At 43.3% G+C, this 1,122,265-nt stretch overlaps 20 protein-coding genes and 1 long non-coding RNA gene across 77 annotated transcripts; 14 read left to right on the top strand and 7 right to left on the bottom strand.

Annotated features, from left to right (window-relative positions):
- Positions 1–2,325: 2,325 nt before the first annotated feature.
- LOC308471385 (uncharacterized protein) lies at positions 2,326–16,527 on the bottom strand. Of its 3 annotated transcripts, none has more exons than XM_080995340.1 (6): positions 16,457–16,527; positions 15,656–15,806; positions 9,904–9,987; positions 7,940–7,987; positions 5,715–5,802; positions 2,326–2,953 (listed from the first exon to the last, which is right to left on the bottom strand). In XM_080995340.1, the coding sequence occupies exons 2-6, from the start codon at positions 15,746–15,748 to the stop codon at positions 2,853–2,855; spliced, it is 414 nt and encodes a 137-aa protein (XP_080851466.1). In that variant the 5' UTR covers positions 15,749–15,806; positions 16,457–16,527; the 3' UTR covers positions 2,326–2,852. The 3 variants fall into 3 exon arrangements, with proteins under 3 accessions (XP_080851466.1, XP_080851467.1, XP_080851468.1); XM_080995341.1 differs by having other exon boundaries at positions 15,656–15,865; positions 16,457–16,506; XM_080995342.1 differs by lacking the exon at positions 16,457–16,527 and adding an exon at positions 16,110–16,335.
- A 230,502-nt stretch (positions 16,528–247,029) lies between these two features.
- Positions 247,030–776,560, top strand: CACNA2D2 (calcium voltage-gated channel auxiliary subunit alpha2delta 2). Of its 4 annotated transcripts, XM_080996406.1 has the most exons (40): positions 247,030–247,676; positions 270,834–270,887; positions 297,465–297,546; positions 378,036–378,152; positions 536,791–536,850; positions 590,245–590,289; positions 623,309–623,447; positions 653,871–654,002; positions 655,083–655,140; positions 669,800–669,850; positions 670,122–670,221; positions 680,724–680,882; positions 682,677–682,784; positions 691,061–691,139; positions 703,111–703,160; positions 718,008–718,097; positions 718,579–718,650; positions 721,365–721,439; positions 721,843–721,917; positions 725,504–725,578; positions 726,901–726,972; positions 728,896–728,957; positions 731,266–731,342; positions 734,725–734,742; positions 742,316–742,376; positions 750,322–750,419; positions 752,466–752,556; positions 753,433–753,495; positions 755,348–755,451; positions 756,111–756,209; positions 756,771–756,865; positions 758,250–758,297; positions 758,816–758,887; positions 760,009–760,161; positions 761,358–761,410; positions 763,026–763,081; positions 763,751–763,874; positions 765,079–765,188; positions 767,647–767,735; positions 768,956–776,560. In XM_080996406.1, exons 1-40 carry the CDS (start codon positions 247,552–247,554, stop codon positions 769,082–769,084), a joined length of 3,420 nt encoding a protein of 1,139 aa, XP_080852532.1. In that variant the 5' UTR covers positions 247,030–247,551; the 3' UTR covers positions 769,085–776,560. The 4 variants fall into 4 exon arrangements, with proteins under 4 accessions (XP_080852532.1, XP_080852534.1, XP_080852533.1 ...); XM_080996408.1 differs by lacking the exon at positions 270,834–270,887; XM_080996407.1 differs by lacking the exon at positions 734,725–734,742.
- On the bottom strand, positions 699,664–986,147 carry LOC308472026 (uncharacterized protein; the record flags this gene model as incomplete). Of its 22 annotated transcripts, XR_013983244.1 has the most annotated exons (7): positions 699,664–700,928; positions 701,766–701,854; positions 715,850–715,919; positions 729,263–729,385; positions 739,018–739,059; positions 776,624–776,678; positions 788,696–788,981. XR_013983244.1 is itself a non-coding variant. In XM_080996498.1 (5 exons), 5 exons carry the CDS (start codon positions 788,794–788,796, stop codon positions 728,558–728,560), a joined length of 465 nt encoding a protein of 154 aa, XP_080852624.1. In that variant the 3' UTR covers positions 728,125–728,557. The 22 variants fall into 22 exon arrangements, 8 of the variants coding, with proteins under 8 accessions (XP_080852624.1, XP_080852618.1, XP_080852619.1 ...); XR_013983247.1 differs by lacking the exons at positions 715,850–715,919; positions 729,263–729,385; positions 739,018–739,059 and adding an exon at positions 788,243–788,376 and having other exon boundaries at positions 788,407–788,938; XR_013983243.1 differs by lacking the exons at positions 699,664–700,928; positions 701,766–701,854; positions 715,850–715,919 and adding an exon at positions 726,987–728,108 and having other exon boundaries at positions 788,696–789,508.
- On the top strand, positions 789,370–796,617 carry TMEM115 (transmembrane protein 115). Its single transcript, XM_080996475.1, has 2 exons — positions 789,370–790,563; positions 795,014–796,617. Exons 1-2 carry the CDS (start codon positions 789,710–789,712, stop codon positions 795,219–795,221), a joined length of 1,062 nt encoding a protein of 353 aa, XP_080852601.1. The 5' UTR covers positions 789,370–789,709; the 3' UTR covers positions 795,222–796,617.
- On the bottom strand, positions 800,197–809,507 carry CYB561D2 (cytochrome b561 family member D2). Of its 5 annotated transcripts, none has more exons than XM_080994261.1 (5): positions 809,171–809,507; positions 808,475–808,636; positions 806,511–806,805; positions 804,447–804,484; positions 800,197–803,836 (listed from the first exon to the last, which is right to left on the bottom strand). In XM_080994261.1, the coding sequence occupies exons 3-5, from the start codon at positions 806,635–806,637 to the stop codon at positions 803,333–803,335; spliced, it is 669 nt and encodes a 222-aa protein (XP_080850387.1). In that variant the 5' UTR covers positions 806,638–806,805; positions 808,475–808,636; positions 809,171–809,507; the 3' UTR covers positions 800,197–803,332. The 5 variants fall into 5 exon arrangements, with proteins under 5 accessions (XP_080850387.1, XP_080850390.1, XP_080850386.1 ...); XM_080994264.1 differs by having other exon boundaries at positions 806,511–806,723; XM_080994260.1 differs by lacking the exon at positions 808,475–808,636.
- On the top strand, positions 809,532–818,681 carry NPRL2 (NPR2 like, GATOR1 complex subunit). Of its 2 annotated transcripts, none has more exons than XM_080994255.1 (12): positions 809,532–809,671; positions 810,271–810,356; positions 810,632–810,723; positions 810,852–811,020; positions 811,893–812,001; positions 812,965–813,101; positions 814,611–814,708; positions 815,512–815,548; positions 816,041–816,134; positions 816,296–816,413; positions 817,155–817,297; positions 818,109–818,681. In XM_080994255.1, exons 2-12 carry the CDS (start codon positions 810,279–810,281, stop codon positions 818,174–818,176), a joined length of 1,143 nt encoding a protein of 380 aa, XP_080850381.1. In that variant the 5' UTR covers positions 809,532–809,671; positions 810,271–810,278; the 3' UTR covers positions 818,177–818,681. The 2 variants fall into 2 exon arrangements, with proteins under 2 accessions (XP_080850381.1, XP_080850382.1); XM_080994256.1 differs by lacking the exon at positions 809,532–809,671 and adding an exon at positions 809,753–809,776.
- Positions 819,711–839,522, top strand: ZMYND10 (zinc finger MYND-type containing 10). The gene is made up of 12 exons (XM_080994254.1): positions 819,711–820,095; positions 821,376–821,484; positions 823,042–823,158; positions 825,526–825,579; positions 827,283–827,435; positions 829,029–829,117; positions 829,788–829,888; positions 831,063–831,235; positions 832,771–832,896; positions 835,348–835,469; positions 836,929–837,054; positions 838,881–839,522. The coding sequence occupies exons 1-12, from the start codon at positions 819,998–820,000 to the stop codon at positions 838,990–838,992; spliced, it is 1,380 nt and encodes a 459-aa protein (XP_080850380.1). The 5' UTR covers positions 819,711–819,997; the 3' UTR covers positions 838,993–839,522.
- On the top strand, positions 847,967–877,980 carry RASSF1 (Ras association domain family member 1). 3 transcript variants are annotated; one of them, XM_080994257.1, is made up of 6 exons: positions 847,967–848,778; positions 856,095–856,219; positions 872,753–872,857; positions 873,729–874,026; positions 874,799–874,914; positions 876,318–877,980. In XM_080994257.1, exons 1-6 carry the CDS (start codon positions 848,448–848,450, stop codon positions 876,462–876,464), a joined length of 1,122 nt encoding a protein of 373 aa, XP_080850383.1. In that variant the 5' UTR covers positions 847,967–848,447; the 3' UTR covers positions 876,465–877,980. The 3 variants fall into 3 exon arrangements, with proteins under 3 accessions (XP_080850383.1, XP_080850385.1, XP_080850384.1); XM_080994259.1 differs by lacking the exon at positions 847,967–848,778 and adding an exon at positions 848,888–848,980; XM_080994258.1 differs by lacking the exons at positions 847,967–848,778; positions 856,095–856,219 and adding an exon at positions 860,352–860,929.
- LOC308470807 lies at positions 878,649–880,872 on the bottom strand. Its single transcript, XR_013982661.1, has 3 exons — positions 880,667–880,872; positions 880,020–880,222; positions 878,649–879,364 (listed from the first exon to the last, which is right to left on the bottom strand). It is a non-coding gene; the product is annotated as an uncharacterized lncRNA (long non-coding RNA).
- Positions 880,976–891,687, top strand: TUSC2 (tumor suppressor 2, mitochondrial calcium regulator). Its single transcript, XM_080994265.1, has 3 exons — positions 880,976–881,260; positions 883,573–883,693; positions 888,320–891,687. Exons 1-3 carry the CDS (start codon positions 881,115–881,117, stop codon positions 888,383–888,385), a joined length of 333 nt encoding a protein of 110 aa, XP_080850391.1. The 5' UTR covers positions 880,976–881,114; the 3' UTR covers positions 888,386–891,687.
- Positions 925,028–955,912, top strand: LOC308472286 (uncharacterized protein). Its single transcript, XM_080996978.1, has 8 exons — positions 925,028–925,182; positions 927,236–928,217; positions 932,463–932,552; positions 934,475–934,877; positions 947,714–947,802; positions 949,489–950,457; positions 953,196–953,285; positions 954,335–955,912. The coding sequence occupies exons 2-8, from the start codon at positions 927,291–927,293 to the stop codon at positions 954,647–954,649; spliced, it is 2,883 nt and encodes a 960-aa protein (XP_080853104.1). The 5' UTR covers positions 925,028–925,182; positions 927,236–927,290; the 3' UTR covers positions 954,650–955,912.
- Positions 958,258–984,256, top strand: LOC308472013 (hyaluronidase-3-like). Of its 5 annotated transcripts, XM_080996461.1 has the most exons (5): positions 963,220–963,880; positions 978,638–979,621; positions 981,014–981,103; positions 981,912–982,264; positions 983,483–984,256. In XM_080996461.1, exons 2-5 carry the CDS (start codon positions 978,701–978,703, stop codon positions 983,514–983,516), a joined length of 1,398 nt encoding a protein of 465 aa, XP_080852587.1. In that variant the 5' UTR covers positions 963,220–963,880; positions 978,638–978,700; the 3' UTR covers positions 983,517–984,256. The 5 variants fall into 5 exon arrangements, with proteins under 5 accessions (XP_080852585.1, XP_080852587.1, XP_080852584.1 ...); XM_080996459.1 differs by lacking the exons at positions 963,220–963,880; positions 983,483–984,256 and adding an exon at positions 958,258–958,379 and having other exon boundaries at positions 981,912–982,877; XM_080996458.1 differs by lacking the exon at positions 983,483–984,256 and having other exon boundaries at positions 963,225–963,880; positions 981,912–982,877.
- A 120-nt stretch (positions 986,148–986,267) lies between the features above and the next one.
- Positions 986,268–993,856, top strand: LSMEM2 (leucine rich single-pass membrane protein 2). Its single transcript, XM_080996508.1, has 4 exons — positions 986,268–986,398; positions 991,035–991,175; positions 991,769–992,008; positions 993,325–993,856. Exons 1-4 carry the CDS (start codon positions 986,377–986,379, stop codon positions 993,456–993,458), a joined length of 537 nt encoding a protein of 178 aa, XP_080852634.1. The 5' UTR covers positions 986,268–986,376; the 3' UTR covers positions 993,459–993,856.
- Positions 993,857–994,212: 356 nt separating this feature from the next.
- Positions 994,213–1,015,656, bottom strand: IFRD2 (interferon related developmental regulator 2). Its single transcript, XM_080996465.1, has 13 exons — positions 1,015,452–1,015,656; positions 1,004,613–1,004,729; positions 1,003,537–1,003,621; positions 1,002,553–1,002,677; positions 1,001,347–1,001,504; positions 1,001,140–1,001,190; positions 999,770–999,951; positions 999,512–999,617; positions 998,261–998,398; positions 997,507–997,635; positions 997,284–997,379; positions 995,085–996,796; positions 994,213–995,030 (listed from the first exon to the last, which is right to left on the bottom strand). Exons 1-12 carry the CDS (start codon positions 1,015,495–1,015,497, stop codon positions 996,716–996,718), a joined length of 1,314 nt encoding a protein of 437 aa, XP_080852591.1. The 5' UTR covers positions 1,015,498–1,015,656; the 3' UTR covers positions 994,213–995,030; positions 995,085–996,715.
- A 148-nt stretch (positions 1,015,657–1,015,804) lies between these two features.
- On the top strand, positions 1,015,805–1,019,135 carry LOC308472036 (uncharacterized protein). The gene is made up of 4 exons (XM_080996512.1): positions 1,015,805–1,016,400; positions 1,016,568–1,016,669; positions 1,017,485–1,017,537; positions 1,018,519–1,019,135. The coding sequence occupies exons 1-4, from the start codon at positions 1,016,191–1,016,193 to the stop codon at positions 1,018,580–1,018,582; spliced, it is 429 nt and encodes a 142-aa protein (XP_080852638.1). The 5' UTR covers positions 1,015,805–1,016,190; the 3' UTR covers positions 1,018,583–1,019,135.
- Positions 1,019,136–1,019,526: 391 nt separating this feature from the next.
- MST1 (macrophage stimulating 1) lies at positions 1,019,527–1,037,988 on the top strand. 4 transcript variants are annotated; one of them, XM_080996445.1, is made up of 18 exons: positions 1,019,527–1,019,657; positions 1,021,022–1,021,154; positions 1,021,758–1,021,870; positions 1,022,351–1,022,465; positions 1,023,267–1,023,403; positions 1,025,186–1,025,306; positions 1,026,007–1,026,125; positions 1,027,391–1,027,550; positions 1,027,698–1,027,828; positions 1,028,695–1,028,797; positions 1,029,660–1,029,796; positions 1,030,645–1,030,680; positions 1,030,863–1,030,974; positions 1,031,295–1,031,372; positions 1,032,581–1,032,727; positions 1,034,855–1,034,961; positions 1,036,445–1,036,584; positions 1,036,974–1,037,988. In XM_080996445.1, exons 1-18 carry the CDS (start codon positions 1,019,606–1,019,608, stop codon positions 1,037,133–1,037,135), a joined length of 2,103 nt encoding a protein of 700 aa, XP_080852571.1. In that variant the 5' UTR covers positions 1,019,527–1,019,605; the 3' UTR covers positions 1,037,136–1,037,988. The 4 variants fall into 4 exon arrangements, with proteins under 4 accessions (XP_080852571.1, XP_080852569.1, XP_080852570.1 ...); XM_080996443.1 differs by having other exon boundaries at positions 1,034,855–1,034,997; XM_080996444.1 differs by having other exon boundaries at positions 1,027,388–1,027,550.
- A 2,708-nt stretch (positions 1,037,989–1,040,696) lies between these two features.
- LOC308472002 (acylamino-acid-releasing enzyme-like) lies at positions 1,040,697–1,099,864 on the bottom strand. 17 transcript variants are annotated; one of them, XM_080996427.1, is made up of 26 exons: positions 1,099,735–1,099,864; positions 1,099,501–1,099,633; positions 1,096,418–1,096,544; positions 1,095,543–1,095,630; positions 1,094,624–1,094,702; positions 1,093,592–1,093,728; positions 1,091,872–1,092,009; positions 1,090,836–1,090,927; positions 1,090,170–1,090,210; positions 1,088,992–1,089,113; positions 1,088,552–1,088,612; positions 1,088,161–1,088,255; positions 1,086,376–1,086,427; positions 1,084,846–1,084,934; positions 1,083,181–1,083,316; positions 1,082,328–1,082,414; positions 1,081,925–1,082,005; positions 1,080,877–1,080,965; positions 1,079,897–1,080,087; positions 1,079,536–1,079,638; positions 1,078,896–1,079,002; positions 1,053,424–1,053,454; positions 1,046,960–1,047,054; positions 1,042,251–1,042,286; positions 1,041,677–1,041,725; positions 1,040,697–1,040,827 (listed from the first exon to the last, which is right to left on the bottom strand). In XM_080996427.1, the coding sequence occupies exons 1-25, from the start codon at positions 1,099,765–1,099,767 to the stop codon at positions 1,041,698–1,041,700; spliced, it is 2,271 nt and encodes a 756-aa protein (XP_080852553.1). In that variant the 5' UTR covers positions 1,099,768–1,099,864; the 3' UTR covers positions 1,040,697–1,040,827; positions 1,041,677–1,041,697. The 17 variants fall into 17 exon arrangements, 11 of the variants coding, with proteins under 11 accessions (XP_080852553.1, XP_080852545.1, XP_080852555.1 ...); XR_013983233.1 differs by lacking the exons at positions 1,040,697–1,040,827; positions 1,041,677–1,041,725; positions 1,042,251–1,042,286 and adding exons at positions 1,051,098–1,051,169; positions 1,051,628–1,051,737; positions 1,062,148–1,062,227 and having other exon boundaries at positions 1,046,981–1,047,054; XR_013983234.1 differs by lacking the exons at positions 1,040,697–1,040,827; positions 1,041,677–1,041,725; positions 1,042,251–1,042,286 and adding exons at positions 1,051,098–1,051,169; positions 1,051,628–1,051,737 and having other exon boundaries at positions 1,046,983–1,047,054; positions 1,078,909–1,079,002.
- Positions 1,044,731–1,046,810, top strand: LOC308472029 (taste receptor type 2 member 143-like). The gene has a single exon (XM_080996501.1). It carries the CDS (start codon positions 1,045,491–1,045,493, stop codon positions 1,046,385–1,046,387), a length of 897 nt encoding a protein of 298 aa, XP_080852627.1. The 5' UTR covers positions 1,044,731–1,045,490; the 3' UTR covers positions 1,046,388–1,046,810.
- LOC308472028 (taste receptor type 2 member 39-like) lies at positions 1,054,399–1,057,033 on the top strand. The gene has a single exon (XM_080996500.1). It carries the CDS (start codon positions 1,055,571–1,055,573, stop codon positions 1,056,468–1,056,470), a length of 900 nt encoding a protein of 299 aa, XP_080852626.1. The 5' UTR covers positions 1,054,399–1,055,570; the 3' UTR covers positions 1,056,471–1,057,033.
- Positions 1,065,976–1,072,250, top strand: LOC308472027 (taste receptor type 2 member 8-like). Its single transcript, XM_080996499.1, has 2 exons — positions 1,065,976–1,070,750; positions 1,071,954–1,072,250. Exon 1 carries the CDS (start codon positions 1,069,205–1,069,207, stop codon positions 1,070,114–1,070,116), a length of 912 nt encoding a protein of 303 aa, XP_080852625.1. The 5' UTR covers positions 1,065,976–1,069,204; the 3' UTR covers positions 1,070,117–1,070,750; positions 1,071,954–1,072,250.
- A 2,467-nt stretch (positions 1,099,865–1,102,331) lies between the features above and the next one.
- On the bottom strand, positions 1,102,332–1,117,603 carry APEH (acylaminoacyl-peptide hydrolase). Its single transcript, XM_080996441.1, has 22 exons — positions 1,117,454–1,117,603; positions 1,114,735–1,114,864; positions 1,113,671–1,113,797; positions 1,112,740–1,112,830; positions 1,112,303–1,112,378; positions 1,111,878–1,112,038; positions 1,111,333–1,111,470; positions 1,110,742–1,110,833; positions 1,110,124–1,110,164; positions 1,109,899–1,110,020; positions 1,108,781–1,108,841; positions 1,107,651–1,107,748; positions 1,107,201–1,107,252; positions 1,106,180–1,106,268; positions 1,105,381–1,105,519; positions 1,104,926–1,105,009; positions 1,104,746–1,104,826; positions 1,104,164–1,104,252; positions 1,103,843–1,104,033; positions 1,103,237–1,103,339; positions 1,103,004–1,103,110; positions 1,102,332–1,102,794 (listed from the first exon to the last, which is right to left on the bottom strand). Exons 1-22 carry the CDS (start codon positions 1,117,463–1,117,465, stop codon positions 1,102,692–1,102,694), a joined length of 2,187 nt encoding a protein of 728 aa, XP_080852567.1. The 5' UTR covers positions 1,117,466–1,117,603; the 3' UTR covers positions 1,102,332–1,102,691.
- Positions 1,117,604–1,122,265: the final 4,662 nt, after the last annotated feature.

The following is a 1,122,265-nucleotide window of genomic DNA, read 5'->3' as shown; positions in this document are numbered from 1 at the left end:
TTTATTTGAATTCCCAGACTTACAGAAAATATGTTTTTATTTTGGCCTGAGTGTTCCTTTATTGCTTTGGGAGAGAGTCTGTAGAAATGTTTATTCTGAGTTCTTAAGAATGCAAGCTTGAAGAAAAAGCAGTCTATATACATAATTTAAAACAAACAAATAACACTCAACGGGAAGCCTCAGCCAATCTCAGATCCCTGCCATGTGTCCCTCTTTGATATTGTTTGCTACAGTCATGTTTTTACATTTTAAGGTGTACATCTAAAATTGTAAGGCTGCAAGTCACCTCTACATGTTTCACAGGAACCATTGACTCTGTGCTGCCATAGTCATTCCTGCCTTTTGCATCCCATCTTCATCATACGCTGCCAATTCAAATAGTCAAAGCTCAGCTACTTTATGATGTGCAAATGTCCCACACTCCCACTGTGCTTATCACATCTTGTACGAAAGCACAAAGTCCAAGAGAATTAGGAACCAAAAGGTGGTGTTGGAGATACAGGCTTATTAACGGAGAAATCAAAGACCCCCGCCCCACTTCCCACCTCTAAAGGCATAATCCTCCCCCTCTTTTTTGCTCTATCAGTAGATCAGTATCAGCTGTCAAAAGCTCCCCCAAAATTTTTAGACCTCAGATGAAACAGATCCTAACTTTTCTTCTGCATCATCTCAAGCCGTGATCTTCTGAATAAACATAAACCCAATTTTCTCAGCTGTTTCTGGCCTGCTGCATTTCAAAGACCTTATCTTCATAAGAAAGTCCAGGAATCTTTGAGGTCTATGCCCATCTGAAAATGCGGCACATAAATGAGGATAAGGCATTCAGGATTTTATAAACAGCAGTGTGTTAGGGCCATGCTGGCTGGGGATGATGTGAGTCCACAACATCTGAAGAGCAACAGCTTCCCCAACCCTGCTATAAAACTGTACAATAAACAAAAACCTATGTATTTGAATTTCTGTTTCTTTAAGCAAAGGGTGGGGAAATCTGTTGCCCTCTGCATATTGCTGGACTACATTTCCACCACCCCTGATAATTGCCCTTGCTGACTGGGGCTGATGGGAGTTGAAGTCCAACATCTGGAGGGCTATAAGTTAGTGACCCAGATCACCTAGCTGGTTCAGTTGGGCTGAAGAATTGCAGTGCCCCTCTCTAGATGGCGCTGCAGCACAGAAAACAACACACTAGCTCTCTCCTGAGAGCTGCGCTGGTGCTGTAGGACCTAGGCAACCCAAGTCACTTTTTCGAAACCCCTTACAGTGTGATAAATATGTAAAAAGGACCTGTTCTTACAGATCAAGGACTAATCCCTTTCTTGAGGAAGAGTCTTCTTACAGCATGATGCACTATCCCAAAGCTACATTTGCTCACAGAAAGGTTGCAACTGTTTCCAGTAAACAAAGATTTCCTTGAGAAGCAGCAGGTACACTAGACTTGCATGGCAATCTTTGCAGTCCAAGCCATTTATGCTGAAAAGGTGAACAACAGCCCTTTATTGGACCAAGGAGATGAGAAGAACCCAAAGCCAAGGGCAACTTCTGGGTTACTTTTTTCCAGATCTTCTTTGAAAAAGGGCATGTTTACCTCTTGCTTCCCTCCACATGCAGCCATAAACTATGTAAGGCTGTGCATTGACAATCATTTCTCTGGAATAACAGAAACAACTTTTTCCTTGTGGCTGCTGTGATATTAACCTTGCTCCAACACCGGTAGCTTGGAAGTAAATGGAGATGGGTGAAATCTGTCTGAACTAGACTCAGAGAAGATTGGATTAAAATCCTGGCTTCCCTCCCACTCCCCTGCCAATCATCCCAGCCTCCAAATCATCCTTCCCATCACTCACCAGTTCTCCATAACACTTACCTCCTCCTTTATTTACGGTAGCTGGCCAGTGCAAGTGGTGGGAGGAGCAATGGTGGTATCTAAGAAGGACAGAGGCCTGTCTCCACTGCCCCTTGCTGTATTACTATGTTGAGTACCAGTAGGAAAGCTGTGGTGGTCCTTGGGATTTGTAGTTTTCCCAAGGCTACTTCCAGGTGGTGGCAGGTGGCCTGCCTCTTCTTCTTTCTCTGAACATCTCTATTAGCTAGGCAAGAAGAGGAAAGCTGAGGCTGATGGAGCAGGTGTTTAGTAGATGGGGAAAGGTGGCGAGTCAGCATTTCCCATGGGCAAAACCCAAAATTCTATAATAAAGCATGAAGCCTCTAAGAAGTGATTCTCTGCTCAACTCAGGCCTACAGATTTAAGTTTATGTTCCTAGGACACAAACCCCAATGGACTTTTGAGTGATTGTACATAAGTACCTGCTGTTATCTGCCATTCAATTTTTTCTCATTTATTAAACTTATTAAATTTATTAAACACTTTGGGAGTGTGAGCATTCATCCTGACACAGCACAAAAAGATTTTTAAAGAGCACAACATTACTTTCATTCCAGGCAAACCCTGATGAGCTCTAATCAACCTCCTTCAGCCCAAATGTACAATTTTAAAAGTGAATGTCTGAATCTTGTGAGAGATGGCCATTGGATTGGGCAAAAATTGATATCAACAACATGGGGGAAGAACAAGCATTGGGATTCACTTGACACAGTTGGGGCAGAGAAGGAATTTAATACATTAGAACAAAGAGTTGGAAGGTCCCATGGTGGCCAACCAGGGGACACTTCTTGATGGCAAGAGCAGTTTGGCAATATAAACCAATTCCCTGGAGGGGTGATGGGCTCTCCATCACTGGAGGTCTTCAAACAGAGGCCATCTGTTGGGGATGGTCTAGCTCTGGATTTCCCGCATCAAACAATGAGTCCCCTTCCAACTCTATGATGGTAATATATTTTACTTTAGAGACACATCAGCAAGCCGTCTGCTGCTGAACCACAGCTGGAGACGTGTCCAACGATCTACTGGGTTCTGTACTTCTGTTGATCCTGTGGCATCCTTTTCCAGATGTGCCTAAAGAAAGCATGAGACAAAGAGTACATTAAAACAATAGCTTTCCTCCTTCAGGCAACCCTTTCAACATTGAAATGTCTGCTAAGGAGGAACTCCTGTGAATGACAGAAGATTCTGGAGCAGCGGTGCATGTTATTGGGAGCACAGCCAGTTCTGATGGAATATTGCCAATAGGGCTGTGGGGCATTGCCACACTTGAACCAAATGTGTACCCCAGCACAATGTAGTAGGGGGAAATTGGCAAAGGGACTAAAGGTCACCTTCCAGGGAAACTTTTCCACTCTTTCTGACCTCACTGCATTGGCTGCAACACCTGCACAGTTTGGCTGGCTAAGCTCCATTTATTTCAGTGGGGAAGTGAGCACAGGATTACAGCTACAGCCCAAGGCAACACTCAGAGCATTGTCAGGCAACTGCTTTGGTCCAAATGCCCTGAAGCTACTTGGCTGGTACTTGGCCCTCTGACCCATCCATGTTCAATGACAGGAAGGTGTTGGTTGCCAGCCATGAAGCTGCAGTGCCTTCAATGGGGCGGAGGGATGTGAGTGTTGGAAGGGCCTCATTGGGTGGTACCCCTCGAGTTGGCCTTGACCACCTGGTTGAAAACAGATCTGTGCTGGATCGGTTGGGTTATATATCTCACTTACAGACTATCAGCCTTTTGGCATACATCTCTCACCCATCTGGGTAGATGCTGGTGATACGTCCATTATAAAGTGCAGCTTCCTAACCCTAACCCTTCCTAACTTGTAATTTTTTGACAGAATTACAAGCCTGGTAGATGAAGGGAACGCAGTGGATGTAGCCTACCTTGATTTCAGCAAGGCATTTGACAAGGTGCCCCATGATATTCTTGTAAAGAAGCTGGTAAAATGCGGTCTTGACTATGCTACCACTCAGTGGATTTGTAATTGGCTGACTGACCGAACCCAAAGGGTGCTCATCAAAGGTTCCTCTTCATCCTGGAGAAGAGTGACTAGTGGGGTGCCACAGGGTTCTGTCTTGGGCCCGGTCTTATTCAACATCTTTATCAACGACTTGGATGATGGACTCAAGGGCATCCTGATCAAATTTGCAGATGACACCAAACTGGGAGGGGTGGCCAACACCCCAGAGGACAGGATCACACTTCAAAACGACCTTGACAGATTAGAGAACTGGGCCAAAACAAACAAGATGAATTTTAACGGGGAGAAATGTAAAGTATTGCACTTGGGCAAAAAAAATGAGAGGCACAAATACAAGATGGGGGACACCTGGCTTGAGAGCAGTACATGTGAAAAGGATCTAGGAGTCTTGGTTGACCATGAGCCAACAGTGTGACGCGGCAGCTAAAAAAGCCAAGGCAATTCTGGGCTGCATCAATAGGAGTATAGCATCTAGATCAAGGGAAGTAATAGTGCCACTGTATTCTGCTCTGGTCAGACCTCACCTGGAGTACTGTGTCCAGTTCTGGGCACCACAGTTCAAGAAGGACACTGACAAACTGGAAAGTGTCCAGAGGAGGGCAACCCAAATGGTCAAAGGCCTGGAAACGATGCCTTATGAGGAACGGCTAAGGGAGCTGGGCATGTTTAGCCTGGAGAAGAGGAGGTTAAGGGGTGATATGATAGCCATGTTCAAATATATAAAAGGATGTCACATAGAGGAGGGAGAAAGGTTGTTTTCTGCTGCTCCAGAGAAGCGGACACGGAGCAATGGATCCAAACTACAAGAAAGAAGATTCCACCTAAACATTAGGAAGAACTTCCTGACAGTAAGAGCTGTTCGACAGTGGAATTTGCTGCCAAGGAGTGTGGTGGAGTCTCCTTCTTTGGAGGTCTTTAAGCAGAGGCTTGACAACCATATGTCAGGAGTGCTCTGATGGTGTTTCCTGCTTGGCAGGGGGTTGGACTCGATGGCCCTTGTGGTCTCTTCCAACTCTATGATTCTATGATTCTAACCCCCCAAGAATGCAGGTGCATTGCGAGCAAGCAACAGCACTGAGGTGCTCTTGCACAATAAACCTGTTTTCAACCTTCTATCCCCACCCCACCCACAGTATTGGTCTGTGGTAAGAAAAGTACTAATAGGAAAAGCACTGGCAGCTGCCACTTGATGGTGACACTGTATAAACCCTGTGCAAAACCATCAGGGCAAATGCTCAGTAAATGGGCCCGTCTGGCACGGATCATCTTTTCCCAATACTCACTCTGTTGCTTCACCCTTTTGCATCTATGTTTTATCAAATGGCACAGGACAGGAGGTGCCACAAGAATGCGGCTATCCTAAGCAGAAGAGGAAAGCGCAACCCGCTGCAGCCGTGGTTTGAAGTGGCACGAAGGAGCTGCCTACCATGCAAACCTGATGCAGAACTGGGCAGGAAGTGAGGCCATCACAAAGGAGTCTGTGGCTGTAGCTGACATCACCGTGCGCCTTAGAGGCGGGAAATGATACGACAGCAGAAGTCGGAGAGGAAATGCACTCAAACAAGTGAGGTTAAACACCCTGGCATTTATCAGCTGGCATCTACATCAACTTTCTTAGAAATCAAGGCAGTGCTTGTCAGTCACCAGCTTATTTCATACGCCACATGATTAAACAAACCTAACAGGCAGCAGGGTGACACCTCTTCTGTCTCTCCCTTTTAATTTCAAGCCTTAACAACAACAACAAAAATTGATGAGCGGCTTCCTGCAATGCACTATGGTGCCTCCACCCCGGTTTATGCGAGGGCTGATTCTCATGTTATCTGCAGAAGCCCCACTTGAATGCCACAAACCTTCTGCGGCAGGGCACGATGTATAAGAACTTGGGTTGCTCTTCCCTTGAATGGTAGCTTTCTGAAATTCTTCCTCCTGGACAACAAGCTGCAAGAGAAATGTAAGCATCCGACATGAATGATAAGGCTATTGACAGTTACTAGCCATGATGGCTCTTTCTGCCCCCATTATGCCGCTTAGTAACAGTTGCTGAGAATGACACACGGAGAGAAGGCTGTTGCACCCAGGTTCTGCTTCTGGCTTCCCATAGCAGCCCCAAGAGGCTGGACAAGGTGGGCCTTTGATCTGATCCACTAGGGGCTCTCTGATGGCCCTGTGACACTGATAGGGGCTGTGACCCTCTTGCTTTGCTTGCCAACCATCTCTACACATTGCCAAACCCTCATTCCTCCCCACTAAGCTCTTTGCTCACCAAACCCACCTACCCCCTTCGCCAAAACACCACTTTCCGCACCATAGGTGCCAACTCCCTGAGGCCCTAGGTAAAGGGTAAAGGGACTCCTGACCATTAGGTCCAGTCATGGCCGACTCTGGGGTTGCGGCACTAATCTCGCTTTATTGACCGAGGGAGCCGGGCTACAGCTTCTGGGTCATGTGGCCAGCATGACTAAGCCGCTTCTGGCGAACCAGAGCAGCGCACGGAAACGCCATTTACCTTCCCACCAGAGCTGTACCTATTTATCTACTTGCACTTTGACCTGCTTTCAAACTGCTAGGTTGGCAGGAGCAGGGATTGAGCAACGGGAGCTCACCCTGTCGTGGGGATTCGAACCACCGACCTTCTGATTGGCAAGTCCTAGGCTCTGTGGTTTAACCCACAGCACCACTGAGGCCCTGAGCACCCACAAAATTCCCCATGAATGGGCTGGGCACCCACAAATTTTGGTGCCAGGGTCATGCATGCTGCATGGCACCCATGGCCCTGGGCACCCACGGTTACGGGGTCAGGTTGGCACTCCTGTTCTGCACCCCTTTGCTTACCTGTCCTGCCAACCCCTCCTATGCTGTGCTTTAAATGCACGGTGTGGACCTAGGCTTAGGTATTACGGTAACAAACCTCTCCTTCTGCTTCAGATTCCACATTGTCTCCAGCAGTGTATCAGATATACAGTTGCAAAGCTATGTTGTGTGAGTCATGACGGAGCCTTTCCCCCTCTCTGTGTTGCTGGCAGTTTAACCACAGGCCAGCCTATGTCAGCAGGTGTCTTACTGCTAGTCACTGTGACGGTTCTGAATACTTAGAGTACAGCCTCCTCCTGTTTGTATTTTTAGTATGGGGTATTGTTTACGATTTTTAAAACTGCAAGTTGCCTTGACCATTCCGGAATAAGAGATCTCTATGCACAGGTGATAGGAGCTAACCAATTTACTGAATACTAGAAATACTAGAAATGTGTGTGTGGGGGGGGAGGTGATACAATTTTAAACAGATTATTAGGTTCTGTTGTTGAGAAACATCTTCTGTCTCCATAGATCAATTGTCACAAAGCCCAAAGTAAAAGGACTAACGCAATTAGGGCACTAACTGATGAAGAATCTTAGGGCAAGCCTGTTCATATTTACTTGGAAGCAAGTCCTACTATGTTCAGTGGAGCCTACTCCCAAATAAGTGTGTTTCGGACTGCAGCTGTCCTCTTGGTTGCTAAGGGGTGATGGTAAAAAATGGAATTTAAACCACATGTAGATCAACACTGGAGAACCTGTGCCTTTCCAGATGTACTGGACTCTCCTTCCTTGGAGGTTTTTAAGCAGAGGTTGGATGGCCATCTGTCATGGATGCTTTAGTTGAGATTCTTGCCTTGCAGGGGATTGGACTAGATGACCCCTGGGGTCCCTTCCAACTCTACAATTCTATGATTCTATGAACATCTGGAGGACAACATTTTCCATTAGGCTATTGGAATAGACTGGCTGCTGGTCCATCCATCAGTAGCACAGTGGCTTGCCTCAGGATTTCAGGCTCATTCTTTTCGCTGGTTGATACTAAAGTTTGTTCTCAATCTCTTGCATGCAAGCTGATCTTGCACATTTCATGGCATTATTGATGAGGAGCAATTTCAAATGTCCCAAATATGCTGTGTGAATGGATGTGCAAGTTCGTCCTCTCCCCAGAGTTTGGTCACTCCCCAGATGTACCGTAACTGGATCCCAGGCTTATGTGATCAGTCTTTAGGAACTTTTTTTTTTTTTTAAAAAAAGGCATTTTTGATTCCATTTAACTTACCCATTTGCGTGGTCGACCCCTGGGCCTTTTTTCAACCGAGGTGTGTACCTGCAATAATGGAGAAACAAAAAGAACCTTCTGTTTAGTCAACAGGTGGTCACTGAAGCAAAGGAATGAGAAACTCTACATTTTCCCCTCAAAGTGCAGTGCCTAAACGACTCCCTCTCTCCCTCCCTCCCTCCCTCTCTCTCTGTGTGTGTATGTGAGAGAGAGAAATTTCTTTGGAAAGAGGCCACAGTGAAAGATAAACAGTGATACGTGACAGCATGAGCATTAAGAAGATGACTGGGAAACCACTGACAGAACAAACAAATTGAGGAAGCTGCCATATATAGTGTCAGGCCAATGGTCTATCTAGTTCAGTATTATTGTCTACGCTGACTGGCAACAACTCTCAAGATTTTCCAATCAGAGGCTCCCTAGGCTCCCTTACATCCTTGGCAAGGAGCTGTATCACCGCCCGCTGCCCTTTGTGGCCTTGGCAAGCAATGTTGACTGCCCGAAGCAGCAGAGGAGCAGCTCAGGGAGCGCACAGGCAGGCATTCCAGCTCCTAGTCACTCCAAGCCAGAGTGGAGAGGTATGGTTTTTGTGTTCCTCTGTGCTTGCGCCCTTGGTGGGGCCAACCTGGCTAGCTCCTAGGTACACACCTGTTTCAGCCTTCCCTGGAAATTGAATCTATAACCCTCTAAGCAGATGCTCTACCCACGAGCTATGGGTCCTTCTCTAAGGAAGCTATTGGCAACAGAGAGGAAGATGCTGAAGATGCTTAGGTCGATGCAGGTGGTGCAGTGCATTTTGCCTCAAGCACCAAAATGAGACACGTCTCCCCTAGCAGAGGCTAGCCTATGTCGGGTCTTTGCTGAGCATTCATTCTGAATCCATCTTGGTTTGCTTGCACAGTGATTATGTGGCTTCCCCTTCATCATTCATCTATCCCACACTTTTCTGTGCATTTCCCTGTCACTTTTCTAACTGCAAACCCACCACCTCTTTTAAAAAGTGGATTTGCTACACAATGGCAACTGAGCTCTTTAATGCAATTTAATCCACTAGGGGGCAGCTCATAAGAACCTGGCAGTGATTTATATTACAGTAGTGGAGAATTATGAAAAACAACTGGACAACAGCAGCTGCCCAAGGGAGACGATGGTGAGTTTGGAGCTGGTGAAATATATTTATGCAGAGGTGGTAGATAATTAAAGGAGGCTTCTAGGTTGCATGGAATTTGCATGTGAATTTAATCATTTCTAAAGCTATAGGAACGAGAGGATGCCAAATGCTTAAAGATGGGCACATATTACATCACAATTAATGCAGCATTGCTGGTGAGGTTATTCTTCAATCTTTGGCAGGAATGCCCTTGGGTTTCATTATTCTGGTCCCAAGCATACCAAGAAATAACTAAAATAATTAAATCACCTGTTCAGGCTTCCTAGTAACTGTTATTATTGAATATGTAGATGGACAACATGAGAGCTTGTTGCTCAAAAGAGCTTCTGACTTGGATGTTAGCTGCAGCTGGAATTTCAATAGCTTAGCAACGGAAAACCTTGAAAAATCTGCATTTGGCTTTGTGGTATAAGAACCTATAGAATTTGGCTATCTGAAGGGGGAAATCACACACAAATTGTGAGTTTCCAGGAGGTTGGAGGATCCAGAACATTTCTATGCCATCTGGTGGGATTTTATTTCTTATGCTTGATATTCGCCATCCACATCCGCTTGGGAAGTATCGATTTCTTGATTTATATTGGTGTATTACCATTTCCTTTTCTTACAATTTATTGCTTATCAGCTTTTTATATGGTATGATGCAATGCCCAGCTAATAATGAGGTGCTAATAATGTCAATAAAATTTTGAAAATAATAATAATAAGGATGGACACTTTCCTTCTCTCCTTCTCGGGGGATATGGGTTGAGTGCCAATCAGCATGAAAGCTCTTTCTGTCACTGGTTCTTACCATCTGTCCACTCCCAGCACTCAGCTTTTTGCTTCCTTTTGGCCTTCCACGAGGTTTCTTTGGTGGCAATGGCCCAACAGGCTCCTGTTCGGATAGGGAAGGGGCATTTACTTGTACAGTACAGAACAAAGATCGTGTATTTCACACACATTAAAAGGGCAGCAGCACCAGCACAAAACAAAAGCAACCAGAAATCGAACAGGAATTTTATTAACCCAGGTGCTTTTGAGCAACAAGCTCTTTATCAGGACAAACAGTAAGGAGCAGCTCATATCCACTGCAATTTCTTAGATGGGTAGCTGCAAAAGGAGGGACAGTCCTAACCTACAGTAAGTCTCACTGACTTCAGTGGGGCTTACTCCCCAGTTAAGTGGGGTTATGGTTGCAGCCTAAGTCACACTCAGGGTAGAAATCATTTAAGTTAGCTGAGTTAATTGATTGCAATAGGTCTACCCCAAGTACAAGGGTGCCAACTTGAGTAAAATATGGGGGAGTAGGTAAGCTCTGCCCCACACAATTGATCAAATATTTTATTGGGCCCCCGGAAGGGACATTGGCCCCTAGGAATTGGCTTCTATGCTCAAGTATGACTTGCATGCAGCCCTTGCATTGCATTTGTCAGAATTCAAATTGGGCCATGCCTTAATCCAAGACAAAATGTTTTTTGGTTTTTTAATAAGATATTTATTGAAATTTTCAAAATGTTACAAAAAGGAAAAACAAACAAAGTAGAAGCAGAAGAAAGTACAAAAAGTAAGAATAATTGACAAAGTAGAAAAAAAACAAAAAAACAAACCCCTTCCCACCATATAAGAAAAAATTCAAAATAAGAAAAAAAATGACAGAAAAAAGAAAAATACAAAAATCACAAACCTTTAAAAACATTTAAAAACAAATTCATTATTTTCAGATCCTTAACTGTCATTGCCTTCTTTCTTAGACCTCCTCCTCCTCCCTTTCTTTGTATCCTAGTTATTAATTATCCCAGCAAATCCTTTCCATGTTTCATAATATTCTATCATTGCATTACCCTAAACTATTTTGATCTTATCTTTCTATAATAAAATAAACCTTAAAACTTAAAGCTTGAATCTTATCCTTACCAGCTTCTTATAATCATAATATTCTTTCATAATTCTTTAAGCATCTTTGCTAAAGCCAAGTAATTTCATTCCAACATTTTTCTATCATTCATCAATTTTATAAAACAGTTCTAATAGTAGGGGAAAAAAAAAAAGGTATGAACAAGTCCAGTCTTTATGCAGCGTCCCTTCCTCCTGGTTCCGGGTTTTGTCAGTCCTTATTCCCGTCAATCTAGCCCATTAATCTGGCAACCTTATGTCCGAGGCCCTCAAGTCTCTTCCATGGCCCTTCCGCGGCTCTTTTTCATATTTGTAACTGTAATTTCCCTTGTCTCCTGCTTGTGGTATCTCCAGCTTGACAATGTTTTTAACCCTTCTCGACAGATCAGCCCCTTTTCCATGTTCAACACTGAATTCCATGTAGTATTTAAAAACATGTTTCAAGGGCCCTCCAAAATTGAGAGCCCCCACAGTCCCAAACATCTCGGAGCCCATTGCCATATTTGAAAAGTCCAAACATCCCAACATAGGGGGGGTCAATCCAGCCCCCCATTTCCAAACCAAACCAAATTTTCCTTTCCAGATCTGGCTTTTTCCAAGTTCATTTGTCAAATCCGAAAAATCATATTCCTGTTGGGTCTGTTCTGTCAAAACAACTCCTGATTTAATGTCAAAAACTCCTGTTCTGTCAAGACACACTCCTGATTTAAATCCTGAGTGGGCTCCACATATTTTCCCACTGTCTGTTCAAAGTATCCCACTGCCTGTTCAAAATTTCTAGTCGAAGTCACCATCCAGTTCACCTTCTCGTGTAATTGTTCCAGTAGAGCATTTGTTTTATAGAGAGCACACAACAAGGCTTCTGAATACATTGTCCTGCAAGGTCAAATACTTGTTCCCACGGTTGTAATCTGTAACAGCTGTCGGTTCCCTGGAGTTAGTTACAGTTTCACAGTTACAGTTTCACAGACTCCCCCTAGGGGGAAGACTTCTATTTATTCTTGCAACAAAGTTTCCTTTTTTGAGATACTTTGTCCATATATATTCCTTTAAAATGTGAAAGGGAACAGTGGAATCACTAGGTTTCTCTTCTTTTAGCTATCTGTCAAAAACACTTGTCTTTGGTCAATGAACTTCACACGTCAGTCCTGACACCCCGCTCCAGGATCAGGACGGAGGAAAGTTACTTCACTTTAAAGTCACTTCAAACAGTCCAAAAAGATCCCCCCCTTCTCCTACTGTCGAAGGGGGGTTTCACAATTTTAAATGGTGAAATCCAATCTTTTAAAGACGATTTTCTGAGCTCTAGTTTAAATTGCCTTTGCTTTATTCTGTTTACAAAAGAACGGAAGGCTGACTTCCTGTTTAGACCTTCCCGTTCCGTACCAAATTCAAGTAAATTTTTAAAGTCCGGTTCTTTCCTACTCGCAAGTCTTTATTTGATATCCAATTGTTCAAAGTCTAAGTACTCACGGGTGCTTATTTTAGAGTCCAAATTATCCCAGGAAAAAGGCAGCGCTCTCCGGCAATGGCTATGCGGCTTCACTCCACGGAAATAGCAATTGACTCACAGCACTGCGCCACTTCCCCCTCTTCACTTCGGAGCCCGTTAGTGGGTTTCTTAGCGGGTTGGGGGGGCGCTAAAGGTGCCCGCCGAGTCCCATGGTCACAGGCTTCATCCACCTGTGATTTTGAGAGGGTCCCCGCTTCGCCGTAGCGGAGAAGACCCGTTTTCCGTGGAGCTAGTCCCTCCAGTTCAGAGGGAGTCCACCATTGCCGGTGGCGCCACCCCGGAAGTCCAATCCAAGAGAAAATGTTAAGAATTTTTATCATATAAGCTTAAATAAAATAAAATAAAATAGGTATGCAGTTATGCAAGTGTTTTCCTTCTGTGGGAGAATGATGAATGACCTCCAATGAGAAGAGAGACCTTAACATTATTTTTTTTTTAAAAAAAGGAAGTAGTGGATAAATAAAACTAGTACAAACATCATTAAAGGAGAGGGAGAAAGAATAGCAGTAAATGAACATGGAGTAAAGGTGAAACAAATATTTACAAAGATTAGAAATTTGGCAATTGTTCCACTTAAATCATGTATAATTTTGAATAAAGATATTTCAAAGTAAAATATTTTGCATATGCCTTTGAATATGTGACATCATGCAAAACCCAAATGATTAAGAGTGTTTCAGTTTTGGCAATCCAAAATCTCATAAGCAACCAACTGTCAGCTATTCATTACCATTTCATGTTATCCATACAATTCTATGAGATAAAAAGAGACATGCACAGCAACTATAAAACATGGCTCATTCTTTGCCAACCATCAAATACTGTCAACCAAAGCAGTGACTTGCAAGCCAAGTTCTTGCAATGGTGAGGTGCTTTGGAAGCCTATTAAGAATTTGCCGGTGTGGACTGAGGGCAAATGATGTAGCCATGATACTGATGCTAAGCATCTTTGGATCTGGTTAGTGCCTGAATGGGAGATTTCAAGGGAAACTCCTGTATGCTGCCTTAAGTTTCATGGATATAAAGCATGGTATAAATGTTCTAGATAAAGATTTCCCAATGAGAAAAACAACACCTCGTCCATCACCAGTGCTGGATTAATGTATAAGCTAAACAAGCTATACCTTAGGGCCCCACTCTCTTGCCCCCCCCCCAATTAAAGTAAAAAACAACACCTGGATGTACATTTCCAAAATATAAGATAAAAAACAAATAAAATAAAACCTACATACAGCAAATGGCTTTAGATACTTATTAGGTCCATAAATTGCCATATAGCATATATTCAACACAAAAAACAGTGACAATTTGTTGTTAACAAAGGACAGCTGGACATAGCTTAGGGCCTCATCAAACCTAAATTCGGCCCTGTATTGATATTCTACTGTGCTGTTACAGCAATAGGGGGACACTGTGTATATCGGGGTCAGCAAGGTTTATCTTGCCTGGGCTGGATTGGTCTTGCGGAGATCCCTCCGTGGGCCGGATCACGCGCACGCCTGCGATTTTTGGCATCTACGTACGCCTTTTTTTGACGCCCCAGAAGCGAGCCCCTGCACCACGCTGTGGTGGCTTAGTGCAGCGCACGAGCAGGCGGCTCAGTTCAGGGGTGGCTCGTGGGCTGGTCAAACGACCTCCGCGGGCCACTTCTGGCCCATGGGCCTTAGGTTGCTGACCCCTGGTGTATATTCTAGGATGTTCTAACAGTGCATGAGAGTTAGATGAATTCTGCTCCATTTGGAGTATGAACTCTAGAGCATGCTCCAGAATCCTTTGCAACATGGAGCAGTTCCTTGGCAGGTATAGAAAGTGTTCCCTGAAAAAAAAAATGAAAACCACTACTATATACTAAGTGTAGCATTGCAGCAATGCTGTCAGATATTCAAAGACTACTATCCAAATGCTGCAGTGTATCAGTTCACAAATATCGAGAGAACATTTGAGTGACCAGGAAACTTCAAGAGAGTATTTGACATCGATATTTGCAAAAGAGAATTCTGAGGAGGATGTTGTGAGAACAACATTTTCTTTCCAAGATGGGGCTAGAGCAGTGCAAATGTTATTGAGCATCACAGGTAAATTTCAGTTCCCTTTAAAAACAGGTGTATGGTGAGAAAAGAGATTTCCCAGGGCATACAGGTCAGCAGATAAACAAATATATGTCACCCTCCACCTAGAATTGAGTCATTCCATGTTGCACATCAAAATGTTTAGAGTCATTTTGGCAGTCCAGTATTATTCAGAAGTCAATCCCTAATTTTGTCTCACAGTGTTAACCCTCACAGTCTCCTCCCTCCTCAAAGTGCACCAGCACTGGTAAGTCTGAAGAAACCCAGGGATACCAGAGAGCTGGGATATAGTCCCACTCTTGCTGGTGGCATTGGCAGGGTCTTGCAGACCTGGAGTTCCTGACTGGGAGTTGCTCTGACTGCTCAGGCCAGTGATAAACAGCACCAAACGTTGGTGGCACTACAGCTGCTATTCATATGTTAAACTGTACAAGTTTGCTCACAAAGCAATTGCCCTGCCAACTGAGATGCATTTATGTGCATTTCAATCTGACTGCAAGCCAGGTGAAGATGCCACCCAGACTTCCCCAACCTGGTGCCCTCTAGATGCTTTCAACTACAACTTGCACCAACCCCAGTCAGCACAAAGTCCAATTCCTGGTTTCAAGAAGGAATGGGGGTTGGAGACATCTCCAGACCTTTTGCCCTTCCCTTTCTAATCTTCAGCCAATCTCTCAAGGTAAGGAGACCTCCCTGGCTACATAAGGTGTGCCCCTTCACATACCTATGAAGGTGGCCCCAGCTGTCTCAACCATACTCAGTATTAGCAGCTAATAGTGAAGAAATGAATCATGCTCCTGTTTGAAGCTGTAAGATATGCTGCTAGAAATGCCTTTCCCAGTTTAGCGAAGGTTGAACAATCAACACTTAACAGTAGACAGGTTAATTTCTTGCCTAGTAGAAAGTCTTGCCTAGTAGAAAAAAGAGCCCTTGAACCCAAACATTAGAGCTTTCTGGACATGCCGAACTGTTTTGAGTTTAGTCATTCTAATAATACCACTTTCTTTATGTCTAAAAAACTGTCATCAGCTTCCTTCTTATAAATCTTAACATGGTGAGAAGGCAAAGCGCCGAGGCTGAACACTTACCTGCGGCTGCTTCCTCGGCCGTCCCCTCTTTCGTTTGGGCAGCTCAGTCGGAACAGTGGACCCTGGTCCCGCCTGCTTCCCAATGTTGCTCATAGCGGCACTTCACCAGACTCTGGAGATGATCAGCCAATGGTTTTCCCCACGCTGCAGCCTTTTAAAGGAACAGGCGTGAACAATCCCACTTCTACCCTGCTTCTTCTCAGCTGTACGCTGCAGAAGGAGGAATGCAGGCACATCTGATGGAGCACTCCCCTCGAGGCTTTTAATACCCCACCGGAAGAATCTTAGGACAAAGTATCATCATGTTCTCCCACCTTTTCCTTCCATCCTCAGCGAGTCCCAAAGTCTTTATGGAGGCCCTCAACAGCACCTATCTGTGGGTTGTGATAGCTCCAAAGGGCTCAGGGATGTTTTCCTGCACGGCTCCCACAGAAGGCTCCACACAACAACTTACCATAAATGATGGAGGAACCAACTGGAGGTAGCCAATTCAGTGGGGGTTATGCAGAAGAACTTTTCAGCTCTGTGCAACTCAGGCTAGTGGCCAAATATTCAACAAAAATAAGCTTCCTCCCCAAGGAGGACAGAGAAAAGCATCTGAAAGAGGAGGGTATACTAGGCAGGATCACCTGCAACATTTTAACACTATTTCTTGTCCCTCCCTCTGTACCAAAGATTCATTAAGAGAATCATCTGAGCAGCATCAGGGCAAAGGTGATTTCCCAGTTTCTTTTAACAGGCAATCCACATGTGCATTTTAGATACAGACCCAGAAAGGTGATGAAGAAAGAGGAAGCTTACCTGTCAAGAACTTAGATAGCACAACTTGCTCTGGCCCCAGTACACTCAGACACCTAAGGAAGGGAGCGGGGAGCAGAGAAAGAGTGGTTCAGTGAGTCACCCTTTTCCTGCGCGGGGTGGGGAGGGGTGGGGAGGTGGATCACTAGTTTTGAAAGCTACGTATGTTCATTTCAGGAGCCTCACTCTTCACAATGCCTGTCTGCAGTTCACTCCTGGTTAGTGATATGGAAAGCAGGTTGAGTGCTGCTGCCTATGTTCTAGTGATGGCAGTCTTGAGCTGTGGCAGCAAGTGAAACTTGAAAACGTTCACTTTTTAACTCAGCTAGACTCAGACAGGGAGGGAAACCCCACCAACCCTACCAGAAAGCACTGGTTCTCTCAGCTTCCCCATTTACTACAAATAAAACCAATTTCCTAAAGAGCGAGCAAGAGGGATCTGAACAGAGAGGACATAACGTTTTTACGCACCAGCAGCGAAAGGAGAGTGATTCCATGCATTGTGACCTTGTTTCTCTAAAATTTCTTTCTCATATGAAGAAATGAAACGTACACTGGGTTTGAGATGAGGCAGAGTGGTTCTAGGTCTGCATGCAAAACTCTTTGGGGCTTTTGTCATACGTCAGCCTTCACAGTGACACACAGGACTGGAAACTTACCCAGATTAGAATTAAGCAGGCACAGCTAGGGATTTAAACTAAGGTCAGGCCTGCAACACAGATACCTGAGTTTCTAGTCTGATGTGAGCAAGTGGAAGCACAAGAAAGAGAGCACTCGCTTCTCCCCAAAGAGCATGTGAAGCTGTCTTATACTGAGTAAGACTAGTTAAACCTGCAGTCCTGTTTTCCTATCTGTCTAGGGACTCAACCAGAGGTCATTTGCTACTGGAGGCTTTCCACTGTAGAAGCCAGGAATTGAACCTGGGAACATCTAATACAAAGCTTGTGCTCTTCCACTGAGCAATGGAAGCTCATTCCCTAACAGAAAAGTCCTGCCTTTTAGTTTTTTGGATGGACCAGCCTTACAAAGTGCAAGGACTACCTCTGTTATCCTAGGTAAATGTAAATGTAAAGGTAAAGGGACCCCTGACCATTAGGCCCAGTTGCAGATGACTCTGGGGTTGTGGCGCTCATCTCACTTAACTGGCCGAGGGAGCCGGCGTACAGCTTCCGGGTCATGTGGCCAGCATGACTAAGCCACTTCTGGCGAACCAGAGCAGCGCACGGAAACACTGTTTACCTTCCCGCCGGAGTGGTACTTAATTATCTACTTGCTCTTTGACTTGCTTTCAAACTGCTAGGTTGGCAGGAGCAGGGACTGAGCAACAGGAGCTCAGCCAGTCGTGGGGATTCGAACTGCCAACCTTCTGATCGGCAAGCCCAAGGCTCAGTGGTTTAACCCACAACACCACCCACGTTATCCTAGCATGTACCAAATAGCTACACATCACTAATATTTCACCCCTAAGTCTATTGATGCTGTTTTACTCTGTTAAAGAGTAAGGCCCTAAGTAGACTTGCTTCCCCCTAAGAGAGGAAATAGATGCCCTGTTTAGGATTCGCTGGATCCAGATGCAGACAAAAAGAAAGAGTCAGTAAGTGTGTGTGAAACATATGAATTCTTCACCCCAAAGCAGAAAGATCTGCCTTATAGATCTGGGGTCCTGGGCAACAGCTGGGGAGTGAGTCTGGTGTAAGCGTTAACAGCATATAAAAACCTACAGTGTTGAAAAAATAGTCTCACCCAGCAGGAGCTGAGGAGGGTGGGAAAGCCACTCAAAGTCACACAGGCGGGAAGTCATCTATCTTTGTGAAATACAACAGTTAAGACACTTAGATGGGTCCTTCCAAACTCAGTGTAGTCTTTATTTCATTCCACATCCTCAACAAAAACCAACAACCCTGTGGCCTGTGGTAGTAGGATTTCCACTCTTTGCAGACTGTACTGGAAACAATGACGGCTTCCTGATTTCACTCACACCAAGTGATTTATGGCTGCACACCACATTTTGCAGAAGAGAATGTTTTCAAGTTATTACTCTCTGAACCTGTGCAGATAAGGAATGCAAAGAGGACCTCTCCAGAACACAGAAAGCCAGGTGCACAGGCTAGATTAGCTAGGCCAGATGAATATATGTATCTGGAGATGTTGGTAGACAGGGTGAACATGGAGCCAGAGGCAGCGCTACTCATGCACTCAGTTACCTCAGGTTCTCATGGGGTTAATATTCTCTCTCTCTCAGAAACTAAAAAACAAAGTGCGAGATTGGCTTCATTATTATCAGATAATGGAGGCATATAATTCGGACAAGAAAATTGGCTTCCAGGTGGAAAAATCAAAATTAGAAACAGAACTGTTAGAACCCAAAACTAAGATTTTATCAAAGATGTATAACTTGCTGTTGAAATGGAATACTCAGGATGAAACGGTGAAATCTGTTATGATTAAATGGGCACAAGACGTTGGACATAACATAATGATGGCTGACTGGGAACAGTTATGGACCACAGGTATGAAGTTTACGGCATGTAATGCCTTAAGAGAGAATATTATGAAAATGATATACAGGTGGTACATGACACCAGTCAAGCTTGCAAAAATCTATCATTTGCCCGATAATAAATGTTGGAAATGTAAAGAAACTGAAGGTACATTCTTTCACCTTTGGTGGACGTGCCCAATGATTAAGGCTTTCTGGGAGATGATCTATAATGAATTGAAAAAGGTATTTAAATATACCTTCTTGAAGAAACCAGAGGCCTTTCTCCTGGGCATAGTTGGCCAATTGGTGTTAAAGAAGGATAGAACTTTCTTTATGTATGCCACAACAGCAGCAAGAATACTTATTGCAAAGTATTGGAAGACACAAGATCTACCCACTCTGAAAGAATGGCAGATGAAGGTGATGGACTACATGGAACTGGCGGAAATGACTGGCAGGATCCGAGACCAGGGAGAAGAGTCGGTGGAAGAAGATTAGAAGAAATTTAAAGACTATTTACAGAAATATTGTAAAATTAATGAATGTTAGATGATGCTAGAATGAAATTAAGTGGTTCTAGTAGCAATGTCATAAAGGTGTATGTAAAAATGGGGTTAATAGGTGAGAATCTAAAGTTATAAAATATTAAGTTAAAGGACTAAGATATAAACAAAGAGGGAAAGGAATTGCTGAATTAACCAATTGAACTGGAATACAAAAAAGGGAGGTGAGAGGAGGTCAGAGAAGCAAGGAAATGAAATGAAAGATATAGAAGGATTAATTTGTTTTTAAGTGTTTCTTTTTTATTTATTTTTCTCCGTACTTTGTATTTTATATGTTTTTTCTCTCTTTTTTATATATATTTTTCCTTGTTTCTTTTCTCTTTAACTATGTAATTTTTTGTTTTTGAAATTTTAACAAATATCATTTAAAAAAAATATTCTCTCTCTCTCTCTCTCTCTCTCTCTCTCTCTCTCTCTCTCTCTCTCTTTCTCTCTCTCTCCTCTCATATCGAGACTTATTTGGTCACTTAGATGAAATTAATCTTGTGATGTGAATCAGAATCCCCATATCAGCACTCATCATATCACAAACATCTTCTTTTCAAAATACACTAACATTATTCTGGGAGATCCCAGATCAAGGACGGGGAACACACACACTCTAATATGAATCCTTGCCTTGCTGAGGTCCCACGGCAAAGCTCACAAAACTCTTTGCAAAGGATGTATCATTGAGGGGCTCCAAGGGTATGTGAGCCCCCTTCTTTATTAAAGGGACCTTCTGTTACATCCACATGGCCAAATTAAACATCCTCTCCCTCAACATTAACAAACCAAGTAAGAAATCTAAATTAGAAGAAATCATTTGAATCACTTTCTGCAGATGGTTTCTGGGGACTGATTACAACTTGCAACTGCTCTGTTTCATGGAACACAGATTTCTTTTGAGCTTTAGACATTTTCTAGATTGCACGTTTGCCAGATTCAACTAACTGGTCCTGCTGGTGGAAGCCAACTGGCACAATGGGGATTCTGCCCCTCTTCCCTAATTGCTCCCTCACCAATTGGCTCAGGGGGTCAGGAGAATCCCCAGAGTAGTATGCAAGGAGAGGAGAAGGGAGATTGTTCCATCGGGCTGTTCTCGAATGGCTGAATAGGTACAATACAGGATAGGGTTCCTGTCTCTGTTGACAGCTGTGTAGATAGAAGAAGGTTAGATATGTCATGAGTGCTGAATTTCCCCTTTCTACATAACTTTTAAAGGGGCAGCAATCCTGACCTCCTTTGCATCCTATTCTTTCTTCTTCTGGGATGTGATGGGACATACCCCACAACTACCTTGTCTTAAATGAGCTGGCAAAGGCACCATTTCCCTCTTGGGAAGCACCTGGTTGGGCATGCTGCCCTTTATGTCCCCCCAAATCCCTGCCTTTCATATGCTATACAGTGGTACCTCAGGTTAAGTACTTAATTCGTTCTGGAGGTTCGTTCTTAACCTGAAGCACCACTTTAGCTAAAGGGGCCTCCTGCTGCTGCCGCGCTGCCGGAGCACAATTTCTGTTCTCATCCTGAAGCAAAGTTTTTAACTTGAGGTACTATTTCTGGGTTAGCGGAGTCTGTAACCTGAAGCATATGTAACCTGAAGCGTATGTAACCCGAGGTACCACTGTAATGTTTTTGCTTATCTGTTCAGAATGTTTTGGGACAAACTGATCAGAGCAAAAGGTTGACAAGAGATTTTTTTGCTATCTGCATTTGCAGCTATGAGAATGGGCACATCAAAAATTAAATGGTTACATTCTAAGGTGCAGGAGTGGGGAAACTCTGGTGTTGGGACTCCAGTTCCCATCAGCCCTAGCCAGCACTGCCAATGATCAAGTATGATGGGAGCCAGAGTCCAGCAACAGATGGAGGGTTAAAGGTCTCCCATCCTTCCTCTATGGGTTTAAACAAGGGGTGTCAAACTCAAATTCATCGGGGGCCGCATCAGCAGTTTGGTCACCCTCAAAGGGCCGGTTGTATCTGTAGGACTATGTGTGTCCACTCTTTATTATCATAAATTATTGTCACTGCATTCAATTATTACTGTTTTTTGTAATAATGTAAGTAATAACTAGCTCAGAAAGCAGAAACATAGAATAATGGCAAGTAGATATTCAAATGTACAATTATTGTACATTTATTGTGCAAAAATATTCCGTTGAGAATGCAGGCTACCTTTTAATTCTTGGACCTTTTGTTGCTTTTCCTGGTGGCTAAGGTTAGCAAATTTGGCTCCATGTTTGGTCTCAAAGTGCCGGCGTAAATTGTATTCCTTCATCACTGCCACTGCCTCATAGCAAATAAGACATACCGGCTTGTCTCCATTAATCACAAACATGTATTCACTTTCCCATCTCTCCTGAAATTGCCTTCCCTCTGCATCAACTTTTCTTTTCTTGGACATTTTTGGGTTATTTGATTGTAGTTTATGGTCCCTATACCACTGTAAAGTGACACGGAAGTGGTCAGTATATCCAAAGTTTACTGCTCAGACTTTTAAGCAGAATAATAAGCAGACCCCCCCCTAATAAGCAGACCCCCCTCCCCCCCACATACATCATATGTACTTACAGTACAGGAGAGAAGGGTTCAGGCAGCCGTTGGATCTGTCACATCACAGGATGGCATGCGCTCAATATAAAAACAAGTGGAGGTTTCCTGAATGCATGTAAAGTGGAGGTTTCCTGTGTAGAACGGCCGGCGCCGCTAGAGGGCAGACGTTCTCTGGCTTGTAGGCTGCCGCGCATGCGCTGAAGAGGCAGCTTTCTTGTGTCAAAAAAAAAAAAAAAAAGCGAGAATAAAAGGTTAAGGCTGGCGGCCGGCGGCGGCTACATGGGCCACATGACGAGGTCTGGCGGGCCGGATTCGGCCCGCGGGTCTTGTGTTTGACACCCGTGGTTTAAACTGTTTTGTGGTATCTGACTGAGAGCCCAGACGAAGGTGAATTTTCCAAACTCAATTAAGTATTGAATGAGGTTTGCAGGAAAAGTTAATCCTATTGTAGAAAATGGAAATAAGGAATAAATTCCTGATAGCTGAAGAGATTCCAGATAGCTTGTGGCAGCAATTATGGTAGGCATATATGAAATCATCCTTGTGTATCAATTTGTTGGGGAATTACTATACATTGTTAACATGCTGGCTTGTAACACAAAGGAGATGAAAGTAGAGCTGTCTTGGTCCTGGCTCTTCTTGTGGGTGACATAATCAAGAAAGTGGGAATCAGGTTTTCTAGATGAGAATCATTGCAAAACATTCCAAGACAGCAAGGATCTTTGCTCCATTACACCCTCAAAATATAATTTTTGGATGTTTTAATGAGTTAGGTATGAAACAGGAAACAGTTTCACTTAGAAACAGCAGCAATATGTTTAATTGCTCATTACTGGGGAAGAAAGAGGTGCCATCTATTCATGTGTGTGGAAATAAGTGGTGGCGCCTGATTAGTTGTTTCAAGTTAACTCATTATGTTTGGTATAGAGAAAAATAAAGAAGATTAGAAATTGGCATTTGCTTAACAAGTTTTTTTCCGTATTGGAGTAAAAATAGTGGTAATGTGGATAATGAAGATGAACTGAATGTACTGAACTGAATTATATTGAGGAAATAAGAGTTGAATATTTGCTAAACTAATATATTTATTACTGATACTGTATATTCATTATTTTGCATGCAATATACCATTTTTTCCAATACATTTATTAAAGAAAAATGAAGCTTTGTGGATGGAAGAGCTGATCCCTATCTTTAGGGTAAGATGGAATAGTTCACCTCAAAATGATGTGATTTTCAAATGGGAATTCGTTCTGTTGAGGTATGAGGAAAGGGAAAATTGGGGTATTGTTGTTTATTTTAAGCATTTTTCAACCCTTGTTTTCAGTCAACCAACTTTACAGATGAAATCCACCAAATTAGAATAAATAATGAAATTCCAAGGAACTAAAATAACATGATGCTGGATTCTGTGGACAGGACTAAGTCAGCACAGATGTCGCTGGCACACATAGGAGCCAGCTCCGAGGGACCAAGGCCCCTTCGGCCCTCACAATAAAATATTTGAAAGGGCACCCGCTCCCCAGGTAATAGGCATTGCCATTCAAATGGTGTGTGTGTGCCACATCTTGTGTGGAAGAACACATCCTTGAGTGAGACTCTATTCTGCTGTTTAATACCCAAATTCTTCCCAATGCAGTGCATTGAGGTGTTACTGCTGATGGTTGTTAAGTTGCCCACAACTCACTTCCACAAAGCAGGGTGCTCAATACTCAAGCCTGGTAGACTTTTATCATGAAATGTAGTGTAAAATTGGCTTACAAAAATCTTAAAAGCAAGAGTGACTCATGGAAGAAGAAAACAAAAGGAAAAGGCAGACAAAATACTGATTTCTGATTTTTTTTAAATTTGGGGTGAGGGTGTGGGTGGAATAGCCAACAAACATTATAGCAGTGGATGAAATACTCCAATTGTCCATGGGGTGGTGCCCTTCCATCACATATATTAGAGGGGCTTTCTGTCTCTGCACTTTCCACTCAACAGTGACAAATATAAACACAACCACGTCATCTTTACATTCCCCTCGTGAAAGCGGCTGCATTTTGCAATGGGGTTAATTTATTCCTAGGGTTCCCGTCTGGTTGAGTTTTAAAATGGCATAGTTTTTATTATTATTCTAATTTGTACAATCCACATCAGGGTGATGGTGGTTATTTGGTATATATTTAGTGAACGAGCACATACAAATGGGTAATAGTCTTCTTTTTTCTATGATGACCCTAGCTGAAATATTCACAGAATATCCCGAGCACAGATAACTGGGCTGCTGGGAGATGGTTCGTATTCACAGGCATTTCTCATATCTTGACCACAGCATCAAGGGGTACCTTGCATGGTGCATTGACAAGATACATAGAACATGTGCTCTCTATAATATTGGAAGTGCACCCTGAATGTTCCCCTACTCCAGGAGGGGGGAAGGCAGCAGGAGCAGAAGAAAGTTGATTCACAAAACTGCTCCCACACTTGTGTTCACCTGACTGTGTGTGAAGTGCAGGGGTGGTGGCGCGGAATCACACTGCAATTCAAAGGAAGGGTACATGCCTTTTTGTATGGGAATGTATGAGGCAGATCCAAATACCTCCTATGGTAACTCCTATGATTACTGTCAGATCTAGTCCCTAGCCTTCAGAAACTGTCCAAATACTCAGTACCTTCAGACTGTTACCCATCGTGCTTGGGCACTGCCAATGGTTGGAAGGAAGCATGGCTGCATGCTCCCTGGCACATGCAGCATGTTCCTCAGCCTTTTGATACCAATGGGATTTCATTTCTAGCATCTTCCCTGGCTCTTCATCCTCTTGGGCAAATTGTTTACACAGTAAAGGTTTGGCCTGAAGACGCAGTCTGACCCCACCTTCCTTGCTGGTCTACACCCAGTACTACCTTGATGGCCATGTGTGGGTCAAATGAACCCATTTGAGGGATGAGATCGGAGGTGACTTTTGTGCATACCAGCCAAACAGCGACAGCAGTGCTTATTGAAGGTAGAAAATCCCTCTCCTAAGACTCAGCTACAGGGCCGGATTTAGGTTTGATGAGGCCCTAAGCTACTGAAGGTAATGGGGCCCTTTATATGTCCAGCTGTCCTTCGTCAACAACAATTTGTCACTGTTTTTTGTGTTGAATATATGCTATATGGTAGTTTATGGACCTAATAGGTATCTAAAACCATTTGCACATAACAAAATATGTATTTTATCAAAGTAATTGTTGAACTGAAATACAGTTAGGAAGAATTATATTTTTGGGGGGCCTCCAAGAGAGTGGCGCCCTAAGCTATAGCACTGCTCAGCTCTCAGTGCAGTGACAGCCCACCTGCCCACCTGACCTCTTTCATGTCCTCTGTTCTGTCACGTAGCATGAGTTTGCTAATGGGTTCTATTTAGCCTTGCCATAAAATAAATTACAAGTGGCAGGTTCAGTGCAGGTAGGGGGAAAATACAAAAGCATCAGAGTGGTGCATCAGAGTGGTGAAAGGATATTTACACACAGTTTACTGGCTTGTGGGGATTTGGGGGCAGGGAGCTAGTCCTCAAAGCTTATTGGCATGGGACTGATGACTGGGATGCAGGTGGCGCTGTGGTCTAAACCACAGAGCCTAGGGCTTGCTGATCAGAAGGTTGGTGGTTCGAATCCCTGAGACAGGGTGAGCTCCCGTTGCTCAGTCCCAGCTCCTGCCAACCTAGCAGTTTGAAAGCATGTCAAAGTGCACATAGATAAATAGGTACCACCCGGGTGGGAAGGTAAACAGTGTTTCCGTGCATTGCTCTGGTTCGCCAGAAGCAGCTTAGTCATGCTGGCCACGTGACCTGGAAGCTGTACACCTGCTCTCTTGGCCAGTAAAGCCAGATGAGCATCTCAACCCCAGAGTCGTCCGCGACTGGACCTAACGGTCAGGGGTCCCTTTACCTTTACTGGCTTGGGGGGGGGATTTGGGGGCAGGGAGCTGGTCCTCAAAGCTTATTGGCATGGGACTGATGACAGTGATGGACTTCGGGCTTCAGCAGTGCCCTGTGCAACACCAAAATTCTGTCACTCAACTTCTGTTGTTCATCATTTTTGTGGCATCCCCTGTAATATCCTCTTGGTGCCCAGTGCAGGTGAACCAGTCATGCTCCCCTAAATCTGCATCTGCTGCTGATGCTGGTGGGACACCCGCCCACACCTTTAGGTGCTGTGATCCAGTGCTTAAAGCCAGGGTGGATTCAAGAAACAAGGAGAGATGGCCTAGCTCTCACCCACGTGATAAGTTGTTTGCTTTATCTAGTAGTTAAGCTGCAAATCAGACAAGCAATACAGTGAAGTTGTGATTCTAATTCCACCTTCATTCCAAGGACAAGCCTTGCCTCACCTTTTGACTAGTCCACTGGTGTACAACCTGCTCCCTGTCTTCTGGATTAAGCCTTGGTCACACCTTCAGCCTCTTAGAGTTGACACCTTGCACTGGAAAAGAAAATATATATACTCATTTACACAGGCTTGCGATGCCCCTGAGATGAGGAGACCTACTTGGTATGCTAGTATGGGATTTGCTGCAGCTGCAGGTGTTGATCTGGCTTTGCCCCAAGGTGCTTGGCACCAGCATCCTGTTCACGCAGGGTTTGTGGAGGAGGTTTTGCAGCCAATGGTGTGTTCTTAATCCCCAATGAAGGCTTCCAGCTGGGGCCCAGTGGAATGATGGTGCTAAGCAGTGCTGGGATATAATCCTTCTCCATGTCACTCCTTCTGCATACTAGTTTGCACAGAGTCCAGCAACAGAATGAAGATTTTATGTTTGCTCCATAAAAGCTGTGCGAACAAGTCTAGCACCTGCACAGATGGTGGACCTTGTAAATATAGCTTATTTGAAAACAGCTGCATTGGCCATCCACGTACAATTCAAGATGCTGGCTTGCAGAGACTGGGGCCTGAATTCTATTTTTAAAATGTTGATCATGGTTTTGTTTTTTTTTGTGGGGATGGGCAACTTTCAATAACTCCTGAACCACCATAACAAACACTTTATTTTGAGCTGTACGTTTTAAAGAATAAAATAAAACTAGAGAAATCAGAGCCACAAACTGTCTTTGTGTATTCATAATACAATGGTACCTTGGTTCTCAAGCGCCTTGGTACTCAAATGCCTTGGTTCCCAAACGCTGAAAACCCAGAAGTTAGTCTTCCGGTTTTCGAATGTTTTTCAGAAGCCGAACATCCGATGCGGTTGTCAGCTATTTCCAGGGTGCCTGCACCAATCAGAAGTTGCACCTTGGTTTTTGAACATTTCAGAAGTCAAACAGACTACTGGAACAGATTAAGTTTGGCGCTTTTGTTTTTGCTATTTCTTTTGTGTTTGTGTTTTTGAGGCTTAATTTGTTTTTGTGACTGTGTGGAACCCAATTCAGCTACTGATTGATTGATTGATTGTGTGGCTGCGGAAATGCATAAAAGCCCCTTATCCAAACAATGACTATCATCAGTGCAGGTAAGAAAAAAATAATAATTTAATTTTTATCATCTACAATACTGTCTTATTTATTTTATAGTACAGTACATTGATTAATGCTTTCATTTTATGGATCAATGGTCTCGTTAGATAGTAAAATTCATGTTAAATTGCTGTTTTAGGGATTGTTTTTAAAAGTCTGGAACGGATTAATCCATTTTGCATTACTTTCTATGGGGAAACACACCTTGGTTTAGAATGCTTTGGTTTTGGAACAGACTTCCGGAACGGATTAAGTTTGAGAACCAAAATACCACTGTACCTTGGCAAGTAGGATACTTTAGGCTGAAGCTTCCTTCAGGTGGGGGTGAGGTTGACCGAGAAAAGGAGAGGAATATTTATCCTTTTTTTTCAAGTTTACATGCAGACATTTACAAGGTGAAACTGCTCCTGGCATGGCAAATCAGCGATGGATATAAGCTTTGCCTAGTAGATGTCCATCAAGTCACTGTTTAAGAAACAGGAACGGGGCCATTAAAAATGTAAGGCGACCTTCTTCTACACACCTTGGGATGCCAGAGATGCTGTAGAGCTGTTCTGAAGAGTATTTTGCCCCAACATGTTCCAAGAGGACCCCTGGAGACAGAGCAGATCCCTCTGGAGATTGGCAGAACAACCCCATATTTGCTTTGCATGTGACTGGGAGTGGGGTGGAGAAATGCCACCTAGGACCAGATTAAGACATTTAGAGGCCCTCAGCTCTGGAAATATGATGGTACCAGCCATACGTAATGCAAAATAAAGATGACACTAAACCATAAAATAAAAAATAAATATTTTTTTGAACTGACACCAAGCTTACATGTATGCTGAAAATACAAAAGCTTCTTTTGAAATTTTCTGATTGCAAAATTCTGGATAAGTTCATCAAACCGACTTGGTGAAGCATTTCCGCTTCCATGAACAGGAGGGAAAGTGAATCAAGTCTGTCCTGACACATTGTTGTTCTCCGAGGATTATTATTTTTTCTCCTACTTCTATTTCTACTTCTACTTCTACTACTTCTACTTTTTCTTCTTTTTTTCAGCTCAGAAAAAAGAGTAAGCATCAATGCTAGGAAAGTATGTACGGTGGTACCTCGCAAGACGAAAAACTCGCAAGACGAAAGAGTTTTGCGTTTTTTGAGTTGCTTCACAAGACGAATTTTCCTATGGGCTTGCTTTGCAAGACGAAAAAGTTGCAAGTTTGTTTCCTTTTTCTTAAAACCGTTAATACCCAGGGTGCATTGCTTGAAGAGGTGCAGTTGCAACTTGACTTCGAGGAGCAACTCATAGCACGTGGTGTGGTAGCCTTTTTTGAGGTTTTTGAAGACTTTGGTGATTTTTGAAGCCGTGCTTTGCAAGACGAAAAATTCGCAAGACGAAAAAACTCGCAGAACGAATTAATTTCATCTTGCGAGGCACCACTGTAGTGTGATCTCTGCATATGGACATACACATTGTATTCTGTCTTTCACAATTGTGTCATATAGCTCAATGTGACTGCATTTTCCTCTATTTTATTAGATTTTGGGCACATGTAACAGCAGAACTGCTATACTGCTCTACAGAGATTCAAGACAAGAGCGTATGAGTCAACTAGCTTTTGAGGACCTTGTGCATATTGTTCATCAGATAAGTCTATATAAGTCTATATTGTTTAGAAAAGAATCTACTTGATACTTCTTCGTATGTTTCACCATATTATCCATACTTTAGCTTCAGGTGTATCAAATATAGTGTAGTCAGTATACACAAAATTTGTCTCTGAGATTCAATGCTGTTTCTGGTGCTCTGCCTTCATTTGCATTTTTTTTTTCCCTGATTCACTTGTAGGACTGGGCTTCTTTGGAGTCAGTATCAGGAAGATTGCCTTTTGATAGGTCTTCAAATCTTTTGAGATCGTTCCTCTAAGTGTGCAAGTGCTCTGCTAATGACTGGCAGAGGTCTGCACATGTTTGCAAGTCCAATTCTTCTTCTCGGAGAGCTTGTCTTGTGCAATAAAAGCACTGCAGAATTTCAGTTCATGGGGTCAACATGAACACAAACTAGCTCTTGCATCTTGTTTGCAGTGCTTTCCGCCTCTCATACAGTTTCTCCCTCTTATAATTGATCTTCAGCTATACTATCTGATGCACCCACAATCTTTGAGTAGGACGGCACCTCCCAGAGAGAGATTTCAACCCTGAAGTAGAGTGTAAGGAAATTCTCTTTATTTTCCCTGTGGTGGCATCTTCAGTGCTTTTCAAATGAAATTCTTTCATATCTGTCAGGGGTTCAGGAGCAGAGGCAAGGGCAAGGGAGGAAACAGAGAGCGAGGGAGAGGAGGCAGAAGAAAAGATGAGTGATGACGACGACCCGAGATCTCCGAGTCTTTCCAGTGAATCAGAAGATTCACAGAAAGGAGCACCAGTGGCCAGGGCAAGGGGGGAGCCTAGGGGGACACCCCAGGAAGATAGAGCCAGAGGGGACTCAGAGGGGAGCAGTTGGAAATCAGGACCAGCGTCACCGCCAGAGAGCAGGGAAGAGGAAGGGCGCCAGGGATCAAGCGCTGGCAGCTCACAACAGGGGGGAGGGCACGAGTCAGGAGTGGCCACACCTCCATCGGGGAGCGAAGAGACGGTCAGACGGAAGGTGGAAGGTTTGGCGCGCGCGCCAAGTTCAAATGCACAGGAAGGTGGCGCAGTAGGCAGCCCGGAAAGGGAGCCAGGTCCTAAAGCCCGCCGAAAGGAGGGAGAAGAGTCAGGGGGGTCAGCGTCAGCGTCAGAGGAATCCCGGAAGGAAGAGACCCCGGGGGGCAGAGGGACCCAGAGAAGAACAGTCAGGCGGAAAAGGTGGAGCAAGGCTAGGATATTAAGTTGGTGTACAAGGGGCGGAGACTCAGATGGAGCTTCGCCGATCTAACCATTAGACGTAGGGTTGCACGCAGCAGCTTGAGAATGGAAACTGTAACTCAATAAAGACCTTTATTTAATGATCGCTGGCTAGCGTGATCCTCTGTGAGCTAGGATCTGGAAGCAACTCTGACAATATCTATCACATCACATCTCTTTCTTCCATTGACGTCAATAGGGAGGGTTTTTGGGTGTGATGGGTCTGGGGACAGCTGTGCTATTCACACCTCCTGTGTTGCCCATGCCCTGTGCATGATTCTGCCCCATTCCAGCCATTCTGTCATGTTGCTTGGCCAGTGGAGCATCTACACTGGCACCAGCATGTTCTGACAGCATAGCTGTTGTGGTGGCAGAGTACCTGGTGTTGCACTCGTGTAGCAGCGGTTTCACTGAATACTATAGCACCCCAGCTAGTGTATCTAGAATATAGGACTGTGCCCTATGCCTTCTAGTTGCTGAAGGACAAAATATACTAGGGACTTACACTCTATAATGCATCAGATTATGCTAATACCTTGGAGGCCAAAGTCCGTGAATTGATGTTGTTGTTAATGCCTGCTAATAGTTTAGGGAGCTGCTGCATCTCTGCCAAAGAGAAGGGATCTGTGCCTCCTCTTGGTTCTTGTTTGCTAGTGAAGCCAGTGGATGCATCTGGAATTCTGAATTGCCACAGTTAGCACATTGACCTTGCCTGACAAGGTTCTACCATAATCTCCTGTTTGATGGGCATCAGCTGTATTGGATTGAATGGCTTTAGAGAAGGGGTCCTAAAACTTTTTAAACAGGGGGCCAGTTCATTGTCCCTCAGACACTGTTGGGGGCCAGACTATAGTTTGAAAAAATATATGAAAAAATTCCTATGCACACTGCACATATTTTATTTGTGGTGCACAAAAAACAGGAAAAACAATACAATATTTAAAATGAAGAACGATTTTGCCCCAAGCAAGCTTGCTTGCAAGGGGTGGGTATGTGTGGCTCTCTGTCCTCTTCTTTATAATGTAATAAATGATTTAGTTGCCCCTTTCCAGTATATATTGAGGAATCGGCTCTCAGGGAAATCACTTCCTATATCCCAGGTATGCCCTCAGATGGGATTTCTCCAACAACCCCACATAATCCCAAGGATCCCTCTGCATTTCTGGACTAGTGAGCTCTCCTTAAAAATAGAACATCGGCCAGGAGCATCGTGGAAAAGGAACAAATTTCACCAGAATGAGATCTGAGGGTCTCTTTTCACAAGCATTCCCTGCAGGGAGCCGGCACTCCTCGAGTGACAGCGCGCACCACAGCCGGCCCATTTACCGAAGTGGCTGGGGGGGGGCAGGCGCGACATCTGGCTTGCGCTTTAAGGAGAAAGGGATGAGGATGCACGATCACTTCGGGCCGACCACTCAATCAACCCCTCGCACTTACCTGCTCCTGTGAGATCAATGAGGCCTGCAAGAGGGGTGGGGAACTGTCTCTGCCCAGTTTCCCACCTTGGGATCATAGCATGGAAGGGGCGCCATGGAAGGATGAGCCTCTGGTCCTTCGCCTCCCCTATTGGCAACGTAGTGGGGGGGTAGGATGTCTTCTCCCACCACCCTCCCACCACGCCAGGCAAGGAGGAGCTCTCCTCTCCCTTCACCCCAACGGCTTGTCTGCCCAGGAGATGGAGAGCAGCATGGGAGGCACCAGGCAGGTTTGCTTCAGCGACGAATGGCTAGGTCACTGTTGGGATCCCTCCGCTTGGAGCTGCTCATTGGCGCAGTTAATGGGTCTTAGCATAGCTCGGTTGTAGTAGGCATGATGTCTGCGGCGCTGTTGCTCCCTCTTTTCCCTATGGGTGAAGCCATAAACGCTGTACTTCCTTTTGCCATAGACCTGTTAGACAGTGGCGGGTTTTGCAACTGCCGGGCGGGCCGGGTTCAGGACCCTGGTGGGCCGAATGTGGACTGCGGTCCATAGTTTGAGGACCCCTGCTTTAGAGTAATGGACGAGAGATGCACTAGGGAGATCCCCACCCCCTTTTCCTTGCAGTGGGCTGAGGAGGGGGAGGGAAAAAAAGGAAAATATTATGTTATGGAAGGATGAGCAGGAATCATGTTTCTAAGGTCTGTGTCCTACAATGGGCTGGAAGGAGAATAACAGCACGCCGGTAAAAGAATGCATGGGTGAACTTTAGCAGTGCTGTGAAGGCTTTGTTTGCTCTGGGCTGACAATGGCTGCCGCCGATGCTATCATAATAAGCAAGCCAAGGTTACTGTCTTAAAATAAATTGCCAAAGTTATTACTGCAACAACCGCAGTTAAATATAGAAGAGCCATAAAAAGTTGCAATTAAATAAAATTACCTTTAAACAGCTATTTCAGAGCTAGTCACATGAAGGCAGGATGAGAGACAGGCGTGCTGTTGTCTTCAACATAGATCTTCTCAGTGGGGAATTTCCACCAGATCCGTTGACAGCACTAGGCAACAAACATATTATTGTCTTTAAAATGCCATCCAGCTCTTGAGAACAAACACTCTCAGGGTGGCTAACAATAATACAAAAAACAAAAAACAAACCTGGTTCAAATGATAAGACGACCAAGGTTAAATTAAAACAGCAGAAGTTGTAAAACACAACTATGTTATCACCAAATTCAGTGAATGTTTAAAAATGCCTTGCGGGTGGGAACTATTCGCCAAGCACTAGAAAGACGTAAGTAGAAGCATTAGACCCTCCCTGGAGAAAGCATCCAAAAAAGAGGGCACCTCTCATCAGTCACTAAATTTAAGAAGAGATGAAGCTCCTTGGCAGATTACTTGCTCTGCAGGTAGAAGGTCCTATTTTCAGCTCCTAGTATCTCCAGGTATGGTAAGGAAGACTTCCATCTGAAACCCTAGAGAGCTGCCACAATGTACAGGCAATGTATAGGCAACAATGAGCTAGATAGATCAATATAAAACAGACCCCAATGATCCTAAGGAATAAAGTTTTCCATCTTCTGAAATCCACCATAGTTCTAAGCTGCCCATGGAGCCTCTGCAAGGACAGCAGTCTCCCCGCTGTAGCCGTTCTTCCTCCAGTGCACCTAGAGAGGTGGGGTTGGGCACAGAGATGCAACAGAGAGGGTAGAGCCAGCCAGTGTGACCCCTCTCTTACCCCGCACAATTCTGATGAGTGCCCAAACCAAACATTGCCAGCATACCCATAAGAAGACTTGTGGCAACATGTGCTGAATATAAGGTTCTATTTATTAAATGCAACAGTCTGAAAGGTCTGCAACCATTCAAACCGATTAATCAAATCACAGCAGCCCAGGGAGGAGAGTGTCTCCCCTCTGCTGGGCATCAGTCTGTGGCCATTCACCAAATGGTTGGAAGTAAATTCTCACTCCTTGCTATGTGAACCTTGGGTATGCAAACCTGACATGCACACTGTGGCCTTGTTGTCTGAGGTCCACCAAGGTGCTCATGCAAAGCCTAAAGGGCACACCCAAGCCAAAGGCTGTGGGAGGGGTTGGAGAAGGGTTTTAAACTCAACATTGTCTTCTCGGTAGTGGTGCCCACCCTGTGGAACGCCCTCCCATCAGATGTCAAGGAAATAAACAACTATCTGACTTTTAGAAGACATCTGAAGGCAGCCCTGTTTAGGGAAGTTTTTAACGTTTGATCTTTTACCGTGTTTTTAATATTCTGTTGGGAGCTGTACAGAGAGGCTGGGGAAACTCAGCCAGATGGGCGGGGTATGTATGTATGTATGTATGTATGTATAAATAAATAAATATAACAGGGCCTCAGGTTTAACCAACTGGTTTGTCCAAATTACCTCACTTGCCTAGACTAAACCAATTCAACACCAGGTATGCTATTCCAAAGCCAGTTAGACAATGTGAAGTAGGAGAGAAAGAGGAGTCCTTTAAAAACCCTGTAAAAGACAACTAGCAAAGCCCACATTAAATAGGGAAGGAGGGCGCTTCAAATGAAGAAAGAGGTAGAAGTTGAGACGGAACCAACTTACGAAGCCAATCTACTGCCCAGTCGCCATTGGGAGCATGAGCCCCTGCACCTCCCAGTAACTCCTTCCCTGGGCAAAACCACACAAGGTTTCCCAATGGGTGCTGGGTGAGTGTGCTTGTGGCAAATTTTAAAGGCAATCAAGCACTGTGAGGTAGGCTTCCCACTCGTTTTTAGGACAAGAATGCAGTCTTGTGAATGTGCCTCCCTGTGTTGCTAAAACACACAAAACAGTATGAAGGTACTTTTCACAAGACCTCTTTATCCTGCAAACACATAAGGGGGAAATTCACCTCTAGGTGGCTTTCTGACTAGGAACATGGTTGTGTGAATCAGTACATACTGACCTTTTTTTTTTTAAAGAAAAGAAAGCTCAGACATTTCTTCCCTCCTTGTGAGGGAGGCTCAGAGAGGAAAAATGTATAAAACTGCCCATTTTAGCACATTTCATAGCAGTGCTAATTACACAGTTTGAAAGCCTTTGCTCTGGCGCATTCCAAAGCCTAATTACAGCATGTGTGGAAAAGCACTTTTCATCAGAGTTGATTTTTGCCACCTTTAAATCTGGGACAAAACTCAACCTCTTGCCCACAGATTCCCGCGACTTCAGACAGTCCCCCCTCGTATGCCCTTCATTCCATAATGACAGCTGTGTTAAACTTGCTGATATCGCCATTGTTAATGCTCCGTATATATGGATCTGACATCTCCTGCAGGGCCCAAGTCCTGTTGTCGGTTACCCCTCATTATAAAGCTGAATTCCCCTTTACCCTGTGCAGCTTGTTTTGTTATGAGACATTCCGTGCCTGGGAAAGGGAGCTCAATCTTGAGGGGGTTTCATTTTTTACCCCCCCCATTGTCTCTTTATTAGACTGACCCCTTGTGAACTCAGCTGCTCTTGCTCTCCCATGGTGCCAAGTGTAAAATTAATATTGACTTGAAAATCTGGGCACCACTTTCTGGATTTAGAGATGCTGTTTGGAGTTAATAGGAATGCAACAGTGTTTCACACCCTCCGCCAGCTATTCAGTGACTTTAAATGCTTGCAGATCATTTATAACTGCAGTGATTAACTCTTAATAGGCTCCAGGGTTTTAGGATGCACAGGCACTTCCCCCAGAGAGCTCTTTTCAGAGACTCTCAGGTTCAAGGTCAGGATCCTGTTGACATTTCTTAAAGAGGTTTTGGCAGTTACTCTTGCCATCATTCCTTGGCAAGGCTCTGTGGAGATGCCTTTTGTGAAGCCTGCCAGGGGGAAAAAGAAAGGTATCAGGCAATCTTTGGGGAGACTAGGGTCTGAGAAGCCCTAGTCGCATTGAGCTACCATTTGGCTTTGCCACCTCCTTTGGGCCAGATTCTAAGAGGCCTTGCACTACCCAGAAAAGCTCTGCTGGATGGCATAGCAAGGATGCAATGGAGGCAGCAAAGTATGCCTTCTTTGGTGCCTTCACTGCCACTAGGTAGGATCAACGATGAGCCCTCACCAGTGTTCAATTGCATTTGTCTGAAGTTTTCCTCCACTCATGTTTGAGCCATCTATTTCCTCACCCTTAATTCTGGAGTACACCAGGGAGCTAAGCAGGCCCACGAAGCAGGCAAGGATGCTCAGGGAAGATCGTGTCAGCGGCCCAAGCCATTCAGATGTTCCAGAGATCAGCCAGGGTTTTGACAGGGCACCAGTCATATCAGCCAGAAAACGCCCCAGAGCCTTCTGGAAATGCATTGGATAAACCAGCCTGTGAGGGTCCAACAAAAAGCCTGAATTCAAAAAACACACAAGTTAAAAACAATTTAAACCATTTTAATCAATTGGGGCAATAACAACAAAACCCGCTAACCAATACCCCAACCCAAGAGTCTGTTCCACAGCTTCCGCTTTTGTAGCTGAGGTCAGTCAGGGCCCCACCCTCCCAGGCCAGGTGGAAAAGGCCTGCAAGGCAGGGAGCAGGTCCCCCAGACTCACAGCCAAGATGGACTTACGCCATAAGTTCTCATGGACTACGGTCCACCTTACCAGATGCATGAAGCGTTATCTTGACTTGCAGGTATGGAGATACATAGCTGGGTGAGGGGGACTGCACAATTTGAGGCCAGAGGGTTATCCTGACAGTTATTCTGATGCTGGTTCTTCGTAAATATTCATCAGCATTACAGGCTGCACTCTTCAGCCTTTCAATGTGACATTCAAAGAATACAAGGCAAGGGGACTGTTTTGTGAATAGTCAGCTTTAATCCTAACATGTGACCTGTCCCACACCATAGGTCTTATTCTCGTTTAGTAACCAACTTTTGCTTAAGTGACTATGTATCCTATATACTCAACATTACCCATCTTAAGTTCAGAACCATTAAATATATTTTAAATCCTTGTGAGATGTTGCTGCTGGGATGACACGTGAGATTGGGTCAAGGGGTGTTGACTACACATTAAGTGGTCATATCTTTTCTGGTTGGTATCTGATGAATACAATCAGCCTTAATTCATATTTCATGTAGATTTTTTTCTTCTGTTAATTTAGATACAGCACGTCTGTATTTGCTGATAGTTTTCTAATTGTGGGGCTTAGAATCTTAATGAAGAATGGTCACTGATTGCTTCCATTTATCATGTTTTCCATCTAATCAGAAGTGTAAGGAGAGCATATTATTCAGGAGACTCTCTGTGGCAGAAACCAAGGTGGAACCCAATGTGAGATATTTAAAAGAATTTTATTGTATGTGAGAAGATGGGATTGATTCCTTAAAAGACTACTGAGGTGATTGGGGCTATTTCTTTCTCTTCATGATGCCTCTCCAGGTAAAATGCCTGAATATCACTTAAGCAGAACCTTAGCTTTGAAATTATTCTTCAGTTCCTAATGTGATCATTGAGAGACATTTCACAACTCTTCTTTTGTCATTGAAACCATCATTTATAAAGTGCCTACAGTCTCCTAAGTGTTGTGCTAAGGAATAACAACATAGGCTTTGCTAACAGGCTTATGGTGCAAAAGGAATAGAGGAAGAGGAAAAACAAGCAAATACTGGTACTCATTGTTAAAATTGCATAAAGTCACAATTGTTGTTGCAAGCGGGACCCACAGCAACATGTTGCAGGGTGGTGCTATCCTGTTCAGGATGCCAGCCAGCCAACCATGCCTTCTTTCAGGCTACTCCATTCCATTCCACAGTCAAGTTAGCATCCCCTGGCCATTAAGCACACAGTCTTCACTGGGTGTTTTGTGGTTATTTTCCCTAAAGCTTTTTTTTTTTTTTTGCACTCCTTGTTTCTTGGTAGCCCCATTTTGGCTGCATAGCCACCAGCCATTCTATGCTACCAGCTCTCTATTGATGCATTGCCTGTGCTCTCCATTTCACTCTGGAGCACCACGTTTGTGTTTACTGCTTGCTAATGGTGTGCAGCGTTCTAAACAATTCAGTTTGTTTAATGGTAGCAGATTCACCAACACAATTGTAAGTGCAAGGTATCCAAAAAGCCTTAGCTATTTCAAATGAGCAAACAGCTGTGCCACATGAGGGGAATGGCTTCAAAGAGACAAAGGTACTATTTCCTGCCCCATTAGTCAATTTAACATTAATGATGTTGCAGAAATGACCATTTTAGTAAAGAGCATTGTCCAAGGGAAAGGTGGGAGTCTTGGTCTAACCTGTGAGCTTTCCTCGTTTTTGGACCTATGGAAGAATTCAGGCCTTTTTCGCAGCACTTTCACAAATGCAACAGGAAAATGGAGACAGCTGCATCAATAGGAGACTTCCAGGAACCAAACCTCAAACCACAAAAGCATATTAAATAAATGAAAGTGGGATCAGGTAACCTGCTTTGTCAGAAGTCTTGATTTGAATTTGATGGGGTTGGCAGAGCTATTGGTGAAATTAGAACAAAGAGCCATGAGGTGGTTGAACATTTTCTATTTCCTTCCCTAGCTTTTCCTTCCTTGTGCATGTTATGTTGGCAATCTATTAACAGTCCAATGGTCACAATTATATTCTGTGCATGTTGCTCCCATGATGAGCAGAAAGCCAGCAGATCCTTTATGTCTCAAAGGCACATAAATCGGAAATCATTTCACTAGGGTTTAAATCTTCTGATTTATTTATTGCTTTCCCTCCTTGTCAATGAGTGATCACAAATTTAAATGTTGGAAATGAATTAATGGGTGCAAGTGTGCCATAAATATCTCACCTCCCTCAACCAGAGATGTGGCAACTTTATCTGTGGAACTGTCATACCAAGAGAGCCTAGATATATGAGTGTTTTATCTCCCAATAAAGGCCGTGCAAATGGTAGCCTCCTGTTATCTCTAAGCAGCCTGTTGACTCACTATTATTTATTTATAAAACATTTCCGATTACCTTGCTACCCAATAGGAAATCAAGGTCACAATTCTTAATAAGAACACAATTAAAAAATGAATGAATAAATAGATTAAAAAAAAATAATACAAAGCCAGTGGATTTTAGCAATAGCTACTGTTGTTAACATATGAATCCTGGATGTGATTTTAAAAAAAATTCAGTCCTTTAAAAACATTAGGATATCTATCTCCCTAGTCTCTCTAGACTCCATCTCTGGTTCCCCCCACCTTTAGTCTTCATGTTTGTTCTGTTACTCAGATAACCCCTTATCTCAGGTGAGGGGAACCTTTTGCACTCCAGATGTTGCTTAAATTCCTACGATCCCGGGTCATCGGCCATGCTTGCTAGGACTGATGGGAGTTCTAGTTCAGCAACATCTAGACAACCAAAAGTTCCCTGACCCCTGCCTTATCTCTACTGAATTCTGTGACAAATGCGCATACGGTTTTTACTCTCCAATGAATTCACACCAGAGGTGGACCAGTTGTCAGTAGACCACATAGCATGGCTAGCTGGCTTCAGGAGGGGGGGGGAATGTGTGGCAACTCCACCATGTGCCTCTGAATCCATGGAGAAGATCAGCAATGCGGGAGGACTGGTGCAGACAAGCTCCAGTTCTGACTTTTATCTTTCATCAGCTTGGGTGGACTTTATGATGTTCAACAATATGGGAAAAGGTCATGCAAACAATGTAGTTCTTGCAAGGGGACACCAGCTGACAAGATGGAAGCATGACCTTCAGGCCTAATGTTGTCCAGGGAACTCATTTACACATGCAGCAAATACTAACAGTTGGTGGTTAACGTAGCCAGGTTCCCTTATAGCCAGGGGTTGATGCAAACACATTTCAAGCCCTAGTTTCTAAACTTGATTGCGACAGCAATCTTGGATATGTTAACCATGCTTGCAGCACTGTGTATGTCAGGGGTTGGGGACCTTTTTCAGGTCAAGGACCACCTTCCCTTGTGGGTCATCTTCTGGAGGTTGCATGTCAGTGTTGGGTTGGTGCCAGAGGCCAAAGTGGGTGGAGCAGCAAAGGCAACTATTGCTTTGTACAGTAGACAGCTACACAAAAGTCAGCTTCAATATACTCCTCCCACTCACAGCACTTCATCGTCCATCTGCATAAGCAAGAGGCATTATAACAGTGCAAGGACACATTTAAGCCAGGCAACAGCACTCAAGGAGAGATCAGAGCAGGGCTAGGGAAGGATGTAGAGTTGGGGGAGGAGCTGGGGTCTGGGAAGAGTCTCAAGGGCTGGATAGGGAAGCTTTCGGGGGACACATTTTGCCTGCAGGTCTGAGGTTCCCTGTATCTGGCATACATAATGCTTAATCCCAGCTAAGATGAACAAGGGAATTTATACTGTGATGTGAGGGAGCATGCATTCCAGGGCTATTGCTCCTATGGTAAAAGAATATCAAACAGTACTGTTGGGTAACGGAGGATTAATATTTGGAGAAGGAGCCATCTGCATCCTAGTTCACCTGCTAGTTTGCAAACCATGGTTTGCAAGGAACAACAGCAATGCCTGCACTGGACTTTTAGTTTCTTTTCCATAAACATGCTTGGTAGCAAGTCTGAACCTCAACAGCAATGTGGGGCTCCCGCTGTTTCACTTTAGTTCTTCCCCATATTCATATTCTGCTTTCCATCGATAGTTAATGAATGTTTTTCTTTATTCCAGTGTATGCCAATTTAAAACTACCTATTTGTGAAGCTAAGCTATACACACAAACAAATGCAATCTGACTGGGAGGCAGGAAGCCTGGGTTTCAAACTACCCAAGCAGCACCCTAGATGACACCGACTTTCAAGTAATTTGAGCTAAATTCTGAGCCTGTAGCTTTAAGACACTGTTGCACAATACTAATTTTCAATTTGTGGTAAATAAATTGAGCAACAATTTCCTCTCCAGCTCCCAGGCTGCATCGTGCTGTAACCAGGATTTGACAGGTTTCACAGAGTCACGTAGCCCTCGGAATTTGCATCTTATTCCCTGAAAGATTCAAGCCTAACAAAAATAAATGCTAATGCAGGAGCCCGTGTTTGGATTGGTGAAGCAGATAATCTAAGATTAATTTCATCTGACAATTAGAAAAAGCAACCGTACAATTCCAGTGTCAAACTCTGGTGCAGGGCTAGTAGCTCTGAGCTAAACCAGAGATGCAACTTAATGTCTGTGCCTCTATGAACACACGTGTTCCTTGGCACCTCCAAGCATCTGCCCAGGGGAGCACCAGTTCCAGACAGAGGAGCAGGACCATGGACAGCTCAGGGTTATGAGCAGGAATTCCATGCTACAGTGCAGAGCAGTATGGGAAACAGCCCTACTAGAAAAATTAACTAATAAACTGAAACTGACACGGGGACAAACAGAAGAAGACGCCTTCATCTTTATCCCTTTATCACATACACAGCCCAACAAGACAATGACAATAATCCACCAACAGCATACAAATCAATATGGCTAACCTGATCCAAAACACCCACCCACCTCACTCACACACGAAAACAAAGATCACCACAGCCAATCATGCCCTAGGCCAACCCCAACCTCTCTCACCACCAAAGGAACACAAGTAACGCTGACACCAAACTCTACATACATTAAGCATAATAGAAACATCACCACCCGACCCCACCCCCACCCATCTTCCCTCCCCCCACTCCCCCTTTCTTTTTCCTTTCTTTTTTTCCCTCTTTCTTCTCCCCCTAATGCCTCAACAGATGAAATGGATTTGTAAAAATGTTACATGGGAAAAAAAAATACGAGGCATTACACTTACTTCTGTAAAACAAGAAAATCCTTAATAAAATATTAGGGGGGGGGGGGGAGAAGGGACCTCCAGAACGAATTACGTTATTAACCCAAAGTAGCACTGTATTGGAAATGGGAAAACAACTGTTTTCATGGGAGAAGAATGAGAAAATGAATTTAAGTGGGGAAAGCAATAGGGGGAGGTATGAAATGACAGAATGCGATTCAGTGTAACTAGATAAAAAAAACCCAGTGTTGTTGGGAAACTATGTATGCTGAACCCCTAAGCTAAACAGGTTAAAACCTTACCAACCCTGTTTGATCAGAGATGACAGTGGGACAAATAAAATATGGATGCAGAAGAAGAAGAAAAAAGTAAAATAAATAAAAGCCTGCCTAGGTACTTGGAAGAGATGGTTACACTTTGAATATATTCTATGAGCATTTGTAACACAACTTTCGTTTCATTTTCATTTTTATCTTTACAAATGTAGTATTGTTTCTTTTGTTTCTCATTATATACGCAGTACTATTTCTTGTGGATACATTTGTGACATATTAAAGTGATAAAAGATTGGATAAAAAAAAAAAGATAGGAAATTGCTCTGGATTTAACTGCAGTCTTAACTCAGCCTTCCCTGACCTGGTGTCCTCCAAATTAAAGCCAGATTTGGCCAATTGCAGCAATGGTGGAGGTGGTGGGAGGAATCTGGGCTTCAACCAGGTCAGGTTGGGCCTCCTGGAGCCATCTCTTAGGGTGTGTGAATGCCTCAAGTCTCATGCTATGCACCTGCCACCAACACATATGGCCAGCAGTCCCTCTGCTTGGCTGGCCCTGCCACCTCCTGCTAACCAGTGAGGCTGTCCATCTCTATCCTCCAGTAAGGAAAACAGGGAGAGAGAAGGCAGAGGACCAGAAGCAAAAGCAAAATGAAAGCGGGGAGGAGAGAGGTCACATCTGCTAAAGCACAGCAAAATGACATGAGGGGAGGAGCTGCCATCATAATCCTGTAGAACAGGGAGAACGGCAGAGGCAAGGAGGATTTTAGCTGCATACACACAACATGTGTGCATTTAAAGCACACCTCCCTCCCAAAGAATCATGGGAACTGTAGTTCACCCCTCACAGAGCTTTGATTCTGAGCAACCTGAACAAAATACAGTTCCCAGAATTCTTTTGGGCAGGGGAAGTGTGCTTTAAATATGTGGTATGTATGGAATCACAAAGGTAATGGGATGGTGGGGGGCACACAGAGTGGTTTGCCCCAGGCCCCTTACTACTCTAGGGAAGCCCTGATTGTGGATCAGGCACAGTTGAAGATCATGGCTTGGAACTCTTGGAGGAAAGGATCTACATTTGTTCCTTCTCCCCCCTGCAAAAAACAAACGACCCCCCATAAAACCTGCCTTTAGAAGTGACCTACAAATGAAAAATTGATGTTGGAGCCTGATAGAGATACTTGTCCTTCCCATGTTTAACTTCAGTGTCACATTAGCTCAGCTCGCTGTCAAAACAAGTTCCGTTTTGCTGCTGTCAGCACAGTGGGTTTAACGTAGCTTAAGAAAAACATCTCACAGTATTCTTTATACTTCATACATCATCTCCAACAAGCCTGATAGCAGAAAACAAGCTGCTACTGTGCAGATCATTACTGGTGATCATGTACACAGGCAGGCCTGATGATGGAAGAATAATGCCTGATTTCTTAAGGTCCATTTTTACCTGCACAAATAAGCAATGAAAAACTGTTATTGGGTTGGGTGTAAGCAGCATATGTGAAATGTACAGAACTCACGTCGGGGGGGCTGGGGAAATGAGCCCAGAATTTCAGTGTTGAGAAGAAAATTGCACCAGAAAAGCAGCTTTTGAACGTTGCCACTTCTCTGCTCAGCAGAATGGATTTCAGGCCATACAAGTCAGCTTCCTATTGGACAGATTAGCCATGCACACAGTATCTTTCTCTGTAAGATTTTTATTTTGTAAACAACAACAACAACAACAACAACACCACACACTCGGTTTACATCAGTTCTGGAACTGAGATGTCACAAACAGTATGCTGAGAACTCCTGTAGAAGCAATCCCATTTTATGCTCAGATCCGGAGACTTAAGGGAGAGAGAGAGAGAGAGAGAGAGAGAGAGAGAGAGAGAGAATGAACATAGGTTCTGAATTATTTTTACAATGCAGGGACATCTCTATTGAAATAACAAAGAAAAATAAAACTTACTTTCATCAAAGAATAATAATTGCATAACATACTGGCAGGACACGGGTGGCGCTGTGGTTTAAACCACTGTGCTGCTTGGGCTTGCCGATCAGAAGGTTGGCGGTTCGAGGCACCGCAATGTGGTGAGCTCCTGTTGTTCAGTCCCAGCTCCTGCCAATCTAGCAGTGCCTTCCCTGTAGTCCTAGGCTTTATTCCACCTGGTTCAAAGAACCAGTTTGGCACCCTCCCCATGTGCATTTACACACACACACACAGGCTGGGAGCCTCAATGGCACCCCTCTGGAGGCTTCACCTAGGACATATAAAACCCCAGCTAGCCACCCTCCGCACCCCCGTAGCTGCAGCTCTGCTTTGACGCACCTAAAGTAAGCTTGAGTGCAAAATCCAAGGACAGAATTCCATTTTGACGCTCAAGCGATGGGCGTCTATGAAAAAATCCGGCCCCTCTCCCTTTTAATACACAGCCATAGATCCTTCTGTTAGGCATGAGGGTATAAACTATAGTTCTGACATTACACTTTCATGAGCCAACGATGCTAAATGAATACTAAGTATTAGCTGTATGTGCAGTTCTAGAGTGTGTAAGCCATAGATTTTGAAAGTAATATAAGGAGCAGTCCCTGGATGGAACAAAAAGAGAAAGCCGTAGACTTAACACTGCACAGGTTATTATAAAGTAGAGGATTGCTAATAAATATGAATGATTTATCATATCAGCTCATCTCAATCAATTTGTATTTCCCTCTGAAACTTGGTGGTTAAATAGAGGCAATAAATCATTCCATTTGACTCTATTCTTCTGCTCTGATCAAGCCCAATTTCTATAAACTTTATTTCTTTCTGCAATCATTTGTGCCAGTGGAGTGCTTTGAGGAACTAGCAGTTAAGTTCATTTCAAAGGAATGGCCTTGTCCTAAATGATTGCTTGGATGAAAGGCCCTTGATTGCCCATTCCCCCGAACACCTTTGTTGGCTTCAGCTTTGACCATTAGATATAACGGCTGCAGACAATAGAATCTCAACTCAGGAGAATTGTCCAAGACCATGGTTCCACAATGCAGGAGAACGGTCCGGGACCATAAGGAACTGCCCAAGACTGTAGGCAGGACAGCTATTTCCAGTAACCCATGCCTCCATCTTCTTATATCCATTTTCCAATCTTAATGGCACAGTGCAAAACAATTAGAAGATCTGGGTGGGAGAAATAGCAAAACAACTCCTGGCAAGCTATCTAGGAAAGACATTTCAGCTGGGCCTTCTCAGAATTCTACCTTTTTGTTCTCCCCTGCCATTGGTTATTTCCAAACCTATCTCATAACTTCACCCACATGGAAAACTATATCTAGCCATTTGTTAGTGTTGAACAATTGATTGTACGGTTCTTGTCACTCTCAACCCCTCCTTATGCGTTATCTCCCGGAAAAAAGCTGCCACTGAAACTTAGGTGGCATTTTACACATTGTCAACCTGACAAGGGTGCGCACTAATCTATACAACCAGCCTCTAAAGAAATGCTAATTTATCCAGCGGAACAGACAAGGGCAACTCCATTCAGTTCTCACCTCTTAGCAGCACATACAACTATTTCTTAATGGATTTCCTGTACTCACCTCTTGCCAAACATGCTCCTGTTCCGTCTAAGCAGCGGCTGCGGTGTTTTCCTCAGATACTCATCAGCAGGCATTTTCCCACCTTTATTTTAAACTGTTAAATCTATGCCTTGGTCTGTTTTGATCACTTCAGGAAGCATTTAAAGAGTTAGAAGGATGCTGAAGATGCTGCAGAGTGCAATTTACACCCACATACGTGGCCGCTCTCTGCAACACTCAGGTTTCATGGAGGGGTTTTAATGAAGGACTAATTAAACAAACACACACACACACACACACCTAGAACTAAAACATGTTCTGTAGCCCCCAACTCTCTGTCTCTTCATGCACCCTCCTTAGTATGATATGCAGTTATCCATGTTCCTTCCCACTCCATTAGTAAGTCCTGCAGCCATCCCACTCCATTAGATCTTCACAAAGCATATAGTTAATCTGCAGAATCCACAGCTGATGTGATGGTGGCCTCTAGCTTAGATGTGTTTACAATTCATGGAGGATGGGTGTGTCTATGGCTACCATTCATGATGGCTTCACTATACGCAATCTCCAGGTTCCATTCCTCTCAGTACCAGTTGCTGGGGAGGGGCACCAAACTGGGGAGAGCTGTTGCTTTCACAGCCTGGGTGGTGGAACGCCTCCCCTCTCAGCAACTTGGCAGCAGGGCAGGCATTCTGCAGAGCTTTGCCGCAGTGGAGCAGGGCAGTGGAACAGGGGTGCCACCCCTTGCAGGGTGCCAGCTGAGGCAGTCAACTCACCCCACCTCATGGTGCCCTCTAGATATTGTGGACTATAACTTCCATCATCCCTGACCATTGGTCTTGCTGCTTGAGGCTGATAGGAATTGTAGTCCGGCAATATCTGGCAAGGGTCACATTGCTCTAGGGATATCTTGCAGTATAGAGTTGGTTCAAATCCCCATGACGGGGTGAGTTCCCGTTGCTCAGTCACAGCTCCTGCCAACCTAGCAGTTCGAAAGCACATCGAAGTGCAAGTAGATAAATAGGTACCACTCCAGTGGGAAGGTAAATGACGAGACGAGTGCCGCAACCCCATGAAGAAGGATGAACTTCTATCAAGCTTAGGTTGCCAGCCCACGAGTGGAAGTGGAGTCTCCATTTTTCAATGCAAGAAGGCACTGTATGTGGCTGTATGCCTCTGAACCCATTCTGAACCTTAGTGGCCACAGTAAGTGAGGGAGGAAGACTGTGAAATGACACAGAGGTCCAGGACACGAGGTACAGCAGCAGCAGCCTTACTTGTTTTCTTGGTTTAAAGAATAGTATGATGAACTTCATTTCTGGGCAAAGACCTGACAACCCTACTTAAAGATGAAAAGGGTAGACTGAATATAATTTTTCCTGAAGCCAGCTTTTCTGCAGCTCATTTCCCAAGCACCTCAGATCAGATTTGTTTCACTGTTTGGATTTCTGAGGTTGTGTGTGTGTGTGAGAGAGAGACAATCTCTGGAGGCATCAGAGATGGCAAATGTTCTGTATTACTAAAACTAACAGTGTGATTAGATGTATTAACACAAGTTAAAAACCACCATACTTACCCAACCGTTTGGATGTTTCTCTAAATTTTGCTAAGAATCTCCCCTTTGCCGATACTGTAAAAGCTTGCCGTCTCCTCCCCCAAGCCTTTCTGCTATCCATTGTAAATTGCTCCCATGCCTTCTTTGAATGAATGTCCTGATCAACACTGGCTGTGCTTCAGAATCTGTTGATCTTCTCAGAAAACAAAAGTTCTGGAGCACCATGGCTTTCCTCCACTAACAAACTTCTCAGTACAGTGGTACCTCAGGTTAAGAACTGAATTTGTTCCGGAGGTCCGTTCTTAACCTGAAACTGTTCTTAACCTGAGGTACCACTTTAGCTAATGGGGCCTCCTGTGCCGCCGCTGCACAATTTCTGTTCTCATCCTGAAGCAAAGTTCTTAACCCGAGGTACTATTTCTGGGTTACCGGAGTCTGTAACCTGAAGCGTCTGTAACCCTAGGTACCACTGTATTAGGATCAGGATTAGTTTCATCAGCATATCAGTATGGTAGAGATTGCTTAAGTAGTTTGGTAATGATGACCCTCAGCTCAGTCTACATGAGGTAAAATCAGAAATGTGTCTTGGATTTTCTAAGAAAGAAAGAAAGAAAGAAAGAAAGAAAGAAAGAAAGAAAAGAAAACAGCAAGCTGATCTCATCCATTTGGTACTTCAATATGAGAAATAATGTTTTACAGCACAATTCTAGCGATGCATACTCAGAAGTAAGTTCTACTTACTTCAGTGGGGCTTGCTCCCAGGTAAGTAGGTTTGGGATTGCAGCCTTGCTGTGTGAGCATACAATGGCTATCGCTGTACATAAAGTCCCCTGACAAAGAAGGGAGATTTGTACATGGAAGTCAGCATGGGGTCAGTTTACTGGCTATGCACTAATTTACCCACTTCTCTATTTTTCAGCTACTTGAGACAGAACCTCTTAAAAAAATAGCCCAATTACATAGCCATGTTCTGGATGCATAGGAACAAAATGTGAAAGTAGGGAGGACATGCCTCTTTTGTTTAATAATGTCCAGCTAAGGTGTGGAGAAGTGGGGAAGGGGTGGCCTTTAAAAAATACCCAAGAACCCTTCACCCTGGCCTCGGTCTACTTCCTTATCTCCTCCTCTTGCTCAGGAACATGGACTCTGAGCAGGCAACCTGGCAGGAGCCGCAGAAGGAAAGGGAGGTCCCTTGCCTCCACTATCAGTCTCTCTCTGTGACCCTGGAGGAACCGATTGCTGCAGTGGAGAGGCTGGAGGCAGCCGATAAGCCTCGGCAGGGCGATAGGCATCGGCTGCCTGGTTATCAAGGGAGAACAAATACCAAATAGATTTTGATTTGCTCGTTACAGCTTTTTCATTTATCCAAGGAAAAAGAAAAGATGGAAAGGGAGGTGGTGCGGGAGAGTTTTATCCCACACACACACACACATGCACACACAGAGGTTTGTGACGTCAGATCTCTTTGGTGATAGACTCTTAGGGCGGGTGGTTATCCCACATGAAGGCTTTCAAGGAGGCTGCAGCTGCCGCCACTGCCACCACTAAAGGTGTTTGTGGCAGGCAGCAGCTGCCCAGAGCTTTCATTCTAAAGCCAAAGCTGCTTGTGAGGAGGCTGTCAGTCCGAGGAGTGTGGCAGTGGGAAGACAAGAGGCACATTGGCCACCCAACGCACACTGTATGCTGCATCCAAGTTACATAGCAGGGTCAGCAAATGAGTGCCCCTCCCCCCAATTTGCTGAACTCCAATTTCCCTGAAAGTTGGCTATGCTGACTGGAGATGAAGGGAGCTAGAGTACAACTGGAAGGCACTAGGTCTCCCACTCCTGTTAGACATGGTGGAGTAGCGGGCAACTTGATGGACTTCAGCTATGCCAGAAAACCAGATTCAAAGGCAGCTGAGCCATGAAGCTCATTGAGTAACTGTGAGTTAATCTCCATCTCATAGCCTGGCCTACCTCCCAAGGTTGTTGCGAATATACTGTTGTTGTTGTTGTTGTTGTTGTTGTTGTTGTTGTTTGGGATCTATCTGCCTTGCTCTAAGCTCATTACGGGCCCTGAGCTCATTGCAGGAATGGTGGGGTAAAATGGAATTATGCATTAATGTAAGCAAATCAGAGCAAATAGATAGGATTCTAAGAATTGATTTGCTTTAGCTGAGATTTCTACATTGCAGGGGGTTGGACTAGATGACCCTTCCAACTCCAAGATTCTATGATTATAACAGGAGGAACTTTGCCAACTTCCATAGAAAATACTGAAGCAGGCAGACAGTGACTTCAAACTGCTATGGAAATCAGAACAATTCAGGGGGAGAAATACTATTAAGACAAAGCTATCTGTCACTGATTGCCTTTGGATACTAAATTCCGGAGGCCGTCGTCCCAGAAGACTGTGCTGTCCTTATCTGACACTTTTCTTAAAAGACTTGAACTCACTTATTAATTTAGTGAAAGCGCTTTCATTTTGATGCATTGTCTGAGTTAATTGATTTGCTATCAATAACTTGCATTGATTAGGCCTCCAGATCTGGCAGCTGCTAAAGACCAAATGATGCGCATGCACACTCATGCTTGCTTTCAGAGCAGGAGTTCAAAAGACCAAAATAATTTAAAAACCAGAGGGCAACTTCAAAATGACTGCAAAAAGATAGATGTCAATCTGTTCCCAGGTGAGGAGGATAAAAGAGCTATGCATAATTATCTCCGAATACAAATAGGTTGACCCAGCATTGTTAGATAAAGTGAAAATTTATTTCGTTATGCCAACGTCACTTCACTTCTTTTACAAAACGAATCCTTCTGTTCCTAGGGTTACACACCAGAAATTTACATTCACACAATTTTTGGATTAAAGCACTCTGGTCACCCTAGCTCAACAAATCCACTTTAAAAAATGACTCTTTGTAGTTAGGAAAATGATAGGTCGATGCATTGGGAAGCGTGGGGTAAATGGGTGATTAATAGGAAGATACACATCCCATAAACAAATCAGAATGAATAGTCAGTGCCATGTAACCGCCCTATAATCAAATCAGAACAAATACTTGATAAAGTCCAGACATTAGGCTGCATACACAACTTACATTTAAAGCACATGACTTCCTCCAAATGACAATGGGAACTGTACAGTGGTGCCCCGCAAGACGAATGCCTCACAAGACGGAAAACCCGCTAGACGAAAGGGTTTTCCGTTTTCAATGCGCTTCGCAGGATGAATTTCCCTATGGGCTTGCTTCGCAAGACGAAAATGTCTTGCGAGTCTTGAGATTTTTTCCCCGCTTCCCCCCCCCTTTTTCTAAGCCGCTAAGCCTTTAATAGCCTTTTAGCAGCTAAGCCGCTAAGCCGCTAAGCCTTTAATAGCCGCTAAACCGCTAATAGCGCTAATCTGCTAAGCCGCTAATAGGGTTGCTTCGCAAGACGAAAAAACCGCTAGACGAAGATACTCGCGGAACGGATTAATTTCGTCTTGCGAGGCACACTGTAGTTTACCCCTCATAGAGCTGCAGTTCCCAGCAGCCTTAACAAACTACAGTTCCCAGGATTCTTTGGAGGGGCACCATGTGCTTTCAATGCCCTGTGTCACTGTGTAAGCAACATGTGTGCTTTGCAGAAGCAAATCAGGACAAACGCTGAATAAATTGGTCATCTGGAAGAGCCCTGCGTCTTTAATAGCAGTCTGACAAGCAGAGATTTAGTGGGTACAGCTCAGTAAAAACAAAAAGTGGTGGCAAAAGCTTTGCCGGCTAAAATCCTACATCAGATTGCTGTTAAATGCACTGGAACAGAGCCACCATGGTAAGTGACACACACAGCTTTATCAAGCACTGCTGATGTGAAGTGTTAACTGCGGTCGGTGGAAGGGCAGAGCTCAGGCGTAGAGCACATGCTTTGCAGGTAAGAAGACCCAGGTTTAATCCCCAGCCCCAAACCCCCGAAAGCTTGTCCCACCGCTTTCCCTCAGGCAAACCCGCTCTTTACCACCAAATTGGAGCAAACGTCAATTTGGTTTCCTGCAGCGGGGTCAAACAGAAAACCACTCAGACCCATGCCTAGAAAGCAGAAAACCTTTCAGACCCATGCCTTCTAGGCAAAGTATGGACAAGTCCCAAGTCAACGTAAGCAATGCTTAGCTAGATGAACCAATGGCCTAAGGCAGTCTTTTATGTTTAAAAGGAGAGGGCTAAGGGCAGTTTCAAACATGGCTAGTGAAAAACCCTGCTGTGCAGTTGCGCTTCACTTACCATTGTGCATCCATGTCAACCTCAAGAATCAAGATTGCCAGGTTTTCAACCAGAGATAGCACATGTCCCTTTAAACTGGGGGGGGGGGGGGGGGAGAACCCTGTAGCTCTCCATGTATTTCTGAAGTACAACATCAGCCGTTCTTCACCATTGGCCATGCTGGCTGTAACTGATGGAAGCTGCAGTCCCACAATATCTTGAAGGCCACAGGTTTAAAACTCTGTGGTCACAAGGAAGCAGCAGAATAGAGGTACCTCAACTTCACTTATTCTTTTGCATCTTTTTTACCTGTTGTTAGTCGCTCTGAGCCCGGCTTTGGCCAGGGAGGGCGGGATACAAATAAAATATTATTATTATTGTTATTATTATTATTATTATTATCCGTTGGTTGGATAATAACAAGGAATAATCCTGTCCCCCTGTCCTCTGCTGGGCTGCAACCTTCTCAGAGCAGTTTATAGCAACAAAAGATGTGTACAATAAAATGTAGGGAGGTTACCTTTCCTGACAGGGCTCCTGACAGCTCCATGACAAGAAGTAACTAACTGAGGGGATGGAGAGCAGGGCTCCACTAGCTCAGCTGAGAGACCAGTGCTATTTGGTTTCTCCTTTCCTTGAACTATTTCCATTCAGACAGGTCATTGTAAGAATTTTGCAACATTAGAATCTTCCCTCCTCATCCATTTTTCCTTTTCCCAGAAACTCCAGCGGGTGCAGAATGCCGCGGCGAGACTCCTTATGGGGTCTTCGCTGCGAGATCACATTCATCCGGTACTATACCAGCTGCACTGGCTCCCGGTGGAGTACAGGATCAGGTTTAAGGTGCTGGTTTTAACCTTTAAAGCCCTATACGGCCTAGGACCCTCGTACCTACGGGACCGCCTCTCCTGGTATGCCGCACAGAGAAACCTACGGTCTGCAAATAATAACATCCTCAAGGTCCCAGGCCTCAGAGAGGTTAGGCTGGCCTCAACTAGAGCCAGGGCCTTCTCGGCTGCGGCTCCAATCTGGTGGAATGCTCTGTCACAAGAGACTAGGGCCCTGCGGGACTTGACATCTTTCCGCAGGGCCTGCAAGACAGAGTTGTTCCGCCAGGCCTTTGATCAGGGCGCAGCCTGACTCCCTCCTCTGGCAACCTGCACAGAACTTTGCTTAATTGGTTGCCATCAATTTGATTTAATTAATTTTTATAATGAAATATTTTTAGATTGTGTGATTATTTGATTTTTTGATTATTTGATTGTTGTTAGCCGCCCTGAGCCCGGCTTCGGCTGGGGAGGGCGGGATATAAATAAAATTTATTATTATTATTATTATTATTATTATTATTTCCTTATTTCATTTCTTTAAGATCATAAGCTTGTGGGTGGGGACTGTCTAGCTTGTTACTGATGTTATGCAAGACCCCTTTGGGCTGAAATGTGGAGTAATAATGCATAACATAAATAATGAACTCAAATAGGTGCAAAATTGAAATGCTGACTTCACCCCCCCCTACAGTGTTACCTCGGGTTAAGAACTTAATTCATTCTGGAGGTCTGTTCTTAACCTGAAACTGTTCTTAACCTGAGGTACCACTTTAGCTAATGGGGCCTCCAGCTGCTGCTGTGCCTCCGGAGCACGATTTCTGTTCTCATCCTGAAGCAAAGTTCTTAACCTGAGGTACCATTTCTGGCTTAGCGGAGTCTATAACCTGAAGCGTCTGTAACCTGAAGCGTCTGTAACCTGAGGTACCACTGTATTAGACACCTGGGGAAAAGGAAGGATATGCAATAGACAGGACTTATCTTAGATCTTGAAAATTGTGGATATGAAATGGTATTTTCTGTGTTCCACACCTTGCATAAGCCCTGCTGGCACAGACATTTAGCTGACCTTTGCAGGAGCATGTTCCTAGAGAGAGGACAAGCTAAGTGCGTGTTAAGTTCTTATTTAATATAAGACAAGCTGACTCACTTTGTATGCCCAGAACAACAGGCTGTTTATTGATGAACAGGCCAAACACACAACTATATAGGAAAATGAAAGTAGTCAGACTGCAGCCATCACGGGCACTGTTTTATTCTTTATAAATAGTTCTCTCTTGTGAGGATGAAAGGATTCCCATACAGATACTGGTGAAACTCCTTTAGGCTGAATAGTTAGGCTTTCCCTTTCCAGCTGACAATAGGCTCATTCTGCTTTATTTACAGCTCATCCATACTTACCTTTCCTCCACTCTTTTCAGGCACAGTCTGCTCCATTTAAAGCTCCATGTCTAAAGTGCCCCTGTTTTGCTCCAGAGCTTTCTCCATGAAAACCTGCTCTTTAAAGCTCAATCGGAGCTAAGATCAATCTATGGAAAACCTGAATTAATGTTTGCTCCAATTCAGCTTTGAAAAGCAGGTTTTTGAGGGGAAAGCTTGGGCCACCCCCACAAAAGACTAAAACCCTGCTCAGACATGGAGCGTTTAAGCACAGACCTCTGTGGGGCAAAAGGTAAGTGTGGATAACCTCTTAGTGTCCTGGAGGCAGAATCAATAGACTCTTCTTTGGCTGGATATATTTTACAGGACAGAACAGGCCCCAGTCCACAGGATGAAGTGTCACAAAGGTCGAAGTGGACCAACAATTCTGTGGATCTGAGTTGCTTCTTAGATTCTTGAAAAGTCTCTCCAGGATTTCTTATAAGATGTTTTCTGTGTCCCTTTGGAATCTGCCTGGTGCCAACAAATCTCCATGGGACAACCTGTTACACTGGCACAACCCTTTGTGTGTATCAGTTGCAGTGAATTTCTTGTAGTCCTCCTCAAGTTTCATCTTTTAGTAAGCCTGGGACATGTCCAGCTTGCAAAAATGTCTGCCTCCTCCAAGCACTGCTTAGTTTGTGGAATGGGCTAGTTGTCTTGTTCAGAAACTTGCTTGCTTGTGACTTTGTAGTCCTCACAGATGCAGACACTCCCATCAGGCTTAGCCACAGGCACTAGGGGTGTTGCACTGCCCATTCTGAAAACAGCACAGAGGAAATGATGCCTTCTCATTCCACTCTATCCACTTTGATTCATTTCTCTCTCAGAACATAGGGCACCATTCTGGCTTTCCAGTATTTTGGCTGGCTGCCCTCCTAGATATAAATCCTGACCCTTATTCCTTTTGCTGTACCTAACCCTTCTTGAAATATTTTAGGTCCTTGTAGGTCTGACATTTTACGTACCTCTACTTTCCAGATTTGGTCCCAGTCTAGTTTTTAGTTCCTTCGGCCATTTTTAGCCAAACAACTTTCTCCCTTTATGACTAACACCTACAAGATTTTATGCTGTCCTTTTTGTGTGACTGAAATAATCATTGATCCTTGGACTGGGGTACTTTCCTCAGTTTAAAACCTTAATTTCATTCTTGTCTTAGCCAATGGATTCAAGCCTCCTTTATATTGTTGGTAAGTCTCTTCATTGTCTACTTTAACAACAGCTCTTGTATCTATTAGCAGGCCTACTGGATGATTGGACTGTAGTTATTTTAGAAGGCTCCACTTTCCCCCTTGTTAAACAGAGCTTACTGATCTACCTTCTTCCCACTCTCCTCCAGTAAATGACAAGCATTTTGTTTTCTTGACTATCCCTTGGCCCGTCTCAGTTGTGCAGCCCTTTGCAATTTATTGCTAAGTGTCCAGTTTTCCTGCATATATAGCACTGAGGACATTCTGAGTCTTTAAGCAGACAGTGACTGCATTCTTCCACAAATGACAGCACCTCTCCAGACCTCTAAGTCTCTGTTGTGGGCTGTGCACTTGGTTTATAGACTCATTTTGAATGTCTTTATTATCAAGATGCAAATCCTGCAGATTTCTCACTGCTTCGTCCCACGGCTGTTGCAGCCTTTGCAGATTTGTTGCAGGTCAGCTCCCCATCAGCCAGTAATTGCTTTGGGATTTTAATATCACCAGCTCCACACACAAATCTAACTCTTCACATCTTCTCCAGAACATTTCCAAAAGAAAAGGGTCCAGTCAGCTTTTTGAGATCAGCTCTACTCTGTGCTATAGATTAGCCTTCTTTCCTTTTCCTACTATGGAATTCAAAATGTTCCACAATTACGCTTCGCCTGGGAATACAGTGGTCAGACAAGATCTTCTGCAATTCTGCCAAACATTTGTCCCTTGGCTGTTGTGGTTGCACCAAACTCCTTTAAAGGAAGTAAGTTCTACTGCCACAAGCACTGAGAAACATTGCCTTTTGCCACCCTCTGTGATTTCATTGGCAGGGAAATAGTGGTCTAGTCTTTCCGCTTATCGCTGCCATTTTTTAACAAGTTGTTCTCTCCTGTAAGTACTCTGAGAATACTCTCCTGCCAGTATTTTTAGTTGCAGCACGGCAGGCAGAAATCCAATTAGTGTGGCCTCTCCCAGCAATGAAGTACAATCCAGGGGAAAGCTACTGTTGTTGAATTCTTCCTGTCATGCATCTGTTAAAAATGCAGGTCCATCAATCAGAAGAAGAAAAATCCTGCTAATCACCAAGTAGGGTTCCCGCTTTCTGAATTGCTCCTCTTCCTGTGCATTCTAACCGTAATGCTATAGGCAGAAATTGAGTTTGCAAACCTTGTTTTGGCAATGGAGAAAAGTCATTGAAAAACCTTTGCCTGCCAAATTTCTTCATGCCCACCTGCTGTTAGAAGACCAGGTTCAGAGCCAGTAGAGAAGGTGTCAAATCTAAGGTTTGTATTGGGCTACTAATACACAGCAGGCAACAATTGATCAGTTGGCCTCTAGGCTGCCGTCTTGCTGCTACAGATTGAATGGCTGCTGTCATGAAACTGTCCCACACCAGGAAAAAGCTGAAAATGAGCAAACGGTACTTTTTGAAATAGATCAAAGGAGACTGGAATACACTTTGACAATTGCATTTAGTATTGGCCACTATCAGAGGAAATGATCCAGATGGTTGTGTCACATATTGGAGGGCTCCTAAGAACTTCCCCTTTCATCAGTGAATCCATCCATGAACTAAGGGGAGGTGTGTGTGTGTGTGTGTGTGTGTGTGTGTTTTTAGCAAATTGTAAACTTGGGGCGGATTCAACAAATGGGTCCTGCTAGCAGATGCCAGGGCAAGGACTTCTGCCACCTGCAGCAGGGCTTCCCCTCTCTCTTCCCGCCATGTACCCCAAATTTGCTCAGGGTGTGTGTGAAGCAGGGGAACTCCTAGGACAGTATGGGGGGGAGGGAGGAGCTTGCACTGGCAGAACGATATCCTTAGCACTATGTTGAATTCCTCCCACAGTGTAGGAGTAGCTGGAAGAAAGCTGCATGGGAAAATGTCCGGGGTGTTCACCTCTCAACACAGTTACGGCCAGGAACAGGAGACCTGGCCAAAAAGGACTACTGATCTGACTCAGGAAGGTTGCTCCAATGTTAAAAGTCAAGCTGTCCCAGCTATTGTACATAATAACAAAAAGATACAAGTAAGATCCTGTATCTATTCAGGGGATTTACTTCCAGCTGCAATAAGAAATTCAATAATGCTTCAAGGTCTCCAATGTCATAATGCGAAGGGAACATGAAACAACTGAAGACAGTGACATATCATAAGCACTGCACAGATGCTTCATTTCCAAGCAATTATATACAGACATATATATTATTCTGCAGAATATATTCATTAACTCTAAGTTCGATTAGCTCAGATGTTCTTCCCATTAACAAAACTGCTAACAGTGAAAGACCTGTGAGTTAATACTAGCATAAGCCAACAACCTTTGTAGATTTAGCATCCTGCCAACATTCTAGATGCTAACTCCAATGCTTCCATTTCATTTCCACCATAGTCTTTCACATGACAGTTTTATAAAATTATGTTCAAACCCCAAACCATGCTGTCTGGCAAGAGTTAAGATATAACATGACACTGGCCGTACGTGGGCACAGCCATCCATATGCATGCCCAATTCTTGCTGCCATATTGCACACCTTATCCTTTAAGGTAGATCGAATCATAAGGATTTAGTGTACCTTCATATGCCCTGAATCTCAAATTATATGATATATCTAGGTGGCAGGCATGTGCACACTTACCTGGAAGTAGGCTTCATCAGATGCATTGAGACTTACCTCTGAGTAAACAGGCACAGGGTTGTGCTGCCAGTGGGATTCTGCATGCCCGCCCACCACCTAATCAGGCACTGACTGAGAGCAATTTTCTGCTGCAGGAGGTTTGTAGAATATAGATGTAATAAATAAATAGAATCAGACATATATAGCCTTGTCACTGTGACTCATGCATTGGCAACTTCAGGACTGAACTATTGTAATGTGTTCTGTGTGAGGCTGCCCTCAAGGCTGCCCTAGAATCCAGTGCAGAATGCTATGTTGCTGAGTGGGCACATGTTACACCATTCTTAGAAGTGGTTCAGCAGCTACCTGTATGCTACTGGGCCAGGCTTATGGCTTTAGTTCTGACTTACCTGAACATCTTGGGGCGAGGATTCCTGAGAGAGCACCTTTTCCCGTCTCAACCTGCCTGGTCATGTAAGATTGTCAGTGGTACCTCAGGTTAAGAACTTAATTCATTCTGGAGGTCTGTTCTTAACCTGAAACTGTTCTTAACCTGAAGCACCACTTTAGCTAATGGGGCCTCCTGCTGCTGCTGTGCTGCCAGAGCATGATTTCTGTTCATATCCTGAAGCAAAGTTCTATTTCTGGGTTAGCGGAGTCTGTAACCTGAAGCATATGTAACCTGAAGCATATGTAACCTGAGGTACCACTGTGTATACAGAGAGAGAGAGAGAGAGAGAGAGAGAGAGATATTATTTGATGAATTACCTCTGGCCACTCTGCAACCTGTAGAAATTAATCTTGCGGCAACCAAGGGAAGAACCTTTTCAGCTGTGGCACCCTTTTTAACACTTGTTGAAAACTCATTTGTTTTTCTCAGGCCTTTCTAGGCCACGAGTACCTGTCAGTTGTGTTGATTCATTTTATGTCTGCTCTGGCCTGTTAGGTGCTGCTTTATTTTATTTTGCATTGTATTTTTTTTAAAAAAACGGTACACTGCCTTGTAATTCCAAATGAAAAGTGGTAGAGAAACATTTTAAATAAATCAATAAAAACATTTGCAGTTTTATACACTTTTCCGTTGCCAGCCTTAAGCCGTTGTTATCACCCTATGCTTCCTTGGCTACAGGCATAAAAACAAAAATGAAAAACAATAGTGACATTTCCTTCTCTGAAAAGCAATTTGCTACAAAGAAGACCTGTAAAAAGGCCGGTGTTTCTGACAATGCAACATCTTGAGATTCTAGAATGTGTAAGGCTCTATCAACCTTATTAATAGGAGAGACATGTTTTCCTAAGACATGTTTCCCTCCCACACCAAAGGTCCAGGCAAATCATGAAGCATTGGGTTTTCTAACCCTAAAATGATGACGATGATGTTCCTGCTCTGTTCTGTATTTTCACTTTCCATACTTCCTGCTGCAGAGACATTGTTAAGAGCCTCCTGTGGCTCTGTGTGCACCGAAGCGCTTCAATGCGCTCGGCAGGGTGCTGTTGCATTGCTGTTGCAGCTGCGGTCCAAGAGGCTCAGAGAGCATAGGCAGACAGAGAGTGCCTTGGTGCAAATCAGTGATCAAACTCCATTTGGAGAAAAGGGAAATAAAGTGCACATTGCATGCTACCTTACATTTCAATTACTGCTTTATCTCCTGATCGTTGTGCAATTAACTTGTGTCACCAAGCACTGCGGGTGTCAGGCATGCCCGGAATGAGAATTGGAGGTTATCTTTGCATGAGTGTCGCAGGAGGTCACCTCTCTTGTGCCGTGCTCTTCATATTTAATAAATATGACTCTGCTGGGATAATTCTTTCCTGCGTTCCCTTTTATTGACTGCGAGGGAGAAGTGTCTCTTTCTCTTGAAAAAGAAGACCACCTGTCCTTGTTTTCACACTTTCCCCACACAGTGGCATGGCACATGGAAAGGTTTGTCCGCATGAGGCATTTGCAGTGTAAGCCAATGTGTGCTTACTCAGAAGTAAGCCCAAGTAACTGTGCATCAGATTTCACTGCAAAGTATGTAAGGACTGTAACATACATACAGTTGGCTGACTATGTGTCATATTTGGGACTTGACCTGATTGCCAGAAAGGGTAGACACAATTGATATATGTATTTTTAAATATTCATATTCAGTATGAAACGTCTTTCTTCCTCTTCAAGGGAAGGACTGTAACTTGCATATAGACAGTCCCAGCTTCAATATCTGGCAACTCCACATAGGGCTGTGAGAGAATTCTGTCTGATACCCTGGAGAGCCAATGTCAGTCATTGTGGACATCACCCAGCTAGATGGACCAATGGTCTGATGTAGTATAATGCACTTCCAACATTGAAAGGTACTCAGCTGGGAATTAATAGTGATGCTTGCTTCTCTTTGGTGACTCCCAGCCAACCATCTACTTCTTCGCAAAACTGTCTTGTGACTTATAGTGGAAAGTGGCCTATCAATATCTTAATAAATTAATCCGTAAATGCCAACGAGTTGAAGCCATGTTACTTCATGGCAGGTCTGTGGCACTGTATCATTTGCCCCCATGCTAGTGGAATCATGATCCAGAGCCCTGCTGGATCAGGCTGACGGTCCAGCATTCTCTTCTGACAATGACCAACCAAATGGCACCAGAAGATTGCTAAAGAAATGTCGGGGCTGGTTCAGTTGCAGGTTAGCATGGAGACTCAGAGATGAGCAGTGAAGTTAATTCTTTATTCAAGGAAATAGAATGCAAACAGAGAAACCTATGGGCAAGACTTGCTCCCAGTTAAGCAGTTGTCAGAACTGACGATCTGTGCCCTCCATTTCCCTCTACGTCTCTACGTCTCCTCCTTGGCCAGATGTTTTCCAAGCAGTCTTAAACTCCATCACTGCTGCAGCCTCTGCCCCATCCTCCTCCTCAGCTGCCTGTCCTGCATCTTCAGTGCTTTCTGCCTTTGGTTCCTCTTTCTCACTCAAGCTTGTTGCTTGTTCAGCTTCCAACCATTCTGCCGCCCCTTATCCTCTGACCTGTCTTCCGGGCCCCACCACCACTCCCTGGCTCAGATCCTTCTTCCTTTTATGCTTCCCATACGGGTTCTCCAGCTGGAGCCTCCCACCAACCCTCATCATCCACCCAGTCCCTGACAAGGAACCCTTGAAAGAATGTTGAACCCGGAGCAGTTGCAGCAAATTCCACCCACCCTTCTGTGGTGTCACACTCTAGGACTCGCTTTCTATGTATTATCTAAATATTGGCAGTGCTGAAAGGAGGATTAGAGTCAAATACCATTGCCTGATATGTTGAAAAGGGAACTGACAATGCGATAAACCTAAAGTGACAGGCTGAGAACGTTCGTTCTTTTCTCTCCACAAGGGATACTAATTTTCTTCACAAATGGAAAGTGTCTGACTTTTGAAGGCTCCTGTAGTGTTGGAAATGCATTTGTTCTAAATTTTGTGCAGTTTAGTTTGCTTTGCTGAGCTATCTGTGCATTAGCGCACAAGGCCAACAAACTGACCCTTTACCTCATAATTGCATCGGCTCCAGATGCCGCCCAGGATAAATGCACAAACATCTCTTGGGAACTCTGGCTTCACATGGCCCAGTCATGTGAAGAAGATGTCTAAAGCACAGTCCCCATCTTAAGGGAGCTACCGCTTGCATGTGTTAAAAGCTACCACAGGGAAAGTAAACATTCTGACAGCAGGCTTCAAAAGAAGTGCTATTACAGGATGTGCATATACAGACAGACAGACACACACACACACACACGCGCGCGCACACACACACACACACACACACGTGTGAAGCTGCCTGTAGAGAAAAGCAGGCACTGTCTTTAAAACATCAATTTCAGTGACCTCCAAATGGTGGGACTCAATAATTTTCAGGTATTGCTGGGCTGCAGATGGGGAACACTGGGAGACAAGAGACTAAGAGGGGGCTGGAGTGTGTGCAACTCAAATGGAGTTCTAAACTAAGACTATGTTATCCAGTGATAACAGGATAGAGCTTGTGTTGCTTTCGTAGCTGTATAGATGCGAACTTTTTGGTAGGTGGGACTTGTTGATTCTTTTAGTACTATGGCATCATCAGCTTCACTTGCTGAAATTTTTAGCTTCTGTACCACTTGTATAAAGCTACAGGAGCATTTCCCTCTCTTAACTCTGCGTGGCCATGAGTAAAACCTTTAATAGTTGTGTAGAAGAGAAGATTTTGCCATGCATACCTTGTCAGAAGCCCTGTCCCCTTTCACATCTGGTCACCCTATTTTGACTACACATGTATGAATCCCCTGGGCTGCTAGTAGGTTTAGAATAGCAGTTTAACATCCATCACCTCTGTCAACAGGAATCTGGGTGTCCAGATGTGGATTTGGGTTTGGATACATAAATGATCCTTTGGCACCCGAAATACTAACTACCTTGGTTGTTATGAGGCAGAAGCTCGTATAGTCAGATGAAAGCAGAACTTTCCCTCTTCTTACGGGCAGAAATTGGGAGCCTACAGCAGCCAGAAATCAGCCAGTGAAGTTTTCCCCATCATCCAGGTGCACCTTGGTACCTGGAAAAATCTTCACCTGCTGACTTCTTCCTGCTGTGTAGCTCCTAAGGGCACAGGGCATCTTCTCACAAAAAGAGGACAACCTTAGATAAAGGCTCTTGCTGATGGCAGGAGAGGGGACTGTTTGTTAGTTTGTTTATTATTTTTCCTGGCCCCAAATGTTCTGGAATCGAGTGCTTTGGTTGGATACCACATGCACCCACCTCACATTTAGTAAGCCAAAGTATATAATAAGAGCCGTGGAAAAGAATGTTTTGCTCCGTGTTTCTGAAACAAATACGGCACCACACTCCCCCTTGAAAGAGAAATCAGCAGATCAATGAAGTTTTCATTTGGCTGTCATGTGCAGCGGGTATGAAAGGGATTGGTCCTTACCATAACAGAGACAGGATGCTGAGATTGTGCTATCAGCAGGAGAATGGAGCATCTGACTGGCGTACTGTTTTATCCCTTCCAGAGAGATGACTGCAACAAATGAAGTGCTTTTGTTATATTTTTGTTCACAGGCAAGAAAACTGATGAGCCACCTGAAGCCAGACAGGAGGGGTTAGAATAGTTGGCAGGCAGCACATAGAGAGCAAAAGAGAGAGATTACCTACCCAACCCCTTGCTAGCATAAATGAACGGGAAACCCAGCATGAGATTCTTCCGGCATCTTATCTGGAATGGGTATTTAGTGACTTGTAACCAAAGTGTGTGTGCGCGCATGCGTATGTGTGGAGGAACGTGTACACTTTTTTTCCAGGTGCTGTGGCTGCTACTAGAGAAAGAAACAAAACCCTCAGTCTCAGACAATATTCTTCCAAGGCTTCTCAGTCAGGGGATTCAGAACTTGTCCCCCTGACTGATATGGCCATTTGCTCATCTTCAGAAATCACACACATCAGATTTCATTATCAGGGAAACTGACTGGAGGTTTTAAAGAGACGGGGCTGGACTTTTTCCAAGCGGGGAAAAAATCCACATCTTTTGTGGAGGAATTTACCTAGAATATACCTGAATCCTTTCCACCAGAGGGCTGGGAGGGATTGGGTACAGTCAACCAAACATTTATGATGCTGTCTTCCTGTGTACAGTCATACTTCGGGTTACAGATGCTTCAGGTTGCGCTTTTTCGGGTTGTGGACACTTCCGGGTTTCGGTGCTCGCACATGTGCAGAAGCACTAAATCATGCTTTGAACATGCTCAGAAGAGCTGAATCGCAATCCGCGTGTGCGCAGACATGGCGCTGCAGGTTGCGGACGCTGCAGGTTGCGAACGTGCCTCCCGCATGGATCACATTCGCAACCTGAGCATCCACTGTACTTAATAAGCTGAGACAGGTGTAAACCTGACTGTCATTATTGCTCCATGAAGAGAAGACTCATTCCATCAATGATGATGATGAAAGCAGCCTTACCTCTGTGTCCTAGTATATGTGTGTTTGACCAATTACATTATTAACCCAAGCAGTTGTACACATTTAATATACGATATGGCTTAAACTTAATTTTGAAAGCAGCATGCATGGATCTGATGCATTTGCATATAAGTTCAACCAGTTATGAACACTGAAATTTCAGACTGAAATAATGATTGCATTTCTTTCTAAAAGGCTCCTAGTCCAGCATTTGGGACTAAGAATTCGGGAGTTACAGTCAGATTTTATAGGTTATAATCTAAAAGTAATGTCTATGCCGCGGTTCATACATGAATAATAAGAGCTGAATGTGTGTCTCCAAAAAGGAAAGACCAGTTTCCTTTGTTAGCTTTGCAGGCCTCAAGGAGTCTGATTGAATGTCATTTCAGGACAGTAGTGCCTATTTCCCTGCCTGTACTTCAAGGAGAACCATCTGACATTTTCTTCTTCTATTACTGACTTACGGCATGATGCACGCTTCCTTAGCTGCTCAGGTAGCATGGGGATTTAGTGTGTGGTGCTGTTTCTCCTTTCTAATTACATTTTTCTAAGAGCTGTGACTGTGGTGAAGAACTTAGGAAATACACTCAACTTTCCATAATTGGAAGAATCATTACCAAGACACACACCGAGAACCTCCTGGTTCGTGAAAATTTGGGGAAACAGAGTGTTGTTCTTTGAGGGAAAGCGAAAAAGAAATAGCTTTGTTGTCCTGAAATAACCTGTAATAATTCTCCTCTGAGACAAAAGAAAAATAAAATAAATTACACAAGTAGACTTGAAGGAATTAGGGGTGCTCATGAAATTCTCCCCAACCAAATTTCTCCCTGGATTTTGGAGCTATAAATTGCCTGATCTTAGCAACATGCCATTTTTTATTTTCAGACTTCATTCAGATGGATGAACAGAGCAGCAGTGTGGAGCTCACATATTCCACCCCTCCTTACTATACAGGTAACCAACACGCACAAACCTACTGTACATTGATTAAAACACTGCAAAAAAGGAAGCTTTATACATTGGACAATAGCATCAAAAGTCTTTGTTCCATTGTGATTTAATAAATTCAGAGATGTGTACGTGTGCATCAGGAGCCTGTAAGGGGGCCGGAAGAGATAAGACTTGAAAAGTGTGGCAAGATGAGTATTGTTCCAATGCTGAAGTTAATTTTAGAAAATCTCCAAATTAAATCAGAGAACAGGTAGAGCAGAACATGGAGAGGAATCCAACCACAGAACAATAACAAAACTGAACAGTAAGCATCCGCTCATCCCTAGAAGGAATCTGTAAACAGAAGAGGCCAAGTAAAAACTGCACTGTGGAGCCCGCCTTCACCAAAATCTTTCCCATCCCCTCCTCCAGAGCAGCCAGCCAGCATTCTGCAGCCACTGGCCATACTCAATCCATAGTGGGCTGTCCTGCTACCACACACACTTGGGATGAATTCCTCTTAATTATTTTGTCCAAACCTCAAGAGTTCCCCCCAAACCTACTGATACCTCCCACTTGGTAATAATTGGTGAGGTATGGTTACATAAGCAACAGAGTTATGCTTGGACTTGGAAATAGAAGAAATGGTGGCTAGAAACCTCTGTACACAAAAGTATTGCATACACAAGCAGAAGCACAAAAAGGAGCTTGTATTCATTGAATGAATGCATGGAATCTGCTTTTGGTGATTCCGTCACAAACTGCTCAAGAGTTTGTTAGTGAATATCACAACTAGGTACATGGGGCTGATTGTGCGACTCTTTCTCATATGACCCATTTCCCCCTTGGGATCACACTATTCCTTAAAAAAAAATTCCTATGATTAGCAAACGAGTACAGTACTGCACCCCCCCAACTGTAAAATAAATTAAAGGATCTCCCCTACTAGAAGGCAAATCACCCACAAGGATTTTTGACACAGAAAATGAGCACAGAGAGGGATGGGAGAAAGAAGATTGTGTGATCAAGTTGCTTGTTTTTCCCACAGGAAGAGGGCTCCATCTAAAAATGCCCCTTAAATTGTTCAGTAATTAGTTGGCCATTGTTTTCAATGAACTGATATCTCCAGATTACCCAGACTTCCATCAATTTCAGCAAAGAAAACTTAGACGAGCATTTTGCAAAGGGAAAAAAATATATAAATAGCTATGCCTTCTCTATTAGCAGAAAAACGTAAGTACAGTCTTGGATTTGCATTTTTAATATTATTTATGGTTTATACATAATATAACATATAGCCTATATTGTGTGTTAGGGGAGGGTAGTATCTTAGGTAGTTTGTCCACTTTTGGTCCCCACCCTGCACTCAGCTCTGACCTGTGGCTCCTAGACGCTATCAGCATGCAACAGTGGCCACACCCTGGGAAAGAGTTGGACTGGCCAGCTAAACCAGGTGAGGGTAGCCAATGGGTCTCACACCCTCAGTGAGTTAGGGACTTCCCCAGCATGCAAAGACAGGCTCCAGTGGATTGAGTGGACAAGACCAATAGTGGACCCAATGGTCAAGAAGGTGGTTACTTCACGTGCTGTAGAGGGAAATGAGGGGCAGATGGGGCTTCTCAAGTTGGGAAGTTGGCCATCTAGGAGAAGGAAAACTCTAAACCTTCACTGCCTTGCAGCTATTCTTGTTCATGAGAAAGACTTGGGGAGTAAACCCTGTGGAAAATCTTTACCTGCTGCCTTGTGGGAGAAGAAAAGGCTAAGGAGTTAACCCTACATAAATCTGGACTGGAGTCCCTAAGACAGTTGGAGGGTGTCTTGTACGTCGCCTCCCAGCAACTCCTGTAGCCAAGCTGATGTCAAATGCATTGCTCTGCTTTCCTTTGGACAACACCAGCAAGGCTGAGATGAGGGTCTTGTTATCTTACACCTCAGAGAGGAGGCACACTCTATTGTCTCTCAAGACAGATGGATAGCAACAATTGCACTATTCCTATGCAATCACTAATGATGTGAAGCTAAGGTTCAATTGCTCCACACCAGGCTTCCTCAACCTCAGCCCTCCAGATGTTTTTGGTCTACAACTCCCATGATTCCTAGCTAGCAGGAGCAGTGGTCAGGGAGGATGGGAACTGTAGTCTCAAAACATCTGGAGGGCCAAGGTTGAGGAAGCCTGCTCCACACTGTTCTATGTGCATGAAGGGACTCTGGATCTGTGCTAAATTGGTGCAACTGCCCCAGGTATTAGTCAACTGTGTCAGTTCAGACTTATTATAGGGGAGGAAAGATGGACTGCGCAAGTTAATTGTGATATTTCCATGTACAAATCATGTCAATGCTCGCTGGTGCAGATATACACAAAGAGCATTATTCACATATGCAGCAAGGAACCAGGCATGTTTTGAAAGGCACATAATTTCATTCTTCATCTTTGCCCATGGCTCGTAGTCTAGTTGGAGAATGTTATGGAGGTGTGTTAAGGCAGGTGAGCAAGTTAATCACTTCAACCCTGGAGAAATATAACTACCTAAATCAGTCTAATGGACAAGCTGCTCCCTGCAATCAATTTCCTAGGCTTCTCTTTGTACTGAATTAGGCAGACTAAGAAACCTTCTCTTTGATACATCTGTAATTTGACTTAATCAGAAGTTGACCATCGTGGAAGAACATGCCTCTGTAAAAAATATATCTCCGTTGTAGGCAAGACAAATCCATCAGCGAAGGATTCATTTAAGGTTAAATATAATCAGGAAAAGCCACCTGTTTTTGAAGTCTTAACCAGAGTTTTACTTCTCCCCCTAAGGTCTGAGAGATCACACACAGACACAGACGTGAACACACACATCAGCAAAAGCAGCAATGCTGCAGGCAGTTCATTCTAAAAGTCATAGTATGGGCTCATCTCTACACTAACAAATCCCAGGCAGCAAGTCTGATATAATGACAGGATAGGATGACAACTTAAGAGGAACATGTGCGTGGGCAGGAATTAAACTTATTCCCAGACATACAGACTTGGCACTTAAGTCATATGAGAAGAAGTTGGTGAAACAGTATAAAATTATCTAATTGTATTAGGAAAAGAGAACAAGTTATCTAATTCTTGTGTTGTGCTGCCAGAGATCCAGATCAGAGCTTACGGTGTCAGAATTTGTCAGATGCTGAACAAGGTGGAAGAGAAACACAATTAGCTTGTGCCAAAAATAACAGAGTGAGGCAGGTTTCTTCTTCTTCCTTTAATTCTTCTAATAAACAAGATTTCAACTTTTTCCAATCTGGGCATACATTGGTAGAAATATTCTAAAGAGAAATGGAAGCAGTCAGGGTCATTCAACACCTGCAAAAAGAAGAAAATGCAACTGAAGTGGCCCTACCTTTTCCATTTATAGGAGCAATGATGGCTGTTACAGTCTACCTTGGATCCCAGGCTTTGCCATTGACCACATACTTTCCCTTTGACAAGTTCAGTGACTGCTGGTTCATTAAGGGAACTTACCAGGTTCTGTATTGAAGATATGGGAGGTTATGCCTCAGAGGATATAATAGATGACTCCACTTATTAGCCTGCAGCCACAAACCAGCCACCTACCTCTTTACTGCTGCTTTATTCCCTCTTCTGCACAATCCTAGTACCAAAGGATATGCACTCATGTACATCTATTGTCTAATTGCCTTGCCCTCGTCAGTGCCTTTGCAAGAAAGGCAGGCAGGGAGGCACTATGGCAGCTTGGATCAGTCCCTCTTTTCCACCCAGAACCCGAAGACACACTCTTTGGCATTCTAAAAGAAAGCTTTTTCCAAGGAGTGAGGAGAACTACTGTGACCAATGATTGTACATTTTCCTTGTAGGATATACACTCAACACTTAATTTCTAAAATGAGGGATGCAGGGACACACAGTGACACCTTCTGCCTTGGAAACCCTTCCTCCTAGTCCCAGGTGTGTGGGGCCATTAGTAAAGATCATACTCTAGCATCTTTCTATATGGAGATTGCTCTGGGCCATTCTTCTGCCAGGGTGGATATTGATCATATGTTCTCCAACAGCACTTGGCGAGTTGGGTGAGAAAACTTTTCATCATCAAACATGTTACTTTTGAACGTTGCTAATGTAATATAGCCAACAAAAGGAAACCATTTCTAAATAATCCTGGCCTGTGTGTCTCCTTCATCCAACACATAAATGTGGGGAATTTGCATACCAACTATAGTCGGCAATCCTATACCTATTTATTTCTTTGAAGTATTTTTATCCCACCCTTCCATTGTGCTCCCAGGATTCAGTGGGACTTACTTCTATGAAAACATGTACGTATTGCACTGTGCTGTTAGTGTCCTTTGTGAAAGCTAAGCATCTCGCCTTGGATCCCACAACTGCTGAATATGGGCAGCATATTGTGCTGCAGCAACACCTGGGAAGGCAACTAGTAACTGGTTTCTGTACACTACAAAGATGAAAGCTATTTACTTCTAAGGAAATGCATAATTAGCAAATGCTTTGCTTTACAGACCATTCTCACTTAAACAAAATAAAATTCCTTTCCAGAATTGTTTCTGGCAGGGGAAAATCTTCAAGGTGAGAGGACTGCATTATTATGTGTTAAACCTTTCATGAGAGTTTCATACCATTCAATGCTCTATGCAATGTAATAATCTATGCCAAGATGTATTGGCTCTGGTATAAGTTATTTATGTTATCTCTATATGAAGTTGAGTGTGTATACATTTTTATGTTATCTTTTTCTTTGAACATGATTGATTGTTTCCCCCTCTCTTCTCCCCTCTGTTTTTAGAATTAATGTAATTTAGTTTATGTTTATATATTGATAAAATTTGTTGCAAAGAGAGCACATTCCCTTGCTATTTTGAGCGGTTTCCCTCCCAGAACCTAGACTAAAAAAAAAATCATTATTCTTTTCCTGGAAAATTGATCTTGTACCAGTCTGCCCAGGAAAGCCAAGTTGGGTAGCAAATATCCAAACTACTGACATGGAAAAAGGAGCCCTCTTCCCAGTTCAGATAGCATGGTACTTTTTGAGCTCATAAACACTCAGGTTTCTTCCATGCATAACATGATCATGCCTCCCTGTATTTCTGTTGAATTGTCCAGACAGAGCCAGAAAGGGTAGGCACTGTACGCAAAGTACTGTACTTGACATAAGAAAGCAAGTCAATTTCAACCCCCTACTGTCTTCTATGTCTAGGAAGTAGGGTGCTGCAGGGTTCTATCCTGGGCCCATTGTTGTTCAACATCTTTATAGACATTGATAAAGGTATTGAGGGGATGCTCATCAAATTTGCAGATTAGACCAAACTGGGAGGGGTAGCTAACGCTGCAGAAGACAGAATCGGGATTCAAGATGACCTTAATAGATTGGAGAACTGGGCCAAATTGGGACAAATGTAAGGTTCTGCACTTAGACAGGATGGGTGACATCTGGCTGGCCAATAGTTCATGTGAAAAGAATATAAGGGTTTTAGAAGACCACAAGCTTAACATGAATCAACAGTGTGATGAAGCAGCAAAGAAAAAAAGAAAAAGTGAATGCTCTTCCAGGCTGCATCAACAGAAGTATAGTGTCTTAATCAAAGGAAGTAATAGTATTACTCTATTCTACCTTGATCAGACCACACCTGGAATACTGTGTCCAATTCTGGGCACCACAGTTTAAGAAGGATGTTGACAAGCTGGAACATGGGCAGAGGAGGGCAACCAAGATGATTAAGGGTCTGGAAACCAAGCCTTATGAGGAGCAGTGCAGGAGTTGGGTATGTTTAGTCTGGATAAGAGGAAATGGAGAGGAGATATGATAGCCCCCTTCAAATATCTAAAGGGTTGCCACATGGGTAGGACTCGAACCAATGGCTTCAAGTTACAAGAAAGGAGATTCCAACTAAACATCAGGAAGACCTTTCTGATGGTAAGAGCTGTTTGACCATGGAACGGACTCCCTCCTTCCTTGGAGGTTTTTAAGCAGAGGTTGGATGGCCACCTGACATGGATACTTTAGTTGAGATTCTTGCATTGCAAGGGGTTGGACTAGATGACCCTCAGGGTTCCTTCCAACTCTATAATTCTCTGATTCTATTATTTTTAAACTGTTGCCTCCAATGTCCCTTAGCACACAGACTGTTATTTTTATTTATTAAATTGATTAGTTGCTTTTTCTTGCCAAAGGCAACTCAAAGCGATTTACAAACAACCAAACAGCCTCAAAAAGAACTCCACATAGATACATTAAAATCAGTGCCTTGAGGCCTTTTTCTGTGTTACAAGAGACTAACATGCTCAAATGGTGATGACGATTTAAAGCAATATGTCCTAAGCAAGCATGGTAGCAAATTATACAAAAAAAGGAAATGCTCTATTATTTGGGAAGTAATCACAGATAGTAATCACAGATATTTGGCACAAGTTGCCAAAGTGAAATCACTTTTAGGTCTCCCTGGTTTAAGTGAGAAAATAAACTCTCCTGCCTACATCAGTTGGAACATACAATTGTTCTGTTTTAGAAGAACCCTGCCCACTCTTAGTTCTGGTCCATCCAGGTTCTGATGGTAGTAAGTCTAATAAGAAAGCAATGCACACAGCCAATAAAAGAACACTAACCCTGCTTGCCAAGGGACACGTCTATACCCAGATTAATTTACCCGGTGTGAATCCAAATGATAGAAAAATGCTACTGGGAAATAAATGCAGTTTTATCATTGCTCCTGGGCCAACAAGCTCTTTTTGTGTGTAATTGCTTTATGCTGGCACTTGCAATCTAAAAAAAAAAAAAAAAAAGCAACCCTAGAAGGCAATGGTCATTAGTGGAATACTACTGAACGTCCAGACCAATAGGTCATGGGTAAATTGACAGTCATTCAAATTAGGAACCAAATAGCTCCACAAATGCTAGTATGTAAGGAAGGAAACACAAACCAAGAAGTAGAAAGAAGCCTAGAGAAGCAGCCTTTTAATATATTGTTGCAAGAAGCACACAGGGCTAAGTAAAACCCCATGCTACATACTCCAGTTTCCCCTTTGCATCATTTTCTGGTTTGCACCAGTAAATATTATTATCTTCTCTTCTGAAAGTCACGTAAAGAACTTTTGCCTCATTCCATGTTGATGGCCCTTGGAAAGTTTGTCTTACTAGGCTAGGCTAGCAGTAGCCTCGTGGTGATTTTAGCCTCACTCTTCTGTCTGCTAACATAAAGCACACCATTCTGCACCATTCTGCACCAAACATGAACCTTATTCTTTTCAATGTACAGCAGGCAAACACAGCAAAGAGAGTCTCGCTGTCTCTGGAGACCTGAACTGGTAATGGAAGGTGAGAAGCTGACAATAGCACACTTGTTTCAGTGGTTCTCCAGGGAACCTACAGAGAAAGCAGCTGCCAGAGGGCACCATCGCTATATGTTGGCAACAGAGGGAATGTCACCAACTTACTGAAAGGTCCCCTAACTTACAAGGATTCGGGTTAGCAGCAGATCAGCTGTCCTGTTGAAGGGAGCTGTGACTGCAGAGGAGTTATGCAAGTTCCCACTTTGGATGTCACAGAAACCCAAGTCACTTGCCATTTCTGTCTCCCCTTGTTCGCTTCTGTGGCTCCCTTGGGATGTGAACTTCCCTTGAACTGAGAACCACAAGCTTGTTTGTTTGTTGTTGTTTGTTGCAGCAGGCAAACAGGACTACCTCCCTGGAAACATGAGTTCCACAAGTGTCCACATTGGGGCAAAATCTCTGAGCTTCATATATACACCAATTGTCAGGCTTAAGGAATCCTCTCCCTTTCCCTGATGGCACCAAGAGGCAAGGAGGAAACAAGAAAGTTCTTACGTATGATTTGTTCAGCCATCATGGTATGAGACAAAGAATTCTGGTCATTCCTCCATAATGGAGTTGCTCGCACTGAACTCCTCCCCCTTCCCCCTCTAGCAGCAACACTTGCTTCTACGGCGTCTGTCCGTGGACCATTGTCTCTGTGCTCTTTCTTCTTGCACCCTTAATGAACGCCGCGTTTTGGGAGAAGGGTGTGCGTGTGTTGGTTATGTTGTCCAGTGACGTGTCAGCTAGCTGCTCTGCCTCCCCTCCTCCTTCTCCTAACACTGCATAACTCTGCTGTTCTCCTGTCTCAGAGTTGCTATCTTCCTCAAAGCCCTGCTGTAATTCGATACTAACTTTCTCCTCTCTGGAAGCTACAGGAGAAGGGGGGGGGAGAGACCTCCACCATTCCTCCTCCTCCTCTTCAGTCCAATCCTTGACACCATTGAGGACTGAGATGCTGGTGAGAGAGCTTGGGGGTCAGTGGTGATTTGGTGCAGATATGGAACAAAGCCTTATCTCAGGTGCTTGACTGGAGAGAAGTGTGTGTGCAATTGTCCTCATATCCTTGAGGTTTCAGTGGCCAACCAGTGTGGATTTCAGATAGGTGTTTCTTTTCTTCAAAATCAGGAGGCTGATATTGTTCTACAAGAATTGGACCTTCACTCAAACAACTCAGCAGCAATTGTTGTTCCCACATGTCTCTGTAAGATGGCATACCTACCAAGTGCACCGTTTGAAGCAGGACAGCCCTGCTTTCTTTCAAGGTGCCCTGGACTCTGCCTTCATCCTAGAGTGCCCGGATTTTGTGGGGTGGGCAAGGGCAAGAGCAAGAAGTGGTGGGACGGGGGGTTGGTTGAGGGTGTGAGGGAAGCAGCAGGGCAGGTGGGTGGGCAACGAGGATGACAGGATGGTGGGGAGTTGGTGGTCTCCTGCTTTGCCTTCCTGAAATGTTGGTGGATATGAGATGGATATTTGAGAATAATCTGTGTGGGTTTTACACGGTGACTTGCTTCTTGATGCCTAAGGGCCTAGGGCAGTTTTCAACCATTAAAACACAATATTAAGAAGCTTTAAACAACCTATAATCATAAAAATAAGGTGGCACCCTAAAAAAATATACATCTCAGCACTGCATATAGGTATGTCTATTCAAGCTGTCTGAACACTGATATGCCTTCATCAACCCTGAACATGATCTCTAACACATCCAGTTCAAAAGGTGGATAGCCAGTTCACCTCTGGGCTCAACCTAATCCTGAGCTACTGGAGAAATGGTGATGTCTGGTTCAATTACAAGTAGGCCCTTTGCTGGGGTGGAGAGCAAATAGCTCTGCTATTTGCCTATGAAGCACCCATTATAGTTGGTGCCAAAAGCTGACTAAAGTCAGTGTACAGAAGGCTCTCTCGATGGAACAAGATGAGAACTTATTAAACTCCCTGTTTGCGGCTGTCAAATGTATTGTAATTAGGTGCAGGGAATCAGATAAATACATCATCCTAGACAAGCAGTTAAGATAGCACAATGAGGCAGAATGCTTTAATCTGCAACAGGAAAGGGTTACAGAGTGTTCCCTCAATAGGCTACAAGGTGTGAAATATGTGAGAGAAGAGGATTTCTGACAAATGCAGCATGATGGCCTAACCTGGTTCAGGAAGGCTTGTTTAAACCTGTGATACAAATGATACAATTTGTTTAAACAAACCCAATATACATTTCATGAGATGATAGTGCTTAACATGTATTAGATTCCTTCTACAAAACTGTCTCAAGGTGACAGTGCTAAAACATGCAAAGAATTAAAAACACAACCAATAGACAATAGTTCCAGAAACCTAGCAGTGTTAAAACCACACCATCATCCCCCATTATCTGGCCCTCAAAACGTTTCCCAGGCCACACTCTTCCCTGCGGTCCCACCCACCACTGCCATGTGACTTTCTAAACTTTGCCCATAAGTGAATGTGACCCTCAGTCTGAAAAAGATTCTTCCATCCCTGCATTCAAGTGTTGGACTAGGACTATGGAAACTGGTGTCAAAATCCCCACCCAGCTAAGAGGTTCACCGGGAGACACTGGACCAGCCACTCTCAACCTAAATCTACTTCAAAGGGTTGTTGTTTGATAAAATAGGTAGGGGGAAAATTAATGAATGTTAGAATGATGTCAGAATGAAGTTAAGTGGTTTTAGCAGCAATGTTATAAAGGTGTATGTAAAAATGGATTGTTAACAGGTGAAAATCCAAAGTTATAATATATTAAGTTAAAGGATTAAGACAAAAACAAAGAGGGAAAGGAATTGCTGAATTAACCAATAGAACTGGAATACAAAAAAGGGAGGTGTGAGGAGGTCAGGGAAGCAAGGAAATGAAATGTAAGGCATGGAAAGATTGATGTGTTTTTTTTTAAGTGTTTTTTATCTTTTTTCTGTATTTTGTATTTTTTTCTTTTTTATTTATTTCTTTTTTTCTTCTCTTTTTATTTATGTAATTTTTTCTTTGAAACTTTAATAAATATCATTTTTTTTAAAAAAAAGATAAAATAGGTAGGGGAAAACCATATATGCCAGCTTGCTCTCCTTGGAAGAATGGTGTGGTATAAATGTAAATAACAAATAAATACATTGCCCAGTGGTTCAAATCATATTCACATACCCCTTAACTGCCTCAATTAAATCAGGACATCCTTGTTTTGGGGCTCCGTACTCTCTTATGGGTCATGTAAGTGTGGTCCAAAAGACACGCATCCCAGTTTAGTAGTTCGAAAGCACGTCAAAGTGCAAGTAGATAAATAGGTATCACTCTGGCGGGAAGGTAAACAGTGTTTCCGTGCGCTGCTCTGGTTCGCCAGAAGCGGCTTAGTCATGCTGGCCACATGACCCTGAAGCTGTCTGTGGACAAACGCCAGCTCCCTTGGCCTACAGAGCGAGATGAGTAAGCAACCCCAAAGTCGTCTGTGACTGGACCTAATGGTCAGGGTATCTTTACCTTTACCTTCTTATGGGTCAAGTGACTCACCTGGAAGTGTGGTCCAAAAGTCACGCATCCCGGTTTTTGGCCTGGACATGTTGAAGAGTTTGTATTAATGGCTTGGTCCTCAATGTTCAAGGCTAAGTTGGAAGCTTCATGTCAGCAGCTATATACATTTTACATAAATGAACCCTGATTGTTTTTAAATCATGTCTCTAAGAGGAATATGCATCTTTCATAAAAGCTAGCCTTAAATACCCAGATGATAACGACAGGGTGGTAGAAGAATGCAGGGTATTTGCATGGCAAGGTGTTGGACTAGATGACACTTTGGATCCCTCCCAACTGTACAATGCTTTGATTCTAAGAAGAGTCAAGGCGTCCAAATATATAATAAGGAAAGAAGCAAAGGAATTAGAGACAACATGAGAAGAGGAGGAGGAGGAGAGCGAGAGACATAGCTTACTGGGTGAGTTATTTCTCCCTTCATCAGAGAAATATCTGAAAAATTAAGAAGTATTTTTAGTGTGCTGTAAAATTACTCTAGCTTTGCTGGAAATAATGGAAACAAAATCCAGTGAAAAGATTTGTGTATCTGAATAAGCAGATCAATTTTATTTTATTTTTTAAAAAACAATGTTGATACACGCTAGAATTAGCCACAAACCAAACCCGCAGAGCTCCTTTTCATGATCTATGGCATATACTCAAAAGCCAATGGAGCAAGAAATCCAGCAATGGGAAAAAGGCACTTTCTCTCCCCCTCTGCCCACCCTCTCTCTCACTCTCACACATGCATCAGGAATGCCTAAATCCATATTCATTTAGCATGGTAGCAAATCCCATCAGCAGGACACTGCAGTGGAGAAATGAGATGGTTGCATAGAAGCAATCAGGGCACAACTGAGTAGTTCCCATGTGGCCCAAAGCAGGCAGGAAAACCTTCCCTGTGCTTGCCTTGAGGTCCCAGGAATCAGCATGGCTGTGACTGTACAAGGGAATGAGGTGGCATCTATAATGTGGCTACTTGAGCAATATCTTGAAGAAACCGGATGTTCCTTGTTCTTCTTTGCTCCTTTTAAATCTAGGTCGCACAGTTGCAAATGTAAACCAATCCTCAGGGAAGAAACGGCTATTGGTTGGCTGCAAGCCAGGATGGACTGTGTACGACCCACAATATTGTAAGTGGCATGCCTTTGAATATCATTTGCTGTGGAATATGAGTTTTGTATCTAAAAAGAGGGGAGTAGCAGAAACAACTGCTGAACTGGTCAAGCCAGTTTCTTCGCTGAGCTAATGGCGTAGCTGGGGTTGTAAGCATGCTCATCTGCATGACAGTGAAGAACAGAGGCTTTGCCATAGAGACAACTGGGTGATGATGCTTTCCAGGAGTGGGTAGGCTTCCACCAATACCCCACCTGGCTGGAGGCAACATCATCTTGTAGGTAGGAGAACCATAGGCCACATTTGTGTGTGTGTGTGTGTGTGTGTGTGTGTGTGTGGCTGGCTGTGGAAGCTGGGTACAGAAAAACTTGACTGTGCTGGAACCAAAGCTATGGTTTGCCCCCTCCCTCCAGAAACCTAATGGGGAGGCAAGATTGGGTGGAGTGTTTCTGCTGTGAGACCTTCCATCTTGCGCTCAGGTTGCATATATATGTGTACTGGGGACTGCTGCTCCTGCTCACGTTGCTTGCTAATCCTCCCCTTACAGCTCACCCAATCTGTGCAGCTACTTTACTCCCCCTCCCCCATCCATCTCAGAAACCCCATTCCTTCACAGCTCCGTTAACCACCATTTCCCTCTCAGTTCCTTTACTCAAGCTTCTGCTGTTGTTTTAAACCACCACTTTTGCCCTCTCACTTTTCCCCACCCTGACTTCATGCAAATCCAGAATTGTGATGAAGAACTACAGATCTATCAATGGCCTGTGCAAGTGGTTTGGTGCAGGAGATCCAAAGAAGGATGTCCAAAATGCCAGAATGATCAATTTTAGTGCTTTAGTATAAGAAGGTGGAAACTTACAAGACAATACTAGAGACCTTGCAATTGCAGCTCAGGGCTGGATCTAGACAAATCAAAGAAGATGTTTCAGTAAACTTTATATGAGAAATCAGGTTGGCAAAAACATATACAGTACTTTTTCTTTCCCAATGTAGCTGAGTCCCAGGATGGACAACTGAAACAGCAAGCATTTGTCATGAATGTCAACACCCGGGAAGGATTTTATATGTTACTTATACAGAAAACATCATACATCTGCTGGCCAATTAAGCCCACCTGACTATGAATACATAGGTGGCAGGCCTCCAAAGTACACTGATAACTCCTCTCCCATGGCCAATAGCCAAGTGTCCCAAGCCAACAGATAAGCATAATATCAAAGCAAACCAATAAGCATATATCAAAGCAAGTGAATAAACATAAGTGAGCTCATTCTTGCGGCAAATAACAATATCTTGACTACCAAGATGGTGTTTTCAAGCCTTCTGGGGCATTTTCAATTTGGTTTTACACAATGAAATATATGTCTGTCTGTCTGTCTATATCATCTATCTATCTATCATCTATCTATATCTATCTATCTATCTATCTATCTATCTATCTATCTATCTATCTATCTATATCTATCTATCTATCTATCTATCTATCTATCTATCTATCTATCATCTATCTATCTATCTATCTATCTCTATCATCTATCTATCTATCTCTATCATCTATCTATCTATCTATCTATCTATCTATCATCATCTATCTATCTATCATCTATCTATCTATCTATCTATCTCTATCATCTATCTATCTATCTCTATCATCTATCTATCTATCTATCTATCTATCTATCTATCTATCTATCATCTATCTATCTATCATCTATCTATCTATCATCTATCTATCTATCAATCATCTATCTATCTATCTATCATCTATCTATCTATCTATCATCTATCTATCTATCTATCATCTATCTATCTATCTATCTATCTATCTATCTATCTATCTATCATCTATCTATCTATATCATCTATCTATCTATCTATCTATCTATCTATCTATCTATCTATCTATCATCTATCATCTATCTATCATCTATCTATCATCTATCATCTATCTATATCTACTATCTATATCTATCTATCATCACCATATATCTTAAAGTCAGTCTCTATTGACCATTGCAAGGAAACTGAACCCTGGGTAAGTACTGGCACCTGAGAGTCTCCTGTTGCTTGGAGACTCGGTAGTGGTGGTGAGGGTGCACACAACAATATTTTTTTAAGTGGAATGGGAAGTGGGTTTTGCCGTGTCTGGTGTCCTCAGGTGCCATGTTGAAGACCCCTGGCCTAGACTCAGCTCTCTCTCTCTCTCTCTCTCTCTCTCTCTCTCCCTCTCTGGCAGTACTTTTTTCTTCTTCTTAAAAAATGTTTAGGAGTACTCTCATTTTCCTACTCATATTGAAATACTGCCCCTCAATGAGGTCAAACTTATATTCACAATATGTTTAGGGGTATGTGGACCCCTGCATCCCCCCCCCCCCAAAGCACTGGGCGTCTCTCTTCAGATACATATTCTTAGATCACAACATCCTTAACTGGAGCTGGGTGGGGGTGGGAGGTTTGTCTTTTGCCCCTTTCAGGTATTTCCTAGTCATTCAGAAAACTAAAGGAAACTCTTTAACAATTAGTTCCCATGGAAACACATCACCCAGTTATTAACACTCATTTGTCAGGTCAGAGGTTCTGACCAGATATTGCCTCAGAGCAACACCAAATGGAGTCCTACTCACACAAGCCTGACAGGAAACCCGTATCAAGGCTTGGGAGATGGCTGCACAACTACAGGGCTGTGTAAGGTTAGCCACCAGGCTCTCCATACCTACAGAGCAGTTACCATTTCTAAAAAAATCAGTCGTTTGAGGGCCAACATGCTTAGCACAGTATGAGGTAATTATTCCACAGGAAAATATTAAACTCCTCAGTAAATGTATAAATATTAAAAGGGGACACTATTTTGTGTGCGTGAATGATGGTGTCATGCTTACAGATCTGGTTGTTCAAATAGCCAAAGAGCAGGTGGGCGGCAGATTAGCTTTAGGGAATTGCCATGAGGGGAGGGTTAATGTCGCTGTCCGCATCCACTGTGTCTCTGCCCCAGTATAAATTGGGAGCCCTTTTACAGCTGCTTTTTGAGAGGAAAAAGGGAGCGTGTACAAAATGTCTAGTTTGCTCTTCCCCACACCATAGTTCTAAATCCCTCGCTGTAAATAATTTACTACAAGATCATTGCTATGTGAAAGGGCTCTCTTGGGATATTAAAGCCTTTCGACAAAGGAATCTAAAGCAAGGTAAAGCAAGATAGACCGGCCACCCCCCTTATTTTGTCACCATTTCCTGATGAGACCCATAATGTGGACTTCTGAGGCAGAAGCAATTTGGAATGAACTGGAAGGGGGCCATGTGTCTTGTTAGAGCCTTCATGCGTTCCAGCCAGCCAGTTTGTTTTGCTGCCATGGAAAATAGACACATCCATTTCCCCCCGAATGCTGGGAGCTGACCAAGGGAGACAGCGCACATTGCCGAGCACAGGTGTTGCTGGCAGGTGTCCTGCTTCTGCGGAAGCTGCAGTCTGGCTACGCTGCTGCTGCTGCTGCTACCTCCTTGCTGCACCTCCCATTCTCTCCTGCCCAGAAAGAAATACAAGCAGGGCTATTTACAAACAGCAAGCAGAGCAATGAACACATCAGGTAATTAAATGGCAGATCAACTCGACTCGACTCCTCCTGGGAAAGCAGCCCTTGGGAGAAGGAAGAATGAAGTAACAGGAGACAAAAACTAATGCAGCAGGAGCACAGCAGTGACAAAAACCCGCAAAGCGAAGAAGAATAAGCTTTCGGCAAAAGCAGTGCCAACAGTTGCAGCCCACAGGAGGTTTGCCGTGTGCTCTGAGCTGCCAGTGCTGCAGGGCTGGCATAAGGAGGTTATGGAGGGAGGCCGCTGTATACTCCATGTAAGTGCAAGCACACACATTGCTGAATGTGAAGAGGGAACGGCAGGTGTTTGCATCACCGAAGATCAGCGGCACATGCTGGAACTCGCTGTTTATCTATCTATTTTTATTTATTAAATTTCCCTACTGCCCTTCATCCAAGAACCACAGAGCAGTTTACAATATAAAAACACAAAGATACATAATGTAGTAACAAACGAAAACAATACCTCACCCCAATACTTCCCCAATAAATAAATAAAGCAAGTGTTAGCGCTTTCTTGGTCAATAGTGGTGACCTGTGACACTAAACCCACATACATACATTGCAACTGGATGTCTGCATGAGCAAAATGAAAATAGGCAAAGGGAAGGTGTCAGAGCCCTCTACCTTGAGGCCTAGTCAAGGCACCTCAAAAGTCCTTGCATGGAAGAAGCTAGCAAGACCTGCTCCTTCTAGCATCTGCACCCTACCTTCCAATAAATCAAAGGTAAAAACTTGGACGCCATCTTTTGGGATGCCATTTCCCCATTTCCCCCCATGAGAGAGCAGTGGCCTTTTAGGGTGCTGTGGTCTTGTGTGATTTCATGCTGTGACTCCCCCCTGGAAAAAGCACTCTTTTTCAGGCATGGGACCCTAAACATGTGTTTCAGGGCACCAAGCAAAAGTGTGGCCCCTAAAAAGTGCTTTGTTCAGAGGAAAATCATGGTGCAAAATTGCGTGAGATCATGGCACCCAAAATGGCCACCGTCCTCTCATCAGAAAAAAATGAGATGTCCCAGTTTTTCCAGGACACTTGCATACCCTCCAACATTTCTCCAATGAAAATAGGGACATCCCATTCCATAATGAAAATTTTACTATTTATACCCCACATATCTTACTGGGTTGCCCCAGCCACTCTGAGCAGTTTCCAACAGATATAAAAACATAGTAAAACATTAAACATTAAAATAACTTCCCCATACAGGAATGGCTTGGGGGTTAGATAACTTGATTTGTTGTTGTTGTTTAGTCGTTTAGTCGTGTCCGACTCTTCGTGATCCCATGGACCAGAGCACGCCAGGCACTCCTGTCTTTCACTGCCTCCCGCAGTTTGGTCAGACTCATGTTTGTAGCTTCGAGAACGCTGTCTAACCATCTTGTCCTCTGTCGTCCCCTTCTTCTTGTGCCCTCCATCTTTCCCAACATCAGGGTCTTTTCCAGGGAGTCTTCTCTTCTCATGCGGTGGCCAAAGTATTGGAGCCTCAGCTTCACGATCTGTCCTTCCAGTGAGCACTCAGGGCTGATTTCCTTAAGAATGGATAGGTTTGATCTTCTTTCAGTCCATGGGACTCTCAAGAGTTTCCTCCAGCACCACAGTTCAAAAGCATCAATTCTTCGGCGATCAGCCTTCTTTATGGTCCAGCTCTCACTTCCATACATCACTACTGGGAAAACCATGGCTTTTACTATACGGACCTTTGTTGGCAAGGTGATGTCTCTGCTTTTTAAGATGTTGTCTAGGTTTGCCATCGCCTTTCTCCCAAGGAGCAGGCGTCTTTTAATTTCGTGACTGCTGTCACCATCTGCAGTGATCATGGAGCCCAAGAAAGTAAAATCTCTCACTGCCTCCATTTCTTCCCCTTCTATTTGCCAGGAGGTGATGGGCCCAGTGGCCATGATCTTCGTTTTTTTGATGTTGAGCTTCAAACCATATTTTGCGCTCTCCTCTTTCACCCTCATTAAAAGCTTCTTTAATCCCTCCTCACTTTCTGCCATCAAGGTTGTGTCATCTGCATATCTGAGGTTGTTGATATTTCTTCCAGCAATCTTAATTCTGGCTTGGGATTCATCCAGCCCAGCCTTTCGCATGATGAATTCTGCATATAAGTTAAATAAGCAGGGGGACAATATACAGCCTTGCCATACTCCTTTCCCAATTTTGAACAGGACCAGTGGTCGGGGATGATGGGACTTGTAGTCCCAAAACAGCTGAAGGGCCGGGTTCGGGGATGCCTGACATAGCTCTGAAGCACATTCAAAACACATTCTTTCCCCTCAAAGGATTATGGGCACTGTTCACTCCCCCTAGAGTTAGAATTTCCAGCAACCCTTAACAAATTATAGTGCCCAGACTTCTTTGAGGGGGGAAAATGTGCTTTAAAGATATGGCATGCATGTGGTGTTTGACTCCTGTTGAAATCAAAGTCCTGGACTTGAACTTTGGAACTCCTGCGCTGCAGCTGCTTGCTTCTGCCCTCCCGAATGTGCTTTATGACTGATGCCTTGTAGTGGTACAGGCCATTGTCATTCTTCAGGCAGCTACTTGCAGCTGGCATCCTGAGCTCAAGAAATAACTTCTTGAAGGGAAAAGCATGAGCGACGCAGCTAAAGATAAAAATAGCGATCATTTCCCGAGATGAAACTTCATGTTAAACACTTAAAAAGCAATCAGAAGTCAGATTTCCCCCTTTCAATTATTGTGTTTATTCCATTCTAAAAAGTTCCAGCCTTGTGAAATGCACTGCAACAGCTCCCATCAATAATGGCTCACCTCCCTTCCCCGTTCTCATACCCCCACCTTATTTCTGCTGGCTCATCCTCTGGGCTGGCCAGGGTGTAACTATTCTTCTGGGGGCAGGCAAGGAAAGATGTTGTGATATGTCCCTAGAAGGGAACCCAAGAAGAGTTAATGAGGGAGCCCTGTGCTACCTGACTTGGCACAGAAGCACCTTTTCAGAGGAAGAAAGATAAAAGACAAACAAAGGCAGGAATTAATATTCTAGTACAAAATATGGCAGGTTCACAAGAGCAGCATTTAACACTTAATCAAAATGGCCCGACAATGCAAAAATTAGGTTTTCGAATGTCATTAGTGTTTTATAATAGGTTCAATTAATATCATTCCCATCCCTGTTTCATTCTTTGCTAATTGTTTTCATTCGGTTCCTTTCATTTTTTATGCTGTTGTCTTGTTGGTTTTAATATTTAATTATAATAGCCAAGGTCTCCCCCTCCCAACACATTGTAATTGGTCTAGGTTTTCAAAACTAGTCCTGTCATTCTTTTTCTCTTTCTTTCCATTGCAGAAAGTTACGGAGCAAAGCTTGGCTCCCATTCTGAGTGAAATCCAAGTCACGTCCAGGCTTTTAGGGTGTTCCCCCCCCAGTTATTTTTATTTGCTTACTTATTATTTATTGAATTTATATACCGCCCTATGCCCGGAGGTCTCAGGGTGGTTCACAGAACAAAATCAAAATATAAAATATATACTCAAAATAAAAACAACAACCCAATAACCCTACTCAGAGTAGACATATTGGAATTAATGGGCCTTAGTCTTGCCACCCTTTGTATTTTTGTGGAAGGGGTTTAAGTTCATTCTGGAAATTTAGGGTGGTATTCAACTAACTGTTAACTCAGAGAAGACCCATTGAAATTCAGGGACCTGACTTAGTTGTGTTCATTAATTTCAGTGGGTCTAAGTAGAATTTAATTGAACAGCACCCAATGTGTGTGCAATTAAAGAGAACTCATGGATTAAAGCACTCTCTTGCCTTAGTACAACAAACCCTTAAAAAAAAAATCCAGATATTTTGTGGTTAGAAAAGAGATGAAGGAAATGCACTAGAAAGTGTGAAATGAATAATGGGAAGATGGATAACCACTGCTCAAGTGAATCAGGATAAATGTAGCACAAATACTCACTGTCATATAACCTTTCTGCAAACAGATCAGGATGAACACAGTAAAAACTGGACATAGTTTAACTTTCGTGTGAGCTTTGTGCAAGCAAATGGTCAATAAATAGGCCATTTGGAGCAACCCTCAGTGCATGGGAGCCACACTGTCCATGTCCTTCCAGAAGCCAGCACTGTTGCCACATGGTGAAAGAGTTATGTTCATGACACAGTCACCTGTACAACAGTGTGAAATGACAAGCTCTCCAACATCTCTTCTTGTGATAGAAAAAGGCCACTTTGTGCCAACCTGAGCTTGTGTATTTGCATGCAACAAAGCCCATTCAACCCCCAGCAGAGCAATTCAGCACGGCTTGATTCAAAGCTACAGTGGCTGTGGTGCTGTTCAGGGCTGGGAGCATGGAGCATCTCACTTTTGCTTCAGCAAGATGAACAGTTCAATTTCTGGGTTAACATGGAAAAGATTTGTGCAGGCAGAATGCATAGGGGAGATCTCCCCTCGCTTGTGGATATTTTTATTCCTCCACTCTGGGTTCTTGCTCTGTTGAAATGCCACATAATCCCTGAGCTGAAACACAGAAGGTAGACTTCAGACACATATTCTAAATTAGAAATATCCAGGACAAATCAGTTAACAGAGAGATCGTCAGAGAATTAAGCACTAGAAGCTACTTTGGAGAGCTGTTGTGCTGCAGTTGCTCTGTATACACACTTAAAAAAAAAAAGTGTTCCAGGTATAGGTCTGTGACTAACCCTCCTGTGGAAAATTTATTGCTCAAATCAAATTTTGGCCTGTCGTAGATGGACTTCCATTATCTGCTTCCTCCATGGGTTCACTCTAATCAAAGTTTCTAGGAACTTTTTCTGTATGGATGTTTTGCCTACAGTTTCAATGCGTTATGGGCTTGCATTATCCAAACAGCCATTTCCACATATGTATACAGTGGTACCTCGGGTTAAGAATTTAATTCGTTCTGGAGGTCCATTCTTAACCTGAAACTGTTCTTAACCTGAGGTACCACTTTAGGTAATGGGGCCTCCCACTGCCGCCGTGCCATTTCTGTTCTCATCCTGAAACAAAGTTCTTAACCTGAGGTACTATTTTTGGGTTAGCGGAGTCTGTAATCTGAAGCGTCTGTAACCCGAGGTACCACTGTATTTCAATTGAAGTTGTTACAGACTATAACTCTTATAGTCTTAAATGAATTCAAAACACTAATGGAATAAAAACATACACAAGGTTAAATGGGCTTAGTCAAACATGCAGCATCATGAGACAAGACAGAACCATAGGAGGTGTTTTGGCATCCTTCTTAAAATATCACAAAGAACTGCGCAACTCTTAAAAGTTATTTCATTTTGCTCCATGAAAATGCAGATACAAGTTACGAACCTTGGTAAACTTGCAGTCCCTGTTGCTCTCCTTTATCAGACTACTTGCTACTGATGTGGTGTTATCAAGGCATCCCTTCACCAGGTGAGAAGAGGGGAGTGAAGACCTACATCAAGAACAAGGGGAGGAATAAATAGCAACATGGGGAATAGTGGGTGGAAGAAGATCAGCAGTGCCTCCTATTCACCAAGAGGCTGCAGCAGAGGCGGCATGGAGGCAAGGTGGGCAGGGGCTACAGAGAGGTGGCAGATCCAGCCTTCAAGGAGCATACTGCATTGCATTCCTTGGAGGCCAGATCTGCTGTCCCTGTGGATCCTGCCACCTGAGGTAGTTGCCTCACCTGGGTGTTACAGCTGTGGTGACAGATCACCATCTCTTTCTTCATTTCAGACCACGGCGATGCTTTTACTCACATCTTCTTTATAGCAGAACGTTGTGACATATTTATTTGCACACACTGCCCATGGTTCATCACCATTTATAGATCTAAACTAGCGTGCCCAAGCAAAGGAACAGTCATAATTGTGATTCTAACAGCTTTGGGGTTTATTGGTATTCATCAGCATGTGGGTGCAATTGGTAGAAGAGGCGGATTTAGGGGAGCGCACTGGGTGTGGGGTCTTGGGGGCGCTGCAACTATGATGTAGAAGGGAAGATGAGAGGCAGGGGGTGCTGAATTTTGGCATCACACAAAATAGCCGTAACAAGAACACCCTAGCCCTAATAATTAGTCTGTCTGGTTAGTTTCTGAACCAACTACCAAGCATAGATGCTTCCAAACAACTCCACTAGCAAATTGCTGCTGGTGAAATCTGTATGGTGCTTCTCTATAGAGAAGCTTTGGGTGTGTGCCCACCCCCTTTCCTACCCTGGAGTCTCCCTGCCTTTACCCTCTCTCTCCCACCTACATCTCTCCTTATAGGCATTATTCACAAAGACCCAAGATAGCTCAGTAAATAACAAAGAACAGCTCCCAAATCACACCTTCTGAGGCTAGGAACATGTTGATGTGCAGAACTCTACCTTGACAAATTGCCAGAGAGTGTGCTGCTTTGGCCCTGGGAGACTTCTCGTTCGGGTTAATCTATTGCTGGCTCTGCTCTAGGAAAAACTTGCTTGGCTTTGTCAAAAGTTCATTAGAGCCTTAAATCAGGAGCAAAATGCTACTTTTTAATGATGGGTTGGCAAGACTCTGCTATACTGCTAGCAGGAAGGCCTTTGCCTGATGTTTTGTTATATTGACTGGAATGGATAGAATTGTTTATGGAATTTAGCGAATGCCTTCTTACTGTGGTCCTTATTCCTATCACTGCCACCAACGGACAGGGAAGATTTTGTAGTAGAATGATCAGAATGGAGATTGTGCTGTAGAAATGTTCTATAAAGTCAACAGCCATTATGGGCAAAAGCACATTGCTCCTTGCTCCATAAGCCACACAAATATAAACATAAGCTAAAACATCCCAGGAATCACAAGCTCTCCTCCTGGAGGCCTTCAAACAAAAAGCAAAATATTGTTGCAATGTTGGCCTTTGATTCCCCACCCACCCACCGAAAGCACAAGATCAGAGGATGCTTCCCATCTATACAAAGCACACCACCCATCTTAATTAGAGCCAATTTGAAAATCAGGACTCAAAGATGGAGACAGGGAAAATAAGGTTGCCTTTGGAATTCGCTGCCCACAGCCGACTGTTTACGTCACTTCGTGCTAAGACTGGCTCTGAGTTTTATTAAGGGATATCAGCTCACATGCCCATTTGAAAAAAAAATTGGCAAGTCAGTCATCCCCATGAATAGCTACAATGCACTGGAGGAGCTGCTGTGTCCCGATAAATAGTGATTGAAAGCTAAGGCAGGAAGCCACAGCCAGACCACCCAGGGTTGTGAACTTGTCAGATCCTATAAGTTAATTAGCATCAGATCCATGCTTTACATAGATGGGAAATTACAGTAGAAGGCAGGTGCTGCAGGAAATAGGCACTTTCCCATTTTCAAGTGAATAGTGACTGGATTCTTTCAAAGGGCGTTTAAGCGAGATCCAATTCCAGGCACTGTTTTATGCTAATGGGGCAGTGGCAGGGCTGGCCCACCCATGAGGCAAGGTGAGGTGACTGACTTGGGCAGCAAGATATGCAGGGACATGAGACCCAGCATCCAAGGAATGCATTGCCTGCTGTTGCTGTGATGGCAGCGACAGTTGCGGCATGCCCCTTGAAGGCCGGGTCTGTCACCTCCTGAGCAGCTCCCCCCTGCCACCTCCACAGTCAATGTGGCCTCTTGGCAAATAGAAGGCACTGCTGGTCTCTCCCCACCCCTAGGGAAAAAATGGCGGGGGCTGCCCTCTGGGGTCTCTTGGGCTCTGTACCCACCCAGCATGATTCAGAGAAGGGGAAAACTCCATTTTGTGGTTCACTTGATGAGTAGTATTCGGATTCTCATGCGTGGGGACTGGGAGAAGTGGGGTTGGAGATAGTCTTGGAAGAAAGGTACAGTGATCTGGGGAAAACTGTGTGTTATGTACTGAGCTTGGATCCTAGAACATTAGGCAGGTAGGATCCTAGAAGGCAGCAACCTGATTGGTCTGCAGGAGCCGCCCAATCCGGCTCCAGGAGGAAGTGAATCAGCAACCTGATTGGCCTGCAGGAACAGTCCAATCAGGCTCCAGAAGGGGGAGATGAACCAGCTAATCACATGACACCTATTGTGCTAATAGTGTATATATAGCCAGAGGTTTTTGGGGAAATTGCTCACTAACTGTTTACCATGAGCTGAAATAAGGAGCATGAAATCAACACTCAGCTCTGAGTATATTTCACTGTAACAGCCAGGAGATGAGCAACAGGTGGTGGAGGAGGAATAGATAGGTCAGGCTGGTGTACAGTCAAGGGCTTCCACACCACACCACACCTCCTCCTCCTGCTGCCCCCACTTCTGCTGCTCCATTGTCTCCCCGGACCAGAAGAGGACTCAAGAGGGAGGAGCAGAAGCAGGTTACACACAGGCGGAGTCTGCATTTGTTTGTGCACAGCTCAGGCGGGGGAGATACATAAGTCAAGGTTGAGGGCAGGTCCTCTCTGTTGCTGCAACTGCCTCATCAGGTGCGCAGCTAGGAGTAGCTGCCTTTCTCTAACTTGTAACTTGACAATAAAGAACTACTTCCTCACCTTGGACATTCCTTGCCTGACAGTGTCTTAAAATGCATGTTGTGCTTCCAGGCCATCATGGAGTGCTGTTTACTGGCTGCTATTGCGAAATGCATCTTAAAAAGCAGAGACATCACCTTGCCAACAAAGGTCTGTATAGTTAAAGCCATGGTTTTCCCAGTAGTGATGTATGGAAGTGAGAGCTGGACCATAAAGAAGGCTGATCGCCGAAGAATTGATGCTTTTGAATTATGGTGCTGGAGGAGACTCTTGAGAGTCCCATGGACTGCAAGAAGATCAAACGTATCCATTCTTAAGGAAATCAGCCCTGAGTGCTCACTGGAAGGACAGATCGTGAAGCTGAGGCTCCAATACTTTGGCAACCTCATGAGAAGAGAAGACTCCCTGGAAAAGACCCTGATGTTGGGAAAGATGGAGGGCACAAGGAGAAGGGGACGACAGAGGACGAGATGGTTGGACAGTGTTCTTGAAGCTACAAACATGAGTCTGACCAAACTGCGGGAGGCAGTGGAAGACAGGAGTGCCTGGCGTGCTCTGGTCCATGGGATCACGAAGAGTCGGACACTAAACAACACTAAACAACAACAATTGCGAAATGGAGGTCAAGTTTTGGGGCAGGGTTTCATTCACAAAGTTTAAGTAGCGGAGTGCTGAACATGTGAAGAGCTAGTATCATTAGTGCATGCTACCAGAGGACTCTACACGGGTAAGAGATGCCTATTATATGCAGACTATGCTGTTCCAACCTCCTTGACCATAGCGCAGCAGTGGTAGCCTGGAAGATCACCATACACCCTTACATGGGCTATTGTTGGCTCTAGGCTGCATTCTAATTTAGCCATTGTGCAGAGCCTTCCTTCAAATTTCCACCCTGCTGTGTCAATTGGACACAATGTCTTGCCTTGACTACCTGCCTTAACCTATTAATGGCATCACCAGGAGTTTTTAAAGCCTGCCTAGTTCAATTTAACCCTGAGGTTTTGTGATCCTATTCTAGCCTGAAAGAATTCCTTCTCTCTTTGGAGTGAAATGACCAAACATAATGTAAGAAACGAACACATTTTCCTCTAGCTATCTTGCGCTAGGGTGATGTAGGCTTGATGCAATTCAAGCTACCTAGTCAAACTAAGGCTAGGGAAGATAATAGTATAAAAGCAGAGACAGATAAGGTAAATACAAATCACAGGCAAACAGAAGTGTCTTCTAAAATAATAATGCATTGCACTCTGGATAGGATTCTCAGAAGCACACAGTGATGTACTGATTGTATCCATTGAAGTCAATGGAAGACTTATTGATTAAATTTCAGTCAGAGGCTAGGTTGCCAGAGTGCTTCTGAAAAATCTTCATTTGTATACAAATAGCATGGACAACTTAAAGGTTCAGTGTAGCTTTACCAGTTTAATTCAATCTTTCTTCACAACCGTTCAAAATTTACCTTCTCCCTCCCTCCTCCCCTCCTTCTTCCTGCCTTTCCCTCAACATGGCTGGCTTAAAGAACCAGGGACCGGCCAGGGAGAAGACTTCGTCTCTCTGGTCCACTCCAAAGCTACTTGCACAAGAGCACTTCCCAGCTTCCAGTGTGGTTTCTCCCACCTCACTGCAGCTGGAAGGTGGAAGAGTCCCATCCATCCATGGCCACGCTAAGCCACAATCTCTGCTTTCCATGATTCTGGAGGTAACAGCCATTACTATCTCTGTTATTAGAATTTATTAGTTGTTTGGCACATAAGAAGTCTCCAACAAGTGACTTACAAATTTTTAAAAGCATAGAGCAGGGGTGCCCAAACTTTCAAAGAGGGCCAGATTTGATAAAGTGAACATGCATGAGGGCCGACCAAAGTCCTTTTTTTAGGATTGATGTTGCTGAGCTTTTTTTACATTTTTACCCCAACGTTGGTGAGCTTTTTTGGGATTTTACCCCAGGAAATAAACTGCTACAGGAGCCAGAATAGGCCTCCGAAACGGACTTTGGACATGCCTGGCATAGAGCGTAACTGAGGAGCTGCTCAGAGTGGCTGGGGCAATGTAGCCAGATGGGCGGGGTATAAATAAAATAATAACAACAACAAATCAGAAGAAAGAACATTAACAGTGGGGGAAGTCATGGGCAGCTTTACAATCTCCCAGTTGATGTTTGGATGTTGCTGGTACAACATCTCCTTCTAACCTTCTAACCAATCTTTCACACAATTAATGTTGCCTCTTGCACGCGTCCTCCCATGCAATAAATGGCACAGAATTTTACATTAAATTGTCGAGATTCCTCTGACTGTGGCAGAAAGAAAGCACAGCTGTTACAATTTGCTGAGAATCGCAGCAAGTGTGTATAGCACGAGAAGCATGCACTTCTGATTCACACAATATTTCCAATCCCGTCTCTATCCACAGCGAGCAGATCTGTGGCCTGGCCTTTAGCATCTGTCAAACACTTTCCCCTTTACATGAATGCAGTCATATAGGAGCCTGAGGACATGCGCACGCCAGAAATTCAGCATAGTTGTCACAAATGATTGTGAACTAACCGTTTCAAATGCAATGAAGAGATACCTGCAGTAGCGTGGAATTAAAATAGGCCATAACTTTTATTTAAAAAGCCATAGCTATATAAGGCTTATGACTTTACAAACACTTGCAAATGCTGCAGTAATTAAATTTGGCCAGTGATGGAGCATGGCCCAAATTCTCCCTGTGCCTCTGGGGCAAGGCTGGCACTTCCAATGAAGCAATTTCCCTCAGGAAGCAGAACCAACTGTCTCCCTGTTCCTATTGCCCCACTGCCAGCCCCCGTGTAGCTGTACTGCTGCCACAGCACTCTTGCTCTCACCACTAACCCTACACCTTTGCTTCTGCATCGTTGTAGCAACGTGAGTGCAGCTGCGGGTGGGGGTGCAGTTGTGGTGCTGAGGCTGGCAGCAGTGCTGACATGACAGCACAGGCAGCAAGGGGGTCCAGATCTGTGGGGGTGGTTGGGAGGCAGCGGTGAGGTGCGTGTGGCGACAGGGCTTACAATGGCAAAACATCCAGGGCCACCTCTCCTCTGAGGCCTGGGCTTTCTGTTCCTCCAGCAACAATTCTCTTAGATGTCCCTGACTTTTTTGCTTGAGGCAGGAGAACCAGCCGCCCTACCATCTTTGCTCCCCACCTCGCAACCTCTGTAATCCATGGTTGTTCATCTAGAAGTGCTAAACATTCCTAACTGCTCTCACAAGCTCTGGCTAGGAATGAATCGATCACTCTTATTTCTGGGCTGAGTCAATTTTACATGTATGTATTCAGGTCCATGTCAGTTTTATATGTGCTCATTTATAGGTCCACCCCATTTCCACATTATTCTGAGGACTTAATTTTTTTTATATAAAAGCCCATACTCAAACCCATATTCTGTCACAATATACTATATAAATATATATTTTATCCTTTACAATGCACACTTCTTTTTTAAAAAAACCATTTTGATATGTGAACTATATTGCAAAATTTGGAAAATTCCAACAAATAACGTGGACCGAACAAAATTCTCCTTCATCCCTCTTTTTGAATGGCTTTTCTTTCACTCAGTGGAACTACCAAGTTGGGACAAGGGGGAAAAAAATATCAAGTGGGAATTCAAACAACTTGCCAGACCCCTGCCCTGGAGAAGGACAAAAGCAGGTCTCACCCAGGGAAACAGCAAAACATGGAAAAAGTTATTCCTGGTTTTTCTGATGACTCAAGATGTTGGGGGCAAGAGATGCAAACCCAGTAGGAATGGTGTATGTGTGCAACACGGGACCCCAGCTGCAGATCCACTAGAACAGATTCAAGAATAAATGCCAATGCATTTCCCCCCCAATAGGGAGCAGCCATGTCTGATCTAACTGTGAGTGCTGCCTCCTCACACATCACAAATAATACCCACCCTGTCAGCTATGCAGCTCAGGTGAAAGGCCCTGTGTTTGGTCCTTTTTGACGGCAGAATATTCTCAGTGAACTGTATACTAAATAAAGGATATGTTGACCTAGTGAAGCATGGGACCTCGGGGAAAGAAGATTGAAAAATCAAACTAACAGAGATCCTTAATGAAGAGGGTTTTGTGACCTTGAAGGGATATTATCTTTTAATAGAGTAGAGCAGAAAGATATTTTTAGAGCTTTTTCAGCTTGAAAGAGAGGTCTCAAGTACGTGCGTCAGGTAATGAAACCACTACCTGCTCAACTTTTTGCCATTGCCACCACCTGTTTAATGGTCCTGTCTTGCAGTTGTGACTATGCTTCCAACTTCCAATAGGCAAATCATTGGGAGAAGAAGGTGTTACCCTTACTCAGGTTTAGCTTCAGGCACATCATGTGACATAAGCATGAAGTCAAATTAGAGTGAAGATAATGGGTGAAAAATAGAGGAGATAATTACAGTGCTTCCCCCCCTAAAAAAATGTCTAAGGGTACTCTCATTTTGACTCAAGTAAACCACCATTTTATAGTTCAAATCGGGGAAAATAAATACAGTAAATGGACAAAATTACTTCCACATTGGCATGAGGTTGTGTGCACTAACATCTTCCTGATTCCACACATCCACATTCCACACTGCTTCACACATTAAATGCTCATTTCCGTCTGAGACTCAGGAAACACCGGGAAAGGAAATGAGGCCACCATCGGGGGGTAGTAACAGAACTGACGATTCATCATGCTGACGATTCTTCCGTTAAATTTACAAAATGTTTAGGGGTATGCGTACCCCTGTGTCCCCCCAGAAAAAAACCACACACTGGATAAATATATACCTTGAAGCAGTCAGGATCACAATTAACCACCACTAGTAAATTTACACTTTACTGCTCACTGGAAGGACAGATCCTGAAGCTGAGGCTCCAATACCATTGCATGAGAAGAGAAGACTCCCTGGAAAAGACCCTGATGTTGGGAAAGACTGAGGGCACAAGGTGAAGCGGACGACAGAGGACGAGATGATTGGACAGTGTTCTCGAAGCTACCAACATGAGTTTGACCAAGCTGGGGGAGGCAGTGGAAGACAGGAGTGCCTGGCGTGCTCTGGTCCATGGGATCACGATGAGTCAGACACAACTAAATGACTCAACAACAACAACAAGTGCATCTGTTCATGCCCCAACCCAATTATTAAAATACTCCTGAACTTTGCCACCTGTGAACAGTGTGTGTGTGAAGTTAAGCTGTGGGGATTTCAGATCAGACCTATGTTGTATAACCTGTTAAACTGTGCCCATCTTTAACAGTCATCTAGTGGTTAACCTTTATCTACTTATCAGCCAGAGCTGCCATCATCAGCACCCACCACAGCCCTGGACTCAATGTGTAGCCACACAGGCAAACCATCATCTCTCAGCCTGCATCCTCCACCTGCAAAATGTAGATAATAATGGCCTACAACAAAAAGTTGCAAGATAAAATACTGCTACACATTTTATGCATTGTGGTGGTATAGAAATTTTAAAAAGCCGTCGTACGATTTACTGCCCATTATTCCCACATGGGCACTTAGAATCATGTGTTCCCCAGCAATTGTCAGACTATGTTATTATGATTTCCACCCCTCTCAGGCAAGCAGGGTGCTTTTTCTTTTTCTTTTAAACAAACCCTAAAAACACAGGCAGCTGCAGAAGAGAAAGGGTTAAGTTAGTCATTTTTGCTGCAGTCCCTGCCGGGCGGAGAAAAATGAATCACATTTCATTCTGCTCTCAGTCAGCCAAGATTGCTCTATAATTTTGTTTTTAGTCATTCGTGACTGAGACCTTCTCTGGGAAATTTAGTCACCCAGCATTTTTGCAGTTTGGCCCCAGTTGGTTTAAGTCTTGGGAGAAATGGCTTCATATTGCAGCAGCTGAGAGAGGAGCAGAAGGGAGAGCTGATGGATGTTGATGGCTCAATCTGCTGACATTTGCTATTGTTTCTCTATCCCACCTGGCCACCCAGGGTCATCCAATGCACTCCTTTATGACCTTCTGCAAAAGATTCCAGTCTTTAATGTCATAATAGCTTATGGCCTCAGACAGTCAAGTAGTTTAGGACCTCAGTTTGACCTGTTTTAGAAGCTATTATAAACTAATGTGAATAAAAACAACGCGTTTCCCCCAGTGCCCTCTTAATGCTTTGTAAAAATATTTATGAACACCCAGCAAAGAAAATAAAATCCAGACCACTTTTCTTGTCTATCATCACCACATCCAATGATCTGAAATCCTTTAATGTATGTATGTGCATGTGCATCAGCCCTGGGGTGCGGGGACGGTCTCACATATCATATATTATTGTGCCCAATTAATTAGGCAAGAATTGGTCATTGCTGCCCAGATAGGCTATATTATTTACATGCGTAAATGGTCTACAACTTTTTAAACAATTTAGTTTTTTGGAAGTGAAGTGTGTATGTGTGAATGCAAAGACAAGTGTTTGAGGATGTGCTACTGGCCCTGATCCTGTGCCTTACAGTGAACACCTTGTGGAGACAGGGAGGCTTCTCTTGCCACTTGTCTCAATGACAGGCTGCTGGTTAAAGGCACAGAAACAAAGTCAGGGAAAAGCTGGCAATCAAGACCTGGAACCACGGCTGGATTTAGGTGTGATGAGGCCCTAAACTACTGAAGGTAATGGGGGTGCTGTCCTTTGTATGTCTAGCTGTCCTTTGTCAACAACAAATTGTCATTGCTTTTCGTGTTGGATATATGCCAAATGGTAATTTATGGACCTAATAGGTATCTAAAGCCATTTGCACATGCAGAATGTAGGCACCCTATATATAGAAATGAGCAAACCAGTGATATTGTAGGGAGCAGGCTAGCAGGCAGGGCACATTACTTACATCACAGGAGCCTACACAACACAAAACACTGTTGCTGTATGTAGGTTTTATTTTATTTGTTTTTAATCTTATATTTTGGAAATGTACATCCAGTTCCCCCCCTTTAATTTTTTTTGGGCCCCCCAAGAGAGTGGGGCCCTAAGCTATGGCTTCTTTAGGTTATACGTAAATCTGGCACTGCTTGGAACCACTGGGCAAGGGAACAAATGCAAGAGGACAGAGAGTAGCCATTTCCTTATTGGCTCAATTCTTGTCCCTGGCATGGAGAAATGAAGCAGGTAACATTCCCCACCCCAACTTAACTCTAAGCTTAAACCCCTGCTTAATTTCTGGATGTCAGGCTTCCCAAAATGCCATTGATGGAAGCAAGGACACTTCCTTCATTTTAAAATACATTTTATTTAAAAAATACATTCATATCTTACAGACAACTGCGGCAAAAAAAGAATCATATAACCACAGACCAGCAGAGAGAGAAAAAAAAGTCTGTTTACATGTCAGCAGAGATGATTCAGATGTCATATCAGCCAGGGGCCCCCAGGAAGGCAAAATAAAAAATTGCAAGGTAAGTAAGTACATCCACCTGTCCAAAATAATTTGTGGGCAATTCTTGTGTACCATTCCTAGTCTCCCAGCAGCACCCCCTCCCTCTCCCTCCACTATTATGTCCAGCTAATAGGTCTCTTCCATCTGCTGTACACTGAACCAGGTAGGGGTCAGCTGTTGGGGAGGTACCCCTCCTCAAGCAAACAGCAGATAGGTGGGATTTATTCTCTTTAAAAGACTATGTGCACAATGCTGTAGGATCAGAACCATTTTCACTCCAGCTGCCAACCGCCTCCTAAAGCAGGTGTCTTAGTAACCTAATCATAAGTTTCGTTTTATACAAACAACCATGAAGCATCATATTTACTAAAGAATAGCTGGAACTCAAACATATCCAGCAACATTTAGTATCTTGAAAGGCAATTATGCGGGGGATAGCAGAGATACGGCACACTGTCATTTTGTGTTTAGACAAGCAAGCAAGAATTAACGTAGTCACCGTCTGGGTCTGCCCACATGATTTAAAAGCAAAAAAGTGTACAGTACTATATAGCAGGAGGGGCAGGTGGGATAAATCGCAGCGCAGCATATTGCCATGTCTAATAGTTTAAACAAAAGGCAAACCAGACAAGATGCTAAACACATCATTGGCAACCACATTAATTGGAAAGGGTAAGTCCATGGGCCCCTGATTTTGGGTGGGGCCACAGAGCAAGGAGGAGAGCTGTCCCCTTTCCTCCCCTGCTGCAGGCCTGACCAACACCATCCCCACATCTCCTACTAGGCCCATGCGGGTGGCGCTGTGGTCTAAACTACTGAGCCTCTTGGGCTTGTCGATCAGAAGGTTGGCGGTTCGAATCCCCGCAATGGGGTGAGCTCCCGTTGCTCGGTCCCAGCTCTGGCCAACCTAGCAGTTCGAAAGCATGCCAAAAAGTGCAAGTAGATAAATAGGTACCACTGCGGCAGGAAGGTAAATGGCATTTCTGTGTGCTCTGGTTTCTGTCACTGTGTTCCATTGTGCCAGAAGAGGTTTGGTCATGCTGACCACATGACCCGGAAAGCTGTCTGTGGACAAACGCTGGCTCCTTTGGCCTGAAAACGAGATGAATGCCGCAACCCCATAGTCGCCTTTGACTGGCCTTAACCATATGGGGGTCCTTTACCAGGCCCACAAGGGAATCCTACATTAACCTCCCCTACATTAGCTTTCCCACACACCACAGTCCCAACAGAAATCTCCCCTGCCACCACACACCGGCTGTGTCCAACTAATGCATGTGGGTGTGGTTTTTAAAAGGCACCCCCAGTCCCGCCTCGGAAAGCAAAAAGAGCAGCAGTGACTCCTGCAGGCTTCCTCTAGAATACACAGCCCTCATATGGAGGGATGCCATAGGATATGAAGATGAAAGGGACCATGAGGCTGCTGGGGGCAGCATACAGTCAAAAATGGGGAGTCTGCTCTAGGCGTAGAGGTTCCCAGCATGATTTAGAACAAAAACGGTGCAGGGGGTTTCCATGCTGTGGGATAGCTCAGCCGGTAGAGCACAAGACTCTTAACCTCAGGGTTGTGGGTTCGAGCTCCATGTTGGTCAAAAAGATCCCTGCATCACTGGGGGTTGGACTAGATGATCCCATGTGTTCCCTTCCAACTCTACAGTTCTGTGACTCTATGTGGAGAGCAGCAGATGGGGCAGCCCCTTGCACAGCATGTGAAGGCAGAAGGTCACCTTAGGTTCTCCAACATTTTCACGATGCTCTTCATTCCCTGGCATTTCCTGCCTGAGGCAGCCTCCTCACTTTGCCCAATGGTAGGGCCCGGTCACTATGCTTGCCCCTTCCACATACCGTAACTAAACACTGAAGAGGGCCATGGCCAATGAGAATGCTGATGATGGCAACGTTGACCGTAACTGCCTTTGACAACCTTTCTTTACTGGCCCTGCTCCTGTGCATTTCAAAGCCACACGAGTTGCTTTTTCTGGGCATGAAGTTCAGGGATGGGAGAACGTAAGACATTTCAGACACGGGTGTCTCCCAGTCCTGCCTGCAGATGCTGGGAACCAAACCTGAGACCTTCTGCATGCCCAGCCAGATGCTCTGTCACTGGACTGCAGTCCTTTTAAAGCTCCAGCTGTTTCTTTTCTGTGCCTCTGGCTGGTGATCAAGGCAGTGGGGCCAGGCCAGTAAAAAAGTGGGGCTGTCTTAGCTCGTCATTGGAATTCTCGGATGTGTTTGTACGGACCCCCTCCGCCCCCACCCCTGCTTCCCAGTGGTTGCTCATGTAATGATGCTCTCGGTGAGAGCAGCAAGCTCCAGTGATTTCGGTGGAGACGGCATGCTTCCTAGATTGGGCTGTTAAGTCAGCATTTCCAGGCAGTTAGTGACTGACTGACAGAGGCAAGAACCTGAGGCCATGATTGCCATTATAAACCTCAGAAATATATAAAAATTCAGAGGGTGGGGGGGGGGGAGGATAAAGGAAATTGCCTTTTTATGTGCTAGAGAATTTAAAGTTGAACGGCATGTTGCCATGGCTACAGTATTTGGTTTGCTGTGTTATTGCTTAAGACTGGGGGGCGGGGGGGGGGGCGGATCCTGCTCCCTGCAAAACTTTCTAAGTTTCGTGGAGCCTGTTTCAAGCTCTGTGAAGTTTGTAATGGGTGGTTCTTAGCATCCAGCTCAGTTTGTTGTATAGACCAAGGAATCGCCCACACGGTGTAGGGCACCACACTGAACCTGCCTCAAATCACTTTTTAAGATTGGGCCATTGTCCTGTTTGGCACCATGAGGCCATTGGGTGGGGAGACTGCCAAATTGTTCCATGCATTTCAGAGAGGGTGCCTTTTTCCTTAACCCCCTGCCTGATTCTTTTACATTTTCCTTCCTTACCCCCTGCAAAAAAAGGACTGATGTGTCTCATTGAGGAATCTGCTTCATCCCTGCTATGGTCTCTGGCCTTTCTTTCACAGCCAGGGGTGGGAGGAGAGCTTGCCAAATCAGTGCCGGCCAGAGAACTTCTGCTACCTTGAAGTGAGACTAGATAAGCAGGCCCCCATATGGAGACCGAGCTGGGAGGGTGTTTTATCAGGGAGGAACACAAGCTCAACGGAGGCCTTGCAGTTTTACTTCAAAGGGGGTCAGGACAATAGACACCCCTGCGCTCCTGGAGACCGGGTGGGCAGGCAGGTTATTAACATCCCAAATAAAGAACAAGGAGCCTTTCTAACATATGTCACTTGGCTAGTTGTGGAAACTGCATGACAGAGTGGAGAGGACAAGGGAGGATTTCTGTGAAAACAACAACTAACTTGTCTCCCGCAACCACTCTGGGATTCCAGAAACACAGCACACCTCCAACATTTTCTTTCAGTAGGGAAATATCACCAGTGTGGATCTTCTAACTGTTTGCATCTGAATGGGAAAGGCCCTTAGGTACGTAGATATGTGAGCCTGCAGAGGACTCCATGGTGCCCACAGAGTCGTCGTCCCCCCCGAAACCAGTCTTGAAAGAAGCATTCATAACTTATTGAATATGTTCCACAGTGTGTGCTTGGTTGCCACGCAAGTGAGGTGCCCACAACAGTGTCTCCAGCTTGCAAATGTACCCACAGGCCCCAAAAGAGGTTAGTAGCCCCTGATCAAACTTAAGCATGGGGAACTGTTTTCAGCCCTTGGGTCACAATCCCTTGTGGAGGGGAGGGGATATGCAAGTGGCAGGCGGGGGCACAGCCAAAAGTAGGTGGCGACATGGCAAAAGTGGACAGGGCTGTGACAAGCGCGCACACACACAGAGAGAGAGAGAGAGAGAGAGAGAGAAAGAGAGAGAGAGAAAGAGAAAGTGAGTGAGTGAGAGACCCACAAATAAACTCTTTTTCTCTCTCACACACCATTCCTACCACATAGAACAATTGGGAGAGGGGTGGGCAGGACACTAGCCAACTTCCTTAGGAAATGTATGTAACAAAGTTACAACGTATGCTGTATTTTGAAAATCCGAAGGCAATAGTTATTTTATTTATTTTTATACTATCCTTCAGTCATATTCCCATGGCAGTTTATCAATCAAACAAACAATTAAAATCCAATTCAAACAAACGAGACGAAAAGGCCCCAAAATCAGACGGACAGCATAAAACAACCAGCAAGATTAAAACTGATTTTAAAAAGCTTGGAGAAACCACATTGTCATTCCCCCCCCCCCCCGATGAGAGGCGAGAATTCTGCTTGTCTTGAGGAGACTCGGAACAGGTAAGAAGGGCAGAGAGATTGGTGGATGAGGCCTTCAGGAACATTATAGCTGTGCCCTGCTCCAACGATGACAGCTCCCTGGCTGTCTGGGAGGATGAGTGTCTCAGGAAGGGAAGCATCACTTTGAGGCAGAGGGAAACATTCCCTTAGGAAGAGTCCTTCCTTTGTGGGGCAAACCGCTTTCCTCTCATGCCAAGGAAAACTTCTTCGAGGGGTGGAATGATCATGGCAGTGGGCGAGTCAGTCATTAAGAACATAGATTGTTGGGTGTATGGGTGTATAGATAGAGAGTTGCCCGTTGCCTAGATACTTTAGCCTGGTAGATGGTTTGGAAAGGAATCATGGCACATGTTGGCACTGATGACATGGGGAAATGTCAATTTGTCAGTTTTTATTTTGTCCATTAGGCCTAGAACTTAATCTTTTGCTACTATGGCTTGCCTTAGCTCCTCTGTATTTTTTATTGTGGTATTCTTCTCATGCTTTTGTCGTTTTAATGATGTCTTATCGTTGTTTTACTCATTCTTTTTTGTTAGCAGTTCTGTGCTCCAGACTCCAGGAAGTACCCAATAAATAAATAAATGCACAAAATAAATGTCTCCCCCTAGCATTGTGTATGTATTCTTATCATTACATCACAGAGAGGGTCGCTGCTGCTTGTAATACGATGAAACCTCACTTTACTGGAATGAATGTATGTGGGGATCATCAATGTGCCCCTGTGACCCAGAGTAAGAGCTCAGAGAGATTTTTCTTATCTATCCATCATCCTCTTTTATTCTTCAAGGAATATTTCCAGGTTCCCAGCCCTTATGCTAACATTTCTTTGAACAAAAATAAGGGATCTGCTTTAACAAATAAGAGATGCTTGGGAGTCTAGAAAGAATGATTTTCCCCATTCATCAAATCAAAACAGCCTGTATCGGGAAATATTGAATTTTTACTTAAGATGGATAGTGCAATTGAATTTCTTTTTATAAATGAGTTATATTTTGCTTACTCCTTCTGCATTTGTGTGAGAACATTGGAGCTTATGAACTGACGCAGGGCTGTTCAAAGTCTTTAAATCTATCTGGGTTCAGCACTGAGACCACAAAGGATAGGTTCCACAACTTAATTTGCTAGAGGTACTCTAAAGTAATACACAGGGCTTATTTTCAGTTTAGATTCACCAAGACTCACTCCTGGAACCCATTTAAATACCCTGATCCCTATCATACATGAGCTGGGACTTTTTGTGTTTTGCAAAGTGGACCTGAGCATGTACAGAATGCCTTACCCTCATCACTGGGTATCTACAGCCAGGGGTGGAGCAAGGTGGGGGCGGACTGACCCGGGTGTCATTGCAAGGAGGGTGGTGACGTTTGGCGTGTTGCCTGCATGTGACTCCGGGCTACCCCGATCCATCTGGGGAACGGCGGGAGCTGCCCTGTTCCCCCCTTCTGCCTTTGTTTTTACAGCCCTGTGCTCGTGATCTGGTGGAGGAGGCATGCAGGGAGAGGACGTGAAGGAGGCAGGCGAACGGAGGGTGGAGGGAACTCTGGACCCAAACCGTGGAAACTCTGGACTCCCAAAAAAAGCTCAACAAAAAGATTTCAAAGTGTGTGTGGGGGGGGGGGGGTGACAAGAAATTTTCTGCACCGGGTACCACCTGACCTTGCTATGCCTCTGTCTACAGCTAATCTTTGGCATCTGGAATTAGTGTGTCAACATTAGTGTGTCACTTGGCTATCCAGACTCTGCTTAAATGCCTCGAGTGAAGGCATTTATTTCCAAGGGCTTCAAATTCCAGTCATGATGGTAACTAGGACTGGATCTACAATGACCTGCTTAATGTTATTAGACTAATATTAGATATATCATTCTAAAATGTCACAGGGCATACTTGTAAAATACAGTGGTACCTTGGTTTTAAGAACAGCTTAGTTTATGAATAACTTGGATTAAGAATGCTGCAAACCCGGAAGTAGGTGTTTTGGTTTGTGAACTTTGCCTTGGAATAAGAACATGTTCCACTTCCTGTTGAGTGTGTTCCATTTGTAAACTGAGTCCCCCGCTGCTATGGGAAAGCACGCCTTGATTTAAGAACAGACTTCCGGAACAGATTAAGTTCGTAAACCAAGGTAACACTGTAAAATGTTTCTTACCTTTTTTCTTTCTGTCAAAACAGCTATCTCCCTACTGCTGGTCGCCGGTTGCTCTGCGGCACCCTCTGGTGTCACATTTTTATAACACATTATGAACGTTAAAAGTAGAACATCATGTGTCTATAAGGTCTTCAAAACCATCCCTTATCCCTTACTTAACGTTTAAAACCATGACTGTAGATTTGCCCTAGGTCAGTTTGAGGTTCCCTATAGTCCTTTTATTTTAGCTTTAGCCCTGCCCACCCCTCAGAGGTACACGGCTCCTCTGTCTCCTTCACACATTCATGGTGAATGTCTGCAACAGGGAGTGCAGTGTGGAAGCTCCCCGAAAATGGGAGGTACCATCTTCAGTTTGCATGGGGAACCTCCATGAATACACAAAGCTCCCTCCCTGCTGCCAAAATTCTCTGTGAGGGCAAAGGGGCTTGTGGACTTCTTCTCTTCCCAGGGATGAACACAGCCCTGCTCTACCTGGGTTCCTCCTTCAGGTGATAATGCCTGAAGAGGTCTTGCATAGGACTGGGTTTTCAAGACATCTCACTTCCAGTGGTTCCATGTGATCATGGTGCAGTTTAACAAAACATGCAAATTCTATGTCAGCATTAGGTACAATTGGATTTCTGTTTTACGTGAAACACCCACCAGTTCCTGTTTTGTCACCCCTCCCTTCAAAGAGCTGAGAATGCTGAGTAAACAAGAGCTGAGCCTTTTCTTCTGAAAATGTGAGCTTTGGCTTAGTGCTAACATCTTTCCCCAAATGATCACCCTTAAATGAATCCTTTGACAGCGAGCTCCAATGCTTTGCAGAGACACATGCATATACATTTAGATGATTAGGCAGAAGCTCCTGAAAGTCAAATGAGCAGCCTTGCAAACAGCATGTTGGTAAGTGCCTGGACTCAACCATGAAACCAAGTGAGTTTCAGCTCAAAAAAGCATTTCCTGTTTGCTAGGAGACTAAGCTAGAACCTATTTGCTCTGTCCAAGCAGCAGGTACACCCTGCCTTTGGCCGCTAATCAAAAGCAAGCGCATTACTAGCTTCTAATCTACTGTAATCTATCCTACACAAGCCACGAATAATAGAATCACAGTGATGGGATGGGCCAATCTGTCAAGTTGGGTTTCTCTGAGTTTCTCATTATTACAGTCTTAAGTTCAGTCTCTACATTTACACAATTGGCAATTAAAAAAGAAGAAATCCTCATGAAAATTCTTCAGAACTATAGTGCAAATTTGTCCTTTTAGTTTGCAATTTTGCCTACTATGCACATTTTTGCAAAGCAGGCTTCCCCTAATATAATGCTGTTTTGAATGTTTTTTCACTAATATATGCCTTTTATGCACACGGTACCCTAGAATGTGCATTTTTGTACTCATTGCTTGGCTGAAGAATTGCATTTCAGAATGCAAAGAAATGTAAATGTTAAGGAATGACTGTTTTGGTTTGAGTATTCTTTCAGATTGTGTGGATTAGGTAGGTTCACCTTCAAATATGAACTGAATCAAATTCCTCCCCCATCACTAAAAGGGAATCTGTTCCAACCTCTATCAATTTGGGAAATCTGCTCTTTCAATAACCCTTATAGCTGAGCTTTCCAAACTGTGTGTTGCAACACGTTAGTGTGTCGGCTGCAGTGTGTAGGTGTGTCACACAAACTCTTCCCACATTCCTCCCGGGGCCAGAAAGGTTTCATTTAACCTCTGATTTGCTAGTAAAACTGAATTACTGTGTTGCGAAATGATGCATGTCCAAAAAGTGTGTCACCAACTTGAAAAGTTTGGAAAGCTCTGCCTTATAATATCTGAAGTAAATTCAAAAAAAGACTGGACAAGGAAAATCTAAATTATTCTTCCATGTTAGCAGAGTGTTACAATAATGGATGGACTGGAGAAGAAACAAACACACCAGTGCCCTAGTTATACTTTCTTAGGCAACCTCACCCATGGTCACTCACTGTTTGATTGGCCCCCATGCAGCACATCCTCTCCAAAGAGCAAAAGTGGAACACAGCCCACTGCAAGGGCCCTTTTATACCAGCATGAATTTCCATCTTAATTAATTTTAATTTGCAGCTCACCTACAAAGTAAACATTTCTACTAGGGCTCCTACCTGGAGACCCAGGGAAGCTCCTCCCCCCAACTGTGTATAATGGGAGCAATTAATCACAGTGCAAGAATGGCCATGCATTCCCCAACAACGGCTGTGAGAGGAGATATGCAGCACCCACTCAAAACAGTCAAGATGCAGAGTCCAGAGAGGGACTAACACTCTGGAACGTGTACACTTCTGTTTTCTCACTTGGCAAAAATGTTTCCATCTAAAAATGCATTATCTATAGAGAAGGCAACCACTTGCCACTGACTGCTACTCATTCAAACACATAATAATAATAATAATAATAATAATAATAATGTATTATTTATTATTTATACTCTGCCCACCTGACTGGGTTTCCCCAACCACTCTTGGCAGCTCCCAACAGAAAATGAAAAACACAATAAAACATTAAACATTAAAAAAACTTCCCTAAACAGGCCCTCTGCCTGGTTCCCTGTAACCTCACTTCTCACAGTGAGGGAACCGCCAGAAGGCCCTCGGAGCTGGAGCTCACAAACACACACATACTTCAGTAAACAAATAGCCTTAAATTAAGTTATGACTTCATTATCTTTCAGCTAATATAGTCTTCAAAATAACTTTATGCAGTTATTGTGAGCTAATATCATATATCAGGAATAGGGGAAGCTATGGTCCTCCAGTTGTTGTTGGACTCAAATTCCCATCAGCTCCAGCCAGAATGGCAATGGCCATGGATGATGGGAGTTGTACTCTAGAAGACCACAGCTTAGCCACCCTCATGTTGAGCCCTGAAAAATGTTAAAGTACAGCAGGTGTCTAGATGAGAAGGAAAGCATATTAATCAATTAGTGTACTCCAGAATCACACAGGTGCTGGGTGAGCTAAGGTCATATCTATCTAAAACAAGTCTCCATAACTAAACATGGGCAGGATGTTAGCTTTCAACTGGATGAGCTTCCAAGTAGGGTGAGCCAATCCGGGTCTGGGTCACTCAGTTGCTACTCCTTCCCCAGGGGCAAACATCTTTCATGGAGTTGCGGAAGGCCTGAGCCAGTCCTTCTCTCCAGGGAGGTGACCCAAGTTGGTTGCTAAGGGCATCCATACCCTTTATCTCCATAGCCTAAGGGGCACCCCCCTTCACCTCAGACACGCTTCTTAATGCTCATCAAATTCTGACATTTATTATTATTATATATTCTGCTCCTAGCAAAATAGTAAAAACACGATAAAACTTTGAACATTAAAAAAACTTCTCTAAACAGGGCTGCCTTCAGGTGTATTCCTAAAGTCAGATACTTGTTTATTTCCTTGAAATCTAAAGGGCGGGTGTTCCACAGGGAGGGAGCCACTACTGAGAAGGCCCTCTGCTTGGTTTTGATGTTTTCCCCAACATAACCTTGCCAGTTGTGACCAACCTAAATCTGTTTAAGGTGGCCACCTGGGCACTAATGGCCAGAGAGGGTGAATGAGGTTGGTTCGCCTTTAAATGCAAACTGAACTGAATTTCTACCTCAGCCCTCCCTTCAACTCAATATCTTGAGTTGAAAGGGAGGGTTGGAAATTTTCCCAGTCATAACAGCATTAGTCCCTCTGATATTTCAAAGAGTGGGGATGGGGTGTGGGGCTGTTCTGGGGTGGTGGTTGTTGTTTTGAAAGCAGGAAGCAAAACAACTGTGGGTAAGAGCACAATTTATCCGAGTGGAAGTCTTAGCAGCAAGCCTTCTCTTCTCCCACTCTGTCTTTTACTCACAGGACTTTCCTGTAGCATTTCCACTTTCCCCACTATTGCTCAGAAAGGTCAAAGTAAATTAGCAGAAGTGGGAGGTTAGGGATAGCAGAAGGAGGTCTCAGCTGGGTGCCAATTAGCAAGAAGTGCAATTGACTGCGTTCGGAATGTAGGAAAGAGTTTTGGCTTCATTTCCTAATCCTTAGGGTGAGAGAAAGCAGCAAGCGATTGGGTTCCTACCATTGTTCCGATTGAGGACCCATGCCTATCAGTAGCATGGCAGGCAGAAGAGCAGGGAGCACAGCTCTCTCCCTAACGGGAAATTTTCGTGCGTCATACAGTTTGTGTATCATATGGGCCACCTACAAAGAAGGAAATACAGATAATGGTGATAATTTATATCCCTCCTTTCCTCCTAAAGGAGCCCAGAGTTGCATCTACAACATTTTTTTAAAAAAAGCCTTCTAGAAAGTTACAATTTAGAACAGCTACAGTTAAAACATTCTAAAAACAGTCGAACATGTTCTCTCATCCATCTCAAAGATACGTGGAGGACATTTCTCCTCCGCACACCTGGCTGCTCAGTTGTTGGATCTGATGCTGCTGCTGTTTAACTCCAGATGGATTCATAATAAGATCCCACTCATACTTGACTTAAGCAGAAGTTGGCTGGCCATCCATCATGGATGCTTTAGCTGAGATTCCTGCATCACTGGGAGTTGGGCTAGATGACCCTTGGGATCCCTTCCAACTCTACAGTTCTATGATTGTAGGTACGCTGTACAGATCTAACCTAAGCTAGAGGGCTGGGAAATCAGCCTTGGCTGCTCTGCTTTGATAGACGAAATTGTAATGGTTATCTGGAGAGGGACTATCAGCCGCTGAGAGAGTAGAAAGCACATTTGGAAAGAAGTGTGTGTTTGCTGTTTTCTTACCTGTAGTGTTTTGGTATCAATTCTAGTGCTTCTAAACCTGTACTCGCTGGAGCCCTCACCTCATTCAGTTCACGGACAATGCAAGACAATTTAGTTCTTGCAGCTCTGACAAAGCGATGCAGCCGATAAGAGAACTTCAAGGTTAAATCCACAATTTTCTAGATGAAGGGGAGCTGGAAGGCTTCTCCAGACAGCAGGGTGGGCAGAGTTCAGGTAAGGCATAGATGCAGGACTAAGCAGGTAAGGGGACTAAAGAGGGCTTGTATATCCTCCTCACGTGGTGTTTTATTTATGGTCATTTTGGCACATTTTTCTTCTTCCAGGCCTGTTAAGATACCTGTGTTTTTAGTATTCTGAATCATTATTTACCTGCTTTTATTCTTCAGTATGCAGGAAGTCTCCCCCCACCCCTTTTGCTGGAAGTTTTCCTTTCAAGTGTATTTTACTCTGTGAACTGCCCAAAGAAAAATGCCATTGGTCACCCGCACATAAGTATAACAAGTAAGTATAACAACAACAATAACAACAGCAACAACAAATTGCACAGGAAGTTTGGTAACAGAGGCTTTATAAAATTCCTGCAGCGTTATGACATGATTGGTAGCACCTAATGAAATTCCTTCTTTAACCCAACTATTAAATACATGCTTGCCCTGCCCTCTATGGCAGTGAGTCACTCTCTACAGACAGCTTTATCTTTCTCAGTGGGCCAAAGAGTGTTTTAAAATACGAAAGTGCTATGAATGTCCAAATGCCAGTCATGAGATTCAACTTTGAAAATATATGGGCAACTTCCTTTGTTCCTGAGCAATTAGCAACCCTGAGGTGCAGGCTAGCCTGCCTTTTCTAGAATCGAAATACATTTGGTAATGCATATGAAGAAGTAGCCTTGAAACAGGCACTTTGGGGGAGGCGGGGTTTCCAGGCTGAAGGCACATGCTGAGATGAATTAGCTTTTGTTGCTTTATTTGGTGATTGTGTCAAGATAAAATAAAACAGAATTCTGAGCAATCAGCTTGGGATATGCCTGCTTGCCTGACTCCAGGGTAAGTGTGTGTCAGGGGTTCAGGGACAGAGGCACAGGGTAGGCAGGAGATGGAGAGCGATGGGGATGAATCCCAGGACAGCGAGGAAGAGGATGACAATGACTCAAGAGATTCCATGAGTCTTTCCAGCGAATCAGAGGATTCCCAGAAGGGGGCGCCGGTGGTCAAGGCCAGGGGAGCCCCAGGGGGGACGTGTCAGGAGCAGGGGGCCAGCGGGGGATCCCAAAGTGGCAGCTGGGCGTCAGGACCAGCCTCCCCGCCAGAGTGCAGCGAAGGGGGTGGAGGTTTCAGTGTATCAGGGGAAGCGGCTCCGGCAGCAGAGAAAGGAGGGAGGTCGGAGCAAGCCACCCTCCCGGAAGGGGAGGGGAGTAGTGAAGGGAGTAGTGTAGCTGTTAAAAGGAAGGTTAGAGGTTGGGCGCGCGCGCCAAGTTCAAATGTAGAGGCGCGCGGAAGTACAGGGAGCCCGGAGGAGGGGCCAGGTCCCAAAGCCCGCAGGAGGGGGCAAGAGCAGTCTGATTCCGCGTCAGAGGAATCCAGGAGGGGCGAAACCCCAGCGGGCAGAAAGACCCTGCGGAAAAGGAAAGAGAGAAAGAGGTGGAGCAGCGCAAGCCTCTTAAACTGGTGCAGGGGAGGGACGGATTCAGAGGGGACTTCAGCGGTCTAAGCCTAGCAGACGTAGGGCTGCGCGCCTCGGATGTGAAGCAAACAATGAACTGCAATAAACACTTTTGTATATAAGAAGAGATAGGCATTGGTCTTTTGTGAGCTGAGACTTGAGGCAGCCTTGACAGTGTGTATGGCACTTAGATCATAGATCATAGAGTTGGAAGGTACCCCAAAGGTTATCTAGTCCTACCCCCTGCAATGCAGGAATATGCAGCTGTCCCATACAGGGATTGGACCTGTAACCTTGGCATTATCAGCACCATGCTCTAATCGATTGAGCTTCAAAATTACTTTATCATCCAAATGCCACTGTGACCAAGAGTGTTTTCAGCTAGATAGCCTGGGCCAGTGACATGTAAATACATACACAAATTAATGTGGGTGCACCCAGGATACACAATAGCTCCCCAGAGATGACAAGAACAGATGCCTTTCAGTAAATTATAATTTACATCCAGGCTTTTTTGGACATCATAAAGGAAGTCATAAACTTACCTTGTTCTTTCTTCCTTCACCCCCTTCTACTTTCTGGGCCAGGGCTGCTGCTTGGCAGCCCAGGAGAGCTGTAATGCTGTCACCCCTCAGTGACTGCGGCATGAGTAATTGTGTTCTCTGTTTGCCTAGTATTCTTCCACTGAGGAAGAGGCATGCAAACTCAAACAGAAGAAGAGAGACTGAGAGAAAGCGAAACAGATCCATCTCCGGGGCTGTCTTCAAAATCTTTCTGACCTGGGTCATTTGGAAAGGGTTCCAGCTCAGCCCCACAGACCCTCCAAGTGTCCCTGTTTTCCAGGGACAGTCCCTGATTTAGAGAGGCTGTCCCAGATTCTGATTTGTAGCTTTAAGATGAATAGAATCTAAAGAGCAAGTCCATCAGTTAGCTTGTTCAGATAAGGAAGGTTCAGTTCAATTGATGGGTGCTGTACATATATGGATGTTAGCTTGTCAATAACATATTTTTAATCTTTTGTTGGAAGCTGCCCAGAGTGGCTGGAGAAGCCCAGCCAAATGGGTGGGGTATAAATAATAAACTATTATTATTAAAATTATTATCTGCTCAAAATGACTACGTTGAACCCGGAACTTCAGGTTGAGGACAACACATGGTACCAGGTGTAAAACATATTTGTGGGAAAGTACTATGGGATGTTAAAGGTGTTAATTAAAGTGGAAATGGGTGGAAAGGTTGATGGAAGAAGTATTTGGGACTTTCTCTTAATGGCGTGGTGTTGTGGTTAGAGTGTTGGACTAGGACCTGGGAGACCAGGGTTCAAACCCCCACTCGGGCTTTGCCCTGCCAGATTTGAAATTGTACTATGAGGCGTCATGCCTATGCTGGGTCAAAACATGGATAAAACTGGAAGATAAGGAAGTGCTAGACCTAGAGGGATTTAACAACAGATTTGGGTGGCACGCCTATCTATGGCATGGGAGGAGAAAAGTACACAGGGGCTTCGAAAATCATATTTTCAGAGGTCCACTGATTGAGGTATGGGAGAGGAACAGAGATATGTTAGAACCTAAAACACCCCATTGGCTATCGCCACTAGAAGTCATGAGCGTTAAAAAGATTAACATGAGGGACAATTGGGCTACCTATGAACAACTGTTAATGAAAGAAGAAGGAAAGTGGAAAATGAAGCCGTACGAACAGGTCAAAGAGAAAGTCTATGATTGGCTGCACTATTTCCAGATAAACGGAATGTTCAGGAAAGATATTAAAGACAAAGGATATGCTGATAAAGATTCTAGATTCCAGATTGAGATATTGAATAACAACTATAAAATTTTGTCTAAAATGTATAATCAGTTATTGGAATGGAATTTAATAGACGAGGAAGTAAAGTCGGTAATGATATATTGGGCTAGAGATATCGGTCATAATATATATTTTGAAGAATGGGAGAAACTTTGGAAAAAACATCTCAAGTTTACAGCTTGCGTGACACTAAAGGAGAATTTAATGAAAATGTTTTACCGATGGTATATGACTCCTGCAAAATTAGCCAAAATGTATGGAACTTGTAATAAATGCTGGAAGTGCAAGGAAAGGGAGGGGACCTTCTACCATATGTGGTGGGAATGCCAAAAGGTTAAAGGGTTCTGGGAGAGTGTATATAACGAAATGAAGAAAATTCTAAGATATACTTTTGTTAAAAAACCCGAGGCTTTTCTGTTGGGATTGGTAGGAAGGGAGATAAAAAAGAAAGATCATAAGCTGTTCCAGTATGCAACAACGGCAGCAAGAGTCTTATTAGCTCAAAATTGGAAATCAGAGGGCCTACCGACAATTGAGGAATGGAGAGCAAAACTATTAGATTATGCGGAAATGGATAAGATGACAGGGAAAATTAGATATTCAAAAGACCAGAGGTTCATTAAGGATTGGGAAAGTTTTACGAAATATCTGGAAAATTTAAGTGATGGACAGATAACACTAGTGGGCTTTAAAGGAGCTCTGTAAAAAGAAAAGAGTATTGTCTAAAGAGAAATGGAAGAACTAGAATGATTAATGGCATTACAAATTAAGAAATGCGAACTTTTATAAAAGATTATTACGGATGATTTGTGGAAAGGTTGAAGGAAGTCATACTTAAAAACCTGTGAAAATGAGAATCGAACTTTTATATTTTGTTTTTGTATTTTGCATTATGCAAATTAATAAAAATTATGCATGAAAAAAAAAAAGGGTTCAAACCCCCACTCAGTTGGACAGTCACTCACTTTCAGACTAATCTGCCACACAGGGTTGTCTTGCTGGGATTAAATCAAGCCCCCCCCCCATAAACAGCACCTTGAGCTCCTTAGAGAAAAGGTGGGATATAAATGCAATAGAATAAATAAACAAATGTTTCTATGATTCACAAATGACACAAAAAGGCAGCTCTTGTATGCCACAGATGCTTGCCTGCTGTTTCCATGTCAGCCACTGCTGCCATCCCCATAGAGCAAATATCAGTAGGACATGGTAGCAAAGGGAAGATCCCACTTTCTTGCCCATTCCCACTACCCCATTGCTTGTTTTTGTGTTGATATACATGTCCATACAATAGAATCTCTTGCTTTCTTGGAAGGAAGATACTGTCACTTGTGCATGATTGGAATGCAAACAACTGTATCAAAGGTCTGAGACACATAGGTTGCCCTGCCCACTTTTTCCTCTGGTCATGCCCACCTCTGGTATATGGTCCCTAGGGGGTTGCCCAAAAGGGAATGTATCCCATGAGCTGAATAAGGTTCCTCACCCCTCCTCCACACAAATGCTTGCTAAGGTTGAGCTTGGTGGTCAGAGGAGAGTATGTTGGTTGTCACCTTGTTTTTGAGAAAATCACCTGTCATTTCCTTCTCCCTAACACATTGCTCATTTTAATGGAATCCCTTTGCTTACCTCCAGTGTGCCTGGTAATGTTGGCATAAGTCACTTTGAGCAGGCTGATTGTGCAAATAGAACACATGCCTATCAGTGCTTGAGCATGCAATAACACCCATGCTCTCACTGCAGTCAAACCATAATTTTTCGGCCTTCTGCTGTTTCAGGTCTCCCTGCTGCCCCACTTCTTAATGTTGACAGATCTCAGCTACCTACTCAGTGATGATTCCGAGCACAGCAGGGGCAGTCCTGGTTCTGTGAAAGGACGAGGTCTCAAGTGGAATTCAAATTGCACCTTCACAAAACTATAATTCCCAGAATTAGGGCTTCAATCTTAACTATGTCTATTCAGAAGTAAGATCCATTTTATTCAAATCCGTAAGTGGGATTAGGATTGCAGCTTTCATTAGATGAAGTAATTTTCAATTTGTAGGTTAGGCAGATGCATTGTGTAAGCATTTCCTTCATTAGCAATAGGTTTTCGATTTTTAAAAAAGTTTCATTAGAAGACCAGTCCTGTAGGCAAACCCCATAAATTAAATTATTATGCAGTGAAAAATTACTCACAAGGTATACTTTTGTTGGGATGCAAGTTGGGGTTAAACTATGCCTTCCTTAGCTGTTGTGGCCCCCAGTGAAACTGCTCTCCCCCAGCCTAGTCAAAAATGAAAATACCCACTGGCATAGTTAATATAAGAACGTCAGGGTAGCCCTGCTAGATCAGAGCAAAGGCCCACCCAGTCCAGTCTCCAGTTCCCCACAGCGGTCCACCATATGCCTTTGAGAAGCAAACAAGCAAGGCATGAGCTTGATAACTGGCACGCCAAGGAATTCTGGCCTCTGACACTGGAGACAGTAGACAATGATTCTGACTGCCAGTCATTGAGAGCCTTGTCCTCCGTGTATTTGGCTAATTCCCTTTTCAATAAGTCAGGGGCTGTTGCTACATCTAGTGGTGCTTCCTTTAGTCTGTCCAGTTATTTAAAATAAGTGCACAATTAGTCTTTTGAAACACTAGCTTGGAGGAAGGTAGAGTTTGTGTGTATTTGTTTGTACCCAACTGCCCACACTGATCTTTGCACATTTGTGGAGGACAGTATTAGTTGTTCCATGGAAGCTTTGAGAGTTTTAGCACTTTTCAATCGTTCATACTTTTCACCCCTTCTTCAAGTTGCCGACAGCTAAGGGGAACAGATTAACTTTAAGGACCTGTGAAAAGATACATAAATCACATAGGGAAACCTCTGGGCCCTATGACTAACTAGACATCAAAAATAAATCTTAGGAAAAGCTTCATGATGTTTTGTTGGTTTTATTTTTAATAGAAGCGAGAGAGGGGAAAATCCATTATCCATCAAACTTGGTGGCAAGAATCGTGGCATGCAATCCTGCACACTGTTTGACTGGCGAAATCCCACTGCAGTCAATGTCAGTTAAGCAGTCTCACTGTTCATAGGACCTCAGACATGTGCCAGTCAAACCCAAAGCATGCTTTGGGCATTGAAAACCCCTCACACTGTATTAATGACATAAACCCATGACTGCTTGTTATCGACCTTTATGATATGCATAGTGCATTTTCTAGAGATTAAAAAGTACAGCTTGCTAGTGTTGCCCTTATGTGCAGAAAGTGAATGGCCTGTTGTTTAAAACAGGACTGGGCCAGCTTCAGATTTGACAGATCCATTTTGCTTTTTTACTAGAACCCCAAGATATACTAACCAGAGCCTGCTGCAAAATCTATATTGTTGTTGCCACTGCTGTTGCTGTTATTATAATAATATTCATATTTATACCCCACCTTTTCCCCTGATGGGACTCAAGGCAGAAAACAGAATAAAAGAACAGGGGGTCTCTGGTCGCATTCAGACCATGTACACACTTCCATTTACTCTGCTTCCATTACTCTTACTGCTGGTTTGAGAAACAGTGTGCACATGTAGTTAGCCACAATCCAGATCTACTCTGTACCTATCCTGTTGGTTCTTATGGAATACTCCATTTTGATGCATCCCCCCGTCAACCCCCCCCCCCCAGCTTTGATCTGAACTGAGAAAAAGAATGACTTGTGTTTTAAGCTGGGGGTGTGTACACAGCCCAAGCCTCAGAACCAGAACTGAATGGCTCTCGCAGCCCTTTCGCCCTAAGTCCACTAAGCTTTCTTCATTTTGGCAGCCTGATTTAGGTGGAAAGAATCATTTTGTTGCTGTTGTTAATCAACTGGGAGCCAGAAGCCCTTGGCGATCTACTACATATCACCCAGAGATCTGCCAGCAGACCCTGATCTACTTTCTGACCACCTCTGAGTTAAAATATATTTCTGATGCATTGTGAATAGGGCATCAGTATCCTTTTGCTATCAATAGAACACTTGAGCTGAAGTTTGACAGAGGCAATAAACCTGGGTCTAGGCTATACCACATCCACATTGCAGGGGGCAGCTCACATGATTGCATGTTAACTGTTATATGCTCACCTCCCTCCCAAAGTAGTATAACCCAATGACAACTAGACTATGGAAACCATCATGAGTTCTTTTGCCCCAGAACCCTGAAGATGCACTGGGGAATTTTTATTCGCACAGGGAGCATCTGCCAGTGGGAGATATTCCAGAGGGTTTTGTGCCGAAAATGTCAGCACAGTTAACAGCGCCAGAGATGAGGGGTGCTGGATGAACCAGATGATCCCTACAGGGACCAAAGGTAAGAGTTGCCCTCCTGCAGCTAATGAGCTTTCCAAGGCTTTGTGCTTCCACTTCACTGCCCACTCGACATAGATAAAGAAGGGAGGTTAACGAAATTTACCTGCTGCCTTTGCCAAAGGAACAGGCAAACAAGGAGCCTAGCCCTGGAGTGAGAATGGAGAGAGGGAATTGGATGTCTGTGTCTAATTAATAAATTCCCCTCTGGTAGTTTTTAGATCACCTGAAGCTGATCAATACCTACTGGGGAGACTTCCAGCAAGACCCACTTTTAATTTATCACCCAATTTCATCTAACCAGCAGATCTAATTACATTGTTGGTTTATTGGTTTTGCCTTTTGTGTTTTCTCCCTGTCTTTCAGGTATGGGAATGGTATTGCAGTATCTAGTGGAGAAGCAAAGTTATCACAATGCCAAAAGGAAGTGCTTAGCCCAGGTGCTTTGGACGACTCATGCAGAATAACACACTGTTAGCCACAGTGCCTCTGAATCCTATAATTACTTGGTCCAGAATAATGCACAGTTGATTTACTAATCAGGCACCATTTCCTCCCAAAGCCCTCCAGCAGCCTGGAATGGTTGGGGGGCTGCTGCGTGCCCACAGTCTATCAGTGTTCACCAAATCACTGGTGCCCCCAAGCCAGCTGCTCTGGTCAGCATATGCTGGTTGCCCTGGAGCTCCCAGGAGCTGATGAAATGGGCATTGATGCTGCAGTCCTACACACACCTGTGAAAAAGCCCTACTGAGCTCAGTGATGCCGACTTCTGAGCAGAACTGCAAAGGATTGCATTGTTCGTCGGAAAAGCCATGTAAACGCTACCTATCTTGCCTGATTGAATGGCATCACCCTTGCATGTTTAAAAAAATCTCATGTTCAAAATAATGTTCTGGCAGTTCTCTCTCATGGAATTGCAGTGCTCTGACTGGAACAGTATATAGTTGGCCAAGAAACGTCCACTCTTTCTGAACATGCTTGTTGTAAATTTTTACAATCCCACTCTTTGCCTTATGGCTGTCATAAGGACGATTTCCCTTAGAAACAGTGGCAAAAACACTGCCTCATTTAAAGGAGGCAAGCAGAATGAATAGCAGTGCGGCATCTATAGTATTCACTGTGTGACTATTAATTGTTACTGCCTGGTTGCTGCATTGATTGGGACTTTAGGAACACAGATAGAGAGATATTTGTAACAGAAGCTTTTAAGTGGCTAAGTGATGGACACTGCAATTTACAGCACAGCTCAATGTTGCCTTTTTTGTGCCGTAAAACAGCATCCCTTATCAGAAGGCCAGTATTGCCCCAAATGGTTATTACTTGAATGTTATGTGCTGTGCTTCCTTTCCTGAGGAAGTGCCAGTCAGTAAAATAAATAAGAAGTCACTGATATATAGGGAAGACCTCCAAATAATCTAATGGACACTAAGTCCCTGACCCATCTCAGAACGGTGAGGAATATCTGAGATGCAGCTGAATGGATTCTGTCAGTGAAAGGAGTGTTTACTGAAGAAATCCACCAGGGTTTTGGGCTCTTGAAAACTTATTGCAGACCCACATCCACATGATTTGGAACTAGCTGAAAATGTCAGACTTTAGATGCCGACATCTACCTCAGCTTTCCTTCCTTCTCCCCACCCAAAAAACCCCACTGAAGACTGTTCTATTTCTTGGAACTCTCAGACAAGGCTTCTAGTACAGACTCCCCATTTCTCTGTGGATTCCAAGTATAAGAACTCTATGTAGGGGCTTCCTTGTAAGAGATAAATTCACCAGAAGCACCCACTTTTGCTGCTCAGCTTGAAATATCCTAGAAACATTGGGTAGTAGGAGACCTCTCCAAAGTGACCGTGCACATCCACTCAGCCAGGACCTTCCAGATAAGAAGTGTATTCAATTGGTAAAAAGTATGGAGTGTGTTTCGTGTTTCTGAAATTCTAGTAGAAGCTGTAAGAACATAAGGATTGCCCTGCTGAGTGAGACAAAAGGCCCCTCTAGTCCAGCATTCTGTTCTCCTGGTCATTAACTTGGTGCCTCTGGGAAGCTCATCAGCAGAATATGAGCACAAGTGCACCCTCCTGCTTGTATTTCCCAGCAACTGATATTCAAAACTATGCTGCCTCAGATACTGGAGGTAGTATGTATTGCCATTAAGGCTAGTAGGTATTGCTACCAATAGCTCCACCAGAAAACTCCATGCATTAATGCACCTTGGCATAGGATGTTGGTTATTTGTTTCCCACCCAGTGAATGACCCAGTAAATGTTGACCAACATACACAACGAACAGCTGAGTTAGGTCTGTAGGATTTAGCCAAGCATTTGAATGAGCCCTCTATTTCCAGTTTTTCTGTTCTTTCTCCTTCCTGGTGATATGAAAACTTCCCTAATTCAAGTACTTACTCTATTTCTGCATGGACTATTTCTTCAGCCTTTGCCCCTACATTGGGCACCCTGTAAACAGCAGATGTGAGTCCATTCAGGCTAACAGGGCACTGCCCTACCAATTTCACTTGGCCCCAGCCAGTCCCCACCTCTTGCCTTCCTAGTTACCAGTCAAAGAGGTGGCAGTGCCCGTTGGCTTCCTCCTCCCTGGTTTCAGTTTTGCCCTGGGAGAACTTAGCTGGGAGGAGAATGGTGGCAAAACCAGAATTAGCGGGCTCTGGCTCCCCTTGCTGTGGGCCTCCCTGCCTTCCACCCTCCCAACCCCAATGGCCACCAGCCACCACAGCATGCAAATACATGTGTCTTCTTAAAACAACAGTCAAGAAAATACCTGAGGATTCCCAGTTTCCTGGACTGTGAAATATTCTCTCAACAGGCTCCAGCCATTTTTGACCTACATCTTTAGCCACCCTCCTCTGTTCATGTCCTGATTACAGAGCCTCCCCCCCACTCCCCACCCCATAGTGTTGCTGTCGAGGTAAACGTTTGGAGGTACCAAAGGGCAGATCACAATACACCCAGGGAAAGAGAAGCATTGCAGAGGGGAAAAAAATAAGTGACCGTGAAAGAGGGACATGGTGCCAAATCACCAAGTGGGCTTGTGCACATCATCAACTGAAGAAGAAGCTTCTGTCATTAAATGTTCAAGCTGTGAATACAACCCAAAGGTGTTTAATAAAGCCATGTGGCTTACTGCCTGTATAATGACAGTGCTTGGCAATAATGCATGAAGGAAGGGGACAGAGTGCTGCTGCCCACTCGGAGGGAGAGAACAGGGACTTGACCTACATTGAATCCAGAAGGCTCCGTGTATTGAATTCCAGGTTCTGTTCAACCTGAATATTCAGTTAAATATGAGAAGTCTAAATAGTGGGTGTGGGGGCGTTATGAACGGTATCCCCCCACCAACTGCTTTCAAAACTGATTTCTGCCAGTTGCATGCTGTAATTTTATAGCATCTTCCTGCTGAAAATTCCCCAGTACAATTCAGGTGCATTTGATTAACTTCCCCCATTTCTCTCCATGTTTGGCACACATCCCGCTGTGCCTGTTTCGCAGATGGAAACTGGCACAACACAACGCAGGGGGTTGCAACTTGGGGGAGTGGGGAGAGAAATAATATTTTCATTCCACCTCACCAAAATGAATGAACTCTTAGGCAGTGGGACACATCTGGATATTCTACTTAGTTGCACAATGAAGCCAAACAAAAGAGTTGTGTTCAATGTGCATACTGGTTACACATACAGATGATGATGATGATGATGATGATGATGATAGACTCAAGTCAAAAATACCTTATTTTTGATTTTGTATGCATGTATATTGCAGCCAGATTTAATTTTAATGGGGGGGGGGGGGAATCAGCCAGGGGAATTGAGATTTACGAATATTAAAGAGCTTCTTAAAGGTCATGTGGAAATCTAAGACAAAGGACACACACACACAATGTTTATGTAAATATTTTACTTTGATCCATGATTCAAAGTTTGGAGAGGGGGATCACTGATGTGTAAATGGGGTTCTATGAGATAAGAGTTATCTTCATTTTCCTCAGTGGATGCCACCCCATTCTGCACACAAAGCAGTTCTCACTGATGAGAATAGGGAAGTTTCCACTCAAGCTGTGCTGGCGAGATTGTCAGGAGTGATAAAGGAAGAGTCAGAAAAAAATACATGGCAGTATTATAATGCATCTCTGTAAACCGAGTATGTACATCTCAAATATTGGCTAGTGTTTTGATCAATGGATGCAAAAAATTGTATAGATGAATGGAAAAAAGTTCAAAGAGGAATATCAAGCGAATCGGAGATTGACTGAAAATATGAAGAAGAAGAAGACAGAGAGATCAGTATGGGGCTGGAGAAAATAAAATGCAGAAGGAAAACACTGTTTACCTTGCTTTATACCGTCTAGTAAGGGGCACCCAATGAGACCAGCAAACATCAGTCTCAGAAGAAAAATGCATTTTAATATAAGGCAGCCAGTATGGTTTCTCTCACTAGAAGAGAAAGTGGTTAGTTTCATGAAAGTTTCTTTTCTTTTCTATCTTTAAAAAAGGATGGTAACATTAATAGAAGATAAGAATATTTGTAATTAGGGACACCTGAAATTTAGAACAGGGGTTGCTAACCCCTGCTCTAAATTTCAGCTCCATTTGCAAGCAGGAGAAACTGTTGTGGGAACCATGCTTGTGCCACAAACTGCACACATGTGCCTTGCCAGCCACACATGCACATTCACCCCCACCCCAACATTTAGGCTTGAAAAGGGTGGGGACAGAACTCTCTAGGCACCAGGGAAGCCCTCTGTGGATGCAGGTGTGCCGGGAAGCTAAAAAGAGCAGGATTATGGAACTCTCTCAGAACCCTGTGCTACATCACCATGGGTTGGAGGCTCCTAAGTCACTGTGTGCAGGGAATGGCTTCCATAAAGACAACAAAACTTCCCCTCCCTCTCCTCTGCATCACACGTCTCCTAGATATGCTCTTGGGAGTTCCCCAGCCCTCCAGAGCAGATTCGAGGGTGGTGCAGGGGAGGGAAATTTTTGTCATACTTCTGATTATTTCATGCATGCGATAATTTAGTTGGATATAACTCTGTTTTGAAAACACCTTGCTCTAACCCAGGGGTCAGCAACCTTTTTCAGCCATGGGCCGGTCCACCATCCCTCAGACCATGTGGGGGGCCAGACTATATTTTTTTTGGGGGGGGAAATGAACAAATTTCTATGCCCCACAAATAACCCAGAGATGCATTTTAAATAAAAGCACACATTCTACTCATGTAAAAACACCAGGCATGTCCCACAAATAACCCAGAGATGCATTTTAAATAAATAGACACATTCTATTCAAGTAAAAATATGCTGATTCCCGGACCGTCCACGGGCCGGATTGAGAAGGCGATTGGGATGCATCTGGCCCCTGGGTCTTAGGTTGCCTAGCCCTGATCTAACCATTGTCTGAGATCAGGGTACTAACGGACCGCTTTGACCAGATCTTGTTGGACAATTTTTTTCATACTCATGCAACCTGGTCCTTTACTCAGATACAAGCCCCTTGGTGTGGATAGGATTGAAGCCTTATTATTCATGGACAGCCCGACCCCACCTCATTGAAGTGTTTCCTGAACAGTGATGGCACCTGTGGCATAAATTCCCCCAAGCGTGGGAAATCTCTCTGATATGATTCCATACCATTCAGTTAGGAAAGAAAAAGAAAAACCAAGCAACAGTAGAATGAATATAGGGAGTGAGATGAACAGGGAAGGAAATGGACTTAGATTCAGACCATATCCTTCAATGGGTCCCAAAGGCTGGGTATGCAAGTGTTTGTGCTTTTTTTCCAAGAGAGAATGAATAAGAGAGAACTCTCAAGCGGAAATGCAGTCAGTCAGCAATGAGCAATTTTCAATTTGTCATGAAGGTATTCTGCTATGGATAGGCTGAGAAATCAGAATACTGCTACACACCACCCCAAGCTCTAAGCGGTGCAAGATTCCAGGGGGTCCAGTTTCCTTGGGATTGGGGACAGCAGAAACTGTGGTGTCTTTATGATTTATGGTTTATTTACACATGTATACTACCTGAGCAACAACTTTGGTTATACTTACAACGGCACTGAGATGGTACTTAGGTGGCAACTAAAGCCGTCATCTCACAAGCTTGCCTGACTATTACAGCAATGGAGCCCTCCATTAGATTTTAACCCTTTCTGGATCCAGGACCCCAGGAATTAGAAGGAGCTTGGGCATCATGCAGACTAACACACCCACCCCAATTTGTTGGCTGCTTTCATGAGATGCAGCTGTCCTACACCTAGGTGGGTAGGTGAGGAGGTGGGTCCCTATCCATCTCTTCCTGTCCCTTGAAGTCCCAGAGGCTCCCTTCAACACATTTCTCCATTTCTGCTCTCTAATATGCTTATGGTGTAGATTTTTTTTTTCTAGCAGGAAGAGCAGCAGAAGGAGTGTCACCTGTGCCAATATGTTAACTATAGGCACAAATATTGTAAATGCCGTATGCTCCCTGCCCCCCACATGTGCTCCTCATTTTTGTCCTGTATAATTGCATGCTCTTCATGGAATGTTGGGGCGCATTCGATATGAGCTCAGCTTCTCACATACACATCCCAGATGAAGTGTGACGGAAACAGCAAAAGGAAAGAGTATAACATTTGGTTGCTCTCATCTAATTGTCAGGTCTATTGATCCATTTGCTCTGCACTCAGGTAGCAGCTGCTCTATGTGGGCTTGAAATGACTCCTAAAACAGCTTGAGTCCTTCTACAGCTTGTGCTAAGAAGTAGCAGAGTATCAGGCTCATATACATCTCCTTTGGGTCCAGCATTGGATAAGGCAGCTTATAAAAGAAAAAGGAATTTGAGGTTACAGTAGTGTGTTGGCCTGCAGAGACAACATGAGAAGTACTGATCCATACCTTCTGCTACCTAGCTCCGAACCCTTCCTGCTTTCACCATTGCTGTGCCAGATGCCTCTCTTCACTCCTTTTGCCTGTGGCAGAAGTAGTTCTGAGGAGTACTGGCTGCCCTCCAGGGAAAGAGCAGTACAGCACTATGGTAGCTGTCCACCATCAGAGAACCATTAAAGGACAGCAGACCCCAGTTTTGAAGGACTTGTAATCACTGCCTCCATTCATCATGCTTTAACCTTGTTTTGTTTTAGGTTGGGAATTCCTGAATGAAGACAGCATTTGGCCGAAGACTATGAGTGGGTGCTGTAGTCACTGTGGCTCTCCCTCCGCTTCTGGAAAGGTGGGTATTCGGGATAATCTAATAAACTCCCTTCTAGATAAATAGCTGTTTGGCTTGTATTAATGGTTAGTGTCTGCAAAATCACCAGTTGTGCACAGTGCCAGTGGGAGTAAGGTGGGGCGATGAATCCAAGAACCTAGTCATCAGAACTCTGATGATGGAGTCACCAAATATAGTCCCCCCAGTTAGAGATATGCTATTAGAAAGTGGAGCTGTCACCTTGAGGGCAGAGCTGTATGTTACATAGACACACAAATATATATTTTTTCTGGGGGAAAAGAACCTTTTGGAGGGGGTTTTCTACTGAGGTGGGTGGGAAGCAAGTGTTTAACTCATTCACAGAGAAGCAAAGGGAAGGCAGAATCTCAAAGCGGGTACTAAGCAATATTTATTCAGGGGGCAGTTCTGGGGAATGCATTTGATAAAGTTGATAACCAATTTAGGGTTCTGCCTTTCTCTTTCTTTCTTTTTCTTCCCCCCTTTTTCTTCACTTCTATTAGTTTACCATGCCACCCCTCACATTTACCTCCAAGCCATTATTGGCTCACTACTTATTCACTCTAGTTTTCCCTGCACCAAATGCTGGTTTTCTATAGGAAAAGCATCCATTGGGCTTTGTGATGCACAAGCTAATGTGGCATTAAAAGGTAAAGGGACCCCTGACCGTTAGGTCCAGTTGTGGCTGACTCTGGGGTTGCGGTGCTCATCTCGCTTTATTGGCCGAGGGAGCCGGCGTACAGCTTCTGGGTCATTTGGCCAGCATGACTAAGCCACTTCTGGCGAACCAGAGCAGCGCACAGAAACGCCGTTTACCTTCCTGCCGGAGTGGTACCTATTTATCTACTTGCACTTCGTGCTTTTGAACTGCTAGGTTGGTAGGAGCAGGGACCAAGCAATGGGAGCTCACCCCGTCGCAGGGATTCGAACCGCCGACCTTCTGATTGGCAAGCCCTAGGCTCTGTGGTTTAACCTACAGCGCCACCCGCATCCCTAATCCCGCATTAGTTAGGTCCTAAGAGCTGGAAGTTGCCATCTTGACTGGTAGAGAGGAAACAGGCTGTTGCAGGTGAGGGCCAGTCAGTCAAATTTAGCTGCATGTTACATCATCTTGTGCTTGTATCTGAAAATAGCTAATGGTGTCTGAGTGCTTATTCATGAGAGATGGCATAGTAACTTACAGACTGAAGCCAGTATTCTACAATACTCAGATGTATTATCCCCCGGTTGGGAAAACTATAATCAGCAATTGAAAAACTTCAAAAGAAAAGCATAATTCAGAGCAAAATTTTATTTCTTTAAAATAATAATAATAATAATAATAATAATATTGTAGGTATTTCCTTTATATAAAATATCAGGATATTGTCCTTGAGGCCATATGATATTCACACTTAAAGCTGAAAAGTTACTAATAATTCCAAATAGTAGCACATTTCACAGGAAGCTTGAACACTGTTATTCTTGACTATTGGCCAGGGGCGGGGGGGGGGGGGGGCGGAGCAGCTTGCTTTTATTCTTGTAATAGAAAAATGTATGATAAAAAGGGAGTAAGTGGGGACTGGATAGGACATAAATATTGTTAAGCACCTGAGTCCAATATGCCATATTCAAGGAGCAAGGGGCAATTTTTCCAAGCCTGTCAATCAAGGCATTATCCTCTTCCTTGCATAGCCAACTAGTCAATTGGAGCACATTTTCTTCTATCTTTGTCCTTCTAAAAATAAGAACATTAGAAATTTCTGTTTCCCAATACGGATAATGCATAATTCTGCATAATTCACCACATGGACATATCAGAGTATGTACCCCATAACCACCTTTAGCTTAGCTCAGTTGGTTACAGCGTGGTGCAAGGTTGCAGGTTCAATCCCCGTAACAATCTGCATTTTCCTGCATTGCAGGGGGTTGGACGAGATAACCCTCATGATCCTTTCCAACTCTTCCATTTTTTGATTCTATGAACCACATATTACTTTACAAGCACTACTACACAGTTTGCCCCCCACCCCCTTGCCACCTTCCCAGTAAACCTTAGAGGCATGCTTCGCAGCTCATATTGCGCAAAGGCCAGATGGAGTCCATTAAAGTCATTACATGAAAAGTGAAATAATGGCCAGCTTTTGCTACATTCATTCATGTTGATTAAACATTATATTCTGTGAATTGTACTCCCACAAAAGTCACTGGGATTTTTCACGGAGGAAGCTAATTCCCATCACCAGTAAACTTCGCACAATGAACATATTGCATATTATGGACATGGGATGATTATCTTATCATTCATACTGGGTAAAATAGTTGCTCGGTGGAATCATATTAATGTTAAACCAGAGTAATCAGTAAGTCAGACTTTTAAGAATGGGCTTGCATAATATTTTTTCTTTCCGTCACTACGGACTATTTCTCCAATTTCTTGGTTGTAGTAGACCTAGTGAGAAACAGTGATTCAGAAGAGAAAAAAAGCGGGGAGAACACTGTGAAATTGACATGACATTTTGAGAACAAACAGTTTAATGAAATTGACCCACTTTGTTTTGCCAAATCGTATTACCAATTTGTCAATTTGGGGATAAATCCCTGTGAGCTCAATGGAGCTTCATTCTGAGTAGACATGCCTTGGTAATTGATCCTCGCCCTCCTACCATTTTTTTAAATAAAAAAAATACAGCATGGGACACTTTGAAAACCTTTGGGTCTGTTTTCAAATAAGGTATACAGTGGTACAGCGGGTTGCGATTCGCCACTTCCGCGCATGTGCGTGATGTCATTTTGAGCGTCTGCGCATGCGCGAGCGGCAAAACCCAGAAGTAACGTACTCCGTCACTTCCGGGTCGCCACAGAGCGCAACCCGAAAATATTCATCCCAAAGCTACTTCAACCCGAGGTATGACTGTATTTGGGTTTTTGTAAGACAATATTTATAAAAGTAAGACATCCCAAAGTAAAAACAAAGTTTTCCTTAGTATTTCAGGTTTAAAGGTATGGTTGCATGGAATGACACACTGTGACTTCATATTTTTAACAAGCCTCCTTCAATCACTGCCCTTTCTTTGGTGGGGAATTTAACACAGCACCTCTCATAGAAGATGAAATTCTGGGGGAAGAATCAACTGACTGAATAAAAGTGTGTGCTTTTTTTGTATATAGCCAACTGCTGTCTGCTATAATGGCAAGCCCAGTGGGTGACAAATGAGTCAACATTATTTTTTTAGTGGTGGCAGAAATTTTTAATTCCTCCAAATTCAAAAAGCACCTCAGAATAGAGCTCTCTCAGAAAAAACAACAACAAAATAGTGGCTGCTCCAATTCTCTTCCCTGCAATTTTTTCCCACTTCCTCCCCCTCCGTATTCAAAGAGCCAAATTTGAGGTGGATGAAACAACAGAAAAATATTATTCATTTCATTTCTATAACACTTTATATTTTTAAGAAATAAAAACTCAAAATGGTTTGCAACACATTAAAAAAACAAATACAGTGGTACCTTGGGTTAAGAACTTAATTCATTCTGGAGGTTCATTCTTAAACTGAAACTGTTCTTAACCTGAAGCACCACTTTAGCTAATGGGGCCTCCTGCTGCCATCATGCTGCCACCACAGGTACTATTTCTGGGTCTGTAACCTGAAGCGTCTGTAACCTGAAGCATATGTAACCCGAGGTACCACTGTATTAAAATTTAAGCAGGCAGCAATGCCTACAACCCACCCACCCACCCTTTGATCTGAAGAATGAAAGTTTCCCAAAGTATTTTTTTAAAGCCCACAGAAATGTGGGCATGACAATTTTGCCATAAACCCACACTAGAGGTGGGGGTGCAGAAAGTAAACCTGTCCTTAAAGTGAAACAGAAGTATGCGGAGTCCTGGGGAGTGCTAGCTAAGTTCTGACCAGTTAGCGCTAGAAAAGCTACTGACTACAGGAAAATCCTTTGTTTTACAGTGGTACCTTGGGTTACATACGCTTCAGGTTACAAACGCTTCAGGTTACAGACGCCGCTAACCCAGAAATAGTAACTGAGAGGAGGCTTGTACCAAGGTCAAGATGGAGAATCTCATGTCGTGTTTAAGCTGTGTCAATCTTACACTTTTGCCACGATTTACAGAGACAAAGCCATGGTTTCCCAGTACTGATGTATGGAAGTGAGAGCTGGACCATAAAGAAGGCTGATCGCCGAAGAATTGATCCTTTTGAATTTTGGTGCTGGAGGAGACTCTTGAGAGTTCCATGGACTGCAAGAAGATCAAACCTATCCATTCTTAAGGAAATCAGCCCTGAGTGCTCACTGGAAGGACAGATCGTGAAGCTGAGGCTCCAATACTTTGGCCATCTCATGAGAAGAGAAGACTCCCTGGAAAAGACCCTGATGTTGGGAAAGATGGAGGGCACAAGAAGAAGGGGACGACAGAGGACGAGATGGTTGGATAGTGTTCTCGAAGCTACAAACATGAGTCTGACCAAACTGCGGGAGGCAGTGGAAGACAGGAGTGCCTGGCGTGCTCTGGTCCATGGGGTCACGAAGAGTCGGACACGACTAAACGACTAAACAACACAGAGACAAACCATATCATAAGTTCAGATTCACACACTTGTTCACAAAGTGTTTGGGAATCCCACTCCCAATAGCAGAACAGCATGAATCTGTTGAGCTGCAGGGATAGATGAGTGACTCTCTGCTCACCCCGCTATGCACATCATCTAATTCTGCAATACAATTGCTGTATAGCACTGATGGCCAAGGTTTGGGGCTATATGTAAGCTGCCCTGCTTCGCTGCCTTACTGATAGGCACTGGATCAGCAAGTTGGCTATTAGTATAGAGATGATGATGATGATATATAATGTAATGTTCATTGCCAAAATTCTAACAGTGTCATGCTAGATCTAATGCTCAGCTTCTTGGCTAGAGTTTGACTGGTGTTATGATGAAGGATGATCTGACCCCTCTTGTACATGCACTGCTAACTTTGCATTTGGATTACTGCAATGCACTTTAGAAAGGGTTGTCCATAAAGACCATCTGGAAGCTGCGGCTAAAGTGTGACATCCCAGTTGGCTGCGGGGAACTCATTACACCATAATGGATCATCGTCATTTGGGCATTTTTTCAAGGTGAGCTTCCAGGCTGGTTCTTGTCCCCCCCAGTCCTGCTAAATTACCCACTACAAAGAGACACCAGGATCTCTCCTTTTGCATATGAACCCTTTCCTCCCACCATCAACACACCAGTCTGTTAAGATCAATTTATGAGACCCTCTTCCTTGTCCATCCTATGGAAGATAGGCTGTTGGCTAAAAGGAGTGGAGGTTTCTGAGTACTGGCACCCATCTTCGGCTGCTCCCTCCCTAAGAAGGCATGTGGGGCCTATTTTGCTGCTACTTTTTGACGTATGGTGAAGACCCAGGCATTTTTTTCAGCTGGAGCACACCGGAGTTCAGCTCCTGCACTTCTCAAGTGGGTGCTAAGAGAACAAGGGAGGAGTTCATGGTGAGCTCTGGCATCTCTTTTTCTAGAAAAACGGCACTGACTAGAGGTGCTGCTATTGCACCACTGCCATAGATGTGTAGATGGCTTTTGTGACCGTCAAAGGCACCAATATTAAACAGTGCTCATGATGTGTGTAACACTCTCTTCTCCTATTTTCTTGCTCAGAACAATTCTGGAACTTCTTATGGGCACGTTTTGTAAATGTTTCCCAATCTCATGCTGTATTTTGATATTTATTTCACGATCATTTTGAGCATGGCCTTCTTTGAAAAAGTAGTGTATGTGTAAGCTATAGGGGTTCTCCTTTTTTAAAAAAAGTGAAACCATGGCCTCCTGTCCACATGCCTGCAGGAATTCATGGTTTTATCACCATTTCCTACAAGGTTGTGACATTCAAGGGCGGGATTTATTATTGTTGTTCCTTATGACTGAAATTGACTAGCACAGAAGCTGCTTACTCTCCCATCTACTTAGTTTAATGACTCCCTTGGTTTATATAGATTCTAGGGAAAGTAGCTGCAATAAGGAATTAGGAAAGCAGAGCAGATAGGATTTCCTCTAGCAATGCCTGGCTCCCCTCACTATTAAGCTACTAGCCTACATAAAAGAGTATATGAAATGGAAATGCACTTCCCACTTTATGGTTTGTATGTAGCCTGAGTAAAGGTCACTGGAGCAGAGTCAGTGGCACAGCCTGTTCCTGCATACACACAATGGATAGTTCAGTTGGTAGAGCATGAGACTCTTAATCTCACGGTCATGAGTTTGAACCCCATGTTGGGCGGAAGATTCCTGCATTGCAGGGAGTTGGACTAGATGATCCTTGTTGTCCCTTCCAGCTCTACAATTCTATGATATGCATGGCAACCATAACAGAGCTTAGGGTGCCACTTTAGCCGTGGTGGCACAAACCACTGTTTGGTGCCACCACACCAGCAGATAAAGAGGGTGTTTAGGGCTAGGCTGTAAGCTGCATATGTAAGCTGCATATGTAATGGGCAGAGTGGAGAACAACAACCCAAACTTTTCTGGGTGCTTCTGAATACCCTCAAACCAGTTTAACAGAATGTAATATTGCATATCAGTGACTGGTTGCTTCTATTGCAGGATACCTCTAGGAGCACTATGAAAATCAACAAAACCAGAGAACATGGCTGGGTAGGAACCTTGAAAAATTCAATGCCATCCCTTTGAAAAGCTATTGCTAACGTCATTATACATAGCTATAGACTGCTGCTGCCTAAGGGGGGCATTGAATAACCATTGTGGACTGCTGCTGAGCTGAAGCTATGGTTGAGTCTCTGCAGTCTTGGAAGTAAAGTTTAAGACAATCTTAGCCAAAACTGAAATTGTGCAGGAGTTTTCCCTGCTTCATTTGCATTTCCTGCATTTTGATTTTCTCTCTCACTTCCTCTCTCTCTTCCTGCATCCAAAAGCAAAGTGGAGGGAAGCCTTGAACCTGGAACTTGTAGATTAAAAAGCAAAAAGAAAAGAAAGGGGGGGGGCGCCAAACTGAAGACAAACCACCAATTCCACATTTACTGCTGATGGTGAGTCAATCAAATCCTGCTTTCCCACTGTTTCCTGGCTTTCCCTTCTGTGTGAATTCATGACCCGGTTTTTGATATGTTCCACGCTGTTACATTTCCCCCTCAGAGTTTAATTGTTTCTGTTTCACATTTGGGTGCTGAAAATTTGACAGAAGCTGCACAATTCCCTCCAGCTACAGCTCCTATTTATATTGCTGTAAACTATGTTTGCAGTGATATGATTAGTAATAAAGGGGAGAAAATTAAACAGGAATTAGCAGCTCTTTATATAGAATCTGGTTGCCTCCCAAGTTTTTCTTCCAGTATCATCGGAGAGAAAAATGTTGGAGAAACCCCATTACACTATCCATCTCTTTCTCTTGTGAGGGCACAATCTAGCTGGCTAACAGAGGAGATATTAGGTTTTCATCCAGTAGCATGACTGACATTGGCCAAAGGACTTTACTAAGTCTTGACTCAAGCCAAAAACGTCAGGATGGAGCATTCTTCCTGTGCCACCGCCATCCTAGTAAAAGTTGGGAAAACAGAAGGACATACTGTTTGCCCCTTTGTGATCATTTTCATCTACTCCATGAAATGTCCCTGCCTGTATGCATAAAATGAATCCACCTAGCCTTGTAAAGTCTCTCCCCTCCCCCCAGCTGCAGCTGTTCTCAAGGACACATTGAGGACCTTTGCAGAAAGATGCCCAGGGTCCCTTTCAGTGCATCTAGTAGTAAAAGGGAGCACAGAAACTGCTTGCCATGTTGAATTTGCCTTGCTCAATGTAATTCATGTGCTTTAAGTGGGATACTACCAAATATATCTAACATCTAGGGCTATGTCCAGTGTTCCTTGCTGTATTGGGTTCATACATGCATGGTTAATGCTTTGACAATATCCAACACATCCTTGGGAAACAAGGGGGAGATAGATCCAGGCCCCTCATTCTCCCCTCCACACCTCCAAGAAATCATTTATAGGTGCTTTCATACTCAATATTATGGGGGGAGGCGGAACATGTGGCCCTTTGGGTCTCTATTTGGCCCTCAGGAGTCTTCCCAGGCCACTTGGACTGTGATATTACCTCTTGCTTGTCTGAAGGAGGATGGGGAGTTGTGTGGCATGCCTGTGTAGCATCACAGAATTGTAGAGTTGGAAGGGATCCCGAGAGCCATCTAGTTCAACCCCCTGCAATGCAGGAATCTCAACTAGATCATCCATGACAGATGGTCATCCACCCTCTGCTTAAAAACCTCCAAGGAAGGAGAGTCCACAACTTCCTGAGGGAGACCGTTCCACTGTCAGTTCTTACTGTCAGAAAGGTTTTCTTGATGTTTCGTTGGAGTCCCCTTTCTTGGAACTTGAAACCAGAGCAGGAGAAAACAAGCTTGCTTCATCCTTCATGTGGCAGTCCTTGAGATATTGAAAGATGGCTATTATACAAACCTCTGACTTTTGCATGGCTACAGTCTTCTGTAGAAAAGTAAGAGTCGCATCCATTGCTCCGCCCACTTTTACAGAATGGCCTCCAGAAGCAGCCCTCAGGCTGAAAAAGGGTTCCCTATTCTTGCCACAGAACCTCTGTTTAATAGTTGTGCATTAAATTCACTGTACTGCATGGCAACACTGTAGAAACCATGACAGATATCCAGATGTGGTTGAGAAGGGTTCATCAATATGAGCTAGACTGAGCTAAATAGCACAAGGGACTTGGCTCACACAGTCCCAAATGGGAATCCCATGAAGGCACACTGTTTCCCCACCTCATATGGTATGGGGTGAAACGTGCATTTGTCTTCAGTGGTGCTTAATTCCTGTGATTCTTCCACTCCTTTTTTTAAAGACAGAAGGATAAAACATCTGATACAAATTCAAGAACTGATATAACCGAATCAAGTGTCTAGTAGGGATGTTTGTGTTTTAGCTTGTTTGTGTTTCTGGTTCTCATCTTGCTGGCTCTGTTCATGCCAATACTTAGCCCACGTTTGCAGTATAGGTTCAGCCCCGTGAACTCAGCTCTGCTGTTGAGTTGAAAATGTTGAGTTCAGGCTCTCTAAAAGGTGACTGATGTTGACTCCCATGCAAATAGTTTGCCCCCAGGACACACAAGTAAGCCACAGAAAAGAACGGCATGTGTTTTAACTTTATATATTGGATATTCTATAATATGTCCCCATCACAAAATAAATAGTCTTGCTTTGCCATTCCTCCCAGCCTTGATGTTATGCATTATTGTTTACATTCCCCCCTCCAGTTCCTTTTGCCTCAACCAGCCACCTCACCATTAGATCCTTAGGACATTAGATCCTTAAGACATTGAGGTTGCAACAAAAAGATTCTGGTTGGTGTGTTCCTGCTGGGACATATCTCCTGTCTCAACCCTCACTCCCACCTTTAAACATGTCTCTTCAATGGCAAGAAATGTTTCTGTTTGTTTTCCTGGGTGAGCTGTGGAGAGGGCACCTCATTCAAGCATCTCTCATTTCAGATGGTGGGATTGATGAGCACACTCTAAAAGCAAGAGGTGAAAATAAGTTATTAGCAATATTATCCTGCTCCTTCTCCCCACTGGTGGAAGTTGCAAGAAGATGTTGTGTCCAGACCCAGATGAGGGGTTCAATATCACGTCTTATAAAAGTCCACTATCACAAAAGAAACTGAACCTACAGCTCCTGCCAGGGATTAATGTTCACCCGGGATCAATTAGCATGCAATGCCCTGTTGTTCTTTATCCCCAGCCAATGAGATATGCCAAATTGTTTTCCCATCTATGGATTGGAAAGTATTCAGCTGCCATTCTGCTTCTAATGCTGGGGTGGGAGTTTTTATCACTCTAATCAATTTATTAAACATCATTGTCCACAATCCCTCTGCTAATAATTTGCACTGCAATGCTAATATGCTGCCAAGAGTTTTTCAGACTGGCTTCTGTTCCCAGAGGGAACAAAGTAAAGAAAACGAGTCCTCTCATTCACTGCTCATCCCAGCAGGAAATCAACATTTTGTTATCACTCAGCCACTATCTTTCGTTCAATGCTTTTTGTGGGGGGTACATTTTGCAGTCCCTGTGTGCATGCACATGTATCCATGCTTGCATAGCTACCCATCACATGTGAACTGTGTTCAGCCCAACACTTTAGTTACTTAAAATCATTTACCAGAACGAATATTTCTATATCTCCTCTAACACAGGCCATGTGGGTCACACACAGGGCCATCTTTACCTGGGGGTGCAAGGGGTGCGGGGCACCCGGGCGTCGAATTCTGGGGGATGCCAGGCGCCTGCCACTGAAACCACCTAAGCACTTAACTATCTACCTGTTATGAAATAATAAATAATTTTGTTCAAGCTAGAAAAAACAAAATTCATATATACCTAGGTATTACTGAAATGTATACCTACTGTTTCACTAAAGGACTTTCAACTTTGTGCACTCATTTACAAAAGACACTCCATGTCTGCAGAGGCACTTGTCATTCACAACAGCGGCGCTTGTCATTCTCAATGGCGCCGTGCACACGAAATTAACTCTTACAAAATATTATGTTATGTATTGTATTGAGCTGCTATGTGGCAGCGGGGTCAGCGGCACCTTTGACATGACTGATGTTTGTCCTAAGTAGGTTCCTAAACAATACTTATAAGTTTAAGTGTGGTGGTGTTGTATATTTAAGTATAAGTGCATTGTAAATAAATGAGCAAATAAAAAAGTTTGTTTTTTCCTCCCTTCTTTTGTAAACAAAAGATAAGGCATAAGCGTGGTGTCTGAAATAAGCATAATAAAAGTTAGTTTGGGGGCTAAGCTAAATTTGGGGGTGCTGGGCGGATCTTTGCACCCCAGCGGCGCATATGCTAAAGACAGCCCTGGTCACACATATTTCATTTTTCCTTGTAGTGCTTTCAATTGAGCTCTGTCTCAGTGTTTCTCATCCACATTAGTGGGTGGTGCTTAATGAGAGGCATTTGCACTGTGTGTTGTTGTCCTCCTGTCCCTGCTAGTATTTGCCCCCACCTTCCTGAACTCCAGAAGCCTGAGGTCATTTGTGGACTTGTGCACTAGCACAAAACAAAGAGGTGAGCATTGTGCCTGGTTCTACCAGCATCTCACTGCCTCACCAACAGAAGCAGGGGGCATGGTGATAAATAGTACCCAGCAAAGCATCACCACACGTGTTTTAAAAAACCACCCACCCACACAAGGTGCTTCAGTATTTTCACAGTTGGGTATTATGCAATTTTATGTTGGATTTCCCTCCATTATCCCATTATCCATGAATTGAGAAAATCTGGATTAAATTAGTGGAATTGTGGGCTGCCACTTGAATGAGGGCCACATTTTGTGGGTGAAGTGAAAAACATGCACACCTGAGATGCATCAAGTTCACTGTGAACTGCCGTGTGTGTGCACGAGCATCATAGCTTTTTTAAAAAAATGATTTAAGAGCATTTAAATGCCATTTAATATTTCAAAAATCTGTAAGTGGTGTGCAGTCTAAAAAACCCAACATATTATTACACGATTAAAGCAGCAATAGACACATAACCTAAAGCCAGTAAAACAGCATCATAAAAACACATAAAAGTGCAATTCAGATGATTTTGTGCTTTTATACTGTATCTTTTTGTTGTGAACCATCCTGAGATCTGTGGATTAAGGGTGGTATACAAATTTAATAAATTAACAATTAAAATTAAAATATGTAAAATTACACATTCTTTGCTGTATCAGTACATTTGGCAGCCATTTATTTATTTATTATTAAGTGACTTAACACAAACTACCTCTAAGCAGCATAGAAATACATGATAATGTATATCAAATACAACAGGATTACACAACCAGATGGGCAGGGTATAAATTATTGTTGTTGTTGTTGTTGTTGTTGTTGTTGTTGTTGTTGTTGTTGTTAAAACATATTTTAAAAAGCAAACAATCCACTGTGACCACAGCAAAAACCTTAGTAAGCTCAAAAACAACAACAATAAAATCCTCTAACCCAGTGACGTGCTTCATTATATTGTATTGAGCTACTAAACTAAACAATTATTTAAGAAACAGCAAAAGAAATTTCACCAGTAAAATGCCTGGGAGTAAAAACAAAACCCCAACGACAACACCTTTTTGTCTGGTGACAGAAAGGTGTCAGTGTTGGCATTAAGTGAGCCTTCCTGGGGAGAGCACCCCACAAATGCAAGGTGTGGGGCATCACTGATAAGGCCATTTCTCTTGTTGTCATCTTCAGGACTACTGCCAGAGAGGGCACTCAGAAGAGTTTCACCAGTGGTGACTGGTGTATGGTCTACATAGGCTCATATGGGAAAATGTATTCCTCAAGGTATTTAGGTTCTAAGTTGTGTAAAGTTTATAGGTTTAGATCAGTATTGTAAATTGAACCACGATATATATTCAAAGCCAGTGCAGCCAGGATGGAATTGGTGTAATATATTCGAGTCATGTGGTCCCAGTTAACTCTTGGCCCACTAAGTTCTACACCAGTTGCAATTTCCAGACCATCTTCGAATGCCCGTCATAGCATGATTTCTTGTGATCTTGTATCTCTATCCTGTCTAAACATAGATTTTGGAGTGTTGTTATAGTCATATTGCTTAGCAGATAATGGAATATTTTATATTTGACCATATAGAAATGCACATGCCATAAAAGTGATACCGTTGCCAAGTGGCTTTGGAAGGTGTCGAGAGACAACAAAGTCCATATTTTTGAATAAACTTGGTCAAATAAAAACATCACCTCACAGCTTACATAACATCTTTTGTCAATTTGCTGTGTCAATCCTTCTTAACGTGCTGTTTCAGATTGATGCACATAATAACTTCAGTGAATAAAATGTCATATTTGATGATTTTAACTAATTTGATGGATATCTGCTTTAAATAACACTTTTTACTGGAAGGATTATCTGATTCCCCCTGCCCTCCCTTGGGCAACAGCCCAAGAGTGGACTTAGCTGTCGTGTCTTTTATGAATGGTTGGTGAAAATCCATTCCCAGTTTGCTCCTGTGATGTTTTAACTGGTTGATATTATCCTTTAAAAAATAAAAAAGGGGGGAACCTCATACTTAACAAATCTATGGGTAATAGACATTGGGAGGGATTGGAAAATGTCTTAAGGGGATATGCTAAAAGTTCTAAGTGATGTAAAGGTCTTTTTCTTTAGTAAACAAAACAAAGACAAACGTTAAAACCTAATGTTCAAGTATGAAGTAGGACTGTTTAACTATACATCCAACAGTGGGTAATGTGTAGCAGCACTTAACAACTGATGTGACATTATCACATCTGACATTTTCTCACCCTCATGGGCAGCAGCCAGAAATATAGAGCAGGGCATGGAAATGCATGATGTGGTGATATTAGCAAATGCTAACCCACTAAATAAGGGATTGGGAAAGAGCACAACAATTGAAGCAGTAATCTCATGTCTATAGCAGTACCACCCTCACTATTCCAGCCCAGCCAAAGAACCTGCTAGGTGTATTACGTTCAACACAAGCTGAGGAGGCTGGTGATGAGCTATCCATGGTACTGAAACTGAGATCTCTGTAAAATCAAGAGAGTCTTGTGGCACTTTAAAGACTTTTGATATTATTATTATTATGGCACAAAAATGGCTGCTGATTTTATTATTATACCACTTGAAGCCAAATTAGACTTCTAGTCAATGGACTGGAATCCACAACAGCCGATGCCTCTAGTCCAGGTCATACTAAAACCACCTTCTGTTGGTTGTGCTGCAATTCTGCAATATGGGTGAGGCGTTAAACACTCCCATATTTTTTCCTGCCAAAAGCTGTTTTAGATCTTGTTTTTAAACAGCTACTGTGGTAATGGATAGAGCGTCTAATCTGGTGTTGACAATTGTCAGTTTGGGGTTTCTAAAGTGAAGATTGGTAGCAGTTACCTTATGAGATCAATGTGCTTTTATTAAAGAGGGTGCATCCTCATTGAAACACTGTTACGCCCGGGGTGTCTTTAACATGGAAAGGGGGAAGACCCCTCTGGAGCAGTTGCTGGAACTATGACAGGTTCCTACAACAGGAAAGCAGCTGCTGGTGGAGCACTTTTTGACCTCAGAATGGATGCGGCCATATGTCTTGACTGCCAGATTTCTAAAACAGGTGCTCTAAAAAGTGAGGCATCACTGTAATCAATCCTTGGTTGCAGCTCTATGATTGACAGTTTCACACCATCATTGTAATTGCACCACTGAGCCCATAACAAGGAGTTTATAACTTAATTCCCATCAATACATTCTAATCTGCCTGTATAGACCTTTGTAAAATGGAAGGAGGGATATTTTTAAACACCATCTTATCTGAGAAATCAATATTAGAGGTTTCTGTGGCTGATGAAAGGCCTTGACACCTACTCTGTGCTTGACCTTGGGTAACATACTAATCTGCTTGGTGTTCTAGTGCCCTGTGTAACACCACAGAATGACACGAGCCTTAATTAATATTTATTTTTAAAGTGATCAAGCTCCTTACATGAAAGGCACCCCAAGAGTGTGAGTAATTATTAAAACAAATCAACCAGTCTGTTGCCAAGAAATTATTAAACTCTGAAGGCTGACGCATGAACAGGCTATGTCACCGACCCCTATTTCTGCGTTTATGTGCCAAACACCTGAGCACATCAGCTGCAGAAGTAAACATAATCAAAGGTTATTAGCGAGTAAGGACTAATCTCCTAAAAACACGCTCTCTGAAACATGTTCTCAGAAATGTCGGCTTCCTCATTATTATGCATAATGTCTGCAGCTCTTTGCAATGTGCAAAGTGCTTTACTGCTATTCTTTATTTTGTGAGTCATTACAGCCCAACTCAGTGCATATTTACTCAGATATAAGTTCCACTGAGTTCAACGGGGCTCCTCCTAAGTAAACATATGTGCAATATAGCCTAGAATAAATAAACATTGCCGCTGTTATGAATGTCTTGCAAATCTTGGAGCACCACATGAAATACACCAAATACATGGATGAATATGATCGCACCATTGATGGAGATAATTATGATGGTTTTTTAAAGGGGTGGTGGCCCTAACCATGTCTACTTGAAAGTAATTCCCATTGTTTTGAATGGACTCATTTCCAAGTTAAGACTTTGAGGTCTGCAGCCCAAATCAATATTCCTTGCTCTCAAAAGCAGAGAACTGCATACAGCTCTTACATGGCTTCATGTCACAAAATCAACAGCTTTAATACCTGTCTAATGCATTTACCATTCCTCCCCAGAACAGAAAAGTGTGGGGAAGCTGTGTGCACAATTCCAATTCTCCCCTTCTGGCCCAACAAGCTAGAAATAAATCTAATAGACTGTCTGGTTAACTGCCTTGCCTTGTTAACTGACATTATCTATTACATGAAAGTGTCTACCTGGAAAAAAACCCATAAACTGGATTGGGAGTTGAGCTGTCCATGGTCACATCATACCCTTGAGATGCTAACAGTAGGCTAGGTCCCCCAAGGTCACTTAGCCAGGGATGCCAAATCAGACAGGACAGAAGATGCACCAAGATCCAACCATGAGAAACGAGTCAAGACAGGGATTAGGAAAGCAAAGCTAAGTGAGGCCATGATAATGTGAGGCAAAGCAGAGGCGGGACAAGCCGTGTTCTCTTCCTTTAATGAAACATACAGCATCGTAGATATCTACTGTAGCTTCTATTCCCCTGGATTCGCTTCTGTGTTTCCCAGGCATGCTGCCGTGATCTATATCCTGGAGATAAAAATCCCCTCTCTTCTGGAAAAGCATTTAGACCTGTGTATGAGAAGTATTATTAACTTATTTATCATCAGGTTTAAACTGCCGCTCCTCACCTTCCAGCTCTACATAAACTCTCAGCTTCTTTAGGAAGGGCAATTTCATTTTTATTATAGCTTTCACATAAAAATGGCTTTAAAATGATATTTCCTGGGAAATTCTTCTGTACAACTCTGGTTGCTAGGTAAGCTGTGGGAATGAAGGTGCCTGGCTTTATTTCAAGCTTACTGGTTCATTGTTCGCTGCTCCTAATTGCTCAGTAGAGAAACAAGAGCTGCCCCCCTTTTTTCTGCATGATCCGGGGGCTTCTGTTTGTGTGAGTATTAACAAACATTTGTTTAGGTTATGTGATTTTGGATCGCCTGCTCATTGAAACCCTCTAGGCAGCTAGCTAACTTTAGAACCTGGATAATGGCTTTATGGGAGGGTGAGGGGGTGCTTGAAATGCCCACCTGCATTACTTAGTTGGGAAACATATATTGGCATTTCTCATTTCTCCCTTCCCACCCTGCCCACACTATTCCATGCTCTGCAACAGCTTCTACATTCCTGATCTCTCACAGATGGGGTGAAGAGGCTTTCTCAGCCCAAGCCTCACATTCCCTCATGGAGAGGTTCTCATCCAGAGGCCACACCCTTCAGTAAAGGGTGGAGCCAGAGGGGGAAGTGGAGGAGCAATGGATGTAAATATTACCTTTGTACAGCAGGCTACTTTATACGCATTCTGTCACATCCCTCTGTATCCACAACCACCCAAAAGCTTGAGGGTACACCCACACCTTTTTTCCCCATTCTCCATCTAGGCATGCAAGAGGCATTGTCACAGGGGAAGGGCACATTGCAGTCAGCTGAAAGGGTGTGGATTAGGGTTGGTGAGAGTACTGAGGGCTGGATAGAGGGACCTGGAGGGGTGCATTTGACCCTTGGGCCTAAGGTTCCCCATCGCTCTCTCAGAGCACCAAGCAAACAGTTTGCCAGACCTTATAAAACAAAAGAGAGAGAAATGGTCTCAGCACATGCAGGTTCATGTTTTAAGCTCACTTAAATCATACAGCTATCGGGATACAGGAGGGTTTGTTTCTGCCACCCTGGTGCTCAGGACCAGGGGGCACCAGCCTTTTAGAATTTTGAGAATGTGCCATGGCCACTAGTCACAAAAATGGGTATGTAGCAAAGCACAAGGTGACATCTGAAAGAACAGAAAAAGAGACAGGATATCAAAATGGTATGGTCACGACCCTCCCCACAAGACCCCCTTCAACAAGAAAGGGGACGTTGTCAGCAACCACTGCATTCACTCACAGAGAGAGGCTCCAAGCACCTCTCCTCTGTTCAGAACAGATGGGAAGATGGGTGTCCTATCCTGGCATCCAATGAAATTTGGGCATGTTTAAGGGCATGGGGGCTGTGAGAGGATGTTTACTGAGCCATTTTGTGGGCACTATAGGAGGTAGTGGCAGGCACACTGGTGCCTGTGGGCGCTATGTTGGTGACCCCGGCAAAATACATTTACTTGGGAAAATGCACCATTTTCTTGTGGAAGAGGGATATTTTTAAAGTAAAAAAACAATAATAAATCAACCATCTGTAACCATGTGCTGGCCCAGGTGGCTGCTCCTGACTATAACAAGAAGAGGAAGAGGAAGAGGAAGAGGAAGAGGAAGAGGAAGAAGAAGAAGAAGAAGAAGAAGAAGAAGAAGAAGAAGAGGAAGAGGAAGCAGCAGCAGCAGCAGCAGCTGATCTGGGGCATGTTTATTTGGACTTTCATAATCTGCTGCTCCCTGAGTAGTCATTTTCAGGAGACATGTGGGAGGGGAATTTGCAAAACTCCCCTCGCTGCCCCCTTTCTTGCTGCTCGAGTGCAACTCTGGAGCCAGCCCTCTTCATGCCTGCAGCAGAAGACTCTCAGAGCTGTGCTTTGGGTTTCTGATCACAGCTCTGTCTTCTTGCACTGGGTAAATAGAAGATGATTAGTCATGTAGCGCCTATTGATTTAGTAGTCTTCATTTTAAAAATTATGTTTCCCAGTATTGTTCTTTTTTTTATACTATTACTCAAGCAAATTGTATCACAGTCAGCTAGAAATTGGTTAACTCCTTCTTGCCGTTGCTGCGCCGTGTATGCCGTGCTTATAGCTCAGTCTCGCCCTGATGGAATAGCAGCCATAAAGTGAAAACTGTTTTCTTTTTAATGTATGAAATAAAAAAGAGCTGGAGGTAAAATTCTTATAGGACATATATTAGTTTAAGAAACCTGTGGCTCAGAGGCTTCAAAGCCTATACGTGCCGCTGGAACCCAAGGGAAGGCAGCAGGCCATAGTGCTCAGCCTTAGTGAGCTCCCATGGAGTCAAAGAAAGCCCTTCTGTGGGAGAGTCTCCAGGAGTCACCTGGGTCTCCGAACAATGAACTGTTGCCAACAGAGCTAAAGAAAATATCACCCTTACATTTAAAATAATAATAATCCTATGAAAAATATGTCAGGGTTTTGTTTTGTTTTTAATGTAGGGTTGGAGCCAGACCATAGAAGCCAACTACTGGGACCGAGGCCCCTTTGCCCCCACCCCTGCCATAAAATATTTGAGGAAGCCAACCCCCTCCCCCAAAAAAGTTATTGAACATTGCCATTCAAATGGTGTGTGGGTGTGTGGTTGATTATTTGGGGCGGGGCTTACCTGCCCCCCCCCCATTCTCTTCAAGTTGGCACCCCTGAGCCAGACTTAGTCCTACATGGAACTTCAGTCTCATTTATTTCAATGGTTTTATTCTGAATAAAACCAATATGTGAGCTCTCTTTCAGCAACTATGCTGCTCCTAGAAAACGTAAGGAGATGCACAAAACAGCAAAGGGTTTTTATCCAGACTTACCTTTTGCCCCACTCTTTCCAGGCACAGGTTCACATATTAAAGCTCTGTGTCCAAGCATGTTTCCCCCTTAAAAAACCTACTTCTTAAAGCTGAATCAGAGCAAATGTCAGTTCTAGTTTTCTGCTCCGATTCAGCTTTAAAGAGTGGATTTTTTGTGGGGAAAGGTCTTGCTGCCGGGGGGGGGGGGGAGGAGGTGCTCAGATGTAGAGCTTTAAAGCAGGTCCAGCCTACTCACAGGGGTGTTTGTTTGCTTGCTCAGTCCTGAAGCACGGGATGACAACCAGGCAACTGACTGTGCCTACCTTGCTCTTCAGGAGGGGAGATCAGGAGCTGTATCCTGATGTATCTTTGAGCCTTGTAGTGAATTTTGGAATAAAGCCTTCAGCAACAATCACACTTTGAGCCTGATAGCTGCATCTTCAAGTGGGAGCCAGGACACTGTCAAGTTGTGAGTTAGCGAGAAAGGCAGGAAGCAACTTGATGGGAAGTAACTCTGCCAAGGGTGGGCTATTTCCCTTTTCCCATCCACAAACCACACTACCTCCTGAGCAACCTTCTAGCGGGGAGCACAGTTGAGGTTCCCCACCCATGCAATCAGCCCCACACGCATGGTGCTGAGACTTTAAGCATTGCTACAGTGGCTAATGACCCAACCGTTGGATGAAGCCAGCAAGAAATGGATCTTGCATCACTTTCCTAATGTCAGGAGGGATCCCCAGGAGAGGTGAAATCTATATACATGCTCTGCCAATAATTATTGGCACCAGTACAGGACTGAGTAGATAAAAATCTGTGACTGATGCCTTAGAACATCTGACTCAGTGATCATAACAGTACTTCCTGATCTTTCAGTCTATAAAATATAAATCCACTAAATCAAGCAGATCCCCCCTTTCTCCCCAGAACTCAAGACAGGAAGCCAATCTCTAGTTCATTTGGCACAATTATTTGCTTGTTAGAAAAATTCTCCTCAAAATACAAAGAACAATCAGGACACTGAAATAACAAAATAAAAACATAGCAAATAAAATAATCAGCAGTTAAAAAAGAAAATAGATCCTTTTGTTTCCCAGCAGCAGCACAGTAGCATCAGTTGTGCGCAGACACAAAAGCAGTCCTGTGTGAAGAGTGAATTTGAAGGCATATGCTGATGGTGCTACACCACTTGTACTAGGGAAGACATTCCAAAGTGCTGGTGCCAACACTGAAAAGGTCCTGCTCCTTGTCTCCACATGACACATTTCATTTAATAGGGGAACCCAAAGCAGGAGCTCAGCCATTGAAGGAAAGGATGGGAGAAAGAGGTACTTAAGACATTCAGGCTCCAAACAGTGTAGGTTTTTAAAGGTAAAAAGAACTGGCACATTGAAATTGGAAGTGAATAGGCATGTGGTGGGAAACTTTTGCCCCAGTGGCAAAACTTTGACACCTGATCACACCTATGACACAAGGTGCAAGGCAGGTGGGTGTGGCTTCCCTGAAATCACCTTGCAGGCCAAATACGGAAGCCTGCTAGGCTTTATTTGGCCTGCAGGCCAGAGGTTCCCCACCCCTAGAATAGGTAACCAATGAAGATAAAATAGGACCACAGTCATATGTTCCATCTGGCCAGCCCTAGACAACAATCTGGCAGCAGTTTTAGGAGACATGCCTTGCTGCTGAGCCTGGGAGCCTGGGTGCTACATTAGTTCCATCCTGTCTAAGATTCTGTAGCCCCCAATCATTTATTATTGCCTCTTTAGCCTTCAAATGCATTTGATGGCCTGCGTCATTCCTGCATTTGGGGGAAATGGTAGTTTACAAGCTGAGATCAAAGCCTGGTTAAAGGATATGTTCTCCCTTGTGGGAGAACTTGGGAGATTTAATCATTCTGGACAATGCACACTGAGGACTCAATTCTTGAGGTCAAACCGACACCACAAAAACGACCCCATTCTGGTAGATCAGATCTCATAGTTGCATCCTTGAGTTGTTGCTTGTTTCTTCCTGTAAATACAGATGGTGCTTTATGGCCAAATCCTCTGAGCTTCTGTGCTGACAAATAAGAAGGCAGTCTTGGGCACCAGGACTGCTGTGCTGACAAAGTGCCACAGCTCCCAGCATTGCACTGCCATTGCAGGCCATCTCAGTGTGCCTTGCTGGCACAAAAGTTGAAGCTTGTGTTACCCCTCTGGCAGCAGCAAACCTTGCCAGGTGTGGCACAGTGACTACCTGTAGTGCTGATACCTGGCACAGATGTGCTGGGGGGCCATGGCAAAGTGAGCTGGAGATGAACCATTTATGCTGAATCTTAAAACACCTCTCAGCAGTCACAGAGCTTGTATTACTGTATCCCTTGCACAGAAGTGATGCAATTGAGTTAATTTGATCTAATGGGATTGCAACTTAAAAGGCAGCAGAGTAGACTGAACTTGGGCTCAGTCTTGGCTGAAGCTGCTATCCAAACACATGCAAGTCTCTCTCCTTTTGCCACATCACAGCTATGGGCCTATGCAGGTTTTGGGTTGATGCCTGCCAATGGATCATCTTTGAGGGTCATGGCCAACACCATTTGCACAGCCCACCTCCTCGACATTATTTCCATTATTTGCTCAAGAAAAAGAGGATAGAAATCTTTTTCCTTGCCCCTCCCTCTTACCTTTACCAAAAGGGTTGCTCTGTTTGTTTTTTTAAAGCTTCTAACTTAACCAAGCGATTGTTTCCTCTATCTTCAGCATCAATTTTTTTCTCTTTCTTTTGACATTTTATTTTATTTTACATGCAGCCTCCAAAAGGGTATAATTTCACACAGTTAATACTATGCAATCAGAGACAATGGCAGGATTCCTGTGAGTTGAGCAATCCCTTCTCTTAATCATGATTCTCCTGTGCTGTGAAAGAATCAGTCCAAAGCTAAAACAGGAGAAGTCTACAAGGAAAAAGCATCTCCTGTGTGGCAACTAAAGTGCCATTTGTAAAAGCCTGTGGCAAATGGAGTCCTCTGTCTCATGAAAAGCATTGCATCCCCCACTCATTCTAGAAAGCTCACCTTGCATGCAAAGCACACAAAGTGTTTTCAGGTAGAAAAGATGGCTTTGAAATGTATGAGCTGAGGAGATACTTGCCACCATAGTGGCAGAGGGAAATGTCTGTGGTCAAATTGCTCAAAGTCCAAGTCAAGCTCAGATCCCTCATTCACACAGTCACTTGTCACATAGCTCATTGCTTCACAAATCCTCATTCTGTGAGCAGTTACATTGGGGAGATTTCTGGGAATCATTTTAGAAAAATATGAATCACTGCCTCTTTTAAGAGGATGCACTCCAAAGTCAAATTACTCCAACCTCTTTCCACAGTATTCAAAGGGCAGACAGGGGAATGTTTGTAGCAGAGATCATAGTCATCATGCGACATCTTCTGTGGAATCTCACCAAGTGATTTCAAGAAAAAACCTCGGAGGTATTTGTGATGGGACGATGAGCTGCTTGTGTGTAAAATCCTAGTCCCTCAGAGTTTGGTCAAGTTTGCAAACCTCTGTCTGTAACGAAGCCCCTTAAACATGGCTCCGTCAGTCGCTGGCAGATTCCGACAGTGGTTGCTTTCGGAATCGCTTCCAACATAAAAGCTCCTTAACGGAAACACGTCTTCTGGACTCTCTGCGTGACAGTTTCCGGCGAGGAGTGGGTGTCCCTACAGGAGGTCCTGAAACCTCCCCACTGTTTTCGCTGGAAGTGTCTCTGAGCCATCCCTCCAGCTCCCTTTCCCTCAGCTCAGCTCCTCTCCCCCTACTGGTTCCCTCTTCAGCTGCTGAGTCTCTCCCAACCTGTGTGAGCCCTTTCACTTCCCTTCCTTCCGATGGCAGTTCCCTGACATCCACCTCCCCTCCAGGGCCCCCTTCATCCCCTCTCGCCCCCTCCTCTACGGGCGGTGAGGAGGCAAAACCCCGGAATGAACTTCCTTCATCTTCCGATGTCCCGAACACTTCTCTCCACCTGTTGCGGTTCCTGGTCTCGAAGTACTCCTCCTCCTCAGAGTCCATCTCCCCTTCCCCTTCCGATTCCGAGAATCCTTCCAACTCCTCCTCCTCATCGGTGGTCCCAAAGTATTCCCTCCGGAACCTCTCCACAGGCTGAGGTTTCCTTGGGAACCTTTGATGGAACGTTTCTATCAATACCTCGTCATTGATATCTTCTGCCATTACCCAAGTGTTTTCTGACTCCGGTTCTCCTTCCCACGCTACCAAATACTCCACCTGATCCCCCTTCCATCTGGCGTCGAGGATTTCTGCCACATGGCTGCTGCATTCCCTTTCTTCTATGACCGGTCCCCGAGTGGCCATCCCTTCTCGTCCCCCCTCATACGGTGACAGTAACGACCTGTGAAATACTGGGTGCAGTTTCATGTGGTTGGGTAACCGGAGCCTGAAAGCCACTGGGTTGACCTGTTGAATGACCTCAAAGGGACCCAATCTCCTGGGTCTTAATTTCTTACAACCTCCTTTGAACGGCAACCCTTGGGTTGACAGCCACACCCTATCTCCCACCCTTATGGTTTCACCTTCCCTTCGGTTCTTGTCTGCCTGCCTCTTGTATTCTTCCTTCGCCCTTTCTAAGTTGAGTTGGAGCTGACGATGGATTGCTTCCATTTCTTCTACAAAATGCTCGGCTGCCGGGACGCTCCATCTCTCCCCTTCTCCCCCTGGGAAAGCCCTGGGATGACACCCATAATTAGCCAAGAAGGGGCTCATCCCTGTGGACACATTCTCGGCATTGTTGTAGGCAAATTCCGCCAGCGCCAACTTTTCTACCCAGTCATTCTCTCTGTCATTGACATAACACCTCAGGTATTGCTGGAGGACCCCGTTTGCTCTTTCCGCCTGCCCGTTGGTTTCAGGGTGCCGGGCAGTCGAAAAGTTGACCTCCACCTGCAGTAAGCTCATGAGCTTCCTCCAGAACCTGGAAGTAAATTGTTTTCCTCGGTCTGAGACCACCCTCAATGGCACCCCGTGCAACCTAAAAATGTGTTCTACAAATAACTTCGCTGTCTCTTCCGCCGTGACTGCATGCGAGCAGGCTACAAAGTGGCACATCTTTGTTAGTAGGTCTACCACCACCATGATGGCTGTTTTCCCCTTGGACTTCGGCAGATCAGTCATAAAATCTATCGACACTGCCTCCCAAGGTCGTTCTGGGGTTGGTAAGGGTTCTAATAGCCCCGCCGGTGCCCGCCTCTCCCCTTTGGCTCGCTGGCATTGCTCACACCCTCTTACATACTCCCGTACATCTTCCCTCACCTTAGGCCACCAAAATTCCCTGGTGACCAACCACATGGTTTTGTGTTGTCCAAAATGCCCCGCCGTGGGGCTGTCGTGCAACTGCTTGAGTACCCTCCCCCTTAAGTCTCCTTCAGGGATATACAGTGCCCCTTTGTAATACAAAGCTCCATTTCTTTCCTCGAAACCCCCTGGTTCCTCTCCCTCACCCCTAAGACCTCTGAGCTTATTCTGGGCGTATTCATCATTCTCTGTTTCCTCTACCAGTTCTCTTTGTCCCACCAATGCCGCCCCACACACCCAGCGGTCCTCTGGAATGACATGTCTCTCTTCGGGTGCTCCCTCCCCCTCCAAATATTCAGGTTTGCGTGAGAGAGCGTCCGCCCTAATGTTCTCTGGGCCTGGCACGTAACAAATCTCAAAGTTAAATTTGGAGAACTCCTGGGCCCATCTCACTTGCCGTTGGTTGAGCACTCGTGCCGTCCTCCAATACTCTAGGTTCTTGTGGTCAGTGCACACTTGCACCTTATGTTGTGCGCCAATTAGCAGGTGCCTCCATCTCCGGAACGCCTCATGAATGGCTAGTAGTTCTCGGTCATACACCGTGTAGTTCCTCTCGGATTTGTTCAGCTTTCGCGAAAAAAAGGCACACGGTCTCCACTCTGACTCCTCCTTCCCTGGCTGCAGAAGCACCGCCCCAATAGCTCTGTCTGATGCGTCAGTTTCCACTCTCATCGGTTTTTGTAAATCCACATGCAGGAGTTGTTGTTCCGAGGCGAAGGCCCTTTTTAGTTCCTCAAATGCTCGCTCCGCCTCCTCAGTCCAAACGAACTTCTTCTTACTGCTGAGACAGTCCGTAATGGGCGCCGTCAGGTGGGCAAAGTTTCGGATGAACTTACGATAGAAGTTCCCAAATCCTAGGAACCTCTGCACATCCTTCCTTGTTTTGGGTGTTTTCCATTCCAGCACCGCCTGGACCTTGCCGGGATCCATGGCCAATCCCTTGTCTGACAGGCGATACCCCAGGAATTCCACCTCCTTGGTATGAAACTGACACTTCTCCAGTTTCACCCACAGCTGGTTGGCTTGCAGCCTGCTCAACACTTCTCTGACGTCTCTCACATGCTGCTCCTCATTCTCAGAATACACCAACACGTCGTCTAAGAAGGCCACACAATTCTTGTAAAGCAAAGGCCCCAGGACGTGGTTCATAAACGATTGAAAGCACGCGGAGCCTCCTTGTAGGCCGAAGGGCATAACTAAATATTCAAATGCCCCCAAAGGGGTGAACATGGTGGTTTTCCATTCATCCCCCTTCCTTATTCGTATCAGGTTGTACGCCCCCCTTAGGTCCAGTTTAGTAAAAATCTTTCCCTTCCTGACCCTTGTCAAAATGTCGTCAATCCTGGGCATAGGGAAAGCCACTGGTTCTGACACTGCATTTAAGGCCCTGAAGTCACACACAAGCCTCGGCTTGTTCGTGTTTTTTTTATCCACAAAAAACACTGGGCTGCCCCCCACCGCCCTGGACTCTCTGATGAACCCTCTCTTCAGGTTCTTGTCAATGAACTCTCTTAGCTCCTGCATCTCTCTGTCTGACATGGCGTACAGCTTGCCTACAGGGAGCTGTGCCCCAGGGAGTAAATTGATTTGACAGTCAAAGGGTCTATGCGGGGGTAGTTGGTCAGCTTCCCTTTCGCTGAAGACGTCGCGGAGATCTGCGTATTGTCGTGGTACCTTCACGTTCTCCGTTACTTCAGTCCCTGCTAGGGTGGCTTGGGCCCCTGCCAAACCCTTTCCCTCTTTGCAGTGTTCTAAGCAATGTGCTGAACCAAAAGAAACCACTCTCTGATGCCAGCCCACCAGCGGATCATGTAACGCTAGCCAGCTCATCCCCAATATAATGGGAGCTCCTCCCAAGGTGGCCACATTAAACGCTATCAGTTCGGTGTGCCTTGCCACCTTCATTATCATTGGGACGGTCTGCAAGCTGACTTCTCCTCCCAACAGCTCCCTGCCATCGATCGTGGTCACCTGCAGGGGGTTGCTTAAAGGGATCGTCTGTATCTGGTGTTCAGCTGCAAACTCTTTGCTCATGAAATTGCAGGAGCTGCCTGAGTCCAACAGCGCCTTTATCTTTAGAGGGTGTCCGTTTGGCAGCTCTAGCGCCACTTCTATCACTAGGGCGGGTTTAGGAGGTTCTGGCGTGGGCACTTTCACTGCTCTTTGGCCTGGCTGCTGTGCCCCGACGGTGGCAGCCAGGCGTTGGCTTTTACTTGCTTCGGTATTTCTTCCTCTCTTCCCTCCACAGCTCCTACCATCCCTTGCCATTCCTTCCTCTGGGGGCAGACTCTGGCAAAGTGACCTGGCTGTTGGCAGAGATAGCATTTCCGGGCGCCTTTTCCCTCCTTCTTTCCCCCCTCACTGGGCTTTGAAACTGCGCGCGCGCGCGCTGTTCCGATTTCCATCGGCTCTGCCGGCGGGAAAGTTGGCTCTGGAATGTCTGGAATGCGGAACTCCTTCCAACGTTCCCCCTTCCCTTCCCGCCTCTCCAATGCTCTCGCCTCCTGGCGCGCTCCTATGGTCAGCGCTGATTTGGTCAGCTGGTCCATAGACTCCGCCCTGGGCGCCCGGGAAAGTTCGTCTTTCACAGCCGAAGAAAGCCCTTCTTCAAAGAGCATTTGAATGGGTTCCGCCGATAGATCCCACCCCAATTTATGGATCAACATGGTGAACTCAGTCCAGTACTCACGGACAGATCGGCTCCCCTGTTTGCAAGCCATTAACTGTCTGCGGACCACTCCCTGTTCAATATCGCTGGAAAACATCAGATCCATGGCGCGAAAGAACTTCATCGTGTCCTTTAGGACGTCACTACTCGCTGCCATCAGGGGTCTAACCCAGTCTCTCGCCCCCTTTTCAAGATGCCCAATCACGAAAGCCACTCGTGATTCCTCGTCAGGGAATTCATCAAACTGCAGATTGAGGGCATATTGCATCTCTGTCCGAAAGCCATGATAGTCTTTGGGCTCCCCCCCAAACTTCTGCACCAATCCTGGTACCTTTCTGACGAGCTGGGTGTCTTTCCCCTTTTTGTCTGCATCCTGAGCCCTCCTCTCCTCAAGCCTCGCCGTCTGCAGCGCTAGCTGGACCTCCAACACCCGGTACCTTTCTTCCAGGCTTGGACCCGCTCCAGCTCCTGCTTCTCCGCTTCCGGCTGGGTTGCTCATGATGCCTTCTCCTGCACAAGCTGCTCACGAAGACTGTCGGAATGCTGTGATGGGACGATGAGCTGCTTGTGTGTAAAATCCTAGTCCCTCAGAGTTTGGTCAAGTTTGCAAACCTCTGTCTGTAACGAAGCCCCTTAAACATGGCTCCGTCAGTCGCTGGCAGATTCCGACAGTGGTTGCTTTCGGAATCGCTTCCAACATAAAAGCTCCTTAACGGAAACACGTCTTCTGGACTCTCTGCGTGACAGTTTCCGGCGAGGAGTGGGTGTCCCTACAGGAGGTCCTGAAACCTCCCCACTGTTTTCGCTGGAAGTGTCTCTGAGCCATCCCTCCAGCTCCCTTTCCCTCAGCTCAGCTCCTCTCCCCCTACTGGTTCCCTCTTCAGCTGCTGAGTCTCTCCCAACCTGTGTGAGCCCTTTCACTTCCCTTCCTTCCGATGGCAGTTCCCTGACAGTATTGTTTTGTTCATAGCAGAAAGTGAGCAGGAGACACTGTATGGACACACACCTTCACATGTGACATTCAACAGGCCACATTTTAAACAATATGGATCACATTATTTACCCTTACAAAAAAAAGGCAGGGATTAGCTCAGTGTAGGAAAAATATAATGTATAAAGCACTCTGAAGATATAAGAACGCTCAGGAACGCTCCCTTGTCATAAAAGCAGAATGTGGGAAGTGTTCAGAGTCAGAACCCATACAGAACGCTGCTAGAAAATATTACACAAAGCCCTTTTCTATAGTGTTTAGATGTGTGAGTTTATATTATTCACCAACAGGTAACAATCAACAGGACTGGGAGATTCATTTATTCTGTTCTGTCTAGATTGTTTCTAGCGATGGGTTGGGCTTTCTTTAAAATAAAATAAAAACTTCAATATATAGCATTGTTATTCTGTGGCAGTGATTTAAATGTGACGGTCGTGCCAGTGACAGCTTAAATGGCTCCAGCCCCCAGCCTCCCCTTCCCATTCTCTCAGCCTGCAGTTAATCTCTGTAACGGATGGGAAGCTGACAAATTCTATTCGGAAACAATGGGAAGTCACAGAGTAGCTGGGGAGCCTTGTAATTTGGAGGAGTGGGAGGCTGGTAGATGTAGCTGGTTTAAGAAACAGAACCATTTCTCTTGCGCTGGGGCCAGGGTCAGCTTTCAGGAGAGGCAAAAGGGCAAAACATCAGAATTTCCTGCACTGTTCAGAAGCTGTCCGTTTCCGATGCCTTGAAGAAATAAGGAACTTGATCTGAATTCCCAAGGAGGTTGATTGCATGGCTGGTTGCCCAGTTGCACCTGTTTTTCAGATTAGAGGGAGACCTGAAGGCTGCTTTTCATCTCTTCCTTCTTGCTCTGCAGCAACAACCTTCAGAGAGCAGAGAGACATCCATTGCTGTCTGATCTCTTGCTCCCCATTCCCTAGCTTCCTACGGCAAAACATCTCCTATTGGTAAAACTGTACTTCAGATTTTAGCTCAGGACCCCCTCCTTTATTTCATTTTTTACTGAAGGTTAGTCAGATATGTAGCTCTGTCTGTAGACCTGCAACAAGCCTTTCAGGACAGGGGCTTCTGGAGCAGAGAGGTAGCAAATGACGGGTGGCTAGTGGCACAAAGGACCAGGTTAAACACTGCAGAGCAATTCCACGCTGGATTGATGAAAAAATTACTATCAATCCTGCTATGAGACAGGCTGAGTAAAAACTGTCAGTCAAACATCAGAGAAGCAGAATAAAGGCAAGGTGGGTTGGGAGGGAAAATCAGGTGCATTATTGAAAAGATACAGGAGTGTACTGAAAGCTGGAAAAATGCAGGGCCCATCAGAAAATAAAGCTGCAAAGCATAGACTTCTTCCCCACCCTGCAGTGGAAAGGTCTAAATCACAAAGGAAGACAGAAAGAGCTGAAATATAATTCTGATTTATGGTCTACAGAGATACCTTCCAATGCATGCCACTCACTTCAGAAAAACAGGACCATGCCTAATTGTGAGTGTGTGTGAGAGGAAGAGAAACAGAAAATATTATATCATCCTGCAGCTGGTTAATTGTATTGATCACAGAATTTTAGAGATGGAAGAGACCCAAACGGTCATTTTGTCCAACCCCATGCAATGCAGGAATCACTGCTAAAGTGATTCCTTACAGTGATTCCTTTACAGCTAAATGATGCCTTGATTGCTTCTGTCAGGAATAGATGAAGTAGTGGAAGTGACATAAGGCAATGTGGGCGGGTGTGGCACAATGGCAAAACACTGACTGACTGAGTTCAGGAATTGCATACTGGTTACCTAACCCAGAGAGCCATAGCATGTTGATGTATCCAATTCCCTTTGAGTTTTTCCTAAGCCCCTGAGATGCAGCCTGGGTCTATGACCAGCCACAGCAAGGGCTATAAGGTAATTTCATGGGCTATGACCGGCATAGGTTCAACAGCACATTGGGACACCTGTAGTATCCTCCTGCTCACACATGAAAGATTGCTGTCAGGCATAGGTCAGCAATAAAAAAAACCACAGCGTCAATGATGTTAGCTCTTTATTCAAAGAAACCAAAACAGTGCAGGCCTAGTAATCTCAGCAACTCTTCGCTGTCAGTCTTGCCCCAATGTGGCAGTTGCAAGGACTGAAGGTCCTCATCTTCCCACTGCTCTCTAAGGCTCCTCCTCTCCAGGGTCTTTCCCAAGCAGTCACAAACTGCGTCTGCACACAACCAATCTCTGCTCTGGCCTTTTCATTTGTCTGTGTGTTCTGAGAGACTGGGGGAAGAGAGCTGGGTCGTGGCTGGTGGGGGAGACTACCTAGATTCTTCAGCAGCCTGTCTCAATTCTGCCTCTTGGCCAGCCTCTTCTCCAGCTTCTGCTTCAGCCTTGGAGTCTGAACTGCTCTCTGCCACAGCTTCTTCCTGCTCACTAAACCCTCTTCTGCTTTTGACACTTCTTCCTCCCAGTCTGCTCCTTCTTCTCCCTCTGACAACTCATTGTCGTCACACCACCAATTCCCTGGCTCTGAACCTTCTTCCCCTGGGGGTTCCCTAATTGGTGCCTCCCACTGTTCCTCTGCATACAGCCAATCCAGGACGGTTGGGTTGTGTCCCTCATTTGTTACTTATCTAAGACCATAACATATGAAAATGTTCTAAGAGGAATATATTCAACTCTTATGGAAAAGGTAATGTCCTAGGTTAGCATAATCAGTGGTTGTTCAGTGGTTGAATAATGCCTTGGACAATGGTCAACAGTTGGTGCTTATTGTGGTAGGTGCCATCATAGGACCTTATCATCTTAGGACCTGAGTTTAGATCCTGACCATATTAGGTGGCCTTTCGTGAATTATCAATGATTGGCTTTTCCAGCAACAAACAAGGAAGTGTGAGCATCATTTCTTACTGTTGTAATCTTTAATTTTATTACATATTATGCAGCTACTGGAAGAAATACATTTTGTACTCAAACAGAGGTCTTACTATTAATTTAAAAAATACTAAATAAACATGGGCCTGATCTTTTTCCCATCTCCACTTCTATGTTAATTGTATGTGTATGTGCTTTTACAATTGCTGCTGTGGGTTTATTCTGCCCTTTAAACCTGGTTTCTTTAAGAGTGTGCATGCATGCACACACACACACACACACACAACATGAATCAGCTTTAGGAAGTTGACCAGTGTTCCAAGTCATTGGTTTGGCAGTTGGAAGGCAACATGTGACCATTGCTGCTTCCAGGTTGCAGAAAGAACTCTGCAAAGGGAATTCTGCCAAAGCACTTTCAGGGAGAGGCAAAACGAGTGAGTGATACTCCTGGCTGCTTATGTTTCAGATCACAATATGCTTTATTAGGGAAGAGGAAGAAGTGTGATGTAAGCCGTGTGCTGGCTTTTGTGCACGCCACTGTGCGTATGATCTCAACACCAGCTGCCAGCTCTCCGGATAAGAGAAAATAATGCAGTCCTGGAGAATCCAATGTGCACGAGAGCAGGCAGAGCACTTAATGCAGGGAAAGCAGCTGGCAAAGAGCCTTCGCTGTCAGCATGCAAGCACCATGGGAAGGCACCCAAAAAACTTCATCAGTGCACTCAAAATGTTACTCTGCCCCCGCTCTCTCTCTGTGTGTATGTGTCTGTGTGTGTATAAAATTTGGATGCACTAGACACAGGCGTATCTAATTACAGTCACTTCAATAGTTTTCAACCATTTGTCCCATTTCCCCCCAGGGAAAACTGTAAAGAAAACGAGGACTGTTTTTGTCCTGATTGTTTGGCTATGTTAGAAACTGCCAAGTCCTTCAAAACAGGAGAAGCATTTCAAAGGACTGATGAAAGCTCAGGAAAATCCAAATCATCACATAGGAACACAGGAAGCTGCCTTCTACTGAGCTTGATCCATTGGCCTATCTAGACCAGCACTGTTCACAGTGTCTGGCAGTGGATCTCTGGGGATCCAGGCAGAGGAAATTCTCAGTCCTACTTGGAGATGCCGGGGATTGAACCTGGGATATTCTGCATGCAATGCAGATACTCAGCAATTGAGCTACAGCCCTTTCCTTCACTTAGCTCCCTCTCTAACAAAAACCACTTAGCTCTAATTGCAGCAGCAACAGCAGCAGCAGCATCTCACGCTATTATGAGGCACAGAATACTTCCAAAAGAATCCAATGGATGGGGCACTAGTCTGTAACTTGGAAAATCTGGGCTCTTTCTCCCCTCCTGCCACTGATTTGCAGTGCCACCCAAGGTCATCTCAGTTTGCCTGACATGACAGGGATTAATCCTCTTGTTCCATTTGCTACTGGAAGGTGAGAAAGACCCTCCGGATAAGAGTGAAGATTATGGAAACTGATCCTACACAATATCAGGCATATCCTTACATCTGTGAAACTATTTGCTTCTTGATCCATCTTCTCATTTGGAGGCTAAGTTGGCTCAGCTACCAGCAAAATCGGGACTTGTTCTGACAAGCAAATCTCCTCACCAGAGCGTAGGAGTAGGCAAGATTTATTTATTAATTTTGCTGTTTCATGACTCCATTCATTTTCATTTTAAAGACTTCTTTGAGTTACTTCTTGATTTGTTAAAATCACATTTGTTTTACTCTTGATTTGGTATAATCCCATTCATTTTGTTACATACATTTTGTTGGCACCCTCCCACTTTGTCTATTTATGGTAAAACTGTCTGCGGACAAACGTCGGCTCCCTCGGCCAGTAAAGCGAGATGAGCACCACAACCCCAGAGTCATCTGCTACTGGACTTAACTGTCAGGGGTCCTTTACCTTTACCTTTTTATGCCAGTGGCAGCAGAGTTGATCTGAGCAGCAGCCATGCTTGATGGCCACCATGTTCTTTTCTCACAATGCCTGGTAGACTGCACTACTCTGGGCGATTTGTGAGGGAACAGAGGCTTCCCACTGACACATCCACCATTTTTCTCTGAAATGACCCAATGACTAGACCATTCTAGAAAAATAAGATGCCAGAAAAATAAGAGCCACCAGCAGCCTGCTGTGAAATCAGCTTTGCTGCTGCCTTTGCTACTCAAACAAGACAATGCATGATAAATGGATTGCCAAAACCAGTAACTACTCATAACCATTTGTTACCTATTGCATTTATTTTTAAAAAATGAAAAGTTGATCAAGTCAGATTGCTAGGAAGAACAAAAGAATACAGGAAACTGCTGTCAGACCATTGATCCATCTAGCTCAATACAGTCTACACAGATGGCAACAGCTCTCCAGGGTTTCAGATGGGGAGTTTCTTCCAGCCTTACCTGGAGATGCTGCAGATGGACCTGGGACCTTTTGCATGCAAGACAGATGCTGTGCTGCTGAGCTATGGCCGTTCCCCATTGAACATTGGTTCAATTTTCATTAGTCTCTAAACAAATGAACACCCCTACTAGGGAGGCTCAGGTAGTCCTATCATTTTTCTTATTTTGGAAATATTATTTTTCAGAGTTTCTTTTTCACGATTTTTATTACGAGGATTAAAGTTTAAAATGATTTGGCGTTTCTTTCTGTCCCCCAAACTTGTGTTTTAGAATATTTTTATTTTTTGCCTTATGCATTTGTATTATACTGTAAACTGCTTTGGGCATCCATCAGGAGGAAATGACACCATCTAGATTTTTAAGCGGCAAACTTAACTGAAAGCCTATACATGCTTACCTGTGAGTAAGCCCTGATTTACACAGTGGGACTAACTTCTGAGTAAATATGCATAGGATTATGTTGCACTTAATATACCAAGCAAGCCAGAAAATAAATAATAAACAAATAAAATATTTTAAAAGTAAGGTGTAAGGGGGGAAAAAAGTTTTCCTTTTATTGAAATGAATGACACCAAAAGTACAAGCATAGCTTCAGAAAATGTCAGTGAAAGCTCAGGGATAATTAAACAACTGATATGATTTCAGAAAGGGAACTATGGGCATGCAGAAGGTTATCTATGTCATTTAATTAACCGGTGTACTGAAGAGGGATTCTTTGCCCTTATCTGTTGATCCCAGTTATATGATGTCTGTGTGTTGTCTTTTAAAGCTAGGTCTCCCGTCCCTCCCTCCGCCGAAACTGGATAAAGCTAAAAGAATGTTGACAAATCTGATCAGACTTTAAAAAGAAAACCATCCTTTAGGAATGGAAAAAAGTGGTGTAAGTCACTTTCCCGATCATTCCCCACGTCAGAGACAATGGAAGAAAAAGGCAGGCAGAAACGCAAGGAGTTCTTTAATGCACCTGCTGGGGCACCAATCAAACTCGACTTTTCTGCAAGCTTGTTTCCTTCCTCCCAGTTGTGTTATACACAACAGTGCCCATTTCAAAGTCTTACATTTTTTCTGTGCAGTTTGACTCAGCCATTTGCACACTTGTACAGTCAGATGCTGATGCAGAAGAGGGGAGAACACCATATAAGGGCCGCTGAACAGATCCAGATAGTGATCTGGGAAACATGGCATTAGCGAAACCACATAGCCCTGATGAACTTGCAAGCCTGGTCCAGAGAAAAGCAGACGAAGGAGGATATTTTCTTTACCCACACAGGAAATGTAACTCCTTGGATCGCCCTTTAAAAAGTTGCATCCTCCAGGTTAGAGCTTTAGGTATCTTCTGAATCTAAAATGGACTACCAGAGCATGTTCTCAGGAAGATTACCAGGGAAATATACGTATGAAGTTGCCTTGTAATTGATCACTGGTTCATCTGGTCCAGTACTACATATCCTTCAAAATCATAGTGACAGGGTAACAGGATTTGTAATAATACAGTCAAGAATGTATCCCTGTTTAATGGATCTGTGCCAGTATAATAAATGGTTGATTGTTTGATCCATGCAAGTGATATCAAACAAAAGGTGTTATGCTCCCAATTCTGACCAAACTAGTTCTGCAGATTGACAAAATTCCAACAGGGCTAGTGCTTGACTTCAGGGGGCACATTGTTGCCAATAGGCTTTCCTCTCCCAGCATACACACATCATTCCTCTATTGTGGCCAAGATTTCATAGATCTATTGACTGGGGGGTTGAGGGTAATTAAGGTGGTGGGTTGCCACTGTGGGTGGAAGCTGAGGTTGGCCCCCATTCCAAAATAGCACCACCCACCTGCCCACACAGCTATCTGAGAACTCAATGGGGAAGGTGATGAATAGTGACACAACCAGGTTGGGCCAGTGAAAGACCATTCTGATCCCCTGGGATTGTCAGCAGTGCCTGACCCAGCCAACCCCTGGTGATAGACCAGAATTCAGAGGTTGTACCTTTCTCCTGGGTCTAATTTTTCCAGTTATAAATGAAATAAGGCAGGAATCTACGGTGATGAAGATCAGGTGCCAGTCTCACCCACTATTTCATCCATCCAGGTATTTTAAAAATCACTCCAAGCCGCGCATATCCTGATTTTTATTTAAATAGAGGCTGCAAAATGACAATATAAATCATGAGAGCAATGAGTCTATATATAGCAGGCAAGGAAGTGCTAGGATAGAGAGGAAGAAAAGGAAGGAGATCGACAGATAGATGCAGAGGCACGGAAATGGTTCTTAGAACCATTTGACAGTGCTCCTCTGTCTTTGTCAAGAAAAATGGGAGAATGTCTGAATGCTTTGGCATAAAAAGGCGACCGCTTTAGCAAAAAGTGCTATCTATGTGTTCTCTCTTTAGTGCTCAGAATGCAACTTGGATCATTTAGCGCATTCATGTACTGAATACACTCCCACAGGAAGATTGCAGAAATCTGCACTGGCACTGAGAGCACAAGTTGGCTCTAGTTAAATTGAAGTAAGCCAGGAGAATGCAGGGAGAAGTTTGAAGGTGACAGGTTAATTGGATGCAAACGTAGGGAGCTGGGTTGGATTCCTTCCCTTAACAGAAACAAAGAAGGAAAGGTTATTCAGCCAAAGGAAGTTCGTTAGTACAAGCTTTCTTCTCCAGTGCATCCTTAAAGGTGTTACAATCTAATGAGTATTAAAGAGATGGCCAAAGGGGGGCATGATGCCAATTTCATTTCCATATATTACCTTAAGGAAGTTGCCCAGCATCAGATCTGATGATCTATAGGGAATTTCTTGTAGGTTACTGTGGCAGTTGCAGCATGGAGGTAAACATAGAATGTTGAGCTATGTCTGAAAATGAGAGTTCAGGGCCAGAACAGTTCAGCATAATTCAGGGCTAGAACATGGGGTAACTGGCCTATCTGTTAAATTTAGGGTGGTCTCAGGCATAGGACTTTGTGGATTGTTAGTGCTCTGAACCAGCGGAGAGACTGAGCACAGTTCGTACAATTTATAGCAAGGATTCCCGAAATGATCTATGATAGTTCACATGGGGTAGCAGTTCTGTACAGGGCAGCACAGCTACTGCTACCCCCAAGCAACAATGGCAACTCCCAAATTCCAAGTGCAGCAGGAAGTACTTCTTGTTGAATAGGAATTGCTCCTAAATCTTAGAATTCAGTCCCACAGTTACATCCAGCCAACATGGTGCTCTTCAGATATCACTCCAGGCATTCCTGACCATTGGCCAAGGATAACAGGGCAGTTTATGGTATAAAATACACAGTATTTGTTCATTGCAAAGTATATGGAACACTCAGGATGAAACGGTAAAATCTGCTATGATTAAATGGGCACAAGACATTGGACACAACATTATGTTCGCTGACTGGGAACAGTTATGGACCACAGGTATGAAATTTACGGCATGTAATGCCCTAAGAGAGAATATTATGAAAATGATATACAGGTGGTACATAACCCCAGTCAAGCTTGCAAAAATCTACCATTTGCCCGATAATAAATGTTGGAAATGTAAAGAAACTGAAGGTACATTTTTTCACCTTTGGTGGACGTGCCCAAAGATTAAGGTTTTCTGGGAAATGATATATAATGAATTAAAAAAGGTATTTAAATATACCTTCTTGAAGAAACCAGAGGCCTTTCTCCTGGGCATAGTCGGCCAATCAGTGTTAAAAAAGGATAGAACTTTCTTTATGTACGCAACAACAGCAGCAAGAATACTCATCGCAAAGTATTGGAAGACACAAGAGCTACCCACACTGGAGGAATGGCAGATGAAACTGATGGACTATATGGAACTGGCAGAAATGACTGGTAGAATCCATGACCAGGGAGAAGAGTGGGTGGAAGAAGATTGGAAGAAATTTAAAGATTACCTACAGAAACATTGCAAAATTAAAGAATGTTAGAGTGATGATGGATTGAAATTAAGTGGTTTCTAGCTGCACAGGCTTTAAAGTTATATACAGATTAAGATTAAGGATTAGGAATAAAAAGGTTAAAAGAATGGAAAATTGGCTATTAACAGATAAAAATTTAATGTTATACTATATTAAGATTAAGGATTGGGATTAAAAAAGGGGGAAAGGAATTGCTGGACAAACAAACTGAATTGGAATACAAAAGAGGGAGGTATGAGGAGGTCCAGAAAATAAGTAAAATCAAAAGTAGTGATGAAAAGATGGAATGGTTTTTAACTGTTTTTTCTTTTTTTTTCCTTTTTGTATTTTGTATTTTTGTATTGTGTATTTTTCTTTTTACTTTTAAATCCTTTTTTATTGATGTGTCTCTTTTTATCTGAAACTTTAATAAATATCATTTTAAAAAAATAAATAAATAAATACACAGTATAATAATAAACATTGGCTACCACTGAGACAGACAACGGACGGAGGAACGAGAACACAAACGTACCTACACAGGCACACATTTATTTTGGACTTCTCACAGAACATCCTATGAGCCAGGCCTCAATCCTCCTATGGGAAGGAGAAGACCCAAGCTAGTATTCCTCCTCCTCCTCCTCCTCCTCCTCCAGAGGCATATATCTGCAGTTTGACTGCTTGGTGTTGTCTACAATCTGACTGCTGGCAGAAACTGCTGGCAGAAATCATGCTAAAATTATGACAAGGAAGAGAAGTGGAAATGCAAATGGCTGTGCATCTGTATTCTGCAGTTTCTATGTGATGCTTCTCTTCTCTTCTCTTCTCTTCTCTTCTCTTCTCTTCTCTTTCTCTTTCTCTTTTTTTACATAGTTAACTGGTCCTCTGCAATGACTGTGCTAAGTCTGTTGTGATGGAAAGACCCCAAAAAGCAATAAGTGTTATGTAGTACCACCGTGAATGAAGACATCAAAAAGTGCTCCTTATAAAGTGCTCATAAATGTGTCAAGAGACACTAAACACGGATAAAGGCTGTAAGAAGAATGGGGAAATTGGTGACAAATCATAGCAGCTTTAGCAAAGATGTTTTCTCTCTTGCCTATGATACATGAAGCATGCCTGTTTTCAGCCAATGGGGGACATTTTCCATCCCTCTGCAGGACTATAGTTTTCAGGTGCAATGGGGCAGGAGGTGGGGCAAGCTTCAGGACCAGAGGCTGCTGTGAAATCTTGTGGAATACTTTGTACATGTCTGGCTGTGCATGAGTTATGTTCCAGGCTCACCGTGGCTGTCCATCTCTCCCATCACAACGTGTCCATGAAATATGGGTTGAAATGAATGGCAAGCAAAACATCTCTCAAACAGAGCATCAGGAGAAAGCAGACGCAGGAAGAGTGTGTGACAGGTTAATAAAAGTTAATTTGCTGCAGGAAGATATTTTCAGAAATAGAATGACTACAAGGCCCTGGCTCTGGTTGTATCCCCCACAATGCTTTGCCCCTGACAGAAGTGACAAAGTGTCAGCTTCCATATTTTACATCAAAGTGACACCTTCCATGCAAAACACAGATGAGAATTAAAATGGAACTGACAATAGATCTGCATTTTGCTGTCATTAATCTTGGGGTGCCAAGTCTCATGTTGATGGGGTCTTTAGGAAACAGGCAAGCAAATGAGCTAGCTTTTGACCCTCTTTTCAAAAAAGAAAAATAATATAAAAATAACTGTGTTTCTATGCAGCAAAAATGTGTTAAATTCTATGTAACTGTGGCAAAATGTATACCTCCATGCTATCAGGTGGTATGAATTAAAAACATTAATTTCTATATAAATAAATGTGTCTTTACCAAAAGTGTCCTCTTGTTTGGGTTTTAGTCCTGTTCTAAACATATTTCTAACTGAAACCGTGTTTCTAACTGTTTTTAATGTGTGAATTACCCTGAGAAAGTGTTTTAGAAGAAGAAGATGAAATAATAATAATAATAATAATAATAATAATAATAATATAATTCATTGTATATGCAGGGTAGGGGAAATGAAACAGATGGGAAAAGGTAGCCTGAGTGGCAGAGTAACTAAAGGATAGGACATAGGGATGGATGGAAATGCCTGTTCTGTCATTTGTTCATTGCAAAGCAAGCTGGTATCATTTCTGTGCCATTTCATTTCTGTCTAATAGTTTGGTAGCCGTCCCGCTGTTTGTTATGGTGGAACAATACATATTTATTGCCATCATTGTGTTGTGATCAATGTGTATTTTTAACAGGCAGTGGAATTATACATATTTATTTGCATGGTTTATTTCATTGAAGTCCCCCCCACTCCCTATGTCTATCACATTAGCTTCTCCATATTTTTCTTTGTGTGTTCTCTTTCAAAGTAATGAAGCAGCTAATGACCCACCAAGCAGCCATCTCCCTGCGGTGCATTAGTGGTTTTCCATGTATAAAAACCTTTAAAACTATCATGGTTTTGTAATGCCTCCTTCCATCCCTGGCATGTGATCTTCACACAACAGTCCTGCAAGTTAGATCACGGGCATATGCCAAGTCCAGGAGAAGGGGCAAATCTTCTCAACCTTTGCAAGGCAATCCTGGGCAAACTTGTTGTTGTTTAGTCGTTTAGTCGTGTCCGACTCTTCGTGACCCCATGGACCAGAGCACGCCAGGCACTCCTGTCCTCCACTGCCTCCCGCAGCCCGGTCAGACTCATGTTTGTAGCTTCAAGAACACTGTCCAACCATCTTGTCCTCTGTCTTCCCCTTCTCCTTGTGCCCTCCATCTTTCCCAGCATCAGGGTCTTTTCCAGGGAGTCTTCTCTTCTCATGAGGTGGCCAAAGTATTGGAGCCTCAGCTTCACGATCTGTCCTTCCAGTGAGCTGATTTCCTTAAGAATGGATACGTTTGATCTTCTTGCAGTCCATGGGACTCTCAAGAGTCTCCTCCAGCACCATAATTCAAAAGCATCAATTCTTCGGTGATCAGCCTTCTTATGGTCCAGCTCTCACTTCCATACATCACTACTGGGAAAACCATGGCTTTAACTATACGGACCTTTGTTGGTAAGGTGATGTCTCTGCTTTTTAAGATACTGTCTAGGTTTGCCATCGCCTTTCTCCCAAGGAGCAGGCGTCTTTTAATTTCATGACTGCTGTCACCATCTGCAGTGATCATGGAGCCCAAGAAAGTAAAATCTCTCACTGCCTCCATTTCTTCCCCATCTATTTGCCAGGAGGTGATGGGACCAGTGGCCATGATCTTCATTTTTTTGATGTTGAGCTTCAGACCATATTTTGCGCTCTCCTCTTTCACCCTCACTAAAAGGTTCTTTAATTCCTCCTCACTTTCTGCCATCAAGGTTGTGTCATCTGCATATCTGCGGTTGTTGATATTTCTTCCAGCGATCTTAATTCCGGCTTGGGATTCATCCAGCCCAGCCTTTCGCATGATGAATTCTGCATATAAGTTAAATAAGCAGGGGGACAATATACAGCCTTGCCGTACTCCTTTCCCAATTTTGAACCAATCAGTTGTTCCATATCCAGTTCTAACTGTAGCTTCTTGTCCCACATAGAGATTTCTCAGGAGACAGATGAGGTGATCAGGCACTCCCATTTCTTTAAGAACTTGCCATAGTTTGCTGTGGCAAACTTACTAGGAAGTAAGTCCAACTGAATTCAATGATGCCTACTCCCAAGAAAGTGTGCATATATGATCACACTGTTAGTTCAGCGATCATCTGCATATGCTGAAAACAAAGAGCCTATTTTTCAAATGAGAAACTGGAATGACATTTGCCAGGGTCTGACTCAGATAATGGGAACTGTGAAAGGTAAACTCCCAGAAACCATTTGAAAGCCAAACCGAAGCCTAGATAAAATGTATCCCTCCAGCACAAATATGGTTAATACACCATGAAGAGGAGAATTTATTCCACCAGAAATAAGCTAAACCCACTCTCAAGGTAAGAGAGGAGAATTTATTTTTATGTGAAAGGCTAAATCCCGCATCCCAGTCTTAAAGAGTGCTGCAGGGAAGCACAAACCAGTTTGCAAGTGCTGGGCAGAAAGATGACTGAGAGGCTCAGAAAAGTATTACAAAGGCTGACCAGCTACTAACTCCCTAACAACTAACTAGGTCCCACAACAAGCAGGAAGATTTGGAATCTGGTTAGTCTTCTTTCTTCCTGCTAATAACGTCCAGGTTCAGTGGAACTTAAGCACATTTCTAACTTCGTTTGTACCATTTCACTACTGAGATATTCTTTGAGAGATGTTTTGCTTTCAAGATTTTGCAGGGCCCTTGTTATTACTCATTTCATACAGACCACAGAGACAAGCATTCGAACTCAGATCTGTCCATGGTATGTAAAGTAAAAAGGTAAATGACCCCTGGATGGTTAAGTCCAGTCAGAGGCGACTATGGGGTGCAGTGCTCATCTTGCTTCAGACCTAGGAGCCCAGAGCCGGCATTTGTCCACAGACAGCTTTCCAGGTCATGTGGCCAGCATGACTAAACTGGCCAGCATGACTAAACAGAAGTCAGAGTGCACGGAAATGTCATTTACCTTCCCACCACAGCAGTACCTATTTATCTACTTGCACTGGTGTGCTTTCAAACTGCTAGGTTGGCAGAAGCTGAGACAAAGCAGTGGGCGCTTACCACCACCACACTCCCTGTAATAAGCATCCTCCATACCACTTAGTGGGATCGTGCAAATGATCAGATCACCCCAGGATCATTTGCTTTGTGGCAATCTGGTAATGTTTATAAGTTCATAACATCCACCACATGATGAAAAATGTCCATATAGGATGTTAGAGCTTAGAGTGATTCTGGAAGGAGACTTAACAACAACTAGCAGAGCTGGAGAACATTACCTCCAAGCCCCAGGAGCTATCTTCTCTTGGAGGTAAGTGGTTAGAGGTAAGTGGTCAGAGGGGTCATACTGCTGGTGGTTCACAACCCATAACCACACATACATACATACGGGGAATGGGGTGAGGAAAGGGAGTGGGAGTGAACTTAATGTAGCAGCATGGCCTAGAAAGCATGGTGGGAGGTGAAAAGAGAGTCCTGGTGGGACAGGCCAGAGGTAGGAAAGAAAGCAGATTGGTGAAATAAATAAATAAATAAATAAATAAAACCCCACCCATCTGGTTGGGTTTCCCCAGCCACTCTGGGCAGCTCCCAACAGAATATTAAAAGCATCACAAGCTGCTACCAAGAAGGCCCTCTGCCTGGTTCCTGGGGGTGGAGACCCTCCTTCAGGTATACTGAGCTGAGGCCATTTAGGGCTTTAAAGGTCAGCACCAACACTTTGAATTGTGCTCGGAAATGTACTGAGAGCCAATGTAGGTCTTTCAGGACTGGTGTTATACAGTCTCGGCAGCCACTCCCAGTCACCAGTCTATTTGCCGTGTATGTGATTTTGACTGGGAAAGTAGCCCACGGCTACTTTCAGTTAAAACCTTACATCTAACCTTAGCTGTTCACCTGTGAAGCAGCCCCGCCTATGGATCTTCTCACAGAGAACTTTCCCACATTAGCAGCATATACATGGCAGGCAAATGTTAGTCTCTCTGCAAGTGTCTTGGCACATCAAGACTTTGGGAGAAGTAAGGAAGGAGAATGCTTCTGCTGCCTGTACCGCTGGAGATAACATTTAGGTAGTGCTATATAGAAGAGGCCCATTAAGCTTTTATGACCTTGAGCAGGAACTGCAGCTTGGGTCCATCTCCTAAAGACTTTAATAAAGTGAAAAATTGTTTCAATACAAAATGTGATATTGGGACATTGTTCGTGAATATATTGAGCTTAAGTCAAATACTCTGCGTCCTCAAATCCAACTGATTAATAATTAGGAGCAGAAATTCTGTCTTTACTCTAATGTGTTTAGGAAAACTGATGGATTTAATTTTTTTATCAGCCTAAAGTAAGAAAATGTAATCTTTCTTAAAGTATCTAATACAACAATGCAGAATAATTAGTTTCTCTGGAAACAGGCATAATGGTACAGAATAATAAATCATGTTCCATTTTGTGTTGGTTCATCTGATGGAGAGGGCACAGGGCCTAATGCTGGTGAGAACAAGGGGCTGGAAATAAATTAAATTGGTGAAGGCTGTGCCCAGCTATACATTTTAAAGGGATTGTTCATTTTGATAGACGTGCATACCCTCCAACATTTCTCCAATGAAAATAGGGAAGTCCCATTCCATAATGATAATTTTAATATTTATACCCCACACATCTTACTGGGTTGCCCCAGCCACTCTGGGCAGCTTTCGAAATATATAAAACCACAATAAAACATTAAACATTTTTTTAAAAACTCCCCTATACAGGATTACCTTCAGAAGGCTCAAGGGTCGGATAACTCCATACCCTCCAACATTTCTCCAATGAAAATAGGGACAGCCTACCATACCCTCCAACATTTCTGAAATGAAAATAGGGACGTTCTAAGGAAAAGCAGAACATTCTGGGATCAAATCAGAAACCAGGATGGCTTCTCTAAATTAGGGATGTCCCTGGAAAACAGGGACACTTGGAGGGTCTGGACACATGTGTTTCTGATCACCAAATATTCCCACTGGATGTGCTGGTCCCGTGGGTTACCCAAGACGTGAGGTCCAAGTCCAGTCCATGGTCAAGGTGCAATGGGGAGGCAGTCCATAGTAGCAGAAGCTGGGTGCAGGGCAGGGAGCCGGGTGAAGTCAGGAACAGGCTTGCAAGCAGGGAGCCAGGGCGGGTCAGGAGCTCAGGCAGGACAGGGTTCAGGCAGGAACTAGCAACCAACAATGTTGCTCCCACAACTTGGGACTGGGGAGGCATAGGGTGGCCCCGATCCTCTGGTGACTCACCTCTCCTGGCCTGGAGGCGAGCACTTCTCCTGCGGGAACTTAGTTCCCTCCGCCTCTCTGCCCTGAGCCTCTGCAGCTCAGGAGAGGCTGGAGGGTTACCGGACCCAGAAGCAACCTCAGCTTTCTCTGACGGGGCTGAGAGTGGAGCACCTGCAGGCAATGGGTCCTCCATCACCTCAGGAGCCAGAGCAGACTCAGCTGGTGCCTGCACCTGAGGAGCCAGCACAGGTGAGGACTCTTCAGGCTCATGCCCCAGCCCTGGCTCAGCTGGTTCTGGAGGCGGGGAATCCTGTGCAGGCTGGCAACCCTCAGGTTCAGCATCCGAGTCCGAATCCCAGGCCATCACAGTGGAGAATATACATGTGTGCATTCTTAACACAAGAATCCTGCTGGGTCAGATCAAAGGCCCGTCTAGTCCCGCAATTGGTTTCTCACAACAGAGAAACCAATGCCTCTGGGAAGCCCATGAGCACGAGTATAAAAGCACTCTTTTGCTCATGTAGCCCAGCAGCCGGTGTGCAGCGGGTTCTTAAAAACCGGTTTACGATTGGTATTGCAGATAGGTCCTGAGAGTGTGATTTTGCCCCGCTCCTATCAGTTCTTTAATTTCATCCTGTCACTTATTTCAGTACAAATCTGTAATCCCGTCGGGGAGGGAAGCAGCTGTGGGAGCAGACTTTGAGCAGCAAAATGGCTGGAAGGGAAAGGATTAAGTGACGCCTGCCTGCCTCTGCTCTTCCTCTGAAGATCACAGCCTCCTGTGGCTGCTTTTCATTACCAAAAAAACCCCGCCTTCTGAATCTGGAATTTCATTATACAGATTTGCATGTAATGTGCAATATGGCATATACTCTTCAGTTGTTCATATACATTCAATACATGAAAATACCCCATCCCACCCCCCCCACAAAAAACCCTGGACTGAAAGCCTAACTGCTGGGGGCGGGGGTAGAAGGGTATAATATGCATGGAGAATGCAGCTGGGGTAGAAGGGTGAATTTTCCCCTAGAAGCTGTAACCTCCAGGAATATCACCCACCTCACAATTAGGCTCCCAAAAAGCTAACCTTCAGTTTCCAACCCTCATGACTCAGTGGGTGGATGTGGAAGTGTGGAATTGGGTGTGAACTCTGTGTGTGTGTGTGTGTGTGTGTGTGTGTGTGTGTGTATGTATGCATATGCTTGGAGCTCATATGCTCACGTGTATTTATGTATGTATCCCATGGACTGCAAGAAGTTCAAACCTATCCATTCTGAAGGAAATCAGCCCTGAGTGCTCACTGGAAGGACAGATCCTGAAGCTGAGGCTCCAATTCTTTGGCCACCTCATGAGAAGAGAAGACTCCCTGGAAAAGACCTTGATGTTGGGAAAGATGGAGGGCACAAGGAGAAGGGGACGACAGAGGACGAGATGGTTGGATAGTGTTCTTGAAGCTACCAGCATGAGTCTGACCAAACTGCAGGAGGCAGTGGAAGACAGGAGTGCCTGGCATGCTCTGGTCCATGGGGTCACGAAGAGTCGGACACGACTTAACGACTAAACAACAAAACAACAAAACAATGCATGTAAGCACATGTGTAGCCATATGCCCACTGCTGGCACGTGGCCTTCAGACGACTGGCCAAGAGGGGATGAAAAAAATCCCCCAACCCAGATCTATACAGTGGCCTGCCCTACATCTATGAATGCACCCAGATGCTACAGTGAAGATACAGTATTGGGTGGTTGTTGTAGTGGCAGTAAGGCATTGAATTTCAGTGATGTGAAAGCACCTCGGGAGGAATTGAGGGTTTCAGTGAAAGTTACCACTTCATTTAAAAAGGTCTATCTAGAATACAGTGGTACCTTGGGTTACAGATGCTTCAGGTTACAGATGCTTCAGGTTACAGGCTCCGCTAACCCAGAAATAGTACCTCAGGTTAAGAACTTTGCTTCAGGATGAGAACAGAAATCATGCTCTGGCAGCGCGGCAGCAGCGGGAGGCCCCATTAGCTAAAGTGGTACCTCAGGTTAAGAACAGTTTCAGGTTAAGAACGGACCTCCAGGACAAATTAAGTTCTTAACCTGAGGTGCCACTGTATATCCCATGTTTATATGTTTTCTTACTTTCCATTCTGTCCATTCCAAACACACTGAGGCAGACTCTTCAAAAGGGGGAAAGGAGAGGACAAAAGTTCAAATGATCTTTCAGTGTCTGCAAATAGGAGAGTGAAGGGAACATCTATTACAATGGGGCAAAGCAGTTACCCAGTGCTCACCCGGTGCTATTTACTGCATAAAGTGCCCTGCAGTGGTGGAGCAAACAAGAGGGAAGTGCGGTAGCTTGGTTTTGAAGGGCATGGTTTGTGTTCAAAAGTTCCCAGGTTCAGTTCCTGGAAATACTATCTGCAGCATGGGGACTGGAAACTTACAGTTCTTGTGATTTAGGCAGAGTTGCAGAAATATTTTTTAAAACTTCCTACACAATAGGAGTGTTAGAAGTCTGATTTATTTTTTATTTAAAAAAAGGTTGAGGTTGTCGCACACATTCATAACATCCCATAGTGTTATGCTTTAAGAAACCATCCGGCACCACGAAAGCTGCGTTAAAACTGCAAGAGTCAGCAGCTCTGTGGAATATTTAGTTTTTACATATTTCTGGTGGAACAGCAGGCGGGCTCTGGGTGGGGGTTTGCTCAGTGTTATCAGGTAACAGCACAGCTCCTTAGAGGGTAGTTACCATCTGCTCACACTTTGGTCTTTGACATCAAGACAATGATAGAGTTGGATCAGCAGGCCAGAGCTTAGAGAGGAGGGGAAAATGCCTTTCCTATGGTCCTTGTCAGAGGCGTATTACACAGCGCTGGTGACCTAAAATAAGGTCACATGGTGGCAGCTGAGCTGCTAGACTCAAACTCCCCCCCCCACCCCAGTTGATTTGACTCAATTCATATGGAAAGTCCTCGGGTCCACATAATTCTTGCTGACTTCTCTGGAGAATGAGTCAAGGTAGGTTTATTTTTTGCAGGGTGATCGTAAATGGTAAGCATTTCTGTCTCTCTTTTCCCTCTCCCTCACCCCTCTCTCTTTCTACGCCAGGACAGCTTTAAGCGCTCTCTTTCTCCCCAAATCATCAGGCCACTTCTGTGGAGCAACATTTTTATCTTAAAAAAAAAATAACCAACCTAGGTTGTGCACGTTGAAAAACATCAGGACAGAGAAGTTTTACGGAGTACTCTACTCTTGCAATCATGCATGCATGCACCCCAGGACTGTAACATTTGCAGCAAGAATTATGTGCAAGGATAACAACTAATCTGGCCTGCCATCACAGTAGTAGTGGGGAAATATATTGGACATATGATGCAAAGGGAGCGGGAAACCTGATTTTAAGAAATTGTATTAAATTAAAGTAATTTGGTTCGATTTGTAATAATTTGGAAAACAATATAAAAAACTTTTTAATCCTGCTGCGTGGCAACAGCATTGAAATGTGCATCCAAATGTAGGTGGTGGTGTGTTCTGCTGCAACTTCTCTCCTGCCTCCCCAATTCATTTTCTGAACAGTAGCATCTTAGGAGAACTATACCATGCCTGCAATCTGAAATCATATCAGCTCAAACTCAGCTCCACTAAAGCTGAAGTATTAAAAGTATGAAAGTGCCCTCAGGTTAAACTAATCAGTGTGACATATAATGACATGAGTCTAGTTCCTTACTATGTTGTCCCATCAGGGTGCAGTCCCAAGATAATTCTAGCACTGGGCTTGTTTTCCATTTTAGTGGCTACCATATCTTTGTGCATGCTCTTAGTTTGTCGAAATCAGTGTCACTGGAAAATAATCTCAAGGCATATGTGAAAAGTCGCGCCTACGCAACGTTAAAGGCAAAATTATGCAGCAATGTGTCAAGCAGATCAAATCCATCTCTCTCACCCAATAGGTGTAGTTCATTAAAAAAAGAGAGAGAAAACTTGACATCTCTGTAGCAGCCAAGCAAAAATATAAATTACACTGGAAATTGTCAGGTTGATTTTACCAGCTATGCCAGGGCACTTCAATAAGACTAACAGAAGAAAAGATATGAGTAAAAGCCTTAGTAAGAAGGCTAGAAGGAAGCTTTAACCAGATTAGTGAAAAATGACCATTGCTTTAATATTTGTTTTTTTTTAAAAAAAATATTTATTCCAATTTTAAAATTACAAAAAAGAAAAAAGTAGAAAAAAAAAACAAATCACATACATCTTACAAAAAACAGACAGTAAAAAGAGAAATACAAAAGACAAAAAATCACAATAGAAAATAACAAAAATCAAATTAAACCATTACAACCGTCTTCCCATTTACTTGTTTCCATGACTTCCTCTCACCTCCCTGCTTTGTATTCTAATTTAAATCGTATCTCCAGCAAATCCTTCTAACCTTCTTTTCTTTTACTTATTTTAACATTCGAAAGTATTTAATTCTCCTCTATCTTTATTTTACACTTCATATTTACTTATTCCATTATACCCTGTCTGCCAATATGGTCTAATATTCTTCTCCAACCTTTTCTAACATTCTTTTATATTACAGTGTTTCTGAAGATATATTTTAAATTTTTTCCAGTCTTCTTCCATCAACCCTTCTTCCTGATCTCGAATTCTGCCGGTCATCTCAGCCAGTTCCATATAGTCCATCACTTTCCTCTGCCATTCTTCTCGGGTAGGCAATTCTTGTGTCTTCCAGTATTTCCCAATAAGTATTCTTGCCGCTGCTGTCGCATACATAAAAAAATTCCTGTCTTCCCTTCGCACCAATTGGCCGACCATGCCCAAGAGGAAGGCCTCTGGTTTCTTCAAGAAAGTGTATTTCAATACCTTTTTTAATTCATTATATATCATTTCCCAGAAGGCCTTGATCTTTGGGCACGTCCACCAAAGGTGAAAAAAAGTACCTTCATTTTCTTTACATTTCCAACATTTATTATCAGGCAAATGATAGATTTTTGCTAGCTTGACTGGGGTTAAGTACCACCTATAAATCATTTTCATTATATTTTCTCTTAAGGCGTTACAAGCCGTAAATTTCATACCTGTGGTCCATAACCGTTCCCAGTCAGCAAACATGATATTATGCCCAACATCTTGTGCCCATTTAATCATAGCAGATTTAACCATTTCATCCTGTGTATTCCATTTCAACAGCAGATTATACATTCTTGACAGATTTTTAGTTTTAGGTTCTAACAATTCCGTTTCCAGTTTAGATTTTTCCTCCTGGAAACCAATCTTTTTATCTAGGTTAAAAACCTCCCTTATTTGATAGTAGTGAAGCCAATCTCGAACTTTAGTTTTTAATTTATCAAAGCTCTGCAATTTTAATTTATCTCCAACTTGTTCTAAAATTTCACAATATTTTGGCCAGTTTGTCTCCATATTTGTTTTTTTCAATGCCTTTGCCTCCATTGGTGACAGCCACCTTGGTGTTTTACTTTCCAACAAATCCTTATATCTCACCCAAACATTAAACAATGCTTTCCTGACAATATGATTCTTAAAGGCCTTATGTGCTTTAACTTTGTCATACCATAAATATGCATGCCATCCAAACACATTATCAAAACCTTCTAAATCTAAAATGTCCACATTTTCAAGAAGTAGCCAATCTTTCAGCCAACAAAAAGCGGCTGATTCATAGTAAAGTTTAAGATCTGGCAGGGCAAATCCCCCTCTTTCCTTCGCGTCTGTTAATATATTAAATTTTATTCTAGGCTTTTTGCCCTGCCAGATAAATTTGGAAATATCTCTTTGCCACCTCTTGAAACAATCCATTTTGTCCACAATTTGTAATGTTTGAAACAAAAACAACATTCTAGGCAATACATTCATCTTTATCGCTGCAATTCGGCCCAACAATGATAACTTCAATTTTGACCATATTTCTAAATCCTTCTTCACTTCTGTCAGGGAACTGCCATCGGAAGGAAGGGAGGTGAAAGGGCTCACACAGGTTGGGAGAGACTCAGCAGCTGAAGAGGGAACCAGTAGGGGGAGAGGAGCTGAGCTGAGGGAAAGTGAGCTGGAGGGATGGCTCAGAGACACTTCCAGCGAAAACAGTGGGGAGGTTTCAGGACCTCCTGTAGGGACACCCACTCCTCGCCGGAAACTGTCACGCAGAGAGTCCAGAAGACGTGTTTCCGTTAAGGAGCTTTTATGTTGGAAGCGATTCCGAAAGCAACCACTGTCGGAATCTGCCAGCGACTGACGGAGCCATGTTTAAGGGGCTCCGTTACAGACAGAGGTTTGCAAACTTGACCAAACTCTGAGGGACTTGGATTTTACACACAAGCAGCTCATCGTCCCATCACAGCATTCCGACAGTCTCCGTGAGCAGCTTGTGCAGGAGAAGGCATCATGAGCAACCCAGCCGGAACCGGAGAAGCAGGAGCTGGAGCGGGTCCAAGCCTGGAAGAAAGGTACCGGGCGTTGGAGGTCCAGCTAGCGCTGCAGACGGCGAGGCTCGAGGAGAGGAGGGCTCAAGATGCAGAGAAGGGGAAAACCACCCCGCTCGCCAGAAAGTTGCCAGGATTGGTACAGAAGTTTGGGGGGGAGCCCAAGGACTATCATGCCTTTAGGACAGAGATGCAATATGCCCTTAATCTGCAGTTTGATGACTTTCCCGACAAGGAATCGCGGGTGGCTTTTGTGATTGGGCATCTCGAAAAGGAGGCGAAAGACTGGGTGAGGCCCCTGATGGCAACGAATAATGACATCCTGAAGGACACGAGGAAGTTTTTTCGTGCCATGGATCTGATGTTTTCCAGCGATATTGAGCAGGGAGTGGTACGCAGACAGTTAATGGCGTGCAAACAGGGGAGCCGATCTGTTCGTGAGTACTGGACTGAGTTTACCATGTTGATCCATAAATTGGGGTGGGATCTATCGGCGGAACCCATTCAAATGCTCTTTGAAGAAGGGCTTTCTTCGGCTGTGAAAGACGAACTTTCCCGGGCGCCCAGGGCGGAGTCTATGGACCAGCTGACCAAATCAGCGCTGACCATAGGAGCGCGCCAAGAGGTGAGAGCCTTGGAGAGGCGGGAAGGGAAGGGGGAACGTTGGAGGGAGCTTCGCATTCCAGAGATTCCAGAGCCACCGTTCCCGCCGGGAGAGCCGATGGAAATTGGAACAGCGCGCGCGCGCGCAGTTTCAAAGCCCAGTGAAGAGCGGAAGAAGGAGGGGAAGGGCGCCAAGAAATGTTATCTCTGCCAACAGCCAGGTCATTTTGCCAGAGTCTGCCCCCAAAGAAAGGAATGGCAAGGAATGGCGGGAGCTGTTGGGGAGAGGGAGGAAAAGGTACCGGAGCAAGTAAAAGCCAACGCCTGGCTGCCACCGTCAGGGCACAGCAGCCAGGCCAAAGAGCAGTGAAAGTGCCCACGCCGGAACCTCCTAAACCCGCCCTAGTGATAGAGGTGTTACTAGAGCTGCCTAACGGACACCCACTAAAGATAAAGGCGCTATTGGACTCAGGCAGCTCCTGCAATTTCATGAGTAAGGAGTTTGCTGCTGAGCACCAGATACAGACTATCCCTTTAAGTAACCCTTTGCAGGTGACCACGATCGATGGAAGGGAGCTGCTGGGAGGAGAAGTCAGCCAGCAGACCGTCCCAATGATAATGAGGGTAGCAAGACACACTGAGCTAATAGCGTTTAATGTGGCTACCTTGGGAGGAGCTCCCATTATTTTGGGGATGAGCTGGCTAGCGTTACATGATCCGCTAGTGGGCTGGCATCAGAGAGTGGTCTCCTTTGGGTCAGCACATTGTCTAGAACACTGCAAAGAGCGGGAGGCTCAAGGAGGGGCCAGAGCCACTCTAGCAGGGACGGAAGTAACGGAGAAGGGGAAGGTTCCCCAACAATACGCCGACCTGAGCAACGTCTTCAGCGAGAGGGAGGCAGACAAACTACCCCCACATAGACCCTTTGACTGTCAAATCAATTTACTCCCTGGGGCACAGCTCCCTGTAGGCAAGCTGTACGCCATGTCAGACAGAGAGATGCAGGAGCTAAGGGAGTTCATTGACAAGAACCTGAAGAGAGGGTTCATCAGAGAGTCCAGGGCGGTGGGGGGCAGCCCAGTGTTTTTTGTGGATAAAAAAAACACGGACAAACCTAGACTTGTAGTGGACTTCAGGGCCTTAAATGCAGTGTCAGAACCAGTGACTTTCCCGATGCCCAGAATTGATGACATTTTGACAAGGGTCAGGAAGGGAAAGATTTTTACTAAACTGGACCTGAGGGGGGCGTACAACCTGATACGAATAAGGAAGGGGGATGAATGGAAAACCACCATGTTCACCCCTTTGGGGGCATTTGAATATTTAGTTATGCCCTTCGGCTTACAAGCAGGCTCCGCGTGCTTTCAATCGTTTATGAACCACGTCCTGGGGCCTTTGCTTTACAAGAATTGTGTGGCCTTCTTAGATGACGTGTTAGTATATTCAGAGAATGAGGAGCAGCATGTAAAAGACGTCAGGGAAGTGTTGGGCAGACTGCAAGCCAATCAGCTGTGGGTGAAGCTAGAGAAGTGTCAGTTTCATGCCAAGGAGGTGGAATTCCTGGGGTACCGCTTGTCGGACAAGGGATTGGCCATGGATCCTGGCAAGGTCCAAGCGGTACTGGAATGGAAAACACCGAAAACAAGGAAGGATGTGCAAAGATTCCTTGGATTTGGAAACTTCTATCGGAAGTTCATCAGAAATTTTGCCCACTTGACGGCGCCCATTACGGACTGTCTCAGCAGTAAGAGGAAATTCGTTTGGACGGCGGAGGCGGAGCGAGCTTTTGAGGAGCTGAAAAGGGCGTTCGCTTCGGAAGAACAGCTCCTGCATGTGGATTTACAAAAACCGATGCGAGTGGAAACGGACGCATCAGACCGGGCTGTGGGGGCGGTGCTTCTGCAGCCTGGCAAGGAGGAGTCGGAGTGGAGACCGTGTGCCTTTTTTTCGCGAAAGCTGAACAAATCTGAGAGGAACTACACGGTGTATGACCGAGAACTACTAGCCATTCATGAAGCGTTCAGGAGATGGAGGCATTTATTAATTGGGGCACAACATAAGGTGCAAGTGTGCACGGACCACAAGAACTTAGAGTATTGGAGAACGGCACGAGTGCTCAACCAACGGCAAGTGAGATGGGCCCAGGAGTTCTCCAAATTCCACTTTGAAATTTGTTATGTGCCAGGTCCAGAAAATGTTAGGGCGGACGCTCTCTCACGCAAACCTGAATATTTGGAAGGGGAGGGGGCACCCGAAGAGAGACATGTCATCCCAGAGGACCGCTGGGTGTGTGGGGCGGCATTGGTGGGGCAAAGAGAACTGGTAGAGGAAACAGAGAATGATGAATACGCCCAGAATAAGCTCAGAGGTCTTAGGGGTGAGGGAGAGGAACCAGGGGGTTTCGAGGAAAGAAATGGAGCTTTGTATTACAAAGGGGCACTGTATATCCCTGAAGGAGACTTAAGGGGGAGGGTACTCAAGCAGTTGCACAACAGCCCCACGGCGGGGCATTTTGGACAACACAAAACCATGTGGTTGGTCACCAGGGAATTTTGGTGGCCTAAGGTGAGGGAAGATGTACGGGAGTATGTAAGAGGGTGCGAGCAATGCCAGCGAGCCAAAGGGGAGAGGCGGGCGCCGGCGGGGCTATTAGAACCTGTGATGGCCTGGGATTCCGATTCTGAGAGTGAACCGGAGGAATCCCAGCTGGCACAGGAGTCCCCGCCTCCAGGGCCGGCTGAACTGGAGCAAGGCCTAGATTCTGAGGAGCCTGCACCTGTGCCAGATCCTCAGGAGCAGGCACCAGGTGAAACCATTCTGGCCCCAGAGGTGCTTGAGGACTCAGTGTCTTCAGGTGAGCCTTCCCCGGGGCCCAGTAACCCTTCGGCCTCTCCTGAACTGCAGAGGCTTAGGGCAGAGAGGCGAAGGGAACTGGTTTCTCCCAGGAGGAGTGCTCGCCTTAAGGCCAGGAGAGGCGGGGCTCCTGGGGGCCGGGACCGCCCCTGGCCTTAGAGAAGATAAAGGGCAGTCAGCCCGGTCCCAGGTTGCGGGAGCAACGTCGTCATTGAAGAGCTGTTTGTCCAGCATCCAGTCCTGTTCCTCCAGTGTTCCTGTTCCCTGCCCGGCTACCTGCTTCTGATCTTTGAGTGTTCCTGTCCCCGCCCGGCTCCCTGTTTCGGACCTCACCTCGCACTTTGTGGACTATCTCCAGGCTAGTGACTTAGGACTGAACTTTGACTACGGTAACAGTAACCTTCCCCCCGGGACCAGCACAGAACCCTTACCAACCCCAGAACGACCTTGGGAGGCAGTGTCGATAGATTTTATGACTGATCTGCCGAAGTCCAAGGGGAAAACAGCCATCATGGTGGTGGTAGACCTACTAACAAAGATGTGCCACTTTGTAGCCTGTTCGCATGCAGTCACGGCGGAAGAGACAGCGAAGTTATTTGTAGAACACATTTTTAGGTTGCACGGGGTGCCATTGAGGGTGGTCTCAGACCGAGGAAAACAATTTACTTCCCGGTTCTGGAGGAAGCTCATGAGCTTACTGCAGGTGGAGGTCAACTTTTCGACTGCCCGGCACCCTGAAACCAACGGGCAGGCGGAAAGAGCAAACGGTGTCCTCCAGCAATACCTGAGGTGTTATGTCAATGACAGAGAGAATGACTGGGTAGAAAAGTTGGCGCTGGCGGAATTTGCCTACAACAATGCCGAGAATGTGTCCACAGGGATGAGCCCCTTCTTGGCTAATTATGGGTGTCATCCCAGGGCTTTCCCAGGGGGAGAAGGGGAGAGATGGAGCGTCCCGGCAGCCGAGCATTTTGTAGAAGAAATGGAAGCAATCCATCGTCAGCTCCAACTCAACTTAGAAAGGGCGAAGGAAGAATACAAGAGGCAGGCAGACAAGAACCGAAGGGAAGGTGAAACCATAAGGGTGGGAGATAGGGTGTGGCTGTCAACCCAAGGGTTGCCGTTCAAAGGAGGTTGTAAGAAATTAAGACCCAGGAGATTGGGTCCCTTTGAGGTCATTCAACAGGTCAACCCAGTGGCTTTCAGGCTCCGGTTACCCAACCACATGAAACTGCACCCAGTATTTCACAGGTCGTTACTGTCACCGTATGAGGGGGGACGAGAAGGGATGGCCACTCGGGGACCGGTCATAGAAGAAAGGGAATGCAGCAGCCATGTGGCAGAAATCCTCGACGCCAGGTGGAAGGGGGATCAGGTGGAGTATTTGGTAGCGTGGGAAGGAGAACCGGAGTCAGAAAACACTTGGGTAATGGCAGAAGATATCAATGATGAGGTATTGATAGAAACGTTCCATCAAAGGTTCCCAAGGAAACCTCAGCCTGTGGAGAGGTTCCGGAGGGAATACTTTGGGACCACCGATGAGGAGGAGGAGTTGGAAGGATTCCCGGACTCGGAAGGGAAGGGGATATGGACTCTGAGGAGGAGGAGTACTTCGAGACCAGGAACCGCAACAGGTGGAGAGAAGTGTTCGAGACATCGGAAGATGAAGGAAGTTCATTCCGGGGTTTTGCCTCCTCACCGCCCGTAGAGGAGGGGGCGGGAGGGGGTGAAGGGGGCCCTGGAGGGGAGGTGGATGTCAGGGAACTGCCATCGGAAGGAAGGGAGGTGAAAGGGCTCACACAGGTTGGGAGAGACTCAGCAGCTGAAGAGGGAACCAGTAGGGGGAGAGGAGGTGAGCTGAGGGAAAGTGAGCTGGAGGGATGGCTCAGAGACACTTCCAGCGAAAACAGTGGGGAGGTTTCAGGACCTCCTGTAGGGACACCCACTCCTCGCCGGAAACTGTCACGCAGAGAGTCCAGAAGACGTGTTTCCGTTAAGGAGCTTTTATGTTGGAAGCAATTCCGAAAGCAACCACTGTCGGAATCTGCCAGCGACTGACGGAGCCATGTTTAAGGGGCTCCGTTACAGACAGAGGTTTGCAAACTTGACCAAACTCTGAGGGACTTGGATTTTACACACAAGCAGCTCATCGTCCCATCACAGCTTCTGACCAACATTTTTCATAATTATCTTTAAACAGATTCACATTTTTGGCAGTCATATTCACCCCTAGATATTTCACTTTATTAACAATTGTTAATCCTGTCTCTTTCTGAAACCTCTCCTTCTCAATCTCTGTAAGGTTTTTCTCTAATACCTTAGTTTTCATCTTGTTTAATTTGAAACCTGCTACTTGACCAAATTCTTGGATTAATTGTAATACTCTTTTTGTGCTAGCTTCTGGCTCCTGTAATGTCAAAACTAAGTCATCAGCAAAAGCTTTCAATTTGTACTGTTTAGCTCCGAGTTGTATACCTTTAACCAATTGGTCTTTTCTAATCATATTGAGCAAGACCTCCAGGACCGATATAAAAAGCAATGGGGAGATTGGGCAGCCCTGTCTTGTTCCTTTCTCTATCTTAAATTCTTCTGTAACTACATTGTTCACAATAAGCTTGGCTTTTTGTTCCGAATAAATTGCACCTATACCATTTTCAAAACTTTGGCCTACCCCCATCCCCTGCAAATTTTTCTTCATAAAACTCCAAGAAATATTGTCAAACGCTTTCTCTGCATCTACAAATATTAAAACAACTTTAGTATTGATATTAACTTGCAATTTTTCCAAAATATTAATAATATTCCTAGTATTATCTGACAAATGTCTCCCAGGGAGAAAGCCCGCCTGGTCTTTATGAATCTCTTTTACCAATACATTTTTTAATCTTTTAGCCATAATTTCCGCAAAAATTTTGTAATCCACATTTAGTAGGGATATGGGATGGTAGTTCTTCAACTGTGTCTTCTCCACTTCGGTTTTTGGTATAAGTGTAATGTATGCTTCTTTCCACGACTCGGGTGCTTTTCCTCCCCGTAGTATTTCATTGCAAAGTTCTTTCAACGGTTGAAATAACCATTCTTTCAAAGTTTTGTAGTACTTTGCAGTTAGTCCATCCGGCCCTGGAGATTTGCCCAATTTCATATTCTGAATGGCTCCTTCCACCTCTTGATCAGATATTATAGAGTTTAATATTGATTTACTCTCTTGAGATACTTTTTGTAATCCATTATTTTTCAAAAATCGGTCAATGTCTAATTCTTTCTGAGTCTCCTGCGTATATAACTGTTTAAAATAGTTCTGAAAGCACTTCCGAATCTCTCCAGGGTTCTGTATGTTCTTCCCTTCTACTACCAAGTTCGTAATCGTATTCAGCTTTTGTCTTTTTTTCATTTGCCAGGCCAGTAATTTCCCACATTTATTTGCCGATTCGAAAGTCTTTTGTTTCATCTGTTTGATCTTCCATTCTATCTCCTGGTTCATCAGTTTCATATATTGTACTTGGTATAGCTTTATCTCTTTTAGAATCTCCTGTGAGTTCGGTTTCGCCCTCAGTCTTTTTTCTCCATCCTTAATTTTCTCCAAGATTTTTTCTCTCTTCTCATTTTGATATCTTTTCCTAATTGCGTTTTGTTGTATCAAAAATCCTCTCATCACCGCTTTGCTGGCATCCCAAATCACTCTTTTTTCTGTCGTGGTATTCAAATTTATCTCAAAATAGTCTCTCAAGTTCTTCTGAGCCTTTTTAATAATTTCCTCATTCCTAAATAAGGTGTCATTCATCCTCCATCTAAAAGCTCCAATTGGCGTTGGTATCATTTCAATCTTTACTGGGTTGTGATCAGAGCAGATTTTCGGGCAAATCACCGCTTTTTTAATCTTAGGGGCCAGTCCTCTAGTTATCCAGATTTGGTCTATTCTTGTCCATGTCATATTTGCTTCAGAGAAGAAGGTTCCCTCTCTTTCCAAGGGGTTCTTTATTCGCCAAATATCCACAAGATCCATATTGTCAGTCATTTCAAAAAATGTCTTTGGTAATCTTCCATCTTTTGTCACTGTTTGTCTTTGGGCTTTATCCATATTTGTAGACACTACTCCATTCATATCTCCCATCAAAATAATGTTATAATCCAGATAATCCAGGAGAGTTTCATGCAATTTCTTAAAGAATTCTGATTTTCCCTCATTTGGTGCATATACACCTATTATCAAAAACTTCTGTCCTTGGAACTGAATTTCAATTGCTATATATCTTCCTTGGTCATCTTTAAATATAAATTTTGGTGACAGGCTTTCCTTCGCATAAAGTACTACCCCTCTTTTTTTAACATTGTCCGATGAAATGAATTCTTGTCCCAGTCCCATTGCTTTAATATTTGGACTGCGTCCATATTTGTAAGGTTAGCTGGATCAAAAGGCCATTCGGTTCAACTCCAGCTATTAAGCAGGACTGTGCATTTATTGGGTTCTTCCAGATCAGGCTACACAATTTAGATCACATCATGCAACAAAGCCAGTGCAGGGGTGTATCCCCCCAAACCCCTGAGAGCGTTTCTTTTCTCCAATCAGTAATGTATATGAATACATAACAGCAAAGAGAAATGTTGCTGTGAATACCATCATTGTTGGTTCTCCTTCCTGCATCTAATGCTTTCATTCCCAACAGTGTCGGTGTTCTGAGCACTTCTTGAGTACACTGCCAGTGTGTAACATGGTCTACTTTCAATGTGGCCTTGTGTCTTAAAGATGGAAGCTGTCTAAAAATGGCCAATGTCAAGAGCCTTCATCACGTCACAAAGGTCAGGTGCAAGCAGGGCCGTCTTTACCCAGGGGTGCAAGGGGTGCAGGGCATCTGGGCGCTGAATTCTATGGGGCACCAGGCGCCCACCACTGAAGCTACCTAAGCTCTTAACTACCTGTTATGAAATAATAAATAATTTTGATCAAGCTAGAAAAACAAAATACATATATACCTAGGTATTACCGAAATGTATACCTACTGTTTCACTAAAGGACTTTTGACTTTGTGCGCTCATTTACCAAAGATGTGCCATGCCAGCACGTTGTCATTGACTCAACAACGGCGCTTGTCATTCTCAACGGCGTCGTGCACGCGAAATTAACTCTTGCATCATAATAAAAGTTAATTTGGGGGCTAAACTAATTTTGGGGGCTCTGGGCGGAACTTTGCACCCCAGCGGTGCATATGCTAAAGACTGCACTGGGTGCGAGTCAAAAGTCTGGGACCAGTGGCAGGTGAAGCAGCTCTCTCTGTCATCAGTGCACCTGGCTTTTTCAATGCGATTGAGGTTCTTAACTTTTGTTACTCTTATTCGGTTTCCTACACTACTCATATCCTTTGAAGGCATGTTCAGAGGTTAAAGAACTTTGGGTTTGTTAGATTCTCACCCCACCTACATTTGTGCCAAAATAAACCAAAGATGGGTTTTAATTTGCAGGATCCTGCATCTCTAAGGGCTAGTTCAGAGTGCCTTTTGTGCCACGTTTCTAGGCGTAAGTCTGGGCTTTAAAGCTCCGTATCCAAGTGTCTCTGTGTGGGTTTTTTTGTCCCAGCACTTTCCCCAGCAAACGCCACATTTTACTGCTGAATCAGAGCAAATGGCAATCAGGTTTTCCATTTGTGGAAGCCAGATGCAGCTCTTTGGTACCTAAGCAAGTGCTAGATGGCCTTGTGTCAGAGTTGTTGCAGCTGCAGCTTGCATTGCAGATCCTGCATTGAGCAGCCTCCTGGACTGGTTGACTTCAAGTGTCCTTTCTACACCAGATACAGTACTGCCTTTGTCATGGTATTAGAGGGAAAGTTTGAGTTTACCTCATTCTTTTTGTTGCTTCATTCATCCCAGAAGTCTTTTTCCCTTACTCCAGCGAAACTCCTTGAAGCAATCTCAAAATCTTTTGATTTTGGGATTCCCCCCCCTTCCTTCCTTCCTTCCTTCCTTCCTTCCTTCCTTCCTTCCTTCCTTCCTTCCTTCCTCTCTTAGAATTAAAATGCTTCAGTAACAATGGATCCAGTGGTTGACCTGGTTAGCTAGTAAAGTTGGCATTGCATTCAATTTTTCTTATGATGCTGAAATGAATGAAGATCAGAGGAAATATTATTCCTTGGACTTTTGAAAATTTAAACAGCCACATTGTTTAAGTGCTAAGCAGAGATTCTTTTTGAAGTTGGTGATTCCTTGCAAGATCACAACAATTCAGTTATAAATATGAAACTTGAATGCCCATTGAGCAGGACACTATCAGCTACTTCTCCACCTGGACTTCTCCTTTGGGACGTCTAGAAAGATTTTTTATTTAAAGGCATGCACCTTAGCAATCCTTAGAAAGCTTTTGAGATGTTTTTCCTTGTTAGCACCACTAGTATTGTATTGTTGTCTATGTTATGCTCTCACATCATATCCTCCATCGTGTAAATATTCTGTTTGATTTTTTGAGAAGCAAAGTTTGTGCTCATAAAAACTTACTTTCAGGCTGCTTTTCAACATTTTTGTCAGTACCAAGACCCATTGTATCCACACAGAAAAGACAGTGAGGTGGTACTCCCTTCAAGAGAGATTTCATTTTGGCCTAGTTGGCTTGAGTAACTTAGTTTTCTAGAAATACTGGTGGTAGGAATGTTTTCCCAAAAGGGATGAAACATGATATATTGTTTTGGCCAGAATTATCAGTTAGCTTTCTTGTAACGCTGCTCCTCTTCTGTCATAGTCTTCACCTTGCTTCAATTGCTTCTTATCTTGTCTTTCTGATACACATTTTGTAATATATAACACATCTATAATAATAGAAGACACAGTAATTGTGGTTGTCACAGAGGTGGTAGTCATAGCAGAGTAATAATAGTAGTAGCTCCTTGCAGCAACAGTAAAAACTTTAAGCATCCATTTGCAAATTGCTCTTTGCAAGTTATATGCCAACTTTACAAACATTTATGGCAAAGGTGCTAATAATGTGACATTGTTATCTTTCCTTGGTAGTGGCACTTACTGCATGTAATAAACCAGTAAAACTCTTAGCATTTACAGCGCTCCAGATGTTTATGTGTATAATTTCAAACACTATTTCAAAAATAAGACCCTCATGCCTAAGTGAAAAAGTTCACTGCCATTTTGCCTCTGCCTGGATGACATTAACTTTTTCTGTGCTGGTCTCAAATTGCTGTGCTGGCAGATTTGTGCTGAACCCAGAGGAAAGCAACATTATGCACTTTCCCTACTGCTAATAAGGAAGATGTATTTTGCCATAGCACCCAAGGGACAGGTTTTGTGCACATACGAATAAAGACAATACCCATGGAGGGATGTCATTTATGATTCTGGGAAATGGGATAATGATGATGATGATGATGGACCTAGTTAAGGCAGTTTTCAGGCCTAACTAAGGCAGTGATCATTCAGTGGTATATATAAAAAAGCTACCACCAGGCCCACTGCCTGTTCAGGGTTGTGTGAAGTCACACTTAACAACCTAAGAAGAGACCTGCTAGATATGCACAGAGGTCTATCCCATCCAGCATTCCTTCCCCACAGTGGCCAACCAGATGCTTATGGGAAGCCAACAAGCAGGACATAGCCCTCTTCAGCTGTTGTCTGCCAGCAGTTGGCATTCAGAGGCATTCTGCTGTTATGGTATGTATCCAGAATACCCGAGAGGACTCTGAGAGTGAGTCCTTTGTAAGGCTTGCACTTAATTCAGAGAGAGCAGGGTGGAGCACCCAATCCTGTCGGATGGTTTGCAGCAATGCATCCTATGCTTTGCAGTGGTGCTGAAAGGAAAGCAGGTGTTTTCATCCCAGTGTTTGCACGCGTGCCAAGCATCCTTGATGCCATCATGGCCCTGAGCCTGCTGCTTCAGCTGAAACTACGGGGGATTTTTGCCATCCCCTTAAATAAAAGGAGGGATGAATCAGGGCTGGCAAGAGACAACCTCCTTGGCATCAGCATTTCTCTCTTTCTGAAGCTGATAACAAGGAAACCCCAGGATGAGTCTTTGCGGCTAATGAGAACAGATGCTGGGCTTAACTCTCAATTAGAACTCTCACATCTTCTCCAAAGGCATGATCTCCTGCAGCTGGGAGGGGGAATCCTGACTTTTAGAAACATTTTCCACTGGCCTTTTCCACTTTGCAAACACTCTCCCTTGATCGCCACTTATATCCAGAAGACAGTGGATTGCTCAGATCCATAAGAGCTGGGGCTTATTTCCAGCTCACCTATCAGCCACTGTACTGTATAATAATGGGGAAGCCATGTTCTGCGTTTTACTTTCTGCCTTTGACTCTCTCCTGGATTGTAAATTCTCAGGGGCTTATCAGCATATCCCCAGGGTGTGCTCTACTTCTGTAGGCATAATGCAAGAGGAAGTGGAAGCATCATGCAAATGGAGGTATTGTCATCTAGAAAACTTTATTTCATTATATGTGCACAGCTATTGGAGGTAAGCCAAAGGTGTGTAGTTTCACCTGCCACATTATTCTTTGGTGCCCTTAACATTTATGTGTCTCTTTGGCAGGGGAGAATAAGATGAAGAATTAAGCTTGTGCTTCCTAGGGAATAAATCCCACTGAACTCAGTGGGTTCTATATATTTATTGGCGGGTTTTATGAGCTACCCTCCAGCATAAACTCCTATGCACTGCACAGTGTACAGTTAAAAGTGTACAGTTAAAACAATATGCTTGGTTATATTTCTATACCACATTTCATTCAGATGAATCCCAAAGCAGCTTACAAACAATAAATAATATAATAGAACAAAATAGAACATCACAAATACAGCATAAATCATATAAAATAATTAACAAATCATCAGTGAAATAATTCTATAATTGTTCACTAAACAATAAGCTAAACATCACAATTAAAGGAAAAAATCATATTATATGATATGATATAAACACAGAAATAGCATCCATTCAATAAATCAGGCTTAGCCATAAAATAGCAAACAAAACTAAGATGCTGAAGTGCCGGGCAAATTAGGAAGCCTGTTTGGCATCAAGAGACATCAGAATAGGCACCAAGCAACCCTGAGCACAGCAAGTGCAACATGTAACATCTGAGAAGACTCCTCTCTCCTGTCACCACCTGTACAACCACAGTTGGCAGTGGGACTCAGAGGAGGACCTCTGAGGATGCTTGTAAGGTTCAAGCAGGCTCATGTGATAGAAGGTGGTCCTTCAAGTAACTAAGCCATTAAGGGATTTACACTTTGAAGTATGACCAGAAACCAGAAGTCAGTGCAGTCATTTAAGAAGTAGTGAGATACACTATCTTCCAAATTAGGATACATTTGGAAGATTTAAAAACAACAATTTCCATGGGTGATCTATTCCGGAGGATGCTCTTTCATGGAAATATCCACAAGAATCAGTCCAAAAGCTTATTTTCCCCCTTGTGGTTATCAACATTCCACTAAGTGTGTCCTGTTATTTCTGGGGAAACTGGGGTGATTCTTAATCCAGCTCTTGAGTGCACAAAATGAGGGAGCAGGAATTTGACTCACTGCCATTCAATAAATGGTAGTGTGGGGGTGGGGTGGGGATTTGATTCATTGCCATGACAACAGCAGTTGTATTGGTGGGGTATTATTGCTCCTTCTTGTCATTGAATTACATAAAACTGAATGCTTCAGGGTTTCCTCAGGAAATTGCCTGGAGGAAGCTTTTTGAGGGAGATACCACTCTGTAAGCTCATCAGAGCAAGCCTTCCATTTATTATGCCCGGTATAATAAGGGCTTGATCTCGTTTGGAGTCCCTGAGCCCCCTGCTACAATAATAAATGAGTGACATAACTTTGGCTTGATGTCATTGCACAAGCTTTCCTCCCATCAACCCACCCACCCCCTTACCAATACCAGCATTTTACAAGTCCTAATTCCTTTCTCTTTATGATTGTTATTATTTATATTTCCCTGCTGGAGCTCCAAGCCATTGCAATGGAGCATTGGGTAATGACAGGATAATTGTTTGTTTTATTGATCATCACAAACCCGTCTGCATCTCCGTATGATTTATCATTTTCCCAGCCTCTTACTACTCCTCCTCTTACTTCCTTAGCTATGGGAGCAGCAGAGCAGAGCTAATCCCTACTGGCTACAAACGAGCCAATTAATGACATGGAGGGAGAGAAGTTTCAGAAAGAATGAGTCCTTGTGCTACTTCCTAATGATTCCTCATTGATTCTGCTGAGCCACAGCAACTGAGTACAAGTCACCAGACAGAAATGGGAAGCTGTGAAGGAATTTGTGATTACTTTAAGTGAGCAAAAGCTCAATCTTAAAACACAATAGGATAGAGAAACCAAACACTACAAGTTTCTGGAGAGTGATCAAAGTACTCCTGTAACATAGTGGTTAAGAGAACAACCTGAGAGCCCCCCATAAGCCTTAGAACAATCCTATAATTTAGCCCATTATTATGAGATGCCAGCGAAGTTCTCCTGAGCCAGGCCTGGAAAAGAATTTGGGAGACTTTGCAGAAACTACTGTGCGATACAGCATGCCACATAAAGACATAAGGGAAAGGGAACAACCTTTCTATTTCCTCTCCTTTCCTGGTGCTCCAACATTACTGCTGGCCAGAGAGATGAAAGGAAGTGAGGTGTTTGGGGTGGCAGAGTGGGTTGGTCATAGGAATTTTTCCAGGTGTTGGACTGGCTTGGAAAATGTGGTGACGTCCAAATCTGCTCCCCTGCACTGCCCCAAAGAAGACATTCATGAGTTATAGAGACATACTCCTGCCCCAGACACACATTATGGAAGAAACTTTCATCCCCTGCTCTTATGTCATCCCAGTCTGTAAATGTGGCCTTTCCACCTTCCTTGAAATCAAAGAACGAGTCTCCCACACTGTCTCATAGATACCAGTAGCTGCCAAACCAGACAAGGGCCCTTTAAAAAGTATAGCCAGCTCCTCCAAAGGGGTGGAGTCAGCTGCAAAACAGGCCTTGCCAGTCTTCAGATTACTTCCCTCTCCATTGTCTCAGCAGAGACTACAGCTAGCAGAGCTCTCTGGGGAGCTTTCCATGGTCCTGATTTCCATGGGTTCACCAGGTAGGGAGAAATTTCCCATCTCCCATTATCATAATTCCTGTTACAGTTTGCAGCGGGGAGGAGCCAAGTTTTAGAAGATGGTGCCTTAAGGCACCTTCTAGATTCATTGAGGTGAGATTCAGTGTGGGGCGTCTTGGCCACCATCAGGACCATAAATAAAAGAAGCTGTCCTATACTAAGTCAGACCATTAGTCAATGTAGCTCAGTGTTGTCTACCCTGGCTAGCATTTCAGCTCTATTGGAAGATGCTGAGGATTGAACCTGGGACTTTGGTATGCAAAATGTATACTGTCCTTTTACTACTGTCAGCTGTTAAGTTTCACAAATTGTTTCCATGTATTACAACTGCCTGATATGTTATCAAACTCCGCTGTGGAAGTCATTGCCATCAGTTGGTCCCAATCATGTGAGACACTATGTGTACTCCATGTTGTACACATACAGGTGTGTAATTAACACAGCTGGAATACTGGAGTTCCAAGAAGGACCTCGTGTAGAAATGTGTGAATAAATCTCTGAAAGAGTAAACTTTTAGAAAGGTGATCTATTCTATTCTATTCTATTCTAAATTTCGATATCACTCTTCATCTGAAGATCACAGGGTGCTTTACAATATGAATTGTAATATATGAATTTTGGTATATGAACCTACTTATCTGGGGATTCCACTTAACACAGTGGGGCTTACTTCTAAGGACATCACAGTTGGCCCTCTAGGAATAATTGCAGGGAGCACAATGCTTCAGTCTCCTCCATATGCCTACTAATTCAGCAACTTCAAACTGGGGGACAGTATGATGTATTGAACCCTAAGATCTTCATCCCGCATAATGGGATTTTTCTATAATTTGATCCATAACAATGTTCCAGTTGTCTAACACTATAATAACAGTATTATTGTCTTAACACTTCTGGGATGTTCGCTGTACTAGAAAATATGATTAGCAATTTCCAAAATAAAGAGTGTGTTCCCACCACCTGCATTCTAACCATACCTAGAAGGCATCTTTTTCTATTGAAAATAACTTCCTGTCATCTAGTATATATCTGCACTCTGAATCACAATAAGATTGTAATCACTGAAATAGAAGGTTCTTATTATTAATACTGATGCTGTGTGTTTCTGGATTTGAAAGTAAACTTTGTTATCGACTCCAAGTTTCTTAATCTTATTTTTGTGATGCCATGTTTTGCTGTAGCAAATCCATCTGAGCATTCTTCAGCTTTAATTGACTAACCTTTTTATTTTGACTATGGCTTTCTTTGTCACACTCCCTTGTTTGTCCGCCTGCCTCTTTCCCTTCTTATACATTGAATCTACAGAGTCTCCATCCAAATCACAATCATCCTCCTTATACCTTCTAGTGTCTGTTGATGCTCAAATCTCTGCTCCCCGCCTTTTACCATTTTAACCCATTGCCAACCTGGTGCCCTCCAGATGATTTGGAATATATATATATATATATTGTAACCTACCATAAGATCTTATAGTTAAAGGTGGCTTAGAAATCTATTATATTACTACTGCTAATAATAATAATAATAATAATAATAATAATAATAATAATACAGTTCCTATCAGCCGCAGCCAGTACAACAGTGGAACTGACTGATGGGAACTGTATCCAGAAGGCACCAAGTTGGTAAAGACTGCTTTAAATAATAAAATTTTGCAGAAGATCATATACTGCACAATTGTATAACAGAAATGAAACTATTACAGTAAGTCATTATAGCATCAAGGCATCCTATTGAGAAATGTTTTCGTACACACAAAACAAGTGAAGAGAAAACTAGAATAAAATATATTGTTTGTATTATAGCAGCCTGTTACAAATGAAGTGGAAGTCAGCATGGTATGTTATTTTAGCCCAGTCTTAACTTGTCTTTCTGGGTGACTCATAGCAGTATGTAGGTTCTTTTCAGGTGCTGGCAGAACATTTGAAAAGTAAAGTATGCCGACATAAAGGCTAGACTAGTCGTGCCATGTATCACCATTTATCACTAACCATTTATTATCATTTATCACTCTCAGGTTTTAGCTGCTTGGAATAGGAACCACTTATTATTTGGCCAGTAAACTGACAAAACCACTAGAGCAATCATCTTTACCATTCTGTTTTCCGGGTGACCCTATGGAAGGGAAAGAGGATTTTCCTAGAACAACCTTCCTCATCTTGAAACCCTCCCAAACACTCCAGAGTTTTTGAGTGATGACAACTTCCATCAACTCTGACCATTGGGCTAGCTGAGTCTGATGGGGAAGACCATTTGAAGAGGCAGAGATTATGTGGGTCAGGGTGAAAGCTTATGGAACCAGAGGCCTGGCAAAAACAAGTGTGTTCTGAGTTTGTAAGATTATGGATCTGCACGGTTTCTGAACTAGGACTAGCATGACTTGATCCTCTTATTTCTTTCCAACCTGGGCTTGTCAATGGCCAGATAAAACACAGGTCTCTCCTCCAGGAGAAACTCATTCTTCCAAGACTTCCCTGTACTTCACACTACTAAAGGTTCCCAATAAATGCAAACAAGTATGTTATGAACAAACACTATGTTCATCTCTTGAGGATCATTCTAGAGAATATTGTACCATTGGTGTCACAATCTAGTCAATACAATTGAAACATCCTTTCAGTATGGAACTGAATGGGATATGTTAGATAGCTTAGCATTGGGTAGTTGTTTTAAAATACATGATTTCCCTAGAGGTAAATCCAAAATCCTTTCTATACAGATTTCTGAGATCACAAGATGAATTTTGGATTTTGAATCCTAGATTTGCCTCTTGAAAACTATGCATGCTACTCTTGAGCTCCCAACTTCTTTTCCAGCAATTTTATTCCATTTCCTCTTTAAAATTTGGACAAATTATCATCTTTGGTTTGTTGGCAGTGAGTGCTTTGACAAATTAAATCCAGTGGGAAGATGGAAAAATGCCATGTTTGAATAGGGTTCCAAGAAGCTAGGGCCTCAAGATACAAAACCACAAGAAGTTTAGCAATTACATTTTGCAGCAATTACCTTGATTGTCTCTTGGAATTTTAGCCATAAATGTGCCATGAAAAAGTATAGCTTTTAAAATAATGATATTTTTTTTCTTTCTCTTCATCACTTTCATCATACCAGGGGATAGTATTTAACAGAATTTATATACCGCTTGATTATAAAAAGCTCTAAACAACAACAACAAAAAACTAAGAAAAAATTATCAATTAACAACAATTAAAAACAGATAGAATCATAGAATCATAGAGTTGGAAGAGACCACAAGGGCCATCGAGTCCAACCCCCTGCCAAGCAGGAAACACCATCAGAGCACTCCTGACATATGGTTGTCAAGCCTCTGCTTAAAGACCTCCAAAGAAGGAGACTCCACCACACTCCTTGGCAGCAAATTCCACTGTCAAACAGCTCTTACTGTCAGGAAGCTCTTCCTAATGTTTAGGTGGAATCTTCTTTCTTGTAGTTTGGATCCATTGCTCCGTGTCCGCTTCTCTGGAGCAGCAGAAAACAACCTTTCTCCCTCCTCTATGTGACATCCTTTTATATATTTGAACATGGCTATCATATCACCCCTTAACCTCCTCTTCTCCAGGCTAAACATGCCCAGCTCCCTTAGCCGTTCCTCATAAGGCATCGTTTCCAGGCCTTTGACCATTTGGGTTGCCCTCCTCCGGACACGTTCCAGTTTGTCAGTGTCCTTCTTGAACTGTGGTGCCCAGAACTGGACACAGTACTCCAGGTGAGGTCTGACCAGAGCAGAATACAGTGGCACTATTACTTCCCTTGATCTAGATGCTATACTCCTATTGATGAGGCCCAGAATTGCATTGGCTTTTTTAGCTGCCGCGTCACACTGTTGGCTCATGTCAAGTTTGTGGTCAACCAAGACTCCTAGATCCTTTTCACATGTACTGCTCTCAAGCCAGGTGTCACCCATCTTGTATTTGTGCCTCTCATTTTTTTTGCCCAAGTGCAATACTTTACATTTCTCCCTGTTAAAATTCAGCTTGTTTGTTTTGGCCCAGTTCTCTAATCTGTCAAGGTCGTTTTGAAGTGTGATCCTGTCCTCTGGGGTGTTAGCCACCCCTCCCAGTTTGGTGTCATCTGCAAATTTGATCAGGATACCCTTGAGTCCATCATCCAAGTCGTTGATAAAGATGTTGAATAAGACCGGGCCCAAGACAGAACCCTGTGGCACCCCACTAGTCACTCTTCTCCAGGATGAAGTGGAACCATTGATGAGCACCCTTTGGGTTCGGTCAGTCAGCCAGTTACAAATCCACTGAGTGGTAGCATAGTCAAGACCGCATTTTACCAGCTTCTTTACAAGAATATCATGGGGCACCTTGTCAAATGCCTTGCTGAAATCAAGGTAGGCTACATCCACTGCATTCCCTTCATCTACCAGGCTTGTAATTCTGTCAAAAAACGAGATCAGGTTAGTCTGACATGACTTCTTTTTCAGAAATCCATGCTGACTATTGGTGATCACAGCATTCCTTTCTAGGTGCTCACAGACTGTTTGCTTAATGATCTGCTCCAGAATCTTCCCTGGTATTGATGTCAGACTGACTGGGCGGTAATTATTTGGGTCCCCTCTTTTCCCCTTTTTGAAAATAGGGACAACATTTGCCCTCCTCCAGTCTGCCGGGACTTCGCCTGTTCTCCAGGAATTCTCAAAGATGACTGCCAGTGGTTCTGAGATCACATCTGCCAGTTCTTTTAATACTCTTGGATGCAGTTCATCTGGCCCTGGAGACTTGAATACATCTAAACCAGCCAAGTATTCTTGTACTATCTCCTTAGTTATTCTGGGCTGTGTTTCCTCTGCTTAATCATTTGCTCCAAATTCTTCAGGTCGGGCATTGTTTTCTTTATCGGAGAAGACTGAGGCAAAGAAGGCATTGAGGAGTTCAGCCCTTTCTGTGTCCCCTGTTTGCATTTCACCATCTTCTCCTCTGAGTGACCCCACTGTTTCTTTGTTCTTCCTTTTGCTACGAACATACCCATAAAAACCTTTTTTGTTGCTTTTAACCTCTCTAGCAGGCCTGAGTTCATTCTGTGCTTTAGCTTTTCTGACTTTCTGTCTACACGTGCTGGCTATTTGTTTGAATTCCTCTTTGGTGGTTTCCCCCCTTTTCCATTTTTTGTACACATCCTTTTTTAATCTTAACTCAGTTAAAAGTTCTTTAGATAGCCACCCTGGCTTCTTTAGGCACCTTCCATGTTTCCGTCTCATTGGTATTGCCTGACGTTGTGCTTTTAGTATCTCCCTCTTAACAAACTCCCAGCCATCATGAACTCCCTTTCCTTTTAGTATTACTGTCCATGGGATCTCACCCAGCACTTCCCTAAGTTTTATGAAGTCGGCTTTCTTAAAGTCAAGAAATTGAGTCCTAGTATGCTTGGCTGCTCCTTTCCACTGTATAGTAAACTTCAGAAGAGCATGATCACTCGCGCCTAATGATCCTTCCACTTCTACCCCACTAACCAGGTCATCAACATTGGTTAGGACCAGATCTAAAATGGCTGTTCCTCTTGTTGCTTCTCCCACTTTCTGGACAACGAAGTTGTCTGCAAGGCCAGTGAGGAATCTGTTTGACCTTATGCTCTTGGCTGAGTTTGACATCCAACAAATATCCGGGTAATTGAAGTCCCCCATTACTACTATCTCCCTTCCTTTTGCATGCTTGGCCATCTGTTCCAGGAAGGCATCATCTATGTCCTCCGTTTGGCTTGGGGATCTATAGTAAACTCCCACAATGAGGTCACTGTTATTCTTCTCTCCCTTAATTTTGACCCAAATGCTCTCACTTTGGCTTTGAGGTTCTAACTCTTGGATCTCTTCACAGGTATCCCTGACATATAACGCCACTCCTCCTCCTTTCTTGTCTGGTCTGTTTCTCTGAAATAGATTGTATCCCTCCATTATTACATTCCAATCGTGGGACTTATCCCACCAGGTTTCAGTGATGCCTATTATGTCATATTTAGTTTGCTGTACCAAGGGCTCAAGCTCATCTTGTTTATTTCCCATGCTTTGCGCATTAGTGTACAGACATTGAAGTCCATTAATCATTCCCCCGTGTCTCTTATTTAAGGATTTTTTCCTCCCACCACTAGGTCTGCGTGCTGTTTGCTCCATTTGGTCTATGACATTTGGATGATCATCTTCATCAATTGATAGACTCCTACCTTCAGGAGCACTGTCTCCCTCCCCCACATTAGTCAGTTTAAAGCCCTCCTGATGAGGTTTCTGAGATTTTTGGCAAAAACATTCCTCCCAACCGTTGTGAGGTGCAGCCCATCACTTGCCAGAAGTCCATCTTCAAGAAACTGCAGTCTGTGATCTAAGAATCCAAACCGTTCCTGTTTACACCATTTGCTAAGCCAGCTGTTCACTTCCACTATTTTCCCCTCTCTCCCTGGGCCACGTCGTTCAACTTGGAGGACAGATGAGATGACAATTTGTGCATTTAATTGCTTCAATTTCCTGCCCAGAGCATCGTAGTCTCTTTTGATCTTCTGGAGGCTATTGCTTGCAGTGTCATTGGTTCCCACATGAACCAAGAGGAAGGGGTCTTTGTCAGTGGGTTTTATGATTCCTTGCAGTCGTTCAGTTACATCTTGGATCTTAGCCCCGGGGAGACAGCACACTTCCCGAGACATCTTGTCAGGCCCACAGATCACTGCTTCTGTTCCCCTCAGTAGGGAATCCCCTATCACCACTACACGCCTCCTCTTAGGTTTGGTCGGGGTTCTTCCGTGAGCTGTCCGTTCCAAGGTCACCTGCACATTCCCTGAGGACTAACTTTGCTGTTCGTCTTCATATACCTGATCGACTGTAATGAGGGAGAGATCCTCAAATGGAGTCTGCTCTTCGTCTTCCATGCTAGGGGAGAGGACCTCAAAGCGATTGTGTATTTCTAAACAATCAGAGCGAACTCTGGGCCTCCTACTTCTTTGAGTCACGTTTCTCCATATATCTGGCTCCTGTGTTGGTGAACTAGCCTCCTTCTCAGGGGAGTCCCCTGTCTCCTCCTTGGTGGAGACGGTGTGCTCTGTTGCTTCCAAGAAGAGCTCCAGCTCTCTAATTCTTTGGAGTGATAATTAAAAATATTTAAAAAGATAGTTAAAATCTGCAGTAAGCTAAACAGACATAAAAACACATGCCAACATCTTACATGACTGTATAGGATACCTAAATGAAAATGTTTTTAGGTGCCAAAAAGTGTACAGCAAAGGCACCTGCCTGATAATCGATAGGCAGGAAGTTCCAAAATACTGGTTCTATGCTAAAAAAATCATCTTCTTACAAGCATGGAATGAATATTATGTGCCACCTGTAACAGTGCCCGTGCCACAGATCAAAGGGTTGTGTTGGCATCCGTCTGTCTCAAGAGACAATGGAAGAGTGTGCCTTTTGGGTGAAGTTAATCCATTGGAGAATTACAGCGCCTGCTGTTGCTGTAGAGACCAATGTGGGAGAGACATGTTTTATTGCAGCTGGGGCAGATGAAGGTGTCTGGTTGTGCTGGTGAAGAAACACCATGGTGTTTCTTCTCTCTGCCTCCTCCCAGCAGTAATTTCTCCTCTGGTCACTGCTGTGGATACATGGCCTGACTGTCTGTCTCCAGGCATTGCAGTCATCTGCAAGGGATTCCCTCATGGCATTGATGTTGTCAGTCCTCATTGATGTTGCCAGCCTTCATGTCACATTTGCAGACATCTTTGTAACACAGAGTTGGTCTGCCACCGGACCTGGTGCCTGAAGCCATCTCCCTGTAAAGCACTTCCTTGGGGATCTTTCCATCTTCTATTTTCTAAATTTCTCTGTGTTTAATTTGTGGGTACAAGTTTTCCTATCTGAAAAAAAGTATTCAGCACCGTAAACATCTTAGTTTTTTTTAAAAAGGCAGCATCCATATTTTCTAGTCCTCATGATTATGATAATTTTAAAAAAACAAAACAGAAATGACTTCCCCTGTTCCATAGCCCTTTCTCACCAACATCCTTGTTCCAAAGTCTAATTAAATCACAACAAATTAAGTAATGTTAAATATATACAGCTATAACTAATTTTTATAGGCCTGTTGTCTTTGTCCATGGAATTTTCTTGGCAGGGATACTGGAGTGGCTTGCCGGTTCCTGCTCCAGGTGGATCATGTTTGGTCAAAACTCTCCACTATGACCTATCCATCTTGGGTGGCCCTGCACGGCATAGCTCATAGCTTCTCTGAGTTATTCAAGCCCCTTCTCCACGGCAAGGCAGTAATGCATAAAGACAGGCATGCCTGGCGTGCTCTGGTCCATGAGGCCATGAAGAGTTGGACACGACTAAACAACAGCAACATAACTAATTTAAATAATTTACTCACCACAAATTTTGTAGCAGTTTTGCTTAAGGCTCTCCAAACCATAACACTTTTAAACTGGGTAAACCAAAGCACACTACTGCATCCTAGGGAAGCCCTGCCCTCTGTTCCAATGATCTACATATGATGATTATTTTTTACAAGTGTTGAACACTTTGCAAGTCTCTACCAGGCAAAAGGACAAATTATCTCTTCTGCTAGCCCACTCATTGTTATGGCCTCTCACAGCTCCCATGTGGCAAATATTTCCCATCTAGAATCTGTTTCCTTCTCTGTGGCCAGGAGCAAAAAGAAAGACAGCAAATGCTTTGGACATCTTACAGCACTGACATATTTTGCTAAATCTGTCTGTTGACTCGACACACTGCTTCCCAGCAAATGAGTTGGTGCCATCAACCTGGAAGAGGCATTTGAACAAATGCTCTGGCTTTACAGAAAGCCCTTCCGCTCCATTCAGCCAGGCCACTTAGCACAGTGCTCAGGTCAGGGACAAGGATCTCAGAACTGTGTGAATTAAGCTCTGGTGATTTGTATGTAGCAGAATGGAAATTTCAGTTTTTTGAAGAGTTTTCATAATGCATCAGGGCACATCATATGCAAAGGAAACAGTCTGGCAGAATTGCATTAATTTTCATGAATCTGACAGCTTTGGAAAATCATGAAAACTGCAACATAATGAAAGCCTGGAAGGGAAAAACCTGCCCTCTTTCTCACTGCTGGAGAATCTGCATGTGGATTTCATCAAAGGAGAGCGCTGATGAGATTCAGCACAGGGGGGTGGGAATTAACCCCTTGGAGCACAAGTCCGGGTGTAGAATTGACAGGGCACCAGCAGCTTCCATCCTCCTGTAGGGACAAGGAAATGCCTCAGAGAAGGTCTGGGCACCATCGCTGCAAACTCATTGTGTGACATGGCACAATGCTACCAGCAGAAATTAAGAGATGTATTTCTTTCTTTCTGCTCTCTGCAGTGTTTGCCCAGGGCTATGCTTGGCCCTTAGCTCTCATGCCATGCATGGTGAAAGCAGTACAATGGGGTGGGTTACAGTGGTTCCTGGGAAATCCTATACACCTTTTTGTTTTAGCAAGGTTTTAGTTTGCCTCTCTGTTGCTAACATGTGAAATTGAAAAAACCTCATTCAAATATCTCACCATTCCTGGAATAGGGACATTATTTATATTTGTGTATTTAACTCTCTCTGCACCGGAATATCAAGACAGCAAAGAACAGGATTAAAAGCCAAGTCAAAGCCACTCAGGTTCCTGAAAATATTTGCCTCTGTTAATTTTTTGGAGGTTCATGCCCAGCCTCAGTAACCAAGTTTCTTTCTGGGAGTTGGGGCCAGCTTATAAATAGGGGGTGGCGCCAACAATAGCCAGGCTGTCGGCTCTGGAGATTCACCCTCCCTACCCTCCCTTTGCTTAATGTTTCTTGTTCGCAGGTTAACTTTTTCTTCCTGTTTAGAGGGTGCTGCTATGGTCTTTGACTGGTTGCTGTTGAAGGACCGGGAAGAAATTTTCCTGCATTGGCAGGTTTTGTCTTCCCTGTAGCAATTCGCCATAACTTTGGTGGTTATGGCCTTGGGTGGAATCATTTTGTCTTTTCTTCCCTATATGGTGTGTGTGTGTGTGTGTGTGTGTGAAGTGGTGACTCACCCCCCTGTGGCGGTGATTCCAGGGTCCCCCTCTTAAAGGGGTTATATATATGGGTGTCACTGACCATACACTGAAAGGTCATCCGTGAACTACCCTGCATGCGGGGATATGGGCTTGGCTGCCTGCCTGCTACACTTACATCTCGCAGAGCACCCCCATATCCCATTTACCCTGATGAGCCCCAGTCCCCCCCAGCTGGGGGGCTGGGAGGCATACACGCCCAAGGTCTTCCTACATTCAGAAGTTTAATAAAGTTGTGGCTAATTTTAATTCCATATAACGTTGTCAGAGTCTTTATTCCTTCCTTATGATCCCTGGGGGCTGGGGCTGTCGCTGCCTGGTCATGCAACAGAAACCCTGCATCACCTCTCTTATTTCTTCATTACATGGGGCTTTCTGAAGTATGCACAGCCTCTAGGGGACCCTACATTGAACCAAGGGACAGATACCCTAACATTGACATCAAGAATAGGTGAGGTGATATAAGGTTTCTAAACACTTTACTGCAGTGATGGCCTTCTGTTCACTCATTGTTTCACTCATTGTGATCCGCAGAAGTTGCAGGCACTTCCCAAGGACATCATTTATTTATTTTTTTAAAGGCATGAGACGAATTGGTAAGCCCCAGAATAAACAGACGCTCCTTCCCTTGGTCAACAAATTTCAGATCAGATACAAAAGTCTTATAACATCTAGCTTGCAAAAGCATGCTGGGTGGATCTGCGTATTTTGTGGAGGTGTCATGCTTCCTCTCACCGTACCTCTAGGGTTCATGCAAATGGGGGGGGGGTGTATGTTTCTTCCCCTGCCTAAAAATGTACATTCTCCTGGACAAAATTCAACATTTCTCCAGAGCAGATATACTAATTTTCCCACAGCCTTTTGTGTGAGTCTCAGAAGCGAGGAAGTCTGAGTCACATAGAGGTGCAAAGTCACACAACAGCCACAGGGCAGGGCAGGGCCTCTGTGCACCCAACAATCTCTGCTACCACTTGTTCAGTCTGACCATAGGATCCTATAATAAGGCAGATTTTTTTTTCTTAAAGAAACCCAAACCTGAAACCTTTCTGAGGGTATTTTTATAGGATGTACAAATGAGCATCATTTTGTTACTGCTCTTGCTGACTGTGAAGCAGCCAGCAATTAACAGCCACTCTTCCGGGAGCTTTGCTGACATCATCACTGATGCCGAGAACAAACAAAGCTGGGAGTTGGGGTTTTTTTTCCTGTTTTTTGTTTTGTTTCTTTGCAGGATAAAAGCACCATATACATGGAGTTTGTTGTTGTTAAATAAAAATAACCAAGCTAATTTCAGCTTCATTTAAAAGACATGGGGAATAATGATTGCTTACTGAAAAGAAAAGAACAAAATCAGTAAGTGGGGGAATCATTTTTCAGGCTTCTGGAATACTTTTTGCGAACAATGGCACAATAAACTATATTTAAAAGTGCTACTCAGTTCTCTTTCAACTCATGCTTTCGTCTAATTGAAAAAAGCAACTTTTGGGTCAAAATCCTCTTCTCCCTCTGCCCTTTATTTATGAGGTAGTTGGTTGCTTCATCAGGCTATCTGGTTTTTTTAAGGCTAGTAATAAGAGGTAAGTTCACTTAACTATTAAACATGTTAAGGATGGAGATTTAAGTGCTCTCCCCAGCTCCTTAAGGTGCCTATTTCCTCAGTCAGAGCCACCACTTTCGACAAATTGAGACATTACAGAAGACATGGGTCTACATAGAAAACAGCATTCTCAGGCAGGCCTAGGTCTCCTCTTCCCCCCCTTGATGGGACATCATAATGCTGTCAGTTTCACAGCAAGAAACAGAATCCTGGGCTACTTGGTCTGATCCAACAAGGCTCTTCTCTATTGTTCTCTTGGAAGGGCAGCAGCTGCTCACCAAAAATTTCAAACTGTGTGCATCACACATCCCATCCATAAACGTTTTTTGCTTTTTTCCGTAGGTGACAATCCACCAACATGGTCTCCTGCAGAAGTCCAATGAATTGTAATTTGCCCTGTGATCTTCAAATGAAGGACAGGATAGAAATTAATCATTAATTAATTAATTTCGATATGGCCCTTAATTAATTAATTAATTAATTAATTGAAATGAATGGGAGCTGAACACAAGAACTATGCTACACGATAGTTTCCCAGCAGATTCTGCCCACTGCTCATTGCATTCCTGGCAAAGTCATTAGAGAAGCTATCAAATGACCATCTCAGACAAGGTTGCTGGGGTTCCCGGAAAGAAAGTAGGTGATTTCAAAAAGATGTCCAACTAATATTCTGCTGTAGTTTTCCACAGAGTGACAGATTTTACAAGCATTTGGCCCAGTATGCACGATGCAATTTGGGTATTTTGCCTACCTAGTGAAACCTTCCCAGTTGGTTTACTGAGCGATTAAGCCTATTCCTCTGTGTTACCCAGAACCATTATGCAATGTTAAACAACTGTCACCACCTCGGAAACAGTTGTACGCTCCTAGATAGGACAGAAGAGTCTCATTATGGAAGCAAGATTAATCCTGTGAGCTAGGGGGCGTGTGGGGAACAGACATTCTCTGTCTCTTCTACGGAAGTAAAGAGAACAGGAATGCCACATAGCTGACGACACACTGCATTTGCATTTTGTTCAGTGCAGAGCCACGAAGGTTTTGATGCTAGCACAATCCAAAAATTCAGGTCTCTTTGTAGAAATGCAAGTTGCTACTGTAACTTTGACACAAAGGACAGTACGTGTATACATATGGATGTTGGAAAGACAAATTAGATTGCTTGGTTTTGCATGTAAAATTTCCTGATGGGAAGCAGCAAGGGAGAGCTGGGCTTAGAATTTGAGCCACTCATGATTCTCCTGGCCGTAGGCTTGGGACAAATGGTGACATTTTGGTAGAACAGAGTGGGTAGGGTCATATATAAACAAAATATATTTTGGGCTGTATGTGATCAGGCTTCAAGAGTGATCTCCACATGTAGACCAAGTACAATGATCTCCACATGTAGACCAAGTACAATGCTGTAAATCACTATTAGCCATGATGGCAATATATTGCCTCTTTTATAAGGACCATAGAAAATCAGATATGAGTGGGAGAGTGCTATTGCACTCAAATTCTGCTTATTGTGTTACCAAAGACATGTGATTAGTTGCTGTGAGGAGAGGATTCTGGAGGAGATGGAGTTTTGCTTGATCCAACAGACCTCTTCTTATATCTTTATGCATTTTTGTAGGCTCTCTATGCAACTTAGAACAGTTGTATATGCACACCTTGCAACAATCCCCAGTCCCATGCTTCAAATTATTCCTCCACTGCACCTATATATTTGATCAATTTAGTATTCCTGGAACTGGTATTGAGGCTTCCTGCCTCCAATCGGAATGAATGCTCAATAAATAGCCAACATAATTGAATCTCTCCTGAAAACAAATCAGGGTCAATGCTCAATAAACTGGTCATCTGGAAACGCCCAAGTCTCCAAATGGCCACTTAATCCAGTCCTTCACCCAAGTCTCCCACCCTTTTGTTGTTTATGTATTTCTTGGCTCCAACACAAGGAGGCTATTTCATTTGTTTAACCATCTCACCTCAATGAACTTATCCCTCAAACTGCTACTCTGCTGTATCAAGCTCTCACAGACATGCAGGACCTTGCAGAAAACTCCGCAAATCACACTAATGTTCTCTTAGCAGTATAGCTGCTGCTGCTGCAGCTCCTCTGGATAGACCAGAGAATGTCTAAAACCAGCTACTCTTGGCTTTATCTCACATTTAATGAGAATCTAAGTTGTAACTATTCCAAATTCTGAAGGTTCCCTGCTGATAACGAAGGAGGGGTCTGTGATATCATCTCACCAGGGAAGATTAGCTGAGTGAGACAACCAGAAACTTTAATAGAAACTAAAAAAACCTGCTGACCAGCAACACCTCCTTACCCCCTAAATATGACTGCAAGGCTAGCCTCTCTGGCTTTCCCCAACTTTTGTAAAGGAGGTGAAGTAGAAAGAACTTTCAGAAATCTGAACATACAGCAACACTGCGGCGGCTGTAATGTGTAGTCAAGATCTACTACTCCATCAAACCCTCTGTTACAGTAAAGAAACACTTCATGTTTTAATTTTTGACCTGATTTTACACAAGCATGTCTTATTTTAGATGATTTCACAGAACACAATTAATGTCCTATTTTCAGAAACACGCCTCTTCCTAGGCACATTGCTCAACAGTGTCCTCCATTTTGGAAATGCTGATTTGATGGTATTTTCCGCATAACTCTGACAACTACCACATGGGAACTGGACAGTAAATTTTCAGTTACCACCCACAATCCAGACAATGGGATTTGCAAAGTCCACAGATGACACTATATTTGGAAATAGCACAGGACCCAAAGGTAGCTATTTGTCTAGGCAGCAAATCCCATGTGCAGAAGAAAGCAAATTGAACTGGAAAACCTTATTAAGCATTTTACCTGATTTTGATCTCATTTGCATCAAATAAATCCAGAAGCAACTGATATGAGCAAAGGAAAATCAAGCCCACTGGTGATATAGTACAGCATTAATGTAATTCCAGCAAGATTTACTCTTAAGCTGCCCCCTAATTATTAATAGCTTTAGGACACCTTAAAATTCTCCAAGATATGATTGACATATCCTATACTTGATGTGGCATCTTATATGTTCCTGTGAAATTCACTTGATCACACATTCATTTCTTGATCAGAAATGTCAAATGCTTTGCCTTATATCTTGAGTGTATGCTGTCCTACTCCACTAAACTCCATTGCTGTTGAAATGGTGGTTAACTTTATGCCCCATCTGCTGCTCACCATGGCATAGCCTGGTGAATTTTTTTATGATCTCACTGTACTTCTTAAACAATACAAGACAGAATCCCCAAGGTCTGCCCCTGACCCATATAATACATTGTTTTCTATACATAATTGTTACAGTACTAGGCAAATATTTAGTCTCTTGGAAATCAGTACCAACCAACTCTAATTTAGTCAAGGATAACACTGTAGTTTAACAATGCTACATTTTTGTCTGGTATTAAAGCAACAAATCTTGATACTATTAATTACCATATTCATTTTTCAGGATATTTAAGGAACAGGGATTAAGAAGGCCAATGGGTATGATGAACACAACCCATTATGTTCTGCATTTTCTTCCTGCACTGCCCCAACATTGCAATCAAATGTCCTATCCTGTTTTACAGTACCATAACCTGTACTAACTGCCAATTTCCATAAATCACACACACTAGGAGAAAAGAACCAGCCCCTCTGACAATATGAGGAAAAAAAGTCTAATTTGGCTCACCATGTGATCAACCTATGTCAGTATTGTGTACCTGAGGTTAGAGAGTAGGTGATGAGAAAACTACAATTGGCTGATGGGAAGCAAGGGCATGACTGGTGGATACAGCCTTAAATAAGTCATCTGAATTCCTACCTCAACATCAACTGTGCGTGTACATAGCATGGAGTTTATTTTGACCCAACCATAAAGTCATTATGGGGCTTGAGGGGAAGGGCTGGGACATCTGGCATTAAAATAGTTGTGGCTAGTTCATCTTCCTTTCATCCCTCCCTTCCTCCCTTCCATGGATGAATGTAACAATATTTTATTATGTTTTCCTGCCCAATTTCTGGGAAAACATTATTTCTTTCACTGTGTTTCAGCAGGTGGTAACTTCTTGTTTCTGCTGGTCCCTTCTGGAATATGTTCAAGGAGCTACAGCTGCAGGATTTTCCAGAGTTCTTTTATTGAAACATTTAGAAAACCCTCTGGGAAGTGTGTATCTCTTGTACTTGCAGCAAGGGAAAAAGCAGTCACTGATAGGTTCTGGAACAGAAATACCAGGGGCACCACATCAGATTTCAGTGGTGGGGTAGAAAGAGGGGGTTGGGAATCAATAGGGGAAAACAAGATTCAGAACAATGCTCAGAAGCTTTCCCTTGGATATATTCAATACTAAGTTGCAAAAACAAAACCTCAGTATGTTCTGAGGGCATGCATTCTGCTTTCTTTTGTGTTTCATTATAAGTATAGATTCACATGTTGTTGTGTTGTTTAGTCATTTAGTCGTGTCCGACTCTTCGTGACCCCATGGACCAGAGCACGCCAGGCACTCCTGTCTTCCACTGCCTCCCGCAGTTTGGTCAAACTCATGCTGGTCGCTTCGAGAACACTATCCAACCATCTCGTCCTCTGTCGTCCCCTTCACCTTGTGCCCTCCATCTTTCCCAACATCAGGGTCTTTTCCAGAGAGTCTTCTCTTCTCATGAGGTGGCCAAAGTTTGCTTCAGGATCTGTCCTTCCAGTGAGCACTCAGGGCTGATTTCCTTCAGAATGGATAGGTTTGATCTTCTTGCAGTCCATGGGACTCTCAAGAGTCTCTTCCAGCACCATAATTCAAAAGCATCAATTCTTCGGCGATCAGCCTTCTTTATGGTCCAGCTCTCACTTCCATACATCACTACTGGGAAAACCATAGCTTTAACTATACAGACCTTTGTTGGCAAGGTGATGTCTCTGCTTTTTAAGATGCTGTCTAGATTCACATAAGGGACATAATTTCAGATAACAATGTATGTTCGTTTTTCTTTAAATGTTTTTTACAAAAAGAAAGACAATAAAATAAAAAGAATAACAGCAGATATATACATAGACCCCTTTGTCCTAAAAGTAACTATTTATCTGATTCTTAAATCACGACTGTAATGAGTATGGGTTGCTCATGCGTAAGTTGCCGCCTCTCCTGGCTTTGTTGCCTTGTTAAACCTCTCAGTCTGGACAGCCCTTCACTTCGTGGCTGCCTCAGTCGCTAGCAGAATCCGTCAGTGGGTGTTTCTTAAACCTTTTCCAACATAAAAGTTGTTTGACACCCAGTCTCCTCCTACTCTCTCTGCGCGGAAGTCTTCTGCGCAGGGAGGGCGTGGGTAGCGGAGGACCCGTGCTCTCCCCGCTGGTGTCCAGTGATGAGTCTGGGAGCCCTCTCGCCGATTCCCCCATCTGCCCCCCTTTATTCCTGGTGTTGCGCTGATTTGCTTCCCCATCTGCTGAGCTGCCTCTCTCCCTGCTGGGCCCTTCTCCAGCATCATTTGAGAGCCTTCCCTCTGCCTCTAGCTCCGATGTCAGTTCCCTGACAACGACCAAGTAGACTCTCTTCTGTTTCCCCACTAACCAGACTGCCTCCTTTACCCTCCGTGTATTTTAATTAATAGAAGTTGCTGCCTGGGAGAAAGCTGTGTGGGGAGGGCCAAAGCTCAGTGGTAGAGCATCTACTCTGCGTGCAGAAGGTCCCAGATTCAGTCTCCAGGTAGGCCTGGGAATGGCCCCTGCTTGAAACCCTGGAGATCTGCTGTGTATATGATACTGAGTTAAATGGTATGGCGTGACTTGGTATAGGGCAACTTCCCATGTTCCTTCTGTGTTCCTAAGTTCCCTCTCACCAAATAAATGACAGTTATCAATTACAAGTTGTTAAAAAAACCCATACTTATGACCTGCACTATCAGGTCAGTCTTGAGGGTTATCTCCAGTATTTTGTCTCCAGTCATGGTCGGCAAGACCAACATGATAGAATATGTTCATGTGGAGTTATGAGTAACAGTCAGAACAGATCACCAGAATTCTGCCATGTTCTTTATTCTGGCATTTGCTTCATAAGCATGAAAAAAATTGCTTTTTTTTCCAATGCCCTGCTCTTGTCTGTTAAAGTAGGGACATTATTACTTATTTGCCTACCTACCAGCAAGGGTATGAGTTTTAATTTATCCCTGTTTGTAAAGTGCATACAGATCCTCAGGTGATGAAAATGATTGACATGTATATGACTCACGAATAATATTTATCCCAGCAGAACAGCTGTCAGGAAAAAGGTGAGGCTTGCTTTTTGCACTTTAGGAAAGTCGGTGTAATTACCAAACCTTGATCTATATTTTGAAGCCATGCATATCAAGCACACTCAAGCATTATTATATTTTTAGCTTTTCTTACATCAGTATCTTTTTTTAACTAATCGGCTTTGAATGAGTTAAATACAATAACCTGAAGTGATGGGTGGGGTTGTTGTTGTTGTTGTTGTTGTTGTTGTTGTTGTTGTTGTTAATATTATTATTTAACATATAAGAGAGGGAGAAGGTGCTTGAACCAAGAGACAAGAATTTGCAGTCTGCATTATTCCAAAGAACTGTCAGGATTTTATGAGAAGAGCTATTTTGGAGCCTTGAGACTTTCACATAGATTTCCTTGTATATATTCTGCTAGTGACAACTCCTAGTAACAACTGTGTCCAAGATAGGGCAGATTTCACTGACCGAAGCAGCCTGTATGGGCCAAAATGAAGCAGAAAATGGAATGTCTCTTCATCTGAGGAATATAGTTTCAAAAACATTTCAATATATACTGGTGATTCTGATACTGTTATCCCACAAAGTGGCCAACTATTTTCTTATGTCAAATTGTCATCTACATACGTAACTTGTGGTCAATGTTTTGAATTGGTTTTAAAAAAACTGTGTGTGAGAGAGAGGGGGGGGGGGGCCATCCACATGGTTTCTGCTTAGAATGAATTCTGTAGTCCTAGACTCTTACAGGGGTAAGATTTATTTCTGGGATATTTTGGAGTGAACCAGCGATACAAAAAATGCTTAACAACAACAACAATCATACTTAAATATTTAATAACTGCAACTTAATAATGACAGAATAATTTGCTATAAGAAAAATTATATAACTCTGTAGTCACTCTTTCGTAAATCCCTTATAAGTTCTCAAATGTTCATAACTCCAGCACTTTAGCTGTCATTTCTCTCCCTCCTTAACATACTCTCCCGTTTTCCTGCTAATCAGTCACACTCAGCCACTCACTCACTGTACCCAGTCCAACTGGTCATGCCCTATATAAGGTTCACTACACATGTAGATCCCCTTCATGGATCACTGACTTGTCATGGCAAAGGGGCTTGAGTAACTCAGAGAAGCTATGAGCTATGCCATGCAGTGCCACCCAAGACGGACAGGTCATAGCTGAGAATTTAGACTAAATGTGATCCACCTGGAGAAGGAACTGGCAAACACTCCAGTATTTTGCCAAGAAAACTCCTTGGACATAAAAAAAGGAGAAGATTTGAGAAGAAAGTGAGAGTTTTCAAGGCATGCTCTGGTTCATGGGGTCACAGAGAGTCGAACACAACTAAGATGACTAAACAACAACAACATATGTAGATGTCATATGAAAGGTCAAGTATGAGGCTTTTGGAAAGATGCTGTGCTTCCCCAGGTTGTGAGAGCATTCTAACCTTCAATGAAAAATTGCAATGAAAGACATGGATGGGCATCGATTAGGCTGCAACAGCCTTCAGTTCATTTTCATGCCCATGAAGTTCAATTTACAGTGACACCTTGTTCACTCTTGAGTGATCTGCCATCTATCAGTATATTCTCACAAGTGAACTTGGCAATGCAGATGGGGCAAAACTGAAACTATTTTACAAATATATGCATAAAATAATTGTCTCCAGAGGCAGAAGGGTAACATTGAAAGGAACACACAATGCCTTTTGCCAGGGCCATAGCTGGGGACAAGCAGGTGAATGTAGTTGGTGTGAACCCCTCTCCCCATGAGCTGCAATGGTATTTGAAATGGTAGCTATTTCAACTGAAGCGGCCATAACTTCTATAATATATAGGATGCATGCTACAAGCTGCTGAAATGTGACTGTAAAAAGTCTAAGACTGCAAGCAATCTCAAGAACACCCTTTTTACCATGATGTGTGCAAATTTCAAAAGCAACTGTCAGTTTTGATGTGTGCATATATTCCTCATATGAAAGCACAAAGTTTCAGAAAATTCTATTGGGTACTAAGTATTAAACTAAGTTTTACTTGGCATAGACCAGGCATAGGCAAACTCCGTCCCTCCAGATATTTGGGACTACAATTCCCATCATTCCTGACCCCTGGTCCTGTTAGCTAGGGATGATGGGAATTGTAGTCCCAAACATCTGGAGGGCCGGAGTTTGCCTATGCCTGGCATAGACCTACTGAAATTAATAAACATGACTAAGTTAGGCCATTAATTTCAATAGGTCTACTCTGAGTAAAACACAGTTGGATACCACCCATTGATTTGAAGTTATATCTGCATGTTATATCCTAATGTAGTAAATGACATTTTTACATGTATTCTTCATGCATTTTCATAATCTTCTACAACTAGTTCACTTGTGGGGTTGTGACAAAATTTAAAATTTTTGGTACTTTGTCTATGAGGACTTAAAAAAACAGTTTAGACAAACATTTGTGAAGAAGCCAGAATGCCTTTCTTCTAGGTATTCTAACAATTGATATATCAAATGATAAAAGGAGTGTGTTCCTATATGCTACAGCTGCAGCAAGAATGCTGATCACTAAAAATTGGAAAGGGGATAGGACACCTACAAAGGAAGAATGGCAAATCAAATTGTGTGAATATTTGGAATTCACAAAAATGACAGGATTAATTAGAAATCAACCAAATCAAAGATTTAAAAAGGAGTGGGCTGTTTTAAAGAGTGCCTGAAAAAACATTGTTCTCAAACAAAATCTTTGATGTGTTTTGACTAAAGTTTGCAAAGTAAATAAGAGATAGATAACATATATTATGTAAAAGAAGTGAAATAAGGAAAACAATACAGTTAAAAAGATAAGGAAGAAGTAAGAAGCAGCAATAAGGTGGAGGGAAATCACTTGTGAAGAAGTATTGATTTATTTTGGTTTACATTCATGTATAAGTTAACATATTTTAAGAATGGAAAATGTATATAATTAATCAATGTAAAACTCAATAAAGAATATTTTTAAAAAGCTAGTTCACCTTTAACAAGTGCAAAAGGTTTGAGTTTTCCCATTACTTTTTCTGAGTTGAAACAAATAGTATCTTATTATGATTGTTTGACTGTTTTATTTTAAATGTACATGATTACATTTTTATTTCTGTTATTTAAAATATTTCTGTACCAGCTTTCTAGAAAACATATTCAAGATACCAAAAACAGCATATATGATATAGATTGGTATGCAATCATAAATAAACCCTCTTCTGTTTTTACTTTAAACTTATCTCTGTTCCCCCTGTCATTGCACATCTTTGTTTTATTTTCTATTGGGTTTTATAAACAAGAATAATGTTATACAAACAAGTATACTAAGTTTTCTCATGTCATTTGTATATCACAAAAAATTAAACAACAACAACAACAACAACAACAACAGAGAAACAGCATTGCGGGCTTTCTAGTCTCAGGAATGAACCCATTATGTAGGCAGGTGAGCTGTTGCAGCACCATGGAGAGCTCAAAGTGACCCATTTGCTTCAGCGAGGGATGGAGATGAACCATGCATTTGTGAGTCTCTGCCTTCAGTCCCCCTCTCTTCTACTCGGCCTCCTTGGTTGGACAATTGTTCTGCCTTGGAGATGGGTGACTCCCCTTTACTTCATGGCCTCCCATAGACTCTATGGCCTAGAACAGAATCCGGATAGAATAGAATCCGGATAGATAGAATAGGATAGAATCTGGTGTGCTGCCTGCACCATTGTACTGGCAAGGTAGTGGAACTCTTTGCTACTTAATGATATCAGCAAAATTAAGTGCCTGCTGTCCAGCATGGCTGTGTCTGTTATGATCGACACAGCTAAGTTTTCTCTTAACACTTCCCAGCTCAGGGAGGCATGAGAGATTAACCATGTGACCTGAAATATGGGCATGTATGTTTTATGTATTATGTGTGTTTTATTGTGCTGTTTTTTATTATCATCACTTGGTTGCACACACCAAACAGGCAAATACACCTATGTATTATGAGCCAAACCAGGCTTCTCGGGGCTGTGCTTGTCTCAGGATCCTAGTGAGGAAGGGGCATTAGACAGGGAAAATCAGTGTATAGAAAGGTGTGTTTTGCTATTCTCTCAGCTACCAATTCTGCCCTGCAAATGCCACCCTCCCCATCTGTTTTTAAAAGTCTCAAAGACAAGAAATAGCCAGCCGTGGCAAAAACTGCCAAGAGGGCATTTTCAGGAGAGGACCAGTAGATGTGGGAAGAGTTAAGTGCACGCACACACATCCCGCAGTGTGTGTTCGCTGAGGGGAAGAAATACAAGAGAGAGGACAGTTTTCAGCTGATGCCCCCAGCCTTCATTGTCATCACAAACTGTCACAGCTTTACCACCCTCTCCCTCAAGACCTGACATCCTTGATGAATGACATGTCCAGTATGTGTCAGCCCTTCAGCTACTCTCTCCGCACTCTTTTCAAAGCCATTTAACACCACTTTAACTCATCATGTACATTAGGGACAAGCAAACAAGTGTACTGATACTGGCCCATTTCGTGTAACGATTCTTTTGTCATGTGGATATGTTACTTTGATTTACAAAACAGTGAGGAACACTTGGGGAGAAAGAGCTACAGTGGGAGGACAGATCTGAAAAGGGTTTGTGAAACAGGTGGGGGGGAATGTTTGGAAGGGGGTTCTGATAAATAAAATTATATGCAAATTATTTTTATGCTTTATGGTTAATCCTGTCCTAGTTACTTAGGGATAAAACCTGCACTTAATTCTTGAAGGAAGTCTTATTATGCATTCATTTGTCTCTATTCACTATTAATTCCTCCATTTATTATTAACACACTATGCATAAGTCATTAAAAAAAACTCAATAAGGACTTTAGATTCCTCTTGATTTGCATGCAGCATAATTTGCATGCAGAATAATTTTTGTTAACATTTGAAATCTCACGGGTTTCTCTAAAAAATTATTTTTCTCCTGATTTCAAACATACCTCTCAAAGGAAATCTGAATATAAAAAGATGGGGATTTGTATTCACAAGAGTTCTGACTCCCATGATTTTATCACACACTAAAACCCTGAAAATTATGAGACTCACTGGAATCATGAGAAATGTGCCCAGCAGCACTTCGTGTAATCACTACGACTGTGTAGGATAACAAGGAGAAATATGTTTCTTTACTACTTCTTTATATGGATCAACATGGGATATGATGAGCCACAAATATATTAGAAAAAGGTAATCATAATTTATTTATACAGTTCATAAATTTACTAAGCACAGTAAATATTGAGCATAGGAGCTTAGCCATTTTTTAGAAGGCAATGTCTTCCTTACAAGTTCACATTGGTCAACCATTTTTTCTGATAGAATGTCAGTGGTAAGTGATCTGCACAAATTTAGCAGATGAAACTTTCATCATTCCTTCCATCTCCATGCTAGGGAAAACATTCACCTGCTAACTTTCTCTGTGATACTAATGTCACAGGAATCCTGCTGGGCAAACCTACTGGCAAAGCATCTTGCTCTTGTATCGGTGCAAGTCCAATTTCTAGGAGTGCTGAGGAAGAGACATGACTAAGGCTTGATCTACAGATGCAGCAGAATGAGATGCTAGAAGAGCACTATTTCACATTGCAGTACAATGTGTGCTGTAACATTTCTGAATGCTCCTCCTTGTCAAAACTCCCTGCATTTAGAAAACAAGCATACCAGGCAGAGAGATTATGGTGTTGTGGATTGGTTGGATACAGAAGAATGGTGGGAGGAACCAGCTGTGGAACCACCAATGGAAGAAGGCACAGAGTCATTGTGGGATAGCAATGAGTAGTCACAGGGAGAAGAGGGAGAGGACTGGGAAGAGGAGGTATCAGAAGCTGAAGGGGTAACAGGGCTCAGTGAGTAGGGAGCTTCTGTGGCAGAGAGAAGTCAAGAATCAGAGGCAAAAGCTGAAGCAGGTGAGTGAAGAGGTTAAGAAGCAGAGAGGAGTCAGGCTGGTGAAGACCCACAGGTGTCTCCCCCCCACCTGCTGTGCAAGCACTACCCCCGACTCCTAGAACCAGGAGAGGTATGAATCAGGCTGCACATATGTGTGGTCTCCGACTGCATGCAAGAAACCCTGGAGAGGAAGAGATATAGATGGCTGTAGGGAGGTGGGGACTTTTAAGTCTTGGCAACTGATTTCCTGGAGCCTATTCCAGGAAGAACCTACAGGGCATAAGCTACTGTGCTCATTAGGCCTGACACTCAGCCAAATCTGGGAAGATTTAAATCCGCTAATAAAGAGTTAACTCTGTTTTTCAACTGTGTGATTTACTGACTGGCTTGCTCTGTGGCAGCTGGCCCAGAAAGGTTCTCTGTCAAGCTAGCTTTCTATTTCCGGGGACTATTTCAGGTATTTTGGAAAGTGTGGGACTGTACTTTATGTCACTTTTATGCTGTTTATTTATGTTTTATTATTTGCACACAGCCTTGGGATTTTTAAATGTTAAGATGACTTCAAAAACCAAACACTCTCGCCAGCTGGGATTTGCAGAACAGTGAAACCGCTGCCACATCTGCAGCCTGTCACTCCTGGGGCTCACAGCAGAAGGTGGGCAGAAGGGCAGGGAACAGGACAATTGGGCCCAGTCCCTGAGCCAGCTCCAAGCTGGCACAGTGATTCAATCTGGCCTTGATGCTGTAAAGCAACAGCAGTGAGAGAGCCACTAAGGATCTAGCAATTGGGGGTTTTCTGCTAGACTCTGCCAGTAGAGAACACACCAGCAAGAATAATCCATCAGTACTAATTTAAACATACTGTACATATTAATATAGATAGTCCATATGTACAAATGGATATCCAGATGAGATTGATGATCATAAGATATATGCTCAGATGTGGAAAGGACAGTAAGATCTTCAGACTATTGAGCAATGGATGGTGGGCATTTATCCTTGAGGCATAAGTCTCTTTGCAAACATAAGGGCTTATAGGATCCACTTTCATTGTCCATCTGTTAGTCCCCACATCACAGGAATATAATTTAAAAGCACGAGAACACCCACAAATATAAAATCATGTGAAAAGCCATATAAAACTATGAAAGAAAGAAGGACAACAGCAGGAAGATTTAAAGAAGAAACTATTGGAAACTCAAAGCAGTAGAACCATAAGATGATTGGACCCCACTGAACTTGAAGCATGGGAAGCCCCAACAAAAATTTATAATTTGGCAAAATATTTGGACTTTATGATATGTATTTGTATAATTTGGAATATTTAATGTGATTTGATTGGATTGTTAAAATGGAAAACTGAATAAAAATTATTCAAAAAAAAAGAAAAAAGAAAAGCCATATAAAACTGTACAGTGGAAATATTTTTAATATTTGTAATAAATAAAATAAATGTAGAGGGACATTCAAAAAATGCGACTCCCCGCCTGCAGTGTAGCAGCAGGTGAAACAGACACCTCCTGTTTGTCACCCCATTCACAGGTGACAAGCGGTGCCCTCATTGTTCTGCCACCTCCTTAAGTTAGGTATTTAGATTCCCACCCAAGGCTCAGTCTACACATGCAGAAGAATGAAGTGATAGAAGCACAAAGTGGTGGATTGGACCACTTCAGACTGCAGGAGAGAGATAACATTTGAGTCCATATGTAAAAAGATTCCTGCAAGTAAAAAGAATACATGGCACATTAAAGAGAAATGCTCTAACCTGTTGTGCTAGATTTCTGTTTTCGTGAAGTTTTTCATATAGGGAAGCAATCCAAAAAGTGGCATCCCACCTGCAATCTAAAGTAGTACAAACCATCCTATCGCCTCAGTGTTCTACCACCTCAATCTGCTGCGTGAGGTGTGACAAGGCCCAAATCGGCAAGCTTTTCAGAAAGTGTCTCCTATGGGCAAAATCAGCAGTTGTAAGAGCTGTGGTTCTGTGAACAGAAGCTGTTCAGCATGCAGCCTCAGCTGTAATAGCTGATTAATAGCAAGTCAAGTGATAGGATTTGGGAAGTCGCTGGAGTAATTAATAAGATAAGTGCAGGTTGCTTTGTGCCTCACATTCATTGATAACAAAAGCTTTCTCCCTGCAGGCTCCCTGTGATAAATAAGGGAAATAATAATAATAATAGAGCAGGTTATAATGGCAGGTATGCAATGTTCATTTAATGGAAAGAGAGATCAGAAAGGTTGATTTGAGTGCGCTGTGCTGATGGCATCTGACTTTCTTGCCATATAAAACAAAGTGAAAAAACGGAGTCAAAGGGAGAAAACGGGAGAAGGGAAGGTTAGAAGATGAGGGAAAGGTTTTTATTGCCAGATATGATTTCTTAAGGCTTCTTCCAAGATTTTGTGTTAATGGATTTACGAGAGAAATATGTGGGAAGGTGCTGTTGGAATTGGTTACCCATATAATTTTAAAATAATCAATTGATGAACATGATACAGCAGCAATCTAGGATACTGGCCAGAGAGGTTTCTGAAAATATGTATCCAGCAAAGTAGTTAGAGGGGAAGGGCTATAGCTCAGGGGAGGAGCACTTTGCATGTAGAAGGTTTCAGGTTTGATCCCTGGCATTTCCAGGTAGGAGTGGGAGAGACTCTCCATCTGAAACCTTGGAGAGCCCCTGCCACTCAATGTAGACAATATGGAGCTAGATGGACCAATGGTCCAACTCAATAAAATGCAGCTTCCTATGTTCCTAGTTCTGTTCATTGAAAATATTCTTTTTGGCTGTGCAATGGAACATTCCCCCCCCCCTTTCCTCTCTCTGAGTGCTCCTGTGTTTGCTCCAGAGAGTTGGGGGGGGGGGACCCAGAGAGATTTAGGGGACACACAGGGAGAGAAGGGAGAGGAGCTTCCATTGTGCAGGCAGAAGTCTTTGCACTAACACCCTATAATTCCAAATTAATATTGACTGGATCCAGACATCATAATCTCATAAATCATGTCTTATTGGACTGGGAATGAGCTTTCTAACAAGGTGGCTCACTCTTCTGTGTACACTGCCAGTATTAATGTCAATCTCCTGACTTGTTGCACCACAATTTCCAGGGACTTTTGAACTGGGGAAATGTGGTTTGAATGCTGCTTACAAGCCAGAATATCACAACAGATGTGATGGCCTAGTTTGGAGGAAACTCTTAAACCACAGCTTGCTAAGTTGGGTGTTTCCTGTGACATGGTTTTACCGGAAACTGTGGTTCAACAAGTCAGGATATTAATGCTGAAACTAAACATGTGCAGCATGAAGGGAAAAGAAGAAGCAAGGCTGAGAGAGGAGAACACAGGCATAGGGCTCATTCCAAGTCTGATGAAAGAACTCAAATGGTCACCTCAGACTCAAATTTTGGGTATGCAAAAATAATTTAAAAATTGTGGAGTCTTCCCTTACATTTGAAGTGGGCTTTTAAGTAGTCCAACCCTACAAGGTTTGAAAATGTGTCAATTTGCAGGAACTGAAAGATAACAAATTTGGTGCTATATATATTCCTTTTTTGTTCTGATTACTTAGAAGCCTGTGATTAATTACCTTTGGTTATTCATATTGGCAACTGCATCTATTCCAGCTGCTGGCTCTCTAACAAGCCTTGAGATTTCATAGCTTGATGGTTAGAGAACCCCTGATCACAGAGAGCTTGGCACCATAATTGACAATTGTGACAGCACATCTAAAGCACTTGCAGCATCAATTCAGCAGTTTTGTCTTCTGGGTGGCTGTGTTGACATAAATGCTTTTAGGACACCTTCCTGAGAGGCCAAGCTGTGTGTACAATAGGCGGGAAGCTCTTGAGTCCCCCTGAATGTTTTGTAAAACAGTGAACAAATCTTGTCACTTAACAAAACGTCTTTAAAAGAATGCAAGGCTTCAACCGAAGGACATCTGGAGTGTGGTGACTCTACTGACTGCAACAGGATGCAGTGCAGTCTACATTCTAACACAGTTAATGGCAAATCTGCTCTGGCTGATTCAGATTTTCTAAAAAGGCTTTTTGCATCCTCCTATGCAGAATCCCCACTTGATAATGTACTTCTGGCTGATATTGCCAGAGAGAAAGAGAGAAGCTCTTCCATTTGTTGGTGTTTGGTATATATATTGCAGTGAAGTGCAGTAATAAACAGTCTGGTCAGACTTCTGTTTAAAAGAATAAATACCGGTAAGCCCAAGGTTTATTACTCCTCCTGGTAAACAAAGCTGATCTGAGTATAAGTTTACATGCGGTCATCATGAGATTGAAAATTAGCACTGAGCGACTTGGAGAAGGAGCAGGACAGATGAAAAAACCCAAAAAACAACGAGCTACAGGTAGTTACTGAAGGAGGAGTAACTTTCTGTCTATCACTCCTGACTGGTTCAGATAATCTTAACTACAGTGGTACCTCGGGTTAAGAACTTAATTCGTTCCGGAGGTCCATTCTTAACCTGAAACTGTTCTTAACTTGAGATACCACTTTAGCTAATGGGGACTCCTGCTGCTGCCGCTGCACCACCACTGCGCGATTTCTGTTCTTATCCTGAAGCAAAGTTCTTAACCCGAGGTACTATTTCTGGGTTAGTGGAGTCTGTAGTCTGGTACCACTGTAATCTTTCTTCATCTGTCTACTCAGGAGGGTCTTCCAGATCAGGCAGGAGGGTAACCACCAACCATAACCATTCCATCCCTCTCACCAGGAAATCAGTCCATCTGGGAGTCAGAGGCAAGTGGTGTTGGGCCAGAGAAGCAGAAGAGGGGTCTTGTTGGTGTGCCACCCATGTCATTATCCAACAACTTATCTGAAAGATATAGCAGAGGCAGTCTCAAACATGACTTTGCAGAACCTGAACTTTGCAGTATACCCGCACAGTATACCAGAACTTTGCAGTATACTTGAAGGAACGTCTCCACCCCCATTGTTCAGCCCAGACACTGAAGTCCAGCTCCGAGGGCCTTCTGGCGGTTCCCTCATGGCAAGAAGTGAGGTTACAGGGAACCAGGCAGAGGGCCTTCTTGGTAGTGGTGCCAACCCTGTGGAATGCCCTCCCATCAGATATCAAGGAAATAAACAACTACCTGACTTTTAGAAGACATCTGAAGGCAACCTTGTTTAGGGAGGTTTTTGATGTTTTATTGTATTTTTAATATTCTGTTGGGACCCTGCCAGAGTTGCTGAGGAGGTCCAGCCAGATGGGCGGGGTATAAATAATAAAATTATTATTATTATTAACCCCCAGGTGTTAGTTTTAGGACTGTGGGAGCAGCTGAAAGGCCACAGAACTCTGAAGCTCTTAAGCCTAGAGAAGCTCTATAGAAACAGTCTTAATGTGATTGGAGCTCCTTCTGTGTAGACATGTAATTTTAATTTCTTCAGAAGTGATAAGGCTATCGATGGCTGTTAGCCGTGAGGGTTATGCTCCACTTCCATGGTCAGAGGCAGCAATGCTTCTGAATACCAGTTCCTGGAAGCCACAGGAAGGAAGAGTGCTCTTGTGCTCCCACCTGCTTGCAGAATTCTCACTGGCATCTAGTTGACCTCTGAGGACATGATGCTGGACTAGATGAACCATAGGCTCTTCTTACGTTTTTAAAAATAAGTAAATAAATATTTGAAATATTCATTTCTATTTATTTTTTTACACTTATATCCCACCTTTCTTCTGTCATTGAACCCAATGAGTTATGCATGTGGTTTCTAGGCTCTCCATTCAGGAACTGACTGAGACAAGACCTGCTTAGCTTCAGCAAAGTGTGCCTCTACACCATACAGGGAAGACTTTACTCAACAATTAACCAGACAAATATTTCCCTGTGTGAATGAGGAATGATGATTGAGTTGTGACTCTGGATTTTGGCACACACAGAATAAGTGACCAAGTACAAAATGGAATTTTTAAAAGGGAGAGGGAGTAATATGATACAAATGGTGCTGTTTGACAGCTGCTCATTTACTGAGAATGTTTGATAACATTACAAGTGCTTTTAAAATAATCTCATTTATATGGAATATTTCTTACTAATTGAACCTGTCTCCTTTTTTATTAAATAGAAAGGGTCTCCCCCCCCCCCCGAATTACATTTGACAGTTCAGGAGTTATTCCTCTTAGGAGCTATTTAACTGTTAGGCACAGGGCTTTTCATAAGGCAAATTCCTATTATCGTGCAGAAATATGGTACTGGGAAACTCAAAAAATTATTTGTCATGGTACTAGGCATTGCTTTGGGCTGTTGCTTCTCCTTTTGAAATGGCCCCTCTTCAAAACTCCGAGGTTTGTTTAGCCTGCAGTGTTTTCATTTATTTCCCCAGCTTTCTCTGGAAGCAGAAAGTTGGAAAAATGAAAGTCTTTCAAGAACAATTGTTCTCTAAGCACTTAATGCTACTGTGACAGCACTCTATGTCACTGAAGATTTAACTTTGGAAATCTACATAAGTTAGGGGAATAAACCTTATTTCCAATTAGGAAGGACTGGAGACAGATTAAATGGAGAATTTGGGAGCGAGGCCCGACAATACACTTGTTTCCTTACTTATTTAAAGCATTTATTTACTTGAGGCATAATTAAGGCTCCCCAAACATAACGAGTACTTAGACGGATGTCACTTCTCTGCTTATACGTGCCATCTTATGTAGAAAAATTCACATACATCTGTTTGCCCATATGAACAACCAACATAGATGCACTGCCAAATAGGGATTCCAGTGAGATGTATTCATAGCTTAATAGACATTGTGTGTACTCATAATTTGTGACACTGTATATACGGCACATAAATAATTTTCTGTAAGGAAGTGACACCTGTACAATAAATCATTCATGTGTAAATATCAGTATTAGAGGTGCCTACACTTACTACCATACAAAATAAGTAGATAGAATCAGGTGGCACTTGAATGTGCCAGCATATTTGCAACGTATCTCACTCAGCTCAGCAGTTGAAGACACTGAGAACCCTCCCCCTCTCATCCTCTGCAGACTGACAACTTAAGTATATCAAGAGATGTATCCAAAGATGGCAAAGGTGGTTTCTTCGTGGTTTTTTGAACAGATTTTTTTTATTAAAAAAAAGAAAAGAAAAAAGGTCTGCATGGTAAGACTCCACACATAATTCTTATTTATAATAAGAATGATAATAACGGAATAAAAATCCTTATTTATCAGTTTACCTAACTGCCAGTCAAACAGTATAGATTGCTATTCTCTTAGGATACGTTGATGAGTTGTCCAACATCTGGGTGATCCTGGATCACCTCACCTTTCCTGGCTCAGATTCACATTCGACACATCTCAGGGATGTGTAGAGTGACGCCTGGCCACACCATGGATCCTTGGGTAGATGATCTGGTCACTTTTGTGTCACCCATGTTTCCAGAAAGCTATGAGTTGTCAGGAGAAGACCTCTTCATTTTTTACATGCTTCTTAATCCTTCTATCCCATATCCTACCATGCCTCTGCCTGTTGTACTCTATTCAAGTTGACCACAGACATAAAACCCAACACCCTAGGTATTTTCCTATACATTACACTGCAGGAGGTGGGGGACTCATAGAATCATAGAGTTGGAAGAGACCACAAGGGCCATCGAGTCCAACCCCCTGCCAAGCAGGAAACACCATCAGAGCACTCCTGACATATGGTTGTCAAGCCTCTGCTTAAAGACCTCCAAAGAAGGAGACTCCACCACACTCCTTGGCAGCAAATTCCACTGTCGAACAGCTCTTACTGTCAGGAAGCTCTTCCTAATGTTTAGGTGGAATCTTCTTTCTTGTAGTTTGGATCCATTGCTCCGTGTCCGCTTCTCTGGAGCAGCAGAAAACAACCTTTCTCCCTCCTCTATGTGACATCCTTTTATATATTTGAACATGGCTATCATATCACCCCTTAACCTCCTCTTCTCCAGGCTAAAGATGCCCAGCTCCCTTAGCCATTCCTCATAAGGCATCGTTTCCAGGCCTTTGACCATTTTGGTTGCCCTCCTCTGGACACGTTCCAGTTTGTCAGTGTCCTTCTTGAACTGTGGTGCCCAGAACTGGACACAGTACTCCAGGTGAGGTCTGACCAGGGCAGAATACAGTGGCACTATTACTTCCCTTGATCTAGATGCTATACTCCTATTGATGAGGCCCAGAATTGCATTGGCTTTTTTAGCTGCCGCGTCACACTGTTGGCTCATGTCAAGTTTGTGGTCAACCAAGACGCCTAGATCCTTTTCACATGTACTGCTCTCAAGCCAGGTGTCCCCCATCTTGTATTTGTGCCTCTCATTTTTTTTGCCCAAGTGCAATACTTTACATTTCTCCCTGTTAAAATTCATCTTGTTTGTTTTGGCCCAGTTCTCTAATCTGTCAAGGTCGTTTTGAAGTGTGATCCTGTCCTCTGGGGTGTTAGCCACCCCTCCCAGTTTGGTGTCATCTGCAAATTTGATCAGGATGCCCTTGAGTCCATCATCCACTACTACTTTCTGATCCACTACTACTTTCTGATTCAGGACAATATTTTAAACACATTTGACAAATCTAAATAGGAATGGAAAGGAGATATTTCTGCTCCCTGCCCCCGGTGTGTGTGTGTGTGTGTGTGTGTGTGTGTGTGACTAACTAACCAGTCTTTCCCTGCAATGTCAATGGAGATGGCAAATGGGTGCCCCACTGAGTAGCAAGAGCTTAGAAAGGCCTCAGACTGGCTTGTCCACATAAGGCAAAGGCTGCCATCCATGCCCTGCCCTCAGTTACTTGCATCTCCACTCTCTTCAAAGCTCACCACCATCACTTGCAACATGGTGGAAGGAGAAGGGAACGATAGTCTTTCTCCAAAAATTAGGTCCCATTTTGTTCAGACTGTTTTGAAAGAAATTTTCATATATCAAAAGCAATCTCAAAACAGCAATCTCATTTGGTTTACATGGTGGTTATTTTGTACATTTAGCACTTTCTTATATTACTTTCTCGGATTTTATCTTTTGCATTCTGAGCTCCTGATCCTTTCAACTTTTTGTACGTGGAATTCTTTTATGTATTCTGAAGATTAACTAGAGCATTTAATTTGCTGGAGCAATATCAAATGGGTTTTAAATAGGGGGAAGAGGCAAGTTGATCCCAACTTTGAGGAGGAAATGTTGGGCTCCTAAAATGGGATTCCAAGCAAAAAGGAAGAACAAGAAATGGAATGCTCCTATGGCATTCCATAAAGCAAAACAGTAGTGAGCATAGTTTTTGTAGCCTCTACATTTGTCCCAAATGCAGAGAGCCTTGCCACCATGTATGCAGGAACCTGCATGCACATAGTGGGTGCTATTGAACAGCATACTTATAAATGCATGAATCATAGAATGAGGTTTCGCAATGGGATTTCCCCCTCTCCTTCCCCCATCCTGTCCCCAAATCTGCTCTAGAGGGTAGGGGGAAACCCCGGAACATATTTGGAGAGGGCACAGGGGGAGGAGATGGGGAGAATGTTCTGTTGCACAATTGTAAATCCTTGCACCGATGAAACATTCTCCTTAGTACTAAGTTGAATACATCCCAATGGTATTTTTACTGCTTTCTCTGAAGAGCAGAAGGGAAAGTCCATTTTTAGTAATTTGTTTTAACTGATTTTAATATTACCGTATATTGTTATATTGTAACCCACCAGGGGACCTTATTGTTAATGGTGTGTAAGACAACCAATTAGCAACAATAATAGTAAGTGTAATGCCCTCAACACAGCCCCTACCATTCCAACTCATCCTAGGTGACTGCACCCCAGCACTGCAGAGAGGAAAATAAAGATATTGCTAAAAATTGCAGGATGCAATCCCCAGCAATATTTGCTTAGGGCATTAACATGAAAAGACTGTGGGTAGGAGGAGGAGGCAGGGAAACACCAGTTCCTTAACCCATAATAGATTTCTGATTGAGAAATCATTAAGTACGTTTGAGTAATGGGCTGAAAAATTGGAGGCCCTTTGGGTAAACAAAACTCTGTGGCACTTTTTTATATTGAGTGTTAAATATAAGCAAAAATGCTTTGGCTTCTTCTAATTACAACTAGCAAATTTTTACCCTATGTAGAACTTTCTCCAGTTCAGTTTCTCTGTGCATTTCAGTAAATTTGTAATAATGCTTAGAGCAAAAGAATGCAACTCCAAGCATTCAAAAAAGAATCCCATATAGTCTGGTTTTAAATGGACATAAGTCATAAGATCTTTGCTAAACTACAGATGAGGCAGTTGAAATCCTCACCCTGCAGTGGTTTTAAAGCAGGGGTCTCCAATCTTCTTACGCATGGGGGGGGTGCATATTGGAGTGCTCCAAGCCTAAGGAGGGCTGCACCTTGAATAAAAAGGTGACTTAATGTTAATTTACACTTCCTACCCTGTGCACATGGCCAGATTTTGTTCCTGGGTGGCTACCTATGGTTTGCCTCTTAATTTAGGACCTGATATGTCAGACCCTGCAACTGGAAACAGTGGCATGCTGGGGTTAACTCTTCCATTTCCTGATGCATTCCCAATGAACCACCACCCATTTGAAATTAGCAATCTTCTCCCCCTACCCCCAATATTTAGTAAAATTTGCTCCTCATCTGAGTAGTTATGCTGACTTTTTCTGGCCATGTTTAACGTTTTTGCTGAGGGAGCTGTGCCTGCCATTCTCCACACCCCAAAGCTCTGTGAATGTGATGACTGCAAATCACAAAGGGGTTTCATTCACCACTTCCCAAATTCCCAAGATGTGTGTTGCAGGTCTATAGGATCCCCCTTCACGTTTTTTGTGCCTCCAGGTGCTCATCCATTATGGTTCACTCTCTTCTTCTTCTATCTCCCAACCCCTGCAGTTCCCAGCCTAACCTATCCAACAGGCACCACCCCTACTTTTGTTAACTGCCTTGCCTGCAACTAGAGGCTACAGAGTGGGGGGGGGGGGACAACAACAACCAAACAAACAACAAACACAGATTAATGGGAGAAATTGCAACTTGGCCCAAGGCTAACGTTGCACTGCATCCAGGGTTGGTGGAGAAGTGCAAAATGAAATGTAAACTGTGCCAACAGGGAACAGGTGGGCATGAGGCTTATATAGCTCCATTTATCTCTCTCACATCTGTGTCTGGCTGTTGGCCCTGTGCATGGACCTTAGCCTCTGCACAATGCTGGATGCAATGTCACCACCTCCACCTGCTTCAAAGATGCATGGGAATAACGGAGCAATAATCTGTGAGCACAATGCAAAGTGATGACAATGTACATTGGTATACAATAAACAAATGGTATTTTGTTGAAGACACAGACGTAGTTCCTCAGCTGCGGGCATACATATACTCTTGTTGATCCTTAACTGGCTGTTTGTCTCCAGAGAAGAGGGATTATAGCAGGCATAGGCAAACTCGGCCCTCCAGATGTTTTGGAACTACAACTCCCATCATCCCTAGCTAACAGGACCAGTAGTCAGGGATGAGAGTTGTAGTCCCAAAACATCTGGAGGGCTGAGTTTGCCTATGTCTGGATTATAGTTTTCAGGTGATATCCAGCTAAGATACTCAGAGGAGACCCACTAAAGTCCACTGATTTAATTAGATCTACTCTTAGTTGGGTAACAACTAAGGGCTTCCACTAGCTCAGCAGTGCTTCCCTTCCTCTCCTCCCTTGTGTGTCCCCTGAGCCCCCCCAATCTGCTCTAGAAGATCAGGAGAACCCCCAGAACACCACTTGGGGGGAGAAAAGTAGAGATTGTACTGCCTGGCAAGCAGAAATGCTTGCACTGAAAGAACAATGAGAAGAATGCAGTGTTTAATTCCTCCCAACAATTTTATAGATCCAGCTGGTGGCTACATGGAAGTAACTATCAAGACTTCTTACCAAAACTGATTGCAGATGGCTGAGTTAAGCACAAGATCCCTTGGTTGATACTTTTGCACTTAAACCTCTGGCCCATCCAACAACTAGTTACTTGCTAGAGCAACATTGGTTTTGGGAATTCATTCCTACTTTTCAGTCCAGTATATTAAAAAAATATGCAGTCTTAGTTACCGTACTGAGCGGACTTTGAAACAGCCAGTTCACTGCATTGCTATCATTTCTACACACACTCCTTGTTCATTTATGCAAGGGGTTTATACAGTTTGCTGTTAAAAAAAGAGTTGTTTCTCTTGTATGATGTCTCTGTTTTCTCATTCTCCTAATGGGCTCCTTGTGAAACTGATGTTTCAGCAACATTTCTGTTATTAGTTATGATGCTGGTAAGCGGATGTCTCAGCAGTGGATGAAATTTAAATTGGGTTTGAAGAGTGCTCAGATAATTCAGCATCTTATTTTTTACTCTGCAGTTTGGTTTGTGCAGTCTATGATCCAGTTATTCACTTTTAAACTATTAGGCTGATTTTGTTTATGTTATGTTATGCCTGAATCGTGACTAAGGATTAACATAAGGTCATTTATAGTCACTAGTATGAAATTAGTTGTGCTTTATGAACTCCACTGCAGGGTTATAAAGTCAGTTACACTGGGCCATGCTGAAGCAACACCCATTTTTTAAAAAAGTATTCAGTACCATATAATCCAGCAAAAGCAACCTCCTTTCTATGCATAAATATGTTTTGCTATGCAGGAATTTGAAAAGAGAAGGAATCAGCTTCTCAAAAGATCCCTTAACCAAATGTTGAAGTCTTCAGGCATAACTTTAATTAGTAGGAGGATTTTCAGTCCAGTATTCACTATATACCTAGACAAAGTAACATTTTCACTGGGCCTCAAATTATTAAAACCTTAAATACATGCTGTGCAATCCTATACTCAAAGGTAAGCCCCACTGTGTTGAGTGAGACTTACTCCACTTGTTTATAGGACTGCAGTCTTAGGCCTGGATTAGACTAGACAACTGCACTAGTAGGAGCCCATGCAATGGGTCTTACTAGTACAATAGGGCCTCCCCGCCTCTCTTCAGCTGTGTCCCTCAGTCAGTGCTTTCAGGTGTGTGTGTAGAGAACCCCCAGAACAGCACATAGGGAAGATAGGGGAGGTTGTTCCATCCGACAAGCTAAAATGTTTGCGCTGATGGAACATTCATAACAATGCAATGTTGAATTCCTCCCTTAGTGTGAAAAGTAGTTGATGCACGGTGCTATTCAACTACATTCTACTCAGTGTATATCCACTGAAATTAATGGACCTTAGTCATGTTCATTAATTTCAGTGGGCCTACTCTGAGTAAAATGTAGTTGAATACCACCCATAGTGCTGGACTTAGGGCTTATCCACATTTCCTCTTCTTACGCTGCTCCCACCCCCCAGAAAACTGCTCTTTAGTGCTCAATTAGAGCAAACAGAAGTTTGGGTTTCTCTATATTGAGGTTTGTTCTGATTTAGCATTGAAGAGTGGGTTTTCCCAGAGCAAGGTCAAGTGGGAAACAGCCTGGACCCATGCTTTCTAGGCACAAGACACGCAGCAGTGTGGATGAGCCCTTAGACTGGGAAATATTCAGTTTGAGATTGGGGAGAACAAAGTCTATGCTTGAACCATGAAACTCAAGGTCGGACATTGGGAGCAGTTGCTTTGCTTCAGTCTAATCTACCAACTAGAGATTCTTTTTGGGTCTAGCCGACCAGATCTTTTTAACCTTTATCCCGCAGGCTAATAATGATATCAGGTGGCTGATAAATGGGTAATCTTGCCAGCTGGTTAAAATTAGCTCACAAGGTGTGTGTAGAGGGGTCACCCTCATGTTCCCTGCAGGGATCTGAGGAGGATTTAACCCCCAGTTCATTGACTGATGAGTGGGGGGTTAAATCTTACTGCTTTGGTTGTGCATGCCAATTCCCTTTGGCTGCAACCATTGGAGAATTGATACCTGCTCCCTGTACCCATTATCTGATGAAAACACCCACTCACAGGTGGGTGTGGTTTGGGTGAAAATGTCTTACAGGCCCGGTGGGCCAAGATTTGGCATGCAGACTGGAGGTTCCCCACCCCTGACTTTAGAATTATTGTACAAATAAAATGGGATAGCACACCTGAATGCTGCCCTAAGTTTCTTAGAGAAAAGATGATTAACATTATTGTCAGGGGTTCAGGAGCAGAGGCAAGGGCAAGGGAGGAAACAGAGAGCGAGGGGGAGGAGGCAGAAGAAAAGATGAGTGATGACGACGACCCGAGATCTCCGAGTCTTTCCAGTGAATCAGAAGATTCACAGAAAGGAGCACCAGTGGCCAGGGCAAGGGGGGAGCCTAGGGGGACACCCCAGGAAGATAGAGCCAGAGGGGACTCAGAGGGGAGCAGTTGGAAATCGGGACCAGCGTCACCGCCAGAGAGCAGGGAAGAGGAAGGGCGCCAGGGATCAAGCGCTGGCAGCTCACAACAGGGGGGAGGGCACGAGTCAGGAGTGGCCACACCTCCATCGGGGAGCGAAGAAACGGTCAGACGGAAGGTGGAAGGTTGGGCGCGCGCGACAAGTTCAAATGCACAGGAAGGTGGCGCAGTAGGCAGCCCGGAAAGGGAGCCAGGTCCTAAAGCCCGCCGAAAGGAGGGAGAAGAGTCAGGGGGGTCAGCGTCAGCGTCAGAGGAATCCCGGAAGGAAGAGACCCCGGGGGGCAGAGGGACCCAGAGAAGAACAGTCAGGCGGAAAAGGTGGAGCAAGGCTAGGATATTAAGTTGGTGTACAAGGGGCGGAGACTCAGATGGAGCTTCGCCGATCTAACCATTAGACGTAGGGTTGCACGCAGCAGCTTGAGAATGGAAACTGTAACTCAATAAAGACTTTTATTTAATGATCGCTGGCTAGCGTGATCCTCTGTGAGCTAGGATCTGGAAGCAACTCTGACAGTAAGCTCCATCTCCTAAATTGTGGGCATCTACAGCCTCGCGGAGAGGAGAGAAAGCGGGTGCCTACTAGCGAGCTCACGAACGGCAGACAACATGACGGCCGAACAGCAGATAGTGGAACTCAGAGAAGCAGTGTCGCGCCTGAATGCCGAGGCTCTTGCATCCAGGAAGAGAGAGGAGGACGCAGCTGCCGCCTACAGGGATCTCCAGGTCAGGTTGGAAGTGCTTACGAAGCAAGGGCAACTGACACCCAAACCGGAGGGGATTGGGTTGGGGAGACGAACAGGCGGTTTGGTCTCTCACTTCGATGGGAATTTGCAACAGTACCCCAACTTTAGAGCAGATGTAATGTGTGCACTGCAACTGCTGAACAAAGACTTTAGAGATGAGCAAGAGAAGGTGGGATTCATCATGTCCCATTTGCATGGAGATGCTAAAGCATGGCTGCGCAATTTGTGGAGAGATAAGGATCCGGTGCTCCAAAACGCGGATGCCTTTATTAAAGCGATGGATGGGTGCTTTTTGTCAAGCATTGACGTGGATCTTGCTCGGCAGCAGATACATGGACTGAAGCAAGGGAGGGCCAGCGTAAGGCAGTACCATGCCCGCTTTTTCGCTTTGGTCAGTGCTCTGGAATGGGACAGAGATTCGGCTCCTGTAAGAGACCTGTTTTGGGAGGGATTGCACGGCTCGGTTAAAGATGAAATTGCGAGGGGGGAGAGACCCCGGACCACGCAGGAGATCGTTCAGAGGGCGCTGGCGGTGGGGGTGCGGCTGGAAGGACGTCCGTGGAGCAGTGGCGAAGGGCGTGGAGGGCGCGAACCAGCCAGGGGCTCCTCCTTCCTTCCCAGAGAAGCAGCGCGTGCGCAATCCACGCCTCCGCCAGGAGGAGGAGCGGAACCTATGGAGGTTGGAGGTGCAAGGGCTCAGTCAGCAGCCAGAGCCCTAGCACCGGCAGCAGTGAAAGCGAAGCCTCCTAGAGGGAACAGGAAGTGTTACATCTGCGATGATCCACAGCATATGGCGAAAGAGTGTCCCCAGAGGCTCCACAAGCACACTGCAGCCTCAGCAATGGTAACTGCAGCAACGCAGCAAGGACAACCACAGCAGGGAAACGACGGAGTCTGGTTGGAAGAGGCACTGGGGCCCAGCCAGACGTGTCAGTGAAGCAGTCCCCAGAGATTTTACAGCCCATGGACCCCCTCCCGCCCAAACCGGTAGTGAGGCTCACCGCGTCGCTCCAGCTGCCCAATGGAATCACCATGGACGTGCCAATCACCATTGACTCCGGAAGCAATGCGGACTTTATAGGGCAGGACTTTGTCGACCGGCACGCTATACAGTTGCTGCCTGCCACGCTGCCCCTGCAGGTTGTCACGGTGGATGGCAGGGAGCTGCTAGGGGGGCAAGTGGTGAAGCAGACGCCACCAATGGTGATGCGACTTGGGAATCACAGGGAAATCATCAGCTTCAATGTCACTCAACTATCGGACACGCCCATTGTATTGGGCATGAGTTGGCTGGACAAGCACAGCCCGACGCTGGCTTGGTACCAGAGGCAGCTGACCTTCGGCTCTTCCTTTTGCGCTGAACACTGCATCGTGCCCAGGCAGGAAGGAGAGGAAGAGGAGTCACAGCTGCAGCTAGGCACGCTGCAAGCGGTTCCCCACAAGTACGCAGAATTTTTGGAGGTTTTCTGCGAGAAGGAGGCAGACAGGCTACCCCCCCACAGACCATATGACTGCGAAATTGACCTGCTGCCGGGGGCGGCGCTGCCCAAAGGGAAGCTGTATTCCATGTCTGAGGACGAACTGCAGGAACTCAAAGAGTTCATAGATCATAATTTGGAGCGCGGTTTCATCCGAGAGTCCAAGGCAGCGGGGGGCAGTCCGGTATTCTTTGTTAAGAAGAGGGACACGCCCCAAAAAAGACTTGTAGTGGACTTTCGCATCTTGAACAGTGTGACCAAGCCATCGGACTTCCCCATGCCCCGAATCGACGACCTCCTCGCAAAGGTACGGAAGGGCAGAGTGTTCACCAAGTTGGACCTGCGAGGGGCATACAACCTCATTCGCATGCGGGAGGGAGATGAGTGGAAGACAGCCATGTTCACGCCCCTGGGCACCTACGAATATAGAGTTATGCCTTTTGGATTGCAAAATGGCTCCCACGTTTTTCAAGCTTTCATGCATCACGTGTTGGCGGGGCTCCTCTACAAGACGTGCGTCTGTTTCTTGGATGACATCCTGATCTTTTCGGAATCGCAGCAGGAGCATGACAGACACGTCAAGGAAGTGCTGAGCAGGCTACAGCAACATAGGCTTTACGCCAAGCTGGAGAAGTGCCAATTCGACGTGACCGAGGTGGATTTCCTGGGCTACAAGTTGTCTGATAAAGGGCTCGCCATGGACAGCGCCAAGGTCCGAGCAGTGTTGGATTGGAAAAGCCCACGCAACCGGAAGGAGGTCCAACGGTTTGTCGGCTTCGCGAACTTCTATCGCAAGTTTATCAAAGGCTTTGCGATGCAGACAGCGGCCATCACGGACACGCTCAGCTCCAAGAAAAAGAAGTTCATCTGGACAGAGCAGGCGGAGCAGTCCTTTCAGGCACTCAAGCGTCTCTTCGCGTCGGAAGAGCAGCTGCTTCATGTCAACCCCAGCAGGCCGATGAGGGTGGAGACAGACGCTTCAGACAGAGCCGTGGGAGCAGTCCTGCTGCAGAAAGACCCGCAGGGGGTTTGGAGGCCGGGAGCGTTTTACTCAAGGAAGCTCAGCAAGTCCGAACAGAACTACACCATCTGGGACAGGGAGTTGCTGGCCATTCATGCAGCGTTCAAAGCGTGGAGGCACTTCCTGATCGGCGCCAAGCACACGGTGCAGGTCTGCACGGACCACAAGAATCTAGAGCACTGGCGCACGGCACAGTTCCTGAACCAGAGGCAGATACGTTGGGCTGAGTTCTTTGCGAATTTCGACTTCCGAATAGAATATGTCCCGGGGGACACCAACATCATGGCGGATGCTCTCTCCCGTAAGCCACAGTATCTGGAGGAGGCAACGCCAGCGGCCGCCATGCACATCTTCGCACCGACAGTGTGGGCGTGCGCGGCGGCAACAGTTGACCTGGATGCGGTGCGACGAGCGTTGCAGGATGACTCCTTCGCGCAAGCAAAGATGGCAGAGGTGCACAGGGGCACGGCAGCGACCGACGAGTTCCAGCTGCGAGATGGTTTGCTCATCCGTAAAGGGGCCATCTACGTGCCGGGAGACGAACTTCGCGCCAAGGTACTGCGGCAGCTGCACGACGCGCCCACTGCCGGGCACTTTGGCAAGGAGAAGACGGTGGAATTAGTAGCCAGAGACTTCTGGTGGCCCGGAATGAGAGGGGAAGTCGCGGACTACGTGGCGAGGTGTGACACCTGCCAGAGGGCCAAACCAGTGCACAGACCGCCGGCCGGACTGCTGGAACCGCTGCAAACTCCGTTCGAACCATGGGAGAGAGTGGCCCTGGACTTTGTCACGGATCTGCCCAGCTCGAGGGGCAAGACGGCTGTGCTGGTGGTGGTGGACTTGTTCTCCAAGATGGCACATTTCATTCCGTGTGCGAAGGTGGCCACGGCGGAACAAACCGCCAAACTGTTCATAGACCACGTGTTCAAGGTTCACGGTCTGCCGCGGTCTATTCTGTCCGACCGAGGGCGACAGTTCATCTCGAACTTCTGGCAGAGGCTGATGGGCTTCCTGAACGTCAAGATCAACCTGGCGTCGGCTAGACACCCGCAGACCAACGGGCAAGCGGAGCGGGTCAATGCCATCATGCAGCAGTACCTGAGATGTTATGCGAATCAACAGCCTGCGACGTGGGTGGATTACCTGCCTCTCGCCGAGTTCGCCTACAACAACACGAAGCACGTGTCCACGGGGGTCACGCCGTTCTTCGCCAACAACGGGAGGCACCCCAGAACCTTCCCGGGACTGGAAAGAATGGGGGAGGGGGAGCCGAAGACAGCAGATGCGTTCGCGTCGGAGTTGCAGGAGGTCCACGATCAGCTGCGGCGGCACCTGGAGCTGGCTAAACACGCATACAAGGTACAAGCGGACAAACACAGAAGGGTTGGCGAAGAGATCCATGTGGGAGACTGGGTCTGGTTAGCAGCCCACGCAGTGCCGGCCAGGTCGTTGGCGAAGAAGAAACTAGGGCATAAACAACTGGGGCCCTACCAAGTTGAAGAACAGGTCAACCCGGTGGCTTTCAGGCTGGCTCTTCCGGAGGGTTCCAGAATGCATCCGGTGTTCCACAGATCGGTGCTCACTCCCTACAAGGCACCTCACAGGTTTCAGGAACCAGGAACGGCACCGGGTCCGCTCCGAGAGAGAACCGGGCAAGGGGGAGTGGCACAGGAGGAGCGCATCAACGAAGTCACGGAGATTTTGGACTCCAGATGGGGGGAAGAGGGGGTAGAATACCTTCTCGCCAAGGAGGGCACCCCGGCCAGTGCCAACAGCTGGGTGCCGGGCTACGCTTTGGACGAACCTCTGCTCAAAGAAGAGTTTCATGCCCTCTTCCCACACAGGCCAATGCCAGCAGACTTTTTCGACGACTGGCTTTTCACGCCCACGCTTTCAGCCAGCACGTTCCGGGGGTTCGACTCGGACGAGGAACCGACACGAGACGCCCGTTCCCCGGAGGGGTCACCCTCGGGATCTGCTTCAGAACCCTCGTATTGGTGGGATGATCGACCAGAGGAGCAGTTCCGCAGAAGGTGGCTGGAGGGTCCAGGACGAGCAACGTCTCCAGAAGGCAACGAGGGAGAGACGGACATGGACGTTTTCGGGGACGACCCGGGTTTCGAGCACGGCGGCACAGAGATGGAAGCGGAAGTGACCGTCGTCAACGAGAGCAGGGAGGAAGAACCGGAAGACTTCGGATGGCGGCCCGCCACGGGAAGCGAACTGTATCCGACATTCGTCCCCCTGACACAGCAGCACCCAGATCCCGCACCGGAAGGAGGGGAGGGGGGAAGAGGGGGCTTCGAGGGGGGGATGGATGTCAGGGGTTCAGGAGCAGAGGCAAGGGCAAGGGAGGAAACAGAGAGCGAGGGGGAGGAGGCAGAAGAAAAGATGAGTGATGACGACGACCCGAGATCTCCGAGTCTTTCCAGTGAATCAGAAGATTCACAGAAAGGAGCACCAGTGGCCAGGGCAAGGGGGGAGCCTAGGGGGACACCCCAGGAAGATAGAGCCAGAGGGGACTCAGAGGGGAGCAGTTGGAAATCGGGACCAGCGTCACCGCCAGAGAGCAGGGAAGAGGAAGGGCGCCAGGGATCAAGCGCTGGCAGCTCACAACAGGGGGGAGGGCACGAGTCAGGAGTGGCCACACCTCCATCGGGGAGCGAAGAAACGGTCAGACGGAAGGTGGAAGGTTGGGCGCGCGCGACAAGTTCAAATGCACAGGAAGGTGGCGCAGTAGGCAGCCCGGAAAGGGAGCCAGGTCCTAAAGCCCGCCGAAAGGAGGGAGAAGAGTCAGGGGGGTCAGCGTCAGAGGAATCCCGGAAGGAAGAGACCCCGGGGGGCAGAGGGACCCAGAGAAGAACAGTCAGGCGGAAAAGGTGGAGCAAGGCTAGGATATTAAGTTGGTGTACAAGGGGCGGAGACTCAGATGGAGCTTCGCCGATCTAACCATTAGACGTAGGGTTGCACGCAGCAGCTTGAGAATGGAAACTGTAACTCAATAAAGACTTTTATTTAATGATCGCTGGCTAGCGTGATCCTCTGTGAGCTAGGATCTGGAAGCAACTCTGACAATTATCATAAAATATCATAATGTTATTAATACCTTTCAAGTGTTCCCATTGTGATGGGATATTTATGCTGCAGCCACAGAAAAAGGTAGCAAGGTTTCCTTTGTTCCTCAGCTTTTCATAGAGCCTTTAACTCCAGATCTGAAATGCTAATGTTCTTATCTCACTCGGTCTAACAGGCAGAATGGCTGTCATTCAGATGGCCAAACAAGAGCGTGGCAACAGTTTAAAACAAAATACAGTTGCTGGGTACTTAATATAAATTGTGTCCTACAAGCTGTACATCTATTATTATTATTATTATTATTATTAATTTATTTGTACCCCACCCACATCTGGGCAGCTTCCAACAAAGATTAAAAATACATTAAAATGTCACACATTTAAAACTTCCCTAAATAGGGCTGCCTTCAGATGTCTTCTAAATGTCGGGTAGTTGTTTATCTCTTTGACATCTGATGGGAGGGCATTCCACAGGGTGGGCACCACTACTGAGGGTTATACTGATGCTTTGGCTAATACAAGTTTTGCAGGCATCTTAGACTACCACCTGAGGCAGTGAGCTTCTCTGGAGTGGAAGAGGATGAGCAAAGCATGAACAGAGTGTGCTCCACTCTTAAGTACACTAAAGCCACTAGCCTGGAGGCAGACTTCATCTATTTATGTATATAAGGACACCACATGCATTTTCTAAGTGAATATCTGCTCTGAAACCATCCAGTGAAGGAACTGATAAAACCAAATCTTGTACTGGTGATGAGGAAACGAGAGGTCCGTTTTCTACACTACAGTTTAATCTTAGTGCTCCTGCAAGTTACTTCGGTGAAAAATAAAATAAAATGGTTTATATCGGTGCCTATTCATACCAGACACAGACAGACTAAGGCATTTCCTGATTCTCAGTGTGGCCATGCATGTCTTGTAAGTAGATGGAGATATAAATGACTCCCCACTTGACAGTTTTCATCACGGGAATAACTTGCCAAAGTACAGTCCTGTGGATGAAAATTGCAATATGGTGGCATTCTCCATGGCTTTCTCTGCCCTGCCGAGAACTTGAATGCTGGTGGCAGGAGCCTCTGCTAACCTGTACTCATGGGAAGCAGGAGAAAGTAATGGGAGTTACTAGGGTCAAACCATTGAGAATGAGGCTAAAATTGGGTCCCTGATGGACTTGCATGAGACAAATGATTTAGCCTTCATATTCACAAAAGATATTCCAACCTATTAATAAGATGCATTTCATTTTAACTGGAAATTTAGTCCAATGGCCTAATTATGAGCTAATTTATACTTGAGAGAAAAGGGGGAGTTTTGATTTATACAGTTTTCATATGTGATTAAATCACCGGAGGAGGAAAGGACAATTTTCAGACCTTTCTTTCCTTTGTATTTTTTTGAAGCCAGTATTTTTTTCCTCCTAAGAAATTCTTCCCACCTTCACTCACTGCATTTTTTTCTAGTTAAAATGGACTGCTGTGTTTTTATTTATCTGCTTAAAATGCTGATATTTTTTGCTTGCAGGGTGGTGTCAAAATCCAGTATGAACTTTCTGAAGCACCTAATGATCCATTCTGTTATCCCCCAGGACAAATCTAGTTTCAGTGATTTCATGGGGAACTGATTCAGAAAATACCCTTTTTCTCTCTGGCAGTCTCCTAGGCCTTTGAATCATTTTGCTGCTTAGAGACTTCTTTTCTTCATAACAGTATGGTGGAGTAAATAGCTGGAGAATGTCAGAAAGACCTGAGGTGAGGGGGAAGAAAAAAACATATTCACTGTATGTAACCTATCAAATGGATGCAGTTTTTTTATTGCATTTCAATAAAAACACTCTATTTAGATGCTATCTTATTGTCAGACAGTTTTTAAAATTAGATTTTTTTTTAGTTTACAGGCTTTATATCTTTCTGGCAATTTAATATCATATTTATTAATTTTCCTTGTACAGTGTATATTTACAGGCAAATCATGTAATCGTATGATCCAGCTGCCAATAAAGGTTGGGGCAACCCAGTCAGATGGGCTAGGTACAAGAAATTACCTATTATTATTATTATTATTAAACTATAGAGCCTTAGGAGCCTAGTAGCAAAATCCTAACCACATCTATGCAGAAGTAAGTCCTATCAGATTCAGTAGGATTTAATCCTAGGTAATGAGGGTTAAGAATGCAGTGTTATTCACTGCACTGGAGATGGTACATTGGCGTCAGGGTTTTACTAGTGTGAATAGTGACATGTTCACATCTTGCCTTATCATATGTAATTTCAGGGTGGATGCTTTTATTCTCAGAACCTTTTCAGGTACTCTTCCTCAGGTGTCCAGACTCAGGATATTGAAGAAACACCCACTTCTCTCCAGCAGCTTAAACTGCTTAAACATGGATGGCACTGTGGTCTAAACCGCTGAGCCTCTTGGACTTGCTGATCAGAAGGTTGGCAGTTCAAATTCCCATGACAGTGGTGAGCTCCTGTTGCTCCGTCTCAGCTCCTGCCAACCTAGCAGTTCAAAAGCACACCAGTGCAAGTAGATAGGTACCACTGTGGCGGGAAGGTAAACAGCGTTTCCGTGCGCTCTGGTTTCCATCACGGTGTTCCCTTGTGCCAGAAGCGGTTTAGTCTTGCTGGCCACATGACCCTGAAAGCTGTCTGTGGACAAACACCGGCTCCCTCAGCCTGAAAGCAGATGAGTGTCACAACCCCACAGCCGCCTTTGACTGGACTTAACTGTCCAGGGGTCCTTAATCTTTACCTTTTTACCTAAACTGCATTGACATCTGTATTACTGGCCACACTCTCTTCACCAACAGGTAGATCCCCCGATGTGAACAGCAGGAGTTCCACCAATGCTGGAAGGCAGCTGAGGCAACAGCACCTAGGCATGGACACCACTTTCACTCCCTCGCTTGCTCTGTTGCAACTCCTGACAATGACTTATTACTGTCCCTGTGCATCTTCCATGACTCTTTCCAGGCAGCCCTCCAATAGTTGCAAAAGCAAGATAATTCCTCATACCCAGCAAAATGCAGACCACAAATTAGACCTACAGCAAGGATATCAGCAGTGACTAGCATGCATCTAGCTATTATTGCTCTTGTTTTAGTGGAACCTTTGTAACTTGCTCGGTGGACAGTTATGCATTTATGAAGCCAATATCACAGCAGTGAGAATGCAGCAGTGGGGAACTGCCAATTTGTTATAATGGTAATCCTCTTCATCTGTTCTGCTTTCCGAACCACCTCTATCACCAATGCTGTTCAGTAAAAGCTTTGACATTGGCATCTGAGTCATTGCTTGACAATATGGGGTAGGTAGCAGCTGAGGACCCACCTTCTCTTCCATGCTAACTTCTCAGTTGTCTTCAGGATGGATCTTTGGAGGTGGCCAAGGCTTGATTCACCATTACCACCACAATGACGATAACCCATGGCCTGCTTCTTCCCCACATGCTTCTTTTGTCCACCTGAGATACTGCAAGGGCTAAAAGTCAGTGCCTATCACTGGATAAGCTCTGGACAAGCAGTAGGTATTGACAATCAAACAAATAACCAAGGGGAACTATGGTCACTAATCTTGTGGTAGCAAAATCCATAGGTTAACTATGGAGTATGCATATGAGCATACATCACCAGCTGAGCCTTTCAAGCTGAAGAATACTTGGATAAAGATGAGGAAGCTTCCAAAGTCACATTATGCATTAGCCATTATCATCTGTTTTCTCTTAATTACCTCCTGTTCGTATTTGTCTCACTTTAGTGGTATGTCAGCCACCATTTCCCATACTCTCACTCAGTAGCTGAACTTGCGTAAGAGATTGCGGTAGGTATACTTGCAAGCGCTGGAAGCTATACAAAACCTTATTTTGAGGGCATTTCATCTTATGGCTGCAATTGGGTAGAACTGGGTTTTTTTAGTAGCTGATTTTTTATTTATTTTAAAAAGTACATATTATTATACATGCAAGTATTTTAGCTGCTTGTTTCTAATTGGTATCGCTCACCCTGAGCCTTTGGAAATAGGACAGGTTAAAAATCCAAATAAACACATAATTAAATCTTAGCCACAGGGGCAAATCCTGTTCTAAATCTAGGACACCTCAATAAAGTTACTCTAGTGTTACATATAACAACTTAAAGCTCAGTCCTTGAGAGGCTGTTTTAGAAATAAGTTCTACTGAGTCTGCCAATGGGTGTAGCAGGATAGGCACGCAGGCTCTGCGCATGAGTGGGTGACACACTTGGTACAATGCATGCGGTGTTATCACTTCCATGAACAGATCTGCCACAACTAGGGTTGCAATGTTTAATCAATGAATTGATTAGATGAATTAATAAACATTGTTTAAATTTCCCAAAAAATGTGAGCTGATTAGAAATTCTTATTTTTAAAAATAAAAGTACTAATATAAATATTTATAAATACCTCAAGTGGTGTGCCTCTTCTTCAGAGTGACATTACAAAGGATGGGGTTATTATTATTGCATTACTTATTTATAGCCCACCTTTTTCCCTGACAGGGACTCAAAGCAGCTTACAGCTAAGAAGGGCTACCTTTTCTGAGATGATGCCTACCCTAAAGCATGCATGTATAATTTTAAAATATTACCAAAGGTTTCTTGCTTCAGAACCATACGCATATTTATGCATATTTAATTGCTAGATTAAAAAGGTAAATTTACATTATTTATGAGCTAAGGGGTTGCCAGCCTTGGGCACCTGGACATAGTGGCAATTTGGAGAAAGTTTCATGGGCACCACACACACTCCACGCACTGCAACCTGCTCTATGGGCATCAACTGGATGCTCCTTTCCTGCCTAATTTCAGGATAGGGAGAAGGGGATGGAGCAGACCCTGCCCAGTCCCCAGCTACTAGAGAAGGCCTCCTTGGATTCATGTGTACCTGCAGGTCCCACACCGGGAGACCTCTGGCTCAAGTTTTCTTTTGTTGTGTGACAACCTAATCCCATGCAGGAGTTTCTGCAAGCAACCAAAGGTAAAAAGGAACATTTGAATCGGCCCTTAATTTCTGATACGCTCTTAGCTCAGAAGTGCAACATGTGCTGGAGCCACCCTGCAGACCCTGGTGCCACACTGTCGCTTGCCTGGACAGAGCTGGGGCAGGGTGGAATTGACACTGGGGCTGTATGGTTGCTGCACAGGCTCCTCCACCACCACCACATGGCCATGACCTTGCCACTGCCCCATCCCTGTTCAGGTAAGCAGCAGCGATGCAAGTGTCAGAAGAGTGGCTCTGCAGCTCCACCTCACTGCAGGTGCCACTTCTGCCTTAGTTCTGCTCTTAGATAAGCCCAGATACACATGGATGGAGATACCTTTGTGACAATTACCAGTGCTCTGGTAACCTCTTGGTTAGATTGTTGTAATATAGGTCAACCTTTAAAAATGGTCCAGAAACTGCAATTGGTTCAGGAAACTGCCTAATTTCTCTCTCAAGCAGTTCTGCCTGCCTTTGTTCCCTATCCTTTTCTAGAATGTTATGCCCCCCTTTCACTCATCCTGCACCACCAAGCAGGATTCGCCAAACAGGCATTAACCAACCTCCGTAGAAGTGTTTTCAGTCTTCTACTCCACATACTCAATGGAAACCATGAAAGATGGATCTTCTGGAGAAACGGAAATAAATGCCAGTACTTCCTTAGCCCCGTGTAAGAAGAGCCTCAAGGTGTTTGTGTGTGTGTGTGTGTGTGTGTGTGTGTGTGTCAGTAACATGCCTCTATCCAATATAGTTTTTATGCTGGTAATGGATGTTTGCACTGATTGGCCATAAATTTACAAAGTTTGCATGTATAGCTGTCTGGGTAAAGATGATAGTATATGAAACCCTCTGATGCATTAATTCACATTTGCAGCCTGGGCAATGGATTCTGGCTGCGTGCAATGTCAGGGCTAATCTAGAAACAAGCAGGTGTAAACCAGCATGTTCCCTGTCATATATTCTAACTAATCCCTTCAGTCCTCCCTCCAACATATTTTTGATTACTTTCAAACAGTTCCTTTTCTGCAGATTGTCTGCTCCTAGACTGCCAAGTTCAAAATAAACAAAGTGTAACCCAGTTAGCAACATTGACTACCACAAGTGCAAAAGGCTGGATGATTAACTGGGGGGCGGGGCGGGGCAGGAGAGGAGGGTGACTGACATAAGAAAACACTGAAATAAATATACAAGTGAAGTATGCAGCAAGATTTCTAAGAGAAACCTCCCAAATCAGGTGTAGTCTCAGCAAGCAGCAACAATAAATGTAGAAAGATTCTAATACAGGCAAAAGTGTCTCTTAAACAACTCGTCCCTTGAGTTGGCGAGGCTCGTTTGACAACAAGAAACCAAGCCTTTGATGTCATCAACCCAGTCCTGTGGAACACCCCTCCAACAGAAATTCAGCGGGCACCTTCTGTGCCAACTTTTAAATGCCTGCTGAAAACTTTTCTATTCCGCCAGGTAGAATGCAAGTAATGAAGAGCACATCCCCTACAATGACCTGCTGATGTTTGTTTTTAATTATTTTGCTTTTAACATGTTTTAGATTTTTATGGTTTTACTTTATGGTTTTGATATTGGTAAGCTGCTGTGATACACAGTATCTCTATGATACAGTGGTATATAAACATTTTTATGAACAAACAAGCAAACAAGCAAACAAACAAACAACTAAGCCTCAGAGCTGGCTTCTCTGCTCTGTCTTACCTACACATTACCTCTGTATTACTCTGATGCAGAGCAATTGCTAGTAGTACACCCCATGGGGAAACTTTGTGCTGGTATTCTAATGTTGTTTCGTGGCAAAATGTTCGATATGGTTTCATAAATAGTAATTTGGTTGCAATGTTTCACCAAGGACTGTTCTGCCTTTGCTTCATGTACAGTCGTACCTTGGTTGTCGAACGCCTTGGTACTCGTATGTTTTGGCTCCTGAATACCACAAACCCAGAAGCGATTGTTCTGGTTTGCAAACGTTCTTTGGAAGCTGAGTGTCTGATGGGGCTTCTGTGGCTTCTAATTGGCTGCAGGAGTTTCCTGCAGCCAATTGGAAGCTGCACCTTGGTTTCCGAATGTTTTGGAAGTCGAACGGACTTCCGGAACGGATTTCATTCGACTTCCGAGGTACCACTGTATTTCTGAAAGTTAATTCAAAACGCAAGACATTGGCCTAGTTTTTTTTATTAAATAAATAAATAAATAAATAAAAGTATCTGGTAACAGTGGCATATGGTGAATCTGACCCATGGGAATGCCAGAGCAGACTTTGAACACTTTTGCATTCTGTTATCACTGTATTTTTATTCCCAAGGACAAGAAGCAGAGATTAATTGCCAAATCTTGTCCTTATTTACCTGGTAATATGTCACATTGTATTCAGTGGGTCAAAGTCACAGGTAAGAATGCAAGTTTGGAAGTAAGCCCCATTGAATTCGATGGGATGCACACCAAATAAATACTGTTTCTAACAATAAATAACTATGAAATGGTGCTCAATTTTATTCACACATAGATTAAGATGGTGAGGCCAACTGCTGGAATGGACAAATGTCCTTTATAAAAGAACACTTGTGAGTCCATAGGACAACCTTTCTGCATATCAATGATTATGCTACTTTCCCCTCTGGTCATGGTTCAGTCTAAGTTAAGTGCTTAACTCTCATTTAAATTAATGGGTCTTTTTCAGATTGATCCCATGCATGTTTACTTGGCTGTTAAGTTCCACTGAGTTTAACGGGATTTACTCTCAAGAAAGTGAACACTGGATGCTAGCAAAAACAAAAGAAAAAAAAATTTAAGAGCAAAATTCTATGTGCTGAAGCATGACTTGATCATGACCTTTGTGTTTGGAAGTCCTGTTTAGCATTCTCAGTTCATCCTAATCATGGATAGGTTAGATGTGAAGTAATTAGAAACAGACTGCTGAAGAACAGTAGGAGAAGAGGCAATGAAATAGCAAATGAAATGCAAGGTTGATAAATTAAAGTGATGCATAACCAGAAAATAACACTAGTTGAGCCTATAAAGTGAATTAAAAACATTTCTGCTCAAGAAAATATATATTGGAATCTTTTAAATAGCTCATTGGGGGGAGGGGAACAGCTCAGTATGTTGCAGCCTTCAAATGGATAAATACAATTGTAGGATTTATTAGGCAACAGGTAGAAAATAATGCAGACAATAGCATTTGTCCACTGTATTAGATCTTTGAGCAATTCTGCTCAGGCCATCCCAAATAAGATTACTAAATGTCCAGAGAAGAGCAGTAAAACTGAGCAGAGCTATGGAATGTATTTCATGTACAGAACAAAAAATTTGTAAGGACAGTTTAGCTTAAGAAAAAGTCAGTCAAGAAAGGATATGTCTATAGTATATAAAATCATGTCTGCATGATTATTTATCTGCCTTTCAGACTACAGTGGTACCCTGGGTTACATACATTTCAGGTTACATACGCTTCAGGTTACAGACTCCGCTAACCCAGAAATAGTACCTTGGGTTAAGAACTTTGATTCAGGATGAAAACAGAAATCATGCTCCGGTGGCGTGGTAGCAGCAGGAGGCCCCATTAGCTAAAGTGGTGCTTCAGGTTAAGAACAGTTTCAGGTTAAGAACAGACCTCCAGAATGAATTAAGTTCTTAACCCGAGGTACCACTGTACAGGAACACAGGAAGCTTGTCCTACTCAGAGCACATCCATTGAAATTAATGGACTAAAGTTAGCCATGTTCATTAATTTAATGCATGGGTAGGCAAACTAAGGCCCAGGGGCCGGATCCAGCCCAATCGCCTTCTAAATCCGGCCCGTGGATGGTCTGGGAATCAGCATGTTTTTACATGAGTAAAATGTGTGCTTTTATTTAAAATGCATTTCTGGGTTATTTGTGGGGCCTGCCTGGTGTTTTTACATGAGTAGAATGTGTGCTTTTATTTAAAATACATCTCTGGGTTATTTGTGGGGCATAGGAATTCGTTCATTCCCCCCCCCAAAAAAAAATATAGTCTGGCCCCCCACAAGATCTGAGGGACAGTGGACCGGCCCCCTGCTGGAAAAGTTTGCTGACCCCTGATTTAACGGGTCCACTCCGACTAGGACTTACCGTAGATTGGATTTAGTCCTTTGTCCACCTGGCCCAGTACTGTTCATTCTGACAGAAATTCTTGAGGGTCTTAGAGTTAGGACCTTTTGCATATAAAATATGATGCTTGTCAACATTTATTAAGTAGCCCAGGCTAAGGATAACAGAGCCATTGAAGAGATCAGCAGCCGCCTGAGAGAACTGTTGGGCAGCCCCACTGTCATCTTCCCTGAGGCTACTTTAGACCTGTGTGCCCTGAAGAAAGGCTGAAACCAGGCCAGGGAACAATTACCATCAGCCCCTGAAGCAATTCTTGGTGGGCTGAGGTAACTGTTGAGGCAGCCCTACCCTCCAATTTCCCCAGGGCTGCTTGAGACCTGTATACCTTAGTCAGAAGACAAGGAGCTACCACCAGCTGCTCCTAAAATTGTCCAAATAATACTTTGTATGATTTGTGTTAATATTTCAAGTTGCAAATGGTCTTGGGTTCTTTGGCAGATGGTATATAAAATCAATAAAAAAATAGGTCCACAAGGCATCTAAACAGCTCTTATAAACATTTTTCCTTACATGAAATCCTTCTCCTGAATGAAGCCCACTATGAGGCATAGAGAAGGGACTGAGCAGATCTTAGGCAGCAGGCAGAGTAGTAAGGGAGGAGGTCGTCACTAACACTGATATTTATTCCAGGGTTCATCTATCTCCTGAACAGGGCCACCTCAGTTTTTTTCTGGATTAAGTCTCAATTTATTAGCACACATCCAACCCTTTACAGCCTCCAAAGGCTGTAAGGCAGGCAAGGGCCCACAGCCCAGCTCCCTAGGTGGCCAGGTGGGGTTTGCTAGCTCTTTGAGGAGGTACGTGATTCCTCAGCTGGAGTAGGCTCAGAACAGGTGAGGGTCACATGCCTCATCAAGCTCAGATGCTGCAGTCAGCATGGGCGGTATAAAAGGGAAGCACAGCTGAGATGCTGTGTCTGATTAACTGCCCACATTGATGGACCTTGGTTTGAATGTTCTAGGACCTCTGCAGGCCAGTTCCTTGGGTTTGACTCTGGAGTGTGTTTCCTAACCTTTGGAATTTGGGCTTCAAATACGTGCATTGACCCTGGACCGTGTTTCCTGGCTGTAGAACTTGGGAGTTGACATACTGACTTGCAAGGAAGTAGGCAAGGAGTTCAGGACAATATAATACTCAGGTACTCTAGACTACACAGGTTACAAAGAGAAACGTCCTCCAAATAACTTTAAAGTACTTAAAAATACACATGAACACATATTGATGTTAAAATTATTTGAAGCATTATAATGGCCCCCATATGCAGCACTATATTATGGAATGTGTTTCCAGTTTTAGTATATGAAGTGGTTGTTATCTCAGTGGTCTATGAAAATAAGACTGGCAAAGAAGGTAATGTATTAGTTTAATTTGTTTGATTTCTAGCCTTGCTCCCACCTCAATGGCTTGGGTCAGGTAACAATTTAAAAGCAATGCATATAAAAGTATCTAATCATATAAATAATAAGCAACAAAGCCTGATTTAAAGCCCTAATGTATTCAGGGACACTCTTGAATCATGGCAACTATAGTTTTCATGCGCAGAGTGACTTGGATAAGATGTACATGCGCAGAAGCATTAGGAGCTGCTGTGGAGCTTGCGTAGAGCAGTGGTAGTCAACGTACTGCTCTCCAGGTATTTTGGGCCATAGCTTCCTTCCGCTTCAGCCACCTGGAAAGCACTGTGTTGGCCACCTCCATGTTCAGCATGGCCCGATCTGCGCTTTCCATATGCCTGACATATCTTTGCTGTACTTCAGCACTCAGAAGCCTCTGCAGAAAGATGATATATTTATTATGTATTTCTTCTAAAAAAAGGATTGTCCCATGATATTTAGGCAGATTCTTGTGGTAGCTTACAATAAATGAAAACAGTTACAGTTGCAACAAAAAGTGGTACCTCTGGTTAAGAACTTAAATTGTTCTGGAGGTCCATTCTTAACCTGAAACTGTTCTTAACTTGAGGTACCACTTTAGCTAATGGGGTCTCCCGCTGCCGCTATACAATTTCTGTTCTCATCCTGAAGCAAAGTTCTTAACCTGAGGTACTATTACTGGGTTAGCGGCGTCTGTAACCCGAGGTACCACTGTACTCTGTGTAAAACTACTCTTGAGGTTGGTCTGGAAGCTGCAACTACAGCAAAAGGCTGTGGCTGGACTTGGACAGCCTTCCATGAAGTCATTACCCCTGTTCTGAAGGAGTTGCACTGGCTACTTCTTTACTATTGAAGTACTGGTATACAAGGCCCTATACTGCTCAGGACATAGGAATGTGATGAAACATATTACCTGCCAGACACTGAGATCTGCAGAGGAAGCTATCTTGGCAGTGCCACATTTGCCATGAATTCAGTATAGGGGGGTGCTTTACAGGATCAGGGACGTGGGTGGCGCTCTGGTCTAAACCACCGAGCCTCTTGGGCTTGCCGATCAGACGGTTGGCAGTTCGAATCCCCGTGATGGGGTGAGCTCCTGTTGCTCGGTCCCTGCTCCTGCCAACCTAGCAGTTCGAAAGCACGCCAAAAAGTGCAAGTAGATAAATAGGTGCCGCTCTGGAGGGAAGGTGCTGCTCTGGCTTTGCCAGAAGCGGATTAGTCATGCTGGCCACATGACCCGGAAAAATTGTCTGCGGACAAACGCCAGCTCCCTTGACCTGTAAAGTGAGATGAGCGCCACAACCCCAGAGTCATCTGCAACTGAACTTAACTGTTAGGGGTCCTTTACCTTTACCTTTTTTTAGAAGACCACCCAACAATTGATATTTTAATTTAATTTAATTTATATACCACCCTATACCTGGAGGTCTCAGGGTGGTTCACAGAACAATTCCTTTCCCTTTCTCTTCAGATTGGTGACAACCCTTACCACTTTAAAATATAATGTGTTAAACATTAATTCTTTCACCCAGAACTTTAGCTTCAAATTTTCTCCTCTGCACTTTGCATTTTATGTTTTACTAGGTGCAGTGGGTTATTTCATGTGGACTTTTAAGCGAGTAGCATGATTTTAATGTGTTTGGAATGTTTTAACTGGCTGTTAACCACTTTGGTAGGCATATTGCCTGAAACGTGATCTAAGAATGTTGCTGTTGCCTCTTCCAGATGTTGTCCAACTCTGGTTGGCTAAAACTCATTTTGTCAGAAGGGCAACTTACATTACCCACTCCTTAGATCTTATTCAATGTGGGAAGGGCATGAGTTCCATTTGCAACCAACAAATGCAACCAACCCACAAATGGTGTGGTTCTTTCAGCTTTTAACAATTCTTCAGGCTGAAAGATAAAACAAAATATAATCCAGTTTAAATGCCACTTTCAGACCTATCTATTTGCCAATAATCCCACTTTGTTTTCATAAGGTTTTCAGGGAGGTTAGAAGGCACCAGCTGTTTATAAAGCATTTGTTCTAATTTGTGAGGAGGTTGCATGTTGCATCAAGGAAGCATTATCCCACACTTTGGTGCATTTTCCCATCGCTTTCCTTATTGCAAAATCCTCAAGAGCTCCAAATCAGCTTTAGTTGCACAAATTGAATCTGCTAGCATGTGACTGAATTGCACCTGAAGACAGGAACACTCTGGAAGTGCCCAGAGTAATTAAACAGATGGCAATAATGGTAAAAAAAAAAAAAAAATAGCCTGTAGTGGTCGGAACAGGTGATAGTAGACTCCAGTAATAGAAGAACTCATGATGAGAATTTGGGGGAGCTTACTTTCTTAGATACTTGGAACAAAGTGTTCTCCTGTTGTAAGGGGGGGGGGGAAAGTTTCAAAAAACTTCAACAAATGTTTGACATGATGACATCACATGGAGCCCAAATGATGAGTAGAAACAATACCTTTCACATTGTCTTCATATGAGCTACCTTCCACTGTGGAAGAAGCCTATGGTGTTTATATACTCAGTATACAATGCAGTGTGACAAGTGAAGCTCAGGATACTGCAAGATTTAACTCTTTTTGGTGTGGCAGTGCACTGTTTCCAGAAATACACTCAAGAGTCACTAAAGAGAAGTTATGTTTAAGGCAGCCCAGCACAAAAGTATTTTGAAAATGCCACCCAATGCGATGTTTTTTGTCACTCGTTTTGTTGACTCACACGAGCAGCGTTAATTTGTAGATAGAGCATTGTCATCCTACTCTTTCAGCTGAGCTCCCACAAAAGAAAAAGGAAAAGAAAATTAAGAAATTACACATATATTTCCAGAAGCAACACTTGACTCTGGCAATATGTAGGGCAGACTCTTGAGACTGCACCATCTAAGGGGAATCCCTTAGAGTACTGGATTTGTTTGGTAGGCCACAGTAAAATGACTCTTATATCCTCCAATTATACCTATTAAATAGGTACATTGCTATTTCCCCCTCTCTCTATGGGATTAATTTGCACTGAGTCTTCTAAGTTACTTTTCGTGCTGGAAACACTAATGGTCCTGAAGAGTTTGTAGTTGTCCAGTTTTAAATGTGTGCTAAATGGCTGTATAATCAGCTTGGGTAACCCCTTTTCTTGTTCCCTCCCATCTCTACCACAGAGTCCTAAAATTATGAATCCAGCAGAGAAAATCTCATCAAAGTAGCCAGTCTGTTGAGTTAATAAATGCAGCATTTCAGGACTAAAAAACCAGCAAGATACGTGGGATATATGTGCTTCTTACTGTGAAGCTATGTGTCTTTGCCCATTTACATTGTTTTTTGGTTAAAATAACAAGGCTTTTAGATCAGCATTACAGCCTGATCCTATGTATATCTATTTGGAAGTGAGGGAACTTCCATTTTGGGGTGGGATTCAATCACATACTGGCAAATTGACATCACACAATTATAGCTGGTTGGGTAGTCTTTCACAACAAACTCCCTTTGCCAAAAGACTGAACTTTTTGGGATGATGGGAAAATGCAGTGGAAAGTGGGGGATAATTCTTGCTTTGATGCAATGTCACCTAGTCTCGTAAAGATGAATGCACTATAAGCAGGTCTAGAAGCACCTTCAGTCACACATACTTCAATGTAAACTACTCTCAGGTAAGTATTCATAGGACTGCAGCTTAACAGCACAACTTGAAGCAGTCTTATTTGGAAGTAAATTCCAGTGTGTTCAGTGGAACTTACTCTCCACTCAGTGTGTTTAGGATTGCAGTGGCCTACAGTAGGGAATAAGCCCTATTAGGAGCTATTTCAGTAGAATCATGCATAGAACTGTTGTCCTACATAGGGTACATTGAAAATCATGTACCACTAAATCAGCGGGATTTAAATCAGTGGGATTATGCACCCTTTGTGCATAGTTGCTAGACTGTATGGAATAGAACGTTCACTGTGTCCCTTCTACCTGTTTGCCCACTAAAATCAACTCCTACCTTTCACAACATTCTCCCCATATTCCATTTTAAAATTGGGGGGGGGGGTTCCCATTTGAGAATGGTATTTTTAACAAGGTACAATGGAAAATAGGCAAATTTGCAGTATATTTCAAAATACAGATTTGAGATGGTAGAAGAATACACGTCTCAAAGTTAAGGTGTGCATGCAGCCCTTGGAGCATTATGCCGCCAGTTGCTGTGGAAGCAGGTAACCTGGTATTTTCTCACTAAGGCATTATGAGGGGAGCTGCCAAAAGTACACCCAGGAACATATTTGAGATTGGTCACCATGATGTCTGGAGGATTCTGCCTGTCCATGTGCAGTTAAAACTCAATTCCTAACCAGTTCCAAAAATTAAAACTAGCCAAACCAAACTCTAGGCTTCAGGAATCTCCTCGAATTCAAATTTGGCAAGGGTTTTCCAAACTCAGTTTAATAGATGGCACTCCTAAAATGGGATAGCTCTGACGAATTGCCCAGGTGTACCTTCTCAGGGGTCGGCCTCAAATTATGTACAGTGGTACCCCGGGTTAAGAACTTAATTCGTTCTGGAGGTCCGTTCTTAACCTGAGGTACCACTTTAGCTAATGGGGCCTCCCGCCGCTGCACGATTTCTGTTCTCATCTTGAAGCAAAGTTTTTTTTTTAAAAAAAAAATAATATTTATTGCTTTTATACCTTACAAAAAGAAAAAAGAGAAAAGAAAAAAGAAAAGAAGAGGGGGAAAAAACAAAAGAGAAAACAATACAATATATAAACAATACAGAACACAACATTAACATTAACACATTAAACAAAACAAAAGCAAAAACAATTCAAAAACACACATCGTACCACCTCAATATCCTCTCTTTCATTCCTTTGTTTCATCGACCTCCTCTCACCTCCCTTTTTGTATTCCATTTCTATTAATTGTTTCAGCAAATCCTTTCCATCTTTCTCTATTTTCTGTCATGTAATTATCTTAACATATTTTAACCTTATTTTCCATTAATACTATAATACTTATTTATACTTAATTCCTTAAAATATTTCTACTAAAGCCGTATAATTCCCTTCCAACATTTTTCTAACACTCATTAATTTTACATTATTTCCATATATAGGTTTTAAACTTTTTCCAACATTCTTCCACCGTCTCTTCTCCCTGGTCTCGGGTTCTGCCAGTCATTTCCGTCAATTCCAAATAGCCCATCAACCTGGTGATCTTCTGTCCGAGGCTCTTAACTCTTTTCCAGGTTCTTAACCCGAGGTACTATTTCTGGGTTAGTGGCGTCTGTAACCTGAAGCGTCTGTAACCCAAGGTACCACTGTACAGAATTTCTCCTGCCCCCCCCCCATTTAATTTCCTATAATAGCAGCCTAGAGGAACTCGCAGCTGATGAGTCAGTTTGATTGGCAGGTGTTAACTTTCATGGTCCAAAGCAGTGGATGTACTCCTAGGGTAGCTGCGCTACCTGCGTTGGGGGTGGGGGGGAAGAAAAGCTGGGCGCAGACTCAAGCTGAGTGACCTGCATTAAACTGCTTACACACCGAGAGAGTTTGCCAGGCTGGGGTAACTGGTACGCACCAGTAGGAGAAGGGGAAAGCGCTGCTGGTGGTGGTGCTGCGGCCGCGAAGTGGGGGAGGGGGCAGAAATCCGCTTCGCTAGCACTTGCGGGGTCAAGAGGAGCGCAAGTTTAACAGGACCCGGCCAATGTGGCTGCACCGACTGCCTCGCACGTGCCCTGGCGGCAAAGGCACGCGAGCGCGCCAGCCCCCCTGCTGCCACGAGCAGGCGAGGGCGAGTGCGTGACGCTTGGCGGGGGGCGCGCGCAGCAGCTCGGGCCGCCTGGGCCCAGCGAAAGGTCCAGAGGCTGAGAGGACGCTGGTTCGCCAGGCGCCGGCTGTCTCGGGAGCATGCGCCGTGGTGGCTGCCGAGGATGGAGAGCGTTCCGAAGCGAGGGGAGGGCGGCGGGAAGAGAGGGATGCGGAGAGGAGGGGGAGGAGGAGGAGGGATGCGAGGGGAGGAGGCTGGGCAGGTTGGCCGCCTATTTGAGGGAAAGTAGCAGTTTGTATTCGCTCAGTGTTTGCCACAACGGAGCCGAGCCCGCCGCGTGAGGGCCGGAGCGAGCAGCAGCAGCAGCAGCAGCCACCGCCGCCGCCACCCGCCTGGCTGGCTGTGTAGGGAGCCCCAGCCGCGCTCTCCCGACCCCCTCCTCTCTCGCCTCAGCCTCCCGAGAGCTGCCCCGCTCGTGGCATTTGAGTGTGGGGACGGAGGGCGGGAAGGAGGCTGCGGCCGCCACCACTTGCTTATAGCTGGCTGGCTGGACCCTTGCGCCTCTCTGGAGTAGCCGGAGGAGATTCAGCGGCGCCGGTCCCTCAAAGAAGCCCCTCGCAGGTTCCCAGCCCGAGCGGGGAGGGTGTCTTTGGCAGCCCAGCGCCACCGCCGCCGGGGAGAGGGTGAAGAGTTGGTGCCGCCGCTGAATTTTTAATGGAAAAATGGCGTTCTCCGCTCAGACCTGCGGCGCATCTTGCATCGTCCCGGCTCTGTGCAGCCAAATAATCCTGTGCCTCGTCCTCTCGGCTCCCGCCGCGGATGGCTACAGCTTTCCCCAGCAGTACACGTAAGTGAGAGCCCCTCACCCATGTAGGCTGCCAGGGCAGGCAGGCAGGCAGGCAGGCACCTGGCAGTCGTAGCAGCAGCAGCCTCCGCCGCGGGCGAGTGCAGCCTCTGGCTGGCTGGCTGACGGGCGCTCGCCTCGCAACTTGATTCGGATTGCCTGCCGGGGGGCGACTGCTTTGGCACTTGTCCCACTCCAAGTACCTGCAGCGATACTACTTCAGTTGTTCTTAGGGGTTTTTGTTTGTTTATTTATTTATTTATTAAAGAAATAGTGCAGCCGATCTGCATTGCCCAGGGCTACTCAGATGTCGAGGGGACGTTTGGAGGGGGGGTCCCGTTTTAGTTGGGGCGGATGGGAGAAGTTGGCCAGCGCACAGGTTCTCTCTTCGCCCGACTCCCGCTCGCCCGGACGCTTAGGCACAAATCAAGCGCTGTTCCGGATCCTAGCCAACTACCCCTTCCGAAGTGGTGGGGTGAAGTTGTGTGTGTACCATATATCTATGTCTTCTAAAATGCCTGACCGAGATAACTCCTATCGTCCTTTATCATTTTTTAAACAATACCTAAGAAACCCTTTCCTTAAGTGCTGAAGAAGCACTTAAGCAACTGTAAACAAGCAAAAGACCAACAGGACAATATATTAGCGTTAACACTTCGCTGGAGAACTGTTAATATGTGCAAAGTTTCGAAATATCACACGAAGTAGTGAGGAACATATTTAGTTGTGCTCCATTGTTTACACCTATATCTGCGTTTGAAATAGCTACGACTTCAGTACAAATGTTGGCAGCAGCAAATTTCTATTTTTAAACTCCTCTTTGCTGTGGCTTCATCAGTTTCTGCATTCTCTCCCCCCACTCCCCCAACACTTCTTTATATAAAACTGTTGGCGTGAGGGTCCTAACATAATCTTCTTAGGGGTGGAATGAAGGTTGCTGAAGTTCTTAAGGTTTTTGGTTTCTAAGTGGGATTTAAAAAAAAAAGGAAAAGAAAAATACATATCTAAATTTTAATTTGAGTCATGGAAGAAACAGATGTCTTTTATGACTTACAGGTGCACCCACACAAACTCTCCAGCCCAGGTATATATAGCGGAGTTTTAAATGACTAATGTATTGATAGTTGCATTGCATGCAGCATCTATGGCTCTATTGTTGTTGTTGTTATGCCTGAACTGAGACAAATTGATTCCAGTCTGCTGAGACCAAAGATTGGAAAGCATCCTACTATGAGATTGGGAGGTGAGAGGCAACATATCAAATGTCTTTCAGTGGCAAATGGTTTGCTGCTGAGGAGATTGCCACATTCATTGAGAGCCTCTTCTCCTAGACATTTCTGATCATGGTAGCTGCAGGAAATGCAGCATTTTGAGGCACAAAACATCACTGTTCTTGGGGCTTGGAAGATGTCAGTGTGTCCATTTGTGACCTGCTTCTTTCAGCGAAGAAATGTTTTCATGACACAAATCAATAATGGTCACATTGACCTTAACATCCCATTGGTATTTCGGGTACAATAGTTTAGATTGAATCCTCCAGAGGGCTTCAATTATAATAAATTGGTACAACTATGATAACATATTTTAGCAATATTACTTGGAAATATATTTTTAATGTGTGTGACCTGCTGAAGGACATACTTGGCATTGAATGCTTGCTTAAAGACCCATGTAAAGATGCAATGTGGGTTCTTTCCTTAGTGAAACACTTTTCAGTCCTTATTTTCAAACATTATGGCTTGCTGCAATGGTTTGCAGCCCCTAATGGTGCCTTCCTCCCCTTTTAAGTTTCCTGTATTATTTCTTTGCCCACCACAACTCTCTCTCTCCCCCCCCTCCCTCTCCCTCTCCTCTGGAGGTTCCATGTTACATTCCTTCTTTCCTTTGGAGCTGAGCCTCAACACACTACTGACCCCTGAGACTTAGCGGCAGAGTTCCCTTTCTGTCACTTTCCCTGCCAAACATGCATACAAATTCCACTGGGATATAAAGTTCAGAGAGGTTTCTGCCTGGAGTGAGGGAGACAAAACACTTGTTCATTGCTAAATGTTTAGGGTTTGAACTTGCAGCCTTCCTGTTTGAATGAGTAGTCCTTACTCATGCAAGGAGTCTCTTTAGAAATAATCAGTTTCCCTCTCTGTGTGAACAATCACTAAAACAGCCCAACCTCTCAATCATTCTGTGTCAATGTTTTCCCAGAAAATGAATTCGGAACATAACACGGTTAATTAAAAATGAATTACTTTGTTGTACTTATACAAGTTGTAGTTCAGATTTCTATTCTATTCAGATTTCTTTAACTTAATATAGTTTATAAATAACTTTCTCATACACAAGAAGTTAGAATTATTGCAAGATCTGTTCTCAACCTTTAGCATGAATTAATTATTGGGGAAATGGGCATTGTGGTTCCAGTATGCACGTACTTCACCTGGGAGTAAAACCAATTGAGCTCATCAGGACTCATTTCTGAATAGACATAAATAGAACCGAATGGCACAAGATGTGTTTCCTTATCTGCTCTCCTTTAGCAGTGTCAGTTGTAGAAGTCACTGACTGTCAGGTGTGCTATACAGTAATTCATTTTTGCCAAGTAAGAATACTCAAGTAATTTATAACTATTTTAGACAGGGGGAAGAGGGATTTATCCAGACTGTGCAGTATAACATGAGGCCACATATGTTTTGGGGGAGCTGTGTTAGCTGATATTACAAATCAATACAAATAAGCAGATTTTAATTTGCCCATGTGGTGCTTGGATGTTCCTTAAAAACCTCTCTTCTTGTATCTACAAACCTCATTGTAATGACCCTTGAAATATTATTTTTTTAAAAAAACTGCATTGATAAAACAGGTCAAATTTTGCAGAGATTCTTGGTCTTCTGAGTATAAGGTAATTTTTTGTTATTTTGTACATTGCTCTCTGTGTGTGTATATATATGTTGCAGTTGACAATGAAGATTATGGGGTTAAGCCAAAGGCCTTGCGGAAAAGGTGGGTTTTGAAGAGAGGTTTGAAGGAATATTTGAGGGGATATTGTATCACAGCTGAGAATGATACTGAGCTTTTAAAATTAGAAACACTCTTAACTTTTAGAGATTGTTCCTGCTGAATTACCGGTACTACCTCTCTCTCTTTCTCTCTACACACGGATGTAATACATATATATATAAAATTATCAAGTATAAGGGCTTAGCCTTCATAACTATTTCTAGAGCTGCCTCCCATTACAGCAGGCTGTCTTGCCTGCAGCATGCAGAATGATTAGAGTATTTGCACTTGGATTGCTGCGACTCAGATATGATTTAAACATTCACAGTGGTTTTGCATATCAGTTCCTAGTTCTGTCCCCTAGTAAACCTCTGGTGTTTCATATTATCTCTCTCTTCCTGGGTAGCATGGTTTTAATCATCTTATGCTGAGCTAAGGAAGGCTTGGCTCAGCCTGTTGTCTAACGTAGAATTTCTCATCGAGATTTAAAAAGCAAAATCCGAGATTGGAACAGGCCCATTCACTTGGGCATGTTGGGTGGTATGCACTTGATTGACAAGTTGCTTTTGGTGACTGGGTATGCCTGTGTACACAGATGGGATTAAGGGCTTTGCTCTTTGATGCTGATTCTTCTTTTAAATACTTTTCAGCATTGGCTAACTGGTACTAAATAGAAGCAGGATCTTGTGGAGGCTGATGTGGAGTGAAAGAGGATCCTGCATAACAATTGATCACTTAAGAAGCTATTCTCATGTTTGAGTCCACATTTAACTTATACAAGACATTACTAGGAATTAAACTATGGGGGAGCAGAGCGGAGTAATCCAAATACAAATTCCAAAGCTGCAGTTATGTTGGTCTGTTTCAATCAAAACAACATAGATTCCTGTTGCACCTTAAAGGCTGACAAATATATTCAGACATAAGCTTTCATGGGTTAGAGCCCACTTCACCAGAGACAGAAAATATAAATTGTTATCAGCATTGTAACCTTTAAACAAGTTGGTTATCTTTTGTATTTGAAATAAATTTTCCAAAGGCTGGAGAGCTATTTCTGATTAAGGAAATGAATATGCTTTGTACCTACCGCTTTCCATAAATGTGAGATCTTTATTAGTTTATCCTATTGTCTGGCAGTATGGCTTATTTGTTGCTTTGCTTCAATTCCCACCCCAGATATAGTTATTTATTCCTATGTGATGCATAGTATTCTTTTTTTTTTTAAAAAAAATGGCAGTTAGAAATGTTGTGTGATGTTTTGTCTGATATTAGGCATCACACATTTGAAAACGGGTGATATAATATAAACATGTAAAACAAAGATCACTGTGAGATCAGGATGCTGGACTAGGGCTCTTCTCATGTTCATTGACTACCTTTAAGACCCACTGAGAAATGTCCAGTCTTGATGCTTTCAGCAAACAAGATGGATAAGGGTCAAGCATATACTGTATGTACTTGGTCTAACTTCTCCATGCACTCTGTCTACATCTTCAGGACCAGCAACCTGAAAGGGATCCATGAAAGCTTGGTGAGACAGCACAATAGCACCATCTGTCTCCAATCTTGCTTCAAAAGTAGACTCAAAGTCTGAACTGATGCAAGTGATTTTACCTGTGAAAACTTTCAAAACAGTCACAGTGGTTCATGAGTTGTTCTTTCACTTCCCTGACTTTACCAGGTTGTAGAAAGCCTTTTATCACTGGAGAGGCTCCACTGGATGACACTGAGCAGATGTAAAGGTGTCAGAGAAGTGAGATTTGGTAGCTGTCACCATTGCCAAAGAATAGATGGTGATGATGATGATGATGATTTATTTATATGCTGTCCATCCGACTGGGTTGCCCCAGCCACTTTGGGCAGATCCCAACAAAATATTGAAAACACAATGAAACATCAAACATTAAAAACTTCAGTATACAGCACTGCCTTCAGATGTCTTCTAAAAGTTGTGTAGTCAACTTGACATCTGATGAGCAGGTGTTCCACAGGGCAGGTGCCACTACTGAGAAGACCCTCTGCCTGGTTTCTTGTAACTTCACTTCTCAAAGTGAGGGAACCATAAGAAGGCCCTCAGAGCTGGATCACGGTGTCTGGGAGACACTCCTTCAGGTATCCAGGGCTGAGGCAGTTTAGGGTTTTAAAGGTCAGCACAACACTTTGAATTGTGCTCAGAAATGTACTGGGAGTCAATGTAGATCCTTTAGGATTGGTGTTATATGGTCCCGGCGGCCACTCACAGCCACCGGTCTAACTGCCGCATTCTGGATTAGTTGTAGTTTCCGAATCACCTTCAAAGGTAGCCCCATGTAGAACGCCTTGCAGTAGTCCAAGCAGGAGATAACTACAGCATGTAACACTCTGGCAAGACAGTGCACAGGCAGGTAGGGTCTCAGCCATCATTCCAGGTGGAGCTGGTAGACAGCCATCCTGGACACAGAATTAACCTGTGCCTCCATGGACAGCTGTGCCCCCAAATGACCCCAAGGATGCACACGTGGTCCTTTGGTGGCACAGTTACCCCATTCAGGACCAGGGAGTCCCCCATACCTGCCTGCCCTCTGTCCCCTAGAATAGTTCAGTCTTGTTGGGATTCAACCTCAATCTGTTAACCACAATCCATCCTCCAACCTCCTCCAGACACTCACACAGGACATTCACTAGCCTCACTGGTTCCAAGTTAAACAAAAGATAGAACTGGGTATCATCTGCATATTGATGAACACCCAGCTGAAACCCCCTGATGATTTCTCTCAGTGGCTTCATATAGATATTGAAAAGCATAGGGGATAGGATAGAGCTGTGAGGCATCCCACAAGTGAGCTCCCAGGGGTCCGAACACTCATCCCCCAACACCACTTTCTGGACACCCCCAGGAGGGAAGAGCGGAAGCACTGCATAACAGTGCCTCTAGGTCCCAACCCCCCAAATGGTCCTGAAGGATAAGATGGCAAGTGTTTATACTGCTCCTGGAACCTTGATGAGCACAGCTAGGATGGGTTAAATCCATCCCCTACCTAGGTTGGAATTCTCACCCAGGATTAAATCCTGGACTGTGGTGATGATACCATTCAACCATCTAGCATCGAGGAGCAGCACATTAAGGCTTAACAAATTACTTAGATGTCTTCCAGGAACTCTGTAGATCTGGAGTAAGGATTGGGAGGAAGACTGTTTTATCTTCACCTCAATAGTAGGCCTCTGTCTAAACCACATTCTATGTTTATGCAGATTTTCTGTCACAACAGAGTGTATAGAAAATGCAGCACCATGGTTAGCACCCCCTTTGTGAATGGTCTGCAGAGATCTATCTCGGAATTTGTGGAACACAGTATGTTCCTAGTCTATACTGAACACAGTTTGGGAGGACATTGTATTTAATAAAGGCATGTCCTCCCTGAAGGACTCTGAGACTCCTATGAGTATTATCTGTGAGAATCTTGGCTCTGCCTGAAGGAGCATTTTGTGGAAACCTGAAAGGTTGTAAACTCTTATCAACTGAAGTTGAAGATGGTCCACTAAAAGCTATTATCCTATCTGCTTGCTGAAAGGCTTGGCAGTCAGTTATGCAGCACAAACAGAAAGAAGATAGACAGGAAAAATGGTTGGCAATATTTTACCTTGTCATTAAATCTCCTTTCTTTTAACTTCCATCCAAGCTTGTTTTAGATGTGACTCGTTCGGAAAATTAAATAATACAGAAATAACTGATGAATCAAATTACTGCCAAAATCTTAAATAGTTCTAATGATGCTTTAGTTTCCCCTCATTTTAAATTATCCGCACAGTTCTTTGCTTAATATAAAAATGCTTCCTTCTCTGGCAGGTGAGAAGAGGAATGCAATTTTATTCATGGAGTTCAGAATGTATCAAAATGGCCTGCACCTGGAGCAAATAACCAAGAAAAGTTGGTTGGTTATCTATGGTGTGTTCTGCAGGAACACATTGAACCATGCATCCGCTCACCATCAATTAGCTCCTGCAGCCTGGCATCTTGGAAAATCAGCATAGGTTCTTCAACGAACACTAAAAAATAAATAAATAAATCTTTTGTCTCTTAGTTTAGGCTGTTAGGCTCATAAATATATTTGAAGGTGAACTTTGAAAGCAAAAAAGAAATAATTGAGTCTAATGGTGGTTTATATTTATGTATCTATTAGATTAATTAATAAATTAATTAGATAAATAAATTAATTAGATAAATTAATTAATATTTTTCAATGTTCAATATTTTTGCACACAACTTGCATGAGTTGACAGCTAATGAAGCAATAAGATTTCCTCCCCTCCTGCAGCTCTCTGCAGCCCCCCCCCCAAATTAGCTCCAGATGTCTGGGAGATCCTTCAGTGCAGATTTTGGTAGGATGAGGGGAATGCAAGGCAGGAGGAGAGGAGAAGCACGTCCATTTCACTCACTTGGATAGCATTGGATGCAATTCCCTGTTCAATACCAGCGTGTATTTTTTGAAATCTTTTTTGTAAACTTCTTGAAGGTTTTATGACAAACAAGCAATATAGAAATTGTTGTGAAATAAATAAATAATAAAATTTGATTGAAGAGGTATGCCAGGGTAGGCAGTGTAGGGTTGTGATAATAATTTTGAGAACTGGGATATAGTAGGGGCTAAAAACATGAGTTGTGAGCCAAAAAGCTCCTGGTTTAGGTCCCACCTCAACCACAAATCTCTCACAGCTTCATCTTCAACTACTGTTTGCAGATAGAATAGTGGCCTGTCTTACAGGGCTGCTGGAGAGAACAAAAAAGCTTCATTTGCTGCTCATGCAGCCACGTATTCTGCCTGTAAAGGTAAAGGGACCCCTGACCGTTAGGTCCAGTTGCAGATGACTCTGGGGTTGTGGCAGGGACTGAGCAACGGGAGCTCACCCCATCACGGGGATTCGAACCGCTGACCTTCTGATGAGCAAGCCCTAGGCTCTGTGGTTTAACCCACAGTGCCACCCACGTCCTATTCGGACTGTAGTGAGCCACAATAAAACAGACGGAAACATACAGTTGAAAGTAGTATGTAAATACATCCTCACATATTTAAAGCCAAATCACTCCACTACCTCAGAGGCTTTTCTCCTAAGATATATGCCGAGCTGGAAATGATTAATAGAATATTCATTCTGATTTGATTTTTCCCCTGTTTGTTTTTAAATCTGGGAACTAGTCATGCAGTACATTACAAAGTTTTGCTTACTTGGTGTTCAGTATGTGCCTTCAATTGTTGATCGTACTGCTCCATGTACTGGAAAATGTTCACCACAGTACATTTAATAAAAACTCTTGGTGAACTGAGTCTTTTCATTCCCTTTCTGTGCTACAAGCACTTTGATAAGACATGGCACGTGAAGAAGTATGAACCTTGGTTCACAATGTTTTGTAATGAAGTAAGGTCCAAAGAAACATTATGTTGAACGTCAAACCTTTGTAAAGGTGTGTGTGCACACCCACACCCAAAAGTTGTGATGATTTAAAAGCAGACCTTCACAATTTGTGGCCAGCTGAGCTGGATAACCCAATCTATTTTGGCCTCTCATTTGCTTGATAATCCTTCCCTGCCCCCAGGCACAGCTGAGCTGAGCTTTGGATACCTTGATGGCAAGCAAGCCCTTCAATACAGCTCCTTGAGTGACCTTAAGAGCTTAAATGAAACTCAATGGAATCCCACATCAGGTGAGTAAAGAATCAGTTCTGTTGTGCCAAATGGAAACACAGTATTTCAGTGTCTTGAAGCCTTTGGAACTGTCTGTGGATTCACCCACATGAGTAGAAAGGAAAATGCTAAGTGGTACACATTGTATCTTAAGAAGACTCTTCAGTGAAGAGAATTCAGACTTCAGATAAAGAAAGCAGAATGCTTGCCATCAAATCTTTGGATCTCCCATATATAGTAACCAATAAATACAGTTCACAACCCCCAAAATGTGTTGTCTGATACTTTTTAAGGCATTTCTGGATTTCAGACACAGCCATTATTAGTCTTTACACGCATTTTAGAATTTTTGGCCTTGATACTGCTCTCATGAATGACTCCAGAACTTTTCCCCATTTTCATAGCAATATATATTATATCTCAAGAAAACACAGGTACAACAATCAATACTATAAGAAAGAGAGGAAGTTCAATACTATAAGAAAGAGAGGAAGTTCAGGTATCCTGAGTGCTATTTGTCAGTCAAGAGAGTGTGCCCTACCAGCCCCATAGAAAGGAGAGCAATAGAAAACTTCCTGCTGTTTTGAGAGTATGGGTCCTTTGTTTTCTAGAAGTTGAGTTCTTCTGCTTACCCATCCCCATATATTATGTATGGGGCACTGGCTAGTTATTCTAGGATGCTTGGAAGAGAACCAAAGAAATGGACCTCAGGGCTGGGAACAACCAGGAACACAGATTGCATATCTAGGTTCTCAAGTTGCTTTCCCAATGTGATATACTGTTGCAGATTCACAGGTGTTCATGTTATAAGGAAAATGAAAAATCCAAGTGTCTCCAGTCAGTCTAAATTGGGAGAAAACTATTCCATGACCTCAATATGTCTTTCACTGTGGAACACATTTGTTGAACACTACTGCTTATCAAGAATGTTCTTTAATACCCACTCCTTTCAATTCCAGTACCCCCAATGTGGTGTCTCAGTAGGGAAGTGAGGAAGTTTTGGGTAAAAGATTTATTTCCAGATACATACAGGCTGCTAGTGTGACCATCTGTCACTTGTACTATTTATCCAGTTTTAAAAGTATTTCACTTACTAATTAAGAGATCTGAAGGTGGCTCATGACCAATATCCTCTGGTGTGACTGAGGCATATTTACAGTGGAGTAATGATGTGTGGACACGGGTGGCGCTGTGGGTTAAACCACAGAGCCTAGGACTTGCCGATCAGAAGGTTGGTGGTTCGAATCCTTGCGACGGGGTGAGCTCCCGTTGCTCGGTCCCTACTCCTGCCAACCTAGCAGTTCAAAAGCACGTCAAAGTGCAAGTAGATAAATAGGTACTGCTCTGGCGGGAAGGTAAACGGTGTTTCCATGCGCTGCTCTGGTTCGCCAGAAGCGGCTTAGTCATCCTGGCCACATGACCCGGAAGCTGTACGCCGGCTCCCTCGGCCAATAAAGCGAGATGAGCGCTGCAACCCCAGAGTTGGTCACAACTGGACCTAATGGTCAGGGGTCCCTTTACCTTTACCTTTTTAATGATGTCATAATCAGCCTTTCCCAGCTGAGAACTACAAATTTGTTGTGCAGCAGGACAGGACAGGTTTGACTGATACCAAAATTTCATACACAGAGGCTTCTTTAGATCTGTGGCCTTCTCAAGCAAAGATAAATCCCTTCTCTAAGAAATCAGGAGAGTTTAAGTTTTTGTTTTTTGTTTTTAGTGTGTTCGAATATCACATGAGAAAAGGGTTTTTGCTCAGTGGTAGAGCATCTGCTTTGCATGCAGAAGTTCACAGGTATGGTTTCTGACACAGCCAGGTACAGCTCAGAGAAAACCCTGTCTGAAATACTGGAGAGTTGCTGCTATTCAGTCTAGACATTACTAAGCTAGGTGGACCAATGATCTGACTTAGTATAAGGCAACTTCCTATGCTCCTATAAAATTACTCTTTAACTATGGACTTTAATTTTGCTTGGCCCAAGAACATCTCTAAGAAATGAAGTTAATAGGGCAACAGACTTCTTTTTTTAAATGATATTTATTACTTTTTTAACATTTCCAACATAAACAAAAAAAGAAAAAACAATGCAAATACAATACAAAAACGCTACATGAACTAAAAAAACAAATAAAAACAAGCAAAAACAGTTTAAAATCACCTCAAACATTTTCAATATCTTATATTTCATTCACTTATTTCCAGCAACCTCCTCCCACCTCCCTTTTTGTATTCCACTTCTATTATTTGTTTCAGCAACAGACTTTTTGTTCAGGGGTGGGCTTCTTTCCCTTCAAAATTGATTTTGGATGTGCAGTCTCTACCCCACCCCCTGCAAATCAAAGGAGAGGAAGTTTCTGAAACAAACTAAAGTTTGAAGCATGAAATAACTAAACCTGAATTAAATACAATTTGGATTAAATAAGTTTATTCCAAAAAATGAATGAAAGAAAAAAATCTTCCCCAATGTTCATCATTACTTCTTCTTCTTCTTCTTGTTGTTGTACTATTGCATTGTTGCTCTGGAATGAACTCTGTAGTGTAGATGAATACAGCCCAAATACCATACTGACACATTGGAGCAAAATGTCCCGAGTACATGCAATCAACGCTGCATTGATTATGCTGGAAGTAAAGATAAAATCTTATGTGTTTGAACTGGGGAGGGTGGCTGGTTCCATTCTTTGGAGAAGGGCTTCACCTCACTGCAAAGGTAAACCTAATGCAGCGGCTCACCATGTACAACAGCATAGGAAACCACATTTAATTATTGAAGGCATGGAAGCCAGTGAGTGTTGCAGGATTCTGAACCTGAAGCCAGTTAGATGTGGATTATGGCTTCACTGAGTGCACCACCCCCACCCTCAACTGCAGGGCCAGATAAGACACAGTGCTGTACTCTTTGGAAAATACTTAACCAAATTCTGTTTTTAAGAATTTTGTGAGCTTGATTGCATTTTATAATGACAGTAAAATGTATAGTGATGTTGCAGGTTTAGAGGGTCAGTCAGGTGGTGCCCTGAGTCCCTTCCTGTTCTTGGGCTCCACTACCCAGTAGGGGTTAAAAGCTGAGTGGAGGATTCCATTGCTAACTAGGCCTTAGCTTGCCACTTAAGCACCATCATTAGTACAACCAAAGAAGTTGCTCTCTGCCTAGGGTAAATGGGTGGGGCTTTCTCCTTCCCACCTGGCTGGTAGTTAGAAGAATAATAGTAGTTTTATGTGAGCTAAGCAGAGAGGCAGACAAGAAGTTGGTGAGATAGTTTTGATTTGTGTGGAATCCAAGCTGTGACTAATGGAGAAGCAAGACCTGTTACTACTGTGAGCTCTTCCATCTTAGGCTCAGTGTAAATAAATCACACTCTGTGCTGACCCTCATTCCAAGGAACCTGAACCCTCGGTAAGTGCCTGGAACCCCTGGAATCTCTCACCGCTCAAAGATTGGGGTGGTGTGTAGCAGTATTATCTTTCTTACCAATGAATGTGAATGTGAAGCCCCAGGAGAGTCAACATGAACTCAACAGAAAGAAGTGTGTATCTGCCTACACATGAATGAGTGTGCAGTCTGTGAAGTATTGCTGTAGAAAATAAATTTTCTCCAGTCTCTCATGTTCTTAAATGAAAAAGTTCAGTGTTTGGTAAGTAATCATCAGGATGTTTTAGAAAGCTGATGTTGAATGTGACTCTTGTTTGTCTTGATCAATTTGTACTTAAGATGAGTAAAGCATTGTCTTCTATATAGCCAAAGACCACAGAAATCCCAGGTTCTTTTGCAAGGCACACTTTTAGTCTGTACCTATGACTTAAGGTAAAGTAAAGGTAAAGGTACCCCTGCCCGTACGGGCCAGTCGTGTCCAACTCTAGGGTTGTGCGCCCATCTCACTTAAGAGGCCAGGGGCCAGCGCTGTCCGGAGACACTTCCGGGTCACGTGGCCAGCGTGACAAAGCTGCTCTGGCGAGCCAGCACCAGCGCAGCACACGGAAACGCCGTTTACCTTCCCGCTATAAAGCGGTACCTATTTATCTACTTGCACGTAGGGGTGCTTTCAAACTGCTAGGTGAGCAGGAGCTGGGACCGAAAGACGGGAGCTCACCCCGCCGCAGGGATTCGAACCGCCGACCATACAATCGGCAAGTCCTAGGCACTGAGGTTTTACCCACAGCGCCACCCGCGTCCCTGTACCTATGACTTACAAGCCTCAAAAATCAACCCACAGACACATTATTTAAGCTTCAACAGCTATCACACATCTCCATCTATGAATGCTCTGTGGCTGTCTTAAATTTCACAATGTTCCCAGGAGGATTTTCATGTTGGGCTTCTGTTAATTTCCTTCTATAAGGGGAAATATAATCCACTTTCTGTATGGAGGTCTTAACTTTGGTGTGTATGTGCATGGGATAGTAGATGGGTGAGTGGGTAGCCTTTATCTTGGAGGGATGACATCTCACAGGTATTCAAATATAGTCCTCTGTATACTGAGTACTTCTGGAGTTTCACTACTCCAATGCAGATTTAGGATTTATAGTTGTAAGAAAAGCGGGATTGCTGAATGTGAGCAATGCCAAATCAGGGAGAGGATAGATCAGAATATGCAGAGATTGGGCTTCAGTGCTCTCAATAGTTTTTTTGTGCTTCTTTCATTGAGTAAAAGAACTATAATTATGAAAACATGGTAAATGTAGTCATATTTCGCTTATTTGCATGACATATTCATATGGCTGTGTTTGATGCTTTTTGGAACAGAAGTTGAATTTTCTTTTGTGAGGGTGCATATAACCCACATGGAGTTCATCTGTGGTCCTCCTGCTTGCTTTTCTCATGTTGCATTGTTGAGGTAAAGTAGAACTGTAAATCATTTATAAAAGGGACAGAACAAAGTGTCTAGATTTCACCACTACTCTTTTACTTGGCTAAAAGGATTTATTCTGCTCTTTGCTCTGTGGTATCTTGTGTACAGTGCCATCTTTATGTGTTTCATTTCCTGTGGAAGGTGAGATACTATCTACTTTGAATTAGAATGCACCTGTGGGTAGGGGTATGCTCTAAGGGTGTGTATCAGCTTCGTGTGGGAGCCAATAGCAAGGCCGCCCAGAGTCATTTGGGGGTGTTCTCCCCTGTTGCATTAAATGTCAATGTCAAAAACACCCTCTGAGTCAGTTTAGCCCGAAAGCCACAGATAACTCGGGTCACTGTTGCTCTGTTTTTAATTACAGAATTGCTGTGTTTTCTATTATTCCTATGTTTCTTGAGATACATAGGCTCTGGAAGAAGTGAGACTGTCCAGAACGTTGCCTGCAAAGCAGTGAAGAGCTCTAGATATTAAGCACAGTAGTATATGATATGTAAAAAGTTAAAAGCTTCATTAAAAATATATATCCTATATTGCTCTTCTTTAATAAAGTTATAAAGAAAAGTTAATTCTCTTTACTCCCCCACCAAAAGGTCCTGGACCTATTTATCTGCAATTTAGCATGCTTAATCAACTCCAGAATAGTTCCCATGTCTGTAAATTTCATCCACTTTGGCCCAAAGTGGGAAGTGCGGTAACACTTTTTAGATTTTCCACTCTAGTGATAGAGTGGGTGAGGAGCCACATTACAGATTGAAGCACAGGACAACTTAGAAACATCAGAAGTTTTAAAAACACACAGATGCAAGATGAATTTGGGGGGTGGTGTGGGGCATGCACACCCTAAGTATGTGCATAGCATCCATACGTACATATTTTGGAGCGGAATCTTTAACTTAATACTCTCTACCAGTTTCTGGCAGTGCATGAACCTGATTATTTGCATTGAATTCATCTTTAAAAAATAAAATAAAAAGCCAGTTAACAAATCTGCTCTTTAGCAGCTTTTGGGAAAGTAAGCATATGGCCTTCTCACTGGAAAGTGGGTCTGCCATGTCATATGGGAATCACAGATGAGTGGAGGATGTGCCTGCAGCCAAGATGAGCATGTGAACAATTTAATCTACTTACTTCCATCTATAATTATATCCATCTTTTCACCAGCAGTCCTACCTTATGTTGCAACATTGAATTTTTTTTTGTCTTATCTCCAGGTTTTGAGGAGTTCTTGGGCAGGGATATCTCAGTGGGGCTGTCTCATGGAGTGGGCAATCTCCTTGGCACTGTCAACTCTACTCATCCATTGCCTTCTCCCTGCAGACTTGTACACTTAGAAGGCAGGTGAAAAAGCAGCAAAAGTTAGGACGGGCCAGGGGGTTAAGCAGTGGGGGACCTGTTGAAATGTGGGCTTTGGAAGGTGCTATATGATGCCAACTCCGGACACTGTTCTTTTTTAGATGGAATCTAAACCCTGATCTTGACTGCTTAGTTTTAGAGCTTCTGTCCATGCCTTATTTTTGCTTTATGATATAAAGGATTTTTGTCAGTACTTTGGTTTAGAGGTATATTGTTGCTTGGTGTCATGACCCATGAAAGCTGCCTGCATTGTGTTAGTGATTTTATATAGTTGTCAACTGATTAAATACTTTTTCAGGAAAAATGCCTATGCAGGAATGGAATATTCCCGATTATAGTCAGAACACCAGAGCCAAGATACCCGTCAATATTATGGAAGGTCCAGGCTTAAAACATGCATTGTTGATATTGACTTGAACTGAACTGAACTGAACTTTGGCATCTTTGTGGTGTAAACTCCAATGCATGTTTACTCAGGATGGAATGTCCCACTGAGTTCATCACTCAAAGTGATAGTGATCCTATGCTTCCAAGTAAGGGTGCACAGGATAATGATGGCTTTTGATGATGGAGGAAAAGCCGTGAATTTCATACTGCATGGTAACTACTAAATTTGACTAAGGGGAGTAGGAGAAGATCACCAAAAGTTGATGTTTGGAAATTCAGAAGTCCTGAAGAATTTTTGCTTGTTAGCAAAACAATTGACTGAACAGTTTATATATTTTAGCCTGTACAGCTCTAATTTTTAAGGTGCTTTGTTTGCAGCACTCTGAAGGTTGCAAGAGTTAGTAATCCAAATATAGAAAGTGCACAATTTACATGTTTAGTATTTGGAATAAAGCCAATGTACCTTGCATATAGTTTCTTTATTTGTAGCTCCTTCCACTGCAATTCTTAACTGCTTGAAAAACTGCACTTAAAACAACAAATTTCCACAATGGCAACCATTTCAGCATCTGCTATTACCTTGAACCTGTACATATTCTAAAAGTGAGATTGTATGTAGTGTTTTAATCTGAACATGAAATGCAAAGCTTTAGTTTATGTTGCCATTATTACCATAATTATAATCCAGTGTTAGAAACTGAGATATGAAAGCTAGGATCTAAGTGGCACCTTAAACCTAGGTTATGGGTGCAGCAATGGAATGTCTAGGCACACTTTTTTATAAGAAGGATACAAAGCTGAAAGTGAATAAACTGCAGCTACAATATTATGTTCATTTTTCATATGGTCTAATGCTTCCCCTGCCCACCCCCCTAATATTCTTAAGAGGGTCTCTTCTCTAGTCTTCAGAGAATAGCTGTAAGTGGGGAGACAGAAAAATGTCCTCCTTTCCTTCCACTCTGCAGTTTTAATCTGAAATCCTAGGCGCAGTACTGTGCCCAGAGCTCAGAAACTGCTCACACTAATGAAATTCCTTGTCATAAAATGTACCTAGAACAATGGGAGTTCGAACACTGTCACAATCTAGTTAATGGAATTCTAAACTGAGAAAGTTTAGACATTTTCTGGATTAACTCCATATCTTTCTAATTTGATTTCTTATTTGGGTCGAAACCCAATCTGTTAAATATGAACCTCTGTTTCATCTTCATTGACTATCACTGGGAATCTAAAACCAACCTTTTCTTCTCTTTTCACGTAAGTGGATGAAATTTGCGGACAATTGAACCCCCTCCCCCCAGTGGATTAAGCCTACCAAATTTCAGGCAGATCCATCTGGAGTATTCATGCAGTTTATTTTTTAAAGAAAAAAAATTTCACCTTAAAGAAAATTCTGCCAAAATTAGATGCAACTTGCAGGCATGGCTGCCCCCTTTAAATAGATGAAGGCTGCCAAATTTCAGTGAGCTGATTTTTAACTGTTGGGGGGAAAACAATTGGAGAAGAAAAAGGCCACCCCAGTAGTCTAAGTCAGCCACCAGCACCCTGCTCTCACAGTCAAAATGTGGGGAAGAATTATGACCTATGTGAAGAAGAGTATCTCTCCCCCAAATCGCCATGAGTGGAGTGACTTCAGAAAATGATTCACTGTGATTAAAAACTGGACATAGCCATCAAAATTCCCCCTCCCCTCAACACTCAACCTGTGGGCCTTTTCCCAGTCAGTTTGGTTTTGTTTCTTAGAAAAGAAAGAAGGCAACTTTTTGGAAAAACTGAGACCACAGAGCAATGTGAAAGCTTGGGAGGTTCCTGGTGTGCCTCAAGATGCCTTGTTAGGTGCAATCAACTCTGGAACATAAGATCATGATTCAAATCACCCCAATTCACCGTATTGTTGGGGTACACACAGAGAGTCCCTATTAATCACCAAATTAAAATGGCCCATAGTGTTCAGCACAATCTCTTTCATTATGCAGCTAAGAAGATTGAGGCTACATATTGTGTTATTTAACATTCTGTAATATTAGGATCATGTAAATTAAATGAATTGTGCAACATAAGCTATTTACATTTGGCTGTTTGCACACTGTAAAATATGGCTAGCCCTACACACCCCTCAGGAAGTGTTTTTAAAGAAACACAGTTTATGCCAATGATGGTTCTATTTCCTATCTGGTTATCCTTCTCTTTTTAAGAGGCTAGATGTGTTTATGTTAGCCTTGTAGGGAGCCAGAGTTTTCCTGGGGAAGCTTGAGTCTCACAACAGTTATCCCCCATCAAATACTCACCTGGTTCTTAGCATGGATCCTATGATATTTTCTGAACATATCTGATTTGTGTGAGAATGTGTGACTGAGAGAGGGAGGCAGAAATTCCAGAGGCCATTAAGCTGGGTAATTTACATGCTTCTTGAGCCTGTGCCTAGGGAAATATATTTCACAGGTAATTTCAAATCTCTTGGCGTGTGGAAGAAGTCATTATTCTAAATAGAAAGGGTTGATGATGTCATACGAACCATCATGAAAGGACCATATTAAGAATCTGTTTTGTCTTCTCGAAAACAAAGAGAAACCTCAGAATATTATCTGAACAAGGTGTTTGGGCTCTCTAAAAAGAAAGGTTTGTTTGGTTTTATCAGTTTAAAGAAAGTGTTAGCGCTAAAAATAGAAACAAATTATCCTTGTTTTGTCTGTGTATGTGTGTTTAATCTACTAGGATAGAGGAAGCAAAGAACTATGTTTTAAGAATCTGTCTTCAAAGAAAATCAGTTTGCTCCTAATAGATACCTTGAACCTAGAGTCTTTAATAAATTTGCAGAACATATGGGGGTTCTGAGTTTTTTTTCTCAGATTATCACACAAATTAGCTGATGCCTTTCCCTCACAGTTTTCCAAATTATGTAGCTTTAACTCTGCATTACCTGGCTCACAGTGTGATTGTATCATCAACTAAGACCCACTAGGAAAGGTTATCCCCACTCCCTCAACCAGCAGAGGTCAAAATACACCACCCACCTTCCAGTCCCAAATTCAAAGCTTCCCATAGCACAAATGACACAAGTTACATGAGTGTGGCTAATGGTTATTGTTCATCACATTGCAGCATTGCCACCTCTCTCCTCGGCTGGGCAGTGCCACCCAAGGCTCCTGCTGAGGCAGCATTCTCATGACCACCCCCCGCCCTAGAGTGCATGACCCCAACACAAACCTTTGTGGGTGCCCAGCCCTCTCATGGGGAATGTTGTGGGGGCTGGAGCAGCCATGGCCCCCTGCCTGCGCATGGGCCCCTCTGCAGAATTTCTTGCCTTTTCTCAACTCTCTGTCTGGATTCCACTGCCTGAATCATGGTTCTGGTTTTGGATCATCTCACTTTGCTCCTGATCCTGCAGTCTTTCACATTTAACATCCAGTTACTTTCATAATCATATATACATCCGATAGGTACAACATAGTCACTTTTCCCTTTCTCCTCTCCCGTTTCTGGTCCTTGATTGCAGCCAATTACTCACTCTAGCTGAAGGAAGGAGGAGTCTGAATCACTGGCTTGGAGGGGGAGGAGTCTGAGTCACTGTTGGCTGCAAGGGAGGAGAGCAGAGGGAGCAGAGCACACTCTCTCCTTCCTCCAAAACCCCATTCTCATTTTACTTAAATGGCAGCATTGATCATTCAGCTTCTGGCACAATCAATTCCAGAACAGATACTGCCAATATAAGCTAATGTTTTCAGACTGAAATGGTTTTTATAAAAGTGGGTTCGTGTTAACTTCCCAGTTTTAAGAAGTCATGATATTATTCAGAATCTGGTAAAGCTTTTATTTTATTTTTAGGAAAATGTGATGATCTGAAAGGGAGTGAAGTTCCGTAATTTAAGTCAAATCACGTATGCTTACGGTTCTAAATTCTGTGGCATTAAGAGCTTTCCCCCCATGGGAGTGATTTATGAGTCAAGAAAACAGCAGTTCTGTACACGTAGCACATTGACTAGACTTCTTTTCTTTATAATGTTCTTATGTGACTGTACAAACCAGGCCTTCTTTCTGTCTGCAGCCATTTCCCCATTGACTTCCCTGTGCTTGTACCATTAATAAATGTACTGGGGAAGTGAGGAGGGAAACATGTACAACTAGAAAAGAGCTATAAGAGAGAGAAAGGGACAAGCAAAGCAGTGGTGTGATGAAGAACAACAAAAAGCTCTTGGATCTTTTGGAAAACATTAATGTGGTATGAGGACTACCAGCTTCTCCAGAGGATGGAAGGGGCCCAATGTGACGTTGCATGCACAACTGTGCAAGGAGCCAGGGGGCAGAGCTGAACATCCTCTGAAAATTGAAGGGGCCTGTGCCCCTCCAAAAATACATTGCGGGGGGGGGGGGGACTGCCTCAGCCCCTAGGAGTTATGCCTATGAGGACTACTATGATTAAAAACTAGTAGATGTCAATTTTGAAAGACACTAGCAGTCATGTGGAGACTAGGTAGAAGGGGCAGTTATTCAGTGAAGCAAATTGATGCATTCTGCATAATAGAAGAGAGACTGCAGATCTTCCTTTACTTCCCTTTCCTGACATCTCACTACTTCTTGAGCTGCAGAGTAAGTTGGCAGTGGGGAGGGGGCTAGTACTGCTGAATGACATATCCTCAGTACCTCAAGAGGAATCCATGGGTCTTCTGTTCAGCGTCTCATTCCTTTCCATGGGAACCTAGTGCCCTGTTTGTGGCCATCACTACCTCTTGTGCAAATGAATTCCATATACTTTCCCAGATATCTGTCCCAAAACAGCTGGTAACATCCAAATAAGTATGCATGTATCGCTTACTGAATCAGGAACTGCTTGTGTACATCAGATGTGCATCCACACATGCATGTTGGGGTATTGATATTGTATATCCACATTGCATTGCTTGAATCCACCTTCTGGCACAATAAGTCACTTATAAATAGCTTTTCAAAAAAGTGTGACTAGAGCAGATTGAAACAGTCAGGTTTTTGAAAACAAATAGCTATGGCCATTATCCAAATTCTACTATCTTCACCACTCACAAAGAGGGGGAGGATGCAGCAGACAGGAAGCTAGGAGTAGAAATGTGGCTGGAGTTGGAGCAAAACTCTGGGAAAAGGAAGGATTTTCCTGCACCTGCCAATCCCCTTTTCTGCTTGATTGAGTTCATGCCCGTGGAGCAATTGGTGTGTGTGTGTGTGCGCGTGCGCGCACACACATATGCATATACATATGCATATATGCATGGGGGGAGGCGGGACTGTATGCGGGTGAGTGATAGTGGGGTGGACCAGTGACCAATAAGAGGAAGACATTTCCTGTTCCTTTCCAGTTTTCTCTGCCCAGCTGGTAGGGCTGCTTGGAGACTCCACAGCTTCCTAAGTCCAAGGGATGGTTAGATTGTGGTCAGCATTTGTCACTGTGGCCATTTACTACCTTCATCTTAAGCAACGCTGAGATTGTGTGTGTGTGTGTGTGTGTGTGAGAGAGAGAGAGAGAGAGAGAATTTTGAAATAATTATATCTAACAGTACAGATTTGCAAATCGTACTCTACTTTTTTGGTCATGCTGGCTGGGGCTGATGGGTGTTAACCAACATCTGAAGGGGCACCACTTTTCAATATATTATTCTCCCCCCCTTTATTTGCACAACAGAAGTGCATGTCTTGCTTACACGTAGTGTTGAGTTAACAACTTATATCTAACTTATGCAGAAGGTCTACTTTTTGTCTTCTGAAGTGTCTGTTGGCATTGATTGGATCCAAGGAAGACATGTCATGATTGCAAGGTAGTGATCAGCAGGGTTTTGTTTTTGTTTTTTTATTATGAAGAAGAGCAAGGTCCCCTTTCCTTCCAAGAAGTGGGGATTCTCAAAGATAGAAATATATATGAAAGGGTGCACATTCTCAGATCATTTGGACCTACAAAAACCAAAACCATACAAGCATTGTTGGAGATACAACAGGAAGCAACTTGGTTCATCTATAAGTTTTCCTTAAGCATATTTTGTAACCTCACATCATTTATGCAACTGCCTGTTGGTCTCATTTTTAGAGACTGTTTTAATGTAAACAATTTTGCTAGAAGACCAACAAGAGATGCAGCTGGAATGATCCTTTAGCCTGTTCTTGCCAGCTTCAAATCAATTTACCCATGTTGGCCTGATGTCAAGAATGAATAGTGAGCAGGTGCATCCTGGCAATCCACACAACCTTTGGCTTAAGCTGTTTTTAGAGGTACTGTTTCTCATAGAGTTTGAATCAGTCTTATAGGTGGCTTTTACTACAAAATATGTTTCCCCTCACATCTATGACAACTGTGCAATATTCATGGTTTTGCGCCTGAGAAACTTTATAGTTTCATGTTTAGAGCATTGGCTTCTCTTTTATGCATTCTCATTCTATCTTATTCCCATTTTGATGGCTTTCCTTCATGTTATTCTGTACATATACCGTATTGGCCCGAATATAAGTCACACCCAAATATAAGCCGCACCTTTAAAATTCAAAGGGGGAAAAGAAAAAAAAGACAATGCCCCAATATAAGCCACTCCCTTAAAATTCCACAGGCACTATTTTGAATAAACACTCCCAAACTTTTTATTGATAACAACCAGTTAGACAAATTAAGGATCCATACAACTTTGTAACATGCAGAGAATAGCATTTATGGAGAAACCAGAGATTGGAACTAAGGGAAGTCAGGGGTGGGGTGGGGAGGGTGGGTTGTTTTATGGGAGGGAGGGGGGAAATGGGAAAAAATTAAGAATGATATGTGTTTAAGATAATATGTTTTGTTTAAATTCCTAATAAAAATGTAATAATAATAAAAATAAAATTCCACAGGCACTCACACCCATTCCGTTTTACCATAGGTCTGTTTCAGCAGCGATATCGTAAAAGCCAGTTTTTGTAAGGTTGCGAATTTAAGCCACACTTTAAGTTTTCACGATCAGAATTTGGAAAAAAAGTGAGACCTATATTCAGGTCAATACGGTGCACACCTACCACAAACTCAACCTGATAAATGTATCTGATGCAATACACCTCAGTTCTTTATGCCACTGTAACAGTGCAATCCTAAGCAAAAGTTATTCCCACTGGGTTCAATGGGAATTTCCCCTCAAATTAGCTTAAATCAGATAGTTTCCAAGGTGCCACAGCACTCTTTATTTTAGTGTTCGGTCTTCCCAAAAATGGGAGTGACCATTCTAACGCTGAGATTGCTGAGCACCATGCATAGCAAGCACTTATATTTCCATAGTGAATGGATTCTGGAAAAGAGCCATCTGTATCCACAAGATCCTCATCCTGTTATCTATGTACAACATCAGCATTCCTCTGTGACAAAAGGAGAAGAATCATGTCTCTCCATTGTTGGCTATTGTGGGAAGCAAGAAAATGGTTTAGATGGAACAGTGTGCTATTCTTGTTTGGCATGTTCCATTTGGATATAGGCACCAAATTATGTGGGCCCGCTTTGGCTAAAATCCACCCATATGGAGGACAGGCTGTTCTCTAAGCTGCCTGATCCTTGGAAGCCCTTTAAAAATTAGCATTCTGGGCTTCTGTGTATTTAGTTTTGTCCAGTTATTTGCCAGGTAAGATGGGCTAAGCTTGGTTTCTGTTGTGCTCACAGTCCTACTTGGGGACAGGCCATTTTTGTTTGTTTGTTCGCATTTACTTTGAAGGTGAGAAACTTGCCCAAGTTGAGGGCAAAGTAAACTGAAAATTTTAACAACACCCTTTTACCACGCTGGAGGATAGTGAGGTGATAAACACTAATTTCTCTAAATTTATATTAAATGCTATCTTACATAATGCAGAGATTCCATAGTCCTGACATAAATGGCAATGATCTAATAGCAAAATATTCAGCAAGTTGTTTTTCTCTCCCCCCCCCCCTTCTCTCTCTCCACAGTCACTTTCTGGAAAGTAGCAATCCTACAGTCTTCTCCTTGGAACAAAGTACCCTGTATGTAAAATGACAGGGTTCTGCATGCTTGGCTATCGAGAGAACTGAGTGAACATTGCTAAGTGCTTTATAATAACTATGATTATACCACCCTCTCTTAATGATGCTGTTCTTAGGAGCCAGAAACTTTTTTCAGGGAAGCAGTAGTGGGGAGAGCAGTTGGTAGATTAACAAAGGACACATCAAGCAGGTTGGCACTCAGTATCCCAGGAATATATGATATGTAAGCGGGGAGGGGGGAGAAGCAAACTAGCACAACACAGCCAGTGGATTAATGTAACTGGAAGCTTATACAACCCAGTCACTTAAAATGGCCAGAAGACTGCTGAAATCATATACCGAACCCGTGCAAGAAGCCACTGCTTTGAAATTTGTACTTAAATGTCTTTTTTAGTTCTCTCTTGCTGATAGCCTTTTTGCACACAGAATATCTTTCAACCTTTGGAGGAGATTTGCATTTTGAAGTCTAAGTATCTACTTGAGATACTTCATGCCAAGTTAGCTGAAGTATGTCTACCTCCATGTGTCCTTGCACATGGCCAATTTTGTGCCTAAAAAGCGGAAGTTGGCAAGAGATATCTTTCCCCCTCTGTATAAAAAGTGTTTGAAAGGCTGCCACCATAGAGTGAAGCTAGCCTGAAAGCCACTTGGGTCCTGGCAAGATGAAGGCTCTGTGGGTGAGTCGTTCCCGTGTTGAGTAAACTGCTCAGCTACCAACCCTAGGTGGAATTGTACTCTCCCTGAAGGAGCAGGCTCACAGTTTGGGTGTGCTTCCGGATCCAGCTTTGTCACTGGAGGCTCAGGTAGTCTCACTGGCTGGAAGTGCTACTGAGTTCTTTCTTAAGTGTTTGTGTGTGAAGCTTGTTTCTTATGTAAGCAGACTTTAAAGAGACTTGAAAACTGACAATGACCAATGAGTTGCTATAATCTTGTGACCAGCTGTAGTGATCATGGGTATATTGGGGGTTCTAAGTAAGGAGAGATAGGTATGCTACCAGTTCTCCTATTTCACCACAGATGGGTTATATTCCAATATGGCAGTGTTTGTGCATCATTGCATAGTCACCAAGTTTTGAATTCTGTAGTAGAATTCCCTAGTTCTGCAATCAGCATCAGTTATGCTAATTTTTCAAAAGCTGCATAATGTCATATCAGTGAAATATCCTTCTTACACTTTTGCCCATGTTATTCCAGATCCTTGAAATATTTTTCCTAACTTTACAAAAACTGGATCTGCAGTAATAAAGGCAAAGGAGGAAGAGAAGTTTTTAGAGCACCAATGCCTGGGATTGGCAGGGCTCTGAGAGGTATGTGACAGAGGCAGGGGAGCTGGAGGCTGACACAGGAAAGAGGGCCAGGTACCTATGTGGGTTTGGTGCTACCCAAAAGGCAGGAGCCAAGGTGGAGGGAGCAGGAAAGATCCGAGCAGTCAGAGATGAAGGTGGGGGGCACAGGATGCGCCTGAAGTGGAGGAAGAGGCTGTTTAGGTGAGGGGCAGGTCAAGTCAAATCCCCACTGTACCCTATTTAGCTGTCTCCTAGAACCAGCAGGGGCTTGAAGAGGGAAGCACAGGGTAGGTACAGGAGAAGTCTCAGGTTGCATGCACCTACTCCATCAGACAGGGGAACAAAAGCCCTGGAGGTGGGCATGGTCCTGCTGCTGCATCAACTCTGCCAAGCACAAACCAGAAAAAGTTAAAGCCAGCTATGTAGACGCTGGAAGTGTGTTTGTATCTGGTGTACTTTAGGAGCTGCTGTAAGGGTGTGCTTTTTTCAATAAAGACTTAACTTTCAGTCATTTGCCTTCCTTGTGTGTTCAGAACAGCAAGGGACTGCTGGACAGGGGCTATCAGTATTGCAGAAGTCCCATTCTGTACACCAGAAACGCTTTGTGTACCCAAGATCTATTTTGTATCTTTATCAAACTGACACCTAAACATTTGTATAGCTTTCACTGCACTTTAAAATGTAAGAATTAATTATTTAGTTAAACATTAAACTTGATTCTGTTTGTTTGTTTGTTTGTTTGTTTGTTTTAATGAAAACCATCTCATGCTTTGGTAAGTTCTGTGCTGTGATATTCCATTTCCATCTTGCAACTATCCTTTCCCTCTTTTGCTCCTCAAGAAGAAACACAGACTCTCTTCTTCTTCTTCTTCTTCTTCTTCTTCTTCTTCTTCTTCTTCTTTTTGGTATCACCTCCAGTTTACGTTCTGCATTCTCAGTTTTTCTCTCTGTTGACTGCATCATGCAAGCAGCCAGGTTGTCTTTTATAACAATTGCATCACCATGTAACTTTTTGTTGCCACAGTTACAGACATCATTATAGATGTGCAAAAGAGCTGACCAGCAGAATGATTAAGAAAGTAGTATCATCTGCCAGGCATTGCCATGACTTCTGAGCTTTTGCCAGCTCTTTCAGTGCCAGCTCTGTCTCTTGGCTAGCTCTGCAAGAAGCGGCTTCTGTGTTCCTATCTTGTCTGAGACAATAAATTCCCAGGCCCTATCTTAGTAGTAACTGGGCTGTTCTTCCGGATTACTTAGCTTTCTCATGCTGTTCCTTTCTGTGATGACCCTTCTGTTCCTCTTCCACCTCCCGAGAGAATTACAGATTATACACAGAACAAACAAACAGTCTAGTGCCTTAATAATTCAAACATCTTGCTGAGCTTCCATTAGATGTGCTATCCTAGAGCCCCCAGTCTTTCTTATCCTGAGAGTTCAGAGGAGATGGCATCTTTTCAACCACTCTGTCCTCATAAGAATACAAAATAATGCATAGATGGAAGCTTTGAAATAAACTTCTGCCACTGACTCACATTGAGGCATCCAAAGGTTCTGAGTGAGTTGCCACTGAAATGGATAGAGAATTCTGTTCAGATAGTAAGTACTATACAGTTGTGCCCTCCTCACTTATTAGTTCAGATGGGCAGACTCGCCTGGTCCTACTTATTTGTGGTCTGTGCTTACTGAGTTCATTTCCCAGGAAACTTGGGAAAGCTTCATGGTTCATCATGTTGGTACATACACACTGATGGTGCTTCACCCATGCTCACAATCTCATTGCTTTTGTGGATTTATAGAACTGATGCATTGAATTTATAGTGTGGTATACAATGATAGACTTGCCTCACACTACACCTTGTGACTGGTTCCGTGTCTGTCTTATATGGGACAAAATGAAGCAATTTAAAAAGGCCAAACCAACTTCAGCTTTGACCTTGTTGCCTAAACAGCATGATGATGCTGGGAAGGAACATTGAAGTGGATATCCCATTTGCTGAATTATAATGCAATAGTAGTGAACTGTGTGAATATTGAAAAAAGTTTTCCTTCATAGAAATGGGTTAAATAAAAAGCAAGGCTGCAACACTATGCAAACCTGCTGAGGAATAAGCCCCATTGAATACAGTGGGACTTTCCCTATAGGACTGGCCAACACATATCAGCTTAGTGGATTACTGTCTGCATGCATCTTTGCCCCAATCATACACAGCATGAGTCAGGGAGGAGGCACTGGAAACAGAAATGAATTAGAATGCCTTCTGCATCTTATTCTGCAACACTGAGTAAAATGGAATGTCATGGCAAATCTCCCATGGTGCATGTAGGGATGCTTGAAGAATTCAGTCTTTGAAAAAACTGATATGAACTGACCTTATTCTCACCTCACAGACTAATATGCAGATCAGAATGTAGTTACCTGCCAGCTTATACACTTCTGGAATGTTCTGAAGCAGTTTCTGACAGAAAAGCTGAGATAAAATATGTTTAAAAATGAGTATTTTGAGAAAACACATGCCTATAAATCTTTTTTTTTTCATATTTAAACAAGTATTTTCATGAATTAATGTGGAAATGGGACAGAACAAAGTTATCTTTTTTTAAAAAAAATTATTTATAAAATTTTCAAATATAACAATAAAAGAAAAACATTCCATTTGAATTATACATCCAATTCTAATCTTTCCACTTTCAGACTTCCTTCAGTCTATCTGGGAGTTTTCATATTTTCACAGTTATTCACATTTCTTGCATCTGTATTGTTTTGTTTTGTTTTTAACCAAATTAATCTTAGCAATTATTATAAAACAATATTTCTTTCCATTATTATCACAGAGCTTCTTGAAAACCTCCAAACGTTAATTGACCTTCAGATATATTTTTAATATACTCTGTAAATTTATTCCAGTCCTCGGTAAATTTCTGGTCTCGCCGGTTCCGAATTCTCCCCGTTAGCTTGTCTAATTCTGCGTATTCCATCAACTTCATTCTCCATTCTTCTTTCGTCGGGATTTCTTCCTGTTTCCATTTTTGTGCCACCAAAAGTCTTGCCACTGTTACTGCATATAAAAACAACTTCTCATCCTTCTTTTTTATGTCATTTCTTAGTATTCCTAACAGAAAAGTTTCTGGTTTTTTAACAAAGGTATATTTCAACATTTTTTTCAATTCATTATAAATCATTTCCCAGAAACCTTTCATTTTTTTACATTCCCACCACATATGATAGAATGTTCCTTCTTTCTCCTGACATTTCCAACATTTATTACTCACTTTATACATCTTTCCAAGTTTTACTGGTGTAACATACCATCTATATAACATTTTCATAACATTTTCTTTTATTGTAGTACATGCAGTAAATTTCATTCCTTCTTTCCACAATCTTATCCAATCATCAAACTGAATATTATAACCAAAGTCTTTGGCCCACTGAATCATCGCAACTTTCACCTCTTCATCCTTAGTATGCCACTCAAGTAATAATTTATACATTTTTGATAAAATTTTAACATCATTATTCACAATTTCTTTTTGAAATCTAGATTTTTCATCTTGAAAACCTCTTTCCAGCATCTCTTTTTTAAACATCGCATTCACTTGGAAGTAGTGTAACCAATCAAACACATGTTCTTTAACTTCATCATATGGCTTCAATTTCCATTTATTTCCTTCTTTTATAATTAAATTCTTATATGTAATCCAACTCCCCGTCATATTGATCTTCTTCACACTCATTACCTCCAATGGCGACAGCCAGAATGGAGTTTTAAACTCTAAAAAATTTTTGTACCTATTCCATACTTCAATCAGCGGACCTTGGAAAATGTGATTTTCAAAACCTTTATGCACTCTTTTTTTCTCATACCATAAATATGCGTGCCAACCAAATCTATTGTCATATACTTCTAAATCCCAAAGTTCTGAATTTTCCAACTTTATCCATTCTTTCACCCAGCAAAGACATGCAGCCTCGAAATATAACTTTAGGTCTGGCAGGGCAAAGCCTCCTCTATCTTTTGCATCCGTTAAAATCTTAAATTTTATTCTAGGCTTCTTGCCCTGCCAGACATATCTTGATAATGCTCTTTGCCATTCTTTAAATATCGTAACACCTTTAATTATTGGTATTGATTGAAATAAAAACAACATTTTTGGTAGCACATTCATTTTTACCGTTGCAATTCTTCCCCAAAATGACAACTTCATTCTTCCCCACACTTCCAGGTCCTTCCTAATCTTGTTCCAAACTGGTACATAATTATTTTGAAAAAGATCAATACACTTGGGAGTTAATATAATCCCAAGATATTTAACTTTCTTAACCACTTCCATATCTGTTTGTTGCTGAATTCTTTCTATTATCTCTTGGTCCATATTTTTAACCATTATTTTCGTTTTACTCTTATTTAATTTGAATCCGGCAACTTGTCTGAATTGCTCTATCTCTTCTAACACTTCCTTAACACTTTTAATAGGGTCCTCTATTGTTATAACCAAATCATCAGCAAAGGCTTTACCTTATATTCCTTACAACCAACTGTCACAGCTTTTATCAAATCATTACTTCTTAACGCTCTCAACAAGACTTCCAGGACCGATATGAATAACAATGGTGATAAGGGACACCCTTGTCTTGTACCCTTGGTTATAGCAATATCATCTGTCAATACATTATTAACAATTAATTTTGCTCTTTGTTCAGAGTATATTGCCTTTACACCATTCACAAATGAATGACCCATCTCCATAAATTCCAGATTCTTTAACATAAATTCCCAAGAAATATTATCAAATGCCTTTTCCGCATCAACAAATATCAACATCGCTTGCTTATCTTTCTTATTAGTCAGATATGTTAGGATATTTCCGTTCCACCTTAAAAGGGAGCAGGCTTTGTAAGTTACAGAGTCTGCGCATGTCCTGTTCACAGGATGTTTATGTTTGCTATTCCTTTCGATTTCAGTCGGTCAGAGACGCTGACTCAGAACGGTCATGTTTTTCTTTGTTCTGTTCAACGCTAAATAAAGTCTGTAAATATGCTCTTCTGCTCTTCTGCGGTGCAAGCTTTCTGGCTGTGTTTCTGCTGATAAAGGATGTGCACGAGCCTGGAATGTGGCAGTCTATTTCTAAGGCTTCGTGTCGCTAATTGCTGGATCTGCGTGGCTACAGAGATCGATGGACGTCCGGCAGCCGGCTTGGGGCTCAGATGGACGCTATCTCCCTGGCAGTATCCCAACAACAAGGTTTCGGGCCCAGATTCACAGCACCTACAGGAGAGTAAAGCTGCAACAGACTGCGTATGAGAGGTACGGGGGAAAAGCGAAAGAAAGGGAGGCTTTTCTTTTTCTGTTTACCTCGGAAGGAGCCTTTGGAACTCCGGCAGATTAATGGCTCTGGGAGCCAAGCCAGAGAGTTCGTGATTAATGAGCTGCCAAGATAAGGAGTCTTTGAAGGCATAAGAGACTCCCGGCTCAAAGGAAAAGCTGAAATGGAGTTTTTCCAAGCTTCAGAGGCCACTCACTGCCCTAAGTTACATGGGCAGAATTATGAAACCTGGGCTGTGTGGTGTGAGAGCTTGCTGCGTCAGTTTGGAGTGTGGCATACTGTGTGTGAGGCCCCTCCAGTTCCTCTGACAGATAGATGGGAGGCCGAAAATTTGAGGGCGATAGACGTAATCGTCTTGTCCGTCTCTCTGGAGGAAATAAAAACGCTAGCTGGCAATCTGACTGCACGTGGGATGTGGAATGCTTTGATGAAAGCTCACAAGCCAGTCATCCCAGCCCAGAGTTTGACTGCATCGGAGGTCCTAGCTGTTTCCCAGAATGCGAGTGAATGCAGGGATGCTGAGGGCACCGGTTGCAAGCTGCAGGGGGAGCTGACCCTCACGTCATCCCAGGCAGCATTCCAGCCTCCAGGGGGAGCCAAGGAGTCGGCAGCTGAGAGCTCTGTTTCTCGTGGGAACCAAGGTCATCGCCTTTGCAGAGGCCGGAAGGCCAGAGGTAAACAAAGACAGATGCCTGCAGATGGCCAGAAGCAGAGGGAGGGTGAAGAGCCCGCGCCAGGGAAAAACAAAGCGTTGTTTGCTGGCACAGCTTCACCAAAGGCTAAAGGCACGTCTGCTGACCAGAAGCAGGGGGGCAAGCTGCAAAAGCCCACGCCAGTGGAAAACAAGGCTATGTTTGCTGGCACAGCTTCACCAAAGGCTAAAGGCACGTCTGGTGGCCAGGAGCAGCAGGGGGGCAAGCTGCAAAAGCCCACGCCGGTGGAAAACAAGGGTTTGCTTGCTGTAAAGACTGCTCCAACAGCCAAAGGCAGATTTATTGTCGATTCAGGTGCGAGCCGCCACGTCACGAAGGATCGCCACCTGTTTATCTCCTTCAAGCCTCAGGAAGGTGAGATCCACCTGGCTGACGGAAGGACGTTGCAAATCGCAGGAGAAGGGACTGTGAAACTTGCAAGTCTGCACACAACCATCAGCGGTGTACTTTATGTTCCAGGCGCTGCAAGCAATTTACTCAGTGTCCCACAGCTTACTGGGCGTGGTTTTCAGATATCCTTCAAGAGGAGCGTCTGTGTCATCAGTAAAGGCAACGAGGACTATTTGCATGCAAAGTTTATGGATGGTTTGTTCCATATAACTTATGATGACACTGCTGTTGTATCTAATGCTGATTCTTGTTGTGTTGCACAAACTAACAAAGTTCTTCATGCAGGTTGCATTCACGATGCGCATCGAAGGTTTGGTCACCTCTCTTGGAAGGCACTGGCCAAGATGCCAGAGGTGGTTGAAGGTTTGAACATCAAACCCTGTAAATTTCACATGAAATGTGTATCTTGTGCAGAGAACAAGGTGAAGGTTGCTCCAAAAGGCAAGGAGTCTAGCAGGCAGGCCTCCAAGCCCTACCAGCTAGTGCATGCGGACCTGGTTGGTCCACTTACGCCCTCTTTAGGGGGAGCAAGGTACTTCATGGTTCTAATTGATTCTTTTTCCAGGTACATTCATGTGTTTTTGCTCGAACAGAAATCGCAAGCGTTTCCGAAGTTTAAGGCATTCTGTGCTTGGTTGGAGAATGTGCACGGTAAACGTATTGCCTGTCTGTTTACCGATCGAGGCGGGGAGTTCACTTCTCAGCAGTTTGAAGCTTTCCTGACTGAGAAGGGAATCCAGCATGACATGTCAACGCCCAGATCGCCATGGATGAATGGGCTTGCGGAGCGAGCAAATCAGACATTGCTGCAAGGAATGAAAACCTTGTTGCATGATGCCAATCTCCCTGATAAGTTTTGGGGGGAAGCTTTGGGGAATTTGGTTTACACCTTTAACCGCAGATTGTCATCACCCATTGGCTGTACCCCCTATGAGAAGATGTTTGGCAAGAAGCTCAACATCAAACACATGAAAATCTTCAGTTCTGACATGTGGGTACACTCCCCACAAACCAACAAGCTTGGGAAGCGTGGGGCACATGGTTTGTTCATGGGGTACGAAAAAGGTGCATACAGGGTATGGATGACTAACTCTAAGTCCATTAAGTTCACAAGGAGTGTTGAGTACAATCCTAAGTGGGGGGAAAATGTGGGAATTTTCCAGAGTTACCCAGAGGAGGATGAAGGTGATGTCAAGCAAGCAGCTAAAGCTGAGGATGATGAGGATGATGAGGATGATGATGATGATCAGAGTTCGGATTCCAGTTCAGTGGGCGGCACTGCTGCTGGTGTCAGTGACAGTGATGACACAGCAGACTACAAGAGCCCAAAGGCCTCAGTCAGACCATCTGATGCGTCTGACAATGAACTGGAAGAACCACTGTTCACCATTGGTCAATTTTCTCCTAAGAAAGAGGAGATGAGTCCAGAAGACTTGCGTCTAGTACGTAGGTCTGAAAGGGCGACCAAAGGCAGACCTCCAAAGAGATTTGCTGATGAGTTTGCTAAGACAGCAACTGCTGTTCTTAGTAGCTCAGAGAAGGTATGGGAACCTTCAAGCTTCAAAGAGGTTCAGGAGTTAACCTCTAAAGATGCTGAGCCTTGGCTAAATGCCATGAAGGCTGTAGTTGATTCCTTGAACAGGAACCAAACTTGGGAATTGGTACCGGTAGTCCCAGGAATGAGACTGGTTGGCAGCAAATGGGTCTTCAAGGCCAAGACAGACCAGAATGGCAAGGTTGTCAGACACAAAGCCAGATTGGTTGCCAGAGGTTTTTCACAGGTACCAGGACAGGATTACCACGAGACCTACTCACCCACCGTCAAATATGAGAGCATTCGGCTGATGCTCAAGATTGCTGCGGAGGAGAAACTGCATGTTTCCCACCACGACATTAATACAGCTTTTTTGTACGGGATTTTGAACGAAGAGCTGTTTATGCTTCCACCTGATGGGATGGAGATACAGAAGGGAATGGTCTGTAAACTGCGGAAATCCTTATATGGTCTCAAGCAGAGTGCCAGGTGTTGGAACACAAAACTCACTGAGACGTTGCTTTCTCTAGGTTTTCACCAGGGCAAAGCTGATCCATGTGTGTTTGTCAAGGAGGAGGGGCAAAACAAACTGTATTGTTTATGTTTTGTTGATGATCTTCTGATGTTTTGGAAGAATCAGGCTTTCTACCAAAGCACCCTAGCTCAGCTGAAGGAGCACTTTGACATGAAGGATCTTGGGGAGGTATTCAACTATCTTTCTCTGCAGGTGGAGAAGGACCAAGCAGGTAATTTTCTGGTACACCAAACACAGAAAATTGCTGATGTGTTAACCAGGTTGAATTTGGTTGATGCAAACCCAGCAGACACACCAATGGTGACAGGTTACCAGGTAGACAGTACTGCTGAAGCGTTTTCTGACACAACGCTGTACAGATGCATTCTAGGCAAGCTGAATTTCATTGCCAGATGTTCAAGACCTGACATTGCTGTAAGCTGTAATCTGCTTAGCAGACATGCCAACAATCCTACAGTTCAGGATTGGAAAGCTCTGAAGCGCATAGCCCGCTATTTGAAAGGGACTATGCACTACAGGCTGAGGTTCACCAGTCAGAAGACTGGAGGTCTTGAAATCTTTGCAGATGCAAGTTTTGGAAGTGACACCACGGATGGTACAAGCACTTCTGGAGTATGCTACATGTACAACCACTGCCTGTTTGACTGGCTGTGCAAAAAGCAGACAACAGTGAGCCTAAGTTCCTGTGAAGCAGAACTCAATGCTCTGTCATTTTCACTCATGGATTGTGAATGGTTGATGCAACTGTTTAAGGACATCAGAGTGTCTGTGAAATGTCCTGTACAAGTGTATCAAGACAATAGATCGTGTTTGGCTTTGCTGAACTCCGAGAGTTGCAAGCAAAGAACCAAGTACTTGCAGATTAAGCTACATCGTGCAAGGGAGTGTATTCAGAAAGGACTGATTCAGGTGTCCTACATGCCAGGAAATGAAATTCCTGCTGATCTGTTGTCTAAAGTTGTTAACAAAGAACAACTTAAGGTTTATGTACAAAGGTTGAAATTGGGTTGAACCACAGGTACTACAGGTTACACGGAAAGGGGGAGGATGTTAGGATATTTCCGTTCCACCTTAAAAGGGAGCAGGCTTTGTAAGTTACAGAGTCTGCGCATGTCCTGTTCACAGGATGTTTATGTTTGCTATTCCTTTCGATTTCAGTCGGTCAGAGACGCTGACTCAGAACGGTCATGTTTTTCTTTGTTCTGTTCAACGCTAAATAAAGTCTGTAAATATGCTCTTCTGCTCTTCTGCGGTGCAAGCTTTCTGGCTGTGTTTCTGCTGATAAAGGATGTGCACGAGCCTGGAATGTGGCAGTCTATTTCTAAGGCTTCGTGTCGCTAATTGCTGGATCTGCGTGGCTACAGAGATCGATGGACGTCCGGCAGCCGGCTTGGGGCTCAGATGGACGCTATCTCCCTGGCAGTATCCCAACAAGATATTCTATTATATTAATTATGTTTCTTATATTGTCTTTCATCTGCCTCCCTGGCAGGAATCCTGTTTGGTCCTTATGGATCAATTCCTTTAATATCTTTTTCATTCTATTTGCCAAGATGTTAGCAAATATTTTATAATCATTGTTCAATAGCGAAATTGGCCTATAGTTTTTAACTTGGGTTAAATCTGAGTCCTGCTTGGGAATTAATGTTATATATGCTTCTTTCCATGTCTCTGGTATTTGTCCTTCTTTCAGAATGTTGTTCATAACTTCTACCAACGGTACAAGTAGGGTGTCTTTCATTTCTTTATAATATCTTGCACCAAATCCATCCGGTCCCGGAGTCTTCCCACTTTTTAATTCTTTTATAGCCGTTTTAACTTCTTCTATTCCAATTGGTTCATTCAGTTTATTTTTATTTGTCACTGAAATTTTTTGTACTCCTTTCTTCTTTAAATAGTCTTCTATCATCTTTATCTTAGATTTCTCTTTTCTTTTATATAGATCTCTATAAAAGTCCATAAATCCTTTCCTTATTCCTTTCAGGTTCTCAATGTCTTGGTCTTCTACTTTAATCTTTTTAATTACATTTTGTTCTTTCCTTTTTTTAAGTTGCCACGCCAGCCATTTTCCGGATTTATTTGCAAATGCAAAATTCCTTTGTTTCATTATTTTTATATTCCACTCTACTTCTTTATTGATTATCATAGCGAATTGTGTCTGGAGTAATTTTATACTTTGCTTAACTTTTTCATCCTTAGGTCTGTTAATCAATTTTTTTTCAATCTCCATTATTTGTCTTAAGATTTCTTTTTCCCCTCTTTCTCTCAATCTGTTTTTTATTGCATTTTGCTGAATAAAGAAACCTCTCATGACCGCTTTACTAGCATCCCAGACCATATTAATTTTTCTTTCCTTATTTATATTATTCACAAAATAGTCAGTTAAACATTTCTGTGCTCTTTCCACAATCTTCTGGTCATCGAAGAGATTCTCATTTATTCTCCACCTGAATGATTTTTCTTCATACCCTTTCAGAATACCTTGGATGGCATTGTGGTCAGATAAAACCTTGTGTTGAATCTCAATTTTTGTAAATCTTGAAATTAATTCATTAGATATCCAAATTTGATCAATTCTTGACATTGATTGATTTACTTCCGAATGAAAGGTAAATTGTTTCTCTAGTGGGTGTCTCAGTCTCCAGATGTCTATCAAGTTACAATTCTCAACCATATCAAAAAAAGTTTTTGGTAGTTTCCCTTCTTTTGTTTTACCTTTATTTCTTAGTCTGTCCATTTCCATAGACACCACTCCATTGAAGTCACCCATTATTATAACTTTTTGATCCATATATTCAAATAATTTCTCTTCTAAGTCCTTAAAAAATTCTGCTTTGCTTCCGTTTGGTGCATATATTCCAACTATTATCAATTTTTCACCCTGCCAATTGATTTGAACTGCAATAATTCGACCCTCTTCATCCTTGAACAATTGTTGTGCTTCTAATTTATTTTTAACATATAAGACCACCCCTCTTTTCTTACTTTTGTCTGATGAAATAAACTCGTTTCCTAATTTTTTGTTAACCAAAAATTTCCTGTGTACTTTTTTCACATGAGTCTCTTGTAAACAGATTATGTCCAAATTCTTTTGCTTTAGATATTGTTGTACTTTATTCCTTTTTTTATATCGTTCATTCCATTAACATTCCAAGTCCATAATTTCAATGCCATGATGTCAATCAATTAAATATTCTTTTTATTAACTTTTTATTTCTCCTCTTCCTCTTGCTCTTCTTCTGTTTCTTCTTTTTCTTCTTCCTTTTTTCCTCTCCTTTCCTTTCTTTTATTTTTCCTGCTTCTTTGCTCTTCTTCCTCCTGGTCCGTGGCTTCTCCTTCACCACCTTCTGCTCCTGCAGCTTCTAATTCCGTTCCTTCTCTGGTCAGCCCCTTATATCTTCTAAGAAATTTGTCGACTTCATCCGGTTTCGTCAGTCTGCCTCTTCCCTTTATAAGTAAATGCAACGCCTTCTGGAAACTCCCATCTAAATTCTATATCATTCTTTCTCAAAGCTTGTACCATCTCTTTGTATTGATCTCATTTTTTCAGAAGTCTTTAAAAATGATTATGAAACGTTTTTCTCTATTTTTTTGCAAAATTAAATTTCTGAATTCTCTATCCTTGAAGACAATTAAACAGTCACCTGGGAATTTCTTCACTCTGGTTGTCTTTGTTTTAATCCTAAAGCCATTTTGAATCGTTTTTTCCACATCCTCTATTTTCATATCTAGCCATTGAGCAATCTCTTTTGTCAGCTTTTCTTTGATTTTCTTGCCTTGAACCTCTGACAGAACAAAGTTATCAATGCACACCTTAGAAAGTAGCATGGACACCAATTCACCCCCCTCCTAGTTGCATCCCATTATTGCTTTGCATCTTTGCAACCGGTTTAATTGCACATGTTCACTGTGATTACACTGTGAATTTGTTACTCCTTTGAGGGTGTGAGTGTACACTTTGCATTAGGATGGCAATAGTTGTGATCTAATAAAAAACCGCAAACTCAGATGTGTGATATGATGCGCCTGCATGTGCTCAGCACACACATACACATGAACAGTTAATGTGAAGTACAGTATGCTAGCGTGGAGAAGGTTGTTTAGCTTGGTTTTGGCCATTGAATGAAATAGAATCCTATGTCACAGCCAATGCTATTGGTCATTCAGTGCAGGTGTGATTGTTAGCTTGTTGTCTTTCAAGGTACCTGGGAGCCCTGGCTATTGGGTTTCTCTTTCTTTGCCTGGATATGTCACTATTAACACAAGAAGCTGAGGATGGCAGACTTCTAAATATGTCTGACCCCAATTTCCTTGTTTTCATCCAGCTATAATTCCATAGATGATTCAAGCGATTAATGAGATGCCCTTCTTGACACACACACACACACACACACCACTTCTCTCTCTCCCTGTTCCCACTATTATGATTGGGTGGAACAAGTGCACCTTCTTCAGTTCTCCCCCTTTTTGCTTAGATTCCAGGAACCACAGAAGCTGCTGAGCAAAAAGAGAGAGGCAATAATGAAGAATACCATGTGGAACTTCTTCTTCAAATGCTGAATAAGCTGTTGCTGGCTTGCACATTTTGTAATAAGAGTGTTCCCCGACATTAAGCCTGCATCGGAATACCCTTTCTTTTGGCTGCATTTTACAAAACAGTACATTACGTGCATAATAGAAGAAGTTGAGTTGTATGTGGTGTGGGGAATGGTTAACCCAGATTTTGTGCAGGACTGTTTGTTTAAAATATTGTTATACTGCCTTTAAAGACAAAAGTCCTCTCAATATGGCTTATGAATGACATGTAGAACAATGGTTGGCATCCGTCTGTCTCAGGAGACAATGGAAGACACACGGAACAAAAACAGCATAATATACATTTAACTTAAGGTGGCAGCATAAATATTACAGACACAAATGTCTGGCCTAACCTGAGAAAAGTAGAGTACATCCGTTCTTTATGCCCCCTTCTCTTCAATTTGTTTCTCAGGTTAACTGCAGCATCAAGAAGTTCTCTTCCCTTCTGTAAACTACCTGCCAACTTCTGAGATGTTTGCCACTGCCTCATGGAGTCAGATTGGTGTCATCAGCTGGGTGACCCAACCTTTTATTTGCCTCACTGTGTACCATGAAGCACTCAACCTTCTGAAGTGCCAGCCACAGCTCTCTAGACCAGGAGCAAATTCTGGTTCAATTTTGGACTGTTTTCTGCTTGCTTTCATCTACTAACCATTATTCCCACTCCTTTTGAATTCATGGAGCATCATTTTAATGTTCTCTGAGAGTACTGCACCACCACACAGTCGCCCCTATTTCCCTTGATCTTGGAACTACCCAGGAGGGCCCAGAGCACAGCAGCAAACCGCTATAAAGCATTGCATAAGGTTTTCAGACTATTATGTGCTCTCTCTGCCATTTCACTTTTCTAAAAAAAAATTCCACATTCCTCTGCTTTTACATCTGTGTTTCACAGTTCCAGCAGCATTCTGAGTCTTCAAAATTGGACCTTTCAAACAGTAATTCTTCATCCTTTGCCAGATTGCAAACGGCATTTCTAAATTTTTAATAGAATTTGTAATCGTTGTTGTTCCAGAAATGCTGTCTCTTCTTTCCCTTCAAATTCCGCCAGTCATGTGGACTTTCTGCCAAGAGAGAGAGAGAGAAATTGGTAGTGAAAAAGAGTCATCAAGTGATGACTAGGGATGGGTGAATCTATCAGTTTCATTTTTTCTCGTTTTCTCACTTTCCCCAATCTTAACTTCTGTTCTCCACCTTTTCACATCAGTTTGTGATTTATTTATTTTTTGACACAAAGAAACCTCTAATGAAAAATTCATCAGCATTTTAGTGAGGCCAGCACCAGCAACTGGAACTTCCTGGACGCTGGAGAAGAAGACTCATTCTCACAACACTTTCCTTTTCTTGATGTCTGCCTTCTCTGGGGTAAAGGTGAGGAAGCCAGTTGCAAATCATCTAGCCTGCTGAGAAGACCTCTCTCCCTCCAGTTTTATTCATTTATGGCCTGCAAATTTTCATTTTGTCCAATGCTTGTGTTCTTGTAATGTTGATTTTATTATTAAGCTCATTCTGAAAAGGTGGCATATACATTAACTTGACTAACTAAAAAAATGGAAAATCCAAACTGAAATATGGATATCTATATTCTTCCTCTGGACTGGGAAGCAGTGTGCCTCTACCATTGTGAAGTAACAACTGTGGGAGAGTGCTGTTGCCCTCAGGTCCTGCCTGCGGGCTTTCTAGAGGCATCTGGTTGACCATAGTTGGAAATGGGATGCCGGACTAGACAAGACTTTGGCTTGGTCCAGGGGGCTATTATTGTATTCTTAAGTATCCACTATATGGTACTATGTGGTTTGGCACTGGACATTTTTTGAATATGTACCTATTATATGGTATTTTTGGTCCTTGATTAGCTACATTAGCAAAATCATCAGTATTCCGGCTTGAAATTTGTTTTCCATTAACCCTCTCGCTTGCTTCCCTAAAATTGGCTCTCTATCAGAGTGCATTGCATACTCATGGTAAACAAATGTAAATAAAGTTGTACATGGCTAAAGTTAGCTACAGAATGTGAAAGTGTATTCACCCAGCTTTGGGAGGCTGGACTTAATGTTGTTTTGCCTACTGTCATCTCATTGTTCTTAGAGAGACAACAGATGTTCACAGCCAGTACCAGTGCTATTTTTGCTAGATGCTTTCCCACTGAGAGGTCCAGGTGAGATTGTGATTATGACTGGGGCAGGAAGAAGAATGGGGAGGGTACAAGCATGAGGCTGCATACTGGCATCACTGCTTGGGGACATCCTCTTTAGTCTCCAGTTGTCACCCAACATGCCCTCCTTTTGATATAAGTACAGGATTTGCTGGTTGCCTTTACGCGGACAAGTAGTAACTTTTGCCTTGCACTGAAATTTGCTGGATAGTGCAGGGTGAAGAACAGGGAGGTTATTAGGCAGTCAGTGTTGGTGTTTAAAACAGCTGGTTGGTTATTTGGTCACTTGGCAGGAATCTGTGGCGAGAGGGAATGGGAATAGGAAAGAGGAATAAGTGAGCATCCTGGGGCACTTTTCCAGGTGAATGGTGATTATCAAGACTTGCACACGAGGCTTGGTGACTCATGGACAGGGTACGGACCACTGTTGTGGCTTTTAACACTTGCTCAGTGTTATGGGTCACCAAGGATATAATAATTAAGAAGTTTTCCTCACCTGAAGAGGTGTGGCATGGGAAAGGTGGGACAGCAAGCCTATGATATTGGCTTTGAATTCTATTCCTGCACATGTTCAGTTTAAGCAGAGCATTAGATTATTAAAATTTATCCCAACTAGTGCTCTTTATTTCCCTCCTTCACTTTCAGACTGCATGGTAATTTAGGCTGCAGTCTTCATTCCACTTACCTCTGAGTAAGCCATTTGAGTATTACTTTAGGAAATCAAGGAGTATCAAAATCAAATCAAATGGCATAAGACTTTATTAAAATAGAAATGCCACTGGACAGATGATGATGAAGAAGAAGAAGCCCTAGAAGATACTTGTTCACATTCTTCCTTTCTGTGGGAATGGGAAGGAGTATTAAGAGGAAAATGCATTAATGGAAATCTTCAATAACTGAAAGAAGGTAAAGATTCATGGAGGTAAATGTTCACCCCAGAGATGAATGGAGTCTGATGGATTCCAGAGAGCTTTGATGTTGTTTTGGGGTTGTTGTTTTTTACCAACCGGCATGGCTGGTGCTCCTACCAAAGTCCTGGTCAATTGGTAGAATATGGAGATGGCCCTGGTGGTTGGCATGGTTACTCCTGAGCATTAGCTTCTGTTTAGTAGAGCTTTAGCATTTCCATGGGGTACATCTGAGCTGAGGATGAGGCAAGTTGAAAGATGATAGGGAATGAAGCCGACAAATCCAGCTCAACACAAGTAAGAGTTCATTACTGAGCTGACTCTGTGGTGGTGAAGGCGAAGAAGTACCAAACAGTGGTGGAGGAGGGCCATTGTTTCATACCATCATTGTGTGTTTCCTAGAAGCATTTGATTGATAATTGTGGGAAGCAGGATGCTAGGCTAGATGGACATTTTGGTAATGTACAGGGTTATACATCCTACGTGGGCCTCACATTATATTTGACTTTACAAGCTTGTTCGGTGGGCTTTCAAGACAAATTTGGTGGTATATTTCACCCAAAAGGTTGCAGATCTATTTACATTTGGGGAAATACTTCTATAATCTAGACACAGCTGAAGCTTTCTAACTGGTTTTTATGGTATTTGTCTAAAAGTTGCCAGCAAACCTTGGCACTAAATACACTATCAAAGGTTGTATCCATTGCTGCTGTTCCACGAGCTCAGATGACTTCCACTTGCACAACATAACTATCCCTCCCCCTCCCCCATATACCTTCAGAATCTGCTCCAGAGAGCTGGAGGACCATCTGCATGGTTGGAACTCTGCAAGCACAGCATTGCATGGAATCCCGAGATAATTTTAAAAAAACCTGAAAACCACAAGACCTGGATCTGTGTCAATGGCCTGTTGTGGAAAGTGCCCCATTCTGGATAATTTTCTTCATATATTTGATGCTTTGCAAAAATGGTAAGAAATTTCAAGGAATGGTGGTTTCTTCAGCCCTGTGAAACCACCCGAGGCATACTCCTAAAATGCAGTGATTGCCATGTATTATATTCTCTGTACAGATTTGTCATAGAGTGAAAACCACACATACATAATGACATATCTGCTGCTTCTGTCCTCTTCCTCTTGACTATTCACTTTCCATAAAATGTAAAGTACATTAAATAGGTATAGAGTTAGGTGACAGGTCAGATAAGACTGAACAGAAATAATAACTAAAATAATAGTAATCTTGTCAGTGTGTTGCTACTGCTATGTAAAGTGATAATATCTGAATCCTAGTCATGAGATTCACTGTTCTCTACTTCATATGGAAACATATCATTCAACATTTGCAGAAATGCCTCAGGGTGCAGTAGTAAATAAACTACTCAAATTGATTACAGATTCCCCCCCCCCCCATCCACATATTCAAAACATGTTCCCATTTCAATTTTTCATAAGCCTTTCTTTTCTCACTTGCGTGTTCAGACCCAGAGACCTCCCTCCTAAATAAATTCACACTTGACTCAAATTTTAGTTTGGTCTTTGGCAGAATTTAGGCCACAGCTTTATTGATTACAGAAGGTGAGTGGTTGCATAGGCTCTGGTTCGACTAGCTCCCTGCACCCTTGCAGGCAGCGTTGACCCAGAGCACCAGCATAGGTCAGCCAAGGGTGAACACCTGGGTAAACGAAAAGCCGGGAACAGACTATGTTCACCACCCAGATGCCTCCCTGGACTCAGGCATGGGCACAACCCCCATTTGAATTCCTGGATTCCTTTAACGGAATACCCTTCACATAGGGATGGTGAAAGCATTCCCCCATCCCTATCACCTGAACCAGAGCCTATCTGCCACACGAACACCCACGCTCACCGCCAACCACTCACACCTGCAACCAATCCCTTAACCCCGCTGACACATAGGTCAGCCACAGATCATTCCCAGTCACAGACAGATGAAACCCATCAAGCCTGTAAAGGGACGCATCATGGAAGGTAATGCCTGGGTGACAGATCACCGTCCCGCCCAAGGCCAGAATCTTCTTGGCCACTGCACTCTGGACGCGCCTCCTGGCCCTCTCGGTGGCAGCTGGGCATTGGCTACCACGACACACACATTGCTGCAACAGCTGCGACCCAAAATTTATGAGTCCAGGAAGAGCTGCCTTCAACTCATCAAAGTCCTCCTGCATGCGGGTCTGCAGGTTCAAACCGGGAGCTTCCGGCAAATCGTTCTTGCCCAGCTGCACCACCATTGCCGCAGGCGTGCCTTCCGAGACACCATTGCCTTCACCGGCGGGAGAAGCTCCTCCTAACGCATTCCTCGTCTGGACACCCACGAGATGCTCACGTGGTCAGGGAGCCCGTGCCTGCATCCAAATCCAGACTCTGCCACCCTCCTGCTAGCCCAGTGGACAATGCTGTGACTGACCATCCAGATGTGCAGGGTAGGCGGACCTAGGAAGGAAAAAAACAACATTAATAACTGCACCTCAGTGCTGCATCCAGACATAACCCCTATATGCAACAGATTTCCAGCGGCCCAGATCCTTGATCCTGTCAACAGACAAGCCCCAGTGTGCAGTGGTAGTAGCTGTACCAATGCAGAAAGAATGAGGTGCAAACTCACTGGCCAGCAGGCCACATGCTGCCAGCGCCTTGCACATTACTGCAGCAAATTGATGCCTCTTTAACAGGGACCCATCCTCGTGAATCAGGAAGGGACCACCCCCAGGCGGGCGAAGTGACAAATATCTCTTGGCATCCTTCACTGGACAAGGGCCGGGCTTACCAGTGGCAGGCAGCCTCATCAAGGCACCTCTGCCCAACTGGTCCTTTTTGGAATTTTGAATAGTGAGCACCAGCTCAGCATCAGACCGCTGAATGTCCTGCAAAAGCAAGCCTCTGGGGGCTCTTCCCTGTGCTGACTCCTGCACCACTTCACCCACACGCAGTGCACCAAAAAATGCTATTGAAAAGGCTGCCCAAAAGAGTCTTGCCTCATAAATCGACCAGCAGACAAGTCTTAACTTGCTGCGCACCAAGAACAAAATGTCAAATGTAACCGGCCTCCTACCTGGTGACTTTGGTGGCTGCAACCTGGCCCAACCCTCAAGAGCCTTGCACACTACAAACTTTGCACAAGGATCTCTGTAATAGAGGGATGGCAGAAGACTGAATTCTGATGGTCTTTACAGCATGACCCATATATCGCAGGTGAGCCAAATACTGCAACACCTGATGTGTGGATGGTGACACTGTACTGTCAATCATCAAGTGCTGTGCTCTGAAAGCTAAAAAGTCCACCCAGGCCTTCTTATAAGACCTCAAAGTGGAAGGAGAAACAGAAGCTAGTACTCCCTGAAGGAGTAGTTGCTGCCAAGGTTCAAAAGCAGAACCGGGAAATATTCTGGAAGCTGCTGGGCATCCGGAACCAGGGATCTGAAGCGCTCCATCTGAAAATGGGATAGGGCATCAGCAATATCATTAGTAGCGCCAGGAATAAAATGGGCAGAAAACACAATATTAAACTTGAGGCACTGCAGCACAAATGTGCGCAATAGGGCAGAGACTCTGCTGGAGTGTGACAGCTGGCTTGCCAAAACACACACTATGGCCGGGGTATCAGGCCAGAAACAGACCCGCCAGTCCTTGAACTCCATGGTCCAGATGTGCACTGCTACTACAATGGGGAAAAACTCAAGAAATGTTAAATCACAGGTAATGGCTGTACCCTGCCAGTGCTCGGGCTACCTCTGAGCACACCAACAGCCATGGAAATAAAGCCCAAAACCCAAGGATCCAGCAGCGTCTGAATGGATCTGGAAATCAAATTGCAGATTCAAAGTATCCTGCCACAAGGATATGCCATTGAACTCCTTCAGGAATTCAAGCCACACCTCGAGGTCCAACCTGACCTCACTGGGCAAATGCACCTGGTGATGGGGTGACCGCAAGCCTGCAGAAAGTCTTGTTAAGCATGCACAAAAAGGGCAACCAGGGGCAACCACCCTGCAAGCGAAATTCAAATGGCCCAACAGAGACTGAATCTGCCTCAAGGTAACCTTTTCCCATGGCAAAATTTCCATAATGATGTCACGCTGGGCCACCAATTTTCCTTCAAGCAAAGGGGAAGTTTGTGCCACAGTATCCAACTGGATCCAAGGTAAGACAACCTCGTGACTGGGCCCTCAGTTTTATCGGCCGCCAAGGGAACACCCAACGCCTTGGTTAGGTTGTTAAATGCATGCAGTAATAGCAAGCATTCTTCAGAATTGGCTGCAGAGTGAAGCAAAAAGTCATCGAGGTAATGGGTCACCTCCCTTAAACCTGTCTTGGTACGCAAAGTCCAGTCCAAAAATGTACTAAAGGCTTTAAAAGCTGCACAAGATATAGCAGCCCATTGACATGGCCTTATCCACATAATATGCTCCATCCAACAGGAAGCCAAGCAACTTAAAATCAAGTGGATGGACAGGAAGTAAGCGGAACGCAGATTCCACATCACACTTTGCCAAAAGTGCACCCTTCCCAAAGCTCCTAATCAACTTGACCGCTTGGTCAAAGGTGGCATACTTTCCAGAACAAAACTTAGGAGGGATAGCATCATTTACTGATGAACCCTGTGGGTAAGATAAATTGTGAATTAAGCGAAATTCCCCAGGGGCCTTCTTGGGCACCACACCCAAAGGGGAAAGGTGCAAATCCGGGTAAGGAGGGCACTCAAATGGTCCAGCCATCCTTCCCAACGTTAATTCCTTCCTGATCTTTTTCCTGGCCTAATACTAATACTACTACTACTACTACTACTACTACTACTAATAAATTTTATTTATACCCCGCCCTCCCCAGCCAAGACCGGGCTCAGGGCGGCTAACACCAGGTATAAAAACAATTGATTAAAATACAACTTAAAAAACAAGATTAAAATACAACATTAAAATGCAGCCTCATTTCAGTAGAAACTCAAATAAAAAACTTTTTGGGAATGAAAACGTCAAGTCTTCACCAAGGCAAACTATCCAGACTGGTCCTACATGGACCAGAAAAAAGCCAGGGAAGTCCCCAAATAGGAGTTCCATCACAGAAGGGTAAAGGAAGGAAAGAGGAAAGAGGGGAAGGGGATCAAGTTGATTCCAAGCCAAGGCCAGGTGGAACAACTCTGTCTTACAGACCCTGCGGAAAAAAGTCAGATCCTGCAGGGCATCTGAGGGACCATGGGGCTCATAAACAATGGAAGACATGGAGGGGCCAGGCTGAGGATCAGGCTGCCTCCCAAATTGCTGGGCCAGCGACTCAGGTTCTGAATTGAACCTAGCCATAGCAGCAGGGTCTGAACCAATATTAGCCATAATTGCACTCAAGCGATCCAGCGTAAGCTGAGGGACCGCAGGAGCTGGAGCTGAACGCAGTGACTGAGACGGACCTCTAATCACCCTCTTAGAAAGGAGAGCAGGACTGGGATTCCTTTTAATAGGCATCTCAATCCCTTCCTTATTGGATGGGGGGGTACGAAATCAACGTTCACACAAAACCAATGGGACCCAGGCTGACTAAGATGGTGCTCCCACCAAAACTAGGCAAGGACGAACCTCTCCTTGCAAAAGGAACCCAAAATGGCGGCTAGAATGAAAAGAAGGGGGTTTCCCGCCCTTAGACAATACTCAACCAGCCTTTCCTCAAAAGGGGCATACAGAAATCAATTTTGCAATGGAGAGGGAACTCTCAATACAGCGAAACTACTCAAAGCACTGAACGAAAGTGCCCAGAGAGTGTCAATTGCAAATTGCCCAAGTTGCGTTAGCTAAGAAACCCCAAATCTGCAACCGCAGCCAAATTATAGGGGCACCAGCCGCTGCAAGGGGAGCTGAGTGGGCAGAGATCAACAGGCAGTGGCAAACTCCGTAACCGGGAGTGCTCAGGGGCTGAAGCCCCTGTGGGACAAAGCCCCACTAGAAAAGGGGGAAGGAGAAGGAAGGGGGGAGGACAACTCAAAAGGGAAAAGTTAAGAAAGCATTAACAAAAAGGGGAAGAATAACGGAAAGAAATCACCAAGACGATCCGTCGAAGGTAAGTCTCACGGCTGCACAGAGGACACGCTGTTAGCTTGTTCTGAATGCACAAGCCGAAAGAAGCAGCTCTGGGTATATATAGGTCCCTCGATCGGTTTAGACTGAGCTCCTTTGGCCAGATTGAACCCAACATCGAGGGACCTACCAATCGGGTGTTGTGGCTGACCAATCCAACCCACCCACAACACAGGAGGTCGGTCTCCAGGTCTCACTGCAACACATGCCCTCTTTTAGGGAGGACACAATTTCTCTTTGAAATTTTATTTTGATGGGCATTTGTCTCGTTCCATGAAGCTGTCACAGAACACATCAGGATGGATTTTTAGGGACCCACCTATTGCTTAAGTTATGGGGAAGAAACTGCTAGATTTGCTGCTTACTCATGAATAGCCCAACCAATGGTCAGCCAGGATGGGCTACATGTGAGTAAGGGTGAGGTTTATAACAGGCTGCAAGCCTCAAGACTCCTCTTGAAGGATTATAAGCCTCAACATGAGTAATAGAAAAGAGAGAGAAGACTGTGGCTGCATCTATGTCTTGCGGGAGGAGAAAGCAGGTGAGGAGTGATAATCCTGCCTAATTCCACCCCACCACCATTAGGAATACCTCTCAGGTGTGTTCTGGAAACAGAGAAGTGAGTATAGTTTCCCCGCTAAATAAAGCAAGGACTGGCTGTCCTAAACTCTGTAGGGCCTGGAACTTAAAATTAGCAAGGAGTGGACCTAGTAATATAGGTATCATTAAAAAAACACACCAAAAAAACTGAGTCAGCCTAATCCTCCGAAGAAGCTGCCTCTTTTGTGGTCTTCCATATAATTAGATACAATAAACTATCATGCATTGGGTAGTATAGAAGTGATTTTCAAGGACAAAGGGATACTAGGAAAGGTGAACCAATGACCTGATTGGACATAGCAATCTGTGTTCTTAGAAAGGCAAGAGGTAGACATATGTTAATATGTACATAGATTCTACAGGTAGATAAATCTCAGTGGAAATACCAGATGTTCAATCCTGCTACAGGCAGCCCAAAATCTGTTGCTGTCTACTGCAGTGCAATGGATTGTGAAGCCTTTTCCTGCATCTCAAGGAAACTGTACATGGGTGCATTTTAACTCCCCCAAATCAGCATATTAAAAACAACATGCTTCTACTGTGTATATTTTAATTGTATGTCACACAGAAACAGAAACACCACATCAGCTTTTTAAAATAGCCACCCCTCCCAACATTGTTACAAATGATTAAAGGGGAAAAAAATCACTCTCAAGAAACATGGGTCGTTGTCACCCTTGACAAATCTAAGATAAATTGCAACCTTTTATGGCAAGTCCCAGTGGACTAAACCTAAGTCTGAATTAATTATGTGCAACTATATATGGCATGTTGTGGTATCCACATTCACTAAGAACAGTACTCTTCTTAATGGCTCAGACTTCTCCAGCGGGATGTAGAAGGGATATCAAACACTTCTCCTTGCCCTTCAAGACTTTCTTCCTGTGTGATATAGTTCTAGATCACTGCTAGCCAAACTGGAGCATTTTTATAGCAATAAAGGGAGTGAGCACAGAATACTCAGGTCTGCAGAATGGGAAAGGGGAAGACATTTAATAAAGATTATTTTATAAAAGGTGAAAGGTAAAGGACCCCTGGATGGTTAAGTCCAGTGAAAGGTAACTATGGGGTGTGGCGCTCATCTCACTTCAGTTGTCCACAGACAACTTTCTGGGTCATGTGGCCAGCATGACTAAACCGCTTCTGGCACAACGGAACATTGTGACAGAAGCCAGAGAGCACAGAAACACTGTTTACAGTCCTGCCACAGTGGTACCTATTTATCTACTTGTACTGGTATGCTTTCGAACTGCTAGATTGGGAGAAGCTGGGACAGAGCAATGGGTGCTCACTCTGTTGCGGGGATTTGAACCTCCAACCTTCCCATCAGCAAGCCCAAGAGGCTCAGTGGTTCAGACCACAGCACCACCTGCCTCCCAAAGATTCTTTTATAGGTCAAGGCTAACCAGCAACTTTTCTTTTCCTGTCCTCTGTTTTCTTTCTCCCCTGCCCCACCACTGACACACAAACATTTAGTGATTAGGCTGCTCTCAATCATAGACTTGATAGACTCGCACAGTTGGCCTAACTTTTGGTTTCTTATGTCCAACCTCCCTCCCCCTGCCAATGGCTCAGCTGCCATCATCCCTCTGCAAGCTCACAAGTTCCTGTCAGACAGTTTGAGGGTTTAAAATTTCTTTCTTATAATTCAGAAGCATTTCATACCCTCCAACATTTCTCTGATGAAAATAGGGATGTCCCATTTCATAATGATAATTTTACTATTTATACCCCACACATCTTATTGGGTTGCCCCAGCACTCTGGGTAGCTTCCAACATATATAAAAATATCATTAAACATTAAATATAAAAAAAAACTTCTCTATATAGGATTGCCTTTAGACAGCTCGGGGATTGCGTAACTCCATACCCTACAACATTTCTCTAATGAAAATAGGGACATCCTAATGAAAAGCAGGACATTCCGGGATGAAATCAGAAACAGGGATGGCTTCTCTAAACCAGGGACATCCCTGGAAAATAGGGACACTTGGAGGGTCTGGCATATGTGTTGTTGCACACATGGGCATCTTAAAATTTTTCATGGCTCTGCTTGCTTCCGAACTGTTAGGGCATCATCCAACTTAGTTTGCTATTTGAAGGAAGGATATTGGGAGTGTTGGGCATAGACACCAAGGTGTTATTGTGAGGAGCTGGACCAGCTTGCCCCTTCTAATCTGTGTTAAGTTTTTGTTACCAGAGAAGAAAGGCAGCTTGCAGCTTTTATGTTGTCTTTATTTTTTGTTCTGTGTGTGTACATTTACAATTTTGGAAGCTGGTCATCTGATAAGCTTTATCATTCTAAGCTTATCATCCTTATCTTGGAGGTCAGGCATGCTTGGTATTCTGCCCACAGCTGGAATGTCAGGAGGCGAGTGTACAAGCTAAGCCCTGGGCACTGATTTGTAACCATCTCCCTTTTTGTACCTCTTTAAATGACTCAGTGTGCCCTCTTTCCCCCTGTCTTGTAGAATGCAGTATTGGGCCAGAAGACTGGAGCAAGAGATTGATGGCGTGATGAGGATATTTGGTGGTGTTGATCAGCTGAAACGGGTAAGTTTTGCCTTCTCTTTCTTTTCTTTGTGACAATATTTCTGGATAAAGCTGGTTACATCCAGAGAAATAATGGACATTCATTGGTGTCTGGGTTCTCATGTTCATATAGCACTACAGTCTTGGGGTGATGCTGTGTTGGACTCACTCTTGCAACCAGGGCACACCTCACAGTGCTTGCTTTCAATCTGTAAACTATAAGAGACTTCAATCACATATGCCTGACATCATCATCACTGTTCTAATATATATAGTCACTGACAGCAGCTTCTTGCCCACTCCAACCTCACCCAGTGATTCACTTCAGATATAATGGGGGAACATGGTATCCTGTTACATTATTGAACCTTTGGCTCCTTCTCCTCTCCTCTTTTACACTTGCAAGGAGGAGAGTGAAAATAAAAGCTTATGAATTTGTTATTATTATTTCTAATTTATTTTTATTTATCACCTGAGGATCACAGGAAGGGTTACAATATAAAAATACAAAGTACCTAACATATATAAACACAAAGCGCATAGCATATATAAACACAAAGCACATAACATAGTAATAAACTAAAACAATAATCTCCCCCCCCCCCATTTAAAAGGCCTGGGAGAAGAGGAATGTTTTTGCCTGCCACATAAAGGTATGTAACAAAGGTGTCAGGTGAGCCTCCCTGGAGAGAGCATTCCACAAATGAGGAGCCACTGCAAAAAAGAAGAAGTCTATTCTCCTGTTATCACCCTCTGAACCTCTCATGATCATAGGGTCTGGGTCATTCATAGGCAGAGGCAGTTCTTGGGGTAATTGCAGTATTTTAAACTTATCTGCCATCCCTCATGATGTCTGAACTTGGAGAATTATACTATGGTTTGTGAAAACAAGCCAGAATCTGAAACCATGATTGCCTCAGCTAAATGTTGAACTTGATATACTGACATTCAGCCAAGATGAGGGCTGCGTTTAGCAAATCTGACAGGGTGAGCGGCAGTGTTGTTTTCCTGTTCTTGGCCCTGATGCTCCGCTTAGAGAATTGCTAATACAAATACAAGTTGAGACAAACAGAAATCTGAATACTAATAATAGCTCCTAAGCAAAGCCCTAATAGGAATCTCTTTCCTTGTGCATCTGAATGACGCTTAGCACAATCAGAGCCATGATACCTGCTTGGGTGCTCTGGGGCTCTGTCCTTCCTTAATTTTGTGACTCAGTCTTCTGTGTCTTGGTGATTAAAAATAGAACTAAGCATGTCAGAGGAGATAAAAGTCTCAGACCTACAGATCTGTCACACACCATCATCTGCAAGTTCTAAATTCAGTTTTTGTTTCTCATAGCTTTTGTATGTGAGACACACACACATACACACACACACACACAGAGAGAGAGAGAGAGAGAGAGAGAGAGATGTACAGTTTGAGAGGCAGAGCTGCTTCTTTTCCCTTTTAATTCATGTCTAACTATAAGCAGTGACATGTTAGTAAATAAAAATTATAATATCTCCTTCATTATTATTTTTTAGTTTTTGCTTCTTAATTTCTCCCTCTTTTCTGGGTGAGGATATGGACCTGCACATTGGTTATTGACTGAAATATCATAAATGCTTTGCCACATGAGGCATGAAATTTATTGTCAAGAATATAGTGTCAGAAAATGTAATGGTGCTGGTATTTTCTCTGACAGCTGGCATATTAAAAACATTATTTTTAACACTTTCTTTGTTTCCAGAAACAAGGGGTGTTGCTTACTACAACGGAGCAATTCCTGTTTTCAGGAATCATAAAAAGGCATTTTTTCTGCCAATCTTAGTGACCTTCTATTTATTTTCACTTTCAACAAAGCAAGTGAGATTCTGATTATGTCAAGAAATATGGACCAGATGTAACTGGTTCTGAGAAAGGTATATCCAATTTCATAGGGAACATATCTGTTAAAGGCCTGTGAAGTATCTATACTGTGAAGGCTGCAATTCACTGACAAATGCCAGTGATCCTTGACCAATAGATTTTGAAATATCAAGATAAATGAAGCAAAACTCAACAGATATTGGCAAACTAGAGCATCAGTGTCCACCTCAGTGAAGATGTACATAGGATTCTTACTAATAAGATTATAATAATTCTAACCTTCCTTCTTTGTGTAATAAGGTGAGGTAGTTTGGATATTCATACACTATATTCAGTAACAAAGGATGCTTCAAAGCATGTCTGCTTGGGAGATAGCCAGTGTTAGTTTTACTCAGAGCTGATCCATTAAAATCAATTTCAATAGGTCTACTGTGAATGTGACTTAGATGGGTATCAACCCTCCCCTCCCCCATGTGGTAGCAGCATACACTTCCATGGGGAAGAGTTGCTCTCAAACTTTCAGTTTGACACAATACTGCCAAATTAGCAATGGCAGAACAACTTCATGTGGCTAAACCTCTAAGGGTATTGCTACTGTTTGCCTTGTTAAAATGCCTTAAAGGAAACCACCAGATCCCATGAACTCCAACGTAACAAAGAAGGGACCAAGCTGAATTGCCATGAGGGATTGTTTACTCATCAAATTGTCCATATAACTTAGGGGTGTGCACAGAAAAAGAAATGGCTTTGGAGCCTGTTTCATGTAGGGTCTTTGGATCAATTCAGAGAACACATTGTTTGCTTTGGTTTTGCTTCAGATTTCTGAAGGACTCCCCATTCCCACTGGGGAAATAAATAATGGGTATAACTTTTCTATTTGTTGGCAGAATTAGCTAAAATTTGCAGGCATAAAAGCCTATTGTCAGAGGATGGAACAGTTGAATTCCAGACAAATAAAATACAGGGGAATTTGTGCAAGGAGCCTTTAAAGTTAAAGGCTTTAAAAAAAACACACAAAAAAACCCACCCCATGACAGGTATCCAAAATCTTTCGGGTCCCATGGACAAAATTTGGAATTTGTCAAACGTGTTGTTGGTGCTACCACTGAATAGCAGTTGTAGTAGAATGGCCAATCAGATTGAGTAAATAAATAAATGAATCTGTATGTGGCTCTCTACTCTGTTCCCACTAATGCCATAGTCCAATAGGAAGTCTGCTCCTGCATGCTTCTGACCAACCAGAATGAAAAGGAGGTAGGACATGTGTTGGACATGCACAGAATCAGCTGACCAACTAAAAAAACCAATGAGGAATCAGAGATGTGAGGGAAGATTTTGTTGAAGTAGTGAAGGCACACTGCCTGGAGAGAGAGGAAAGTGAGTTAGGGGTAAACAGAGAGATAAGAAAGGTTTCATGTATTTGTGAGCTCAATTCAGTGTTTTTGTGAACCTGAATTTTTGGAGTGGCCTTAACACTTCAAAGTTATGCATGCTTATTCAGGAACAAGTCTTCCTGAGTTCAATGTGGGAGAGAGCTGCTGCACTCAAGTCTTGTTTGCAGGTTTCTCAAAGGCATCTGGTTAGCTACTGTGAGAATAGGATGCTGGGCTTATCCAGCAGGATTCTTCTTGTGCTCTTAAACCATTCCTGATTACTATAAGCCATTTTCTGGATTGGATGAGCATTTTGGTTTACTACCATTGAAAGATGTTCTGATGTTGTCCTATGGTATCTTTGGTAGTCAGTTCTATTTAGCTAGTTATTGAAACAATTTCAAGAAACAGGTTCCTCATGAAAGTTGTAGAACACCTGGAGGCATTTGAGAAGATTCCAGATTTGTATAATGAGTTAAGAATCTAGAGGCTGACTTAGATGAAGAAACTTTTTGCAAAGTACTTCTGATAATATATCATAAATATTTGTAATATGGCACGACAGTAAGGTTCAATATAGTGTTTTGCTGGTGGGTGGGTGCATGTATATCTAAATTTTATATGCAAATTTTAACAAAAGAAAGGGGGGGATTTATCAAATTAAAAATAGGACTAATACAAATAGCAACAAAAAAGCACCATCAATTCACATTACGGATATATTGCTAGTATTTCCTAAGCTCCTACATCTTGATGCAACTAAATCTTATAATACTGTCTCTTGAACTTGATAACACAAGAGGTACATTATATCGTGTCATGTTAACCCTCTCCAATTGTGGCAACAATAATCAGTAGTTGTTGCAACCGACCATCTGCTGTTGTGGACTTCAGCATGCCTCTGATGCTCAGAAATGTGTTGATGGAAAACTAAACATGTCTTACTTGTTACAAACAAAAATTATATGTTATGTATAAACCATACCCCGTTTGGACCTTTTTTATATATAAAAAAGAAGGAGATTCTGTGTGTCTTTAATTAGTACTGTAGAACAGCTCACAGTCATTAATTCCAATTATGTACAAACAGAGAATTGAGGCATAAAAGGACTGATCAAGTAGGGAGCTGATCAGTGAAGGAACAAGAAATTTAACCCATCCTACTAAACTCAAATTCCTATACGGCAGCCCCAGGGGCCATTCTTTACCTGCCTTTTCAAATCAATTGGAGTGTTTCTTAGCAGCCATTGAAACAGTAATTGAAAATGGAGTAATCAAAATGGGATGGAAAATGGCTCTTTTATTCTTTATTGCATCTTACCTTGCTTTTCACAGTCAGCCAAAGGATATGCTCAAGGGTTTAATATCAGACTAGGGATGGGATTGAATACTTAAAAAGAGGTTTGGGAATACTAGATTTCTGATGTTTGCCTTCCTGCTCCTGGAGACAACTGGGATTGGATCTAGATTCCTCTGAAGTCCTATGATCCAGCTGGATTATTGTCGTATTACACACACACACACACACACACACCAGCCACACCACAAGTATGTCCCTTTAATGCCACCCATTTTACCCTAGTTTCCTCAGCTGGAAGTAGAGAGGGATACCAAACACTGTAGGTCCAATCAACTCTGGACCCAATTAGATAGACAGATTTATTTTTCCAAGTGAGCTCCAGAGATTTGGAAAAATTATCCAGCTTTTCCTAATTATCTCCATAGTGGGCTTGGTTGTGTGTATCCACTGATCACTATGTAAGATCTCTATGTAATAATGACCATTCTATGTAAGTAAGAGTCTGCCAGAAGGTGGTTTACAGGGAGACATTAAGAAAAAAAAGGTGTAGCAACTGCAAAGAGTTTCCTCTTTGTCCATGCCAACAGTTCAGTGTAATGTGTGTATCTGACAGTCCTCTGCTGAATTTAACAGACCTGATCTCTTGTCTTTATTTCCTCCACCCCCCTCCCTGTCATTTTCAATACTAGGGGCATAAACAATGCTGCTATTTGGCCTTATCATCCAATGATGGTATGCTGAGTAATGGACAGTATTGGCACATTCTCATACATTTTGAAGAGGAAAACACCCAGTCCATTAAAAGGTCCAGATGGCCTGAAAGCTTGTGCCATTGGTTGGGAGTGGTGCACAGCTTGTTGGCAGTGCTCAACAGCCGACTAGCCTGCAGCTGAGCAGCATTTGATCCTCCTCAACAGGTGTCACTGCGACTCAAAGAAAATTGCATGGAGAGGGCAGGAAAAAGCAGTCACTAGCCAGGACTGCTCAAGCTCTTCCAAAGAGAGGCTCCCTTCTCTTCTTTTAAAAACAAGGTTTTTATGCTGTAGAGCCATGCACTGCTACCCTTTCCCGGGAGGCTTCTGTGGCAAATGCAAGAGATTGGACAGAGCTGGTTTGGAGTGCCTCTCTAACTGACTTGACATTTCATTTTTCTTAAGTGGCTTTTCACAAGCATTCACTGCATCAGTACTTTTATTCTCTATTGTGGTTTCTGTTCCTTGGCTAATTACCTCATGCTGACAGTCTGGCATGTCTACTTGCCACGTAGTTCTGCTCTTTATTAATTTTGTTGCCTATGAAAGTGAAGAAGGACTAAGAGCATGGGCCAGGGGTTCAGCAATCATGTGTATGCTTCCCCGGCACTGTCTTGACCTACAGCTCCATCTGCTGTTTTAATCTCAGATATCTTGCCAATGTGCTACAGTCTTGCCTACTTTCCCTTTGTTTAAGGGCACATCTGCACAATGCACATTTGGATGGATGAACAGGATGTGGTCAGAAACCACATTGGATTCCTGCAGGGTACATGCATCTGAACTTGGCCAGTGATCAACCACACCGCCTGTTTGGAAGATGGAAGGGAATTACAAGCCGGGCTGGCCAAAGTGATATTGTCTGCACAACCCACTTAGCAATGTCAGCCCTGTGTTCTATGGAGTCATACAGAACCTGAAGTTTAGGGTAATTCTTGGCTTTTCAGTTTGGGGCTACAGTACTGACCTGATTCTGTCAGAATCTGTTCCTGTCAGAAGGGAGTGGGGGAAGGTAACCATAGACAGAAGCTAGCTAGAAGCAGAATCCCCTTGCTGGTTTTATAGGGGTCAGGCAATATCCTCTGATCTGATCTGGCCTATTGCGGTTGAGCAGCTTCTTTCCTGGTGTGATCATCCCAGCAGTTTCCTCCCTTTGCCAGAGCTGCATGCGGTACACATGCTGAATCTCCCTTGCCCACATACTTGGTGTTCCTAAGTACACAGACTACTGTGGGCTCAAGCCCTGGCAAAACATGGTAATCTGCCATTCAAATCCACCTAGTTTGTCTAACCACCACCCCCGACATTCTTTGCATTCTCATCTTTCTGAACATTTCTCAAAGTGTAACTTTAAATTAGGGAGGTGAAACCTGTGGTAAAATGGGTGACGGATTCTGGACAGTTTACATTTTGTCACTGCATGAAGATTAAAACTTGGCTTGGCAGAGCTGAAAGTCAAGTGCATCAGCCCAATGTCACTAGAGCTCCTGTAAGGATATTGATAAAAAAAGAAGGAACATATTTTTTCACATGATAAAGCTGCTTTTGAAGCTGAAGACAGACACCCAGTTTTTCAGGGATGATAATTCAGGGTAATAACTGTGAGATTTGTGTAGCAGGAGACTTTATCTGGAGCCAGGCATTGCTTTACTTGTGACCCTGAATCTTGGAGCAAGAGATTCTAAGGGGTATTAAGAGCTGGTGAAAATTTTGCTCTTGCTATGTATACAGTGGAGCTTTGAATACGCTAGTGGAGGGGGTGCTGGGCGTTTGATTTATGCAGATTGAGTGACTGTCTTTGCCCTTGTCCTTTCTCTTGTGTGTTCTTATACAATCAGTGCTGTACCAAACACTGATCACACTCACTCCCAGCCACCTGACTGACTGAGCCGCCTGCAAAAATAGCTCCCAAGTCTTTATAGATTTGGAAAAAACACTGCAATGGTGTCTTGTGAACTCTTCCTGAGTCACCTCTGTTGACCAATTAATATAGGCAACAGAATTGCAGAGCAACTATTGTCCACAAGTGTACAGCGGGGTTGGGTGGGTTTGCTTGAATTTGACCTCATGGAAAACTGAACATGGAAAACTAACATGTTGGGGGGCACTAGGTCAGACCCACTTCCATAATATATTAGTTTTCTGTGTGCAGATTTGCCCACCCCCAGCAGAAACATTCAGACATACAGCACAAGCTCTTGCCTGTAGCAGAAAGTGGTATAGTATAGGAAAATAGGCTTTTCCATATGTTTTCATTGATTCTTTTATAGTGTTGATCTGAGTCTTCTGTTCAGAATTTTCCTGGTCCATTTAAATGGCACAGTTACAACATGTCACACACCTGCTTTAACTTAAGTGTTACCAGGAGATACAAGAAGAAGATATAGGTTGATGTCAACTCAACATAAAGGTGACATGGTCCCAAAAAGGTGAACAGCAAATCCAGATCACTGTCGTGAAACTCTCCCTTCCCCATCCCAGCCCTGGAGTTGGACCTTAATCTTAGATTTTCTTCTCCTATATCAGGCAAGTCCTCCTAACCAACGGTGGGTAACCTGTTGTTGCTTCTGTAGGCTTGACATAATCTGTTTTGATAGGAGGGTGGTTTTGATGCCAGTATATGTGATCCAGCCCATTTCCCCCCTGAATTTCTGTGTCCAGTCTGTTTCTGAGTGGAAGATCCTAATTGTTCCCTTTTTTCCAATGGCTTGATTAGACACATGGGTGGCTCTTGTTGTACCACTCTACAAAAGAAGCTGTGGAGGATTCTCACCTTTTCCTCTTTGTCCTTTCCTTCCACTTGCCATCCATCCTAGGAAATGTCAGGAGAGCATATGCTCCAGTGTTTAGGTCGTTTGCATAATGAGGCTAATGTGTATGCATAATATATAAAGAATATCTGCATGGAGAGGTTCACTGTGTGGTGTTTGTGTCCCTTATTAAATTCTTTCCAGTCAGGAATGCACATCCTGAGATATTGCATATGATATTTGCCAACAGAAAGGAACAACAGCGGTTCAGCAGCAAACATATCTGGATATGGTATAGTATTGGTTATTGTTAGTAGCATTAGCAGTATTAACAGATACATCTGTATCCAGACATTCTTCCAGTGTGCTCAGTATGACATATGTGGGTTATCACATTTTTTAAAAAAAATCTTTACAACTCTAGGATCTTGGCTAGGCCAGTGTGGTGTGAGAGCCAGTGTGGTGTAGTGGTTAGGAGCGGTAGACTCATAATCTGGGGAACCGGGTTGGTGTCTCCGTTCCTCCACATGCAGCTGCTGGGTGACCTTAGGCTAGTCACACTTCTTTGAAGTCTCTCAGCCCCACTCACCTCACAGAGTGTTTGTTGGGGGGGAGGAAGGGAAAGGAGAATGTTAGCCGCTTTGAGACTCCTTCGGGTAGTGATAAAGCGGGATATCAAATCCAAACTCTTCAAACTCTTCTAGGCTTTTAGAGATCAGTGACTAACTCATTATGACCCACTGAACTTCATGACTGAGTGGGGATTTAACCCAGCTCCCATAGACAACATCCTGCCCCAGGGACTTAGGGGTAAGGGCAGGTGGTAATGGTGGTGACAATAAACAGCAATAATAAAAAGCATTTTTTAAAAAAAGTTCCAGTTCAAGATAGATTTGTGACCTTGCCTCATTCACTTCCAATCCAGCTTTTCAGCAGAAGCAAAGGTTTATCTCACTTGCACTCTCACTTTCTCCTCCCCCACACTTTGCTGTTTACTGAAGCTCATTTTAAACCAGCCAGAAATGAAAAGTGGTACTAGTCCACATCACTTCATGGTAAAGGCAACTCTGCAGGAGATGATGGCTCTTTTTGTGGCAAGATTCATATTGGGAGATGCATTTTTCCTGCATTTTGTTTTTACTCTTAAAAACAAAGCATAACTCCCACTTGTACTCCAGTTCCATGAAAACCCAATGGATGCATACTGTATCATTAGCAAAGCTTGCCTCCTTAAAAACACAGATATATTATTATTTAATGGATATTTAATTGTCTTATTATTCTCTCCATATGGTTCTTTTCCTTTGAGCACAGCATGGGAGCTGATGTAGCTTGGGATGCAAATTCCTATGAGCAATATTGATAACTAAAAATGTAGCTTTATCACTGGCAAGAATCAGAATGAATAAGAATTTTAAAATTCTAGCATGGCTACAGTATCTCTATTTTCCTCCCCAATGCCAGAATTCTAATTGGTAGGAAATTTGTCTTTACTCCCCTTGGTAGGTTTCCTCTTTTCCAGGTGTAAGGAACCTGTTCTCAAAATGGGAGATACTTACTCTTCTGTTCTCTCAGAAAATATAGGCTAGCTGCAGAGATTTTTTTTCCCCAGCAGAAACTCTCCAGAGCTCAGTTCTGACACCTCTCAGGTGGATGCCATTGCCATTATTAGAGAACAAGGGAGGCGTTCATTGTAAGTTCCAGCACCTACTTTTCTACAAAAATAAAACTGGCCAGCTGTTAGTTGACTTGAGCTGAAGTATGTAGCAATTGATTTCTAATGGTATAGAGAGGAAATGCTGCCACTTTGACAGAAAGTGCAAAGGTTTATTAGGGCAACTGGCCATTCTCCACCTGCACTGATCACTAACTGTCTTAAGACTGCAGTCTTGTACTTGCTTAACATTGAGTATGGGCTTACCCACAATTACCTTTTGCTCCTCTCTTTCCAGACAAAGCTCCACGCTTTAAAGCTCCATGTCTGAGCCCTCCCCCCCCCTCGAGCTTTCTCCTTGAAAACCCACTCTTTAAAGCTGAAACACAACAAAGGGCAATTTGGGTTTTCTACAGATTGCCTTTTGTTCCAATTGAGCTTTAAAGAGTGGGCTTTGCGGGCATAGCTCTGGAGCAAAAAAAGAAAAGGACACTTAGACACAGAGTAATATTTATTTATCTGCTTATTTGTTTGTTTATTTATTTAGTATACCGCTCATCATCTGTAGATCTCAGGTCACTTCACAATATAAAAATACAGGACTAAAAGCACAAAATACATAATAAAAACAAGAACAAAAACAAACCAATAACCCCCCATCCCACAAATACATTTAAAGTGCAAACTGTGCCTGGAAAGCGCAGAGGGAAGGTAAGTGTTGGAAAGCTCTAACTCAAATTGGGCTGAATAGAGATTACTTCTGAGCAGCCATGGACAGCGACTTTTTAGACAGTGATTTTTTAAGAGGACCTCCTTTTCATTTGAGAAGTAAATTAGGTGGCCATGGCAGATTAAGAAATAATGGGCCCAGAGAACAAAGTCCTCTGCTCTGCCAGACAGCAGCTACAGTGCTAGGGATAACATGGAGGCACCGGCTGGAGGAGAAAGAGGAGCTTGATCTCTTGTCATCATCCGTTCTTACAAACTTTCTGCTAGGTAGCTCTAGTAAGGTCATTATAGATACTAGGGCAGCCTATGCCAAAGAAAACAGGAACCCTGCACTTTTAATTGTTGTGTAAAAGAGACAGTCTTGCAAATGTGCAAGATCTCATTTACATTTGGCCACTCAAATTTTAGCCAGGTCAGAGTGTGGGTCCATATATAGAGAAAAGACTCTGTGGATGTGTGGCAGAAGGCAAAAGGGTCCTCTAGCTTCCTGATTTTCTTAATGTCATAGTAACGTTTTTTTTGTAAGTGCACTTATCAGAGCTCAAGCTGTGTTTCAATTTCATATCCATTTTGAAATGTGGCTTCAAACAAGGCAGCAAATAACCTTATTACCATTATAAATCATTTGTACAGCGTTTGTAATTTGCAGTGTGCTTCACAGTTTCGTACCTTGTTCTTCTCCCCAAATTCCAGTAAGATAGAACTGTATACTTCTGATTTGGGAGGGAGGGAGAGACATGGGAAGGCAGCTTCCAAGTGGGGATTCCCTTATTGGATCCAAAATCATATGTGCAGAATGGATACAACTGTACACCCAGATAATCATTTTTGTTGTGCTGTACATTCATATACGAGGCATCTAATGTTGGGATAACATGGTGTGGCTGAATGTTCTCCTCTCCATCCATGTGCAATACAAATGAGTGTATACATCCCCAGTCACAGTCTTGGGAGGCACATGTTGCAAAGCACTCAACTATATCTTGATTGGGGACTGTTGTGGTAGAAACATAAGACTTGGAAAGGCATAACAGCCAAGATCATTCAGCTATCTATCGGTTCCCAATACTCATTTGACAATATTAATTTATGCAATCCAGTAGGAGCAGTGCATCCTGTTCCACTGCTTGATGCAAAGTCAGAAGTGCCACCTTGCTCTGCCACGCAACCCACCCTGCCACTACCGCCTCCACTGGCACTGCTGTGTGCTGATTAACCTCATGAGATTTTGACAAGATCGCATGAGATCTTGCCAGAAATTGGCACTGAAGGCAGCAGGGCGCCCACAGGGAAACTACCTCATTGACTGCCTGAGGTAGCTGCTTAACACCACCTCATGAGTGGGCAGGCCTGCAGTGCAATCCAGACTACATAGTGCTACAAGGAGGGAGAGTTGTACCACCAAAGGGCCCATTAGATTTCTAGGTAAGCTGTGAATCTTGTTGAGACTAAGATATGGTAACATGCCCAACGCTGTCGAGTGTGTGTCCACTGCTGTGCTGGCATTTAAGCATAGGCTTCTATGTCCACACCTATGCACATTGTATCATGTTGTTTGTTATCAGTTCCTTGGCAAATCTGGAAGCCATTGAAGTGTTAAATTTGAGTTGCTTGTGCTGTATTTGGTACAGTTGCAAGTTGAAAGAAAGTTATTTCTCCCCTCTTTATAGGTGGAGTGAAGCCTAGACATTAGGCAAGCATGTCTTTTAGGGAGCTACTTAACCACAAGCAAGTTAATGTGAACTTGTGAAAGCATACCTCTTGGTAACTAACAGCCAAAAAGAAATACCATTGCAAAATATGACATTTGAATGTGAAAGAGTTGCATTGTGATTTTTATTTTATTTTTATGATTTCTGCAAGGCCACACAAAGGGAAGAAAATGTGGCTTCTGCTTGCTATGCAACAGCCTAGCACTCTTCTAAAGGCAGTCTTCTAAAAATGTGTATATAACCTACATGGCAATTTGAATCAATGCACGAGGCTATTGATATATTCTCTGCATGTGGAGACATGTAACCTCTACCTCCACCACCACCACCATCATCACCAAAGTTAGTTTAATTTTGTTCCATTCCATTCCACGTTAACAGTTTCATCCTGATTATGTTTACTCAGAAGTTCATTCTATTGATTTCAATAGGATTTACTTCCTAAAGAAGTGTTTGTAGGATTGCAGCCTTAATTATTTTGTGATCTCTTATCAGCTTAATGCAGCCTAACTATTTTTTAAAAAAATCAGAACACAGTTTCAAGGCAAATAGAATATAAACCTATATGTAGGCAATCCTTGATAGCAGGGGTGGGGGTGAGGTGTGTTACTGAATTCTAGAAAAGATGGTTTGCAAACTGTAATTAGGGAGGCTCAGTAGTTTATTCCCAGAAAACTATGAATGTCAAAGTGGAGACACATAATGGACTTTGAGGAAGCAAATTCTCCCCTCCATTCCTTACATGTTGCATGCTTTTCATTTGGAAGAAGATGAATGTTATTGCTAATCTTGATATGGGGAAAATGGTGGGTGAATGTTATTTGTCTTGGTTTTGATGGTATTAGCCATGCAAATTAGTTCTTAACAGCAACATCTGTGAATGTGTGTGTGTGGAGGGAAATACTTTGAAAGATTCTGGCCTTGTTAGGTTATTCAGGTAGAGCAAGGAATGTTAGAGGCACTAAGTGAAGGGGAGCAATAGATGCTGATAGCTCTGTGTCACAGATATTGGGGGGGGGACTACTTAAGTAATTAATTAGAGGCGCTATAAAGTCTTGATCTCTGTGGCAACAGTCACTGCAAATGCACACAGGCACTCCCACGAGCCCAAGTGCAGCAGACTGATGAGCTACCTCAACATTGTTAGATATTAACGCAAACAAAACTGATACAGTATCCTCTCAATTATCCCTGTCATTGGCATCCGTTATGCATGTGTGAAGGCTGATGCATATGTTTCTCAGTGTTTGCTTATTTAAAGAGTGAGTGGCATGCAGCATAACAACATGCCACTTCGTAGGGTTCCCTGTTGGAGGGAATATCTCGAAAATTTGAACACATTTGCCACTGAAGGTGATGAAAAGTGGATGTTTTTGTCCCCACAAGCCTTGCCCATCTTGTAAAACCAACAGTTTGCAAACTATTGATTCCTGGCCAATAGGTGGCTGATGCTGTGACATGTGCCAGAACCCTTTTGACTGGCTGTGATCATTTGTTGGGTTTGCATGTTTCCAGAGTGCTGCATGCAAGTCTGACATTATCATTATGCAGCTTAAATGACAGTAATACCACATGCTCATGCTCAAGAAAAAAGACAGAGTAGCACAGATAAGGAGAAAGCAGGAGTGGGGACAGATCTAGAAAAACAAACACATGTAGAAAAATGAAGCGTAGTGCCTATGGTGGTGTGTGTGTGGCCTGTCTCTTTAAGTGACATGCCTGATCTGTAATTAAAACTCCCCTCCCCTCCTTATGTGTGGTTCCCTTCATAGCTCAGTGGGAACCAGTCTTGTCTTTGGAGCAAGCCCTAGCTTCTATGCTGAGTGTTGATCCATTGGTCACCAGTAAATACAACTTTTGAAGTTATCCTGACTCCTGCTGCTTTCCTGGAATTAGAGCAGACCCACTGCAAGGTCTCCTCGCACAGTAAGCACCTTTCCCACACCATGGGATGCTACATATGGCGAAACTAAGGTAAATGTTGGGTCTGGGTAAGAAAAGGGCAAAGACTTCTCATCTAATGTTCAAAACTTGTTCCTGACACTCTCGAAACCTACTTGAACATTTCGTATTTGGGGTGTATGCAGTGCTCCCCCCCCCCCCGAGAAAAATAGGTGTTGGCACACACCATGAAGTTGTTACAGTAATTACCACACTTTTTGACAACAAAAAAAGAGGCGCTGTTACTGCATACTCTTGAGAACTCCCTGAAAAAAGTACTGAGTATATATGCACATATCCATACTCTTCAATCTACACACACACATGGTGTTCCAGCCAGTATATATCCTCTGCTCCTTATTATTGCTTATAAGGATGACTGCACAAGACCAAATGACACCCCCCCACCCCCCGTTGGAACATGTCCTTTGATGCACTACTGCATCAAACTGGGCAGTCTAGACAACTGTAAGGCAGACATGCCCTCAGTAAAGTGTGTTTGCACATCATTTAAAGGCACAAACAAGAGTCTTAGGTCTCCTTCCAAACTTGACGTAATGGACATTGACAACAGGTATATCCTCTCCCCAAGTCTGAGCAGGATGTTCCATGGAAAGTAGATGTAGCTGATGGTTTCAATGTCAGTGAACTGCTTTGGGTGCAAGATTCCCAACCTCTACACTCATGTTTCTTATAGGTTGTGGCAGTACTTTAATACATTTCTAGAAAATCTGAAAACGATACAAGGCCTGACTGGCTCAAGGCAACCAAGGAACAGATGGCAGGATATTAGGTTGTAGGAGTTTCAAGCTTGGGGTTGGAGTAAGAGGACTTTGAAGGTTCAGTCTAAAATGTAAATGTAAATAAATATGGGGAAAGTTATGCATATCTGGGGCTTTCCCCTTCAGTTTACCAATCTTCTAAATGGGAGAGAAGGGATTTTCATGGCAGCAAGAAATGGTCTATGCTTGCAGAATGCAAGCTGATTATAAGGCTTATGAGCACCTGGAGTTGCATTGCTTTTTAGAGCCCAGTCAGTTAGATGGCCAGTGTGGGCGGAATTATGTCTCGTAATGTAGCAAAGGCATAGCTCTAGGCACTGCAGAAGCATCTCATGTATTTGAAAGAGCTTTCATTCTGCAGCATCACAGTTAGTAAGCTAGTTGAAAGATCAGGTAGTTTGTGCATGGTGTCCTCAGTTTGATGTCATTTAATACAGATGGAATAACGGTGCCAACATTTACATGTAAATATTAGGATGTGTTGTACCGTATTGGCCTGAATATAAGCTTCACTTCCCCCCAAATTCTGACCGTGAAAAGTTAAAGTGCGGCTTATATTTGCCACCTTACGGTATGCAGCCAGGAGCGCAGGGTAAACAGCGCCAGGAGCACGGCAAAGTGGCGCCCTGCACGTAGTCCCCTATCCTCTCCCCCAAGGCCATAGTGAGAGAGTGAGGAAAGGGAAAGGCTGCTGGCAAACACAGTGCCCGCTCCCTCAGTATGCAGCCAGGAGCAGTGAGGAATGGAGCGGCTTATATTCGGGTATTTTTCTCTTTTTTTCTCTCCCCCCCCTCCAATTTTAAAGGTGTGTCTTATATTCAAATGTGGCCTATATTCGGGCCAGTACGGTAATATAGGAGAGGGAGAAAGGATGGAAAGCAGGACTCTGTGTACTCATGCCCAGAGCGAGCATAAAAGGTAAAGGTAAAGGGACCCCTGACCATTAGATCCAGTCGTGGCCGACTCTGGGGTTGCGGCGCTCATCTCGCTTTTTTGGCCGAGGGAGCCGGCGTACAGCTTCAAGTTCATGTGGCCAGCATGACTAAGCTGCTTCTGGCGAACTAGAACAGCGCACGGAAACGCCATTTACCTTCCCGCCAGAGCGGTACCTATTTATCTACTTGCACATTGACGTGCTTTCGAACTGCTAGGTTGGCAGGAGCAGGGACCGAGCAACGGGAGCTCAGCCCGTTGCAGGGATTGGAACCACCGACCTTCTGATTGACAAGTCCTAGGCTCTGTGGTTTAACCCACAGCACCACCCGCGAGCATACCTACCCCCAATAGTTTCTGCTGGAGAAAAGCTATATGAAAGACACTGAAGTTCTGGCCACTAACAGCTATAAATCTTACTCAATCCCCTCTCTTGCTTCTAAGGATCTTCTGAGTGGTTAGAGTATCAGACTAGAACAAGTTACAGATAGGTAGCCGTGTTGGTCTGCCATAGTCAAAATAAAAAAAATCCTTCCAGTAGCACCTTTAAGACCAACTAAGTTAGTTCTTGGTATGAGCTTTCGTGTGCAAGCACACTTCTTCAGATACACTGAAACAGAAGTTGCCAGATCCTTCTATATAGTGAGAAGGTGGGGAGGGGTATTACTCAGAAGGGTGGTGGGAATGGGAGATTGGCAGATAGCTGAGATGAGCCTGCTGACGACTCTTAACGACTGTAATAGGTCTTACAGGAAAAGGCAAGGGGTGAGAAGGTGAGAAATGGCTTAGTCATGTATAATGGGATAAGAATCCAATGTTTAAAACCATGGAGAAACCTGGTTTGAACAAAGACATTGGATTCTTAATTTCAGAGGGACATTGGATTCTTAATTTCACAGTTTCTTACTTCAGAGGGGTGCTGAGAAAATTGTATATGTGGTTGTGTGTGTGTGTTTATGTGCTGCTCTGAACCGTTTGGAGGAAGAATAGGTTGAAAATGTATTAAGAATAAGATCTCACCATGCGTTTCCCACAGTTTTTCAAATCATTTTTTTTCACAGCCACAGACAATATTTTTTTAAAAAATAAAGCTAAGGATGTCAATTTCTGTACTTAGCACACAAATTCTCAACTTTTTTGTGAATTCAGGAAATTTGATGCACTGAATTTGAACCATCAACTGACATCCCTGTGCTAGGCTGTATGCAAGAGAAAGTAAATGTTTATTCCTTATAAATGTCCTGCTCAACTTTCCCTGGACACAGAAGGCATAAAACCCTTTTCTATTTGTTTGTTTTTAATGGATATCATATCTGAGTATGATACTCTGCTTTGGATGATAGCTGTAGCCAAGAACTAATGCATTCTTATTCTCCAGTGATAGTATAGTTATGGCAATTCAGCTAAAAAGCAGGTGGGGGACGTGAAAGATGTACATGTTCGAAACCACTGGTGAGTGGTGATCTCTCTCCTCCAAAGAAATATTCTTAAGTTTCTGTGTCCTGCAGCAAACCACCTTTTTGGCTCAGTGAAAGATATAACAATCTAGCTAAAAGGAGCAACTTGGAAGTATAGATTAGAAGCTGTCTCCTTTCTGTCTCTTGGGCTGCTACTGTGTATTGTAACTCTTGCCACTAGGTCTTGCTAGGAGCAGAGCCCTTCCTATACCCCTATGTGCCAACATTGTTGAGGTTCCTGCTATTTTGCATTAGAGCACCGTGTCAAGAAAACCCAACTCCTGAGTTCAAGTGCTACCTATTTGTTCTTTTTTTATCAGATATTTACTTAGGAGGATTTCATTATGCTGAATCTACAAGCTGTGAATAAATTGCCATGCAGTAAATTTATTCCTTTTGAAAGAGAGACTTCCACCCTGGGTAGAACTATTTAATAAAAAAGGAACGTTTATACAAAAAGCAATTACTTTGTCAGTAATTTTTTATATATATTCTCATACCTGCTACTGTAGATACATTCTGTTTGTATTTCAATATGAGCTTTATCCAACTTGCTGCTGCACTGCTTACAAGCTGCAAGTTTGAATTTGTGATGTCAACCATGCAACTAACTTTTTAAAATGGATTGTGAAGTACATTCAAGTAGATTGACTGACTCTAATCCTTTCGATGTGAACATTTATTGGCTACAGTGGACTGTTCTCCTCTGGTAGATCCCAATGCTACCCTCAACACTCTCTCAGTTTAAAAATGGATTAGATTGGTGGTTTTCCAAGGGTGTGGTGTGCCACACTGGTGTGGCAGGAGAGGATGGCACCTGGGGTGGGAAGATTCAAGGACAAAGTATCAAAATAATTATATATACAACCAGAAACAGTATCCACACTTCCATTCTTCTACAGTTCTCCACAACATATTGTTGTGAACAAGGATTTTCAACCCTGACAAATAAAAAAGCTCAGAGAAGAGAAAGGCTTCTTTGTGTTGATGAGATGAGTGTATCAAATCAGACCTCTAATATAAATGAGATTTTTATACGTACTTGAGGTACATATGTAAGAGGCTCATTTATAATTATATTTTGGGAATGATTCATGTTCTTATGTAGCTGCATTGTTTTATACTTTCTGACTGTCCTGTGATCTTATTGTAAAGTAGTTGTGTTCTATGTTAGAAATCAAGAAGTGCTAGGAGTTGTTTCTTTTTGTTTTCCAATGTATTTCTTATCAATAATATAATAAATTGGCGTGGTGCAAGCAAATTTTTATTGTGAAAGAGTGGCCCAGAGAAAAAAGTTTGAGAACCACTGGATTAGAGGGTTGGCATGTGGCAGTTCAAAAAAGGGAGAGAAGTATGATAAACTGTGATGTGTGCATGCTATGGCTTGCTTGCAGGCTCAACATCTCCAGATAGAGGCACTATCAACTATACTCAGTTGTTAATATGATTCCTTGTATATCATGTAAAAACAAAAAACTGACCTGAATGCTGAAAAGCTCATATTCTTTCTCACATACATACACTCCTACGCATCCCACTTACCTATCTGCAACCCCCCCCCCCCCAATTTGACTGGGAGGACACAGTTGCCTCATGAGGTAAAATAATGGTGACAGTGCATGAGTACTTTGTAAAGGTGAAAAGTGTTGGCACAATGTGAGTTCAAAAATGTGGAAAGAGCAAAAGTAGTTGTTGCAATACTGAGTCAGAAAGACTCTTCTGCCCACCATTTACTATATACTGGAATGTACATGCATACACAGTAGTTAGGGGGATTTGATTTTCACTGCCTGTGTGCTACTTTATTATTGAACAGCTGGCAACACAGAAGCCAATGCAACAACAGAAAGCTATCCATTATGAGAGGTTTTTGGGTTTGTTTTTTTAAAAAAAAAATGTGGATGAGGACACGTTGTGTTTTTATTTATTTATTGATATTCATATCCTATCCTTTCTTCCAAAGGAGCCCAGAGCTGCAAAAACATGAGCTTTAAAACATCTAAAAACAACCCCAATACAGATGCAGACTTAATTACACAACATTGTAGTTATACAACAGTGTAGACTTAATTACATGACATTTCAGAAGAAGTCACAGTTGGATCTGTTTGTCTTATTTTTGTCATCTTGGCAAAGCTCTCCTGGAGTTTTAGGCGACCTCTCTGGGGTCCTGTAACAGATGCCATCCTTTTATTGCTAACTTGCTTACACTTCGCTTCTATTGTGTCTCCTACAGTTACTGCGCCTGCACTCCTTGTTATCAAGTGCATTTCTGTTTATCTCAGAGTAATTTATGGCACAGTATTTCTTCTTCTGTTCATTCTTTCCACTGCAGAACTTCTGTATAATTGGTGTTCTTAAAATCACAGAATTGGAAAGGATCCCAAGGGTAATCTAGCCCAGCCCCCTTCAAGGCAGGCATCACAGCTAAAGAGTCCCTGACAGATGGCCATCCAACTCGTGTTTAAAAACTGCCAGTGAAGAAGATTCCATCACCTTCCAATGTAATCCATTCAAGGGTGTACCTAGGGGTTGGCCAGGTTGGCCCCCTCCAAGGGTGCAGGCCCGGGACGGGGGCACAAAATTGTGCCTCGCCACCCTGGTTCAGAGTGGCTAGGACCCTTGCCTGCCCATGCACTCTCCTTGCCAAGGGCACAAGGGACGGGGAGGTGCTGGTACAGCTTCTTGCCAAGGGCTCAAGGGAGCCTAGATACACCTCTGACTCCATTCCACTGTTAAACAGCACACTGTCAGAAAGTTCTTCTTAATGTTTAGTCACAGTCTTGTTTCTTGTTCCTTCTTCCATGTGATAGACTTTTAGATATTTGAACACAGCTAGCATATCACCTCTCAGTTTTCTCTTCTTAAGGCTAAACATACCCAAGTCCCTCCCCTCAACCATTCCTCAACAGCGTGATGCAGCAGAAGAAAAACCTAATGCTATTCTAGGCTGCATCAGCCTAGTCCTAGAGTGTCCAGATCAAGGGAAGTAATAGTATCACTCTATTCTGCCTTGGTCAGACTACACCTGGAATACTGTGCCCATTTCTGGGCACCACTCAGTCATGTATGAAATGCAAACTCACATGAAAGATTCAGTTCCCCAAGGCAAATTTTCACGAGTCCCCAGGACCCCACCATTTTTTATGGTGGCAGCAAAACCAAAATTAAAATAGACACAGTGTTAGGGGGTTTGAAACCCAGCACCTTCATGGAAATGCAAATTGTCCCCCTCCCCAATCACTGGGCTAGTCGTCTGATGACCAGAGAGGGAGCAAAAATCCCCTTCTCAGTTGATCTACACATATTGACTGAGGAAGGGGCCAGGTGCTGTGTGTGTGTGTGTGTGTGTGTGTGTGTGTGTGTCTGCATGTGAGATTGGGGTAGCCACACCCACTGTTGGAATGTGACCCCTGAAGGCTTGGCCTAGAGTGAACATGGCCCTAGAATCAAACAAAGGCTAGTCACCCCTGATATCAGACATATCGCTACCAGTGTAGAGCTTCCCTCTGGGTTGGCATTGCTGACATCAGAACCCCCCTTCTGCTTTGGGTATCTTATATGTTAGTAGAATAGTGCGATTATAAGGAAGTAGCTGCCATGCAGGGGTTTACAAATGTGCTCATGCTAAGCCTTGGAGAGACTAAAAAAGGAATAGGACATGTCACTGCTTTTCGAACCTCTCTGAGGCATAGTATGACAGGGACAACTGCCCCCTCTACCATACTCTGGCTTCTGTAACGGTGTTCCATTGCACCAGAAGTGATTTAGTCATGCTGGCCACATGACCCAGAAAGCTGCCTGTGGACAAACACTGGCTCCCGGCTCCTCGACCTGAAACGAGATGAGCGCCACACCCCATAGTTGCCTTTGACTGGGCTTAACCATATAGGAGTCTTTTACCTTTACCTTACAGTCACTCAATCAGCATGATACATTAGTTAAGACCCCCCAAACACCCCTGCTCACTGGAATGTAAACATTTTGGCTGGTTACCAAGCCGAATCAAAATTTGTAGACCTCTATAGCCATATATTTGAAGCCACCCATGAACCTTATTAAACGCTGCCAGGTTGTGTGCATGAGTGAGAGAGACTGCCAGCAGATGTGTGTGCTTAGAGTGTGTGACTGTTTTGTTGATTGCTCCTTTTGCTCTCAAGGAGATTAAGCTATTTTTAGACCCAACTATTGGTGTGAAGCCAGCAGAAACGTTACATCTTTTAGATTTATGAAAGTTGCTGGGCAGATCTCTAACACTTTCATGGAGCTGCATTTATTTGTGTTTCCCCAATCTTTCTTTAATTTATTTTTATCTGAGCACCAATTTGCATAGGAACCCCTCAGCACTGATAGAAACCCTGGTAGGGATGGGAGTTTGTCAGTAATCTAATTCATTTGACGTTTGGTGGTAATGCTGTGCTTTTTTTCCCTTAAAAAAGTAATTTATTTTCTAATTATTCCTTGTCTAGTACACCCGTGCATTGCTGAAGTGTCGCTATTTAAAATATTTATCTCTCTGCGCTGTGTGATCTGCTTGAAGGCCATAGCAGAGCAATGAAATAAAAGCACTCATTCCCAATGCAGGCACTTTACTTTGACTTGTCTTGGGCTGTTTTGACGTCTCCCTGTAAATACATTTATTTTTCGTTAGGATGTTTTGGGGTTTGTGGGAAAGCCAGAACCATTATGCTATTTATACATTACACACAGAATGAAGGAAGATAAATAAGTGTAATGAACTTTTGCAGAAGCCATTCCTCTGCTTTTCCTACTTATCAAATGTAAGTGTTTCTCTGTGTGCTCCACCTCTCTCTTCTGTGCAGTTTCATTCTGTTTGGACTGCCATCAGCACATGTGTTATTTGTGATTCCAGTTCAGCTCTCTTCTGCTGGAAGATCTTGATGCCCTTTACAAACATTAATGAAGTTAACCTCGCAGCACTCACCCTCTGTGTTATCCTCAGTTACATAGCCTGGGAGAGTGGCTTGTTAAAGTCAGCATGGTGACCTTGAATTGGAAACTAGTTTTTACTTCTTATCATGCTCTCAACACTTCCCTTGTTTTCCAGATGCAGAAGGGCTGCCCTTTCCATAAAACAAGGTGACGTAGTCATGGGAAGCAGCCTAGAGGGACGGTACTGTTTCCCTCTGTCTGTCCTCCAAGAAATGTCATTCTGAAAAATAAAGAAGAGGGGTGTCATTTTGACTTCAGGTTTCAGAAGATCTAAGGCCAGCTTTGACAAGTCAGGCATTGGGTAGATTGGCATTACCGGAAGAATGTTCTGCAATATGAAGAGGCTGCAGGAAAGCTGCTATATGTTTAGTGGTCTTCCATGTCCTTCTGCATGAATATCTCTTTAAGGACCTTGATGTGCTGAATCAGTATAAAATTATCATGTTTGGCACAAAATTGTTTAGACCAAGGACAACTGGACATGTTCCAATTTGGGAACTTCGCAGATGTTTGGAAGATAACAATTCCACTCTAGAGGAATATGAAAAGGAGCATAAAAATGTTAAATAAGTGTGTTCAGTTTTCTAAACTGGCAGATTCAATGATCTTTCTCTTTCCACCCATACTTTCTCCTTTTATTTGGGCCCTTACAAACTGATGCCTTCTCAATCTTTCTTTTTAAGCTCATTGAGTCTGAGAGTTTTATGCTGCGTTTTAAAATAACTTCTCTTTTCTTCATCTTTGAACTACTAATCTCCTGAGCTGAAGGATGCTGGGACAAAGAGGAGTCCTCAGAGTGGAACGTCATAAAATTAGCTTTTGCTGTATTAGTGTTTGCTCACTTATAGATTGATGACTAGCATTTTACTGGATTGACAGGCAGTACACCTTTCTTCTGGGCAGGAGATGCATGTGGTGGGCACCTCCCCTTCTGCTGCAGCCAGCTTGGCTACACTAGAAGGATGCAGACAGAAATGTTTGTTATCATTTGCAAGTGAAGTGATTTCATCAGTGCATCTGATGTAGTGCAGTTTTATCAGAATTGCCAACATTCTCCATATTGCATTTGGATACCAGCTATTTAAGTGCTTTCACTTGTGTAGAAAATTCATATTTGTGAATCATCTTATGTATTGAGTTCTTTCATGTAAGCCACAATGAGTGTATAAGTGCAAAGGGACTCTGCAGTTTGCAGCAAGTGCTGCAAATTGGGACTCAGATAAATGTTTGTGTTTGGAATTTTTTTAATTTTTTTTTTGCAATTATTAGTATTATTTTATTATATTTATATCCCATCTTTCCTCTATGGAGATCAAGGTGGTTTACATAGTTCTCCTCCTCCTCTTTTATGCTCACAGCAACCCTGTGAGATAGGTTAGGCAAAGAGTGAATGACTGGCCCAAGGTCACTCAAGGAGCTTCATGGGTAAGTGGGGATTTGAACCCTACTCAGATAAATACTGTGACCCTTTTCTGTTACCCTTTCTTAGGTTCACTGATGTATTTGCAGATCAAAAGAGATCTAAGTTGTAAATAAGCACAATCTCAGTCATCAATGAACACAAATATATAATAAAGATTATTTTATTTATTTTGTCCTGTCTATGGCTATCTGCCCTCCCCAGTAGTCAAAGAGTTGTAGACAAGGAGTTTCCTCTTCTTTGTATAAGACAGTGAGTTTAACAAGTCACCTGCCAAAGAATGAAGCATAAGCTCTGCAATTTCTTCCATATTTTGTCTTCTTTTGGAGTTGGTGGTAAGGGGACTTGGATGGCTATAATTATTTATTCATTATATTTGTATACCTCCCTTATAAATAGCTTCTCTGGGTGCTTCACAGAGAAATTAAAAGCTACGAAGATTTGCATAATAGAAACACTAATACCAGCTATAGAAACCACAGAAACAAAATCCATCTAAAATAAGCATTATAAACAGCAGCTGAAAACAATTTGAAACCAGTATAAAAGCTGCAAGGAGATAGCTTGGTGCAAGAATCTAATGCACCAGATTGATGTCTGCATTTCAATTAAAAGACCATAGTGTGGGCATCAATATGCTCTGGGAAGCATATTCCATAAATGGGATGCCACAACTGAAACAGTGCCCACTTCATTAGGTGGGGCACCATGGTAAGGTGGGGAAACATGGTGAGGAACCTCAAGATGATGATCCAAGGCAAAACATAAACATATGTATGGGAGAAAGTGATCCTTCCAGTATATTGGTCACAATAATTTAGAGTTTTAAAAGTTAAAACCAACATTTTGAATTAGGCCAGAAATGGACTGGAAGCCAGCTCAGAGAATGGCATAATATGATCATGTTTACCAGTCCCCAGCCTGGCCAAATGACATTTCTGGACCATTGATAAAGGCAGCCTGACAAAGGTAGCTCAGTTGGTAGAACGTGAGACTCTTAATCTCAGGGTTGTGGATTCGAGCTCCACGGTGGACAACCCCCTGCATTGCAGGGGGTTGGACTATATGACCATCATTGTCATTTCCAACTCTATGATTCTACCATCATAGCAAGCCTGTCTCTGTCCAGGTCGGGTCATGGTTGGTAGAATTTTCCAGTGAGTAGTCCTCACCCTGTACTCCCATTTATCTGAGGCAACCCAGCAGGGAACCATAATTGTGAGCATCAGCCTGGACAAAGGTTTCACCAGGTGGTAGCCTCTCCCAGGCATCTTGCACCCTTTGCATGGGGATGTGAAGTGGGGTGAAGCCTGCCACCACCTCACTGACGCTTTGCTTTGTCCCAGAGTGGAACAGCAGGTATTTAATGAAGCTGGAGAAGAGGATGCTAAGCTGCTTGCACTGCTCAGCCACTTCCTTGAATTCCCTCCCTGACTTCTCCTCATTATACTTGCTGCTGTTTAGACCCTGTTCCTTTCCTCTTTCCTCAAACAAATACCCCCTGCTAACTTTCTCTGTTTCACATCTTTAATCTATTTGTATCATCTGATTTTATTCTTCCCTGCTTTAATTTTGGTCTTGTCTTGCCAATTCTTTAAAAACAAAACAAAAAACCCATTCCCACAGCCCTCTTTTTCTCTTGTTAACCATCATCCCATCTCTTTGGTTCTTTTCCCTCTAAGATTCATTATCAAGCTCTAAAATATGTTCTCTGATAATTTTCTCCTTGATCCCTATCAGTCTGTTTTTTGTATCCCTATCTGGTTTTTTATCTGCTCAAGCAACTGAAACTTCTCTAATCCAGATCTCAAAAGATCTTCCCTGTGCTAAATCTCATTTGTTTCTTTTCTCCTCTCCTATCTGTCTTTTGCTTCAGACACCATAGTGTCATGGATATTAATTGAAAATATAGGTTTAATTCACATTTTCACTCTTGCCTGATACACCTTTCTACTAGTTAACTTTGTCCACATACACCCTTGCTCTCCTAGCAACCTATTGCCCTAGCAACCTGCTTACCTATTTCACATTGTTGACATACAGTGGGATCAAAAAGGAAGGAAAGAGTTTTAGATGAGATGGAATTCAGTAGAGGATGCTAGTTAAGAAGAAACAATTCATTTCAAGATGGAAACAAAATAGTCATAAATCTGTTTTATAAATACCACACATCAAAGTGGAGGGTGCAAATTAGGGGTGTGCATTGGGTTTGGACAAATCCTAAGCTAAGGCAGAGTGTCTTGGAGGGATACTTTGTTTGCTTCAGCTAAAGTGGAATCTGTGTGAAGCATCCCAAGTTAAAGAGGGATCTCTTTGTTGTTCCTCATTGACTCAAATGCAACAAAACAAAACAACACACTGAGGACACGTTTGTGAAAAGCAAAACTAATCTCTCCAAGCTTAGTACCATATAAAGAAAATGCCAGAATGGGAAGAGGGTCTGACTATTTTGACTGGCAGGTGTAATTTGTCATAAGAGGGATTGATTTCACCAGGGCTATCCAATCTCAGTGCTTTGAGGGAGGAATGCTTATGACAATAAAAAGTCTTCCAATAAATGTGTCCCTTGCTGTTTTGCAAGGCTGGCATGTGTTAAGAGTTCTGAACTGGTGGACTTGGAGGCATTCGTCCAATACATCCTTTCTGATTGTGTTACCAACTTCTTTTCATACCATTTTCTGCCCATTTATTTTATTTTGAGTCATTTGTTATCATTAGCAGTCACTGACACTGTTTCAGTCTGAGTTTGTTTTAGCAGTATACCGCATTATCTCCCTTTCTCTAATTCTAAGTCTGGGGCTCCTGTTTGTGAATTCTTGCAAAGTTAGTCAACTTCTGTCAAAAGGAAACAAAGTTAAAGCTGTTTTTTATTCCCCACAATGGATGAAAAACTAAGCCGAATCAGGCAGCCTCTGAAGTGCTTCAGATCAAATAGGGCTACCTTCTGAAGTTCTTTTTAAAGTACCAGTTCAGGTTCTGAACCAAATGTTATAGTCTGTGCACATCCCAAACTCAAACATTACCCCTAAGTTATGACTTGTTTTTTTTTAATCCTGGGAAGTAATGTTGCTGAAAATTCTATGTAGGATTCTCTTTAGTTTTATCATTTTTACTTAAGTTTAATATAAATAATTTGTGAGTCCAGTAAGGGATCGGATGCTTTTAGTACCTCACCTGCAGTTTCTAGTAGCTGTCATAATATTCTGAAATTAAGACTAGCTCCTTAAATGCATCTTTTTCTTTGCTAAACTCCTTGAAATTACTTCCTTGGGTAGTGTGTAATGCTTCTCATATTATGTATTATTCTGTTTGATTTTATGAAAGTGAAATAGTTGTCTCCTGAGTTCTTGATAGAAATTAGATGTCAAATCAAAACTTCTGCAAAAACTACAGGAGTGATGTCTTTTCCTCATTTTCCAGCACCAGGGAAAATAAAAACACTCATCCCTGCCACTTGGACTCTTTACACCCTTCCATTGGTGCATTTTTATGCCTGATAAATACTTGCTGCTTCATACTGTCTTGTTCTTACCTTATACTTCTTACCTTTGCCCTGCATTCTCCTCCTCTTTCTTGTCTTGTTTTATTTCGCTTGTAAGCCTGAGGTCATAACCTGTGCCTTATTTTTCTTTTATGTAAAGTACCTAGCCTTTGTAAACAAGTTAAAATAATTTTAATAGTATTAATACACTTATTAATACATTGTGGAACAAGATTCGTTCCATGAGTGAGTGGATTACCACTGTCAATACATGCAGTGGTATCCTATTTGTGGCAAGAAACACACATCTAACTACTATACTGTGTTCATCGCCATATGTGCTTCTTTTGCTATATGAAGATTATCTTAATAACATAAGAAGAACCATCCTGGATCAGTCCAAAGGTCCATCTAATTCAGCATCCAGATGTCATAATGTCCAACCCAAAATCAGATCCTGAGCAGAACAGCACTCTCCCCATTTGTGATACCCAGCAACTGGTATTGCCTCCGAATGGAAGTAGAGTACTATCCTATAAGAAAAAGTGAATGAAGGTCTCTGCCATCAATACTAGCAATGTTCAGTTCTTTTCTGAATCTTCCACAATTATCTGAGGGAGATTTATCGACAGGAGTCTCAAGATGCTGTGCTTCAGGTTTCTAGGCCGGGTCAGAAAAAGCTTACGCAAGTTTCGATATTTTGTTCTAAATTTGTTATACTGATTACTTATGGGATGGGGACTGAAAATTATTTGATTGGAGATGGCATTGTAATATAGGTGGCATGGAGAGAGCTAGGATGGAACCATCCCAGCACCTGGACCTGGTATTTTCTGTGTCATGTGTTCAATTTTTCATTGTTAATGGTTTGTTTTTCTTTTTCTTTTTTTGCAAATGAGACGTGGTTTCAGTTTGACTTTGCCCTCCGTGGCCTTTACAGCTTCTCTTTGTGTCTGAGCTGCCTTCTACATCTGCTCTTTCAATAGAATTACTCTTTGGCAAAAGAAGCGTGGCCTTCAAGAGGCCCTGTAATACCTGATCCAAATTGAAATGTTGAGTCTCGAAGAAATTTACCATACTCAGACTGCTTTTGTGACAACATGATACCCAAGAGGTGGGTTTAAACTTTGGTCTGCCAGCACTGATTCCTAGTTGCAATAGACTCAACAAAAGATACAGTGGTGCCTCGCAAGACGAAATTAATTCGTTCCGCAAGTCTCTTCGTCTTGCGAGTTTTTCGTCTTGCGATGCACGGTTTCCCATAGGAATGCATTGAAAATCAATCAATGCGTTCCTAGGGAAACCGCCTTCAGACCAGGTCCGGGGACAGTCTGTCCCCGGACCTCTTCTGAAGGCTGGGGGGGGGGGACAAGGGCTTTTCTTCCCACCCCCAGCATTTTAAAAAACCCCAGGACAGCGGAGGACTTCTCCGCTGTCCGGGCGATCTTAAAATGCTGGCGGGCGGCATTTTAAAATTGCCCCGGACAGCGGAGGACTTCTCCGCTGTCCGGGGCGATTTAAAAGCCCCTGGGAAGGCAGGCAGGGGGGACAAAGACTTTCGCCCCCCGCCCGCCTTCAGAAGGTGTTCCCGCCCCCCGCCCCGCTTCGGAACAGTGTTCCGAAGTGGGGCGGCTGGGGCAGGTGTTCCCGCCCCCCCCGCCCCGCTTCGGAACAGCGTTCCGAAGTGGGGCGGCTGGGGCAGGTGTTCCCGGCCCCCCGCCCCGCTTCGGAACAGCGTTCCGAAGTGGGGCGGCTGGGGCAGGTGTTCCCGCCCCCCGCCCCGCTTCGGAACAGCGTTCCGAAGAGGGGCGGCTGGGGCAGGTGTTCCCGCCCCCCCCGCCCCGCTTCGGAACAGCGTTTTAAAATGCTGGGGGTCGGCAGTGAACGCTTCGCTCCCGACCCCCAGCATTTTAAAATCTCCCCGGGACAGCAGAGACTTCTCTGCTGTCCCGGGGAGATTTTAAAATGCTGGGGGTCGGCAGTGAACGCTTCGCTCCCGACCCCCAGCATTTTAAAATCTCCCCGGGACAGGGGGAGATTTTAAAATGCTGGGGGTCGGCAGCGAACGCTTCGCTCCCGCCCGCCAGCATTTTAAGATCGCCCGGGGCAGGCGGGGGGAAGGCAGGCGGGGGGAGCAAAGACTTTTGCCCCCCGCCGGCCTTCAGAAGAGGTCCTCTTCTGAAGGCCGGCTGTGGGCGAAAGTCTTTGCTCCCGACCGCCAGCATTTCCCTATGGGCTTTCGTCTTGCGATGCAAGCCCATAGGGAAATTCGTCTTGCGAAGCGCCTCCAAAACAGAAAACCCTTTCGTCTTGCGGGTTTTCCGTCTTGCGAGGCATTCGTCTTGCGGGGCACCACTGTATGAATATTGATCCTCAGAAATTTCACCTTCTCCTGTTTTGCATCATTGTGGCACATGGACGGTTAGGGAGTTTGGCCATTGACTGCTACCAAGTCTGGCAGAAAGAAGCCAGCATTTGTTCAACCTAGTGGGTACCCAACATAAGTCACTCGGCCTTTTCTGTGCTCTGGTCAGTTCTTTCTGTTGATGGTGCTGCTTTTTTCTTGTCTCCAGTGCTGCCACCTCCAGCTCAGTGCTGTTACTGCCTATGGCAATAAATGTGCTGATTTAAAACTGCTTTTCTCCTTTAACTGGGCTTCTTCTTGTCTGTGTGCTCTGCCATTGCAAGCCACAAACTGGCTTTTTAGTCCCAGATCACGCATGGCTTTGACTTTGACTACCAATGTCTTGTCCATGAATTGTCTTCTGCAAAAGTCTCCAAGCTGTGTTGGAGATGCGTGACATTAAGACAACTAATTCCAGGAGGCACTTCCTACTAGGGATGCAATGTTTATCTAAATAAATTGATTAAAAACCATTTGATTGACTGAAAACTTCTTCCTGATTAATTAGGTGACAGACTTTTGTTTTGTTTTTTAAAGGAAAGTATTTTAGTATGACTGCACAGAGAATGCTATGATGTGGGTGTGCAGGAAATGCAGTTATAATTAATTAATTAATTAATTAGTCTGTTGATTGAAACGTGTGATGAAGTAAGCTTTCTTTTAAACAGGTGACAGCCCTACTTCTTACAAACAGAACAAAAATGAGGTACCAGATAGCAAATACGTTATTCTCAGCTCCAGTTCATTTATGCTGTAGTTAATTGTGAGATGGTCGTAACTGACTAGCAGGTGCTTGGTAACCCATTCAAGATTAGTACCTCTTTCTGCCTAGCTCTTCTTTTTCCATTCCACAGCATGGTGGCAATCATACCAATACCAAAGCAGACTGAAAATGAATTCTTTTCTCCTTCATAGCTGAACTATTGTACAGAGAAGAAGCTTGATGGACAAGGTTTATGCAGAGAGAAACAAGTTACTAAAGATTATTTGGAACACATTATCCATTTTTAGTTAGCTCAGCTGTGCCCCTCAGCAACCTTATTATGGAATTTCCAGGATCTGCAAGCTTGTCCATTTCCCCCCTCAATAAAATAGTTTATCCTCTTATGATTCGTGATAGTTTGGGTTGTAAATCTGAAGAATGTTTAGGTTGAGAGTCTGGTCTGCCCAGACCAATATCTTGAAATGTTTCCTCTTTGTAACCCACATAGCGAAATATTGAGAGACAATGTAAAAGGCTTATTCCTATATAAAGTGTTTTTATTTGGTGTTAAAAACTCCTGTTGTTGTTTTTTAATTCCAGTTTGTTTTATCTTCCCTTTAAATTATTAAGTTTTTAACAACTTTTAACATGGAAACACAAATAAGGTGTCACGTTTTAAAAAGTACTTTGTTGTTTAGCAAATCTTCAGATACTGAGATTTTGACTCATGTGTAATGTGAAAAAATAGGTTACAGTGAAATACTGAACTATCACTTGTTGTTTGTCCTCTTTTAAGTTAATATCCTAATTGAAAAATATATTTGTCCAACACAGTTCCACCAAATGCCCCTGGAATTTCAGATGCGCTAGCTGGGAACTAAACAACATTGAAACTCCAGTTTTGATAGAAATCTGTTTTAGTGCTTTATACATTTGTTGTGTGTCAGTTGATTTTGTAAAGCTGTTTTGAATACTCAGAAGTAAAGTTAATAAAAACAAACAGACTGTAGGAAATACCAGGAAATACTGGATTTGTATGTCATAGCCAAGTTTGCAGAATTGCAGAGCTGCAGGTTGCAGCCTTCTCTGTAAATAACCATCATGCACTAGACTCTTTCCACCCAAGCTGGCCATTGGTTTTCCTTGACAGGAAAGAATGCAAAACAAACTTCCTGTTGCAGTCAAGGGTATGAAGGAGTAAAGAGGGAAGAGTTGCCTTCAACTCATCCAAGTCCTCCTGCATGCAGGTCCGCAGGCTCAAGCTGGGAGCTTCCGGCAAATCATTCTCACCCAGCTGCACCACCATCGCTGCAGGCGTGCCTTCCGCAGACACCTTTGCCTGCACTGTTGGGAAAAGCTCCTCCCAACGCATTCCTCATCTAGATATCCAAGATACGCACATGTGGTTGGGGAGTCTGAGCCTGCATCTGAATCCAGACTCTGCCACCCTCACACTGGCCCAGTGGGCAGCCTCATCAAGGGGCCTCTGCCCAACTGGTCCGTTTTGGAATTTCAGGCAGTGGCAAGCTCCGCAACAGGGAGCACTCTGGGGCAAAAGCCCCGTGGGCGAAGGCCCTTTAAATGAGCAGTGGGGAGCTCCGTAAGCAGGAGCACTCAGGGGCCGAAGGCCCCATGGGGTGAAAGCCCCCTTAAAGGAAAGGGAAGAGAAAGGAAGGGAAAGGACTAAAAATCAACAAAGGAGGGGAAATGAAATTAATTTAAAAAATGGATTTGGGAAAGGAAGGAATAACGGAAAGAAATCACCAGGACGATCCATCGAAGGTAAATCGCTCTCTCTCGGCTGCACAGAGGACACGCTGTTCCTGTTCTGAATGCATGCGCCAAAAGAGGAAGCTCTGGGCCATGTGCATGAGTATATATAGGTCCCTCAATCTGTTTGGACTGAGCCCCATTGGTCAGACTGAACCCAACATCGAGGGACCTACCAATCGGGTGTTGTGGCTGACCAATCTTACCCACCCACAGCACAGGGGATCGGTCTCCAGGTCTCACCGCAACACGTACCCTCTTTTAGGGAGGACACAATTTGTCAACCTTAGCTGAGGCTTTCAGAGCATGGTACCCTCAAAAGGAGATGAAAGGCTGTTGAAGAAGGGACAAGGGGGAGGGTGTAAAGAGAAGTTGGTGGAGGAAACTATGAGCTGAAGGGGTGCCAGAAGTTTGGTAACAACCACTTCATTTGCAATTTTGACAAGGATAGGGGCCCCCAGCTACTATATGAACAATTTGCAGAGGTGAAACTAGTAGACTAAAATAGAAGTACAACTACTTAATGGAAGTGGAAAGGCTCGAAAGCAGTGATTAAGAACTGGGGGAACTGGCTATTGTTGCATTGAGGGATAGTTTATTTGTTTATTTGTTTTATTAAAGCTGCTAGTTGCGAGACATTGCATCTACCATTTTGTTGAAATTGTGTTTTCGACCTGGCTGGAGAGAGGTTTAATCTTCTCTGTTGGCTGTAGGTATAGCAGACTGGCAGAGAGCTCTCCCTGATCCAAATCTCATGCCCAGTACCTCATTAAACCCAAATTGATGATGGCTTTCCTCCCCTCATCCCCCTTTTCTCTTTAAGTATTTATGAACCACCTTGGAGATGAAACCTGCTATTTAATGTGCCAATCTTTTCTAAAAAAGAAAATTGGTATAGAAACACATCATTTGACTACAGTAGCAGTCTTAATATACTGTAATATCAAGCTGTGCCTACCCTGCCCCCTGCGTACACTATTGCCCTTCCGCATTGCTTTTTTCCCATTGTAGTCTGGATGCAAAAGCTAACTGTGAGAAACAAATTTAATGAGAAACACATAAAAGGCCTGTGCAGGCATTTTATAAGATATGTCCCCCCCCCCTCCTTCTTTAAACATAATTCACATCACTAGAATTCTCAGAGACTGAAGACCCCATTGTTCCAGGGAACAATAAATGAAAAGGAAAAAATAATGAAGCATGCAAACAGATAAACCTAGCAGAGGATGGGAGTAGATGCAGAGAAAGAGAAAGACAGGGCCGTGGTCACACAATGGGTCATTAAAGTGACATGGAAATGTCACTTAGCTGTCCTGAGAACTGAGGGCAGTACCCTCCTAACACATCCCGACAGCACAATAATTTCTCCTTGTGCAACAGGACTTCCCTCTCTCCTTCCCCCTGCATGTACCTCATGATCTACCACAATCTGCTCTGGCAGGTTGTGGGAAACCCCAGAACAGTTTTATGGAGTTGCTCTGGGCAAGGAGAGGAGGAGTACTGTTGTGCAAGTGGAAATCCTAGCACTGACAAGAGGCTTAGCACTGCATTGGATGCACCAATACAAAAGTCCCTTGAAACGTTGCAAGAAATACGATGGAGGCAACATGTGGGCTGAGTTTTCTGGAAAATGTTTAGCCTCCCATTAGATGCCAAGGAAGATATAGGGGCTGCTAAACACAGCACTGGTAGTGGAATAGTTATTTCTAAAATCATACACTTTGAGTTAAAAGTACAGTATGAAACTTGGCACACTTACACTGTGAACTACACTAAACTATTTTTGATAAGAATCCCCGTAAACTGCCTCTTGCATGGAGGGGCAGCAGGAGGAGAGTGGCAAATATGTATTTCCATCTTTAACTTTTATACCTGGCATCAGCAGTTATTCTCCTTTCAATTGTTGAGGAGTCATGCTCATTTTATGTGCATTCGAAGGCCTCCATGCTCACAGAAAGCCATATGGGAGCAGCTGCAGTATGTGTGTGAAAGAATAGCTTGACCACATACACAGAACTGACTGCATGGATCTTTCCAATCTAGTCATCATGCATCTTCCCAGTGGTTCATCTAAGCAGCCCTGGCCATGCGCCTGTGATATTATCTCTCTCTGCCTCTCTTTCTCACATACAGCTGCATGAGATAGCTGTTTGCCTGTGAGTGTGTGTGTGTGTGTGTGTGTGTGAGAGAGAGAGAGAGAGAGAGAGAGAGAGAGAGAGAGAGAGAGAGGCTCTTGGTTTAAGTGGTGATTTTTCAGAACAAGTGGGGAAGCATTATTGTATGGGGGCTAAGTTTTAAGCGAGCACTGTTAAGTGGGAATATATAAAGTATTTCTTGCTTACAGAAGATAAGATGGGCATCTAAATGGACAATTTCCATGCTCTGGTCATGAGTGAATTTGTAAGCTCATTAACTCTTCTCTTAAACTGAAGGCTTTCGATTCTAGAATATAGATAGAATATGTCAAACATTACACGCCAGCTCCCGGGGAAACATCACCAATTGTTTCTGCATGCACATAAAGTATAGGGAAGGGATAAATAGATGGAAAATGCTATTTACTGTGCTTGTCTCTCATTTCCCAGTTAAATTTCCATGAAACAGCTTACTTATCCATTCACTTTTATGGAGCTCAGAAAACAATATGCCACAATCAGCAGCAAGGCAGTTGCTTGTATGCTCTATTTTGTTTTAAAATCACGAACTCTAAAGGGGTGTGTGTGTGCTCAGCATACTGCATATCAGACCTCTTACAGCAGGCTTAATTTGAAAAGCTAATTTGAAAATGCAAGGGATGCACATATAAATATAGAAACCAGCAAGGAGAATTTTCTATGCAGTCTCTAGTTTCATACTGCAGCAATAGGGAATATAGTGCCCTGAGTAGAGACATGTTTTAGAGAGTAGGCCTGGCACTTTATGAGCAAAGTTCTCACATGGCGAGGACTAGATGGAAAAGGAACTGGGAGTTGCAAGGTAGCACACATGACTGTGCAGTTTGTTCGATGAAGTTATGTTGGAGCTTGAAGGGATCAAAGGTGTTTTGATGGTTATTCACATGAGTAAAGAGGAGAAAAAAGATAGGGAATACTGCCAAAAGTAATATTTCTCACATCAGCTGTATAAAAGAAAGCAGTCAGAAATCAAGCCCTAGTTACAGGCTCTTGGGACTGTATAGCTTAATGGGTAGTATTTTCATTAAGTATTTTTACAGAGAAACACAGGAGCATCCATAATTTAACCTTGTTTCCAGGCAGCCTTGATATGGTGTTGTAAGAAGAGAGTAAGGCAGTTGGTGGTCTAGTGCATTTTTTAAAAAGAGCATTTCTTTTCTTGCTAGTGGACATGGTTCTATAGAGCAGGGGCCACTAATCAAGTGGGAAACTCAAGGTGTGTGGGGGAAGTAAGCAGGGAACATGAAAAACCTCCTTACCTGATAAGAGCTCTGTAAGCCGTAAAGGCTTGGACTTTTTTTTCCAATGTGGATCAATGAATGGGAAGAGTAAGGATGTAGCTCCCTGTCTGTTGGCAATTGAAGTGTTGTAGGAGACAGGGATGTGTTGAACCTGGGGGAAGTTGTGGTGAGGGCTGGCTGGGTCCTTGGCAGAGGAGTGAAATGGCACAGAGGGGATGCTGAAACTAGGCCAGAGAGGCTTCTAGAATGCAGCTGCCTGTGACCAGTTTTCAGAGCCTGCTTCTTATTTTGGTGACTAAATGGAATCTGTCTCCCCACCCCCCACCCCAGCTGAGATTGTTTTAGGCAATGGCATTCAGCTTTGTGAGCACATTCTAAACCATCTCTGAACAATAAGGTAAGTAGGGCTGGTGCCACTGGGTTAGGAGTGGAAGCAGTTTCAGAAATGCAAAGATGTAAACATCTCTGCCATAATACAATAGCATGAATGTAAGTATGTAAGTTGTGGAGGGATTTTGGTTGCCTTTATCGGTTACTTTTCCAAAGCTTTTGGCTTGTACCTGCCTCTACTGCCAGAATACCTTTAAAAAAAACCAACCCCACTCTTTGTTAACCCCTTCAGCTCCCAAGAACCACTATATGGCTCTATTAAGGCAGCTGCTAATCATTATAATTTTCTAGATGTGAGAGAGTCTCCAGTAATAGGAGGAATGGCAAGATTTGAACTGTAGCATTTGTATTCTCTCTAGTTGCATCAGTACTATAAATGCAGGGGTGAGTAGAAAGTACAATGGAGTCTGCTAATAGATTTCTAGGTGATTGCAGCAGGTTTCAACTCTGAATTGTCTAAGAACAGCAACAACAAAATGACACCATTCATCTAAGCTGCTGAACTGAAGAAAGCCAACTACTAATGGACTTTTGGGTGAAAGGACTGTGACTCCTGGTACTAAAAACAAATTCCTGAAGTCTTATTTCTCTTCTCAGTGGCAGACCTGGGTACTATGGCACCCTGTGCGAAGCCAAAATTTGCAGCCCCCACTGCCAGGTCCTCACAGGCAGGTAAGGAGGTGCTTGTCTTTGTTAAGGAGGAGCAAGGGCTCTGGCAAAGTCCTAGAGCCCTCCCACCTCCTCCCCCAAAGTGGGAAAGTGCTAACCAGTCTTTGAGACGGAGGATTCTAGGACCCTCAGAGCGTCATGCCTCCTTCCCAAAGCCCAGTGCCTTGCTTACTAGATCTGCCTCTGCTCTTCTTTAGAATGCAATATTAGATGCCAGAGGTGCCAACATGATTAAACTATGGGGGGGCAGTTAAGCCCTGCCCCCACATAATCGATCACATGATGTGGTGCATGCACACCACTTGAATGACAGTGCCTATCAACTTGGGAGGAGTTCAAAGACCCCTCAGCCCCTAGGAGTTGGCTCCCATGTTAGATGCTGAGAGCATCAGATTGGGGAAGGCTGGTTTACATATTCAAGTTGATGACCTTCCATTAATTTTTATTTGCCAGCCTTTCTTTCTTTCTTTCTTTCTTTCTTTCTTTCTTTCTTTCTTTCTTTCTTTCTTCTTGCCTCTTCTCCTCCCATTCCTCTACCTTCATCCTGCTTACTGTTACTTTATTTCTGTCCCTTTCTTTGCTATAACTTTTTTTGTTAGCTATTGGGGAAAGTTGGGGGGGGCAGGTTTGGATAGGTAAGATTGATGGTTGTTCTTGTTGTTGTTTTATTAGGCACATTTGGAATAAATTAAAAGTAATCACATTTGCCGATAAAGGACATATTGTTGACTTGGCTTTCCTTCTGCATGTGCCCTTGCCTCCTTTCTGTTCCACGCTTCACTGGCATTTATTCAGCTGTGCCCTCTCTTTTGCTACACTCTGGCACTGTGTTGTTTGCAAGGAACGGAGAAGGGTAGAGAGAATCAAGAGGGGGATGTTCTGTTGGACTTCGTGCTGCAGAGCTGCCAGCTCCAATTTTGTCATCCCTGCTGTTTTCTGCGCCCCTAAGCCAGAGTTCAGCAAAGGGTATATTCAGAGACATTTACTGTAGATGCTGTCATGGAATGCAAAGGTAACAGTGGGCAATGGGAAGCCTGGAAGGAGAGAGAAGGGTAAAATGCTCCTGGCTGAGGAGCACCCAGTGTGTAGGTCAGAGCTGGGGGCTGTGAATACTGTCGTCACTTGTTTGAGTTTGCTTTTTTAAAAAAATATATTAGTGTGTTTCTATATGTATGTAGGTGCTCAACACGAGGGCTATCATAGCGTCCAACATAATTTAAAAACTATTAGAAACAAAACAAAAAATATAACTACCATGCAAAAAATTAAAAACTGATAGATTAAAAACAGTAATAGCACAAGTAGTCATATCCTACAGGAAACCAACTGCTTTGCTGATAATAGAAAGCCTTACAAAATACATGAGAGACCCTGAAGATATACCTCCACAGGAAGGGCGTTCCACAGGTAAGGAGAATTTATTGAGATCTGGCTACTCTTGCGCATACTTAAGAGGACTTTAAGTAGGTACTTTGAAGATGAGCTCAGAGGCCCAGAGGCAACATCAGTAATACAGGTTGGAATCGTTCAGTGCGACCTATGATGCTGGAATTATTCTTATGTGCAGTGCTTTTTTTCTGGGGGTATTCAAGGGTACGCAGTACCAGCACCTTTTTTCCAGAAGGTGCTTAGATTACTGAGCCTTAGAAGACAATACTTGCTATGGAACTATGTTGACTAAGTATTCTGAAACCAATCCCACTTTTGCTAAAGAATGCAGAAGCATCTTTTACGAAGCGCTGAAATATCCAGTTCTACCAGATTCTTTCTTTCTTTCTTTCTTTCACACACAGTCACACACACACACACTGGCAAAATGGAGCACAAATCTTAGAAACATCTAGTTACATTTAATAAAATATTTTGTCTCTTCTGTTTGTAGAATGCTTGGGCATCTAATATTTACTTTTTTTGTGACAATTGAAGGAACATTCCCCGCATTTTGAAAGTGAGTTTGTATACTGGGTTGTTCCTGGTAAGTAAAGTGGTGACCTCTCCATGTATTTCAGAGGCTGTGCCAGAAGTCTTCCTTCTTTGTGGTTTTCAGAATGCTCACAACACACACCTCCCAAAACGTGTAAGCTGAGAACAGCTGATGAATGAAAGGTTTACACACATTATACATGAGGAAATGGGATTGAGAAATTAAGAAGCATGAAATTAATAGCTCCTACACTCTACTGCAAAGTAAATGGTGTTGCAACAACCTGCCTGGTTATTTAATTCAGTTGCATTTCCCTTTGCACATGTTAGTGCAATTATCAGATGAAAATTAACTAGCATGGGTGAGGACAATGGACAGGACTCTCACAACTTGCTGAATCACAATGTTTACTCTGGTCTAAAACTTTAAATTCTAAAATTCAAATACGAAAAGTCTGGAAATCTGGACTACTGTGTTTAAACTAACACACAACACCTGAATTTCAGTTCCAAACTCCAGTAATAAAACCTCTAAGAGTGGTCTTTCATGGCTCCAGCCTTTCCCCCACAATCATTTATTTATCCCCCCCCCTCCTTTGAATTTGGCATCATTGCTATTGTCCAATTCTCCAGAAACACTGATAAAGAGGATTGTGATTCAGCATCCATAGGCGTAACCGGGGTGGGGGGCAGGGAGGGGCAGCTGCACCCCCCTAAATCAAGTAAATCAATACAAAATTCTTAACTAACTCAGATTCTCCCCCCGCCCCAGCATAAAGCCTGTCCCCTAACATAAATCCTGCTATGCCCATGCCAGCATCCAGTCTTCTTTCCCTAGATTCAGCTGCTTAGGTTAAAAAGTAGGGAGACAAAGTGACACAATCAAGGTACATGGAAAATATTCTTAATTTTTATATAGGATGTGGTTTTGGCACCTTTGTTAATGATGGCTGAGCTCTCCTAGGCTCAAAATGAAAAGCACATTTCCCAGAGGCATTTTGTTCCTGGTGTGCAAGGCATCCAATGGGGAAGAGGCTTTATTCACTATCCTTTTGCTTGCCCCCTCTGAGTAAATAGATGGAGGACAGGGTTTGGAGGATTGTTGGTGGCTGAGGAGACAAAAAGTGGAAATGCCTGTTGGGAGCGAATATCAGGAGCAGGGTATCAGCAGTAAATGGTGTCAGTGAATTTAACTCTTTATTCAGGAGGCCAGGCCTGGTGAGCATAGCAATTCGTCCTGATCGATCTTGCCTCTATGAGGCAGTTGTGGGGACTGAAGTTCCCTGCTTTCTCACCATTGTCTGTCTCCTCTTCATCCAGGTCCTTCCCAAGCAATCTGATATCCCATCACTGTGCCTGTCTCTGGTCTTTGGTGTAGTGGTTAAGAGCGGTGGACTCGTAATCTGGTGAACCGGGTTCACTTCCCCACTCCTCCAGATGCAGCTGCTGGGTGACCTTGGGCTAGTCACACTTCTTTGAAGTCTCTCAGCCTCATTCACCTCACAGAGTGTTTGTTGTGGGGGAGGAAGGAAAAGGAGATTGTTAGCCGCTTTGAGACTCCTTAGGGTAGTCATAAAGCGGGATATCAAATCCAAACTCCTCCTCCTCCTCCTCCTCCTCCTCCTCCTCCTCCTCCTCTTCCTCCTCTTCTTCTGGTTCTGGGAGACCAGTGGGGATGGGATCTGGTCTCAGCAGGAGGGGGAGACACCCTGGCTTCTTCACCAGCCTCTTGACCTCCCTCCTCTCCAGCCTTTGACTCTGGACTGCTCTCTGCTGCATACTCTTTGTGCTCAGTAAACCCTGTTACCTCGTCAGCTTCCAATACCTCCTCTTCCTCCTCCTCCCAGTCTTCTCCCTCTACCACCCATCACCATCTCACCACCCCTCTCCTGGCTCTGAGCCTTCTTCCCTTGAAGAAGATTCCCCAGCTGGTGCCTCCAACCACTCCTCTGCAACCAGCCAGTCCATGACAGTGCATCACCAAAAAAAGATGGTACTTACTAGCACAACATTTGCATATGCTAATTTCCATCTATTTATACAAATATAAAAATAATCACCAGAATTTAAATAGACACACAATACACCTCCCCATAGTGGGGAAGAATGTAAATTACCCCTAACAGTGGTACTGTTTCCAGCAACACTTAACCCTACTGTGCCCAGAATTTTGATGGTGTGTGTGTGTGTGTGTGTGCGCGCGCGCACGTGCGCGTGTGTGGTCTGAATTTTCCTTAAAGTTGTAGTGTGAATACAGCCTCTATAATACTAGGGCATTTACTGCATATTTTTTTTAATTAAAAGAGAATCCACAATCACAGCATCAAGATGTTCCCTTAGGCAGCAAAGGCAAAGCACACAGCACTTTAGCTTCTCATCCGTGCTCAGCCTTTCAGTCACACACAAATAACTCCAGCAGTTATAATAAACTTAGGACTCAGCTATACAGCTGCAAATAAACTGCTTTAAATGTGTCTTAAGTGCAGTGTACAGTGTTGGCAATGGCAAGCCTTATGGAAAATTCGATGTATTTTTAAAAACACTTAAAAAAAAAAAAGCATTTTCAGAACTTTTTTTATACGTGTGTAGATTCCATCTTGATTCTTTCAGCTGTAACTCAGGTTACTTTCTGTTTTTTGCAGTTATCGCTGTAGTTCCCCGTTCACTTTTAGAATGATTTGAAACCTCTTGCTTTAATGTTTCCTGGGTTTTCCCAGCTGCCAGGAGAGGAGTAAGCCAAACAGCCACTGCTGGTAATACTTGAGTAACTCAATTGCCAAGTGGTTATTTTTTTCAGTTGGGAGAGGAATGAAAATGTTAATTGAAATCAATTGCCAGCAATAGAGTAAAACAGAACAAAAACAGGATTACGGTAGCTCAAGGCTCAGCTGCCTAAAAAGCACTACAGAGAACGAAAAGTAGCACAAAGCTGGACTCATGGTGTGTTGGGGTTTTTTGCACAAAAAACTGCACCGTGAGTCCAACTTTGTGCTGATTTCTCTGTCTACTTGATATGAATCTCTCTCTCTCTCTCTCTCTCTCTCTCTCACACACACACACACACACACACACACACACACTTCTCTCTTCAGTTGATTAGGAAAAAGAAAGGTGGTAAGGGAAGTCATTTGTTTTAATGTTGAGGTCTTTGCTTGGATAGAACTACATCCAATATTGTGGTGAGTGTGTCTGTGTGCACATGCACACGTTAAGGCTCTTATAAAGTTAGTCTGTTCCATCTCTTGGGGAAGATTATCAAAAAACCACTAGCTTAGTTAATTTGAACTAGAAAAGACTGACAGAGGTGTAGTCATTTTGACTCCTCTTTTGCACTTGGAACCATTAGCCCACTCTCTTAAAATTACAAGAGGGAGAAAGAGAAGCGAATTGCAGTTTTGTATTCTGCAGGTTGGTAATTAATCAGCCATTTAGAAACAAAAGGACCTGCTGGCTTATAAACCAATTAGAGGGGAGCTGGTTTCTGGTGTAACTAATTTAGTGGGGTTGCTAGGAAGTTAAAGATCCGTTACAGAGGGAGCAGCTAGTCGCCGCAGGAATATGTCTATATTACAAGGATTTAAAAGAATGTATTGGACCTACTGGAGCATGAGGAACATCATTAGCAAGAAGTCCTACTTTGTAGATGAATGTTCCATAGTGAGATTTGCACATAATGCTAAGCCAGACCATTGCAAAGGGAGCGTCTGGGTACCTACTCACAAAGAAGAAAACTTGGCTATAGCTTGTGGATTGTTCTGGAGACAAATTATGACCCTATGTTCAGGCATTGTGTAGTAACAGCAGCAGGACCTGAGGAGACTGTGATTTGACACCCCCCCCCCCCCGTCAGTATGCACTCACTAGTTCACCAGAAGTCCACATTTTAGCTGGCTTGCCTTGACATTGTTGGATGTCAGATCTGGAGACATAATCCAGTTCTATGTCAGACTGATGGACACCTCGATCCTAAACACATTGGGAGTTGAAATCAATAGAACCTAATGTGTTTAGGGTCAGGGGGAAATACGAGATAAGGCTTCCACAATGTTTTTCAATTTTTTCTTCCGTAGATGGTGTTTGGGAGCAAGAAGATAATCTGTGTCTGTTCAGGTGCAGCAGATGTCAATGTGCCAGGTGCTTTCTGAAGGAGTTGAATCAAGTTTATCTTGTGATCCTTGAGTCAGTGTATGTGAACATGAGGAGTTGGATACATTGGACTCCAAGTGGTTTTCTCCCACCCACCACCCACCTGAAGCCTTTAAATCTTACCTGATGATAAACATGTTCCACTGAAGTTGGGTGAAACTTTTTTCTGAATAATGTGTTGATAGCTAGCATACTAATAACATTTATAGCAAAACCTAATATGTGTCTACTCAGAAATAAGTATCATCTGGTGGTATTCAACTAAGCTTAACTTGGAGTAGACCCACTGAAATTAATGAACAAAACTAAGATGGGTCCAATAATTTAAATGGGTGTACTCAGAGTTATAATTAGTTGAATGCCACCCACTGATTTCAGTGGGTATAGCATTGCAGGCTTATTGTATAAACATAACATTGTGTGCTATGCAGAGGGCACTTTAAAGTACTTAAGCTGAAATATGAATCTGAGGTGCGTGTGTGTTGATGAAACATGACTCCTAAGAAAAGACCCCTCTCAATCCTAGCAGTTCTCTCATTGTACCTATCCGCCAACCCGTCACATCCATTTACCATAAAAGGCCTGCCCCTTTACCGTTCAGCTAAGACCAAATAATAAAAGGGCCTTTGCTTCCCAGTACAGCTGTACCCCATGTACAGTTCTACCTGGAGCTCAGCTGAAACAAGAATGTACGGGGGAGGGATACCTATCAATTCCTATCAATAGAGAAGCAGTGAATGGGAAACAGTCAAAGCTTTATTGATCAGAATCCAGAATGGGCCCAGATTCCTGTTAGGAATACCATTACCATTATATAGTCCTTTGTCATTAAGGATTCATGTCTAGTCAAGTTGGGAGACAGAGGCAAAGTAATGAGTTCCATGTAGTTAGTTATTTATCTGTTAGATTTCTCACCCCTGCTCTCCTCAAGGAGCTCTCAATTTTATCCTTACAACAACCAGGTGAGGTAGGTTAGACTGAGAGTGAGTGAATGGCCCAGGGTCAGCCAGTGAGCTTCATGGCTGAGTGGGGATTTGAACCTATGTCTCCCAGGTCATAGTTGTAACACTCTAACCACATTGCCAATGGAATAGGAGTGTTGGATTTGCTCTGCTACCATGCCCACACTGTGCTGAGCTCCTTGAACCTCACACTTACCCTTTTAGTAAGTGGCAGTGACACTCAAGTGTTGAGAAACTAGATGTGCAGTGCTGTCCTGCCCTACTGGTCCTGCTGGTGGTCATAGCAAATTTGCCTTTTTCACAGCTGCTTCGCATTGCATTGGCATCTTCGTTGAGTTAGCCCTGCAGAACTTTAATCTCATTTCTAGTCAGTCACCACCAGTTCAGACCCCACTAACATATATACTCTTCAAATTTGCAGATGACACGAAACTGGGAGAGGTAGCTAATGCCATAAAAGACAGAATTGGGATTCAAAATGACCATAACAGATCGTAACTAGGCCCCAACTAACAACATGGATTTCAATAGAGGTTTCAAATCATTCAAAAAGTAAGGTTCTGCACTTAGGCAGGAAGAGCCAGCTGCACAAATATAAGATGGGGGACACCTGGCTTACTAGTAGTACATGTGAAAAGGATCTGGGGCTCTTAGTGGACCACAAGGTTAACATGAGTCAACAGCTTGTTTTCTCCTGCTCCAGAGGATAGGACTTGAATCAATGGCTTCAAGTAACAAGAAAGGAGATTCTGACTAAACATCAAGAACAGGCATAAGCAAACTTGGCCCTCCAGATGTTTTGGGACTACAACTCCCATCACCTCTAGCTAACAGGACCAGTGGTCAGGGATGATGGGAGTTGTAGTCCCAAAACGTCTGGAGGGCCGAGTTTGCCTATGCCTGATCAAGAAGAACCTTTTGAAAGTAAGAGTTGTTACACAGTGTAATGGACTCCCTCAGGAGGTTGTGGATTCTCCTTCACTGGAGGTTTTTAAACAGAGGTTGGATGGTTGTCTGTCTTGCTTTAGCTGAGATTCCTGCATTGCAGGGGGCTGGATGAAATGACTCTTGGGTTCCTTCCAACTCTACAGTTCTATGATTCTGTGTGAAGTCAGGATTTTTTGTCCCAATGTGCACGACTGCACTGAATCACATTTACTATTTCAAAGCTTACTCATCCAATCCAGAGATATCATTTTGGAGCTCCTAGCCCCTCCAGTTGGAGTGGAGTGCTGAGTGTTGGTGCTGGAGGCAGGGATACTTGTTGGTATTCTGGGCACAGAAATGTTAGCAATGTGTGCAAAGTTACATTTTTCATAGTATCCTATCAGCAGATCACCCTTTGGAAGCTTGAGACCAGATAGAAATAGTTCAACTCATCTGAGGGCTTATGCACACTTCTTTTTGTTCCACAGCTTTCCCCCAGGGAAAACCACTCCTTAGTGCTCAGTCAGAGCAAATGGCAATTTGGGTTTTCTCCAGTTTAGCACTAAAGAGCAGGTTTTCCCTGGGAAAGAAGCAGGCCTTGGGTCCTATGTCTAGGCAAGGGGAAAATCTATCAGACCCTTGTTTTCTAGGTACAGTACAAACAGCAGTGTGGACGAGCTCTGAGTTGGGGTGTTTTGTGATTAGGTGCTGAGTTTACTATGTGGATGGCATGTTGGTTGACCTAGGAGTGGCTTTTTAAAAAAAATCATGCGGTAGGCCTGAGGCTGGTGCAAAGATTCACTGTTGAAACCACAGGTATGGCCATGGATGGAAAAGGGTATAGTGTATGACACAAGTGTGCTGCTCTGTGGAATGTGTAGGACTCTACCCTCTTTCAGCTGCTTGGTCAATGGATCTTCACCAGTGAAATGGCTCCAGTGTTGGGCTTTCTGCCAGGAGATCTGAGGAATCCCACTAGCATATCTGTTGTGCTAGTTGCGTATCTCATGTTCTGCCAGAACAGCAGAGCTTCCACCAAACCATAAAGCTACTCAGAAATATGAAGCATGATCCTTTCTCCCTCACATGGAATTGATACAAGAGTGTGTTGTGTTTCACACAGAGTTCAAATATTTCCTGTTTTCCATCTTCACCAATTTTCACTACTGATTTATTTAATAGTCTTCTCATCTAATTTGTAGGTGTTTAATTATAAAAGCATCAGAGTAAATTGCCAAACTAAGTCAAGCACAGGTTGGGGTCACATGATAGTAACCGGATTTTAAGCACATTCAAGCATTTTGCTGAATCCAATAACAGTTACTGTAGCAGGCAAATAGTGTAGGTTTTGTGGTGTGGCTAAAGACAGAGCTTGTTGAACTCTCCTCATTTGTACCTTGTATGCCAGACCTTCAGAGACAAAAGGCCAGTGAATTAACCTGCTGAGTGAAACATTCAAATTGAGTTTGAAGTTGTTAAGTGGAAAAGAAAATTTCCATGACAAGTGATTTCCCTGATCAGATGACAAGCTATAATGAAGCAGGGCAGTTTGGCTAAGAAGGTTTATGATGGCAGCTGTGTGCAAGGCAGTCTCGGTCTCCTTCAAGAGATATGAAAGGGGGAGGAATCAATAGAAATCTTTAGCTACTCAGACTGTATTAGATCTTGTTATACCTTTTAGCCATCATAATATTTTCCACAAGTATTGCTATAGGTTCTTTATAGCCCATTATGGATTTGCAGTCTAATAAAAGCCATTGTCTTATTTCCTAGTAGGTCCCCCCCCCCCCCCATAAAAGCAGTGCTTGTTGCAATTTCTGGTGTAGGATTTTCTCACTAGACTGGGGCTTTGGCACCGATGTGCATATATTAATCAAGGCTGGTTTATCTGAGGTATCATTTGTCCATCAGCCACACATGGTTACTCTGGTGTGCAATATGGCTGTATGTATGATTTGTATGAGGGAGTTTCTGAGCCTTGCTGCTGAATTCTGCTCTGGTTTCAACTTCTGAACCATCTTACAGGGCAGGCCCACATATACAGCAGATTGCAAACAGTCCAATTTAGGAATGTGTGTTTTTTAAATGTATAAAGGAGCCCTACCACTGCTCACCTCTGTCCATCAGTAGATGTGAGTGTAAGATGTGGCTGTCCTTGAAAAGTTAAACAGGGACACAAACCCTTTCCCTAGGAACTTCCCACCCTGAGCACTCATGTTGTGGCCTCCGGCTTTGTCTGTTTATTTGTGCTTTCTGCTCCTCACAGAAAAGAATCTTCGTGCCCCCCCACCCTCAGCATGTAGATCACTGAGTAGCTGCTTTCCACACTCATCTTCATGCCACAACAAGCAAAATACAACACAGATGTAAACACTAATATGTTTAAAAGTGGACAATTATAATTAAAAACACAAAATGAATTTAATCAATTACAGCAAATTAAATTTGTAATTAACTACAAATAAAGCTTAAAATCAGTTTTGAGGTACAGGTTAACTGAAACAAATGTATATAGTAATTGTGGGCCTCTATGGAGAAAGAATTTGAGAGAGCTGAGGTTTCAAAGAAATAGGTAGCGGAAGACTTGATTCCACATATCCCTTCATTAATAGGACAACATGCTAAACCACTGTTAATGGATACCATTGAACTAGAGGAGTTTGCAGCTCTTCTGTCTATTTTTCTACTCTTTTTCTGCTCCATATTTTAGATGTACAAAGAATGCCAGAGTCAACTCTCATTTTTCTTCCCCGTGCACCAAGCTCTGTCAGATTTCTTTTTGTGATGCTTTGAACTACAGACCATGTAACATTGTTCCTAATACACTGTGATCTTATCTTACTACCTGCTTAATGTGATTCCTTCTGCAGAAGGTGACAATGAATCATCTTGTCTGGACACTGTTCTGTCTGGGACAACCAGCAACTGACCTTCAGGGTGGCCAGATTTATCTATTTCCCCAAGCAAGCATAGGGAGGTACTGACTAGCAGCTGCTTCAGCTTACTTCCCCACTTTCCAAATTTAAACAGTATTAGATTTATTCACTGCCCCTTAGTTTCAAAATGTACTTGGCTCTGCTGTGCTACGCATAGGTTTTCTCATAGGGAATAACCCAACCTAAGGAATATATTCCCTGACCAAGTAGTAGATGCCGAAAAATAAGGTCAGGGTGCTAAATGAACATTGTATATTACAACAAAATGTCAATGAAACATATGATTATTAACAAAAACCTTGTTCAGCCTCACAGTAATAAGATGCTAAAACTGTGTGTAATTACACAAAAATATATTCTAAATTACCTGACTATGCTGACTAAATATGTAATTCAAATAAATAACTACACTACAGCAATGAAATATAATGGTAGAGGGAGGAATTCAACATAGTGCTAAGGAGGTCACCCCATCCATACAAGCATATTTGCTTACCTGGTGGAACAATATCCCCTCTCCTTCCCCTGCGTGCTGTTCCAGGAGTTCTTAAAACAACAACCCAGACCCAATTTGGGGGCACAGGGCAAGGAGAGGGGAAGAGCCCTGTTGTTGTAGCAGAAGTCCTTGCACAGGCTTCCACTAGCAGGACTCGTTAGTTGAATGTAGCCAATGGTTGCCCAAAAGAATGTTATCCTACCTGCTATGTTGTCCTCATTGCAGTATCAACCCTTGAATTTCTGCTTCCATTAATGGGATTCAAGGAAGACCAGGGGGCTATATCTTTCTCAAGGTTGGAGTCATCATACTCCAGCAGACTCTCAAGCATCTAGTAGCCTCACTTGCTCCCTCCCCTTCTCTCTGGTTTTTGCTTTTTTATTTTTCATGTTTAAGAAGGCGGCTGGTGTCCATGGGCAAGGGGCCTGTATCTTCAGTTAGAACGCATGCCACACAGACTTTCTTCTTTTTACATAGAGAGGCTGACTAAATCATGTGATGGCAACAATGGCTGATGAGAGCAATGGCACATGGGAGCTGCTGGGTGTATGGGCAGTTTGGCTCTTTCCTTCCCGTCCTTTCTAAATAGTTCACTGATCATTAAGAGAGGGCTTTGGAAGGGTTTAAACACAATTCACCAGAGTAGATGTTAGGAGGAAGAGTCTGTATGGCACACATCCAATAAGGGGATTCTTTCGAGTGATGCTGTTTCATTATTGTGTGTGGATGCAATGGGGCAATATGCATATGTTATTTGAAGAGGAGTTTTTAATTTTTTAAAAAAACATTCCTTTTGCAGGATATTTACAAAATCTATGCTGGTATAATTCTGCTTCTGCACATAAGCAACACTCACTTACACATTTTTCAGTGCAAACTGAAGTTGTTCTAATTAAGGAAAGAGCTGAATGTTACACACTGAAATGGATAAATGACTTAGAGCCCAGTAAATTACAAAGTGAAAATAAATAAATCACCCAGTGTTCTCCTCCCTGCCATTCAACATACAGAAGTGATCTTGCACATTGGGTAGGTCGGGGGGGGGGGGAATACCAATTACTATGTATACATGTATCCAAGGGCAATGCCTCTGCATTTACTAGGCATATTTCCATAGAAAATAGAATGGCTGTGTTGTCAGTCAATGGTAACTTTTTTGAAAGGTGGTTTATTAATTCATTTGGAGTAGTCAATATTGTCTGATGAGAGAAAATAGGGTTCAAGTCACGCTCAGCTATAAAGCTCACTCATTCAATGACTGTGAGCAAATCTCTCTCTCATCTATTTGACCTAATGGTGGTAGTGTGAGGATGAGTTGGGATAACTGCATGTAACCTTCCTGAATTGCTTAGATGTAAATGTAATAAATAAATTTCAGGTGCTAAATGCTCATTCATCTTCAGTTGCTTTGGAACCAGAGATTTGTTTTCATACTGGCAGTTCTAAGAAAAAGCATCTGTCTAACTTAAAACCCCTCTTCTCCTTCTCCAGACATGGAGGCTATTAATACAGCTACTGTGTTGCTGCCTCCTACCACCCCTTCAACACGACAGGAAAGGACAAGGAAGGAAGCAATATGAGGTCACTTTTGCCTCACAAATCAGAGACCATGTGGTGACGCTGTGCAGATTTAATGACAGTGATTAAAGTAGGCTGCAGTTGGGATCCTTTTGAGGCACAATGATGTGCAGCTGACGTTCACTGCTGAGGACAAGTGTTGGGTGTGCATTTGCTAAACTGGCCAGTGGTTTTTTAGCAAAGGCACAAAATTGTGTGAATGTGTATGTCATCTTAATATAAGTCAAATGGTGTAAGGCAGAGAAACATTATCTCTGTTTTTACAGTGGTACCTCGGGTTACAGACTCTTCAGGTTACAGACGCTTCAGGTTACAGACTCCGCTAACCCAGAAATAGTACCTCAGGTTAAGAAATTTTCTTCAGGATGAGAACAGAAATTGCGCAGCGGTTCGGCGGCAGCGGGAGCCCCATTAGCTAAAGTGGTACCTCAGGTTAAGAACAGTTTCAGGTTAAGAACGGACCTCTGGAATGAATTAAGTTCTTAACCCGAGGTACCACTGTATTTCAGTTTTTATAACAGCATTGAATAACAGTGCAAAATACAATACAATACAATTCATACCAATACTAGTAACATATTACGAAGCCCACCTATTCTAACAATCTGGTTTCTGGAAATCTGAGAGACAGCATCATAAGATATCAAGGTTTTTGTGACTCTAGCTTTCATGTTCTTGCCCGGGAGTCAGAACATAACTACATTGGTCTATAGTGTTTTCTTTAAGTATATATATATTTATTTAAGAACTTCAGCTCAAAAAGCCTAACTCAAAATTTTTCAGAGAATTCAATTGCCCTGTAATGTTGTTTTTAGTTTATGCAACGTTATTAGTAAAATTTTCCATAACAATTTAATCAATTAGAATAATACATTTCAATCTTAGGTTAGCCCCCTGTGCGTAGCAGCTTCTTGTCAAAACAGGTAGGATGTTATTGACTGATTTAATAAGTCTTTGAAATAACACCTCATTTCAATGTCCTTAGAAGCGTGGCTTTTTCCAAGTTTTTCACCAATATGATTGCTTCTTGTCATCCATCTTGAAGATTATTTTACCTGCAAACCTTAATACTTTGAAATGGTTCCCTTTAGATGTCTTTGTTGGTGGAGGTTGTAAGGTTTGTTTTCTACTGCTGTTTCTGTTCACTTGATATGTACCACACAATTTAAGTTCATGTGTATAATGCCTGCCAAACCATGAAGGATTAGGAGAACTGATTTGAATAAACTGCAATCTAACATCAAAGCTCTTTGTCTTGTATATGTGAAGTGTACTTTCCATATTATATTAGGTGAGAGGCTGTAGCTCAAGGGAAAAGGGTCCAGTTCAATGATATTATACTCTAGTTCAATGGTATTATACTCAAAATGCACTATACTCAGAAATCCCCAGGTTCAATCTCCAGGTGGGGCCTTAGAATGAGCCCTGCCTGAAAAACTGAAGAGCTACTGTCAGTCAGGTTCTGGCCTGGTTTGGGGGCCTGTGGCTGGGTCTAACACCTATGTGGATTCCATCAGGGATGGATTTTGGGGAGCATGACTGGTTTGGTCACACTGGGCATGGAGCCTTGGGAGCTTCACAACTATAATGTAGAATGGAATGCAAGGGGTGGGGAAGGTGCTGAATTTTGGTGTTGCACAGGGTGCATTAAGCCACCTGTGTGAAGGACTTCTCCATTTCAGCATCTGTTGCCTCCAACTCTACCATTTCACCCTCTTGTTCTCTGACGTCTCTGCTTCCTCTTTAATTCAACTTTCTATTTCATCTGTCTCTGGTCTGCCCTCATTCATCATTTCATCAATATCTGCTCTAATTACTTTTAATTGTTCATTGAAAAATTGCTGAAGGATGGCAACAGTCAATGGAATGTCCAACGATGTATTTTCCATATTGAATGCTCTTGATCTTTTAAACAATTCAGTATCCACCTTAAGATCTTCAATCTCCCGTCTCCACTTTAAGATCTTTACAGTGTTATGTCTTATCAGAACACATTTCTTTCCCACAAAGGCAATATGAAGTAGCAAAATTACTTTCAATTTTCAAGGCAGCATTTTGCTAGGAAAACAAAGAATAAAAAATAAAGGAAATAAAAACACATAGCATTCAGAACTCCCCTAACCATTTAAAACTTTCTGGGTTCAAAAAGTTCACTCTTACCTCCAGAGTGAATATGATAGCCAAGATTTATGTTCCTCCCCTGAAAGTCCGAGTAGATCTTACATTTCTGACCAGGCTCACAGTCAATACCCTAAGAACTGACAGTGAATGCAGAGGTGAAATTAGCCCTACCAGTCACAAACTTTTTTTCTTTTCTTTTTTGTAATATCTAATATTATAGGGTGTATAAAATCCTATGGTTTTATAGAAGGGTTCTGACTCACTGGCAATATCATGGAAATAAGAATCATGATAACTTTGACATCTTATGATGATGTCTCTCAGATTTCCAGAATCCAGATTTATTAGAAAAGGTTGCATTGTTTTTATAAAAGAACGTGGAAACCTGGAAAAAGAAAGTGAGGCCCATTTTTCATATGATCCAGATGTGGGCCTAATTTCACATAAGCCTGCATTACAATGTGTAACTTTATTTCTGTTTATGCTTTTACTGCAAGAAGACTTCAAGGGAATGCAGCCTTAAAAGCAAAAAACAAAAACAAAAAAAGGAGTGTAGTGGACCATTTCCACAAGCATTATAAGCAAAGCCTTCAATGTAGTATGACATTTTGAGTAGGAAACTGGCATGTTTTTCTAATCATATGAATGAGCAAAGTGGATGTAAGTCTACCTCATAAGATTCAGGTCACAAACCAGTGAAGTGCTCAGCTTTTCTCTTCCTCTTAGCTGCTACATGTTTGTTACTAGATAGAGAGTGCTGGCAAAGAGATAAGGTGAAAAAGTTGTTGCTACTGCTAGTTGGGAAATGGGCTTTCTCTGTTCTGTTGAAATGTTTTTCCATGCTGTGTTGGAATACCTTTTTTTACGGAGTCACAATTTGTATGAACACTTTATGAATCTATGCTGTTGCTCACATGAGCTAGTATTTTTAATGTTTATTTACATGGCGTTTTTTCATGATACATGCTGCTAAAGATATTTTGAAAGCAAAGACTCTAGGATGAAAAATACCAATGTGGGGATATATGCCCATGCTTTATGAATCCACATAAATTTGTACAGTAAGCCTGCAGTTTACTTGGGGGTTATGTTTTGGGGGTTGTGCCTAAAGCCAAAATCATGTCTAGTTGTGAAACACATTGGGTGCAATGGCAGGTGAGATTGCCAAAGTCTTTTTTTTCCCTGGATGCCCACCCACTTTCTGCCCCCTTTTTATTTATTTTATTTGCCAAGGACATAAAGCTAAATGTGCACAAGTTGTTGGCTTACTGTATATGTTTCTGGGTCATAGCAGAAATTTGTCCGTTGGTTTAGGAAGTTAATAGCTTGATAGAGTAGGAAGAGTGAACTGAGATACATGTTGGTGAATGTCCCAGCACTGGCAGGCCCAGAAGATCCAGAGTGAAGAATTAACTCTTTATTGTCACAAGCACACTTACAAGTTAATGAAAGGCAGGTCCCATCAGTCCAACATCTCTCAGCTACTCCTAGGTGTGCACCTAGTTGCCACAACAGAGAGGCCCCACCCCCAACCTCAGCTTATGTTATCTCTCCTATCCAAGCTACGTGCAAGCAGGTGAGGACTCTGCCTATGTGTAACCTTCTACTCCTCCTACTTCAATCCTCTTCTGGTCCTGGGAGACAGTTAAGCAGGAAAGGTGTGGAAGGTCTTAACTATATACCAGCCTGACCTATCTCTCTGTCCTCCCGCAGCTTCTCCTTCCCCTGCCTCTTGCCTTCTGGCTGTTACAGTTTCTCCCAGTTCACTGATCCTTTCTTCCAAGTTAGCCTCCGGCTTCCTTTCTCTCAGTGCCCACTCATAAGAATCCAGCCACCACTCTTCAGTGTCCAGCAAAACCCTGACGGTGAATAGTACTGAAGAACATATTCTGTCTATCAGGAATGGGGAAGAAGCTTCCTGGTGTAGCAAACAATTTTTATATAGCAAATTATGTTTTCTCTAAAGCAGAAGCAGGGAATATACAGCTTACACGTACAAGCTTGTGCATTTGAGTGAAGATTTGTTCAGTTGACTGATCAGATATTGTCAAATGGGAAAGTATTTTAAAGCACTGCATTAGAACAACATTTAAAATATTATGGTTATCAACTGGGTTGATAATTACAAAAACAAATTACTTAACTGTTACTGAAAATAAATAAATCAGCTTTAAAAAGATGAAATAAATTTATTATAGATTTTAGCAATGTTAGGTGGTCTGTTCAATGAAAATCTCTTCTCTTAGGCTGAACCTGGTGTTCCTGGATGAAAGCCAAACAGTTAACATTTTTAAAAATTAAGTGTAGCTTTTAAAATTAATTAAAATATAATTACAGAAATAACAAACTATTTTATTTATTTAGAAAAATCTGTAAACCACTTAATATAAAAATTAGGCAGTATACATTAAACAACATAACACAATTTTAAAACACTAGTTTATTCAGCACAATTGTAGGCCAATGCATCACCAGCATAATGACAATATTTGACTGTGGTCAAATAGCAGGAGGTCTAATCTAGCATTGGTTGGTCAATGGGCTATAATACCAAACCTAGATGAGCCACATTTAGAAGGATCTTCCTGTGGCCGGTACAGTCCATGCTACTGCTTTCAGGTGGGGAAATATTATTTCTAAATTGATCCTGTTTACTCAGTGATTGTGAACATAAGTAAAGTGTTTATTTCAAACCAACCTGGCATTTAACAACAGTGCTACCAGGCAGGCCATGGAAACTAATGGAAAGGCAATGAGGTGCTGCCACATGGTGGGAAAAACCAGAGAGGGGAATGGTGAGCAAACACCTGTGTGTACCACATCTCACAGTATGTTTTTCTGCCTGTATCTACTGTGATGGTGATAGCATCGTTGGAACATGTTCCTATCAACTCAAACGTATCATTCGCTCACCTAACAACTTCACTGCTCAACATTACAATTCACCCAACAAATCAACAACTAGGACATACAAGCCTGCTTAGCACCCACTCAGATCTCTGACCCAGCAATATCAAGACTTTCAAGATAAGTAGATATTTTTAAACGGAAATATAATCAGCCAGAATGCACAGGATCTGCCTGCCAATAAAAGTTAAGTGAATATATTTATTGCAAACAAATCTGTTTCAAATCTTGTATGCACAACAAAATCCTCTTAGGTGAATATCTTTCTGATAACAGATTAAAGCTGTTAAATGATTAAAATTGTTCTCTGCCAACTGGCAGAATGTGCAAATTTATGCCATGCTTTCTTACTTTGCTTTCCAGTTTGCCTTTTCAATCTTCTTCCCCAGTCATGAAGCCTTTCTTATGCATGATGGACAGAAATCATGGGTGTATTCTTGGTACAATGAACTCCTGACCCTGAGGGAATGGGTTAGTTCCCTTCAGGCCAAGATGGCTGACCAGGAAAAGTTGAGAGAGGCAGAGAGGTTGGTGGAAGAAGCTGTTGGGGGCAAGATATTTGTATCCCTTTTCCAGGGTGACAGTTTGGAGAATGAGTTATCCAGGAATGAGACTTTGATGTTCTAGTGCGTGGCCTGATGATGATATTGCCCCGGTAGCCGTGAAAAAGGCAAATTCCATGTTAGGGATTGTTAGGAAATGTTAAGTTGTGGGTGAACATATCAAACGACACAGCGATTCTTCAAACAGCTCTTGTTTATTCAGAGGCCAGAACAGAACTGAGCTGAAGGGCCCAGTCAGCCTGCTTATATAGAGCTCCAGTACAACGTTACTGTAGCAACTTTCTAAAACTATCCAATCACTGAACATCACTTTCGATCCTTCATTTGCATAGCTATCTACAGTATCCCCCTGCTGGCCCAGGGTGAGAACTTCAGTACATAACAGGAAAAGTGATTCAAAATAAGCCTGCCAATATCACGATCCTGTTATACATATCTGTGGTGAGACCATATTTGGAATACTATGTTTAGTTCTGGTCCCTATAGGTTTTTGGAAAAACACACACAACCAGAATTATCAAGGTTATGGGGCAACACTCCTTTGAGGAAAGATTACAACATTGGAGGCTTTCAGTTTAGAAAAAAAGCAAGCAAGGAGGGACATTGTAGAAGTGTATAAAAGTATGACACTGTATGGAGAAAGTTTTTCTCCCTTATAATACAAGAACTTAGAGCTATCCAATGAATCTGAATGAAGGACAGACAAAAGGAAGTACCTCACACAATGAATCATTAAACGATGGAATTCGCAGTTTCAGGATGTAGTTCTGTTTACCAACCTGGACATCTTCAAAAGGAGATTAGACACATTCTTGGACAATAAGGCTATATTGATAGTTACTAGTCACAAAGGCTGTATTACCTCCAGTACTGAGGGCAGTATGCTGAGAAAATGAGCGCAGGAGAGTGTGAGTGTGCTAATTTCCATCTTGTGAATTATCTTGTCGGGATTAGATGAGTCAAAAATGGACAAAAAAATAAAATGTTTTGACTTCTGAAAGTAATGTCTGTGTTAAGGTGTGTTTTTCTTTCTTTAATTGCATTCTTCACAGCTGTTAAATAATCAGAAAGCACTCGAAACACTTACAAGTGACGAACTTGGAACTTTAGAAATGAAAACAGTATTTCCCCCTCTCAATGAAATATTTCAACATCTTGAAATCTGCATACTTCACAGTTTTCAAATACTGATTGTTTTTCAGCTGTTGAATGTTTGAAAATAGTTCATAAGTGAGAAAATGTTGTGGGTACAAATATTTCATTCTTTGTTATATTCCTATTGGTATATTTTTCCACATTCAACTGCTCCTCATTTTTGCTTCTTCCATGTTTATTAACCCACACACATCTATGATTGTTTTCTCTCCCCCCCCCTTAACACGACTTTCTTTGTTGCAATGTGGGGAAAGCTACAGTTTTTGTTTGCGTGCTCGTAGTGTAGTGTCATCAATTCCCCTCTTGAAGAAGGGACCCAGGGTCAAATCGGACTTGATAGCTTCTTGTTTAGCATAACCCCGATTAGACAGTCAGAGGTTATAACTGACTCTGAGTCATTAGTAGCTGTCAGCAGTGAAGCATTCAAGTGGAAGGACTACAAGTGGAAGGAGAAAAGGAGATGCAGTAAGAGCTAAAGGCTGCTACAGCAAGAGCAGCTTACTATTTATGAGAGCAGTAAGACTGACTGTGGCCCATAAGATCCTGTCCCTCCACCTCCCGGCCTAGTTGATTAGACGTTATTGTCTCAGGGGTCCAATGGTGCATCATTTATGGCAGCTAGCTTTCTTCAGGATGTTTGAAAGTCCAGGTCAATACCGTCATCGTGCTAATGATAGGAGGCATACATCCTGTGCTGTGGGCGCAGGTAGCATGAATGGAGTGGTCCATTTATATACATTGTTTAATGGCTCCATTCAGATTTTCAACTGCCCCTCCCCAAACTCTCTAAATACATTTCCCTCCATCATTTAAAATACTTGTTCCTGCTAGGTAACATTCTCTCAAACCCAAGCTGTGGTAGATAGAGAATTCAGCATGTAAACAGGGGTTTCTAGTCAATTTCTAGTCAATTACTTCTTGTTTCAGGGATTTTCACGGTATTTCATTTGTTTTGTGCAGAAACTCAGTTCTGGCAGCTCTCAGGTGGGCATCATTGCCATTCTAAGAGAATGAGGGAGGTGTTCATGGTGACTTCCAGCACCTCTTTTTCTATAAAAAATAGCACTGGGTATAAACTGTAACAGCTCCAGGAGGGAGAGTCTAAATGTAAGGATTCTATCACTAGAAATTGTTATGGGTTATATTTAGAATAAGAAATTGCACAAAAACCATCAATCTATCACTGGTGCCCATACAATACTGTTGATTTTAACATGCTCTCAAGGTGCTATGTGGCTATAATGTCAGCTGTTGGACCAGAATTAACTGCCCTGAGTTAATTCTGCTCATTTTGGGCTGCTCAGGGCAAGGGCAAGAAACATGCCTTTGGGTTTTTTTTTAAACTAAGAGTGTTGGAAAGGCAAACTCCAGCAAAATGTGTTGAGAGAGTGTTTCGGAGCTTCAAAACATCTGGGGTTAGAACCAGAGTAAGAAGAGATCTTGAGCTTGAGGGCAAGGGTGGAGAGAGAAGAAGTGGTGAACAGCATTTTGTTCAGTGTTGTCATAAATAACCATCTTCTCTTTGCTTCTGTGCCTTGTTTGCCATGGGGAATTTGTCAATCAACCCTCTTGCCACCTCCATGCAGGCTGCTGGTGGTTTATCTGAGTAGGATAAGCCAGTTGGCCTGATGGCTGCTGGCATATGCAGGCAGAGGGGGCTGTCTACTGGGGTGATATGGCCATGCCAGCAGCACCTCTAGGCACTGCTAATAAAGTTCACTGATTCCATGTTCCACTTGGCATAACATAGCTAATGAACTTAACAAGCTCAAGGGGCAATAAAACCCTCTCTGCTCTTGTTAGCAGGCACCATCTGGGAGCATGACAAAAGGGGAGGTGGGAACTGGCAGAGTCTGGAAGTTCAGTTTATGAAGAGAGAGGGAAGAATGGTGATGATCCCATAATGCTAAGTGAAAGTCTGGACTGCATTGGAAATGGGAGAGTACTCATAGCACTGCAAAGTAGATATGGGCTGCAGACTTGTGGCAAGTGTGTACTGGTGATAGGAGATTCCTCTTGTGCGTTTATAGGGAGAAACTGGAAGTAGATTCAGGGGTGTCCTGGTTGCAATGCAGGCTACAGTTGTGCAGTCAGCAGAGCATGGATGAGGGGGAAGAAGGAAACCGAGGGAGCTGTTGCAATGCTGCAGTGCAGTTCTGAGCCCAGGGAGTGAGGAGCATTCAGAACACAAGACTAAGCCCTGCAGGACAGGTCTGATCTGACACTTGAATTACTGTCCTTCACTTGGAAATTGCATTCTCTTTAACTTCCTATTTCATTCCTTCTCTTCCCCCCTCCCTCTTCCTGGAAACCTTTGAAGCCTCTTTTCTTCACTCATGTGAAGCAGTAAAGCTGTTTCTTTCTAATTCAGGGGGAAGTGCTGGCATTCAGCTCCTGCTGGGAAGAAAATGCTGGAGACCAGCTTCTGCCAGCTCCTGATCTTTCTGTGCCCTGATTAGTGACTTGTGCTGCATCACATGAGGTGAGGACCCTCAGGGAGTAGGGAAAGCAAGCGCTCCTATCACAAAGCCCTCACCTTCAAGACACTACTAGCCTCTTTTACAAAAGCTAGCACAGCATTTGGCCTGCAGCGCCTCTTTGTGTCATCTCTTCGTAGCGACAGCCCCAAGTCTTGCTCGGGACTCGGTTTGCCCTCGTGGCAAATTGGCCAGGTTTAGTGGGTTGCTTCTGACTGCTAATGTCTCCTCTGTGTGTCATTAATTCTAAGGCACAGGTGGTTTAGGTATATATTCTTAAGAGAAGCCTGTGGGTTTGTAGAATATTTAGGAGTGGGTTATGGGCCCGTGCAGGACCTACTTAATTTTGGTGAGTAATAAAATATTGAAGAATCTGTCGAGGCAAGTTTGAAGGCAGGTGTTAACACAGAATTAGTTTCAGAGCCTTTCAAAGGAATGTCTTCCCCATGTACATTGTAATTGTGCAGCTGTGTCCATCTCTAATAAAAACTTATTTCCAACATAGCTCTCCTTCCCTATTGGCTACAGATGGGTCATCATATAGGAGGTGTAGTTCTCATAATGCTCAGCTACTCTGTATGTACCATACATGTGTGAATGCCCAGCAATATCCAAGGAGTTTGCACAGGCACACTCACTGTCCCACTTGAGATGGATGAGACCCTTTCCATGGCTCTCACTTATCCAGTAAGTAGCATAAAGCAGAAAATGCAGGGGAAGTCCTGTTCATGCTGGCAGGCATGATGGCTGTGTCAAGGTCCTGTGGGCCCTACCACACAACGCATTATGCTGCCAGGAGTATGCAGCAGGGCCAGTGAAAATCACCTCTCCTTCTCCCTTTTCACTGGGAAGAATATATCTTGAGCAGAAGTACCCTATAGAGACTTACCCTCTAGAGCCTTGAACCTTCTCCCCTGGTCTGCTTATAGTTGTTAACCGAAAGCATGGATGACATTCTGTTAGATGAGAAGTAGGTGTTTCCTTCTACCTTTATATGGTCTGAGCAGATGACACTACCATCTTTGAGAAATCTCTCCTCGGGGCATAGGAAGGGGGGCGAGGGGGGAGGACTGCCCCGGGTGCCCTCACTAAGGGGGGTGACATTCGGTGCGCTGCCTGCCCGCGACCCCCAAACCTACCCCAAGCCATCAGGGTAAGAGGGGGGTGCTTTGCCTCTTTGCCGACGGCATTCCCCCCTTCCCCCTTTGTTTTGACAGCTTGGGGGAGGCTTGGGAGTCACGGGCGGGTGGTGCACTAAATGTCCACCATGGGCAGCTCGCTCCACCCCTGGCTGCAGGATGCGTGTGCCGCTCCGGCCACCCGAGCGGCTATCCTGTGCCTGGGAGGGCACCCTCCATGCCATACACCCTTCAGGAGCACACCTGCCCTGGGCAGCACAGGCATATGCTCCACCTTTGATCTTTCCCCCTTTAACTTGTGAGGGATGAGGTTGTTTTGGCAGAGATGGGGTTGTTCTAGATTAGGACAGTTCTAGAATCAACCGCAGGATCTTTCTTGCTTCTTGATGACTTAATCTACTCTGGGTGAGGCAGCTGTTGCTGTTGTATGAGGGTAATACTTTAAATGCCAATATTAAGATCCCAAGGGTACTTATACGTCTGCCATACACAACTTCCCTGCTTACTCAGGTTCACCAAATTACAAATTTGAGCCCAATTTTCAAATGTTTCTGCCTTTTCCATGCAACTTTTGATTTTCCTCACCCTGCCCCATGAAGCCAGTATGCTATGGCAGATAGATTATTGGGAGACTGGGATATCAGTGTCAAAACCCAGTTTAGCCATATACCTATTCTTTCACATCGCAGTCTGCACTGCAGGGCTGTTGGTGAGGTTAATCTGGGATGGCCCCATGTATGCTGTCCTGAGTCCTTGGAGGAAAGGCAACAGCATAACGCAGTGTGTGATAAATGAAACTTGCAATCCTTTGAACCCACCAACTTTTTCATTTAAACCTCTTGGCAATATTTCCCTGCTACAGAATCCACCAAAAGAATTGTGCTGATCCTCATAACTTCCTTCTCATCCTCTTGGGATTATGATTTTGCTGCCCTATAAACAGTAGTCTGTATTTGCCATGCTACACACCCATCTTGGGCCAGCAGTGGCAAATTATGCAGATTTCTCTCCTCCCTCCCCTCCCTCACCCTTTCAGTTTCCATTATCTGGTTTGGTAGAGGCTGTAATTTATTACAATTGGCAGCCTTGTAATTTTGGGCTCTCTTTTTTATTATTTAAAGCTTTCAGAGACAGCATCTTTGTGTATTCAGTGCATTTCACCATAGCGTCTCGGGTCTCCCCAACCTAGCTCTGCTCCCTTTTTTTGTGAGTTGCTCATACACTAGCGCAATTATTATTGTGCACTCAATAAAAATGCATTTAAAAAGTGATAACTGAAATGACATTTAACATGGAAAGCACTTAAGCATAATTATACTATATGCATTACATCATTTAGTGTCACAGTTATTAAAAAATATCTTAGCCGTTTTGTTGTTGGAGACTCTGGAGGGAATAGAAGGCATGTGTTTGGCATTTCAACATTTCAAGGAAAGTATTTTGCATTTCTACCTTTTTTGTCATTATAATTCCAACCTGCCTTTTTCCATTTCTAAGAGCTGCTCTGCTAGTAGCACTCCTGACTGTTTTTAGGGTGTGTGTGTTTTGTGGTATGTGTGTGTCTGTTTAATTTTAAAAAGCTTTATGGGAAGAAAGATGGGTTTGGGGTTAAAACTAACTTCTCTTTTTTACCTCCAGTGATCTTGCAGCACCATGTCTTTCTTCTGGGGAACTGTTGCCATGACTCAACCTCTCTCTCTCTTCCTGCCTCACTCAGAGGAAATGCCAACACATGGGCAATAAGAACTTTGCCTTATCAAACCCAAGGCTCATATAGTCCAGTATTTTCTCTATAGCAGTGCTCAGGAAGATGCCTCTAGAAACTTACAGGCAGGCCATAAAGGTAGTCATCCCCAGTGATTTTTCCACAGGTATCTACTTCTTGGATATTTATGGAATTGTAGATTTGGAATCTGGAGGCAATCTAGTCCAACCCCCTGCCCAATGCAGGATCTGCAAAAAAAATGATGCATCAACAGCATCTCTGACAGATGGCTCAGTGGCCCCACTTTATGAACTCCACCAAAGAAGAGCCTGCCCCTTCCTGAGTAGGGCTGCCATACGTCCGGACAGAGCCAGAATACAGCAGTCGGAAACAGTATCTGGGTGGAAATCACAGACATATGGCAACCCATGTCAGAAGTTAACAACTTTTGTGTCCAGATTTTCACTTTTTGAAATATAGCAGCTCTACGCCTGAGGCAATCCAAAACAGCTGCTATTGTTAGGAAAATTCTCCTAAGGTTTAGCCAAACTCTGCTTCCTTACAGTTTGCACTCATTGGCTCTAGTTGTGCCCTCTGGAGCAGGACTTAGTTTGCTCCATCACTGTTTCTGAATCTATTTAGCTATTCTGAGAAAAGGAGATTGCAGCCACACCCTCTTTTCCTTGCAGGTCAATGGGAGGGGACATAAGTTGTTTAAAAGTAGGCAGTGGATTGCATGCAGGTTGAGGCAACAGGCTGCCCAGCTCTGAATGAGAGAAACAAATAATATGTTTGCCTATTTCCCAGATAATGTGCACATTGGCTGGAGAATGTGCAAAATGTCAAGATATGCACATTCCTGCCAGGCAAGGCCTGCTGGAGAGTTTGCATCTTGACTGGGAAATGTGCATAATTTGTGCTTCATTGGCAGATTATGTGCACATTTTCCATTAGGAATGTTCACAGTGGCAGTTGTTACGCACAATAGTTAGCTGCCCAGCTTACATCACCCCTAACATATATACTATTACATTTCTGCTATGAGGCAGGAACTTTTGCTGGGGGGAAATGGAAGAAAAACAAAGATTGTGAAGAGTCAGGTGGATTCCATTCCAATCAAGTCAAACTCCCTGGCTCTTGGAGAGAACTGCTTTCCTCTACTATTCCATTTTAATTTTATTTCTTCAATGCAGCTTGCTCTTTGAGTTAATAAACACTTAATCACTTAAAAGGTTTCTGGGTCATTTAATTCAAAATGTTCAGAGGCATCTCAGGGCCTAGATACAAGCATGGCATGAGTTTGGGCATTTTTCTGTTTCCCTTCTCTTCCAATGCTCACATAACTAGAAACCATGCAGAGGCAATAATAGCAAACATAGCTAGGAAAGGCATCTCCTGCCTGGAGAGATTATTCTGTTTTTAAAGGGGGAGGGGGAGTGGTGAATTCATGTTAGATGGTTTTGTGCATCTTTGCAATAAGGATTCTAAAGAAAAGGGGGAAAGTATGTGTGGTGTGCTGCGGGGAAAGAGATTCTTTTTTTCTGACGCAACTATAAAATTCTCATCAGCTTTATGATCAGTCTCTGCTGGGAATTATCTGGCATTATGTTGGCTTAGTTCATTAGTAAGGCTATAAAGACTGGAGGAGGAAAAAAATGGACATCTCTGTCAATAGCTTTTTTAATTGTGGAAGCTAAAGTCACTTTTATAATAGCAAGCACTGGGAGAAGAAGCCTGTAGACTAATTTTGCTTTGAATCTCTCACTGGAAATCATGTAACTTTTGGTCAGGGTCAAGGACTGAGATGCAATAAAATAATTGTCCAGTTTATGTCAGCAGAGGCCACGCTGAAGGGAAAAACTTGGACGAATGGTAACTGTCCAAAGACCGCAGCCAAATTGTCCTAAAGCTGTAATATATTTGCTAGTATCCAGCAGTAACCCAGTGATGGGGAGGAAAATAGGTAAAAAATAATAATAAATTTAATGCAAAGCATGGTGCTATTTCTTTCTTTGCAGCTACAAACTAGAAGGAAGCAGATTTCATCTCCTCTAGTGCTTCTTAAGCATTTGAATTTCTGACGCTCCTCTCTACATTATTTCTTTTCAAATAATGCTCCCTCTGACGCTCCTCTCTACATTATTTCCTTTCAGCATTAACGATAACAGCAAAAAGCTCACAGTATGTACTCTTGCTTGGAATGCAGCTAATCTATGCATATCATGCTTTCGAGGAGATAGGAGTATAACACAGGAATTTGGCTGCATTATCTCTGCTTTGTTAAACTGCATTTCTGGACAGCACAAAACACTGAAGCACATTTTTAGTCCATCTGTCACCCCACCACCGCCAATTTTATTTTTGTAGGTTTCATCACCATAGCTCCTGGCCACCTTACCTTTCTCTAAAGTAGTCCAGGTTATCTATGTTGCCCTGTGGCATGTAAATGTCCTGTTAAATTTAAAGGATCGGAGCTTGTGGTGTGCAGTGAAACTGAGGGAGGGATTATCTGTTAATTACAGAGCCACAGAACTGTAGAGTTGGAGGGGACCCCAAGGGTAATCTAGTCTACCCCCTGCAATTCAGGATTCTCAACTAAAGCATTCACGATAGATGGCCATTCAGCCTCTGCTTTAAAACCTCCAATGAAGCAGAGTCCACAACCTTTTGAGGGAGTCCGTTCCACAACTGAACAGCTCTTAAGTTTTTTCTGATGTTTAGTCGGAATCTCATTTGAATCACTATTGGTTCAAGTCCTACCCTCCACAATGACAGCCCTTGAGATATTTGAAGATGGCTATCAATTTCCTCTCAGGTTCCTCTTTTCCAAGCTAAACATACTCAGCTCCCTCAACCACTCCTCGTAAGGCTTGGCTCTCATACCCTTGATCCTCTTGGTTGCCCTCCTCTGCACATGTTCCAGCTTGTCAATATCCTTCTTAAATTGTAGCACCCAGAACTGGGCACAGTATTCCAGATGTGGTCCGACTAAGGCGGAATAGAGTGGTACTATTATTTCCCTTGATCTGAATACTATACTACTGTTGATGGAGCCTAGAATAGCATTAGCTATTTTTTGCTACTACATCACATTGTAGACTCATGTTAAGCTTGTGGTCTACTAAGACCCCCAGTTCCTTTTCACATGTACTGCTGGTAAGCCAGGTTTCCTCCATCTTATTTTTGTGCAGCTGTTTCTGCCTATCTAAGTGTAGAACCTAACATTTGTCCCTGAAATTCATTTTATTTGTTTGGGCCCAGTAATCCAATCATCTTGAATCCTGATTCTGTTTTCAGTGGCATTGGCCACTCTGCCCAGTTTGATGTCATCTGCAAATTTGATGAGCATCCCCTTAATACCTTCATACAAGTTTTTTATAAAGACATTGAACCACAACAGGCTCAAGAAGGAACCCTGCAGCACCCCACTTGTCAGTTTTTTCCAGGATGATGAGGAAAAATTAGTGAGCGCCCTTTGGGTTCAGTCAGTAAACCAGCTACAAATCCACCTGATAGTTACCTTGTCCAGCCATTTTATCAGTTTCTCCTCAAGAATATAATGGGGGACTTTTTCAAAAGCCTTACTGAAATCAAGATATACTACGTCCACAGCATTCCCCTGATCCACCAAGCTTGTAACTATATCAAAAAAAGAAATGAGATTAATCAGATATGACTTGTTTTTGAGAAACCCAAGCTGGGTCTTAGTAATCACAGTATCCCTTTCTCAGTGTTTACAGACCAATTGTTGAATTATCTGTTCTAGGACCTTTCCTGGTATCAATGTCAAGCTCACCGGTCAGTAGTTACCTGGGTCTTCTTTTTCCTCTTTTTGAAGATGGAGACAATGTAATTATTCTCTTTCTCAATTGCATTCACCTATAGTCTGATCTTTTAGTGCTTTCATATTTCCTCAGTTTTTAACATTGATTTTAAGGAAATGTGGTTTTTAAAACCCTATTTGCACATTGGTTTTTTAAAAACAAAAACAAAAATTTATCCTCTGTAAAGAACAAAGAACCATAGATTCCTTTAAAATTGCCAGCCTTTACCAATCCATTGCCCTCCATATGTTTTGGACGACAACATATGTATGTCTGTGACTGTATATGTATACATGTATTTGCATCCTTCAGCTATCGTGTGGGGCGAACTGACATAGGGATCTATTGTTCTCTGTACTTTTTCTTTCCTTTTCTTTTTGATAAAGTATTAAGTTAAGAGGGTCCATGTCACACATTTCTCATTCCCTTGGCAAAAAAGATCAAGGCAAGAAAGGATGAAATCGGAGACAGGCAACATGCTGTCAGAAAGGATTAATTCCTGCCACTGATTAACTTCGTTCTAGAACTTTGGGAGAGTAATGCCAGAACATGGGTATGGGTTTTTTCCACATCTGCAACCTTAAGCAACATTACTCTCCATTGCTTTAGATTCTGTTCTATACAGTACTGGAGCAGAAGCGCTAGATACGGTACATGTTTAATTGGATTAGGTCATTAAAGAAATCTGGTGTGTGAGTGTCCTGCTTAGAACACATGAGGGTATTTTATTATGCTTATTGTAACTTAAGTGCTTAGGCTTCATCCTTATAGCTCTAGAGATTTACACCAGAATATTAACAGCACATTTACAAAGAAATTATGGGCATGTTTGCTCAGAGGCAAGTCCTGCAACATACAAGGAAGCTTACTCCCAGGGATGTCTGCATGGGGCTGCATTGTCTTTTGACTTCTTTCTTGTGAGGTGAGGGGGATGGGACTCTAATGATAATGACACTTTAGGAAGGATAATCACTTTATGCTCATTTCCAAAATGAGGAAGTTGACCTATATAGAGGTCATGAGCTGGCAAAGATCAGTGTCAAGCTCAGAAATAATAATCCACAAATCCTGGCTTTCTGATACATGTGACCCTGGGCTGCTAAGACTTGCTTTTGGAGTCTGGCAAAGCATAAGTGAAATAAGTGTAGCAATTTCAGCATCTTGTAGTGGTAATTCACCGGAAGACACAGGTGCAGAACCAAAATAGAATTTGTCATATGTCAGTGTTAAAAAAACCTTTGGCAGAGTTTTGAGGAATAGAAAAGCCCATTATTTACTACAGTAGCAGGAAGAACTGCAGGTCAGGGTTTATGCATATCATCAGAGTTGTGGGAAACACTAAGAAAGATGTCTATGTTGCAATTAAAAACAAAGATAATTAATTTTCTCCCTTTTGAACTGTTTAAAAAGTTGATGGTGTTCATGGTGGATGAATTTAGAGCCTAGGTGAATTTGGTACACATTCCATTACCACACCCATCATTCCATTTTTTCCCTCGGCACGATTCATGCAGATCATCAGAGCATCAACCAATAATATGTGTCCATATTTCTATATGAAAGAACTTATAACATTTTACCTTTTTCTGCAGATCTTGTTCATTATTTTCGGGGGGGGGAGTGGTGGGGAACAACTGTGAGAATTACTGAAATGTCTTCATTAATAATCCATATGCAAGAGAACTTTCTCAGGCTCTTCAAAGTCTCGTTTCTTCATATGTGGTATAGCAATAAAACTGTTTGCTAGAACATTTGCTAAGCTCAACACATTTGCAAAGCTAAGCAGGGTCCAGTATGCTTTCAAAGTAGATGGGGGACCATGTTGAGATTCCTGCATTGCAGCGGGTTGGACTAGATTACCCTTGGGGACCCTTCCAACTCTACAGTACAATTCTATTCTTTTGAGGCCTGGAACCTTCTTGACTCAACATACTGAAACGATCGGGAAGCCCTTGTCCTGGGAATGGGGAATGAGGAAAACCTTCACACTTCTTTCCAGAGCACTTTGTCTGTGTTGAGCTGTGGAGGCTGAGAGAAAAGATGTACGGTAGTTGGGAAGAGGTGTCCTCTGGCTATCCTAAGTTTTGCAAACTGTGGAGATCAAGACACTTGGAATACCAACAGTGTGAGAAAGATATGGCAGTTCTATGGCTTCCAAGCTATCTATGCTCATTCATTCATTCAAAAGCATGTCTAAACCATTTAATATATATATATATTTAAATGTCTTAAGAGGTGTGTAGTATGTACAATATAAAGACAATATCCATTAAAACAAAAATTCAGCCTAAAATAAATAATATGCAAACAAATAAAATAGATTCAGGGGGTTCTCTTATTTTATACCTATTTTTTAATATGTTTATAAATCACTTCCCAAAAACATCCCAAAGTGATCTATCTATCTATCTATCTATCTACCATTTTAAGCTCAGTAAAGACTGGGATAAAAATCTCTGCTAAACAAGTTTGCTGAACTGACTTCAGTAGAAGCTGGAAAAATAATAGTGACAGCACATGTCTTGATACATAATGGGAGGGAGTTTCAGGAGAAGGATTCTGTTTATGCCACATAGGCCCACTTTTATGTTTTTTAAACTAGCTAGGATGATCTCTTTCCAGACCCATCGTAATCCCATGTTCCAGTACTCTGTGAAAAGGAAAACTGACTTTTCCTACATAATAGCCTTTTGTGCAATGAAAGCCTGATTGAGGTATGAACATGCTGATGGGAAATGTGATTTTCATGTATATTCTTTTTTCTTTAGTTTGAAGGGTCTCTCTCTTAGTATGCTGTAGGAGCTGGAATGTGGCACTGCACTGGGAGACTGTGCTTTAAGCAGCACTGGGAGGCTGTGCTTTAAGCAGCATGTACATTTAAATAGCACATCACTGAAACAGCAATATTCTGGGGAGCCTGCTTGCAATTTGCCTCTGATGAAAGTTACATCTTTTGTTGCATTAATAAGTGCTCAGTGCTTGTGGATATGAGAAGTTAGGCACTTTTATATGGGGGCAGTAAGTGCAAAAAGACAAGTTCTAGTTCATATAATCAGAGGTGGGAAACTGTTTGGAATTTCTAAATGTCAGCATCAGGTGTTTTGAAGCCAGCACCAAATTTATATGTATTGAGCCTTCTCAGAATTAAAACATATCACATTCCTGGAGAGGTCATATCTCAGTGGTAGAATACATGCTTTGTATGCATGAGGTCCAAGGTTCATTCCTGGCTCTCTCCCGTTAAAGGATCTTACTAGGCCGGGAGGGAGCATGGGTGCCAATAGCATTTTCTGGGTCCAGTTCAATATATGTGGTTTTGACCCCACTTGCAAAAAGATGACACAGATTTGCATTTTAAAAAACCAGCATAAGCTCTGTGTCATATGCAAATTTGTGTCATATTTTGCAGGTGGAGTGGAGATTCCAATAAATAAATCAGTGGTCACACATGTAATAAAATATCGGACAGACAGAATGTGAAGAGGTAAACTTACCCATAATTTTATTTCCTTACTAGAAAAGACTTAACCAGTTGCATTTCTGCCTGACACACAGCTGTTAAAGGCACAAGAACCCTGCTTTCCCCCAATGCCAACCATAAGCCAAAGCCTTGGTAGCAACTGTGTACTCATTTAGCCTGTGAAACACAAATAGACTTGCTGCTATTGTACTGACTGCCTTAATGACTGCCTTATCCTTAGCTCCTGCACAACAGGATACATACCCAAGCCTTTTTGCATAGTTTTCACAATTTGCATAGCCACCTGCACTTATTGTGAAACTTTGAGGGAGTACCTAATCTCAGACAAAACTACCATGGGAAAGTTACAGTCCCTCCTGTACCTGCCTCTCAGCAGCTCTGAGACCATGGTGAGCTACAGAGTTAGAATGGTCAATGTTGGGCTAAATACACCTGTGGGGTGACTCAGTAAGGCAACTTCATGTTTAGGTACTGCAGCACCTGAGACTTCCCAGCTCATTGTTGCCATGTAGTATGTTGTCATAACCTCTCGACTTGTAGTCAACTAAATCTTTTGGGGGAAAGCACCCTTCCTAGTCCTTACCATTCCAGCTTTGGAATTTCACATCCCTGTTGCATGTGATCTATTCCTTCATTTTAATGCCAAATCTGTCATAAATACCTCTTATAGCCGTGCTGCTGTACACACATTAAGCATAATTTTTGTAATCTAAGTAGACCTGTACTCTTTCTGGCTATTTCATGATCTACAGCACACAGGAAATGAAATTGCATTTGTAAATTCATGTACCTGCTTTCACCCTGTGCCAAGTGCACAAAGTTCATTTCCTTCATAGATTTTTATTTGCTTTCAGGTAATTTTACTTTGCAGCTTGGGTTACATTAGTGCTTTTTGTCACTTTATCAGATAACCCTTTGTAGTCAGCCACCAACCTCCAGAATAAAATGAATGGATTAGGAAAATGGTACTTAACTAATAAATGTATAGTAGTCTCCAAAGCTCATTTATTTTTTCAGTTTCATAACCCTCTTTTATACAATGGTTTTGCAATGCCTTATTTTGGAACACTGTTAAATATGTGGAATTCAGTGGTGGCTTTGGGCTTTTAATTTAAGCTCCAATCAAACTTAGTCATGCACTGGCTAATTTGGGAGTGCTTCCAAACAAGGTCTAGAAAGGAATACACCCACTCAATTTACTACTTGTGGCCTTGATCAAGTAGAACCTAAAGCAATGCTTCCTTGCTGGAGGGAGTGTGTTCTCTCATTTTCCCCAGACTTGTGGAATGCGTATCATAATTTCAGGGGGCGGCTCCTGTCCTTGAGCTGGGGGCAGTTGCTATGGTAACCTCTAGGCTAGATTGCTGCAACATGTTATATGTAGGGCTGCCTCTGAAGATGGTTCAGAAACTTCAGCTAGTGCTGAATTCAGTGGCCAGGTTGATCACCAGGACAAGACAGTTTAAGCCTACAACACTGATCCTGGCTAGACTTCACTGGCTGCCAGTTAGTTTACAGGCCCAATACACAGTGCTGGTTTTGACCTTTAAAGCCTTAAAGGGCTCAGGACTACAATACCACAAGGATTGCCTCTCCACATATGAGCCTACCTGGATCCTGTGATCATCATCAGAGCCCTTCTTTGTGTGCCCCCCTCCATGTAAGATCCGGCAGGTGGCAACACAAGAGTGGGCTTTTTCTGCAGTGGCTCTCCCTGTTTGTGGAGTGCTCTCCCTGGCACCTTCATTGTACACCTTCAGATTTGTTTTCTTATTGTTTTTATTATGTATTTTGTGTTTTGATCTAATGTATTTTTATGCTGTGGAACACCCTGAGATGTTCAGATGACAGGTGGTATACAAATTTAAATAAATAAATGCCTTCACAAAGCTCTCAAAGAGTGTTCATCTACTCATCAATATGACATTTTTTAAAAAAAAAAATGTGTTTGTCATTCTGGTGTTATTTCACATTGAGGAAACTAGTAAATCTCGCAATTTGAACCAAAGAGTATAGACAAAAAAGCAAGGACTGCTTGGAGATAATGAGGAAATGACAAGAGCTGCTCATCAATGACAGTTGTGATGTGCCTGATATACTTTTAGGTGCAATAATAATAATATTACTAAGTGTACCATTTGTAGAATTTAAATCCACACACTTTTTATGAAGCATGATGAATTGCCTTTCAGACTGCTACAATTTACGGCATGTTGAATCTATGGCTGCACAGATTTATATATATACATTATGAATAGTGCGAGCAATGCGGGAATAGATGCACACATTGTGTGTTCAATTTGTCACTGACCAACAGTTGAAAATCCACGCTAAAGGGATGAACAACACTAGCAGTATCATCAGTGACACAATGCAAATATTTATTACTTACTCATTAAAAGGGAAGGCAAATGAAATAAGGTATCATAAAATCAATAAATTAACCCAGGCATAGGCAAACTTGGCCCTCCAGATGTTTTGGGACTACAACTCCCATCATCCCTGACCATTGGTCCTGTTACCTAGGGATGATGGGAGTTGTAGTTCCAAAACATCTGGAGGGCCAAGTTTGCCTATGCCTGAATCAACCCTATTCTGAATCAGCAGCTTTTGATGTCATCAATCATGAGGTCCTTCTGGTTTTGACAATTCTTCTCCAAAAAGACTGATTCTAGATGGTGTTGTGGGAGCAGGGGCAGAGGGCTATAGTTTGGCATCATGGTATTTGGACCCCATGGAATCAAGATCGCATGGGTGGGCACTGCTTTATAACATCTACATGAAATTAATGATCAAGGTTAGGAGCTGGGTGTCACTGATATGTAGATAGCACTGGCACCTCTCTTTTATATGAGAGCCTGAAGAGACTGCGGAATTGCTAACAAACTGAAGCTCAGTTCTGACAAGATGGAAGTGCTGTTGATAGGTGGTTCATATTGTCAAGGTGGTGATGTTCAACCCATTCTGGATGTGGCTGTATTCCACCTAAAGATATCCTTGAAGTTTAGGAGATTGTGGCAGCTGGATAGAGCTTAGTGGTTGCCAGTGAAGGACAATGAACACTGGTGGATACTCATTGTTAATTTATGTCCTCTTGCTGATGCTGAAATGAAGTGATGCATGTGTTTATGAATATCTCAGAGCATCAGAGGAATGCACATGTTGGTTGGAGGCCAAAAACATAGTAAAGTCTCCCATGAGGATGCTTTGTTTACTATATAGATATATGATTTCTCAGCCCAGAAGAATAAAGTCTTCAAAGAAATAGATCTGTTGTTTAGACAACAGATCAACAGAGCCAGACTTATACCCAGAGAGAACTTGCTTATACCCAGACTTATACCCAGAGAGAACTTGCTGCAAGACAGACCCAAAAAAGAAAATAACAGAACACCTCTAGTCATCACATACAGCTCCCAAGTTAAAACAGTACAACGCATCATCAGAGATCTACAACCTCTCCTGGACAATGACAGTTCTCTTTCTCAAGCTCTGGGAGGAAGACCTTTCATTGCCTACAGACAGCCACCCAATCTTAAACAACTCCTAACCCACAATAATACTACAACCAGACTTAACACGGACACTGGCACCAGAGCCTGCAATAAACCCAGATGCCAACTTTGCTGCCACATACACCCGGACAACACCATTACTGGCCCCAACAACATCACACATACCATCTCGGGACTATTCAATTGCTCATCATCTAACATTGTGTATGGCATCAAATGCCAACAGTGTCCTTCAGCTCTCTATATTGGACAAACAGGCCAAACCTTACGCCAAAGAATAAATGGACATAAATCTGACATCAAGAATCACAAAACAGAGAAACCAGTAGGAGAACACTTTAATCTCCCAGGACATTCTATACAAGATCTCAAAGTAGCTGTTTTACTACAAAGGAATTTCAGAAATAGACTGGAAAGAGAAGCTGCTGAATTGCAACTCATTACCAAACTTAAAACCATGGAGAAACCTGGTTTGAACAAAGACATTGGATTCTTATCCCATTATACATGACTAAGCCATTTCTCACCTTCTCACCCCTTGCCTTTTCCTGTAAGACCCATTACAGTCGTTAAGAGTCGTCAGCAGGCTCATCCCAGCTATCTGCCAATCTCCCATTCCCACCACCCTTCTGAGTAATACCCCTCCCCACCTTCTCACTATATAGAAGGATCTGGCAACTTCTGTTTCAGTGTATCTGAAGAAGTGTGCTTGCACACGAAAGCTCATACCAAGAACTAACTTAGTTGGTCTTAAAGGTGCTACTGGAAGGATTTTTTTATTTCAAAGAAATAGATATGAAACAAAATGATCTAATTCTGTGAATGGCCAAGAACCTTAAGCAACTTCTTTTTTATCACTAAAGCCAACATATATACAATGGGATCTGCAGCAAAACCTTCTAGTTTAGAGTTCAGGATTCCAGCCAGCCACTCATGCTGCCTTTTAAGATACTCCATTCCATTCCCCTCCCATGTGGTTTTCCATTTTTCCTCTTCCAACTATCAGTTGGCATTGTGTAGCCACTGAGCACTCTTAGTCCTCCTTTGGCTGGTTTTGAGTCCACGTCCCCCAGAAGAAATGACAAGTCTTATTAACTTGCATCAGGCAGTTTTTTGGGCAAGTGTATGGAGGGGGAGAAAACAGTAAGAAGGTTTTATTATTATTATTTCTGCAAACATTGGAGTTGCGCAAGCATTCCAATAATTTCCGTCTTATGCATGGATGGTACCATTTTGGCTAAGGAGTAGCACTTGAAGAATTAGAATATATTTTGTTCTATATAAAAAAACCACACAGGTGTGTATATTGGTAATGGTATGGTTGGAAGATAGTTCGTGTTTATTTCTACCTTTGTAAGCAACCATCCAGATTCATGAATGCACGAGGCGTGTCAGGTTCGTTATGAATGAATCAGTTACAGGTTCCAAACCTTAACATCTCAACGTTGTGTCCTTAATTCTCACCCTCCAGATTCCTCCTCTTGACATGATAATTGACTCTTTCCCCTCATTTCTTCCACTCCCAGTATCATTGTTTCTTTACATAGAGCTTCAGAAACCAAACTACCTTCTTATTGTTTGATTCTAAACATCATTTTTCACAGAATCTCTCTTCCTCGCCAACAGCATTGTTCTGTGCTGCCAGCTTACAATTAACCCTTCCTCTGCTACTCCCTATTGTCCCCTTCTCAAATCCTGTCCTCTTTTCTCTCTTTTTAAAAAGTTATTTAGATTGCAAGGCCATGTGGCTGGAACATCACTGCCTCTCTTTTGGCTCTGGCACCTAGCCCACTGTTAGGGCTGAACAAAATGTTTAATAATTATTCAGACTAATTAGTTCAGGTATTGGTAGCTGTCGTTTTGATATGCACAGGCAGTGCTTGCTTGTCATAGGATTGTCATCTGGTGACATTTTAAATTGGCCTAGCTGCATCTTTTGTAATCTGGCTGGTGCTTTCAGGTCAGCCCTATGGTAAGAAGTGAGGAAATGCTCATTTGTATATATTCAGATACATATGTAAATGAGCGGTGGTCCTTTCCTCTCATCCCTCAGGATAGAAATGACAACTCTTATTAACTTGCTTCAGGCAGTTCTTTGGGCAGGAATATGGGGAGCTAGTAAAAGGTAAGAACATGGATTTGTATAGGAAAAAGCACAATTGCTTTAGGTAAGCTAAACTCCTAGCATCTTCTCTTTCTGCTGTTACGGCTTTATAAGTGTTGCATGATTTTTTGTTCATTGGGTCCCTGTCCCTGAGGATCAGTTTAACTGTACACTTATTTCTATAACAATCTCCCTGTTTCTCTCTCATTTATTTATTTTGCAAAGAACTGCTAGAACAGTCTTTTTATTGTTCAGTAGGTAGGAGGAAAACTGCTTGCAAGGTGAGTGAGAAGAAAGCATTTTCTTTAATGTCAGCCTCCCCCCATCTTTTCTTTTAATCTCTCATGAGCACTCCAGCTCTCCAGGATCAGGTTTCTTACTTAAAGGATGTACTACTACAGGATGCAGTGGAGGTGGTTCATTCTCCAGGCCTGTTTACGTGGCAGTAGTTTGGTCCCTGAATCATGTGCATCCTGTCTAAAATTGGCTTATACTCCCCTCTGAGAGCGGAGAGCAACCAGCATCTTGGACTGGCATGACTGAGGCTGCGGGAAGACTTGCAATGCTGCTGCAGCTTGGACTGATGTCACATGATGCACAAAGGGGGATGTGCATTTTCCGAGCAACAAAGGCTAGACTGCAGCAGCCTAAATCCGCCACCGTTTTGTCTCTTCTTCAGCGTTTGTTCTCCAGAATGCATGTGTTTGCTTATTTCCCATTCCTGTTGTTGTTGCCCCCTTCCAAATAGCTACTTCTTTCCTAATTCCTCCCCACCTGCATATGTCTCAGTCTCCATCTCAGCTGTGCTGAATTCAAGGTAGTTTTACACCAAGCGCCCCCAGACTTGGCCCTCCAGCTGTTTTGGGACTACAACTCCCATCATCCCTAGCTAACAGGACCAGTGGTCAGGGATGATGGGAATTGTAGTCCCAGAACAGCTGGAGGGCTGAGTTTGGGGATACCTGTTTTACACCTTCAACTTCCTAATCTCTTGGGTACCCCCTTTAGGCAACCTTGTGCATTACTTCTTTTCCACCACCATTCCATGCTTTACAACTAACTGCTTTTGCATCCCTAATATGTCAGAGTAAAAAAAAACCAAACCATACAGTTTGCCAGTTCTGTGTTAAAAAAACAACAACATCTGAGCATGTGATGTTTTGCATTTTAAACTCACTTAATTTATAGCACCCTCATGGCTGCAGGAATCAATGTGGTTTGCTTCTGCTGCCCTGGTGGCGAACATATTTACTTGGGAATAAGCACCATTTGCTGTATTAAAAATATAGTGCATTTTTATATTAAAAATAAAACAGTGAGCATCTGTGATCATTTATATGTCTGGCCAGTTGTCTCCCCACCCCCTGCCAAAAAAATATATAATACATTTAAAAAGAACGATTCTGCAGTGACCACTATCAGCCCCAATAGACACTGGCATATCCTTGCTGACCTTTTTGCCAATGTCCCCTTCATTTGCTGCTATTTGCTCATGGGGGAGATGCTGGCTGTGGCCCAGCCCTAGCTGCACCACTCCCCAATTTGCCACTACAGTGGTAAGTGGCGATTTCCACATAACAGGCTACCAGCAGCAGAAACTGTTCTGGTAAGCTGGCAATGAAGCCTGCTGTCACTCTTGCCACTGCCTGCTTCATTGTCTCTGATGTTACACAGAACCTGACATCCTGTTAGCATAATATACAGTGGTGCCCCGCAAGATGAATGCCTCGCAAGACGGAAAACCCGCTAGACGAAAGGGTTTTCCGTTTTTCAATGCGCTTCGCAGGACGAATTTCCCTATGGGCTTGCTTCGCAAGACGAAAATGTCTTGCGAGTCTTGAGATTTTTTTTCGCTCCCCCCCCCTTTTTCTAAGCTGCTAAGCCTTTAATAGCCTTTTAGCAGCTAAGCCGCTAAGCCTTTAATAGCCACTAAACCGCTAATAGCGCTAATCCGCTAAGCCGCTAATAGGGTTGCTTCGCAAGACGAAAAAACCATTAGACGAAGATACTCGCGGAACGGATTAATTTCGTCTTGTGAGGCACCACTGTAGATGGCACTATGCTTGTGATCACACTATGAGATACAAGCATCAGCCGTTGAAATTTAAGAACACTACGGTTATGGGGCATCCACGAGTTGGGAATCATGTTCTTTCTGACATTGTCTCAAGTACTGAACACTGCTTGCGTCTGGGAATAGTCTGGTGTGTGACCTCATTCACCCACCTGCTAAGTTGATTCCCTGGTTGTGAAATAGTAGGATAGAAGAATCTCCAAACTGGACCACCCAGATCCATCCAGTCCAGCATTCTGTTTCCAGCAGTGACCAGTTTCCAATAGTGATCTATTTTTAATAGTGTGCCTAGCAGCTGATATACCAGGGCAAGGGGTTGATGGCCTTCCCTGATAGTTGGCTCTCAGCATCTGGTAACCAGATACAGTACTTCTGAATATGGAGGATCCATTTAGCTATCCATTTGGCTAATAGCTGTTGATAGACTGATCATTTATTAACTTGTCTGAATATTCTAAAGGCATGTAGGCTAATGGGCATCACTGCCTGTTGTGGCAGAGGTCTCCAGCGTCTGTAAGGAAGATAATTTCTGTCATGCAGAGATTTTTTTTTAGAACAGTTGGAAGCATACAACGTTGAGAGCATAGTTTTGTTATGTTGTAACTGAGGCTACAATGGGCTAAGATTGCATACTGAGGCCATCTTGACAAAGCCCATTGTTTCATGATGTGATATTTAATTTTTAAAAAGATCTCACCCAGGCTTTCAGAAGATATAGTATTTCTATACTACTGTGCATGTTAGCAACCATTATGGTGCAAGCATTGTTACAGTAAAACCTAATGCCAAAATGGCTTCTTTAAAACCATGCTTCCAAGATGACATTGTTGGACTACAACTCCCATCATCCCTGAGCCAGCCTGGATGAGGATAGTAGGAGTTGTAGTTCAACAACATTTGGGGACACGAGGTCAAAGAATACTGCTTTAAGGGATATTGTGTCCACTGCAGGGGTCAAGCTTGAAATTCTCAGGATATGCAAACAAGGGTACATATTTTAATTAGAGTGAGTTGTGCTTTCTGGAGGAAATCCATTGATCACAAGGCATAATTAATAGCCAGGTTAGAGGCTTTACCTGCATTAGATATGTCACTGGTTTGGGAGGTTTAATTAGGCATGCATATACATGATTCATTATGCATATCAGTTACTGTAGGAAAATTCCTAACTACAGCAGGAACTTCTAAATAAATGATACTGGGCTTAAGCAGCACTTATACTTGGCTTTAGCTTCCTCCAATTACTTTCTCTAACACCACACTCCTTGCTTAGTGAAACAAAAATAAACACATGGTCTTGGGGTTTGTGTAGAGTTCCAGTTGAACTGGCCTTCTTGGTACCTCTAATACCCCTCCACTGAGAGAACTGTCCATTTATTCTTACTTTCTGCTTCATGCTCTTTAACCAGTTGTCTGTCCATTACAAGACCTGGCGTCTTATCCCTTGGCTGCTAAGTTTACTCGGGAGCCATTGGTGAGGGACTTTGTCAAAAGCTTATTGGAAGTCCCAAGTATACAATATCTACCAGTTCCACTTTTCAGTAGTTAGAGGGGCATGTAATACTAAGGACAAGGATTAGGGATAAGCTCAGTGATAATAGTCACTGGCAACATAAGCGTCATTTTCTCTGTATGAGCATCCATACTGCTGGCTGTTTAACAAGAGCAATCTGTTCTGCAATAATGAGCACACTCCACTATGTTATTATAATAGTTCAACGTGCCCTCTATAAAAAATGCATACAATATTTGGTTACTGTCACCTTACTGAAATGTTCCAGTAAACCCTACTGAATTAATAGACTTACCTTACTATTTAAGACAGACAGCATTAGGGCACAATGTCATAAAAGCACAACACACCCTCATCATTTTTCATGGGCAAGGCTAGCTACAACCAATGGGAGCAGATTTGCCATTTCATAATAGGAAAATACTGATGTCAGGATGCCCTCTGCATCTGAAGCTTTCTCCTTGAAGATTGCTCCTTTTCTTTTGCTTCCCTAATTGCTGCTGCTCAGCTGGAGCCAGTGTGCCTTCAAAACACATTATTTTGTTATGCTGTTGTTTACCCAAGGAATAATAGGGCATGGGAAGAGAAAGGAAGTAAGAGAGACTATGAGAATCAGTTATGTTCAGTTCTGTTGCTTAACAGCTTCTGCAAAGTATTCCCCCACCTTGCATGCATGCACGCATACACACACACGTCTGGCATGCAGAAGGACTAGGGTTTGTTATTCAGACACATCAATTCACTTCCAGCTGCCTTTACATTATTAGGATGGAGCTTGCTGTTTGCTGAGCAGCCATTTCACACAGCAGGTCAAAGGCAGTTTCAAGAAATGTATGGAAGGGGCAACTAGCGATAAACAACATCTGAAAAAACAAAACATTGCCATGTTGGGTGTTCGTAGCCCTTCATAAGCAGCTTGGATTGCAAACTTCAAAAATCTATTTCTGTAATTGATTCTCAAAGCTTTCCTTTATTCTGATAGCAGTAGCCCTATTCACATGCTGAGCACACTCTGTAAAATAGATGCACAGTTGTGAAATGGGATTGCGCTCACCTGGTTTGTCTCTGCCTGATTGCCCCTAGGCAAGCTGACCTCTACAGATTGAATGTAATGTATCAGTGGCTCATGTGTGTGTAGAGTGCAATGTGCATTGGCTACACATTTTATCCTAAACACACACACACACACACCCACACACACACACACACATTTTGCCAGGTAAAGATTGTAAGTTATCAGGTTTACTTTATTCACACTGAACTCCTGCACACATTTGTTTCACTTGCTATGGCCAAGGCATTGAAGTGAACTGGGTCTAAAAGTGAGGACAATCCTGCTGCCACACCATGTATTGATTTTATTATTTCCCCACCTTTCTGTTGGCCACTATTTACACCATTTGTATAAGTGGTATGTAGTTTGGATGTTGGTGAAGAGAAGCTTTAATTCTGAAGCTTAGTGATAACATTGTGAGAGGAGTCCATTAGGTTAGTTGGTTTCTCTGGTGCAAAATGCTAGTCCATCCCCATTGCTGAATTCGATCCAAACATATTTCAAGTCACCATCAAATATAACCCAAGGGGTATGACGGTTCTTGTGTTATATGTAATCTATCTATCTATCTATCTATCTATCCATACAGATTAATGTTGCACTGTTTTGTATTTATTTACCTGACTATTTCCTTCCCTTCTTACAGGCCTTTTATCATACCAACCTGTTTCTGTCTGTTTTAAGCTCTGCTTACACTTCCTACCACCTTCAGCCATGTACCATCTGCTGCTAGTCTCCATCCCCACTAAATTATATGCACAGTGGGAGGGATGAGGGCAGTATGCTGGTTTTCATAAAGTGGGTTGGGCATACGTGGCATTTCATGAAGTGCTTTTCTGATTGAGGCTTGGGGGCAGTCTGACTATCCCAAGAAAATGAGAAACTCTGTTTCAAAGGCTTCTGACTGTGTGGCATGCTCAGTCTGTGACAGTGAAAGAATATTCAGAAAGGAAGGGGGAAAGTGGGAAATCTCACGGAGGTCAGCAAGCTGAACTGGGCATTCAGGCACAACCTGAGAATTATTACTAGTCTCCTTTGCACCTTCAGTGCTACCCACCCCACCCCCTGCCGGTTGGTTGGTTATTTAAGGCTGCCTTAGCATTGGGATGGCAAATATCATTTCATTTGTCTTCTCTTCCACAGTAATTCATGATGGCTCCCACTGTAGTGGTCTGAGCATCTGACAGCCATTCATTTCTTTACTTTTTTTGCCTTGTTTCTGGGACAGGGATATGGTGGTTTTTTGTCTGTCTGTCTGTCTTTCTCTCTCTCTTAATCCATGGAAAAGCACAACATTTCTAACAGTACTTACAGGTCTTGGGCATATGATTGCTATTTGTATGAACACTTCATAGTCTTTAGTTCCTAAAATACATTTTCTTAAAGCTGGTGTGTATGTGTGTATATAGCTGTTTCTCAAAATATCCATTTCTCTTCTCCCCCTCCCCCCCATCTTAATATCTTTAAACAGATCTACGATGAAAAAAAGAGCCTGTTTGATGTAAGAGAGAATGTCCCAGAGAAAATAGTGGAAAAGGTGGCAGAGGACATTGAGAGTCTGTTGGCCAAGAAAGTCCAGGCGTTGAAGGTAAGGTGGCTTCTTGGAGCATTAGCCTTGATTGGTGTGTCTGGTGGAAGAGGGAGTGAGCAATATGGAGCTGGTATGTATGACAACATTCCAATATTTGCATAGTCTCCAGCTGATGAATCCTTTATTCAGAATGATTCAAACAATGTTTGTGAGCCATAGAGTTGGGGAATTTTATGAAATTCCAAGGATAACTGCTATTCAGCCCAAGTGCCTTTTTTGTTCTTGGTATCTCTGTCATGCAAGGGGTTGCAATTAGAGATCATTTTTAACATGACTAATGAAACACTCTTCCCTGACATGTCTGAATCTCAGTTTCCTGCCTACCCTGAGTTCTTCAGAGAAGTGACCTTTTATTCTCCTTTGGGAGCTGTAATCCATTGTGCTCACATGCAAGCAACTCATGGGGGTGAGGGGCAGAAAGTATTCTGAGTCCTTTGATAAGATGTACAGTTCGTTGTCCTCTTGGGGTTTGGTGTACATTTTCAGTCTAACTTTCCACTGTATCACTTCCTTCCTAAATGAAGGAATAAATGTTATATTACTGCTGAAGCAAGCCAACAAGATTAAGCTATAATGATAGGTGAAGCTGACCCTTTATGTGATGATGGGCAGGTATCTGGCATTTCTACTTAACTTTTTCTGATTAGAAATCATCACATTGAGGACTTTTGGGTTTAGCAAAGGGCTTTTATATTTATGCAGTCCTATGCATTATCCGTTTCATTTCCTATAATGGAAGCTTCTGCATATATAGTTTTCAACTCATAAGTATCATAATGGTGGTTTGTTATCATTATTATTACAACTTCCATGCTGCTTTCCCACAAAAATTCATGGAATTACCCAAAGCAATTCAGAAAATAGAACAGCAAGAATGAAACAGTACATATCAAAATATCAGTTTACTTTTTAAATAAATGTTTCAATGGTGATACGGCCAGTACGGCCAAAACAGATCAGCCAGATCCTCAAAAGCAGCAGCAGTAAGATAAAGTACATACATATTAAGTTGCAATTATGCAAAAGTGTGGTCAGCACCAATAAACTCAGCAATGGAAGTTTTCAAAGCCCAGCAATAGCATGTGCTGATTCCTTCTCACCCATATACTGTGTGTGTATATATATATACACACACACACACATATATATCCTTATCTATATCCATATATATATAGAAAGAGTGTATATATATATATATATAATTTCAGTTGGTGTAATATTTTCACACCATTCCCTCTTTCACACCTAACATTCTTAATCACAGCCTGTATTCTGTGCACAGCAGCTGAGTTGATTAGTATGAGTTAGCAAAGGTAGGCAAAGCTTAACTGACCAGACAGTGTAAGGATTAATGACGGTGACTACTGATATTGATACCAGTAGACTTAGGCCTTGTATTCCTGTCACCTCATCTGTTCTTTATACCTGGTTTTTAGTTCACATGGATGTTTGAAAGGAGACAAATACATCATGTGTTCCTAATAATTACTACAGCTGCTACTAACATTTAGTGTCAACGGTATGCCTGGCACCATGCAAGACACAGTAGTGACACCATTCTCCAAGCCAAAATGGCCCATGTTGCAACAATGACATGTGTCAAATGGACTTTGCCCTGGTAAGTTTCCAGGCAACACTGTTCCACTGCAGAGAAAGAACAATATTAAATTTCCAGTTACCAAGCATGGCGCTAGGAAAGCCTTTGCCAGCAACTAGTGTGAGGAGAAGACCATCTCTCCTCCTTCCACCTTCTGATCCACCCAAAGACTGCTAGGAACTTCTTATGCAATAGCTACCATTCATAGAATCACAGAACTTTAGAATTGGAAGGGACCCCAAGTGCCCTGCAATGCAGGGATCTCAATTACAGCATCCATGACAGATCGCCATTATTTCTACAATGATTCTCTTGCCGCTAGAACTTAGGGGGGTCAGGAGATACTTTGGGGAAGCTGGAATTTACTCTAGCTTCTGATTTCTAGGCCAGGCTTACCACGTGTGAAGAGCAAACAGGCTTGTGCATCTTTAACCGCTATAGAAGCGGAAATTTTGGTGAAGATAGCTTGTCATGCAGCATGTGGCGAAAGCTGTAGCAGCCAAAATTCTCTCTTCTACACAACTATTAACGGTGCAGAAATCCTGTCCTCCTTTAGAATTGGGCACTACAGTGTTACCTCGGGTTAAGTACTTAATTCGTTCCGGACTGTCCGTTCTTAACCTGAAACTGTTCTTAACCTGAAGCACCACTTTAGCTAATAGGGCCTCCCGCTGCCGCCACACCGCCAGAGCACGATTTCTGTTCTCATCCTGAAACAAAGTTCTTAACACGAGGTACTATTTCTGGGTTAGCGGAGTCTGTAACCTGAAGCGTCTGTAACCTGAAGCGTATGTAACCCGAGGTACCACTGTGTATATGTGAGTGAACTATGTAGTTTGCAAAGCTTATCTTCCAAAATGGCCCCAAGGCTTTGAGAACATCCCAGTTCAGTTTGGAATATGTCAAGACGAAAACCTGTTTCACCTTGGGAGAGTCCCAAAACTCTTTGAATGTGCCCAACTTGGCTCAGAATTCATTTGAACTAAATGCACACCCCTAGTTGTTATAGCCATACTTTACTTCCAACACAGCAGCACAGCAAGTTGCTAAGGAATGCAACTGATTGGGTTTTTCTTAGATTTATAAATAGCAAAGATCAGGGTCTTGTTTCTATGGCACTGACTCCCTCCCAAGTGAGAATATATCTTGACCTCAGACTCATTCTGCTTATTATATCCATGACTCATGAAAGTGGTGATTTAAAAAATAAAGTTATATTCATTGAGCCAAATTGGGATGATGAGCAGGAGTGAATGCAGGGCAGGTAGTTTTGGCAAAGTTCTTGGGACATCCGTCTGTTTCACCTCATCCAATGCAAGCATTCTTCACTCTTTTCCATTGTTCTGGTGTAGGAACTGGAGGGCTATATTACTGTGGGGTGTGCTTCTGATAAGCAGTAGCAGCCAAAATAGGAGCTATACTCCAAATTTGTTGAAGATTCAGTGCACTCAATTCCAGAGTGCATCCAGATTTTAATGACTGGTTTTTCTATGTTTTAGCAGTACTTCTGCAAGCCACCTTGAACCTAGTCAAGGAAAAAGGAAGGGTATAAATAAATTAATAGTAGTACGGTAATATTAGTATAGTATAGTATAGTATAGTATAGTATAGTATAGTGTAGTGTAGTATAGTATAGTATAGTATAGATAAGCTGCATCCTTAGAATTTTATTAATATTTACTATCTTTCCCTCTCCAAAGGGTAGATTGCTTCTAGTTATACCTGAAAATGCTGGTGTAACAGTGCAATGTCTACTCACAAGTAAGCCCCTGATTCCTATAGGACTTACTCCAGTGCATTCAATGTGTTGCGTAAAAGTTGTGCAAAAGAATGTGGGATGGGCATTTGAAGTTCTGAATTAAATATGTGCTGATTTGAATATAATTCTCTCCCCCTGCCCCCATATCTTGTTTGACAGCTGATGCTTATTAATTTTTCACGTAATGTGTTGGGCCGCAGACAATTTACTTTGCCTTATGAATTCTGCATATTCCATAGTTTACTGGAGGTTATGCCTTGAAGTGTACAATTTCTGTTCTGTGACCTGAATAAAGACTGCTGTCTAAGTTGATGTTTTTATCACTGGCTTCATCTTGTCCAGTAATATGAGATAGAGGAATTTGGGACTGCAGAGAGGGGGCAATAACAAAAAGGCCCCAAGGTGTTTTGTGCTCTCTTCAAGATTCCCGCTCTGTCCTTAATCCAGTTTGGCAGCTGAGCAGAGTCACTCTGGCTTTATCTCTTTGATAGCAGAACCTCTGGTACAAGTCCCTCTATAGTTGGAACTCAGCTCTGAATTTGGATTCTCTTTCCCTCTTGCACTGTGGTTCAAGAGAAGGTGAAGTCTGACTCTCACATTTTCCCAATAACAAAATATCTAGGAAAATGTGATCTCCCAGAAAGAAATGGTAGAAGAATCTTAAGCAACCAGTTAGTAATCCTTGTGCCTATACTGACCAATCACAGGAAAGTTCTGAAACCATCAGAATTGGTAGTCTGTTTCTGCTTCCTGTATGCTTTAGGTGCAGTTGAAGAATGTTTGGGACATTGTTCAGTCCAGGAGTTCTTATGTGGTCAGCTCAGGATTCTCTTTGTGGCAAAACCAACCAAGTTAAAGTGCATGAATTGTTACCCCATCAAAATGGATGTTGTAACTGGAGCACTCTGAGATGCAATTTCACACTTCAGCAAGAGGTAAATGTGTTGTCTAAAAGCATCCTTGCTTTGTTTTTAAAATGCAGAAAATGTGTGAGGTTATATTTGGAGTGCAGTTTTAGGAGGAAACTTGTTTTTACCTCATATTTACATTGACTGCGACTCTGAATAGCTTACTTAATCATGCTGTGCCTCAGCATTGTGTTGGCAGTAGTTATCTAGATTATGGTATGGAGAAGGATGAGTGCGAACAGCAGAAATAAAAAGCATCTATACCTTTACCTTCTGTTGGGAGGATTGGAGTTTATGAGTATGTGTGTTCGTAAGGTAGAGAAGGGAGGGTGATATGTCTTGAACCTGTGCTTATTTCTGTGTTTCTAGTCTGCCAACACCAAATGCTCAAAGCTTGGCCAGTTTATGCAATCGTTAGAATCAAGTAGTGCAGTTTTTTATTTTTGTTTTTTGACTATACACAGACTGGGTGCAGAGGGCTGCATGTATGGATGCTCTCCCTCAAAGAACCCTTCACATAGAAAAATGAAATGTCAAGAACAAGGCTAGATATCCAACCTTCCTACCTGGTGTAGTTAGGAATGGATCTGTTAGTTTTGTTTTGCGTGACCAAGTGGCGACAGCCCCAGCCCCCAGAGATCATAAGGAAGGAATAAAGACTCTGACAATGTTATATGGAATTAAAATTAGGCCACAACTTTATTAAACTTCTGAATGTAGGAAGACCTTGGCTTAGGCCTTGGGCATGTATCCCTCCCAGCCCCCCAGCTGGGGGGAACTGGGGCTCATCAGGGTAAATGGGATACGGGGGTGCTCTGCGAGATGTAAGTGTAGCAGGCAGCCAAGCCCATATCCCCGCACACAGGGTAGTTCACGGACGACCTTTCAGTGTGTGGCCAGTGACACCCATATATATAAACCTTTTAAGAAGGGGACCCTGGAATCACCGCCACATCCAACCTTCCTACCTGATGTAGTTAGGGATGGATCTGTTAGTTTTGTTTTATTTCAGTTTCTTATTTTTCCCCCAAACCGAATTTCTCCACCAGCAGAAATCTGCTGTCTCTTCAGTCTGTTTTAGTTCAGTTGGAAGTTATCAATCTCAAGCTCAACTGTTGCTTATCTTGAGCATTTAGTGTGGGCAGGTGCATCCTTTTAACAGCACTTATAATTGTATTATTTTCCTTACATGTATTAAGTGACGTCTTTCTCAGTCCTTCAACTTTCTGACAGGAAATTGTTTTTAATGCCATGAAAAAACTGACGTGTCACAGAATAGGATTTGTCTCGCTTTTAAGAGTGCCTTGTGGCCCTATCACAGTTAGCAGCTAAGAATAGTCTGGCTCATTACAGAGATGGTTGTGCTGCTGAATTTGGGGTGAAAGCCTGCTCCAAGCTGGTGTCGGTAGCTTGGTGTTGTAACTTTCAAAAGTAATTTGCTGAGGTTTTGTTTTGCTTATATTCTGGAGAAGTAAGACAGAGAGGCTGTGTAGTAGAGGGGCTCTAAGCTACTTGCCCAAAAGCTCAAAATGAACCCAACCTAGGTTATTTGCACTGCATCTTTGCACCTTTTAAGCTACAGTGGTGCCCCATAAGATGAATGCCTTGCAAGACGAAAAACTCGCTAGACGAAAGGGTTTTGCGTTTTTTGAGTCGTTCCGCAAGACGAATTTCCCTATGGGCTTGCTTCGCTAGACGAAACGTTTTGCGAGTTCTTGCGAGTTTGTTTCCTTTTGCTTAAAGCCGCTAAGCCGCTAAGCCGTTAATAGCCGCTAAGCCGTTAATAGCCGCTAAGCCGCTAAGCCGCTAATAGCCGTGCTTCGCAAGACGAAAAAAACGCAAGACGAAGAGACTCACGGAACGGATTAATTTCGTCTTGCGAGGCACCACTGTACATAGAGAAGCTGTACAAGAAGAAATAATCTACAAGAGCCTGTGCAGTGGTTAGCATGTCCAGCTAGGACTGGGAAGACCCAGGTTCAAATCTTTACTCATCCATGAAGTTGATTAGGTGACTTTGGGCCAGTCATTCTGAGCTCTGCCTCACAGAACTGTTTTGCAAATTAAAAGTGTGAGCCACGTTCACTGACTTGAACTAAAATTCAGGTTATGGATAAAACAAATATGTTTTCTTTTTCAGTTGCTCCACACTTGAGGGCCAACTGGTTTTGCACATCATATAAAAAGTGAGAGGCAGCAAAGTACAGCTAAATAGGTCAAACACAAATACAGTACAGATAACTGGAAGCACTGGAAGTGACTTTTTTCTAAATTACATAGGAGGCCAGTGGCAGGCTTAGGCGAAAACTCTAGCTTTCATAATTACGCCATAGAATTTAGACCATGTATAAGATTCAGATGGAGTAGCAAAAAAAGTTTGTCTTCTCATCACATTTCTCCTGAAACTTAGGAGGCAGAGGTTCTATTGACACAATACACAGATGCAGTCGCTGGAAGCACATAAGCCTACCCAACAATAGAAATGGAAATTAGTCTCTTCTGCTGAGCACTTGTCTTAAAAACCCACACAGCCTAAATTGGAGAAAAACAACATTTAAAGGTATAATCTCCTTGTTTTGTTAATTAATAGTGACAATTCATCCCTTTTCCCACTTCTTCTTTAATTGCTGGTTGGTTGGGGTTTTTTGTTTTAATTATATTTTTAATTTACTCCTAATCAAATCCTGGCTTGTTGTCTCTGTCTGTGTGTTTATTTCGTTAGTGTATGTGTTCAAGTGTGTGTGGCTGCATACTTCCCTCTGTTTTCTCCAAATTGTTTTCCCCCCACCCTTCCCAACCTGGACCGGATCCAGTAATCCAATTTGAATCCAATCTCTGAGGTCTGGAATTCTAATTTACAGATTGCAGAGTGGGAGTTGAACAATGCAAACACCAAGACAGGAGTTTATTGTCTAATCTAATCAGGGGCAATCAGATGTTTGTAACAAGTCTATCAAAACTGCATTGGGCCCTTTCACTGAACAGAGTAACCAGTCCTCTAATAATACTAAAGTGATTTAGGGTTTCATGCACTTTCATACAGATTAGCATGTGTATTTTCCTTTCTTTTTCAGGGCAGGCTTGGCAAAAGCCCAGCCCACTATGCTTTTGGAATGTCGTAAGCGGCTTCATGCTCTGTGAGGGTTTATCAACATGCTTGGGGTTTAGGCATGATTCCTGCAGTGTGTGTGTATATGTGTAACAAAATAAAAAAAAATTCTTCCAGTAGCACCTTAGAGACCAACTAAGTTTGTTATTGGTATGAGCTTTCGTATCTGAAGAAGTATGCATGCACACGAAAGCTCATACCAATAACAAACTTAGTTGGTCTCTAAGGTGCTACAGGAAGGAAAGAATTTATTTTGTTTCGACTATGGCAGACCAACACGGCTACCTACCCATGTGTATATGTGTATTATATTTATTTATTTCGTTAATAATTAGTAATTAAATTATTGTGTGGAATTCAACATAGTGCTACGGAGAGTGTTCTGTCAGAGCAAATTCTTCGGCTTTTCCCATGGAATGATACTCACCCTCCTCCCCTGTATGATATTCAGGGGGTTCTCCCAATCATTCAGAGTGGATTGGGGGAAGGTGTGGGGGTCACACAAGAGGGAGGGAAGGACGAAAGTTTGCTGCACTAGCAGAAGTCCTTGCACTGGCTTCTATCAGCAGAATGAGTTAGTCAAATCCAGCCCATTACGTTTAAATTTATTCCTTCATACACAAAAAGAAGACGGTGTACAACAAAAGAGAAGTAAAATAAAATTACAGTTTAGAATAGAATGGCATCCATTAGGTCAATGGCAAAATAAGCTTAAAAGAAAACATCTTGTTGTTTAGTGCCTAGGAAAGACCTCGGAAAATAGATTACTTTTCAGCAACTGCTTCCCAGCCACACTCCTTCCTTCCTTCCTTGGTGATTCAAAATGCTAGGTGGATGGGAAATTTCATTTCTGCAGCAGTCATAAATATAGGTGCCTTGCGACTGCTGCTCTGGATGTCTGGGCAAAGAGGGAGATAGGAGTTCAGATCCTCCACAACAGTTTCATAGTAATTGCACATTTTTGCACAGTAATCCAGAAAGGTAAACTGCTAAAAAAGTTCTATACTATCCGTCCCTTGGATCTCAGTTCTTCTTCTTACACTGTTAGGGCCCTTTTTTCTGGGTCAGTGTCCCATTTGCCCAAATGGACCAGCCCACACAGTTCCCAGGCTCTCTTCTGTGCCCCACTTCCTATGCAACAGGGAATCTTGCAGAACTATCAGGCTAAGCCAGGCTTCCTCAACCTCGGCCCTCCAGATGTTTTTGGCCTACAACTCCCATGATCCCTAGCTAGCAGGACCAGTGGTCAGGGATGATGGGAATTGTAGTCTCAAAACATCTGGAGGGCCGAGGTTGAGGAAGCCTGGGCTAAGCAGCTGGTTTGGTCCTTCTCCCAGTCTGTGCACACAATGTGTTCCTATTGCTGTCCCTATCTCCATTGGGAAAAGGAGGTTCCAGCAGCAAGCAGTTCAACTAGGCTGGCGCTTCTTTTGGGTGCAGGCAACAACCAGGACTAGACTCCTTGCTGCTACTGTTCCTACTTGAAGGAAACGTCTGGTGCCAAGCAGAAGCATATAAAGTCTAGAGCAGCCTTTCTCAACCTTGGGTCCCCTAATGTTGTTAGACTACAGCTCCCATCATCCCTAGCTAGCGGGAGCAGTGGCCTGGGATGAGGGGAGTTGTAGTCCAACAACATCCTGGGACCCAAGGTTGAGAAAGGCATGTCTGGAATATCTGATTTTTATGTCTGACTCTGCAAGATTCTTAGACTATTAATGGGCCCCAAACATGCATGTAAACATGTATTTAAGAGGTTGACATGCTTGCTGAGCCTGGACTTCTGCAATTCTACCTCTCTGTACAGTCTTAGATTACTGTTTTCTAGGTCACTAAGGATGCATTTCAGTTTCAGCCCTGGAGAGAAGAGTTGAAGCCATTACCTTCCGAAGGAGACACCTGATAAATATTTGAAAGATATATTTTACTATGAGCCCTAAGATACTATGCAGTAAGGAAAGATGTTGCTGGGGAATAAATAAGTAAATATATAGTATCTAGAGTGTGTGTGTTCTGTTTTGCTATGGGCAACATTAAACTCGGTGCACCGTATCTATATATCTTTCAACAGTCTCTTTCTAGACCTAGGAGTCTGTTTAGGAGCTGGACTATCTATTAAGGAAATAGTCTGCTCACTGCTTTTCCTAGTGAGTAGAATCGAGTGTGTGTTCATCAACAAAATCCTGCTTCCCTATATGGATTAAAGGCCTAATTTAGCAAATTAAATGTAGGTGACAGACTGGAGGTGGGCAAATATTATTCCCATCTTCAAAAAGAGGGGAAAGGAGGACCCAGGTAACAACCAACTGATGAACTTGACATCAATACCAGAGAAGGTCGTATAACAGATAATTCAACAGTTGGTCTGTGAGCATTTAGAAAAGGATGCTGTGATTACTAAAGCCCAGCATGAGTTTCTCAGAAACAAGTCTTGCCAGACCAATCTGAGTTCTTCTTTTGATGGAATTACAAACCTGGTGGATCAGGGAAATGCTGTGGACATAGTGTATCTTGATTTAAGTAAGGCTTTTGATAAAGTCCCCCACAATATTCTCAAGAGGAAGCTGGTAAAATGTGAGTTGAACGAGGTAACTGTTAAATAATTTGTAGCTGGCTGACTGACTAAACCCAGAGGGTTCTGTCCTGGGCCCATTGTTGTTCAACGTCTTTATAAACAACTTGAATGAAGGAATTGAAGGGATGTGCATCAAATTTGCAGATGATATGAAACTGGGAGGGGTAGCTGATGTTGCAGAAAACAGAATCAAAATTTGAAATGTCTTAACAGATTGGAGAACTGGGCCCAATCTAACAAAATGAATTTCAATAGGGACAAATGTAAAGTCCTGCACTTAGGCAAGAAGAACCAGATGCACTTGGCTTACCAGCAGTACATGTGAAAAGGATTTAGGGGTCTTGGTTGGCCACCAGGCTTAACATGAGTCAACAGTGTGATGCAGTAGCAAAAAAGAGAATGCTCTTCTAGGCTGCATCAACAGAAGAATAGTGCCCAGATCAAGGGAAGCAATAGTACAGCTCTATTCTGCCTTGGTCAGACCACACCTGGAATACTGTGCCCAGTTTTGGGTGTCACAATTTAAGAAGAATGTTGACAAGCTGGAACGTGTGCAGAGGAGGGCAACCAAGATGATCAAGGGTCTAGAAACCAAGCCTTATGAAGAATGGTTGCGGGAGCTGGGTATGTTTAGCCTGGAAAAGAGGAGACTGAGAGGAGATATGATAGCCATCTTCAAATATCTAAAGGACTGTCACATGGAAGATGGAGCAAGCTTGTTTTCTCCTGCTCAGGAAGGTAGAACTCAAACCAATGGCTGCAAGCTACAAGAAAGGAGATTTCAACTAAACATTTGGAAAAACCTTCTGACAGTAAGAGCTATTTGGCAAAGGAACAGACTCCCTCTGGAGGTGGTGGACTCTTCTTCCTTGGAGGTTTTTAAGCAGAGTTTGGATGGCCATCTGTTAGCCGAGATTCCTGCATTGCAGGGGGTCAGACTAGATGGGTCCCTTCCAACTCTAAGATTCTGTGATTCTGTAATTCTAGGCACATATTGAGTCACTTCACACATAATACTAAACCAGGGATTCCACATTCTTGTGCCAAACCATGACAATGCTAATGTTCATGAGCTGGACTGAGCCCAAGAGATATTCGGCCCTGTTTTCTCCCTTCCCCTCTTCCCCAACAGCTGGGAAAATGACTTTGTCAGTGTTTATGACAGGTTGTCGTGTCATTTGAATCAAGGACAGGTATTTATAACAAGAAGACAGGAGTGCCTGGCGTGCTCTGGTCCATGGGGTCACGAAGAGTCGGACACTACTAAACGACTAAACAACAACAATTTATAGTTTAGTTTAAGAAACCAACTTCAAAATCCATAGCTTAAGGTTTGCTTGTTTTGAAATTGACAATTTGTTAAAACCACAGTCAGTGTGGTGTAGTGGTTAAGAGCAGTGGACTTGTAATCTGGTGAACCGGGTTCCATTCCCTGCTCCTCCACATGCAGCTGCTGGGTGACCTTGGGCTAGTCACACTTCTCTGAAGTCTCTCAGCCCCACTCACCTCACAGAGTGTTTGTTGTGGGGGAGGAAGGGAAAGGAGAATGTTAGCCGCTTTGAGACTCCTTAGGGTAGTGATAAAGCGGGATATCAAATCCAAACTCTTCTCACAGTCCCACATAACAAGCTGACATTCAAGGAAGCTGAAAGCAAATGTCAGTTTTACAGTGGGAAGAGAGGGAAAGGTGGAGTGTGTGCCTCTATCAGACTCATGCATGTAGCGCAAACTAATGTTTAGCATGACACATTACTGTGACCATAGTTGCTCTTCTGTTTTGTCTTGAATTTCCCTAAATGAACAAGCTAGCTATTGCTAATGCCAGCAACTAACAACAGAAAACCTTCTCACTACTCGAGTGGCAGTCACACATGTACAGTGGTACCTCAGGTTAAGAACTTAATTCGTTCTGGAGGTCCATTCTTAATCTGAAACTGTTCTTAACCTGAGGTACCACTTTAGCTAATGGGGCCTCCCACCGCGTCGCCACCACTCAATTTCTGTTCCTATCCTGAAGCAAAGTTCTTAACCCAAGGTACTATTTCTGGGTTAGCAGAGTCTGCAACCTGAAGCGTCTATAACCTGAAGCGTCTGTAACCCGAGGTACCACTGTACTTTCTTATTATGGTTTTTTTTTTAATGCTTTCTCCAGTATAATATGTTGGCTGCCCTGTTAGGAAGAGTTCATGAATGAGGAGACAGTGGTTCTGACCTGCTCTTGCTATTTCCATGTTTCTTTTGTGGTTTCCTCCTCTCAGAGTTCCAGTTTAGTTATTCTGCTCTATTTGTCCATCCATCCCATGCTTCCTTATTTGTTGCAAGGTGACCTCTGTGGTTCAGCACATTCCTGTGCTCCTAACGGATCTTGAATCTTGCTTTTGATACACATTGACAGCCATTGCAAAAGCAGTACATTTGCAATCACCCATCGTTGCTTAATTGCATATAGAAGTTTTGTGTTCCACAGGTCTCAATTAGTTGAAAGGTACATTAGAGCCGTTTTTTGTTTAAACTAGGGAACTTGTTTTCATTTATGGTAAATCTTTTTAATTGCTCTAACTATAAAAGCTCATACACTTTATTGAAATTGCTGTTCTTCCTTGATGCAGTTGCATGAAGAGCCCTTTGTAAGATATGGAGTTGCTAAGTTGTAGCTGTTTAAAAAACAATGATGATCAAGTTATCTCCCTGTTCTCAGCATGTGTCATCACCAACATTCATGAGCTCTCAACTCTGGGAGCTCAAATCAGGTAGAACATCTCTGAGGGAGGAGAAATTGTAAGGATCCTCACACCTAGGCAGGAGCAGATTTGGGGAGGGGGTGGGGCAAGAAGGGGGTGAAGTACCATCAGGCAAGCAGAAGTATCTGCACAAATGGATCACATTAGTAGAATACTGCCCTGTATATTTACCGTAACCTCTGGCACCTCAGCAGATACAACAAAATGAGAAATAGCAAGAAAAGTCCTATTATTCTTGGGGGGAAAGATGACTTATTATTGCCTACTTCCCATCATATCTGCTATCCCCATTATCTGCCACTGGGCCTTATGCTAGGCAGACAAAGAAGACCAATTTGAGTATGCATTTATCTTAATAAAGATACTATTTAATGACCAGTAAGCATACTTTTTCTTGCATATGATGCAATCTAAAATACATGAGCCTGAAACATGATTGCATTTACCCTATTCCCACAGAAGAGCTTTTCTTTCTTCCTTTAGCAGTTGATGTCCATTAAATCTTTTGAGTGACGCTGGAACAATGTATGGAATATCTCAGTTTGGTATCTCTTAAATCTTAATAATAATAAAAAGCCCAGAGCCGACAAGAATGTAAATTGCACATACAATTGTGATAAAAAGCTGCAGATAACATTAAAGAGATTGTATCAGTTTAATGCAAGTTTAGTGCCAAACTCTGTGATCCGTTCTTTAAAGAGCAATCCTTGTTAGCCGGCAGAAAGTATTTAAATTGCCTAAGCTTGCTCTACAAACCATCTGTAAATCCACAGCCCTTAGTTCAAAACACTCTTTGCTTCCTAGGGATTAGTGAAAAACCTGTCTGACTGTCATATATCACAATAATAACCTACTTTTTCTATTTATTTACTGGTTGCCTGTGTCTGTAGACCTTTGAATGCCTAACAAAAAAACATACCATAATTTTCTGTGTATAACACGACCCCATGCATAATTTTGGGAGCCCAAAATTAAGAAATTTAAAAATTAAGAAAGTTGTTGAGCTTGTAAGTTCGCTGAGCTGTTGAGCAGTTTTTCGACGATCCCCCTGCTCTGGCTGACGGAACCGGTGCCGTAACTCACCGCATACTGGCACTCACAGCATACTCTTCCTAAGCCAGGAAGAGCAAGTAAGCAACCTCCTCGCCAACATTCCCTGCTACCACCGCAGCTCCAGCCCTCACTTACTTACTGTATTAACCCATGTATAAGACAACGACCCCCAATTTATCACTAACATTTTTCAGGGGGAAATGTCATCTTATACATGGAAAAATACAGTAATTAAAAACATAATTTTAACAGAGAGGCCGCACAGCCTCGTAAATTCCAAAATGCATGAGCAAAATTACTAAGAGTATATCTGCTAACCTGTATTGAAGATACTGCCTATAAAGTAGATTAAACTGATGTGAGAAAGGCTCTTAGGTGAACATGCATATTATACAGTATTTATGTCACAAAACTTTTAATCCAACAAAATCTAAACAGGGGTGCCAGTGTCTTTGGATCTCAAGCTTTGGGGTTCTGATTCTGGTGAATTACTTTAAATCACTGTAGAACAAGAAGGTCAGACCCTCTGTAGCATCAGCAATAAGATGCCATTTTAAAGCTGAGCAATATGTGCTGCAGGAGATCTGTGGTTGTATGTCGAAACTTGTGTTTTTAATACGAAGTCACTGTGTGAGGTAAATGTAAAATTTACCTCCCCGCCATGTTGTGTGTTTTGCACATATTGGTCCTTTGCAATATAAACATGGGTGTTTCTCAGAAGCCAATTGTCTCTGCAGCAGAGTTCCTCATTCCTACGTTGGACCAGATCAATCAACCGCAGCTTCCCGAACCATGCCCTCTACCTAATCTCCTTTCTGTTCCCAGCTCTCCTCTACCTGTTCCGGGCTCTCATTTCCAGCCCTCCTCCTTCTGCCAATGACTGCACCTTTTCAACCAAATGAAGGTGATGATCACATTGCTCTCTTGTCCTTATCTCATTGTGCTTTCTGCTAGAAATATGAATTCCAAATCTCTTGTTTTTCATGATTTGGGGGGCTACTGAACTACAAATGCCAGTGAATTTCTCCCCAGACCTGCCTCAAAATGAGACTTAAGTTTTACGAGCCCCAACCTTTCACTCCTATTGGGATCAAAATCTGAATCACAGAGGATTTACTCCAGTGATCTTTTCCTTCTTCTCCTTCATTGGCCAGACTGATGGGGCACAGTGGGTTATGATAGGCTCCTTGATTTAGGAGGAACTAAAGCTATAACACTCTCTTCATTATACCACTTTTTCAGAGCGGGTAATGGAGGGAAGATGGGGGGGGGATCCCCTTTTACTCCTGCTTCTTCCACAGCTGCTTTATATTGCCAGTGACAAAGAAAGGGGAAAGGTATATTTTGGGCATGGGGTAAATGAGGAACATAAATCTGGGGATTGGGGGAGAGGATCTCCAAAAATAGTGTGGAGACAGTGGCTTAAGAAAAATTACTCCCTCTGCTGTAACACTAGAATTCAGAATCAGGTTGTAAAACTAAAGAGTGAGATTCAGGATAGACAAAAGAATGTACCGGTACTTCATATAGTGAATAACGAACTTATGGAATTCACTGCTGCATTATGTGCTGATAATCACTAATTTAGGTAGCTTTAAAAGGAGATTAGACAAATGAATGGAAGACAGGTATTTCAATGACTATTAATCATGATGGGTAAATGGAACCTTCAAAGTCAGAGGTTGTGTATCACTTAATCCATGGTGATTACTCCTAACTAAATGTGTGCTCTATCTGTGTTGAAAGGTATTATGCTTGTGTTGGCACTGAATTATACTGGTTTTTTGCCTGTGGGGATTAAACTGTGTAAAAGTTGATTCACATAATGAATGATCCCCATGCATGTGTGAATTGGACCTTTAGAAATTGTCTGGGCAGTGTTTATCCAACTTTTGCCTGGAAAAAACCACAATATAATTCAGTAAAATGTTGATAGAAGGGATGAACTTTATTCTCTCGTTGCATTGTAAACTTACAGGGGAGGGGTCTGGATGTGTATGTGTTTAATTCAAGAACAATGGAACATGTGAAAATTAGTAAGACCACTCAAGGTCATCTGTACCTTGAATTCTCCATTTAATTGTACCCCCACAAACAAACAAACAATACCTTCCCTCTGCCCTGAACATCTAAATTCAACCATAATAAACCCTTTCTAAGTATGCTTTATTCCGTATATATCCAGCAATTGTAAAACCTGAACCATAACACTATTCCTGCTAATTGTATCACTTCAGATTTATTTCTTGGCAACATTATCACTAGCCTCAGGCACCACCACAATCATCAGGAAACACGGAATGAGTATAACTCCTTTGCTGTTTCCATTAAACCTGAGCTAAGCGTCTGGTCCTGTTTTGATGAGAGCCAAGACTGATGAGCCTTTGTGGCTTGCAGAATACTCCCTTCAGGGATTCTTGCTTCGATAAAGCTATGTACAGATGGAAGGATCATTAGCTGAATGTGTCTGGATTTGTGAGTGGAGGGGAAGAGATTCTTCTTGCGTTTCTATCTTTTTAACTTGTTTGGTCAGTTCCTGGCCTCTCCTTTCCGCTCTTTCCTTCTGCAAATCCACTTGTGTGATTCACTCACTTGTGCACATGTCAGATGTTGCAAAGTAAGTAGTCTAGCTGGAAGTCTTGGGAGCTGATAAATGGAACTGCTTTAGCTCAAAGCCAGAGATGATGTTTCTACTGTGACGAGTTTGCCACTTTGCAGGAATATCATTACTATTGACAGGCTGTGGAAGCTGCTAACTTAACTATTGAGCCTGAACTCAATATATATTCAGTGTAAGGATCATTTCAGGTTGAACTGGACTGAAGCAGAATGGCAAGATGTGTGCATGTGTAATGAACAACTTTTTGTTCGTTTGATCCATTCCTGCCTTGGCAGTTGGTGTCCAACAAAGAGAAGCTACAATAGCGATTATCTTTGTTATCTTCATCCCCCTTGAAGAGTGCATTGTACCTGGCAGCTTATAGGCTGCTGGAAGGAAGGAAGGAAGGAAGGAAGGAAGGAAGGAAGGAAGGAAAAAAGGAAGGAAAAAAGGAAGGAAAAAACACCATAGCCCCCCCTCCCCTGGAATTAAGAATAGCAATTCCCCTAATGTCTCTTCTTACTTGTTAGCAATGAGGCACATCTAGACTAAGGTGCCAACTCTAAAGGCCCCAGGTCCCTTCAGCCCCCCCAAAAAAATATTTGGGGGGCATCCCAATGAATAATAATAAATGACTAAAAAAAAATGCAGAACGCACTCAATGGCTCCGCAGCTGTACCACACTTTTTTGGGGGGTGGGGGAGAGTAAAATAAAGAAAATATTCATGTGCGAAATGGGAAGTTTTCTTTGTTCTGCTTTTGGAGCCAGCTACATTCCATGCTACATTCCACTATCTCTCTCTTCAACACATACCCCCCCACACACCACAGGAGGAAAGAGGGAGAAGGCAGAGGGAGAAAGGGGGAGAGCAATTTCAACTACATAAGACACGCTGTAAGATTCAAGAGAGGAAGGAGGGACATTGTCCAGAGCTTCACCATTTATTATCAGGTTTCTTTTCTGCTGCCCCTTCTTCCTCCCCATGCCCCACCCTCCCTCCCGTATCACTGTCTGCCTGCTCCCCCCCAATATTTTCTTCAAGTTGGCACCCCTGCATCTAGATAATGTCAGACACACCCACACACACCCAGCATGCAAAACCCCCAAGTCAATCTGGTTTCAAATTCAGTATAGTACTAAATCATCATGTGTTGTTATCACAAGTGACTATGACCTGGAGGTATATAGGGACTCTTATGCCCTTTGGGGGCCCTTCAGATGCCACATGACTGGTCCTCATTGGTTTCATCCATTTTTTAGTATAGAAGTATCAAGGTGCTGGTGATCAGGTGCTTATTGATTCTGTGGGACCTTCCCAACTGATCTATCTTAGGGTTGGCATTTTCCGGAAAGAGACAGGATTTCGCCATCAGAAGCAGTGTCTGGGTGAAAACCACTGAAATGTCTGGGAAAATCCAGACATATGGCAACCCATGTCAAACTTCCTTAAAAATAGCTCAAAAACTTCTTCCTTTTTGAGATTTTGCAACAACTTTGGGCACAACTAAAACAAAGCTTAACAACTTTGCCCAACGACAAGCTCAACAACTTATTTTGTGTCTGGGTTTTTTCAAATATGGAAATCCTAATCCATCTTGTTCCCTGTTCCTCCTCTGAGCGCAGATACGATTTGCTACCGGCAAACATCATGGTATGGATCACAAAAAATTGATTATAAATGACCATTCGTCCATTAGCAAAGCAAGACATGTAGTTTAATAAACATAATCTACCGGGATGTGTTCATTATATTTATTTATATAAAAAAAATCTGCCCCACCTTTTTAGTGCCCACATGCACTACTCAGGACGGCTTACAAAATTTAAAATCTCAATGCAATAAAAAGATATTAATATACAAAGAATAGAACAACACATAAAACACTCTTCATTTAAAAATTATTTAAAAGCCACAATGGCAGCAATCACAGGTGTTTTTTTTAAAAAACCCACCTGCTATTTGTTTTAGTAGTCAAAACCCTGCTGGAATGAAAATGCTTTTACTAGCCAGTGGGAAAAAAATTCGGAAAAGGCGGGCATCTGCACTTCACAGCACAAGGTATACCACAGTATTGGTGCAGCCACTGAGAAGCCTCAATTGCTTCTAGTCATCACTTGGGACTGACACATTATAAAATATTTAGCTAAGTCTAGTGACAAAAGGGTCTAACATTTTCCCCAAGATATAGAGAGAATTGGGAACTGACCTATCAGTCAATAGTTCCTGCCAGAATCCATAAAAATGGCTGAGTTGCTTTTGATTTTACTATCTATGGCTATTTATTTATTTTTTTAAACCCCTCTCGTATGACTGTGTAAAAAAAAAAAAAACACAGACAGTGGGATGGACATGCCAAGAGGCTCGACTGATTGAAATGGGATCAATAAATTATATGCAGACGAAAATGTACTTATGCTTAGGCAGTGTTGAATCTCCTTGTGATTTCAGCAACATACCAAGAGCAGAAATATGCTGATAATTATTTAAATTAGACTGAGATCCTTGAATTCTCTCCCCCTCCCCCAAGTAGCAGCATTTCAGTACTTGTCCAGATGAGTGGTAATTTTCTCAAATGGAAAGGTTTATTAAACATGCCAGGCAGTGCTTTAGTAATATTTAGAACACCAATTAACTTTATTACAGTTTTCAACAAAAGATGCTTCAACAAGGGTGCTCAAGTCAGATCAGAAGGGCTGATTCACCTTTTCCCCATCCTCTTGGAGGTTTCAGGCTATAGTTACCTCCCTTTATCTCTATTCACTCTCCTCCTGACAATGCCAGCTTGGGCAGTGGTAAAGGCCTCAACATTGCCAGGGAGGGGCAATGATGGTCTCTAACCTGCTACTGCTAAGAAGGAGGGTTAGGCATCACTGCGTGCTCATTTGCCTTCCTTCTTGTCTCTGCATGATTGGGAAAGGGGGTATTTAGTCAAGGAGGTGACACTACCCTGTCCCTCTGAATGGCAGTTCAAACAATTAGAAAGAGGAGTGCTGCCATAGGTAGTGGTAGTGCACAGAAGGGATGGAACACAGAGGGACTCAAAGGAGGATATTTTGCCAGCCTCCCCACCCCTTTCCCTGCTTCCCAAAAAAGAACCAAGTGACTAAGGGGTCATCCTAAGCAGTGCTGAAGACACAATCTCTGTATCTCTGATCAACCAGTTTAATACTGCTTCTGTAGTGTTGCACAACTGCTTCATTTTTTTCCATAAGCTTGCTGTAATGAGTTGGCTAACTCATTTAATATACTTTCCACTACAGTACTATGCTTCTACTTCCATCTACTTCCCTATCACTATAAAAAAGCCCACTTTGCCCCACCAACATCACTGGCACTCATCCCAAATATGTGTGAATAGGTGTATAAACGTAGCATGCCTATACACGTGAATTCATGTGTTTGAGCATGTGTGTGTGAGAGAGGGGTTCTTTTACAAAAAGGGCAAATTCTCCCAACTCCATCTGACTGCCATGTCTCATTTGTGTGTATGTGTTAATTTGCCTGAATTCATGTGAACATTTGTATGCATTAATTTGTACGCGAGAGAGACACAGACAGACAGAATATGCATGAAAGGAAGTGGGTGATGGAGGAAGCAGGAGGGAAATGGAGTTTTGGAGGTATTTCTGCACAGGAGGGGCAAATGTTCGCAGGTGTCAGGGTGCTGTCAGAGGCTCCCTGGAAAGTATAAAGACAAGGAAAAGTTTCTTACCGTCCTTTTTTATTTCAATATTACAGAGAAGCTCTTGGATAATGGTGTTGTCCCAAGTGAATCTCCACACCCATCTCTCCCACTTCCTCATTTGTCACTTCTACAGGTGCTGCTACATGCCCTCTGTCTTTGAGCTCTTTGAGCTCTTTGCTCCTGCTTTCAAGGGTTGCTTGGTTCTGGGAGGGGGAGTCTGGAATGCCTTCTAAAGACACTGTGTCTGTCCGTCCCCTGCCCCGCTGCTGCTTCCTCCTCCTCTCCCATTATTTCCCAACTTTCCCCCTCATCTGCCCCTGATCTGTGACCTCCCTCAAACCCCTGTTGTAAATCTAAATTGTCTTCCTCTTCCTCCTCCCTGAAAGGGTCAGGCTGGGGAGGGGCCTCTACCATTCCTCCTTTGCCCAGTCCCTGACATCAGGAAGGATTAAGGTATGTAGCAGAAAGTTTTGCACAGGAGGGTCAAAGGTTCAGCCCTAGGAATCTGGTGATTGAGGGAGAAATAAAACTTACCCAGGACTCTGCTCTCCCGATTGGATAACTATATAAAATATGCCTAACTATGCGTGTTTACCTGTTCATTTTTATTTGATTTTATGAGTAATTGCTCAAAATACAAAGTTAGGTTCCACCCCTCTATCTTTTTCTCAAAAAAATCTACCTTGCTGCCTTACTAAAACTACAGTGGTACCTCAGGTTAATTCGTTCTGGAGGTCCATTCTTAACCTGAAACTGTTCTTAACCTGAAGCACCACTTTAGCTAATGGGGCCTCCTGCTGCTGCCGCGTCGCCAGAGCACAATTTCTGTTCTCATGAAGCAAAGTTCTTAACCCGAGGTAATATTTCTGGGTTAGCGGAGTCTGTAACCTGAAGCGTCTGTAACCTGAAGCGTCTGTAACCCGAGGTACCACTGTATAAGTAAAAGAGTGTTTGTTTTGAAAACAGTCTGTTACTTTATTTACCCCACACTTAAGTGCTATTTGCTCCACACCATTGCAGTCTACCTAGCATAGGGACTAGGAGGAACTGGTTAAAGTCCAAGAGGTTAAAGGGCTGTTTAGTGGTGGCACTAGCGGGGGGATCTACATTGTGGCAACAGTGGAGTGAACAAGGAGGAGTGGTTGGTTGGTTTGCCTGCCTCCTTTCCTTCTCAAGGTGCAAACTACAGTCCATGCCATCACAGAGTTTTTCCCACATTGTGCAATATTGTTGTATGCCATATGCCTGCTACATATGGATGGCCCTGCATAGTTTGTCATAGTCCTGTCCTGACAGATGATTTCTGTCACTGGGTAGGAGAGGGTGGTGGAGACAAAAGATCACAGCTGCCCTTCCATATTATGCATCATGCACAAACGTTTAGTGATCGTGGTCTTGTAAACCAAAAACAAACCTTTAGTCCAGATGACTCTGTGCAGAAGTGATGCTGTGTTTTTCTGTTTTTTGCATTGTGACAAATGGTTGCAAATATAAACATGGCTGCTGACATTGTTTCAAGGCATGAACATCTCTGATGCTATTGATTTCGCATTGTGCAGTCCCATGGCTATTTATTGTGTCTGTCAGTTATTTGAAAGAAATATGAAATTTTCAGAATACGAAGCACAAAGCAAAAAAAAAAAATCCATTGAGAGAAACACACAGCAGCTTATTGTGGATAAGGCTTGTGCTGCATTGTGGCAGCAGAGACTGTCGTATGCAAGCTATAGTGTGATTACAACTTGAACTTGTGATATACGGGCAGATTCTCATCATTCCATTCAGTCATTATTTCATGTAAAGTGTGCAAATTGGCCCTTTAATGGTCTGGGTTTCTAATATTCCATTTTTTAGGACAGGCATGATGGCATCCGAAGACTTTTATTTTGACCCCACTTCTGCCATGTAACTTCTTGATGGATGCTGAAAATGAGAGGAAAGGCAAAAGGACTGATTGAATGCATTATTGCAGAAGGCTGCTAGCTAATATACTTAATCCTCAGCGCTGAGGAAACTAAAGTGCCTTCTCTCATCATACTGCAGCTGCAATTTATATTGGAAGAGAAAGTGGGTGAGTGCACACGAGAGGAAGAGGCAGACTTGATTTTTGTGCAGCTTGATTCGCCGCACATCCCGCCCCTCCAAAGCTCACCTTCTCTCCCTTTGGGTTTATGCTTTAAAATGTTTTCTTCTTGCTTGTGATTCTGTTCTTCCCACCGCAAATGAGACAGTATGTGCGCTGCAGGTTTATTTGTCACAACAGGAAAACTACAAGGAATAATAATAAAAAATGGCTCCTCCTATTACAAGGTAACATTTTACTTCAAGGGAAAATCTCCATAATGAAAAGCTGCAATATCTGCTCTCCTTCTTTTGGTATTCTTAACAGGATTAGCAGAATTAAAACCTGCACTTTAAAAGGGCCCCAAGATATTTGCAAGAAATGAACTGAAAACAACACTTTTTGTTGTTGTTGAAGAGCTGAAGTTATTCGTTCTTCTTGCAGAGTCTTACTGTGCAGACTGAAGATCTGCAATTTAAATGTTTGATGCATGGAAATATGGCATGCAGTTATTTCCAGCTGGAATATCCTGTGCAGTTCCATATAAGCTAGCTTTCTCTACATTATTCAGTAATAATGCTTACTTTAATAGTAGCACAGTGTTGTGGAATGGGACTGGCCCACTGCCATGGCATCTGTATCACCGAGTCTCCCCATTGGAGGGAGATGTATCAGCCGTCTCCCTCCAGCTAGAAAAGTTTGAATCTGGCCCACCTGCAAGATTGACCAATGGCAGGTGGGCTAAGGGGCGGGCTCACTCTGTAGGACAGACCTGACCAAGTCCCCTTGAGGACTTCAGTTAGGTTCACTCCCTAGGGATAAAAGCAGGCCCACCTTTTACCTGGCACTGCAAATCATTGCTTTGCTTCCTCTACATTTTTCATGAACCCTGTTGCACTCTCCTTTGTCTGCCTGCATGCACCCATTCCTTTATACATGATCCAAGAGTGTTGGTACCCATGATTTGGACAGAAAATTCCCCATGGGAAAAAATCTAGTGCTTTATTTTTCTGTGGAAATGTCTCTGTTCCATAAGTTTATTAATAGCAATCAATAGATACAGATATTAGACAAGCTTGGCAGTTTCAAAGTTTTTAGTGTTGCTTACATGTAAAATAAACATGCTAAATCAGATCATTCTCTAGGACATAAGAAAAGTTTTCTCTATGCAAATTACAGAAATTTACATAGGAAAATTTCCCAATTCAACACCTCCATTAAACCCACATCACTGCTTAGTGCCTGAGAGTGTTCCATAAATTTCAGTCAGCACAAACTGATGGTGAGAACAGAATTATCATTTCTATACTATGAACTGAATTATTTAGGGGAAAGATAGATTGCAGTAGTTAAGTTCAGCACTAAAAGGTTCTTAAATAGGTGTCAACAATACCTACTTTGCACATTCCTTTCCCTTATGCATTAATTGGTGTGGAGTTCATGTTTCTTGCACACAGTCTTTAAATGTGTTATTTTTCTTTTATCTTCTTGGACAGAACACCTAGCAACTTGTGCCAGCTTAATTAAGTTAGTCTGAGGCATCTCTCAGTGCATGAGAATAGGGAGATCTAGTGGAAAGCCTGGTATAGCTATTATTTGCTGGACTGAGCCCTCAGTTGAACAATTTAGGCAGAAGGCAGTGGAACTAAATGGGGCCGCAGGTAATGCCAGACAGTCATCAGCAATGCATTCAGAGAACTCTTACAAACACAGTATTACTGAAAAGGGTGGCAGAATCCATTTTGGGGAGTGCTGATGGGATTGCAACAACCTGTGGAGAATATTGACTGGGGAGCCAGTGACCTTGAAATGTTTCCTTGTAGGACAAAAGGAATTTCAGTGATGCCCTTCTACCACCAGCAAAATGACTGGATATACAGCAATTATTTTCTTTTGTGGCACTGTGAAGACAGTGGTTGTGCTGACCAGGTCAAGGTGAGAAAATGGCTAAATGAATGCAATACATAAGAGCAGGCCTGTGCAGATGTTGTCGGAAGTCCGGGGCAGGAGTCTTATTAGAATTTAGTTATAAACTCAGACAAAAGAAGCAGCTGGTCCCTGCAGCCCCACCCCGACCCCCTGGCCAGCTTAGCCCTTTGAGGTCTGGGGCAAGTGTACCCAGCATCCACCATCCTCTGTATGGGCCTGCTTAAGAGAGGTACATATCATATAAGTACTACATATCTTTTAAGTATTGACAGGTCAGATCCACTAGATAGCAGAGTTGCTAAGGAAGCTGATCTTGACAGCTGCCTTGTTTAAGCTTTCTCAGAAACTGCATTCAATTAAACGATGGAATTTTGTTGCATTCTGCAACAAATGAGTGCCCTCTTTATAGGCTAAAACAGAGGTAGGTTCAGTTGCAGTGGGCACAGAGCCTCAGAGGTGCTGCAGGAGGCGCCACAATTATGATTTAGAATGGAGCATGAGAGGTGGTGGGTGCTGAATTTTGGCGTTGCACAGGTGCCGCTGAAATTTGAGACTGTAAGATTCGGTCTCATGTCAGCATTGGTCAAGAATAGATTCACAAATGCATGACAAATTGTTATCTTGCCAGCCATGGCATCATCATCATCACATTGATATGCTGCTTATTATAATATTTTATATTATACCACAATGTAGTCTCCAGGCAGCCTCCAATCTAGCCACTCACCAGACTTAAACCTGCTCAGCAAGGTGAATGCATGATTTACCTTCAGACCATATCCTAAGTTTGTACCTCTATCTCTCCCCCTCTCCACCCCCTTTTTTACTTGCAGTGTCATGTGGGTTTTCTGAAGAATAGTGCCAAAATGGAATGAATTGAGGGCAATACGTTTTTTTAAAGTTGCTCTAATTGGTTTTTAGGCTTTCCCTCCATGGCTCACTTTTATTTTTCATCTTTTCGCTCTGAAATTGAAGATAGTTTTGTGAGTGTGCATTTTATCCATTTTCTGCATTTAAAGATCTTGACCTAGCCGTTCCCTTTCCCTGGAAGAAAAAGTAATACATTGTGCCAATTAGTATAGGAAATTAGGTGTCTGTGAAGACATTTTCTCTCTGATTGCTTGCATTTAAGTCTGATTATGCTTAAATCAGCCAAACACCACAGAGTACTATGCATAGTTTAGTAATTTCTTGTCTGCAGCAGGCACTGGCAGGAAGGGGCACCTTCCAAGTTTGATAAGAAAACCCGACAGCATTTGTTGTTGTATGTACAGGTTGAGGTATGTTGCACATTCACTTGTGCAATCTAACACCTGAAGGGGGATCTATTAGACGCTTAATTGCTCAGCACTTATTCATCAATGGGAAATAAAAAGTCTGAATCAAGACTTCCAATACACTTAAAAGTTTTTAAAATGAAAGAATACAAGTTAAAAAATTATTCTAAACTGGAAATGTTAGAGTTAAAACAATCTTTAAAATACCATACCAGTGTTTCTCAAACTTGGGTCTCCAGCTGCTGTTGGACTACAACTCCCATCATCCCTGGCCACTGGTCCTGCTAGCTAGGGATGATGGGAGTTGTAGCCCAACAACAGCTGTGGACCCACATTTGAGAAACACTGCACATTATAAAGTCACTTCAGCAAGTAAAATATTGTTATGTACTAGTGTAATAAACTCAGGAAATGCAGAACCTATATATTACTGGGTTATATATAACATTATATAATGGTTAGATTGTCAGACAAAGACCTGGGAGACCAGGGTTCAAATCCCAACTTGGCCATGAAGCTCACTGGGCCAATCACAATCTTTCAATCTAACCTACTTCACAGGGTTGTTCTGGTATTTAAATGAGGAGGGGGAGAACCATGTAAACCACCTTGACTCAATTTGCATTTAAAGGCGAACCCACTTATTTCACGCTTTCCAAAACAACATGCAGACCAGAACACGACCATCCTTTGAAATTCATGCTTCTCTGAATTTTGCACTGCAATTATCCAGCCGAGAAAAGTTTGCAAAGTACTGTAGCAAGGCAAAGTGTACATAAAATGCATATAATGGTAAAAATAATGAAAATGCATCTTATTATGGGGAATTGGTTTGCAAAAATGGGTGCTTTAGGCAAAATTGCATAGAATAATGTGTATATTAGGAGAAACGTGCACTAAAATACAGATGAATTTTCATGAGGACATTTTTAAAAGTTGCAAATCGATGTTTAAATGTGGATAACTGAACTTAAGACTGAAACAATGAGAAACAGAGAGAAACTGAAAGTGACAGATCTGCTCAACTCTAGTTCAGTGTCTTTTAAGGGCATAAATGCCTCTCTCTGCTGGCACTCTAGCAGAGCAGGAAACAAAAATTCTGAAAAGGTCTTAGGCAAGTGAGGACAGTGCACCAATGTAAAGAGAATACATTACTCCTTGCAACTAGTAAGCACTGAATGACGTTCATGGGCCTTCTATGGGCTGTTCTGTACTTCTTTCATGCACATTTAACAGCGTAAAGGTGCTTGGAGCAGCTTTAAACTGTGGCACCTCTGCCATGTAGGGTGAAAATGCTCTTACAAATGGTAAAGGAGTGTTCCTGCGCTACACAAAGAGCCAAAATGGCTGGACGTATGTACAACATGGAGTCCACGTCCCACCCATGAATGGCTGGGTGTAGCTGTCAGGCACCTGAACTCTCTCTCCTTATTCAGATAGAACAAAGAGCTGGAGCCAGATAGACACTATAGTGGCTGTAGCACCATCACTCCTAAATGTCCTCACAACTGAAGAGTTATCACTGCTTCATGGTATTTTCCAGAGCTGAGATGATAAAATGTCTAGAGCACACAGAGCACAGAAGGCAGAAAACTCAGAGGACACACTTGAATACAAGTCTGGAATTCAGGTTCCGTGGTCTTCATCATTTAAACTTGATTACAGGCCTTACCATGAGCCATAACTTCCTTTGACCTGTGAGATTCTCAGATACTATAGTAGGCACAAAGCAGTATTGCTAGACTGCTGCTTTCTTAGCAGATACTCCAGGAGGCAGTTGCTTACTTAACAAATGGCTTCTTCGTTCAGAGGCTGGGTGAAAGATGAGGCTGGGTGAAAGATGAGACAATTAGTGGTGAATGTTTGCATTACTATCATATGTTCCAAGACAGAATTTAGCACATTGTTGTTTTTTTAAAAGGAAGAGGGTATTTTGCAACTATACACACACACACACACACACACACACATATACATACTCATATTTCACCTACCCATTTATATCCAAGAAAGCAAGGAAGTGATTAACTTGTCTATGTTTGCCATCTCCCTCCCATGGTGCTGGGATTATTTCTAGCCAAACATGTACAATTGCACACTGATTTCGAGATCCCAAAGAGTTTCTAAGCCTCAAGGGAAAAGAAGAGGGTGAAGTGGCAACCACAGCTTCGAATTTTCTTCCTCTCTTTGTTGCTGGCGGTGATTTAAAACTGTCAGCTTGGTGCATTCATTCATTAATCTGTCCCCCCAAAATATGATATTTTTAAATGAGGGGGAGGGAAAATATCACACTATGAAATACAGTGATAAGCTGTGAAAATCACCGCCTTATTGTTTTCCTTGTGAAAAGGCCTAACAGCCCTTTGATACCTCCTGTGTGAGTTTGAGTTATAGGCCTTTCAACCCCTTGAAAGAAAGGAGTATTGCCATCATTCTTCAACTAAGCAAGATTCCTAGTGTGTGTTCAAAAAGCAAAATGTCTCCTGGAGTCAACAGCGGGCTACAGTTGTATAAACAACACTTTTACAACTCCCACTGAGCATTGCTTTCCTGTTCCTTTAATGATGGAAGGCAACACAGCACTCAGTGACAAATGCCCTCTGGTGGCCTTCTCCAAGTCCTGGTTTTTGGATTTCATCTCTGTGCTCATTGGCCACACTGCCTAGGGTTGGGAATTGTAGTCCAAAACATCTGGAGGGCGCCATGTTGGGGAAAGAAATTGTACCATCGTAAAAGACCATTCCCTGTGCTGCCAGAAAGTTAGCAAAACACTTGGATGCTATCAAGAACTAACCACCCTTACTGGCAGGTCTTTTCCCCCAGCCGGAACTCAATGGAACTCAGTTCTGTCACCTCTCAGGTGGGCACCATTGCCATTCTAAGAGAACAAGGGAGGCGTTCATGGTGAGTTCCAGCACCTATTTTTCTAGAAAAATAGCACTGCTTACTGGTAACATTCTCTGATTTGAATGACTTCATTTACTGACTCATTTTCCTCCCAAAGGAGCCCAGGGTGGCACACACAAAACGTTAATACAGTTTTAAACAAAGCATACAAAATGTATTTAAAAACAACTAAAAAACAACTAAAAACATTTAGATAATTTTTAAAACATTTAGAAGTGATCGCATCCCCAACAGTGGGAAATGGGTTACCACCACTGAAAAGGCCTTGTCATGGTTCAGTGCTAGTGGTATTTACTAATAAATTGGCAAAAAAATGGAAATGTTTGCTAATGGTAGAAACTCTGTTACTGTTGGTGGTTGACATTTGTTTTTAAATATAGCACAACATATAACATGTTGGAAGAACACACACACAAATGCACACTCACACAATGCACACAATGACAGAGAAGGGTCTAGCTCCTTTCTGCTGCCCATTTCCCCTGTGACATCACTACTGCAGTTTCCAGAATGCCTTTCCCCTTTGTGTTAAAGAAGGCCAATTCATGATGACAACTGGCATGTTGAAAATGTAGATTTAGATAGCAATCTAAACCCAAGATCTTCCTTGATGAGTGACTTATGATCCAGTGGGTCTCTGACGTAGCTAGGTTATGTCAACTCCTTGATCCTGACTGAGCCAGATATATACTGCCATAACTCCCTCAACCTGTCTTAGATGGGATTAAGCCAGCTGAGCTGAGGCTGGCAGAATTTACACCAGCATAAGCCCTAAAAAATAGGTGTTCCAGGGGAGTGGTTGGGGCAGCACCGGGTGGGGGGAGACTTATGCTGGATCCTATGCTCAGCTCAGTCATGTGACCTGCAGTGGATTGGAAATTATGCTGGTGAAAAGGGTGGTGTCCTGGGCCTCAAGGAAATTAGACTGGCTTCGACCAGGGCCAAGGCCTTTTCGGCTGTGGCCCCGGCCTGGTGGAATGCTCTGTCACAAGAGACCAGGGCCCTGCCGGATTTGACATCTTTCTGCAGGACCTGCAAGATGGAGCTAAGCGCCAGACCTTTGGCCAGGGTCCAGTCTGACTCCCCCTCTCTCCAACTTGCATGAAAGTGGCCCCCCAAACTTTCTCACAGACTTATATAAGATCTGTATAAACCAGGCTTCCTCAACCTCGGCCCTCCAGATGTTTTTGGCCTACAACTCCCATGATCCCTAGCTAGCAGGACCAGTGGTCAGGGATGATGGGAATTGTAGTCTCAAAACATCTGGAATGCCAAGGCTGAGGAGGCCTGGTATAAACAGTTAGGCCTGGTGAGCATTTAAGGTCCTCATTCCTACTTTGCGGGTTGCCATCTGATTGGATTTCACTTTGATTCTGACTTGATTTTAAGATGTATTTTAATTGATTGCTTGATTTTATGGTAACGTGTCATATATTTGATGTTAGCCTCTCTAAGCCCGGTTTTGGCCGGGGAGGGCAGGGTATAAATAAAATTATTATTATTATTATTATTATTATTATTATTAATGTTCCATAAGTAGATCATTGCCTTGGCTTGCATATCAACTTGTATTTACTGTGCCATTGATGAACATTCATTAACTGGGTTGCAAGTTGGGCACGCTGCACTGGAACACTTTAATTACCATTTCAAACCATAAAGAAATCTCTGTCAATTCAGCATGCTAATTCGGTTGTGCTGCTACACTATCCTGCTGGCTTTGACCTGGGTGATTTTCACATTCAGCTGGTGTTATATATAGGTTTTATTTCTCCCATGGTTCATGTTAAGATATGCCTTTGTTTTTATACTACTACCGCCTATGTGAATCTATGAGTCAAAACTCTGGATTATAGAATATTTCTAACTGAAAGTGCTAAGAAAACCTAATACCTATAAAACACTAATCCCATCATGTGTGGGTTTGTTTTGATTTAGTTCATTATGGGAACCCACGTTCTGCCACTGTAGCTCTATAGTACAAGGATGGCAGTGTTTTCACCACGATCAATTTATCTTGCAAAGTAAGTGTCCTGAGGTTAAAAGCTTTGTTGAGGAGGTGTGTGCATTGTCATTTGTTTTGGAATAAATGAAATCCATGTGTAATTTTAGCATCAGCTACTGATTGTAAGACACAATCTTTTCCCCCCTTACTCAAAGGATTCTTACAGATAGTCATTTTATAACTTGCCATAAATAGGCAAATTTGTTTGTGTCTTAAAGGTTTGTGGAGATTTCTTAAATTAAAGACTAGGCCCACAATATATAATTGCAGATTGGAAACAGTGGGAATGCTTAATGGCTATAGCTGTCATCTATTCAGTAATCATTTGATTATTCTGATATGAAAATTCAAATTTTTCTACAGCATTTGCCTGTGAAGAAATTTCTCTCTCTTTAGCTTCTACTACCCCCAGTGATCATGCCTTTAGCCTTAAAGATTCAAATTGCCTATCATTTCCCTGGGCACTGAAATATTACTTACACATTTTTGTTATGTCTTTTAAAAGCCTCTGAAGAATCTTATTTACTCTGATTCAGTACATTGGCAGGGACTCTGATTGGCAGGGACTCTGATGCAAACAGGGAGCTTCCCAACCCGCATAAATTTCTGTATTTAATTTCAGTGGCCAGGGAAGCTCTTTATATGCAAAAGGAGCTTCATCCTTTATTGTAGTAAGTGGAAAAACCCGCAGTGCTGTGTACACATAAACCTTTGGACTGGAATAAGATAGAGTATAAGGTAGCCAGCTTGAGTTGCTGTGTCTGTGAGACATAATTGTCCCTGATGTGGAAGGCTGATGCAGATGAAAGCTCCCACACTTTTATTTTGAAACGGGGGCAGGGGAGTTTCAGGAAATATCTGGATGTCATAATATCCACTGGTGACTAATTCATAATACAGACATGTTCCATTAAAAGGGTTACCATGATTGCAAAGATGAGCTCTAGTTTGCTTCTCCCCTAAGTGTAAGCAACAAACTATGAACCTGAGCTTAGGGCTATATGGTCATGAATTGTTTTGCTCCGAACAAACTATAATGTTAAGTCAAAGTTTCCCTAGGGTACTAATGCATTTGTGGTCTGTTGCTTCTGCTCATGTTAGGAGAGGAGCAGAGGAGGAACAGTCTCTACATTCATGGGAAACTGTTAACTATGATTTACCATAATGTGTGAACTGGGCCCCTAAGAGATAACAGACTGACTTGGGAATATAAACATTGTTCAGAGTTGGCATCCCTTAGAAGCACCACCAAATTGTATGTGGTAGATGGGCTGTGAGGCTTTATGACCGTGTAAAAGGCTGTTTGGATTCCCAGATGTAGTCTTTCAAAGTGTTAAGAGTTTTCTCATTGCTGAAAAGGTTATGTACCAAATTAAAGTGAGCATAGTAGAACGAAACCTTGGGGACCTTTTTGTTTACTTGGGTCCATTAATTGAGTATGTCAGGGACCTTGGCCAATAAGCAGCACAGCCCAAAAATGTACAGGAGAATATTGCATAAAGTCTGAAATTACAAGGCATATGTGTGTGCGTGCACATGTCTTGCAATTTCAGTCTCTGGCTTAGGTTTGTGGTTTATTTTAACTGTCAGATTTCTTAACCTGGCCATGCTTTATTAATCCTTGGTCCATCTTCCTTTATTTACACCCAGGTTTTATTATGTGTACTGTAGGGTTCATTTCCTGCTTCTTGTGTGTATAAACTCTAATTATTTTATTTTTGTTAATATCTACACACTATCTACAGAACCCATGAAAAGCAAATAATACAATTCTTTACAAATTAACACGTAACTGTGTAATGTTGATACAGTGGAAGGAAAGACATTTGAAAAATAGCGTCTCAGAAAATGTTCTATAGTATGGGAGTTAGAGCAGCAGTGCACATGTGTGGCACACGGTGATGACTTGCACAATGAAGCAGGCACCCCAGTGTGAAGAATAGCTTCAGAGGATATCTGGTGGAATAACTCTGGATGCATCAAAGGTGGGATGCATTTGTTATACAAGGTGATGGTGGTGCGGGAATGTGTTGCATTTGAGTTGGCTCAAAGCTTTAGCAGAAGAAAAGAGAGCACCTGCACAATTGTTGTTTTTGTTTATCTTAAAGGCAGTCACAGTTACAGTGATTATATCATAGGGGCAGACTCCACATATAAAGAAGGCAGAAACTTTCAGTAGCATCCTGACCCTACTTGCCCCTTTAGCACCCCCTGTAAACATGTGGAAAGTATGAGAGTCCTAGTGAAGGATGGAGATCAGAATGCTACAGGTGACAGGAGGAAACTGTCTGGGTTGCTGCTGACCTTCTAGATCAGCATTTTTCTGGATAATGAGGACCTTGGAGTAAATAATGACTATGCCACCACTTCCATAGGAAGCAACCGAAATCTAACAGGCCAGACCATTTGAAAATTGTCAAAGTGTCTCAAGTATGTTTTCTCCCTTTTCATTTTGCAAACCTCTTTCATGCTTCCTCTTCATAATAGCAATCTTGGGAGTGCTTTATTTCACTGCCCCTCTTTTCTTCCTTAGAATTTTCAAGCATATAAAAGGTTAATAGTTCAATTAGTAAAAGAGGAAAGCATTGTAAGAGGAATATGTTGGAAGAAAATACTGAAAACAGGCGTAGAGGGGGCTTTCTACATTTATGTTTTAAATTTATCTCCAAGAGTTCAGATCCCTCTCCATATAAATGGATTGGCAACAACAGCAATCCCTTGTGGACTCGACAAAATTTCTGGTTGCCCTATTTGATTGTAAGGTTGCAGGAGTTTTGATATGTACACTCTGGCTGCCAGAGCCAAGTCCCAGAATGTGATCGGATGGCATATGATACAGCTGCTTTGCAGAAGCTAAGCAGATCTGGTGCTGGTCAGTGCTTGTGGCAGACTGCCTGGGAGGTCCATGTACTGTATCTTGAGTTCCATGATGGAAGAAAGGTAGGATATAAAATCTATTTAAATTAATAAGACAAATGAATTACTCTTTGCACCATGATGTCAGCTTGTCAGAAGAGGGAGCTGTTGGCCTGCTGTCTGCTGTGCTTAGCCACCATCATTGCAGATGGCCAGGAGGCAAGGCTGCAATTACTATCTCAGAAGGATCAGACTCAGCCTGAGGAACATGTCTTCTGGGATAAAGATCAAGCTATAATCAAACTGCTTTCATTCACTTCTTTGCCTACCTGTTTTCTTGCCTCTCACCTCTCTGATCATCGGCTTTTCGGCTCATCCGATTGACCTTTCTGCCTTGCCTCACCTTCCCCTGAGCAGCCTGATTCACTAGCCCTAGTCACATGATATATCTGTGTTCAGTGAATACATGGAGGGGGAAATGAGATCGTGTTCAGTTGCTCTGCCAGTACAAGCACAGTACAAGCCAGTACAAGCAGATATTGTGCAGCATGAAGTATTGGTTACATAAAAGCTGACTCCTTTTTGAATAAAAATAGTCCAGACCCATAGGTATTATTCAAAGCTTTACTAACCAGAGCTTCTTCAAAACAGGTACAAAAACATCAATGGTACATCCAGAAAGTTGTATAAAGCATATGCATTTGGGCATAGGTTCTTTTTCTTAAATATATAAAATAATAACTCAGTCTCCCCCATAGCTTTCATTACCCTGCATCCATCTTAAGGCTTTGCAGCTCCTAGAGAGGCTCATTTTCACACCCTTCTCCCACTGTGTCCAGGAACAAAAGATAAAGGCAACTCATTTTCAAAATGAAGATTTGCAATTGAATACCCTCACATGATCTAAACACCATGTGAGTGCTAGCAGAGACTATCAACAGTTAATTATCAACTCAGTTAGAAGCTTTGAGAGCTTTTTCTTGCTTAGTATACTGCAGTGGAATTTTTCAATGTTAAAACCTTCAGCAATATACATATAGGCATTCTCTACTTCAGTGTGCAATTAAACAATTATACTTAACACACTCTTTATTCAGACCTTCAGCTGAATGCATGGAGTCCAGGAGCAGGGACAAATGTGTGAACGCTCGTTCTTCATTTAACTTGTGAAAAGGTCTACTTGCAGGGGTGGTGGACATTTGACCCACAGAGCTTGCTAGACTAGCATCCCTTGACTACTGTGGCTGGAACTGATGAGAGGTGGAGTCCAGCAGCATGAAACGGGAGCTGCAGCTAATGTATCTGTCTTGGGACTCAATCTATGACACTCCCTTTTCAGAGACATTTAGTGGGGCCGATCAGTTTGAAGAGAAGTATGCGGAAGGGTGTGTCAAAGTATAGTAGTATATGCATGGAGCTGTGGACTGATATAATGGAAATGCAAATCAGAAATTGTTCTGAAAGCTGTGTGCGCCTTTGTTAAGAACATATGCTTTTTGTTTAAAGCATAGATTTTGAACAGCTTTTGATTTGTCTTTATTGAAAAACATATTAGCTAATTAAAATCTTAATCTCTGTTCTGACATGCAGAATATGCACTCTCTTTGTGGAGCATCTCAGCACATTGTTAATAATTAAACTAGTCTTACAAATCCTCACATGTGTTTAAATTCAAGCATATGACTGACTCCCTTGTTTTGCGGCATCCAGACTTCGGTTCATCTTTCAGAAATGAAACTTCAGAGAAACCCTTCTGAACCATTAAATATGCTATGCTGTTTTTATGAAAAGACATCAAATACACTTGGAGAGATGCTCAGTTATGAACACAAGAATGCCATTGTATCAGCGATTGCTGCAACACTCAAAACATTGTTAATGTTGTTCAAGCTGCTTCTAGTAAGTATTCTTGCATTCTAGGTCAATCTTTATTTGTATTTTTGACTGACCATTTGTTCAGTGGGAAAGGGGTACATATTAAGAGCAAGGAACTGCTGGCACCACAAAGCCTACCCATCCAGCCTGCTGTTGCCCGACCTTTTCCAAAGCCCTGCCCCTCTCCCTCATCCTTAACTGGAAAAATGAAGGAAAGCAGTTCCATCCCTGAGGTGCTTGGATTGCCTTGAAGTGGCAATATCGGGCTGTTGCATCCTTTTTTTGCATCTGTCATGTTTGTAAAACAGAAAGGTCAATAGATTTTTCTGCCCAGGGGTGGGAATTGGACTAGATGGCCTTTGAGATACCTTCTATCACCATAATACTGTTCTCTGTTATATTCTCTGTATCTTGTTATTTTAGTGTGTATGAAAGCCACACACTCACACTTAACGTGCCTGCCTTTATATTCTCCAGTGGGAAAGATGAGGTAAATCCCATATCCCCCTTTTATAGCCAGGGAAAAAAGGGCAGCAAGATTAAGAGAAAGATTTTTCAAAGGTTAAAAGGGCATGTATAGTCCCATAGCTCCAGCAAATTTTCATGAAAATCAGATGCCCAAGGGCCCTTTGTAGTTTCAAAATATCTACCTCTGATTGAATTGAAAGGTCACACGTTAAGACTGTGGCAAAACAGAAATGAATCTAGGCATCCTAGAATGACCTCACACTAGGTTTTAAAAGTACTTTAAAATTGTAGCATTTAACTATTTAAAGCAGTGTTTATATGCTGAATGCTTTTGGAAGCTCTGCATGCGGCTATCTTACCATTCTCATTTAGAACAGTCCTGACAGTTTTGCTCCCTGCCATTAAAATAGGCGTAACAGAAGGAAAGAAGGAAAGAAAAAGAAGAACAACTAAAATAAGCAGGGTGATAGCTAAATCACAGATAGGAAATCTGTGGCTCAGGTGTTGTTCAACTATAGTTCTCATAGTTCCTCCACCTTCTGATGGCGGTTGGGAGTCCAGCAGCATAGAATCATAGAATTGTATAGTTGGGAAGAACCCAAAGTGTCTTCTAGTCCTGCAATGCAGGAATTTCAGCTAAAGCATCCATGCTAAAGCATATGGAGGGCCACTTGATCTAAATCTTTCTCAAGGGGAAAAAGCAAAATGACTGGGGCTTTCAGGATGGGAAAAATACTTGGGCTTCACTCTTCTCTGACTTAAGTTTCCTTTCCCCAGTAAGCTAAGGTGCCCAGCAGTAGCTGATGCTCAGAAAATACAATTTGTTGGGGCAGTATGGTTTGCTTGAAATTCTTGTTTCGTTTTGTTACTGGGTATATAAAATAGAGAGTGGTTATCCCAGGACCAGCTCTTGAGTTAGATGTCATTCCAAATACTTTAATAAAATGATGTTGTTGTTGTTGTTGTTGTTGTTCTTGTTGTATTTCTACTCTACCTTTCCTCCAAGGAGCTCAAGGCACACAGTTCTCTCCCCTCCATTTTGTCTTCCCAAAAAACTTCTGAGGTAGGTTAGGCTGAGAGACAGTGACAGGCCCCAGGTCCATGGGACTTTATACGGATTCAAATAGTGACTTCCCAGTTCAATACTCTTAACCACTGAACTATGCTGTGTGTGTAGAAAACTTGCACATGTGCACGTACACACTTAGACATATCTGATTAGGTCCTTGTCAATGAGGCATCTAGAATTGGAGGTAGGAGTTAATGAAGCTATTTGTTTATATGAATAAATGAAGCAAGTAAGTGGATGTAATCAATGAGATGGGTTCAGTTAGTTAAATTTATTTCCTAAAAATCATTAACCATCACAAAACTACAATCAAGTTAAGAGATGCATTTGATCCCTAGTACACTAAATCTCATTTTGTGTGATGCATTTTAATCTCATCATTTGAGCTGCTAGAGCAAAGGCACTGTATATATTACATAGTTAACCCTATCAGATTCATTTTATTATATTATATTATATTATATTATATTTTTTATTTTATTTATTATTTATTTATATCGTGCTTTTTCCCTTGATGGCACTCAAGGTATCTTCCAGATAAAACCAAGAATCACTAAAAACAAAAGCAAAAAAAAATCATTAAAAACAATTAAACATTGATAGAATTGAAACGATATACATATTATTATTATATACTTGTTTAAAGCCTTTCTCAATACTGCTCAAAAAGGAAAAAAGAAGGATGTACCGTATTTTTCCATGTATAAGACTAGGTTTCTCCCCTTTAAAATAATGTCAAAAATTATGGGGTGTCCTATACACAGATAGTGACTCCCCCCTTTTCTTAAATCTGAGTCGCTCAAAATAGGGGGTGTCTTATACATGGGGGCGTCTTATAGACAGAAAAATATGGTATTTCAAAAACGTATCTCTTGGGGAATTATACAGGGAACATTGTGATGCATATTGAACATATTGGGAGTCTGGATAGCTCAGTCAGTAGAGTTTGAGACTCTTAATCACCTCATTGTGGGTTCGAGCCCCATGCTGGGCAAGAGATTCCTGCATTGCAGGGGGTTGGACTAGATAACTCACATGGTCCCTTCCAACTCAACAGTTATTTGATTCTATGATCTTCCAACAGCTTAAGCCTGTTGCTTAGGCTGGACGTCATAACTCAGTGGTAGAGAACATATTTTGGAGGCATAACATTCCAGATTCAATCCCTGGAATCTCCAGTTAAAAGTTCAGGTAGTAGTAGGTGATAGGAAACACAGCTGCCTGAAACCTTGGAGAGTGACTGGCAGTAGTTGACAATACTGGTCTACTTGGACAAATAGTGTCACCTGGAATGAGGCACCTTCCTCTGTCCCTGATTACTCCCACCAGCTGTCATGGGATGCTTGAATGGTATAGCCCCATCCTGAGATCTTTTTTCATCCTTTTTTGGTCATACTACAGTATAATGGACAATTAAGAGGGTGGGGCAGAATGTTAGGAACTGTCTTTTATAAATATAGATAGATAGATGACTGATATAGAGAAAATGTGCAAGGGAAAAGTTCATATAACATTCAAGTTCCAAACCGTATTCCTTGCCTGAAACTGACAGACTGTAGGCTTATGAAAAATTAAAAGATGAATCACTCCACAAAATGATTATTTTATGACATTTATTGCTACAGAATGCTGTGATGGCAACTAGCATAAATTGCTTTTTTAAACGTTGGCTAAACCACTCTTTTAGCTTCAGCTCTCTTGGTTTCCTTTGGCCCTGGTAGTCAAGAGCTCAGATCTCCAGAAATTATTAAAGATTTAAGAACAGTATATGAATATTACCATTGTGTTTTGCTTTTGATCCCCTCCATCCTGACATAATCTGGATCACCATAGTCAAAGGATGTGAGCTAAATGGACCTTGGCTATGACCCAGCAACAATATTTATTAAAATCTTCAAGGAACCATAATACACTTGTTGGTGTAGTGTAGCATAGTGGTTAAAGTATTAGATTAGGAAAGAGTAGAGCCAAGTTCAAATCCTTATACAGTCATGAAGTTCACTGGGTGACCTTGTCTTACTTCCTCCCTCAGCCTAACTTTTACAGTGTTGTTGTGAGTAGAAAATGGATGGAGGGGAGAACAGTGTATGCTATACAGTATTTCATTCCTTGCATGAAATATGGGATGTAATTGTAACAAGATGTAATAATAAACAGGAGTTCTTTTGTGATTTCTCCTCTAAGTTTATTGAAGCATTGGCACTATAGCCTAATCTTTATTGAAGAAGTAAGCCTTTGTCTCGTCTGTACCACTTTGGACTGCATGTTGTGGGTAGGAACTCACATGACTGGCTGTTCCTTCACAGAAAAAACAATGTCTTCATATAGAAAACTAGCATATCAGGGAAATAGCTAGGCTAGAACTTTTTCTCCCAGTGTTTAATTCTCTGTTTGAAGAAAATATTTTGTATGGAGGAGCATTCGGTTACGTTTGCTATCTAAGTATGAAACTAGCATGGAGTGGGGAAAACCACTTTAAGGCATTTGTGTCACATCAGTCACAAAGCCAACATATTTATTGTGTCATGTGGAAGCTACTGTGTAGGCACAAGTACTATCTTTTTCCATTGCAAGTACTCACCAAATTAATTTTTTTAAAAAACTAAAAGATTTTTGGTTTTTCTAATAGCTTACAGAAGTAATGGGGGAGTACTCACTACTTCATGAGGTTGGAGACTTTTAATAGGTTTATATTGCTGCTGCTGGCTCATGTGTCTACAACAGGAGAGTACTCTGTTTCATCGGTAAACAAATTTGGGTATAAAACCAATGCTTGCTAAAGTGACAGGTTTACCCTTCTGAGGCACTTTCATTTTGCAAGTTTGAGTCCATGTGTCAGGTAACTCCTTGGATTGTAACATGGATGAGTGTTCACAGCGATGTTCTCCTGGTGACATTTTTAATCTTTCATCTTTTCCAGTTAGTGCTTTCCCCCTGATCGCTTTGCCAGGCAGAGGATTGAGTTTTCCTCTTTTCTCTCTCATTTTATATGCGCTGCCACATGGCTTAACAATTTGCAGGGAGGTTGTGAATAATTTGTTCCCTTCACGTCAAACAGACTTTGTGTCACTCCACTGCAGTCAGCTTTGCAGAGGAAAACAGTCAAATGGACAGAATGGTTAGTGACACAGATTATATGCAAGAGCTATCTATCTCTCTGTACACCTCTCTTCCATGTATGTCTGTATGTGTGTTTGTGTATCACACCTACACACAATCACTGTGTGTAAAGGTTCATTCAGTTTTTGTTCTCAAGATAGTATCCCTCAGGTGTCATTTTTGTTGGCAGTGGTCAGTGTACGCTCTGTGTACACCTCCATTGAATCCTCATAATGATACTCTCTAACATTACCTGTGAAATCCTGTTTTGCAAATGTTCGTGTAACTTTGGTGTTCCAGCACCTCAGTTAATGTTGATGGTATGGCTGTCATGCAATTTGCAGTGCTGAAAGTTTTATTTCTTGAAATCTTGAAACTTTATAATTGGTTTAATAAATGGATTGATTAATTGATTGATTAAGTAACTGTGTGCAGGATCCAAATGTGGGCTCAACGCATTAATCATCAACTTTAAGTTTATTTATTGCCTACCCTTCATCCTAAGGTCCCATGGCAGGTTACAACATTAAAAGGTAAAGGGACCCCTGACCATAAGGTCCAGTCATGACCGACTCTGGGGTTGCGGCGCTCATCTCGCTTTATTGGCCGAGGGAGCCAGCGTACAGCTTCCAGGTCATGTGGCCAGCATGATTAAGCCGCTTCTGGTGAACCACAGCAGCACACGGAAACGCCGTTTACCTTCCCGCTGGAGTGGTACCTATTTATCTACTTGCACTTTGACGTGCTTTCGAACAGGAGCAGGGACCGATCAACGGGAGCTCACCCCGTCGTAGGGATTCGAACCGCCGACCTTCTGATCGGCAAGTCCTAGGCTCTGTGGTTTAACCCACAGCGATGAGCCACACATAATAAATAATCACATGAGTGGTTGGCCTTTTCATGTGTTTTCACTATATGTTTTCAGATAGCAAAAGGAATGGTTTGCAATTGTTTAGGAAAACTACAAAATAGCCCCAATTTGCTGGATTTTATTGGCTTTGAATGGCATTGAGCTTCCTGAATTGCAATAGCATCCTTCTCTCTTTTCTTGTTGCAGCTTCTTTGTGGCACAATAGTTAAAGTGCACTGAGTGCGTCTTGGGTATCAAATGTTGTTATTCCAGCCTGCTGAACAGACAATGTCAGTTGTTTGTTTCGCTGGGCTCCACGGGCTCCCTTGTTTGTATCAGCTCAGATTCTTTCATCTCACTCTTCCTTTCTCTTTTTGTGGGCAACCATTGTTTGGGGCTCCTTGTTGTCCTGATGAAGCCAGTCCCTTCTGATCAGCGCACTATTCATCTGGCACCCCCTGTGGAAACTATGAGGGTCCATGTAATTGCTTTCGATTGCCTTTTCTCTCCACCAGGTTGGGGAGTGGGTGTGATTTCCGCCCCCCTCTCCAACACATCCCACCACACTCATCTTCCTGTGTTGACTTGATTTCCAATGAGCAGTGGAGCACCAGTCCATTAGGTTGTTTTCTTGCCTCTTGCCCCTCCTCTCTGCTTCTGCTGTTTATACTGTGGAAAGTTTCTCTACTCTGGGTTTTTGCCTGAGTCCACAACTGCAAGGATAACTAGCATTGACAGGAAGGTCACTACACATAGAGAATGAAAGCAAGGAAACATGTCCATCCCTCCTATGTGCCTCCACCCCCACCTGCTCAGTATCTCTGTCCAATGTGATCTCGTCAGGACACCAGGGACAGCAATGAGCCCCCCCCCTCGAGGCTGCTTCAGGCCTCTCCCAATTACATTTCCCCAAGGGGGGGTTGTCTTGTTTCACATCAAGCACTCTTTAAAGATACTTTAAGGTCCTTTATTTATTTATTTATTTAGTCATTCATTTTGTTTTATTTATATGTGTCTCTTTGAGCATATCATTTCTGGCAGATGTGATGTGTGTGTGTGAAATTTTAGGGACAGACTCTATGCCAATAATTGGGAAGAATTTTATTCTTTTCCCTCATCCTTCCTTCAGAGCCCAGTCCTGTTCCAGCAGCACCTGGCAGACACAAATACGTGTGTGTGTGTGTGTGTGCGTGTGTGTGTGTATTTTAAAAAGTGGGGATCTCTTTTAATATGCTGGACAGAAGGACTCTACAGTTTTATTAACTGGTTTTGATCTATTTGCTCGCTTGTTTTGGGAATTGAAGATGTTCACTGCAGCTAATCCTTATAAACTGACAATCAATTTACAATCCTTACCTCCACTCAGATGTTCTAATCCCCCAAAGCCTAGAAAGAGTTATACTATACTCTCATATAGTGATACTATGAAGCAAACACTTAAATGTTTTGCTGCATTGAGGATTTGGCAGCATCAAGGCGGAGCACTCGAGTTGGGAGGGAGGTGGTTCCATAACAAGTAGTAGCAGTAGTTGTAGTGGTAACCAGTGCTTTCTTTCGGGGGGGGGCAGGGTTACGCATACCCCTAAACATTTTGTGAATCTTTGTACTTTTGTCCATTTACTTGTCCATTTTTTCCCGATTTGAACTATAAAATGGTGATTTTCTTGAGTCAAAATGAGAGCACCCCTAAACATTTTTTAAGAAAGAAAGAAAAAGCATTGGTGGTAACCACAATCAAACCTGCAAACAGAATTTTCTGTATGTGGATAGGGGGATGCTGCTGGCCCACTTGCAAAAGAAAATACAGATTGGCACAAAATTTGCATGTTTTGTGTCATATTTTGCAGGTGGAGTGGAGGGTCCAAAAATGAAACAGTAGCCACAAACATTATAAAATGGTTGATAGGCAGAATGCAAACAAATGAAGCTTTCTCCATAACTGAATGTCCATGCTTGAAAATCTGAATCTTGTTGAATGTCTGCCTTCCACACAGCTGTTAAAGGCACAATAACCCTGCTTTACCCTAGTGCCAATGTTAAACCAAAGCCTAGCCTATAATCCTTTACTCACCTCAGAGTAAGCAGGTCCCATAAAACACAAAGAGACTTACTTACCTATTCAAAAATAAGTCTCTTTGTGTTTTATGGGACCTGCTTACTCTGTGGTAAGTGAGTAAAGGACTCTAGAGATTCCTATCACAGTGTCCAAACAACTCACTCATCAGTCACAACTCGGTAACTTCACTCATTGGCTTGAAACACTGAATGGTGGGAGCAGCCAGGTTTGCTCATTTTGCATAAATTACTTCAAAGGGGACATGGACACTTCCTTTCATAGCTCTTTGTTCCCCTAGGAGGGCTATAGACAAGAAAGAAAGAAAGAAAGAAAGAAAGAAAGAAAGAAAGAAAGAAAGCTGAGAATCTGGGGGTGCTGCTGGTTCTAAGGCCCAGTAAATCAGTGCTTGCTGTACTGGTTGGTGGCCCTGGCCACAATTGAACCCCAACTTTTTTCCAGAGAGCATACAAGGGCTTAATAAATTTCATCCTGTTAGATGAGTTAAAAAGAAATATAGACAGTGGTCCAAGATCATCAAGTTCACTCTGCATAGACTGCTGACGTGTGTACACAATACCCTAAAGAAAAAAGGTGGGTGGGTGGATGGGTGGGTGACACTTAGACATAATTTGATTTAATTTTTGCATTATAACATAATGTGTTCTAGCTATGCTTTACATTACTGTACAAAGAGTGAGCCCACACACACATTTCCTCTATTTTTCCTAGTATAAACTCAAGAAGTGCATTGGGAGCTCCAGGTCAGACTGTTGTCACCCCAGCTTATAGAACCCATCTGACTCCTGACATCCTCTCTCCAGCACTAAGCTTTGGGCCCAGTGCCACATGTTATTGATGAACTTCTTTAGTGTAATGTATGGTCTGTGGATGAGGGCAGTGTGCGTAAAACAGAGCAACATCCTTTTAGAAATGAGAAGTGAAGGGGAAGGGGGGGAAAACCCTGCTGTATCTTCTGATCCATTCTGCTTCCTGATGGGCTGATCTGACTGGAGCTGTTCCTTGCCCTTTTGCAGTCTCGCTGCAAGAATTTATGAGCGTTGCTCTCAACATATATATTCTTGCTCAGAATCTATATCTAATCTGAAAATAAATCACTATATATTTTATTAAACCACCAAGTGCTTTTCTTTTAGCAACAAAACAATTGAATTGGGGGATGGCTTGTTTTATTTTAACCTCCAATTGCTTAGCAACCCCCATTCCTGCCTTTGTAAAGACTCCCAGGAATCATGCAGCCTCAAGGAATGCTTCTGTTGTGAACTTGCCAACATAAGTTTATTAGGGTGGATAAACACAGTTGTTTGAAATATATAGATAGGCGAGATCCGAACGTGTTTGCGTTGCTGTTGTGGGCAGCCATTGTGGCAGCTTTCCAGCCATGAGTTCAGCTGAGCTTCACCGTAAGTGCTAGAAGCTATTTACCCAATTCCTGTGCACTGCTACAGTCGGTTGTGTAACTCTACTATTTGTAGGCAGAAATGTAGCGCAGTCAGGCTGAAATTTGTAGTTTTCAATCCATCACATGTTGCTTGCTGGAGAGGAGAAATTATAGATGTAACAGATTCTTTACCTCTAATTCTCTAAGGCAGAGCTGTAGCCTTTTGTTCCAGTTCCATTGAGGGCAAATATTTTCAGCAGCTATCAGGATTTTGTACTTTGGAATGTGAAGTTCTCAGTAGTGGAAGCAGGTAGATGACAAAGTCCAAAAGCTGAAGCTTTAGAATAATATTTTAATGTCCACTTCAGTACCCCAGAATGTCAGCTGCAAACCTGAAAAGCAGAAAGGAAGTAAATCTTGTCACAGTGAATGTTCAGGATGAAGTTGATTACTGGGGTCCAGGTTTCTATGTCTTATCAGCTATATTAGGAATATGAAGATATTGCCTACTATGTACTATCTTTATATGTTATATATATCTGGCATCACATGGCCGAAGGAGGCAGGGTGGACCTTGATGAAGCTACCGTCTCATATCTATGAGAAATGTATGTCCATATAGTACAGGACCAAAATATTGTTATGCTTAAGCTTGCAGTGCTATGTTTTGTGCATACTGTGGAAATGTAAATATAACAAATACTAGCTATGGGCAGGCATTCTGTTCTGTCTGTATATGACAGCTAGTAATCTTGTTTTGTTTTGGTGGTGGGTGTTACTGATATACCCCTGAACCAACTCTGGCCAACACTTATCAGAGCTGTTCTGAAATAAGTGGAAAGGAGGGATTTGTTTCTCTTCCTCATTTTCCAGCCTCTGGTTATTGTGTAAACTCTCCTCAGGTATTACAGCAGGTCATATGGCTCTCTGCCCTGCATTTCTTGCTTGTTGTGAGAAAACTAATTTGAGGTCACGATGGAACTTGGTGATGCTGCCAAGCAACAAATAGCAGCAGACAGCAGCCCAGAGACCTGTCCATCTCTGCTCTCAAAAGCGCTGAAATACCTACTGAACATCAGGGTTGCCACCTGTCCCTAGCCTCAAAGGACAGGAGAAATGTTAACAGCTCTTTCCCCTTGTCATGCAGTATGAGTCTGCAGAAATATCAATCTTAGGATCACTGCTGACATTATTGTTTACTTGAGTGTGGCTGCTTTTGAAAAGAAAATGAGTACAGGTGAGCCAATCTCATTTTGTCAGAGGGCTTACATTGGGAACTTTGAGATTCAGACCAAGCAAGCCTTGTGATCATCCTGAGACTGTTTGTGTTCAGGCCTCGGAACTGACTATAAGGGCACCTAACATCAGCCCCTGTGACAGGCAGACAATAATTAGGCCTTATGTATATCTTGGGACTCAGCTATACAGCTGCAAATAAAACATTTTAAGTGTGTTTTAAGTGCAATATACAATGTGACACTACATGATGATGGTGAGCCTTATGGAAAATTCAAAGTATTTTTTAAAAATGCTTTTAAAAAAAGCATTTTCAGAACGGTTTTTATATGTGTGTAGATTCCATCTTGGTTAGCAGAACAGGTCTTCCTGTTTGCTATAGTTACAGAGAGGGCTCTTGTCTAATGTCCAGCTCCTCCTCACTTTTTTTTGCACTCACCCTGGCCTGGATATCACTGATTTCAGACCTAGTCATTATTCTACACTTAATTTAAGTCCAATTCTTGCACAATCACTATGATTAAAACATTCAAGCTCTTGTTGCAGCAGCAGAACACTTGCAAGTGTTTCTGTTTTCTTTCTTTATTCAGCCAGTTTTCTCCCATGAGGAAATGAATTGGACTGCTTCAGCTGCTTTAGTACTGTGGGCCGAGCAGTGGTCTTTGTTAAGCAGTATACTGTCCAAAATATGCATGCTAATGAATTATTTCAGAGTAATGGTTAACCCTCCCCAGGTTCCTTCTCTTCTCTGTTCCCCTTGAAACGAAACCTCTAGAGCTTGAATATACACATCATGTAGTCTGCCCTCAATTAAACTGAATATGCCTGTTGGTGCTTCAATGTGTTACACTGGATATAAATGACCAGAAACCAGGCTGTGTTTAAATTAATAACTTCTATATGGCAATGTGCTGTCACTTATCTGCTAGAGGCAGTTACAGCACATTGCCAGGATTTCAGAGTTAACCATTCAGAGCTTCAGTGGAGGGAAATCTATTCTCCTTCTAAGTATGTAAATGTTTACTGAAAAGGAAGCCATTTGTAGTATGACTTGGGTCTGTGTGATTGACATATTTTAACCTTATATGCTCATAACAGAGAATATAATTAAATATTAATGTAAGTGAGGGTTTTTTGGGGGGTGGGGCAGGTGATTCCAGGTGGGGCAGGAGGAACTTCAGGGAATGGAGCAGGAGGGGAAGGTGCATGTTAAACTTCAAATGACAATTATTAATATTGGAACCATATGCCTTTTGTTCGCCATATCCTCTGGTCACCCAGATGATTACTGCATTGCAATCATAAAGAACAAATTATGCAAAACTGAGCAAATATAATTAATATGCCTATTTTTTATTGAAGAAGTTGATGTTTTCTTTCTTTCTTTCTTTCTTTCTTTCTTTCTTTCTTTCTTTCTTGTTGTCCAGGGCTATTGATACCCTTTAGTGCATTTATTTGACAAAGTGATAAGGGCAGGTCGGTTCTATTTGCAGCTCAGTTGCAGGTTTGCTTGATAATCTTGGGCAAGTCACTGCATAGCTGTCTCTTGATGTGTCCTCCCTATTAGACATCTTGCCTGCTTCTGTCTGTGATGTGTTATCATCTGGAAAGTACGGGGTAATCTCTAGTGAGAATGGTGACATTTAATATGTGGAGGCTTTATTTTTTAAATGGGGGTTGCACTGATGGCCTTTCAAGCCATGCTAGCAATTATCATTCAATAAAATGCTTTGAGATCAGTCGCAGAAAAGTTTTAACTAAGAATTCTTTTTAGTTACAACAGTAATTCTAAACACAGAGACAAGTCTTTATATGATACCAGATTTCTCATACGTATATATTTGAGACAGGATTTGCTTTTAAGTCAGGCTTGGTCAAAGCAGGTAACGATGATGCCTTGAAACCAATGAGGTTTGTCCCTGAGGAGTGTAGGATTGATGTTGTGATTGCCCTTCGCTCCACCTACCAATCCTGCAAATGTCAAGGTTGTATAGTACCCTTTCTGACTCTTTTGGGTGGCCTTCCATACATCTCTTGAAAACTATCGAATGTCACTTGTTGTCATTATTTGTTTTCTGCTTCCACAGGTCAGCAAAAAAGAAAAGAAAAAATCTACACCACTCAAACGCAGCGAGTTTGCCCTTCTTCACCCACCCTCCACCCTCCAGACACAAAGCTCTTACGTACTAGGAATTCACTCATACAGACGTTCTACACAGTTTCTTCAGTTAGGGCTACTATTTAGGATGGGCTTAATAGGGTTTGGCGTAACTGAAAATTCCATATCAAGTAATGCCTATATATTGGGAGATTCTGAGACTGTATGGGCTTAAAGTATAGTCCCAGCTCCTATAGCACTCAATGTGGATTTCCTCCAAGATAAGTATGCTAGGAATTTGCTGCCATGTGAAGATGAGTTACGGTACTTAGAACTTGTTTTTGATCCCACATGGGCAAGGAAAATCTGTTTGGTGTGGTTTGAGGGAGTGGGTGGGGAAGAGCTTCCTGTATTAAACTTAGCTTCTTCCTGCTAAACATGCGTCTCAGCTGAGAAGCATGTTGTTGCAAGGGGAAAAGCAATTGGAATAAATGGGAAGTTTACTCCCATCGCTTGTAATAGACACGTCATATCTTCTAGTATCATCTTTTGGGGTGTCAGTTGGCTGAAAGGTGCCTATTGTAATGAAGCAAAGAGGGGTGATAATGGGATTGGGGAATAACTAGTGGTCTGTTTTCTGGGCCTCACAAATACCAGGACTTTGTCCTGAATGACCTTGTTTTTATTCTGCTTTTTGCTTCCTGTGTATCTTCTGGTGGATGACTTCACATTCTCTGTTTGGTTATGAAGTTTTTGATTCTTCTTACCAAAGGACCTTTGAGAAGGCCAGATGAAAAACTTCTAAGAGCTGCATGCAATTAGCAGAAGCAAATTGTAAACAGTTCTTTCATCCTTCGCAGAATATAGGACAAAGATAGGTTTGCCTTTTGCCTAAGGGCACTGCAGCAGTACATTTTTCATTACTTGTTACTACAGTTCATGTCTGGCAGGACACTATGTTATGTTATGTGGGAGACAGGAACCATTGCTATGACTTTTTTAAAAAATAAACATTATCTTTTTAAACCTAAGAGGCATCTTTCACTCCAAACTAGAGTCGCCTTTACTTGGAGAGTGATGATATGTGGATGCTCACTAGTCATACTCATGAAGAAGAAAATCAATCAGTAGCAGACAAGGTGATGCTCTCACTTCTTCTGGAGATAGTTGGATTCCAACCCCTTCACTATTTAATTGTTCTATTAAACAAACTCAGTGGTGTTTAAGTCCCTAACTTGTCCTGAGATCCTGGCTTGAGCTGAACAGACTGACTTATTTAAGTTATTTTCGTGGTGTTCTTACTAAGTTGTAGAACTTGGATAGTTTATGTTAGGTGTTGGAAAGCAGAAGGCTGCTTGGCCTGAAAATGAACTCAGCCAAAGGGAGCCCCAGTCTTCAAGCATTGATTCAGGGTTAAAAAAAAAATGCCGGAAGGATACTGATTCCCCCTGCCAGCTGGCATTGTCCTCGCATTTAAAGAATCTCATTTCAGACTGGCTTGCATGGGGCAGCCTCTGAGCCCAGAATGGAGCAGCTGGCTGACTTTGAAGGTACAGCCTGTACCTTCAAAAGAAAGGTAGCCTATGTCAGGGAGAGGCAAACGGGAAAAGATGAAAGGACAGAAACCAGCAGTTATAGAGAGCCTAAAGAGATTATCAGCAGCTTGTCGTCTGAAAGTGGGTCTGACGTAGAGGGGGAGGAGGATGAGCCCGGCACAAGTCATTCGGTACACAGAGGAAGTAAGGGGAGGAGTTTTCGCAGACTTGCATGTTGGATGCGGAAAAGGAAGAAGAAAGATTAGAGGCAGCAACTGCGCACAAGGGGAAGGACGCAAATTGAAATGCTGGAGATGTACGTTTGAACTTTGTCAAATAAATCAAATTGTTTGGAACTGGCAGAGAGCCCGGAGTCTTATCTATGGCCAGCTGGACAGCATTATGCCTCTGACAGCCTATTCCAGTCTCGCCCATAGAGGACCAGCCTGCAGCCTGGGGTGAACCACCTTTGAATGAGGAATTGTGTGGGCTAGCAGTTCTGCCAGCTCATGTGATCCCCACCTTCAAAGGACTTCAGGGGGTAGGCTGATCACCCTCATTCTGCACACAGAAACTGAGCAGCAATATTTGCTTTACACAGGCAGCTGTGCTTGGTTTCTCACGACACCCCTAAATATACACATAACACTGGGCAACAATTTTTTTACTTTTTGAATGTTGTCTAGATTTCTACAACTGATTTAGGGTATTTTTGCACTGCTGAATCAGGAAATGGCATCCGTTTTTCTCCATCAGGTCAGGTTTACTGTAAACTGAATGGTGGGCATTGATAAAGGTAAGTACACGTAAATTGCATGTTGCTTCACCATTTTTCAAACTTCAGGGCTTGAACTTCCGTTTCTTGGAACTCCTGGAATGCTCAGTGGCAGGGAGTTCTCTCTTCACAGTCCAACAGTAGTCAGCCATCATGACTGCATCCCAGCGACCCTGATACCTGGTCTCCATCTCTTTCATGTCCTGATGGAATCTCTCCCTCTGCTCGTCACTCATTGAACCCAGGTTCTCAGGAAACCGGTCTAGATGTGAAAATAGGTAGTGCATCTTGACACTCATGTTGCAGCCCAGGTTTCTGAAAGCAGTCAGCATGTTGTTGACAAGTTCTGCATAGTTACTGGCCTTATTGTTGCCAAGAAAGTTCTTCACTACCAGAACAAATGCCTTCCACGCTTCCAGTTCCACTTCGTTCATTGAGTTTCCAAACTCTGGATCTCTGATGAGCTGACGGATCTGAGGACCATCAAAGATGCCAGCTTTCAACTTCTCCATGGTCAATCCTGGAAAAGCCTGGCACAAGTAAGTGAAGCAGTCACCATCCTTGTCCAGAGCCTTGGTGAACTGCTTGATTAAGCCGAGCTTGATGTGCAGCGCTGGGAAGAGTATTCTGTCTCTGTCCACCAGAGGGTCGTTGATGACGTTCCTTTCTTTGCACAAGGCACCAATTCCTCCCTCACAGGCCAGTCCTTCTTCGTGTAATGCTGAGCATGGTCCCTACTATCCCACATGCACAGAAAACATGGGTACTTGGTGAAGCCAGACTGTTGTCCCAACAAAAAGTTCACCATCTTCAGGTCAACACAAATAAACCACTTATGCTGATCATAACCAATTTTCTCCAACACATACTTCACCGCTTCATAGTTCTCCTTCAGTGTAGTCGAGTGAGCCAGGGGTATAGAGGCAAACTGGTTGCCGTTGTGTAGCAGAACACATTTCAGTCATCGCTTGCTGCTGTCAATGAACAGTCTCCAATCTTTGGGTTCGTACTGTGGCACTCCAAGCTTGAGCAGAAGCTGCGCAATATCTGCACAGTACACCAAGTCCTTCTCTTCCGAGAAAAAACTGAGGTACTCTTGATGCCTGTTGCGGAATAAGCTGATGTGAGCACTGTCAGAGAGGAGGTTTTTTTCCTTCAATCTGGATGCCAACAGTTCGGCAGAGTCCTTTGACAAGCTGAGGTCGCGAACTAGATCATTCAACTCCTTTTGGGAAAATGGATGTGGAGCATCATCTTCAAGAACCACTTCTTCTTCTTCATGTCCTTCAACACTGGAGGCATCTTCGTCACTAATGTCAGGAAGTTCTCCGAAGATAGGCACTGGAATTTTATCACACTGAGCTACAGGACGACGTGCTGATTGAAGATCAGGATTAACTTAGTTTTGATCCCCCAACTTTATGCTTTGCCACACCAATTTATGGAAGATTTCGAGGTTTTATGACTTCAAACTGATCCCTTTTCGACATAATCACCCAGAACTATCGGACCTGAATATTTCTTGTCATTAAAATAATCATTTCCAATCAAAAAAATTATTCGACATGGCATTTTACCCCCACCAACTTCTTCTAAAATGCTCCACACAAGCGTACATGTGAACAAAAACGTAAAAAAAGACATGTGGCCATAGCTCAAAAACTTGACCTGATTGAGCAAAACCGATGTGATTTTTGGATTCAGCGCATCAGATTCGTCCTAAATCAACTGAAAAAACGCAGACAACAAATTTGTTGTTGACCAGCGTGATAGTACCGTATTTTTCGCCCCATAGGACACACTTTTCCCCCTCCAAAAATGAAGGGGAAATGTGTGTGCGTCCTATGGGGCGAATGCAGGCTTTCGCTGAAGCCTGGAGAGCGAGAGGGGTCGGTGCACACCGACCCCTCTCACTCTCCAGGCTTCACGCAGATCTCCGTAAGCCGGGCTCCCACAGCTTGCGGAGAGTTGCCTGCATGCCGAAGGCTGGGCGCGCTGAGCTCAGCGCGCCCAGACTTCGCGCAGCTCTCCGCAAGGCGCGGGGGCCCTGCGCTGGGCTCCCGTGGCTTGCGGAGAGTTGCTTGTTCTGGGGGCTAGGGTCGGGGGAAGCTCGGGCTTCCCTCGCCCCAGCCCCACACCTGGGGGGAAATAATTTTTTTCCCTTTATTTCCCCCCCAAAAAACTAGGTGCGCCTTATGGGACGGTGCGTCCTATAGGGCAAAAAATATGGTACTTCATAGGAGGAGTTCATAGGAGAATGTTGTCTCATGATGTATAGATGTGGAGTAAGTTCCTTGCCCAAGGGCATCCACGAAATAAAAGCTAAACCAGGAAGGATAATGCACTTTGTAGTTTTTGGCCTAGATCCAAAGTAGAGATATGTGTGCTCAGGCGAGAACCATGTGTGCTTGCTATTTTCTTCACAGAAACCCAGTTCCCAAAAGACAAACTGCTAATCAGTGAAAAGGGGCTTGTCTCTTTATCATAGGTAACGGCTGTTATAAAAAATTGCAAGCAAATTCTGTCTACATGTGTCACTCACTGTGGTAAATATATTTGGATCTAACCTATTCAGCTCTCTCGCTGCTGTCTAGCAATCATCTTCAGTTGATTATCAAGAACCCAACATAAGCGGGTTGGGATTAAATGTAATGAAAAAGCAAAGTAAATTATTATATATTGCTAAATTACACAATTTCCTGGTTATTTCCACATCTCCTGCACCTGCAATATCAGGTACAAGTCCACCCCTTATTTTTATTTTTACTTTTACTTAAAGGATAATTTAACTCTAGCTATGAGTTTACTCCTATCTTACTTTGTCGAGGAGAGTTTGCCAGGCTCGGATTGTATTTGTCAATAAGAGACTCCAGCCAAGATATAGAAGCAAAACAGCAGCCAGTAGGCCTGATCTGTATTGTTGCAACAAGACTTCATTCCACAACTATAAGTTTCCCAGAGTTACCCATAACAACCCTGGAAAAAAACATCATGCACTTGTCATAAACATGTCATAAATTGGGAGTGGTCTTTGGTAGAAAACTGAGCACCAGGCCTGCCCTGTCAATCAAATAACCTCTACATTCCTGACTTTTAGGTGACACAAAGGTAAGTATTTGCATTTTCCTGTTCTCCCAGCCGAGTTAAGCATACCACTTTGTCTTGACTGTGACCCCAATCCACTGAGGTTTGGTATGCATTATTTTTGAAATGGTTTCCAGTCTGGCACTCAGGGTCAGGATGCCAAGAATTATCACCCAGGAAGTGGGGTCTCATACTTCAGGGACAACGTAACAAAATTGGTTTCAATTGCTTGCTCTCACTTTCCCTTATTCCCAGCAGGGTTTCTTTGCAAACTTAACTGAGCAGGGTTTGCAGAAGCTGACTTGGATGGCTGTAGTACCCGTGTTTCTCTTGTTAGGACGCTCTGTTTTGTAACTCTCCAGGCATATCTTTTTCCGATTGGCTGGGGTTGCAGTAGCTGTCAAAATAGAGGGTTCTGATTGGTCACTTGTTTGACTGTTACTTAAATGGTGGCTGTGGATTGGCTGGGTGCCTTGTGAATGGAGAAGTCAGAGTTTGGCATGGAAAGCGGTCTGCCCTTATCTATGGGCACACTTTCAACATAAAAGGAAAGGGAACAGTGGGGCAGTACGATGGCATGAAGGGGTAGAGGCACACCAGCAGGGAGTGTGAATGGGGCTATTGAGGCAGAGTGGTCCTGATTATCATAAGAGTACTCCCCTCCTTCTTTTCTATATTTCCAGTAACACCTTGCTAATTAGAGCACCATGTTCCATAGATAACATAATTCATTTACACTCTAACCTCTTTGGGACAGGCCTACTTTTCTGCTATATGATAATACAGTCAGTTTTGTACTACATACAATTTTAATTCAGTGCTTAGGTAACTATAATAGGAACAGAGTTACAGCTGAAATAATATTTTGGGGAAAATTTATCTGGCGGACTGAGTTCTGAGAGCATCAAAGAGAAACCAGGGTTCCCATTTTTCTGTATCTTGCAGAGAGCCCCAGTACTTTTGAAAGTTGTGAGATAGAAAGGCAACAGACAGCTTTCCTTATCACTGTATCCTCAGGCTGGGACACTCTGGCAGGACACAGGAGCCCAGCAGAAACTACAAAAAGTGACAACCCCACACCAGAAGAGCGACTTCCTTTTTTAAAAAAAATAAATATGATATTTATTAAAAGTTTAAAGATTACAGAAAAAATAAAAAAGACAACAATAAAAAAGAAAAAGAAAACATAAAAAGCAATTCAACAATACAACAAAAAGAAACAACAAAAGAAGAAGAAAAAGAACGCACATCCAATATTCCATATCTTTACCTTTCCTTTACTTGTTTCATCGACCTCCTCACACCTCCCTTTTTTTGTATTCTAGTTCAATTCACTATTTCAGCAAATTCTTTCCATCTTTCTCAATTTTTGTTCTATAATTTATCTTAACGGTCTAACCTTATTTTTTTTCATTTTGGCCCGTTATCAATCAGCTTTTACTTAATTCTTTGTTACATTTCTACTAAAACCATATAGCTTCATTCCAGCATCCTTCTAACACTCATTAATTTTACAATGTTTCTGTAAATATACTTTAAATTTTTTCCAATCTTCTTCCACCGACTCTTCTCCCTGATCTCAAATTCTGCCAGTCATTTCCGCCAGTTCCATGTAGTCCATCAACTTCATCTGCCATTCTTCCCTGGTGGGTAGATCTTGTGTCTTCCAGTGCGTTGCGATAAGTATTCTTGCTGCTGTTGTAGCATACATAAAGAAAGTTCTATCCTTCTTTGGCACCAATTGGCCGACCATGCCCAGGAGAAAGGCCTCTGGTTTCTTCAGGAAGGTATATTTAAATACCTTTTTCATTTCATTATAGATCATCTCCCAGAAAGCCTTAATCTTTGGGCATGTCCACCAAAGGTGAAAGAATGTACCTTCAGTTTCATTACATTTATAATCGGGCAAATGGTAGATTTTTGCAAGCTTGACTGATGTTATGTACCACCTATAAATCATTTTCATTAAATTCTCTTTTAGGGCATTACATGCCGTAAACTTCATACCAGTGGTCCATAACTGTTCCCAGTCAGCCATCATAATATTATGTCCAACATCTTGTGCCCATTTAATCATAACAGATTTCACCGTTTCATCTTGAGTATTCCATTTCAACAGCAAGTTATACATTCTTGACAAATTCTTAACTTTAGGGTCTAACAATTCTGTTTCCAATTTTGATTTTTCCACCTGGAAGCCTAATTTTTTGTCCAAGTTATATGCCTCCATTATTTGATAATAATGGAGCCAATCTCATACTCTGTTTTTTAATTTTTCAAAGCTCTGTAGTTTTAATCTATCACCTTCTTGTTCCAAAATTTCCCAATACTTCGGCCATTTGGCCTCCATATTGAGTTTTTTCTGAGACTTTGCTTCCATTGGTGACAACCATCTTGGGGTTTTATTTTCCAACAAATCCTGCCAGACAAATCTAGAGATATCTCTCTGCCACTTCTTGAAACAGTCCATTTTGTCCAAAATTTGCAATGTTTGAAACAAAAACAGCATTCTTGGCAATACATTCATTTTTATCACAGCAATTCGGCCTAACAACGATAGCTTCAAATTTGACCATATTTCTGCATCTTTTTTCACTTCAGTCCAACATTTTTCATAATTATCCTTAAATAAATTCACATTCTTAGCAGTCATGTTAACCCCTAAATATTTCACTTTCTTAACCAGTGTCAGTCCTGTCTCCTTCTGAAACTTCTTTGTGCCTTGTCCATATTTGTAGACACAACGCCATTCATATCTCCCATCAAAATCATATTGTAATCCATATAGTCCATCAGAGTCTCATGTAACTTCTTAAAGAATTCCGATTTTCCTTCATTTGGTGCGTAAATACCTATTATCAGAAATTTTTCTCCTTGCATTTGAATTTCAATTGCTACAAATCTTCCTTGATCATTTTTAAATATAAATTTTGGTGATAGACTCTCCTTTGCATAGAGGACCACTCCTCTTTTTTTTACTTTATCTGATGAGATAAATTCTTGACCTAATCTTTTATTATTCAATAACTTCCTGTGTAACCTTGTCACATGTGTTTCTTGTAGACAAATCAAGTCCAAATGCTCTTTTTTCAATAAATGAAATACTCTCCGCCTTTTTTCAGGGCTGTTCAGTCCACAGAAGAGCGACTTCCTACTTAGTCATGGAAGGATCTGTCAGTTTAGATTGTTTTACTTTCCATTTTTTCCAGTCTTAAATTCAGTTCTTCACAATTCTTGCAATAGTTGTGTTTCTTTTTTTAAAAAATCATCTTGAAAATTCTTCAGCATTTTCATGTAAATTTCTCTTAACAAACACATTTTTGTGTGTAGTTTTGACTAATTACACATTTTGGTGAGTCCTCTTCTTTGCATATTTCTGTAGGGCACCTTGTTGGAGCAGCGTAAATGGGCTTCCTGGTGCCTGTAGGTGTCTGGAGTCAAAAGGCAGGTATCAGGAAGTTTTTTTGAGAATTATCCATACACACCTTTTCTGTTTGCTTGTTCTCCATGTGCAATGGGTCTTTGGTTTTGGGACACTTTGTACAAGCAAAGTTCTTACTTGTGTTTCTAGAGGAATAACCACATTAGTCTTTCGCAGCAAAGTCAAAAGAGAGCCTTGGGGAACCTTAAAGACCAATATATGCAAAGCACCGTGTTCAAGTAAGAAATATTCATTTTATAAAATCATTGTTACTATATAATAATTATAAATATGTCCCCATTGCTTTTTATTATATATCTTTTCTTGTTCCGAAAATAGTATGAGGCAAGGTGGTTTTCTGCCGCTAACAGATTGTCAGTTATTGCTCCACTTCCTGTCCTTTCCCCTCACACATTAAACCTAATTTAATTATTTAAAGTATTTATAATTTCCCCTAACCTGAAGGTCTCAGGGCAGGTAACTACACAGTCCAAATGAAGAATGAAATAACGACATTTTAACAGTGTCTAAAAATGTAGAATTCAGTTAGAAATAAAATTATTATCAGCAACAAAAATTCACATGCCCAGTACATCTCATCCTTCTCCCAAAAGATGAGCAAAGAAGTATGTCTTCACCTGCCTGTGAAATGACACCAGCGTCATAATGAGACATAGCTCCGTGGTGAGGTTGTTCAAAGGCACGGAGGCCCCCTCAGAAAGGGGCCACCCATAGGCTCTTGCCATTTATCTGGACAAATGATTATTAACATCTCCCTCCTGCTCCACGAGTGGCGCTGTGGGTTAAACCACAGAGCCTAGGACTTGCTGATCAGAAAGTCGGCGGTTCAAATCCCTGCGACGGGGTGAGCTCCCGTTGCTCGGTCCCAGCTCCTGCCAACCTAGCAGTTCAAAAGCACGTCAAAGTGCAAGTAGATAAATAGGAACCGCTCCGGCAGGAAGGTAAATGGCGTTTCCGTGCGCTGCTCTGGTTCGCCAGAAGCAGCTTAGTCATGCTGGCCACATGACCCGGAAGCTGTACGCCGGCTCCTTCGGCCAGTAAAGCGAGATGAGCACCGCAACTCCAGAGTCGGTCATGACTGGACCTAATGGTCAGGGGTCCATTTACCTTTGCCTTTACCTGTTCCGCAATCAATGCTTGCTCTTTTGTTATCTGAGTTCATTGCTTTTGGAACAACAAAATTAAGCCCATACTTCTGAGAGCAGGAAGTGTATATGCATATGAATTACACTAAGTTTTGTTGTAACACATGACAGGGAAAGAGTGGGCAAACAACCAGGTTGCAGCCACAGAAATGAAACAGAGGCGCTCTCATTATCAGCCCATCTTGTCACTGGTGGCAGACTCTGCATTTTTAACTAGAGTTTGCATAAAATGTATATACAAGGCACTCTCCAGATATGACACACGCTTCCCCCCAAAAAATTCGTGTCCCAGCAGAGACTAATAAATTTCACATTGTTATTTTGAATTGGGTCAGCAGAAACTTCAAAATATTCTGCAGATCGTTTGATACAGGTTACTTAACAAGGGAGATAAACTAGCACTTGAACACAATTGTAGGAAGAAATGGATTTGCAAAGCCTGAGGCTGTCTCCAGCACGGTAGAATCCATTCTGATATGTGCTCTTCAAAGCTTTATATATTTTGCCAGCCTTAGCATTTTTAATCATTTCACTGGTTACACTATCAAAGCATTTTTTTAAAAAATGAGCAAAATATTTGGAACATTTTATCACAACTATTTACCCTGTTCGTATTTTGCACTTTAAATTGAAGGTCCAAACTATCAGCATTTGTGTACTTTCAATGGTCTGTTATACAGCTCCCAAGAGGTTAAAATAAAATGCAGTTTTCCGTTGTTTTTCAGTTTTAAGGTTTTGTTTTTTAAAATTAGCCTTGAAACCAAGAACTGAAAATTCCTGGCTCTGACTGCTGAGCATTCTCACAAGGATACATTAAAGAGTAGATAAGTCAAAGTGTTAATGGTGCCCAAAGGGAAACATGGCTAACTAGAAGAGACTTGTAGATAACAACCCTTCAGTCTTTTTCTTTTTTTTTAACCTAGTAGAATCCTTGCTCACAAAGAAACACCCTGTACATCACAAATTCAGCAAAAATGGATCTCTTACTGCATATCTCTGCAGTAATAATAATAATTTATTATTTGTACCCCATCCATCTGGCTGGGTTTCCCAAGCCACTCTGGGCGGCGTCCAACAAAAGATTAAAAATACATTAAAGTGATACTTCCAACCCCTTATAGAACAAACCAGGTTGGATAATTTACCATTTTTAACTTTTTTTATTTTCTATATGACCGGCTACACTTCTCCCATACCTTCCAACATCCTGTTGATCAAAATCAAGCGTCTTTTGGTCCAGCACTAAAAAAAGTGTGGCTTTTGATCCAGCACTCAAAAAATGAGCGTCTTTTCATCTGGTTCTCTGGCACCAGCCTGCTGACTCACGCCAGAGTGCTGGACTAAAAAATGGGACAATCCAGGATTGAATCAGAGACTGGATGGCTTCTGTGATTTTGGAATGTCTCGCTGAAATTGGGCCTGTTGAGAGGCATGTACTCCCATGCTTTCTGCATTTTTGGTTCACAAAAGTGGACCCAAATGTTTTTCCACCAAGAAAATTCAACTTTGCGTTGGGGGATCGGAGTGATAGGATGGTCCATAATTAACATTGCAACTTGACCTGGGGAACCACTGCTTTGTAGATGTGAGGGTGGGAATTTGGTGAGGGAAAGTATCCAGTTAAGTGATTGTCAGCGTGTGCAAGATGGGTTTTTCCCCCCAGATTTGTATACCATTTTCCATGGCTTTTAATAGTACAAAATGTGGTGCTGGCATTCAGCATAGACTGCTTGTTTTAAAGATTCTGTCAACAGCTCTTGGTGTTTAATAATGTCTCACGCAATGTGTGTCACCATTGTGTTTTACTTTAGAACAAGCCTGGGGAACCTTCAACCCTCCAGATGTTGTTGGACTACAACTCCCATAATCTCTTGCCATTCACCATGCTTGTGGTGGTTGATTGGAGTTGGAGTCCCTCAACATCTGGGGGGTCCAGGTTCCCCCAGCCTTGCTTTAGAACTCCCCAAGGATATCCACTTTATTCAATCCTGGGCAAGAAGGACCTTGGCATTATTTGCATTTTAATTGTTTTTGTGTTTTCTTCTAAATTCTAACTGCCCTGGGAAACCTATTGAGGGGAAGTACGCAAATAATGAATCTTGAGGATGGAGGCTCTTGCCAGCATTGGGGTTGAAGCTGTCTGGTTATGACAGGATAGATCAGGGTAGACAGGGATGTGGCCCTCAAGGCCTTTTTAGCAGCCCTCAGCAACATTTGATGCATCCCTGTTGAAACCCTCGCACTGCCTTCCCAAAGCTGTGAGGGTTCTTCCTGCCTCCTCCCCAAAGCCTAAGTTGGCACTTTCCTAACTTTGCGAAGGAGCTTGCAGGCCTCTAGGGCCCTGCCACAGCCTCGTGCCTCCCTCCCAAAGCTGGTTTGAGAAGGCAGGACGAGGGCTGGCAAGGCATCTAATCCCACCCCCGCTCCATGCAACAAGGCAGTGAGCTGCTTGCGGGTTCTGTGTTGAAGTATTCCTGCAGCCTGCTTGCTATGGAAAGTTGGGCTATCCTGGGGTAGATGATAACAGTGCTGAAATGGTTAAGAAAATCATATTGCAGTGGATTACAGGCATCCGCAGAACTGAAGTGCATGCTGCTGCAGAGAAGAAAGCCAGACTGTGGGGTGCTTGAGTTTTATTTTTTTACTCAACTGTAAACTAACTGTTTACGGGCTGAGTAACAAATCACTCTCTCTGCTGAAATGGGTTTGCTATTCCCTGTACTTTTCAGTGCATAGAGGTCTCATTTATTAATATATGTAAAGCACTCTGGGATCCTTGGAGGGAAGCAGGAGAAGAACTGCATCTGAAAAACCTGCTGTGTGCATATGAAATCTGCACTGCGGACCAGAGAGCAGGATCTTGTGCCAAATATGTCTGAACAAATTCATTCCTCTTTGAGTGCACATCATGGTTGCCTGTGAAACATGTGCTGCCCCCTTGAGGTCTCTCATTTCAGTGCACCCTTGGGAGCTTCCAAAAAAAAAATCAAAAGGATAGATGCTTCTTAGACTTCTATTAGTAGGTGGGAAGCAGGGCCACCAAACAACTGCAAATTAGAATCCCCTATCGAATATTCAAATTATGGCTTGTATCCTTTGAACAAGGTTCCCAGAAAGAAATTACATTAATATTTCTTTTTTTCCCTTTTTTTCCTTACAGTCACTTTATTTCTGTTCCACTAAACTTGTTTGAATCCTTGATATGTTAATTGACTTCCCTCTATCTCTTTGCGGCTTCAACACTCCTCATCAGTTATCAATAATCTGTATTCCTTTATTCAAATCAATTTTTCCATTATATCTGTGAAATTAATCTAAGCACAACCAAGTATTATTTTTGGAACCATATTTAGTCAGATAGTTTTTGAAGCAAACGCATTCCTTTTTTACCTTGTCGTCTGAGTGGTTTCTTATTAGTTCTGTCATTTTGGCTAGTTTGAGGTACTCACACAACTTCAATTGCCACTCGTCTTTTGTTGGTATTAGCTCACTTTTCCAGTATTTTGCTATTAATATTCTAGCCGCTGTTGTTGTGTAAAGAAACACTCTTTTATATTCATTTGGGATGCTTATCGTTAAAATGCCTAATAGGAAAGCTTTAGGTTTCTTTAAAAATGTATATTTTTGCATTTTCTTTAGTTATTCATAGATCATGTCCCAATTTTTTTTTATTTGGGGTCATGACCACCACATGTGGAATAAGGTTCCTTCATTTTGTTTACATCTCCAACACTTATTACTGTTATTTTTATTTATTTAGGCTAGTTTGCTTGGGGTCAGGTATAGCACACGGTGAATGTTAAATCTGTTTTCCATAGTTTTTCCCATTTTTCCATCTTGATTGGATAACTAAAATCGTGTGCCCATTTCACCATCACTTCCTTCACCTCCTCGTCCTTAAGGTTCCAATCCAATAGTTATCTATATGTTTTTGATAGTATCTTTTTATTATTTAATAAAAGTTCTTTTTCTAAATTTGATATCTTTGTGTCAAACCCATTTTTTTTGTCTGACTTGAAAATTTCATTTAACTGGTGATCTTGTAGCCAGTTCACACCTACCTGCTTGAGTTCCTCGTATTTTTTAAATTTTCAATTGATTATTTTCTTCTAATATTTCCTTATATGTTGGCCAATTAATGTCCATGTTTTTCTTTTTCACTGCTGTTGCCTCTACCGGTGACAACCAGTAAGGGGTTTTGGGTTCCAGTAATTTTTCATTTCTTTCCCATATTATGAATAAAGATTTCCTAATTGCGCAGTCAGGCGGAGACCCCCCCCCAACCCTGGGCGACACCTGAGTGGAATAATGACTCAAGACAACATGTTATGGGATTAAAATTTGGCCACAACTTTATTAAAGCTTCAGATGTAGGGAGACCTTGGCTTAGGCATTGGGCGTTTATCCTTCCTAGTGCCCAGCCGGGGATCTGGGGGACATCAGGGTTATCCAGAATGTGTGGGGATTGGGCTGGCTCTGGAGAATGTCTGTTCAAGCAGAGAACCAGCCCCCTCATTTTGCCACCATTGCAGGGGAGAGCAATGACAAACTATTGGTGTATGGCCAATGCCTCCCCTCAAAACAAGCCCTTTAAGGGGGAACCCTGGGATCGCCACCGCAGGGGTGGCATGGGTCACCGCTTCACACACACACACACACCCCAATTTAGGGAAGATAGACTAAAGGATTCTGCCCAAGACCTGAAACTGCCAAAGTTGTGATGTTTTGCTACGGGGAAGGCAAAACCTGCCAATGCAGGAAAATTCCTTTCCAGCCCTTCAACAGTGACCATGATGTAGCAGGGCTCGCATACCTGTGGAGAAGAGGTTATCCTGCAAAAGAAGGCTTAACTGAGGGATGGCAGGGTGGGAGAAGCTCTGAAGCCAACTGAGAACTCGCAGGTAAGTTCTGCCCACTGTTGTGTCGGCAGGGCAGTCCCTCCCCTTACCTGGCCAACTCTCTCCTGGCAACGCCTTCCCAGCTGGGATTGGGTAACTGGCAGAGGTAGGCGGCTACCTTCAGGTATCCAGCCTGGGACGGGGGCCGAATCCAGGCTGTACTGCCGGGAGCCTCATGGGATTGGGGGAGCTGTGCATGACCACACAAAAGGCGCCCCCCCCCCCATTTGATGCAGGGAGCGGTCATTATGTGGTTGAGGAATCCCCTATGGACTTTAACTTTATGATATCCCAGATAACTGTGCCAGCCAAATCTGTTGTCCCAGCCTTCAATGTCTAATATGAGAGTCCTCCCCTTTTGGTTTTTCCCTCTGCAGCCTTTAACATGTGCACATATTACAGACTGAGGATGGGTTCATTTTCCCAGACTTTAACTTAGTTTGAGGAAATACTCCAAGTCATTCAAAGGGGAATTTGCAAAGTGGTTCTCCAGCTAGATTCCTTGTCTGTCCCCAAAGTCAATTTACCATTTCATAGGTCCCAAGAGGTCAGCCTACCTTCATATTTTCCAAATCCCTCATCTCCCAAGGAAAAGACCTGGCACACATTGGATGTCTATAGGGCAGGCGCACGAAAGCTTATACCCAGAACAAACTTAGTTGGTCTCTAAGGTACTACTGGACAATTTTTTAATTTTGAGTGACTAAGCTGGTTGTAGTCACTGAATGTCAAAAGGTAACAAGAAGAAATATTCTTTGTAGCTTCTCTCTTCTTCTTCTTCTTCTTCTTCTTCTTCTTCTTCTTCTTCTTCTTCTTGCATTTACATTACAGGTTCATATTTGCATCAGTAGCAAAAAAAAAAAAAAATCCCAATTTGCGGGTCAGACCCTTCTTTGTGTCCTTTGGCAATATTGAGAGTGGAATGGCAAATGTATTTTGAATGCAGTCCTGCATCTGAATTAACGTAGTTGTATTTGTGGGTGGAAAGTTGTGTGTGAGTCAGAGAGAGAGAGAGATACATCTGTACAAAATAATCCTATTATTTGCGTTTGCAATAACAATAGAATTATTGCAAGTATTGAAGGCTGTGTAGGTCATAAGCATTTTGTTTCATAATCTCATGAAGATGGTGATGATGATGACCTTTCCTTTGTCTGGGTTTTCATGTACCTGTGTCCCGTTCTTATTAAATGTCCTTGTGTTGAAATCTCTTACTAATCTAATCTCCACATGCGGCTGCTATATAATTATCTCATTTTGCAAAATATTGCATCTGTCATCCCCTCTTCCCTCCTCCCCCCTGCTTTCCCTAGAAAGGAAGGTAGAGAGAGAAAGAAAAAGGGAAGCAGAGAGACTGCTGGGAGAAGGAGCAATAATTGCACTTAAGGAACAATTCGTACAATATCAATTTATGCTTCAGCACTGCCAATTGGGTCAGGTAGATTGCCAATTTCCTTATGCTGCACCAAGTTTTCAGCAGGGAACGACACAAAAAGGATCTCCTCGGGAACAGCATCTCAGGATCAGTGCTTTTTGTGCCCGTTATCATTGTGCTGAAATGAAAAGGAAGATGTCGGGGGTGGGGAGGGGTGTTCTTAGCTGAAAGTACATTATTCGATGGTTTGGTATAGGTCTCCAAATATTACAGATTATTATTAACAAAATGATGCCATTTTAATCATTTGTAATACTCAATGTGGTTTATTGTTGTTTTTTGCTGTATAGTAGCAGAGAATGTTCTTCCTTATTTGTTGGAACATCAGGAAGGCATGCACAGCTATTCTGAATTATATCTTGATGTTGGTGATATACAGTTATGCTTACTGCACTTCCCAAGAGGTGATAAGGAGCATAGTGCTTACCAAGGCTTAGTTCCCTTTAGAAGGAGGTTGCTGAAGGTTATTGGTATTGCATTATATTGGTGTTTATTTACAAATACCCAGATTGAGCACTGGTAGAGGCCAAGCTGAAAAGAGTCAATTGATAACAAAAGTTCGCTGTTTCCACATCATCTTCAGGAAGAAAGCCAGCACCCTAAGATACTTACAAAGCTCAAATTGAGCTCCCATCTCTTCCTCTGGGTCTTACTTCAACTGCAGTCTATTGTTCTTTTCGCACGCAAGATACCTTCATTACAAACTTCTTAGCTGGGGGCAGGAGAAATGCCAAAACAACTCTTACTTTCTATAGCAGCCTCAAGCTTTTTCCCAGTCATTCTGGAGCATTTACTTGTGACATCTCAAAGCACCCTATTGTACACAATCCCAAATTTCAATATAACAATTTGCAGGTAGATAACACAAAATGCTGTTTTCTTTTCAACTTTTCAATGTGGCAACAGAGATAGAAGACACATTGACGCCTGGAGATAAAATTGAAGTATTAAAAAAAAATCATATATTCCATTTACTACTATGAATTAAGGTTATGTTGGTCAAGGGCATTTTCTCATCATCTGTGGGGCTGCATTAGTGCAGTATGAATAAAGACTAGGGTTTAAAATGTAAGTACCGGTACTACCTGACTATAGTCCACTCCTGATTTTTTACTACTTATTATGGGAGTAGCTTATTTCTACATTATGTAAAAAATAGGAATTTTGAATCACACAGTCAAGCCACAGTTTAAACAACAACTTCTGTGGTGAAGAAGAAGAAGAAGAAGAAGAAGAAGAAGAAGAAGAAGAAGAAGTAGAGTTAATGGTCATGACCTAGAAAAAGTTAGGTATCTTCAAACGCCATTCAAAACAATGAGATTTGAATTTGTGGCAGCCATGTTATCCTACTGATGGGACACATCCAACTAACTTTTTCTGGCCTGATGCCAACATGTGAAAATGCTTTAATTTCTATCAAGAGACTGCTACTGGACTAGAGGATTGGATCTCTTTTGCAAGTATTCACCCTTTTGAGATGTTTACACACACACACACACACAGTCCCCTGCCTTAAATATACAGTTTAAGCATAACCCATCTTCAAAACTGAAAATATTTTAAGCAGATCCTTGGTTTTATTTTTTAAAAAACAAATAAACTGGCTTTTTAAGAACTGTAACTCTTACCAGAGATCTACTTTCCATTACATATGTTCATTGCTCCTGACTAGATTGTGCCTTTTGTCTTTGAACACATTCCGCTTCTGTGTTCTGGCATGATATGAAAATTTCATCTGCAGTGAGAAATGATAATCAGACAAAACATTCTTAGGCTCTGGAAGATGTCAGTTACATGCCAGGATATTTTCCCACTTATCTTTTAATTCTAAAGCATCTTTGTGTGACAGTTTATAAATTAAAAATGTTTCCTACATGACACTTAGCTTCTGTTTCCTATGCATTTCATATAAAGAATTTTCATGTGTGGAATTCAAGATGAATTATGCAAAACCAGAATATCTGGTTTTATGTTCTCCTGAATACTTTTTTATACATTTTGTGTAGCTAAAATTAGGCACTGTATATGTGCATTAAGAATACAGAAATGTGTTCTTCACTACAGATGTCTGTCAACTCCAAAAACACTGGTAGGAAATTATGCCAGCTTTAACACATTCACAAATAAATGTTTGGCTAAATCGGTATAGGCTGAATTTCAGCTCCAGATCTAATGGATGTTTCTTCATGAAGCCAGATAGCTATCCCACCATCACCAGATATCCTGGCTTCAAACCATTTTTGGCTTTATAAATAAGAAACAGCACCTGAATTTCACCCAGGAACAAATGGCAATCAAGTACATTTTGTGCAAGACTGGTGTAATATAGTCAACAAAGGGCACACCAGAAAGCAATTTGGCTGCTGCATTTTGCACTAGCTGCAGCTTCCAAGCACTCTTCAAGGGCAGCCCATCATAGAGTGCATTGCAGTAATCAAAATGGGAGGTGATTAAGGATCGAATCATAGCAAAAACTGGACAAAGATGCTCCTGGCCACTGCAGTTACCTGACCTTTCAGGAACAATGTTGAGGCATGAAACAGCCCAAAGGTGCAAGCCTGATCCTTCAGAGAGACAGAGAAAGAAAGAGAGAGAGAGAGAGAGAGAGAGAGAGAGAGAACAAGCTGAACCCCAAAACCAGGAATAGCTTGTGTAGTGACCAACAGTACGACTGAGCCTCAGGTTGTTAGCCCACACCACTGCTACCAGACAACAGTTCAAGACTTCAACTCTCTCCTTGAGATACAGTGTGTGGAGCGCATATACATGGGTGTGTGTGCCTGGGTAAATATACACGTGTATATGCCATTCAGGCTTGACTAGTTTTCTTCAAGAAACACTAAAACGTATTCAAAAATATTTTTTCCATGCAATGTGTTTTTTTCTAAAGCTGTATGGAAATCTGCAAGTATGTTATCTGTGATGACTGCTAGGAATGATTAATGCAGGTCCATGTTTCCCATTTGAGAAAAATAAGATGGATTATATATATACAGTAAATATAGCTGATTCTTTAGCAGTAATCTCAGTTTCTGTATGGCTAAGGGAATACTCTGTAAAAATTCACATTGGCAATGTGGTACTGTGTTGAGGGTGTACACATTTGATGTCTCATGAATATAGGGAGAACATCTGTTTGACTGATCTCTGTATCCTATTTCTGTGCCCATTCCCTATTGCCTGCAGGGGTTTCTCAATGATACTTAATCTCTTTTTAAAGAACATATGGGCTGAGAAATGGAGCATTTTGGCAGCTTTGCAATCTTTTTGTATAATCTGTTGCTGAGAAACAGAATTCTTCCCATTTTCCTTTTCCTGCAGCTTCTTCCAGTATCACCATTAAAAGGTTCTAAACTAGATGGAGAAGTTCCGTGTTCGCTAATACTCAGGATGAATAGCTTTTATTTGCCTATACAGTGGTACCTCAGGTTACAGACGCTTCAGGTTACGGACACTTCAGGTTACAGACTCCGCTAACCTAGAAATATTACCTCGGGTTAAGAACTTTGCTTCAGGATGAGAACAGAAATTGCACGGTGGCAGCAGGAGGCCCCATTAGCTAAATTGGTGCTTCAGGTTAAGAACAGTTTCAGGTTAAGAACAGACCTCCGGAACAAATTAAGTTCTTGACCCGAGGTACCACTGTAACTGCTAAACAGCATGGCTAGTATGATTCTAGAATAGATAACACACATTATTCTTAGGTGCCAGAACTGCACAGCAAAGGTGTCTTGGAAGGAAGGACATCAGAAATGAATGTTTGGTGGAAATGGAGATGGAAACAGGAGAGGACTGTGGTACTTCCAAAGGACTTTGCAGATCTCTTAACACGAATTGTGCTATGATGGAGCAATGGCCAGGTACAGCTTCTCAGGGTTCAGCCCTTCTCAAACCAGAAGTCTAGTCAGCTGAGGAGGAAGTGGAGCAGGTCCCTTTACCCCCAACTGACCTTCACATTCTCATTAACCCTGATGGGTCATGCACATCCCTGTACCAAAACTAAAGGTAGTACACACCAACTGCCTAGTTTTCTGGGCAGGTCTCAAACTCTGCTTCCTCTCCTCCAGTGCCAGGGGAGCAGAGGAGATAGTAAGCCAGGCAGGAATTTCAGAGTCCCTGCTGAAGTGCCCAAATAACTATATGTCTACACACAGTCCTCTTTTTTTTTTTCTTTAAAAATGTTTAGAGGTACTCTCATTTTGACTCAAGAAAATCACCATTTTATAGTTCAAATCGGAAAAAATAAATACAGTAAATGGACAAAAGTACAAATATTCCCAAAAGGGGTATGTATACCCCTGCGTCCCCCCAGGAAAAAAAAGCACTGGTTACCCATAAAACCATATGTGTGAGGAGGAGAAAATGCATGGACAAAGCCACTCATCTTAGGACCAGACAAATTTATGGATGATAAGGCTATCAGTGGCTACTAGCCATGATGGGTATGCTCTGTCTCCATGGGCAGAGACAGCAGTGCTTCTGAATATGAGGGATCTGGTTGACCACTGTGAAAGCAGCATGCTGGACTCAATGGTCCATTGCCCTGAGCCAGCAGGCTGTTCTTATGTCCCACATTGCTGAAATAGCTGCTGTTTCCCAGCCTCTGTGCTTCTGAGTGCCAATTGCTGGGAATCACAAGTGGGGGAAATGTTGTGCTCAGGTCCGGCTTGCTGGCATCTAGGGTGGCCTGCTAGGCTATATGGGTCACTGGCCTCATCCAACAATCTCTTCTTATATTCTCTAGCCTTCCTGAGCCAAGGAAATGGACATATGCACTCATCTTTCCTATAAGAATTTCAGATAGCTTGTCCAACAAGAAAACCCAAATAAAAAACCCAGACACCTACCTTGTAAAGTAGAATTTTTGCTCGGTTCAAAATGAGCTTGAAATTCTCCAATCTAGAGGGCAGAGAAACTCATGGGGTTGTTTTGTTGAATTCCTCCAGAGGCAGAAAAATGTCTCCAACAATTTCTTGGGAGTGGGGCATACCATTAGGACACAGTCCCCCGCCTCCCAAGTGACAACAGCAACAACTGTGTTGGCTACCTGTTCTCTGTATTGCATTCTCCACAATGCCCTGGAATTGGTGTCATTCCAGGGAATTGTTAGGAAAGAAATGGCAGCCACCCCCACCCCCCAAAAAAGGTGGAGAATGGTTGGAAAAATTCTGCAAAGTCACCTTCTTGTTCTAAGAGGGTGAGAAAAAGAAAAATCTCTTCCTTACAAAAATACCTGCTGAGAAATTTCGGCTCTGCTCTAGGTATAGAAATCTGTGCATTGCTTTTGAGCACAATTGTTTTTCTTTTTCTCTGCTTTATCAGCTTTTTGTGTCTGTCAGCTACAAATATCCTTGCCAAGGGAAAATATTAATGGCCTTTTCAGCTTTGTCCTCTGGTCAGTGGTTCTGGTAGAACCGCCAGGGCTGAGTTTGATTGAATATGGGACTTTGGGTAGTCAGGGATACAAGAACAAGTGCACTAATCTCAACTTCATTAGCAATTTAAACAAATTTGTGTGGCATAAAAGGGGGGAATAGAATAAACAACACACCCATCTGAAATCTCTAGGAGTGTGCAGTGTTTTGTGACTAATGTGAACATAATTACTGTCATGCTTTTAACAAAACTCTTTCATCTCGGAGACAGACACATTCCTTTGGCCATTAATCTCCACAATTGAAGGTAGCAGCTATTCAAAAGATACAGCCTTCACAGTTGAGTATCAATCTGAAGTGTGCATTAGGTGGAATGGTGTGGAAACGGCAATGCAAACTTACTGCATCAATTACCACAAGTTTGATACGCATTCTGCTCTTATTCCCACTTCTTAATGTAGGTTCTGAGAACTACACTTTGTCCTATTGTCTAGCTAAGGAATCCTATAGAGATGCAGGTGGATATAGATAATCTTCCATCAGCCATTTGGCCAGAAGATTAAAACCTGAGAGTTGTAGGCAACTAACCTTTACTCACAGCAGACCCATTGAAATGAATGGATTAATGCATTTCCACTACACTGACATCCCTGCCACCTCATCCCAGGTGCTGTTGGGACGTGTTTGCAGGAGGTAAGGAAGTTAAGAGCTAAGCGGCACTTGATAACTTCCTCCCCATTACCCAGCAACCTATTATCTTGGTTTGTTTTGCCTGTTGCTGGCATTCACCTGTTGAGAAAAAAAATGGGAAGGAAGAGGTGGTGGCAAAGATAGGAGCAGCTGGTTCCCATCAGACCGATTGGCCTATGGCCTTATAAAAGACACAGCACCAAGGTGTTGTGGGTTGCTGATGCTTGGCTTCCCTGGCTAGGGTAACACTGAAGTAGAAGACACCAAAGGGAATTTTCACTCTGAGTCACTCCTTCAGGGAGTAACAAGTTCACGGGCACAACCTTCTGTGATGTCTGAGAGAATAGGTGATTCCTGAGTTCAAGACAGGAGTGACAGTTGGGAACAGCTGCTGCACTTTGTTGACAGCCTGGATAAGCTGTTAGTAGAGGCCAAGTGTGGTGGAATGTGGTTGAGTAAGCATAGGAGAGGTTGGAGGAGTATGAGCATCCTGCTTCAAGTCAGGAAAGTATGATGTGGTCAAGGATACAGATCAGAAAAGAAGAAGAAGAAGGGGACAAAGGCTTCTGGCTGTCTCCTTTAATGATCCTATCTGGCAAGGAGCTGGTGACTGGACTGCTGATACCCCTAACTTGGTGGTGCTGTTGTTCAGTGACAGATTTGCGCATTATAAGACCACCCTTATCTAGGATTTGATTATTATGGATGAGGCAGCTGGCCTGGTTGGTATATCTGAGACCTGGGTGGTTGATTCCACTCAGTTCTGTCCCCCTACTTGGCTACTCAGTACAGCACCATCCAAGCCCAAAAGCAGGATCCGAGTACAACAGACTTTACTCACCTGCCACTCCTAGCAACTAGTATTGAAAGGCATACTGCCTTCAACATTAAAGGTTTGATATTCTTGAAATACATTGTCATAACTGACAGTATTTGTAATGAGGAGACCTGTCGCTATATCTTTCTCTGATCTGCTCTTCTTACATACCAGTCTTTCTCCCCTGTACTAGCTGCTTAACTTGAGAAGATACCTAGAATTGGTATCACACAGTGGCCAAGAGATTGAGTTGTGAGCCAGAAAACCTGCCACATTTTTTCAGTGGGCTGTGAGAGAACCTCAAGCAGCCACTAGGTCAAATAATTGTCTCTAGAATGCTGCTGCTGCTGCTGCTGCTGCTGCTGTGTGATAATTTTGGCTGATTGTCAGAGAAAGGGGAGACCAGGCCGTAGGTGGATGGCTGCAGGAATCTGGCATGCCTGCTCTGCCTCTGCAAGGCAGTGTCATTCATGGTGCCCAGAGCTAACTCTCAGAGCAAAAGGATATCCCTTGCTCTGTTTTACTCTATTTTTGTTAAAATGATTTGATTTGACAAATGAAAAGGAAAGCCATTGTGGAAAGAAATAGTCAAATATGCCTTCCTTTCTCCACTCCTCTCCTTAAGTAATGATAGACATACTGTCAGTTCAAGATGTACTCTTCAGAGGTGTCCTGGGGCTCATTCCATGGACAGATACTGGAAGGCGTTTTCCTTTGCTGATGAAATGCTTCTGCTCACGCAGTCATAACAATTTTGACACTTTGGGCAAGGAGAGAAATTTTGCCCAGCATTGTCCATGGTTGGCAAAAATACAGTTGACAGTATAAAGGAAGAGGAACAACTTTGCTTTGGTTCTAATGCTGGCACATATTTATTGTCTGCAAATGACAAATTTCCAATTCATCACTTGTCTGTCTGTTTTGTTTTCAAGTTTCTCAAGTTTTGAGATTCTCTCTCCCCTCTTGTAGCCTTGAAGCAACTGTAATCATGATACAGATCTGAAGTAGTGCAGCAGACTTGGGCTCCTATAATTTTGTAAATGTCCACATTTACCAGCAATTCTTAAGATTTCAGGAAAGTAGTGTAAATGCCTGGAATATTTCTGTCATCAGACGATTAGTCATTTACCATTACCAGTGAGGAATAGACGATTCCTGGCCCCTTTCCCTTATTGTACACAATTTGTGAAGCTAAAGAAATACAATGATCTACTGTAATGTTTTGGACTTCTAAGATATTCCACTGCCTCCTGTTGGAAATCAGATGGCTGTCTTCTCTCTCTTGTCTTAATATCTTTTCATTTTAATGAATCACTGAACCAGCTCATTAATCAGAGATCAATCAGTGGATTTTTAATTTGATTTACCTGTGGAAAATTGTGCAGTGGTGACTGTAGTATTGGAGACGATGTGTTGTATTCAACATAGCACTAAGCAGATGATTCCATCAGCACAGGGATTTCTTCTTGTGCGGCAGACTGATCTCTCCCAAATCTGATTTGGGGGTTGCTTGTGGCACATGTAGTGGGAGGCAGGGAAATTCCTATTGCACTAGCACTCTTCCTAGTATAGCTGTTTAGTTGAATACCATTTTCATTTTAAAAAGGAAAACCATGCCTTGGAGAGATGTAAACTGCCACGTTCATCTTAACGTTCCTATGATTTCCTTTGACGACATCACCCAGTGATATGTCACAGTGCAGGCTGTGACTATAAAGGTGTATCCTGTATTATAAGATTTCAATGTTGCAAGGTTTTAGGCTGTGTAGGCATGCTCCTGTAACTCATGTTATGTGTTTAAAATGAGAATATAGAAACATAGAATATAGTGTGAACTGAGAGAAAACTGGACTCATTGCTTTGGGGTTTCTTTCTGCCCTTCGGCAACTGAATTGCTTTTCTTTCCAGGCAGCCATTTTAAAAATAAAATAAAATAAAATATTGGCACTCTTAATCTGACAGGTGCAGGATGGTGGAGGGGAGACATTTAAAAGATCTTTCCATGGCTGCCAGATGAGAAGTTCTAATTTAAAACGTGGGAAATCAACTATATTTTCTAAAGGGCATTTTTTTAAAAGCACCCCTCCACCATTTTAAAGCCTCCATCACATCTCTAGAATGTTTAAAGAGATGTGTAGCCAGAGGCATTTCTTTTTCTCCCACTCTCTGCCTTTCTCTGCACCCAAACTCCCTTCTTTAGGAGAAGTTAGGTTGGTGACCACTAAAAGCCTTTTTCGGTCATGATGCTCTCTCTCTCTGGAACTTGCTTCATCCAGGTGTTTGCTCCCTTGTTGATTTTCAGGAAGCATGTCAGGGCATTTTTCTCTCTTCATCTTCCCTAAACCATCTTCTACAGGGGTAGATTAGCACTGGTCACTGCTAATTCCCCACCCCAGCAATTCATGGTTGCTTTGCTGATCTGTTCCACATCTCCTGGTGCTAATTCCTATGGGCAACCTGTGTTGCTTCTGAGGAAGGGCTGCATTTAGGGGTTTTTTTATAAACTTCTCTGGTTTACAGTGCCATATGGGGCCACGTCATCAGTCAATTACAAATTCTTCCCCTATCTAAATTAAATGATTTGTTAATTTGGGTGAGTGATCGCTTCATGGCTGGGGAGCTTTGTCTGTGAACAGCTTGCATCCTTTCAGAGACGTATAGTGATTTGGTGCCACTGGATACTTTCCGGGGTTGTTTTCAATTTAGATGCGAATTGAATGAGGAGAAAAATGTTTCTCTTGGCAATTTGATAGGCACTTGCTTTTCTGACAGATGCTGGAGTTTATTATCCCACTGGGACAATGTTTTGTAGTTCAGAATTGCTAATTATTTCAAGAGCCCAGCTATGAATGAGGAGTGGGATGTGTCTGTTGCCAGATAGTGTTTTTGGTCTCATCTGTTTGTTTGTTTGTTTGTTTGTTTGTTTGTTTGTTTGTTTTCTCCGGTGCTTGCAGCACATGTAGTCTCTGCTTTCTTGTGTACATTGGGGACACACTGGCTAATTTATACTTGAGTGTTCAGCTCACTCTTTCCTTCTGCTTGGTGGGTGATTCCAGATCTGTGGATGGGAACTGTCTTGATGGTGAGTTTTTATTTATTTAATTACAAATTCTCAAGGTTTTTTCTTGCTATTTGTAAGCTGGGTGGTCCACACCTTTGCATTGAAGCTATTTTTTAATTTCAGTTTACCATAACTTCGGTGGCTCTACATCTAAAATGGATAGCTAGGCACAGTGCACAAGCACAAGTTCCCTTCAATTTTCCTCAGTCTAATCCTTAAAGCTTTGCAAGGCCTCTTAAAATTCCTGGAACTTAGGCAGGTGGAGCTTAGGCTTGAGAGTAGTGGTTTGTCTGCTTGATTGTGTGATGTACAGAGGCATCATAGGATCCAAGGCACAGGGTCTAAATGCAAGTACAACTGAATCCCATTGTACCAGTGATGGGACCCCGGCTCAAGCCCAGTATTGGCACAGCAATAGAAACGGGTGCTGCTGCATCAGCATTCTCTTCCAACCTTATTCATGACTCACTTTCCCTCTGAATAAACATTTCCACTCTATAGTGTGATAACAGGCTATGACTGTGTTAGTTTTTTTTTAGTTTTTTGCCAATCACTTATGCCTGGTATATACTGAAAGGGAACTTGGCAGTGCAATCACTGATATTGCTGAAGTCTGCCACTTCCATAGATTTTAAAAACCTGTCTCAGAAGTTTTGCTGATTTAGCGTGTTTGCTTCTATGTGTATTACACATCTTAATCATCATTAATTTACTTGTTGCCTTTTACACAATCATCTCAATATGATATACAATAAAAACAGCAAAAAATTAAAAAGAGGTAAAAAAACCACAACAAGCAAGCAGATACATTTAAAACAGGCATAGGCAAACTTGGCCCTCCAGATGTTTTGGGACTACAACTCCCATCATCCCTAGCTAACAGGACCAGTGATCAGAGATTATGGGAATTGTGGTCCCAAAACATCTGGAGGGCCGAGTTTGCCTATGCCTGATTTAAAACAATGCAAAACGGACACTTGTGGCAAGGACCCATTTTTCCAACTGGGAAGGCCTGTCTGAGCAAAGATGTCTTAAATTGGTTTCAGGAAAGTGCAGATAGTGGGCACCTGCCATATCACAACAGGAATGCTATTCCATGGAACAGAGGCTGCCACACAAAAAGCCTTGCTCCAAGTTACTGCTGGATCCAGGATTAAGTGAAAAAGCTGTGCACAAATTGTCTATCGAAATTATCCACCCTGTTTGTGGACTGAGAAATTGGTGGGACCAGTTAAACCCCCAGAGACAAAAGTAATTCTTCAACTGTTTCTTATAAGTGGGGTTCACCATTAGCTGTAGTAGAAGCCTACAGCCTGTTTGAGGTAGGAGTGGATCTACTCTGAAACTAATGAAGCTTAAGTTTCAGAGCTGCTAATCCTGGAGGAGCCCCAGAAGTGACTTTAGTCTACATTGCTTAAAAATGTTGGGTCTAGTAGGCCCAATTTGAGCCACATGATTGTTGTATATATTTCAACAATCCCGAAGTCTGAGAGTCAGTAGCACAGATGTTGTAAAGTTGTGGTGATCTTGTGAAGGGCACTGTATGACAATTCAAGCTTCAGGACCCCAAGAATGTAGGTCTGCCACTGGTTGGGGGAGTTTTTGGTGGCTTCTACCCAAATAATATTTAGAAGAATATTTAGAGAATATTCTGAAAAGTTGGCTCTTTTCTAGAGGAGTGAGAAAAAGAAAAATAGAAATTTCTTCAAGAAAAATATAACTTGCCTTCTGATAAATTTTGGCTCTATTTCACATGACAGTTTTTTTGACCTTTGAGCTGCTGCATTAGGTTAGGCATCTGGGTTATGATAGGAACCTATATTTAGGAATTGTCATATTTTCCCCTTTGAGCACAGAAAATGCTGTGCCTCTGCATTTCTACATGCTCTACCTTTTCTGTGATCCCCTAAGGCAAGGAGCTACAACAGTGCTCAAATTATGACAGCAGGGCTCCAATGCTGGACTGCATATGCCAACTCCTGGATGTGGTTGATGCTTGAAAGCAAAGTTTGTAACCACTCCTGACACGATGGGAGCCAATGCACTTACTTCTGTGGAATAAAATTAAGCATGCTGTGTGCACAATAAGAGAGTGAGTGCTATGAACATCTTACAACAGAGTAAAAGCTACATAAATTCTCTAGCCTTTTTTTCCTGGAGCAGTGATTGAGCTCACCTGTATACATGTCTTGCTCTCCTTTTGCTTTTGGGTGAATAGCCATGCTAAGTCTGCTGCAGCAAAAAAGAAAAGAAAAAAGAAGGGGGAAAAGCCAAACCAAGCCAACCAACAATTTAAGAGTCCTCCTGCCCCTTAAAATTACAAATGTCATGGCATAAGCTTTTGTGAAGTCTGCTTCTGAGGTGGACTCCAATCCACAACAGAATAAATTAGCTTTTAAGATGCCACGGGACTCATTTTTCTTTCCCTTAGTTCTTAATATATTTCTCTGCACAACAGGATTTGTGTAGGCACACATACACACATTTTGTGCATGCAGCTACCTATACACAAATTCCTGATTTGGTTTTTCAAGCCATAGCATAAAGTATTTGTTCATCAGGCTTCTCATCATCCATTCTGTATTTATTCCACCCACTCTAGCCAGAAGCTGGATTTTTTAAAAAAAATGTTTGTGATGTCCAAAAGCTGACACAGTGCTGAACAACAAATAAATCCCTTTAACATATATTATTCCCTACCAATATACAAACCAAGGCAGGCCTGGACCTCTGGGCAAAGATGGCTCTTTGAATAAGTAGTTGGCAAATATCAAAGTAATGAATTCTGCATTCTTCTCTCTTCCAGGGAATACTGCTTTTAATCACTATTGTAACATGCAGTATTATTTTGTTACCAGTTCTATATGGAAGCTCAGAGAGGTTACTAAGAATTTTGAAAAGGACAGAATGATGTGAATAGATCTGGTGGGGTCTGGACTCCTTACTAGTGATGGGATAACCAATGCAGTTATTATTTGCAAATTGTTCACTGAGTTTTGAATGCAATGTTATAAACTGAGATGAAAGTGCTGTGTTCTTACAAGTTTTTAAAGGTATCTTTGAACTTATACTTAACAGTACTGTTAGGTTGTCCAGAGACATTTTATCCAATTTCCTCAAAATAGCTCCTCAAAATTTACTCCAGTTCAATTTTCTATAACAGGACACCCTATATGTGGTATAAACTTGATTTTATTACATGTGTTGGTATATGCCTGTGCATGTACTTCACACATGACCTTAAAACACACTTATGAGAGGCAGGAACTTTTGCAAGAGAAACAATCAAGCGCTCTTCCAATGTGTGTTTACCCAGTCTTTATTACCCTCAAGAAAATATGCTCACATAAGAGTGCTCAAAAGGAGGTTGTTTATTACAAGAAAGATAGGATACATTTATGAAATGTGCCATAAATATCATGGGCAGCATAAAGCGTACATATAAAAATCAATAGTTCCTAGCACATTCACACTCCTAATCTAAAGAAATGAAAGACTCTAATCTACAAGGAAACAAAGTGGGCGAGTGTAACGTTTGTTATGAACTCTGAAAATAGAGATAGGAGCAAAATTATATCTTTCTCGGCTCTCATTAGAGCGATTCTGCATTTGGAGGAATGAAAGGCGATCAGGACCCAAGGTCTGGATTCAGGATTCTGGTAAGAGTTAATCTCTCATCTTTTAAAACCAACCAGCAACCCTTCCATGGTCTGATGTCAAATGATGCACTAAAGCTATCACAACGTGTAATATTGAGAGAGATGTGAAAGGGAGCGGAATTTGTTGGAGCCATGATGTGCTGCTTAATCCATGGAAAACCTCAATCTTAAAAGGGATTTTGGTTCTCATAGATCAGGGGTCAGCAAACTTTTTCAGCAGGGGGCCAGTCCACTGCCCCTCAGACCTTGTAGAGGGGCCAGCCTATATGTTGCCAGATTATGACCTGCATTTTTGGCAAAAACCCTTATTGGGACCAACCCCAACGTTGCCCAAATGTGATTTTTTTTGGGGGGGGGGGTTCCCTCATACACCCACACTGCTTCCTTTGCGTTTTACGCATTGACAGTTATTATTTCTCTCGTAGGGTGGGGTGGGGGGGCTGAGGTAAGCGCAACATTCCTGTCAGCCCTGGAGAGCGTTTGTGCATGCGTGGGTGAAGGGAAAAGCTGTTGGCCAAGCTAAGTCAGGCCGGCGCCACTCAAGCAAAAACATTCTTTTCCCCACGTGAGGGAAGACGAGGCGGTGGCTATTTACCTTTCCATGGCTCGCACCGTGTAGCTAACAAGCAGCCTCCCCAGCAGAGTGCAGAACTGCTTTGGAGTGCAGCCGCCCAGGCGCTCCCTGCTTCCTCTGGTGGGGAGCACCGCTGCACAGACAGCGGCAGGTGTCGCTTCCAAGGCGCCTCCAAGCCCCTGCCGCCGCAACTGCCCTTCCTGAGGTCAGTCGCTGGCAGCTCCATAGTGGAAATCCGAACTGTGGCTCCTTTTCCCTCATCCCCAACCCGGAAGACAAGATTGCTGCGTGCAACGGATGGAGAAGGGGCTTGTCTTGAGCAGCCGCCCGCCTCACTTTTGACCCCCAAGCCTAGCTGAGTCGCAGAAACCATCGCACGCATGCACTATGCCAGCTGCCTGGATTCCCGGATCGTCCGCAGGCCGAATCTAGAAGGCAATCGGGCCTTAGTTTGCTGAACCATATCATAGATGCACATATAAAATGGTAGTGGGAATCACAGAATCACAGAGTGGTGATGTGAAACAGGAAAATAAAAATATTATTTTGAAGCAGGAGTTGGTGACTTTCCTCAAGATTGTCATGAATGTGAAATACCTGGTGTAAATTCCAGCATTTAAAGGAAACAAGGATTGCCTAATATGTCATAAATTATGTCTGTGACTGGTTGACACTTGTTTCTGTTTGGAGGAAATCTGTTCCCCGAGAGGCTGATAAATTACTGGTTTTGAAGCCTTTCCCAGTCACATTCCTGATTTGTCAGCAATTATCAATGCTTGCCTCATTGCAGTTTCTGGTGTCTATGTCACAAACAGGAGTAAGTGCCACAGAGGCTATTCCCAGGATGCAACGCAAACAGGCTAATATAGTGGCTCACTGATATGAACCAAATTAAGTTAAGTCAGGCATTCTCCCATTATATTGTTATACATACAAACTGTTTTCCATGACAGAAAACTGTGTCTCTAAGGCAGGCTTGCATTGTGGCAGCATTGTGTGCTTTTCTCCCTTAATCTGTGATGTTCTCTCTCATCCATTCTTAATGTCTGCTATATCTCATTTCCACTCACTTTGGCATGTCACTTCACACTGATTTCTCTCCCTGCATTCTCTTGTGCCCCTTTTCTTCCTCTTTCCTTGCTCTCCCACATACATGTACTTCCCTTCGCAGCTCTAATTTTAGAACAGATTTCCCCAAGTTACTATGTGTGGGAGTAGGGAGCTAGAAGGTGTTACTCCAGTATTTTTTAAAGCATGCCTATTATGCTAGTTGTCTTAGCAGATACAATATTTACACAACCACACGTGTCTGACAGATATCACACCAAAGGTTCCAGAGTAAAATTGACAATTGGAAATATCTTCCAGCATTAGGCATGAATGAATAATGAATACAAGACTGCAGTCTTCTAGAATCACCAGTACTGGCAAATGCATATTTTTGTTTTTTACTAATTTTGGTTTGACCAGTTATAGAATGGTCTTATTGCTACCAGAATAGGCAGCATATTCTATATATACTCTGTTTGTTTGTTTGTTTGTTTGTTTGTTTGTTTGTTTGTTTGTCTTTCTCTTTCACAAAATAACATGTTTTGAATATTGTAGTTTCCATTCCTGCACAGCAGGGGTGTTGAACACTCAGAATGGTGGTCTCCTATGTATCCAGGTGTAAACCCTGGAGAGTACATAGTTGCATTTGGGTCCTGGAAGTTCCTGCGCACATTGGTTGATATTTTAATGAAGTGGGATTTGGTGTGGGCAAATTTCCATTCAAATCTGAATAAATAGCAAGAAGGCTTTCCATTCCATTCTAGCGTCTGTAGCTTGTGGGGAGTGGGGAAAGTGGGGCAGAGATTAGCTGTAACAAATATTTTTCTGTACTGCGTGTAGTTTTCAAAAAGACATATTATGCTCTGCATTTGTCTTTTATTCCAGAAGAGTAGGATCTGACTTCTCCATTTTGTTTGCTTGTTTAGCTGAACTTTTGTTTTGTTTTTTTATATATCTTATTTTAAAAGTTTTTTGCCTACAGTATTAATTGCATTCATCCATAGCAATTTCACTAGCTTTATAGGGGTTCTTCCAACCCTCGGACTCCCCCCCCCCTTTCCCCGGTTTCCAATATTTATTTCTTCTCTTTTCTGCAACTAAATAAAGGTAAAGGGACCCCTGACCATTAGGTCCAGTCGCGGACGACTCTGGGGTTGCGGCACTCTATAAATCTCCTTTTTCAATACCTTTTATCAATTTATGTTACAAGTGCTAATCCAACCCTGCTGACATTTTTAAATGTTTGCAATGCTCCTTCATATATTTTATAAAATTAATCTATTCATTTCTATTTTTTGGTCTTCTTGGTGACTAATCTTCCCAGTCAATTTCGCCATTTCTGCATAATCCATCAGCTTCAGTATCTATTCTTCTTTCGATGCCGTTCTTTCTTCCTTCCAACCCTGGGCATGTTTAGCTGACCTTTTGGTGGGCCTACAGAACAAGGACAAGGAGGGGAGAGTAAAGAATGCTAGGATAGTAGGATATCCTAAGTGGCTACAGGAGAGATATGGGGAAATGGGGAAATACATAATACAGAAGTCTTTGACCATATAATCATTTTGTGGTTCTCCTTACATCTCCCTAGGATAAAGCTTTACCGTGACATCCATTCCATTAAATAGGGCATGTTCAAAAGAGAAAATTGCTACTATTTCCCCCTTTTACTTTACTGCCATAAAAAATTGATCCCACATCACATCTTTATTTCAAAGAGTGCTACAAAAAAATTCTCATTTTGCAGTGACAGCTTTATAAAACATTTTTTTTAGAAAAAGAAACATGAAACATGTAAAAGGATCATTTAATAAACAGGTTTTCTTGCAAGATGGCCCCCTTTTGGGCAGAGGAGGAGAAAATCACAACATAAACTGTTTTAAATTGCTTTGTTTCCCTTTTGCACATTGGGCAGACAGAGGAAAGGGATTCGTTGGTTGTGACGGCAGTTGAGGAGCTCAGAGAAGGGTCCCTCTAATAATTAAGTTACTGAGTTCGTAAGGCACTTCTTCATTAGAGGGTGTAGGGGTAACTAGAGTACACAAAAAACAGAATTGCACATTGAACACTGCAAGAAGTGCTGGTTTAGTCAAATATATGACTCTGAGTCTGTATGGATGGTACATTTTAGCTGCAAGCCACCTTGCGTCCCTGTCAGAGAAAAATGTGAGGTATAAGTAGTGGGGATGATGCAACCTGGTGCCTCTTGATATTTTGGGTTATAATTCTCATCAGGCACAGAGGATGCCAGACTGAGGAAGCTTGATCTAGGAAGGGGATCTGGGTAGATCAGCATTCTTCAAGGCCTCCTCTCCACTGAGTAGCACTTGAATTTTTATTCCACACACATTCTGCCCCATTTCTTCACCTATTAGGCCACAATGAATCTGGCTTTCTGTACATATGGAAGACTGAAGATGGAAACCTTAACATGCTGAGCTGCCCAACACATCTCACAAACTTCTGAAGAGCACAAGCTTTGCCTGTCCTTCTACATTCATTACAAAGCTGTCTTTTAACCTAGAAGTTTGATAGTGAAGCAATCAGAAAATATTTTTTAGCATTCTGTGCCCCTTCTCATCACATATAGGCAAGAAATGGAGGCTTGATTGTGTGAGACATGTGGGTGTTTTTTAAAAAAGGAATTATAGAAGGATGTGGAGCACTAGGCTGCAAAGGAGCAATGACAGACCTGTAGGTGCAAGAAAAAATGGGTTTTTAATAGGAATGTGAGGTGGAATGCATCACGGTACAATGTGGGATCTTGGGGGAACACAGAAGCATCTAATGGTGGAAACAGGTAGTGTGGTGTGGAAAGAAATGTGGCTGTGGGCTGCCTGAATGCTATTGTACAAAGCAAAGCCACAGAAATCTTATAATCATAGAATTGCAGAGTTGGAAGGGACCATGAGGGTCATTTATGCCAGCGCACTGCAATGTAGGAATCTTTTGCCCAATGTGGGGGCTCAAACCCACAACCCTGAGATTAAGAGTCTCATGCTCTACCAGCCGAACTATAAGATGCTAAGTAATATGAACAATCCTTTAAATCAATAGAATTCCACACCAAGTGCCTGGCAAAGTGAGAGGAAGGGCTTCTGAGTAAGGCAGAGATCCTGGAAAACAGCAAGCTGAAAGGAGAGAGAGGGTGCAGAAGACAAGGCTGCTCCTTCTTCTCATCCACTTTTTTCTGATTTCTTAGTGCACTACTACTACAAGAATCATGCTGGCAGTGACTCACCAGGAAAGAGAACTTGGAGTCATGGTGGATAGTGCAATGAAAACGTCAGCACAGCATGTGGCAGCGTTGAAAAAGGCAAACTCTATACAAGGGACTATTTGGGAAAGGAACAAAAACAAAACTCCCAGTACTGTAATAAATCTGCAGCTGCATACAGTGCTGGTTGCCTCATCTCAAAAACGGAAAAAGGTGTAGGAAGGGCTGGCTGAAACGATTAAGGGGTTAAGCAATAGCATTTGTTTATCTATCAATTGGATATCTATCCAATTGTTTATCTATCATTTATACACCACTTAATTGTTTGCATTTCTTAGCTGTGTACATAAAAATAATCCACAGAAAATGGGACAATAAAAATTATCATATTTGGAGTCAACCAGCAAAATTGTTTGGCAATAGTTCTAAAACAGACAAATTTCAGAGCAGACCAAAGAAATTACCACTTCATATTCATATATATATATATATATATATATATATATATATATCCCAGCTGTCAGTGTCAAGTGATCTCAGGGAGGGTACAGCTGTAGAAATGCAGCATAAACTCAAGTCAGTAAAAACTGAAACTAGAGATAACCAGTTCACTACATAAAGTGTTTCCCCTGTCCCTCTCACTCCAGTACAGGCCAGTGCCACTAGGTGACTCTCTCTCCAAAAGCCAGGAGGAAGGCGTTCAGCTAGCACTGAAAATCAAGCAGCTGCGCTTGGATGTGAGGGGTGGAAGGAGGATGTTCCATAGCCAGGGTGCCTCTATAGCAAGTCCCAGCACAATGTGCTTTGATTGGTGGCCACCCTTCGTACAATATATATTTAACTTATGGAATTCATTACCAAGATATGTGGTGATGACCGCATGTCTTTTAAAAGTGATTAGATGAATTCATGGAGTATAGGTCAATCAGTGGCTTTTAAGCATGATGGCTAAAGGCTAAAGATTACACTTAACACCAGCGGTAGGGAAGGACTGTTGCCTTTGTGTGCTCCTTGAGGGCTTCACTGAGTCATTTATTTGGCCACCTTAAGGAACAGGATGCTGCAGTGGACAGACTTTCTATTTGATCCTGTAGTGCTCTTCTTTTTTTCACCCTTTTACACAAACATACAGACACACTTATTTTAAATTTAATGACTGCAAAGCAGTCATTGTGTTCTGTAGGTCCTTTTATGCTGGTATGGACACCTTTAATAGATTCCCATTTTTTTCAGAGCAGTTAATCCTCAAGAGATTTCTTGGGGGAAACCCTGCAGCAATGGTAACATTTTCTTAAATAAATAAATATGGGCACATTTTAATGATTGATGCCTGCCTGGAATTCAAGCAAGCTTGAATATGGGAAGAACCATAGCACCAGAAACAGTCCAAAGTGTCATTTCTGATTAATTTTCTCATAAACCCTTTCACCGAGGTATGCAGCTGTCCTTCTTTGCCATGTTTCTGGAAAGAACAACAGTCCGAAGCACACAAATATGCCTTACTAATTTGTGATATATTTATGGTAACTGGAAAGATAGGGAGAGCTTATAGGGGTTATGGGCTCAGAACAACCCTCTAATGACCTTTACTTTATTCTTCTATACACTGCATGCAGGGACGGGTTAGTGGACAAGTAAAGGATGCTTAGGGTGGCATCTACAGGGGGAGGGGTTGCTGGGGGATTTTCGGCTTCCCATTTCCATCTCTATATGTCATGCAGGAAAAAGAAGAAAAGCTTTGGTCCAATGGAGTGATAAAGAGTGGGTGTCAGTTTGGCACTCTGCCAGCTTCATTTGTGGACTTTTGCCTCCATCCATTCTCTGCTTTGATTCTACACTAGCTTTGATTGTCTAGGAGCAAGAACCTACACCTTCTGGGAGCTCAGGAAGATTTGTGGGGAAAGGCTTTCACAGGAAATAACTCTACATTCCATGTATATTGACAAGTTTTCATTTACTGTAATCCTGTTTTGTCCCACTCAGATATGCATTAGAATGCAGCATGCTGTGGCATTGTACATACTGCTGAAAATAGTCTCCTGTCTTATAGGTAGATGCTAAATCATTTGAGAAAAGAACTATGCATTTTTCTCTCTTTGTACAGTGCCTAGCATAATGGGCCCCTGGTGTGTGTTTAGTGCTATGGCATCTGGGATTCACATAATAGTTTGATTTAAAATCCCAAATGTAAACAGCCTATGCTTTAGTTAGTAAGCTGGGGTCATGTTTGTACCTTTTATGTGCTTTAGCTAAATTTGGATTAAAGCTGATTTGCATAATAGCAATTCCACAGTTGTGTACAGCAATACTGCACCCAAACAGAGACTGTGGCTGATAGCAGCCATATAGTCCATTTTCTTTATTATGGATTAATGCATCTGGTAGAAGAAACTGGGGTTAGTGCTGGCATAGCTAAGTGCACAGTTCCAGCTTCTTTCCAGGCTGCTCCATCTCAGGAACTATTTCCAATATGTGAATAATAATGTGTGGATCAGTGCCTGGAACCAGTGATGGGCTGGATGATAGCCAATGAACTGAAGCTGAATCCCAGTAAGAACGAAGCCCTGTGGGTGAGCAGTTCCCAAGTTCAGAAAATTGGAAGATTGCCTGTTCTTGACAAGGTTGTCTTCTCCCTAAAGGTGCAGCTAAGTATCTTGGAACTACTCTTGGATCCATCACTGTCAGTGAAGGCATAGGTGCTTTGGGTGACCAAGAGTGCTTTTTTCAAACTTTGGCTCCTGTGCCAACTACAGTTGCTCCTCTACAGGTATAGCTTAGCCATAGTAGAATAGGCATTGGTGCGCTACGCCAGACTGTTGCAATGCACTCTACATGGGACTCGCCTGGAGAAAGGTTTGGAATTTGCAGCTAGTGCAGAATGTTGCAGCCCAACTTTTGTCCGCAATAGCTCTTTGCAACGATTCATCAAGATAGAAGTGTTTTAATTAATAAATTAAAATTTAAAAATCACTATTCTGTGCACTTGACCACAGGCCAGTTTGTATCCAAATGATAGTCCTTTAACACCAACCTTGCAGTCCCTTCTCTCCTTTTTTTAGGACAGCCCACACAGAAGAAGCACACGGTGAGTCTTCAGAACTGTCCTTGAAGCTGCCTGCTTGTGACAGGCTGATGGGGGTGGGGAGAGAGAGAGAGACTGCATCTCAGATGACTTTCCTGTACTCTTGGAGGACTAATCCTCCATGACAGTTCCTGTGCTAGAGGTTTCATGACCTGGCATAGAAATTCAGTAGACTTGCCTTTTAAAGAGAAATATTAAATCCAGTCTGAGGCGTGCAGCTCTGCACCATATGAGAAGTAAAAGGAATGAGAGAAATTGCATAGAATGTAACTGCAGTATCATGATGCTGGAGGCAGTTGAGTTATACAAAGCTTGTTGGATATAGGTATGGCTTTCAGAAGCTCTAGAATATGCAGGCAGTACTTACTTCCACACCACAGGCCACAATATGGCCCTGTACATTGTCCCTGGCAACATGGAATAAAAGAGCCTGATATGTCTTCATGAGCATGGGGGGTGTATTTTACAACTTACATTAGGGTTGGACATACAGGAAAGAAATCATACCTATCAAAAGCATTTCACTAGGCATCCAGTGTCTGTTCTGTAAGAAGTAACCCATTCCCTATTCTTCTGATTTCTTTCTTTGTGCGTAGAACTGCTTATTTGCAACAGCTCAATGCTTTGGCTTCAGAATAAGATGAATTCATTTACTAGAAGAACTTTGCCCTTATAAACAGGAATAAGAGATACCACAAACTTGGGGTGGTATAAAAAATATTTAGATCTTTATTCTATACCATCCTAAGGAGCAGGCAGTTATTAGGACTACAACTTATTAGGTTAATTGATCAAAGCACCATTTTAATTGACAAGAAATACACCTTCATTTAATTGGGAAACATACGTGGGGTTTTTTTAAAAAAAAGTTAATTAGAGCAAGAACAGGAGTCCTCATTAGCAAGTATTTGCTCATTTGTTGAGCCACAGTAATAGTTTGAAATGAGAATATCTATAGAAAACATGAATATTAAGTCAGGAAATCTGTAAGCATATAAGCCAACTCCTGGGGTCCAAGGCCCCTTTGCCTCCCCCCAATAAAATATTAGAGGGGGCTGCCCCCCAAAGTTGATGGGCATTGCCATTCAAATGGTGTGTGTGCCACGCCAATATTTTATTCAAGTTGTTATCCCTGTCAGGAAAGGCTTTACGGTGGTACCTTGGTTTAAGAACAGTTTAGTTTATGAACAACTTGGATTAAGAACGCTGCAAACCCAGAAGTAGATGTTTTGGTTTGTGAACTTTGCCTTGGAATAAGAACATGTTCCGTTTCCTGTTGAGTGTGTTCCATTTGTAAATTGAGTCCCCCGCTGCTATGGGAAAGCACGCCTTGGTTTAAGAACACTTTGGTTTAAGAACGGACTTCCAGGATGGATTAGGTTCGTAAACCAAGGTACCACTGTATCTACTGTCAGTCTTGGGGGAAACAGTCTTAGAGCCAAGAGTTGGGATTTGACCAGTGATGAAGTAATATTTTTAAAGTCCAGGAGCTCAGCATGACAGCCACCATGCACACATCCCGAAAAGTCCATGGTCAGGCCCTGCAAGGAAAGCCCCAAAATGCATGCAGCTGTGTTGATCCTTATTTATATATTCAATGAAGCAACAGTAGATAGCATAACTGAAATTTTATTAATATCACTTACCAGAGGGAACTGGTAAAAGGTGGTGTAGTGGTTGGTATGTTGGAATTTGCATGGTGAGATCTGGTTCATATCGCTGATCAGCCTTGGAAGTTCGCCAGGTGGTTTTGGGTCAGTCACTGAGCCTAGCCCACCTAATGAAAGGGACCATGTGCCAGGGCAGGCCTTGCCTCCAACACCCCCAAATACTGCTCCAACAGATGGCATAATTGCTTTTACTGTGAAAAAAGTACTGGGCACAGCCAACAGTGAATGTCCTAGGAAGTAGTATGACTGGTGTTGAAGTGCCAAGGCTGTTACTAGTTCAGCTCAGCAAAGGAGCCAGAGGCTGGATGAACAAATGTTTCTACAGGAGTATATGGACTGGGAAGCCTGCCCAAAAAGAAAGGAGCATTCAATGGCAACAAGTATAGCAATGCATAGCAGGGGGATTCTGAGGGAGGTGTAACTCAGCCAGAAGGGAAAATTGTGGTTAAGGGAGAGAAGGGTTGAACCAACCCAAACCCAGACTTTGTAACTGTAGAACTACCTACAGTTGTGTTGGAACTTGGAGTACCTCATCTTGTCCTGCTTTTCTTTGAGGTACTTTGATGCTGACCTGCTCCCAGCAATCCCAGATGTTGTCGTACTACATCTAGAAACATCTTCTTATGTTACTCTTCCTTACATGTATTTTTCAGACATTTGTATGATAACAGAATAAGATATGGAACTTGGGAATATTTCTGCCTCTGAAAAATTTAACAAAAAAGTGCTTGACAGTTGGAAACTACTTTTTGAAAGAAGTATATCATTGTTCCTTAGTTTCAGTGATGCACATCTTAATATTTGGAGTGTCCCTAACAAATGGACCTCTGTGGGACTTCAATGTAGTGCATAATCATTGAAATGACCCCATTGGTGCCATGCTTTGCTCAATCAATGATGAGAGCAAATAATTGATGAAAAAATCATAATCTTACTGAACACATATCTGGAACTGTTGAAGCTTCTTTTCCTTTGTTATCAGCCTTCCAGTTCCATCCCATTTCACATCCTTCTGTAGTTTCAGGATCAGAGATCTCTAGTCATCTGAATTATATTATTTGACAGTGGCAGATGCTGATCAAAATGTAATGGGGGGGTATGTTAAACTCTTGATTTAGAAGTTGTGACCTGTGCTGAAATGTGATGTGTAACTGGGATTTGTAATAAGTAGGCAAGGAGGAGAAATTCAATTTAGTAAGCTTTTAAAGACAAAATAACAAAACTGCACTCTCCAAAGCAACATGTGAACTGAAACACAGCTATCCTTTGAAACTGATACTTTCCCCAAAAATTTAATGCTGTTTTCCAACTAGTGTTGACAAAAAAATGCATATATTAAGGAGAAGTGTGCATAAAAATGAAGAAGGTAGGAGCCAAACTAATGACTTTAAGTTACAAGAAATAAGATTCCAACCAAACATCAGGAAGAACTTTCTAACAGTAAGTTCTGTTCAACCGTGGAACGGTCTCCCTCAGGAGGTTGTGGATTGTCTTCCCTTGGAGGTTTTTAATTAGAGGTTGGATGGCCATCTGTCATGGATGCTTTTGCTGAGATTCCTGCATTGCTGAGTTGGACTAGATGACCCTCGGGGTCCCATCCAACTCTGCGATTCTATGGTTCTTGGTTCTTGTCTTGTGGGTTTGTTTGTTTTCAATGGTAGAAAAACTGGATGGTATTCAACTACGTGTTACTCACAGTAGACTCATTGAAATTAATGATCAGGTTTATTAAATTCAGTGGCTTTAGTCTGAGTTAAAACTTTGTTGATTACCACCCAAAGACCCATTGGTGCAGGCTAGGGCAGCAACTGATATGAAGAGGTGTGGCTGAGTGGTAGAAGGCATGCTTTGCACCACTCTAGGTTCCATCACTGGCATCTGTAGAAATGAGTGTTTGCTGGTACCCTGGAGAGTTAATGCCAGTCTGTATAGACCAGCCTTCCACAACCTGGTGCCCTCCAGATGTTGTTGGACTACAGCTCCTATATTCCTAACTCCCATAATCTAATTATCTACTCCATGGTTCTTGTTAGTTCAGTTAGTTCAGTGTGTTTCAGAGAAATCCAGCAGAAGTGCTATATCTGTGCAGCAAAGTCTACATTCAAGACATCTAAAGGGAGGAAGGGGTGTTTGTTGCATGTTAGAAGAGAAATGGGGGGGGGAGTTGCGTTTCTGCATCTTGCATCTTGTGTTTGGGTGTATATGGCAAACAAGTCAGCAATGATCAAACATCCCATAAAAAAGAAAGTTGTTGAAAACATCTGCCTATAAGAATTCAGCTATAAAACACAACAATGCAAGTACTTTCCTCCTGCAAGTACCCCCACCTATCTTTTCTCCAGTAATGTATTTCTACTGGAGTTTTACAGGTTGCAATGCATTAAACCCGAGGAACATTCTCAAGCACGGCCAAAAATAAATAAATAAAATCCCCAGACCTATCCAAGGCAACAGTTTAATTCTATTTCCTTGGGTTTGACACTATATCAACTGACACCCGAGAATTCATGATATAAAGCCACAGAGCTAAAAAGGGAGAAATTGGGCTGTTTAGTACAACTCTCTGCATTCTTGCCATCTCTATCTTTAGTTATCTCTAGATGGTGATGTTGAATACCTCTCTTTTTTTAAAAAAAGGAAAATAAAGCACAAGTCAGCCTCATGTGCTGCCTGTAAGTGTTCATAAAAATATACACTTACACTGACTTTGAAAGAGAGGAATTTACTCTCAGTGTTGTTTGCCATAGGGGCATGACCTTTAAAAAAAAGCTCTGATGGTGAGCGTCGTGTTGTCCAGCTGCCTAAATCATCTCTTTAAAATCATCTCTTTATTCCCCAAAGTAAGATTCAAGGAGCTTCCCATGCAGGTTCAGACTGTGAAGATTGACAGCAAGAGAATAGAGCTTCCCTTTCCATGACCCACTGCTTGACAGTGAAGAATCCTCCTGTATGTATACAGACAGCAGGCACAGGAACCTTGGTTAGTTCTTTGTTGTCTCATAGGTCATGATCAGTTTTGAAACTTTTATCATAAAGAAGGCTATCCCTAATTATGGATCATGTTAATGTATTTTAATGCAAGCATATTCATTTTTATTCATTGCCTAATTTTTAAACCTCTATTATATCTGTCTTGATAGCAAGAATCCTAACCAGTGTTGTTTAAAATTGTGCCGAATGGTGCAGAGTGAAAATGGTAGCGGATTTCTTTACCCTGATGAAAATTACTGAGAAATGTGCAATAGCATTTGGATTCTACCTTTAAATACCTTGCCTCTAGGAGTAGGGGAAATCCAAACCTTATACAGTGGTACCTCAGGTTAAGTACTTAATTCGTTCCGGAGGTCCGTATTTAACCTGAAACTGTACTTAACCTGAAGCACCACTTTAGCTAATGGGGCCTCCTCCTGCTGCTGCTGCTGCTGCTGCTGCTGCTGCGCCGCTGGAGCCCGATTTCTGTTCTTATCCTGAAGCAAAGTTCTTAACCTGAAGCACTCTTTCTGGTTTAGCAGAGTGTGTAACCTGAAGCATATGTAACCTGAAGCGTATGTAACCCGAGGTACCACTGTATTTCATTGGCACTCCTGAACTTGGAGACCAATGTCCAGAGTATCTTATGGACAAAAATGGTAAAGAGTTTCAGAACACCAGCAAGGGAATTGTGCTGATTTTATTGGTGGCAGTCAGGCAGCTGGTAGGAATGAAGGGGTGTCTGCCACTGGCAAACAGAGTCATTTATGACAGCACTACAGTCTCATAAAGAGAAGAGACACAGTAGGTTCTATTAGCACATATCCAAAATCTCATTTTAGAGACTCAGAAGTCAATACCAGAACAAGCTAATGCCCTGTTTATTCAATTACCCTGAGTTTCCAACAGTGCCCAAAGCCAGATGCCAAAGAAATAAGTTTGAACTCTCACCATGTGTTGTTCTATACTAATTGGCTTTGAAAGGAAATTTCCCTTACCCTTCGAAGGCAACAAAGTAGGAACACGTATATGCCTGTGAATATGTCAGAGTTACCCACTGGATTACACTTTGTCTCCCTTTTCTTCCCATAAAGTTCAGCCAAACTCATATTGTCCAATTAGCATTTTACTTCTGTGCTCAGTGACAAATATATATGGCTCAAAGGAAGCAGGAAGTAGAGTAATTAATGGAGAAATTGTTTTAAACTGTCAGAGATATATGATGTGAAGATATTTTCATTGTAATTCCTCCTTGAAATAGAAAATGGATGACACACAATTAGAACATAAGAAGAACCTAGTGGATCAGGACAATGGCCCTGTAAGTAACCTGTAAGGCAGGGGTAGCTAATGTGGTTCCTTCTGGATGTTGTTGGACTCCCATCATTCCTGACCATTGGCCATGCTGGCTGGGCTGATAAGATTTAGAGTCTAATCTTAACTGGAGGGCACCACGTTAGCTACCCTTACTCTAAGGCCACAAGAGTTAAGTTTTTGGTTGACTATAGTTAACTGCTCATCTGTAAAGATCTGCCAGGTGGACATTAGTTTAGAGCACATACTTTGCATGTTGAAGGTTTCAGGTTCAATAATCCTTGACTTCTCCCTTCCTGATCCCTTAAAAGGGTTGCTATCAGTCAAAGTAGGCTGTACTGGACCAATACGCACACACATGTAGTAAAGAGAATTTCCCACACACATCTGCATCCAATAAGTAGCAAAGTTTTCTTCACTATTTACAGATAACCAGCCTCACTTCTTGTTTTCATTTTGAAACAGTACAGGAGTAGCTTTCTTGCAGAAGATCTACTGGGGAGGTACAAATACAGTGGTACCTCGGGTTACAGACGCTTCAGGTTACAGATGCTTCAGGTTACAGACTTTGCTAACCCAGAAATAGTTCCTCGGGTTAAGAACTTTGCTTCAGGATGGGAACAGAAATCGTGCAGTGGCAGCAGCAGGAGGCCCCATTAGCTAATGTTTAATAGGTTTTGTGTTTTAATATTCTGTTGGAAGCCGCCCAGAGTGGCTGGGGAAACCCAGCCAGATGGGCAGGGTATAAATATATTATATTATTATTATTATTATTATTATTATTATTATTATTATTATTACCTAAGGTTAAGAACAGTTTCAGGTTAAGAACGGACTTCCAGAACCCGAGGTACCACTGTACAGATAAAAAGGGGGTTACATACATACTGTAACATGATAACTATTTACTGTTTGGAAAATGTTCACTGATATTCACCATCTGGGTCCTTTCACTGAAGTTTCTGAGAAGACGACAAGTGCCAAGGAACTGCACTCCAGCAGAAACTCCTGTCTTTCAGGAAAGCTTCTAGGAACAGGTTATTTCAAACTCTCTTAATGTAGTTTGACATGTTCTCTTGAGCTCTTTCCACTTTCTCACCTCACCACCCCTCACCATATTAAAAAGGTTGAATATAAGATTCAGCATTTTCAGATGCTATACAGAATTCTTTAAATACTGTTTCTTTACTGATCCACAGTTACTTTCTGTGTCCAGTCTCTCTGTAACCTTGTTTGAGTTTGTGACATTTCTTGGGAAGAGTACAGGCTCTTCCCACTCCCTCATGTCCCAATGCTGTCTAGATATGGAGGGCCTGCTCTTTATTTTGGCTGCCATATGTATGATATGTCTACTTATGCTCTACCAACACTATTTTCTTGCACTTCCCCTGTTTCTGGTTACTTCTCTTTCAATGTGTAACAACACCTGTTTAGAAGAAGTGAGAATTTGAATCTGGAATATATCCTGGGTTCTTTCAGAGTATCCTTATCTTTCTGATTTAACCTGTACGTCCAGGAGGCTACTATGTAAGCCCATGTAAAAGGGAGTTTGAGTTGCCTGATCTTTATGACTGGGACTAAACCTATACTTAACTATCCCAACAAATTAGTAGCAGATTTGCTTATTGAATCTGACTGGGATACTGAGACACCACTCTGCCAGTTCCCAGTATGTGTCCACCCCACACCCGGAAGGGTCAACCTTTACCTGTTCAGCAGTTTTCCTGAGAAGCCCAAGGTAGTAATGTGGAATGAGACATATTCATTCTGAACAGAGCACATTGGATTATTTAAACCAGAAAATGCATGTTTATTAAGTAAAACACAGGGTTAACATTGTGACCCATTCAATAAACAGAATAATATACCTAAAACTTGTACATTTAGGATTGGAATATACTCTACCTGATATAACAGGCAGGTACTTTCTTACACATTGCAGAAGAGCCAACATATGTGAAATATACTCAGAGTCGCAACTCAGTACATAACAATATGAGTCAAATTTTAAAGTCTCTGTATATCTTCCTGGCAGAAGAACAGCTTAGACTTCAGAAACAGTGACTGACAGGATCCAGGTGGAAACTGGGGACCAGAGGCTAGGTAACCCCTTAGATCTTAAAGTTTAAAAGACTTGGTTCTTTATTTATAGGAACTTGCCTTTTGAAATTGACTCAATACTAAGCCACAGGTCAGATTATTCAGTAGGGTGAAACAAAGGTCAACCCTGTTTGCTACATCTTGCCTCTCAGAGGAAGGTAGGAAGAAAAGGTCTGGATTACAGATCACATTTTGTTTGTATTTTCTGTAATTTAACTTCTCAAATCTCCAAGACAAAGATCAATAGGTTTGAGTTGTATGTACCCATAGCTACCTAAATGCCTGTGTTCCTCACAGTTGTTTCTCCTATAGGCAGAGCAAATAGAGCAGCGACCTCATTACCCACCAACTTCCAGTCCCAAGTTTGAGCCACACACAGAGAGAGATAGATAGAGCTGGGGAGGGCAGTTTCGCCTCCATTGGAGCCACTGACCAAAATCTACTTGCAGGCCACATTAGGTCCACCTGTCAGAGGTTCCATACTGCTGCAATAGATATATCATTTTAAGGTGGTGTAAGGTGCCACATTGATGGCTGTGATATTTAGTGGTTGTCCTAGAAAAGACCACCTACATAGGCATTATATCATTGAACATCACACTTCAGTGCTTGCTACAGTGTGCTTTTGCAGCACATACTGAGGCCATTGTTATTCTGATAACACAGTGGCTTCATTCAGGTGAACTGATGAAGCAAAAGTGTGGGGCCACAGCAGACAGGTTCCCTGGTAGATGAATGCTCCCTCCTCCGCTGCATTCACCTGCCAGCATTATTATTGGTTGCTCTTCCTATTTTTAGGAGGCCAGGACTAGAAGCCTCTACCAGAAATGACAGAGTGCTTCGGGAAAACCTTATTCACAATCATTTGTTCATATGTTCTACTGTCACTATTTATGTCCTTCCCAATGCCTTTCTGAGGCACTTACTGCTGTAATATAATGTCAGCTACAATTTGGCCAAACACTTTGCATGAGCAGTTGATGGAATTTTAAACCTATGCTTTGTGAGCTTGGTTCGACAGAAGGATAAGCAAACAGAACTATTTGAAAATAATGTGACCTGCAAATGGCAAGGATTGAATTCCCCCTCCCTCTCACTCTGCATTGAGGGTAAAAGTACAGTATGTGACACTGGCAGTCAAGATGCCAAGGAACACAATTTGTTTCCCAACTATATAGCACATGTGTCAGCCAGAGTCTGGCACAGACATAGCTGCTGCAGCATCAGCCTCCTCCCTCCCCTAACTTCATCCCTTGTTCCTTGGAGAAATCAATATCATTCACCCAAACAATAGCACAAGGCTCTAAGGAGATATTGATCTATAGCAGAGTTGGAGAGGGGAGTGTTTGTAACATAGAGATGCTCTTTTGTAAGTGAAAGATAATTACCAGATCATAGGAACACTTGCTGAATAGGACAACATTAAATGGACATCAAGGTGAAGGCCACCAGTGCCCGTGAATGAAGCACTGAAATAACACTTTTCTCCTGGGTCACTGCCTGAACAAAAGACCCTCCTCCTCCTCCTTCATCTCTGTCCTTGCCAATTTTTTCCCTGTATGTCTGATAAGCTCTCACCCCCCCCATCTTAATTTTGCATTGTTATATCCCTGTCTTTTTGCCTTCTGCTCTCCTATATTTTATCTCCTGCAGTTTGTAGAGCTGTTATACTCATAGATTTTTGCATCAGTAGAAATAAACTAGTTTAGAAACTGACCTAGCCCACCTAAGGCTCAGCACTTTTTACCAATAAGCATCCAATAAAAGAAAAGTTGTAGCGCACCATATTTTGAGAGGAGGACATCAATAACTCTTTGCATTACAAAGAGTCAGACTAGAGTAATCATTCTTTTAAATTGAGGTAACCTTCCTAGGGAGCCTCAACAAATGTTTATCCATTTCATTTTTCAAGGCAAACACAGGGCTTTTGTAGTGCCAAAGTATTTCCCAAAATATCCTCCTTGTTTTCTTTGTGTGCTGTCTCTGTTCACTGTAATCTCTCCACCTTCCCAATATGCTGCTGTTTCAAACCACCCCCCTTTTTTTTAACAATGCTACTGCTTTTTGGGAATAGTCATCTCAATTTTCTCTATTTACTTAGATTGTCCGAAAAGAAGCATACAACCAAATGACCTTCCAAAGCAGTTTGGGGGGGGGGGATATTCAATACATTTTAAAAACACAGTAAAGGCAACAAAGCAGAGCAATAGAAAAACTAAAAGCAGATGGAACACACAGTAAAACGAAACACATAAAAAGTTATACAGTATTGCATGCTCGGGGCAGTGAGCCCACTGCCTGGTGCCTTGCATAACTGTATAAAGAAACACAGGACAATGCTCTTGGATCAAAACTTTATTGATTACAGATATAAATTAATTTGGCACAGGCACTGAGTGGTTTCTCACTCACTCAGTCTGCCTGCCTGCTGACTGCTGTCCGGGGGGGGGGTGTCAAATCTGGGATAGGATTGCTCTATGACATACATCAATTAGGGGCAGCCCATCAGAATCACCACCTTGGGGAGTGCTATGGCCCTCAGCCCCCAGCTGGGCTTATGGCAAAAACATCTCCCCTAGGATCCCTTTAATAGGGCACCCCACTTTCCTGGAAGTGTAAGGCAAAGCCAGACAAAGCCAGTTACTATGAGGGAGGCAAAAACCTCCAGACCACCCTATTAGTCTGGATGCAAAATTCCTTTCTGGCCCCAAATGTGGCAACTGCTACTTCCATAGCAAAGTCTTAACCATACATAATGCAAGAAAATTAAGGAAGGTGAGTGGGAGATCAAAAAGCTGATTGTGGTGCCAGGCTAGGAGATAGATCCCTTTTTATGCAGGGAGAGCAGGCCCAAATGGAAACCAAGACAAGTTTTCCTGTTGGCTCTACCCTTCCCAGCAGCCTCCTAGTACCTGCCTGTGATTGGCCAATATCACAGGCAGCCAAATTTGAATTCCTGAGGCCAGAAGAAGGGGAGAACATCTCCCAGGCAGTTGTTGGGAAAGCCAAAACAAGCCGGTCAGTTGAACAGAATTTAGAAATCACATGTGCAATATGATGATGCCATGACACAATATAGCTAGTTGCATTTGCCTAAGTGACAGTATTACAAAGCTGCTTGAGAGTGAAGGCAATACTTCCAGGATCAACCTTGCTCTCATTCTAGTGAATCCATTCAACCTGTTATGGGTCAGCATCTGAAAAATTACTGTGATGGCATTAACAACTTTTGCCACTGCCATAATTCTTGCAAAAAGCACCTCCCCTTTGACTGAGTTCTAATCAAGGTAAAGAAAAGTTGCTTGGGAAATTATGCTCTCCTTTGTAATCTCACTGATAAATGACTGGATTAGTAGAGAAGATTGATTTCCAGTCTTTCCCCTCTCCATATTAGTATAATGAAAAGTTTGTGGTCTGCTCTTTGATATGAGTACTGGTAGAGTCACATCTTCATTTGTTGTAAGAGTTTGGCTTTCTCTGAGGTCACTTCTTCATGAATTTCTTTGTTGAAGTCTAATCTGAGAACATAGTATACTGAAATAGCATTCCACAGAAAAACTTGTGATGAAAGAGGAACAAACTAGCAGTTGATTTTTGAATAAATCTTTAGAAAACTGTGTTGTTGGGTGAGAGCCCTGCCACTCCCCAAGTTCAGATCATCTATTCAGCAGATTTTTCACAGCATATTGTCCTTGGCATTATTCAGAAATGGTACCATCTTAAAGCCCTTTATTTAAGGAACATTTAAATCATCACTGGTATCATCTCCATGTAGCACTCCACACTGGATATTGACTGCACTGCAGTCTTGAATCTAGGCAAAGAAGACTCCTGGGGATACCTTTGCAGAGTGATGAGCACCTGGTCTTTGTAAAGAGCTTCAGATTAGCTACATGACTGAGTAACAACACATGCCCCAACAACTATCTGTGTCCCAATAAGAAGAGGTAATTATGGGAGTTCTGGAGTCATTCCCTTGCTTGCTAGTTTGTCCTTTTGATTACAGGTATAAATGAATTCCTTGTCAGTAGCAGTACTTATCACTCAGTCTGCTTTTTTTATTCAAAGATCCACTAACAAGGTTCGGCAAGTGTCATAATGTTAATCTTCAAATGGTTAACATAGCATTTAAGTGCCGCCTCTAGTGCATTTATGTCAGCTCATTATTAATGACCTCTTGAGTTGCTCCTAAGTAGCTTCAGAGCAAGGAGAACATTCTCAGAATGAAATGTCTCCTAGCAAGACAATTCAGTATTTCTGGCCAACCTCCCAGTTGTATCATATCATGAAAGGGCGTTGTGGTGGCTTTGAGAGCTTATATGGGACATACAAAGATATGGTTCACTATCAGTAGGCACAAATACAGAATCCTAAGGTAGTAGCTTTCTCTCCTTCACTACATTTTTCTGGTTATCCAGCTATCAAAGGAGGCTAGAGCTATCACTGTGCTAAGGGAGAAATTGCTAAGAAAATGTTATGCCTATTTATGCAGCTTATGCCCAGTACATTTAGGCTTAGGGATAACTGAATTACTATGCAATAAAACCTCATGGCTCCTAGCTACTAGATCCAGGTTGATCACTGATTTTGCAACATACAGTGGTACCTCTGGTTACGTACTTAATTCGTTCTGAAGGTCTGTTCTTAACCTGAAACTGTTCTTAACCTGAAGCACCACTTTAGCTAATGGAGCTTCCCACTGCCGCCATGCGATTTCTGCTCTCATCCCGAAGCAAAGTTCTTAACCCAAGGTACTATTTCTGGGTTAGTGGAGTCTGTAACCTGAAGCGTATGTAACCTGAAGCGTCTGTAACCTGAGGTACCACTGTATTAAAATTACATCCCTGTTTAAAACCAGAAAATTAGTAAATTAAACATTTTTGTTGTCCAGACTGTTGTTATATTTTTGTAATACATAGACTACCTTCCTCAAAGGCCTGCTTCACATGGTTTGTTCTTGGTTACACAGCTCGTGGTTAGTCTGCAGAGAACTCAGCCACAGACCTGGGTTGATTATGCTAAGCCAAAACATACCTTACCTTAGCTCCAGAAGGACCCATGAAGGAACAATGCTGTTGCGAGCTCCTCCTTGAGAGCCTGCAGGTTCAGGATTGGTTTGTGTACTGTGCAAACTAGGGCCATTGCCTAAGACCATTTATTAAAAGTTTTTCATGCAACTATCATGAAATATATCAAATACAGTATATGTGTCTCATGTTGGTTATAAATAATGTACATTTTGTAATGTCTGCTTTTCTTGACGAAATACATAGAGCAACAATCGAGAAAGAACTGGGCCTCTGCTTATGCACATTTTTCTGAAAACAGCATCAGCTGAAACATGCCAAATCCATTCACAGCTGGCGTGCAGGTGTTTCATAAACATGAATCTGTGCAGAAAGTATCCGAAAAAGCAACCCAAAGGTTAGAAAGCATCCTCCATTAGGAATAGGTATTATCATCTGTTTTTATTTGTTTCCCATCATAAACAGTAGGTATCTTCTATCATGACAATATGCTGCTTGTACTGCTAGATTTTGTTGATTTCAACCAGTACGCTTCCTTGATAACGAGCTTCCTGAGGATTTGGGTCAAGTCTTATTTTAGTCATAAGTTCTGGAGTTGCAGTTCTTTGTAACTCCTGGCACACTTCATAGCAATTTGTGATTTCCTCTAGCCTATGGCCAAATTCTTGAAAGGAAATGTAACTAGGGAGAAAGGAGAGAGCCTAAAGAATAAGTTATAATGTCTGTGTGTCACTGCCAAGTCCTTATATGCATGCAGTTTCCAAAAGGCCTCTTGCACTGGCGTTAAGTGCCTGCCATCTCCAGGCAAGCGCTGGCTTCACAGCCCGATCAGCATGACATGAAAATAACAGCAAAAAAGAGAACAATGTATCTTAAATAGGCCATTACTGTTGTTGAATACAATCTTGACTTTTTTATATTAAAAAAAACTCTTTTAAATATTGTCGCTGTGTTTCCAGCTGTTAAAATCAGCCATATTTAGTTATCATAATAACCAAATGCAGTGGTTGATTTGAGCAGCAGGGAGGTGGCCCCATTACTCAGAAGGGTTTTTAAATGATCACGTTTTCTTCATCACAGTGGTGTTTTGTTGCCTATTAAAAATCTCTTTATAGTCTTGGCACCTCTAGCCTGGATGACTGATGTGGCATCTTCCTATTGGCTCCAGGCCATTGGAGGTGCTTAGCAACGCTCAACTTCTACGCTGCTTGAACAAGATGCTAAAGAAAAATGCTTTACAGGCATCTTGTAAGGAACAAAATGGGGGGGTGAAAAGGGGGGAGAGAGAGAGAGAGAGACCCTGCCACCTCCCCAGAACTTCTGAAAGGAAGTTTAAAAATTATAAAAGAGTGGAAATTTGTTCAATTGCTTTTAATCTGGATTTTGCAACTGGGGGGAACCAGAAGTGAGCAAGTGGGAAAGATGTGGGGTAGACAGAAAATGTGGGCAGAGAAAAAAACAACAACAGGATGGATGCCCAACTCAAATAAAATTGGCCAAGTACGTTAGAAGTAGCTAGGTATGAAACTCCTGGAATAAATGGATTCGCAGTGTAGACTTTGTATGGATGATGCCTCCACAGTTGCCCTAAATTGGATTTGGATCACTCTTGAATGTCTTTTGGCATCTAGTGTTTCAGGAATTGGCAGTTCATTTGGATACTATAATCTCTTGTGTGTGTGTGTGTGTGTGTGTGTGTGTGTGTGTGTTCGTAAGCGTTTATATCCCGTTTCTCCATAAGGTTCAAAACATTAAAATGACATAGTAAAATTCCTAATGATAGTATTCCAACTCTTATTCAGCTATCAATAGGTGACTTTGAAACTACAGCTGGTAGTGTCAGGTATTGGGCTCTTGTGTAGTTGAGCCAAACCGGCTCCTGGAGCTCCAAGAGCATTGCAGTGCCACAACTCATTGACATCTGCCCACTTACACTCCTAGCTACTGGAACAGTCCTCTTCTCTCTGTACTTTTTTTTTTTTTTTTGCTTCTTTGTATTCTTGCCATTGTTTATGGCAACAGGCACGTTCTTTACCCATTCTTAACAGCCCAATACAAATTGTTGGCTGTCTCAAATCAAGCCTTATGTGTTGATAATAACAACTGATTCTATTTCCAATGGCTGCTTCCTTTGTGCAAAAACTAGTCAGTTTTAGATATAACTTTATTCTGAATCTGCGATTCTAATTCTTGCTGGAGAGGAATGGCTTGACCTAATTTTTAAATCCATTTTTATTATCTGCATTATTTACTGCTTTCAATTCAGCTTTCTCTGCCAGTATGGTGCTGGCAATAGTAGCAGCTGAAGAATCCTGGGCAAAATAAAATGTCAGTTGAAAACATTTTGCAGCAGTGTTTTCTTTTTTGTATTTCTTTTAGCATTTGGCATCATGCACAGACCTCACTCAAGCAGCTTTGCTACAGATTTAATCTCAAACTGGGACCTCGTTGCCTCTTACATAGAGATAGGGTACACGGGTACACAGAGGTGCCTGCTTGCACTCCAATTAGTTCTTTGCATTCCAGTAATATCTCCCTCTTAGCCTTAAAGGCTGGTTATTAAGGGGGGCAGATCAGTTTGCAACAGGATAGGAAATTACATAATGGACCACTCCATAATGTATAGCCAGGGATGGGGAGAGGGAGAAAGGGGCATACCCTACTTCCCCCATTCCTGTAGTACTGGGAACAATAGAAATGACTGGGTATAGGACAATTTTATTGATTCTGCCCACTTCCTATTCTAAGATAGAAATTTATTCAAGTGGGCAGTTAATAGCTCATCGATTTTTCATCATGTTTAACTTTTGAGCTTGCATTCATTTCCAGTGGAGCTTTGTCGTGTCATTTGGTATTTGCTGTTCCATTATCTCCAGTGGGCCTTCGGATAAGGTCCCATTGTTTTCAATTAGCATTCTTGCCATTTGTTTTAGTAGTAGTAGTAGTAGTAGTAGTAATAATAATTATTATTATTATTTATTATTTATACCCCGCCCATCTGGCTGAGTTTCCCCAGCCACTCTGGGCAGCTTCCAATCAAGTGTTAGAAACAATACAGCATTAAAGGAGCACAGTCACCCCATTCAGGACCAGGGAGGCCCCCACACCTACCTGCCCCCTGTCCCCCCAAAACAGTACTTCTGTCTTGTCAGGATTCAACCTCAATCTGTTAGCCGCCATCCATCCTCCAACAGCCTTCAGGCACTCACACAGGACCTTCACTGCCTTCACTGGTTCTGATTTAAAAGAGAGGTAGAGCTGGGTGTCATCTGCATACTGATGAACACCCAGCCCAAACCCCCTGATGATCTCTCCCAGTGGCTTCATATAGATATAAAAAAGCATGGGGGAGAGGACGGAACCCTGAGGCACCCCACCCTCTGCTCTTGTGGTGCTCTGAACAATTCCGTTTGGAGGGGCAATTTGAGCTTACTGATATTATAATAATAATAATAATAATAATAATAATAATAATAATAATAATCTTTATTGCAGTCCAACGACCCATAACATGGTTTCAGAATAAAATACAGATTCATACAGACAACCCCCCCCCCCAGGGAAGGGAGACCGAAGCGTTATTTGTTTAGTCATGGGTATGTTGATCTTTGATTTGTATGACTACTGAAAGAAACTTTGCCACAGCCACTGTGATATCATTGGACTTGTCGTCCAGAAGATATCTGGTATAGTAGGCTTCAGATTGACCCAGCCGATTTGCCAATAGTGGTTTAATCAATAGTTCCCTAGCTTGATCATATTGTCTGCAATGCAATAAAATATGCCTCATACAGTCGACGTCCTGAGAGCATACACAGATCCTATTTTGATAAGGGATGCCTCTCAGTCTGCCATTTAGCACTTCTGATGGGAATACATTTAATCTGGCTTTGGTAAAAAGAGCCGATATGTTGGTACAGAAAAATTTCTAAGATATGCAGGTATCTGAAAATCGAACCCATAGTGAATTCCTACTGCTAATGGGCCACAGATAACATGAGATTGAGATCGAATATCACTGTGTGATATGTCCCAGAGCCTTTGCCTCAGAGATTCAAGGGTGGTATCATAGCTCAGATGGTACAGGAGAGAAGGTGGCATACCAATCAAAGTGGCTTTTCTAACCATGATTTTCATCCATGAGCTGGTAAACTTCTCATTGTAACCCCTTCCCTAGGCCAAAGACTGAGATCTTGAGCCAGTATCTCAGGGCAGTCCACCATGCTTTAGTTGATAGAGGACTTTCATCTGTTTCTAAAATTGTATTGCATTTGGAACAGAATTTGGAACTTGTAGGAGGGACCGGAGAAACTTTGCCTGGAAGCCATCGAACCTGGAGAATGAACCATTGAACCAGACGTTTGAAGTGTAGAGGAGTTGAGAGACAGATTTTGCATTAAATACCTTAATGGCTGATGGAACAGAATGGCCTCCCCTTGTATAAAAGAATCGAAGTATAGCCAGTTTGCTTACCTCCGCTTTCTGAGAGCTTACTGAGAAGGTACACAGGATGAGGCAGAGGAGCAAAGGCGACCATGTCTCATGAAGAAAGAAACGGAGTGAACTAAAAGGGGTACTTCAATGGTTGGGAATTCATGAGGACTGGTGGGGAAATTTTCTCACTATTTCATATGGTTTTTAAAAGGTTGCATCTGTCTCGAGATATTTATGAACCAGCTTGAACCCTGCAATCATCATCCAAAGCACTCCTTCATGTGCCTCCTCCATGAGGGGTCAGGAGGGCAGCAACATGAGAACTGGCCTTTTCTGTGGTGGCTCCCCACTTGTGGAATACTGTCCCCAGGGAGGCTCATCTGGCACCTTCATCGCAGATCTTTAGGCTCTAGGCAAAAACATTCCTCTTCTGTCAGGCCTTTGGCTACTTAAACCATCTATGGCCTTTTAAACTGTGGGGGGTGGGGAGTTATTGTTTTGGTTTGTTTTTATGGTATGTATTTTTGTGCTTTTATATTGTAAACTTCCTGTAATATTTGGGTGAAAAGTGGTATAGAAATCTAATTAATTAATAAACAACAACAACCTGTTAAAAAACCCTGCATATCTTGAGACAGACTTAAAAAAAAGAGTTGGGAGATTCTAACAATTCCAGTAACTAGGGCCTTTTAATCTTGTTATAAACCTCATTGGCAGGGCAGGGATACTGGATGTAGGAAATGGCTTGTGCTGTCAGCTGACACTTCTGCTAACATCCCAAAACACATCTGGTTTGTAACCAGTTGCAAATAGAGCTTGAGGTTAAGAGCATGATTTGTGAGTTGTGAAGCTCTGAACAACACTCAGTATGTTGTCTAAGCTACATCATCTCCCCTCATTCTCAGTTCCATATTTACAATGGATAAAGGTAAAGGTACCCCTGACCATTAGGTCCAGTTGTGGACGACTCTGGGGTTGTGGCACTCATTTCGCTCTATAGGCTGAGGGAGCAGGCATTTGTCCGCAGTCAGCTTCCGGGTTCTGTGGCCAGCATGACTAAGCTGCTTCGGGTGAACCAGAGCAGCTCATGGAAACGCCATTTACCTTCCTGCCAGAGCGGTACCTATTTCTCTACTTGCACTTTGACGTGCTTTCGAACTGCTATGTGGGCAGGAGCTAGAACCGAACAATTGGAGCTCACTCCGTCGCGGGGACTCGAACCGCCAACCTTCTGATCAGCAAGCCCTAGGCTCTGTGGTTTAGACCACAGCGCCACCATATTTATAATATGGGGGTGCTAATACAGTCGTACCTTGATATTTGAACACCTTGTGAGTCAAACGTTTTGGCTCCTGAACGCTGCAAACCCAGAAGTGAGTGTTCCAGTTTGCGAACTTTTTTGGAAAGCCAAACATCTGGTGCAGCTTCCGCGGCTTCCGATTGAGTGCAGGAAGCCAATCAGAAGTTGCGTCTTGGTTTTCGAACATTTTCAGAAGTCAAACGGACTTCAGGAACAGATTCTGTTCAAAAACCAAGGTACGACTGTACTAGCATAAATTGGAAGGATTATGAAAATAATGTGTGTCAGCTACTTTCTGTGTGGCTAAGTTAAACACTTCATAAACAGAACAGCTAGATACCGGTAATTGAATGCTCACTCTGAAGTAAGTAACTGGGCTCAGTGAGTCTTTTCCCCAGGTGTCGTGGATTGCTGCCCAATTATGATGCAGCCTGAGTCCGTATTAGCCTAAATCCACAGGTCTGATACATCAGTACATCAGATCTGTGACACTATGCTTCATATCATGCTCCCAACCTAGAAGTAGATAAATCTTTCCTGTGCACTGCCAATAAAATGCATTATGTATACAAATTAGCATGGAATTGTTGCATGCCACGCTTTGGACAGAAATGGCCTATTTTATTCCTTCAGGAAGCTGTATTGGGTCTTATGATGCCAATTATCCCAAGTCAGAGCATCCTAGTTGTGAGGCTAAAGAGAAAAACTAAACCTTGGCTGTAGCCAGCATCACAGGTCATTAGGGCTGGAGCCTCCTTCAGGAAGGTGGTTGTTTTAATGCAAGGATATTGACCTACCATGCAGCAGTAGCTTAAAACCATAAAATAAAGAACTCCACTGCAGGACTAGATGGAAAATGATTGGGAAGGAGCATCACAGGCACTGGCAGCTGTGATATGCACATAGAAACTTGTAGGCCTGTTGTAGAAATCACAGTATAGGCTCCAACATGACGTAGGTCTGATTTTGCATTTGGCATCAGTGGAGCCAAAAAAGTTTGAAAACTCAATGGATAAAAAAAGGGGGGGAAATACATCTACTTCATAGTTGTGCTCTAGAGTTAAGTCTCCAGGCATATCTCAGCCACCTCCATGGACCAAGGAGATCTGAAAATAGGCCTTTTCAAGGGTTTCACTATGTTAAATTCATGTCAGCTCCTGTAACCATATTAGTCCAAGCCCCCACTCTGCTGTAGTGTGCTCCCCAAAAGGTTACATTCAAAGAGTAGAGGATTGTGGGTAATTAGATGCAAATTGAGAAAGACAATATGCCCATATTGCGAGTGCTTGTGATGGGGGCTAGCTTTTAAAAAGTCAGCCTGATTGCCTCTCTGACAATTTGCATAGCATTAACCAGATATATTTTCTTTTTAAACTTGAACTTTTTTTCTTCCAGAGGTCACCTCAAACTAATTACATCCCCAATGCTGCTTCACAAAAGAGGCTCCATGGATGTGATTACAGGGTTTGAAGTGCAACCAGGAGATTTCCCAGTACTGAGGAGGGGAGGGGGTAAAAGGCCACTATCTCTGTGAACTCGGCTAGCTTTTAATGCATAAATTCAGGTACTTTAATTATAGGAGCCTTGCATGTGGTTTTGTTTGTGTAGGCTTTGGAATGTGGCACTTGTGATGAGTGCAACAACAACAACAAAGTTCATGCCTCATTGAAAATAAACAAAAGAGTCCATCCACTAATCATACATTTGACTCATGCCAAATTCCAATTTCCAGCTGGGAGCAATTTTACACTGGAATTAATGTAGCCAGGTTGAAATGAATCGGTCATTATTGGATGTATGAGGATAATCCAACTTCTAACCAGTCTGGTGTTTTCTTCTCATGCTTGACTCCATCCACACACACACACACAATCCCTTCCTCAGTGTTCATCAAGGGAGCTTAAATTTTGCCGAAATGGTAGCTGGTATAATGGAAGCGGATTAATCCAGACCCAAGGCGTTTCTTACTGAATAATACCTGGAAATGCATACATATGAGAAATCTTATTCTAAAATTCAAAATCCATAAGTAGACTAGGATCCCTGCCTTCTCTGCTTCAAATAGAGGTTGCATTCCAATCCTACATTTTTCAAATAATACTGGCTCCCATAGTTATTGGCATACAGCTGGAAAAAAATATTCTTGAGCTATAGAACCTCAACGACCTAACTCCACAACACATTTTTGCCTTGTTCCATGGATAAATTATATTTCAAAATACACTGTTTGGAAGCTGGCATTTAAAAAGGATTTCAGTAAATATTGAAGAGCCATGGCATGGTAGTGCCTTGCTTAGGACCAAGCAAAATGTCGCAGTCATGAGCAAGCTTTGGAGTTCTCCAGAACCATTCCTCAGATTATATGCTAGAAAAAAATAGAGAGAGGGAAGAAAATGCAAGACATGACATCAAAGCCCAGTGTCTGCAGTTTCTAAAAGTCTTGAGACGAAGTGCATAAGGAGTTGTGCAGCCCTGATTACATTAGCCTCTGTAAGTAGCTAGAATGGCTGTTCTCCTATTATTAGTTGTTGTATTAGTATTTTAGTATTAGTATTATAAAGTGTTTAGCCATTATTGCTTCTTTGGCTTGTCACTATGGATAAAGTATGGCCTTGGGTTTGCATGCTTCCCAGCCACTCTTCTCTGATGTGGTCATGAAAAGGCGATAAGAAGTTTTTGCTTCCATTTTTATCCTACCATGAACCTGGATAAACTATGGTTAATAATAATAATAATATTTATACCCCACCCGTCTGGCCACCCCCACCCCCAGCCAGTCTGGATGGCTACGGTTTACTAAAACAAGCTAGTTTCAAGCCATAGTTTATGCAGATGGACCTGTTTTGATAAAACATATAATGATTAAATATAGTGTAATGCTTGACTATGGCTAACTGAAAATGAAATCCAAAGCTTCCACTCTCTTCCTCAAGCCATGCCTGAGTATGAAAGGGATGGGAAGTTCATGAGCCCAAGGCTCATGAACATAAGAACAACAACAAGAGTGTTATTGCTTTGTCCAAACCTTCCCCTAGTCTCAACAGCTGTTGGTGTTTCTAGCCTGCTCCGCATAAGAATCTGTCATCTGGTCCTCAAGGAATGGAAGGAAAAGTTAGAAAATGCCAATGTCTATACATGGACATTTAGACATTCTACTACAGTGTTCCCCAACCTGGTGCCCTCAAGGATGGAAATGGCTGGTCTGCTAGTACAAATTATTCTTGCTCTGTGACCAAGTTAATTTATGTCTAGCAGCAATTTATCCCTGGAACTGGGTGCCTGGTTGGCTAGGGGTGCAGTTTATAATAACCTTAAAGGAGCAGCAATTTATCCAAGTAGGCTAAAGTGATGTTTTAATCATGCTTAACACTCAGTAAAGATAAGCTGTAAAAATGTGAGGGGCACAGCAGGATATATCAGTGCTACTTTTGTAAGAACATAGAGACTTTCAGAAGTTAAAAGCCATATTCAGTTATCTGGCAACATCAGTGGTACTGATATTTTACTCATCTGATACTCTCAGCATATCCACCTGTGGAAGTGTTTGCCAGAGGAGAGTATAAAATCAGCTGCCCTCAGGTTGACTTTTGAAAGCCATCTGCATAATGTGATGACCATTAACAATGCCTGTACTTATGCAGACCGTGTCTAGATATGAATAATCAAATCTCATGCTTCAATGCAAAAGCATCACTTGCTTCAGTTGGAAATGAATCTGCTATGTACGGCTTTGCAGTGTTGGTTAGGTATATTGTCATTATAATGGTTTTATTATTTTCCAATCCTTTCTCTGGAACATCAGCTACCATATTAGCCATTAGAGCCAGAGGAAATTTATAGACAGAGATGAACCAACAGTGTGATCTAAATTGACTGGAAACAAGATATTTGACTAGGTAGATGGTGGAAGTATCTGCTGAGTAGTTATCAAATCCCCATGATAAGGAACTAAGTAGTTATTTTTCAAAGACCCAGAAGAAATTACAGGACCGAGGTACAAAGAAGATGCATAATCTCAAACTAAAGTTTACATATTGGGGAAGAATTTTAATGTTAACACTCCATTTAGCAAACAGTAGGACCATATCACATCTGGGTGATTCAATAGGTTTGTGCAGCAACCACAGGATCTGCCTTGTATCTGTACCATTTGGAAGCAGCCTGATCTGTTTTGGATCCACTACATGGCATTCTGTTTTGATTCATTATGTGGGTCCAAATCTAATCTGTTGAATCTGAAGCTCTGTTTTCCCCTATGTACTATAATGGGGAATCTAAAGAATGGTCACAAGTCCTTTTCACATAAGTGGCTGAAATTTGCAGACAAATGACCTCCCATCATCTAGAGTGGGTTAGCATACCAAATACCAGGCAGATCTATCTAGGTATTTTCTTGGAAGGAATGTTTTAAAAAGCTAAAAAGGAAAATGCTGACTTTTTATTTTATTCCACAATTGGATGCAAACTTCAATGGTGATTTCCGTTGGGGGGGGGTGACACCTGCCAAACTTCAGAAAGATAGACACACCAGTTCTCCTGCAAGGACAAACTTTACTATTTACAGGTTGGGAAATAGAGATTATGTTCTCTCTCCTATGTTCTCTTGATGTTGTTGGGCAGGGTGGAAGTGGGCAGTGATTTTGAAACCTTGAGGCATGAAGGAGGTGCCCCTGGCTATAAAACCTACCAAAATTCATACGAATAGGTCAAGGGGCTATCGTGTTGAATAACATTATCTTGTGAGATCTTCGGATGAAGAGCAGTATATAAATTAAAATTTAAAAACTAAAAGAAACCTGAAAAAATCTCCCATCCTGGAAGTATCCTCCATAAAGACAAAAGTGAGAGGTTTTTAATTGCATCGTGAGAAAAAGACTGACTGAGAAAGAAGCAGGACACTCCCATAGTCTCAACTCCACTGCTTTCACGCTGCTTTCACAATCAAACTTGATGTAAAACAACTTTGTTTACTTTAACATCAGTCCCACATATCACTGGGATTGGAGTGAATTTGGGAAATAATTCACTGTAATGAAAAGCTAGACTGGCCATGAGAATGAAAGATAATCCCACCTCTCCACCCTCTTGCCCACCCTTTACATGCCCTCCCTCTCGAGCTCTGGACTAGTTCCCTATTTCCCATTTGTTTGTTTCTCAGAAAAGGGGAGGGAAAGGTTGCACATTTATCTTTTGGGGAAAACTGAGGCAACAGAGATTATTAAATGGTTGGAGACACCTGGTACACCTTGACACAACTTGTCAGTGGTGCAATTCCACTTAGGAACATGATATCATGACCCTAATCACCCCCTGTTTGTCTCTATATTCGAGGAACACAAAGAGCTGATTCACCCCTGTTATTCAGCCACATTGGTTTAATAGGTGACTGTGACATTTTGTCTTCTTGAGTTTCTGAGGGGATTAAAATTGTAAAAAGGACAAGCTTTCTGGGTGTATGTCTTTCTTTCTTTCTCTGTTCTTACTCACTTTTTTTTTCTCCTTTTCCAAAGATTGAGGATAATCAGAGCTAATCAGAAAATTATGAGCTGCCTGATTGCTGATTAGATTCCTAATGTTAATATAGTCAAGAAGCCTCTCTTAGTGTTGTATTTTAACAGAAGTGTAAAAATAATGTCTTGGAAGGTGAAAGAAAACTATGGTAGTAGGAGGAATACATTTGGCCTTGAAAAACAGGGTCAGAAGGAAGTACCAAATATCTCTGGGGTTGGAAGGAACGATGGTATTTGCACATGACTAGGCTATCAACCCCTGTGGGATAAGTGCTTACTGTTTATTAAGAGGCTGGTCTCTCACCAGAAAAAAATACTATAGAAATGAGTGGCTTCAGTGCCCTGAGAAAATAACTAAATGGAAGTGGTTGAGCAGCTCTTGGGGGACAGCATGCAATTCTTCCTTCCAGTTAAACCAGAAGTGGCTAAAATTGTGCCCCTCCAGATGATGTTAGAATACAACTCCATCATACATGACCATTGGTTATGCAGCTTGCAGCTTGTGGGAGTTGGAGTCTAACAATGTCTGGAGGGCTGCAGATTCTCCAGCCATGAATAACTCAGCCACTCGGGAGAATTGCCCACTAACACCATCTCAGTCTTGTCTGGATTAAGCTTCAGTTCACTGGCCCTCATCCAGTTCATCATCTTGACCAGGCACCAGTTCAGCACATCCACCATCTCACCTGCATGAAAATGATGAAAATGAAAATGAGAAATAATGTCATCAGCATACTGATGGTAACACACCATATGACACCTTCCAGGGTTTAACATAAATATTAAAAAGCATGACAGACAAGACCAGTTCCCAGAGGCCCCCATAGCACAGAACCTACAGGGCCAAGCAATATTCTCCAAGCACCACCTTGTGGAGCTGGGTATCCAAGTTGGAGCAGAACCACTGTTATGTGGTATCCCCAACTCAGCTAGTCAACCAGAAAGATGCCATGTCTATGGTATCAACAGGTGCTGAGGGAGCAATAGGGTCATATTCCCCCATCTCTCTTCTGACACAGGTCATCATACAGGGCAAGTAGGTTGGCATTAGTATGTGAAAATTAGCACTGATTGAGGTCCTGACTGGAAATCTGTAAGATTTTGTGTCAAAGAGAGAATGAACATAACGATTGGGTCCATTTCTCTATTTTTCCTTTGAGAAAACCACAGAAGCTGTGCCTTTTAATTATATTATTTTTGAGTAGTAAGGAACTGTTACCTGGAAGGATAACCAACACTGGAATGGATCACAGGCAGTTTCACTAGATACTGTCTGTCTCTTAACACTGACACAGAGCTCAGCTCAAATGGGTGAGGTATTTTGCAAACTCCTTTTTGCAAAACTCCTTTCTAGTTATTTTTCCACACCCCTTGACAATAGAGTTCAAGTGTTTGCAAGATGGGAGGAAAAATGGAGATATTGCTGTTGCCAAAGCTGCTGAACCTGCACTTCATCTCCTTAAACCTGTAATGCATAGTTTACTCTTTGGGTTTGGGGTGGAGGGCATACATCCAAAGTGTTCAAAGTAATGCAGAGTGAAGGGGTGACATCTGCATCCAGGTGCCTCTTCCCATTTGCATTTTGCCCCAACTAGTCACATGTAACAGTGTGCCACTCCATCAGCCTTCCTGAGAGCTGGAGGAGCCTCCCCTGATGCCTGTCGCCAGGTGCAGGTGGGCAGCAGATTATTGTGGTCACTATCATGACCGATGCTGGTGGCCTGGAAACAAGCCAAAGCTGCAGTTGTTGCCTGGTGAGTCAGGGGATGTGTGGCTGCCTCAGCAAAAGGCCTCTCCAGCGGGTCAGATAAATGTGGACAGAGATGGCCGTGCTTGAAAATGGAGGCAGAGAAGAATGGAGGAAAGAAGAGATGGAGTCCTGCAGACTGGGGATAGGCAGGAAAGAGGTGTGAGGAAGCTGGAGAGCACTGAGTGATCTGGGGACAGATTGAAGACTAATGAGTGGGGAGTCTTGGCAGGCAACAATGGGTTGGATTGAGGAGAGGAAGCTCAGGAAGAAAGACTGGGGAAGAGCTGAAACTAACCAGAGGGGGGAGGGCTGCTCAGAGGCTCTTACAGAGGCCATACTCCAAATATAAGTATCTGTTCTAAGGGCAGAGATGGAAGGAGGAGGCTACAACGTCTTCAGGGCCAGCGGAAGGAATCAGTCCTCCTTTCAGCCTGCAGCATGAGATGGGTCACAGGAGATGCTTCCACGCCACCAGAGGCGCACCTCAGACCTTTTGGCAACTCATATCCAGTGTAGCATGGCACTAGCCTGTCCTGTCAGTTGCCACTGCCTTAAAAATAACAATATAAGATTCTACAGTGCTGTGTGCAAATCTTGACTGGCTAATAGCCAGAGGAGATAGCTCAGTGCTCCCATGCTAACCTCATGTAACTAAGATGCCTGTCCAGTGCCATATTTCAATGATCTTGAAGGGAAGCCCACCACCCCTGCCTCCCAGTTAAAGTTAAAGACAAAAAGGGAAAGACATGTAGTGCAGTGCTGGCAATGAAACAGCCACGTCAGCATGGAAACTCAAAGAGCACCAGTTTGATTGCCTGAAGGATATCGACACCTCTATTCCTGCCCCATCCTTTAAGAGTGAGGACAATGGGAGATTTTCATTTGCCCTCAAAGACACCATTACATGGTTGATTCTAGTTGTCTGTATGGAGCTGCTTGGTTGTTGCATGATCACTATTTGCCTGGGATCACACAGTGAAGAAAACCTTTAAATTGTGTGGGGTGAGGGTTGTAGCGGTAACAAATCTAGAAAACCACAGTTGCCAATGAATGTGAAAAATATGTGGCTGAATGGAAATGGGGATTGTAGGGGGCTTTCTAATGGGCCTTCCCCATTCTTCTTAACAGGCAAACTTCATGTTGAAAATCAAGTAACAATGTTTTTTCCAGCATGGCTCTACACCTTAACCTTCACTGGAAAGCTGAGTTGGCTGGTGCCAATCTATTTGCCTTGTGAGTTGTTCTGCATTGCTTTCCCAGTGTCTGTGATTCTCCTCCTTAGAGAAATAAAACTGAACTCTATTAGTGAAGAAATCCTTTTTATGACTCATTCAGAACCATCACTTAAAATAGTGGCTTAAATCCCAGCTGCCCCGTCCAAAAACTTTTGCTGATACCAGCTATTTCTGCTGATGAGCATGGAGCTCTTCAAAGCTGAGTTGCAGCAACTTGTTTTTAACAGCAGGCTTTAACTAGAAGGAAAAAATAAGAATCAGCGGAAGATTTATCCAATGTTATTCATTCATTCATTCATTCATTCATTCACACATGCATTCATTTATTTCTAGGATTTCTATACAGCTGTTCCAGGGCAGTTTACAATAACTAGTAAAACTCAGTAAAAGACAATAGTAGTCAGTGCAGAAGGCAGAACAACCACAGCAGCAAAAGGAAAATACATCAGTGAGTAAAAGACATTTTGGAAAACTTATTTGGCACCTAAAATACAATGTGTGAGTGCCAGCCCAGTTTCCTTAGGGTTATAGTTCCACAAGTGAGACATCACAACCAAAGAAAGAAAGATTTCTATCCAGTGAGAGAGCTGGTGGAAGCACTGTGAAGAGCATCTCTGTGCAATAGTAGAGGCTGAGGCTGATGTAGAAAAACACCTGTATGCAGGTATCAAGGCATGTAGGGCTTTAAAGGCAAGCAGGGCACTCTGAATTGTGCTCAGAAACCGGAAGGAAGTTATTTTAAGCACTGGTAAGCTATGTTCTCAATGACCAGTCCCAGTTAGCAATGTAGTAGCTGTATTTTGAACTAACTGGCATTTCTGGACAGTCAGAGGCAGTCCCATATACAACACATCACAGTAGTCTAATCATGATGTTTAACAGTAGCTAGGCTATTTCTTTTCAGGAAGGAACTCAGCTGGCACATTGGTCTTACCTGGTGAATGACATTCCATGCCACTGGAGCTCGAGTCTAGAACAAGGGCAGGGACCCTTTTCGCCTCTGGAACCCCATGGACAGACTTGGACATATGGGTGAGACAAGCCACCTGTCAACTGCATGGCATCATTATGATAGGTTGTTTGTCTCACCCATCTGTCCAAGTTGGCCTGTTAAGGGCATGGTGAATTTAGGGCACTTGTGGAGGGGAGAAAGAAGCCTCATTTTATGAGCCTTGGCTACAAGAAGTCCCTCTCACAGCTGATGACCACAGGAAAATGGGGCTGCTTGCTGCAGATGACTGTTCTCAACTCTGTGGTCCTCTTTTTTCTCTTTTCTGTATTCTTTATAGTGCTATGATATCGTGTTGTATAAGCATCAGACGGAATTGTACATAGTATTCCAAAAATGGCTGCATTGTACATTCATAAGCTTTTACTGATTAATCAAGGCAGTTCATCAGTTATAGTTGCAAGGGAACATTTCCCTTTTGATTAATCAATTCAGCCGATGTAAAATAAAAATAAAAAACCCTCACCTCCAGGACCCTGGAGCACCAAGCTGTGTTGCTTTCCTGAACCAAGTTCAGTAAAGTGAAACTTAAGGGAAACAAAGCAAAGCTGTGGACATTAACCTCCCCATCACCTTTTTTGCTACCTCCCTCCTTCCCTGTTGCCCCCATCTCACATTTCATTCTTTTCCCTTTATGTTGGTGTCATTTTCTTGATATAAAACAAAGAAAATCTCAGACCACATTTTCTTCCTTAGGTAGTCAATAATGTGCTTTTTGGAGTGAAGCTATTGTGACTTTTCTTTGTAACAGTAAGGAAAATGGAAGCTAGATAGTGCTCGGCCGAAATAAACATTGATATGCTGAGCAGATGCATTTGAGAAAGTATGCACTAAGAGAACAGCATGCTTTGTGTCTGCTCCTGATATGTGGCGTTCTAATGCACATTGTTCAAGATCTAAGGCATATTTTCCAGATAAATGGTGGCAGCTGAACCAGCAGGGGGAGCTTTCATTCAGAGACATGCTATATCGAGTAGCCTGAGATATGCCAAACCAGAAACTGAAAGAGTTTGCCATTTCACTTTGTTTACAATTCATTTAATTAGCTGTTCCATGCAAACAGAAAAACTCTTGCAATTATTTTGAAAATGTCTCAGAATATTCCCCAACACAGCTTAAACAGATGTAAGATGTCAACAAGCTGACTGGAGCGGCAAAAAGTTTGTTTACTGTGGTTTTTACATCACACAGATCGGAACAAACATTTGCACCTCTTTCCCCATATAATTTGGCTTTAGGAATCAAGGCCCCCATCTGCTGAAACCAAAGAACTGACAGCCAGCCTGTCTTTGGTTCAGAGCAGCTTCCTTTGAAGATGAGTGGAACTGTATTCCTTTAAATCACACAGCGCTTGTAGGGAGGGTTTAGGTGCTGCTTGTTAAGACAAAGGAAGGTTGCTGCACATGACACTTCCTGCTGCTTCTCCTCTTTAGCATTCCAGATTGCTGAGCAAACATTTGCCTCCTTTTACAGTCAGTGTACATATTTAGAGCTAGGGCAAAAGTTTCTCAGTGAACTTGCTTGTGCATCTTTGAAGAGTATTCAGGTGGTCTAAAAGGCAAGGCATCTTCTTGGAGAGAGGGGGTGGAGAAAAAACAACAATAAAATAGAAATATACTCGGAGTCGAGAGTAGATTTCATGCTCTTTATTCAGCTCATAGTGGTGAGGAGGAATGGAAGTTCCCCCAGAATGTCTGCCTTATATACATTGTTTACACAATGGGCCCCACATGATTGGCTAATTCCGGGATTCTCCTGTAGGCCAATCAGGTTGCGGATTCCCTTCCACCTGGAGCTGGATTGGGTGGCTCCTGTGGACCAATCAGACTGCTGCATTCTGGATCCTATTGTTGTAGGGCCAATCAGCCTGCTGCATTCTGAATCCTATTGTTCTAGGGCCAATCAGCCCGCTGCATTCTGAAGTCTATTGTTCTAGGACCATTCAGACTGCTGCCTTTTGGATCCTATTCAACTCAGTACATAACAAAAATATAGGCAGCAGTGACAGGCTTTTCCTTTCCTTTATAAAGACTTGTTTTTTGTGTTTACTGATGCAACAGCAATACTCCTCTAAACAGCCCAGCAGCCACATCTTCCCCACAATGCTTCCTGGAGCAGCACTGATGCAACATAATTCTGGACCCATTGGTGGTGGACGGAAACATGACACCCAAGGACCATTGTTACACAATTTGCCATATGCAGCTGGGGAACTGCGTTTGGCTATGTAGGTTAGAAACTGTGTGCGAAGTGCCAAGCATAAATTGTTCTGAGTGGAGTTTTTCAAAAACTCAGCTGCACACACTGAGGTCTGGGACTTAAACAACCCTTCACAAAGTCAGTTTTCTCCACAAACTGCTCAGAGCACATGCTGAAGGTGCATTTGATACAAATCTAGCCATTGTTTGTTGCGTACACACTGAAGCAATCAAGGAGGCGACAGAGCACTGATGTATTTGCGTGCCTTATTTGTTCTAGAGGTTGAAAAAGCCAAGAGCTAAATGTGAAAATAAACAATTGATATGGGAAGTATGAAATTTACAGTTCATTAAGAGTCATACATCTTTCTTTTTTTTAGAAAAAAGCTATCACAAAGTTAATAGTTAATAGCTGAAAATGAGCAGGGACGTTAAAGTGGAAAGACATGCAAGCATAATTGTGTTCCATTTCTAGTCCACTTCAGCAAAAAGCTCACAATAAAATGTTAATATATCCAGTTGTGGCTTAAATTGCACTTTTTAATTAGAGCATATAATGCTTCCCCCAAAATGGTCAGGCGGAGCAGTGGACTAAATTCAACACATCTACCCCAAAGTTAATGACTTCGAAATCTCATTGCTCTTAGTGAGGAAGATTCAATCTGGTGCTTAACTCTCCCATGGTTGTCAATGGGGCTTAAGCTCTAGAGGGCAGCAACAACAGCATTTGTTTAGGGGGCCCTAAGAGCAACAAATGCCCCACCACCCTAACAGGACTGCTATTTTCGCTTTACAATAAGGCAACAGTGTGAGAGCTCTTACTGTGCATGCTCCACATCTCCCAGGGTAAGGGTGGGATATGTTGCCTGAGGGCTACCAAAATCTGGAGCTTTGGTGTCCTTGAACATATTGCTGCACAGTGTGGATTATGCATGGGACTGCTGAGTTGGCAATATTACAGTGGAGCTTCACTTACTGAAGTCCTGCCAGTAGTTCCTTCAATTAGATCAACAGCCTTGTGGAGCTAGGTATTTATCCTTAACTCATGGAATCACGTAACTCGTGGAACTTGTAGATCCATCCAGACCTCATCTAATGCTTGTGAACATTTATGTTGTGAACTGCCCTGAGAACTACAGATGAAGGGATAGGGAGGGAAACCTGAAAACCTGCACTAAATACAAAGACTGATGAACTAGATGCATTTGCAATATCTTTAAAATTGGTTTCTAAGATTTTCAATGCATTTCCCAGTATCTTACTGAATTATAAATCTATTTTTTTGTTAAAAGATAGCCTGGGTATTCTTGCATTAGTGGGTCATAAGAATAGCCACAGTATGTTGGTACCACTTAGAAGTGAATGCATGTTTCCCAGTGACACTGAACCATGCCCCTTCCCCCTGCCAACTGTATGGAGCATAGAGATGAATACCCAATCCGAATGGCAGGTATTATATTCTGCTACACTAATGTTCTGATTAATGAGATTTTCCCCATCCATTGTGTGCTTTCACTTTGATTCATCCTGATGGCTATACTGTATAATAGAGTACGTACTGTAATTCTCTCCCTCCCCCCCCCCCCCCCGCACACATTGTTATTGCTTAATAGCTTGGCATGATGTTATCGGTAATTTTTGACTAGCATCAATGAATTACATTTTGTTGTAATTCAATAAACAGCATCCAGAAAGTAGGGCTTTTTAAAAAAAAAAAAGTACCAGGTTTTCCTTACTTGCCCATCACATTCTATTATTATTACTACTACTACTACTACTACTACTACTATTTCAAAAAGTACTCTGAGAAGGTAGTCTCTATTCTGTCTGATGGAGTTTAAACTTTTTTTGGGGGGGGGCCACTAAAAAAAATTCCTTTCAAATCTAGAAATAGCTTTTGAGAAACAGTAAACTGTTCACTTAATTTCAATTATCCAAAGAGGAGTGGTGGCGAACTACTTTTAAGGATCAGAGGGCTGTTTTTGTATACTGGGTGGCCATCTTATTTTGTCAGGATTTTCCAGAAAATCACTATGGTGCTCTTAACATCTAAACTATTCCTTTCTGGACAAAGAAGTCATAATAAAGAGATGGAAATGGACAGTGATGGAACTGTTATGTGTGCCCTTAATGTTATTTTGCAACACGGCTGCATCGATACACCCACTGTATACCTCCACAATTTGTTCAGAAATTGATAGGTGTTCTGAGAAAGCCACAAGTCAGTGTTTTCAAACTGGCAGCAGAACAATAGCTTACACGCAAAACTACTACGCAAAAATAACTAAGATTATTTCTTACCTTCTGATACAAAAAGGTTCCTAAATAAATAGACCTGTACAGTGGTACCTCGGGTTACAAACGCTTTGGGTTACAAACGCTTCAGGTTACAGACTCTGCTAACCCAGAAGTAGTACCTTGGGTTAAGAACTTTACTTCAGGATAAGAACAGAAATCTCGCTGCCGCGGCAGCGGGAGGCCCCATTAGCTGAAGTGCTACCTCAGGTTAAAAACAATTTCAGGTTAAGAACGGACCTCTGGAAGGTACCACTGTACTGTGTCACTGCTAAAGCTCTCGTGTCTAAAGTGTATATATGTAGTTGATTATGCAGTGTTTTCTTTTCTGCACCTCAAAACCACACCCAGCTCCACACAAGGTGTTTCTGTGGTGTGTAAGAGGTTTTAAAAAGTAGACATGTGTGGTTTCAAACACTGTTCTGTTGGGGAAATGCAAAGCATGCTTCTATATTCTGTTGCTATTCAGATAATAATATGTGAAGTGGCCCTCTATCCTCCTCCATTGCTCTACTGAAAAATGACCTAATTTACCTAAATGTAAAGATGGCATGCCTAGTGCCCTCGACAAGGCTAAGCCAAATTTTCAATTTAACTTTTTGCATTGAAATTTGCATGTTCGGTGTTAGAAAAGCTTTTCTCAAATAGCTAAGCAAAAACTCTTGACAATCAAAAGTGTTCCTGTGAGCCTCAAACACGGCTCAGTGCAGAAACCCCCCAAATCCTGCTTTGGTGCTGTCCAATTCCTGAATGTGTCTAGTCCAGCTCTTGATAGTTCTCCAACCTGACTGCATTAAAGCTTGAGTAGAATGCCTTTATATAGGCTGTATAATCCCTCCCTCATGGCCATGTGTCTGTAAGAAGGACTAGTGGTATTTTAAATCATAAAGGGACTCTGCTAGAAACTCATGGATTTCAGAGCTTTCTTGCTTCCGAAATCCAAGAGCTTCTCTGAACTGTGTCCACCTTCTTCAGGGATGTAAGTTTCCTTGAATTGTAAAACCAGCCTTTGGAGCTTTGCATTGACATTTCAAAATGCCCAGGCCTTGGGCAAAAACTAGGTAAAAGCACACTGAGAACTGGAAGTCCATTTTAGCAGTAATACTGAAGCAAATGATTGTTTCAGTTTAGCTGTTGTCATTCATATTTTCAAGAATGTTAAAGATTTATTGAAGATCTAATGCAACAGTCAACAGCACTGCTGGACTCGGTCTTTGAAGATTAAAGGTGTACCTCATTAATGATCTTAATTGGAATTTCCAGCTCAAAGCTCTTCATTTCTGTCTCGTTAACTGAGTGTTTGACCAGTGCAGACCCCCTGCTGCTTTTCCACTGTCATTCCTTTCAGCAGGGCATTTACAGGAACAATTGAGGCATCTAGTCTTGGTGGGTTTTGCTCCTCTGATGTAACATTTGGCATAATGGGTGTGGCTTTCAGAATGATTTCTATGGAGGTATATGTGTAAAAATATTTATGTCTAAATCCTCACAGTAATCAAATATGCTGCTCACATATATTTTTCCTCAGAAGTTGAATATCTTTGTATACCTACAGATTCCAAAAGCATTATCATGGAATGAGTGTCATGTGGGAGACAGGACTGTTGAGCCAGGGTACTTTTTGGAAACATTTTGGCTTCCTGCAAAAGGTTTCTCCTTTCCTCTCTCCTATTTGGACAGTGTTTGCACTTCTTTATGAAACTAAAGTTGCAGGGGGACACTTCTCCGAACAAAGAGGTGACATTTCCCTGTTTTGAGTCAACTGGTCTGACACTGCCTCTCACTGAGGTGCACAGCCCAGTCTGAAAGAACATAGGTGGGGAATCTGTGTAGCCTTGGCATTGGAAAGACCTCCCTTATCTTGATCTCAAGCAGTAGCAGATTGGACTATGGCTGTGAACAGGTACCGAAGATGTGCAAAAGAGTAGACTCTAAGATCTTCCCGCCCCTCTTGTAACTTTCGCAATGAAATTTGAGCCATGTGAAGATTCAGTGTGAGCAAAAACCTGGCTTGTTGCATCAGCTTCCAAGCTCATAATGTTGGATAGAATAGGGAAAGGTAGTCAGAAGGATTCTAATTGCAATCTGCAAGGAAATGTCTGACCCTCCTGCTTTCTTGCTTTACACCCCAGTGTTTGGCGCGGCTACTCGAAAGCAGCTACAATATCTTATTGGGGCGTTCCTAACATACACATTTTGCATGCAATTTCCCCATATAGAATAGATTTTTCTGTGTTATTTTTTGCAAATTACATGTGGTTTTGTGCAAATTTTGAAGGATAGCTGCATTTCGGCCCATGCATTGTTCTGGAAAGTGCAAATTAGACAGGCCTGCATTAAATGCAAACCAGACTTGATTTCTACCCCATCCTATACTCAGGACACTGGTGAACATGGTTATTGTGGGGCTTGCCAGTGCCTCCTGAAAGTTACACCCTGTGTGCGACAGCAGACAGACACAACCAGCATGCTGTGGGTAGAAGCCCAATGCATGTAGGGTTCTCAAGAATATTTCTTGCAGCTGCCTGCCACACATCACCTGATAGTGATGTAAGCTGTGCCCTCCCCTCCCCAGCCTCTGAGGGAATGTGATTATGTAATATATGTTTACATGGTCGCCATCCAATAGCCAAAGGGTCCTCTTGAGAAAACGGTTGGCTCTGAGCATGCCCAAGGGCAGTTGTTCTTGGGACATGTTCCAAGATGGAAGGCAGAGTAAGAGCTGTGTAACAGAAACCAAGATATAAAACCAGTTATTGTTCTTCCTGCTGGTGTAGCATACATTTATTCATTATTTGCTGGTTCCCCCTGTGTTCTTCAGCTACATTTCACTAGTTATGGGATGCACCCCAGCATTTATCTGCCACCTCCAAGTGATTAGTAAAGATAAAGGTAACGGTACCCCTGCCCGTACGGGCCAGTCTTGCCAGACTCTAGGGTTGTGCGCTCATCTCACTCTATAGGCCGGGAGCCAGCGCTGTCCGCAGACACTTCCAGGTCACGTGGCCAGCGTGACAAGCTGCATCTGGCGAGCCAGCGCAGCACGCGGAACGCCGTTTACCTTCCCGCTATAAAGTGGTACCTATTTATCTACTTGCACCCGGGGGTGCTTTCGAACTGCTTGGTTGGCAGGCGCTGGGACCGAACAACGGGAGCGCACCCCGCAGCGGGGATTTGAACCGCAGACCATGCGATCGGCAAGTCCTAGGCGCTGAGGCTTTTACCCACAGCGCCACCCGCGTCCCTTAAGTGATTAGTAGTGATTATTTAATCAGTATTTGGCTGGTAGGGGGAGAAAATCCCAGCCTTCTGAGGGGGAGAAAATCCCAGCACTGAGTATGCTGGAAGCAAACAAACAAAAATCGATGACTCAAATCCAGAGATTGCAGAAAGGTTTCCTGGGGAGGAGGGGAGCAGAACTTCTGCTTTCGAGAGGCAGAAGGTAGAAACCTAAATGAGTTTTCCCCTGGAACACATGTCCTGACCTTTTTTAAAAAATGAAATCTATTTTATTAATTTTTTCCTTTTATCAAGTTCACCAGTGAAACATTAAAGATATGACTGTCGAAAAGGTCAGAGAATGTGTAGTTGTAGAAATCTTGTTTCGGTTGATGGCGTTTCCCTGAGGGAAATTCTCTCTCTTTCTCTCATTCTCTCTCTCCCTCTCCCCCCTCCCTTTTAAAATAAAAAGTGTTCCAATTTGTTTGATTTTTTCCCCATGTTAATGCTAACAACTGGATTTTGCTTTTAAGAACCAGGCAGAAAATGGGCGGGGGGGGGGAGAGATACCAGAGAAACTCTGTTTCTGTGGCAGTGGGTTCAGTTGTAAAACTCATTTTTCTTCATGTAAGATGAGGGTACTATATTTACAAATCCAAAATATAGTAGGATTTAGGTTTGTTTGTTTTTTACTCACCTGAGCCCTTGAGTTATATACACTGTGCAGGATAGGATCGTGTTAAGTAAAGCCTGCTTGGAAAATTAATTGTTATATGGCAGAGAGAGAGGTCATAAATTTATGAGATTCCTGCTAGCAGAGCCTGGGGGAAGGGATTATGTTCCCTGTACAAATTTGCCCCAGATTACAGTCATGTTTATCTTGTCCCCTTAAAACTCAGTGTAAAGCAAAACGTTTCAGCCTATCTTGGTCACCCTGACAAACAAAAGAGAACCCAAAAACTAATTGTCTTGTCTGTCTATCTGTCTAAATGGATCAGGCAAGAAACAAAAGCCAGCCTCTACAAATCTCGTGTTTATGCTATTTGGGGGCTTATAAGAAGAAAGCAGGGGAACTAATCAGGAAAAGGAAGTTACTAGAATTTGCCTACCAAGGGATGAAACAAATAAACATGCTACAAAGCAATCTGGGACAGGGCCTATTACTCCAGAAATGTTCTACATATGTAACACAATGCAAATCCTTTAAAGCTGTTTTTCCTCAAGATTCTGATAAGTTTCCTTCTGCTGAATAGGACACCTAAACAGCTGCATTTTTACATATCCTAGATTAAGAAAATAATAAGACAAATTCCTTTCCTCCTTCCATTTTGAGGGTGATAGCACCACGTGACACCCTGCTTATGGACCAAGACAAACCTAGAGTCAATGAATCTTTGTTTAAGGAATCTTTGTTTGCCTTGGAAATAAGTCCATGACGGGATTCCAATATGGAAGCCACACATTGTTGTGGAAAGGATGGAAGTCTATCTCACTTGGCTTCTGAATATGGCACAATCAAATTTGCAAAAGAGAAGGAGGCAGCTCTGAATTTTCATTACAGGCTGCTTTATAATTTTTGAGCACTATGTCTGCAGAGTAGGAAATGTTCCTTAAATGAGAAGCACTGAATTCTCAGAGTAGAAGTATTATCTTTAAAAAGAAGAAGAAGAAGAAGAAGAAGAAGAAGAAGAAGAAGAAGAAGACGACGACAAAAATCAAGTAAAAAATTATCATGCATTCAAACTACCAGGCAACAATTACATGAGGGGAACATTAAGTATCTGTGATAGATGAAGAATTTGTAGTGAAAGCAAAGAGTCCACATTGCATATTCCATCTTTGTGTGAGCCCAGTCTTTTCCTGCTTGGGTCTTTTATGCTGTGAACTGCCCTGAGATCTACAGGTATAGGGTGATATACAAATAAAATAAAATAAAAATTTGATGCACTGAACTAGATATACCACTATTAGGGAGGTTGGAGCAATCTACTGAAATTAGGATATCAAGCCGATTTCCATCAATCGGTCCATGCAACCCCAATTACAGCACAAACTCTTCCTGTGAAAGTTTTTCATCTTAGTCCTCTACAATGAACATTGTTTTTTTAATATGCACACATTACACGCACACACACAAATTATATATTCATTGATGTATACAGGTGTCTTTCCCCTCCCCACCCCTTTTCTTTTGTTCCTGAAGTGTTTTATGTTGCCAAAAGCAGCTGATATACAATAAGACTGGGATCCTGTCAGTTTCACATGTTGAAATCCAGTTGAAAGTGTCTTCACTCCATAGCTAGCTCCAATGGCTCACTCTGTTGTGATAAATACCAGCTATCAAAAATGTGAATGCACATTCCGACACATTGTTTAAGTGTGTGAAACTGATCTGCCAGAAGCACAACACTGCTGACTTTCTAACTTAAAAAGTTCTTAATCCCATCATCATCCATGAAGCTACCAATGGATGTCAGCTATGGCCAAAAATAAAAGTAGATGTAGATACAAGTCCAGGACAGATTTGTATTGTGTGTATTCGTAATAATGGGCTTTCAGAAACAAAACTCATGATTTGCTTTAGAGTATTATTGTCTGGGTATTTTTGTGTACTTTTAACAAAAAAGTACAGCAATTGTCAAAAATCAAATAGGTCAAACTATATGTGCTTGACATATAGGGTGGCACTGTGGGTTAAACCACAGAGCCTAGGGCTTGCCGATCAGAAGGTTGGCGGTTCGAATCACCGCAACGGGGTGAATTCCTGTTGCTTGGTCCCTGCTCCTGCCCACCTAGCAGTTCAAAAGCACACCAAAAAATGCAAGTAGATTAATAGGTACCACTCTGGCGGGAAGGTAAACGGCATTCCTGTGCGCTGCTCTGGCTCGCCAGAAGTGGCTTAGTCATGCTGGCCACATGGCCCGGAAGCTGTCTGCAGACAAACGCTGGCTCCCTCGGTCTATAGAGCGAACTGAGCGTGCAACCCCAGAGTCGTTTGCAACTGGACCTAACGGTCAGGGTACCTTTATATGTGCTCCACACCTTGCAGCTCTTGGGAGGCTGTTCCTAGAAACAGGCTGCTCTGCACTTATTATGTCCAACATACTTTTCAGTGTCCCAAATGATGGGACATCTATGCAACCTTCAGGGGACAGTTTCCCTGATCTCACTGCTGCTTTGTGTTGCTCTAAATTGCATAGATGCTGTATTGGCTCTGATAATGTTCTTTCCCCTGATATCTAATAGCATATTGCACATGGTGCACTATAACATCAGTATGCAGTTTAGGATACCCATGGTAGTGGGTATAAGTTGGCGTATGTGCACATATTTATCTAGTATAGCAAGTACTGAAGGCAAGAGGCTACCCATGATGTAAGCACGTTCCCCATCTTTTTTCTGGACAATTGGGCTCGGTGAACTTATTTATTTCTCACATTCCTCAACTGCTTCCCAACTATGTTTCCAAAGTGGTTCTGCAACTGCAATCTATAGGAGTTTTGTTCCTGTGAACAGCAGATGCAACATTTGGCTCCTTAGTCTTTTCACTTACTTGCCATCCATTGTTTTGTTCCATCATACATTTTTTTAACTCCCACCCAACTCTTCTGGAGGTTACTTCAGGTTGTCTGCTTAAGGAGGTACAGTGATGGGAGATGTATAAAGCATCCCAGCTGGGTCCCCTAAATGGATTCTATAAAGAGCAATTAGACCAGGCCTGCTCTGCGGTGTGTATGTGACACAGAAGCACAGGCAAAATTCTGTACTTACAGCTGCTCTGTGATTTGTAGAACTGAACCCCTACTGTTTCGCATTGAATTGTGGCTGAGTTTTGTTGCTGAATTTAGTGCAAAACCTCTCGAGGAGACAATAGATCCCCCCCCCCACTCCCTTCATGTACTTTTGAAAAAATATATTCACCAACTTGGATGGGAGTATTTCAGCAAAATTCAGTCTGAAGCTTGCTTAGCATTTGACTCTTTAGAGTTCTCTGTTTAGAGACAAACATATGCATTTCATTTCCTCCTCAGTGGGACACTATCCATTGCACAAGTCCCATTGAAATGAAATGATCTACTGTACTTCTGTGCAGCTCCCAGAGTTGTTGTCAGGGACAGCATGGTTGGTCACCCACTGAGGCCCATGCTGTAGTAGTGGCCTGACTCTAACCCCTGGGTCCCCCCTGGCCCTGCTGCCACTACCACTCTTCCTCTCTCTGAAACATTCAGGGACAGAATCAAGGAGAAGGAGCTGCTGCTTCTGCTCACCTCACCCTCCCCTTCTGGCAGTCATGAAGTCATGAGTCCAGGAGAAATGAGCAAGTGATTGGGCAGGGGTGACACATGTGAGGAGGAGTAGACCACTGAGAGCCACTTGAGGGAGGACTTTGTAACATTTGGAACCAACACTAATAGCTCCCACTCACTTTAAATGGGCACGTGCAGGAGAACATCTGAAGGGGATTGTGCCCACAGAGAGGTGCTTATGTGCAATTTCATCTATCTAAGAGAGCAGTCCTAAGTATAGGAAGCCAGTGGAACATAAACTGGCTATTGCAAATTCTGTTCAGCAGTGGGGCTACTTCAGGTGAGCCAACCCAAGCCTGACAAAGGGAAAACTTACACCACCCTTTTTGCTGGCATAAGATCTGCTGAGTGGCGAGGTTAGATGCCTTAGCTGAACAAAGTTAGGATCCAGCATAAGTCTTGCCCTTTCCTGGTACCTCCCCACCACCCTCCCAGAACACCCATTTTTCATGGCTTATGTTGGGATAAGATCCACTGGTCTTAGCTGAGCCACTTGAGCTGAGGTGAAGGAACCATGCCAGCATATCTTCAGGTGAGCAGGGATGTAGGGTTTTGGCAGGGTGAGCACAGCTGAGCTGAGAATGGGCCAGCTGAACTGGAGATCCAGTAGATCCCAACTTGCTCTTTCTAGTGGAACTTGGGTTTGGATTGCTCCCCAGTACGTTTAGAAAACTTTGCCCTTTTTTCTTTTTTTAGAGGAATGGTACACATTTGCTACATTAAAAAGAAAATCTTATAGCTTAATAGAGCATTTTATTCAGGATAAAATTTCCTCTTGAAAATGATTAAGCCCCACCCAATATAGTTATTTCCCCCTTTCAGGTAGAAGTAAAAATGGTATATTGGGTGGGATTATTATTATGAAGTACTAAGAAAATGCCATCTGGGAAGAACTTGATGGATTAGTTCTCCAACAGGTCATTGTATAAGAAAATGGAGAGGCATTTTTAGCATTTTGCAAGAAAGAGAATCCATATATGCTCTATGTGGGCTAGAATAATTTGTATGTTGTTTACTGGAATTAGTTTATTAGGATTATTTTTACAACAATAAAATAAAACACAGGTTTTTAGTGGGATTTTGGATTTGATCAGCCATAACTCTTAACTATTTGTCTTTTTTTAAGATGCATATGCTGTCCTTTAGAGTTACCACTCCAGGTCAGATGACATTGGCCAATTAGAACAGCTGAATCACAATTTTAAAGTCTTGGAAAAATAAAAAAGTATTTGCCCAGCACTTAAGTAATCTCGGAGTGGTCCCCAGGTGAGCATCCTTGCTGAGAGTATTATGAAGGCAGAGTACCACAACAAAGAATGCCCCCTCACAAATAGCCATGTACCTAGATTAATTGATGGGTTTGGGGTGTTTGACATTTGCATATATATAGGCAAAAATATCATTTTGAAGCAAAAGACACATGGTCTTGGTTATTAGATGATGCATATATGTATCATAAGGACGCAGGTGGCACTGTGGAAGGTCGCGGTTTGAATCCCCGTGACGGGGTGAGCTCCTGTTGCTCGGTCCCTGCTCCTGCCAACCTAGCAGTTCAAAAGCACATCAAAGTTCAAGTAGATAAATAGGCACTGCTCTGGCAGGAAGGTAAATGGTGTTTCTGTGCGCTACTCTAGTTTCGCTGGCCACAAAACCCAGAAAAACTGTCTGCAGACAAACGTCGGCTCCCTCAGCCAGTAAAGCGAGATGAGCGCCGCAACCCCAGAGTCGTTCGTGACTAGACTTAACTGTCAGGGGTCCTTTACCTTTACATGTATCATAGAATGCATCAAGAGGCATTAACTCAAAAGGCATTTTTGTGGAAGAAGAGAAAATACTTCTTAAAATTATTTTAAAATCTTCCTGATTCACTGAGGCATCTTGTTAGCAAGTTGAAACCAATTAATTGATTATATATTACAGCCTTAATAATGAGGGCATCAAGACTATTTACTTTTTTGCCTTCTAGGTTAATTGCTAGATTGTGAAAGCCCATTGAGGTTTTGCATTTCATACATGATATTCGTTGCAGGGCCTGCACAAAACATTTTGCTGCCTGAGACAAAGGGAAAAATCGTTTCCATCCTCCCATTCCATGTACAGAAGCCGGCAATTGAATCTTACTTCAGCACTGGCAATGGGACAAGTCTTCCACTAACTGCATCAGAGGGAAGTGGCCTAGTTTAGGAGGTGCAGCAAAGGCACACACAAGCTTTGTCCCTCAACAGAGGGCAATGGCTTATAGACTCTTGCCACAGCTGCCTACTGAGGTGATTGCGTAACTCTGGCTAATGGCAGGGCCAGCTCTGATCCATTGTTTAGTAAACTGATCATTTAGAGCTATCAAGAACCAGCAGTGCTTTTAATATTTAAATACTTAGAGTAGAGGTCTTTTAAAAATATGGCAAAAGCTCACTTTTAGTACTATTCTTGTTTCTATTGTGAAGCAAAAATCACCAATCCTTTGCTAGGCCATAAGAAAAAAACATTTATAAAGAGGGCACAACACATAAGGCTTCCATGCTTCCATAGTGCACAATAAGACGCACTGTACAATCTAAGAAGGAGCTAAACCGTATGGGGCCTTATTTCGTTCCCATAACAATGAAAAACCCCATAGTATCACTTATGAGCAAATAGATACTGATTCATTTGCTGTCTAATTTAGCTGGCTGGCTTTATAGTGCTCTTCACCATGCTGTCTTCTATTGGAAGTAAATAGTCCTGTATCCTAATCTAACCTCAGTACTAATTGCTCAGTGGTACCCATGGTGATATGAGTCCACTCTGCCAATTGCCTAACTGTTATTTGCTAATACTTTCCTCTGCAGCCTCTTGGTAATAACAGGCTGTCATCTCAAATGATCATATTCAAAGTTCACACAAGATAAATGACAGTTGCCAGTGTAACCAAGAATTGCCAGTTTGAGATGCACATGCAAATTGGCAATTCATCCATGGAAATTCCAGCCTGGGAGATCAATGACTAGGTAACCTGGTTTGACCTTCCAGGCACATGACATTAATTTTATTTAAGTTATTTCACTCCGCTTATGAAAACCCTAACTTTTAAAAAAAAAAAAAAAAGAATCAGTTTTTAAAAATATGTATTGTATTACTTTTGAAAAGGAGGGAAATGAATGGTTTCACATGGTACCATATCATAATCTAAAACAATGTATCAGTCTCTTAATAAGATCTTAATAAGATGTATTCCTTGCTCTCTTGCCCAAAAGGCAGGCTCTGTGTATCACTTTTTAAAGAACTCTTCCCCTGAGTGCTAAGTAAAATTGATTTTTAAGTGAAACTATCTCTTATAATTGGAGACAAAATGCCTTGTGGTTATTGTAATGGATTTTGAACTGTGACAAGTCCTGCTTGATGATCACAACTAGAGCGCCACAGATTATTTTAATATGATTTAGTAAGTGTTGTTGGATTGAATGGTTTGAGTTTATCTGTGATTTTTCCCCTTCTGACTAAGGAGATACATCTGGAGAAATGGCCCAAAATGCTGACTAGCTCAGTCTCTATGCCTGCTTTCTCCGCATGCACCTTCTCCAGATGCTGACTGCTCTGCAAAGCCTAGCACCCCAGGTTCTTCCTGCCTTTCATGTGAACTCTATTAACCTTTCTGAGAGGTGAAGTGTGCTTTCTCTTACCCCTTGATTCATGACATTTCAGAAGGCAATCTGATGTCAGGTGTCTTGCCAAGCAGGACAGCCTTCTCAGCAAGAGAAAAAACAGGCTTCGCAAATAACTACTGGTGCATATGGCATCCTGTGAGTAAATTTAGAGTCCAGCTTTTGTGAGGATAGACAGCGAGTTTGGGACTTGATCACAGAGCTTGTTTGTGTACATCCCACCCCCAATCTGGATACATTTATTGACAGCCTATCCTAACTGAAGGCCTAAGGATGAGAAATAGCATTGCACAAATATAAGCACCAAACTCTCTTTTGGAGAGTACCTAGGCAAACATTAAACAATATAGAAAGATTGTGTGTGGCTCAGTATGGGGTTTGCAATCCTGCTACTGATTGTTTTCAATATTTTAAGGCTGTCTGTAAAATACTTGCCTTTTTCCAGGCAGTCCTGTACTTGGGCCCCATACATGTTGTTAGGATTTATTGCAGCTTTTAAAAGTACCCAGTTCTTCAAATAGAGCTCAAATAGAGCCAATAATTATTTATCCATGAGCCACTTTAAAGGGGATAAGAAATGTGGAATTAACACATTTGGGGAACTTGGAGAATTATGGCCCTGGAGCCAGACCAATCCCTGACAGTTCACATTTCCTATGATTAGTAAGCTAGTGGCATGGTTTTGTCAGGGAGCACTAGATCAGGACATAGAAATGTTGGTTTGTGGGTCAGCATCCTTTGTTGAGTTGTAATAGTTTAGAAGCCAGGGTTACAATGGGCCAGTGGAAGTGTCACCCTCACTTAACAAGTTATGTTGCTGAAAATCTTTTAAGATATCAATGGAAGCAGCAGGCAATGCAGTTTATTGATGGCATCTCTCTCTCCTTCACACACTCTCACGGGTGTTTGGAAATCTGTGTCACACAGCAAAGAACTGAGATGAGCCACCAAGCTTCTTGTGAATTCCAATTATTCATTTTTTAAACAGAAGCAACCAAAGCCATTAAATACCTCATATAAGTATCTCTTAAGAAAGACTAGGCTGTGAGGAGTAATTTGAGGTGTTACAGAATACACCATGCATAATAGGTCATCAAAGCTAAAAATGAACATTGGAATGATTATAGCTAGATTACAGTTTGCATTTCTTTCATAAGAATAGGTGACTGTCCTTGATGGAAGTCAGAGGACACATCTGAATCTCTGCTACAACACTCAGTTATAGCTGGAGCAGAAATTAACTAATGGTTTCATGTTGGTGTTGCCCTGATCAAACTATTTTCATGGGGGGCACTTTAAAAAAAAATAATACTGTGCTAAGCACTATGCAGATCTACAGATACTCTTTTTGGCAGATTGGATGAATGTGCTCTTTTGAGGGAAAGCAATGAAAGCAATTGCCTCAGTCCTTAAACATGGAGCAGAACACACCAACACTGGCAGCAGTGTTTCAGTGTTTGATATGATTGGTGCTGGAGGCATCAGCCCAACAAATAGTGGAAACAGATATCGGTACTTACTGGCTGCATTGCATTGCCAACACTACTGCACTGCAAGGGAAGGCCTCCTCCAGGCCAAGAGGCACCCTTGGAAGATGCAAGGAAGAGTTCGCTTTCTCTTGAAACTATCTGAACCTCTGACGTAAGCCTGCCTTACACTTGGAGAAATACTAGTGAAGCATCTGAGAGTGGACCATTTTAGGTCTTGTGGGTGGTTTAACTGTGTTTAATTTTAAACTTGAACTGTAAGATTACATCAGTATTTACACCATAATCCCAAGTGCAATTGACACAGTCCAGCCGCTTGTAATTCCCAGTGAAGTAAGTGACCTGGTTCAAATGTCACACTAAACCAGAACATGGCTTATTGTGAATGAGAAGACATGAGGATCACTAGAGTGAAGATCACAGTCACTTGGCTCTTTGCCTGGTCCTGCAGCTCTTGTGCTGTCCAAGCTCACCTTAGCATTACGTGGAAACCTGGGCTTGTGATTTGTCTTGCTTGAGTCCAGACAAACCATGAGCTGTAACCAAGGTTTGTTCTTGGTTTGCCATTTATGGCCTGCATGGAGTGAAACAAACCATGAGCCCAGGTTTAGGTGTAACAGGAAGCCAAGCCATGGTTTAGCCCTGGGTTGAATGACAGTGACAGGACTGGGGGAGTAATGCAGTGGCTGTGATCTTCACTCAGAAACCCACGTTTACTTGTTTGATTTGGTTTAGCTTCACATGCAAAGTGGGACAGTGATAGAGACTTGAGCACACACTTAATTCTCCTGTTGAAATCAGTGGAACTTAAGTTTGCATAATGTGCATAGGATTGAGTTGTCGTTTTGTAATATTCATGCTTTTCCCTCCAGTAACCCATGCATGAGCATAAGATATCTAGGTGCACTGACTCACATTCTGTGCTGTTGCTGCTAGGGCAATTCCTTAACAGAAATTACTGCTGCTTTAGAGAGGGTGAAAGGTTAAACAGGCTGCGGAGCCTGTGCTTCAACAATAATCAGCTCTTCGTGGCACCATCTGAAATTTTTGCAACAAGGCTTCGTGACAGAAGTGCCCCCTTAAACTTAAAACTCAGCAATGTGGAACACTTTCCATTTGAATGTGATCTTTCTATTTACTGAGGGAGAGCAGAGGTGAGCGCAACACTTTGCCAAAGGTAGAGTACTGACTGTTGCATGTTCCCTTCCAACCGCCTGCCTCCCAGAACAAGTGGGCTTTGAAGAAAAGAGTGTCTGGTGGTGCTTGTTAAGTTGCATAAGTTATAAAATCTCCCTGGCAGCCTATTTCCAAAAAAAGAGCCGTTTGTGGAAAATTACACAGAAATAGCAAGATGGGTAATGAAAACCTTTTTTCAGTGCTTGCCCGCCCATAACAAATGAAATGTGCCAGGAGTAGGTTTGAGCAACAATTGATGAAAGGAGGGAGGGTGGAGGCAGGAGACACACAGGGTGTGGCTGCTAGCATATAAATGGCAGCGCACAGGCAGTGCTAGATCCCCGTTAGCAAAAGTAATAACTGTAATAAACAAAGGAGCAAGTATGGCCAGGAGGAGCAGGAAACTAGATTAGCACTTGCCAACAAGAGAAGCTGCCACTCAGCCGCTGAGCATGAATAAAGGGCTCCTCTGGACATCCCATTCTACTTCTGCTCAGTAGCAGAAGGAGAGCTATGGCCCAAGAGTTAGAAGCAGTGCTCTACGGTGCAAAGAGCATTTAAGTATTTTGTAATGAGAGCTCAAGTACAGCAGCAGCCACCCCTAAGCTTTTAGCTCACAGTCGGCTCCTGCACAAACCTTTGGCTGGACTCTCATTAGAAGGCAGGCTTCCAGCCTTAAAGGCATGGGGAGCAGGATGGGGTGTAAGCTTAATGTTTTATTAACACCATTGTTCTGCATGCTCTTTGCCATGGATAGGGAAACTAAGGCCCGGGGGCCAGATCCGGCCCAATCGCCTTCTCAATCCGGCCCGCGGATGGTCCAGGAATCAGAATGTTTTTACATGAGTAGAATGTGTCCTTTTATTTAAAATGCATCTCAGTTATTTGTGGGGCATAGGAATTCATTCTTTTTTTTTTAATTCCAAAATATAGTCCAGCCCGCCACAAGGTCTGAGGGACAGTGGACCGGCCCCCTGCTGAAAAAGTTTGCTGACCCCTGCTCTTTGCCATTAGAATGTGGGGAGCCACCAAGTGCAAAACAGGGCTGCTTCGGAGAGGGTAGCTCTTGCATTCTCCTGTTGTGTATCTTGATTGGGTGAGATGGCATGTCAGCCTCTCTGCTCTTGTACACATACACACACAAACACACACACACACACACAGAGAGAGAGAGAGAGAGAGAGAGAGAGAGAGAGAGCGCACACGTACATTTATACATACTGCCCTAGACTCTTTGCAAGACTCCCTGTATGCAACAGTGAGTCCTCTGAACATGAGCAAGGTGCCTTTTTCTTCCCCTCTGTTCTTTTCACCACCCCACAAGAGTCTCATTTATTTATTTTTTAACTATTATAACTACTATTGCTTATGTGTACTCCAATATATTTGGCTAACTGGTGTACAACCCAAGCCTGTGCAGGGAATGCAGGCTAGTGAGTGGCCAGCAGTGTTGTGAATTGTAAGATGTTAGCTTCTTGGTCTCATCCCAGTTCTTCTTCAGCTTATCTGCTTTTCAAAAATTCCCATTTGTATTGATTCAGACGGTTGGCTTTGTTGAGAATCTCCCTTCTCTGTTGGGCTGCTGCATTTATATCTAGCCCTGGCAGATTTCATACCTAAACATGGAGACATTATGGTTGACAGAAAATCTATTTCAGAAATGTCTGAAAGGCAGGAAGTTATTATTTATCTTCTCTGGGGTCTTGTGTTTCTGGACACCATGTGTTTCTTCACAGGAAGATACTAAATGTGGTTACATTAATATAGCCTCTTCAGCAACAGATGACCTCCAGTGACAAAGATTCACAACTCATCATAACACACACCCATTTTCAATATTATAGAAATACGGTGGATCCCACTGTTCCCTAAGTAGAGTCCAGGGACAGAGTGCAAAGCTGTCAGCATTTGCAGTTTCAGGGAGAAAACCCAGGCAGGTGTGAATTGAGCATATGAAAATTCATTGGTGTGTGGATAGTCACTTCCTCCTTCATAAAATGGTGCTAGGTAGTAGGACAGCCAATATTGGATTTTGGCACTAAAATAGAGTTGCACTTTTTAAAAAAAAGAATCCAGAGGAAGTCAAGCACCTTTGATTCCCATTTATTTCAACAGAGAGAGAGAAAATGCTTGTATTTGGCCAGTGTAAACCTGTAAGTGGCACTTCCCAAGATTAGCTTTTTCTTTCCACACCTGGAGACAAGACAGGCTTAGCTTCATACATGTTTTATATGGGTATATATTTATATTTTGCTTCCTAAAATACTACCAAGTAGTTATGTCTTTATATATCTCACAGTTTACCCCCACTGCACGCTGCCATGCGTACAGCCTCCTTGCAGAACCAGGTGGCCAGCATTATACACGTTATAAATACCATATAATCAACAGATGAGAATCAACAGAGAAATACGTATGGTGCTGGTGAGGATAAGACAGCTATGAAGAATGCACTGTAGCAATCTGCATGCCTGAGCATTGTGAGAGGGGTGAAATGGGAACAATCTGAAATTGTGATGCTTGGATTTATCATACACAGGGCAGCCTTTGAAAATCCATTTATGCTGAAGCGCTAACCGTACTCAGAAGTTACTACTTCATGCAGCAGGAGAAAGCATGAAAAAATGAATCAGACCTTTGATTCTGTATCACTGATGCAAAGCACAGCACCTGAGACTAGCTCTTTGCCACCTGTACCTGTCTGCTGCTCTGTTCTCAAATACGTTCTCCTGGTTAAACTGGGGATCTGTAGTGCTCTGTGTCTCTGTATTCTCTATACTCTATAGGGGATGAAAGTTAAGATACAGCGGTGAGAAAGGATTTTGTCGTTTCTGTTTCTTCTTTCTTTAGTTCCTTTCTTTATTCCTTGTAGATTAATTTGTTCTTTTAATTGTATTGTGAAAGCTTCAAAAAAAAATCCTAAAGTAATAATGAGATAAAAATTGTATTTTGACCTGCTCCTTGTCCCTCTTAGATTTTCGCCCATTTGCAGGACTGGTCCAAGACTACCTGAGTCAAAGGACAAACCTGCACATGTCTGTCCCCCATTCCACATATGGAAGCCAAGCAGACTAGCCGCTGAACCCTCACTTCAGTGTGATGGGACAATGCTCTTCATCACATCTGAAGGCAGCAGGCTAGTTTAGGGGGTGAAGGTCAGGTCAAATGGCACTCATAGTGCTGTCCTCCAACTCCTTGCTGCTGCCTCCTGCCCTCTGTCATGTGCTGCTTTCCACTTGACCTGGATATTAGGTTGAAGAGACAGCTAGGTGGTTGCATGTTTTCTCTCCAGACACCCACGCACAACACACAGTTGTTACAGGAAGAACACCCAACAGCAGGGATGGGGATAAAATGGTGGTTCCAAATAAGTACTCCAGTGTTAGCACAGATATGTCCTGTACACAAGTAACGCACGAATAGGCAGCTTGTGGTCCCCTGTTGAAAGCTGAGCCCCATCCTGCATCTGCATTTGAATTGTTTTTAAGTGTTTTAATTGTTTTATTATTTGTGTGTCTGTTCTCTGAGGCTCCGTTTGGGAAGGGTGGGGAATAAATTTAATAATAATAGTGATTTCTTAATTTTGCTGCTGATACCTCAAATAAATGCTCCAAGTCTATCCCACATGCAACAGTGCTGGGCCAAAGAAGATAAAATTCTTTTTCCCAATTCTATGAGCAGGTCATCTAATCTTTTCCCATACGTTCTACATTTTCTCTTGCAATTGTCAGTCACACTCTTCTACTCCAGGAGATCAGAACTTGAAGGGAACAACCAATGAAAAGAGAAATATTTCCGTACTTATCTTAGGAAAAATGTGACCTCCAGATAAGCCTCACAAGCATGAAATGCACTGCTAGATCAAGACATCTTGCCTGACATTGGTATTTTCCCCTATGGGATAATATAAGGTCCATTCTGGAAGACAGATATTTTTAGAATATGGGAAATTTCTTAGGCAGATGTCATTCCTTATCCATGTTTAAAGTCAGGTACCCTGCAGATGCACACACATGGCCATCTGTGAGGCAACCATTTCTATTCCAAGGGACAGAGCATTGCCTTCATGGAATGTCACAGCCATCACACACCCACTGCCTGTTCTATCTTATACATAGCAGCAGCATATTTATGGACTCAGATTCCAGGCTCCTTCAGTGCCAGCTATTATCTAATCAGGTAATAAGGGTTTCTTCAGATCTTCCAAACAGCCACACCAAGAGCATAAGCAAGATGGTGTTTTGTTTGCAAGTCAGCTAAACACAAGAAAGCACTTTTTATTTTACTTTTCATTCGAAATATCCAATGCTATTTTTTCTATATATATAAAAAAGAGGTACTGGAACTCACCATGAATACCTCCCTCGTTCTCTTAGAAGGCCATAGTGCTCACCTGAGTTCTGGCTGAAAGAAGCCCTGCAAATATCATATATGTGATCTAACCCCCATTTCACTAGTACTTTACAGAACAATCTCTATACATGTCCACTTGACTCTCAGGAAAGTTCTGTGGGGCTTATTCCCGGGAATGTAGGTAATCTCACATTGTTGTTGTTGTTGTTGTTGTTGTTGTTGTTGCTGTTGTTGTCACTGCTGCTGATAATAGATTTATTATCTGTATTCTGTTTTGCAGCTCGATTACCACAGCAAAGCAACTCCCTTTTTTCATTTCATTTTTTATTCTGATGCTAAAAACAGGATACATTACCACTGTGCTTTCAGGTTGAGGCCCGGAAGATCACAGGCCTTTAATATCATAATATACAGTGCTTTTGGGGTGCCAGTAGTCACAAATATCAGATTGAAGCCCAAGTAGCATGAAAAGACTTTCATGCATAGAACCACTCCACTGCTTGCATAAAGTGGCTCTGTCCAATTTTCAGTTATTCCCTCTTGCCCCACCCTGCCCCACATCCCCTTTCTTGCTGTTCTGGCGCTTTGGAGAGACTTTTAAGGGTCTCAGGGGTGCACAAGCTGCTTTTTGTCTCTCACTCCTTGGGAGCTGAGCCAATATAAATATATGGCAAAGATATACAAATCCGGATCTAAAAGTCTACATCTTCTTCTTAAACTCAGCTCCCACCATGCAAAAGAGAGAGTTATTGACAAACAAGTTAGTGCCTTGAAAGAAAAATGCAGCAGTGTTTTGTGAAGCTGCCTCCTTGATCAATATTTAGCCATGGCTCAACCTGCTGTCTAGTGGATTTCAGATGAGGGCTGCATGCGTAATATGAGCCCTGGGATCAGCTGTCTCAGAGATTAGCACAGGACAAGATTGTTGGTTGCTTTTCAGTGTTTACTGGTGATTTATGTTCCCTATGTGTACAGAAGGGGGTTGTCCCTCTTGTTTCTATTGATATTATTTTTTTTTATTTTGTTGTACTTACTACTGTTCATTTTGGTTTTCTACAAGTATTTTCTTTTGGGTCAGGGGGCTGGAATGCCCATGAGGACCCTGCCAGATGCAGAAATCAAAGGATTGTGATCCATTGAACAGAGAATGCTTCCAGAAGCAACAGGAGGTGGCATGAATTCAGGGGGCTTATCATTTTCTCTCTGTCTAGCGATTTGGGGACAGAAGGGGGGAAATTGAACGGCAAGAAGAGAAGAGCAACCAAAGCAACAGGTCCGCTCCAAAGTTAACTCAATTCTTTCGTCTAAAATTTGTTTCCCAAAAGGCTTCATCTCACCATGTCTAAATGAAGTGATGGAAGCCTTCAGCACCTGCTCCTAAGAGAGATTTCAGGAATCTGTAGCACCATCCTTCTGTTAGAGAACTTTTGAAATGAGTTTTCTATGGCCTCATCTTGATTTAATCATGACAAATTTTGCTATGCTTAGTTCTGCCAGTCTCTTAAGGAGTTTTCCTTCCTCTTTGAGAAATGGGAGTGGAAAACGAAGCTTTTGTTCACTCTGTGTGGTGGAAAACAAACCTTTATTTGCGCACTATCGCTGTCCTTTTCTTATTCTGTGAAAATATCAGGACCAAACTGCCTCCCTTTTGCCCATGGTAAGGTATTGTCAGCAGCTGCTGCATCTGTATGTAGAGCCCCTGTGTACAGTATGTAGAGCCATTGGACTGCAAGTTACAGTTCATCAAGTGACTGACTCCACTCAGTCAGGCTGACTATTGGGTCCTTCTGGGCAGGATGAATATAAGGAACTTCATGTTCTAACAGGGCTTTGGTTGAGTAGCAGGGTCTTCTTGAGCTCTGGTTGCTATGCTTCAGTGCTGCCTCCTGGTTTGGCCTCTGGTCCTGACTTGCTCTTTGACTCTGCCTTTTAGTTAGCCTTTTGCTCCTGGCTAATATCATGTGCCCTAGCTCCTGACTTAACTCATCCTGCTGGTCATGATCAAGCTCTGACAAATATATTGAGGAGATGCCATTATTTCCTTAGCTGGTGGGGCTCCACCTATTTGGAATGCTGTGTGGAACATACTCGGACGAGCATTATCCTAAGAACCTGGTGCCCATGACATCACTGATAAGTGATACCACTCAATTCTGTTATAAGAGCATCTTCTCTCTTACCTTCAGCTCCCTTGTTGTTTTCCACGGTAAGCCAGATATTTCAGGACACAGACATCTAGCCTGAAGCCATATCTGTGCTGCTTTCTCTCAGTGCTTGAGGACATTTAAAATAATAAAAGTTATTGGGACCTTCAGAATGCAATTTGGCAAGGAGTGGTGGTTTTCCGGGAGAAGAGTTCTGGGGGATTACCAGCCACCTTGGCAAGCCATCCCAGCCTCTCCAGAGAGGGTTTTATATATGGATTATGGGCCAGACTAGCAAATAATGCCAAAGGCATATTATTTGTTATAGTCCCTTCATAACACCTGGTAATGCCTTCTCTGGAGGGCCTCCTGCATTATACCAGAAGGGTTCGTAATCCGTCCATAATGATCTCTTGTGAGAGATAGTTGCTGTTGTTTTATACTGGAAATCATCTTGGTTGTTTCATTGAAAGAGGGACTTGCCTCCTTGCCAAGAACACAATGCTTTATCTCATTTAAGCACAAATCAATTATCCAGCCACTTGTTTAATTAATTTTCTTACCAGCTACTTTCCCTGAAAAGGGAAGAGACAGAAGGCACCCCTGTCCCCTTGATCCTAGGAGGGATGAAGGTCACTTCAAAGTAATTGGGGTTAATATTTTATTTGTGGCCTTGCGTTGCTTGCTGTCATAGAACGCGTGATGTCTCAGATGGAAGATAATGGTCAGATCCATAAACATATGTGAATGTTTTAAAGGTCCACTGATTTAAATTGTACTTTGTAACTTTATGGCAGGAGCTCTGTCTCTAGAGGGACTGTCTTGCAGTTTGGTTTTCAGCTAGAAAAGAGAAATCTCTTTATTCATACCCAGTAGAAGGGGTGACACACACAGCCCAAGCTTTTACCATCAAAGATACCTCTATATGAAAGTATTCACTTTTAAAAGTAACTTCTAATACAAAGTGATGAACTGTTCCTCTTTGGCAGCCCAATTCTTTAGAACTACAGGACCCTAAAGAACAGCAGCCCACTGACACTGTAGTCTAATCTCCAATGTCAAACAAGCTTTTCCATCTCTTACAGATATTGCTATGTTCATTCACTTCACTAGTTTGTAATGGCAATACACACAGGTCCTGCTATGCAAACGTAATATGTTCCCGAGATATGGTTTGTAAGGTGAGTGTTTGCATGGTGAACTGACCATTTCAGTTATTTCCTATGGGGAAAATCCCAATGTGTTATCAACCAAGAAGAAATGATTAAAAAATCCATCTGCCTCCCCCCCGCCCCGCTCTGAAAATGTTGTTCCTTAGAGCTGTTGTGTTATTTTCGCTGAGATTGCATTTGACGGTAGCAGCTACTCAAGATCGGGGGGGGGGGGATTTATTAGCTCAGGTTCATTGGGAGTGTGGTGCAGTGGTTAGAGTGTCAGACTTGGGCCTGGGACACCGGGGTTCAAATCCCCCCTCAGCCATGAAGCTCACTGGGTGGCCTTGGGCCAGTCACTGCCTCTCAGCCTAACCTACCTCACAGAGTTTGTTGTGGGGATCAAACGAGGAGGGGGAGAACCATGGATGCCACCTTGAGTTTCTTGGAGAAAAAGGTGGGATAGAAATGCAATGAATAACATTTAAAAATAAAAGATATTTGCTACTCTTCTGTGCAGAGAAGCTGCTCATGAAGGAGCAGATCCTCTCACAGATCTGATTCTTTGCATCTGAAAAGCATAGTGTATGCATGCGGACAATGCTATATAGATAAATAAATAAATGGAGGGCCAGCTTAATACACTCTTATTTTTGATCAATGGAATAAAAATTAGTACACGGCATGTACAAGTGACGAAGGCACACAGCCTATTATAATGTACACAAGTTGGGTTACTGCAGAGGAGAGTGGGAAGGGTTTTTTCTACACCACTTGACAAGCATGAGTCCTATTATGACTAGCCAATTGCTGCCTTTCTTGTAACTCTCACTTTTGTCTAGAAAAATCCTTGTACAGCCCAACGCTATACATAGATATTCAGAAGTAAGCCCCATTGAGTTCAATAGGACTTTTTCCATGCAAGTGTTTCAACTTGTTCCTACTTAACTGAACATATGATTGCAGCCTTATCCTTTTCAGCCACTGCTAAAAGAAAGGAAAGGAGGAGGCAGAGGCAGAACAAACAGGCAACTTGGCTTTCAGTGTTGCAGAACAGCATCCCATTAAGATGTTTATTACTTTCCTTACCAGGTTTTCCCACAAGGGTGAACAAACTGAAATGTGCCTCTCACTTGCTCATAGCCCAGCTGAAATGTTTACCAGTCAATGCTTGAACTCCTCAGTGAAGCAAAGAAATGAGTGTCGTGTAATCACATATGGGCATTAGACTGTAGGGGCAGTTCCTCTTCAGGGGAAGGGTAGTTTGTATTGCAAATTGAAGTAGGGGCATGCAGAGAACTGTAACTGGCTTGATTTGGCATGTGTTTTGATAGACAGTAAAGATACTGTTCCAGATGTATGAACTAGACTAACCAGGTAATCGGCTATGTGTGGCATCTGGTTAGGTGGTGTGGAGACAGGTGCAAAGCCTTTGCTGCTGGGTAGCATTTTGCAATAGGGGGCTTGACACTGTCGGCATCACTTGGCAGCAGTGGAGTCAGGAATGGGTGATGATGTCATCATCCCATGCTGGGCACTTCTGGCCTTTGGGTATGAGTATGCCTGCACAGTGCTGCTTTAGCCTCTCAGCTGCCACTATACAACACATTCCTAAGACCATGAGATCCCCCTCCCTCTTGATTGCCACTTGGTGGTGGTGGCAGCCTCATTCTGCCCTCTGTCCCAGCTCCCCAGCCACTACTTGCATGCTTCAATGGATTAAGGGACATTGAATGAGTTAATGTGTGAACTAAAGATAGCAGGAATACCATAACTCCACCTGATAAATAAATGCAACGTATGGTCCAAGGGGAGATAACTTACCGTATTTTTTGCACCATAACACTCACTTTTTTCCTCCTAGAAAGTAAGGGGAAATGTCTGTGCGTGTTATGAAGGGAATGCCTACGTGTGGCATGCCTACAGATTTTCCTCCTCTAAAAACTACGTGCGTGTTATGGTCGGGTGCGTGTTATAGAGCGAAAAATACAGTACCTTTTGTAATATGTTATTGTTCATGTCCAACTCTGGTTTGTGGCAGGCCCTGTGCAGTGAAGGCCCACCATCTTGTCATGTAGGTGCACACAGACATTTCTCCTTTTATTCACTTCTCCTTTCACTTCTCTGTTGTTTGTCTTAGTTCTAGAAACTCAGCTTCTTCCATTTGTCATAGCCTGAGTTCTGAATCAGTGCTGAGATTCTTTAATCCTGGACTTGGAACTCTGAATAGAAAGCTCAAACTGGATTTGCCCAAGTGATGAATGAAATCAAGAAGGTGTGAGAAGAATATTAAAGCAGACAAATAAAATATAGTAACCAGCTGCATGTCCCCCCACCCCCAGTCAAGCCTGTCTAAGCTGGCTGCTGACTTTGAAGAACTGGCCACCCTCTGGTCTGTGATTGGCCTTTCCTGATCTGCTGGCTCATGTAAATTCGTTGTTCTCAGTCCCTAAATCTCTCCTACTTAGCCTTCAGGGATGCTCTTGGTGAGGAGGGAGGTAGAGTTCTGGAGGGAGGTCATGGAATGTGTTGCACATTAGCATACACTATTTAGTCCTTTCTGACTTGGCAGATATTTCATTCTTTTGCTTTGCCTTCTTTAAAGCCTCTAATAGCCCCTTGGTTTTTCTTTGATCATTGCAATCAATATATTTGCTACATGAAGTCTGGACATGACAATTTGCCTGTATGTTGCCACAGAGATAATTAAAGCACCACACACAAACCATCCAAGATGCAGAAGGAGCAATGTGTGAGTCAGACTTACAAGGGAACAGCTGACTTCTCAAGAGCTGTTGTAAGAATGGAAAGAGCAGTGGCGGCCCATTTCAATCTCCACCTTCCTTTCCTCTAAGTGCTAGTGTGACATGTTCTCCAAGGCCAATTCCATATGTGTTTCTGAGCTTCTCTCATTCTGTGGGTCTGCAGATGTGAAGGGCAGATATGCAGTTTTATAATATATACAGATATATAGATATGCAGGTTTATAAACTAACTGATAGCCATGCTAGAACGTGGATTTACAATTGCATTTCAAGCTTCCTGTATTCTTCTGTGTGACCTGGGAACATAGCTTTAGCCCTCCACCCACTATTTTCTCCTCTATAGAATAGTAAACTTTTAGAAATGGTTGTTTCAGTGTTTTAACTTATCCCCATAAAAATGTGGCTCTTTTGTCATTATTGAGAAGTGAAATGCAGCTCTTTTACTGAATTCCTCTTTCTTTTCCATGGCTGTGGGCATTTTTTATATGGCTGCTGTTTTTTACCACCATAGCCATGGCTTCAGTGAAACTGAAACCTGACCATGTGGGATAGATCAGTTGGGGCTCTTAATCTCAGGGTTGTGGGTTCAAGCCCCACGTTGGGCAAAAGATTCCTGCATTGCAGGAGGTTGGACTAGATGATCCTCATGATCCCTTCCAACACTACAACTCTATGATTCTATAACACTATATGGGGACATTTTAGTCTATCTCACTAATGTCTCATGCCTGGTTCCCCAAACTTGGGTCCCCAACTGTTTTGAACTGCAACTCCCATCATCCCGAGCTAGCAAGACCAGTGGTCAGGGATGATGGGACTCGTAATCCGAAAACAGCCAGAGACCCAAGTTTGGGAAACATTGCATGAGCTTATTTTTTAGTTAAAGTATTAATCCATGCACTAATGCTGTGGGCATATACGTGCCCTTCCATAGAAAAAGGCATGGTTAAATCAGCAGTTTCCTTACTCTAGCCTTCACTAACTGTACCAGGAAACAGAAGCTTGAGGTGGTGGTGGTTTAAAAGAAGGTGAGGTGGATACTGACATGGCTTTCCTACAATTTGTTAATTTCATTAGAGAGCAGTGACAGTGAAGGAAATTATAGTGTGGTCATACAGAAAGGTGGCATTGCTCACTGCCAGGTTGTCACCAATCAGGTCACAAAGTAGCATGCGCTCCTCTGCAGCATGGGCAGTCAAACAGTACCTTCTCCCATGCTAGAAGGGGATATTGTGACAGTTAAAGTGGGGAAAGCATAACATGTGAATTGCGCTTAAGCCCATTAAATGAAGGTTAATGAGAAGGTTTCAACTTGCATTCACGTGTTATTTGGGGGAAATATGTGCTGATTGCTTTTTTATTTTTCCCGAGGAAACAAATGTTTGTTTTAAAAATAGTAAACCTAAGGATGGAGTATATAAAGCACTTATCCCCCTGAATTCAAACTCAAAGTGGCATACCACATTGACTATATATATGCAAATTTGAACCAGATCACCGCTTAATGCAGCATTTATTGCCAAAGTTTGCATTTATTTATTTAATGTATTTAGACCATGTCCTTGAATACATATATTTCAAAGGAGCGTACAAAGAGCATGATAAAATAGTAAAACAGAATTAAAACAATGGCAAAAGGGCAAATGTAAAGTGGCATAAAAGCACTGGCTTCAGATATCAGCTGGCCTGCCTACATTTCCAATAACCAAAGCAATCTTCTTGATGAGAAGAGGATCTTTCTTCCATTGGCCTGTGCAGCCTGTAAATTGTTTAGTGGATTCAATGTGTTTGGGGGTGGTGGGGTTTTTTTTTCACACCAAGCTTAGGAAATGGTGGTATTTATCATGAATATCATGTGCCCGCAAATGTGTTGGCATCTGCATACAAATATTTTGTCAGTGTGTTTGCTTCCTCCTGGCACATGCTGGCTCTGTTTATATTCAGAGCCATATGGTTATTAGGGATGTATTTTTATGATGTGCCCAAAAGTAGGATAATGTTAACTTCCCCAAGAGGAGAAAATCTGGATTCCCCTGCCTTGGGAATGAGATGTTATTGCAACAGGAAAGGAAAAGGCGTGTGTTTAGGGTAAATTCTTCCACTCCTCCAAAGAGGCTGCAGGTGATTTTCCTCTCCTCCTGAAAGTATGACAGTAAAGTATGGGTCTTGGCTGATCCATGCAGTGCATAGCATATCGTTGGTACTAGATAAGAACCTAGGAGGAATAGGTGAAGTAGATTCATGTACCTCTTGCAATACGCTTTGGGTGCTCCCAACTAGGACAGTCAAGTGATTAACTAGATTCCTGTACACTCCCCAAAATTTCTGTATTCCTTTAAAATTGAACTCTGCATATTACCTGTAGTGGAAATGTGGAAGAATTGTAATTGAGAAGGTGTAGGTGGGCTTGTGCAATTAACCCTTCATTTAATACTGACAGTAGAGCTTGCAGGAGCACTACTGTTCTTGGAAATGACTCATGGGAGCCGCAGGCCAGGTGCGGGTAGTAACAATCAAGCCAGGTGGAAATAGCTGGGCCATTTAGCCTCATCCCTGGAGCAGCTAAAAACCATAGAGCTTCAGCCAGGAAGGCCAGGGGAGCTTTGATGCACCTATGTTGCTGTAGGTGCTGCAAAAATTGGCCAGGCTGAGATCCACTTTCCTGCGACCTATGGGGCTCCCTGCAACTGGAAGGAGAGATTTAGGTGGCTGTCTGGTATTGTATGCTTTGTGGGCTTTGTATCTTTATGAAGAGGGGTTGTTGGTTGTTTAGTTATTCTGCATGAAGGTTTGTGTATTATTTGTGCATCCTTGTGCAAAGCAGGAACTGTTATTTGAACCTGGGTGGGGTGTGTGTGTATGTGTTTAAAGTTAGGTAAAGGAAAAGGGACCCCTGACTCTGGGGTTGCGGCGCTCATCTTGCTTTACTGGCCAAGGGAGCCGGCATACAGCTTCCGGGTCATGTGGCCAGCATGACTAAGCTGCTTCTGGCGAACCAGAGCCGCGCACAGAAACGCTGTTTACCTTCCCGCCAGAACGGTACCTAGTTATCTACTTGCACTTTGACCTGCTTTTGAACTGCTAGATTGGCAGGAGCCAGGGACCTAGCAATGGGAGTTCACCCCGTTGCGGGGATTTGAACCGCTGACCTTCTGATCGGCAAGCCCTAGACTCTGTGGTTTAGACCACAGCGCCACCCGCGTCCCTTGTTTAAAGTTAGTTTGCTCAATAAAATTCAGCCTTTCTCCCCCACTAGTGATCTGTCTTTGCTTCAAAGACCCTTTAACAAAGAACACTTTTGCCTTTGGCAAAAATTACTGAAGGTGTTTCTATTTAATTCTGCAGTCTCTTTTGTTCTGGTTTTATGCAGTCAGTTCCCTGCACCACACCTTTCTTTAGGACAGCTGCCCTGGAGCAGCGTTTTTCTTCTTGCAGTCAACCTCCGGTTAAGGAAGCAGGAGGGCTGCTTTTCTTCTCTGCCATGAGGTTGGCTGCCTGGCTCCAGTACATCTTGCAGTCTGTGCACGCGGTGCACCTTGAAATGAACCGATTGATCTGCCACACTTTAAAAAGTAATGGTTTAATCATTGTTAGAGCTTAAAAGTAATCCTTTGGCCCTATTGATCATGATAAGATTATTCATGATGAATTCATTTGGCATTAGAATGGCTGTCCTCAAGCACCACCTGCAGTTCCCCTCTTCTTGTTTACCAACTGCTGCCTCCCAAGTGAAAGGGAGAGGAAAGAGTGGCAGCTAGGGAGCATAGCAGCTCAGATTGCTGGCAAATCTGAACTGGGCCATCTCGTTCTAGTCCTATTGGGATTGGATTATTAAAAGCCCACCACCCATTACAACCACATTGCTAAAGCTTTGCTAAAGAATTATGCTGTTAAGGCTAGACTATGATATTGCAAATGAATGGTATGGCAGAAGAGTAGATGAAATGTACAATGTAACTGAGCATTGGGAAGGATCAGTGGAGGTGAGGGCTGGCAGAGACTCGGAACAGACTTTATAGCTGCTCTGAATTTAACCATGGACTATCTTAATTCCTCAGTAAATGACCTGGGCATGCTCAACCTTGTTATCCCAGCCACTCAAGAAGCCCTCCCTGGACCCAGAGATTTGTAACAACCACTATCCAGTCCCAAACAACCCCTTTCAAAGCTATTGTGGATATTGAGTTTGATGTCTTAATTATGAGAGCTATTCTATTCTTTCGCTTTAATAACATGTTAAGATGTAGCCGGCGCTAAGATCAATGCAATGAAAGAAGGGCAGGATTAAAACTGAATGAATAAATAAACAAAACTCTATTCAAATCACTTCCTTCCTGCAGTCTTCTGTTCAGCCCCTTCCTTATTATTCCATAACAGAAGAGATTGGATCTCAAGCACTTAAACAGTAAAGAACCAGCCGGCTGCTCTTCCCTATTATCCTTACTTAAGACTTATTTCCCCACCCCACTTTAACAGCTTAATGAGAAGTAAAAATGTAATGGCGAAGGGGTTGGAATCTGCATGTCTTGCATCTTTGACCAGAAATTGCATGCTTCTTGAATATGTGCTTGTTACATAGCTGCCCATAGTCTTCACACATTTTTTCCTTCTCCTGCTATTGTAACTTTAACCCAGGCGTACACATAGTCTTGGAATCTTAATGAGGTTGACCAGGAGTGGCGCAATGGTAGGGTGAGCTGCAGATGGAAGGAAGAGGTGGCAGAAATCAGGCCTGCTCCATGTGAATAGAGGATACCTTAGAATCCAAGCCTATGTATTTACATGCAATAAATCCCCCATATTAAAATATTCCATTTCATGATCTTTTTTCTGTTCATGAAAGGAAAGCAATAATGCATATTTACACATCTTCCATGAATGTAAGAAATGTACATGGCAGGACAATATGACAGATAACAAAGAATACAGCAACTCCATGTTAAATCATTGAGAGAGGTTGAAAGCTAGGGAAGGATAAGCGATGGGAGAAAATTCAGGTTGTGGGAGAAATTCTTTCAGTTGGCGTTTTAATGTGAGCCAACCTAATTTGCACTTGCTGAACCAATACACAAAGAACACAGCTATCCTTTGAAATTTGCACTTCTCTGAATTGTGTGATAAAGTTCCTCAACCCAAAAACGTGTGTGAAATGTATTAGGGGAAAGTATCTGAAAAATACATATATTAGTGAAATTAATGTAGAAAAAATGAATTATAGTTGGGGAAATTGCTTGCAAATATTACATACAAAAATGTGTTTTAAAAGGAATGTGCTTGGAGGTGCAAAGTAAATTGCAAGCTGATGTAGAAATGTGGGAAACTGAATTTAAGTTTGAAAAAATGCATAACAGAAAAATTAAAGTTGATAAATTTATCTGCCCCTAGTCCCTGTCCTTAACTGCTACAGATTACCAAAGGATAGCTCAGTTGGTAAAACATGAGACTCCTAATCTTAGTGTCATGATTTGTGGCCAATGTTTGGTGAAAGATTCCTGCATTGCAGGGAATTGAACTGGATGACCCTAGTAGTACCTTCAAACTTTACAAGTCTGTGATCCAGTGACATTCAGTAGAATGTGAATATGCTGAAAATATGCCAAGCCATGAGCAGCTAACTCATGGCCCATGAGTTTCATCCATCCCCCGAAAGGTTTCTTTGTGGTCCCTCTCTCTCGCCTCCAAATTGTCATTTCTAAACGTACGTGTGTGTGTATGTGTGTGTTACAAAAAAACCCTGAAGGTTTTCCTTAAACAATTTTTGAACTGACCACTTCATACTTAATAAGGAGCTCCTGGAGGGTTAATCATGCTACCCTTGGCCTGGAAAAGTTTAGCCACCCTTGTGCTAAGCTGAGAGAACATGGCTCTGTCTTGTGTTATGGCTCCATCCTGTCCTGCTCCATTCTAATGTTCAGTGACCCTGGATATGAAGATGAGAATAGGATAAAAGAGGTAGTTTCTGGGGAGACAGTGTGCATGTGCCTTCTCAGTAGTGATTACTTCTCAGTAGCATCACCTTCCTGCTGAGGATTCTGCGACTGGAAGTTGCAGTCCCACCTCTGCGGGGAAATGTGCTGCACTGGAGTCTGAGGAACACCTACCACTGCCTTCTCATGAACTGCCTCAGTTGAGCTGCTAGTTCAGGCTTCCTCAAACTCTGCCATCCAGCTGTTTTTGGCCTACAACTCCCATGATCCCTAGCTAGCGGACCAGTGGTCAGGTATGATGGGAATTGTATTCTCTAAACATCTGGAGGGCCGAGGTTGAGGAAGCCTGTGATAGATCCTTGGGGACAAGGTGAAGGAGGAACATTCTCTACTATGGGAAAGAGGAGGCAGGTGGTAGCACTTGCAGGAATGAGACAATCAGAGCTCCCTCTCCTCCTTGATCATGCTTGCAAACATTTGAACATGGAAGCTCAAGTCGGTGGGAGGCTCATGTTCAAATACCTGTGACCTCCATTTCAAGTCCCCAGGCTTGCTTCATTCATTGCTTCATTCAGTCTGCTGAGGAAATCCCATGGTTTATGCACCACTATTTTTGAATGCGCTATATTTGAGGGGGTTTTCTATCACACTAGAAAGGTGCCTACCCACTTCAAAGACCAACTGGTCACAAAATGTGGCCAGACAAAACGTAAGCAGCTTGTGAGCCAGATGTTCAGCCCAGCCCCCTGCAAATATAAAGTTCTGAAGTATAAGTTCTTTTAAAGCAGCAGGTACAATTTCATTGCAAATTAATTTGTTTCACACCATGGGAAATGTTAAGTGTCTTCTCAGCTATATCTCAAGGGAATGACTGGGAAAGCGCATCTGTTTATTTTTAGAGTTTACTCTAGTTAATCAAAAGAATGCTTAAATAATTTCTGAAATCATGTAGCTTTAGTTCTTGTCAGGAGTACCTGTAAGATTGAGAACAAGAGGCTGCTAACCAAGGCGAACCAAATTATTATTGTTTATAATAGCTTTTATTAAATTTCACATCTTAAAATAAACATTTTACATACTGTTAGGTATCCAATGACTTACCTCCTCCTCTTTCCATGGTTCAATTTATCTTTCATTCCTGCATATTTTGCCACAACCATTTAGTCAGTTTCCACTTTTACATCCCTCAAACATTAATTACACTGTTGAATTTATATTAATGCTGCCAGCGTTTTGAGCTGTGTACAATCATTTTCCATATGCCCAATAAATATTTTCCACTCTTCTTTGAATATATGTTCTTCTTGCTCTTGTATTATGTTAAACCTGAGTATACTAAGCTTCATGTCCATTGCCTTCTTCGTCTCCTCCATAAGTTGGTGGACAAACTTCTGAAGCATTGAGCCTTGCATACTTGAGGAGGCTCCCTGCATGCCTTAAAATCCTGGTCTACAACCATGTAACAGTGAAGGCCAAATGCTTTGGTCACGGCAGAAGTATACACACAAAAACTAGAAATCCAAAGCAGTTCCCAGTACTACCACCCCAAGAAACAACAACAATCCCGGGGCTGTAGAATGTGAGCATCAGTTGGAAAAGAAAAGAGGCAGGTTGGAGAGGGGAATGACCTGCTTAGAAGTAATGTCTGGCTGAAACCCTGAACAGCAGCCCACTCTTAGGTTGCGATGATACACTGCGACGTTTTTTGTCGCAGGCCCCACTAGTACTCCTGTTTCACCAACAGTAGTTGGTGAGGAACTGTAACAGAAGTCCCGATCTTCTCCCTCTATAATTGCACAACAGAGCACGCGATTCCTCTGCCTCGAAAAATCCATAAGAAAATACAAACACCTGCAGACACTAGAAATACAACAGCTAAAGCCTTTGCACAACTGTAATGCATACACATTTGGCCCACAAATCAATAGTTAGATGCTTTTTTTCCAATTATACCGCTTGCTGTAGACAACATTATTTTCCCAGAAAGCATAAGTACTTATTGCCCCCAAATTTGCTGTCAATTGATAATATATTAACTAATATTTTCCCAGCTTAACAGTAGCTCTGGAAGAAAAAGATACTTTGGATACTAAAATAGCAAAATAAAGTCATTAAACAACAAAAAAAAACCTCTGTAACTCACATTTGAAGATGAAATATGCATTTCTTTTTCCTTGATAAGAATTAAGTGCACTTTATATGTAGGGGATGTGAGAGTTATAGCGTCCTTAGCTTATTTTTGCCCATTGAGCTATCCTGACTGTTCAGCTCACACAAGAGTGCTAGGCTGAAGTATTATTTAATAAATCGGGAGTGTGGCGTGGCAAAAACAGCCTTCCAACAATGGATTAGTCTTAGAAGAATTATCTTTAAATGTGACCAAGGATCCCCCCCCTCCATTCTCTAGCACCTCACCCCACCCCGGGCTTTTTAAAAAACAATAAAAAGCCTTGCTGCCACTTTCGGCAGAATCTTGGCTGCTCCAGCCTCATTGCTTGGACAAAGAATCCTGCGAAAATGCTACTACATCATGGAGTAGCATTGTTCCCAGGGTTACCTTAGGAACCCATCGTTCCCCATCGGCTACCTAGTATTTTAGGTAAGATTGAAATTCTTGAAATGTGACTGCCCCCAGTAGTCATTGAATTATTCCCTTCCCCTCCACCTGGGATGAATGGCCCCACAAACGTGGGAGGGGCATATTTGTCACAGCTTTAATCAGGCTGACAGTGAGAAGTGGGCTTCTCTAGGAGAATAATTGCATGATGTAGGCATGGAAAGGATGGCTTGGGGTGAATTATGCCAGGAAACCAATTATGTGGGAAGAATGATGTTCATGGAGATTGGTGTGGGAGCTAAGGTGGCTGCTTGCCTATGATTAAGCCAGTGTCTAGAGAAAGAGAGAGAAGGTGGTTTTGCCCCACTCCTAAATGTCTTGACTTATGCTCACTTACTTTATGGTACATATAACTCCAGAGGAGCCAGTAAGTATTAAGCCAGATGCTGCCCTGGTTTTTGTCTCTTGGTCATGCCAGAGCATGACAAGATTCTTAATAACTTGAATTGGTGTCAATATAGATCAGTTCCCAAAGAGTCCTGAATTCAGTAGCACTGAACTCAGCTGGCACCCATACCACTATTTATTACCCATTATTTACTTTGTTTAGTAATTGCTTAGAAAAAATAATTCAAAGTGGCTTACAAAAGTAAAATCAGCAAATAAAAATGTAAAAACATAATCAAGAAAATTGAAAAGTAAAGCAGTAAAAAAAAATACCCCAACATATCTAGTATTACTTACAAGCACTCAGTACAGAAAAGTGTTTTTAAAAAACAACAAAACACACTAAAAACCACCATTTTCAGCTGACTGTAAACTATTTTGCTTATTAACACTATCAATTACTAATTCAACAGTAATTTTATAGCTACCCTCATATCTAGTGTTAATTGTTAATTCATGGCAGTTATGATTACTTTTTTTTGTTTGCCTTGCATGGCTCTGTTATTATATCTGAATAAAATTTCCCTCATGGGAGGGAACCATAGGTGGCTTTCCTCTGTGGGGAAAAGTCTAAAAATGAACTTTGCTATGTGCAGACTTTATTCGCAAGCTGCTTAGTCCCAGGAACCTCTGTCCCTTTAAAAGATGGTGGTACATCTCTGGAGAGACAGCCAGTCGTGTTGGTTAATCATTTGACAAATATAGACAGGTTGTCATTTCCCACCCCCATTAAAGGCGCCCTTGAAGGCGCAAGAGGCAGTCACTCTTCTTGACCCTATTTAGGTGTGGGTCTGATTACTGCCTACATGTGAGATCTCCTGCAACCACATTATGTCACCTTGAATTACATGATGGGTGGGGGGGGGGACCAGAATATAAATATAATGAAATAAAATTTATCAGTAAGATTCATCTCCAAAATATTCCTTTTGGGTGGCACCGTGGATAATTTTGCTCATACAGAGGCTCTGACTGATCAGTTGGGAATCAGGAAATGGATTGTCTTATGTTACTATTGTGCAAGAACCTTTCTACAGTACGACGCACCACTTTGCTGGCTGTGGTGTACACTGTGGTCTCGATTGCATGGGTAGAAGGAGGTAGGGTTGATGTGTGGGCAAGCTGTCCTGTCCAGAGAGAGGAATTGCCCAGAGCATATCTGCACAGCTTAATCCACCAAGCCAAAAACAACCCCACCTATGTCAGATACTCGGTAAACCCCTACTTAGCACTGGAAAAACAGTATTTGACAGATCACAATAAGGTTAGTAGGGCACATTTGGTTTTGTTGGTCACAAATTGTGTGGAGTCTGTGTAATAGGTGAGATATTAAAGTAAATAAATGAATACATTTTGTTTATGTTAGAATTGTGTGTGCTTTTTTTGTCATTGCTAGCAGTCAGGGTGCCTACTGTGTTCAAAGCCTGCAATAAATGTTGCCTTGATGGATTTCAGGGAGGTCTGATGCAGTAATGTGTTAAATAGGTTCCTTGAAAAGTGTTTATCTTAGTAGAGTCACAGCTATTTTCCTGCTCATTGTCTGGATTAGCCATAGAGCTCTGGATAAGCACTGTGCGAGATATTTATGCCATAGCATGTGTGTGTCTGTGTGTCTGTGTGTGTGTGTCTGTGTAAGCAAGATATTCCCAGTTTTTGTAAGGTTTGCCGTGAAACGCACTTGTGATTATACTTCGTGCAGATTCCTGCCCTGAGCTAAGGGCAGGGAACAGGATATTCATGAGAAATACAGTCCTTGTTATTCTTTAGTCCTATTTAAGAAAACAATACAGTGGTACCTCTGGTTAAGAACTTGATTTGTTCTGGAGGTCCGTTCTTAACCTGAAACTGTTCTTAACCTGAGGTACTACTTTAGGTAATGGGGCCTCCCGCTGCCACCGCGCCACCACCGTGCGATTTCTGTTCTCATTCTGAAGCGAAGGTACTATTTCTGCGTTAGTGGAGTCTGTAACCTGAAGCGTCTGTAACCTGAGGTACCACTGTAATCAAATTCAGACATGCTCCTATGTGGTATCGGTGAGAAATACGTGCTGATGCTAAAACCAGGCCCTGCAATTAGAAACATGCTATGGAACTTAAATAAGAGACTGTTGGGTGGGTGAGGGGACACCAAAAGCAAAAAGCAGCTACTACTGCATCTCTTAAACCCTTCTTTATGCTGTGAAGAATTCAGCACATTGGAGAAACTGAAATGAATGATGTGTGTGCACGCATGTATAATTTTAATACTGAATTGTAATAAGTGCTGGACAAAATAAAGATCTAACCCTGCAGCCACCCACATTCCCTTCCACCCTTAGGCTGTACAAAATGGGCAGTAAAGTAAACAATGCTTTCATGTTCTTCTTCCCTAATCTACATCCCTGTGACAAATGGTTTTGCCCTCCTGATTGACACCTGAACCCTCCCAGGTCAAGGCTGGCTCCATAAGCACAGTTGCAATTATTCTCCTTACCTGGCAGCATTCCCCTTCCTGAACTGAAGCAAAGACTGACTAGTGCCAGAAGGGGGCTGTCATTTAGTTTGCTTTCTGTTTTTAATTTACTTGCTGGTGCAAAATTGATCCCCCTGGAAGTCTCTGGCCTCTGTATATTCACACCTATTGGCTTAATAAAAATAAGAAAGAAAACAAACCCCAACCACTGCTACTTCTCAGCAATTTCATTATACAAATCAATTCTCTGCACTTTAATTTCTTTATCCCCCACTTCCCAGCTTTTATTTTGTTGAGCTGTTGGGCACGGGATTGTGGGAAACTTTCCTATCTGCCATAGGCTGCCTCTGAAACGCTTCCATATACATTTGCATTCAGCTGAGCAACAGACGACAAAATGGCAGTACTTGGAGAGAATTAAAATAAATTGTCTGTGTTTGGGTGGCAAAGAAAGATTCTGATGCATTTCACACAGCTCTGTAAAGCTTTAGCAAATCCACGGGTTAGGGGGCGCAAATTACTTGCCTTGCCCCGGGTGCTGACAACCCACGCTACGCCACTGCTTCAAGGGTAGCCCCATACAGAGTACACTGGAATAGTTCAAACATTAGGTTATGGTACCATGGGTTACTGAAATCAGACTATCCTGGTCCTGGAAACAAGCAGTTCATACCACTAAGGCCACCTGAGCGCCTCCACTGATGGCATTGGATAAAGGAGTATCTCCAAGCTTTGTACCTCTCTGTTCAGATGCACTTCCACCAATAATATATCGTGTTTCTTCCTTTGCAACACAAACTAGAGAACCAAATGTTTGCAACTGTGGGAGGGGTAGGGAATATCATGGCAACAATTGAGCAGATGAAAGCACTTCTCATGTAACTCTCAAGAGCTTGGCAAAGGGCTGGGGAGAGTGGAAAAGCTGGAAGGGTGCTGTCCTGGAAACAATCCCCATCTTTCTTGGAAGGCATCTCTCACACCCCAGAAACCTTTCAACAAGAGTTTTTAAAGAGTAAGTGCTGATTATTTTTTCCCCCATGAGCGTTCATTGGAATAGCTGCTGTCAGGCACAAAACATCTTGCCCAGGCCTTGGATATTTGAACTTTCTGTTTGAAAGATAAATAAAACAACACACATATTTCCCATGGCATTAGCTGCTTTGAAGCAAACCCAGGTTTTGTTTGTGTTTTCTTATCTGATTGCGATGGAACTGTTTTCATCACTAATTGTCAGCTGACTCCTGTATATTTTGGAAATAGGCATTAAATAAATAAAGCCATAGGAGAAGAGTGCTGCATCCCTGGGAGGAGAACCATTTATTGTCCCTAACCTCCTTGAAGAACTTTTGAGCCTCCTGCCCTTTTAAGCTCCTGATGGCCAAAGGGGCTGGGATGATGAGGCTTGGCGGACAGATGATGCTCTGCTCTTGACAGTGTTGAAATCCTGCCCCATGGCTTCCTGCTAAGTAATGAGGCATGCTTCTGCAATCACTTCAACGGCAAACTCTACAAAATCACTTCGGGTTTTTCTTTCCTTCCCTCCCTCCCTTTTGCCCCCTTTTTAAATCTCATACATTTTAAGCAAAGAAGATGGCTCTTGCATCTGCATTTAACATCCCGCTTGATTAGATCTTGTCAGGCTGTCTTTAAATGCTATCTCAGCCTGGAGGTTCTTGCTGCAGCCTGTAATTAAAGGAAGAGCTTGTTCAGATATCTTACCTGATTCCTCAGCCCCTTCACAGCTTCACAGGAATGGCTGGCGCATTGCGACTGGTTGGATGCTATGCATACGTACACTGGCTTTCCTCGGAGATTGAATTGGCAGTGTAAAAATAATCTGTCAAAGTGAAGGGAAAGTAAATAGGCCTCAGACAAAAATCACCACTCTGGTAAATCCTGTAACCACCAAATTAGAATGAGTGATCCTCTGTAGACAAAGACTTTTATTTTCACCAATAACTCAGCATGTTGGCTTGGTTCTAGCTACATGGGTGTCCTATAACTTCCTGCTAAGCAATGAAATCTGCTCAGCAATTGATAGCACTGTAAATTCTGCAAAAATCACTGTGAGCCTTCAGGCTGGCAAGAATGTTATTCCACCTCTGCAATAGACAGAAGCTCAGTTTGCAAGTAATGCCAAACCATGGTTTAACATGATGTGCACTAGCGGGAATGAACCTGACTTTACTCTCTTGCTCCCAGGCAGCTGGGAGAAGGACTTCACCAGCACTGTCATGTCATACAAACTAGAGATAGTGGTATAAAACAAATTGTGATTAGTTAAACAAGCCAGCTTCATTGCCCATGGTTTGAAGTTGGCTTGTTGCTTTTTAAAATACTGAACCATGACCCGTGGTTCATAGAACACAAGACAAGATAGTGTGAAAGCAGAACTAAATGCTGGTCAAGTAGCCTATGCTAAGATAACCTAAGCTGTGAAATTTCTCTGGATACGTCTCCCCACTCCCCAAAAATACTTTCTTTTTTAAAACCCTACCAGAATAAGAATTCCACTTGGCAAAATTTTCTCCACCTACTGCCATTCCTTGCTCTCTGAAATGCAGCACAGTGTCCTAGAAGAGCATTAGGCTTAAAGCATAGTGGGGAATGCAGAACAGTGGCCAATACAATTACTGCTTCTGCCATTTACAGAAGCAGCCAAAAGAACACAAAACCTTTGGGGGGGCTGCTACTGCCAATACTAATGATGAGCCCACTCCCAAGAAACTTGTTGGAAAATTTCACCTTCCCCATGGTTAAAATTGGTTATATGGTTCACCACCACCACCACCACTCATTTTCTTCGAAAATAGTGTAGAGATTTTCAACAGCCCTATACAGCATACAGCTCTATTGTAGTGTTACATGTGAACACAGCCATGGTATGTGTGGGTATATTCCACCATGCTTCATTATAAACTAAGGAGGTACAGGCCTTCCCTCTGATCATTGCTTGCAACTGGTGAGTGAGCCACATGTCGCTTGTCTTTGCTGCCACCAACCTCAAGTTGGCAGCCTGGCAGATCAGAGAACCTCCTACCCCTACTTAGCCTGGAATACTGTTTGATGCTGCTGCTAAGAAACTGTCACATCAGCAGGTCACTTTGGAGACAAATGTGCACATCAGAATTATACCAACAGGTATCAGCTCAGTTCTTTGGAAACAAAGAACATCTGGTATGCTTTAGCTTCTCCTCCTCTAGATGGTGCACATTTGCAGTACATTCCTGGGAATAATATTAGCCCTATTCTGCATTCCTTTTTCACTCATGAAAACAATGTGTGAGTATGGTTTGATACCTTGCTGGCTAGCCCCATTCATACCTTCACATGCCCACTTTCACCAGCTTATTCAGTTAACCACCAAGTCCAGTATGTACAAAATGTGATTCTGTTTTGTCAGTCCTGTAGTATTCATTTCTAATTCATCTCCTCTTGTATTTTTCTATCTGACCTATTCCTTAGAAGAGTACCATGAAATAGTCTGATAAATGTCTAATGAGGATGTTTCGTCCCAATGGGCTTCATCAGCTGTGCATGGTTCGTTACTGTATATAACAGCTACATGGATCTTATTCATGATAGATTCTCAGTTGGGGCAAAACGGGAATATCCAGGAATCCTTGTCTTTGTCTACCTGTGCTAGCATCTACCAGTGCCAGTTTCTTATGTCTACCAACCTTATCATCCTCATTAGACACTTACAAGACTATTTCATGGTACTCTTCTAAGGAATACATCAGGTAGAAAAATACAAGAGAAGATGAAGAAAATAGAAATGAATGTACTACGGGACTGACAAAATAGGAATTGCATTTTGTACATACTGGATTTGGTGGTTAACTGAATAAGCTACATTTTAATATGTTATGTCATGATGTTGATTTTGAAGTTATGAGAAGCTGTATCTAATTTTGAGAAGTAGTTTCTAGTAAATAACGTTACAATTGCTATTATACAGCCTATTACGTTTATGTGTTTTTTCAAGTTGATTTGCGTAATATAGGCATTCTGGTGGTTTTGATTTCACTTTCACCAGCAGTCAGTGTCTGGCGGCTGAGCAGAGGTGTTTCTGCTTCCCTGATGGAGCAACCTCATGAGAACGTAAAAAGAGCTTGCTTGACCAGACCTCTCTAATCTAGCATCTCATTTTCACCGATGCCTGTGAGAAGCATGCAAGCAGAACCTGGCTCCCATGCACAGTTCTGGGGCTTCCCCTGCCCAACCCCCTGGAAGGGAAATCAGGGGGGAGAGTGAGAGGAAAGCTTTGTAGTGCCAATAGGAGTCATTGTGCTACCTTCCAGTAACAGAATCGGCTACTTGAACCCAGCCCCGTGTGTGTGAATAAATGCCTGGATAGGATTACTATTGCTAATGTATCTGTTGTGAACCACTTGAAGTATAGTATTTGCAGAAACCTGACTTGACTAATACTCTGTTTCTCCCAGGGAACGAAATGGTTTGCATTGACTTCTATAGGCAAGAACACATTTGAGATAGGAGCAAATTAGGGTCATTCCTAAACTACAGGCAGCTTGAATTATTCTATAGATTGTATCCCCCCCCCCCCATTTTATCTTTTGTGAGTCACTCAGACCTTCTTGGTGGTGGGAAGCGATGCATGGATTCAATTAACTAACTAACCAAATTAACTTAAATGTGGGAGAAATGAAATTGCTTCCATTGCAGGCATTACTGAGGTGAAGGCAAATCCTAGATCCCATGAGCAGCTCTAGCATTTGGGACAAAGGATAGATTTTGCCCTAACTTCAACATCATCACAGATTGCAGCCCGTTTTTGCCCACAAATGCCAATGGAAGCCAACCTCCCTTATGAAGGAAAGTAAATTCACCTCATAAAAGACTTTGAAGCACAAGGCTTCTCACAGGTTTGCTCCTTTAATTAAACAAGATCAGATTTGCATACAGAAGATGGTCATGGGAACCCATAAACCTTTAATTAATCTCTTTTCATAACAAGAACTGCTTTAGTAAGGGTGCTGAAAATGTTTTGTTACCTTGTAAGCCCCAGGAACGATGTAGCTGGTTCCATATGTGCTAGAACAGCATTAAAATAACTCCTCTTTCATTATTGCAGTTCACATTACCTCTCTGTGGACTTACCCTCTCTCTCTCTTTTCCATTTTCAGAGACTGGCTGATGCGGCTGAGAAATTTCAGAAAGCCCATCGTTGGCAAGACAACATCAAGGTAAACCTCTTTGTTGTGGCCTCTAATCATATCAAGGACTGAACACACACACACCACACCACACACCCTGCCTGACTCTTTGTCTGTGTCACACACACACACACACACACACACACACACACACACACCAGTGTTACATGTGCTGTCAAACCCCTTCTTGCAAGTGAACTTTTTTGAAACCCAGATGCAATGGGTGTTTGTTTGTGTGTCCAACATAAAATAAGCACGACTGATGTAAGTGCTTCTATAAATGCATATGTCTGGTAAAAGAAAGGCCTTCACATTCCAGCTGCTGCTCTGCAGTTCACAGGTCTTCTCTCACTATGTTTACAGCAGGGTTCGTATTACATTTCAGGCACCTTAGAGGTGGGTATGGCTCTATCAATGTGCCTTTTGAAATTCATTGTAGGTCAATATAAATATTAAGTGACCAAATTAGATGAAGATTGGATTGTTTATTTCTTTTTTTTTATCATTAGGATTGTTCTATAAAATTGATGAATGCTAGAAAAATGTTGAAATGAAATTACTTGGCTCTTGTAAAAATGTCTAAAGAATTTGGTAAGAATGTTATGGCTAGGAGAAGTTGGTAAAAATAAGATTTAAGTTTTAAACTTTAAGGTTTTTTTTTATAAGATAAGATGAAAATAGATTAAGGTAATGTAATGACAGAATACTATGAATTATGGAAAGGATTTGCTGTGATTATTATTAATCAGGATACAAGAAAAGGGAGGAGGAGGAGGTCAAAGAAAGAAGGTATTGAAAGTGGAGAATTTGAGAATGATGGTTTTATTTTTTTTTTCCTGTCTTGTCTTTTTTTTGTGTGTAATTAAAAAAAAATTCAATAAATATCATTAAAAAAAACCACAAATTAAAATAAATTCTTGAATACAATGAGGCCCTTAAAATAAATCTTTTCCCCTCTGCTTCTCATTCTCAGAATACTTCATAAAGCCATTGTGTCTTCATTCTCTCTATTTTCCACTTCCTTTTTCTTCCTCTGCCCCATCACTCCTTCTCCTTTCCAGCTCCTTGGTTTTCCAGAAAGCTCTGTATTTGCAGGTGCCCTCCTATTTGCTTGTTAGTCTCCCTGTGCTGGCCGGCCAAAATGAAAGTGAATTCAGTCATTTTGAGCTCACTTTTAGTATTGCCTCTATCTGCATGTGCAGGTTATAAGACGAGGCAGACAGCAGGAGATGGAGGTAAAAACTAACAGTTAAAAGCTTTGTTTTTGAGTTGCTGTGGAGAACTCTGTTACGAACGTGTCATCTTAATAGCACAAGAGGCATGATGTGCTAAGAGGTGGCCCTACAGGCAAGGGTTTGCTCAGTCCAGTTGTTTGGGGGGGGGGTTGGGTTCTCGCATATGAGAATACAATGGCATTCACATTTTAATAATATTTGATGCAACTCATTCCAGTTGGAGTTTGTTCAGGAGGAGGTGAAGAGCAATCTAAGATGGTGACAAGCAAATGTTGCTGTTTTAATGATTGCATTTGACTTTGTAATTATGGCGGCGCTAAAGCTCAGCAAGAAACCGTGGCATTCTGCTCGGAAATGCATTTAAATTGTTACAGGAAGACAAAAGAGAGGGAAAACTCCCTTCCTTTCAGAGATAGCATTAGGGCAAAGAAGTTTCTTAAAGAGCCTGTGTGGTGTAGTGTAGTGGTTAAGAGCGGTAGTCTCGTAATCTGGTGAACTGGGTTCACTTCCCCGCTCCTCCACCTGCAGCTGCTGGGTGACCTTGGGCTAGTCACACTTCTCTGAAGTCTCTCAGCCCCACTCACCTCACGGAGTGTTTGTTGTGGGGGAGGAAGGGAAAGGAGAATGTTAGCCGCTTCAGGTAGTGATAAAGCGGGATATCAAATCCAAACTCTTCTTCTTCTTCTTCTGTCTGGTTTCATATTCTAGCTGATAGATGCTACAGGAGAGCAGTTCTCTGCTTCGGGGGGCATCAGAGTGTCCCCACTAGATGCTGTCTTCATTCTTCTTCTCTGCTTATAGCACAGTGTTATGCAGAATATGTAGGGTAATCTCGTGGGACAGGCGATGAGAGAGCCTTAAGGAGGTTAGGCTTGATAAAGCTCGGGATCCCTTTCCACCTTTTTCAGCTTCCTCTCCTAATATAAATGAGACCTTTGTCACCAGAATCAACATCCAAACCTGCTGTCAGTGAAAGGATATAATGCTTTTCCTTTTGCTGTCTCTTAATAAAAGGAATCCATATTCTGGTAAACTTATTTAGAAGAATGGGATGGTGGTTGTGGGGAGCAAAAAGCTCCCTGCAGTGAAGTTCACTAAAAACAACAACATTGAAATGCTGAGTCCCACCCCCTTGCCAAAACAATAGTTCTCCCAAAGCAAAGGGCACGTTCCACAGCTTGCCATTCTGCTTGCTCCAGTGAGATGGATTATTTTTTATAGAGGTAACTTGACATTCCTTTTACTTCTTTAAAGGATCAAAGGGCAAGCACTCTGAGCACTGCTAAAGTCTGTGGTTATAACTTTACACCTGAGTGAGTTCGAGACCTGAGAGTCAACCAGAGCATCATTTGTGAAAAGACAAAGGGGTGAAACACACACTGAATGGCAATGTGCAACCCACTGAGACCTCTTGTGGCACAATGGAAATTTCTATTAAGGAAGGAGGAAGGAGGGAAGAAGAAAGAAGAAGGCAAGGACATTAGGGCCTGTGGTGAATGGGAAAATATGGAGTGTACATATGTGGAAAACAGAGAAGTCATGCAGGAATGGAACCTGGAAGGACCCCAAAGAACATGTGAACATACTCATGATTCTGGGTATTGCACTGAGCTTTGAAGCCCCAACAATCAGCAGATAGTCAGGATTCTGAATAGCCTTGCAAAACCCCTCTTTGGCCCATCCATGACTTTACCTTCCCCTCACCTGGTACCATGTGTGATGTCAGGTGGAGGACAGGAAGGCGTGGCTTGACTAAAAATGGCCTGGCAGTCCAAAAGCAGAGGACTGGTGGACCTAATTAGGCCCACAAGCCAGAAATTCCCCATTCCTGCTATAGAGGCTGCCTTAACAAGTAAGCCTTGACTTCTCTATTGAGAAGCTAAAACCTATTTAGGGAAGGGAAGAGGTTCATTTCGTATGAGAAATATAAAGTGGTTGGTCATTCATGCACAGGATCCAAGGGCCTTTCCTGAAAAAAATGTGCTTCTGTCCTGTGTTTTCCCAGCACTCAGAATAGTTCTTCCATTGTCCTTATAAGCACTGAGTGGAAGGTGGTTGCACCAGTGACATGGGCATGGTGACTCTTACACCGCTGCACACTTTATCAACATAATCCTGCAACTTTAACATGTCCAGCAATAACAACAGTTTGTGGTAGGCAAGGTTTGCTAGCCATGTGTTTGACTTCCCTGCATTTTGTTTCATAAGCCTAGATTTATTCAGTGTTTTGCTGGCATGCCAAAGGCACAAATTGCTCTGCTTCACAAGTTATTTTCCCGTGTTGGGTAATTTTACTGTTAGTATGAATTATTGAAATATACAAAATGTCCATAACAAGTGCTGCTAAAGCAAACTGGCTTCCAGATTTTAGGCTTTGAAAAATTAGCTGGCTCTTTATAGGAATTGCATCCCACCAATCACCTCTTCCTCTGCAATCTTTAATGGTATCTGTAGGGAAGCAGCTTTTAAAAATAGATCCATGCCTCACAATGAGGAATACTTAAAATACCTGCTTCTTCTCATTCAATCAGACATGGGATAAGATGCCTGTGAAGAGTAGGTGTGAAATTCACTTTTTTTTCTCTATTCAGGTATCGTTCAGATTTGTTATAACCCTAATGTAAGAGATTCTATGTCACTATTCAAAACTGAGTAGGTTTAATTTATTTAACTCTCGCTAACTTTGGTGGCACTATTTCCAAAAGCTATGTTGAGAATGAGAAACCTCTGGCCCATGCACCTAACCAAGCCCACTCTTTGGTAAAATCTTTTATTTATGCCAGAATATTCTCCCCAGTTTCTAAAATTAGGCATTGTGTGGAGAACATACATGGGAAGAACCCAGGGTCAACTTAGGAAACCTAAGGGTCATTAATTCAGGAAAGACAAAAGAATGTAGTACTTCACACGATGCATGGTTAAACTATGGACTTTGATACTATAATATGCAATAATTGCCACCTACTTGGATGGTAGGTGGTAAGGTTGGATCCTTAAAAGAGGATTCGACAAACCCATGGAGGATAAGGCTGTTGATGGCTGCCAGTCATGATGGGTGCAGCTTTGGGTTCAGAGTCAATAGGCTTCTGAATGCCAGTTGCTGGAGAACATAATCAAGATAATGCTATTGTACTGATATCCTACTGGTGGGCTTCACATGAGCATCTGGTTGGCCACTTTGGAAAAAGAGTGCTAGACTAGGTAATCCTTTGGTATGATCCACCAGGGCTTTTCATATGTTCTTAACTAACCCACCATAGTTTCTCCCTCCCTCTCCCCCTCCGCTGTATGTAGCAGTGTGCATACCATGGCAACTATAGCTGACTTACTAGGATATATTAGGAGCAGAGGTGGCCTTGAGCCTCTTCTGCCTGTAGCAATAATAGAGCACGATTCTTTCCACTTGGGTTATGCTTTCATCACTCCAGCTTCCATTTCCTTAAACCAAAGCCCACAACCAAGTGGGTTTTATTGTTTCAGTTTACAAGAGAAATGCCCTCAGATGCCCGTTTTCTCCTTGGAAGACAGACAATATCTCTGGGCTTCAAGGTCGCCTCACTGACAACTCCAAATTGCTAGCTCTGAGCCCGATTCCCATAGGAGCATCTCTACTCCCATCAAGATATTATTAACATCACTGGAGCACAAGCACAGGGAGCCAGAGGGCAGCCTCTATGCTTTTCTGCATTTCAAAACAGCAAGACTAGCAGGCAATGGCTGACTCATGCAAGCAGACATGAAGTGAGCAGCTAAAGTTATTGTTCCAGGAAAGACAGATGAGCCCCCACAGCACTGAGGTTAGCGTGCTCCACCTTGACCTGTCCCTTGATTTGGGTGCCTCAGAGCCTAGCCCCTCTTGACAACATCAGCATCAAAGAAGGATTTTCAGCTTTACAATTTGGCACTTGTAATGGGCACCTGTCTGGTAAAATCTTTGGAACAGCATAGCAAATAGATTTTAAATGTATCTGTATTCTCTCTTTATCCACTTGCCACCACGCTGAGTGGCTTAGATGCCAGCCTGCCCTTGCCTGGTGTTTTCTTTGATGTAGCGACCCGAAGGATGTTCCATATTAGTCAGCTGCAAACTTCCATTTCTGTGGATTATAATCACTGCTATATAGACTTTGGATCTTCAGGGCAATGCAAACGCGGCACTTATCCAGAAGGAAAAAGCTGCCAGTCAAAATAATAATTATAAAACTGTACAGTACAAGAAACAAAAGCCTGAATGACTCTGAGATTTGTGTAAAGTTTAAATAGAATTTACAATTCCATGTTCTTGGGAGTTCCACAAATATTTCAGCAGCACAAGTTCCTCCTCCTCAATTTCTCCAGGAGCTATTAAGGATTTTGCATGGCTTTTTAAACAGGAAGGGTAGATTCAAGGTATGGGGTTTGCATCTTAATATATTGGTACTAGAAATATGACATAAACTTGTAAACAGTCAAATTGATTAACAATTGCACCAGCCTACCTAGAAAAGAAGATAGATAGATAAATCAGGACTGAACATTTCTATCAAATTGTAATCTAATCATTAGTCATATAATTGATTCAAGAGTCTTAATTAATATCTTGACATACACAAGGCAGGCTAGATTATTATAAGGCTTTCGCATGAATCTTCTGTTCAAAGCAGTCTCACTGCTATGAAGTTAGTTTATGTACCTGGCACAGGAATAATTTGAAAGATTTTGAGACCCCTCTGTCTGTGTGCAGCAGAGTCTAATCAAAGTGTCACAGGCTACTGCTGCGGGGTTGGGGGCACACTTGCTGTGGGAGTGAACAAAAGCCGTCTTTGTGGGGTGACACCATGCTGGCTGTTGTTATCTGCCATTGGCAGGAACATAACCTTCCTCCTGGGCTGGTGACAGCAAGAAGCGCTGACCTTAGTGAACAATGCAAAGGCCTCTGTATGTGACTTCCTTCCCCCCTCCCCCAAAAAGCCATAGATGTTTTCTTGCCTGTTGTTTGTGACCCATGGGGCATTGTGCCATCATGCAAACATTAGCAAATCATATTTCATCTCTGTTATCTCAGGCATTCAGAACCCCCAATATAAAGAAGAGCTTAAAGACTCTACTCCCGCTCTCCTTCATCATCTCTGCTGTGCCTGGTTAATTCATCTCCTGCACCACTTCCAATCTATTTTTCTCTCTTTTTCTCTCTAGCTTTTCCTTCCTTATTCTTCCTCAAAATTATTGGGAGCTTAGGAAATTTACAAGGAAATAGCACCTGACCCCTATAAGATACAGCAAAAAGAAAGTAAGGGAATCCTCTTGTCTTTGAAAACGGGGGCCAAACAAGAGGCCAAGCAGTTGACCAAGGTTTGTTTGGAAGAGTGAGGGTAATTTCAATATCTTTGCAACCCTGATTTCCCACCTTTGCCCTGAGAGCTTGTGCACCCGCTCCTGGTGCATTCTGGAAGGTGATCAAGCTGAAAGCATCTTCCCCAGACTTAACCTCCATTTCCCCCATTTTATTTTATTTTTGTCTAGAAGTGGGGGAAGCTGCAGGTAAGTAGCTGAAGGTAAACAGAGACCGCTCTGCCTTTGAGCCTACTCTCCCCCTTTCTCACATTTCAGGGGCTTTGTGCTCCTTTTGTCCTTCTGTTTCAATAAGCCCTGGTGAGGTTCTTTTGGCATCAATGGATTCATTGAGCCCAAGCCTATCACCGGCAAAGTAAATATGGGGTTAACTGCAATGCATGTACCTATGGGCAAACCAGAAAATAAAAGAGCAAGAGGAAATGAACAGGAAAGAGTGATTCTCGTGGATCTCTTTCTCTTCTCAAGGATCTCTTTCTCTTCTCTAACTGCACCATTGATTCCCTTAATCTTCCTTCTTCCCCAGCCCACTCTAAAGACTCCTCATTCCAACTTAAAAAGGAAAAAAACCTAAATGATTTTAAAATCCTCTTACTGCAGTTGCTGCCGCTGCAGCTGCTCTCTGCTGCTAGCACATCCTGTGGTCCCTTTGCTCCTCTGCGTGTGTCCTGGGAGCTGCCTGCCCTGATTAGCAGGAGATGGTGCTGATTCTGCAGAATTACAGATAAGCAGCAGTGAAAGAAAATTTCCTCTGGTACCGGAAAGCAACATTTGGATGATGGCTACAAAATCCGTCCTCTGACTGTGCTCCCTGAGTCATTGTCGGGCAGGCTCATTTCACCACCAGTCCAGGGAAAAGGGTTTGCTCTTCTCTTCAGGCCATGCAGATCAATAAGCAAGCATTTCATCGTTATCATCACCAGTTGCACCTGGAGAATCAATGGCTTTTGTGGTTGCTGTAAACATTTATATCCAGCTCATTTAAAAATAATAAATCAGGTTGTCTTACAACAAAAATCATAAAGAATTAAACAATAAAATTGTAAAATAAATAAAAAACAAACAAACAGAACATTTAGCAGCATCTGGAAAGAGGGAATGCAAAGCTGCAAATAACAATCTTCAGTCATTAAACATCACTGTGTTCATAGTAAGAAATATTTACAATGTTATGTAAAAACTTGGACTCAGAATGAGCAGTGGGGAATGACTTTATAGTGAGTTTTGTATTGCTGGGGCCACCACTGAGAACCTCCTGCTATAATGATGGAGTCTTAAGCAGTATTACCTTAAATGTAAAGGGAGGGACCTCTGACCATTAGGTCCCATCCCAGATGACTCTGGGGTTGCGGCGCTCATCTCGCTTTATTGGCCGAGGGAGCCAGCGTACAGCTTCTGGGTGAACCAGGGCAGCGCATGGAAATGCCGTTTACCTTCCTGCCGGAGCGGTACCTATTTATCTACTTGCACTTTGACGTGCTTTTGAACTGCTAGGTTGGCAGGAGCTGGGACCGAGCAACGGGAGCTCACCCCATTTCGGGGATTCGAACTACTGACCTTCTGATCGGCAAGTCCTAGGCTCTGTGGTTTAGACCACAGCGCCACGACCACCTAGTAGATCTCAAAAGGCTGCGGAGAAGGAGAGAAGTCTTTCCTCTATATTTCCTTCTCATACAGAACCCAAGCTCTTCTCCCTTTAGCTATCTTTGATCTTCCTTCCATTCCCTCTGTGCTCTGGACCATGCCAACCTCTCTTATCCATGCAGTGTGCCAGGAGAGAAATGCCAGCTATGACTGGTGGAAAATGCCACAATATTCCAGACTGTTACTTGCTGAGACATTGATCCTTTGGCATACTTTTCAACAGCAGCCCCTGTTTTCTGTTACATCTGCCTGCCAAATCTCTGTCACTATTTTGCCTTTTGTACACCATTTAGAGTTGTGTGTTTTAAATATTTTTGAAAAATCACTATATATGCAGCAGACTGTATGCAGTTTCTTTCCATCCTTCTCCGCTCCCCCCCCCAAAAAAAAACCCCTAGCTGCCTATCTAAACAATAAATATTGCTGAATGCATTTGAGTTCCAGTGGGCCTTCTATAGCAAGGACAGCCAGAGATCCATTGTAAGATTAAATATTCCATCAAGTTACTGGAGATTTTTTATTTTTTTTAAGTGAGCTATTGCACTCTGTTTACTATCACAGCTGCTTCAGACGCTAATATGGGACAGGCTGTTAAAGAGTAAATGAGTGCAACATACAGGAGGGAGAAAAGAGCCTTGAGCAATAGTGGATATGTGTGACAGTGGAGTGCAGGCACTCAAGCAGGGAGCCCTTGATGTGAGATGTACACAAGTGTCCCTATTTTCATCTGTGCAATGTTGGGGAGTATAGTGCGAATCCTTTTTATTATCCTGTATTGACTTTTACTGGTTTCCCTCAAATCCTTATCAGTGGCTCCCAATGCAAAGGACTGGGGTGCCCTGAATGCCTTGCATGCTACTAGGTACTTTCAGTGAAGTGCCTTTTTATTGTTTTTATTCTATTTTATTGCTATACGTTTCTGTAAAGATGCAGAGAGCCGCTAATCTCCATTCCCTAGCTGAAGAACAGGGATGCAGGTTATCTTGAAGCATATCTGTATTGGTTCCTTTGCTGAACAGAGGGAGAGAATTAAAACATTCACTCCTTTCTTTGGGGCATGGCTGCAACTGTTTTTGTTCAAAGTCCTGAGAAAAGGGAGATGGCATTAGGGACAGCAGTCTTGTTACAAAAAGGAAACTGTATAAATAGCTAAAACTAAGCGTTATGCTCTCTGAGGGTACATAATAGTGGTTTGTTTTTTAAAAAAACCTGCCTTTGCTACAGTATCAAAACACCTCACCAATTTTATTGTATATAGCTATAAAGAGAAAATGTTAGAATTGAGCTTTCTAAACTTTTCATGTTGGTGACACACTTTTTTACACATGCATCATTTCTCAACACAGTAATTGTTAGTTTTACTAGCAAACCAGAGGTTAAATCAACCCCTTTCCAGCCCCGGGAGGAGCACAGCGAGTATTCACATGACACACTGCAATGTCATGACACACAGTTTGGAAAGCTCTGTGTCAGAAGAATGGCCCTGCACTCAGGAAGGACCCTGTGCTCTATAACCAAGGTACTGACAAACCCACAACACATCCCTATGCTTATATTCATTTCATCCATTTCCAAACTTGCATTCGTAGGACTGGAGCTGCAAGGACTTACTTTTCCCAGAATTGCATACAGAGCAGACAAGAGAGAACTAGTCAGAGTTTTTTGGAACTGGAACTTATAACTCTAAGGCTGGGCATCTTTCTGTATAAGGCATAGCTGCATGCCAGCAGGGCATGTTGTATTAATAGTGAGCAAGTGGCAAGATGCTTCCTAAGGAGCATCCCCCATGGGCCTTATTTTCTCATTTGGACACATGCCTTCTCCCTTGGGCTGGTAACAGCTGTTCTCTTGCTGGTATGAGAAAAGGTTTGATTTTATGCCTCCGTTCTTAAAGCTGTTTCTCAACGAGGAAGAACAGGAATGGCCTCCGCTCAGAATCAATGTAGTTCATAACACTGTCCTGAAAAACACACGTTTCCTGCTGTTTCTCTTGTTGGGTCATTATTCTTCTCCTTTTCCTTGCTAATGCCCCATTGATGTTATCATTTCCATCAACATTTTACCTTGGTACTTCTGGCCTTGGTAGCTTAGGCAGCATTTTAGATTTGTCATTTTGCAGCAGTCTCTCAAAACCAAGCTGCACCGAATCCTGATGATGTAGAAATGCAGAAGCGTTTGAGTCAAGGTGTTAGCACAGGCTTCCTCAACCTCGGCCCTCCAGATGTTTTTGGCCTACAACTCCCATAATCCCTAGCTAGCAGGACCAGTGGTCAGCGATGATGGGAATTGTAGTCTCAAAACATCTGGAGGGCCGAGGTTGAGGAAGCCTGTGTGCCCAGCTCTCCTCAGGAGGAAATAGATGTGTGCAGAAGTCCACAGATGCACTCACACACAGAGAAGGTGTTTGAAATCCTGCACACTTCAGGCACTCCAATGGCCTCAGAAGGTCTGAGGGCAACCTCCAGGCTCCATCCCAGCATCAAGCTTGAGAGGAGGCTTGGGGCTTGCCCACGTCATGCTATGTTTCTGTGGCACTTGGGGTTTCTTTAACTGATAGGCTAGCCTGTGTTCTAGAGCTGTTCAAAGTGCCTAGGCAGAGCATTGTAGATAAAGTGGTACCTCGGGTTAAGAACTTAATTTGTTCCGGAGGTCCGTTCTTAACCTGAAACTGTTCTTAACCTGAAGCACCACTTTAGCTAATGGGGCCTCCCGCTGCTGCCACCGCCACAAGATTTCTGTTCTTATCCTGAGGTAAAGTTCTTAACCCAAGGTACTACTTTCAGGTTAGTGGAGTCTGTAACCTGAAGCGTTTGTAACCCAAGGTATCACTGTATAGCCCTTGTCTGAAGCTTGATGCTGTGAGAAATAGTAATACATATAAATACTGAGATCCTGGTCTTCTGTTCTTGCCTGCTCAGTACATTCTGCTAGTTCTGCTCCTGGCCCCAGCCCCAGAGACAAATGTGACATTGCAGATCTGTATCCGGAATGCTCATTGTTTGAGTGCAGTGGCAGCACAAATCCTCTATTGTACAGGTGAGGCTTCCTGTGCTCCCAAATAAAGGGGGGTTCCTTGACAACATAAGATTCTGTGTCAATCCCCAGAATGGGAAGGTATGTTGGTGCATTCCTTCTCCCCCCTCCCCTTAAGAGGCACCTTAGATGTCAGTGCTGGATTTTCCTCTTGGATCTCCTTTAAGTAGATCAACCAGCGCTCAGCATTTGTTTCAATAGGACTACAGTCCTGTGCATATTGACTTGGGAGAGGCCTCCACTGAACTCACTAGGATTTCTGAGTAAACTCGCTTCATAGATGGACTGTAAGATCCATGGGACTCACATGTGAGCAAGAATTACTATAGGTTAAGCTGAAGAGGTGCAGGTTTTATCAGCGCCACCAAGAAGTGGCTACAGAAGTCCTGATGTACATGTCCCAGAGCCAGTTTTTATCTTTTAAATATGTCTCTAGCCCGCCTTTAAAAACAATGTTATGAAGCAAAATGAACAGATACACTTTTGCAACTTCTGTGAGATGAACCAGCCTGACTACTTCTACCCTCTACCAGCAAATGAGGACATGAATTTGCAAATGGCACAAAGAATATGGAAACTTGATGGTGGTGGTGGTGATTATAATGATACTTTTATTATTTATATGCTGACCATCTGACTGGGTTGCCCCAGCCTCTCTGGGCAGCTCCCAACAAACTATTTTAAAAAAACGATAAAACCTCAAACATTAAAAACTTCCCCGTACGGGGCTGCCTTTAGAGGTCTTCTAAAAGACATGTAGTTTTTTTATCTATTTGGCATCTTATGGGACAATGCCCCACAGGGTAGGCGTGACTACCAAGAAAGCCCTCTGCCTGGTTCCCTGTAACTTCACTTCTCACAGTTAGGGAACTGCCAGAAGGCCCTCGGAGCTGGACCTCAGTGTCCGGGCTGAATAATGGGAATGGAGATGCTCCTTGAGGAATGTAAAGATGTGTCCTCTTTTGTGAGTGGGTTGGAGAGCCTAATCTGCATACTGTGTTCCAGGTCTCATAAAGTCCTGTTGGCATCCCTGGGCTTTATAGCTGATTTCTATTGTATTTCTCCTTTTCTGTGGAACAGGCACAAAGAAAGAGGAATATGTAATATCTTGACCAGCAGGCTAGAAACCGTTCCTTGCTCCATTGGTAGCCATAGCCTCATTCCACACAGACCACTAAGCATCACACAGATGGAAGGGGGTATTTGGTCACTGCCAGCATCAACCGTATCTGATTCAGTGTCTATGAGGGGCATAAAGAGGTTAATTACCTTCTTTAAAATGATTTTTCATGCCTGTGGGCCACTAGCTGCAAACTGTTCAGAAATCCTCTGGAAAATATTTTTAATGGTACCAATCGTACCAGTTAATCAGGATGCAGGTAATTAGGAACAAGCCACCCAAATCGGATATGCTCTGGCACCTCTCTGCAAAATGCAGAGCTGCTTTATCAGGATAGCCCAGAGCTGCTCACTTGCATACCTGGGTCGCTCTTCACAGAACACCCCATCCATTGAACCCAGCCCCGACACTGGTGCAGCAGAATAATTTCTAGCTCAGGAAAGGAAAGACAGGCAGCTTCTTTATTATGAAACTGCAAAATACATAGGAGAGAGGAAAACTATGCGTAACTATATAGATGATCTAAGCATTCATCACAATGTTTGCAATCACATATTCCTATATCACAGTCTACCGGGGGTGGAGGAAAATGTATTATTTAGGTTGAATATATTTTCGGAGAGATTTTAAGCTTCACATAATCTCATCTACCAACTCATGGAGTTTCTATCAATCTCATAATTTTACAGCTGAAGCATGTGCATATTTGCTCAGTCCCACTGTGTTCAATGGAACCTATTCCCTGGTAATTATGTTTAGGATGTCAATCTAAGTCAATTCTTAGCCCTACATAAATAAATCAAGAATCTCTGATAGCAGCATTACCTGCATGCCAAATATCCCCCCCTCCTTTTCGTCAGAACAGTTGTTGAGTAGCAGTTGTTGGGATGGCACTGCTTACCTGGCCTCCTGTCATTGCTTCCATTGCTGTGGCGTGCCAAAAAGGGGGAGGCCAAATTGAGGACTGCCAGCATATTTGTACTGCGCTGGCCTCACCTTCCTCCTCTCCCCCCATGGCACACCACAGCAAATGCAGTGGCAGGAAGTCAGGTAAGCAGTGCCACACCTCCAACCACTGCTGCATTTGTCCCTGTGAAAATAGGGTGGGGGGTATTCAGTGACTTTCAGGGGTGTGCAAATGTAAAAAATTCTTACTGTACCTTTATCTAACAAAATTTGTAGACTGCCTAACTGTAGGGGGGGGGGGAATCCTCTAAGTTGCTTATGAGGGTTTTTCTTTTTTTTTTTTTTTACACACACACACACACACACACACACACACACACAGCTTCCAGCTATGGCAGCCCACCCATGTTCCTAAGACAGAATTTCCCTGCTTAGGATGCTGCAACATCACATAGCATCATTCCAAGAAGGGCATTGTTATGTGAGAAATGACACTGCCTTCCCAGGGACATTCCACACCAGCAACATGACCAGGCTGCTACTAGCAGCTAAGGCATCACTTTCACCATGCCCAGTTCATACCCACTCCCAAATTTACAAAATGCAGATGGGCTGAATAGTTCAGCTGAGCGCTAGTTCAAAGCATTAAAAGCAATAACAGGAAGCCTTGTTGGAAGAGACTCCGAACAACTTGTTTTGTTTGACCCATTTCATCTAAGTTGAGAAGCAGAAGTTTTTCCATTTTGCAGGCAGCTTCTCTTCACATGCCTAATTAAAGCTGAGCATATTTTAAATGTTTGAGATAAATAAATGCAGTTTTTGTATTTGGTTGTGTTTTTCTTTTAATATATTTTCTCTCTCTTTGGACAACATCTAAAAAGCAATACTGAATGTATTAATAAATTTAGTAAACGAGTACATATTTTAGCACTTACATGTTAATAGCTGTGAAACTCATTGCATAACCTTGGGCCAGTCACAGTTTTTCAGCCTAACCTACCTCACAGGGTTGTGTGAAAATAAAATAGGAAGGAGGAAAACCATGCACACCACCTTGAGCAACTTGGAAGATATAGATGAGATATAAAAGCAATAAACAAACAGGCCATTCCCTATTTTATTTTGCCCACAGCAAAACACTCCCACTCCCACTAATAGAGACCAGATTTCCTCATGTGCGTCGTCTTTAACATGTTTGCTGAATATAAGATATTTTTTCTGTTCCTAAGGTATAAAAATCCTATTCAAACCAACCTCATGTCACCTTAATTCTAAGTGCAATTTGCAGGCCCAGTAGTGGCAATTCTGCATGCAAGTTCCTTGATCTTCAGCAATTTTATAAGAGGTGACTATGTCAGAATCCTTCTTATCTGAACCTATTTATGCCACAAGAGTTTATTTCTGAATAATTGTGTCCTCTATTTGTATTCTGAGTTCTGTTCACATTTAACCAACGTGCCCAGCAAATATTAACTCAGCACCTTGGAGAGCAACCATGTCTCTGCTGTTTCTCTGGACGGCTCTGGGTGGATATATCCAACCCTGTTCTTTTCCAGATGTCCCTTTGCATCATGCATCTTCCTTATTTATCGATTGTGTATTTACATTCCTCTCTCTTTCATTCTTCCTTTTGTTTTTTAACCAAGTGACTTGTTAATTTTGGCCATTTCTCTCTTTCCATCTCCCAGTATGTCATTTTATAACCTCAAGCTGGAATTTATGACAGATTGCGCCGAACGTGGTTATTTTTGTGTTTCCATCTGAATGCGCGACAGCAGATGCTGAGTGTTTGGAATGCATTAGTGCTAATGGCAGGACCATTAAACATTAGAGTCACTCACTGCAGATGGGTTGCTATGGAAGTTCAGAGGAAAATGAAACAAGAGCTGGAGTGAAAGCGACTGGTAGGCTGTTTCCAGCAATCATCGGCTGGGCAATCAGTCAGAACTGTGATCCCTACATGGAAAGTTTCTTGCTTTTTCTTTTTCTCACCCCCCTTTTGTTTCTCCCCTGTATTAACCATACACCAGCATATTCTGTTTTCAAGGTTCTGATTACAGCAACACCCTTTCAAGTGACCTTCAGTTGTCTACTTAGGAAAGGAAGACAGGCATTCCCTGCACTCTGGCTGTATTCTGTTCTAAATTCTAACCCACAGGCCTGTGTTTTATTTTTATTTTATTCTTCAAAATTTCTGCAGTTAAGAAGATAAGCTAAAAAATAAATAAAAAGCCAGCACATTTGGGTAGTTAAAAGACCATCTTCTGCAGTGCTGTAAAGGCCAGTTGCCTCTTTGAGGGTATACATTATTGTGGAAAGGTAGGCAAGAGTAACTGACTTTCCCTTCACCTTGAATATGCATGCACTCTAGGCTGGAAGTCCAAAGGTTCCACAAGCAGCCCTGCATCTCCTCTGCCTCTCCTGCATAACATGTAAAAATACACAACATTGGAGGCAATGTCTCTGTGTGGCACAATATCCCCTGCTCCTGCTCCAGTCCTTCATCTGCAGCTTACAGGAGTGAGTAAACAGGCAACAGGATTGCTTCAAACCATGCATTTTGTGTTATTAGATGTTCCCAAGCAAAAGAGGAGAAAATGACCTGGAGCTGTCAGTGGCGGTGGCAGCAGCACACATTCTCTTTAATTCACATTCCAGCTTCAGTGGCCAGAAAACCGGGTCAAGTCTTTCACTACTAAAAAGCAACACATTAAAAAAATATTTCATCTCCTCCCCACAACCCTGTAAATTTCCTTGGATATGTTAAGCACAGAACAATTCCCCACATAGGGGAACTCTAGCTTTCATCAATTTCAGGTACTTATTCTTTTTTTTACTTCCTTTAAAAGGGTTGTTCCTATATAGTTCTGGCACTGTTAGCTAGATTATTTTTACTCATATACACAATTAGCATCACTGCTGCTCATAGATGATGTGTTTTGTTTCTACAAACTAATTCTGTAGCAGCAAAACAGTATGAAATGCTGGGGGGGAGGTTAAGAGAGGCCAGGTCATCAGTAAAACTCTCCTCTCCTCTTGGATATTCCTGGACAGCTGGCAAATTAGATGTTTTTGATCTGGAATGAGTGCTACAGTGTTGTTCTCTAGATTTCAGCCATCCATTTACCACTTCTTTTAGATGAGAAACAGGTGCAAAATGTACCTATAAAAATTACAGAAGGTGGCTTTTTTGTTTGCAATTTTCTTTTATGTGCCCCTTGCAAATGAGGGAACACTGCAGAGCTGAAGAGCCATCTCTCTCTTTTGGTAGTTTCCAGCCAACAGCTGCAGATCAAAAGTATCTGTCCAAAAGGCTATTCTTTGTGCTCCTTAGTACAACTAAACCTACTAAAATCAATGAGTGGGGGACAAATGCCTGTGCTGTATCCCCTCAAATGTATTCTGCACTTTGGGGGCAGAATACAGTTTTCCTTCACATGAGTGCAACTGCATGTAGATTTGTGACTAGGTTCCCAGTCTGCCAGTTCCTGGTTTGCCTATGGGCAGATTCACATGTATGTGAATGAGCTAGTAAATGAGACTCCTTTGGGGTTTGAGCCTGCAGGAAAGAAGGCTGAGCATCATCCTTGGTGGGAGACAGGGTGTCCAACCTAATATGCATTTGCACCAGAAGGCACTAAAACACAGGAACAGATCACAACTGATGCTGTGCATCAGTACTTTTTGAATGTTGTCTCAGCTGCCCAGTGTGGGGCAGCAGAGTTATGAGTGCCTGAGCAAGGAACTGCAGCTGGTCAACCAATTGCTAAGGTTCTTTCCAACCCTTAAATGATGTTGTGGTTCTGGCTATTAGGTTGGACAACACGGAAAGACCATGGAATCAAAAGATCAACATTATCATATTTGCCATTCCCTTCATCTAAGACCTTATCCCTAAGGTCCATATGTTTCTGTCCTACTATGCTGTGGATTATTTTTTTTTTAAAAAAAAGTTTCTGCATTCATCCTTTGCTGAATTCTGTTTGATTGTTAGTGCGTCTTTCCTTATCTTAAAAAAAACAACAACCAAAAACACCCCACAACATTATACCTATTTACAGTCTTCATAGGCAGAAAGCAAATTTGAAACCACAAAATGAATGTATATTCAAGTTCAAGACCTAATGGAAGGCATCGTAGACTCAACAGCCAAACATTAACCTCATACATTCAAAATGCATTTAAAGCGTGAGGATCCTCCAAAGAATCATTGGAACTGTAGCTTGTTCAGAGTGCAGGGAACTCTCTTTATAACACCAGAATGTGCCCAATTTCAGCATAATCTGACATATGCCTTGCTTCTTTTTACATTTGGTCATTTCAGAGTTTCCTTGTTCAAATTCACAGAGATGTTTAAGAAAAACAGATAAAAGCTATAAAGGTTTCTGTGCCTTTCAAAGTACTAAAACATTACTTAAAACCTCAAATTCAGCTCTCTAGCACCTCCGTGCAAAATGGCACATTACAAGTGCCCTGTTTTTATTTCTATTTTTAAAGATTTATTTATTACATTTCTATTGCACCTTTCCTCCAAGGAGCTCAGTGCACGGTCCTCCGCTGCCACCATTACTTTATGAGTTATTGAGAGAAATCTGGCCTTTTTATTAGTTTTATTATTTGCAACTGCTGCTTGCAAATCTTGATAGCAAGGGCCATCCTCCAGGCTCTCCAAGACAGAAGGAAGAAGTGATGTCCTAGGAATCCAAAAGGGAGGCATGAAGATAGCAATTGCGGTTATTAGCTTAACATGTTTTTCTTTTGGCTTTGCTAGCCACTCTCTGTCTCACTCAGCCCAACAAAGAAGGTAGAAAATGGGGATGGAGCACTTAGCTGAGTGCTAGAAATCTTCATATGCCTTCAGTGGATACATTCTTCATTTCTCCAGATGCCACACTTCTCTGCTGAAAGTGGGTTGCCTATCATTATCAGCGTTCTTTTTAGTAGCTTGGTTTGGTCATCCAAAACCCTTTGCTGAAGCTATTTGTCCCATTTAAAGAAATGCTTAGTGGTTGCAGAGAGAGCTATTTCCCAATTTATGTGCACTTGGCAGGATTATATAAATTGCCTTTAAAAGTTGACTTCTTTATAACCCATTTTCTGCTTCATAAAATGTTTATTACTGTTGTTTCTCTCCTGCCTTTTTTCCACTGCCTTCTTCATTTTCAGTCTCCCATCTTTTCGGTCCCGCTGCCCTTTCAGTCTCTCTTGTCCCAGATCATACCCATGAAGAAATATATTGTGTGAGTGTCCTATTTGGAGCGAAACAATGCATTTTTGCAAGTTGCTCACTTCTCTGATATACTGATGAGCAGCATTCACCTCCACATTTGTTCTCCTCATTAAGCAAGGTGCTCATATAGAGGAAGTTTATACATAGTCAGAGCTCCATGGTAACACACACACAGCGGTATTTTGTGATATATGCATTGCCTTCAGAACTAGAATACTCCATTTGCTGAATTGTGTCACGATGCCTACCAGAAACAGACTGATTTCCCCAATAGAAATAGACATAACATCCCACAATACACAAGTTGGTTCCGTTAAGTATCTTCTAGACCAGGAATAGGCAAACTCAGCCCTCCAGATGTTTTGGGACTACAACTCCCATCATCCCTAGCTAACAGGACCAGTGGTCAGGGATGATGGGAATTGTAGTCTCCAAACATCTGGAGGGCCGAGTTTGCCTATGCCTGCTCTAGACCACGACTTAACGTTCCAGTAGGTAATGATTGGACATAATATGTGGGAAGGGATTTCAGAGAATCAGAACAACACCGTTGTTTTAAACTGTTTTTAACATTGCATTTTTATTCTTGTAACCCACCCTGGAACCTTAGAGTGAAGGGCAGGTAAATAATAATAATAATAATAATAATAATAATAATAGAATCCAATCACTTATTCTGCTTATTCAGAAGAAAATCCCATTTCATTCAATGGGATTTACTCCCATGTAAGGGTGTATAGGGATGCGGGTGGCGCTGTGGGTAAAACCTCAGTGCCTAGGACTTGCCGATCGTATGGTCGGTGGTTCGAATCCCCACGGCGGGGTGAGCTTCCGTCTTTCTGTCCCAGCTCCTGCCCACCTAGCAGTTTGAAAGCACCCCTAAGTGCAAGTAGATAAATAGGTACCGCTTTATAGCGGGAAGGTAAACGGCGTTTCCGTGTGCTGCGCTGGTGCTGGCTCGCCAGAGCAGCTTCGTCATGCTGGCCACGTGACCCAGAAGTGTCTCCAGACAGCGCTGGCCCCCGGCCTCTTAAGCGAGATGAGCGCACAACCCTAGAGTCGGACACGACTGGCCCGTACGGGCAGGGGTACCTTTACCTTTACCTTTACCTTAAGGGTGTATAGGATCAGAGCTTCAATTCCACAAGCAATAGCTATGTAGTTTAGAGGAGGCAGAGAATGAGATGGGTATTAAACCTGCAGTCTTGAGGTTTTTCGTAGACTCACAGAATTGTGGCATTTGAAGGGATCACAAGGGTCATCTAGTCCAATTTCCTGCAATGCAGGAATCTCAACTAGATCATACATGACAGATGGTCATCCAATCTGTCCACAAAAACCTCCAAGGAAAGAGTGTTCACCACTTCTCATGGGAGTCTGTTCCACTATCAAGCAGCTTTTAATGTCAGAATGTTATTCCTGATGTTTAATCTCCTTTCTTGTAACTTGAAGCCATTGGTTCAGATCCTAGCCTCTGGAGCAGGAGAAAACAAGCTTGCTCCATCCTCCATGTGACAGGCCTTTCTTTAGATATTTGAAGAGGTCTATTTTCTCCTCTGGATGCAGGTGGCACTGTGGGCTAACCACTGAGCCCAGGGCTTGCTGATCAGAAGGTTGGCGGTTCGAATCCCTGCAACGGGGTGAGCTCCCGTTGCTCGGTCCCTGCTCCTGCCAACCTAGCAATTCAAAAGCATGAAGTGCAAGTAGATAAATAGGTACCGCTCCAGCGGGAAGGTAAATGGCGTTTCCGTGCACTGCTCTGGTTCGCCAGAAGCGGCTTAGTCCTGCCGGCCACATGACCCGGAAGCTGTACGCCGGCTCCCTCGGCCAATAAAGCAAGATGAGCGCTGCAACCCCAGAGTCGGTCATGACTGGAGCTAATGGTCAGGGGTCCCTTTACCTTTATTTTCTCCTCTATAAGATTTCTCCTCTATAATCAGTCTCCTCTTTTCCAGGATAAACATACCCAATTCCCTCACCCATTCCTTGTAATATGGCTTGGCTTCCAGACCCTTGATCATCTTGGTTGCCCTCCTCTGCACACAATCTAGCTTTTCAATGTCCTTCTTGAATTGTGGTGCCCATAACTGGACACAGTACTCCAGGTGTGGCCTGACCAAAGCAAAATAGAGTGGGATTGTTATTTCTCTTGATAGAGACACTATACTTCTTTTGATGCAGCCTAGAATAGCATTAGCCTTTGTTTGCTGCTGCACCACACTGCTGACTCATGTTAGGTTTGTGGCCTACTAAGACCCCCTCAATCCTTTTCACATGTATACTGACAGTCCAGGTAACCTGCATCATATATTTGTGCAGCTGGTTTTTCTCCAATGTGTCAAGGTCATATTGAATCCTGACTCTGTCTTCAGAGGCATTGGCTACTCTTCCCAGTTCGGTGTCATTTGCAAATTTGATGAGCATCCCCTCTATACCTTCCTCCAAGTTATTTATAAAGATGTTGAACAACAAAGGACCCAGGACAGAAGCTTGTGACACCCCTACTTGTCCCTTTTTTTCCAGGATGATGAGGAATCATTAGTGAGCATTCTTTGGGTTGGGTCAGCCAACCAGCTACAAATCCACTTAACAGTTGCCCCGTCCAACCCATATTTTACCAGCTTGTCTGCAAGGATATCATGGAGGAATTTGTCAAAAGCCTTTCTGAAATCAAGATATACTATATCCTCAGCATTCCCCTGATCCACCAAGCTTGTAACTCTATCAAAAAAAGAAATGAGATTTGTCTGGCATGACTTGCTTTTGAGAAACCTTGGCTAGCTCTTAGTTATTATAACATCCTTTTCTAAGTGCTCACAGACCGACTGTTGAATTATCTGTTCTAGGACCTTGCCTGGTATCAATGTCAAGCTGACTAGGGACAGCATTTGCCCACCTCGTGTCCTCAGGGACCTCACCTGTTCAGTTCACCACAGCACAGGAGGATGTGTATTTGAAACATTTAAGTTTGCACATTTACAAATTACATTGCCTATATTTGAGGGATCTATGGGATGAAGCTCTGAAATGATACAGACCGCTTGCTTGGTCCTTGGAACTAAAAAGAAACAGTTGCATGTATGCTGGTGTACAGATTACAAAGATGAAGGGTATAGAAGGTTAAAATGTAAAACATTTTGATCAAATGCCACTTTATTGTCTTGATCGCTAAGTGTGCCTTTGCACCAAAAGAGGGAAGCAATGATATCTTCCCATATATGCCTTGTGAAAATCCAGAGTATTTCTCATTAAGCTATTTTAGATTAATATTGGATGTAAAACCAGGAATAGAGTACAGATTTGTGTATACAGTAGAACAGTACTTTAAATGTCTTATGTAACAAGTCAGTCTAATGGGTCTTTCAAGGACTTCACATTCTTTCTACTCACATTCGCTCTGCAAGGAGGAATCCCTTTCCCCTATAATGGAACACAGCAACTGTTAAACAATACATCACACAACAGTCCAGGAGATGAAGTGACAAATTGCATCTCATCCATCTGATACTGCTGGGAGAAATTAGGTTGGCACTATAATTAGCCAAACTGGAATTTTACCAGGACGGTTATCAACAGAAGTACCTAGGGAATCTTACATAAATGATTGTGCATGATCTTGACTAAAGCTACACCCAGACCTGAACTCCATTCTGAATGTGATTTTGTGAAAAGTGATAAAAAGGTTGAAGCTTTAACAGATCAAAAAGTTTGAAAGTCTCAGAAATGTCAGACTACTTTCTTTCAATAACAGTGGTGATTTAGGAAAAAGATATTTGAGCATCCCTAAAGCAAAGACAGAGGGTTTTTTTTTCCCTTGAGTCTGACATGAAAATTGGCAGATCCCCTTAAGCAGCTTCATTTCCTTGTAAGTGTTGAATGCAGAAGATGTCCTAGCTACCTGCTAACCCCCTGGGACTTTCAGACCTCATCATCCCTGAGGCCTGGTGGAAACTCAAAGCAATCATAGTTTTTCATGAGTGCTTCCCATTTGGAAGTGGCGAATTGTTCCTTCTCTGACAAGAGGAGCTTGATATATTTCTAGCCATCTTTAGTCAGTCCTTATAAAGCTAGAGATCCTTGTTGTCAAGTTACTCTGCATTAAAAGCTGTGGCAGATATGGTGTTCTGTGAGGTATCTATCCCTCTCTTTCCCCATGGAATTTTCACTATATACTTGTAACACAATTTTTCAGAATTTGGGTTTGTGTATGCATTTTGCCACCTGTACCTTGGGTGCCTTGATTTTTAAACATCATTAAAACTAAAAATTTATATCAGAGGGCATAAAAATATAAGGCAGCAGAGGTTGGATGGCCATCCGTCAGGGATTATTCAGCTGTGATTCTTGCATTGGAGGGGTTGCCTTGAGGCCCATTCCAACCTTACCATTCTTTATAGAGTGACATCAGCACACCCTGTAGCATGCACAAGTGACGTCTGCACGCAGCAGGCTGTGCACACATGGTGTGCTGATGTGGTGCTGCCCCGGCCCTGGCCTCCTCAATCATGGGGGCAAGGCAGCACGCTTGCCCTGAGCCATTTTGGGGGAGCATGGGGGCAGGAGGGAGGACTTGATAGGTGGATCCCACCCATTGTAGTGTTACTTTTATTATCTCTCTCGTTTTATTCATTTGGATGAAGTTTGTCAGAGAGTTTTGTAGGAGCAATTGTGCTCCAATTTCCTTTTGTGGTGGTGTTTCTCAAACCATGGGGCAATGTACCACCACCATCTTGGGCTCAGCGAAAGAGACTGGATGGGAGAGGCATGCAAGATTACCAGCTTGACCATCGTTGACTGAACAATTGCAGTTTTCCTTAACTGAGTGACCGACTGGGGGCATCCCACCAGTTTCTTTGGAACCCACTCTGTATTGGTGGCCCCAGAGAATAGAGTACATTTAGATCTGAATTCCACCTTGCAATGAATATTGAAGTTAAACTTTATGAAATTACTAGAAGATAACATTTGTCCTATATGTTCTTCATCCTCAGCAGCATCTATATATCAGGTCAAATCATGGGTTCTACAGAGTGATTATGTTGTTTTTTAACAACAATTAAATGTGTCTCCCAATGTGGTGCCCTCTGGAAATTGCTTGGCTCCAACTCCCGTCAGCCCCTAAAACAGCCAATAATGTTTACTTTAGGGTATCATCATTTTGCACAAGTGCAATAAACAATTCCTGCTTTTACAGGCTGCTCAGCAGTGTATTCCAGCCCTCTGTCCTGTCTCTGGTACCCCAGACCTTCAAGATAACAAAGAATAGAAGTGTAGATATACTCCACACATATGAGAACACTGATGATTAATTCATGCTGTGATCAGTGTGCATCCCTTCCCATCACTATATTAGCCAAAGGCTAATGCTAACAGGTTACCTAATAATTATTATTTTGGTGTTTTCTTTAGGGATATGGGTACAGTTCAGGTTTGGCAGAGATCTTCAAATAATGGTTCCGGGTCTGTTCTAGTTCTGAAGTGGTGTGAGGTTGGGAATAACATTTTTGGTTTAATTTTCAGTGTTGTCTTGGCCCAATATATACAGCAGCTGCAAAAGGTTGTCATTTTCATAAAATGCCTGGAAGATATGCACACCATATATATTGGGCATATGTGGTATATAGAATAATTTATGTATACACATGATGCCTATCATCTCGTTATTTTCAGAGCTGCATTACTGAAGTCTGTCCTTTGTGTTCAAAGCATGTTAAGAAGGGCAAATGCAGCTCAGCACCCCATTCCATTTTTTATTCTCCCTTAATTACGGAGCCCACTTATCGGCATAGAACAGAAAGATCGTCTCTTTAACCTTCTACTTGCCCTTGTGGAAGGTTTACCTAAAAAGCTAGAAAATAAAACCAAATGCTCTAATTTGCAATCATCTTGCCATTTCAAACCCAGTTTTCATTACAGCACAAAAAGTGCATTGAAGCTGTGTTTATAACTCCCTTTTAGATAACAAATCACATTTTCTTTTGGCTGGCGAGTGTGTAGAATTGATATTTTTTCTTCGGTTTAATAGGTTTGTGTGTTCAGGAATGATCTTCATCAACTGAGACTCTTTATTGTGTTTGATATAATGTCAGCTTTCATTATCCTGTGAGAGCGCACTGCAAATTTCTGTGTTAAAGCACCAACCTTGCTGTAGAACCATTCTGAAAGAAAGTAAAACAAGAAAAACCATTCAGCAGGAAAAGCGCGCACACACGTCTTTGGAACCACTTTTAACAGAAAATGAAATACCATCAGGGAAGGGGCTTTTCTTTCTCCTTTTGATACAACAGAAAAATCTACTTTATAATGTTATTGGCATAATAATATGGTCTGGGAGGCTCCACATTTCTGGCCATAAGAACAGTTGTATGCAAAGGGCAAAATGAGATCTGCCTGTCTGTCTGCTATCTATAAAAGACCTGGTTCCTTTTAAAATTACTGTTTTATGATGATTAATCTCTAAATATGATTATTTTCAAAAACTCGTCCACACCTACATATGCATTTCTCTCTCTGTTTCGATGACTCACCACTGCATGTGTGAACTTGATCTTTTGAAAAACATTAGTCTTTTCGTGGAATCTGAAAGTTCTGTCTGTAGTGTTTTATCTGTGATGCTCCAGTCACATGTTCATGTTGTCACTTGATAGTGCTTACAGTCATTCAGGGATGAACCTGCATCTGTGAACAAGATCTACTGTAAGTGGTGTGAGATGAACCCCACAATTCCCCACCCATCCAGCTTTTTCTGCTATCTCTATGCTACATAGGACGTTTGTCACTTGGGAGTATAATGTTGCTTTTCTTTCTTCTGCCTTTAAAAAAAAGTCTTATCTCACTTCTCATAAATTATTTGCATGCACTATTGAATTTTCAGAATGGACGTTAGCAGTAGCAATCTTTGCTGCCTATACAACATAGGGCCTCAGTCTTCTGCAGGGAAGATTGCTGGCTTTCTTCTGTAGCAGTGTGAACCCAGACAAATTGGGCTGACTTTGAATAGAACCCCTTGCTTTATTGGCAGATGGCTAAGACAAGATGTGTTGCATAATATGGAGAAGAGAGCTGCATAAAGGGAATTACCCAGTTTTCATCTTAGCAAGTCTTAAGCTGATGCAGGTAGAGAAAGGCTCTATCAAAAGAAAAAGTAGACAGGAATGCAAGATCAGATAAAATGTCCTCTCCAAGGGAAGAAAAAGCCTGTTGATGGGTCACTTAAATATTTCTCTAGCTCTGTCAGAGAGGCAGAAAGAGAAAATTGCTTTTTGGGGGGTGGGGAGAGAGATGCCAAAGTGGATTATGCCAGCTGTTTCCACCTGTGTGCGGGAATACATTTTGCATTTCATGTTGTTGAATGCAGCAGAAAGGAAATATTAGGCATGAGTTTGTGGGAGAGGCAGGATGATTTTAGACCTCACTCATGCAGTGCTCAAATTTCCATTAGCCAAAGTACTGTGACATGTCAGGCAACAGACCAGCCTAGCTTTGAATGTTATCATATTCTGCTAGAAACAGATTTGTATTACATGGTATTGTGCATCTGCTGCATCTGCATATCTCAGACACTGAAATTTGGTCCTCCAGTGTTCAACCAGATACCCACCTTGATGAGGGGGGCTTCACCCTCACTGGCAATCACAACTCACACCCTGACTGATCCTTTTGCTAAAGGATCTACAAAAAAGGGAGCCTTCACATTACCTACTTGACTATGAAGCAAGCCAAGCTCCTAGCCAAGCTGTCTGTGTTATCAGGACCTGGGCAGGTCCATCAGGATGCTAGGGAGGGGAATGAAATCTGCCTCCTGCCCCACCTTAACTTTCTGCACTTTAAACCCTTTCCCCCAGAGATGTCTCCAGTACCACATGAGCTGAACAAGGAAGACATTTCTTAAGTGCAAAGGGGAAGGGAGAGCAAAACAGGGGAGGGAGGAGTTTTTGCTCATATGTCCCATTGTACTTCTTTTCAGAAAAGGAGTAGGTTCCCCCATCCTCATTCTATATGGGGCTGGCATGTGCATGAGTTACATGTATATACCTCATGACAACTAGGCTGGTCCTTAGTAGCTCTTCAAATTAGGTTTCAGTTCATGTTTCTGGGTAAGTCATCCAGCAACTAGCTTTAGCAGACTCTTAATGCAGCCTCACATCCTGTTTGACCTTCCCACTCTTGTCTTGCTCCACTCCTGCTGATGCTTCTTTTCCTGAATGCCCAACCTCCAAGTCTTACCTTCTCTGTTCTTGCTGCATTGCCATTCAGCCTTTCATTTCCTCCTTACTATGCTCTCTGGTTTATCAGCCTAAAAGAACACCCCTTCATTCTGTCTGTCTCAACTAGTTTGGATGAATTCAGAACCCTGGGCTGAATTGGGGTCAGTGCAAAGAAATTTGAAGCAAAGCAGGTGGTCTCAAAGTTGTTTCAAACCAAATTGGGCAGCTCCCGAAACCTCAGGGATACTTCAGAGATTCAGACTGTCTGTAAGTCATTATATTTCGCTAAGCTCTTCATATAAGTACAAGGAGGAATAGGGGAAGAAAAAAGTGGTGTCGTTTACTGACTGACAGCTCTAGCTGCCAACCAGGGAATAAGAGCATATTGAAAAGGATGTAGAAGTAACTCGACTTATTCAGGTCTTGCAAACTGAGCAAAAGGAAAAACAAAACAGCAAACTATTTTTTATTCACTATACCTCCATAACGCCTGTGCCTAACCATCTGAAATATTAAATGGTATGTACATTTAGGAACCTCTACAGTGCATGATAGTTTAATAAAAAATTTTTGGAACCCAATGTGGTGTAAAAAAATCCCTTTTTACATCTTCAACTTTAAGATTCCCCTTGCACAAATCTCTCTACCTATCTGTTTAAAATCTGTCAGCCTTTACTCCTTCTCAAGAGGGTACTAGGCCACCAAATTCATCCAGTTCCCCAATAAATCAATAGGCACCTCCCTTTTAAAAATATTTTTTTTTAAATTTACCTAACACAAAACCCCTGCACCTATAACTCTGAAATATGGTAAGTGTAATTTGGAAGGGACTGAAAATGTATTCCACTTCTATCAAAAAGTACCTCCATTATAAGTCAATGGGATTGTACTAAGCTTCAGATTTTCTGAGGCAAGGCTTTGGATCTGAACCAAAATGGGTTATGAAACATTAAACATTACTGCATAGTTGGCTGATGGCAAAAGTGAAAACATCAGAGGCAAACAAATGTAATTCCTTAGATGTTCTCTATAAGTTTTCAAAGACTGAGAGCAAATCTATGAAATGTGTCTTGTGAACTGCAGCACATGCAGCAGATTATTAAACAGAATTGGAACTTCTGCAGCAAACAAATACAATTGAGAATAAATTGACTCTCTCAAGACATACATTTGAAGAGAGCATTATGAAGAGTAGTCAGTGGAGCTCAACCACACTCCTGAAGTCTCTGGCAAAACTGACAGAAACAATGACCTAAAGTCTGCATTCCTCAGCTGTGATGTACAAAATTTAGCACAATGTGATAAAATAGGGCAGATAAACAACTAATATTTTAAAATGGAACTTCGAGAACTAAAACTCTAACAACAGAAAAGGGACCTTCAGTTGACTGGAAAAATTGTGCAGGTCCTAATGTTTGTAATCATTACAGAAGAAATTACATTCAGCTTAGAAACACTTTGCTTGCTTGCTGATCAGTAGACCTATGTAATGCAAAGCCACACAAAAAAGTTAAATGTGTTTCTAAAGAAACTAGCACCATGGAGAGCTCACAACTTGCACCCATAAGAGTTGGGAGCAAGCTGGTCATTTTGAATGATAAGTCTATCTAGGTTCCACCTAGAACTACCGTAGTCTCTTAAAAGCTTGACCATCTGGTCTGAAGACAAGTGCTTCTCCTGCCTTCCATGTCCTCCAATCCAGGGCATTCCCTACACCACTGGACTGGCAAGGTGCTGTGGGAGGCATTCTGTTTGCTCAGATCCAGGGGAAGGTGTTGATGAGGGTCCTGCCTCTAGCTCTTTGGGCCCTGGTGTTGTGACACCTGGTTTGTTGTGCCCCTGCCTGCAAGCCTCAGGTTCAGTGGTCCCTAATCATAAGCATCAGTTTCAGAGCCAGGAAGCCAGCCTGGCTCCTTAGCTGGACAGCACTGTAGCCTCTTACTCTGTGTCCAAGTCACTGCAGGACTCCAGGGTCATGACAGACAGTTGCTTCTTAGCATTCAATTTGCATGAAATGTTCTGAACCTATAAACAACCATACCATATATGGAGTTTTAAGTAACTTTTTCTAAATTCTCTTGGGGGGGGGGAGTAATTGAGGTTGCAATTAGAAGCAGAAGAAGAACAAGTCAGAAGGGGATTGTTAACGCTTCCCAGCTGTTTCCCCACTCTCAAAATCACCCCTGTAAAAGACATCAGAACCTGTAATGTTCACTTTGGTTTTGATATACTGAAATTTCAGCTTTCATAAGAGCTGGAAGCTTCAAAATAACAAAGAAGGTCCAGGTGGCCCAGGGACTAAGGTTGAAAGATAGCTCACTTTATAACTTACACATCTTACACATGCCTCATTGTTGATATATCATAGGTAATTTTAAATTACCACTTTCCTCAGTGAAAGAAAAGGAATTGGGGTTCCTTTTCTATCCTCTTTCAACCAATATGAAGTACATGTACACGGCATTTAGGTAATAAAAGCCATGTAGACTGAGAAGCATCCCTTAGGACAGCTGTTGCTCCCTGTGTTGCCACAGCATCATTTGCTGCCTATGTTAAGTTCCTTAGGGACAGGGGTTTTTTTAGGTTCCCTGCTTCAAATTATACATTTTCCTGCTACTTTGAAACCAGTCTTTACATGACTGCCTAATTCTGTTAATATCATAAGGCACTTGACACAAGGATCAGATCCCTTGGTGCCACTTGCCATCATTCTTTTTACTTACTCTGCCTAGAATATATGAGTACTTCACCTCTCTGTGCAGCTGTCCCTCTGGAAATTGTGCACAGCAGATGTCAATTTCTCCCATCAACTGATCAAACTAAGACTGAGCATTTCAAGAGATTATTGTTATGCTCTCTGCACCCTTTCTTATGTCCAGACTTCAGTCCCATGGACCATTTATGGAGTTTTGACCTTTGCATATAATTCAAAGCTATCGAACAATTAAGAGAGAGAGTGTGTGTGTGTCATTTCCTAGCACTTGGGCAAAGACTTTGGAATAACCATTGATTTCCCAGAGGCCATGTGATAACTGCTTTCAGTCACTCCTGCCATGAGTCAGTGACTCTCTCACTGAAATGCTGTGTGTCATGTCACGTTTATCAGCATTTGGGGGCCAGTTGCCACTTTGTTTCACCCTCCCTTTTTTATTTTTAAAGCTTTTAATGCCTGAGGCAACATGAGAGTTGCAGCTGTGCAAATAGCAGCTGCATTGTTTGCCCACGCAGTATATCACTATCAAACACATAATTTTGCAAAGCGTCTTGCATAGCGAATACGCTGCCATACGCTAAATTCTGCCCTGCTCCTTATTCAGTCCCAGGGGGCATAACTATTATCTAGGAGGCAAACACCTCCGTATTTACCTTTTCACAATCAATTCCTGTGAAAGTAAAAAAAGGCCTGGTTGGGAGGAAGCCAGGTTATGCCTTGCAGGCATGCCAGAACCCATCAGATGTCTCTGCTGACTGAGGAATGGGGCAGGCGAAATCCTCAGTGTGCTGGATGTCCATCTTCATTTCAATCCTGACATCCAGACGTGAAAGTTAGCTCCATAGGCTGGTTAAAGTTAAACAGACTGTTTTGCTGAATGCATACAAATTCAGGTCTGTGGGTTTATGTTAATCATGAAGCACATATTTGGATTTGAGAATGCTATATTTAATTTCATTATATCATTACTTCCTCCACGTAAAAAATTTGTCAAATGGGGAATCTCATTGGAAAGGGTGGGACATCAGTCATGACTTTTACATTTCAGTGGAAGTTAGTCACAAATAACTTTAGCTCAGCTGCATGTCTAAAGATATAAAATTTGCACTGACCAAAACACAGACACATACAGCATGCAAAAATAAATACTATATCATTGGAAGCACTAGAAACATTTTGGTGGAAGTGTGACAGATTTCAGATATATTAGATGCATCCTGTATCATCTCAGAAAGAAAAAGCAACATCTCAAAGATGGTTCCGCATAGTCAGCTTGTTCATATGCATTATATACCATGCTTTTTGTAGGAAATCCTTGATAGCCTACTTGGAAAAAACCACATTGGGATTCTGAGGAAAGCAAAACGGGTTAAGACTGGCAGTGTTTCTCAGTGAGTTTTTCCTTACTGTGTTTCACACAAAGTAAAATTCTATACAATTTTTATTTTGTCCACTTAATATTTGCAGCTATAGCCTTCCACCAAACAGCCCCAGGATAGGTTACAAAAATATCACAATAAAAATAAATACAATGTACAATTACAATCAAAACCTAATACCACAAAAAAGAAAATCCTATTTGGAAAAGCGAAGTGCCTTTCAAATAATCTGAAATCTCACATTTCCATGCCTTTAATATCTTTATAACAATTAATATAACAGTTTTACAGAGAGAGAGAAAGTTGGGGGGAATTAAAAAACAAAAACAAATCCAGAGTAAATTAATAGGTATTTTTCAACCAAGTTTTACTCAGAGTAAATCCATTAAAATAATTGGCCTAACTTAGTCATGTTTATTCATTTCAGTGTGTCTGCTCTGAGTAAACCTCCAAACACACTGCCCAGGCTTGTGCCCCAGGGTGCTGCCCCACTTTGGTGCTGCTAACACAGTGGTTTGACTTCACTCCCAGAGGTGCACTCCATTGTCCTGTGGGACAGACATTTGCCAAGAACAACTCTTTAGTAAAACTCAGTTGAACACCACCCACTGTGTCCATAACCCAAACTGCAAGAAAGTGTACATGCATCCCAGAAAGTGATTCTAAAGCAACGGTTTAGGTGACTTAAGCAAGCTAGCCAAGCTACATGCTACCCTCATTATGTTTAGTTGCATGCCATTTTTTCCTTGGTAAACTCAAAGCAGCTTACAATAAACTAATAAGACATAATAAAATATTGCATCAATGTTCTAAAACAATAAACAAACAAGTGAAAACATATCAGCAAAATAGAAGAATAGAAATAACATTTCAATAAAAAATGTTAGACCATCAAATGTTAGACCATCAAAACATCACATATTAATAAAATTAGTATTAAATTACAACTGCCCGATCCACTAATTAGTGCAGAAATAAAAACACAATACAAATTAAGAGCAAAATAATATATATTGACTCATACTACATAATTACAACAATAAAATAGTATGAAGCAAAACATAATATTTTATTTCTAACCATTTCAAAAAGAATATGTGACTCTATAGTTAACATGCCAGACAAGAATATTCTCCCTAAAGTCCACTAACCAGTCTGACATGGTCAAAAGTTCTTTCCAGTTCTGATATTTCCTCCCCCCACTCCCCCCGATCCTGAGTGCAAGCTAAGCCTTCTTGGAAGGAACTTCGAAGGAGGGCAGGTAACTGCATCACCCAGCATTGTTCTTCTGTTTGTAGCCTTGATACCCAAGAGAAGCAGGGCAGGTGGTGGTGGGGGGGGGGGGAATCATGCTATAGGTTTTCAAAGGACTGTGAAACTCTCTGCTGTCTCTTTATGACTTTGATGTCAGTATCCTTTGTAAAGGTGTAGAGAGTGATGGGAATTACCAATTTGAGACGAAGACGGAGCTGAGCTGTAGTAGCCAGTTTTGTTTACTCTGTTCTTTTTATCCAGGACAAGAGAACACAAAATTAAGACTCCCTCTGTAAGCCAATTAAACCTCCAGAGAGACTTTGTACAGACTGGGGCCATGCTGCTTGGGCGAATGAAACTCACAGCTGGGGATTATGAGACAGACCCAAATCAATACAACACAGCAGGAATTGGTGGAACTGTCCAGATCAGTTGCTAAAATGACTGATTAGCAGGATGACCCTTGCAGGACTTGGGGGGGGGGGACTTCCCTGAAGGTATATTGACCCGAAGCAAAGGATTATCTCGTTTGATTGGCCTTTCAGAAGAACAGATAATAGAAAAATATGTGGATTCTAGACCCTGCCAGCAAAGAGAATGGTACAGTGGTACTTAAATGTACACAAGATCAGCACTGCAATAAATTCTGACTAGATATCTGGGACAGCATCTTAATTCTAAACCACCTCTCCAAGGTGTTTAGAATGGTTCTCAGCATCTGAGCATCTTACAGACCTTAATGGATTTATCCCAAAACAAAATTAACTTATGATAGCATTTCATCCCTTCCTCATTTTACATGAACTTGTACAATTAAGAATTGATTAATTCTTGACACACACCTGAGCCTTAGATCAATATGAAATTGGAGTCCAATATGTGGATGTTACTCCCATAGAATTTGCTAGTTTTGCTCTGATATCCAACACACACACACACCCACACACACACATACACACACACACACACACACACAATGCCCCTGTTTGTACACAAAGCTAAGCTAACCCAAACCATGGCTTAGTGTGAACAAGCAAATGCACAAGCTCCCAGACAAGTGATGGCAGATTCTGTGCTCCTCCCTGGCAATTTTGCTGTTGCGTTGCACTGTGCTTTGCCTTAGTGTGTTGTCCAAACCCAAGTTCATAGTTTAGCGCTCCCAGATAAGCCATGAGCTGTAAACCATAGGGAAACCTTTAGTTATAGCTTGTGGTTTTTTTGAAGAGAGCTAAACCCAAGTCCGGGTGACATGCTAAGCCAAACCATGGCTTAGAACAGTACGGTGTAGAAATAGAATAACTGGTGAGGAGAAAAGCAGCCAGGGACCTGCATGTTTGCCCCTTCAGCCATGTTTTGTCTTAGCATTATGTGAAGACCAGCTATAAAAAGAGATTATTCAGATTATAACAATAAACTTGCCCCTACTGAGTGACACTTCACTAATTCCTCTGGATATCATTGCTTGGAGGGTTGTTTTTGTTTTTACCACCGTTTTTCTCTTCCCTTCATTTTGGGCTGCTTCATATCAACAGATACTCTTTCCAGGAACATTTTCCTAGGCAGAGAATATTTGAAAGCTGCTCGCCACATGGGTCAGTCCAATTGCTTGAGAAGTCGCCTTCCCAGCACCAGATCCTGCCAGCTTCAGTCACAGCCTCTCTTCCACACAGTTCAGGCTGAAATAGGAGGATCACCTGAGCAGAAAGGGGGGGTGGGCCATACTCCAGTTTCCAGGGAGATCTCTCATTTATGTTTAATTAATCACTTATTGGCACTTTAGGGTCTGTCGTGAAGGGCAGGGCAGAAATTGAAATGTAGAATCAGAGTTACTGTGGCTTGAGAGGTTGTGTGTGTGTGTGTGTGTGTGTGTGTGTGTGTCAAAGACACAGGAAATAAATAGGGAGGGAAGATGGCCTCGTCATTGCATACCACCCGCAGCAAGTATCATTGGTATAGTCTGTGGCTAATGGCTTTTCCTCAAAAGGCTCTGAAACCATTCAGTGAATTTGCATGAACCAGGTGTAATTCAGAACCCTGTGGTAGGAATAGCAGACTTGGGGGCCCTCCAGATTTGTTGGATTACAAATTCCATCATCCCTGACCATTTGCCATGCTGGCTGGGAATGATAGAAATTCAATTCCAAGGACGTAGCTTCTTAGTTCTACATTGCCCTGGTCCACTGTAATGTGTATCAGACCAAACCAGCTACCTGTTGATACAAAATACAACATGTGGTCTGTGAAAATACTAGTATCATATATTGGTCCAAAAGTGGCTATTACCTTTCTTTCTCTTACAAGCCTTCATCCCCAGATAATAGGTTAAGCTTCTGTGATGACAACGAATGCTCATGAGAACATAATTTATATGACAAAGAAATTAAAAGCTCATGCGCCATTTATTTGACTGCCAGCTTTCAATGAACCCTCTACAGCTGCATAAGACAGTTTTGTGTAATGCTTATAAAGCCACCACACTTTAGTATCTTCTCATTAAGAATTAGTCCCATCTCTCATACTTTTTTTGGCCTTGCCTAGTATGACAGTAAATGTGAATAAGGGAGAAGGCCTTGCCTGAGACTTTCATTTCACTCAGGAGGCCAATTAATCTGTTAGACTGCACTGAGTAATCTATCTCTTCTCATATCTACACCCCCTATAACATAGTAGGTCTCATTCTTAAAAATCTTGCTGGCCCCATTTCCCTCTGTAAAGTGGATGTATCCACTTTCAATTTCTCACTACCGACACCCTGGAACCAGCAAGGGTCACAAAGCCCAACTGCTTCCGTTAGTTCTGCTGATGGTAGCAGCTGCTGCTTCCAGGATATCTTGGATGGCTGGCTGGTTGGCCGGCTGCAGTCAGTGGGCCCTGCGGGGCTGGCTGCAGCTCGTACTATCAAGCATCTCAGGCAGAGTGTGCAAGAGTGATTCCAACTATCAGATGGTTGCTTTACTGCATATTTAACCACAGTCCTCACACCTTTCTTGTCACAGTGGGAGCAATACACACACACCAACAGATGGACATTAATTGGATGGGTTTGCTTACGAACAGCTGAAATGGAAACAAAAAGGGAAAGCCAAGTGGAAGAAGATGATGAGGGGAGAAAAGTAGCAAGAAATTAGTAATGAGGCTGTGGTTATTTTTATTAACAATGTGAGGTTCCTGGTCTTACAGAGGCTTCTAACACAGTTAGAAGCTCCATTTGTGCTCAACACACAAAGGTCACCTATGGAAATCAGGGTGTTTGGGACAGGGCTTGCAAACATTTTATGTGCCCACTTTGAATGCCTGAAGATAACCACATTGACTAGGGATTCTGGAGTCATTTCTCTTTTCCTGTATACTATGGTTTAGATCACTTGCTTGAAATGTCTTCAGCCAAATCTTTGGCAGGTGTACCAGTTTACTTGTGCTCTCTTCAACTGCCTCCAGGGCTCACTTCCCTTTCAGCCCTCAGTCATAAGAGGAGGTGGAGTTAAATCTCTCTGAGCCTCCCCTCATCTTGTGTTCTCAGCTTGGCCCTCTTGTATTTTGTCTGGTGCATCATGGCATTTCTTCTCTCTGCGCTCCTCTGAGCCCTCATTCTTCAGAAGGGCTCAGAAGGCTTTAGCCTGCTGCTGGCAATCGTTCTCCATGTGTGCGTTCCTAGTCAGTCCTGGCATTGTAAATTCTGCAAGGTTAGAATTTGGAGCACTGACTTTGACCCAACTACTGCACTTTCCTTGCCTTGACCCTGTTGCTGCTGTTGATATCATTTTGATTTCCTACCTGCCCTTCACTGTAAGGTCTCAGGGCACAATGCAAAAATTCAAAAATACAATATTATGTAAATTTAGAAATTTACAGAATAGCATGGGGGGTGTCAAAGGCCAAGGTTTTGAGATGTGACCTGCAACCTGTACTAACCTGGCCTCCCCTGGGGCTCTAAGTTGGAAGAAGACAGGAAAATCTTCCTTACTGGCGTGTAGGGGGCATTGTGAGAGGATCCTTGATATACTGTGCCTCGTATATACCGTATGTGTGGAAAATAGACATGGGTTGATGTATGTGTCACCAGGGAGATATTTTAAGACAACAGATTTAACTTTATTCACTTTGACTACCTTCAAACTATAGCTAGAAACTAAGTAAAATACAGAAGGTGCAGGGCCAGGTTCACATGGGAAATGACAGAGCTGCAAGGTTTCATCAACACTTGAATTATATGTGTAATCTTATCTCAGGACCTCATATGTTCATTAAGCCTTCAGTAATTTATACATTTTGATATATATATTTTTTTGAAACCACATGCTTTTAAAACTGAATCAGAAAAGGCCATTTTTTCTTTAACATCGACATTTTCTTTCAAACTCTCAGTCAAAGAGACGTGTTGTGACTCAGAAACTAAAATCAAAATGAAGCATTTCAGTTTGCCGTGTCAAAATGTTTTATTTTTTAAGTTTTAAAAATGAACATTTTAAGCTTTGGCAATTTTTCTTTTTAGTTTAATGTTGTTTCGCTCCTGCTGAATTTTTGATGCTATAACTCCCCCACCCCACCCCCTCTAAGTATTTAACTATGTCTGCGGACTACAGTGCTGATTATCACATGAAATGTAAAATCCATTTTTGAAAGCACTGCGCCCAGACATCTTTATGGTGCATCAGTAGGTAGCACATTCCAAGGATTCTTGGCAACTGAGCATAGCTGGGATTGTGCAGCAAGGGAACCATAGCCATTCCTGGATACCCTGTGCGGTGCTATGTCAGTAGATGGCGATTACTCTTGGAAGGGTGCAGCGGGCAGGAGGCATAGCCCAAGCTACCCTTGCTTTCTTTTAATTCGTTGCTCTTTTAAAAGAAAAAATGGAGGGATTTCTATGGAAACCAAGTACTTAGCCAGAAAGTAGGAGGTAATGGATGTTCCCTGGTGGTTAGCATTATAGCTCTGAAATGGATTGCAGAAGAAAGGAAGGAATACAAACTCCCTCAGCTGCCTTTCCTCCTTCCCTTCGGTCCTGTCTATTAATCTGCGCTCCCATCCCTTGTGCTGATGTTTATATGTATCTAGAGACGGGCTGGAGGGGGGGATAGAAAGAGAAATGTGTCAAAGGGCATCCCACTGCTGCCGGAGAGATAACAGGCGGGGAGTGTCACTGTCTGCCAGGTCCTCTGATAACCAGCTGCAAATGGATGGTAGTGATATTTAGCAGAGGAGAGCTCGGCTTTGCACCGCTGCTTGCTCTTCTCCCACCTCATTACTCTGCTATAGGCACAAGCGTGCAGTCACCTGCTGTCACTGGCACAGACGCCAAGGCACAGGGCTTGGCCACAGCGCTCACCACGCTGGCTGAACATGACATCACTGGAGCAAAGACAAAAGACTCTTGTTTTCTCACCTCTGTGCTGATGCTCTGTGCAAGTCACCTCTGTGAGACCTTCATTAACAGGGCAATGCTCACAATTCTTGCCAAGCAAGTACACACACACACACACACACACACACACACACACACACTTCAACCAGAATAGATACTTATGGGACCAATTTACTATTAAACCTTTCTCCTTTCTTCCTCAGTTGGATACTTTTTTTTCCCCCTTGCTAAAAATAGGATCTTATTCCTGAACTTATTATGGAAATCTCTTTCATTATGTACTTCTAATATTAGAGCAGCCATATTAGAGCTCTACGTAAGTCTTCTGTCATATCTCCTGGGGCTGAACGGTCCTCTACTTCCTAATTTTAAACACTGGGATTGTTCTGGAGAGAGTATGTTCATATCAGACTTCTCTACAGGCTTTCAAGTCGTTTGAGGGCCACTCTTTTTCCATGAAACTCTGCGGCTAGGGATAGAGATGATATTAGTTTGTAGTTAAGGTGCATTTCCTGGCTTTGGGTGAGAGTCTGCCTTGTTTTCCCAGGCTGCACCAGCACTGCGGCAGTTTGCTGATATTTTCAGTGCTTGCAGAACCAGGAACCCAGAGGCGCAACACTAGTGCTGGGGTTTCAAATCAAGACTAAAATATTATTAATCATATCACACTGGAGAAGCCCAAAAATCTTCTTGTCCTGTGGCTACTTCCCCCATCTACAGCATTGGGGGGGGGGGGAGGAAGGAGCGATATTTTGTACTGGTATCTACTGCATCCTGGCTTGTTACTATTTTTAAATTTCTTTCATTATGTATTATTTTCCGTGTCTGTGTTTTACGTAGAGCCTAAACTACATGTGACACTAATCACATCATTTGTCCTAGACTGTAGGATTTTTCTTGCATAAATAGCCAACGGCAGCTTTTGAATCATACAGATTTCAGGTTCAGAGGGCCCAATCTGCCTTGGGCCCAACTTGGGAATTAAAAGTGGGAAGCAAAATTCATTTTTAAAAAGCATATCCCCTACACCAGGGTCCTAATCTGGATTGGAGGGCCCATGCTGGCCGCCCCTAGAACAAAAATCTCACTCTCTCCAAATGATATAATTAATATCATGTGGCCCTAAGAGTGTTTTGGTTTTGCCTCTTCCATTCAGTGTATTTCAGTGTATGGTTGTTTCCAGGAAAACATAACAGAGAAAAGTGGTCAGCGGTTTTATTGGGGGAAAATTGCAGCACACACTGCTTTCCTACCACCAACGCATCCACGGTCAAAGATGGATCCAGAAGCAACCCCCAAATTTGCTGTGTCTTGTGTTTAGCAACCCTCCACTTTTGCAATTTCAGGTAGCAAGAACATGGCAAAGCCCCTGAAGGTTGCATACAATTCAGAGATCAAAAAACATTTCCAGTCAAAAGGACAACAAGTAGCAGAGCTGGGAGCCAACCTCTACCTGAGACTAGGGAGATCAACTTCCAATCCAAGTATATTATAATTAGGCTGTGTAGACCAATGGTCTTGATGGAATAGGGCATGTTCACAGAAATTCAGTTTGCAACCCTGCTTTGTAGAGTCATTCAGTAAACTGAAATCACACTGGAAGCAGCAAGAGAGTGGTATTTTACACAGCCTGCTCTTGGATATTCTCAGGCTGCTTGGCACTGCTCATCTCTTTAATCTTCACTTCATTTTGTGGCTGCACTGCTACCGGCTTTATTCTGTGGCTCTGTAGGAGCTGGGCCCTCACATGTCAAAGCAGAATTTAGGGTTTTTGGAGGGAACGATGGAAGATAAAATGAACAACAAAGCACCTTCTGGATGACTGTTGTTAGTCACACTCACTTCTGATTAAAGATCATTAAACATGAAATTAGCTCGTTTGTGTTACGGGTCCCCTGGGGATTCTTTTAATTATGAAGTGCAGATGGCCGAGAACCTGAGGAAACTCAGCTTTGGAAAAAGGGGGCAGAGCTTTGTGCAGGGCTGGGGGAGGCATGGAAAAGGACTCGGGAATTGGAGAGAATATAAATTAATTTATTTTTACTTTCCTTGTTGTTTTAAACCCCTCAGCATTTCACAACAAATCACAGATAATTAATAAGTACACTTGCCTTAATGACTAGGATTTTTAAGTAGCAGAAATTGGAAGATGCCACATCAGTTTATTTCCACACGCACCCTTCTTCCCTTTAGGTTTTTAAAAAAATGGAGAGAGAAAAATCACCATGCTAATTTGAGTCTCATTGGCTGCCGAACAACCCAGACCCATTGCAAGGCTTCCTTTTCCCAGCCCCCATTTTTGTATTGGCTTGTCTATTGTACTGAAGCAGCAGAGAAAACTCCCAGCCAACTGATTCTTATTCAAATAGGAAATATTCCATTTGAGGAAGCAGGTCTCCACCTGGCTTGGACCTACCAAGCATAATGGAAAAGTGACAGCAGCAGCGCTTTTAAGATATTTCGTGTGAATGGCTGGGCTAATGTGAGGGCTACTTCTTTTGATGGCTGCCAGCACCTGCCAGTTACCATGCAGAGAAATGTGCTGTTGCTACACTACTCCTTCTCCATATGACAGGTCATTCTAGGGCAGGGTTGGGGAACTGGACCCAGGTGGTGAGCCAGATCTTGATTTTCCCAGCTCCTCATGGGCCAAATTTGACTAGTGGGTGAAGCCAACCACTTGTAAATGACCCATCATCACAATTATGTCTGGTGAAGAGGGATTTGAAATTCTAACACTCAGCTGACCACTGGTGCTTCAAAAGCCAGATGCACATAACTGGTGAAGTTCTGACCAGCAGGACTTCAAAAGCATCACACCTGGGCCTCTGAAGCACTGTCAGCTGATTGGTGGCACTCCAGAAGCCCCCTTTTTACCTGCCCACAGTTGACATCATATATGGTGTCAGGTGACTGGCAAGTGGGTGTGGCTTGGCCAAGATGGCCTTGTGAGCAAAATTGACAGGCCTGGTAGAACTGATCAAGTCCCCTAGCTACAGGTTCCCCACCCCTTCTCTAGAACATCCTTCCCCAACCTGGTTCCCTCCAGATGTTGTTGGGCTGCAACTCCCATCATTGATAACCTTGCATCATACTTGCTTGGGCTGATAGGAGTATGCTCTTGGTTACAGCTCAAAGTGAGGAGAGAGCTTAACCACGAGTCCCAGTTTGGATGTCACAGTAACCCAGTTACTGTTTTGTAACACAAGAGCAAAAAAGGACTAGGGAGGGGGGAAGTGGCTCTTAGGGAGCTTACATGTTTGTGCAGACTTGCAAAGCCAATGTGTGGCTTAGCATGTCATGCGAACTAGGCTGACATATTAATTCATGCCAGGATACCAGTGGCAGTTCTGATATAGTAATATGGTTTTGTGAGAAGTAGGATTCCCACCCACCCACCCAACATTTATATCCTGGCTTTTTAGTGTAAACTGCGCCACTCAGTGTGGTCCACAACACATAAAAATAATGTTTTATGATTTTTGTAAATGTTTTGCGCTGTTTAGTATCAACTTCATAAAACCAAAGGCTGAAGAAATAAAAAGGCAAAACCTTGGCGGCAAAAAAAAAAGTGATAAATGTGGCCAACTACACTTCACAGGGCAAGGTCTGGGTAAGTGATGGGATGGCCCTGTCTTGTGCTCCCATCCAACTGTGGCTCCACATTAGGTGGGACACAGAGAAGATGCTGTGTTAAGGAGTAAAAAACCAGATTCAACTAACCAGTCTTGCTAGCAAAAGCCTGCATTAGCCCTCTCATCCTATCATGTACCCCCGAGCCTCCACAAATTGGGTGGTGGGGGTCAGGAGAACTTCCCAGAACAGTATGCAGGGGGAGGACAGGGGCGATCATCCCATTAGGGAAGCAAAGATGCTTATGCCAGTGGGGCAATCTCCCAACGCTACACCAAATTCCTCCCACAGTGCTATGTGCATGGCTCTCTGCCTTTCTGTATGCAGCGTTATGTGAGCAGTGTTGGGGGAGGGGGGTGGATAATTTATTACTGAAGAGACGCGTCTCTTTTTTTTATTACTCACTGATGCTTGCAATGACTCCCCTGTGCCTCACTGGGTTCCTTTGCCTCTCAGTGTGGAGCTCCAGCATTCACATGTGTAATTAGAAGCAGATGCCCCCACTTAGCAGCAAAGTTGCAGTTTGTCATTCTGCTCCATCATGATGACAGGTGAGCCCCCCACGCAGGCGAGTTGGTAATGTGCTGCAGAGAAGCTAAAAGTAGTGCAGAGGCTCCTGAAGATTCCACCTGCTGCAGTTTAAATAGGTACAAAAGATATTCTTTCATTTCCATTTATTAGCTGGGCTTCAGTTACCAGAGCTGTGGCCCCAGAGGCAAAAAAGGACCACGTGACACAGAGTTATGGGAGGTGAAAAGGGGTGATTTGATATGGCAGAAAGTGTGACTTCCCCATTAAGGTGGCATTGTGTCATGACAGCAAGGCTTCATCAAGCCCAGGCCGTCAAAAATTTGCTTAGAGGTTTTAATCAGGAATGGAAGTCTCCATCCTACTATGTCATCAAACAGGAGATTGATTGCAGCACTGCTGGTTTTCTTTCCATGTCAGAACCTTAGTGATGTTTGGGTGTCATGGTCCTCATAGCCCACTCCCCCACCCCCATGAAGAAAGCCTCACCTATATTTCCATCCATGATTTTTTTATATATATAAAAAAATGATGCCATAAATCCCACACCAGATTTTGGGAACCAGCTTGTCTTTATTTTACCATTGCTTGTGCTTAACTGGGATTTACAAAGAGGTGAATTGACAGAATACTGTGCACAGTGCAGTCTAGATCTATTATCAAGGAACTTAATAAGTTCTACATACTGTGTGTGCCAAAAGCTACAAGCATGGGATAGATTAAGGTCTTGCTCTGCATTGTATAATTTAAATGGTGTGATAGCACCAAAGCATAGAACACAATCTACCACAGTTTAATAGAACACTGTCAATTTCAAAAGGGAGTCAGGAAAGACTAGCAGAAGGATGCTATCTGCCAGTAGGTTAAATCCTCACAAACCAGGAAGACAACAATTTTAAAATCTTCCTGGGTAATTTTGCCTTTGCATTTTGCAGCAAATATTCCCATTTCATGTTACTTCCCAGACAATCTAATATGTTGTGTTAATTGCCAACTCAAGTGCAAATGCTGTAGGTAGCAACTTGTAATTTTGCTCTCATTTCCATAAGCTTTTGCCACTATCAGCTGTTACATCCTGACTGGCCCAAGACTGGTGATTTCCAGAAGTTTTCAACCACAATTCCCATCAGCCCCAGCCAACACAACCAATGGTCAGGGGTGATGGGTGTTGTAGCCTGGAGACATCTATAGAGCACCATATTGCCTTCCCCTGGCTTAAAGACACATCCTAGGTGAAATATTAAGATGACCTAAACTAGGCAATGCTTTAAAAAATTGCCTACAGGAAGTGATGCAGTCGGAATTAGGTTTGCTAGAATCATATGTGTCAAATATTCTAGGAAAAGCCAATATGCCAGTAGCAAAAGGTCTTAGTTTCTCCTGCTGCAAATTATTTAACTATTTCTGAGGTTTGGTTTCAGAATGCGCATGTAGGAACATATATATTCTATACTGATACAGATGCTGGGGGAGACTATCAGTTTAGCAATGAGAACCCAGTCAGTTGCAAAGTCTCCAGACATTTCTGCACAATGCAGTTACCTTCCACCCAGGTTCCTTTAGATCTGATCTCACAGCTTGACAACTTTGCACAACTTTCAGTTGTTGAGGGATTAGCACATCACAAAGGCACAGAGGCAGTCAATAAAAGATTAGCATGTACCATACAACCAAGAAATAATAAAGTCAAGCTGAGGATTAGGAGAGAGGAAGTGTTTGCACCATGTGAAAAGGGTCTTTGGCATGCCTTCTCCATGAACCACAGATGGAAAGGTTCACAGATGGAAACAAATTGGAAAACTGCAGGTTTTTAATGTGCTGCGAGGGAAAACATCATGCCCAGAACTGGGTCACAAAATCAAGGCCATTTTGAAATTGTGTGATTTGAATGGGAGAACGTTCTTAATATTTAAATGTCCAACCAAGAAAATAAAACATGTTGACAATGACACCTTTTCTTCACTGCAGCACAAGCAACCTTCCCTCAATTTGAGAGTGCTGTCTCTCCCAGTTTCATATACATTCATTAAAAATTATCTTCTGTTAGCTCTTATTATCGTGCACTTGTTGAGTGAGATTGAACTCACCCATTGATCACCACAGCATAGAAAAATTCCATCTGAAATGCCCCCAGGCATATTTCTGCACATTAAATTAGTGGTTGGCTGACTTAAGTTTTACATTGTTTACTCTCCCCCGTCCCTTCTGGAATACCCCCAAGTCCATCAATGAGTCCTCAAAATCAACAAAGTAAGTGTTCATACTCAGGATCCCTTAACAGTAAAGACATATTAACTGTGTTAAGTGGTGCTTAGTATATACACTTGCTTAAGAACATTAAGGGACAGAGCAAGACACACCTAGGTCAATGTTCTTGGAAGAATCCCATACAACAGTAAACCTTAATAGTCCACTGAACATTGGCCAACGGACTACTAATGTGTGAGGGGTCAGGTCTGTGCAGCGTGGCAGCATCTACTATCCAATGCATTCCCTCCTCTACACACCCACCCACCAGTGGTTTTGTAAATATTTTATATTGCAACCCATCATAAATGAATAAAGGGTAGGCACAGCCAGTGGGGGAAGGGGGGACAACCCCAGAGAAGGTAGCACTAGACCTCTTCCACAGCAGAGGCAAAGACTGGGATAGAGGGTACTGCTTGGTGAGGAACAAGATGGAGGGAAATCCAGAGGGTCTGAACCTGGAGGTAAAATAGTTTATGGAAAACAGCCATGAGGATATGAGGGAGCCCTGACGGCATGGTTTACTGGAGGAGATTCTCATTACTGGAGGTGCTGTGATGAATTGGGTTCCTGAAGTGAATTTTCTCTTTAATCCAGCCCTTCCCCGAGGATTTGAAACCAAGGTTGATCTGCCCACCCATGATTCCATTGGTAGGGATAGATTGACTCTTGCAGTTTAATTTTTTTCTATGCATTTACACCAAACCTTCATTCAGAGATTAGGGATTGAGAGCATGATGCAAAATCATGCAAGTTTGTCCCCTCTGCCTCACCTCATTTAGAGATCTTGAATTCCTCCTCAACACATACCTGTAATTATAAAAACTCATATTAAAATGAAATTAGGTATGCTTCTAAACTTATTTTTAGCATCTATGTTTGGCCAGTGTTATCACTTGAGTCATATCACCCTCACTGACAGCCATGTAAGTTGGGTAATTTTGGATTCCATGTTGTATTCAGTGTAAATCCTTGTGTGAGTAGAGTGGATTCTATTTGCACAAAAGGACTTCCCTTCCTCTCTTCCACTTATGTGCCCCTAAATTTGTTCCAGGGTTTCCCCCACTCTTCCAGAGCAAATTTAGGGACAGTGCAGGGGGAAGGAGAGAGGGAAAGTCTAATTGCACAAGCCAAAGTTGTTCTGCTCGCACAAGGATTTAGTTGAATTTGGCTCTCTGGTTTTATTGGCAGAAGAGTGTTTAGATGCAGTGCTTCAAAATGTATTAAACCAGCACTGCAGTGTTTGGGGTTCCTCCTCATTCTACTGAATGGAGGTCTCTGCCCTATCATGAAGACACCATTCTGCAGTCCCCCATCAAGTCTCTTTCTTTGCTACTCTTGGATTTTGGTGCTGGCGCACTTCCCCCCTCTAGTCTCCATGTTTCCCAAGTCACTGCTTTTCACCTCTCCCCTCTCTCCAAAAAGAATCTAACATCACCCACATAAAGCCCATCCTGCATTGATGAACAAGTCTGTTGTCTCCTATAAGAGAAATAATGCAAAAAGGAGAAATTTGTTCTCAAAAGTGAAGCAGCTTGTATAAAAACCTATCTGGCCCCACAAGGAAGTCCCATATTAGCTGACCACTTTTGAGCATCAGCTTCTGTATTCTGCTTTCTTTAGGGTTTATGTGCTTCCCTCCTCATTTTTTCCGTTCTTTGTATCTCTTATCCACATTGGTTGAAGGGGTCAGTTTGATCTAAATACCAATAATATCCTTTCCAGACTATAACTAGGCCAGGCTAAACTGGTGAATGCATTTATAAGTTGTCATGAGAGGCACATACATCTGAAAACATGGTAATCTCTGCTGAGGAGGGTGAATTTCATGCCAAATGTTAAATATAAGCTTATGCCTAGTCCTTTATATCCAGCTAGCAAACATCTTCCCATTGATGATTTTCTTGCTCTCTGCCTAAGTAATTGGCACAGATCTCCCTAAGCTGAAGCATTTTGTCAGCTTGAGTTTTAGCAGTCTGGAAAAGGAAGAGGAAATCGCTTTAGCTGAGCAGGTTTTGTCTCCATGATAACTCCAAAGAGGAGTTAGTCTCTCTCAGCTCATTGTGTAAGTTCCTCAGCATGACAGAACTGGTAATACTGACAAAATACAGAGTTCTGTGTTGGAGAGTTTGTAGTTTAAGTCTTAAGTGTACAATAAAAGTTAAACTTGTGGTCAATAATGTAAATCAGCTAATATTTTTGTAAAGTTATAAGGGAATCATGCTTCATGCCATTCTAGAATTGTGTGTTTGTGTGTGTGTGTGTGTGTGTGTGTGTGTGTGTGTGTGTGTTAAAGGGAATGTAAATTAAGTGGTTAATGTGCATAACAACCAGCCATTGTGCACATTCACCAGGTCTCATGCAGAATCTACACATAATTTTCCCATGAAGAAGGAATGGTGCACATTTCCCAGTCAATACATGTAATCTCCAGCAGATTTTGAGATACATGTTTATATCAACTGAATTTTGTACAATCTGTAGGTAGTATACACAATCCCCAGCAAACCTTGGGCATATCTCATCTGAATTTTTTATGCTGGTTGAGGTACTTCACATTGTTTCTCACCCAGCCCTTTTTTACCTGCAGGGCAACCCTTCATCAGCTGGTTAGATCTCCCTTCTGCTGCAATTCCCATGAAGATTGACCAAATGCTTCTATTAAACTTCTTCCTGAGCTTCATAGCATTTCCATCAGAATCAGGAGAGTGGAGTGGGGATTTAAAATTTCCCCCTCTCTGCAATTCTCTTTGTGCTATTTAACTGACTGATGAGCAACTGAAAGGAGGTTGAGCTGCAGGCAGGGTGGGGGAGAAATGATCCTGATCTGGAGCCCCCTTCCTTCTTCCTGATGCTTGGCTCATCATTGGGAGAGGATGATGAGGGCCATATAAGATTAGGTAGGGGGCCAGGTGCAACCCAAGGAGCGCAGATAGCACACTTCTGAAAAGGAAATGGGGAGGGGGAGGCAGGTTTATTGGAGGCTATGTATAATCACAGAGAATGTGCATATTGCCCAGACAATGTACAAAATCCAGTCAAGATATATGCATTCCCCAAGTCCTGTTGAGGATTATATGTATCGACCAGGAATTCTTTATTATTGTTTTTATTTATTACATTTCATAGAATCATAGAGTTGGAAGAGACCACAAGGGCCATCGAGTCCAACCCCCTGCCAAGCAGGAAACACCATCAGAGCACTCCTGACATATGGTTGTCAAGCCTCTGCTTAAAGACCTCCAAAGAAGGAGACTCCACGACACTCTTTGGCAGCAAATTCCACTGTCGAACAGCTCTTACTGTCAGGAAGTTCTTCCTAATGTTTAGGTGGAATCTTCTTTCTTGTAGTTTGGATCCATTGCTCCGTCCGCTTCTCTGGAGCAGCAGAAAACAACCCTTCTCCCTCCTCTATGTGACATCCTTTTATATATTTGAACATGGCTATCATATCACCCCTTAACCTCCTCTTCTCTAGGCTAAACATGCCCAGCTCCCTTAGCCGTTCCTCATAAGGCATCGTTTCCAGGCCTTTGACCATTTTGGTTGCCCTCCTCTGGACACGTTCCAGTTTGTCAGTGTCCTTCTTGAACTGTGGTGCCCAGAACTGGACACAGTACTCCAGGTGAGGTCTGACCAGAGCAGAATACAGTGGCACTATTACTTCCCTTGATCTCGATGCTATACTCCTATTGATGCAGCCCAGAATTGCATTGGCTTTTTTAGCTGCCGCGTCACACTGTTGGCTCATGTCAAGTTTGTGGTCAACCAAGACTCCTAGATCCTTTTCACATGTACTGCTCTCAACCCAGGTGTCACCCATCTTGTATTTGTGCCTCTCATTTTTTTTGCCCAAGTGCAATACTTTACATTTCTCCCTGTTAAAATTCATCTTGTTTGTTTTGGCCCAGTTCTGTAATCTGTCAAGGTCGTTTTGAAGTGTGATCCTGTCCTCTGGGGTGTTAGCCACCCCTCCCAGTTTGGTGTCATCTGCAAATTTGATCAGGATGCCCCTGAGTCCATCATCCAAGTCGTTGATAAAGATGTTGAATAAGACCGGGCCCAAGACAGAACCCTGTGGCACCCCACTAGTCACTCTTCTCCAGGATGAAGAGGAACCATTGATGAGCACCCTTTGGGTTCGGTCAGTCAGCCAGTTACAAATCCACTGAGTGGTAGCATAGTCAAGACCGCATTTTACCAGCTTCTTTACAAGAATATCATGGGGCACCTTGTCAAATGCCTTGCTGAAATCAAGGTAGGCTACATCCACTGCGTTCCCTTCATCTACCAGGCTTGTAATTCTGTCAAAAAACGAGATCAGGTTAGTCTGACATGACTTATTTTTCAGAAATCCATGCTGACTATTGGTGATCACAGCATTCCTTTCTAGGTGCTCACAGACTGTTTGCTTAATGATGTGCTCCAGAATCTTCCCTGGTATTGATGTCAGACTGACTGGGCGGTAATTATTTGGGTCCTCTCTTTTCCCCTTTTTGAAAATAGGGACAACATTTGCCCTCCTCCAGTCTGCCGGGACTTCGCCTGTTCTCCAGGAATTCTCAAAGATGACTGCCAGTGGTTCTGAGATCACATCTGCCAGTTCTTTTAATACTCTTGGATGCAGTTCATCTGGCCCTGGAGACTTGAATACATCTAAACTAGCCAAGTATTCTTGTACTGTCTCCTTAGTTATTCTGGGCTGTGTTTCCTCTGCTGAATCATTTGCTCCAAATTCTTCAGGTCGGGCATTGTTTTCTTTATCGGAGAAGACTGAGGCAAAGAAGGCATTGAGGAGTTCAGCCCTTTCTGTGTCCCCTGTTTGCATTTCACCATCTTGTCCTCTGAGTGACCCCACTGTTTCTTTGTTCTTCCTTTTGCTACGAACATACCCATAAAAGCCTTTTTTGTTGCTTTTAACCTCTCTAGCAAGCCTGAGTTCATTCTGTGCTTTAGCTTTTCTGACTTTGTGTCTACACGTGCTGGCTATTTGTTTGAATTCCTCTTTGTTGGTTTTCCCCCTTTTCCATTTTTTGTACATATCCTTTTTTAATCCTAACTCAGTTAAAAGGTCTTTAGATAGCCACCCTGGCTTCTTTAGGCACCTTCCATGTTTCCATCTCATTGGTATTGCCTGAAGTTATGCTTTTACTATCTCCCTCTTAACAAACTCCCAGCCATCATGAACTCCCTTTCCTTTTAGTATTACTGTCCATGGGATCTCACCCAGCACTTCCCTAAGTTTGTTAGTTGCTTTATCTTGCCGAGGACAGCACAAAGCAACTGACAAAGAACAAAAATGTGCATAGTTCATGAAGCTTGGCGAATGTGGACAATGCCAAGCGCTGTGAGGTACAACCTATCTCTGGCTAGAAATCCTTCCTCAAGGCAGTGGAGATCATGGTCCACTTGATTTACATTTCCTTTAACCATCCATTTTTAGTGCAGATGAACAGTCAAAGCAGAAAATTAGTAAACTTTATAGTGTAATTTTAAAAAATAAAACAGCAATTAAAATATTATAACTAACAAACCTTGATGATCTAAGCAGAAAGGCAAAAACCAGAGTCAAATCCCACCATGATTAGTGATGAAAAGCTTCTCTAAAAAGAAATGTCTTTATTGCTGTGAGCAGACGCTGGGGAATCACTCAGCCAAACCACTCCGGCCATGTGGCAAAACACTGCATTAGGAGAGCAGCAAGAGACAGCATCCAGCGACGATGGAAGCGGGACATGCTGCTTTCTTGCTAGCCCACCCAATGGGACTGACAAGCTGCAGCTGCAGTTAGTGCAACAGAAAGAGGCTGTAGAAAAGAAAACCGAGGCAGTCATGAAAGGGTTCTCAGTTGAATGCCAAGGGGAGAAGTGGAGATGGGGTAGGGCAGTGTATGCAGGAGCAGGTTGAAAGGGAGGAACTGAGGCAAGAGGGAGAGGCATGAGAAGAAAGAGAGGAGGCAGGAGTATATCAGGAAAGTCACCCACTGCCTTGAAGAGAAGCTGGCAGAGTAACTGCATTGTGCTTGTGTGAGAGAGTGCTTTATGTGTGGTATCTGTGAATATCTGTGTGTTGTGTAGGCAGGGTGAGTGTGGTATTTGTGTACGCGTGCGGCAGCTTTGGTCACAACCGCTGATGGCATGTGAGTGTCCCAGGGTCAACCCACAGGCCAATAAACACCTGTAAGCAGCAAGCATATTTGCATGCTTCCACCAACCTTTTTATTTCCCTGAGGTGTGACCAGCCATGTGTATTTCAGTTGACTGAACAATTTTTGCATATGTTTGAATTTTATTCTGCTTTATGTAAAACATATGTTTTTCCCCACATAGATTTTTTTTATTAAGCAATATGCATACTTGTTTAATAAACAAATAAATAAACAGGTTAACCACCCCTCCTTTAAAGTATGCTCTCTCTCTTTATAACAGCAATTCACAATGCCATCTTATTTTTTAATTTGCCTTTGACCAGCTTCACTTTGCCAAACTGGCCGCGCTATTTTAAAGATATCTTAGGCTGTTTGTAGATTTGTTTCACCCTCCTCTAGTGTCATTCTTCTAGTTACCATGTCATTTAAAGCAACACCCCTTTGAGAGTTTAACACTTCAGTCAGCTGTGAGAAAGTGTGTGGCTTAGCAGCTTAGTCTAGAGATTGAGTTGTGAACCGTGACATCTCTGATTCATGAACTGAACCAGTCGTCTTGGAGCTGTTCTCTCATAGCCCCTTAGTAGTGACACAGAGCTCAGCCCACCAGACACTATGACTGTTCAGTTTTGATTCATTCAATGGGATTTGTTTAGGGCTCCCTGAGCAAACCTCATTAAATTAATGGGAGCTGCTGAGCATTAGGACTTGGTGGGTTGCATCCAGAAAGGGGTCTTTTACACATTCATTATCGATGCACAGTTATTTAGATCCTTCTGCTGCTATGACTGATAATAATACGGACACATGGGGCCATTCCTTGCAGCACTCCATCTGTTAACAGATACATCCTCTTGGAACAGAACAGCATCCAAGTAAACAAAAAGATGTGCCCAGCTCCTTCTGCCTGCTTCCAGCTGTCTTCACATCTGCATTGATGTGTCCCTCACTATCAACTGATTTGTAGAGCTCTTGATACTGATATCGTGGATATAAGTGCATGGGTAAAGGGCAGAAACTAAATTGAGAAGCACCTTCAAGTAGAGGAAGCATCTGTGCTGCACTTCTGAGAAAAGATGATTTCCCACAGCAGGGATAATAACTGTCGTTCCACGAAAATGTTCATGGTCTTTGCAGAGGTGCACATCTAAATGCACATTCAAACATGAATGGACTTCTTTTTTATGGACTATCCACTTGCATGTACACCTGAGCAGGGTTTCCATCAAAAGCAAAGCATTGCCAATGTTAGTGGTGTCACTCAGGTGTGTACTGAATACATATCAGAGTGCATTTACTGTCTGCACTGCATTGCCTTCAGTGAATGCACATCCAAGTGTGCAGTTCCACTTAAATCAATGCAGTGTGGATAAGCGATTTCTGTGCTTGGATGCCCACTTCAATGGGCATTCCATTTATTATGGCTCTTGTTCTAAACAATACAACCTCCAGAGCCAATTGCACCCCATAGTCTTTTCAACTATGAAGAGATCATCACACCTAGGCTCAAGGGGGCTTCTGCCCTCACCCTTCAAACTAAGAAAAGGCAATTGCCTTTGCAGCTTAAAATGTTATTTTTGGGTGGCGGGAGGAATCTGGGTAACCCACTTCTGCTCCTCTTTTAGTTCGCAGGCAGAAGAGAAGCAAGTGGCACACTGCTTGCTTCCCCTCAGCCTAACCTATATTCATAGCAGCGTGACAACAGCAGATACAGTAAGTGTGCCTCTTAGTCTGCACAGAGTCAGGCAGTTTGGGGCATGTGGTTTGTTTCTTTAAAAAGACATTTTTCCTGCATACCTTGGGGGTCCTCCAAGAATTCAAGAAACCCGTCCTGGTCTGGCCTGACTCCATAGCAAGTTCAATATGCAGGATACACGCAGCAGTGAGAGTAATTTAAGAATACTGTTTGAGAATAGCATTCCAGAATTTCAGGTCCCTAGAAAGACGTTCTTCTGGTGAATGGCAGAACTGGTGGTGTTGAGCTTGCTGCAGGAGGAGAATGTACTGCTATGACTTCTGCATCCCCACTCCCATTTTTTTGCATGCAGAATGGAGAGTCCAACTGCCTTTTAATTATCCCTTTTGATGGAATGTGAACTTCTATTTTGACAGTATTACTGCTCTCTGAATTGCCTGTCCCTTTATGAATTTTATCAGCTGCTGCATGTCCTAGCACAAGAGGGATTGGAAGAGACTTTTCTATGTAAATAGTTTCTAAATACTGCAAATTAATGACATGCAGTTCTTCACTGGAATGATGAAATCACTCTCTAATTTTTCATTGCCTGTTTTGTGGTTCTGAGTAGAAGAGGTTATTAGCATCTCAGATCTCCACCATTAGCACACATTCCCCTCCAGCAAATGATAATGTATTTCTTGTTCCCATAGATTCAGAGACTTCAGAGTTGGGAGAGAGAGTATTATAAACCTCCAATGTGACCTTCCATAGAATAGCACAGATTTGGAAATGTTAACACTTGGATTCCTGTACCCATTCTTAGATTACTTGTAACTGAGCTAGTGTGACCTTCTAGTGAGGTATGTCATAGTTTGTTTCATGATGAAACTTTGGATGAATGCAGATGCCTATTCATCAAGGGTGGAGGTAAAAGGTAAAGGAAAAGGACCCCTGGACAGTTAGGTCCAGTTAAAGGCTACTATGGGGTTGCAGCACTCACCTCACTTTCAGAGGGAGCCGGCATTTGTCCACAGACAGCTTTCCAGGTCATGTGGCCAGCATGACTAAACCACTTCTGGTGCAACAGAACACCGTGATGGAAACCAGAGCACCCAAAAATGCCGTTTACCTTCCTACCAAAGCGGTACCTACTTGCACTGGCGTGCTTTTGAACTGCTAGGTAGGCAGGAGCTGGGGCAGAGCAACAGGAGCTCACCCCATTGTGCAGATTTTAACTGCCAACCTTCTGATCAGCAAGCCCAAGAGGCTCAGTGGTTTCCTACAGGTTTCAGCCCCATAGCTTTGAAGTCTGCCTGCTGCTTCTTTGCAAAGCAAGTTAAAGGCAGACAACATGTCCATGATTCAATCTCTTCATGCACACTTCTTCAGATACCTTCAGATATTCTTCAGATATTCTCTGCAAGCTCTTTTGAGCCAAGGTAAACAGGACACCCAAAGACAGAGAATGTGACCAACATGCAGTGGCTCCTGTGGGGGCTGCTCTCCCATCATGGTTCTTTAACCCTTCAGTGTAATCCAAGCATAGAGTTAGCCCAGTGTGCCTCTCAATACCAACATCATAAGTGCCCCAAAACATTTTGCAATGAACTTTGCCTTTAACATGCTAGAACTCACCAGGAACCCCAGCCCCCAGACAAGTCACAGTCTTGTTAAAATGAAATGCTGGCAAGCCTGCTGATGACATTGAAAAACCTCTTTCCTGTGGCCTGGGACTGTGTACTGTACTAATCACACCTTTTCCCTTTTATTCTGTAGGAGGAGGATATTGAATACTATGACTCCAAGGCTGAGACAGAATATGTAAGTGTCTTCCACTTGTCCTTCACTTATATTTTATGCACTGAATGAGTTTCACATGTTATTTCCTTCAAGTTAGAATTCCACTGTCTACTTTGCCACCTTTGTTTAGAGCTCAGAGTAATTTGACTGGCTCCAAAGCACAGGATCTACACTTATGGCAGTGAACAAAATGGGGTTTTGTTATAGAATTGCAAGTTCTAATATTTCCTCATTGGGTGGTAATAGAAAGAAGCAATAATGGTTAAATTCAGGAGAATTCAGAACTCCTTTTACTTATGACAAATATTTTCCAGCAAGGAGGCACTTAGAGAATAGAAAGTGGGATAAAGTTGTTTTTATTGATCTTGGGAACTGAATTGGGGGAGGGAATCACAGCAGGCATACATTTTGTGTTTGCTTCATTTCATAAAAGATTTGGCAGCGTTATTTGACTATTTTAAACTCCTTTTTTCTCTTTAAATTGTGTTCATCTTAGACACATTCCCATGAAGCCTTGTGAAAAATACAATAACACATGTAAGGGAACATGTTTCAGTCAAATATAGGCATGGGATACCACAGTAAAATCTGCAGGGACACTGTATGATGGGCAATGTAATTCTGCTCTGGGTATTGAAGCAAAATGAAGATTTCAGATCATTCCACCTCTTTTCATAGAATCATAAAACTGTATAGTTTGACCCCAAGAGTGATCTGGTCCAACTCCCTGCAATGCAGGAATCTCAACTAAAGCATCTATGACAGGTGGTCATTCAACCTCTGCTTAAAAACCTCCAAGGAAGGACAGTCCACCACCTTTCAAGGGAGTCTGTTCCACTGCTGAACAGCTCTTACTGTCAGAAAGTTATTCCTGATGTTTCGTTGGAATCTCCTGTCTTGTGACTTGAAGCCGTTGTTTTGAGTCCTGCCCTCCAGAGCAGGAGGAAACAATGTGACAGCCCTTTAGATATATGAAGATGGCTATCACATCTCCTCTCAGTCTCCTCTTATCCAGGCTAAACATACCCAGATCCTTCAATCATTCAGCATAAGGCTTGGTTTCCAGACTCTTAATCATCTTGTTTGCCTTCCTCTGAACACATTCCAGCTTGTCAATATCCTTCTTAAATTGTGGTGCCCAGTACTGGATACAGTATTCCAGGTGTGGTCTGACCAAGGCAGAATAAAGCAGTACTATTACTTCCCTTGACCTGGACACTATACTTCTGTTGATGCAGCCTAGAATAACTTTATCTTTTTTTTTTTTTTTTTTTTTTGCTGCTGCATTACACTGTTAACTCATGTTAAGCTTATAGTCTACTAAGACCTCTAGATCATTTTCACATGTACTACTGGCAAGCCACATGTCCCCCATCTTATATCTGTGTAGCTTATATTTGTGTGTAACATGTCATTTTATTGCAAACATATAATGACAATGGGACCTTGCAGCAAACACTGAAATCACACTGGAGCTCTTAAATTAAGAAACAATACTTTCATCCAAATAGATGAGACTTCTGATGAAAATGTGTGCTTTTCCTTTCAAATCCCTATTTCAGAGTGAATTGTGGAACTTGAGAAAACCCACCCCCTTGCCAACTGAATGCTGGGGGTTTGTTTTTTTTCTCCCTGAATGCTGCTTGAATCTCTAAACTGTAGAGTCTACAAGATTACATTTGATCTCATGAAATGATGACTACATTGCCAATCAAACATAATGAAACATATGACTGATGCATATTCCCTCTCTTGACTGATTATTCTGAAAGGAATATCTTTCTTTCCAGAAGAGATCTTTCTGTTTGTCAGACCCTTTCACATAGCATGGGGCAGGTCATATGTTGGCTCAGAAAAGCAAGGCCAAAGAGATCTACTGCAATCATGTTTGAAAGCATACCTGTCCACCATTGTGATCTTTTGTAGGGAGTAAGTTCCCTGAAGTCAGTGGTGCTTCCCTCTAAGTAGATATACATAGGAATATTTCCTTTACCTGAATGATACTTCCAGAAATCTGACAGGCAGTAGGTCTGCCCCTTGGACCTAGAGAAGGAGTGACAGTGGTTGGCTCCACTCTGTGCTTATTTTGTGACAGCCCATCAGACAAAGCCTGAAGGAGCCAGGTGCACTTTTGCTAGAGAAAGTCACTATGCTTCCTGGGAAAGTTTCTAAAATTAAAGCTGGCATCTGAAATTCAAATGAAGAGCAAACATCTAATTAGAGACAGAATCTAATTCTCTACCCTCCTCCTGGCACAGCCATCCTGTAATTCTGGCAATCAGCATGTTAAGTACAAACCAAAGAGCTTCAATTCCCCAAGGAAATAGGCCTTTGCTAGTGACTGTGTGCAATGTGAAGAGAGCTCTGTTCAAAACAACTCCCGGGCATTGGCCACTGGGCTTAACTCATCCCAGAAATGGCTGCATTTTATAGAGCTTTCTGGAGCGCTTTGGAGTCTTCCTGGGTGGCCTAAATGCTGAAGCAAGATGTGCCCTTGCGTCCTCTCCTCTGGCCAAGAAAAGGAAGAACAGATATTAAGCTGCCTCAGCTTGCTGAGAGGACACAAAGCCTTTGGCGCCTGCTTTTGACAAAGCTGTTCTCCTTAAACTTCATAGCATTCTAAATCAAAGACTGAGGGGTCCGGTGTAGTTGATGTTACATAGCCTTTAAAAAGTAGTAACACAGGACAACCACTGTACTAGATAAGTCAGTACCTGTTGGAATGGAGTAGATACCAGCTCTTGGCAGTAAGTGCCTGAATAGCCATTTCTAATACCCTTTTCAAACCTAATTCTATGAACAATGGCCAGCTAAAACCCAAATGGGCAGCAAACATAATATGAGAGAGAACAATCTGTGTTCTACATCAAAGTAACCCAAAATCTGAGGCTGCGGTTTTTGGGACTTGAGATGTATATTTTTAGGACCCACCTTATTTTTGTAATTTTCAGTTGTTTAAAACTGTATTTAATATTTCATTGTAATTGTTGTAACCTGCCCTGGAACCTTAGGGTGAAGGGCAGGTAATTAATTTATAATCATAAGCCAGAATATGGAGAAAGACCACAGGCCTACCAAGAGCATTTCCCTATCACATTCAGATATGTGTATAATCATAGAATCATAGAATCATAGAATCATAGAGTTGGAAGAGACCACAAGGGCCATTGAGTCCAACCCCCTGCCAAGCAGGAAACACCATCAGAGCACAAGGTGGTAAAACTTTAACTCTGGCATGCCTGTTCCTTTGCTCTTGAGAATTTATGGTGCTGTAAAGAGCAGAAATGTAAGATTTCCTACAGACACATAGTGTACTGGTGATTAGTTTAATAGTAGATGGATTTTTAAGGTCAACCAGGAGCACGGACATCAATTAGCTCAACTTCCTTAGGATGTCCCTAATTTCATTGGAGAAATGTTGGAGGGTATGGAATTATCTGACCCACCCCCCAAGCCATATCAAGGCAGCCCTATATAAGGTAGTTTTTTAATGCTTAATGTTTTATTATGTTTTTATATGTGTTGGAAGCCACCCAGAATGGCTGGGGCAACCCAGACAGATGGGCAGGGTGGGTGGGTAGGTAAGTAAGTAAGTAAGTAAGTAAGTAAATAGGAAGGACATCCTTATTTTCATTAGAGAAATGTTGGAGGGTATGATGCGCCAGCACACTTCATAACTCCTCAGTAGTTAACTAACTATGCTGATAGTAATAACAGTGATCGGCTCACTGCTATCTGCTTTTGAGGCTGCCACAAAATTCCATCCTCACAGCAAGCAGAAGTCCTCACATCCACGTTAGATAGTGCTGAGAATGATGGATCAGTACAATTCTGGTAGGGTTACCGTATTTTTTGCTCTATAGGACGCACCAGACCATAGGACGCACCGGACCATAGGAGGGGGAGAACAGGCAAAAAAAAAAGAAATTCTTGTTCTTCCCTTCTAAAACAAGGTGCGTTCAAGATGCATTCACCCAAAGCCTCCGGAGTTACCGCTGTGCTCTGGAGGCTTCAGGCGGCTACCTTGGAAGCCTGGAGAGCGAGAGGGGTCGGTGCTCACTGATCCCTCTCGCTCTCCAGGCTTCAGTGAATGCAACCCAAAGCCTCTGGAGCATGGCGGGGGTTCCCGCTGGGCTCCGGAGGCTTCAGGTTCCTTTCGACCTGCTCTTTGGGGCTGGCAGGGGGAAGCGCTGCTTTCCCCTACCATCTGCCCCAAACAGCAGGGCGGGGAACAGTGCAAAGGCTGCGGCAGCCTTGCCACTGCCCCCCGAGCTTGTGGGGCTGCTTTCCCCCACCGCTAGCCCCAAAGAGCAGGTCAGGGAACAGTGCAAAGGCTGCGCGCAGCCTTGCCGCTGCCCCCCGAGCCAGTGGGGCTGGCGGTGGGGGGAAGCGCTGCTTTCCCCCACCACCAGCCTCAAAGATCCCTGAAGCCTTTGGAGCGCAGCAGGACCTTGCGCTGCGCTCCAAAGGCTTCGGGTTCCTTTCGCTGACCCAAAGCCTTTGGAGCACAGCACGAGTTCCCGCTGCACTCCAAAGGTTTGACGCTTTGGGGACAGTGTTTGTAGCCTCCGCAGGGCAGCGGGGTGAAGGCACCCCACTGCCCTGTGGAGGCTTTGCGCAGCCAACCCCAAGCTAGAACAGGAAGACGGAGCGCTGCGCAGCGCTCCGTCTCCCTGTTCTGGCTTTGGGCTTAGCTGCGCAGCCTGCATTCGCTCTATAGGACGCACACACATTTCCCCTTAATTTTTGGAGGGGGAAAAGTGCATCCTATAGAGCGAAAAATACGGTATATTGCATGAGGAAGCTGCAACATGAACATTATTTTTATTCAGGAAGCTTTGTGTTGAAGGTATAGAATACAAGCTTAGACTGCGTTCGAAGAAACCTTTGAGCACATAACAAGTTCACATAGATTAGAAGCCCCCAACTAGGGCTGGGTAATATTTCATTGTAATTGTTGTAACCTGCCCTGGGACCTTATAGATCATCCAAATCCAGTTTGAAGTCCATATCATTATATCAGTTTCATAAATTTTAACCCAAATATATATTGCAAATCATGGTGTGTGTGTGTGTGTGTGTGTGTGTGTTATGTAAAAATCACAATGTGGGAAAAACCGTGAAGCCAGCCAATGCTTCTCTTGATTCCTGAAGCCCATGTTAGCTCTGCTGGCTCAGCTCTCCCCTGCCTCCTGTGGGTGGCAGCAAATTACATGAGCAGGCGCCGGCAAAAAACACAATGCAGAAAAAACTGTGAAGCCAGCCATGCCTCTACATAAAGGTAAAGGGACCCCTGACCATTAGGTCCAGTCGTGACCGACTCTGGGGTTGCGGCGCTCATCTCGCTTTAGTGGCCGAGGGAGCCAGCGTACAGCTCCCAGGTCATGTGGCCAGCATGACTAAGCCGCTTCTGGCAAACCAGAGCAGCGCACAGAAACGCCGTTTACCTTCCCGCCAGAGTGGTACCTATTTATCTACTTGCACTTTGACGTGCTTTTGAACTGCTAGGTGGGCAGGAGCTGAGACTGAACAATGGGAGCTCACCCTGTTGCAGGGATTCGAACCACTGACCTTCTGATCAGCAAGTCCTAGGCTCTGTGGTTTAACCCACAGCGCCACCCGCGTCCCCTATGCCTCTACATAGCTCCATCCTTATTGCAAACATTGAGATATATCAATATATTGCAATGTTTAGCTGGTGATGTATTGTCATGTTGAAAACCAGGAATCACCCAGCCCTAGCCCCAACCTCATGAACCTAACTACTCTACTCCAGCAGACAATGCAGAATTAAGACAGGAGGCTTAAGAAAATGAGACTGACTTGGTACTTTCATCAGGGAACCATCACTGGCAGACCTATGGTGTCTATCAACTTCCACGGTCAGGTTTGGTTTTTTTTCCTGCATTGCTCTCATGAATACTAGAGCATGAAATCTCTCAATGTTTAAAAATTAATCAACCTTCAGACAACCTGTGAACTCTGAAACTGTAAGAAGGTGGAAAGGGGATAGGAAATCAGTTTCCAGGACTATTAATATCTCAGAGCAGTATATTTTATGCTTGTTGATGGTGGTGTCTGATATTATTACAGATTCAGATTAGTTTTTGTTGGTTTTTGTAAAATGATGGTCCTTCACCTATTGAAAACACATGTAGCGTTCTCTGCCTAAGCCTATTGCTTCACACTCAGCAATATTCCAGCTAATTTTCTTCCAACAAATAAAGAAAAGATGATGGTGAAAGTGATGATGGTGATGATGAAATTAAAAAGATACCAAATTGTCTGCAGTAGAACTAAATAGAAAGAAACCACAGATCCTCCATTTTTTGTTAACATTCATTTAAAAATTTAAATTGAGCATGATCTCCCTCAAATGAAGTTAGTTCAGACAGACAAAGCCTATTCAGTAAAACTGTGACTTTATTCAAGAAGCTTATGCCAGATATAAATGCAGAAAGAAATAGAAATGAGGTTCCTATTCACTGCACCTTTAGTTCGTCCCAATGTAATTCTGATTGTGGACCTCTAAAAAATAATAATTTAATTTTAAAAGGTAATGGGGATGCCAGATTGTGTGTAAATGGGAGCTCGAGATATACAATATTTGTAAAAAGAAAGAAAAGGGAGAGGAGAGTTTAAAATTCCTCTTTACTCATTCTTCCAGCAGGAGAGGGTTTCAGTGTTTATTCACAAAGAAGTGTTTAAATTAACTAACATTCGATATAGGATGCCACTAGCAAAACGGGAGAAAATTACAGTTATTTTTCCAAGTCTTATTATTATGTTTATGGTTGAAAGACAATGTTTAAATCATAGAGGAGGCCAAAATTCTCCAGCCAGATCCCCAGCTCTATTAAGTTGCCACCATTCTGCTGCTGTCACTAGAACTTTGTGGATTTCTACCGCACCATATGCAATAGCTTTCATTTTCTGTACCTGATTCTGGTGACTGATAAATTGTTAATTTCCTAGTATTTTTTAAAAAAATTAATAAATAACAGGTGGGCTTTTTTTTTCTGGGCTGATCCAGGATGCATGTGTGTGTGTGTGTGTGTGTGTGTGTGTGTGTGTGTGTGTGTGTTAAAACAATCTGCTCTATGGTATAAATGAGGGGAACCTTTGTATCTGCCATTCCAAAGGGTCTGATCCTTTAAATCACAGAATAGCCCGGTTCCATACCTTAGCGAAATATGAGTACGTTTGTATTTGATTCATTTTTCTGTCATTTTTTGTGGCCTCACTGTGCTGGTACAAATGGCCAACTGATGTGAGAAATTGCAGGCAAAAGCCTGAAAGCTTGACCCTTCATGCAGAAGCTGCTGAAGTTGAAAGTAATGGCTAGAGGCCTCTTTAATTCCACTGCATCCAAAGACGCTTCTCTATCTATTTTCCTTGCTGTTTGAGACTATGGAGAAAAATTCCCTCCTAGGGAAGAGGGACCTTGCTGAAGTCAGATTGATCTCTGCAATCAAATTGGATCCGTATAATCTGGATTTCTTTCTCCTTCTTAACTGGCTGGCTGTTCTTTGCTATCATCATCAGCATTATGGCGGGAGGGGGGGGAATCTTACATGTCATGTAATACTTTTTTGATAGGCTTTTGTCTTTTAGACAAATCAGATGCTGAAGCTGAAATCAGAAGTAGAGGACTAGTGTCGAAGAGAAAAGGGGGTGTCTAAACCCTTCTCCCTTGCATTGCTTTTTCTGTGAAAATCATCCCCGTAGGGAGAAAAGCCACCCACCCAACCCAAGCGCAAGAATAACAGCAGCTTGGGATAGGGTGGGAAAACAACATTGAGGAAAGTGTTTTAAGAGCTCACCCCATCACGGGGATTCGAACCACCAACCTTTTGATTGGCAAGCCCAAGGCTCAGTGGTATACACCACAGCGCCACCCGCGTATTTGCCTGGAAGTCAATACCACTAAACATGTTTAGGATTGGGCAGTCCAGTTATGGTACAAACAGTGGCGAAGCTGCATCCTCCACTACCGGGGGCGGAGAGCAGGTGGGGGCGTGGTATGCTGCCCGCAGGGGCGTTGGGGGCATTTTGGGGGCGTGATGTGCCGCCTGTGGGGGCGTGGCACCCGGCGCGCAGGGGGTGAGCAGCACATGTCCGGGGGGGCGCAGCAATGGCACCCTACCAGAATAGTGGTGCTGGGGGAGGTCCGGTCCCTCCGCACTCCCGTTCCTCCGCCAGTGGGTACAAATAGAATAACTTTTCAGATATTACCATTGCAAAGGGCATGGGACAAGAGGAATTGCTGGAAAGTTGAGCAAATGGATGTTACTATATAGCTTCCCCTCACCCCCACCCCACCCCCATTTTCATTTCTTATAAAGGAAGTTGAAATTCAAGTCACAAGGAAAGTGATTGATGCATTGGAGGTGGCCACATCAATGGGTGTTTTAAGCAATGCAAATGTATGGGTTTCCATACAATCAGCAGGAGTTTGTGAACTGCACTGCTGAGGACTCCAGAGAAGGGGAGGCACTGGAGCTGTCAATGCTTGCCTGAAAATGGAGTTCATAAATGTGATCAATTTCATGGCAGCCAGACGGTCTCCTTAGAATCATGAATTGATGCTGTCGGTGTAATTATTATAAATATCAGATATTTATACCAGGCCAGCAGGAAATATATAAAAAAGCACTTTACCAATAAATCATAATATTTCCGCCACTCTGCTTAATGGCATATCAAACACAGATAGAACAACATGCCAGGCAGGATATAAATAATGCTTCATACGTTTGGGAACCCTGTGAGTCACAGCTAGTCTTTTCTCACACTCAGGGGACATAAACAATCCCAGATCTGTTAATGGAGATCAAGGCACTATTTTGGAAAGAAAAATGAAGATCAGTGCAAGGCCAGCTTTGCCATGAAGTGACTTGAAGCAGCCTGCTTCAGTAAGCAAATTCCCACGACTGTCCCTTTCTTGCTTCCAAATTCTATCCTAGTGTATGGGTTGTTGTTGTTGTTTTTTTAAAGTAAAGCCAAATTGAGATGAGGGCTGGGCAGTTGTGGTTATTTCAGACAACACCAGCATGCCTCCACTCTCTTTTTGGTGAATTTCTGATGCGGTAAAAATGACCACAATATCACAAGAAGCTTATTCTCTCAAGCACCATTTCCCACTAAGAGTTATTACCTGAGTTATATTCTTGGGGGGAGGTGGGAAGGCTATCACTTTGCAGATAACTGGCCACGCTGAGAAACAGGACCTAGTTTTGATTTCAATGGCATCAGTTTTGTACTTCAAAAACAACTGCACACAGTGGCCCCTGTTCCATCACCAAAAAAGAGGACAAAAGAGGATACAGGTTTCTGTATGTTAATGCATAGGTATAAATGCAAACCTAGAAATAGCTGCAATGATTTAAATAGACATGCATTGCCTAGAGTGGTTCCCGTGCTTGCTTATGCTGCCCCGCTCTGGGCCGTGATGACAGACCTTGCTCCTCTTGAGACTCTGCAAAACCAATTCCTACGTCGGCTCCTAATGCTCCCCCTGTGCGTAAGCAACGCAGCCATGCGACTAGAATTGAAGATCGCATCCTTAGAAACTTGCCTGTGGAAGCAAGTCTTCAATTATTGGTTATCATTGTGGCATAGATTACCAGACCATTATCTTGTCCAATGCTTATGGCGAGATGAATTCTCCAGCCTTTGGACTAGTAGAATTCATGCCAAACTCCTGAGTTATGGAATCTCTCCCTTAGATTCCCTAAAACTAGATCAAATCACTGCTCAAAGACTGATCCGCCAAAGACTGGATGACATCGATTTACAGCGAAATTATACGCTGGGGGGAGGTGTTTGTTTGCCCCAGAACATTGGTATCACTTTAACTTACTGCGTTCCATCATACCTCTCCTCCCTTTCGACTGTTGCCCATAGGCTGGCCTTCACCAAAGCGAGGTTTAACGTTTTTCCCTCCAATGTCCTGAGACATAGATTCTCAAAGGGCCAAGCCTCCGCCATGTGCGAATGTGATAAGGAGATGCCGGAGTCGCTTCAGCACATTATGTTCACTTGCCCCTTATTCAAGGTGCCACGGGCAAATTTGTTGGGATCAATCATACAGAAACTAGAGGGTACCCCACCAAAATTCCACCTTGCCCAAATCTTGCAGGATAAGGATACCCATACGACCTTGAAAGTGGCTAGGTTCCTGGTCGCTGTCCTTACCCAAAAGCGTTGCCAAGGAGCACCACAAGCTAATTAAGGCGTAGTATGCCATTCCATCTTATACTATTTTATTGTTATAGTAGTGTTTTAGCGGCTGTTCTTTCCCACGTGCACAGGCTGTTATTTATGTCTTGTTTTTATCTGTATGGGCCTACGGCCGTAATAAATTATTATTATTATTATTTATGCATTGCCTCTCGACACAGTGTGGAAGGCTGTGATCAAGTGATCTGCATGCTTTCTCAAGTCTACTATACAGGTGCTCACTCTTGGTGGGAACCTTAAAAGCCTGTGCACTCTCTTCTTATGGTTATTTATCTTTAAACCATACTTACGACCAGATAGCTCAAGGCTGGGGACCCCATGGCCCTCCAGATGTTGTTGGAAACCCAGCTCTCATCACCCCTAGTATGGCAAATAGTAAGGGATAATGTGAGTTTTAGTGCAACATCTGGAGGACCACAGGGACACATTAGAGGACTGCTGATGAAGATATTGGCTGGTGGTGTGGCTCATAAGAGAAAAGGTGATCCTTCAAATGTCCTGGTTCCAGATCCTGAAGGGCTTTACGGTTAACACCAGCACTTTGAATCGTACCTGATTAAAAGTCATTGCACTTTTAATAAGGGAGCCAAATGTTTCTGATAGGCACCATCATTCATGCTGCTTCCCCCTTTTTGCTGCAGCCTCCAGGTTGGTATGGTACACGATGCTCCAGGAGGGTGGTATGTTCAGATATGATGGAACAGAATGATTGGCACGGAGCTGTAGGTAGATTTGCATTAATAGGAGATGGGCCATTCTCAGAAACTTAATAACTGACAACTTAGGGAGAGCATGCTGAAGTGTTCATCTGCATCTCACTGCATTCCAGGCATGGGAGAAGATTGAGAGAAATGGCTGCATGCTCAGTGGTGGATTTGACAGGACTCTAAACAAAAGCAGCCATCACTTGCCAAGCGCTCTCTCCCAGTCTCTGCAAATCCATAAATAATTAGCTAATTATAGGAGAGTTATCCAGAGAAGGCAAGTGTGTTGATAGTAACGCTGTGCTGAAAGTTCCAACTGGATTTTTTATTCTTACTATTATTATTACTATTTTGCACATGGGTGGGTGGTTGTGGAGGACACAAAAGAATGTGGGGAAATCCATAATCTTATGTAGGTAACAAATTCTGAGGGTGAGGGATATGTATTTGTAATACCCGGCAGCAGATTTTATTTTTTTTTTCTTCCTCAACTGTGTTTGCCAATGTGGGAATGTGGTGGCAGCACCCCTGGTGCTGTCCAGGGTCAAATACACAGAGGCACTGGAAATCAAGTGCCCTTGTAGTTTTGAAGCAAAAAAGGACAACAGAAATCTGCTTCCACAAAATTAAGGCTGTTGGGATCTGGCATGGCAGGAGTTAATTCTAAAATAGCATACCATTATTGCATGGAATTTGCAATAGATGTGATAAAGTGTTATTACAGCCTGATACCGCTAGCAATGCTGATTTTGTTGTGAGATTGATCGTGGGTGAGGCTTTTTTCCTTTATTGTTGTTGTTTTTAATCAAGCTACTGCTTGGAATCACAAAATGGTATTAGAATGTCAGTGTTCCTTTGCAAAATTATTTCCTGCCCTTTACGGTAGAAGGGAAAGCTTGACTGACTGACTCCATCACCTGAAACATGAAGGCCAAAACAAAACAAGCCCCACTTGTTGCTTTTCTTCTTAAATTCTTCTTACTGTAAACCAACCTGATTAAAATAAAAATCTGACGAGGTATAGGCTGAAGATGGTTTTCGTAGTGTTGTGTTTAATAATACTGTGGCTCTTCAAGAGATGGAGGAAAACATGCTGAAAGCAAAGAACCGCAGGCCATAAGCCAGCAAACATTCATTAAATGATAATAACAGTGGACCTGCTTAAATTAATGACTTTTTTTTTTAAAAGCAAGGTTTCCCGTCAAAATCTTATCCCACAAAGCTTACAAGTACCTTGCATGCGCAGTCACAGAGCCAGATGCAATCCTCAGGTCAAAACTAAAGCCTACCAAAAAAGACCACTTCTAAGAAGCTTTCTAACATTCAAGTCTGCAGAGCCATCTCTCTTGTGCAGGGTTTGTTTGGGTTTTGTGTGTGTGTGTGTTTAAGATATTAAGGCTGAAAAGCAGGTGCTAGAGGGAGGGAGGGGGGAGCAAAGCTCCCAAAATGTCAACAGCAGATGAAGGGCATTGGAAAATTTAATCTCCCAACTTTCTCAACTAATGTGACATTTGGATTTCATTCTGATAAGCAATCGGTCTGAGATTCCCCCCCCCCTTTTTTTTTCCTCCTCTCCTCTGGCTGGTAATTTAAAAATAAATGGTCTAGAAAGATCTCTAAACAGTACCTTTGGCAAAGTGTGTGTTTTTCCCCTTAAAAAAAGAGAAGCAAACAAGCGAAGGAGATTGATTGTTATTTATAACCAGTGCAACTATAAAAGCAGAGATGCGGCAGTCTAATAGCAGGCTCTTGTTCATTTGTTTCTGCATATTGTTGCAACTACCCGAAATTCCAGTGCAGTACACACTTCTGAAGCTAGGTGCAGCCTTCTCCAACCTGGTGCCCTCCAGATGTTTTGGATTTCAGCGCCAACGATCCCAGCCAGCACAGTTTATAGGAGTTGCCGCCCAAAACATCAGCATGGCGGTAGGTTGAGGAAGGCTGTGTTGGAGGAAATGGAGGTTGCATTCCACAGAGTTTGTTTCTGCCAGCATAACCCTCAACCAGTTGTCTTCAGTGCTGATGCTTAAGGAGGCACCATTATCTCTGATTTAATACCCCATGGAGATGAACTGGAGCACTCTTCAGCCCTTGGGCACAGAACTGGCTTAGCCATGAGGCTAGTTGAGGTGGCGGCCTCAGGCGACAGAAGCCTCCAAGGTGGCAGCTCTGCAGAAGTGGCACTGGGATCAGCCAAAGTCACATGAGATCTTGCAGAACAAGCAAGACTCCCACCAAAGTCGGGCAAGATCTCACCCAAAATTGGTGCCAACGCCAGTGCTGGTGCTCCGCTTGCGGCAGAAGTGGCAGGGTGAGTGGAGGAACTGCAGTGGCAGCAGCGGCAGGGCAAGGTGGCGCTTCCCGTTTCACCTCAAGCGGAGAAATGGGCTGCAACGCCCCTGATTAGGCACTGTGATTTCAGACTCGATGGCTGTAATTAGGACAATATAGGCTACAAACGTTGTTATTAGAATTGCAAACAACATGTAGGCCTGTACAGTGTTAGTGAAGTGTACAACAGCACATAATCAGTTGCCCTGCATACATGGATAGCATAGCAAGTTGATGGGCGAGACACAAGTTGATTTCATGTGCCTAAACCACCATGAGCCTTAGCATTTCATCAGCTTTCTTACTAAAGGTTGATCTGGGCTCACCATATAAGAGTGCCCATGTGTTTATGCACACATTAACTCTCGCCCACCAACACCTGTTTTTCTGTATCAATTTATCATCTTGTATAACTCAAAAACAACAAATGTGACAAATTAGATATTATATAAACAAACAAACACCCCTCCGCCCTGCCTTAAAATTGCTTGCATATGCCAGGGAACACAGAGGCAAGGAGGTATAGTGAGGGAGAGGTGAAGAGACCCAAAAATGAAAACCCAAATCCTTGGCAGACTACAAACTGGTGCACACGTTCCTGGGAGTAAGCGACACTGGGCTCAGTTGGGCTTTCTTCTGTGTAGACATGCATGCAGTCACACTGCCAGGCATTCAGTCCTCCTGGCACCCCATCCTTGCATCATAGGCAGCAACAGCAACAGGGTTTTGCTCTTAGAGCTCTTTAACACTTGCAGCAAAGGAAATCCCTGTTAATTATGCATTGTGCAAATAAGTACTTCCTTTTGTTTGACCTCCTGAATCTACCACCAGTCATTTTTATAGGGTAGTCTTATTTTATTCCATTTCTGATTCCACTAGCAAAATATATTCTCTTGGCTGCATACATAATAAAAGCAACAAAATACAACTTAATAAAACCATGAATCCGTAGAACTAACCCAGAAACAGATTAAATCCAGCTGTAAAATCCAGCAGAGAGTGACGCAAATTAAAAACCCAGCAATGAATCCAATAAAGTTCAGTTAAGCTACAAAAGCTATTTAAAATTAAAAAAAAACGTCGCTATTCTGCAGAGGTGGGAAATTATAATATCAATGATATTAAAGGATATTAAGAGATGTTTTAAAAATGTTTAAAAGCCTGAGGAGGAAAGAAATCTTTTGACTGATAGTGAAAAGACATTAAAGTGGGCACCAGGCAAGCCTCTCTAGGGAGAGCATTCCACATATTGGGGGGGGGGGGCTTCTAAAAAGATATAATGAGAGAATGAGGAAAATGTATCTTTGTCCACTTGCTCCGTGCTGTGTAATGTGTGACTGAGCCCTCTGAGCAATCTTCAATTTACGCATGGCAAATTTCAGCCTTGTTTCGTTTCTCACTTGGAATTCAGTTCCTCGTTACTAGCTTAAATTAATTCTCATAATAACATCAGTGCCTCTCTGCGGGGATTCCCAAGGCAATACAGTTGTGATAGAAGAGACAGGTGATTTCTGTAAAGCCTGTTCTGATGTCAAAATCAAAGGCAGCGTCAAGACAAATTAGAACGCTTTTAGGATCAGGACTAATTCATTAGTGAAGAGGATGCTCATCACTTAGTAGAAATCTATACATGACAAAGACCAGGTAGTTTGCAAAGCATCAGAGAAATACAACTTTTCAGTGATGCTGCTGTCAAACATCTTACAACTGTACTGCCAGCAGCCTAATTAGGCTTGGTAGAATTCTGTGTGTGTGTGTGTGTGTGTGTGTGTGTGTGCTCGCGCGCGCATGTGTGTGTTTAGTAATTCGGATGGGTATTGTGGCTTCATGGTTTTCGAGAAGTATTCTTGGTTGCAAAGACATTAGAACAGCATTTTTTAAAAAAGGATACTGAGATTCAAAAACATAAAATTGCATTGCCAAATATCACCCTTATAAATCTCATATATCAAATATCTCATATATCAAAATATATACATTTCAGGGAGAGGGGCTATCAGACTATCACCATTTCCTCTATTTATTTTTTAAGGGAAAATTATTGTTGGACTCCAACTCCCATTAGCCCCAGCCTGCAAGGCTAATAGTTAGGGATGCTAGGAACTGTAGTCCAGCAACATCTGCAAGGTCACTGATGCCTGTCCGTGCAGTAAAGGCTGCTCTAGAAGGTGAGAAATGATATCGTGCAGGGCTTCCTGAGCTGTACTGTTACGTCGTGTTGGAGAGATAGTCCAAAAAAGTCACTGTGGAGAAGAGCGTAAACTGTCTTAGATCAATTGGGAATTTGAGTGGCTGTTTCCCCTTCCCTTGAAGTACCATGATTCCATTTGGAAACCAAGATTCTTGGTGCGTCAGCTGAGCTCCACCAGTGTTTTCCTTCAGCTTGCATGCGTAACTATATTCACATATGAATGGAGACAGCCAGATTGTACCAAGTCCTAAAGAATACAAATTAACCACTCACAAGTGAATGATGCAACAGAACATAAACGGGGGGGGGGGGGGTGTCTGTAATTACACACACTGGTTCCGGCACTTTGAAGTAGTGAATAAAAACGATAACGTTGGGTGGAAATTAATGAACATTTGCTTCTTAGAGCTGAAGGCAAGAGCAACAGCACATTCCTCCATGAAAGAGCCATGGTGGGAAAAAGAAAAAGAAACAGTAGAAAAGGGGTGTCAATGCACGGGGGCTAGAAGCAACACAGGCAGCTGCGAAGGCGACAGTAGTTGGGTGGCTTATTGGTCTATGGCAAAAATCAGTGCTCCTCAAACTTTTTTTCATGCACCACACAAAAATTACTTGGGGTCTCAGCAGGCTACTTAGTAAACTTTTTATGTTGTTGTTCTACAGGTCATACCTAATTCAAATACTTCATTATATGTCCAGCTTTCCCAAGCTAGTGTCCTTCAGGTATTTTAATAGAGTTTGTAGCAGGAACCCCCCCCCCATCATTCAGTTTGTACAAACTTCACACACACTCACACTCACACACTACATACGCTACGCTTCTGTTATAAATTCATAGAAAATCAACCATACATCGGATTTGCACTGTTCCACTTTTATTTTACTCCATGAAGGAAGGACTACAAAATGGGGAAGGTTTGATACAGGCCAGCCATAATCCCTTGAACATCCCAGCACATCCACAGGAGCCCTGCCCAGTTGCTATGCCAACCCTGATGGTCCCAGACAGAAGACAATCAAGATCACAAAGAACTTGCATATGGGAGTGGATTCTGCATGGACTGGAACAAAGGAAAATGATCAGATCTTCCCTCAGGGGGCAGGAAACTGCGACTACCTTTTGTCTTCAGAAAATGACTCATGGGGAGGGGTAGAGGGGAACCAGCCAGGTGACAGGACACTCAGGTTACCACCACAACTCCTCCCTCAACCCCTTCTTTCTGTAGTGTATGCATGATGTTTCTGGGGGTGGGCTTGATCTACAGGGTGGGAATTTCAAAAGTTTTTATAAGGTCTTGCACACCATTTTCTGTGTCTTTTCCTCTCTCCTGCAAGTGAGGGGAACACCCTGTTGCAACAGTTCAATAAAGGCCAAGCCTACAGGCTGCTGATTTGCTCCAATTTACTCTGGTTGGTGTCTTTACTTTTTGTCCAAGGGAGCCCTCGGATTTTTCCGGTAACAAGTTCAATAGATGTCACAACACATGTCCAATGTGAAAGATCTGCCTGCTTCTGTAGGCTTTATGTTTTTTGTTTCTTTATATTTATTTATTTATTTATCTAGCTAGCTAGCTAGCACCCATCTGGTTCGGTTTCCCCAGCCACTCTGGGTGGCTTCCAACAGAATATTAAAATACAATAGTCTTTTAAACATTAAAAGCTTCCCTAAACAGGGCTGCCTTCAGATGTCTTCTAAAAGTCTGGTACTTGTTTTTCTCTTTGACATCTGAAGGGAGGGTGTTCCACAGGGCAGGTGCCACTACCGAGAAGGCCCTCTGCCTGGTTCCCTGTAACTTGGCTTCTCACAGCAGGGGAACCGCCAGAAGGCCCTCGGCACTGGACCTCAGTGTCCGGGCAGAACAATGGGGGTGGAGACGCTCCTTCAGGTATGTTTCTGTTTCTGTAAGCCCTGTACTATGAAGCTCATAGGCACTAGGTCAGGGCCAGGACCTGAATGGCCTGTTAGATAAATCTGTCCCTGTTCAAAACTTTCTCAGTCTCCATCATCAGAAAAAATCAAGAGTAAGGCCAAATAAAGATACTCTCAACTGTTCCACAACCTGGTTGAAGGCTTTTGTTGTGCACTCACCCTGCTTTACTCGTGTTGTGTGTTTTTTTCAGAGGGTCCTGTTCTTACATTGCTCCTGTTTTTAAAACAAGCTGCCATTCTTTAAATGGGGCTGTTGTTGTCTGTCATGTCATAAATTTTAAATGTATGTTACCATTTAAAAAATCGGGGTGGGTGGGGCGGGGAGCTTAGCTCAAGGGGGACAGTGCATCCCACTCTGGCTACAGGGCTGGCTGGAGCTGATGGGAGTTGGAATCCAACAACATTTGGAGAACACCAGGCTCTTTATCACTGCTTTAAAGCAATAAATAAATAAATAAATGGTATCTCCCTTTGTAAATAAAATTGCTGCCGGTAGCGCATGTAAAAGTGCACCCAACAGAGTTATGCTCAACAAAACTGAACATATAGAAACAAATAAAATTGTGTCTTAAAATCAGACTACATTATACACATGGCTAAAACTGAATCATACCATAAGAAATATTGAATATCAAAGTGAATGAAAAGGTTGCAAGCTTCTAAGACGGCAATAGCATTATAGATGATCCAGTATTTTCAAATACATACTGTATTGTCTTTCCAGGACATTAATAAAATGTTGCAAGAAAAATAGTAAAACATTCTAAAATATGCTATCCTTCCTGACTCTGGTAAAATGTAAGTAGTAGTTTGCTTTTAAGGAGTTGCTCTTTTGTTAACCAATGATTTGCTTTTGAATCTTTAGTTTTTGAGTGTGTACTTTTGTTGAGTACTGCTCAGCTCGTTTCCTTTCTCTCTCTTTGGCTTGTTATCGACTCAAGCTGGAAATGACAGAATACAGTGGTGTAACCTCTGATATGGAGGACGGCAAATTAGATAAACCTAGGGGTTCCTTTGCCCATGAAATCTCAAGTTGTTCTCGTCTCTAAATATGCAATGCAATAATATAGAAAAGATGAGAATCTAGCTCTGTGTTATTACATTGTCAGATTTAGCTTACTGAGTTGCCCCTTAAGGGGAATTGCAGCTGTGTTGTATACTGGTAGAGGCTCCTGAAAACATAATTGGGCTCTGAATCTTTCCATGCCACTAGAGCTGCTCCATTAAGACCCTTGTATATGGTGCGTTTACACTGAGTACATCTGCTGGAATTAAAAAGTAAACATTGCATAGCCAACCTATTATTCTCCCTTACTGTGGAAAAAGCCATTGCTAGGCTTGTAGTGCTGGGAGAGCATTATTTCTACACTTTCTTGTGCATGCTATAATGCAAGAAGAGGGTTTTTCCCTTCTCCTATTCATCCACCCGGAGCAAAAGTGACTAGTTGCTGAGTCCTAGTGGAATCTGAGGGTGATCATCTGAAGTGAAGTAAGAAAGCAGCCTTAAAAAGACAGCCAAGAGACCTAAACATAAACAAGATGAGTTCAAGTCCCCAAGAATGATTCTTTTGTGGCCCCATTGATGTTAAATGGAGCAGTGCTTGATGGATGGTGCCTGATAAATTTTATTGACTGAAGTCAGCCTAGAAGTGTTTAGGCTGTCAATCTGCACAAGGCCCCTTCTCAGACAAAGGTCTTAAGAACAAAAATAAAATAAGATGGGAGGGAGGGAGGGAGGCCTCTTAACGTATCTTGACTTGGCTACAGATATCCAGCATTTTTTCCCCTTTGAAATGGTTTCATTTGAGGTTGAACCAACCAGCTTCCCCTCTTTAACAGTTTTCCAGCACTCCCTGCATATTTTTTAACTTCAGTTTCTATCACACTTTCAGCAACCTTCTCAAACAGCCAGATCTGATCAGCTACATAGTGTTGTGATGACATTTCCCTGTTCACAACCTGGTTCCTGATTAGCTGCAAACAGCCATGTGCCAAATCCAGGAAAAGGAAAGCGGCAGTGAGGTACAAAGTGGTATTAAAAAAGCAGTAGTCAAGGGAAGCCAGGAAGCAATGGACACACATTTCAGACCAGTGTTTTTCAGGAGAAATTTCCATGGTTATTGAAACTACAATAATAATAAAAAACAACAACAGAGAATACCCCAAAGTGCAAAATATCTGGCACTTCTCCCTAAATCTTAAATATGGGGTTGTAGTCAATGCTAGTATTACTCAAAGGAGACCCATTGAAATTAATAGAGATGATTAATTTTGATCCATTAATCTTAATAGGACTAGCATTGGATACAAACCATGGTATAGAAATTGGCTTCATCTTCAGTACAGAATACAAAATTCTGGACAAATAATTCCTGCTCTCCTTTCATATTAATATCAGTGGAAAGACGACTTTCCCTTCTTCCTGAACAACTAGGAACAGATAGGCAAAAATATCCCTACCATATTTGTTCACTGTCTGTCTGCATACATGCAAAGCACACATCCATGTACACACACACACACAGAGAGAGAGAGAGAGAGAGAGAGAGAGAGAGAGAGAGAGAGCGCTTCCTGGGAACTGCAGTTTACCTTTGCAAAGTTGCAGTTTCCAACACAATTAACAAACTACAGTTCGCCCGATTCTTAGGAGATCAGGAAATGTGCTTTCAATGTCTGGTGTGTACACAGTCTCTGTATCACAATCTACTGGGAAGTTTCAGTCTTCTTCATGCTTCAAACTCATTGAAAGAGTACCTGTCAGTTAACAGAAAAGCTTCAAAAGGCCATAGAGCTGAAGCACATATGTGCCTGCCAAGCCAAGAATCCTCCTATAACTTGGCTGCAGGCCACAAAACAGTGACTGAGAATCACTGACCTAGAGAATATTGAGTCCCTGACATCTAGGGTTTGTTAAGTTTGAGAGTCAATGATCTGATAGGACTTCACAAGCCGCCTGCTGCACATCTGCTTTGAGATCCTGCGCTGTTCAGAGCATTGACCCAAAGAGGCCCATCATTTTTCAGAATTACCAAAGAGATCAGTCCCTGTTATAACGGCCCCCCAACGAAAAAATATGTTGCGAGGGAAATTTGGTCTGGGTCTCCCTCATTGCAACAAGGAGTTGTGAGGAAGCATTTGTGCTGGAAAACAGCTTTTTCTGTCTGAGTGCGGGTAGACATTTATTCGTACATTTTATTATGTGCAGTTTAAAGAGAAATTAACGTTGATTGGTCCCCTCTCTCTGCAAATGATGCTAGAAATACACCAGTGTTTGTACAAAGGAGTCTTCTGCCCTTGGCTGAAAACTTCTTGCTTCCCACCCCTAACATTTCGGACTCTGTTAGCTGGAAAGGTCCAGAATAAAAACATCAGTTCCTATAAATGAGTGCACATGTGTTTTGGTAAGAGCAAATCCTAAGTGTTCACAGCTCTAATGTGCCAGTTCCAAACTCAGTCCAAAACAGATTGCAAGTATTTCATGTGTGCTTTCTGTTCATGATTAAAATAACAAAGAGTCTTGTGCTACCTTCAAAGACTTAACAAATTATAGCACAATCTTCTGTGAGCTAGAGTGCACTTCATCATGCACAAAGTGTAACTCTCAGTTCTAGGTATGGAGCTGGGGGTTGTAAAGGTCAGAGGGAAATGTGAGGTCAGAGGGAAATGCAGAAAGCACAAATAGTGACAATTCAACAAAAGCTAGAACATAGGCAAAATAAATACAGTGACCATTTACAACAATAGTGATAGGTGATAAAACTGTCAACTTGGCAATTGTAAGTTAATTGATCTCTGTAGTGGGAAAGGTAGCATGCACAATAATCATTTTGCTTTTCTTGATTTCACCCATTCACAACGTAAAGAACTAAGGGTTATTCAGTGTTATTGGGCCAGGCTCTGGCCCATTTCTACTCTAAGCAAAATAACATGCAACTTCTTTATGAAATGACAATTTCAACAAGAGGCAGTGTGATCATTGCAAGACGTGTTGCTAAGTTGAATCATTTTCAGCAGCACGGCCCTGGCAGTGTATTGGACAGACTCCAGCGGGTCACTCATCTTGTTGACTTACAGGAATGCCCAGTAACAGCTGAGAAGTGGTGCAGAGATAAGGAAGACAACAGCTTCAGAACTCATCTGTGCCTCCCATCTTAGGTCATACGTGCAGACTAAAACTAGCTTTTTTTACTTTGTGGTGTAGTGGTTAAGAGCGGTAGACTTGTAATCTGGGGAACCGGGTTCACTTCCCCACTCCTCCACAAGCAGCTGCTGGGTGACCTTGGGCTAGTCACACTTCTCTGAAGTCTCTCAGCCCCACTCACCTCACAGAGTGTTTGTTGTGGGGGAGGAAGGGAAAGGAGAATGTTAGCCGCTTTGAGACTCCTTAGGGTAGTGATAAAGCGGGATATCAAATCCAAACTCCTCCTTCTCTTCTTCTTTCTGACCAATCTTCCCTGTTGGCAAGCTGGATTTTACAACTGGAGAAGAAGAGTCTGTGGACTCTTTGCAGCTAGAGTCTGTGGACTCTTTTGGAGTGCTGAGAGTAGATGAAGGGTAAAGATCTAGAGGAAAGAATGATATAAAATACTCTCTTTCGTTTCAGGATTTGGGTAGCTGGGTCTTTTTTTTCAGCTTCACAGAACGAGCAAATTTAAGAAGTTCCTTCCCCTCTCTTCAGAATGTTCGGCATTTTAAGCAATCTCTCATTTCACACTAAATTCCCATTCTTTTCTTTGTGGGAGAGAAGCAGAACCCTACATTTACTTGGAAATAATTTGATTTCAGTGGGAACTGCTTCCAAAAGAGTGTTACTGTATAATTGGAAGCTTAGACCAGAGAGGATTAATGGAGCCAGAATCACTGCTAAAACTCCATTAGTAGTTGGTGACAAAATCACCAGGTACATATTTTGTTAGGGAGATTGCTCTTTGCTCTTGATTCAAATGGGGCCAAATATTCCCCCCCACACACCTCAATTTTCTTTTTTCATTCTTTTTCTGTCTGGAATGGGATTTCGGGAGCTGTCGTTTACCAGGTCAGACCATCTGTCGCCCAACAAACCTGGGTGAGAATTTTTGGCAACTTTTCAGGGTGACTCTTGGTGAAGCATTTTTATTTTCCTTTCTTTCCTTTTCTTAGTAATAATAAAAAAGGCTTTCCAACACGGCAAGCAGCAACCTGGTACCTCTAGCATTCCTGTTGCATTTCTGGGACAGAACACCCCTGGGAACGATGCTGTGTCACCATACAATATCATTCCCAGGGGCATTCTTGGCTGGCCCCATGATGCCCAGTGGTGGTAGTCACCTCCCCCTCAACCAATAATGTGCCTGGACATAGTGTTATGTCACAACTTGAAATGCTAGCAGGTCTTGAAGCTCTGCAGAGTCACTCCATCTGTTTGGCAAAATGAGATGATCACTGCAGGGAACTAATGGCCAATTAAACAATTGATGGCCCTTTAAACTGTAGAGGGGCTATTGTTTTTGTTTGTTGCTATGCTACATATTCTGTGTTTTTATATTGTAAGCTGTCCTGTGATCTTCGGATGAAGGGCAGTACAGTGGTACCTCGGGTTACATATGCTTCAGGTTACAGACTCCACCAACCCAGAAATAGTACCTCGGATTAAGAACTTTGCTTCAGGATGAGAACAGAAATCGGGCAGCGGCAGTGGGAGGCCCCATTAGTGGTGCTTCAGGTTAAGAACAGTTTCAGGTTAAGAACGGACCTCCGGACCGAATTAAGTGCATAACCAGAGGTACCACTGTACAGAAATTTAATAAATAAAGAAGCTGATGTTATAAAAAAAAGCAGATGAGCATAACAATATGCTTAACGATTGAAACTTTAGTCTTTTCTTCTAAAGGTAATTTCACATATTATTCAACAGAAAAAAACTGATTTATACTTGGCAGGGAGCCACAGCCAATCAGCTCTCTGAAAAGTTTGCCTCTATGGTGCATGTATTTGCAAAGAGATCTGAAAACCCAAAAGGACGCAGGAGATTTTTGATCTGATATGCAAAAATTCTGAAGTGGATTCCCCACCATCACCACTTCAGAGCAGGGAGTCAGTTTTTTAGGTTTTTGTTTTTTTGGCAGTAACACTGGAGGATGGGTATAATTAACCCTTTAATCCTGTGCCATTTTCCCGATCTAAATCACCCCCTTCTACCAAGCTGCTATTAGCTCTGCTCGGGATTGCTGGGGATATATGACACGATACAGACTCTTGAATTTCCCCCCATCAAAGGTAATAGCTGCATGGGGATGAGATGATTTTGACTGGGAAAATGGCAAGGCTGAGAAGGATTGATCTTCCATCCTAGTGCTGAGGCTCTGATGAAGGTTGAAGTACGTTGTGACTGCTTTTTTTTTTTATTGATCATCAATGAAAAATCTTCCACATTATGTCTATTGTGGCCCTGATTTCCACCTTAAAAATGTAACATGTTAAGAAGTTGAGACGTACATAGTTCCAGCCCAGTGATGCTTTTAAGCAGGGATGCACAAATCTGTCAACTTTGGTTTCTCTCAGTTTCTCATTTTTCCAGACTTAAGTTAAGTTCTCCCCATCAGTCAGTGATTACTCTTAGAAGATGAAGAAAATCCTCATGGAAGTTCATCAACTTTTTGGTGCAGATTTCTCCTAATATATACAATTGGGCCTGCAATTTTGTCCCTTATAATGCAGTTTTCTTCATTCTAATACATTTTATCCATTTACACAAATATATGCATTTTTATGCACACATTATGCATATCTGTGCACATTACTCAGATAGAGTAACCCACATTTTCTGGGTTTCAGTTTGCTTATCGTTTTGGAGAGTGCAGATTGGACAGATTCCCCTTTAAATGTGAACTGTATGAAATTTCTTCCCCATCCATTCTTCAGAAACAGGGCCATGCAAGCTGCAGTCCACTGAACCACCTCTAATGCCTGATCTTGCCTTGCTTGTAGTCACAGCTGGCCTCAGATGTGGCCACTGCCTATTATGGGGTGCAGAGTGGCAGCACTGAGTGTCTGTGCATTTTTCTCTGTAGCCCAGAAACAATGTACAGAAATACTTATCCTCTTTACCTCTCCCCACACTCTCCCTTTTACACACCTGCAGGATTAAATTGCTGCCTCTTATCTTTCTGCTCTCCTCCTCAACATCACTCCAATTATATCGTTAGGCTCTGTCATTTGAGACGAACTGCAGAGTGGGCGGTTTGCTCCCTTGCTTGTGTCTACAGTGGTGCTATGCCATAATTGGCACCTGTCAGGGGCAGGCATGACGTGGTAGGGAGGGCAGGGGCTGATTTTAGAAATGTAACGTTTTCGCTCCTTCTGGTGTAAGTGGGAACCTCTTACCTAAGGAAATGTCATCTGCTATAAATAAGCTGCTTGCAAGCGTGGAGGTGCTTTAGCTGTGGATCCACACAGGTAGCAGGGGAGGGGCAGGTGTGCAGGATCATTTGGCCTGTTCCTGGAGGCTGCGTTGGCCAAGGCTTCTTCTTCGGATGTTATGTGCATGCTAGAGGAGCAGGACAGAAGAAAGGCGCTGTAGGCTTGCATTACTGGATTACCACCTCTTGGCTCCAATCTGTATTCTCACCAGTCCACTTCTGGTTCCCCTCATACATCCCTACCAGTGTTTCCATAGATTCAGGTCACCACTGTGTAGCTTTTTTGCACGTATGGAGCAAGGAGGAAACTGATGTGGAAATGTGGGAGAACTGTACTTGAAACTGGGGTGGGGGGGATGAGAAACTGAGAGAAACCAAAGCTGACCTACTTGTCCATCCCTAGGTTTAGTGTTTTGGGACTATCCCTGATCAGGGATGCAAGAATCATTCACTTTTTCCCCAAATCATTTTGCAAACCACATGCACAAGTAAGGATGAATTCTTTATTATGAGCAACAAGAGGACCTACCTGACACAGAAATACTCTGCAGTCTAGGATAACTAACCAATCGCACAAGCTTGTTCAGGTGGCATTGTTCAGAGGAACATGTATTTAATGAATTCATACAATCCTATTTCAGCTCTTTTCACACACAAAAATAACCTTCTGTACTTTACTATGCAGCTTTTATTCTTAGTGTGTACCAGTTTCAAGGCCGTAAATTATCTTCCATTTCATTGCATTCATTGATTCAAAAGGGAAGCTTTTGGTTTGAAACTGACTTTATACATAGTTTCATAAACTATACCATTGTGTATTTTATGGGAAACCCAGCCAGATGGGTGGGGTATAAATATATTATTATTATTATTATTATTATTTTTTATTATTATTATTATTATTATTATTATTATTATTATTAAATATAACTAGATTTTACTAGATTGGAAACTTTTAAAAACTCCCTACACCTTCCAGCTCATAAGTGTCCTCTTGCTGATTGCTGCTGCACAATACAAATGCACTGCCCTAGAGCATGAGGTCCCTAATGAAGTCTCTGTTGCCAAAGAGTAATAGTGTATTTGATCCCCAAAGCAGTCAGTGCTTGTCCTTTCAGAAATGTTGAGCTGTGCCTTTAACAGCCGTGGACTTGTCTATATGATAGTAGGGTTCTGTAGGGTATTTTGCTCTGTGGAGCAGCGTTGCTACACCTGCTGCTCAGTGGGAGTCCAGAGGATTCTATGTTACATCTCTAATATTGAGAGCAGCAGCCTTGCATTGCTCACCTGATTACCCTTTGGCTATGTCACTGCTGCATGCTAGGATGGAGGGAGAGATGAGGGAGAAAAGGTGGTCAGGTTGGCAAGGTGCAGATGCACTGGGAGAGCCTATCTGCTGTTCCTGCTGGCATGTTTTCTGTCAGGAGCTCATCCTACACTTGAGTAGGACCCTGGTAGAGACACATGCCCGACTGACATGTTCCCTCCCTCCTAGTCGATTGTTTGGGAGCTTCAAAGGCTTTCTTCTGCCTGAACATCACAGCGACTGATGCCAACTGACACCGGCACACTTAGGGATCCGCAAAGTCTTTGCAGCTTGCGTGACAGACCTCAGCAACTCAGCATTTTGGCTAATCTACTTTATTTACATATAAACACACACGGAGCACTGCAACATGGCTCCCTCTCTCTCTAGCATCAGACAGCAAAGAGAAAGAACAAAGGACAACAGTCCCACTTCACGGAACACAGTAACACAAACATCCTGTCTCCGTCACTTCCCACTTTGTGGAGTCAAAACATATACCGTCATGTGATAGACAACAACTCCATGACTGCAACCACGGAGCAGGAATTCTAACATTTTCACCATGCCCACCTCACTGCCCCCTCACCCTTGCCAACCTGTTTTGCAGCTGCGACTCAGGCAGAAGGAGGCCAGGTGAGGGCGCAACCCCAATACACCATCCACAACTGATTTTGCATACTTTTGTCCAAATCTTATCCCCCTTTACCACGGGGATAGTGCTGGTTCCGGCCACTGTAGTACAGGAACATTTTGTTTGCTTCTGTCTGTCATGCTTCTGAGAGGCATCGCCATCAGAATGCAGAACAAGTATTGCTGTATAGCCCTGGAGGTCTCTGAGCTTTCTGCTTCCTGCCCTGTTATGCAGCATCAGTCTGAGATGTCATCTGTCCAGCCGCCACAGAAGACTAGATGGGCTTTATGCCAGATCAAACAAAGCGGTACTTCTCTTGAAGACCTGACCTGAGGCCTGCTTCTGTTGTCTCAAATGCATCTGATTGTTGCAGCTGCAATCAGAAAGAACCATCAGGTGTGAAATACGCTTGGAGAAGATTGAGAGCAGAAGCTATATTATCTGGACTTTTCTTTCTAAAGCCCCTCTTGGCGTTTCTACTTGACTGCAAAGATTCAGTGGTTAGAATCAATGGGGAAACTTTTTTGAAATCAGATGAGCATTTTAGTTCATAGTAATTACTTGTGTGTCTTTTTCTTTCTTTTTTCCTTTTTAGTACCGTTGGCTGGGTCTCTGGCAGTAGTCAAACTGCTGGGAGGCTAACTCTCAAACAGTTAGAATTCGCAGATCATATAGCACACTCCAGTTTTTCAAGAGCTGTTCCAGAACAGAAAAGATTTGGTGTAGATCAGATGCAAGCCAAATTGCCCTGGAAATCTCTCACAGGCCTTGTCCACACTGCATTTTACTGTGTGTTTGCAGCTGTGTGTGCCTCCATTTAATTTGCATAGTTTGCATGACAGTGCGAGCAGTAAAGACCAAAGTTACTTCTCGTATACAAATTCAAATACATGTGTGTATGGACTACTCCAGTCTGATTCAAATGGAAGAAATGTGGATTGGCAGCTAATGAATGCTCAAGTGTGGACAAGCCTGCAGTCTCATACAGCAGATTGCTATAAAGCAGGAGCTATGCACAGGCAAATGGATCATGCAATGAGTGCTTTCTTTTCTCACAGCAAAGGGTCAGAACTAAAGAAAGCTTAGCTCGTCTTACAATTTGACTGTTCTGCTCTGTGCCACAGAGTCCAGAATAACTTAATTTAACCTTTCTCTTTTTAACAAATTCTTTCATTCTGACACAAAGCATGAAAAAATAAGTTTGTTCTAACCTGCTGTTTGTGAGGATGGTATCCAGGAAGGAGGTCTCTGCTGGTAGCTACACAGTTATACTTCAGTGGGCTAAAATTAGCCTTTCCTACAATGCTTTCAATGTCATTTATGATTCCAGTCTGTGTCCAGAGCATCAGTAGAGAGATGATGACAGAATACAACAGAATATTAGCCTGGCTTTCTGCCAGCAAAGAAAGCTTGAACATCTTGTTGCTAAACAGTTATGATACAATATTTGCAAAAGTGTATAACACTTAACTAGGCACTGTGCATAGATAAAACAGGTCCTAGCCCTGACGTCTCAGAATCTAAATTAGGCTTGGACAATTTATGGCTTGCCAAACTGAAAGTGATCCATTGGCCACATATTGAGCTCCAGCAGGTACCAGAGCTTTCTAACAAATAGTAGGGGAAGGGCTATAGCTTGGTGGTGGAACACATGTTTGGCATACAAAAGGTCCTCAGTTCAATCCCCAGAATCTCCAGGAAGAGCTGGTAAATAATCTAGTCATGAGTCCTGGAGAGTCACTGCCAGATAGTGTAGACCAGGGGACAGTCCCGGAGGGACATGTCCCTCAGACCTTGTGGGGGGCCAGACTATATTTTTTTTTGGGGGGGGGGGGAATGAACGAATTCCTATGCCCCACAAATAACCCAGAGATGCATTTTAAATAAAAGGACACATTCTACTCATGTAAAAACACGCTGATTTATAGACCGTCCACGGGCTGCATTTAGAAGGCGATTGGGCTGGATCTGGCCCCCAGGCCTTAGTTTGCCTACCCATGGTGTAGAGTAGACAATACCAAACTGGAATGGTTATGTTTTCCTTTGAAATGTCGAAGATAATTTGTTTTTGTTAACTTTGCTGTGTTAAATGTGCGTTCTGTAGTTGACCTGCTTTGTAATGTTTTGTTCTGGTTTTTTTTAAGTAAATATTTTAGTTTCCTGTTAATGTTGCTATGAATGTATACTTTATATCAGACTTTCCTCCGTAATGTTTTATTTGATGTTTCAATGTGTAATAATAATAAAACACTTCAATATTTTTTCCCTTAAAAATATAAAGTGGTATAGAAATGAAATTAATAATAATAATAAATTCATAATCCACTCTTTCATAGACTATAATAAGGAGGCATTCGGCATATAAAATGCAATAAAATCAATATATAAAAATATATTAAACACAATTAAAAACAGTAGATACTAGTTGGTTTAAAGAAAAATTCATATAATGCAGGCCTGTCTAAGCAGCACAGCTTTCAGAAGATGCCTGAAAGTAGCAGGGATGGTTCCTGCCAAAGCTCTACAGGTAAGGAGCTCCACAGTGTAGGAGTAAAGCCTCTTCCTATATGATTCTTTAGTGCAGGGAAGATTGCTCCTTGTAAGCCCCTGGTTATGAACATAATATAGAATTCCAGTAAAGCTTCTATCCCTGGTGACTGCAGATTCACACACATAACATGTGGTACTGAACTATAAAAGTATTGAAACTGAAGGGGGCAGATAAAATTCATCTGTATTTCATTTCTTGGGTCCTAGATCAAATCTTTTCAAGGCATATTCAGCAAGAGGGCAGATGCAAATGAGTGCTTGCAGATACTGTTAGGAAAGGCATATGCAAAACAGAAATCTTCCCCCAAACAATTAATTGATATGCAATCATTGTCCCATTGTATTTCTCCAACCCAAATCTTGAAGCTATGAATTGGCATGCAGAAGCAGAAAACAAGCTTATATACGGGGACATTTTCCTCCCCATTAGTTATTTCAGTTGCTGTCTTTAAAGTCCTAGAGAAATGCTAGTCTTCTGCAAACAGTGCCTCCATTTTTTACTTGGCACAGAAGTACTCTCTTGCTAAGAAGGTTTTGGCTATTGTTTAGAAAATATATCTAGCTTTCAGTGTCACAGATGAAGCCTTTTGTTATAAATTATCAAAGAGTTCCCACGTAGGTAGGTGTGGCGCATGAGATGAGGCACTGCCACAGCACTTGGCCTCACACACGGCAGCTGCATGGGGAAGAGGGGACTGAAAGGAATGCATAGCAGATGCAAAATGAATAAAAGTCGCATGGGAGCTATACATATGTACCATAACCCTGGATTTAAATAAGCATTCACTTCCAATATTAAGGAAGGCTGCAAACAATCGGAAAGAATCCCAGCAGGAATCAATGGTAGTGAAATGAGGCTGCTGAAGGAAATGCAATGCATAAATAAAAACAGCCAAAAGGACAAATTTTGGCAGTGTGTATCTGTAGTAAGGGAAATCAGCCAAGCACATTTCAAGAGTAGCTGCTAAAAAAAACCTTTATGTGCTCCCTTCCCACCCCAGAAAAAAATATTCCCAAGGCAGATCAAAAAAACTGAACGTCTGCTAGGAAATGGCTAGAGCCATTAGGGTAAAAGCACATTAAAGAAAGTTATGGTCAGTGCAGAGAACCTCTGGTGCAGGAAATCTTTGCATCAATCTTCACTGCAGATGACATCAGGGAGATACCAGCAGCAAAAGAAATTGTCACAAATTGACATGTCAGAAGAGCAAATAAATGAAAGAGTAATATGTCACCAGGACCAGATGGCATTCATCTGAGAGTTCTGAAGGAACTCAAATATGAAATTGCAAAATAGCTAACTGCAATATGTAGCTTTCTTACTAAACTCAGCAACTACATGAGAAGACTATGAGAGGAAGCTATGATAACAACAGGCTTTTGAAAGGGATAGACCTACAGGCCTATACAGTGGTACCTTAGGCTAAGTACATAATTCGTTCTGGAGGTCCGTTCTTAACCTGAATCTGTTCTTAACCTGAAGCACCACTTTAGCTAATGGGGCCTCCCGCTGCCGCCACACCGCTGGAGCATGATTTCTGTTCTCATCCTGGAGATAGCCTGCAGCCAGTGTGACTAGTAGCCAGGTTCATTTTTAACGCAGGGGGTTATTTTATATGCCCACTTATAATACGAGGAGGGAAACATTGGATAGCAAGGTGGCATAATTGCTAGGGACAGAAATTTATTCAGGGTTAAAATTAATTTCACACCTACAGAAATTCCTGTGATATATTTTCTGAGTCAGAAAAGTCACAGTAGAAGGGCTTTCTTGCAAATGCCCACTGTGGGTAGTATGAGAACATCTAGCCCAGTGTCTGATTTGGCTGAGTGGTCAGCTGGGAGTCCAAAAGTGTGCCTTGAATGCAGCAGCCTTCCTCTGTTACCTATCCCCAGCCAGCATCTAGTATTCAGAAGTATACTGAACTTGAAGGTTCCATTTAGGTATCATAGCTAATGGCTTTTGATAGAACTGTCCTTTACAATGCTTGAATTATTGGCATGGGAGGAGGCGGAGCCTCTTAATAGCATCTTAAAGCTCCATCTCTTGTTCCATAGAATCATAGCCAAAACATGGCTTTCCTCTAGCCCACTAAAAACATTGACTAGAATAAAGGTGAGGACCCTGTGACCTTCTTGACCCTGCCACAATGAATTATTAAGTTTTATTCTCTCTTTTTTTAACCCACCTCTGTGTCTAACACACCAAACATGTGTAACAAACAAACCGTTGCTTAGAAGAAAGCATCTTTCAGAGGGGAAGTGTTTGGATAAGAGGGGTTCTTAGCTCTCACTGCCAGTCACTTCCCCACTGCAGCTCCTTCCATGAGCCACTTCCCTCCATACCCTGTCCAAACAAGCTGAACTTGGAAAAGGCTGGATTTGGAAGTGCCATGTCCTACACATCTTCTTCTTGCCTGCACTGGCTGATCAAGATTTCTCAGTTCTAATGCTCCAGGAAGAAAGCATGTTTGCTTCTCCAAACAGGTTAAATCTCCTCATACAAAGAACAAAAGAGCCCTCAGTTTGTTCGATTTGACTGCCAAAGCTGTGGCAATCTGTACAGGGAAGGGAGAGAGAAGTGGAGTGTGAAAGAACCTGCGCATATTCCAGCCTCAGCAGCAGGGAGTTTGCCATCTCTCTCTACCATAATTAAATATTGTTTGCATTGCTTATTGACAAAGCACTAAGCTCCACTCAGTTTTAATTTGTTCTTTGATAGTCGCCTTTTGCTGCTAATTGATTTTCAAGGGGTTTTTGTCTGATTTAATACCTGCCATGCTACTGAAAACAGAGAGGCAAGGTTAAACAGAGCCAAGAAATGAGCCAGGAATCAGTGCATCTTCTCAACCAGTTTGCTTTACAAGCCACCTCAACCTGACGCACAAAGGCTGCATTTAAAAAAGATTTAGCAGCTATTTCACTCCCAGCCCCTTCCAGGCACATCTCCTGCTGCTCCTGCTGTTGCTATGGAGTTTACTTGAAGAGGGCTCAGAAGTATAAATGTCCTGGTTTCCCAGCAACACACACTCCAGGGAATGGGCCAGGACCATTGGCTGCAAGGGAAAAACTGCTAGCAGCGGTGTCCTGTGGTGATCAAGGCCATGAGCTATAAGCTGTGTCCCATTCAGAACTGAACTAAAGAACCAGATTTCTCATGCTCAAGAGAAGACTGCACCAAAAATAATATCTACCTGCTGAACAAGGAGAGTTAGCTGTGGATCTTCCTGCACAGCTGCCATGTTCAAATGGAAGTTACTGAAAATACTAGCATTTTCTTTTTAAACATGGATGACATCTATAACCAACCAGGGGGGCGTCCAGAACTGTGGTGGGACCTATTTCAATACCACAAGCAGCAGCCAGTAAGGTGTTGTGGCAGGTAGCATATATATTGCTACCTCTGCTGAGCTGCTGTCAAGTGAGATGAAGCCCTTGCTCTTATGGGAATTATAAGGTCAGCACTGAGCAAGGAGGTAGCTGCTGAATGGCCAGTTACATCCCATGCAGGCATGAGCCAATGATGTCAGCAGCCTATGTTGGGTGATGATGATGGTCAATCAACAGCTGTGTGCCCACAAAAAAACAGTCCTATCCGTCCTGTTCCTCCTATATTACAAAGCAACTCCATCAGATAAAATGGGGACTCTTCATATTGGTTGCCGCAGATGCCACATACAATCTGCCGCACCAGCTTACTGGCTGCTTCTGTATAAAACTGACCTGAACTTTTGTCTCCTCTTTTTCCTCTCCAGGAAGATCCAGATGGAGAAGAAATTGAAAAAGAAAAGTCCAACTCCCTGAAACTGGAGTTCACAGAAGATGCCAACTTCAAAACGAAGGTTAACTACTCTTACGCAGCTGTGCAGATACCTACAGACATCTACAAAGGCTGTGAGTTGCCCCTTTTCACAGAACTCTTCGTTTTAAGTCTGGAGACAACCCCCATAGATCAGGAGTGAGGAACACTTGGCCTGTGGGCGAAATGCAACTGGACAGTTGGCCTTCTAGAGCCCCTTCCACCCACCAGTTGTTCAGCAGGAAGCAGCTGAGAGGGAAAGGAGGTTCTGATGTTGGGCAAAGTGTGTATGATTGCAGCTCCTCTCTCTGCAAGAAGGGAGAAGTGCCTCAGCAGAGAGGCAGACTTTTTGCATATTTCCAGGAGCGCAAGCATCCATGCAATATGCAGTTGCACGCATGCAATTTTGGGGAAGCAACTGCAGTTTGGAGTTTGAGTCTTTGACTGGCTGTAAGGCAGGGCTTGCAGTTCAGCTGTGCATTCGTATTATTTGCAATCTTCTGTTGGGATTACCGAGTTCTTTTTGCCTTTTCTATAGTCAGCAGAGACAAAGGCTGTTAGCTTTTCCTTTTCAAACTTTTTTCTAAGAGTCTGAGGAATTTGAATCATTTTTTCTCTTAAATTTACTTATTTTTTAAAAAAGGTTTTTGACTGTTTTTACTGATAAATTTAATATTTATTGTAAACAGCTCAGAGGTTTTACTGCAACCAAGTGGTACATACATTTTATGAAATACATGAAATTAAGAGAAAATGAAAGGTGAGACTAGACTGACTGCAAATTAAATACCGTATATGCTTTTGTTTCCATGAAAAGTAACTGTTTGTGTGTCTATGTGAATGTGCATATTAAGGGTATGTGATTTTGTGTGCATCTCACCCCACCCCTTTTGGATCTGAGCCAGCCACTGCTGGAATGTGGCCCATGAAAGCTTTCCCCCAGGGTAATGCCGCCTGTACACCCCCAAAAAGTTCCCCACCTCTACCATAGATTAACTATTAAAGCTTCATAATAGACAATATAGTTGGGTTAATTTATCCTTGCACATAGATGCTAAATAAACTATAGCTGAGCTTAACCAGATCTGCCCTTCCCCAAACAATAGCCTAGCCTCCACTGAAAAATGAGCACACATCCACACACACAAAATCAAAGTATTTTTGCCTCGCTCTACACTAGAGTAATCTGGGATTGTTTCATTGCTGCTGCCTTAGTATGGTAAGGTCAGGGGCGGACTTTGGTAATATGGTGCCATGAGCAAGGACAAAATTTGGGGCGCACACCCCAACTTTGAGTAGCTACTCATCTAAATACAGTGGGACCTTGGTTCTCAAACGTAATCTATTCCAGAAGTCTGTTCGACTTCTGAAACGTTCGAAAACCAGGGCGTGGCTTCCGATTGGCACAGGCACCCCGGAAACAATAGCTGACAGCCGCATCAGACGTTTGGCTTCCAAAAAACGTTCAAAAACCGGAACACTTACTTCTGGGTTTTCGGCGTTTGGGAGACAAAATGTTCGAGTACTAAGGCATTCGAGAATCAAGGTTCCATGGTATAGGTATTATTATTATTGTTGTTATTATTTATTTATTTATTTATTATTATGCACCTCCTTTGCTTGGTGCCCTGTGTGAGGGAACTGCCTAAACCTGGTGCAGGTATGGTGCCAGTTTGCTGTGTAGCTGCACTGCACCAAAACCACCTGTTGCTTTTTATTCTGCTGCTGTTGCCTGCATCGCTTTTGTGATGGGCTACATGCCCTTTGGCAAGCTCTGCAGCTTGATCCTCTCTGAGAGTTGGTATTGATCAGCCTCGCCTTTATAGTCGCACTCTCGTGCTGAGCCTTCCTTCCCGTGGACGTTACAGAGAACAGCTTTCGTCTGGGCAGTTGTTTTCCAAATAATGGTTTCTGGCTTTTGAAAAGTGCAATTGCCATTCTAATTAAGGTGGGGGCACGGCCAGTTTCTCTAGCACCATATTGAAGATGCCTCTTCTGCATGTCACAGCGCTGCACCTGATGGCTTGTCATGGTGCGCATGCCCATCAGGGTTGTTACGCTGCATCTGAGACTGCTTTGCCCTTGTCTCTGTCATTCCCTCTGGCTTTTGCTTCCTTTTTGCAGAAGAGAAGACGTCAAGTTCGTCTTTGCAAATGCTCAGTCACAGAACAGTTTGCTGTGTGCATAATTTGCACTACAGGCTATCAAATTTCTATTTGATACACTATTTATTTGCATTGCTTTTTTGCATTTCTTTCTGATTTTCTGCTGTTATAACACACCCACTCCCTCTCCCCCCCCCCCATGTAACTGTAAAGTAAGTGGCCTATCCCAGAATAGCCACAGCTTTTGAATCAGGGAAGCAGAAAAAAAGAAGGGTGAAGAATGACAACTCCCATCTGTAGGTAGAGATGAGGAAGAAATTAATTAGGCAGGTTACGTGAAATACAAACCTGATTCTCACTTCCAAGACCAGTAAACAAAACAAAATATTTTCCATTCTTCAAAATTTGCACTTCTCCAACCAAAAAGTGGACACAAAAATGCATTGAGAACAATGTGCAAAATTATATTAGGAGTAATTTCTGACAAAGATGTGTGTGTAAGGCAAACTTGTAGACAAACTTGTATACCTCCCTCTCTATGGAGGCGCAGATTACAGCTATAACAAAGGCGGCATTTTTTCATCTCCGCCAAGCTAAGCAGTTGGCCCCTTATCTCTCTCGCCCTGACCTAGCCACTGTGATCCACGCGACGGTCACCTCCAGACTGGATTATTGTAACTCGCTCTACGTGGGGCTGCCCTTGAGACTGACCCAGAAACTCCAGCGGGTGCAGAATGCCGCGGCGAGACTCCTTATGGGGTCTTCGCTGCGAGATCACATTCATCCGGTACTATACCATCTGCACTGGCTCCCGGTGGAGTACAGGATCAGGTTTAAGGTGCTGGTTTTAACCTTTAAAGCCCTATACGGCCTAGGACCCTCGTACCTACGGGACCGCCTCTCCTGGTATGCCCCACAGAGGAACCTACGGTCTGCAAATAAAAACATCCTGAAGGTCCCAGGCCTCAGAGAGGTTAGGCTGGCCTCAACTAGAGCCAGGGCTTTCTCGGCTGCGGCTCCAATCTGGTGGAACGCTCTGTCACAAGAGACTAGGGCCCTGCGGGACCTGACATCTTTCCGCAAGGCCTGCAAGACAGAGTTGTTCCACCAGGCCTTTGGTCAGGGCCCAGCCTGACTCCCTCCTCTGGCAACCTGCACAGAACTTTGCTTAACGGTTGCCATTAATTTGATTTTAATTAATTTTTATAATGAAATGTTTTAGAATGTTGGATTATTTGATTGTTTGATTATTTGTTTGTTGTTAGCCGCCCTGAGCCTGGCTTTGGCTGGGGAGGGCGGGATATAAATAAAATTTATTATTATTATTATTATTATTATTATTATTATTATTATATTTTAAGAAAAATGCAACGAGAATGCATACAGATTTTCACATGAACTTTTAAAGAAAAATTCACTAATTGACGTGGAAATGGGGTGAAAATGGGGTGAGCTGAAAAAATGAGAAACCAAGAGAAGCTGAAATGGACAGATTCATTCATCCCTACCTGCATGTGATTTCTGTAACATCCAACAAATAGGAGTCCAGTCCAAATGCATTTTTTAGAGGGATAAGTTGAAAGGAAGTGTTTTCGTATGGTCCTTTCTAAATTATAGTCTTTCACACAAATTCTCTCACAAACGCCCCATCCATGTGCACGTATGTATGATTATGAAAGAGAGATTTGTTGAGGTCGCTGGGATCATAACATTCCTGCACAAGCACGTGAGACTACAATATGCATCTAGTCTTGCCCATCATAAAGGTTTTTATTCTGGAAAACCTTCACTGTGTAAATGCTTCCAACAGATTTACAATCTGGTGGGAAAAGGCCCTAGGTGTTTTCAAAAGCTCTTAGTGATGCTGCCTGTTTGCAGTCCAATTAGTGCTTTGTCCCTGCATGGCTCATCACTGGGTAGAAAACTCATTCTTTCTCATTAGCTCTGAAGCAGCCACCGCAAAGCCTTGAATCTTCACCAGGAGCTCTGAGTTCTTTGTTACCCCCCTAAGGACTAGTCTCTCTGTTGCCACAGGAAGATGGGAGGGAAGAGCTGTTCTTAAGACTTGGCTTTACTCAGCTGTATTGTAGCTGAGGGCTCACGAAGGCTTTTTCTGCCTCTGCACTTGCTTCTGTTTGAGGGAGCTTTGCTGGCAGACAAAAGGAGGTCTCAGAGCATCCACTGAAATACAGTATAAAAGCCTAGCACTATGCTTAGATTTTTGAAAGCTACTTTAATTTGCATTCTCCGTGAATGAAAGCAGGGTAGGATCCAGGCACTTTGACAAGTGGACACTTGCCTCCACAAGCCCATCTAAGAGGAAGGAAAGCACTGTGCCCAGATATGCACACTCCTATGTATGGCAATGTGGAGTGGTGGTTCAAATGCAGAAGCTTCTTTTTCCGGGTGAAATCTAGAATGGAGAATATGCCATGCATTCATAGTGTTAAAAAATATAATAGAAAGATGCAACCTAATTCCAGGCCTCTTCAAAAAAAGGCCAATGTTTGTTTGAACCCATTCACAACAACGATCAAAGAGGAATGCAAGCAGCCCTCTTCCACAGAAAAGATGTGAATCTGAGCTGGTCTGTGCTGTTGTTTATATACACTGGAAGTCCTACATTGAAGGAAATGCAACCCCTTTCCTCAGCCCTGCGGCTGACCTCTCCAGCAGCCACAGCATAGTTTGCATTGAATATATCTCTATGCTGCTGGTCCTTATATTCAGGCATAGAGCAGGTAAGTGGAACAAGGAACAGCAAGGAGCAGTGTTTGCACAGACTATGAGCAGGGTGGAATTGTGCTCCCCTGCCATTTATGCTCTAAAGACTTTTTGTGCACAAATACTCCCCGAGCCCACATGGCCCCTCCTTATTCCAACCATTTTGTGGCCATATATTGGGGAGAGCTCAGAGGGGCTCCCATGCCTTGTACATATAACACATACTAGAAAGTACAGCTCTCGGTCTCCCTTTAGTGGCCGCTCTGAATATCCACATTGTTAAGTCTCTGGCACCTGCTTGCTTTGAGACTTTAATATGCTTTGAAATTTTCTCCATTAAGTCACTTAGGAATCTAATCAAAAGCGACATAGAAGCTTAACTTTTACTGCCTTTCAGCCAGACTGTGAGCTAGGAAAGGTGTGTTTTCGCTTGAAACTCTTGTTAATATCCTTGTGTAGAGAGACTAATTCCACCTAACTTAACAGCAAAATAGGAAGCATGGAACCTTAGAAAGCTGAGTCAAACTAGCTGCCTATCCTCACAGTATAATGTGTGATAGCTCACTGGAATGTGAAAGTCTGTCTCCTGATGTAACATGCATGTTCTAAATGTTTTGATTGCTGCCACATTAAAGAATGTCGCTAATCCTTATGAATCTACCTCACCCACATTTGTGACTTTCCCCAGAACAGGAAACCACACACAATGTCTCACTGGCTCTTTGGGTCACATTTTTGGGTGGTTTCACATTTTGGGGGGTTTCAACAATGGTTGCCTCTGTGCCACCCAACATCTAGCTTGCATTGTTCCTTTGGCAGTGTATTCCAACATGCACTTATGTTGGCTCGTTAATGTGTGGAGAACGACATCAGTAGAATGATTTCACTGCACCGGCATCAGTGGATTAGAAATGGCAATTAGTTTTATTACCTACCTAGTCCAGGCCGAGCAGCTAATGAACCAAATCATGAGATGGGGGGAGGAGACCTTGGGGTGGGTGAGCAGGATGAAATATTCATGATTTCCAACCTCCTGCTTCTAATGCAGAACAAGCACTGGTGCCCTGCCAAAGCCACATAAATCAACACACAGTGCCATGAAACAAAATCAAATTGGAGATTAACTCACTCTGGGGTGTTATGCCCTGCTTAATAATAATAATATGATGGAGGGAAATAAGGGTGTGGGGTGGATTTTCTATGGGCAAAGCATCTCACTATATGGAAACAATGGTTTCAAAATGCTTTTAAAATAAATATTACTTCCACCACATGAAGTATGGGTAATCTTTGAAATGTGGTCTCCACTCCACTGCCAGACATTTCCTGCTGGTGACTTGAAAATGCTGCCTACTATGGGATGAATTTGCATGGAAAGGCAGCTGATATCTTATGGTCACCACAGGTGGGTTTTTTGGTGAATGTATTTGACTCAATGGGTATCTTGGGTAAAAACGTAGTAATAAGACGACCCCTCATCCCCAAGGGTGGCAAGGTATGTTTCATTTCTTATTGTCGAACCCAGAGACTGTTAATAAGGCTAGCTACCTCTAAGGCACCTGTATTGCTTTCTATTGCTTCTTCAGCATCATTAGTGTTTGCAGTTCCTCCCAAGTTGTTACTATCAGTGAATCACAGTATAAGTTATCTGCTGGTTTGCTAATGCAGTTGTTATCGCATCAGCTAGAATCACCCATGATTCCAACAAGCCTTTGTCACCTACCAAAGGTTTGTGTGCTGCTCTGATATATCACTTTAATTTTTCATTTCATACATAATGCTGATATTATGCCAGGCTGAATTAATTTTGAGAAGATCTCCTGAGAATTATATCAGATGCTTCGTCAAGCTACCTAATTACCTTCATGTCTACCTTAATGTGAACCCATAGTATTCACATCCTGACTTTGCAGCGCCCTCTTGCTCCTCTGCTGGTTTAAACAATAATGTATTGTATAAAATGCTTTGTACAATAACCATTAGCCAGGAACCTAAAAACTGCTAGGTTCTACTTGGCTAATGTTTTGTCCAATACTGAGAGAGAGAGAGAGACGGAGATCGAATAAACAGGGTGATTGTATGCTCCAGCTGGAGAAAAGTACCATCTTGAAGTGAATAAAAGGTAAAAGTGAAGGACCCTTGGACAGTTAAGTCCAGTCGAATTCGACTATGGGGTGCAGTACTCATCTCACTTAAGGCTGAGGGAGCAGGCATTTGTCCACAGACAGCTTTCTGGGTCATGTGGCCAACATGACTAAACCGCTTCTGGTGCACGGAACACCATGACAAATGCCAGAGCACACAGAAACACCGTTTACCTTCTTGCCACAGTGGTACCTGGTATGCTTTCGAATTGCTAGGTTCGAAGCTGGGACAAAGCAACAGCAGCTCTCCACCATCAAGCAGATTCGAACCACTGACCTTACGATCAGCAACCCCAAGAGGTTCGGTGGCTTAGACCACAGCGCCATCCACATTACCTTTTACCTTGAAGTTAATATGCAGGAGTGGGACCTGCAGTTGCCAGTATGCTTCTGTTAGGGATAGGGCAAATATTCCGTTCATTTCACCCCAACCCCTACTTTTGCTTTTATGGATGAAAATGTAATGGCCAGCCTAGCATTGGTATTACTGTTCCGCTGTGTGCATCCTAAGATCAGGATGTACACTTTCAGGCACTCAATATTAGGAGCAGTAAGAAAGCTTTTATGCTTCCTACTGACTGTTTCAGGCAGAATCTTCTGTATCTTGTAGGCCTCACTTTGAGAACTTCCAACCAGAGTTTCCAAACCCTCATTGGTTATATGATTATTCCATACATTAGTTAAGGATGCAAGAAGGAAGTGCCCTAAACAAGTACTATTGTTTCTAGTGCTATGTGTGTCACTCTATTGTAATCCTCTCCTCAGCAGGGAACTGTCAGAGGAATAAGGCTATTACAAGAATCGATTGTTCATGCCCTGCTTTTCCATGTATATTAATTTTTCTGGGCCTCAAGATCCCATGAATACAGTTGTTGTTGTTGTTGTTAATAACATTTTCTTGTGCATATAACTTTACATAGTGTTTGATTAGTGCCCTAAAGCAGGAGTGTGGACCCTGAGAGGCATATAGCCTATTACATTGGGAAATCCCGGAATGAAAAATAAGGAAGTGAGCAAGGAAATTGGTAAGAAAATAGACTTCCGGGGGAGGCGCCTCTGGCAATGGCGGAATTCCTCTGACCGGGAGGAATCTGCTCTGTGGAAATCTGGGTCTGGCCGCCACGGCGAAGGCGGAGACCCGTTAAAATCACAGGCGGGAGAAGCCTGTGAACGTGGGATTCGGCGGGCACCTCTTGCGCCTCCCCCACTCACGGGGAACCCCGGTTTTTGGGGCTCCGGAGCGACGTGGGGTGAGCGGCGCGGTGCATCGAATCGTCTGCTTCTTCCACGGAGCGAAGCCACATAGCTGTTGCCAGAGAGCGCTGACCTTTTCCTGTGGACAATTTGACTTTAAAGTAATTACCCGTGAGTAGAGCTGAAACGGAAGAATCGGATCTCTAAAAGTTTAATTTGGTATCGTAACGGGGAGGTTCAAAACAGGAAGTCCGCCTTCCCTTTGTGTAAATAGACTGAGGCAACGAAGTTGCAAGCTGGAGTCCTGGAAGGTCTTTTGTAAAAGATCAAATTTCCAGCGGTGAAGAACATTAAACCCCCTCTTGGAGGCAGGAGAAGAGAGGGGGAGGTTGTGGATTGAGTGTGCCTGCGGGAGAGAGTGAAGAGGCTTATAACACCGCCCCTCTGACCCTGGAAACGGGCTGCTAGTAAGACTGATTTTTTTTTCGTTGTTTTTTTTGGGGAATGTTTATTGACAGCGTTTAGAACATTCATTGACAGTTAGCTAAATAAGAGAAATACAATGTTTCTACTGTTTCCGGCTGCTTTTAAAAAAGGAGGAAAGTAACTGAAAATTGAAACTAACTTCGGATTATTGAAACTGTGTTTAAAAGAGGACATATTGACTGATACAAATACAACTTGTTTTCCCCTAGTGGAAGTTCTTGAAATCAGTTACTTTACAGGAGCTGGGCTAGGGGAATTTTCCAGCTGCAAGATAAGAAAAGTGTGAGACTTTGGAATTGACCTTGAATTTCTAAAATGTTATGGCAAATGGAAGGGAAAAAACAGTCGGGATGTCGACAGAGGAGGCCTTAGTGGCTGCATTTTTGAAAATAAATGATTCACTGGAACAACTTCGTAAGAAAACAGATGCGAGGAATATGAAATTGGATGCTGCAAATATTGAGACTGATTTAATTGTAGAAAGTTTAAATAAGTTGGGACAAAAGGTGAATACCAATTCAGAAATCATCCAGAAACTGATACAGGAACCTACTCTGATACGGCAAACTGCAGATGAAGTCAGGGAGAAAACCCTTGCTGCTGAACTTAAGGTGGTACAACTGGAGAGGAGAGTCCCATCCATACAAAGACAACTTAATGAACATAAGCTGACATTCGTTATGATTGAACTTAGAGAAGAGCGGATGAATTTGGGGACCAGGGCCCTGTTGGAGAAGGAAAGCCTGACAGAGCTTCAGGAGGCGACAGGACTAACATTGGTTGAGAAAGAGAGGTATTTGGGGGTTAGTATGGCCGCCAAAAATGTGAATCTGCTTAAGGACAACCGTGAAGGATGTTGGATTGAAGAGAAGGGGAATTTGGAAATATGGACAAATCAGAAGTTGTTACTGTTGGGCCGAGTCATTGTGGTGGGGATGGGGGCTGCTGTGTTGCTGGGGATGTTGCTGTTGTTTCAAACATTGCAAGTTCTGGATGGGATGGAGGGTCTCAGGAGGTGGCAGAGGGATGCTCCTAGAGTTGTTTAGCAGGGCAGGAAGCCTCGAGTTAAGCTTAAGATATTGATGGATGCTAAAGAAGGAGGTGGACCTGCCCTGCCAGACCTTTAAACTTCGTTGTGAACCATCTGCCTTTTGCTGGTTGAGAGAATGGTTGCTTCTTGAAAACACCGAAGTGTTGGATAATGGCAGACGAAGTTGATGGACTATAGGGAATTAGCGGAAATGACTGGCAAGATCTGAGACCAGGGTGAAGAGTCGGTGGAAGAAGATTGGAAAAAGTTTAAAGACTATTTATAGAAATATTGTAAAATTAAGGATTGTTAGAAAAATGTTGGAATGAAATTACATGGCTTTAGTAGAAATGTAATAAGGAATTAAGTATAAATAGATTAATAGAAAATTAAAGGAAAAGTATGGCAAGAATGTGTTAAGATAATTATAGAACAGAAAACAGAGTAAGATGGAAAGGAATTGCTGAAACAAATAATAGAAGTAGAATACAAAAAGGGAGGTGTGAGGAAGTCACTGGAAATAAGAGAATGAAATATAAGATATTGAAAATGTCTGAGCTGTTTTTAAATTGTTTTTGTTTGTCTTTGCTTGATTTGTTATTTGTATTGTTTTCTCTTTCTTTTTTCTTTTTCTCTGTAGGGTTGTGTTGGAAATTTTGAAAAAGTAATAAATAATATTATTATTTTTTTAAAAAAAGGAAATTGGTAAGAAAATATAATTGAAGAAGGAAAGGAAGCATTACATTATGTGTTAGGGGGTGTTGTCTATTATTTCTGAATAATAATCCAGAACAATCATAATAATAATACAGTATCACAATTTCAGGAAATGCCCTAGTCCTCTATTAAATGCACTAGCCCTATGCATAAGAGAACTGTAGACATCAGCCAACTCCTTTGCCAATGCACAATCAGCATCAGTCTGAAAGGGGGCCTGTGAGTGCAAAGATGTACACAACGCTCACTCAATGGGGATGGGAACCCTGACTGTCAAGGGTTTGCATCCTCATAGAGCTGGCTTCCTCAACCTCGGCCCTCCAGATGTTTTTGGCCTACAACTCCCATGATCCCTAGCTAGCAGAACCAGTGGTCAGGGAAGATGGGAATTGTAGTCTCAAAAACATCTGGAGGGCTGAGTTTGAGGAAGCCTGTCATATACTCATTGGGACCATTCAGACTGATGCCATTGATGTGAGTGATGTGCATGTCAGTGTCTAAGGCTATCTACTTATTCATGAGAGCTCCTTCAATTCGAAATCCCTGTAGAGCTGATTGCTATGAGCTAACTGGGGTTTTGGCTTTTGCCACCCTGCGTTTTCTTCATTGGCTGGCCCAAAAAAGCAGCTCATCATAGTAACTCATGGAACCTTCACGCAGTAAGTGAAGAAAGGAAGGCGCAAAACCCACTTCATCAGTAAAGGTTAAGATATAAACAACTACCAAGATGGATGGTGAAGGTTCTGCAGTGTGTGTACTGTGTTTATTTTCTCACCTGAAACCATCATAGATCACACCTGCAGCAGGTATAAGCTAGAAGGCAAAGTAAGAGGTCTGAAGGTGTAGCTTTCCATACTTTGTCTCATGGGAGAATATGATGTATTTTTGTACAGTATACAGGGCTTGCTACAACAAGGACTAAAGAAGAAGAGACTCGGAGCTGTGGCAGGGAAGAAACTGCACAAAAGACAGCCATTAAATTTTCCGAGGGTGGGGGGAAGCATATAACTGATTCATTTGTCTATAATATAACCATATCCCATTTAGCACACTGCAAGCCGTAAGCAGTCTCTAAAATAAGAGGTACTGCAACACAAGGCTACTTGGCTCAGAACAGGGTAATAATAATAATAATAATAATAATAATAATAAATTTATTATTTGTACCCCACCCATCTGACTCAGTTGCCCTGGGTAGGCAGAGTGAGGTGGCCACCTTAGGCAGCAGGGCTTTGATATCATGAAAAGGCAGCAAATGGTTAGATATTGTTGTTAACATTACCAGGGGTTGGGGATTTTTTTGTTGCCATGGAGAGAGACAGTTGTGGGATTTTCTACTCCAAGTGCCAAGATATTCTGGCTGGGCTTGGGTACTGTATGGAAAGAAAGAAAGAAAGAAAGAAAGAAAGAAAGAAAGAAAGAAAGAAAGAAAGATTGGTGGGCCAGTTCTGCCTGAAGCGTGTGCCCTCTTCCTTGGAAGCCTGTCTCTCTAAACTCAAAAATGGTGAGGTCTAGTTGTTGTTACTCAGTGGATAAAACAAAAGCATTCTGAACATGCTTCCAAGCACTCTCTTCTTTATAGCTGCTTCCATGTTTCAGAGCTAAGAGTTGGCAAGTTGTAGCTCAAAGGAAGGCATTGGTGGAAGTGGTGGTGAAGAGGAGATTCAAGAGCAATCAATGGAGAACCATCATTTGACTATTAGCTGATTTGGGTGTCCAAAGATGGATTGAGTTTTGGAGGGCAGGTGGCAACTGATGCAAGATGAACTATCATATAAAAAGACTTGGGTGTAGCTTGTTCCCAGCACTAGCTTCCTTTTATTGTAGTTTGGAATTAGATTTGTAAGAAATCACAAGCAAGACTTACAGAAGTGACAAGTTTGTGTGACCTTTTAATTGGATAGATCCTCAGCAACTGCTCTTCAAAGTAGCTCCACTGGTTTCAGTAGAGCTATATCAACTGAAAATAGGCAGCGGCTGTGTTTCTGGCTTTGTTCCCAGGCAAAAGGTACCAAATTCTCAAGGGGCAATGGTAACCTGTCACTTTCGTCACATCTGGCAAATGCATTTAAGAGAGGGGAGGAGTGGGTAAATTGCTGGTATTTTTAAAGTGAAAAATGTGCTGCCTGTAAGAAGCCTAGGCAATAACTATGATCTGCATTCCAGAGCAAGCAAATTAACTGATCAGGTATCTTTCAGAAAAGAATGAGGCACAGCAGAAATGAAGGTTTTGAGGAAGCATTTACAGTACAGTCAGGTGGCTTGATGAGTAGGAGAAAATCCTCATTTCCAAGGAGGCTGCGTGTGTATATGAAATAATGAGGGTGATTCACACATGCATGTTCCTTATTTGATAACTGCTAGTGATGACTTGCATGTATGAAAGAGCTCTCCCAAAACAAACACTATAGAGTGCTTATGTTATCAATTATCACACAACTTTTTTAAACGGAAGCAGTTCACATGCTGAACTATGAAGTATCAAGGAGGGAGAATCACTTAGGCAGTAGTAAGAGACAAAATAGACTTTAGCTGCAGCAACAAAATCAACATGTGGCAACTAAACTGCTTAGTAAACTAAACAACATAGCAAATCAGAAAGAAGGACTGGTTGCAAAAATGCAAAGAGTCAGATACAAATGTGTTCATTGCTAATTTCTCATCGCAGCCAAAAGTCTTTGTTGAATGCTGAATCCTACTTTACCTAGCAAACTGTTGGGCGAACTAGCATGGGGGCTGGGGGGTGCATGTTGTGATTCCATTTTATCCCTCATGATTTTGGACATCTATATGAAGTTGCTTGTGGGTTTCCTCTGGGAATGTGGAGTGACACACCATCAGCAGGCTGTTAGCATTTGGCTCTATTTTTCCTTGTTCTCTCAGTCTGGTGAAGCTGTGAGGAGCTGAACCAGTGCCTGGATGCTGTAATGGGCTGGATGAGGGCTAATAAACTGAATCCCGACAAGACGGGGCACAGTGTGGAGATTATTCCTAGATTATTCCTATTTGATCTGCTTTGGACAGGGCTGCACCACCCCTGAAAGCTGATAGCACAGTCTAGGGCAGCCTTTCTCAACCTGTGGGTCCCCAGATGTTGTTGGACTACAACTCCCATCACCCCTAGCAAGGCCAGAGCTCGGGGATGAAGGAAGCTGAAGTCCAACAACATCTGGAGACCCACAGGTTGAGAACTGCTGATCTAGGGAATCTTAGAAGCCCGGGTGGCAGCTGTGATATGGAATGTCTTTCATCAGTTTTGTCTGGCTCATCAGCTGCAGCCATTTCTGGACAGATGCTGTAGCTGTGATGGACTCCAGCCTCTCAAATTTCAGCAACACCCCATGTAACACTAAAATTTGGTGCCCCCTGCCTCTCACATTCTGTTCTACAGCATTGTTTTGGCACCCTCTGCAGCATGGCCCCCAGTAACCGCACCGGTCGTGTCACCCTAAAACCGCCTCTGGCCGTAGTCTACCACAGTGATCCAAGCTCTGATAACTTGGATGCTTTAGCTGTGAATCCTGCACTGCAGGGAGTTGGACTAAACGACCCTTTGGTCCCTTCCAACTCTAAGATTATATTAACTTCCCAGTTGGTTTGTGTTACACATGGGGCTGCTTCTGAAAACAACTTAGAAGCTTCAACTGGTACAGGATATGGCAACTAAAAATTGACCAGTACAGCCAGGTACTGTATATGGATGTCATGCCAGTTTTTTTAAAAGCACACAATTCAGTGTGACTTTATGTCCTCAATAGCCTAGGTCCCACAAGCCTGAAGAAGAAGTGCTTCTGACAATATCAGTCTTCCTGTGTTCTGAGATCATCTGCCAAGTCTCTTTTCTCTTTGTCAGAGGTGGTTTTCCCAGTAGTGGCTCACCAGTTGTGGAATGCCTTCCTTGAAGAGGCTTGCTTGGCACTTATGCATCAGTCTATTCAACACAAGACGTTGCTCTTCATGTTGGCATTTTAACTTGTAATTTTAGCTCTTTGGGGGCATTTTAGCTGTTTTAAAGTTCTTACCCTGCTGCTTTATTGCAGTATTTGTATGGTTGCATAGCGTCCTGAAATACTAAATAGGATGAAGGGCTCTGTGCAAGTGTGTGTGTATACACAAACACTACACACACACACACACACACACTGCACTGCAGTAAAAAAAGGTAAAGAACTATAAAATGTGGAAAGACCACCTTAACACTTGCAAAATCACTCAAACACACCCAAGATAACATAACAATATTCAAAATCCATAACTTTAAAAGTCACAGTGCAATAAAATGGATTTAATATATTAGAACTAAAGAGCCTCCAATCAAAGCAGTACATATGAACAATAAAGTAGCTAAACCATTTAGGGATGATAGTTTTCAATTTGTCTCTTAAAACATGAGATTTAAAAATACTTGGGGGTTTTATGAAAATGCTAAGCTTGTGCTCTAGAGGACAGCCTGCAAGCATGGAAGATGATGGGCAAAAATCTCAGCTCAGTGGGAATGGTGGTCCAGTGAGGCAAGGGGGCAGTTGGGGACAATGGCTGAGGTGATCTCTACTGCCAAGGCCAGGACCTGTTTACCTATCAGACCAGCCCAAGAGAGATGAAGAAAGAGCTGAATGTCCCCGAGGGTCTTAGAATAACTATGTTGAGGGGGAGAGCATCTTACTCCATCTAACTCCTCCTTTCCACCTCCCCAAACCCCCATATTAAGTGATGGTGTATTGTATGGGCTGCATAAACTTTTTGTGTTGTTCTTCCCCTCACGGTTTGATCTGGCAGAGGGTGGGGTGCACCTCCAGAGCTGTGTTAACTCATAGAGATAATTGAAAATAACTTTCAAAGAGAGCTCCACTTAAGAAGTTAACTACTTGCTCATGATCAATTCAGTATACATCCATAATGGCATTTAAAGCAGAGCATTAGGAGCAGCATAATTTACTTCTAATAGACTCATTATTTGTAAATGTATTTATTTTTAAGATAAAAATACCATTTTAAAAAAGCAAGTTGTGCAAAATGTTAATATCCTTGTGGGGAAGAGAGGAATTAATGAGAACAATGAATCTCTTGCCATTTCATCATTTGATTCATTAGCATTCAATTTCCTACCCCCAGAACCTGGCATTACTGCAGTCATCAGGGTTTCTTTTTGCAGGAGACCAGAGGAGATTGATTCCATTTTCTGCTTCACCCTCTTATGGGAACTGGCAACTGTGACCCGTATAATAGCTGGTTTAGAAACTTGTTGATTTGAGAGCTGCTTCTTTTGTAGCCTCTGACCACACAGTAAGGCCAGAACTGTTCAACCACTTGTCACTTCTCTACATTTCTGAAGGGGGGGGGGTGCTGAATCAGAGGCTACAGATTATACTCTCTTCCATGCAGCCAAAGTCACCACAGCAGTAAATTTTAAGCTGCTACCACATGGTATCCACTCAAAGAATAATGCCATAGAAACTATTCATAGAAAAGATCTGAAGAACATGCTCCGTTGTTTTCAGCAAATGCCCATAATTGACATTTGGGGCAATTTAAAATCCATTTAAGCCACCTGTATATTAAGCTATTGCAATAAAGCTCCTGTGAAGCAGATTGAGAGTTTTCTTTAAGCGTTTTGCAAAAATATGCTTCAAAGAGAGTTGGGACACATTTCTCATTTTTTTAAAAAAAGAAACCCAACACATGCCCCTTAACATTCAAGTGCTGTAAACCATAACTGTTTAGAAAATTGAAAAGTCCTTGGAACTAACCCCCTAGAAAGTTTCATTAAGATTGATCGTGTATTTTTTGAGATATTAAATGTTTTAGCCCCCATTATATTCCTGATGCAACCTTAATTATTCTGGTACTACTGTGCCTGAATAATAATGTGAAATTTATACATTTTGAAGGCAACACATATTGAATGATAGTCTTACGCAGAAGCAACCTACTTTTTCTTCTTCAGCAAGAACAGGAAAATACAGAATGCTGTTATGGTCCTTTATAGATAATTGCACAAGAAAATGTTATATATGAGAATGGTAATTGGAATATATTTAGCACTGTGGTAAATTGTTCCTCTCAGATGTTTTGGAGGCAAAGGAGGGGTTTTCAGAGGGGTACAAAAGTTTCCTCCCTAAACTCCAAAAAGGTAGCTTTTAAGCGGAAGCAACTTGCTTGTCCCCCCCCCCCCCCATTCCCAGTGTTCTTCTTTTCCTCTTTTTTGCCCCAGCATTCTTCTTTCCCAAGTGGTCTGAGCCCATCAGAGAACATGAAGAAAATTCAGTGACCTCACAACAGCATTATGCAGCTAATCAGATTGGGTTGCATAATCACGTTACTGAGGGCAAATGAAGTCAATTATGTTGCCCTCACTCTCCATGGGTGGGGAAGGAACTATGTCCTAGTTGTCAAATACATCTATGCTGGGCTGGGCTGTAGTGTGGTTGTTCCATTGCCCACATTTACAGAGCAGTACAACAGAACAAGGCGCGTTGACATGGAAGTCTTGGCAATGGGGATACCCTTCACAAACGTTTATATGAGCTCTTGAACCCCTACGCCCCAAAAATGATGAAAGGAGCCCCCCTTGTTGGGAGAGCAGAAGTATTTTTCCCATGTTTCCTCAGCTCCATCATTTATGCAAGTTTCAGATGAGGTTTCCTCCATGTTGAGATAGCCAGTTTGCTTCTACTGAACACCTGAAAGCTGCTGGTTTTCTAGCCCTTGGGAATTGGGTCACAGGCCAGACGACATTAAGTTTGTGTGGGCCGTATTCAGCATTTATCCACAAAGACATTCTAAGTAGTGGGGTTAAATGAGCCTGAAAATTGTGAGTATATTAGCCTGTGACAGAGCTCTTCCTCATTAAACTTCATCTTATTTGAAAAGGAAAGTGCTTTTCCGTCTACAGGCTGTAGCTGTCTTTTCAGCACCAAGGACAGCGCCTACCTATTTACTCTTCCTCTACCTTTTTCACCACAATTGCAAAGAAGGAATGCCCCTTCTTTTGTACTGTACTCTAACCTGCCCCAGAAAAGAGTTATGAAAGTTGCAACTAGGCAAGGATTTATTTATTTTTTTGCAAATATGCTAGGTTCTCCATAGTGCTGCACAGAATGTACCATAAAAGAATGTGGCATGAAGTATTAACTACACGCAGCCATATCAGTGATGCTATCTCTCATGCATGTCCAATCCCCCTGATACTGCTGAATTAACACAAAGGAGAGAAGTGATACATGCAAGCTGACCACTTAGTTGGTGCTGGGAGAGGGGCAGGGAATGTGACCCCACAACACAGACAGGAAGACAGGGCTATAAGATCTGGGGTAGCATAGTGGCTAAGAAACTGAGCTGCAAATCAAGAAGCACTCGGGTTTGAAATGGAACTTCAAATCAAGTTTGAATCTTGTCTCTGCCATGCACTCACTGGATGGCCTTTTGCAAGTCGCTCTCTCTCTCTCATCCTCAGTCCTTATCAACCCCACCCCCTCATCTGAAATATGGGGTATGAAAATACTGACATTGTCAAAGCTTGATAAAGATTTCAGCTACATTTTTTAACATGCGAACAGTTGAAAGTTATTACTTTTTGTGAAATAGAAGTGATGATTTGTAAGCAAATGCATTAAATATTTGATTGGCAGATAGCGACTTTGTAAATAAAGTTTTGGAATCTGTAGCAATGAAAAATTCATTTCATATTGGCCATAATAAACAAATATAATATGCTGTGCATATTATATTTTGATTTCACTTCTGTAAAGACAAGCCACCTTACACAGAGAATGGAGTTTTCAAAACTCTCATTGCTGTGTGTAAAGCAAAATTTCCCTAATATCTATCCGTTGATTCGCCGTTCTGGGTGGTAGGAAGCAACAGTGGTTTTTGCAAGAGACACAAGCAGAGGTTGTAATGGGACTGAAATGAACAAACTGTTCCTCTTGACTTGCCAACCCAGAGCTTGTATGCCACATTCCTAGTCCTCCACCCTTGTCTGAGGATTTCAGCACTGAAGCAATCGAGGGGCACTATCGCGAGCTGGCATGCTAATTAAAACATTTAATAATACACCCTCCATAGTCACCCGTCGCTACACACACAAATTGCATTTTATATGTTTTTTATTTACTGCGCCAGTTTTAATTAAATCTGTAATCACTTGCCAGGGAAGGGTGGGGAGAGGGCGTGGCCTGGACTCTTGTTCTCCTTGCCTGGCTGGAGGGGCTGGTTTGAGCCTTCCAGGTTAGGCCCACAATGGGGTCCCTTCCAAGGGAAAGAGCACAAGATGGATGGGGAGGAATCAAGTCCAACTGCAAAAACATTCAGAAAGAGGAAAACCTGGGATGTGTCTGGATGAGAAAGGGGCTGCAAGAAACAAGGTTCTCGAGCGACATCTCAGGCTGGAGAGTTTATTATCTTGCTGTTCAGATGTGTTTTTTTAGTGATACTAGATTAGAAGCAGCCAATGATGATGACTGAGCATGATAGCTCTTAGCCTGAAGGATGACTTTGTTTAAAAGGAGTTTCCCAAGAGACGGATTGTAACATTTAAAGCGGGGAGGTTTCTTGGGGGGAGGGGAAGTGTAAAGAGTCACGTAGCTGTGCTCCCAGTGCAACTGTGCAAGGCTATAGTATCTCCCTACACTGGCATTATTCCCCACCCACCATTGTCTAGCTAACGTGTGTCTGTGTATTGCACTGTTAGCAACTTGCATGAGTTACTGGAGAAATGTACTGATCACACTCACTGGGCAATTAGAGCTAGATTTTTCACATGATTTTACTCTCCTTAGAAGGGACTTTCCTTTGGCTTATTTTTTAAACATGTTTTTTGCACAGGTAGATTTGGGCTCTTCTGAAAGGTTGCCTCTATGCATTACTTAACAGTGCAATCCTGTACATGTCTATTCAGACATGAGCTCCACTGGCTTCAGTTTGCCTTACCCCAGGTTGGTTGTTCTTGTTTTTTACTGTGGCCTAAAAGTATGCTCAGCATCGAGTATGAATGCCAGAGTTGTTTGCTCCGCTATGCTGTCAGAATAGTATTAGTCACATAATGCCGGGTCGATAAGCCAAGAGTAAATGTCAATTCCTTATGTGTTTCTTCAGTTTTGGTGTTATAAATAGTCTGACATACTATAAAGCCATGTTGCTTTGATATCTGTCTGTAAACTGTTAATACATTTAATCTTTTCTCATGAAACCAGCCATTTTGTTTCATGAAAACTTACACAAAATAAGATAAACAGGAAATCATAGGCTGATAACCTAGGGAAGGGTGTGTTTTTCTCTAAGAAACATCTACTGAGATAGTGACTCAATAAACTACTGATCAGAGGTGCATCTGTCAGCAGAAATACAATAGCCTCTTCCCACTGTAATACATTAATAGTTTTTTAAAGAAGAAAAAGATGCAGGAGCAGATCTGAAAGAAATGTGAACTGACTGTTTAAGTAAACTCTGTGTCGGTATGGGTTTCATCTCTGAGTCAATAAAAATATATGATGGTCATTAGGTAAAGAATAAAACAGTAAGTAAAGACATGATCGATCACATTTTTAAAGCTGTAGAAAAAGAGTGTGGTGTTCAATGCACTTCACTTAGGGTTGTCTATATTTTGCCACCCCAAACCAGACAGTGTATGTCTACAAATGTCCATTTGGAACTCCCACCTGTGTAGGCTTCCCCATTCATTGGGCAGAGCTGTCCCCTCCATGGAAATGACTGGGGAAATCTTTTGCAGGAGAGTTGAGCTTCACTGTGTATATCAGAGACCACACAGGAGGAACAAGATATTAATGTATCAGGATTGTTCCATGGGGTTTGCAGCTGAAACCTTTCAGCTTTTGTCACATGGGAAGCCACATGGGAAGCAATTTCTCCATCATCACAGACTTTGGGGGGGGGGTCTTCAATTAAATGGTGAACATTGCCTTTCTGAGCTGCTTTTCACATGAAGATAGTTGCCAAGGAGGTAACCAGTATGGTCCCCTCCAAATGCTACAACTCACGTCAGCCCAACAAGCATAACCAAAGCCAGGGATGATGGAAGTTGTAGTCCAACAACACCTAGAGGGTACTGCATTGACAACCCCTGCTCTACAAGGCTGTTGTTGCATGTTCTTTAGCCCTGATCTCACTGGTTATACCACCTGGACCCTAAAACAGACAAAATCTATTGTTGTAGGCACCCTGTTTGAGATGTTATTTGGCAAACAATGTTTGCTCATGTGCCTTCAATAAGGAATGTGTGCTTAGACTGTATATGCAGCCAAGGTGTTCCCTGCAAAAAGCAGCTGTGTTAAGAAAATATATTGGCTCTGATCTAAAGCCACAGGTACATGGCCTGCATTGCTTACTATGGCAAATAGAAATCCCCAAATGTACAATAATAATAATTTATTATTTATACCCCGCCCATCTGGCTGGGTTTCCCCAGCCACTCTGGGCAGCTTCCAACAGAATATTAAAATACAATAATCTATTAAACATTAAAAGCTTCCCTAAACAGGGCTGCCTTCAGATGTCTTCTAAAAGTCTAGTAGTTGTTTTTCTGTTTGACATCTGGTGGGAGGGTGTTCTGCAGGGCGGGTGCCGTTAGCGAGAAGGCTCTCTGCTTGGTTCCCTGTAACTTGGCTTCTCACAGGGAGGGAACCGCCAGAAGGCCCTCAGCACTGGACCTCAGTGTCCAGGCAAAATGATGGGGGTGGAGACGCTCCTTCAGGTATACTGAACCGAGGCCATTTAGGGCTTTAAAGCTCAGCACCAACACTTTGAATTGTGCTCGGAAACGTACAAACACCAATCATTAATATATCGCTTTTAACAGATTCAATTTAACACAGGCAGCCCTGCATTTCCTTCTTCATTATTATTTTCCTGTTCTGAATCTGGTGCAGAAGGCCCATGTGCCACCTTTTTCTCAACTCTACCTATATGTCAGTTGTGGCCATTCCTAGTGAGAGGTGACCTGGTGGCTACTGCTGTCCATTATGTCCAGCCTTGAAGTGTTGTAATGTGCTCTCTGTGGGGCTACCTTTTAAAATAGGGAAGGCTAACCTATAGTACTCTTGATGCTGTTGTACTGTAACTCCCATCATCCCTGGCCCTCTACCATGCTAGCTGGGGCTAATGGAAGTCAGAGTCCAACAACGTCTGGAAAGGGCTGCAGGTTCCCTGCCCCTGCTTTAAGAACTGCCAAGTCTCTAGTTTTGTGATGACATTCCATGCTATCGAAGCCAATGAATTTGGGGGTCTATGTGTGTGAGTCAATATGCACAGCCACCTTCCAGCACACTGCTGTCATGCATGCATGTGGGTAGGGACCGCCAGCATGATCACACAAGTCCATTAGAAAGCTGAAACAAGGCTGACACTATGTGTTGCTTCGCTGGAGACAAGCCACAGTGGTTACTGCCCATTCTAACTGGATGCAATGAGAGAGAGGCTGTTGGAGATTTTGGAAAGATTAATATTTTGCTTTCCCTTCTCCACTCCATTGTATAAAATGATTGAAGGAAATCAATACATGAAGCATTTTTCTCAGCCTTGGTAATGCAGAATCTTATACCATGTAATGTTTCATTGATTGACTGCAAGGAGGCAGGAAAATCAAAAAAGGGGGAAAGAGAAGGTGTGCTAAGAAGGGAAAGGGTGAAGGAGCCTGGCGGAATGCCACACCTCTGCAGAGGCCTTTGAGCTTACCCAGTCGGGGATCTTAGGAAGTCCTCTTTCTATTAAGCATGCATTTGTTTTGTTTATGGATTGCTTTCCATGAGGCATCCTGAAGCAATTCACAATATAATAAAGCACACATAAAAGCGATTGCATATATAGAAAACAGTTAAAGCATGTCACACTCAAGAGGGGAAGCGCCTGTGTATTTTTCTCTAGGGACTGATTTGTACAAGCCACAAAGTGGACAAGAGCATTTACTGACGCAGAGTTCAAGCATGCCCAAAACTCACTTGGCCCCAAACTAGCTATGATACTAAACTTGTCATTAGCGAATCATGTCTTTGTGGCTTTTAAAGCCTTTTGAGCAGGTATTCAGAGAGGCTGTTTCATTGGAAATGGACCCTTCCCCCCCACTACCATAGCCCCGGTCACTCACATGCCCTGAGAAGCTGCTGTTAGCCCTAGAAGGAAAACTCCCATTGGCATTGTTTCTGTTGTTCACCAGCTCTTTAGCATGTGGCATCCACACACAATAGTGGCCTCCTCCTTGGCATAAATCAGGCACCTGCAAACATTGCAGATGAAGAGGATAACAGTACACAGGGTTAGAAATGCTTTTGAATGAGATGCTGGGGCATATGAAACCTGAATGAATGAGTAGTTTCTCTTGCCCCATACTTGCAGATAAATCAGCATTAGAAAGGAAGGAGAAGTGGGGGGGGGGGAGAAGAAATGCTCTATGTGCATGTGTATTGCATGCCTGAACAAACTTGAATTAAATAGTGATTATTTTAAAATTTTACTATGCCAGTAGCAAGAAATGTGCCTATGGAGTTATTTAAATGGAAGAATTTCCTTTATTTATTTGTAGGGGTTTTGTAAAGTGCTTGACACTGTAAGGGCTGCGAACCTAACATTAACAGGTTTATCATCAAATCCTGCCTATGAGGCAAAACACTATAGTCATTAGGGGAAATGAGGCACAAAAGGCCACTAATATTTGAGGATGCAGCATGAGATATGTTAAGGCTCATTTCAGAAATTCTGAACACCTGCAGATGCTCTTAGATTTCAGCTGCTATTATGGATGCTCTGTAGGCCCGAAGCAAAATTCACCAGGAACAGAACTCTTACAACTCCCAAACATTTAAAAGAGATTTTTACAGAACAAGTTCTCAACAGACTGTGTCTGAAGTGCCTCTTTAAAACAAAACAAAACAAGCCCCCTTAAATTTAACGAACATTTTGCTGCACTAGTTTCCCAACAGAAATCAGGTGTGATTCATTTAGATGGGGAAACGATGTACCTGTCCCTTATGCCCCTAAATCAGAAATTCAGATAACTGGGAGATGTATCCATAGATTTTTCAGATGCACGGGTAGGTGCAAGATCAGTGGATTAATTGATCCTTCCTCTAAAGTTACTGATACGTGGCAACTGAAATTGCCTAACCTTTGATAGGCTGCAAAACCTATATGAATTTCCTATTCATTGGTCATTGGTCAATCCTCAGCATTCTGATCAGAGCTGTTTTGCCTGAATTCTGAGGTTCTCTCTTCTATAGTACCAAGCAACTTGTGGGCACACATACACACCAGTCCTTTGCCCTAGTTCACCTTTGCTCGAGCCCCTACCTCAGGGCCGGATTTAGGTTTGATGAGGCCCTAAGCTACTGAAGGTAATGGTGCCCTTTATATGTCCAGCTGTCCTTTGTCAACAACAAATTGTCACTGTTTTTTGTGTTGAATATATGCTGTATGGTAATTTATGGACCTAATAGGTATCTAAGGCCATTTGCCACTGTTGCTTTATGTAGGTTTTATTTGATTTTTATCTTATATTTTGGAAATGTACCTCCAATTTTTTTTCCTTTAAATTTTGGGGGGGGCCTAAGATATAGCTTGTTAGCTTATACATGAATCCGGCACTGCCCTACCTTATACCTGCTCTCCCAATGCCTGCTTAGCTGTTTGGCTTCAGTAATTGTGTAGCTGAGAGTGATTCTGGACTCTTGCACTTGGCTGTGACAGCCAGGTGTTTGATAGTCATTAAGCTGCATTATGGGAGGGCCTTCTACAACTCATCAAATTTGGAGATTTGTATTCAAAAGTCCAGATAAGAAGGCATCAACCTTATCTTTGTTACTATTCTAAAATGTTTTCGGACAATGTGCAACAAAAACCCAAACCCTAAAGAGAGATCTGCAAATGGTATCACCAGGAACGTAGCCCTGATACTATACTGAACATGAAAGCAAAAATGCCCAGCACACTGGGATTGTCAGAATTGTTGTGGTAATCAGAATAAAGTTATTTGAGTAAAGAAGCAGAATTCAGTAAAAGTATCTGAAGTGTGATTCATCTGTCTGTAATGATCCTTAGGGGTTTGATCAAAGGGTAGCAAGAATAATGAAGTTCAAGGGAGGAGAAGCTGCTGTAGGAAGAATTTCTGGAAGTGCTAAATATAGGCTGTTTCTCCCCCAAAAAAAAAAACCATGATGCAATAGCATGTCCTTTATTTCAGTAGCATTTTGCTAACTAGCTGTCAAAGAAACAATTTCACATGGGTTTTTCAGGGTTTTGAGAGAAGAATGACATGATGATGATGATGGTGATGGTGATGGTGATTGGCTGCCCCCAATCCCAGGTTCTGTGTGTGCTCTGATGGAGGCTTCCGATGTATGTGCAATGAAGATGTGCTTGCAGAGCTCCACCACCACTTTGAAGCAAGGGGAGGATCCGTTGTGCCAAGAGGCTAAGCCCTCCAAGTGTCAGCTTTCAAAGAAGCCAGATAGAATTGATGCTATTCGCTACATGAGATGCTTTCAACCTCATGCACTCAAACTCCTGCAGCAAGCAAGCTGTGTGAAAGAATTGCATTGGGCAATTGTCACCCTCTCCATAAATCCATCCTCTTGACAGCACTGACATTTGAAAGTGACTGGCCCTAAGAGCATTTTCATTATTCACTGTGATACTGGCTGCTTTTGTTTGGAAGCTGCTTTATTGTTGATATGGTTTCACCAACAGCCTATGAGGTCAGTATCTTTTAGAACAACTCTATGACACCATATTCTTCATTAATAGTTACATTAAGAATCTGTAGCTCATATCACCAAAGGAATCATACTTGGACGGATTTGCTCCTATCTCCTCAGGGTCCCCAAAGCCTTCTCTTCCTGTATGGGCTGTGTGTCCCACTCAGTGTCCAAGCTGGAAAAAAATAGAATAATCTTGCTGGTGCTGCCTTGTTCTGAATCCAAATCATACAGGATAGTGTGCTTATTAATCAGCCAGCCAACAAACCACTGAGTCTTTCTGCAGGTTACTTCATGCTGAATCAGCCAAATTGCAGCTTTATCTTCAGTTTGGAAAACTGGGTATTTATTCATAGCAATATTTATATGTTGCTTTTCAGTCCTATACGGCACCCACAAAATGGCTCATTAAAAAAACTAATAATAGTAAAAGGAAAAGGAATTTAAAAGTAATAACTAATTCAGTAAAAAAAACAGCATTATAAACTCTGGGAATCAGACAAAAATCAAAGGTACATCTAAATGGTTGGCATACATATGTCTCAGGAGATAATGGAGCAGTGTACCTTTGGGGGTGAAATCGGACCATGGGAGAGTTACAGTGCTTCTATGATGGCTGTAGAGACCGATAAGGGAGAGACATGTTTTGTTGCAGCTGGGGCAGATGAAGGCGTCTGGTTGTGCTACTGCAGATACACCATGGTGTTTCTTCTCTCTGCATTCCTCCCAGCGGTCATTCCTCCTCTGGTTATTGCTATGGATACCCAACCTGACTGTCTGTCTTCGGGCACTGCAGTCATCTGCAAGGAATTCCCATATGGTGGGATTGATGTTGCCAGCCTTCATGTCACATTTGCCAACATCTTTATAATGGGCCTGGTGGCTGGAGCCAGCTCCCCGTAGAGAATTACTGTTTCAATTATTGTTTTGAAATTTGGGAGGGAAAAGGTTTTCTGGGAGGCATTTAGACACTGGAGGGAAATTTCCACCATAAATGGAAAAGATGTAGCCAATAGATTGTCTCTATGTGTGCCTGATACACAAGCAAAGAACGTCTAATATCACTCCTAGGTTCAGGGCTCAAAACTATGTGCAGTCGTATAGCATCAGTCTAGCATTTGATGTGTCAACCAAGACTGTAGTTGTTGGATTAAAATGGGGGGAAATGCAGTTCTGCAATTGAGCATTTTGCGCAAGATGGGAGCAGTCGCTGCAGTGCTGCAGGCGGCGTCTCGTCAGATCTTCCGCATATCATGTGTTGGACAAGTAAGGGGTTTTTCCGTTGACTGGGGGATGGTACGTGATGTTAAGAGAAGAAAGACAAGTTATATAACTTGCAGCATGTAAGGAGTGGGCGAGGGGTAGACGACTCTTGGTAGAAGACTCTTAACTAGAAGGGGGCAACCTTGTTTAATTTTGTCAAACCTTCCACACTTGTTCCTCTTGCATATTTAAAATGGACATGGAAAAATAAAGCAGTCCCACACTTGGGGGGGGGGTGTATGTTTTTGTAACCCATTCAAGAACTGCTTTTTGCAATGAAGAATGGGCTAAAAATATTTCAGATAACATAAAATTCTCTGAATCCCAAGCGATCAGTTACGACATAGTTTCTAATTGCTGCATTTTCATGTTTCAATTGAGATGTCATTTGTAAGAAACAAATTATGATCTCCCCTAATTTTTCAGTAAAGTTTTCCTGATTATATAGATATAAATTAACTACACATATAAACTACACATTAAAACACAGCCACATGTAGCACTAGCCTGAGGGACGCTTCTCTGCTTTGAAAGCATTCTCATCAAGGAGTGATTTGCAACTACAAAGTCCTGGCCGTGTGCAACATTTATCCTAAGACTCCCCATACCACTTTTCTCTAGCAGGATTCCAGGCTCAAGCTTGGGAGATAAACACAGCCTTGGAACCTTTATGGGCATAAAAGGAAGGAGAGCAGGAGATTGCAAAACAGAACAAACTGAGAGTAGTCTAAAACTATTCTAGCAATAAATGTGAAAATACCAAATGGTCCTCAACCTATCAGAACTCTCCACACATATGTCCCCCCCCCCTTGTTCATAGCACTGCTTCAGAATGGAATTGTAGAATGAAAATTAGCCATACTGCTTTGCACAAGGAAGGAGTCAAAAGGCAGGAGATGATACACATGTTGTTGGCAGCTAGCTGTGGTCTAAACCACTGAACCTCTTGAGCTTGCCAATTGGAAGGCCGGTGGTTCGAATCCGCACGAAGGGGTGAGCTCCCGTTGCTCTGTTCCAGCTTCTGCCAACCTAGCAGTTTGAAAGCATGCCAGTGCAAGTAGATAAATAGGTACCACTGTGGTAGGAAGGTAAATGGCGTTTCCGTGCACTCCAGTTTCCGTTACAGTGTTCCGTTGTGCCAGAAACGGTTTAGTCATGCTGGCCACATGACCCAGAAAGCTGTCTGTTGGACAAACAGCGGCTCCCTCGGCCTGAAGCGAGATGAGTGTCGCAACCCCATAGTTGCCTTTGACCGGACGTAACCGTCCAGGGATCCTTTACCTTTTTTCTTTTTAACCAGTAAAAGATGGGCATGAAGCCAGTAGTTCACCTTTGAAGTAGAAGCTGAGCAGAGTGAGCTGAGCAACAACATTGGCAAATTGTAACTAGCTACGTTTGGTCTTGGCTTTACACTCTGATCCACCATGCTGGCAGTTGCTCTACATTTTGAAGTGTGCTGTCTTCTTTTCCATTGACCTCAGAAATAGCAGCATGTTACTTAAGTAGTGGCTGCATTAGAGAACACCCGAAATAACCATTTAGCCTGCCTTTGCATACAAATAAAAATGCTTAGTTTCCCACTCATCTCATTCCATTTCTCCAGCAGTGTGTTGTTTGTGGTTTTTGCCACTTTTTAGAAGGCAGTTCTTAAGCCGTTGCTTAAAGCCCTCTTCAGAGCTGGACGGTGTGGCATGCTCGCCCATGTTCAGGTGTCACCACACTACAGCTCCGTAGATAAACTCTTTGACACTAGCTAGTGAAAGGAGTATCTCTTACGTTTTATTTTAACATTCTGGCATGGTTGTTAGCTTTATGAAATCCCTTCTGAGTCATCATCCAAGCACTGAAGAGAGAAGGTCAAAGCCATTTCCCCTTCTTTAGGGAGCGTGATCTCAAAGGTGCATGCAGAGGGAATGCCTTTGCAGCCCCAGAAATGCATGTGCATAATAATAGATACAGCGGCTGGATGTACATGAGTGCATCTAGGAAATCAGGCCAGAGCTCACACCCAATAAACTCCAGTATTCCCCCACAGGAACTGCATCAGGAAGCAGGAAATGAGTTGTTTTACCTGTGCTTTGAACCTTTCCAAAAGTCTAGCTGGAAAAAAGAGCTATAAGTGTGAACTGACAAAGTCATAGCATAAGTCTTGCATCTATCACCTTGACCATGACTCTAGCAATTGCTAATTCATGCTGGGGTGCTTTTCTGTGATACTTTGAGCCCTTCTCAGAGCCTGCCTGTATGCCCCGATTTCTTGGCTGTGAGATGCCACAAACTCAGCTGCCCTCAGGTGTGTTTCCTGATTGTTCATAGAAAGCCCTGAAATCCTCTGCTGCAGAAGAATGTGTGATCTTCGAAGAATGAATATGAGAGGATGACTAGAATGATGATGACTAGTGGGGCTCACACCTCTTTTTCATCTTGCCAACCTGTGCTCAAAGAACTACTTCCCCCACCTCAGCTCTGACTGCAGCTCTCTAGGAAATTCTCCACTTGATTTTCTCCCCTTGAGTGCTGTTAATAGAGGCATGTTGGATGGGAGAGAGGTTTTTAAAAAAATGAAAGAAAGAGCAGGCTGGCAGCGACAAGTAACCAAGTGCCTGTTCTTTTGCACATTCCTTAAATCCTGGCCCCAGCTGATTAATCACAGAGTCAGGCTGCTCTGAGCTTATCACTTTCCTTAATAGCTGAATAATTTAAAACCTCTGTTTGCTGGCGTCTTAATTGCTTTTGCATTAGACACGAGGGCCACCATGAATGCAGAATGGGACCAACCCCAGTAGGGTCTTTCTCTCCCCCCCCCCCCCCACTTCATTCAATGTCTCTTTGGAACTGGCTTAGAGGGGAGAAACTGGGCTGTGGTTCCTAAAGGGGATGCAGGCAATTTATTTCCCATCTGCTGTGGGTGGCCAGAGGGACAAATGCACTTCATGGTGCGCTGACTCTTATTCTTCAGAAGGCTTTGATATTCTTCATGCCTGGAATATAATTTCCATCCAGTCAGGGGGTGGGTGGGTGTTTTACTTGTGGATTTGTGGAGTGGCTTCACATGAGCAGGGTATGGCAGTCTGCATATCTGCAAGGTGCTAAGAGACAACCCAAAGCTAATCTTCAGTCTCAATAGTACAATTAAGTTCATATTACTAATAACTGGTGTGAGTGGCATAAGGAGTTCATTGTTCCGTTTGCTTATCTCTGTGTATCACATGCTACAAAAGGCGGCCAAAAAAAAAAACCTCTGCCACTGATCTAAGTGTAAACACTACTGGGACTGGGTTTGTCTCCATTTTTGAGGAAGAAATGACAAAATATTATCAATTTAGTCTTATTCTAGTCCTATTTGGGGATTTTTCTGTGCTATTTATTGAATCTGATGGGACAGATAATGTCATGATTTACACCAGGGGTCAGCAAACTTTTTCAGCAGGGGGCCGGTCCACTGTCCCTCAGACCTTGTGGGGGACCAGACTATATTTTGAAGGGGGGAGAATGAATGAATTCCTATGCCCCACAAATAACCCAGAGATGCATTTTAAATAAAAGGACACATTCTACTCATGTAAAAACACGCTGATTCCTGGACCATCCACGGGCTGGATTTAGAAGGCGATTGGGCTGGATCCAGCCCCCAGGCCTTAGTTTGACTACCCATGATTTACACCACCTGTAACGCATTAAAACCAACACCCAACTATCAGCTAGTTCCCAGTACTACAGATAAATACATTTGATGGTGTTTAGTGGTGTAGACACATTCATAGGTGTTACTCATGAAGTTATTAACATGGCTGGTCTTCCTACTAGTGCAGTTGTAGCACTGGTAGTAATGGCAAGGTGTGGTCATGAATACACTTGATGCAATTCCTGTGCAGCTGCTTCTTGCGAAAGGACTGTTGACAGTTAGCCCAACAATCAGGGATAATGAGCATTGTCAATCATAATTCTTCAACTGGAATTATCAACAACTCAGCAAATTATTAGCATTTCAACAACTCCATCAATTGGGCTGTGTAGAAAGAAGTTCCGCACCTCTGTGGCCATATAGCTTTGTGGAAGCATCTTGTGTGTGTTTTCTTTCTAAATTACAGAGAATCTGCCCTTTGGTGTCCAAATTCTAGGCACACTGATCTTGTTTTCTTTTTGTTTCTTGCAGCCACAGTAATCCTTAACGAACTCAACTGGACTGACGCCTTGGAGGATGTATTCGTTGAAAACCGAAAAGAAGATCCATCTCTGCTATGGCAAGTCTTTGGGAGTGCCACAGGCGTGACTCGCTTCTACCCAGGTTTGTGCCATTCTAAAGTGAAAGAGGGGGAAACCTACTGATATGGGCCAGAGCAATGACACCACAATTATACATGTACTGGTGTAGTTGGAGTAGAGGAAGTGGCGGGGGACAGCTTTTCCCATTGTGTCTTTGTCCTTGAATATTAGTCCTGTTTGGATTTCACTATTGGGTTCAGTACTAACAGGAGCTGCTTAGGATGGAGGATAGTGATAGCTACACATCCCTTCCTTTCCTGTCTTTCCATTCCATCCAGGATTTCACAATATGGGCCAATGGCTAGATGTGTTTAGTGTGATTTGTGGACCACAGTCCTCTGCCCCTAGAACTCCATGTACCCCTCCCCTCAATAGCATCCATATGAATTCATCTTCACTGGCCTGTAGTATTGTTTCCTGTTGCCAGATAACACCAGGGGCAGACTTTGGTAATCTTTCATAATATGCAGGGGCGGAGGAAGGGGAGTGCAGGGTTGCAGGCAGCCCCAGGTGTCACCACTGAGGGGAGTGACAAAATGCCAGGCAGCACTCACCATGGGGCCTGCAGCACGCCTGAGCCACACGTCTCTCCTAGGAGAGACATGGTGGCTTGGGCGCGCACAGGCTCCCCACTGCCCAAATGGTCCGCCCGCTGCCTCCCCCCCCCCAGCTGCAGGGCAGCTGAGTGGGAAGAGGCAGGCAGACTCCGGAGGCCCTGCAGTGCACCCCGCCCCTATGGGAGGCTGGCACTGCACCTGGGCACGCCGCCCCAGGCACCCAAGCAGCTTCCTCCGCCGCTGATAATATGGCACCCTGTACAAGGCCAAATTTTGGCTCCCCTAAATGGATCTTCTTGGTTATGGATCTTCTCAATTTTGTGTCCCCTCAGCTGGGTGCCCTATGCAGAGAAACCACCTGCATCAGCCTAAATTAGCCACTGATAACACTTTTTGCATAATCATCTCTCTTGCCATTGACTTGTAGCAGGTGGGCTTCCACATGTACCCTTTGCTGCCTTCCTTCCCCACTATTTGTATTTCCCTGTATAGGCATCAGCTGTGCTTCTTCTAATATTACTTCTAATTGTCTCTTCTAATTGAAGCCACTCCTTGGAGGATGCCCAATAAGATTGACCTGTACGATGTCCGACGAAGACCTTGGTAAGTAAAGAGTTGCACTGAAGTAGGTGGATCCTGGGTTGCATACCACAGGAACAATAGTCTCAGAGTTGATAACAGGGGGCCTATCATTTAAAATGTAGAGTTAAGCACACCTAAGCACATTCAACTAACTTTTACTCACCATAGTCCCATTAAAATTTATGATCATAACTAATTTAGGTCCATTAATTGTAAAGGGTTTACTCTGAGTAAATCTTAGTTGACTACACCCATGCATGTTTTTCAAATTACAGTTGCACCTGTTCTTTCACCTCTTACTCTGGTGCTAGCTGATCTTTAAAAGTGCTTCACTCTAGCAAACTGTATTCAGTGTTAAGCCTTAACCAAAGTGGAACAGCTGAGCCACCACGACTCATGTCAGCAGAGCAGTGGATGCACACGCACACATGATACCTGCTGAATTGCACGGTCCAGGCTAGAATTCTCTCAGCCTGCTCACTTGGTCCAAGGGACCATCTATGGAAAAAGGTGGCAGTGTGTAGAACCAAATGATGAAAATGTTTTGTAAGGCCTGTAAACGCCATCTTGGTAGTCAAGATAACCCTGAGACTAATTGTTTGTTGCTGCAAGAATGGCCACACATGCTTTGATATATGCTGATTGGCTCGCTTTGATGGTATATTTATCTGTGGGTTTGGGATGCATGGGTAGTTAGGCGAGGGGCGGCTTCTCATACTGGCTGACTGTCAGCTACTCCCTTTTCTGGGAGTTGGAAAGGGCTATTGATGCCAGCTTTCATAGCTTGCTTTATGTATAAGTAATGCTTAAATGCTTTCCCGCGTGTGGGAAATTCATGAGAACTGCTTGCTGCTTCAGCATCCATCCTAAGCCTATAAAGGCAGCAGGGCACTGCAGGTAAGTTTACACATTTCTTTAATAAAGCACTAGAACTGGCACTTTTGACATGTTTCTTTCGTATCCCTGTATCAGACTAGTTGTGCAGGCCTTCCTTTGGGCCTGCAGATCAAGACAGGCAAGCAGCCATTCCTGTGAAAACCAAGAATCGCCACCCCACCCTCAGGTACCAGCTCTGGAGGAATGGCTCAGAAAGCTGACACTGATGCTCCCCAGCAAAGGCAACCTTCTCCCTCTGCCTAATGGTAGGGGTGAATAGCATAGTATTCATCCATAGCTGTGATATTGGATGCACAGCTTCTGGGAGAAGCAATAGACTCACAGTGGAGAGAAGGCTTTGTCATGGAAGGACATCTTCTTCTCACTGGGCAAAAACGTGTAAGCAGAGCTGAGAGGAAATGCTGCAAAGAACTAGAAATGCTGGAAGCGCTTGAAGGTAGGGAAGGCGGAAACACACAGCACCTCGTGGCAGAGATGCAGATGAGGACTCTGATTTGTGAAATGCCAAAACAGCAAAGAACGGAGGGGGGGAAAGCCACACACAAAAAAAGTAATGCGCCCACCCAAAGCTAGTGCTGTTATTGCCTGTGCAATTACTGTGTTAAAGGTGATTGCCTGCGTGTTGCAGACAGCTATTTGAGGCCACGTAATTCCCCCACTCCCCCAACCCACACATTCCATTTCCTGGCAACAACGTTAAGTGCTAGAAAAGTGCAACATCTTCCTCACCATAAAAGTGCTACCTGGAGTGAATGCATCTACATCCCCTTCAACAAGGGAACATCAAGTGTGCATTTATTCATTGTGCAAATAAACGAGCATCTGAACAGGCCTTTGGAGCAGCTGTCTCAGAAAAGGGCCAGACCCTATTGGCTCTGGGTGGCACCTGGGTGGCAGATTATCCCAGGTGGAGACCAGATACGAGCACAGAACGTCAGTCCCATGTGCTGGCCTTTAGAAGTGTGCTTGCAGGAGGTGGCAGAGAGCCTCAGCGTTCTGCTTAGCAAAAGGCATTGCGGGTGGGGAGGGGATAACTCCTGAGTGCCTTCAAGTTTGTCTTCAACCTTTCTGCCCCTGTAAATTGTCTCAGCTACCAGAAACTAACAGAGCGTTCTGAGTAATGAAATGTAAATGAGCACAGTATGTTCAGCACTGCCACTACGAGGGTCTATTAAACTGGAGCGGGATTTACCAAGACCATGGGTGCATGGAGCCATCCAGCAGGCTCTCCCGTTCCCTCCCATCTCCGATATCTTCTCTGTGTCTCTGCTCCCTCCTTCCCTCAACTAGTCTGTATGAAATTCCAGGTCTGTGAGCAGCCAGCTCTGTCCAATTTTCATTTCACACATCGTTGCCATTGGAAAATGGATACAATAACACAGGCAGAGGCATCCAAGCTGTGGCTCTCATCAGCTTCCTCCCCCTCCCTCCCTTTGTATATCTTTGGAGAGGAGAGGCAGAGGGGGTTAGATAGATAGATTATAACCTTAGATACAGATAAATGGGGCAGGGCTCTTCCGCCCTCCCCACTGAAGTTGCAATTGTAAATTTAGCCCTTATTCACAGACAGCTTTAGGTAGGGCTCTCATCTTCTGTAAGGGGGAGGGAGTAGAGAGAGAAATGGAAAAGGAAAAACAAATAACTCTCAAGGAGCAGAGCCAGAAGGACAGGAAGATAAATGTGGCACACGGCGACAGACTACATTTAAGTGAAAGCTGCAAGCGTCAATTTAGCCACACACCAAGTTAAGCATGATTGAATCAGTTACGATTAGCCCAGGTAAAAGGCACTAGCTTGGCAGCACTAATTACGCCTGTGCAAGTGCAGGGTGCTTAGGATTTAATTTTCCTCCATTTATTTTGGAGCTCTTGTATATGAGCAGAACAGGTATGGCTTTGCTTCATACAGAATATTCATGTGTGCGCACGCTCTTAACATACACGGGGGGGTGGAATAGAAATTACGGCGCCTTTGTTTTGTAGCATGCTACTTTTAGATTGTAGGTAAACATTGTTCTTATTTTACATTGATTTTGCCCGTGTCCTAGACGGGTCTTTCTCTCTCTTTTTCCCATGGGGTAAATGACATTCCTTTTGTTGCCGGCATTTTCTCCCACCCAAAAGGCTGCTCAAACAAGTTCAAACAAGTATTTACCAGCCACGCAGAGACAGTGGGGTGGGAATGGGGGATCTTGAGCAGGAAGCCCTGGCTGGGCAACAAAGAGAGAGAAAATATCTGAGTCGGAGGCAGTTTTCTTTTTTCCCTTTAGCCTTCATATACATAAACAGCAGCAGCTCCTTTCAAGTCTGTCCTTTAAACTTCAGGTCCCCGCTTATCGGGAGACAGACAAAGCACAGTCGCCACAGGGCTGCCTGCAGGATGGATAAGGCTCTCTCTGTGTGTGCAATGTGGGTCTGATCTTTTCCATTCTGCACATGCATTAATGCAACTGCATGGTGGTAGACTTGAAAGCAGAGGCACCTGGCAGAGAGGTCTCAAGAAGGGACTTATTTTGGTTCTTCTGCACATCACCTATGAAGAAAATGTTTTCTTTTAGCAGGTGGATCTTTGCACCTGCCACTCAAAAGAGGTGGATCTGAGTTTTTGAAACAGCTTAGCTTCATTCCATTTAAGCTCCAATGAAAGCTATGGAGAGGGCCTTCTTGGTTCTTGGTGCCTGCTCCCAGATTGTGGAACTCCTTCTCACAGGAGGCTAGGCTGCTACCCCCCCCCCCAGCTTTCCTTTTACCAGCAGGCAAATAACTTTCTGTAGACTGACCTTTGGCCTCTAACTGGTTGTTGTGGCAGGATATTTTACTGGTGGGGTTGTTGTTATTATTATTTTCCTCTTGCTATGCTTTTAAATGTTTTGGTGTTTTGATTCAGTGCTGTTTTAGAGATGGTAACTTAACGGTTTGCTTGTTTGTTTAACAAATATAACTAATTGGTGTGGGTTTTTAAAAATTGTATCTGCTTTTCATTCATGTTGCAAGCCTCCATGAGTCCTGCACTGGGATGTAAATAAATGAATAAGCCCCCCAAGTTCTTGGACCTGTGGAAAATCTGTACCAGCACCGCAGGCCTTGACTAGCCATAAATATCTGTGGTCTTGAGCATGAATCTCTCATAACCACTCTCCATAAGGAAATTTGGGCTAGGCCCTATTACAAGGATGGGAAACCCATGGCCTCCCCAGATGTTGCTAGACACCAACTCCCATCCACCCCAGCCAGCCAGCAAAGCCAGGGATGATGTGAGTTGTAGTCCAACAACAGCTGGAGGGCCACAGGTTCTCCATCTGTGCCATATGGGGTAGGCTGTTACCTTCCACCTGTAGTTATATAATTTGTTGGAAGCCACCCAGAATGGCTGGGTCAGCCCAGTCAGATGGGAGGCATATAAATTAGTAGTAGTAGTAGTAGTAGTAGTAGTAGTAGTAGTAGTATCTTGTGCATGTGAACATGTAATTTGTCTGCATTTGTGTTTATATTTGCTTAGAAGACAATTGACCCTAGAAGATCTATAGGTAGCCACATGAATGGGGCACTTGGCATATGCCACACATTGCAAAGCACCAGACTAGATGCTTCCTCTTTTCTAAAAAGTGAAAACCGCTTTTAAAAAAAACATTCCTTCTTTTAAGAGCACACTAAAGAAATTGCCTTTTCTGAGAAACTGCTGCCTAGGAGCCATAAATAAATACCTCCCCGGTTTACCTTTCACTGTGGTCTGTTTCATTTTATGTGCCGTTCTAACAGAAAGACATCTAATGCAGTTATTTGTGGAGCGGCAGCTTCCTGCAGATTTTGTTAAAGAACCTTGACAAAGATGGCATATTGCAGCCTCTGTTCTGAAGGCCTCCACTCTGGCACAGTGCAACACAGATATTTTAAGCCAAGGCTAGCTTTATCAACACCATCCTTGGAGGTGCCGCAAAACAGGTTCTAGGAGACAGCAGATCATTTTCTCTGCCACATCCTGTTGCTCAGCTTCTCTAGGGGAGGGGGTGTACATAGTTATTGGTTGAAGGAAAAAATAAGTACGGGGCTGAGGTGATTATTTGACTTTGAGACCAAGTAGAATATGGCTTGGTTCAGATTTATTGTGCAGCTGCAGGCTACTCTCATGGGATCTCTGGCAACCTCATCCTGTGTGGAAAATCAAGGAAGGGCTCTTAGGACCTCTTTTCTACTGAGCATGTGAATGGGATGTGTGAATCATATTGTTGCATGAATCATGTGTGAATGGACCAAGAGTGTGTGAACAGTGGGGAGGGGGGAGTTGTGTAAATGGAGTTGTCTTGAGCGGACAGCGCATGTGAAATGATACATAAGCTTACAAATAATAGGCACCAGCAAAAACAGAAAACAATTATTCAATTGTTTGTTTTCACTGTATATTCACTTGTCTTACAATCTCAGACATCAGCTGACCAAACGGGCAATTTTACTTTAAGCCATGCTGTGACAAATAGCACTGAGTGCTTGCAGTGATTGGACTTCCTTTGTCAGAAAATTAATGACTCTGCCACTCTGGTTAATTGTTGATGAGTGTTCCACATTAATTATTAACTTTCCTCAAGTTATTAGGGATAGAGCAGAGAGAAGACTGACAGGCCTTGCATTCCATTATGATACTAAGGTCTTCATTGAATCTCGGTGGAGGGGGATTAGCTGGGACATAAGAGCAAAAGGGACAGTGACAAACCAACAGCAGACAGCTGCCGCCCTGCCCTAACCTCATTCTCTGCTCCTGTTTCAAGTGGTCTTAGTTATCATTAATAATCAGGTTTCTCGCCCTGCCTGCTGTCCTAACCTTCTTACCTTATATTCCTGCATTGCATGGGGTTGGATTAGATGATCCTCACGGACCCTTCCAACTCTAAAATTCTACGATTCTGTCATATACCACCAACCCCAGAGGCTGGGCTCACTCTCATTCTCTGCAATCTCTGGCCAACCTTCAACACTCTCTACACATTCTGGTGTTAGCCTACTGTGTGACTTATTTGCAGTCTTAAGTGTTTTAAGCAGAAATATTTCTAGTGCACTGTATGTTTTCACACCAGTGACGCTGGGATAACAGCAAGGAGAACTCACACAACATCAGAATTATGGATTTGATAGAGTGCAAAATGATCTGGATCAGTGTCTAATTGAAATGGGATTGGCTCAGTCACATGAAACTGAATTAAGGTCTGATCTAATGTGGACAACCTTAATTCCTTTGCGCTGTTTTATGGAGGTTCTCTGTGGTAAATATGACAGAAATAACTTCCTCTTCCCCTGAAGCATAATATACACACAGGGGAACATAATCCAGTTTTTCTGTTCCTGTTTAAACTACATTTATTTTTCATCTGGTTTTATCTTCCCCAGATACAACAGAAGAGCCAATTCTGCTAACTCCAGAATCAGCCTAATGTTACAGGGCAGGTCAGAGTTAAATTACAGCAGTACCAGAAACAGAGTTGCTCTCTCTAAGCCAGACTTGCTGTGCTGATATCCTAACTTCCATCTCTAATCTGGACAGGAGGACATTTGGTGTCAGTGCTGTGTCTGTCCGTTGTAATAACTTGGGAACATCCTTTTATACAAAATTATAAACATAGCTTTGAACTCCTGGTTTCAGCTGTTGCCATCGTTCTTTTTCTTGCTTAAATTCAACAGGCAGGACAAATTATTTCTCCAGATCAAACATTTCCTAGAGCATTCGCATGATGAAGGAGTTGCTTGCTGCCACCCCCACCCCCCTTCATCTTCGTTAAGCAGTATGAGCCAGGCCTCCGCACAAACTGCCTGATCATGCAGAAGCCTTGCTAATGGAATTTCTCTCCCTCAGAAAAATGAAGGAAAGAAATCATGCAAAGGTTGTGCCGAGGTTTCCATGCAATCAGGCAGCTGCATGAAGGCCATACATTGTCTCAGGGGTGCTATTCTTCTACCATGAAAGCAGCCCAGGTTACATGCGTCCTTTGGGGCTACTTCAAAAACCTTGGGCAGCGTTTGCTTCTATGATTCCAGATGAATTCCCACATGGTCTGTGGCACTGCAGTCTCGTCCCAGAAGGGCACAAACAGAGGGAAGGCATGGTGGGAAGGTCTGTTTCATATACCACTGTGCATGAAGAGAGTGCAATGTGTTTCTTTGCCGCACATGAAGCATAAAGCCCCACATCACACCGAAAGAAAATATAATCACTCCCAATTAGATAACATTAGTAATTGGGATTAGCAATCAAAGGCTGTCCATTTGCAAGCAATTCCCAGTAATGCTGAGTAATTGACAGTAATTAAGCACTAATTAATTCATGCTGGGACTGATCCTGTTTGAGCCAGCCAGTGCCACCAAATCTCCCTCTAGCTTCTTTGAAGGAGGGATCAGGCTCTGTGTAGACATCGGAGGAAACATCAGCCAGTTATGTCTCAAGCTTTACTTATAATTTAACAGCGTAATGAATTTTTAACACAGCTAAGTGGAGTTTTCCTTACCCTAACCCTCCTCTAATGCACTCATATTAGATAAGAAGTAAATGAGGTAATTTTAATCTCTTTTAAGTATTTTAACTTTTGTATGTTTTAAAGGAGGACTGTAAATGTTTCTTGATTTTATTGTCTTTTTGTAAACCGCTTTGAGGTTTTCTGCAGTCAAGCAGTATAGAAATGTTATGAAATTAATAAATGAACTATTGATCGTCAGTGCTCAGGCAACTGTAGTTCCTAGGAAATAAATAACACATAGTAATAGACAGCAGTAAGCACTGCAAGGGTGGGTACCACCGGTCCCTCAAAACTACTCTTCTCCCTTGCTCCTAGCATTTCTTAATATGCATGACACTGACACACTTCCAAATATTAGGAGGAAGTCCATTTGTCCTCCTCCTCCCTCTTTGCAAAGATGGAAGACATGTGGAAATGTGCCCCTGTGTGTGTCACCAATGCTCAGCATGTGGTCACAAAGATGCACATCTTCATAAGGTGGCACCACTCTAAAGGAAGTCTCTTCAGCTCAGGTGTGGCAACTCACCCACCTGCCCTGTTGGCAGTATGGGATTAGCCAGTCACTCCATTAGAAACTGAGCAGATTTGGGAGGGGGAGGGGGCTTCTAAGAATTGGCTATAAGATAGCCTTGTTTTCACCTAGTCCATATTATATGAATGGTGTAAATAAAGTTTATTTGATTTAATTGACTTTACCTGTGGTCATAACTGTCAGGTGTTGAAAGTAACTAAGTTGGTAAGTTAGGCTACTGTCAGGCTTCGGGAAATTGGCTTCCTCCCCCATGGCAGTAAACAAAGGATCAAACAAAAGTAACATCTTACCAGTTAGAATCATTAATAATCACAGTGAGAGAACAAAGAACACATCTCCTAGAATGGCGGTGCTCCCAATTAAGGGTCACTCCCCCCTCTGTCCCTATTAATCTATGTCACTGACATAGTCAGTTTGTAATCTGAGTTTGTAACCTCTGCGCTTTCTGTTCTGACACTTTCTGAGCTCTCCATGACTTTGGAGAAGGGGGGTGAATACTATACAGAGACTGTGAACCTGTTAACTCTCTCTCTTCTAGTGTTTCTTCTGCTAGCTGTTCCCTTTCCAGAATTTCTCAGCTTCTGCTTTCTGAACTATGCCCTTCTGCAACCCACTGTTCCAAATCTATACTGTCCTCCTGCTCCTGGGAAGATCCAGGATCAGGATCAAGAGGAGGGGGTGGCTCCCACTATTCTTTCTCAGTGCAGCCCTCCTCAGCATGGGCCCTGACAGGTAGCCTGGTGAACACCCTGAGATGTCCAGTGGATTTAGGAGTGATGTTCCAACCTACATCTCATTGCTGCCAAGTTGAAGAGAATGGGCTCAGCCACACTTCCCATGCCTAAAAAAGCACAGCTCCAAGCAGTTTTTCGCTTCACGTGCACTTTCTAGGTATGGGTCTGGGTGGTTTTCCCTTTACCCCACTCCTTTCCCAGGGAAAACCCACTCTTTAGTGCTAAATTGGAGCAAACGTCAGTCTGGATAATGCCTAAATTGCTGGTTGCTCCAACTGACAGCTAAAGAGAGAATATTTAAGTATTGCTAGTATCTAGTGGTACCAACCAAACTATATTTTTTCCCATATGGCAAATAGTAGATTCAGGAATTATTTAGATCAGAAAACTGACACTTGGTCCCCCAGTGCAGCTTCCCTGATCAACTCAGCCTCCTGCCAGTTGCTTTAGACTAAGGAAGAAACACTGGAGATCTTACAGATTGCCCAATCTCTTGTCTAGTCTGACACTCAGTGCAGCTTTGAGTATGTTCCACATATTTTAGGAGGAATTCAACTAGTGAGTCTTATCCCCCTCCCCCAAACTGGCTAAGCATCAAGTCAGTAGAACCCCTGAAAAAGTACTGGGGGCAAGGAGAGTGGGGACCATTCCATCTAGAACGCTGAAATGCTTGTCCTGATGGAATGATCGCCTTAGCGTGACGTCAAAATCCTCCCTTGGACTTTCTGTGCACACATTGCTTTGTGCATGTTGTGTGACATTTCTGGCTGGGTTTTTTCCTCCGTCTCCATGCATTTCTGCACTCTGATGGAGAGTGCTCTAATGGAAGGTAACTCAGCTTGGCAGGCAAGCTGTACTACTGTATGCTTCTCGGTCCATGAGCAACTTTCCAGAGGGTGTCTTCTGTCACGTAAAAACGAGGAAGCTGTAAAAAGAGGGATGAGCTGAGTGTAAGAGCGAAGCAGAGAGTGTGAAAAAGAATACACATTCTTGGACTGTCAGTTACTTTTGAGCATCAAAAGGAAAAATGTGTCCCCTAGAGCCACCGTTCCTGATTGTCACCCCACTCCACTGAATTTGCACACATTCACCCCTTATTACCCTGAGGAAGTGGTTAAGCTGGGGAGCATGTTACAGGATTCAGCTGAAAGAAAATCTACCAGACAGGCTACAACGTGTGTGGAAACTGGAGCAGCCTTTTAAATGGAGCTCAGTAGAATGATGGTCCCACGTTGTTCTTTGGAGCAGAAATCAGGCCACATTGTTAGCATGTGGAAAAGATATATACTAATAACTTGGCTAACAGGTGGCCATGCTGCTGTATTCTCCTCATCCTGCTTCCTATTAATCTTCCCAATCCCATCCACCTTTATTGGTTCCTTAGGGCCTGCTCATGGTGTTCCATTATTATACTAACTCTTCTTACTATCACCCAGTCATGGCTCTAGTTTTGAGGTGGCCCTCAGCAAAGTGCCTTCAGGTGGGTGCCCAGTCTGGTGGCAGCAGTGAGAGACATCCATTTTGGAAAAACTTGAGTGTGAGGTTATGATGGAAAAACACGGTAAAATTGAATATTGTTCACGACATTTCACAACAGAACTGTTCACAATACATTGTCCTCACTACAGAAATACACACACACACCATAAAACCCCAGGTAAGTTCCTATATATAGATAAAGCCCAGAACATGTGTGTGCATGTGTGCACAGGGCTCCCATTCACACAACAGCTTTTTCCACATAGTTTGCCATCATAGATAGCTTAGGCAAGGGGTTCTCAACCTTTTTATGGCCCAGTGGACATGGATAGAAATCTAAGAAACTAGATTGGGGACCACCCATTTCACAGTAGAAAAACTGTTGATGCTCAGAACCACCCCCCAAAAAACAGGGCAAACACCTACAAACACACACACAAAAGAAACCCAACTAAAACACAGCAGGCAACACTTTGTCACCAACACTGAAAGACCATGTTGAGTGCCAAAGGGTTAATGCCATGGTACCCTCTGGGGACTCCAGGGTTAGACTGAGAAACTAATTACTGGTACAAAGTGGGTCAGTGAGACTCTTGGTAGAACGAGGGGTTGAACTCAGGTCTCTCATGTTTGTATGTGTATTCATTTCCATATTTTCACATGACATAACAAAATGGAAAAAAGGTCAAAACAAACAAGGAAAAACCATAACATATAGCCAGATTTAATGTACACTGTTTTAAAAATGGATGTCCTTTTAAAATATCTTATTTGCTGTTTACAAAGGAAGGTGCTCTTTTCTCCTACCAGTCACTAAAAATATCCTAATCAGGTTTGGCCTTTGAAACCATCAGGGGTTGGGGGAATAAAATCATAACGTATATGCCTATGTCAGCACAATCACCGCTACTAAAAAGGGATTGTGATTATGGAAGAGTTTTGCATTTAGAACTCGTTAAGCTGACACAGTGTTGAGTGGCAGTCAGGTCACTATTAGTGTCTTTGGAGAGCTGCGCCAAAAATACCCTCTCACTTTCATAGACCCAGGTGCAGGTCACTAAAGGTGGGGCAAGGAAAGCATTCTCTGTATTTTTCAGAGGGGGCAGGAGGAAATAATGAAATTTTCAGAAAGGTGAAGTGCTTCACTTGAAAAGTGACAACAGAGGTTTCCCCTCTCCTTCCTTCCTTTTTTTATTTTTGCTTTTCTTTTTTGCTGTAGCAGATTTTGCAGCACTGTTTCCCACAATACTTCCTCTGAATGGTGTTATGTTATGACCGAATGCCATTTTGGTGCATTGTTTTGGGGAAGCAGATGTTTCCCCTTCAACACCATACCAGGAATGACACCACATTGCAACACAGGGGTTTATTTATGTAATTACTAATTTGAAACAGCTCTTCATTCATTGCCATAGCAGGTTACAATTTAAAACAAATATGTCATGCAGTACTCAAGGACAGATAGTTTTGACCAGCCAGCTAAAATAAACATGAAGACCAGACCCTCCAAGTGATCCCGTTTTCCAGGGACTGTCCCTGATTTGATATTTTTCTGCCTCCAAAAAGTACGTTCCCACCCCACCAACATCAATTCACCTCTCACAACTCCCCTCAAAGTTCCACGAAGAAAAGCTTTTGAGGAATACTTTGGCTCAATCTCTACTTTCCCTTCTTCTCCTTTGCTTGCTTTATCTGGTTCATATATGTTCTTTTTTTGTATGTCTGTAATTATTAAAACACTGGCTATAAAATTATCCACTTACATTAACCATATTGACTGCTCTGCTCTCCTAGCTCATGCCTCGCCCTGCTCTAGAAGTTTGCGGTCAGAATACATTGCTTTCCGTCTCTCTCTCTCTGCTCAAATTCTTAGGATAAAGCTTGGGGACCATTAATGAAATCCCCAAGGCCCACCTCTGATTCAGCCAAATCTTCTGCCTCAGCTGCCTGTGGCTATATATGCTAGCAGGCTGAAATGTACAGAACTGCTTCTGAAGCCCTCCTTGCTTCAGAACCAGTTGAATGGGCCTTGAATGGGCTTCTCTTCAGCCAGAAGAATGACCTTAGAACAACACTTCTTCTAACTGGTGCCTTGTATCTAGCATGTAAGAAGACCCCTGCTGGATCCAGCCAATGGCCCAGCATCCTGTTCTCACGGTGGTCAACCAGCTGTCTATGGGAAACCCTCAAACAGAACGTGGACACAAGAACACTCTCCCCTCCTGTGGTTCCCAGCAACTGGTAGAACCATGCTGCCTCTCACAGTAAATGCAGACCACAGAAGCCTCTGATAACCTCATTCTCTTCTTTGCCTATTCCTATTTTAAAGGCATCCATGTTGGTGGCTATCATGGTGCATTGTGGAGTGAATTCCATAGTTTAATTATGCACTTCATGGAGGGGTACTTTATGCTAGAACATGCCTGCATACTTTGTTCCCCACCAAGCTGAACACAGCTGACCATCTATGTACGGCAATGCACTGGAGACTCAGTAAACCTTCTGTTTTTGATGCTTGATGGTAGGTACAAAAGAGGGTGGGGGCTGCCATGCACCCAGCAGGCCATAATATATTGTTCATGGGCTGCATTTAGCTTGGCAGGTCACAAGTTGTGCAAGCCTGATTAGAATCAGTGCAGCATACTTCATTCTGATTTCAATTGTCAGGATGAAGTTCTGGAAGTACTAGGATGATGAACCCAGTATCCATTTCTGCATGATTTGCTCACATGCTGTATGCTGGTCTTAATAGGTGTGCCATGTTAAAGATTGGCCTTGCTGAAGCAAAATGCTTCTCCTCCCTTTTCCTTCATTTCTGCGAATTTCCTGAATGCTTTCTGCAGATTGCCAGGGCACTGAATGCAGGAGGTTACCATGGGAGTGGCTTATTGCATAAAAGGAGTGGGGAGAGGCATGGGCATGGGGTAAAGGTGGAAACAGGGCTGCAGAATGGAGCTGCAGAATACAAGAAAGATATCGTTTCAGGTAAGGGGTTGGGAAGGTGAAAAGCAAGCTTAGTAGTTGTATCGGGTAGTTAGGGGAAGTCTGAGGGAGTTAATGTGGGGGGAATTGCAAGGGGGTTGGTAGGCAGAGCAAGCAGGTGTGCAGTCCCTAGTAAACCTATATTTCCTTTCTCTCTACTAACATTAGATGTACTTCAGTAGTGCATTTCTTTTTGTCATCTCTGAAGAATCTGAATGTTTCATGATGGAAAACAAAGCCTGTAGTTTAATAATCTCACAGACGCTTTATTGTACATTATGTATAACTTTGATTTCACAGTAATATTTTATAGATGTAGAGAACATGTCAATCTCTGACCACAAAAAACCCCAGCAAGTACATTTATTGAATTAACTTCACGGGTATTATAGAAAATGTGTGTTTCAGGGTTATAGGTGATAGATTGTTATTAAAAGAAATACATGGATTTATCTGCCAAATGTTAACATAGCAATTAAATGATCAAATCATTTTTACATTATGTGGGGGGGGGGTTCAAATGCCACAGGCTTTACCTGTGACTGAACTATTCGTATGGTTACATAATAAGAAAAATATTCATTTATTAAGTACAGTATTTAAATGTTTACAAAATTGCTTAATAGCTAACACAGCAACAACACTGGGTGGATTTCTGCTTTATATCACTCTGTTCATCCAAAGAGCAAAAGTAGTCTCAGTTTAACCTGCATGTCCAGATTTATTCCATGAAAGGAAACTAGATTTTGTAAGACTCTTCATCTCAAGACCAAGAAAAGCAGTAATGGCTGGTGGGATGGAGCCAAACCTTTCAGCTCCAGAACTGCTGAAGCCTACCTGGATGGGCCTGGGGCAGGGCAGGTTATAAGAAGAGCCTTCTGGATGAGGCCAGTGGCCCATCTGGTCCAGCATTCCTGTTTTCACAGTGGCCAACTCACAAACCGGACCTGAACAAAAGAGCCTTCTCTCTCTCTCTCTCTCTCTCTCTCTCTCTCTCTCTCTCTCTCTCCCTCCCTCCCCCCGCCCCGGTTTCCAGCACCTAGTATTTAGAAACATTACTTCCTCTGGCCATGGAGACAGCGCATAGCTGTCACTGCTTCCACCAATCCACAGGGACCTCACCTGTTAAGATTAGGCAATTTATGGTTTGGGTGGCATCCTGCAAGGTGGCTAATCTAAAACGAAGAAGAATTTCTGATATCCTTGTGGTGCACCAGACAGTGAAGATGGTCGGGGGAAGGCTAAGCCTAAACCAAACAGGGCCAGGGCCTGAAGCCGGTTTGGTGCTGTTTCTTTTCTTAGCAAGTTCTAGGCTAAGGCCATTTGTTCCTTTCGCAGAGTTGTTCGTGAGGCAGAAATCCTAGTGGTAAACGTTGAATAATAAATGAAAGAACACTGGTAGCTAACTTGCCTTTAACCATATGCCAAAACTGGCCCCCTGGATGTGTTGCCTCAGCCTGCCAAATGGCATGCCTGCCATTTTTGTGGGGCTCTGTGGGATCATCAAGGCTGTTGGATGCCTGGTTCTCACTTTATCTGTGTCTTTCCTTAATGCAGGTACATTCAAGGCGCCTCATCCCCAAAGGACATGGTGATCATCGTGGATGTGTGAGTGTCTTTCCTCAAAATCAGCCACTTTCAGTGGCATTTGTATCTGCTCAGTCCAAAGGCCATGATTTATCCTATAATTCTATGTCTTACTGTAAAGTCTGCTACACTTCAAAGACATGTGGGGGTCTGGGGGTTGTCACGGGGCCCAGCTCAGAAACCAGGGAGGGGTTCTTCAAAATGGGAGGGCAGTGGCTTTTAATTTTTTAAAAATGTTTTCCCCTGTTGTCATAAAGTGGCGGCATGAGCTGTTTCTTCCTTTTATTGACAGGAGTGGCAGCGTTAGTGGCCTGACACTGAAACTGATGAAGACGTCAGTCCATGACATGCTCAACACTCTCTCAGATGACGACTATGTCAATGTGGCTTCAGTGAGTGTCTAATTTGTGGTTGGCAGAACAAGAGGCAGGTGGTGGAGGTAGAATGAAAGATGTAGGAAATGAAAGTGGTGAAGGCTTATGTGGCTTCATGACACCTAATATCCCCGATGGATTTCAGTGGTGATACACACACACATCCCTCTAGCATATATACCTCTAGGTTCCCAGTTGTTTCAGTTCCAGTCAGTGGGATAAAGATGAAAAATTAGGAAGAAACAATTACTATTTTTGAAAGGACAATGCATGTAAAGTAAGAGCCTTTGCAGATCTGCATCCTGTGATCCAAGACTGGTTTTCATGATGTAGAATCTATTATATTTAGGAACAAAATTCCAGTCTGTACCCTCACTTGAGGATAGCTTAGAGCTGTAAAAATCAGATTCAGCACCTAATACACTTACCTTGGGGACTTTGTTGTGTGCACAGTCTATTAGTTATGTCTCATAGTATATATTGTTGTTTAGGAAAGAGATAAATCGAGTGGCACTAATTATATTGTAGCCTTTCTTTCTTGCTAACCAGCACACCATAATTGTTATGCAGATAGATCTGCAGTATAGACAGCTAACCTCAGTGCTCCTCTGTGCTATGAGACAGTGGATTGCTGAGCTACTAAATAACTGTAACGGAGATGAGAGCTGTGTGTACAAGTCTATAAGGTATCGTTACATGGTAATTTCTATGTACCATAGTTTAAGTGCCCTCTAATTGCAGTCTTATTTCCTCACTGCAAAAGAACCGAGTGTGGCAGTAAAGATGCATGGGTCCGTTGTCGTTGTGAAGGTGCTACATGATCATCAGTGAGTAAGTTGCTTTGCCATTGCTACAGGACACCATTATGCCAAATAATTGGCATGGGGGTGTCAGGACACATGTAACTGAGTGAGAGAGGCTGGTGTAGGTATCAACTCACTCTCTCTTTCTCTTCTTCTTACTTAGAAAGAGACAGAAGGGTCTACTTCTGTCACATCCTTGGCATGTTGTCCATGTGTCATCTTCCATCTTCTTTAGTGATCAGGACTAGGTTCAAAGTTGTCCAACACTTCTTGATATCCTTATGGCCACAAGGCGATATGCATATCTGTCCTGATGGCTGGAGGGTATTGTCCAGTGACATTCTAATTTGATTGCCAAATCTATTGAAAGATTGACTATGGTTGCCTGGCCTGCAGACTTGCACTTTAGTATAGCCTTAGGGAACTATCAGGTAGACATTCTGTCCCAGATCTTTAGCCCAGTGATTCATAGAACTCAACTACATTGCCATGTAAGGAAGACAGCTTTTGAGTTATTTTGGACTGAGATCCTGTCAAGATAGTTGGTCCAATTAAATGTATAATCCTGTCAAGATAGTTGGTCCAATTAAATGTATAATCCTGTCAAGATAGTTGGTCCAATTAAATGTATCCTGTCAAGATAGTTGGTCCAATTAAATGTATAATCAGAACCTTTTTGTTATATTTTCCTTGCTTCCCTGATCTGATAGAAACCAGGGCATAATATGAACCTAATCCAAGCATTCTTAAACATTTGATAGAACTAAAGCAAAAGTTCTACATAGAAATAATCTAATGCACAGAGTTATTATTATTATTATTATTATTATTATTATTATTATCGTCATCGTCATCATCCTATAAGTGGCTGAGAATCTACTGCTTTTCCTAGACAGAGTGTTTCATTAATTAATTTTCCTTTGTATTAATAATGAACACCGTTTTGAATAATCTGAATATGCATGGTACTTGCTCAAGACTTTTTAAAGCCAGTTTCATCATAGGCAAGTGTGATGGTGCTGGGCAAGGGGCAGGTAAGAGTGGAATGACAGCCACTCAGGAGTGAAGAAAGTGTATCACCAGTAAGTGAACTGCATAATGAGCAAAGCTGTTCTCCAGGGTTTATATGGAGTTTTCAATCCATGTTCTTGCACTTACCAGCCTCCAGGAGTTAAACAACAGGTTCTCTAGGAAATGAGTTCTGAAAGCATCTCAAAACAAAATGCCACATCAGCCCTGTGAAAACAAGTGTGCTCTTTATTCTGCTGTATTTATTGCTTTGTATAATGGGAAAGAAGAGGAAAACGCCCGTCAGAGGCGTTGGCCTCTGCCTCGTGCAGCTCCTGCAGCCCAATTTACCATTTCTGTCACCTTTCCTTTTCCTGCACTCCCGACTGCTCTCTGCCTTTGATCGATTGCAAATGACAAAACACACCTGCAAGAAATAAATTACATCCTTCCACTGCCATTTCCCCCATGCCAGCTTTGATGAACTATTCTGTTTATTGTGGGGGGCAGGTTGATGGTGAGGGGAAGGAAAGCTTTGGCAAAGAGGCATACAGCCACAGAAGACCAGTGAGCTTTGGAGACCATGTTTCTCAGTGGGCCTGAGCTGTAGCAAGCTTAGACTAAACACAGGTAAGATTCTTGGGGGGTTTTAAGCATGCAAGATGATGCATGAAATAGGCATCATTAGCAGAGCTGGGCTCCTTTCAGAGTGATATATTTTTAGGTACAAGTAATGATATTGCAATATAGTCCTTCAGTATATTAGTATATTTAAGCAATCCAGAGTAGTCAGTGAACATGTGGGTTGTTGTGGTTTTTTTTGCTGTACAGCTAATAAAGCATATTCTGTTTAGTGTCTTAAGGAATAGCACCAAAATTCACACTTCCTTCCATGGACTTAAATGGCTCAAGAAATCCACACATGTTTCTATTCGCTCACCTTTGCATTGCTAAGGTCCCTGATGGATACACTTGCCCATCGTATACAGTGGTGCCTCGCAAGACGAAATTAATTCGTTCCACGAGTTTTGTCGTCTTTCGATTTTTTTCATCTTGCGAAGCACGGTGTCGGGAAAGTTTTGGAAAAGCTTCAGAAATCACCAAAGTCTTTAAAAACCTCAAAAAAGGCTACCACACCGCGTTCTATGAGTTGCTCCTCGAAGTCAAGTCGCAACTGTATTAATGGTGTTAAGAAAAAGGAAACAAACTTGCAAGACGTTTCCGTCTTGCAAAGCAAGCCCATAGGGAAAATCGTCTTGCGAAGCAGCTCAAAAAACGCAAAACCCTTTCGTCTAGCGAGTTTTTTGTCTTGCGAGGCATTCGTCTTGCGACGTACCACTGTATACCAAGTTCAATGTTACAAGGAGAATCACTGTTGTGCATAGTGGATAGAGAATTGGTCTAGGCCGGCTGGGCTAAGCCATGAAGTAGAACCCTGAAGGATCAGACCAAAGGCCTATCGAGTCCAGAAGCCTGTTACCACAGTGGGCAACCAAATGCCTATGGCAAGCCTGAGAGCAGGACATAAACACAAAACCACTCTCTCCCCTTGTGATTCCCAAGGAATCTTCTGGTGAATACAGCCCCTTATCTGGCAACCTCACTCTACCCAACCATATTTCCATCCTTCACATAAGATTGAGGCCATATGGGTGAGGCGTTTACACACCCATAAGGCAGTCTGTTTCCATTATCCTTCCCAGGCCAGGAAAATGGAGGCAAAGTTCAGTCTTCCCTATCTGCTCTGCCGAAGTGGCATAGAGAGGTAATACTATAATCAGCTGTCAAATTGCATCACATCAACTGCTCAAATGCTTCCAGAATGAAACCTCAAACCTCAGGGGGACAGATAGAAGGAACACAAGGCCTGCTGCACGCATGAGTGAATAGTCTTGAGGCAGGCTGGGCAGAAGGGTCAGGGACATTAAGCACAGAGAGGCTTGAGCGTTATTCATAATGTGTCTTGGGGAGGATAGAAACATGGCCTTGTGTCCAGGTTAAGGCCATTGGTCCACCCAACTCAGTATTGTCTACATTGACTGTCAGTGGCTCTCTAGGACTTCAGATGGGAGCCTTTCCCAGCTCTACCAGAAGATGCCAGGAACTGAACCTGTGACTTTTTGCATTCAAAGCATGTGCTCTGCCTCTGAAGTTTGCCGTTTCCCTTCTGAAGATGTATACCTGATCTAGAAGTGAGGCATACTCCATCTTTCCGCCAAAAGTCTTCTAGACAGCTTGCATGGAAAACTAAAACAATTCAAGAACAAAATAAAAACCAAGGCAAGCCTAGAATCAACAATAGAAATGGCATCAGCATTAATAATGGGTAAACATACCACAAACATACCACAAAGAGTGTACAGAAGCTTATCTCTTATGTGGCTAAGCACCACAGCGCTGGAACTGGATATAAGTTTCTGTCCTATCTTAGCGCTGTGAAATTTCACAGCGCTAAGATAGGATTGGAGCTAAGCGATTGCATATCTTTGATCTTGGGCATTAGTGCTTACTCAGGAGATAACCAGATCCCTATGGCACCAGGTGACTGACAGGTGGTTGTGGTTTGCTCAGAATGGCCTCAGGACAAATTCAGGGACCTGGTGGGCCTATTTAGACCCATTGGCCACAGAAGCTACTGTTTTAAGAGTTTTAAAGCTGCCAGCTTTCCCAGCAGCTCCATTGATTGCATCACAAGCTGAGCTCTGACTGTCGTCATACTTCCTTCCCAGGTGCCCCCCCCCATCAAATGTACCATGGGGAAGGAAGCACTTTTGCAGCCAGAATGCCACTCTTTTTGTTTCCCCAAAGCCACAGGTAGAGCCAGCAGCTTTAAACCATTAAATCATTCAAATAAAGAACATTTTGAGGATATCATGTTCAGCAGCATGGTTAGCGGCCTGTTCCCCTCTCTGGTATTTTGATTCCCAACCGCCCTTTGAAATAGTAGACCCTGATTCAGGATGGGTTAAAATACCTCTGAAACCAGTTTTTTTTGTGGGGGGGGGGAGAGTCCATAGCCCTAGTAAGAAGAAGAAGAAGAGTTTGGATTTGATACCCCACTTTATCACTACCCGAGGGAGTCTCAAAGCGGCTAACATTCTCCTTTTCCTTCCTCCCCCACAACAAACACTCTGTGAGGTGAGTGGGGCTGAGAGACTTCAGAGAAGTGTGACTAGCCCAAGGTCACCCAGCAGCTGCATGTGGAGGAGCGGAGACGCAAACCCGGTTCCCCAGATTACGAGTCCACCGCTCTTAACCACTACACCACACTGGCTCTCCTGCTACTTCTATCCTTATCCATAATGCTGTGCTAGTGAGAACCTGTGGGGCTGCTGGGAGCCCTTCTCATCAGGAGACAAGGGGCACTCGCCACCAGTGAGGTAGAAAGTGGAATGGTTGATGTCTGCATGTCTCCCTTTCAAATGCTAAAGAAATAGCTGCTGTGTTGTAAAAATGCCTGGAACTTGCTCTCTCTTCCTGCAATGTGTGAAGGCATCCTAGAATTTGATATAACCCACTGCATTCTGCCCAACTAAAACAAATAAAAATTAAGAGTTTTCAGGGACATCTGGAAGTCCTGTAAGGGCAAGAGCCTTTGAAAAAAACAAAAAAAAAATATAATTACACGTATTTGCTGCAAAGATCAGACAAATGCCACCCAAATGGCTTGTGAAGATCCTGCAATCTGGTTACGAATCAGTATTATCATTAATGCATTTGGCCAGTTAGATATCAAGATAGATGCCTGGGGGAAAATATTCTCTTCCTCACTCCACTCATAAGACCATTTTGTTAAACTGTTGGCAGCTGTTGTATCGGGAAAGGTGCGCACATAACTCCTATCTTCTTCACTTCTGCATGCCCGAGAGTGTCTGATATGAGCCATTGCTGGATTGCTGCCATCATTGTTATTGATTGGTTTATCTTGCACCAGGGACGGGGTGTGCTGGGCTTTAAACAGGCAAGTAAAATTGGCAATATTTAGATAAGGGGAAAAGGAGACAGAAGACAAGAGGAACAGACTGTGACATGGTGAGGGGCTTATCATCAATTCCAGGGCTCCTCCCTTTTAAATTGATTGTTAGGACTGTGTGGAGAACATATTCATTTGTTGGAAAAGTATCATAGAATAATAGAATTGTAGAGTTGGGAAGGATCCTGAGGGACCCTCAGGAAGGGGCCCTGACTAGAGTCCAACCCCCTGCAATGCAAGAATCACAGCTAAAGCATTCATGACAGATGGCCATCCAACCTCTGCTTAAAAACTTCAAATGAAGGCGAGTCCACCACCACCTGGAAGTATCCATTCCACTGTCAGAGTCTACTTTCTTGTAACTTGAATCCATTGGAGAAAAGGAGCTTGCTCCATCTTCCACCTGACAGCCCATTAGATATTTGGAGGTGGCTATCATAGTAGGCTCTTACTGTACATTTCATTGCACAGGAGTTATTGGTTGAAAGCTCTCTGTGCTTATCTTTCAGGAAAAAGCTTTTAGTTGTGTAAGGCCTTGTTTTGTTTCTCTTTTGAGGCTAATTAATAAAGGAGTTGGATGGAATTCTGGAAGAAAGTGCAGGAGACCTTTGGGCATGTGCGGGTGGCAGAGTTGGAGGAATAGGTGCCAGAGGCAGTGACATATCCAGATGCACGGACAGAGAAATTTGGGTGGGATGGAGAGTCTGTGAAGGGCTTTTAAAACCACAGCCAAAGAGTTGAGAATGAACAGGTAGCCAGCACAAGAATTGAAAGAGGGCTGTCACAAGAACTGAGAACCGAGAAAGATGGATGACTGTGGCAGCTAAGGTGCAACAACAGAAGGCCGGGGAAAAGAAGGTTGCGGTTAATAGGGTGGGAGGTGATTAGAGCATGAACAGGTGTTTTAGCTGAGGGGATGGAAAGGGAAGGTGTTCTGTGCATTGCAGTACAAGGGAAAGTGATGTAGCTTATCAACAAATTGAATTAACCAGAAATTGTGTTGGACCTTCCTTGCCCACCTTGGCTTTCGAGTAGTAACAGTGTATAGGCTTGAACTGGCCCCATCTGTATTGGCATTCTACTGGCTTTTGCAAATTCACCTGTTTACGCAGGCATTTCCTTGATCTCTTGACCTGAGTTTCCCATTTTGATTGCTGTAATGCTTCAATGGGATTGCTTTATTGCATATTTTAAGTGCAGGTATTTCCATGTTGGTGGTTTATTATTATGTATTTTAATCATGATGTGTTTTTAATTGTTCTGTATCCTAGTAGTGTTGGGTGGTTGATTTTTATGTTTTGTAAAGCATTTTTAAGCTATCATGACATTAAGCCTTGGGTAGGCAACCTAAGGCCCGGGGGCCGGATCCGGCCCAATTGCCTTCTAAATCCAGCCCATGGATGGTCCGGGAATAGCGTGTTTTTGCATGAGTAGAATGTGTATTTTTATTTAAAATGCATCTCTGGGTTATTTGTGGGGTCTGCCTAGTGTTTTTACATGAGTAGAATGTGTTATTTTATTTAAAATGCATCTTTGGGTTAATTGTGGGGCATAGGAATTCATTCATTCCTCCAAAAAGTAAAATAATAATAATTATTATTATTATTATTATTATTATTATTATTTATACCCTGTCCATCTGGCTGGGTTTCCCCAGCCGCTCTGGGCGGTTTCCAACAATACAATTGTCTGTCAATAGTCTGTCAAACATTAAAAGCTTCCCTAAACAGGGCTGCCTTCAAATGTCTTCTAAAAGTCTGGTAGTTGTTTAATAACTGCCCCCCACAAGGTCTGAGGGACAGTGGACTGACCCCCTGCTGAAAAAGTTTGCTGACCCCTGCATTAAGCGGTTAACTAATTAATCAATAGTACAGGCAGCAGCGGCAGCTACAGCAGCAAGCATTTTTGTCTCCTACAATTGTCTATGCCTGGTTCTGCTCTAGAACACAGATGGGCAACGTAGCCCATGGTCGCCTTTAGGTTTGGCCCACCAAGCCCCAGAGAGCCCTGACCACTTTTCCCCACCGAACAGCCGAGCAGCCGTATGCTGAGCAGCTGGAGAAAGGCTACTGTTCCTGCAATGCTACACAGCAAAGGGACACTGGGACACTGGCTGCAGTGGGGGAGATTTTAAGCTCATGCAGTCAAGATCTCTGTCCCCACAATGCTAATAGCAGCATAGGGGACAGCGTTATTTTACTAAGGGAGTGCATAACCTCCCTGCTCTCCCTCACCACCCTGCCCTCCTCATGCAGCTTGTGGGTAGGTGTGTATGTGCATGTTTAACATTTGCTGGGAATGGAAGGAGGGGGTTAAGGTGTCAGAGAGAGAGCAGGCCAAGTGTGGATGGATGGATGAGTGGGTGCATGCATATGTGACTGTGAGTCCTTGATCAGCCTCCACATACAGCCCTTGGCCCAAAAAGGTTGCCCACTTGTGCACTAGATAGTGACCCATAGGCTGAGAATAAACTTTGTGTACCGCCTGCCTCAGATGAGTTTTTCAAGGGCAGAATGTCAAAGAACAGGTCAGGGCAACCCTTGTCTTTGATGCCTCCTCCTATGCTCTGGAGCCGGTATTTGCTTTCTATAATGCTAGAGTTAATGCCTGCTTGGAAACCATCCCCTTTGTCCTGGAAAGGGTTGTGGTTAGTGGTAAGGCAATTTTCGTAAACACAAAGGTATGTCTTCTTTACTGCAGCTTCATGTTTTAGGGCAGGCATCTATATAGCATTGCTGCTAAGCCCTGATCAGTTGTAGCCTTGACCCAAATTAAGTCTACTCACTGAAAAAAGTTCTGCAACTTTATTTCTCTGTGAGCCTAAAGAAAGTCATATCGGGAGGAAAATGAAGAGCTCTTGTCATTCTCTGCATCACGTGCCTGCTGTCTGGCATGGAACATGCCTGTGCTAGGGCTCTGCTAATTAACGAGTCTAGCCTCGTTACTTTTGCTGGCTCACTGCCTCCTAAATGAATGTTCCATATTTCCAGCAAACTAAGCCATAAGCAAAAATGAATGCCTTCTCGCTTCACCCGCCTGGCCAAACTCTGAGTGGAAAGTCAGCCCTCTCCTAACAGGAGCTTAGCACAGGGCATGCTCTTAACTGGGCCTGTGACCTTGTGATAAGCCACCGAAATGTCCTGCAGAAAACACGCCTGGAGGTGTTCAGGTAATCACAGCTTTCTCTCTCAGCAAATTCATTCTGTTCCCAGTTGCGCATTGAGTGGTGGTTAGGGTGTGTGTGTGTAAATCACATCATACCATTAATGCCAATGAATTCCTCCACAATCTAAACCTATAGAAAGGGGGGGCAATGTGGCCCTCATTATAAGAAGACCCTGTCCTTCAGCAGAGGGGCTGAAAGCATGCTTATGCCCATTGTTTGTTTATTTCCCTCACTTCTCCTCACACCTTTTTATCCAAACGCCTTGATTTTCTTTCTCGCCTTGTGCATTTGGGACAACGGACTGTGAATATTGCATTCACAGAGGGGGCAGGGGCATAGGAGGGCTGCCCAAAATATCTTCCATATACCCTTTGTTCTTTTGGAAGCATAAGAAGGTTCGTGGTCATGCCAAGGCAACTTGTTCAAATTTCTACATGACCATAACACTTACTGGATAACTTTGAGTCAGGCACCATCTCTCAGAGTAACAAACTTTACAGGGTTTTTGAGAAGATAAAAGGATGGGGGTCACCCATCTTTGCCACCCTAAATTCTTGGAAGAAGTACAGGATAACTATTAGATAGTTGGAGGCTGTGTACACACCATACATTTAAAGTACCACTCACGTCCAAAAATCATGGAAACTGTAGTTTACCCCTCACATAGCTTTGATTTCCTGCACCTTTAACAAACTACAGTTCCCAGGCTTCTTTGGGAGGAGCCATGTGCTTTGAATGTATGGTGTGTATTCAGGCAGAATCTTGCTTCCCTTTGAGTCTCTCGTTGTGGTCATATCTACGTTACAAACATATCCATTTTATATACTCTCTCATTTGCCTTTCCCCAAAGGGGGAATCCTGTGAACTGCAGCTGACAAGGCAAAGAGAAATTTCTGTTTGATGTGCCCAGCTGTCCTTCCTTCCCACAAAAGAGCTACAACTGCTAAGGTTATCTGCTTTAATTCTGCTTAAATCTGGAGTTTGGATATGTCCAGTGATGCAAAAATATGCAACAGATCTTGGAGGAGCATAACCATTGGCCAGTCCCCAAAACAGGATGGCAGAAAATCAACACCAGTTGAGTTGCAGTTGAGCTACAGTTTCAAGACACCTCCTCTCACAGTTTGATGTGCTAAATGCAGCTTATCATCACTCCCAAATGTTTCTTGGGGGGGGCAGCTTTGAAGGAAGAGCAGACCTCTGCTTGCCACCGCTCAGACCCAAACCCAAAGTTAGCACATCTGCAATTGCCTTGTCACTAGGAAAAGTCCCAATGAACTGAGCTAGAATGTATGTGAAAAGGTAGCAAGTGTCTACTGACAGTAGCATCTCTCTCTCACTTGACCTTGCTTGCCTCCCAACTAACTTCCTCAGCTGTCCACGTAGGTTGCTGAGATTGCTAACAGAATAAAAGATAGCCTTGCATCTGTATTTCTGAAAACATCCATGGTTCCGTTGTTAACTAAACAAGGCGTGGCTTTATGGGGAGGGGTGGATGCGGTTCACAACTTTTGCACTGCCTTCTTGCCGCCTTTAATGCACTGTACCTCTCTTACCTCTTGTCTTCCAGTTCAACCAAAATGCACAGCCTGTATCTTGCTTCAAGCATTTAGTCCAGGCAAATATTCGCAACAAGAAGGTCTTTAAAGAAAAGGTGGATTTAATGGAGGCCCAAGGAACCACGGACTACAAGGCTGGCTTTGAATATGCCTTTGAGCAGTTGCAAAATGTAAGCACGGGGTGTAAACTCAGGGTGGGACAGGGGAAGGACTACAAAGAGAGGAAATCCGTAATTCAAATAAGATGTGTGTGCAGGAGAATATGGGGCTGTGGAGGCGAGGACCAAACTAGGCGAGATGTTGAAGGTACATAAACAGGGTTAAGATCATTAGCGTCATGGGATGAGGAGGGGCTTCAGTTTCTCCAGAGCCCCTATCCAAATTGGGTGGTTGCTTGGGGTGGAGGAAGACGTTGGACATGCATTCACATCACTCCTCTAGTTTGGCCCTGAGGTGCATGAGTAGCAGAGAAGCTTCCTAGGACTTTGTAGAGATGTGTCTCAGACTTGCACATACTATTGCAACATTACCACATCACCCACCTTCCAAATTCTTCTTCACACATCATGAGAAATGGCCTTTATGGCTCATCCACTAATTCATGGCTCCTTTGTTCACACAGTGAGTGGGTGTCTGTCAGGCTAGGACCAGGGAGAGACCCAGATTCAAATCCCCACGCAGCTGCAAAGGTCACAGGGAATCCTTGTGCTAATTACTGACTGTCATCCTAACCTATACCTCTTTGGATAGTTGTGAGCATAAAATGGGAAGAAGAACCATGTATTTCTTAGAGGAAGAGCAGGGCAAAAAAAAATGGGATAAATAACATTCTGAGGCATTGGCATGAGCAAAGAAAAAGAAACAGTTGTTTATGGGTCTAATTTGGAGTAGCGGATGCTGTTGGAATTGGAGGAAATTCCTCTGTAACCAACAATTCATCTCTGGAGATTGCTCTTACGGCATTGCATTCCCAATGACACAGCAGCTGCAAAGTGGTGAGCAGGGCTGGGAGCATCCATGTTATTCTCCCTGACATTGTAGTGGGGGGGGGGGAGGTCTGTGTGCCTTAAGAATAGAGCTATACTGGGACAGAGCATTGGCATTGCCTGCTTCTCCCCAGATAAATGAAAAACATCAGTGGCTGACACTTAAGTTTTAATGGCGGCAGCAGCTGCCTCTTCCATTTCATTAGAAAAGGTAGCATGGCCTATCTGAGAGGGCTCGGCTCAGGCAGGCTACGGTGACGTTGGGCAAAATAAAGACGGATAGCCCTATTAATCGCTGAGCGGTAATAGCCACAACATAATTTCCGTCCAGACAACCCCTCCTTCTCCCTGTTCATCTGCACCACCTTCACCCCTGGAGAAGCAGCTAAAGAAAACAGATCCCTCACTGCCAGTTTCTTGGGCTGAAGACGCAGCTGGGAAAGGGCAGGAAACTGTAGTCCCAGCATTTACTCTGCGTACGCCACTGTGTTTGCAAGCACATCTATGTCTAGCGTCTGCCATTCTCTTTTACAAGTAAAGAACCACGTGCTTGTGCATACACAAGCCTATGTGTATCTGCTGCCACTAATTTACTGCAGATTTGAATCCTACTTTTCCCTTCACTAGCCCTGACATGCCTGTAAACCCAGTAACTGGGGGGATTTATCTACTGTAGAGATCGCTTCCATGTTTAAAGATTGTGAGAGGAGAACTGCATTTTTGCATATACACATACCTCACTCATTCATATTCTCTCTCTCTCACTCACACACTCACCAGCCATCCATCCAACCAGATCGTTTCTCTGAAAAAAATGCAATCACGATGCTGATGCTGCCCCTCTATGCTTTATTTTAAGCAAAGGGTATTAAACATACAAATATACATATTTGGCATTTTCTTCCCACAATCCTTTCTAGGGCATTGCCTTTGGTTCTGAGTTGTGCACTCACTCAAATGTTTGCTTCCCATTTGCAGTCCAACATCACGAGAGCCAATTGCAATAAGATGATCATGATGTTCACTGACGGAGGAGAAGATCGAGTGCAAGATGTGTTTGAGAAGTACAACTGGCCTAACAAGACAGTGAGTGTTTAAACTGGAGGGGACCTAGTCTAATCTCAGTTGGAAGGGGGTTTCACAGAATTGTACTAATTCTGAATGCACAGCTTCTGGTGCATCTAAGACTGGGGGGGGGGGGAGAGAAACAAAGACTACCCCAAAGACCTCATTGATTGGGTAGGGATATAAAAGATTAGGCAGTCCTTAAGGTATCCTGGATTCAAGTTGTTAAAAGCCTTGTAAATTAAAACAAGAATCTTAAAATTGACCCAGTAACATATGAGCAGCCAGTCCAAGCTTTTAATCACCAGTGTTATGAGCAGGCAGTAGTCTGTCCCTATCAACTGTCTAGCCAGAGCATTTTGCATCAGCTGGAGCTTTCAAACCAGGCCTAATTGTAGCCCCACATAGAACACACTACAATAATCAAGTCCTGGGTTACCAGTGAATGAATCTATTGCTGTCCAGAAATAACTGTAGTTGGCATAGCACCCATAGCTGAAAGACACTCCTGAACAAATACTACCTGAACCTCAAGGGACAGAGACTGATCCAGGAGTATTCCCAAACTATGGACTTGCTCTTTCAGAGGGTGTGAACCCCTGCCCAGAACAGGCAAATGGCCCATCTCTCAGACATGGGAAGCCCCCACACACTGTGCCTTCCTATTCCCAGGGCCCAAATTCCCAGGGCCCAAAGTTTATTTGCCCTCTTCCAGTTCGCCACTGTGCCCAACAGTGGTCCAGATCACATTCTGCCTCTTCTGACTCATGTCCATGTTATGGACAGAAAAAGCTGTGTGTCATCAGTGTACTGATGGCACTTTGCCCAAAACTCCTAATAACCACTCCCAAATGCTTCATGTAGATGTTGAACAGCACTGGTAACAGGATCATGCTCTGCAGAGCACCATAGCACAAGGATCATAGGGCTGAGACAATCTCCCAATGCTATTGTCTGGACATGGTCCTGCAGCTGGAGTGGAACCACTGTGAAACAGTGCTCCCAATACCATCCTACAGAGCTGATCCCGGTGGCTACCATTATCAATGGTCTCAAAAGATGTGGAACATAGAATCGTAGAATCTTAGAATTGGAAGGGACCCAAGGGTCACCTGGTCCAACCCCCGGCAATGCAAGAATCTCAGCTAAAGCATCCATGACAGATGGCCATCCAACCTTTGCTTAAAAACCTCCAAGGAAGGAGAGTCCACCACCTTTCAAGGGAACCTGTTCCACTGCTGAACAGCTCTTACTGTAATAGTCACATTCCCCCTGTCCTGCTCTTGATACAGGTCATCCAGCAGGGTGATTGAATCCCAAAACCATGCCTGAGGCCAAACTGAAATGGCTCCAGATAAGCTGCATCCTTCAGGACCTTCTGCAGCTGCTCTGCCACCACTCTCCACCATCTTGCCCAAGAAGGGGGAGATTGTCACTGAATCATAGAATCATAGAATCATAGAGTTGGAAGAGACCACAAGGGCCATCGAGTCTAACCCCCTGCCAAGCAGGAAACACCATCAGAGCACTCCTGACATATGGTTGTCAAGCCTCTGCTTAAAGACCTCCAAAGAAGGAGACTCCACCACACTCCTTGGCAGCAAATTCCACTGTCGAACAGCTCTTACTGTCAGGAAGTTCTTCCTAATGTTTAGGTGGAATCTTCTTTCTTGTAGTTTGGATCCATTGCTCTGTGTCCACTTCTCTGGGTGGTAGCTGTTATAAACCACAGGGTCCAAGATGGATTTATTTAGGAATTGATGCACTACTGCCTGTTTAAGAACAGCAGGCACCACTCCATTGCATATTTACCACACCTTGCCAATCCATTGTCCCCAACTGGCTTTCAGCAGCCAGGATGAACATGGGTAAAGAGAGCAAGAAGCAGGTCACATCATTGCAAAGGTTCTGTCTACATTATTGGGTCTCAAAAACTAAAGCAGATCCCATAAATTCTGTACTGGACAACCCAAACAGTATTCACAAGAACTACTGCATTGAAAGTGCTATGGAGCTGAGCAAATGTATACTTGAAATGCCACGAAAACTAGTCTGACTATGACAACGGGATTATGACCACCACTCCATATCAAGATCCCCCTCTTACCATTACAAGAAAGATTAAGTCAAGTGCAACTGTCAAGGACTGACTGGATGAAGAGGGGCAGTGGGAGGCTCCAGCCAAAGAGCTCCCCAGGGAAGCAGGAGGAGAAAGAATGCTCACAGCCAGAATTGTGGTGGTGGGACTCTGAAGACACGTCAGAAGAGGAGGGAGGCTGGGAGGCAGAAGAAGCAACAGGCTTGAGGGAAAGAAAAGAGCTAGAGGCAGAAAGCCTTTCAAGGGCGGAACACGGTGCAGACAGAGACAGGCTGAGACCTGAAAGAGAGGAAGAAGAGGAAGGGACAAAAGCTGCACTAGCTTCTCAGCAGCTGCCTGGTCCCACTGTAGTAAGCTCCCCTCCCCCTTTGACTCCAAGGTCACACAGGGCTTTGCATGTAGCTGAACAGAAAGCTCAGAAAGCCCATGGGGGTACCCTCCCCACTGGAGTTTACACCAGTTTGAGAGACATCCAGAGGAGGAGGTTTAGGAGGAAACATCAAGGGCCAAGAGCCAATCTTAGCAACATCACCACTGAAGAAAGCTGTGCCTCCATGCTCTCTGCTTGTATACTATTTTCTTGAATAAAAAACTGGGTTTACTTTGAGTCTCTGCGTCTCCGTTCTGACCTGCCAATGAGTCAGCCCTGGGAGTATGCCTCGCCCTGTGCGTTGGGGTGATAACTATCTGAATTAGTCCCATGGATGCCATGCTAACTCAAGCTAGCCCTGAGGCAGCCTCAGCATGATGTTGATGCCACCCAAAACAATAGTGTCTGTGACCCTGGAGACAACCTTGGTCAGGCAGGCCATTGGGCATCAGGGTGGGTGGTACAACATCAATGTCCTGCAGTATGTGCAGTTTGACCTTGAGGCTCCACCATAGCATTTCTTCTGCCTACTCCCGGTTGCCTCAGTTCCAGCTTCTCTGTCAGGAGTTGCTCCTTACAGGGGCAAGTAGCTTGGCAAGGCCAAGGATGCTGTTCACTTCAGAGTTTGCTTGCAATTGTTGTTCCACCCTCACCCCCATGCCTAGCAATATACTGTGATTCACCATTTAAAGATACTATAAATATATCCAGTTATTATCATCAGTTATCAGGCAAGAGCTAATTTTCAGGCTTCTCTCTTGTCCCAAGAGTGTTTTTCTGAGCTATAGGCTGCAGACCTGAGTTTTGACCCACTTAACAGTTGTGCACAGAGAGACCTCATTCTCTATGGATCTACAGTAGTGGTAGCAGTAGCCAACAATGTGCCTTCCAGATAATAATTGGACTACAGCTCCCATCATCCCTGTTGTTTGGTCATGAAGGCTGGGGCCAATGGCAGCTATAGACCCATAACGCCCATAGGGCGTTATTAGCTATCCCTGATCTGCAGCAAAGCTTGGAGGGGGATCACATGCCATTATTTTGTTTTGTCACTAGATGACACTAGGCTTTATTGTACCTGGATGGAGTCAGCGATTTTCTGTTTCTGTGTCTGTTCTCTTCTTGTTGAAGGGAGACAACTAAGGGAGACAGTTAAGTCTTCTAAGCCTTCCATCACAGCGTTGAACCTGTCTGCAGAGCAATGAGACCCTTCCCCACTGGAACCCCTGATTTCTCCCCTCACACACAATATGCACAGGCCTTAATCCAAATGTTTGTGTTTTTGAATATCACAGGACACAAGTTTAAGCAAGCAGGTTCATCTAGGTAAAACCAGAATATAAAGTACTGCATAAGAAAATGAATGCAAAAATAGCATTCTGTCTTAGCTAAAATTCTGACAGGGCTGTTAAATGCATTACAGTTTTCCAGCATGTAATGTCATAATGTGTGAAGCAGCTCTTAGCTAGAGATGGAAAACGCTGTTGATTCCGATTAAGGTAACTTGTTAGTTATGAAGTAAATTACCATGCCATTGTAGATAAGTGTTGCTGGCTCTCAATCAGTCAGAGAGCAAAACAAGCCACTCACTCGCAGCATCTGGCAAGCTAGATTCCCGAATGGTCTCACTCAAGTTGCTGCCTACAAGGGGCGGGGGGGAGGGGGGAGTGGGATCCACTCGCCTTTATGGGAAATAAATTCCCAAATTCAAGTTTCAGGTATAGAAGGGGTCGTCGTTGTTGTGTTGCCAATGCAAAAGCATTGTAAATTTGATTTCTACCTGGGAGCAGGAAAGGGAAAGAGATTTTTCTGCTGTCTGTTTGGGAAGAGCTACTTGTGAGTAGCTTCCCATACATATTCCATAGAAGTCTTTGTGGGGGATTTAATGGTGTGCTATTACAGACGCTCCATCTGCACAAACATAGCAGCTTGCCCTATGGAACAACCCCCCTTCCCCTGTGCAATGTTCTGGGAGTCCCCCCAAGCCTATTTGGGGGGGTGTGCAGAAGGAAAGCCCCATTGTACAAGTGGAAGCCCTTGTGTCAGGCTTCTGCTGGCAGGGTTCGTTAGGTGAATTTGTCTTTCTCTGAAAGTTTAAGCTTTGCCTCTGACAGACCTTTGTTACACAAAATGGCTGTATTGCAGCCAAAACATATACCAGACAGTACAATAGTGTGCACTGTGCCTCCCTTATTCTGTGCTTCTTCATTTGGCACGAATGTACCATATGGAGGCTTGAACTATGCCAGGGAAGGGGGCAGGTGGAGTCATACTGTGCCTCTTCTTCACCTGCTCAAACTGTTATTAGCTTTTCCAGATAGAATCTGTGCATGAGCCAATGAGGGGTGGAAGACAGCACCAACCCGCCCAGATCTTTGCATATGGAACCTTATAAATGAGTCAAGACACAGCACCGAATAGCTGAGGAACCAGCTGTGTGACCTGGATCAGCTCAGTCACGGGAACAAGGGGAAGTGGCTAACTCATGCTTTATTGCAGGATTCCGCCTCATTTGATGTGAGCTATTTAGACAGTTGATCTTCCTGCCTGTCTGCTCCCGCACTGAGCCACTGCCCCTTTAATGGGGCGTCTAACACGCTGGCACTGTTTTTATTACCTGCACCGACCTTGAAGTGCCAAAAAAGGTGGACAGAACTTCCTCTGAAACTTTGCACAGGCTGCTGCTACAGGAAAAGGTGCATCTTTGTCAACACTCCTGAGTTTGGGAGATATTCCATCACATGGGTGTGTGTGTGTGTGTATACACACACACACACACACACACACACACAAGCCTGCTGGGTGGAAGTACTCAAATGGCTTGGGCTTATTTTCTCCCTCCCTCCCTATATACAAGAGGGAAAGGAAATGGGTATGATCTCCAACATCTCTAACATTTGCTGCTTCTAAACCAGATGAGAGATCTCAATAGTGAGAAATGGGATACTGTACTGAAACATCATCTTCCTCGTCCAGCAGTTTGCAGAACAGTAAAGATCAGTGAAATGCTACACCAAAGCAAAATCCAGTTTCTGGCTCATGAATGTCTTCCCTTCTTTCACTTACTAGTGAAATCCTGATGCTTTTCAGCAGCTGCACAGTTCCCTCGAAGCATTTACACCTTCTGATTCATGGCTTGCACACAGAAAATCAGCTTTTCCATGTTTTTATTCTATTTCCAAACTCATTGTACCTGCATGCAGGCAACAAAGGAAAGAAATTGAGGGAGTGGGTACTGCTTACAACAGTAGCAACTCTTACCAATAGTAGTGTGGGAGTCAAATTTATTCCCTCTTGACCCCATTTGATGGAGAGTCCAGTCCTCTAGCACTTGTGTGATAAGACCCTTCCCAGATAATCTGTAAATAATACACGCAAGTTTTCCTGTGGGCCTGTTGATTCAGGAGATAGAGGTCTCTCCACCCACATAATGGGTTTAGGAATGGCAGTCCGTTTAGCTTGCAGCTCATCTCACAATGATAAATGTGTGCTTGGCTTGGACTCAGAAACCTCTGCTGAGCCCAAACTCTGCATAAGACTTAAGACTGGATACAACCATATGTATTTAAAACCTAACAGTTGGACCTAGATCCCAAACACATTTCGTTCAGGAATGTGATTTTGTCAACTTGTTGCTTTTCAATCTGCTTACTTCATTTTGCTTGAAAACTGAGGTTTCTTCATTGTGCCATTGGGAAACGAGTAGCTCCTGGCTTTGACAACCAGACAGAATAGTTCTTTCTGTGACATGCATCTGTGCAAAGGTGTTGCTGAATAGCAGCACAATGATGTCCAGCATAATTTAAGCACTTTATGTTAGTGATGTGAATTGTTAAGTGATAAACCTGAACTGGTAAGTGATGAACAGCCATATTACTTGCACCAGGTACTTGATCTTAGGACCAATCCAGGTGGCCACTGGGTTGGTGGCAGCTGCTTGAAAATTCATGGGCAGTTGCCATGACACACAGGGTTCTGCTTTTGCCATACCACTGCAAGAAAGGGTTTAGAGTGGCACCTGCTTGCTTGTGCTGAAGGGTGGGCGCATCACAGTATCTGGTACACATAGTTGATGGGAGCCAGCATGTGTTAGCATTTTTTCCACAACTGCCGCCCATCCAGTGGTTGTAGGAACAGACCCCCTAGTTAAGTACATCAAGGGCTTAACATTGTTGATGGGTCTTATAGTGTTGTGAGCCACCTTGGTCCTTCTGGAGAATTTGTATTTACAAATAAATAATTTCCATTTTACTATTTAACACGGTGTAAGCGGGACACGGGTGGCCCTGTGGGTTAAACCACTGAGCATAGGGCTTGCTGTTCAGAAGGCTGGCGGTTCGAATACCCACTACGGGGTGAGCTCCTGTTGCTCGGTCCCAGCTCCTGCCAACCTAGCAGTTCGGAAGCACATCAAAGTGCAAGTAGATAAATAGGTACCACTCCGGCGGGAAGGTAAACGGCGTTTCTGTGTGCTTCTCTGGCTCACCAGAAGCGGCTTAGTCATGCTGGCCACATGACCTGGAAGCTGTACACCGGCTCCCTCGGCCAATAAAGTGAGATGAGCGCCGCAACCCCAGAGTCGGCCACGACTGGACCTAATGGTCAGGGGTCCCTTTACCTTTACCTTTAAGCTTTGGCTGTTTTGCTGGTTTTCTAGTTATCACTACAACAGGAGCAGTGATCAAGAACTGTGCTTCCAAGCAGCAGGCTATAAATTACAGAGTACATGAAGCCACCCAGCTGCAGAGCATGTACTGCACCATTCAAGCATTTATCTTAGCACAGGGAAACTGGAAGGCATGGTAGCTGCTTGAACATTCCTTTTTTGTGTTTGCTTCCGCAGCTAGTTGGGTGCAGCCAGCTGCCACCATGTGCAAGATCAAACTTTTTGCCACACCTTAGAAAATGTATTTTTAAAAAAATATATTTGGTGCAGGAGATGCATGGTCAGAGGGAGGGAGGTGCCATGTAGTTACCATGCAGCCAGATAAGTCCCTAGTAAGTACTTACCTGTAGAATCTCTATCTGCTATTTTCCTTTACAGGTGCTTGCATTTCAGATGCAAAATGTGTGCATTTATGGGCTTGGGTGTTGGCAAACCCTCCACGGTTATTGAAGGATGCTACCAATCTTATTTTCTTTATTAAAAAGTGTTACGGTAAAATCTGGGTGCGGGGTTACTCTGCCACCCAGCTCGTCAGACTAAGTCCGCGGGTCCCTGCGGAAGAAAATGAGCTCAGCCGGAGACAGGAGCAAGCTGCAGGAGATCCGAGTTTATTGCGCAACAGGTTCAAGGAGAGATTGAACAGCGAGAAAGGGGTGACATTTCCCTCCATGTCCCAGAATACAGTGCAAAATACATCCCAGTTACATCATGAATACATTAAGAAGAGGTTGGGTTACACAGATTACATCACGAATACATTAGGAAGAGGTTGAGTTACACCGGATTAACATATGGAGGAGGGAGGGGGGAATATGCAGAGCTGGAGATATGCACAGATAAGCACATCCTGAGAAGACAATGGTCCATGTATGCATAGTATGTCACCTGGCATCGCCCGGAGGAAGGGCTTGGCAGAGCGATTTGACAGGATTAGGGTCTTGACACCTTGCTTGAGGGATTATGGAGGGCAGGGGAGGCGTCATGGAGTCCTAGAGAAATTGAGCAAATTGGCAAGTTGATTTTCTATTAATTTTATAGATTTTAGTCCCTTTTGACATTGGCAATTGGAAATAAATGGATATATTGTAGCGAAGAAGGTGAAGAAGAAGACATGCCCCCCCCTTCCGTATCAAAAGAAATCACTCTTTTTTTCCTTTTCACAGGTGCGAGTGTTCACCTTTTCTGTTGGACAGCATAACTATGACGTCACTCCTCTGCAGTGGATGGCGTGTGCTAACAAAGGTAGGGAGAGTGGCTTAAGTACAGAATTACCTCTTGTTAGCCTGTCAAGCAGAATGTGAGAGGGGAGAAACTATCCTCTGCTGTCAGAAGAGTGGAGGGGAAAGTTAGCTTTCTGTTTTCCAGAGTAGACCAGTGTAAGCAACTCGCTCCACTGAGCCAGTGATGCTCAGCTATTATTCATAGTTTAATTGGTTTAGTTTTACATAATCAGCATGATTAGTGTGATATGTGCACGAAGACAGTGAAGGCCAAGCAACATTTCTTATTCAAGAACCGGTAATCTCTGATGTGAACAATCCTGAGTCAGCCCACCCGGCATCCGGAATCAAGAAATGGACTGGCACATGTTCTAAGTATACTTTTTAAAGGAATGTTGCATGTGGAACATGGTACTGATAACTGATGTTTGCATACCCTGTATCTTGCATAAATTGACCCTAATAGCTCCACATTCCAAGGCCCTTGTCTGAACTTACTTGTTCCACTTCACCTACAGTCACCTGTAGTTATGCGTAGCCATTTGCATCAGAAAGTGGATGGAAATCCACTTTCAGATTCAAATCCAGGTGAAGTGTTGATAGACAACATGCAGTGTTGATAGACAACATCTCGGTCCACCGTTCCTGATCCTAAAGTGAGGCCAACATCTCTCTCCAAGGGAGTATCACCTTGTCCGGATTGGGACAACCATTTTTATAGCCCCTATTTGTTTAACTTAATACTTACTTCAGCTGGATCTCCTGGTCTCTAAGCCATCAGATTAATCTAGTGAATAGTCTTCAGCTATTACATTAGACCTTGTTTCAGTCACCTCTCCTAATTGTACAAAAACTATTCAGGTACCCAGTGCCTGAGAACACCTCTTCCCAACATAGGTAGCAGGGGGTGTGAATTAACTAACTTTCATTCATACATTCTTAGATCTATAACCTGCCCTGTCCCATCATTCAGGACAACTTACATGCATTAATGAGACTTCCATCCCCAATGTCTGTTCTCCTTTTTCTCTCCTTCCAGAACACTTAACAGGGTTTTTTCCTGATAACCCAAAAGCTGAATTTTAGAGGAACATTATAATGAAACTCTGGGGTATATTTTTGGTGAAAATGTACTTATGTGCACAATCATCTTGTGTTTTCTAGTTCAAAAGAATCACTTCGTTGTCTAAATACTATTTTGATGGAGTCCTCCCCCCCCCCAATCCACTCTAACATTAGTTTGTGAAAATAGATCATAGGTGCTCTTGTCTTCACTTGCCATCCAGAGACGCCTACAGGGAGCTTCTCTCCACTGGGCTAACTCCTTCCATGGCTACCAAGAGCTCAGCCAAGAGAACCAGCTGCTGTCTGTCTGCTCACCTAAGGAAAACTTGAGGCCAATATCTCAGCAGCAAAGTATATAAACAGTTTGGGCAAAGCACTTTGCTCTTTGGCAAAGAAAGGAAGCCTACTAGAAACAGGGAGGACGTTTCCGTAACAGCAAGCATTCTGTCACAGTATGTACTGCTTGGCTGAATATTCTGCACAGCTGCAGCACAGAGAAAACAAGAGCCTTCCCAGGATGCTGCCACTAATTATAGCTGCAGATAAATATAATATTTTTGTTTGTTTATATATTTTAGCATTTACAGGCCATATTTCTACTGAGAGGTGGCACCCAAAACAGTGTATGAAAGAGAGGTGGGGAAACCTCTGGCCCATGGGCTAGAGGCAGTCTTATGGGGACTTCCCCATCCAACTCCCTGCGTCCCCTTGTTGCCTCATGCACTTGTTTGCATTAGCCCTACCTAAGACTGGGATGTGGCCTCTAGAAGGGTAGCTACGCGGGTGGCGCTGTGGGTTAAACCACAGAGCCTAGGACTTGCAGATCAGAAGGTCAGCGGTTCGAATCCCTGCGACGGCGTGAGCTCCCGTTGCTCGGTCCCTGCTCCTGCCCACCTAGCAGTTCGAAAGCACGTCAAAGTGCAAGTAGATTAATAGGTACCGCTCCGGCGGGAAGGTAAACGGCATTTCCGTGCGCTGCTCTGGTTCGCCAGAAGCGGCTTAGTCATGCTGGCCACATGACCCAGAAGCTGTACACTGGCTCCCTCGGCCAGTAAAGCAAGATGAGCGCCGCAACCCCAGAGTCGGTCATGACTGGACCAAATGGTCAGGGGCCCTTTTACCTTTACCTTTTAAGACTGGGATGTGGCCTCTAGAAGGGTAGCTACAAGGGAATGCCTCCCTCAGGCTACAAAGGATTCCTCCCCTTGTTGTAAAACAGTCAAAATTTTGGACTCTAAGCCGCAAACATAAAGAAATCATTCATCGACATCATCAAGAAACCAGACACACAATAAGAATCATGGAGCATCACTTGATAAAATAATTCATAATCGGGGGGAAACAGCAGCTGTTAAAAACATCCAGGTAATCCTGTGGGGAACATACCAAGTTTTCCCTTGCCAATGAAAGGTAAACAGGGTAAGGGTCAAATAAAGACCAAGTGTTCCATTGTGTAGGTGCCACAGCTCCATAGCTCCATTTCCTCACAGCTCTCATGCCTGAAAAGGAAGGGGGAATAGCAAGATGCGGATCTGGGTTGGAAGGGAAATGGCACATGTCCCAAGGGCTAGAGGCTGGTTCGTCATCATGCATGAAGCATCTAGTGTTCTGCAGTTTACCTCTTGCATTTAAATTTGTACAGGACAATCATTTGCCATTTATACTTTTCCCTCAGGGAGAAAAATGGGATAAAGCACTGTGGGTGTGCGTTCAAAACATTTTTGGGCTACCTTTCTAAACAAATTCAAAAATCCACAGTAGGGCAACGCCTTTATTAGGCAAACCAAAATGTCACAAAGTAGCATGCAAGCTTTTTGAGTTCTGCAGAACTCTTTGTCAAGCTAGATGGTGAACAAAGCAATGGAGGGAGGAGAGGAGCAAAAAAGTGTGCAGGGTTTGAGGCTGGAGCCATGCAGTCTGCATCAGGCCACAATTATAAAGCACAAAACTGAAAAGATATAGTGTTGTTTAAACTTTTTAAAATTACAAAATTCAGAGATAAGCAACATCTTAAAATATAAAACAGCCAGCAAAAACAAATGATCAAAACCCTAACGAAGCAACAGTAAATCAAAAGATCAGCAGCATATTGAATAAAATAAGACCACGCCAGTTAAAGGCCATTTGGGTCAGTAGTAATTTATTATACTGGATCTCTTTCTGCTTCTTTAAAAGTATGCAAGGTCGTATGTTACACAGATGAAAGGTTCTGTGTAACTTAAAAGCTTGCATGTTGTTATGATAACAGATTAGGATATCACTTTCCAGATTTTGTCTCTTATTCTGCAAGACCAGTATGGCAGCATCTGCCTATGCTTTACAAAGGCCTCCCTCTTGTTCCCTGCTGTCCACCCCTCCCATTCCCTGCCGTCTGAAGTTCCCTTTGTTCATCACATTCAGTCCCCTTTAATCTCCTTCACCTTCCTCTGTATCTGAAGCCTCCTGTCTCTGCCTCTCATTTATCCAAGATTGCCTCATCTGCCCTTTTGTTCAGCAGCTCTGGCTTTCCTTTCACACCTCCTGTATCTGTCAGCAGATGGTGGAGGCCTGTGAACCTTTGGGCTTGCAGTAATCCATCTTCCCATTGTCCTGTCCCATGAGAATACCTCTGGTCATTCATGCTCAAATTCCTATTTCTCTTCTTCTCTCCTTCAGTTCCTGGCCTTTTCAGCCTCACCTGAGTTGTGGTGACTTTCTGTCAGCTGTACATGTAGCTAATTCTCATTGGGGTTCGAATTTGAAATATACTCAGAGTCGCAAAGTGATTTCATGCTCTTTATTCAGCTCATAGTGGTAAGGAGGAATGAATGAATGTCCCCTCAAAGTATCTGCTTTATATACATTATTTACACAATGGGCTGCACATGATTGGCTAATTCTGGAATTCTACTGTAAGCCAATCAGGTTGTGGATTCACTTATATCTGGAGCATGATTGGGTGGTTCCTGCCAACCAATCATACTGCTGCATTGTTCTAGGACCAATCAGACTGCTGCATTCTGAATCCTATTGTTCTAGGACCAATCAGACTGCTGCAATTTGGATCCTATTGTTCTAGGACCAATCAGACTGCTGCATTCTGAATCCTATTGTTCTAGGACCAATCAGACTGCTGCATTTTGGATCCTATTCAACTCAGTACATTAACAGCAATAAATCTGGGATATAGTATATGATGATCTTAAAAAAAAAAGTTTAAATATAACTTTGTGAAAAATACAGAAGCTTTCCTATTAGGAATAACAGACACAGGTATAGCAAAAGAGGATTGGAAAATATTCCTGTATGCCACAGGCGCGGCGAGGACCTTAATTGCCAGAAATTGGAAAAATGCAGCAGTCTGATTGGTCCACAGGAGCCACCCAAACCAGCTCCAGGTAGAAGTGAATCCGCGACCTGATTGGCCTGCAGGAGAATCCCGGAATTAGCCAATCACGTGAGGCCCATTGTGTAAATAATGTATATAAAGCAGACATTCTGGGGGAACTTCCATTCCTCCTCACCACTATGAGCTGAATAAAGAGCATGAAATCCACTCTCGACTCCAAATATATTTCAATTACAATGCTTGTTCAGGATGCCTTCGTGTGTATGTATCAGGCCATCTTACTTAGCAGCCTTTATTGCACATCTTTGTATGCATGGAAGTGCTTTGGTTTCCTCTGCATCCCAGTACAGGAGCTTGCCAAGAGAGGCATCCCAGAGCTTTGATGCATGCACTCATATCAGTCAGACATGTGGCTGTTGCCATTTTCTGACCACTTCCTTGCACATTTCCCCCACTCCCACATCATCACATCAAGTGAAATAATGTCAGCAGCAATTGTCATAATCTGTTTTCAGCATTTCGTTGATCAGGCTTGATGAGCTCTTCGCCAGAGGCACAACTGTTTCCTGCCTCAACTGCTTAACTTGATTAATTAATTTGTACTAAGACAGAGCTTGCTAGGGTTTAGCCCCAGAAACTGTTGTCAGTGTCATGGCTCAACTCCAGGGCATTTGAAGAAATAATAAAGAATAAGGGGCCTTTGATGATGAATGCTTGTGCCAAAATAGATTTCTTAGTCTTTAAGGTGCTACAGGACTTTGTCACACAGCAGCACAGAAATTTTCTCCCTTGTGCTTGTGAGGGCCTCCTTATCACCGAGTAAACAAACCCTTTTGCACCCAACTGACGTTAATCGGGAGGCCCTTGTAATCTGTTTTAACTGTTTTTAATATTGCCTAATGATGTAAGCCACACTGGGGCATCGTGATGAAGGCTGGGGAAGGCCAGCAAGAAATCTAGCAAATAATAATCAGAGTGATTTCCTAGAAGACATCATTGCCAACACCTTCATCTTAGAAACTAAGCACTGTGGTTAACCCTGTCAGGGTTAAAGGAGCCCAGAGGTCATCAACCTTTTTGGACCAGTGGCCTCATATTGAATTTTTAGAGAGTGCTGTAGGCACCAGTCACAAAAGGCCTGCCATGCAGGCATGGCAAAATAAAAAAGTAAAGTAACAACCCCCTCAAGCAACCTTATAATTATAGTATGAAGTCAGCTATGTTCTGCTGGCCCTGACTGTGGTGATCACACAGTATTGGCCACATACAAACCCAGTTATGTTGTTGATATCTAATAACAACAGGGAGCATTCCTCAGTACCAGGAAAATATAGTCGGGGGCACCTATGCATATCATAAAACACCAGTAGGTTTTGTGTGGGTTTTTTAAAACAAAAAGCAGCCCCAGGCATCTATTTGGATTGAAGGGGTTGGGGCAGGAGCTGCTTAACACTTAACTCTGCCAGCCACATTTCTGCTCCAAATTGTTCCTCAGCCACATTCCACCCCACATTTCCTTGGAAATGCTACTTGTCTTCTCAAGATTTTGGTCTTCCAAGGCTGATTTCCATTTTTTACAGCCACAAATTCTTCATTGTCTATTATTGCATGTAGCATCTACTTTACCACTGCTAAAGGTAAAGGTAAAGGACCCCCGACAGTTAAGTCCAGTCGCGAACGACTCTGGGGTTGCGGTTCTCATCTCGCTTTACTGGCCAAGGGAGCCAACATTTGTCCACAGACAGTTTTTCCGGGTCTTGTGGCCAGCATGATTAAGCCGCTTATGGTGAAACCAGAACAGCGCACAGAAACACCGTTTACCTTCCCACTAGAGTGGTACCTATTTATCTACTTGCACTTTGACGTGCTTTCGAACTGCTAGGTTGGCAGGAGCAGGGACCGAGCAATGGGAGCTCACCCTGTCGTGGGGATTCGAACCGCCAGCCTTCCTATCAGCAAGCCCTAGGCTCAGTGGTTTAGACCACAGCAGAAGAATAGATTCTGGCAACCATTTATGTTGTCAAGGTCCTATTGTTGGCTTTGGTTTCCTTTCGTTATTTTCCTCCCTGACAACTATATGACTATCCCAACTGTGGCTTTCACTTGCCTCCCTGTATTTTCTCGGTGACCTTTCGGAAACCTATTTAGTGCCCTCCCCTATGGATGAAGGCTCTGTTCTCCCCTTCTCTCTCCCTGTGCCCTTTGTTCTGAGTGGCATGAGGAGGAGGAGCTGAGCCTTTGCTTCTTGAGAGCTTTGTCATCTCCTGCTGCTAGTGCCCCCAGGCCTCTGGTTCTGACATCAAAGGCATTTTGAGAGCAATAGTGACATCACATGCAGGAAGGAGCTCCACTGAAAACAGCAGGCGCTCCTGAACCAGAAAGAAATGAGTTTAGGCAGATAAAGCAAGAGGGATGTCCAACTGTTTGTTACTGGCTACCACTTTGAGTTTACTTACCAACAAGAATAAAAGGGGCATATAATTTAAGAATATTAGGACAAGGGAGTCCACTCTCATTGTATTCCAGCAACTGAATAGGACGCAAGAATGATACAGTTAGTAAGAAGAAGCTCTAGGTCTAGGAGGAAAATTTGTTTTGAGGGGAAATGTTTGCTGTTCGTTAAAGCACCATAATATGAATCTGGCCCTCTTGATTGCCCCTAGTAGTAACTTTTTCAACCATTACAACTATGGCCTAGTTCATATTATGTCATGCTTCAGTTACATTACCGAACAGGAGTAAGTTCCAGGAGCAGCTTTCTATGTGAGCAGTAAATATTGAGACTTTGGGAAGTTTTGCAATATTGTTTAATTTACATTTATACACACTGGGCATGGTAGATTAGCATACCCCCCAAAAAAATTTGGGGAGAAAACTTTGGGGAACCCACCATCCCACTGACCCCGTTGCTCGCCAGCTTGCCCCCTTCCTGCCGCCGACCCCTTGTAGGTTCCATGCCTTTACCCAGGGTTCTGTTTCCTTGGAATGAAGGATGGTGGAGCCTGTTGTGTCTTTACAATATATGCTTTATTTACACAGCATTGACACCCCAGAAAGGTCTTGCTTCTCACATAGCCACAGCTATGGGAATCAAACAGGAATCCGGCATAGCTCTGTCTCTCCCAGATATATGTGCTGCTTATAGCCTGCTGCTTCTCACTTCTAGTTCTCACACATAACTCCCAACTCTGGCCTTTGTCTTTTTAACTACCAGGGCTTTTTTTCAGCCGTAAATCGCTTCCAGCACCTCTAAGGTGGGTGCCATTGCCATTATAAGAGAACAACGGTGAGTTCCAGCACCTCTTTTTCTAGAAAAATAGCACTGCTAACTATCATTTTTCATCTGGCACAAAGCCACTTGCTTTGGTCCTTTAATGCCCCAAACTTAGAGGGCCTGGCTATTCCAGGAATTAAATCCATGCTGGATCCAGAAATTAGAAGGGGGCTCAGGTATACAATCTACCTCCCACAAACTCATAGCAATAATGTATTGCAGTGGTACCTCGAGTTACAAACACCTCGGATTACAAACGCTTTATGTCACAAACTCCGCTAACCTGGAAGAGTTACCTCGAGTTGAGAACTTTGCCCCAGGATGAGAACGGAAATTGTGTGCTGGCGGCGCAGCGGTAGCAAGAGGCCCCATTAGCAAAAGCATGTCTCTAGTTAAGAACAGTTTCAGGTTAAGAACGGACCTCTGGAACAAATTAAGTTCGTAACTAGAGGTACCACTGTAGATCCAAGAGAAGTACTAGCCTTTACTTGCATGAAGTGCAGCTTGAATGTTTGTATTACTATTTCCCCATATAACCACATAACAGCTGGGGTAGACAGTCTTAGAGCAGCATTTTTGTAGATCGAGTAATACATTGGGGGCTGGGATGATAGATAGTCCTGTGCTGCTTATAGCCAAATGCACATCTCAAGGATGTACTAACATATTTAAGCATTATTGTTCTTCCACTCTTCAGCCAAAAAAGTCTTCAGAGTGACTTATGGGTCAGTCTTTTTAAAAACCAAGGCAATCCCAGTCCTCAGGTTTACATTATGAAGGTAGAAAATACTGTATAAAACAACTTTTATTGGAAAAGTTCTGCCTAACAGCAACTATTTCCAAGAACATTAAACTTGAAAAGCAACAGAAAGCAGACAAACTTTAACAAGAAACTAATGGCCTTCTATATGAATAAATAAGACAAAATAAATGCAATTACACATTCAAGTTTTGTGCAATGCCTTTGTGTACAAAGAGGGAAAATCATAGTTCTACAAGCTCATCATGTCAGTAAATATTTTATACAATTAAGTTTCTCAAGGATTATTAAAACATGTGAACAGAAAATGTGTGAGAGAAATTGCCATTGTATCTTATTCATTCTTCCATCATTTGGCACTTGTTTGCTGTCAGTACCTCTGTTTCCCTGTCTACAGAAAATAATGGCACAGTGTCCTTCATTTATTGTGGATGAATTTACCATAAATGAGGGAAGTCGTAGAGAAATAGATAAAGATGTCATATGCAGAGTTCATATGGGAGCTGCTAAATAGATATGGTAACTAAATAGGCAGATGCTTCAGAGTGATGGGCAACACTGTGGACAGCTAGGTTCACAGATGCTATAGATGGGCCAATAGTTGCACTGGGTAGAGTAGTCCACTAATGTGCTTGATGGACACATGCCATAGACCAGTAGATAGAGCAACAGACATTTGCTGTAAAAGCCTCGGATGCTAAATGGACTGTAGTTATTATTATTATTATTGCTGCTCTCAAGTTGGCCTCGTGCTCTTTCCATCATGTGGCATTCCCCTTGGAAAGACGTGGAAGATTTTAGCTACAACCATCCCAGGCAGCAGCTGCAGAGCAAGTAATGCAGGTTCAGCGCCCGCTATTTGATGTGCATTTTGTTTGTGTTTGCAAGAGACATCAGGCTGCTGGCCAGCTCTTCCATGAGATCAGTTAACTCAGGGAGAAACAAGCTGGAGGTGTTTTTCCCCTGCCTTAAAGGAAAATCTCCCTCTGCTGGGTAACTGTCCTTAGACGCTTTTTCAAAGCTACAATGAAATGCAAGCTATATTTCTTTCTGCCGCTGTTGTGAACCTTATACTGGCTTCAGAAATGCTGGAGTGACATTACTGAGGTTGCAACAACCAACCTAAAAGCAGGAATTGGACTTCTTCATCTCAGTGTTTGCTTGACCTGTACGTTCATGGTGGGTGGGTGGCAAGCAGGCATTAGCTACGTGGTTGGGGACTGTAAAACAATTTGAACTATTGCAGGAGTAGCTGAAGCTGCTGTTTTCCAAGGGCTGTTTGCTTGTTGTTCACTCAGTATTTATAGGCTCTTTTGTAACAAAAAGTTATCAGGTCAGGGTATACTCTGGTTTCTCTTCAGATTGTAAAAAGCTATCAGGGCAACTTATGGAATAAAAACAAACATGTTAAAAACAACACGTTAAGGAGTATGATAATAAAATGTACAGAAAGGTCAATCCTCCGGGTACCATGAGTCCAAGCTATGAAGGGCCTTGAAGTGAAAAAGCAGCACTTTGAATTGGGCTCAGAAATGGAATGGGAACCAGTTAAGATGACAATGGCATATTTGTAAGCTCTGACCCTAATTGTTCCCCTACGAAAAATTTCACCTCACATCACTCTTCTGGGGACATTGTTGTGGGGGCCTGGTTGCCTTATCAAGCATATATACATTTTCCCTCAAGGGAAAGGATTCCCTGAAAGGAAGCTACATTGTAAGGTAATGTCCTTACCCAGAGCCATTTCATCTCACAATGCCTTTGGGAATCACTGTAAGTGGCACCAATTACAGTGGTACCTCAGTTTTCGAACGTAATCTGTTCTGGAAGACTGTTCGAGTTCTGAAATGTTCAAAAACCGAAAACTCAATAGCCGACAGCTAGGCCTCAGGATCGTCCACTCAGTGGAGGCCGTGTGGCATGTTTGACTTCCGAGGCATGTTCGAAAACCAAAGCATCTACTTCCAGGTTTACGGCATTTGAAACCCAAAATGTTCGTCAACGTAGACGTTCAAAAACTGAGGTACCACTGTATTTCCTACAACGGGAAAATCTATTTTAAAAAGGGAACAGGGTGAAAGATAAAACTCTGCTACCAAAATCCCATAAGCGTGACTGGAAAGCCCTCTTTAGCCATAGATGTGGTGGAATCTTCTGAAAATCCCGATGTCTAATTTATCTACACAGATTCCGCCCCCCCCCCCTAATTCCTGTATCTCACCTTCATCTTATCAGGCAACTTTTTTTCTTTGGTTCTGCTAAGCCCACGAACAATTCCTCCATATTATATGCATATGTACTCCAGGTTTCCTAAAATAACCAGCACATAAACAGATACATATTACGATGCAAATAACGATATAAAAATCATATGTATCATAATCATACAGTTGGAAGGGACCACGTGGGTCCTCTGATCCAACCACATGCAATGCAAGAATCTTTTTGCCCCGTGTGGGGCTCAAACCCACAACCTTGAGATGAAGAGTCTCATGCTCTTACTGAATGTGCTATCTTGCTGTGGGTAAAATTATGCTGCAGAAATATAGTATAGCATGAAGCCTGACCCTTTTATATATATTATGCATATAATATACACTTCTTGCATATAATTTTGCATAAATGCAGTTGGTTTTTTTTTAAAAAAAAAAAACCCTGACAATGTATGAACAATGGAGACATAGGCAGGATCTCAATACAAGAGGTGTTCTGATGTGAACAAAGCTTGATCAGTTTGGAACCAACGAATTATGGATATAGATTTGTTTAAAATGGGCTCCTCCTCCATCCCTGCCTGTGTGCCAAGTATGTTTCCAGTTCCCTGTGACCTTTGTTCCTCCAACACTGTGACCCCCCCAGACACTTGAGAGACTCCTTTTGTCTTCAGTGTCTTAACCCATTCTCCCTCGCTGCCCCAATGCCTGGAAATCCTGCGCAGAACACCCTCATGGTTCCATCTTATTTTCTTCAAATCCCTCCTTGGATCCCAAAGGGATACTTACCTCAAGCTGAAGTGGAACCCAAGTGTGCATAATTGAATTTGCCCCCCACTCCTCCTTTGCTTATCTCAAATCCCATTTCTCTCTTTTGTTTGTTATCTGAACCTCTCCCCGCACACCGCTGCTGAAAGTTAGATTTTGAGTTCCTCGCAGCAGAAATCTATTTTTCTCGCTTTTGGGTATGAATGGTGCCATGTATATATATATATTCAATTCTTCACTTTCGTGAAGGATAGGTATTCCATCTCCACACCTTTTTCTGGCCCTTTAGTATACACAATACATATCTCTTAGATCCAGTTTAACAGCATGCAATGTGGCTTATACCAGCAAGCTCTGAGATCTGAAACAGGAGCCTGATTTGGCCACAATCTAATCCATACTTTAGACTAATTAAAAGCAATGAGATTATGTACAACTTGCTTGACTGTGGGGCCTGTAGCTGGTGTGATGAAATTGATGTGTGCTGAAACAGAAGAGGGTTTGTTGATGAATTAAGAGGTGCCATGCTAAAATGCACTTCTAAAGTTCTTTGTGTCATGCCTTTCTTGTCTCTTTTTTTTTAAGGATATTATTTTGAAATTCCCTCCATTGGGGCCATCCGAATCAACACACAGGTAAGGAAACGCAACACAATTTGTCCAAACATATAATTTAAAGTACCTTTACTGGCATCTAACCTGACCTTTCGCCTAGCATAGGGCAAAGAATGTGATCAAGATTATTATTTCTGATTAGGTTGGGATGTATGCCCATTTTTCAAGACTGCATTCGCTATAGAGCCTGTAATGGCCAATAATACCAGACTCAACTACCTTCTTGCTAAACATCTGCTCTATCTGTTAGGGAAAACCCAGTCTCTACTCCTTGGGTATTCTGAAGGAATTACAGAACATGAGGGGGATAAGAGCGGATGAGAGAAAATTGCGTGCCTTTTCAAATCTGGCTCTTGAGAAAAAGCGAAAAATGTTGCTTACAGCCTCGTACCTTCTCTGAGGAGACATTTTCATGTCCCTCTCGAAACGGCTCAACATTCCACTTAATGCAGTTCTGAGTTCAGCATCCAACAAAAACTCAAGTGCTGACATTGCACCCTCACATGTCCCTAGGAGCCGCCGCCAAGGGAGAGTGTCAGCCTAGTTATCAGTGTGCATTCTGCCAAATATGTGACTGGCTTTATTCTATCAAACCAGGGGGGGGAAAGGATATACTGCCTTATAAAAATAAAGAGATGTCTTTCAGCCAGTCAGAAATCATTGGTCCATGTAGCAGCAGCCGTGAGGTCTTCGGGAGACGTCTTTCCTAGCTCTGCTACCAGGAATCTTTTAACTGGAGAGGCTGCAGAAGACTGAACCTGGGATTTTGTCCATTCACACCATCTGTGCTCTCCAACTGAGCTGGAGCCTCTTCCAGTGCACTGCCCATGCTTCCTGATTAGCCCAATATCACCAAGTTAATAAAAGGACGAACAGCTGAACATAAATTCAAGTACAGTGGTACCTCAGGTTACATACGCTTCAGGTTACATACGCTTCAGGTTACAGACTACACTAACCCAGATATAGTACCTCGGGTTAAGAACTTTGCTTCAGGATGAGAACAGAAATCGTGCTCCAGCAGCACAGCAGCAGCAGGAGGCCCCACTAGCCAAAGTGGTGCTTCAGGTTAAGAACAGTTTCAGGTTAATAATGGACCTCTCCAGAACGAATTAAGTACTTAATCCGAGGTACCACTGTATTCACTACTAACCCGCAAGCCCCTGTTATTCCAGCACTGGGTCCTCCGGTCTCACAAAGCCATAGTTACTTACCGCACGCTGCTTTGTGTTGGCACAGCCCCCTGTTATTTCGGTCTTAGAAACACAGCCTCCTCACACAAAGCTCTGCTAATATCATAACTTGTAAGGCCCCCTGCTGCCGCAGCACAGCCTCATCCATGGAGAAAACTCTCGCATCCTTGTTATATGGACTTGTATTTATGTGGCTAATTATTAAAACTTCGTGCTTGAATCAGCACGCAGAGGAGCAAGCCAAACTGCCCGATCTATCAAGCTATTAGAGTCGACATGCGGCGTGTGAGAGAGGGAGCTTGGGATGAGTTATTAGTGCCCTGGAAATGGGGTGACGAGGCAAAGCTAATAGCTTTCCATTCAAATGATGCCTAAATCTTCAGGCCAAAAGCCAAGGGGAAAATGGGGAATAGGGTGGGGTGGAGAGAGGCAGAGACAGGAAGCTGGGGAAGATTGAGAAAAGGGAAATGCTATTCCTTTTTTTCTCAGCTTGACACTAGCTAACTGTAGGTAGGCTGGATGCTTGGCTATAGTAGCTCTAGAAGCTTTCAGCACTAAAAATCGTTCGCATATTAGCCCCACTGACAGACACTGTATGCTTCTTTTTCCAGCCATTAGATTCTTGGCAACGGATGCATGCAGCATTCTAATAAAAGTCAGCAAAAGCAGACAAATGACAAAATAAATGTTAAGTTGTGACAGTCTCCTATCTCAGGAAGCAGGAATTTATTTATTTATTTATTTAATTTGTGCCCCACCCTTTCTCCCAAACGAGCCCAGAGCTGTAAACATATCCACATTTTTTTTGTAAATAAAAGGCATTCTAAAACAGTTTAAGAATTCTAAAAATAGTTGCAGTTAAAAACAGAACTGAAAGCAGAACACTTCCTTTCTACCTCCCCCATCATAATGTAAGATATTTTTGCAGGAGGTGAGGGGAATGGCACCCAGGGCATAATTTCTGCATGCTAAACCCAATCCAAACTAGGATTAGGGGTTGTGGAGAAAGCTAACTGAAATGCCACTATCCCTCAAAATTCTCACTTCCCTGCAGTTCTCCAACCTCAAAATATATGCAAAAATTTGTATTTTAAGGGAAGAGTGGCTAAAATACATTTTTAGGGAAAACAACATACAAAAATACATTATATTAGAGGAAATTGCTTGCAAAAATACTTGTATTAGTCAAAATTGGCTACAAATATGTGCATATTAGGATAAATACACAGTAAAATATGGAGGAAATTGTGAGGTTGTTTTTTTTAATGACAAACTGAATTTAGGAATGGAAAAATGAGAAACTACTAGAAAACAAAATGTACTTATTCGTACATCCTGAACTGGTTTAGGACTAGGGTGCTCCTCTTTCATTTTTCCAAAGCAAGACCAAGGCATCACGCTGCTCTGGTTTCAATTCAGTGAAGAGTGGGGGGGGGGGGGGGGAATTACCCTATAAATTAATAAGGAACTCATTCTCCGAGTGTGGGTTCTTATGTAGCCAAAATAGAACCATCCACACATAAGAGGGAGAGATGTGATGAACAGACTTGGGGGAACCTCAGTGTTCACAAAGTACAAATATATTTAAAGAAAGAAAACTAAGGCCAGGCTGGGTGTGGTGGAAGACTCATAGCAGCCCACTGAAGACTGAGCATGTTCAGCAGGCATGGACTGCTGGTTTAGAATTTCAAATCCCTGGTGTTCACTGGGAATTGTACCACTGTGAAGGAGAAACTACAGTTCCCAGGATTCTGTTGGAGGGGAGGGAGAGTCCCCTAGCCTACCAACCAAGGCTGTAGTGAGGATTAAAGGACTGAGCTCACTGGAGAAAAATGTAGATGCAGATTAAACAAATAAATCCAACAGAAAAATTGAGGAGCGCTGGACTCGCCTCAATTTGTTCCCCAGGGGGCAGACCCAAGCAAGAGCCATTGGCTGGTTGAGCCCGCACCCGGGGGAATCCCTGGACCCAGGCTGGCCTGCCATAGGCCCATCTGCAGCCAGGCCTCCAAGCCTCCCCAGCTGACTGCCCAATCACTGACCAGGCCCGTGGCCAGGCCTCAATGCCGCCTGACAATTTAAGGTAAACAGATTTAGATGCAGATTAAACAGATAAATCAGTATCGTAAAGTATTTAAAGATTGTTTTTTAAAATGTGTGGTGATGAGAAAACCTCTGGCAGAGATTGGCTGAGCTGCTGTAATGCTTAGGAAGGAGGAATAGAAGCAGAAGGTATTTGCAAAGGGGGAAATGTCTGTGTCTTGTGAAGCAGCAGGTTAAGGGAAGGCAGGGTTGGAAAATAAAGCAGAGGGGAAGTAATGGCTAAGACATAGCTGTCAACATTTCCCATTTTTTAAGGGAAATTCCCTTATTCCGAATAGGATTCCGCGCAAGAAAAGGGAAAAGTTGACAGCTATGGGCTAAGAAAATCCAAGGAAAGAGGAGGATTCTGAGACAGGAAGGGTGGGCTGGTGGGAAAGATGTGCATGGCCAGGAACTTCAGCAACAAGGAAAGCAGAAATTCACCTAGACTGATTTGAAATACCCAGCCAGATCTTTGGCTGCAGGGCTCCAGAAAATCTAAAGTGTCAGAAAATGTAGATACTGCATATGAAAGACTCCAAAAGGGAATGAGGATGGGTAGTATGTTTTGTGGGCATCGTTCATTGTGTTTACTTTTGCTTCGAGCAAAGTGAAAAGGGAGTGTGTGATTCAGGTTTGAGAAGTGAGAGGCTGGTGGGCAGATAGTGTTGCCCTGTGATGGTGTGATAGTGTTTTGGTGCTTTCAAATTCTATGGCTGTTTTCACACTGAGCATTTACTGTGAAATAGTCTTGCTTTGTTTACTCACTTTTTATGGAGCAACTGCATGACATCATGAACAAAACACACTGCTCTTAATGGTTTTTTTCAGAGCTAAGAAAATCCCAAGTATTTTAACTTCATGGGACAGCTCCATAATTTCCCCAGATGTAGAATAAATCAGGCAGCTGTTCAGTAAATTTTGGGTCTGGTTATGACTTGTATAGATTGCTCTTGCCATTTTCTTCTCTGTGGTTCATCTCTCCTTTCTAGAAATCAACTCTGTCTCTATAAACCTTGCATTCCCTCCCCCCTGCCAAACAATGCTTTTATTTCACACAAACACACAATATGGTCCTTCTAAAAATTATCCCCAACATTTATGACTGGGGAAAGAAGGACTGCCCACTTGGCTGCAGAATGCTTTTTGAATTCCAGAAGTCTGGAAGCGCAGTCTTTGCTATTCCTCTTGAAGCTCAGAGCAAACAGCAATGCTTGGCCGCTGCTAAATCATCCGTGTCTGGAAGCATCATATGATTCCTGATGTGGATAGAGTATAAATGAAGAGGGAGCTGAGGAGCTGAAATCAAGACATGAGCATTGCTATGGAGAACAGAAAAGAAGGAAGTGGGGGGTCGGACATCCTGGTCCAGTATGGGTCCTCCCAATGGACCAGTCTCTTCCTTTTCCTCTGCAATGATGCCTGAAGCTTATCTGAATCATTCAGATCTTCTTTCTCTTGTTGTTCTTTCACACTAATCACAGGCTTGAAAGCCCTATGCAAGCAGGCTTTGTCTATCTCATGCTTTTACCCAAGCCCACACTGGAGTTTGATGCTGAGGAGCCTCTGGCCTGGAAGCATCCTGCAAAGGTGCGCTTCTGCGCAGCTAAGCAGGATCCCGTGCAGCTTTGTAGTATCGTATTTAGCATGTCCCCTCCCCATGCCCCCTTAGGGAACCATAAAGGTTAATAGCTCATTACTGAATATTTATTTCTAGTGACGTGAGTCAGGATTTTGACAGGAGCTTCCCCTCTGGGTTGCTGATTCATTTTTCACTCTGTATTGCGCAGAGAGTACAGAACAGTGTGTCAGTGCCATCTGGTGGGTTTCTCCCAACACTGTAGGAGCCCATTATCTCTCAAAAGTCCCTGATGTCACCTTGAGAATCTTACCTGACTATTTCTTTATATGTGACACGCAATCACATCTATCTTTCCCCCATGGGTTATTTGTGTCAGTGTGCGCATGATTGCTTTCCTTTGTATGGAGGCTGCCGATTTAAGCAAAAGGACAGCAAAGAGAGATGTTTCTTAACCCTTTCCCCTTTAGCTGTTTTTCCCATTCAAAATCTCCCCACTGCCTCCCCCCCCCCCCACTTGCTGAGAGAAGCCAGCTGGAGGGGAAAGGGTTGTCTGCAATCCCTTCCACCCCCATGCCAGTTTCTTAGGTTAAAAACAGAAGGAAAATATACATTCCAGTGATCCCACTCTCTCAGCCTTCAGTTCATGAAACATAGGAGCTCATTTTAAAAATATTTTAGGTCTTCCTCTCCACCCTGTGGGTCCATAGGTGGTTGATGAGAGGGGCAGCTTAAGTGTTGTTGTTGCTGCTGCTGCTGCTGTTAACATGATCCTAAACCTCCGCTGCCTTGTGGGATATCTTCAGGAGAAGAAAAGGCTAAGGAGTAAACCCTACACAAGTGGAGTCCCTACAACAGTAGGAAGGCACCTTGTATGCTTCCTTCTGGCAACTCCTGCACCCAAGCTGGTGACAAACATATTGCTCTGCTTTCCTTTGGACCACATCAGTGAGGCCAAGAAGGGGATCTTGTCCAATGGGCAGCTCAGGACCTCCATGCACATATTGTCGGCTCAGTCTGCTGAAGCCTATATTCACATGCTGGGGAAGTCCCTAACTCACTGAGGGTTTGAGACCCATTGGCTACCCTCACCTGGTTTAGCTGGCCAGTCAAAGCCATTCCGAAGGTGTGGCTACTGCCACATGCTGACAGCTTCCAGGAACCATAGGGGAGAGCTGAGCACAGGGTGGGGACCAAAGGTGGACAAGCTACCCCAGAATGAGCACGATGTGTGCAGTGGTTTCACTTCACCCCCGGAGACACACTCCATTGTCTTTCAAAAACAGACGGATGCCAACAACAGCAACAACAATATCCCTGATTGCAATGGCACATCATTACATGCTGTTGCTCGCAGAGCCATCTCCACTTCCACTCTCAATGCATGTGGCTACAGTAGTGCATTCTGCCTTAAGCAGCTAGTGCCAGTTTAAAAAGAAAGAAGCAAAGGCAGACAAAAATCATGGAATTCAGTGGAAGTGGATTTTGAAGCAGACCATGTCCCTAACTGCATGCTAACCTGGGAGGTGTTGACCAGATGAGTCTACTTTGAGATTCAGGCCCACCAAATTCCACAAGCATCCCTGGCTGCCTCGACTAAAAAGTGATGCTTTAAATCAGTAGTTTCCAATTAGCTAAATAATGTGGACCCCCTGTTTTTCAAAAGCCAAGCCCTGGACCTTTGAAGATTTTAATATCTCTCTGGTATTTTTGTTATGTGAATGGTGCCACAGACTCCCCCCCCCCCAAGGTGGGTTATGTGGACCCCCTCCCCGAGGTCCGCGAACCAATTTGGAACCACTGCTTTAAGTGATGTGTTGTTGCATGAAAACTCTTTCTGAACTGGTGTTTCATCTGTGACAGCTGCTTTACACATGCAAGTCGTTATGTGATGTTGCAGTTGTCCAGTGATGAGGAGGGTATGAAGTTACTCTGTTGCAATAGGTGGGTATCAAGTTTCTCTCTCTATAGCTAGTACTGCTGTTCATAACAGCATTGGGGAATAAATGGTGTCTGTTTTTATCTTGACAGATAGTAGTAGTGCAACAATCAATATGTTTGGAAGGCAGCTGTCAGTCTTGATATGGATTCTCGTACGGGTGGATACAGCGTGTCAGCTGTAAGCACCTGCATGAAGGTTTACGATCCCTTAAATGTCTGGGCAGCCATGCATCTTAGCATGTTATTTACGGTATATGAGTGCTCACCTATCATTAAAATCATAGAGTTGGAAGGGACCCCAGGGATCATCTAGTCCAACCCCCTGCAATGCAGGGATCTTAAGTAAAGCAGCCATGACAGATGGACATCCAACCTCTGCTTAAAAACCTCCAAGGAAGGAGAGTCCACAACCTTCCAAGTGCCTTCAGTATTGGAAGCCCATTTTTTGACAAGTCCAATTGCCAGGGAGGGGGCAGATTCTCATTAGGATTGTGTGCAGTTCTGACAAGAATCCTCCCTGCAGTGGGACAAGGTAGGGAGGGCTTGTGCCGCACCTAGGAGAGGGCCGTGGATGAGGAGAGGCAGATCAGCTGAATGGAAAGATCCTGCAGGACACCCATTCCTCCCTCCCTCACTATCAACATGTATGTAAATATGTTTGCTCCTCTATGAATACCGATATAGCCATGCAGATGAGTGTGCAAATTAAATGATAGTGATAGTGTACATATGCCTGCACACAAAAAACATGGCTCTGTGTGTGTCCATCGCTAACTTCAGGCACTCATTTGTGCAGATGCCCCATCATCATCACTCCTAAATCAGCTAAGTAAATGTCCTTTTCTCTCAGTTAAGCTTCAAATCACCAAGGCCATCGTACAGCTTTGAAACGCCGCCACCCTCACTTCTTTTCCTGGCTGCACACTGCTCTGTTTAAAGATGAAAGCATCTTTGGAAGGAGAAGAAAAAAGTGTGGGGAGCTGCAGGGCATAGCAGATAATTATGTGTACAGTTGGAGCTTGTTCTAATGAAGCCTTCATCCTGCGTAGAACATCTGCTGTCCCCCACAGAGAGCACCACCTAGAGACCTGTGAGAGACTGCGCATCAGGCCAACATGCGCACTCCCCCTTGGCTTGCTTCTAAAGCTCCAGTGGGAATTGCCAGCAAATTGACCAGCTGATTCCTCTTTGTGCTTTGTGGCATGCTGCCCTCTTTCATTCAGCAGCATCCTTAAGTACCTATTCATCTCTTTGTAGGGCCAGGCAGCCCGTTTGAAACCTTCTCCGACAAAATGTGGAGGAACGGAACCTGTGATTCTTCAAAACGAACCACAGTTAGAAATTCAGTGCCAAGCTCACCCCACCCCAAACACACACACACACAGAGAGAGAGAGAGAGAGAGAGAGTTCTTAAAATAAATGTAGATGGCAACTTGCAGCAGGAAAAGTATGGTTTGGGTTTTTTATTTTAAAATCTGGATATTTAAGAAAATGGATGGCTACCAAAATACTTGTTTCCCCCAACCCAAAGGCTTAAACTTCTTGCAAAGATGGTTTCAGCCAGTTGTAGATACATTACATCTCATTTGCACACCAACATGAAAGCCTCTGTAAATCCAACCTTTAAGACATTACAGATTTAAAGAAAGGCAGGAGGAGTTTTAGATAGGAGTAGGGATGGGTGAATATGCCCTTTTTAGCTTCTCTCTGTTTCTCATTTTTTTCAGTTTTAAGTTCTGTTCTCCATATTTCTGCATATCATTTTGCAATAAAAAATAAGTCATGAAAATTCACTTTCAAAATTATTTTCTCCTATTGTACACATTTCATACTCAATTTTGCCTAGGGCGCACATTTTTGCGAAGCAATTTCCCCTAATGTAACATTGTGTATATGTTATTTCCACTAATATATACATTCATGTGCACATTTTGCACAAGTGAATGCATTTTTGTGCACATTGCTTGGCTGATGATCTGCATTGCAAAATTGGGAAATGTTCAAATTTCAAACGGCGCCTGTGTTTTGGTCCACATCTTGTTTCAGAAAGTGCAAGTTAGGTAAGCGAACATTTAAATGCAAACTGAATCGACTTTTCTTCACCATCCCTAGATAAATGTTATTTGCTGTTCAAGAGGGCTGCATTATAAATCCCGAAGTACAGTGGCTAACACTAAAATGAGTTAGTCTATGAAGAGAAACTAACCAGATGAACAAAGGGCCATAGGAAAGCATGGAGGTGCTCCTGCTCTGTTAACAATCTTATGAACATGGAGTCCAGGTGCTTGTATCCTGCTCATTCCATTTCCTACACAGGCAGAGCAATTCTAATCCTGCCCGGGGAACAACAGGGCAGACTTAAGTGGCAGTTTTATTGCTGCAACCAACCGCTGCCACTCATGCCAGGCAAGGCAGAAGGTGAGGACACACACACCCACACACCCTGCTTCAGCTTCTTGCCCTCACCCCTGTGCCAAAATGCCCCATTTAAAAGATTTTCACTGGCTACTGCCCATGGGAGAACTTCTGCAGGTAACACAAACCTTGGGGTCTCAAATTTCAGCAGTGCCCTGTGCAATGCCAAAATTCCCAGCCATCAGGTTGAAGCTCAGGGCCTCCAATTCAGCTGAGCCTCCTCCTTCCGAAATGGTGTTCCCCAGAAGTCAGCAGAGAGTCAACTGCTTGCCAGCCTAACCCCCACCCCCACCCCTGCCTGCCAACAATTTCAGGGATTAGTATTGCGCTGTCACTCTCATTTCATTGGCAACAAAATGCTAAGTTCATATGAGCTTAATTCAGTTTCATACAAAGCTGCCGTAGTCATGTATTGCACAGTTAAGCCAATCTCAATGCGGTTTAAATACTGTGCAGTGCAGTCCTGTGCACATCTGATAAAAGGTAAGCCCCACTGTATGCTCAACACGGCTTGCAACAGGAATGTTGATGCAAGACTGCAGCTTAACATTCAACCTAGGAGCCCTGGAAATGGCAACTGCTTAAAGAACTAGGGATCTCTAATAATACTTTCACAGCACTCTTAGTAAAATAAGTATTTCATAGTTTTCTGAGGTAAATGATGGTGGATACAAATAGTTGGATATCTGTCTACAACAGGCATGTCCAACTCCCAAGAGACTGCGATCTAATCCCACTATTAAAAAAAAAACCTGGCAGTGATCTCCCCATTGGATTGACCAAAGCTGTTGAGCTTTTCTGGGAGAGGAATACCCAAAGTAGATCTCAATCAACCTGTTGGACATGCCTGGTCTACAATTATAATGCAGATATATATCCTTAATCATAGATGTTTTCAATGCTTATTTTATTTAAAAACAAATGAGGTGCCAGTAATTATATCTTGATAAATGTCCTGTGGGTGCCAGCACAAAATGTCTGCCATTGGCAGGAAAATAAAAGAGGTGACAATACTTAGTATCAGTGAGTACTGAGTACTGTCACCAAAAAGCACTGGGTGTAGCCATTAACTGGTATTGCACAGATTATTCACTGATGAAAGAAAAGGCGTCAGTGCTAATTTATATGAGCAGACAATCTGGCAGGAGCGGTAAATAGTTTTACACAGCCTTAGAAAATATCTCTTGGCTACTGTCACCCAGCCAATTGTGACAATTTTATTGTACAATATTAGTTGCTTAATTCTTACCACCTTTAACACCTATTAGAGCGGATTCGCTCAAAGACATACCACAGCAGAAACAAACATTGATGGCATTTAATCATCTTGTCTCTCAGCGGAGGCTTATATTAGCAAGAAGCCATTTGTGTTTCTTTCATTGATGCACAAACGAGACAACAAGTATGCCCATCAAATAATCACACTTAACTGGACTCTCAGCTGCCTTAAGTCTCTAGTCCAATTATGGGAGCCTATGATTAAACTGCCTGTCATCAAAAACGTCAGATTTCATCTGCCTGAGGTCTCCGAGAGAAGCAGATCAGGCAGAGTAATGGAGCCATTTATATCCCAGATCTGAAGCATTTGCTACAACATAGAAATTAGTGTAGTAAAGCCAGGCTGCCATGAAGCAGTGCCAGATGTTAAGTTATTGGCCTCATTTGTGCCTACGATTAAGTATGGTTTTTAAGAGCTGTATGCATCTACTTGTCCGTCTGGAATAACCAAAAATACAATATGTGCCTGGCTACCCACAGCCTCGGATGCACCACACAGGCACTTTATGCTGTTAAGTGTTAAAATAAACACCCCGACTGCACGCAGGGAGAGTTTGGAAAGTTATTTGTGTAAAACCAAAGACGAATTGTTATAACCACAGTGTTTAATTTTTTTAATGCCCCAATAACTGGCTGACTATAAGTGTGGGATTAGTAAACTGGTCACTTATAATTATTTATTTTTACTTATTTATTTAATACATTTATATCACACCTTTTCTCCAGCGAGCTCAAGGTAATGTACATGGTTCCTCATTTAATCCTCATAACAACCCAGTTGTGGTAGGTTAGGCTAACTCTATGTGTGCACCACCTTGAGCTCCGTGGAGGAAGGGGAAGATGTCAAAATGTAAATTAAGTAAATTTTGGAGTCCAGTATTGAACTAAGAAGAAGGCCCATTAAAATTAATGGACCTAAGTTAAGTCAGACCAGGGCTATCATTGGATAGAACCCCAGGTCTTCTGATGGCCTCAGAAACTAGGTTCAGCCCTTTACCTTCATAAATATCTCAGTTTACTAGCAGTTAGTAAGAATTTCCTGTTACGTGGCCAGCCACAGTGGCCACCTATGAAGGACTCTTTGCAGCAGGGGTAGGGAACGTGTAGCCCTCCAAATGTTCGCTAGACTCCAACTTCCATCAGCCCCAACCAGCATGATGGGAGTTGTGGTCCAGCAACATTCCCCACCCCACTTTATTATTTGCCTCTGAAGAACAACAATCACGGGTAACCGTGTTGCTGTGTTTACAGGAGCAAGAAAGGTAGGGTGTTAGTTTTCCAAGAATAGCAATCAACCCACAGGTCAAGTGTGTGATCTTGAAAGTGTGACGTGACTTTCCTTTTACTCCCCCTCTCCCCTCTCTTTTCTGTTTGCATCTCTGCTTTTGTTCCGCTTTCCCCTTCTGCTGCCTATATCTCTCCCTCCTCTCTGTGATGCTGTTTTCCCTTTACATCTCTCTCCCCCTGTATTAAATCATCCGGAAATAATACATTCCCCATGCGCTTCAGGGCTGAAGCTCATGCCTGCCACAGCGCCACACTTCACCATGGCAACCTGCAGGGAGGGTTAATCGATTTGGGGAAAGGGCGTGTTTCTTTCATGCTGACAGCGAGGGCTGATTGGCACATACTGTCCCTTAACATGCTTACAGAAGACAAACAGGTGGCAGATACAGCTCTCAGCACAATGAACTGCTGTCACCATTCGTTCCCCCAGCCCTCCCCACTGCTTACATGGCATTCCTGTAGGGATAAAGGGAGCAGGACCCCGTGCACGTTGGTACAGGGCTCCCCTACATTTCGTTCATTTTCCCTTCTTCCCTCACCTTTGTAGTTTTCAACACTAAATGTGCTCAGTTGCTTAAATCTTCCTCCTAAAGCTGAAGAAGTTATGGAATGAAGCAAAAAAGAACTCTGTCATTACTTAGTTCTGCCCTTGCTGAAATCAGCCTAATATTGGAAATGGCAGAGTATTGAGATTCCTTCAAGTGTGTGTGTGTGTGTGTGTGTGTGTGTGTGTGTGTCTCCTGCATTTCTGTGTAGGAATTTAAACTGAAGCATCCGTGTGTGTGTGTCCCTATGAGTACACTCACTAGAAAGTCACATGCGGCAGCTGCTTCCCAGCATGTTGGGTGAGTGCACCATGAAATTTGTGAATATGCATTTGTCACACATCACAGTCTATGAGCATGGATTGCACACTAATTCCTGTGCACACATACCTTCACCATCAAACACAGATGAATGAAATGCTTTTGCCGGTGGAATTTTCCAATATTTGTCAATTTAGTGCTGCAAATGAAAAGGAGCCAATTACTAGAGTCTCATGCTTCCCCCCTCCGCGCGCACCCCCACAGAGTATTTCAAGGATGGGATAACATTTTTGACAAAGCACCTAGCAAATGTTTGCTGTCCATCTGACATTTGTTGAAGCCCAATCTCACACAACAAGGGCCTCAGTTATTTTGGAAACTTTTGCTCTGTTGAAGTATCTTTTGTGAAACACACAAAAGAAAAGGGGGGGAAACATACATACGTACATACATACATACATACATACATAATTTTATTTGTATGCCATCTTTCCATTCTCAAGGCGGCTTACAACATAAAAAATACTTAATTGCAACATAACAAAAGTAGTCATAAATAATAAATAAAACATCAAAAAATACACAACCAGACTGAACCATTTCCACATAAATAAGATCTAAATAAAGATACGAAACATAATAGAAAAAATAGCAACAGCTCCCCTCCCAACCAAAAAAGACCCCAGCCCAAGAGTCTGTTCAGCAACCTCAGCCTTTGTTGCTGAAGTCAGTCAGGGCCCCCCAAGTAGAAAAAGGCGGGCAAGGCAGGGAGCAGGACTTCCAGGACTCACAGCCAAAACCTTACCTGTTGCTTTTGAAAGGTTACACATGTGTGCTGGTCAAAGCTAGATGTTGAAATTCAGCTTCTGCATGACACCTTACAAGAAATTTATGACTTAAGAGTTATCTTTTATCTCCCTGAATCAGATATTAGTTCTTTTTAATGATGCTGCTTCCTTTTCTGCCTGTATAGTAGCATACTGTGTGCATATTAGTCTATAGCAGGGCATTCAAGTTGTGGTGCAATGTCCCCTCTAGTGGTGGAGATTGTCTACACAGAGATCCGTAATTAGAGAATGGAACTCATGAAGCTGAATACCACCTTCAAAGTGCCAGATGTCCCTGTTAAATACTCAGGAGATACTTGACCCACTCTCAAGTCAGCACTGCAGTGGAGATGACTGGGAATAGATTTGTATCAGGGACGTGTTATATCCACTCAAGGATTTGTTTTGGAGTAATGGTAGAAATAGTATTTTGCAGCTGACCTGCATTTTCTGAACAGAAGCCAGCCTCTACAATTAAAATCTCAGTTTTCATAACACACAGGGAACAGGTTTTCTCAGTCTCCTGGGAATGTATAGAATCCAGCAGCTCTTGACAGAGTTCTAGGTTCAACTGAGAATTCCATTGGGAAGCCTGTGTTTCCATTTGCATCTTGCATTATATCCGCATACAAGATTACTTTCTCCAAGGCTTTTTCTCAGCCTACAGCTCTCATTTTTACTACTTAACCTAATACGTTTTTACAGTCTGACCTTGTCCTGAAAGGGTTCTCTTCTTCTGGGCTTCGGTCTTAGCCTGTCTGAGCAACATCTCAACTATGATTCAATAGCTTTCCAGTCAGGGCTGGATCAAGATATTTGGCTGCCTGAGGCAAAGAACAAGAAGACCCCTCCCTCAATTCCTGGAAGCGGATTCTCAGGTCAACACTGGCAGCATCCTCCACTGCTCCTGATGGAAACACACTAGATGAGGCGGTGCATGGCAGGCCACGTGTCACCCACAGCGTGCCCCTGCTTCCTCATCACCACCACCAACCTGCATCAGCCACCTGAGATGGCAGCCTCACTTTGACAGCCCTGTTTCAGTCCAGTCTCATAACCTCTATCTTAGGAAAGAGATCCATGTTCAGTTTTGGGATGAGGCAAGTCTTTGATAGGAGGAAGCTCAAAATGCAAACTGCAGCTTCATTCAAGTTGGGTCCATCTCTCTTCCAGCATAGCTTGACTCAAGCTGGGGCTCACATCCCACCTCCACAGGGCTCTACTCTGCGCATGTGGCCTCTCCTAGTGGGATAGAATCCCTCCTCTTCCTGTAACCCTTTCCTCAAGTTAAGGGAGTTTTGTTTGTTTGTTTGGGGAGCAGGATGAGCAACTGAACTGAACATGACAAACATCATTTTACTTCAGTCAAGAATAATGTTGCGGTATACATCTGTTACTGTATATCACATACTTCCACAAGTGAATTAATCTGCGTGCTTTTCTCCTTCTGTTCTCTGCAGGAATATCTGGATGTTCTAGGAAGACCCATGGTCTTGGCAGGGAACAAAGCAAAACAGGTTCAATGGACCAATGTCTATCGGGATGCTTTGGTAAGTAACATAACTTTATGAGTTCCCACAACTGGTCTTTTGCTTTTCATTTCTTTTCTCCTGTTTGTAAGGTATACCCATCCACTGCAGTGTAATTTGTCCTACTTAATTTATTTTATGTCACATACCTCTTCAGTGTCCCAAGTCTGACATTCCCAAGTTTGTATCTTCTCCAATTTCCTTCAGGAAACAGGCTCTGAGGATTCCACTGTACAGTGGTGTACACGCAAGACATAGTAATTTACACCTCCCAGCATGGCCCGTGTCCATGTTTCAATGCCATTGGTTTGCACAGTATAATTGACAGTGGGCAATGGAATAAAAATCAAAGCTCCCAGTGACTTGTTTCAAGTTTTTTTGGTTTTTTTTAAAGACAGATTTGATCATAGATCTCCTATGTCACGCCTATTTGACCCTTAGGAGTATGGAGCTATTTAGATAACTGTGTTCATCATATTTTCTTGCTTTTGACATTTGATAGGGTCTGGGCTTGGTCATAACAGGCACTCTGCCAGTGTTCAACCTCACTGAAGATGGCAGCAGTGAAAGGAAGGTATGTTTTCTTCCTGCAATGTCCCCCACTCTGATTTTGACCTACTGCTGATACTCTTCTTGCTCATATCCACAACAGTTAGCCTGCTGTGAAGTATGTGTTTGTGTGACAGAGAGAGACTCTAGCATCCAAACAAAGGTTTGTTTTGTTCTTTGCCTTCCATGTATATGTCACTGATACCTTTAAACAAAAAATGGTGCCGTGGAGTCAATTCAAAATCAGTCAATCTGAATCAGCCGAGTATAGCATCTCCCTGCAAATTTTATGACATTCAAAAGAAGTAAACATAGGGCAAGATTATAAATGAAGGAGGGGCAGTTGGCTGGGATTTTTCCAGAGCAAATGCAAGTCAGTCAGCCCACCAGCTGACCACCTTCTTGTCCTGTGTTTATTGTTTATGTACATCAGCATCATACCTTTATGACCAGGCCTGCATGCCAAACCAATATAGTGTTTATTTATTAAAATTTGTTAACTGGGAAGGTACCTGAAGTTAGGAGTGGCATAAATTCCTCCTTCAAATGACAGGTGAGCAGTAAGCATTTTAAAACATACTAGTGTGCGTATAATCTACACTCCTGCACAAAGCAGAACTTCACCCAGTTATTTCTGTATTCAATACTGTGTCAAAGTCCTGGGGTGGATAGTGCCCTGGTTTGGGTGCAGCTGTATCACTGGGGGAAAAGAAAAGCTGCGTCTTCTATGGGTCAACCAGTAGGAATGCTGTGCTATTGTTTATAGAAGAACACCTTACAGAGAGTGATGGGTCAGAAACAGACATGGACACTAACTACGTATGAGATACAGAAGTGTGAACAGTGTAAGAGCTCCCTATGCTGCAGCATTGCTAAAGCTAGGTAGGGCACCGACCTAGAGGAAAGATCACTGAAATCTCCTTTCTGCATTCCCAGAGAAGAGCAGTTGGTGATGGTGGTAGTAGTAACAGTAACAGTAGGAACAACAACAACAATCAGTAGCAGCTAATGTAGTTGGCAGAGTCACAGAACCACCCTGATGCCAGCATCGCTGTAGCTTCCCTGGGCAGGACTCGGGTGGCAGAAAGGAGAGGACTGCACAGGCATGCTGGGGGAGTCCAGCAGCAACAGCAGTCTTGGAAAGTCAGCTCCAACACACTACACTGTGTGTTGTGTGTGTGTTCCCCTGTTTGGAGAAGTTTTCAATGTTTAATGCTGTATTGTGTTTTTAATATTCGATTGGGAGCTGCCCAGAGTGGCTGGGGAAACACAGCCAGATGAGCGGGGTATAAATAAATTATTATTATTATTATTATTATTATTATTATTATTATTATTGTGCCTATCAGCTTAAGTATTTCTGTTGGATTTTCTCACCCTGCAATGGCACCTGAATTCCAAAACAAACAAGCCCCACTAAACTGAGCACTAATGCCTCCCTTCTCCCCAGTGAGGAGAATCCCAGCATGTGTCAGCAGCCTGTCTCATTTGCCTTATGCTTCCCAATTCATGTTTGTTTAGATTTATTAGCAGTAATAGACCTGCCATGGCATTCTATAGCTGCTTTCTGTTAAACAGCCAACGATCTGTTTCTCAACTAGGTAAGCGACAGGGCCAAAGACCAAGCCATTTATTCTCCAGGGAGCCCAGTTACTGCCTCATAAAGCAGCATGGCAACTCCATTGCAGTCATTATCCCATGGCGTGCAGTCTAGCAGTTGGTATTGTGGCTTTTTGCAGGTGCAGGCACCAATGTCTCTTTAAGAGGAGAATGTACTTGTCTTAAAGAAGCATGTGGTTAGGGTAGAAGAGTCTGATAAGGGACTGACACTGATTTCAGTGCCCTTGTCAGTCACTGGATTCTGTTTACTGTAGGGATTAGTTTGCTTTTAGCTGTTTACAGCTCCCTCATGGGCTGAACCACTGAGCTGCTGGGGGGAGCTTCAGTTCTCAGTGAGCTTCCATCCTCCAGCTGAAACCACCTGGGCGGGCCATTGGATCCTGCTGGACAGGAAAGAATATAAGATGGCTTCCAGCTCCAGTTGAGCTTTGCTCAGTTGAATGTGTCCCACATCCATCCATCCTGTTTACCATTAGAGAAAAACTGTAAGGGTAGGTCCAAATGACACCGTGATTTGTCTACATTGTAGTGCTTGCACAGTACACAAGCTGAGTTAGTCTTGTAAATGCTCAAGTATTTTGTGGATCGCCATGCCATCATTTTACTTCATTTAGGAAGGCTGTGCAATCCAGATGCGTGCATGTGAAAATTAAAAGGAAATCATATTGATTTTCCCATGTAAAAAGGGGGCTGCTGGGTCTTCTTATCATACACTCCATGTGATTGAGTATTTTAAATATTGGTTAAAAAATGAGAATATGTGTTTGTGAAGAGAGAGAGAGAGAGAGAGAGAGAGAGAGAGAGAGAGAGAGAGAGAGAGACATATTATTGAGTCTAGGTGTATAAGTGGGATGTCAGAGAAAGGAGGTTCAAATGTGAAACATTTGGAATAGTGAATTGTCATCCCACCATCCTCTTCAACTGGGGATCTCCCTCATCTTGCACAAGTATTGCACTTTTCCCTGTATGGCTTGGCTATGACAAGTTATCTCCCGCCCTTCTCTTTATATCAAGGACATGGGGGCAAATAAAAAACTACATCACTATTGGATGGCATCTATGTTGTCCACGACTTCAGTCTCTTGAATATAACTGCTTTTGCTGCTTGTGTTTTTTCAGAACCAGCTCATCCTCGGTGTTGTGGGGATTGACGTGACTCTGAATGACATCAAGAAGCTGACGCAGCGATACAATGTGCGTAAGGAATGGATTCCTTCCCTCAGAGTGGCATTCTTCCACCCGCCAGTCCCTGCAAAGTCTCAGCCGTGATAAAGAGCAGGCAGGCGGGGAAGAGAGGCATCTTTGGGAATTAGCATGAGGTTCACATTTGCACAGAATTCTCCTAATTGCTTCCTGCACTCCAGTTCCAAATCAGCCCCACCTATCTGATAGTCATTGCTTCTTCTGCAGTGAGAGAATTGGAAAAAAACAAACCTGTTTAGAAGGTCTTAGGTGTCTGTTCTGTGCTTGGGTTGTTTAATGGAGAAGGGGCAGAGGTCTGTAGAGATTATCTGTAGCAGTGGCATGGGAACTTTGATGCAATTCCTCTCTTTCATCTTGAGCTGTAATTTGTTTCTCTTGTTGTCCTCCCATCCAGTTAGGGGCCAACGGCTATATATTTGCTATTGATCTGAATGGATATCTATTGCTACACCCAAATCTGAGACCTCAGGTAAGTGCAGTTTTCCCCTCCTTTGAATAACCATTGCCACCCACCACCACCAAAAGATAAGGTGACTTTCCATCCCATTTACCCCACAAAATGAAAGTGTGTCTGTTTGGCATCATCTGCTCTCTGTCGCCGCTTTTCACCACACCATTCACTCAAAGAACATTTCCATAGGTCATTGCCATGTTTTCCTTCAAACTTTAATGTAATAAGCAGTGACTTGGTGCAAAATTCTCTTGCTATTATGCAGAGGGTCGATATACCTGCCTACAGCTGGATTGCTGTCTAGCTGCGAACAAATGATTAGGTGGGAATATTAGTGATGACAATTTGACACCAGGTTGAAAGTAGTTCCAAACAGCTATCACAAACAAGTGAACTGTCCATATTCAGCCACAGATTTGCCACCAAAAAGCAAACATGTGCGTTCTCTCTGTTGATGGTTGTTGTTATTATTGACCAACAGTCAACTATTTGCCTAATTGTTTAAAATCAATATGTTGAATTCAGCCTTTTGCACTTATCCAGCTCCTGCCCTTTCTATTTCTATGGCCCTTCTTTTTCCTATACCTTTCGTGAAGTTTCTTCTCTTCCATCCATCTCTTTTGGTACCTGCTCTCATGATTCCTAGCTCTTAACATCCCTAGATCACTACCTTTCCAGCCTCCCTGCAGCATACACCATTTTTTCTATCCTCCCACCTAATGTGGATACTTTTCTGATCTTGAACTATATTCACAGTCATGGCATAGACTCATAAAGCCTTCCCCTAAAGTCTGAACTAAGAGCAGAAACATGCTGTGATGTCACAGAATGTTCACTAATATTTTAACTGCTGAGAGGTTTGACCAGCTATTTCCAATCAAAATGTGAAATTCAGCCATTCTCATCTCCACTTTTCTTAGCAACATAAAAGAATCCTTTTTGCTTTAGACCCTGCTAAAGGGATTTCCACATTATTCTGCCTCCATGTCTCTCTCCTCAACCATCCTGGGTTTCTCTCCAGAGCTCATACCTGTGCACAGCCCTTCCTGTCTCCAGCAACTCTCTGTGGTTTTATGTTTTTATTAACCTTTCACATAGACATTTTGCACTTACTTTCATTTCCATTTTACAGCACTTCCTCATCAGTAGCTTAGTGATACAGGTTGGACTGCAAAAAGCTGAATTGCCCATATGTGGCAAGAGTGGCAAGATGCCAAACAGGATGGGATTCCTGTGCCTTTAAAAGTTCTGTGGAATAGAATGTTTCACTTTTCTCACCCTTGCATGATGACTATTAAAGATTAAAGATAATTTTATTAGGCCCACTCATTTTAAAAGTATGTTTTCTTACAAATATTTTATTTTATGTAAACCACTTAGAGGTGTTTTCTTTTATTAAGCAACATATACCGTATTTTTCTGTGTATAAGACTATATTTTCCCCCAATTTTTTTAAGTTTAGAATTGGGGGTCATCTTATACATGGAATGTTTAAAATATGGAATGTTTATTTCTTAATTTTGGGCTCAAAAAATAGGAGTCATCTTATACATGGGAGCAACTTATACACAGAAAAATATGGTAAATCTTGTTAAATAAAATAAAATAAATAAAGACACAGCAGCACTATTCTCTTTTGCACTTGGTCACTATGTCCTAAAAAATAAGGTTACTAGGAAGTCTGGGTAAGGACTGGGATCTGGGCCTCCCTGCATTATCTGCCGCACCAAGAAAGTCTCCAGTTAGCTGTGTAAGCAGGGAGCCCTTCTGTATCTGATAGTTCATCAGAATTATAGGCTGATACAAGCAAGCCATTAAAGGGCAAATCGAATGTTTTCAAAAAGTGGGAGATTAAGACTGGGAGAAAACCCCACTGAACTCAGTGGGATGTGGGCAAGGAAAATCAGAGAGTGATTAGACATGCAAAGGATTGTCCTGTAAGGGTGTGCCAACAGATGGAGCATTTCCATCTGCCAATTCTCTGAGGCGAAATGTAGACCATCAACAGATTTCTCTGTGGCTGCATGTCTCACTCCTACCAGCTGCCTCCATGCGTGCCAAACACTCCGACCCAAGAGCCGGTGAGTACCTTGGGTGTCAGCCAGTCCGTTAGCAGAGGGGGAGGATCTCATCATCTCCCTCAACAACAAATTGCCCAGACTGATGGAAGGCAGCAGCAATAAGAGATTTCATATCAGCCAGAGGCATGAGTTGGCCCTGCAGCGGCTCTTGTCTTCTCAGGAGAGGAGGATTATGGTCTGTGGTGTTCAGCAAACAGAGAATCAGTATATGATCTGCAGGACTCCCATTGTGCAGTGTGTGTAGATGGGCACAGTCCGCGTCTCGCAACTGTGACTTCTCTGCTTGTTCGTTCTTTGCTTGTATTTGCACAACCTATTTGTTTTAACATGGCGGATGAATGATGACTGGGGAAACTGGGCAGGGCTGGTCCTAGGTGCTTGGGAATTAAATTAATCTAGAGTTCAGCTAATTATTCACCACTCCAACGCTGGGAGCCATTTGCTGTACTTAATGCGGAGCAGGAAATGGTGTTCTTGTCAGCCACAGAGCGCTAATTGCCACCTCTCAGGGATGTGATATATGGACTTCCCTTCTACTCCTGGCAGGTGTAGACAGGAATTAGCTGGCCCCTTTTTATGAAATATTACTTCCTTGGGATATTAAACACGCACACAAGGAGGAGTGAGTGAGGAGCCCCAGGCTAATTTATCTCAGGGGACGCTCTACATCTATCAGGGTGGGGCAAGGAAAACAGGCTTCCAGCTCAGATACCGTTCAGATAAATCTATCATTAAGAGGCCAGCCAGGAATTAGGGCACTGAGAAATGGCAGCGATCAGAGTGAGATATGTTTCATTGGCAGAAACTTCCAACTCAGTTCATCAGTGTTATTAATAGGCAAGTGATGTGGCAGAGACGGACAGAAAGAGCACCAATTTATTCACTTGCCTCAGTCTCACTCTGATCAATAACCATTTAAATTGCTCAGCAGAGTAGCACCACCACCGCCACCCAAGACTCGATGCATTTTCTGTGCTTGGCCTGAACTCAGTCAACTTTTGCACAAGTATCTCTCTTCAGGTAGAACCACCATTTCATCTTGGCACACTCAGCCCTAGATAAATTACCTTTTTGTTGAATTTCTATACTGCCCTTCATCCAAGGATTGCAGGGTTGTTCACAATATAAAAACACAAAACTATATAGCATAGTAACAAACAAAAACAATACCCCCCCACACACAAGCAGTTTAAAAGACCATAGATAATTTAATTCGCCAAAGGCCTGGGAGGAGTGTTTTTTCCTGATGCCTAAATACAGGTAACGAAGGCACCAGGTAAGCCTCCCTGGGGAGAGCATTCCGCAAAAAAAGGTCCACTCTCATATTGCCACCCTCCAGATTTCTCATGAGGGAGGCCCATGAAAAAGGGCCTCAGATTATGATTGCAGAGTCCAGGTTAGTTCATTAACTTTGTATGTCCTTGCTATCAATGGGGGGGGGGGGGGAGAGAGATGCTTGAGGATGAGAGAGACCTTTTTTTGGTAAATTCTGTGCTTCTATTTTCTCAACTGCAAAATGTAAGGAGGGGGGAGAATTCCAGGAACCTGTGACCCTGGACTTCCTTGATGCTGAACTAGAGGACGAGAATAAAGAGGAGGTAAGTGGAATCTCCGAGGTGGGGTCTGTTCTGTTTTAGGAAGTTAAGTGCATACAAGACTATTAAGTCGTGGGCATGTGGCCAAAAGCAAAGCTATAAGCAAATTGTGAATATGCTTATAGCTTTGTAGAAGCATTTCGCTCGCTGCAGAAAAGTAAGATTCCACCATGGGTTCATCTGCAGATGTGTCCCCATATTAAACAGCAATTCATCTTCCTCAATAAAGTGAATGCTACCGTTTCAACAAGATTCCCAGTAATGGCAGCAGTAGGCAATGACTGCTCAGATATATGTACATCATGAGTACCTTACACTTCCATGTAGCAAAATGCACTTACCCAGTAAATATGCCAACATGTAGGACCAGGGATGGGCAGATATGTCAGTTTTGGTTTCTCTCAGTGTCTCATTTTCCCAGTCTTGAGTTCAGTATGTCACATTTCCGTGTCAGATTGCATTTTTTTAAAAAAAGTCCTCATGAAAATTCATCAGCAATTTAGTGCAAATTTCTCTTAATACATACATTTTTGTTTGTAATTTTTGCCTAATATTTTTGAAAAGCAATTTTCCCCAATGTGGTGCAATTGTATATGTTACTTCCATCAATTTTAATGCACACTTTGCCTTATTATATGTATTTTTGTACACGTTATTTAGCTGGAGAACTGCACTGAAAAAAACCAGTGAAGGATGGCTATGCTTTGTGTATTGTTTTGGAAAGCGTGAATTATGTGGGTTCACCTTTAAATGTGAACTGAATCAAAGGTCTACCCCATCCTTATCAAATATATTCATGTCTGTTTTGCCTCATACCATAATAATCAATCATCAAACAAGGGCTTCTTGCCCCGTGTACATGTGATGTGTATATAGGGGGAGTGTGCAAGCTGCTACGTGAAAGTGTTATCTGCACAGGAATTGCCAGACATGAAACAGCCCTTAGAGGCCTGGCCATGTATCCCAGGTTACAATCCTGATGTATTTTCACAGAACTTGCATATGGGATCTGTTCCTTGGCCAATGAAAAATGGTGCCCTGTGTTTATGCCATAACTGAGAGATTGCACAGGGAGAAGGGTAGGGAGCATCTTGGGGTATAAATCCTATCTCCATCCTTGAGACTAGTATTCTGGACTTTCTCAGCATCCAGTTGGAAAACATGAGTAGAGAACTCTCCTTTTAATTACCTATTTTAGAATATTAAAACAGTTATCTATAGAGGGAAGAAAGATGTCCAATTGCTATGTGCAATCTCTGGCACTCAGCCATGTGCAATGCCTCCTTTCACGTCCTTCCCCCCCCCACCCCCGCCCCCCACTCCAGATCCGGAGAAGCATGATAGATGGATTTAAGGATCAGCGATACATCAAGACTCTGGTCAAGTCCCAAGATGAGGTAAAATCTTGTGGTGAACTTTCAGATTGTTTAGCAAACATAAGAGTGAATTGGTCTGTGTAACCAGGAGTTTTAAAAGACTGGATCAGTTTGCTTGGTCCTTAATAGAGAAGGAATGCATGAAGGTTGGGAGTAAACATAAAAACCCTTGAAGTTGACTTATATTGAGTTAACCCATTAGCCCATGTAGACCACTCAACTACTGGGCCACAGCCTGATCCAGTGTAGGTTGCAACAGAACCACTACAACCATTCAGATATATGGGGAAAGTTTAAGAAATGAGTCCCCAATTGCATGTTTGGGTTAAAAGTGGGTCCCAGGTCTGAAAAGGTTGAAGGTGGTTTTCTTCTCTGCCTGGTAATGGCTTTCCAAGTTCTATAGAAGAGGCTTTACCATTCTCGTTAATGGCTAGCTTAAAGGCACAAAATGACAAAAAACAGCTGTCGTTCAGGACTTGATCTTGGGTGAGAAATCCAACCTGACTTGTATTTGCAAAATGTGAATGGAAGAAGCTGGGAGATTATGACCTCCTTGGCTTTGTGCACCGTACTTTTGGTACAGTGCCAACCAAGTTTGGAAAGCTTGGAAAGGTGTTACTGGAGTCTATATACATTCCATCTCCCTCTCCAGGGTGGTGGTTAAGTTGGATCTGGCTCCTGAATGCTTATACCTGGTTTTGGGTAATCAGGACCTGTTAGTGCTCAGCCATTGTGGAAGCATTCTCCTTGCGTGAGACGATTGCAGTGATTTGGGGCATTTTGCCATTGTTCTAGAAGTCTGCAGTATATAGACGAAGTCTGCCTTGTCAGATGCAGTTCAGGATTTCATGGCTGCCATGGCAGCCATGGGGTTGCCCCAACATACCATCATCCCAACACTTGTGGCAAGCCATACTCTGGGCCTGGTGCTCTTGATTCAGCAGGATAGTGATCTGGATTTGGATAAGATTCTGTTGGCTCATTTGTCATGGTTAGACCAGTTCCTTATAAGATTTAGGTTTTCACTGACTATGTATTTCCACAAGGATTGGGAATCTAGTAGGATGGCTCTCTCTCAGAGGTTGATGGATCCAGATGGATTCCTGAGACCACTGGGGCAGTTTCCATTCTGCATTCCTGGAGCTTCTATATAGATTCTAATCACCCAATGGGATACAGAGATGAGAGTAGTAGTAAATTTAGAAGGGCAGGCACACATCATGACAGTCTCCATAGCCATCTCCCATAGCCGGAGTCTGCAGCTCTGCTGCCAAGTTGATTCACTGCAGGACTGCATGATTTGAAACCTCAAATGACACCTTGAAACAATAGTTTCTGCTTCAGCTTCTGGGGACTTTGTACTGGAAAAGAAATGGCTGCCCTTGTGGTGCAATCAGAGTTGTTGGAAACAGTAGTGGAAGCCATCATTTTTCACCATTGTTTGAGGCTTCAGTTTCATGCAATGTGGCAGTGAGCTAGCGGCACAGCTGCTGGCTTGCCAATTTACTAGTAGAGAGAGAGAGAGAGAGAGAGAGAGCGCAAAAGCTGTTCTGGATTATTACATCATCATTCTGGTTTTTGATATCGATCCAGAGTGGCACCATGTTCATGCAGTTTCCACAATTGCTCCTAGGCATGCTCTTACATTGACTTGAACCCAACCGGCTCCTTTGTTTTCTGAGGAGCCTAAGAGCAATGAAGCAATTGGGAAGACTTCTGGAATGCAGGTTTTGGAAGACTCACAGTCAATCTAAATAAAAGAACATAAAAGACTGGTTATAATGAATATTCTTTAATTTTTATTGTGAATTAATATTGGTGTTTTTACTATTTTGCTGTGTGATGCCCCGATAGCTTTATTAAAGTATGGAAGTAATAATAATAATAATAATAATAATAATAATAATTGCTCTCACTCTTATTTCTTCACCTTTGACCTTCCAGAGATACATAGATAAAGTCTATAGGACCTATACCTGGGCTCCTATCAAAAGCACAAACTACAGGTAAGGAGCTAACAAGAAGCAGCATGGAGTAATAGCTTCCCTCGTCTTATTCAGCTGAACCTCCACCATGAATGATGATCCGAAAGAGTGCTTCAGAATCTCAAGAGAGCTATTTAGAAGGCAGTAGGGATCTCTGCCTCCAACAGTGGAGGTAGAATATAGCCATTGTGGCTAGTGGCTGATGTAGATCCAATGGATCTGGCTGGCATCTCTTCATCAGCACCAGGATGCTGCTCAGGATGGTGTCTAGACAGATACAGTTGGTTGGTTGGTTGGTTGGTTGGTTGATTGCATTTATATCCCACCTTTCCTCCAAGGAGCTCAAGGTGGCATCCATCGTTCTCCTCCTTCCCCATTTTATCTTCACAACAAGCCTGAGCCAGTAATAATGGGTTGTTCCTTAGCTGTCCGATCCATGGCTGCAACACCTGTAATACCAAGAATCTTAATTTACATCTTAACTTTCATTATCCACACCTAAAAATAGTAAGATTTGTAAAGAAATTATTTGCAGAGGGGGGTACACTTTCTCAGCCTGTATGACACATACAGCTGTCACATTTTACAGCTTTACTATTCAACTAGGAAAAACAAAGTGAATATAGTCAGCTTTTTTAAAATGTAAGGTCTGCTTTTTCTGTTCTTGCCATTTGATTGTGCTTCTCATAATCCTATGTGATGCTTACATTTGTGACAAAAACCCAGCAGTTGGCAATAATATCCGTTATTAAGCTGGTATAAAGTTTTAGGCAAAGGAGCTTTATTCAAAGTGGAGTCATAGTGGGGCAATGATATAATGACTTTCTGAATAATTTTGAAGAGTTACTCCCACATGTAAAAAGATCCATGAGGCTGGATGGATAGATAAATAGATAACTAGGATTTAGTAGCAAATTGCCTTATAATATTTTCCATACCCCTCATTCATTAATAAACTCTAGTGCTGGCAGAGTAGAATACAACACACGATTATCAGAACCTTTCCAAAACCAATGGGGTGCAAACAATTGGGCAAAAATAACTATTCAGTGACAGTAAGTGAGTAATGGCAGTCCTGAGAAGAAGTACTGCAGAATCCTTATCTTGATGGATCCATTGAAAAGGTTTGAGCATCTTTGTTCTTGAGGAGCTGTGCATTGCACCCATTGTTATAAGATGTGTGGAAATGCAATATGGAGGAGGGTAAAATGCAGCTGTTTCTAATGCACAGTGCCCTTCTCAGTTAATAATAATGCGTTTTAAAAGAAACATGCTTATTTTTGTGCATTTAAATTGTGACAAAAATGAGAGAGCTGCCCTACTTTAATGGTAGCTCGAGGCATTGTTTTGAGTACTGAAGCCTGAAAGTGTTTGGTGAGGCTGCCACCTAGTGCACAGTTGTTTGTTGCAAATACACATATTCCCCAGGGATTTCCTAGTGCAGTTGATGTTGACATTATAAAGCACAATAACTGCTTGGCCTATTTGAGACAGAAGAACCTGTTCAGCCCAGCTACATAATTAAGGGTCCTTCAGGACTTCTTATCCTAGAGTTGCTCAAAGACTCCCACACTCCCTTCAGCCCCAGCCATCATGCCCAATGGGCAGCGATGATGAGTGCTTGTTACAGGTAGGTAGCAACTAAGTTTGTTTTTGGTATGAGCTTTCGTGTGCATCTGAAGAAGAAGTTGGCTCATGCCAATAACATACTTAGTTGGTCTCTAAGGTGCTACTGGAAGAATTTTTTTTATTTTGTTTCAATCATGAGTGTTGTCGTTCAAAAACACATGGAGGGCACCAGATTGGGGAAAGCTGCCCTGAAGAATAGATGTACAGAATTAGAAATGTGCCTTGTTTGTTGTGCATCTCCATATATATTTTTAATAACTGTTGCTAGTCTCAGGGCAGGTTCTGTACCTGCTATGGCCGATGGACCCCATTACGAGGAAGTGCTTGTAAGCCCTGGCTCCTTGGAAACCCTAGACAGAAGTCAATGCCTGTTCTCATCTCCTCTAATCTGTGTTATTATCTCTTTGGCTCCACTGCACCCCCATGCCTCAGTTTGTGCCGCAAATAAAGGTCCAGTTTATCCACCCCCTGGGAAGGTGATAGTTAAAATACACTATGCTCCATTCCTGACAGACCCAATGGTCATCCTGTGTCAATAGCTCACTAAAGTACTATACTGGGTGGTCAATATATTACATCCCTGCTCTTGTTTTTGCCCATGTCTTCAGCCATCAATTGCTAGCAACTGTACAAACCATTTTGTGCCTAATTATCACAGCAATTTCAGAAACACTATTTTTCTCTCTTTCCCCTTTACCAGCCTTGGTTTGGTCTTGCCGCACTACAACACGTATTACATCCAAGCTATTCTCAACGACCAGATTCTCCAGGTGAAGTGTAAGTAGATACTTCCCGTTTGCTGTTGGCCTTTCGCGTGCTCTGTGACCCTGAACCCACCAGCTAGCCTAAGGATGGCTAATAAGAGAAAACAAAGCGCCAGAGTCACTTTTTACAACGTTTATCAAATGAAAAATAAGAGCAACCCTACACATAGAAGAAGAGGAGGTTTCGTTTTATTCCTGGAAGAATAACGCAGGCTTCCTGGGGATGTGAAGATTTCCCGTGACACTTTGCATAAAACAAACTAAAACCTTTAAAAAACATCCAGGGGAGATGAGGTTGAGTTGCTGCTTTAAATGCTTTTTATGTACCAGGTGATAACTCTGTAGCAGCCAGTTAATTTGAAAGCTGGGAAAGTTTGCATGTTTTGTTTTGTTTGTTTCAAGCCATTATTATTTTTATTTAAATTTTGGATTTATTTTTTCCTAACTAATTTACAATTAATCTGTGTACTTGTGTGTTAGCCTACCCTTGTGTGTGATCCTGGGCCCTACTCTCTCATCGCAGGGTGGGATGGACTTCCAAGGGCGTCTCTAACATCCTGCTCTGAGTGATTCTGGCTGTGTCTCTTTTTCTTCCTGTGTTTATCCCTCTGTCTCTGTAATCTCTCTCCTTTCTTATCTTTTTCTTTCTTTTCCTTTACCTTCTGTAAGTCCCATACTACACGCACGCATGCACGCACACACACTGCATTACTTGTAGTTGCTCAAAATTTCATTCCTAAAGGAGTTCCTTAGCACTTGAATAGCAGATTTTATGTCAAATAGTGCCAATATCTTCCAAAGTGCTTCACATGATAGCTCTGGTCTGGTTATCAACATGTTAGCTTTTATTTAAATAAAGTGTAACCCATCTTCAAAAAAGACATTGAGGCTGTGATTCTGGGTGCACTTACCTAAGAATAAGTCCCATTGAACTCAGTGAGGTTTACTTCTGCATAGTATTGCACTGTAAAACATTTTTTTAAATCCATAGGTGGTTTTCAAATAAGTTTTACTCAGAGTAGAACCACTGAAATTGATGAACATGAGTAATCTAGGTCACTGGGTCTAACAGAGTAAAACGTACTCCTATGTTGGCTGTATTTGTCTCTGAAGCAGATTCAACAGAGGGATCATCCTAGATTCTGGACTTTACACTCATGTTAAACTCAAAACATGGACTGAAAGTTAATTCAGCAATTCATGATAGTCTTCCTGAATAATGTTGTATATTCTTTTAATATTTCTTTCTTACTTTCCATCCACATAAAAAAGCTACAGTTTTAGGGGAAAATATCCTAGCAATCCTTTTTCCTCGTATGATAGATATTAAAACATAGAACATTTCTAAGTGATAGGTACTTTCAAATAAATAAATGCTCCCATATATTTTCTTTGGTGGTACAGTACCATGAGAGGACAGTACCAGCATGTATGAATCAAATAAGGTTCCCTGCATGTTCTAATCAGTCATTTTCTTCCTGCCTGCTCATGCCTCCATGAGTATACTATATGATCTCAGCGAGACAGCATCTCCCACAAACACCTAGAACAGAGGATGCCTTTTCTCCCTGGTGGTTCCTTGCAAGATCCTGCTCTGGCCACTGTGTTCTGGGTTTTATGTCCAGAAGTTACATCATCTCCTTCAGAGAAGGGCTGCTGTACACTGTGCAGTAAGAGCTTCAGAACTTGCAATCTAAATGGCACAGTGGTTGTTCAGTCCCTGAAATCCACTGTTGTCTGATTCAAGCTCAGTAATGAAACTGGAGAGAAAGGATCTGTCAATATCACAACCAGACCAGGATGGTGGCTCACAGAATTATTCTGCAGCATTGGTGCCCAGGGCTTAATGTGCAGCTTTATGCACTTTTATGTTTCCTTTCTCAACAGCACTGGTTAAGGCACAATCCCACCTCATCTGCGGCAGCCTAGAGTAGGTACTCTAGGGAGTAGGCTCCCTTAGAAAGGTAGGACTCTGCTTTACACCAAGTTAGACCGTTTGTCCATCTGACTCAGTACTGTTGACACTGACTGGCAGTGGCTCTCTGCGGTCTTGGACAGTGGTGTTTCCCAGCCCTATCTGCAGGTGCCAGGGGTTAAACCTGGAGCCTTTCACTTCCAAGGCATGCACTCTACCACTGAGACACAGCCGCTCCCCTGAATGTTGTGTTGAGTTTAATATACAGATGCGGCGACATTTCCCACAATCGCTATCACCTTTGGTCCTTCCAGAACCACTGCTAGTGGCTACTCCTGCTGCACCACCTCGTCAGAAGGTCACCCACACCTTCTTATCAAGTTTTCCATTTCTTTTTAAAGTGGTCATATAGTTTCCCTCCATGTAGCATAATTTGAGGAGGAAGGGCGAGGCTCAGTCTTTTTGGTTGTGTTTGCAAAAGAAAATTAAGAAATAATAATAATAGGAAAAGGACCCCTGGATGGTTAAGTCCGGTCAAATTCGACTATGGGGTACGGCGCCCATCTCGCTTCAGGCCGAGGGAGCCACCGTTTGTCCACAGACAGCTTTCTGGGTCATGTGGCCAGCATGATTAAACCTCTTCTGGCACAACAGAACACCGTGACAAGTGCCAGAGTGCAAAGAAATGCCATTTACCTTCCTGCTGCAGTGGTACATTTTTATCTACTTGCACTGATGTGCTTTCGAACTGCTAGGTTGGCAGAAGCTGGGACAGAGCAACGGGAGCTCACCCCATTGTGGAGATTCAAACCACCAACCTTACGATCAGCAAGTTCAAGAGGCTCAATGGTTTAGACCACAGCGCTATCAATAGTAATAATAATAATAATAACCAGACCTTCTCTCCACAAGTGGTCTGTTTCCAATGTTCCTCCACCTTTAAGGTTCTCTTCCTGAAGACAGTTGCACCCACACACTTCACAAACAGACCCAGGCTCACCACACCCTCGCCCTCTCTTTTGTCCCTTTGTTTCTTTTCCTTTTCCCTCTCTCTTTCTCTCTCTCTCTCTCTGTATGTATCCTTTGTTAATCTTGAATTTTGCATGGTCTGCTAACTCAGTAAGAACATTTCTATATCAAGACTGTTGCAAACTGTTTGCTACTGAATTTCATTTTTTCTGTTGGTTATATAATATATATCTATTTATCTAGTTATATCTATACATTTTTTATTATTTTATTACTGTGGCCTTTTTATTGGTACTTTTATTATTCTTTTTTTAATTTTTGGTTTCTTTTTCATGTCGTTTTTTGCAAGAGGTTTCCTTTCGGTATGATTATGATACACAATATTTTTATTCAAACAGCCATTGAATAAAATATTGTTTGTACCCCTTCCCCTTTCCACCCAACCCCCCTTTTTTGTTTTCTGTTTTTTGTTTGTTTTTTCTTGCTTTCTCTCTCTGATGGATTCACACAGTACCAAGCAAATTGAAGGGCAAGTATTTTCAGTCTTAGACCACTCCCCTTCCACCACCCCCTTCTCCTCACCCGTGTCCAGTACCCCCACCCGTCACTCCAAACCTTCACCGTTCCCCCTCACCACTTACCCGGCCTGCTTGCCCATTACCTTGCCCGTTTGCCACGCCTAACCTTGCAAACCACCACCAAACTGTTCCTCCCTGTCTCCTGCTCCTCCACTTCCTCCCCTCAAACTCGTTCACCCTTTTTTTGAAAGCAACATGTCTTGTTATGTTCATAATAGCTTCACCACTACTGATCTCCCCACTCCTTCCCTGTGCATTGCTCAGAGACTCAATCCGTTTAAGACGAGCCAACTTCATATGGAATTGTTATGTTTGAATTCAATAAGGTTTTTTGTAGCTAGTTTTAATATCCTGCTCTTCTTTCTCCCTGCAAAAATGCCTCCCTCACGCCCTTCCTTCCTTTCTCCTCTCCTGTCTCACGCCTACCCTACAAATCTTCTTCCCCTATCCTTGTCCCTGTGCTTTCCTTCCTCTTGAAGACAACTCAACCTGAATGGGACAGGGCTGTGCAGAGACCTTCAGACTGAGAAGTGTTTGGAAATGGAGTCCAATATCACTTCCGCAAGAAAATATTTAGGCTTCTTGAGTACTGAAACAGCAGGGAAAATAGAAATCTCAGACAGGTCCACAGCGTGTGTAGGGATGGAGGAGGACTTATTTTGGTCTGCATTTCCAAGCAAACAGACCTAATTCACACCTCCTGGATGAACACACAGATCAGGACATCAGAGTCCTTAGAATTTTGCAGGACAGGTCTCAGCTATAAAAAAAATGCACCAGAATGCATTAAAATAAATACTTTAGGATAAAATGCATTTAGAAATGTGTGCCTTAAGATAAATAGGGGTTTAAAAATGTATTTTGTGATCAAATACTATTTAAGAACATAGTTGAACACTTATTTAAACACCAATTTTCATACAAACCTTAAAAAATTCACAGATGAATTCACAAATGGGCTGGGCTGGACTAATGAGTAAAGGAATGTGAAATTGTTGTGGGCACATAAATAGACTGATCTGTCCATACCCTAGCTACATGCAGATCAAAGTTGTTTCCCCAAAAGACATAACCCTCGCAAGTTGCAGCTAGCAACAATACTTCATTAACAATAACTGTCCCTTAGCTTCCCATAGATAAAGGGTACAGCGTGAAGATAATTTACTAAATTTGATGTGGTAAATTTCTCACAAGGGTCTTGATTCAGCACCTTCAGAATCCAGTTGCAGTCTATCTGGCACCTTAGGCTAAAACTGTTTTGCATCCTGTTTTGCATTTTGGGGGTTATAGATAGAGCCTGGGTCTCCATCGATTTCTGTTTCCTCCTTCTCTTGTGGGTCAAGTCCTGAGAATTGCAGAGCAGTTGCACTTCACTTTGAACACAAAATAGGATCTGCTGGTCATCTCCCCCAATTATGAACATGAATATGTGTACATGGGACATTAAGAATACCAGGAGACCTTTCTGGGTCTTGGAAGCTTTCTACGATAAAATTCCAAGGCCACTGTCTTGTAGGCCACCTACACTGAGGCAGACCCTTTAGAATGCGGATGCCACTGTTATCAGGGTTCTGTATTGCTAAATAATGAGCTCAGTGAAGATGGGGAACCTGTGGCCCTCCAGATGCTTTGGAACTACAACATCCATTTATCCCTGACCATGGGCTCTGCTGGCTGTTGGAGTCCAGCAACATCTGGAGAGCACCATGTTCCCCATCCCTGGTGTAGAGGAATGTGCAACCTCAGCATCCACTGCAGCATTTCATCCAGCTATGGCATGAGCAGAAGAAGCAAAGAGTTATTAAAGACTGCTCCGTAGCAAAAGCAAAATATTGACAATGAGGAACAAAGGCATCCTAGAGCACTCCTTATGTTATGGTCTAAGGCTGTTTGCACATTATCAGTTTAAAATGCAGCAAGGTCTCTCTTTTCCCCTTTTTGCTACATTTCAATTTGCATTTGCATGTCAGTGCAGTTGGATGCTTTTCCTGGTCACCCACTGCCTGTCCACATCAGTGGGCATGGATGTCTTCATATGGCTTACGTTTTCCAATTGGATTGAAGCTGGTTTGGGAGAAAACACATCCAAATGCAGTGTTTCTGAAGAAATGGCAGGATAGATGTGGATCATGGCTAATGCCATGGGTACACAGCTTCATAAATCAGTGGTGGAAGTGCCCTGGGTGCAGAGTAAACGGAAGTGTGTACACAGCCCGGGTTACATGAAAGCCATGATTGGAACTCTGATTTTGGCAAGGGCAAAGCTGAAACAGGGACCAACTATACTGTCAGTTATTCCCAGGGTTAAAGGTCCTTTAACGTGGCCTGAGTTGGCAAAGTCTGTGCGGTGAAGAGTTTACCATTCACACAAAAGCAAAATGAATTGAATTTAGAGAGCTATCTTCATGCATATGCTGCCCTCTGATCTTCTCAGTCATCCTTGTCACTACCCAAGAATACATGCATTCTTACAACCTGGACCAGTGGATCCAGAAACAGAGATGTGCCAGTAAATAGAATTTGGGGTGGGGTGGGGGGTTAAGCATACTGACTATTTCATCCATTTACGTTTTATGCCTTAAGGTGCCTAGCAGTTGGGAAGGTGTGTGCAGATAGACATAAAATAAGTGTTTGCTGTAAACACAGAGTGGAAGGAAGAGACACCGTTCATGTATGGGTAGCTGGCACATTGTGGCACCAAAGAGTTATCAGCAGGGACCTGACCTCAAGCACTAAGGTTCTGTCTGTCGTCATCAGCCCTGTTCTATCAGCATTGAGCTGCCTGTTCCCGGTGACCCTGTAATGGCAATGCTGATGGAATAATTACTTAGTGTTTTTGTATTCCTTTCCTCTTCCTCCTTTCATTGGCTTGTATCCAGACCCTGCCTTTTAGTCCTGTTCGAAAATAGCAGTCCAACCTATGGCTGTGCTGCCCTGACAAAGGGCCACGTATGTCTTGTAATGCATTGTGGGAGATATTGGTGGGGGAAGGAGAGGCGTTTTAGTGGTCTCACAATCAATGTCTTGATATGGATATGCTTGAACGGACAATTTGCTGCTAAGACAAATGCATAACTGTGGTAAGGTTGCTTGGACGGTGATTAAAAGTGAGTGGGTGTCCTTCAGAGGAAAGCCTGCAACAGCTATCCCTCATTTTGTTTCAGCCACAAGAGTGGGCTATGTAGTCAAACCAAAAGATGTTCAGATTGCTGAATGAAGAGCTAAAATACTATGATGCTACAGGCTAGGGAGAATATACAAAAATGAGCAATAAATTTGACTGCTACTGTTCCTTCCATAGAACTAAGCAAAAATCCTATAAGCTTCTTTAGGGTGACCAGTGTGCTTCATCTGTATCACCTTCTGGTTAAAATGTTGCTGAATTGATAAGATCCCCCATTGCTCTAATCGTCAAAGCAGAGCACTATAAATCTCATTCACTTTCTTGGGGTCTCCAGTAGCGAACACTGTTGAAGTGCAGAATGCTAGGAGGAGAAAGTCAAAGGAATTCATATATGAAATCGTTTTCCCTAGAGACACTAACATTCAGTTGTACAGATTTATTGGAGGCAGTCCTCTAAATATTTCTTCCTCCGCCCTTAAGAATAAAAATAGCAAAATAGTTTTTTTTTGGGGGGGGGGGGGATTAAGTGGATTTTTATGTTAGAGATATTGCATATAATTTGCAGCACAGTTAAATAATGCTCCCACACTCTGTACAGCAGCACGTCAGGTGTGGTGAAGGACATAAGCAGACAGGCTCATATAGCATGAAGAGAAGTGTGCTAAACTGTGTCTTGGACCTCAGGCAGCTGCCCATAAGCACACAGTTGCATTGTATTGCTCTAGGCACATTGTCAGCCTCTTTGGCTGCCTGAATCCTTTTGCTGCTCCTTTAGGAAAGCTGTGCAACAGGATGGGGAACCTATGACCCTCCAGATAATATTGGATTATTGGCCATGCTAGTTGGGGCTAATAGAAGTTGGCATCCAGCAGCATCTGGAGGGTTCCCTATTCTTGTTGTCCAGGGCTATTCTGCTTTATATATATATATTGTTCAGATGCAGAAGAAGCAAAGGTATTAAGCTTTTAGTTGAACTGGGGAGCATTCAGCTCAGTGGAAGCTTCAACAGCATTGATTGTGTGGACCATGGAGGACTCTTACTGGAGCACATTCCAGACCGGCAGAAGAAGAGCAAGAGTGAGAGACTTTAACAACTACCTACCTCCAGATTCCCATCCGGGGGGCTTCTCTCTCCACCACAGCCCTGTGAGTGACAGCAGAAGTGAGTCAGCTGGGGTGAGTGTCCAAACCCCTCCATTCCTGTGCTCTGCAAGGAAGAGCCAGCAGGCACCCCAGGATGCTCTGATGAGGTGCATCTCCAGAAGGGACCATTCAGATCTGAGGGCTTTGCCAGAGGTAATACTCCCAACAGGTTGCCGCTGAAAGAGTGATGTCAAAGGGGATTGTCCTTTACGTCTTCCCTTAGGGCTGCTCACTGAGCATGGTATGGCAGTTAGCATATTCATTGGGAATGCTTACATTTTCTCTGATAGGCATTCGGCCTTTGTCTGGACTGAGCCCATCCAATGATGGCGGGTGATATTTTAGTCAATCACATGTACCACCAGAAGTTTACCCAGTAAGAGTTGGTTATATTCCCTATTGGTAATATTATTAATATCTTCCACTACGGTGAGAATAAGGTTCCATTGTTCCTTCGTGGTTACTCTGATTAATTCTGTGGCTCTCCAGCACTTTTTTTATCCTCACTTGGCATTATGCTATATCCCTTAGAAGGGTTTTTTTAAGTTAAGCCATTAATTTAGATTAAATTCTGGTGTGCAGTTAATTCTGTGTCCTCTTATGAGCTGTCACTATCCTGCTGCCAAGTGTGGAGTGTTAATTAATTATTGCTAATTGCTACTATGCTGTGGAGATGGTGATTAGAGCTCAGATGTGCCTGGCAGAGGTAGATGTTTGTGGACCAGGGTTAGATATAGGGGAGCTGGGAGCTCTGGGGGGAGAGCAGTGAGATCTGCTAGGTTTCCATTATTTAGACAAATTCAAGAATTCGTGTGGTGTTTTGTTTTTGTTTGTTTTTTAGTTCTCTATGGAGGCCTTTACTTCCAGGGAGCTCAGTCAGCCAAAATAATATAGATACCATCCATGCTAGGATAGGGGTGAATTGAAAGGGGTGTCCTGGTATTATGTAAGCTTGGTTTGATGAGGCAGTGGGTCCTATTGGTCCAAATTGCTTCTAGCTGAGTATTGGAGCAACATAAGGTTGCTGGATGGGGAGCAATGTTTGCTGTGGTCCATAAGGATTCTATCTCCCTTTCCTGTATTGGTTGTGGCCCATCCCACTACATGCCTGTTGATTTCTCTCTGTCCATTTCGACTGATGAAGTAATATTGGTTGAAATAATTGCATGAGGGTTTAATTCATCAGGGCAAGACGATGATAAGATCATTGTTGGAAAAGCATTCTCCCTTATATTGTGGAATTACAAATTAATCTCAGAGTTGTGATTCCTGGCAAAGTAGGTCTAGCAGATGGTAGAAAACCAGCTTGGCTTGGCTCGTTTTGGTTGAAACTGGCTGTTTCAGACTGACTTCAGGATGTGTTGTGGATGGAAACTGACTCAGTTGCCTGGTAGATGACTCATACCAGGAGCAAGAGAGGAAACAATGGCCCTGTTAATTCTCCTAGATCTCTCAGCAGCTGTTGAAAGCAATGGCCATGGTATCAGTCAGGACCATCTGCCAAGGGTTAACTGGACGAACTAGTTTGCAGTGGTTTTGTTCCTACTTCATAGCATGGTTTCAGGGAGTGATTACTGCACTTCCCTATGGGAATTTTCCCACATGGCCCTGCAGGTTTATTTTCCTCTCCCATCCTTGTTAAGTTCTTCGTGAAACTCCTGGTTGAGGTTGTTCTAGGAACAATAGGCCTGGTGATCTATGAAGGATAGTTCAATTCAAAATGAGAATATGCTCTCCCTTAAGAAGCAGGCTATTGAGGAGGCCTGACCCATTTAGCAAGGCTTTATTTTATTTATTTTCTTTTTTTGCAATAAAAAGGCCAGGCATGATGCTTACTACAATGCAAAATTTTCTCCAAATATTCACCACCATTCTTTTTCTTTTCTTTTCTTTTTTGTGGTGGCTGCCATCTAAACACACACTGCCCCAGAATAACAGTCGGTCTGTGGCGTTGTAGAGAACGCAAATCAGTGGCAAGGTGGCCAACACATTTGTGGCTGCTTTCATTTCTAGCAGCATCAGAAAAAGAACTGGCTGGGAGGGGTGGAGAAACTGTACCTGTACCTGCCACTGTGAATGGTGATCTCCATTCTAGAGAAATAAATGGAGGATTTCTCCTCTCACACTGGGAAAAATCAGTGAAATGATCCTCCCAATTTCTCTGTTCAGAAATAGGCTGGAGACTTTCAAGAGGCCATCTGGGCACAGCTTTAACTTAATCTAGCATATGCACTGTTTGCACATCTAGTTCTTTGTTTTAATAATGCCTGTTAAGCAGATGAGAGAGAGTGAGTACTGAACATATCACAAACTGACAGGCAGGTAGAAAGACAAATTCAAGCAATCAGCCAATAGAGCTGGAAATTCAGCATTGGAAGAGCACATATGCTGCTCTGTGCTTGCTATGGTTGCATCAGTTTGCTCCTATGAAATCTGGAGAATGTGTTCTATGTTTGGACTAGGGAGGGATGGCTATTGCAGTGCTTTGAGACCACTGTCAGCTAGAAGGCAGCTGCTGCACTCTTGACAATGCATTGCATTTTACCTCTATCTGATGGGTAAGTCTTTGGTTGGACTGTCTTCATAAAGGACCCTGGTTTGGCCATGTTGATGCCTGAAAGATAATTTTTCTTACAAAGTATTGTTTTGGTAATTCTCTTTCCGTATGAGCAGAGCATGTGGTTTATTTTTGTTGTTAATATCGTAATAAGAGAGAGATGTCCATATAACCTACCAAACATACATATATATATGTATATGTATAAATATGAGGATATATATGTGTGTATATGTGTATATGTAACTGTATAGCCCTAAAGCAATACATATACAATCTATCAAACATATTTAATTTCAATTATATGATTTTTAAATATATATATAAATATATATATATAGACAATAAAATATCAAAATCCTCCAAATGTTGGCACCATATTGGCTATAACTTTGTATGATGCTAGTTACCAAAGAATCTTCTCTCCTTTCTCTCTTGTTAAAACTAGTCAGTTGTTTTGCCTCTTTTGTTTATTCCTGTCTATTTTCTTTCTTTCTTTCTTTCTTTCTTTCTTTCTTTCTTTCTTTCTCTCTTTCTCTCTTTCTCTCTTTCTCTCTTTCTCTCTTTCTCTCTCTCCCCTTACTCCTCTCTTTCTCTTTTTCCTTTTCTCTTTTTCTACCTTCTGTCACATTCTGAGACTGAAGCCTTCTTCTTCCCTCATTTCAAACCCCTGCCGGATAACGTTACCTTTCTGTTGCAGATTTTGAATACCTGCTGCCAAACAGCTTTGAGTCCGAGGGACATGTATTCATTGCTCCAAGGTAGCTTTGCGTGTGAGCTTGCTGAGGTGTCCATTCAACCACTCCCCCCTCAACACTGATCCTGGGACTGACTCAGCCCCCTTTCCCATCCCCACTTCCCTCCCTGCCACACCTTTTAAATATTCTACTTCATCACTCCCACCCTTCTGAGCTGACACCTCCTCATTGTGCCAAAGTCTTGATCATTTTCCTTTCCTTCTTTTTTGTGTCTGTCGTCTGCCTGTGTGCCACTCTGAGACTACAGCTGCCACCTGCACCTTGTTGAGACGCCACTGTGGTTGGCAGCGCAGTGGTCCCACCTTCTGTTCACTCACCTACATAAGAAGAGTATATATGTATGCCTGCGTATGAGATATTATGTGCACATACATATATAGGTATAGTTTCTGAAAATACTCACAAAATAATAAGTCAGTCCTATTTGGATCATGTTGAGATCATGCCATCATGTTAGTTAAATCTGAAATACATTTTTATATATAATACACAGTGTTTGTCTAAGCCAAAAGCCCTCTTTGGAAGGCAGGAGTATCATGTGCAATGCCATCTAGATTTCCCACTGAATGATTTCAGCCAATATTTTCCACCCCAAAGAGTTGTTTGCTCCAAATATCCCATTATTTGATTTGGTTGACTGGGTGCACCTATCACACAGCATTTGTTTGACCCATGATTTATTGACCAAATGATTTTTAACACAAGGCTGGCGTTTTGCCAGTTTTTTTCTAAGAAAGAAATTATAGATCTGGGTCACTTTTGTTTATCTTTTTGGATTTCACAAATACCAAAATTTAAAAATACCTAACGATAAACAAACACCACAATAGCATGAATCACTCACTCACTGCACTATTTTTATTAGTGAAAATACTTCCAAGCTTTCATAAAGACACGGTGTTGTTCAGAAAGCATTTTCAAAATGTACATGATTCAGTATTGCTAAAGACCTTTGTGAGGCCATATTAATACAGTAGGAATGCTAAAATATTCTACTGCTATATGTAAAAAAATCACAAAGCCACTTTCATAAGCCTGCCTTAGTCATGAAGCTCACTGAGTGACTTTGGGTTCTCTTTCAGCCTAACATACCTGACAGAGTTGTTCTGAGGGTAAAATTGGAAGGTCAAATAACGATGGCTGCTGCCATGAGCTATCAAAGAAAGCCAAGATAGAAATGCCATAGGGAGACAGAGAAGGGGGTTTATTGGCAAATGTCAGCCAAAATCCAATAAACTGATGTTACATTTGGCATCTGGGTAAAGTGAAATGGTGAGATCCTATTAGTCCCTCCTGTCTTTAATATGGTATTTTTAAAAATGGAAGAGAATTTCTGTACATCACATGGGTTTGATAACCCTCCACAAATTCAGCTTTGTACAGAAAAGAATAATACTGAAGAGGGTGTGTTGATTTCTAACTTTTATTTATACAACTATTAGATTTACTATTCTAAGATGCTTCTCTTACACAAAGCATAATCAGTGAGAACATAATAGCATAAGAGGTGAACAGATGTTGGACTCCAACTCCCATCAGCCCCTGCCAACATGGTCAGTGGTCAGGGTTGATGGGAGCTATAGTCTAACAACTTCTGGGGACTCACAAGTTCCCCATCTCTGTGCTGTGAGCAGCAGTCCATCACTAGCATCCATACTATAAGTGAAGAGCTTTACATAGTCGGCATCCAAATCAGTGTTCAAAGTCACACTAATGTGAAATGTATACATGAATCTAATGTTGTTGTTTTTTAGGAAATTTACAATTTTGTTAGACTTTTTCTATAAATAGAAACCAGAACACTGCAAACAAATTCTTCGGAAAATGTTCGTTACAACACAATGTCTAATCAGGTCTCTTGCTACATCGGAACAAACAGACTCCTGTTCCGTCAAGTCATAATACAGAAGGTCACATGATAGCACTTGAGTTTCAGCTGCACCATCTGTTAGCCCTTTAACACCAATAATACCAAACAGCATACTAATGAGACTGTATGATATCTCATCAATACTAATATGGCCAATAGTCCATGGTAATTTTCAGAAACCATATATCACTAATGATCTATTTGTGGGCGTGCAAGCACATATATCTGTACACATTTGTGTAGATATATTGGTGGATGCAGTGTTGTGTACTTCTAGGTCTTTGAGAAACAAAATTATGTGGACAGCCGAGATGATTTTATACTCACATAGGAGGACTTGCAATATATTGATGGAAAGTCAGGAAATTAGCAGAGTAAAATAGCTTTGCTTCTCAGCTGCCTCTCCTAAAATGTGATTACAGACATTTGCAGGTGAGGCCTGACTCTTATTCAATCTCTTCTTACAAGCATATTTTAAGTGCTATTTGCATTCATTTTCCAGAATCTGGCAGGTAGGAAGTATAAATGGTTAGCTTGAAGCATTTGAGTGCAAAAAAATGTGCCTGTTCAATACAAAGGCCTGTCCATAAAAACATATGGGGTGTATAAGTGGAGTGCACTGTATTGCTGTACATCTCTACTGCTGTTTTTCTCAGCCCTCATTAGAGAAATGTAGCAAGAATTTGGCTCAACTACAGTGTATTAATGAGATTGAAGTAAGTAACAGAAGCAACATGCACTGATGAAACTAGCACCTCCAGTGATTCACAATGTGAGTGCAACGCAACAGGTAATTGCCCAGTCACTATGATGGATATATAGCTTCCTTGGTTTGACCAGTTAATGACTTCAATTACACAACACCTGATACTTGTTGAGGAATTGATTGCGTGGTCTCCAGAACACTGAAGCACAATTACTTCAGGGTTTAGGCTTTCTGTGAAAGCCAAACTTAACAAGATATGCACACTGATTACCTCCTTGGGAGCAGTATGATACAGCAGGGAATAAAGTGGATTCGCTCTTGCTTTGTGAATTAGAGGCTCTTCCATTTGCCCTGTCTATTCAGCATAGAATCATAGAATCTTAGAGCTGGAAGAGACCCAAGGGTCATCTAGTCCAACCCCCCACAATGCAGGAATCTCAGCCATGACAGGTGGCCATCCAACCTCTAATTAAAAACCTCCAAGGAAGGAGAGTCCACTGCCTCTCATGGGAGTCTGTTGCACTGCTGAGCAGCTCTTACTGTCAGAAAGTTTTTCTGAATGTTTGGTCAGAATCTCCTTGCTTGTAACTTGAAGCCATTGGTTTGAGTTGTACCCTCTAGTCCAGAGTATCATCCTGATTTCCGTGAACACAGCTGGTGTGTAGGTTATATATGGTGTTTGCTCTTGATTCAGCATTCATCCTGACTTGCTTGCGTAGAGGTTACACATCTTTCTGTCAATCAAAAATTACCCCACACTTTCTAGTGCATTTTTCTGCAGGGGCAGCACATCCCATTTCACTGCTTGAGACATAACTGGATGTGCTGCCCTCACCTCCACCACCAGAAAAGTGGCACCAATTTCTGGTGAGATCTTCCAAGATTTAGGCACCACGTCAGCGCCAGTGCCGGAGGCGGCAGGGCACCCATGGATGCACTGCCTCAGGGGCTTCTGCCACTTCATGGTTGGGCCAAGCCTGTGTCTGTGTCATTTTTGTGACTAAATCCTTCCTGCAAAATAGTGGCAGTCTGGAGGTGACCTAGAAACATGGCCCTCACCCACTGGGTAAGCCTTCTTATTAGGTTTATTTTAAGACCTATTTAGCATTACATGAGTTAAGGTGAAGATTGCCTAACTGTTCCCATTGCCTTCTCTGTGTTGGACAAGAGAAGAGGGTCTACAGCAGAAAGCCAGCTGTATTTGTGTAGGCTTCCTGGTATGAAACTTTTCCTCCAATGATTGGAGGGTGGCAGGGCCAGCAAGGGGGAGGCAAAAGGAAGAGCTGGGGTCAACTAGCATGTTCCCACTCTCCCCTCACTGCATGAGCCCCTTAATGCCTGAATATTCATTCGGCAGTTTTCGCAAAAGCCCCATATGTTCCCATATGTAGAGGATTTTTTTCTCCCAGTGTGGTTAGCTGTGAGAAACCCTTAAGGCCTCTGGAGCTACCATAAACCGTGATTGGCAAACTCAGTAACTTCTCTTTTTTTCTAGCATCAGAAAGTGCAATGGTGTGCTGTCATGAGCCCTCTAAATGAACGTCCGCCTTTACTTTTTACTCCTGAGAGGCAGTGAGGAATGAGGCCAGGCACACTCTCACTCTCTCCATCCTTAGCCATTAGCTACTGGCAATGCAAAGCCAGCAAGTGAAGAATGTTCACAAGAACTTTGCAGCTGCAGCTCTTGGAAAGCTTCCAGAGACAGACGTATACTGGCATAATGCCAAATACAGAGCTGTTATTTGCAGCAGGATCTGTGTAATAAATAATTCTCCGTCTTTTATATACTTGCAGGCATGCAAACACACACTCTGGGGAGGCAATTCCGATAGACAACAACCCATTAGAAGTGTGGGGTCTGTAAGAGCAGGAATTATCACCTGGGTAGGGTTGTTTTTTAAGAGAGAGAGGATACAAGTCTGTACTGAAAATACATGCCCTTCTACAGTCTAGACTTAGCCCCTATCAATCTATATGAAGGATGTGCTTTCCTATCCAAAGCATGGCTGCCCACCTTATTCTCTTTTTGCTGTGGGTGAAGAGTGGTTCTCTGTTACTGTCCAGAGAACGTCTGTTCACTATGGAATATTGATTTGTTCTACAAATGAAACGGATCCTCAGGGTTTTCTCTCATGCATTCCTTCTCCACTCACTACTATCATGTCCTTGAAGTGTGAAGCTTCATGGGAGAAGCAGCTTTCAAATTCAATAACATTCAAAAGTGAAGCCAAATGGCGCACCAGAAATTTTGTCCAGGTGAGTATCGTTATTCCTCTCTTGCAAAAGGACGATAACAAAGGGAGTCCCATGTGCAAAGTTGCAGTTCAATTCATGCAAGAAACTGAGCCATCTTGCCTCAAAGCTCATTGCCTCCTAAGCACAGCTCTTCATACTCCAGCCACCAAGTGCTTAATGTGCCGCTTTTCCCCTTTGCATTATGGTCCTGCTCACTTTACCGGTGCTCCTGGGTGCACAGTTGAATCAGAAGGCATTTCCTATGTATTTGCGTGTCTGTGTATACATCAACACATGGTGAATGCAATTTGGACCGTTGTTGCTGCTGGTCTGTTTGCCTACTGGATTACAGTGTGCTCCACTTATATTCTTCCTGCTTTGTTCAATAAGCCTGGGAAGGGATGAGGAGAAAGGACACTTTCTAAAGGAAACACAGAGTTCCCAGTTCCATGTCTGCCTCATAAGACTCGTGCAAGGTTGAGGTGCATATTTGCATCTAAAAAGTAGTAGTGGGCTTGATCCTTCCCAACAGCTACTCTCACCTGCCTCCTAGGACCACTGAAAGGAGAGAGATTTGGCGATTGGGTAGGTGGATAGAGGGAGCAGATGAAGGAGTAAACATCTCTTCCTTTTGATTCTCTTTTGTAAATGCCCAGCGCTCACATTATTATTAACTGCTAACACATGTTTGGGAAAACTCGGGTGTGCCGTGCTAACTTGTAGTTCTTTTCATCATCAGTCCATTGCTCTTTAGGTCAGAAATAATTATTTGCAGAAAAGTATGGGGTGAAACAGTTAAAGCCAATGTAGGAAGCAGTAAATGTACTGTAGGGAAAGCATACAAAGAAGGAACCTCAGAATGATTGTTCAAAATGAGCACAGCAAGTTGATTGGCTGGACTAGTCTCAATGAAAAAGATTTAGGCCTGCATAAAGTGGCACATTATATAAGTGACTTGCGCTGTGTATACATCTTTCATTTGTAGACAGCCATGGCTCATCCTTGTATCTTTCTATTTTGTTTATTTGGGGATGCACTTGCTCCTTAGGGAGAACCTAACACAAGCGAGTTAAGGATAGGGATGGGAGATATTCAATTCAGTTCACATTTAAAGGCAAACCTACCTAATTTTGCAGTGCAGTTCTCCAGCCAAGTAATGTGTACAAAAAGGTATGTATTAGCGAAAAAGTGTGTCCATAAATACATATACTAGTGAAAATATCACAAAATGCATTCTATTCTGGAAACTGCTTTGCAAAAATGTAGGCAAAATTACATACAAAAATGTATATGTATTAGAAATTTGCACTAAAATACTGATAAATTTTCATTGGAACCTGGGGCGGGGGGGGGGGCATCTCGAACAGATGTGGAAATGTGGAGACCCGAACTCAAGATTTGAAAAATGAGAAACTGAAATTGACACATTCACCCATCTCTAGTCAGAGTTAGTTTCATTTAGGAGGCAGGAGTATTATTCTCAAAGACATTAAAAAAAGTCATGCTTCTTTGACTACAGTGTTGTATCATTCATAATGCCTGTATCCCAGAAACCTAAATTGCATTAGCTTGTAATGGAAGCCAGTGTGGTATGAATACAATCAGACATCATTAGGCAGTATTGTGGCTTCATAGGGAGCTATGTGCTTTACAGCCAGAGGGCTTCAGCTTCCATCTAGACTCTTATGCAGCCCTTGACCTTAAAAAGGTTGCCCACCACTGCTCTAGAGAGACCTGCTACTACTGGAAATGCTACTAGGATTAATAGAGGCATTAGTTGTATCACCTTTGAATCCTAAGTTTCCCACTGCGGGATCTCATTACATACATGAAGGAGTCATATTTATTTAGCTGTGTTTAAAAAGAGACCAAAGAAACCAGAGTTAAATGAAGCTGTGACCAAATGTAGATAAAATGATGGATAAGAAGAAAACCTATTGCTAGAACTGCACAGGGGAAACTGCAGTCCCCCATACCTGTTTTCCAAAGCTGTGTATAAATCTATAACCATCCTGATTACCAAAGTTTCCATTTTTGTCGAACAGTACCTGTTTATAAACAGAAGCTTTTTTTTCTTACGAGAGCTGTAAAGCTCTGTAAAGCTTCTGCAGAGGCCATATTGAAAATCAGAATAAAGGACAGTTCTGGAACTTCAGAAAAATAGCTTGAAGGAAAGAAGGCCTTCTTTTGCCACAGTCTTTCTAAACCTAAAGGGGTTCAAGCAAGTATCATGGTTAATTAAGCTACCTTCCCTACTGCAACCTTCTCCAACCTGATACCCTCCAAAGGTTTTAGACTACAACTCCCAACAGCCCCAGCCAGCATGGAGGGCACCGGGTTGGGGAATTAAAGGAATTTAATTAAACAACTGAATTCTTAGAATAGCAGTGCAATTGCTACACAAATCCAGAAGAGAAGCAGTCACAGTATTCATTCTTGTTTCAGATGGTGATGGGTGGCATCAGTCAATAACAGGAATGAGGGAATGCCACAGATTTTTATATGGTCATTAAATTCCCCAGACTGCCTACTATTCCTCCATAGATCAGCCCCACATTATTTAATAGTCTTCTAATATTCTTGAGAGGCACTATAATAGCAGTGTGGGAAACCCAAATGCCACCTTTATTGAGCACAGTGCCATCTAATTTATCTGTAAGCCACCTGGGGGGAAAGGCAGGAGATAAATAATGATTACAATCTGTATCCACTTATGTTCCAAATTGAGCCCAAGTCATACAGAACAGCGTATGAGTATCTTCGATATGAAGATCTGTTTTAAAGATATTTTGGGTTTTTACACGTATCCTTTTCCACACTTACTTCCTCCTCCTCACATCCCCACATTTAAATGCGTTTGTACAAATAGATTTCAAGTGCACACAAGTACTGATGTCTCACACAGCCTTGCTCATGGACAGGACAAATATCTTTACAGGAATCCCCCACCACTCCTATCTCAAACATGTATGCAGACAGTATTGAAAGTGTTCTCTTAGGCACAATAGCAACATGACTGGGTAACAGCCTCACCTACGTTGTACACAAAGTCATGATTATAGCAGTTCTGAGAGGAAGAAAACTGACAGTAACTTTTTCATCCTTCCAAACGACAAATCTTTTCATCATAATCCCAGAGAATATTGCAAAGACCTCAGCCAGTCGGATAACAACACTGAATTCCTGGAAAACTTTATCGCCCTCATGGAAAAGGTGACGCCTGACTCCAAGCAATGTAAGTACCCCCAGGGCATGCAGTGGAGACTCAGCCTTCTCTCAAGAAACACTCAGCACTGTTTGGGTCAGAGAACCAAGGAAAAACCCAGAAGCAAAAGTGTGCTTCTGCTTTAAAAGATATACATTTAAATGTTGTTGTTGTTGTTTTAAAAATGGAGCAAAGTTTATGTTTGCCAAAAAAATTAAAATTATTTGGATCAAGAGTGGGGGGACATTTGGCCCTCCAGATGTTGCTGAACCACAACTCCCATCAGCCCTAGCAAGAATGGCCAATGTCCAGGGAACATGGGAGCAGTAATTCAGCAATACCTGGAGGGGCAAAGTTTTCCCACACCTGATTTAGATAGAGTGCACCCTATGAAGAAAGAATTGGGGTGGGTTACTATTCTCTGGGGAAGGTTGTAGTATCAGTTCTCTGGTGTCATGAAAGGAGGATGCAAATGATGAATGAAACCCCTAAGTTCACAATGAAATACTGGGCATATCCACTTGGAAGCAAACTCCATTGAATTCTATGGGGCTTATTCCCAGGAAAGGGTGTCTCAGATTGCAAGCACAGTCACTGAGTAATGCAGTTTGTCAAGCATAAATGTGACCATCAGCAGGTACTCTAGTTGTGATCTGGTTTGAACCAGGTCATATTCCACATAAGGCTGGTGCTCTCTGATTCTAATGTTAGTAGTACACATTTCACAAAAGTACCTCATGTATAAAACCGGTCTGTTCCTGAGACAAATCCCCAACCAAGGCAGACAAATCCATTTCCAGGGATAGCATAAAAACAGTGAGATTGCATTGCAAGAAAACAGCCTGCTATTAAACATCAGTTAAATTTTCTAGTGATAACGCAATTCAGCACTGAAAATAAGGTAAGAAGCCTATGGCCTATCACTCCCCTCTGTGTATGAATTTTTTTTTTTTTAAGTCTTTCACCTAAAGTATCCTTAGTTCGGTGACAACAACCTCTAGAAGTCCCCTTCCAATCCTGCCTATAATTGAAATGCCACTTTTAAGCTTTTGTTTCTTTGCTGTACTCAGCGTGACTGAGAAATAGAAACAGTCTCAAAGTCCATGCCCACATGGCAGAGAACTATGTGGCTTAGCTGGCAGACATCTATGGCAATTGCATGAAACAAAAGAGGGCCAGGAAAGGCTCAGAGTCTTTTCCCATAGGGCAATGCACGGAGGAAACAACTGGGAAGGAAATGTGCCCCGCATAGTAGCAGCGCTAAGAGATGCTCTAGGATGGGATGGAGTGTGGGAAAACTGTTGCCCAACAGATGTTGTTGGACTTCTCCCATCAGCCTCAGCAATGCTCAAGGATTATGGGAGCTGTAATCTGAAGGACCCGCAGGTTCTCCGTCATACATGACCTAGACTCTCTCTGCCAGTGGTGCCCACCTCTATTAAGTCAAGTAAAAGGGGACATAGACCTACCATGTGGTGGCGGCAGTAATATGGAGAATTATGTCAGAGGCTGCCTGTCCCACCAGGACAACTTAGGTAAGAGAGTTCTAACTTGAGAGACATCAGCAGAGCTGGAGAAGCCAAGGTGCAACAGGTTACCAGCAGAGTTGGTAGGACTTCCACGATTGAGAGGAGAGTCATTGGCAACATTGCAAAACTAGCATAACACTAGAAAGTACTGGGATGCACTAGTAGAGCTGGTCATGTACTCTAAGGTTTATTACTTTTGTGAACATATATAACTTAATATACATAGCCAACTAATCAAGTTATAAGGATCACACAGCAACCTCAGAAGCTTATCAGCTAAAGGCAACCTCTGCAGGGCATTCTAACCAGTGAGCATTGAAAGGGTCCACTGCACACCTTGCAGTATCCTTGTTTTCCGATGCAGTTTAAGTTGCTGCTGAAACAAGTGAAAAGGCGGCTATGCAAGGAGAGAGGGAAAAGGCAAGCAAGAGTAGAAGGCAAAGAGGATTCTTCACCATCATACTTTAAAATGGAGTGGAGCCCTCCTCAGGGGATATTCAATAAGCAAGACTCTGGATTGGAAACATTTCTCTCTTTCTCTTTCAAGGTGATAACTTCCTCCTTCACAACCTCATCCTGGACACAGGAATCACCCAACAGCTGGTGGAAAGAGTGTGGAAGGACCAAGACCTTAACACGTAAATACAATTTCAATTCCTTGCTCTTTCAGACACTGGGAGCATTTTGGTGCCCCAACAAGAGTATTTTCCAGCCAGGAAGAAAGCAGATATATGGCAGTGTTCACCCTGAAACTCTCTTCTGAGAAGCTAGCTATACAATTGGTCACTTCTGGAGAAGGGATAAAAGGAAACCCAACTAATATATAACTCTACACGATACAGACCTAGTCATCTTAGATTTTTGAAAATAGGATTAGCTTTAAGAACAAGCTTAAAGTGGACTTAAGTCTTCCTACGTTAAGAGGGCTAGGTGAGGTTTTAAGTGGAAAAAGGCTCAGCTGAAAGTTTCAGCTTTCCATTCAGTATAAAACCAGTGAAAACTAGTCTAGTTTATCAAAGCTAGAGGGTAAATTTAAAACCAGTTAAAGTTGAAGACAAGTTAAAATTTTATCCAAACTAAACTGCAAGTCACAACTTAAACTACATGGTAACTTCCACTCCCATTCCCAGGGGGCAATACTAACCTAAATGCACACACACCCTTTTATTATTTATTAATTTTCTATACCGCCCTTCATCTGGAGATCTCAGGGAGGTTCACAACATAAACATACAATATGATTGGTGCTTTTTTCCTGGGGGTACTCAAGGGTATGGACACTTTTTTTTTCAAATATAACAACTTCATGGTGAGTACCAGCACCATATTTTCTTGTAAAAATGCACTGAAGATAATACAAAATGAAAACAAAGGGCAGAAAACACAAACCATACCTACCACAGTTATAATGATCAACACATAGGCTAAAGGTGCAGGGCAAAGACAAACTGGTGAGAAGCAGAACTTTGGTATATTGCTTGAGGTTGTAACTTTCTATTTCTGCCTTTCTATAGGTATAGCCTCTTAGCTGTGTTTGTTGCCACAGATGGTGGTATCACCCGTGTCTTCCCTAACAAGTAAGTGACAAGTGTTTGTCATATCATCTGCAGCTGAAGAGAATGTGTTTAGCATTTAGTGGCCCCAATCTACCATAATCTAGAGTTAGTAATGATTAAGGATACACTCCTAACCACATCTACTCAGAAGTAAGTCCTGTTGACTGAAGTGGAGCTTACTCCTATTGCAGCCCAAGTCCCAGTGAAACTAATGCAACAGTTTAATTACTTCCTTGAGGGTGCAAATGTTCATGAATTGTCATATCTATACGAAAAATGTTTTACGCATTTTTATCCGTGTCAAGCTACATTGAAATAAACATATTTTATATGTATTTTATGTACATTTTATTGCACTTGTCCTCTTAAGCATTTCTAACATCCGAATTGATTTGATTTTGATCTGATTGATTATACAATATTTCTATGTCATTTTTAATTCAACTGAATCCCAAGGCAGCCTTCAAACAATAATAGAACATCACAAATACAGTATAAATCATACCAAATAATTAACAAATTTACAGTGAAACAGTTATAATCTATAAAACACTGTTAACAAATCAAGAAACTAAAAAATAAGCTAAACATCACAATTAAAGCAAAAGTCATAGGATTAACAAATCAATACAGCACTTATAATCCATAAAACACTATTAACAACATTAACAAATTAGCAACCAAAAGATAAACTAAGCGCTGTGAAGTTCATGCACGCAGACACGCCACACCCTCTGTTCATCTTATGAAAATACACAAACGCATAATGCCCATGGCAGCAACTCCCTTCTGAAGGTTCCTTGGGCTGGATGTGGAGCCACATAGGTGAAACCAGCCCCACCCCCACCCCCATGGCAAACAGAGTCTCTCTCCCCTCATAGTTCTTCCTCTGGAAACAGCTCCCTTATGAAGGCTCCTTGGGCTGGAGGGTGGGACAAGGCAGATGGGAAAAGCCATAACTGTTGTCATTGTTAGGTTTCCAAAAATTAGTTGAAGTAGACAGACTACTAATGGTACCACATTACTTTGGGCGTCCAGCAAATCCATTCCTTGATATGTTCTTTTAAGGTGTTGAATGACCTTCTTTTTAGCACAAGGAGCAAAAGGTAATGTCAAAGTGTACCCACTAACAACTTTGCAGCCTGTGTCACTGAAGGACACTTCTGGTTAATAAGACCCTCACAACACTTTTCCTGACGACAAAATAGATTTGTATTCCCAACTACCTCCTTCAGGGGGAAATTATTAGTGGTAATTTACTGGGTTCCGGTGCCCTTGATGCTCAAAGGAATATAGGCTGCCAACTATTACGTTTTAATCATCGCTGTGATTCTGTGACCCTTGTGGTTTTAGAGGTTTCTGAAAGCGTGTAATTATCTTTAAAGGCTGACAGTAGTCAATGAATTGTGCCTGCGTAACTTGTGATTCACTAAAGCAAATGCAGCTTGAAAGGGGCCTGGTAGACTTCCTGATCCTCGGTTTGCCTGGGGCTGCAAAAAGGGTGGGTTTGCCAAGCACTTGTCTCTGTGCAAAATGAAAACTGTACCACAGCCACAGTAAATAGCTGGTAGTCTTAATAAAAGAACATTTATGGCTCAATACCATCCTATATTTCAGAGGTGAAATATATTATTTGTTTACATATGGTGATCCATCTCTACAATTCTCTGTATATGTATGTATACTGAACATTTGGACTTTCTCAGCTATCACTTCCCTGTCTCTAAGACTGGTTGTGAAAGTATAAATGTTCATAGTACATATTATTGATGGGGTTTTTAAAAAAGCCAATATTTTATTTGCGGCTATATGGAAAATGAAATCTCTGCCAAAAGCTTGTGACATTCTGTGGGGCTGGTTGATTTCATTAAAGAGCTGCTGAAGACTGGGAAGAAGACCGGGAGCCCTTCAACGCCAGTTTCTATCGGAGAAGCCTGGATAACAAAGGCCACATCTTTAAGACCCCTTACAGGGATTGTAAGTATGCCCTACACAGTGCTCCAAGTGGGTGGGACTGGTTTGCCCTGCCCTCAGCCTCGATAGCCTTTATAAGCATGGAACTACAGGAATTGGCACCAGACATCTGGCTACAGGGTGTGAGGCAATAAATTCTGCTTAAAGGCTTACTACAAGGAAAGTGATAGTAATATGTAGTATTTACATAGTCTTGATCAAGCCACGGTTCCTGAAGCTCTGTAATAAATGGCAGGCAAAGAACCCCATCATGCCTCCAGGTCAGTAATTTATAGCTTCTGAGCTTAGGTTTCTTGCACCATAAGGGATCTGCCACTTTGCATTCACAAATTCCACTGAGGACAAGGGGTAATGTAATAAAGCGGTTCACTGCTCGCTGCATATGCTGTAGCTACCCTTTCATATTATATGCAGTGGGTAATTGCTTAAGCAGAAAAGTGTTCTCGTCACAGATTCTAATTAGAATGTTAATGAAATAAAAAAGTAAGGCATAGCCTTTCATTTTGTCACCACAAGGAGCAGGGAGGGGGCACTGGCAGGAAGGCAGCCCTGCATGGAACCATAAAGCATTGCCCCCCAAGCCAGAGAGCGCTTTGCAGCAGTTATGCTGCCTGTGCCATCCACAGACTGGCAGGTCCTTTTTCTTCTTCTTCCCCCTGTAGTCAACTACCGAGGGTTAGAACTGGAAAACAACACAGTTGGGATCCTTGTCAGCACAGCAGTTGAGCTCAACTTTGGTGAGAGGCACCTGAAACCAGCAGGTAAGAATCACAGGGCGTTTGCCTGTATCTTTGTCTCTGGAATGTCTCTCCTGTCTTCAGGCCTTCTGGTCTACATCAGTTGCAGCTGTGAAGCCTTCCACAGCCTCTCAAGCAGTCTACATAAATACCAGCTCATTGTCTTCAGTTAGGATGCAAAAACGCTTGGATTTCTCTGGACTATTGGGTTGACAAACCCCTCCACTGGGCTGAAGGCTCATGTGGCCTTTGTGTAATCCTTCATGCTGTCATATTAGCAGCTAAGTAGTTTTTGTTTCTCAGTTCTGAATGAAGCTGGTTTTAGGAAAAATGCATCAAGATGCAGTACTTAATAAGAAACAACAGGACAGCTGAGTTAGATGCACACCATTCATTTAAAGCACATGACTTCCGCCAAATAATCCTGGGAACTGTAGCTCTGTGCCAGGTAAACTACAGTTCCTGTGGTTCTTTAGGGGGAGCCATGGGCTTTAAATGTGTGGTGTCTATGCAGCCCAGGTGTTTAGACAAAAAAAAGACGACATTTTTCTAACCTAAATATCTCTTTTTGTTTTCCCTTTCCAGTGGTTGGAGTGAAACTTGACCTGGAGGCATGGGCGGAAAAATTTAAAGTCCTTGCAAGTAACCGAACAGAAAGGGATCAGCTGGGGACACGAAGAGTAGGTGGTGAAAAATATCCTCCTGGAAAAGGATCTGGGATTTTGCATTTTGTAGATAACATGGTTGGAGCTGAGGAGCACTTGCAAGTCCACTTTGCATCTCCAGTGCTGTCCTAACACTGCAGCAGAGCAGTCACCCTTGCCACTGACATGCCAGGTTCCCTCTGGCAACAGTGAATGAACCCCCAGAGGCAGTGCTTTTTTTCTTTTAAAAAAATGTTTAGGGGTACTCTCATTTTGACTCAAGAAAATCACCATTTTATAGTTCAAATCAGCAAAAATAAATACAGTAAATGGAGAAAAGTACAAAGATTCACAAAATGTTTAGGGGTATGCATACCTCTGCATCCCCCCAGAAAAAAGCACTGCCCAGAGGTTCTATATCTATATATCTATATCTCTCTATCTATATCTCTCTATCTCTATCTCTATATCTCTATCTTACTGTTCCTGAAAGAGGTGGTTTATCGTCCTACTTCATAACACTTCTTTGCCCCTCCAGTTCATTTTGAGGATCCTGCATGCTTAAAACATTAAGATGCTAAAATTAGAGACACTTTAATATATCTGGGGAAGATATTCCATAAAGAAGGGCCCACCAATAAAACAAAGACATTTCTGGTAACTACCAGCCTAGTTTCTAAAAGGTGAGGCTCCCAAAACTGGGGTCTCAGAGGAAGTTAAAGAACAGCAAGGTTCGTATGAGAAACGGCGGTCTGTCAGATCTACTGACCTAAAGTCATTTAGAGCTTTGTAGGACAAAGACAAGACAGCACACTGGATTGTGCCTGAAAACAAGTGAAGACCACCAAGTATAGTCCAAGCAGTGAATCCCGTTGCCAGTCCATGTTAGTGTTTTTTCTGCTGCTGCTGCTGCTTTTTGCTGGCACGTTTCACTTCTATTCCTTAGAACGATTTTCAAATCACTTTTAAGACGACTTTTTTACTAGTCACATTTTCTCCCACTGTGGATCTCCATGTGAACAATCCATGCGCTGTTATTACTGTTCTCAGCAGGAGTGGCTTCAATCCTGCAAAACTGGTCTGGCACCCTTCTTCCCCGCCCTCCTCCCCTGCCCTGTCTTTAACCTTCAGTGGACAGAAGCAGATCTGTGATAATTGATTATTACACTCCATTTTACTCCAACTGGACAGTCATCATAATTCCCCACATACAGCACACTGCAGCAATCTAAACATTACCGGAGTATAGATAAATATTGCCAAAGCTGTCTCCATTCTCATTTCCTCACAATTCCCTTCTGACTGTAGAACCTGTTCCTCTTGTGATTAGGAAGGGTGTGGATGTGGGATTTAAGTCAGTCAGTTTTGAGATGTGTTTCGAACTCTCTTGGTGTCACTGCCTTTCTTTTTTCCTTTCCAGTGTGACCCCTCCACAGGCTGCGAGATGGACTGCGAGGCTAATTACAAGGTAAACATGGAGGAAACAGATGGAAAATAACTGGGCCTTTTTGCTGATTGTTACATAGCGACTCTTACTGCTTATTGTAGTGTCTCCTTAGCTGCTTCCTAAACCAGAACCAGAACTGTCAGAAATCCTGATGTGGGATGAAGCAGTCGCCTTGGGTGGCATAAGCCAAAGAGTCAACACCCTTATAGGCACCACCTCCAGTGGATAAATCGTGCCATCAATGGCATCAGTTTGACAAGATCTTGCCTCGGGCGGCAAAACAGGGGGCACTGCCCTGTGCATGTGTGTGTGTATACACATACACATACCAAGCTTTGTTTCCACCACCTTTATTCCCTTGCTCTTAGACTACCCTGATCCTTAAACACATGCAAGCACTATAAATGTTTGTAGAATGACAAGGAATGCTCAGTTACGGTTGCCTTTGCTCATTATAGAGACAATCAGGCATGTAGACTAATGTCTAAACCAGAATTTAGAAGCCACTGCAAAACACAAAGTATTGTTCAATCTTTCAGGACCTCCTTTGTGTTCTCATCGATGATGGGGGTTTTCTGGTACTTTCCAACCAGGAGGATTACTGGTTCCAGGTAAGCTGTGCTTTTTCTATAGCCAGGGGTAGAGAACCTCCAGTCCACAGGCCAAATTAGGCCAAACAAGGGTAACAATTTAGCTCATCGTTTCCCCCAAATCAAACCTACTTGTCACACACCCAATGTCATATGCAACGTAAGGTGTTGGACAGACAGAAATGCATATATGAACAATGTAGAGCTTGGCAAGCAAGGCTTGTTGTCAGCCCCAGCCCCTAGGTAAAGGTATGCTTGCTAACAAGCCCACTGAGATCAGCTGCACTACAGAATTCCTGGCTGTGGGTACCATAGGGCAGCCAATCCCTGGGATTTGCTATAAGCACTGATCAGCTCATATTCCTTTGTCTCACTAGCTTGAATGCAAGTGGCTCAAACCAAACCCACAAAGGGGAGTAATTACTTTGGGTCATCTAACATCATTATGATATCAGACAGTTGACCCATGGAGGACCCCAGTTGCCAACATGCATGTTCAGAAGCTTCCTACATGTTTAGCAGAGTTTATACATTGCTCCCATTTCTACTGGGCTGGTAGCATTACTGCTAATGTTCACAAGTATTTTTGCAGCACCCAACCAATGTCATAGGCATTATCGAAATGCCAGCCAATACCTTAATCCAGATTTCAATGGCTAATAGCCAGAATGGCTATGTTCTGCCTCCATTTTTTAAAAAAGAAAGAAAGAAAGAAAGAAAGAAAGAAAGAAAGAAAGAAAGAAAACCAAATAGAAGTAGGCATTGTCCTTCCCAAGGAAAGCATAAATTTCCATTTTTCCCATTGTCAAGCATGGTGACTTGGTATAAACACATATACATATAGAGATACAGGGTGGAAAAGACAGTGGAGAGATGAATGATTAAGAGGAAGGACAAAAATCCACACGGCTGAGATGCATTCCATGAAGCTCTGCCCACTGGTTTGGACAGCAATACTAACAAATATAGTGCTGGGGGGGGGGTGAATGGAAGCTGAAGCACCAAACTTGCACACAGAAAAATCTGATCATTACCCATCTGCAATAAAAGGTCCCTGTCTGGAAGCACCCATGGTTGGAAAATGCATAATCAGCTTGATACAGCTTAAACAAATTATTTCGTCCTTTTTTTCCCTTTTCCAGGTAGGGAAGTTCTTCAGTGAGGTCGACGCTCACTTGATGTCTGCTCTCTATAACAACTCGTTCTTCACACGGAAAGAATCCTACGACTTCCAGTCAGTCTGCGCTCCAGAACCTCCGAGCAATACGGGAGGCGCTCCGCGTGGGGTGTACGTGGTGAGTGGGGGCTCCCATGCCGTGAAGACTTACCTGAAGGTTTCAGCAATGTGCATACAAGTGGGGATTTGCTTTACAGGTGGAATTATGCAAGAACAGTAACCACAGTATACTTAAGGCAAAGAGAAGAATTATCAGCTGTATCAATGCAGGGTTTAGGAAGGATGAGGATTGTTGAATTTATAGATTAGGTGAACATTACTGTTTGTGATACACTGGTGTATAAACAAGAATTTTGTTTGAGTACTGAAATATGGCTGATACCAGGAATTCCAAAGAGATTTTGCAGGCCACTGCTAAGGAAACAAAATAGGGCTGAAATTTGGGAGGTAGGTGTATATATATATATATATATATATATACACACACACACACACACACAATTGTAGCATACATTGTAATTGGTGGTGGCTTGAATATTCTCCACACATGGTGGGTGAACTGGAGAGTGAGTAGCTTTTGAATTTTAGAGCCATCACATCAAGTGGTCTTTCAAGCAACTTCCCACACGGTGGCTCAAAGGTAAAACTTGGCCTTGGTCTGTCAGTGATGCAGAGCGTGGATAATCCAAACAATGTCTACCTGCTATCTAGCAACACTTCGCCATTCTTTTTCCCTGTACATTTTGTACAGTTGCATCAGAGTGCAGATGGAGTTCAGTTTTAAATTGGTAATTCATCACCATTTCTTCTCGTAAAGTCATTTCATTTTCTTCTATTCATGGGCCACAAGAGAGGTCTGGTAGTTTACTAACCACAATGAGTCACTGAGATGTTTCCAAGCTCCTGATCTTTGTCTAGTACTAGTAAAATCAGTGCTAGGTATCTCAAAAATTGTATTATGAGAAAAGTGATGCCAGGCAAGGCCATCTAATCACAAATTTTGCATGTCTGGGTGTGCTCGCAGTGCTCATGAGTAGGGTTGCTCTGGCTCTTTGTAAACCTCGTCTTCTCTGCATCATGAACCAATGGGTCCCTCTGTAGAATTATTTGTGTATTCTCTATCAGTGGCAAAGCACCATTAGATGCAGATAAATGTGGTCAAAAGGTTGGATTTTTCAAAACATTACAGAATCCTGCCTCTGGGCTTCGTGTTTGATCCTTAGCGTGTGAAAAGCTGCTACAGCACATTGAGCTTGAGCTAACTGTGGAATTTTTCTGTTAACAACCACATTTCCCTTATCCCTTTATGTCCAGCCAACAATGGCAGATTTCCTGAACCTGGCCTGGTGGACTTCAGCAGCTGCATGGTAAGCCTTTCTTTTGCCCTTTACTGGATAAGCTCTTAGAGCAGGACAGGAATGTCACACATTGGGCCACTCTGCACTGCACATATTAGTGAGAGAACACACATCAAGAAGTATCTGGTAGAATAGTTCTAGGGTTGTCAACATTTCAACAAGTTCTGCAAAGATCTAAGGCAAAGCCCATTTAGGTGGTCTGTAGAATGGTTGCAGAACTATTACAAATATCTGTACTTTCCCACTGTAGTTGATTTGTTTTTCCCCATGACAGAAATTGATGCCATCTTAGCCTGAGCTGGATTATCAAACATAATTTTCATTATTTGACTTTTTACCTACCAGATAAAGGAGCCATTCTCAGCAGCTAGGGCCCATTATTTTGATTATATGGTGTATGAATGAATGAATTTATTAATACGGTCACAGACCAGCATCAACACACACAATCACAAAAAAAACAACAACAAAAATATCAGAAATACAGAGGACAATATGAATATAACAAGGATTTAAATATAAAAAATTAAAATTAATTATTAGCGTGCCCCCTGTAATTAACATTTAGGGGTTTGGTCATTATGGGATACCACTTGCTTCCTGCGATTAATTGCAGACGCACAGAATTTGGCTACATTTAATGTAGTCTTGGGATTCTTGTCCTCTAGCAGTAGTTTTAAACTATGGTGTTCCGATTCTTTCCTGGACTTTTGCAAAACAGGTGTAATAAAAGTCAAACGTATATCCTCATAAAGACGACAATGTAATAGTACATGTGTAGCAGTTTCAACTTCCAACGAGCCACAAGGGCAGACCCGTGCTGTGTATGGTTTACCCTCAAATCTGCCCGATTATATGGTGTAGATTTTCACCGTGTTTTGTTTTTCTTCATGTTTACTCCAGGAGTGAAATCCTTGTGTTTTCCTCCCAAATTCGTACCACCCTACCATGCTAGGGTAACATGGTTTCATGAGCTGTGTATGCATGGGTTTCATGGGATGCAACTCAGCTAACCTACACCTGTAGCTTTATTTGACATAGATAGTCAACTGTGTGCTTGTAAGGGTGTCATTGCTTGGACTTAACCATGGAAGGAAAGCTGTGTCTGCTTCTATACAGTACATAATGTAAATATCAATTAGTAGCTGTTAATGAAAAAGAAGCACTCTAAACAAAATTGCAACTATATTTATGTCCAGCCCTGCCTCCACCCAGTTGCACCCCTCTTGTAAACTGACAAACATGACACCAAACTTCAGAGCTCGCATTCATCACATTAGAAAGGGAAGTCTTTTAAAATTGCAATTATAAGCCTTGTTTTTTAATTAAAAGACTGAAAACCATTAAAAAGGCAACACTATAGTTATTAAAAGATGAGATGACTAGGCAGAACAAAAACAAGAAAGTTTACTACGTGATCCACCAAGACTTCCAACAATTTTTAAGTGGCCCTCAAAAAAGCCTGAGAACTACTGATCTTGAAGTTCCTTGCTTCTTTCTACTCTTTTGGCCTGGAAAAGAGAGACTTCATATCTTTTTGGTCCCATAAGCCAAGGAACTTATTTGGGTTGGTGACCTGCATTTGTTTTCTTCACCTAATAGCTCTGCTGTTTTCTTCTATAAGGTCTCTGTTTCAGCAATTCTTGTATGGACTAACCTACAATAGCTGGTTTCAAACAGGTAAGCTCCCTACTGCATGCATCTGGAAGCAAGTTTTCCTCACATTTAAAAAGTTTTTGTGTAATTTGGGGGGGGGGGTTGCAACAGGTGTGTAGGTGTAAACATTACATGAATGCAAAAACTTGGGTCATGTGATATGGCTTAATTTCTAAATAAGAGGTATGGAGTTGATCTTCTCTGAAAACCATACTTGCATCCTGTTACATGGGAGCCTTTTCCCTGTCCATAGATGTGCAGAGAATAATTGATTTATTTGTTTGTTTTTAGAAAGGAGGAGACAATGGCATTCTGCCGACTTGTAATGGCACACTTTTCTAAATACGTGCTGTGCAATTCCTATTGTGATGAAAACAGCAAGGTCAAAAACTGTAGCCCTACCAAGTCAAAATGTCACCAGCCACCACTGTGCAGGTGCCATACCTATAATTTACACACAGGTTAAAAAAACCCTCCCCAGGTGCTGCTATTCCCATGGAAATTGGTGGGAACTGCATTTAGGATTTTTTTTTTAATCCCCTGACATGTCTGCAAGCCCTATAATTAACATAATGTGTGGTTAAAGCCCTTAGACACAACATTAAAGGAGAACAGCTAATTTAGATGATTTGGGAAGGATAAATGTTTGCCACTTCCATTATTTCCAACTGTATATATTGTGTGTCCGAACAGAGGATGTCACAGCTGACAGCATGGAATCCAAGGAGACCAGCTGCATCATGAAGCAGACCCAATACTATTTTAGCACAGTTGACTACACCTACAACACCATCATTGACTGTGGAAATTGCTCCAGGTCAGTGGGAGATGTCCCTGCTATAAACATTCATACTAGCTGATCAAAACTGTTGGTCCCTAGAAGGCGGTAATCCCTTCTGGCTCAGGTCTCTTTTAAAGTAGGGTTAAAAATTATCACCAGAATTAGTAGTATAGAAACTAGTGAAGTGCAGTGAGTGGTATTTGGCTAAGATACAAGAGATCCTGGTGGAGTTATGCAGGTAGATTGCTTTCCAGCAATAAGCAATATTGATCTGAATTGGGGGGGGGTGTATCTACACTACAGATTGATATCATTTTTATTCAGTTTTAACTATCATGGCACTAAAAAAATAAAAATCCTAGGAGTTGAAGTTTGGCGAAGGTGGACATTCCTAGCTGCCCTGCTCAAAGAATTCCCGTTGTCTGGTTGCCCTAGGCAGACAGAATGAATACTAAGCCAGTTAGAATATTAAACCAAACAACACATTATGCCAAATGCATTATTTTAAAAGCAAAAGTAGATGCCACAGGAGGCTTGGGGGCAATCAGGATCAGGACCATGACAGGCCAATGTGAGGAGTTTTTCCCCTCATATACACACAAACCACCATACTGATGAAAATCACCCCATTCCAAAACTTGTTTACATTGTGAGGGAAGCTCCGTCTGACAGCAACTGGAAATAGGAGCTGGGGTTGGGGGGCGTTCATCAGGACTGCAGTGGGGGAGGAAAAAGTAAAATCGTTTCCCTACAGTCTTGGTCTCTCCCCTACCCTGTGGTGACTAATTGTTTAAATAAAATAAGCAATCACATTAGGTGTGAGAACACATTTAAAAGAAGCTGTATTTTGGACCTAAATGCATATGATGGATAATGTCTAGATAAGTAAAGAAGCAAGCATAATCATGACCAAAAGTAAATTGTGTATGGCTATATTATTAGTCATGTTTCCCTTCCAAATACACAAGAGTGGGGCCTGATCCTTCTTCTACTGCCAGTTGCATGCATTTAGAAAGGTAAAAAGAGGCAAATTGCACACACATACAGCTCTTATCTGATGCAGTTTGCATATATTTTGTATTTGAGCATGTGTAGTTTTGCCATAAGGCCAAATGTAACTTTAACCTTTATTTTATGAGCTGAATTGTTGTAATAATCTGCAGTAAATAGAAGTAGTACTAAATCAGCATGATAGCAGCACTTCCTCCTTTCCCCACGCCCTTTTCTTTTTCTTCCCTAGGCTATTCCATGCACAAAGGCTTGCTCGCACCAACCTTCTGTTTGTTGTAGCAGAAAAGCCAATATGCAGCCAGTGCGAGTCCACCAAGCTTCTCCAAGCGGAGATAAAGGGTATCCTTTGCTTCTCAGCTCTGCTGCATGATGCGGTATCAGGTTCAACATAATGGGCCCAACCACATTGGAACCCTTCCCTCCCCTTCTCCCCCCTGCCTCGGCATTGCAGTGTTGTTTTTGTTGAGAGTGGAATTGCTGCTCTGTTTCTACATGCCAATGAATATTGGACTGTATTCATTGCGCAATTCCATGGCCCACGGCAACATTTAGAGTAGGAGGTGCATGAAAAGTGGGTGGTGCTTTTCAGGTCACATGGGCTGTTCCAGGGCACACCTCCACCTCCCCATTATCAGTTGGCATGCACATATGAAAATACCTACCTGTGCTAAGTCTTCATGCAAGCGGTGGGGTGCGAAGTCCCTTTGGGTGATAGGTAGTTAATAGTTTCTTTCCCCCCGAATTGAGATACCTACACACCTTTGTACATGCATATTTTGCTTCATAACCTTCCTTCCAGGAGAGCTAGAAACTTCTTTTTAAAACGTGTGGCCCTTTAAAGGCATGGTTCCTGGTGCAATCTGTTTATCAAACTGGCTGAGCTCTGGCTGATCAGGACAGGGCAAGGTGGAGTCGAAAAACACTCTACAGTGGTACCTCGGGTTACAGACGCTTCAAGTTACAGACTCCGCAAACCCAGAAATAGTACCTCGGGTTAAGAACTTTGCTTCAGGATGAGAACAGAAATCCGTGCTCCGGCGGCGCAGCAGCAGTGGGAGGCCCCATTAGCTAAAGCGGTACCTCAGGTTAAGAACAGTTTCAGGTTAAGAACAGACCTTCAGAACGAATTAAGTTCTTAACCCGAGGTACCACTGTAATGTAAAAATTTAAAGCTCTATGAATCAGAATATAGCAGTTAGTGCTCTTAACCCCGCAATATGCTCAAATTATGAATAAAGTCACCTAACATGCATTCGTACTTACAAATGCACAACCTGGGTGGCTGGTTCAAGTGTAATGTGTTGATGAGAGACTAGGGCCTCTGGGTGTCTGCATGCCTGCCTCAAGAGTCTGCTGTGGATCTCCGACTTGCTTTAGTTTTGGGGTGTTCTTATACCTCAAAGGTCACCACACATTTTCACTACACTAGACTGTCACATGGACAGAGAGACCATAAAACCATAAACCATGTTGCCACTGGCAGAACCAAAAGAAAAGATACACTTCCTTCTTATCTGGCAAATAGGCCCTTGGCTCTCTCTAGGGTGGCTGATATTACATTGCACAGTGTTATATATTGCCTGTTAGCTAGGCCCAGACTTGCTTTGGCTGCTGTTATGTTATGGCGATTACTCACTCCAGTAGCTTCTCACTCCCACAGCACTCTCTTCCTTCCCTGTAACAGGAAATCACTCTCACACATTCACACTCTAGGTTCCATTGGATTTATGGCTTAATTATACTCAAATAGCAAAAAGACCAGAAAAAGTCACAATAGCATTAGGCCTTACAAGCCAGGTTAGTTACATAAGAAACATTAAAGTAAATAATTGGAAGTTCTCTCTTGCATAATACTAGAACCTGGGGCTAGCCAACAAAGCAGAATGTTGGAGGATTCAGGACAGACAAAATAAAGTATTTCTTCACACAGTTAAACAATTGAATTTGCTACTACAAGATGATGTAGTCATCAATTTGGATGGCTTTAAAAGGAGACTAGACAAATTCATGGAAAATATCAATTGCTATCAATTATTGAACGGAATGCTGGACAAAATGTGCCTTTGGGCCTGATCTAGTAGGCTCTTCTAATGTACTGTCTACACATGGTTGCCTATTTTCCTTTCATGCCTACCAGTAGGTAGGGATCCTTGTGGGATTCTGTTCATGTGAATATAATTTGAAAATGAGAGTTATCACATGGTATCTTTCTGATGAAGCATTAATAGACATGTTACAAAAAGCAGTGGATACGAATAAGCCGTTGCCCTCTCCCTGTGAAAAATTTCATGACAGACATTGGCCACATCCACACTGCTGGTTTCTCCCATTACTGTAATGCTTTGTTTACTTGTAAATCCACACAATGCAGTCATGAACCCCCAGTGTTTCCATGATTGGTGCCTCTTGAGTCCATCCCTCGCCCATGTTTTACAATGGTTTTCCTGTTTCTTGCACTATAGCTCTGCAAATATTTTGTGCTTGTTGGGTGGAAACATGGCCAGATTATAACGGTGCAAATGGAGCAATTGCTGTGACACTCATATATTATTTGATACTTTGAAGTTGGCTCACCAGACATCATTGGTCATCCCCCAATCAGGCCTAAGGGGAAGGGGGAAGCTCAGGACCTGGCCACCCCTGTGAAAGGTCCTTGGTCTGATCCAGCAGGGCAGTTCTTGTGGTTGCTAGTCTCCATAATCAAGGGCTCCTTTCTTTGACCCCACTCCACCCCCTCTTCCATATCACTACAAGTGTATTTATTGCCTTGTGCTATATTTTCTTTGACACTGCAAAGCTCCACCGGGAGATCCCAATCAGTGTGAACTAGTAGACAAGCCACGGTATCGAAAAGGTCCCCATATCTGTTTTGACTACAATGCAACGGTAAGTAGGAGGACACAAGGAGTGCATGGATATATCTAAAGAGGCTTTGCTCTGCTAGGAGGATAGCCTGGAATTTGAGAAACCCAAGGCTAAAGCTGTAGGCTAGAGCTTTCCTTGTCAAACCATTCTACTGATATGAAGGGCCATATCAGGGCTGTATGTAGGGGAGGGCTACAGTTCAGTGGGAGAACACCTATTTACATGTAGAAGGTTTGAGGTTTGATACCTGGCATCTCCAAGTAGAGCTGGAGGAAATTCCTGTTTGAAATCCTGGAGAGCTACAGCCAGTCATTGTAGGCAATGCTGAGTCAGATGGACCAATGGTCTGACTTTGTATAAGGCAACTTCCTATGTCCCTAAGGGATTCAGTCAGAGTACTGCTTGCAATAGGAAGCTGGAGTACCAGGCCACTAGTCCATCTACTCATCCCCATGCCTGCTAATTCAAATGGCATATTTACTGTGGGGTAACACTTTGTCCCAGTGTAGCAAGATGCACTGCAAAGGGTGGAGATCAGGAACAAGCAGCCCAAAATATTGGGGGCACCCGCCCCCAATTTCCAAAAAAATTAGGGGGCAGAGGAGGCCAAGCATGGAGCCAAGCATGGCGTGGCTTCAGTGGCCAGCTCCTTCTCCTCTGTTCACTTGCCATGGAGGGGAAGGAGGGCTGAAGCAGCCCCTCACCGGAGGAGCCACCAGCCGTTGAAGCTACACTACTGCTGTGTTTAGCTGTACTCCCCAGCTCCTCCCGACAGCCTGATGTTGCGTGTGCGATGATGGGACATTGCGCATGTGTGATGTGACACACACAGTGTTGCCTTCCAAATCACCTTCGCAAGATGGCACCTCTGGGAAGAGGAGTATCTCTTTAATAAGGCACTCCTTTTCTAATGGCAAAACCACTCTATTTAGGAGGTGGCACTGTTTTTGCCAACTATTCCTTAGAGCTGATCAGGAAGTCCTTCTAATCTCACTGGGCTCTATCTTAAAAAAAAAAGAGGTAATCTTCCTTCCCCATGCTTGTAGGAACTGTGAGAATATGTACAGAGAGTAATGGACCTAGGATGGGAGATTGAAGTGTCTACTGAATCATAAAGACTATTGTGGTTTATGTTGAACAGCTTTCGAAAATCACATTGAAAAACATGCAGGGAAGTAATTTATCTGTGCCTATATATGGAATGACCAAAATTATCTATCCTTTTTTTGTTGTTTCCATAGGAAGATACCTCAGACTGTGGAAGAGGGGCCTCCTTTAGACCTTCTTTGAGTATCTTGTTATCTCTGCAGTTCCTCCTCCTCTATTTGACTGCCAGTCGCCATCCGCTGCCCTTGGTGTCTTGCCTTTGAAACATCCATTTAGTCTAGCCCATTCATTTTTGCTTTGTGCACCATCTCCATTCCCTCCAGACTTGCCAGAAGAGGGCAGCTGCCTAGTCCCATCAACTCTGGTTACACCTTGGCACTCACTCATGAGGACCTTCTCTTTCGTCATTCAGAAGTCCAGAAGCTATTCTCATTGTTTTGTTTCTTGTTTCCTGTCATCCTCTCCTTGCCCTTCCAGTGTCTCTGCACAGCAGGTTGTGCAGGTTGAGCTCTGAGCAAGACTTTGGGAAGCACGAACCATTGTGACTTTCTCCACACAGTGAACATCCTTGAGCTTTGATTCATTGCTCCCCTTTCCACCCATTGAGCTGTGGCCAAATAACAAAGAACAGCGGCCTCGTAAGTTTTTTTTCCCCATTGAATCCATGGAATTCTGGGAAGACCTTTGCCAGTTTTCATCAGGATATGTCTTGACATTTTATTGTCTTAAAAGTATTTAATCAACAATGCTGACAAATTGCTATTCTGTTTGAAACAATTTACTTTCCCATCCCAATCATGCAAACAGCAGCAACGACAAAATTATTCAATAGAACAGGAAAAACAATGGTATATTCTTGCCAAATTGGTTCTGTAGTCTAGTTTAACTTTTCAGCCAATTTAAATGGCTTATTAAACTCAAAAGTAATCCTAGGATGTCACCACGGCATCTCCATCCCACCCAGCCCGCTCTGTGTTTTCGAAGGCCATCGCTGCTGAATCTTTCATTAGTTAGATCCCATCTCAAATCAATTTTTAAATTATTATTTTTAGCCTGAGGATTTTAATCTAGATCTTTTTACATCCAATTTCCAAGCATTTTATCTTGACAAATTATAGTATTTGTTGTCAGCAACAAAGACACAGAAGAGAAAAAAAAAATTGACTTGAATTTTATGGTCAGTATTATTTATTTAAACTAACTCACACCATACTGAGAGGACTTGGAGAGCAAGCAGGGGAGAAGGAAGTGTGTGAAGATCCTTAGGCATACTAGTAACCCATACATGGTTGGAGGTCACAGTGGCCCTCACTGTCTTAGCAAAATGAATAGCAAGACAGAGTATTTCTAGTTGGCAAGAAACAGCCAAAACCCAGCAGTCCCTGGCTTCATTTTTTTCCTTGTCGAGCCTGTTCCCTGCGTGGCCCATAAATGTTTAAGTCCATCAAGAAAACAAGATGATCTCTTCTGCTCCCCCAAATCACTGTGAAGACTTCATTTTGGGATTTTTGCAGCATTCTACCCTTGAGGTGGACAAAGGGTGGAGTTGGCCAAGATAAAGATGACCTTCTTCCCAGTTCACACTGTCCCTTTTCTTCTAAAGGAAATTGTCCACCATGATTGGCAGCAACAATTTGTGCCAAACCAAGATGGTGATAGCTAAAGGTTTTCTTCCTGGACTTTGTGCAGAAACCTGACTGCACCTTTAGAGTCCCCTCCATCCATCCAGTATTGGAATCACAGTGGTGGGCAATGGGCCACAACTAGAGCTCTAAAAGCAGATGTTTTGCAGACAGCTAATTGTCTCCAGTGTCCATGCAGAGAAAGGTGAAAGAACTCTGCATCGTAGTGAAGGTCATGATGACACCTGCCATTCACCTCAAGCCCACAGAACACTTCAGATGACTTTGCAGGTACATATTTCATGGCTGGGAGGATTATTACTGAAAGCAGCCACATATACTGTTGGAGGTTTGAAAACAGGAGTAAAACTTGAATTCATCACCCAGTCTCCGCAAAAGCTGCTTGCTGTTGAGGGCAGGTTATCCGATTTTGTGCCTGTTATTTCTGCACATACAGTGATAAACATACCTTGCCACTTAATGAAAACAGCAAGGCCTTTTCAGTCCCCAGAGAACTCAAAGATTTCTTTCTCTTCAGCCAAATATCCCCTCATGCATTGCCTCTGTACTCAGAGTAGCAAAGTGGGAAGGATCCTGTCTTGTTTCTGCTGTGTGTGATGTCAGAGCCACAATCACATATTGGGCAATATGAAGAGCAGCAGCACTATGCAACAGTGTAATGCAACTCCATCAGAAGGAAGCGGTTAAGCGCGCTGTCAATAACTCTGATGGCATTTCCTTGCAGCACAATGTGATGTGATAGGAGGATGAAATGTTGTGCACATCTTGGTGCACCTCATTTTGGCTTCGCATGCTCATTTCCTCAACCAAAATTTTCTTTCCAGTTACCGTATTTTTCGCTCTATAAGACGCACCAGACCACAAGATGCACCTAGTTTTTGGAGGAGGAAAACAAGAAAAAAAATATTCTGAATCTCAGAAGCCAGAACAGCAAGAGGGATCGCTGCGCAGTGAAAGCAGCAATCCCTCTTGCTGTTCTGGCTTCTGGGATAGCTGCGCAGCCTGCATTCACTCCATAAGACGCACACACATTTCCCCTTACTTTTTAGGAGGGAAAAAGTGAGTCTTATAGAGCAAAAAATATGGTAATCCAAATCCTGGCATACAACCTATTGTGAGTAATTACAATGTTGTGAATTCCATTTGCCTTGTTAGAAGGAACTCTGGAAAGCAAATAACAGTGGGACGGTTACTTGAACCTGTAAGTTTCTAGGCAAAGAAAGTTTGCTCAACAATGTGTGTGAATGGGAACTTTCTGTAACCCTGGTTTGGTGCTTCAGTACTAAGCCAAAATTTTAGGGAAAGTCTATTGGAAAGAATGTGGCATGCCAAACTCCTATGCTGGTTACATCACAATTTATTGTGCAGATTCTGGTGGCCCCACTGTTAAGGTGTTTCATTGCAAGGCAAATGGCAGGAACCCCTTTAAAAACCTGATTCGTCTTGGGAGGTTTTGATTCGCCCAAACAGTCCCAAAGAACATGCTGCAATGCACTACAGGTGTATCTTCAGAGAAAGCTGAAAATGGATTTTTGTGCTCCTGGTCTGGTCTGGTTTGAATGGGGGTAAAAAACAGGTCACTGCTGTCATATGCAAGGTAGTAGTACAATGTAAATACATGAAAGAGGTAACTTTGTTGTAGAAAAAAATCATTTGAGAGATCTGGAAGCAAACCTTTAGCACACACATTGAGGTGATTTGCTTTCTTTCTAGTGATCCTTATTCTTGAGATCATAAATAGTTTCTTAACCTTTCAAAAACCAGCTCTGTCCTAAATCCACTGTCTACATCCCCGCTCCCCCGTCCTGCACCAAATGCCCTGTGTTCCAAATCACCAATACTGTCTGAAAGAACCTTTTCCTCCAGGTCTCCCACTGTTCTTTCCCAAGCTGACTTATATACACAATGATACCACTGGTGCTAAGGTTAATAGTTTTGCTTCATTGGCCTTGTGTAGATTTCTAGAGAAGCAAACTGGGAAGTTACAAATAGCTCCAACTCTACCAGACACACAGTAGAGAGAGACAGAACCATTACTCCTTGAGTAGACTTCCAGTAATAATCAAGTGTACTAGTTGTGGGTACAGTCCCAGTATCTTGCTAGTCTCTTCTGAGCAGAGACTGCCAAATTGTGCCAAATTGTGTGATTGTTTTTTGTGATGTGAGCAACTGTCTATGGTGTGCTTGGCTGAAATCCCCCAGGTTCATTCCCACTTTGGTCTGACTAAAAGCATAGTCTTCCCCGACGCCACTTTGTCTGTGACTCTGTTTGGCTAGTGCTCTGGAGCCACCATATGTTCATAGGGTGTACTTCATTAGTAGGAGAGATTCAGGGATGGAGAAAGCTGGAGCACAGATTGGGATATGGCAGTGCCTGTCAGCTGAATGAGAGATGGTTTCATAAAAAGGGCCTTGCCCCACTTTGGAGCACTTTAGACCACAGACAGTATGGCTACCACTTCTCGGTTGGCTGCTATCTCACAGTCACTCAATACCTGGTTTACTATCCACTGGGATCAAATCAAGGTCTTTGTGTTGGTGTTTGAACTGTGACTGATCCCCTTAGAGAGGTGGTTTTCAAACTTGTACACGGCTAACAGAGCCTCATTACAAATTTTCCAGGCGTATTCCACCGTTCATTTATATCGGCAGCAGTGCTGGGAAGGTTAGCATTATGCCCAGAACAGCCAATAATGAAAATAAAGAAATAATAATAGCAACAGCTCAGTGTTTTGCATCCATAATTTGTACAGCTATAGCTTAAAATCACCATCATTCCTCCCCTGGTGTGAACCTGTTTCTGGCCACTTTGCTGCAAAAAAGGCATACATACCACTGATTGGACCACAAATTCAATTCTCAGGCCTGCCCCTCCCCCAGAAAGATATGTATCTTTCTGCAGTTAAACCCCCCCTTTTAAATTTAATGTAGGAACTGTGTTTTAAAGGTTGAAATGTTGACAGGATTTTGGAGCATCAGTGGTTCCAGCCAACCAGGGCTATGCACAGCTAGCTTCTGCTCCAACCATGTAGAGATAGTTTCCCTGAGCTCAACCCAGGTAAGAAAACAATATACCTGAACAAAGTACAGTAAGCAGGCAAGGGCAGATTTAGGGCAGTGTGAGCAGTGCGGCCGCACTGGACACACATCTCAGAAAGGTGCCTTCTCAAAGCCCAGTAAGCACTTGCCCAGCTTCAGGAAAGGCTCTGACAGGGTTCCAAGAGTCCTCCTGCCTCCTTCCCAAAGCCAGGCAAGTGCTTACCATGCTTTGGGAAGGAGGTAGGAGGATTCCAGGACCCTGTCAAAGCCTCGCGCCTCCAGCCTTGCATAGGGACAGGGTGGCTTATTACCAAGGTCCCTCCCTGAAGCAGGCTTACACAGGTGGTTCAGCACTCAAATCCTATACATCTGTATGCACCCTAAGGTTTTTGAAAAAGCTGCTCTACTTCTCACATGTGGTTACAAGTTGTGAGACAGAAAGATGTGTAGGTGCTGCTGGGAGGTGAGCAGGAACAGTTGTGCTGGGTCAGAGCAAAGGACTGTATAGTTGAGCATCCTGTTTCTCATTGGCCAATCATATGCCTTTGGGAAACCCCCAGGCACATCAATTCAGTAGCACTCTTCCACTGATGTCTCCCGGCGACCGGTATGCCGAGTCATCTTGCATCTAATACTGGAGGTAATACGGAAGAGTTTCTCGAGATCTATTCTAGCCATGAAGTGCTAGCAGTTGTTCAACATTGTCTCAATGTTGTAGTCTCCCAGTGACATAGTCTCCCAGTGACATGCAGTGGTTCTGATGATTGCTACCTAAACTTGTGGAACTCTTGCTTTCCTACTAGCTTAGATTTCAGTGAATCCTTGCTGGTGATGCTGGCATTTGTTCAGCTGAAACTGTGGTGCGTTAAGCCTCCAGTCTACCTTATGGAGATTAGCTTTGCCTGTTTCTGCATTTCCATGCAGCACATCTATCCTTGTTACAGCTTATAGACCTTCCCAGCACCTGGCTTTGGTCTCCCTGTCAGAGAGGAATGAAGACTGCTGAACAGAGAATGTTGGAGATGGAAAGGAAGATGTCCAGTAGCCCAACACCAGACAGAGCACAGATTGCAACACAGCACATTTTCCACTTGAAGTACTTAACCTCATCACACCTGGGTACCAGGGCATTCAGCCTCTTGACTGACTGGTCAGGAGATCAGTACCAGATGTGATGGAGATGCTGCACTGCTCCCACACCATTCATTTCTATTTGTGGAAGCCATGTTAGATGTCACTGGGTCAGAGCTAAGACAAAAGGGAACTGGGGTGGAAGACCCTCTTTCCTATCATGCAGTCCAACAGCACCCCTCCCTCACATTTTTCACAACGGTTATATGAATGAAACAAAGGCCTTGTTTCTCTAGGTTTCAAAGCCAAAGCAGGCAAGTATTTGGATGGTGAACTTTTCCTAAGATGAGAAAATGTTGCCCTATTTTCAATGCAAGTGGATGATTCCTTTTTATTTTTAAGGTTGTTGTTTGTGCATGAGTTGATGGCATCCCAATATGTGCAAGTCTGAAGATGGGTAGAAGTTGTGCTGGTTTATTCCCCTGCCGCAGTAGTGATATTTGCCATTTTAAGAATGAGATCTCCTGGTGTTATGTATAAATGAGTGTACAAGACTGATCTACGCAACAACCAGCTCTTTCCAAATAGCTTAGAAATATAAATCAGGGCTGGGAAACCCATTCCCAGCACAACTCAGATTATCTGTAGGGTGTCCTAGAGTCCCCCTAGGTCAGAACTATGCCCCACCAGTCAGAATCACCCATGGGTTGCCTGTAAGTCTGTCTCCATTTCAGCTTTGTCTGCTAACAGATGGGGATGGTACAAAGACAAATAGCTTGAGGGAAGCCAAGAGCATGATGGGGTTGCTTGCCTTTTATCTCCAACGTAGAAAAATGGATAACCTCGCAAATCATAGTAACCTATCTTATAATAGGAAAGGAATAGAAATAGCTTCCCAAGCTCTTAGAATGAAGCAATAGTTTATGGGAGCATAAAATTGGAGAGCCTAAAGGAATTTTACCATGAAGTACTATATCTGAAATCGGCATGGAAAGAGACAGAGAAACAGCAAGGAGATTGTGTGTGTTATTGTGAACTTGGGTTGACCATCAAGGTGATTTTCTGAATCCTGGAGAGGACCTTGAAGGAGACTGAAGCTGTACAAGATGAGAGTCTGTAGGGAGCAATAGACTTGCCCAGTACAGGAAAGTCTGTAGAATGGAGAAGCCTGTAAAAACTTTTGAGATTGCTGGTCATTCCCAATAAGGCATCCTCCTAGCAGATCTCAAAGGGCTGAGTGAAGGCTAGTTCAGGCTTCCCTATGTCCCAGTCTGTTCTCACATGTGACTAGCAGTACTGGTGAGACATAGAAATGATTCAACCCACCTCACATGCTTTGTCCATTTTAAAATCCATTTGAGCAAAACAATTTGTGGTAGGGTAGGTGGGTGGGAAAGGGAGGGGGGTCCATGAAAACCCTGAACATGGTCTTGGAAGTTTGACTCCAGAGCCAAGCGGGCAGGGAGGAGATTCACTAATAATGACAAGGTTGATTAAAGGTCATTTTGCTTGTAGCTTTTTCAGTGTGTGTTTGGTTATGTCTATGGGAACTGTGCTTTGACCAGATGGCTGGCTCTGTGTTACCAGGAGTGTGTGTAAATCTGTAGTCTAGTCGGGTGCTGCTCATTTGAGAAAAATGGAAAAAAACAAATATACATAATTATAAATATATATATATTATATTATATTTTAAGTTAAAAAACAAAAGGGAAAAAAGCAAAACATGAAGTAGCTGTCCTTATAGCTGCTGGGATCCAATTCCTAACATTCTTCATCTGAAAGTTTTGTTCCCCCTACTGATTAAAAAAGGGTTGTTTTTTTTAATTATTATTTGAATCTCTTTTTTGTTGTACAGAAGAGTTGGAAAATTTTAAAAAAGACTAAAATCTTTGTAAAATATTGTGTGCGTGATTCCTTGTAAAATATTTTCAAATTGTTTATTACAGAGGATCAGTTATTAAATAATGTTCATATTTTCACTTCAAATGTGGTGGCTCTTTTACTGGTTTACATTTACAACACATTAAGAATGGTTAGATAAGTAGGTACCTTTCTGGTCTCGTGTTCTGACGTATACTGTTCCGAGTTTCTCACGTTGCAAATCCTAATGAGGAAAATAGAAAAAATAGTAAGGATCAAGAGAGTTGAGCTGAAAGTTCTATCTCAAACTGTGACGTAGCTTCAGAACTGGGTGAGGGCGGTGAGAGACTTGATTCCTAACCATACTGCTCTTTCCAGCCCTCTGTAAGCCTCTACTTTTGATCTGGGATAGACCATTTCAGTATTCTTGCTGGTTAAATGAGGTATGGTAATTAATCGCCACAGGGGGTTATTCACCCTGCTAGGCACCAGCCAGTGGTACACAGAAGTGCCTTGCCGCTAGAAAGCAGCTCGTTTTATAGACGAGAAACTTACCCAAAGAGCTGGCGTTTAAGACACTTCCCACCTCCTCTCTAAGGAAGATCTTAGTGTGCCTTCTTAGTGAATGGATTCAGGATTATGGAAAAATGACCAATAATGGTGATGATGATAACAAGACAAAGAGAAGAACATAAGAGCCCCTTGGATGAGGCCAGTGACCCATCAAGTCCAACACTCATTCTCAAACTGACCAGCCAGATGCCTATGGGCAGCTTACATGCAAGACCAGAAACAGGAGGAAGGGTAAGCAGGTGTCTGTGTTCCTTGGCCCTGGCCTACTAACAGGCCCCTGACACTGGTCTAAGATTTAAAATATTAAAATGGTTGCCTAGAGCTTTCAAACAACTTGGAAATGCTTTTATTTGATGTACCTCCTAAAACACACACAAATTGCATTACTTTCTCAGAAGCTCTGCCATATGCTGGGAGGTAAATAGATAAAATCTACCCTGATTGTTTGTTAGCGGGTCCTCCTGGAGACACACAAAGCCTTGCCAAGCTTGGCGGGTCACATATACAGGCTGATCACTGGGGATCATACAAAGATATGACTTCAAAATATAAAGGGCCATAGCCAATGCTGCAGCTCCACTGGTACACTGGAGCTTCCATTCCAATTTTTTTTTTGGGGGGGGGAATACAATCGGGATCAGATTTTGGGGTGTGAATGTGGAGGAGAGGAAATGGAAGTCCAATTGCACCAGCACATCTACGCATGCAGAACATTAGATGCCATCCATAGTAGCAAAGCCACAGGTGGAGTCCAGAGAGAAAAGTCCTGCTAACACTTTCCAGAGGAAAACTGAATAAAGACAGTATAATTTGAGGAGAAATCAAGAGGTTTTGTCTTTCTTCAGGCCTTGCTTATAGCAGATGACATTTAGCTAACATACAGAGGAAAACTCCTTCAGAACTACACAGCCAATCAGGGCATGTACTATCTCAGTGAGCATCATGCCACTCTGCCTGGTTGCTAAGCAACACTACCCATTCCCATCTTGGTTAGGTGACTTCAACACTGACATAATTAAACCTTAAGTTAAAACTGAATGGTCCCTGCTGTTGCACTTCCAACAAGTATCATAAAATTGGACACTTTCAATAAACTGTTTCTTTAGAGGAGGTTAATTATTGCCACCAATCTCAAGAGAGGTTATTAGGTGAACGGTGTTGTGTAAGTATTATCAGCTTTGCAGATATGCACACACAAAGAAATATTTACTAGCCTGGTTGTCAAGTGCTGAGTCACATCTATATTAGTCATTTATTGTAACACACTGATGTCCTGAAAGGTGGGGGAAGCTATCTTTCAGCAGGAAGAGGAAAAAATCAGTACGTCTTTGCTCACCTGTGTTTGGCAATCTTTATCATGTTTCTGTTAAAAATTCACAAAGGAAACTGACTCAGCTGTTTTATTAAAAACACCTTTGTCCCCATGTAATAAATAAGGTGTCTACAATTGAGTGCAAGAAAAGGATAAATGAGAATTCCTGAAGTCTAGGACCTATATTTACTTAATGGCAGACAAATCCAAGGAACCAATCTAGCTCCTGCAGAAGCCAGTGGAAAGATTCTCATGCATTCATCCAGATACAGGGTAAGATCCAAATGAGAAGGGATGCAAATGCTTGAGGTTTCAAAAGGGATGAAGGGAGCCCTTCAACCTGACAGTTACCTCATCAATAATACAGTGGTACCTCGGGTTACATACGCTTCAGGTTACAGACTCCGCTAACCCAGAAATAGTGCTTCAGGTTAAGAACTTTGCTTCAGGATGAGAACAGAAATCGTGCTCCGGCAGCGTGGCAGCAGCAGGAGGCCCCATTAGCTAAAGTGGTGCTTCAGGTTAAGAACAGTTTCAGGTTAAGTACGGACCTCCGGAACGAATTAAGTACTTAACCCGAGGTACCACTGTACTCAGAAACAGACTGTAGATCTGGGGTCAAGATAAATTCTACCGGGTGCCTCCACTTCTGGGCCTTTAGCCAGTGTTAGAAACTCAGATATATAAACTATAGGCCTGGGCAACGTATCAATACAGCTTCAGCTAGTGGTATATCACTGGTAAAACCACTACCGCTCCCAAGTCCCTCTGCTACCAGCACCGCTTTCAACATCCGACTGCTGGTAGCAGAGGGACTTGGCAGCAACGGTAGTTTCACCTGTGATATTTTGCCAGGTGAAACTGCTATCACTTTGCCCCTCATACCTTAGAGAGGGGAGCAAGCCGTATCGCTGGGCTCATGCAGCTTAGTCCTCCCTCGGCTTCTTTAAACTGCTCCCCCACCCAGTTGAGCCATGGAAAGGAGCCCCAACGCTCCTCCCACTTGCCCACCAGCAAGGGGTGCACTGGGGCTGGCTCTGCTGGGGATTGGGAGCCCTTCTGCACCCCAGCTAAGCCATGCAAACAAGCTGCGTTGTCCCAGCCCATGAGGCGCTGGGGTGAAACCGCCTCAGCTCCTGCAGTTTAACCGGCACCTCAAGGGCTGAGGCTAATGTAGCTTGTTTTTTCAGCATTGCAGTATACTGCTAGATCACGATGTTTAGCTGGTGATACACCGCAATGTTGAAAAGCTGATATTGCCCAGCTAATCGCCAAATGGCACCTTAACCCTAGGTTATGGTTGCGACAATGGAATGTCTAGGCGCCTTTTTTCTGATGGAATTTACTATTATTGTTGTTCATTTCTATAATGCTTTATATTTTAAAGAATGAATCTCAAAGTGGTTTATTATACATTAAAAATCAAATAAAATCCTTCTCCTTTACCACTGCAGATAACTTAAACTCTTTCCATTAACTTTATAATTTTTTAACTAATAAAGAATGAAATTTAAATTGTTATCATGGAACGTAAATGGTTTAAATAATAGGAGGAAGAGGCAGAAAATAGAACGTATCTTAGAGAGGCAGAAGTGGGACCTTGCTTGTTTACAAGAAACCCACATCAATACTAAGCATAAAAGACTATTGGTAAAACCAAAGTTAGGGGAAGAATTCATCGCATCTGATGTAAGAAAAAAGAGGGGGGTTGTAATGTATGTTAAAAGCAAATATGAACCAGAATTGTTATATGAAGACAAAGAGGGGAGGATTGTAATAGTCAAAATATCACTAGAGGGGGAACCAATTGTAGTAGCGGGAATCTATGGATCAAATAAAAGAAAATCAGAATTCTATGTTAAAGATCATTATTAATGGAATATATAGATATGAGAATTATTGTGTTAGGGGATTTAAATCGAGTAATGGAACCAGAATTGGATAGATCGCAGAAGAAGAGGGTGGGAAATGAAGGGAAGTTGCCAAAAAGCTTTATGGAAATGGTAAAGATTTTTGATTTAGTGGATATATGGAGATATAAACATCCTGTCGAAAAGGAGTTCACATATTTCTCAGAACCAAAAAATTCGTATAGTCGAATTGACAGTATATGGATTACTAAGGATATGACAATTGAAGCAGAGAATGCCGAAATATTGCCAAAAACACTTACAGATCACAATCCAGTATCATTAACTCTTAAAGGAAAAGAGGAGAAAGGGGAAAAAAGGTGGAGAATGAATGTTTTCTTATTAAAAAATGAAAAAGTAATACAAGGAGCCAGAAAGTTGATGAAGGAATATTTTGAAAACAATTGGAGGAAAGGGACAGATGTTAAAACAGTGTGGGATGCTGGGAAGGCGGTTGTTAGGGGATATTTCATACAGCAAAACTCAATAGCATATAAGAATAAAGAAAAAAAGAAAAGGGAGCTTTTAGAAGAAATTAAAAGGAAGGAAAAATTGGCCTATGCAAGCCAAAATAAAGAGAGATTAAATAAAGAAATTAAATTACTGAGAGTAGAATATAATAAAATTATAGAACAGGAGGTAGAACAACAAATCAAATTTTGGAAATATAAAAATTTTGAATGGGCAAATAAGCCAGGCAAGATCCTTGCCTGGCAACTAAAGAAACAAAGAAATGAAAAATTAATAAATAAAATAAAAGTAGAAGAGAGGACAATAAGGGATATGACAGAAATTAAAAAAGAATTTGAAAAATATTACAAAAATTATATCAAAAAGATGAAGTGCCAATAGAAGAAGTAGAGGAATATATAAAGAAAAATAAATTAATAGAGATAGCAGAAGAAGACCATAAATTATTAAATGAACCAATATCAACCGTAGAAATTAAGGAATCAATTCAAAAATTAAAAATAGGGAAATCCCCAGGTATAGATGGCATACCAGCAGAATACTACAAAGAAATGTTAAATGAATTAATCGACCCACTAAAAGAAGTAATAGAGGAAGCAGTAGAGAAGGGGAATATTCCAGACTCTTGGACTCAAGGGTATATAACGCTCCTGCCAAAACAAGGTACGGATTTGGAATCTGTCTCAAATTATAGACCCATTTCATTGTTAAATTCCGATTATAAAATTTATGCAGGATTATTGGCTAACAGGTTGAAAAAAAATATAGGAAAAATAGTACATAAAAATCAGGCTGGATTTGTGGAAGGTAGACAAATAAAGGATAATATCAGAAATATAATAGACATAATGGAATATCTACAAGTAAGAAGAGACAAACAAGCAGCCCTGATTTCAATCGATGCGGAGAAGGCTTTCGACAAAATCTCATGGGAATTTATGAAAAAACTATTAAAAGAATTGTGTCTAGGTGAAAAATTCCAAAAAGGTATAAATGCAATATATAACCAACAGAAAGCAAAAATTATTATTAATGGAGAGTTTGGAGAAGAAATCAACATCTTTAAAGGTACAAGACAAGGATGCCCCCTATCCCCAATGTTATAATAATAGTATTAGAGGTTCTATTAAAGAAAATAAGGCAGGACAACCAAATAAGAGGAATAGCAGTTGGTGAAAAAAGATACAAGTTAAGAGCCTTTGCAGATGATGTTATGATCACAACAGAAAATCCCCTACAATGTACACCTAGAATATTGGAATGCATAAACGAATATGGCAGATTAGCAGGATTCAAATTAAACTATGGGAAAACCAAAATACTAGTGAAAAATATAGAAGAAAAAGATAAAGTGAAATTACAAGAAATTACAGGATTGGAAATTAAAAAGAAAATAAGGTATCTTGGAATAAATTTAACAACAAACACTATAGATTTAAGTAATGAGAACTATGGGAAAACATGGAATGAAATAAAAAATGACTTGCAAGTATGGGGGAAATTAAATCTTTCCTTACTAGGGAAAATATTGGTAATAAAGATGAACATATTACCAAGGATGATGTTTTTATTTTAAAGTATCCCAATACTAGGAGGAGATAAATGTTTTAATAACTGGAAAAGAGATTTGGCTAAATTTGTATGGTCAGGGAAAAAGCCAAGAATAAAACACAAAATAATGATAGATAAGAAGGAGAGAGGAGGATTTGGTCTCCCAGATATGGAGTTATATCACGATGCGGTGGGTCTGACCTGGCTAAAGGAATGGATCAAATTAGATGACTCGGATGTATTGGATTTAGAGGGAGTAGAGACGAGATTTGGGTGGCATGCCTATCTAATAGATGAAAAAGTGAGAGTACATAAAGGCTTCCTAGGGCATATAATCAGAAAATCTATATATAAAATATGGGAGAAATATAAAAGACTCCTAGAACCGAAAACTCCCTGGTGAGCATCACCAGCAGAAATTGTCGCAGTGAAAAAATTAAAGATGAAAGAAAATTGGGCTACCTATAAAACTGTATTAAAGGAAGAAAACGGAGATTTGGAATTAAAGGATTACACAGAAATTAAAGCTCATATTAGTGATTGGTTCCAATATATTCAAATTAAGTATAGATTAGCGAAAGACAAAAAGTTAGGATTTGAAAAAGAAATATCAAAATTCGATAAATACTTAATACAAGAAAAATCAAAAAATATATCTAAATTATATAATCTGATTTTAGAGTGGGAAACAAAGGATGAATTGGTTAAAGCATCAATGATTAAATGGGCGCAAGATATTGGGGAAAATATTATGTTTGAACAATGGGAAAAATTGTGGAAAGATGATATGAAATTCACTATGTGTTATATACTTAAAGAAAATTACCTTAAAATGCAACATAGATGGTATTTAACACCTGAAAGAATAGCAAAAATGAATAAAAATTGTAGTGATGTCTGCTGGCGATGCAACACGAGAAAAGGTGCTATGATACATATATGGTGGAATTGTTTAAACATCAAACAATTTTGGGAAATAATATATAATGAAATGAAAAAAATGTTTAGATACTCATTTAGGAAAACACCAGAAGGTTTTCTATTGGGAAGAGTACCAGGAAGCCTAAAGGAAGAAGATAAGACCTTATATTTATACGCAACAGTAGCAGCAAGGCTATTGATTGCAAAAAACTGGAAAAGTAGTATAATACCGACAAAAACAGAGTAGCTTGCCAAATTATTGGAGTATTACAATATATCCAAAACAATGGAAGAAATTGGAAGGATTTCAAAAGAAAAGATAGATAGGGACTGGAAGGTGTTTAAAAGATACTTGCAAAATCATATCGAAAAATCAGAACTCCTATTAGAATAAACAAGTTCCGTTTCAAATACTGAAATATCAAATAAGATGGATAACAATGTGTAATAGAAAAAGAAGTATGAAATTAGGCTAAAGGTGTGTGAAAGAAAGTAATAAAAGTGGAAAGAAATTGTAATTGAGTAGATTGGAAGTCAAACACAAAGGTGGGGTGAGGGGTGGTGGATGGTGATGGGGAAAGGAATTATTTGTGGGATTGAGTGTAAGTATGTTTGAACACTTTTAAGGATTGTATGAAATGTATGTTTGTATGCTTGTATATGTGTATTATTGATGAACTATTTTAACAATAAAAACTTATTTAAAAAAATCAAATAAAACAATCCAGAAAAAAACAAATTCAAGCTTCAAGGAAAGTATTTCAGATCCTTCTCTAAGTGACATTTTACTTTCCCCAATCACCAACTTGGCATCCAGAGATCTCCATGTGGTTGCAATTGGACCCTTGCCTGTCGCAAAATGCATCTGTCACCTGACTAGTTTGTAACACACCCTTTAGCTACCCACATTCTCTGTTTGCACAAAACAAATACATCATGAATACGTAGAGATCAACAATAAAAAGAGAAAGAAACTGCATGGGAATAAAATGAGACAGAAAGTGAATTGACATTGTCAAAGACAGGCCTAGTTAAGAGATCAGAACAAACCACCAAAGAATTCAGGTATAAGGAAGCCTGAGAATAACCTATGCACATTGACAGCTCTGTCAATTCACACTACATTGGGGCCTTCTTACATAAGTCAAAGCATGCCCCAATTACATTTCAGCCTTGTGTGGTGCTTAATAATAATAATAATGGCATGGTAACTTCTCTGCACATAATAGACAGGACAAACACAATGGAAATAATAGCTGTGCCGCTCTATACCTCCACTCCCTTTTTAAATATACACAGCTGTGTGCTTCAGAGGGTGTACACAGCTTCCAAAGTGAAAAAACAAACTAGATTAACAGTATAATCCTGTGTATCTTTACTCAGAAGCAAATCCCACTGTGTTCAGTACAGGTTATGTCTAAGCCAGGCATGTCCAAAGTCCGTTTCGGGGGCCTAATCCAGCCCACCAGTCGGTTTAATCCAGCCCCTGTGGCAGTTTATTTCCTGGGGTAAAATCCTAAAAAAAAAACCCTCAACTTTGGTTGGCCCTTTGGTCAATCCTCACAGCCCTTCACTTCATCAAATCTGGCCCTCTTTGAAAAAAGTTTGGACACCACTAGTCTAAGCAGACTAAACTTTTTTTAAAAAGCCGTTTACTGTTTTGGGTCACTTTGAGTCAAAAAGTAGTATGCAGATAAACAACAATATTATAGGCAAAATAAATAAAATAAAATAAAATAATAGGCAAAATAAATAAAATAATAAATAAAATTTTATTTATATCCTGCCCTCCCCAGCTGAAGCCGGGCTCAGAGCGGCTAACAACAGTAAAGTAATACAGCATTCTAAAATCAATTCATTCTAAATTCAGTAGTTAATTATCATAATGGGTTGACAGCAGCTTTGATAGTGTTTGCAAGAATGAACGAAAAGGGGTATGTGTTTGATTTGTACTATTGCAATAACTCTTCTACAGAAGACCACAAACCTACAGAAGACTATTCAGAAAAATATAATAAAACTTTGAAAAAGACCAAAATAATGTAGACATGTATTTGTGGAATGGTGTTTGTAGTGTAACTGATACTATTAGTGCTTTGGAATTTCAACTACCCTTCCTGATCCTGCCACACATACACACAAAACATACAGGTTTGAAAACTGTGTGTAATCAATGAAAAACGTACAAAACTGAACTCATCCAAAAACTCCTGGAGACAAGCTTGCTCAAATCATTAGTAAGTCAACTGTTGGACACACATTACAAAGAAAGATGCATGTCCCATGTGCCTAGACATCTGTGTGCAACTCTGAAGTCTGTTGCACTACACAAATAAAAATAAGAGACACGACATTCAATTGCCTACAATATTTTTGTAGATTCAAAGTATGTGGTCAAGAGAGCAGGGTGCCACTGAAACAAGTCCCAGATAAAAGATAATTGCAAAAATATTTTCTCATACCAGCTGTTGAGTATTTTGTTAATGCTAGTAACTGAAGTCTATAGAGAACTTGAGTAGAATTAATCCACAATCAAGTTTGCAACTAATAAGCATTCATAAGTAGGTCCATTGTTTCTTTCATTTCACTGGATCACAATTCCACTTTAAATTAGGACTGTATTGTGATGACTAAAACACTGAAGAGGTGCTAAATCAGAAGGATGTGGACTGCAGAGCTGTTTGCACACCACACAGACTAACAAAGTATCTAAGGGTGGTATCCAATGCTAGTCCTACTCAGAGTAGACCAATTCAAGTTAACAGACATGACTAATGCAGGTTTTTCACTTTTAATGGGTCTATTCTGAGTAGGGCTTTTTTGGATACAACCCTCACTAATATTACTTTATGATTACATGCTGAAGGAAATGCAAATTCGAAATGAGGAAAAAAAATATTGAATTCAAGGACACTGTGATAAAACCACATTTTGAAGTCTGCACACTTGTCAGCCACTATCCCCCTTAACCACGCATGACACTTTAGTGAGATAATGAAACAAGGTGTGCTGAACATTCGAAGAGTGCTATGCAAATGTTATGTATTATGACGTCAGCCCCAGTGCACACTTTAAACCTATACAACACTGGCTGCTGTAGGGTATGTCACACACAAGATAGAATATTTGCTATGACATAGAAAATATAGCCACTTTTCTCCTGTTGTGTGAGAAGACATTATCTTCCCATAGTCAAGAGATATGAAAAGGCCTCAATCTGTGGGGCTGGCTACTTGGTAGCATCCTGGCTTATCCAGTCCTTGGAGAAACAATGAAGAAAAACTGGTTTCTTAGCTGAGTCTTTTGCAGCAAAAACCACGAAGAGTACTGTATTATGGCAGATTAACTTCTGCAGACAAAGTGGGCTCTGGCCCACAATTCTGTCCATCTTACACTTTGCTGATTTCTGTTTATATCACATGTATTGCTGTGTGTTTCCAGACACTAAAGAACAAAGTCATGTATCACTTTTGCTACTGACCAGCTCCATGTTTGTAAGAAAGTAAGCAGGAGACTTTGTACTTTTGCGCCTATGCCTTTGCATTCTCTACCTAGAGAGCCTTCCATCTCTTCTTACAAGCAACTTTACTAGTTATCTCATAAAGACATACTTGGGAAACAAAGTTCTACACTCCATTTTGCATTGTTGGCACACAAACATTTTAGTAATTATTACATCCACCAGCGAATTCCTTCATGAGAAATAGAGGGTGGCATATTGGAATACAAAATAGCTTTATGAAACTTAAACAGAAACTACATATTGCAAAACAGAAATGGGGTTCCTGTTTACCTTATAACACTAATACAGGAGAAGGGAGAATCAGAGAGGGTGTTTCACCTTTTCTTCTGTAACCTAATGCTCCATTGCAACCCCCTCCCCCCAAAAATTTCTCCCAGTCAGCTTTGACATCACACATAAACTGAAGGAGGAAGAGTTGCAGGGAGGATTTATATTTGGGGGAAGGGTTAAGCAACCCTATCCTGCCCACCATTCCTTCCATTCCTATGTTTAAAAGGTTAGCATGTACTTCTGTCCTCAGTTACTTTGCTATAAATAAATGAGCTTTTTTAATTTAAAAAAGTAAGTTGTCTAGTTATCCTGAATTGGTAACATTGCTCTAACTACTATGAATGATATGAAATGGAAAATTATAATAGCAAATGCTCCTTAAATTAAACACACACATTGCAGTCATTGTAAAGTGTATATTTTCCTGTTCATTTCTGTAGCAGAAACGTGATCAACTGCTTAACTCTCCCACTTGTACGATGTCCAGTCCAATTCTATGCATGTCTACAGAAGCATATCCAAATGAACAGAGTGTCTACAGGACAGTAGCCCTAAGTGCCTGAACTTGGCTGAATAGTGCCCAGCTTTTTTCAAAATTAAACTCTGAATGTAACAAAGTGCAAGCCGTAACAGCGGCGTAGCGTGGGTTGTCAGCACCCGGGGCAAGGCAAGTAATTTGCACCCCCTAACCCGGGGCAAGGCAAGTAATTTGCGCCCCCTAACCCCTAACCTGCCGCCGCTGCCAGCTTCTTCTTGCTGCTGCCTGGTCTGGTCTGGTGTGGTTCTCTCCCGCGCTCAGCGCTGCGCTGGGTGGCCGCTGCACTGTCCCTCCCCCAGATAGTCCCTCGCTCTCTCTCCGCACCGCACACCTGGCACCCACCCCCTCCACAGTGGGCGGCGACCCAGCGGCTCGGATCGGATTCGCACAGCCAGCACTGCAGTGAGAGAGAGAGAGTGAGCCAGGTAGGGGCAGAGAGCTGCGAGTGCGAGCGCGCCCCCCCAGATGTTGCGCCCGGTGCGGCCAGCCCCCCCTGCACCCCCCACGCTACGCCACTGAGCCGTAACTGTACTTGGCTGAGCCTTGCATAACCACCACAATTTGAAATGTCGCTATAAGGGGCATCTATTTAAAATGGGGAATATCCCTATGGAAACTTCATCAAACAGAGGATGTAACAGCAGAAAATCAATTCTAGGCCTCATTTTCCACACCATTCTGAATCCCTCCCAATTTTCTCATGACAAATAGAAAGGGTATATCAGAGCTTTGAACTAACCCTCTCTGAAGCCAGAACCTGTTTATAGCTTCATCCTCTGCAGCTTTACACTGAAATATGTCTTCGCGAGTTCAGTTCGGCTGACTCCCAAGTGTGCACAGCTTTACTTTTTCAGAAGCGCAGACGTGCTAAAGCTTTTGCGCCTATGCCTTTGCATTCTCTACCTAGCAAAGCAAAGCAAAGCTTTGGAAATGCACAGCTGTAGCTGTGCATTTAATATACAGTCCTGCAACCTTTGGCTTCGTTTCTCGTTCTCACCCTTTCCACGAAATGCATCCTGCCTTTTACTCGGCAGGGCGGCGCCATTAAACTAAACGGAATGGATTTCACTTGCGACTAAAAATGGTGAGGCGAGGGCTGCACCCCTCTGCCAACCCCGCACCCAGGAGGGCGGGCTCCCTATTCCTGCAGGCCCATGCCAATGCTTTCGGTCCTTTGCCAAGCACAAGTTACCGTGACAAGGCAAAGCAAACAGGAGGAGGAGATCCTGCGGGAGACGCCGCCACTCCGCCGAGCGGCCAGACCAGCCTCCTCATCTGCTCGCCAGCGATCATTGCGCTTTGGGCCGCAAGAGCCGCGCCCTGCCCGGCCACGCTCTTTCCTCGCGGCCAGGACGCCTCCTAAGCCCCCGCCTCCCAGGTGACTCTTTCTCCCGCCCCGCCCGCACTCCCGCGCTTCCCTGCGCAGACCCCGCATCCCGATGCATGCTGGGATTCGCAGTCCTCTCGCCGCGGGCAGCGCCCGCCGCGAGCCAGGGCCGAGCCTCCATTTCCCGGCGTGCCCCGCGCAGCTCATGGAACAGCCACGCGTGCGCAGCCGTGCTGTTTGTTTGCGTCTGAGCGGAGCCCTGTCGAGGAGGGGAGTGCTGGCCTGGAGAGGGAAGTGGCGGCGAGAAGGCTCCTGGGAGTCGGCCTCAACCAGAGCGGCCGAGGCTCCGGCTTCCGGCGGCGAGCAGGCCGAAGCGAGGCCTTCCCTGAGCGGCCCCCGCCCCCGCCGGCGGGCTGAATGGGGCTTGCGAGGGGCTCGGCTGCGGGAGGGAGCGAGCTGCGCCTCCGCTTTGGCCGTCCCGTGAGCTCCGGAGCGCGCGCCTCTCTCGCTCCGCTCCGCTAAGGGGGCCGCCCTCGACTGGGCCGCGCGAGGGTGCTGCGAGGAGAGGGTGCAGCGGTCCCCGCTCGGAAGCAAAGGAAAGTGGGGCGCGGGGGTGCCGGTGTTTCCCATTTGGGACGAGGCCGGATAAAAGGAGAACGCCTTTCCTTCCTCCTCCATACAGAGCGGCCTGTGGCTTAATCAGCTGTCGCCTCCGTTTGGGCGATCCGTGGAAGGCGGCGATGGAATCGACCGCGAATCCGTGCTAAAGAAAAGAAGGGGTTTTCCGGGCCACCACCAACGCCTTAACGCCTCGCCCCTAAAGCGGAGACTCTTGGACCTCGGACCCTGACGCGTGGGGCAGGGCTTGTGGGTATAAAGATGAACAGATACCTCCCAGTAGCTCGGCAACACTTCTTGGCTGCTCTGGCCAGCACCAGTGTCGTGGTGAAGTCCATATGTGGCATCGTCATCTTGCTCTACTTTCTCTCCTTTGCTGTGGACACTGTGTATGGGCTCGGGGTGACGCCTGGGTTTCTCTTCCCACCCAACTTTTGGATTTGGACATTAGCAACCCACAGTGTGGTGGAAAAACACATCTGGGATGTAGGTGTAAGCCTGGCTACTATAGTGGTGGCAGGGAGGCTGCTGGAACCACTATGGGGAGCCCTGGAGCTCTTGATCTTCTTTGCAGTGGTGAATGTATCAGTGGGGCTCTTGGGGGCCTTTGCTTATCTTCTCACCTATATGGCATCATTCAATCTGTCTTACCTATTTACCGTTCGCATCTATGGCATGTTGGGCTTCCTTGGTGGTGTCTTGGTGGCTCTCAAACAGACCATGGGTGACAGTACTGTCTTGAAGGTACCTCAGGTACGGATGAAGGTTGTTCCCATGCTATTGCTCCTGATCCTGGCAGTTCTGAGATTGACCACCCTCATCGAAAGCAATGTCTTGGCCTCTTATGGTTTTGGAGTCCTCTCCAGTTGGATATATCTCCGTTTTTACCAGAGGCACAGCCGAGGACGTGGTGATATGTCAGACCACTTTGCATTTGCCACATTTTTCCCTGAGATCCTACAACCAGTGGTTGGCTTGCTAGCCAACCTTGTGCACAGCGTCTTGGTCAAAGTGAAAGTCTGTCGAAAAACAGTGAAACGTTATGATGTTGGTGCCCCTTCATCTATTACTATCAGCTTACCAGGAACAGATCCTCAGGATGCTGAACGGAGAAGGTAATATTCCTGCAATATAAAACTTGTTGGAGACTACTTATGTTCACTGTTGAACATTGGTGAGAAGGAAATGGAGCAAGTCATCTAATTCAATATTTTAAAAGTGTCTTCTATATTGCTGGTACTCCATTTGTGCCTATCGGGATCTTTTTTAAAAAACAAAACAAAACTGTGGATTCAAGATTTTTTGAAGCTCAGGGTGCTTATTCTGTCTTTGTAAAGGAGTAGCCCAGTTGTTGTCAGCAGGCTGATGTACAGTGGTAGCTCAGGTTACATACACTTCGGGTTACATACGCTTCAGGTTACAGACTCCGCTAACCCAGAAATAGTACCTCAGGTTAAGAACTTTGCTTCAGGAGGAGAACAGAAATCGTGCTCCGGCGGCGCGGTGGCAGCAGGAGGTCCCATTAGCTAAAGTGGTGCTTCAGGTTAAGAACAGTTTCAGGTTAAGAACGGACCTCTGGAACGAATTAAGTACTTAACCCGAGGTACCACTGTATAACATCAAACAAAACAATCCAGAATAAAACAAATTCAAGCTTCAAGGAAAATATTTCAGGTCCTTCTCTAAGTGACATTTTGCTTTCCCCAATCACCAGCCTGGCATCCAGAGATCTCCACATGGTCGCAATTGGACCCAAGCCAAGATGCACCTGTTGCCTGGCTAGTTACTAACACTGTTTGTGGTGTAATTTCAGATTTTCTAAAATCTGCTACAGACAACCCCTGCATTTCCACAGCACCATGATGTTTCTGCAATATGTAAAAGAGAGACAAGTATGCAAGTACATGGGGGAAACTTAACATGGGGACCTCAAACTATCAACTCCCGTGTTCTCGTTTCCCATCTGTTTGCATACATATCGGAAGTGACATGAAGGAATTGTACCAGACAAGTGTTCCCTACAGGGACAGCCCAGCACGTACTGCTTGCTGAATCACTGGGTGCACAAGGGCATACTAAGTACAGTGGTACGTCGGGTTAAGTACTTAATTCGTTCCAGAGGTTCGTTCTTAACCTGAAGCACCACTTTAGCTAATGGGGCCACCGCGCCGCCGGAGCACGATTTGTGTTCTGATCTTGAAGCAAAGTTCTTAACCCTAAGTACTATTTCTGGGTTAGCGGAGTCTGTAACCTGAAGTGTATGTAACCTGAAGCGTACATAACCCGAGGTACCACTGTAATGTGTAGTAAACTGCTTTGAATTTCATTCTTTAGAATATAAAGCAGTATAGAAATTTAAGTAATAATATTAATAATAAATTCAACTGGGGAAAAGGAGCCTAGACATTCCATTGTGGTGCCCGTAACCTACATTTATATATCAGAAATTCTAACACTGACTGCAAATATACTAACGAGTTAAGACACATGAAAAGAAGTTCCATTAATTTTTTCTTTGTGCACAGAATCCATACAAAAACATTTAATCCATCCAAATACTTGTTTAAAAAAAAACAAGCAAAAATCTTTAAAAAGTTAAGACTATTAATATTATAATAAGTATATTAATGAGTATTTAGATGCTCTTCTAGTAAACGTAGGTGTAATTAAGGAGTGTGAGAATACAGTGGTGCCTCGCAAAACGAAATTAATCCGTTCCGCGAGTCTCTTCATCTTGCGGTTTTTTCGTCTTGCGAAGCACGGCTATTAGCGGCTTAGCGGCTTTAAGAAAAAGGAAAAGAACTCGCAAGAAGTTTCGTCTTGCGAAGCAAGCCCATAGGGAAATTCGTCTTGCGGAACGACGCAAAAAACGGAAAGCTCTTTTGTCTAGCGAGTTTTTCGTCATGCGAGGCATTCGTCTTGCGGGGCACCACTGTAGCACTGCTGCTGAAATAAAAACGATAAAATTTACTCCTGTCAAACTGAAGAGCTTAGCAGTGCAGTTCCGAGTTTCTACATTTACCTGGGAGTAATTCCCGCCATAGGATTGCAGCCAGCTTGTCCTTTGCCAGTGGTGCTGCATATTGACACTTAAAGCTTAGTTCAATTGTAGAGTAGTCATGTTTTTGTAGTCACACTAACTCCAAGAACATTTCTTTAAAAAAGAAATTCTAAGATCTGTTTTTGGTTCATAAACAACCAAAACCTCTTCTTTACAAACTATCTTGTTAAACACTGCCAGTGAGTATTCAACTTAAACTCTTATTGTGCTTTTCACAGATTACTGGCATACATTTTTAAAAATGCAGAAGTGTATGTATACTTTTTCTTGCTTTAGTCCTATTTGAAGACTGTAGTAATCCAGAATTTTAGTAGTCTAAAGCAAGTCAGCAATTTCAGTAATTGCCACACCTATATATGTCTCTTGCTTTTAACTTAGTTTCGCATTTCCAAATGAAAGAACTGAAAGAATCTGATGATGAAAGTCATTATTGTGCACTTTACACCATCAAAATGCAGAACTCTGAATGCCTGGAGCAAATTGAATGATTAAGTCAAGTTGTCAGGCAGTTAATAGCACTATGTGTGTAGATATAACTGTGCAGTGTGTTCCACTAATACAGCTTTCAGCAGTGTTCAGCTCTGAAGCATTTTTAATAAAGCTAGGTGTGATTTTTAACTGTATTGCCTAAAATACAGGTGTTAAAATCACCTACTACAACGTTGTGCTAATGCTTTGAGCCAACTATTGTCCCAGTTACATATGCAGAAGATCTATTGTGTCTTTTAAAGGCTTGCCAGCTTTCTTCAGCTTAGGAGAAGCTTATCCCACATGTCCCAATGGCATGCTTGGAGCTCTGCTTGGCACAAAGGAAGCCTTGCTCGCACAGGAGCTCCAGGCAGAATGGATATGACAAATCCCTTACTATTTTCTTCTAGGAAGGCAAAGACTCCACATGTATTCACTTTGTGCTAGTAAAATATTCACCTCATGAATGGGAATATTCTGTAAGATAGGGATGCTCCAAATATTGTTGGCCTCAAACTCTCCATCAGCGCCCCCAGCCAGCATGGCCAGTGCTCAGGAATGATGGACACTGCAGGTCAGCAATCCCTGGAGGTCCCAAGGTTAGCCACCCCTGGGTTTTTTTTGATGTTCAGCATGCATATTGGAACAATTGAATGATGACTATCTGATTATGATGAGCAATTTGGTGCAGATCTAAATAATTCTTTGATTGTATCAAAGGCAGAAGTAGATAGGACCCAGCAACAAACTACCTCTTCTCTGAATATCAAAGTTATCTCTGAATATCAAGGTTAAGTGCTGGTACATCTGACAATAGGGAACTTGTAGTTATACATATGCTGGTAGAATCCAGCTCCTGTCAGCCCCAAACAGCATGACTAATGGACAGGGGTGACAGAATTTAGAGGCCAGTGACATCTGGAGGTCACAGGTTCCTCATGCCTTTGAAGGTTATCAGAATAGCTGAATGTAGCCTTGAATGCTGTTTTTAGGTGAAAATGAGGAAATACAACATTTCTAAAATGGTTGTTGTTGGCATCTGTCTGTATCGAGAAACAATGGAATGGACCTCCAGGGGTGAAGTAAAACTGCTGTGTTAGCAGCCCCGAAGTGACCTCCCCAGGCCTCAAGCCTGGGAAGTGTGTATGGTGGTCCTGGGCTGCTCAGACAACAAGACCCCCCTCTTGGCCTCGCTGATGTGATCCAAAATGAAGCAGAGCAATGTTTGGTACCAGCATGGCTGCAGGAGTTGCCAGAAAGAGGCATTCGAGGAACCATCCAACAGTCTTAGGAACTTCCTCCAGATTTGTGTAGGGTTTACTCCTGAGCTTTTTCATCTCCTGGAGATAGCCCACAAGGCAGCAGAGGTTTAGAATCAGAGTTTTCCTTCTCATAGAAGTTTTGCCTTCCCAGGTTGACAAGCCCCATCTGCCTATCACTTCCCTCTACAGCATGTGCAGAAACAGCCTTCTTGACCACTCATCTGCTCTATTCACTGGAGCCTGTCTCTGCATTCAAAGGAAGTCCCCAACTCACTAAGGGTTTGAGACCCTTCAGCTACCCTCATCTGGTTTAGCCAGCCAGTCAAAGTCATTTCCTGGTGTGTGGCCGCTGTTGCATGCTGACAGTTTCTAGGAGCCACAGGTGAGAGATGAGTGCAGGATGGGGACCAAAGGTAGACCAGCTGCCCCAGAAGGAGCACAATGTGTGCAGCAGTTTGACTTCACCCCAGAGACACATTCCATTGTCTCTCATGACAGACAGATGCCAACAACGACAAAATCCCTGATTGCAACGGCACATCATTGGATGCTGTTGCTTGCAGAGCCGTTTCCAATTCCACTCTCGATGCACATGATTGGGGTTGTGCTTTCTATCCTTGGAGGGTTGGCCAAGGGTGTCTGTGGCCTTACCAGCCTTAGAGGGTCTCTGGACTCCTTTGGTGACTTGCACTAGAAAATACCCCTCTCGTGAAATATGCCGCTTAATATGCAAACTAACCTACATTCACTATGGATCATTTTCTCATTCTGTAGACAACTGGCCCTGAAGGCACTGAATGAGCGGTTGAAGCGTGTAGAAGATCAGTCGTCATGGCCCAGCATGGAGGATGAAGAAGAAGAAAACATCAAGGCTGATACTCCATTGCTACCCGAGAAGAGCCGGGACTCTGTCACTGCAGGGAAAGCAGGCAGCCAGGAGTCCAGCCTCATTACCTTTGAGGATGCCCCCTCTCAGTTGTGACCATGAGGCACCTGCCCTCCTCTTCTATGTGTCCCTGTATGCCAGAGCTGCTAATGATCCTTCACATGTCCTTCCTCACAGTGCTGCCTGTTCTGCAGGAAACAAAACACTGTGCCTGCTGGCCCTGAGGGAGACCACACGTCCCTTCCAACGTTTGCTCGCCACACTTGGCTGGTGCCAAATCCCAGGACTCATGGTGAAAACTTTGCACAGACAGATCTGGGATTTGGGCTCAGAATTGGCAGGCCAGAGGGAGAGCTGCATCTCTTCAGCCCAATAAGGAGCGTTCATCTGAATAAAGCAACCTGCAAAATCTCCAACAAATAGCTACCATTGTGGCTGTTATCACATGTATGTGTGCGCGTGTTTAGCTCCTTCTGGCTGGCAGTTCCAGTCAACCTGTGTGGGGCCCTGGCTTGCCCAGCCTGGCTCCTGTTTTTGAGCTATAACTGCTAGACCACTGTATAAGCCCACCAGGGCATCCCAGAGCAAGCTCAGCAAGCAACACAGCACTTTCCCTCTTGATTTTATTTTACCTTGGCAGCATTGGTTGTCAAAACAACTCTGCAACTCCCCCTTTTCCTTTCAGAGTTGGCTTTGTTGTTGACTAAATGAGCAAGCACTTTAAACAAATGCTTTGCTGTATTAACCCTCTCTCCTTACAGATTTGGTAGTCCTTGGGAGCTCTGCCAAAACAAGTTGCTGGGATAGGCATTCGCAGAACCAGCAGCTTAAAGCCTTTTTAATAACAGCATAGCCACTCGGTCCACCTCTTGAATTCTTACAGTGATGGCTTTAGGGATAAAGAGCAGGTTGCTACTAGTATGTGGTCTACCTTGTGGAAAAGCATTATCTCAGATTTTCTATAGGACTCAGAGGGAATTAATTTCATTTCTGTTCTGTAGCCTTTGATTGTTCTTCATTTTCCTTTTGCGGTGATTCAAATGACAAAGCTGCTTTGTCTTAGGTGGGGTGCCCATACATTCACAGGATGTTGGAATGAACTCCTTGCTACAGTAGAATATATGTTGCTGGTTCTGTTTTATTTTAAAAGGTGCTTTTTGTGGGACCCTTGACATTTCTTCTGATGCCTGCTTTTTCTCTTTGGTTAGATCATTATTAGCCTCTTCCTCTCCTCTGGGATGAGATGCTTTTTCTTCCCTTTTTTTTTTTTTTGTGGGTTGGCAAGGCCTAAGATGTTTTGCCTTGACACCCAACCCCAAAGTATCCCAAAGGGTACAACTCACCCAGCTGGAGGACTGGGTGAGGGGACACTTAGCAGAACAGGAAGAGAGTGTGAGACAATGTTGTGATAAATTTTTTAAAGGACCACGAGGTTTTGTCAACCAGGTAATGAAACACAATTTCAGTATCAATAAACAGTTCTTTTGAAGAATGCTTCTTGATTGGCTTTGTAAACCTTCCTTTGTATATGACCATGTAAGCCTCCTAGTTGGAGAAGTTTCCAAATGTTGGGGTCTTGTCTTCTTTTGTGGGCTCACTCAAGACAGCTTTACAGTTGAAGAACACAGACACAAGGCTGAAAAGGCTTTCAACCAATTTAGGGAAGTGATTAGCTTTACTGGCATAAAAGACTGAAGGACAGTCACTTCACTTCTGAAGGCTTGACTTTTGACATCTTTTCAGGTAACTTCTAAGTTTTATTATATTTCTATCCTGCTTTTGTCTAGGATGTTGTTGTTTTTCTCACAACTTTTCACCCCTGCAGCATCCATGTAAGGTACCACTATGCAGTAATCAGTGGCCCAGGTTTGCCCAGGGAGCTTCAAGAGACAAGACTGGGGATTTCAGGCCTGATTTCTGCAAAACTCTTTAACTGAGTACTTAGACCTGCTCAGTAGGCACTTCTACTAAGAGCTGCTTCACACAATAGGAATTTCCTTTACCAAAAGGAAATCTCACCTGGCAAGTTGCTGTGAAAGGCAGTTGTATACTTTTTCATGTGTTTCTTTGGTAGATTAATAAAAATACGAAAAATTTAATTTTATTCTTACACATTTGGAATACAGGCAGAAACCATTTTAGGCACATCCAATATGTGTGCGACTGTGCCAAACCCAGAAGTGACCCGAAAATATCACAAAAAGGGGCAGAGGTGGAACAGGGTGTTTGGAAGCTTCTTCAATGGAGTTTCAAATATACAAGATTTCGCCTTCCAACGTAACCCCCATGTAAATTGGGAGTTACCTGTACTTTCTCTTTTCATCCCTTCTTTCACTTAGTGTTTTCTACATGGAAGCATTTACATATAGGAAATTCATCTTGTGTGAACTTATCAGTACTAAACGTGATGCTCATTAAGAAGTGATTGTTGGGTCAATTTTATAATTTTTCAAGAAGGCGTAAGTGACTTCCTTGGGTAGGTACTTCTAAAAATATCTATACTAATGCAGCTGTCTGTGAGTTCTAAGCCATTGCAATCTCTTTCTACACAAGACACATGAGAAATACAGTGTTTCAATACTCTTAGGCCAGGTTCTGGTTCTGTTGCAAAATAAGATTTTTGTACTAAATCTCAGAAAGATGTTGGGCATCACTTCGTTTTGACAGGGAAATGTATTGGAATATCTCAGTCAGTATAGCATGAGACTCTTAATCTCAGGGTTTTGGGTTTGAGCCCCATGTTGAGCGAAAGATTCCTGCGTTGCAGAGCTTGGATTAAATGACTCTCAGAGTGGCTGGAGAAACCCAGCCAGATAGGCGGGGTATTATTATTATTATTATTATTATTATTATTATTATTATGGTCCCTTCCAACTCTACAATTTTACGATTCTTTTATTCAACTGGGTGCTTCACAACACCACCCTGATAATCCTAACTGTAAGCCTTGTATCATAAATGTTGGTCGTAACTTGCAAACAACCATGATTTGTAATTTCCAAATCGTGTGTCTCATCCTCCTGGAACAAGGGTACAATACCAGGGACCTGTGCCAACAGACAGCATTAACAGTAGCCACTGTTGCACGGAAGCTGATTGATAGCCAGCTACTGGAGACACAGCACTAACAAAGGTTCTAAGGAATCGCTACTTAAATTCATACCCTTGCATTCAGTACGTGGAAAGGTTTTATAGCCTGTGGTGGGTGGTTAATTAGAATTAGAATTTATATACCGCCCTATAACTGGAGATCTCGTTCCTGTTAGGGAGATGTTTTGTGAGTAAATAGATTGGGTGGGGTTCTAGTACAGCAGAGGATAGTGAATGCAGCATCCTGGGATGTATGTGGAAGGTCTTCTGTGGACTCAGCTGAGCTTTCAGGAAAGGAATCCCGTAGGGATAACCTGCAGTCCTTATATACTGGGTCTTCCTTACTTAGGAAGTAAAAGGCATTTCGAAGGATTGTACAGGCTGTCGAAAGCCAGTACAATCAAAGTAAACAATGCTGGGCTAGATGACCCAATAAGGCCAGTCGGATGCTTCAGTGATTTGTGCTAGCCAGGTGCCTTGGTGTAGTACTAAGTCATTCTTCTGAAGAGCATACTGGCCCCTTGCAAGTTAGGTAGAGCACTGGTCTAAAGCCCAAATGATTCATGTCAATCACAGATACATAGAGCTAATTCCTGTAGATCCTCCTTTATAACTTTTTTTCTCATTTTCTCTCTGTTTAAATTACCGATGCAAAATATCCACCTATAAATTCTCACTATCAGGAGAGGTATACAATAGTTGGAAGTTTTCCTAAAACTGTTGCAACAGGGGAGTCAAATGTACCTGTTCTCTCTACAGCCATACAATCCTGCCTTGTAGGTGGAATTTAACTTTATACCCATTCATAATATTTGGTCCTATAGAAATTTATGGGAGACTTCTGAACTGCTGGTACTGCATCAGCTTTAGGTGTCACTGTTCTAGCCATTGTATCCTTTTTTGCTGCCAATACATGCTGTCTAAAATCACAGGAAGGAAGCACTAAGTTCACTAGGTCTTGTTAGTTTCATAACTATATTATGGGCTGCTGTGAAAAAATTTTTGGCACCAACAGGTATTTTCAAGCAGCCCATTGACTCCTTGCAGTTTACTTCACCCCAGTAACAACTTTAGGAAGTTGAGGAACAGGGAGCTTTACTATTAGCACCGTATTAAAGGAGCAGCTGCAGAATCACTCGATTCAATTATGCTTTCAAATAGCAATTAGGCTCTACTTGTTGTTTACTATCATCCTGGTGCACCCTGAAGGCATTGGATAATTTTGCCAACACCAGAGGCTTCCCTGAACAGCTCTTTTCTACCCAGGGGCAGAACTAATTGTTAAATCTCTGCTATCCTTTACTGTTGTAGTGCCACCTATTGGTAATAATCAGTATGACAATTACTGGTAACTCAGTGAACACATTCATAGAATCATAAGAGTTGGAGGGAGCCTTGTAGGCCATCTAGGCCAATCCCTGATCAGCATCGGAAATCCTGAGCTACAGCATCCATAAGATGATTGCCCAGCCTTTGCTTGAAGACTTCCAATGAGGGAGAGCCCATCAACCTCAGCAACTGATTTCACTGTCATTAAAACAGCTTTTCTAACATTCAGATGCAATAAGCCCTCCCCCAACTTGCTTATTAGATCTAGTCTTGTCCTCTGGGATTGCAGGGAACAAGTATTTTCCCTCTTCTGTGTAACTGACCCTTGGGTATTTGCAGAGTTCTATCATTAAACATGCCAGTTCTTTCAATCCTTCCTCATGAGACTGGATTTCCACCCCACTAGCCATCTTTGGTGTCTTCTTCTGAACCTGTTCCAATTTGCCTATGCAGCACCCAGAACTGTAGACCGTACTTTAGATGAGGTCCGACTAGGGCATAATAAAATTGTTATTAACAGATGTGATGCCAGCAAGGAAGAGCAATGTTATCTGCAGATACCAGGTATCTCATGAACTCTGCTTGAGGATATATTGTCTTAGTGGATCAGAAGGGAGCGAAAACAAATAAAAAGGCAACATGCCAGAGCCACTACAGGTGTTCAAAAGCTTTATTTAATAGAGCACTCTTGATTACCTTTCTTTGATCAAGCTCATTGATGGGTACACCTGCCTGGCAGATATACTCATCACAAACAGTCCAGTGCAAACAACGATCTTCGTTGGTGCAGTTTCAGATTTGGCAGACTGCTTGATGTTTCAGTAACAGCAATATATATTTCAGCCAAATCAATCCATGTAACTGGTGAAAATGAAGCATTCCTGCTGACATAATGCCTGTCACAGCTGTCATTGAAAGGACTGGTATCGCATAGACGCAAGAAAAGTGGGGACCATGGGCTCCATAGAAAAGATAACCAGGTACTCTAGTCCATAAAAATGTAGCATTTTTACATAATACATTATGGCAAACTATATGTTGAAGTAAATGATGCTGCACAGAACATCTAAGGTACATACCACTGGAAGCTGAAAACAATGGGACTTCAATTAGTCACATTCTTTCATAGGTTTCAAAGAGCTTTAGTCATGATTAACTTTATCTAGATTGGGGCCAGTGTCTTATCTCCTTGCAACCATGGTGCTTCTTCCAATCCCATTAAACAAGGGGCCCAGCTTTGCCCATTTTCTCGTTCTTTGCTAAGGCAGTTATTCTCTCTTCTTCCCAGCCAGCAAAACAAAGACTCCTTTCCTTGATTTAGTCCCACAGCTGGTGGGAACCTTTGTGTGCACTTTGGCTGAAGCCACTTTAACATGCTGCACGCAAATCAAATCTGGAAGTCAGCTGTTAGCTAATGATAAAAAAGCAACTGGGTTTTATCCTTGCCTTGGAACTGCAAGAGATTAAGTACCATCAGCCCATCTAGAAGCTTGTCTGAGTGCCTCAACATTCCGGTGTAGAAAGCATTTCCACGCAGAGATTGTATGTAGATCAACACAAGTGTTGATCACACATGTTACATTTGTGCAGAACTTGTCATGTATCAGCAAACAGTGCCAAGTCTGAAAAAAGAAGAGCGCTTATCTGAATTTCAGCACTCTGCTTCCATGTTCCTGTTCGCAGGATCATCTCTGTTAAATACTGTGACTCATGAGAAATCAAATGCTGGGAGTTTTGGTCTAAGAGCTACAAAAGAAGATAGCCATGCAGATACTATTCTAACCTCTGTGCTTGGATCAGTGGGAAACCTTTGGACATCAGAGCTGCCTTTTGCTTACCTAGCCATAAAATGAAGCTACTATTCATCTACCATAACACAAGCGTGAATGGAAATTCTGTACACCTAGAAGGGAAAGGACTGAGCAGGTTTCTTCTCCACCTTGAGAGGGCATAAATACATTTGCCAGGCTGTAAGCTTCCCTCTATCAGGAATGGTTTCAGGTAATAATGTGTTCTTGTGGTATACCATTCCAGATATAAGATAAAAGATTATGAGAACCTATACCACTAGGCCAGAAGTTCAAAGAGAAATTCCTAAGCTTACATAGTATTGTGCTTTTGTCCGTGAAGCTTTCCCATGAACAGTGCACGCATCAACCTGAAAGGAGGAACCCAGAAGTTATCAGTGCAAAGAAGGGAAGAGAGACTTGGTTATACCATTCTTGAAAGCCTTTCTCAAGTTCAGTGTACCATATGCTCATGTAACTTTTGCCTGCCTCACATCTTTCCACCAGGGAAGAGGAGGAGGAGAATCCATCACTGTGCTGCCCCTCTTCTTCCTGGTTCTCAGTGTTTGCCTGTTATTTTCTAGGCAGCAGTTGCTCTCAAAATGGCTGCTGTTATAGCAGCTGACCAAAGAAAAGGCCACAGTGACTACTGAGCACCAGAGTGGGAACAGAAGGGAGGACACCGTAGCAATTTCTTCCTTTCCCCCTGCTTCCACACAAACACAAGACAAGCACAGGTAAACAAGCCTGCAATGCAGTCCAGAGTAGCAGGGGACTAAGCCACATTGAACTGAGTGGTGTAGACATGGAATGACAGGACTTCTAAGAGAGTTTTAAAAAAAAACCACAGGAGAGAAGGTGGGGTAGTGAAGGAGTTGCAGCCCTCAGAATATTATAACAGTGGAAGGAAATGGCAAGTATATCCTAATGTTTGTCTAAATCTAAGACTGGTTGTACAAAACGCTCTACATGTCAACCACCACCTCTTCACATCAAATTGTCTCTGGAAAACGCCAATGGCTAATTGATCCACATCTGAGCCACTTCACTATTTCAGGAAGTGAAGTTACTTAGCCATTCGAACACATATAGTTGATCAGGTTTGGTTTTTAAACTGTTTATGTAAATCCCCCTGAGAGCTTCAGCTACAAGGCTATGAACAGATAAAGCAGCAGTAATAATAATTTACACTTACATGCTAACATGCACTTTGAATCCTGCTGGGGAGAAAACCTGCTAGACAGGGGTGGTCTGGTGTTCTTGAGCATTAAAAAATGAGAAGTGTTAGGCCCTCTGTCCTCCCTTGCCACTTTCTGGTTGTAGAGTCTCCATACAAGGCAGCTTTGTTTTTAAAGCATGTAATATGTTTAGATCCTGCCTAGCTCAAATTACCTTGTCATTTCTAATACAGCTTAGAGCACTGCACAGTCAGAACAGATTTTTTTAGACAGAAACTCAGGCCTTTACAACTGTGTTAGAGAGAGATCAGCCCTTCCCTTATTCAGAGTGTTAAAAGGTTCAATCTGATACCCAAACCAGGACATCTGAACCCCAAACCGTTTACCAAGAGAAAGTATATTAAAACAGCCGAGGGTGTGTGTGTCTGTCTGTCTGTCTGTCTGTCTGTCTGCAAGAAGGATTTCAGCAGCTACCTGAATCAAGTACGACCTAAGCAATACTTGGTGTTCTTTCACAGGGAGGCACCAGCAGAGTGCAGCTGGGCTACTTACTCAGCAGTGGCCATATTTCCAGAGGTATTTTGACAGAGAAGAGAAAATGCTACATGGACACTCTGGCACCAAAAGGAAGCTGGTTCAACAGGATGGGCATCTCCAGGATTTTCACAGGGAAAAGTCAGAAATTACATAAAATACCATACGATGCTATGGGCAAGTAAAAAGAGATTCTTCAGTCCCACTGCCTTGTAAGGCCACCTGACTCCTTACTGACAATGCAGGAATTCTTCAGAGATCCCACAAGCTGTCTGTTTCAGAATGGCTTTCAAGGCTGGATTCTTTTGCGATAGAGGTAGGCATTGCTCACTTGGTTCATGATAACCAGGCTGGTGAGGATAGGACACAGCATGGACAGATACCAGGAGACTCCAGTTACAGATATGGTAAACCACAAGGAACACATACCCAGCATCAAACTGGCACAGCCAAGAATGTAACCGATCAGCCCTGATGTGGCGTGGTAAAGCTTGAGTTTGCTCAGTGTCCAGTTCTTCATCAGCTTGGGGTAGAGCAGAGCAAGGCCCCCCATGCACTGCATGGTAGCATACAGCACAGTCAGCAAGCCAGTCAAACCATGCCAGGTGACAAAATGGTCTTTCCCCTTGCGGTACTTGTTATAGCTGATGATGGCCAAGCCCAACACTGCACAGGTGAGTGAGAGCAACTGTAAAGCCCAATGGAAGCGGACCTTGGCCTTCCGGGAGAAGGACTGGAGGAGGGAGCTCTCTGGAGAGAAAGTCAGCAGGGCTTCTGTCATCAGGAAAGAAAACTGGAGGGGCAAAAGAAGACAACATCACTATGGTTTGTTACATTACATTTAGCCAATGGTAAAATTGCACTCATTCCCAGCTTAACGACAAGAACAAAAGCTTCCTTGCTTTACCCCAGCATTTAACTTTGTGTAGTAACTTGGGAATTCCTGCCAAATACTGGAGAAGAAATTGTTCTGTCATGGGAAAGCTTATCTCTTTTCCAAAGAAGGTAATAATAATAATAATAATAATAATAATAATAATAATAATAATATTTATACCCAACCATCTGGCTGGTACAAATTTTATAGTGATCCTCATCAGCAAAGGAGAAGATAAAAGCTTTGTGAGCTGCACACAGAGAAGGAAGGGATAATTATCTCATATTTTAATCCTAGCCACCAGTAGGGAATTCTGGATTCCAGTCCCACAACAGGCAGGAGCAGCTGCATCACCTCTGCCTTTTCCAATTCCTTAGCACAGAATTTCCATCTTATTCCACAATAAGCTGCCTCCAGCCTTTTCTCAGACTATTCAGTCCACTAAACAAAGCCCAATATAGATAAGGTAAGGTTATAATTAGTTATTTAGGAAGATGGTTGTAAAGAATGCCTGTGGCTGGCTTACCGCAAGAGACATTAAGAAGGGATGCCAGGAGAACAAGCCTGTAAAGAAACAAAAGCAAGGTGAGTCCCTGTAGACAATCAGTTAGCATACAGCTGAAAATGTGCCACCTGCTCTGGAAATAGGAAACATCCATTTAAATCCTAGAATTAATCCAATTGTGTGGAAATGCTAAGTGTACTAGAATCATTGTTGCTGGAGAGAAGCCGTCACACATTTTTGTATACCGTGTACTTCAGTTTAGATCCCTTTGTCATTCCTTCTCACGTGAGGTTGAGGGAGGAGCAAAACTTTCCCCAAAACAGACATAACAAAATGACTTCAAAATCAAAAGCGCTGAAAGAAATGCAGTACAGCACTCCAAACACATTGTGGAATTGCATATGAATTCTGGAAAGGTTGCCATTTACTTTGTAGTAGGAAAAAGATAAACAAGGATTATGGTACCTTAAAGATGGAACAGATCTGCAGTGGTATAAAATTTGTGGCCACAAGTACATGAAACCTTATGCTACGCTAAATTGTGGGTTGTAGGTGCGACAGGGATGTTTTTAGAATCTGGCACAACACAGATGATATCCCTCTAAAAAAAAATCGAATATTTTGAGCAATGTGGTGTGTTGTTCTGATCTGCAGCCCAAAGGAGGGCCTGTGGGAGTGGTTTGGTGCAGATACGAAAAGAGAAAATCAAAGACACCAGAATGGCCAGTTCTAGTGCTTTATTAAAGAAAGGTATAAACTTACAACACAGCCTGCAAAGCCCCACTGCCATTACAGACATGGGGGGAACACCACAGCAGGAAGCAATCGTGACTTGTCCACAAAGTGCTAATAAGTTAAGCATTACTTATACAAAAGACGGCATACTTTAGTTTGACCAGAACTTCTCATCAATCCATCTGAGGGCATAGCTGGAAACTATCTAAGGCAGGCTTTCTCAAACTCGGCCCTCCAGATGTTTTGAGACTACAGTTCCCATCATCCCTGACCACTGGTCCTGCTAGCTAGGGATCATGGGAGTTGTAGGCAAAAAACAGCTGGAGGGCCAAGTTTGAGGAAGCCTGATCTAAGGCTTACAGATAGTTCCCCTCTGTGGGCCAAGAACCCAGTATCCCAGGCCCCACAGATAAGCATAGCATCAAAGCAATCCAATTAGTCTGTAACAAAGCAAGTGCATATATAGGTGAGCTCATTGTTGCAACAACTACCAATTAGTTTCAGGGTCATCTTGACTACCAAGATGGCGTTTGCAGTCTCACCTTTGGTTCAACGCATGTGCTTTGCTGAGACTGCAAATGGGAATGCAGTGCCCTATGCCAAAATACCTAAGGCATCACTGAAAATGGGCCTAGTGATCTTGTCTAAAGCTTTTGTTATGTTAAAGGATCATATTTCACTAGAAGACTCATTTAACAGAGAGAGGCTCAAAGTTTATTCTCAAAAACCATCTAGGACTGCAAAGTTAGTAATAGGAGATGTTGCAAAGGATTGGTTTACTGTGACAGAGCTCATGTGTTGCATTTTGTAATGGAAAAACAGAAATGCTACACTATTCGTCAGTAAAGGGCACTGGCCAAACTCTCTTCAGGCAATAATCAAAGACTGTAGTCACAGACATGTAAACTTCATGTGGATGGTCTTCCTAATTCACATAAGGTTTGGAAAAACACCATGAAGGGGATGAACATTAAAATGTGCATCAGGAGCATGCACAGGTTTCTTGCAGGACTGAGACACCATCCTATGTGTTATGTCAGGCAGAAGCTATTCCTATCAGTTTAGGCCCTGTAAAACAATTATATTTAAGAGCAGAAGCGCCCTAGAGAGCTTCGATGATTCAGAAGCCTATCATGTTGGCTATATGCAGAGTGAGGCCTAAACCACCTGAAATCAGCTCTACAAAGTGCTGGACTATAAGTCTTACTTTCAAATGACTAACATCTTTACTCACACTCAAGACAGAATTTTGATTGAGTGTATATCGGCCCACGTCTTAGTTTTTAATCAAACCTATGCACAGGTATTGGAGCACATTTAACAATGCACCTATCATTGCATCCTACTTACTTGATCCAGGTCTAGCCACCACAGCTACGAAGATGGTAAATCCAAGTGAGGCAAGGTGCGCAGTAGCACCAAAGACAGCTCTAAGAGAGTGGTATATTCGCGATTCTGTTTCAACAGTCAGAGCCATGTCTTCTCCAGCACAGTTGACAGGATCTTGACCTTCCACCCTTCACCAGTTACCAGCTTCCTTTTTCTGTATGCAGCATGTATCAGCTTCCCCAGCTCATGAAGGGGAGACGATAGAATGTTATTGTGCTGATGGGGAAAACATACTTCTCATACTTCTCTTAGTTATCTGAGAAAAAGACAGGCAAAGCTATTAACACCAAAAAATCTGCCGTAAGATGGCACAAGGCCCAGCAATAAGTTTCACTGGTGAATCTTAAGGGCAGACTAAATAAAAATCCTGGCCAGCAAAAGAAGATTTTGTTCCCCACCATCTGCTTGATTTATTAGCAATAGCAATGGGCTATTTCAGGAAGTCAGCTGGACTCTCCCCTTCATCATGCCCATTCTTTTTTCTCCCTTCCTCATTGTAACTGCAATACCTGTGATAGTGTGGTACTAAAGGGAAACATTTGCCCATGCCACATTCTGCCTGGCATGTGCACAAAATGTGCTGTCTTAGCACATCTTCTCACCAGAATTAGTGCAGTAGAAAAAAGTCTCCCACTCCCATGGTTGCAGCAGGGCAGACGCCTTTCACCAGGGAGAAACTAGGACACACTGGCAAACTACAAAGCCAGTATAAAGCACTACAAGAGTTACACCACTCTTATTACTGGTTTGCTAAGAAAGCCTGTTGAGTCACAGACATGTTTCATTTTATGACAGCAAGTATTGATGCTGCAGGTCCATGGAGTAATGTTATTGAAACGTGGAGGCATTTGGCAGGCTAAGGCATAACCACATTTTTCTTTACATTCCTCATGGAATTCCCAAATTAAGGTTAGAGCTCTTGAACAAATCTTTAGCCACCAGCACCAACTGAAACACCTAACAGATTCTCCCTGGTTCATGCAAAGCCTAATATGTAAACTATAGTCCTATTCTGCTTCCTGGATTCTCATTGATCAATCCAATTTATTATTGATTAAACACACCAGAAATCTGTGGCCAACTGGTGAGGGGGGAGGTTCCAGGTTGTTGTTTTTTATGTGGCAATACACTCCAAACAACTTATGTACACATGGGTTGCACATTCATTTCTACCCAGCGCTGCTTTCTCTACCTGAATTTTGTCCCAGATGAAGCAACCCTGAGTGGAGAGCTGAAGCAAGGTCCAAGCCCTGTTAATCCCTTCTTTGCACCCTCTACAGATCCACCTTCTTACTGGAATGAAATCATAGGCTTAACTAGGGCCATATGTATGGGGGGGGGGAGGTTGCCCCAGTAAAATCTCCAGAGTGGCACCACTGAGGCTCCCAGCCTGTGTGTGCAAATGCATGTGGCTGCCAAACTGGGTCTTTGACCCAGGTGAAATTAATAATAATAAATAATAATAATAATTTATTATTTATATCCCGCCCATCTGGCTGGGTTTCCCCAGCCACTCTGGGCAGCTTCCAACAGAATATTAAAATACAATAGTCTATTAAACATTAAAAGCTTCCCTAAAGCCTAGTTTTACCCCTGGATTAACAAAGAAATGAGATTGACACTGAAATTAAACTCAAAGGGACCACAGCCAACTGAGAGATGCATTCACTTCTTTTCAAACACAGAATTATATTGTCAGTCAGAGTGAACACTCCCTTTTAAAAGAGTAAAAGAGAGAGAGAGCTCATTCAGTAGTTTCCAAAGTAGTATGAATAAGTGTTCAAACCCAGGAAGCCATAAACAGTGAAATTACCACCTCTACACTTGATCTTGTAACTGTGCTTATCCAATTTAGCGTATTTTATTTAAGCAGTAATTAAACCACAGCCGACTTCAGGAGGAAAATACAGTATATTCACTCTCACCAGCATCCCTTTCTTTTAAACGTGCTGCCACAGATCAGCTGTCGTGTCAGGGCACTGATCCTGTTGTCTTAAGTATGAAAATGTGGTAGAGTCGCCATTGCTCATTCATCTCCCCTCAGCAACCTGTTATTGCAGAGTCTGATCCGGATTTCTTTCTGTGCACTATGAACGGCAGAGCGAGATTAGCGTGCTTCATGATTCTTCCCCACCCTATTCATTTGCGGAGGGAGGATACCCAGTCTGCCAAATTACAGGGGTGGGGGGAACACCCACAGACCCTTCGGACCCCCGTTTAATATACGGTATACCGTATAGCATATATGCTTATATACATATTTATATATTCGATAGTCATTGGGAGGACCCAATCTTCCCTAATCCAAAAGCACATTCTCCTCGGATAAGGCACCCGCCCCTCCTCCTAACTCTTCACAAAGCGAGATTTTGAGGAGGAGGAGATTTCTGGGTTTCAGGTGCCGATTTGCCAAGATCGAAGATGCGGGTCGCACAAAGGCATCCCCAGCAAGGCTTCAAGTCACAGGAACAGCCCCACCCACGACAGCTGGGCAAAAGGGGGCAGATCTCGACCCACGCTGCCGCCCACCTTCCCACTTGGGTTCGCATACACACCGAACACACACCCACACACACACCCGTGTCCAACAGTAGATCCCGGGGAGCGCGGATTTCACCCACCTGCTCGCGGATGATCCTCATCGCAAGGGAGCAGGAACTCCGATAGAAGCAGAGGAAGCAAGCGCCACCTGCTGATTGGGCAAGGCCGAGACTGGCCTTCTAGGGCCCGCCTACCCTGACTGTCACCCTGCGCATCTGAGAGGCTGAGCCTCGCTGTCCATCACGGGCGAAGTTCTGTCAAATGAAGCCTTCGACCTGATAAGACACGTGACCACCTGGGCAAGTTCTCCTCGACGGCTCCTTTGTTTGGAATTGCCATTCGTTTTATCGGGAGTCAGAGAAATCTGTGTGCGCGCATCTCCGGGACAGCAGTCTCGCCACTAGGCCAGATAAAACGGTGATGGCATGCGCATGCGTTATAACTTTAGTCTATCGCGCGCGCGCGCGCCCAGCTGTTTTGCGCCTGCGTTGAAAAGCCAAGCGTTCTCCCCCGACTCCGACCATACGCGGGACTATAGTGTGCGCATGCGTGCTCTTGCTGCTCTCATCTCTCGGTCGCCGGTGAGTGCGCCTTTCCTTCAGTGCTGTCCTTCGTTCACTTGGGGAGGAGGGAGGGGGCGCTTTGCAGGCTGTTTCGCCCGTTAGTGCAGAATTCCCTGGGGAAATGTGTGTGCGAGTGTAGCTCTTACTTGTCTGCCCACTTAGCAATGAACCTGGAGTTTCCTACACAGGAACAATTTTTTTCCAGTGTCTTTTGCCAGCCGGAAGTGCAACAATTTAGAAGGAAAACTGAGCTAAGGAGAGTGAGGGGTTCAAAGCTCAGCCTGAGCTGAGCCAGGGAAGCCCTCCTGAACTGAGGGGAGAGGGAAAGGAGAGCTTAGCTGCAGCAGGAAATCACACTGATTGTCACTGTTCCTTTATATGTGGAAAAGCTTGCATAACTTAAACATGAATCAAAGTCCTCAGAGACTTATAAGAGCTATATGATGGGATGTTGTACATAACTGAGGGAGACATGGTTAACAGCTACAATAAGTCGTGCCCTTCCTGTGATCTTTCTGGATTTGTGGAGTTCCCTCCCTATTACAAATAACTGTTCTTAAAATTTTGAGGTATTTACTTGGGAGTATCATCAGTTGTGTATACTTGATCTCTTGCAGTTATCACTATGGAAGTCAGCAGCAGAATTGAGTGTATCTTTTTCAGTGAATTCCACCCAACACTTGGGCCTAAGATTACATATCAGGTTAGTGGTACCAGACATCATGGTATAAAGAAACTGGTCAGTATATAGTTGTGGGACATTCAGAAAGCTGCCTTATGCTATGTTGGATTATTTGTCCATTGAGCCCAGTACTGTCTACTCCGAGTGGCAGCTACTCTGGGGTCTCTCTCTGCAGCATAGCTCTTCCTTGACAATGGAAAACTGATTTATAAAAATATGTTTAGATGGGTTTCAAAGGAGTCCATAGATCTCATCTTGTGACTACTGATCTGCAGATTTAATTTCTGACCCTGCAGGTACCAGAGGATTTCATTTCCCGAGAGCTCTTTGATACAGTTCAGGTCTATATCATCACCAAACCTGAACTGCAAAACAAGCTCATCACTGTGTAAGTAGAAAAAATCCACATGAGTCTTGTAGACCACCCTTCCCCTTTAATCATGCCCATCTGTGGCAAAATAGCACAAAAATATTATATTCAATAACATTAAAATACATTCTCTCTCTTTCTAACAGTACAGCTATGGGGAAAAAGCTAATTGGTTGTCCAGTTTGCATTGAGCATAAGAAGTACAGCCGGAATGCCTTGCTCTTCAACCTTGGCTTCGTTTGTGATGCTAGAGCTAAGACTTGTGCACTGGAGCCTATAGTGAAGAAACTGGCAGGTTATCTTACCACTCTAGAGGTTAGACATGACACAAATATGCCATTCCACAAGAGGATGTACAGATCACATATTTTAGCAACATGAAAGCTTAATTTAAAGTGTCCTCTGCTTTGTTTTATTGTTGTTTTCTTTCTTGTTCTGTTGAATTGCACCTGCTGAACTCTGAAATGGACCACCCAAACGTGCAACCAGTGCTACTATGATAGATGTGTGTGACTGTCACAGATACCTGTTGGAGAGTACCTGTGACATCACTGATAACCTGGCAGAGCACTCTCCCTGTTCTTTCTTAGGGTACTGTGCAGTTGCTTTTGAAGAGTTTATATATCATCTTTAAGGTTGGTAAAGTGTGAATATTTACCTACTTTACCTCAAGAGTATTTCTGTCATCTTCTGAGAAGAAATTGTGCAATTATCTAATTCCTTGCAACAGTGTTCTGCCATGTTGATGTTCTTTTCTAATTAAAAAAAATTTCAATGATACATACTTTCTCCCTTCCCACCAGTCTCAAAAGCACACATCTCCTGTTTATTTGCCTATTTGCTTCAAGAAGCATATAGCCTTTTCTCTTGTTTCAGGGCTGCTGCTTCAGCAGCAGGAATATCTTCCTATCCACCTTATTACATTTGTACCACTTTGTTAAGTTTATACCAATATCACACAACTGCTGCAGGATTGTTACCGATCCTGCAGTTGCACTAATGGTGAAGTTTCTCCCATTACTGTATAAAAAGGTGTGTGTGGGTGTGTTTGTTTACATGCACATTCCCCATGAAATATTTTTATTTAGTATGGGATACTTTCAGCACACACTACTACCTCTGCTTCTCATGGTATATTTAAAGTTACATTTTGGTTGGGGCTAATCATCAACTTTGCTCTTTCCTAGCTTGAGAGTGGCTTCATTTCCACTGATGAGAGCAAACAGAAGTTGATACCCATCATGACCATCCTACTTGAGGAACTAAATGCCACTGGGAAATGCACTCTTCCTATAGGTAACTGTCAACAAAAAAGTAGCAGCAAATGCTCCTTTTCAAGTTGCATGTTATGTTGCAAGCTTGCAAGTGATTCTTGGAGGAAATGCAGGGAAAGATGGAAGTGTGGGACTTTCAGAGCAGGAGAGCACTTAGAGTTGTGTTGCTCTCTCTCTTTTTTCCTCCAGTTATTGAAAGATAGGAATAGTCCAGTTGCTGTAGAATGTGGTGTATTTCAGGAAAGGGTGGTGTATGAATATTAAATCCTATATTGATGCCCTTGAGTTTAGTTTTTGTTAGCTTCAAGAGAATGGCAGAAATGTCCATTAAAAGTTGGACTTTCAAGCTAGTTCTTCCTGTCATAGATTAATTATTTCTGATGTTCAGACGCCTTTATTTTCCTGTCAGCTGTTGTCTGGCTTTCATGACCAAGAGTGCAAAAAAAGAGAAGTTGTTGGTTGTCATTGTTCAATTAATCTGGATTAGCTCATTGTTCTAATTTCATCAGGCTCCCACTTCCTGTTTCAGGCATGCAATCCTGTCTGCTTCTAGGGACCCTTTTGTTCCCACCATCTGATGACTTTGCAATTGGGAACCAAGCAACAAACTCAAGTTCAGACTTCAAAAGATTTAGCTAAGATGTTTTGGTTTACATTTCTTAATCATTTATTTCATTAAATTTATATTCTGCCATCATCCCAAAAGAGCCGGGAGTGGCTCAGGAACATTGTTCTAATTTGTATGCTCTCAGGGCAGAACCACCCCAGTTGTGCTATATTTAAAAAGTCACAGCATCAGAGTGCAGTGCAGAGGTCCATGTGTTCCAATTGCAGCTGTCCTGTCAACCAGTGTTAAGATTCAGCTGCCAGCTCAATGAACTTCTGTACATAGATTGGGGTGGGTGGAACCATTTTGTACTTTGCTTCAGGTAGCAAAACATCTTCAGAAGTCCCTAGCTCTGTCCTCTTTTGTTCCTTCATACAGATGAGTCAAACACAATTCACCTGAAAGTGATTGAGCAACGCCCAGATCCCCCCATTGTGCAGGAATATGACGTTCCTGTCTTCACCCAAGATAAGGACGACTTCTTCAATTCCCAGTGGGATCTCACCACTCAGCAGGTTGGTACCCACAATTGTCTTGTTTAATACAGTAGTGTGATGGTAGCAAAGGCATCTTCACAGTCCCCCCACCCCAGCTAATTAACCTTGCCTGGCCATAGAATTTTGTGGGAGAGGCTGGCCATTAAAGTCAATTGGCAAATTATCACAAGAAATATGTGATTTTTAGGCAGCCTGATCCTGTGCAAGTCTTCTGAGAAGAAATGTGGTTCTGTAAGGTGTGCCTGTTTTTCTTTCCCTTTAACATGTTACTCTTATACTTACTGATTCATTTTTCTCAATGAGCACTGAATGGTACACATGAGAAGATTATTCCCCAGAATTTAATAATGAGAGGAGCCTCCAGTATCAAACTATGTAGAATCTGAAACACTAGTCACAGATGACTTCAAATACTGCTGAAGTGTACTTCTATAGTTGGGTTTGTGTTACTGCTACTTTAATAATTGCTTCCTTTTGTCATGTTGCCTGGAGGGTGGACAGGAACGCACTTTTCTCGTATAGTACACCTTAGGAAAAAGTCCTCTAAGGGGATGCGGGTGGCATTGTGGTCTAAACCACTGAGCCTCTTGGGCTTGCCGATCAGAAGGTTGGTGGTTCGAATCCCCACGACGGGGTGAGCTTCCATTGCTTGGTCCCTGTGCGCCAAAAAGTGCAAGTAGATAAATAGGTACTGCTCTGGCGGGAAGGTAAACGGTGCTTCTGTGCGCTGCTCAGATTTTGGTGTTCCGTTGAACCAGAAGCTGCTTAGTTATGCTGGCCACATGACCCAGAAAAAACTGTCTGCGGACAAACGCCAGCTCTCTCGGCCTGTAAAGCGAGATGAGTTTTGCAACCCCCGATTCATCTGCGACTGGACTTAACTGTCGGGGTCCTTTATCTTTACCTTTACCTTTGGTCAGTTTAAAGCAGCATTACCCCTATGGTTGATGCGCAGGGGGTGAATGAAGACCTTGGGGTCAAAAAGAAGTTTGAGGTATAGTGGGGAGGGGAATAATTAAGAACTCTTAAGATTCAGAAGTAAAGGGCATGGGCATGTACAGAGTGCACCTCCCTTGCCAGTGAGGAATCTCTGTATTTAATCAGAGATTTGTTTTTTTATGATTCCTAGTAGTGGTGACTTATGATTAATAAATGTTGATTTTATATTGCTATTTCACTTACATTCCTAAGAATTAGGGTTGAGGTCAATGACAACTTTATAAGCTCATCATGGTGTCAATAAAGTTTGGGAAATGCTGGTTTATAAAGGAAAAAAGGGTCATGAGATGCAGGCAAACATTATTAAATACTTAATGTTCACACATGTTTCATACTGTTACTGCTTCCCCTGATTCTGACCTGGATACTGAAAGTGAAGATTTTTTGAGTTCAGATGTCACTTGAGCCTTCTACATTCATGTCAATTCTGAGATGATCAGGCCTTGTCTTCCTAGTTGTGTGAAAAGTGTGCTTGTGCATGTACATCCCTGCTTAGCCTTGCATTATATGCATATGCTCTGTTCCAAGATCTTGCCGTACATTGATGGTTTTCGGCATGTTCAGAAAATCTCAGCTGAGGCAGACGTGGAGCTCAATTTGGTTCGAATTGCTGTCCAGAACCTCTTGTAAGTACCGGGTGCCAAAGGGAGAACAAGGCATTAGCTTGATTGCAAACCAGTTGGGATTTTTAGATTCAGTAGATTTCAGCCCTGTTGTTTTCCTGTCCTCCATTTCTTTTAGCTCTCTCTTTGCTCTACCACCTCTTACTTTGTCTGCAATTCAAGCACAATCACCTAAAGCAAAAGGCAAACAAACAAACCCTGGATTCAGAGCTAAACTAGACACTAAATGTTTTACTCTGAACTTGAAGCGTGTTAGAGTGTGTGTGTGCGCGTGCACACACATGTAGACATGAAGTGTAAAATGTGGAAATTTGGAGAATCCTGTGCCTGGTGTCAATTAACTTTAAATAATGAACTGATGTCCTTTAGGGTGCAGCATTTAGAGTCACACATATTTTGGAGTCTCTCATATATTTTTCACACATGCAAGTCACTACTTGTGACTGCACTGTGGAAACTTGTGCCTTTCCCGCTCTTGTCTGTGAGGGGAGGGTGGTGTCTTTCATGTCAAGAAGCATAGTGAATACCAGCCAAGCAGAAATCCCAGCACCTGTCTTAGAATGTAAGTGTTGTTTATTTTTAGGGTTACAGAAATTTTGCAGGATGCGCTTAACACTATGTTAGCTAAAGCTAACACATTTCCTGCATGTTAAGCATCTATCCTGTCCTAATGTCTTCAGTATTACTATAGGATCTGTATGGAAATTATATCAAGTATATTCTTTACACTACTGTATACTTTTGCACTCTTTTGGTGTATGAAGTTTTAGCATGGGTTTATTTCTAATGGCTGTCATGTTTTTCAGATACTATGGAGTAGTGACTCTAGTTTCCATACTTCAGGTGAGTTTAATGGGTAAGTGGCTCAACATGATTGAGCTGATTTTAAGCTATGTGATGTCTAGTTCATAAATGTGCATACAGTAGAACCTCTACTTACAACTGCCTCCACTAGCAGACGTTTCAAATTGCGACCACAACAAACCCGGAAGTAACAGGAGCGGCGATCGCTGTTCGTGCATGTGCAGAAGCGGGTGATTGCCGCCTGCGCACAACAGCGCCTCTCCCAGCGACCCGTTTCGCCATAAGGACGGGCCTCCAGAATGGATTGTGGTCGTGAGTAGAGGTTCCATGTATTCTGCATTAGAAAGTTTCCCTTGTTTGCTTTATGCAATTTTCCTAAGTAATCTTAATTTTCACATCCTTCAGCCCAGGCATGTTCATTACTTGACACTGTGTTCTCCTGATGAGATGGGTTTGTCAAGCAATCATTATGAATTCCAATGGGAACTGAAATGATTTAAGTGTACTGAGATTTCTCACTTTCTTCCTCAGTACTCAAATGTATATTGTACCACACCTAAAGTCCAGGATCTGGTGGATGACAAATGTCTTCAAGATGAATGCCTCTCTTATGTCACAAAACCAGGTATGAAAGATGTTTGTCATATATTGGTATATATTGATCATGAGTGTCCTCCAGTTGCAAATGATATTTGAAATACATTTAGCTGGGTGTATTTAATTAGGATATACTTAAGTGTGATCACCAGATGTTTCAATACATTTTCTTGTATTATTTTTGGATAGGTCACAAGCGAGCCAGTTTGAGAGACATTTTCCAGCTCTATTGTGGGCTGAGCCCTGGCACAACTGTACGAGACCTCATTTGCCGCTACACGCTACAGCTCCAGAGAGTGGATGAAAGGTTGGAGGGTGGCTTGTTTTATATTATTTTTACGCATGGGAATGACTCTTCAAGTCATATGACCTTGCTGTACCCTCCTTAGCTACTGTTTTCAGATGGCTAAAAGAGGAGACCATGATTTGGCTAAAACTGGAAAGAATCAAGAAGGTAGGGCTCATGAAATACCTTAAGTACCCTCACCTTTTCCCCTATAATCGGAACACTGCTTACTCTGCCAATTACAAAAAGTAATGCTCAGTATAGCAAGTGACAGAATGAGCCACTTACTCATTCTCGGATACTTTTCTAGGTCTCCTGTAGAGATCATAGGAATTGTTCCTGAAAAGAACAAATATAATTTTTGCCATCCTAACAGCAAAGTTTTACATTCTTTAAATAGGGCTTAATACTTTTTCTGATACAAATATTGCATCTGCTCTGTTACTTTAATGCCTAAATCGCAAACAGGTTTGTTTGCCTATTAGACACAAATCCATTAGTTCTGTTAAGAGTTTAAACTGTATTATCTGCATATTAATTTTTTCTTCATTTCTGCTATATATCCCTTTAATATTTTTGTTAATTCTAATTTTGACCACAAGTAGCTCCATTGTGAAAGAGCTGAGAGCACTCCTGTTTAGTCCCTAGAGAATTCATGTTTTGGACAACATGCCATTTACACAAACTTTGGCTATATAAAGAACTTTAATTTATGTAATAAATCTGTGTCCTTTCCTTGAATGTTTTAGTTCTCTCTTTCAGGAAGCTCGTCCAGTTTGGCCTGATGAAGGGCCTTATTCGACGGCTCCAGAAGTATCCTGTGAAAGTAGCCCGGGATGAAAGAAGTCATCCAGCCAGACTGTACACAGGTTGTCATAGCTATGATGAAATCTGCTGTAAAACAGGTAAGGAATTATCCGTCTATACTTATCCACCCAGCAGTGAAACTGCACATAGTTTACAGTCTACCAAGCAGCAAATCGGATAAAAAAACAACATAACATAGCAATGAAATAGGCAGTAGTAAAAGTGACTAAAGCACCCAAGTGATAAAACTTGCACTGCAAAAGCCTGTTGAAATGCATGGCTTCACAACATGCCTAGAACTATTTATTTCCTTAGAGTACTTATATAGCCCTGAGAGGTTGTCAGTGCAGCTTAAAGGGGTTCTCAGAATAAAATCACACTCAAATCTGGTACAGGAACAAAAATTATTTAGCATGCATCTGGAAGAAGGATTATTCAGGCTCTCCTTGTTCTTCCCTGTGGTCAGACAAATGAGGGGTAGAACAACTGGAACAATGTTGCTTAGCATGCCTCCAATTCAGATTTGGCACCGCCATGAAAAGAGCACGGTGCACCAAAGAGTGTACCAAAAGAATGAATTAGGGATACCCACAGTATATACGTATACACATATGAAATAGTAATGCCCCTAAATCTTGCCCAATTACTATTCCTCAGCAGGCTGCCATAGCTGTGTTGCAAATGAATTGGACTCTTAAGAGCCTCCCGCAGGCTATTACCGACAGGCTTGACTCAAAAATTCTTTTAGATTTTTGTTTTGGAGTGGGATCTGTCAGTGGCAGCTGAAAAAATTGTGACTGATGGGGGGGTCCCATACCTTCAAAAGGACTTTCATATATCTGTCACCATGGAGTCCTATTAGTTGTACTTTATATCCTCATTCACCAGTATTTTGTGTTTCCTTCTTAGGGATGAGCTATCGGGAGCTGGATGAAAGGCTGGAGAATGACCCCAATATAATTGTTTGCTGGAAATGAGTCTCCAAAAAGGGGGGTGATTATTCATCATGTCCTGTTTACTACTGTGCTGCCTGGGACTGCTCATGATTTCTTCAGAAATCATTCAAAGCAACATAGCTCAAATTGTGTGGCATGATGCACCATTGGTGCCTAGAACAAGTGAGCTGGATGGACTTGGATTTCTTTGGATTGTTTAGTGAAGATACACGTTTTAGTGAAGATCACATTTGTCTGGGCAAAACACACAGAAGTTTCGGGAGTTCCATTTTCGTTTAAAAAATAATTAAACCAAGTTTTGCAATGCTATGAAGTTGAGCAGTGGGGCAGGTGACTGCTTAAACCTGTTCCCAGCTACCCATGGTGTTATGGATGTGTGTTTACAAGGCTGAAATGCTGGTTGTTATTAATCTGGCAGTATTATCCTGTAGTAGCAAGAAATCACATAATTCATTTCCTTGTGTAAAGTATTGAAGGAAAAAGTTCTGTAACAGACTTGTACAAATAAAACAGAAAGATAATTTCATTACCCTTGTACCTGTCCCAATTGCTTTGAGTCCTTCCTGTGTATTACTGGTAATGAGGAGGAACGATAGGCATCTTATAAAGCTAATGTGGAACCAAATCATGTTTCTGTGCAAATAAGAATTTAAGTGTAGAAGCAATAGATAGCGGACACAAAGATTTGACACTCGCAATGAAATAGAAATGGTTTGGTTACTTGGGTGTCTCCAATTTAATATTTAATTACCCTTCTTATTAAATCATTTGCACTTGTGTATCCCAAACCTCTGGATTTATTAGATGACATGTATTTTGATATTGGAGCAGTGTATTCCTTTTACTGAATTCTCTTAACCCAACCGCCATGCCTCTAAGATGGTTGTGGGTAATGATTAATAAATTAGGTATTCTGTTAACCATCTCCCATATTTACCTTCCCTGATATTTAAGAAAGGAAAAAGGTTATGGATCTAAGTTATACTTTAAATAGAACCTTACTTTCAGTCTCGGTGCTGCTATTACTACTACTCACCTGCTATCTAGCAGTCCATGTGATGGATTAGGTTTAGCCTTTCCTCCCCAATTTAGGTGTGAGTGGAGAAGGGCAGATTCAGTTCTGGCAAGATTTATAATGATCACACAGCAAGCTCCATGGCCAAGTGGGGATCTGAATGTGGTCTCTTTAGGCTAAGACCAATGCAGTCCAGTGTATAGTTTCTTCTAACCGGAGTAGGGAAGGGAACATGCAGCCCTCCAAATATTGTTGGACTCCTAACTCCCACAATCCCCAACCAACATGGCCAATAGTTAGGGGAAACTTCATAAAATCATAGAATTGTGGAGTTGGAAGGGAGCCGGTGGTCATCTAGTCCAACCCCCTGCAATGCAGGAACCTCAACTAGATCAATTAAGTGTTTTAAATTTGTTGTTAGCCACCCTGAGCCCGGTTTTCTGAACTGGGAAAGGCGGGGTATAAATAAATTATCATCAACATCATCATCATCCATATAGAAATCTGTTGGGGTCATATCGAATCCCGATTCTGTCTTCTACGGCACTGCATTCCCACGGCATGAGGGTTAGATGCCAGGTCTGTCTTTCTCCTAATCACTCGTGGCCAACTAAGATAGTCTTCCATGAACGCGGCGGTCTTAACGGTGCGTCCGCAAGTGAAAGCGGAGGCCCATTCTGGATCCACAGCAGGGATATGTCGGTGGGCCGCAGTGCCAAGTCCTTCCACTAGAGGTCGCTGGTGGTGTTGTTGCTACTGCTGCAGCGGCAGCCCGCGCTCGTTTCCATGGTGACCGCGTGGGGCCTGGCGTCTCCCTCGAAGCCACGATGGAGGAGGCGCTTCCCACCGTCCTGCTGCCCGGCGAAACCGAAGCGTTGGTGGAGTCGCTAAGGAACTTCCAGCTGCGGGATATCGGAAACTACGGGTACGAGGAGGAGGCCGAGCTGGAGGGAAGGGGGTGTCCATGGGCGATAGGAAATAGCGCCTCGCTGGGGGAAGGAGCCTCAGAGTCGAGCAGGCCGAAGCAGGGAGGCTGAGCCCCTTTGTGGGGACGAGTGTCTGTAGCAGTTGGATGGCAGGCAGGAATCTCACAGGCAAAGCCACCGCACTTCGCTTCACCTGTGGGATTTCTGCCTGCCCCATCTGCTTTTAAAAAGGTCTGGATCCCTTATCTCCTGTTATCCTGCCACAGGTGGGGAAATAATGGCACAGGCAGGCTATAAGCAAGCTATAGCTTAGGGCCCCACTCTCTTGGGCCCCCCCCCAAAAAAATGTAAAGGAAAAAACCACTGGATGTACATTTCCAAAATGTGAGATAACAAACAAGTAAAATAAAACCTACATACAGCAACAGTGTTTTGTGTTGTGTAGGCTTCTGTGATGTAAGTCATGGGCCCCGCCTAGTAGCCTGCTCCCTAAAATATCACTGGTTTGCTCATTTCTATTTTTAGGGTACCCACATTCTGCATGGACTGATTGCATGGCAATATGTGCAAATGGCTTCAGATACCTATTAGGTCCATAAATTACCATATAGCATATATTCAACACAAAAAACAGCAACAATTTGTTGTTGACAAAGGACAGCTGGACATATAAAGGGCACCATTACCTTCAGTAGCTTAGGGCCTCATCAAACCTAAATCCGGCCCTGGGCACAGGAGCCACGTGGGCAGCAAGAGATTATTTATCTCTTTATTATTGCATTTGTATTTCACCTTTTCTCTCCAAGGAGCTCAAGGTGGCCTACATGGTTATCCCCCACCTCACTTTACCCCTCACAAGGTAGGTTAGGCTGACAGAGAGGGTGAGGTTGCCCAGTGAGCTTCAAGGCTGAGTGGGGATTTGAACCCTCTTCTCCCAACACCATAACCCCCCTGCCACACTGCCTATGTAGAACTGCCACTGCAGGGCCACTGAAGTGCCCTGAAGTTGGGAGGGGGAGAAGAGGGGCGGCACATGCTATCCCATCAGCTGAAGACTGATGCAATGGAGTGAAAGGATAAGAGGCAGTTAATTCTTTTCGAGGACACTGGATGCTAACAGCATTTTCAAATGAGGGATGTCAGCAGATCAGATACACTTGTGAAGTATAATCCAGTGCAATAAAATGTGAAAAGAGTGGCTGATAGCCAGAAGAAATTGTTGTTAGCAGTGGTTGCAGAGAAGAAATGGGGACTAACTACTCTCACCCTACTCTCCTAGGTGGATAAGGCAACATGAGCACATTGAGAAGCTTAACATGCAGGCAATACTGAGTGCTTCTGCTGGGAATGAACAACTCCTTACTGAGCTTCTGGTGAACAATGGCAAGGTATGATGCATTCAACTGTGGACCAATAAGAGAAGCATTGGATTTGACAATCTATGTTCCCGTGGACAAAGTTGAACTGTGTTTTATTTGGTACTTGCGTAAGGTTGCTCAAAGAGCTACTCAAGTTTATACACTTACATCCTACATAAAGTAACTACTAGCCCCACCATGGTCACAACCATAAATGATGATTATTATAGTTTCTCTCCAAATTAACTTGACAGGGTAGAAAAAATTACTTCTTCAGCACTCTTTGTGACTACATGATGGTGGTTATGGTATTAGGAGCTAACTCAAGCTGCATTTAATGATTTTGATTATGCACTCTAAGGCCACAATCCTAAGTGAGATTTTTAACAAATTAATTATTGAATTTATATCTTGCCCTTCCTCCCAAAGGAGCCCAGGGAGGCAAACACATCAACAATTTTAAATGAAAAACATTCCAAACAACTAAAAATTCTATTAATAAAACCAATTACAGTTAAACTATCTAAGAGCAGTTACAGGTTTAAAATGCTCTAAGAGCTGTTACAGTTAAAAGCATTAGTTCATTCGGTGGTCTTATGGTTGCCTAGAATCATATTCTTCAGCAAGCAAATGCCTGGGTAAATAGGAATGTTTTCAAATTACTCCTGAAAGTTAATAATAATAATAGAGAGAGAGACATCACTAAGGGGGACATTCCACAAATGGGGAAACCAGTAATGACAAGGTCCTGTCATGAGTCATTGACAACTGAGCAGACAACCAATTGTTGAGTCTGAGATGGGACTTAAAGGTAAAGGGACCCCTGACCATTAGGTCCAGTCGCAGACAACTCCGGCATACAGCTTCCGGGTCATGTGGCCAGCATGACTAAGCCACTTCTGGTGAACCAGAGCAGCGCACAGAAACGCCTTTTACCTTCCCGCCGGAGTGGTACCTGTTTATCTACTTGCACTTTGACGTGCTTTCGAACTGCTAGGTTGGCAGGAGCAGGGACAGAGCAACAGGAGCTAACCCCATCACAGGGATTCGAACCACCAACCTTCTGATCAGCAAGCGCTAGATTCTGTGGTTTAGACCACAGCGCCACCCATGTCCCTTGAGATGGGACTTAGTGCCAGGTCAATATGTTTTCAACAACCCTGTGAGGTTGGTTAGGCTGAGAGTGAATGACTGGCCCAAGATCACGCAGTGAGCTTCATGGCAGAGTGGGGATTTGAATTGTGGTCCGCCAGGTCCTGGTCTGACACATTATTATTATTTATTAGATTTATATAGATTTATATATGTCAGGGCAGTTCTAACTGCTACACCACACTGGCTTTCAGTGTTCCACAAAAAAGACTGTGTGCACCTTCTTTCATTGTCACCGGTAAGGGTTTTTTGTCTGCCCTGTGAACAGCAGTGTGTAAAGTGAGAGAATTTCTTCTGCCTGCAGTAAGCTGTTTGAACATCAGAGAGACATATCACAAGCCCTGAAATTTTCTTGTTTGATTCAGGCCTTACAGACCTCATATTTATGCTGGAAATATCTCACTCATTCCTGATTATTTGTTTTTTCCTGTTTAGATCCCAGTTCTGATTGAGGAATTAATCACCGTGGAGATCTGGAAGCATAAGGTATTCCCTATACTTTGCAGACTGGAGGATTTCAGACCAAAAAGCACATTTCCCATATATTTAGTGGTAAGTTTTTAAAGGGTTTTGGGTACAACATTTCATAATACTATGCTACTTATACTTCACAGTACCTGTAAGAAAGTATCACACAATGATGCTTCAGCTAGCTAAATTAGTCTGGTACATCCCAGAATTATCACTATTAGGAGATTGTATGTACTATTAATGTACAATAAATTTTAAGCTAAATTTCTGACAAAGCTAATTATTTCGTTAAAGCTAGAGCTTCCAAAACATCAAAACAAATTGTACCTTTCAAGAGGGTAGCACCTCATTTTAGTACCTATTATCCTGAATACAGAAAATCAGTTTTTATTTCAGTATGTAATACCCTGTTCTGATCATAACAATCCTACAGGCCAAGGTTCAGTGTAATCAACTGCAATTTCTATTTTTTTTTTTTTTTTTAAATCATATTTATTAGAATTTCCAATAATATAGAAAAATAACAGAAAGAAAAAGATAGAATACATTTAGAACCTTACTTTCATTATCTTCTTTCTGGGACTCCCTCCTCCCCCCCCCCGACTATATTCCCCTTTCATTAATTTGGTTCCACAAGCTCTCACTCCCAATTTAAAACTTAATATGTTTAACCCATTAACCAATTTAAATTATACAATTTTATCATCATCCCTCATCATTAACAGAAAAAGAAAAAAGATTTTTCCCCAAGATCAACCCCAATTTCCTTCCACGAATTCCCTTTTTTTTAACATGCCAAATCATAATACCATGATATACAAAAGTTATATAAAGAAATAAAAGATAAAAAGTATAAAAAAATTCAGACAGATAGTTACATTAGCCTTTGGATTCCAAAACTCCCCCTTCCCTTCCCCGGTTTGAATTCCACATGTCCATCAGTCTATATGTTGTCAGCCTGGAGATCTCAAGTCCATGGCCAGATTTTTCCCATTCCACCTTGCCGGTTTTCTTTTAATTTGTTTATTTTAATAATGTTTAACTTCAAAAATCCAGTCTAATAGATGCCTTTAATTTCCTTGGTCTTTGCTGCTCCTCCCATTATTCTTTCCGTGTCGTAGTTAGTCCTTTGTTCTTTTTATTCCTTACTTTCTCAGGTTTCTTGTCTTGTTCAGCTGCTAAAACTTTCTTATTCCGAAATCTGGTATCTCTACAGAGGTTTGTTGTTCAGGAACAAAAACTTACGTCCAGTCCCTTCCTTTCTTCAATAGAAAATTCTATTGTCTCCTTTTAATGTAAACACCTCTGTAGACAAAATACTATGTCAGTTTTGCAGCTTTCCCAGAAGATAAGTCCTGTACGAATCCCAGAGTGATTTTCCACATACGACCACTTGTAATGTCCCAAAACCCCTCTAGGGGGATTGTAGTAACTTTATATCCTCTAATCCAAAAGTCTAATTGTTGTTCCTTATTTTCCGACAGTTTATATCCATATTGTGTCAAATTGTAACAGAATTAGCCAGCAAAGTCCTTGTAACAAAGTCCTCTTTATATTCTCCAGCTTTGACAGCTACTTTGACAGCTGTCAAAGTCTCCGTCTCTCTTCGCCAGGTTCTACGAATCGCCCCGGTTCCCAGGGGGGGTTGCATTTTCCCTCTCACCCTCCACTCTTCTCCTCCAGCACAATTCTTGTAATTTCCCTTCGTGGAATTAATGATTTTTGTCAGCAATAAACTTCTCTTTCGATCTTGGTTACCCAGTCCTTGTTTTAGAATGTTTACAATCGGGGGGGGGACTGACTTCCTTTTTAGATCCCCCCCGCTCGTGCCGAATCCGAAAAAAAAATTCTTTTTTTCTCCTTTTGTACCCGGTTTCCCAATTACTCACGGGTTGTTGTTGATAGTCCGAATTTCCAATGGAAGAAGTCAGCGCTCTCCGTCGAATGGCATGCGGCTGCGCTCGGCAGGGGAAGCAATGGACTCAAAGCACCACGCCACTCCCCGGCACCCGATCCGAAGCCTTTAAAAAGGCTCCTTCACGAGTCGGGAGGGCGCTAGCGGTGCCAGCCGAGTCCCCATGTCCACGGGCTCCGTGCCCGTGGTTTTTGAGGGTCCCCGCGTCGCCGGCGCGGTAGGACCCAGCCCCTGCCGAGCAGACTCCCTCCGGAGCTCGGAGGGAGTCCGCCATTCGGCGATGGCGCCAACCCGGAAGTCCATCAACTGCAATTTCTAAAGATGGTTTCCCCACCACTACACACACACACACACATTAAATATTTTAAATCTGAATCTGATATGTGACATTTGCTCCACTATGTTCTCACACCACTAAGATGACACAAAAGTGGTATTCTATTTCTTACAACATATTCTCTTGTTTTTTGACATTACTAATGTCTCTAGTAAGCGGCATTTTGATATTTTATTTTTTTATTCTTCCACCTCAGCTACGTCATGAAGCTTCAATTGTTAACCTGTTGGAGACAGTGTTTTTTCACAAGGTAGGCAGCAAATTTAGACTTTACAAGCAAAGATTATGGACAAAAATATCATAATGATAATTTAGGTCACTGAGGATGAATCATGATAATTCACCAAGTGGAGACTTCTCAGTGTGGTAATATGGTCCAGGGGATAATTGTTGATCTGGGCTTTTTTATTCTTTCTTATTCCTCTACTACAGATTATTTTAGAGTGGAGTAAGATCACCTAGGGCTTCTGCATGAGCTACAAGTAACAATGTCATTGATTTGCCAAGGTGTAAGATTTTATGTGACTTCACGTTGCAGGCCTGCTGCTCCCCAGATTGGCAGAAGTAAATTTCCACTGGCCCCTCTGGGGCCAGACATTACAACCTCTACCCCTACCAATCTGAAGTGCAGGCAAGTGCCCCTCAGAAACCAAATATTCGCCCCAGACTTTTTACTTCATCCCTGGTCAAGTATCCTTGAGGACAGGATCACACTTCAAAACGACCTTGACAGATTAGAGAACTGGGCAAAAACAAACAAGATGAATTTTAACAGGGAGAAATGTAAAGTATTGCACTTGGGCAAAAAAAATGAGAGGCACAAATACAAGATGGGTGACACCTGGCTTGAGAGCAGTACATGTGAAAAGGATCTAGGAGTCTTGGTTGACCACAAACTTGACATGAGCCAACAGTGTGACGCGGCAGCTAAAAAAGCCAATGCAATTCTGGGCTTCATCAATAGGAGTATAGCATCTAGATCAAGGGAAGTAATAGTGCCACTGTATTCTGCTCTGGTCAGACCTCACCTGGAGTACTGTGTCCAGTTCTGGGCACCACAGTTCAAGAAGGACACTGACAAACTGGAACGTGTCCAGAGGAGGGCAACCAAAATGGTCAAAGGCCCAGAAACGATGCCTTATGAGGAACAGCTAAGGGAGCTGGGCATGTTTAGCCTGGAGAAGATGAGGTTAAGGGGTGATATGATAGCCATGTTCAAATATATAAAAGGATGTCACATAGAGGAGGGAGAAAGGTTGTTTTCTGCTGCTCCAGAGAAGCGGACACGGAGCAATGGATCCAAACTACAAGAAAGAAGATTCCACCTAAACATTAGGAAGAACTTCCTGACAGTAAGAGCTGTTCGACAGTGGAATTTGCTGCCAAGGAGTGTGGTGGAGTCTCCTTCTTTGGAGGTCTTTAAGCAGAGGCTTGACAACCATATGTCAGGAGTGCTCTGATGGTGTTTCCTGCTTGGCAGGGGGTTGGACTCGATGGCCCTTGTGGTCTCTTCCAACTCTATGATTCTATGATTCTATTCTATGATTCTATGATCCTATCTTTTCTTACCTGACCTATTGTGGAATATCCCTTTGACTCTCTTCTAGTACATTTCTTTTGCTAAACTGGTTGCAACAGTGTAATTCAGTCTTCTCTTACTTTTCACTAAACAACATTTTAGCTCCCAACAGAATAAACCAGATGGCTTCTTATCCTAGCTATTAGACATGCATGGTCAGACAAGAAGGTATCTTGGATAAGGAAGAAACACATTTAATCCAGGTACTGGAAATTAGGCCTAACTCATTGACAGCTATGTTTTTTCAGAGACACACTGTAGAGAACTTATACACTAGAGTGTAACCAAAGCCACTTTTTAAGTGATGAGTTGCCTTCATTTGGAATATTGTTTCCATTCTTTCTGCAGAATTTAGCATTTCTATTATTGTGCAGGAAATCTGTGAATCAGCAGAGGATACCATTCTGGACTTGATAGATTACAGCCATAGGAAGCTGACCCTATTAGCAGCTCGAAGTGCCAGTGGGAAGATCCCAGTTGAACAAAAGCTTCAGTCAGAGGATCTTGCCAATCCTTCATCAATGCAGGTTGGTAAAAGTTGCAACCTCCCACTTCTAGATGCCTCTTTGGGTATAAGAAAAACTTTTGGTGGGATTCACCTAACCAGCTCCATCAGCAGAAACCCTGTGAAAAGAATTCTGCTTGTGCAATGGGGTTTTCACCCCTCTCTTTTGCATACCTCTTGCCAGGTGGGGGCAGTTCAGAGAACCCCCAGAACAGCTCATGGGGGAGCGGGAATCATTCCATCTGGCAAGCTGAAATGCTTGCAAAAACTGAATGTTCCTCATAAGGCAATGTGGAATTCCACCCTTTAATTCCCAAGATGGAAAATTCATGTGGTGCCTCCACACCATAAAATATTTAATTAAAAAACAGATCATTTGCTACCCTTTGATCTCACAAATGTCCTTTCTGAAGTGGCCTATCTCAGTTTGCATCATGGTAGGACCAGGAAAAAAATAATGTCTGCAAAGCTCTGAAACATTCTGTGTTAGTTTCCATAACCACATCTGCTCTCTGCACTTATTCCCACTACTTTTTCAGAACCAAAAGGCCATAAATCACTGTTCTGAGTAATGAAGCTATTCTAAATAACGAGTTCCCCCTTTACTGGGCATGTGGTAACGTTCTAAGTGAAAATGAGTTTTATTTACTACTTGTCTAACAAGCTTTATTCATTGAAGGAATGCAGTTTGTTCTTGTTGAGTTTCAGCTAGCTTCCTCTATCTCCATGCTTCCATCATCATTGTTTTGTGACATGGTAGAGTCTGACCAGTTGTGTCTCACTGTCTAGCATTGTATTAAGCTTGGGAAGGTAATGCAGAACACTCAAGAGTTTTACTTGCTGTGAGTTAATAGTGTCTCAGACACTAAGTAAAGGAATATGCAATCCTTCCACCAGCTTACCTTGTAGCTGTCATCTCCCTGCAAACCCTTCGCCTTCTGATTTTGGACACAACTACTTCATAAACTGTCCAGTCCTGGTAAGGCTGTATTCACTGAAGAGTTGTAAGGAAGCAGAACCAGCTTGAGATTATGTAGCATAGGTAATAGCCACATTTCCAATGCAGTATCAAGAAGCCAGACCAGAGAAGAGGTGCAATTACCGGTAGATACAGGTTCTTTAGTACCCTGGACAGATCAGAGAGTGCAGGCAGCTTGTTCCCACAGGCTCCTAGCTCCCAACCCTTATCCCCCTCCCCTTGTGTTTAGCTACCCATCCTAGGCTCCACCTCAAGGGGGAGAAAACTTTAAAGATGTAGTTTTCTAGCCTCAAACTTAACACTCCAACATTTCTCTCTTGATTCCTGTCTGGTGTATTGCCTGAATGAGGGAGCAGCTACTATGGAGCAGTGTTTCAGAAAGATTGGGGCCAGGGAATGTTATCTCTAGGAATTATGATGCAGGGAGCTAAGGTTCACTGCTGGGGCCTGGGTCCAGCACCTCTGCAACTTCACCTCTGGCCCAGGTACTGCTTGAGATGGTGCCATGACTTAGTGTCATTTGCTGAATATGGAGAGAACTTCAAAAGGTTCAGATTTCCCCACCAGCACCTGGCAGCATCACTATAGTGTTTGAGCCTTAGATATAGCTCTTTGTGTGAATTTTGCTGCTTCCAGGAACTAAAGAAACAAGCTGAGGAGATGGAGTTTGAGATCTCACTGAAAGCGCTTTCTGTGTTCCGTTTCATTACCGGTCTATTAGAGAGGTATGTTCAGTTTTCATGGAAGAACTGAGGTAAACGCCTGGGAGAAGGGGTAAAGATTTTCTATATTCCCATATCTGCTAGTTTCAATTTTGGAAGGAGTGCCACCTTTGCCCCATGGGTGCCCGGGGCTGTGGGTGCCATGCAGTGTGCATGACCCTGGCACCAAATTTTGTGGGTGCCCAGTCCCTTCATGGGGAATTTTATGGGTGCTCGGGCACCCAGGGCCCCAGGGAGTTGGTACCTATGAGTTAGTTCATAACTTGTAATATAATGAGAAGCTGAATTTTGATTTAAGTTGAATATTAACTTAAATTGCTATGAATATGATCACTAAAGTCTTGATGACATCCTAATCTGAATAGGAGTAAACATTTATATATGTTCATTGCGTAGTGCTGTTAATTGCTTAAAGTATTACTCACTGAAGTGTTGGAGTATATTAGTTTTGCTATAATAAGTATGGTGATAGGATTTTAGCACTGCCTGCTGGTGTGTATTCTTCACTGCTTATTATTCATTGTAAGCATCCTAACATGACTACCAACTGAGGTCTTAATTTTTGTCACTTAAATTTTTCATATTAATTTTAGTTTTGTGAACCTTGACGAAAACACTTAGCTGCTCGATTGCATAAAACTGGCATCTTCAATATATCCTTATGTTTTGTCAGTTTGCCAGTGAGTGCTGCAACAAGAATTCTGAATACCCACAACTTTCCATGTCTCTTAGTAGAGTTGGTAGAGCATTCTCCATGGAGCTGCCGTGAAGAAGGTGTGTGTTATGGGCTAGGGATTGTTCCTATCAAAAAATAATCACATGACCTTGTTCCTTTGGATAATATCTCCTATAGCCTTGGGTATTAAGGGTTCCTCTTGGTTGGGTCCTCTGTTGTTTGTAAATTGAGACTAGAACATCAGGATAGACTAACACTCTTCTCCATAAAACTCAGGGTTCCCCCTTTTATAACTCTTCTGCCCAGTAAATGTATTTGTAGCTTATCATCCATTACTTCTGATGGCTATGTCTTCAACTAATTTTTGCATGATTCATCATTTTTTGTAATTAATATATGGTACAGGCTGCACCTCAACCCATGCTCTGTAACCAGTTGTGGAAATTCAAAACTATCCTTACCATAGCCCCTCTGTTTTAGTTTGTTTGTTTCCTTTTTATTTGAGCCTAGCTATCTCTTCTTGTCCCTTTCTGTTCCTGTACTGATTTTTCTACCTCTAAAGAAAAGCAGAACTGTGAAGGACAAACATGACAGTTCACAGGTGCCTACTCACCCTTGTGTATTTATGAGCAGGCACCTCAGTCTGTCATGCCAAGAAGTAGACTGTCATCTGAATATACAGCTAACCAGGCAGTAGACCACAGTCATGATAGAAGAAAGCATGTATGTACAAGAGATGTATAAGAACACCACTAGGGCACTGATTTAGAAGAAATGCCATGGTGTACCTGTAGCAGCAAAACCGGATACCTTCATCTGCCCCAGCTGCAACAAAACATGTCTCTCCTGCATCGGTCTCTGCAGCCATGGCAGGCTCTTGTAGCTCTCCAACAGTTTGACTTTACTCTTGAAGGCTGACTCTTCCATTGTCTCCTGAGACAGACAGATGCAAACAATAGTTAAGGAAACATAATACTGCAGCTTCAGTTCTGCAAAAGAGAATCCTAATAGAGAGGCTTCTTGCTATCCTAATAGGGTTGCAGGACCAGAAAAACAGCCTGCTCATTATGCCCCTGAAGGACTAAATCTAGGGATAAAGAAACAAACTGGACATAAGAAAGTGTGCAAATTATACATTTGCATAAGCAGCTTTTCATCCATCTTGGCCTGGAGATTTTTTGCCTACTAGATTTATATTTATCATATTTAAATGTTACTTATGATTTTTAGAATGTCCTTTTCTTTATTATCACCATTTATCATTTTTCCCAGGGAAGCTGAAAAAGTATGAGAATGGTGCATGGTATGAGGTGCCCTGTGAAGACCATGTAAAGATGACTAAGTTGGATGGGCAAGTCTGGATTGCTCTCTATAACCTGCTCCTTAGCCCAGAATGTCAGCGCAAGTACAACTTCAATAATTTTAACAAAGGCCAGCTCCTGAAGGTAGAGGACTACAGAGGACACAGACTGCAAGTGCATGATTCTCATAATGTTTAGTCTGGCATATTTAGATATACTATTCTAGCTTTAAACAATGTTGCAGGAACCAGGATTAAAAATTATTGATTTTTCATCAGCTAATCCATCACAACTGGGAGTAAAGTAGGGCCTGCAAGCCTTAATTGAGCTAACTGGCAAATTAATATTAGTTAATTTTAAATTAATTAGTCAACAGATGACAAATTTTATCTGTGGGACACTTATTTATTTTGGGAGTGGGATGTTTTGTTCTAAAGGAAACATTGAAAATGCCCTTTTCTTCTAACAGTATGTGGTAGCTTTTGTTTGATAAATTTAAATTCCTTTATTATCTAAAAATATTGAGAATTTGGTGACACACAAATTTTGTTACAACACTGCAAATTTTGCTACAACATAAACATTTGTTACAACACTACAGAGGGATTCTGCATATGTGTACTTGGAATTAAATTCTATTTGATCCCATGGGACTTGGGAGTAAGTATGCATAGATTTGCCTTAAATTAGTTAGTCAGCCATTTCCATATTTTCCAGAAAGCAGTCAACAACAAGTGCATTTCGGCCACAAGACATTACTCATATAAATGAGCTTTGTGCTAATAAGGCACATTCTATGGCCTTTTACATGTGTTGGGGGTGGGGATATTGCTTTGTTTTTGTTTTATTATGTATTTTGTGTTATCATTTTGGTTATTTTGTGAACTGCCCTGTGAACTTTGGATGAAGGGTGATATACAAATTTTATTATTAATAATAATAATAATATTCCATCACATTCCATCTGCTGCAACAGAGGATGCAGGGCCACTCCATCCATGCAGCTGAGAGAGCAGCAACTTTTGATGCCTTCTTTCCTTGAACATTTCCACCCTGGCTGATCATTAGAAAAACTTGTAACTTAGTTTATTTCATCCTCCCACATATTTTCCTTCTTTTTAGTGATCTGTAAGTCACTCTCAGAGCCTTTTTAGGCAGAGTGGGTTTAAAAAAATCAAAGCCATTGAAGAGTAAGAAGATAAATTTCCTTAGGACACTGGTACTGCATTCTGCATAGAAATTATATTGGTATGGACTTTTAAAGTCCTAAACAGCCTCAGTCCTGTATACCTGAAGGAGTGTCTCCGCCCCCATCCTTCAGCCTAGACACTGAGATCTAGCTCCAAAGGCCTTCTGGTGGCTCCCTCACACCTGCTTAATATGGGAGCTGGAGGGCTAATGTTTATATCTTTCTCTGCAGTAATTATAATAGTTGCAACTGATGGCCTCCTTGCTGTTCCAAGTGTAGCAAATTTCTGCCTCCTTGTATTGTTGCTACCAGTTTTTTGTTGAGCAGTAGAGATTGGGTAATTTGAAATGCATTGTTTTACTTAACCAGCTCTGAGATCTGAGACAGATCTGAGAAAGTATAAAAGTGTCCGTTGTTCATACAGATCCTTTTACTTAGCATATGGCTTATTCTTAACATTTTTTTAAATCTTGTGATCATCTCTGTTTAGCTCCGTGCCTTCCTGACCGATGTCCTCATTGACCAATTCCCCAATCTTCTCGAGCTGCAAAGATTCCTGAGCCATCTTGCTGTGACAGACCCTGCTCCACCCAAGAAGGACCTCATACTAGAGCAGGTATATCCAAAACCATCTCCTTCTAGCCAACTTTTTTATTCTTGCACTTCAATTTTCCTTCATTATCATTGGATTTTTGAAGGCATTTGCAGCTTTCATATTTCAGATTTATGCCCACAGCATATTTGAATGGAAAATATGCCACAATACTTGTAAATCATCGTGTATCTGTGGCAAGGAAGGTGTGGAAAACATTGTTCAATAAGTACTCTGTTGCTCTCTTCATAATTCTCCCAGAGATAGATTTATTAAAGGAATTATTCAGAGAGTTTCCTTTTTGAATAATAAGAAAAACTGTTATTTGTTGATGGATGGGGATAAATATACAACATATAAGGTTTCTGTGTTTGCCTTAGCAACCTACTTCTATACTGTTTGTATTTTCCTATTTTCGTGTTGATGGTTTCCAACAAATAAGTTTGACTGTAGAGTTTACCAATCCCAAAGTATGTTGCAGGTTGATTAGGTGAAATATACCAATTCAGCAAAATACAGGTTAAGCCCCAGGCATGGTCATACGGAACTCCTATGCTGAAGGGAGAAATGCAAGAAAAACTATACTACTTAACTTTGTTTTATGTTAGCTGCATACAGTTCAGACAAGGTTTGCTGCACACAGGAGAACCCATCTATATTCACAGCAGCAAAATAAAAAGTCATGTTTAGAGAACTCTGGAATTAGATGATTTGGCATTAGAGCTTATTCTAAGGATAACTTAAGAGCAATCAAATATCAAAGGCAGATATGAATTTAGGAACAGGATTGTTTTAACATCATCAGAATTACAGCATTTGAGCATAGAAATTCCTTAAGCAAGGATATTGATAGTCAGCAGGTAACATTATTCTAAATAGGCAAACACGTAGGAAATTAATCTAGGAGAAAGCCACAGAAAAAGAGAGCATGAAAGCATGTGAAGTTACTCCTCAAGAATATAAAGGTGTGCAATGGATCCCAGAAAAGCTGAATCCAGTGTGCTTGTGTCTAAATTCTTAATTATTGAGCTGTTCTAGTCTACTGATTCTCAGGAACATAGGAAGCTACCTTAGTCACACCATAGCCTATTTAGCTCAGTGCTGTCTACACTGATCGGCAGCAGCTCTTCAGGGTTTCAGGCAGAAAAGCTTTTCCAGCCCTATCCTGGAGATGCTGGGAGTTGAGCCTGTGACCTTCTGCATGCAAAGCAAATGCGCTACCAATGAGCTACAGCCCTGCCCTTCTCTTAGTTTACATTGGTACCAGTAACTGAGAATTGGCATTCTGAGAGACTTTTGGTGGTGGCGGGGGTGGACGGGACTGCAGCTATGCTGTACACACCCTGGCAAGGCAAACTTCCCAATGAGCCATGAACTCACCCTCTGTCTTTATGCCAAGCAATGATGAAGAGGCTTTTTTCCATCTCTGTCTCTCCACAGAGCAGTCTTTGACTCTCAGTCCCTGCACTGCTATTTTTACTCGATAGGGGCATCAATTCTATTGAAACATCAGCTTTTCCTGTAGAGCTGAACTTCATCACACTTGCCCTTTGCCAGATTTTTCTCTCATATTTGAAAGCCCACGCCTGGGTGTTTCTTTTCAGGGAACTGACAGATTACAGAAAGTTCTATTTTAAGTAAGCTTTTAGCCATGTGGCAGATTTTTTGAAAACTACTACCGGTAGTTCCACATTCTAGGCTCATGCCTCAATATCCACCTTCAGCTTATAGTATTTGGGGCCTCCTACTGAATCCTGGAGCGTTCTGGTATTGTATTTTCTGAAGACCTGAACACTACAAATTATATTATAAATATGTAATCGTCAGTGGGACAGACAGGGTTCACTCCCCTCCAAAATAATAACAACATCAGATACAGACACAGAGAGTTTAATAGCTAAATGGAACAAGTCTGTTTTTTCCATCAATGCTTCTTTTCTAAGCAAGACTTCCTTCATTTCTAGTTCATGTAACCAACATGCAGGAAACTGATTGCTAGTTGTGCCCTAGCAGTAAAGCGGATTCTAGCATGGGGAAGCAAGGATTTGGGAGATAATCAAACAGAAATATTTTTTTATTAAAAAAACAAATAGGTAGAGGACAAGCAGGCCAGGAATTGCTCATGCTGTTAAGCTTAATTCAAATCTGTCTAGAAAAGGCTGCAATTTCTTAAAAGAATTATCCTGAAATTTCTTCTATTTGGCGTTTGTCCACTGTTACATAAAACTGTTCAATATTCCTTCAGAAGTCTCCCCATTCAACTCTATTGTTAGACTTTCCCTTTAGTCAGTTAAACCTAGACAGAAATCCTGCTTTTTTCTTTTATATAAATAGATGCTTATCGCTTCCAAATGTGCTTGCACTCTACTGAGCTTCAGGAATTATTACTGCTCTCGAATCCCTTGCTTTAGATGGATTCACCTTTCTTTCTTTCTTTCTTTCTTTCTTTCTTTCTTTTTTTCGCTGTCCTAACAGGTTCCTGTAATATGGGAAAACATTGTCAGTAAGAACTCTGGAAAATGGCAAGCAATTGCCAAGCACCAGGTAAACAACATGTTTAGCCCTTCAGAGGAGGAACTGAAAAGCCAGGCTTGCAGGTAAAATTTTACTATGCTCAGATGAATACCATATCAAAGCTTATGTTATGGCAAGTCTTTGTTTTAGCCAGCTGGATGCACAGAATCTGAAAGCTCACATGCTGAATAACATTCAGCTTTCCCAATTCAACTAGGTTTAGGAACCCCCGGATGAAATTTGACTTCCTATAGTAAAATTAGAAGGTCTTTGACGTGTGAAATGTGAACTTATATTCATGTAACATAATGTCATGAAAAAAGCGTCCTTTAGTGTTCGGTTTGGAGTTGTTCAGAACTTAAAGGTAAAGGACCCCTGGACGCTTAAGTCCAGTCAAAGGCAACTATGGGGTGCGGCACTCATCTCGCTTTCAGGCCAAAGGAGCCAGAGTTTGTCCACAGACAGCTTTCCGGGTTATGCGGTCAGCATGACTAAACCGCTTCTGGTGCAATGGAACACCGTGACAGAAGCCAGAGCACACGGAAATGCCACTTACCTTCCTCCCACAGCGGTACCTCTTTATCTACTTGCACTGGTATGTTTTCGAACTGCTAGGTTGGCAGAAGCTAGGACAAAGCAATGGAAGCTCACCCCGTTGCTGTACTGATTCGAACTGCTGACCTTCTGATCGGCAAGCCCAAGAGGCTCAGTGGTTTAGACCACAGTGCCACCCGTGTCCCTGTTCAGAACTTACATCCACCTCAGGTGGGTATTCAGGCCTTTGGAGTTGCCAAGCAGGAATTTAAGCTGTGCATCATCCAAGGAAACCAAAGCAAAAACAGCTCGAGTTCAAACCTATAAAATCCTCTTGCATGTTAACAGGCCATAGCAGATCATGTGAAACACTTCTGAGTCAGATTTGGTTTTTTGCCAAAGGGATTTGGCTCCCTGCCACATACTCGCCTTACAGGACCCAGGCACCACATCTAAGTACTGTTGCTCTAGGACTGTGTTATAGTTATCTTTTATATTGCCTTTTTCAGTTAGCAGTGTCCAAAGCACAAGAAAGCTTTCTTAGAATTAGGAAATGGGTCCACAAGTATGATCCATCAAAACTTTCCTAAATTTATTTCATTTCATTTCTGAACGTGTTTAAGTATTTCTAATTATCTCTAACTTGCTAGTGTCTGAATTCTAGTTCTGTCCTCCAGGTGTAAGGAAGTCTTTGGGAAAAGGCTTTTCCATTATGTGGTGATGTCATTGTGTGTCCAGCCTGCAATTGTATGAAGTGTTTATAACACTGTTTTAAATCAATTTATTTATTTATTTATTTATTTATTTATTTATTTATGTTCTCATATTGGACTAAATTCAACTAGCTGTCAGCTACCTTACAATACCACTTGACATTCCGCTGAATGTGATATCAGTCTTGGATGTAAAGGCTCTATCCTGTAGCACATGACGAAGACTAAGTAACTGTTGGAATTATCTGCTGTTGCTTGAAGGACTTTCTGAAGCCTGCTTTCTGTCTTAAATCAGATGGGCAAAAACATACAACCTGGATGTGATGGAAGCCCTGATCCCAGAGAAACCCAAGTGTGGGATGTGTGGCTCCGAGGCAGCAAAACGCTGCTCTCGTTGCCGGAATGAATGGTATTGCAAAAGGTAAGTACACCTAACATAAGACAGTTGCTGTGCTATACTGAGCCCTTTTTTTGGGTAGCTCATATGTAGGCAAAAGCTTCAGAGATACCCCTCAGAGCAAAAGCCATTCATTTTAAAGCCTGTGTTTTGAATACTATAGGACACCTTACTGGCTTTTACCTAGACTACAATCTTGCTTTTCTGGCTCATTTGTTGTGAAATCTAGTAGTATTTACTAACATTACTGCAATCTGAGCTCTGCAACTTAGTGATTATACTGTTCCATATGAGTCTTTGCATCTTCTTTTGTAAGCATTTTCTTATGCAAAAAATACACAGTATTAACCAATCTTTAAATCATAGTTCCAAAATTAAATAAACTTTTTTCTTATAGCCTTGATTAATCTTATTAATAGGAACACTGACTATCTCAAACAATCTTTCTTTAGCAGACATTTGCTATTCTGAGGTATTTTACTACTCCTACTGAGTCCACAGTGCAGACTCTTAAACTTCCATTAGAGGAATATCCCTCCATTGCAGTTCTGTTTTCCTTACAGAAATATATGAAATTATATGAAATATATTTCAGATCCATGCTTCGACGTTCCTCATTTTATATCCACTCTCTCTTATCTAATAGACCTTTAACAATAAGACAGTCATTAGATTAGGCATATCCTAAATGACATGAGCTAACCATTCCTCACATCTTATAGGGCTGATCAAACCTCTTGCAATATACCATAGCAACTCTCATGTGTATCATTCATGCCCATTATAAAGAGGAGTTGTGCAGACTGAGGCTGCCCTTTGCTTTCTTAACTGAGTCAGAAGATACGTTTTTCTCGATGTCATATTTCAAGGTTACCTCTCATTGCTCTGACACTTAATTTCCAAACAAGGGTTAGTGGCAAACACAGCTCAGATGGAGGAAATTATTCTGTATGAATCTGCATTGGATTTCCCCCAGCCAGTTTTGTCCATAAAGCAAAATAGGGGAAGAATTATTAGTAATATTAAAACTTGAAATTTATATAGTGCTTTTTCCTAAGAACCCAAAGCACTTTTCATGATATTATCTAAGTTGTTTTTCCCAACAACCTTGTAAGCTATGGACAGTATTATTATTTACATATTACATATGAAGATGAGAAGCTGAGCAATAGTAGCTTGTTTAAGGCTACCCAGAGAGTTTAAAGCTGATGAGAGATTTGAATCCAGGACTAATAAACTCATCATAGCCTGTATTTTTAGCCACAATGCTATACTTTCTTTAAAAATATAGAAAGCAAAAATACACATTGTGCTGGCTACAGAAGGATATATAGGGGATAATAGAATTCCTGTTTATCCATATGTGGGTAAGAAAGCACAAATCAGTGTCCCACTCTCAAATATGTGGGTAAAAATCACAAATTGGTGCCCCACTCCAAAGTGAACTTGTTTTACAGTATATAGTTTATACAACACCAATTCCAGTTTCCGCATCCAAATCACTGTTTAAAAATAGATTTTTAATCACTGCGTGATATAAACACTCGAGGCAAAATACTGTTTTAAGACATATACAGTACAACTTTTCTCAAGTTCATACTAGTATACCCATACAAACAAAATTAAAATAACAAAACACAATAATGAACATTTCAGTTTACTAAAATTCCACAAAGGAGATCATAGAAATCAAGAGGCAGTACCTCAAGTAGAATGGCAATCTGCTAAAGGTATCAGGGAGGCTTCAATCTTGCAGTTAACAAATTTATATATCCATATTCCATTCTGACTCCTGAGCTACCTATTATTTTTTTCTAAAATCCTTTCTTTTTTCACTCTCCCCTTTGCAGAGAGTGTCAGGTACAGCACTGGCAGAAGCACAAGAAAGCTTGCAACTTGATGGCTGATACCTTGAAGAAAATACAGGAAGATGTACAAGTGCAGACAACTCCTTCCAAGTAATTCTGATGAGTAGAGGAGTTTGCTCCAGTTCCTCCTTTGACAAATAGGCTAAATTTTAGAGTTTGAGATTAGAAAATACTCTCCTATTAACAGCATACACAGGAAGCCACTTAATGTCAGATTTAACAAACTTTCAAACAAATACAGCCTAGGCTAGAGGAACAAAATTCTCATACACTAGAAGAGATTGCACAAGAAAACACTGAGCCCACTGAGTCTCTATTGGTTTAGGTTCTCTCCCCTATGCCAATTTAATCTTAAAATACCACGGCTGCTTGTCTCCTGGACTGTGAATGTGATGCATGCATATTGGACTGTTCCTGTACTAGTGACGGAGAGCTAGAGTGACTCCCTAGGAATTTGGAAGGGCTGAATTTTAGTTGTGCTAGAATTGCTTCTTTACTTTGTCATTTATAATTTTTAAGTCTATGGAATCGTTTTGCATACTGGCTTAGATGAAGAGCCTGCCCAGTCCCATGGCACTGAAATAAACCAGATTCCCTGCTACAGTTAACAGCAGAAATGATGAAGCTGACTCACAATTGTTTTCTTTCCATGAACCGATGCAGACACTGATACCTATATACCTGATTTGAGAATGAAAACCTGAGCCTATTTTTTTAAGCCTTTATGGAAAATCATCATTAAACCCAGAAGGCACTCATCTTTTCTGGATTGTTTTTCATATGCCATTCTATAATGTTGGACACTCTCCTTATCTGACTTCCCTATGCTGCTTTTCAGAGAGAAGTAAAACAATCTAAAGAGCATGAAATATCTTGTTCAAATTCAACCCATTTTTCAGCACTGTGGAGTATATAGACATATTCACACACAGAGAGAGCATTCTTACAATTTACAAAGTTCCTATTAGATCTCAGTAATTTAAATTTACTTTTGAAATTATAGCTATATCCTGAATACTTGAATCTCAGTTCAGAGACAGTTTATTCTACATCTTGTTCAAAACAACTAAATTTAATTGTTTTGCAAAATATACATTACATACAAACTGTAGCTCAAGGGCTGTTTTTGGATAAAAACTGCTTCTGAAGGGGGTAATGAGAAGCAACAGATCAGAATGGGTGCTTGACTATATTACCCTGTTCAAAATTCCTGCCCCCACTTGTAGCTTTCACCTCATGGGGTAGTGTTTGTAAAGACTAAGTTATACACATTTATATATAACATGTTGTTTGATCCCAATTTATGTCAATTACTTTAATAGCTGCACTCTATATGGACGAGGATCCCAGCATTTAGAAATATTTTGAAGTCTCAAAATAGCATATGTGTCTTTTGTACTATGGGATGAAAAGAATAGAGGGCCAACAGGCAGTGTTACCAACTGTCCCATCTGGTTTAGCATTGAGTGCTAAACCAAGGGAGGAGACAGGGAAAGGATGTGGTTAATTAAACAATTTCAGTTTTGCTGAGCTGCACGGTTTCAGAATTGAGAGCACCACACATTACATCTTTACTGAGAAAGTTGATTCTGTTATTTAATCCTTGTTTTGTTGTTAAAAATTAAACTAATGTCTGCCATGTGAGAACATTTAGGAGTGTGATGCTATGTGTAATTGATACCCTCAGGCAAGAAGTCCCAAGGGAGTGAATGAAAGTCTTGTTTAAAAGTATCAAGGAAGTCTTGGCTTTGATATTTTCAATATTTAAAGTTATTCAGAGCTTGCCAAAGAATCCTATCAATACCCACCATCACTGTTGTCCTTTCCCCTTGGAAACTGATCCTTTTATCCATTTTGCTTATATTCACCAGGGGCTTCAGGGCTAAATTAGACATGGAGTAGTTGTGCAAGTGTTTGTCCTTTATGCAAATAAAAAGGTGGCTGGGGCCTATTGTTACAGAAAAAAGAACACACTGCGGGGAGCAGAAACGGCCCCTACCATGTGTTACCTTGCTGCCCTCCACTGCTTTAAACAGCTTTCCTTAATCCTGTTCTGATACCAGAGGTGAGCCATGCCGGAAGAAAACTGCTTCAGGAAGTGGATAGGTAAGGCGGAAGAGGGTGGGTTTCAAACTTCCTCTGCCCATTCCTTTTAGTGTAAAGAGTGGATCCAGTCAAACCCTTATATGTGAAATGAGCTGGCATCTGCATAAAATACATATATTTATTGTATTGTTCATTTGGCAGTTCTTTGGAAAGAGCAATTACACACATACACTGATTGACTAGGGACACTGTCTTACCTCATAGTGTGTGGCTTGGCTCTGTTTGCTTGTGTCATGCTTGCTCTGCAAACATCACACATATAATTCTAGCACACTGGGACTACAGATGGATTGTAGTCTGGGAAGGACTGATGAGTTTATAGTTTAAGGTCAGTGGTTGGACTAGATATTTTGGGTCATTAACTCTGATTCTGTGCATTCAGCTGTGCTCTTTGCCCATGAAGATGAAGACTAGCATCATGGTATAACACACATATGGCAAACAAGTGCTGTTTCATGGTTCCTTGACCACAGCGCCCATTTTGCCTGGTTTTCATTATGTCACAGTCATCCTGCCTAGAGAATTGTACCTGCAAAAAGAAGATGAAAGGGTTTTTTAAATGAAGGCTTATTAGTGACAAGATTGAGCTTGTCAGATGCAGTTTAACATTGGAGGTGAATTACTGGTTTAGCTAAACTTAAAAGCTATACTAAGAATAATGTTTAAATGGCCTTTTCCAATTTTAGGCCATCCAGTCCAGATAAATGTTATGAATTCAGGTATGCTTCTTGATAGTTGGTCTTGTAAGGAAAAATCAAGCTGAAATGATAATAAAGGTTGCTGCTCAAGATTTATAAAATTCTTACAGCGCTTGTTATCTCTGAGAAGATACTTCTTTTACACCAGGCACTATGGAAGTTGATGCTCATTGTTCTAATCAGTCATGAGTTCAAGAACCAGACCTATGACCAACATGATAATGTTTTTATTTCAACATTTCTTTGATGTCTTCCAGTGACAAAAATAAACAGGAGCCAGCTGTGTCTCAGCTAGCTTTTGCAAAAATAATAATATATCTTAATCCCCCACATTTCTAGTACTGTTCTCACCATTAGCTGTCCATAAGTATCCCAGCTGTCCCTGGTTTTATAAGGCTGCAGTCCTAGACCATCTTAGCTGGAAGTAAGCACCACTGAACTCAGTGAGGCTTACTTCTGAGCAGACATGTAAAGTTTTGCATTTCAAATATGGTTTACTTCTTGAGCTAGGCAGGCTATGCACAGGCATTTACTAAACTTAAGGCTTACTTTAGAAATTCCTGACTATCTAATTCTAGATTTAAGTGGGATTGTGTTTTACTGTAGTGGGGAGCAAAATAGTTGACCATTAAGCTCCTCCCTGCCTTCATTCTATAGTCCAAGACTCAGCTGCTTTTTGTGTGTGGTAAAAATCAAAGCTTATGGAGAAAGTAAAGTTAAAAGAAGGCTGGAACAAGTGTTCTTCCTTCACAAACACATACATACACACACACACCTACATTCTTCAGAGAAACAGCAGAGGAGAACGTACAGTACTCATTTGGTAATTGTAAGGTTTTAGATTTGACCTTGGGGAATTGACTAATTGTTTTTCCGGGTCTTGGTTTTCTACATTAAAATAACCAGGATAACCACTCATTGTAAAATTATGAAACAACCTCTGGTCTTTAGAGGATATCATCTGTGTAAACAACAAGTGCTGTTTTCTGGCAAGGAAATATGCAGCAGCATATGTGCATGTACATAATATTACGTATAACATAAATCTATTCCTTTATCAATTTCCGCTTTGCTTCCACATCACATATCCTGCAAACATTTCTTGTTCTAGGAAACTAAAGAATAGCAAATCAGAGGTTATTGTCTTGTAAATGAGCTTTTAACTGATTAACCAGCTAGAAGGAAGGAAGGAGACAATCTACAAGAGGGGGAAATGTTCCATCAGTTTTGTTCATGTTTAAAGTCTAGGTCCTTCCTAGCTGAGATATGGAAGTGGGTTGGCTTGGCAGATGTTGGAATGGAAATAACAAGAGATTTCACATATCACTTTTTATTCTTGGAACAGTGGCAATATCACTGCTGTCAACATAGTTGATTTGTACACCTTTTCCTCAAAGTGAAAAGGTTTGTGTTATCTACGATGTACATGCAAACAAAAGGCTCAGAGGTGAATTTTAAGCAATGAAGTAAGAAAAACATGAAAGGCAGAAAGTACAGTGACATAATCAGTTACATAATTGATAGTGGTAATTCACGAAATAGCCGTTGATAATACAGACATCCTGGTAATAGTAAGCCAATTAACACATGTTAACATATTGGCCCTGAATTTTCAAGTTGCAATCTCCCTGGCCATGACTGAATAAACAAAAGTAGCACTCACATATGGAATTAAGGCCTCAATGTGAATTCAGCTACTAGCAACCCAATTTGTCTGGGGAGTCCGAACACAAGTAAAGTCTTGCTGGATCAAGCATCCTGTTTTCACAGTAGCCCACAAATTGCCTATAGGAAGCCTGCAGCACTGACCTGAGTACAACAGCACTCTCCCTGCTTGTTATACCCAGCATCCGGTGTTCAGAGACATACTGCCTCCAGCATTGGAGGCAAAACACAGCCTTATCCTCCATGCATTTGTCTAATACACTTTTAAAGCTATCTAACTTGATGGCCATTATATTATTAGTGGGAGCGATTTTTATAGATTAATTATGGGCTCTGCAAATAAACACAGAGTGGCTGGGGAAGCCCAGCCAGATGGGCGGGGTATAAATAATAAATTATTATTATTATTATTATTATTATTACTACTACTACTACTACTACTACTACTATCATTTGTCTTTTCTGAATCTTCCAACTTTAATGGATGGCCCCAAATTTATATTTTGGAGCTCTGAAAGTGTATTTAAACTCAAATATTTTGATAAGATGACAGAACTGGGAACTCAACTATAAGAGGTAGCAAGAAAAAGACTGGATCTTCCAAGGTTAAAAAAAACCCAGCCAAATTACTACAAAGTCTGCTGCTTACATCCTTCCAAATTTAACATTTCTCTGGCAGATGTTTACTCCCAGGAAATGACAAAAATAGACCCATTTCTAGACTCTTTTCAATATTTTTGGATTTATTCCCATGGATATATCTTGCAAAAGTTCAAGATGCAGCTCCCTAGAGCAAGCAAGAGGCCTGTAATGTTCTCCTTGACTTTTTTCCATTCCAAACTGAGAGATGATTTTAGGAAAATAAGCAAACCAAACAATATGGTTCCACAGCAACCACTAGCAACAATCTACTATGGACTTCAGATGCAGCCAACCTTCAGCAATAGGGCCTTGCAGGAAACCTGCCAAGGGCTTTGTGTCAGCAGTATAAAGATCAGCTAGTGATTTCATCCATCAAGAGGCCACTCAGGAAAAGCCATGCCATCATTTACACCTGGTAACAAGGCTGCTTTTGAGCACTCCAGAGGTTCAACAGGACATTGTTCCTTCTGGTTGTGGATGCATCTGAAGCCCTGTGCAATGCTAATGGAGAGGTACTTCATGAAATGGGGAAGGACCACAGTAAATATCAACCACTAGTTTGGTTGTCTGCAATGCCAGCCCAAATCTGTAGCCTCTTAACTCTGTTCTCAGAATAAGCAGGAAGACAATGCTAATTATTTTCTCTGTTTCACCTTCCCCATCTGTTCCACAATATAACTCACACATCTCACTATGAACAAGCAAAGTGGGGAAGCAGCTGAGTTCTGGGGACTTTCTGTGTTGCCAGAAACCTAGTAAAAGTACATGTCATGTGGAAAACTTAATTGTCCCAATTCTGTGATTTCCTCAAAAGGAAAATGCAGATGTGGGGACTGCCAGGGAGGTTGTTATTAAACATTTGCCACAGCCAAAACAAACCAGAACAAATCATTTTGAAGAGAAGGGCAGCCTTTGAGAACATTTGTGGATGAGAAACTGTAAATTCTTCTTTACAAATGCCACCTTCACTTGCATCATTTTGGCAAATAAGTTTACCCCGGACACTGAGATTTAGCTCTGAAGGCCTTCTGGAGGTCCCATCACTGAAAGAAGTGAAGTTACAGGGAACCAGGCAGAGGGCCTTCTCTGTAGTGGTGCCCACTCTGTGGAACGACCTCCCATCAGATGTAAAGGAGATAAATACCGTAACTATACAACTTTTAGAAGACATCTGTAGGCAGCCCTGTATAAGGAAGTTTTTTGTATTTGATCTTATTATTATGCTTTTATATTTGTTGGAAACAGTCCAGAGTTGCTGGGGCAATCCAGTCAGATGGGTGGGTTACATCAGTCAAGCATTTACTGACAAATGGTGAAGAATCACACTAAAAGCAGGCTGAAGATACCCACTTCATGGTTTGCTTCACTGAATTAGTTCACCCAAAACAAAACAACAGCATCCTTCGTAACCCTGCTTAGGGATATAGTATGACCATCACAGTGGGGTGCAGTGCAGTCCTACCTTCAGAAAGTTTACAAGAAGTTGTATATCTAGACACCACAGAGACCCTAAAGACTTAAGGAAGTCCAGAGTATTATGACTACAAACAAGAAAAAACATTTTTGTTATGCAAAGACAAATGATTAGGCTCTGTTTACACTGTGGAACTTCCCAGGCAGGAAGCACTGGGGAAGGAAATGCAGATGATGTCCACAATCTCCATGCATTGCTTATGATCCCTGACTTCAGTAGAATGTGAACAGCAAAAGCACAATGTTTCCAGATGGCTACTTCTCTGAGAATGTGGCTGTTTGCCCCATCACCAACATCCCAGTGTGGACAGTTAGTTTGTCGGAGGGGGTAGTAAGTGGGTAGGGAGGCCCTCACAAACAAGGACAAAAAACAACAATACCCTCTAAATTACATTATGCAATAATTAAAAACACAACTGTGAACATTTACACAATAAGTTACATGAAGAAACAGGTAAGCAATTACTTAAGCCAAGAATAGCAAATTATGCAGGCCAACAGGAGGCTGGTCAGACAGATTTCATAAAAATGTGAGTGTAAGCAGTACTTTATGTGTGTACTGAGTATAAGAGTTGGTTTCCTTGCTAAGTTTATGCTTTACTTGCTTGGAACCAACATTTAGCAATATCCAAACCAATTAGAGGTCTCAAGGAGGTGATCTAGTACTGAGACATTATGCAGCAGGAATGAAGGGAATGCTCTAACATTTTGATTTCATTAAGGCTGGTATAGCAGCTCGTTTAAACTAAGTCTGTTGCATATTTTTAAAACTGCAAACTATGTTTTGCTTGGCACTGGAAATGTGTTGCAGTGCCTTCTGTAAAAGAACAAAGGAATGGCTTAGTTTTAATATCTTGAGATAGCTAAAATGGATAAATAATAGACTCTGTTCAAAGAACAAATGGTACATGCTCACCAAACTTATTGAACGAGCAATTGCGGGGTATTTATTGCATATGGAATGTGTGCATTGTAATCTTGTATCCCTAGACAGATAAATCTTTCCTTTTCCCTCATAAAATTAGATTAAATAGCTTTTTAAAGGTCTAAGATTCTCTGTCCCATGAGCGTAGCGGGGGGAGGGGGGGAGTTGCCTCCCCCAGATCAAGAAAAACAACAGAAATACTTAACAGATCATTCACATGGGTTCTGTCCCCCCAACAAAAGTCCTGCCCCCCCCAAAAAAATTGGCTACGCCCATGCTCCCTCCTCAGAAAAATAAATGGCAACAATGTCAGCCTCAGGATTTAATGGGACCTCAGACAAGGCAGCCCACACCTAGTAGAGGAGGGATGTGCAAATTCAGCATTTTTTCATCCTTTCTTGGGTGTTCCAGGCCTAGTGAAAATGGTGGTTGTCTGAGTGGCAGAGGGCCCCTTCCCTATTTTGGCGCCCTAGCAAACAGCCGCCCTTGGGTGCCACTCCTTGGGGAAGAGCTTCTTTTGCTCTTGCCAGCTGCTGATAACCCGAAGAGATTAACCCCGGTCGCAGAAGCCTCCCTTTGAGGGTAGATGGGCGCTTTGCTGCCGCTCAGACGGAGCCGCGCCGTCTCCCGCCGTGCGCTCCTCCATCTCCCCAGACTTTGACGTCAGGCGCCGGCCTCTCGAAGCGCTGCGGTTGCCCGCTTCAAAAGCAGCAGCAGCAGCATCGCTATAGAAACACAGCTGCAGAAGTAGAGCGCGAGCCCGGGAACCTCGCTGTGAGCGCAGGCGGAGGACCCAGCGCCGGCGAGGAGGGGAGGCGATTTGCTCGAGGTCCTTAAGGAGACGTGGGGAGCAAGAGCTCCCCTGGAGGGGTCTCCTTTTGTCTGACGCAGCGTTTGGGATTATGAGGGACGGCTTTGCTGAAACCCTCAGCGTGGAGACTCTGTGGAGCAGGGGTCAGCAAACTTTTTTCAGCAGGGGGCCGGTCCACTGTCCCTCAGACCTTGTGGGGGGCCGGACTATATGGGGGGGGGGTGAACGAATTCCTATGCCCCGCAAATAACCCACAGTTGCATTTTAAATAAAAGGACACATTCTACTCATGTAAAAACACGCTGATTCCCGGACCGTCAGCGGGCTGGATTTAGAAGGCAATTGGGCCAGATCCGGCCCCCGGGCCTTAGTTTGCCTATCCATGCTCTGGAGTCTTAAAACTCCCGCGCCAACTCTCCCCTACTCCCTCACAGCTGTGTCTTTCTCTCCCGCCTTTTTGGTTCCCCCTGCATATACCCCCCCCCCAACCACACACAGCCTGTCCCACGAAATGATGCCGCGCAGCTGTCGGGGAGTTGGCAGCGTGTCCGGCTGCCGCTTCCCTCAAACCTGCTGCGCTTCTTCGGTCTTACTCCGGAGGTGCCTTAATGCGGGAGAAGCGGGGGGCGGAAAGCAAGACGAGCGACAACTTCAAGGCGTACAGGACTAGGCGCCGCCTGTTGGTCTCTCCCCCCCCCCCCCTCCTCCTAGTAAGGAGGAAATGCATGAAGGGGAGGGGAGCTGGGACCTTTCCTCTTGCTTGTTCAACAAAAAAAGAAAGAGCAAGCCAGCAACTGGTAGCACTTCAGAGGCAGGACCTAAACTAACGCAACTCTCCCCAGCTTCCTCTCTTATGGGGCACGATTGTAGAACCAAAGGAGGCTGATGCTGTGGAGCCAAGAAAGCTGCCCGCCCGCTCGTGGGGGCGGGAGGCTCTTACTGAGCTCTAATCTTCCCAACAAAGATCGCCTGTGACTTTTTCTGGCTGCTGCTTTAAAGCTAAGGGGTGAAAAGGGGCGGCGGAGAAGACAGGCGGAGAGGAAGAGAAAACAGACAAGAAGTGAACTTTTGACAGACTGGGAAAGGGGTCGAGAGAGGCGTGCGGGTTGCTCCGAGCAGCACAGGGACCCCCGAGGAACGCGGGCGAGATGGGGATGTTTCTGGGCCCCTTGTGAGATGTGTTTGCAGGCCCCCTTTCCCGCTTTGCATCCTCAGCTTATGTAGTGGCCATGAACCGGCCGATGGACCAGGAGATGATCGAGCTGAAGAACTTGGGGCTGGAGAAGCAGCTCGACCTGACGCGGGGCCCGCGAGGCACGTCTGAACGCCCCGTCCGGCTGGAGCGGGCCAACGCCCTGAGGATTTCTCCGGGGAAAGTGCCCGAGATCTTGAGCCGCGTGCGCCAGATCCGACTCTTGGGCGGCCAGAGCGACCCCAAACTGACTGAGGAGCTGGGCGAAGGGCATGTCTTCAAGCCCTGCGCGCAAAGCCAGTCGACCTGGTGTGATCTGTGCGGGGAATTCATCTGGGGCGTGTACAAGAAGCGTCTGCAGTGCATCCGTGAGTACCGGCCTCCAGCCGCACGTGGCGGCATTTGCCAGGCCGCTTTGCATCCTCGCAGGAGGTTCTGGGAGAAGCAGGAGGGCAAGGTAGCGTTCGGTTCAGGGAGCATAAATTTGAAAAGAAATGGAAGAGAAATAGGAGTAATAAAAGTAAACTAAGTAGCCCAGGATGATGTAGCCCTGTCTGGCTTCCGTTACAGGTAGAAATTCAACTGGGATAGCTTCTCCATCACTTCTCTCACTGCTGAAAGAAGCTGTATACTGCTTGTCCTGCAGCTATTAAAAGTCAGAAGAGCGCTTTAATAAGAAAGGAGGCAAGCCTATGGCACACAGAGGGAAAGGATAGGTAAAGGACGTGTTTTGTATTGGCACAAGGGCTGCCTGAGAACGGTTTGCTTTGGGAAGTTTTTAAGTTTTGGAGGAATTGGGGTTTGGGGCTAAAGAAACATACATAATTATTCTGGTAGCTTGTTTGGATTTGGGTGAAAGTATGCACAGAATTGCAGCTTTAAGCAAATGGTGGAGCTTAAAGGAGACCCTGAGGTCACACCCACACCATGCATTTGAAGTATATGGCTTCCCCAGATAAAACTGGGATCTATAGTTTCTTGAGGGTGTTGGGAATTGTAGCTCTGTGAAGGGTGAACTACAGTTCCCAATATTCTTTGAGAAAGCCATGTGCTTTAAATATATGGTTTGGATATGATCTTAGACAGTGTTCTATGCTAGTGAATGTCTCCCATATTGTATTCCCATGCCATTTGAGCATGTGAAGTCCTATGCAGATTTACAGTGTGTAAAATGTGCATGCCATCATGAGTGATGGCTCTCTCAATGTCTGTTATACTGCAGCAGTGCTTGCTTAACAGTAACTAAATGAATCAAAATCTAATTCAGTAATGCCAAGCAACATGCTCATTCTTTTCTACCATTTTGATTATCTGGATCATATTTTGATTTAGGAGTAGGTATGTGCAGACCAGAGGAGAAATTGGAGTCCCCTTCTCTTTCTTAATTTGTTACTGATTAACACAGGCCATAACTACCTCTGTTTAAGAGTAACTCAGAACATCCCAAATAAATGTTTGCTACAGTCTAATCAGCAGCCCACAATCATCATCATTGTGGTGGTACCATCTAAGCTCCAGCTATATAAATTCTCACATGTACTCCGAAGAGCAGGAGTAGTTTTTAAGACTCTCAAAATTCTTCTTTAAAGGGTCACAAGATGGACTAAAAAAATAGTAAGGGGTGAAAATGATTAGAGGTCTCAGACACCAAGCATTTTCCCATGCATGAAAAGGGCTTCCACAATTCTTTCATTTGTTTCTGAAACATTGTTCTAAATGGACTTGAAGCTGGTTCACGTGTATGTGTGCATGTGTGTGTGTGTGATCATCATCTGATTATTTGCAGCTAAACACAATAACTCCCACAATGAAAATATTGTTTGTGTTAATGTGAAATAATCCACTGTGGATGTTTAACTATAAGCATTACCATGGGTGATAACGAACATAAATATGTGAATGAACACACTGTCACAGTTGTTCCCAGTTGGGGGGCTGAAGAAGACCAAAGGGGTTACAGTCCCAAATTATGATGGTTAAGGACAGCATCCAGCCAAGGAAAGCCATCAGTTCTTGTGGCATAATTGAAACTATGAATTTAGAAACTTCTCCAATGGCCTGGGGCCTAGCACTAGGCAATCAACAAGTAGAACCCTGGGGGATCTTCTTAAAGCTATTGCATATTGTTTATCAGAGGACATGTAGGGAAACTAGGTTAACTGAATGAGGTTTGCTTGGGTCAGAGATGACTCAGTATCTGTTTCTCCTTCCTCTCTGCCACTGAATCATTCCATGTTGAGAAAATGCATGTGGGAGTATGTGTATGTTCATGAAAGCAGGTGTGGCATGGCCATATCCAATATTATTCACTTAAATCCCCTATTTTTAAGTCCAGCAGTGAAGTCCTGTTTGGTTGGGTTGGATTCTGAGAGAAGGCTACTGGGTGCTTGGGAGACCTTTGGTGTTCTTGTCAATTGCATGTGTATTCCATTTCCTCTGCTGGCTTATAGTGCCAGAGTTGATTTATTGCTAAGGGGTGACTACTGATGCTGCATGTAAAAGGATGCCCCATGTCAAAAAGAAAACTGGGTCTTTGAAATCAGCTGGGTTCACCAGCTTCCTTCATTCCAATGGATTGGAATTCCTGCCAACCCCATTTTCCAAAAGGATAATTGTGTGATAGCAGTGCTGAATTGTGCACCAAAGTTGCATGTGTGTCACTGAAAGCCAGGGAAAGCTCTGCTACACCTTTCACTGGGGCATGCAAACAGATACAGTGGGACCTCGGGTTAAGTACTTAATTCGTTCCGGAGGTCCGTTCTTCACCTGAAACTGTTCTTAACCTGAAGCACCACTTTAGCTAATGGGGCCTCCTCCTGCTGCCGCACCGCCGGAGCACGATTTCTGTTCTCATCCTGAAGCAAAGTTCTTAACCCGAGGTAATATATTTGGGGTAGTGGAGTCTGTAACCTGAAGCATATGTAACCCGAGGTACCACTGTACAGTATTGTGTTTGTGTGTGTGCCTGCAGGATGCTGGACAACAGCTGTTTTATTTCTCTTGTTCTGATAGGCCAGGACGCAGATGATCCTGATTTGTGGCTGCTTATTTTAGTGACAGCCTATGTAAATATGTGATCAACTCAGCCCTTCCTGCCCACAGTTTGTGCATGTTTGTGGAGCATCAAGGGCTGGGAAGGCTGCCCCTGTTGAATTTCTACCTGATAAGCAGCTGTTGCCGGCATAGAGGCTTGTTCCAGAAAAAAAAAGATGGCATAGTAAGTCTTCTGAGCAGGAACAGTATCATATGTGCAGTCTTCTTAGGACTTGGACTTGCTTCTAAGCTTAGTCTGTACCAAGCACAAAGAATGGCTGAGAGTAATTTGATTGGCCTACCCTCAGTGTTCCCATCCTTTCAGCAACTGTAGCTGAAAGGATGTGGCTGCTCTAAACACAGTGGGTGTGATTTGCGAAGAGCTCCTTAACTGTGCCTCATAGCAGGCTTTGTATCCCTGAGCCTATCTTTGTCTGTACAGTATCTTTGTCTCTGGCTGCCATACACCCTGAGAACTTCATTTGTTTTACCCTGTTTGTTCCAGCCACTTTCTCAAATTGCTACCATGTCCTCTGCCTTGTGTCCTTACATTTGGTTCTCCCATAATTTACACTAATCCTGCAAGATTGTCTATTGACTAACAGTTTTGTATAATGTCTAGCACACTGTTAATGCTGAATAATGTTTAGTAGACTTAGCAAGGAAAACTGTAACAAACTTGTCGTATCCTACAAAATGTCATATAAATTGGACCTAAAAACAGAATTGTTACACTTTGAACGCTTAATTTTTTCTTGCACCTTTGCTAACCTTGATTGCTTTTGTTAAAAACAACAATTGATTTGAGATCCAGAGGGCTAGAGGCAAATTCTTGCAAGAATAGTGATGGCATGGAATACTTTGGAGTACTACATCCTAATTGTATAAGGCAGTCCTTCAGTCAAGAGCAGTTCTGATTCTAGAATTCAGGTAGGATTAACAGTTTGGCATTAATTGCTCCATATAAATTAGAGCTCTGGTGTTAGTGTTTCATTTTAAGTCTAATCCGTTACTGATTACAATTAAAGATATTTACAGTATTGAGAGAAATTATTCCAGAGTAATTAATCCAGAATAAAATTGTGCACCTTAATGAATGGGATACAAGTAGGATAATGGAAGTGCATTCTCCTAATGCCTGTAAAGCAGAGCAGATGTCACTAGAGGGTGTCAGAGTGTTTAAAAGTTATTTTCCCTCGAAAAGAACAGGCAAAGAGACAAATCAGAAATAAATCTAACAGTTTGCAGTGCGGAATTGGGCTTCACTGGCTTAGAATAATGAAATTGCTAACGGCATTTCTCCTGCTGAGGAGCTTCATTTAAAAAAAAAAAAATGAAAAATCATGGTGGCAACTCTTATACTTGCCTGTAAAAGGACTGCTTTCTGCTGCTCAGTACTTGCACTGGTGCAAGACAATTGGCAACTGCTAGAACCCTGAGATAGAATTACCATTTCTCTGTGGTTTCGTGTTGTTCAGTATGATTCTTCTTTGTCCTCAGTCCTGTGATGTTTGTGGCTAGTGGCAGGCCCACTGCTTGATGCTGATACTTTTGGTCAAGGCCCTAAAGTCTAAACTCATTAAATTATATTTGCCTTCTGGCCTAAGAGACTTGAAGACACAGATTGCTTTCACTTTTCATTATTTTCTTCACTATCTTAGAGCCAAAACATAACCACAATTCTATTTTCAGTGGGCAGAATGTATAAAACCTAAGAGTTTACTGTTGTGCAATAAGAATATGTGCTGCTATAAATTGTGGAAAATTAAGATGGGTTTTGCAAAATATGTAGGTGAGAAAGATATTAATTCACTAATCTTTATGATTTTTAGGTGGAGCCAGTTACTTTCCAGCTCTTGATCTCTGCCATTTTAGTGATTCATCAAAGAATAAATCTGCCCAGTTACTGCTCCACAGATAAAAGCAGCATTACATATACTGAGGTAGTTGAACAGGCATATGTATTCAACAGTTGACAGACAGAGTCAGTCTAAAAATGAGTGCATGATGGTTATGGACTCTGGAGAGAGTAATGGACTCCAGAGTGATTTGCCTAAATACAGTACTAAATTCCACAACTGCCATCATCCCTGGCCCTTACTCATGCTTGCTAGGGCTCTTGGGGGTTGTAGTTCAGCAACTTCTGGAGGGCCAATAATTCCCCAGCCCTGCCCTATTAGAGCAAATCCAGTTGGAAAAAGAATGGCTTTTTGCAGTTTGGAAAGTGATGGGATTGAAAAGTGTGGGATGGGTTAATAATTAATGAGAAGATGTATAAACACCCACAAGCAGATCAGGACGAATGGAGGATGAATACTTGTTGTACAACTGCCCTGCAAACAAATCGGAATGAATGTTCAATAAAGACTAGATATACTAATCTGACCTCCATGTGAGCTTTGTGTAATAAGAAAATCGGGAAGATTGCTCAATAAACCAGTTGTCTGGACTGTAGAGGTATTCTGCGTTCTTTCTAGAGAAATAATTGCATTTCTCCAGCAACTTAATTGAGTGTTTGAATGCTTGGAAAGCACAGTTCCTCTGTAACAAAAGGTGCTTGCTGCAGGAATGAAATTTGGATGGTGCTCAGCTGTTTAGTAAAAGCTGTGCTGTTTCTGCATGAAAACGACATCTGATAATTGCAGCAGACAAAAGGCTCCAATCTACACATAGCATAATGATTAATCAAGTCCTGCTTAATTGCAGATACAGAAAGGTTTTGCATTTACAATGCTGTCTCTTATTACAACATAGAGAAATCAGGATATTTTTTAAGTCCCCAGGCAGAGACTGGAAATATTTCTGAGGACATGCATTCTCGCAATAAATATATGAGCATGCTTTGTTTGATTTCCAGAAATTTCTGCCATATTTTTTCCTAGTCTGTTTTCATAGTGTTGCTGAACATGTATCTTCTCTGAAAAGTGTGTTGGTCTTTCCATGTTATAACTGAAGACATCTTGCAAATGTGTGTGCTGGCGTCTTTTTTACTTCCTTTTTTTTTTAAAGGCAGCATACTTAGAAAGCATATTTGAAACCCCTAATCCTTCTACCATTTTTTGCTTGTGTTGCCTGATGAGGCCACAAGAAAAAGGGGGACTTGGAGAAGGCCATTTGTGTGGATGTTCTGTTATCTCTCTGTTTTGCCCAGTACAAGGCCATCTAGATTGTCTGAGGCCTAAGGGAGCAAGGCACTCCCTATGCTGAGGGTGACATTGTGCCTCGACGCTATGTGAGTGGCATTAAGCATTCCTCTCACGTGAGCGCATATCCTATGCAGCAGATTCAGTCCATCCAAGCAGAAAATAATCAGTGCAGGCTGCCTCTTAAAATGAGGCCTTTATCCTGGCAGGCGGCAGAGTGGCTGCCAGGGAAAGGTGATGCCTTGGGACAGAGGCTCTTTCATGCCTCTTCCTTTGAAGAGAGTGGGGAGGGGAGGGGTAATTTTCTGGTCTGTCTTTCTGCCAAGAGGATACAATGGCTATGCATTAAAGCAATGCCCTGGAGATGAGAGGCCAGCATTGCATATTAAGCGCAAAAGACAGAAAAGTTTAAAATGAAGATTCTAGAGATAGTAAAAACGAAGTGTTGACCATGATTCTGGTGTGATCAGGCAGAGGTTAGATAAGCTTTCCTTTTGTGGCGTGAGAGGAGAAGAAAGGCAAGAAAGAAGTCTGCCTTCAATACAGTGGTACCTCGGTTTTCGAGCATCTCGGAAGCCAAACATTTCAGTTTTCGAACGCGCCTCAGAAGTCGAACAGCTTCTGCTGAGTTTTTTCCCCCCAATTTTCTCCATTGACTTTGCAGACCACCCTTTGCGCTTCGGTTGTCGAATGTTTCGGAAATCGAATGGTCTTCCAGAACGGATTACGTTTGGCATACGAAGTACAGTGGTACCTCGGGTTAAGAACTTAATTCATTCTGGAGGTCTGTTCTTAACCTGAAACCATTCTTAACCCGAGGTACCACTTTAGCTAATGGGGCCTTCCGCTGCCGCTGCGCTGCCGCCACTGTGCGATTTCTGTTCTCATCCTGAAGCAAAGTTCTTAACCCAAGGTACTATTTCTGGGTTAGTGGAGTCTATAAACTGAAGCATCTGTAACCTGAGGTACCACTATACCACTGTACAGTGGTACCTCTGGTTGCAAATGGGATCCGTTCCAGAGGCCCGTTTGCAACATGTGCATGTGCGTGACGTCATTTTGCGTGTCTGTGCATGCACGAGTGGCGAAACCCGGAAGTAACCCTTTCTGGTACTTCCAGGTTGCTGCGGGACGCAACCTGAAAACGCTCAACCTGAAGCAAACGTAAATGAGGTATGACTACTAGCCTATCTCACAATATATTTCAGTGCTTAGAGTAAGCCTTTTCCTGAGAATTAGGAAAAAGGAGGTCCTGAGCAGTTTGAAACCTAATTGACATATTGCTACTGAGATTTGAGTACCATCTCCTCCCACTCCTTCCTGCTTAATCATACTTGCAAAGGTTGTGTGATGTGCAGCAATAGCCTATTTGCTCTCCCCCACACACTGGAGTTCTGACATGTGGTGCGTTTCCTTGCGCAGACTAAACCTGTGGGTTACTTTTCTTCCTGAGCTTTGTCTCTCCCCCCCCCTTGCCTTACGGACTCTCTTCTTTTTATTTTCCTTAGACTGTAAGTTCATCTGTCATTACCGATGCCGCACCCTTATCCGGCTAGACTGCAGTGGCCCCAGATATGAAGACAGTGAACAGAATGAAGGCAATGAGCAGACAGTGGAAAAAGACACCAACGTGGTAAGAAAATAGCTGACAGTCATATGCTAGAGTTGCCATACATCCAGAATTTCCGGGACATGCCTGGAATTTCAAGGGTGAGAGCACCGTCCAGGAGGATTTTTAATTATTTTTTTTTAAAGTCTGGGGTTGTGTTTTTTGTTTTTGGCGCTCTGAGGGCACTGGCTGAGCAGTGGTGCTGTCACAAAAGGAAGGGGTAGCCATGGCGCTGTTACTTCTGGCGGCCCTCTGTACGTCTCTCCTCATCCCCCCCTCAGCGGCCTCCAGGCTGGAGTCCCTGCAGGCCCCGCAGCCACAGAGCCACCGAAGCGCCTGGCCTGCACCACTTCTCCAGAGGCAGTGGAGGCCAGCCACAACCTGTGGAAGGCCAGCCTGTACTGCTTTTTCAGAGGTGGCAAAGGCCAACTGCAGCCTGGGGAAGGCCGGCCTGGCTTTCCAGGAGGAGTGCCCAGGTGAAAAGACAGCAGGAGGCCGAAGACAGTGAAGGTAAGAGAGGGGATGGAAGGAGGTGGCAAGCGGGGGGGGCAAAGAAGGGGTCAGCAACAGGGAGGGGGTAAGCAATGGAGATGCAGGATGGGGGGGTCCCCCGAATGTGGGGGGGGGGTCCGGATTTTTGGTCTTTGGAATATGGCAACCCTATCATACATGGGGCTGTAAAAATGCAAATAGCTTCTTTGCACTGAAGAAAATACATCTGGAATAGTCAGAAACACACCTTTACAAGAACTTGAATGCTCACACAAATGCTGCAAGTTGTGCCAGCCCAACCATTAGGCATGATGAGGTGACTGTCATAGGCAGCTGATATGGGATGGCATGAAAGAGCAGCAAACTGTTAGTTAGTTAGTTAGTTAGTTAGTTAGTTCTGTTGGAGAGATGGAGAAGTTCGAGAATAACTTGGTTGGCCTTGGAACTATGAACCATAGCTTTGGGGTAGGGGAGACACTATTTGCTGAATTGGCAAGGTGGTTTTTATGTTCATTTGTAACTTTTGTACCAAATTAACACGCTAGATGTCATTTTGAGGCTGGAAGAGCCAGAACTACAAACTATACTTCCTTTCTTTTTATAGTGGGTGAGGAACTTCTTTTGGCTCAAGGGCTGCATTCCCTCCTGTGCAGCTTTCCAGGGACTGTGCACCACTGGTGGACAGGGCTTAGCAGCAAGAAGTCAGTGGGGCAATAAATGTGACTTCTCCATTGTACAGTAGGCTATATTCCAGCCGTGCAAAATTCAGGCACGGGCACACCCCTCTCCATCCAGACAAGCAAGGTGCATTATTACACTGCAAGGACACATTCCAGCCTAGCAAAAGCACTCAAGGAGGATGCAGAGCAGTGCCAGTGAAGGGCGTGGCCTTTGGCGGGTATGCGGCCAAGTGAGATTTCCAAGGGTCCTGTATTTGGCCCCTGGGCCTGAAGTTCCCCACCTGTGTTCTATAATACCTTTTGTTCTTGGGACTCATAGATTTGCCAGACTTGGTGTGATATTTGTCTGGTGCTCCCCAAAATGTATATAGGAATATGTCTGAAAGGATAGTGTTTGCAGACAAGCTTATAAAAATCAGGGGTCCTTTTTGATGGTTTTCAACTGGTAACTAAACATGTTGCAGATTACCCTTCAGATTGCAGCTGCCTGTAATGAGGAAGAGACACACACACAAAGTGGATTTTTGATGCAGTATACAAGTGTGAAAATCCTAATATGTTCAGGAGCTCCCTATACTCACTTCTGTTCCTTCACATGGCTAGGTTTTCTCTTATCTTCACTCATATTTAGCATAGCACTAGGCATACTATAAATTATGGAGGGTTTATCCCTGCCTGTCTTATCTGCTTAAGAGAATTTTGCTGCTGCCATATGTGGTAAGCCTCTGGTACCTCTCGATAAATGCAGCCATCAGCTTGCATTTTCAAAACAAGACAAGAATTTAGCAGAAGAAGGGAGGGGTCCACAGATTTCATCATGGTTCTGACAGATCCAATTCCATCCTGTTATTGGCAGAGCTGCTTGCTGCAGCTGGGGCTAGATGCTGCTATCATGTCCCAGGGGCAGGGAGGGCTGAAAGGGCAGGTACTTAGAGATGCAAGGCCATCAGCCCAGCTGGCATTGCTCGTTGCCAATTAACATTTTGCCACGTGCTGGACTAAACACTTCTGCCATGGAACTACATTGCTTAGCAACAGCTTTTGCAAGCTATTCCCAGGACAGACAGAAACAGACAGACATGCACGTACAAGGGAATTGGGTGGGGGAGGAATCCCTGATTTTTGGCTCAAAGTGTCATCTCTTCAATGTTCTTCCATCTCGTTGACCTCTTAATACAAACATAGAGTTGGAAAGGACCTTGAGATTCATCTAGTCCAACTCCTTGCAATGCATGAATCTCAACTAAAGCATCCATGACAGATGGCAATCCAGCCTCTGCTTAATAACCTCCAATGAAAGAGAATCCACCATCTTCCACTGTTGAACAGCTCTTACCATCAGAAAGTTCTCCCTGATGTTTAGTCAGAATCTTCTTTCTTGTAATTTGGTAAAGATGTCTTAACATATATTAAAATTAAAAAAAATCCTTCCAGTAGCACCTTTAAGACCAACTAAGTTAGTTCTTGGTATGAGCTTTCGTGTGCAAGCACACTTCTTCAGACACACTTCAGATATATTGTTATGAGATTTCCCTCCCTCACTTATCTGTTATAACCAGAAATGCCTGGAGGTGTGCTATTCATGCTATCTGTTTAGGTCTAGAGCAGCAAAGGGGTGGTGAGAGATTACCACTTACAGAACTAAATACTTTAAGCAACAAAGATTAAAGGATCAAAAATAAAGTTAAACAAGACTAGATTAACTCATGTACTAAATGTTATGAGGCAGTGCCCCATCAACCTGAGAGCTCTTCCGTAGTGAAAATGATCTGAGAAAGTTCCTAGGTGGAGGCCATAGGCTTGTACTTTGTTTTTTAGAATTCTGCTAAACTCAGTACATAACAGATATGTTCTCTACATGTGACTGTAGTGATGTTTGCACACGTGGCTCTGGGAAATTTAGAATATTTCTAATCTGGCTAGTATAAGGAACATGTGATTGAATTTCTGCCTTTCTCTGTGTCTTGAGGTGGAGAATCTGTGGCCCTCCAGATATTGTTGTACCCGTCATAAATCCTTGAAGGAATACCTTTCTTTAGATAATCCAACGTGCAGTTTACAATCAGAGGAGAGGTCATTCTCATATGCTGTGAAGGTAGCATGGAAGTCCAATGTCAGAGAGGACTTTCTCTGTAAAGCACCCTATCTCTGGGACTCCCTGTTGGAGATCAGAGAGTCCTCTTCCCTGGCCATTTTCCGGTGGAATTTGAAGACCTTTTTATTTGCCCATGCCTTTGAAATAAAATAGGTAGTCACTGTAGTCTTTATAATTGTTGTTTTAGTTCTAGTCCTGTCTAGAACTAATAGGAACACTTCACTCCAAAGTCTTTGTGACAGTCATCTCTTACTGTGGCAAATTTCTGTACCCACAAGGCAGAAATCCAGTACGTTTTATTCTTCCAAGTCTAGAGATCTGTGTGAGGCTTACATGCAGAATTTCTGGCAGCTGCACATCCCTGCCCCTGCGCCCCGCCCCCCAGAAAAGTGGAGCAACCCAACCAAACGGGAAACTGCGTTTTTGCCTTTTAAATGAACCACCCAATTATTAAAATGTTTCTGCGAGACCTACGTCTGAGTAGGTTTACAAATACAGCCGAACAAACCTGCCTATCCCAGACAATATATACAGTATACTTGGAAGGGAATGCCGGGAATGCATACCGCAACCCTTGAAACTTTTCTTTTCTTGGCTTTTTTTTTGGGGGGGGGGCTGCGTAAGGTTAAGTTGAGGGCGGCTCTAGGGTGTTGCTATTCCGGGAGGACTTGAAAGGCGCGGGGAGAGGAAAGCCAGTAAGCGTGACTCCACTTCCCGCGTGGCTGGCTTGGGGATGAAATCACTGCGCGGGCCGCTCCCGCAGAAGAGGGAAAGGGCGGGGCCGAGCTTTTCGCCCGCGACGGGAAGGGGGGCTTCTCCCACGTCAGCCTCCCCTGCCTCCGTCCAATGAGGCGCGCGCGTGCGGGGGCTGTATACGTTTCAATCCCAACGGCTGCCAGGAGAGGGAGGGAGAGGAGGCGTCTCCGCCTCCAAAGGGAGCTCGGGAGTCTGTTGCCACTCGAGCAGCCCTCGCCCGGCAGAAGGCGGGGTACTTCCATGAGGCGGCTCTCGGCCGGCGTGGCTTCCGTGCTTGAAAGAGGGGTTCGCAGGCGACCAACGGACGCGGGCTGCTCCTTCTAGGCGCTGTTTAGGTGTTTATTATCGTTGCCTCCTCCCGTCAGGAGGCAGTTTGTACGGAGAGAAGCCGCGCAGCTCCTCCCCAGCTCTGCCGGGTTTCGGGGCACGCAGACGGCTTGGGTTTGTTTGGTCCGCTGGTGTGTGGCGGCGGCGGGGCGGGGATCTTCGGGTCTTCTCGTGAAGAAGCAAAGGGAGCGAGAGGAAGTGGAGGAGAAGCCTAAGCTGGGCATGGGCGAGGGTGACGCGGCGGCCACCACCCCGTCCTTCGAGATGACCTGGAGCAGCACCACTAGCAGCGGCTACTGCAGCCAAGAGGACTCGGACTCCGAGCTAGAGCAGTACTTCACAGCCCGAACCTCCTTCATCCGAAAGCCCCACAAGGAGAAGAAGGTGAGGCAAGCCCCCCCCCCCCCCGGTCAGTCTCCAGGCGGCTCTAATGCAAAATGCGCGGCGCTTACATCTCGCTGTGTGGATGGGATGGAATCCCACGCGGTGTTAGAATCTCCTTCCCAAGCTCCCAAATCCATAGGGGTTGGCGCGGGGAGAGGAAGGAAGGAAGGCATAGTATTTCCGACCAGCCCACTTCTGTCTCTGTCTCGCCCCCCCCCCCCAAAAAAACACATTAGGTTTTCCATAAACCGAAAGCGGGTGGAAGGTACCTTCGGTCAAACGCGAAACCAGCTGCGGTTAATAACAGTGAGAATGAGTTTCTGTTTGGAACTTCCCTGGAGAGCAGGCTGGAGGGTTGGGAGGAACCGAGCAGGAGAAATCCCTTCATTTTTCTGTCTCCCTGAAGTTAGCTCGAAAACGGAACCAGTTATGTCTGTTCACTGTTTAGGAGCCAAAGACATAGTCGAGAGTACAGGACAGTTGGGGGAGGGAGGACGATTTAGGTTGCATGCAGTAGCATTTGGATAGGTAGCTGGTTTATGGGTCCAGGGATTGCGGTGAACAGCAGGGAGCAGAATTGTGTTATTTGTAGGGTGGGGCTCCAAACCTGAGCACTAACTTACTTTTGAGCAAGGAAAGGAGAAAGTGCTTACCGTATTTTTCGTTCTATAGGACGCACCGGCCCATAGGACGCACCTCGTTTTTTGGGGGGGGGGGAAATGAATAAAAAAATTATCCCCCCCCCCTGCGGCTGCCGCCCCAAGCCTCGCGTGCTTCGGGCTGCAGGCTACCGCCCCAAGCCTCGCGCGCTCGGCAGGACCTCCTGCCGGGCGTGCAAGGCTTGCAGACACTCGCCCGAAGCACGGGGAGCCCTCCGGAGGGCTCCCCGTGCTTCGGGCGACAGGCTGCAGCCCCAAGCCTCGCGCGCTCGGCGGGACCTCCTGCCGGGCGCGCAAGGCTTGCAGACACTCGCCCGAAGCACGGGGAGCCCTCCGGAGGGCTCCCCGTGCTTCGGGCGACAGGCTGCAGCCCCAAGCCTCGCGCGCTCGGCGGGACCTCCTGCCGGGCGCGCAAGGCTTGCAGACACTCGCCCGAAGCACGGGGAGCCCTCCGGAGGGCTCCCCGTGCCTCGGGCGACAGGCTGCAGCCCCAAGCCTCGCGCGCTCGGCGGGACCTCCTGCCGGGCGCGCAAGGCTTGCAGACACTCGCCCGAAGCACGGGGAGCCCTCCGGAGGGCTCCCCGTGCTTCGGGCGACAGGCTGCAGCCCCAAGCCTTGCGCGCTCGGCGGGACCTCCTGCCGGGCGCGCAAGGCTTGCGGACACTCGCTGGGGCTGCAGGCTGCTGCCTGCAAGCCTTGTGAGCCCGCGGGAACTCCCACCGGGCTTGCAAGGCTTGCGGATAGCTTCCTGAAGCCTGGAGAGCGAGAGGGGTCCGTGCGCACCGATGCCTTTCGCTCTTCAGGCTTCAGCGAAAGCCTGCATTCGCTCCATAGGACGCACACACATTTCCCCTTCATTTTTGGAGGGGAAAAAGTGCGTCCTATGGAGCGAAAAATACGGTATGTAGAGCGTTGATGTAGGCAGAGCTTCACTGAGAGGGCACTGGCTCTCTTAAATACAGTATGGGATGAGAGCAACATGAATACACAGAGGTGTAGGTTGGCACTGCCTTTGATGGTACTATGCAGTTTGTCCTGCCTGGATGAGTGTATTTCTCTCTTTTTCTGACTACTTGTATTTTCCACCATATTAGCATGTGTATGACAATAAATTGAAAAGGGGTGAGTTTGGGTTTTTTGCCATTCCATGCTAGCAAAATTGTTCTTCTCTTTCATGTGGTTGCTCCAGATATCATGGGAAAAGAGTCCTTTTGGGAGGAGGACTAATAGTAATGACAGGTGTGGGATTATGTCTTAAAAGGGGTCTACATCCGGCATCATGGCAGTTTAACAAGCTTTGTTTGAGAATAATGCATGAATGGTCACTTGGGGACAAGATGAGATTACCACATGGTGCTACAATGCAATGACAAGACAGCGGAAATAACTATCATCCATTTTAATTTTACATGGGCCAAGCCCTAGTGTGTGTATCACTGCAAAGACCAACATAGCCAATTGGTCATAAACTTTTCACTCATGTGGGTTTAAGTATGATGAGCTTTGCTTGCGATGATGATATCCTTTATGTGCTGCCACGAAATGAAAGTAACAAAAATGATTCCTCTAGCTTTGGTCTATCAGGGAGCCGCTTTTGGAGCTGCTTTCTTATTCTCTTGAGTGTTTGGATCAAAATATGTGGTGTCTCATACGTTTTAGACTAAGCATCCCAGCTTAAGCAAGGAATCATGCAAAAAACCTTGACCTTGGTACTGGCAGTGCATGTGGGGAACTGAAATGTAGCTTTTATCAAATCAATGCCAATAAGTTGTTTGGGACAATATCTGAAATGGGAACCTGCTTGTTTCATCTGGCAAAGAGCATTGTCCAGAGATCTAAATAAGAGAGATCCCAGAACCAGAAGAACCAGTCCTTAATTCCTTAAAGCTAATTCTAGTAGCCTGATATCTTGCATTTTATAAAAAGATACGTACAAGCAATTTTGTGATGTTGAAATGCACTTAGCCTTTAGACAAGTCTCTGATAGGATGTATACATATGACTGCCTAACAAAGAAGTGAGTGCTCTTATTAAATTTCCCTTAAAGACATTAGCACTATGAAGATGCAGACTGGCACCATATTAAGAGTGGCTCTCTTTGATTAGTATGGAGGAGGGGTGTTGCAGAAAAAGCAGTTCCTTCAGAGCATTTTCTCTTTCTAGCCTTGCCTTCATGCTACCAGATGCTCCTTCCCAGTTGCCAGTATGCCAAGAAAAAGGCAGCCTAGTTATTATTGTGTAACCAGGAGCAGCTGAGCCTGCCTGAGGATTCAAAGCAAGTGTGGGGGTGGACACCTAGGTGCAAGTTGCATCCAAAGAGTCTGGGCTTGTTGTCTGCAGGGTGACAACTACTGAGCCTTACATCGCAGAGGGTGATAGAGCCCAAATATAAAGTGTTCTTTTGTAGATGAGTTGCTGTTTTCATTCTGTCTTAGGTCTGAGTGGAATTTTCTTAATTTACTTGGACAGTGAGAAAGGAGTCAGTGATATCAACAGTTAAATAAGCTCTTCTTCTTGAGGTTTTCATGAGCATGACCAACAGATGATGAAGACAAAGTAGAAGCAGTAGGCATCTTGGGATGCATTGTTGATTAGAAAATGTTAGTCACCTCTGATTAAGTATGATAAAGCAGGGATGAAATACAGTTAGTCTGCATCATGTGAAGAGAATGGTAGGAGGGAGGAATGGAAAGGCATGTGGGAGTTGGCAAATGATCCAAGATACTGATCTAACAACCCCTCAGACCTGTGATGTGAAATTAGCAACTACAAACCCATTAATATGTGTTAAGCATGATGTGGTTTGCAAGGTCTAATGGGGACTGAAGGCCCTTTACCCTTCCATAGCCTTGGTGTGAAGTTTGGTACAGTATTGTAAAGTTCCACCAATGAGTTTCCACTCAGGTCCAGGGGGAATATATGTATCTTTCTGACCTCCACAGGATAGACAGGATGAGTTTAGAAACCCTGCAGTGAGTCCCAAAAGTGCAGCTTGACATGGGATGAATGCACAACTGGAAATGTTCTTTAGCCAAGGGTTGTGACTAATACAGAGTTAACTTTTGCTGAGATCCAATAACTTTAAAGATCTCAGTATGTAAACAATTCATTCTCTCTCTTGCCCCCTCTCTCCACCACCCCCCATCCAGTGAAAGAGTAAACTATTTTTTTTTCTTGTTCCCAACTGGTCTGCTGATGGCTTATGCTGTGGTCTGTCTTCATGTTCTCCTGGGACACCAGGGAATGCCCATGTTCATTTATATATGCGGGGAAGGGAGGAGAGACTACCAGGGAGTTGGACAAATAAAAAGTGGCATGTTGGCTGTAGCTTATGCTAGTCTTCTAGATAGACATTTGGTATGACCCAACAGGCGTCTTCTTTTGCTGCTTATTTCAGTAGGAATTAAGCCCCATGATTCTTTGCTCAACACTGGTATCAACAGGGGCAGAACCCTGGAATTGGCATGGGTTTTATGTTGCTGACACTTTTTATGGAAATCTGTTGAACCATGAGGACACTAGAGAAGTGTTGAGAATAGCGGTCATCCTTTAGTTCTAAACCTTAAATCCCTTGACCAACACAAGCCCCCCCCCCCTTTTCTTTTACTTGAGGTTTTGTCTCTTCTTCTCTCTGGCTCCCTTCCTTTCCTGTTCACATGTGGACTGAGTCACTGAGTGCACAGGCCATCTTCGCTGTTGGTTTTTCTTTACATAAAAGCCACATATACCACAAAACTGCTCTAAGAAAAGCACAGCAAAAACAAAACAACCCTGGCCACAGCAATGCAGCTAAGAGTCCATATTGGACTGGAATCCAGCAGCTATCCTGAGCTAACGTTTCTAGTGTTAGTGTGTAGGGACTCAGAGGGTTCAGTCTTTGCAGGGCATTTCGTCTTCATGCTGTGCCCCCTGTTTCAGCAAAGAATGGCACAAGCTAGCAGTCCTGCATCACTCACGCTTGGGGGTTTATGTTCTGTTAATTAACTTCTGAGGTTATGGTTTTTTCTTTACTCATATGAGAGCACTCCTGAGGTCAGAACTGATAATGATGATAGCAAAGTCTGCCTTTCTTCATTCTTCATAAAGTAAGCTATTCAGCTGCTTTAACATATGGCACAATCAAGTCCATGAATTAGTGTCTTTCTAAATCATGTGTTTTGGAAAGGGTCTAATCTTAAACGGAAGTATGCAGGTGGTAGCAAATCTTATCTAATGAGTCATAATACCAAGCAGAGTGCAGCAGGAGAACTCTCAATACTTATATATCTTTTATATTCATAAAAGTTAATAATTAATTCCAGAAAAATTCTAGACAATAGACTTCTGAGGCTTCTAGGATTTAAAAAAATTGCATTGTCAGTAGGCTCACAAGTATCGTTAATGGCTACAGACTTGAAATTAATTTTAAATTACGACTTTAATTTCAGCATTGCTCACCACTTACTGCAGCAAGAGCATATGTTTTTGAAAATACAATTGCAGTTAGGCTATACAAAGGGCCCAATTTCCTTGTGATAGGATCATCCTATTATATCTTTGGTGCTTTTAAATTTTATAATCCTTACTTAATTTATTCTCGCAAGAATATGTGGGACAGCTTCTCTGGGGATAACATTCCAAAGATAATGGTGCAATAGCTGAGAATACCTTCTCTTTGGTTATCATCTCCCTTAACTTTAGAGAGAAGACCACCCGTATAATATCCTGTGGCAAAGACTTCAGTGCATGGGCACATTTTAATATAAAGTGGTACTTAAAGTGCCCACAGGTCACAAACTATATAGTGCAGGGGTCAGCAAACTTTTTCAGCAGGGGGCCAGTCCACTGTCCCTCAGACCTTGTGGGGGGGGGCGAACTATATTTTTTGGGGGGGGGTGAATGAATTTCTATGCCCCACAAATAACCCAGAGATGCATTTTAAATAAAAGGGTACATTCTACTCTTGTAAAAACACACTGATTCCCGGACTGTCCGTGGGTCAGATTTAGAAGGCGATTGGGCCAGATCCGGCCCCCGGGCCTTAGTTTGTCTTTTCTTGGTATCTGTGCCTGAGCACACTAGGTCTGAGGTAACACTGCCCATTAGACAGTGTTGGCTCATGTTTATATATAATATAATAATGATTGTTAAGCAACTCTGAGGTAGTTAATTCTGGATTGCTTCAGTTACAGTATCCCAGCTGTGATTTATGGCATTTGCACATCATTAGTAAGGTAAAGGGTAAAGGGACCCCTGACGATTAGGTCCAGTTGTGGCCGACTCTGGGATTGCAGCATTCATCTCGCTTTATTAGCCGAGGGAGCCGGTGTACAGCTTCCGGGTCATGTGGCCAGCATGACCAAGCCGCTTCTGGCGAACCAGAGCAGTGCACGAAAACACTGTTTACCTTCCCGCCAGAGCGGTACCTATTTATCTACTTGCACTTTGACGTGCTTTCGAACTGCTAGGTTGGCAGGGGCAGGAGACATCAAAAAATTGTATACTCTAAATTGTATAATAGGATTGAGTCCTAGAGATGGCTCTTTGTCTTGTAAACAGGATGCCTGTGTCCCAAACTTGACTTGTTTACCTTGTGTGTGTTGGGGGAACAGGAGCTGCCCTTCCCATCCTATCTAGAGCCATCTTCCCCTTTGTTTGTTCCACCCTTGCAGATTTCCTCTTGCTCTTTTCCACAGGATACAGCAACTTCCCATTTTGTTCCTTGGGTCAAAACTTTATCCATAGGAAATGTTCCCCACCCCAATACACCCAGCTTCCCACAATCCAGGCTTTGCTGGATTTGTCAGTTTGCATGTAAGCTCCTGTAGAGTGGTGCATGGCAGGTTTAGACAGATGTTTTTTCTGTAGAACTCACTGCTACTGTAATCTTGTGCCTAGTTAACTGATGAGCAGCAAGAAGAGGGTGGCATTGTTTACTTCCTACGAAACATCTACTTGTTGGAGAGGAAACTAGATTAAATAATTTGCTGGCTATTTCCCATTCCCTGGTAAATATAAAATAAATAAAATCCCAATTTTATTCCTTGGGACTTAGTGTGAATGTAAATGTTTTTCCTGCTGCTGTGGGATGTAGCAGTTGGTATAAGGCAGTGGAAGAGTTGATTGGGAGAATGCAAGAACATGTAGAGGGCTTAGGATAATTAGTAGTTCTATTTAATCTGTTCTATCCTCTTGATGCCGCCTTATGTCAACCTAGCAGTTCTAAAGCATGCCAAAAGTGCAAGTAGATAAATAGGTACTGCTCCGGCAGGAAGGTAAACGGCATTTTCGTGCGCTGCTCTGGTTCGCCAGAAGCGGCTTAGTCATGCTGGCCACATGACCCGGAAAAACTGTCTCCGGACAAACGCTGGCTCCCTCGGCCTGTAAAGCGAGATGAGCGCCCCAACTCCAGAGTCGTCTGTGACTGGACTTAACTGTCAGGGATCCTTTACCTTTTTTATGTCAGAAAAAGCTAATATGGAAGTTTTCTAGGGTCTGTTAAACAGGATCACAATAACAGAGGGAATAGCATGTTGCCCTTAAGCTGAATATGCTGCAAATCTTTCTATATAGCTAGTATGGCAACTCCTTGTTGAAGGGATATGATAAGCAATTTAGCTCTGAAGGATTCATCTATAGCAGAGCTTTTCAAACCTTTCATGTTGGTAGCACACTTTTTAGACATGCATAATTTTGTGACACAGTAATTCAGTTTTACTAGCAAGGTAAAGAAAGATAAAGGGTACCAACCCTGGGAGGAGCATGGAGGGCATTTGCGTGACACATAGTTTGGAAAGCTCTGGTCTTGGAAAACTCTGAAGAAAGTAACTCTTGATCTTGGTTCTCCAGCCATAAAGTGGATTGTGGGGATGGGTTAGAAGCTTTTAAAATGCTTGTAAAATATGAATACTACATAAATGAGTGTGCTGACTAGGCAGATGATTTCAACCATGTAAGTAGAATATCTCCCCAGGACTCTCTTGAAGAAGTAATTCATACAGATTGTGATGTGAGGCACACTTGTAGCATGGCACCGATTCTGTTCTTGATTCTGCTTGGGAAAGGAGGCACCCCATCTCTCTTACTTGTTACAATTATTTATATTACACTTTTCAGGATACAAATCCTTCCAAAATTATTTACAAGTACCATCAATGCATATTAACACTCGCACACAGTAATCAAAATTAACAAATACCAAGCCATAAGGATCCTTCCCACAGGGCACCTAGTAGTGGATGACTCCAGCTGAAGCAGGGGCAGACTTCATTTCACCTTTCTTACTCACTTTCCTGGTATCCTCTCCAAAGGCAGTTGGTAGTTTGCCTTGGCAGGCAAAGAAGAGCAGTTGAAACAGAGAAGACTACAAGCACTTCTCCTCTACTACTCTGTAATATACTACCTATAATAGCTATGGAAGCCATATAAAAGGCATGGATAAAAACAAAACAAAGCAAAATTAAATTGACAGAAAAAATTTATAGTGCCAATGATTCTAGCACGTGGAATATCTGCCCTGTACTTTGAACACATCTAGATTTAGAGGGTACATTGTTGTTTTGCAAGCCATGCATTGCGTGAACCAAGTGGCAATACATTATTCTGTAATTCACAGTGCTCACTAGTTTTATATGGCACAGAAATGGACTTTGTTTCACCACACCTGTGAATATGGCTTAGTGGTATGTGACATTGCTTTAGGAGTAAGAAAATTAATGGAAAGAGCCAGCTAAAAGTGCCTGGGCTACAACTACCTGCCTACAGAGAATGAGATGCTTGGAGCTGAAAGTTCATGGTTTAAATCCAGGGGTGGGAAACCTTTTTGGCCCAGATTCCTATCACTCCCTACTCCCCTGGGCAGAACAACCCATTTGTAAATCACTTGAAGTCATTATAGCACCAGATGATTGGTATGCAGGAGGTCCCACCCACCTGTCAAAGTCCATCACACATTGTTTTTAAAATGTTAGGATGTCAGGCATTGGGAACTGCAGTGCAAGGGTTTTGCCAGCCCTGCGCTTGCCAGTGCCAACATACACCTGGCAAAGCTGCTTTCTGCAGGAATTTGCTGTGCAGTCAAGTTTCCCATGGGAACTTAGTCACTCAATCAATGCAGCTGTTCTGCAGGGATCAGCTGCATCTCTACCTGCCCCACACTTGACATCACATAGGATGTCATATGTGGGGCAAGTGGCCATGGTTTGGGAAAATGAAATTGGGACCTCTGCCAGGCCAAATTTGGCTCATGGGCTAGAGGTTCCCCACCTCTGTTTTAAACATTGGAAATCAGAAGGATTTTTCCATTTCAGCTAAACGGTAAAATAAGTTGTCTCTAGATTGACCTGCCAGTAGGCAGGCAAGTTGTAATGTCTTGAGCTATCGCACAGCCAGGTTTTCTAGGCCAAGTACCATTCTTCTGCAAGTATTAACTGTACAACTCTAAATTGTAATGCTGAATTTGGCACATATTCACATGAGGTGTGCCCAAAAAATGCCAGTCTATTTTCCTTTGCAAACAATCTCTCAAGCCACTTAAATTTCAAGTAAAGGTAAAGGGACCCCTGACCATTAGGTCCAGTCGTGACCGACTCTGGGGTTGCGGCGCTCATCTCGCTTTATTGGCTGAGGGAGCCGGCATACAGCTTCCGGGTCATGTGGCCAGCATGACTAAGCCGCTTCTGGTGAACCAGAGCAGCGCATGGAAACGCCGTTTACCTTCCCACCAGAGCGGTACCTATTTATCTACTTGCACTTTGATGTGCTTTCGAACTGCTAGGTTGGCAGGAGCAGGGACCGAGCCACGGGAGCTCACCCCGTTGCGGGGATTCGAACCGCTGACCTTCTGATCGGCAAGTCCTAGGCTCTGTGGTTTAACCCACAGGGCCACCCGCGTCCCTCAAGCCACTTAAATTTCAAAGGGAGAACTAATTCCTGGGAGTTACTCCTGTGGCTTAAGTATTATCAAGCTATTGCAAAATAGAGCCGCAAGGTTGCTAACGGGCCATGTGAAGGGCATGCTGTTGCTTAAAGACCAGCACTGGCTCATGGTTAATTTCTGTACATGATTCAAAGAGGTGGTGCTTTTCTTCCAAAACTCCACACAACTTGGGCACAGGTTGCCAACACTTTATGACCCCACCAACCTGTCTGTGTGCTGTGATCTATCTTGGACACCTTCCTTAGGGTCACACCACCAAATGAGGTAAGACTAGTAGTAATGAGAGCCTCTTACCTGGTGCCTTAACTTAATTATTTTTGAAGCACCAGGCTTTTCTCAGGCTGTTAAGATATGATGAAATCTTAGAACTGCTTTTGATAATTTTATCTTCATGCTTCCTTTTCTTGTTATTGTGATTGATGTTTGTGTTCATTTTCTAATTCACAGTATTTTTATGAATATACATCTTTATCAATAAAAGATGTCCTGGTTTATTTTTTTAGAAGTAGTATATAAGGTCATATAACAAACATTGTCAGTGACTCACAAATGCATTATTATTGCTTGGCTCCCATGTCTCCAGCTAAAATGATTTGTATTATATTTATACTGTGTAGAGGATTGCATATTGCTTTATTCATAGGTCTCCTCTGTGAAGGAGACCCTGGGAGAATAGGAGCTGATCTCTCCCATTTCCTTTTGCTCATGTGGTTACTCATGCAGTGGGAAAGGAAGTAGTTCCCAGTAATCCCTGGAGATTTCTGATTGGTTTTTGGTGAGCTCATCTGGAATTCCCTACAGTCTCCCTCCCCCCACCAAAAAGAGTGATGTCAACAGGAAAAGAGGCTGATGCAACCATGAGCAATTCACTTCTTCTGAAAATCTGAAAGAGAAACTGGTTGTGGGTGTGTATGTAGAAGGGTGCTCATTTTGTGCATGTAATTCTAGAGGTACTGTAGAAGGAAGTTTCTCTTCTGTAGAGGAGCTACAATGTACATATTAAAGCAAACTTTTTATTGCACAGATTCCTGGCTTTCAGCGGGTTGAGGGCTATACTGCGTTAAGTTACTAATGTCGGGAGTTAATGTCTTTTAAGAAGCTGGCTCTGTTGATCCTTTTTGTTCTGAGCGCCCCATTACCTTTTAATCTCGGATTCCTGTTTCATGTATTAGCAACGTAAACCATAGTGAGTTTACTTTACGTGGAAACCATTTGGAATTACCACCATGGTGCATAATGCCAAAGTACCTATTTGAGGTAGAGCTAGATCCTTGAGGTGAAACTGTATCTCAATGTAATTCTCCATAATTCAGTTTGAAGTAAATGTTTGGAAAAGTGTTGCTTCCGTTTCTGCATGTTTGAGAGTAGATGTTTGGCTCTAAATAGAGAACCCTGGTCTCTGCATTAGTAAAGCAAGTACTTCACAAGAAGGGTGGTTGCCTTTTTGGTGTACTGAAGCAGATTTTTTGTATGGTGGCTTCTCTTCATGACAGAGCACCCTCTGTGTGTCCTACCAAAAATCAAAAATTATTTTTGCAACACTATGAAAGCCAGCAGATACGGCATTCTGTTATTCGAAGGAGGGGGGGTTCATTGTCTGTAAGAATACTTCTTTCATGCCTTCATTTCAGTGCAGGTGGGGACCCAGTGGGTACAAAGAAAGGCCCTTGCAGGCACATGTGTGCCACACTAGTAACCCCTGTTGTTCTGAATACCTATTCTTGCAGCTTCTGGGAATTCAGAGTGTGGTTAGATGCTGCAGTTTGCAGGTACAGCATAAGTCTACTTTGTAGCCTTTTTAATGGTAAGAGAATTCTGATCCTTGGGTGTTGCATATTAATCATGGGGCCAATGTACAGTCATGTTTCTGGGGTGGTGTAACACCAAGCAGGCATGATGTGATTATCAGCCTCTTCTCACACCCACATATGATTTGTTTGCAAGGATTTTGTAATCTACCATTCAAAGCTGAGAATGGAAATCAGGAAGTTTTTGTTTCTTGGTATAATGAGTTCATTCAACCCCAAAGCAAGCTAAGGAGTGGTGAGGACTGGCATGTAGAAAGCTTCACCTGAAACCTGTAGTTTCTCTTGACACCACCTCCATAATTTATACAAGGTCTGATCCACTGCTCTACTTGATCACTTGTATCTAAACAAATGTTGGTTTAACTTCCCATGAAAGGAAATGAACTATATTTGTGGGATTGCATTGAAAACTAATTCCAGATTACCTGCTCTTCTGCAGGATGAACAGATCGAATGGGACAAGCCAGTTCTGTCCCAAACTGAGATTGAGCAAAGGATAAAAGAATACAACAGTCAGATCAACAGCAACCTCTTCATGAGCTTGGTAAGTTTCAGGAGAGATATAATTCTTAGCCCTTGTATAACTTAGTAAGGTTAAAAGGTAAAGGAAGAAGAGAAGAAGAGTTTTGATTTGATATCCCGCTTTATCACTACCCTAAGAAGTCAAAGCGGCTAACATTCTCCTTTCCCTTCCTCCCCCACAACAAACACTCTGTGAGGTGAGTGGGGCTGAGAGACTTCAGAGAAGTGTGACTAGCCCAAGGTTACCCAGCAGCTGCATGTGGAGGAGCGGGGAATCAAACCTGGTTCACCAGATTACGAGTCCACTGCTCTTAACCACTACACCACACTGGCTCTCCTAAAGGACCGTTGGATGGTTATGTCCAGTCGAATTTGACTATGGAGTGCAGTGCTCATCTCCACTTTCAGGCCGAGGGAGCTGGCATTTGTCTGCAGACAGTTTTTTCAAGTCATGTGGCCAGCATGACTAAACCACTTCTGCCACAACGGGACACAGTGACGGAAGCCAGAGTGCATGGAAACATCATTTACCTTCCAGCCTCAGTGGTACCAATTTTTTACTTGTGCTGGTATACGTTTGAACTGCTAGGTTGGCAGTTTTACCTGTATAACTTGGTAGCTGAGCTTCAGAGGCCTATGTCTGCATATGCTGTCTCATCATTGTAATCCTTAAAATGAAAACTACTGTATAGCAATCATTGCAAGCATATTCCATCCCTGTTTTGATGGCATCCTGTATTTGTAGAAAACCCCTGTTCATTCCAAGATTTGTGAGAATTAACTTTGGCTTCTTTGCCCCTCAGAGACACTGACTTGTAGCCTGTTTTTATTCTTACTAACTTTTACAACCATGTGACCCTCATGCAATGCTTACTGTACTTCTGCTCCTACAGAACAAAGATGGTTCCTACACTGGTTTCATCAAGGTGCAATTAAAGCTGATACGGCCTGTCTCAGTACCTGCCAATAAGAAGGCACCCTCTATCCAGGACACCAGGAAGTGCTCTTCACGCAGCCAGGCAGTAAAGCGGCGCACCTCATTCTACCTACCCAAGGACACAATCAAGCACCTGCATTTAATTTCTTGTACACGTGCCAGTGAGGTCATTGAAGCTCTGCTGAAGAAATTCATGGTAGTTGACAATCCCCGCAAGTTTGCCCTCTTTGAAAGAACAGAAAAGGATGACCAAGGTACCTGATCTCCCCCTTCCCAGTTTTTTGAGAAGCCAACATGTAACATATTGCAGACTTCTAAACAGCAGCTTGCCTAGTAACCTTCAGCAAATAAAAATTGGTTCCAGTTGGCCAGGAAAGGAAGGTTTTATCAGATGGGAAGAAGTTCATTTCTTTGCTTAGGTTGTTAGAGTGCAGTGAACAACTAACATAAGTGTTAATGAGCAAAGAGGCTAGTAAAATTTTGTGGGCCCTTAATTTTTGCACTTACTTGTGAAGCTGATTTATTAGTACATTGTCTGAAGCCAAGTGATGTAATCTTAGCAATTAGTCCTAGAATAAGAAGAGGTTGAGAGAAAGTAGTCCGTAAATCATACAGAGCAAGTTTGTTCACTTTCTACTGAAGATTCTAAATATAGTTCTGACTTCATTTTTGAAGTTTCTGCTGATGTAGCAGAGAAGCTTTATATAAGACTGTATTCTCATTATTGTTAATTATAGGTCTGTATTAAAGTGTGTCTCATCATTTTATGTTGCTGCTGACTGAGGCAGGCTGGAAGGAAGAAAAGCTGAATCTTCCTTACATCCTCTTTTCCTGACCTGTTCCCTGCAGCACTGCTTACTTAAAAGAACTGGGAATGGAAAACTAGTGAATTAACAGCACCCTCTGCTGGCAAAAAATAGACTGCTTAAAGTAAACAAGGGTCAGTCTGATTTGTCCAGGTGACTGTTATACAGAGTCAGGGTGATTGAGTTCTTCATTTAATTCCACTTCTAATGTTCTTGTCAGTATATCTCCGCAAGCTTTCTGATGAGGAGCAGCCCCTGCGTCTCCGGCTACTAGCTGGCCCTAGTGAAAAAGCACTGAGCTTTGTCCTGAAGGAAAATGAAACTGGAGAAGTCAATGTGAGTATTTGTGTTTATGGTTTGTCTGAGGTTCCATGTCAAGTTATGTGGAACTGACAAAGCCTATAATATTTGCTATCAAGTTTACTTTTATCTTTATCTCAGTAGATAAAAGAAGGACACTCATGCTCCTAGTTCCAGTTGCGTGGTTGGCTTTAACTAGTGATGCAGAGTAGAAACTTCTTCCCCACAATTATTTTTCTTGCAGAAAACATTACATTTCTAAAAATATATTGTTTAACATAATCAGTGAATACAAATTTGTACTCTGTCAGGAAGTTGTACCTTGAACATACATGGTGCACAGCTCTGTGGGTTTGCAAAAATTAGTAACAGCTGCCAGTGCTACGTTATTTTTCTTTTTTTAAAAATTGGGGTGTGTGGGGATGCAGTATGTGCTATTTGTCATCTCTTAAAATATTTACATGTGTTCCAGTAAAAAAAAGCCCTTCTGAGTAAAGCTTTGGTTCAAACATAGCATTTAAACTGAATTAAATTATTCTAGCCTTTTCCCCAATCAAATAGTTGAGTTTTATGGTTGGAAAAACTTGAAGTCAAACATGCTGAACTGGATGCCAATTAATGCTGGGGATCATAACATCTTTTGATTTAATGTATTTCAGAAAAAAACTACTGCTAATTTATAACTATGAACAAAAGCAGCAGCATACAGGCTATCTGTTCTTGTTTCATGTTGACACATGATGCATTCTAATAGATGGGAGCTTGAGGGGTTTTTAAGTTAAGGGCTGAACCTTCAGCAAAAAAAGAATATTCTCTAGAGCATCATTTAAAAATTCAAACATTGTGGCTTGATGACACTTTATTGCCCCATTGAAAATAACCCAAGGACTTAATTGTAGAACAAGACTGACTATAGAGCAGAGCTCTTAAAGGTGATGTTCATGGTAGAAAAAATCTCACGTAATGGAATTAATGTGGTAGAACATAGTTCTTGGTCTACTCATAGATGCTGTTGATTAATTAATTCCCTGGGTCAAGAGTGTATAACATGGGAGAATGAATTACAAAAGGATCTGTTCTACACTGTTCATAGGGATGTCTTAGCATTTGCAATAACAAATGCTCACCTTAGGTTAAAATCTTTCCTGAAATTTTGAAAATGCTAGGTATCTGTGCAGTCCTGTTTCAGTATTGTTCTTGAATCTTGGAGCATTGTGAAATCCAGTTATACCACCCTTATACACACTCTGGCTATTTTTCTGCCTTGTTCTACATGCATACATCATTGACCCCTTGCACCTCTTGCCACAAGTCCAGGTTCCCTCCTTGCCAGTAAAGCTGTGCTTCTACCTGGAGTACCACTGAGCTCATGACTGTAATACTAATACAAGTGCCATCAGCACTGTGGTCACTACTTGCTTTTTCACATTTTTCTGCAGTGGGATGCCTTTAGTATGCCTGAGCTACAGAACTTCCTGCGTATCTTGCAGCGTGAAGAGGAAGAGCATATTCGACAGATCCTGCAGAAATATTCCCATTGCCGCCAAAAGATGCAAGAGGCTCTGGCCACCCGCACACCAGGTTGACGAGGTGCTCCATCCCAGACCCAGCACTCCAGTAAATATAAGATGCCAGATGCAGAGAAGTGGTGAAGCCAAGAAGACTACGAGTGAAGCGATCCTGCGATTGTGTGGGTTGAATGTATCTCTGGAGGGGCGTAGGGTGGGAAAGGGACAACAGGGGTTTGTGAGCCCGTGACTGGTGCATGTGTGTGTGCTCTCCATGGAGTGAGTGGTTAATAGAGATGTTGCATGCATGATGCAATGGGATCAGTTGGGGAAGTAAGGAAGTGCCTGTGGGATGTGTTTGAAGATGAGAATTTGAGTAGCCTTACTACAGCAGCTACTTTCAAAGTGCCAGGATGCTAATGCCACTTTTATACCTACAGTGTGTCCAAATGAGGTTTATGTGGGCTTGGTGTAAAGATCACTTGAGATTTAACATAAGCAAAATAAATCAAAGTGGCCTCAAATTCTGATGTATTCCCAAGAAGGGAGGGTGGCCTTAGCAAGCACCTTCCTTCACAATACCATTTTTGTATTTCTATCAGAATCAAACTTTGAAGGCCCATGGATTGATCTGATATGTTCAATCATGTCTTTATTTGTCAAGATTGATACTGATTCATATAACAGTAAGACTGCTAGCAGAATGGAACTACCTGCCTATATAGACTTTGCTCAGACTATGGTCATACAAAACAATGACGAAAATGTCTGTTGACTCCCATCTCAGATGGATCTGAATGGGATCCAAGAGTAATTGAACCAGAATAAAAAAATGCCAAAGGAAACTCTGATTAGCAGAACCCAAAGAAAAGGTAGAGTTCCTGATTATTTTTCTGATACATAGGAAAGGATATGCAGACCAAAATGCACCATAATTGCAATACAAATAGTATCTAGAAATGATATTTGGACTATGGTTGATTCCGCAGAAAAAAGGACTATAAAAAACAATATAATATAGAATAGTATGGTAAGAGCAGTGATCAAGGACCCCCAAATAACCCATGGAAGAAGGAACAGAGAGACACTTTTTATTGCCCAGACAGAATTTATTAGTCTCTAGTTATTAAAAATCTGAAAACCAGGGATGTAACATCATCAGGATTCAGGTTTCTCTTCTGCTGAAGGCAACCATAGCTTTGGCCACCCTCCTTTATATGTTGCAATCTCTCATAGACATGCATGAGAGGCATTGGTGTGTGTCTTGAAAGGCAACCTTGACTTGGGCACGACCTGGCAGGAAATAAAACCTTCTCTGTGTAGTAGTAGAATTTCATTGGTGGAGGGGGTATTTGTACTGCAATAAGTGTTTTGTTCTTTTTAAAGTCCGAAACACTCTGAAACACTCTCCAGACCAGGTATCCAAAGGAAAATGGACCTCCTAGTCTTGGCTGACCCTTCTGGAGAGTAGTTTTTCAAATCAGGACTGTCTTGTTATCTGTCTTGAGAATCCAATGGATTAAAAACCTTGGGGGCTCAAGTTATGAATGACACTGCTTGTATACAATTCAATAAAAGATTCAGGGGTGAGAAATGCGTGGTGTAATATGTGTTTGAGAACTACTACTATGTTGGGACAATAAGGTCATTCCACAGTCGATAAACTAGAGAACTATAAGTGAAAAATGCAGTTCTCCCATTAAGACTGTACTCCTGTTCTGTGCTCCTAACTCTGGCCCTTTGCCACCCACCTCTCAGATTTCAACAAGGACATCCAACAGTTGGTATGAAATCAAAATGTAGATATATGATAGATTAGGGTCAAATCAGGGTCCACCACAGCTTTGAATTACAACATCCTAGGATGGTTTCAGTTTGGTGTAGATGCCAATGAGAGAATTCTAAAATGCAACCCTTATTTTTCAAAACATTTTCTGTTGCTGATTGCCCCTTCTGATACCCAAACTATATTTCAAAGCAAGAAGCAGTTTGTATTAAAAGGTAAAGGACCCCTGACAGTTAAGTTCAGTCACGATCGACTCTTGGGGTTGCGGCGCTCATCTTGCTTTACTGGCCAAGGGAGCCGATGTTTGTCCACAGACAGTTTTTCCAGGTCATGTGGCCAGCATGAGTAAGCCGCTTCTGGTGAAACCAGAGCAACGCACAGAAATGCCCTTTACCTTCCTGCCGGAGGGATACCTATTTATCTGCTTGCATTTTGACGTGCTTTCAAACTGCTAGGTTGACAGGAGCTGGGACCGAGCAACAGGAGCTCACCCCGTCGCGGGGATTCGAACCGCTGACCACCTGATCGGCAAGCCCTAGGCTCAGTGGTTTAGACCACAGCACCACCCGCATCTCTAGTTTGTATTAAGGTGACTATTGGCTCTGGAATTGAAGCAGATTGGTGACCCCTAAACAGAATGCCTTCCTTAGAACAGAGTTGTTGAGCCCTCAAGACCCCACAGGACATCACATGCAGAAGATGTTGATGCAGTTCTGTAAATCCATGTATTTATTGGTTAATAAGCCTTTTATATCTCCCACAACTGCCTTGGTGCCTGCTTCCAATAATGTTGTCAGGTACATTGGGATCCACAAGCCATTTCATATTATTTATTTCATTTTGCAGATTTATAAACACTTCATAGCCAAAGGTACAATAAGATAAAATATAAAAAGGCACATTCAAAAAAACAACAAAACTTTCTTTTTCATACCTTGCAGTTCAGGCCTAGGCAGGATAGTGTACTGTACTTAACAAATATCATCTGCAAAACAAAAATCCGGTGTGGCCACTGAAGGCACAGCAGACTGCACATAAATCCCAGAATATCATAGAGACTCCCTAAGGACCAGAGACAGTGTCATCCATACCTCAGTGCTGCAAAGTCCTCAGTCCTTGTCAAATTGTGGCCATACAGTTCCTCTGTACTTAATGGATTGCTGTTTGTCAAGCTTGCGGGTTGGGCGCCATCCTGCTGGCAAAATTATTTTTCAGTCCAATAACTTGTGAACTAGATTTTTATAGCCAAAGCATGGGTCCTTTTGCCCTTTTGCATGTGATTCTCACAAAACACTTCAATACATCTCCGTTTTCAACAACAGGAAAATGTATGTTGTAAAAGGACTTAAAAGAGTTACCCAGTTCAAGAACAATTCTGAACTGGATTTGTTTGTCCTTACTAGTGATGTCATAGCCAAATCAGGCTACATAGTGTCTTATGAACGTCATAGGAGCCTGCTGGATGAGGCCAATGGCCCATCTAGTCCAGCATCTTCTGACAGTGGCCAACCAGATTGCAGTGAGAAACCCACAAGCAGGATTTGTGCTCAAGAGTACTTCCCCGACTCCTGTGGTTTCCAGCTGCTGGTTGGTATTCAAAAGCATTACTGCTTCCAAAATGACATCCAGTTCATTATGTGGTTCCCATTTCAGGTTGATGGTTCATATTATCAAGCTGACAACCCAGTGTAAGAGGGGGAGATGTAAAAGATCGAGGAAAAAATGCCGGTGAATAGGAATGTTTGCATAACTTAGGGTACGAGGGATACATTCTGCCTCTGAAATACAGTGGTACCTCGGGCTACATACGATTCAGGTTACAGACTCCGCTAACCCAGAAATATTACCTCAGGTTAAGAACTTTGCTTCAGGATGAGAACAAATCGTGCAGCAGCAGGAGGCCCCATTAGCTAAAGTGGTGCTTCAGGTTAAGAACAGTTTCAGGTTAAGAACGGACCTCCAGAACAAATTAAGTTCTTAACCCAAGGTATCACTGTATACTTTTGGCCTGAAGATCAAAAGAGGTGGATTTTCAGTGCAGCCCTAATAACTGAGGAGAGAGAGAGAGAGAGGAAGACCGCTGATAATTTTCTTTACGTCTCAGCCTTAAATATATTTTCATGGGTGCAGTTTATATTGTTCTGGAAATAGAAATTGGCTTGGATATGCAATTGCTATGAACTTTTAAGTCATTTTTTGGTTCACCTTTCCCCAAACGCTGCATCACACTGCACCTGTTCATTAACATGTTTGTTGGGAATACGTCCCGTTGACTTGAGGTAGGTTTTTCAGCATTGCAGCATAAAAACATATATAAAAATGTAACAGAAATTGGAAGTGTACCAATGAGGCCATTAAAGCTACAAATAAGTAGGACTGCAAATTTGGGTATTTCTTTGTTAAAATAATTTAATATAGGTAATCTGAATTTCTTGAATGACAGTTTATTTTTACCAGAAAGGTAATTTGTTTGGAAACCAGTTCACATACTGACCTCGCTACTTGCATCAGTCTGCTTGTAGCAGCATTTGCATTAATGGAGGCCAGTCATCCTATTGCCACTTGCTTAGAGGTGTGTCGGAAGTGTAGTTTTGAGCGCTGGATTCTGATGGAATATAATAGCTGTCGGTCTCAATCGTCCTCTATTGAGAACATGGATCCTGCTTCCCCCACCCACTCTCGCCTATACAGGCAGCCCGCTCTCACCTCCACAGGGGAGCGGAAGTTGCGTCACGCCGCAGCCCCGCTACAGAGCGGCGCTTTCGACCTTCTTTTGGAAGCGGACTTCCGGAGGCGGCGGACCTGGAAGTTGCGTAGCCGGGAGAGGGGCGGAGCTTTCCGGTGCGGGGAAGGTGCCGTTGCCAGCAGCCTCCCCGGAGGCACCGGCAGGCTCCTCTCCCTCCCTCCGCTCCCCTTTCCCGGCCATGCGGCCGCTCTGAGCCATGGGCGCCAGCGGCTCCAAGTCCCGGGGCCTCTGGCCCTTCGGCTCGGGTGGGCCGGGCGGCTCCGAGGGGCCGGGCGGAGACCAGGCTCTGGCCCGGGCGCGGGGACTCTGCTCGGCCACCCCCTTCGTCTTCACCCGCCGCGGGTAAGAGCAAAGCCGACTGCTGCTGCCGCCGAGGGAGCCGCGGGAAAGCGAGGTCGCCCTGACCGGCCCGTAGACCTTGCAGAGGCGGCGGCAGGGCTCCATCTCAAGCCTCCCCCCCCCCCCCCGGTGCTCGTCCGCTTTCCTAACCCCTGACCCCGGTGCGACGCAGGGACTGGCCAGGCTGCTTCCTTCCCCTTGCGTCCGCCTCATCCAGTGGACGGAGATGCGGCGCTGACCTTATGCCAGGGGAAGCGGGCTTTCCTTTCCCGTGGGAGAGGCTCCGCCTGGCGCTTCTGGGGCCGCTTTCTGAAGCCTCCCTTGCGCCCATGGGTCCCCAACACAAGTTCATGTGCCGCTTGCAGCTCCCCCCCCCCCACCCGCAGCGGAGCCGGTGTCTTCCTCCTCGCTCTCTCCCTCCCCCTTGCAGAGAGCCTCGTGGGCGCATGTTGCAAGTTCGGTAGTTAAAGGGCTCTGCCGGCCTTCTGCTGGTCTCTCTAAGGTTGTGGTGCCCGAAGAGTTTGCCGGGCAAAGGGCGAGATTTTGTTTTCTGCGCGCCATCATGGTGCAAAGAGGTTTCATAGAGGTAGGGGCAATGTTCAGCTACTGAATATTGGCTTCCAGGTAATAGTATCTCCTTGTGCATGCCTCCTGGATTTAGATAAGACTGTCTAACGCTCTGTTTTCCTTGTTGCCTGACATTTGGTTTATAGCACCTCTTTGCTCCAAAGCTCAGCTGATACTGTTTTTATGTAGATGTTGAATTGCAGCCTGACGTATTTGGCAACAACAGACCATTCTGTAAAACCACCTAGGTGTTTTTTGAGAAATTTAGAAAGTTTTTTGGACGAGTTTGTGGGGATAAGCCTAGATTTATTCCGAGCTTGTAAAGTCACTAGCATAGCAAGAAATGTGACAAGCGCATTCTAGTGGCTGGGAAATAGTGCCTCCATTAGGTCCTTTTGCACTATTGTTCCCTTGCCAGCTCTTAAATTAGTAAATTTTCAGCTGTGCCAGAATACCTGCCTTCTTCCAAAGTAATGACTGGCATCTGTATTTCCATTCTAGCTAGGCAACTGGCCAGATGTTGAATCAAATGCCTTTGTTGGCAGACTGGCTGCAAAATTTCTATATCATGGAAGCAAAGGTGTCATTTTCATTTTGAGTTGCACATTCTTGCTATTTTCTCTTTTCTCATCCCCCCCCCATGTATCCTGAGAATTCCTGTGGATTTTCATATAGTCTGCTATGAATGTGGCAACATAGCAAAGAAAAGAAGTTACTGAATTCTGAACACTGCTTTGCTGAAGCAGTTGAGTATGTTAGTGAGGAATGTTTAAATTTAGACGTGACAGAATTCCAGTTTCATAAGCTTTGGGCAGTTGTTTAAAAGTGGCAGAAATACCGTTTTAAACATTCTGTTGTTGGTCGGGAGCTGTTGGCATTTATGTAGCAGGAGTGATTATCCAATCCTGTCAGCATCTTACCTCCAATAAATATGTTAAGAAATCAATCATTATGATTAATTATGATTAATTCTAGTTACATGCCCATTCGGCTTAAGTACAACCATGACACTTTTCTACGCTTTGGTTTTGCCATGCTATAAACTTGTTTTAAATCAAATGCTCTCTCCCTGAGGAGAATCTGACATCTTGTCACTTCAATAGTTCCACCAAGTGTTTTTCTTTTTACTCTTGGCAAAAATTAGTCAGGTTTGTAAGGTAGTCTTCAATATGTGTCTGCACATACTTTGAAATGTTACTGTGTTAGAGCATCTGTTTTGCATACAGAAGGACCCAGAGTCAATTCCTAAGATCTCCAAGTAGGGCTGGGAAAGATCTCTACCAGAAGCCTTGGAAAGTTGATGCCCGTCATTGTAGATAATATTGAGCTAGATGGTCCGACTTGATAGAACACGGCTTTTTATGTTATTACTGGGATGGAATATGATCTCAAGAATCGCCATCTGTTTGATGGGACAACATTTACTATGAGTTTTGTGGAAAAGTTAATTTGTTCTGTGTAAACTATTAGTGCAAGGGTGGGCGACCTTTGGTAATACTGGTTGGGAGAGTAGGTTGATTAGTAGTAGTATGGTTTCTGCTCATTTTAGGCAACCGCCGTGCAGAATTTCCCCTAACAATTAACCTTCTCCTTACTGTAGTGCAAGGAATGAGGAGCTAGCAAATGGGTGGCAGCAACAGCTGCCAGCTAGCTGGCTTGCTACTAGCTCTTAGTCGCAGATTTGAAAAGCAGCTGCTTTTGCTTCTTCTGTCTGAAGCTTTTTCTAAATGTTTTTCATTTTTTCGCAGCTCTATGTATTACGATGAGGATGGTGACCTTGCCCATGAGTTTTATGAGGAGACAATAGTCACCAAAAATGGGAGAAAGCGTGCCAAGCTGAAAAGAATCCACAAGAACCTGATACCTCAGGTAACACAATCAGAAGTAAAAGGGAGCTGTTGCAAAGTGGTTTCAAGCTAACACTTGAGGATACTGAGCAACAAGAGAGTCTCTGAGTTTATACCAAGGGTAGCTAACCTGCTGTCTTCCAGCTATTTCTGGATTCCCATCAACCCCAGCCAGTGTAACCACTGGTCAAGCATGATGGGAGCCGTAGAAATCTGGAGGTCCACACGTTGGTCATTCCCATGTGATTCCTTTGAATTTTCATAGAAGTGGTTTTCTACATTGCCAGCTTTATAGTACAGTGGTGCCTCGCAAGACGAAATTAATCCGTTCTGCGAGTGTCTTCGTCTAGCGGTTTTTTCGTCTTGCGAAGCAACCCTATTAGCAGATTAGCGCTATTAGCGGTTTAGCGGCTCAGCGGCTTAGCTGCTAAAAGGCTATTAGCGGCTTAGAAAAAGGGGGGGGGGCGGAAAAAAAATCTCAAGACTCGCAAGACATTTTTGTCTTGCGAAGCAAGCCCATAGGGAAATTCGTCCTGCGAAGCAACTCAAAAACGGAAAACCCTTTTGTCTAGCGGGTTTTCCGTCTTGCGAGGCATTCGTCTTGCGGGGCACCACTGTACAGTAGTACCTCGGGTTACAGACGCTTCAGGTTACAGACTCCGCTAACCCAGAAATAGTACCTTGGGTTAAGAACTTTGCTTCAGGATGAGAACAGAAATTGTGCTCTGGCAGCGCGGCAGCAGCAGGAGGTCCCATTAGCTAAAGTGGTGCTTCAGGTTAAGAACGGACCTCCAGAACGAATTAAGGTCTTAGCCCGAGGTACCACTGCATTAGTCTACAGCAGGGGTGGAGGGGGGGGCTTTAGGCCCTCCAGATGTTGGACTCCAACTCCCATCAGCCCCTGCCAGTGTGGCCAATGCCAGCTTTATAGTACAGTAGTACCTCGGGTTACAGATGCTTCAGGTTACAGACTCCGCTAACCCAGAAATAGTACCTCGGGTTAAGAACTTTGCTTCAGGATGAGAACAGAAATTGCACAGCGGCAGCGGGAGGCCCCATTAGCTAAAGTGGTACCTCAGGTTAAAGAATAGTTTCAGGTTGAGAACGGACCTCCAGAATGAATTAAGTTCTTAACCCAAGGTACCGCTATATTGTCTTCTGAAATACTGGATTTGATTGTTTGTGGGGACACCAGTACCAGCCTTCATCGTGTCCAGCAACAATGGTTGTGTCTGTATTGGCCATCTTGAAATCACTACAGATGCAGTTCTAGAAGTCTTTGTCAACCTTCCCTGGGATTTTTTTTTAATGGTGACAAAACAACCTAATTTTAAAATGCTTGTTCAAGTTCCTGTATGCAGCAACTGTCACATTCTTGAAAGAACATCAGCCACTTTGAATTTCTGTCTTTTGAGCTAGTGATAAAAGACCCAGATGCCTCATTTCTGGAACTGGATTGTAGTAAATATGAGCACTTTCATAACATTCTATATTGGGTTATTGAGGATTTCGTAATGAATGATGGGAGCATAATAAATATTTCATTATTGTTTGAAATAATTTTATCCTGCTGTTTTGCAACCTCATGTCAGCTTAGATCAAATACATTAGTCACATTGAACCAAAGTAATTTAAGACAAAGCAATCCGGGTTTTTAATAATAAGATTACATATCATGGCATAAATTAGCAGGCATATGATTTGCAACGTAGGTGAAATTTGTACCCTGTCTGGATTTAGGAGAAGAGAGAGCAGCTCCATGCTTCCTTAGGGAAGCGGTTCCACAACCTTGGGGCACTAATTCTTAGGAGGAATTACTGTACATCCACACCTGTGTAGGCGGCCCAAATAGATATTAATATTGCTGTTAGGTACGAATGTTGTTCTTGTAAGATCCCTTCATAGTAGTAAATACACATGGCCTAGATCCATGGAACTGTATGGGACTATATCATTAGTCCCAAAAGTTTGAATATGTGTTTCAAATGGCTTGAGGGAGTATCTGCTGTTGGAAGAGGAAAAATCAAACATTTCATTGGGTATGGCTATAGTAGCTCATTGAGTCTCAGCCCCTGCTGAAATCATGGGTAGAGTTTGCCTGATCAGTTTACCGTGAGAATGAGAGGAGGCTAAAAAAGCAAGCCTTACTGAACATGAACTGATGTGTTGGGAGGCTTGTGGAACTGCTTCTGGTTAAAATCAGTGCAAAATACTGGTGACTATAGCTGTGTAAATGAGCAGAGGAGAAAATAACAGCTACTAGTGGATAAGAAAGCTGCAGTTGTAATGGACAGTGTTTTGCATCAACAACAAAAATTCAGATTCTTGGGAGTCACAAGGTTCCCTATCATTACAGAGAAGGCAAGGCAGTGCTGCCTCAAATTTTAGTCAGAAAGTAATATGGCTTGTGATGACTTGGTAAAATTGTAGATGCCACTGGTTGGTATATGGTAGAATATCATGCTGGAAACATGATGTGTAAAGTTCTGTTGGTTCTGGGCTCACTTGAATGAAACTCTTAATGATGATCCAGCACTTGAGAAGAGAAGGATAAAGAAGGCTTGTTCTTCTGTTGTCTGTCCTGTATGTGGACACTGCTTCCTTGGAGGTTTTTAAGCAGAAATTGGATGGTCATCTGTCTTGGATGCTTTAGTTGAGATTCCTGCATTGCAGGGGGTTGGACTAGATGACCCTCGGGGTCCCTTCCAACTCTTCAGTTCTATGATTCTGTGCCTATCTCAAGAGCTTCTGACACCTTTTGTTGAGCACTACAATCCTGAAGATAAGGGAAAAGGTAACTGTTTGTATAGAAGTAAGTGTAAAATCTTCACTGTAGATGTACCTAAGCATGGAAAGTGTGGAGGGTCAGTTATGGCTGTCATAACCTGGGTTTGATTTTGCCTTGACAAAAGGTTACTCTTCTGTCCGTCCTGATTGTGGACCCATTGACCAGCTGGATTCTGTCTTGTAGCTAGCACACCAGGGAAAGTTGTTGGGTATGCATATAGTTCAATTGAGAATACAAGTCTGGTTATCTGGTGCTATTTATAGCCATTAACTATAAAAACCTTCCTGTGGCTACTGTTTCTATAAGCATCATGGGGGGGGGGTTTCTTTGCTAATGCTATTATATTATGGACTTCTAGAGGCTTCCATAACATCTTGCATTTGCCATTTTTCAAGTAAAAGTAGTGATGAAATATTTTCACTTCTGCGCTGTGGCTCTCAATATTGCTTGTGGCGTATAATTCTCTTGAGAAGTGCTGGACCAAGTTTGTCAAATACCACTAATGCATGACCAGTTAGTTTTATGAGGCAGTACTTGGAGGTAGCATACCTTCCAATCAATTTATTGTTGGAAGAATCTGAATGCAGCCAACGTGTCCTAGATTACCACATCTTGACTTAATAAATTAAGTATGAATGAGCATTGCACATATCTGCTTTGTTCCTTCTTCACACAAGGAGGCAAACATAGCTTCCTGTTAAATGTCCAAACTGGGAAATGTTGATTAATGGTTTCCAATGAAGCCAACTTTAAACCTTCATCTCCTGACCTATCTGTAAGCTATGGTTTACTGCAGCTTCTTGGCTTGTTTGTCTGCTTGTGCATATGGAGGGACAAGGCAGATATATGAAGCTTGTTAGTATCTCCATTTGTTGATCCAAGATGTGATTACCCAAGGTTTTTCACTTGGCCAAATTCATATAAACTCACTTATTAACCTTGCTTTAATCAGATGAGTTTACTTTCTAGTCCATTGGAAGCTTGGCAACTTTCTCCATTCCATTAGCATTCAGCAAGAATGGAAAACATCTGAATTACTGAAGGCCAAAGTAGAAGGCAGCATGAAAGATGATTGGTGGCAGGTTAAATTGAGTAAATGCCATGATTCTGAGAAGGGGGGATTATTAAAAAAATCTCCCCTGAATGCTTTTCTGTTCAAATCTCTCCTCTTCCCCCCTCCCTAGCTGCTGTTTAACCTACAGGACAAAACCTATATAGGGACCTAATAACTTTGCAGTGGAAAGGAGGTTCCGTTGGAAAATGGCATGGTGGGCAAGAGTTGAACATAAATACCTAATAAAGCAAAAAACATTAACTTCCTTCTCACAAACACATTTAAAAGGCCTTAGAATGTTTAATTGGCCAAAGGCCTGCTTAAAGAGAAATGTTTTTGCCTGGCAACTGAAGATATGTATTGAAGGTGCCAGGCGAACCTTCCCAGGGAGAGCATTCAAAAAATGGGAGCCACTGCAGAAAAGGCTGCATTCTCATGTTGCTGCCCTCTGAGCCCCTTGTGGAGGGAGCACACAAAGAAAACCTCAGGTGGTGATTGCAGGGTCCAGGTCAGTTCATATGGAGGGAGACAGTCCTTGAGGTATTGACGTAACTGGCCGTACATTTCCAGCTCATGCAGTTTTCTGATCCTTTATCTCAATTTGTTCCTGTCTAGTTTCTAGGTAGAGTTCATACCCATGACCTAACACAAATAGCCCAGTTGCTTTGGTATGGCTTTTGGGCCAGAAGTCATTAAGCAAGGAACTGTATTAACTCGACTGGCACCATGTCCCTTTATTCCACATCATTTTTAGCCTGATTTCCAAGTGGCATTATCTCATCCTTGTTGCATCTTTCTCTTTACAGGGCATAGTGAAACTGGAGCATCCTCGGATACATGTGGACTTCCCTGTTATCATCTGTGAGGTCTGAGCCATGGAGGGCAGTGTGAACTGTCAGTGTGTGCTATCAAGGCACCTTACTTGCCCAGTTTTACTGTACCTCACGTAAACCAAGCTAGGCAGCCACGTCTCCCTTCAGAGTGATGGATCAAGAGCACAGACGCATGGTTAGCTTTGAAGCTTGTCTGCTAGGATGAGGCGGCAACGGCTACGGCACTGACGGCATCATGGGATCGTATAATCAGGAATAGCATTGGCTAGGAATGTGTGTTGGTAGGACCTGTGTCACGTGAGATGTTTGGCCTTGTTTAGTGACCTGCTCAAAAAAAAAATCCCCCTTGCTGAATTGAGTAAAATCCCTTTATCAGCCTTAGGTGGCAACAGATTTCAAGTGTCTTGAGACCACGGAGAACCGACCTGCACCTTTTTCTGACCAGGTGGCCTGCTTTCTGAGTTCCCCATCAGTATTCTTTAAATGCTGACAACGAAGTTTCTGTTTATATGCTGTATGTGAGAGTAAAGGTGAGCAGTAAGCGTCTTGTGCTTCTCCACCCCTTTCCTCAACGTAACATAACTGAATAACCTAATGCTGTACTGTACTTGGAGGGGTGGAGGATGATAACATAGCTGTACCTAACAGAGTTGTCCAAGGCAGGGTTCCCTATTGAAACAGACTGATGTGCAAGCCTTGCTCCCCACTCTCTAATATCTTCCTAGTGAGTTGCACTATTTCCTTTGCAGGCAGTGTCTTTTTCAACTTCACTGCTTGGAAAATTCCACTGACTTCTTCCTATGCTGTGGCACATCAGTAGAGGCTGTTGGCAGCAGCAGCAGCAGCATCTGAGCTTGCAGTTTTCCTGTGGAGCCTGACCAAACAGGCCACCTCTTAGAAGGCGTTTGTCGACAGGTTTTGGTTTCATTCCAAAGTAGACTTCCTTCTTGTGAATCTGCATCTTGTGTCTGGGTTGTATTCAACTGGCTTTTACATGGGAGTATTCCCATTAAAATTAATAGACCATGGTGAATTGGTCATGGTAATTAATTTCAGTGGGTCTACTCTGAGTAAAAAGTGGAGAGTGCAAGGCAGATTGCCATTTCCCTCCCCACTCCATTCTTACTGCTGACATTTCTCTCTCTTTCTCTCTCTCTCAATTAAAACAGAAATAGGTAACACTGTCCTTTTAATCCTTAGGTTTTGCTGTTGGCACTAAGGCAACTTACGTTGCTTTGATCAAAATGTTTACCAACCTGATTGTATGCTTCCCCTGCCCCTTTCCTCCAAAGGAAAACAAAACAAAACAAAACAATAATGTACTGTGATCTTCCTTTGACAGTCTCCTTGACTCTTTGGATTGGGCCAGGTATTGCCTGATATGGGAGAATTCAGCACACTTTAAAGGAAGGCTATGTGTTTTGGGAGGGCTCTACCCTTTCCCCCAATGTATGAATGTGAAATGTTTGGTTTGTAGGGCCACTTCCCAAACTTGACTTGACTACCACTGGAGCTATATGTGCTGAAGTGGTACACCTGCCTCTCCTTCCCAAGTTTTTGCTTCTAAGATTTAGAGCTACCTGCTGCTGAAAACTGAACAGGCAAAACCCTGTCAGAGGCACTCTTTATCTTTTGAAGACGGTTTCATATGCAATGCCTGCCTGCCTGCCTTTTCTGCCAACTCTCAGAATTTATATAAAGCTTTAAAACCGAATTGTGGGTGAGTTAGCTGTAAGAGTTGGTTCATTGCACAGCATATTTTCCTTCCCGGAGCATGTCATTGCCTTTCTGAGCACTTCAGGCATTTGCTACCTCAATGTTTAGTTTAAATTTGCTGGTGCAAAGCTGTGCCTGCCAGCAGCATCAATAAGTTTGTGTCATCTCTGCACCTACATGGGAATCCTTTTTAAGCACTACGAACCAAGTTAGAAACAGGGTGGAGTTTAAGTGGCCATGTTGACTGAGCTCTCTATTCAGTGACGGTCACATTTGCCTCGCTGTCACCCTTTCAACTGTATGTCGAGGGTTGTACGTTAGGATCGTTCCTTAGTGCACGGTGGCTTCCTGAGTTGCAGCTGCTCTTCCATGCAGAACTTGTGTATTACTATACAGGTGTAGAACTATACAGTTAACCATAAAAGGGTAAGAGCATAAACTGTTGGCATTGGCCCCGTGTCATATTTCCATCCTCCCATCTTCATGTGTCGCTTATCTTTCGGTTGAATCTCATTTGGGTAATGATGGGAAGCTGGCATCTTTATCCTTCATTGGGGAAGGGAGTGTCCACTACCAAAACAAGAGCATCCCAGGGGTGGAGGTGTGTTTGCAACACTCATTGGAAAGCAAAGCTCTGTCTCTGCATTATTGTGCTTTACGAGTTGCAGGCTGAAATCAGTGGGAGGAGACTTCCTTATTCTTGGAACAGTATAGTTGACAACAGGCATCAAGCCTGCCGTTTAGAAGTTTTGCCCCACAGCTAGTTCAGAAGAAGCACTTTGCTGTATGTGAGGGTTGTTTGTTGCATCTTCACACTAGAGAGTTTTCTGTTACATAGAGATTTTTCTCTATTACATGGGGCTTGATAGTCGAGATACTGGGAGTGAAAGGCTCGGTGGTGACACCCTTTGCAATTTCCTAAAATACCCAATTTATGTTATTTCATTAGCTGTCTTGGTTTTGAGCAAGCAAATACCCTGTGGTCAGAAAAGAACTGTGCAATGTTGGCTTTCATTTCCCCCGCCACTTCTAGTGCTTATATCCATCCTGCTGGGGACCTCCCTCCTACTGGAACCTAAATGGAGCCTGTACCCAGAGAAAGCTTCATTTCTGCCTAGCTTGAAATTTCTCCTAAGATGTAGCAGACTCCCTGGAGCTACCGGCAGCTGCTTTCAATCCATTTCTCTAAAAGGCTGGCTTGCCCACTGAGACTGTAGCTGTGCTGTTAAGACTTCCTGGATTTTATAATCCTACCGATCCTGTCCCTCTCATTGTGCTTTCTGGCAGCCCCATTTCTCTTGAGAGTGGCAGCTGTTGTCAGGCTCGGGGAAGACGGCTTTATACAGGATGCTGATAATGTGAAAGTTGGTGTAAATAAAATATATATATATTATCACTATTGTTGGAACAAGCAAAAAGTTCTATTTCCTTTTTTATTACTCTTCTGTGCATATGTGGTTGTGTAGAAGACCCGAACCCACTAGCACTACACTTCCTGCTCCTATAGCATACGGATAGGAACCCTGAAGGCAAATGTGTAAAATATTTATGGTTTGTTTCTCTGCCTTGAAGTGCATTTGTTGAATTTTGTTAAATTTCAATAAAATTATTTGTAAGTCCCAGAACTTTACTTTCTGTTTCTGATTGTCAATTGGTAGTGGATCATCACCCGTTAAAATGAAGGAACTGGTAGGCCCTTTTGATTCTAAATGAAAGTAAATCTCTTCTCTCTTTGTGCTGCTCTACTAAGCAAGCTACCTTAAGGCACCCTGCTAATCTTGCCTAATGCTTGACCTTATTTTTCTGAAAACCAGCATTCTTAAATGGTTAGTTTTGTGGCTTGTGGCCTAAATGCATTTCAGACTATGAACTGATTTTTCTAACATTGTCTCTTGACTGTTTTGGAGCTTAAGTTCAAGCCATTGAGTTATGCTTAGAACTCAGTTTGTAAATAGAGCAGCCAGCGGTAGCTTAGTCCTCCTACAGCATCTCTGCAAATTTAAGCTTATCTCCTTATCAAGCTTTACACAACTGTGCTGCCCTTGCATAAGGCTGCAAAGCCAAGTGCAGCTGCTGCTACTCTCATTCCAAATACAAATGTCCACCTACAGTCATTCCATTTGGAGTACTGATGGACAAATCGATCTTATTTCTGGTGTCTCAATTTTTCACCCATAAACCCATTCTAAATCTGCACATCTGTGACTTTAACTCCAAAAATTCATTTTAAAATGTTTTTATCTCAATGTACACATTTCTGAATGTATTTACTCTTAAATATTTTTTTTTACACATTTTAGTACATTTCTTGAGTTGAGAACTGTATCCCAGAGAAATGGGAAATCTGAAGGGATTATTATGTTCCAATAAGTGTATTTGTTTGTGAGGTGCAAATTAGGTCAGTTTGCTTAAAAATGAGGGCCAAACAATTTTCCTTCCCTGACTTGGAGTAACTAATTACTGATCTCAGTTGGAATGATTTTCTATAGAAAGTAATTATTATCAATTGATTATACCAAAACATTGATTAATTGAAGTCCATTTACAAACCTTGGCTATCACTTGTTGATTGCTGCAGTCTGCAGTTGCTCTCAGTGGTTTGCAGAAAATTGAGTCCCACCACCCAAAATAAAGTAACTTGTCAACCTAAACAGTTCATAGATATATCTGTCTGTTTGATCCAAACTTGTCTGTAGGATGTAATGGTAGGCATACAGTAAAAAGAGTTATGTGACAAGTATGTAGATTAGAGTCTAGTAGTCTACAAAAGCTTATGTCACAATAAATTTGTTAGTCTTTAAGATGCCACAGGATTCTTTGTGTCTGTTGCAACAGGCAAATACCCTTCTGGAAGTTCTTAGGCACATATTATATGCAATATAATCAATATGATCTGTTGAAATATGGAGGCAATCTTATTATTGATGGAATTCAAAGAGATTATCTGGTTTCAAGGTCTTTCAATCTACTGCTGTAGAAGGTACCGGTAATTGCTTGGAATTGTATTATGTGGACAAATTCAACACTTTATGCATGGTAGTGTACAATAGTTTGTACCATTAGAATCCGAATAAGAGTAGGTATGGTGAAAATCAAAAATTACTATTATATCAATGATGGGCCCATAACATCCATAAAATGGCAGTAAATATCTCTGTAGACATACTGAAATTGAAAACCATGAAATGCTGAAATACAGCTAGATAGAAATTCGTCAGTACTTAAACAAAAGGCCTTAACAATTTTAAATAAGGGTTTCAACTATGTACTCTGAAATTGTGATTTTGAAATGGGAAGAGAAAAATAATGAGTCATGTTAAAACTATGAGGAATGGATGTTTGATACACACACAAATATTTTAGGTGCCTACTAAGAGCCTAAGAGATAGGGGTAGAAGTTAACATTGACAATGAAAGTTAAGACCTGCAATTCATCAGATGTTCATGTTTTTAGCTGTGAGGGTAGTGGGTAATTGGAACTGCTGTGTTCTCAGGCCAGGAAGTGTAATGTATCAGATAAGCTGCAGCAGTGTAGACTCTGCCACTTCTTTTGTTTTTGCACTGATAAGTATTTATGCTGGATTATTTAATTCCTATGACTGATTACATCACAGAAGATGCTAAATCTGGAGACACCTATAGAGCATCTGTCTGTCAAAGCTGCTCCTATAAATGAACCAGAGGGTAGCAGTTCGATATCTTGAAACTAACCAAGCCAGTGCTAATGATTAACTAAAATTCTGAAAGGCCGGAAGTAATAAATTGTGACTTGAAAGCTACATTAAATGCAAGCCTGTGGACCAGAGTGCCCTTTGGCCATTCATTTGGTAAATTCCCGCCACTAGTTGCTTTCACACAATGAAGCCACACATATTCCTGGATCTTGACAAATAGGAATGTAATTCCAAACTCTCTTTCTATTGTATCTCACACCTTAATCATTAGGGTTCCTAGAGCAGCATCTGACCTATTCCAGTAAGGGTTCCTTAGACTTGGTATCACATTATGACAGTAAGCAGCATGCTAACTTAGAACTGCTTCCAGTATTATGTGTTGTTTCCTATGGTTCATCTTCGTCATGTCAGTCTGACAGATGGATACACTTACAAGCTAGTATTCCAATCTGTTTTATGAGACACTTCCTCTGGGAATGTGAACTCCGTATAGGAAACCGAATCTTCCATATAGTTCATCATGTGTGGCAAATGCACTTGCCTATTCCAAGTACATACAGAAAAGCAGCTGCGTATTCATTTGTCACCCATCAACTGCACAAGGATGTGTGCAGTTTCCATGCTTATGGGATGTCTGTGCTTTTAATAAATCCCTTCGGGGAGATGATTTGTGAAAGCGTCTGCAAGCATGAAAAATTAAACATTTGAAATGGCAGCGTGTTATGCTGAAATGCTGCTGCTGCCCATAAGGGGGCAGTCTTCAGCTGCTTTGAGTGTCCCCTTCCCACTTCAAACAGCCCTGGCCGCTGTTAGGATTTTTAGTTTAATTTCTGGGTTATGGGAAGGAGTGAGGATTGTGGCTTGGCCCCCATTTAGCCTAGACAATGAGCGATTTGTTCCAACTTTGCTGTGTCCTGTGGTATTTCACCCTCTGCTGAGAGGTTTCCTTGGAATTGTGTAATATGACCAGCTTCTGCTAACCAAACCCATCAGTTTCTGGCTGCTGTGGCCATGGCAGCTCTATAATCAAGTTGTGGGCTCTCAAGAGCAAAACGCGGTGATGATCAGGAGAGAGCTCTTGTAAAAAAACTGAAGTGCCTTCTAAGTTACTGCAGTGGTGATGGAAAGCTTTTTGCCCGGCACCTCGACTTGGTTTGTTGAGGTTGCTTCCATTCTGCTGGGTCATTAATCATTAGCCAGAGGCCTCTTTAGGTTTCAGTAGCCCAGCAAAATGTTCCTTATTTTGGTGTGAGCCAAAAAGACAAAAGTCAGAACTCCTTTTTATTATCATTACTTGAATATTTTTGCGCAAGCGTTTACATTTAAAGAGGATTCTTCTTCAAGCAGACAGCACTTGTTTCTTGACAATATAGAAAGCAATGTTTGTGCAAAGTCAGTTTAAGAGGACAGTCTAACTTCAAAACATTTGCTATGATTTACTATGAGTAAGCTTAACAGCACTCCTCTATCAGCACCATTACTGATACATTAGTGACTCATCTTTCCTCCAAGCTGTTCAAAGTGGCATTTATTATCCGTCCGTCCCCTTCCTATTATATCCTCACAACGACCCTGTAAGGTAGGTTAGGCTGAAAGACAGTGACTGGTCCAAAGTAAGCCAGGGAGCTTCATGGCTGAGAGGGGATTTGAACCCTGGTCTCTCCTGTCCCAGTCCACCACAATAGCCACTGCACCACACAGGTTTCCTCTATAGCAGGCACATCCAATTTCCAAGAGACTGCAATCTACTCCCACTATAAAAAAAACTATCTGAAGAAGTGTGCATGCACACAAAAGCTTATACAGTGGTACCTTGGGTTACATACACTTCAGGTTACAGACTCCGCTAACCCAGAAATATTACCTCGGGTTAAGAACTTTTCTTCAGGATGAGAACAGAAATCGTGCTCCGGCGGCGCAGTGGCAGCTGGAGGCCCCATTGGCTAAAGTGGTGCTTCAGGTTAAGAACAGTTTCAGGTTAAGAACAGACCTCCAGAATGAATTAAGTACTTAACCTGAGGTACCACTGTACCAAGAATAAACTTAGTTGATCTCTAAGGTGCTACTGGACAATTTTTGTATATATTTTGACTGCGTCAGACCAACACAGCTACCTACCTGATTATATAAAAAAAACTGGCAGTGATCTACCCATTGGCTTGACCAGAGTTGTTGAGCTTTTGGGGGGAGGGGCTATCAGGGTTCCAGGATCAACCAGGGACTTCCCGCGATCAACCTGTAGATCGCTGGTTGGACATCCCTGCTCTATAGAGATGCAATGTTTATCTTAATTTCTTATTTTAATTTATTTTGATCAGTTGAAAAGGTGACCCTGGTTGTTATTTAAAAGTATATAACTTAATGCACCATTTACAAGTCAATGGGTGACAAAACACTTTTAAGAGGAATTCCTTTCACATGCCTGCTGGGACATATAAATGCATTATCTAAGAACAAAGGGTCTTCTTTCTTCAGAACTATTTACATGTAAATATATGCAGATTTAATTGAGGGGTTAAAACTCCTGCTTGAATAAGATTTCTTTAATCAAGTGACAGCTCTATTCACACTTCCTTTTGTGTTCTTGTAGCTGATAATGTTTGAATTATATGCATTTTCTTACATATATTGGCCCCAAACATACCACTTTGCCAAACCTTTTCTGTCTGAAGCTTTTAGAAAATGGACTTCATGACAGCAAGATCTGAGATAGATTCTGAGGCCTGGGTGCTTTTCTTGAGCATCCAGGAATCATGATCTAGACCCACAGCAAGTTCTGTCTTTGGAGAAAGAAAGAGAAGACTCCAATGAACTCACCCCATGGCTGTGTGAGCTCATACGTACAGTGGGGGGATTGGACTCTTGGGTGTAGAAATAGGAGATGTGCATCCATCAGACACAGAGGAAACACACCAAGGAGCCTCACCTACCAGTGCTCCTCAATCTGTGCCTACCAATGTGCCCCAGAGTGTTTGAAGATGCTCATCTCTCCTTCAGATTATGTATACTTGATGTTCACGTAGCTGTGTAAGTAGAAGCCTGTTGCTATTTAGCCCGAACCAACCTATTTCCCAAGCCAGGTCAGCACCAGTACATTTCAGTTACAACTATAGAATCAAACAGATACCTTTAGTGTGTAAAATTTCAGATTCATTGTGTTCATCTCCTCAGTAAGTAGCTCTCCACAATGCACTGCCTGGCAGTGAAGGTGCTTTCACTCTTATGTGCCCTAGGGATATGATTATTTTCCTATACTGTATACAGGTTGGCTAGATAGGTCCTATCCATCCTAGGTTTTCAGAGGCAGAAGCTCAGGTAAAACACTGACTTGCAACTTGCTTGGCTCATTTCCCTTAAGACAGTGGTTCCCAGTTAGCTAATTACTGAGGACCCCCTGTTTTCAAAACCTAAGCCCCGGCCCCCTACTTTTGAAAATGTTGATAACTCTCTGGTTAAACCTCTGCAAAGCAGTTTTTAGAACAAAATGTGGGGTAGCCCCTAATATGCAAAAACAGCAAAAATTTAGTTGGGAGGGAGGCACGGAATGGGGCCGAGGACCCGCCTATTAGTGGTTCCCCTAATTGGGAACCGTTGCCTTAAGACATAATGACACAATGCAAAGTCAAATAGATTTTATTTTTAGTTGTGACAGTTATGGCATTAGCCCAGCATAAATAATAAATAAATAACTGATAAACATATATCAGTTTGGATATGGAAGGAATTCTTCACACTCATTCCAAAATGCTTTCTTTGCTTCAGTAATTAAACAAAGGCTTATTGGCATTAGACTCCTGAAGTTTGTAGCTGTCTTTACCCCCAAGGCCTTTTAAACACTTAAAAGGCCACTGCAGGGCTTGCCAAGGTGAAAGGGCAAGGCATTCCAGGAACCATTAAATAAATTTCAAAATCTCTCCCCCTTAGCTGGGGTCTAGAGAGATGGGAAAGATTTGGCAGGTCTCCTGCTTTGAAGAGTGAAAACCTCCCTTCTCTCCCTTCCTGCCTATCCCCCAACCCTCACTTCAGCGATGATGCACTTTTGGTCTTCCCCGGTGACAAAAGGTTATTCAGTCCCAAAGGGCACATGCTATGCTGTGAGATCAGAGGAAGTGGCTAATTGGGCTCTGAAATATGTTGCCTCTGCAGTGCAAGGTCATATTTTGAGCCTGGAGAGTAACAAAGAAGGGCAGATGGTTTGCCCTGAACTGAGACCAGCTGGTGTAGAGTCATCACTGGATCAGATAAATGGCACTGATGAAAGGGTCACTTGGAGACAAATCTGAAGCTGGGGGGGGGGGGGCGTGTCAGAAAAATAATTCATTGCTGTGAAACCTATTGCCCCAATGACATCTCTCAGCCCTTGTCACTCTCAATGTTCCCTAGAATTTGATTGCCCCGTGTTTTGTCATAATGTATGGGGCGCTTACTGCTGAGATATTATGTAGCAGCATTAGATATAATTTGGGAATCATAGCTAAAGGGATAGTAGTTAGGACAGGGTTAAAAGGGAGCAGAAGTCCATTTACTCTGCTTCCTTGAAGTTAAGCTGACCTATCCACCCACATGCTTCGTAGCCCCATCTTCTGGCCTCTGTAGGCCACAGGATTAGGACTGCACTGCATTAATATACTTGCAAAGCAGTAACTCCAGATTACTCCAGCAACTGAGCACAGTGTTTGCATGTACACATACTCTGCTATCCAATTTGAATTAAAGGAAAAATCTTTTTTGACACAAAATATGCAGTAATCCTGAATATAAGTAAATCCCATCAACAGAAACATATCGGGGTAGAGCTCCATGCCATCCATGTATTTATTTTATTACATTTTTAATCTCACTCTTCCATTAGGGGCTGAAGGTGGCTTGCAAATTTCCCCCTCCGTGTCTGGTTTCACCCTCTACCTATTTTATCCTTCCAGCAACATACCACACTACTGTCCCGGGAAAACCAGGACATCCTGTTTTCTTTTCGTGCAAGAGCACAGCAGCCATTTGGGGTACTGCAATCTTGCCACTGGGGAAACCCAGCCAGATGGGCGGGTATAATTAAATTATTATTATTATTATTATTATTATTATTATTATTATTAGGGGGGAAGGATCTCACACGGGAGCATGGTCTTGGAGGACAGTATCTCGGTTTTTTGCCCCAATGTGTTTGAGGGCATGGCAACAACAGTGTGTCGTTGGTTAGGCTGGGAAAAAGCAGCTGGCACTATGTCATCTACTAAGTTTGAGGAATGGGTGGGAATTGGAACCTGGATTGTGTCAGTCTTCATTTGGCGTCTAGCCACCCCCACCCCCAGTAGAGAAAGCTTTCTAATTCTAATCCTGCTTCTGGTTGTAACAGGCTCTGATGGCACAGAAAGAGAGGAGGGAGAATGCTCCTTCTGACTTCAATGAGTCGCAACACTTAAAATAAAAAGAGACCAAAACACACTCTCAAAATCGTACAATAATGTGCTTGAGCAGTGTTGTTCCTTCCAAAAATCAAACAATAGATGGCATGGTTTTGTAATTATGATATATGACAGGAACCTAAGTGTAAATGGAGTTGTTGTACAGAGGGAGTGGTTCAGGGGAACACTCTAGACAAATAGACTTGTTATTGTTAAACTATTCTTTGCCTATCTCTGTGAGCATAATTTTATAAAATTTTCAGCAGCAAATGTTACATAATTGTGATGGGTCAAGCAATCACGTGCTACATAACCAGAGGACCAGATTTTCTTTTGGAAGAAGTATGATGCTTTCCCAAGTATCGGTTTGAGTGAAAATGCAGTGCAAACAACTCCACATTCACACGCGTTTGAGGCACGTGCGACTGCGCACACACGCATCACCGCAAACCTGGAACTGACATGAAAAGGGACAAAAATGGTCCTATAAGAGCATGAACACGGGAAATAATGGTGCAGAAACTGCTCCTAACAATCCCAGGAGCCCTTGCACTGACCTTTGAGGCCTGTGGAGAGTTGAGGTTTGAGCAAGGAGGTTTGGGAGAGTGATTGTGGTGTTTGCAGGCCTTACGGTTGCCATGCGTACAGGATTTCCCAGACATATCTGGAATACAGCTGTCTCTAGCAGTGTCCAGGCGGAAATCAGCCAAATGTCCAGGAAAATCCGGACATATGGCAGCCCATGACAGCTGTTTAAAATATGGCAACCCTAATATACACAATTTCACTTAAACTTGCAGTGCCTTGGAATATCACCACCCACATAAATGGGGAGTTGCCTGTAACTGTACAACTAGTTTACAGCCTTGAGAAGGCAGTCTGTGCAGCAAATGAAAAAACAAATAACTATGGATTGTACCCAAAAAAACACACCACTGCCCTGGTAATGTGAAAAGCTACTTAATTACTGTTCCTACCAAGTTGGCTCCAATCAAGTATGCATATGCTATTCAGAGTTAAACTCTGAAAGTAGCATGATGGATTTCACCTGGCTGTGTGCCATCCCTTAGCGTAGACCCTGCTTGGTATAAAAGAAAGACTTGTCAACTTCAGAGCCTTATCATTTCTATCAGGCTTCAGAGTGGGTGGCATGTATGTGGAATCACAAAAGAGAGGATGTCTACTCCCAAGAGAGAATAGAATAGCTCAGGATAATGGTAAATCAAGGCCAAGTTGCTCCAGAGATTCTAGCACAAGATCTTGCGTGGCTACCAGAAAGGAGCTTATATTGAAAGGACAATAATATTATGATGGTGGCTGTTATATTGTTTTAGGTTTGGTGGTGGTTGTTATAGTGTTATAATATTATTGATGCAAAGCTTATTAGGAAACGAGCACAAAAAAGCATGTCCTTATGGACAGTTAAACTGTTTTATAGAATAATGGCAGAGCTGGAGAGGAATAAAATGTGGTTAGAGAAGTCACAGAGAGCTGCAATTTTCTGATGTCCCCAGTGCTGAATGAGTGAAGCTGCCTTATGTTGTTGGATGGTCCATCTTGGCCAATTTTGTCTACTTTGGTTGGCCGTGACTCTTCATTATTTTCGGCAGAGAATGCTCTTTTCCTGCCCTGCTACCTAGAATCATAGATATTGAATATAGGGTGCTGATTAAAAATAACAAAGGGAAATGTAAATGCTTTCTTTGCGGGATTAAAGACAGATGCTTAATCACTGCCTTGAGTGACAGCGGTATGTCTGAGGCTCAGATTTCTACCTGCCACCAACACTTCTTTCTCTGACATAATTATTATGTTTTTATGATGCCTTTGGGAATGTATTCTGGGAAACTTGGGGTTTATGTAAGCGCCTTTTGCAGGGGTACCCCAAGCTTTATTGCTCTTTAACACACCCCATTGCTGTTCTGTTCTTTGTGGGAGGCAAGGGGTGCAGACTCCCAGTGGCCCTTGGTCCCTTGGGCTGATTGGAGAGTGTACTTTGTTACCCTTTGTCTTGGTTCTTTGGACAGAGAGGCTCTATTTATTACGAATTTGGTATAATGAGGCTTCAGTCTTGGGCCAGTGTTCTGCAACAATCATGTTTAACATCCCTTGCGCTGGAGGGGTGCTGTCACTCCCCACCCCACCCTGCCTTTCCTGTGGGGTGGCGTTGCCTCCGCTGCCTCCTGGGTTTCATTGTTCAGCTAGGTCTTCCTGTGACTGAGCTTCTATTTTTCCTCTCCATGTCACATCCAGCTCAAGCCTCTCCCTTCTGCACTTCCCCTGCTTCTGTGGCATTTACACCCAGAAGGCTCTTGCATCCAGCCACCCTCCCCCAACCCACGCAACCTTTCGGCCCTTCAGCCATTGTTCCAGATGCATTGTGCACATTCCCATTCTTGCCTTTTAAGTCAGTCCCGCCAAGGCCCTGCGTGCTTCTGATCCTTTTTTCTTGGAACCCATCCAAAATGTCTGGCTACTGCAGCGGCCAGTGCTGAATCCCTTATTCTCGCCACTGCTCTGTCTCAGTAGCAACTGTAAAAACCTCTCATAACCCAGGAAGTCTCCCCTCCTCCTGTCTTTTCTCAAATACATTTCCAGACTCCTTTTGAGGGCCACACACCTGTTTCCTTTACAAACTCTCCTGAGATTTTGCTCCCCCTTTGTGTATACTATTCTGGTTTTCAAAGGGATGGCTCAGGGAAATGGTCTCATCGCTAGTTATATAGATATTATCTTTGCAGAGAGACTGTTGGCCATGACTTTTCTGAGCATATATTAAGCCAATATTTTGGACCATTCTCTCACACAGGAACTAGCCTGTTTGAGTGGTATTAATGGAGCAATGAATGTGTTGGGCATGTATTTAGAGGGAGAGCCTGTGTATGGGAAAGATCCATAGGGAAGTGCAGCATATGCTCTTGCTCACAAAGTCACAGTGTGTGCATAGACACACACACACACACACACACACACACACACAGACAGTGTGGAGTCCCTGTGTCAAGGATGGTTGGTAAGCAGGTTAACTATCACTGGATAGCCCCTAACTGAAACACACACACCCCCATGCAGGAAGAGTGCGCTTTAGGACACAAATGAAGTGTGAGCTGTACTGGTTGGGTGTCCCTCAACACTCCAGTGCAGCTTTTGCACTTCTAACTGTCTGAAATGGCAAGCCAATTTTGTCCATAAAAATCAGTGGGAGTGATTGAAAGCCGAACTGCGTAGGTTCTGTTTCTTCATCACGCAGATAGCTCAGTTGGTAGAGCATGAGGATTGCGAGTTCAAGACCCATGTTGGGCAAAAATATTCCTGCTTCACAGGGGGTTGGACTAGATTACCCTCGTGATCCCGTCCAACTCTAAAATTCTTTGAGTCAATGATTCTAAGAATCCAGGAATATGTTTTAATGCATACTGACAAGACACCAGGAGTGGATTTAGGACAGCGCGACTGGTTCCGCCACTCTGGATGCCGAGCCTAAGGAGAGCAGCAGGGTGTCACAACTATGATGTAGTGAATGGAGCAGAACGGAAGGTAAAGGGCAGGGGACGCTGAGTTTTGACCTCGCATGGGGCACCACTGAAATTTGAAAGACCAAAGTCCACCCTGAAAACACTGATAGGAAGATCAGTTTGCAAAAGTGGTATTTGCTTTTACTCTGAGGATCCCACTCTTTATTTAAAAACCATGGAGCCTGTTCCTGCAGGAGGGTTTGAAGCTGTAGGAATACCAAGAGGAGCCTGGCAGCCTGAGTCAGTACAGTCGCGCCTTGGAAGCTGAATGGAATCTGTTCCAGAAGTCTGCTCAACTTCCAAAATGTTTGGAACCAAAGCACGGTTTCTGATTGGTTGCAGGAAGCTCCTGCAGCCAATCAGAAGCCACAGAAGCCCCGTCAGACGTTTGGCTTCCAAAAATAGTTCGCAAACCAGAACAGTCACTTCCAGGTTTGTGACGCTTGGGAGACAAAACATTTGAGAACTAAGCTGTTCGAAATCCAAGGTACAACTGTAATTTGTGCTGCCTAATGCAGATATCTTGTTTTGAAGTGACTATACCTTGCCAAGTATAGTCACACATGTGACTATAAAAGCTTAGTTTGCCCCTATTCCTAGTTTGCACACTTGCTAGAGTTCCTTGCTCAGGTTATTAATTCTTGCTCACCCCCCCCCCTACACTTCTCAATGTGGATTGAGCATTGGGAAGCTAACCCAGGACCCTGTAAAGGAAGAGTAGTGGAAGAAATGAGAAGTGGAATATCCATGATCAGGAGGGGAAGGGTGGGCAGGGGCAGTGCTGGAACTTGCCAGGCAAAGATCTGTTTTCCCAACCAATCTCCAATTTGTTCAACTTACATTATTTTCCCCTTTCTGGTTATTCCATCTGTGATGACCCCTGAACAATAAAAGTCAAGCCGGGGTTCCCCTGGCAGCAGTCCTGCTCCCCATCTGCTCATTTCCTTCCTTCCCCGACTCTCCCTGATGCTTCTCTTCTGGCTATCTTTACTTCACCATCTAAGTTTTTTAAACTTCTAAAAGTTGCACTTGCTCATTGGATATGTATGACATCACACCTACGTCAATAGCTACTAGCAAATCCAAGGCCTCAACCTATGTCCACCCCTGCCCCTTGTTGAAGGCACGACTGGTATTTAGTGGCTAGAATGATGCTCAGTTGGATCAGGGAGGCCTATGTTCAAATCCTGTCACTACCTCTCAACCTATGTTGCCTCATATAGCTGTTCAGAGAATAAAATGAGGGGGGGAGGACGGGGATTCAAAGGTCATAAATAAGGTGGATAGGCTTAAAGCTGTTGCCATACGCCTTGCAAAGCAGACTGTAAAGGGATTGAAAAACCTGCATCGAAAGCAGCAGAGAATTAATCGAGGTACATTCCCTTGTCCCTCTCCTGAAAGAGGTAATCATGCAGGGTGATCAAGGCAGTTTCTGTGCCAAAACAGGGCATTAACTCAGATTAATATTGAGCTAGAGAATCGGTTTCATCCAAGCATGTCTGGATCTGGCCTGTCACCACCCACCTGAGGACCTTGCCCAAGAAGGGAAGATTAGTGACTGACTGGCTGGTAGTTATTTATATTTTCTGAGTCCAGGGAGGTATCTTCCTTGCAAGTTTTTATGAGCCATGAGGGGCAAGAGCACAGGTATTCGGACCAAGTCAAGCACTTTGTCCATGCCTTACTAACATGAATTCATCCAACACAACAGCACCAGCCAGTGTTCTGGACACCTCTTGAGACTTATCTGCTGTAACAGTGGAATCAAGGTCCCGGCAGAGACAAGTGATTTTAGCCTCAAAATGTTTTGCAAACAGGTCACAATGAGCTACTGTTGGTTCTACCAGCTCCTTTGGGCCAGAATGCAATTGGCTCAGTACTACCTGGAAAACCTCTCTTGAATGGCATAGTGAGGATGCAATGGAAGCAGCACAGCATGCCTTCACTGCCACCACGTAAGCTCTGGCATATACTGATAGCTTCTGCAAATTACCTGTGAGCGCTCAGTTTTCTTCTATCCCAGTCTATCTATTCCAAGTACTATATAGTGGTTTGTCTTTCTTTAATAACTGTTTCCTAAACAACCTACTTGTAAGAGCCAAGCTTCAAAAAAGTGTAATTTGCAGGAAGCGATCTGCAAATGAAACAAACAAGGAAAACAATATCTGGAAGGTGTCAATTGCATTTCAGATTCAGACTGGTATCTACAAAGAGGTAGATAAAAAGACACATTTACCTCTTAAAAGGCAGCATCATATGACTTAAACATCCCTGCTTATATGAAGAAATTATTTGAAAATAAAGTAGGGTTTCTTGGGTGGCAGTGGGACATTCAGCACAGTTGAGGACACCATGATGACAGGAATAAAAATCAAACCATTTTAGGGGCAGATGAGAGATTTGCTTTGAGCTGAGAAGCATTTTGCAGGCAGTGTTGCAGGAAAATTTCCTGTTGACCCGTTTTGAGGGGTGGGATGTTGGGGGCGCAGTGAGTTGGGAGTGTTTCCTTGTCTTCTTTGTGTTCTGTTCTGTTCTGTCCTTTGTGGATGGGAAGGCAAAAATGTCACTTCCTGACTACGTGCCGGAATCAATCTTTCAGCAGCAGAGGAAAGTAGGAAACTTAGAAGACCTGCATAATAGGTTCCCAAAGAAAGGGGCATTATCTCTTGGGAGCCTTTCCTGCTCCAACCACAACGTCAGGGAATTATCAACGCTTACAATGTCATTGTCTACGATTACAGTCATTGTCTACGATTGCTTGCCTTGGATGATGCACACAGGTGAGATTCTGCTGATAAAAGAAGAATGTCATATGAGAACAACACAGCTCAATAAGTTCCTCCATAACCTTCAACAGTCCCAGCAGCAGTTGGAACCTCTGAGGACTGAGAGGAGGCATCTAACACCTTTGCTCCTCCAACACCTGCTTCCAGAGCCCAGGGGCTGGTCTATAAGAGACAACAGAAAGTAGTGAGGAAGCCCTGACCTGCAAGGGACTAACACACACCTGGCTGCTTCAAGTCAGTTTCTGGGCAGGAGATTCAACCATTGGTGGAGGAAGGGGGTGCGGTCTGCTCCAGGTGTCATCCCTGGGGGGGGTGACATTGTTGCACCGCCCCCAACTAGCCCTGCCCCCCAGGTGCACAGCATGTGCACCGCTCCTGGTGCCAGAGCAGCTTGCTCTGCCTCTGGATTCAACTGCTGCAGACTGGCACTTGCTGGAACATCAGAGAACTAAGAGGAGAAATTTATATACACCTTTGCCTCGCTCTAGTGCTGTCTATAGAATTGTCTATTTTACTGTATTGGAAGCTGCCTCGATAACTTTTGATTTTTTTTTTGGTACAGTCTAAATACTCCAAAATAAACAAGACAAACCAAAACAAATCGAAAGCCAGGACTTAACAACATGCTTTCTGTCTTCCTGTAAAAAATGTTTTGTGTTTTTTTTAAAAAAAGAATAAAATAAAATTCAGTTTGAGGAAAAGTTTTGTGTAACTCTAAAGCTTACATTTCACATTTTAAAATTTAGTGGGTCCTAATAAATGTGTTGCGATACTGTCCCAGCAGATCTTTGACTCTTTGGCTCCATGCCTTGTTTGAGTATATGTTGTCCAGTGCTGTCTCTCCGCATTACCCACAGAGCTGGCATGGAGCGGAGTTTGAACAGCTGTTCCTTCTATTCCTCCTTGAACCTTCTGGAGGGGTGACTCACTGGCTGTTTCCTTTCCTGAATACAACTCCCGTCCCCAGAACCGTCCTGCCATTCAGGGGCTCTGGCATCGAGCTCAGTCCAAATGTAGGGCAGTTGCCCTTGCACTTTAGATGTTCTTTCTGCAGCACTGCATCCTCCCGCCTCCCTGTTCTTCCTTCGCCTGCTGTGCCATCCAAAGGCCTGGCCTGCCAAAGAGCCTGTCTCAAACCCAGTGGAAACCCTTGAAACTTAAAAGGTGTAAAGGAATAACTGGCTCCCATCGGCACTCATATGGTTGATATATAGTGGGTATGGATGTATGGAGCTCTGAATGAAATCCACAGGTTTTTACCTAGCCATGCACCTCTTTTTTTAGCCTCATTATGCTCCCTCCCCCACAGGTCAAGTTCCAAAAACAATAGCTGTCAAAAAAGGGCAAGGGGGCTGGAATTCCCCCCCCCCCCTGTAATTCAAGCACAGGATTAGATAAATACATGGATGATCAATGGCTAATAGTCATGATGGTTATATGATACCTCCAGGATCAATGACAGCATGCCTCTAAACGCCAATTGCAAGGAAATAGCTGTGGAAGAGTTTTCTTGCCCTCACAATCTACTTGCGGGCTCCCCATTGTCTGCTGTGAGAAACAGGAAGAAGGTCTAGATAAAAGACTTTGGGCTGATGCAGCAGGCCTCCTCTCAAATTCTTTTGACCTTTGCCTGTCTTTCTTTGAACTGCAGACCCTCCTGCCATATCTCAGGCTGCTTTCTAGAGTCTTGTCAGTCTTGAACATTGCCTGCCAGGGGACATGGGCATGGGGAGGGGGGCCACTGCAGTTTGAGAAAGCCTCTCACAAGTGTGCAGAACAAGTTGTGTGGTTCTTTGGATCCCGGTAAATCATGTACAAAAGAGATATATGAAGGAAATCTTTCTCCAGCTCCTAGTGGAAAATCCCTAACTCAGCCCTTCCTGGAACAGTCCCTTCCCCTGCCCTGCCAAACCCAGAAGACAAACCTGCCTTTGAACCATGCAGCAAAACCCCAGTACTGCTCCAGATAGCTGTGCTCTGTTGCCAGTTCCCTCCTCTGCTGATCCAGGTTCTTGAGATGCCAGCCCGGGTCTTGCTCTTCACAGCAGCACTTCCTATACAAGCCAATGGGGTCAAGATCTTCAGTGTAAGGTATGCCCAGTACCATACCTGAGGCTTTTTCTTTCCTTTCCCTGTAGAGACACCATGTCACCATGTCTACACAAAATTCTAATATTTTGGATCCAAAAATGATATGTTAATGCTGCATCCCTAAATATTGTCGTGTGTTTGTGGGTGCCTCGACCCCCCTAAATTCCTTGTTCTAGTGGGTACTGGAGTTTAATTGAGGCTTAGCGTCCAGATGCTGGATTTAGCAAAGTGTTAAAATGCAGGCCAAACCAGTTTACCATTCAGGAAATTGCATGGGAGAAGATCCATTATGGATAACGAAAGGAAGGTAACAGGCGATTAACAAAGCAAACAATCTGTGCCAGGTGAGTGTGAGCCCCTCCTTTCACAGAAAGATACGCGAAGCAGGGTTGAGTTTAGGATTGCAGTTGGCTGGGATGTGGCAGAAAATAGTGCCAGTCTATAAAACGCAGCAAACTGGAGCAAAGCCTCAGAGAGCCATGGCAGATTTCTGTCTGGATCCAAGGCCACAGCCATGGGAGAAGCAAAACCCTAGAGGAGTGTTAATGCTGTGAGCCCTTCCACCACAGGCTCAGGTTATATATGGTTGTAAATGAACCATATACCATAAAGACACCACAGTCTCTGCTGTGCCTCGTTTCCAAAAGGAAACGTGATCCCTGGCTAAGTGCCTGGAATCTCTGGAGCCTCTTCCACCGCTCTTGGAGATTGGGGGTGGCATGGAACAATATACAGTGGTACCTCGGGTTAAGTACTTAATTCATTCCGGAGGTCCATTCTTAACCTGAAACTGTTCTTAACCTGAAGCACCACTTTAGCTAATGGGGGGCCTCCTGCTGCCACCGCTGCACGATTTCTGTTCTCATCCTGAAGCAAAGTTCTTAACCCGAGGTAATATTTCTGGGTTAGCGGAGTCTGTAACCTGAAGCGTATGTAACCTGAAGCATATGTAACCCAAGGTACCACTGTATTCACAAGGGGACCCCAGTGTGACTTACTTCAGAGTAAACAGGCATAGGGTTGTATTTTAAGTTTCTTTTAAGTGTAATGGGAAATCTCTGGCCCTCTGTATGTTGCCGAACTGCAGTTTCCATCAGCCTCAGCCAGGGAGTTGTAGTTCAGCAATATCTGGAGGGCCAAAGGTTCTCCACACCAGCCTTAGAGCCTTTAGTCCTCTCAGTATAAAGCAGCACAACCTGCTGGTGCTCAGCAGTGTACTAGTTGGGCATCCTGTTCTGCGTCAGAAGGATCTTTATGTCAGCACAAATTCTGGAATGTTCTCATCTGTGTTTGTTTTTTTCTGAGCCCTCCAGAGAATGGGATGTGCTGCTGTAAATCATGAGTCGTATCCAGTGTTAGTCATAGAGCAGAGCCATCAAAATTAATGGACAGGACCACCTCAGGTAGTAAAACTTTAGTTGGCCTTAACCCAATGTTTCCTGTACTCAGTGCAACCCAGCGTGACATCCTCTGTAGGATCCCAATTTAACGAGAGATGTAAGCCATATTCCATGCCTCATTCCTTGTTGGATATCTAGGTAAGGTAAAGGTAAAGGGACCCCCGACCATTAGGTCCAGTTGTGACCAACTCTGGGGTTGCAGCGCTCATCTCGCTTTATTGGTCGAGGGAGCCGGCGTACAGCTTCCGGGTCATGTGACCAGCATGACTAAGCCGCTTCTGGCAAACCAGCGCAACGCACAGAAATGCCGTTTACCTTCCCGCCGGAGTGGTACCTACTTATCTACTTGCACTTTGACGTGCTTTCGAACTGCTAGGTTGGCAGGAGCAGGGACCGAGCAACGGGAGCTCACCCCGTCGCAGGGATTCGAACCGCCGACCTTCTGATCGGCAAGTCCTAGGCTCTGTGGTTTAACCCACAGCACCACCTGCGTCCCTGGATATCTAGGACTAGGCTCCAAATCCCAAACCCACCTTCCTGGATTAAAAATGAAAGACCCAGTCTCTCCCACATTACTCTTTGATTTCCAAGAGTGAAGAGAATAGGCTCTTGATGCCTGAATGCCCACATAGGCAAATTCATACACTCAGCCTTGAGATGGAATATTTCCCTTCAAGATTAAGAATAGGGGCTTACAGAATTGCAGGTCACCTTGCAACAGAGCGGCGTAACCTGCTGCAAGTGGTGTTGTGGGTAGGGAGGGTGGTGCCGTATCTTGAAGAATACTGAACCTGCCCTTCCCACTCTCTTTAAAAAATAAATAAATCCACTCTCCAACTTTTCTGCATGAGTGATTCTGTGATTTTCTTCTCCTGGACTATTCCCCATTCCCCCCTTCCAGCTGCAGTGAGGATTCACTGCCCCTGTACTGCTGTGATTCCTTGTGTGAATCTATAGCCAAGTAGGTATCTATAGTCAGGAACACTCTGGAAGACTTCATTTCCTTTTAATCTCCTCTCGTGATCCTGAAAAACACTGCAGAGTTGCATCTTTGGGGCAGGAAGGAACCGAGGCTCAAATGCTGACTCAGTTCTTCTGGCATCACCATCAGCATTTTGACAAGCAGAGGAAATCCTGCTCTCAGGATACTGAGATGTGTCCTTACCTTCAAACTGAGATCGTTGGAATTGCAAGGTCAATTGTAAGTACTGACCAGATATTTCCAAGCGCTGCAGAAGTATTGCAACTGCACTGGCTTGCTGATGTGGTGAACAGGACGTGGGAGATTGGCAGTGATGGTGGGGATATAGATGCGCCAATAGGATCCATTTTATGCCAGGAGTTATTTTAAAACAACAGTACCTTGATTCACTTCAGCTTCTGACTTGTTTGCACTCCCATGGGTGAATGAGAGGCAGAAGGAAGTTGAAGGAGAATCACTAACCTCTGGCAAAAGCATATTCCAGGCCTTTGACTCATCTCTCTTTAATGACAGAAAAATGCTTATTTAAACGGTAGCAGGGTCTGTCATCATTGGTGTAGAGTGATGCACGAGTGGCTTGCAATAATGAGCTGCAAGAAATGGCTAAGTTAGAGGTTTGCAAGAGAATGTCTAGGGTATCTGCTGAGAAATCCATTGTCCCTTTGAGGTTGAGGCTGAGCAGCTCAAACAGAGGCTCTCAGACTTGTTCTTGGAGCAGTTTTGGTGTTCTGTGGAGACCTGGCAAGAACGTCCCTATTACTCTGGCTTGGGTTCTTTTTCCAGTGGCTAAACCTAATAAAGAAAGCTAATTATATAAATATATTTTTCCGCCCTTTGCATGGAAACAAGTTCTTGATGATGCAACACTGAAGCAAAGAAAAAAATGTCTACAAGGCAATTTATTATTATTAAGAGGCCGTTAAATGCATATTCAGGATATGGAGAAACTGCAGTGTGGTGTCCTGAGTTGGCTTAAGGAACTTCTGTCCTGAGTTGTTTTTTCTTCTACTCAGTATAAGCAGGAGCAATGCTTGCTTCAAAGCTGGATGAAGACATGAGCTAAAAGGGTGGCACCCAGGGCCCACCATCTCAGCTTCCTGCCATCTAAAAAAAAAAAGTGTTCTAGGCCTATTTCCAAAGTTCTAGTTGCAGGTAGGTAGCCATGTTGGTCTGCCGTAGTCGAAACAAAATAAAATAATTCCTTCCAGTAGCACCTTAGAGACCAACTAAGTTTGTTATTGGTATGAGCTTTCGTATCTGAAGAAGTGTGCATGCACACGAAAGCTCATACCAATAACAAACTTAGTTGGTCTCTAAGGTGCTACTGGAAGGAATTTTTTTATTTCCAAAGTGTTCTTCTGCATGGCCTTGGTTCTTACATCACGGTCTTTTATGTCTGCTATGTCTTATCTGGCACTCTTGCTTCTCTGAATTTCCTGTTCTTGCACAAAGTCTTCACCTGTTTGTTAGGCCCCAGGCAGCTGACTTTGAATGTCGTGGAAAGGCAGCAAATAGTTATCAAAGGTACCTGCCTCAGAATATTTACAGCTGAGACTTAATAGCATATACTTTCAGACAAAAGCCCCACAATGGCGCCTGTGCTCTGCTCAAAGAGTTTAACCAGTTGCTGCAGCTCTTTTAAAAGTAAGGAAGCGTGCTTGACTGGGCTACTTTTAGCTAGTGGGTAAATATTACCGCTTGAGATAAAAGTACAGTGTACAGTAGTGAGAAATTATAGAGAGCAGAAGAGCATCTGTCTGAATGAAAAGGATTCTCATAGACTATTACAATGGAAAAAGGAGAGAGCTTTCTGCATTGATAAAGTCAATCTCCATTTAATGGATATTAAAAGGAGAGTTAAGATGACCCAACATTACATTATTTAGGGAAAGATTCAGTTCTTTCAGTTTCTGAGGTCACACAAAGAAGCCTTGCTTCTGTTTTCTTTAGTCCATAATTTGTGGCTCCAGGTAGAGTCTTTTTTGAGAAAGTCTTAATGCTGGAATCAATTCTCCCTTGAGATTCACCTCATAAATACCATAGAACATTATTATTTAGATGTACATTGAAATGTATGTTTTAAAACTGTAACTGGATTACTGTTTTAATTTGTCCAGATGACCCTCAGGGTCCCTTCCAACTCTATGATTCTCTGATTCGATGATTGTAAAACAGCCCATTTTTAATTTGGTGGGAATATCTTTTTTAATAAGCAAACAAAAACAAATAGCTACTGTATGTTGTCTCAAGCATTTACAGCATTCCATTGTTAGAGTCTGGATCCTGGACTTACATAGATCCAACTCTTTCTGAAAGCTTCTTTAATTGTTCCTTGATCTGGTCATGGTAGCCTTTGAGAACCAATAGGGAGCATCTGCGGACAGCAACAAACAGTGTGCCTAATTAAAAACAAATGACATTTAAACATTGCTTTGGGACTTTGTCAAGGACAACAGAATACCTTGAATATTCAGAAAATAATTGGGGAAGACTGTAGTGAAGAAAATATAACTAGTGCACTATGATTATTGCAAAGTGTTCAATGTGTGTCAGCTGTCAAAGACAACTAGGAGACTTTAGCTGGTCTGAAATGGCCAGATTACTAATCCAGGTAGCTTCTAGTCCAAGTGGCCTATAAACTCCAACTAGTGAGCAGCTTTCCTGCCTTTCTCCCCCTTCATTGTGACAGCCTATAAACAAAATTGATCTGAAGAAAATGAAAAAGATAGCTTCCCAGGCCTGGGATTCTCCAGCTCTTCCATACAGATAAGGTACACCCCACATATTACATACAATGGATGATTACAGAAACATTTTGCTGTGAAATATTCCTACCACAGCCAATTTTGGTTCCCTTACATTGCATATATGTTTGACACACATCTAGAATCTACATTTACTTTTAATTTAGTTATTTGTTAAGAATACTTGAATCCCACTCATCACATTAGTATATGAAGCAGACCTAAAACATGTCTGCCAGATGACTGTATACTTGTCTAGATTATTTCTAATGGCCAGTGAAAGCATTTCAGTGCCTTATCGGGGCCATTGTCCTAGCCTCTAATGTAAATCATCTCTCTTACCATTTAAACCAGGGATGGCCCTCCAGATATTGGACAACAACACACATCATCCCTGACTTTTGGCTAAGTTGGTTGGAAGTTGGAGTCCAACAACATCTGAAGAGTCATAGTTCTCCATGGCTGTCAGAACGCTAGTTTTAAACCCTTATGTCTGACAGCTAGTGGGGGGGTGGGCCTTAAAAGGGGGGCTTGCCTCAGATAGCATTAAATAATGCCAGTTATTGCCTCTTGTCTGAAGTGGTAAGGTCCAGTAAAAGATTTACCACCTCAATGAGAACTGGGTCTCCAACATGCCAAGGGTCTGGTGCATACATAAGGTGCAGAGCTATGTTCTTCAACCGTGGGTTCCCAGATGCTGTTGGACTACAGCCCCCATCATCCCCTGCCATCTTAGTCAATAGTCAAGGATTATGGAAGTTGTAGTCCAGCTGCATCTGGGGGCCCATGGTTGAAGAATAGTGGTTTAGAGACCATCAGTATAACCCATAGTAGAAGGTGATATAAAGAATACAACAGACACACAGGTGATGAGATGGTTATCGCTTAAAAAACATGGTTTCTCCTATCTGAGATACCTGTTGGCCCAGAGACTATTATCAGCCTCATTTACACCCACCATGAAATGCCTGAAAGCAATCAGAGAAATGTACAAAACGTGCTAAACAGAATTACATTTCCAGCAGGAGTCAATGCGGGGGTTGTTGTGTGAATGGACATTAAGGAACAGCTCAGGGGGCCCAGAGTGCTGGCTTCGGGGATTAACAGGCACTGTTTCACTCCCTGTTCTGGAATGTCAGCAAGTGTTCTCGTATTTCCTGCCTGTTATGAGCCTGGCTTCCTGCGTTTCTTTGGGATTTTCCTTCGGCTCGGGCGCATGTGGGTTTCCTGTGCTGTCAAGAAGTCAGATGGAACTGTGTGTTATCTCCTCAACATGCTGAGGCTTGTTTGTTCGAAGCAGAGAGAGGCGAAGGGCAGTTTTATTGTGTAGCGCAGCCACAGGGGCTGCCACCAGTCACAGGCAGCAAAGACCACACATCTGAGGGGTCGGGGAAAGTTACAATGTCCCTACAAGCCTCCTTCCCTTGGGGAACTAGCCTTAGGTCATCTGCTTGGCATATGAAACATCCCAGACTCCATTCCCGGCATCTCCATATATGGCAGGGAGAGACCCCCTACATGAAACCCTGGAGAGCTGCTGCCAGTCAGTGTAGACAATATTGACTAGATGGACCAATAGCCTGATTCAGTATAAGGCAGCTTCCTGTCTTCCTACAGTCGGGTGAGGGCACAGTAGGGAACTGACCATTTACATTGAGATGAGAGGAAAACTGACAGCATGATATGTGCTGCCTGCAGCAGTTGATCTCAGAAATGAGAGATCCTGGGGCTGAGGCCTGCCTGGAGTTGTAGAAAAAAAAAGATTTCAATGAGAAGGTAAGCCAAGCCTTCTCCCTGACCCATGATCAGGAGACACACACAGCTTCTCCCAAACGCCAGAAGGGACACAGCTGTAGCCACTCAAGGATTAGGAGAGTGAGCCCTGCAGAAACCCAAAAGCTCTTTCTTATTTTACATGTTCCAGGATTCAGATGTAGTATTGAAAACAAGTTCTGGTGATTAATCCTGGTGTACCTAGTGCAAGTTACTCAGGCTGTATGGATGGGAGGAAAACTGAGGTTTTTGGGGTTTTTTAACGGCTCAAGTGACTAAAGGAAAGTGAGGGAGACACAGCCACCTTAGGGAGCAGATGTCCGTGGTCAGGGAAAGGTGGTGAGGTGTTGGAGGACAGAACCTGCTCTGCACACACATACCCCAGAGCTATCCTGCTGTCATTGGATGCTGTGAATAATGTTGCCCAGTTGCGAGTGCTGAAGGAAGATTCAACTGGTCATATGATCAGCTTCTGGAATGGGGGAGATGGAGAACTTGTCCTTCACCTCAGGCAGCAAAAAATGTCTTGGGCCGACCTCCTGGAATCAGTGATCTCAAAAGATTGGGCCAAAAGGATGCGATTAAGGGTCCTTCCCCTTCCCTGTGCAATCACTGCACATTTCTCTTTGGTTTCACATAGTTCATACACCCTCCGAAGGCTGTTTTTCTGTTTCAGAGATACTGCTTTATCATACAGGCCACAATGTTTTCTCAAGAGGAAATGTAGTACTTCCCTCAGATAATGTATTTATTATCTCCATTCAGGTTTCCCTGTGGGCTGTGGCTGCATGCACACCGCACATTTAAATAATGCTCTCCCCCCCCCCCCACCGAAATAAAAGAATCATGGGAACTGTAGTTTACCCCCCCCACACACACACACACAGAGTTACAATTCCCAGCACCTTTAACAAACTACAGTTGAGAGGGGAAATGTGCTTTAAATGTTTGATGTATATGAGACTGTCCTGGCCCTCACTGCCAGATGAAGAACTCAAACTCCCAGTTCTGCCAAAGACTATCATGCTCAACTCAGATTGGTACATTGGTACAGGTTACAAGGCTCAGCAGGATTTTCACAGGGCAAAATACAGGCCAAGCAGATGTGTGGATGAGCTCACAGCCTCTTCCCTGGATCCAGATTTCAGCTAGACCCCTCCCTGGGCTTGGGTAGGTCCTGATTCCACCACCCACATCTTGCTAGGACCCTCGCCAGGGTCCTCCAGCTCCAACTCCCATTCCTCTGCAGATGCCTCCATGACACCCCCATGGCACTCATGACAGAGACAAATTCTAGGCCCCACCATGCTTCAATGAACACACCATTTGGGGCATCCCATTTTCTATTTTCAATTCTTTGGTGTCCCTGTTCAACAATTGCTCTGTGGGAACAGAGAGCTCATGTGGTCAGTAAGACTATTCTACGCCACGCACACACAAACACAGCAGTGTCTTGCTATTCTGTGACCCTTTTGTTGAGACTTCATTTTGTTTTAATGCTTTGGAGGCTGTGTAAGCTTCCTAATTTTCCTGAGCAGGAATGTTTCTCTGCCCAGATTATCATTATTTGTTAAGAAAGGGAAGAATGAACAGAAGCATTGTCAGCATTTTGCAGCCTGAGTATGTACCCTCCTTCCACATATTGCAAGAAGATATCACAACAGAGACTTTAAAAAAAGAAGTTTTAGGTGTCTGAAGCAAAAGCTGGGCCTAGGGCATACTTGGGTTTAGTTCTCCCTGAGGTATTAAACATGTGGGATGAAACTCTTCCATCTGTATGTGCTTGCTCAGATGATTAATTGCTCCTCCAAACCAGGCTTTATTTCACCCAGGTCAAAAAAACAATTTGGCCCCCCTCACATGCACATTTGCATACACAGTCACACAGGCTAGGAGCATCAATAGCACCCCTCTAGAGGCTTCACCCGGGGCAAAAAACCTGGCTACATTTCACACCCCCACTAGCTACGGCTCTGTCCAAACAATTTAAAAACTACAACAAACCTAGCTATAGATAATGAGATATCAGGCTGGTGTGGTCTTGCCCAGTCTTCTACATGTAAGGTGTATGTTGAGAAATCCAGCCATGTAAGCCTCTGCCTACAGCCAGGAATGGTGCATACCCTCAATGAGACCTTTTATTTGTACAGAAAGGCTCTCTCTTAAAGGCATGGCCAGCCCTACTATGAGACAAAGGGAGGAAAAAACTAGATATCAAGTTAAAATTTTATTTGCCTTTAAGATGCAGGTTGTTGTTGTTTTTAATGCAAATATCAGTTTGTGGGAAGATGATAATTGTTGGGGTTGCAGCAGATATAGAGGGAGAACTTACATACTTCCACTCTCTGATGTGGTTGTGGAGGAAAACCTTCTTCTGAAAGTGCTATTTGCATTGGGAAGAACTTTCCATCTGATGCTAATGGGGAGGGGGGTCCTCTCCATACAAATTTATTATTTATTTGATTACATTTATATACCACCTTTTCCTCAAGGTGGTGTACATGGTTCTCTACTCCCCATTTTATCCACACGACAACCTTGTGAGGTGGGTTAGATAGTGACTGACCCAAGATCACTTGGTAAGCCTCATGGCTTAGTGCGGATTTGAACTCTGGTCGCCCATGTAATAGTTCAACACTCTATGACAGCACACTGTCTCTCCATACAAATAACATTTTCACAATGCAATCCTATGCATCAAAAAGTTCAATAGGATTTATTCCCTGGCATGTGCAGATAGGCTTGCAGCCTCAGAGAAGCCAGAGGGGTTCACTTCAGGACCACAATAAGGGAAGAAAGGGTTAAGCTCCTCCCCTCCCTTGCCACTGTGATTCTGATATTTATCAGTTCTCCCCAACTGATGCTACTTGCATTTAAAAACAAACATGTGTAGTAAATGCAAATGTTATATTAAATGATATAACTAGCTTTGGGTGTCACTGAAGAGTAATACATGGTCAGCCCTTTTTCTAGGTATGTGTTTAAATAAAACTAATTACAGTGGTACCTCAGGTTACATACGCTTCAGGTTACAGACTCCGCTAATCCAGAAATAGTGCTTCAGGTTAAGAACTTTGCTTCAGGATGAGAACAGAAATCATGCTCCGGCGGCGCGGCGGCAGCAGGAGGCCCCATTAGCTAAAGTGGTGCTTCAGGTTAAGAACAGTTTCAGGTTAAGTACGGACCTACGGAACAAATTAAGTACTTAACCTGAGGTACCACTGTAAACATAACACTAGATTTTCTTCCCCAGAGACCTTAAGAGGTGGAGAAAAACAGCTTCCTTGGGTAGTGTGTGTAAGAGAGAGTATCCAAATATCACTTAAACTGAGGGCACATTCAGAGATAGTAATGTGTTGCCTTGCATGTTAATGAAAACAGAAGACAGCCAGTTTTTACATTCAAATTTTATGCATGGAAAATGCAAAAAGAAAAGAAAGATTGCTAAGTGTTACATGTGAAAACAGCCTTTCCAAGATGATGTGGCATTTCTAAATCCCAGATCTGCAGAGGTCCAGTCCGATAACAAAAATCTCCTCTTCCACCTCTTTCCTCAGTGCTAATCAGCCAGGATTTTGAGCCGTCCAGCTCTTTTGTGTGGGGACGAACTTCTGTGCTCCTTCCCAGTCTAGCCACCCCCTTTGAGAGCCCCATTGTGAGGGCAGGCTGTGGCAACTCCTTTATCTGGAGAGATTTGCAGCCTTGCCCAAGTGCATTCATCCAGCCTCTCCCTCCCACTGGGAATTTTATCCTCTGAAGAAGTGGAAAGGACTCAGTCCTTTGAGGAGCCATCTAGCCAGGGCCCCCACTCCTAGAGGGGAGAGGGGGAAGGGGGAGCTGTGATCAGATTGCAGATGGGCTGCCCTTTGGTTTCCCCTCCCCCATCCTGGATCTGCTTTGGAAAAAGGCAGAGGAACTGGGGGTCGGACTGAACAGGTGGCTGGGGGGTGGCTGGGACAGCAACACTGGTTAGGCAGCCTGTGGTGTCCAACTGAGGCCTCTCAACCGGCAAGCACACTTTGCAAGATCTCTCAGCTTAGGGATTCTTACAAAGATTTCTAGAGGGGTCACCATATTACCCTGTTAACAGCAAAAACAGCAATGGGTCTTGTGGGTCCAACATATTTATTATGGCATAAGAATTCACCATCAGACACACACACACACACACACACACACACACACACACACACTGGAGTGGCGGGGATGATTATAAACAGAGAAGTCAGAAGGAAGGGAAACACAGAAGAATTCAAATACTAGTTTATGTGAGGTTCCAGGTCTGAGTTTTCCTTTATTTTTACTGATCAGCAGTTCTTCCTGTTTGTGTTTGGTTTACCGTCCCACTTACAACCATGAGTGTGTACCTGCAACACACACATTTCCCAGTATGCTTTTTAAAAAACAGAATTTCTACTACTGAATTTTAAGGCAGGAGTTGCCAACTTTTTTTTAAAGCCCATGGGCACATTAGAATTTTCGAGTGTGTGCTGTGGATGCCACCCCTCTGATCACTTCTGTCCCCTGGATCAGTCACAACACAAACAGGGAGAATGAAGTTGTGCACATGCCCGCTCTGCTTTTCCAAGGAATCTCTGAAAAAGTCAAATTAATTCAGCAGAATTTCAAAAAGCATAAGGTTTAATGCAGAAGTGGGAAAGAAAGTCACTTGTCCAAACCTCCTCCTTCAGATGTATCTACTTTTCAAAGGAAAAAAAGTTAACCACTCTCACTGCCTCTTGACCAACAGGAGTGTGGGTGGGGAGTCTCAGAGGTTTCGTGGGCATCAAAGGAATGCTGCTCAGGGACCATGGATGCCATGAGCACCACATTGGGGAACCTCAAAATTAAAGGCATTATCGCTAAGTACCAGCGCACTGTTACAGGTGCAGAAGCACTGCCAGAGGGACAGGTGGTAGAAATTTCCAGTGCCTCTTTGCAGAAATGTCTCTGTATCCTGTTGGGATCTAGGAACCTGGAAACCTTATTAGCATTGTCATAGTTCTGGACATCACACTGTTTTCTTGGCCACACCTGGTGATGCAGTTTGTTTTTTCGTGTGTGGCGAAAGTATAGCTTTGACGTACAAAATTGAGCCTGTCAGAGGCAAACCCCCTCAGGGGTTTCCTCTAACATGATGCTTGGGTGGAGGAACTTCCTGTGCAGGAAGGAAACGGACGTTCCCTGGCGTTATCTGGCTGCTCCAAATAAAAAGCTGGATTTTCCTGCAGTGGTGTGAAACCTAGCAACAAAAAGGCTGCTTTTCTGACAGACTGGCTATACAGTCTCTCCAGTCTCTCTCTCTCTCTCTCTCTCTCTCTCTCTCACACACACACACACACACACAACCAGAAATGTCCTTGAACTGTGTAACAGTCCTGTTCCTCCCATGGAAGGTGGCAATTGCGAACAAGTCAACTGCCACAAAGAATCTCAGAGGTTAATTAGCACAGAGAAGTCCCCCTCACAATCTGACGGGAGGCTGAGAACAGTGTAAGGGACGTGATAAGCAAAAATCAGTGGGTCCTCTCTCTGGTTGTGCCAATATGACACAATGCACCTAACACTGAATCATGGTTGCTTGCCACCTGTTTCCCTAGCAGGTGAAGGGCCATAGCTCAGGGGAAGAACTTCTACCTTTCAAGGAGAAGGCCGCAGGTTCAACCCCTGGAACCTCCAGGAAGGGCTGAGAGAAACTCGTGCCTTAAATCCAGGAGAGTTGCTTCCAGTCAGTGTAGACAGTACTGAGCTAGATGGACCAATGCTCTGACTGAGTATAAGGCAGCTTCCTATTTTCCTAATCCTGTGCCGTTAACTTGGCCTGCACACAGCCTCACTGCTATGCATAGGATTGCTTGCTGCAAATCTCACATAATTCCTCTCTTCAGCAGCATCCAGTGCCTGAACATAAGAAGAGCCTGTTGGTTCAGGTCGGTGGCGGCCCATCTAGTTCAGCATCCTGGCCAACCAAATGCCTATGGGAATCCCCAGAGTAGGACCCAAGCTCTCCCTATTTGTGATTCCCAGCAACTGTCATTCAGAGGCTTACTGTTCCCCAACAGTGATGGTAGAACGTAACTATTGTGCCCAGCAGCCACTGATAGCCTTACCCTCCATAAATTTGTCTAATCCTCTTTTAAAATAATCTGTGTTGGTGGTCATCTCTGCCTCCTGTGGGAGTGAATTCCATAGTATGTTTAGGCGCTCTGTGAAGAAGTACATTTTTCTGTCCTGAATATTCCACTCCCAGCTTCACAGAATGCTCATGAGTTCCAGTGTTACGAAAGAGGAGAAAAGGTTTTTTTTTTGCAATCCAGTTTGTCCACAGCATGTCCAGTCCTATGCGCTGCTATCATGACCCCTCTTACTTCCCTTTTCTCTAAACTAAAAAGCCATAAATGTTTCTCATAGAGATTTCTGTTGATTTAGGGAACTTTTTTATTTCAGATGGAAACTGAGCTGGAATAATTATTTTAAAAAGCAACCCCCCCCCCATATACAGACATACATACATACATACATACATACATACATTTTGACTCTAGGACGTCCCAAGCAATTGGTTGGCATCCCTCTGTCTCGGGAGACAATATTATCCAACAAAACGCATAGACTGCATAATCAAAAAAGAAAAATCCCCAAGAAGAGCTTACCACACTCTAAACCCAACCAGTTAAATTTATTCTGCTAGATTTAATAAGCCAAGAGGAACAGAGGGCAAGAAGGCAAATAGATATAAAGGAAAGCTGCAAGCCATGTGTCCACATCGTCTGAAAGTGATTCTACAACACATCGAAGGTTGTGTAATTGGACACTTCCACTGAAACTGAAACTACTGTGGAGTCAAAGTCTCTCCATTGTAAAGTGACTCTCCTCAGTCTCTGAGGACAGACCATTTGAGCAGACCCACCATAGTTGCAGGGACGAATTGTCCCCACCAATCCAACTTCACTAGATGGTGGCCCCTCCATGACAAAGGAATGCATTTCGCACATACCCTTACAGTCCATCCCTCACACCACTGAGCAAAGACTACATCAGGAATCAGGATGTGTTCTGCTTGATCTTTCAGACCAACAACCATTCAAGAGAAGCCCATGGTTGCCACAGAGGTCGCAAAGTCACAAACTGGCCCAAGAGCAACCTTTGTATAGATGTTAAAGTCACCCAGAATTATTGGCCATGGTAAAGGCCTCCTCTGCCAGTTTGCTCAGGAAGCCTGTTAGGAAGCAAGATGATTGACATAGCAGCAGAAGCAGCACAAGACCAGGACACTCAGCAGATAAGCAACCAAAAGCAGTGGAGGTGTCAGAAAAAGGGCATAGAGGCCAGCCATTTCCCCAGATGATCATCAGCCTCTCCACTTAAACTGTAGCTCACCCTGCTCACAACTACCAAAACTGAGGTAGTATCATAGTAGCTCCCTGCCACATACCCAACCAAGACATATCTTCACACCATCACCCAATTAAAGTGTGTGCAGCACAGGGATTAGGGTCAAAGATAGCAAATGAAGGACCAGTAGTAACAAACATGGCCCACACTGCAAGCCAGAATCTGTTTTCCATACCCACTCAGGGGAACCCCAACAGAACCAGGCTTACATTCACTCAGGACACAGGCCTGTTTCTCCCACAGGACCTGGGCACTGGCCAATAATTCCTGTTCCTAACTAACAGTGTCCTTTATCACTTCCCAAGGGAGCAATCTCGCTTTATGTCGTTACTTCAGGATTAACCCCACCACACACAGCCTGGGTTTTTTTGTTTCCTGCTGGGTTTTTTTGTTTCCTGCTTTTGGCATCTTTGTCTCAAAAGTAATCTTTCATATCTGTCTTCCCACTCTGCTTCACATAAGAAGTATCTCCTGCAACAACAGATAGGAAAAGGGGACTGGACTCCAGAAGCTGTATATTCCTTTTTCCTTTATGAGTCAAACCTGAGGTAAGTTCTGGGTCCACCATCACGCTCCCAGCTGTAATCACTCAATCAACACAGTGGGTTCCACAAAAATACTCATCCTGCAAGCAGATTAAAAGAAAAAAGAAAAAGAAAACCCATACACACCTAAGTCATACTATCAACTTGAAGCAGTCAGATAATGAACAGTCTTACTGGCCAAGAAGAGAAGAGTAGATAAGGCACAGGATGGTGCCAGCCACCAGGCTCCTCAGCCCTTCTCTGGTCCACACTCAAAGATGTTAATATTTGTGCCAGTAAAAAACCAGTCAACACACTGGGAGCACAGAATGCTCTTGGGCCTGATAAGGCTAGTGTCACTTGCAGCATTTTTCCTGGGCTTCCAAAATGAGACACTCTCCATTGACTTCTGGGTATGCTTTCTGGTGAAGTGTGTGTTCTGGTGACAGCATGTGGGGAAAGGAGCCAAACTTCATTGTTGAACAAAACCCAACTATTTGGCATCTTGGCTCTCAAGAGCTGCATTTTCTCTCAATTTCTAGTGGCACTTTGGAAAAGCTCCAGAGCACTGGCCGGTAGGGATGTGCTAATTGTTTGCAATGGCAGCATCCTGCATTGGCATGATGCCCCCTGTTGCCAGGATACTGGGAGCCACCCAGCGAGGCCGACAAGCACATTCCTGGGAAGAAGACTCTCCTTCACAAGACAATGGCTGTTCAGTGAAAGGCAGATTGCTCCTGCGGCAGATGCTTATCTGCAGTCTATAATCAAATGACTGCTCTGAGGGATTCCAAGCTCTGGACATAACAACCGCTTTGTGGTCTTGATAATAGAGCCAGTGCTCCCAAGTCAATCCTTATACCAATTGCCACTGAGAGGGATGGTGTGGGAAGGGGGGTGGCCCACAAGTTGTTTGGCTTTCAGAAATTCTTGTTTGGGGCAAAAGCTCTTATAGAACAGTTCTCGCTCAAGGCTCCTTGGGAGGCCAGAAATAGAACTTCATTAACTATGAACCCCAGAATTTTGGATTAATGAAGCTCAGTAATAGCCAGCCAGGAGTCTCCGTTACCCTGCTTTACAGTTTCTCCATCTCAGGAAGTTTTCTCATGAACTCCAGTCCTACCCCACCTCCATTTCATTATCACGGCAGTTTTGGGGAAGGGCTGAGGCTTAATTGTCTATGGCAAGCCATGCAAACAGGAAAGATGGTTTAAAACAAACAAACAATTTTGATCATATAAAATACTGTCCCTTGTCATTGTTCTGAAACTACATAGAAAGAAAGAAAAACACTTTATTCAGCAGAGAAAGTAAGGCAGAAATGAACAGGGACTCTGATAGGATGGAATAAAGGGGGCAGCTTCAGGAGGTATTGGTAGGCACATAGATAAAATGAAGAGAGCACTGGTTGCCTACAACATTCACAACACTTAATTGCTAAAAAGAGGGATGATGGGGTTCAAGCCTGCCTAGAATTAGTGTGGCACAATTCCTGCAACCAAGCTCAGAATCAGAAAAGTCCCCAACTCAAATCTCTCCTCTCCAAGAACTCACTATATGACCATTTCTCAGTCTCTGTGATATGCAAAAATGAGGATAATACTGTATAACAGATGTACGTTGCCGGGCTGCTGTACACACGATGTAAGGAAAGCTTGCTGCACTCTAAACCTTTCATGTAAGTGTACATAAATGATATGAACCAGGGGCAGCCAACATGGGGCTCTACCGACGTTGGACTACAACTCCTGCCATGCCTGATCATTGGCCGCACGAACTTGCCGAATCTGATGGGAGTTGTAGTCCAACAACATATCAAGGGCACTATGCTGGCTGAGCTTGATATAAATTGTTGCACCCTTTGATTGAGGAGCTTTATTCTCTAGTGATATGCACGGTGTGGGGTTGCTGTGAGTGTGTTGAGTTTTTAAGGAAGGGCACTCTGCACATGCCACGGGGCACTCCTCCCAGGTTTCTGGTACTGTGCTGGAAATGAATTCCAGGGCTGAGCCCTGGCAATTTCTACCTCGAAGAAAGTCCCAAGCATAGGTGCCAACTCCCAGGGGCCCTGGGTGGATGCCTGAGTACCCACAAAATTCCCCATGAAGGGGCTGGGCACCCACAAATTTCAGTGCCAGGGCCATGCACACTGCATGGCACCCAAGGCCCTGGGCACCCTCAGTCGCGGAGCCAAGTTGGCCTTCCTGATCCCGAGTGAGCATCCCCTTGCGAAGAAGAGCTGGCAACTCAAGCCCCACTCCTCCATAAACCCATCGCCTTTTCCTGTAGAGGCTGGGGGTGGCCGGGGTGGGGGGGTGACTGCAACCGCCTTTGCTCACCGGGGTCTGCGAACTTGCTGGCACCTCGCCTACTACCATATTACATTCCACCCGACTGCTGAGATGTTCGCTTCCCTTTAAGAGGCAAAGCCACACTTGGCATACGGAAAGCAGCTGGATTGTACCAAGTGGCTCCGCTAGGCGGGGGAGCACTCACACCGGACAGTACTGAGGAGGGGGCGGAAACAACGCCATTTGCACCCGAGCGTTGCAAAATCAAAGTGTGCAAGGATATCAGCTCTCAAACGTCTTTCTCGGTTCTTGCTGCTCGCGCAAAAGTCCTCAGAAGGCTTGTTCCATGGTGTGCCCCTTCTCCCCCTTTCCTGAAATCGGCAATGGGCTGTCCCTCGCTCTGATCTTTTAAGGGAGAAGCGGACTTGCCGGAGAAGCGGGTGGGTGGTACTGGGCTCATGTGCCCTTTAAGTAGAGGCTGCTCTGCACCCAGGAGGATATATTGCTTAAGCTGGCAAGGGGGGTGATAAGTTAAGTACCCAGGTGAGTTCGCACAGCGGGGGACCCAGAGAGCTTCCCCGCCCCCAGCCCCAGCACTGTAGGACAATAGAGATGCGGCTCGAGGAGCCCTCAGGGCTGGTTTAGAGTTGGCTGGCAAGGAGTGTCTGAAGTTGAGCTGGGAATCGGAGAGGAGGAGAAGGAGGTGTGTGTGTGTTTAGTGTGGTTTTTCCTAAAGTACTTTCTTTCTGCTTAGCTGTTCCTCTCTCGGGTCCGCTAGCGCATCTGTGCAGGGGTAAGTTTTTCTGCAAGACTGCAGATCGCTTTCCCTGCTTGGTTTGGCAAGCCTCCTAGTTGATGAAATGCCCTTTTGAGGAAGCCGAGCCAGTGAATGGAAAATATCTTTTTCTCTCTCGCTTGAACTTATTTCTTCCGGCCCCTTCCTATGTGCACCGCTTGAATATTTTGTGGCGAGTGATTCTGGTTTGCATTTTGGCTGAACATCCCGGTTTCAAGCTTCCTTTTTAGTGGGCAGATTTTTTTGCTGGAAAGATCACGCTCGCTCGGAACTCGGAATATTTGACTTGGTGTTTGCGTTAGCACGTGGAAGTGCTCTTCCATCTGTTCTGCTGACCCGGCTTCAGTAACTACTTGGGTCTTGATTTTCTTTTCTAGCTAAGTTTTTCCACTTTTTGCTGCTGCCTGTTCTTCTAGCGTTGTCCGATTGCTGCAGTTACAGTCTTTAAAGCTATTTCTTCTTTTTTTCAAAAGTGACTCTGTTAGTTCAGTTGCTGACATCCACATTTCCCCACAACTCTTTCCTCTCAAATGCTATTTGATAGGGGTTCTTTCTTTCCACCAAATAGTTCACCTTGTGAACTTTTCTGTGGGGGGGGGGGGACTTTAGAAGCTATGTTGTTCCAGCAAGATGTTAAGAGTGTATAATGGGGAAGCAAAGTTTTACGAACAAAGGATAACTTTCTTTTTAAAAAATATTAAAATTGTGTTGATTTTGTTGATGTGTTGAAAGAGACAATACTGAATTTCATGTTAGGAAGGTAGGCATTTTGGTATAAATTTAAGAAAATGTTCTGATATTGGAGGACCATCCTTTGCTGGGGAAGGCTTTAAATGCAGTTCTTTCAAAGTAGCTCTTGGACTCTCTTTCAGCAGTAGTGATAAGGGTCATCAAAGCTGAGGTCTCACTTGCTTGGCTTCCTTAGTGAAAAGCTTCTGCTGCCAGGGTTGTGATGGGCTAACTTCTCTGTTTACTTGCCCCATTTTCCTCCTGAGGCCAATGGTGCTTTTGTACAATCTGTATGCTTGTATAATGGCCCTTTCTCCCTCTAGGTCCACCAGTTAGTCTAGGGTTATGCTGATGACGGGCCTTCAGGGAAAAGAAAGCAGGAAGGTTCTCCTTAAGAACTGCCCTGTCTAGGAAGTATCTCTGCAGTGCTAGCAGGTCTGAAGCTGCTAAATAAACAGGCGGCTGGTTTTCTGGACACATGTGTCCCTGCATGCTGATTCTTGAGGCTCTGAGAACCTCTCTGCCAGGTTTTGCTCTGCTCTCCGCTGCTGTTTATTTGATTGTGCCTGCCATGCTTTTGCTAGACTCTGTAGACTTTTCCAACTCTCAGTCCTGTAGCAGATGGTGGGTTACGCCAGATTGCAGACGGAGCTCTGGGAAGTGGTACGAAAGTTGGAAAATAAAAGTATGTTGCCTGTTGAGATGCCACAGGTTTTTTTTAAAAGGGGGTTGGGATCATAACAATAATAGCTAAATTCTGAACACTGCCACAGTCATTGTATACCAGATTAGGCCAGCTCTCTGGTGTGTGTGTGTGTGTTTCAATTCCCAATTAGCACCCACCTTCTGAGTACGATAAAGACTAGTGGAGGGAGGAGTTTTACTGATAGAGATAGAAGTTCTGGTTGAGGAATTCTTTTTTCCTTTGTTTCCAAAGAAGCATTTCAAATGGCCACCTTTAGCTTATACTGTTGTACCAAGGAGTTTGCGCCTGGTCAAAAAGTGTGATTCCTTTCCCTTACTTTAGCATAATCACATATTTCTCTGCTCTTCTTGTGTCTTCTTTTGCAGGCCTTTGCTCTGCCTGCAACCTGCCACCACCTTGTCCCCAAACCACTTGGAGAGGATGCAGGGAAGCTCTGTGCTGGAAGTGACTTGGTTTGTGTTCCTGGTTGTGGCTGGCGCCCCTGGGCAGGACGAAGAGAAGCCCGCCTTCACCCCCATTCTCACCCGCAGGCCTTTCATTGTTGCTTGGAATGCGCCAACCGAGGAATGCAAGCCTCGCTATGGTGTCCAGCCAGATCTCAGCATCTTTGACGTTCATGCCTCGACCAATGAACTTTTTGTGGACCAGAACTTGACCATTTTCTATAAAGAGCGCCTGGGCCTCTATCCCTACTATGATGGGGGGAAGGCTGTGAATGGGGGTGTCCCCCAAAACAGCAATTTACAGCAGCATCGGAACCAACTGGAATCTAGTATTAGGAAATACATCCGCACTGAGACAAAGGAGGGATTGGCTGTGATCGACTGGGAAGAGTGGAGACCCATCTGGGTCCGGAACTGGCAGTCGAAAGACATCTACCGCAATGTCTCCCGTTTACTTGTGAAGGCTCGGCAGCCTCACCTGCTGGAGGACCAGGTGAAGAAGGAGGCTCAGTATGAATTTGAGTCGTATGCCCGTGAGTTTATGAGCGAGACCTTGAGATACGCCAAGTACTATCGCCCCCGGCAGCTGTGGGGCTTCTACCTCTTCCCCGACTGCTACAACCACGACTACAGTAAGAACCAGGACAGCTACACAGGGTGCTGCCCAGATGTGGAGAAGTCACGCAACGACCATCTTTTCTGGCTTTGGAAGGAGAGCACTGCCCTTTACCCTTCCATCTACCTGGAGCAGGTGCTGGCCAACCACACAAATGGCCGCAAGTTTGTGAGGTCTCGGGTAGGAGAGGCCCTTCGCATCTCCCAGCAGCACCATGATAACTATAGCCTACCGGTCTTTGTCTACACCAGGCCCACCTATATACGCACACAGAATGTCCTAAGCGAGGTAAGAAAGCCTTTCCTATCTGGTAAATGTTACTCTGTTGGAATTGGGAAATAGCCAAGAATCCAGGGCCATTGGGGTTGGATTTCTGTCCCATGTAGAGGAGCAGTCTGAAGGACAGGTCAGCCCAGCTTGTGATCCACCCTCCCAAAAGGTAATCCACCAGCAATGTATGGCACTCTCCAGGGGTGTAATAAACTTTCTGGTGTGCTGTCTGCCTGAGACTGAAACAATGGGGCTAGGGTGGGAGGCTACTTGGCACTTAGCTGGCCACCAATACCTAGCTGGTGAGCTGCTTTTGCCTTCCTGGGTCAAACGTTGTTCAGACCTGTTATAGCAATAACTGAGATGCATTAGTTTGTGGTAATAACTGATAAGCATGATCAGATAAAGGCTGCTTATCAGAAGCTTTAATTAGGTCTCCAACCAAAGTTTTGTGGGCTGGGACTGCTCCCAGGAAGCACCTGTGAGCTGTGGTTCCTGTGGAATTGCTGTACAATGGGAGGTGGGAAAGGACTTCTCCTTTATCTTGGTCCTAAGCAAATTGACTTGATGTGTAATGGAAACTTAAGAAGTCTAGGGTGGGGCTGAGGAGGGAAGGAGGCAGCTGCTTCTGTCTGTCTCCCTCATCAGTTGTATGGCTGTGGCAGCACTGCTGCAAGAAAGTGCTGTTCTTTATGGGCATTTAATTCTCCTAGAAAGAATCATTAGTCTGGCATTTTGCCAAGGGCTTTTCTAAAGAATAGGGAGCCATTGGGCTGGATACATGTCCAGCCCATTGGGGACCACTGAGCTGGAGAAGTCGGAAGTTGCACTCCAAATTGTTCCTGTGGGTGGGCTTAGTTCTGGCGCACTGAAGCACACAGGGTTGGTAAGGGGATGTAGTCTATTGACCCAAGTTCTGTTGGCTTGAAGAGCATCCAGGCATGCCAACTTCAGAGTAGTCCTTTGCCATGGTGCCACAGCCTTTGGAGTGTAGATCTGTGCTGAAAGCCAAGCTGCATTGCTTCTGCTTCCTGCAGTTTCCCAAGGTAACTTCTGAGGCTACCAGGCACTGTAAGATGCAGCAGGATCATGCAGATGCCCCCAAGGTCTGAGCACCACTGAGGCTAGTGTCAGGATTGATGTGACTGGCTTGTCCATAGGCAAAAATGTACTATCTTCTGTCTTCTGCCTTGGCCCACACAACTTGGGAGCAAAAGCTTTCTGAGATAGTTGGTCCCTGTAACTGTATCGTAATCGGTAATCTATTGCAGTATGATTTCTGTTTCCCTCATATAGGAAAAAACTTCCCTATCCTAGCTGGACTTACAGGAAGCAGCAGGCAGCAATGTAGTGTTAGTGATGTGGGGCCTTGGGGTGGGGGGAATCAAAGGCTCATTACTATTTCTGCAGCAGAGTCTCCAGTGACCTTAAGCCACATGATCAGCATGAAAGGGAAGCTTTTTTAGCCACTATGCTCCAAAGCTAAGCATTTTGGAACACCAAAAACACAAGGTGCCTGAGTTTCAAGAGAATGGTGTACAACAGGGGTCAGCAAACCTTTTCAGCAGGGGGCCGGTCCACTGTCCCTCAGACCTTGTGGGGGGCTGGACTATATTTTTTTGGGGGGAAATAATGAACGAATGCCTATGCCCCACAAATAACCCAGAGATGCATTTTAAATAAAAGGGCGCATTCTACTCATGTAAAAACATGCTGATTCCCGGGCCGTCCGTGGGCTATATTTAGAAGGCAATTGGGCCAGATCCGGCCCCCAGGCCTTAGTTTGTCTACCCATGGTGTACAAGTTATGTTACATGTAATGAGACATTATGAAAAACACAACATAAGTTACTCTGAAAGATATTGGAGCACTCCAAATCATTTCCCAAGTATGTGTGCAGAAAACAGTAGATTTAGGTGGAAAGCGTTTTATTGCAACACATCCCCAGTTATTGCTATTTTATCATTATAAGATTGTTGTATAATTTTAGAAGGTGTGTGGCTAGGACTATCATAAAGGGACCCATCACTTCTGAGTTTGCTACTTACAATAGGAAAGGCACTTAAGCTTCAGGGTGGGGGATTTCCTTCCAGAGTTTCTGACCTTGCACATCACTGGGCTCTGTGATGAGTTTTAAGACTGGACCGCTTCTATCTTGCCTTGGCTGGGGTGGGGGAAGTTTCCAAAACAGAATTTTCAGCTGCCCTTACACAACTGGACTTCAGCAATCAGGAGTGCCAGCTTGGCCCCGCAACCTTGGGTGCCCGGGGCCATGGGTGCCATGCAGTGTGCATGGCCCTGGCATTGAAATTTGTGGGTGCCCGGCCCCTTCAAGGGGAATTTTGTGGGTACTCAGGCACCCAGGGCCCCAGAGAGTTGGCACCTATGTCAGCAGTTGCAATTACCTTGTAAGTTACTTTAATAAGTTTGCACCTTGTTTGGAGAAGCAGAGGTGGGCATGATACCTGCATGCACCTTGGTCTTTCTCTCTTTGAGATCTTAACTTGGTTTCATGCTCTACCTCTAACCAAAGGCAGGAGCAACTTTACAGCTGAGCATTTTGGGAAAAAATAATAATCTGTGGCCAGTGGTGAGTTCTAGAGCCTCAAAAATGCAACCCTTGCTCGTTATGTGGCTGACTTTGCCCATGGATAGAGTGGAAGTTAGTGAATGGAGGTTTTTATCCCTGCTACTTAGGAATCATTCAGATTAACTAGAGGGTGCTCTGAAAGTAAGCAGTGTAAGTGAAACGCTAATTAAAATGACAAACTTCAGACATGTTTAGGCAAGGGGTAGTAACGCCCAAGCTTTATATTTTTAAAAAGGAGTTGTTGCTCCTTCTTGCTCGGCAACAGTCATTGATAATAAAATGGCAGCTTTAACCACACATGCCTAAAGGCCTATTCATCCATAGAATACAATTAGCAGTTCCACTCCTCACCCAACCCCTTCAGGTCTGGGGGATGATCTCTGCATTCGGTGTAGCATGATTTGTCCTGGTTGTCTGTACTCTACCAGAGGCATGTTCACACATCTGCCTGAAAATGTAGATGCTGAAAGTGAGGATGGGGACAAGCCTTCCTCCAAGGACCTTGTGCATGTCTCACTGTGTCCCTGAACTTGCCCATGTTGCATTGGGAAGTGCTCATTGAATGAAAGTAAATCCTCCATGTAATTAGGGCTGTGCTTTACCATTGTTCTGTCTACTATCAGACTATTGTTCAGTCTGGCTCAGTACTACCTTCATGAACTGGCAGCCGCTCTCCAGATTTTCGGGTGGCGGGGCATTCCCAATCCTTCGTGGAACTTTCTGGCTTACCAACACCAGGTGACACCTGTTTTGGTGTGTGGTGCATGTGCATTGACGGATGGCAAATGTAAGAGGTGGCGATGATTTTAACTTAAGATAATTTACCACCTTACACTCTTTCTGTATCTTCAGATTCTTGAGAGATTGCATGTAGAGAGGTTCTGGCCCTGCCCACTGCAAGTGTGTGGCCCTAACAGATTACTTCCATGGAACACGGGTGGCACTGTAGTCTAAACCACTGAGCCTCTTGGGCTTGCCAGTCAGAAGGTTGGCGGTTCAAATCCCCGCAACGGGGTGAGCTCCTGGTGCAATGTCCCAGCTCCTGCCAACTTAGCCGTTTGAAAGCACACCAGTGTGAGTAGATAAATAGGTACTGCTGCAGCAGAAAGGTAAGCAGCGTTTCCGTGCACTCTGGTTTTCGTTACAGTGTTCCGTTGCACCAGAAGCGGTTTAGTCATGCTGGCCATATGACACGGAAAGCTGTCTGTGGACAAACGCTGGCTCCCTCGGCCTGAATGTGAGATGAGCGCCACAACCCCATAGTTGCCTTTGACTGGACTTAACCGTCCAGGGGTTCTTTACCTTTTTACCTTTACCTTACTTCCATGGGAATGAAGCCTTCAGGAGCAGGGGAGCAGACAGTCCCCCATCCATTTCCTCCACAGCACCAACAAGGAACTCCCTCCCACATGTTGGCCAGGCAAGGCTTTCACCTCTTTTCATCAGTCTGAAATGTTGCTTTTATCTGACAGTGTGTATTTTGTGCGTATCTCTCCACCATAATGCTGAAACTGGTGTTAAAAGGCACCCCCTTTTACTATATAATAAGGAACAGTCATAATACAGCAACCGGAACAGCTTCTATCCATTCTTGAGCTAGAGAGTATCCTACTAATCTCCTAATATTCTGTATCTGTACTAACTGTGGAACTACCTGGATGTTTCTTTCCAGAAAGACTTGATCTCCACCATCGGGGAGAGTGCTGCTCTGGGGGTAGCTGGTACGATCTTCTGGGGAGATGCAGAGAACACTAAAAGTCGGGTATGTATGTTTCCGCACCAGCCCCAGAGAGACAAGCCTAGTGGGAGCTTCTTTCAGATAAAACGGCTCTTCGATCTCACTTCTGCCAAGAGCATGTCGGGTCCTGTCTTAATTCAGCAGGCAGCCCTCTTAGTGGAGCTACTTCTGCAATTTGTTCAGTTTAGCAGCTCAGCATCAGCACAGCCTCTTTTTGGTGGGCTGTCGGGGGAAGAGGCATGTGTTGAAAAAGATACTGGCAACACCTGGAAGTTGCTGAATGCCAGAAAACCCCAGAAAGGCCCTCTAGGGAACACTGGTGGTCTCAGGTGTGAGACAAATGGGCTTTCTAGACATCTAACATACCACCACAGAGTAATAAGAGGCATGGCAAGACATGATAAATTTGACATAATTTTGTTTCCCTCTAAGCTTTATGAGCAAATTGTAGTCAAGTGCAAATTGTAGTCCCCTGGCAACTCATGACTCCCAAGGGAGTGGCTATTTCATGTCTCCCTGCAAAGATCTAGCTTGTATTGTATTATGGCTGGTATTGTCTCTCTTTACTGCCATTGCTTTATTTTCAATCCCAGATCCTGTGTTGCCTGTTACATGCTGCACCATTTATTGTTTTAACCAATACATACATACACATGCATAGATGATAGATAGATAGATAGATAGATAGATAGATAGATAGATAGATGATAGATAGATAGATAGATAGATAGATAGATGATAGATAGATAGATAGATAGATACTGTCAATCCAACGACCACCTGGTACTAGAGGGAGAAGGGTGGCTTTTACTACTAATGGCGTTTTGTTTTGAGGGGTACAAAGACACTCTTCCTTGGAGCTTTGCTACTTTGTCCAAGGGGGCATGGTCCCCACCAAAGGCCTCCATAGCACTTCCTTGTGTTGAATTCAACTAGTTGCCATTCTAGGGTTGATACCAAGCATATGCATCATTTCCTAAAGAGATGGAACCATAGAGAGATACTCCCTTTGGTGTCCAGAGTACATAATGGGCAATAACTGCTTTCACTGTAAATAGTAGAGATTGAGGCTGTACACAACTCGAGCCTTTCGGTCTTGAGGAAGGCCTCCTTGCGCTGTGAAAGTCCTAGCCTACACCCTAACAGCTGCGGGTAGCCATATTGAGCTGTCAACACTGCCTTTATAGCGGCCTTCAAGCACTGAGTTTAGCAAAGCAGCGCTGGGAACAGTTCTTCCAAGTTTCCTGCAAGGATGTGAAGCAACTACAGACTACTGTGGGGATTGTGTCATTCGGTACACAGTACAGTACAGACTGCTGTGGGGATTGTGTCATCCGGATCTGATGTCTTAAGTCTTTTCAGTGCATCCTATTGAAAGAGGGAAGTGATAAATTCCCATTACCAAATAGAGCCCCATCTGTTCATGCATTATTCACATGTAGGGCATGTCAGCAGAGGGGGCTGGACTTTTGGCCCCGCCTCCTCCATCAGACCTTCTTCCTCCATGACTGGGTGTCCTGATTGCATGCAGCCCCTTTGCACAAGCAGGTGCTCATGCTCTGAATTTTCTCTGCAGACGAAGTCGGGTGCAAGCTGAGGTGGTTGCAGACCTGGGTTCAGGACTTGGAAGCATGGGTCCGCACAGAAATGCTCCACACATAAGTAATGTATTATTAGGGTTTAGGAAAGGGAAAAATACTGACCAAGGCAGAAATCCTATGCATGCTTACCAAGAAGTAAGCTCCGTGGAAATAAAAGGAATTTACTCTCAGATATGTATTTTGGCTCAGAAATCTAAACTGCTGGATTGTAGGATGGATGGATGGATAGATGATTCCATTGGACCTTCTTGTATCAGGGATTCAATAAGAGCGAAAACTCACCTCCTGACTGTAGCTGCTGGTCTCCCAGTTCCTGTTGCTAATTTTGAATCCTCTCCTCTGCAGGAAACGTGCCAGCTGATTAAAAACTACATAGAGGAAGGCCTTGGCCGTTACATCGTCAACGTGACCACAGCTGCCGAACTCTGCAGCCACACTCTGTGCAGCGGTCACGGGCGCTGCCGGCGCATTTTCAGCAACACTGATGTCTTCTTGCATCTCAACCCAGCCAGCTTCGAGATCCACCGCAACGCTCCTGGGCAGGGCAAGCAGCTGTTTGAGGCCACGGGGAACTTCTCTCAGGATGACACTGCCTTCCTCAAGGCCCACTTCCAGTGCCACTGTTACCAGGGATGGCACGGGAAAGGATGCAAGGAGCAGCTGAACCCTCCTGGGGGCGGCCCCTATCTTCGCAGTAACCTGGGACTCCAGTTGCTGATAACTCTCTGTCTGCTGGCCTGCTTGCACTAGGCTGCCTCCAACTGGAATCTCTGCGGCCGCAAACTAGTTCCTGGTGCAGCAGGCAGTGGTGATAGGTGGAAAGGGAGAAATAAGAGCCGCCAGCCTCTCGTTTTTATATATATATATTTCTTTAGCAGTGATGTAGCAGACCTACTATTTAAGAGACTGTCCTACCTCTCCCATCTGTGCCACTGGCCCTTTAAGGGGCAAAAAAATGAAAAAGGACCGTCCCCCCCACTGACAGTATTTCTGTGCGCAGGCAGATGGGTGACTGGAGGTGAGGATTGGCAAAGGTAGGGGGGCTGCCATGAGGCCTCGCCTCTCCTGCCTTTCCCTTGCTGTCCAGAAGTATCTCCAACACAGGAGTCGATTTGGTGCCTTGGGTTAGCTACCCAAACAGAAGCAGGAATTTGAGGGTGGGGAAAGTTGTCAAAGGGTAGCCTGGAAGTGGGGAGGAGGGAGGAATTGGGTGCCCACAGTCGGCACTCTTTTGGGAGAGGATTAGGGAGAGGGGTGCTTGGCTCTTCTGTTGTAAGGAGGGAGGGGGCACGGTTAGAAAATGGGAGTCCTGGAGCCTGCTTAGGCCTCAGGAGAGGTGTGATGGGTTTGGTGGAGCTGCTGTAGTGAGGAGAAAATTGCTGCTGTTTAAAACATGCCTCTTTAGGATAGCCGATAGAGAAGGAGAGAAAGCATTGCCCAGCCAGTGGGGTTTAACCTAGAGAGTAGAAAAGGCTCTGGTGGCGAAAATGCCCTTTGCTGACCGCCTGGGTGGGCGGGCAAACACAATTTATATTGCTCTGAGAAGGGCAGCCGTGGGGTGTGGGAGTGCCATGCCCCCGATCCGTGTGTGGCCGGTGCTGAGTTGGTGCCCTGCATCCGTTACAGGAAAACCAAAAAAGTTTTACCTCAGAATTAAAGACACACCGAGAAAACGTAATTGGCATTCTGCATTGTGTGTTGGGAGCTTGCTTCGTTGCCCCGAGGGGCCCTTCATGCCATTCCTCCTTGCCAATAAGGAGGCTCCAGCTGTGAGTGGTATTTGCCTTCAGACCCCAATAAAACGTTGGCCGGCTTTTCATTAACACCTCCCCCCATTGTGTGTGGCTTTGTCCTTCTCATCACAGAACTGTGGCTCTGGCCAGTGCTGGTCACCCTCCTGTGACCATCCCTGAGTAGCTGCGCCTGAACCAGATCATTCTTACTTGCCTTAACAATTCCCTCAGCTCTTCCCGTTTCGGGTGCGGCCAGAGAGTCTGGAGACCCTCAATGAAAGAGGCCTGTTGCTGCTGTGGCTGCACCCCCCTCCCCTTCTGCTGTTTGTACAGAGGCCATCTGCCAGCCTGGCCTTCAGCTCTCCTTTCCAGTGTTGTTCTTTGTCTCTACTGGAGCAGCAAGGGGCTGCCTCTCCTTGTCCGGACTTCCTGCTCCTTGTAATTAAGTCAACGACTTTGGCTGGCAAAGCCAAGCAGTTGCCAAAGTGGAAGGAACACTGGGTGTCTCTGTCAGGGTCATGTGCCCTGCACAGGAGAGCGAGAGGCTGCAGGGAGGGGCGGGGCTTGACTGCCATTGTGTTCCTTTTCTCCCCAAACAGCCGTGTTTCTCCTTGCTTCTCTTCCAGTCAGCGGAGGACCTTTAGGAGCAGGGTGTGGAGCCTCAGGCCTGAGGGCTGAAACCTGCCCTCCAGGCTTCTCTGTTTGGCATACAGGGCTCACCCCCAAGCCACATCCCTTCCCCCTAGGCCTTCCTCTCCCACTGGTTGTGCTCTGCACCCTCTGTTGTTTTCCCTGCCTCTTCTTTGAACTCTGATGATACCTCTTGCTTCGCTGGATGGAAGACAGAGCAACCTGTTCACAATATGAAAGCAAAGTTTACATTCATTGTTCTCCTCACTTTTGGCTTTGCAGGTGGCCCTCAGGAGGCTGTCAGGAAAGGAATGTGGTCTTTGGGCTGGTTGAGCTCTCCCACCCCTGATTTTAGGAGTGTATCTAGTTTTCTTTGGCTGCTTGTTTCTTGGCTGATCCTGACTTGTTCATCTCTGAAAGCGATGGAAGAGGCTGGGGATCTGCAGAAAACAAGCTTGGAAATACCGAACCAAATTGTGGTGCTTCATGGGGTTGTCTTCTGTGAGGGGGGATTGCTGCTGGTTTGGAAGGCAGCTAAGAGGCACCTTGGGCTGACTTGGGGAACAGGCAGGTAGAGCTGCGTCAAACTTGCAGCCTGTTTTCTTATCTGCCCTTCAGCTGCCTGTGATCAAATTGGTGTTGAGAACACAGGGAGCTGCCTCGTACTGAACCAGGTCAGTGGGTTATTTTGCCCAGTACTATTAACTCCAGCTCATATTGTCAAGCAGTTGGCAGCAGCCAACCTCTTTGTTCTGTTTACCAAAATGTTTTCCACCAATACCTCCAGTTAAGCGATCGAGCTGCGAAATGCTACGATCTGACCCTGGAGCCTCCAGCGCCTGTTTTGTAACTCTAAGCTACAACTCCTCCCTGTTTTCTACCCAGGGGTTGGGCTGCAGGTCATCTTCTGCCAAGGGCATGGGGTTTATTGAAACAAAATTCCTGATGTGAGTGGATATTATTTGTTTCATGGTGAAGGAAAAACTTCACTAATCCTCTTGCACATAAAATGCCTCTTGCTACGGCACCTAAGATGGGTCTCTTGAGAGCAGGCATCTCCCTGTGGCTGCATGCTCTCCTCTGGGATGGCTCTTGGTGGGCTAGTTTTTCTGCCTACTGTAAGGCAGCCTTATGCCTGGCCACTGGCCATGTTGCCTCAGGCTGATTGTTGGGATCCAGCAAAATCTGGAAGGGCACAGGTTCACCATCCCTGGTGTAGAAACAGTGTGTGTTGTCCACGTGCTCTTCTAGGGGAACTGGAAAGTGCACTGGACTTGCCACCCTACCTAAAACTCCCACCTTAAGACCTCCAGAAATAATGACATCTTGTCCACAAAAGTGAACAGTCCCTGGGCACAGAAGAATGCAAGATGACTCTGGGGTGGGCTGTGGTTCTTGCATTTCCTTGGAGAATGTTTTTTTAATTGTGAAAAGAGGCACAAGCCAGCTTTAAATCACAGGATTAAGAGGTGTGTACATGTCCAGTGCTATAAATATGAGCATTCCTCTGCTAGCTGAGTTCAGCCAGGGGTGCTGCTGTTCACTGCACACACATTTTGATTATAGACAATCTGGGGGAGCAAGGAGGTACATGGCTCTTCATTTGTTTGTTTTTTTGTCCTTTGAGGCCTTTATCTCATTGCCCCCAGGAGCCTCATAAAACGTGATGTATACCTAAGAGCATAAAGGGCAAGTAGGTGCTTGGAAAAAGGCATAAGATCATGGGTAGGCAAACTAAGGCCCAGGGGCCGGACCTGGCCCAATCGCCTTCTCAGTCCGGCCCACGGACAGTCAGGGAATCAGCGCGTTTTTACATGAGTAGAATGTGTCCTTTTACTTAAAATGCATCTCTGAGTTATTTGTGGGGCATAGGAATTCGTTCATCCCCCCCCCAAAAAAATAGTTCAGCCCCCCACAAGGTCTGAGGGACAGTGGACTGGCCTCCTGCTGAAAAAGTTTGCTGACCCCTGCATAAGATTAATCTCCACAGTTACGGTTCAGATAACTGGGGCAATTAAGCATCTGATTAGACTGCTATTTGGGAAAGGGAAAATAGGACCTATAACAGTAGCATAGGAATTTTTCTGGGGGTGGGCACAAAGTAAAATGCTGAAATGGGGGAGCAAGCTAATTCCCTCCCCCCAAAAAATGAGAATAGTGTCTGTACACTTTGTCTCATCTCATGTCCTATTAATGATAGAAACTTTTATTTTTTTAAAAAGTGGGTGATAATATTTGTGAGGGTATGCACGAGGACGCTTTGTCCAGAGGCAAATCTAATCCACTTGTTTCTTTAGACAAATGTGTGAGCTGGGGGATGAGGGAGGTTGGTCTGTTCCCCACCCTTTGCCTGAAAACCAGGAGTGCACAATTTCTCCATCGTAGCTTTGGAAAAACAAGGAATATCGCTCCCTTGGGGGTCCCTGTTAAAACATCTACTGTGCGAGGGTCAGTGCTGAACGTCGTCCTGCTTTCCGTTCAGTAGGAGAGCGCCCCCTAGTGCCACAAAGGGAGCCAACAAATCAGAGCTCAGTTCCTATCTCCCTAGGAGGGCAGTGTTGCACAACAATTGCCAGTGCTGCTTATGTGGGCAGTTATCTGTAGTTTCTTTCGGAAGCCACAACCAATGCAAGCCTTGGCAGGTCCTTGTGTCTGATTTCCCCAGAGTATATACCAGCCCACGGCTGATCTGATGGCAGGCTGCCATTTCTTTCCCTTCTCTAAATCTTTTTCCCAGGATCGGACATGTTTTCTCCCTTCCTCTTCTTGCTTTTTGATGTGCTCCCTTTCTCAGCCTTTCATGGCTTTCCTCACACACATTTCCATATATTCAAGACACTGGAACAGAAAGCATTTCCCCTGTTTTATTCTCTCTTTTGTCACATTGATTGCACGGTTCCCTCTCTGAGCCTGGAATATGCTTTGTGCTGTCAAGTTCCACCTCTACTTGTCGTAGTCAGGCAAAAACTAGTTGTCTTTTGTTTAAGGCCATGCCAAATTCTTGAGCAGAGACACTTGGAGAAAGGTTACTAAAAGCCATGTGAAATGCTTGGGGATGTGGTGTGCGAATGCTTACTGTTTTAACACTTTGTAGGGAAGCAGCCATTCCTAATTCTTACTCTGGATTTATGTATCTAGAATTCTTAATGATAACCCCTGATTTGGTACTCATTGTCACTTAAACATGAATTGCCACCCGCACTTTGTCCATAGGTATGCATTGAAAAAGCAGAAAACTCCCAGCTTTTATCATTCTTTAACTATTCATTTTAACCGTCACTCTTTGAAAGAGAGAACAGTGGCTAAGCATGACAGATATAGATATATATATCATGAATTACAAAATTATAGGTCACAGTTATGTAGCTAGAAGATGTGTCATTCTGTTTCAAAGGACTAACACAAAACAAATGCGTTCAGTGCACTTTTACGAAATCCGTAATGTGCCGATTCCTGAAGATTTGTTCTGTGGCCAATCCTCTGTATAACACGATCATTTAAAATAAATTCCAATCCCTGTACTTGAAGTTTCTCAAACAGTTTCTCAAACCCAGCATGGATACAATCCTGGGTATTTTTAAGTGTGAGCCAGAAGACCTCCTACCCCAGCCCCCAAGCTCTCTTGCTGGGGTGTGTGTGGAGAAGGTGGGTTAATTACAGTGGTACCTCGAGTTAAGAACTTAATTCGTTCCGGAGGTCTGTTCTTAACCTGAAACTGTTCTTAACCTGAGGTACCACTTTAGCTAATGGGGCCTCCCGCTGCTGCCGCTTGATTTCTGTTCTCATCCTGAAGCAACGTTCTTAACCCGAGGTACTGTTTCTGGGTTAGCAGAGTGTAACCTGAAGTGTCTGTAACCTGAAGCGTCTGTAACCTGAGGTACCACTGTATTTGTTGTTTAAAAGCTTCCTGGCCTGGTCATTAAGAGAGCCGTCTCTTAGTTTTGCTCAGTACATGATGACAAAGAACTTCAGGTGGTGGCAATTTTCAAAAGGTGCTTTGATTCAGTCTCCTCAGAGACACTTCAGTTACCCACTATGAGGTGTGGCAGTGCTGCCTTGGGAGGAGGGAGCAGAAGTACCAGCCTCTTTCTTGAGGGGGCGGGTGTTTGAGAGAAGGGCATACATGGCAGCATCACCATCATCCTGTGAGGTGGGAAGAAGTTATAGCATGGTTAGGAAATTTGTGGCCTTCCAGATATTTTTGGACCTAAATACTTGTTAACCCTGGCCAATGGACACCTGGATACCTGAAAGGCCACAGCTCATTCATCCCTGGTTTAGAGGTCCTTGAAGACGAGCGAGAGCTGATGGTTCCCATCCATTGCCTTGAGTTTTCTGAGAGCTAGAGATCAAACCACTGGCGCCCCTGATAGCACAATGGCAAATTTCACCCCCTTGTTCTCATGCTGATGTCAATAGCTATGGGAGGTGAATGAAATGCTTTCTCTGTGGGCCATTGGAATCGCCCTCTCCGCTTTCATCATGCTAATGCCACTAAATAATCATCAGCCTTCGCTGCTGTGGCCACTCACAGCCTCGAGTCTGGTACTGAAAAAGGGCTTTGTGTGGCTAATCCTAACCACAGAACAACAGAGAAGGAAGCGAGGGGAAGAGGGGGCCTCTTGCATAGGCATTGCTACTGGGCAGGGGGATGGGAAACCCAACCAGGACTCTTTATGCAGAGCAAAGCAAATCACCCAGCAGTAAAGCAAAGAAATCTTTCCTTCTCACCCACTACCCCACTCACATCCTTGTTTAGGAACATAATATGATCCCTGCTGGATCAGGCTGAAGGTCAGCTATCTGGTCCAGCACCCTGTTCTCACAGTGAGCAACCAGATGCCTAAGGGATGCCCGCAAACTGAGCGTCACAGCGCTCTGAACAATTGCAGTTCCCAGCAACTGGCACTCAGAAGCCTATTGCCCCAACAGTGGAGTTGAGTCTTGCTGGCTATCCTACGGACTGCTACCATGCCCACCCACGGTCCCTCCAAGTGTCCCTATTTTCCGGGGACATTCCTGATTTAGAGAAGCTGTCCCAGTTTGATTTGACCCTGGAATGTCCAGCTTTCCCTTAGGGTGTCCCTATTTTCATTGGATAAATGTTGGAGGTATGGAGTTATCCAACCCCCGAGCTGTCTGAAGGCAATCCTGTATAGGGAAGGTTTTTTAAAAAAATGTTTAATGTTTTAGTATGTTTTTATGTATGTTGGAAGCTGCCCAGAGTGGTTGAGGCAACCCAATAAGATGTGTGGCGTATAAATAGTAAAATTAACATTATGGAACGGGATGTCCCTATTTCCATCGGAGAAATGTTGGAGGGTATGCACCCACATTAGGGCTGCACTGGGTAGGGGGGGCATTACATGAAGTTGTATATCTGGAGACTTCTCCCCCCGCCTTTCTTAAAAAGAAACAGGTGTGAAGGGCCTCCTAAGAGTGCACCTCCAAATCAATGTTTAGTGTGTTACTGAGTGTGCTTGATCCTTATAGTTGAGCAGTCTTGCAGTTCATGTTATTAGGGATCCAGTCGTTCATATGAAAGTGCAAAAGGTCTCCTCGTGCCCCAATGGAAGACCCCTAAAATGTCATACATGAGACAACACTGGGTAAGTGGCAAAATGGGTGCTGGAGGGAGTCTTTCTGAGTGCAAACTGGGGAGAAAGGTAGTGGTGTCTGGGGGTTGGGGGTGCAATGTGTGGGAGATAGACACACAGAGACCACATCACTGGGTTAGTAGGTAATGTGCACAACAGCCACCTCCCTCCCTCATGTCTAGTTCCAGTCAACATACAGTCTGTCTTCTTTAGCAGGTTATAAAACTGATTCCAAATTACACTTGACGGTAGAAGCACTACCTACATGGTTTTAAACTTCTTGGGGGCAGATTGGGGGTGAGTGGGTTAGTTTTCTACAGATATGCCTCCCTCAATTGCAGCTGCAATCCAATATACAAGGCTGCAACCCTGTATAAACCTACTTTGCAGTAAACCCCTCTGAACTTAGCGGAACTTCCTTTGGAGTAAAGATACCTAGGATCAGGCTGTAAGAGTTGTTTAAAATGTTGGTTGAATTAGATTTTGCAGAGAGTTTATGGGCTGCCTTAGAAAACAGGAGTCCTGGAGCCTATTTAGGCCTAGGGAGAAGTGTAAATATAGTGGTTTCTCATTTTTTATGTGAGATCCAGATGTCTTTCCTCTATGCCTGCTACAGGGACGTGTTACTCTGCCACTGAGAAAAGTAATACCCTTTCCTGCTCAGTCCATCCCACCTTGCAATTTGATGCAATTTGATGCAATTTGCATGCAACCACACCACTGAAACATATATTTCTTTAAAAGTGGTAAAATGCCACCATTCCCATTTGCCCTTTCTAGGTTCTCAGTTATTCTGTTATTAAGAAGTGGAAACTTAACTTAGTACAGGGTGTGAACTCCAGCACACATCCTTCCTGTTTTCTTTTTAAAGTGTCAGGCAAGAGAGAGGCTGTTCTTCCCATCCCTAGAAACTGGTAAGAAAGCTACCATGACCCTCTCTCCCTATTTAATGGGAACAGAATACTATACTATTGTTGACATTGGACTGGCAGTACTGTGAGTTTAGCAGTGAAAGTGTGTTTATTAAAATTTGTCTGGAAAGCGCAGAGACCAACAGAGAGGAGGCCTGGAGAGAAACTGAACCCCATGTAGAGTGTTTGCTTTCTTTTTTCCTCTGATGCGCTTGCCAAGAATGTTCGCCGCTCCCCTCCTTCCACCCACCTCCATTTTCAAGCTATGTCTCATCAAGGGAGATTGCTCTTCACCCACCATAACGTTTATCATTTCAGAAAGGCAAGGATTTCAAGCCCCTTTGTTTTATTGCAGGGGCTGACTGGAATGTTTGCAGCGAGCTGTAGAAGAGAGTCTACTCTACCCCCCCCCGAACCCCATACCTAAGTACAGTGGTACCTCTGGTTACAAACTTAACTCGTTCCGGAGGTCCGTTCTTAACCTGAAACTGTTCTTAACCTGAGGTACCACTTTAGCTAATGGGACCTCCCGCTGCGATTTCTGTTCTCATCCTGAGGTAAAGTTCTTAACCCAAGGTACTACTTCCGGGTTAGCGAAGTCTGCAACCCGAGGTGTTTGTAACCCGAGGTACCACTGTATCTTGAAAGATGTTAGGAACCGATCCCTGCAGTTCAATTTTCTGTCACTTTCCCCACCAGGAGAATCTGTGTAGGCCAGCTGTGGAAACACAATAGGGTCACCATTCTGCCTAATTTGTGGGGTTTGTTTGGACAAAGAATTTACAGAAAGTTGTTCTCATAAATCCAACAACTATCGCCTTTCCCAAAGCTCAGTTTCATCTTTCTCACTAGAACAGTTCTGAATTGCACAATCTAGGACAAGAATGAGGGAGACATCTACTGGTGACTCCTGTTGCCACAGTCTAGGGATCTTTCCCACATACTCAGTTGGGGTTTTGGGGGGGTGGGGTGGGGGGGTGGAATAAATGCATATTCATTTATCATTTGCTGCAAAGTTACACTGCTGTTGTGTGGATACGTTTCCCTCACCGAATTCTGTTATGATTGCTCAGTCCCTTCTATTACCGCAGTTGTGCCACGGACACATGTACTGCCAAATGGATCAGATGAAAATGCTATGACCCTTCACATAAAAATATTGGAAGTTTTAAATGCCCCCCTCGCCCGCCCCACAACTCATCAGAGACCAAGGACTGTGCACGGAAACTGCCATCATGTTGCCAGGGAATGTTGGTAACAGAGCAGCACGCAGACGCTGGTACTCAGGTGGCTGCAGCTGGGACTTAGGCCAAAAGGAAATCAAACAGCTTATTGCTTGCTTCACTTTAGCCTGGGGCCTGAGGTGGCTGGGGGTGACCGGGCTCCTATCCCTATTTTTGTACAAATGATTTTTCAATCCCGCCCATCACACAAGGTGGAACAGATAGCATCCTTGTGATTCAGTGATCCTGGAATATAAAAGGACAGGAAGTGAAATACATTGGGGTTGGTGCTGTGCATCCAGCACCTGGAAGTGCTGACATCCTCACAGCTGCAAGAGGTACCTTTGAAGTCGCACTCCAAGGTGGCATCGGACGGTGCCAGTCTATTCCAGTGCCCTGCAAGGAGAGTGATGATGTTCCCAGGACTTTTGCCCAAATCTTCCTGAGAAGAAGGGTAGCTTGTTCAGGGCACCGGGGGGGGGGTGATTTCCCCCACAGAACTACAGTTCCCAAAGTAGGTTACCAGGATGCTTTGGGGAAGCTATCTTTCTCTATTGTATAACTTGTGTCACATTTTACTGGGGTGAGTAGTTGTTTACGAGACTGCTTCATCTTCCAGTTAGGATGGCATATTATAATTTAAACTGACATGTTTTAGGAAGCCGGACAAAACAAAGAAAGAAATCCACTTTGCAAGACTGAATTAGTTCTGGTAATTGAGGTCAGCTCTTCACAGCATAACTGAGCCAACTGGACAATAATTAGCTGGATTGAATCAGTTGTTCCACTTTGCTAATAATTAGAAACTGATGCTGAGAAACAGGCAGTGTCTAAAGCAGGGGTGGGGGACTCAGTGGCCTCCAACTCTCATCCACACCACCCAATATGGTAAATGGTCAGGGGTGATGGGCAACTGGAGTCCAAAATATTTGGAGGGTGCCAGGCTGAGGAAGGTTGAATTAGAGCGTGGTTACTACGTTTAGTGTTCAAAAACTCTTGTCTTTCTTTTGGGAACACTCTTTTAAAGGATTATGGCAAAGTGGCTCTGAGCATATGCAGAGTGCCTTTCAATGGTGCACAGAACAACCCTTTTGTTTAAAAACTGCGAGAGACTGTACCTAAATTATTGCTTTGGGAGGACCTGCCCTTTGATAGCCCAGATGAAATTGGTGGATTGTAGCGACAGGGAACACTCTGTATATGTCAAAAGGTACTGCATTTATTTTGTGTAATTGCAGGCTGAGTCCAGCTGTTGAAAAATTTCCAGGGCAGAGTCTGCCTCAAATTAAGCCTCCAGTGGCAGGAAAGACCATCTCAAAGCTTAGACTCAAGTTGCTATTTCTCCTCCACCCCACCCGCCAGGGCTCTTGTAACTAACAGCTACATCAGAAAGAGGAACAGAACAGGTGCCGCTTCCCCCCAACTCCCATCATTTATCACAATGCAGGAGGAAGCTGTGCCTGTTGAACTCCTGTCTATCACACAGCTTTTTAGAGTAGAACAGAAGTTTCTCGGGGATTAGAAAATATATATAGTTAGCCCTAGGTGTGTGAACTGAAGTCAGTCTAATATTTGTGGCTTCAACACAGCACAGTACCAATCAGGTCACTCTCCCACAGTACCAATCGGGTCACTCTCCCCAAAGCCTGCGTCTTTTATCACTTTAAAATGCTGCCTCTTTGAATTGCTCACTTTCGATTGCTCTGCCCCATTCAAGCTCCCGTCGAGCAGCTCTCGGTGCAGGTGAGAGATCTGAACGGGAAAGTCATTGGCTTGCCTTTGTGAAATTTAAAATTCTAGTAATTTCTAGGTTTGCATATACAGTAATTGCTTATAAATTAACACACGGATTTTTTTAAAAAAATAAATATCTGGGCTTGGATCTTTTGAATACCCCGTGATGCTCCTGTGCGTAGTATTTTTTTCCTAAAGACCTAGTTTGGCGAGGCTAAACCCCAGCCGGCCACTCTTCTGCTGCTGCGTCGCCCGTCCTGGAGAGGGAAGAGTTAAGCCTCCACGATCCACAGCTGCACAGCCCGGGCTTTTGCCTCCAGAAGCTGCAGAGCTTAATTGTTTCCTTTCGCCGAAACCCCTTCCGCCCCCTCCTCGGAGCCCAAGCAAGCGGGACAGGCTGCATAATAGAAACCAGACTCCGAAGGAAAGAGGGATTTGTTCCCCCGCCTTGCGCCTCGCCCTCCCGGGTTGCAGGCGTGGGATCGCTGCTGCCCTCTGCCGATCAGCGCCCCCCACATGGCCCCGACCTCCAAAACAGCGCGCCCGGGAGAGAAAAAGAGAACGATTTCCCTCTCGACCCTCTGCTTGGAAAACAGAAACGGGCGGCGCGGAAGCCTCGTACGGCAATATAACTTTACACGTGTACAGTGGTTGCGTCGGAATTCTGAATCCTTCACTTTCGCGGTGAAGGCGGCAGAGCTCCGGTCTCCATGGGGGTGCAGCATAATAGTCGGATCTGCCTGCTAGATTTACAACAAGGGCATCACGAGAAAGGCTTGGAGCAACACCCCCGCCCTACCCCGGGTCTCCCACCCTTTCTTCCTCATCCACCCCGCCTGTCCCCGCCAACTTTCCTTTCCCCTCCCGTCCCGCAAAAACGCGCCTTTAAATCCCACCCATGAACGCGTATGAAGCTGGCGAGCACTCACGCGCCCCCTGCGTCCTGTATTGGAAGTGACGTCCCCCCTCTCTATCCCCATTGGCCGAAAGTTTGGGAAAGGGGCGGGGTTGGGGAATATTCCGCTTCCCCAGGAGCCGGTAAGTCTCTCTTTTTTTTAATGTGCGGTATTTTTTCCTCGCACGTTTCCTGGCGATTAATTCCCATCCCCTCTTCTTCGCGGGAGCCGACAGCCTTCACGGTAATTAAACACTCCCACCCAAAATTTCTGGCCGGTTGCTCCAAGCGTCTGCCAGTGAATTCGGAATTCTGCAAGACCTCTTGTCCTGCACTGTGTTGTTTCATAATTCAAGAGGGGAATGGTTTAGCAATCATTTTTAAAAATCTGCTTTAATTTTTTTTTAATTTAAAAAACCGCACTTTTAATTCTGGCTTCAGTCACCAGTTTCTCCAGCTAACAAGGGTGGGAAAGATTTCTGATCAAACTTGGAAATAACTGTCTGATTACACAGTTCAGGGCTAGATTATTCATGGTACTTAGATTTTAAGAGTTATGCAACATAAATGAGTTTCCATTCCTCAGCCTTTATTCTCTGTCAAAGTTTACATTTGAGCCTTGTTGCTGAAAGCCTGAAATACTTTGCAAAGCCCCCCTGCGCATCTATAAATAAAAATAAGGAAATTGCTGATGCATCACTTTGATCTAATTGGCATCTAAATTAGATTCCTTAAGCTCAGAATTAGAGTGCATAGAAAAAGGCCACCATACCATCTTTCTGCAGTGATATGGGCAGGGAGTGGAGGGAGTGTCAATGCTTTGCTTGATTACATCTCATAAGACACTCATTTTTGCTGCAGCTCTTCCAGAATTTATTACTCTACGAATGTTTCATCGTCATGATCGCCAGGACCAACAGTTCGTAGACTATCTCCCTGCTCTTATGCCTGTGAGTGTCTTCATGGGCCACTTCCCATATTGTAGTAGTGTTGTCCTGGGAGCTTGTTTTCTTCCTACCTACTCTCTTCCCCCTGTGATCCAGCTCTGTCACTGGTGGTCAGTGATTGCTAATGACTGGCAGGCTCAAATGATCTCACATGACTTGGTCTTGCTATAGTGGGATTAAGTGCTTGAGCAGCCTCCTAAGTACCAAGGAGGGAAAATGCTTTCAAAGAATGGCAGCTGGGGGTGCAATATTAAGATGAAATACATTCTTAATTATCCATTCCTACATAACCTATTCTTTCTCAGTCACCTGTACTTACTTTTCCTGTCAGTGCTGTACTTTATGCAAACAAGTAGCAAGATGTCCACCTAGCATCTGTAGAAAATGATGTGATTTTCCGCCCCCCATGTTTATCTCAGATTGCTGTTTGAAGCGGGAGGGTGGGTTTCAGAACTGTTTGATTATAGAGTCTGTGGCAACATTATTGACTCTTACAATGCAACTAACGGCTCAAAGCTTCACTACAGAGCTGACTGTATTTTTAGGCAGAGAGAGCTGATTGCCTCAATAGACACATGCAAGGAAGAGGGGACAATGGTGACAGGTCCACAGCCCTTTCTCTTATGCCCTCTGGCTGTGCCCTTCTGCTGGGGGACCTATGCTAGACATGTCCAAAGTCTGTTTTGGGGGCCTAATTCGGCCCCTGTGGCAGTTTATTTCTTGGGGTCAAATCCTTTAAAAAGCTCAACAACTTTGGTCGGCCCTCACACCGCATGTTCACTTCATCAAATCTGGCCCTCTTTGAAAAAATTTTGGGCACCCCTGACCTATGCCATGTGACTAGTTTTGCATTCCTGTAACTATGCTGCTGTCCCCAGGTGTGCTGCAGGAAGCTCTCCCATTGCTGATACTGAAACAAGACCACGCTCTCTCGCTCCATACATTTAAAGCACTCTCATGCCACTTCAAACATTAATGGTTTCCCACAAAAGATCCTGGAAACTAATTTGTTAAGGGAGCTGAGAAAGTAATACTGGTACCTTTCAGGGCTGCTGTAAGGATTTCTGAGGTAATGTTTTGTTGAAATGCTCTGAACACTTGAAATGTGCTACATCAGTACTATTATTTGATCCCTGTTTTGCCTTGATGCTTCCCTTTTTCACCGTAGGAGATTTGACCTGCATTCAGAGGGTCCTGTCTATTTGCACACATCCAGCCTCCTCATTGTGAAGGCCGCCTCTGTAGAATGACCCTGCAATGATCCAGAAGAGGAAGAACGTGATTCTGGATGGAAACAGAGACATTAGCCAAACCTGCTAACCAAAGAACTGGCAGTCCAAGGGATAAGGATCCCTTTGCCCACTCTGCCAACACTATCAAAATGTTTGTCAAAGTCAATGGATAAGCAAAGACCAAAGGTCAGTCCCAGCAACATTTCCATTGTAGGACTCTGACGTGTATTTTCTGCTTGGTTTGCTTCTGGAAGAATCTGGAAACAGAGGAGGAAAATTATGAAGACCAACAAGCTCTCCTCTGTTATAGCTTCTTCCTCTTGAGAGATGGGGTAAGAAGAGCAAACTGCTGACTCTGATGACTTCTCTCCCTGCTGCCTCTCTGCTGAGGTTACTTCCCCATTTGCTAGAAGGGACATTATTCTGCCAGAAGCAAGTGGTGCTGAAAAGGAGGTGAAAGCCTAGAGCAATTTCCCAGGTATCTCAGGAAATCGGCTTCAAAATGGCAATTATTACAGCATACTTGACACTGTGGGTCTGCTTGCTGGATGTTTTCTCAGTGGCTTGGAGCCGTCGAATGGCTGGTGGAGGCCCTGTAATACTGGATCATCCATTCATCACCGTCTGGAATGCTCCCAGTCAAGAATGTGAAGAGAAATACAGAGTATCCCTTGACTTGGGGATTTTTGATGTGGTTGCCAACCAGAACGAATCATTCACAGGGAGCGACATTACCCTTTTCTACAGCCACAGGTTAGGATATTATCCATACTACACTGAGAACGCCACAGCGGTCAACGGGGGCACCCCCCAAAACGCCAGCCTCAATAGTCATCTTTGGAAGACTGGGCAAGATATTGAAAAAACAATTTCGGAGGCAGGTTTCAAAGGTCTGGCGGTCGTGGACTGGGAGAGCTGGCGTCCCTTGTGGGTTCGCAACTGGGACTCCATGCAGATCTACCAGAATAAATCCATAGAGCTGGTGAAGGAGCAGCACCCCGGCTGGCCTGCTGATAAGGTGGCTAGGGAAGCTAAGCGAGAATTCGAGCAAATGAGTCGGGCGTTCATGGAGCTGACTTTGGCGCTTGGCCGAACCCTGAGGCCGGAGGGTTTCTGGGGCTTCTATGGCTTCCCTGACTGCTATAACAATGAATACAAAAGCACCGATTACACCGGAGAATGTCCAGAGATTGAGAAGCAGAGGAATGACGAATTGCAGTGGCTGTGGAACCAAAGCCGAGCTCTCTATCCCAGCATTTATCTTCCCAAAGAGCTCAGATTCCTCAACAAGACTCTTGAGTTTGTCCGTCATCGAGTCCAAGAGGCATTCAGGATAGTGAACCAGACGGGGAATGGAAGCATCCCAGTCTTGCCTTATGCTTCCATTGAATATCAGTTCACACAGACACAGAGCTTCCTGTCACAGGTAAGCTTTCCCAGATGTCCCAATGCAGAATACGATCAATCTTTGCCAATAAGTACTTAACCTGAAAACACAACATGGAAGTGGGAGATACTTCTCTGTCGGTATGCTTGGAGAATCTTGGCTTCAGTGTGTGCAGTTGCCATTAAGAATCTGCTACAGTGATTTTCCTGGGAATGAGCGGTAGCCATGTCAAATATTTCTAATATTAATATTAATATTCTAATATTTCATTTTGAGAAAAACACTTACCCCAACATTTAGATGTTCATAACATTTATCCTGGTTAAGCAAAAACGCTGTTGTTGTTCTCCCTTTTGCAACTGTTTCTGGTATATGTCACACTTTTATTTTTGGTCAGAAATATTATGAAGGCTCTTGTTTTTCAATAAGCCAATGTTGAAAATTATTGTGTTTTCAAATGTTGTTATGTATAAGTAAATATTATGAAAGAAAAATATCAAACTATTCCTATTTCAGATTTCTTTTAAGAAAATCAGGGTTTTTTAAAAAAATATATAAATGTTGATGTTGTGTCAGTAATGAAAATGTACTGCAAAACCTCAAACTAGCACAGTCCCTGCCCAGCAGACTTTAGTTTGTCAGTAATGGGCAGGACTAAGGAGAAAATAAGCTTTGATTTGGGGTGTAGGGAGGTGGGGTGAGGATGTTTTGGAAGGAAGGCTGTAGAGGAGTTAGCTAGTGATAGGCATGGAACAAGTGAATCTAGGGGAGCCCAGGAAAGCCTTTGCAGAGGGAAGCTATTTTAAGAATGAATTTAAAGGAAGAGATGAAACACTGCCATGGTGACACAACAGAGGGGGAGAGGTTCTTCCATATACTTAGTAGGGAGCAGCAGGGAAATGAGCCAGAGCTTTATTTCAGATCAGGCTTTTTCAAGACACCATTGCTCCCCCTCCCACTGCTTCTTCTACCCTTTTCTCACCTTGTGCCCCCTTCATAGGGAAGGTTTGGGGTGGGTGGTGACTGCAAAGCCCAGGCTCCTCTCACACTATCTCCACATAGCGAGCATCTCCTTGCAAGCAAGCTCTGAAAAACACTTCTGCTCCCCCTCCCCATGCCTGCACAGAACAAAGTCAGTGTGAAAACAGGCCAGTATAAATATCGTATACTAAGAAATATTCACGTAATTAAAAACATATGATTCCCTCTTCCTGCTGAGCATACTAAGCATATTGCTGTACAATGCATTTCTTCTTCTCGTATTTAAATTTCCTGATCTGTACTTCCAATTTTGTAAACTGCTTTGAGGTTTTTTTTTAAACAATCAAGAGGTGTTTACATTTATTAAATAAATAATAATAAATAACATATTCCAAGAGATTAAGTAAAGGTAAAGGGACCCCTGACCATTAGGTCCAGTCGTGGCCGACTCTGGGGTTGTGGCGCTCATCTCGCTTTATTGGCCAAGGGAGCCGGCGTACAGCTTCCGGGTCATGTGGCCAGCATGACTAAGCCGCTTCTGGCGAACCAGAGCAGCACACGGAAACGCCATTTACTTTCCCGCTGGAGCGGTACCTATTTATCTACTTGCACTTTGACATGCTTTCGAACTGCTAGGTTGGCAGGAGCAGGGACCAAGCAACAGGAGCTCACCCCGTCACGGGGATTCAAACCACTGACCTTCTGATCAGCAAGTCCTAGGCTCTGTGGTTTAACCCACAGTGCCACCTGCGTCCCACCTCCAAGAGATTAAACCAGTGGCAAGTATAGGTTTTTGCTGAATCCTGCATTTTGTTGTTTCGATAAGAGACAAACAAACTTCCCTTCTCAATGAATTTGTGTTCTTGTTGCCTATCCAATTAACTAAATGTGCCAGTGGATGGCTCTGTCATATTGTAAGCCTGGCTGCTGTTAGCAAAGTAATCACCATCTCTAAATCATTTTCTAGTACACTATACTTTACATATCCAAATAATTTTGCTACAGGATCTTTAGGGAGAGGGATCGTTTTAGCTGAGGCTTTCTGAATTTGCTGAAATGGAGAGAGGACAAGAGAGTGATGAGCAGCAGGATTTGTAGCAGCGAAGGCAGGATGTGACCAGAGCATGGATGAGAGCAGGAATCAGGTGGTTTCTAAGAATTTTGAAGAGGAAGGAGCATCAGCACTGGGCAATGACTTGACTGTGGAGGAATTTGAAGATGACTCAGAAAAGCATTGCATGCCTGGGAGACAGGGGCATGTAATAATAATGCTGGCATGTCCACGAGGAAGTGTCAGATCAGAAAGATATCTTGAGACAAGTGATCTGATAGAAGCAGATGGATTTGAAGGTCATCCACACAAAGGTCAATTAACAAAGGAGCCACTGAGGAGAAGGAGTTAGATCTCCCAAAAAAAGGTTTTTTTAAAAAACACTTTGTTAAAGGCAGCAGGCTAAATGTTTAATCACTGATCATTTCCTGATTCCTTTCCTAATACATAATCCTAAGTATGGCCAAGATACCCAGAGTGTTGCTGCTTCTGTCCATAAGCCATAGTGTCTAAAGGAGGGGTGGGGAACATGTGGCCATCCAGATGTTGCTCAACTATAACTCCCCATCGCCCCTGGCCATTGCCATGCTGGCCAGGGCTAATAGGAGCTAGAGTTCAAGAAGTCACTGTTTCCTCACCTCTGGTTTTAATGGACCAAGAAGGACCCAATGATGGGCATGCAAATCCAGATGTCAGAGAAGAGACTACTGGTGAACTCACTGTTTTTGCTCTGCTTGTTCTGCAGGAGGACCTGGTCCACACCATTGGTGAGAGTGCCTCTCAAGGTGCTGCTGGGGTCATATTGTGGGGGAGCACAAATGACAGTAACTCTGAGGTGAGTGACGCAGAGGAGCAGGATTGGGAGTGGGAGCCAGTGTGGTTCAGTGGTTGGAGTGTCGGGAGCCTGTCGAGTCCCAGGTTCAGATCCTCATTCAGCCATGGAAGTTGCTGGGGGGTCTTGGAGCCAGTCACAGTATCTTGGCCTAACTTACTTTGCAGGGTTCTTGTGAGGATAAATTGGGGGAGGGCGGAAGAACTTTGTGTTACCCTGGGCTCCTTGAGGAAGCGGGGAATAAAAATGAGACCAAATAAGAGAACCAGTCAGGGGACATCAGCAGGATCCTGTAGCTATGGAGCAGAGTTTTGTTTTGTTTTATTACAACCAAGCAGTACATAAATTTCTCACTGCTTTTGTAAAGCAACCTGTGTGTTATGGTAGCAGCCTTGTGGTTGTGAATAAATCTGTGACTATGAGGTGCTCAGATTTGCAAGTCCCTTAAGAGAGAGGTGAAGCATCCTTATTTTTTGACTTGCTTTTCTCCTCCTTTACCAAATGATGGGAAGCCCCAATTTAGACTGGCAAGTCTATGTTGAAGGGGACAGTCCTGAATGTGCCCTGGAACCTTATTGCCTCTTTGCAAAACTTTTTATATTCACAAATGTATAGGTTGAAGGAGAACCTCTGGGGTAGGATGCCGTTATTAGCTTGGATGGGGTTAGTGGTAGTCCTTTTGCATCATCAAGTCAGCTAGCCAGCCCGGCTTCTTTATTTATATTTATAAAAGTCTGCACTGCCACATCACAAAATATCAGGGTGGTATACAAGGTTAAAAACATAAGACACCGTTAAAAAATGAAAATACAGATTAAGGTCATGAAGGCAAATGGCTAATTTTGTTAGTTCTGCGATTAGGTGTGTGTTGATGTTGAAGTGTTGAAGATGGGGCTTGGAGATCAGGCAGTGGCAGGAGGAATCCTCCCATTCATGCTCTTAAAGGTTTGGTCCTACAACAGCAAGGATGTGTTGAAGGAACTTGGCTGTTGCCCACTTGGAATAGGAAAATGCTAACTTTCTTCCCCTGGACTTGGTTTTGCCCCTTTCAGGAAGCCTGCCTCGATGTGAAGAAGTACGTGGACACTGTCCTTGGTCCATACATTGTAAATGTGACCAGCAGCACCAGGCTGTGTAGCCAGATCTTGTGTTCAAAGAACGGCCGCTGTGTGCGGCAGGACGGGCACCTCAATGCTTTTCTGCACCTCACTCCTGCCAGCTTCTCTATTCAGAGGCAGTCGGAAGAGCCACACTTTGTTGTCAGGGGTCAGATGTCAGTGAAGGAGCAAGTCCAGATGGCCAAAGAATTCGCATGCCAATGTTACAGCGGCTGGGAAGGCTCGCGGTGTGAGAAAAGGTCAACTTAAGAGAGAGAGGCACCTTATCTGTTTGCACAGGCACTTACTGTATTTTTCGCTCCATAAGACGCACCTGACCATAAGACGCACCTAGTTTTTAGAGGAGGAAAACACGAAAAAAAATATTCTGAATCAAATGTTGTACTAAACTATTTAAAGCAGCAAAGCGGGCAGCTCCTGTCTGCTTTGCTGTTTTAAAGCGAGCCTCAGAGGAGGGAAGGAAGGGGAGCCATGGAGCCTCTGCTTGCAACTGCTGCGGGATCCCGCCACCGTCCATAGGCATTCACTCCCCTTACTTTTTAGGAGGAAAAAAGTGCATCTTATGGAGCGAAAAATGCAGTAATTGGCAAGGAAAGCTGCAGGAAAGGCACATTGCACCAGCCTGTACTCCTTAGGTATATAAAAATCTCTTCTCTCTCTCTCTTCCCTCACCACTACACACTTATGAGAGGATCTCCACATGTACCTTCTGGTCAACATGTGCTTATACATACTTTCCCCAGAAGCACATACTTGGCTTTCTCCTGAAATATGCAATCTACTCAGAAGTAGACTGAGAGAGGGAATGCTTTTCAGGCATGGCTGCACTATAGGACACCGCTTGTCCTTATAAAAAACTTAAAATGTGCATGCGTAGACCAGTGTGCATGTGTTTAAATCAAACTGTTAAATGCCTATTAGATACATTGCTGGCCTGCCATTGCAATATTTCACAACACTCTGTCCTATCTCACATATGACTTCTGCTCTCCAAGAGCCCTCCTGGCTGTCTTCAGGAGTAGACTCTGTGTTTCAAGCAGGAGATCTGAAATTATTCTCAGATTTGTTAGTTGTTAGGACTGCGGAGAAAGGCCCTGATTTGCCCCACCATTTCTCTAAGCCAGTTTGTCAAGTATCTCCTGCCAATTCTCTTCAGTTTTAAGGAGGGTACCTAAGACGCCTACCTGAGAGACTACAGCAGCCTCAACACTGGCCCCCTTGGTCAGTTGTCAGAAGTCACTCCCTCAAGAAGACAAGGGAGAGAGAACCTTTAAGAAAGCTTAGCTGCCTCTGTGTTCCCTCCCACTATCCGGGATTCAGACTGGACTTTATGCAAGGCTGATCATCTTTGTTGTCTACTCGAAAGTAAATTAGAATCATATTGTAATGGCTAGGATAGGATTAGTCCAGTTTTAGAGCCACAGTGTCCTGGTTTATTTTGTATTCAGTTGCAACCTTCTGCCTGCTTTTCCTTTACCTTTCATAAAGATTTAATAAAGTTTCCTAAGCTGACCACTGAAGTGTGTGTTATTCCCAGCCTCAGAGTTTTAGAATCCCCATGTGTCTTATATTGGCATCTGACTTTCTCAGGAGACCATGAAGGAGTGGAGGTGGAAGGTTATTTTGCCTACCTGGGTTCCACCGTAACCATGTGCCTAGAGATGCTTGGAATTTATGCTACTGAAAGTTTAGGATTAGAGTGTAAGAGACCAGCATGCTCTTCTGAGATCTGGGAAGGGCTCAGGGAGTGTGGGCTGTCTTTACACTCTGAGTAACTTACAAGGGAACTGTCTGGGACATGCACAGTGCCCTTGGTCTCAGAGTTCTTGGGTTTGAGGAAGTTAGGAGTGGTCTCCCAGGGAAACAATCAAGTTGCTTTGAGCTTGGACCAGGATAAGGCAGCTGGAAGCTAGCCCTGATTTCCCTAGCAGTTTGTGAACCAAGGAATGCCAGGTGCAGTGGCTCGGGACCTTTTGAAAAGCAATTGCTTTGGTGCATCCCAGGTCATCACCCATTTGGACTGCAAGAGTAAGTGGGAGGCTGGTGGTGGCAGGCAGCTACCAGAGAATAAGACCCAATGGCAACACAGCAAGGCTGTTGTGTTGCAGTTGAATAAGGACAACCTTCCTCAAGCTGGTGCTCTCCAGATGTTTTCGATTCATGGGCTGGCTGGGGATGATGGGAGTTGTAGTTCAAAACATCTAGGGGGCATCAGGTTGAGGAAGGCCGAATTAGGACAGCAGATTGAATGTGGTATCCCAGCATATAGTTTTTGATGTATGATCCTGCTTCCTCCCCAAGTCGAGAGGAACTTCAGCTAGAGCCTCTATGATATTGTTAGATGTAGCAATATCATATTAATGAAACTGAGCAGGCACAGTAGTATATGACTCTAACTGGGGGTTTTGGGTAGTAATTCTTAGGCCATTAGTCAGAAGAAGCCACTCTTCATGCTTCCCTGCATGTAGAGGTAGAGGCTAGATCTTTATTAAAAGTGGTATACTACATGTCTAAACTAGTGTCTCTGTTTGCATCTGACATTATCTATTAGAACCTGTTGTACATAAATACACCTGCAAATGGGCACTTCTGTTCCATGCTGGACCTTCCTCACCCCTCCCAACACTTTTTGGATACGAGGGCCACATTCACTCTTGGCCAACCTTCCACAGGCCACATACCAGTGGTGAGTGTGGCCACTCTTGCATGCGTGCACCCACAAGACACACCAGCAGCCTCCCCTCCTTAGATAATCCATGCAGATCAGCTGAGGGGAGGGGTAATGGCCCCCTCTCTGCTCATCGAAAGATCTAATTACCTGGGAAGGAGCAACCTGCACTCCCATCAAGGTTATGCTCTTGGTTTTCCCCATCCCAGTGTTGTGTCTATTTTTGCTGCCATGCCTAAAATCAGTATGGTCATGGGGAGTCAGAAACATTTGCTTGTAGAAGTAGATCAGGCCCCCAAACTAGGATTAGCCACTCTTGCATTACTTATATGGGCAGCCCATTCTCAAATGACTTGTGATGGGAAAGTTCCTGGAAGTGTTTGTTCTTCTGAAAATGTACCTCTTGTACGAAGTGAAGTACCAGGCATTCATTAATGGAGGTAGAGTGACAGCAGGCCCCTTCCGGATGTCCTACTGTGGAAGTGCAAATTCTTCTGAAATCCTGGAGATCTGAGTAAAAGCATGCACGTCTACACTACCCCTGGAAACCAATGACAACAGTTCTTTCCATCCTTCTTAAGAACTACCTACTGTCTGCCACATAAAATCATATGCTAATATGAGTACTTCCAGTATGTAGCTGAAAAACAATGCAATGCTGTAAATGTCTGCTCCCTTGAGTTAAGTGGGGCTTACTACCAGGTGAGTTTGCATAGGATTGAAGCCTGTATCATGAAGGAAAACAGAAATGGTGTAACTGATCCTTCAGGAAATGTTCTTCACATCCTGCCAGGGTTTTCTTATTCTGTAAGAAAAACTAAAAACTAAGTAATAATATTTATGTTGTACCTAATTTTACTAACGTATGCTTACTAAATCTATTATGTCTATGATAAATTGAACAGATGCCTCTTCCAAGCAAAACAAGGGTTTCAAAGGGTGTCTCCAACTGCATAGCGGACAGTCGAATTTCATCTCTTCTGGGGATTCAACGCTCACAATATGCATTAATCTCCCCTTCACGAAGCACGCTCGTGTTCCGAGTGCACACATGCTTCTAGACGCGCGGCTGAAAAAGCCAAGACGCGATGGGGGGGGGGCGGGAGGCTCTCCTGAGGAAGAAATTTCCTAGCCGCTACACGGCGCTGTGGCCTCCAGAAGAAGAAGCTGGGCGTCTTTCTTTCCCGCCTCTCCTCGACTTGTGCGTAAAGGGAGGAGCGAGGGCGAAAGCGGGGTAGTTCTGCTCTGCGCAGCCGGAGGAAGCGGGGAGAGCTGAGTGCGCGGCTGAGAGCCCCTGCCGTTCGCTAGCATGTCAGTATCTCTTCCCGTCCCGTCCCCGCTTAAAGCGCTCGCGGAGCCGGGCTCGCCATCATTGCACACTGGGGATGCGCCCGGGTCGGAAGAGATGGTGCCGGGGAGGTTACGCCCGGTTGAAATCCCCTCCAGCGGGAGGCAGGGCTCTCCACGGGGCGACACCCCACATTCTCTCGGGGCGTGGGGGGGGGCAGAATCGCGTGCCCGATTTTAGGGTGGCCCCTACGAGCGGGGGGTGGGGGACCGGCCCGGCGGCGGCTGTCCTGTGGCATCTCGGAGGAAGCAGGAGGCTGTGTCCTTAAAAGGGCTTGGACCTCTTCTGGCAAGGAGGAGAGGCTTCTGCGGGAAGCGGGCGAGGACACCCGTCCCTCCCTCGCTCCTGGGATCCAGCTTAGTGACTCAAGTTAAAGACTTGCAAGAGTTTCTTAGTCCAGTATTTGCGCGCAGGCACGAGTGAGCGAGAAAAAAAGGAAAGGGGGAAATAATATGAGATGCCCGCTTCTCCTTAGGGGGTGCCTCCTGGAGAGCGGCCCCCGGAGAGGAAAGGCCTGCTTTTAAGGAAGGGAGCGCCCCGGCTGGCCGCCCCTTAGATCGGTGGGAGGCGGCGGGTTTCTAGCGCGCTGGCAGGAACTTTGCTGACACCTTGCGTCGCTTCTTGGAAAGCTCTTTCGAGCTGCGATTCTGCCCTAGGGGAGGCGGACGGGGGACGCCGCTCCCCCGGACTAGGAGCCAGAGAAGGGGCTGCCGGCAGTTGCTTGGAGCAGAAAGAGCGAAAGGGAAGGGATGCAGCAGGGCTGACCATCGACCTCAGCTGAGGTTGCAGAGCCACTGCACAATGACTAACATCCGCTCAGAGTTCAAAGGTGGATTCCCCAGGGAACTGAAACAGCATATTCCCGCAGGTGCACACGGGACAAGGCAACTAAGTGCTTCCTCCCTAATATCTAACCCACCCCATTACTGAAATAGGTCGCTCTTGTAATCTATCCATATTGCTAGAGGGGCCGTAGCATCCTTGAATTATAATAATGAGTCTCAGGAGAGAGGAGTACCATGTGTGTTGCCAGTGCAAGGTACACTGCCTCCTCTATCATCCTTGGATTTGCCTTAGGCAGGGCTGGAGGATATTACTTTGGGCATCAGCCGTTCATTAACCAGTACCTCTGCCTCTCAGCAGTGAACCCATCCCTAAACCCTGCAATGTGTAGGTGGCTTTTTATTGGAGTTTTTGTGTTCCTTTCACTAGGAGGAGATTGAGAACCAGTGTGCAATTCAGTTCTCTTTATAGATGTACACCTGAGAGGCAGCAATCCTATATACTTACTCAGCAATATTCTGACTAAGCATGCATAGGATTCGAGTGCATGTGTGAATGAATCTGAGTTTAGTTCATGTAGTTCATTTTTTAAAAATTTTAAAGGCAGTGCATGCTAAGGCCTTGAGGAGGACCAGGCATTCATTTGGAAATAAGTGGGATGTGAGAAGCACTGGCATGAACTCACCTTTCCTCAGCATTAAGTTGTTTATAGAAGTGACCTTTGGTCTCGACTCTTCCTGTGGCTGAAAATGTTTTATTAGGGTTTCCCTGCGCTTTGGTAATTTTAACTGTGATCTATTGACTGTCCTCTCTTTTGGGTCTAGACAGTGGTTTTTGCAGCATGACTCTTGGGCAGAATAACTAGTAGAGAGGGTTGGGGATGGAAATCCCATAAACAACACTGATGCATCCGTTCACCCATGGGAAAGAATGTGTTGTTGGCTGGCAGATCCCAATTTTACTAAAGAGGGCCAAGCCATCTCTTGAGACTAACCCAACCACAGGTACAGGCATTCAGGACTTGAACTGTTTCTCTCTTGTGGAGACCTAGTTCTGATTCTCCACTGCCCAGTGCTTTGGATGAAGTGCATGTAAACTGCTTGCATAATCAGGAAAAAATAATAATATGTGAAAGGGACTCATAAGTGCACCAGTACTAAAGCTTTGTATTATGAACTCCCCACCTTCCACAACACTTATAAAAAGCCATAGAATGTTAATCAGTTGAATGCCTGGTTGAAGAGAAACTTTTTTGCCTAGTACTTAAAAATATGTAATGAAGGCGCCAGGCGAGCCTCGCTTGTAGAAGAGGGTAGCCTACTGTGATACCAATGAGGCCAATGGACACTAACTAGGGAAGGTATGGCCAAATAGCCTGTCTGTTGAAGCTACACAGCCACTGTCCCCCACATCCTTAGTGGGCTGTATCCTAGTGAGTGGGTTGCAGGCACGCAAATTTAGGTCCATTTGAAAAGGGGTTTGTGAGTTCTCCAAAATAGGATGAACATTTCATTTTATGCTTTTGTAAGATTCTCCCTTACAAAAAAAGGGTAATTGCAGTTCAGTGAAAGTAAAGTGGGGCAAATACAGTGGTACCTTGGTTTGCAACCGTTTTGGATTACAACCACGTCAAACCCTGAAGTGTGTGTCCCTTTTTTTGGATTACAACCTTTCCCCCCCCCCCTTTTTTATTACAACCATTTTTTATTTTTTTTGAGGCCCCATTGGCGAAAGCACGTCTTGGGTTACAACCTGTTTTGGTTTACAACTGGACCTCCGGAACGGTTTATGGTTGTAAACCAAGGTATCACTGTAAATAAATCTTAACTTCACATACATGCTCATGGGATCTGAAGTGGGGTTGACTGAGCAGAAGCAAGATTTTGGGGTCATTGCTGTTAGCTCAACTAAGATGTTGAGCCAGCCTGCAGCAGCTATGAAAAAGGTGAATTGCATGCTGGGTTAGGAAAGGGAAATAAAACTGCCAATACTGTAATGTTGTTATACAAATCTGTGGTGCAGCTACACTTTAAATAATACCGTGTACAGTTCCTTCACCTCAAAAAGAGTATTGTAGAGCTGGAAAAAGTTAAGAAAATGGAAGCCAAAACTGCTCTACAAGGAAAAGGTATAACATGTGGGGCTTTTTTTTTTTTTAGCATAGAGAGAAGGTGAGTAAAGGACAGGTGTGATAGAAGTGTATAAAATTATGTACGGGGTAGAGGTAAACTAAGAGAAGCTCTTCTCTCTTTCGTAATACTAGAACTTGGGACTGTCAATGAAGTTTAATACTGGAACGTTTAGGGCAGATAAAAAAAAGTACTTCTTCACATAACACATGATCCAGTACTGTATTAGAAAATCAGATAAAAGCTATGTGCCAAATGTAAAAACCAGGGTTACAGTTGCCAAAACGGAATGCCTAGTTACCATTTTTGGGCCACATTGGCTTGAAAGACATATCTTTCACCACGACTTTTTGGTTCCTGAAATTCATTCTGATTGTGCAGATAAAATATAATGGGTATAATTCTACAGGATGTGTTGCTATTGTGTGAAAACAGGCAAGACCCAAAGATCCCCAGGCATGCACCTCCAGATGGTGGAGACATTAGGCGCCATCCTGGGGGCTGGACATCTTCACTTGGTCGCATGTGAATTTTGAACACTGGACACGCATCTTTAAACTATGGAATTTTAGCCCCCTAGATATAGTGATAGCCACCAACTTGGATGGCAGAAGTTCGTTGTAACTCAGCCCCATAGAAAGCACTGAAAGGGGGCTTCATTACGACTGACTTTAAGACTACATTCTTGTACCCAATTTCTTGGGAGTAAACCCCGTTGCTCAATGAATTTACTTCTGAGTAGGCATGTATAGGATTGTGCTGTCAGTGCCTTTTGTCCATTGAGGCATAGTCACGATTCCCTTTTGCTTGGTTATGTTTCCCATCCGACAATGGGTAAACAGCAGTTCCAGTTATTCAGAGCTCTATGAATATATGAATGTTTTCTGTGTCCCCAAAAGGAATATGACTGTTTTCCAGAAGTTAGGATCTGGAAGGGAATTGAAACTTAATTGGTATTTTTAATTCCATTGCAGGAAAAGCTGTGTTGGGTACATTAATAGTGGTAGGAAACAGACTACCGCATTGCCTGTGGACAGTCTAACCACCTTGTCTTGTCCCCAGTTTCATGAGTTTTATGACCTTTTACCAAGGAGTGTTTGTTGGTAGCAGGTGCGTCCCAAAATTACCTGAGACACAGAGCAGGTTTGTTTCCTCCTTGTGTTGCACTATGTGTTGACACTGGAAGACAGCACAGGAGAACAAGGCTCTGTGCTTTGAGACCTTGTAAACAACATCCTTCCTGTCCTTTCTGGAGACCGGGCAGGATGAATGTCTTAATGGCAATGTCCTAGTTCTGCCCAGTGGATTCCCTGGCCTCCTCACCCCACCCCAGTAGGCCTGGTTTCCATCTATTACTCTAGTAACATAAGCTCCGTTTGGCTCTGTTGACATTGAATAAGCCGAAGTTTATATGTTCATAGAACTGGTGTGTAGGTATAACAGCTTGGAAACATGCCTCTAATCAAGAAGGTAAAGTACCTGTACTAGCAAAAGGGGTTTTGTGCTGTGGCAAGAAGGCATAGAGAACTGAAAATCAGAGGTGGGGAATTTGTGGTCCTCTAGATATTGCTGGACTCCGACTCCCTTCATCCTTGACCATTGGCCACACTGGCAGGGGCTGATGGGAGTTGGAGTCCAACATCTGGAGGGCCTCAAGCCCCCCCCTCCACCCCTGCTGTAGACTAATATAGTGGTACCTCGGGTTAAGAACTTAATTTGTTCTGGAGGTCCGTTCTTAACCTGAAACTGTTCTTAACCTGAAGCACCACTTTAGCTAATGGGGCCTCCTGCTGCCGCCGCTGCGCAATTTCTGTTCTCATCCTGAAGCAAAGTTCTTAACCCAAGGTAATATTTCTGGGTTAGCAGAGTCTGTAACCTGAAGCATCTGTACCCCGAGGTACTACTGTGCAAAGGCTAGTCTGGGTTACTACCAGCCTTTTGCTTCAGCAGCCTCATTTTGTGATGTGTGGAGATGGAAGTATTGGGGAGGAGTTAAGGCACGGTAAGCAGCAAGTCTAGTTTGCCTTCCTTGCCCACCTGCTTTCTTTGCTGTTGGATGGTTGCTAGCCCTGCTCCCTTTCCTTTCTACTCATGATAGAATTGCTGTTGCCAAAGTGAGTTGGCTGGATGTTTATTGGGGCTGGATTCTCAGAATCTAAATGGGTCCATTTCTCCCCACCACCACCACCGAAAAATAGAGTTCTTTGATACTTCAGCCTACACTTGGACCTAGGAGCTGTAGTGGTTGAAGGCATCTGTTTGGGAACCCCATAGACGAAGTCTGTGTCTGCTGCTTTGTTGTTTGGATGGGTGCCAGCCTTTGGCTCCTGTCAGGGCTGGGCTGGGCTACTCAGCACACAATTTACATTCCAAAACCTGGGTGTCAAGTAAACAGACAGCTCACTCTTTAAAAGAAGAAATGAGCTGTAGGCGCATGTGTAGCTTCCTGTCATGCTCTTGCGAAAGTAGACGGTTTCCCTTGAGCCTTAGCATTGCAAGCACAATCTCCAAAGGAGGGAAGCGGCACTTCAGGCAGCTCCCATTTGCCACAGGTATTTGACACTTCTTTTCTTCTGCTGGTGGTCTTATTGTGGAGCAGGGGAGGGGAGCCTGTGACTCTTCAAGTCTAGCTGGACTACAGCTCCCATCAATCCTGACCACTGGCAATGTGGGCTGGGGCTGATGGGAGATGAAGTCCAACAACACCTGGAGAGCCATGGGTTTCTCATTCTGTTATAAAGGGATCCTGTAGCAAACATGTATACTGTGCTCAGACAGCTGTACTAGAGGAACAGGCAATATAAAACTGGGATGGATGGGATATAAAGTGTGTAGGTTTGGTGCCTGTTCAGAATTTTGAACGTTTGGGACCAGGGTATCATATGGGTCATGCTGTCATGTGGGCCTGGTTCTGAGAGGTAAGGGTAGAAACTGAAGAATGAGGGATGCTCTCCTGGCTTTTGTTAATATGGATAGAATCTTCACCTCACGCAAGGAGCGATTCTCATCTAGTGCTGCTCTAGTAGAGCTGGGGGTAGGTGTGGATGAATGGAATTAGTTCAGCCTCTTCTCTTCCTCCAGGATGTGTAGAGTGTGTTGTTGATTTTAGCAGGAGGGGTAGGGAATCCTAGTGCCCAGGTTGGCAGCAGGATGCTTAGAAATGGAAAAAGGAAACACTGTGTGACATTTGAGGGGTGGCTAACACCCCAGAGGACAGGATCACACTTCAAAATGACCTTGACAGATTAGAGAACTGGGCCAAAACAAACAAGATGAATTTTAACAGGGAGAAATGTAAAGTATTGCACTTGGGCAAAAAAAATGAGAGGCACAAATACAAGATGGGTGACACCTGGCTTGAGAGCAGTACATGTGAAAAGGATCTAGGAGTCTTGGTTGACCACAAACTTGACATGAGCCAATAGTGTGACGCGGCAGCTAAAAAAGCCAATGCAATTCTGGGCTGCATCAATAGGAGTATAGCATCTAGATCAAGGGAAGTAATAGTGCCACTGTATTCTGCTCTGGTCAGACCTCACCTGGAGTACTGTGTCCAGTTCTGGGCACCACAGTTCAAGAAGGACACTGACAAACTGGAACGTGTCCAGAGGAGGGCAACCAAAATGGTCAAAGGCCTGGAAACGATGCCTTATGAGGAACGGCTAAGGGAGCTGGGCATGTTTAGCCTGGAGAAGAGGAGGTTAAGGGGTGATATGATAGCCATGTTCAAATATATAAAAGGATGTCACAGAGAGGAGGGAGAAAGGTTGTTTTCTGCTGCTCCAGAGAAGCGGACACGGAGCAATGGATCCAAACTACAAGAAAGAAGATTCCACCTAAACATTAGGAAGAACTTCCTGACAGTAAGAGCTGTTCGACAGTGGAATTTGCTGCCAAGGAGTGTGGTGGAGTCTCCTTCTTTGGAGGTCTTTAAGCAGAGGCTTGACAACCATATGTCAGGAGTGCTCTGATGGTGTTTCCTGCTTGGCAGGGGGTTGGACTCGATGGCCCTTGTGGTCTCTTCCAACTCTATGATTCTATTATTCTATGATTTTTGGGTGATATTGCTTATGAAGTGTTGTGATGACACTGCTGGCTCATTTCCAGAGCCAGGATCCTTGAAAACAAGAAATCCCCTGTAGCAGTGCGTGCCTTGGATACAGAGGTTTTTGTCAGAAAAGCTACTTGGACCAGAACTTGCAGGCCTGCCTGGTAACTTGGAATTTAGCGCAAGTAGTGCTTATTAGTCTACCTAGGGGTATGCTATTTTCTGATTGCCCTGTTCTCTGCTAGAGTGCTTTCCAAAACGGTCTGTGAGTGATGCAGCAGAGGTCATTCCCATATGGTGCGTTAATTACTTTTCTCATCTCTTCTTCAAGTGAGTCTTGAATAGTGCACACAAGGCAGGTTGTATGATTTTTATTTATTTTCTGACCTCTGTGTCATTAATTTAGTAATGGAATTCAAGGCAGTACAGTGGTACCTTGGGTTACATATGCTTCAGGTTACAGACGCTTCAGGTTACAGACTCCGCTAACCCAGAAATAGTACCTTGGGTTAAGAACTTTGCTTAAGGATGAGAACAGAAATCGGGCTCCGGCGGCGCGGCGGCAGCAGGAGGCCCCATTCGCTAAAGTGGTGCTTCAGGTTAAGAACAGTTTCAGGTTAAGAACAGACCTCCAGAACAAATTCAGTACTTAACCCGAGGTACCACTGTATGTGCATGGTTCACAGGCAGTCACTCATCCTGGCAATGTGGCAGCCTGTTCAGCTCTAGCAAGGTGATAGGCTCATGTGCCTTCACACCATACCTCGGGGCTCTTCCCTCCAGGGGGGCTTATGACAAGTGCCTTTTCTGTGTATTCTTGGACACCTGGTGCTGAGCAAGCTCCCAAAGCAGTTGAACACCTGGTGCTTAAATCAATTTGTAATGTGGATGCAGAACCTACATGGGCGAGAAAGTAAATTCAGGTTCCCTTTAGCAGTCTATCCCCACGTTGGCAATGGTCACAGGTGACAAAGGTAGCCCTGAGCAAACTTAGAGGTGTTTTTGTGTGTGCATATCTGTTGCTTGAAGGCAGTCACTCAGGGGCGGAGAAAGGGGGGTGCGGTGGGGGCGGACCACCCCGGGTGTCTTCGCTGAGGGGGGTGACATTTGGTGCTCCACAAACCTGCAACGCCTAAGCCTACCCCGAGCCATCAGCGGAGGGGGGGGAGCTGTGCCACTTTGCTGGCGGTATTCCCCCCTTCCCCCTTCGTTCTGACAGCTTGTGGGAGGCTTGGGAGTCATGGGTGGGCAGCGCGCTGAATGTCTGCCATGGGCGGCTTGCTCCACCCCTGCGAGTGGCTCGCTCCGACCCTGGCTGCAGGGCGCACATGTCACTCCCTGCACCCGAGCAGCTATCCCACACCTGGAAGGGCACCCCCCACTCCTCTCGGGAGCGGGCCCGCCCTAGGCAGCGCAGGCATATGCTCCACCGCTGCCTTCACTAACCTAGTGCCCTGCTGATGTTTTCGATCACAACGCCTGCTAGCCCCAGCCAATGGGGCCATGCTGCATGGGGCTGATGGGAATCACAGCCTAAAACATCTGGAGGGCAATAGGATGGCAAAGGCGGTGGAAGCTGGCATAGTGCATGGTTAGAGAACGAGCTGTGGTTGGCAAACCAGTGAAAATCTCGCCTTACCAATCATCACCTCTGTCAGTTTATTTGTATGTCCCTTTCCCTCAAGAGCTTCCCCAAATGGCTTAAGATACAGAAGGAAATAACGAAGACAGCAGTGCATAGCAAAATGTTAGTACCAGCCTATCAAAGAGTTCAGCAGTAATTTTACATCCATCTTTATGTCAATCACAAACTCATTAGGTGGCCTTAGGCAGGCCATTGCTTTCTCAGCCTCAGCCACCCCCCATACACCCCCAATCTGTGATGCTGGGATAATAAAACTGGTCTACCTTACAAGGCTGTTGTAAGGGTTACTTCAGTGGAATTCATGTGAAGCGCCTGGAAAAGTGCCTATGTACTTAATATGCATAATTAGTAATAAGCATGAGTAATTGATGTTTGTGAGAGGTGATTGAAACAGTTTTAGACCGTTGGACTGATTCTCTGCCCTGGTGGGAATGCACTCCTGTGACTTGAGTGGGCTGCTAATGCAACAACTTTGAAAAGATGTACATTAATTCTTTTTGGTGCACAACCAAATTTTGCCTTGAGGAGCAGTCCTTGCCAGTAACTGGAGTCAGGGCTGGTAGGGAAGCACAAGTTGTGGTGTTCTTAGCCTTTATTGAGAAAACTCTTTGTACGAGACACTTCCTTCCCCAAACATATGGCTTTTCCAGTAATGTCACAGAGCACCTTTGCAGAAAAGGTAGCACGGGCTGTGTTGAAAACTTGTGTGAGGGGGCTACATCTAGCCTCTGAGATGGAACTGAATCACCTGCTGTTTGCAGGTAAATGAGAGCAGACATAAGCAATCGTGAGGACTTGACTGTGCATGTCTGCAGATGCAACACAGTATTGTCAAAATAGCATTCTCTAAACTCAGTGCGGCAGTAACTGGATGATGCTAAGGCTCTAACGCAATACCCTAGAGTTCCCTCTGCTTACGTGGCTCTAGGATTTGCCCCCAGCTAATGTCCCTGTCGTGAGAATCTCCTCAGCCCACCTTTCGGAGGGCATGTTCTGTTCCTATTTCATAACCTGAGTGCAGTGGCTGCATGGTATAATTTCATAAGCTACTTCATAAAGGGTTGTGAAAGGGTGAATTTTATTGTCTCTTGGGTGTTTTTTTCACCTTCCAGTGTGGCTCCCATTTGGAGGCTGCCTCACGGGTTTAGTGAGAGTCTACGATAACGTTGAGTCTCACTGTATGGAAGGTACGGAAATCAAAAGGAGAGAGAGCAAGGAAAAAAAGAATGAGTGAGAACATTCTTCTCTCCCCAGTTTCCTCCATTTCATCCCAGGCAGCCTGGAGAGAATTTTCTGTGCTGTCTGAAACATCGGAGAGATGAAGAGTTAAGGGGACAAAACTGTGTAAATGGAAGCCCACCCTCCCCCTGTCACTTGAACACACGAAGATACCTTCATATCATTGCCGTCTGACTCCGTATTTTCTATATTCTTCTCAACTTTCCAGGGTTTCAGGCAGTGGTCTTTACCCATATATGAAGATGCCTGGGTTGAACTTGGGAACTATTTTATGCAAAGTGTGTGCTCTGTCACTGACTTACTATGCCCCTTGCACTTGTATGTACCCCACCACCACCTCCAAAAATATACAGAGAAGGATAGAGTTGTGACTAGACTTGCTAACATTCACTGGGGGGTCAGGGTCCTGCTCAACACAGCTGCCTCTCAGCAAATTCATGCGCCAACCAGAGGACAATGAGATTCATACAGTGTTTGAACTCTCCCTGTGGGCTGATTCTTGAAACCATTTGAGGCTCATGTGTGACATTCTGGACTGGTTAGGGGAACGTTTCAACATACCACCTGCTTGCAATTTGCCAAACCTATAGCTGAGTCCCCTTCTGGGAGATTTTGGAGGAAGTGGCACATTGCATTATGGAGACATGTGGAAACGGTTGCTTGGCCAGTTCCCACGTGCTCCAGATGAGACAAAAGTGGTGATGTAAGGTGGTCCTTGGGATCATTGCTTCCATTTTATGTGGAAGATTCTGCTGGATTATTATTTTTTTTATTTTTTTTTAGTAAACAGCCTTTCACAGTTTGGGCATGTTATTGGTCGATGCACATTCTATACAAATATTCACTTGAATGCTCTGCAGTGTAGGCAGATGCAAAGAGAAGACAACCTGTGTTGTATGTTTAGGTGCCATCTCTTGAGAGGAGGTGTGACAGTCTTGAAAGAAGCCACCTAAGCTATATCAGAGTACCTTCAATTTTAAACCACTCTTGAATCAAGGTCCCAACTGGACTGTTGTAAGAAGGGTAAAGAAGCCAAACAGAACCTGAGTTTTCTTCTAAAGTGGATTGCTCTTCACACATAGCTTAAGAAGTCGTATCTGGTCTGCAGTCTGGCTGCCCAGGAATCTCAATGGCCATCATCATCTCATGGAGTACAGAACATACTCCCATAATTGTGAATTAAATGTGGGAACATGTTGGCAGTTTAGAAACTCATAGAGCTTGAGTGGGCCTTCCAATGGACAAGGGATGAGTTGCATTCAGCCAGACTGCACTTACATGAATATAGTAAGTGAACCATGTTACGTACTTCTGTTCCTTGGGAGGGGGTGCACCATATTTCTGTATGACTGAATCCTTTTCAGTCCCCAAGGGAAAAATAAAAGCCAAGTTTCAAACAAGCATTTATAGGAATTGGCTTATAGTCTACACTGATTCCCAGATGTTTTTATAGTAGAACTGGGTTGGGAAACTTGTGGCCTTCCAAATGTTGCTGGACTCCCAACTCTGATCAGCCAAAACCAGCATGGCCAGTCTTCAGGAACTGTGGGAGTTGGAGAGCCACAGTTTCTCCAACACTGTAGCAGAGGATCCGGACTAGATGTCTTGTTACGCATGCCCCAAATCGGCACTTGGTAAAGGACCAAGTGGAAGGATAGCCAATGCAATGCCCTCCTGATGTTGTTGGACTACAACTTTCATCAGCTGCAGCCAGCATAGCCAATAGGGATGTTGGGAGTCGTGGGCTACAACATTAGAATCACACTGCCTTGGCTATCTGTGCCTTTGTAAGACCAAGAGCTAAGGCTGTCTTGGCATCTGCATCCCTTTGCTTTATGGGATGATTACAGAGGATGCTGCAGCTCCTTCTGCTTGGGTTTGTTCCTGGAAAGGTGAGGTTTCCCTGTGAAAGGGTTAGTAGGTCTCTTGGAATCGATTGTGCACTGCAAACACACTTCATTGTGTTTGTGCTTTCAGGAGTGAGTCAAGCTCCCTGTGTCCCATGTAACGTTTCACCGCTTGGTCCTCTGGTGGTGAGAAGAATGGGGTCTGTTTCAGAGATGCTCACAGCGGTGCCCCTTCACCAGAGGCCCGATCTCCTAGAGGCCTGTGCCGACCTCATCAATGAAGAGTGGAAAAGGAGCAGAACCTCCCGCATCCACTCCCTGCAGAGATCCAGCAACAGCTTCCCCATGTGCCTGGTACTGATTAGGACCCAGAGATCAGTGGAAGACACCGCAGAAGGGAAGACGGCCAAGAGTCAGTGCCAACTCCTGGGGCATGCCAGGCTGTCCCGTGTGGTTGGCCAGCCCAAGAGCTTGTTTGTGGAGACGGTGGTTGTTGCCAAGGCCCTCCGGGGAAAGGGCTATGGCAGGAAGCTGATGGAAGCTGTTGAGCAGTACGCCAGGTCCTGCAGCTATAGGCGCCTGCACCTCACCACCCACGACAAGCAGCAATTCTACGCCCACCTGGGTTACAGCTTGTCCAAGCCAGTTCAGTGTGCGGGATTCACGAGTTCCCTTGTACCTATGGAGTTTCTGGAGAGCTTCTCTCCCCTTCAGCAGGACAAGGAACTTCCCACAGGGTCTGGGAAGCATGAGCCAAGTGCGTCTTGCAGCAGGAGATGCAGTGCAAGCCTTCCTCCATTGCCACCTTCAGCACACCTTTCCTCATTCGCAGTTTGTTCAGCGGCTTCTCCTCCCCCATCACCCCCATTGCTTCCTGTTCATTCTTATCCGCCAGCAGCCGCAACCATTTCTCCCCCTCCCCGCCTGCCAGCTTCTGTAGCTTCCCACAGTTCCTCTTCCCAGGCCATGAATGCTTCTGTTCCGCCCTCGCAATCAGCCACTGTGCCTCTTTTTGCTGCAAACCTTCCTCCCCCTCCCCCACCTCCTCTTCCTCCCCCTCCGCCCATGGCCCTTTCGGCAGGCCATCCCGATTCCTCTTCTACCTTATCGGGAGACAAAGCCCAGAGCCAGCTGTTTCTAGAAACGCCATATCGTGACCTGAAGGGGCGGCCCATATTCTGGATGGAGAAAGACATATGACCCTTTCACCATGTGCCTATGTGAGTGTGATGAAGATGAAGTGACGGCTGAAGGAGCAGAGATGCTGAGAAGAAAAGCTCAGCTTCGGATCCAGTGAGATGGGCTGTGAGAGAACTGTTCTAACAAACAAAGCCAATAGATTCTATCTTCCATGGTTGTTTTTACCAGAATTCTTTTCAGACAAGAGCCCATTTTCATGCCATAAAAATATGAAGTTCGCTTAGACAATGATCTATTTTAGATACACTTTCAAGGCCATCCACTGTCCCCCATTGTCTTTCAGTGGTGGTTGCCATAGCTGGGTGGGCCTGTTCTGAGCTGTGTATCGTAAATTGCCTTGCCTTCAAGTTTGATGTCATTTTATCAATAAAGCACCTCTGAAATATCTGAACCGTCTCCTCTGACTCTGCAGCGAATGCACAGATAGGTGTATTTCAGAGCCCATGGAATTAATGCTAACGGACGTCAGTGCAGTAGGACTAGGCATCTGCTGGAGGCAACAGCGTCCCCACAAAGATTAGATAAAACCGAGAGAAAGACGTATTTTGGCAGGATAATGGCAGAGCAGGCCTGTCCTTCACAAACGCACACAATTCTAATTTGAAAGCTGTATCATTCTTTGGCCTCTTGGTCTGTTCTGGGAAGCCTGCATTCCAGAAATATGTTTGTAATAGAATGCTTGCCTGATTGCAAAGGTGTTTTTTAACCGTCAGGTTAATGACTTGGTCTGAGGCAGAGATCAACTTCATAGCCTAATTTAACTGTCGCGATGCTATCCTCTTAATAGTTGAGGTAATGATCACAGTTAAAATGAGCCCGGTGAAATGAATGTCCCTGATGGTGGGCTGGACTCTGCTAAATAGCTGTGCTACTGGAAGCCAGCTCAATGAGACCTGCTGGCATAATGGGGTTCTCCTCTCTCAACCCATGTTCTTAAATCAATGGGGGGGGCAGGATAACGACAGCACAGCATACAGGAGCGGGGGGAGAAGGGAGATTGCTCTGTCAGGGCATTTATGTTTGCCTGATGGAACAATTTCTTTAGCAATACGTTGAATTCCACCCAATGTGTAGTACTTTCCTCTCACTCTTGAGCAACCACTATGAGGCCCAACAATTTGGAACTACAGGATCGGGTTCCTGCAGTGAAGGACACCAATTAAAAACTTTTAGGAAAGTCAAGTCTCTCTCCACCCCGCCACCCAATTGTGTGTGTTTAAGTGAAGGTGCTCACTGTTCCTTCTGTGACTATTTGTTCTTAAGCCTGTGGTTTCATTTCATTTCAGTAATTTATCATCATCATTTATTTGTATGCCATCTTGCCATAGTTAAATTTTGCTCAAGGCAGTATCCCACTTCTAAGGCAGTTTCACACTTTACATGTTAGGAACATCCCTCTATATATTAATTGTGTGCCTTTGCAGACACGTGTTGGTCATGTGCAGATGCCACATTTTTTGCAGGTAAGGTTGAAATCATTTGCAGACACATGTTAAAATAGTGCGTGCGATGGCCTTAATGCTCTTTCTCCCTCAGTGTGCTTATAGGAGGCATACTTGCTGTTTCTTCTAAACTAGGCTGGCTCAGCTCTTGCTGTTATAAAATACATTCTCCATTGAGGGGGACAGTCAAAAGTGTGACGTCTGTTCCATGGAGCCAAAGCTAGAAAATAAATGCCACAATTTTGTGGAGAATTACATCCCATGTCCTATAGTCAGAATAGCATAATTCAGTAAGAGTAATTAAAGACTTTGTACAACCATGAAACTATTTTATCACAGAAATTTAATACGTCTCAGTCTGATGCAACTTCGAACTTATACTGTATATAAACTATTATTATTTCTTTACATTTACGACTTCAAAATCTTGACAATTCCTTCTTAAGAATGCAGAGCCCAAGCTCATTTGGAATTTCCTCCTTTCCAGCCTTGGAACAGCAGTCCTGTGGATGCAGCTGAGAAAAGGCTGCTGTAGGAGAGAGTGCAACTTTTATGTGTCCGTTATCAAACAACAATTCCACATGCAGGCTATTGGGTGCTTAATCACAGATGCTTTCATTTCTGAATTGTGCATTGTATGCTGAGGTTTCCATTAACTGAAAAAATCTCCAACTCATACCAAGTATTGACTCTTGCAATCCCTCACCCGAAACTGCACAAATGGCACTGCAGGTACAATGCAACACAGCTGCCAGCTTGTGTATTACCATCTACATTGTTCAATACATTTTCCTATGAAGCATTTTCATTTAAGTACATGTGAAGAAGCCTGCTTATATTTTTCCAGTAATAATGCTTGAAACCACACCAGTAGCTTTGTCCCTTGTTTCTTGGAAGAGACAATAGATCTGTGTGGTTTGCAGGATTCCCACATTTTATTTTCAAAAGTCTGGTCACCTTGGGTTGTTTTCCTCTGTACCTACTACTACTACTACTACTACTAATTGAATTTATATACCACCCTATACCTGCAGGTCTCGGGGCCGTTCAGAGTTCTGGTCCCTCAAAGGAAAATGAAGTCCCGTCCCCCCCCCCCCAAAAAAAATAAAATAAAAACTTATACAAAGTTCCTCTGATCATACAAATAAAATCACGAATATATGCTCTGGACACCTCTCTTTTGTATGTAGGGATTGTTCATCTTCTGTGAAGGTGTTGTGGAATCTGACACTTTCTGCCAAAGAAATTGACCATGCCACAAGTATTATGCCTTCAGTGTTTCATCCTTCTCTGCTCATTATAGGTGATTTATGTGGCATGAAGCAATGGAAATGGACAGCACTCAATAGTAGGGCTCATTATTTGCATGCAGATCCAGGAGAGCCACTGCCAGTCTAGAGATGGACAACACTGAGCTTCATAGACCAATTGACTGATTCTAATTCCTAAGGGGAAGGGATACCCTTAATTGCCTGACAGATAGAGCAGCTTCAGCTCTGCTTCTTAAACCCTTTGCTGGGCCTGTTCACATGAACCATTCACTATGATGGCTGTTGCACATGCACAGAATTGGCCACGTAGCTAGTTCAGCTAGTTCAGTTCAAATCTGGCCAAAACATGGTTGAATTCAGTCCAGTTTGTGTGTGCTGATCTGATTGTATGAGACTTGAGCACAGGCTGAAATAGCAACATGGACTATATAGCACTGCAGATTACAGACCAGAGTCTCTCTTGGCTTCAACATCTTTGCTCTTTCGAACCCATCTGGCAATTTCTGCAAAAGTACACATCACTGATGTAGCTGGGAAAGACTCATGCTTTAAGCACCATACGCAGAAGACTGATAAGGAGATTGCTCAAAAACTAACATATCCAGATCCTGTGAGCATCATCTGAGGCTCTTCTCTGAGTGTCCCCTAAAGACAGGTTCAGAAGGTGGCAGTTAGGGAGAGGGCACTCCTATCTGTGTAATGCTCTCCCCATTGAAACCCTCCTGGTACTAACTCATGTCTTTGGTGCCCGGTTAAAACCATCGCCTACATCCCAGAATATGAGAAATATTTGATGGAATATAATTAGGCTTATATGTTTGGGGTTGCTTTTTAGTTGTAAATAATGTTATTATTGTTTTATTTTTAGCGATTGGTTTGGGGGTTGTGTGTGTTATGCTTCTGAATTATTTCAGTTTATTGTTTTATTATTGTTGGGACCGATTGGTTTCAGGTGAAAAACAAGTTAAATAAGTGTGGGGTTTTTTTAAAAAGTCACAACACAACAAGCTGCATTTTAAAAAGGTCAGTCCAAGTCATCAGACTCTGAAGCACGTGAATTGGCCTGTGTAACTACACATTAGCAGCTATTACATGTTCTTCTTCCTCCCACACTTGCTGCCTTCCACAATGAACTTGGCAAACTGCAAACCAATTTGAGTTCTTGTTTACTTCTACAAAAACCTGTAGATTTAAACCTACCAAGTTGTCTGAACAATCAGGCAAGGAAAAATGAATTTTTGTTATATTTTTATTTTTTTTACTTTCTGGTGCAACGTAAGTCAACAAAACATGATTTAGTTAACCATGACACTTGATTAGGGATCTTTTACCATAAGAGCAGAATCAGCTTTCTAACCATGCTGCCATGAGGTGGCTGCCCTGAGGCAACCATACAGGTAGCAATTGTTTTGAGTCTGGCTCAGTTCTACTGAGTAACTCGTTCTGCCATGATATAGCCGCCCCAGATAGAAATGGGGTGCAGTAGGTGATGATGTCATCAAATTTGGGTACTAACAATGCAGCTGGGCTGGTCACATCAGCACTTCTGGCTCAGATGTCCTGTGGAATGAGAAGAGCGGACTGCAAGCTTGTGGAGTAAGCATAATTATTTATTCAATTTACTTCCCTCTCTTCCGCCTGAAGGAGCTCAAGGTGACAAATATTATTCTTATGTTACTTGTGCTATTTGTAAGCCCATTGTTGCAATTTATTCCACTTTTCAGCGTGCAGGAAACTCAGCCTACTAATAATGGGAGGGAGGATTCAGTAAAGTGATCCCTGTTGCCAGCTGTCTGCTCTTAAGACTTCATAGTAGAGGGAAGCAGGATGTTTTCCTGCGTGTAGATTAGCACATCAAAATGTTTCGGTATTGTTAGAATGGTGAGACTGTATAATTTGGTTCGTTTCTACTTTTCCTATCCGACTCTCCCATACAAAATTCCTCGATAAACAGATTTTTCTGGTGGGAAGTTGGCTGGGCTATGATTGGTGCTTTTATATTCACCAACTTCAGCAATATGTAATTTAAAAAAACCAGAATAATGCACGCCCTAGCCTTGATCAAATTGTTGCAGTTGTAACATACTAATCTTCAAATCTTCTTCCCCATGAATGGCGACTCTTGCTTCTACTCCTAGGCTAACATTACCTTCATATATTCTTTAATCCATATTGCTGTACACACTTGGTTCATTAATACATCACTCCTGAGTCGAGGTTATAAAAGCTGGTGAATTATGCAAATCAGCATGCCTGCTGAGAAGGAAATGGTGGAAATGACAAATGAGTTCTTTTGAACTGCACAAAGCCCAAAAATCTGTTTTCAGCCTCAGAGCTGAGCTTTGAAATAACATGAAATAAGCATGTGAGAGTCTTGTTCTCACATTACAGTACTGAGTAACCAAAACCAGCATCTATACCTTAGTGATTTAAGAGTTTTAAGGGTAAGGATTCGACTCCAGTACTTCCCATGTTACATATTAATGTTTTAATTAGGAAAAGGGGCTTTTTCAAGCCTGGGAGTGTGATTTTGCTGTACAGCAATGTCCGATTCCTGGTTGTCAAGTCCCATCTCTGAGCATGTGAGGCTATTTCTGACAGTTCACTCAATACAATAATTCTTAGCTTGTATGCCCAGGGGTGCACCTATGGGATGGTGAAAACGGCCCCTGCAAAAATCTCCCCAGATTGCTCTGACCAAGAGAGTTAAGTTGTGTGGGCCAAAAGTCGTGAGAGGCAGATTGCCTGGATGACAGAATCACCTCAGAAAAAATTGAGATACTGGAGTAGAGGGGGTGATTTTAGACAAATAATGCAGCTATTGCGGTAAAGTGGGTTTTTCAGGGGTAGGGCATCAATATAGCTCCTTGCCAAGGGTGCAAGAGACCCTTTTTTATGTTTCACCCCTTCTGTGCCCTGGGCACTTCAATTTGTGAGTAGATTTGCATAGATCTTTTCTGCAATAAGGAACACTCTTCACACTTAAGTGAAGCCAAATATCCTTAGTAAATTCAAAACTCTTGAGACACCTAGCAATAGCTTTACATCAAACTGTGGTTAGAGGAAAAGTTGGAGAAAGGAAAATAATGCTATGATTTCTATGCGTTACCAGTAACATGAAGATCAGAGCGCACATCATGGCAGGAAAGAGGCCAGGAGAAAGGATGTTTTACCACACCTGTTCCACTAAAAGGAAATATTGCAACACAGAGAGATGATGGCTGGGGTTTTCCATGCCGACTCAGGAAGCAGAATGCTTACCTGATCCCAAGATCTGTATGCAGTATGCTTATCTAGTCCCAAGATGATTGCAAAACCAGTCATCGAATTGGCCTGTCTAATAAAGTTTGAGTTTGAACCCTGGTGTTCCTTTGCAGGGAGGGGGTGGGCTGGGGGTTTGTGCATGTGATGTTAATGATGACCTGTTGGCTTCAGAGTGGCCATGTGGTTCTGATCCTAAGCCACACCTGATTCATTGGACAGGCTGGCTCAGACAATATGCCCTATTAATTCATTAGCTTGTCTCTAGTTCAGAGGCTGGCTGGCTAGCTAGTCAGTAGTTCAGCTAGGGAAGGATCCTGGCATGCAGTTTCTTAGGTATTATTCTAACCCTCCGTAGTGCAGTGTTAGAGTGGGAAATGAAGCCAGGGGGGATGACACAGAGCAAACAAAACAAAACCAACAAGTGGAAGCAGCCTAGTTGGTGTTTTGGGCTTCTCCATTGTGGAAAAATACCTGGCAGCATAGATGCCTGTGTAATCCAAACAGCTTCTGTTCCCAAGTAAGGTGACTTTAGGTAAGTTTACACATCAGCCAGTACAGCCAGCTCTCCTCTTCCTGGTGTTCAGCCTTTCCCTCTCCTTGGGTTTACCTCATGAATTTATCTCCCTTAAAACTTAGACACATAAGACACTTACCCCAAGATACCTTGATATTCAAGGTAAGCAATCCCATTTGGAATCCATGTCAAGCCCAGATATCCAGGTTTAAAATACAATAAAAAATATTTTGAGGCTAGCTGAATTAATTATATTTATGTCCCACATTTTCTCAAGGAGCTCCAGGTGACTGGCATGGTTGCCTCTTCCCTGTAAAATCCGTGAGACCTTGTTAGGCCTCCTCGTATGGTGGTTTGGCCCAAACCATGGTCACCTGTCCATTACCTGATGTCATATGATAGCAGGTGCAGCCCCAGTGCCCAATTCAGAAGGAAGAATGAAGAGCACAATCTTAAGTTTGCAGCTGCAGGTTTAAATTTTAATCACCTCACATCATATGGTTCCAGGTAATTGCTGAATAGCATTCTTGTACACCTGTCAAAGCGGCCTATGGAGGGTGGGCCAGTTCTGGATCCAACCTGAGCGGGCCAGTCCCACCTACCCCACCCCCCTGGGCAGGGAAAAAATGATTTCCAGAGCCACCCAGTGATTTATGGGGAGCATGGATTCAAAACTGCCTTGCTTACCTTGGCACATCGTGTCGCCTTGGTAAGCGGATTTGAACCTGGCTGTCCCTAGCCATAATCTGAGCCTAACTGCTACACTGCCCTGGCCCTGTGTGTCAGATATTTAAATTCAGGGGGAAGATCTTACTCTGTCTTTCCCCTCTCCCTGCCAGGGTGCACATTTGTAAACAAAGCAGGAGGGGCCCCAGAAGAGACATTGGCTTCTTACACCCACCATGATCCTGGACAAAACCATTTCGGTCTGCATCATCTTCCTCCTTGGGGTCATCCAGTGCCTGAGAGGGTATAGCTGGGAGCAGACGACAGCCAGCTCTGTTTTCCAGCAGGAGCCATTTGTGGTGGTGTGGAACTTGCCCACAGCTAAGTGTCGAGAGCATTTTGGGATCACCCTGCCTCTGGAAGCCTATGGCATTGTGGAGAACAAGGACAATGCTTTTCGTGGCCAGAACATAACCATTTTTTACAAGAACAAGTTTGGGCTCTATCCCTACATCTCCCCAGATGGCAAATGGCACAATGGAGGGATACCTCAGAACGTCGATCTGAAGAAGCACCTGGAGACGGTCTCAAGAGATGTTTTGGAAAGCCTGAAGCCTGATTTCCAGGGACTGGCCGTGGTGGACTGGGAGGAGTGGCGGCCTCTCTGGAGGCAGAACTGGGGCCCCAAGAACGTGTATAGGGCGGCCTCTGAAAAATGGGCAAGGAACAGAAGGCCTGATGAACCCCTCACGGAGCAATCTTATCTTGCGGAGATAGAGTTTGAACAGGCAGCTCGGGCCTTCATGGAGAGAACTCTAGAAATGGGGAAGTCTCTGAGGCCACAGGGATTCTGGGGCTTCTATGGGTTCCCTGACTGTTTCAATTACAACTGGGAGAGCGAAGAGAACTACACCGGTCATTGCAACCCCACAGAGGTCCAGTGGAATGATCATCTCATGTGGCTCTGGAAGGTTTCATCTGCCCTCTATCCCAGTATCTACCTCTCACCAAAACTCCCAACATCTTACCACCAGAGTTATGTTCACCACCGCCTCAAAGAAGCATTTCGCGTGGCACAGTTTGGCGTGAAGCAGCCTCTCCCTGTGATCGCATATTCCAGAGTCTCCTACAGACATTCTCCACAGTACCTGACTGAGGTAAGAAGTGAGAGGTGCCAACTGCGTACAATAGGCCCAGGCACTTTTCATCAATGGTAGCAATTGAATAAAGGTTAAGGCTGCAATCCTAAACCCACTTAACCTGGGAGTAAGCCCCACTGAATTCAGTAGGACTTACCTCTGAGTAAACACAGCTAGGACTGAGGTGCAGATCTCTTATCTAGCTGGAAACTTCCTTCTGTGGGGAATATTAGCTGCCACCATACAGTGAGGGGGGAAAGTATTTGATCCCCTGTTGTTATTTTGTCTCTCACAGCTGCAATAAACCTACCATTAAAATTATGGACTGGTCATTTCTTCGTCAGAGGGCAAACGGCCAAATTTAGCAGGGGATCAAATACTTTCCCTCCTCACTGTACATTATTCATTTATTATATTTTTATCCTGTCCTTCCAAGGAGCCTGGAGTGTCACAGAGGGGGTATTTCATTACACTGTTCTCATAACAACCCTGTGAGGTAGGTTGGTTAGCCAGAGAGAAAATTATTGGCCCAAGGCCATTCAGTCAATTTAATGCTTCAGATGGAATGTTGCACCACTATATATATATATATATATATATATGCAGTCACAGTAGTTAATTAATTGAGGCACTTCATTAATGCTGCAGCCAGCTATGAGTGAACAGGAAGCAACTAATTAACTGCTTTAATAGAAAGGTGTTGTCAGGGATGGGGAATCCTTTTGGCCCGGCTAGCCACACTCTCATCTTTCCCCAATTCTGTGCGCCAACTTTGATAGGTGGGTGGAGCAACCCGTTTTTCATTCATCTCATAACTATGTTCCTCATGGGGAACTTGGTACCAGACAGTCTGGTAGGCCTGAGCTCACTGCCCATCACTGATGGGTAATGACTTCAACCTTGCTTTCCGCAGGAATTGGCTGTATGATCACAAACCCTGTAAGGCACTCAGTCACACAGGTGATGCAGCCCCATGTCAGGTGTGGGGGAATTAGCCTTGTGGGCCAAATGGGGGTCCATCCATCCTGAACCAAATTTGGCCAATGGGCTAGAAGCTGCTGATTACTGGATTTTCTGGATTTAGGGAGGAGAAAGTGGGGGTGAGCAATAGCTTGAGGAAAATGCTGCATAAACATAGAATAAAATGATGCACAAAAAGGGGTTCACAATCCACATTCCTGTGGTGTCTTGTTAAACAAATTGGTCAGACTTTTGAAGCATTACAGAAACTACAACTCATGTTTGACCAGAGAACTTAATTGGGCCAGAAAAATTCAGTGAAAATCTATCCATTGTAACTAGCCAGGAAACCTGCCTAATGCAATGTGTTAATATCACCAAAGTGATACGTTGCACTTCTCATGCAGAAAGCTGCCCAGTGCTAACAATTCCCTCCTTTTCTCCATTCAGGCTGACCTGGTGTATACAATTGGAGAGAGTGCAGCACTTGGGGCCGCTGGGGTTGTGCTCTGGGGTGACCTCTCCTATTCCCAGTCACCGGTGAGTATCTCTGCAACAATGTCCCATCCATCTATTAATTCATGAACCGCCTTTATATGCTTCCCAATTACAACATTTCCTGAGAATACCTATAATGTATTCAAATACAACCATCAACCGTGAAAAAATCATGCAGCAGATTTAAACAATTATATTAAAACTTTTATTATTTAAAGGAAATAAAAAGCTATTTACCAGGCACCAAAACAGGTGCCAGCCTCCATGGGGAAAGCATTCAATCGGTGGGATGCCATGGCCAAGAAGGCCCTCTTCCTAGGATATACAGCGGTACCTCAGGTTACATACACTTCAGGTTACATACGCTTCAGGTTACAGACTCCGCTAACCCAGAAATAGTACCTTGGGTTAAGAACTTTGCTTCAGGATGAGAACAGAAATCGTGCTGCGGCGGCGCAGTGGCAGCAGGAGGCCCCATAGGCTAAAGTGGTGCTTCAGGTTAAGAACAGTTTCAGGTTAAGAACGGACCTCCGGAACAAATTAAGTACGGTACTTAACCCGAGGTGCCACTGCACTACCTAAGTTGAGAATCAGCCTGAGAGAGAAAACAGATACTCTCTTTGCCCACCTCATTGGTAGCCCAGCAGCTATTCCCCTACTTTCCAGCTTTGGTGGGGATAGGATAACTTGTTTCTCCCAGTTTTATTGATACCTTGACTAATGACCATGCTCACCTGCCCGTGTGGTTGGTTCTGCCTAAACAGAAATGGCTGGAAGCTCCCATCCCCAGTGCCGATGGGTCCAGTCCCTAGAATGTTCTGAGCTGTAATCCTAGCTTTCCATCTTCTAGGAGAGCTGCAGGAGCCTCAAGCATTACATCACCACGACACTGGGCCCATACATCGTCAACGTAACCACGGCAGCGCGCATGTGCAGCCGCGAGCTGTGCCACGGGCATGGACGTTGCGTGAGACAGGACCCCAGTGAACTGGAAGCCTTCCTCCACCTGGACCCGCAGCAGTGGGAAGAGGAGTCCTCAATGACAGATTTTCCAGATCAAGACATGTTCGCTTGGGAACAATTTCAGTGTCACTGCTATCCTCAGTGGACTGGAGCCTCGTGTGAGACACCGCTGTGGCTGGAGCCTGTCCTAGGACCGGAGTGTAGTCGAGCTCAACAGTATTACAATATATTTCATGCAGGGTATGTCAGCAATGTTGTTGTGAAGTCAAACATCTGTCCTCCTTCCATTTACAATGAAAAGACAGAATTCCAATAACACATCTTTGCAGATTCAGCACTTTACTCTAAGGGCAGTTTTGATGATATCCATTCTAGACATTTCTCAACTGGGTGACTCCTCCGTTTTTCAAACAGAGCGGGGTCTGGATGTAGACAAATAGCAGACTCACACTTTTTCCTTCTTTGATGGTGCGCTATAATTTAAAAATGATCTCAGGTGTAAGCCTAAAGTAAGGGCTTAGGCATTGTTGGGTTTTGAAACTGTAGCCAAGCACATCTAGTAAAATAAAGACACACTTGGAAACCCTAAAGAGCTGTAGCATGAGAGCACCTTATACCTTCCGAGTTCGTATGTGATCTGGCAGGTGGAATGCTGGGAAATGGAAGCATTCACTACCACCATGAAAGTCATCCTTGCACACCCTTCCTACACTTGTTAGCACTACAACTTAAAGGAGACAGATGTCTGGAACTTGGTGTCATAACTACCTTTTCGTAACCACTCTCGTCTCTTTCCCCCCCAACTTCAGTAAAAGCTATGAGAAAGCAAGTGAGTTGGAAGGCTTCTCTCATTCACTTTTCTCCCTCAGTCTGTTTTTTTAGCACACTTAGCTGAACAACTATTATGCAAGATTCGGGTTCATTTCCTCTCACCTGTGCTACTGCTACAAGGATATTGCGCTTTCCCAGATGAAACTGCAATACTTGGGTGAGCTAACTGCCTTTTATCAGACACAAGGCAGTGCTACTACCATGATGATGAATGCAGGGCAATGGGGAGATGTGTGAGTATTATGGTTACCTATTGGATAGTGTCCACGAGGCTGTTGGTCAAGAACTACCTTCCCCAATCTGGTGCCTCCCAAATATTTTGGACTACAACTCCCATCAGCTCCAGGCAGCATCACCAGTGGTCAAGGATGAGAACTATAGCCAAAATATTTGGAAGGCACTAGATAGGGAAAGGCTTGTCAGCAGGTGTGACACAACTCTGACCCCCTTGCATCCTTTTTTTGCTGGGGGGGGTGGTATTAAGTACAACTGAACTAAAATTATTTAGATGTTGAGCCCTATTTATTGCCCCTCAAATTGGCTGTACCACCCCTAAGTATGGCCATACTCAAGTTAGCCTTTAAAAAATGTTGTGAGCACCAACAAGTCTTCCCTCTTCCCCATCAGGACCTTGCCACAGATGAGGAAAAGACTACTGTAAGCAAAAGGACAGTTGGCCTGCAGTGTGATACAATAGCAGCACCTCCATCAAAAGAGTAGCCCTGGAAGCATGCGCAAAGAGGACCAAGACTCATTCTCCAGTGCCTCCTGTTTAAGGTGCTACCAGGGCTGGAAATGACATCTGCCAGACACCAAGGGGAGCTACTGCCAATTAAAGTGTGGGGCGAGATGGACCAATATAAGGCAGCTACATATGTTTATATGCTGAAGTGTGTGTCTGCCGGTATGTTAGTCTACCCTACGTGAGATCAAAACATCCTGCACCAGATTCACCTAATGAGACCTGCTAGCAGAAACCCTGCACAAGGGTTTCTGCTGGTGCTTTGGGGCTTACCCCACTCTACTCCCCCAGTTGGCTTGTGGGGGTGATGAGAACCCAGACCCATGCAGGGAGTGGGTGAGGAGAGGGAAATTGCTGTGTTGGCCAAGCTGAAATGCTTGCACTGGTAGAATGATTGCCATGGTACTATGTTGAATTCTTCCCCCTGAATTTCCCAGTTCCAGGGAGGCTCTGGTCCAATTGCCTAGCTTTTGGATGCATCTGTGCTGGGTTTTTGGCTCCTTAAATAGAATCATAGAGTTGGAAGAGACCACAAGGGCCATCGAGTCCAACCCCCTGCCAAGCAGGAAACACCATCAGAGCACTCCTGACATATGGTTGTCAAGCCTCTGTTTAAAGACCTCCAAAGAAGGAGACTCCACCACACTCCTTGGCAGCAAATTCCACTGTCAAACAGCTCTTACTGTCAGGAAGTTCTTCCTAATGTTTAGGTGGAATCTTCTTTCTTGTAGTTTGGATCCATTGCTCCGTGTCCGCTTCTCTGGAGCAGCAGAAAACAACCTTTCTCCCTCCTCTATGTGACATCCTTTTATATCCTTTTATACATCACGTGTTTCTTCTTTTCTATCTCAGCAATTCAAAATATTGGTGTCACTAAATCTTAATTTTATAAAAAAATTAAAGTTAGAAGACTCAGTGGAGTCCAGCATCCTTTGCCAAACATGCTTCCAATAATCCCACAAACAGAGCAAGACATCAACCCAGTTGTTTGTACTTTTGCTATCATGAGATATTCACAAGCACGCTACAAGCACGTGGTAGGTTTCAATGCTGAGTTCAATTCCGCTATTATGGCTAATTCCCCGAGTTAAAAAGAACCCAGTAAGATCACATCTCAGCCCAAACTGGCATTGCATCAAGAGAGAAGGGTTTCAGTGCTTCGTCCAAAACAATACATCCAACAGCTTCCAAGAATAATTATAGATACTAGCACCCCAGCTCCATTAATGCATTTCTTCACCAGACAGGCCACACTCATTGTTGTCCCTTCCCTTCTAATCTTCAAGTAGCTAAAGGATAAAGTTAAGGATGGTGTTAGAATAATGGTATGAAGATTTAATGGGCTAAAAATGGATTAAACATAACTTCAATAAAAGCATCTTCAAAGCAATTCTTTGTGGTTCTTTAAATAACCATTAAAGCAATGTAAGTTCCGTTTTCTGCTTTATCTCCTTCCAGGATTCTTAGTTTAGAAGCTTTGGATTTTTAAATCTAAATTCTGTCTGTGAAATGCTAAATGATATCAGCATTCGACCGTGCTTGTTTTGGGGGAAAGCCCAACTTGATAGGAACAGTCATTAGTTTAAAAGAGCATTTTCTGGTTGGTTGTGCCTGAAAGGCTACACAATATGTTTCCATATGACTGAATGGGCTTATCTGGATGTCAAAGGGTTGATCATTAACTGGGAAAATGGCAGGCTACTGCACAGCGAGATCAAGTCATACCACTCTTCTTGTTTTTGCTCTGGGACTGGGTGTTCTCCTTTTCAGAACTGGAATTGTTCAAGGTTTTTGTATAATTATTGAATATCATCCACTATATAGTGTCAGCCAGCAAATTTTAAGTATCAGATAAATGGCGAGACAACAAATACGGATTCAAATATCAAAGGGCAAACTGTGAATGTATGACAGTGGGATTTTTTATATATTTGTGGGGTACATTTGTTTTCACACTTGTTTTTGTTTGAAACAAGGAGAAAAGTTACCTGAAGACGTTCCTTCTGGTTCTAAGTAGGTAGAATCTGTACAAAATTACGTATGGAAATATACAAGTTTGGCTCCCTGGGCAAAAATCTCAGTCTTGCACCGTTCACAGACTCACACTGAAGTGTACTAGTTCAGGCGTTTTAAAATTGGATAAAACATTTGCATTGATGCCGCTTAGCTGCTTTCTGTTACCAATTGGGGGGGGGGGGAGAGATCTCTGTTCAGGAGGGAGAATAATCTGATTTTCCATTTCGCTAACCTAACCTAAGAGCTGTGGTTGGAATGTTGGGCTATGACCCGAGTTCAAATCCTCACTCGGCCATGAAGCTGGGTGAGGGACCATGGGCCAGTCACTCACTCTCAGCCTGATCTAATAATATGGAGACAGGGAGAGCCAGTAACTAAATAAATAAAATAAGGGTTCCGTGCTTTTCCCCTCCTCCATACTGACTCCTTCATCCTACCTTTGCTGTTCTTAGGAAACTGTTGCCTTCCTGCCACAGTTATCTGTCTCTCCCCAATGCAGTAGCCTTTCTGCATTCTGCCAGCCTGCTCTTTCTTTTCCCAGCACTCACTTAACATAAGTCCCCACTGTATCCTCTCCAGCCCCTCTGTTTGGTCTCTATCTATAGCTCCTCCTTGGGCTCCACTTATTCCTATTTTAAGCTTGAGCAGCTGATATGACAGGCAGAAGCCTGTGTTTACTTCCCCATCAGGTCCCAGGGGGCTCAGCGCACGGGCCCCTCACAGCTTCTGCAGCAGCCACACACAGAGGACTCTGGTTCTAGGGATGTCCAGTGACACTGGAGAAGGTATGGTCTGGGGGTTTTGAGGAGCGGGGGAGAGAGTTGTAGAGAGCGTGTTGAAGTAGGGTTAATCTTCTAGTCATTGAGACATGACTCTAGTACCTCTTTGGAGGGCCAGGCTGCAAAACTCGACCAGGAGATCTGATTCTCTTGCCTTTCTGGCAACAGGAGACCTGGGTCTCAAGCCATGTCGCGATGTTCAAAGGACAGAAGACAGCTCGTCTGTCACTGCCACCGGCACAGTGAGCAATGAGGGTGGCAGCTGGAAATGAGAGAGACTTTTGGCTGCTCTCAACTTTATGTAGGTGTTGTGGGGGAATTCTTGTCAAAGGACCTGAGCTTATCCTGGCTGGTGGCTGTAGTTGGTGCAGGTCTGAGAAATTCAAAGCAGAGGTTTGAGAGCATATTGCTGTAGCTGAACAGGTTCAAAAGAATGAAACACATTGTCCATAAGAGCCTGATCCTGGCGCAGGCAAGAGGGACGAGAATTATCTAGGTGCAAGCCTATTTGGTTGTGATTTAAGCCACAACTCTCCCCATGCTTGCTAACTCTCTCAGACATGGCTGAAACAATATTTTAAAAAATCCCTTCCAGTAGCACCTTAGAGACCAACTAAGTTTGTTACTGGTATGAGCTTTCGTGTGCATGCACACTTCTTCAGACATGGCTGAGTCACTCCTGCTGCCTTCGGTCCAAGTCATGGAAGCCTGTCATGTGCCGTCCAGTCAGAGTGACCGGCTCCTGACTCAGAGGCGGTGGCTGCTTATTGAAGAGCCCGGTGCAAGCCCCAACACTAAGCCTCCCTCATACCATTTACTCACCGCAGTCCCATTTGCTGCTTCAGGAAAGATTCCACTTTTACCCAACCATGTGGGCCTATTTACTACTATAACCTAGGGGTAGGAGTCACCCTTGTGGCGTGTTGCCTCTGTTGCTTCAGCAATAAAACCTGCTTCAGCTGTAGGACTCTGCCCACGCAGCAAAATATACAGACCACATAGGGTTTCAAAATAATACAATTGTGGTGTTTTACAAGAGGACCTGCCCTTGAGTTGCCAATAGAGGACAATAGGACCTGATTCACACAGACAATTCCTTCTCAATTAAAGCAATTAAAAATTGCTTCCTGCTCACTCAGCTACAGTGAAGACAGATGTCGCCCTAAAATAGTTCTTTGCATGCCTATTCAAACACATTGTTGCATGATGATTGAAATGTTGAAAGCAAGACTGCCCTAAATTGTAGTTAGGAACAAAAGCTTTGTTCTGCTTCTTGGTATTCCTTGCATTCCACACTGTGGAAATGATACATGGGTAATATGGAACTAGCAACTGAAGGGAACATTGGAGAAAGGCCAAAGTTACATTTTAAGATCCTATTTAACTCGATTGCTGCAGGAAATATGATGGGCCCTCAAAATGTAGCTGGATAGTTAATGGACCCCATCCAGCTCTAGCTGAGCTTGATTGTATGAGAACATCACTCTCAGATGTGAATGTGTCTCCTTGTCGGAATCAGAAACATCCTCTAAGTTCAATGAGAACCAGATGAACATTTGAACATCAGTCAAATAAACTTGTTACAAACTACTTTTAAAAGCAAAGGAATTGGTGTTCAAAGAGAAAAATACTTCCGGAGGCTGAGATGTAAGTTAACTGCATAAAAATGGCAGTTTGCAACATCCCACCAGAATCTTTCTGCACAGTCTAGCAAATATGGCAGCAAGTGGGCCCAGTTTTAACTCAAACAGTACTGCCTGGACTGTTACCGTTTCAGGAAGGGGCAGCTCACATGGCAGAAGACACATCTGTGGTGGGCCTTCCTCCACACAGAAAGCTAGTTATGTCAGTGAAAAGGAGCCCTTCTCCCTCACATCTGGTTTTACCTTTTTCATGGAGTCTTTCTGTATGGAAGCGAACAAGCACATATATGATGCATACAAGCACACACACACAGGATGTGCATCATGTCACAAATGCTTTCGCTGAGATTCCTGCATTGCAATGGGTTGGACTAGATGATCCTCAGGGTACCTTCCATCTCTACGGTTCTATGATTCTGTGCCCCTTGCATTCAGAAGTGGTACAGCCCAGACATAGGCACTAGTTTTTTACTGCTGAGGTAAATCCAAGTCCCATTAGCTTTGAACAGTGGCAGTATCGTAGCCAATAAGGTTAATCCGAGGCACAATTATTACTAATTGCCAACTTTTCCCAATACCCTGCCATGACAACTTGGCAAATATATGTCACAATCCAAGTCACATTGAAGTATAATCCACAGCTAAATGCTTTATATTCTTTGATTCTGACACAACCAAAGCACTATTCAGAAAATCTCCACATATAGGGATGAAGTGTCCCTCTTGCCATCACATGCCCAACTCTGACTACTGGTCCTGCTAACTAGGAATGATGGGAGATGTAGTCCAAAATTATATTTTGAATTTTCAAAATACCCGTTTTTAACTTGTCTTTTATTGACAACTTTAGAATTTTACTTTTTGTAAACCACTTAGACTAGAGGCTCTGTTTACAGCCAAGTAGTACATAAATGCTATTAAATAAATGTTCAACTGTGTGTGACTAGGCATCCCTCTACAGATGTCTGCTTTCAACTCATGGACATAGGGATCTGGGTTGGTGGGATGTGAGGTATTACAGGCAAGATCAGGCAATGTAGCCTGGCTCCTCCTGCCATGCAATTATGTCTATGTGTAACAGGCTTCCAACTTTCATACGAATGCCTTCCATTTCAATCCTCAGTTCAGTTCTTATAGTCATTCACCCTGATTATAATAACCACTCCATTTTACAACCATGTTCATATTATCAATTAACATGGTTGTTTGCTCCCTAACACAATCTAAGGGCCGTGTTATAGCAATTAACATCATGTAGCAATTTGGCCCACACACAATGTTTTTATTGAAAGGACCATTCTTCTCCACTCAACCAAAGCATTTTTATGGTAGCCTTTTACAATTCTACAATTAACCTCTTTTATTTTGATTAATTAACATGGCCTTTTCTTTGTCTAGGCACTTGCGTAGTGTACAGCCCACCTATTTCACCTATAAAACGTGCTTAAAAATGGCCACACAAAAAAAAACACACCCGCAAAACTAATTTCAGACATGTAATCTCAGCACAACTAATTTTGGGTAAACATGTGGAAGTGTAAGAACTTTTCCAGTGCTGCTACTGTGCCTTTAACAGATGGTCAGCAAAGAGAAATTCCACAACTGTGGCCTTTTTATTCTGGCAGAGAATCAGAGAGAATGTCACTGTTGAATTTCTGTCTTAGCCTGTAATTAAAGGTATTTTCCCTGTCTGGGAAAAGGTGACACTGCTGTGCTAAGTGTAATTAGGCCGCGTTGTCCTTTGTGTCCTTGAAAGATACGATCCCAAAGTGCCTGTAAATTTGAGCCATGATTTAGCTGGCAACACTTCTGTAATCAGGGAAGCATTCCTGCTAAGGATAAGGTTGCCAGCTTAGTCCTTTCCCCACCTTGGCAGAGTGTTGTTCTTTCAGCTACTATTTAACAGGCAGTTGTTCCCCAGGCAAAGTTGTCTATATCTCCAGTTGGTAGAGCATGAGACTCTTAATCTCAAGGTTGTGGATTCAAGCCCCACGTTGGGCAAAAGATTTCTGCGTTGCAATGGGCTGGACTAGAGATTATCTTCATAGTCCCTTCCAATTCTACAATTCTCTGATAGGCTTCACCTGTTGAATGTTTACCTGTGTCACCATTAAAGAGTTTGGGAAAGCACAAAGAAAGAAACACAAGCAAATGAATAAAAAGTCAGTAACTAGGAAGATCTATATGCGAAAGCATAAATCTGCTTTTCGAAAGGCAAGGAATGACAGCCAGGTAGCAAGAGCATCAACATATACAGCTCAGGCTTGCAGTTTCTGCAGCTTGACAAATGTGCCTCTGGGTCATATGGTATGTGTACAATCAGGCCATGGGAAGAGGCCAGTGGTTATATTAAGGTACAGGGGCTTATTACATAGGACAGTGGAGACTGTCCAGGATTCCATCCCTGCTAAAGAGGCACTGGAAATCCTGTCCTTGGATGTGCTGCTAAGCAGTTTAAATGGGGAAGGGCAGAAACACAGCAAGGGTAAGTGGTGCATATTCTCTTAAGTGGCAGAATCTGAAGTATTAAAGTCGGGGGGGGGCGGCTTCAGCTGTCTCAGCCAATTGGTAATGGAAGATGGTCTCAGGCTCACAAGAACCCGAGTGGGTGGGGAATGTAAATCTTTGCTAGTTACTGTCTCTCAGGGCCTCATCTCACACAACATGGGTAAAGGCAGAGCCGTCGCATCAAACATACCAGCAAGTATAACAACAGAAAGCACACAGGAGCTCTAGAAAAATGACTAGAGCAGCTCTAGAAAAATGACAATTGTTAAGAGAACAGATAACGGGGAGGGGCTTCTTTGGTATCTACCTAAAAGACTTGGTGGGATGGTGGAGAGAGTGAATGGAGACTGGAGAGTGGGGGAAGGGAGGCTCTTATCCCCCTGCACTAGCAGAGCATCAGGTCTTTTCTAGGAAAGCCTTATTTCTTACTGAAGAAAATAGCAGTGACGCACTTCCACCTCTCATATGCCAAACCACTCTTTCCTGTGCAGACACCATGGCGAAGGATGCCGCTTCCTCCGACAGGGAACTCATTGAAAATGGCATGGCAGAAATAAACTTGCACGCGGTAGAGTCCATCAGTGACCTGCATTATGCATCTGGCGGACGTGAGAGTGGCAGGGTCTCAGAAGGTATGTAGTACCCAGCACCCCGAGTTGAACTCAAGCAACCTCATGAGTGCCCAGAGTAACTAAACAGCAGTAGGAAGCAGTAGGAAGAAGACCCCAGACCAGTAATGAGCTTTCCCCATGAAAACAGGACACTGTGAGCTGAGCTGGCGCTGGGCTATTACATGGGCTAATATGGGTGGGGAAACTTTTTCAGCCCAAAGGCCACATTTCCTCATGGGCAACCAGCAGGCGGTGCACAGGGTGAGAGTGGCAGAGGCAGAAGTGGGCAGAGCAGAGGATGCGACTCTTACCTGTGTAAAGCAGGCTATATTCCAGTCTTGCAGAAGTCAGAGGTTTCGACACCTCCTCTCACACACCTCTCAGTCCTTTGATCCAGGTAAGCAAGGCATTGACAACAGTTCAAGGACACAAGATAAAAGAACTTGAGGAACCTATGAGGGCTGTGGCCTGGGGAAAGCCCCAAGTGTCAGCCAGAGGTCTAAGGGGGCAGTTTGAGGCCCTAGACATGAGCCCCCCCCCAGCCTAATATAAATCAACAGTGGCTGCTTCCCTACTCCTGCTCATTCCTCTCTCTCTCCATCCTTCTTTTCCAGGGGGCAGCCCATCTCAGCCCAACAGCCCATGGACTCCTCACAGCACTTCCTCCAAACATTTCACTTTCCCAAACGAAGAGGACACGTCCTTTCTACCTGTCCAGAATCTCCATCTCCTCCCTGCTTTCACCTGCTGCCCTTGCTTCAGTCCGACATGTTGCCCTGCAAGCTTCTTTGCTCTCCTCGGGGTGCTCGTAGTGGCCAGCCTTGGCCTAGCCACATTGGCCGTGTATCTGAGTGGTAGGTTCAGGGTCTGGTGGGCCATTCTTGACAATAAGGAGCTCCTGGTGGGAACTGGTACCTACCACCATGGGGGCCAGGGAAGAGGGTGGCTCTGTGGGACCCAAGTATTTTCATCTGGCCAGTCCCAGGTAACAGACCGTATGCAAGATGAAACGTGGGTGGTAGGAAACTGAGGACCTATCATGCCCCATAGTGGTTCTTCTGGGCAATGCAGGAGAAAGTACCATAAAACAGGTAAGTTATTTGGGCATCCACTGAAAAACATAGGCTTAAAACAGTAGCTCAAACGGCACCCCATTCTGTGGAATCCACAGCACTTTCTGTCAAATTTCCAAATGCATATATACACCACAGATCCTGAGCCATTACTTTGTGGGGTACAGAATCCAGCCTGTTCCCCTTGGGCACTTGAATTCTCACCCATCCACTTCTAAGGATGCAACTGTTGTAAACTTATTGTTCTCACATCCAGCTTTCCAGGAAGCTATACCTCAGCTTACATTTTGCGAAGGGTCTGCCACAGATGTGACCTAAGGACATGCTAAAAAGCAGTATCCCCAGACTGAAACGGATTATGCTGAAGTCCAGTGTGAAGTACTCTTGACCAATGCAATAGGAAGTTTTTCCAAACCACCCTTTAGTTACCAGAGGACTGCTGCCCCTCAGCTAGTGGGCCTTAGAATTTGCAGGGGGTTGGACGAGAGGACTCTTGGGGTCCCTTGATGGCACCACAATTGACCATGTAGTCCAGCCCTTGGCTTAAGCAGGAAAACCACTACAGCATCCCTACAAAGTGGCTGTTGATGAAGGAGTCTGTCACCAGAATTATTTATTAAATTTATATACCACCCTTCATCTGAGGATATTAGGGCCGTTTACAGATCGCCTGAACGGGAAGTATGGTATTGAGTTATTTATTGAGGTCCAATAATAATATAAACCAAGGTATGTAATCTCCAGCATTAGGATTGTCCTCTGTGGCCTCTGGATTTGGGGGAATCCTCTCTATGTAATGGGGTCCCTCAAACTGAACCAGAGAACAAGTTTGCTCCCTCACCGCTCTGGTGACGACTCCCATAGTGCTGCTTCATCAACATTCTGTCTGTAAAATATTTCAGACAATTTATATTGGCAGAAGAGCTCCTCAGTTCGCTCTTAGCAAGGCAACGTACGAGTCTGATGTGCCTGGTGGTAAACTGCTCTTGAGAATGAGTGTCAAAATGGTGAAAGTTACAGTGCCTGCGATACATTTCTTCAAATAATAAAACGGAGAGGCTGTTTAGTCACGTGGTTTCTGCTTCTCCTCTCTGCAGTCTTGCAGCGTGAGTCACTGCGTGTCCTTGCCCAGTGGCTGGAGTCCCAGGAGGAGGCCATCCGAGAAATGAGAGCTGTGAGCTTACAGCTATGGAGGCAGCTAAATGCCAGCGATTCAGGATTTCAAACCTGAGAGAGTCCTACCTTTCAACCCCCCGCAAACATTTTCTTTGGGGAGCCGGATGGGAAAATTGACTCACCGCTTGGCACGTTGAGGACGGACATGTGTTGGTCTAGATTATGCAAACCTTTAAGCAACCTCCCCCAACTCACTGGTGGGGTGCTGCCGAGGTTGATGTGCCCTATGGGCAGCACTGGCTGCAGGACTGGAATCTGCCTGAAGAGAGGAGGGACAGGAAGATACTGATGCAGAGGGCCTTTCCTCAGCGCCTCAGATACTCTTTTGCTTTTATTTGAGCACTATTTTCAGTACCTTATTTGCACTATGTTGCTCTACTTTATACCCACCTTTTAATCGTTGCCCATGGGGCACCTTTGCCGAAATGTTTTAATAAATGACGATGAAACTCACAGGCTTCCTTTGCCAAGCTGTGCTTCTCTCTTCAGCTGATCAGCACTAAAATCTGCCCAGGCTCTATCTGGTGAAGAGGGACCGTCGGCCTACAAACTAGGCTTGGAGCAGAGCAGAAGGAACCCTTGTGTTCTATCAGGCTGCTAAAACGGAAGCAGCTCGAATTACCCGTGTCAAACCTCTCTGCAGCCATAATACCTTGCTTTTGTTGAACAATTACATGTAAATGTGACATATGAGCATGCCCTTTCCTTAATTAGTGCCTAATTCCCCCCCACTTGACAGTGCCCAGGATTCCCGATACTCGTTTTCCAAGACTGTTTCTGAAGGAAAAAATGGGTGTATGGTCCCAATCTGTTCTTCAAGGCAGCTAGATTTTATTTTAAAACAAAAAGGGATAGCTGAAATTATCCGAATTCTACACTCTGATTCTAACTACAGTCATAGCAATGCAGACATATAGACTCCCTGCTTTGATGCACCAGCCCCAAAGTTCACAACTGAACCTGGAGTAAAAAGAATGGCAGGAAGCCAGCAGCAGAATCCCAGGTGGCCCAACCACAAGAGTTAGGACAACCCTGCAGTTTGGCACTAGGCAAGGGCAAATCCTCTTGAGCAATTGCTTTCTGGGAACAACTACGCAAGATGTCTTGCGATATGGGGGTACATATCACATGGTAAGTACTGTAAGTCGCTTGGAGATCTTCAGATCGCAAGCGACTAACAAACCTAATAAATAATAATGCATGAATTCATTGTACAGATCTGCACAACTCAGCTGGAGTCGGAGAATGTATGGGAAGGAAAGGCACGGCACAACTCCTGAACTGCAGGACGCACAACAGGACACTCCTGGTTAATTCTGCAAATATCTATGAAGCTTGCAACTCTTGAACCCCCAGACATAAGTTCTATGCCCATACACCACTGCTGATGAGGTCATGTTGATAGGAATATGGCTTTTTACCTACCACTTTATGTTTAATATTTTCTCTTGATTTAAAGCCAAATAGGCCAACGTGGGCATTTTCTGCTGACAACACTATGAAAATGAGGCAATGTGTTTCAGAGATCAACAGAGAAAGGTACCAGGAGATAACACGTACTTTCCATTAACTTTGCTCTGTGACGATGATGTGCTATGTCTCCAGTCTGGACAGCAAAGGTTTGAAGCTATGTATGTGTGTATATATATATATAAATATATAAATATATATATACACACACACACACACACACACACACACACACACTTATCCTATTTGTGATGACAAAATCCCCCAAAATACATTACAGAGAAGCCAAATGAGGGAAGCAAAATGGTGAGCAGCAGTTCTTCATACTGCCAGATTCCTCCATTTGCTGATTTCCTGGTACTCAAGTGCAAGGCTAGGATTCTGTGCAAGTGAGCACTGCACAAACACAGACTAACTTTAGGCACAGAATTCAACCTCCTAAGAATATGTAGAAGTATGTGAATGAAAGAGAGAACACAAGCATAGTATATATTTATACAGGATCTGATCCAAACTAAGTTAGTTTCACCTAAGCCGCGCTGAAATCAGTGGAAACATAATACAACTAGCTGGTCCAGATCACTCCTATTATATATTAATCTGGATATCAATCTTTACAGCTGCACAAAAGAGGAAGCACGTAGACCATGCTTTGCAAAAAATGATGAGGGATAGCAAGAATTGCAGCTGTCAAAGTAATGGGGCCCCTGTATAGCTCACCACCACCACCACATAGCAGACTTAAAATAAATTATGCAATATATGCTTACAGAATTCAGCTTTCTGAAGGCAGGAGGGCCCACTGAGCAGGGCAAAGCACCACACACCAACTTTACACCAGCCAAATCAGCCACAGGACCCTTCTCCTACAACAGGGGAACATGCCCCACTATGAAGAGGAGCTTTGCCAGGATGGCCAGAGGACAGGCCCTTTCTTTGCCCTGAGGCTTTTGCTGGCTTTTCATTCTGCCATCAAAGAAGAAGAAAAGAGAAGCAGCAGCCATGCAAGTGCGGAGCAAAACTGAGTGTTATAATCACGTGAGAGAACAGAATTAAAGACAGTGTTGGGCAGGGTGTCATAGAGAGGGCTGCGAAAAATAGCAGCTGCATGAGCAGAGAAGAGGTACAGCCCCTTTCATGGTGCTGTCAGCCCAGCCTTTAATAAACAACCACACTGATTTCTAGTGTACATTTCATTCAACCCAAAGGCAAAGTATCTTCAACACTGGAGGGGAAGAACCCAAGGCACCAAACCTCAAGCCGGTACTTTCGCCACCTCCATCCTGGACAACTGCAGTCTTTAGCCTTACAACTAAGCCAGCCTCCTGCACTGGGTACCTCACTGGAAGTTCTCACCGTGGAAGGGGGTGGGAAGATCTAGTCCTTGATTTCACTGCGCACACTGCAACGGCAACTGCAGGATGTGTTCAGCATCAGAGACAGGGAGAAAGATGGGGCTTTTAGAAAAAAGAATCACTGGCTTAAAAAAGCAGTGGGGAGAAAAAATAAGCCTCCCCAATACCCAACCTCGCTTAGATTTTTTTTTTTTTGGTTAAAAAAATAAAAATGGCACCTGCCCATTGCCACCCCGCCACGATTCAAACATTCGAGACATTTAAATATTATTCTGTACATATATAAAAGCCCCCAGACAATGGTGGGGAAGCAGAGGGGGGCATGGCACAAGCCCAGCTTTCGTAAAGAGCGAAGGCAACAGGGCTCCTTTGCCACAGGCTCTCCCTCCACCCACAAGGTTCACAGTGTTCCAGGTCTGTAGCGCATTGGCTTGCACGGAAGGCGGCAGCAGCAGCAGCAGCAGGAGGAGGAGGAAACAAGCCTCCCTCAAAGGACGTCGGCTCGCTTATCTCGAACACGGCTCCTTGCTTTCGTCCGGGCCTTGAAAGCAGCCGAGTTGTAGAGGTGCTGGTGGGGATGCAGAAAGAGAAAAGAAAGAGAGACAGAGGGGGAAATTAGCTGGGGGAACATCAGAAAAACTCTGCCAAATCAGACCAAAAGAGACATGTAGTCCAACATTGCGTCTGCAGAAGTTGCTAGCCATGCCTCAAGGGCATTCACAGGCACGGCAAGAACCCCCTCTCCTTTCCCCCCAGCACCTGGTTTTATTATATTACATTCACACACACCCTCACCCCCTGCCTAAAACACACACCTCCACACCATCTGAAGACTTGCATTTCAACCATAATCTGGCTTTGCCACTGCACATTTCTCTTGAGGGCCAGAGTGGTCACATAACCTAAAGGTTGTTACTTGGAAATAGGCTATCATTGGTGGGGAAAGATGCACACAGGTTTGCTGGTGTTGTAGAGAAGAAAAAAACATTGAAACTTAACAAAGCAAAGCAAGGGAGCTAACGGTAGCAGAAATACTAGGAGCACCGCTGACGTACCTTCTCAAAACGTGATATCTTGCTGGCTTTAATAGCTGCAGCATCCAGCACTAGCGGGGGGCCCAGCTCAAATATCTCACGCAGGAGCTCGTTGTTCTGTGGGCAAGACAACAACACCCATTAGGTGGGAAATCTCGGAACTGAGGGTGCAGCAGCCCAGGTAGACCAGCACAAAGGCAAGGAATAAACCTTATGAGCCCCACATGGACTCTTCTGCCCTTACCTGAAGGTGGTGTCTGACCCCAGAGCCAAGAGCCTCTTTGAAGGCATTGTATGTTCTCCTCCTTGCCCAGCTGTCCACATACATACACTCCAGTCCAAACTTGATCGTCTCCTCATGGCACTCCCCATTCTGGAGCAGAGAAGAAAAGGCAGCTGGAGACTCCGTAGAGAAAGAGAGAGCGGAAGTTCATCTCACCCCACATCTCACGAGCAAAGCTCAGCACCATGTTGTCTCTCTTACTGCTTAAAAGTGGTAGCTTCATGGACGCTACCTCACAGCAGAAGAAAGCCACTCACAGGCATTTCATGCAAGCACCAGCACTACCCCAGTGCCTACCACAGAGAGTTTCATGGATACTATGCCCTGGAAAGCAGGACAGCAGAGCTGCTCTAAGTGCTCACAGAGAAAACCCTCTACTGACAGGCTCCCTTCCTCCCTTTCCAGGAACATGAGGGTAAGCCCAGAGCTTTAATCTGAGACAGATTTTGAACACCAGGTCATAAGGTTGGAACACGTGAAACATTATGGGGGCAAAAAAAAAGAGGAGAATGCCTCTTAAACATGCACAGAGTGCATTTTCCCTCAGAACAGTCACAGCCTGTGCATCACAAAGCTGGAGTTAAAGGAGTGCAATTCTATAAAGGCCCTCACGTCCCTGCGCCTTGTTCTTCTGGGAAATCTAAGGGTTGAAGCAATGCGGAGGGAGGAGCCCTCTTCTGAACTAGGCAAGGGCGGCATGAGCCAGGCAAGGCACCTCAATGAAATGCAGCACATCGCGGAAGATGGAGCGCTGCTTGCGCCGGTCGGTCTTGGCTCTGTACTTGTTGCTGTCTGTGGCCAGGGCTTTCAGTTTTGTGCAGAGCAGGTCTGTGTCTTCATAAAAGAAATCCTCCTATGGCAAAAAGAGATGAACGGCGTCAAGCAGAAGCTTCAACTTGCAGGCCACCCAAAAGGCAGCGAGAGGTGCAAAGGTTTTACTTTTTGTATCTGTATCTCACAACTCCTTCAGGAAACTCTCTGTGGCCTGAAATGGGGCTCCTGGCACCTGCTGTCCAGGCATGTACTTTTATCAGTCCACATCCACTTAAGGAACAGGATCCTATGCCTCAGATCCGTAGTTCTGAGGAATTAAATTCCTGTGAATTCCACTGCAAGCCAACCTGACTTCCTGGACTAATGTGTAGATTGGAAAGTAGTTTACTGTTTGGATTTCACACTTATGAATTTTGCAATTCAACGCTCAGTTCAAAAAAACAGCAACAATGTGCTGACGTACATTTAGAAAATGTATATTTTAGGATAAAAGGAGTGTTTTGCAATAAAAAGGTGGCTGCAGAAACCATACTAAACTCATGAATATGTGCAAAATGGACAAAGACAAAAAAATAGACCGATCCACCCTTTCCTCATATAGACTCACAAATTTTGAGTGGGACAGCATTTTACTCAAGATTAAATTTTCTAAGGCAGTCTTTTATCAACACAAAGCCAAAGGGCACTGCAGGGTTTGCCTCAAATGATCATATCCTAAGACACTAAGAGTGTGTGTGTTCGTGTGCAGACAGGGAATGAAACTTGGAAGTTGATAGATTTGGAATTGCTGTCAAGACTATTATTTTCTTCACTGGGTCTTCCAACCAGCTTGCAGGCTTCCCATATGCATCTGGTTGGCTACTGTGGGAACAGGAGGCTGGAGTAGATGGGCCATTGACCTGATCCAGAAGGGATCTTCTTAAGTCCCCCCCCCCCCAGCTTATTGGCAAAGGCCTCAGGGGCTACAAGAACCCACGATGAGCCTTGCTGGACCAGACCAAAGGCCTATCTAGTTGGGCAACCTGTTTCTCACAATGGGCAATCACAAGGCTCTGTGATACGAAGGCAGCAGACGTTTCTGCTCCCTAGAAGCTGGCGTTCAGTGCAATATTGCCTCCAATAGAGAATGGTCACAAGCACAAGAGGGACCTCGCATGTGAGTATGCAAGTATCAGCAAGTGCTATATCCTACCTCCATGTCTCGAGCCAGTTCAAAGAGCAGTGCAATCGTTTCACCTGCCACAATCCGAAGGTTGACGTTATCACTGGACAGCATCAGCGGCAACTTGGGTAAGTGACTGTAGAAGGAGAGCACAAGGCAAGAATGTAAGAACAGCCCTGCTCGATCAGGCAAGTGGCGCATCTAGTCCAGCATCCTGGTCTCACAGTGGTCAACCAGACGCCCATGGAAAGCCCCTTCCCCAGTCTGATCATCAAGCTCAACACTCACTTGTCCAGGATCTTCTTGATCTGGGTGCTTGGGCAGATGGTGAGGAGCAGAGACCATGACTGGAGTGCATTGCAATGCAAGGTCTGGAGCAGAGGACTGTGATGAGAGGGCACCAAGCTGGCATCCGTGCTGCAGGAACTGCCAAAGATGCCTTCTAGGCAGGCAAGACAGGAAACCAAGTCCTGAAGGGGGTGGGAAGTGATCAGTCAGTTCTCACAGAAACAATAAGAGAAACTAAAAAAGGATACAATAAACCAGAAGAGTATCTAAGTTTCTGGGTGAACTACGCTGGGGCTTCAGGGTGGCACATAATCTGGGTTCACATTACGCTGGCAATCAACTCTGAGGGAGCCAGGTTTGCCAATGCAGGAAAGTTGGGTAGACTGCAGCCCTAAAGTTCAATGACACCCAAAGTGCTTTTTCTTGTTCTCTTTTGTTCTAGAAATGAAACGCACACCCCAAAACACTTACAGTATGTGCTTTCCCCTTGTAAATCTGTTAAGTATTCCTGCGCATGAAGAATGAGTCCATTTTCGTGAATGAAGCCTTAAAACCACCAGTTTCAACTTGAATAGGTAAGTCCAGCTATGGCCATGTCCTAATGCAGAGAGCAGCTCATCTTAGTCCCACCTCTCTGGGCTGATCCAAAAGGAATTGGCTCTACCTGTAGTGAGGTGGTCAGTCCTCTGTGTAGCTACAAAAGCAATAGCTAAGCGGTATACCAGAGAAGCAGCATGGGATAAAAACTGTGGGTGGAAAAACCAGGAGCTATTTAATCAGAAGGGACTACGGAGGAGTCTCAATAGACTGAGTTATGCAAGGAATCAGTAGTCAAGGGGCTGTTTCTCAATGCAAAATGAATGGCTTCCCTAAAACACTTCAGGGGATCAATACTTGGCTAACCACTTTTCAGAAAGTAACAAATACTCTCTGAAACAATTTGAGAGCATGGTGGAGTCGGGCACTCTTACAACTAATCTAGACCTGACAAACTCCAAGGATCAGTATTCAAAGACAGGGTGCTGACACTCTAGTCATGAGTAGACAAAATAAGGCCCCAATCGCCTAAATCCGGCCCGTGGACGGTCCGGGAATCAGCGTGTTTTTACATGAGTAGAATGTGTCCTTTTATTTAAAATGCATCTCTGGGTTATTTGTGGGACATAGGAATTCGTTCATCCCCCCCCCCAAAAAAAAATATAGTCCGGCCCCCCACAAGATCTGAGGGACAGTGGACCGGCCCCCTGCTGAAAAAGTTTGCTGACCCCTGCCTTGTTACTACTACACCACCCCATACAGGAGGGGAGGGAGATCTAGGTTCTTGCTTCACTGGCTACCGCCTGTCAAGTTAAAGCATTAGGGTAAGTTACCTCCATGTCTGCAGCAGCGATGTAGCAGCACATCCCAAGAGCAGTGGCACACTACCGGGGGAGACGGAAGAGAAAAAGGAAGACAGGACAAGGCAACGTCAAAGCCATTCCAAGTAGCCATTTTAAGAAACCATTTCCCAGAGTGCCCAGTAACATCTCCCTCCCACAAGGTTTCCTCTGAGACAGAAAAAAAGAGGTGCTACTCACACTTTGCCGAGCAACTGGGCTGGCCGAGGAGTCTGTGAGGATGGTGGTGAGGAGGGGCTTCAGGCTGCGGAACACCTCCTCCCCCTCGGGCCCCGAGCCCATCTGAAGGCACAGTAGTGTAAGGACAGTAGCAGCAAGGGACTGCTCCTCCCCTTTACCTGAGAGGAGGAAGAGAATAAGCTGCCTTTCCCTCTCATGCAAAATATTCAAAACAGCACTAGTCATGTGCAAGAAAACAGGGAACACGGGACAGTTATGAAACTTAGAATTGCGGGGGCACAGAGCACCAGAAGCGGCATCTTTTCTGCCCTGGCGCAGTACTGTCTCACAATATTCCAAAGCGGTTTTAAAGGCAAAAGGTTGCCTACAGGATGTAGAACTGGGACAAAGATGCTGCGGCCCTCCAGATGTTGTCTGACTACAACTCTCATCATCCCTGACCATCGGCCATGCTAGCTGAGGCTGATGGGAGTTGTAGCCCAATATCTGGGAGGGTTGCAAAGACTCACCATCTCTGATGCACAGGGCATTTCAAAGGCAACATCAAGAGGGCAGGCAAGAAGCACGCAAGTTGTTAAAATGAACATAGAGAAGTAAAGTTCTATCCCTTTGCCATATAACAATGGAGATGTCACAGAAACCTACCAATCCTTCACAGATGGGAGAACGGCAGCACTAACATGCCTCATTTTGTGAGAGAGCCAGGAGGCCTTGGTTCAAAATTCACAGTAAACCTGGGGCGAGTTGCAGTCGCCCTCTGCTCGTACTAGTAACAAGGGGATAATCACACTAGCCTATCTTATAAGGTGGTTGTTAACAATGGATGAAAACTTATGTGGAAATGTTTACATTAGCTGCCCAGAGTGGCTGGGGAAGTCCAGCCAGATGGGAGGGGTATAAATAATAAATTATTATTATTATTATTATGCATCAAATATGGTAACTTCACAATCTTTATGCTTAACAGAAGTATCAAATTACAAAAGGACAATAAAAACAACCAGAAGTTACCTTATTTAGAAAAGTATGAAACTGCCAACACAAACCATTTTCATGCCCAGTTGTTTTCGGTGGGAGAGATTTAATTAAAGCAGGTGCTCATTTCTCCTGCTAAAACCAAATGGGACTTGGAAGTGCTTTGGTTAAGCTGGATCAAGTCCGTCTGTATTACATAATGGTGCTGTACTAAAGGTTGCAGAGACCCACCTTTCTTCAGGCACTTCTCTAAGGAGTCTGTGACAGTGAGCCTGCGTTCCAACAGGAAGTCAAAGAGCGTCTTGGAGGAGAAGGCCAGTCGCAGGCTCTCTAGAGCAACCTGCCGTGTCTTGGCACTGGAAAGATGTCAAAAAGAGAGAGATGGGAGTCATAACAAGAGCCAAGAATGCGCAGCCCTCCTCACAAGAATCCAAGTCCAGTGCCAAATAAAGTCAGCTCGCTCTGAACGAATTTTGCAGGTTTACTTCATCTTTCTGAACAGTTCAGCAAATTCTTCACCTGCTACAAAACCCATACTGATTCAGTGTGAAGATAACGGGTACACGGCACGCGCTCTGAACTGCACAAGTGACTCGGGGAGGGCAGTGTGTATTCTGAGGCTCAGAACCAACCGCTTTGGTTTATCAGGAAATACACCAGAAGTATACATGATATATCCCAGTGTGCACCTCCTAATAATTCCATGGTGTGACGGAGATCAGAACGCACGCTAAGTCAATGATGTTCTACGGACTGTGCAGACCATCACCCCAGTTCAGAAGTTCACTCTGAATAATCGAGGCTGCAGGGCCAGAAGGGCAGCAGTAATTCATACTGTTGTAGTGAGGAGAAGTGCCAAGCGCTGTGTGCACTTCTGCCAAGTTCTTCTCAATGGAGCTGCACCCAGCCTATCCCGGTTGGCAGCTTGCCATGGAAGCAGTCTATATGCTAACAGGGAACACAGTTCTCTGACCGCCTCCTCTTAGGCAGCCCAAATGATGAGTGTTATGTTTCTGTACATAAGAGCAGGCTTGGAGGAATCAAAACTACTTTCCAGAATTAAAAGTAACTTTTGGGAGGGAAAACTTTAAGGGCTGAGGAAAAAACAACAATCCAGGGAGGTCTGAGCATCCTCAGGGGGCATGGAATAAGCTTCCAGAGCCACGGTTTGGCACAACATTTGAATTTAGCTTAAAAACAGCCGATGAGCCTCACCTCTTGTCCATCACATTGTCAATGCACTCCTTCAGTTTATCTTCCACCTCCTCTTGCTGCGCCTGCTCATCCACTGCTTCACCTCCTGTGGAAAAACAGAAAAAATGGGAGCAGGGGAGGAAAGCGTCAAAGATTGGAACATCCAGACCCACAGCCTGCAGATCTTGTACCCCTAAAGAAAGGGGAGCAAGGGTTGAAAGTCTGAACAGTGCTGGCAGAAATGCCAGTGGATTCTTTATCGTAGCATTTCAACAGGTTTTTTGTTCGAGACGCTTGCTCAACAGGCTTTTGACCAGTCTTGAGTTATGAATTGTCCTGGCAGCTGATGTGACATTTAACTGTATCAGCTCAAATGGAATTATACTGTAATTAATGAAGTTTTAGTAACAGCAAAAAACAACACCACCACCCACACCCACAACCATTTTTTTAAACCATCCATGCTTTAAATTGCTTTGTTGAAAACCACTCTGAGTACCGACTCGGTGGAAAAAATTTCATACAATGCTTACAAAGCGATGTCTCTGGAAGAGTGCCTATTATGTGGTCACGTGGTGGGGTATATCACATCCATTACAGCACCCTAAAACTCTTTATTTTGATTCCAAGACACTCCACATACCAGTTTGTTGTGTGAGGTGGTTCTTTTCTTTTCTTTTCTTTTCTTTTGCAAGCTTGTGAATTAGTCTGCAGATGTTATCTGCTAATGTAATTTGCAACCCAAAATAACCAAATTTTGTCACCTTTCCCTGTCTTATGACCTGGAGGAGATTCTAACAAACCTGAACATGTGGTGGAAGTTTTGCTAAAAAGCTCACGTATTCTCCTGTCCCCAATCTTTTTTGTAGAGCAGCAAGTCTTCCTTCTCAATGACTCCCCACCCTGCACCCCAAAAATTATCACACACATGCACACATCCCTCTAAAATCTGAAGGGTGAAAAAAACATTCCAGGAAGAAAAACCACTATGTTATGTGGAGCTTCCTGAGGTTTGAAAGTAGTGTTTACAAAATCTAAAGTTTTGCTCAATACACAGGAGGCCAGGGTTTCTGTCACTAACTTCTGCCCACCCTCACCTGTCACTTCTTCAGTCACACTGGTCGTCTCACTGGCGCTGCTGTAGTGACTCAGCACTTCACTGGCTGCCTCGTCATCACTGGCCTGAGACTCCATCTTTGCAATCCGGTGAGCTCCTAGGAGGAAGAGAGGAGAAAAGGTCAGAACAAGTGAGACGTTCACCTGTATGACTTACAGGATGCACACTGTGTTTCCCTAGAACGCACCCTATCTGAAGAATGTGGAGCATGAGACAGGGTCTTCCTTTTCCCTACCTGTGACCGAGGGGGATTACAGATGACTATTTGCAAAGAAGGAATTTACCATGGTATGAAATCCGCCACTTAACAAGCTAAGTGCCCACTCAAAGTAGACGAGATATTTGCTACACTTCTACACCTAATCAGAAATCTTACAAAGCAAGAGCACAGAAAGTGGAAATATACAATGTCAGACCATTGTCCTATCTAGCTCAGTGTTGTCTTCACTGATTGGCAGCTGCTCTCCAGGGTTTCAGACAGAAATCTTTCCTGGCTAGACACTGAGGTCCAGCTCTGAGGGCTTTCTGGCCGTTCCCTCACTGCGAGAAGTGAGGTTACAGAGAACCAGACAGAGGGCCTTCTCGGTAGTGGCACCTGCCCTGTGGAATGCCCTCCCATCAGATGTCAAGGAAATAAACAACTGTCTGACTTTTAGAAAACACCTGAAGGCAGCCCTGTTTATGGAAGTTTTTAATGTTTGATGTTTTATCGTGTTTTTAATATTCTGTAGTGAGCCGCCCAGATGATGATGATGATTATTATTATTAGATGCCAAGGATTGAACCTGAGACATATATTTTACCACCAAGTTATGGCCCTTGTCTAATCTTCACCATTTGGCAGGACAATGCCGTGGAACCCATACAGATAACCATTTCATTTACTTTGCACTTGTGCAGAAACAACTTTCTAACCACGTGCCAGGATAACACAGTCGTACCTCGGCTCCCAAACAATGCCTTGGGAGTCGAATGTTCCAGCTCCCGAACAATCGAAAACCGGAAGTGAGAGTTCTGGTTTCCGAACTTTTTTTTTAAGCCAAATGTTTGGCACAGCTTCCACGATTGTTTCCGGCGTGCCTGCGTTTCTGAACTTTTCGGAAGTCGAAGAGACTTCTGGAACGGATTCCATTCGACTTCCGAGGTATGACTGTACAGACAAACAAGCAACTGCAGAATGGTTTGTTTATATGGGCTCAAATGCCCTATCAAGTAGCTCCATGCAGACTGTGATGTGCTGTTGCCTAGTAAGTGATCATCTGTATGCACCCCGATTTGTTAACTGTGTCTGCATTTCCCTTCTAAACAACAGCCAAAATGGCACCTTCATTTTAACCAACTATGCTTCTTTCTGTTGTAAAGAACAAGTCCAAGATGCTCCTATGAAACCTCAATCCCACAAGCTCCACTGAACAATGATACTGTCCAAGACTGTACTGCATAAGCCTTAATGGTAAAGTAAGTTAGGGCAGTTCTGCTGCAGAAAAACTGCAGTCACCTGTTAGGAAAGGAAGGGTGGACAACCCTGTTTTCCCACTCACCTAAAGCAAGACGAGTTGCCCAATCCCTTGACATCCCTGGATAGCTATTAGCCGGCTACTGCCTTTGGTTAAAGTCAGCACATTCAGCTTCGACACACCCTACTGATAAATGTTCAAGGCCTGGACCAGGAGATAATCGGAACCATATGGAAGGGGATGAAGGGGGCCCCCTTTTAACCCTTTCTGACTTTAAGGGACCAGAGCTTTAAAAAAAATTATTTTATTTGCTTGCAGCTTTAACAAGGAACAGAAAAGAAGAGGAAGAAAAACATAAGCAAACTACCGAAAAGAGAGAAAATAAATATACTATTAACAAATTGCCATATGTTCCCATTGCAAATACAATGCCCAGCAGTACATGGATTTTAAAAAAGACATGCAAGTTAATATAAGTGTTCGACATGTCCAGATAGGTATCTGCATGAGATTGGCGCCTATATCAAATATGTTTGAACGTAACCAAGGAAGTAAGGTCTCTAAACTATTGTGTAATAGATGGTGGATAGCAAAAAAGTATAAGTTTCTTAGCCACCATAAGGACTCAAAGTCCACTTTTGTTATTCAGCCATTAATCCCCATATGGTTAAAATCTGGATCTGAAGGAACCATTTGTTCATACAATTTAGGAGAGGTAAAAAATTCTAATTCACTAATTCATAAATTCCTGAGGAAATCCAATTTTTTACAAAGTAACAAATAAAAACTGCGAATATATTTTATCAAATAATTTTTCAGCACCCAAAGAAATAAGTTGAGTCGAATCCATTCTAGAACTATTTAAAGCTACCAGGAAAAGACACTTGGGTAAATTCATAGTTATTGATTGTTTTCAGAGAGAAATAAACAGAAGTAGCCAAGTTGTGAAGCAAGTGGTTAAGAAAATGGAGTATCGTGGTGAAGGCAAAAACATAATAGCACAGCTTCAGTCTGTTAGTTTATTTGTTTCACCCATAGGCTATGATAAAATCACAAAACCAAAACAACCTAGCACCGCCACAATCAATACGCACAGAGCACAACTTCATAAAATGCATGATTAAATTCAGATTGATCCAAATGACTTAGAAGCATAGAGGGGTTGATACCGGGGCTCATTTCAGCCAGGGTTTGGCATGACGTTGTTGTAATCTGCAAATAAAATTAATCCTCATCTCTTCTGCAAGTTTGATCGGGGATCTCAATTCTTCAATAACTGGAGGAGGAACTCCCCCCCCCATTAGTAGGCAGGTAAAGAAATGGCACAGAATAGCCTCAGGCAGCTATTAGCTGGGATTGCTCAGTCAGTAGAGCATGAGACTCTTAATCTCAGGATCATGAGTTTGTACCCCATGTTAGGCAAATAATTCCTGCATTGCGGGGGGCTGGACTAGATGACCCTTGTGGTTCCTTCGAACTCTAGGATTCTATGATTCTGTTTAGTCTTAAATTGGGGAAGGCATTGGGTAACCAACTGGGGAGTCCAGATTTTCAGACAGAAATACAGGACAGAGGAAAGCTGGACCTGATGCACGCTTACAAGCAATCTATATAGGACCAGAAATGATAGCTATGTATGAAGCTGAGGTGATAGTTACATATGCCAAAATCCACCATCAAACCACCTCAGTCCCAAGGGGGAGGGGAAACATGCTGAAAACTCAATGTCTACACCAGCATTTTCCAACCTGGTACTCTCTAGCTGTTGCCAACTACAATTCCCATTATTCTGACCACAGGCCATCTTGGCTAGGAATGATGGGAGTTGTAGTCCAAAACCTCAAGAGGGCACCAGATTGGGAAAAGGTGGTCTACACTATCGCCGTTGCTATTTATCATTCGTGTGCAAATTACTTTATTATGCTTCTAAACTTCCTGTCCACCCCCCATCTTCATCACTGTCATTCAACACTCCTGACAGACTCATGGCAAAGGGAATGACGACTCAATGCCAGAGTGTGGCCTTGAATAAACTTGGATTCCAGCAGATGCTTCACAGGTCCAAGTTCATACTCCCAACTGTTGAACTGTATCAGCAGCTAATCAAAATCACACCGGACTGGACCAACAACTGCGTTAATTTCATTCCTTCTGCAGCAGAATGACTTCAAGGGCCGCGTCTGCCCACAGATCACAGCAGTTGCCTTACCCTGACGGACAGGTGCAAAGGATCCTAGGCAGGGCACCCTGGAGCAGCTGAGCCGCCTGAGAGAGCTCTGTCACCTCAGCTAGCCCCAAGCAGAAGCCAAGGAGGAAGCAGCCTTGGAAGGCAGCCAAGCTGCTATGCTGGGCCACCCGTCCTTCCCCTGCTATGCTCGCAGAAACTGAGATCCATTAGGCTGGATGCAGCCCAAATGTGTTGGTGGGGATTAGCATGGAACAACGAAGATGCTGCCATGATAGTGTCAAATGAGCTACCATAGACAGACAAGCTTTTAATTTATTTATTTTTAAAGCACAGAAAGCAAACCCAAAGCAGAACTGTACAGAAAAGCGAGGCTATTGTTACAGCTGGCAGACAATGGCTCAGTCGAACAGCTCAGAACAATTCGACAGCGTTGTTTCAGACGTCATGTTTGTAGAAAAGCAGTGCGGTGCCTGATGAAATGTGTTAGGACACCCTGGCTTTTGGGTTGCACAAGAGACCAAATCTGTTTGCTATCTCCTATTAAAAACAGCAGAGTCGTGGAAATGCCAAAGACTTAAAAATACAAGGCTAGAAAAGGACAAGGACTGAGGCTTTAGGGCATGGGTTGGCAAACTAAGGTCTGTGGGCCAGATCAGGTCCCAGATCTGGCCCGCGGACGGTCCAGGAATCCAGGCAGCTGGCACAGCACGTGGGCACAATGGTTTTTGCGACTCAGCCAGGCTTGGGGGTCAAAAATGAGGTGGGTGGCTGCTTGAGACAAGCCCCTTCTCCGTCCGTCGCACGCAACAGTATTTTCTTATGGGGTGGGGGTGGGGAAGAGGGAAAAGGAGCCACAGTTTGGAATTCCACCACGGAGCTGCCGGCGACTGACCTCAGGAAGGGCAGTTGCAGTGGCAGGGGTTTGGAGGCGCCTCGGCAGGGGTTTGGCGGCGGTGCTCCCCACCAAAGGAAACGGGGAGTGCCTGGGCGGCTGCACTCCAAAGCAGTTCTGCACTCTGCTGGGGAGGCCGCTTGTTAGCTACACGGTGCGAGCCATGGAAAGGTAAATAGCCACCGCCTCGTCTTCCCTCACGTGGGGAAAGGAAAGTCTTTGCTTGAGTGGTGCCGGCCTGACTAAGCGTGGCCAACGGCTTTTCCCTTCACCCACACATGCGCAAACACTCTCCAGGGCTGACAGGAATGGCACGCTTACCTCAGCCCCCCACCCCACCTTATGAGAGAAATAATAACTGTCAACGCATAAAACACAAAGGAAGCAGCGTGGGTGTATGAGGGACCCCCCCCCCAAAAGTCACATTTGGGCAACATTGGGGTTGGTCCCAATAAGGGTTTTTGCCAAAAATGCGGGTCATAATCATGGCAACATATAGTCTGCCCCCCCCCACAAGGTCTGAGGGACAATGGACCAGCTCCCTGCTGAAAAAGTTTGCTGACCCCTGCTTTAGGGCTATGGCAGAACAGAGCAAAGAGAGAGGAGGAAAGGGAATTTGATTCCTGCCCCCTAGGAGCCAGCTAGACTGCAAAATAGCTGGGATGCTAAACACTACTGAATCATCACCCAAAGCAGCAGGCGTTGCTTGCTGAGCAGGCGTGACATCAAGGGAGCAGCCACTCAAGGGTTAAGCGGCTTCTGGCTCAAAGCCCCATACAAGGAGAGGGCTGAACTGGTGGCACCAGCCAGATGAAAGCAGATTGCTGAGTACACAGCTGGGCCCCACAATGAACAGAGCAGCATGCAGCACCCAGGAAGGGAGGCTGGAGCAAGCATTCTGCACCGCCAACTCCAGGGCTTGCTAGCTGCCAATAAGGAACGCAGGCACTCCAGCCCCAAAACAGACAACAGGGCAAAGGGTTTCCTCTCACACTGTGTCCCTCGCAAGAACAATAATTCACCAGCAAAACTAGCAAGAGGGGGAGAGATGCATGTGCAAACTTTAACATACTCATCCGGCTGAGGTTCTGTTTATTCAGAGAGGCTGCAAACGCTTTGCTCCGCAGATGCCAAAAGAACAGTACATTGAGTTCTGCCCAGCTGCAAGGAGAGAGTGGCTTTGCACCATTTGGGGGTTGGGGTGGCTCCTGAAGGCATGTCAGGGCGGTCCTCACCAACACCTTCATGCCACCTAGTGCAGCCTAATCCAATTAAGCCTCAAATCTACTACAGCACAGGACTTCCGCCTTCAGGAGTGTGATTAAAGGCAGCTGTGGCTTCAGACATCAAGCCAGCTTTCCCTCCCTCCTTTCCACCCATCCCCATCTGCTTTGTTTAACACCCAGCCTGATGAGGAGTTCTGAATCACTTAAAAGCCACCTCACTATTTTGTGAATCCTAATAAAGTAATTGTCTTCTTACTGGTTTGCAGATTTTTCTAGTGTACCACCACTGCTGCCTCGGCTTTCCCAATGCTAATTGCTGCACTGGGGTTGGGAATTTCACGGAGACTGTTGGCTGGGGAAGAAGAGCTTGCATTTCCCTTTGCTTTGTGCTGATCCTGGTACCTACCTCTTCCTACTATTTAATTTTTAAACACAAACCCCGTGATTACTAATCACATGCATAACATGGTGTGTAGTTAGGTTCTAGTGTAGATCATGTCTAGCACTCTTTTCTTTCACGGCACTCTTCGGCATGTGGTATATGCCTTGCTAGGCCTCTGATATTCCTGTCAAGAGCAGCCCATTGGAAAGCAAAAGGCCAGGATTCTTAGGTGGCAAAGACTTACAAGCTCAGGAGATAAAGATAGACTATGCAAATAGAACAGGTTAAGACTCACAGAACAGAATCCAGCATATGTTTAACACTCCCACTGAAATCAACAGGATGTAAAAATGCTTAGCACCCACTGTGCCTTGCCCTTGCCTATAGCAAATGTCTTCTGTAAAGCAATATACATGGGTGTTATATAGAGCAGGGATGAGGGACTGCAGGCCTTCAGGTATTGCTGGACTGAAACACCCAACCATTCCTGGCTACTGGCAATGCAGGATGGAACTGATGGGAATCCAGCATCTCTAGAGGCAGAGAGAGGGAGACTAAAAAATGGATTAGAACCGGCAAGGAAGCCTGTGAGGAAAAGTCACAACAACATTTGGAGAGTGGGAGGGAAACTTACTGAGATGAGTTTGGAAGGCAGCTCCAGTGTAAAAGGCGTACTTGACAAAATACAAGAAGAGACAAAATGGTGGTTTCTAAATGAGGACATTTTTGTAAGGGAACTGGCTTTCTTTTAAGGATACTGTCACAGACCTCTTAAATAGAAAGCATAGAGTACATCTCACCATACAGCCCACCCAGCTAAAATACTGTAATTCAAAGAAATAAAGAGCACTATCCACACACTGAACTAAAATACCTAGGTGCATAAAAATGTTTTTACCTGGTGTTTAAAACACAACACTGGGTGTTGGGCATACAGACCTAGGACAGGCAACCCACAGGCAGACAGCCACCACCACAGAAAAGGCTTGTCCTCTTAGAAACAAGGGGAGAAAAGAGCAGTTTCAATTATGGCTGAAAACATAAGGAAGCCTGAGATCTGTTTCATGTAGACAGCAGCCTATCTGCTGTATTTTAAACCAAATCAGCCTTCCGAGAGTTCTTTCACCCCACAAACAATGCAAGGCAGTAGCCAAGCCAAAGATGCTACTCGAGCATGGATAACTGTGGCCAGGCTATTGTCGATTGCCACAGTACAAAAAGGCTTCAATTTCCAAAAGGTTTCTAGAACCACAACACATGCTTCCAGCACTGCCTCCATAATAACATTCTAAAAAGACCTACTTGAGCATGGCAGCACCCAGGATACACATGCTTCCAGACTGTTACATAAGCAGCATCAGCTTATATCTGTGGAGAGAGTATTGCATGCTTTCCAGATGACACCAAGCTGAAAGACAGATGCTGATTCCCAGAGAGTTCCACAGCACACAGGTAAGAAGCAGGTGCTTCTCCTGCTGCTGATGTCAAAAAGTAAACATAAAAGGACTGGGACACTTACAGCTGTGTGTTCTTAGGGGCAAACAAATTTGTTTAGTACACCTGTAAAGGTCACAAAGTGCTGTTTCTTCCTCCCCCCCCACCGCATTGTAGGCAATTTTTAAAGCAGCAGTGTGCCTTTAAAACGAAAAGAAAAAAGCACAATGCAAAGCCACCCTTCCACAAATGTAATTGTTTCCAACCCTCCAGAAAGACTCCGCTAAATAATTTCACTTTATTGTGCCATACGCAACAGAAATTTTGCCTAGATGGCTAGCAATGCTGCTTGGCCCACTGAGCCATACACTGGCCTGGCCTGGGCTATACCAGAAGGTACAAAAAAGTCACACAGCGGGTAATTCCAGCCAAGGATTATAATTTTACACAGGGGTTGACCAGCGTGAGATACAGTCAATCCAGGTGTCTACAGACTTTGAAGAATTAAACACAGGATAATAAAGCTACCATAATGCATACCTTCTATAATTGCACACTCTCCCGTATTTGCTCTATTACACCTTATAACTTGAAGATGTCTGGACACAAACAGCTTAGATTGCTTAAAGCAGAGCTTCACTTCTCAAGGTTGTTCCAGTTTCATGTGTAGCAGTAAACAGGGACTACTCAGTGGCGGCCCATGGCTGTAAAATTATTTTCTAGTTGAGCAATGTAAGGTTCCATCACTGGAGGACCTTAAGAGCCATTTGTTTAAAACTGCCTTCTCTCTATCTCTCTTAAACAGAGGAATTAATTTTAAGCTGCTTATCTGATTTCATAATTTTTGCTGGAAATGTTTGTGATTTGAATGACCAACAGTAACACTAATTTGGTAATGTTATTGCATTATCGACTACACATTGGATTTTTTTATGCCGGAAGCTGCTTTGGGAGAGTTTGACCCTGAGTTTGAGCCTATTATTTGCTTTAAATAAACACTTCAAAGAACACAGTCGTCAAATGGTTGTTATAAGAAAGCAAAGCATCTGATAAGATATTTACACCAAGGTATGTAACATATGGTTAGCTTCTTTATGGACTTGGAAGCTAGAAAGTTTAGCCATCACTCTCTGTAGCCTAGATGTTTCCGAGATACGAAAACTATGCCAGGACTCTACTATTTCATGCTGCCACCAGACTGAAGGCCCCTCTATGCAGAGCAATTTAAATTTTTTCTCCCTTATTTTCTATGTACAGAGAACTGTCTTACATGTCTGGGGTCACTAACTTTTTAAAGCCCTTGGGCACATTTGGATTTTTGAGCACATGCAAAGTGCACTAAAGTCACTTCTCTAATCTCCTTCAGATCAGCCTCCCCTCTGCTCTCCCCCCAGACAAAGAGAGTGCAAACACACACTTTGCTTTTACAAGGGTAAATATCAGATTGAGTAGAATTAATCTGAACCTTGAAAAGACACAAGCTTGAAGTAGGTACATAGGAAGCTGCCTTATATACCGAGTCAGGCCAGCTGTCCATCTAGCTCAGTATTATCTACACCAGGCGTAGGCAAACTCGGCCCTCCAGATGTTTTGAGACGACAATTCCCACCATCCCTGTCCACTGGTCCTGTTAGCTAGGGATGATGGGAGTTGTAATCCCAAAACATCTGGAGGGCCGAGTTTGCCTATGCCTGATCTACACTGACTGACAGCAGCTTCATCCATCTCATGACCCATCCATGGGGCTATAAGAGAGAGGTGCACCAAGACCTCAAGAGCACCATTGCCAGGATAGGTAGGCATCACGCTGGCAACCCCTCATGGGGGGGGGGTAAATTATGGGATCTCACCCACCTGAAGTGGTATGGACCACAAAACAGGTTTACGACCTCAGTAAGAACTAAGACTGCAACAGCAGTGATCTAACTCTTTGACTTCCATCACAGAACAAACAGGAAAAGCCCAGCATCCAACTGTAAGACAAGCTAGATGAGCATGCAAATGGAGAGAAGGGTGAGCCCAGATGCCCGAACTGTTGCTTACAAGTAGCCAAGCTATGTTATATAAAAGCAACAAATTCTAAGCAAAGGGCATTCTTTCTTATTAAATGGCCAAAGAAATCAGCAAACTGCAATCAGTTTATCATATGGATTAATCAGATGCATCCCTATTTGCCCCAGGAACTGCTCCGGGGTTAGAAAGCGGCAACCAGAAGATATGGAATAAGCATTTCAGAACAAATGTACACTATAGGAACATGCAATTACTTCTGTCAAGCTGTGTTTCTTTCTACCATCCTCTTATCTGGAAGGCTTAATTTGTGGCTTATTGTTTTCCATTGCTCAACTGCTATAGGCAGCCCTGCTGGATCATACCGAAGTCCCATAAAGGACAATCTCATGCTACCCAGAGCGGACAACCAGATGCCTCTATGAATCCCAGCAGCAAAGGCCAAAGCCACTTCGGGAGTTTCAGAAGCACTTCTACAGCAGGGCAAAACAGGAAGCCTGAACGCATGTGCTTCGCCTCGCACGCAGGGGGATGCATGCACATGAGACAGAGATACACGTGTCACTTTCAGAAACACCGCCATGGTTTTACGCGTCGGACTAAAGCCCTTTTGGCACTCCGCTCTGAAGTGAAGCGCGGCAGCAGGAAGTGAGAAAGGGAAGGCGCCTTGGGACGGGATGTGCAACTGGAGAACGAGGAAACAGAAAAGCCGGGCGGCTTCTCTCAAAGGCCACGTGGTGAGGGGTTGGGGACAGCCGTGCTCCCAATGAGCCCGGAGACCACCCGGACTCCTCAGTGGGGCCGAGAGCCCCCCGCACCCTTTGAAATGCCTTCATTGGAGAAGCTCCGCTCGGGCGGCTCCCGCTTCTCTAGTCGAAGCGCGGAGGCTGCCTGGGCAGCTGCCTACTGAGCCCTCCTCGTACCCCGTTCCCACATCAACCCCCGGGCCCCTCCGCCCTGCGGAAGAGAGAGATGGGCAGCGGAGAGACTGGTAGGGGCAGAGGAGGCGGAGATCTGCCCCGCAGGCGAACGCGCGCCAACCTCGTCCGGACACGCGGCGCAACAGCTGTCCGGGATCCCCGGGCGAAGCAGAAGCGCGCGAGGACCAAGGGCCTGATCCGGATCTCTATTCCTCCTAAGCAGAGTGACTCCCGCGCCCGCCACCCCACCTCCCGGCCAAACTCCGGCCGGAGGGAGGGCGAGAAGCAGCCCCCGACTCCCCGCGCTCACCTCGGCCGCCCCGGCGGGCTCCGTCGCCCCGGCGTGAGCGGGGCATGGCCGGGCTGGGCGGTTATCAGGAGGCGATTCGGGGCCGGGAAGAATCTCTGCGCTGCTGCGGGTTGACGGGGCCGGTCGCTGCCTGACGAGGGAACCACGCCGCTTGCTCCACCATCTTCCTTCTCTGGATAGATCACTCGCCCTCTTCCCGCTCCTCCTCCTCCCTCCAAGCGGGTGCCGGTGCCGCCGCCGCCGTGTCCTCTGGGAGCTGGAGTCTTGGCAGGCCCGCCTTGCTGAGCCAGCGCGCTTTGTGACAGCGCTACGACTGGACTACGAGCCCCATAATGCTCCGCGCGGCTTGCCCCACCCCCCCTACAGGGGCTTGCTGGGAAGTGTAGTCCCACGGATCAAGGCGCGCACTAGCAACGCTTGGCAGGACCCAAACATACTACGACTCCCAGAAGCCTGCGGTCTACGTTTCGGCGCCTGGGCTGGACCTGTGGCTTCGGCGTCGCCCGCGCGGCTCGTGCAGAGTTAGGCGCTGGAATGTATTGGCGCTCGCGCTCTCTAGCGGGAAAATGGCGCGAGGGCGGAGGCGGATTAAATTCCACAACTTTATTATGCAGAAGTTCAGGACGGGTTTCTTCCTAACCCGGCGACGGGAGGGAGGGAGAGAGATGCACTTGGAGACCGAGGCGTGGATTTCCTCAAGTCCCATTTTGTCACCGTAACTTTAGTTTCATTAACTAAAATGACCGGCATTGCAAAGGAGGAGCATTTTGTCCTGCCCTCAGGAGGATGCAGTGGCATTACAGAGCAGGCTGGCTGCAGAAATCGGAGCACAGCCTCGGCGTGGAGGAGCTGCAAGAATTTGCGTTGCTCTACCCGAAAGAGAGATGTCCGCTGCGGCAGGAGTCGCACGCCCACTAATGGCAATAGTACTCGTCGTGGTCGCCTTCTGGTGGGTGGCGCCGCTTCGTTTCCTTTCTGAAAATTTCAGCACCTTCCCTTCCTGCCACACCTTTTAGTAAAGTTGCTACTAGAAGGCTGCTGTCATTTCAGGTCCACCGCACTCTTCAGCCTTTCTGAATATGCATGTGTTTAATTATATTTCTGTGCCTGTTCCAGCCTGCTCCATGGCCTCTCTTCCGATGCCCCCACGTCCAGCAGCAGCTCTCCTCCGGATTTACTAAAACTGTTGCAGAATCCTTCCCTTTTTATTCACCACTGGTAAGCACCATTCTCAAATCTGCCCCTCCTCCGCCCATACTGACAACCCTCGGGGGATTTCTTTTCAGCTGCCATGTTATGTGAAAGGGCGCTCCGTTGAATTTAGTGGGTCTTTTCAAGTTTGGGTGCTTCCAGACAAGAGTTTGCTGTGGAACTGGCACACGAACATCTTTGCAGTGTCCGGTGTCATCAAAACGGCAGACTGTACTTCAATAAATATGTGAACAAATCTGGGGTTCCCTTTACCATGGAAAATCCAATAAATATTTATCACCTGTTACACATCCACAGTCACCGCTGGTGTGAAAAGTCATCATTTCTTTTGTTTCATGGTGGGTGGTTTGTCACAAGTGTGGTGATGTTTCTGGCAGGTGGTCTGTACTTCTGTTTTGCTCCTTACCTGGGCACAGGGTTTGTTTCCAATGCCAAACAAAAGACACTTGTATCCACCTATTGCCACATGCTGAAAGCATGCCTGGATTCAAACAACCTGCTTCGGAGGAGCTATCCTCTCAAGACCTTCACAATGTGCAGGATTACCTTGGAGTCTGTCATCACAGTACATACACCAGACGTACAATAATCCAGTGATCTTGCGCAAGACCTCATTATGATAGGTCACAATCCCACAATACATTTAAACTTTTAAAGCACACTGCTTCCCCCAAATAATCCTGGAAACTCTGGTTTGTTAAGGTTGCTGGGAATTGTAGTTCTACAAGGGATAAACTACAATTCTCAGGATTCTTTGGGGAAAGCCATGTGCTTTAAATGAATGGTATGAGTGTGCTAATGATTTCAATATTTCATTGCAGTTGTGCGTTTCCACCTCCTACTTCAGCTCCACCAAATCAAATTCCAGATTGATGTAGGTAAATGCCACTCTTTCACAAAACCTCATTGTTGTTTTTTAAAAAATTTAAATGGATATTGCCCCCCCTCCACCCTTCATCCCTTGAAAGTACAAGCCTATTGTGAAGCATGATAACTAAGGACTAGTAACATTTGCTATTGTGTATTTCCGGTGAATTGCATATTTAAAGATGCATGTGTATGGGTACAGAAATAAAGGGCAGGGCTTTCGGAGGGGAGAGACAAAAACCACAGCCCATGTGCATTCTGTGTGAAGCTCTGCCCATTGGTGTGAATGGCAAGCAGTGTCCATCCCTGGGGTCAGAAGTGCATGAAAGCTAGTGTGCCAATCACACACTGAGAAAAACCAGGCCTGATTGTTTAGACGATTCAACACAGTTCAGTGCCAGATGCATAGCATCCAGTGTCTGTCATAATGGTAAACATATAAAAATGAACTAAATAGTTGGCAACCTAAATGGTGTTCCCATATTCCCAGAAATATGTACGAAGCCCTTTCTGGAAGTATCCCATGTGTGCATGATAAGATCTAGCTGTTAGGGTGTAACCCCAAACACATTTTCTAACTAGAGTGTCTCATTGAACTCAGTAGAACTTGTAAGCAAATACGCTTAGGAACATGCTGTCAGGGTGTACCTCAGGTGTGACATTGACAGTGCCTTTCAACGTTGTACTGCTGCATAATGGAAAGAAACTGAACAGGTGCATGCCCTGTTACTATTGGAGAAAGTGTTACCTATTGAATTTCTCCTTGTCAGGAGGAAAAGGTGGCTTAAATCTAACTTGGAATTGCCCTTGTTTTGATTAATGTGTATGCAGAATTGGTTGGGATATCTATTTTCCAAATCAACATATTCTCAGCAATAACTTCTCTGTTCCTAGACTGTGTAAATAGCCATACATTTTCTTGGCAGCGCCCCCATTCACTTATTTGTTTTAAAAAGTATTTTTACTTGGCTTTTCTTCTTTTTTAAAGGGCTCTTAGAGCAGCTTACAACAATCATAAGAAGACAGTCCACGCCCTTGAACTTTCAGTCTAAAAGACGCAGCCCAAAAGGAAAAGGGATTGGGCAGGACAAGGAAAAAACCTAAATTCAGACACTATTTCTTATAAGTGTTATTTCAAATAAGTTTGAATAAGAGCTTTCTTCTAGCACGTAAGGTTGAAGCAAGCTCCCTGCAGCTGCTCCCTCTCTGGCCAAGGGATGGGACCAAGTTGGTCTCCACTTTGGCATGATGTGGGTGTGTAAACAGCAGTTTCCCAGTGGACCTTGGTTTCCTGGCCACATGCCTTTAAAGCTGCATAGTAGGCAGAAAGCAGCAGGTACTGCTTTTCTTCAGATATGGCCTAAAGAACAGAGAGCTTTGATCCATTTAAGGTGCGCATTCTCATTCTGTGCCCCCAGGCTGTGCATTTCCTTGTAAGTCTCTTTTGCTCTGTTGCCCACTCCTTTAGGGATTCTGCTCTTCTGAAGTGCCTTCTTCTATCCCTTTGTGGATGTGGCTGCCCTCGGCTTGAAGTTCCAGTTATAACCTTGCAAACAGTTTCCATAGGCTCTTGATCTTCACTCTGTGCTGACTGTTTCTTATTTCTTTTTTTAAGCTTTTTCCTCCGTTGGGGCTTGTTCACTGGGGAGGGTTTCTGAGAATGTGGGGCGTAGCACCCATCAGGCCACTTACAGGAAGGGGAAGGCTCCCGAGTCAGGGCCAGCTCGGACTGGGTGGGAGCAATTTCCTAACTTGACATTGCATCATACTGATTTTTTAAAAAACAAAATATTCTGAGTGTTTTGTGTCAGCTGGGACCTGGGGAAGGGGCCAACCTACTGGTTGAAGGAGCTGGGAAAGAAAAAGTGAAGAGGTACCTAAGGAGTTCCACTCAGATAAGTCTCCCATGAGCAACTGTACCCCAGGCCCTCTAAACTTCTCCCTCCTCCAGAATTATTCCTGACACGTGAGCTCTGGGTAAATATTTGCTTCCTGCTGGGATATTCCTGTGTGCACAGCCCAGCTGGCAGATCCATTTAGCCAAGCTGCGAAGGCTGGTGCTGTCGGTGGGAATCATGCAGGCCGTGGGTGCTCTGCTCCTTCTGTTGGGCTGTACCTTCAGCACAGGTAAGAAACTTCTCTCCCATTTCTGAGTATATGTTGACTAGAGGTGGGTAAGAATTCCTGGTGAGGGGCTTCCAATCTGGGCCGCCTCCAAACTGGCAGTATTTTATGGGACGGATTCAGTTGTATACTGGAAATTTAGGTTTGCATGATTACAGTGGATGAAAGTGCTCTAGTGTGACAAATCCCTTGTGGTTTGGAAAGTGATGGGGAAACAGGCTGAAAAGTGTGGAACAAACACTTGATTAACAGGAAGACTTATAAACACTGCAAGCAAATGGTGAATTCTGCGTGTGTGGTTGTATAATTCCCCATGAGCAAATCAAAAACAAATGTGCAGTAAACATTAACCACAGTGTAGGCTTTGTGCATGTGAATTGGAATGGATGTTCAAAAAGCAGGCTGTCTGGAAGAGCCTCTAGTCCTGTTGAAGCACACAATCTGAGCAGAGTGAGGAAGAGAACTGGCTTGTCTTCCTCCCAACTCTTGCTATCCCAATCTCTCATGTCCCCTCAGAGCTCTAGATAAGCAAGCAAGGAGCAATTGCTAAGAGCAAACACAATGGGTGGAACTCAAAATTGTGCTAAGGTGGTTGTTTCATCTGTGCAGGTATTTCTGTGTGCTAGATAGAACAATCTCTCCTCTCCTTCCTCCATGCCCTGCTTTGGGGCTTCTCCAGACTCCCTAACCTCCCAGAGCTGATTTGGAGGGGGCGTGGAGGCACATGGAGGGAGGAGAGAGGGGAACAGCCCCATAGTGCTGGTGGGACTTGTTGCACTGGTTCCGGCTAGAGCAACACCTGAGTTGAATCTGGCCCAACTTCTAGGCAGTGTCTCTGCCTCCCTCTCTCCCCTGGCAGGGCTCAAGAGCCTTTGACAGATTCATCACCAACATTCAGTGGGTCTGAATTTGGCAATGCAGTTCTATAGCTAATGCATGCAAAAAAAATGTACTCAACTAAAATGTGCAAAACCCCCCACATATTAATGAAAAATAACATTAATATTACATCAGGAGAAATTGCTTTCCAAAACTGTGTATATTATGAGAAATTTGCAGATGATTTTTCTTTTTTTAAAAAAAATTGCAAAGCAATGTGTAAATGAGAACAGAATTTAAGACTGGGAAAAAATGAGAAATGGAAAGAAACCAAAACTGACAGATTTCTCCATCCCCAGCTCCAAAACTGTCCCTTACTCCTTGGCTTCACAAACTGCTAGAAGATCACATCTTAAGTGTTAGGAGCCCTGCTTGCTTGCTTGCTTGCTTGTTTCTCTGGATTGTGCCCTGCATCTTCTGAAGCTGGTCGGATTCTCGATTCTTTTCAAGGGGCCAGAGCAATGTGCATTTTAAAAATGTCTTTCCAGGCCAGCGTTCTCCTCTGAATGACTTCCAGAAACTAAAAGCGACTAAGCTAGTCCATTTGTCCTACCAGAGGGCGGAGCAGCCCAAGGCCTTAGAAGAGTGTGCACGGGGTTGTGTCTTGTGGCTTGACTGCAGGTAAGAGGCAAAGCCAGAACACTGGGTGCACAAGGGCACAGGAGCTGCAGAATCATACCGGGATGAACAGAAGGACCTGCCTTTGGTCCCAGGAGATGGTCTGAAGGCACGCAAGGCCATCACCTTGCTAAAGCTAAGCAGGTCTGGGTCTGGTGGTCAGTGCCTGCATGGGGAGGCCACTTGAGAATCACAGGTAGATTGCCTTAGGTTCCATGGTGGTCGGGGTGGGGAGGCAGGATAGAAATGTAACAAAATTAAAATCTAGGTCTTTGGTTTATCTAGCCTTGGTGGCCTACAGGAAGCTGCTATCTCAGCTTCAGCATCTCTACCTTCACAGCTGGAATATAGGAATAATATTGACTTACCATACATAGTTGCTGTCAGGACTGCCGAAATAATTTATGAACACAGTAAGACTTTTATGCTTATTATTAGCAGAGGTGTGAGGAGGCGGCCCAGATAGAATTCAAATAACAATGGAAAGCAGAAGCTAGGGTAACTGGGAATCTGTTGTATATGGAAGCAAATTCCAAAATAGGACATGGGATACTCTGATTGCTTTTCTGGGCCAATGACTATTCTGCGGTTGTGTTGCTCCTCCAGAGCCTTCCACTACAACTTGCACAGTAATCGATGCCAGCTGCTGAATTTCACCCAGCATACACCCCACACTCAGTTGCAGAGGAATGTCCACTATGACCTCTACCAGAAAAAAGGTAGGATGGAGCAGACTTGAACTTTGCAAGGAAAGGGAATGTGAGGAATCATCACAAATGTGCAATGGAAGTATGTTCTGAAGCGGCCCTCAGTCAACAGATGTGTTTATTTCAAGACAGAGAAATGACTCTGCTGCAATTTGGAGAATAAAAGCTGTTCAATGATTGGGTGAGCTGTAAGTGAGAGCACTCACTTAAGCAGGTCAAGAGGGAGATGACCGTGGGCAGCAAGGAGCAGGCCAGGGTGGGGGCTGAGAGTTAAAATACCTATTAAGACCCCCCCACTTGTGCTTGTGGAGTATGGGAAAAAGAGGGGGCAACTAACGTTTGCTCTATGCTAATCCGCTTGTGTCATGCCACCTTGGAATTTATCAAAGGACAGAAGTCCAGTTACACTGCCCTGCTGTGCTCAGATGTCCTGTGCCTTTGTGCATGAGCTTTATGAGTATCTCCATCACTTATCATCTCTCCCTTCCACAGGTTACATAAGGCGCTGCATCATGGGAAATGGGACAAGCTACAGAGGGAACCAGTCGGTGACTGAGAAGGGGAAAACCTGTCAACATTGGGGCAAAAAGACTCCGCACGACCACAGGTAAATCTTTATGAGGGACGAAGTAAGAGTGAAATATAAATCCCTAAAACAACAACATAATACAGGTGCAGTGTAAATAGTGAGAACATGGTCCCACTGTACCCTTTGGTAGTAGCGCCGACCCTGTGGGAACGCCCTCCCATCAGATGTCAAGGAAATAAACAACTATCTGACTTTTAGAAGACATCTGAAGGCAGCCCTGTTTAGGGAAGTTTTTAACGTTTGATGTTTTGTCGCATTATTATTATTATTATTATTATTATTATTCTGCTGGGAGCCAGCCAGAGTGGCTGGGGAAATCCAGCCAGATGGGTGGGATATAAAAATAAATTATTATTATTATTATTATTATTATTATTATTATTATTTCCCAGTGCTTGTGTGTGTGTTGGATGAGTTAAGAAATGTCCATTGTTGAACATTTCAGGACCAGGAGCAGGAGTAGGGAACCTGTGGCCCTCCATATGTTGTTGGACTCCATCTCCCATCAGTCCTAGCCAGCGTGATGATCAGGGACGATGGGAGTTGTTTGTTAAGATCTTCATATTCAAACAAGCCTTTGAAAGTGAATGGATTGACTGTGCTGATTGCTGGACTGTTGTCAGGGCAAACCATATTTTAATTACTTGTTCAACTGTATTTTAACTTTTGTTTTAATTAATTGTGGCTTCAAAATTGAAGTTTCTGTTTGAATAAAACAGAGGGTTGATTTTTGCAGAGAGTTCTAGATTAATTGCTAAAAGGATCCTTTTGGTTTGGAACATTTGCCTGAGCCTGACAGTTCTGCCTCTGTTCTATAAGGTTTTCCCCATCACGATATAATGGGTTGGAAGAAAATTATTGCCGGAATCCTGATGATGATGAGCATGGCCCTTGGTGCTACACAACTGACCCTACAACCCGGCACCAAAGCTGTGGCATCAAGAAATGTGAAAATGGTATGTAGATTGGCTTGAGAAACCTGCATACCACTCACCCGCTGAGCCACTGACTAATCTCACATAATTATTCACAAAGTTACAATTATTGGCAAATATGCATTTGCACTACTGAGGTTTCAGTTTCAAACATCTCAAGGACAAAAATGTCATTTGAAGCACTGGTATTGCCAGGTTCAATGCTCCAATAATTTTGGAAAAATAGACCCAATATTGTAGCCTTTCAGGTGAAAGAAGCCAGTTGAATTCTCAAATCAAGTGATGCCTCTTCCAACGTCATTTTTAATTAATTCCATGAACTAGCCCAATATCTTGTCTCTGACTAGCACTCACCCAGCGGTAGGTAGAATTCCTCAGAGTCAGTAATGAAAACAGCTAGTCTGGACTTTTGTTCCCCCTTTATGCTGAGCCCCATGATTGCCATGTGGGAACACAATATTGTGGATTAGGGGGACATATTTTCTGGGCCAGTGCCAGCTTGCTGTGATTGTGCAAACGATGGGTTGTATTTTACTCAAAAGTGGACCTCCTGAAATCAATGATCATGACTAAGCTAGGTCCATTAATTTTAATGTGCCTGTTCTGCATAAACCTTAGTTGGACGCCACCCAGTTATTTTAATTTGATTGTCTATAACTGAAGATGACCGTGAATTCCCCCTTTGAAATTTAGTCTTGCTAGCTGTACGGTATCTGCTGCAGATTTTGAAGCAACATGCAAGAAGCATCAAGGTTAAATATGGTGCAATGATACTGAGACCTGCTTGTGTCTGATGTCTGGCATTGCCTGGTGTCTCTGCGTGTTTATTTGTATGAGATGGCGCTGATGGTTATCAACCTACGTCCAGTCTGGTGTCCTCTCATCTCACTGCATGCTGGCTCTTGTCAGCTTGCTTTGCTTGTGTTGTCTGATATCTGCTTAGGTCTCAGGAGTCTCATTTCTTGTCTCCGTCTGATCTTGCTTGTTTGGCGTCTGCTCAAGTTGCCTGGTGTCTTCTCTTTCTATGTGTATGTTCACATTGCCTTGCATTGGTATCGGTGCTTGCTGACAAGGCTAGCCCAAGACATTTTGCTGCCTAAGGTGGAGCAACAGATCAAGTCAACATGCCTAAGAGCCATGGGTGGCCAACTGATTGTGGCACTTGAGGCAGAAAACCCCACAAGTGCTTTTCTCTTTTCCTGAAACTAAACAAAAAATAAAAATACAGCTGTAATAAATTAAAGAACTTACCAATCACTTTCGCTGCCTGTTATGTACTGAGCTTGGATCCTAGAACAATAGGCAGGTAGGATCCTAGAATACAACAACCTGATTGGCCTGCAGGACCAGCCCAATCAGGCCTCAGGAGGAAGTTAATCAGCCTATTAGGTCAGTAGGAACCTAGAATGTAACCACCAATTGGCCTGCAGGAGCAGCCCAATCAGGCTCCAGGAGGGAAGCAGAGTCAGCCAATCACACGGGACCAATTGTGCAAATAAGGTATATAAGGCCTGAGGTTTGGGGTGGAAATTCATTCACTGTTTACGAGCTGCAATAAAGAGCATGAAATCACTACGCGACTCCAAGTATATTTCACTGCCCTTTCAGGACACCTCAAACCAGCTTCCTGGGGCAAACTTTGCTTGCTCAGGTTTTGCTCATCTGCTCATGTCTTATGGGGTTTGCTCATGCCAGTAACTTTTACAGAATGTGTCCTCTCCTCACCTTTCCAGCTGAGGTGTCAGGTGAGGCTTGAGCAGCTTCATTCTGCAGTGACTCTCTCTGTCTGTCTTTGAATTGCAGTGGCATGCCTGTCATGTAACGGGGAGGACTATCGTGGCTTCGTGGATCACACTGAGTCTGGCAGAGAGTGCCAACGATGGGACCTGCAGCACCCTCACAGGCACCCATACCAGCCAAACAAGTACTAAGTTCCAGTCCTTGGGAAACATATTAAAGGGCAGGGTAGGGACATTTCACATCATAAAGTGACTGGGGAGCTCCTCATTATGGAGCTTTTTGGCAGACATGGGAATCTGCCCATAGCTGTCAACTTTTCCCTTTTCTTGCGAGGAATGCTATTCAGAATAAGGGAATTTCCCTTTAAAAAAGGGAAATGTTGACAGCTATGAATCTGCCCCAAGCTACGTTGGTGCCTCACAGTGAACTACTAGGCTATTATTGCCCGTAACAGAAATTGGCTAGTGGGCGCATTTGGAATTTTGAGAAAATATTGTTGGTCACAAAATGGCTGCTTTGTAGAGTGTCTGCATAGCACAAAATGGTTCCCACATTTAAAAGAGCAGAGGAAAAGGTGTGGGCATGCCCCCCCAACAATGGAAAAAGATGCCTACACCAGCCACTGTGGTGCTTGTTGAGAAGGAGAAGCTATTTGCATCTCTCCTTTGTTCAGAGTGGGGGATATCCAGTCCTGACATCCAGTGAAATGTGCGCATATCGGATGGGACATATTCAAATAGGACAGGCTGAGACAGAAGCAGGAGCTGCCCTGTTATCTTCCTGCAGGAGGTGCAAATCAAGGTTTGCTGTAGGAGCAAGTGAAAATAGAAACAATGTGCACATGGTTTCACACACATCCTTCTTCTCTCTCCTGCTGCTTAAAGATACCCCGATAAAGACCTAGATGACAATTACTGCCGTAATCCTGACAGTTCCGAGCGTCCTTGGTGTTACACAACAGATCCAACTAAGGAGCGAGAATATTGCCACATTCGGAAATGCAGTAAGTCCTCCTGAGATTTCAGGCAGTGGTGGAGCAAGCCGATTGGGCGCCTGGGGTGACGCGCGTGGCCTGCATCCAGGAGCGGGGCCAGCCAGGGCAGGACACTCTGTGGGGCCTCCAAGGTGTCTGCCTGCCTCCTCCCACTCAGCCGTCCTACAGCTGAGGGGGAGGCGGCAGGTGGACCGCTTGCGGTAGTGTGTAGCCTGCGGGCGCCCAAGCCACCGCGTCATTCCCAGGAGAGGCTCAGGCGCACTGCAGGCCCAGCGGTGAGTGCCGCCTGGCATTTTGTCACCCCCCTCAGTGGTGACACCCAGGGCAACCCGCTCCCACCGCACCCCTCTTCCTCCGCCCCTGATTTCAGGGTTCACCTGATAGCAACAATAGGGAGAGTATTGTCTTGAAGGGTATGCTACTGAGTGAAATCTGTTCCTAAGAAAAATTCAGCAGGTTGACCCCTGCCTGCTGGGTTTCCCTCTTCTGCTCACCCTTTGAGGTGGCATTGTCCCCACCACTGTTATTAGTGATTTGAGAGCCAATAAATGTTGGGCTTGTTTCACCTGCTGATGTGAGAGGACAGGGAGTACAACATGTTCTTATGGAATGAAAAGGGAGGAGAGGGCAGAGCAGCCATTTAGCAACAGACACCTCTTTCCCTTTCAGTTTGATAGAGAAGATTGGGCCCAGCTTAACCCAAGGTCCACACAAGAGCCAGTGACAATGAGCTTTGGCAATGATATGTTTGTTCTCAAGGGGAGTGTGCAAATGTCCGTAGAAACTCACACTGAACAATCCTAAATTCACTTAGCAGGGACTCAGCTATAGGTGATTAAATATGCACAGGTGCCCAAGGTGAAAAATTCCCATTTATCTTCACCTCAGCATCTACCTGATGCACGCGACCTCTGACCCCAAAACTTCCACTCCCAAAACGTGATGCACACAAATCTGCATTTTGCTGTGAAGTCTGTAAAATGCTGTCTTGAAAGTCTAAAAATCAATTCTGAAACTGATCATCATTAATTTAAAAAACACCCAGAATGTAAGCACATACATAAAATATCAGTTTTGAACCTTCAGCTGCAACCCTCCCCCCAATGAGTAACTTGAAATTTTGTCTCACAAGACCTTTGAAGTGTGTTTAGAATTAGTTTTGTAGCTATGTTTTTTTCTGTCTTATTTATGATGTATGCTACTATATTGGTGTGGTAAAATTGGTTTTTGAAATAATTGTGGCTTTGATTTCCTTTTTCCACCCCTGGAAGTAGAGAAGCGCCGACACCTCCCGTCTACAACCAGCTGCTTCAGAATGAAAGGAGAAGACTATCGAGGCAAAGTGAACATCACTGCAACAGGAATCCCCTGCCAACGCTGGGACTCTCAGATGCCTCACCGTCACCATTTCCTGCCTGAGAAATATGAGTGCAAGTAGGTCCTTATTCAGCAACATGGAGGGATTCTTGAATTTGCCCAGTTCCCAGAAGTTCCAGGTGCAAGTTGAGCCCAGATAGGAGTCTTTTGGTGCTTCTGTGGGCAGGTGAGGAAGCTGCTGATATTCTGTCTTGCAATCTCTAGGGGCCTTAAGGAGAATTATTGCCGGAATCCAGATGGCTCAGAGGCCCCTTGGTGTTTCACTAGCCTCCCCAACATGAGGACAGCCTTTTGCTTGCAAATCAAACGCTGTGCTGAGGATGTGCAGACAGAAGGTGAGAGCTGGATGGACTGGTATGATGAGCTGGGATCGAGTGGGATCCTTTCAACAGCGATTCTTTCTTTTCTCTTTCTATTCAAGTCTGGGTAGTGCCAATATAATATAAAATATTATAATTTATATTATATTATATTATATTATATTATATTATATTATAGCACCATAAAAAAGCTTTTGTATGTGATTTGGTATTGGAGGGTTTGACAGAGCTGCAATGCAGGTTTCCAAGTTTACAGCTACCAAGCATAGAATCACTTAACTATATAAAAGAGCAAGTCTTGCTGAAGTCAAACCAACATGGCCTCTGTAAGGCTAAGTTCTGCCTTACGAACCTTTTTGAGTTCTTTGGAAATGCCAAGAAGCAAACAGATAGAAGCGGTCCAGCTGACACTTGACTCTCAGTTGCAATTGACTTTTGCAAAGCAACGGCACCGGGGCCTGTGACGCTGAGTCTCCTTTTTTAGAGGTCTTCTTGTGGATCAATAACTGGTTCAGAAACAGGAAGCAGTGAGTGGGAATTATGGAAAAGTTCTTCCAATGGAGAAAGTGGAGTCCCTCCAAGATCAGTATCTAGACCTGTGCTTTTTATCTTGTTCATAAATGACCTAGAGTTAGCAGGTAAACAGTGAGGTTGCCAGGTTTGCTGATTAATTGTTCAGGGTGGTTCAACAGCAGCAACAACAACAGGGATGGCTTCCTTGGCTCCTCATAGGCATCTGGTTACCCCCTGTAGGCTGGACTAGCTGGATAATTGCCCTGATCCACCAGGCTGTTTTTATATCCTTACGGTTTGCTGTGTTAGAGATGATATTGAAGTGTAGAGTAGGCAATGGCACTCAGGTGGGTCATTTGTCCTCACAGACTGTTACCATGGAAATGGAGTCGAATATCGAGGCACCGTTAGTAAAACCCGGAAGGGAATCACTTGCCAGAAGTGGAAAGAGCAGTCACCTCACAAACCACAGTGAGTATGTGATGGTCTGTCCTAATGAAAATTTCTGCCCTCATCCATATGAGTTCTGAAGGTAAAGAGCCTGCCCCCCCCCCCGGATTTTGGGGCCTAGCCATCAATTCCTTTCCCAAAACCTGTAAGCCCTGTACATCCCCAAAATAAATGAGGGGGGGGGGAGAATAGAGTAAAATAAAGTGCACGTCTTTGTCATTTTTAATGTTTCAGGTTACTTGAACCTGCCAGCACTGTATTGGTACAGAATCAGTATACTGGGCACCATACCACATCCCTGTGTAGCAACAGTGAGGAAGAGGGATTGTCTTATTGTGGGGGGAATCTGTACTAGCACTGGAGAAAGGAGCACACAGCCCTCAAAGAACTAAATTTGAAAAATAAAATAAAATGAGAAGCTCCACAAAATGGGATATTGGAGTGGGATGTTGTAGCCTTGCCAGTGTTTATCACTTTAAAAATTGCGGATAACTACCTGAGTCGGTGCTTCCACATATGAGTGGCTTAGCTTGGCTTTTATTCTAAAGAAAAAAAGAAAACATACACAAATTAACCCCTTCTGCCTAGTGCACATTATGTTATGTTGCTTGTGCAATTACATTTGAGATGGTATCACTAGCTGTGGGGAAAGAATTGCACCCCCCCCCGACAATATAAATATTGTCATTTGTATGCTGGGAAATGCAAATACCTGCTCAATGCAGGTGCTCCCAAATGTCTGAATCAACCACAACAAATAACTGAAAGTGGGGTATCTGTTGCATGACTAGGAATTCTTCCAGATAGGCCTTGGGGATTTAGGGAACAAGAGGCAGTCAAGTGTTCATGTGCTGAAGGGATGGTTGCCCTTTCTTTCTCCTAGGGTCTTCCCTGTCATGTTCCCCACTGTGCATCTTGAAGAAAATTATTGCCGCAACCCTGACAATGACAGCCATGGCCCCTGGTGCTACACCATGGATCAGAAAACTCAGTTTGATTACTGTGCTATTAAGCCATGTGGTGAGTCTCTGAGCCAATTTTGAGAGTTAGGCCAATGTCATGATGAACAGGACCCCCCTGTCCTGGTCACTCCCAGGCAGTTCTACCAATAGTGGGCAACTTGCGTCCCCTGCCAGCTGTTTTGTGCACTCTATGGAAGGAAGCCTTTGGCTTACCTTGCCTGTTCTGTATTGGTTAGTTTGTAGGTTTGTGTGCAACACAGCAACCCCCTTGGGCATTTTGATATTGGAATAACATTTGACACACACATTCTGTATTTCATATTTTAAACCCCAGCTTGACCCCCTACACCTATTTTGAAGAGGGCCTGGAAAGGTGTAAAGCACACTGTTGCTCTGTTTCAGCATTCCAAAACATGCAAAAATGATCACATGTGGTAGAAGATTGCATGTGGTTGGAGATTAAAATCACCCTGTTAACAGCACTGGGCTGAGAGGAGAGAGTTACACCATTCTTCTCAGTTTAGCATTGAAGCAGGACAATTTCTCCATTATGGAGTTGATCAGCATTAAACCTCTTCCCACAGCTTAGTGCTGTGCTGGACAAATCATCCCATTGCAACAAACAGCAGCAAGGAGAAATTTAACTTCTTCTCTCAGCCCAGTGCTGTGATGGGGATGAGTGTGGTCTGTTCCTGGGTATGAATAGATTAAAATTGCCCTTTTCTTGCATAGAGTTGAGATGGGGCATCCAGTTTTACTGAGGGCTGGCTGCCACCTGCTGAGACTTGGCAGGATAGATTTGGCCTGCAGGTTCACCAGCCCTGAAGTATATAGTAATCAAATGGTGTACAGAAAGCAAGTGTTGTGTTTGCACATGTAAACCAGCCCTATGTTTCCTCTTTTTAGCCGGTGACAATAAGCTGTCTAACTTGCTGAACCCGGGTAAGTCTCCTGTGCCTGATGCCTGTGAAAGTTGGGAAGGAGGCAGTTCTGATGAGAAGGGAGTGAAGCTGGGCTGGGGAACCTGGACTTTGCCAACAAGCTTTGGAAGCTGAAGTCTCTTGTTTTGCTTTTCACCACTGAGAGCGTTGTGCCTGACTTTGCTCTCACATTCCTGGTTGCAGATAACGTGGTCTTTGACCAATGTGGCAGGAGGGATGAACGAGTGCAGCTTCGGGCTCGTATTGTGGGCGGGCGACCTGGGAATTCGCCTTGGACAGTCAGCATCCGCAATCGGTGAGAAATATACGAATGCTGGTGGTAGAGTTCCATAAGGAAGATGAAAAGTTTTCAATGGTCTGGACACCTCTGCTATGGGGAAGAAATCAGAGTGAATCTGTCCAGCAGGAAGCGGTGATGGGAAAAGAGCCACCTCAGTAATCCAATGGCTTCAAGGGGAGATTTCAGCCCTGTGATACCGCCTCATTTCATTTATCCTTCGTCTTCGTTACTCAGCTCTCACTGTGTGTTCCAAGCAATGAAAGCACTGCAAAAGGGAAAGTTCTCAGCAACAGGCTGGCAAGCTGATCGGTTTTTTTGTATTATATGTCTTACAGGGAATTAGTCCACTTCTGTGGAGGATCATTGGTGAATGAGCAGTGGGTCATTAGCACACGCCAGTGCTTCTCTTCCTGGTAAGCATTTTATCTGGCTTTCCTCTGAGGTTTCCTGCGCTATCTCCTTCTGGTGCCCCTTGGGAAAGGCAGTACAGTGGTACCTCAGGTTACAGACACTTCAGGTTACAGACTCCACTAACCCAGAAATAGTACCTCAGGTAAGAACTTTGTTTCAGGATGAGAACAGAAATCACGCGGCGGTGGCGGGAGGCCCCATTAAAGTGGTACCTCAGGTTAAGAACAGTTTCAGGTTAAGAATGGACCTCCGGAATGAATTAAGTTCTTAACCCGAGGTACCACTGTACTGTTGTTTTGTGGCAGAGCCTAATTCCTGATACTGCACAGGAAATTGCTGAGGAGCCACCTTGCTGAAACCATTGACTGTTGGCCAGTCATTTATCCTAGATGGAAATAGCCTCTGCAAAGGTGTGGGGGGGGGGGAATGCCATGGGTAAAGAAACACCCTAGCTCAGCTTTCCCCAGCTCTTGATGATTTGGACTACAACTCCAGTCAGCCATGCTGGCTAGGGCTGAGGAAAGTTGTAGTCCAAAATATCCAAAGGGCACGTGGTTTGCAGAAGCTGAGCTAGCACAGCTCATTTAAAGCACTCAGTCAACAGCAGCTTCAGTTCCTGTCCCAGAGTTGCATTCAGGAAATGTAAATCCATTTCACGTTCGCTTTCAAAGGAGGAAGCTGCAAACTGCATTTTTTTAAAAAAGTATGGCTTGTCTTAATATGCTTTTGCTGTGACCTCTGTTAGCAACAGCTAAAACCAAAAAGTAAACTATAAACAAATGTAAAATGTCTGAAAGACAAGAGCATCCGTTCCGCAAGTCCATTCAACTACTGAAAAGTTCAGAAACTAAGGTGTGGCATCCGATTGGTTCCTGATTGCTCAGGCGTGTCGGAAACAATAGTGGAAGCTGCACCAGACGTTTGGCTTCCAAAAAAAGTTTGAAAACCAGAACACTCACTTCTGGTTCTTGGTCATTCGGGAGCCAGAATGTTCGACTCCCAGGGTGTTCAGGAGTCAAAGTACGACTGTAATGTCAAAGCCAGTCAAGCCTATCTGAGGAGGATGTTCCAGAGTTGGGATGCTAACACCAAAGAAGCCCTCTCCTTTGTGCAGTCATAACACACTTAGAAAGGAGCTCAAGTAGGGAAGCTGCCACTTAGGATTGCAATCTTTGGACCCCTATGATAACTGTGTTCCTCTTATTGGCAGTGAAGCTGACTTGTCTGGTTATCAAGTCTGGCTTGGGACACTCTTTAGGAACCCTGGTCCCAACGACCCTGACAAACAGGCCATTCCCATCTCCAAGATTGTGTGTGGCCCCTCCGAGTCTCTTCTGGTGATGCTGAAACTGGAGAGGTGAGTGCCTTTTGGAGATGGGCTCTGTGTCTACTACAGAATGGATGTGGCTTCCATGTTTTGTATCCTAAAACAGGGGTGGGGAATGTTTTTCAGCCTCCATCCCTTTCCAGGCAATGTGCCAATGGCAAACAGTTCCAGAGGCAAAAGTGGGCAGAGCAACAAATGTAAATTCTATCTTTGTACAGCCATCTACTTTCTACACACATCTATCCAGACAAGCAAAAGGCACCCTCAAAATTCAATGACACATTCTAGGCAGGCAAAAACACCTGTGGTGTGATGCAGGGCCAATGAGTGTGTGTGAACTGCAGAGAGTTTTGAGGCCAGATAGAGAGGCCTGGATATCGTTCTAGGGCCTCAGGTTCCCCAGCTCTGTCTGAAGATGTGGATGGATCCTATTTACCCATTGCACTTGCACATTCCTGAATATGTGTACATTGGTTCTTGAGAAGACCACCCTCATTGACATTGGATAGTCCAACTGGATGCTGTGAAACCTTTAAGTCTTGGAAAGGGAATGATGACCGTCACCCCCATAAATGCACACATTTAGCAGAATGAGGTGGGACTGAGCAGTGCATGGAAGACTGAGGGTGTTCCATACCTGCCAGTGCAATTCCACAGCCCAATCTGGGGTCAGGGGACCAGCCTGCCTAGTTGTTCTTATCTTGGGGTCTTGGCATTTAACCTTTATTTTAAATAGGGCAGGGCCATAGCTTAGTGATGGGCCATCTGTTCTGCATGCATGGTTCAATCCCAGGCATCTCCCTATAGGGCTGGGATGACTCCAGTCTGGAACCCCATTGCCAGTTGAAGCAGACAGAACTGAGCTACATAGACCAAAGGTCTCGTTCAGTATAAGGCAGCTTCCTATGCTCCTTTTTGTGTTAGGTTAACAGAAAACAGATAATTTTTTATTATTACATCAAAAGATATATACACACACACTATTATTATTATAGTAGACGCCAATATATTTTTTTGTTTGGCTTGCCTCTTGGCCTAGGTGCATAACACTAAATGATGGCTCAAGTGTAGAGTGCCTCCTACCACCTTGGAAGTTGGGACACCATCTTCTGTTCTTCAGCTAGAATTCTACTCCTGTGGTTCATTCTGTGGAGAACTATAGCTTTCAGGGGAGCAGTCTGTGAGGGCAGTGATATGTGCAAGAGGGAGTTGGCAGATGAGAAAGATAAAGTGATGTGATGTGATGGATGGATTTCAACAGGAGTGTTTAACAGGTGGGACAGGATATCCAAGACAAGGCTAAATTCAGCATCAGTTTTAGGTTTTGAGGATGTTGTTTCTCCTCTGCCTGATTGACAGGCACCTCCCTTTCCTGGGCCTAGCAACCGTGATGTTCTCCTGGAAGCCAAATTTTGAGACTCCTCTTCCCTGGGGAGTTCCAGGGAAATGGGATTGTAATTCTCACCTGTAATGGATTTCAGTGAGTTGTGTGGTTGTCTCCATATCTCAAAGCTCTTATGCCATGCAATAATGGAAACACAACAGAAGGGACTTCACTGGTCATCAACAGCCCTTGCCAGAAGTAGGAATCTTACTTACATCACCCCTCTTGAAAGGCTAGCCAACCCTACTTTGCCTCTACTGATAACTTTTGAATATCCTCCTAACTCAGAAACTGAACCAACCTAAATCAGAATGGACCTGACTCAGGAATAGCCCTCCAGAAGTGGTCAGACTGTAGTTCCCAGCATCCCTGACCATTGGTCATGCTAGCTGTGGCTAATGGGAGCTGGAGCCCAACGACATCTCTTACAGGATCTACTCCCTGCTGATAGTTATGTGTGGCAGCTATTGCCACACCGTATTTTCCCATGTATAAGAGGCCCCCATGTATAAGATGCCCCCTACTTTTGGGGACCCCAAATTTAGAAAATGGGCACATTCACTATCCGTGTAGAAGACGCCCCCAGATGTTTAACCTTATTTTAAAGTAAAAAAAACCTAGTTTATACATGGAAAAGTACGGTAAGCAATGCAGTTGCATGAGCAGTCGGCCACAGGCATGACGCTGGCACAGCCAGCAACTTGTAGTGACATTATCTTGGCTCTCTTATTTGAATATTGGTGGTTTTATAGCCTCTTTCTTTCTTCCTGAAGGCCAGCAATTCTGAATCAGCGTGTGGCACTGATCTGTCTTCCCCCTGAGCGTTACATTGTGCCTGCGAACACCGTATGTGAGATTGCAGGATGGGGAGACACCAGAGGTACAGTCTCAGAAAAAGGGTATTGGGGAACAATTGGTGGGTAGATGGTTTTTTTATTTATTTACTATGTTTATACAAGGCCACTCAGTAAGATTGTTATCTGGGTGACTCTGTTTTTTATTTTTCTCTTTTATTTTGTATCATTGAAACAAGAGTGTGCAGCATAACAATATTAAAATAAGAATAGAAGCAGATAATTAAAATATACAGCACATAAATAGTGGTTCAGGACACTAAAACCTCAGATTTGGGAATTTGTTTTAAGTGTTTATCTGGTGCTTAACTTATCATATCAAAGGTACCAGGTGAGTCTCTTTGGGAAGGGCACTTCACAACCGAGTGCTACCATTGTGGAGTCCCCTCCCCCAGGCAGTCTGCCATCTTGCTTCACTTGGTGGGGGCACCTGAAGAAAGGCCACTGAAGAACATTCAAGGTCCAGGTATATAAATGTGGAAGGAGGCCATCTTTGATCTGACCTGGTCCTAAGTCATTCAGCACTTTGAAGGTTAATACTGGCACTTTGAATTGGGACTGAAAATGGACTGAGAACTAGCGCAGCTAACAAAATTCTGGAGTAATATGACTGAATCACTCAGTCCCAGTTAGAAATATTGTAGTCTTATATTGGGCCAACTGTAGTTTCTGAACTTTTCTGAAAGGCAACCCCACACATTTCAATTCTCTAAACAGAATCATGGTCTCGCAGCCACTCACCCTTCCAATTTGCCAGGAACTTCTTTAGTGGCTACTCTCTAATTCCATCTATTCTCACTTTCCTTCCTTCTGCCACATCAGCTACAGAGATTATGTTCCCCAGTCGAATAAAAAGCTTTGATGCATGCTGGACCCACTCACTGACCCTGCCTCACAGTGTGTGTCCCTCATGACATGGTCCAGCTATACAGGAGGTTGCCTAAGCCAGTTCATCCTCACCACCATTTGTTGATTTGTATGCCACTTTTCCAGGAGACTGTGCCCAGAGTGGCTCACAGCATATCAAATGAGCAATAAGGATAACAGTTCTAAGAATATTATTAGAAACAACCATAATATCAAATAAATAAGTACAAAAAGTCAACATTGTATAAAACAATACAAAAGTTAAAATTAGGTTAACACCTTAAAATTAGACTATTGCCAAACACAGAAACAAAAAGTATTGTATAATATACCTGCATCCCATAGTGTGGTTCTGAGAGACTCTTCAAGCATCCAGGGAGCCTGCCCCATCTCTCACTTGGGGTAGTTCAGAGACTCCTAGACTAGCTCTCACTAACAGGAGCCTTATACCCACCATTATCATAGGTCTGAAGCCAAACAGGCAACCAATAATTTTCCTTCCACACTAATTTTCCTTTCATACCCCCCCACCCACCCAGGTTGCAAGCCATAGACAAAGTTTTTTGGGGGAGGGTACTGCCCCCACCCTCAGGGCGACCCCCAACCGTTGCTCCTAAGCCTCTGATTCTGCTCCCCATGCAGGAACTGGTAATGAAAATGTCCTCAATGTGGCCAAGCTGCCAATCATGAGCAACCAAGACTGCAATGTGGCTCTTCGAGGCCGTGTGAAGGAGAGTGAATTGTGCACGGCACCCTTGAACGTACCTGTGGGAGCCTGTGAGGTAAGCAAGGCAGGGTATGTGAGGGGCTGAACTGAGCTGCTTTGAGTGCCCTGATATGTGAGGTGAGACACATATCCTCCTCCTGCTTCTCATGTAGATTCCCAAGAGAAGGAGGGACCTGCAGAGAGGGAAGGAAGACAGGGTTAGGAAAAGGCTAGAAAGGTTAAGATCAGTACCAGGAAACAGTCCTCTGAGGGAAGAAGTGGATGAGGGGATCCACAAATAAAGGAACTCATGACAGGGAAAGGGGAGACATAAATACTTGAGCAAATTGTAGGAAGAAGAAAAACCACCTCTTGTGCCTTGATGGTGTTGCTCTGCCCTACAGGCACTGAGCCATGTTTTGTTTGAACTGAATTTGTCTTTTGTTCTCTGCTTCACACCTGCAGCGTGACTTTGGAGGCCCCTTGGCTTGCTTGACTTATGACTGCTGGGTGCTGGAAGGTGTGATCACCCCCAACCGCGTTTGCGCTCACAAAGAGAAGCCTGCCACCTTCATCCGTGTCTCCCTTTATGTTGACTGGATCAACAAAGTAATGAAGTTGAGCTGAGCTGTGTGGCTGGAACCAACTCATCATGAAGCCTTCCTTCCTCCACAATCACCATCCTTGAGGTCCTTTAATAAGGATCAGTGTTGCCAAATGGGAGGACATTTTCCAAGCCAGGCTGTGAACTTTGGGGGAACATTGTCCTGAGCCTGCCCTTTTGGAACACACAGGCGATGCTTTTGAAACAAATGCTGCCATAACCCAGACACACTTTTCTTCTCCTTCTACAGGAATAGCTGTCATCATGGAATCACAGGTATATCAATAGAACAAAACACCACCAAACCTATACAGTAGTAATTTGTTTGAATGCAGCACAATCCCATGTATCACAGAATTGTAGAGTCAGAAGGGACTACAAGGATCATCTAGTCCAACCCCTGCAAAGCAGGAATCTTTTTGCCCAATGTGGGGCTCAAACACCCAACCCTGAGATTCAGAGTCTCATGCTCTACAACCTGAGCTATCCCAGGTGTATTTAATTTAAAAATCATTTTGAGTCAGGCTTCTACATTGGTTATGTACCTTCCATACAGAAACACACACTTTCAGAAGGTTTGAACAAATAATATTGGTGTCATTCTCTCTCCAGCGGCAACCCCATTGCAGTAGCTCTTTTACACACTTTCCCATCTCTTTGAAGGAAGGTTCCCTCTCTCCTTCCCAGGGACTGCCATATAGGCTGAGGCCACACCGCAGGCTCCATGTTACTGCATCCCCCACTAAGCAAGGCGCTGGGTTTCCTAAGAACTTCCATCTGTCTGTCTTTCTTGTTACAAAATAAGTTTCCATATTGTTGGTATTATTATTATGTCATTAAAAAAGAACTTTGTAATAAATTAATAGTAATAATTCATTCCTTTTTGTCAAAATTCATTGGCTGAAAGAAAGCTTCATTATTCAGGCTTTGTGTAACCTAATTTTTTTTAACCATTAATGAAATCCTCTTTTTAAGTCCTGACTCCGAAGGGCAACGAACAGTGCGAAGTTGAACAAACAGTTCAAAGTTCCTCTGAAACTATTAATAACAGAGTACAGGCAATACTTAATGCAAAGCATGATGCTCTAACATTGTTGAAGCTCAATGCATGGCTTACCTTATCAGTGCCTGGGAGCTCACAAAGTAACTTACTTTTCCAATGGAAAAAAGGCTCATAGTATAGTATAGTATAGTATAGTATAGTATAGTAATAATATTGTTGCATGCCACCCTAATCTCCAAGTGATGCGAGATTACGAGGGTTCTAGGCACTTACTCAGGGTTCGTGTTTCCTTTTGTTAATGAGGCACAATGGAGACTGTGGTGTCTTTATGATATATGGTTATTTACACATACTATATATTCATAGAACTGTAGAGTTGGAAGGGACTACACGGGTCATCTAGTCCAACCTCCTGCAAGGCAGGAATCTTTTGTCCAATGTGGGGCTCGAGCCCACACCCCCATTTATATTTGTGCAGCTGGCTCTTCTTGCCTAAGGGCAGAACCTTACATTTGTCCCTATTGAAATTCATTGTATTAGTTTGGGCTCAGTTCTCCAATACGTTATGGTCATTTTGAATCCAAATTCTGTCTTTTAGTTTCCCCTCCCAGTTTGGTGTCATCTGCAGATTTGATGAGCACCCCCTCAATGCCTTTCTCCAAGTCATTCATAAAGACGTAGAACAACAATAATTGGCCCAGACCCTGTGGCACCTCATTTGTCACTTGTTCCTCAGGAGGTTGAGGAATCATCGGAGATGGAGAACAGATACAGTTACCACTGTGCTAAATAAAAGACACATCTTTGCATTTCCTGTTTTGGAAAACAGCAACAAGCAAATCTCTGTGCTTTTTTTAATACACCTAAGAAACAAAACCCTATCATGATTTGACTGATGAACTGATCAATCTTATCTGCCCTAGAAAAAGCCCATTGAATATACTAGGATTAAATTCCAAGCATGAATAGGATTGGGCAGTATACATGTGTGTTTACTCAAATATATATACATGTCTGCCATCTCTGGGTAATTGCCTGGCTTTGTGCGTCTTCTATTGTATCAAGATTGTGAACAGCACTAATTCCCATCTCCTCAAAAGTTCAGATCTTTGGCATGGCAGCAACAACCTTGAGCACAGTCAAAAATGTTAATCTGAATGACACAGGCAATGAGGTCTTTTTGCAAAATAAAACAAAGATATTTGACAGTATTAGAAACTCCATTATGAATAAGCTTTGGATGGGTGTAGTGCTGGTGTGGATTTAAGCAGCAGCAGAAAGGCATCCTGTGCAATGAGTAAATGAGTGGTGGTGGATCTCTGAACTAACTTCTATTTTGATTGTCACATGCTGGATTTTGATCTTGTATTAAGAATCTTGCATCTGTTTTTAAAGAAGAAATAGTGTGTTGGGGTGGAGAAATGAGCAGCTACGAAAGGAATGACCAACTACAAAGGACTGCATAAGGCTTTTAGTTTGGAGACGCAAACTACGGTAACTTACTGTTAAGGAAATAGAACTTGCTTTTAAAGTGGAACCAATAAAAAGTGGGGGCTGAAGAGAGTCTGAAGGCAAGGTGGTTTCTTCCAGGTGCCAACAGCAGAATTTCCAGCTACTGCTATTTATTGCTATTGGGCCACTAACTTTCTTATTCTCAAAACCACCCAAAAGGAGTACCACCCTCACTCAAGACAACTTTGGCAGGAGGCCCTTTGGTAAAGTGTATCAGTACCACTATGTAAGATAAAAGCAGTAAGGAAAGGAGGAGCCTGAAAATCCCATTCATTTACATAGTCCGGCACATGGTTCGTTTGCATGGTTCCCAGCCTATTTAAAAGTACGCCACAGCCCTGCTAACTCACTCACACTCTCCACTTTAGCTCAACAATTTTGGTTGCTGAAAGTCTTACCTGTCCAGCAGTCTGAAAGGATCCGGAGAGATGCCTTCTTCCCAGATCATTACCTTTCTGGTGGCTTTAATTGACTTGGCCCTCGGTGGGCTCGTCTCCAATGGCTTTGTAGTTGCAGTGATAGTCATTGAATGGGCTAAATGCAAGACCCTTGCGGCTAGGGAGCAACTTATTCTATCCATGGGTACGTGCAATATCTTCTTCACACTTACTCTGACTGCATTTTTAATTAGAGACGGGTTAAAGCTTGAAACCAGCGACGGCGTAATATTTGGCGTATATTACTACTTTTTAGCCTTTGGCCTATTCTCCCGACTCTGGGTCATTGCCTGGCTCTGTGTCTTCTATTGCGTCAAGATAGTGAACAGCACACACTGCCTCTTCCTGTGGTGCAAGCTGAGGATATCGCGCCTGGTGCCCTGGCTTCTTGGGGGCTCTCTTGTCATCACGTTGCTTGTGTCCTTCATTGCAATTCAAAATGAGCAATGCAATTCTCTCATGAGCAATGCAACAGTCAACAATGCAAACATGACACAAGGGAAGACAGAGAATAAGCTTGACTGCTTTCTTGAAGACTTGCTTCTAATTGGTCATACTGTCTGTCCCTTTCTTATAGTTTTCCTTTGCTCCATCCTGGTTGTAACCTCGCTCTGTAGGCATGTCTGCCAGATGACAGGTAAAGAATCCAAATTTAGGAGCCCTCAAACAGAAGCCCACGTCAAGGCAGCTGGAACAGTGCTCTTCCTCCTGATTCTTTCCATTTTTTTTTATGTGGCAGAGACCTTGTTTATAACTGGACAAGCTGGAAAAAACATATATGCTACTTCAGTGTGTTTAACAGTTATAATATCGTATTCCCCTGTGCAGGCTGCCATCCTGGTGTCGGTGAATCCTAAGCTCAAGCAGGCAGCTGCCAGGATGCTTCCAAGAGCAAAGCCTTCATAATTCCTAGATGTTGCATTTTGTAAAAAGAGCTGGCTCAGGGGGTCCAAGCCTGGTCAAGCGTAGGGTGTGAAGTGGAGAAAGGACTGTAACACTTTGTTTGCTCTCATGTTTTCAATCAGCATTGTCCTGCTCCTATCATGGCTGCTATTTGCAATGCTGGGAAAGCCCCTCTTGGTTCCAGTCAGTGCTATCCTGCCACTGCGATTCTGATCGGGAAAAGGAAGGATTAATGGTTAAAGTCCCCTGCCCTCCTTGCCACAGTCACAACCAGCCTTCTCTCCCCACCCCCTCCGCAGGGCAGCTACTTTCTTAAAATGAAGCCTGCTACATCTCTTCAGGATCACGGGATAAGGACTCGCTGCTGAACAACTTACACCAGGCATTATTCAAGGTACAAGGCTCATCTAATACAGCAAGACAAAGCAGATGCCACTTACAGCCCCCAAATGAAATCACTCACACATTTCATCAGTTATCAACACCCAAGTCTGGAGAATGACACTTCCCTCTCACACGCCTTGGCTGTTGACTTATACATCCTCACAGACATCTCCTGATCCAAAACAGCTCTTCCCAAAGAACAACATGCCCATGACAGGGCTATGGAGATGGGGAACGCAGACGCTGTCCACAGACTTACTCTGGGAAAAGTGTTTCAGGATTAATGATGCCATCCCAAACCTCAGGGGATTGTTCACCTGCTCACCTTCCAACATGATGTCTGCCATCATCTGCCAGCACTGCCCTTTTGCTTTCTATAGAGGAGGAATGAGATACAAAATGGACAAAAATCTGATGTCAGAAATCTCAATATTCAAAAGGAAGTGGCGGAACACTGAAACCTTCTAGGTCCTAGGACACTGTGTAAATAACCTGAAAATAGCTATCCTGCAGCAAAGGAACTTCAAAAGAGACACTGAGACATGAAACCACTGAATTACAATACATCAGGAGTTTTCACCGATATCATTTGTGAACTGAACTGACACAAAGAACTCCTCACACATTCCATGTGCTTAACGGTGCCATGATATCCACATTTAAAAAAGGGTTTTGGAAATTACCACTGTTAACTATGTAATTATCCCTGGCTGAAGTTTTACACTTTTCATTTCCCTCTGACCTTGTTTTTTTTTACGATTGCCCACACCCAGACGTATATTTGTACTGGCAACTCCAGGACAACATGCATAAATGTGCTAGCCTTGAGTCTCTTCACCATTCTTATTTGTTTTTACATGATGTAAAATAAAAGCCTAATTATATCTTGTAGTATGTACCTTATTATGTCAGGAGGCAATAAACATTTTCTGATCCTGAAAAAAACCCCTGTTACTTTATTGCCTCCCTTCTTTCACCCTTATGAAACATATTCATACATTTTCAATTCCTGTGGACTATGATGAGTTAAGACTCCCACATACCCTTCCTTCCTTCCTTCCTTCCTTCCTTCCTTCCTTCCTTCCTTCCTTCCTTCCTTGAACTCCATTCAGTCTCATCTTCTTCTTTGTAAAGGACACTAAAGTCTGTCTCCATCACAGCTTCACCTCCCTCTGAGTTCCTACCATGACCTGCTCCTTCCTCAGAGCCACCTGCTCTCCCACTGGATCTCAGAAGGGGATTAATGTTTCAGTGAAGGACAAGTCTACCAATGGCTATTAACTGGACAGAATGGGTAGGCTATCACTTTTGTGGACTGTCTGTGGCTGCTAGGAACAGCTGCTTGGCTGCTACATGATGGAGTCAGAAATTTTTGATCGTATGGCACACTTATATTCTTGGTTCTTGGGTACGTTTCCAAAGACAATTCAAAGTGTTGGTGCTAACCTTTAAAGCCCTAAATGGCCTCGGTCCAGTATACCTGAAGGAGCGTCTCCACCCCAATCCTTCTCCCCGGACACTGAGGTCCAGTGCTGAGGGCCTTCTGGCAGTTCCCTCACTGCAAGAAGCCAAGTTACAGGGAACCAGGCAGAGGGCCTTCTCGGTAGTGGCACCCGCCCTGTGGAACGCCCTCCCACCAGATCTCAAAGAGAACAACAACCAAACTTTTAGAAGACATCTGAAGGCAGCCCTGTTTAGGGAAGCTTTTAATGTCTGATTTATTACTGTATTTTAATATTTGGTTGGAAGCCGCCCAGCGTGGCTGGGGAAGCCCAGCCAGATGGGCTGGGTATAAATAATAAATTATTATTATCATTATTATTATTATTATTATTATTATTATTATTGGGTTGGATCAGCCTCTGTGCATCTATGTCTCCCCACAATATTGTGTATGATAGCATTTCATGTGTGCCCCAAACACAGCATATTTATTATGTTAGTTTGCGTCCCCCTCCCTTCCCTTTATGAAGCTGCTTTTCTGATATTGAGGGGCAATTGATGCACAGAGGCAATGTCAGAATTAGATGTTTCAAAAATCAAAGGTATCATCTCTGTAAGTTACTTTCTCCCTAAGATGATATTATTATTATTATTATTATTATTATTATTATTATTATTATTAATTATTATTATTATTAAATTTGTTAGTCACATTTATCATACATCTCTATAGGATTTGAATTCTATTTGCCTGTCTTGGGGTTGTTTTGCCTTTGTATCATGCCTGCCTGCCTGCCCACACTGTAAACAGGACAGAACGTAGGTCCTGTTTTCTTACACCTGTTCATTTAATAAATTTCCTTAGAGATAGCTCAGTCAGTAGAGCATAAGGCTCTTAATCTCAGTATCGTGGGTTCAAGCCCCTCATTGGGTGAAAGATTCCTGCATCGCTGGGGGTTGATCAGAGTTTCCCAAACCTGGGTCTCCAGCTGTTTTTGAACTACAATTTCCATCTTCCCTCACCATTGGTCCTCCTAGTGAGGGATGATGGGAGTTGTGGTCCAACAACATCTGAACGGCCACAGGTTCCCCATCCCTGTAATAGTGAAATAAGTTAATGTAGAGGTAACCTAATGTCCTGCAGACAGCAGCTGTTGGTGGGATTGGGCAGTCTTGCTTTCCTCACTTCCCAAGTCCGAGGTCCATGCTTATTACTGAGAGGGAGAAGAGATGAGTAAGGCAATTCGGGTGAGGAGGTTGATGCACCCAAGCCACCGGGAGGACTACGCTGAGATCTCTGCTACCTTGCTTCCCTCTCTTGCAGCAACCTAGAGGGACCCTGAGAGGCAGTGCTGTCTTACCCCATGTTGTCAGCTCCTGCCTGAAAATATTACTGGAACCAACTTTGATCACTCAAAGCACCACATTTCTCTTAATGTGTTACGTGGCATTTCTCTTCCTCTCTCTGCCCTTTATGAAGGTTGAGATCCACAGCTCAAAGTGTGATGGAAGCACAGATGCGGTGCAAGAATTAGACATTTTACAGACCCTAATAAAAGATGCTATCCTTTGCTATTTGCATTGCTATAATTACAGCTGAGGATCAAATAGGCAAACAGATCCAGTTACCAGTGTGCTAAATTAAATACACATCTTTGCATATCCCGCTCTGGAAAACAGCAACAAGCAAATCTGTGCTTTTTAAGACACTAAAAAACCCACAATCCTATCATGATTTGCAAGTAAACCTACCAATCAGGAATGCAATCGCAGGTGCACTAACCTTAGAGAAAGGCCACTGAATATAGTAGGATTGGGCTGGACATGTCCCTCTGTTTAAAGATCCAAAAGTTTAGATCTTTGGCATGGCAACAGTGCAGTCAAAATGGTAATTGAATCACACACACAGTGAGGTCTTTTGGAAAAACTAGGCAGAAGAAACAAAACTACTGGGTAGTATTAAAAATAGGTTCTACATTATAAATATACTGGGTTCATGCAGAGCTGGAGTGGAGAATGTGCAGCAGTGCAGAATGTGCAATAGAAAAATGAGTGCAGCTAAGTCTGCTATTGTGATTGTTACACACTGCAATTTGAGCTTGCATTGATCTGTTTTTAAAAGAATAAATACTGTACTGCGGTTAAAGAAATTAGCAGCAGGCAAAGGAAAGGAAAACTTCATTGGAAATAACTGCAGATAGATTTTACTTTGGGGCATGCTGTTGAGGAAGAAGCATTTGCCTATAATCTGGGATCAAATAAAAGAAAAGGCTGCAGAGGCCTGGGAACCAGAAGCAGGAGGGTCTGAGGGCAAACAAGCCAGCTGGAATTTCCAGCTCCTCCTATTCTTTACATAAACTCTGGGCCACTGCAAAGTGGTTGCCTGTGGCAAGCTTTCTTATTCATGGGGCCAGCAAAATGGAGCAACCCCCCCCCCCCATTTATACAAAGTGGAGTGACAGATACAGTTTCTGTCCACACTACTATGCCAGATAGAGGCATATGGAAATTATGGAAATGAGCAGCTGCAGAGTCTCATTAATTTATAATTTGGTTCACAGTTCATTTGCATTGTTCCCCGGTCATTCATAAGGATGCTGCAGATGTTCTGTCTCACTTGCACACTGCATCTCAGTGCAGCAACTTTGGATCGGTGAAAGGCCACCTGGTACAGTAATCTGCAAGGATACGGAGAGATGCCTTCTCCTCAACTTATTGCCTTTCTGGCATCTCTAGCTGTCCTGGCTATCGGTGGGCTCATCTCCAATGGCTTTATTGTTGCAGTGATAGTCACTGAGTGGGCTAAAAGCAGGAAACTTGATGCTAGAGAACAACTTCTTCTGTCTCTAGGTATGTCCAATATCGGCTTCTCGGGTGTTCTGTCTCCATATTTAATTAAGTACGACTTCATCTCTGACTTTAGCAGCCCCTTAATATTACAAATATGCTACTTCATTGGAAACTTTCTCACATTCTCCCGATTCTGGCTTACTGCCTGGCTCTGCCTCTTCTATTATCTCAAGATCGTTAACAACAACTACTCCCTTTTTCTTTGGTGCAAGCTGAGGATATCACGGATAATACCTTGGCTTCTTGGGGGATCTCAAGCCATCTCCTTGCTTGTTTCCTTCTTTGCACTGCAGAATGCGTTTATTAAACCCCAGGGAAGCATTACAAACATGACGCAAGACCAGACAGAGGTTGATTTTGCTACTAATTTCAAAATCTTCTTTTTGATTACTGCTGCTGGCTGCCCGTTCCTGATAGTTTTTCCTTGCTCAATCATGGTTGTAGCCACACTCTACAGACACGTCTACAAACTGACTGGGAAAGAATCCAATATTAGGAGCCTTCAAACAGATGCTCACATGAAGGCAGCTGGGACAGTCCTCCTCCTGCTGGTGCTTTCCATTTCTTTTTACGTGGCAAAGATCTTATTTATAACTGGCTATATTAACAAAGATATAGTTGCCATTTCAGTGTGTATAACAATGATACTAATGTACTCCCCTGTGCAGGCTGCCCTCCTGGTGTTGGTGAATCCCAACCTGAAGCAGGCAGCTGCCAGGATGCTTCCCAGAAGAAAGCCTTAACCATTCTTAGGTGTTGCCTTTTGTGAAGAGCTAGCTCAGGAGCCCCAAGCCTGGTCAGGAGTAGTGTGCATGTTTTCTCCAGCACACAAACTGGAATTGACCCCTCCTATCATGCCTGCCATTTGCCATGGGAAGAAAGGGCCTATTGATGCCAACAGCAGATTTCCTCCCATTGTGGTTCTGATTGGGATGGGGGGTGATGAGTGGTTAAAGATTCCTGCCCCACCTTGCCCCAGTCACAAGCAGCCTTGCTTCCTCCCCCTAAGTCAGCTACTTCCTTTCTTAAAATGAAACATTAACATCCCTTCAGGCTCATTGGTCAAGACATCTAAGAACTGCCATAGGAGAGACCGAGATTAGAAAACAGCAAAACAAAAACAAAGGAACGTGATGTTTACAGGCACCTCCTGCTCTTGAACAGCTCTTCCCAAGAAACAACATACCTACACCAGGCATCTGTATACCAGCAGCCCCTGTGGCAGACGCAGATGCCATCTCTGTCCACAAATTCACTCTGGCAATACTATTACACAGCCTTAGAATGCTGTTCACAACATCAGGAGTTTGTTCACCTCCTCATCTTCCAATGTGATATCTGCGATCTTCTTACATGATATCCACCATCAGAAACTCCTTTCTGCATTCTACACAGGACAAACACGCCAGCCTACATGCAAAATAAGAAATGGACAGAAGTCTGACATCAGAGATTGCAATATTCAAAAAGCCTTTGGCAGAATGCTTCTATAACCTTAAAGTTGCCGTCCTACAGCAAAGGAACTTCAAAGGGACACTGCAACGTGTAACCATTGAATCACAATATATCAAGAGTTTCAGTGCTATCATTTGTGGAGTGAACTGAGCCAAATAATTTCTTGTCCATTTGCCTTGTACTTAATGGTGCCATGATATCTGCTTCATAAAAAATTGTTTTGGAAATTACCACTGTTAACCATGTAATTATCACTGTCCAAAGTTTTACATATTTTATTTCCTCTGATCTTACTTTTTACGGTCACCACCCCAACATACCCTTGCAACTCAGAATAATTGTATATACATTTTTTCTATAGGGAAAAATGTTTAGGGAAGCTTTTAATATTTTATGAACTATTGTATCTTCAGGTTTTGTTGGAAGCCACCCAGAGTGGCTAGGGAAACCCAGCCAGATGGGCGGGGTAGAAATAATAATAATAATAATAATAATTATTATTATTATTATTATTACTACTACTACTACTACTAATATTATTACTATTTTTATTTTCTGCCTTACGACTTTTCACTGTTCTTGTTTGTTACAGCATGTCAAATAAAAGTCTTATTATTTACTGATGTGCTTTATTATGCCAACAATCCATAAGCAATTTCTTATCTTGAATAATAAGCCCCTTACTTTTTGCTTCCCTTGTTTCATTTGTATAAACTCATAAGTTTTGCCATTACTGCATATTCCTGCATTTTGAATTCTCACTATGTCATGGTTTTTGCCTTTTCCAAACATTTTGCATACCAGCCTTGAAACTCTACTCACATAAAATTTAAATTCCCTCTGTTATACTTGGACCGTGTGTGTGTGTGTGTGTTTATATGTTAATAAAATATAACAAGGGTAATATGACAAAGGTCAGATTTTGACTTTAGAAATTGTTATACCAAAATCAGGTACCCTGTAAAGAAAAACAAACAAAGAAAGAAAGAAAGAAAGAAAGAACCTTGCCAGCAAGATTAAGTTCAATAGGCACACCATCCATACATTGGCTTAATGTGGATCATGAAGCCCTATTGTACCTCCTTCAATTCCCCCTTGTCTTCTTCTTCATCTACTTCTGTCCCACACTTTCCCTTCCCTATATCCAGAGTGTCCTATGAAATGGATTTAGCTTCTCCCTCCCTGGAATTCTCTGATTTCTTCCCACTTCCCCTTGGCAACTGGTTCCCTTCTCCACGATGCCCTCATCTGGGACAGATGACCAACAGTAGAATATTGCATGTCTATAGGAAGGCTAGACCTTTATAATTTCCTTTTTCATCAACCACAAGCATTTCAAACTTTGCTAGGCAATTTGGACGCCTGGAAAGCTACCCTACCACCCACTACTTGCAGATGTTGTTAAACACCAACTACCAGAAGCTTTTGTGGCTCTTTTTTGTGCATCAAATGTCTCCCCTCGACATTTTGTGTGATTGCAGCTCTTGCATGCTCAGAACACAACATATTTCTTACACCTTAGTTTGATTTCTCTCTCTCTCTCTCCCTGCCCTTTATGAAGGTTGTTATGCACATCTCATGGGCCAACAGAAGTACAGAGGCAGTGCAAGAACCAGCTGTTTCAGAAATCTAATAAAAAGTACTGTCCTTTGCCTATTTGATCTTCAGTTGCAAATACAGTGATGCAAATATAGAATGGAATTAGTTACTGCTTTGCTTAATAAAATACATATATTTCCATTTTCTGTTCTGGAAAACAGCACCAAGCAAATCTCTATGCTTTTTAAGACACTGAAGAAACCCAAACCTATCATGTTTTGACAGGTAAACTGATCAATTAGGGCTACAATCTGTGCACGCTTACTTTAGAGTAAGTCCACTAAATACAGTAGGATTAAATTCCATGGTTGCATAGGACTGGGCTGTCTGTGGCCCTTAATTTAAAAACATACTTCAGAAATTAACAACCATCTTGAGCAAAGTGATAAATGTTACTTTGAATGACACGGGCAATGAGGTCTTTTGGCTAAACTAACAGAAGAAACTAAAGCATTTTGCAGTATTACAGCTTTTTCTATGTTATGAATATACTGTGGGTCAGTGGAGAGCCGGAGTTACTGTTTATTTTATTTAACAAAATTTATGTGCCCTTGACCGTAAAAAACCCCCACAACCCTTCTAACTGGTTACAAAAATATAAACAAAAAAATTCTCAATAAAAAGTTTATGAACAAGTACAGTCGTACCTTGGTTCTGGAACGCCTTGGGAGTCAAATGTTTTGGCTCCTGAATGCCACAAACCCGGAAGTGACTGTTCCGGTTTGCAAACGTCCTTTGGAACCTGAACATCCGACACGGCTTCTGCAGCTTCCAATTGAGTGCAGGAAGCTCCTGCTGCCAATCGGAAGCCGCGCTTTGGTTGTCTAACGTTTTTGGAAGTCGAACGGACTTCCAGAACGGATTCCATTTGACAACCAAGGTACGACTGTATGTATTTAAAAGCAGTCAAAATATACTAATTAAAATCGACAGTAGCGAAAAAGAGAAAAACACATGCACAGTGTTACCTCCGGTTGCGGGCGGGATCTGTTCCGGAGGTCCGGTCGGATCCTGAGGTTTCCGCAACCTGAGGACCGCTTCTGTGCATGCACACTCAGTGAAACCCGGTAAAATACTTCCAGGTTTGCCGCGCGCTCATCCCAAAGTTTATGTAACCAGGGGTTACGTAAACGACTGTAACTTCTGTACGTCTGCACAGAACATACAGAACGTTTTAAGCAGGCACCAGAAAGAGCACAGCAAAGGCATATGTCTGATATCAATAGGCAGGGAGTTCCAGTTTAGGTGCTACCACATTAAAAGATCAATTTCTTACAGCTACTGAACAGATATTATGTGGCTTGTGTAACCGTGACAGTTCCACAGATCAAAGCCATCTTGCCAGGATACAAACAACCTTATTCCCCCTCATCCATCCCAAGTCTATATCAAGGAATCAGCCCAGGGCCCACATGGCTTCTCCTGATTCAGAACTTCTGGACAAAGAGAGCTGAGGATCAGCATACAAATCACACCTGGCCTCCAAAGTCCTAATGGCTGCTCCCAGCAATGGGGATAGAATAGTGCCCTATGATACCCCATATTGTAACCATCAGGGGTGGTCCTTCCATGTTTCAACTGCAGTATTTCCAGTTCCTCCTATTCTTTACCTGAGCAGTAAAATCTAGACCACCAACAGGGTTCTCTTGGGCAAAATTTCTTGTTCCATATAACCACCAAGATGAAGCACCAATTCAATTTATACAAAGCCATTCAATATAGTTTGTCATCAACACCGCTATACTATCTAGAAGCATCATGGAAATGGGCAGACCAAGAGTCCCATGAATTTACATAGTTTGATGCATAGTTCATTTCCATAGTTCCCAACCCATTGAGAAAGTATACTATAGACCTGCTACCTTACTTGGACCCCCCATCTCAATGCTAGTGAAAGTCTAGCAGTCTGCAAGAATCCAGAGACATGCCTTCTCTCCCAGATTATTGCGTTTCTGTAATGGGCTTGGCCCTCTCCAATGGCTTTATAGTTGTAGTGATCATCACTGAATGGGCTGAATGCAGGAACCTTGCTGTCAGCGAACAACTACGGCATTGGGTATGTCCAGTGTCTGCTATACAGGTTTCATGGTTCCATTTTTCACTAGGTAGTACTTAATGCCGCAAATGCTCTGTTTTTAAAACCTTTGTCACATTCTCTCGATTCTGGATCACAGCCTGGCTCTGCATCTTCTATTGCATCAAGATAGTGAACAGCACCCACTCCTCCTTCCTTTGGTGCAAGCAGAGGATACCAGGTTTCTTGTGGGATCTCATCTCACTGTTTCCCCCCCGTTTGCAGTGCAGAATATTTATAAAATAATCCACAGAAAAATACCAGACAATGTAACAAACGTGACAGGAAAGACAGACTGAAATTTTCAGCCCTTTCCCACCCTTACTGGTTCTGGCTGTCCCTTTCTTGTGGTTTTCCTTTGCTCCATCATGGTTGTAGCCTCACGCTTTAGGCATTTCTGCAAGATGACAGGTAAAGGATTGAATTTTCAGAGTCCCCAAACAGTAGCTCACATCAAGGCAGCTGGAAAAGTGCTGTCCCTCCTGATGCTCTCTTTTTGCCTGACAGAGACCTTGCTTACAATTGGACAGGGTAAAAAACACACCCACGTATGTTATTTTAGTGTGTGTAGCAGTGACACTAATGTAATCCCCTGTGCAGGTTGCCATCCTGGTGTTGGTTAATCCCAAACTCAAGCAGGCGGCTGCCAGGACGTTTCCAAAAACAGAGACTTAACAATTCTTAAGGACATTGACACTGGCCATACAGAGAGCATTGTGTTTAAGTTATTGGTTTGGGGTGCCCCCCCCCCCGTGTTGTTCTGTTAGGCACACAGGTTTCTTATTCCTGTGCTGAAAAATACCAATAACAAGGATTATTTAAGAAAATTCTTAGGGCCAAACTAGAGTGTAGTACCTTTCCCGGGCCTGATAATGCCATCAGCAACATAAGGGATTGATTCTCCTCTTCATGTGATATATGCCATTTGCCAGTTATGCCCTTCTGCATTTTACACAGGGTAATCTCTATGCAAAATAAGAAATGGACAAAAATCGGACATCAGAAATGGCAATATGCATTTTAACTGTCTGGTACACTGTACACTGCAATGTGAATCCACTAAATTACAATACACATCAAGAGTTTTCACTGCTATATTTGTTGACGGAACAGCAAAAGAAAATTCTTAGCACATTGTATTTATTTACCAATGCAACAATATCTGTGACATCAAAAACTGTTTTGTGAACTACAACTGCTAAATACGTAATTCTCATTGTCGGAGGTTTTGCACATTTCATTTCCCTCTAACCTCACATTTTACAATCTCCACACCCAAAATACTTATATATGTATTTGCCACTCAGGATAACATAACATGCTTAAATGTGTTAGCTTTTAAACCTATTTGTTGTTCTTTTATCTTGTCATATAAAAGTGTTATTATCTCCTGAAGTATGTGCTTTATTATGCCAATAATCAACAAACATTTTCCAATCTTGGGGGGAAAACCTGTTAATTTTTGCCCTTCCTTCTTTCATCCTTATAAAACTCATAAGCTTTGCCATTGCTGTATATTCCTACATTTAGGGTTCTCACTGTGACATAGTTGTTGTTGGTATATCAGTGTTTCCCACATATTTTGCATACCACAGTCTTGAAGCTATAATCTTATATGACATTTAATTCCCTCAGGGACCAGTTTGGTTATGTATAGCTTAGTAGATATAACAATAAAAATAAGAAGGTTGAGTTTTTTTATTTTAGCACCTATTATTCCAAGATCTGGTGTCCTGTAAATGAATAAGAACTATCCACACTGCCTTGTAGTTATAAGCAGCAATACACATTCTTAAGATGTCAGCTTTGCTACAAGAGTCAAGTTCAATTAGACAGTTGACTGTTTGCTGCAGATTTTCTGAAAAGGACCTGCATCGTGGCACAGTGGTAGAACATCTGCCCATGCAGAAGGTCCCAGCCTGAATCCTCAGCATCTTCAGATAGGGCTGGAAATGCCCGCCATCTGACATCCTGGGAAGCTGCTCTCTGTCAGCATAGACAGTACTGGGCTGCAGGGGTCAAAGGTTTGACTCTGTACAAGGCTGCTTTCAAGGCACCAGCAGCGCATCTTTTAAGAATACACTGAAAGAGGAAAGGGATTCCTGTCAGGGATGCAAAGGCTAAATCTATTCCATGGGTAGGCAAACTAAGGCCCGGGGCCCAGATCCGGCCCAATAGCCTTCTAAATCTGGCCTGCGGACGGCCTGGGAATCAGCATGTTTTTACATGAGTAGAATGTATGCTTTTATTTAAAATTCATCTCTGGGTTATTTGTGGGGCCTGCCTGGTGTTTTTACATGAGTAGAATGTGTGCTTTTATTTAAAATGCATCTCTGGATTATTTGTGGTGCATAGGAATTTGTTTTTTTGTCCCCCCCCCAAAAAAAAAATATAGTCCAGTCCCCCACAAGGTCTGAGGGACAGTGGACAGGCCCCCTGCTGAAAAAGTTTGCTGACTGCATATCTATTCTATCTGGCAATCTTCATGTGGCATGGTATGTATCTCCACAGGCTGGCTGCTTTTTAATATTTGAGATCCTTTATTTCTCAGCTGGCTGCTGACTTTCAGAGTCCGCTTCCTTAGAAAGGTAATGCATAATCCACTGTGCACTGTTCATAAAGACATCTGCTTCAGCTTCCACTCCACTTACAGCATGATTCTCTTCTGGGTACCACAACAGCCTGCAAAGGGAACAACACAAAATTATATTTTAGAAGTTCCTGTGGACTATGATGAGCGAAGACTCTCATATATAGCTTCTATGTACTCCCTTCAGTCCCATCTCCTTCTTTGTAAGGACACTAAGGCCTGTCTCCATCACAGCCTCATCTCCCTCTGAAGTCTGCCATGACCTGCTCCACCCTCAAAGCCACCTGCTGTCCCCCCTGGATTTTAGGAGAGGATTAGATACACCATGAAGGACAGGTCTATCAATGGCTATTCATCAGAATAGCTAAATGGAGCCTTCATGTGGAAAGAAACAGACTCAGCATGCTGCAGGTGGAAAGAATAGGTAGACTATCACTTTTATGTGCTCTCTGTTGACTCGTAGGAACATGTGGTTGGTTGTTATTTATTGGAGTCAGACATTTCTGATCATACTGTGCTCTTATCTACTTTGAATAGTTTGATTTATGTACAACAAGGTCTCAAAACAACATGGTGCTATTGCATTTCCCGTGTGTTCTAAGCACAACACATTTATTACATGCTAGTTTGAATTTTTTGCTCCCCCGCCCACCCTTTAGGTAGGTTGTTATCCACATCCCAAGGGGCAAATGAAGCACAGAAGCAATGCAAGAATTAAATGTTTCATGACTCTAATAAAAGATTCTGTCCTATTCCTATTTGATCCTCAGCTGCAATTACTGTGGTACCTCGGGTTAAGAACTTAATTCGTTCTGGAGGTCCGTTCTTAACCTGAAACTGTTCTTAAACTGAGGTACCACTTTAGCTAATGGGGCCTCCTGCTGCCTCCGTGACGCCGCTGCACAATTTCTGTTCTCATCCTGAAGCAAAGTTCTTAACCCGAGGTACTATTTCCGGGTTAGTAGAGTCTGTAACCTGAAGCGTCTGGAACCTGAGGTACCACTGTATAGCAATGCAAGAAAAGAGAAATAGTTACCACTAGACTTAGTAAAAGACACTAAATCTTTTTCCATCCTGGAAAACAGCAACGAACAAATCTGTGTGCTTTTAATACACTAAGGAAACAGAAACCTATAATTATTTCACAGATAAACCTATCATTTAACGCTGTAATCATATGCACACTGTACATAGAGTAAGCCCATTGAATATAGTATGATTAAATTTCAAGGATGTATAGCTTGGGCTGTTTATGTCCCTTAATGCATATATATACTTAAAAAGTTCAGAGGTTTAGCATGGCAACAACACCCTTGAGTACAATCAAAAACATTACTTTGAATGGCACAGGCAATGAAGTCTTTTGGCTACACTAAATAGAAGAAACAGAAGCATTTGACAGTATTAAAAACTGGCTCTACATTATGAGTATACTGTGTGTCAGTGGAGAGCTGATTTAAGCAGAGCAGCAATTGCAGCATGTGCACTGGAAAAATGATCTCTGAGCTAACTCCATTGCTGTCACTTGCTGAAGTTTGATACTGCGTCATTCAATTGTGTATCTGTTCATAAAGGAAAAAAACACAACAGATTGATGTCAACAGCTGGATTGGGGTCAGAGAAATAAGCAGCCACCAAAAAATAGTAAACTGTACCAGTGAAGACTTTATGAAGCTTTTAAGCTTGGGGCATGAGATAGCTTCCTGTGGTGGAAATAAAATTTTTTATGAAGTGGGATAATAGGCTAAAAAGTCATGAAAACCAAAACTAAGAGGGTCTGAGTGTAAGCAAGACGACGAGTATCTTCCAATGCCATTTCTTGATGTTCCTTCCTTGCTTCAAGGGCCATTTCCCCAACTCCTAACACTTTTTCCCTGCAGAGAAAAATCTGGGCCACTGCAGTGGATGCCAGCGGCAAGCTTTCTTATTCATATAACTCCCAAAATGGAGCAACATCCCTGATTCACAAAAGGTTGTGTGACAGGAAGCCCTTCTATACAGTCTGTATCAACACCACTCTCCCAAATAAAGAGCCTTGTGGAACTTGGTAGCACATTGATTTACATAGTTTGATGCTCAGTTCATTTGCATAGTTCCCAATGGATTAAAAAGTATGCTGCTGATCTGCTACCATCACACCTGTGCGCTGCATGAACTCAAGAACTTTGGTCAGTCCACCTGTACAGAAGTTTGCAAGGATCTGGAAATATGCTTTCTTCCAAAATCATTGCATTTCTGGTGGCTGCAAGTGACTGGGTTCTAGGTGGGCTCATCTCCAACGGTTTTATAGTTGCAGTGATGGTCACTGAATGGGCTCAATGCAAGAGTCTTGCAACTTGTGAACAACTACTTCTCTCTCTGGGTACGTCCAATATCTTTGCCACTGCCTGTGAGATTGCAGTCATTACTAATTTCTTAGTAACCAACTCAAGCAACGGCTTAGTGTTTCAAACATTCTACTTCTTTGCAACCTTTGTCTCATACACCCGATTTTGTTTCACTGCCTGGCTCTGCATCTTCTATTGCATCAAGATAGTGAACAGCAACCACACCCTCTTCCTTTGGTGCAAGCTGAGGATATCACAGCTGCTGCCCTGGCTTCTTGTGGGATCCCAAGTCTTTTCGGTTTTTGTTTCCTTGATTACAATCCCACATATTTCTTTTCAGCTCCAGAGCAACATAGCAACCAACACTTCAAATGTGACTCAAGGAAAGAAAGCAACCCAACTTTCTCGTTCTCTGCAAGCCTTTTTTTTAATGACTGCTTCTGGCTGTCCCCTTCTTGTGGTTTTATTGTGCTCCATTGTGATTGTAGCCTCACTCTACACACATGTCTGCAAGATGACAGGTAAAGGAGCCAGTCTTCGAAGCCTCCAAACAAAAGCTCATATCCGGGCAGCTGGGACAGTGCTTTCCCTCCTGATCGTTTACATTTTTTTTTACGTGGCACATTCCATAATTGTACTTGAAAATATTGAAAGAATCACCTCTGTTTATTCAGTGTGTGTAACAGTGATCCTAATGTACTCCCCTGCACAGGGTGCCATCCTGCTGTTGGCTAATCCCAAGCTCAAGCAGGCAGCTAGGCAGATGCTTCCAAAAACATAGCCTTAAATTCACAAGGAAAAACTAGAAGGTGGACGCGGGGGGTCTGTGTGTGTTTAGCTACTAATCAAGAAACGTTTTCCAATGCTGAACAAATCTGTTAATTTTTTGCCTCCTCCTTTCACCCTTATGCAATGCCTAAACTTCCTATTACAGTATATTCCTACATTTATGTCGCCCACTTTGCCACAAACCTTTCCCTACCTATTCTGCATAACACAATCTCGCAGCTACAATGATACATGGCATTAAGACCATGGACTCATTTGTACAAGTTAGTATAAATATAATGGATTCTAAAATCTAAATTGTCGCAGTGTCATTTTTGTCTGTTATATTCTATATCGATGACCAAAACCTCTTTGCTTCATTACACAGATACCATATGAGAACATAACTTTTAATGTTTTCTTTGACTCTTCCCTTCCTTCTCTAAATTAATCCTTACTCAAGTACAGAAGCTTTTGCTTAATTTCCCTTTAGGTAAAGGTAAACGGACCCCTAACAGTTAAGTCCGGTCGTGAATGACTCTGGGGTTGCGGTGCTCATCTTGCTTTACAGGTCAAGGGAGCCGGCGTTTGTCTGCAGACAGTTTTTCCGGGTCATGTGGCTGTTACGATATAGAAGCAATGCGGCCGCGAGCTGGTAGCTTGAAAGCAAAACATAATGGGAATGTTGGGACTGTTCCGTGGGAAACAGAGGGACAGTCAATTCACAGTGCAGAGGGCACTGGAATTAGCTCAGAGTGTAATATGAGCTGTACAGGAAGTACAGGAGGAGTTTGTCTCTCGACTGCTGAAGCTTGAAGAGAGCAGACATGATTTTTGTAACGCTGCAAAGACAGAAATAAAGGAATGTAAATACGTTTCTGTCTATCTCTCTCCCCTGCCCAGGGGGGGGGGCAGGAAAGAGGGGGGGTGTTCTTCTCACGTTGAGGAGGATCGCCTATCGCGACCTAGCCTGGATCCTGCCGGGAATGCAGACAGGGAGGTCAACAGGAGATCAAGCCGGGTGCCTGGAGAGTGGCCAGTTTCTCCTGATAAAGGCTTGAATCCTAACATATGGTAGCAGAGGATGGTTTTGATCCATGAAAGCAACAAGAGAGGTTGATGGATCGTACTTCATCCTCTGCAAGGAGATAAAGAAAGAATGTGGTAGCGGGCGGATGGAAGCTACAAGGACGGCTGAGCACCGGAGGAGGTGTTTTTTTTTGCTGAGCAACGGATTCCCTCAAGGTATGGTGATTTTATGGCTGTGAGAGTGAACGCGAATTGAAGCATTCTTCGGTTCACTGGGTGTCTGCTTTTGGATGAAACCAGCACTGAGAGAAATAGCCTGCATATTTCGCATTCCTGAGATTGATAAGGTTTGCTGCTTAAGCCTGGAATGTCCAGTTGCTAAGCAACGAAACGTCAGTAAAGTGGAAAGTTACTGGCCAACACGGAAGTAAGGCTGAGCACTGTGAGAGGCTGGAAAAACACTGAGAAAACAGTTTTGTTTTGTCTGTATATCTCACTGCTCTTGGAGGGACTTTCAAAACAGCCTGCGTTTAGCTGCCAAGTGTGAGGCAGTAAACAGCCAATAGACTTTTGGAGTTTACAGGCTCGAGAGTGAGAGCTGAGGCTTGGATTCAAAATGGATACCAAGAAGGGGGGAGGCTTACCTTACCCACCTCCACTGACTAATGACAATTATTCCTCATGGTCTGTAAAGATGAAAGCCCTGCTTCAGAATCAGAGGATTTTTGGGGTGATTGATAACCCCATCCCTGCTGCACCAACGCCAGGTTGGAATTCACAGAATGTGAGAGCCAGGACGGCCATAATTCTGTGTATCTCAGATGTTCAACTCGTGCATATTCAGGATTTGGAATACGCGCGTGAGATTTGGCAAACGCTGCGTAGAATACATCAAAGAGATGCTGGTTCTTCAGCGTTGCTGCATTTTGAAAAGCTAACCAATCTAAGGCTAGCGCCTGATGGAGATGTACAAGCGCATCTGACAGAGATGAAATTCTTACGCCAGCAGATGGCGGAACGCAATTTCCCTCTACAGGAAGAGATATTCTGCTTCATGATTATTAACAGCCTTAATCGGACTTATAAAACGGTTGCAAGTCAGCTTGGTTCTCTACCTGCCACAGATCTTTCGACGGACAGAATTTGTGCCGTGATTCTCAATGAGAAAGACAGACTTGCTGCAATTGATGTCAAAGACAGGGGGAGAGAAGCTCGGAGTTCTGACACCCCCGCTGCTATTGCTAGTGAAGAACAGGCTGTTGCTTTGAACGTTGTCCGTTGTTTCAATTGTGGACAGACTGGGCATCTTCAGCGGAATTGTAAGAAGCCACGTCAACAGAAAGGAGCTAAGGGGAGCTCTGCAAAGCCTGAGGCATCAGGCAAAAGTCGTACCAAGTCCCAGGTGAAACCTGCGAAGGCATTGCTGTCAACAAAAGCCACATTTTCAATGGAGAACGCTTTTATTTTGGACACTGGAGCGACGCAACACATGACATCGCGGCAAAATCTGTTTTCAACGTTTAAGAAGCAAAGCTTCACTGTGAAACAAGCCAACGGTCAGGAGCTGGAAGCGACCGGGTTTGGAACTGTGTATCTTGAGAGTCTGAACTTGACTATAAACAATGTGTATTTGGTTCCTGATTTAAAGTTCAATCTGCTGAGTGTTTCGCAGATCACAAAGAAAGGACTGACTTTGTCCTATGATAGAGAAAGCTGCAAAATCTTCAAAGATGGAGAGCTGTATCTTTCTGCCAGAGAGAAAAATGGACTATATTTGTTAACTTTTGATCAAAGTGATTGCATATGTTGTAATGCATCTGATTCTAACGTGATTTCTCTCGCAGATGTGTCGAAAAACGTCCAGAAGACGACAAAAGTAACCAAAGCTTTTCAGCGAGTGTATGCTGATGTGATTGGTCCTCTAGCACCGTCTAGAGGCAATGCAAGATATTATCTTGTGTGTGTGGATTATTTCTCTCATTATGTGTGGGTATATATATTGCAGAAACCACAAGAAGCCTTAGAAAGGTTTAAAGAGTTTTGTGACAAGGTTAAGGATGTTCATAATGCTAACATTGATTGTCTTTTCACAGATGAAAAGCCAGTTTTTCTTTTGCAGGATTTTCAGGATTTCCTGGATAAGAAAGGGATAAGGCACAAGACTGCTGTTTCTGCAGAAGCATGGAACAGAAGTGTCTGTGTGCAAGTGAACAAAGAATTGCAAAATGGCATGAAGGCACAATTGCTGAGTTCACATTTGCCACATGAGTACTGGGCGGAGTCGATATTGTGTTATTGTTACAGTTGGGTGAGAAAAGTTTCAAAAGGTTTAGGATGTTCTCCTTTTGAGAAGCTATTCCACAGAAAACCTTCTGTTGCCCATTTTAAGGTTTTTGGGTCTCATGTGAAGACTGAAGCTCCAGGTGGAGTAAAGAATGCTAGAGGCATTTTTGTGGGTTATGAAAAGGGTCTCTACAGAGTAATTTTGTCTGAATCTGGTCAAGTGATTCTCACAAAATTTCTAGAGAGTGCTCCTGAACAGGAGAGAGTAATTGTTCACACATTTCCCACTGAGGACGATTCAGATGATGATGATGATTTTACTGATTACAGTGGTACTGATAATGACAGTGATAACTCAAAGAGCTCAGTTGACACAGTCATTGAGAGGAAATCTCACACAATGGATAGACCTTCACAGGTGAAGGATGAACCACTGTTTACTATTGGAACTGGTTCTCCAAAGAGTCCTAAGACTGAACCAGTGAGCAGAGAGGATCAGCACCTCATACGCAGGTCCGAGAGAGTTACAAAGGGTGTACCACCCAAGAGGTATTCAAAAGAGTTTGCTAACTCAGCTGTAGCATGTGTTACTATTGTTGACAACTCAAGACAGGTTGAAGCTGTGTCTAAGTCAGAGACAAAGACACAACAGAGAGTTGCTAAGCGTAACACTACATTCCCTAGCCAAGGTAATGCAGATGCACTCATTCCTTGGAAGACAGACAACCAGAGAGGTACTGGGGAAACCAGTGGCGGGTAGTTCCAACGGTGGAACTGAAACAACAGGCGAGTGTTATATGTATAACAACTGTTTGTTTTCTTCTCTGGATCACGCTTTGCTCGCAGCGCACATTGATTCATATGGGGGAGTATGTTACGATATAGAAGCAATGCGGCCGCGAGCTGGTAGCTTGAAAGCAAAACATAATGGGAATGTTGGGACAGTTCCGTGGGAAACAGAGGGACAGTCAATTCACAGTGCAGAGGGCACTGGAATTAGCTCAGAGTGTAATATGAGCTGTACAGGAAGTACAGGAGGAGTTTGTCTCTCGACTGCTGAAGCTTGAAGAGAGCAGACATGATTTTTGTAACGCTGCAAAGACAGAAATAAAGGAATGTAAATACGTTTCTGTCTATCTCTCTCCCCTGCCCAGGGGGGGCGGCAGGAAAGAGGGGGGGGGTTCTTCTCACGTTGAGGAGGATCGCCTATCGCGACCTAGCCTGGATCCTGCCGGGAATGCAGACAGGGAGGTCAACAGGAGATCAAGCCGGGTGCCTGGAGAGTGGCCAGTTTCTCCTGATAAAGGCTTGAATCCTAACAGTGGCCAGCATGACTAAGCCGCTTCTGGCGAAACCAGAGCAGCGCACGAAAACGCTGTTTACCTTTCCGCCGGAGTGGTACCTATTAATCTACTTGCACTTTTGGCGTGCTTTCGAACTGCTAGGTTGGCAGGAGCAGGGACCGAGCAACGGGAACTCACCCTGTCACAGGGATTCGAACCACCGACCTTCTGAACGGCAAGCCCAAGAGGCTCAGTGGTTCAGACCACTTTGCCTACTATTAAATGTTCCTAAGTGGTACAACCCTAACGCTTCTGTTCAACCCTAACAATGAGCTCCTTCCTGGTATACCCAAGGCACTAATTGGTTGTCTTGTACCTGGCCATTTTGCATCTCCTGTCATACACGTTAGATAGAGAAGCTGACCTTTCATTATCTGTAGCTGTGTTGTCAGGTATGACATTGTTATTGGCATTCCGTCAGTGCCAAGAGGCAATGGAGTATGCCTCTGGGGTGAAGACAAACCGCTGTGTTAGCAGCGTGACCTCTCAAACCAAAGTGACCTCTCCAGAGTGCAAGCCTGAGCAGTGTGTAGGGAGGTCCTGGGCTGCCCAGACAACAAGACCCTCTCTCAGCCTTGCTGATGTAGTCTAAAGGAATGCAGAGCAACACGTTTGGCACCAGCTTGGCTTCAGGAGTTGATAGAAGGGGTAGTACCTCTGATGGGGAATACATTGTGCTCCTTCTAGTGTAGTTTGTCCATGTTTGGGCCCCACCCTGCACTCAGCTCTCACTTGTGGCTTCTGGAAGCTGTCAGCATGCAACTGTGGCCACATCCTGGTAATAGCTTCGAATAGTTGGCTAAACCAGGTGAGGGAAGTCGATGGGTCTCAAACCCTCAGTGAGTTAGGGACTTTCCCTGCATACGAAGACAGTTATCACAACAGACATGGAAAGACGAAGCAAGCTCCCCCCCCCCTGCTCCAGAGGGCAGGACTTGAACCAATGGATTCATATAACAAGAAATAAGACTCTGACTAAACATTCCAACTCTACAATTAATAAGGCAGAACTATTGTACTAGGTAAGTTCCTTACCAGTTAGAGGTGGGTGGAGTTCCCCAGTAAAGTGGCCATGTTGATGACAGGGCAGCTTTCTGCATAGGCTTTGGACATCTCTGGGAATCAACCAAATAAGTGGCAACAAAGTCACTACGAGAACCTTCCAACTCCACAGCTATCTTCCCCAAAATTGCACTGCTACTGAGATGTCTATTTCAGCAGAAAAACTAGGAGCTGGTGGGTAACTTCAAATGAACGATTTGTTGCTATAGGCATCTCAACAGCCCTTTTGAGTACCTTGCTAGCAATGTTTATGCCTAGTCGGAATGAGTAAGTAATATGAATGACTAGAAAGAAATTAGCAATCCTATCTATTCATCTGCAGGGCAGTGGGATTATCCTTATGACTGATGTATGAGCTTTAGTTCAGAGCCATTTGATTGGATATTGACCTTCCATATTCACTTATACAAAAAAGAGCAGCTATTCAAAAGTATAGACATGTAGAACCATATTGGTCAAATGAATTGTCTGCATTTCCTTCTGTTCTGTTGTTATCTACATCCCAATGGGCAACTGAAGCAGAGAGGTAATGAAAGAATTAGAAGTTTCATAAATCTAAACAAAGGCACTGTCTCAAGCCTGTTTAATCCTCACCAGCAATCACAGGGATGCAAATACAGAAGGGATATATTTACCACTCTGCTATCTCTGGCACACATCTTTGCATTTTCCTTTCTGTAAACAGCTGCAAACAAATTTATGCCTTTAAAGATACTGATGAAAGAAAAACCTATCAGAATTTGACAGATAAACATATCAATTAAAGCAGCAATCAATCCTGTATTGAAGGGTTGGATTAAACAACCCTCTGGGTCCCTTCCAACTCTAAGTTTATTGTTACCAAGTACCTCAGTTCAGCTGGAACTTGTTCTGAGGAATGAGGGTGTCCCTGTGGTAAGTCAGGAAAAACCTCTATGGCAGGGATGTCCAACCAGTAGATAGTGATCTACTGATAGATCCCCGGCTGATCCTGGTAGATCGCGGGATCCTTATCGTGTACAAAAAGTCATGGGGGGGGGAGCCAAAAAACTCTGTGCAGTCCTCCCTCCCCCCAAAAGCTCAACAACTCTGGGGAATTCACCCACCCACCCACCCCACGCATGCTCCTCCTCCCTCCACTGACAATGGGTAGATCACTGCCATTTTTTTTGTACTGGGAGTAGATCACAATCTCTTGGGAGTTGGAAATGTCTGCTCTATGGTATAAGCCAGTCCTGGTTTCAACACTTCTCAACGAGAGGCAGTAGTTTGTTGTTGTGGCTGATCTTCTAAAAACCTAGTGTCATGTCTAATGCAAACAATGCTTATACAGTGGTACCTCGGGTTAAGTACTTAATTCGTTCCGGAGGTCCGTTCTTAACCTGAAACTGTTCTTAACCTGAAGCACCACTTTAGCTAATGGGGCCTCCTGCTGCTGCCGCGCTGCTGGAGCCCGATTTCTGTTCTTATCCTGAAGCAAAGTTCTTAACCTGAAGCACTATTTCTGGGTTAGCGGAGTCTGTAACCGGAAGCGTATGTAATCTGAAGTGTATGTAACCCGAGGTACCACTGTAATACTACTACCACTGATTATTGCCTGGGGCCTGGATGTTTCTCAGCCTAGGAGCATAACCAAATGCCTCCTTGCATTTCATGGGAGCTTCAAGCTCATCCCTATTTTCAGCAAAGACAAAAACACCTTGTGAGGATGAGATTTCTGGGATGGTGATGTCCTCAGAGCTGAGCTTCTGCCCTGTGGCATGACACTTAACCAATATGAATAATAGCGCTTAGCTTTGGGGGGGGGGGGAGGGATTCATGAAAGGGACAGCCAGAACCAGTGGCTGAAAAGAAGAGGGTTCAACCCATGTATTTCCTTGGGCAATGTTTGCAACGTTGGCTTTTGGGTAACTGTAGCTGACTTGGTCCTTTGTGTGCTCATTTGCAATGACTTTATAGTTATAATCACTGAATGGGCTAAACATGGGAGCCTCACAACTAGTTAGCATCTTCCATCCCAAACTATGCCCAATATCTGCGAGCCAGTTTTACTGACTCCAATTTTCATTAATTACTGTATAAAGTGTTTAGGAACCACTTGGAGAATTCACAGCATTTTCTATTTGCACCCTGTCAAATCCTCTCCATTTTGGCTCTGCCTAGCTCTGCATCTTCTGTTGTATCAAGTGAACAATGCCAAATCCTATGCCTGCTTACCCAGAAGAAAATGACCAGAGTAGGGCTTGCTTCTGAGTAAACATGCATACGGTTTCCCCCCCGTGCTCTGATGTTTCTGTATGATCAGTTCTTTGCATATTGTTTCTCCTTCACTGTACACCAAATGTCTCTCCCTCAACATTGTGTAAAATTGCATTTTCTGTGTGCTCAAATCACACATTCTTTCTTCAACATTAGTCTACATTTTCTCCTGCCTTATATGAAAGTTATTATCCAAATCCCAAGAGACAACTGAAGCACAGAGGAAATGCAAGAATTAGACTTTTCAGGCATCTAGATGAAGATACTGCCATCTTTCTTTCTTCTTCTACAGCATTTCACATCCATCTTTGGATATGTTGTTGTTTAATCTAGTCATGTCTGACTCTTCGTGACCCCATGGACCAGAGCACGCCAGGCACTTCTGTCTTCCACTGCCTCCCACAGTTTGGTCAGACTCATGTTGGTAGCTTCGAGAACACTGTGCAACCATCTCGTCCTCTGCCGTCCCCTTCTCCTTTTGCCCTCAATCTTTCCCAACATCAGGGTCTTTTCCAGGGAGTCTTCTCTTCTCATGAGGTGGCCAAAGTATTGGAGCCTCAGCTTCATGATCTGTCCTTCCAGTGAGCACTCAGGGCTGATTTCCTTAAGAATGGAGAAGTTTGATCTTCTTGCAGTCCATGGGACTCTCAAGAGTCTCCTCCAGCACCATAATTCAAAAGCATCAATTCTTCAGAGAACAGCCTTCTTTATGGTCCAGCTCTCACTTCCATACATCACTACTGGGAAAACCATAGCTTTAACTATACGGACCTTTATCGGCAAGGTGATATCTCTGCTTTTTAAGATGCTGTCTAGGTTTGTCATTGCTTTTCTCCCAAGAAGCAGACATCTTTTAATCTCGTGACTGCGGTCACTATCTGCAGTGATCATGGAACCCAAGAAAGTAAAATCTCTCACTGCCTCCATTTCTTCCCCTTCTATTTGCCAGGAGGTGATGGGACCAGTGGCCATGATCTTTGTTTTTTTGATGTTGAGCTTCAGACCATATTTTGTGCTCTCCTCTTTCACCCTCATTAAAAGGTTCTTTAATGCTTCCTCACTTTCTGCCATCAAGGTTGTGTCATCAGCATATATGAGGTTGTTGATATTTCTTCCGGCAATCTTAATTCCGGTTTGGGATTCATCCGGTCCAGCCTTTCGCATATAACTTAAATAAGGAGGGAGACAATACACAGCCTTCTCGTGCTCTTTTCCCAATTTTGAACCAATCAGTTACCGGTATTCCATATCCAGTTGCTTTTTGTCCCACATAGAGATTTCTCAGGAGACAGATGAGCTGATCAGGCACTCCCATTTCTTTAAGAACTTGCCATAGTTTGCTGTGGTCGACACAGTCAAATGCTTTTGCATAGTCAATGAAGCAAAAATAGATGTTTTTCTGGAACTCTCTAGCTTTCTCCATAATCCAGCACATGTTTGCGATTTGGTCTCCGGTTCCTCTGCCCCTTCGAAATCCAGCTTGCACTTCTGGGTGTTCTCAGTCCACATACTGCTTAAGCCTGCCTTGTAGAATTTTAATCCTTAAACCTGTTCCTCACCTCCACTGATCTTTGGATATACCCCTCTTCAAGTTCTCTCCATCACTTTCTGTTGTTTGCTTCCTGCATCCACATAAGCTCTGCTGTTAGTTTTGGATGGTCCAACCATCACATAGGTCTTTTTTTTAAAAAAATTATCTTTATTGAGTTTATAAACAAAGAAAATAATAACCAGAAAGAAAATACAAATAGCAAAGGATTTCCCATAAAGGAAAAAGGTAGCATTTAAGTTTACAAACTGCTCAAATCTATGTTCCAGTTCAATTAATCGTAGCTACCTACATATAATTTAACATGCCTATATACAGTGGAACAAACAGAAATAAAAAGAAATGTGAACACTTCCGATTAAGTCCATAATACTCTTCCTGCTGTAACCATTAGATCCAAACATCGTCTTCCTACTTATATACATTATTTAATTTCATCATTATTGTTTTTTGTATTAATACCATATGTTGTTACTCATTCTTCTAATGTCAGAAAGCCTCTACTATTGCAGTATCCTTGGAGATATTCTCTCGCCATTTTCCATTCTTTGTCTACCTCCTTTTCTGAGGCTCCTCTCACTGGTTCCATTTTTTCCGCTAACATTAGATATTCTACCAGTTTAGCTTGCCATTCTATCTTGGTTGGTGGTGTTTCCCTTTTCCAATTTCTGGCTATTAGATTCCTGGCGGTGGTGATTGCATACATGGACTGCGGTCTTATTTTGTTTTTAATATCAGATGTCATTATGCCTAAAAGAAATATTTCTGGTTTCTTAGAGAACATAGGTGGTCTGTAGGGTCACCATACTAACACTGCTTTATTCCATTGGCCTGAATCGTCTCTGGCCACATGATCTGCCCACTTTAGCTTCATGGCCTTTTCCATTACAACCACAACTTTCAGTCTTTTTTGTACCCAATTATTAGTTTTTCTATCTTTTAATGATATTCCTAACATTGTGAGTCCCGTGGCATGTTGTATTATTCTTTAAATTTTCATGTTTCTTTGTGTGTCCAGTTCTTCATAACACATCACAGCTAATATGCACATACAGTGGTACATCGGGTTACAGACGCTTCAGGTTACAGACTCCGCTAACCCAGAAATAGTACCTCAGGTTAAGAACTTTGCTTCAGGATGAGAACAGAATTCGTGTGGCGGCAGCGGGAGACCCCATTAGCTAAAGTGGTACCTCAGGTTAAGAAGAGTTTCAGGTTAAGAACGGACCACCGGAACGAATTAAGTTCTTAACCTGAGGTACCACTGTATTGAACACTTTAGCTTTTGAGTCTAAAGAAATATTTTTATTTTTCATTTGATTCTTTGTTCAGTTATTCCAGCATTTCTTGTAGTTCTTGTCGACTTTTCATTATTACAACACCTGCATATCATAGAAAATTTAGATATCTTCTGTTAACACAGATTCCTTTTTTTTTTTTTTACCACTGCAGCTTTTAACACACCTTCCAAGGTGAATGTAAATAGCTTAGGTGAGTGTAGTTTAGGTGGTAAGCTAACGTCTTGGCTTAGGCCTCTTTTTAAAGGTACTGGGTGGGTCTTTACATGGAGATGATATGTTGCTGTTGCCTTATTTCCTATTTTCTTGCAATAGCTGGTTATATCTGCTGTCAAATCTGCAGTTTTGTATCACCCACCGTATAGCCCAGGTTTCGATTGTATTGAAGGCTCTCTTTTTTAAAATAGATGAATCCAGCGTAAACAGGGATATTATATCCATTACATTTCCCTAACAATATTTTCATAGTTAATAGATGATCTGCTGTCACCTTAAGTCTACTTAATCCCCAGCGGCAATTACAGGAATGCAAATAAAGAATGGATATAGTTACCACTGTGCTTTATCAGGGACCCATATTTACATTTCACTTTCGGTAAATAGTTGTAAACAAACCTAAGTGCTTTTTAAGCAGGTGTGGTGAACCTCCAGATATTGCTGAATTACACCCCCAATCACCCCTGAACAAAGCTAGTTGATGGAATCTGTAGCTCAGAAACATCTGGAGGCTATAGGTTTCTCCTTCCTGCACAAAAGAATAAAAAAAGCCTATCGTAATCTGAAAGATAAACACATCAATTACCTAGATGTCTATGTATGCCCACCTAAGAATAAGCCCATATAACGTAATAGGATTAACTTTCAAATAGACATATTCAGTGAATGGTGGGTGAGAAAAACTGCCAATAAGTAAACTGAGTTGGACTGTGTCTGTTGACTCAGTATAAGTATAAGATCTTGGCATGGACAGCATCCTTGAGCACTGTAAATTTCTTTACTCAGGATGACAAGTATTGAGGCCCTTTGGGGAAAACTAAAAAGAAGAAATGAAAGCACCTGACAGTATTAAAAGCTTGTTTCACATTTTGCATGTCCTACGGGACAGTGCAGAGTTGAGGTTGATTTAAGCATCAATAGGCATTCAGCCTATTCAGTAAATCAGCTGAGAACTGGTCACCAAAATATATGCTTCCATAGTTTAACTATACACTACTCCAAATAAGTAGAAATGCTTCTGGTAAAGCTTAAAAAAGTAAAAGAGTGTTTTACCACAGGCCTCTGAGCCAGCCTTGCTACTATGACCGTCCCATGCTGGTTTCTAGCTTGCCTCATCCATTGTGCATCTTATCATGAAGAAGAAACAATATTTCGGGGGAGCGTGTGAGGAGATGAGCAGCTAGGAACTAGGAAGGTAAACTGCACTGACAAGGGCTGTACAAGCTTTTGGTTTGGGGCCTGAGAATTTGCTTATGATCTGGGAGCAAATATAAGAATTGGCTGTGAAGTTCCTGGAAACCAAAATGAGGGGGACCTGAGGGTAAGCAAGCCAGCTAACATCTTCCAAATGTGGTTTACAGAGGCGGATTATTCCTAGGCGGTATTTCTAGCTCCTGTTATTCTTTAAAGTGAGCAGTAAAATCCGGGCCACAAAGGGGTTGCCTATGGCTAACTTTCTTATTCACATAAACACCAAATTGAAGCAGCAATCCTGATACATACAAAGTTGTGTGATAGGAAGCCCTTCTATATAGTTAGTATCAACACCACTACCCCAGATAAAAGCATTATGGAAATTGGTAGTTTGATGCACACTTCATTTGCATAGTTCCCAATGCATTAAAAAGCATGTCGCTGATCTGCTACCACACTTGCACCCTCCATTTGAACTCAACAACTTTGGCTGGCAAACGACTACCTATACAGCAATCTGCAAGAATCCGGAAATATGCCTTCTTCCCAAATCATTGCCTTTCTGGTGGTTGTAATCGACATGGCCCTCTGTGGGTTCATCTCCAATAGCTTTATAACTGCAGTGATGGTTGTTGAATGGGCTAAATGCAGGACCCTCGATGCCAAGGAACAACTTCTTCTGTCCATGGGAACGTCCAGTATCTGTGTCACAGTTCTGATGATTCCAGCAATAATCATTTTCTACTTAAAGTTGGAGTTCAACCACATAATGATGAGAATGATTCATGTCTTTGCATGCTGTGTCATATTCTTCCGATACTGGCTCCTTGCCTGGTTCTGCGTCTTCTATTGCATCAAGATAGTGAACAGCACCCACTCCCTCTTCCTTTGGTGCAAGCTGAGGATATCACACCTGGTGCCCTGGCTTCTTGCAGTATCTCTAGCTGCCTCCTTGCTCCTTTCTGTCTATGCATTTCATAACATTTCAGTGCAACATCAGAACACCACAACAGCCAACGTAACAAACATGACTCAAGGACACTCATGGATAGAAACTGGCAGTTCTTTACAACTCTTCTTTTTAATTACTTGTTCAAGCTGTCCCCTTCTTGTGACTTTACTTTGCTCCATCATGGTTGTAGCCTCGCTCTGCAGACATATCTGCAATATGACAGGTAAAGGAGCCAGTTTCAGGAGCCGCCAAACAGAAGCTCATATCAAGGCAGCTGCGACAGTGCTCTCCTTCCTGATCATTTATGTCGCTTTTTACATAGCAGACCTATTGCTTGTATTTCGATACTTTGAAAAATCAGAACAGAGATTTGGTTCAATAATGTGTTCAGTGGTGCAGCTAATGTGCCCCTCTGCTCATGGTATCCTCCTGGTGTTTGTTAATCCCAAACTCAAGCAGGCAGCTACCCAGATTCTTTCAGGAGCAAAGCCTTAAAAAATATCACAGGTATTTTAAATGTCATAATTGTCATGTAGTTTGCCCTAGGTTGCTTTTTTGGGTGTGTGTTTTTTTTTAAGGTAAAGAGCTGACACTGAAGGGCATGGGGAAGCTGGACTGGGACTATGGTATGGTGACAGGTAGCTTCAATCTTTTGCTTCCCACAGTTTCCAGTCAGCAAGCAAGCAAACCTCAAATTTAATCTGATCCTCAACAGCTCATCCACTTTAAAGAGAACTTTATTCTAGCACTGGTTGACTGAATGATTCTATTATTATTATTATTATTATTATTAATTATTATTATTAATTGAATTTTTATACCACCCTATACCTGGGGGTCTCAGGGCGGTTCACAGAATAAAATCAAGATATAAAACCACAAAATACCTAATAAAAATAAAACAACAATCCAATAGTGCCCCCCCATCATCCTGTGAATCTTGAACACTTTGTAATGGCATTTTAAACATATCATACTCTATCTTTGAAATGATGCATAGGTAACAACACTGGGTCACTGTTTTCAAACTGTGGTTAATGCAAACTCACAACTGTGGACCTTCAGGTTTTCAGACTATTAGGATATCTACAAATTGTTTTTGAAATACAGGGGGACCACCAGGTGGCACGTTGGAAGATGGCCGACAATAACATCTCTCTGACCCATACGAGGTAATTAAGGGGCTGCTATGAGAAGTATGCAGTCTTCCTACCCCCCCAGGAGACGGGGGGGCGCTGCCTTGCCAGCGGCGTTCACAATGCACCCCCTGATCCGAGAGATGGGGGCGCCGAACACTTGGCACGAGCCCTCGGTTAAGTCAGATCTTCCTGACGCCGATGCCAATTAGCGCGTGCTGGTTAGCTTCAGCTCGGAATTATAATTGGAAACATACGATTGGAATGAAGCTGAAGCGCATACATCAAGTAATGTTCGAGAGATAAGACTGCTGATTAATGGATCTCTGTGACCGGGAGTGACGGATGGATAAATAAATCTTCTGATGAATCACCACTAGGAGACTGTATGTTTGGAATGAAGGGGGGGTGGAGGAAAAAACTTTTTTTTCTTTGCACGATGTGATATTAATAACCCTTCACCCCAGATAGAAATAAGATCGTTGCGTTTTTATTAATCACAAGCAGGAATTCAAGAACTGTGTGGGATGGATTATAACAGGAGAGAGGATTGGTGAACGGTGAGAAAGAGGAAAATTTTTATGACGCAGTTAAAAAATGGCGTCTCGCCAAGACAGGCTTGCTGGAGAAAGAAGGACAGGGGGAGGAGAATCAGGATCATTCGAAAGAGAAGGAATGTTGGAACGCAAGCTTGCCCTGACAGAGCCTCCTGATTCATTTGATTTATTTGGCAAGCCTGAGAAAAGTAAAGGACAGACCGAAGATTAAATTTTTTTTTTTATGGAAGCATTGAACAGAGGCTGTCCCTGAGCGATATGATCTTTGGAGAGTACAAAACCCACACAGAGGATGCCTGTTTTCAATCTGCTTGTGAAAATTATCAGAGATCGCAAAGAAAGGAATATACGAGAACAACAAGAAGAGAAAGAAAGTAATAAAGGACTATCTGGATTGAACTGGATAGAACTGTCTAATTAAAGCAGTAATATAAGTGATGTTTGGACTCGTTCGGAGTTTTGGACTTGTGCGGAGCTTGATGTATGGGTACCCCCAACAAAATTTAAAATTTGGCTGTATAATTTGGAACTAATATGATTTGGATAATGTGATGTGATTGGCCTGTTAATAAAAATTATTTTTTTTAAAAAAATTGTTTTTGAAATACAGACATTGCAGCAATTGACACATACGAAAAGAAGAAACAGATGAAATGCTTGTATAGTCGTGATAATTCTATGTATTGCTTTGGACTTTTAAAAATCATTTCTTTAGCAAATGCTGTGCCCACCCACTGCATCCTTGTGGCGTTTGCCCTCCTAGGTGTGTGACATCATACTGGGTTCATAAGGAAAGGGTTAACTAATTGTAAAATGACTAACCAATGGGAACCCAAGGGAAGGGAGTTAGTTAGAGTTAGGGTGGTTGAGAAGACAGTCTGGAGTTAGAAGAGACAGAGAGGATAAGTCTGTGGGTTGGGCTAGTCTGATGTGAGAGAGAGAATTTGTTAAGAGGAGTCAGCCAAACAGTTGAGATAATCAGTCAGAAGGTATTAGAAAGGTATAGGCCGGTAAAGATAACTAAAGTTAAGATACTGACAGGAATATTATCTGAGAAACCATAAACTTGTTAATGTTTATAAAATAAACTTGTTTATTTGATTCAATTTTAACAACTGTCTGGACTCAGTGTTTTACCCGAGAGTAACGGGTTGGTGGCAGTGGGGAAGCGAGCACAGTGGTGGCACAGGGATCAATAGACCGTTAAACGTCCGGGGACCCTGTGTGATCGCCATAGTCCTTAACTTTTTATCTGCCTTCTGCTGCTAGCAGTTGCTTCTCCAAATAATGCCCCCCGTTCTCTGCCTACACTTCTGTTCTATCATGCTCCAATCACATTTCAGCAACAGTGGCATACTCCTACATGTGACACTACATCATATTCAACTTTACAAAATCCTGTCAACATATATGTAAGCATGTTGTATACTTGGGGATAGCCTTTGCTGTTGTCCACAATTCTGAACAATCAGTATGGTTGAGCAGGGACTGGACCTTTTAGATAGTACTAACTTTTTGCTTTTGGAGTGTGTGTGTGTGTGTGTGTGTGAGAGAGAGAGAGAGAGAGAGAGAGAGAGATTAAGTTTGGTTCCGCTCAGGCTCTACATTCAGGACCTTTCATGGAATTGAGTCCTCTTAAGAGTACGCAGGTGGTGCTGTGGTCTAAACCACAGAGCCTAGGACTTGCTGATGAGAAGGTCGGCGGTTTGAATCCCCGCGATGGGGTGAGCTCCCATTGCTCAGTCCCTGCTCCTGCCAACCTAGCAATTCAAAAGCACGTCAAAGTGCAAGTAGATAAGTAGGTACTGCTCTGGTGGGAAGGTAAACGGCGTTTCCATGTGCTGCTCTGGTTTACCAGAAGCGGCTTAGTCTTGCTGGCTACAAGACCCGGAAGCTGTACGCCAGCTCCCTGGGCCAGTAAAGTGAGATGAGCGCCACAACCCCAGAGTCGTCCACGACTGGACCTTATGGTCAGGGGTCCCTTTACCTTTACCTTTAAGAGTATAGATGCATTTTGAGTCAATGAGTGTGGGAAAAAAATATGAATAAAAATTGGGCCACCTATGAACAAATAGTGGAGATGGATAACCAATGGAAATTAAAACCTTATGAGGAAGTTGAAGGTTTTGTGAATGATTGGTTGCATTATCAGCAAATTAACAAAATGTTTAAAGATGATAAAAAGAAAAATGGATTTGGATATACAGAATTGAGATTTGAATTAGAACTGTTAAATACCAAAGTTAAAATATTATCCAAAATGTATAATTATTACTGGAGTGGCATTTGAAAGATGAAGACGTTAAATCAGTTATGATACACTGGGCTAAAGATATTGGTCATAATATACAATTAGAAGATTGGGGGAAATTATGGAAAGAGGGAATAAATTTCACTGCCAGCAGTGCTTTAAAGGAAAATATAATGAAAATTATGTACAGAGATTTACAAGCATGATAAAAAATTGTTTTTATATGCAACAACTGAAGCAAGAATACTATTAGCCCAGCGATGGAAGCAAGAACTACCAACAAAAGAGGAGTGGCAGATGAAACTGATGGACTATGCCAAGTTGGCAAAATTAACTGGGAAAATTCAGAACTAGCAAGACCAGACTTTCCTGAAAGATTGGAAGAAATTTATGATATATTTGGAAGACAATTGCAATCAATTGACATCGCTTGTAGGGTTGCAAAAAGTTTTGTAAGGAGAATTATAGGAATTATTGAGAAAAAGGACTAAGAAGGAGTTTATTTAGGATTTGGATTTTATAGCAATAACTATTAAAATAACATGCAAAATCAGAAAAAAAGTTAGAAAACCATTAGTCGCGGTTGACGTAAGTCGTAGGCTGTGATAGCCAAAGGTTTGTTATATTGAGATGTTTGGAAAACATGAAAAAGTAGAAGCACAAGGCATTTGTGCGGCTTTCTGTTAGCAATTCTAATGATGTCTGAACTGCCCCTTCAGGGCAAAGCTCAGACATCACTTCATCTTCTGGCTACTCCAGGTGATCCTACAGCCTGGCCTAGGCATGGGAAAATAGGTCTGCTAAATCATGGGTGTTCCACAACCTACTTGGCTTTGTAAGAACGAACCATATTGCTCTGCAGGATGAGATGTTAATAGATGTTCTGGGACACCAGTTATATTATCTGTGGACCATGTACAGTGGTACCTCGGGTTAAGAACTTAATTCGTTCTGGAGGTCCATTCTTAACCTGAAACTGTTCTTAACCTGAAGCACCACTTTAGCTAATGGGGCCTCCCGCTGCCGCCACACGATTTCTGTTCTCATCTTGAAGAAAAGTTCTTAACCCAAGGTACTATTGCTGGGTTAGAGGAGTCTGTAACCTGAAGCATCTGTACCCTGAAGCGTATGTAACCCGAGGTACCACTGTACTATATTCTGATGCCTGTGGATATAGGAAACTGATTGTACTAACAGGGGTGGTCTTTGCGCCACCCTTTCCATCGCCCTTCTGTTTCCCTTCAGCTCTTCTGCTATAAAACGGAACACAGTCTTTAAAAAAAGACTTCCTCTAAACAGCTATGTCTGAGAAAGAACATACAAGATTTGAAAGTTTGCAACCTACTTTGTAGGCATAATAGTGCAACCGAAAACGAACTATGGTTTCCACTGTGTACTGCAGCCGCCATTTGGAATTTACTTAGGAATGCAACGCATATGCATATCAAGTTTAATAACATAATTAGGCTACGCAACACTTCCACGCTATATAGTACATCCATACTTTGATTTTGCACTTCACTACCTGTTTCTTGTTACAGCATGTAATAATAATAATAATAATAATAATAATTTATTATTTGTACCCGCCCATCTGGCTGGGTTTCCCCAGCCACTCTGGGCGGCTTCCATAGAAACCAAAAATACAGTAAAATACCACAGATTAAAAACTTCCCTGAACAGGGCTGCCTTAAGATGTCTTCTAAATGTCAGGTAGTTATTTATCGCTTTGACATCTGATGGGAGGGCGTTCCACAGGGCGGGCGCCACTACCGAGAAGGCCCTCTGCCTGGTTCCCTGTAGCTTTGCTTCTCGCAATGAGGGAACCGCCAGAAGGCCCTCGGCGCTGGACCTCAGCGTCCGGGCAAAACGATGGGGGTGGAGACGCTCCTTCAGGTATACTGGGCCGAGGCTGTTTAGGGCTTTAAAGGTCAACACCAGCACTTTGAATTGTGCTCGGAAATGTACTGGGAGCCAATGTAGGTCTTTCAAGACCGGTGTTATGTGGTCTCGGCGGCCGCCCCCAGTCACCAGTCTAGCTGCCGCATTCTGGATTAATTGTAGTTTCCGAGTCACCTTCAAAGGTAGCCCCACGTAGAGCGCATTGCAGTAGTCCAAGCGGGAGATAACTAGAGCATGCACCACTCTGGCGAGACAGTCCGCGGGCAGGTAGGGTCTCAGCCTGCGTACCAGGTGGAGTTGGTAGACAGCTGCCCTGGATACAGAATTGACCTGCGCCTCCATGGACAGCTGTGAGTCCATGTCAAGTAAAAAAATGTAAAGTTCCTGAAGTATGTGCCTTATTATACCAATAAAAAACGTACATTTTTTTCCAGTTCTGAACAAGTCTCTTAATCATTTCCTTCCCTTCATTAACCCCTATATAACTTGTAAGCTTCCCCATTACTTCCTATTAATAAATTGTCAATTCCCGCTCAGTCATGTTTAGTATCTGAGCCTTTCCTCAATATTTTGCATACCATGATTTTGTAGTAAATTAGCATATAAGACAGGGGTTGCCAACCTCTTTGGACCAGTTGAGCACATTTTGAATTTTGAGAGTGCTGAGGGTGCCTGTCACAAAATGGCTGCCACAAATGTAACACAAAATTAGTGTGTACAGCCATTGCTGCTCCCCGGTCTAGCAGAATACCTCAAATTTATCACGGGAACTCAGTGTGGAGTTACAGATCAAGAACCCTGTTTTATTCCATGCCAATCCTAAACCAAAGCCAAGGCTGCCATCCTGCACCTATTTACCTGGGAGTTAGCCCCATTAAACACAAGGAGAAATACTTCTGAATAAGACATGTACACCATTGTACTTTAAGCTAACTATACAATTAATTCTAAACGAGTGCCTGGACAACAGTTCCCGCACCTACAGAAATGTCTTAAGGTTCATTGCAATGTTTTGCATTTGCTATTTGAGGAGGGGATTCTTTAACACCTAGCTTCGCCTACTGTGTAGTACTATTTGCAGAAAATAACAGTGATCTTAGACAAAATCAACACAGGAAAAATGCATCCTGGTTGACAGGGAAAAAGAGTAGGGCAAATAGTGGAGATTCCAGGCACTCCAAGGACTCCTAGAAAAACAGAGCAGGAAAGGTACACTAAAAGGGTGAGGGACACAGCAGCTCTTTAGAACCCCAGCAATTCCTGCTGCCTGGTGCTCAAACAACTCACTTATCAATCACAGCTCTAACTTCAATAATTAGAAACAATGACAAGCAGGAGAAGCCAGCCTCACTCATTTTACAGAAATCATTTAGAAGGGTACCTCCCCAGTTTGCTCCATAACTTCTTTCTAGGAGGGTTAGAGACATTCATTTTTTAAAAAAGAAGAAGCTCAGAGTCTGGGGACCTTGCTTGTAAGCACCAGTTACAGTCTTTGCAGGCACCATGATTCCTGTGGGCATTGGGCTGGCAACCCCACTATTTGAAATCAATTCCTTTAGCTGTACATGGCCTTTTTTACAGGTTAGCAAAAACAGAACAGATTATAAAATGTAGTTTCATCCAAGTCCCACCCCCGCCTTATACTGTTATTTATGACCAAAATGTCTCCACACAGCTACCATATAGAAAAGTAACTCTGAAATGTTTTCTTTTATCCTTCCATATCTTCTCTAAGTTCAGTCCTTACTTCCCTTTGGTATTGATGCCTTGCAACCCAGCCACAGATATTTATTGCTGAAGTCCTCCATAATGTGCTTCTAGCACTAACAGATTATCTTGTACCTGTCCATTTAGCCTCTTTTGTAATGCAAGTTAGATGCTGAAGTTACTCTTTCCAGATACAGAGCTGTTCAACTTTAGATCTGTTACATATTGCATCATTTTCCTGATACTACAATTTTAAAAGAAACTATGCCACACAGACATGCAAAAAATGATCTTAAGGAGTATCCAAAGTGTGGACAGTTGCTTAACTGAGTGAAAACTGATCAAAGCAGCAATAATATAGTGTACCTAGTACACTTTGCATAAAGGGAATTTCTCCCCTTTGACTGAAAGGGTAGGTACTGAAGCACCAGCACCATCTACTGGTTAGCTTGCTGCTTCTCCTGATAAGAAACCTCATTTAGGCAGGACACAATGGGCAAAAGGAGGCAAGGGTGGCATAGCTCAGGAGTCACCAACCTTTTTGGTCCTCTGGGAACATTTGGAATTATGAGAGAATGCCATCAGCACCACCCCCTCCAGTTGTTCTTTTCTCTTTGTCACCTTCTCAAATCATTTCCCCTCACAACAGATGCGCAGACACACACACAGAGAGACTTCGCTTTCCTATGGGGTCTGGGTAAAAATCAGATCCAGTAGAATTAAAGCTGATCCTCTAGAATTCCAAGGATGATCTGTGCCTTGAATCCATGGTTTTGTGCCATGGAAGGACTGGAAAGTTCCAGAGCTGTCATTTTCATGGTTCAGTCAATGCAGACATACACAATGATGCTAGTGATGCTTAAGAATAAATTATATCATTTCAAGAGGGTCAATTTTACTGTATCCAACTTGCAAATACACATGTGTGCCTTTGCTCTCTGGCACTTAATTCTCTTTCTCTACTGACTCCTGCAGCACCCAATTTTCACCTCTCTGCCTCCTCCCTCCACCTGCCACCAGTTGCTCCACTGTCCTCCTCCTAGACTCCCAAATTGCTTTCCTTCCTCTCCTATCCTCTTAGTTATTCTGCTTACCATTCAGCTGCTCAGGTACTGACCTGAGTCTAAGCATATACAGGAGGAAGTGAGAAGCATTACTCTTCTAGCTTCCCCATTCAATTCCATGCACTTTTCCAGAAGGGTGTGAAGGTAATCACTTTCACCACCTCAAGATGAATGGGGCAGCAAACCGAGGAAGGGCTCAGAAGCTTCATGAACATCAAGTGGAAGTGACTGAGGGTGTTATTCCACCAACAGCCACCAAGCCAGTGATTCCAAGCGTACTGTAGTCAAATATAGAGAAACCTTAATTCCCTGGTGTGTTCACTCTCCATATTTAAGAGAAGGCCTTGGCCAAACATAAGGAACAACACTGAGGAGAAACCAGAGCAGTTATGCATATGCAATGTGAAAAGCTTGGAAGAAGGGTCCTGGCATGTTTTGGGAACAGAAGGATTGCACAAGGAACACACACACTCCTCAAAGTATGCATGCTCTCAGATTTGGATTAGTTTTGCGAGAGACTTGTGTTCTACAAACACTGATTGTTTCAATACATTCTGGAAGAGAGAATAGCTCAGCTACCGGGCATGGGATTCCATTCAAGCAAAAGTGTGAAGATTGCTAACCCAAATATGTGGAAGGCAAAGGATGAGAACTCACTGCACAGGGATACCTCTGGCTCGCAGCACACGGTAATATTCCAGAGCTTGGTACGGAGACACTCGACGGTCCTTGGCACCCACGTACATCAGTAACGGTGTGTGCACCTGTAGGAGAAGGAGTGTGTGACTAACAAAAACAAGGCCCTGCTTCTTGCCTGGAGCCAAGTACCAAAATCTGCCTTTTCACTAAAGTAAAAAATAAAAATGCTGTGCCAAGAAAATTAGAACCCTGCAACTATATAGACCATGCAAATGAAGCCAGTGGAACCTAGATGCCTATTTGGCTTCTGCTATTTATAGATATAGTCAAGGGCATCCCTGTTGCCATTAAGGACAATGAGATTATGCACACATACGCCAGAAATCCTATTTAGCTTTTCTTCTGGCTGCTCAAATATCAGGAAGCATTTTTCATGTACAGTCAAGTCTGTCTTCAGCCATAAGGGTTCTCAGGATGCTGAATTCCATACTGCAAATGCAAATTAAGCAGCAGTACAGTTTTGGTGCCAAACTGGGGCAATACACAGAGCCCTACATATGGCACAAAGGGTGGGCTGGGGGACGACCCAACAAAAAACGGCACCTCCTAGAGGGACACATGCTACATCCAATGAACAGTTCTGCTAACTGTCTCTTACCTTTGCAGCATGAATTATAGGGGAGCAGAGCAGCATGGCAATCAGGTCTTCCTCAGTAGGAATCCTCTCAAAGCAGTATGGCAGACCTAGCACTGCATACCTCCTATGGAAACGATGCAGTCCGTTAGCATCATGCCCTCAATCCTCAGCTCTACCAAAGAGCCAAACAAAAAACTATTTTCAGATAGCTGTAGAAGTGGCCTTGTTGAGTGGGGCAATGGGGTCAGAGAAGAAGAGAGGGTGAATGCAACCTGAATAGTGAGGATTAGGGAGATTGGCTCAAACTGACACAGGAAGGGGACATGGCAGATGGGTGAATGAAAATGGGTTGGGCAAGGCAGAAAAAAATGAAGTTCCTTACCAGTCAGGGATGTCAGAGGTCCCCAGTAGAGTGGCCATGTTGATGACAGGGCTTCTGACTACACAGGCTTTGTACATCTCTGGGTATCGGGCAATCAAATGGCAGCAGACAAAGCCACCATGAGACCCTCCCAGCAAAGCAATTCTGTCTGGGTCCAGAGGTTCCGTCCGTAATGCCAATTTCACTGCCAGCTGCCAGAGCCGAAATAAGTCAAAGTCATGTATGTTTGCAGGGACTGGTGCAAACCTCTTTCCAAAAAGGCTCAACCAACAGGAGTGGGGAAGGCAGCCCTCAATCCTGAGCCTGTAGCCTATCATATCTACTCTCACATGTGATTCCCCGGCCCCACCTGACTTCATCCCCCAAAGCTCAGTGAACATCAACTGATTGCACAAGACAGAGTATGTCTTCTTGAGGGATGCTGGCAGAGAGATGCGGACAGATGTCTCTGTATAGAGCTGTCCCATTAGCGCCCCGGGGCTCAAGGTCTAGGTGTTCTGCTGTTCAAAAACATATCTCACACTTGACCAAGAAGATCTATGCCATCAGTGAAGCTGGCAGGTATGGCTTTGCCATGACTTCTCACAAGCTGCTGAGATGAAAGGGAGAAAGGAGTTGAACAGAAGGAACAGTCTTCATGTGTGCAGAGCCTATAGATAATTTTAGGTGGGCTTTGTGATTACCTCTCCTTCCCACCCTGTAGCATGGTGCACTGTGAGCCCATTCAATGACTCTGCCACTATGCGCTGAACTCCTTACCCCTCAGCCTTCAGTAAGCTGCAGCAGCCCATGGTGTTGGGAAGCCAGGACAGTGACAGAGCCCCACCCATGCAGCCCCACCAGCTGCTAAAGGGGAAATGGGTTGCCTGCTATTATAAGCAGTGCAAACTGATACTCAGTGCCATTATCATCCTTTGTTCTTTTATCATCAAAGCTTGGCCTTACCCTAGGGAATGGGGAAAGAAAGGAAAGGGGCTGACCTGTGTGTCCTCCACATCTTGCACTCCCACATGGGAGATTAGAGACTCGATGCTGGCTTGCCCAAAGCCCAGGGAACCCCTGTAATTCACTGCCCAGAAAAAAGGCAAAGCAAAGTGTGAGTTGTTATGTCCTCAAGGGACATTCAGGGCTTTCCTGCTCCCCTGAGGTGTGCTTGGCACAGGGAACATGCAGCGCAGGGAACACTTATGTTTGAATATGAAGTGTTACAAACCACATGCAAGACAATATGCTGCCTTCAGTTTCCTATGGCACAATTACTGGATATCGTTGGTCCAGTTTAGACATAATGTTGCCATTACAATAAACTGATTTGTTGGAATGGAAACAAGCACTCACCTCAAGCGCTTCTCTACTCCTGGCACATGTCTGGCTTGAGAGCGGATTTCCTGGTTTCCAGGTAAATCCCAGTTCGCCATAATATTTGAACCAGGAAACTGGCTTAAGTGCTGCCTAGAAACTGAATTGAAAGCCATTGCCTGGGTTGCAGAGTACAGAAAATTCTGCCTCTGCATACCCTTAGCTTTAGGTCAAATGAGGCTCCACTGTCTTCTCACACACATAAAACCCCTTCAGGGCCATTTGACAGGGAATTTCTTGTTCTGTTTCCCAACTTCTGCTAGGACACACCAAGACAATCTCACCCTCTTTTTGTCACAATGCATACTAAACCTGTGAGGTATTTCTCAAGCAAAGTCATTTCTCAAGGAGTAAGAATAAATCAGAAAAAGGCTAGTTTAACTCAGCTCTGCAGGCCTGGAAATAACTTACTGGCTTGTTCATGGCATTTTTTTCTCAAGGGGGGCAGGTGGGAGGGCTGAGAGGAAACTGGAAATCTGAGGACATCCTTCAAGAAGTCAAATGGCTATTCTTTTTCAGCAAGGCATCCTTCTCCCATCCAATACACAACTGTACACTGGATTGTTAGACACACAGTAAAATGCATGTGCTGACACTCTTGCCAAGCCCTCAGGAGCAGCAGCAAGGAGTGTATGTGGGTTTGGGAGACAGGGGTCTTCTGGCACTCACCCATGAGCACAGCAAAACCCAACTGGCAGAGACTTGCCATTTTAGGACGCCAACAAGCATCAAAGACAGCATGCGGGCCACCTGGAAACAGAATGTCAGCTTTATAAAGGACATCTCCCAATTTGGGGAAAGAGTTCAGAGAAGTCAAGGCACCACCGATCTGTCATATACCCCCTTCACAATCGGCAGCTGAGAAGTTTGTGTTCAGGAAATAAGAAAATAGGCAACAGGTTGGAAATGCCCTCTTTACATTCCAGAATTCAGTCTTAAGATTTCTGCTCTCATAGGGAAAAATGTAAAATGATCACCTTGGATAGGGTCCTAACAGAACGACGAGAAGGAAGCAAAGAAAGATGGGGCCAGCTGTCAGGGCAGGCAGCAGAAAAGAGCTGTGGTGACTTACCATGTGGAGAAACAATAAGGGGAAATGTCTTTTCTCCTCGTTTGTTCCCCCGAGGAGTCAGCAACAGGGCTTCAAATGCCTGGCCAGCTGCAAAAAAGGCCACACGTTAGCTATTTGCTGCTGAGTGCCATTTTTCAAACTTCACTACCCTGGGGGAGTCAACCTGCAACCCCAGGGCTTTACAGGCACCCCTCCTCCTCCACCTAGCACCTCCTCCTGCTCAGGGCCCCAAATGCAAAAGAAGGCCTTAAGACAGGCACCCCCAAACTCGGCCCTCCAGATGTTTTGGAAGAACAACTCCCATCATCCCTAGCTAGCAGGACAAGTGGTCAGGGATGATGGGAACTGTAGTCCCAAAACATCTGGAGGGCCAAGTTTGGGGATGCCTGCCTTAAGACTTTAACTTATGTTACGAAGGACCATCAGTGCAATGTCCTTCCCAATTTTCAAACATTACAGTGACACTATGGATGAAGAATCCAGGCTACCCAATGCTGAACTCTTTCATTCCATTCATCCTATTTAACTCTGTTTGGGCTGTCCCAGCACTCAGGGCAAGGTGATGAATCTATCCCCAATTTCTACACCAAGCTCAGATTACTCTTTAGTTAGATTTTTTAAAAAAACAACACACAAAATGAATTAATGAAGAATGCACCTCACCTATGCAGGAGCCCTGACCATTCCCATAAGCCAGGCTGTCCCCCTACAAACTGTACTTATGCCAGACAGCCAAACCTAGTCCCACTTAAGACAAACTTACTGCATAGAACAGAGTAAAGCACAACCAACAGTGCGTGTGAGAGAGTGAGTCAAGTGCCTGGCCTGAGGCTCCCTGTTCCTGCATCCTTACTGTACTGGTTGTCCTCAGTCATGGGAGGATGTACTGTGAGAATCTTCCATTCCATATCTGGCAGTTCAGAGGCTTCCTCCACACTCGTCCACTGCAGTTCCAGCTCACATCCTGTAGGGGGAAGCACTCCTACCTTCTGCGAAGCAGGTATAATAGTTTGTTACCTAACCTGAAGGACCAAACAGTGTGCTGCACAAGATCTCTTAGCGTTGCAAGTAGCCTATATAGCACTAGCTTTGTCCTCAAATATCTATCTTTGATGGAATCTGCATTTGTTGCAATCCACAAGGGAATTTACACAACTGTTTGTTTCACTAAGGATATATTCAACTGACATGCCAAACCATGATTTGTAAGTGCAAATCATGGCTTGTTTTATGACTGAACTTACATTATTTCAAAAGTAAGTGTTTGTGATAAGCTGCCAAACCAAGATATCAAACCATAGTTTGCCAGAATTCATAAACTTCAATTATGGATGTTGCTCTACCTCTGGAGCCAATTGTTTCAAGGAGAAATGAGTGCTGAGCAAAAGGAAAACTAAAGCAAACAAGCAGCTCAAAACCATGGTTTGCCTATGGTGTCTTAACTATAATTAGCACAAATCATGAATGAGCTTTTATTCCAAGCACAAGGCTGATGGGCTCCAGGGCTTGGGCTGAAGAAGAAGAGTTTGGATTTGATATCCCGCCTTTCACTCCCTTTAAGGAGTCTCAAAGCGGCTAACATTCTCCTTTCCCTTCCTCCCCCACAACAAACACTCTGTGAGGTGAGTGGGGCTGAGAGACTTCAAAGAAGTGTGACTGGCCCAAGGTCACCCAGCAGCTGCATGTGGAGGAGCGGAGACGCGAACCCAGTTCACCAGATTACGAGACTATCGCTCTTAACCACTACACCACACTGGCTCTCTTTCTTTCTGAAGGTATTCCCGAGATGACATTGCTTACTGTTTCTGTGTTGCTATATACAGTGACCACATTAAAATGTAATGCTAAACCATAATTTGTATTGGCCACAATTTGTTCAACAAACCACATATCATCTCACATACGAGCAAACAATCCACAGCTTTTTAAAGCTTGGTTTGTTTTCCGGCTATTCTCTCCTCAATTCCTCTGTAGCCTGTTGAGCATATGGGTGAAGTGGCCAAATAAACCATGGTTAAGTAAGGCTGCCTAATTTGGACATAGCACCAACCACAGATAAAACAAACCATTACTCATAAGCCAGAAATAAACCTTGGTTTCACACTGTGATTTGCTGCTAGCAAACAAACCATGGCTCAGTGTGAACTAGGCCAGTGTGAAAATCAGGAATGGGAAATCTATGACCCTCCAGATGTTGTTGGAGTGCAAATCCCAGCATCCCTGATAACTGGCCATGCTGACTGGGGCTGATGGGAGTTGGAGTCCAACAACATCTGGAGGGCTACAGAGGCATATCTGTGGTTTGAACAAAGCTAAATAGTCACACTAAAGAAACATTCACATTGGGTTTTTTGGCTACAGCCTTGCTTAAAATTCACATACAAGCATTGTGAAAAAGAGCACAGTATGAAAGCTCACTCCGGCACCTGCCAATTTTATCAGGTTCCCCTAGAAATAATGGAGAGGGGATTGGAGGGTGAAGCAACCCACACCTTGACCTGCAAGGTAAGTTTCTTACCAGGCTTGGAGGGCAATTGGGAGATGAGCAGCTCACCACCAGGAGATCCTGCTGAATTCCCAGCAGGGTCCAGCTACCTTCTGGAGTGCCTGGGATGGGTTACAGAGAGTACTGCTTAGGAGTTATTGGGGCTGTCAGTGACTCAACAGATCAGCTATGACTTGGGAAGGAGGGGAGAAGGAGGAGGGAAAGAAAGCAACTGGCTTTGAAAGAAAATGTCTCCCTGCTACATTGCTCTTTGCTTATTTAAAGGGGGAAAGAGAATAGAGTGGGTAGGTAGGTAGGCAAATCTAAAAAACTGTAGTATAAACACCGACAACTGGTGAACAGTGGCTTGTGAGTGCTCCATTTGAAGAACAGCCTTTACCAAAGGTGTCATGGGCTTTGAAGACACTTGAACTCAGGACGAAAGGGAGAAACATGCTAAGAGGAAGGCATGTTTGTCAAACTCTCACCATGATCAACTCCTGCCCGGAGACCTATGTCCCCACTGTAGTAGGACGGGTGGATCCAAAATTGGGCTTCACAATCACTTATGGACTCACTGTTAATACGGTGTTCATTGAAGACAATCTTACTCGGCTATGAGTGATCACAGAAGAAGAAGAAGAAGAAGAAGAAGAAGAAGAAGAAGAGGAGGAGGGTGCTCTTTCCCTGGAGAGGGGGTGGGCATAATCCTCAAAAATGAAATGAAATTAAGATATTAAAATGCAAATGTTCACATAGGGAATGGGGAAAGAGGAGAACTGGTTTTATTGATGAAATTAGATGAGCAGTTGCATACCCAAGTAATACGGGGGAGCAAGGAGCAGCTACTAACATCTAACAGGAACCATGTTCTGAATGGAGCAAGTGATGAAAGGCCCAACTCTCTGAAAGAGTCCCCTGGGAGCTGAAGCATAAAGCAAAGAAGCCTACTCATAGGATCACAGAATTCCTTCTCATCCTGAACAGCATAGAAGGATCTGCCAGAGCTTTTTACTGATGTATCTCAGGGGCACATTCGTATCCAATCTCAGTGGGACCCCACAATCTCAATGGAAAACATCTAGGTGCCACACGATTAATGGGTTACAACTACAGATGTAACGGAATGCTGGCTGCCTCATAGGAGAACAAGCAAGCAAGCAACACTCAGGAGGCTTTTCGGCCCCAGCAAGGAATGATGCGAAATGTAGCTGAGGCCAGTTCTATACACATATAAAAAACATGTACACAATGAACAGAAGTAGTAGTCTAGCACCAATATTCTAGCTTCATTTGCCTCAAAAAAAGACCCCTTATAAAGAAAGGGAACTAGATCTGGCATGGATTACTAGTGGCTGCCTCTTGTTGAGAATGTAAGCCAGCATACAGGAAGTGGAAGAGCTTGGCTGTAGCCTTCTAGCCCCTTCCTTTTCCCCGAGATCTCGGAAATGGGCAGAAATACAGGATATGGGAGACTTCTCAATTAAGGTGCCTGGTCTTTGGGACAGTTCTCAGCAAACACAATACGGCCCCTGGACTTTGCAAGCTAAGATTTGATTGTACCTTCTGTAACAGCCTTCACACTCCCCAGCTCAGTATCCACAACCAGCAGCTCCTGCAAGAGATAATAAAGGAAGGAAAGTGAGGGCTGGGAAAGCGGCTGCTCTGTTACCAGAGCCCATGGAAACTTAATAATGGAAAAAAAGCTTTTTCTCACTTTCCTCCCCCCACTCATACATAATCTCAGAGAATATTTTTGGAACACTGGCCACCTACCACAAAGGCTCCTGTCAGTGGGTGTGCAAGAACCCTCCAAATAACTACAGTGGTGCCTCGCAAGATGAAATTAATCCGTTCCGCGAGTCTCTTTGTCTTGCGGTTTTTTCGTCTTGCGAAGCACGGCTATTAGCGGCTTAGCGGCTTTAAGAAAAAGGAAACAAACTCGCAAGAACGCGCAAGACGTTTCGTCTTGCGAAGCAAGCTCATAGGGAAATTCGTCTTGCGGAACGACTCAAAAAACGCAAAACCCTTTCGTCTAGCGAGCTTCTCGTCTTGCGAGGCATTCGTCTTGCGGGGCACCACTGTATGTGTTAACCCAGTCACCAAAGGCAGGGATACGTGATCAAACTTTGCACTAACTAGCAAGGTCCTAAGGCCAGTTCTGTATCCTGATGGAGAGTCAAAGCACAGAGAACAAGAAAGGCAGAGAACATCCTTCTGAGGCAGGAACGACGCAGATTGGAACCACAGTATGTCCAGAATCTATTGTGTAATCCCGGGGGGAAATGTGCTGTAGCCACTTGAAGAAATGCAACGCTCCAAATAGTGTTAACTCCAACTTCCATCAGCCCCAGCCAGCATACAGTGGAAACTTGGTTCTCGAACTTAATCCGTTCCGGAAATCCATCCGACTCCTGAAACTGTTTGAAAACCAAGGCACAGCTTCCGATTGGCTGCAGGAGCTTCCTGCACTCAAGTGGAATTAGCGTCGGACGTTCAGCTTCTGAAAAACGTTCAAAAACCGGAACACTTACTTCCGGGTTTTCGGCGTCTGGGAGCCAATTTGTTTGTCAACTAAGCTGTTCGAGAACCAAGGTATGACTGTATTCAGGGATGATGTGAGTCCAGCAGCATCTGGAGGACACAACTTTTGCTGCCTCTGAAGTAATCCAAGACTAGAGAAAGACTAGGGGCTCAGTTCCTAGGTAAGGCAGGGAAGGAACTGGGGAGGACGCTCAGGAACTGGCAAATTAGTTCCAAGTTTGATCCCATGCTCCTGTCTGTCTAAGGCAGTGAGGGAAGTAAAGCCACTGCTGCCTTGAGGCCTCCTGTATGCCAGCTTCTCAATCACAGTTTCTTCATCTCTGATTTCCAACAGATACTTTTTACACCCTCATGAGCCTTTTCAGGTTCAGTACACATGGTTCACGTTCCCCAGCTGTAATTAAAGCTTGGCTCTTACATTTCTGAAATGTGTATCTGAGTGGCAAAAGTGCTTTATTAGGACATGGAGAAGCCAAGATCAAATCCCTGTTTAAATACAAAGCTCACTGAGCAGGTCACGACAATATTTAAACCCAACCAACATCATAGGGATTGTTGTGAGTCTTAAAGCTCTGTTCTGAGGTTATTGGTGGAAGACAAATATATGAAAACACACACACACACACACACACACACACACACACACACTTTCTATGAAGCCAATTGTTTTGCATTCACACTACATAAACCTGAACATCTTCCTATACATCCTGCAAATTCTCAGGACTGGTGGAAAGCATTTGCAAACTTTCGTTGGTACACCATCTTCACACCCCGAAGTCTTCCCTTCTGGTCTCAGCATACCTTTCTACTCCTTTGAGGAGTGCTAAGCAGGACTCTATGGTTGTCAGCAGCCCAACAAAGCAGAGGCAGTGCCCCTGAGTAAATCCCAAAAAACCCTGAAACGGGAGAAAATGGTTAAAGTAAAACATGGCTGAAGTCTGGAGCTTTGGAGAAATGTTGGAGAACAGCATCAAACAGATATTATAAAAAGACACTGCGTGGAATACGGTGTATATGGAGGTATATGGCTGACTGCAGGACTCTCCATTTTTGGGTAACAAAAGCAAGCCTTAGCATTCTTTTTGTATGTGGTAGCAGGAGCTGGGTGGTAGGACATGTATGAACTAAAGAGGCAAGGCGATAAAAAAGCAACTCTAATTTTGCATGCTCCGTCTCTGAAATTGAGACTTACCAGATGTGGCAGTCCTGACTATGTCCACCACTGTAGATGTGAGTTTAGTTTGCCAATTGAGCTAAGCAGGAGGGAAAAAATCAGGTAATGAATACAAAGCAGCAAACTTCACACTTCTCCTCCACTGAATCCCACAGAACAGTTGCTCTGCATCTTTTCAGTAGTCGATTCCAAGCTAATCTCCCTTACAGCATCTTTCAATAAATGCTAAATTCTACAATGTTTTAATTCTGCAATCAGAATTAGTTGCATTTAAGAACTATATCATTTTAACTTTTTATAATAAGGCCATGTTGAACTCAGCTTTTCTACTCTCTAAATGTTTTTTGTTGTTGTTGCATACTCATTTCAAATTCCACAGTTTCTTTGCTATTATGACCTGCCTGCACCCACAGTCCCTTCTCTTCCAAGAAACTACCTACCAGAAGCGCCACACTTACCATCTGTAGCTTCAGACACTGGCGATGAGGCCCAAATACAGGGCACTCAAGGTATAGCAGGCGAGTTCCATCAGGGCTGAGCCGGGGAGAGGAAACAGCCTCGGAATCTGAGGACAGCAACTCTGCAACCACAGACACAATGCAGTATCAGGACATACAGACCAACCTCATAAAGGCAATTGGCCAGAAGTCCCCAGGTGATGAAATTAGAAAAACCTTAACAGTGGACAATCTGAATTCCTTTTCTGAAAAGTCCCTGTAAATTTACCTCTGAGGTTTCTTCTGACAACGCTTCTTTACTCACATTTTGAAAAAAATAAAACATATAAGAAAGGAGCAATAGTGACTGAAGAAACTATAGACATCTTTGGAAAGCAAAGTAAGTTTGAAACTAGTAACCTGTAAAGGCAGTGCCAGATTTATGTATAAGCTAAACAAGCTATAGTTTAGGGCCCCACTCTCTTGCCCCCCCCCCAAGAAATGTAAAGAAAAAAAATCTGGATGTACATTTCCAAAATAAAAGATAAAAAAACAAATAAAATAAAACCTACATACAACAACAGTGTTTTGTGTTGTGTATGGACCTATTAGGTCCATAAATTACCATATAGAATCTATTCAACAACAAAAAACAGCGACAATTTGTTGTTGACAAAGGACAGCTGGACATATAAAGGGCACCATTACCTTCAGTAGCTTAGGGCCTCATCAAACCTAAATCCGGCCATGCAACCACATGTCTGATTGCTGAAACATTAGAAGGCCATATCTCTGGGCATTTTTAAGCTCCTTTACAAAAGGCAAACTAAGCTGCAAAACTGAGATTCTGCTGGGCTGCAGAATTCTATGGAAGACTGGGCTCTTCTGGCTTGCAGGTACACACAGATTGTAAATTTGGCAGTCACTGTTGCTCTTTCTTTGCAGTACTAAGGCAGGAAAAGTTGTTTCTGCTGAAATGTGTCCATTTGTGAAGTTACAACAAAGAATCCTTGACATATTTGAATGTGATAGCCCTGACCAACTGTGTAAACATTTGTCACGGTCAGGAAATCCACCCAGGGCTCCAAGTGACTGAGAAGCTACAGGTACACCCCACCACCACCATTGTTGGAGAAATATGGCAAGGAAAGATGCTGCATGGAGAGACAAGAGATAAGCTGCCTCAGAGATAAACTTACCACAGCTACTTTCAGAGAGATCGAAGAGAAAAAGGGCTGACCTATGGCAGGGAGAAGGGAATGGGTGAGACGTCTCCAACAGGGACCAGGTTTTTCACCCACCCACCCACCCCATGATGAATTAAATGCTAGTAACTATAGGATTAAATTTTCACACTCTGCACTTAAAATATAGTGAAGCTGAGGATCTAGAGGTTTTCCCTTCCACCTTCCACTGATTTAGGAAAACCTTCAAGGTTATTTATATATATATATTTTGTGTGTGGAACAGGCTACTTTAGAGAAGCAGAATGCATTTCCTTGGAGGTTTTCACCAAGGAAAATATGGGCTGGCACCCATCAGGAATCATTTAGATATAGTCTATACTATTTTAGGAAGGACAGGGGTGGAGCTGGACTAACAAATAACCCATTTGGCTCCTTCCAAACCCAAGAATATCACTTCTGCCGATTCTACATTTTAGAAATGATCACCAAGATCACTGACTAAGATCTCATTATTGGTCAGGACATGTATTCCCCCCCCTTTTGTTTTATTTTTTTCCTCTAAACTGAGCAAAATGTTGTCCTCATAATTTTCCCTGAGGCAGTGGCTGGTCCTGGCACAGCCAACTGGAGAGCTGAATCCATGGTTTCACACTTAAGAGTGACTGAGACCTTGCCTACCTTCTGTTGGAGCAAGCATTCAAACCCAGTCTGAAGGGCTCGTGCCACCAGCCAACGAACAGTATACCTTTGTCGTCTGGGGACCACAGGGCCTGGCCAGGGAAGCAAAAGCAAAATATTAGCCATTGACATCTGGGTGTGCTGCACCATGGGCTAAGCTTTGTCTCCCTGTAAGATTTGCAGAATGCTGCTGCAGCGGCTGAAATGCAACAAGGCTGTTTACTGGGAGATGTTCCAATCATCAGGGCTCTGCAGGCAGCAGACTAATTTACTGTTACAAATGTTTGGAAGCAGAAAGCATGGGAGGTATGTATCTGCCTCTGCACATGATGAAGGGTCAGGTGATGGATCTGAGAAAGCAGCATTTTCTCCAGCAGGCTTCTGCTGAGCTCCAGCCTCTAGTACTTGAACTGATGTTGCACAAATGAATAAACCTCTGTACTCCAGCACCAATTTATTTAAACAGCAACTTTCTACCTTTAAAATTTTAGCAGTATGCATGGTTCCACCCATTGCAAAGGTGCTTTTTGCATGAAACAGAGAAGATGTGAACTTCTACATTTAAGTGGGGAGCGAATGTGACAGCATCCTGTACCAAACAGATCGTCAACTGCAACAGGCAATGCAACAGGCAACAGGATGGGTTGGGAGATGGTTTGCCTCTTTTTGCCTGTACATGGAAGCCTCTTTCTGGGCTGAGGGAAAGTTGGCTCTGAAAAAGCACCTTCTAGGAGGATATGGAAAGCCACTGTCGGATTCCCTTGTTCAGTTCAACACTATTCAAAAGCTAAGGGTGCAAAAAGTGCAAGAATCATAAAGAGAAATACAATTTGTGAGCTCAGAACCACCTCTAGGACCCAGGACACCTAGCATGACCGCTTCATGCATTCTTCTGCAAGCCAAATAAAGCTAATGGGTCAGAGACTTCCTCCTCCCATTTTATTAATTTAAATCTTGCTTCATTATTCTGAAATGCTTGCAATCCATGGTGGCTTGAGGAGTGTCCCATTAAATTCCCATGCTGCATTGCACTAACCTGTCCAGGTGAGATATGCCCTGGGATGCCCTCTAGCATTGAAACTTCACTGGTTTCAACATTCACCAGGCACAAGACAGGGAAGCTTTTATCACTCAGTGCTTCTCCCCAATTGTCATAGTATACAAAGTGCTCCTCCTAGGAAAAAAGCAGAGGGGAAGGTCTTGTGAAGATTCCTGATCCAAATAATAATTAACAACAACAACAACAGCAGCAGCAGCAATTTATACCCCGCCCATCTGGCTAGGTTTCCCCAGCCACTCTGGGCGGCTCCCAACAGAATAATAATAATAATAATAATAATGTGAAAAAACATCAAATATTAAAACCTTCCCTAAACAGGGCTGCCTTCATATGTCTTCTAAAATCAGATAGTTATTTATTTCCTTGAAATCTGATGGGAGGGCGTTCCACAGGGTGGGCGCCACTACCGAGAAGGCCCTCTGCCTGGTTCCCTGTAACCTCACTTCTCGCAGTGAGGGAACCGCCAGAAGGCCCTTGGTGCTGGATCTCAGTGTCCGGGCTGAATGCTGGGGGTGGAGACGCTCCTTCAGGAATACAGGTATAGAGTTTCCCATGAGAAAGACATATAGACCTCAATGTCATGCAAAGGCTTTTTTCACTCACCAGAATTTTCTGCAGACAACCTCTGCAGTTATGCCTCCATAAGCACGACTTTATCTGCAATTTTAATCCACAAACTATTCTCTAAGCCAGTGTTTCTTAAACTTGAATCCTCAGCTGTTGTTGGACTACAACTCCCATCATCCCTGACCACTGGTCCTCTTTTGAAGTCAAATGTGACTATTTCAGACCATCCAAGTGTCCCTATTTTCCAATTTAACATATTGGAGAACTGGGTTCAAACTAAGAAAATGAACAAAACTAATTTCAATAGGGACAAATATAAGGTTCTGCAATTAGGCAGGAACACCAGCTGCACAAATAGAAAATGAGGGATATCAGGCTTGCCATCAGTACATGTGAAAAGGATCTAGGGTTCTTAGTAGACCACAAGCTAAACAGTGAGATGCACCAGCAAAAAAAAAAAGTAATGCTCTTTTAGGCTGCATCAACAGACGTATAGTGTCCAGATCAAGGGAAGTAATAGTACCATTCTATTCTGCCTTAGTCAGACCACACTTGGAATACTGTGTCCAGTTTGGAGCACAACAATTTAAGAAGGATATTTAATAGTTGGAATGTGTGCAGAGGAGGGCGACCAAGATGATCAAGCATCAGGAAACCAAGCCTTATGAGGAACAGTTAAGGGAGTTGGGTGTGCTTAGCCTGAATAAAAGGAGACTGATAGGAGATATGATAGCCAACTTCAAATGTCTAAAGGGCTGTCCCATGAACATGGAGCAAGCTTCTTTTCTCCTGCTCCAAAGGGTAGCAGCCAGACCAATGGACTCAAGTTACAAGAAAGGAGATTCCAACTAAACATCAGAAAGAGCTTTCTGACAGTAAGAGCTCTTCAACAGCTGAACAGACTCCCTTGAGAGGTGGTGGACTCTCCTTCCTTGGAAGTTTTTAAGCAGAGGTTGGATGACCATCTCTTATGGATGCTGCAGTTGATATTACTGCATTGCAGGGGGTGGACAAGATGACCCTTGGCACCCCTTCCAGCTCTACAATTCTGATTCTATGACAGAATAAAGATGGTAAAGCATGTGGCATAGTATAAGCATCTCAATGCCAAATAATAAAAAGTAGATACCTTTCTTGTTTCACCTGGCTCCTCTCCTGGGGGGGACCTGCTTTGAGGGAAAAGTGGTTGCCTTTTGGGGCGTCTTCTCTCAGCAACATAAAGGATCTGTGTTTCTGAACTGGACCAGGCAAAACACCCAAACTGCTCTGGTGGCATAAGGTCAGATAGGAAAATAGGTAATGATCTTCCTTAAAGGTAAAGGTAAAGGCTGACCCCTCTCACTAAAGCAGAACGCAAGTGGGAAAAGAAGCAGTTCATAATGCTGAGCACACAACTATGGGTAACAGGTTGACTGACTGATCTGATATTTCCCCAAAGCCATTGAATGGCGGGGAGGAAGCCCCATTGCATCGGCAGGACTTGTTGCACTGCTGATGCAACTATTTGGTTGAATCTGTACCTGAGAAAAGCCACAAGTTACTAAACAGTGTGTAAATATCAGCCAAAGATAGTTCTACTCTACTTGTGGAGTTATAATTGTTCATTGTGCCTAAAAAGCAAGCTCCCCCTTTGTGTGGAAGTTTGATGCTTAAGATGCAAAGAGCTCAGGATTTGCTATCTAAATGTGAAATCTGTGATTTGAAAAAGTGAAATCTCAAGTAGCATAGACCGGGTCTCAAATTGTGCTGCATATTTAAATATGCATGTGGCCTCACCAGAATTCTACCTCAGACTGTTTTCACAGACAGAAACATGTAAAGGCGTGTGTGCTTTGTGACCTAGGTGCATGGCTAGTGTGACATTCACCAAAGCAGTTCAGCCTAGCCTTTTCACTAAGATCTGAAAACCTGGTTCCAGTGAGAGTTAGGGAGGACCTTTTAAGAATGCCAGCCAGAGATGCCTGAAAGGGCAGTGAAAGAGGAAAGAATATAGCGTAGGATAACCAAATTCTCCTTTGGCGTTAGGGAGAGGATGTTAATAGGAAGAAGCATGAGCAAGTGTTGTGCTGGGAGAGAGCAGGGCACACAGGACTGAGGGAACATCACTTGCTTTGCCTGCAGAGTAGCAGCATACAGCCAAGCCCACTTCTTTTGCCCTTACCATCTGTGTATACTCTGCCATGTTTATCCAGTGCTGTGAGATTAATGCTTCTCACCCTTCCACTCTTGCTCCAGACCTGCTGAGAAACAGAAATCAGCAAGAGCCAATGCCCACCACTACCATGCAACAGGCCTGCTACATTTCCTCAAGCACCATAACCACTTTCTTCCCTGACTCCACTGCTAGGACTGAAAAAGATGGGGGAGCTGAAGAGGTGAGGGAGGGCAGTGCCAGATTTTAAGAGACATGTGCCCAGTGATACCAGTCCCAAGGGACTGTGCATGTAATCCCTCACCTTTTGTCAGCCTATGTATCCCCATAAAGGCAGATTCCCTGGATGTTTCACACATAATACTGCAGACTTCCTTCCTTCTCATCCGTGGCTGAATCTCAGATTTCATGTTAACAAAAAGGCAATTATCAAGTTATTCTGTTATATCCAGAGGCCTGTAGTAACCAGCTTTGACTATTTATGTCTATTTAAAATATTTATAGATTGCCTTCCTGAGAACAACTCTTTCAAAGCAGTTTACATTATAAAATATAACTAAATAATACAACAACATCAATTTTAAAATGTAAAATACAAGGTTATTTCTACAAAACACCCCCAGTGAACCAGCAATAATAAAACAACCCACCAAATTCTCCAAACCAAAATTATTATTTTTTATTTTAAAACCACAATATTTTACAATGCAGATAATAATAGCCCACAAGTAGACGGCTGCATACAGTATTGTAAAAGTATATTCCTACAAAATTCCAAATACACATACCTGGGTGCAGCAACACTATTCCTAACTCTTTCCACACAAAGCATTTAATAAGTCTTTGCAGCACCATCCTTGCTCTCTAGGTGTGACGGGTATTTGCTAGCTAGCATGCACTTTACTGTCACGCACAAACACCATTTTACCTCTATCACTTCCTGTTTCTGCCCCATTTCCAAGTGATGGGTGAAAACAGCCTTATGCATCCCAGTAGGTGACATTCTGATCAGCAGTCTGTGGCACAGGAGATAGGGACAACATGAGCAGCAGAGCCAGCTCTGAGAGGTATTTAAAACCAAAGGACACCCTACTCCCACCCACCCCCCACCAAAGGCCATCAGTGTTTTTCAGGAGGGATTCAAGCACACACCAAAACGTTAGGTGTGCACAATTCAAGTAGGTTAAAGCACTCTGTTACCTTAGCGCAACAAATCCACTTTTTTCTGAAGGACTTTGAAATTCATTTCCCTGTCACTTTCCTAACATCACAAAGTATGGGACGAGCAAATTGACAGGATGATATATAAACAACCCAAAGTCAAGTCAGGATGAGCATTCATTGTTGCATAACTGCCCCCAAAACAAAGCATAAAGTCTGTGCAAGTAAACCAATAGATAGGTCATTTGGTTAAAGCCCATTTATTTCCATCTGCTTTAAGGAAAACCCTCCAACCTGGAGCTAAATAGTTTATCTACAGTCCTATGATTCCCATCACTCCCAGTAGAAGACCTTCAGGTTGCACAAAGAAGGATCTTAGCCTATGACTTGCGGAAACTGATGCCAGTTACAGTTGACAGTAATAGGGTAGCACAATTTGTCACCAAGGCAAAAAAAGTTATGTTCTCTTAAAGCACCCCCTTGAAAACAACCCATTCTAACCTATCTTGGTTCCTTGGGAAAAGTTGATTATCCTTACTCTGGTTTATATTTTATCTTGTGCCAGGTTATCCCAATCCAAGTCTGGATTGAATTTCTAAAGCATGGTTAGGTATGCTAAGGGCAACTGGATGTTCTACGTACTGGTCCCGGATCTCAGCTGGAACGCCAACAGGAGTAACGGAGACAATTGCTCTGCTATTGTGGTGTAGGATATACTGACGGCTGAAATGCAGCTTCTGACGGCGCCCCAGGTCAGGCTGGCACCACTCTGCAGGAAAGGAGGGAGGTAAGACCGGGTATCTGAGCCTTGGAATCTCCCATCCCAGTGTGTAGTACTGCTGTTTCTGAATTTTATGTGGAAATCTGTGGGAAGCACAAAGTCCAGAAAGCCAGCAAGACAGAGACACCGATTCTGCTCCAAGACACCATGATTAAGATAACCAGAGTTCAGAAATGGAGAACTGATCGTAGAGCTACCGGGAGAAAGAGCACCTCATCCAGCAATAAAGGAGTTGAGAATGTGTTATACCAGAATTAATCTTGTGAGAGACGACAGTTAACTGTGTTTAGAGACATTTAGGGAAAGTGCAGCTCATCAGAACTGAAATTGCAAGTAAACAGAATGAGTAACGGGTCTCAATGAAGACTTCTGGAATTGGTAATTTCAAGAGACATTTTTGCTTATCATTGTTTAGAGGTCACACATAAAGCAGTTATCCTCTTTCATGCTGCAAATTCAGCATAAGTGACATTTTTCTAACTGAGAACAGACACTTGACATTCTACAGATAGCTGGAAATCATTAGCATTAGATACAAATTAGGCTGTGAGATTCTTGGCCAACTTTGCAGCTTCATCTTAACAGCCTCACTGAGTGGGACTGGGACCTAACTTCTACATATGCTCAAGACCCAACTGCCTGGATTTCCACTCTCAGCAATACCAGGCAGAGCAGCAAAAGTGGAAATATACTTATTTTTCTGTGTGACAGAGGAAACTAATGGGAAATATTGAGATAGCAACTTTTTCAATATTTTTGGAGGGTTTGGAGGGCTCTGTTCAAGGCAAGGACACCAGAGCATCACAGCACACTTCACCAGAAGTGTAGCAGCACCTGCCACATTTGGGACCAAGGCTGTCCTAGGGCAGATTTGCAGAGCTGCCACCTCTACCAGAGCTGCCTCTGGGCAAATATGTATCAGCAAAGGCTTCCTTCAGGTCACAGGGACATAGTTTGCACCCAAACTCATCCTAGACTCCCCTCCTCCACTGAAGGAAAAGAGAATGTTGGACTTTGTGTTAAGCTCTTTTTCTGCAATGAGAAGGGGTGTTGGCCTGCTCTGTTGTAATATTTTGCTACTGCAGGTACTAGGATCAGCCATAGCCAGGTGTATAAAGATGAGTACCGTCAGCATACTTAAAACAGGGGTCCTTATCCTGCACTCTGGAGAGGGGTTTCCCTCTCTCATTTCCCTATCTATATGGCCATCTCTCTTATCTTCATTTCTTACCTACTGTTACAATCCAGCCCATTAAGCTTTCCTCCCTTACAGCTCTTGGTTGCCACATTACTGATCATAGTTCTCAAGAGTTTATTCAGGCTTGAATATTAGCATATTGAAAGAGGTTGCCCAGCCCACTCAGGTAATCCCTCCTGGAGGATTCGACTTCCTGCCAGTAGAGCAAGAGGGCAGTGACAACCCATCCTAAACATCTCTTTCACTGCAGGAAAACTGTCAGTTGCCATGAGATGCTGCAAGGCCTGATAGCACATTGCTTTTTTAACCACAGTCTCAAATCATGTTGCTTATAATATTTGGCTGCTAATTTGACATTATACACAAGTCTCTTACTTTACCATATAAAAAGGGGGCAGCCACTCCCCACCCCCCTTGCATTCAGCATATGTGATAATTTTTTTAAAAAAAATAAATTACACATCTTCTTTTAACTTGGAAGTAACTGCAAACTTGAGATGTATGGGCTGGGATGGTGTTATTCTTACACAGTGAAGTCAGCTTTTTGCAGTGCATATGATTACAACACACCTGAGAGTTTCTACAAGACTGGGCCAACTCCTCTCCTCCAGACCTAAGACAAGGCCCCAATGGAGGCAGGTTGTTGAAAAGGCAACTTAGTTTTCTGACCTCCATGCCATGATACTTCTAATCCCAGAGGTGTAAAGGCAAGAGACAGAGGGGCAATCCAATATTTTTCTCATCTGCTACCAAGTAAGAGGTGTCCTGGCTGTCTTATGTCAACCTCTCTCTGTGACAGAGTTCAAATGGAAGGCCACTGCAACTCCACGTTTAACTGGCTCGGGGTTTGAGATGCCCAAAGCGGACAGCACTGCATATTAATATTTGCTTTTAAAACAGTTGATTAACAGCAAAGGACCAGGTATATATATAACCAGACTCAAAAAGCACCATACACAAGCTTTATAACCTCCATACATATACCAAATTTGCACCTCAGAGTCGTCGTCCCCCCACAACCCTTGTCCATGGCATTTACAAAGTGAGACCCTCACTTATCCTCCAGCAAGTTAAACAGTATACAGTACCAGCAGTACTACTCTGCACAGCTACACTTCTAATGGTGGCTTTTATTTTGATTGTGTATTTTGTGATTGTATATTTTGATTTTGTCCTGTGAACCATCCTGAGACCAGATATAGGGCAGTATATAAATTCAATAGATAATAATAATTTTATTATGTATACCACACCCATCTGGCTGGAATTCCCCAGCCACTCTGGGCAGCTTACAGCATATATTGAAACATAACAAAACATCAAACATTAAAAACTTCTCAATACATGGCTGCCTTCAGATGCCATCTAAAAGTCAGATAGTTGTTTGTTTCCTTGACATCTGAAGAGAAGGTGTTCCCACAGGGAGGGAGCCACTACAGGAAAGTCCCTGTGTAACTTCACTTCTGGAAGTGAGGAAACCAGCAGAAGACCCTCTGGGTTTATAAACCTAGTCTATTCCCCAGCGTGGGCTTGAGTCACTTGCAACATGCTGTTCACTGCTTTAATTCCATGTGACAGTGTTTTTAATGGAGCAGTGCTGAAGCCCGTCGAAAAGAGAATGGGTTGGGAAACTGCCCGCCCATCAACAGCTCAGCCCAACCTCCCACTGGGCTTGTCCACACAACCTCGGCTCTTCTGAAGTGGGGTCCGGGAGAGGAGAGCGCCTAACCCGCGCAACTGGCTCACCCGTGTAGAGGGGCAGGCACTCGGTGGCGGCGCCGCAGGCAGCAAACCCGACTCCTACACTGGCATAAGTCACGCGGGGAAACCGGCTCAGCTCCCGATACAGGGCGCCCAGAGGACCCGGCCCAGCTGGAGGCTAGAAGGAGAGAAGAGGCGGCGTTCTTTCAGGGCAAATAGAGGCGCTTGCCCGGCGGCACCTGCTCCCCAGCGCCCTCCTCCCCTGCTCCGCAGCCTCACCGCCTCTTCCGCCCGCTCCGCTCTAGAAGCCATCGCCCTGGAAGCCCCGCAAAGTTTCCCCGAAGCAGCCCGAGAGGCGTTTGTCCCGGGACAGCAGGGCGGCCACAGCGCACGGGCGGGAAGCGGGCGGTGCCGACAGCCATTGGCCATGGGGGAGAGGAGGCGGGGACAGAGCCAGGCCTCTGCTCGCGGTTCCCCCACGAAATCCCTGCTGGGAAGGCCCAGCCGAAGGGGTGGCGGCCTTTCTCGCCCCCGATCCCGCCGCTCCTTTGTTTCCAGGCAGGCGACTAAACTTAAAGATACACGCGAAGGGGAGGCTTGTGTTCGTCACAGCTGAGGGATCGACGGTGCTGTGTCTGATCCCTGTGAGACGCGCAGGATCCCCATCTCTGAGAACTGACTGTATCGGGGTCTCCCTGCCCATAATAAAAGCAACCCCAACAACAAAGTTTTGCTGCTTCTTTTTCTCATAACCATTCACTCACTTCAGCTGACCTGCAGGGTTGCTGGGTACGTGAGAACCACGCTTACACGCTGCTCTGCCGCAAGGTGCTTGGAAGGGCAAGAGTAAAACACAATGTGATGAAGGGAAACCGCACAGGTGGCAAGAACGCAATTACACAGACGCTCGAACACCAGCTACTGTGAATAGAACTCGCTCCTAGCCCCTAGCCCCAGACCCCAATCTCCATTCTATAGTCCCCCGCTGTGAGGGAACCTGGTGTTATATATATCAGATAAGCTCATGCTGTCTCAACCACAACTGCGCACAATTTAACAAGTCATACTGGTGTGTGCATCTCCCTCAACACATTTTCTCAAGGGAAGGTCAATCCCCTGGAAGCAGAGGCAGAACTAAAGGAAGGTGATGGGATCAGGGTGGTGCTTTCAGCAGCGGTCTCTTGGCAACATTTCATTTGTTACAACACTTTCATTTACAGGCTATGGAGAACGCAAAGGATGAAACCAATTACTCTTATGCAGCACTGCTGAAAAAGCAGTGGGATACAGGAGGCAGGCTGTGAATATAGGAGATTCAAGTTAAATTGTAGCTCTGTTCACTGGCCTAAGTGGACAATTTAACCAACGGAACACAGCATGAGAATCAAAATACATTTTAATCTGACCCAAGCCCTCGGAATGAAAATGGCAAAAATACTGGGAAATTGTGGCGTGATTAATCCTACACTATCTTCTATTTAGTAGGAATTCAAAATCTGGTTACTTGGCTCCCAGCACAAATGCAAAGCAGTTATCTTAACAAAGCAATGAGGAACCTTTGGCCCCTACAGGGACACCCTACCTATTGGCCATGATAGATGGGGGTGAGGAGAGCTGGAGTTCAACGACAATGGGAGAGCCACAGGCTCCCAACCCATGACAAAAGTGGTTGTCTTACAAATGGAGGTATTCTTATTCTTTGGCAATCACTCATAGCCAAGTAGGATGGTCTTCCATAAACATGGTTTTAACAGTGAGTCTGTAAGTGACTGTGGAGGCCAATTCTGGATCCACACGTCCTTCCACAGCGGGGGCATAGGTTTCCGGGCAGGAGTTGGTCATGGTGAGGGTTTTGCCAAACGTGCCTTCCTCTTAGTACGTTTCTCCCTTTCATCCTGAGTTTGAGCATCTTCAAAGCCCAGGAAGTATTAACAATACCAAACTAATCTGTCTTGAAGGTTTTTGGCTTCTTTGGGGATTATGTAAAGCAGAACTGAATGAACAGGTGAACAGGAACTTTAACGGGATGTTATTTAAAAAGAATGGTGGTAATTAGTGATACACTCAAGTACATTAATATCAGATGTCCTCCTGTTCCATTTAAGGTTTCTTAAATGGATAGATAAATAAAGAAAAAATACTTGTATTTTCAAGAATCCAAGACATTCTATGGCCTTCTAAACTGGCGTGTGTTGTTTTGTTTGTTACTATGTTTTAGGTTTTTACACTGTAAACTGCCCTGTGATCCTTGGATGACGGGTGGTATAGACATTTTTAATAATAATAATAATAATAATAATAATAATAGGGGGAAATTGACAAGGGATGGGACAAAGCCAATGAAAATAACAAGAATTTTAAGGTGGCTATTGATAGTCCACCTCTCAGTTCCCAACAAAAACTAGCAGCAGATAGGGTAATGGGTCTCTGAATTCCCCCTCTACTCAAGAGAAAGACCAACTGTAGAGTCTGCTTCCATGATAATGTATCAGGAAGCATCAGAGAAAACAGTGCCTGTATATACAAGAGCAAAATGATATAGCAGAGTGTCAAGCAGGAATTTGTCCTGAGACAACACAGCATGAGAGGTTCATATGCACTATGATCAGTTTGGGATTTAGTTTCTGGTGACATCTGTAGCTATAAGCTGGATGGGAGGAGTTCTGAAGAGCAAAAGCAATAGGTGAGCATTACATTCCACAAATTCTCTTTGTGAATTACCTCTTTTCCTTTAATTGCTAGTCCTGTTATCTCTTCTTCAAAAAATATCCAGTACTCTCCAATAAAGTTTGTATCTCAGTAGTTGACAAGCCCCAGCATTCTCTATAAAGAATTACACTTTGCAAGTCAGCCTCTCAAAAGTCAGGAGCGAGCAGTCTTAGACAATCAGGTGTGTTTTATTTACTTTTGCAGCGGGAGTCTTTGTAGTTCACCTGTTGTCCCCAAAGACTAAGGCTAAAGACAGAGATTCAAAAATCAGTACCCAGCACCTGACACCTCCAAATAAGCCACCTGCTATGGTGGAACTACTTATCAGAGGGCAAGATCTGACAAAGTGTGTGATGAAGGTGACCTCTGCCATGTACTTATTCAAGTTCTGGACGATATGAATACCAGAGTAACCAGTCCCTGCGGTGGCTGTTTGGAATTGAAGTGCCTTGGATTATGTCGGCTGGCCACACTGCTTATTAGTATGGAAGCGGGTTACAAAAGGAGTAGGCCAGCTTCTGTAGTCATCATTTCAGGTGCTGGATCAGCCAGAGTGCAATATTCATGAAACCGTCTGCCTCGGCCTCCACACCAGAGAGTGAATGGTTATTGCCCGGATAAAGCAGCATTCTAGAAAGAGAGAGACACATATATTAGGTGTAATGCATTTATTTTTCACACCACTCTCTCTTGCCAGACCTTCTGCCCACACACAATTCTCCCCTCCTGACCCAGTCGCATATATTTCTAGCCTCTTGACCACCACCCCTTTGTCCCTATAGAGGCTCCTTTCAGCCAGCTCCTTTGCATTATTTGCCAAGTTTGCCTATTATGCTTACCGGGTTGGGACACCCTTGGCCTTGAGAGCACGGTAATACTCCAAGCCTTGCTTGGGGGGTACACGTCTATCTTCCTCTCCGATCATTAAAAGAACAGGTGTCTGAACCTAAGGAGGAAAAAGGGCAAAGATATCAGGGCAGGTGGAGAAACCAAAGCTCTGAAAACGAAGTAGCGAAATCATGGAGTTCTTGGACCAATGGATATGGAGAGGGAAGGTCTGTGTGTATTGTACCTTGTCAACGTATTGCATAGGTGAACAAAGCAGCATCTCTGCCCCTTGCCTGGGATCTGGGAGGGCAGTCTGGTCATAAGGCAAGCCAGCCTCCGTCAGGCACCTAGGAGTAGCAGTGCAGCAGGTATCAAAACAGGGGGAACGGGAAACAGAGAGCCGGAATAAACGGAAAGTTCTTCTAGCTGACAGGTGCAGAAAGCGGGGTAAACCCTGTACATTGGGACCAGTGCATTTTATGAAAGTGCAGATTATAAATGGGTAAATAAATAAATTAAAACTATGGAATATAGTGATGGTCACCAACTTGGATGGTTTTAAAGGACAAGTCAATTAATTCATGGTATGTGTGTGTTAAGACTATCACTAGCTACTAGCCACGATGGGTGTGTTCACCGTGAGGTGGTACGTCTCTGAATACCAATTGTTGGGAACCACCTTGGGAGAGTGCTCTTGCCCTTGGGTCATGTTTGCAGGCTTCCCAGCAGCTGCTGGTTGGTCCCTGGGAGAATAGGATGCAGGAGTGTGTGGGCCTTCTTGTGTCCTCATTACAGCAGCCACAGGCATGAAGGAGGAACTGCAGCTGCTCAGGCTGCCTTTGGTACGCACCAGTCAGGGATGTCAGTGCTTCCGACCATGGAGGCCACGTTGACCACGGGATTCCTGGCCACGCAAGCCTTGTAGGTGCCAGGGTATTGGCCGATGAGATGGCAGGATAGGAAGCCTCCATGGGAACCACCAAGCACGGCCACTCTCTGTGGATCCGTCAGTTCCTCCTGTAGCACCTGTTCCACACAGAACTGCAAAGAAGGCGGTGGGTGCAAGGGGGGAAAACAGCACTGCAGCATCTTCCCACCAGTGAAAAAATCTACAGCTCCACCCGCCCCCCCCCCCCGCTTGCCCTGGAAAGGGGGATTGCAACCCTCTTACCTGCACATCCTTGACATCCTGACTGCCCACTTTCCCTGGAAGGGAGTCCACACTGTCCTGGCCAAAGCCTAGTGATCCTCGGTAATTCACTTAGGGAAGGGAGAAAAACAGGCTCATTGAGATCTCCAGTTCTTTGCTAGACCTGAGCCTCCTGCTCTTCAAGGAGATGTCACTCTGCTCAACCAGGCTGCAGAATCACTGGGCAGGACGATGCTTCCTCTAATGGAAGGATGATACCATGGCAGGAATCTCCAGTTCTCACTACCTGCTACCTGCTACTGCCACCCACAGCAGCTCCTACACCTGAAAGCACAACCACTGCTTTCCAGAAGGGCGAGAAGCCTTTCTTGTGCCATTCCTCCTCCAGTGTCACACCTCCTAGCACACCTGTTGAGCAACTGCGGCAGACTGGACTAGGCAGGAAAAGGCCAAGAGATTTGGACCATGCTGCAGTCATTTACCACTGTCATGGAAGAGGATCCACTGACAGTCCAGTCTCCTAATTGTGATGCCCTATTCTAAGATAAACTGAGACCCCGGCAGCCCACTGGCTGACTGAGAATGCTCTGGGCCACCACTTACCCAGCAGCACAGCAAACCCCATTCGACAGAGCAATGCTGGGTATAGCATCCAGCTGGTGGTGAACACTGAGTGTGGGCCTCCTGCAAAGGAGAAGATGGGAGTGCCAGTGAGATGAAGGGCGAAGGAATCACCCTGCGCCTTGAATGAGGGGAAGGGAGTAATGAAGACAAAGCACTTACCATGAGGTGACACCACTAATGGAAACTTGGCCTTCTTTGGCTCCTGAGTGGGCCGGAGTAGGATGGCTTCAAAACTGAGGCCAGCTGTGAGGAAAGAACAGTTTGCAGATCTGGTGAAAGTCAGGCACAAAGGCCTAGATTCAACTAACCCAGTACACTCACAGAAGTCAACGCAAGGGCTCCCACTAGAGCAACAGGCCTTTCCCCCTGTGCTTCCCTCCAATCTGCTGTGGAGGGTCAGGAGAACTTCCCAGAACAATACACAGGGGAAGGAGAGGAGGATAATTCCATCTCCCTGCAATGGCAGATCTAGCGTAAGTGAGTGGTGTCAATTTCCTCCCACAATCTGCATATCACAGCCTCAATGCCCCAATTTCTTCCCTGGCTCAAAGCTGGGAATTAAATTCCTTGATCTCTGGCAATGTCTGTCCAATTCTTTTTCTCTGGGCCCTCACCATACTGGGGGTTGTCCTGTTCTGGAGGAGGCTGCAGGGTACGGACATCCCAAGAGATTTCTTGAAGTGGGCTGGCTTCTTCCAGGCACACCCAGTTAACTTCAGCTTCCTTGCCAGCAGGAGGCAGGAAGGCCACCATCTGCAGCAAGAGAACATAGAAAAATCCAGCACCACTGGAACAGATCTCTCTTACTCGGACCGCACCAGGTCACCCAGAACATAAGGAGCAGAGCATGTCCCCTAAATAGCAGCACATGTCAGATATTTGAAAAGAAAAAAAGAGGCAAGCCCAATGGAAATACCGGGGGGGTGGGGGGTCGATGTTGTGTTCTGTCCCTGGGCTCTTAATCATCACACACTGCACTGCCAACAATCCTTGACCCTACAGCCTCTGTGCTGTTTCAGCTTTGGCTGTAAAAATCTGTACTATGGGCAACAATGCCCTCATCAGAATTCCCTCCCTCCCCCCTAAAAAAGAATCAGTTAAGCACATAACTAACAGGATGTTGCATCCCGGCCACAAAGTTTGTGCAATCACAGCCAAACAAATTTTTGACACAAGACGAAAAAATAATTTCCCAAGTTGAGGATAAAGGGGCCTCGACTGATTAATTTGATACAAGCCAGTTCCTAAGTCAAAGTCTACAGGCTTGGTCTATTTCATATTTGGGTAATCCTAAGCAAAACATAAAGTGACAGAGAGCATAGGAAGTATTATTTTAGAATTACTGCAACAAGCAATTCTGAGGAGTGTCAAGCCCAGGTCCCTCTGCCCAACCTTTGGCCACTGGACACTTACAAGCATGGGAGGGCAGTTTGGAGTGGAGAATCTGGCCACCAGCAGATCTCTGTCGACAGTGAGCAGGGCCCAGCTTCCAAGACGGGAACCTAGGTTAGTAAAAGAACAAAGTTTTTCTCTTCCCCCGTATTCTGTGCTCAGGTGGAGTGTGCAACCCTCACCGCTTCGTTTCTGACCTGGTATGTTTGCATTTGAGCACTGAAGGCCTAGGCAAGCTGGCCTGATACGAGCAAAGCTTTGGGGCAGAGAAAAACTGACTTGACATGCGGAAAAATCTATAAAAATGGACGGAATATGCAACAAAATGGGTTGCATCCAGAGAAGTCCTCCTGCTTGTGCAATGGAGGTTCGCCTCACTCTCCTCCCCCCATCGGCTCCAGGGCTTGGGGAAACTCCCAGAATAGATTTGGGAGGGGGTTGTTGTGGGGTAAGGAGATAGGGAAAGGTCTGTTGTGCAAACGTAAGTCATTCTGCGAGTGTTATGGCTTTGTTGGATGCATCCCAGTTTCCAACTGCTGACGGCTGGAACCTGAACTAAAATTAAGAACGCAGCGTTGGCAGGATTTGGAGGGGGTTGGAGGAGGGGGCAGTGCATGTGAAGCAAAGGTCAGTAGAACAATGGGGGTGTTCACATTGGATGATCAGTGGGCATTAAGAAACTAGGATAAAGATATTGGCTTGGGATGCATCTTCCACCCAAATGCTTACAAAGGCAGTATAGCGCGATACTAAAAAGGGTGGAGAAAAAGCAAAAGATAAGCAAGTGAGGACACCAGATACAATTATCTCCAACTGTGCTGGCTGATGACAAAGGTCTGAAGAACTCCCTGAACAACAGACTGCAAGATGGCTTGTCTGTTCTCTTGGAATAGCTTTGCCCCAAACAGATTAAACAGATTAAACAAATTAGGACTCACTTCTGCCAGAAGATCAGAGGATTGCAGTGGCAGGACACAGCATAGACTGCTGTTACTGGAAGGAACTAATTATGGAGGGCCAAGTTATGGAGTTTGCTACTTACCCTTGGTCAGAGAGCACACACTGCCTGACACTGTATCAACTACAATCAGCTCCTAGAGGAAAAGACAGCATAAGAGAGATCTACTCTCAGTTGCATCCAGAAAGTACCTTCTCACACAACAAGCTGTCCTGCAATTCATCAATGGGGAAACACACACACACACACACACACACACACACACACGAGCAAGGTTCTGCAAGATTTGCACAACAATTCCTTCTCCACCACACTATTTGGAAAGAGTCAAATGTTCAGATGGTGCTATAATCCTCTGCTTTGTTATGTGGATCAATGTGAGATCCCCATGATGTTTAAAGATATTAGATGAGCTGATTCAATTTGCCCGTTGCCAAATAAAGCCTTCGATTGGAGGTGCCCTTTGTGCTTAGTTTGCCCAAACTACCCCTGGCTTCAGTCTGAAGCTCAAGATACTCTATGCTTCGTTCTTACCTGCCTGCTACGTTGAATTGTGTCCAGCACCACCCTCTGGCTGTCTGCTGCCCAGCAGTGCTCTGACAGTGCTGTGCTATAGATCCCAGTGAATTCACCTGTAAGAGACAAAGCGCCTTCACTGAAACAACAGCTGCCCTTCCGGTGGAAAACACAGGGATGCCCCTGGGCCAGGAAGCCACATGATAAGCCCCTTTCATGGATGCCAGCCAGAAATAGCCCATGAAATTCTGACACCATGGCAAAAAAACAACAAAACCCCCCCAACTGGCATTCCCCAGAGTGGTAAAAATGATAAAAAATAAATTAAATTCTTGTCAATTTCCTGCCCTTTCAGGGTAACAAAAATGATAATAATCTGCCACCTATAACAAGTGACTTCACCCTGCCTAATGAGAAGGTTAGCCGTGATGCTGTCTCTCTTTGTATATATTCCAAGGCCCCCCAATCCCTCTTTGCAGCCAGTCTCCGTGATAGTCCACAGCCAGGATCTGCCGACTGAGCCTGCTTTTCTAATGGCAAAGTGGATGTGGATTCTGAATTCCTGAAAAAAACTGGCAAAAGATTCTGCAGAAAAATACTTGCTGAAGACACAGAACCTAATTGCTATTGCTGATTCCAAACTTGAGGCAGGCAAAGAAGCTGCTGCTGCTTCTAATAATAATAATAATAATAATAATAAATTTATTATTTATGCTCCACTGGCTGGGTTGCTCCAGCCACCCTGGGCGGCTTCCAACACATATAGAAAGATTCCAAGGGGTGCTTCCAGAGACACCCTAACAGAGAAGGTGCTATGAGCAGCCTGTGGTTGGTTTTCATGTTTTCCCAATGCTCAGGTCTTTTCCCTACTGCCCCAGAATCTCCTCCTTTCGTTCCTCCTTAACACCACCTTGTTTCTTTCAAACCATCCACAGCCCTATAGGCGGATTTCACATTCCACACTCCTGTAGCTAACGCAGTGATAAATGTTGGCCATTCTGAACAAGATACATGACTGTGCATGATATGCAGCGGTCCTAACATTTGGCTTCGCTTGTTGTTGCACATGGAATACTTGGCACACCCACAGGGTTCCATCGGATCCCATCAAACACCCCTGGGAGCTCCAGCACGGTTGTAATACACACCTTGGCTCTGCCGAGGCACAATCTCCACCACGACGGAAGTGAGCTTTGTGTACCAGTCGTACTGGGGGCAAAAGAGATCAAAAGGCATCAGAAAAGGATGTGGCTGTGCACAGCTTCTTGCCCCACAAATACTTTATAGCATCAAGACACGCTTCACGGAGGTGCTGAAGTGGCCTGATGTGATAGTTCTGGGTGGACAATGACAGGCCTTGGTTCTCCTTATGCTCTCACTGAGGAGCTCTGCCTCAATTCCTCTGACCAAGCTCTCCAAGAAGCAACCCTCATAACCCCTGCTAGCAAATATGGATTCCCCACTATGGTTGCCAACAAGGCAGAATTAACTCAGGCTCATCCAGAGCTTTGCCTGATCTCTCACACATCAGTTTGGCAAAGGCCAAAGAGCTCAAGGACTCGTTCACAAAGCTGCCAACAGGACTTTCTGCATGGGGACTGGGCCCACTTCCCTATCTGCAGAAGAGGCCTCCGATTTGCAAAAAAATTGGGCCATATGCAAATACATACAAATTGACATTCTCTTCCACGGGCAGGGAGGAGGACCCAACAATAAATCAAGGGCCACACGCAAGTAATAAGATGTCTGGCAGGCAGAAGGCCAAAAGCTGGAACTTTCCCCATAATTGTGTTTCTGTCCTAGAAAATATGTGACCTGTTGAATTTCTACCTGACACTGCTCTCCCCCAGTGCCAACTCCAAACCAGGCAAAAACCTCAATTTTCATGAGCTGTAACACATTGTGAAGCTGTAATTTGCTTTTCCCTGGTGTGTATGTGACTAATATTTCTCCACGGTGCTCATCAGTCATTCACAACTGTGACTGTACTCCTTCAGCTGCAACACAGAAAGACAGGAGCCGGCTCATTTCTTACAAAGCAGTGGGTTAGACTGATGCCTCCGCATTTTGCTTCGTAACAACCTTCTTTCTGGAAAGGGCTAGATATTTACATTTTTCAAAATGAAAACTCAAGAGTCTGGGTCCCCTGCTACCTCTGGGCCCAGTTCAGAAGTGTTCCTTGTGCCTTCACCTCCGGAGTCTATATAGAGGGCAGGAGCTTATTCGTCTCTCATGCAAAGACTTAAGGCTCAAAAGCAATACTCACCATGCAGAGACGGCTGCACTGTTGGTGAGGCCCAGAAGCCGGGTTCTCCAGGTACACAATGCGACATTGGTCTGGGCTCAGGCGTGGAGACCAAATGGCTTTGTTGTCGTCTGATAAAAGCTCTGCAATGGGAAGGGATACAGTGAATTAAAAGAGGACTGAGAAGTCACTGCATGGCTGATGATGATGATAACGACGATGATAAAACAGGAAAACATGTCTCACCACAACGACCACCTGTCAGGTCCACATAGAAGATAGCTGATCTGGAAGGAAAACCACAAAACAGAAGTGGGGCTTACATGGGAGAGCACCATGTGAGACTGGCTAAGGGGGTGGGGACCTCTATCTTCTCCCTGCAAGCTAGTGTCTCATTCATCACCCAGACAGGAACATAACAGGAATATTATTATTAATTACATTTTTATACCGACCTTCATCTGAGGATCACAGGGTGGTTTACAATATAAAATCACAAAAATATATAACATAGTAACAAACAAAAACAATTCCCCCCCTGTTTAAAAGGACAGGGTGAAGAACCCTGATGAGGCAGCAGGGTGGTTCCCAAACAGAAAATGGGCAAGTTCTAGAATCGAAAAGGGCCCAAGTCCAATCTGGGTGCCTACTTCATCTGCATGAAGCCACACAAGCTCCTCCATAGCCACAAGACCACATCCTCACTGGCTACAGGTGTGTTTTGCAGGCATACAAAGCACCTCCAACCCCAAAGACTCCAGAATGTTCGTAGGCCCACTCCCCCCCCCCAAAAAAATTGGTCCCTCATCTATCTAATATAGTCAATACCACTTGGATTCTTACTTGTCCTGATGGGAAACTTACCTACGATTGGTGCAGTACCTCAACCCTAGGCGGAAGGGCTCGTGCCACCAGCCTGTGAACACCACCCCAGTGTCGCCTGGAGCCCAGAAGGCCTGGGGGAGAAGGGAATGCCATGTCAGGTGTGGAGAGGCAGGCGGGTGACTCTAGCACATCTCCAGCATGCAGGGTTAAGACAGGTTGGAAGACAAGAGCAGACCCAACTAATATATACCATGGAAACCTGGAATTAAATGGATGGGGAACACTCCCTGGCTCTTGTCTTGGAAGATAATTTTGAAATTATCTTTCCAGGAAGACAGCATCTTGGCTGACAAGCACAGAGTCCTTCCCACTATATCCTAGCCATTTTGGCACAGCTATTATAGTATTGGAGTTGGCAAATAACACTTTTGGGGGTGGGGGTAACAGGCAAGACCGAGGATGACTCCACATTGTTTCTGTTCCAGATACCAAACATGTGGAAATCTTCTGTAAGTTGCTTTTAGAGACCCTCCTTGGAGCTAGAAGGAAGATTGCAAGTATTTAAAATAAATAAAAATACCCTTATCTAACTGGGTGCCAACCTTCTCCCTCAGTTTATCCTATACTGACCTGCCCAGGGGAGATGTGCTCTGGAACGCTCTCCAGGACCGAAACATTGTTGCTCTCAATGTCCAATACACACAGCACAGGAGTGCTTTTAGCCACCAGGGTCTCCCCCCAGTCTTCGTAGAACACAAACTGCTCTCCCTAGGAAAAGCAAAGAGAGATCCTGATGCAGAGGCAGCTCGAGTGACAGCAAAGGGAGTCTCACCTGCCTGGGAGATTGCCAGGGCCCGCATCACTGGTTTTCAACTTGGCGTCAGTCAAGTGCTTCGCACTTCCTGAAGAGTGAGAAGCCCACACACACATTTGCTTACAAACTCCGCAGTTCCACTGCAGGGACATCACCTTTGGAGGCAACTGCTCCCTCAGAGCCAACTGTTCAAGATGCAAGCATTAGCTTTACTGCATTTCAGGTATAAGTGTAATTGGTAGTGCATCGCCTTATGAACAGAGCTGCTTTGAATATGGAAAAAAAATGGCATATGGTGATGATGAAGAGAAACTGAAATAATGGCTCGCAGGACACAAGGCAAAGCAGAAGTTCATTCTACCTTAATGGCTTTATCTCGTCGCTCTGTCTTGGCCAGCTCCTCTTCACTGCTCAGCTCAGGGGCTTTTGGCTTAAAGAACGACTCAGCCTTGGGGCGCTTCTTCTCCGCCACGTAGAGAAGGTGCGTCTCGGAGTGTGACCAGGCCAAGCAGCCAAATTGGTCTGGGGCAGGGAACAAGATGACAATAGATTTCACTGACTGACCTCAATCAAAATTTCAACGACCAGAAGCATTCCTAGGTTTCCCAAGTCCCCTTTTCAAACAGGACAAAAATGACTTCCCTTATCAGTGCATATCAGGGATATCGGAGAACACCCTACCACCACCAGCCCTCCCGAGCTGCAAGGAAAGGATGAATGTTGGGGCCTAGCTATCCTCTTCTCTTGTCTCCTACAAATGGAAACAGAGCTGCAAGGAAATCTCACCGTCCTCGTACACTTGGCCATGCTTCTCCAGGGCTGTCAACTCGATGCTCTTCACCTTGCGGTTCTTTTCCCACACCTGTGGGAGCAGACACATGGCAGATTTAGTCTCTGAACCCCTTTGCTTATGTACCCAATGTCTTCTCAGAGACCGGACCTATTCTGAGCCGCATGAAAGAGCCACAAACTGACCCCTTTCCTTTCAAACAAAAAGAAGCAAAAGCCACTCAAGTCAGAGTGCCATACAACTGCCTCCCGGGTTGGAAGCGTGACAGATAGTTTGAGAATCACTGAGCAAACAGGCCAAATATGAAGCCATGTTGCTCTGGGAATGAAGGGGCAGAGCATCTCTGGAAGGTCTGCCTTACACAGCAGAAACATATTAGAGAGCCAGGGTATAAGTCTCTTCTCTCAGCTTTCTTCAAGCCAGCTATATATACCTCTAGGAACTGTTTCTCTTCGCCTTTGGTGTTGCTAGTCTTTCGTAGAACGGCTTTCTGTGCTCCACTGGGAGAGTCCCGACTGAGCAGCCTAAGAAGGAAAACAGCATGGTTAGCCTAGGAAAGATGGCTTTGGTCAGGCACAGGCCAGGACGAAGAAGGTACCAGAAAGGAAGGCAGCTCAGACTGTGCCCATCCTTCTAGGACAAGCAGGGGACATGTGGCCCTCCAGGTGTTGTTGGGCTCCCCACTCCCCATCAGTTCAGATCACTGGCCATGGCGGCTAGGCCTGAGGGGAGCAGCCCAAGAGGCTTTGGAAGCACACTAAGCTAGGATATTGAAAGGGATGGATGGGTGGTGTGGATCATCTCCATTGTCATTTGGTAATAAAGTAAATGTATGGCAATACATATAATGTATTGAAAGAACTACCTCGCCTCACATGTTTCCCCAGGGCAGGATGACACAAGAGAGAGCCTTTTTAAGTGTGGTGCCACAGCTGTGGAACACCCCTGCCAACCAAGGCCTGCTTATCTTTAGTAAGCAGCAAAAACTGGGATTTTCCAGAAGTTCCTGTTCAGTAAGTATATGCTGCTGGGCAGGTTTGCAGTTTTGTCTTTCCCTGTGGCTTCTGACAGTGCTAGATATTGCAGATTAGGGCACTTAACCATTGTTTTAGTGTTCTGATTTTCAGTCAGCTGCCTTAGAGGCCCCTTCGGTCCAAAATTATGGACTCTCAAATAATTTTGAAAATAAAGCAGTCTGATCTCATTAAAGGATTCGGATTGTTTTGGTGCAGAACATGTATCCCTGGCACTGGGGGTTCAAGGCTGTGCTGATCCTTGGGAGACCCCCTTCAGCACAAGGCTTCGGGTAGTGATCTGCTGTTTCTGCAGAAAGCGTGGTGAAACACAACAAACAAGAGACTTACTCTCCCTTGATTTCCGTGCAATTGCCAGAGGGGCTTGAGTACACAATGGAGTGGCTGTCATGAAAGATGAGGTACTGATGGCAGAATTTTATATTTTCAGCTCTTTCCAAGTCTCGCTGAGACCACTCTGTAAAGGGAGGGAGAGAACTCAAGTTTCTGTCCAGCCTACCACAGAAAGAACCAATCTTCCTCTACCACAAAAAAATCCCAACATCACTGTCCCATCCTCCTCTTCCCCCAACTATTTCAGGCAAGACCAGGAGCAGACAAGAAGAGTCTCCCCACACAAGAGACTTGCCTGTCAACCTACCTTAATATATTTCCAACACCAGTCAAATAACTTTATTTCCCCATGTCTAAAGTTATGATTTCATCCTAGTTTGACTTCCGCAGATTTTATTCCATTGCCCCCCCCCCATTTTACATTGATTTGTTGCTGCAAAAAATATTTTATTTACTTTCCTACATTTATATCCCACCCTTCTTCTGTCATGGCTCACAACGTGGTTGGCAGGTGGTCTCCCATCCAGACACTGACCATACTCAGGCCTGCTTAGCTTCAGCAAAGCGGTGACCTCATGTGCATTCAGACCATACCCAGGGACCTGTTTTAATGTGATTTGTGACTATGTAATGATGTGGATTGTAGTTTGTTTTACTGTTAATTTTGGTCTCTCTGTGTGTGTGTTTTAAATCCCATTAAGCTGCCCAGAGAACTTGAGTTATAGGGTCGCCTATACATTGAATGTATGTATAAAGGCCCATCATGCCCATTCCTGGTTCAGAGTCAAGAATGCCAACAGCTCTATCTTTGGGCTTTATTTCTTATGATCATCAGAGAAAGATGAAAGTTGGTTTGATACTGAAGCACAGGAACCAGCCAGTCAAAGCCACAGAAACCCTGGTGCTAAAAGCTAGTCTCCTGGTTTATTTTGTCAGGAGTGATGGTTCAAGGCAAGGCAAAGAAAAATGTACTCACTGCTTCTCATGAGGCATCCCAAAGTGAATCGCAATATAAACATGGGTCTCAACTAATGTTGGCAACTACGAGGGAGAGGGTTTACCTGTGTAAACGTTGCAGTATTTCCCACCATACTGAGTTGTTACCTCTGGCCCAATAGAGGCACTGGAAAGAGATGGGAACTGGCTAAGCTCACGATACAAAGCAGCTATCTCCTCTGCGTCATTCAACAACTGCACAATAAAAAGAAAGCAGCAGCATAATTAGTTGGGACCAACTCCAGGTAAAAGCAACACAAACATGCTTGCAATTAGCCCTTTGCTCATGGCTAGTAACAACTGCTTCCGGGTGAGAAGCTGGAACAGAGAGCAGGAAGCATGTAAGGTGGGGACACTTTGGTGAGTTGAAGGAGAGAGCACACAGCTAGCTGGAGACATAGCAGTCCTGGCTTTGCGCCTTCTGCAGGTTAGAGGAAGGTTGGCTGTAGCAGCTGCTCCTAACTTCTTTTCTTACCTAAGCAGATGTACTGATGTGCATACAGGAAAAATCACATCACTGCTGCAGATAGGAAAGAGAAGCTCATCACCTGCTTCTGAGCAAATTAAGCTGCCACACTGATATAGGGTGTATGTTTCTCCCTGTCTCCTGCTCAGTTTTCCTTTTTCATTCCCACCACAACCAATACACAATCTATGTTACTTATAAGTCCTTTCTCCTGGAACATTTTGGGTCCTTAGTTCATCTTTAAGGTGACACACAAGACTTGTTTTGTCCCAAGTTTGCAATCCAAAACAGACAAGAGCTGGATGTTTCTTGTCTACTTGTTTTTGAAACAGACAGAACCAGGAAGTCTGTTCTGTACCAAGTTGCAGGTGCTGCAGCAAAGGTGCTCTTTCAACTACCAATACATTCATCAGCCCAGCAGCCCAAGTTAATGTGTGACACTCTAGGCCCGCAGCAATTGAAACATGGTTTGTAGAAGGACAAAGTTTCAATAGCTACATTTGGCACACTATTTACTTTGGAAAGGCAGGGCAGGCAATCACATGGTAATTAAAGGCCAGTTATCACTCCTTCTATCTGAAAAGTTCACAACCATGTGAGGATCCCGAATCAGCAACTTCCATGCAAAAGAGAGACATCAATTGTTATTGAAGCTAAATAGGAGGGTAAAAACATTCCCTGCCTCCCTTGCTCATTAACATTTCATCTGTGCCATCAGGGAATAACCTTGGGCCACTGGCAACTACAGAATTTTGTTTGGAAAGGTGTCCAGGAAGAACTCTTCCTATATCCTTCCTGCTCCCCCAGCTCCCCCTTCCCCTTTGTGTTTTTTTCTAAACCAAGGATAGGGAACCTGTGGCCCTCCAGATGTTGTTAGACTCCACCTCAGCTAACATGACCAATGGTCAGAGATTATAGGAATTGAGAGTCCAAAATCATTTAGGCTGCAAAATCCAAACCCTGAGCAGACAGAAGTGCTGTTTATCAGATTGCCATGGCTGCCATGGGTGCAGTCAGGATTTTTGTTAGGGGGGCAGGACTTTTGTTAGGGAGGGCAGAACCTGTTAGCTATGTATTTTGCTGGTTTTTATTGATTAGCTACACCCATGCTGTTTCGGCTGGCCAGGGTGGAAGGTGTGGGGATGCCTGGAGCTGGTGCAGTTGGATGGAGACTGGGTCCGGTACCATCAGCAGTGAGGCTGACTTGCAATGCAATGGATCTCAGGCTGGTTCAGCCCTTCCCTGCCTTCACGTCACCTGATTTTGGGGCTTTGTGTGGGCCGCTGCTGACAGGGATCCTGCCAGTGGCACTTCCATACACTTGGAGGTTCAGCAGGCAGAACAGGGGGGTCCATACTGGCAGACTGATGTGGATGCCACTGTGCAGGTGGAGGCCAGCAGAGCTGAGCAGAGGGACACCTCCACCCAATCTACCCGCCACACTGTGTCTAAGAGCCACAGGTCAGCCACTCCTACCCTAAAGCAACAGGACTCCTTTAGTGCAAGAGTTCAAAGTCCAGTTCTCTCTGCTACAACAGCTACTTCATACACTTAGTCCTCCCTTCTCCGAAGCAAGTGAGGAACCTTACCCTAATAATCCACTTGATATATGGGAACAACAGTGTGGTGACAAAGAATAAAGATAACCACCCCCCTCTCCGCCGCCACCTTAAGACTTTCCCCCTGTAGCAACCTAAATTCGTGCCACATCCAGTCACCCATGCGCTCAGGGTTCTTAAATCATGCCAGGTCAACACGCTAAAAAACAAATATTTTAGAGCTGTGACGGTTCCCACCTTGTGTGCACGTGATTTTTTTTTTTAGGGGGGGAAGAGTAGAGGGATGCTGAAGTACTACGAAAGGAAGCAATTTTTTTCCTCTTTTGCCTGGAGATATAAAGAAGAGTTGCCACATTCTCCCCACCCACCCCCAATTACATCTCCATATTGGCCGGGTGTGCCTGTGGAGAAGAGTTGTTTCACATGCTGCAGTTGTGCTCATCTCGCAGCTCTTAAAAGCGGGGGCCGGGGGAGAGAAAGGAGCCAGCAGCCTTGGAGCGCGGCCCGTATCCCGCCCCCAGGAACAATCCTATGCGGACAGCTAGCGTGGCAGCAGCAGAAGGGAGCCCATTCACACGTTCGTGCCCCTCCGAAGGGGATGCTGGGAGCCCCAACACACAAACACACCCGCCCGCGGAGCATTGTGGGAAGGTCTGCTCAACGAGCAGCAGGAGCTGCTTCAAGCGGGCGCAGCCCACCCCCCGCATCCTTTGGGGGGGCGGACCCGGGGAACCCCCTCCCCCCCCCCGCGTTTCCTACCGGTGGTTCCATCTCCTTTGCCGCTGCGCCCAGTCCCGGAGGTTCGAAGTTCGGTCACCTTCCGCTCGGTACCTCCAGGGTGGGTGGGGCTGTTCCTTTTCGGTCCCGCCTACTTCCATTGGCTATGGACCTGCCCGTCAAAATCAGCGCGCGCTGCTCAGTGGGAAGCCTGGTCATTCCTTTTATCTGGAGACAGGACTTCCTGTGTTGCAAGGCAAAGCCTCGGCTTGGCGTGGACGTCTCTGACCACCCGGCCCGTTGGTGCTCTTTTCTTTCTAAACCGACCCTTTCCCCCATTCTAATGTGAATTTGCAACCAGTTAAAAATGTGTTGCAGGCGAAGATCCTCGTGGCGGGGCTTCAAGGACAGTGGCTTAAAATAGGCCACCCCACAACGTTAGCCCGCTACTTCTCCTTATTCTCCTCTCATCCTAAATTGTTTCTTTACTTTCCTAAATAAATGTCGTGCTTGTGTTTATTATGAATTTGACTCATATTTTCTGTGTAGGTGGCAGCGGCGGGGAGAGGCAGCAAATTTAAAACGTTTCTGCAATCATCTGGCTGCCACTAACTTGGAACGAAAAGCCTACATTTTTATGAGGGTTGTTCAACCACCTACTACTTCCAATCTGAATTTTATCTTTGCAAAAGTCAAATGAAGTTCAGCGATTCTGCTGCTACTAGCTTGAATTGTGAATGTACTTTTTTTAAAAAAACACCAGACCTAATGGAAATGAAAACAGGTTTGTTTTTAAAAGTAGTGACATAGGTTTGGTGTGGTTGATACCTCCAGTTCAGTCACAGTGACATTCAGGCATGTTTGAGTAAAGTCCAGCCGAGTAAAAACCCACATGCCGTTCAGTGTGGGGCTCACACTAGGCATTCAGGAATAATAGAAAGGGACACCAAATCTCATGCCAGTACAACTGTTTTTGGATCTTATTTACAATTTTAGCAGCTCCACAGGCAGGGTGGCAAGCCAATTATCAAAGCCTCTTCCAATTTGTGTCCATTGCATGTGAAAGTCACTTGTAATTCCTTCACCCTTAGGTTGTGTTTTAGCAATTATGGAGCTGCAGTTTGTCTTGCTACCACTGTTTTCTGCACTGTGTGCTGGTATGAATCCCTGGGCTGCTTCAGCATTTCCAATTGTTTCTGTAAGAGAGTTTTTAAAAACAACAACACCACAGCTTGGATGCTCCTTTACCATCACTGATGTTGCTCAATGAAAGTTGTGCATCAGCTGTATCTGTTCTTGTGATGCTTAGCAGATGGTGAAGCATTGCTTAGCTCTGCTGTTTTCATAAAGGGACATGGCCACTGGGAAGAGGGCAAGGTCACTGGGTTCTCCAGTGCCCTACCAAGGACTGAGCATCTGGATCCTGTTCTTAGTGATTCTGCTAGACAGCAGTCAAGGGGGAGAGGGAAGGCCCTAGCTGCTCTGTGGTCCACTGTGTTATTTGTGGTGCTATGATAAGCTGATTTTACCACATGAAGTGGAAGGTGACAGAAGGGGTGTCCTTTGAGGAAAAAGCAGGCTGCTGGCAGTCAGCGGAGGGAAGGAGGGGTTATAGAAAATGGAATAGGTCCAAAAGTTTGTAGAGTGAGACCATTGGTTTTTGTGTGTATGGCACTTGAACTATGGATACTCCTGCATCCCATAATTCCTCACAGCCCGTCCCCCCCCCTTTAAGTATTTATAATTCAACCGTGGAAGATTGTTCATGAGCAGTTCCTCTCATCTTGCCTTTGCAACAGATCTAGCTATCCATCTAACCCGCTTGGGGGCCCGGCACCTGCAGCTTTGGAAAGGAAGAGTGATTTGCTTGGTTTTGGCTGTCACTTCATGCACTGTACTTTCATCTTAGAAGGGCACACACGTCGCTTTCATGACTCCATGGAATCAATGCAGACACCTCTCTTGGCAAACAAGGGGTGCCTCGCACAAGCTCTTGCCAACTCTGGCTGCGTGGGACTAAATGTTCCTGCGCCAGTACTTGAACGGGGAATAGCACATGCCATGTGACTCCCACAGGAAAGCTGTGCAGCTCCTGGGTCTGCAGGCAGCCGCTTGAAAATGTGAATGGATGGGGTTCCTAGCAGGAGGCAGTGTCTGCCGGAGGCAGGCACCAACCCTTTCCCAGCTTGTTAATAATGGCTTAAGGTCTATGGGAGCAGCTTCCCTGCTAATCCAGTCAGCCAATATCTCAGGGTCAGGAGAAAACCTCGCCCTGCAAAGCCGAGTGGGAAGCTGCCCCCACGGCAGGGTGACTGGAGTGGAATGACAAATCACACCTTCCAGATTGGCGCTTCCTGTGTGCTGCTAATCAGCTGAACTGCAACAGGAAGCACTCGGTGGCAGATGGCTCTGCAGGCACTGAGTGGGAGCTGCATCCATATGCAGTGGGTGGGCTGAGAGAGACCCAGGTATGATGGGAGAGGGATAAACAGTTAAAAGAAGAAGAGGGGGCAGGGTAATTGGCTTTCTGAGAGAAGCAATGTCTTTGACAGGCCTTGATGCTTTAAGCCCTTGCAGCCTCAGGGTTGGAGACAGCAGCAGGTGGGCATCCTCTTCCATGCTATTCCTGACATGTAATGTGCTTGTTTAAAGCCTTGGATGTGATATGAACTATGTCTGTACCTGAAGTCGATTTGAGCACTCTCTGTGTGTGCGCGCTGAAAAAGCAGCAGAAGCAATTCTGAGAAGTCAAAGACGCCATTCTTTTTTAAAACACAACCCCGCCTAAAATCATACAAAGACATAGAAATGTGGAGAAATTGGGTCCTTTGGCTGTGGTTTTTTTAAATTAAAAAAACCAACACAGGGATTATTTTGGGAAAGTCCTGGACAGCCTTAAACCCACAGTAATTCTGTCCCTGGTTAAAGGAGAGAGAGAGAGAATCAATATTGGGTCCAGGCTCCCCACCCTAGCAAGAACTAAAGTGGTGCCTTCTGAAAATTGTTTAACTTTGAGCTCCCAACACTGCCAGCCAGCATGGCCAGTGGTTAGAGATGGGATCTTGACCTTGAGGTAGAAATAAACCATTTCTACCTGTTGAGCTCATGAAACCTTTCTGCAGGCATCCACATTGTTCATCAAATAGTTCATATTGTTTGAGTGACTTTATGATGCCCCTTGCCACCATTTGTATCCTTTAGAGTGGTCTTACTCACTGCTGGTTTGTAGGGCATAGCTCTATCTGCTCATGGCATTTCCCCTGTAGGATAGCCGTGTTGTTGAACGACGATTCCCCTCATCCCTGACTGCGACTCCTCTAGCTTTTCTGGTTCATAGCCTTATGATACATCTGGCTACATTTTGGGATACCCTTTTTAATGCTACCCAAACCTAGCAAATATGCTTTTGTGACCTCACGGCTAGACTACTGTAACATGTTCTATCTGGGTCTGCTATTGATGACTACCCAGATGACATCTGCAGGGGCTAGACCAGGTACCTTTCTGGTGGAGCACAGATCTCAGCTACCTGTCCTAAAGGATTTGTCTGAAAGACCTGGAACTCTGTCTATTGAATGCGGCAGGGTGATGTGATTAATGGATTAGTAGCAAATCTAGGCACAGCAAGTCTGGATTTACGGGAAGGCCTGTCACTCCATGGAAGTGCAGAAATCCCAGTTTCAACCCCTGGCATCACCAGTTAAGAGACCTCTGCTAGCAGAGCTGGCAAAAACCTTTGCCCGAGGCTCAGGTGGGGGTGCTGCTGTCCACCAGAGTAAACAGTATTGGACTAGTGGGACCAGGGGTCAGTGTCTGACAATGTGAAGCAACTTCATGAGCTCACCTATCATGAAGATGCAAGTCAGTCCAATCAGGATCCTCAGCAAGCCATTGATGCTTATCAAGGCCCTGGGAATATGTGATGTAGCAGGGAATCTGGGAATGATGGGAGCAGGATTTGGGCACTCATGATGTGACTAGATCTGTTACAGCTACAGCAGGTACAAGCTGTCTGCTTTCATCAGTCAGGACTCCACTGGATATCTGTGTGTGTAACTTGCCACCCCCCATCCCTAGAGCTAACTTCTGATGCCTGAGGCATCCATCTATACTGCTTGTTGGGTTGGCCTGGCACTGCAACATTATGCTTATGGATGCAGTAAAAGAAAGAGACACCAGCCGCAGCCCCTATTCCCAGTTAAAGCCTGGCTTCTCTCTGAGATTTTTCAGTAATGCAGGAATGTTATTTAGTGCAAAGGGAGAAGCACATTGTACACACAAAGAACCATTCTGGGTGCTCTTCCCTCCCCCTTTTTTCCTCCCGAGGGGGACTGATCACACAAATTGACCCTGTGGACATACAGATAGATGGCTGACTGTAATACTTGTGTTACATGTTCCTTTGAATACAGTCAGGGTGGGGAGCAAATCCTCTACTGTGCATATTGGATCTCTTGCTGGATGAGTGTGTGTGAAAGGACTCTTGAGACATCTGGAGCCATGGGTGTGTCTGCACCTTGCTGTGGCACGTAAAACCACCTCCATTCTAGTACACTGTGGTCAGGATGGCTGGTGCATAGATGGCCCTTTCCAGCTGGTACAGCTCTCCTTTTAGAATTGGGAAAGACCCAGACTAATTTGACCATGGCAGCCTCATGTGCTGACTAGGTCTGTGACAGCTGCAATCTATAAGGCAGTGACTGATGCTCATCAGTTTTGGCTTCGTTATCAGAGTGGTGGTTTTCTGTGTGTCCAGGCCATTTTCAGTTACATTCAGCTACAGGAACTGTCCATAGTCTGAAGGAGTGCTGTCCAGATATGGCTGTACACAGGGCTTTTCCCCTCTCACAACCA

Source organism: Podarcis pityusensis (assembly GCF_964106645.2).
Source record: "Podarcis pityusensis genome assembly, chromosome: 2".
In the NCBI taxonomy this organism is placed as follows: Eukaryota; Metazoa; Chordata; class Lepidosauria; order Squamata; family Lacertidae; genus Podarcis; species Podarcis pityusensis.
Note: the sequence above shows the minus strand (reverse complement) of the source record. Positions and strands in the feature narration are given on the sequence as shown.

Excerpts from the sequence above, each read along its gene's own strand:
- LOC308472027 (XM_080996499.1), top strand. The coding sequence starts at position 1,069,205 with ATGCCTTCTTCCCAAATCATTGCCTTTCTGGTGGTTGTAATCGACATG.
- TMEM115 (XM_080996475.1), top strand. The coding sequence starts at position 789,710 with ATGAACAGATACCTCCCAGTAGCTCGGCAACACTTCTTGGCTGCTCTG. Across the intron at positions 790,564-795,013 it reads CAGGATGCTGAACGGAGAAG|ACAACTGGCCCTGAAGGCAC; the intron begins GTAATATTCCTG and ends CTCATTCTGTAG.
- LOC308472286 (XM_080996978.1), top strand. The coding sequence starts at position 927,291 with ATGCAGGGAAGCTCTGTGCTGGAAGTGACTTGGTTTGTGTTCCTGGTT. Across the intron at positions 934,878-947,713 it reads TCTGCTGGCCTGCTTGCACT|CTCTTCCAGAATTTATTACT; the intron begins AGGCTGCCTCCA and ends TTTTTGCTGCAG. Across the intron at positions 950,458-953,195 it reads CACAGAGCTTCCTGTCACAG|GAGGACCTGGTCCACACCAT; the intron begins GTAAGCTTTCCC and ends CTTGTTCTGCAG.
- TUSC2 (XM_080994265.1), top strand. The coding sequence starts at position 881,115 with ATGGGCGCCAGCGGCTCCAAGTCCCGGGGCCTCTGGCCCTTCGGCTCG. Across the intron at positions 881,261-883,572 it reads TTCGTCTTCACCCGCCGCGG|CTCTATGTATTACGATGAGG; the intron begins GTAAGAGCAAAG and ends ATTTTTTCGCAG. Across the intron at positions 883,694-888,319 it reads ACAAGAACCTGATACCTCAG|GGCATAGTGAAACTGGAGCA; the intron begins GTAACACAATCA and ends TTCTCTTTACAG.
- LOC308472028 (XM_080996500.1), top strand. The coding sequence starts at position 1,055,571 with ATGCTTTCTTCCAAAATCATTGCATTTCTGGTGGCTGCAAGTGACTGG.
- APEH (XM_080996441.1), bottom strand. Across the intron at positions 1,110,165-1,110,741 it reads AGGTACTGCACCAATCGTAG|ATCAGCTATCTTCTATGTGG; the intron begins GTAAGTTTCCCA and ends TTTTCCTTCCAG. Across the intron at positions 1,103,111-1,103,236 it reads CTATGCAATACGTTGACAAG|GTTCAGACACCTGTTCTTTT; the intron begins GTACAATACACA and ends TTTCCTCCTTAG.
- LOC308471385 (XM_080995340.1), bottom strand. The coding sequence starts at position 15,748 with ATGAGCAACATTGGGAAGCAGGCGGGACCAGGGTCCACTGTTCCGACT. Across the intron at positions 7,988-9,903 it reads GTGCTGGGAGTGGACAGATG|GTACACACCTCGGTTGAAAA; the intron begins GTAAGAACCAGT and ends CCATTATTGCAG. Across the intron at positions 5,803-7,939 it reads GGGGTCGACCACGCAAATGG|CTTGTTGTCCAGGAGGAAGA; the intron begins GTAAGTTAAATG and ends TTTCTCTTGCAG.
- ZMYND10 (XM_080994254.1), top strand. The coding sequence starts at position 819,998 with ATGGAGGAGGCGCTTCCCACCGTCCTGCTGCCCGGCGAAACCGAAGCG. Across the intron at positions 825,580-827,282 it reads AGACAGTGTTTTTTCACAAG|GAAATCTGTGAATCAGCAGA; the intron begins GTAGGCAGCAAA and ends ATTATTGTGCAG. Across the intron at positions 832,897-835,347 it reads AGGACCTCATACTAGAGCAG|GTTCCTGTAATATGGGAAAA; the intron begins GTATATCCAAAA and ends CTGTCCTAACAG.
- RASSF1 (XM_080994257.1), top strand. The coding sequence starts at position 848,448 with ATGAACCGGCCGATGGACCAGGAGATGATCGAGCTGAAGAACTTGGGG. Across the intron at positions 856,220-872,752 it reads TGGAAAAAGACACCAACGTG|GATGAACAGATCGAATGGGA; the intron begins GTAAGAAAATAG and ends GCTCTTCTGCAG. Across the intron at positions 874,915-876,317 it reads ATGAAACTGGAGAAGTCAAT|TGGGATGCCTTTAGTATGCC; the intron begins GTGAGTATTTGT and ends ATTTTTCTGCAG.
- NPRL2 (XM_080994255.1), top strand. The coding sequence starts at position 810,279 with ATGGAAGTCAGCAGCAGAATTGAGTGTATCTTTTTCAGTGAATTCCAC. Across the intron at positions 810,357-810,631 it reads GGCCTAAGATTACATATCAG|GTACCAGAGGATTTCATTTC; the intron begins GTTAGTGGTACC and ends CTGACCCTGCAG. Across the intron at positions 811,021-811,892 it reads GTTATCTTACCACTCTAGAG|CTTGAGAGTGGCTTCATTTC; the intron begins GTTAGACATGAC and ends GCTCTTTCCTAG.
- LOC308472002 (XM_080996419.1), bottom strand. The coding sequence starts at position 1,099,767 with ATGGCTTCTAGAGCGGAGCGGGCGGAAGAGGCG. Across the intron at positions 1,083,317-1,084,845 it reads CCAATTGCCCTCCAAGCCTG|AAGGTAGGAGTGCTTCCCCC; the intron begins GTAAGAAACTTA and ends CCTGCTTCGCAG. Across the intron at positions 1,079,639-1,079,896 it reads ACCTCTGACATCCCTGACTG|GAGGTATGCAGTGCTAGGTC; the intron begins GTAAGGAACTTC and ends TCGTTTCCATAG.
- LOC308472029 (XM_080996501.1), top strand. The coding sequence starts at position 1,045,491 with ATGCCTTCTCCTCAACTTATTGCCTTTCTGGCATCTCTAGCTGTCCTG.
- LSMEM2 (XM_080996508.1), top strand. The coding sequence starts at position 986,377 with ATGTCCAGTGACACTGGAGAAG. Across the intron at positions 986,399-991,034 it reads GTCCAGTGACACTGGAGAAG|ACACCATGGCGAAGGATGCC; the intron begins GTATGGTCTGGG and ends TTTCCTGTGCAG. Across the intron at positions 991,176-991,768 it reads GAGTGGCAGGGTCTCAGAAG|GGGGCAGCCCATCTCAGCCC; the intron begins GTATGTAGTACC and ends CTTCTTTTCCAG.
- LOC308472036 (XM_080996512.1), top strand. The coding sequence starts at position 1,016,191 with ATGACCGGCATTGCAAAGGAGGAGCATTTTGTCCTGCCCTCAGGAGGA. Across the intron at positions 1,016,401-1,016,567 it reads CTCGTCGTGGTCGCCTTCTG|CCTGCTCCATGGCCTCTCTT; the intron begins GTGGGTGGCGCC and ends TGCCTGTTCCAG. Across the intron at positions 1,017,538-1,018,518 it reads AAATCAAATTCCAGATTGAT|GGCTCTTAGAGCAGCTTACA; the intron begins GTAGGTAAATGC and ends TCTTTTTTAAAG.
- CACNA2D2 (XM_080996406.1), top strand. The coding sequence starts at position 247,552 with ATGGCGTTCTCCGCTCAGACCTGCGGCGCATCTTGCATCGTCCCGGCT. Across the intron at positions 623,448-653,870 it reads TACAGACATCTACAAAGGCT|CCACAGTAATCCTTAACGAA; the intron begins GTGAGTTGCCCC and ends TGTTTCTTGCAG. Across the intron at positions 750,420-752,465 it reads GACGCCTGACTCCAAGCAAT|GTGATAACTTCCTCCTTCAC; the intron begins GTAAGTACCCCC and ends TTCTCTTTCAAG.
- LOC308472013 (XM_080996459.1), top strand. The coding sequence starts at position 978,701 with ATGATCCTGGACAAAACCATTTCGGTCTGCATCATCTTCCTCCTTGGG. Across the intron at positions 979,622-981,013 it reads CTCCACAGTACCTGACTGAG|GCTGACCTGGTGTATACAAT; the intron begins GTAAGAAGTGAG and ends TTCTCCATTCAG. Across the intron at positions 981,104-981,911 it reads TCTCCTATTCCCAGTCACCG|GAGAGCTGCAGGAGCCTCAA; the intron begins GTGAGTATCTCT and ends TCCATCTTCTAG.
- MST1 (XM_080996442.1), top strand. The coding sequence starts at position 1,019,606 with ATGCAGGCCGTGGGTGCTCTGCTCCTTCTGTTGGGCTGTACCTTCAGC. Across the intron at positions 1,019,658-1,021,021 it reads GGGCTGTACCTTCAGCACAG|GCCAGCGTTCTCCTCTGAAT; the intron begins GTAAGAAACTTC and ends ATGTCTTTCCAG. Across the intron at positions 1,027,829-1,028,694 it reads TGAGGATGTGCAGACAGAAG|ACTGTTACCATGGAAATGGA; the intron begins GTGAGAGCTGGA and ends TTGTCCTCACAG.
- IFRD2 (XM_080996465.1), bottom strand. The coding sequence starts at position 1,015,497 with ATGCCCCGCTCACGCCGGGGCGACGGAGCCCGCCGGGGCGGCCGAG. Across the intron at positions 1,001,191-1,001,346 it reads GCCCAGTTGCTCGGCAAAGT|TGTGCCACTGCTCTTGGGAT; the intron begins GTGAGTAGCACC and ends CTCCCCCGGTAG. Across the intron at positions 996,797-997,283 it reads AGATATCACGTTTTGAGAAG|CACCTCTACAACTCGGCTGC; the intron begins GTACGTCAGCGG and ends CATCCCCACCAG.
- CYB561D2 (XM_080994261.1), bottom strand. The coding sequence starts at position 806,637 with ATGGCTCTGACTGTTGAAACAGAATCGCGAATATACCACTCTCTTAGA. Across the intron at positions 804,485-806,510 it reads GGTGGCTAGACCTGGATCAA|GCTTGTTCTCCTGGCATCCC; the intron begins GTAAGTAGGATG and ends GTTTCTTTACAG. Across the intron at positions 803,837-804,446 it reads CCTTCTTAATGTCTCTTGCG|TTTTCTTTCCTGATGACAGA; the intron begins GTAAGCCAGCCA and ends TTGCCCCTCCAG.